General features: G+C 41.9%; 5 protein-coding genes, 1 long non-coding RNA gene and 2 other non-coding genes across 8 annotated transcripts; 3 read left to right on the forward strand and 5 right to left on the reverse strand.

The window, feature by feature from the left end:
• Positions 1 to 138,420: 138,420 nt before the first annotated feature.
• Positions 138,421 to 139,282, reverse strand: LOC119654669. Its single transcript, XM_038060164.1, has 2 exons — positions 139,142 to 139,282; positions 138,421 to 139,053 (listed from the first exon to the last, which is right to left on the reverse strand). Exons 1-2 carry the CDS (start codon positions 139,182 to 139,184, stop codon positions 138,515 to 138,517), a joined length of 582 nt encoding a protein of 193 aa, XP_037916092.1. The 5' UTR covers positions 139,185 to 139,282; the 3' UTR covers positions 138,421 to 138,514.
• A 306,968-nt stretch (positions 139,283 to 446,250) lies between these two features.
• LOC119655428 lies at positions 446,251 to 447,663 on the forward strand. The gene is made up of 2 exons (XM_038061319.1): positions 446,251 to 447,096; positions 447,185 to 447,663. Exons 1-2 carry the CDS (start codon positions 446,710 to 446,712, stop codon positions 447,488 to 447,490), a joined length of 693 nt encoding a protein of 230 aa, XP_037917247.1. The 5' UTR covers positions 446,251 to 446,709; the 3' UTR covers positions 447,491 to 447,663.
• Positions 447,664 to 565,035: 117,372 nt separating this feature from the next.
• LOC119653999 (tigger transposable element-derived protein 1-like) lies at positions 565,036 to 565,710 on the forward strand. The gene has a single exon (XM_038059160.1). The coding sequence runs from the start codon at positions 565,036 to 565,038 to the stop codon at positions 565,708 to 565,710; it is 675 nt and encodes a 224-aa protein (XP_037915088.1).
• Positions 565,711 to 623,531: 57,821 nt separating this feature from the next.
• Positions 623,532 to 625,124, reverse strand: LOC119654000. The gene has a single exon (XM_038059161.1). The coding sequence runs from the start codon at positions 625,122 to 625,124 to the stop codon at positions 623,532 to 623,534; it is 1,593 nt and encodes a 530-aa protein (XP_037915089.1).
• A 12-nt stretch (positions 625,125 to 625,136) lies between these two features.
• Positions 625,137 to 626,726, reverse strand: LOC119654001. The gene has a single exon (XM_038059162.1). The coding sequence runs from the start codon at positions 626,724 to 626,726 to the stop codon at positions 625,137 to 625,139; it is 1,590 nt and encodes a 529-aa protein (XP_037915090.1).
• Positions 626,727 to 936,728: 310,002 nt separating this feature from the next.
• Positions 936,729 to 936,800, reverse strand: Trnad-guc. The gene has a single exon. It is a non-coding gene; the product is annotated as a tRNA-Asp (tRNA).
• A 10,231-nt stretch (positions 936,801 to 947,031) lies between these two features.
• On the forward strand, positions 947,032 to 947,310 carry LOC119656224. Its single transcript, XR_005250018.1, has 2 exons — positions 947,032 to 947,159; positions 947,238 to 947,310. It is a non-coding gene; the product is annotated as an uncharacterized LOC119656224 (long non-coding RNA).
• A 111,439-nt stretch (positions 947,311 to 1,058,749) lies between these two features.
• On the reverse strand, positions 1,058,750 to 1,058,821 carry Trnam-cau. The gene has a single exon. It is a non-coding gene; the product is annotated as a tRNA-Met (tRNA).
• Between the last annotated feature and the right edge of the window lie 94,612 nt (positions 1,058,822 to 1,153,433).

The following is a 1,153,433-nucleotide window of genomic DNA, read 5'->3' on the forward strand; positions in this document are numbered from 1 at the left end:
GCGCTTCACAACTGCCGCGCATTTCTTAATAAACCTTTCCGCTTCAGCTTTCACCAGAGAGCTTCCACATTCGAAACCATTTGGTTAGTTTCGGCAGTTTCTACTGTGCTTCTTCGCTAGGCGCTGGGACGAGCGACGCATTTTCGTGCTGCGTATAAACGCAACCAGCTCGCTCCTCATTCCCACTATCTCCTCGTTCGTTTTGTTTGCGTCGGCCAATTTAGTTCTACAATCTTTAATGGGAGTATCATGACTATCTAAAAAATTCAAAACTGTTTCAGCTAAATGGTATAAATTAGGTATAAATTTCAGAAATTTTTTAACAGGATCAAGGCCTTTTACGTAACTAATTATAAAAGTTAGCTGCTCAACATATGACAAATCGGATGTATTGTCAATGCGAATGAAAAATATATCAATAAACTCATTACAAATATTCGCTCATAAATATGAAATATTGCCTTTTCCGAGATTTGCAATTTTTCTAAGTGATCTATTAGCCATGGATCAAATTCACTCAGGAACTCCACATATCCCAAATAATTTCCATTGTTGGGAGATCCTAGGATTTCATTGTCGCCGCAAAACGCTAGCCCCTCGAAGCCAACAATTTTACAACGGATACAATTCTGTTAAGCTATAATCGGCTATCCGAAAAATGACAGGAAGTTATATTTTCTTTTCATTCCAAAATTTCCTTCACATTTCTGACCAAGCTATAACAGGGGTCTAACCCTTATTTAGTGGTAACCACGTGCGTGATATGGAGTGGGAGGCTGATTTATAATCGATGTAGACTATCGAATTAGTGCTATTATGGGGATAGCAACATCAATAATATACGCGGGGCGACCCGTAGGGTAGTATAGGTCCCGGGGCGAAACGTGGATTGGTACCCACGATGGAGCATAAAACCTGGGAAATGCCTGCTGACCCAACACCAACAGCTCTACTACCAAACCCTATCTCCACGTCCACGTGGTGGCCGCTGGGAGCTCTTTCTTAACGAAAAGCTGCAGACGGAGAAGGATGAAGGCGAGTCTCCCGCGCCTAAAAACGGGACAAATTGTACCAACTGGTCCTCCAAGTTGGGGGTTGGGTAGGGCTGACAACCTACACGGAAAACAAGTTGTTACGAAGCCACAACAGGAGCCTTGGACAGGAGGGATTTTAAAACGACGGACCCGGCAACGAACACGGAATAACGATTTGCGCATTTTCTCATGGAACGTGCGCTCCCTGTACAGAGATGAAGCTAATGAGCAGCTAGCCGATACCCTGTCCCAATATAGGGCTGATATAACAGCGTTGCAAGAGATGCGATGGACAGGGACCGGTTTCTGGAGAAGAGCCACTACACCATATATTATAGCGGTCATCCAGTAAACCATGTGCTCGGAGTAGGTTTCTTAGTCAGCCAAAAAATGAAACCTGCTGTTATCGGCTTTGAAAACATAAGCGAACGGCTATGCACTCTGCGCTTACGAGGCAAGTTCAGAAATATAAGCCTCATAAACGTTCACGCCCCTACAGAGGAGACTGCAGAGTCGGAGAAGGATACCTTCTACGAGGCAGTAGAACGAACCCTCGAAGCCTGTCCCAGATATGATATCAAAATCATACTTGGGGATTTTAACAGCCAAGTAGGGAAGGAGCCCGTATTCAGGCGATACGTTGGCTCCTATAGCTTACACGAAAAAACAAATGATAACGGACTGCGGACTATTCAATTAGCAGGGTCACACGAAATGGTTGTTGGAAGTACCTGGTTTGCGCGGAAAGCGGTCCACAAACATACGTGCACCTCTCCAGACGGGACCACTTTCAACCAAATTGACCATGTGTTGATCGAACGCCGCCACCTCTCAGCCTTGATAATTGTGAGAACATATAGGGGGTCCAATATAGACTCGGATCACTATCTCGTTGGCATGGTGCTCCGAGCTCGAATAACAATACCACCTAGAATCCCCTCCGACAATCAGGTGAGAGTGAACACTGAAGCCATCCACAACACAACCCTCCACGACACCTATAAGAGGGAAATGGATGCCGCAATAAGTGCAGTCAACAGAGGACCTGGAGATGAAGCATCAACAAATGATCTTCACAATTACCTCAAGAACCTTATCATGGATATGGCCACAAACATACTTGGCCCCAGCCGCAAAAGGAGTCGGAACGGCTGGTTTGACGATGAATGTAAGCTAGCAACGGAACGGAAGAATGCCGCATACCGAGTAATGTTGCATTCTCAAAGAACGCGGGCAAGCGCAGAGACTTATCACGAACTCCGTCGAGTGGAGAAGCGACTTCACAGACGGAAAAAGGAAGCCTGGGAGAACCAACAAGTCTATGAACTAGAAAAGTACAGGGAGCAACCGCACCAGGCGCGGAAGTTTTACCAACAAGTCAGCAGGATGAAGCCTTATACACCTCGATGCTCATCCTGCCGAGACAAAGAGGGAAATCTGATTTCCGACAGAATGGGCATATTAGAGCGATGGGTTGAGTACTTTGATGAGCTACTGAACAACCAGAACATCGGCGAGTCGGAGGTCCCGCCAACTGAAGACGACGGACAAATACTGCCACCACCAAGTTTAGGAGAAACAGTCCATGCAATTCATCGGCTAAAAAATCATAAGTCGCCAGGAGCCGATGGAATTACAGCCGAATTGGTTAAATATGGAGGCGACCGGTTACACCAAGTGGTTCATCAACTTGTGCTCAAAGTATGGGACAGCGAATCAATGCCTGACGATTGGCAACGAGGCATTATCTGTCTCATACATAAAAAGGGAGATATCACACAGTGCAGCAATTATAGAGGTATCACGTTGCTGAGTACCATCTATAAGATATTCTCCACTATCTTGTTAGGCCGGATAGCCCCATACCCCCAGAATATCATTGGCCCATACCAAAGAGGCTTCACTCCAGGCAAATCAGCAACAGATCAGATTTTCTCTGTGCGGCAGGCGATGGAAAAACTATTGGAATATGGACAACAGTTGCACCATCTGTTCATCGACTTTAAAGCCGCCTGTGGTAGCATAGCCAGGGTAAAATTGTACACGGCCATGAGAGAATTCGGTATCCCGACGAAATTAATAAAACTGACTAGGCTGACCCTGACCAATGTGCGAGGCCAGATAAAAGCAGCAGGGTCACTCTCAAGACCATTCGACATCAACAACGGTCTACGACAAGGGGATGCGCTATCATGCGTCCTCTTTAACCTGGCCCTCGAGAAAGTGATCCGTGATGCTGAGGTGAATGCAAGAGGTACGATCCTCTTCAAGTCCACCCAACTACTGGCCTATGCTGACGATATCGACATCATGGGAAGAACCACCCGAGACGTACAAACTGCCTTCATACAGATCGAGCTGGCGGTATTTGGCGCGAGATCTTGGGCTGCACATCAATGAAGGCAAGACAAAATATATGGTGGCAACGTCAGCACCGGAGACGAATCAACCAACAACATCAAACCGCACTGGTCAAACACAAACACGAAGAAGAATAAGGATAGGAAAATACAACTTTGAGACCGTTGACAATTTCTCCTATCTAGGGTCGAAAATCACAACCGATAACAACTACGATGATGAAATCCGCGCACGGTTGTTGTCAGCCAACAGAGCCTATTTCAGCTTACAAAGACTGTTCCGCTCGAAACGTCTCACCATAGGGTCAAAGCTCTTACTGTACAAGACTATGATCTTGCCAGTCCTCATGTATTCCTCGGAAACTTGGGTTCTTGGGAAGAAAAATTGCGAACTCTTGGCCGCGTTCGAGAGAAGAATCCTCCGAAGAATTTTTGGCCCCCTACATGAGGATGGACGATTCCGTAGCCTACACAATGACGAAATCTATGAGCGATACCATGACCGTCCGGTTGTGGATAAAATCCGGCTCAATAGGTTACGGTGGGCGGGTCACTTAATCCGTATGGATGAAGATGATCCCACCCGGAAAGTCTATAAGGGCAATATCTATGGTAGGAAAAGAAGACGAGGCAGACCCTGCCTAAGATGGAGCGATGGCGTAGGCCAGGACGCCAGACAGCTTTTAGGGATATCGAATTGGTGGACCTCGGCGCAAAACCGGGCTGTCTGGAGTTCCTTATTAAGGCAGGCCTAGACCGGATACCGGTTGTTGCGCCGTTGATGATGATGAAGGTTTAGTTCTGATAAGGAATTCATGAATCGGATTATAATATATTGCGAAGGATTTCTTTAAGACGTGTGCAAAAATAGCATTAACCTTGAGGAAAAATGAGAGTAGACAGGATGTAAAGAGGCGATATATGATTTTTTCCTTGTGATAAGTAGCTTAAGCCCCGTCTGCAATCTAATGTAGTAATGAATGGATGAATGAAAAGTTTAAAGGAGTAATAATAATTAAGCCGAACAACGTTACCCTTTCCTTTATATTTTCAGAAATTGAGTTTGAGTTCTCACCCTAAGGTGCATATTTCCATTTGCAACGTTTTTCCTTAACCGGATGTTGTTACTGTTATTGCTAGTGAAGGAATTACTGACGGCAATATACGCCATCAAAGTGAAGGACTTTTCTTCGCATAGTAAAATAACGGCACCAGAACGAGGGATATGCTGAACGTCCTTGGTGGACGCAATGAACAAGTAGAGCGCGTTTGCTCGGCAAAATGGGGAATCGCAAAAGGGCTTCTACTCTAAATACTCCAAGAGATTTTAATTTTCCCTCGGAAAGCAATATATACATTATAAGATTTTTTAATGTGACACGAAGCGAACATTAAGAGCCTGGAATAATGGTAACTTGGAGCTTTTAAGAAGTTTGAATGACTTCATCAGAAAGACTTCTTTTAAGCATAAAGAAATTTTTCCCTTGGAGGCAATTTTGCATTTTTCCCATTTAGGTATTTTCTTGGTCTTTAAAGGTCTTCTTTGGAATGCGAGGAAAAAATGCTGTCGTCGAATTTTTCAAAAGATAAATAAAATTTTTTGAGAGTTCAAATGGTTATGGGTTCGGTTTATTGCCGCAGATTTTTGTCTTGAAGGATGGATCGTTCTGGAGTCAAGATTGAAAAGTGTTTGAAATAAGACTCACCCTGGAGGTTGTTAACTTGTAATGGGATTGTGCATATTTTGTGGTGTGAAAACTCATATTTGATATATCGTTAACGACGCCAGAAAATGAGCTCGGCTTTGGAGGGAACGACTAGATAATCACTGTTTCCGGTATAATTAGTCACCAATTTTTCGATTAATCAGTTATCAATTTTTCGATTGATTAGGTGCTTATGTAGAAATCAAATCTGGAATTATTCTAGCCATTTTGGGGCCCTAACTAGAAAAATCTAATATAACTCATTTTTATCTCTCGTAAATTACCGCGTTTACTGAAATGGTTCAGTGGACGTTGAAAGTTTTAATCCAATAAATTATTGACGGCTAAATTCCGAAATTCACGGTCTGCCTAATACAAGGTGAGCATTCATTGCAATTATTGTACATATGGTGTACCCAGAGTACGCATATTGGCAAGGGTAATTTGCTTGCAATATTTATTAGTTACATAAATGCAACAGCCATGCAACGTTTTCGATTCAGCTATCAGGGATAGGGCAAGCAAGCAGTCAAAAGTCTCCTTTTGAGTGTAAGGCGGAACTGCTTTGTAGTCTGTAAAAATGTTCTCGTACCCCCGGACTGGAAGGGCCAGGGTAATTGAAGTCGATTTGATGCTGGCTTATATAGCGATAGTTTCTGGATTCAATTCTATCCAAAATGAGCATTTAAAAGTCACAACCATCCGTTTGTCTAAAAATCCTTAGAAACGGTTGCTTTCCTGTATGCCAAGGTAAAAAATATTCATTTCCCTGAATGGGATATTTGAATTGCAGAATTGTGTTTGTGTCTGAGGTGATATGAAGTGGAAATAAAATAATCGAATAGTGGAGACCAATAGAACGTAACGTCAAAAACTATTGTGGAAAATGTAGGTCTGGTAGCGCAACAAAACTAAATTTCAAAGTGCAATTAGTTAGTTAGCTTTTATTGGCAACAGCATATCAAATGTTTCGTTCAGGCGTCGTCTGAATAAAGTTGTAAATGATTAAGGACGAATAAAAAGTTGTTGCTAATTATTCACTTTATATTATATGCATATGTAGGTCTTCTCCTTGGAACCAGAGTTTCAGCAATGGAAGCGGTTATATGTAGCCACCAATCGTTATATTTGAAGATACTAGTAGAAATTTGGCAGTTGCTCTTTGAAAAGTTTAGTACAGTTATAAGGAATATTTAAAATTGGAAATTCATAGCAGTTTTAGTATACTTAACATCCTGTTTAAGAATACACTCAAAGGGTACCTTGCTAGATAGAAATGTTTGGGCAATAAATTACGAAATTTTCGTGCGTCTCAGACAATAACTGAGGTCACGGTCTATCGAAGGCGCACAAACCTCAACAACGGTGTTGAGAGCTTCAGAATGTCCACTTTTTCGAGTTAAGCGGGAATTCTGACTGCATAGGCTAGACAATCTGGGCCTAAGCGAAGCGAGATAATGGAATCCTGGAGAGTACTCCTATTCCTCCTGCGGCAATGTGCTTTTGTACTCTGCGAAGTCTAGTGGCAGAAGAAGTGTATCTGAAGCTGGACTGTTTTTAATAGTAATCGGAAGCCGCGTTTTTGTCATCTGGGAACCGGTTTAGTTTAAGGGGGTCATCCCGTGTGTCGGGTTGGAGAAATCGATTTTTTTTTGCATGAATTGTTTCTATATATAGTGGAGAATATGTAGGCAAAGGGATTTTCCGATATTCCGAGTCTTTCAGAAATTACAGCGTTAAACAAGTAAGGAGTTTGCAGCCGCGGCTAGAATACTCGATGAGAAAGAGCACCGAATTTTTTTTTACCTGTTAGTTTTTTACCTGAGCCTTATAAATTCGAACATAGGTATAAATATGAAAAGATGGAAAACCAATCAATTGTCTAAACTTATTTGCTGTTTGGAATAAAAAGGATAATCCAGTCTAGAGTGAGCACTGAAAGGTTTTCAAGCTATACTCAGTTATATTTTGTTGTAAGTATTGTGCTGTTTGTGTGTTCATTGATTTTTTTAAATGGATCGTACAAAGGGAGATCGCTTTAACGTTCAACGTCATGCTCGCACTAAAAAACGAGTATTTCATGGGAATCGATACTTATCAGAGAAGAAAAAGGACTTCGCATCAACATCAGCAAAGAGACTTTTAGCAAGCATGAACATGGATGTTCCAATTGCGACAAGTTTTGTATATTATATATTGGATTTTGCTGGAGTTTTCTCCGGTATTTCTGCAAATTTCTGCAAATAATAAAATATACGTAGTAGTAAAAAAGGAATGCGTAGGACATGTCGAGAAAAGAATGGGAACGCGGCTTAGAAATGCAAAGAAGAATCACAAAGGCATTGGTGGAAAAGGGACTGGAAAACTTATTGATAAGGTTATTAACAACCTTACTACATTTTTTGGGCTAGCTATTCGTCCACACGCAAATTCGATAGAAGGAATAAAGCAAGAAATTTGGGCAATTTTCTTGCATAAATGTTCTACAGACGAAAACTCGCAGCATCAAAATTGTCCAGCAGGCGAGGACAGTTGGTTCAAATGGCGCAAAGCGGAAACTAAAAGAGAACTGGATAGTTTCCACCACGAGAAAGCACCTTTGACTGAAGAAGTTCAAACAGTCATCAAACCAATATATGAAGATTTGTCACGAGATGATCTCTTGAACAGATGTTTAGGAGCAGAGACCCGGAATAACAATGAGTCGTTAAATGCATTGATCTGAACTTTCGCTCCTAAACACCTTCATTCTGGGGCCAAGGTCGTAGAAATAGCCACTTTTCTGGCTGTAATTATTTTCATTAAAGGATTCAATGGCATTCTCAAAATCCTAGTGACAATGGGATGTCAAGTTGGTCACATATGTCAGGTTTATGTCGCCCGCCGTAATGATGCGCGAATTTGGCGGTCCGAACGACGATCGACTGACCTCGCTAAAAGAGCCAGAATTGAAACCAGAGAGCAACAACCGGGCTTACAAGACTTTTCTGGAGAAACGGAGGGTGCTCTCTATAGACCAGGTATAGAAGATTAATGGTGAGTTAAAATTTTACTGTTGATAATCACATTTAAATTTTCAAATGCGTTTTTCTCGAAACTGCACCTTGAAAATCGGCTGCCACCATAGCTCAAAATCTATCCAACCAAATTCTTTGAAATTTTCACGACTTCTTTAATACATATTTCTACGGTCCGCAAACTAGGATAATTGCAATCGGATCGGTCGTTTTTTTTTATTAATAAAAGAAGCCGTAAAAAAACACCAAAATCCAAAAAATTAAGTTTAAAATAATAATAATAATAAATGAAATATTGTCCACATTAAAATGCAGTTTAGTTTTTTTTTTCATCAGATGAACACAGCGCCCTCCAGCTTTGCAGCAGAAAAACACTTTTTTTTGGAGATGGGTGCATAAATTGACACGTATTCCAAAAACTAGCTTAGATATCAAGCTAAAAAATTTATCACATATATTAGAGATATGAATAAACATATGGTGAAAAAATCACGTCTCTATCTTTATCCAGTCCTCCAAAATAATTTTTCAAAAAAAGGCAAAAAAACGGCCTTCACACGGTATGACCCCCTTAAGGCGTTATTCTGGTGTTGAACGTGGAAGGCAAGGTGTTATTTTAAAACTATTGTAAAAAATGTAAAATTATAAAAGTTGAATCGAACTAGGTTTCCTCCTTTTATTTTGCTGAAGCAGTTGTGCGATGCTGATGTTCACTCCCTCCTGCCGTCCGGTTTAACTTAACGGTTTAACACGAGACGCCTTCGAATCAATCACTGATTGTGGCGAAACGTTTTCACCCAAAAGATTACAAGACCAAAGATAGTGTAAAAGAACTAAAAACCAAAAAAAGAGGACACAGCGTTGATCGACGAGAAATGCTTCTCTTCCTTTTCATTGTATTTTGTACGCGAAAATTCTTATTTTAAATGTTCTTGCGAGAAAATAACCAAAATGATCAAAAGGCATTTTATTTTCAAATTATATTCAATCTCCTCACTTTTATCATTTCACAAATTTTAAAACACCAAATAAAATCCAAAACAAATATGTCTACATTGGCAACAGACACCAACCAAAAATTTTTCTTCTGACTCCAATTTTCTCAAACTTTCTCTTCACTATGAACGTTCACCTTCTACAACGGTTAAGACCCCAAGTCCCCAATCTGTTCTTCAACACTACCTAGGTCCTGCTGATCACCGGTCCGCCTTCCTCAGCCTCTAAGCCCAGCTAATTTTGCCCTGGTTGACGTCGACCTTGAACTTTAAATTTAAGGGGGTCATCCCGTGTGAAGGAGGTTTTTTTGGCTTTTTTTAGAAATTATTTGTGAAGAACTGGAGGAAGATGCAAATACAAATTTTTCACCATAGATTTATTGATATCTTAAGCGTGCATATTAATTTTTCCAGCCCGATCACATAGTCCGTTATTGAAATAGAGGGCAAATTATACACCCGTCTCCAAAAAAAGGTGTTTTCCTGCTGCGACGGTAGAGGGAGTTGCGATCATCTTAGAAAAAAAAGTAAACGGCATTTTAACGTACAGACTTAAATACAGTCCGCAAACTAGGATTATCAAAAAATATTAAAAACTAAATTTTTGGTGCCGTGTTAAACTTTTTTTTTGAATTTTGGTGCTTTTTTACGGCTTTTTCAATGAATAAAAAAAAGACTATTGAATGAATCGTAATTATCCTAGTTTGCGGACCATAGAAATATATTCTGAATAAGTGGTGAAAATTTCAAAGAATTTCGTTAGATAGATTTTGGGCTATGGTGGCAGCCAATTAAGTAAGTAGAATGCGATTTTTAGCCATAAAAACTTATCTGACGATTAATCTGCTATACCTAGTCCATAAACCTTAGGTTTCTTCAAGAAACACATGTACGGCCTTGGCTTCAATTCTTGCCCTTTTAGCGAAGTCATTCGAAGATCATTCGGACCGATCGACATAAATCTAGCATGTGACTTATCACGTGCTTAACACTATAATTTCCGAATGACTCCGAATATCAAAAAATTACTTTGCCCATATATTCTACACTATATTTAAATACAAAAAGTATAAAAGGGGTAACCCTGTCCGGGCTCATAGAGAGCAGAGTCCCGATCCGGAGGAATTACCCATCACTTAGTTTGGGGCAGAAAAAGATGAGCCTTCCGAGTTTATCAAGGACGAGCACAAGGTGCACCAAGCCATAAAGAATTTGGTGAGGGCTATTAGGGTCCTTAATCATAGATCACAGATAGAGGAAAATAACACTAAGGGTACGCAGATTCTGCTGTGCCAACAGTGATACAAGCGACCCAAGTGACGCCTAACCGTACTGCCACGCTGAGATACTCAGAAAGGTGAAAGCTGATCCCGACCTAAACGATCTGAGCGAAAATGTGAGTAGAATCTGAAGAACCCAGAAAGGGGAACTGTTCGAGCTGAAGATGGCGTAGGCGTAGGCGTAGGCAAAACTGTTGCCTTTCGCACTAAAGTGAAAAACTCACTTGGGGAGAATGCCGCAGCGTTTGCCCAAAAACATGGGATCTACATACAATGTAAGGATTTCGATGACGTGACTTCGAAAGCAGAAATTTGTACTGCCCTAAAGGAGCAATTCAAGTTGGAAGAACTTACCGAGGAGTCTGTTGTGGGTTTATGAAAAGCCTATGGCGGTACTTAAGCGGCCACAATACGAGTATCAGCGGAGGTAGCGCAGAAGTTGTTAGCGCCTGGAAAGGTTTGGATTGGATGAGTTGTCTGCCATTTAAAAGAACAAACTCCACTAAAGAGGTGCTTTAACTGCCTCATGTTTGGCCACTTCGCGAAAGAAAGTAGCATTGATCGATCCGATCGATGCGCCCGCTGCATTGAGAAATTGCCATCATAAGTGAACCGTATAGAAACTGTCACGGTGGCATATTAGTCAAAGATTCGACTGGTGGAGCGATATGGACCTGTGGTCGACAGGCCGTACAATGTACTGCAAGTCAGGCAGCCAGTGGCTTTGTATGGGTGAAAATAAGTGGTGTTTATTTATACAGCTACTACGCCCTATCAAGTTTGATACTGTCTGAATTCGAGGAAATGCTTGATAATTTCGTTCTCGACGCAAGGGGACGAAATCCAAAGGTGATTGCTGGTGATTTCAATGCTTGGGCCCTAGAGTGGGGCAGCAGCGAATCAAACGCAAGGGGGCGTAGTTTATTATAATCTTTTGCCCAGATGGGCATAGTTTTGGCTAACGAAGGTGCCTTTCAGAAAGGGGGGTCAGGTTCGGTTGTAGACCTCACTTTTGTCAGCCCTGCGCTGGCGCGCGATGTGGCCTAGTGCGTCAGCGAACGCTACACCCACGGCGATCACCAGGCAATATTTTTCGAGATATGTGTCGAGCCACGGGGCAAAGAGCTGTCATGCTCGAAACCGAAAAAGATTTCAGGCTGGTCTGCAAAATATTTGGATGAGGAGACCTTCATAGAGGTGTGGTTAGATTAACCTGATAAAGCAGGCGCCTCTATGGAAAGAGCCTTCCATCTGGCTTAATGCATCGTCAAAGTATGTGACGTGTCCATGCCGAGGAGGTGCGCATTCCCCAGTAGGAGACGAAATTACTGGTGGAATGATGAACTGACCGGCCTTCGATCAGCCTGCCACCAAGCGGCTCAGTGGGCGGTAGGTAGAGTCGATCTGGGGCAAAAAGAGTGCGCCTATAAGGCAGCCTGCAAAACCTTCAAGCTCTCTCTCCAGCGAAACAAGAGGAAATGCTTTAAGGACCTCTGCTCAGAAGCGGACGTAAACCCGTGGGGGAGTGCTTACAGAATCGTGAATGGACGATTCAGAGGCCGTTCATCTCCGCAGATCACGTGTCCCACCCTCTTGCTGAAAATCATTCAGGGGTTATTTCTTCAGCAAGAGGAGAGCACTGACACATTCCAACCACTTCGGAATGTGACGGCAGTTGCGCCAGTCACCAGAGACGAGCTGCTGGAGAGCTGCGGTAGAATAGGAGACAATAAGGCGCCGGGCCTGGACGGAGTACCGAATAAGGCCTTTAAGTTTGCCGTGAAATCCAGGCGGACATGTTCGCCGAGTTGTTCGAAGCGTGCATGTCCGAGGGAATATTTCCAGCGGCATGGAAGCGGCAGAAGTTGGCACTTCTGCCTAAGCCTGGGAAACCTCCAGGTGAACCATCCCCATATTGACCCATGTGTCTTTTGGACACTGTGGGGTAAATGTTAGAGCGGGTAATCTATAATAGATTACTCCCGGTTGGTGAGAGCCAAGGCGGTCTTTCAGATCGGCAGTATGGGTTCTTTAAAGCCAGATCAACCATTGATGCCATCAAATGGTTACTGGCTTGGCCGGAGATGCAATCCATGGAAAGGGTGGTACACCAGCAAATATTGCGCTTTAAATTGGAGACCTCACCCGATTGTCCAAATTGCGATGGAGTGCCAGAGGACCTAGAGCATGTATTCTTCCACTGTCCGAGATTTGTGGAAGAAAGGAGGAGGAGACTCTAGGAGAGGTGCTGGTACCAGAAAATCTGGTGCTGAAAATGGTAGCACAACATGAGATTTGGGATGCGGTCAACTGTATGATCGCATCTATCCAAAATAAACTGCGAAAGGCAGTGAGAGAGGAGAGCTGACTTCGTTCCGTGGTGTGATACTTTAGAGTGGATCCGCAGGGCAGGGAGGGAGTCGGGGGTGGTTTCAGTGGGTAAAAATTTCACACACTGGTGTGTCTAGACTAGCGTCTTTTGAAGGTTTCCACCTCCTTAAAAAGAAAAGACAGAAAGTGAATGTTGAATGAATGTTGTTTAATAAAAGTGAAAGCCGGGATATTGGGGAATTAGAAGGAGTGCATGAAATGTGCTAAAAAAGAGGAAATGCTACATAATAGCAAATGCACTCTCTCATAGATTGTTACTGAACAAGTGGGGTGCAGCGTGTCAGTCACACCTATGGGTCAAGGTACACGGTTTCGTGAAATGCGCTTCAGTTTCCCCATGGAGTTCCTGAGATGCCACACAACAATGGAACTGCTGTTCCTCCTTAATGTGTAAGTTATCCACTTTTATCAGGCCAATCCATTGCGGGTTATGCCATAAATGGACGAGTCAGTTGTGCTAGATTTACATGGAACAGTGGAGGAAGACAGCAGGTTGCCCAGAAAATCGGGGAGAGAACTGAAACATATTGCCACAAACGGACGTCGGTGATTAGTTGGTTTTTTTTCTTTTCATACCCCAGGTGGTGGATTAGAAAGTTCTGTTATAGTGTCACTGTTGTAGAATGATAAGAAGACATATTTTAGCGCATACTTCTTGACTAAAATGCAAAGATAGAAAAGCATTGGCAGTAATTTCGATATCGGCAATAATATCAATGGTGGAAGTTAGTAATGTGACATGAATATAAACAATGTTATTGCGAACAATACTGGAAAGTTTGATGAAAGTACTTCTATTGCTGATAAAGTCAGGGTAGATTAAAGTTTATGTTACATATCAGCTTACTGAACCCTAAATTTCGACAAACAGAATATATTGTCTGTATGTATAAACTCATATATCATATAATATCAGTACGACAATAAAGCGAACAGCCTCAACAACTAAAAGTAAAAGGAGCTGTTTGGGAATATCTTTATTTTTTTGTTGGCAAATCGGTTTCAACTTCAACTTCAACTTCTCCAGCTATTATTTAGGATGAGCATAATCATTATGTTTTCGCCATGTGTATTTTTGAGTTTGGAAATACATAAGGAAATGTTCAGAAGTTTTAGTTTGTGCACCTTACATATCTTTGAAACTGAACGTCCCTTCTCCCCATCTATTGTGACTGATTGTCAAAAAGTGGCGTGGGTATATCTCGGAATATAATTAGACATTTACCCCTCTAAAAGGAAATGATCCAAAAATTTACTAGGGGCTAGATTTTATATAGAGTTTCTGAGAATGTCCTTCAGAGAATTGGACTGTTCATCTCAGCTACTAGGTGTCATCCAATAGAACATGTTTATTCATGGGCGCTTGGTACACTACTGATTCTAATGCCTTGCATATGGGTTAGTAAAGTAAAGAACCTCCATTGAAGACACAGACTGTTACATAAGCTGCAATCTCAACGATGACAGAGGTTTCATTCACTCAAGTACTTTGGTGAGATTTCGAACTCTCATTGTTGTTCTGCGTAAAACCTCCGACACATCGCTCTGGGAGGGCACCTTAGCTCAAATCTTTATAGATAGGATTGATGGCATCCAATGAATCTTTGGGAGGAGCACTTCACGTGTGTTTGAACGAATCAATGCATTATCAGCTGTAGTTATTCGAACCACGAGTCCACAATAAGCCATGTATGAGAGGTGGTTGCTTAAACCTTTGTGGCTTCCTTAGTTTCGCTCCGATTTATCTCAAATTTTTTCTGAATATTCTTGAACGGTTCTCCATTCTCCAGAAAATCGAATAAAAAATACAAAAAAGTTTTAAAACGTTGCGTCGCTTCATGAAGCACTCTAGGATCAAAGGGAACAGGAGTTACAAAACTACTTGCGAGGCTTGTCGCATATTACATCAACTATCTTTTTCCAGCGAAATGCTTTTAAAAAGATGTCCAATGCGAATCACCACTAAGATCGGCAGATAATGATTGAGCAAGAGGTGATGCATTTCCAAAACACCTGGAAGAGGTATTTCGAACCCCATTTAAAGTAGTTTTAAGTAAACGTCCAAAAGTACTGGGCAAAAAAACCCGATCAGTAAGAAAATCTGATTTTTGAGAAAATTATCGAGCTGATAAAAAAAGTAAATATGAGGGATTTTGTGTATTGATATTTTGCTCTAAAAATAGTTGCTAGAGAAAAAAACTATGTAAAATTTTTCAGGAGGAAATTTTATTCAAAATTAGTCTACTTAACGTAAAATAGGTAGATTTGGTTTATGTTTCATATCAATCACAAAACTCGCCGTATCCTAATAATTTTTTTTGTTTACTTAATAACTAAACAATAAACTCATAAATGTTTATTTAGTATTTTGCTGAACCTCCTTTTTTCTTTCGAATATGCAGGTCAACTTCAAGCCACCATCAAATAATTGTACCATTCTGGAATGTTGTTAGTACCTCTCTTTTATTGCAAATAATTACAACTCTTTTCCCGCAGCAGGAGCAGGACGAAAGAGAACCCCAACTGGCAGCTCAGCAGGACGTCTTCTCGATCCCTGATGTTACCGAGGAGGAACTTTGGGAAATCTGCAGAAGTATTGGGGACAGCAAGGCTCCGGGATTGGACGGAATTCCGAACGGGGCTCTGAAGGTGGCGGTCAAGGCCAGACCAAGGTGGTTCGCAAGCGCATTCGAATCGTGCATGGCGGAAGGAGTGTTTCCCGCCCAGTAGAAGAGGCAGAAGCTGGTCTTGCTACCGAAGCCCCGAAAACCACCCGGCGTGCCCTTTTCATATCGCCCTATTTGTCTCTTAGACATCATGGGGAAGATGTTGGAGAGGGTGATATACAACAGGCTGCTCCCGTTCATCGAGCTTGCGGGTGGTCTTTCGGAGCGGCAATATGGGTTTCGGCGAGCCCGTTCTACGGTCGATGCAGTAGCAAAGGTCGTGGAATTGGCTCGAAATGCAATGACCATGGGCAAATGCTGTGCTCTAGTGACGCTGGACGTCAAAAATGCTTTTAACTCAGCCAACTGGGGCGGGATTAAGGGCGCTTTGGCCAAACTGGGTGTTCCTAGCTACTTGGCTCGGCTCATCAAAAGTTACTTTTCGGACAGACTTCTCTGGTACGAGACGGACGACGGGCCGAAGGAGTACATTGTGACAGCAGGTGTGCCTCAAGGTTCTGTATTGGGACCACTGCTGTGGAACATAATGTACGACGGAGTGCTTGGCCTTCGCGTGCAAAGCATCCCGAGGACGTGGAGCTTTATGCAAATGAAGCCATTCATACCATCAAGTCATGGTTACGAATGGTCAAGCTGAGCCTGGCGGACGAAAAGACGAAGGCGGTCCTCATTACCAACCGTAGGAAGAACAACACGGTTACCATCCAGGTTGGTAATCGTGAGGTCGTCAGTCGGTTGTCAAATACCTGGGGGTGATGATCGATGCCAATCTGAGTTTCAAGCGACACTTGGATTATGCGCGAGAGAAGGCAGCAAATGCCAGCTCATCCTTTGCAAGGATGATGTCTAACGTGGGAGGGCCGAAGTATAGTCGCAGGCTACTCATCGCGGGAGTGGTGAGGTCGATCCTGCTATACGCGGCCCCTGTCTGCGCGGGAGCGTTGAACCACGCTGTCAAACGGAGGAAGATATGTTCGGCATACCGGCCAATTGCGCTAAGGGTGTATAGCGCATTTAGGACGGCGTCGACGGAGGCAGTGTGTGTTATCGCAGGAATGATCCCTATAGATCTTCTAGCGAGCGAGGCACACTGGCTCTACGAAAAACGGAAGGCAAATCCGGCCGAGGTGAATGCGGATTTGCGAAAAGCCATCAGGAGAGAGTTGTGTGGCAAGTGGCAACAACGATGGGATAACTCCGACAAGGACAGGTGGACCCATGCATTGATCCCGTGTATGGAGAAATGGGTCAACCGAAAGCACGGAGAATTGAATTACCACCTGACACAGTTCTCTGTCCCCCCCCACAGAGTGGGGGTGGTTTTAGTGGGTGCGAATCCCACACACTGCTGCAACCTGGCGCAGCAGCGTCTTTCTAAGATTTCCACCTCCATCCATAAAAAAAAAGTATGATACTTCTCTTTTGTGTATAAATCTATAATCTATATATAATATAATATGTGTTCGCTCATGGTCAGTAGAAACCCAATTGACCTTACTACAGGCCTTCTGTCCGAACAATATGCCGCCGATGACGATGCGGTAAAAGCTGCGGAAATCTATAAGCTCTCTTGTTAGGTTCACCAGGAGCCTAAACAGAGCAGCAGAACAGCGTAGCAATAGTAGTAGCGTTACCTTTTTCAAAGGCCTGTCTTTTCTTCGTTCAATAAAGGATGTTTCATATTTTAAAGTAAACAATTTCACAAAACCTTATTAGAATCGAGTCGATGTCTGTCTCTCCGTCTGTCTGTCTGTTTGTCACACCCGATTTATTCGGAAATGGCTAGGCCGATTATCACGAAAATTGGTAAGAGCATGTGATATGTTGTTCCCTTTACATGCAGGAAGTGGCGCCATTTTGTGTTGAGGTTAATGGCGGCTGCCCCCCATGGGATGCAACAATTTTTTTGATAAAATGTGGCCATGTGTGGTATCAAATGAAAGGTCTCAATTAGTACTTTTCGAAACTGGTTCCTAATATGGAAACATAGGAGTGAGGGCTCAAAATATGACCATCAAAAAGTGTAACAGGTCTCATTCTCAGAACCTATCCAACCGAAAAATTTGAAAAAAATCACAATGGTGCATCTCTACGAAATCTAGGCCTCAAAATATATTCGGATCCGATCTCTGCATAAATAATAATAGTTTACTAGCATATTATAGAAATTTAGCCGGAAACCCCTCTTAAGTTGATGCTAGAACTACAAAATTTGGATTTGTATAAATGCTGACCACATTGCCTCCTACAGTGTGCTGTAGTGTACCGTTACGGTCTTGAATGAAGTGCTCTAACACACTTCAAGGCCCTGATCCAATATGGATTGTTGTGCCAACGATTATTATTATTATAAAGGATAACATAAGGCACAATTTGGTCAAGTTAGAAGAAAATCCATCTATTATTAACAAAGTCATAGCGAGTGAAACTTTGCCATTTGCTGTGAATTTCGTGCATTCTACAACGTGTATGACGTCATCATCCCATATCAATTCGTCAATACTACAGCAAAGCCAGCTGATATGGATGGGGGTCACAAGGAAACATTTTATTTTAAGTTTCTGTCTCATTTGTATATCAATATCAATTACTCCAGACAGACATGCGTGTATGCAGGTATATGTTTGTGCATTAAACAAGCGGTTTTCAATATACCTACTATATGTGCACATATGTACAGTTTTGTGCATGAATTAAACCTGAAATATAGGTACAATCAATTTATATACGTGCATGGATATGTACAGTATTCGGTAATAGGCAGTTTGTTTGGTTAGGGTGAGAATAATAACTATGTCTGTAATATGTACGCATATCTTGTAGTTTCGAAAAAAAGGGAATATGTTGGATTTGTAGCTATATGCGGATAGAAAAATGTGCTTTGAAGTTTCTTACATAAGGTGAACACAAACCTTTATACCCGAAGCGCGAGCTTCCGGTATTCCGACTTGTTTGTTTATGGATTGAGCGATCCTAAGTCCACATTAACTTGATGTCGGACCGGACCAAATGGAAAACGAGTTGATCCGCCCCTGTTTAGTTAACAACTCTCCAAGTGCAAGTTGCACGGAGCCAATTTGTGACTTTTTAAGGTTTTGTGTAAACACAAAACCTTATTAGAATCGATTCGATGTCTGTCTGTCCGTCTGTCTGTCTTTTTTTTTTTTTTTTTTTTGTTGAGGAGGTGGAAATCTTCAAAAAGACACTGGTCTGGACACACCAGCGTGTGGGATTTTTACCCACTAAAACCACCCCCGACTCCCTCCCTGCCCCGCGGAACCACCATAAGGTATTACATCACGGGGCGGAGTCAGCTCACTCTAGCTTTGTCACCTTTCTTCTATACGCGGCGCACGTGACCGCGTTTTTCTCCTCTGCTCTGCTTTTCGCAGTTTATTTTGGATAGATGCGATCATGGAGTTTACCGCATCCCAATTCTCTTGATGTGCTAGCATTTTCGGCACCAGATTTTCTGGTACCAGCACCTCCCCTAGAGTCTCCTCTAGATTCCTCCTTTCTTCCACAAATCTCGGACAGTGGAAGAATACATGCTCTGGGTCCTCTGGGACTCCATTGCAATTTGGACAATCGGGTGAGGTCTCCAATTTAAACCTGTGAAGGTATTGGAGATATCCTCCGTGCCCCGTGAGAAACTGGGTGAGATTATAATTAATCTCACCGTGTCGTCTCTCCAACCACTCCTTGATGGCAGGAATGAGCCTGTGCGTCCACCGGCCCTTTCCCGAGCGTTCCCACCGCTCTTGCCATCTATTTATGGATCTCTCCCTTTCAGTCTTCCTCGTCCGCGATGAGGAAGAGGTTGGCTTTGCATTGTATATGTTCGCCATCTCATCTGCCAAGATGTCAATCGGCATCATTCCAGAGATGACGAATGCTGCATCATCTGAGACAGTCCTGAAGGCAGAGCATACCCTCAGGGCTGTCCTCCTGTAGACTGAACTCAGTTTGGTAGCGTTCCCTGACATCCACAACGCCTCCCTCCAAACTGGGGTCGCATAGAGCATGATCGAGGTCACCACCCTGGCTATAAGCAACCTAGAGGTATGCCGTGGCCCTCCAATGTTCGGCATCATTCTTGCCAGGGCCATACTTGCAGTGGATGATTTGTCGCAAACATACCGCACATGTTGCTTATAGCTAAGCTTCCTGTCTATCACCACTCCCAAGTATTTGATGGTCGGCTTGGAAGTGACGACATGATTCCCGATTCTAATACAGGCGTAATCTCTCTTCCGGCGCTTAGTGATGAGGACCGCTTCCGTTTTTTCCTCCGCAAGTGTCAGACCAGAGCTCTTTAGCCAACTTTTAACAGCACCGATTGCCTCACTTGAGTATAACTCAGCATCTTCAAGATGCTTTGCGACAACAACCAGCGCTATGTCGTCAGCGTAACCCACCACTGTGGCTTTCCCCGGAAGGGGAAGATTAAATACATCGTTGTACATGATGTTCCACAGTAGTGGGCCCAATACGGAGCCCTGCGGGACACCCGCGGAAACAACGTACTCCTGCGGTCCGTCATCGGTGTCATACCAGAGCCTCCTTTCAGTTAAATAACTATCGACGATAGCAGCGAGATAGGCGGGAATACCAACCTTCGCTAAAGATTTCCGTATTAGATTCCAATTGGCCGAATTGAATGCATTTTTCACATCCAGGGTTACTACCACGCAATATTTGCTGGTACTACCCTTTCCGTGAATTGCATCTTCGGCCAAGCCAGTAACCAATTTGATTGCATCAATGGTTGATCTGGCTTTACGGAACCCATACTGCCGATCCGAAAGGCCACTTTGGCTCTCAACAACCGGGAGTAATCTATTGTAGATTACCCGCTCTAGCATTTTCCCCACCGTGTCCAGGAGACATATGGGTCGATATGACGACGGTTCACCTGGAGGTTTACCTGGTTTAGGCAGAAGTACCAACTTCTGCCGCTTCCATGCCATTGGAAATATCCCCTCGGACATGCACGCTTCGAACATCTCAGCGAACATGTCCGGTCTGGATTTCACGGCAAGCTTAAGGGCCTTATTCGGTACTCCGTCCAGACCCGGCGCTTTGTTGTCTCCTATTCTACCGCAGATATCCAACAGCTCGTCTCTGGTGACTGGCGGAATTGCCGCCACATTCAGAGGTGGTTGGAATGTGTCGGTGCTCTCCTCTTGCTGGGGGAATAACCCCTGGATGATTTTTAGCAAGAGGGTGGGGCACGTGATCTGCGGAGATGAACGGCCTCTGAATCGTCCCATCACGATTCTGTAGGCATTCCCCCACGGGTTTATGTTCGCTTCTGAGCAGAGCTCCTTAAAGCACTCCCTCTTGCTTCGCTGGATGGCGAGCTTGAGGCTTTTGCGGGCTGCCTTATAGGCGCGCTCCTTTTGTCCCTGTTCGACTCTACCTACCGCCCTCTGAGCCACTCTTCTGGCTCGGTGGCAGGCTGATCGAAGGCCGGTCAGTTCATCATTCCACCAGTAGTTTGGTCTTCTACTGGGGAATGAACACCTTCTAGGCATGGACGCGTCACACGCTTTGGCAATGCATTGAGCCAGATGGACGGCTCTTTCCGTAGAGGTGCCTGCTTTATCAGGCTGATCTAACCACACCTCTATGAAGGTCTCCTCATCCAAAGATTTTGCAGACCAGCCTGAAATCTTTCTCGGTTTCGGGCATGATAGCTCTTTGGCCTGTGGCTCGACACATGTCTCAAAGAAGATTGCCTGGTGATCGCTGTGGGTGTAGCGTTCACTGACGCACCAGGACATACCACGCGCCAGCGAAGGGCTGACAAAGGTCAGGTCTACAACCGAGCCTGACCCCCCTTTCTGGAAGGTGTTTACAGCACCTTCGTTGGCCAGAACCATGTCCATCTGCGCAAAAGCTTCTAATAAACTGCGCCCCCTAGCATTTGATTCCCTACTACCCCACTCTAGGGCCCAAGCATTGAAATCACCAGCAATCACCTTTGGACTACGTCCCCTCGCGTCGAGAACAAGATTATCAAGCATTTGCTCGAATTCAGACAGTGTCAAACTTGGCGGGGCGTAGCAGCTGTATACATATACACCACTTATTTTCGCCCACACGAAGCCACTGCCTGCTTGACTTGCAGTACATTGTATGGCCTGTCGACCGCAAGCCCATATCGCCGCTCCCCCAGTCGAATCTTTGACCCATATGCCACCGTGACGGTGTCTATACGGTTCGCTTATGATGGCGATTTCCATCTCAGATTCGAACGTAGCCTGCTCAAGTAAATCCTGAGCGACCCTGCAATGATTGAGGTTTATTTGGATAAACCTCATTTTCTCATTGCAGTGAGCGCCTTCCTAAATTCCGGACATTTACCACTTCCGGCAATATGCCGGTTATCTTGTCCCTCTTTTACTTCGCACAATAGGCATTTGGGGTCCCTATTGCACTCTCTGGCAATATGACCTTTCTCCCCACACCTTCTGCATCGATCGGATCGATCAATGCTGCTGGTGCATGCCTTCGCGAAGTGCCCAAACATAAGGCATTTAAAGCACCTCTTCAGTGAAATTTGTTCCCTTAAACGGCAAACAACCCATCCAATCCGAACCCTTCCGGCAGCCAACAACATCTGTGCCGCCTCCGCTGGTACTCGTATTGTGGCCGTTTGAGTACCACCATAGGCTTTTCGCAAGCCCACAACTGACTCCTCGGTGAATTCTTTCAACTTGAATTGCTCCTTCAGAGCAGTACAAATTTCTTCTTTCGATGTTACCTCATCGAGATCCTTGCACTGAATATAGATCTCATGTTTTTGGGCACGCACTGCGGCATTCTCCCCAAGTGAGTTTTTCACTTGAGTGCGAAAGTCATCAGTTTTGCCCACGCTGGATCTTTTCAGCTCGAACATGAGATCCCCTTTCTGGGTTCTTCGGATTCGGTTTACATTTCCGCTCAGATCTTTCAGGTCGGGATCCGCTTTGACCTTTTTGAGTATCTCCGCGTAGGACAGATTGCCCTTACTGGAGATAACAATTACATCTGGACGAGTTCGCACTTTTGCTTTTCGTTCCGCTTTTTTGTTGGTAACTTTAGTCCATCCATCGTTTTCGCTGGTCTTGGGCTTCGCAACGCTGGTCGAGTTTCCTAGATTCGCTGTACTGTTTCCTCCTTCTGGCCTGTTGGTGTTGGTTTTCAGGATGTCCTGTCCTCCTTTTTTTCTCTTAGGCGCCTGCTGATTATTTACAGGATCCCCCTCTTTTTCACGTACTCGCTTATTTCGCTGGAATTGGATGGTAGTACGGTTAGGCGTCACTTGGGTCGCTTGTGATACTGTTGGCACAGCGGGGTTCGGCGTGTCCTTATTATTCTTTTCCTCCTGTGATCTATTGTAGAGCACTCTAATAGCCCTCACCATATTCTTTATGGCTTGGTGCACGTTGTGCTTGTCCTTGATAAACTCGGACAGCTCAACTATTTTTGCCCCAAGTTGGGTGAAGGGTAATTCCTCCAGATCAGGACTCTGTTCCCTATGAGTCCCGGCAGGGTTACCCCTTTTACACGGTCCTTCACTTTTGGCGTTTGTTGACCTTGCCTGTACTTTGTCCTTCATCGTCTTTGGCATTGGTGGAGATCTCAAAGTTGATGAGCTTCTTTTGAATGGATCCTTATCTTGTTCCTGGAGCACCTCTTGCTGTCGCGCATCTTGAACATATGCGGTGGGTGTTGTTACAGTTTTTGTCGTCCAACGATCCATCTTCAGTTCATCCTTGGTTGTTCTTGCTACTGGTGTTCTCGGTAAGGTCGTACTTCGCTTGAACACTTCCTTCTCCAGATCCAAATTACTTGTAACATTATATGCCAAGGTGGCCAAGTTGTCCACCACCGAGGCACTGCGGTCGAGGGATATCGACGACCGGGAGCCCGCTTGCTCACTCCCAAAAGCCGCCGGTACTGGGGTTCCGAGCCCCTGCACCGTAAGTTTACTCCTTCTCTCGTCTTCCATGGTGGTTTTATGTTCTGGGTATCCTTCCCATAGCCATTTTGGTCCGCGCACCAGAGATGAGCAAACACTAGCCCATGCACAGTCAGAAAAGAAAAGTGCATGAACACATATTTACACATCAATAGGTATGCCCCTATCCCCCACCTGGGGTCGCGCCTGATGGGAGATCTGGCCACTCCTCACAGGTCCGTCTGTCTGTCTGTCTGTCTGTCTGTCTGTCTGTCTGTCCGTCTGTCTGTCTGTCTGTCTGTCACAGCCGATTTATTCGGAAACCGATGGACCGATTGTCACGAAAATTAGTAGGAGTATGTGATCTACCGTTCCCTTTACATGCAGCAACTGACGCCATTTTGTGTTAAGTTTAAGGGGGGCTCCCCATACATGTGAAAAGAGGGTGCAAAATTTTTTTTCATAAAATGCGGCCATGTGGGGTATCAAATGAAAGGTCTCAATTAGTACTTTTTGAAACTGGTTCAATATTTGATATTGGGTGAAACATAGTGGAGTGAGGGCTCAAAATATGACCATCAAAAAGTGTAACAGGTCTCGTTCTCAGAACTTATCCAACCGAAAAATCTGAAAAAAATCGCAGTAGTGCATCTCTACGAAATCTAGGCTTCAAAATATATCCGGTTCCGATATCTGCACAAATAAAGTTAATAATAGTATATTTCCACATTTTAGAAATTTACCCGGCACCCCCCTTATGTTCATCCCAGAAGTACAAAATTTAGTATGCGTATAACGAAGAACATAATGCACAGTTTGGTCAAGTTTGAAGAAAATCCAACTATTATTAACAAAGTTATAGGGGGTAAAACTTTACAATTTTTCGTGAATTTCGTGCCCTCTTCAACCTGCATGACGTCATCATCACATATTTACTCGTCAATACCACAACGAAGTAAGTTAGTATGAATTGGGTGGAAAAGAATTATTTTGTTTTAGTTTTTTAATCATTTGTATATGAATATCAATTATTCCAACGAAACATGTGTGTATGTAGTATATGCGTGCTAATGAACTTTGTGGGTAGTGCCTAATTCTGATAGATATAAGAAGTAAATCGGAAATATGGGTACGATCAATTTATATACGTGCCTATATGTGTACAGTATTCGAAAATAGGCAGTTTGTTTGTTTAGGGTGAGTGTAACATCTACGGCTGTAATATGTACGTATGTCTAGATGTCGGATAGAAAAATGTGCGTTGAAATTTCTTAGATAAGATGAACACAAAACCTTTATACCCGAAGCGCGAGCTTCCGGTATTCCGACTTGTTTGATTACTTAATCTAACTTCCCCAAAGTTGAACCAATAAGTGACAGCTCCGACCATGAGCAAAGATCCAAGCCCAAGGATTCTACAGTAGAGCACAACCGTTCTATCTATAGTAATACCATACTAATTCTACAGTGCAACAGCATGACGTACAATCAACCAGACCGTCTCAACGTCAACTGCCCTGAACAATTACATAGAAGTTTCCATTTGTTACCGATTTGGTATTTCACCTCCTGCAAATCTGTTGATGTAATAATATTTCTGCTGACATGGATTCGTTACTTTCCGAAGATAATTTCCAACGGCCTAGCCAAGAATGCTGTGAGTTTGAATTATGAGTCTGGAGCTTCAGCAAATTCGAGTGCAAATAATATCTGGGTTGAAGAATACGCAAATCTATTGAGAAAAAGTCATTCCTTTATTCCGCACAATAAATATGAACAAATGCTCGAACGGAAGGAAAATAAGAAAACAACATTGTTTTGAAAACGTCCAGAAACAATAAATTACAACTATCTGCCGAAGCATACTGCAGACATAGACGGAGTCAACAATACGTAAATTTATTCCTTCTTCACAACGCCCAGGATTACGTTACGCGTGAATTCCCTCTTCTTAGGAGCATATTCGCCACTGTATTCGAGATGTCTGCAATTGCTTGACGATCCGGAAGGAAGAACTATTGCGGTTGAAAATGTGTGAAGTTCGCAATACTCTTGGATGTCTTTTCTATTTATGTAAATGTCCTGTCCTCGCCCATTTCGTATATTTTTCGCCATTGTCGTCGTCTCTCGATCCTTTTCTGCAAAGTAGTTTTCTTTCCGTATGCAAAACAGTTGAGCACTTGAGAGTGAGAGTACGGAAAACTTTCACAATGGGAATATATTCCTATTCTATTTAAATGGTTTGGTCGTTGTCCGTATCCCGTAGTTATATTTCATTTATTTACGCACGAAATGTAAAGTATTGCTTCGAAAATATCTGGTAAATGGAATCAATGATGCGCCTGAATGTTATTATTGTGATATTATCGTTTTTCGTAGGTTTTTCCAGGATACTTTGGTGTAGTGCCAAAAGCTGTCGTTATTGATGGAAGGCCATTTACATGCAACGTCGCGACTGGGAAGGGGCTGAAGTGTTTTGAATATATTGAACCAGTAAATAATCGAAAACTGCTGTAACTGCTAAGATTTAAGTGGACTTTCTAATAGAAGCAGACACAAATATATGCATTAGGGTTATATCCATAGAACGGGCCAATTAACATTCGTATAGTAGTTTTGAGTCGGCAATGACACCTGGACTATCCCGAGACAAAGGGCGAATCTAATAGCGTGCAAACATTCTTTAGGAATAGTTGAGGTTTCTCACCCCAGCTCTGTGATGATAATCTGGTAGGAATTCACACATTCCTATCAAGCATGAAACCAGCAATAATATGAATATATCGCACCACAGTTGAAACCACACATATGCCGACATGAAGGAAATGAAAAGGCAGCATTTTGTAATTTAAAATCATCAATCAAAATAGTGACAGGTCACGGCATGTGGTTTGGCTCACAACTCATATAAACCGTGTAACAATCGCACCCATACGTACGTAAATGGATACTGTGTTTGGTCGCAAATACACCATACACACATGCATATGCTTATCCGGAGATCCTTCGAAGTGCAAATCAAAGACTCCTGCTGTGCAAATTATGTTTAACATAGTCCCGCTTCGTTCAACCTCAATACATCATATACAACAATATTGTGTGACATAATTAAAGGAAAATTTAATTAAATGCGCGCATATATATCTGTGTATCCTTGAGGAAGTTGGAGCCCACCAAACAAAATAAAGGGATTACCTAATTTCTGGCCTATTATTGTTACCTGGGTGATGTTTAAAGCTTTCAATAAAACTGAAAGATGAATTTAAATGTGGTATATCCTTGAGGCTATCCTAGACGTTCAGATGCATATATAATATATACTTTTTATTAATATAGACATAAGATACAAACCGAAATGATTAAATGCTACAGTTTATTATTCATCGGTATTAAATGTATTTACAAATTTGTTCACTTATTATTAACGAACAATAAACGGAGTAAACTTACTTATTGCCCTCAGTAGGAGGAGAAAACGAAAACCTTAACCTAGGCTTAACACTATTTAAAAGAGAGATGTTCAAAGGACCAAATTGTTGTCCGTTATAACTTCGACAAAGGATTGGGGAATGGAAGTAGAGATCGAGTTCCGCGAAGGGCACGTGGGTGATGTCATTAGAGGCGAAGCAGGTGTCGAAGCGGAGCTAATTGTCGAAAGTGATTCCGAGCTCTTGAATAGAGTTCTGATATGATAGGTAGGTAGGTATCAGTGGCCGCTCCGAGAAGCCCAATTAGCGCTGTGGTGCGGCATTTTGATGCCACAAGCTTCTAAGGTCATGACTGCTGTCATGAGAGCAGGCAGGCAGAGTCCAGCAGGCTTAGGCCTTCAAAGCCAGTCCGTAGCATTCACGAAGAAGAGCAGCTCTCCCATCCTGCAGCTATAAATCTCTCTGAGGTCCCCAAAGAATGGTTTACCCAGTGTCAGCTAGAACTGGGCAATCGCAGAGGAAGTACCTGAGGGTTTCCCCCCTGCTGCGCAGCTTCGGCAATGCGAATTGTAGGGGGTGCAGAGCCTGAGAGCATGGTTCCCTATGGGCCAGTGCCCCGTGCAGAATGCCATAATTTTGAATGCATTTGCACGCGTCTGGCACAGGAGCTCTCGTGATTGAGCTATGTTATAAACGGGACAAATCTTCCTTGCCTTCGGACAGGTGGTAAGCCTTGGCCATCTAAGGCCCGCGGCTGCTAAGTAGTGCGGAGCTGACTGGTCATGACCCATGTAAGCTGAGGACATATACACGTTCTCTGCTCCAGGCTGCTCCAGTTTGACCACGACTAGGTTGCTGGAACTCAGATCCGGACACAGAAAAGCGTGCAGATTCTTTCCTGGATACATGCTTTAGGTCTGTCCTGATTAGCGTCTCATGTGCTGTGGAATAAATTAAAATATTGGCTTTGGAGCCCTTTGATGATTCGATCGCCTCCGACCCAGGGCTCCTGTATTAGTGTGATGTCGAGGCGCATTTCGAGCGTTGCAGATTTATCTGCGTTACCCTCAGTATGATCTGTTTATGTGGGGGGTTCGTCAGTCCCTGTCGGATCGTCGATCATCATCTCCTCCAACAGCTCGTTGGCAGCATCGCTCGGATCCAGGTCGTCGTCCAGTTTTGCAGAGCGGAACACTTTCACCTTTGCGTTCCTGACACTGAACTGCACTTTATAGTCGACCTTTTCCAGTGCCTCCAGCCATTCTCCATTTATACGGAGCAGAGAAGGTTGGCTGTTTGTTTGTGGTTCCTCCACCTTGATAACATCCACAGGAATCCTATGGTTTTGAAGGCGCAGGGATTGGACGAACTTGTCCTTAACCGTGCGGATCTTCGGCAACCAGAGGCGAGTGACAGGTCTCCTGGGAATCTCGTCGTAGGGGTTGACTTTGAGCTTTACGCCTTCCCAGGCGACGTTAATCTTTGCGACGCGCGAACTGAGAAATTCCCTGGAGAATTGGTCCTCGCAAGCTATAACGTGGAACCCACGAATCACCTGAATGGAATTAAAGCAGGCGATGGATTCCATGTGTTTGCCTTCGGCGTCCAGGAGGTACTCAATGACCATCTCCGACAGCCTGACCTCAATACTGGTCCACACCTCCGGCGCTAGTTTGCCGCCAGCGCCAGGTAAGTGTTCCTGGCCATGTCGCTGAAGGGCTTCGTAGTTCGTCGCGCGTCGGCTGGCTGTTGTTGCTTGCTTTTCTGCATATGTTGCTGAACATCCGAACTTTTGCCCACTCTGCTCTGCTTGTGATCTTGTTCGACCTTGTCTTAGGATCGATTGCGTCTGTGAGCGGTAGGCTTCACCTTCTGCTCGTCTGCCAGGCATTTGCTGTTGTATTCTTTAACAATCGCTTGGTATTTAACGAGACCTTTTTGATCCTGCTCGTCGACAGTACAGGCCTCCTTATTCTTAGCAATCTTACTGAGAATATGGATGACCTTCTGGTACTGAGTCTTGAGTAGGACAATCTTAGCCGGTTTCCGGTGACTTACGTTCTTGTCGGTCTTTACTTTTGATCCCTCGACGTCGAGGGTTTCGGGTTAGGAATACTATGTCTGGTGCTCGCTACACCTAGTTTCACGGCAGTGGATTCCAGGATGGAAACCGTCTGCCGCCTCGCTTCGGGAGGTCCCTACGTTTGGTTTCAGCACAGTGGTGCTACGACTGGCACCGAGTGTGCTGCTCTCGATGGTTACTTTCTCCTGGCTGGATGCCAGCAACTCGTCCTCCGATGATATGTCTGGCATCACCGCCACTTTTTCTATCGTTGTTTAAATTGGGGTCTAATTTGAAACTGAAGGTGCCCAAGGTATTCAGAGTTCGCTCAATAAAGAACAAGCTCCCCATTGGCCACACAACCCTCGGCGTATGCTTTTCCACCTTGACTTGGGGTCCTGTTAGCACCTTCTCCAGTGCAGGGAGTACGATCCCCGGGCTGTTGCTTCGGCTCATCCCGTAGCCAGATCCATTTGCCCCTAATACCTGACTAGCGGACAAGCAGATCCTGGTCAGTTGGATAAGCCTACTCTTAGCCCGGCCCTACACACTTTTGGCCCGTCCGAAGATGCTTTCCGGCGGCCACCGCGAGGACGTCGTGTGAGGACTTGCCGAATTAACCTGAAGCATAATCAGACTGGGCCGCCGATATGATAAGAGGATAGGAGAAGGACCTGGGTGAGGATCAGTGTTACCTTTTAGTACCAACACAACTTTATTTAAACGTTGTAAACGTAAGTTATCTTGTTAATGTTTGGTAATATCACGTCTTGTGAATGATAAAATGGTCGAAAAGTTGAAGTTGCGCTACATGTCGTCACTTCGTGAAGTAGATCAAAATTTCCTTAAAATCGCAGCAAAATATCAGTTTTGATATGATGTCATAAAAAGTATAAAATAATCCAAGTTTGAAATAAAGTGGAGCGACCCCGGCAGAAGCGGGAACAGGCAGTTCAAAAACAACTCGACCTCATTTGCAATTTACAGAAAAGTCCGTTCATCAGTGCTAAGACATTAGAGAAAGATGTCACGACATCCACGGACGGACAGTTTCACTTTAGAACAGAGTATTGTGGGTAGCGCAGTTCCATGGTTGCTCTTCCTTCCTCTCTCCGAAAATACAAAACAGTCTTCCCTTTGTCAGAGCATGTTATCAGAAACTTAGGCTTTTGACATTCAGCTTGGTCAATTCAACCTATCTGTATTTTGATTTTATAGAAAGTATGTCTATAAGTAAGCCAATACGGTGTTTAAAACTGGCAATGCACATACATGTAACTTTCAAGAATGGTGGGGGGAATTAGTAAACTTGGGGCTTCAAAGTGACCAGAGTCATTTATTGATTAGAACATGAGAAGGAAGTATACCTTAATGTGATGTGCCTTAATTTGTGATAAAGGGCCACCCTAGGCATGCTCCAACCTTTTATATTCCATCAGGGCAACGACCTAAGTACACTTCTATTTTTACGCCATGAGAATGGTTACTGTATATTGTCCACGTCAATTCTAAATGCCTCCGCAGTCAGTAAATCTTTATCTGGTGGAAGATTTGTATCATCTTCTCAAGATGTGATTCAATACTTTTCCAATCTGATAGATCGTTGTTTTACAACCGTAATTGATTTCATCATCATCATCAACGGCGCAACAACTCCAGACATCCCGGTTTTGCACCGAGGTCAACCGATTCGATATCCCTAAAAGCTGTCTGGCGTCCTGACCTACGCCATCGCTCCATCTTAGGCAGGGTCTGCCTCGTCTTCTCGTAGCCTACGGAATCGTCCATTCTCATGTAGGGGGCCAAAAATTCTTCGGAGGATTCTTCTCTCGAACGCGGCCAAGAGTTCGCAATTTTTCTTGCTAAGAACCGAAGACTCCGAGGAATACATGAGGACTGGCAAGATCATAGTCTTGTACAGTAAGAGCTTTGACCCCATGGTGAGGCGTTTCGAGCGGAACAGTTTTTGTAAGCTGAAATATGCTCTGTTGGCTGACAACAACCGTGCGCGGATTTCATTATCGTAGCTGTTATCGGTTGTGATTTTCGACCCTAGATAGGAGAAATTATTGATTTCGTAACATTAAAATTGATATGAGAATTCAATCAGAATCCGTTAATTTTCCTTGTTATGTCAATACTTTTATATTACATCTGAAAAAAATGTTTGGTCGGATACGTCCTTAATATACATGGACACGACATAAAATATATTAACAAGATTGGTGAAAATCTATTCTTTTTGCTGGATTGCCCATATAAAGGTACCATTTTACATAGCACTCTTTTGTCACATTATTTAATACCATAATTTTTGCGTTTGGTGAGGATCTAAGCGAGTAATACATAGAGTGACAATTTCTGACGTTTAGCGCTAAATTATCAGCAGAGCACCAACGAACTAGAGTGTCTAGATTTGATTGAAAGGAGATACAGTCCACAGGCGACGATATGGTGGAAAACACTTTGAGGTTGTTGGTATAGAGCAAACAGGAGCAAGTGAGGAGGGGGATTGTCGTTGATAAAAAATAAAAATAATAAAGGACCTAGAATAGGTCCCCGTGGGATGCCACAATAGGGAGAGAAGGGACGGGATGTACAACTATCAAAAGAGACGCAGGTTGGAACACGCATTACTAGCTCTTTCTACTGTTATACGTTATACTGTATGGTATTGGAAAATTGGCGGGTCTTTATATGAAATTTAAATGAAGGAGAAGTTGCTTATTGCAATTTTATTATTAAGGCCACAGATTAATTAATTAGTCATGTATAAAAGTCCCGGTTTGTACGTTGTGAAAGAAGCCTGACGTGTTGAGTCGTGGAGGACCCATTTTGAAAAGCTACCAAACCGATAAATGCAAGATATCGTTGCAACTAAACAGTAACCTTTTGGCTGGTCAACCACAAATTTTGAAAAGACCCAGTTCCTTGGGATCCATATAGCTTAGTGGTTAAAACGCTAGGCTGTCATAGTGGAATTTCACGGTTCCAATTTCATTGGTGGCAGAGGGATGTGCATCCTAATTCGGTGTCGCATACCAGTCGAGTGTGAGTGAGTACTTGAGTTTATACTGTCGAAAGTTTTCTCGAAATCCATGAAGAGCAGGTTGAACGAAGATCTACACTGTTTGAAAATGATCCGCAGGATGTTGATGTGGTCAACGTTGGGGGATTCGGAAAGCAGCCTGTTTTCAGTCGATTAAGCTTTCGGATTCTCAAGATTTTCGTATGAGTGGAATCGGCAGTTCTGCAAAAACTGCAGGTTCAGCGATAAATGACATTGTGGGGAGACGATCAAGACCATCAGTTTTACGCCGATGGCCGAAATGATTTCTCATTTGGTTGCAGGAACAGTCTGTATCCACATGTTATGGTGGCTAGGCATTTCATCCACAACAAGCGGAACCACACTGCATGTGATACGGTGATCTTTTCACCTCTTGAGGTGCTCGTCATCGTGGATCAGGAGATAACCACATGAGAGTTTTTTCGTGATGAGGCATACAATTCGTTTCCCTGACCAGTGCAATAAGAAATTCCCTTTTGTCACGAGGCACACTACGTTAATCTTCTTGGGATTTTGCACAGCATGGCAGTTCGAGCATGTCATGCCCGCCAGGCAGCGTTCAATAAAGTCGTTAATCCCTTCCATGATTCCATGTGGGGCCTTTACGGGACGTACTTGCTCTTACGGTGTCGGTCAATTGAAAACCAACTGACTTTATGGCAGCTTCTGTGGTCGAACAATGTGTTACTAATGACGAGGGACTGGAACCTGCACTGGATCCTGCTGCATTGACAACATCAACACCGTACAGTTCATTTTGGAACAGTGTGCGAAGTTGTTGCTTTCTCCAAAATTTGGAATTTGAACTAGAGGCAGTTCTTGTTATCCGATGGGGGAGTAGTACATGGAAAATAAGCGCTTCTTTTATTAAAAAGACCAAAGCTTTCATGTGTGATAGGGGTATTCAGGCCAAAGACTATAACTAATGAAAACTCCGTCGCTGCAGGATCCAGATGCCGGTGGAGGTGTTAATCAAAAAGCCGGTGTGGTCACACATTAAGGAGGGAAACGAACGCTCGAAATTTCAACGTTATACATTATATAATCAGTGTGCTTGTCATATCCGATTTATTCGGAAATTTGGTGGGAACATGTGGTCTGTGAGTTATGGAAGGTCAAAACAAAACAGCTTCCGGGAATTCTGTGAAGGGATCGAACAAACCACAGTGAAGCCCATAGTGTTTTACGTAGGCACCTGTCGTGAGACTTAATCTTACGGTCCTCTGAGATGGCCCCGCTGAGATAAGCAGCAACGGTACCAGTCAATACCAAGTGCATGGCTTAGCATTCATACTGGTGGATGCAAGAATTACCTAAATCTCTACCGAACTATGGAGTACGGCACCCGTGTTGATACGCAACACCACGTCGAGGCCCGAAGGTCTCTTCTCGCTTGAGCACAACCACAACCACCATGAAACTCCCACTAGGGGGGCCAACTGCAAATAACCGAGCTGTCCTAACATACAACAGGAGTTCACCCGAAGTATGTGAATCCAGGGGCTTCCCCGGTTCCCATGGTACCAGTATACCCCTGGTAAGGTTTCGTGACCAATTTGCCACTTCAGATGAGTCCCCGTGCAGACTCGGGTCTGATCGCCCTGATTAGGCCTTTGGAGCATTCGCCTACTGAATCACGGCCGGCAAACCAAAGTGATTACAGCGTCTCCCGGTGCCACCACTATGGAGGTTCTCCTCGGCCACTTGGTTTTGGTTTGGCCGATAGGGTTGCCGCCCCATCTTCCTCGCCGCCACCTCTGAGCACCCGAACAAACCACAGAAGTAAGCTTAGCTATATAAAGCTAAGTTAGACATTTATCAAGAATGAAGGGGACAGAGTTTTCAGGAAATCGATTTATTCCTTGCCAGCCGGCGTTTCGTCTGGTACTAAAGTCGCAACGTGGAGAGTAATACTACTGAATTTATTTTCCGGACAACTTAGTTTATACAAGAGAAATTTACAGTTATTTGCTGGAACCTTGAGAATCATTTCAGAATCGTTGTTATGTTTTTACATTTGTCTGGTGGTGTCTCATGACGTGTCTGAAAATTCTTAGTCTATCTAGTCCAAATGTTTATTCTAGCAATCTGGTAACAATTCGCAGCGAATAAGATGATGCATGATCGTTTGAAGTGAATGTAACATGATCATTTTGAGAATGGAATGTGTTTGGTTTGAAATGAATGTTGTGCAAAGTTTCTAATAATGAATGATGGATTATTAGACACAGGGTACATTTTCTTCTCAGAACTCATTTCCCGGAATCATACCCCAGGAAGACAAGAACATTCTGCCTGACTCCCCAACAACGGACAAAAAAGGAAAATTAAAAATTAACAAAAGAGTTATTCTCGGAATTTAGGGTAAGATGAGGTGTGGAACCTACAAACCGCTGAAATCAGAGTAGATGGCATTTTCCGAGCACAACTTCAGAGAGGCCTAAGAAAGTGTTCTGAGGATAGTAGAGGCAGCATGGCTTTGAGATATATAGTATTCTAAGGGCATAGAGACGGGCAAAAGTGGTTTTTATTTCGAAAGCGGGTAAAAATGATGTTCTTCACCTTAAATCTTTCAGACTAATTTGCCTGACATCGCTTGTGCTCAAAAGACAAGGTCATACACAACTGTATTAGAACTAACGTTCTAATGCGTAGTCCCCTACATCCATGACAACACGCTTACTGGGCAGTATGGTCAACCGAAACTGCTCTGTGTCAGCTATTACGATACCATAGTATCTAATGAAATATTACAGCGTGCATTTTTGCATGTCGAAGCATACGGTAAGACATTGTACAAGGAGAAATACATGATGTCCTGATACGCAAGAGAAAAACACCCTCGCCTCCTGGATGAGGATCATCTTAGAGAGTCGCTCGCTAATGTGGAGTATAATAGTTGATGAACTACTAGAGAAGTTACCGAACACTGCAGGTCGAGGGTTGTGCTGATGATATTATTTTAATCTGAAGAGGCAAGTAGGAGGATATCTTATGAGGTAGAATCCATATTGGACTAAGAATTATAACCGAGAGCCATTAGATTAAATGGGATAAAGGTTAAATAAAAAACAAAGGTCAAATATTTGGAAATCACATTAGACCAAAAACTACTTTCGGAGATATATGTTGGATACGTATGTCGGAAAGTTGCAGGGGCTCTGATGACTTGCAGGTCTACAGCAGGAGAAAATTGATATCTCGAAAGTAGTAAGGTCAATCATATGAGACGGTGATTTGGGTAGACAGAACTGAACTCAGCGCAACCGGTAGGGGGCTACGTAAGCTTCAAAGAGTGGTTTGCGTATGTTTCGGTGTGGCAACGAGGTTATGCTCTAGAGGTAGGATTGGCTACTCTCCATCTGCACATATAGATGCAAACAACGAAAGCGATCTTTGGAATGATCGGGAGGGGGGAAAATTGATATTATTCATATGCGGTTACGGCTTTGAATGAAGTGCTCTGACGCACTCCAAGGCCCTGATCCTATTGGATTGTTGCGCCAATGATTATTATTATAACAAGTAAAGGGACGCAATTATTCTTCTAGGACGCAGTGCGACATCTCTTGACAGTATTATTGTTATTATCCTAAGCATTGTGACAAGAAAAATTTTTACCTTTTTCGGTGAAGTCATATTTTTAATTATTCAATATTATTATTAATCAGTATTTAAGCAACTATAAAAAATTATATTACTGCGTAAAATAGGATTAGGAAAAAGTGATTGAAGTATATCTGCAAATATGAATTTAATATTACTGTGGAACTAAAGAAAACCATTCAAAAGCTGGAAGCTCGGTGCTTCAGATGTGAAAGGTATTCTGTATTTATTGTGTAAGTATATTTGAGTGCTGCTCCATTTGTACGTAGCTCGTAATGTATTATTCATATGCATTTAGCAGGTCAAACTACTCACTCTAGTATGATAATAATAATAGTCTTTGATTGCAGTAAATTTATATGTAAGGGACAAGTTTGAGCTACTGTCATTAGAAATTCATTAATTTTAAAAATATGTTTGGGGATGAAGGGATCCTCTATGCAAGGAAAACAAAGCATCGACTGTACTTTCCTGAAGTTGGCCGGAAAGTTGCCTTCGCTCGTACAATAACAATAATTCTAGGCTGCAGCATGTGATTTCACAGCAGTACGTAAACAATTGCCTGGGCCGATCGCCCAGGCTGCATTTGCTAAGACGTCAGCATGGGCACGTATATGGATGCAATTTATCTCGTAAAAAATAGGTTAATGACCACTTTGATATTTGAAATTAGATAACGGCTAAATAGGTTTGAGGGTTTCGGGGAAATCTTATAGAAATTTTGAAAAGAAATAAATAGGTTTATCTAAGTGTGTTCTTGCAGTGTCTCTAGCGATAAAATTAGTTTTTCCTTTTCCGATAGTATTTTTATTTCGGGACCCACTTCATAGGAAGACGTGTGTAGCACTGAAGAATAAAAACAAAAATACTAGCACAAAGAAAAACCGTCTAATTATTTCACCTAAAATATAGGTGCTTAAATACAACAGTGGGAAAAGGAGAAATGTTGCATACAATTAATTGGATCTTCCATCAATTCGATGCAAGAGTAATCTGTATGGCGCGAAACCACGGATACTACAAGTTACAAAATGGGTTTATAATGAAGAGGCTCTAGGAGAGACTTTGCGTGAATGATATAAACCTGAACTATTCTAGAACCACTTGTGCAATCCAATGGAGAGATATTGTATGGCTCATTAATTACGTCCTCCTTAGGATTTACTAATCCAAAGTATTACCTAAAAGTGTACTTCAGACTAACCATACTCACCTGAGTTTGGTATGAAAAGTTATAATGTGTGGATAATAAAAACTGCAATTAGATTGAAACAAAAGCTACAACATTAAAGAAAAATTCCAAGTGCTGTTGGAAATGTTTCCGGTGTATCTATGTATGTCATGTCCATCACTTTCATGAGGGTGTTCCAACTTCTAAGAAACTAAGTTATTAACTGACATCTTGACTTCTGCGCTTATATATGTACTTGAGACTAATATACCTATTAATGTTATATTCACCTTTCGTATTTATAAAATTGTATTCTGGGGTGAGAAGTTTCAAATGTGTAGGCATGCCCGACTATCATGCTTGCAAACTTTCACACAACTTTTGTCATAAACAAAATTTCTGTAAGACGGGAGAGTTGCTTAGAACACTTGTCAAGGAAGGATACTGGTATGCATTGTATTTCGTGGTAGGTATGTGGTAGAGTTACCATCATGTAGTCATGCATTTCCACCTATATGATAAGTATTTTGCAGTAAGATGAGTGTGTATATCCACAAATATATATATTCGTAAACTCAGAGAGAGTAGACCTTTACGTAAGATAAAATGCGCTTAGATTTTTAAGTAGATAAATTTCAAAGCTTTTAGCATTCACTTTTAGCTAACTTTTTATGGACCCTGCTTGGTTTTTGAATATTCCTCGGGCTTTGTTTTACTTCCTTCCTTTGGAATACTTTGAAAATTAAACATTACAGGATTATGCGGTGATGAAGGTCGTAGTATGAAACTTAAATCCTCTAACTTTCATTGTTTACATATATTATCAAAATTGCCAACTCTATTGCTTTTCTTTCTCTTCAAATCGACTTTACCTACGTTATAGTTTGAAGTGAATTCAAATCTAAAAACAGGAAAGGGTAGACGAACTATATTCCTAAAGTGTGAAATGTATACCACAAACACCCTCTGTTCACGTATGATACGCTCCCGTAGGTATTTAAGTTGCTGTCCGTACCGCATTCATAAGGAGTACAAGTCAAGTCCTTAGCATTGAATTTCGGTGTCTGCTGCTATGGGAATGAATGAAAAGATATTCTTGCTATGTAGCGTCGATTCGAAACTTTAGAGAAGTAGCGGAAGCATCTTAACAATTTCAAGAATTCAGGTAATTTCTCCAAGGTATTCAGTTCATATGACATTTCCATTTACGTTCAGCATAATCCTTTGTCCCTGTCGCTATCGTTGGCGTCTGCGTTATTACCGAATGCAAGTCATCATATTCGCGTGTATGAGCGAATTCATATGTACTTTTATTGATGATGTCAAGTACACTCCCAAAGGAGATGCTATCAGAATTTAGTGGATGAGTTTATAGTTCGGGGAATTGAAACAAATAGTTTTGGATTCCAGCGTTGATCGCTGAAGCTGGTATGCGGAAGGATAATACTGAGTGCGAAACACAATGTTTAGATGCATTAAGAACCAACCTTATGTGAACTGGGGTTTTATTGAAAAGGAATCCTTGATGTTCAGGGAGGTGACCATGGTTATTATTCGATAAAGATTGTGTTTTTCAGTTGATGTTCAATGTGTACCAATGATAGCCTTAGTGGTTTTAGTATAATTCTGCATAAAAGTTGGATACTTTTGGGTTCTAGCTAGGTCAGATAATGAAAAGCAAAGAACATTGTTGCCCTCACCGCGAAATGAATTTGAGAGATAAAACTGTATAAAGTAATAATTGTAAGAAAGTATAATAATTCTAAACGAGTTGCAGCGATCAAAGGAGCATCCTTAATTAACTTCTATTAGCCAACAGGCGGAGCTGATATTTACGTACGGAAAGAGATCATAGAAGACCGCCTATACAGACGGCCAGATTTACAGCAATGCACGTCGGTACGAGCTCGCCTACCACTGTGTTATGCAATGGAGGAAAGTAGGCGTATGTTTATCAGTTTCTGTTTCTTCTGGTTGATAGAATAGGTTGCCATAACTTAATGGATTGAGCGATGACCAAAAGACTTTTCTCGTTGACCGAAGCTAACTTAGAGGGCAGAGCTATCCCAAGAACCTAAAAGATACGGCTCAACTGAAGTGTTTCCTTCACATGCGCTTGCACGCCTTTCTGCCAGCAGAACATTTTAGTTCCCGGTGGGTCATTTTACAAAATTTCATGTGACTTTTATAAATAACTCAAAAAAAAAAAATACCGTGTGAACATTTGGACCCGGGCGTCGTGATCGATAGGAAAGATCCACGATGCATTATCAATCGATGTTTTCCCTGGTTCATACCTTCAAGAGACGCGGCCTTTTGGGTTATCACCTTTCCTTGGCATCCCTAGCTCATACAAGTGGGGGATGTCCCATAATTAAGTGTGAGTTTGCCAACAATCAAAAAACAAGTCTTAAATTTTTTTTAAAAAAAACTCACAGAAAAAAGGGGAGGAAAAAAATGATAAAAATTAGGTAAAATAATAAGAAATAACTTCGCTGTAGTCGGTCCTAAACCCCGTTATGAAAGGAGAAGGAATGGAATGTTCAATTTGAATGGCTGTAGACCAGCGTAGTGTCACAGCGTGTAGGCTATTAAAGTGCAGGCATTTTGTGGTATTGCAGATTACTAACTGAGGAATCTATCCAAAAATTCTCGGCCCTCATCAGGGAGCGTGTTTAACTTGAGGTCGTGGTAGAAACGGGTGACCAAGATTGGATAGAGTCAGAGGTGCGCCATAGCATCACAGCACGCTATGACCAATAGTTTCAGTACTCGTCGAGCCACCGTCCGATCGAATCAACGCAGAGGTCCAAGAAGAATTCCAAGAGTGTGTATATTATTTTCGGTAATGAATTCTTTGCATAGACCAGATATTTTGAAGCCCTATTCATTTCCGGCAACTCCCAGAGTTTTATCTTAAATCAGTGATGAGATTAAGTCTCGACTGCAACTGCAATCACAGTTGTGGCTGTCAGAATGTTTTCATTTTATTGTTTTGCGTGAGCGAAGGGATCCACCATGGAAAATTAGTCTGGAACGTTGGCGCGACTCTTGAAGGCATTGGGCATTGCTAGGCTGACTCCAAACAGCACTGATAATGGCAGCAAACGGGTGAATAATATAGTGTAGAGGGGTTTTTGTAATTTTGTCATCCTCAGTGACTCACCCGTAGTTGAAATTTTGGACACAGCAAAGTAAACAATTTCTGTCGTATGTGCTTAGCATTCATACTGATGGATAAGTCAAGGCGTAACTACTGTGCTGAAGAATTGAGTAGTAGCAGGGGTTAAGGTGTGGCTGGGAACGGTGAACCTCGATGTCACCTTAGTAAAACGGAGTTCTGCCGAGGTCGACCTACGTTCCCCGGTAAAATAAAGTTCGTGAAAACCAATAATGATTTATCTCTTAAAACAAGAAAACAAAAAACGAAAGAAAAAATTAATATAAAGACGATCAGATCAATTTAACATTGATTGAGGGGTCTTATCGATGGAGAAACAGCGTATAATTGAGAACCAACCGGGTTTAAACTCAGCCCTTATTCGACCGGCCGAAGTAGGCCCTCAAAGATATGTGACCCTTAAGAGGGTATCTGAGCTTTTATTATTCAATAGGTACTACCCCGGACTTGCAGATGAGGAGCATATTTGTGCTGAGGTTTTGCAATAGTTTTGTGTCCTGAAAACTACAGCACTAACCCTACCCTAACCCTGGATGGTACTAAGCAGCAAAGAAGAAAAATAGCTAACAGACTAGGAACTTTGATTACTATCGGCGTTCCTCAGTAAACAAACTACTAGTGTCGGCTCCTAAGCAGATCGGGTGACGTGCACTAGTATTGAGCGACTGAAAAACAACAATTTTTTTTCCCAAAAACAACAATTTTTTATTTACAAAAAAGAACCAACATAAACTTATAACTAACTTAGAGACTATCTTGACAGTTAAACTTAATCTAAGGTATATCATAAAGCTTAACCTAACTTATTACTAAAAATATTATGTGTGAAAGTATTTACATATCATTTTGGAGGAAAAGTCAAAAAAACCTCCACTTGTTGAACATATATAAAAACAGGGTAGGACTGGGAGGGAAAAAGGACTGGGGTTGGATGGGTGATATGCGGGAGAGGGGGGGGATTAAAAGCTAGAAGGGGCGCTAATGATGGGGAGGTTTAAAAAATTGTGAGTCGGAAAAATTGTCTGTGTAGAAGACTACTCTACCTAGGGGATCGGAAAGACGGTTCTGTGAATGGAGGGCTAAGAGGATCTGGGGAAACAGATGAGTCCGAAAAAGGTTATCTTCAATGATCTCAATCTGTATGGCTTTGGAGACAAGAGGATTGGAATGGGATTGACACTTGACAAGGAAGTTGAGGGCACGACGGGCAAGGAAGGTATCGATACGTGGGGTTTGGCAGGACTCGTAGAGGATCGTCTCTAAAAATGTTGGCGCAGTGGCGAAAGATCCTGCGCTCCTTGAGGCGGAGTCGTTCAATTTGGGATGGGGAGCAATCAGACCAGAAAATAAAGCCGAAAATGAGGAGAGGGCGGATAAGCTGCTTATAACAAAACAGCTTAATCCTTTTTGACGTAGGGATGTTGTATTTAAGGATAGGATACAGGGACATGAAGGCACCAGTTGCACGGCCTAGGGCCCTCGTTATATGAGGGACGTGGGAGAGGCGGGAATTCATTGTCACTCCGAGGTAAGTGACTACTTTAACAGTAGGAACGGGATCGTCGTGGATTGTAAGTGACAGAGATAGTACTCAGCGACTGAGTTACGATCATAGTTTATATGAGAGAAGCTTTCAAGGAAAGCTGTCCACTTAGTACACTAAAGAAGGACAAAACAGATGAGATCGAGACCTCTTCAACCGAGATCTAAAGGCTGATTTAGCTCTGGAATCTATGCAAAAACGCTTAGAAAGTTTTGCATGTCGGCTAACCGATCAGCGTGGGTACGTTTTTGCAAAGAGATCAACTCGTTAAAGAACATACCAAGCAGAATAGAAAGTAGAAAGCAATGAGCAATGAGCAATGAGCAGCACCCAAAATCGAATCTTAGGACCGACAGCCGCATACTGTACTTAACATAAAGTGTCTTGTAAAACAGTGCCACTTAAGCGAGTTAAATGTGTATTTAATTCTGCTGGCTCAAATGGCATCTCTGCTGCCTTAGCAATAGAGGAAATAAGGATGATCTGGGTCTACATGTTAGCACGCTTGATTGGCACACGTTTATATTTCGATTACCTGAAGTGAAGTGAATGCGATGTTTATTTTTAAAACTGGGAACCCAATTACCTGAACGTAAAAAGCTTCTGATCGATCAACGTAATTTACTTTCTTGAAAAATAACGGGAAAGGCTGGTACATCGATTTAAAAGGGCCGGGCATGCAAACCAGAAAGGGATTTCCGAGGAGCTTCAAGCGCATTATTTGTTAAAAAGCTTTAAAAGCATTGTTTGTTGATAAATCCAACTATAGAGCGGACCCGACCTCGCAAGGTGAGGACCATATTACAAGCCGCCATGTATGCTATTTTATTGATAGCAGAAGAATGCTCTGATAAAAATGGTAAGGTTGATCTGTTCGAATTTGGTTCGCGTTATCAACACAAATAACAGTACCATACAATATTATATGGTGTGGGGCTGTCACCAATTCCTATAGAAACCGGCTAATTGGAGGAAGTATCCTGAACGTGTTTATCAAGGGATTAGAACTTCGCTGGCAATAAAAAGTCCGACAGACTGGCTTGTAAACGGTCGTCCTCAATGGGGTGGCACTACATCCAACATTTGGCTTCGACTGTTAAATCTACTTTGAAAGGTAAGCTGCAATGATATCTATTCACCCTTGCAGCTGCTTCATTAATGGTAGGGAGTTCTGGAAAAAGCGAGAAATGTCAAAGCAGGGAGATGTCTTGTCAGTCAGTAATATAATGTCCAACCAAAAATTATGTGTGTCGTATAAGTCATCCCCTAAGATAAAGGACCACTATTTGTCATCTCCTTGGCGTTGATACGTGCAGAAGAATTCGTTCGGATCAAGCCATTGCCATTACAGACAACAGAAGAAAGCGACGTATACCAACCCGCTGATGAGGGGGAGGGGATAAATTATATTCTGAAGAATTTGATGAACACTAAAATGATGGTACTTCCGGGAAATAATGTGGGTCTTTTGGTTAGGGTGATGTTTGTTTGGTTAGAAGCTGGGAATGAGGGCCTATAGGACTATAGTTTGCTTTATTATCAGGTTGTCCACAAAGTTTTCGCACAAATATTAATGTGACAATTAAAAAGCAATTAGCAGACAAACCAAAACAGCAGGTACAACATGTGATATCCCAATGGAAAGGTCAGAGTCCTAACTATAAAATGCATGGTAAATTATCCTTGAAGGATCAGTGTTGTGAAGGATATTCAAGGATAAACATGGAATTCGACAAAGTACATTTTCGTCATTGCATTTTGTACGAGTTTCAAATGGGGACGAAGGTGCCGAAGGCGATTGAAAATTTGTCGAAGGTATTCGGTGAAGGAAAGGTAAAGCGCAGGACAGTTTACGATTGGTTCGAAAAATTCTACAGCGGAGACCTGACACTTGAAGATGAACCTCGCTCAGGAAGACCCTATACGATTGACGACGATATCCTGCGCAACAAACTGGAAGCGAATCCTTTTCTTTCGACATGTGTGCTTGCAGAGGATCTCGGTGTATCAAAATCAGGAGTAGCAGTAGCCATTACGCGTCTTGGATATGTTTTGAAGAGCACAAAGTGTGTACCGCACGAACTGACTGAGCGAAATCTGGCCGATAGAGTGAGAATTTGCTCCGCTAACCTTTTACGGAACGAAAACGACCCTTTTTTGAATCGATTGGTAACTGGCGATGAGAAATGGATTGTGTACGAAAACGTAGCGAAGAAACGAGCCTACACTCATCGAGATCAACCGGGTCCATCGGTAGCAAAGCCGTCTATTCATCAGCAGAAGCGAATGCTCAGTATATGGTGGGACGTTCGTGGCCCCATACACTACGAGCTTTTGGGACCAAACGAGACCATTACCGCCGATAAGTACTGCGAGCAGCTCGACAGATTAAACACCCAGCTACGTTCGAAACGACCAGCATTGGTCAACAGGCGAAATATTGTCTTTCATCATGATAACGCCCGGCCGCATACATCTTTAACTACTCAGCGAAAATTGAGTGAGCTTGGCTGGGAAGTTTTGAGTCATCCTGCGTATAGTCCCGACCTTGCTCCTTCTGATTACCATTTGTTCAGGTCCCTCCAACATTTTCTGGATGGTAAAAAAATGACTTCTGAAGCTGACCTCCAAAGTGCACTTCGCACGTACTTTGAGGGGAAGGGGGAAGAGTTTTATAGAGGGGGGATTTTGAAGTTGCCCGATAGATGGAGGGAAGTCGTATCTAATGGAGGCAATTATATATTAGATTAAATAATTAAAGGTTTTTATAAACTTATCTGCTGAATTCTGTCTTTGATTTGTGCGAAAACTTTGTGGACAACCTGATACTTTAGTTAGAACTAATTGTTGCATCTCGAATGAGACGTGAAACGGCGCAGGTTCAGTGTACGGACGCCGTGCTTCATCTTTGTTGTAATGAAGGGTTTCGAGTATTCTATACTAGAACTGTCTTGGTCTTTCAGTGATCTTCTTCGCTAAGTGCGAAAGGAAGAATGTGAACTTCGCTTGTTCCCCACTTTCTCACCTTTTTTGGGGGGAATCAAATATGACAGTTTAAGATTGTAGATTTCTTTAGAAGGAAGTCGTATGTTACTGATTCAGAGTTGACGTTTTGGATGACGGAAGTTTCTAGGGTAGTCGCACTACCAATCGCCGTGTTCTCAATACTAAATACATAGCCATCATTGCTATGTCCCGCCTGAAGTGAGGGTAGGAGAAAGTGGTTTTTGAAGCCAGGTAATGGTTTTTCAATCTGAATACATCGAATTTTTAGACGAAACTGATGGAAGTCCTCCGTACTCAACTTTGGTCTAAAACATAAAGTTCCATCTAAGGTTGATTAACAACGTATTAGGATCTCTTATCGAGATCGGAAGATTATTAGACATTTTATCTTCATGCAGTCCCATGATTCCACGCAAAACACTCTAGTGTTTTCTGAAAGGGAGTTTTTCTCTTTTTCCTTCTCTGGTGTTTTGCCCTTTTCATTGCAAATTTGGAAAGCATATCAGGTAAACTACTCCTATAAATTTCGCAGACAATGCATTCATAACTTTGCTTTATATTTACGAACTTACGTTTGCCGAGATGCAATCTCCTTCTCAGACAAGTAACTAGTAAAATAGTAAATCTTCATTATTCATTATTTGGATATTTTGTTTCGGTGAAACCAGTCGGATTCACACAGTGCCAGCGTGAATTCATCTTCCGTGCAGTTCTTGTAGGTGGCTTTCTCTTTGTTGTGTCCACATGCATTACCCATTATACTCTCGCTTTGCGAAAGTCTTATCTGCTGACTGAACATGCTTTACAAGATTTATTCGAAACAAACAATTCACAGGAGTCTACTATTTAATGCTATTATGTTGCCTGGGCTTATCCTAAACTATTCCGCTCCAAAGGATAGTCAGAAGGGGTGCCTGATGCAGGGCGAGAAGGGAGAACCAGATTCTCGTTTCTGTTCTTCCGAGTTTAAACATAAAGTGCTATAAAAGGGCCGTCTATCTGTCTTTATTATAGCAATTAAATGCAATAAACGTTGTGATTGCGGTTTATCTACAACAACTCAGGGTACTCGTATAGTGTAACTTGCAGTCACTGCTTTGAGTCTGGGGCGATTTTCATAAATGTTACTTAAGCCCCTCTCACCAGATGCAATATCCCAAATAGGGATGAGTTCAAATTTGAAAATAAGTACGTGTGTAAATGTAGATGTTTGTAGGTGCTTGGCTGTTGTTGTCCCCAACATCCAGTAATTTTGCTGTAATTCAACTAAAATAGTTCTTTTACTGGTGATTCTGTCAAAGTCTGGAAGGAAGTTTTTAAAGAATTTTTCTTGCACTTTTCACTGATAACATTCTTACCTGCATATATGCATAATCTTTTGGGGGTCTCAAAAGTTGTTTAAGTTAGATCCTTGACTGTAAAAGGTCATCAAAGCTAGCTTTTTCTCTTATTATCCATGTATAATTCAAATCCCCATTTATTGAGGTCATTGCTTTAAAGCAAAATCCTCTTGAAAACTTTAAAACTACAAAAAGCCCCGGACAACATGTTGAAATAAAAACGCAAACGCCCGGAAATCAATTTGTCTTTTACATACTTTAGCGGCTCATTTAGTTTTCTTTCTTCCCTCAAAATACGCATAAAATGAAAAGTTTACATTTCATATCCTCTTGTGGTTTATGTGGGTTCGGGCATCGTCTCTCTGTGCATTGAGTCCTTCAGATTTTGGGGTTTCGTTCCTTATTATCATATGTTCGTCAGCCATAAAGCACTTGCGAATCCCAGATGAGATCGCTGTTTTGTGTTTTATATACATCGTCATAAAATCAGAGTGAAAAAGTGATTTTTATATTTGGTGTGGTGCTTTATGGAGCGTAATAAAGATTGAAAAATTGTAATGTTTGGTGTTGACACAAAGATTCGCTTTAAACTTGACTCCATTCTTCGTTATACTTGCGAAAGATGCTTTTCCAGCGGATGAAGTTTCATTGATTGCAGATGGCTATTTGGGAGGGGAGCAAATTCTCTGGAACGTGAAACCATAAAATTAATATTTTCAATATTGTCCTCAATATGGATTTCCATGAAGATCTCTCTTGCTACGTTAGTTCCTTCCATATTAGTCTGACGGATATGTCCCATTAGAAGGATTTTTATAAGTAAAACGCTTTAAAGATTCAAGAATCGCAGAGGAATATTTCCATTTATTTAATGTTGGATAGAGCAGTACCAAATACGAGTAGAGTATAAAAGACAGTCCAGTCTGGCCTGACTCGAATTCCTGAAATTTGTATCGGTACTTCGCCCTGGCACGAACTTACAGCCAACGTGGAATCATGGGGCGTAATTGTCAACTTCACATGCGCGTTATCATATACGGTCCATTAAAATGTCCTTCAAAAGGTATAAAATGATATTTTTATATCAGCTATACAAGGAAAAGACCAAAAGTTTTTTCCGACGTAATACCGATAGTAAAAGAAAGACAAAGAAAATGAACATAACCGAGTGCAACAAAAATATTGGTACAACAAGAATTGTACTACTCGCGGATATCGCCTATTCAATGGCCTTCCGTTTAGGGTGTTCCTAGGCTTTTGCGAATCTGAGAACATTATAATACGCAGACTCTTGGTTGAAGAAAATCCTACCTTGGTATCTTGGTATCAAGTGCAGGCTCGTCTCCTCATCCTCCTCATATTGACTGCATATAGGCGAGACCGCTACCCCATTCTCATTGTGGTAGTTTAATGAGAAGTGTTCGGTTAAAGGCCTTACTAAGGTTTTCATGCCTCACCTTTTAAGGGATTACCAAAATACCGCTCTAGCGGCTCCGGCAGCTTTCACAAAGATTCTACCTCCCGGCAGGATTTCTCCATTCGTCTAAGTGAATCCTTGCAATTTCACCCTTCAGAGTAGACTCGACAATAGATGGCCCTTTATTGTGGGTTCAAACCGTTGGCGAGCCAGTTTGTCAGCTTTCTCATTACCAACGAAATTCGAGTGCTCTGGCAGTCACATCAGGAATGTTCCGTTCAGTCGGTTAGGTTTCCGGAGCTTCAACTCCATCTGGTTTGATATGGCGTTGCTGTTTAATGCTCTTACCTACAGGTAAGCACCTATCTTCGGCCTCCGGGCAAACCGCCTTAGGGCAGACGGCCGCCGGGCAAACTTCAACTTCAAACTACAACCCCGGTGGTGTAAAGATTGAGAGAAAAGAATCATCAGTGGCATCTGCGGCTAAATCCTAACCAAAGTGTTAGCGGTTTTCCGACGATCCCAGCTCTTCGACCTAAAATGTTGCAAAGAGGGTACGACCAACTAGAGCAAAGTCTTCGTATGTAGCCAAGCCATTCGAACCCGATGGATGGGTCGTGTATACCAACACCGATGATCCGGTTGCGATACCGAGCAGTGCGAACAGTTTAGAAGGAAACTCTTCTTGGCTTTAAGGAGTGCATCCTCGCAAGGCATTAAGCTTCGCTTTGAGTCGGTTGGTGCATACCGTAAAATGTTACGAATACACTTTGCCGTCGAATTCACGAATGAGTGGTTCAGATAATACTGCTCCGCCCTCAACAATGTGTGAAAAGGAGCGCGAGTAACCCCGGTCTCTGAGCTGTCATCGTTTAAAAAGTGTCTTTCTCTTGCCATAAGAGGAAGAGCCTAGTAGTGCTGAGGTCCTGGCGGCAAGAATAGTTTCAACATTTCCATTTGGATGCTGCTAGGGATCAAACCAGAAGAAAGACGCGATAGGTTGGGAACTTTCCTTATTATCGGTTTTTTCGAACTGGACATTAAGAATGTTCAGGAGCGAAAGGGCTGCCAGTGTTGGCTTCTAAAGATATTTATTGGAGTGCCGTATTTCCCAAATAATTTGCAGCATTGAAAAGAGGCTACTGCACTTATCGCGCGTCGGATCAATAGCTGCAAAATATCTATGTACATCATACAAGAATCATGGGTTGTGGATGAGGAAGCCACGGGCTTAAACTTCCGACACACTCACTTGCTGTATGCCACTGGAAGTGATAGGCACCACACCTGCATGATGGTTTCAAAAGACCTTCGAGTTATTCTGGTTAACGACATATAGCAGTATTGTACGAAATGGTTGTTGGAACTACCTGGAAATCGGTTCACAAACATACGTGCGCCTCTCTAGATGGGACCACTTTCAACCAAATTGATCACGTTTTGATCGAATGCCGCCACATATCAACAGTGGTGAAAGTAACAACATATAGGTAGGCCAATATAGACACGGACCACTATCTGATTGGCATACTGCTTCGAGCTCGAATTGTAACACCATCCACAATCCCCTCTGACAATCAGGTGAGAGTAAATAGTGAAGCCATTTACAACACGACCCTCTGTAACATGTACAAGGGGAAATAGATGCCGCAATAATCGCACCTACTAGATGTGCTGGAGATGAAGCGTCAACAAATGATTTTCACAACTACCTGAAGAGCGTTATCATTGATACGACTACAAAAATATTCGGCCCCAACCGCAAGAAAAGTCAAAACGGCTGGTTCGACAATGAATGTAAGCTAGCAACGGAGCGGAAGAATGCCGCATACTAATGTTGCATTCTTAAAGAACGCGGGCACGCGCCGAGACTTATCACGAACTCCGCGAGCGGAGAAGCGACTTCACAGACGGAGAAATGAAGCGTGGGAGAGCTAACAAGTCTGTGAACTCGAAAAGTACAGGGAGCAACCGCACTAGGGGTTAAAGTCTTACCAACAAGTAAGCAATATCAAGCCTGCCGAAACAAAGAGGGAAATCTGATTTCCGACAGAATGGGCATGTTCGAGTGATTGAGTATTTTGATGAACTACTTAACAATCAAAATATTGGCGAGTTGGAGGTCCCGCCAACTGAAGACGACGGACAAATACTGCCACCAGAAGAAACGGTCCGCGCACTCTACCGGCTTAAAAATCGTAAGTCTCCAGGAGCCCATGGAATTACAGCAGAATTAATTAAATATTCATCATCAATTGAGGTTCAAAGTGTGAAACACTGACGAGTGGCAATGGGCCATTATCTGTCCCATAGAGAAAAAGAGGGATATCATGCAGGGCAGCAATTTTAGAGGTATCACGTTGCTGAGCCGGATAGCCCCATGCCACCCATGCCAAAGAGGCTTCACCCCAGGCAAAGGATTTTCTCACTGCAGCGAGCGATGGAAAATTTGCTGGAATATGGACATCAGTTTCACTATCTTTTTATCCACTTTAAAGCCGTCATGATAGCATAGCCAGGGTAAAACTGTACACAGCCATGAGAGAATTCGGTGTCTCAGCGAAGTTGATAAGATTGACTAGGCTGACAAATGTGCGAGGCTAGATAAAATCACCAGGATCACTCTCGAGACCATTCAACATCATCAACGGTCTAAAACAAAGATATGCCTTATTATGCGTTTTCTTTGGCTTGGCCCTGCAGAAAGTGATTCGCGATGCAGGTGTAAATGCGAGAGGCCAATGGCCTACGATCCAACTACTGGCCTAGGCTGACGATATTAACATTATGGGAAGAACTACCCGAGATGTGCAGTCTACTTTCATCTAGATCGAATAGGCGGCGCGGGATCTAGGGCCGCACATTAATGAAGGTAAGACGGAGTACATGGTGGAAACGTCAGGGTCAAAAACGAAAGAACGAATAACATCGAATCGGATTGGTCAAACGAAAACAATAAAGATAGGAGACTATAACTTTTAGACCGTTGAAAATTTCGCCCATCTAGGGTCGAAAATCACAACCGATGACAGCCAACAGAGTCTATATAGTCAAAGCTCTTACTGACTTACTGGCTATGATCTTGCCAGTCCTTACGTTTTCCTCGGAGACCTGGGTTCTTAGCAAGAAAAATTTCGAACTATTGGCCGCGTTCGAGAGGAGAATCCTAAATTTCTAACCCCTTACATGAGGTTGCACGATTCCGTAGCCTACTCAATGACGAAATCTATGAGCGATACCACAACTGTCTGGTTGTGGATAAAATCCGGTTCAAAAGGCTGCGGTGGGCCGGTCACCTAATCCGTATGGAAAGGATAGCGACTATTAGGGTATCCAGTGTGAACCGAACTGGAGATCCTCAATTTGGGCAACGTTCAACGTTGTCAAGGAAGGTACATAGAAAGCGATGAAGAAATGGCAAACCAGTTGTTTGAAGTGACATGCAAAGTAGTAGAATGGGCATTTAACTCGTTCCATAGTACAAGTTTGCGCGTCCGGAAGGCATTATTTCAGTTTTGGTTATAGATGGAATACCACACATGCCCAGAACGCGCTTATATTCCAATTAATTGGCGTGATGTGAAGGTGTTATTTATTCCTTAATAAGGAAAAATCACCTATGGCACACGGATGCATAAAATTTCCAAACGATCAGTTTATCTTCCTTTCCACGAAAGGGCTGGAAAGGTTCATAAGGGATATTATATCCCTATGTGGCCACTTCACTATAGGCAACATGCCTAAAGGCAAATTCACGAAGACTGCACTTGAACAGGCTAAGCACTGAGCTACCGACACAAATTGAGAAAGCGACGTCCGATAAAGAATACGCCTTAGGCGCATTCATGGGTAGCGAAGGAGCCTATTCGCGGCGATTTGTGACGCGCCAATACTGAATAGAATCTATCCGCTATTAATAATTTGGCTCCTTCACATGCTGGAATGGAGAAAAATCCACATATTTGTCGGCCAAAAATCTTAGCGGCTGCCCACGGGTTGGGGTTTTCTCTCCTTTATTATGGCTCCTGTTAATGGGCATCTTACTATAGCTCCAGGAGTACACGAAGGTTTCCGCACAAGAAATTACGGAGGATCTAACCGTGATAGTTATTGGCAAGTTCATGGGCATAATATGTGTCCACTTGAATGCAACTCTAGATGCAATCCTCAGTTGGTGCCTTTGAAACGAGCTCACGGTGAACGCTAGGAAGACTGGATTAGTAATGTTCACTGGAAACGTTATGTGAGCGAGCTATAGGCTACTAACCTTTAGAGATGGGTAACTCTTCAGTGATTTGACTCAATAATGTTACTCAGTCCATTGATGTAAATGAGTCCACTCAGCAGAAAAGAGACGAGCCGACTCAGAGAGTCCACAACGTTGAATCGCCTCAGAAGAGTCGAAGGCATCGAACCCATCTCAGAGGTGTCGACGGCAACGAACTGCCTCAATTGCTGTGACAGCACATCAGCACAATCTCGACGGCACAATGAGCACGTTACACATCCGCCTCAGGGAGATGTGAGTCGACTCAATTGGTGAGGCGATATTGGATCATCATCACCGAAAGTGAAGAATGATCGACAAATGGCCGCAAGCCTTTTGGGATTGCAGATGGATCGGATCGGTTGCAAGCGGATATCTCGGAAAAATGAGGACTATATTTCAAGCGGGGATATATGCCACTTTATTGTCAGCAGAAAAATAAATGTTTGCAATAAAAGTAAGTTCACGTAAACCACTAATTTTTTTGCGATTTTACAGAATTTTTACCTATTTCATGAATTGACCACAGGCTGGGGGCTAACGTTACTAGATCAAATTTTCAGTCACTTTGTTAGTCAGTAAAATATGATATAGCCAAATATTAACTTCGTTTCGGTTTATGCTGAAAAGTATTGAAAAGTAGGGAAAAAGTATTGAAAAATAAAAAAGGTACTAAGGAACTGGTGAACTTCAAAAAGTAGTAAAAGACAAACTGACTGTCGATCATTTTCTTCACCCTAGACCGGAACTTCGCAGTCGCGTCAGGTCAGAGGAATACGATTTCTGATAGAGAGGAGAAGCAGCAATTGAACGCAGTTCGGGAGATGCTTCCTCAAGGTGGCATTGATACCATGATATGTGAGCCTTTATAAAGAGAAGTGCAGAGTCTGAGAAGAAGAGAGCGATGGATAGAATGAATCCTCAACGATTGTCCCAGGTATGATAATAACAATCATACTTAGAGATTTTAACAGCTAAGTAACGTCGGGATCCGTATTCAGGCGGTACGTCAGCTTATATAAGCTACATAATATTACCAATGACAAAGGATTGCGGATTAGCCAGCTAGCAGTACCACACGAAATGGTCCTTCAAAGCACCTGGTTTAGGCAGAAAGACATGCACAACCAAACGTGGGGCTTTCCAAACGATACTACTTTCAACCAAATTCACTTAATTCTAATCGAACGCCAACTATTATTTTTACTTACTGCTACTGATATTTTCTCTAGTGATGTTGTTTGTAATAAATCAGTTCAACACCTTGTCTGAAAACTATTATTGTATTGTATCACGAACTATGATGGCAGCATTAGCTAATGTTACTTACCTTCCGATTGCTGGTTGCGGTTACGATGGGGGAAATCAAACCCTCTTTTGCTAAGGCATCCGAGCTTTTCATTTTTCCCCCTACACCACAATGAATGGGTACCAAGCCTAGTTCCGTCTACATTCCAGTACGATTGTTGAAGTGATCAAAGGATGCTCATCGACTATCGCAACGGATCGCGGCGCACTTGCCCTCCTATCGCTCGTCAATCACCCAGCTTGCCGTCCTTAGGATCGCATACACTTTAACCTGAAAGACTGTTGCATATTTTGCCAAGGGAAAACCTCACTTATCGTCCTTACTTGGGAGGTAGACTCCTGCTTCAGAATTCTGTTTTATTTTTGAGCCATCGGTGTAGAAGATGTCAGCATATCCTGCAACGTGTTCTTCTGATCAGTCTCAGTTTTCTCTACGTTTCAAAATAATTTTATATGTTCTCGGAAATAGATGCATGGGGATCCGAGAATCAGAAAACTTTGTGAAAACTGGATTCAGTTCTCCTAATAACTCTTCAAATTTTCTGTTGAGTTTGAGCGTGCATTGACATATTTAGTGGTTCGCATAGTAGTGAGCCGATCAGCATGCTCCACAGAAGTGCCGATAGAATACATCCTTCAGGGCAACCTTTCATCGCTTCCGTTGTCAGGTAGCGATCAACACTCACTTTAGCATACAGCAATTTTTATGTTAGTATAGCATTGATCCACTTAATTAAAGTTTCGTCAATACCATGCTCTCTTGCGGTATCATTGCGCACAATCAAACGTCCCTTCAATGTTCACGAACACACCCATCGCAGCTTTGAAGAGCGGACTTACAGGACTTTCTACGCTGGTACTTGTGTTGATTCTCATTTAGTGGGTGCGATCTTAGGGCCTTTTCACGAATGTGACGCTCAACCAGTCTCTCCAGGCATTTCAGCGAAAATGATGTTAAGCTGATTTGTCTGAAGTTCATAGAATTTGAATAGTCACCTTTCCAAGGCTTCGGTATGAAGACTATCCTCACCGCTGGGTAGATTCATTCATACCAGGTGCTTTGAAGTTTTCAAAAGGTAGTACAGCAGTTCTTGGTTTTTCATTGTTAACGACTGCTCTTGCAGTTCCATTAAGTTTTCTAAGAGAGTCCAACTTGGCAAACACATCCTTTTCAAGGTGTCTGCACAGCTTCGAGGTTTCCCTTCCTCTTTCCAGTTCCTCACAATATGCTCCAAATTAGTCTTGCTTTGAACGTGTTACGGGCCACTTGTGAGTTCCGAAAGTTTATCCAGTCTTCATTATTATTGGTTTTATAAGCACGATTTAGAAGTCGTTTGGTTGATTTCATGGGTCCTTGTAGTTCTTGGTTAAATCATGGAACTGTTTTACCGCGGTGGCTTCGGGAAATAGGACAATCCTCATCAAAGCACTCTTATAGCGTGTGATTCCGAATTTCGAATGGTCTTCTCTCGCTACAGGAGTTGTTAAACGCCTAGGGAAGTTCACTTTGTTGCTAAGAAATTCATCGACTTTTCTCCAATCCGTCTGCCTAAGTTTTCGCCTTGTATTACAGACTGTTCGCCCGCAATAGGCGACTAAACTCTATGTAACAGTGATCTGAGAGTGAGACTGCATATGGCACTGGCCAGTCTGTAATCAATTCTAACAACTTTGAAGTCCAGATTATCAGTGAGGCATCTTGAGTGAAACAGATTCAATTTTCAAGTTTTTTGCATCATTTGTTCGCTGTTATTTCCTTTGACTATTTGAGTGTACCGTTCTGGGAATTCAACTGAAGAAATTGATATTGCCTTTATATTTATAACGACTGCAAACTAGGTAGTGCTACATTGAAACAAAAAACATCGTTCAGCGTGAAATCTAGTGCTAGAGCAAGTGTTTCATTTGCGTTTTGAAGAGGGATCAGCTGCGGACTGAGTTGGTGAATCTCTTTTCCTACGTGGTTTTGTCTTGAAGAGCGCATATATTACTCGGACAAGTACCATGGCCATTGTTGTGCCCAGAGGCTAATTTCATAAACTGTTAATTTATAAATTTTAAATGTAATTAGAAGATGAATCAAGTGAGCCAACACAAAGGAGAAATGTCTAACCCATTGTCGAAGGGTGTCGCGACAGCAGACGGGCAAAAAATCGTAAACGATCCTCTTAGGTGCAGCGGTAGAATATAGAGAACGCCGACAGGAAAAGGTTGAAGTGTAAGTATAACCAAAATTTCAGTGCTAACGACGTCAATGGATTAATAAAAATAATTTAAAATTGAAATTAAATTAACTTTTATCAAGAATGTAAAAAGATACTTATATTACCTAATTAATAATATATAATTTAAAACTTAATTGAAACTAATTTACTTTTGAGTTGTTATCTAAGTTACGTTTCCTTAAAAAGTTTTGAGAAAAAATTCGTTTTTTTGGCTTGGCGGGAATGAGCGGCGAGCCGCCGGCGGGTGGCGGACCAGACCGCCCCCCCCCCACCATAAGGCCTAGGGGCACTCGGATCGCTCGTGGAGTCCGCAACGAGGAGGATCCAGACTTGAAAATAGCCAAAGTGAGAACAGCCAATCTTGAAAGAAGAAATGGCGAGCTGGCGAAGACACTCGAAGATTCAAAAAAGCAAATGACAATGTTAATAAAAACAAGTCGGAATACCGGAAGCTCGCACTTCAGGTATAAAGGTTTTGTGTTCATCTTATGTAAGAAATTTCAACGCACATTTCTCTATTCGTATATAGCTACAAATCCAACATAATCCTTTATATTTTTCCAAACAACGAGACGTACGTACATATTACGCTCACCCTAAACAAACAAACTGCCTATTTCCGAATACTGTACACATATATGCACATATATCAATTGATCGTACCCATATTTCCGATTTACTTCTTATATCTATATGAATTAGGTACTACCCGCAAAGTTCATTAGCACGCATATACTATATACCTACATAAACACATGTCTCGTTGGAATAATTAATATTCATATACAAATGATTAAAAAACTAAAACAAAATAATTCTTTGCGACCCCATCCATAACAACTCATTTCGTTGTGGTATTGACGAAATGATATGTGATGATGACGTCATGCGGGTTGTAGAGTGCACGAAATTCACAAAACATGGTAAAGTTTTACCCCCTATAACTTTGTTAGTAATAATTGGATTTTCTTCAAACTTGACCAAACCGTGCACTATGTTCTTCACTATACGCATGCTAAACTTTGTACTTCTGGGATGAACATAAGGAGGGGTGCCGGGTAAATTTCTAAAATGTGGAAATATACTATTATTAACTTTATTTGTGCAGATATCGGAACCAGATATATTTTGAGGCCTAGATTTCGTAGAGATGCATCACTGTGATTTTTTTCAGATTTTTCGGTTGGATAGGTTCTGAGAACGAGACCTGTTACACTTTTTGGGGGTCATATTTTGAGCCCTCACTCCCCTATGTTTCACCCAACATCAAATATTGAACCAGTTTCGAAAAGTGCTAATTGAGACCTTTCATTTGATACCCCACATGGCTACATTCTGTGAAAAAAAATTTTGCACCCTCCTTTCACATGTATGAAAAGCCCCCCCTTAAACTTAACACAAAATGGCGTCAGTTGCTGCATGTAAAGGGAACGGCAGATTACATACTCCTACCAATTTTCGTGACGATCGGTCCAGCCGTTTCCGAATAAATCAGCTGTGACAGACAGACAGACAGACAGACAGACAGACAGACAGACAGACAGACGGACAGACAGACATCGAATCGATTCTAATAAGGTTTTGTTTCACACAAAACCTTAAAAATGGAAAGCTTACAGAGCAGCTAATGGCTGGGGAGGCGGGCCCGCCGTCTCCAAAGGTAGCCAGAGAAAAGGTTAAGCTTTCTTCGACTACTTTTGCAGTCATGGAGGAACCGGGCTGCCTTGAGGGCGAACAAGTTCTCGACAGCGAATCTGTCCATATGGAGGACATAGAGAGCAGTAAGGTAGACGATACGAGAGTCAGCGACAACGGTGGCGATGGAAATGTCCCAGAAGAGGATGCTAACCAGGCAAGTTGCAGTAGTGAAGATGGAAAATTGGGTGAGTTTTTGGTCTATGTTTCCAAAAAATTAAAGAAAAAAAACAAAACTCAAGAAAAAATGTTAAATAATGTAAAAAATAATGCAAGTACGAGTGAAAATTTTAAAAATAATGCAAGCACGAGTGAAAATTTAAAAAATGGTCCGACTGGGGATACAATTTGCACCCGAAATAAAGAAAAGGGGGAAAGGGTGCTCCCCATTAATGTTTATAAATTAGGTGGTAGAGATTTAGCCACTCTACTTAATAGGAGCGCGGGGCTCTCAAATTTTGTTATTAAAAAAACGGGGGCCGAAAGAGCCCAAGTCAAATGTAATAAAATTGTAGATTACAAAAAAGCACGGGAGGTCCTCGAGCGAGTGAAGGCTCCTCACTTCACCTACACTCCAAAGGAAGAGAAGGTGCAAACCTTCCTTCTGAAAGGTTTGGATGCGGAGGAAGAGCCCGATGAGGTGCTCAAAATGCTCCGGGAGACGGGAACTGGGGTCAAGTTCCTCTCAGTGTCACGGTTTAGTACGACGAGATCCGTTTTGGAAAAACGAATCCTGCCGCACTTCCTCGTGCAGATAAGCCCGAAGAGCTGGGGAAGCGATCTGATCGGCATCAGGTCGCTTAATTACCAGGCCATTCGTTCTGAGCGCTTGCTAAGGGGCGAAATAGTCCAGTGTCGAAGATGCCAGCGCTATGGTCACTCGGCAGTGAACTATCAAATGACCTTACGATGTGTAAAGTGCGGGAAAGACCATACCGCAGCTGAATGTTCGCTGACTGAAGCAGATGGCAAGGAAAAAACTTTCTGTGTTAACTGCGGAAGCGGAGGCCATCCGGCTTCGTACCGTGGATGTCCTGCATATCGCAATGTTAAGGTCACAAGGCAGCAGGCACCGGGATCGGCCCAAAGAACGAAGGTGTCAGCGGCGTTGGACGGTACCGTCCCTTCCTCACCAATCGTCTCGGGGATCCCATTTGCAGAAGTAGTTCGACAAGGGGGAGCTAAGAAGCCCCAACAAGATGCAAGTGGCGGGATGAACACTATCCTCAATAAAATACTAACCATGTGTGAAAACATGCAGCATACGCTACACGTACACAATACAAAAATAAATAGCATAACAGAATATTTACACAAACAGCATGCCCGCTGCTAGGTCAGCAGTCACAGCGGTACCACTGGATGGTCTCCGGATCATCGCGATTAATGTGAATTCCATCGTAGGAATCCATCGAAGAGCGGAGCTCCTTGATTTCGCTGCCAGACAACAGCCTGACATAGTCTTGATTTCAGAAACCCACCTCAATCCGAGCCATTCGATAACATTCAAGGATTTTGAATTCGTGAGGAACGATAGACGAAATTGTGATGGGGGAGGTGGTACCGGAATACTTGTGGGTCGCCATTATCGTTTCAGGCATATTAATAGGCCTGAATTTGAAACTTTTGAGTGTATCGAAGTCTCATGTATTCTTTTTTCACTGCCTAGAGGAGGGAATTTATACATTCTGTCAGTCTATGCAGTGGGAAACAACCGAGCCAAGTTCAAGGAGGAATTCCATTCTCTGTTTACGATACTCGAACTGAATAGGCTGCATAATTACTATATTATAGCTGGCGACTTGAATGCTAAGCATACCTCGTGGCTAAACGCCACAAACAATCCCAGAGGGGTATTCCTCAAATCTTGGATAGAGCAATACCAGATAGAGTATAAATGCGAATTATATGGCTCAGAGAGTCCAACCTGGCCCAGGGCAAATTCCTATCTGGATTTGTGCATTGCTGACGCGCGCTTGAACTTTAATTTTAGGAATCCTCAACGGAAACTACAGACTCTTCCTTACGATAGCGACCATAACGCTATTCTTATTGAAGTTCTGTTTGATGGACGAAGAGTTCGCCTTCTGCCGATGGACAGTGGCGTCCACAGGCTGAACTTTAAACAAACAAATTGAAAGAAATTCCAAGAGAGGTTTATTCGGGGATATCGAGAGGAATGCCCACCTCTTGATGGGGAAAACGATGGTACAATTGCACCAGGTGACAGGAACTTGAGCAACGAGGAAATACTTCAGCATCTTCTCAAACTGGAGAACTTGACGCTGGAAACAATTGAACAAGTCGTCCCTAAGATTAAACCTCGCAATAATATGGAAGGATATGAAACTGCAGCCATAAAACGGTTGAAAAAAGTGAAAAGCCTTCTGCTCACTCTCGTCAACAAAATCTATCGAAGATATGGGGACTATCATCATCCCATATTGGTTGAGTTTAAATCACTTCTAAAGATTGCGCGGGATCTTATCCATCAACATTACGTAAATGAAGTGAACTTCCAATGGAGGGAGAAGTTAAAGGATATTTCACCAAGCGATTCAGATTCCATGTTAACTAAGATAAATACGTTATTCCGGAAGAAGTCACGAATAACTGTGCCGAGAATTAAAGTCGATGGCAGCGAGATACAACACCTTATTGACTCAGGTATAGACACCAATAGTGTAACTGCTGATGCGCAAGGCAATTACATCGTGATGGATGATGTTCTGAAACTCGAACTTATAGGGGAGCACTTTGAATCGGTGCATCGGCCCAGAACGGAGTTAGAGCCAACGCGACTTTCGGAAATTGTAGAACGAGATGTCCACAATTTCAAATATAGCCTGAACGGCACCACAGTTCTCCAATTTAGCTCTGCGTTGCAGGCTGATCTCATACCGAGTGATAATCTGCTTGATTACTTTGTCTCATGTGTAGAGTTAACTTCCATATTCAGAAGAGTAAACAATAAGAGATCATCCGGTATGGATGGCATTCCCAACGTGGTCCTCAGGCATTTACCAGACATTGCCATTCGTAATTATTGCATTTTGTTCAATAATTTATTGAACAATTCCTTCTTTCCAGGACAATCGAAAAAAGCCCGAGTATTCCCGATTTTAAAGAGAGGGAAGGATTCATCCGGCCCTCAAAGCTACCGCCCAATCAGTTTGCTGCCTAACATCAGCAAGGCGTTTGAGGTTTTGGTATTGAAAGCCTTGAACAGGCATATCAAGAAGAAGGAATTATTGCCGAACGCGCAATTCGGATTTCGATCTGGACACTCGACAATACATGCAATAACGAAGGTAACGTCTGATATTTGCTGGGGGATTAACAATGGTGAGTGCGTAGGCGCTTGCCTTATAGACATGGAGAAGGCCTTTGATACCGTCTGGTTGGATGGATTGATTTTCAGGCTCCTGAAGAATGAGTTTCTCAGTCACCTCGTAGCGATGATGTGTAGTATGCTGTATGGCAAATGCTTTGTCATTACGGACGGAAATCTCACTACTAACAGAGAATTTCATGTTCTGAATGGATTACAGCAAGGGACAGTGACCACGCCTACACATTTTGCGGTATTTCCCGGCGAATTACTAAACTCTTTCGAGTTTAATAAATCTCTTAAAAAGTCGTTGGTTGCCTTTGATGACAATCTGATAGCCTACACGGCGCACAAGAAGTTAACTGAGGTGCAAGTTGAACTTCAGAAGATGTTCAATGATATTAAGTTCACGAACAGTTGGCGGATGAAAATCAATGCGCAAAAGTGTGAAACGATTCTATTTCGAAATTCCTTGGCGTATGCCAGTAGGAACTTGAAAAGGAATTGGAAAGATTTCCACATTGTCGCGAACGAGGATAGTTCTGAGCGCATTCCTCATAAGAAGTGCGTTAGATACCTGGGTGTGCGTCTTGACGAGCGTCTCCAATTTAACGAGCACGTTAAAGTCGCGCTAGAAAGCGCTCGCAAGGCATTCATGTCTCTTCGAAGACTCTTTTATGCTCCACATCTTAGCCGGAAGGTTAAGATTATTTGTTATCTTACTTTGGTTAGACCGGTGCTCACCTACGGGTGTGCTATCTGGTTTAATTTGAGTGCTAGCCAAATGGAGAAAATAAGGATCTTTGAAAGGAAATGTCTGCGTGCTTGCACGGGTTTAATAGGACTGCTTCGTCAAACTATGAGCACTATGTAACTAATGAAGGGATGTATGCAGCTGCTGCTGTGCCAAGAATCGACACAGTTATCGTCAGATTGATTCGGAATCATATAGTGCGATCTGCTTCGCATGGTGAGAACCCTTGGGTTTCGCAGCCGTTCTACCCATAAGATGGGTATTTCGAGAAAACTGTCACGACAGGCTTCATTCCTCCCGAAGCGTTCGTGTATCTTGACAGGAATGGTCTAATTCTTGATTCTGCCGGTGATGCGGTTATGTATCGTATACATAGACGGGCCACGGACAAAAGGATAGAATACCCCCCGAATTTGACAGTGGGGGCTCCGGGATTCGACTGGAGATACTCCAGAGCGAGAGCAATTGATATTAAGCGGGATGAAAAAGAGAAATCTTGGTACTGGTGGCTGCGGGATGCCGGTTAGCGGTGGCCGTGCTCAGTTCTGCCATTTGCTTCTTGGTGGGGCTTTGTAAATATGTACACATTGAACGGGTGCTGATTTTGTCTCCAGTTGTAACTTATAAATACATACGTTATGATTCTTTGTTTTTTTTGTATGGATGTTATTGTAAAAAAAAGAAAAAATGTATAACATAAAATATATAATTATGATAGTTTTAAGAACAATAATTTAAGTTAAAAGTATTTTTTGAAGCGATCAAATATTTATAATTACTTTTATATTTGTTTATTTGCCACTAAGGCCAAGTGAATTCTGTCGTGTTTTTGACCATTTCCCGACAACTTATTGTAAAATTAGATTTTTATTTCTTACTGTTTCTCTTCTCTGTCTGTAAATTGCTATTCGAAAACTTTGAGAGCCCACAGTGGCCATTAGATTTAAGTTATTTTTGTTATTTTAAAAGATTGTTTTTTATTGTTCATTTTTCCAATCTATATACTATTGTTACCTATTTCTTAAAAATAAAAAAGAATTTAAAAACAAAAAAAAAACAGCGTCAATGCTGCAATCGGCGTCGAGAAAGCAACACAAACGTGCTCAAAGTCAATACCCCCGGGAGGAACCCGGGCTAGAGGTGATAACACAGTAGTGGATCCCCTTTAAGATGGAAAAGAGACATCATACTAATAGAGAATCCCCAGAGCGAACTCCAAAGTGAGAGAAGAGGAAAAAACAACCGCCGCAACCAACAGTCCCTAGTGAAAGTTTACTGGGGAATGAGAATGCATATAATTTGGACACATTTAAAGAAACTGTACAAGCAAGTTCGATAAGTCTAAGTTGTGCCGAAGGTGCGGAGAGTAAGGGCATATTACCAAAGAGTGGAATACAAATCGTAAATGCCTGCTATGCAGAAAAACACAGGAGCGTAACATCGACCGTATCACAGGCAGTTACAAATGTCCGGCATTCAAGAAGGCGCTTTCAGCTTTTCTATAGCTGAATTTAAACCATTGTCAGGCAGCCCAGGAACTGTTGTCCCAAAGTATGCTTGAAAATAAAATTGGCGTTACCATTATATGTGAATACTACAAAGACCTCCACAGTGGTGCTTTTTTATCAGACAGAAGCGGGAAAGCGACAATCTGGACCTGCGGAAACCGATCAATCGACGACACGAACAATAGCCAAGAAGACGGATTCACACGAGCCAAGTTACGCGGCATTCACATATTTAGTTGCTACTCTGCGCCAAGCCTCACGCTGAATGATTTTCTACTGATAGTGGAAAGATTAGTTTCCGAAGCAAGCCGCGACATACTAATAATTATAACCGGCGATTTGGGCCGAAGATTGGGATAGTCGCAAAACAAATACAAACAATACAATTGCTCGAAGTATTTTCACATCTCAATGTCGTTCTGGCAAATGTTGGTGGCGTCAACATTTTTTGGAGACGAAATATGGGATCGGTGATAGACCTTACGTTTGTTAGCGACACATTATCTAGGCAACTCCAATGGCAGGTGAGCGAGGAATATAAGTACAGCGCCATCTGGCTATCATCTTCCACCGATCACCAATCCTGATTTGCTGCGAGATATCATTTGTACCATCTTTCCAACAGTTTCAAATGAATCGAACCTGCCCACTGTCCAGATAGATTCCGATGAAACTCCCGAAATAGCCACTGAAGAAATCCTGGAAGCCGCAAAGAAAATTGTGGAAAATAAAGCCCCAGGCCTAGATGGCATTGCAAATAAAGCTCTGGTAGTGGCCGTTAAAACAGTTCCAACATGGTTCGCTGGAAAACTTACGACCTGCCTCATAGAAGGGGTTTTCCCGGAAAAGTATAGGAAACAGAAACTTTTCCTAATCCCGAAGCGAAATAAACCTTTGGGTGATACTTATACCTATATGTCTATTAAACCGCATTGGCAAACTTTTCGAACAGTGGTCTCTCAGATAGGCAGTTCGGATTCCGAAATACAAGATCTACTGTCAACACGATCAGTACGCTGACGAAAATTGCCGAGGAAGCAGAAGAGGTCATGTGCGATAGTTACTCTCGACGCAATATTGCAAAATGGAGCAAAATGATGCGGGTTTAGCCAAATTGGCCGCTCCCATATACTTGATGTGCATAGCCATAGAGTTCCTCGACATATAGAACAATCTGCGGGGTTCCATAAGGATCGATCTTCAGTCCTCTCCTGTGGATAATAATGTATGATGGAATTTTAAAGTTGCAACTGCCTATAAAAGTGACAATCATTGGCTTCGCAGACGACATCGGAGTGACTATCGTGGCACAAGAAATCGAGGAGATCGAGGTCCGCACGAACGAGGCAATTTTTGAAATAAAGTCTTGGTTAGAAGACGCTGGTCTGGAAGTAGTTTTGATTACCAAACAAAGGAAGCAAACGTCGATAAAGATCAGAATTGGCGAACAGATAATACATTCGAAATCAACGCTCATGGTTGATCAGCGGCTGAAATCCAAGCCTCATCTTGAGAATTTAGCAACCAAAGCTTCTGGGGCTTGCTATATTGTTGGCAAGAATGTTACCAAATGTAGATGGGCCTAGGCAACGCGACTTCTTATCTCAAGAGTTTTCAACTCCATTTTGCTTTATCAGCTCCATTCTGGGCATTGGCACTAAAGTTAGAAGCAAACAAAAAAAAAATCGCAGTCCCATATCGAGCCGCAGTTCATAACTGAGCCTGCCCTGCGTCGTAATACCGAAATGGCAGTCCCACGGGGTAAGCGAAGGAGAAGGAGGTGGTTTAGTGAGTAAAAGCCTCACATAACCGCATGGCAGGAGCCAGCGGTAGGGTTTGAACCTTTTCATCTTGCAACGCCAAAAAAAGACAGACAGATAGTAACTCGATTTTAATTTTGTGTAAAATAAAACCTTAAAAAGTATGCATATCATAAAACTACATGCACTAAATTTAGTTGCATTGAAAGCAGTGGTGTTCATAATTCGCTGGCATTGCACTGAATTTCAGAGCCTAGATACCATATGCATGACGACCTTACTTCTTTTGGATTTTTCGGTGTCGTAGTTCCTGAGAATGGGTCTTCGGATTAATAGAGCTTTTTCGGACTCCTGCGCTCCACCCCTCTACAAACCATTTTCCAAAGTACACCTCGAGACGTATGATACAGCACATGACTATATTCGCACCCCTCCTTTAGGTGTGTGGGGATCCCTCTTTAAGTTTAGCGTAATGTTATTCACCGCATGCGTGGCGGTTCACAGTTCCAACATTTCCGCCGAATTCGGTGTCAAAAGGTGTAAGAGTTTTTTAGAAAAGTGCGTGTGATAGACAAGGGGACAGACAGTAAATCGATTTTAATAAGGTTTTCTTGAAAATGGTTGCCCGAACCTGTTAGCCCGTAAAAGTTTTAACTAAAATTGTACCTTATTTTTCAACACAGTTGTATTTACATATTGCGACGGATCAGTATGGTGAACAGTGAACAAGATGCTAACCCTGCAGTACTTTCAATTTAATTTAATTTCTAACTTTGTAAAGCTTCTATTAGAATCTTTTAATCTAGTTCAGTCATTTTAACATTCCTTGTTGTCACTAAATATGAAATCTTAATCCACAGACAGTAGTTGTAATCTTAGGCGAGAATACTTTTTTGCTCGACTTTATTAAGCTGGTTTTTCTCTAAGAGAATATTTAGTTCTATAACTAAATACATATAATTTGTCTAATGCGTCTTCGTTTGAATCTCCCTTCGAACCTTTCAACTACACTCCTAGTCAATAGCGTACATAGATATGAAGTTTTCTTGCTTTTCGTTGGCTGGTGCCTTCAACTCGGAAATACCCTATACCGTTTTCGTGACGAATAGATTTTCCCCCCTTCAATAGACCATATCTTCAAAATCAAAAACTTCAACAATTATATCCATTTGCGATAATTAATATAATGTGTTAGATGCTTTTCCGCAACGACAATTCTACAAAGGGAACATCCTGCCTTTTTCCTGACAACTTGTCGTGCTTAACTATGTTTGACATGAATGGGGAGGAAATACAAAGGACAGTGCAGATGTAACGCCTTCAGAAATTATATTTACTGGGGCTGCGACGTTTCTTTTTAAGTTGCTCGTCATATTCAAGCCTTAATTTGGAATAACTAGGGAGCAGAATTGCGACTTTTCTCGTGGTTCCAAGGATATTCAATGAAATTACTGAAGCTTGACTTTTGTGAAGCGTTTCTAGTATTGGAGATGATTTTAATGTTCACGTTCACTATGGAAATTTATTTTGTAATGAATCCCAAGTGGAAAAAATCTTGAAATTTGGATGCCAGACAATACAGGATGAAATGCTTTATATTTTTTCAGAGTGCATTATTTGTACTGTGGATGAGATTCTTAGTTTGTTATTTGAAAAATTGAGAAAATTTTAAGGGTGCTCCTTGAATGGTAACGAGAACGGGATCTTAGGCTGAATTAGTATCATATTGAGAATAAGATTCTGTGTTTCTGTCTTGAACTCTTTTCAGTGTGGTCCTGGGTGAGGAGGGTAGATGTGTGACAACTCCAAATTTTTTTTCAAGTTTTACTAAAAGAGTTACTTAAATATGGCGTGTAATGAGGTTTTATTACAGCTATTAGAAGATCTTTAAAAGAGGTACAAATTGTTGTTTAGACGTTTTGGGTTGATTTTAATGTTTTCAACATTGGTTTGGATTTTGCTTTATTTTCGACCTATGATATTGTTACGAAAATCACTTTGGAAAATTATGTGCGACGTCAAAGAGAATCGTAGTTATTACAATTAGCCAAGATACCAAAATTGTATAGCAGTAGGGCGAATATTTAGTTACGATAATTGTTAACAGATGACTCTAATGCCGGTAGAAAGATCCTGTCGCAAAATAGTGCCTTTCCGGAATGTTCCGTGAGGTATAAAAGGGCCGGAAATTCGCCCACAAAGTCAGTCTGGTTCTAGAGTTAGAACAGATCGCGTCGGGTATGAATACGCCTCGAATTATACTAGTTAAAGAATTGTTCTACAATTAATTATACAGTACGGTTGTATAATTTAGTGTTTAATAAACGCTTGTATTAAAGTTATAGAACGGGTAATGCCTACGCAAAACCGGTAATGTAACGAGTGACGAGTACGAATAGCTGAAAACGTAACGACGTAGCGACGGGATTACGTAAAGGCAATCGTAACAATTGGTGACAGCGATAGAAGTACGTAAAAGCAAATTCCTAACAATATTTTACATCCATTCTGAAAACAGCATATAATCCCCAGAAAGCTTAAATTAAAATTTGGAAAAAAAAACGTGGTGCCCAATTGGACGAATCGTTAATTATGTTCAATTCATACCTTAGATCTCTTTTTCCTACAATTGTTGACTAAAATACTGAAAAAAAGCTATCATTGTCAATGGCAACAAACAGCTGAGAACTTCTTCTTTTTCTTCAGCCTTTGTCCCGTTCACAAGCGGGGTCGGCTCGTCATGATCGGCTTCGCCATTTGGCTCTATCGAATGCCTGATCTGGGTGCAATCTCGAGGCTTTCAAATCCCCATCCAGCGTATCAAGCCACCGTTGCTTAGGTCTGCCTTTTGGTCGTTTACCATCGACCTTGATGTTCAGACCAATCTTTGCAAGTGAATTCTCGTTTGCACGAATTGCGTGACCATACCATCGAAGACGCCTCTCTCGCAACTTTTCCACGATCGGTGCAACCCCATAACGATCGCGGATATCCTCATTCCGGATGTGATCTAAACGTGTGACGCCACTAGTCCAACGTAGCATCTTCGTCTCCATTACCGCAAGACGCCGTTCATTGTCTTTTATGGTCGGCCAACACTCAGAACCATAGAGAGCGACTGGACGGACGACATTGCGGTAAATTTTAGATTTGAGACGTTCATTGATACGTCGATCACAAAGGACACCAGTTGTGGAACGCCACTTCATCCAGGTTGCGTTAATGCGTGAAACAATTTCATAACGCAGCTCTCCATTGGCTGATAGCGTTGACCCGAGGTATTTAAATTGCTCAGTTCTGGGCAGATCACTGCCACTGACAGTGATTGTGCCTGTTTCATGGGGATCGGTCGTCAAAAATTCAGTTTTGTTTAAATTCAATCTGAGACCGTGTTGCATGAGGCGATCATTCCATTTTTGAACAAGTTGCTCGAGATCATTTTTGCTATCAGATGCTAGGAAAACATCATCTGCATAGAGCAGTGTGTAGGGCGCTGGACGTTGGGTATCCTTTGTGACGGTGTCCACAACAAGGACAAAGAGGAGTGGTGAGAGGGCACTTCCTTGATGAACTCCAACAGAGACACGAAGCGGTTCTGATACACCCGCCATACTTCGAACTTTACTTTTCGGATCGTGGTAGAGCAATTGAACCCAGCGCACGAGTTCTTCTGGCACGAAGTGTTGTCGTAAAGCATACCAGATGAGTTCGTGTGGTACACGGTCAAACGCTTTCTCTAGATCCAGAAAGGCAATGTAAAGAGTGCGATGCTTCTCACGGTGTTTCTCCATGAGTAACCGCGCAGCGTGTATTGCGTCAGTCGTTCCGCAGTTCTTGACAAATCCGGCTTGATTCACGGTTATTTCAACGATTTTGCGAATACGGTTGTCAAGAATGCGTTCAAAAATCTTCATGGTATGGGAAAGTAACCGGATCGGACGGTAATTTGAACATTCTGCTGGGTTACCTTTCTTTTTCCATATTGGAACAGTGGTACTTTCTTGCCAGTCAGATGGTGTTCTTCCTTCCTGAATAACCCGGTTAAAGAATTCACTGAGCCACAGTGTTGGGTCCCAGCTCTTCGCTTTCCAGAGCTCAGATGCGATGTCGTCAGGTCCTGTTGCTTTCCCCGATTTCATTTGTTTTATTGCCTCCTCGGCTTCAGTTACGCTGACTGGTGGAATTGCTCCAAATGTCGGCAATGATTGTGGAAGTGGAGGATGAGCAAATTCTTCAGTTGAAATCTGCTCGAAGTATTCTCGCCATCTATCCGTTGCGGCTCGACGGTTGGTAAGCAAAGTACCGTTCTTGTCATTAACACAACAGAAGTATTCGATATCCTGTGTGCGTTCATCACGGCTTTTAGCAAGTCGATACAGATCTCTCTCGCCATCCCGAGTGTCCAGTTTATCGTAAAGATTTTTGAAATGGTTCGCTCGGGTGACAGCGACCGCTTTCTTTGCTTCCCAGTTGGCATCCTTATAAATTTGCCAATTAGCAGGCGTTTTATCGTCGAGAAATTTGTGGTAGAGGCGTTTCTTTTCACGGACCTTCATCTCAACATCATCATTCCAAAGCCAAGTATCTCGGTTGATATACCGCTTACCCGGCTTGGTGACCCCGAGGGTTGCAGAGGCCGCTTTGTGGAGCGTATCTTTCATTTGGTTCCATGATTCTTCCACATTCGTAATGGTTGGCAATCGTATGAGTGAGACCGTTTCTTCTTTCTTCTCACCAAATCGCCACCATTTAATGCGCGGCGGGCCAGTGCGTTCCTCACGCCGTTTTATCGGTGGCTTAATTCGCAGGACAGCAATCAACGGCCGATGTTGAGGTGCGATGGTCTCATAGGGAACGACTTTGCAATCAGTGACAGTGGTAAAATGTTGGCGTCTTATGAGAATATAGTCGATTTGCGTTTTATTGTTCCCACTATAAAATGTGGGAAGATGAGACAATCGTTTGATGAACCATTTATTCATGAGTACAAGGTCATGGGTGTCCGCAAAATCGATTATACGCTCGCCACCCTCATTGCGCGCTCCGAACCCCTTTCCCCCATGGCACCTGTTACTGTCTGCCTTTTCACCCACATGACCATTTTGGTCGCCGGCAATGATTATGTAATCGTCAGCAGGCACGTGACAAGTCTTTTCATCGAGAAGTTGCCAGAAGGCATCTTTCTCGGCATCAGGTCGGCCTGTCTGTGGTGCATACGCGGTGAAGAAGTGAATAGTTCGATCAGCTGATATAATGGTGAGCTTCATCAGCCGATCATCAAATCGTTCGACTTCTTTAATGGAATCACGGAAACCCTCTGAGATGGCAATGCCAACACGATATTGAGTGTGTGGGTTACCAAAATAGAGAAGTTTGTAGCTATTTTTACCGCGTTCGCGTTCAATGTCGCAGCTTTTGGAACCAGACCATCTGGTTTCTTGCAGAGCGCAGATGTCAATGCACCTTTTCCGAAGGGCTCTTGCGAGTTCCTCGGTCTTTCCAGTTAGGGTACCAACATTTAGCGTGCAGACACGTATTTGTTTTGTTCGTTGTGTGCGGACTAACTTGCTTACGTCCTGACGCCGTCCATGCGTCAAGAACCCTTGCCCATTTCTCGACAGGACCGGTGCCCGTCCTGCCGCGTCGACTGAGGTGGACGCCCTAGCATTTCTCCGAGGCCTGTGACTTAATCCGATCATCATGTTTGTAACGACATTCTATGCATTTTCTTGGTCGACCTGTCGCGGGGCCTGTCACCAAGAGAGATCAGGTAGGATTTAGCATAGTAGAATAACTCCAACTATACTCTATTTATCTCTTTCCCTGATCTCGGCACTTTATTTTTGTTTTACTGAGGATAGTACAGAGTACGTTGCCTCAAACCCTCCTCCTTTACCTGGGCTTGGGACCAGCATACTATGTTAATAGCATGGCGGAGTTAACAAACAGCTGAGAACTAAGCGCTTTAAATATCTCAAATCAAAGTTGTGGGCCAGATATGCCTTCTGAAATTTCTTTACGCATCAGCACGTTTCAATATTGACGTTGTTTAGGACCGACGCATCAACGAATATTTTAAATCCAAAATGTTGTCTGCTTTGCCATCTTTTATAGCGATTCCAGCTAACGATTCAGTCGCAGTGCTTCTACCCGCGTCCGGGTCGTCTCGTCTATTTACCCTACATGAGGGAACTTTTTTTTCTAAACTCCATTTTTCCGATGTTCCACCTGGTATGACATTAGAACATTCCGAGAATCCATTTCTCATTTCGAAGGACAGTACATTTCCTAGGCCATGAAATGTTTCAGTACCCTTCATTGTTGCATCACTGACACTAAGGATTTCGTACCAAACTTTACATCATGGATATTACCTTCGAAATCAGAACATCTTAACGTTACCGATATTTAAGTCTCGCAGAATGTATTCTTTTTGTCAGTCTTCGATCCAAATTCACTCGCGTCTTCTGGTTTGGCGTTGCAGTGAATTTCTCGAAAAATTTCCATGAAAGGATTTCCTTCGTTCGGCTTGATGAGGAGGGCCTCTGACTGTGGTTTATCCCTTTTCCGTTTCTTTGGCGCCGATATTGCCGCCTTAGTTGACCTTGACTTTGATACAGTAGAGTCACTACTGCCGATATTCAACTTACGTTGTTGTTGTTGGATTTTTGCTCCGTTTCGACAGACTTTGGTGTATTTGGTTACCACCTAGCGGAATACCTCTTGCTGCTTCCTGTCATTGACAGCGGATCTACGGTGTTTTAACTCCGTCTCCGTTAATCAGTTTTTGATTCCCCTTCTAGGCGACTGAGCGGAGTAGCAGTAGTTGACATGTAGAAGTTCAATTAATTATTATCGTTGTGAGATTTGCACGACTAAGCAGTCGACGAGAATGTTTTCCGTTGTTTAAAGAAACTGCCATTGCAACAGGAGTGATTTTTATCTTGTACGAGGTTTGAGGAACCCTAAGTCCGCATCCACTTGATATCGGGCCGAACCAAATGGGGAGCAACTTATTCCCTCCTTTTTTTTTCGTCCATGGACCCCTCGATTTGGGCTTAGCAACCCAAGCTGCAAAAAATTACAAGTCGGGAAACCGGAAGCTAGACGCTTCAGGTATGAAAGGTTTTGTGTATTTCTTTTATAAAGAGATTTGGGTGTGCATTTGTCCCATTAGCATGTAGCACGTAAAATATGCATATATTATGTGAAAATAGCCACTTTGAGGTGATATTGACATTCATAGTCTTGAATTTGCAGAGGAGCGCAGATTCGACCTAGTATAACTTTGTTAGTAATAGTACGATTTTCATCAAATTTGGCAGGATTATGATCTATACTGTAGCCTACATTGCTGCATTGTGATTCTAGGGTGAACTTAAGGGGGGTTTTGCTGTCAATTACTAAAAATTATAGTAATATACTATTATTAACTTTATTTGAACAGGTATCGATGGGAGCCTAGGCACCATATAGTGGCAGCCCCCTGATTTTTTCCAGATTTTTGGGTTTGGTAGTTCCTGAGAAAGGGTTTGTTAAACAAATGACCAATTTCAACCCCCCGCACTCCCCACCTTTTCCACAAAAGTCAAAACTAATACCGGTTTCGAAAAGTACTAACCGAGCCCTTTAATTTAACACCCCACATGACTATATTTGAAGAAAAAAAAATTTACACCCCCCTTTTGCATGTATGGGGACCCCCCCTTAAATTCGTCGTAAGAGGATGTAACTCACTATATGCATGAGCGTTCACAGTTCCCACCTTTCTACCAAATTTGGTGTCAATCGCTATAACCATCTCCCAGAAAAATATAAAGAGTGTAGAATTGTCAGACAAGCTGTATGCAGGACGATTTGTAACGCAATTTTAAACAAAAGATATTGGGTAACTTTTTTCGATTTTTTAACCCCTTATTTTCAATCGCCGTATTTATAATATTAAAATCATGATAGTTCAGAAACTATGATAGCTGAAGTAATGAAATAAACATGAAATCGTAGCTATGACATTCTAAAATATGAAGCTCGATTTGCAAAAAATGAAGTAAATTGTTTAGGCTATATGGCTTTCCAAAAACCACCGACCGGCTCATGATGCTTTCCAAATCTGTAAATTTTATTAATTGCTGATTGCCGAACTTATTTTAATCAACATTCTATCTATGATGGGAAATTATTTTATTCCAAGCGTTCAAAAAGGGAAATATTTCATTAAGGTTGATGTGTGAAGATACTGGAGAAAGCTATCAATTTTCTGGTGCTTATTGTGGGATAAAAAATTGAACGTCAAAAGATTGATATTTTTATATTTGTGGAAGTAAACATCTTGAGATCCAGGGAGCAAATCAGTAAAGGCTTATTAAGAAATGTGCGGCAGCTGTGAAGCGCAAGCAATCTGCGACATTCCTCCAGAAAACGTCACTAAAAGGGTGAAAAACGGGCTAATGGAACTGGAGGAGCTCCTGGACAGGATCTCACATTATAGGCGGACATGGAGAGCAAGAGAAAATCCTCGGGAAGCAGAAACAACCACGCCTCACGAAGAGAACACTACGAGTACCAAGCAGATTGCAGAGCGAAAGGAGAAAGGGACACCTGAAGGAGATTTCACTCAGGTACTCTCGAAGGCTCAAATGAAAAAGGCAAAGAGGAACAAGAGACAGCAACAGGTCGCGCCATCAGAAAAACCTCTGTCTAAGATCAAGGCGGACACGAAGGACGGAGGAAAAGGTGGGGAAACAAAGGAGCTTTAGACCGCCAGCTCTGCTTATTAAGCCGACGGAAGGCTAGACTTTTCCGGAAGTGCTCAGTGAAATCCGTTACAAGATCAAACCCGAAGATAACGGAGTAGAAGTGCCTTCCATTCGTAAAACGAAGGGTGGTGGAGTCCTAGTCGAACTAGGTCCGAACACAATAAATAAAGTTACGTTCTGTGCAACAGTCAAGGGGATTCTGGGAGAAAAGGCTTTGGTTTTCAGCCTGGAACCCACGTGATCTCTCGAAATTCGAGACCTTGACTGCCTCACAGAAAAGAATAAGGTAGAAGAGGTCATCAAACGGGAATGTCCGGAGGTAACAAATGCCCGGATTGGTATCACCTCTGCGAACTCCCGAGGCCAAAAACTCGCTGTGGTGGAAGTTGCTTTTGAACAGCGGGAAAATAAGAATTGGTTGGGTAGTGTGTAGGATACGAATCTGGGCCGCTCCAATCAAATGTTATAGATGTTTGGATTCTGGGTACACATCTGCAACCTGTCGGGGACCTTACAGAAGGGCAACATGCCGTAAATGTGGTCTTCCAGGCCATACAGCGAATAACTGCAATGAAAAGGAAAGCTGCGTCCCATGTAGGGGCCGTGGCGCGACTGATGAGAACGTTGTACACACTGTGGGCTCGGGGCGGTGTCCAGTCTTCAGAGTAGAACTTGAAAGAGCTAAGACGTGGTCAACATGATTCGCATCTTACAAATCAAAATGCAACGGGCTGCAACCGCTCACGAGTTGCTAGCGCAGTTTGCTGCGGAGACTAAAGCTGATTTAGTACTCATCAGTGAGCAGTGGCGAAACAAGGACCCAGCTTCATTGCACTCTGCCATATCAGGTACCACTGCCATCTGGGCTCGGGATGGCACCCTCCTAAAGGTTCTTACCCAAGGCCGAGAGCGCGCTTTCTGTGCATGGAATGTTGCGAAAGTGATCACCGGGAGGTTTAGCGAAACTCTTGGCACAGGTGAGGCTCCGCTGGAGGGTACTCATGGGAGCGGCGGCGCTGCAGCTGACACTGTCGTAAATTCAGTTATGAACCTGGTAACGACGGCCTGTGGAGCCCCTATGCCCAGGAGGGCATCTAGACGTGGCAAACTTTCTATGTATTGGTGGACAGTGGAAATTGAAGATCTCCGGAAGGAGTGTCATAGGCTCCCCCGCTTAACACAACGTTCGGTAAGGAGGCATGTGCAAATCAGCCAAAAGGAGACTCCGGAGCGTAATAAACAAGAGCAAAGCTTGCTGCTGGGAGGATCTGGAAAAATCGGGGCTCTACGGAAACCCTGCTCACTTAGGGGGGGGGGGCAGATGGGCCGGATTGTACGGGCACTATTCCCTGCGCACCCCGTATGGGATGATGACGTCGGCGCGGAGGACTGTCTACATGACAGTTCATAGCGGGGAAGTTCATGCATGCATTTTTGGCATCTGGTGTCAGTTGTGTTCAGTTAGGCTTGCCATTTCACCAAGTCAACGTTGCCAGAGCTTTTGAAGATCATTTAAATAATCGAGAAGTTTTGTTGCTACTAAAAAAGCTTTTGGCAGAAAAAATGACTGTCATTCCGCCCTTTCTGAGCTCAGCATACTTCGTACAATTGATAAGTTAGAAAGTGGGTTTACTGCACATCCAATCGAGTCTCCAAAACCATATTGTAGTTCCCATATTTCGAGAAAAGTACAGATATTTAGGCTACATAGTGTAGGTGTCAACGATAATGTATCGATTCCTATTGGATTATTTCCGGTTGGGCCATGTTACATCAGAAATTTATACGCACAAATCCAAGACTTTTGGCTTCAAACATTCAAGCTACCGTTCGTGCCATTCCACCCCAAATGGTGTTTCGAAGTATAGAATATTTGCGTGTCCGGATCAAACTGTGCAAAGAGAGCCGTTGTGGCCTTTTGAACGATATATTGATATATATATAAATCATGAATGGTATAGAAAATTTCACTTAATGAAAACAATATATACTATATTTAGGCTAAATTACTGTACGTTATTTAAATTCTAAATCCTGTTTTCTTACTGGTAAACCCCATATACATCAATAGGATCGTGTAGTCTCCATTGCTACCTGCCTAAAACTTCTTCGATACCGCTTGCCTGTTATATGGAGTATACAGAGGTTAAGCACAGATGCAAGCACGGTTTTAAAGTCATCTGGTTGATTTCATGAGTCTTTGCAGTTCTCGGTTTCACCATAGAACCGTTTTACCGCGTTGGTCTCGGGAAAAAGGACAAGTATCTTCAGAGCACTCTAAAAGTGTGCGATTCAGAGCTTCCAATTGATCTTCTATTGCGAAGGGAGTCCTTAGTGGCCCAAGGAGCTCTACTTTATCGCCAGGAAGTTCATTGAGCTTTCTCCAGGCCGCTTTGCTAGGATTCCGTCTTTGTATTACAGACTGTTCGCCTGCAATAGTCAGACTAAATTCTAAGTAACGGTAATCAGAGATTTAGACTTTGTGTAGCACTAACAGTCTCTAATCAGCTCTAACAACTTTACTTCACTTCTTCCTGACCTCACGAATGTAGGGGCGCACCCTACGTTCGCGGTCATCAGATCAGCTGAAATGATAAAATCAAAAAGCTTCTCTCCACTAGGATTGCATTTGCTACTGACCCAACAAATATGCTGAGCATTCGTATAACAATCTATTAAAAGTTCAAGGCCACTTGATTCTGTATACCCTACCAGATCCCTTAGTTCATGCGTCGGCGGAAAACACAAAGAATCAGAGGGTAAGTAAGCAGAGACAACTATGACGTTTCTCCTCTTACCATTATTTTCGTTTCTTCCGCTTTTCCAGGTAGAGGCGGATGAGGAGGTTCTGACAGGCAAGCCTTTAGTCCCTTCTACTTTACGGCTGGAGTTTCTTTCTGCTGAGCTTTCCTCTTTCGTTTTTTGTAAGAGTTAGGTGACTCCGGCCGTTGTCAGGATTCCAGTTTCTCTCATTAATGGAGTTGCTGTACTGTCTTTTCTAGCTGACCATGCCGTAGACACCGGGTGCAGGTTTTCCACTGAAGTGGAGAGCCTGTCTTCCAGAGATTTCTCCGTGGGAGAACATGAATCTGGTGAGGCCTCCAAAATTTGTTACTCGCAAGTGCATTCGAAGTCTGTGACTTCTTACCGTTTTGGGAGTTGCAATCCTTTGTTCCCACCTTTATGTGTTTTGGACACCTTTAGTGTAGTAGTAAACTACCCCAGGCTCTCCCACTAAAACAAGGTGGTGTCCGAAGGGGAGTTTTAAGCGTATACTCAATACATAAGAAATACACAAAAACATTGAGCTTCTCCTCCTCTAGATTATTGGCACCGACAACGACGGCGTTGAGGATGTCTTGAATTTTTTTCTTTAATTCGGGAATCTCGGACTACAGAATCTAATATGCTCTGGGTTCTTGGGAATAGCGACGAACAGTCGGAGGCACGAAGCGATCCGAAGCGATGACAACAATTCCAGTAGCCATCGTACCTCGTAAGGAAATGCTATCGACCCTCCGTGTTCTTCCCTGGACCATCTTTCAACAGACGGGATCAGTGTAGGGCCCCATCGGCCAGGGATTATATCACGGTTACTGCTTTCTGCTGTGCAGCGTCTTCCTAGCGGATCTTCCAAAGTATTCGCCCTTCTTGTCTGGTGCAAATATTATAGTTCGCTTTATTCATTAGAAGTGGTGCGGTGGTCGTGATAGTTGGGTGGCAGTGTTTCGATCTCGTTACTCCGGGTTTGAATCTCGGATGATTTGAATGTTTGTGTTATATTCATACTGCCCCATTTGCACAGCATTAAACGTAGTGATAATGATATTGAAGCACAGCCTTATTGAAATTTGACAGCATGTGGAAGCTCTATACTTCATAACGGAATGAACAAGAGATAAACATTAGAAGGTCTTAGGGAATTATTCCTTTACGAATTATTCCTTTTACGAATTATACCTTTCCTGACGTCAGCATGGTTGGTCAGTATGTCTGACTCCAAGCACGAGGCGCGTATAAAAGGATGAATTTCACTACCCCCACCGATAACCAGCCGGTCTCCATATTTTGGATCCCCGATAATAGGCGTCATACTTGTTAATGATGAACTAGCCTTCGCTGCTTTTTCTCCATCGTGAAATTCAACTTGGCATCGATCTTTACCCCCAGGTATATGATGAACGATTTCCAAACAACCACGCGATTACCAAGCTGGTTTTTGACAGTATTGTTTTTTTGCTATTTGAAATAAAGACCGCCTCCATTTTTACGTCCGTTACGTCCACTTTAACCATGCGAAATCATGCTTTCATGGCATGAATGTTTAAAGTTCTAATACTATCCCTACCAGCCATTGAATATAAATGAAAGCCAGATCACATTCAATAACAGCAATTCCGATCAGTTTTTCTAATCCAAATGAATAATTTTTCAAAGATTCTTGACATACATACATACGTATGTTTATTAAGAAATCTGTATTCGAAATCACAACGGAAAAGACTAGCCGACGTGAAGTGAAAGCAGAAGCGAAACAAGTTTCATGCCCTCACTTTCCATTCACTAGCAATGCTCAAAGTTATCCTCAATTTCCTGGCAATCCTATAAAAATCTTTTGCGAGTACAATAGCAGCGAATCTCCACAAAGATTCGAAGAGAAATTGAATCGGAGGGCAAACGACTACTTCCAGGCTACGGAGGTCGTCTGGCTGGTTGTTGCTCTGCAGAAAATTGAAAGGCATCGTTCCAGACTACAGCAAGAATGAATGCACTTGGACGCCGTGAAGGGGATGTTCTCCAGTCACAACGACGGGAGCAGCCAGGACATCTCACAAATTGAAAACATGTCAATAGCTCTGCGAGCTGATCATCTGTCAAAAGTTAATTCATTATATTCACTGACATTGGGGAAAGTTCCGGCGATAGGAATTTAATATCGTGCAAACTGTTAAAAGGGAGTTCATGACGCTTCCATTGAGAGGGTGTATGGCTGTGTAGGGCAAGTAGTCTATTCGTACTTTCTACCGGAAAAAGTAATTATGTTGCGTATTGAACGTATTGCGTTTGGAAGACTCACTATATGAGTCAAGTCAAAAACAAGAATTTTGACGTTCATGTATGAAAGGTTCTTGACTTTTCACGTAAAGAAATTGCCCATGTAATGTTTTTAACAAAAACACAATTGTTGCCTTGTCTAGTCATAAAAGCTTTCAACCTCCGAATTCTTTCGTCAAGACCGATTGACATAAAATTTGAAGTGGGTGGTATAGGTGGCATCAGGAACAAAAATTATATAGCGCCGATTTCCGCCTCCCCTCGGAGGAGTGTGGAAATTTGCATGGTTTTCAACGGTTTTTTGCAAATAACTCAAAAACCATGCATTTTATGTAAAAATGATATTAAGCAGAAACAAAGCATATTAAATAACAAAAAGAATGGTTCATTTTATCATTTATGATTTTATTTTTTTGCAGGTGCACTATAGACTGAGTTTCAGCTCGTCAAACGTAATGTCTAAAACAAATTAATACTTGCAAGGTCAAATAACACAAAACCAGTAACTTTTAGTGGAAATTGATCTAAAGTTCTTTCAAAGTGCTTGAGAATCAAGCGGCATGACAAAAGTCCCTGGGATAAATAGTAGTGGAGTTATGATCAAAATAATGTAATTACCTGAATTTTTGTTACCTTGAGAATATACAGTAGATTAAATTTTGAAAATTTGGTGGATATAGAGTGCCTAGTTTCAGAAAAAAGGTGTGATTTAGGTGTGTAGATACGAAGCTATTGTTATGATGAGCTGAAAGTGGTACCTTTTTCTTGAATTAAGTGTATCGTAAAATATCACAGAGTGTCAGATTCATATTGAATACATAAATATCAGTAGCCGCATGGAGGAGTCCATTAGCAAGGTTTTGATAATACAAACTCTTAAGACCATGACTGTTGTGGTAAGAGTAAGAGCGACTGTGAGGAAGATTCTAATAGGCTCAGAAGTTCAGAGTCATCTGGTGTCCTTAGCCTGGCTCTAGCTAGAGCTGGGCAATCGCAAAGGAAGTCTCTGAGTGTTTCTTCCTCTTCGCCAATGCGAATTGTAGCGTATACCGAGTCTGGCGGCATGGTCTCCTATAAGCCGGTGCCCCGTGCAGATTGCCGTAATCTTGTCTCCATTTCTACGTATCTGGCATAAAAGCACTTGCGATCGGTCTTGTTACAGGCGGGGCGAGAGACTGCCAAAACCAAAACACTACCTGTTTAGTCCGCCACCATTCTCATTCTCTTCTTTTTCCTATGTCCGGGAGCCCATAGTAGGATGATTTTAAGTCGGCTGGCTAGATTGTTCAGCGCGTGGCAAATTCTGGGAGACCATACGACTTGGCCACGTTGTGTGTATCCGACAAAACTCCCGCACCTACTTCTCAGACCATGTTTGATCTATGAAGAATACTGTATCATAACCTGGTAATATGTTGTTGGCCCTCCATTCTGCCTGGTTCGCTTGCCTGCGGTAGTGCGTTGAGAACACCCACAGTCTCTGAGATACTTCATCTGGATATTACCATGGCCGGAGAGCTTCGCTGGCCAACATCCGAAATCACATAGTTTGACATTGTTGCATGCTACAACGTATTTAATGTGGAGGTCAAGGGGGAAGAGGTGTAAAAGTACATTAAGAACATCTGCCGGGCAGGACTGAAGCTCAGCGCCTGTAACCTCACAATGAGGCCTTACGTTAAAAATCGACGAACCACGGCTGTATATAACCAGAAAGCCATCCTTGGCCGGAAATCCAATTTCATTGCAAAGGTCTTCTTGCAGGTATAGAAAGCTATCCAGGCCTCCTTAACTCTGTTGTTTCCGAGGTGGAAGCAATTAGTTGTTGATCGCCGGAGACATGCCTTCCTTGCCAAATGAATGGTGACTCGACATAAGGGAATTATCTGAAGTCACATAAATTCGTGTCTGCCCACTTAATATCGATCGAGGGACTTCTGAAAAACTCTTCGGAAGAATCTTATCAATGTTGGCGTCATAAAAATGACTATAAACTGCTGAATGTGTCTACACTGCTATTTCTGAGAGTTTCCACAATGCCATTAAACAAGTCGGGAAACCGAAAGCTTGACGCTTTAGGTATAAACAGATTTTTTTTTTACCCACGTGAGGAGCATGACGCAGTTTTCCATTGGCTGGAGCATTGACCCGAGATATTTGAATCGCTCAGTGCTGGCAGCTTCAGCAACCTGCCCAGAGCTGAGCGATCGGGTCAACGCTGTCAGCCAATGGAGATTTAAATAAAATATTGATAATAGTCAGTGTTATCAGCAAATGCGAAGAATTTAATCGACAACAGATACAAACAAGTCGGAATACCGGAAGCTCGCGTTCGGGTATAAAGGTTTTGTATTCATCTTATGTAAGAAATTTCAACGCACGTTTTTCTGTCCGTATATAGCTACATATAAATCCAACATATAATTCATAATTCCTTCATAATTTTCCAAACTACGAGACATACGTACATATTACAGACATAGAGATTACGCTCACCCTAAACAAACAAACTGCCTATTTCCGAATACTGTACAGATATATGCTCGTATATAAACTAATCGTACCTATATTTCCGATTTACTTCTTATATCTATCTGAATTAGGCACTACCCGCAAAGTTCATCAGCACGCATATACTATATACCTACATACACACATGTCTGGTTGGAGACAAAATAATTCTTTCCGACCCCATTCATAACAACTCATTTCGTTGTGGTATTGACGAATTGATATGTGATGATGACGTCATGCAGGTTGTAGAGTGCACGAAATTCACAAAAAATGGTTAAGTTTTACCCCCTATAACTTTGTTAATAATAGTTGCCGGGTAAATTCCTAAAATGTGGAAATATACTATTATTAAGTTTATTTGTGCAGATATCGGAACCGGATATATTTTGAGACCTAGATTTCGTAGAGATACACCACTGGGATTTTTTTCAGATTTTTCGGTTGGTTCTGAGAACGAGACCTTTTACTCTTTTTGGGGGTCATATTTTGAGCCTTCACTTCCCTATTTTTCACCCAATATAGAATATTGAACCAGTTTCGGAAAGTACTAATTGAGACCTTTCATTTGATACCCCACATGGCTACATTTTGTGAAAAAAATTTGTACCCTCCATTCACATGTATGGGGAGCCCCTCTTAAAGTTAACACAATATGGCGCCACTTACTGCATGTGTCCGGATAGCTGAGTGGTTAGAGCGCAAAGCTGTCGTACGGAAGGTCGCGGTTCAAATCTCACTGGTGGCAGTGGAATTTGTATCGTGATTTGACGTCGGATACCAGTCGACTCAGCTGTGAATGAGTACCTGAGTCAAATCAGGGTAATAATCTCGGGCGAGCGCAATGCTGACCACATTGCCTCCTAGTGTACCGTTACGGTCTTGAATGAAGTGCTCTAACACACTTCAAGGCCCTGATCCAACATGGATTGTTGCGCCAACGATTATTATTATTATTATTACTGCATGTAAAGGGAACACCAGATTACATACTCTTACCAATTTTCATGACATTCGATCCAGCCGTTTCTGAATAAATCGACAGACAGACAGACAGACAGACAGACAGACGGACAAACAGACACCGACTCGATTCTAATAAGGTTTTGTTTCCCACAAAACCTTAAAAAGGGCTGGGGAGAAGTAGATTCTTCATGAATGGAATTTTTATATTTCATTCGAATGTCAATTATTTTCCTCAATTATGACGTCGGTATTTTACTTGTATGGCTTAGGATGTGGCAAGTTTGTACGAAATTGATAAGTTTGAACTGCTATAACTTTGACACTAATAGCCGGATTTTTATAAAAGCTGGCATGTGTATGAAAAAGACTGTCTTCTATGCCGGTGGAAAATTTAGTAGTGTGAACTTAAGGGGGGTTTTCAATCAATTTGTAAAAGTTGGTAATATGCTATTAGTAAGTTTATTTGTAAGTTCGAAATGGGACATTTTTCGAGCTTTAAATTTCACGTAAGTGTTTTGCACAACACCTTAAAAAGCCGAAACACGAAAACGAAAAGTGCCACGATATTGCAAATGACCCAACAAACTCTCTCTCACGCATCGCAAAAGTTCGATTTTCCTAACTTTTCTGCGTGCCGCATTGCGCACCGGACTTACTGTATATTGCCTCATACAAGTCCGTGTAATGAACTTCATTTGACAGCTCTCTCACTGCGGATGGATGTAGTCACTTCGCTGTTGTGTTTGGGTCTTCAGTCAGAACGAAAACAATATGGAAAACTGGTTATCTAGGATATTTTTATGGCAATGATTGATGGACTGATGAAAATATAAATTTTTAAATAAAATCGGTCAGTCTGGCTGGACTGATGATAGCTTACATGTAATGCAATTGTCACTGTTGTTGTTTTCAATCGGAACATAACAAAAATGGTTTTTGTCATCTTGTTTATACTGAACATGTCAGTCCATCAGTCATTTCATCAGTCAATTTTTGATGAATTGATTTTAGTAGACTGATGAAGTACTAATCGTGTAAGGTCAGCCTATGCTGACTGTATCATGTATCATAATACAATTCATGACACAAAAAGTAGAGAGAATAGGACTGTGTAATATGATTCATGAGAAGACTTAGAGGGAGTTGAAGTACATTTAGATGAGCATGTAACAATGGGGAGTTAGCATGGTTGACGTGATAATAATAGTCATGTATATCATAACACAATTTAGGGGTCCCTAATAACGGATTTAAAGTTAATACCGACATTCTAAAATAAGGTGCTAGGAAACTTCATGGAAATGTCAAGCATTTGCAAAGTTGTTAAGAAATGTAAACAAGAAGTATGGGAGCTTACAGTCAAGATGGGCTTACCTAGGCAACTGACTATAGTTGAGCCACATAATAATATTCGAAAGCTATGTATGTATTTATTAGAGATTCAGAGTAACGATAAATATAATTCTGGAATTGATTGCTAGGTCTTAGTTTAATAAATGTGAACTATACATTTAGCAAAGAACCTGATGGGTGTAGTCACAAGAGATCTTTCTTCTACTAAAACCCCAAATTCCTAAGAGAATCTCTGCTGGAGTGTTGTCCAAGAATCCTGTTCGGTAACTTTGTCATATATATTTGGTTAGCTATTTTTCTTGTTCGAACCTCATTCAGTCCGCATACACTTTTCACGTAGCAATATCGCTTTGAGGCACCCTTCCACAGAATTTTTTCCTAAATCTGTTGTTCGGAGGTTATTAGCAACAATGCAAAAGCTTACTTCGTTAAAAGCAACTAACCAGGAAAGTCTCGAAACCGTCACTAAGAGGCTTGCGCACATTGTGAATGCAAACACAAAATAAACTCCAATTGGCTTTTTCAGCAAATAACGTATCCTAAGAGTGAACTGCTAATCGCGATTTCTCGGTGGATCATCTACCTTATTGGGTTAATTGATGCAATAAAATTAACAAGCAACGTCCCCTCCTTTCCTGTTTTCGAAACGACCTGGGAGCTATAGTGGACTCCATTTAGCGACTAACCAATTTTCACGTGTTCAAAATTTTATTACGTGCTTATTCGTAGACCCATCAAACTTAATTCCATTTAACATACCAGAAGGACTCCCTCTTATAATCACAATATTTAAATTAAAACAATAAAATGTGTCTGCACTTCTCATAAATCTCCTCAAATATAAAAACATTAAGCAATAATTCGAATAATTGTATCAGGAAGCTCCCACGAGCAGACAAATTGTGCGTAGAGTGATTTACAACTGGCTGCGCAACAATTTGCCTGTCGTGCGGAGCTCACGGCGTCAAACCCGGTGCTCATTATCCTGCGATGGGCCTAATAAACTCCAGCAGAAAAATAAAAACCAATTAATCTTGTCAACATGGAACCGGCCATAATAAAAACCATAAACAAATTTTTATTCTATTGTAACGATATTGCTTTTTATGTTTTAATATACCCAATATGTCTGGCAAATATATATTCGCCGGAACCTTGGAACACTCAATAAAACATTTTGTCGTTGGAATTATTTTTTTACAACCTCAACAACTTTAGAGCATAGAAGTTGGTCTTGGAGAGCAGTTTAATGTCCTGCGAAACGTCACTCGAACTCCGCTTGGACTTTGCCAGTTAATAAGGCCACGGTCTATCTAAGCCAAAAATAGTCAAGCACTAAAAAGATAGCCAGAGGCTGAAAGGACAGAAAAACTTTTCACCATAATGGCGATACAAGAAGGGTGAGAGACACGCTTCGATTCATGAGAGCAAGCAGTCGTTTTACAATGGCCATATTTTTCGCCAATTTGCACGCAATTGACTTGAGATGTCATAAAAACAATAACCATTTGTCAGGACAATGTTTTTGTCCTCATAAAGGTTATCGTTTGCTGCCATTAGAGCTGAATCTGTCCCTTGGTGTTTTCTCCTCTGTAGAAAGCCAGCTCAGCTCATATTTGGTTTTCGGTTTTGTTGGCTTTATACACAGGAATTGTGGATTGGTGACGATACAGTGGAAGTGTTAGATTGTACTTCAGTTGAAGATTAGAAGTTGTGGTCTCATTAGATGCCATTCTTTGAGTAGCTATTTATTTTGGCAGCAAATGGGCCATGCTCTTAATTCCAACATTTTCAATTAAAACGATATCAGACGCAGGTGAGAATATAATCCTTTTGTTTTTATTAAGAGGTGGAAATCTTCAAAAGACTAACCTCAGGTTTCACGAACCCAGCACTTTGGTTGGTTTCGATGGCTGTTTCTCAGTACCTTATCCCCTTACGCATGCTTTATGTTAGCAAGTCGTTTGGCTTTACTCCCTTCAGTCGTCGTCTCATTATATTAGCGCAATCGGTCAATTTATTTTTATGTGATCGGAGTGGGCTATGTTTAATTGTTTCGCCTTTGATGACTTCACAAACTAACTGTACTTTCAGGTCCCTATGCATGAACCAGGGAACATCTATTATGCTTCTAAGCACTTTATTTTGGTAAAGACCCAGAGTTGGATGCCGTACCCCTATATGGTTAGGATTTGCTTATAAATTGGCAGCTCGTTGTCGATGGTCAGCTGGGAATTCCTCCCCAATGGCCAGTACATCTATCTGCATCTGTCATTTAGCTCGCCCTTCTTTCTCAGGTTTCTAGCTGAGCTTAGTATCGAGTGTTATACCTAAATATTTGACCTCACTCGCCTGTGGCACATCTTTTCGTTTATGATTACTTTATCTGGATTCCCTTATTTGTTTGTGAAGTAAGTGTACGTTGATTTGCTTTCATTTAATATTACTTTAAGTTTTTTGGTCCATTCTATAATGTTGTTAATAGCTATTTGTTACTTTATTTTTGATTCTTCCGTAGTTTTACCCGTGGTAATGATGGCAATGTTGTCAACAAATGTCGCTATTTTAGCCTCTTCACAGCAAGTTATACATTAGAAATAGTGTTGGACCCAACACACTGCCCTGCAGTACACCAGTTACATTTTTTTTTCAGTTTAGAGTAGGTTCCTTCGTATTACACTCTGAATAGGGGCTCTGATACATATGATTTTAAGATATCGAAAAATTCTTCTGGGAGGCCCCTCGTGACCCTGTGCACCTGTTGGAAACCGAATTCGAGAGGTGGTATTAGATTTCGATCCACAATGATTTGCTTCAGTCTCTTAAGGAACAGCTTTTCAAATAACTTGGCTCTAGTGGGGCGTAGTGATATTGGTCGATGCGATTCAACTCTACTTGACCCTGGTTTGGAGACTAGTGTAACTTCCGCTACTTTGCATTGTGGGGGGACGTATTTTAATCTGAAAGCTGCATTAATTATATAATTAATGTAATAATTTGACCAGACCCTCTTCAGGCAATTCTTTTAGTATTCCTCCCGCAATAAGTTCAAAGCCAGCAGCTTTGTGAGGAGGCACATTTATTTTAATGTCTGTCCTCAGCTCATTTAATTTTAGACGGCGTATTGGGTACTGGTCCACTTTTCTGACTGGCATTAAGCATCTCAGCATCAGGAAGAGATCCGCCTTGTCCTTTGGAGAACGAATCCATTGCCCGTTTTCTTGGAATTTGTTGTTTGAGTCTTTTATGTATATTTTATAGATCTTTCGCGGTCTTCCACAGAGGGTAGCCTGTGTGTTTTTCTGCTGTAAGATTTGATATATATTTGCTGAAGGACTCGGTTCTATATTTATTAATTAAAACCTTTAGCTTGTTAGTCAGAAAATTTAGGGTTTTTTCCTTTCCGTTGTGCGGTTTCTTAGCCATTGGTTGCGTTTACGTTTCTCTGCAATTAGTTCGTCAACCTCTGCAGGACACTCAGTGTATTTTTTATTCAGTCCACGATGAGCAGGAGTGTTTTTCCAAGTCGACTGTTGTATCTTCATTGTTTGCAGATTGATCCTCCAGTTAATAAGCAGTGTTGACTTGGTCATTTATTCAAACGTTTTCTGGGATGTGTTTTTTAAATACTGCTCACTTTGTTTGTCTATTAGTCAGCCTAGGAGGATAGTCTTTTCTCCTCACTTTTTCGTGTGCCACCATCATAACAGGCGAGCGATCCGAAATTATGTTTTCATTATTGACAACCTGAATATATTCACCAGTCGGTTAGTATGTAGGCTTACCGCTGGTGTGGAAACTGCACTTTTGTGCTCGTCCTGTTTTAAATAATGCTCTGCTTCTGGATGTTGTTTACCTAGATTCCCAAATTCATTTTTTTGCATTAAAATCGTCTCCTAAAATGAAGGAGCTTCCGATGAACTGGATGAGTCGAGCGAAATCTTCTGTTTTAACTCCGGATCGGGGCGGTCAGTATATTGAGGACATCTTCACAACTTTGTAAAATAGTTGTACACCAATAGTCACAAGCTGCATTTTTTTATCTTCAATTTTCTATTCTTCGTGGTGACTGATATCTTCTTTAACGAAGATTGTAGTTCCCCTCTGCCTTGCCGACTGGGATATATTGCATGATCTGAGCAAAAGCCAAGGATTTTAGCAGTCGTGGGTCCCGTGAGGTCTAATAGTTTTCTGTATGCCGTTTTTCGGGAGCAGGCAACTTTGATGGCAGCGGTCCTTTACGTGTTAGGTTCTGCAATTCTTTCATTACGTCACAGCCTCTGTAACTGACTGGATGTTGACCTTTATAATTAATACATTTTGCTGGAGAACCTCTGTTGTTTGGACATTTTGATGATTTATGGTCATCAGCATATTCTACATATCTTGGATTTCGGTTATTATACCTTTGTGTGTAATTGAAAGCCTGGCATCTTTTCCGCTGGGGTATTAGGTCGCCGACTTTTCTCATTGCTTCTATTTTGTACTTCATATTAAGGATAGCTCTTAAGTTGTGAACTTTGCCTGGGTCTTCACTATTGTCGAACAAAGGCTTGAACAGTGGGAGTCCTCGTTTACTGATTATTATTTTTCCCTTTCAATTGATTTTTTTTCTTTTTTCAATATATTCACAGCGTCGAGGATCTTAAAACCCTTTTCCTTTAGGTTTTCTACAATGTCGTCTTTTTGGCACCTTGGTTGAAGTCCCCTAGCTATAATCTTGAGAGGCCTGTTATTTTTATCTTCATACATGCACCATTGGATTTTTTCCTTGTTCAGTTTTTTCGTCGTGCATTTACAGAATGTACTTTCCAAACATTGTTGTTCAGAGCAATTATTGAGTATCCCTTTCTCATGGCTGCCGATAGGATGCTTTTAACTTTCTGGTCCTTATCAATTCCACTAATATCAATCGACGACAGAAGTTTCACTTTCAATTTTGTTAGATTTTTCGCTTTATCGCTTTTCGCGGGACTTTGTCTAATGGTTTCTAGTGACGAGTCTGCATTTCTTTTTTTTTGGCGGTTTCTTTAGCCAATTCTTCATCATATGTGTGGTATCCTTATACTAGGGCTTCGGCACTTCGCTGGGAATGAACTAGCCTGAGTCGTTTTCTTAGGGATTTAGTTTTCCTGCTGTAGTTCTTTAAATTGCTAAACTAAGCTGTAATGTAAATTTCTCCAGCTTTTTGAGCTTTTCGCGCAGCTCCTCCTTTTCCATTTTCTGAGGTGTTTTCGCTATAATACTAGCTGGTTTTATGGTTTTAGGTTTTCTTTCCTTTGGTGTTAGTGGCATTGTTTTGTTACTTGGGTTACGTCTTTGATCGATGGTGGTAGTCGTGTAACCCTCGAACTCTTACTAAATGGGTCAATCAAATGCAATAAAAGGTCCACCCCAGAATCCGTAGGACCTTTCACAAGGTCGGCTGAGCGGGTAGATTTTTCAGAACAACTGGTCTGCAAACTGGGGTATATATTCCATTGTTTTTGTTCCATTCCATATGGGTGGGTTCAATTTATACCTCTTGCCAGGTTCATTGGTCTCTGTATCAGAGTGTGGGCTGGGACGACGCTCACGTTTGTTCACCGCACGACGGTTGTGTAATGGTCACTGAAGCTACCACTATTTGTTGTGAGTCGACTTGATTCAGACATGGCCAAGGATCATCACTGGCTTTGGACGAGTTAAAGGCGACCAGGAGCTTTACCTTGTGTATCTATGACCCGGGTTTGTTGCGTTGGTTTCGCTCTTCAGTCAGTTCCGAATTCAACTTCATTGCCTCACTTAAGTATTTTAAACATTTTTGATCACTGAAACAAGAGGCGATTGGCGGGATATTTTCCAATGACGCTTAACTTTGCAGATAGTCATTAATAGTAGCTCAAACAAGGTGTACAGAGCCGTCTGCATCCAGTTCTCATGGTTAAAATACCTGTGTGGGTATTACTACCAGATATCTAAAGGGAGCCACACTTTTTGGAGCTTATTTTGAAAAAATGCTATATATAAATATCCGGATATATGTATGATATACCATGCTGGCCCCAAGGTCAGATTAAAGCGGAAGGTTTGAGGCAATGCCCTTTGTACTATCCTCAATAATAAGATGTTGAAATCAGGAAAGGAATAAATATGTTAAATTCTACATGATCTCATTTGGTGACAGATACAGCGACAGGCTAACATCGTTAAACAATTGGTTGCGTTGAATTAAAAGTCTGGGAGCAATGCAAGGTCGTTCGCCTCAGTCGACGCAGCACGTGTCCTTGCCCTGTTGAGAATTGAGTACAGGTTCTTGGCGCATGGACGGAACTAGAGTGAAGGTAAATTAGTCTAAGCCCAATATTGCTACCATCAGTGGAAAGAAAGAGCAACTGGATTGTTTTGCTGCGTTTCGATTCGAATCACTCATGTCCCAAATTTACAACAATTACACACAAACGAGTCGGCAAACTAAAAACTGTACCCTTCCGGTATCAAAGATATTAGGTATCTTCTTACGTGAGGTACTCTCAATGTATGTTTTCCCAATCGTATAGCTAAATCTTCAAAATATTTCTCCATGTATTTCTGAATTGTGAAATACCTAAAGGCACCTGGTGTCCTGCGCTAAGCTATCGCTCTAACTGAGGATTTGGACTAAGTGGTGCAACCTATTCTGCTCGACGACGATCGTGGTATCGCTTATAAATTTCGTCGTAATATAGACTGCAAAATAATGCACCCACTTCTAGGGGACCTAAAATTCTTCGGAGGATTCCTATCTCGAACGTGGCTAAGAGTTGACAATTTTTTTTGGTAAGAAACCAAGTCTACGAGGAATATATATGAACTGGCATTTGGTCATCGTCATGACCAACGGCGCAACAATCAGTTTCCGGTCTAAGCCAGCCTTAGACATCCAGATTTTGTGCCGAGGTTACCGATTCGATATCCCTACAAGCTGTCTGGCATAGCCGTAGCTCCATCTCAGGATCAGTCTGCCTCGTCTTCTTTTCTACCATAGATGTTATTGCCCTTATTGACTTTCCGGGCTGAATCATCCTCATACGGATTAGGTGACCCGCCCACCGTAACCTGTTTAGCCGGATTTTATTCACAACCAGACGGTCATGGTATCGCTCATAGGTCGTCGTTATGTAGGCTATGGAATCGTTCATCCTCATGTAGGGGGCCTAAACTTCTTCGGAGGATTCTTCTCTCGAACACGGCCAAGAGTTCCCAAGTTTTCTTGCTGATAACCCAGGTCTCCGAAGAATGTATAAGGACTGACCAGATTATAGTCTTTTACAGTAAAAGCTTTAACCCCATCGTGAGACGTTTCGAGCGAAACAGTTTTTGTAAGCTGAAATAGGCTCTTTTGACAGGCAGCAACCGTGCGCGGATTTCATCGTAATAACTGTTATCTGTTGTGATATTCCACCCGAGACGGGAGAAATTTTCAACGGTCTCAAAGTTGTAGTCTCCTATATTTATTGTTTTAGTTTGACCAGTGCGATTCGATGTTGTTCGTTTTTTAGTTTTTGGCGCTGATGTTGCCACCATTTACTTGATCTTGCTTTCATTAATGTCCAGCCCGGGATTTCGCGCCGCCTGCTCGATCTGGATGAAGTAAAATTGTACATATCGGGTGGTTGTTCCCATAATGTCATAATCGTCAGCGTAGACCAGTATTTGGGTGAACTTGAAGAGAATGGTGCCTCTCGCATTTACATCTGTATCACGAATCACTTTCTCCAGGGCCAGGTTAAAGAGGACGCATGAATGGACATCGCCTTGTCTTGGACCGTTGTTGATGTCGAATGGTCTTGAGAATGATCCTGGTGCTTTTATCTGGCTTCGCACATTGGTCAGGGTCAGCTTACTCAGTCTTATCAGTTTCCTCGAGATACCGAATTCTCTCATGGCTGTGGACAGTTCAATCGTTTTCCGTGGAGAGTAAATCTGATCTGTTGCTGATTTGGCTGGAATAAAGCCTCTTTGGTATGGGGCAATGGTATTCTGGGCGTATGGGGCTTTCCGGCCTAGCAAGATAGCAAACGGAATAGTTTTTGTAATCTGAAATAAACTCTCGGGCGTTGGACCTTGGTCAGGGTCTGGCTAGTCAATCTTATCAATTTATTTGGAATACGGAACTCGATCACAGCTTTGCACAGTTTTGCCAATGTTATGCTATCATAAACGGCCTTGAATTCGATGACGCGATGGGGCAACTGGTGACCATATTCCGATAGTTCTTCTATTGCTAACTGCAGGGAGAAATTTGATCTGTTGCTGATTTGCCTAGAGTGAAGCCTCTTTTTTATAGGCTGATGAAATTTGGAGCTAATGGGGCTATTCGGCCCAGCAACATAAAGGAGAATGTCTTATATTCAGCAACGTGATATCTCCATATTTTCATGTATGCTACATAAGTATAATTTGTTGAGCCGCTTGGTGAAGTTGTTTGCCCCCATATTTAACCAATGCGGTTGTAATTCCAACAACTCTTGATGACTTATAATTCTTAAGGTGATAAATTGCACGGTTTGTTTGTTGCATGCTTGCTGTATTTGTTCGTTTTCTTTAGTTCGTGAGATGTGCAGTTGCTCAATAATCAACCATCATCACGTGTGGGTGGAGATAGGATTTGGTAGTAGAGTTGTTGGAGTTGCAACAGTAGGTGTTTGTCAGGTTTTATACTTCATCGTTGGTATCATTCTACCTTTTCATTTTGGCACCTTTACTCCTCTTTGATCGATCACTATGTACTGTTTACTCTATATTCTAGGGAATACACATATAACTAGTTTCTTAACTGCTAGAATAACAAAGAACTGGTTGTAGCTGTCAAACAAGCCAAGATTCCGAAAAATATAGATTGCGATGTGTTCACCAAATATCGTAAGAGTGTAACCTTTGCCTCGATTTAGGCCTAGTTAACGTTAGCATTTTCCACCCTTACTTCTTCACCTCCATTGCGGTTGTATGTCATTTAGGCACCATCAAATTATACTTTATTGGTAGCTATAAAGTACACACTAATCCACCGAGTCGTCTTAAAACTAGGCAGTTTTAGCGATAAAGCCAGCAGAAAAACGATTACAAGTGGGAGAGAAAGTTGGAATCCTGGCATGAAATCGGAAACTGAAGAAAGTGGAAAAATAGGACGTGGTCTTTCTTCGGTCACTTTATTCTCGTTTTGGTATTATGTCAGGTTTTTGCCGTTCGCTATTATATTGGACAGTTGATTATTAGTTATGGCCGCAACGGTAGCAATTATTATGAAACGAAATATCATAAAATGGTACTTGGCTTTATTTTTTACTGAGTAAGTTGTTACTAATTCACTGGACGTCGTAATAAATGCCATTTAATAATTGACGAAGGCTTATTTATTTGGGCGGCTGAACGGTTTTCGTGCTGGTTTTATGAATCCTTCTTGTTGAGCGAAGATATAAAGAACGTTTACTATTACAGAAAGAGTTCGGAAAAGTCGATATTCATAGGAGCTTTTATGAACACTTAGTTCAAATATTTTTTATTATTCCAGTGACAATATTTCATCATAGCGCTTTGCTATTTGTGGGATGTCCACCTAGAGCACTGAATAAACTTTGAAATTGCTTCACCTTTTCATGTCCTTATTGGCGAAATATTATCGTAGAGGCAGTTAAGTTACTGCCTTAATGCACATGCGATTTTATTTTACTTACGACATGTGAAGATGACTTGAGCTATATGTATGTGCACATATAACTTATATTCTTCTTGAGAAATATAGTCAATAGTCTCTTACCATCGTGACTACTTGTTGGTAATAATTTGATGGAATAATTGATTTATTTATGTATAGCTGTGAGTACACTGTAGCCCATTCGTTTTTGAATTGAGATGGGGTGAGAGCTCTACAGTAAATAGTTTAAGCGATCAAAGGCGCTCGAAATTCGTGGTAAGATCATGTAGTTGGCAAACTGCTATATAAATCGAAAGTGCGAGCTTTATATATAAGCGTGTGAAAATTCTGTAGTTTTTGTGCTTCTGTAGAGAGTAATATTGAAACGATTGCTAACGGTACCCTGATTTGCTAACGGTACCCTGATTTGCTCTTTTAGTTGCGCATGCATAACATATTATCTGCAGTTGAAAAAGACAGATAGACAGTTTTTTTTATATGAAATCCTAAAAATGTCTACATATAATCTGCAGTCAAGGTCAACGTTGAACCGGCAACAGCTTCAAGAATATAATCAATTATAGTACGCCTCATTCAATAATAAATTATATTCTTCAAGCTGTTGCTGATTCACCGTTGATTTTGACTGCAGGTTATATGTACGGTTACATGTTCTGTGATGAACACTTCCTCACCATATGACATGAGCCATCCTTAGAGATCTTATCGCTTATTACCCTTTTAAACCTTCTCATACGATAAACATCCTCATAAACAACTTCAATCTAAAGATCTGCTTTTTCTTCAGCCTTTTCCCCGTTCACAAGCGGGGTCGGCTTTTAAATCCCCATCTAGCGTATCAAGCCACCGTTGCTTCGGCCTGCCTGTTTACTCTCGACTTCGATGTTCAGATCAATCTTGGCAAGTGAATTCTCGTTAACACGAATTACATGACCATATCATCGAGGACGCCTCTCTCGCAATTTTTTCACGATCGGTGCAACCCCATAACGATCTCGGATATCCTTATTTCGGATGTGATCAAAACGTGTGACGCCATTAGTCCAACGTAACATATTCGTCTCCATTACCGCAAGACGTCGTTCATTGTCTTTTATAGTTGGCCAACACTCAGAACCATAGAGAGCGACAAGACGGACAACATTGCGGAAAATTTTCGATTTGAGACGATCGTTGATACGTCGATCACAGGGAACACAATTTCATAACGCAGTTCTCCATTGGCTGATAGCGTTGACCTGAGGTATTTAAATTGCTCAGTTCTGGGCAGATCGCTGGCGTTCACAGTGATTGTGCCTGTTTCATAGGGATCGGTAATCAAAAATTCAGTTTTGTTTAGATTTAATCTGATACCGTGTTGCATGAGGCGATCATTCCATTTTTGGACAAGTTGCTCGAGATCATTTTTGCTATCAGATACTAGGAAAACATCATCTGCATAAAGCAGTGTATAAGACGCCAGACTTTGGATATCTCGTGTGACGGTGTTCATAACAAGAACAAAGAGGAGTGGTGAGAGGGCACTTCCTTGATGAACACCAACAGAGACACGAAACGGTTTTGATACACTCGCTATACTTCGAACTTTACTTTTCGGATCGTGGTAGAGCAATTGAATCCAGTGCACGAGTTCTTCTGGCACTAAATGTTGTCGTAAAGCATACCAGATGTTTTCGTGTGGCACACAGTCAAACGCTTTCTTTAGATGCAGAAATGCAATGTAAAGAGGGCGATGCTTCTCACGGTGTTTCTCCATGAGTAACCGCGCAGCGTGTATTGCGTCAGTAGTTCTGCAGTTTTTGACAAATCCGGCTTGATTCACGGTTATTTCAACGATTTTGCGAATACGGTTGTCAAGAATGCGTTCAAAAATCTTCATGGTATGGGAAAGTAAACGGATCGGACAGTAATTTGAACACTCTGCTGGACTACCTTTCTTTTTCCATATTGGAACAGTGATACGTTCTTGCTAGTCAGATGGTCTTCTTCCTTCCTGAATAACCCGATTAAAGAGTTCACTCAGCCACAGTGTTGGGTCCCGGTTCTTGGCTTTCCAGAGCTCAGATGCGATGTCGTCAGGTCCTTTTCCGATTTCATTCGTTTTATTGGCTCCTCGACTTCAGTTGTGCTGAGAGGTAGAACTGCTCCAAATGTCGGCAGTGATTGTGGAAGGGAGCAAATTGTTCAGTTGAAATCTGTTCGAAGTATTCTCGCCATCTATGTTTTGCGGCTCGACGGTTGGTAAGCGAAGTACCGTTCTTGTCATTAACGCAACAGAAGTGTTCGATATCCTGTATACGTTCATTACGGCTTTTAGCAAGTCAATACAGATCTCTCTCGCCATTCCGAGTGTCCAGTTTATGGTAAAGATTTTTTAAATGGTTCGCTTGGGTGACAGCGACCGCTTTCTTTGCTTCACGGTTAGCATTCTTATAAATTTGCCAATTAGCAGGCGATTTATCGTCGAGAAATTTGTGGTAGAGGCGTTTCTTTTCACGGACTTTCATTTCAAAATCATCATTCCAAAGCCAAGTATCTCGGTTGATGTACCGCTTACTCGGCTTGGTGACCCCGAGGGTTGTAGAGGCCGCTTTGTGGATCATGTCTTTCATTTGGTTCCATGATTCTTCCCCATTCGTAATGGTCGGCAATCGTATGAGTGAGATCGTTTCTTCTTTCTTCTCACCAAATCGCCACCATTTAATGCGCCGCGGGCCAGTGCGTTCCTCACCCTGTTTTATCGGTGGCTTATTTCTTAGGACGGCAATCAACGGCCGATGTTGAGAGTGCGACGGTCTCATAGGGAATGACTTTGCAATCAGTGGCAGTGGAAAATGTTGGCGTTTTGCTGTTCCCACTATAAAATGTACAAGGTCATGGGTGTCCGCAAAATCGATTATATGCTCGCGACCCTCACTGCGCGCTCCGAACCCCTTTCCCCCATGGCACCTGTTACCGTCTGCCTTTTCACCTACATGACCATTAAGGTCGTCGGCAATGATTATATAATCGTCAGCAGGCACGTGATAAGTCTATTCATCGAGAAGTTGCCAGAAGGCATCTTTCTCGGCATCAGGTCCTGTCTGTGCTGCGTACGCGGTGAAGAAGTGAATAGTGCGATCAGCTGATATAATGGTGAGCTTCATCAGCCGATCATCAAATCGTTCGACTTCTTTAATGGCATCACGGAAACCCTCTGAGATGGCAATGCCAACACGATATTGAGTGTGTGGGTTACCAAAATAGAGAAGTTTGTAGCCATTTTTACCGTGTTCGCGTTCAATGTCGCAGCTTTTCGAACCAGACCATCTGGTTTCTTGCAGAGCGCAGATATCAATGCGCCTTTTCCGAAGGGCAAGGGCAAGAGCGAGTTCTTCGGTTTTTCCAGTTAGGGTACCAACATTTAGCGTGCTGACACGTATTTGTTTATGCATTTGCTTGGTCGGCCTGTCGCGGGACCTGTCACCATGAGAGGTCAGGTAGGATTTAGCATAGTGGAATAACTCCAACTATACTCTATGTATCGCGTTCCCTGATGTCAGCATTTTATTTTTTTTGACTGAGGATAGTACAGAGTACATTGCCTCAAACCCTCCTCCATTACCTGGGCTTGGGACCAGCATACTATGTTAATGGCATGGCGGAGTTCGACTTCACTCCAAAGAAGATAAAAATAATAAACAAAATCTTCCACAAATGTTGAGTTACAAAAGATGAAAATATGCAATTAATACGTTTTGTGCAAAAAAAAAACGGTAACTATAAATATAAGTCTTTAGTCTTTAAGCAGAAACCCCATTTTCCGAGTTTTCTTTATCTCTCAACGGTAGGAAACCCATAACTGTATATGTAAACATTTAAGATTTGGTGTTGAACAAAACTATTCCTTTGCCCAATGTGGGACGTCATGCTAGTTAACAGGTATCATGCGTTCCTTGAATATTAACTGATGCTTCTGCCTGACTTCGAAGTATTTGATGCTGAGCTCGGAGTTTCCCACATGTTACCCCCTACGAAACCTTAAAACTTATTGCAACTTACGACTACTGGTGCAGCCTCAGCTGCTCTGCCTGCTCTGATCTGTGTGATAGGATCCATTTCTTGATCAGCTGGACCGATGTCTTCGATCACACATGTTTCGCTATATTGGAGACTTTAGGGACTTTGTCACCGGAGTAACTGATTCTAAAAGCACTCTTTTGGCCTCTGCTGTGGCATAAAAGAACAGCTTCTGATGATTTGCTGTCTCTATGTTACAACAATTTACTTAGAAATGGTATACAAATTGGTACGAAATTTGGTAGAAAAATTGGAAGTGTGAACTTCCCACGCATGCAGTAAAATATATTGTTTTTCGCTGAGTTTAACCATTAACATACCAGGTCTCTTTCGTTGTCTACCCAGCTGTTATTAATAAACCTAATTAATATCGTATTTTTTTCAGAAACTATTAACACGAAATTTGGTGATAAGGTTGGAACTGTGAACTCCCATGAAGATGGGTGCAATTTTTTTCACTGAGGATAGCCATATGGGGTATCAAATGAAATATCTCCATTAATACATAGATTAGTTCGTTTTGAGATTGGTTGCAAAGTGGAGGAGTGGTGGGTCAGAAAAGCGTCAATTACTTTAAGAACCCGTTCACAAAAATCGCTTTGACGAAAAATCTCAAGAAAATGTTCGTGGCCCATGCGAATTTAATAATAGTATATTATCATATTGTGAAGATCTAGTGTAAACCGTCTCCCTATAAGTTGATCCCAAATCCGAATTGCAGTAATAATAATACTAATATGAAGCATCATACTGGAAAGTTAGGTGGAAATCCTACCATTATTACAAAAGTTATGGTAACTAGGTCGAAATTTGCCTCTTTCGCGTCAAACTCCCTAAGAGATAAAATGTAAGTATCACATCCAACTGAATATCGGGTATATATAACATGTGGACACTACGAGCTACGCGTAAGTGGAACCAAATATTCTTACATTAAAAATCAACAATTTTTTTCATACCTGAAGCGCCGAGCATATATAATATAGGCATATATAAAAATCTAGGTGTAATTGTTTGTTCTAGTTACTGCAGAATTTGTTTCTCTCTCTGCCTTCCGAGGAGCTTCTTTGGTAACATATGTTTTTATAATTAAATGAAAGATATTGATTCTACAGATAGTACTGAAGCAGGCTTTAATTTTTACGTGAGGTGGCGATGAATGGGTGGGAGGGAGGGGGGTTATTTCATGGACTTACTTTTTAGGGGGATTCGTAAGCGTAATGGAGACCAAAAGCTAGTGTACTGAATCATCACCAACAGCTTTGCTACTAAATTATGCCTCCACTTACACGTGATGATCGCTTGGAGTTCGTCCTTAACAAATAACTTCAGATGGAGAAAGATGAAGCCTAGTTTCCTGCACCTAACAATAGGGGAAGGTAGGCTAACTGGTTATACAACTTAAGAGTTGGGTAGAGCTGTCAGCCTTACATTAAGAATGACAAAAACGGATCCCTGCAGCAATTATATTTGCACATGAGATCCCGTCAGCGCGAATTACATGATCATATTATCGAAGATGACTCTCACAATTTTCTCCACAGTGCGTGCAATCTCATATCGATCGCGGTTGTTCACTGTTCAGCTGTAATCATGGAGTGATACACCACTGGCTCATCGTAACAGCTTTGTCTCCATTATAGCGAAGTACGGTTTATTGCTTTTGATAGTCGGCTAGTATTTAGAACCATAAAGAGAACAGGGCGGAAGATACTGGGATAAATTTTAGGTTTGAGGTGTTCATCCATCACAAAGAATGCTAGTTGTAGAACATCATTTCATCCAAATTGCACTCATGGGTGAAGCAATTTCGTGATGCATTTCACCATTGACTGGGAGGATTGATCTGATATAAGCCGCTCACTTCAAGTAGGTCACTGCCTCTGAGATTGATAGTTCCTGCTTCATTTCAATTAATAATGGCAATAATAATCGTTGACGCAACAATCCAATTGTATTAGGCTCTTGAAGTGTGTTAGAGCAGTTCATTGAAGACCGTAGCGGTACACTATAGTACACTGTAGGAGGCAATGTGGTCAGCATTGCGCTCGCCTGATTTTATTACTCTAATTTGATTCATGTAGTCATTCACAGCTGAGTTGACTGGTAGCTGACATTCAGTCATGATGATAAATCCCTTTGAGATTTGAACCGCGATCTTTCGCTACGGCAGCCTTGTGTTGTTCACTTGAGCCATGTGGACATTTCGATTGTTCGTAAAAAATTCTGTTTTGCTCAAATTCAGTTTCTGACCGTGCTGTATGATCAATCCGATTTGGACCAAGTTAATCGAGATTAGCTTTGATAAGAAGGAAAACATTATCTTCATCGTGCTTAGGCCCTTACATGACAAGAACAAAGAAAAGCGCTTTTCTGATAAACACCGGCAAAGGAAGGGGGTAGTATCGTAGATATATAACTGAAACAGTACGAACTTTGCTCTTCGGATTCCGGTAGACCAATTTGACAAATTCGAGCTGGTTTACGGATTGATGTTGCGAATACAGTTATCAAGAATGCCTTTAAAAAGTTTCATGACATGACATTCTTTTTGCATACTGGAACGGTCGTGCTTTCTTGACAGACAGATGGTGATTTATTCTCTTCAATAATTCCATTAAGGAACCCATTGAGCGACGGTATTGGGTTTCAGATTTCTTTTCCGAAGCTCAGCGGCGATGTCGTCAGGCTTTGTTGTTCGGGCTGATTTTACTGGTTTGATTACTCCCTCGATTTCAATGGTGTTGACTGGTGGAAGTGGAGGAAATAATCGCGCCATTTATCTGTCACGATTCGCCGATCGGTACACAAAGTATCATTCTTATCATTGTTGTGTCAATGAAGTTTTCGATATCATATGAGCATTGGTGTCAGCTTTTGATAAGTTAATACGTATTTCTCTTGCTTCTTGGAAAGGGTGGATTCTCCCCGTGAGCGGACTATTATCACTGGCTTGTAATAGAAATTTGAATGAACACAGGGTAAAAAGAGGCCTGGCATAATCACAACCCAGAATCGTATAATTTTCACTCCGGATGGATAACCCCGATCGTTTTTAAGGTTTTGTGTGAAAAAAAACCTTATTAAAATCGATTCAATGTCTGTCTGTCCGTCCGTCTGTCTTGTCACGAAATTTGGTAAGAACATTTGGTCTGTGTGCCCCTTTACGTGAAAAGCCCCCCTAAGTTCATCCCAGCGTTATAAAATTATACATTAGAATGGGTGATAATATAGGATACAGTTTTCAATGACACTCGATCTAACTATTATTAACAAAGTTGTAGAAGGTCAAAGTTTCGCATTTCAGAAGACGTGTATGACGTCATCATCATATGAAGTGAACTTATATGCACAGCGGGGTGAATGGGGACCAAGGCAAGCGTCTTTTCTCACAGATATTCATTTGCATATCGTCAGTCGAAGGTATTTCGGTTGATGAGCCACTTACTAGGTTTACTTTAATAATTATACTGTCAAGAAACTCCTAGAAGAACTATTGTGCCGCGTTAATAGTTAAATTATACCTATTAACTCTAATATGCCGTTCAAGCCCATAACCTACAGGAATTCAATTGTCTTCACTACATTCAAGTGTTTCAGCCTGCGTATTCCAGTATTCTGCGGATGCCTTATTTTTTTTTTTTTGTGCAAGTGCCGGACACTATTCCAGAACGTTATGGAGATTTCTTCACTCTCCTCACAGAATCTACTACTAATCTTGTGTGTGTAGTATCTGTAGATATACCTAACTTCCCCATCCGTCAATGCAGGGTAAATTACACAAGTTTACAGATTCGTGTCAACTTTTGGACCCGAGCAGATGAGAACGATTATTAGCGTTATTTGATGCCCCAAACTCAGATCTTCAATCCGTGCGCCTAAATTGGTTCTAGTTTTCGAGTCCGTGAGTGGTGGCAAAATCGCGTTCTTATAACGGCTGTCAGGGGTTTTTTGTTACATTTGCGGATGTTATATATTCGGAAAACGTAGAAAAATTATGACAAATGCACTCAAAGATGCGTATTTGCAGTAATTTTTGGCAACCTAAAGGTGGAGTATTTAATTAATTGTAATTAATTTCGAAATATATATTAATTGATTTACATTTTCATTACAGGTGATTGGTTTATTGGCTGGGAAGCAATTTGGATTCACGAAATTTTGCTGATTTTTGTATCTCTGGGACAGCCGTGAAGTCGATCATCATTATGTCAGAAAGATGTGGGCGAGTCGTACACATTATGAGCCAGGAGAACAAAACGTTCCCTTTGTACAACTTGTGAACCCATATGACAAACACAAACTCTGTCCAAGCGCTCAATCGCTTTCCAGTACTTATTCAAGTTGTTTCCAAAGATGTCTGTCATACACAAAAATTGAGGAACATTTGTCGGACCTGATATTCGAAAACCTGATCAAGCAGCAGCATGAGCATCGTTTAAAAGTATTGTTCACAATCACAAATCAGTGGATTACAAGCGAGTAATCGACAATTTTTTGCAAAATTACCACAAGATTGGATCTGGGATGTCTGTCAAGATACATTTTCTGCTTTCACATATTGATTTTTTCCTACAAAACGTGAGCGACATGAGTGATGGTTTAATGTACAAATATATCTATCTGAATTAGATACTACCTCAAAGCTTCATACATACCATATAGATACATATATATCTGGAGTAATTGATATTGATATATAAATGATTAAAAATCTAAAACGAAATGTTTCCCTATGAGCTTCCATTCACTTGAGCTCACTTTGTTGTGGTTTTGACGAAATGATATGTTATGATGATGTCATGCACGTTTTAGAATGCACGAAATTCACACAAAATGTAAAAGTTTCACTTTCTATAACTTTGTGAGCATTACTATGATCCAGAGGCTCTTCTTGGTGAGGTTGCTTGGGTGGTATCTCTCCATGGGCATTATGGATTTTTCCATTTGTGGTCAGTTCGCTCAGTATAGTTCACTTAGCCGTTCCTTTTCTGGATTTTGGTCCATATAGCGGCGTCCCTGCTCCTTTCTTGACTAGCTTATCAGCCTCTCCATATGTCTAGGGGAGATAATCCATCCAGAACATGAATCCGAAAGTGACCTTTGGTCACTAATCAACTATTTGCAGCAGAAAACGTTGACGGTATGTGGAATAGGTTTATTGAATGGAAGGATAGGAGATACTGATTCAAAGATGCCGTTTGTAATGTCCTCGGTTTTGTAAATGGGGGGAGCGCTCCTTTCTCCTTTTCCAACGACAATCTGACAAGAGAGTGCATTGAAGAATATGTAATATTTCCTCTTTCAACACTGCTTAATTTTCCCAATTTATTTCTTACAATTTCCAAATTCCCAACCTCCAATATTTAACATTTAAAATAATTAATTTTATTTACTTAACAAAAAAAAAAAAAATAAAAAAAAAACTAGAATCCATTTGCATTTGAACAATTCGAAATTTTGTTTATTAATAATTTTCGAATGGTGGAAGTGCAAACTGACCGGGCAAATCTTTAGTTGACCTTTCTGGTTGTCCGTAAACTTGTCCACATCATATATAATTGGATGCAGGCAAAACGATTGCCCTTTGCTGGGCCGAATATGCATGCCGCTAGTAATATAATTTGATGTACTTTTTGCATTTTCGTGCGTATACTTTAATTTTGAAGTTGAAGGTCAGGGTCAGCAAGAGTAGGAATTAGCTGGACCAAAACTGGCTCTTGCTGCGATTGCCTAAACGCCGGTCTTCGTATAATTTCGCCGACGAAGTCCGGCAAGTTGTGTTTCTGGCGAGAGGAGGTAAAGAAGAAGCAGCGCATCACTTACAATGATGAGACTCTAAAATAGTTTTCCATTAATTCTTAACTGAAGTTTTTAATAAAAGGAATAGCAACTCTGTGTTTATTTAGAAGATAAAGAAACAAATGAATTTATCAGAAAATGTACACTTGCCAGAATAACTACTCGTGCACTTAAAATTGCAATTTTAAAAAATGTCCTGGTTTTTGAATCGAACTGGTCAATATATTCAGTAAAAAGATGAAGACTGTACTTTTTAAGGTTTTGTTTGTAGAACAAACAAAATTTGGTGAGAAGGTGGGAACTGTGGACCCCCAGACATGCAGTGAGTAATATCCTCCTACGTTGAGATTTAGGGGGGGGGTCCCCATACATGTCAAAGGGGGGTGTAAAATTTTTTTTCACCAGATATAGTCATGTGGGGTATCAAATGAAAGGTCTCGATCAGTACTTTTAGAAGCCGGTCTTAGTTTTGAGATTTGTTAAAAAGGCGGGGAGTGGGAGGGGTGCAAAGTGATGATTTCTTTAACGGACCCATTCTCAGAAACTACCCAACCGACAAATCTGAAAAAAATCATGAAGCTGCCTCTATACGGTAACCAGGCCTCAAAATACTCTCCATATCGATATCTGTTCATATTAAGTTACTAATAGTATATTACCGTATTTTTGGGAAAATTGAGTAAAACCCGCCCCCAGAGTTATAAAAGTTGGTAGCAGTATAAAATATAATATTAAGCATATTATTTCCAAGTTTGATTAAAATCATATTATTAGTAACAAAGTTACAGTAGCTCAAAGTTGTCTTTACCGTCTAAATTTATAACCCGAAATACTAAATCGGATATGCTGAGTGCATATTCTTAACGGGCTACGTACAAATGGGATAGTTCTACACTCAAATATACTCACACAAGAAACAAACAAAACCTTTCATATCTGAAGCGCCCAGCTTCCGGTTTCCTGACTTGTTTTATTATGTATTAAAAATTTCATTGTATTTTGATTTATTTTGATTTCTTTTTAAGAAAAACAACAACAGTATTCGTACATTTGAAATATAATGGGAAAAAAGTTATTTAATTATATCTCATAACTATAAATAGTAAGTTAAGGTCTGGTGAGCGGTGGTTGAGCGGGTGTATACAATTGATTTTTGGTGTTATAAAGTAACTACAACTTCATATTGTGCGCCGCGTGCTTAAGATCATTATAGTGTTGGAATCAAAAATCTTGTCCTAGGTTCAGCTGTTGTGCACTTTATTGTAAATTTTGTTTCAAAATATTTAAATAACCATACTGGTTCATTGTGGATTCTATAAATGTCGATTTGCCAATCCCTGTAGCTGACATACACCCCCAAACCATAACAGCACTTCCTCCGTGTTTAACCGTAGGCACAAGGTTTACTTTATTAAGCGCTGTTCGCTTCTTCTGCCAAACTAACTTTTTTCCATTTATTCCAAAGATGTAGAACTTGCTTTCGTCAGAAATAGAACACGCTCCCAGAATTTTGAAGCCATTATAATAGAATCGATTCGATGTCTGTTTGTACGTCTATCTGTCACACCCGATTTATTCAGAAACGCCTAGACTGGTTGTCACGAAAATAGGTGTGAGCATGTGGTCCGTTGTTCCCTTTTCATACAGTAAGTGGCGCCATTTTGTTCTAAGTTTAACGAGGGCTCCCCATGCATGGAGGGTGCAAAATTTTTTTTCACAGAATGTAGCCATGTGGGGCATTAAATGAAAGGGTTCAATTAGTGCTTTTCGAAACTGGTCCCATATTTGATATCAGATGAATCGTAGGAGAGTGATGGCTCAAAATATAACCCCCGAAAAGTGTAACAGGTCTTGTTCTCAGAACCTATCCAACCGAAAAATCTGAAAAAAATCACAGTGATGTATCTAAGGGAAATATAAGCCTCAAAATATATCCTGTTTCGTTATCCGCACAAATAAATATATATATTAGCACGCCATAAAATTTGACCCTAGTATAAGGGAGGACATAGGGTATAACTTTGGGAAGTTTGAAGAAAATCTAACTATTAACAACAAAATTATAGAATATGAAACTTTTATATTTTGTGTGAATTTCGTGCATTCTAAAACGTGTATGACGTCATCATACTATTAATTCTTCAAAACCACAACAAAATGAGCTCGAGTGAATAGGAGGTCGCAGGGAGACATTTCGTTTCAGTTTTTAATCATTTATATATCAATATCAATTCCACCAGACAGATATATGTATGTATTTATGTGGTATGTATATATAAATATCGAATTGGTGGACTTCGGCGCAAAACCGGGATGTCTGGAGTTCCTTATTAAGGCAGGCTTAGACCGGATATCGGTTGTTGCGCCGTTGATAATCATGATATGTAAATGAAGCTTTGGGGTAGTGCCTAATTCAAATAGATATATTTGTACATTAAACTAGCGTACTTCATATATACATATGTGTGCTTTTGTGCACGCAGTAAATGGGAAATGTATGCACGATCAATTTATATATGTGCATATACAAGCATAGTATTCGGTAATAGGCAATGTTTGTTTGTTTAGGGTGAGCATAATATCTACGTCTGTAGTTTGAAAAAACTATCAAATATTTTTTTGGTTTTTAGCCATACGCTTCACTAATTTTGGAAGCCGTAGTTCTTTGATTTTCTTTCAGTGATGATAAAATTAAACGCTTCTCCCGGTCGGTCAACTTCGTTCGTGGCTTGGACGAGAAAAACCGGTGGATTGGAAGCTTTTAATAACGTACTGGATGGAAGAGTGGCTTCTACCAATAGTTTTCGAGATTTCACGAAAAGATTTTCCTTCACTGCGTAATTTAAGGATCAATCCTCGCTCATCAGTACCAATATCTTTTGTCTTAGGACTCATCACGTTTTTCAATTCAGAACAAACTATCACCGAGCCAAATCAATTCAAACTAATTTTGTACGGTTTTGTTATTCTGTGCAACTTGGACGTACTTTTACGTACTAAAATAAGCGTGGAGTTCTCCGAAGTGTATATGTACGAATTACTTTTCTGGTAGTAGTTTTCTGGTAGACCACCCGAGACGTACAAACTGTCTTCATCCAGATCGAGCAGGCGGCGCGAGATCTTGGGCTGCACATCAATGAAGGCAAGACAAAATATATGGTGGCATCGTCAGCACCGAAGACGAATCAACCAACAACATCAAACCGCACTGGTCAAACACGAAGAAGAATAAGGATAGGGGAATACAACTTTGAGACCGATGACAATTTCTCCTATCTAGGGTCGAAAATCACAAGCGATAACAGCTATGATGATGAAATCTGCGCATGGTTGTTGTCAGCCAACAGAGCCTGTTTCAGCTTACAAAGACTGTTCCGCTCGAAACGTCTCACCATAGGGTCAAAGCTCTTACTGTACAAGACTATGATCTTGCCAGTCTTCATGTATTCTTCGGAAACTTGAGTTCTTAGCAAGAAAAATTGCGAACTCTTGGCCGCGTTCGAGAGAAGAATCCTGCGAAGAATTTTTGGCCCCCTACATGAGGATGGACGATTCCGTAGCCTACACAATGACGAAATCTATGAGCGATACCATGACGGTCCGGTTATGGATAAAATCCAGCTCAATAGGTTACGGTGGGCGGGTCACTTAATCCGTATGGATGAGGCTGATCCCACCCGTAAAGTCTTTAAGGGCAATATCTATGGTAGAAAAAGAAGACGAGGCAGACCCTGTTTAAGATGCAGCGATGGCGTAGGTCAGGACGCCAGACAGCTTTTAGGGATACCGAATTGGTGGACCTCGGCGCAAAACCGGGATGTCTGGAGTTCCTTATTAAGGCAGGCCTAGACCGGATACCGGTTGTTGCGCCGTTGATGATGATGAGTAAAGCCAGGCTGCGTTTTTTCCGTCGAAAAAAAAAATTTACAAAAGCAGAGGACTTGGAAAACATACCAAAAATTATTAGGTATTAGATAAGTAAACAAAACTAATTTATTTATTTTTTTAAATTAACTTCAAAATCGAACATTGAAGGGTACGAATCGTTATTCTGGCAAGTGCAAATCAAAGAGAGCTCTGGGTGAGATTACCGAATGTTGGCTTATTTCGTTCAATTTCATTTTGGTTTCCTTTTTTATTTTCTCTGTATTTTTATTCGATTATTTGATTTTCCCTACCCTATTACTTGAATCTATATTATTTCATTTAATCATTATCATATTTCATTTCGTTTCATTCGTTCATTTCATTTCCACCAAGCGAGATACAAGAGCATTTATACCATTTTCGTAGAAGTCTGACTTTCTAGTGTGAAAAATTCCTCGAGGGCAATTTAGATAGCTGCTTCATTGCTAAATTGTTTTTCGCTAAAAAGGGAACCAAATGCTTAAAAAAGTGGGAGTTGGTTGGCGAAAGGTCAGTTGAATATAGTGGTTGAGGTAGGGTCTCATACTACAATTCGTTCAATTTTTAGGCCGTTATTCTGGATACACGAGGTTGTGCGTTGTCATGAAGCAGTATCACTCTACCTCTGTTGAGCAATCTAGGCAGCTGAATACGTAATTTCTGTTGCATTTTATCTAGTCGGGAGCAGTAATTCTCTGTATTAATTATTTCACCACATTGCAACAAAAAATAGTTTATAACTCCTCTGCTGTGTTATGACCAAGTTTAAATTCATAAAGGAAAAGTAGGCGACTTTCACTCACTTCCATTTTTTTTCTTTTTATTCCTCTACAAGCACAATGACTTTTAAGACTGAAATGACACCTTGACCAAATGTGGGATTTATACTCTTTTATTCCGGCCGCAGTTTGACCCATCAAATTCGCAATCAACTTTACTTCATTGTGAAATCCAACAACCAACGTTCTGCAACCTAATATATGGTATTATTTTCTTTTCTTATTTTATTTCTGGTTTAAATACAATAACATGAATTTCAACGGAATTTATCTTAATTTGAGCAATTCGACTTATCAAGGGAATGCGAATGCAGGGATGGAATTTCGAAGGCCGCACCTTACAATGCATTTGAAGTAGAAGGAGCATTGACTGAGGATGCGGTCCGCCGTGGATCGTCTCTTTCGATCGTGGCATTCGGATCTACACCTACAAGCGCGCGGTCGAGCTGTTATTTTTTTGTATTTCCTTTTTCAGTTCAGAACACTTCGATGGAGCTTCAATATTAAAAGGCCTTTCGTTGCCGCCTGATGTCCTCTTTTGGGATACAAACTATAACCTAATTTGGTACTACATAGGATAAAAGTACCGTCATATTGACAACTGTGAGTATAACCTAGTTCAATACTGGGGTGTGAGCGTCCCTATATTGCTGGCACATTACTAGAATACGTATCTGACCTGCTCTTAAAGCCCAGCGCCTCTGGTGGCCTCACTAGAGGAAAGAAAGTAAAAGATTTGGTCACTGCAGAGCAACTCATTTATTTTACTTTAAATTACTCATTTCATGTCATTTTCCTTCACTTAAAATTACCTCCTCCATACGGATTAAGTGTCCCGCCCACCGTAACCTATTGAGCCGGATTTTATCCACAACCGGACGGTCAATGGTATCGCTGATAGATTTCGTCATTGTGTAGGCTACGGAATCATCCATCCTCATGTAGGGGGCCAAACATTTTTCGGAGGATTTTTCTCTCGAACGCGGCGAAGAGTTCGCAATTTGTCTTGCTAAGAACCCAAGTCTCCGAGGAATACATGAGGACTGGCAAGATCATAGTCTTGTACAGTAAGAGCTTTGACCCTCTGGTGAGATGTTTCGAGCGGAACAGTTTTTGTAAGCTGTAAAAGGCTCTGTTGGCTGACAACAACCGTGCGCGGATTTCAACATCGTAGCTGTTATCGGTTGTGATTTTCGACCCTAGATAGGAGAAATTGTCAACGGTCTCAAAGTTGTATTCTCTTATCCTTATTCTTCCTGTTTGACCAGTGCGGTTTGTTGTTGTTGGTTGGTTCGTCTTCGGTGCTGACGTCGCCACCATATATTTTGTTTTGCCTTCATTGATGTGCAGCCCAAGATCTCGCGCCGCCTGCTCGATTTGGATGAAGGCAGTTTATATGTCTCGGGTGGTTCTTCCCATGATGTCGATATCGTCGTGGACTTAAAGAGGATCGTACCTCTTGCAGGTTAAAGAGGACACATGATAGTGCATCCCCTTGTCGTAGACCTGTTGGTAATGCCGAATGGTCTTGAGAGTGATCCTGCTGCTTTTATCTGGCCTAGCACATTGGTCAGGGTCAGCCTAGTCAATCTTGTTAGTTTCATCGTGATACCGAATTCTCTCATGGCCGTGTACAGTTTTACCCTGGCTATGCTATCATAGGCGGCTTTAAAGTCGATGAATAGATGGTGCAACTATTGCCCATATTCCAACAGTTTTTCCATCGCTTGCCGCAGAGAGAAAATCTGATCTGTTGCTGATTTGCCTGGAGTGAAGCCTCTTTGGTATGGGCCAATGATGTTCTGAGCGTATGAGGCTATCCGGCCTAGCAAGATAGCGGAGAATATCTTATAGATGGTACTCAGCAACATGATACCTCTATAAATGCTGCACTGTGTGATATCTCCCTTTTTATGTATGAGACAGATAATGCCTCGTTGCCAATCGTCAGGCATTGATTCGCTGTCCCATACCTTGAGCACAAGTTGATGAACCACTTGGTGTAACTGGTCGCCTCCATATTTAACCAACCTGGCGACTTTTTTTTGATTTTTTAGCCGATGAATTGCACGGATTGTTTCTCATAAACTTGGTGGTGGCAGTATTTGTCCGTCGTCTTCAGTTGGCGGGACCCCCAACTCGCCGATGTTCTGGTTGTTCAGTAGTTCATCAAAGTACTCATCCCATCGCTTTTTTTCAATATGCCCATTCTGTCGGAAATCAGATTTCTCTCTTTGTCTCGGCAGGAAGAGCATCAAGGTACATAAGGCTTCATCCTGCTGACTTGTTGGTAAAACTTCCGTGCCTGGTGCGGTTGCTCCCTGTACTTTTCTAGTTCACAGACTTGTTGGTTCTCCCAGGCTTCCTTTTTCCGTCTGTGAAGTCGCTCCACTCGACGGAGTTCGTGATAAGTCTCTGCGCGTGGCCGCGTGCTTTGAGAATGCCACATTACTCAGTATGCGGCATTCTTCTGTTCCGTTGCTAGCTTACATTCATCGTCAAACCCGTCATTCCGACTCCTTCTGCGGCTGGGGCCAAGTATGTTTGTGGCCGTATCCATGATAACGTTCTTCAGGTGATTGTGAAGATCATTTGTAGATGCTTCATCTCCAGGTCCTCTGTTGACTGCGGTTATTGCGGCATCCATTTTCCTCTTATAGGGTTCGCAGAGGGCTGTGTTGTCGATGGCTTCAGTGTTCACTCTCACCTGATTGTCAGAGGGGATTCTGGATGGTATTGGTATTCGAACTCGGAGCGCCATGCCAACGAGATAGTGATCCGAGTCTATATTGGCCCCCCTATATGTTCTTACATTCATCAAGGCTGAGAGATGGCGGCTTTCGATCAACACGTGGTCAATTTGGCTGAAAGTGGTCCCGTCTGGAGAGACCCATGTATGTTTGTGGACCACTTTCCGCGTAAACCAGGTAGTTCCAACAACCATTTCATGTGACCCTGCTAATTGAATAATCCGCAGTCTGTTATCATTTGTATTTTCGTGTAAGCTATGGTAGCCAACGTATCGCCTGAATACGGGTTCCTTCACTACTTGGCTGTTAAAATCCCCTAGTATGATTTTGATATCATATCTGGGACAGGCTTCGAGGGTTCGTTCTACTGTCTTGTAGAAGGTATCCTTCTCCGACTCTGCAGGCTCCTCTGTAGGGGCGTGAACGTTAATGAGGCTTATATTTCGAAACTTGCCTCGCAAGCGCGGAGTGCATAGCCGTTCGCTTATGTTTTCAAATCCAATCGTTATTCCTTTGTCGTTGCCGCGCTCGTCATTGTGTAATCCGTCCAGTCCGAGGCTCTTGTTGTGGTTTCTTAACAAGTTGTTTTCCGTGTAGGGTTGTCAGCCCTACCCAACCCCCAACCTGGAGGACCAGTTGGTACAATTTGTCCCGTTTTTAGGTGCGGGAGAGTCGCCTTCATCCTTCTCCGTCTGCAGATTTTCGTTAAGAAAGAGCTCCTAGCGGTCACCACGTGGAAGTGGAGATAGGGTTTGGTAGTAGAGCTATTGGTGTTGGTTCAGCAGGCATTTCCCAGGTTTTATGCTGCATCGTGGGTATCAATCCACTTTTCGCCCTGGGACCTATACTACCCTTTGACCACCGTAATATTGTATGCGAACGTCAAAAACAGATTAAATGTGTGGGCTACCAACATAGAAAATTGTATAGTTACTTTTACCGTATTCGCGGTCCTTTTGGCTTTTGTCATGGAGCCATATAGTTTTTTGTAGAGCGCTTTTGTAAGTTCTCCTATCTTACCAACAAGGATATCATTATTTAGCGTACAGACCTGGATTTATTTGATTTAATTTTCTCGTTCTTCGAAGGGAATAAGAGCCAGTCCAACCGTATTGGTTAAGGTGTACACCGTAGTGTTTTTTTGAGGTTTTTAAATGGGAAGATTATTTTCGTAACGATATTGAATATCTATTCTTGGTCGGACTGTAGTGGACCTGTAACCAAGGGAGATCAAGTTTGATTGAGGATAGTGAGGTAACGACACCTATACCTTTCCATGATCTCAGCATCTTATTTTATTTTACAGAGCGTAGGACTAAGAAAATTACCTCAAAACTTCCTTCTTTATCTGAGTTTGGGACCAGCATGTTAATTGGGGTGGATATCATGCATGTAAATATTTAGGCACTTATTTCTCATATATGCCAAAGATATATTGTGCAGTTGAATGGTTCCCAAGTTTCTCTAGATTAAATGAAATCACATGTTTTCTTCCCTATTAAAGCCATTCATCTTGACACTAAAACCAAAATCAACGTATCCCTTGAGAGTTCAGTAACGAGTGAAAAGCTCAACCTCACCCGGCGAGGTAGATAATCCATTTCAATTTATCTGCTTCTCTCAGTGACCAAATTATACACCATTGTGTGGCTTTTTATTACACACAAAGAAAAACATTAAATTCTCCTTTCTCAAATTGTTCCACCCTCTCGACTTCCTCGAAATCAGGGACACAATCATTATGGCGTCCATTGTTGAACTTTGCTGGCTGTACATATATACATATAGTGTATGCGATGTATTTACCTTGGGGAATTCGAACCGAGAAGTATAATGAAATCGGAAAATTTCAAACGAAAATTGCTTTTCCAGATGAGATTTTAATTATGTTATCATATCAAAAGAGCTCCACGTAGGATTCTGCTCGACTTAGTTTCAAAAGCGAAAGGATATTAGCATTAACTGCAGTCGGGATCGTTTGTCCGTTACGGTATTGTGCATTTGAATGCATGTCGGAAACGAACTACATATGCTGAGAGAAAATTTTTGTTTCGCTAGATTAGGCAGGATGAAATAACCATATTTTAGTTTTAGTTTGTTTTCAGAGATTGGCTGGTTTGAAACTCCGCGTTGTTGCTTCCACTGTCACAAAGCCCGTAGAGGCACAAATAAAGTGCGTCTAACTATGTTCGGAAATAAGAGTGGTAGAGAGAAAGAGAAAGCACAAAAAAAGAGAACAGGATCATGAATCGTTAGGTATTTGTGAATATTTGAATGAACCTTTGATTATACCTGAATTCAAATACAATTGTAAATTTTATATCATATTTTGTAATTCTTCCTTGGGCATTCGACATGATTGCTTACTGGTTGCTCCGTCATTCGCCCAACATAAATATGTTTCCGGGCAAGATGGTTTCCGAAAAAATTACCTTGCTTACCTGCAGGCATTACTTAATTCAAAATTTCGCCAAAAGACAAAACGCCAGAAATGAACAAGTGTCACATGAAATAATCAAATACTGAACTTTAATAATGTTATTAAGACCCGAGAATTGAAATGTCAAACTTGATAAAATTTATGAGGTCAGAGAATCCAATCTCTGTAATCCTCAGTCCTTAGTACACCCATCTAAAGCAGGGACTCTCTGTATCTGTGCACATCTCAATTATTAAGATTTTCCTGATTTGCACTGCAAACTTGCTTTCTTGCTTCCACCGAAAGTCCGAGACGACATTTTCGACAGGAAAGGAAAAGATATTTACCCTAAGATGGAGTCTGCACGTAAAATGGAAGGCTATGCGAATAACCGTAGTGCGGCTCCTTGGCCAGTGTGTATATGGTATGAACAGACAGTCAGTGAAGATTTATATCCTATTTGTTTTTGGTTAGAACGGGGGAAGATAGGTTGTAAAGTACCGAGGTAAATATACGACGACGTGAAGAGTAAACACTTGTTGACTGAAACCTAGATTTCCTGACAATTTCTTCGTTTGGTTGAGATTAGATTGGTAGGAAAGCCACATTTAGTTAATTAATATCCAACCGAATAAAATTATTTGAAACTCGTCTATTTCATGTTTGAAGAACATTTCGTAAGTGGTTCCTACCTCTTCAATGAGAAGGGACTTTCCGCTTGGATGAAATTTGTACATTTTACCTACCTTATGAACGTTAGGTGATGAATATTGACACAAATCTCTTTGCCACTTGCTTAAACTATGAAACTATTATATGAAAACTGGTTGCTAAGTTACGTATGTAACCCAAGTATTAGCAGTTAGGAGGAACAAGCAATTTGATAGTTGCATCCTGCCCGCAGAAACCAATATCTTGAACTTGAATGATCACAAAAGTCAAGTGATAACGTAATGTAAAATGATATAACTGCTTTGCCAAGCGACTATTTGCTCCATTTATTGAAATAGGAGGTCAACAATTTCAACCACCATAAATATGTGCATATCATGCGGTTATGATACAGATAAACGGAGATGGATTTCTTTTTGTAGTACCATATTGTGACAATGAGTTGTTTGAGTAGCGCAATAGGATGTATAAAAAATAAACGGAATTTCATTTTCTGGGGTTTTCATACAAAAAAAACCTTATAAAAGTGGTTTTACTGTCCGGCAAAAGTCGCAACTCTGTACTGCCCGTGGCTCTGTCATGGGTTTACATCTGTGAAACATTTCATTCGCCTTGTCCAGTGACAATTTGACGTGAGTGCATTTAATAATATGCAGCATTTCTTCTTTTCTCATTTTTAACCCCGCTTTAGTTTATCGAATAACATCTATATCAACTGCGCAACAACCGGTATCCGGTCTAGGTCTGCCTTACTAAGAAACTCCAGACATCTTCGTTTTGCGCCGAGGTCCACCAGTTCGATATCCCTAAAAATGTTCTGGCCTACGCTACCACTTCATCTGAGGCAGGATTTGCCACGTCTTCCTTTTCTATTGTAAATATTTTCGGGCAGGATCATCCTCATCCATATGGATTAGTTGACCCGTTTATCGCAACCTTATAGATTTCATCATTATAGAGGCTGCGGAATCGTCCATCTTCATGTAGGGGGCCAAAAATTCTTCGCAGGATTCTTCTTTTTGTTAAGAAATTTCGAAGCGAATCCAAGGTTATAAAGTGAGGCGAAGCCGTTTTCTGCATCAAATTCTCGAGAATGACAGAGATTGATTTAATTTCCTCCAACTCGATCTGTGAAATTCGGAATAACAAGGGAAACAGTTTCGTAAAGAACGAGCTTGAGAAGTGCATTCCGCTGTCTGCTGTAATGCCAGGCGAGTAACCGGCCATGCAACTAGAAAAGTGGACAAGTCAAGTGCTAGTTGATCTATTCAAAAAATTGCTCATTGATCCAACCAACCCTCCCCGCAGTCCAACACACTTTCCATTGTTTTCGAAGACGTTGCTGACTCACGCATTTGCTAACTTCTTCAAAAATAGTGTAACATCACTACCGAGCGTAGATTCTCATAGCCTTCGCCGAGGGCAGAGGTGACTCATCAAATGTCGCTTTGCTGCTGCCCTGGGAGCAGCATGACCGAAGTGTTACTGGGTATTATTTCCTTCCTTATAACACGTCGAGGGTATGAATTATATTGATGTTTAAAGCCGCCTAGTAATATTCCTAAAAAATTTTTAGAAATAAATGATTACAGACGTTATACAATATTTGTAGGCGGCAAAGAGAGAGGAAACAAAGAATTCAGTCTCACATTTGTTATAAATAACACATTTAGGCAGCTGGTAACCGATTTCAAGCCGATTAACGATTGAATTTGTTTAAACCGCTTCAAGATGAAGTTTCTCAATATGCGATAGATCAACTGCCTTGCACCAACGGGGGAGAAAGATGATGTCAGATGATTCAACATCCAACTGGACCGAATTTTTGACGAATTGCCTTTTAATGACATCAAAGTATTATTGGGAGACTTCAAGGCTAAAATTGGCAATGAAATGTTCCAAAGAGGCATAACAAGAGGGCAGAGAATCCACTATGAAATAGATGATAATGGCCAACAACTCGTCAACTTCGCCAGTAGCAAAATTTAATCGTAAGCTTCATTTGCTTCCTCCATAAGGATATACATAAAATGACACTGGCATCACCAGACATGCATACATTCAATCAAATCGACCACGTCCTTGTCAGAAAAAGAACTGCCTCAAACATATTGGACGTGAGGTGCTACGGGGTGCTAACTGTGATTTGGATCATGCCTGGGTAGACGGAAATACCGTTGCCAAATAGACAAAAAGAATCACAGTTACAGGAGCCGGACTCTCAAAATCAATGTGGAAAAGTTGAAAGACGACACGGTGGCTTACATATCATTACAGCCCATTTCGACGCACTACCACATGTTGGTGCTGAGAAAAGTAGTGACGAAATATGGAGAAAAGTTAGGGATAATACCCAGAGCACAGGGAAAACCACCCTTGGGCATATAGAGCGGAGGAACTGCAACGAACGGTTCAATGAGACCAGCCTGGAAGCGATTAACAAGAAAAACGAAGTTTACCGACTACTAATCGAAAGACGAACCCGAGCCAGAGAGGACAAATATTATAAACTAAGGAGATACGCTAAGAAGATCTGCAGACGAGAAAAATGATAGTTCTATAACCACAAAATTCTAACACTTGACGACAGGTTGAAGGAGAACTACGTACGAGTAGCATTTATTACAGTGAAACAGATGATAATAGACTTGTTTGCACTGATGAAGGGGACAAGTGGTTCCCGAAATATTCGTGTTTGCAAAATAAAAATTAACACTATCGAATAGGAAAAACAAGTTTTTATTATTTCAGACGAGAATAGGTTTTGAACCGCGAACCACCCTCTGTAGAAATTAGAATTGCAATATCATCAGCGACGCGACTAACATAAAAGCAAGATGGGTTCAGTATTTGTAAGACCCCTTGAATCCAACGACGACACATTTGCTTGTCATTCCGAGTCATCAAGATGCAAAGAACAAGTGCCCACACCCTCGACTTTGAACGAAGTTAACGTATCTTTGTTCAAATTAAAATTGCATAAAGGTCCTGGAATCAAAGGCATCCCACCGATCTCTTAAAAGAAGGGGGAACAGAACTCACCAGGTGAATCTACAAACTAATCAGCAGAATCTTTACAATCGAACAAAGACCTGACGACTGAAGGAAAAGTGTAATTTGTCCAGTGTACAAAAAGGGTAATGGTCGCGTTGCTAAAACTACAGAGGGATCGTAGTGCTGTGCACGTGCTACAAGTTGCTGACGAATATAATCGAATGACGACTGAGAGACGACAAACATCTTCGGGGAATACCAAGGTGGCTTCAGATCGGAACAATCGAAAATGGACCAGATATTCTCCGTTAAACAGATGCTGGGAATACTACATCAATGTGCACTAAACTGTTCATTGACTTCTGTCAGGCGTATGACAGTGTAAATCTTAATGTTCCGTACGGAGTAGCGATCGAGCTGAAAATCCACTGTAGCAAGTCCGACCAGCGAAAGCCACAATGATTAACAACGAGGACTAGGATAATGTCGGGACTTAAGAGACTTAAGCCCCCACTCTCTTTAATTTGGTTTCTCAGTTGACACCAGAGGTACATTACTGGTAAATTCAGCGCAACTGGTGCCGAACGTTCGATGTTTTGTGCGAAGGATGTGTTTGAGCAACTTGAGTCAGCAGCGAGTGACGTGGAGCTCAGGGCTGATGAATTTAGTATGCACAACATTGCAATGAGCGAGCATAATTTCGAACAGGTGGATCAATTCGTCTACTTAGGAACTTTACTCTCGAAGGACGGAAATGAAAAACACGAAATCCAAAGGCGCATTACTACCTCTCATAAAGCATTTTATGCGGTCCTCCCCATAATAAGATCGAGAAAAGTACACACACTCAATAAACTCCGCATCATGCTAATTTGTCCCGTGTTGCTGCATGGATCCGAGATGTGGACATTGACACAAATGTCCGAAAAGCAGATCTATATCTTCAAGAGAAAAGTCCTCCGAAAAGTTTTTCGGAACCGTAAAGGAAGGAGATGCGGATCAGATACAATCATGAATTGTATGAACTATTTGACGTCCCACCAACATCGACACTAGTCAAATTCCGGAAATTGCAATGAACGAATGCACGAGGGAGAGAGTCCATGGTAGCCGACCAGAAGGGAAGTCAAGCAAACGCTGGGAGGAGTCAATGGATGCAGATCGTAAATTAATTCTAAGATTTTCTGATTGGAGCGCGTGGTCTTTTGACCGATATAATTGGGAGCAATGCATCTGGGAGGCCAAGGCTCGATTTGGGATGTAGCCCATCGGTATTTGTATTTTTTGTTTGTTTTGAGAATGATGAGGTTCGAAGTCCGCATCAACTTAATGCTGGACCGGACCAAATGGGGAGCAATTTACTCCATCTTTTTTTAGTCCACGGACCCCTCGTTTGGGGCTTAGCACCCCAAAAAGATGTAAATGCCGTCATCCCCTGACATCTTTTAAAAATTTTGAATTGCGCACTGAAACCCTCACCTTTGTTTCGTTCATTTCCTTCCCAGAGTCCGGCCATATAGAGTATCTTTTCTGTGTTTTTCTACATCCCTTTGAGGGTGGGTTAGAACTCAATGTTGGGAAGTGCAAATTCTTGCAGCCGCAGGTGAGATTGCTAGGCCACTCGGTTACTTCTGAAGACATCCAATTGCATCCAGTCGTTAGCTACTTAATTTTGCTTTGAAAGAGAAGTCCAACAAAACATACTTGGAATATTTTAGATGATTTTTGGTACCTGGTGCTACTGGCACCTTTAAACCAATTCAAGCTACGATTTTGCATGAAGATCGTTCAATCAAGACTGGGAAGATTTTACTTGGATATTCTCCGCTGCAATTTGTTAAATTTATGGAACCACTCATGTTTGAAATATTCTATCACTATAAATTCAGAAGTTAAACAATAATAACCTCCGAAATTTGTCCTTGGTGTAGCTAACTTCTAACTGTAAATTAAATCTTTTGAACCGAGTTATTCATAGAAATATAATGGACGGGAAACCACTCAGAAACGTAGACATTGTACCTGTAGCTGGAGATACTGATTGGCAAAGAAGGGTATGCATGTAGATATCATATAGACAACACAAGTACAGATGTGACGAAGGTAGTAAATGAATATTTATCTTTTTTAGTAGAATTCCAAAAGATAGCAGAATGTAGGAACCACAAGGTGGCAATGATTGTACTATACCTTGTGTCACTCTCACCCACGAGGGTAAATAACTAGGGAAGTATTTCGCCAAAATATTCCTAAAATATAAACTTCTGACAGCATAAACCCATTCGGAGGATCTAAAACCCCTTGGGGCTGACCACGTAAATTGAAATATGGTGACGGAATTGAATATAAACTAGTGTTCAGTCCACCTTTCTGTCGAATCGAAAAGCCCATAACCGACGGAATTCATTTCAAGTGAAAGTCATTAAATGAAAATTTTATTGCATTCGAAAAGCATAAAAATGTAATGATACTAATGGTAAATAAAATCGGGCCTTAACTGTTTGCTCTTAAATGTCCTTCCGAAAAGCTTCTAGCCCCGCACCCGTCCGTGGATACCCTTCCATGCATACATGCTTACTTAAACCGAAACGTACAGACACTTGGTTCTGCAGAGACGGGAACTAGGAATCAGAAAAGGGAATAAAAGTAAGCCATCAAAGTTTTTCTTATCCCCCATCTCATGAGAGATCCACTAGGGGTAAGTAACTGGGGCAGCTAAGGAAGCCATAAAAAGTTCGAGACATTTACTACAACATTTTATTAGAATGTGTTTAAATTTTATATTATTGCGTGGATCGGCACACTGTGCAGCAGCCAGTCACTAGTAATCGCATTGTATCCTTTCGGGGGAGTTCCGAAAGTAGCTATGAACGCTGGAAGGATTAATGCCACATCCATTCCAAATGTACATAGCGCTCATGTACATAGTCGATAAATTGATATGAAATGAGTTTTGGGCGTTATCAAGATTACGCTCGTTTTATAATGTACATTCGAATAAATTCTTGTGTAATTGACTCTGTATGGAGCTCATTGAGGTTTTATGTTAGAATCGCAGATAAGAGCATTCCCTCGAGACGGTTTAATGAGTATGTTCGATTTGATGACGTTTTGGTGGTTGAGTCAACATACTGCATGACTGTTCTATGATCTTAGGAAATAGCAACATAAAAGCATTCCGCTGATAGAACAATTTCCGTTATTGATAGAAGAATTTAGATATTAAAGACGATACAGTTTCGTAACGGCTTGTAGATGCAATAACAGTGGATTTTAATGTCGATAACGTCAAGAACGTCAACGCACCCTTACCGAGTGGCAACTCTCTTGGCAAAATGAGCCAAGGGGCCCGTGGTTGAACAGAACGCATGGTGAGATTGATTACTTCCGTACCCAACTTCTAAGTGTGCATGGAGGTTTTTAGTCTTACCTGCATAGGATTGGGAAGGCGCGATCTCCTGAATGTGTGTTCTGCAATGGAGTGGCGAAAGACGCTGAACACACCTTTTTCTCTTGCGAGAGGTGGGACGGCTTTCGTCAGCAGCTTTATACAGACACAGAGGAGCTCTCTCCAGACAACATTGTCAGAGAGATGCTGAAGAGCGCTGGCAGCTGGAATCGTATTGCGCATTATGTTCGGGCTCTTCTTATTGCGAAGAAGATTGAACTCGACCGGCGGAGGGATCAGACGGTAAGGGGTTCCCTGAACTAACAACAACTCCCTTCCTCCCCCCCCGTTGGTGAAAGGAATTCCCTGACTTGAAGGCTCCCAAAGCCGGGAGAGCGGAAGGGCTAGCCCGAAGTAATATGTCAAACGGTTCCAGGCTAGTTCTCTGATGACAGGTAGGTGTTTAGTTGATAGTCCGCCAGCGTGCCGTTGCGGGGTCCAATACTCTGTGCGTAAACGCATTCACCTACCCTACTCCCAAAAAAAAATGTCGATAGCCTTACCTAAATGCAGGGTTGCGATTGTTGGCTCAAGAACGTAAGGAGCTGAAAGTACACTGGAGCTCTGTTTCCATGACAAAGTATGGAAAGTTTTGTGCAGCGTGCTTCAACCATTACGACTGCGATTGACCTACCATATACCCAATCGCCAAAATGCTTTCAGATGGTCATAAGGCGTTCGATGACAAGCAGCTTAAGAGGTGGAAAGGAAATTTTACCAGGATTCTCAATCGTATACTATCCCGTGAAGTTCCACCTCTTATGGGTGATATGACAAGTCGTCGTTACATACGGATACTGAGTGCTTCTACAAATAGAAGGGCAATTGTTTTTGCAGTCAACGCGTTTAAACGGAAAGATCTACAAGGATTCTACCTATACGTATGGATACTACTTATGTCCATTCGTAAATCGTGGGAACTTGAGATCTTTGCAAACGGGTGAAGGAGCGAATGATTGGTAAGATTTTGAAGAACCACCAGTACCAAGTACGATAACTGGAGGAGAATCGGCCAGGGTTGTATTTTGCAATCGATACTTTTATTCTTGCAATCGATACTTTTATTCTTGATCATCATCGTTATTCGAAAGCTTCACGCTTTCTTTCATTAGCTCAGCTGTGCCTGGTGTTATACGGGTACTTTGGAAGAAGTTGGACTACGTACGGGCTTGATATCCGCGACACCCACACACCGACGAGCCTGTCCCATAAGAAGAAACACTTAGAGACTTCTTCCACAAAGTAGTGCAGTAATTCACGATAATTGGGTAATAGATAGTCAACTATATGCGAAGTTACATTTGATACAAAACTGAACGTTTTGTGTCCTAATTAGGAGTAATATGGCAATATACCAGTAGTACATACCCAAAATGCTATTCCTAAAATCGAATTTTTATCGACTTGAACTGAAATTTAGGAGATAGTCAGAATGGCTATACAAGTTGACCACGGTGAACCACAAGGGTGAAGCTATCCTAGTAAATAGAGAAGCTTCAAAAGTGGACCATGCAGGTCTGCCAGCTCCCGAAAGCAACTCCACTGAAGTGTCCCGTCAACACGAGCTGGGTGCCCCTGTTGTATTGGGGCACTTCAGTTCTGCACACCTTATCTACAAATTTTTTCAGTTCTTAATGGGGTACGTCGGAACGGTCCCAAAACCTGAAATAATAAAAGGGAAATATTCTGAGAATTCATTGAAGAGGCATAGTTGAATTTGAAAAATACGAAAATTACGGGCTCCCCTACCCGGGGAACCTCAAAACTTTTGAAAAGTCTACCGTAATCGAGAGGAGAATTAATTAAGGGGGTCAAACTGTGTGTCGGATCCGAGGAATTGATTTTTTCCATCAATTGTATCCAGATGTAGTGTAGAATATTTGAGGAAAATTAATTTTGGATATTCCGAGTCATTCGGGGATGAAGAATCCAAAGGTTTATGGATCAGGTGAGCAGATTAATGGTCAGTTGAGATTCTAAGTCAATAATCACATTTTAATTTTTAAATGCGTTTTTCTCAAAACTGCATGTTAAAAATCGAGTGCCAACATAGCCCAAAATCTATTCAACGAAACATTTTGAAATTTGCACAATTTATTCAGAACACATTTCTAAGGTTCTAACTAGTATAATTGCGATTGATCAAGGCGTTAAAAAGGCACCAAACTTTACAAAAAAAGGTCGCATTGAAATTGATCTTTTGATATAGTTTGCGAACCCCAATATACTCCATACCTTAAAGTGCCGTTTATGCCGTGACGGGTTCAATTTTTGTAAATTTTTATTTTTTTTTTATTGATTTTTTATATATAGATAATAAGAATATGAGTGTCATATTTGATTTTAACAAGTCGGGAAACCGGAAGCTTGACGCTTCAGGTATAAAAGGTTTTGTGTTTCCCTATGTGAGGAGCATAACGTAGTTCTCCATTGGTTAGTGCCATTGCCAGAACTCAGCGATTTAAAAATCTCGAGTCAACGCTATCAGCCAATGGAGAACTGCGTAATCAAATTGTTTCACGCATTAATGCAACCTGGATGAGGTGGCATTCCCCAACTGGTGTTCTTTGTGATCGACGTATCAGCGCACGTCCCAAATCTAAAATTTACTGCAATGTCGTCCGTCTGCCTCTCTCTATAGTTCTGAGTGTTGGCCGACTATAAAGGACAATGAACGGCGTCTTGGGGTAATGGGGACGAAGATGTTGCATTGCACTGGTGGCGTGACACGTTTCGATTACGTCTGAAATGAGAATATCTGCGATCGATATGGGTTTGCACCGATCATGGAAAACCTGCGAGAGAGGAGTTTTCGATGTTGTGGTCACGTAATTCACGCTAACGAGAATTCAACAACCAGTATTGGTCAGAACATCGAAGTCAATGGTAAGCAACCAAAAAGCCGGCCAAAACAATGGTCGCATGATACACAGGATGGGGATTTAAAGGTCTCGAGGTTACATCCTGATCAGGCATTTGATAAAATAAAATGACGAAACCGATCACCACGAACCGACCCCACTTGTGAACTGAAGGTTGAAGAAAAAGAAAAAGATGTGAGGAGCGACGAGTGCACGACAGCTCCGTGTAATATAGCCAAAAATTCCATTGCCCTCTATTTTCTAGAAAACGATTTAAATAAATCATTTGATGGAAAGTCCTGTGTTGATAATGGTCAAACGCTTCACACTCTGAGTTTAACATTATTAGCAAATGCCAACAATTTAACCAATATCAAATATAAAAAAGGGCTAGGGAGAATTAGATTCTTCTTGAATGGAATTTTAATATTTCACTCGAATTTCAATTATTCTCGTTAATTATGACGTCAGCATCTTATTTGTATGGCTTAGAATGCTGTTAATTAGCACGAAATTGATAAGTTTGAACTGCTATAACTTTCCCACTAATAGTTGGATTTTCATGAAACCTGGCATGTGTATTTACTTAGGATGAACTTAAGCGGACTTTTTTAGTCTATTTCTAAAAGTTGATAATATACTATTAGTAAATTTTTTGAGCAGATACCGGAATGGGACATCTCTCGAAGATTAGATTTCACATAAGTGTTTTACATAAAACCTTAAAAAGGGCTGCAGATAAATAGATTGTTCATAAATGCGACTTTAATATTCCACGCGATTGTCAATTATTCCGGGTAATTATCACGTCAGCATCTGATTTGCATGGCTTTGGAAGCAAATGGGAATCGGAAATTGCTAAGTTTGAACTGCTATAACTTTGGCGTTAATTGCCTGATTTCCATGAAATAGCACATATATACGAAATATTGTCCCCTATACTGGTACAAAATTCGGAAGTCCTAGAATGAATTTAAGGGGGGTTTTTCAGTAAATTTCTAAAAAGTAGTAATATACTATTGGTAAGTTTATTTGAGCAGGTATCGAAATGGGACATATTTTGAGGCCTAGATTTCATCTAGGCGCACCACCCTGATTTTTTTCGGATTTTTAGGTTGGGTAGTTTCCGAAAATGAGTCCTGTCTCACTTCAAGTGCGTACATTTTGACTCCTTATTCACCCACTTTGCAATTTATGCCAAAACTAATGTCAGTTTCAGAAAGTACAAATCGAGACCTTTCATTTGATACCCTACACAACTATATGCGGTGAAAAAATTTTTGAATCCCCCCTTTGCATATATGGGGAGCCCCCCTTTAAACTCCACCTAAATTTATGCCACTCGCTGTATGCGTGGGATTTCATAGTTCCCATCTGTTCACCGAATTTCGTTTGGATCGGTTTAGCCGTTTTGGAGAAAAATGCGTGTGACCGACAGACAGACAGACATTGAATCGATTTTAATAAGGTTTTGATTTACACATTTTTCTTCAAAACGTCTGCTTTATTTGTGCATATTACACATTCTCGTTTTCTAAGGTGTTGTATAAATAGAAGGGAACACTTTGGAAACTGGTTTTGCCGCTTATGATTCGACTTTTGTACTGATAAGTCACTATTGTCAATACAAATTTTTGTTTGTGTTGATCGTGGTTCATTCTAGAGTAAATTTCATGCTGATTAAAATTCGGGTTTTCGGTTTCTTTCAGGCGTCTCAGCGACCCGAAATCACTCACGGCGATGTTTTATTAATAAATCTGTAGCAAACAAAAACCAGCCTGAAGAATTTAATAAATCCTTTCCTATAAAAGTTAAGCATAATTTTTTCTTAAAAAATAAACTATTTGAAAAATATAAAAAAATCTAAATTGGAACCCGTTACGTCTCGTTAAGATGAGCAGGGCGTCCTTTAGCGTGTGACTTGAGTAAGCTGTGCCTGGATCAAATGAGGATATTGATTACGGGCGATCGCAATGATATCATGGGAAGAACAACCCGAGGCATACAAATTGCCTTTATCCAGACTGAGCAGGCGGCGCGAGATCTCGGGCTGTACATCAATGAAGGCAAGACAAAATATATGGTAGCAGCGACAGCACCGAGAACCAACCAACCAACAACATCAAACCGCACTGGTCAAACGGGAAGAATAAAGATAGGAGACTACAATTTTGAGACCGTTGATAATTTTTCCTTTTCAGGGTCGAAAATCACAACCGATAACAGCCACAACGATTAAATCTGTGCACGGTTGTTGGCAGCCAATAGAGCCTATTTCAGCTTAAAAAACTGTTCCGCTCGAAACGTCTTACCATAGGATCAAAGCTCTGACTGTACAAGACAATGATCTTGCCAGCTCTCATGTATTCCTCGGAAACTTGGGTTCTTAGCAAGAAAAATTGCGAACTCTTGCCCGCGTTCGAGAGAAGAATCCTCCGAAGAATTTTTGGCCCCCTACATGAGGATGGACGATTACGTAGCCTATATAACGACGAAATCTATGAACGATACCATGACCGTCAAATTGTGGATAAAATCCGGGTCAATAGGTTACGGTGGGCGGATCACTTAATCCGTATGGATGAGGGTGATCCAGCCCGGAAAATCTATAAGGGCAATATGTATGGTAGAAAAAGAAAACGAGGCAGACCCGCCTGAGATGTAGCGATGGTGTAGGTCAGGACGCCAGATAGTTTTTAGAGATATCGAATTGGTGAACTTCGGCGCAAAACCGGTATGTCTGGAATTCCTTACTACGGCAGGCCTAGACTGGATACCGGATAGGTTCGCAATGCTGACGACATTGCCTCCTGCAGTGTATTGTAGTCTTGTAGTGTACCATTACCGTCTTGAATGAAGTTCCTTAACACGCTCTAAGACCCTGATCCAATTGGTTTGTCACGTTAACGATTATTATTATTATTGCTTAAGGGAATATCGAACGTGTACTGAAATAAGGCGATGAGGTTGCCCCATCGTTGTTCAGCATCACGCTGAAGCTCGTTACGCAAAAGTTGCCACTAGACAACATTACTACCCAAATGATAGCTTTGGGTGATATAAATTGCTTTGTGAGTTTAGAGTTTAAGAATATGCTTAAAGCATTCCCTCCAATGCTACCCAATGGGTTCTATTGTGTTCGGACGATGGACTTAAGATACATCGGACAACCTGTGGGTTTCGACAAGAATCGAAGCTCGGCGCGCCTTTATTGATGATAATGTACTATGGAATTTGGACGTTACAGCTCCCCAAAAAGGTGACCGTTATCAGTTTCTCAGATGATATCGGAATGATTATTGAGGCGCAAGACATTAAGGAGATCGAGAGATCCAGGCGCTGGTCTGGCGTTCGCAGAGCAAACGTCGATGAATATTGATGAAATTATGCACTCGCAATCGGCGCTCAAATATCCGTCATGATTAACTTAAAATTAAACTTAATGACTTATCTTAAAAATTTTTCCTTATGCAGCTTCTGTCTGGGCATCGGCATTGGAACATGATGTAAATACGAACAACATTTCCGCCCATACTGATTAAGTGCACTGCGGACATTGTGCGCCTACAGTATAACATCTGACGAAGTAGCATGCACGATAACGGGCATGGTCCTCATCAACATTTTGGCGAACATATGCAATCGACGAATCCTGGATCTTTCGTCGAACTGAAGCAATACTGGAATGGTAGCAAAGGCGTTGTGGTGTGGATTAAACGACGCATTGGGGAGGTTAATTATGACTTAATCCAATTCCTAACTGGACACGGAAGGTATCGTGCATATCTTTACGGCTTGAGAGTGACAACTTCCCATATTTCCCGACATGAATTCAGGAGGATGTGGAACACGTTGTTTTATTTGTCCGCCCGTCGCATACAGGGTGGAAGTGGAAATTGTTGCAGATGTCAGTCGAGAATATCATGGACCACATGGTAGCTTCTGAAACATCTTGGAGTGTAGTGCAAAAACTAATGAAGATGATTCACAATACACTAAGGAAAGAGGAACTGCGGATGAAGATGATAAGTACCAATAAGGGTTGCAGTCCGAAACTGATGTTGCCTCGCAACTTAACACCGAAATGGAAGCCCCGCGGGATATGCGAAGGAGAAGGGTGTGGTTTTGGTATAACCGTATGGCAGGACCCAACGTATTTTGAACCTTTCCACATTCCAACCCAAATAAAAAACAAGTACGGAAACTAGAAGCTGAACGCCTCACGAATGAAAAGTTTTGTATATTTCTTATTCATATAAAAACATTTGAGTGGACATTTGTCCATTATCACCGAGCACGTAATGTATCCGTCATATTCACTTTCGCTACTAACATTCAACGACTTACGATTTGCCACGGAAGTGACAACTTTGGCCTATTATAACTTTATTAGTAATAGTGCCATTTCCGTCAATCAGGTAGGATCATGCTTTATATTATAGTTTATATCACTGCAAAATTTCATGTTCTTAGGATGAACTTAATGGGCATTTTGCAGTCAATCATTGGAAATTATAGTATAGGAGGCAGCGCATGGTGGTAGCTCCCTGGTTTTTTTCACATTTCGGTTGGATAGGTTGTGAGAATGGGTCCGTGAAAGAAGTGACCACTTTTCATCCCCCGCCCCTTGAAAAGTACTAATGGCGACCTTTCATTTGATACCCTACGTGACTATATTTCCACCTTCCCACCAAATTTGGTGTCAATCGGTATAACCGTTTCTGAGAAAACTGTGAATGACAGACAAACAGAGAGACGGACAAACAGACAGAGGATTCAGAAGAAGAAGAGGAAGACTTATAACTTTGTTAATAATAAATGGATGTCCTTCAAACTTCCCAAAGTAATGTTTTATGTTATCCCTTATACCACTACCAGAGTACTTTCACTCTACTTCTAACATGAACTTAAGGAGGGTTTCCAGAAAAATTTCTAAAATATAGTAATATACTATTATTAACTTTATTTTTGTAGATACCGGAACGGAATTTATTTTGAAGCTTAGATTTCGATTCGATACACCACCGGTTGAATAGGTTCTGACAACGAGACCTATTATACTTTTTGGGGGTCATATTTTGAGCCCTCACACCCCTATGTTTCACTTAATGTCAAATATGGGACCGGTTTAGAAAGGTACTAATTGATCCATTTCATTCCTTGAACTCAACAAAAAAATAGCGCTACTTGCTAAATGTTAAGGGATTCGACTTTCGGTCCAGCCGTTTCTGAATAAATCGGGCGTGACAGACGGACAGACAGACACTGAATCGATTCTAATGAAATAAAAGGGACACAGAGAGTAAACGAATTTTAATAAGGTTTTGTTTTACAAAAAATCTTCAAAAAGGTTGGAGAGATTGGCCGTGAAGGGCCGTCCGCAAATACTGAAACTTCACCGAATTGCTCAAAGGCCCCGCCACATTCCTGAGCCTGGCTACCAAAGAGGCATATAAACACTTGTTGACGGAATAATGCAATGATAAGTTGAATGGGTGTGCCCATATTTATTTAATTAATGACTATAAAGAGAATGTAAATTCCTAATTACATATTTTCCTGTGAGGAAAAAGCAAGTAAGTTGCTGAACTTACGCACAAAACCAAGGAAGGAGACAGAGGTCAAAAACTCAAGCTGCATGGCGTTCTAGCACCGGCGTAGTCTCGAGATCGGGGAGTGAAAGTAGATGTAGATAGTACAGGCGATGCGGAAAATAATGTGGGAGTTGGTAGAGCAGTTCATCAATAAATTAAAAAGTTTAGAAAGGGTATACAAATCAAGGAAGAGCAGCAACGCTGCTGTAGGGAAGGGAGACTGAGTGTACGAGACGTGACGGATAGGAAAGGTTTTTTTCAATAAGGCGAATACTATAAAGTTGTTAGGGTAACGCAAACATGGGCAGATAAGAACGGAGGGCGAAGAATAGAGCCTTGGGGAACACCAGAGGAAAGAGGGAAGGAACGGAATGAGTACCACTAAGAGAAACTCTGTAGGAACGGTATGACAGGCGGGAAGAAAGGGAAGAGATAATTGAGGGGAGGGAGGAATTCAGAAGAGGGAGTTTGGAGAATATTGTGATCAACGGTGTAAGTAGCATGTAGGGCAGAGGGAGGGAAATGTGTTGTTTACAATTAACAAGGAAGAGGTAACGAAGTCTGTCGGAACCATGTTCAACATATGTATAAGGAGGAGTAATTTTTTTTCGCCATCACATAAATATTAAATAAACAGTCTCGTACCTATTAAACCGGTTTCAGTTCTAACTTTTGATGTAAAACGGGGAGTGTGGTAACTATTATAGAATGTGATCATTTCAACTACTTAACCGAAAAATCTGAAAAAAATAATATAACTGCCACTATGTATATTTACGTCTCAAAATACTCTTCACACCGAAATCTGCTCAAAACTCTTCATAAAAGTATGCTACAATATTTTGTAAAATTGCCTGGAAACTCGACTTAAGTGCATCCAAGAAGCATAATCAACTTTACAATACGATAGGCTATAATGGCACGATACTATCCAGTCTCGTGGAAATCGTACTAACAAAGTTGCAATTTTCAAAATGGTTTCTATATTGTAAATCTAAGACATTAGATGTCAGCATCATATTAAAGTGAGTCTAACGTAACATATGCAAAAACATGACTAGCTAGTTGCAAATGGGACAAATGGGCGCTCAAATGTCTTCATGCACGCTCCACGCGCTTGACACTTGTCGTAAAATCCAACGTTTGACTTGATTTTGAGGGCCAAACCTCGCCATCCACATGGTTGCCAGTACGTTAGTGTTTTCTGAGCATGCAAGCAATATCCCTTTGATTTATGCCAAAGAGCCATCACTTGATTGGATTCGTTAAAACCGAAACCTACACAATCAACCCAAACACTATAACCACACGTTTGAGTTCGCGACGGTTTGCTAAGGTTTTACAGACGTGTGGATCTGGAATTACATAATAAATATACAAAACCTCGCATACCTGAAACGTCAAGCTCCTGGTTTTCAACTTGTTTTGAAGTTTTTAGGGATTAATACACATAGAGCTGTAATGTACCACATTGATGTTTATAGAGCGCTGTATACCAAGCAACATCATGGTGTTTCAGACTGGGTATCCTGAACTGATATTACAGACACGTATGTTCATTTATCCATTCGAGTGTATTTCTGTGTCAATCAAACTTTTTTGCATGCCTCCAATATCCCCGTCGAAGCTCCTCAATAATAAAATAGATCAAAAGTCCAGACAGGACATAAAAGAATACCCAAGAATCAATAAACATGAAAAAGCTACATTGGTTGCTGGTCGACCGCTTGTGGCAAACAAAGAAAAACCCTTGCCTGTTTGGCTGCCTTAAGGTTACTCAGCAATATTCTTCACTAACCATAAACTTAAAAATTTATGAAAATTATGTAGCGCCAAGGCTGTTGCTTGGGTTCCGTTGCAGAAATTCTTCTGGTTACAGCTCCCGGATTTGATACCATATCATTCCTTTGTCGGACACTTTTATTGGGAATATGCTATTCTGAGTAAACGAACGGTAAGAGCATTCGTACGCAATGTGAAAAACGAAACAATTCTAGAAGGAAGAATCGAACAAGCAAAGAAAGACAGCAAGTATTCTCTTTATGGCGTTACTCTGTGAAAAATTCATTAAGCTTGCTGTATTGTAGAGGTTGTAGTTGTTGCATAGTGGACCAAGCCGGAACAAGTTGGTATTTCTAAGAACGTACATAGCATGATTGTATACAAGGAGCCTTTAAAGGTATTCCTTCTCCGCGAATTGAGAATACCAACTACAATGAAAACGTCTGTAGTGGCTATACATGAGGCACTAAGGGCGATCCTTTTTGAAAGTATGTGGAATTTTTAATAAAAATTTAAAAAGGACATTGTGTTTCCTTGAATACTATCTTTATTCGTTAGGAGCCGCTGGCACTCGTAGGAAGAGCAAAAAATGGAAATTCATCTTTTGGACCGTTAGAAGTTCTATGTGAGGAGGGTGAACCATATAAAGGATAATATAAAATACGCTTTCAGTAGATGTATTCATTAAATATGCACATTTCGTTATTAATGAAATTTTACAAAAACTAACCAACGTTACTATATCCCTGAGTTATCACCTTTCTCCTAGTGCGAGTTGAGCTGATGCTATTATAATATAAATAAAAAATTCAAAACCGTTTGCATTAACTTTACTAGAACAACTTTATTTATTTGCAAATATGCCTATTTCGGTGATTATTTGTCGCCTTCCTGAGTGTTTGGGTTTGGGTAAGGAAAGAAATCCGAAATCGTTCTATTTATACTTGCTCTCCTTGGTACCGTGTGGGTAATTGAAACCTGATTCACTATTTCCTTCTGATTACTCGTCTCGCAAAGGGAAGACGAATATTATAATTTTGTACCCCAGCGCACCTCCTGACGAATTTGAAGAGCCAGGAGCAACCGTTACATTGATCCCTGTTGAGAAGTTCATCATTCCACGTTTTACAAATTTCAAGACTTTCGGCCACACCTAATTCCCTTGTATCGCTTATCTATCTCAACAAATTTGTGTTCCTCCTGGAAGCTGTTTATGTTGGACGATGTGCTCCACTACCTATGATCTGAAAGCCGTCGGTCCCTTTTTTCCGCGAATTTGATCGTTTGGATGAATGATTGGGAGGGGGGGGGGGGGGGGGTTGGTTGGGTTTGTTCCTGCTGCTGAAGATAACGTCCAAATCATGTCGTTTCAATGAAAGGGAAATTTCGTTGAATTCCAAAGCTATTCTTTGTCTGGGCTGTTGATCTGGAGTCAGTTTGGTGAGCGCTTGATGTTGGAGCATGTTCTTCCGTTTGCCAATCAAGCTACTGGTGGTGTGGCGCGGTTTGAAGTGCTGCGGATAACTCGTTAGTCTCGTGGTGTCCGTCGGTTTTCTGTAGATTTCCAGGTTTACCTTCTTTTGTATCCTTTTCAACAGCGAGTCCAAGAAAGGTAAATGAGCTTCGTTTTCCATCTCCAGGGTGAACTCGATGCAGTTTATTGAGGAATTCGAGTGTTTTTTCTGCATCCATTTTCTTGATGGCAGCGGTATCCGATCTTCGGAAGTAAGCTTTGTTTTTAGGCTGGCCATGAATACTTTGCTGATGAACGGGGAAAGGAGCTTCCTCACTTAGCTGTTTATAATAGTCACACCTGAAATTGAAGTAGTTTTCCTTCATACAGACTTTGCCTAGTTTCATGTATTGCTTTGCTTTACCTCTTCATTGTGGGCCTTCAAGTTGTTGAAGAAGTCAGTCCTCTATTGAAGCGGTCACTTCTTTGATGGATCCGAGATACTCGGACAAAAAGGCTGGACGTCGAAACACCCTAAGGCTTCGACATCTTTGATTTCCTCAATCAATTGAAGAGTCTTGAAGAACTCACCTGAATTCTTGACAGATTTAATCTCATGTTTCTCATATTCTGGAATTTCTTTGCTAACCACTTGGCAATCTTATGCGTGGGAGACATTTCTGCTGATACGATTTCCCTAATCTTTGTGCCTGGTTTATGGATCTTCTGGAGTCTTTTGATTCTAGGAAGTACTGGGTTGTTTGTTTCTTATAGTGGTTGGCATACCTTAACAGCCCTGTCGACCTGCTTTACTATTTATGGTTCAGGATCGGTTCTGAGTCTTCTGTTCAGTCCATTCTCCAGCTTTTTCTGCATACGTTTATCGTAGCCCTTTTTGTCCAAAATTACTAGCGAATGGAAATGGTTTTTTATTTTTTTATTTTTTTATTTTTATATTTAAATAAGTTTACTTAAACGCTCTAAGCACAGGTTTGTGTTAATGTGTTAATGATAGTTTAAGGTTGTTGAGGAGTCCCCCAGAATTATTTTATACCAACTATGACTTGCCTCCTGCTGAATACCTAGCCGGTGGGAAACTAGGTACAGTTGTAATTGAGCTCCATGACTACATTATCTCTCCAGCTCTGATAGTAGGATTCAAAAAGTGCAAGCAAAATGAAACTCACTATGGAGCGATCGATGCTGCCGTATACGTTCGCAAAATATTCGAACATGAGGCACTTGAAACATCTCTTTAATGAAATCATCTCCTTCAGACGGCAGACAACCCATCCGTTTCGAATTTTTCCCACCGTCAATAGGTTTTGCGCTTCCTCCACTTAGTTTTTGGTTGGGAATCTCATAGTCCCGCCAAGTGAGTTTTTACCTTGATCACCAAAGCCGTCAGTCTTGCCTAAGCTGGATTTTCTCAAATCACACATGCTTGGTGCTCTTTCTGCGTCCTGAGACCGATTCGAGAGATGTGGATGCACGGGAGCATGCTTGCTCTGTCCCAAAAACCGTTGGTACTGGAGTTACTGCACCGTAACTTCCTAACTAACTATTCCAATTTGGTACATGCACATCACTAGCACAAACGTGGTCACGCATAGTCAGAAAAAAAGTGTATGAATGCATATTTACACATAAATAGATATGACCCTTATGATGGGGAATCTGGTAGCTCCTCGTAGGTTTGTCTGTTATCGGCACTTTTCTCAGAAATGACTGTACCGGTTGACAGGAATTTTGGTGGGAAGGTGCATTGCTGCACTTCCTGACTTGAAGTCCTTTTTGGGATTGATTCCTCTCTATCGTCACATACAGATGCAGGCAAAGATGGTCATCTTCAGAATGTCCGGGGGTATCTGTGAAGCGGGGAGCTGCCTAAATCAAAAGGAAATTTACATCCTTCTTGGCGGTATCCACTAGGCAATCACCTTTGAACTACGGAGGAAGCTACAGCGTAGGAGAACCATAATCCGAAAGCCAAAATTGAAAAGAAAGTCAGGATGGTCAGTAAAACCATTTAATGGATAAATATTTATGTAGGTGTCGTTAGACCAGACTAATAACGGAAGCATCTCCACGGATAGAGAAATGCATCGCGAAAGCGTGTCAATCATCGCTGCTTCGGAGATGCTCATTTCCACGGATGCCCTGCCTTCGATTAGCCTGCGGCTGAGTCGGATGACTTGCTTAGAGGGGGATATGCACCATCCATCAGGTGTATAAAGACCACTCCCATAATAAAGCGCATAAGAACTGCAAGTGGGCCATCTATCGGAGCAAGAGGAATGTTTTAAGGAGCTCTACATGAGAACGAGTATAAATCCGTGGAGGAGCGCCTACAGAATCGTGACGGGACGATTCAAAGGCGTTCACTTCGGTGGATCGCATGTCCCACCTTCTTGTTGAAAATTATTTAAAATTGCAAAAAAAAACATTATTTCAACTTTGGCCAACTTAGGCTAGATATACTAAGTAGTTTTTTTTCTATAAAACTAATTCGCACCAATGACGTATTTGCAGATTGATATAAGGGAACGAGCAAAAATTAGTAACCACTTCGGTCACGCAGTTCTCAGGGCAAATGCCAGGCAGCGTCTAATGGGATACCGTAGTTCTGGACGAAAGTGTAATAGTCTGTATATTTTTTGAAGAAGCGGTCCTCACCACCAAGTGCCCTAAAAGAAATTATGTCTGCATTCAAATTAGGAATCACATCATCACTTCCAAGTCGGCCATCAAATGATGATCAAAAGCAACACATACAATATGTTTGCGACAAAGCATCCTGCAAGGATGATAGGAATGTTAGAGGAATATTTCTAGGTAGATTATAGCCAGGGTGGTGGGCTAGATCTTGGTATAATGGTTTTATTTTGGCATAGCAGGCGTAGCAGATCTCAGTTAATGCTCATAAACTGAGTGCAGTCTACAGAAGGACAGCTCTTAGAGTTTTCTCTGCCTTCAGGATTGTCGCAGATTATGCACCGTCCACGTCGGGATTGATACCGATTGGTACTGTGGAATATAATATGGCGAGCATTTACAATGCGAAGTCCATCTCTCCTTTATTGAAGACGAAGAATGCTGAAAGGGAGAGATCTGTGAATAGATAACATGAGGATTGGAAAGGCTCAGCAAGGGTCAGTGGATACACAGGCTCCTTTCTGTAATCAAGGAGTGGTTTGAGAGACGGCGGGTGAGATTAATTAGATTTGTGAAAGAAAGGAGAAACTTAGAAGAGACTTTAGGAGAGCTGCTGTTACGAGAAAATCTGGTGCGGATAACGCTAGCATCTGAGAAGGATTGAGATGCGATCAACTCCATGATCGAATCTATCCAGGGGCAAAGGCGACGAGGAAAGGATGTTACATAGAAGAAAGGAGACCAAGCTAGTGAGTTAATTCCACACCGTGTCGTAGTACTCTACGAAGGCTTAACGGGCCAGGGGAAGTGGGGGTGGTTTTAGTAAGTAAAAATCTCACGCACTGTTGTGTCTAGACCAGTGTCTTTTACAGATTTGCACCTTCACAAAAAATACTGGGAAACTGCGGCTTGTTAATGTTTTATAAAAGAATATTTGGATACACGATGGTTCCATTTATACATAGCTCTAGTAATTTGGTGCAAAAGAGGCAACTTTGACCTATTATAAATTTGTTTATAATAGTAGGATTTCCACCACACTTTCCAGTGTGATGCTATGATATCATGTTAAAACCCATATTATTGTAGAATTTTACGGATCTAAGATAAATTTTCAAAATATAATAATAGGCTATTAATTATTTTGTTGGAGCAAATATGTGGGCGGACCACCAAACTTTTCAGATTTTTGGGTAGTTTCTGAGTACGGGTCTTTGAAGTAATTGACCACTTTCCGACACCTGCACTCCTCCATAATAAACGGGTTGGACGCTATCTGTTTGAAAAGTACTAATCGAGATCTTTCGCTTGATAGCCCTCGTAGCTATACACGGTTAAAAAAAAATGCATCAATCTTTTACGTATGTATGGGAACTCATAGAATCAATCTTTCTACCAAATTTCGCGTTGATGATGAAAAAAGTGCGTATGACCGACAAACAGACATCAAACCGATTTTAATAAGGTTTTGTTTTACACGAAACCCTAAAGTCGTAAAGTCGTCGTTTCTTGCGGATAAGGAAATTCTCGTGGGATGAGTATTAATATGCACCTGTATCCAGGAAACCAGCAGGCTCCCAAGAAAAGGTGTATCACCCACTTTGGGGAAACGGCCTACAATTTCGGCAGGTAGGAAAATAGTACTAAAACACTAGCGCTGGTGGAATAATAAAACACTAGCATCGCCAAGTGAATCGATGTCCGATCAAAAGTTGCGCGACGTTTACACTAAGGTTGGGCCAAGCCTGAAAAGAATAACGGGGAAACGACGATCCACCCCGAGGCGATAATCATTCCAAGCGCGGTTAGTAAATCCTGCGCATACAAAGAAGGGTGAAAGCTGACCGTGATCTCAAAGACTTGGGGGAAGAAGGATACGGAAGAACCAAAAGGGCGATGAGGGAGCTGAAAAAATCCGAAGAGAGTAAAGCCGAATGTTTTCGCAGCTAAGTTAAAAAATTACTTGAGGAAATGGATGGTGTGCGTGCTCAAAGGCATGAGAAACTCTAACAATAAGTTACAGGTAGCTGATCCTACAGGTTGGGCGATTATGTGATCATGAGACAAGGCAATCACTTTTGATCTGAAGAATAAGTCAATTAGTTGGAGGCCCTCATCCAAGAATGAGGAGAACGTCAGGTTGATCTGCGAAAGTAATTGATGAGAAGATATTCATTAGATGTGTAGTTGATCTAAAGACACTAAACCAGACCCACCCTCAGAGAGAGCCTTTCATATCACGGAGTGTATCGCGACAGGAGGCGACTTATCGATTCCAAGATGTTATAGTTTCCCAAGTAGAAAGCGCAAATGCTGGTGGAATAGTAAACTGTCGGATCTTCAGTCGATGTGTCATCGGACCAGAGGAGCAACAGGTAAGATTGACCAGGAAGTAAAAAAGTGTGTCTACAAGGAAGCTCAAGAAACCACCGCTAGCTTTATAGAGAATTAAGAGGGACTGTTTTGAATAATTTTCCGCAGGGCCTGATATACATCAATGAGGAAGTGCCTACAGAACTGTAATGGGGAGATTCAGAGGTGAGGCAGCTCGGCAAATTACATGTCTCCCCTACTGAAAATTGTTCAGGGTTTGTTTCCTCAGGAGAGCATAAGTGATTACTGTCGGCACTCATCTTTAGATGTGACTGTAATACCTCTAGCTGCGATGAAAGAAGAACCGGAGATTTGCAGTGGGTTGGGAGACAGTATAATAATAATAATAATCGTTAGCGCAACAATCCATGCTGGATCAGGGCCTTGAAGTGTGTTAGAGCACTTCATTCAAGACCGTAACGGTACACTAGTAGGCAATTAATTTATAACAGATTACTCCTGGTTGTAGATAGTATCAGATGCTTATAAGACCGACAATCCGGCTTCTGTACGGCCAGATCGACCGTCACCGCCATCAAACTGGCTTAGCTGAAAATTTGCGCTTGTCGACAGCAATTCAACATACAATACATTGCCCACGCAGGTGTTCCGCAGGATTTTATGATTTTGTGTTACGCTGGTGTCATAACATGTCGACCAAACTGTAGTAGTGGGTTGGACATCCAGGAAATGCGATAAGCAAATGTTAGAAGAAATACTATTGCAGGAGACGATGATGGTGGAAAACGAAAGGAAGGGTGCCGCAGTTCTTGAGAAGATGCAGAGAGCATGTGATGCTTTCATAATACAGGGCCCTGTACTTAAGAAACTAAAGCCCAGCTTCGGAAGGGATTTCGAAATTGAAGAACGTTGCAAAGACTACCTTGAAGCCAGGGTGTACAGTTCACGTAGCAAGAACCAACCTGAGTGTGAAGATTTGTATTTTCGATTTAGAAAGACGAAGTGGGAATTGCAAGCACCCATTTCTAGAAGTAAAACTGAATCTTCAAGAAATAATGCAATGCAGCGGACTCTGACCTATGGGTAGGTGTGTACAAGAAATCATGACATCAATCAATCACCATCGATAAGCAACCCTGATTTACTATAGGGTATCATTAGTATCCCTTTCCCACAGTTTCAAGTATATTTACTTAAAACCGAGGTAGTTGTGATCACCAAACAAAAGGAAGCAAACGTCAATAACAATCAGGATTGAACACACCATACATTTGGAACCAGCGCTTAAATATCATACATAGGAGTCATGATTGACCAAAAACTGAACATCAAGAGTTTAGCAGCAAAAGGTTATGGAGTTGACACATTGCTGGCAAAAATGTTACCGAGTACAGGTGGCCCAACACAAAACTGTCGGCTTCTTATCTCCAGACTTGTCAGCTCGATCCTGCTTTACTTAGCTCCTATCCTGGACCGAGGCATTCAATTAAAAAAGCAAATAGGAGAAAAATCGCAGCCCTATAACGATTGAGCGCATTGCAATTGTGGTGCGCCTAACGTACAGCATCAGACGTCGTAGCATGTCCGATGGCAGCAATGGTTCCTCTTGACATCTTGGCAAAAGAGGGTCGACGCTAGACTCCGGGAATTATCCTAGATGTCTCAAAATGGATCAATCGAATACACGGTGAAGTTAGCTACGACCTAACCCAATTTCTAAGCGAACACGGAGGGTACTTTCACACCTTTATCGCGTTGGGTGTGACGACTTTCCATATTGGAAAGGCGGGCATGTAATTTTTAACTCGTCGACATTGCTGCACAGAGGGAGGAGAAGGAAGGCACATCTGTCACCCGAGAATGCTGTACATCCCATGCCTCTGAAACTACTTGGAAGGCGGTGGTAAAATAAATGAAACTGATCCACACTCTGCTGAGGAAGGACGAATTTCGAAGGAAATTGATAACTAACAATCGCAGTACCTAATTGATCCTAATGTATGATGTAATACCCAAATGGCAGTCCTGCGGGGTAAATTAACAATAAGGAGACGGTTTTAGTTAGTGAAAGTTCCACATAACTGGATGGCAGGAGCAAACGGTAGGTTTTGAACCTTTCCACCTTCCAACGACCGTAAAAAGAAACAAGCTGACAATGAACCGATTTCAATAAGGTTTTGGTATGGCCAGTGTCTGCCGCCTCAGCCAGAACTTAGGTGCTACTGATTTTTCCGATGATTTTTCGGTCATTCCGGCCTGCTCTTATTATCCATTGTCAGTTTCATCGTAAATTGTAATTCTGCGTTTTTCCCTTCAAGTTTGAAAATTTCCCATCCAATATTTGTTAAAGTTAAACATGGTTTATTTAAATAAAGAACTCTATGGCAAAATGTGACATAAAATCCATTTCAAATAGGGATGCCTTTATTTTAAAAATGCAATAAATCGAATATCCATTTGTGTGGATCAGCTGGGTATGCTCCACAAATACACAACTAAAGCCCATTTTTTTAAATATAAGAACTTTATTTGGTAAATTTTTAAAAATCCGGTATTATTATAAGAGAAATCTATTTATTTTAAATCTGTGGTGTGCACATTATTGTTTTGCTTTCTGCTTTTCTGCCTTCTTTCCTTCGCCTTTTGCGCTGCGAGTTATTACGTTGTAAAAGTTTCCATCCGAGTAGTATCCATCTTGATAGTATCCGTTCTGATCAACTCCATTGGGGAACCATCCGTTGTCGTATTGTCCGTTTGACCACGAATTCACATAATTTTCATAGTCATTGTAGCTGAGTCCACCACCGTTGTTATTTAGATATCCATTGTTACCGCCCCATCCGCCCCATCCACCCCAACCGCCCCATCCACCCCAACCACCCCAATTATTGTTTCCGTTGTAAGTGCATGTTGCTTCCGAAAGGGGAACGCATCCGAAAACATTTGCGTTGTTTGCAACGAAGATGCTATCACCGGGACATTTCATCTGCACAGTTACTCCATCAACGCACATGTAGTAGGCCTTATAATTTCCTCTGACTGGCCATGGTGTCAAGTTGGCAAGAGTACAAGATTGGCCGGCCTTTTGTCCTTGAGAGCCAGCAAAACAGGCCAATAACGCAAGAGCCAAAACTAGGACTGAAAAGGAAAGAACGTTGTCAATTAATGCTGGTAAAATTATTTGGGGGTGTTTTTCTTTGTGATGAAGTAAGGACCCAATGCTCACCTGACATTTTTTGCTGTGGATGCCAAAAACCGAATGATAACATTGATTTCACTGCGTGGATTTTTATACAATTTTTCTCAGATTCGTGCCGGAAATAACATACAAGATCAAACAGCTTGTCCTAGCCATTAAAGGTGTTTTTTTTCACTGGAACAGCGCGTAATTAGACACTTAAGTGTCGTAATCGCAATAGTATTCATGTAAGTTGTGGATGTCGAACATGCTTAGCAAGCGCCGATTCTTGTTCTTGTGAAATTAAACAGTGTTAACTGTTATCACATTTCTGGATCAAAAAAGTTTGAAGCTGAAATTGTCATGAAAGCCTTCTCCATTCTGCTTCAATTCTCATGTTTGAGAAACACAGCTTTCCTTTTACTATGGATACTTGGATGTACAAGGTACTTCCATTTGCCTTAGAACAGATAGCAGGAGTAATACTACTGATTCTATCTAACGGGCTGCTATTTACTGCCTGCTCCAATAAATCGATCAGAATTATCTATTTTGAAAAAGAGTATGAGGTATTTTGCACTCACCAAATCACTTTCTCTTCTTAGCAGGCAATATGGGTCAAACACGTTTCTTAATGCTGACTTTATCGGAGAATCCACCACCTATCTGAATCTTATCACTTCTCTGTCTAAAGATAAAGAGCTCGGTATTAGCCTGTTTCCTGCAGCTGCATTGTTGCGAGTTTCTCAATCAGTGCATAACGAAATATTAAAGCTGTGACGACCGCCAGTTGTTTTTTGCATCCACGTTTGACAGAAATACGTTAGAATTTTGTGCCACGGTGATATCTATATTTTGGTTGATTCGTGGTCAAAGTCGCTGATCTGCTCTGTTATTTTAATTTCCTGCAGTCTCGATAAGGAGAATACCGGTTTAAAAAAGCCACCTCCCATATGAAAGATTAGCTTACTCACTATAGTCTGGACAGCTTATAAGCACTCTGGTGTTACAGGAAGAAAGGTACGTGCAATTTAATAGTAGTCACTATATACGTTTTGTGAGTTTGGGATTAAAGATTCGCCAGAAGTATTCTTTGCTTTTCGTAAAAGCTAACTAAGAGGAATATGATTTCTGGGTGGGAGGTTGATTCTAAAGATTCACCGTGGAACGGGAAAACGATCAAAAACCTTCACAAATCTGAAATGCCCGCTTACTTACCTACTCATACACGATTTAAAACTTCGACTATATAATGAAAGCGGAGTGAGTGATTCGGCATCTCGTTCACCCAATAAGGCCCACTCCAATTGATTCAGCGATACTTGGGCACGAGGAAAATTATTTCAATGCATCAGTCTGAGTTCGAAGAAAAAACACTGAACAAGCACATACCTTAAAAGAAAAATCAAACACATATGGAGTAAGAGGGTGTTGTTTAGCCAATCGTGGGTATCGCTGAGGTATTCGATGCTCCTGTTTCATAGAGCACCAACGTAGCGTCAGCTTCTGAGACGCTTCTGCTTGGGTTTGCATATAGCCTGCGGACGACCGCCGCTAACAATTCTGACACTAAGCCTAAGTTGGCCAACTAATCCCCCGCCTTTTCATGCACTATTCCAGTGCAACTGTAAAAATTGCATAAGCCCGACGGTGCCTCCAAGCCAAATTATCCTTAGTAATTGTGTTTCATCCGAGAGACACGTTCTCGGCATCGGCGACGCTGGGCAGCTTCGCTATAACGATGGATCTTACTGTCGCTATACTGGTGGATCCGCGCGCTCCTTTCAGCGCCTCAGTGATGCCTACTACCGCTGAACCGTTGACCACACCCGCCGTTATTCCGATCTCATGTCCCTCCACTGCCCCCTGGTGAATGTTGCCTAAGGATAACTAGCAACATTTTTGACGATATTATGGCCTACGAGTACATCAGAAGCAAAGCAAATAAGCAATGGCTCTCTACAGCGAGTGATAACTTCTTTCAAGGTAACATATTCCCACGATTTCGACGCTATTGCCAATCTTCCTTTTGGCAACAAGGGGTCATCAGAGTATCAAGCTTCGAGAAAATTTCTTGCCCCCGTCTGCCTCGTTGAACTTGAACAATTTTCACAATTTAATCCTCCTTTACCAAAATCTAACGGGTCTAAGGGCAAAGCTGGCGAATGTCAATTTAGAAAGACAATCGGCGGAGGTCTCTTTTCTTTCTCTCCCTCCATCTACGATTTTGTTACCGTACGAGTTACTCCGCTAAACGTATATCCCGTTATCACATCCACTGAATATTTTCGGTGCCTCAGTCTAACTTCTCTATACGAAGATTTCTTCGAAAGTTTATCAGAAGTCTTAATCATTTGCTTGGCTCTCTTCCTTTCATCCTCCGTGGCGACTTCAAGTTCCACCTAAAGTATTCTCAAAAATGCACTGCTTGAAACAAGTTCTTGTTCTCTGCAACCCATTAGAATTTCTTTGGTTTCGAAACTCTGCGCTCCTCGGTCATTCTTAATACTCACTGGAGCGCAGAAACTTCAAACCATTGTGGCCCCACATTCGCAGCCATCTCTTCTTCCATCTAATTCATTAGCTCCTCTGCTCACTCCCCGCAACTATCTTGTGATTTACTATTCCGCTATTTATCCTCAGCCCATATTTCTTCTCCTCCCTCCTCTTCTTTCCCGTTAGTGGAGATAGCCTGGCCCGTATATTCTACCATTCCCCTCTTTATCTCTCTTCTTTTCGAGTACGAAACCTTTCAAAGCCTCTGTTTGTTTAAAACTGGTCAGTCCATCACCCTTCCTCGCTCTTTTCATTCCATTTTCATCCATTTCCAAGAGAATCATTTTCGTGGACTGTGTAAGAGGGCTCTCACAAAAATGGCGACCGCACTCTTGCTAAGAATTAACGTCCGATTTCCCTCCTCTTCTCCTGCTCAAAAATCTTGGAAAGATATGTCAGTGACTTGTCGTCTAACCACTTCGGCCAGCGTAGGTCCACTGCCTCCAACCTTCACCAACTTTGTGCCAAATGTCAAAATTCATGACAGGAAGTGCAAACTATCTGGATTGACTTTGCTAAAGATTTGAACACTGTAAATCACACGATATTTCTGTCCCCTTTCCAACTTTCTCATATCACTTATTTCATGGCTTGCTTCTTACTTTACCTAACCGATCCTGCCGAGTCCCATTTTATGGTTGCACATCCTGTTGCTTTTCCGCCTCCTCTAGCCTCCAACAGGGATCTATTATTTTCACGTTTTATTAACGACGTGCGCCCCGTGACGTGAAATACAAATACAAATACATCAGGCTACCGTGACGGCAGATAATAAATTATCTGCTTTCAACTTGAAGAGCAGAGAATGGGATCCCATGTCGAATGTCACTTCAGTCCAACAGAAGATCGACATGTGGAAAGAGAAACCCATTCACGGAAGTCATATCAAAAATTTGTTGTTGTCAGGCATTGACATCGAAACCTCCAATAAATAGTTGACTAATGGCGTACTGTTCTATGAGGCCGAAGCATTCCTAATTTCAATTCAGGATGCTTCGCTCCCAACAAAAAATTATAAACGGTACATCCTTCACGACTCCTCAATCACCAACTCCAGTTGTAGGTTATGTAACTGTGAAGAGGAGACTATCCAGCGCATAACATCTGCATTCAGGATGTTGAGCAGTACCGAGTACACCCATCGTCATAACTCCGTCTGCAAGATTCTCCATCAAAACCTTGCGTTGAAGTATAAGTTAGTCGCAAACTACCATCCTGATCGGGTCAAACTACTGTGGGATCACACTATTGCCACCGACCACAGTGTCAATCATAACAGACCCGATCTGGTTCTGCTTTTGAAGGAAGAACGAGCGTGCTTCGTAATCGATGTAGCCGTACCGTTCGACTGGAACAATGTTGAAAAATAGCGCGAAAAAATCCGGAACTACCGCCCCTTGGCGGACGATGTAAAGCAGACTTGGAGACTACAAAAGCAGTCCCAGTGGTAATTTCAGCGACGGGATTGGTCCCGCAGAGCTTACATAAAGCGCTGAAAACGCTCGATCTTAGGGCTGGACTATACATGGAGATGCAAAAGGCGGTTATCCTTGCAACCTGTGCTATAGTCTGAAGAGTCCTGTCCGGTAACAATCTGACCAAGTGGGTTTCAGTCTTGATCCGCACTGTCTTCGATATAAGATCCATGTCTCTGTAGTGTAGAACCACCGCGTCATTGGCTGAAGTGTTTGCGACAACCGGGATGTAGTAATACATTTTCGCATGGTTGCACACACTTTGCGTTAAAACGCATCATCGCTGTGATGCGGGCCTTTGAATGTTGCCTTCAGCCCATCCTTAGGTTGGTCGCCCCTCGGTCCGGTTGGGCGGGAAGAGGGTCCGTGGGCTTTTTAACTATATATATATGTAATTGAGAAATTTGTAGTTATTACTACGTTCAAGTTCTATGCCATAGCTTTGTGTATCAAATCATCGGGTTTCTTGTAGCTTGTAGCTTGCACGAGTTCGTCGTTGTTTCCAGGGAAGGTGCCATTATGTGCACACACATATTGTTTTTTCTCGGACTAATTTACTTACGTCCTGATGCCGTTCATGTGCCAAAACTTTTGCCCATTTCTTATCTGGATTGTTATCCGACCTACGATGTCGACTTAGGGGAACGCGCTAGCATTCCTCCGGCGCTTAGGAACTCTCAACACGGTCATTTTCTTTTTGTCGAAATTGAATCCTTTTTTTGTCGGCTTGTCATAGGACCTGTCACGAGGAGAGATCAGGTAGGATTTAGCATAGTGGAATTACTCCGACTATACTTGATTTATGGTTGGGTGGTCAAAGAGTAGTAAAGGCCCCAGGGCGAAACGTGCATTGGTACCGACTATGGAGCATAGAACCTGGGAAATGCCTGCTGGACCAACACCAATAGCTCTACCTACCAAACCCTATCTCCACTTCCACGTGGTGATCGCTGTGAGCTCTTTCTTAACGAAAAGCTGCGGACGGAGAAGGATTAAGGCGAGACTCCCGAGCCTAAAAACGGGACAAATTGTACTAATTGGTCCTCCAGGTTGGGGGTTGGGTAGGGCTGACAAACCTACATGGAAAACAACTTGTTACGAAGCCACAACAGGAGCCTCGGACTGGACGGATTATACAATGAGGAACCCGGGAACGACAACGGAATAACGATTTGCGCATTTTCTCACGGAACGTGCGCTCCCTGTACAGAGATGAAGCTGATGAGCAGCTAGCCGATACCCTGTCCCAATATAGGGCTGATGTAACAGCGTTACAGGAGATGCGTTGGACAGGGACCGGTTTCCAGGAGAAGAGCTACTACACCATATATTATAGTGGCCATCCAGTAAACCATGTGCTCGGAGTAGGTTTCTTAGTCAGTAAAAAAATGAAACCTGCTGTTATCGTCTTTGAAAACATAAGCGAACGGCTGTGCACTCTGCACTTGCGAGGCAAGTTTAGAAATATAAGCCTCATTACCGTTCACACTCCTACAGAGGAGACGGCTACCTTCTACGAGGCAGTAGAACGAACCCTCGAAGCCTGTCCCAGATATGATATAAAAATCATACTTGGGGATTTTAACAGCCAAGTAGGGAAGGAGCCCATATTCTGACGAGACGCTGGCGCCCATAGCTTACACCAAAATACAAATCATAACGGACTGCGAATTATTCAATTAGCAGGGTCACACGAAATGGTTGTTGGAAGTACCTGGTTTGTGCGGAAAGCGATCCACAAACATACGTGGGCCTCTCCAATCGGGACCTTTTTCAACAAATTGACCACGTGTTGATCGAACGCCGCCACCTCTCAGCCTTGATGAATGTCAGAACATATAGGGGGGGCAATATAGACTCGGATCACTATCTGTTGGCATGGTGCTCCGAGTTCGACATCCTATCCTTGCCCCTGTGTGCACTACGCTTTTTACGAGTTCCTTAAGCTGTCTTCCGCTATATCGTCGCCTGTGAATTGTGTCTCCCTTTAATGAAACCTAGTCACTCTGATTTGCTGCTACTCTGCTAATGGATCAGCCTTAAACGACAAAAAGTGTTAAAATATGTGCTACTTAGTGAAATTCTACCAACTTCCATTTCCTACGCTCTTGACGGATAAGTTTTGTCATATCAGAACTATAATCAAGAATTCGAAGTCACTTTCGACAGTAAGCTTGAAATCTATTTTCATTCCCCGATTCCTAGACTTTGGCAAAGTTGTAACACACAATAGCTTGGTTCCTTAAACGTTTCATCTCTTAATAGTTTTAAGCATATGTTGAGGTGTTTGTTTTCTGTTCCTTCTGAGGGCAATAAAGAACTCTAGTTTAATCTGTTTATTGTGCATTAATAATAAATAAGTCAGCTATTGCTACATATGGTTGCAATTGCCATTAAATAGCGCTTAGTCCATCAACCAGAGGAAACTTCAGACACCCCGGTTTTGCCCCGGGGTCCACCAATTCGATAGCCCCAAAAGATGTTTGGCGCCGTGGCCATTGCCATCGCTCCATCTCTTTCCGGACTTCACCCATACGGTCTTAGCGAGAGGGATGTTACCTCTTGCATTTAGATCAACATCGAGAATCACTTTTTCCAGGGTCAGTTTAAAAGAGGTACGTGATAGCGCATCTTCTTCCCTTGGACCGTTGCTGATGGTGAATTGTCTTGAAAATGACCCGGCTGCTTTTATGTGGGCTCATACAATGGCCAGTATAGTCTGTCTTATCAATTTATTGAGGATACCAAAATCTCCCAGGGCCTATGCTATCATAGGCGACCATGAAATCGATGAACAGATGGTGCAACTGATGGCCCAATTCCTGCAATTTTTCAATCGCTTGTTGTGGAGAGAAAATCTGATCTGTTGCTAATTTGCCAGAAGTGTAGCCTCTTTCGTATGGGCCGATTGTGTTCTGAGCATATGCGGCTCTATACAGCATTGCATGATATCCCTCTTTTTAAGTATCGGGCAGGTAATGCCCAGCTGTCAGTCATCAGGCATCTATTCGTTGTCCCACGCTTTGAGCATCAGTAATTGGTTGAACGTGGTCTCGTCTGAAGAGGCTTATGTTTGTTTGGCGACCGTTTACCGCGGAAATTAGGTACTTCCAACAACCATTTCATACGACATAGCTAGTTGGATAATATACAATCATCTCTCATTGGCAGTTTTATGCAAGCCATGGGTTCCGTCTCTACCTGGCTCTAAAATCTCCAGTTATGATTTGGATATCATGCCTGAACATGTGGTGGCTCGTCTCCATTCAATCGGGTATCGGCTAGCTTTCATAGCTTCTTAACAGGTAGTTTCCCGTGAAGGCTGGTCAACCCTAGCCAACCTCCAACCTGGAGGTACAATCTGTTCGACACTTTAGAGACTCTTCTGCATCCTTCTCCGTCTGCAGTCTTTCATTATGAAAAAACTCGCAGCAATCATCACGTGGAGGTGGAGATACGTAGATTCGGTAGAGCTATTGATGTTGATTCATCGGGCGTTTCCCAGGGTTTATGTTCCATTGTGCGTACTAATCCACTTTTTTCATTATGATTTATATTACCTCTTTTTTAGTTAAAACCAGGATTTCCCGAGAAGTTTGTTTGCTTCCTGTGCCTTATTCCTCAGCCATCCTGCGATAGTAGATTCCATAGCCTAGTGTGTATATGTGTTTGAGGTGGGGAGACGTGAGTCCCTCTGCATTCAGTCCACAGTGGTCCATTTTACTTGACTTCATCCGTCTAACGGAATATCCCGGATTGCAAATTCGAGCATTGAAAATCCGATTTGTTCACAGCAGGGGCATCCACATAGAAAATATTTCGTGGACTCAGTTTACTCATCACAATATGGACACCATTTTGTAGAATCGTTATTCTGACCATTCATATGCCCAGCTAGTGAATTATGGTCAGTCAGAATGCCCACAATTCTTCTGCAAGTCTTCCTATTTTTGATAAGATAAACTTTGCAGTGTGGTGGTAGGTTCTGGCAGGGAAAGATTGATGTGTCTAGCAGTATTAAGCCTCTGCTTCTGTTTTACGCCTGCCACGAACCTCATCGATAACCCAGGTTTCTGTCCTTAGAATCGATACATTTCCGCATGAAAGCCCACCGCATATCGTCCCAGCAGAAAAGCTCGCTCCTCGTTTCTACTCGAAAAATCGACTCGCGCTCCAGAATCCTCTTCTCTTTTCAAATCATCATTACAGAAAACCTCAGTTTATCTTGCCACGTATTCTTCTGTTTCATTCTAGTTTTCTCTAGGTTTGAGGGTAAATTCAAGTGGGGAGCATATCTTTCAAAGATTTACCTGTGGGGAGCATGAATGTAGGGGGGCCCTCCCACACTTTGGCTGTGACTTGATTGTTCAAAGTCGCGGCTAGATTCGAAGTTTGTGATACTTCACCACTTGGAGAGCTAAAATGTATAGCTTTCATCTTCCTGTGTTTTGCACACCCTTAATGTAATAATGAAATGCTGCGGGCTATCTCACCAGTCAGCAATAAAGTTGTTGCCCTTTTTTAATATATCACCAATCCCTCGCTTCTTTTGTACTCTGCTGAACACATCTTCGGGCATCTGATCGGCATGCTGGCAAAACTCTTTGCTCGAAATTGCGTTTGGACAAAACACGATAATGGCATTGTGCAGGTAAGGGCTGATGAAGACTTAGAGTTTCGAGTAACAGTCGTAGTTAGCTCCCATATGCTGTTGCCCATGTAGCACCCCAAAAATTATATTGGAACGGAAGAATCTTTACTTGATATTGGTGTGAAGGTATTTGCAGATTTTGGACAAAACAGCGAAAGTGAGAGCCAGACTGAGAGTGAGAGCAGTGTTCATCCATCGAGCAAAATCGATTTGAACCGTTAGCTAAACAATATTTCCTAAATATAAAAATCGATCGACGTTTTCAGTGTTATAAATGCAAATAAAAAGAGTACGATGGTCAGACCCAACAATAGACTTGGTTTTGTTCGTATTTATCCCTAGTCTGACTCTGTTCGCCTCCTTCTCTAATTGGGGAGACATTTAGCCGCACTTTAATCACTCGAGGAAAGAGAAGTCATCATCGGTCGATCGGATGTTTCGGTCGATTGAAACCTTCCACTTCCTCCAGTCAACGCAGGATAGACAACCCCACCGATAACAGGAAGGAAGACTATCAGTGGCAAAATGTAATGCTGGCGCACCCCACTCTGTACATTAAATTCTGCAGAGATTTTATTAACATAACTTGTTTAGTTAAATTCTCCGAAATGCCTCTCATATATAGTGCACTCCACACACTGGTCAGTGGGTGAAAATCCAGAACGGAAACGAGTCTGATCTCTTTCTATTAAGTCTTCTTCTTTACTGCAATTCAGAATTAATTTAGTTATTATTTTTGCGACCCCTTCATTTGTGGCATGTTCCCTTCTCGGAGTCCTAACAGTCATCCACCACTTAGCCCCCTGGAAAATGTAGAATGGAAGTAGCAACTTTGCAGAAAGTGCTGAAGTTGCGATGAATACTTGTTCAGGCCGTTAGGTCTGCCGGCTTTATCTAACTTGAGCACGTTGATGGGCGACATGATTTTATTTACATTTGGAGGAACAGTTACGGTGACTATCCATTCTACCCACAAGATGTGGAACTTCAGGGGATTTCACCTGGTGAAGTTCTCTTTCCTGCTCAAATCCTTATTATTTGCAGCAGGTTCTGCTTCCCTGACCAGTGCAGTAACAACTTTTTTCAATCATTGCGCACAATAAACTGCGTTTCCTAAAATTCGAATGTCAAGCTAACTATCGCTTGCAATGATCAATGGAGCAATCAAGCCTTTGTATTGATTGATCCGACTCTATGTTTCTGGAGTTAGCTAGAATTAGACGTTATGACGCCTCTTCGGCATAAGGTGCAATGCGCCACATATATTGAGGGAGCAGTTTTCAGTCTTCCTTCAATTTTTTTCATACTCAAGACGTTTGTTATACAGCTTCAAGATAACTCTCACCATGTTCCTGTTGGCTTACGCTAATGTGCCCGGCTGCAAGTTGCCAACCATCCATGTTTATTTCCGAACTAAGTTGACACACGCCTCCTTCCAGGTGACATTGAATAACTATTAGAAAAACTAGTGGTGTTAAACGAGAACCACTTCAATAACGGACCAGTACATATAATGCTTACTTACATTTGCTAGGCGGTTTGGAATAGGTTCCATATTAATTGATAGTTGTGGCATTTCGTTGTTTAGTGGAGTAGTATTTCGTGAAAATGAAAATGAGAAGGACTTCATTACCCACCAACGAATTTGTAGAAAAAACACCATAAAGGAAATGAGGACGGCTTTGGAGATATCCGCCATAGAGAACTCATATCGGCAATATTTCGATTTAAAGTTCGCTATAGAGTCCTTAGTGGCAGGTACTGAAAGACGACCTAGCTCGTGATCACCGATCAATTTTCTCGGTGCTGATGAACGATTCTTATCCATGTTTTGACGTTTGGCGAATAACGTTGATGTAGGTAAATTTTTTTTAAGGTGAATGAGTTACGAGGCCCCTGCAGCGAATAAAAGAGCCTTGAGCAGCTATGAGAGGAAGGTCACTTGCATAGTCATGAATAGCTGAAATCTACAAGGGAGCTGTATCAGAGTTCGGTGGACTATACAATGCATGACAACATTTAGCTGGTTTTAAGGAACGCTTTTAATTGTGTTAAGTCAGCCGATATGTTGAAGCACTCTGTTGAAAATTGGACTTGGAACGTATGTAATTAACCGCCTGATGGTCAATGTCGGAGATCTCGAAACCGACAAGAGTCGTTTATTAATGAACTGAAGTGGAAACGGGGTCCACACTGGATTCTTTTCATTAGAGCTCGAAGCTTGGAAGGTCACAACCAAGGGCAACGGTATCCATTGGCAGTCGAGATTTGTCCCAAGACTCGGAAAGAAATACGGACAGTAATGGATTGACATGAATGTTGCTATTGTAAAAGACGAGCGTAGAAGGAAATAAACTGGAATAGCATTCCTTACACTGCGAGAACGCATAAATGAACTCTGTGAGTTTACTAAGGAGAAGTGGTAATATCCACCAAAATATCAAGTATCTGATATGGGACATTAAATTATCCTATATCAGTGCAGTGTGTCCGGGTAGCTGAGTGGTTAGGGCAGAAGGCTGACGTCACGGTTCAAATCTCACTGGTGACAGTGGAATTTGTATCGTGATTTGATGTCGGATACCAGTCGACTCAGCTGTGAATGAGTACCTGAATCAAATCAGGGTAATAATACCCGATCAGGATCACAGTTAGAGTTATTTCCTGGATGTGTGTAACAAGAGATGCGCCGCCATCGGCTTCGAAAGGATCACTAGGTGATGGTCGTTGATATTCGTTTGAGTAGGGTTAAGGAGATTCCACTCCCTAGGTTCAACATCGACCACTTGTATGACCTAACTGTCGCTGGCAGTAGGAGAACTATCTTGTTGACCGGGCAGCAGATATACTCAGTAACTCGCCTGAGAATATGGATCAGCGTCGTTCTGAAAGGGCGTCATAAGATCTGTGTATGTGTGTAGTGGGGGAGAAGCTACAGCTTCTGAAAACTCAGGTCGTGTTGGTCCATTGTACTCGCCACCCCCGTCTAATAAAATATTCTGGATTCGTTAACGTATCGCAGGATTTCCGTTAGTGGATGTGATGCTTCCCGTCACAACTGGAGAACATCGTCACCAAAGATCTGATGCCTGATGCGTCCAAAGGTGGGGCGTTCACAGAGGAAATGCTCCGTGGATTCCGCTTCCTCATTACAGGAGGGACACGTATCTTCTTGAGTAATTCCTATTCTGAACATATATGGCCAGCTAGTGAATTATGGCCTGTCCGAATGCCCACACTATACCTGCAAGTTCTCATGCTTTTCGACAGGATAAAATTTGCGGTACGCATGTTCGGTTCTGGCAGGAAAAATTTGGTTTGTCGAGTAGCATTTAGGCTTTCTCACCTGTCATTGTGGGAACCTTGTTCTCAGTTTTTGAAGACAGACTTAGCCGATGCTATGGATACTCCAATTGCTGGCTCCGGTCCCGGCATAGGGGAGATTGATCCCTCTATCGCTAAAGCATCCGAGATTTCATTTTCCTCTACGCTACAGGGACCAGGTACCCAGAGTAGTTCCACCGCGTTGAATCTAGAGATAGAGTTCAAACGGTTTCTGCATTCCTGGACGATTTTTGGGGTGATCAAAGGACTACTCAACGTCCTCAATGCTGCTTGGTTATCACTGCAGACCGCGATGTGCCCCGCTCGTCACCCTGTTTGCCGCCCTTAGGATCGCATAAACTTCGGCTTGAAAAATCGTTGCATATTGTCCCAAAGGAAAATCCCACTTCTCGTTTTTCTTCGAGAAGTAGACCCCGGCTCCAGAACCCTCTTTTGTTTCTGAGCCATCGGTGTAGAAGACTTCCGAATATCCCGCCACGCATTCCTCTGGGACTTCCCAGTTCTCCCTACGCTTCAGGATAATTTCATATCTTCTACCAAACAGATGTATGGGGACACGAGAATCGGAAGGCATTGTAAGAACTGGATTTAATACTCCCAGTAACTTTTCCAATGCTCGGTGCCCCCCACATCCATTGTTTCCCCATAGATCTAATCGAATTAGTCTATGAGCTGCTCTCATTGTAATGCTTTGGATAAATATATCCAGGGGCTGCAAATTGAGTAGTGCATTTAGAGCTGCGCCGAATGTCGTGCTCATACGATACACAGACAAGCAGTTCTTTGCAGTGCGGCTAGTTTACGATGAAAACCATTTGTCTCACTTTAACCCACCACACTTCGGGTGGATAAGCGAACATCGGCCTAATGATGGCAACATATATCCACATTACCACATGAGGCCTGAGTCCCCATGTCGAGACAAAGGTTCGTCTGCACAGCCCATACGCTGTGAGAGCTCATTCCATCTTTACCTCTACATGTTTGTTCCAAAGAAGTTTTTTATCTAGAGTGACTCCCAGATATTTCACTTCTTCGGAGAGTTGAAAGGTAGTACCCCTCATCCATCCAGTTTTCTCCTTTTTGTGAATAAAACCATTGCGGTTTTATCTGGGTTAACTGAAAGACCATGTCTGGGGTGAGCGTGTATTGGTAAATTTTGCAGTTCGCATAGTATTGAGTCGATCAGCATACTCTACAGAAGTGACGAAAGCACAAAGTTTTTGAAAAGGCGCACAGTCAAACGCCCTTTCAATGTCCACGAACATCCCCATCGCCTACTCACCATTCGAAGTTGCATCATTTATCTTTGTAACCAAAGAATGAGGAGTAGACTCACAGGACTTTCCACGCTGGTAAGCAAGTTGGTTTTCATTAAGTGGGTGCGATTTAAGTGCGTTTCCACGAATTTGACGCTCCATCAGTCTCTCCAAACCTTTCAGCAAGAATTAAGTCAAGCTGATCTGTCTGAAGTTCTTTGGATTAGAATAGTCATCTATCCCAGGTTTCGTATGAAGACTATCTTAACCTTTTGCCAAGAGGAAGGCACGTACCCCAGAGCAAGATATTCTCGAAAAAGATTTACTAGAGGTTGCTCTAAGTGAACCATTCCTTTCTTAGCATTGCCGGATAAATGCCATCCATACTAAGTGCTTTGAAATGTTCAAGGGACAGTATGGAAGTTCTCACCTTTTCATGGGTAACAACCGCTTTCGCAGTGTTCCACTTCCCCTTGCAGCACTTACGTGTTGGAGGGGTTGCAACAACCGTCAACTCTCCACTGCCACTTCTCTCACCCGTTCTCCCGGGTGGTGTACTTCCAGGAGAGTTTGTACTGAATCCAGTCTGGAGTTGGTGAAAATACCGTCGAGTTTTCTTAGAGCGTCCAATTTGGTCGACTCAACCCTTTTAAGGATTCTGCACATCCCTGAAGTTTCTCTTTCGTCTTCCAGTTCCTACGCTCTAAAGGAGTCTCGTTTCGAACATCTAACGAGCCTCTTATATTCAGGCTGTGAGTTCTTGAAATTTAACCAGTCTTCCTTCTTATTACTTTTACAAGCACGGTTGAAGGAACCGTTTTATCACTTTGGCCTCGGGAAATAGGACAAGCCACTTCATAGCACTCTAAAAGTATGCAGTTCAGAGTTTTCAATTCATCTTCCAACGCCAAAGGAGTCCTTAGCCGCCTAGGGAACTGTACTTTATTTCCAAGAAGTTCAGTGAACTTTGTCCAATCCATTTTCCTAGAGTTCCGTCTTTGTACTGCAGACTGTTCGCTGGCAATAGCGAGGTTGAATTCTAGGTATCGGTGATCTGATAGTAAGACCTCGTCTAGCACTCGCTAGTGTGTAATCAACTCTAACACTTTTGAGGTACAGATTGTTAGGTCAATTGCTTCGTTTCTTCTCGGTCCCATGAACGTAAGACCAGCTGAAGGGATGAAATCAATCAGCTTCTTTCCTCTTGGATTGCATCTACTACTGCCCCAACAAATATGTACAGGATTCGCAACGCAACCTATTAAGAGTTCGAGACTACTTGATTCTGCATACGCGACTAGATCACTAAGCTTTTGCGTTGGCGGAGGATACAAAGAATCATAGGGTAAATAAGTGGAGGCAACTATGATGTTTTCCTCTCGCCATTTATCTGATATTTTATGATGACCGTAACTAAGTTCTGCGAACAGAACTGTCTCAGAATGGTTGCCTCTAACCGTTTTGACATCAAGATGCAAGCTCTCGGTCTTATGGATCCTTCATCGTAGAAGATCCTAGCTCCTTTTACTGATCCAACGCCACAGATTCTGTTAAATCGAACCGACACCCACTCGCACCAGAAAATTGTAGGGAAACTCCCGCAGCTTTGTCAGTCTCGGCATGCTGCGGGTGGGTTTGACCAATTTTTAAGTTTTTCGACATAAGCTTAGTCTATTGTGTTATGGAAAACAGTTAGAAGCGTATGCGGCAGTCCGCGTATGACGGGGTTTTCCTCACACCGTATCGCCAGAGACTCGATCCCCCCCGTGTTTGATTTTTTTGAGAAAAGCCGCACTTGGAGGTATCGCAGTTCCCATGCCCTCACCCATGAAAAATCTCATCCCATCCCGCCGAGCATTCGTCTGTTTTCCATGATTGGTTTGTGGTGTCCAGTTTGCATAGATTCGGTCACTCGAACTGGCATCAAGTCAATTCCGTTCACGTCTCTGGCTTCCCTTTCTTTCGCCTGTTCCTTGGAAGGTGTAGGAGAAGTTATTAGCAGGTAGGATTCACTCTGTAGTTGCTTCACTAGTGCAAAGCCCCACACGTGGATTCCGCCGCTGTATGCACTATCCTCCGCGCGCAACTCCATTGTGGGAGAGCGCACAGAAGATGCTGCAATTTGTTCTATGTTGTGTGAGTCGAAGACCATCATTGTTCTTCGCTCTTAAAATGGAGATGATGCTCTACAGTTTCCTGATATGACTAAATTTCAGTTCAGCTAGGAAAAAGTGGAGCACCATATGGTGACTTCCCCTGAGCACATTCAGACTCTTTTCGTCCAACCAGTTCGAATACCAAGCTGGAACCCTCCACATTTGGAGATTTGTCCTTCCTGGCATTCAAGAACTTTACCCTCCAGTGTCCAAAGTCCATGCTCGGGTTCTGTTCACCCAATATGTGAATGATGTCCTCTGCCTTCGTTCGAGGGCCCGGTAACCAATATCCGTCATGTTCTGTCCTGCCCAGGTCAGTGTTCACAATAGTGAACTTGGACCGATCGCCGGAACTCAAAGCCACTTTAAGGCAGCTTCGTCAGTGCACTCCAGTCCACTCCCGGTAAGGGTGAAAGAGAAGGTTCCGACAGGCAGGATTCAGGCTGTAGTCCCCCCTCCTTTGTGACGGAGGTTCCCTTCTGCCGAGCCTCCCTCTTCCGTTTGCCGTCGGATTTCCAGTTTCTCCTAGATTTAGAGTTACCGTACTTTCCTTTCTGGCTAACTTCGTTGTAGGCAGTAAATGCAAGCTTGCCACTGAGTCGGAAAGCATGCCTTCTACAGATTTATCTTTAGGGGAGTATGAATGTGGTGAGGCCTCCAAAATCCGTCCCTCGGCCGAGACATGATTGCTCATTGTCGAGGGTAGATTCCAAGTCTGTGACGTCTTACCACTTGGAGAGTTTAAATCCTTCATTTCCATATTCATATTTTGGGTACCCTTAGTGTAGTAATAAATTACTACAGGTTCCCTCACCACGACAAGGTGGTGCCCGAGGAGGCTTGACAGCGAAATTGTGGATGCGGATCTATGAACGGAAGGAGTTGAAGTATATATTGCATCACGGAAGAGCTTGTATACTTTCGCAAATCTTTTCATTGTCCTATAAAGGGTATGAACGATCGATGTCTCATCCGCGATGATGAGGAACTGAAGCGATGAGAAAAACACTTCTCCACAGTTCTTAGTCGTACCACATCGCGTGAGGTCGCTCCTCTTGTGGATGAAATGGCTGGTCTCCGTAGCTTGCGGATAGGGAATGTCCCTCTAAGCAGAAGGGAAACCATTTCGGCCGCCAAGGACCATATCAATACCTGACGGACCGTTTTCGAACTTTCGCGCGGAGTTTGGATCTACGCTGCGTCTACTCTTCATCGATTTCGGGAAAGCAATATTCACGGTATGGAAAATACCGTGAATATTGCAGAGTCCGCTCTCGCTGCACTGTCTAAAATTTGCAAATGTAGTCAGTGCTAGTGTTATTTCTGTGTTGCTATATGGAAGTGTCACGTGGAAAGTGAACTCTACTGTTACTCAAAAGCCTTTGGTAACACTTGCCTGCCATCATCCCAAACTTGGAACTTAGTAGGCCCATAGGGTTGGCACTCATACGCAAAGTGGAAGTAGCGGTGAATGGGCCATCTATTAAGGAGGAGCGACAATTGCACTGCTGGTTACGCCATGCAGTGGACTCCATTCTCCCAAAATGGCCGAAGAGTGGGTCGTTATAAGGGAACTTGGCACAGAACAGTAGAGGAGTGGTGCGGGAGACTCGGGGAATCGTAGGGGAAGTCGAAGGGCATCTTAGGCAATCACGAACAATAGCACGTTGGTATTGTAGACGTGCTATACCACACCGAGGGGTGAATGGCTGATACTTGAAGTTTTCAATAACGACTCACGGCTGATAGAAGAAACCCCACCTACATTCCCGACTCTGACTAGCACGGAGGCGAAGAAGCGCATGCCGACAGGACATTTCCGTTGAGTTTGCGTTTTTGTTGGTAGAACTTTGCGGTGAATATCACCATTATTTATGGTTTTTGAGATAGCTTGATCAATTTCACCCAAGTAAGAGGAAGCATTGCTCAGTCCACTAAGTGATTACAAAGAGGAACAGATTCTATTGTTGTTGTTGCTGCGCTCCAAAAAGGGGCTATTTTCTGGTCATTAGTAGGCTTGTTGGAAAAACAATTACTACCGGGATAGGCAATTAGGATAGGATAAACCTCCGCCTTCATCCTCAAAAAAGTTCCCACCCCTCTTTTTCCAAAAATTTTGTATTAAAATCATTTCTTATATATAAAACATTGGTTTCTACTTTTGCAAGAAATGAAAGAAGTCAAAAGTGGAGGAGTGACTCATCAGCCCATTTGTAATTTTACGTAGACCAAAAAATAAGTCTTGTGGGACGTAGGTTAGACATAAGCTAACTCGCATTAGCTAATTGAAGAAAGGCATTAAGCCACCACATAGTAATATTAGCAGGCATTCAAACTTAAACCACTTTTATCTACCACAGCCACAACCACCATGAAATGAGATACACATATTTATATTATATATGCACATAGACCATAAGTAACATGAACCAAAATATTTCGTCAAAAATTTCGATTATTGAAAAGTCAAACTACTCAGCACGTGTTTCTACTATATCTACCACATAATTACCTTGATGAAGGGTAGACACAAGCAAGTTATGAATTGATTCTGGGGTATCGTTCCCTTCTTTCCCTGAACTGTATTAGAATTATTACAATATAACATATAAAATTAAAAAGGAGGACTTATAATATAAGCTCTAGACATTTCGACTGAACAGTTAAGAAGGGTAAATTTTCACGGCTGGGCATAAAAAGGATCTCGCCATGCATATGCTTTCCTTTACTTACATATATTGTTTCATGTTAAAATTCTAATTCAAAATATTTTCGAATTTGTCAAACGAAAACCTTATTTGCCACATACTCGTAATTTGTTCTAACTAACATAAAGTTATTGTAAAAAAGCTTTACGTCAATGAGCAGTTAGTAATGATAGTCTTGACTTCTTTGATGAAGCCCTGTAAGATCTAAAATGTTCCGCGCAATATATCTGAACATACAAGTTTGGAAATGAAAGCAAAACTATGATATGTAACGATACTAGTGAAATCGGTTTTATCAAATTTAGGTATCTCAACAGAATTGTTTGTTCATTTCCCACTGATTATGAACATAAAGTCAAGTGCCTTTGTTATTCGCAAGGTTTCGATTTCAATAGATTATGTCAACAACCACATGCATGTATACAAGTATCTAATCATCTAAGCTTGAATCAGTAATGTTCCTATAACCGCAAGTATGCTTGATTAACCAAATATGATAGCTGATATATTAATTGAATTATAAATTAGTTACATATCCATTTCGTTCAGTTAATAACCGCCTCCTAATAAACGGTAGTGGGGACAGGATGAGGTACCCTAGAGATTTGCTGAATTCATATCGAATTCTTCGCATGGTAATAATTTCAACAAATTTTCCTTGAATTCTGATGTAGGTACGTATGTAGTATAACAAAGCGCTGATTTAGATGGCTGCATGTTAAGCGTTTCCAATAATGAGAAATAATTTTTAAAACCATTTTAATTTTTTTGCTTTTACGTTACTTTTACAACTACTTTTCAGTTGTAGTAGATAAGCCACGTTATGTTTTAGGTACATTGTGTTAGGGTTTAAGAATGGACTTGAAGTATTCCTTCCCTGTAGTAAAAGGCGATTAAAAGGGATAGAATCGGTGGGCTAGCAACCGGCAAAATTCGAAACCCTACGACTCTACGCGACACAGGTGTCGACGGCCCCTAAAATGCTCGCTTTCTGCGACTTGGGAGAAAATTCCAGCGGTATAGACCGGACACTTTCGTATAGATGAGAAGGATGCTTTCTATGAGCAGGTATACATTTTTCATGAGAAGCTTCCTGAAAGCAAACCCGCGAGAAAAAGGAAAACGGGAATCGATTACGGATCGAGAGTCCACAAGTGTCGGACTCTGAGAGTAACTCCTCATCGGAAGAGGAGATGTCCACCGACAAGACGGACAACACCGCCACTGAGGAGGACGGAGATGTGGACTTTCCACCTCTGCCGCCAGCGAAACCAGTGCCGATATTAAAAAAAGTAGTGAAAGTAGTGAAGTCACCAGAAAAACAATCAAAGCCCACAGGACAGGAAAGTCCTAAGGCTAAAGAAGTTGAAAAGGGTAAGGTACCCGTAATTTTAAGGCAACCTTGATGGCCAGCAATAGAGAAAGAATTAAGGAAGAGAAAAAGTAATATCCATTACGCTAGAAGGATATACCTAAGAGTGAGGATAACTCCAGAGCAGCCGAGCGACCACCGGAAGCTCACGAAATTTTTTACGGAAAGTGGAATTCAATTCCACACAATAACGTAATAATCCGGGAGCTCGAGGAAATAGCGCCCGAGGATGTGAAAGAAGACCTTAAGGATCAAGGCTTCCATCTAATCCAGTGTTTATTCATAAAAATGAAAAACGGACCCTCCACACTATTGAAAGTATTAATGCCGAAAAATGAAACCGGCATCTACAATGTGAAATCGATTTGCCACCTGATTGTGAAAATCGAGTGCAAATCGATTGTGCAATCGCAGTGCCATAACTGCCAGCAGTTTGGGCACTTTGCGAACAACTGCTTCACCAAAGCACGTTGCGTAAAATGCGAGAGATGGCATCATTTCTTAAAATGCGAGAGGAAGCAGGAGCAGAAGGCAACCTGCACCAACTGCAAGGGGGAACATCCAGCCAGCTACGGCGGATGTCCAAAAAATCCCAAAAATATCAAGAAAACCTTCGCCCAGTTGGCAAAATCTAACCCTTCCCCATAGGTATCACAACCAGCCAACAAACCGACAGGAAAAACCCCAACAGCATCAAAAACTCCCTCTTCCACAGCGAACCACACACCCCTACAAATGGATCAAGTGCTGAGCAGCATGCTAGCACAGATCCAAAAGATGATGACCAAAATGATACAAAACTTGTTTAACTCGCAGATCCCTCTAGGCAACCCAACCAAGAACCAGCATGGTAAGCATTAAGCTTAATATTATCTCGTGGAACGCAAATTCCGTAAAAGGAAAAATGGGAGATTTGAAAGAATTCCTTTACGAGGCAGAAGTAGACATACAAGAGACGTTCCTCAAACCAACAGACCCACTTAAAATACCCAACTACGAAATATGCAGAAACGACCGACTTACTGGCCGTGGAGGAGGAACCGCAGTCCTCATCAAGAGAAACATCGAGCATCACCGTCTGGAAACACCCATCACAGGAATGGAAGCTACAGTCATCGAGGGAAGGACAGGACCACCTGATGTAAAAATTATATCAGCCTACCGTCCACCATTAGCAGATAATTTTTCAGAGGACCTTCAACTGCTACTCAACGAGAACAAACCGACTTTTCTCGCCGGGGATCTGAACGCGCGTCATAGAGACTGGGGAGCAACCTGAAACACCAAAGCGGGGAAAGAACTGCTCACTTTCCTAAACGGAAACGGAGCAACTATTCACGCACCAAAGGAACCAACACACTATGGACGCAGCACGACCGGCACAATAGTCGATGTGGCTCTAACAAAGAATTACAACAACCACATCACAATCAACGTATTGGACGACCTCTCATCGGACCACAAACCGGTGCAATTTTCAATATACAACATATATATTGAAAATCCGCCGAAAATGATCAAAAGCACCAACTGGGACACCTACCGCCACATTCGAAGACAATACACCACAACGACAAAACTGGAAACAGGTAGAGACAAAAATACAAAACCTAACCGCCCAACTAACTTCAGCCAATCAGGAGAGCACAACGGAGACAGAAGCAAACGACCAACAATACTACCGGCTCCCAAGAAATATTAAAGAAAGAATAAGAGAGAGAAACCGCATCAGAAAAAGAGGAAGAAACACAGGAGATCCCAATCTGAAAAGAGAAGCGAAGCGGCTCACCAACGTCATCAGAGATGACATTGACCGATTCAGGAACGAATAATGGGAATAGTTCCTCCAAAACTTAGAGCCAGGAAACAACAACTTCTGGCGGCGCACCAAATATTTCAAAAGAGGCTCGAGAAGACAAATGCCTACAATTCATGGTCCCAATGGCTTTGAATTCTACAAGGAGGGAAAGGCCGAAGCGTTCGCGGACTCACTCGAACTCCAGTTCAGGGAGAACACCGCATCGGACGATGAATCAGAGGAAGAATACGAGCCAGAAACGGAGACACAAGATGACTCAACACAAAGAGAAGACAGGGAACCGCTAAGCAGTAAAAAAGCCCCAGGCTGGGATATGATTACAAACGAGTGCATCAAGAACGCACCGAATAACATCGCCGAATCAACCACCACAGTAATAAATGCAGTACTTCGTCTCAGAACATATCCAAAAGCATGGAAAAAGTCCATCATCATCCTTCTGACGAAACCGGGAAAGAATCTAACCTTCCCACAGAACTGGAGATCCATCAGCCTACTTCCAACAATTGGAAAAATTGCAGAAAGGATAATACGGAGCAGACTGCAGGATCAACTCACCGAGCTCAACATCATCCCAGAGGAACAATACGGATTCCAACGAGAGCATTCATGCGAGCTACAACTGGCCAGTGTAGTCCAGCACATTCGCAGTGGATTAAACAATCGGAAATCGACCGGACTAATAATGTTCGACATATCGAAAGCTTTCGATAAAGTCTGGCACGCAGGGCTCGTAACCAAACTGAAAAAATTTAAAATATCTGATTCACCGATAAGACTAATCCAATCCTTTATTACAGATCGAAGTTTTAGGGTGGCACTGGAGCAGCACCAATCAACAGAAAGAAGGATAGAGGCAGGAGTACCCCAAGGATCACCGCTTTCACCGCTGTGATACACAGTATACACGGCGGACATTCCAAGACAATTTAATCGCCTCACAGGGATCTCCTTATTCGCGGACGACACATGCCTCTTCCACACTTCGAAACAGGCTCGCCTTATCACAGACAATCTTCAGAAGGTGACCAACACAACGTTGGAACACTTCAAGAAGTGGAAGATCAAAATAAACCCGGAGAAGACCCAGGCAATCTTCATCACAAGAAAGAGAAAACAGAAATCGGGAAAAATTAACATCGACAATCAGCCCATCGATTGGAAACCAACAGCGAAATATCTAGGACTAACTTTCGACAACAGACTAAATTGGAAAAAACATATCAAGTCGAAACGCGAACCATGCACAGGTTAAACTCCCTTTATCCTTTAATTAGAACTAAGAAACTAAATATTAAGAATAGACTTTTACTTTATAAGCAATTAATTCGCCCATCCCTGTTATACGGGAGCAGTGTCTTTTATCAAACATGTAAGTTGCAAATATGTCAGAATACAGCTGTAAGAAAATTTTTTAATGATCCGCATTGCATAAGAAATATAGATATACATAGCGATCTAAGATTAGAACCTATAGATAAGTTTATTAAGCCCTGGAATTGTTCAAAAAAATTGACTCCCACAATAATAAAACCTTAAATATTTTAAAAATAAAAGCTAAGCCGAAGCCGGTCCCAAGCCCGGTTGTGAAAGGAAAGGAGGATAGATAGCTTCAGTCTGAATGGCTCTACGCCACCGCAACGTCTCAGGGGGTAGGTGAGGAAAGTGCAGGAACTTTGCAGTCTTGCAGATTACTCACTAAGGAAGCTATCTCAACACCTGGCAGCTAGGGATAAAATGCACCACCAACAATGAGAAGAAGGAGAAATTTGAGGTCCGGTACGGATAACCGGCGAGAGTCGTCTGACTTGGTGACTGGGTCGGACTCTCGTAATGGACAGCACGGCGTCGAAACCGCTAATCGTGGGGCGGTTCAACGTCTAGGCGCCACGACGACCAGGAGCACACACAGCTCCGCCTGCTGCAGCTGTTTCGCCACAATCTGTGGCGACCACTTCAGCAGGTTCGCGTAGGAAGCGGATGAAATGGACTGAAGAAATGAACCTCTTCATCATCCGCTCCTACTACGAAATAACGGCGGGGGCGGGTACAACATCTTACCGCCCCTTGTTGCACCAGAGATTCGTCGAGCGTTTCCCGCAATTCGCGCACGTGACTGTGCAGCGAGTCGCAGACCAGTACCGCTTTATTACTCGCAGCGACACAATCCCAGCCACCATCAGGGAGCGTGTTCGACTTGAAGTCATCGGGGAAACTGGTGACCGAGAGTCGATGGGGGCAGAGACGGCGGCATCAACAACACCACGCCGCACTGCAGGCAACAGGTTCAGTACTCGCCGAAGCACTCTTCTCCACCGTCCAGCTGAGGTTTCCGCTGAGGTTCGGGACGAATTCCAAAGAGCGTGTATGGAATTCTCGGATATGGATCCTTTGCATAGACCAGGTATTCCCAGGGTCTATGCATCTCCAGCAACTCCGGGAATTCTATCTCAAATCAATGATGAGATTGCATCTCGACTGTGTGCTGATATGTCGCTGCTGCAACTACAATCACTTGTGTATTGTGGTGCAGTTGCGGCTATTAGATTGCACGGTCAGAAGATTCGCTTTCGCGTTATTGGTTTGAGTGACAAAAGAGATCCACCATGGAAAATTCGTCTGGAACGTCGGCGGGACTCACTAAGACAGGACATTGCTAAACTGATTCAGATCAGCACTGGCAGTGCCAGCCGACGGGTGAGAAATAAAGTGCAGAGGGTTTACCGGAACTATGCCATCCCCTGTGAGACACCCGTTGTTGAAATTCTGGACACACTAAAACAGAAACTTTCTGTCATATGCAGTCGGTTACGACGGTATGGCGAAAGTTATTCCAGACGTGTTCAGAATGCAACATACGCGAGGAACCAGCGGAGCTTTTTCAGATCTCTCAACGAATCCCAACAGAGCGCCCAGACAATACACTTCTCGGTGACGGAAGCGAAAGAGTATTGGGGTGGACTTTGGGGGTTACCTGCCCAGCATGCTGAGCATGCTGAGTGGATCACCGCCGAAGGCACCCGCCATGCCAATACACCTGGCATGAATTTCGCGGATGTTACCGAAGAGAAAGTTCGACGAGCCATAAACAGCTCGAAGAACTGGAGGGGCCCAGGTCTGGATCGGGTGCAGAATTTCTGGTATAAGAAATTTACCAGCGTACACAGTCGGTTGGCACGCAGTATAAATGAGGTCATGAGTGTGCCGGAGGAATTTCCACCTTTCTCCACTGCGGAGATTACCTACCTTATCCCTAAGAAGGACACGGTGCAGGACCCCGCAGACACAAGACCGATCACTTGCTTACCAACCCTCTACAAATTCATCACGTCCATTATTAGTGGAAGGATCAATGCGCACCTCGAGACCAACAACATTCTGTCCGAGGAGCAGAAGGGCTGCCGAGTTGGGTCAAGGTGTTGCAAAGAGCAACTCATTATCGACTCGGTAGTTGTAGGACAAGCAACTAGAGGCCAAAGAAACCTCTTCAGTTGCTATATCGATTATGCCAAGGCTTTTGATAGCGTTCCGCACACCTGGCTAATCGACATCCTACATCTGTATCGCATTGATCCGAAACTAATAAAGTTTTTGGCGACAGTCATGGAAGGGTGGCATACCATCTTATCAGTCCGTACATCTGAGGGTGCTAATACCTCAGACCCCATCCGTATTCGGAGGGGCATCTTCCAAGGGGATTCATTGAGTCCCCTTTGGTTTTGTATGGCACTGAACCCCCTTTCATGACTACTGAATGATGCTAGAGGGCATGGTTTTGCAATAAAGTATGGCCTAAGTGCTAAGTGCGAACTGACACACTTGATGTACTTAGATGACATCAAGCTGTATGCTGGTACTGACGACCATCTTAGAAGTCTGTTGCGAATAATAGACATGTTCAGCCGTGATATTCGGATGCAGTTTGGATTAGACAAATGTCGAATCCAAGCCATCCGCAAAGGTCATCACGAGCCACATGCCGGACATAGCATTGGTGACCTCCACATCGAAGCTATGACCGAGACAGACTTCTACAAGTACCTAGGAATTCTGCAAGGAACCCATGCTCGAGTTGGTGATCTGAAAGAAGCTCTACTGTCCGAATTCCTGCGACGTGTAAGGCTGGTGCTGAAATCGCATCTCTCGGGGAAGAATAAAATAAGCGCGTTGAATGTATTCGCCATCCCTTCACTGGCTTATGCATTCGGAATATTGCCGTGGACGAAGACCGATCTGGAAAACGTCCAGCGGCAGATACAACTATGTCCAAATTCCGAATGTATCACCCAAAGTCTGCCATGGAGCGGATGAACCTGCCTCGTGACATCGGAGGTAGAGGCGTGGTTGACGTGGCGGCACAACATCATCGCCAAGTCGACTCGCTGCGCGCTTATTTTTACAGCAAAGAGCAGGCGAGTCCCTTGCATGCGGCTGTCTGTAAGGCAGACTATGGACTGACTCCACTTAACTTGAAGGATCGATCCTTCAATCCTCTGAGTGGGGTGAAGTCGAACCAAGAGCGGATCGATGAGTGGAAGTCTAAGGCAATGCACGGTAAACACGTGAATTGTCTTTGGCAGCCATTTGTCGATTTGCATCTGTCGAACAGATGGCTGTGTGCTGGGGAGCTCTTTGCTGAGACGGAGGGGTTTATGTGTGCCATTCAGGATGGCGTGGTCGCCACCCGAGCTTATAAAAAGCTCATCATGAAAGAACGGGTGGAGAACGACCAGTGCAGAATGTGTGGTTCGGCGTTAGAGACGCTGGACCATCTCATTTCTGACTGTACTGTTATGGCACCGGTGCAATACATCACCAGGCATAATGCTGTATGTAAGGTTATCCATCAAAACCTTGCATATAAGCATGGGCTGATCACGGGGACATGTCCGATTTACCGATATGAGCCGCAAGCAGTACTTGATAGTTCTGCTTACAGCATGTATTGGGACCGGCAAGTTCTGACTGATCGCCATACCGCACACAACAAGCCTGACGTACTGTCAGTTGACAAGACGGGTCGCTCCGCGTATATTATTGATGTTGCTATCCCACATAATAGCAACATTGAACGGAAATACGTGGAGAAGAAGGTGAACTATTTGGCGTCTCGAGCGGGTGGTTGTAGTTCCCATAATATTGTCAGCTATAGGTATTGTACCTAAATCCCTGACGGCTTCCCTTGATGTTCTGGGACTTTCGCACGGTCAGGTTCAAACCATGCAGAAGTACACCATTCTGCATACGTGCTCGATGTTGCGGGGAGTACTCGACGGATTCCCCCACTGACCTACCACCGGCCACCACCACCAGCGCCTCTTTAGTTTTTAAGTAGGTAGGATCGTCCGAGCCTAAATGCTTGGCACTTAGTACTAGTATTAGGTCAAATCCGGCATCTGCCGAGATTGTGATAACTCGGGAAAATAAAAATGAAACCTATCCTAGCTTAAGGGCACTAGTATTGTAAGAATATATAGTATTATAAGATAATATAGTATAATAGCACAATTTAATATTGTAAGTTAAGGTGGTAGTGTAAGATAAGATAAAATTATTATAAAATGATCCAGAATTATTGTAAGATAACACTTAAGTATTGTAAGTAATATATAAGTAGTGTAAGACAATATATAAGTATTATAACGTTTACAAAAAAAAAGAAGAAGAACGAAAACAACGCACCGAGTAAAGATGGACAACATGTCCACAGAGAAAAGGGGAGCAAAGGTGTCGAACATCAGCTCCAGATATATCACAGTTCCAAGTTCCTAAAAGCGATATTGGGATCGTTGTGAGTGCCAGGCAAGTGGAGGCCAAAGATGGTTTAGGTGAACGTAACTAAATTCGCAGTACGTTATTTGAACACAGGCAGGCCACAATATCAATTGGGTTTCGACTAATCAGCATGTTGTTATTTCATTTACTTGCAAACTTCCACCTCTATTTCTAACACGAATGAAGTTACAGGCGATGAATCAAAAGGATGTTGAAAGACCTGGGTGACTGAGGGACCTCTGTTGATGACTGCGAGCAACGATGTCCGACGCGCTGCCACAAATAGAACGATTTCGCTACAGTATAGCGCGGCACGGGAGACCTGGTAGCTAGACCTCCAACTTTTCTGCGAATAACCTTAATGGTAGGCTTCTCATCGACGGCGCCGGTAAGTTGACTTCGAAATACTTCGTCTCGGTTCTCAATCATATAACATCTTGGGAAGTTCTACTTCTTATATATCATAATCCGCGGATACCGACTTCTCTTCCAAACAGAAGTGGAATAATTTTTGCCATCAACGCGCGTAAGTTGGAATATTCTCGGCCTTGATGGCCTCCTTGTGGAATTATTCCGTTCAGTCTCTGCATTCTTTCCAAAGTTGCTATTCCCGGTCATTGGTAAATCCCGGGAATCTGAGATGTTTCTCAGTGAGTGGAAGAAACGGGATGATCATTGAGGTTCTTAAGAAAGGTACTCGTTTTGAGTGGTATTTATTTGCTTGCTGCCTTCTCGAAAATACTAGTTAAAATCATCCTGGAACACATTAAGCTTGGTCGGCAGAAAGCAGGCTAGTTTCCGCTTCAAATCCTCCTCAAGTGCTTCGATCAAGCTCTCTTCACTGATTGGCAAAAAGCTTTTTGACAGCGTGGACTGGGAAAATGGACGAGTAGAAAAACAAATATTCGTATTTCCGGCTAATTCTTACAAATTTGTCGCTCCTCAGAGCTAATTTTCTCCATTTTTCACTCCCGATAATTGGTAACCCCGGCATTTCATACCAAATCGTCAGTAGAGGTAAGCTCTCAGAGCAACCTAGAGAAGAACTCGGAGTCCACAGGGTTGCATCTTCCCACTTTTTCTGTTCGTCACCACTGAAGTTATGACTAGGCTTGTGATGTTTGCTTGCTTTGGCTAAATGGCTTTCGCTTTATAGGAGGTCAACAGGGTCAGATTAAAAATAAATACTTACAAAACTCAAGTTCTCAGTCTAACTGGTCATCGTACTCCTCCCATTTGCATTACTGGACAAAAAATAGAAGGTTTCGAATAACGTACAATAAGTCGAAGTCGTCTAAGTCGAATTCTCATTTGCTAGGAAAAATTGTTCGAATTATAGAGTCTTAAGGGGCTATTCTACTGCTAACAAACTTTTCCTCCAATTTTCTTCTTTTAACATATTTTGAATATAATACGTTCAAGAATAACTAGGTAAAACATTATGTTGACAACTACTTTCGTTTTAATTTTATAAGCATATTTCGAAGTGTGCGTCAAACGGCTCCCTTACAGGGGAGACCATTCATCAAAACGTGTTTTTCTGATACGAGGGTAGCACAGAAAAAAATTTAATGAACCGATTTAATCCAAATTTTAACAGATTTATCGCCAGGTTCAATTAATCTTCAAGTTTTTGTTAATTTGGGAGTATTTTCGCAATGAGGAACACTGCAAAAATCGATAATACTATGTTCAAAAGTTTGTCAAACTGTCATACTGTCAGATTTATATGACCAAATTTAGGTCTGTGAAGAAGATTTGTATCAGAACTCAAGAAATATTTTTACTGAATTGATGACAATTCGCTTAGAAAGTTTGAGTACTATCCCGTGCTTTCTATCTCTTTGTGTTCACTGCAATATCTCGATATTGTGAATGCCATTTAGTTTTTCCCTTTTTTGTAACCAAAACAATTTCTACTTCTATTCTATTGTATTATTATTATTCTGTTAAGGGAAAGTGGCACCGTGTCCTTAAAGAACTATTGCGCCCCTTTGACTGGTTATAGTGTACCTATTGATCATAGTATCTCAAGCAGGCCTATAATTAATATGAACTCGAGTATGTTCCCTACTTCTAGATCTTTCAGCTTTTCATCTGGTATTAAGTGTTCTCCCAGATGCCTTGACCTACTTTGCATAAGTGCCGGACACTGTCCCAGGACATGTATAGAGGTTTCGTCATACTCCTCACAAAACCGGGAGGCAGTGTCCGTAGATATTCCTAGTTTCCCTAGGTGATAGTTCAGCTGACAACGACCAGTGAGAACTCCCACTATGATTCGGAGGTTCTTTTTGGTGAGGTTTAAGCAATCCTTTGTGCGTATGGGTTCAAATCCCCCAATAAGCACCCTGGACTGCTCCATCCCTAGTAGGCCCGCCCAGTATAATTCCCTCAACCGTTCCTCTTCATTTCTTAGATTGATAGCCATGAAACCGTTTCCGATTCCACAGAAGGGTTCTGGCCCGTGGATCTGCTAGTCATCAGAGCCCTCATGGCTTTCCGACAAGTGTTTCCGACATGTGTCTTCCACAGTAATCTTTGGTCTAGCGTAATTCCCAAATATTTGACCTCTGTTTCTCGTTTCACCTCCATATCATGTTATGGCTCTCAGGTGATCAAGCTTACGCCCCCTAGTGAATGGTACTATGGTGGTTTTGGTTGGGTTTATCCGCAGTCCCACCTTCCTACACCAGGCACTAGTAATCCTTAGTCCAGTTTGGATTCTATCACATAGGGTATCTTCATATTTACCCCTACAGATTAAAACAATGTCGTCCGCGTAACCCTGGACTTGTATTCCAGTATTTGTTAGCACGTCCAGGAGTTCGACCACTACCATACTCCACATCAGCGGCGATAGTACCCCGCCTTGTGGACAGTCTTGAGTAGTGTTCATGACAACAGAATTTGTATCTGTCGGTGCTTCTATTTGCCTGCTTTGCCGTAGTACCTCTGTCAGCTGATACAGAGCAGTTTCAGTTGACCGTCCTACTTGGTAAGCGTGTTGACAGTGATGTAAGGGATTACGTTTTAGAACGTTAGTTCTAATATGGTTATCTATGACCTTCTCCACCATTGCTGAGTACGAACGACGTTCGGCAAATTGGTCTGAAACATTTAGGGTGAAAAGAATCCCTTTTACCCGCTTTCGGAATAAAGACCACTTTTGCACGTCTTCATGCCGTTGGTATGTATCCCAGTGCTATACTCCTCCTTACCACCCTCAGAAGAGATTCTAAGATAATTCCTAGGCCTCTCTGGATTAGTGCTGGGAAAATGTAATCTACTCCGGGAGATTTCAGTTGTTTAAAAGTTCCCACTGCTCATCTTAGCCTAGCTTCTGAGCATACCTCTTTTGCAACTTTCCAGCTTTCCTTCCTTCTTTTTCGTCTGAGGCAGAATGTTGTCGCCTGCCACCGTGGGGTAGGACCCCGGGAAATTAATTCTGAGAAGCAGGTGTACCCTGTCCTCCTCATTCTCGGTAAATTTCCCATCTTCCTTTTTCAAACAGACAGAGTATATTCCCCCGTCTTTGGCTACAGCCTTGTAAAGCCTACTTGCTTTTGTAATCTGTTCGATCCCTTCACAGAATTCCCTGAAGCTGTTCCGTTTTGCTTTTCTGATCGCGTTGCTATACACAGTCAATGCATTTTTGTACCTCTGCCAGTCCCCGGTTTGTTTTGCCCGGTTGAAGAGTTTTCGTGCCTCTGTTTTCATTTTGGCTAGGTTCTTGTTCCACCGTGGTACATCCCTTGATGACTTGACTGTCTTGGCCGAACAGCTGGCCTCATATGCGTCAATGACGATTGTGTTGATGCTTTCCACTACTGTTTCCAGTTCCAGTTCGCTCCTGATGTCAACGCCTCCTTGAAGGTGGACAATGTTGTTGCTCAAGTGCGTTGCGTAGGATTCCTAATCCGTTCTCCTGGGATTCCTTATTATTCTTTCTATTTCGGAGTTACCCTCAATGTCGAATCTGATTATCCTGTGATCCGACATAGAGGATTCATCTGACACTAACCATTCCGTTGATTAGGGTATTTCCTAGAGTTATATCTAGTACCTCCTGTCTGGTGCTGGTCACAAATGTTGGAGTGTTCCCTACGTTATATATTTCTAACTTATTGCTAAGAATAAATTCAAGAAGGTACTCACCTTGACGATTGGTGTCGCTGCTTCCCTAGACGTCGTGGTGGGCGTTGGAATCGCAGCCGAGAAGAAGTGCTAACGCCCTCTTCTCGCTATACTTCGTCAGTTTTGCGATTTGTTCCGGTGGAACCCGGATTTCGTCTCCTAGGAAGTATCCCGATGCCACAACTGCCTCCCGAGTGCTCCGCCCGGCTTCCAATGAGACTTGGATAGCCACAAGGTCCCCGGTTAAAAACTCTGAAAGACATACGTATTTTAAATTATGTTTAAGAAATATGCAAGCTCTTGGTTTTTCACAAGTGGAGTTCCAAATTACCTGCATGCTTCCTCCTTGCAGACCGCGAGTTTGGTCCCGGTACACCCAGGGCTCCTGAGCCAGCGCTATTCCAATGTTCTCCTTGGAACTTGCCCTTGCAATTACTGCAGCATGGTGGAGGTTTATCTGGGCTATCTTAGTGCTAGGAACTATGGTTCTAATCCATTCGGCGGTGTCTTCCGTCACGCAGTCCACCAGTATAATGCCTGGTCGAAAACCTATCCCGGTAAACACCAGTTCCGAAGTCCAACCGTTGATTATCTGCCTGATGACAAGGTCCTCAATGATTTACTGCTCCTCACAAGTGAGTATTTGCTCGGGAAATATTTTTGCAGTATGGCCAGTCGAATGCCCTGGACCGCACTAGCATAGCAAATGGCGGGCACGTAGCACGGTAAGGTCTAACTTACTCACTGAGGCGACCAGGTATTAGTGAGGCTTTGTTCGAATACACTCAGTTACGCGCGACTGCAAAATATCCAATGGGCACGGTTGGCATAACGCCCTGGATTGGGGAGGTGTTTTTCGACTCCCCAGGCTAGATCCGTAGCGTTTTGTTAATAGTAGGGTGTCCTCGTACAGGGTGGGCTATCACCACTCAATGGTCTTGGTACACGAGAAGCTTGGTCCCTGAAAAGCCACGCACCGCGCCAGAGGGGAGACAGCTCATCCTCAGAGAGAGATAGGTTGGCCTTAGGGAGTTATGTTCCGCGTCAGTCTATCCTGCAGTGCACTGCTTGACCCCTTCTATTGTATAATCTCTGAATTTTTAAGGCAATGTGATTTGTCTGATTGGCTTACTTCTGCCTTTTGTCAAACAAAGTTTCTTTTCCGTGTAAAGAATATTGTACTCCACCCGGTACATTAGGCATTGACAAAATTATTAGCAAATAGTAGATTGGTTGATTTCTTCCCTATCGGGTATTTTTATTGCAGCGTCATTATCGTCATCATTCTCAACGTCGCTCTCATTTGCTGCAATTTGGCAAACGTGTTCCAGATTTTGAGGTTCATATTAGCTACCATAGGTCGTCATAGTACAGTACTGGTGAACGTCATCCCACTCAAATGTCTTGAAAGCTATTTTGTAAATGTTACGGAACTTTGTTTAACCTACGCTTCCGGTAATGCATTTAAAACTAGATTGCATTTTACCCATCACATTTTTGTCCTCACCGACTTTGTAAATTTGTAGAAATAACCACTGCCATCAATGACCATTGTTTCCCATATAATCGACAGCTAGGTAATTTATTTGTTGAAAGCAATGAAATTTGAAGGCTTCAATTTGTATGTCCCAGATACGTTGGTTCTAATTAGTTTTCTTTGCTATGCTTTCTGAAATCTTCTACCTTCTTTTAGCAGTAAAGTGTCATTTGACACTATTTTTTCATTGAAATCTCTATGTCACACATTATTTTGTGAATATACAATGCATGCATACATGAATCAAAGAGCAGCATGGTTTCGTGAAACATAGAACTACAGCTTCAAACCTTCTGGACTTTACCAACTTCATTGCTAAACGCTTTTGTTTACGGCAGGAGGTACATGCTATTTAATCTGATTACTCCAAAGCCTTTGATACCGTTGATCATAATATTTTCCTCTCTAAACTTTCTCTACTCGACTTCCCTTCCTCAATCATCTCTTGGCTTTCCTCCTACCTCTCAGACCGTTCCAGCAGAGTTCCACAGTTTTCATGGTTACTTATGTCGTTCTTTCTCTCCTTCCTCTGGTGTTCCCTAAAACTCTGCACTTGGCCCCCTACTCTTCCTGTTTTTTCTCAATGACCTGCCCGTGTTTGCTTTAGGCGGATGAGCTTAAATTATTTGCTCTTTTTTCGTCTTCGCTGTACAGCCCAACCTTTATACTCTCGTCTATTGGTGCTACTACTATCCGTCACGTCCCTCAATCTCCCTGCAGCAACACCGCATCTTCCTTGATATGTGTACTCTTTTCAGACTCTGTAATTGCCTGATGGACTACTCTGCCAACTCTGATATTATTTTCCGCACCGCCTCTCATAATACACGTAGTGCAGACATTTTGGAAGTACCCTTCGCGGAGCTCCAGATCTATTTTCACTCTCCAATCGCGAGGCTATGCCGATCCTACAACACCCGACAGCTTGGGTCCTTTGATTCTGTCTTCTTCTTTAGCTTTAAGCGTAAGGTAAGCCATTTACTTGTTCCTCCCTCTTTCGATTTAGTGGAGTTCGACTTCGAGATTGAATTTATGTAGGAAATTGACGGGAGCGCCAACGAAAGGCCGAAAAGCCTGAGTTAGATAATTATTTAACTGAGTAAATTTCGAGCTGCATATACATATCTATAATAGAAAACAGGTTTCTGCTGATGGCCCACCGAACTTGATATAGGTTGATGAACGGGTTAGTCTGATAAGAAAACGCTTAATCCGACTTTACTCATTTGTCCAAAATTCGAAATGCAATTATTTCATCACGAACTTAAAGCTGAGGCTGTGCCACGCCTATATTCTCTCTGTGTTACTACATGGGAGCAGAATACGGAAAGTGACAGCATCTGGTAATATTTATGCCTGTTTGAAAATCGGGTCAGGAAATAGTCAATCTCACCACGTTTTCGGTTCAACCACTGACTTATAAGTTGCCGATGAGCTACACAGTCCACTCGTTTTTCAAGAGAGTTCCACTTTTTAAAGTTTTATTTGAAAACGAAAGGAGGGAACAACATTTTTTTCACAGAATGTTGTCTTGTAGGGTATCAAACGAAAGGGCTCTATTAGAACGTTTCGAAAATGATCTTTTTAAGGTTTTGTATAAACACAACACCTTATTAAAATCGGTTTACTGTCTGTCCGTCTGTCTGTCTGTCTGTCCGTCACACGCATTTTTCTCGGAGACGGTTATAGCGATTAACACCAAATTTGGTAGAAAGGTGGGAACTGTGAACGCTCACGCATATTGTGAATTACATCCTTTTACGTCGAATTTAAGGAGGGGTCCCCATATATGCAAAAGGGTGGTGTAAAATTTTTTTTATCAAATATAGTCATGTGGGGTATCAAATTAAAGGTCTCGATTAGTACTTTTCAAAGCCGATCTTAGTTTTGACATTCGTTGGAAGGGTGGGGAGCGCGGGGGGTTGAAAGTGATCACTTCTTTAAGGGGGCCATTCTTAGAAACTACCAAACCGAAAAATCTGAAAAAAATCAGGAGGCTGCCACTATATGGTGCCTGGGCTCCGAAATACCTTCCATGCCGATATCTGTTTAAATAGAATAGTGGGCTCAGGATGTATTTGTTCTATTACCTGAACTGAGTCTTGGCGGTTGCGAACAATAATTCATGCCGTTGTCGTGTTTTGAATTAAACAAAAATAGAGCGAAATGCCAGCCATTACTGGTTTCGAACACGCTGTTTCCCAAGGCGGAGGCACGAGGCAGCGTTTGATGGAATCGCCTCCACCTTGCGATCCAAACCAACCCGGCAAAGGCATTTTTTGCAGGTAGTGTTTCATCCATATGGACATATATCTACATTAGTATCAGTGGTATTGAACCTTCGTACTTAACATATATATGTACATTTGGCCCATGCAATAAAGTGAAAATATTCAGATTCATGCTATCAAGTATTTGCGAAGTTATATATATGTGCACGTCAGTATGCGTTGATAAGATACATGAAGGAATATTTTGAATTTGTAGCCATCTACGAAAAGAAAATCGTCCATAAGGACTTCCTCACATAAGATGATCATAAAACCTTTAAACCCGAGGTGCCCAGCTTCTGGTATTCTGATTTGTTTAGTGTATGCTGCCTTTCTTGAGAATCACACCCAACCTCGAGACTCTGTATTTGCAAGACTCTTATGATGTACTTCCTTGCCAAAAGCAGCATCTTATAACATAGCCCCGTAGAGTAAAACCGACTGCATTGGGGGGAAGGGGGAGGATGGGAAGGATGTTTGAAGAAAGCGCTCCAATAATTGCCATTTGTCAATTTAGGATTGAAACTTCCGGAACCTTGTCTGCTGCTGCTCTGATTTGCTGGAAAAAGCTCATCTTAGAGCCGATCACGGCTTTAAAGCCATAATCGTCTTGATGATGGTCACAAGATGCAGGGTCGAGATTCTCCTTTTAGTCAAAATATTAAATTCATTTCCGAATTTACTCAATAATGCAAATTCGTATTTAAAGAAAAACAGTTTGAAGCTTTACATGGCATGCTTGTCCTAAACCCAGGTGAAGAAGGAGGGCTTTAGGCAACGTACTTTGTATTATCCTCAGCAAACCAAAAATAAATTGCTGAGATCAGAAAAAGAGATAATAAAGTATAGTTGGTGTTATGAAATTACTTCACGCATTAGTGCAACCTTGATCAGGTGGCGTTCCACAACTGGTTTTCTTTGTGATCGACATATCAACGAACGTCTCAAATCTGGTGTAACACGTTTGACCACATCCAAAATGAGGATATCCACGATCGATAAGGGGTTGCGTCTCTCGTGGAAAAATTGCGGAGAGATGTCTTCGATGGTATGATCACGTAATTTATGCTAACGAGAATTGACTTATCAAAATTGGTTTGAACATCGAGATCGATGGTAAGCGACCAAAAGGCCGGCCGAAACAATGGTGACTTGATACGCTGGATGGCAATTTAAAAGCCTCGAGATTGTATGTAAATCAGGCATTTGATAAAGTAAAACGGCAAAACCGATCTCGACGAGCCGACCCCGTTTGTGAAGGGGACAAAGTCTAAAGAAAAAGAAATTGGAGTTAATCGGCAATGCTAAATCCTACTTGATGTCTTTTGGTGACAGGTCCGCGACAGGCCGACCAAGAAAATGCATCCAATGTCATTAGATGATCAGATTGAGTCACAAGCCTCGGAGGAACGCCAGGGCGTTTATTTCAGTTACCAAGAAACCCGATCATCTGTCGCCGAAAGCTGCGACAGAGAATGCGAACGCGGTAAAAATGGCCATAAATTTCTCTATATAAATACAAAATACCTGCTGATGACTATATTGTAAACACAAACAACTTTAACGGTTATGTGGGTGAGAAGACAGATGGGAATGAGTGGCATGCGGGGAAAGAGTTTGTAGTACGCAATACGGGGGGCGGCCGTATAGTCGATTTTGCGGACATCCATGACCATGAAATTATGAATATATGGTTCATCAAACGATTGTTTAACTTCCTACATTTTAGTGGGGAAAGCAGAACGCAAAACCACCATGTTCGCATAAGAGGCCGGCATTTTAACACCGTCATTGATGCGGTCGTTCCATATGAGACCATCGCACCTTAACATCGAACATTGACCTCCTTGCGAATGAAGCTACCGATAAAACCGCGTGGGAAATGCACTAGCCCGCCGAATATTAAGTGGTGGTGATTTCGTGGAAACAATGATCTAACTTACGCGATTACCAACCATAACCAAGTTCATAATTCAAAAAGCGCTCTACGCAACTCTCGTGGTCACCAAACCAGATAAGTTCAAATGAAGGTTCGTGAAAAGAAACGCCTCTACCACACGTTTCCAGTGAGATGTGTACTAACTTGTCAAAATAATAATCGTTGGCACAACAATCCATATTGGGTCAGGGCCTTGAAATGTGTTAGAGCACTTCATTCAAGACCGTAACGGTACACTACTGAACACTGTAGGAGGCAATGCGGTCAGCATTACGCTCGCCCGAGATTATTACCCTGATTTGACTCAGGTACTCATTGACAGCTGAGTCGACTGGTATCCGACGTCAAATCACGATACAAATCCCACTGCCGCCAGCGAGATTGAACCGCGACCTTTCGTACGACAGCCTTGTGCCCTAACCACTCAGCTATCCGGACACTTGTCAAAAGCCGACACCAAAACAAACGGAATATTGAACACTTGACGGATAGATGGCGAGAATAATGCGATCAAAATAGCAATATGAACAGCAGAATTTGTCCCTCTGCACTTCAACAACTATTCCCGATATTTAGAACAATTCCACTAGTCATAGCGATTGAAGTTGAGAAAACAATAAAATGAAATGGGGGAAAACAACAGGACCTGAAGACATCGCATCTGAGCTCTTGCGAAGAGTGTGGTTTTGTGTGAAACAAACCCTTATTAGAATCGAGTCGATGGCTGTCTGTCTGTCACACCCGATTTATTTGAAAATGGCTAGAGCAATTATCACAAAATTTGGGTGGAACTTATAGTATATATATAGCAAATGGCGCAATATTTGTGGTGAGTATAAGGAGGCTTCACTCCAGGCAAATCAGCAACAGATCAGATTTTCTCTCTGCGGCAGGCGATGGAAAAACTGTTGGAATATGGACAACAGTTGCACCATCTGTTCATCGACTTTAAAGCCGCCTATGATAGCATAGCCAGGGTAAAACTGTACACGGCCATGAGAGATTTCGGTATCCCGACGAAATTAATAAGACTGACTAGGCTGACCCTGACCAATGTGCGAGGCCAGATAAAAGCAGCAGGATCACTCTCAAGACCATTCGACATCAGCAACGGTCTACGACAAGGGGATGCGCTATCATGCGTCCTCTTTAACCTGGCCCTCGAGAAGGTGATCCGTGATGCTGAGGTGAATGCAAGACGTACGATCCTCTTCAAGTCCACCCAACTACTGGCCTATGCTGACGATATCGACATCATGGGAAGAACCACCCGAGGCGTTCAAACTGCCTTCATCCAGATCGAGCAGGCGGCGCGAGATCTTGGGCTGCACATCAATGAAGGCAAGACAAAATACATGGTGGCAACGTCAGCACCGAAGACGAATCAACCAACAACATCAAACCGCACTGGTCAAACACAAACACGAACAAGAATAAGGATAGGGGAATACAATTTTGAGACCGTTGACAATTTCTCCTATCTAGGGTCGAAAATCACTACCGATAACAACTACGATGATGAAATCCGCGCACGGTTGTTGTCAGCCAACAGAGCCTACTTCAGCTTACAAAGACTGTTCCGCTCGAAACGTCTCACCATAGGGTCAAAGCTCTTACTGTACAAGACTATGATCTTGCCAGTCCTCATGTATTCCTCGGAAACTTGGGTTCTTAGCAAGAAAAATTGCGAACTCTTGGCCGCGTTCGAGAGAAGAATCCTCCAAAGAATTTTTGGCCCCCTACATGAGGATGGACGATTCCGTAGCCTACACAATGACGAAATCTATGAGCGATACAATGACCGTCCGGTTGTGGATAAAATCCGGCTCAATAGGTTACGGTGGGCGGGTCACTTAATCCGTATGGATGAAGATGATCCCACCCGGAAAGTCTATAAGGGCAATATCTATGGTAGGAAAAGAAGACGAGGCAGACCCTGCCTAAGATGGAGCGATGGCGTGGGCCAGGACGCCAGACAGCTTTTAGGGATATCGAATTGGTGGACCTCGGCGCAAAAGCGGGATGTCTGGAGTTCCTTATTAAGGCAGGCCTAGACCGGATACCGGTTGTTGCGCCGTTGATGATGATGATGATAAGGGAGGGCACCCCATACATGCAAAAAGGGAGCTCATATATGGTTATATTGAGTATCAAATGAAATTTCAAAACTGGTCTTATATTTGATATCGGGTGAAACGTAGGGGAATGAGGGCTGAAAATATGACTCCCAACAAGTGTAACAGGTCTCGTTCTCAGAACGTATCCAATCGAAAAATCTGAAAAAAAATCAGTGGTGTATCTAAACGAAATCTAGGTCCCAAAATACATCCCATTCCGATATCTGCAGAAATAAAGTTAATAATAGTATATTATCGCATTTTAAAAATTTAGCCGAAAATTCCCATTGGGTTCATGCTAAAAGTACAAATTGGCAGAAGCATAAGGGATAACATAAGACATAACTTTGGGAAGTTGTGAAGGAAATCCAATTACTATTAGCGAAGTTATAGAAGATGAAACTTTTACATTTTATATAAATTTCGTCCATTCTAAAACGTGTATAACGTCATTAAAGCATTTCATTTCGTCAATAGCACAACAAAGTGTTATATGAATGGGAGGTCGCAGGGAAACATTTCGTGTTAATTTTTTAATCATTTATATATCAATCACCGAAGACAGGAATATGTATGTATTTATATGTATCTGCTAATGAAGTTTCGGCGTAGTGGCCAATTCAGATAGATATATTTGTAAATTAAATCAGCGGTATAAGTATAGTATTCGGTAACAGCTAGTGTTTGTTTGTTTAAGGCAAGCATAATATCTGCGTCTGTAATGTGCACGTATATCTTGTAGTTTGAAAAAATATGAAGGTATATGTTGGGTGTTTAGCCAAAGTTTTTCACATGAGATGAACACAAAATCTTTATACCCGAAGCACCGTTCATCGCCAGGAAATGGGTTTTGAATGTTGTCTTTCATCTGTTACTAAGCCAGGATATTTTGTTCATAATTTTGATGAGATAAGACGTAATTTGTGATTTTGAATTGGGTTATTATACATATATAATCTAGTAATTTATCTCTTATGCTACGCAAGCTTATTGACCTATATGAAGATGGCCCATCTGGGGGTTTTACGAATAAACCGCCAACGTTTTCGGCATTTCCAAAATACTTCGTCTCGCAGGTTGGCAGCAAAAGCGATCATTAATATAGTTATTCTGTTTTTGGCTGGAACCTTCCATTAAGGTATCCTTCCTCACAGCAACAGTCTCTTTTGGTTGAGGAAGCTGAATACATCGTGCAGCTAATTTGTGGCGATTTTTGTACCCGAAGTTCAGCCATAACCAACCTTTAAACGCTTCATCACACAATTGTTTGTAGCAACTAATGTCCTGGTTTGACGAATAGATATGCTCTCTTTGCTTGTCACCTCGCCGTTTTGTCACATATCTTTCATAGGTTTTCTATATATGTGAGTACATTTCTTCTCCATTCCCTGTTAGATTGCAGTACTAGTGTAGTCTTCTTTCTTTGGGTTTGTTAGAGAGTAGAGGATCTCCTAGTAATTGTCGAGCATAAGCCTTTTACACCAGAATAACTTACGTTCGAAGGTACTGTTTATGGATGCTAGCTCCAATACATGCAGTTTTCTATCTGCCTCAAAGGTTTATTCGGAAAAGGTGTGCATATTGGCATGATATATGGTCGAGTTATTCAGAAAAGTATGTATATCGACCGAATTTGTGTGAAAGTGTGAAAGTGAAAGGAACCATTTGAGAAGGGACTCTAAATAGATATAGCATTTAAAAACAAGCTCATAGTGATGACATCTAGACTTCAAAATACTTTCCACCCCGATATCTGCCAAACAACAAATTAATGATGGTATATTACCATATCTTGTGAATTTACTGGGGACTCTCCTTAAGGGAAGATGCTTTCCGATTTTTCCGAGAAAGCCGACCTTTTGTTTTTTACAACAAATAAAAGCTACATATGTTTAGATTATGTGTATAAAAGGTTATTCCGACACAAAGCATGTTTAGTAAATTGGAGCGTCTCAAACGCACAAAATATTCGACTAACATCTTATGGCGAGCATAATGTAGCATATTTAACAAAGTAAGTAAAAATACAAACAACCACCCTGATTTTTGCCAAAAAAACTCTTTTTTTAGTTAAAACAAGTCAGAATACCGCAAGCTGGATGCTTTTGGTATTAAGATTTTGTGTTCATTTTGTGTGAGAGTTTTCTATCCACATATATGCTAAAAATTCAAAATTTTGCTTGATATATCCAACTCCGCCGTTCATATGAGTTCACTTTGTATGCTCATGACGTCATACACGCCTTAGATTGCGATAAATTCAGGTGTCTACTTTTTAAGGGGCACATGTACCCCCTTTGAATCAAGGCTTTTGACATTTTCTGAGAAAAGGGAGCATCATAAAATTGAGTTGTTAATGTCCATGATGTTCACTTCATGTTGTCCTCGCGACTCCTTCGGCATTTGTTCTACTGCAATTACGATCTATGCGTGCAACTGGTTGTCAATATTAGTACCTTTCGCCTGCAGAAGATAACTGACACACTGCTTCATGGAAATAATTTCATGATGAAGATGGAAAGTGATGGGTTAGCGTTTGCATTCCTTGGTTTCATTCACGAAATTTCGACGTCTAGTTCATCTGAGGATCGCCAGAAAAGACAAAGAAATGCTCATGGAAACGGATTCCATCTACGGATCCTGACAATGTGCTTCAGCTACCTTCACGGTTTTCAAAAAGCGTGCACTTCTCCTCTACTCTTCTACATCACGTCGTTTTAGGGAGACTTGCGACATGAGGAGGCAGATGAATGAAAGCATGTCCATATCGCTAGGTTGCAGGTTACCTGCTGAGAAAAACGGGTTATTAGTGGGAAATCAATTACCTCGGTTCAAGAAAGTTCTCTCCCACAAACCACTTCGGAACAAACCACCTATTACAACCTTCGGGGAACCTTATTAAAGTCGTTTTAATGTCTGTCTGTCACACCCGATTTTTGCGCAAAACGGGTAAGGCTATTGTCACGAAAGCCGGCAAAAATATGTCATATGTGAATTCCTATACATACAGCAGGTGCCTCCATTTGGTGCTGAGTTGAAGGGAAAGCCCAATGCACCCGAAAGGGGGGTGTACATTTTTACAAAATATGGTCATGTGGAATATCAAATGAAAATCTCGATTAGTACTTTTTGAAACTGATATTGAGTGAAACGTAGGGGCGTGAGCGCTCAAAATGTGTTCCCTGAAAAGTGTAACAGGTTTCGTTCTCAGAACCTATCCAACCAAAAAATCTGGAAAAATTCACGATAGTGCCCCTAGCCACTAGACCACAAAATACATCCCATTGCAATATTTGCTTAAATAAAGTTAATAATAGCATACTACCATATTTTGGAGATCTATTTCAAGCCCTCTTTAGTTCATCCTGGAAGAACAAAATCTGGTAACATCATAAGCAATTACGTAGTACATAATTTTGGAAGGACTGAAAAAAAGCAACCATTATTAACAAAGTTATAGAAGGTCAGAATTGTGCACTTCACGTTGGCTTATCACAATTCAAGACGTGTATGACGCCAGCATCATATATAGTCAACTGATAGGAGCGGCGGATTTGGATATACAGTGTGCGGCAGCATAACTTCCTTTTTTCAAAACTCAATAAAAACTATTGTATGCATCGGAAAATATTTATTTATTTTTTATAATGTAGGTACATATCTAAAGTTTTTATTTACATTGTTTTGAAGATCAAATCTGTTAGATGACGTCCCCCATTCTCCATAAATTGCGTAAACTGATTTCTTGCGTTTGTCATGACTCTTGTTAGCATAGCAGGTGTTATGTTGGCAATTTCTTCTTGGATGTTGGTCTTCAAACCTTGTAGGGTTCATGGACGGTTCACATAAACACGGGATTTCAAAAAACCCCATAGAAAAAAATCATAAGGGGACAGATCGGGAGAGCGTGCAGGCCATTCCAAATCGCCTCTAATTGAGATAAGGCGCTCTGGAAAGTGTTCCCTCAAAACAGCCATCGATGCTCTTGAAGTGTGTGCTTTTGCACCGTCTTGTTGGAACCAAGTATCCCCCAAATCCAAATTTTCTAGCCATGGGAAAAAAAAATCTGTAGCATGTTTACATACCGGTCCGAATTCACTGTCACTGTAACCTCATTTTCCTCAAAAAACCAGGAACCAATAAATCCAGCTGAGGAAATTGCACACCACACTGTGACTTTGGGTGAATGCAAAGGCTTTTGATGCAATTCTCGAGGGTTGGTGTCAGCCCAGTAGCGCATGTTTTGTTTGTTAACCGACCCACACAAATGAAAATGGGCTTCATCGCTAAAAAAAAAACAATAGTACCCTCGGGAATGACATCAAGAAGAAGCTCACACGCGTTCATCCGAGAATTGAAGTCACGTTCTGAAAGTTCCTGCACTATCGCCATCTTATAGGGATGAAAATGAAGATCATCACGAAGAATTCTTCTCACAGAACATTGACGCTCTCACTGCTTCAATGTTCTCAGGTGATCTAACGGGCCGAGGGACTCCAGTTCTTCCTTTTGTCGCACTTGCAGCTTGTCTGAATATAGTGACCCATGTACCAAGTGATTTGCGGTCTGGGACGGGAGCCAACGGGGCTAAATTAAAGCGATTCCGAAATGCACGCTGTGTTGTAATAACCGAACATCCGCTTGAAAAGTAAACCTCAACGGCAAAGGCACGCTCCTCACTATTCCAACGCATGATGGCGACTGGACCGTGTCGGGACAAAACTTTACAGTATCCCCTCTTGAACGAGACCACTAGCGGTCCGCTATGACATCAAGTAACTGAGTGGCGTGCATTTTAAAAAAGGAAGTTATGTTGCCGCACCCTGTATTAAGGAATATTTTGAATTTTTAGCTATGTACGAATGGAAAAACGTGCGCAGCTAATTTCTCAGACAAGATGAACACTAAACCTTTAATACTCGAAACGCTAAGCTAGAGGCATTCTGACTTGTTTTTCACTAATTATGCGACAAAAAGGCATCGGCAAAGGTATGGATCGGTTCATTAGTTTTTAAGCTAGAATTCACCCCTTCAAACTCAACATAAAATGGCACCACCCGCTGCATGGGGGGGGGGATACACCGACAACACGTTCTCAGCAAATTTTGTGACAATCGGTTGAGCCGTTTTCGAGTAAAGTGGCTGTGACGGACAGACGGACAGACGGACAGACGGACAGACGGACAGACAGACAGACGGAGAGACGAACAGACGGACCTGTGAGGAGTGGCCAGATCTCCCATCAGGCGCGACCCCAGCTGGCGGATTGGGGCATACCTATTGATGTGTAAATATGTGTTCATGCACTTTTCTTTTGTGACTGTGTATGGGCTAGTGTTTGCTCATCTCTGGTGCGCGGACCAAAATGGCTATGGGAAGGATACCCAGAACATAAAAACCACCATGGAAGCTGAGAGAAGGAGTAAACTTACGGTGCAGGGGCTCGGAACCCCAGTACCGGCGGCTTTTGGGAGTGAGCAAGCGGGCTCCCGGCCGTCGATATCCTTCGACCGCAGTGCCTCGGTGGTGGACAACTTGGCCACCTTGGCATATAATGTTACAAGTGATTTGGATTTGCAGAAGGAAGTGTTCAAGCGAAGTACGACCTTACCGAGAAGACTAGTAGTAAGAGTAACCAAGGATGAACTGAAGACGGACCGTTGGACGACGACAGCTGTGACAACACCCACCGCATATGTTCAAGATCCGCGACAGCAAGAGGTGCTCTAGGAACTAGGAAGAGATCCATTCAGAAGAAGCTCGTCAACTTTGAGATCTCCACCAACGACAAAGACGATAAAGGATAAAGTACATGCAAGGTCAATAAACGCCAAAAGTGAAGGAGCGTATAAAAGAAGCAACCCTGTCGGGGCTTATAGGGAGCAGAGTCCCGATCCGGAGGAATTACCCTTCACCCAGCTTAGGGCAAAAATAGTTGAGCTGTCCGAGTTTATCAAGGACAAGCACAACGTGCACCAAGCCATAAAAAATATGGTTAGGGCTATTGGAGTCCTCTATAATAGATCGCAGATGGGGGAGGAGGAGGCTGTGCCAACAGTATCACAAGCGACCCAAGTGACACCTAACCGTACTATTATCCATTCACAGCGAAATAAAAGAGTACGTGAAAAAGAGGGGGATCCTATAAATAATCAGCAGGCGCCTAAGAGAAAAAAAGGTGGACAGGACGTTCTAAAAACTAGCAACAACAGCTCAGAAGGAGGAAAGCGCACAGCGAATGTAGGAAAGTCGACTAGCGTTGCGAAGCCCAAGACGAACGAAAACGATGGATGGACTAAAGTTACCAACAAAAAAGCGAAATGAAAAGCAAAAGTGCGAACTCGTTCAGATGCGATTGTTATCTCCAGTAAGGGCAATCGGTATTACGCGGAGATACTCAAAAAGGTCAAAGCAGATCCCGACCTAAAAGATCTGAGCGGAAATGTGAACAGAATCCGAAGAACCCAGAAAGGAGATCTCATGTTCGAGCTGAAAAGATCCAGCGGTGGCAAAACTTATGACTTTCGCACTCAAGTGAAAAACTCACTTGGGGAGAATGCCGCAGATCGTACCCAAAAACTTGAGATCGATATGCAATGTAAGGATCTCGATGAAATGACATCAAAAGGCGAAATTTGTATTGCACTGAAGGAGCAATTCAAGTTGAAAGAACTTACAGAGGAGTCTGTTGATCGGTCCGATCGATGCAGAAGGTGTGGGGAGAAAGGCCATATTGCCAGAGAGTGCAATAGGGACCCCAAATGCCTATTGTGCGAAGCAAAAGAGGGACAGGATAACCGGCACATTACCGGAAGTGGCAAATGTCCGGAATTTAGGAAGGCGCTGACTGCAATGAGAAAATGAGGTTTATTCAAATAAACCTCAATCATTGCAGGGTCGCTCAGGATTTACTTGATTAGACCACGTTCGAATCTGAGATGGATGTTGCCATCATAGTGAACCGTATAGAAACCGTCACGGTGGCATATGGGTCACAGATTCGACTGGTGGAACGGCGATATGGGCTTGCGGTCGACAGGCCATACAATGTACTGCAAGTCAGGCAGCCAGTGGCTTTGTGTGGGCGAACATAAGTGGTGTATATGTAAACAGTTGCTACGCCCCACCAAGTTAGACACTGTTTGAATTCGAGCAAATGCTTGATAATCTTGTTCTCGACGCAAGGGGACGAAGTGCAAAGGTTCAATGCTTGGGCCCTAGAGTGGGGTAGCAGAGAATCAAATGCTAGGGGGCGCAGTTTAATAGAAGCTTTTGCGCAGATGGACATGGTCTTGGCAAACGAAGGTGCTGTAAATACCTTTCAGAAAGGGGGGTCAGGCTCGGTTGTAGACCTAACTTTTGTCAGCCCTGCGCTGGCCCGTGGTATGTCCTAGTGCGTCATGAAACGCTACACCCACGGCGATCACCAGGCAATCTTCTTTGAAACATGTGTCAAGCCACAGGGCAAAGAGCTATCATGCCCGAAACCGAAAGAGATTTCAGGCTGGTCTGCAAAATCTTTGGATGAGCAGGCCTTCATACAGGTGTGGTTAGATCAACCTGATAAAGCAGGCGCCTCTACGGAAAGAGCCGTCCATCTAGCTCAATGCATCGCCAAAGCATGTGACGCGTCTATGCCTAGGAGGTGCTCATTCCCCAGTAGAAGACCAAACTACTGGTGGAATGATGAACTGACCGGCCTTCGATCAGCCTACCACCGAGCCAGAAGAGCGGCTCAGAGGTCGGTAGGTAGAGTCAATCAGGGGCAGAAAGAGTGCGCCTATAAAGCAGCCCGCAAAACCCTCAAACTCGCCATCCAGCGAAGCAAGAGGAAATCCTTTAAGGAGCTCTTCCCAGAAGCGGACATAAACCCGTGGGGGAGTGCTTATAGAATCGTGATGGGACGATTCATAGGCCGTTCCTCTCCGCAGATCACGTGCCCGACCCTGTTGCTGAAAATCATCCAGGGGTTATTTCCCCAGCAAGAGGAGAGCACCGACATATTCCAACCACCTCTGAATGTGACGGCAATTCCTCCAGTCACCAGAGACGAACTGCTGGAGATGTGCGGCAGAATAGGAGACAGTAAAGCACCGGGCCTGGACGGAGTACCAAATAAGGCCCTTAAGCTTGCCGTGAAATCCAGACCGGGCATGTTCGCTGAGTTGTTCGAAACGTGCATGTCCGAGGGAATATTTCCAGCGATGTGGAAGCGGCAGAAGCTGGTACTTTTGCCTAAGCCTGGTAAACCTCCAGGTGAACCATCCTCATACCGACCCATATGTCTTTTGGACACGGTGGGGAAAATGTTAGAGTGGGTAATCCATAATAGATCACTCCCGGTAGTTGAGAGCCAAGGTGGCCTTTCAGATCGACAGTATGGGTTCCGTAAAGCCAGATCAACCATTGATTCCATCAAATTGGTTACTGGCTTGGCCGAATATGCAATCCACGGAAAGGGTGGTACCAGCAAATATTGCGTGGTAGTAACCCTGGATGTGAAAAATGCATTCAATTCGGCCAATTGGAATCTAATTCGGAAATCCCTAGCGAAGGTTGGTATTCCCGCCTATCTCACCGCAATTGTCGATAGTTATTTAACTGAAAGGAGGCTCTGGTACGACACTGATGACGGACCCCAGGACTACGTCGCTTCCGCGGGTGTCCCGCAGGGCTTCGTATTGGGCCCACTACTGTGGGACATCATGTACAACGATGTACTTAATCTTCCCCTTCCGGAGGAAGCCACAGTGGTGGGTTACGCTGACGACATTGCGCTGGTTGTTGTCGCAGAACGTCTCGAAGATGCTGAGTTATACTCAAGCGAAGCAATCAGTGCTGTTAAAAGTTGGCTAAAGAGCTCAGGTCTGACACTGGCGGAGGAAAAAACAGAAGCATACCTCTAGGTTGCTTATAGCCAGGGTGGTGACCTCAATCATGCTCTATGCGACCCCAGTTTGGAGGGAGGCACTCCAAATGTCAGTTAACACTAACAAACTGAGTGCAGTATACAGGAGGACAGCCTTGAGGGTATGCTCTGCCTTCAGGACTGTCTCAGATGATGCAGCATTCGTCATCTCTGGAATGATGCCGATTGACATCTTGGCAGATGAGATGGCGAATATATACCATGCGAAGCCAACCTCTCCTTTATTGCAGATGAGGAACGCTGAGAGGGAGAGATCCATAAATAGATGGCAAGAGCGGTGGGAACGCTCGGGAAAGGGTCGGTGGACTCACAGGCTCATTCCTGCCATCAAGGAGTGGTAGGAGAGACGACACGGTGAGATTAATTATAATCTCACCCAGTTTCTCACGGGTCATGGAGGATATCTCCAATACCTTGACAAGTTTAAATTGGAGACCTCACTCGACTGTCCAAACTGCGAGGGAGTCCCAGAGGACCCAGAGCATGTATTCTTCCACTGTCCGAGATTTGTGGAAGAAAGGAGGAATCTAGAGGAGACTCTAGGAGAGGTGCTGGTACCAGAAAATCTGATGCCGAAAATGCTAGCACATCCAGAGAATTGGGATGCGGTCAACTCCATGATCGCATCTATTCAAGATAAATTGCGAAAGGCAGAGGAAAGGAGAAAAGCGCGGTCACGTGCGCCGCGCATAGAAGAAATGGGATTAAGCTAGAGCGAGCTGACTCCGCCCCGTGGTGTAATAAGTAATTATGGTGGTTCCGTGGGGCAGGGGAGGAGTCGGGGGTGATTTTAGTGGGTAAAAATCCCACACGCTGGTGTGTCCAGACCAGTGTCTTTTGAAGATTTCCACCTCATCAAAAAAAAAAAGACGAACAGACGGACAGGCAGACATTGAATCGGTTTTAATAAGGTTTTGTTTCGTATAAAACCTTAAAAACAGAAATGATTTCGCTAAGCTGTGGATACATTGTATTTGAAGTGCGTCCAATTAAATAAATATTAATATTCACTATGAACTTCTCTATTATCAGAATTAATGAGAAGGATTATATCTGTATAGTCTACTTATGGTTGCATTCCTTTCATTTGTGCCATTTAAGCATGATATAAATTCCCTTTTCTTGCAAATTTGTTATTTTTTGCTGTAATTCAAATTATTAGCATTTGCAGAGACTCTACCATCTTTGGACTGATTTCAATTGAGGAAGCAGCAACGCTTAAGCTTGTTATAGCGGTCTAAAGACTACATTCAAAAGTTGACATCATTAGTTCCATAATTATGCACAATTATTTTTCCAATTTCTTGTGCATACATTTTGCAATTTTTAATTGGCTTAAGAATATACTTTCAGTGAATGGATCCATGAATGGCTTTTCTCTGAATAAAATCAAAGCAAAGTTTAACAATTCGAGAAACCAAAAACCAAAAATTTTCGGTGTAGATTTACCCCTTCGCATATAGCTATAATTCAAAATTCAAAAGAGCAAAGTCTGCATTTATTTGACCACTATTGGCAGATTATTTGTAATTAAAAAGATGGTTTTGAGAGGAATGCAAATTTATATAGTTACTTCTAGAAGTAAATTCATTGTAAACTAATGCCTATAGAAAGGGCAAATGTTAGTATATCTATCAAAATTAGGTGCAATGAATCATCAGTAAAAAATTTTTGGACGAAATATTTAGATACGGAAAACAGTTACCAGTTTATCAGTGGACTTTCAAGAAAAACAAGTGACAGTAAGGATGGGAATTTGTTTCGAATATCTCAGCCTTGATGAATGTCGGAACATATAGTGGGGGGGTAAATATAGACTCGGATCACTATCTCGTTGGCATGGTACTCTGGACTCGAATAGCAACACCACCTGTAATCCCTTCTTACAATCAGGCGAGAATTAACACTGAAGCCATCCACAGCACAGCATTCCGTAACGACTATAAGGGGCAAATGGATGTCACAATAACCTCAGTCAACAGGGATCTTGGAGATGAAGCATCAGCGAATGAACTTGACAATCACCTGAACGCAAACATACTTGTCTTCAGGCATGAAAAGTCGGAACGGCTGGTTCGACGATGAATGTAAACAAGCAACGGGACCGAAGAATGTTGTATACCGAGTAATCTTGCATTCTCAAAGAACGCGGGCACGCGCGGACATTTATCACGAACTCCGACGAGTGGAGAAGCGACTTCACAGACGGAAATAGAAAGAGAACCAACAGATCTGTGAACGCGAAAAGTACAGGGAGTAACCGCACGAGGCGGCAGGTATCACTAATAAGTCAGCAAGCTGAAGCCTTATACGCCTCGATGCTCATCCTGCCAAGACAAAGAGGGAAATCTGATTTCCTGCAGAATGGACATGTCTGATCGTTGGTTGAGTATTTTGATGAACTGCTCAACAACCACAACATTGGAGGTCCCGTTAACTGAAGCCGACGGACAAATACTGCCACCACCACGTATAGTAGAAACGGTTCAAAATTATAAGTCGCCAGGAGCCGGTAGAATTACAACCGAATTGTTTATTTATGGAGGCGACCTACTACACCAAGCGGTTCATCAACTTATGCTCAAGGTGTGTGAAAGCGAATCAATGCCTGACGACTGAAAACGAGGCATTATATGTCCCACACTTGAACAGGGAGGTGTCACGCAGTGCAGCAATTATGGAGTTATCAAGCTGCTGAGTACCATCTATAAGATATTCTATGCCCAGTACATTATTGGCCCATACCGAAGAGGCTTCACTCCAGGCAAATCAACAACAGATTAGGTTTTTTGTCTCTTCAGCAAGCGATGGGAATATGGACACCAGTTGCACCATCTTTTCATCGACCCGTCTATGCTTGCATAGCCAGAGTAAAACTATACGCGGATTCGGTATACCGAAGACTGACTAGGCTGACCGTGACCAATGTGCGAGGCCAGATAAAAGCAGCAGGGTCACTTTCGAGACCATTCAACATCAACAACGGTCTAAGACTGGAAAAGTAATCCATGATGCTGAGGTAAAAGCGAGAGGCGCCGTCCTATTTAAGTTCACCCAAATACTGGCTTACGCTGATGATATTGACATTATGGGGAGAACAACCTGAGAGGTACAGTCACCTTCATCCTGATCGAGCAGGCGGCGCGAGTTATGGGTTATACACTAATCCTTCTTAAAAAAAAACAAAAGTTTTAAGTTTTAATAATTTATTCGGGCAGCGTTCCTGCCAAAATCCCGATTACAACTTGATTTGTTAATTTCTATTTCTGACTTTTATACATTTGATTTGCTTAATATGATATGCTTACTTCGAAAATGCACATCCGGCATGTGCTAGAAAGATATCTGATACAATGAACTTGCCGGAAAAATGTATTTTATTACAAATTTGTGAAAAGTGCAATTTGGAATAAATTTATGTTTACTTAAGGTGAAAATATAAATTGTATGTAAATGTAGGATGTTGATGGTTGTTATGGGGACATAACTTCTCCCCCCTTGGATTCTAGCGATGGCCAGATGAACCGCGTCCTAGTGGTTGAGCTGGCAGGAGCTATGGGTTTAACATCTCGTCGATTGATAAGCTTTGCGCTGAATCTCCGAAGTGTTGATGTATAAAATATGATGTTAACGATGATAAGGATGGAGATGATGGTAAGTAGTGTGTAGATGTCCTTTTGTTCTATCGGTATTGGCAGGGTTTCGTTGGGTTGTCTCTTCACGAACTGGTATTTTTGAAGCTCTTTGAATTTAATATCGGGTCCTTTGAGTGAAGTTATATTTATTTTATTTAGAGTTGTGGGATATATATTTATTACGTTCCAATGAAATAATTTCTTGGAGCTGTAGATCACATTGTTGATTGTGATTTCGCAATCCTTGAATTGAATGAGTAAAGTTCCATTTAGCACCATGCTATCAGGTCCACAAGTGGTGTTAATCGTTGTTGCTGGGGTGTTAATCAGAACTATGTGGTTTGGTTCTGGCTCGAAAATTTCCATTTCGTTCTCCCAATTATAGAATTCGCAATGGGCTGGTTTGTTGTTCAACAGGTTTCCGATGCATCTCGAATCGGTCGAGTCCTGGAGATCAGCTGTTTGGGGACAATAGTATGTACCCTCGATGTTTTCGCATCCGCTGTCGACGTTTTGGATATGTTTGGGATTCAATAGGGGGTAGGGTTTGGCGGAGATGATCTTACTGTTACTGCGGTAAAGGGATAATGTGGAAGATTGTGAAGGACTCATTATGAAGGACCGGGATTTGGATATTAAACATTATATTTGTTCCATTTGCATAAGCCAGGAGCTTCAATAATTCGTACATGTGCTCATTAGATGTTATATTTAGGGATTGGTTTTCGAACATTAGTTGTATTTCGGATAGCTCATTCGGATCTAATATCATTTTAGATATTATGTTCAGTTTAGCCAAAATAATTGCTTCCGATATTCCGGTCAAATGATCGTTAAGAAGGTCAATATTGTAGTTAATTTGGTTTAGAAATTGGCTATATTTCCAATTGGTATTGTTTTGTTTAATTTTGTTTTGTGCCGTTTCTTGAATGTATTTAAGGTAGCTGGTAATGGTTGTCTGTTGGTGATTAATATGATTTGTGATATTTTCAAACCGTTTGATTATTTGTTGATTTAGTTGTGTTTGTTGATTAATTTGATTAATTTTGGAATTAATTCTAATTGCATCATTTGCATCTAAGTTTCCGGTTATTGTTTTTATTATGGTGCCTAATCCGTTTATAAGCCCTTTCCTATTTCTAGTCTTAGGCATTAACGATATTAGTTTATTGTTTGTTTCTTTAAGTTTGGTTTTCGTTATTTCCAAAGTACTACTAATTTCTTCATTCGTCCCGAGTGTGTCAAGTGTCTTTTGTATTTTCTGGATATTGTCAGCGTATTTGTCAAGTTGCACGATATGTACCAATTCGTTATAAGATGTTATAAGTCAAGCGTCTCCAAGTCGTATAGGTAATAACCCGTTCTTATTCGAGAGGTCCTGAACTTTCATTCTCTGCCCGTATGTTAGTATTATTTGTCTGGAATTTACGTTTCTTTTTTAGTTTAGCTTTATGTATTTTTTGGTTTTTATCTGTAATTATTGTTACTAGGTTATTTTGTTTTACTTTATGTTTACTAAATCTACGATTTAACTTATTTCTCCTACACTCTTTTCTATATACTGTCGAATTTTCACTATATGTTTCTGGATTTTCTCTATTTTGGCTTAGCTTTTCTATTCTTTTGTTTGAATTTCTTTCGAGTAGTGCTTTTATCTCTGGGTATAATTTGGATTGGAAATCTTTCAGTTTTTCTAAATATTCGTGGTTATTTGTGTGCTCGATAGTGTTATTAAACTTATATGTCCTTCCGTAGAAGAGTTCAAACGGTGTGAGTTTGGTAGCCGAATGTATTGAGTTGTTATAGGTTATGATAATTTCGTTCAGGATGTCTTCTGGATCTTTCTCTTTATTTTTATTATATATTATCCGGTAGGTTTCTGTGATTGTAGAATTGAGCCTTTCAACTGGAGCGTTGCTGCTCGTTTGTTGGTATGAAGTTATATGGTGGTGAATGTCGTATTGCCTGCAAAAATCCTTGAATAGGGTAGATGTAAACTCAGTACCCTGATCGGTAACTACTGTTACTATATTTTTTGGAATGCCGTGAAGGCTAATGAAGTGTTTTAATGCCTTTATTATTGATAAACTATTTCGAGCCATGAGACGGTACGCTGCAGCAAATTTAGAGAATTTGTCAATGATCGAAAGTACGTACTGTTTATTTATTGTGTATATATCGATGTGTATGACGTCGAGGGGTTTATCTGGTATTATAGGAGTCTGAAACTTTGGTTTCTGGGGGTTTCGGTCGTACTTTAGTGTTTGGTATGTTTCACAATTATTAATAATTTGGGTAATTTTAGTTTTTAGAAATGGGAAATAGTAATCTCTTTTGAGGTGTGTCACAGTCTCGTTTATGCCCCGATGGTTATTGTTTATGTGGTACTTATTGATCAAAGCATCTTGTTCATCCGACTCTTTAATTTCCTTTAAGATTTCTGTACATCTAATCAACTTGAAGGTGCCCGATTGGGAGAAGTGTTTTGTATACACTTCCTGTAAAATTTTGAATATATCGTTTGTAGTGAAGACAGCTGTAAGACGGTTAGAAGGAACAAATTTTTTAAAGATTTCTATTAAGTTCGCTTCTGAATATTCTTGCATTTTGATAATTCGTCTTTGCTTGTTCTTAAAAGGCATTTCAAGGGCATTTGTGGTCTACTTGCAGATTTCTCTAAGATAATTTGGAGGGAAAATTCATTCAAAGGTCGTTCAGAAATGGGAATGCCTGTATTCATATCCTCATCGGCTGAATGTACTGTTGAACCTCTTGTAGTGTGTGTAGAAGGGTTTGGGTCTATTGGACTATTTTCGCTGACATTAACATCGGCTCTGATCTTAGTTTTCTTACTCCTATTGTCACCGATTTTAATTCTACTCAAGGCGTCGGCGTTACTGTTGTGACTGCCTTTTTTATATACCACTTCGTAGTCGAATTCCTCTAATTTTAGTCTCCAACGAACAAGTCTGGAGTTGGGATCTTTAAGACTTAGCATTCAAGTTAGAGGTTTGTGGTCTGTGACGATTTTGAATCGTCGCCCGAACAAATAAGGACGGAAGTATTTGGTGGCCCATACGACGGCCAAAAGCTCCTTTTCAATAGTGGAGTAATTAATTAACGAATCGGAGAGTGTTCTGCTTGCGTAGCAAACAGGCAAATCGTTACCTATAGGACCTTGTGATAGAATCGCACCAATTGCGAAATTACTCGCATCCGTTGTTAGAACAAACGGTTTTTCAAAGTCTGGGTGTTGGAGGATTGGCTCGTTTTAAATATGTCTTTACATGTGTTGAAAGATTTAATATAACGGTCGTTGAATTCGATGGTTCGTCCTTTCTTAAGGCATTCAGTCAATGGTTTGGTAAGGTTAGCGAACCCTTTTATAAACTTCCGATAATAACCAAGGAGACCCAGAAAAGATTTTATCTCTTTAGAAGTTTTAGGTAAAGGGAATTCTTTAATTGCTTGGACTTTATCTGGATTAGGTTTTATTCCTTCGGTTGTTATCATATGTCCAAGGAAAGCAATTTCTTTTTTGAGAAATTCCGATTTATCTGGCTGCACCTTTAGATTGGCCTCGCGCAACCTCTGGAATACCTTCTTCAGATTCTCTATATGTTCCTGTAGGGAAGTTGAGTAGATGATAATATCATCCAAATAGACTAGGCAGATCGTTCCTTGCAGGTCCTTAAGTACGTTGTCCATGACCCTCTGGAAGGTCGAAGGGGCGTTTTTAAGTCCGAAAGGCATTCGCAAGTGCTCATAATGACCGCCTTCTACAGTGAATGCCGTTTTTGTACATCCCGGGGATCCATTTCAATCTGATGGAAACCACTAGCCAAATCTAGGGTTGAAAAGTACATTGATTTCCCAAGTTTGTCTAGAATGTCGTTGATGTTCGGTATTGGATATCTGTCCGTGATTGTCTTCTCATTAAGCTTTCTATAATCAATCACCAACCTCCATTTCCTTTTCCTGCTGGCGTCCAACTTTTTCGGGACAATTCACACAGGAGCACTCCAAGGAGAGTAGCTAGGACGAATCACTCCTTGCTTTAACATATCAGTGATTTGTTTTCGGACTTCCTCTTTGTGCACAAAAGGGTATCTGTAGGACTTGGTATATATAGGTAGATTATCAGTGGTTTTAATCTGATGCTTTATTTGATTAGTAAAGCTCAAATCTTGGCCTTCTTTGAAGAAAATATCACTGAATTGGTGATAGATCTTAAACAATTCTTTTCTTTCCTCGTCATTAAGATGTGCGGTTCGAAGATTTTGGTTCTCACCGTATGGTAAATGTTCACTATGTGGATGGGATTCATCATAACTGATATTGAAGTTGTTAATTTGCATATAGTTGCTAGAAACATTTTCGGCTTTCAGTGGGTGCTCAAGGAAAAGAGTTTTTTCATCATTCTTGCCGAATTCGTTACTTCGATTAGAGCATACCAATTATGAGCGGTATAAATCCCTTCTGAAATCATAAGGTCTGGGGTTACTTCAATAGTCCTAATGTAAATATCTCCGTTTTCTATATCGACGGGTAACTGAACAACTCTTTTCGACTCTGGAGGTATTGTATATTTTTTTGACATGAAACAGGGTTTAAAATAGATTGGAAGGGTAGTGTTTTGGGTTATAAGGGTTTTGTTGGCAATGTCAACCTTGGCACATAGATTACTGAGAGCATCTATTCCCAATAAGCCATCAAAGTATCCGTGGAATCGGAAAATGAGGAAGCGAGTAGAACCCTCTTGTTTGAATTCTGCAAAATTTGGAAGTGTTATCTCCTTATTCAGTTCATGTTCCGAGAGAACAGTTGTTATAGAAACTGGTGGTATTTTTCGAACGTCTTCAGGGTGAACGTATTCTGGGTTAATGAAAGATGAGGATGAGCCGGTGTCTATAAGGAACTTTAATGAGCGTCCAAATGGTGAGGAAATTTGAATATATGGTAGGAGATGGCCATGTTTATTTACATCTAAGTACCCAATTGGTTTTTCGAGGCACTGTACGGAAAATTTTCATCGTCAATTACTTCCTCTATTGGGTTATTATTTTCATGATCAAGAACAGGGTCATAACAGTAAACATTATCCTGATTTGGGTAATATTCATTGACTTCAAAGGGGTAGCTACTCTGATCGTTATTGGTAATGTTTCCATCCTCAGTCGAATCTGTTGGAAAGTTTTCAGCAACATTAAACAGTTCCTTACTCGTGAATTTCGGTGGTCCACTTGATCGGAAATAATTGTTTTGTGGTTGTATGTTCTGTGGTTGACCTCTGTGTACATTACCAGAACCAATTTCCATTGGCTCAGGTCTTGGAGTCGGTCTATTAAACTGGTTGTTGAAATACGTTGGTCTTTGTTGAGGATTTGGAAAGTAGTTTTGTGATTGGATAGGTCTTGTGAAATGGTTTTGGAATTGGACAGGTCTTATAAAATTGGGATTATTATTTATCCCTGCGAACGGTTGAAATTGGGCTCTTGATTGGAAAGGGTTTGTTTGAGGGAACCTTAGTGGTTGCATTGGCCTATAAGGAGGATTTTGCACGGGTATTGGGTTTCTAAGGTGGGGTACATGTTGAGGAAATTTGAACGTGTTTTGGACACTAGGAAACTGCGACAATTGTTTCGGAGGCTCACTAGTTTTGAATTGTAGTCTTCCGGTACTGGATTTAGAGTAAAAGATGTTTTGTTCTTTTACACAACAGGTGTATGCTGCTGCTAGAGATTCGGGTTTCATGGCACGAACCGTAGAACCAAGTGGTTCTCTCAAGCTGGAAAGGAAGGTGTTAAGGCATATTTCTGCATATAATGATTTTTTCGCACTGCGTACATTATTGTCAATTTCGTGTATGTTTATGTGGTTGTTCATACTGGACAGTAATTCTACAATTTCTCCATAGAACTTTTCTACAGAATTGTTATTTTGTCGGGTCTCATGTAGGTCTCTTATGAGGGAGGTTTCATTCCTTTTATTTGCATAATGCAGAGTAAGGTTCTCTTTTATTGAGTCCCAAATCAATGGAGTACCGTACATATTTAAGACCTCATTAGCGGGCCTCACAATTTTGTTTCGAATCGCTCTTAAAAGCAATTGCCCGTATGGCGTTCCGCTAGTGGGTGCTATTAACGACAAGATTTCTTCGACATTGTCGAGGAAATCGAAAAGAAGACGTGGATTTCCATCGAATTTTGAAAGATCCTTTATGGCGTCTGGTACTCTAAGGGAGTTGAAGATGTCAACTGTTGCATTTTCTTCGTGCGACATATTATTAGAATTACGATTATTACGCGGTATAAAATTTACAAGATTAGTGTTATTTGAATTATTTTCGTTGAAAAAATCACAAATTATATTAATATTATCGGCACTTTCACTTATATTTTCCGTTCTAATACTATCACTTGACCGGTTTAAATTTCTATTTTCACTTCTTAATCTATTTCTTACGCTATCTAAAAATCTACGAGGGGTTGTAGGGTACGGCTTACGGCTGGGGATTTTGTTTTTGGGAGGTGACATTAAAGGAAATATCCAAAATTGTCGACTTACGTTAAGATGTACAGCTTTGTATACATCTCTCCTCTCTGGTGCTCTTCTATTCGTTGTGCTGGACAGGTGTTGCACTTTACTACGTTGTCCTCACGTAGCTGCAGGTAGGCTGCACACAAACACCGAACTATTTAGTCCAAAAATTGCGATATTCACTCGCGAATCCCGATAAACCGTCGGAATTAACGTTTTTCAAACTAAAATAATTTTGTCACGAACGAACGAACGAATCACACTTTCCGCCCCGCCGTTAGAATCGACTGCGCCAGTTATGGGTTATACACTAACCCTTCTTAAAAAAAAACAAAAGTTTTAAGTTTTAATAATTTATTCGGGCAGCGTTCCTGCCAAAATCCCGATTACAACTTGATTTGTTAATTTCTATTTCTGACTTTTATACATTTGATTTGCTTAATATGATATCCTTACTTCGAAAATGCACATCCGGCATGTGCTAGAAAGATATCTGATACAATGAACTTGCCGGAAAAATGTATTTTATTACAAATTTGTGAAAAGTGCAATTTGGAATAAATTTATGTTTACTTAAGGTGAAAATATAAATTGTATGTATATGTAGGATGTTGATGGTTGTTATGGGGACATAACTCGCGCGATCTTGGGCTGCACATTAATGAAGGCAAGACGAAGTGTGTAGTTGCAATGTCAGCACTAAAACCAAAGAACGAACAACATCGAATCGCACTAGTCAAATGGAAACAATAAAGATAGCAGACTACAACTTTGAGACCGTTGAAAATTTCTCTTAACTAGGGTCGAAAATCACAATTGTTAACAGCTATGACGATGAAATCCGGGCACGGTTGTTAGCTACCAAGAGAGCCTATTTCAGCTTATAAAAACTGTTATATCGAATTGGTGGAGCGCGGAGCAAAACCGGGACGTCTGGGATTCCTTATTAAGGCAGGCCTAGACCGGATATTTGTTGTTGCGCCGTTGATGATGATGATGATACCGATGTTAAATGTTGTACTTCTAGGATGAACTTAAGGGGGGGGGTGAGATATATATAAAACAAACCGTTTATTAAACATGGATTCAGGTAATTGTCCCTTGAAAATAATAAGACCCCCCGCCGTAGCAGGTTATTAATTACTTTTAAATTTTAGGTATTAGTGAAAAAGTATAACAGAATCTTCTAATCGTCATTGTTTTTAGTAGCTTTCGGACTGAAGAAGGGGGTATGTCGCTCCCGAAATATATATATGCATATATATATAGTTAAAAAGCCCATGAACCCTCTTTCCGCCCAACCGGACCGAGGAGCGACCAACCTAAGGATGGGCTGAAGGCAACATCCAAAAGCCCGCATCATAGCGATGATGCGTTTCAACCATGCGAAACTGTATTGCTGCATCCCCATTGTCGCAAACACTTCAAGCAGTGACGCGGTGGGATAGCGGATTCAAAGCCAAACAAAAGCGCAGCCAGCTAGAGAGTCGCCTTAGAAGAAGCCACATCTGATTGGTATCTCTCCTGATGTTTGTGAGGATACCAATAGCTTCGTGCTCCAATTCTTTATCACTGTTCTCAGGAGAAGAACCACATTCGGGTTGATTTCGTTCAAACGTAATACTTGTTGTAACTATGTGTATAATGTGATATGGGGTCAAAGGCGGATTTATAATCGATGTAGGCTGTCGAGATATTTCATCATCTGATTAAAATGATTTGCCAATACCTTGTGAGTGCTCTTGAACCACTTCAGCACCTCTAGAATTTTTTCGATTGGCATATCATTGGAGATATGGTAGTTTCCAATGATGTTGGGAATGCATCTGTGTACTCTTGGTGATGGATTTCCAAGAAGTACTTGCGTGATACCGCCAATATCCTTTCTCAACTTTTCGACTCTTTTGTTGAGCCAAAATACCCAGAACGGTAAATTCCTTACAATAAATTTATAGCCATTACAACCAAAACATCGGCCAGTTGAAGGTCCCGCCAACTGAAGACGACGGACAAATGCTGCCACTACCAAGTTTAGGAGAAACAGTCTGTGCAATTCATCGGCTAACAAATCATAAGTCGCCAGGAGCCGATGGAATTACAGCCGAATTGGTTAAATATGGAAGCGACCAGTTACACCAAGTGGTTTATCGACTTGTGCTCAAGGTATGGGACAGCGAATCAATGCCTGACGATTGGCAACGAGGCATTATCTGTCGCATGCATAAAAAGGGAGATATCACACAGTGCAGCAATTATAGAGGTATCACGTTGCTGAGTACCATCTATAAGATATTCTCCACTATCTTGCTAGGCGGGATAGTCCCATACGCCCAGAACATCATTGGCCCATACCAAAGAGGTTTCACACCAGGCAAATCAGCAACAGATCAGATTTTCTCTGTGCGGCAAGCGATGAAAAAACTGTTGGAATATGGTCAACAGTTACACCATCTATTCATCGACTTTAAAGTAGCATAGCCAGGGTAAAACTGTACACGGCCATCAGAGAATTCGGTATCCTGACGAAATTAATAAGACTGACTAGGCTGACCCTTTTCGCCTTTTCTCCTATCTACGGTCGAAAATCACAACCGATAACAACTACGATGATGAAATCCGCGCACGGTTGTTGTCAGCCAACAGAGCCTACTTCACCTTACAAAGACTGTTCCGTTCGAAACGTCTCACCATAGGGTCAAAGCTCTTACTGTACAAGACTATGATCTTGCGAGTCCTCATGTATTCCTCGGAGACTTGGGTTCTTAGCAAGAAAAATTGCGAACTCTTGGCCGCGTTCGAGAGAAGAATCCTCCGAAGAATTTTTGGCCCCCTACATGAGGATGGACGATTCCGTAGCCTACACAATGACGAAATCTATGAGCGATACCATGACCGTCCGGTTGTGGATAAAATCCGGCTCAATAGGTTACGGTGGGCGGGTCACTTAATCCGTATGGATGAAGATGATCCCACCCGGAAAGTCTATAAGGGCAATATCTATGGTAGGAAAAGAAGACGAGGCAGACCCTGCCTAAGATGGAGCGATGGCGTGGGCCAGGACGCCAGACAGCTTCTAGGGATATCGAATTGGTGGACCTCGGCGCAAAACCGGGATGTCTGGAGTTCCTTATTAAGGCAGGCCTAGACCGGATACCGGTTGTTGCGCCGTTGATGACTCGGCTGACCCTGACCAATGTGCGAGGCCAGATAAAAGCAGCACGATCACTCTCAAGACCATTCGACATCAACAACGGTCTACGACAAGGGGATGGCCTATCATGCGTCCTCTTTTACCTGGCCCTCGAGAAAGTGATCCGTGATGCTGAGGTAAATGCAAGAGGTACGATCCTCTTCAAGTCCACCCAACTACTGGCCTATGCTGACGATATCGACATCATGGGAAGAACCACCCGAGACGTACAAACTGCCTTCATCCAGATCGAGCAGGCGGCAAACGGGGCGAGATCTTGGGCTGCACATCAATGAAGGCAAAACAAAATATATGGTGGCAACGTCAGCACTGAAGACGAACCAACCAACAACATCAAACCGCACTGGTCAAACAGGAAGAATAAGGATAGGAGAATACAACTTTGAGACCGTTGATAATTTCTCCTATCTAGGGTCGAAAATCACAACCGATAACAGCTATGATGATGAAATCCGCGCATGGCTGTTTTCAGCCAACAGAGCCTCTTTCACCTTACAAAAACTGTTCCACTTGAAACGTCTCACCATAGGGTCAAAGCTCTTACTGTACAAGACTATGATCTTGTCAGTCGTCATGTATTCCTCGGAAACTTCGTAGGAAGAAAAATTGCGAACTCTTGGCCGCGTTCGAGAGAAGAATGCTCTGAAGAATTTTTGGTCCCGTACATGAGGATGGACGATTCCGTAGCCTACACAATGACGAAATCTACCAGCGATACCATGGCTCAATGGGTTACGGTGGGCGGGTTACTTAATCCGTATAGATGAGGATGATCCCACCCGGAAAGTCTATAAGGGCAATATCTATGGGGGGAAAAAGACGAGGCAGACCCTGCCTTAGATGGAGCGATGGCGTAGGTCGGGACGCCAGACAGCTTTTAGGGATACCGAATTGGTGGACCTCGGCGCAAAAGCGCGATGTCTGGAGTTCCTTATTTAGGCAGGCCCAGACCGGATACCGGTTGTTGCGCCGTTGATGATGATACTTGATTTATCTCTTCCCCTGATCTCAGCATTTACGTACGGTACCTCAAATTCTCCTCATTTTTCTGGGCTTGGGGCCAGCGTGCTATATACACAAGATGGCGGAATCAGTTAGGTCTTTGCGCATATTCATACATATGTACACATTAGCGTGCGGTAGTAGGCAATGATTCTTTATTTGAGATGAGCACATGTACATATATGTGAAAATTTGGAAATATATATGAAATATTTTCAATTCTTAGCTATATACGAATAGAAAAACTTGCATAGAGAGTTCCTCATACACGAAATTTGGTGAGAAGGTGGGAACTGTGAACGCCCAGATATGCAGATAGTGATATCCTTCTACGTTGTGATTTTGGAAGGGGGGGAAGGGGGGGACCCCATACATGCAAAATTGGGGTGTACAATTTTTTTTCACTGGATACAGTCATGTTGGATATGAAATGAAAGGTCTCGATTGGTACTTTTTGAAGCTGGTCTTAGTTTTTAGATTTGCTAGAACGGCGGGGAGTGGGAGGGGTGCCAAATGATGATTTTATTTAACGGACCCATTCTCAGAAACTACCCAACTGAAAAATCTGAAGCTGTCTCTATATGGTATTCAGACCTCAAAATACTCTCCATGTCGATATCTGCTCAAATTGAGTTAATAATAGTATATTACCATATTTTTGGGGAAATTGAGTAACCCCCCCCCCCTTCAGTTTATCTCAGAGTTATAAAAGTTTGTGTTTGTATAGAATGTAATATTAGGCATGTTATCCCCATCATCATCAAAATCATGCTATTAATAACAAAGGTACGGTAACTTAAAGTTGACTTTACCGTCTAAATTTACTGCAACTAAATATCAATATCATACTAAAGTGGGTACACCGACATGCTAAATGCATATGAATAAAGGGGTACGTACAAATGGGATAGTTCTGCTCTCGAATATACTCACAGAAGAAGTAAACAACACCTTTCACACCTGAAACGCCGAGCTTCCCGTTTCCCGACTTGTTTCAGATTTTTCTCAGGATGGGTTTTTGAAATGACCTCTTTCTTACCCTCCCACTCCCCTACTTCCGATATAAAAGCATACGACTATAATCGGTGAGAGAAATGTACACCCTCATTTTCCACGTACGGGTATGTAGTCCTCCTGAGTCAACTGCTCCGCCACGAGTTCGCGATTTTGAAAATTGTTTACATTTACACGATTGGCTGCCTGCATAGCAGTGCAATAAACATTTCCAACCTCATGATGGGTAATAATATTTAGTATATATGTACCTATCTACCTATCTAATGTTTCAGACGAATTAAAGGAAAGTTATTTGCTGAGAGAATGTAGTTCCTTGTATGAAATGGAAATAACCTGTAACTACCTCAGGTAACGAAGCAAATAAAGTTTTCATTTTCCCAAGAAAGGTGCTGGTATAAGTACCATATTCCTTTGCAAGTTTCGACCACTAATAGTCCCAAACTACAAGATACTGTCAGCACTTTCCAGTGGTGGTTGATACATCCATTGGTAGTTATTTGAAAACACCACAAAATATCAATTTCTTTAGATAGACTCAACGGTATATGTATGTATCGTGGGTTGATTTTGGAAGAAAACTTAGATATACACATTTAGAACCTTAAGTTTGTAGCTCCGTGATACAAAAATATGTGCAGGCAAAAAAGGGGGTGGCAACTAGTTTGAATTAAAAAATGTTTTCCAGTATTATTTTTTGGGTTATCTTCCCTTACACTAATTCTTGAGTAACCCCCCTGGTTACTGGTTATCTTGCTAGAGTAATCATTGCCACTAAATCGTTTCCCTTAAGATTCGCTGACTGTTGCGCCCAAGCCTACACGATGTACTCGTACGTACCTATGTACATACGTATATTTATCTCCAGATCCTACGTTCACCACATTCGCGCAATACTAAACCCAAGATCATTCAAATGTTACATTAAGCTATTCACAAGGCACTGGGGTGTATTTTTCTGAGCCTGTAAGCAATTCGAACGCCAAACAATTGTTTAGGGCGAGGTAAAACATATCCAAGTGTTGGGGAATCAGTATCCAAATAGGAATGGAATGTACAATTTTCCCTCTATCTGACTGTGGTGGAAAAGGGTGTGAAGTTTTGCATCATAATTTGATTACACGCATGAAGTAATATTCTGAAATTTGAAATATCCCGGAATGATGATGGGGCTCAAGCGTGCAACGAGTATTTTCCCTGTGTGGGGGGAACGCGCTGTGGATCTCCATGATAGAGTGAAAAACCCGAATGAAGGCATTTCGAGGTTGAATGCCGCATAGAAATGCGCTCTAAAAGCGTTTGACAAAGAACCTGCATTTTGGGGTGGAATGAATTGATATGGTAAATTTGCTTTGTGATTTGAATGCCAAAAGAATCAAGAGGGTGAATCGATGTGTACAAAGGTACTCGGGTCTGTATGTTTGCGTACACGGGTATGTGTGCTCGTGTCTATCTGTATGTACGTAGGACTTGATAACGGAGCTACGCATCAAATTCCCTGTCACACATTACAATGATTTCCGGAAGAGTGAGTGCTTCTCCTTCAAACAGGTACACTCCAGAAAGGAGGAACTATTTACCATAGTAATAATTGTTAAGCGTATAAGAGAAGGTGTCTACAAGGAGAATGGATGTTAGTCAGACAACAGAACGCAATTGATATTTCCATGATAGCTTCAGGCATGATTGCTTCGATTATTCCATTTCATGGGCAAGGGGAGAATCATTGAATGTCTAATATTAGTCAAATGAGCATAATTTGAATGCGGTGACACGTTTATTTGCGCGAACGGGGAAATCGTTAATTTTAGTGTTATTATCCTGTTTGTTCGAATTATCACTCATCATATATTCAAAGAGTGAGTTATTTATGGCGGGGAATTTCAGGCAAGAAAAATCTAGATGTACATATCTTTCTTTCCTTTCTGACTTCCAAAAATAATGCAATCAAATAAAACTAATGAGTTAAAACAAATACGGTATTCGGCTGGGCGACCCTCTCTGTCATAAACTTCAAAAATAGATGACGATTTTCCTCGGTGTTTAGCCACATTTTACGATAAGTAAGGAATACTTTGAGTGAATCTTAATTCAGACTTAAAAGCAGTGCCAACTTCTTAGCAGAGCATATGTGTTGTAACGTATTACATTAACTATGCACTTGCCAAATCTCCCATCAGGCGCATCCCTTTGTGTGGATAAGGGAAGGCTTGACGAGTGTGTTATGGGCATGCACATGCCCGCATCCGGAGGTGTGCATGTATGGGTATACTTATGCGTAGGTCGCCGTAGGTCTATGAGGGGGGGGGGGGGGGGGTCTATGAGAGGAAGACCCAGAGATAAAACCAAACATTGAGGAGCAGAGGAGTAAACTTACAATGCCAGCCTTCTGAAATCCAGTACGGGTGGTTTTTGGGAGTGGGGAAGCGGACTTTCGCACGTCAGTATTCACCAATCTCATTTCCTTGGTAGTGGGACCTTGGCTACTGTGGCATCTAATCATACAAGCCGTGGGAAGAAGTAGAATTGGCTCCATCGACATTCAGAAGAAGCTCGATTCTTTACTGATCCCGGCCTATACAGGCACAAGCCCCGCAATCGAAAATTCTACCACCAGTGACGAGTGTGTAGCGGGAGTATACGAAGAAACCTTGATGCCAAACCATTCTAACGATGTAAGATGCAGCGACCAATCGGGAGATGCCTTTATCGCAGTGGATAACAAGCTCATGGAACTTGATGAATTCATCAAGGAGCGCTTAAATGTTCACCAGAATATAAGGGCCATGATAAGGGGCATCCGGTTGGCGTATGGCAATGAGCCAGGCGACACAAAAGACGAAAGAGGACAAAACAGGGAAGAAGCTGCGGGAATCATTGAATGAATCAACAGGACAGCAAACCTTGAAGGTGAAAGCGGGCTCAGCTACCAAAAAAGTGGAGCAGGTGAGGAGGACGGCTGAAGCTGCCGGGGGGACGCACGAAACCGCGATTCCCGGAAAAGGGGCTGGATTTAGCTGAGATCACCATCAAGGAGGTGGTCTGCAAGGCCTTGGGAAAACAATTTGAGCTTGTAGTACTATAAGAGTCAACGCTAAAGAAAACTCATGGTAGAGCACAAGGCGATGTGAAGTAGAAAATCGTATCAGCAAGGACTCTGGAGCTGACCCCCCCTTGGTTTTTTGATGAGGTTACAGTGGCAGTGATTTCGGACCGGTATGTAAACATGCTACAGAATTTTTTTTTCCCACGGCTAGAAAATTTGGATTTGGGGGACACTTGGTTCCAACAAGACGGTGCAAAAGCATACACTTCAAGAGCATCGGTGGCTGTTTTGAAGGAACACTTTCCAGAGCGCCTTATCTCAATTAGAGGCGATTTGGAATGGCCGGCACGCTCTCCCGGTCTGTCCCCTTGTGATTTTTTCTATGGGGTTTTTTGAAATCCCGTGTTTATGTGAACCGTCTAAGAACCCTACAAGATTTGAAGACCAACATCCAAGAAGAAATTGCCAACATAACACCTGCTATGCTAACAAGAGTCATGACAAACGCCAGAAATCGGTTTACGCAATGTATGGAGAATGGGGGACGTCACCTAACAGATTTGATCTTCAAAACAATGTAAATAAAAACTTTAGACATGTACCTACATAAAAAATAAATAAATATTTTCTGATGCATACAATAGTTTTGATTGAGTTTTGAAAAAAGGAAGTTATGCTGCCGCACCCTGTATAACCAAATCCGCCGCTACTATCAGTTGACTATATATGATGCTGGCGTCATACACGTCTTGAATTGCGATAAACCAACGTGAAGTGCACAATTCTGACCTTCTATAACTTTGTTAATAATATGATAGTTGCTTTTTTTCAATCCTTCCAAAATTATGTACTACATTATTGCTTATGATGTTACCAGATTATATGACATAATAGTTTTTATTGAGTTTTGAAAAAAGGAAGTTATGCTGCCGCACCCTATATAAATCAACATCAACCGGTGTTGGGTAGCGCTGGACCTACTCTCGAAAGCCATCAACGAAAAAAATATGTATGTGGTATAATAAGTGAGTGATGGACGACGGTGGTGACACTTGGGTTAAAGAATAAATAGGTCAAGTGGCGCTATGGGTTCGCGGAGAGCAAACCATTCAGGAAATAGGGCCTAAGGGAAAGCCCGGTAGCGATGGTGGAGAGAGGATTCACAAAAGGGGCCCTTCATAGTTGTTAAAAGAAGTGCTTCAAAGAGTTGTGGAACCCTTGGGGTAGGGTGTATAAGGTGGTATTGAAAACGCTGCGAAAATCGCCCAAAGTGACCTACCACCATGAAAACAGCGGAATGCAAAGGGTGATCCAGCTCAAGGAGGACGCAATGCTTTCAGCGAATGCGATCGAACTGCGGGAAATATGCGGAAGAATCGGAGACAGCTTTAAAACTGCAAGTAGGGACTAGCTTCAACTTTTTCGGTGTTCGCTTCATTTCGTGTTGGTATTGGATGTCAAAAACGAATTCATCTTCTAAAACTGAGAGCGAATTCCGGATATTTAGCGGGTCTGGTACGGGACGGATGAGGCCCCAAAGAGTACATCGTCACATCGGGGGAACAACAGGGGTCGGTACTGGAACCCCTGTAGAATGTCCTGTATATTGGGGTGCTTATTCCTCCCGTTCCAGAAGAAGCAACGATTGTCGGCTTTGTGGATGACCTGGCAGTATTTTTTACAGAAGATGTGGAGGTCTACGCGACGAAAACAGTGAGAGCAGTGAAGTCCTGGTTAGAAAGAGTCGGGCTGAGCTTAGAGGATGATAAATTGGAAGCGGTCTTAATAACGTAACGTAGAAGGAAAAATATCGTGAAAGTGGAAGTCGGTTGACGGTCATCCCAATGTTGACTATCAAATGCCTCGGGTGAAGATTCATGCCATATTGAGCTTTAGTCAACACCTACAATATGTATGGCAAAAGGCAGCCAATTCCACCGCCGCACTTGCAAAAATGTTGTAAAATATTGCTGGCCGAAACGCATTCGGAGGTGCGATCCATTCTGCTGTACTCGTCACCTATGTTAGCGCAGGCATGTGTAGACTCTCAGAGGCGATAGCAGATATATTTGGTTCATGGCTTTTAAAACCACATTAGGTCAAACACTATCGGTGGTGGCGGACATGATCTCAGTTGACATTCTGGCGAAAGAAATGAGTGTGCTTGACCATGCAATGGTCACAGAGACCGCGGGAATGCGACAAGATCAAAGACAAATGATCTCTGGCAATACGGCAAAGCCAGGGTCGAATGATCTCTTACAACGCAGGGACGAGTCTACGAAAGGTTGCTGAATTCCCAGCCTCATTCCCTCCATTAGGGTGTGGCTTGAGTAGAAACATATTACAGGGAACACAGTGGTTAACACAGGCAGTATCTGCATTGCTTTGGGTTTGGTAATTCGCCGTATTGTCCTAGATGCAGTGGCAAACTGAAGGATTGAGAGCATATTATGTTTCCCTGCCGAAGGTTCGTAATGCGAAGGAGGAATCTGAACCAAGCAGTAGGTAGGAGCATGAGTTCGGAGAAGATAGTTGTGAAGATGCTGAGGTCGAAGGAGGACGGAGCCCTGTTCAATCGTAAAAATACAGCAAAAGTTGTTGAAAGAAGAAAGAAGGAGAAAAGCAAAAGATGCAGGAGTGCCTAAAGCGGTTTGCCTTGCCTTGTGCTCTAACCACTTAGCTATTCGGACACATATATATATATATACTATATATACTACCCGGAGCAAATGAGATTAATTCCATCTATACGTTAAGACGATCTGTGGAACCACAGCTATGTTACCTGCAATGCGCTTCAACTGTCAGAAACTGTGCTATACAAATCCAACCCCAATGGACTACGTTTTCGATTTCAAATTCCATATATTCCATATGTCGTCGCTTTTAACCGCCGATAGTATAAGTTCTAGGGCGAAGCAGTGGATTGGTACTCTCGTTGTTGTGCGAAACCTAGTTAATACTTACTGAACCAATACCAGCAGCACTGCCAGCAAATCCAATATCGCCCACCAGTGGTGATGGTTGTGAGTTTTTCTTTTATGGAAAACTGCATACGTAGAAGTGTGAAGAAGCGTGTCCGGCATCTAAAAACAGTACAAAACTGGTCTTTCAGAGTTTTGAAGGGTTTACAACTTTAAACGGCTGATACGCACAAATGGAGCTTCGGACTGGACTGAAAACTTAACTACGGACCCGTCAAAGGAAAAGCACTAACAATATGTGCATTTCCTCATAGCAAGTGTATTCCATGTGCAGCTGACATAATGTTCCAGTAAAAGGCGGTTATTATAGCTTTTCAAAGCCTAAGGATGCACTGGCGTATTCCGAATTGCCGTAAAAAGTGTTTGAATTCTTGAGTAGTTCCATCAATATGAGCTAAAAGTGGCTCTCTCACAGTGTTTCTCACTGAAACTTCAAAACACGACGTGACGTATTAAATTTTACAATTATGATGTCAAAATACCCACCCCCCTCCCCCCATTTTAGGGCACCATTACTTTTGAAGGGAAGGCGACCGCTGGAAGCGAAATATCGTAATTAGTAGAGCTAAAAAGCTTCGATATAAATAGGGGTAGTTTAAGATAAGCTAACTAATTAGGTACTAGCACTGAGGAAGGAGGTACGTGGTCTCCGAAACAATTGTATGCGGGGAAAAAATAAAAATATTTACAGGATAAGGAAAACAAATCTAGTTCTTTCTTCAACTTTTATACCAACTGTAAAAAAAAACATGTACGTTAATTTCAACATAGTTTTCAGTATTTATTACCATTGTCACTTTTTAAGGTTTTGTGTGTTATTAAAAGCGATTCAATGTCTACCTGCCTGCCTGTATGTCAGTCTATCACATCCCATTTACTCGGAAACGGCTGAGCTGATTGTCACGAAATTTGGTGAGAACATGTGATCTGTGCATTTAGTTTGAAAGGAATCCCCATACATGCGAACGGGGGTTTTCATTTTTTCACAGAATATGGGGATGTGGGCTATCAAATGGAAGGGTTCGAATAGTACTTTGCGAAACTTTCTGATTTCTGATACAAAATGCCTCAAAATACATCCCGTCCAGATATATGCTCAATTAAACTGAATAATGGCTTATTACCATGTTTAAGAAATTTACCGGAAACCCCCCTCCCTTTAAGTTAATCCCATAATAATATAGGAAATAATTCTGAAAAGTTTGAGGGAAATCCAACTATTATTAACAGAGTTATAGGTCAAAATTTCGCATTTTTTAGTTATTTGCGTATCAGTCTCAATTACCGGAGGGGGCAGTAGTAACCAATATAACAGACATATGTTTACCTAGTTACAAGTCAGATGAGTCAAATCAAAGGTTACGATCAAGACTTTCCAAAGGCGGTGCTAATGTTGACATTTGTTGGAAAGGGCGGGGAGTGCGGGGGTGTCGAAAGTTAGCAATTTTTTCACGGACCCATTCTCAGAAACTACCCAACCGAAAATCTGAAAAAAAATCAGGATGCTACCACTATATGGCACCTAAGCTCCGAAATACTCTCCATACCGATATCTGTTCAAATAACATTAATAATAGTATATTACCTCTCATTAATAATAGTATATTATGTCAGCACCGAAGACGAATCAACCAACAACATCAAACCGCACTGGTCTAACACGAAGAAGAATAAGGATAGGAAAATACAACTTTGAGGCAATCACAACCGATAACAGCTACGATGATGAAATCCGCGCACGACTGTCGTCAGCCAACAGAGCCTATTTCAGCTTACAAAGACTGTTCCGCTCGAAACGTCTCGCCATAGGGTCAAAGCTCTTACTGTACAAGACAATGATCTCCAGATCGCCAGTCCTCATGTACTCCTCGGAGTCTTCGGTTCTTAGCAAGAAAAATTCCCAACTCTAGGCAGCGTTCGAGAGAAGAATCCTCCGAAGAATTTTTGGCCCCTTACATGAGGATGGACGATAGCCTACACAATGACGAAATCTATGAGCGATACCGTGACCGTTCGGTTGTGGATAAAACCCGGGTCAATAGATTACGGTGGGCGGATCACTTAATCCGTATGGATGAGGATGATCCAACCCGGAAAATTTATAAGGGCAATATCTATGGTAGAAAAAGAAGACGAGGCGGACCCTGGCTAAGATGGAGCGATGGCGTAGGTCAGGACGCCAGACAGCTTTTAGGGATATCAAATTGGTGGACCTCGGCGCAAAACCGGGATGTCTGGAGTTTCTTATTAAGGCAGGCCTAGACCGGATACCGGTTGTTGCGCCGTTAATGATGATGAATATTATATTATTATAATTTTTAGTAATTTACTGTAAAACCCCCTTTAAATTTTCTTTAGAACCAGGAAATTTTGTAGCAATGTGAGTTATAATACAGAGCAGTTTGGAAGAAATCGCATCATTGTTAACAAAGCTGTAATTAGTCAATGTTGACGCTTACTTTCAAATTCAAGAGTCTGAACACGAAAGTGGATACTCTCACATAATATATGCATATATTACGTGCTAGGTTCTAATGGGACAAATGTCCACTCAAATGTTTTTATAAAAGAAATTCACAAAACCATTCATACCAAAAGCGTCCAGCTTCCAGTTTCCTGACTTGTTCTCTGTTATTTGCGTTTCGTTTTTTATCGACTGTGACGTTCTGGTAACTCCCGAACCTCTACTAATAGGGTCTATCAAATACAAGAATCCGTAGGACCGACCTCCTGAGAGGGTGGATTTTCTGTTCTGTTCTGTTTTCTGTGTTCTGTTCCTTTTCATATGGACGGGTGCAATTAATACCGCTTGCTAGGTTCATCGAACTTTGTATTAGAGTGTGCGCTAGGACGCCGCCCACGTTTGTTCACCCGACGGTTGTTTAATAGTTATCCAGGGCTACCACTGGGTGTGAGTCGACTTAATTCAAACATGAACAAGAATCATCATTGGCCTTTGCCGAGTTAGAGGGCATCAGAACCTTTTACCTTGTGTATCTAAACCCATTCAACCCCGAAAAGGGTAACAGGTCTCGTTCTCAGAACCTATCCAGGCAAAAAATTTGAAAGAGCTCAAAATACATTCCATTTCGATACCAGCTCAAACAAAGTTAATAATAACATGTTACCATATTTTAGAAATTTACCCGAAAACCCCACTTAATATAATATACAATTTTGGAAAGTGTGAAGAAAATGCAACGAAGTTATAGAAAGTCAAAATTTGGTATTTTACGTGAATTTATCGCAATCTAAGGCGTGTATGATGTCATTATCATATAATGTGAACTCAGAATTTGGTATTTTAAGGAATATTTTGAATTTTTAGCTACATATAAACGTGCATAGGAAATTTGAACAGAACATTTTTATACCCGAAGCATTCAGGTTCCGGTATCCCGATTTTTTAGTAAAAAGATAATAGAAGATGAGCTAATATTAAATTATAATTTAGGCATGGATGCATCGGATTTTTCATACAAGTAGATTACAATGTGTTTTATATATGTTATGATAAAATTTATTCTACTTTTATATTCTAAACAAAGGTCGCGGTTCAAATCTCACTGGTGGGAAAGGGATTTGTTATATTGTGTCTGGATGTCAGATACCAGTCAAATCAGCTGTGAATGAGTAGCTGAGTCAAATCAGGGCAACGATCTCGGGCGAGCGCAATTCTGACCACATTGTCTCTTACACTGTATTGTAGTGTACCGTTATGGTCTTGAATGAAGTGCTCAAACATATTTCAAAGCCTTCATCGAATATGGAATGTTATACCAACGATTATATTTGTATTTCATTAACATATCTATCTTCTTCCCCTTCCACCGGGTTGAAAAACTTTCATATATGCACAAAGCTGTTTCAGAACTGAAATACTTTTCCGGAATTCAATTTCCGATGTCATGTCAAAAATATTTGCTTTTCTAATTTTATACAGGTAAACCTCCTCCGGTGTCGATAATATAATTGAAGTTTGAATCTGCTTTGTGGTAAATATAGTCTCCATTAAATATTCAAGCTTTCTGCAAAGTTCCTGATCTATTAATAGAAAAACCACACGTGAGTCCTAAAAGTTATCTACAAGTAGAAACCCTTTTGTTGACAGTCCTTTTATAAAGCATTTGAAGAAAGTTATTGGTTAATTTTATAATGACATAGGCCTCTCACCTTCAATTGTTTATAGCAATTCTGAACCCGACCTTCAAATGTTATCGCTGATGAAGGTGATGAACGGACGAATGTCTTGCCTTGAATCCTTGAATATTTAACAGGTGTATTTGTAGATATTGCTCACTAACAAAATGTCCTTTCCTATGAAAAAGCTCAACAGAAGATTGGCCAAGAAGGATCATTCAAGGGTAATTAAAATTTTCCCATTATTTCACTCCTTTTCAATATTTAGCAGCATAGATAAATTACTTTCATAAAACTTGTATTCTCGGAAAGCCATAAACGGAGCTTTAACGACTTTCCGGATTAGACGAAAATCTATATGGGATCATAAAAGCAGCCGAAAAAATAAATGATTGCCTGCTTTTATGGCGAATTTTAATTGCAAACCGAAAAACCCAATCCCTAAAACGGGTCTGCGAACTCCAAGTAGTCGGGATGCTTATCAACAGAAATGTCCTGGCAATATCCAAGAACAAGACATTTTCGTATAAAGGTCGTAAACTTTTGGTGACATTTTGACCAAAAACGTTGATTAGTTAAAATGAAACGGAATCGCCACCGGTAGTGCCTCCATATTCCAAGTAAGAGTTGCGGTGAGGGTGTTAAGTTGCAAATAAAAACCTCTGACGGGACCGAATACGTTCCCATACGTACACAATGGGCAAACTCGTGGCTAAGTAACGCACAAAGGGGTGGGAGTTTTATGTCACAGAGTAGCATAAAAGCTGAAATTAATTACCGACATAAAAATGCTAAAATGTTAGGGAACAACATGCTTCAGGTTTAGGTGGTTATTACTCCTGCGTCTGACTCATTCTCTTTGTAAAATGGTCACAGAACTTGTAAAGTTTACTTTAAGTGTCTTAGGATTGCAGTTGTTGAGATTTCCCACACTTCGTTCACGAACAAGTAACATAGTGCGTTGAGGCGTGCATAAAACTGAAGAGTTACCAGAGGTGTCACCGACTAGAAAGATAATGTAATAAGTCTATTTTCATTTCAAAGGCTGGAACCCTAATCTTAAGCTTCCACGGCTTCCACGGCGGACCTTGCCATTAACTTGAACCTCCACGAATTGGTTACTTAAATTATGCAAACGCAAACCTTGGAGGCTTCATTGTATCGATACATTTTCAGGGTAGCGTTCCAGAGTTAAACAAGTTGTTTGAACGATACATTGATGATTGTAAAGTGTAATTCTCAGTTAAATCAATGACATGAAGGCTATTCACATAACAACTCTTGGTATTAGGATTAGCGGGGCAATGTAGGCAATCTCCCCCCTCACTGAAATAAAATAAAATGCTGGGGTAAGGCAGGAGATAATTGAAATATAGCTAGGGTAACTCCACCGTTGTAAGATCCACCCTGTCCGAGACTCCTTTCGTGGCTTCGTAACATCGGGTTTCCGTTGATAATTTCCCCTATCTAGGATAGAAAATCACAACCGGTTGTTAGCAGCCAACAGAGCCTATTTCAGCTTACAAAAACTGTTCCGCTCGAAACGTCTCACCTCATGTACTCTTCGGAGTCTTAGGTTCTTAGCAAGATCAATTGCGAACTCTTGGCCGCGTTCGAGAGAAGAATCCTCCGAAGAATTTTTGGCCCCCTACATGAGGATGGACGATTCCGTAGCCTACATAACGACGAAATCGATGACCGATACCATGACCGTCCGGTTGTGGATAAACTCCGGCTCAATAGGTTACGGTGGGCGGGTCACTTAATCCGTGTGAATGACGATGATCCCACCCGGAAAGTCTATAAGGGCAATATCTATGTTAGAAAAAGAAGACGAGGCAGACCCTACCTAAGGTGGAGCGATGGCGTAGGTCGGGACGCCAGACAGCTTTTAGGGATATCGAATTGGTGGACCTCGGCACAAAACCGGGATGTCTGAAGTTCCTTATTAAGGCAGGCCTAGACCGGATACCGGTTGTTGCGCCGTTGATGATGATGAACTCCACCGTTATGAATCTTACCTGATCTTCCTTGGTAACAGGTACCAGGGCATATTTAATGTGGGTAACAACTCAACATATTTCCAAAAACTATTAGGGCGTCTAACAGAGACGACGGAGCAAGTCCAGTCCGCAAGGAGGCGTTTGGATGTAACCAAATAAGCTAAAATTACACAAGTCCCTGCCTAAACAGTCAATATAGGCACTCAAGTTATGTAAATGTTAAAAAAGTCATGTGTTTCCCCAGGCCTCTGATGAAAATATGTAGCTATCGATTTACTTGAAGATCAATTTTTGGTGAAGATGAAGCTACATATATGTGTATGTAGAGCTTACCTAGGAGCGGAGTAGAGAGACAGGCAAGACGCCTGTCAACGAATGTACACGATGTTAGTGGTTTCGAATCAGAGAAATTTACTTTTCAGAGTTCCACTTAAGTATTTTAGGGTATAGTGTATTATTAATGCCCACAAAGACACTAGAAAGTGATCGCTGTTACTCAAGTACATCATGTGAGGTGGGTTGAAAATCGAATCCCCTCACATTTTTGAGCCTGGCTAGAACAGAAGCACATAAACGCATGTCAAAATTTGTAGTGGGGGAGCGGAATCTCATTCGGCTCTTTCTTAATTAATTTGCTTAAACAATGCATTTAATAATGTGCAATTGCCCTAATGTTCGCCGCAGATTGCACATTATTGAATGCATTCGGGCGAATTGATCTTGACAAGAGGCGAATGATTTGCCGCATCCGCAGGCGCATGCGCATGTTGCCGCAACATTGCCTAGAGAGAGTTGAAGGCTATGTAGCGGCAAATGAAGCGGTGCTGGAGAAAAGAGGAGGACCGTTGTCTTGCTTTTTATGAGGAGTGGAGGAGGTGACAGTTGGGTGGCAAAGAAAAAGTCGTTTTGTTTGGGAAAAAGGTGTAAAGATTTTCGAAAGAAAAACGAAAGGCCGAGGGCCGGGAGTTCGGTTGTTTTTTTTTTTGGGCTTGTGAACTGTGGGCGGAAGCAAAGGAGTGATTTCGCTTTTTGGTTGAAATTCGGGAAAAATTGTCGTTGGTAGAGGACTAGAGTTTTGGAATAGAGAAGAAACGGGAGTGATTGGAAGTTTCGAACGTTGATAGAAATTCAGGAAAAATTGTCGTTGGTAGAGGACGGGAGTTTTGGAACAGAGAAGAAATGAGAGTGCTTTGTTTTTTTTTTGGGAGACGGTATTTGTTAGAAGCTTCGAACGTTGGTGGAAATTCGGGAAAAATTATCGTTCGTAAGAAACGACAGATTTTGAACAGCTAAGAAACGTGTGGATTCTAGCATAATATATTAATCGTTTCTGTAAGAATTTAAGCAATACGCCTGCTTGGTGCCAAGTGTTTCATATTTTTCTCGAGAAGGAATCGTCAAGTTATAATAACATAAATAAATACAGAAGAATTAATTTTTTTATAAATTTTTTATATAAAATATTTTAGAATTTGTACCAGAATCATCCCGAGCTCGGAGTGACGACCTGGATAGTTTTGTTTTGTTTGAATGATAATATATAATGATGGTTGAGTAATGCTGGTGTAATTTGAAGACTTCCTCCCTCTCTTTTCCTCCTTGCTCCCGCAGAACTTCTAAAAAGGGACATCCTCAAAAATGATAAACTGGCCTGAGTATGTCGGGGAAGGGTGGGAACCTCAAGGGCCGCGCCTCATACAAGATCTGAGGCAGAAGAGGCAATAATTGAGACTGTGATCCGTCGTGGATCTTCCCCTCCTTGATCGCGGCACTCGGGTCCGGAGACTTACGGCTCCACGCGCGCGGTCGAGCCGTTTTTTTTTCTTTTCTATTTTCCAATTTTAGTTCGCGTTCTGATTATCATTCGATAGGCCGTCGCGAAGTCCCTATTAATGTCTATTTTGGAATCCGGTGCGGACCCACGCATCGAAATAGACACGTTGTTTTGTAGTAATGAAGCGTGAGGGATCAAAGCGCTCAAAGGACTCCCCCACATTCTTGAGCCTGGCTAGCACAGAGGCGTGCAAGAACGTGTCGAGCGAGCATTTTGATGGAGCTTCAATCTTTGCGGGCGGTAGTCGATGCTCGAATGACCAACCTAGGAGGAAAAAAGTCAAGTCCGTTACGGAAACATTGAATTCAATAATCTGGTATTAGTGAGTTATTATCAACCCTGAAAGCAGTGATTTTATCATTTAGTTCCTTGCCACCTAGCTTCCACCTTCCTTCCAGGGATCACCTTTTTAGCCGCTTCCCTTTTCATCACCTCCCACATATTTTCAATTGGGTTCAGATCGGGGCTATTACCCGGCCAATCCAATAGAGGGATATTGTGCTCTCGCAAATAAGTTTTCACAGGCGTGTGGCGGGGAGGCCTATCCTGAATGAAAGTGAATGGCTTCCCATTCGGAAACCATTCTCTGAGCTGGGGAACCAACCGAGTTTGCAAGACTTCTTTATACTGATCTTCTGATTCTGCTTTCTGCTTTTTAACACGTACGTCCAATATCTTTGCGGCTGATAACTGATAAGATCATACCCTCTGTAGAGTGCTTCGCAGTTTGAACAACGTAGTCAAGATTAAATTTTTCTAGAGCACGACGGCGCACAAACTGAGTTCTATTCTGAAAAAATTGAAATGTACTCTCTATGCTAAAGCAGACCCACCAAAAAGAGAAAATTTAAATAAATATCCTAATTATAAGTGCTGATCTTTCTTTTTCCATAGGAAATGATGCATTTAAAATAAACTTACCGATCTCCAGAAGTTGACATCTTTACCACACCACTGTTTGGCCCACTTCAGACGCTTCTGACTTGGGTCGCTTAGTGGGTCGGCAGGCCTTCAAATGTAAATCCTTTAATTTTGTACATAAAGTGCGCTCAGACGTAATTGCATTACTATCTTCCAGTTGTGGTTTTATCTGTCTTGTGGTAGTGCATCTGTTTTCTATGCAAATTTTCCTTAGATATCTTTCTGACCTGGTAGTAAATACACTCCTTCGTTTCGGGCTTAGCTTATCACCTGACTAATCTTTTTTTGTATATGTCATACGGTGGCTTCAGACACCTTCAATCTTCGTGATATTTTCGCTTAGAAACGTTTTAACATCAATGAAACGTTTTAACATCAATGGGGGCAATTACTTTAGTTTTTCTAGGCGGTGGAAGGTCGTCTTTTTAAGGTTTTGTGTAAACCTGCCGCTTCAAATCCTCCGAAGACTTCCTGAAATGGTCGAACCCCTCTTTTACTGTTCTCGCTTGCAGCTTTCAAGTAGTTCTGGGAGTTACATTCCATGTGCTAATCTCATATAACAAAACAGAAAAAACGTTAGTTTAGAACAGTTTCAAATTGACCTTGACGTTGAATTATTGCATTTCCAGATGTTACCCAAGGCAGTGGAAGCAAATCAAGCGCCGTTAAAGCTTCGAACGACATACAGTTCGCTGCAATTGGCGCTCTGCATGACCCGTCGGAATACGAACCTTAGTTTTTTGGTAGCTATCTTCAGAAGACGAGGTAGACCCTGCCGAGATGGAGCAACGACGCAGGTCAGGACCCCAGACAGCTTTTAGGGATATCGAATTGGTGGACCTCTGCGCAAAACCGGGATGTCTGGAGTTCCTTATTAAGGCAGGCCTAGACCGGATACCGGTTGTTGCGTCGTTGATGATGATGAGAAAGCAAACAGATGTCATATCCATACGCTTCGAATTGACGGCAACGAGGATGCTTAGATTGATCGCTTTTTCCAACTCGAGCGAGAATTTCAACTCTTTCGACTCTGGAAAGACTCCTTGGGGAAATATACTTTTCAACTCTGAAAAGACGAGTGATAGCAGTCGCGAATCCGATGTCAAGTTGTCACCGACAGCTTCTACAAGGCGCGCTCTCCTCACCAGGTTAAGGAGCATCACAGTTGAACATTGCTGCGCACCAACTGAGACTTACGATGCAGTGAAGTAGGATGCTTTCTACGAGCAATTACACACGCTTCCTAAAGGTAATATTTTGATCATGACGGGGATCTGAATGCCCTGGTGGGGTCTGACAACACTTTGCTCGGACATGTGATGGGAAAGTACGGTTTCGGCAACCGTAGGGAAAGCGAATCGCAGACCTTTTCCAGAGAGTGGAAAAAGGGGATGATCGTTAAGGTTGCAAAGAAGGGCCACCATTCTGAGAATAATAATTGGAGAGATATCTGCATGCTCCCTCCAAAGTAAGTAGCTAAAATAATCCTGGTATCAAAGTACATCTTGAAAGCTTGATCGACAGGCTAGTTTTCATTCGGGATCCTTCTGGACCTCCGAGGTATTTCATCTAGGATGTTACTATAGGCGTAGGGCTTTGCGGCTCAACAACGGGACACATGAAGTTTGCTGAGCGCACCAAGGATTAGGAGTCCTAGAAACTCCGGCAGAGGTGGTTGAGTATGTCTTATTGAGATTGTTTCTATTGTATTCGTTGGTAAGCCCCGACAAACACACACAATGGAATCATGCGACAAATCACGGCTGAGTAAATCTAGAGAAGGCTCTGCCCTTTCTGCTGTATACTTACGTCGCAGAAACAAAGTAAGTAGCTAAAATAATCCTGGAACGTATCAAAGTACATCTTGAAAGCTTGATCGACAGGCTAGTTTTCATTCGGGATCCTTCTGGACCTCCGACGTATTTCATCTAGGATGTTACTATAGCCGTAGGGCTTTGCGGCTCAACAACGGGACACATGAAGTTTGCTGAGCGCACCGAGGAGTAGGAGTTCTAGAAACTCCGGCAGAGGTGGTTGAGTATGTCTTATTGAGATTGTTTCTATTGTATTCGTTGGTAAGCCCCGACAAACACACACAATGGAATCATGCGACAAATCAGGGCTGATTAAATCTAGAGAAGGCTCTGCCCTGTCTGCTGTATACTTACGTCACAGAAACTTGAGTTCGCACATAGAATGGTTTGCAAGGCCTTCCTAATGGGGATATATGCTTTAGAGCACTTCTGATCAGTGTCTCTGGTGCTATGGAATAAATTGCGATATAAGGTTAAAAGTGCGATGGATAGCTAGCTGACTGGCACTATCACTGATTTATCTACGCTACTCCAAGCATGGTTTACTTGCGTAGGGCGATCTTTGGTCTCCGACATATCGATTTTCTTTTCCACCAGCAAGTCTATGACGGTGTCGGCTGGGTACAAGTTGTGTTCGAGTTCGCGAAGTGGAGCACCTCATTCTTTGCGTTCCTGGCTCCGAATCGTGCACAGTAGTTTGTTTTTTTTGTACCCAAGAATTTATGTAAAAATCTAGGGACTGGTCCACGCATCTATAGACCACTTGAGAGCGCCAGTAATTACTCCTGGCCAGATCGCTGCAAAGACGTATGGAATTGCTTGATGCAATCTAATATCTAATTAAATAGTCAGTTAACTGCACTTCTAGATGGTGGTCTTATTTCTACTGAAGTTTGCTTTGTGCATAAAAGTATGCTTGACGCGTTTTCTTAGAATCAAAAAAAGTGAGACATTGTTTAGGGGTTAACACCAATGAAACTGAATATCTTATATGATGAAATTCATTCATGCACTTTTGTCGCGGCTCCAAAAAACTGAGTTCGTTGAGGGCATAGCGACGTCAACTCGATGTATAGCAATACGTCGCTTTACAGTGTACAGTCCCTTTAGTAGGTGGAATTATCTGGTAGACACAGACGTGGGAGTCTTGGTTCTCCCCGTCTTTAGATCCAATAAACTTTTTCCCCAGCAGCTAAAGTTAGCGGCAGAAAACACCACGTCCATCGCAACTTGCGTCGCATCCTTTCGTGGGGCATTATTTTGGCTAACATCAGTGTCCCCATATCAGGGGCGGACTTCCTGTGGGTGCTAGTAGATATATAGAATAGGTCCTTCATAGACTCTTACAACCAAAAGATCCACGCATTCGCACACTTCTCCAAAAAAATCGCAACATTACTACTGAATGTAGCCAGTAGCCAGATGTCGAGCACCACATTGTGGTGCAACAGGGTTCTCGAAATTTATTTCGAATGTTGTTAATGCGACGGACTGATGCCACCACCGATACTCTCCGAGGTGTATTCGAACTCGCCACGAGAGTGGAAAACCAATGGTAAAAAAATCCGTTTTCGAAGCAACCGGCTTTTAAAAATCGTTTGCTCGGCCAGTTGCAGCTCTTGCGTTGAACAACTACTTAAGCAAACTGTCATATTTTCTCGACCTCGGATCTCTCCAAGGTCTACCATCACCTGTAGCTCCCGAATATATTTCAAAGACAGCAATTTGCACAACTTTTGGACAATTCGATTTCATACGGATGACTTTTGGCATGTACAATGTGGCGCACACCTTTCAGAGATTCATCCACCCTATACTACGAAACTTGAACCTCTGTTTTGTTTACTTGGATAAAGTTCTGGTCACATCTTGCACCGAGTCCGATTATTTGGTATATCTGCACTGTAAAGCAGGCAACCGTTAAGTTTCTTTTCAAAAGATTTGAATCCCGCTCAATGCCGGCTGGATGCGAATTTAAAAGCCTCGATATTGCACCCAGATCAGGCATTCGATAGAGCGAAATGGTGAAACCGATCATAACGAGACGACACCGCTTGTGAACGGGACAAAGGCTGAAGAAAAAGAAGAGACGTCATGAATTACTAGCTACATATCTGAGTATTAAACACAGCCGGTATTCCCTTGAAGGCAGGCCGTTCACCTTATTCCTGGACCATAAGCATAAGACGTTCAAACTGCCTTCAACCAGATCGAGCAGGCGAAAATCTGCGCGAGATCTTGGGTTGCACATCAATGAAGGCAAGACAAAATATATGGTGGCAACGTCAGCACCGAAAACCAACCAACCAACAACATCAAACCGCACTGGTCAAACGGGAAGAATAAAGATAGGAGGCTACAACTTTGAGACCGTTGATAATTTCTCCTATCTAGGGTCGAAAATCACAACCGATAACAGCTACGATGATGAAATCCGTGCAGGGTTGTTGTCCACCAACAGAGCCTATTTCAGCTTACAAAAACTAGTTTGCTCGAAACATCTCACCATAGGATCAAAGCTCTTACTGTACAAGACAATGATCTTGGCAACCCTCATGTATTCCTCGGAGACTTGGGTTCTTAGCAAGAAAAATTGCGAACTCTTGGCCGCTTTCGAGAAAAAAATCCTCCAAAGAATTTTTGGCCCCCTACATGAGGATGGACGATTCCGTAGCCTACACAATGACGAAATCTATGAGCGATACCATGACCGTCAAATTATGGATAAAATCCGGCTCAATAGGTTACGGTGGACGGTTCACTTAATCCGTATGGATGAGGATGATCCCACCCGGAAAGTCTATAAGGGCAATATATATGGGGAAAAAAAGAACGAGGCAGACCCTGCCTAAGATGGAGCGATGGCGTAGGTCTTGACCAAATTATGCATTATGCTCTTCATTATACGCTTGCCAAATTTTGTACTTCTAGGATGAACGTAAGGGGGGTTCCCGGGTAAATTTCTAAAATATGGAAATATACTATTATTAACTTTATTTGTGCAGATATCGGAACCGGATATATTTTGAGGCCTAGATTTCGTAGAGATGCATCACTGTGATTTTGTTTCAGATTTTTCGGTTGGATAGGTTCTGAGAACGAGACCTGTTACACTTTTTGGGGGTCATATTTTGAGCCCTCACTCCCCTATGTTCCACCGAATATCAAATATTGTTTCGAAAAGTACTAATCGAGACCTTTCGTTTGATACCCCTCATGGCTACATTTTCTGGAAAAAAAATTTACACCCTCCATTGACATATATGGGGAGCCCCTTAAACTTAACACAAGATGGCGCCACTTACTGCATGTAAAGGGAACACCAGATTACATACTCTCACCAATTTTCGTGACAATCGGTCTAACCGTTTCCGAATAAATCGGGTGTGACAGACAGACAGACAGACAGACGGACAGACGGACATGCAGACACCGTCTCGATTCTAATAAGGTTTTGTTTCACACAAAACCTTAAAAATGGCAATCGTAATGCCAATATATTCGTATGTGATACTTGGTGTCGGAATCTTTATTGGCTCCGCACTCGACAGCTGCTGTCGTGACTTTGGTAATAAAGTGATGTTAGCTAAAGCGATCATGCTAGGTGATGTTGTAATGTTTGGATCTGGCTCGGTAATGTTAAGTGATATTACATTGTAAAGTTATACTGCTTTTATGATATTGCATATATCACCTAACCTTCTCTAATGTGTATGCTTGCCGCAGAGAAAAAATCTGATATGTTGCAAGATAGTGGAGAATATCTTATAGATGGTACTCAGCAACGTGATACCTCTATAGTTGCTGCACTGTGTGATATCTCCCTTTTTCTGTATGAGACAGATAATGCCTCGTTGCCAATCGTCAGGTATTGATTCGCTGTCCCATACCTTGAGCACAAGTTGATGAACCACTTGGTCTAACTGGTCGCCTCCATATTTAACCAATTCGGGTGTAATTCCATCGGCTCCTGGCGATTTATGATTTTTTAGCCGATGAATTGCACGGACTGTTTCTCCTAAACTTGGTGGTGGCAGTATTTGTCCGTCTTCTTCAGTTGGCGGGACCTCCAACTCGCCGATGTTCTGGTTGTTCAGTAGCTCATCAAAGTACTCAACCCATCGCTCTAATATGCCCATTCCGTCGGAAATCAGATTTCCCTCTTTCTCAAGCCCATTCGACATCATCAACGGTCTACGACAAGGGGATGCGCTATCATGCGTCCTCTTCAACCTGGCCCTCGAGGTAAATGCAAGAGGTACGATCCTCTTCAAGTCCACCCAATTACTGACCTATGCTGACGATATCGACATCATGGGAAGAACCACCCGAGACGTACAAACTGCCTTCATCCAGATCGAGCAGGCGGCAATCTGCGCGAGATCTTGGGCTGCACATCAATGAAGGCAAGACAAAATATATGGTGGCAACGTCAGCACCGAAGACGAATCAACCAACATCATCAAACCGCACAAACACGAAGAAGAATAAGGATAGGAGAATGCAACTTTGAGACTGTTGACAATTTCTCCTATCTAGGGTCGAAAGTCACAACCGATAACAACTACAATGATGAAATCCGCGCACGGTTGTTGTCAGCCAACAGAGCCTATTTCAGTTTACAAAGGCTGTTCCGCTGGAAACGTCTCACCATAGGGTCAAAGCTCTTACTGTACAAGACTATGATCTTGCCAGTCGTCATATATTCCTCGGAAACTTGGGTTCTTGGGAAGAAAAAATTGCGAACTCTTGGTCGCGTTCGAGAGAAGAATCCTCCTCCCGGTTGTGGATAAAATCCGGCTCAATAGGTCACTTAATGCGTATGGATGAGGATGATCCCACCCGGAAAGTCTATAAGGGCAATATCTATGGGGGAAAAAGAAGACGAGGCAGACCCTGCCTAAGATGGAGCGATGGCGTAGGTCAGGACGCCAGACAGCTTTTAGGGATATCGAATTGGTGGACCTCGGCGCAAAACCGGGATTTCTGGAGTTCCTTATTAAGGCAGGCCTAGCCCGGGTACCGGTTGTTGCGCCGTTGATGATGATGATGTTTTACTGAAATAATGTAAAAAAACTTCCATTAGAAAATAACTTAAACTTGCCTATTATTATTTATTTTGAGGACAATGTCCCGCACGTCCGCTGGGTTCAAGATTTTGGTTGAAGCTTCTCTGCCGCTATTTTACACTCTATTATCATGTATAAAAGATGATATTATACCGTGAACTGTAGAACCAACCGCACACAGTATATTTCCCATTTTCTGGTGCGAGGGCGTTTTTGACAATAGCATAAAACAAATTTTCCTTGTTCAAAGGCGACATGTTGTTCAATTGCAGTAAAAGGTACTAACGCGTCAACCACACATACGCGCCATCGTTCGTTGAGAGAGTGGATTCTACTGCTTGGCGTAGCCAGCAATGCAATTAACGCCCCTCCCGTACGGTCTACCAACTTCCATTTCCTTCTTCAGATCACAGAGCGTACCAGTGCCAGGCCTGTCTGCCGACCAAGCTCCAGCCAGCGCACTCCAAACACGACGCAGGCAGGTGTTGACGAAAGCCTGGAACTTTTGGGTCACATTCGAGTTCACTTTCCATGTACTACTCCCATAAAGCAACACAGAAAAAATACTAGCACAGAACAGGCTGAACTTAATCTTGGTGTGGCGGTAATTGCATTTCTAGATTTTAGGCAGAACAGCGAAGTGGCGCTATTTATGCGTCGGGCAACATTCAGTTCGGTGCCACCGTCCTAGATATATAAATTGATCGATACTTTCGATGCTCTGCAGATTAATGCAGATAGGGAAAGTACGATGACCCGTCAGATTGAGAACCTTGGTTTTGTTGATGATTATCTTTAGTCCAACTCCACTTACCTCTCTTTCCAAATCCAAAGCCATTTGTCAAGGTCCATAACCCGGTGGGAGAGCAAACAGATATCATAAGCGTAGTGGTGGTGTTTGAAGAAAGATGTCATCGGCCATGGAATTCCTCTACGTCTTACGGACAAGGCAGCATGATAAACGTCACCGATAACAGGAAGAAGTAATATCGATGATAGGATGCACAGGCGGGCTTCGCCTTGGACCTCAAAATCCTCCGAGATTTTATCTTAGTGCAGCCCGTGACATTTTGCCCCACCACATGTAGCGCCGATATATAGCTATTAGTTTCTCCCTTCTGTGTAATAAATTCCGGATACATCCTCCGTTCACGTTATCGAAAGATTTCTCGAAATCAATGGAGAGCAAGTGTGGCGAAGATCCAAACTCCGCGCACTGTTCCAAAATTATGCGTAGGATGTTGATATGGTCGATTCCGGAGGATCTGGCGCTCTCAGTCGATCAAGCATTTGAGATGTCCTTTGATGCGTTGCAGAATTATTTTAGGTATTATAGCAGGGAGCATGTAGATACCTTCACACTCACACTCAAAATATGTTCTCTTCTTTGGGATGTTGACAATCACCTCCTTCTTCCTCCCTCTGAGAAAGGTGTCGCATTCTCAAGATTTCCGTACGAGGGGAAGTGGCAGATTTGCAGTAACCTCAAGTACATCGATAAATAAGTCTATGGGGAGACCGTCAAGCCCAGCGGCTTTACTTCGTTTGAGTGCATTGATGGTCGCAATGATTTTTCCTTTGCTTGCAGGAACAGTTCGTATCCGCATGTTAGGTGACTAGCGATTTAATCCACAAGATCAACATCGTTGATGGGAAGTCGACCATTGATATCCTTTGCAGGGCCATCGAAACATTTCCGACCAAATGCAAGCTGTTTCGTGATGCGGTATGCGTTTCCGAAATCATTGCAATCTGCGGCATTCTCTGCTTGATGATCAGCGCAATGGATTTCGCCTAAAATCGGACTTCGAGCGCGTCACGCTCGCCATCACTCGCAACGGACAGTAGAGTCTTCAACTCCTTCCGTTCACCGTCCGTTTCGAGAATTCCGCAGTCAGACAGATCTTACGAGCCCTTCGGGACCTGTGCAGCACACGAAAAAATAGCATTTTTGATGGGGGGTCAATAATCATCGACGTTCTCAGGCGCGTTACTCAGTAGATCTTAATCAGCAAGATAACTTTGATTGTCAAGCGACAACTGGGCCGTACAAGCGGTCGATATTGAGCTTGGGGGGTCGCAACTCTCTGACCCTGTGAGAAGTGGCGGATGCAACACGCATCTGATTGCTCGTACGGCGTAGTTCAGTTTAAACTCAGCTGTGCCATGAATGACGAGGCGGTGGAAGTTACAGCAATCCACGAACCTCCCACCATTATCGTTCAAATCCCACCTTGGCATTCAGATCACCGATCACGACCACTATGTCACCTTTTACCTTCAATGAACTGTGTTTAATTGCTCTTTAGAAGCATCCTTCTCCACTATATTGAAAGTCTCCGTTGGCCGTAGCATTGTACAATTGTGATGCTCATTGACCTGGACCAGAATCTTGCAGTTAGAAGTCTGTCGGAAACCGGATCTCAGGTCAACAGAGCGCGCTTTGCGGTAGCCGTCAGAAAAAGCCGACATCGAGTTAGCGTCCACTTGCTTATTCAGAGTACGAAAGTACATTGCCGCAAGAGGGAGGGGCGTACTCTCCAGAGTCCCATCATCGTATTTCGCTTAGGCCCAGAATGTTCATATTATATCGCTGAAATTCCCGCTAAGTTGGAGAGTGCGCACATTCCAGAAACTAGTCATAGTCCGTCTTCGATGGTCAATGGTCGTAGCCGTGAGGTTAGTCCTTATCTGTAGCGTTGTTGAGGTTTCGGTAGCAATAAAGTTTCGAAATTTCTAGGTTGTAAACGCCAAAATATCTATCCCTTTTAGTCGCCTCTTAAAAAAGGTAGGGAAGACTTTGGGTGTATTCTTAAGCCGCAACTGACAGAGTGAACATAAATACCAAGTATAGAAAAGTTAAGTAAGCTGTGAGGCAAATTTATGTAGCTAGTTTAGAAAGCAATGTTTTTCTGTTTTCTTTTACAAATAAGGTCTATACACTGCCATTATATCCGTGAGCCTATATTTAAATTTTCTAACATTTACTATTTGAAATAAGCTATGGCCTACTGTATATAGTATGTGTTAAAAGGAAAGTGTGAAAATGACATGGAGATGCACATGTTACTATAAACGAGGGTTTAAATTGTAGAGGATGCTGGGAGTCCGCACCCAATTGATGACGGACTGGACCATTTGGGAAGCTTCGTCTCTTGTGGTCCAAGGACTCCTCTTTTTTTGGGTTAAATACCCAAGTTTCCCAAAAAAAAAGTTGACTGACGGTTTCGTCCAGGGCAGAAGCAAATCATCAGAAGCTGCCTTGGTACTCAGGACTCCCAGCTTCCTTAACAAAAATTCACATCGTTCTGGTTTAGATCTAAACTTACGACGGATTTCACTACAATATAATTCGCATTCATGTCATATTTGCTATTATTTATAAATGAAGCAATTACCACCTATTGCTACTTTCGGTCATGCTGTGAGGCAGCCTCTGATGAGTTGCCTGGACGAAACCGGCAGTCAACTTTTTTTGAGGGCTTAGAGTTCAAAAACCATTGATGTCCTTGTCCAGATTGGAACTTCCTAATTCCTGAAATTGAGAAACACTGATTATATCATAACTAAAACTTTTGACAAAAACCTAATCTTTCCTTTTTATAAACCAACTGGTAACACACGGCATAATGTCTAGACAGGAGCAAAGACGAGGTAGTAGCTGATACAACTTTAATTGCAAAATACCTTCCAACTTCTCTGAAGGAAGCTCACATGTGACCAGATGTGACTCCCCTCCGCCACGTACAATTTTGGTATGCATCCGAGTCCAATGTCTCGCCCCGATGTCCGGATGCCAGGAGAATAATTTGGGTTAATTAATGGTGCCTTTCAGGATTTATGGCCAGCAAAGAAAATGGCTGGGATGTGACAATGTATTCATCGCAACGTAAAGTTTTTATTGGTTACGAGTTTCAAAGCATATTAGGTAAGTTGAGTAACTTGAATTATTTTTACGTCGCTGACTCCTTGTAAGACGCTTATTCGAGGAGACGTTTAATTAGCAGATGAGCTTGCCAGAAAAGGGGCACATTAAAATGTATGAGATGATGACCGAGTCAAAAAACTTTGGAAATTAGAAGCAGCAGCGCAATGATTAACTCGGGCAAAGGATGTATAGCTAATTTGAACCAAAGTGGGATAAGCTCTCCCTCATGTAGTAATCTTACAGGTAGTAAAATGAATGGCGGATGGATTTTAATATTGCAGTAGCCATCAATTGAATATTTCATTGCTTCCTTGGGCCGACATGTTACGGAGATGAAAGCTCTGCGTTAAAGGCATTTCTCGTCTGACAGCATTTTAAAAATTTTCTGCTGGGCTGTCCTTCTTTTCGTATATCCGTAGCAGTTTGTGACAATATGATAACGATGAAAAGGTATATATTATAATATTTGTTGCTTTAGGCGCGAGATTAGGATCGACTTCTTGGGCCAAACTGTATTGCTATATTTGAAGGATCTCCCAGATGTACTGCTAAATTCGTTTTTATATGTTTTATATCTATCTTTTTCGCTCAAACTAGAGGCGTTTTTAAACGAAGTGAAATTGGCTCTAATATTGGCTAAGGAAAACTAAAAACAAATTTTGCACTGCATCCGGTCATTTTTTTCAAATCAAAAAATTATGAAGTCCTTTATACAATAAAAATATATATTTGTACATCACGCATGAGTAAAGTTTCATATTTGAAGAGATGAGAAGCATAGTTCAGAAATGGTGAAACTGATGAAACTTAGATTGCGTGAACCAACCTTTAACGAAAACGCTTTCAAATTACGTATGCATGCACTTTTCAAAATGACCTACATTTTATCATATATCGCTTCCACTTTCTTAAGTACTTTATGGTTAGCGTGACTAAAACTAGGATTGTCTCTTTTGTGTTTTAATCTTGCCTGGGATACTAGAGGAAATCAGAGAAAAAAATCTCAAACTGTTAGCGTCACTCCCTACATACACTTCTTGCGAATATCTTCCTGACTTTTACTAGATTCAATCTGCAAGGATGAAACAAAGTATCTGGACGACTAAGAATTTTCTTCTTAAGCATATTTCTACATCTTGCGGTTGCCAGGGATATTTTTGTTGTGTGACATTCCAGATAAGAACTTTGTGCTCAAGAAGTTCAAAGAGCATAAAAACATACATTTTTACTTTTAGTTTGTCGTCATAGTTTTCGTCTGCATGTTTTTCATCTTGACGAGAAGATAGCTGCTTTTGCAAGTCTCTTTTAGTGATATTAAAAGTTTTTACGAGATGCTGAGCTCTGAATATGGACGGATCCTTTTACATTTACTAAACCTCCATAATCTTGATTGCGTTCACGAGTGATGAGATTACGTTTGCTCAGCTATTTCAGGGAATTTTCGCTTAAATCAAGTTGTCGTCTCTATGGCTAAGATATCAAATATGTATGTACAAAATGAGGAGGTATACTTGTGAAATCAAAATGACGCCTTAATAATTTCAATGTACAAATGAAAATTATAAAGATAGCACGTTTTGATTAAGTGGAGAAAATTTACCTTGCTTTGGTTTGTTTTTAAGGTATCATCATGAGCAGTAGATTTTTCAACACGCCACACAAGATAAATTGGACGAAGTATGCCTTGTTAGATATGAATCAAAATTTGTGGATTTCAAGGTGCTAACGTTCCTAAGCAACAAAACTTCCAAAAATTTCGCAAATAGATAAAAAATCTAAATAAATAAGAAATCTATTTTAATTTTTTCCTGACCGGAAAATTATTTTTCTGTCAGGAAATCAAAATGGGCCTGTTCGACTTCTGTCGCTAGGTTTGGAACTTCCTTTGGACGGAATCGTTAGCACATTGAAACTTGCATACTTTTATTCATATTTATTAAGAATGTTTGGTTCAATTTATCTTTTATAGAGTGTTGAAAAGTCTACTGATCATTATTCTGAAAAGCTATAATATAACCCGGGCCTTAAACATAACCTTGTTAAAGTCGAATCATTGTCTGCCTGCCTATCTGGCTCACGCACTTTTCTCAGAAACGATTTTATTTATTGACATGAAATTTGGTGAAAAGTTTGAAACTGTAAGCGGTCATGCGTGCGTGATTTTGAGACCACAATCAGAGCCCCGCCGTAGCAAGCTACGACGGTACCAGTCTATACCGGGTGCATGGTTCAGCATTCAGTGGATGCAAGACCTACCGAACTAAGGAGTACGGCACCCGTGTTTAAACGCAACACCACGTTGAGACCCGAAGGTCTCTGTTCGCTTGAATGCAACCACAACCCCCATGAAGCTCCCACTAGGGGGCCAACTGCAAACAACCGAGCTGAACGCACATACAACAGGAGTTCACCTGAAGTATGTGTATTCCCATGATACGACTATACCCCTGGTAAGTTTTCGTGACTATTGCCACTTCAGATGAGTCCTCGTGCAGACTCGGGTCTGATCGCCCTAATTAGGCCTTTGGAACATTCGCTGCTGCATCACGGCCGGCAAGCCAATGCGATACAGCGTCTCCCGGTGCCACCATTATGGAGGTTCTCCTCGGCCACTTGCTTTTGGTTCGGCTGACAGGGTTGCCGCCCGGTATTCCTTCCCGCTACCTCTGAGCACCAGGGAGGGGTACAGCTAAGCCCTTAAGTGTTTTATGTAGGTACCTGTCGTGGAGACTTAATCCTACGGTCCTCTTCAGGCACGGATTGATTTTGTGACCACAATTAGAGCCCCGCTGAGAGAAGCAACAACGGTACCAGTCTATACCAAGTGCATGGCTTAGCATTCATACTGGTGGATGCAAGAGTCACCTAAGTCACCGTACATGTAAAATGCTAATTTTGTATTCACTGAATACAGTCATGTCAGTTTCCCATATGACTACATTTTCTCGCCGAATAATGTGGGGGCTCCGCCGCGTTATTTACATAGTAAGCTGGTCCCAAGCCCAGATAAAGGGGGAGGGTTTGAGGCAACACACTTTGTACTATCCTCAGTAAAACAGAAATAAAGTGCTGAGATCAGGCAAAGAGATAAATGAAGTGCAGGTAAAGCTATTCCACTATGCTAAATCCTACTTGATCTCTCTTCGTGATGGGCTGCCTAAGAAAGTGCTTCGAATGTGGTTCAAAGCAAAATGGTCATCTTAAATTATAATCCTCGGAAAAATGCTAGGGCGTTCACCACACTCACTGTCGAGAAATTAGCAAGGGTTCTTGACCCATGGACGGTGTCAAGACATAAGAAAGTTAATACGAGTAAGTCAGATGCATGTCTGCACGGTAAATATTGACACTCTCACTGAAAAGACCGAGGAACTTGCAAAAGCCCTTTGAAAAAGGCGCACCGATATCTACACTTTACAAGAAACCTGATGGCCTGGTGCCAAAAGCTGCGACGCAAAGCCCGAATTTGCTAAAAGTGGGTACAGACTTCTCTATTTAGGTAGCCCATATACTGAATATGGTGTCGGCAATGCCATACCATTTAAAGAAGTCGACTTATTTGATCACCGCTTGATGAAGGTTATGATTATATCAACAAATCGAACAATTTACTTCTTCGCCACATACGCACCCCAGACATATCGATCCGATGCCGAGAAAGATGATTTTTGGCAATTTCTCGATGCAAAGACCTTTGACGTGTCTGCTGATGACTATATCATCATTGCAGATGTCCTTAGTTGTCATGCGGATGAAAAGGCAAACGGCAACAGGTGCCATGGGGGAAAAGGGTTTGGAGCACGTAATGAGGGTGATAAGTGTGTAGTCGATTTAGCGGAGACTAATGACCTTGTACTTGGGAAAACATGGTTCATAATGGGTCTCACCTTCCTACATTTTATAGTGGGAACAGTAAAACACAAACCGTTCTTTGTGACACCATCGCACATCAAAATTGGCTGATAAAATGCTGGCCACTTAGCAAGTTTACAAGCAGCCCCCTATACACTGCTTTATGCAGATACTGTTTTCCTAACGTCCAATAGTAAAAATGATCTCGAGCAATTTATTCAAAATTGGAATGAATATGAATAAACCATAATTTTTATCGACTGATCCCCATGAAGCAGGCACTGTTAGTCTCAGTATACAGTGACTAGTTCAAAATTGAGCAATTTAAGTCTTTCGGCAATGGAGAACTAGGTTATGAAATGCCTGCATACATTAGCGCAATTTGGATGAGCTGGTGTTCTTTGTGATCGACGCATTAACGAACGTCTTAAATCCAGTATCATCTGCCCTGTCGTGCTCAGTTTTTCTGAGATTCGGCAGACTCTTTTAGTTGCCAAAAGCCGAAACGGACGCACACAGGATATCGAACACTTCTGTTGCGTTAATGACAAGAGCGGTACTTTGCTTACCAACCTTCGAGCCACAACGGATAGATGGCAAGAATATTTTGAGCAGATTTCCACTGAAGAATTTTCTCGTCCTCCACTTCCACAATCAATGCCGATATATGGAGCAGTTCCACCTGTGAGGGCAACTGAAGTCGAGTGGAATTTCAGTAAATACAAATAAAATCCCAATGTACCACTTGCGAAAAGAAGGAAACAGAATGGCCCTTATTCTAGATGAGAAGCTCCTTTGTAACAACCGTGTACAGATGAAGATGAAACGACCTCTCATAGGTTGGGTACTATGCAGGCTGACCTTTGCCTCGACATAGGGTGCTCGCTTATACATCTGTAGTGTTATTGGGTAAGGAGAAATTGATATATACGTTGCAATAAGAATTGGTATTTTTCTTAAGATAACATGCAGAAGTCGTTGAATAGCCCTTTGATCACCTTAAAAATCGTTCAGGAATGTTAAAACTGTTTGAATTCTATTTTTTTGGGAATTATGGGGTCCTAAGTCCGCATCAACTTAATGCTGGACCGGAACAAATCGAGAGCAACTTACTCCCTCTTTATTTGGTCCACAGACCCCCCTATAGGGCTTAGCACCCAAACTTCAATCATTTCAGGCGATGACGGCTTTACGGTTTCTTAACAGGGCAGTGGCAAATCGTCAGACGCTGCCTCACCTCTGCCCTGGGAGCAGCGTGACCGAGGCGGCTGGCGGATGGTAAGTGCTCCTTTACATAATTCGCAGAACACAACATGACTACGAATTATATTGAGCGCAAATCCGCTTTATTGGGAATTGTCCTAAGTCCGCATCAACTTAATGCCTGACCATTTGGTCCGGTCCGAATTATACAAAGGAGCACTTACCATCTGCGAGCCGCTTCGATCACACTGCTCCCAGGGCAGAGGTGAGGCAGCGTCTGACGATTTGCCTCTGCCCTGGTAAGAAACCTTAAAGCCATCATCGCCTGACATGATTGAATTCTATTTTTTGGTTTAATACCATGGAACTTCTCAGCACCTCGTCAATGTGGTGTTAAGGTAAATGAAACCTCAGATGTCCTAGCAAAAGAGGGACCGAAATCAGCAGTTTGAGCGTCAGCGGCATTCATTAATGCTATCAAAACCTGGGGACAAGCTCCCCATAAGAATAGATGGCAGGGCCTTAATGCTGCTAGATATATCAAACTTTTCTTATCAGAACAAAACAAACATATTTCAAAGTTTATCAGGTCGAAACGTAAGGAGGCTTGCAGAGGTATTTTCGACATTCTGACTGGCCATATATAACTGCCTGGACATATGATCAGAATAGGAACTCTGATACGTATCCCTCCTGTAATGAGGAAGCAGAAACTAAGGACCTTTCTATGTAAGTGCTCCGCCTATGGATGCAGGTTTTAGGGTACTAATTTGCTACAACTACAGCAGGTAGCATCACATCTACTGACAGAAATCCTGCGAAACATAAACGAATCCGTATAATGAGCCACTAGAGTCTGAGTGCTCAGAAGCCTTGCCTCTCTTCCACCTCAAAAACACACACACACGCACAAGATGCGGAGCGCCGGAAACCGGCGGAGGTTGTCGATTTTAAGAGTTTGCAAAACGGGCGACGCCTGTGAGACTCCATGTCATCAGTTAAAGGTTAACTGTTGAGTCCTCCTTCACGATGCTGGGCAACTGAAATGGTGGAAGCACCCCTTCACCACCGTTTTTAATCATATTATGTCCTTTCAAGATCCTCTTTTTAGGGACTGTTCCTCCAAGCAGAAATGAAATCAAATGCAGTAAAGCGACTGCTCATCGCATTTCCACAGTCTGCATTAATGGACGGAGAATCGAGGGCGATTAATTTGTACATCTTGGAAGCGTAGTTTCTGTCGACGGACATTAACGTCACTAGATCTAAATCGGCTGACTTGTCTAAAATCTGAATATGCAGTTACCTTACCACCAAGATCATTTTGAGGCTGTTCTGTGTTATTGTTCTTTCTGTGTTGTTGTAGGGGAGCAGTATATGGAAGTGACTCCACTGTTGCCCCAATACTCGAAGCCTTCATGAACACGTAAGGGATGCGATCGAAAGGCAGAGGCTTCAGTGGATAGGTCATACATTAAAAAGTAATGAAACAGTAGCTACGCCATGGAGTAGAAGCCACTTTCCCAAGATGGCCAATGGCGAACTGGGTGCAGAACCGTTGAAGAGGAGTGCTGGCATTTCGGGAAGTCCTGGGGGTGGTGAAGCATATTCCATCGAACCGTGAATGATAGCCCGTAAGTGTGGTTGACGCACCTTCTCTTTATGTTGAGCCATTGAATTAGTGATTCGTCTCGAAATTATCGCCGAACTTCTCCTATCCGTTATATTGGTTCGACCAGATCATCCGCTCGACGGATCAGTAAATGATGGTGTGGTGGCACAACGGAAACGTGAACCACCTATTCTATGTCTATTTCTTTCGGTTGAAATAAAAAGATGCACGGAATTTAGTTAATTATTAATATTAATTAACTTAATTTTATAAAACCTCTACACATTAAAAGGCTATTTCAATTCGGATAATCAATGAAGGAAAGAGTGCTGTGATGCGGAAGTCTGAATGATATGAATACGCAACATTTTGATTCTTTTTCATTGCTTCGGCGGGGGCGTAGTGAAACTCTTTTGTCCGCTCCGGTTGTTCGTTCCGCTCCTGTGTTCTGCCTCCACTTCAATCACAAGCGCCACGTAACATGTCTCGTGGGGACAAAATAGTGGGATGGGCGATCCTCTTTGTGGCAGCGGTCACGATCAGGGCAGCGTGGTTCCGGCAATTGGAAGAGCAATTTCCGCTTGCAGGCGTCTCAATGGACGAAACGTGCTTTAATCACGTGCTTATCGGTCTCGACGAAGAGGCCATCGGGCTAGTCGCAGACGTGTTGGAGAATTACTTCTACGACCGGTTAAAGGAGTAGCTCATACCCCGGCTGTTAGTATGTGGGGCAGCGGAGCTGAATAACTTGCTGAACGATCTGACGCTGAGTGACCGTACCTCTTTCGAGAAATGAAGCAGCTGGGTGGGGAAAAGGTCGGCTCAGATCTTTTGAAAACGCTTTGGTTGCGCAGACTTCATGTGTCACTACGTGCTCTTGGTGGAGCTGAAGAACAAAGTCTTGATAGATCCCACAAGGTTTTTAAAGTCGTCAGGAAAAATTTCCACCTGCGCAAACGACACTCTCTCTATTGTTTTTGAGGACATTACTAACCATCGCATACCGCACTTTTCCGAAAATATCGCAACATCACTATTGAAAGTACTTTCTCCCAGCCGGTTAAACACGATGTTCAGCACCACATCAACACCACCTTCTTTCCGATTTTCTCAAAGGTCTCACGAGATGCTAGCGGTTGCAAAGATAGAGTTTGATGATCTCATGATACAGGGTATTTGTAGGCCTTCCAATAGCTGTCGGTCATCTCCATTCAATATGGACTTTAAGCTATACGGCGAATTGCGGATTACAGGCATCTGAATGCTCAAGCAATTCCTAATCGCCACTCAATTCCACTCATCCATGACTTTGTGCATTCATTGACAAACTGCCATGTTTTCACAACCTTAGATCTGGCCAAACGACTCTTCGAGTTTAGTAGGATTTGGCTTGTACAACGCTGGGCATTACAGAGATTCATCCACTCTGTCCCACGAAACTTTAACTTCTATTTCGTCTACATGGATTGTTTTGTGATCTTTCTTCTTCCGAATCTGAGCATTTGGACCATCTTGAGTGCCTTTTTTAGCGTCTACTTAAAGCCGGGCTCGTTATAAACGTTGAAAACTGCTAATTCCTTCGGCCACTTGATCATCCTTGTTGATGAAGCTGTAAAAAGCTTTCTCCTGCCAACCACGGTGAACGATCTGTGTAGGTTCTTAGGCATGTCAAACTTCTTTCGTCGTTTCTTGCCCAAGGGCGCTCATCACGCTCTTCCAAGGTAGTAGTCATATTCTCCCGGTCGACCAAGCGCTTGTGCTGGATATCAGAGCAGGTTTAAGCGACGCCAGCGCCTGTTCAGGGACGTGGTTTCAAGACTACGGCTGACTCAACCTTCCCAATACACGACGCCAGAGGACTCCCAGGAACATAGAGACGTGCTCGCAGGTCCTCATTATGTTGGACGCACTTGGGAGGCCGCTGTACCCTTCATAATCAACGTCCGGAGCGGGCCAAAATAGGTTGTTTGTTGTTTGACTAAAATGTTCAGCAAATTTTAAATTGATTCAAGTGATGTTCGAGTTTTCAAATACAAGTATTTAATCGCAGCATGTTTGTCTGTTTTTTTTTTCAACTTTGACATGACCCAGGCATCTTCTTTAAAAGACTCTCAAACATATACTAATAGAGCAATCGACCTGGAAGTCGGTGTGCAAGTTAGTAAGGAATAGACTTGTAGAATAGCAAAATTAGACATCGTAGCCCTATTTCTTAATCTGGCTGAACATTTTGCGAGGGTGTGTCCAAGGTGAAATAGCGTGTGCCATAGCGAATCACACTCCATCTTATATGACTGCTTCTAAGAAAAACTTCCTGAAATAAATGGACATTATACTTGATAGGCAACTAAGTCGCAATTTCACGTAAACACAGTTAAAACGCAATTATTGGATTCGCGAAATTTAACGATTTCAGTTTATATGTAAAAGTGCGAAAGAATTCTATCTCCGATAAAGCCGGAAGTTCATGTTCCTGAATGGGTAAAGCATCCCTGCTGCGTAAAATCATGAAAAACACCTTAAATGTCGGTATGAATAAGAAAAGGTTTCGCGGAGGTCTTAAAGAGGATTAGCTAAGTAAAAATGTTAGTTAAGAAAACCACTGAATCATAAAATTAATTCAACGCTATGGCGAAGTGTAAGCCTTGGTAAATAAGTATACAAGAAGCGTAACATTCGCCACTACCCTTTGTCACGATAGCCTAAGCCACAATTTGCCACACTTAACAATTCACTCTCAATTTATTACAGAGAAAGTTTCTCGTTTCATTTTCAAGGCTACGGCAAGTAAGTTGTGTCCTTTCTATTTCGGTATAGTTTCGGTGTCTTAATTAAATCTTTAAATTCTGGATTATACATTCTAATTAACTCGAAGAAAAAGAGGGCGACGGCATCATATTCAAAGAAATTAACTTTACGCACTTCGTAGCATCCGCTTTGACTTGGAGGGATTTCAAGTTCCTGGAAGTAAGCTTGCCAGGATAAACTAAACGTCCTGTAGGTTGTAACTTTGTGAATTTAGCAATTCGATATGCAGTGCTTTTAGTGGCAATAAATCGCTTTGATTTCATCAACATAAAACCGAGCCTACCCCGGAGTGTGGCGCGAAGTGTAGTGGAAACTACCACTTGAATTCAGTGCAAGGACTGACTGGGGTCGTGTAGAGGAAATTGTTGTATTTTGGCTGTTCTGGTTGCGCTAAACTGCGTTTTTGTAAATAAATTCTAATCACACGAATAATTACTCCTAAGTCCACTGATACAATGCAATTACTTTCATATCTTCTTTCAACAGTACTGCGCAATGGATAGTCGAACGTTTCTGGAAGAATAGCTCCTTTTACGCAAAGAATCGCGTTCGACACTTTTCCCTACATAATGGAATCGGGGTTCATATCCTTGCGTTTATGTATAACCTTTGTTTAGTGCCAGGAAACGCCATATTGTATTCTAGTACAGCAATAGAGGAGCGTAACAGCATTTAAGACATTTTAGGTTACCCAAGTATTTATTCATGTGTAATTAAGACTCCTTGTTATGGGTAAATGTGGCTGCCGTAAGAAAGGGCTCATCTTAGAGAATGGAACGAGTCATTTGGAAATTAATTAATTGCGTGAGGTATTCACTTTGGGCTTCTACAATGATATACCAACTCATTTACCTCACTGAAATGGATTCAGTGGTAATGGACTGGAAAAAATATTGAGATTATGTTGGTGCTTGATGTGATACCTTGGATTTGTGCATTAAGTGAAAAAGTCTGCGATATATTGTAAGTTACTCTCTAGGAACGTGACGTGACATCACGGATAGCTAATATTCTTTCGCTGAATTGAATTTGGTGCACTTTGAAGGTAATGAAGATGGAGCTTTGCTTTAATTGACTTACATGAGACAAGGAGCAACTCTATCAGCAATATTTCTCGGGTTTTATTTAAATGGGGATAATCTCAGTATGGTCGTCAAAAGGAAGTATAGGTCTTAGGACGAAAAACGTGGATGATATCGACGATGGTGTACAAAATGCCTGCTGAATCAGGTATGAAAAGTTTTGTTTGCTTCTTCTGTGAGAATATTTCAGTGTAGAACCATCTGATTTGTACGTAGCCCGTTATGTGCAGGGTGCGGCAGCATAACTTCCTTTTTTCAAAACTCAATAAAAACTATTGTATGCATCGGAAAATATTTATTTATTTTTTATGTAGGTACATGTCTAAAGTTTTTATTTACATTGTTTTGAAGATCAAATCTGTTAGATGACGTCCCCCATTCTCCATACATTGCGTAAACCGATTTCTGGCGTTTGTCATGACTCTTGTTAGCATAGCAGGTGTTATGTTGGCAATTTCTTCTTGGATGTTGGTCTTCAAATCTTGTAGGGTTCTTGGAAGGTTCACATAAACACGGGATTTCAAGAAACCCCATAGAAAAAAATCACGAGGGGACAGATCGGGAGAGCGTGCCGGCCATTCCAAATCGCCTCTAATTGAGATAAGGCGCTCTGGAAAGTGTTCCCTCAAAACAGCCATCGATGCTCTTGAAGTGTGTGCTGTTGCACCGTCTTGTTGGAACCAAGTGTCCCCCAAATCCAAATTTTCTAGCCGTGGGAAAAAAAAATCTGTAGCATGTTTACATACCGGTCCGAATTCACTGTCACTGTAACCTCATTTTCCTCAAAAAACCAGGGACCAATAATTCCAGCTGAGGAAATTGCACACCACACTGTGACTTTGGGTGAATGCAAAGGCTTTTGATGCAATTCTCGAGGGTCGGTGTCAGCCCAGTAGCGCATGTTTTGTTTGTTAACCGACCCACACAAATGAAAATGGGCTTCATCGCTAAAAGAAACAATAGCATCCTCGGGAACGACATCAAGAAGAAGCTCACACGCGTTCATCCGAGAATTGAAGTGACGTTCTGAAAGTTCCTGCACTATCGCCATCTTATAGGGATGAAAATGAAGATCATCACGAAGAATTCTTCTCACAGAACGATCGGATAGTCCAAGGGCAGATGCGTGTTTGCGCGCAGAACGCCGTGGCGATCGCAACATTGACGCTCTCACTGCTTCAATGTTCTCAGGTGATCTAACGGGCCGAGGGACTCCAGTTCTTCCTTTTGTCACACTTGCAGTTTGTCTGAATGTAGTGACCCATGTAGCAATTGATTTGCGGTCTGGGACGGGAGCCAACGGGGCTAAATTAAAGCGATTCCGAAATGCACGCTGTGTTGTAATAACCGAACATCCGCTTGAAAAGTAAACCTCAACGGCAAAGGCACGCTCCTCACTATTCCAACGCATGATGGCGACTGAACCATGTCGGGACAAAACTTTACAGTATCCCCTCCTTGAACGAGACCACTAGCGCTCCGCTATGACATCAACTAACTGAATGGCGCGCATTTTAAAAAAGGAAGTTATGCTGCCGCACCCTGTATGTGCATTTAGCATATCTGGCTACCCACTTTAGTGTGTTATTGATATTTAGTTGCAGTAAATTTACACGGTATAGTCCACTATAGCAGCTCGGCTACTAATAGTATGATTTGGGGATAATATGCTTCATATTATATTTTATACTGCTACCAAGTTCTATAACTCTGGGATAAATCTAAGGAGGTTTTACTCAATTTCCTCAAAAATATGTTAATATACTACTATTAACTTAATTTGAACAGATATCGATATGGAGAGTATTGTGAGGCCTGGGCACCATATAGAGGCACCTTCATGAATTTCTTCAGATTTTTCAGTTGGGTAGTTTATGAGAATGGGTCCATTAAAGAAATCATCTCTTTCCACCCCTCCCACTCCCCGCTTTTTTAACAAATCGCCGGCTTCGAAAAGTACTAATCGAGACCTTTCATTTAAAATACCCCACATGACTATATTCTGTTAAAAAAAATTGTACACCCCCCTTTAACATATATTGGGACCACCCTAAATCTCAACGTAGAAGGATATCACTCACTGCATGTGAGGGCGTTCACAGTTCCCACCTTCTGACCAAATTTCGTGTCAATCGGTACAGCCGTTTCTGAGAACGGTGTGTGTGACAGACAGACAGATAGACAGACGGACAGACGATTGCAGTGGGCAAAGTACGTATTGGATGGGTGGTCTGTCGGTTACGGGAACAGAGTCCAGTGCATAAATGCTATAAGTGCTGGCAGGTTGGTCATATAGCGAAAACTTGCACTAGCTCGCAAGACAGATCAAATCTGTGCCGCAAATGTGGAGAACAAGGCCATTTGGCAAAGGACTGCAACGGAATGCCCAGGTGTGTATTCTGCGTGGAAGCAAAAAGTAGTGACAGCGCCCACATTGCAGGAAGCAGTAAATACTCAGTGTTCAGAAAGGTGTTCATAAATAAGGCCAAATGAAGTTTATGCAACTCAATCTGAATCACTGTCGAGCGGCCCAAGACCTACTTTCCCAAAGCGTATTCGAGAACAACGTCGACGTTGCGATTGTATCCGAACAATACGAAAATCTGCATAGCGGAGTATGGATAGCAGACAAAACCAGTAAGGCGGCGATATGGAGCTGCGGAAGCCAAGCTATAGTAGACGGGTTCAACCGTGCCAAGATTGGAGGATATATATCTATAGCTGTTACGCAGCACCGAGCCTCATATTAGAGGAATTCACGTCATTGTTGGAGAAACTATCCTTCAAGGCAAGTCGCTACAATCCCAAAGTAATAGCCGGCGACTTCAACGCATGGGCAGAAGAATGGGGTAGCAGAGAAACCAAGGCAAGAGGACGAATATTGCTGGAGACATTCTCGCGCTTGAACGTGTACTTGCCAACACTGGGGAAGCCAACACATTCCAGAGGGGAGAATTGCAATCGGTGGTAGACCTCACCTTCATCAGTGATACTCTAATTGGAGACTTGCAGTAGCGTGTGAGCGAGGAGTGCACACACAGCGATCATCAGGCTATCATCTTTCAAACTTCGCAAAGGAATAATTTGAAGCCATTAAAACGAATAACGCTGAGCTGGGTAACGAAGAAATTCGACGCAGAAATATTCAAGGAGGTACTTCTAGAAGATACATTGCTATCGGGAAGCGCACAAAATAAAGTTTCACAGGTCGTGGAAAAATTGCAGCGGGCATGCGATGCCGCTATGCCTCCACGTAGCTCTTTCCGAAGACGAAATCCTAATTTTTGGTGGAATTCCGAAATTGAGGAATGCCGGAAAAAATGTCTTAAAGCTAGGAGACGCTCCCAGCGCAGAAGAAGCTGACCTGAGTTCGAGGGGCTACACGTGCAATATAAAAATACGAGGAAAAAATTGTAAGTAGCTATCGCAAAGAGCAAATCCGAACATTTCAAGCGGATGTGCACTGAAGCTGACTCTGACCCATGGGGTGGCGCATATAAGTCGGTGATGTCATCACTAAAAGGCGAGCGCTCCCCACCGATTACTTGCCCAGAGTCGTTGCAGAATATAGTGAACACTCTATTCCCAGTGGTACAAGTCTGCCTGCAGTACATTTAAATCCCGACGAAGTTCCGATAGTGGTAAATGCGGAGGTTCTAGACGCAGCAAAAAGATTGACTGAGAAAAAGAATCCAGGACCGGATGGAATCCCTAACATTGCCTTGAAAGTAGCCGCCAGGACAGCGCCAGGTATGTTTGGCCACGTTTTCACGACATGCCTTAAGAAAGGAGAATTCCCCGAGCAATGGAAGGTACAAAAGCTACTACTCATTCCGAAGGCAGCTAAACCATTGGGTGACCCCTCCTCATATAGGCCGATATGTCTGGTCAATACCATTGGCAAACTATTTGAACGATTAATATATAACAGACTGCTCGCTGTTGCGGGAAAGGAAGGACGCCTTTCCGACAAACAATTCGCATTTCGTAAGGCAAAATAAACTGTCGACGCAATCAGCATGCTGACTGGCTTGCCTCAGGCTGCAATAGAAGAAGGAAAAAATCATCGAGGCACCTGACAAGATACAGGCCCCGACGTATAGTGTACGTATTGTGGTCGAGTTTCTTCTTGGGAGAAGACTTTACTGCGACTCGGACGATGGGCTAAAAATATTCCCGACAACTTGCGAACTACCACTGGATTCCGTTCTGGGTCCCTTACTGTGGTCAGTTATGTACGAAGGAGTGTTGACGCTACGCCTACCGGACAACGTGATAACTATTGGCTTCGCCGATGATATCGGAATAACAGTGGTTGCAAATCACCAAGACGAGATCGAGATCTACGCAAGTGAAGCGATATGGGAGATCAATTCCTGGTTGAGAAATTCTAGTTTTTCACTTGCCGAACATAAAACAGAAGTAGTTCTCATTAGCAAGAGAAGAAAGAAAACAACTGTGAAAATCAAAGTTGGCGAAAAAACAATTTACTCCCAACCATCGCTCAAATCCTTGGTAGTAATTATTGACAGAAGACTCAACTTCAAAAGACACATTGAGTACGCCGCAACTAAATCGTCTTCCATCGCTGCAACAATCTCGAGGATACTGCCGAACATTGGTGGGCCAAGACAGAGTCCACGTCTTCTGCACTCCAGGGTAGTCAGCTCCGTGCTACTCTACGCAGCTCCAGTTTGGGCAACTGCTCTGAATAACAAAGTGAACTGCCGAAAATTGTGAATGGCGTATCGGCTAAGTGCACTCCGGCTATGTAGAGCATATCGGACAACATCAGGAGAAGCAGCATATGTACTAGCAGGGATGCTCCTCATAGACATCCTGGCGAAGGAAAATCCGCGACTCTACAACAAAACGTATGCAGCTGGAGAGTCTAGCGCATTTCGACGGCAGCTGGCACGGTGGGAATCTATCGAACGGTGGCAAAAGCGATGGGACGAGTCCCAAACTGGCCGTTGGACATACCGCATCATTCCAGATATTCGGAGATGGTTTGAACGAAACCATGGAGAATTAAGCTACGTGCTTATTTACATCGATTTGGTCACGACGAATAACCGAGCTGCCCAAGATGTGGTAACGTGGCTGAGAATGTGGAGCATGTAATATTTGATTGTCCCAGGTTCACCGGGCACCGAACAAGAATGGAAGCGGTCGCAGACCGGCGTTTAACACCCGAAAACATTGTGGAGCTTATGCTGGAGTCAACGGATGCCTGGAACCAGGTTGTAAGGGAACTGCAAGCTATTCACCAACAGCTTAGGCAGGAAGAACTATGACGAAAACAAAGAAGGGAGAGAACCATAATGAGCCGCAGTTAAAAGCTGATCCAGCCCCGCGACGCAATACTTGATAGGAGTTCCGTGGGGAGAGTGGAATGAGAAGGAGGCGGTTTTAGTGAGTAGAAGTCTCACATAACTGCGTGGCAGAAGCCAACAGTAGGTTTTAAACCTTTCAACGCCGAAAAAAAAGACGGACAGACAGACAGACATTGAACCGATTTTAATAAGGTTTTCTTTTGCAGACAAAACCTTAAAAACAATAGCTTTACTACGAAACCTATGAAATTCATTGGCTTAAGAATCATAAGTCATCAAGAGCCAGTGGAATTCCAGCAGAACTAGTTTAATATAGAAGCGATCAACTGCATCTTAGATACAAGGGAGCGAACGGGAGTTGCATGTTTTTGGGAGTTTCAGATGGATTCGCCCTTATTCAAGTTTTCCGTTATTCAAGTTTTCCAAAACTCGTAAGGGGATTCTCCTCACGATTAAGAACCGGTCGCTGCTGCTGAATACGGGCAAAGTCGGCGAAGAGTTCAACAGCTTCTCCAACAATCAGCCTTGGAGGAAGAAAGTTAAGGAAAGCGGCCTGCTGCGGAAAAATTAAGGAAATGAAACACAGGGAAGGGATAGACTTAAGGGTCGCCGAAGTTCACAAACGTCCGATACTGCCTCGGGAACATTACGTTACTCAACTAATTATTCGTGAGACACACATGTACAGTCTTCATAGTTGCGCCCCGCCTGTCCGCAATCTATTAAGGATGCACTACTGGCTTCTGAACGATCAGAAAGTGATTCGCAACGAAATGCATCGGTGTTTTACCTGCGTAAGGTACGCAAATCGACGGAAGTAGCAGTTAATGAGCGATCTACCAGCAGTCCGGATCACACCACGTCAGTCATTGCATTGTGCATTGTGGCGTAGACTACGCCGGGCCTTTCAGGACACAAATGCCAAAGGGTCAATGAACAGCCACGTTGAAAGGGTATGTCTACGTTTTCGTCTGCATAGTGACGAAGGTGATGCACTTGGAACTGGTGAGTGATTGAAATTGCTTTTAAACGATTTACGGCGAGGTGTGCACTATGTGCTGAGATCTTCAGCGATCACGTTATCAATTGATGGACTGATAGATTCAATAATCAGATGGACAAGGAGATGCAGCAGCCGATAATATCCGTGTCAGTAGCAAACAGGGTCAACTGGCGATTTATCCCTTTTGGTGGTGCATTTACAGCAGTGTTGTGCCAAGTGGAAGTATGTTTAAATTGAAGGCCGTTAATGTCCCTCTCAAATAATCCCGACGATTTAGAGGATTTGACACCTGACCACCTGCTCAGCATCCATTGAAAGCCACACCAGAGGTCGATCGGACCCAGCGCGATCCGTATGAACGAAGATTGTAGATCAAAGTGTTACATTAGAGATGGACTTGGGGATACCTGCACCACGTGCAAATCCTCGCCAAATGAGACCAAATGACTCCCAGCTTGAAGCTCGGTCAGCTAGTTCCCATTAAGAAAAGAGAAATATTGCCGGTGAAATGGCCTTTGGCTCGGATTAATATCATTCACCCTGGAAGCGATGGAAACATACGAGCCGTCACAGTCAGCTGCCATGGATCACTGGAGAGGCAGATTCGCATCGTGAATTTATACCCGCTCCCGATTGGTCTACCCCACGAACCCGAGTAGAGTAGAGTAATAACAGGACCTTAACTGCAAAGCAAGTAGCTACTAAAAGAGAATACTCATTGCCACCGCCGATCGCGCACCCCGTGAGGTCAAAAAACTGCACAACGGTGTACGTCCGGAAGTAAAAAACGTACCAAAAAAACGACGGGTGGCAACATGTACACGGACACGGTCACTGTTCAATATAACGATGTTATTCCTATCTTTCGGGATGCTGTTCGAAAAAAGCTTTTCTACCGTGGAATATGAGATGTGGAAGCCGGACGCTGGATACCACGTCTAGAAATTAGGACGATTTCGGCTTATTCGAGGAGAGTTACAATTCCAGGTACACTTTCCGATTCCAGAAGTGGTACGGGATCGTCAGAATATGATTGACCTCCTGAGCCAGACAAACGCAATGTGCAGGAAAGCGACGGAGGGAGAAACCACGACCCATTGTGACATCCTGTTGAAGTATCTATATTTCAACTTTAAGGATACCTCCCACAGTTTTTGGACTTAGCGAGGAGGTTTACAATAACATCAAGGAGTTCCGTCAAGGACAACTTATATTGAAAACTGAGCTTGCTTCAAATGTATATAATGATCTGATTATTAAATACGTTGTAAGGTTTTTGGAGATTTGAAGTTAAAGAGATTTGAAAAACTTGGAGAGACTGTTTTTTTTGTAAAAACTATCGAATGTATAATGTACTATAAAATGTAAAATGCTGTACTATAAAAGAGTCATTTAAGCGCGTGTTTGCAAGGCGCTTTAGTAGAGTTGCGCTTTACTTTTGGCGGGCCTATATGGTCAACTTTCATCACTCTTTCTGCTTTTGGTACAGTTTTCCTTTGAAGATTGGCCACAATCTACCCAAATGATTATCATTTCCCTTTGTTTATCTGAAATTTTGATCTCTTTCAAATATGTTTTAGTTTGGATAAAATAAAATCTTCTCAGAGAAACAGATCCTGACAGATTTAATCCTTAATGTAATCTCTTATATACTATAATATTTGATGAATGCTCAATTACCTGACGATAAATAGAAACGTACGACTAGACTAATCTTCCCAATATAGTAACTTAAGGAGATTCATCAGAAAATCGTTCAAGATGTAGTCATAAGGTTGTCTAAAAGTTATGTGGAGTGCTATCGTCATCAAGATGTGAAAGTTTTTGAAGCTTCTGCCAAACAAGAGATCCTAATCAGCACGACAAGTTGGTAAAGTTATAGAAAATGGCAGTTGTCTGACAAAAGGAAACGCTTATCAAGCAACAAAAGTTTAAGAATTTGTTTTGCCGAAAACTTTCCCCTAGTTGAGGGTGTAGCATGCCAGCGAATCCTGCTTTTCGGGGCAATGGTGGTTATTTTGGTAAATGGTAATGATTAGGTTTTGTTGCCTCTACAGTTTGTACAATAACGTATAAATGAGGACAATTTGAATGATTAGCGTATATTGAATTTCGCTGGAAGCAAAATGAAGAGTACATTATGCTCCGATAACTCATTATCTGATAAACGAGCTTTCATGAAATCTCGAGAGTTTATAATAAACGGGAAGGAAGGGGTTATTGAGTGATGTGAATCCCAGTAAATGCATATTTGCATAGAAATCGTTCCGTGAAAGATACTGATTACGCTCTTCATCCCGTTCAATTGATCAAATTATCGATTCGGACGAAGACGTAGAAGTTTAGAAATCAATCTTCAAATTATTTTCTCGCATACTTTACCACGGATTTTCAAGGAAAGGAGTTTAGGAGTAAAACTTTTTCTATCTATGACACATATAAGTGCGTCCAATTTATTCCGCATATAGTGGAAGTATGCGGAATTTCCCAAGCTTCCGAAGGAAAGGTTCGCAATGATGATACATAATTCATGTAGGCGCTACTTACCGACGAGGCCGCCACCATACATCATGGTCTACACGCCGCTTGTGAACTCAGCCGACCTCTTCTAGAAATGTGCTATCCATCTGCACCAGAATGTACCCAATGGCGCTGATATATCAAGTCGAAAGGATACTTCTCCGTTCTACTTTTGGCACACAGGGACATGGGGATGAAGAAGTATGCAAATAGAAAGTTCAAACCAAGTGATGTACCGGACTAGAATTGTGGTGAAGCGAGCGGGAGAAAAGGACAACTCACATCGCAGGCAAGGTGAAAAGTAAGATCCCTCAACTTTTCGAGTCCATCAAATTTTTCCGCCATATTTCCTCAAGAGGAAAATCAAATTAATACAGAAGTTTTGTTGCTTGTTGAATATTCCCACTGGTGTTCGAGACCGGGCATCTGCAAAGGGGGCGAGTGATGATGCCAGCTATTCACGGGAGGAAGCTCAGGCCCACGCTCGTTTTTAACTGTTTGCATATAGATGTGACACTAAAGAAGAAAAGTGGAAGAGAAAACAGAAAAGTTAACAGATGGAGAAAATTTGAAGGGAGGGTGGTAATGGGAATGTGGCTTCGTAAACTTATCATACAATCATCATAAAAAGGACATATTATAACAGAATGTCACGGTGGAAAGTACTCCAATTTTTAATTATACACTTCGGTTTCCACAGCTCTTAGGCAATTCAACCTTAATTTCACGTCAACAGTGGTTAATTAAGTGTTGAGCCATTTGAAATCGCCTTACACGCTTATTACTCATGAAGTGTAATGGGGTTTGTCTTTTGTTGGGCAAAAATTATTTGCTCTGATTTCAATATGTTCCTGATTGTGGTATTGGCTTTGACTTCATTTATAAAACTCTGGCACACCGAAAATTTGTACAGCTGCTGTATGACTCGTTAACGCCGATATTTTCTAGCGCTATACGCAAAAAAACGAAGAATGTCCTATTTTTATACAAGTTTCTTCGCCATTTCTACTATCACACCTTGGAGCATTAATACGGACCACCGAACGGCGTATATACATATAATACCTTCATATATTTGTCACATGCCTCTCACTCGTACACTCTATCAGCTAAGGGAAGTTGAATTTGAATGTGAAAATATCTGTCAGATATGAAAAAGAAAATGTGTCAAAACTTTTCTTCTCGTTTAGGGTGAAAATGAAGGAACGCATAGAACCAGAATAACTGTAGAAAGTGTTGTTATGCTCTTTGAGGGATTGATGGTAATTGAATGCGATTTGGAATATGGAGCAGTGTTGAAGTGTTACAATTTTTTTTTCATCTTCCAAGTCCCCTAAGACTTCTTGCAATCTATCAAACGATTTTCTTTCTACTTTACTTCTTCTTTATGCTTATGTCCTTTCTACCATATCTAAAAATCAAGCGATTTTTCTGCAATTGATTCAGGATGTTATCGATAATTTCGTTGAGGATTTTCTTCCAGCAAAATTCGTCTGTGAAACGTTGGAATTCATGCTATTCTTCGAAAAGTTATATCTTGAAAGTGACTGATTTATATTCATTTTGGTGTTTTTTATTTAAAATTATGGGTAAACGCTTAAGTTTTTTAGTGTCTACAATTACCGCTGTGTGACAACAAGCCTATGGAGGCAGAGTAAACTCAGGCAAACTGAAAAATGTTTGCAGTTGAACTTGCAGACTAATCCAATGCAAGAAACTGAGAAGATTATAATTAACTGGTACTGTAGCATGAAAATAGGATTATTATTTCTTCTAATGTTTCTGGCAATGTGTTGCAGCTCCTCCAGGTCTTCCTCCTCACCCTCCTGAGAGCGACAACCGGTATCCGATCTAGGCTTGCCTTAATAAGGAACTCCGGACATCCCGGTTTTCCGTCGAGGTCCACCTATTCGATATCCCTAAAAGCTGTCTGGGCAAGGTCTGCCTTCTTCTGTCTTCTTTTCCCACCATAGATATTGCCCTTATAGACTTTCTGGGCTGGATCATCCTCATCCATACGGATTAAGTGAACCGCCCACCGTAACCTATTGAGACGGATTTTATCCACAACCGGACGATCATGGTATCGCTCATAGATTTCGTCATTGCGTAGGCTACGGAATCGTCCATCCTCATATAGGGGGCCAAAAATTCTCCAGAGGATTCTTCTCTCGAACGCGACCTAGAGTTCGCAATTTTTCTTACTAAGAACCGAAGTCTCCGAGGAATACATGAGGACTGGCAAGATCATAGTCTTGTACAGTAAGAGCTTTGACCCTATGGTGAGACGTTTCGAGCGGAACAGTCTTTGTAAGCTGAAATAGGCTCTGTTGGCTAACAACAACCGTGCGCAGATTTCATCGTCGTAGCTGTTATCGGTTGTGATTTTCGACCCTAGATAGGAGAAATTATCAACGGTCTCAAAAGTTGTATTCTCCTATCCTTATTCTTGTTTGTGTTTGACCAGTGCGGTTTGATGTTGTTGGTTGATTCGTCTTCGGTGCTGACGTTGCCACCATATATTTTGTCTTACCTTCATTGATGTGCAGCCCAAGATCTCGCGTCAATCGCCGCATGCTCAACCTGGATGAAGGCAGTTTGTACGTCTCGGGTGGTTCTTTCCATGATGTCGATATCTTCAGCATAGGTCAGTAGTTGGGTGGATTTGAAGAGGATCGTACCTCTTGCATTTACCTCAGTATCACGGATCACTTTCTCGAGGGCCAGGTTAAAGGGGACGCATGATAGGGCATCCCTTGTCATAGACCGTTGTTGACGTCGAATGGTCTTGAGAGTGATCCTGCTGCTTTTATCTGGCCTCGCACATTGGTCAGGGTCAGCCTAGTCAGTCTTATTAATTTCGTCGGGATACCGAATTCTCTGATGGCCGTGTATAGTTTTACCCAGGCTATGCTGTCATAGGCGGCTTTGAAGTCGATGAACAGATGGTGCAACTGTTGTCCATATTCCAACAGTTTTTCCATCGCTTGCCGCACAGAGAGAATCTGATCTGTTGCTGATTTGCCTGGAGTGAAGCCTCTTTGGTATGGGCCAATTATGTTCTGGGCGTATGGGGCTATCCGACCTAGCAAGATAGTGGAGAATATCTTATACATTTTACTCAGCAACGTGATACCTCTATAATTGCTGCACTGTGTGATATCTCCCTTTTTATGTATGAGACTAATAATGCCTCGTTGCCAATCGTCAGGCATTGATTCGCTGTCCCACACCTTGGGCACAAGGTGATGAACCACTTGGTGTAAATGGTCGCCTCCATATTTAACCAATTCGGCTGTAATTCCATCAGCTCCTGGCGACTTATGATTTTTTAGCCGATGAATTGCACGGACGGTTTCTCCTATACTTGGTGGTGGCAGTATTTTTCCGTCGTCTTCAGTTGGCGGGACCTCCAACTCGCCGATGTTCTGGTTGTTTAGTAGCTCATCAAAGTACTCAACCCATCGCTCCAATATGCCCATTCTGTCGGAAATCAGATTTCCCTCTATGTCTCGGCAGGATGAGTATCCAGGTGTATAAGGCTTCATCCTGCTGACTTGGTAAAACTTCCGCGCCTGGTGCGGTTGCTCCGTCTACTTTTCGAGTTCACAGACCTGTTGGTTCTCCCAGGCTTCCTTTTTCCTTCTGTGCAGTCGCTTCTCCGCTCGACGGAGTTCGTGATAAGTCTCTGCGCGTGCCCGTGTTCTTCGAGATTGCAACATTTCCCGGTATGCGGCATTCGTCCGTTCCGTTGCTAGCTTCCATTCATCGTCAAACCAGCCGTTCTGACTCTTTTTGCGGCTGGGGCCAAATATGTTTGCGGTTGTATCAATGATAACGTTCTTCAGGAGGTTTTGAAGATATATTGCGGCATCCATTTCCTTCTTATAGGTGTTGCGGAGGGCTGTATTGTGGATGGCTTCAGTGTTAACTTTCACCTGATTGTCAGAGGGGATTCTGGGTGATGTATTGATATTCGAGCTGGGAGCGAGATAGTGATGCGAGTCTATATTGGCCCCCCTATATGTTCTGACATTCATCAAGGCCTTCGATCAGCACGTGATCAATTTGGTTGAAAGTGGTCCCGTCTGGAGACGCTGACGTATGTTTGTGGACCGCTTTCCGCGCAAACCAGGTACTTCCAACAACCATTTCGTGTGACACCGCTAATTGAATGATCCGCAGTCCGTTATCGTTTGTACTTTGGTGTAAGCTATGGGAGTCAACGTATCGGCTGAATACGGGCTCCATCCCTATTTGCCTGTTAAAATCCGCAAATTTGATTTTGATATCATATCTGGGACAGGCTTGGAGGGTTCGTTCTACTGCTTCGTACAAGGTATCCTTCTCCGACTCTGCAGTCTCCTCTGTTGGGGCGTGAACGTTAATGAGGCTTATATTTCTAAACTCGCCTCGCAAGCGAAGAGTGCATAGCCGTTCGCTTATGTTTTCAAAGCTACTTCGAGCACAAGGTTTAGTGGATGGCCACTATAATATATGGGGTAGTGACTCTTCTCCAGGGAACTGGTTCCTGTCCAACGCATCTCCTGTAACGCTGTTACATCAGCCTTATATTGGGGCAGGGTATCGACTAGCTGCTCAGTAGCTTCATCTGTGTACAGGGTGCGCACATTCCATGAGAAAATGCGCAAATCGTTATTCCATTGTCGTTGCCGGGTTCGTCGTTGTATAATCCGTCCAGTCCGAGGCTCGTGTTGTGGTTTCGTAGCAAGTTGTTTTCCTTGTTAGAGTTTCAGCCCTACCCAACCGCCAACCTGGAGGACCAGTTGGGATATATAATTTGCCCACCTTTAATCAAATTAGTTAAATATAAAAATAGAAAATCAGTTCATTATTCTGTAAGTGAAGTACTGCCAAGAGAAGTCGCCCCGCGTTCTAAAAGAACTATTGTACCTTTTAGTGGTTATGGCATACCGACAGGAACTTTATTATATTCCCCACTTCGAAGTATTTCAACCTGACAACTGGTATTAAGTATTCTGCCAGGTTACTCAACCTATTTTGCACAAGTGCTGGACACTATCCCCTAGATTCTCCAAGTTATAATTTATTCTGCAGTGACCAATGATTACTTCTAATATGATCCGGAGGCTCTTCTTGTTGGTGGTTAAACAATCTTTGGAGCGTTTGGGTTTATATCCCTTCATGAGCATCCTCGACATTCCTGGTAGGTTCCCTCATTCCTGTTTTCTTCATTTTCGATTCCTCGTGAAGGCGTCGCTGCTGTTTTCCAGGCCAGCTCATCCACTGCATTGTCTTCCAAGCATATTCAGTCTCTCAAGGCATTCCCAGGCTTCTTCTAGATTTTGTCTGGGTGGCCCTAAGTGCCTTAATTGCGCCCTGGCTGTCGGTTAGGATAGCAATATTCTGTCCCCCGTTCCTTTTGTAGTTGAAGGAGGCATATCTATCTATCTTGCATATATTTTCATCAGGAACTTAGCACTCACCCAAAGTACGTTTTCTTTACTTCCAATAGTAGAGTCGTTTTTGGTCTCGTGTGATTCTAAGTATTTGATCACTCTTACTCGTTTCACCTCTATGGCATGTAATCTAATGGCTCTCAGATGATCAAGCTTGTGCTTCCAAGTGAATAGTACTATGGTGGCTTCACCTGTATTAATGCGCAGCTACGTCTTCGTTTGCCAGGTACTGTTAATTGTTCTACCACGTTTTCATTTCTCTCCTGATGTCACCACCTAATTGTAGATATACTATTCGATCTATTCCCGAGGCTGATGATGAGTTTACCGATTAATTCGTGAGTGTTGTTCTTGGAAGTATCTTGATGCCAAAACTGCCTCTGTATTTCTCCGTCGCCGAAGTAAACCAATGTTGACTTGCCAATTTCAGTCTTCTTGGGGGTAGCTTCCTGGTAGTATTGTGGAGATGTGCTTCCGCCTGATGCGCTAGCTTGTATGCGATGCGGGATCTCACTTGTTTGTTGCTCGAAAACAGTCGGTGGCTGTTGGCTGGAAACTATCGAATGGGGGCTGTTGACGTATGACATGTATTTAATTAGTTTAGTGGGGGAGACAATAGTTTGCAGTTTAAAAGTTTAATATAAATTAGAAACAGGATCGAATGGAAAGCATGACAGGTGAGATAAAGGACGTTTAGTGTTTCCTCTTCACCCCTTAGTGGAGTATAGGGCGTCCACACAGTCAGACTATGTTTCAGTTTCACTGCCATCACACTTAATGCTAATATTTGGGATGGAAATGTGGACTTGCAATGCATCCTTTCCCTTCTCAGACGTCACCTAGAGTCGGCAGAGTGGTCTAAATTAGTCCACTGCTACAAAAATAATACACAAAGCAAGAATATGGAGGGCAAGGATTTGTGTACCTTCGCCGCCAGAGAGGAGAGTACAGTGACTTCTGTAGTGGGAGAAACTGGAATCGTAGGCCGTCTTTAGGTAAATGGAAGTGGAAGGCACGTCAGAAAGAATTTTCAGCACAGATAAGGGTGGACTGCAGCGTAAACCTCGCCTATCAAAATTTTTCCTTCTAGACAAAGCGAGAGAAACGAAAACTCTCTACTGACTGCAGCAGGCAGGGAGGCACTTCGAAAAAAATCGAATCTTTTTTGGAAAGGGGTATGGGCTCTACCGTCAGGGGTGAAGTCCGGGACTCGCAGGCAGATGCTTTGACGATAGGTGGGGTAACTCTAAGCAGACCCACATTAGACGCAGCAGACTCTTCGGTGAACGACGATTTCCCACATATATATATAAGATTACGTGTATGTTAAAAAGATAACGGCTCTCCTTCCTGCATTTATGTGTTTCTAGTATAAAAGTCATGGGTTCGGCGCTACAAGGCCGAACTTAGCTGATGTTATTTTACAATACCAAGTTCGCCAGATGGCAAATACGGAAGTTAAAGTACTTGATTCTTTGTGCTCTGCGTCCATGGAAGAATTAAGCAAGATTTGGCAGCAAATGCGGCCTTTAAATCAGTTTTGATGGGAATTATTAGAGAAGGGAAGGTATTTGATGTCATCACTTCAGCTGGAAGAGCGGGTTCCAAAGTTTCTTACACCATCGAAGCGATCTACAAAGATATTAAAGTAGAGTCGACGAAGTGTGACTGCGGAGACGAGCGCCGCTTACAATTCAGTGTGTTATGGACAAAGAGATCTTAGAAAAGCAGATTGGACGGAGTGTAGTGAAATTCTGCCAGTCAAGTGCTACTCCCGAGAAAGTACTGATAACAAGACGCAACCTTGGCAGACTCTGATTGGGACTTAAAATTCCTTTAAGATTCTCGCACGACCCAACACGGGACATCTCGCACCGTCTCATCTCACTCTAATAACAGCTGTTAGTTTCTCCCAAATGTTCTACCTGCTTAGGGCATTAAAGATGCACTTGTTTGTTACACTGCCGAAAGCTTTCTTGAAATCGGCGAAAAGCAGGTGGAACAATGATGATCGATACAAAAGGAACTAGAGCCAAAACAATGCTGCTCCTTCTGCTCAAACTTTCGAAGGGTTTTTTGATATGTTCAAGGATAATTTTAGCACTTTCGTGACATCTGGGAGCTCGTAAATACACTTTCAATTGTTACAATTGAATTTAATTATCATTGATGCCAAAAATAATTTCGGTTTTGTTGGGAAGAACAGTCTGTGTTTGTATGCGACGGTGGCGTGTCATTTTATTCGTATCGGTAACGCTCATTTCATCGATTTAGTTACTCGTCATCGTGGAGCACGTTAACGTCCGTTGAAGGAAAACCGAAAGGTTTACGACCACTGGCAAACTTTCTTTGTCATACCGCACATTGCGTTGCCTTCTCAAATTTTTCCACGGTAACGGTGCGCCAATACGACTTTCTTACCCCAGCTTGCAGCCATCAACAGGACCCTACATCATTGCAAAATCGAGGTGCAAGGATGAACTTAAGGGGGGTTTTGCAGCCAATGACTAAAAATTAGAGTAATATACTATTATTAACTTGATTTTAAGAGATATAGATGTGGAGGGTACTTCGGAGCACAGACACCATATAGTGGCAGCCTCGTGATTTTTTTCAAATTTTTCTGTTGGGTAGTTTCTGAGAATGCCTCCCTTAAAGAAATGATCACTATCAACCCCCCGCATTTCCCATCTTTCTAACAAATGTCAAAACGAAGACCAGCTTCGAAAAGTACTGACATTTAATTTGATACTCTACATGACTATATTTGATGAAAAAAATATTTACACGCCCCTTTGCATGTATGGGAACCCCTCTTAAATTCGACGTAAAAGGATGTAACCCACTGTATGCGTGAGCGTTCGCAGTCCCACCTCTCTACCGAATTTGGCGTCAATCGCTATAACCGTCTCCGAGCAAAATGCGTGTGACAGATAAACAGACAGACAGACAGACAATAAACCGACTTTAATAAGGTTTTGTTTTACACCGGAGTAAAGTGTTGTCCGGGCCCAGTTTGGTATTCAGATCACTGATCATGATCCCGATGTCATCTTTAGGAAGCATGTCCTTAATTGCAAGCAATTAGTCATAGAAAGGGGCTTTCTCGTCTATATGGTAAATATGGTAAAACAATTCCCTAGGGTAATCAAGAACTATAAAAGCTCATGAGATCATGCCCACAGAAGTAATAATAATGAAACTTGTTAAACTGCTAACTCTCAGAACGAATATAAGAGATTCGTAAGAAGTTTGAAGCGAAACTCTTTTAGAACATACAGTTAGAATCTAAGTGCAAACTTGCGGTGCTTCTAGCGAATAAATTAGTGGTGATAAAGATTCCATGGTTTTTATTTTATTTTAATACGTGTGAGATGTATAGCACTGACGAAGGGAACAAATGTTTCCCGAAATATTTTACCAGCGAAAAATGGAAACCGGCGATCCATTTCTACCTTCAGTGAGGAGCTGGAAGGCGAAAGAGAGACTTCAATAAAACCGGAATTGAAAATATTCTTTCATTAGCCCCCTCCTCACAGATTTCTCATGATCAGATTTCCGTGTCGAATTGAACAGTGAGGAATACTCGTTGCCTTTGTTATTGCTGAGAAGTAAGTCGGGTTAAGTCTTTACCAACTTGGTGACCAGTTGGAAGCCTAAACAGGAATATACCATTTTTTCGCATTCAAATTCTAGCTCTAAAAAAACCGGTGGACATTTGCGAAAAAATCGGAAATTGTTGTAAAATTAAAAGAAAAAATCTCCGATTTTCATTTAATGTATTATTTTAATTAAAATTTTCATTATGGAGTTTGTTAAATGTGAAAGTATTCGTATTATAAAAGGAACTGAAACGTCGTGAGAACGGTAGTCAGTAGTGAAGAGGCAAGAACACTGCGATGAGTGCACCCCATGGGCTGATTTGGTTAAAGAGAACCCTGGGGCCGACTAAAACCTTAGATCCTATAAGAGGTTTTGTGTTTCCCGTTTTGCAAAACGGCTAAACTGATCAGAACGAAATTTGGTGGATAGATGGGTATAATGAAACCCCATGCACACAGTGAGTGATATGAATTTATGTGAAGTTTAAACGGGGCTTTCTATAAATGCAATGAGATATAAAAATTAGTACTTTCGGAAGCTGATATTGGTTTTAATATGGATTGTAAAGTGCGTGAGAATGGAGTCAAAATGTGCGCACTTAAAGTGAGACAGGTCTCATTTTCGGATACCATGAAAACCAAAAATTTGGAAAAATTTGAAATCTGCAGCAGCATAGCGAACAGTATTGCGCATATGCATGCATGTTTCATAGAAATCCGGCTATTCAAGTTATAGCAGATGAAACTTATCAATTTTGCGCGAATTTGCAGTATCCTAAGACATGAAAATATGATGCTGACGCCATGATTAACGAGAATAATTGACATTCGAGTGAAATATTGAAAATCCATTCATGGAGAATCTATTTTTCCCCAGCCCTTTTCAAGGTTTAGGGTGAAACAAAACCTTATTAAAATCGGTTCAATGTCTGTCTATCCGTGTGTCTGTCTGTCTGCCACCTGATTTACTCGGAAACGGCTGAACTAATTGTTACAGCGGGTGGCGACATTTTGAGTTGAGTTTAAAGGCGGCCCCCCCATTCATTGGAGAGGGCGGTGTATATTTTTTTTCACAGATCAAATGACCCCTTTCATTAGTACTTTTCAAAACTGATTTTCTTTCTGACATGATGAAACATAGGGGAGGGGAGGGGCTCAACAAGTGTGCCCCAAAATGTGAAACAGGTCTCTTTCTCAGAACCTGTCCAATTGAAAGAAATCATAGTAATGCAACTATATGAAATCCAGGCCTCAAAATATACCCCGTTCCGATATCTGCACAAATAAAATTCATCATCATCAACGGCGGAACAATCGATATCCGGTCTAAGTCTGCCTTAATAAGTAACTCCAGAATCCCGGTTTTGCGCCGAGGTCCATTAAATAAAATTATATTACCATGTTTACAAATTTACCGGAAAACCCCTCCTCAGTTCATTCCAGAAGTGCGAAATTGGACATCAGCATAGGCGAAAATATAGGACATAATTCTGAAAAGTTTGAAGGCAATCCAACTATTATCAACAAAGTTACAAAATGTCAAAGTTTCGCATTTCAGGTAAATATATTGCACCATAAGACCTGTATGACGTCATCATCATATAAAGTGGACTTATATGAACGGGGGTGTCTATGGGGACGTTTTAGTTTTCTTTTTTAACGTTTTTTAGTTATTTGCATATCCGTATCGATTACTAGACATGTAACGTATATTTATATATGCTAATAAAGCTTGCGGGTTGTGAACAATATAATAGGCATGTGTGTACCCCGTTACCTGCGGTTTTTAATTTACATGCATGACATATATATGTATGCTTTTGTGCACGGAGTAAAATGCATGAAGATGCGTTAGATTGATTGATTTATTTATGTAATATTCATGTCGTTGATATGTATGTAGATATGTGTATCTTGGAGTTTGGCGGAATATTTTGTATTCTTAACTATGTGCGAATGGAAAATCGTGCATAGAGAGTTTTTTACATTAGATGAACATACCCTTTTATACCTGAACCTTCCGGTATCCCGACTTGTTTGTATTATATCTGTTGTCGGTTAACTTATCAAATGTGATTTGATAATAATATTGAACTCCTACTGTGAAGCATATGAGGTTGGCTGTTACCAATATAGTGCTTTCCAGATCAAATTATTTATGTAAATGGCGCTTTGTAAAACACAAAATCTTTTATACCCGAAGCGTCTAACTTGCGGTTTCACGACCTATTCGTTTTTGGTGTCAGTTGATTTGTCTGTCTGTCTGCCTCTCACACACACTTTTCTCAGAAACGGCTGTACTGATTGATACGCAATTCAGTGGGAAAATGGGAACTGAATGCCCACGCAGTAAGCTGCATCTTTTTGCACCAAATTTGGCTGTCTTCCCATATGTAAAAGAGGGTTGTAAATTTGTTTTTCCACCGAATGTAGTCATGCTGGATATCAAATATCTCGATTAATACTTTTCAAAGCCAATTAATTTTGACATTTGCTGGAAAGGCGGGGAGTGCGGGGGTTTGAAAGTGATAATTTCTTTAATGGACCCAATTTTACTACAACCCAAAATACTAAATGTCAACATTACACTCAAGTGAGTAGTTTAACATGCTAAATAGTCACATACATTACGAACGTGCAAATGGGATAGTTCTGCACTCGAATATACTTACATGAGAAAGAAACAAAACCTTTCACACGTGAAACGCCGGGTTTCCAATTTGTTAAATATAATTTGAAAATTCAAACATTTATCGCAAGAGCACCATGGATTGCTTGGGGGTTTTGTGTATTTCTTAGTACGTAGCACGTCATATATCCATATATTATGTGAGAGTATCCACTTTCGGATGATATTGACATTCTTAGTCTTCAATTTTCAAAAAACAACAACTTTAACGTTGTTAACGTTGTTAGTAATAGTGCAATTTCCACCAAACATGCTCTTCATTATAGCCTACATGACTGCAAAATTTCGAGGTGCTAGGATGAATTTAAGGGAGGTTTCCAGCAAATTACAAAAAATTATAAAAATATACTATTATTAACTTTATTTGAACAAATATCGGTATGGAAGGTATTTCGGAGCCCAGGCACTATATATTGGTCGCCTCCTGATTTGTTTCAGATTTTTCGGTTTGGTAGTTTCTGAGAATGGCCCCCTTAAACAAATGATCACTTTCAGCCCCCGCACTCCCCACCCTTCCAACAAATGTCAAAACTAAGACCGTCTTCGAAAAGTACTAACCGAGACCTTTAATTTGATACCCCACATGACTATATTTGATGAAAAAAAATTTACACCCTCTTTTTGCATGTATAGGGACCCTCTCCGTCCCTAAATTCAACATAAAAAGGATCTAACTCACTGTATGCGTGAGCGTTAATAGTTTGCAACTTTGTACCAAATTTGGTGTCAATCGCAATCGTCTCTGAGAAAAATGCGTGTGACGGACAGACAGACAGACGGTAAGCCGATTTGAAAAAATTATGGCTTTTGTATGCACCCCATAATATGCAGTATGAGAAGGTCTGTTTGGAAGCAAAAGGCTAACAATGTTTTCGCAATATTAGAACAATATTAGAACATTGAAATATTCATATGAAAATGGGTTTGAGGTTTGAGAAAAGAAGATTATTAAAGGTAGTAGTAACAGCTGCTTACCCCTTTGCCTGTATAACTATTTCATATTTCACTATATATGCTATGCACTATTCTCCATACTTCACGAAAATTTAAAGTAAACCAGTTCAGCAATTTCAGAGTAAAATGGATTCGGTTTGGTTCGTTTATGATTCAGAAAATTCAATTAGATTTTGGCAAAAATTGTCCGTGCTGAAAAGATTTAAAAGCTCAGAACGTAGTCTAAGGAAGGCCATACCATTTCCAAGACAATGGTGTAATCAAAAAGCTCCCAGGAAAACTCTCAAATTTAATTAAAACATGTTTTAAAATTTCCCTTTAAATTACTGTTTCATTAATAGTATTTTTTGTTTTGGCATCAGAAAGTTTCGCCAGGTAACTTTCCATTGTCATAACATTTTCGACTAAAAACTCACAATTTGTTCCGCATTGAATGTCATAATTTGTTCCTATTCATTCACGGCAAAACTCCTGTCAGTGCCAGGAACTCAAAGTGCACCAAAGGGTGAAGTTTAATATTGGATTAAAATGGTGTAAAAAAATTTCACGGCATGAACTGCTCTGCATCTGGTTGTATGTACGCTTTATGTGTGCTGTGTTATCTTGCTACTGTTAAATAAATACGTTCTTACTTAATTTTTTGGCACTCCGGCTTTGGTTTAAGAGGGCAAATTCGGCTCGTAAATATCAAAGTGTGACCTTCTTGAGTTTTACATTTACAATTATAAGCACTTCTCTTCACCTTCACATGCAGACAAGGAGGGTAACCTTCAGAATGCTTGGGTAGACAGCGAGAAGGGGAACTACATAAACCGAAAGAAGATTGTCGTTCTTTCTAAGTGGTATCCTTAATTACTGATACCAATAGATAGCATGACAGTGAAGCTTATTTCAACCAGAAATTTGACATTCGATAGCGCAGCAGGGCAAACTGGAAGAAGGTGACAGTTACCTACAACTTAAACCCGCTATTGATTATCTGGTACACTGACGGGACTGGCTGAGGGAAAGGGCGCAGGTGCCACTGGTGGAAGGAAAACATATTTTGAAGCAATAGGCAAGCACAAAAATATATTTCAGCCGAAAATATGCCACTTATTTTTGCACGCCTACTTTAGATGGCAAGAGAACTGTAATGGCAAAATATTACATTTTTAATTGACAGCCAGGCGGTCACCAAGATCGAACCAGGTGAACTCGAAATTCGCAAAGTGAATCGCATATTTTCCAGGCCATGTTGGGTAAGAAGATAGTGATGCAACGAACACTGGGCGAACTTAGCAGAAATGAAGCAGTGTAGAGGGTTCATGGGGAATATAAGTCAAAGCGGTCACAGGGTTGTTTAAACCACACCGAGAAGAGTCTTAGGATCATAGTGGAATGCGAGTGTGTACTGTTGATATTGGGAAGAGGTGCACTCTGACCGTAGTGGCCCATTGTAGTCGATTCTCGATTCTAATAAAATATCCCTGATTCGTTTAAGTATCCCTGGATTTCCGCTGCATCACATAAGCTTTTAAAATTAGAAATCGATTGCATATGCAAAGGGATACTCACATAAAAAATGTTCCGTGGATTCCACTTCCTCATTATTATGGACACGGATCATTTTGTAGATTTCCTATTCTGAATGTCTGCTCAGCTAGTGAATGAAATACGGCCAGTCAAAATGCCTACAGTACTTCCCTTACTTTTCAACAGGATAAATTATGTTCGGCTCTGACAGAAGGAGTTTATTGTGTCTAGCAGCATTCCACTTATCTTATGGAAGGCTTTTTCCCCGTTTAATAACAGAATTAGCCAATGTTACTGGCGTTCCTATTACTGGTCGCGGTCCCCGGTAAAATGAAGGCATTCTAAATTTAATTTCTCCCTACACCGCAGTGAACAGGTCCCCACATTAGTTGCACCATGTTATATCTAGAAATACAATTCAATCAGTTTCTATATTCCTGAACAATTTTTGAGGTGACTAAAGGCTCAACGTTTTCAGTGCAGCTCGACTATCGCTGTAGATTGGAGTGACCTTTGTAAATACAAAACCTTATTAAAATCGGTTTACTGTCTGTCTGTCCGTTACACACATTTTTCTCGGATACGGTTGTGGCGATTGACACCAAATTTGGTGGAAAGGTGGGAACTGTGAACGCTCACGCATACAGTGCGTTACATCCTTTTACGTCGAATTTAAGGGGGGGGGGGCGTACATGCAAAAGAGGGGTGTAAATTTTTTTTTCATCAAATGTAGTCATGTGGGGTATCAAATTAAAGGTCTCAGTTAGTACTTTTCCAAGTCGGTCTCAGTTTTGACATTTGTGTGAAAGATGGGGGTGCGAGGGGTTGAACGTCATCATATTTTTAACGAACCTATTCTCAGAAACTACCCAACCGAAAAATCTGAAAAAAATCAGGGGGCTGCCGCTATATGGTGCCTAGGCTCCGAAATACCCTCCATACCGATACCTGTTTAAATACAGTTAATAATATTACATTACTATAATCTTGAGTAATTGACAGGAAAACTCCCCTTAAGTTCACCCTAAAACCACGAAATTTTGCAGCAATGTAGGCTACAGCACGAGAGAGTATGATCTTGGCAAATTTTGTGAAAATCGCACTATTACTAACAAAGTTATATAGCTGTCGCATCTCTGCAAATTCAAGACTATGAATGTCAATATCACTTGAAAGTGGGTATTTTTACATTCACATTTCACATTTTCACAATATATGCATATATTACGTGCTACATACTAATGGGACAAATGCACACCCAAATCTCAATAATACACAATACCTGAAGCATCTAGCTTTACAATTGTGTTTAACTGCCCGAAGGATCGCGTATACTTTAACCAGAAAGGTCGTTGCATACCGTCCCGAGGAAAAGCTTACCTCTTCATTTTATTCGAAAGTTAGACTTTCCCTCCATAACACTCTTCTGTTTTTAAGCCATTCATGTAGAATGGAATGTTTCATTTGCAAAAACTCGACTCAGTTCCCCAATACCTCTTCCAGTGCTCTGTGCTTCTCACGACTATTGCTAAGCCATAGAACTAAACGAAATAGTTCATGAGCTGTCCTCATCTCTTGAAGGCATAGACCATCCAGTTTCCTCCTTTTTGTAAGTAATGCCTTTGTGATTTTATGTGGATGATGCTTTTAGCCCATACATGATGCTTTAACTGTTTACCAAATCAATGGCGCGTGGTACCTTTCTACACACCATTCCAAGATGTCGACCAACGGCTAGTACAGCCATGTCATTCACATAAACTTGGGCGCATATTGGCGAATTTTACTGTTCGCATAATAATGAATCGATCAACATGCTTCACATGCTTCCTTCGGGCCGCCTTTCATTGCTTCTGTTATAAGGTAGCGATCAGATCACTTCAGCAAATAGCAATTTCTGCGTTAGCGTAAATTAAATTCACTTAATTAAAGCTTGATTGACACCACTCCCTATGGCACCTATTGCACCTTTTGGGGCAATACCTATGTCCTCATTCCCAAGAAGTTTCACTTTTTTTCTTGGTATCTTACGCTGCCGTCGGCTGGAAGCCTACTTACGTCTATGGTACCCAGTCTCTCCGCTTCCGTTTGCTGAAACCGGAAAGGATTTAACACGTAAGATTTAGTCGCTACTCCTTTCTCCTTTGCGGCTGAAGTTTCCTTCTGCAGAGCCTTTCCATCCCGCTTTCTGGAAGAATTAGGTAACAGTAACATCGACAGTCTGGCCGTAGGAGAGGAGAGCACTAATTTGAGTGCAGTTTAATGCGGGGTGGAAAATTTATTTTTTCCTGGTGTACCCCTATCAGGTATCAAATGAAAGGTTTTAATGAATGCTTTCGCAACAGATCTTATAATAGTTTCGACGGAAATTGTAAAAGAGTGGATACACATACACTTGACATAGGACTCATTTCTGGAAGCTACTTAGCTTAAAATTTAAAAAAAACCGAAATGATGCACCTATGTAAAATTGAGGCCTCAAAATATGTCCGATACCGACGTTTGCTCAAATGCCGTTAATAATACAGGCGAACTTGGTTAATTTGAAGTCGAAAGGACCAACGAAAAACTTCGAATTGTCGTATGGAAGTTGGGAATAGGAAATTGAAGGGGCCAAAAGAAAAGTTTTTTTTATCATTTTTTCAGATTACCCATCTTGTTGATGAAACGAGTGCGTCTCTTGATGAATATGAAGAGCCAGGGGTAACTGTTGCTTTGATCTCTATTGAAAAGGTCATCTTCCGGTGTTCCATAAATTTCTAGATTTCGGGCCACGTTTAATTTCCTTGTATCTCTTATGTGCTCTGCTTTCTTCAGGGGTTCTCCAAAACGTATTTCCACGTACTTTTGGTTTGTCCGATAGTATTCTGCCATCTGCAACATGTGATCCATTGGATCTTCTTTCGAGCCAACAAGGTTTTGTGCTGGTTGTTCCTGCTGCTAAAAACGACATCCAAACCATGTTTCCTCAGTTTTCGTTGAACCCCAAAGCAATTCCCCGCCTGGGCTGTTAATCTGAAGTCGATTTGGTGAGCGATTGTCGCTCTCTTTCGGTTGCAGACCAAGCTACCGATGTCCAGGAACCTCAGAAATATGTTTCTTCTTTTTCATCGCGTCCTCTAAGAAAATGGGACGAGCTATCATCCGATAAATGATGTGGTTAAAAGAGACGACGTGGTGCTGACGAGCATGCTAGGAATAACTCGTTTGGTGATGCTGATGAACTGGGAGAAGGGATTCCCCATCGCAGCTCCTTTTAAAGTAAACTAGTTTTCCTCTCCACAGATTTTGTATAGCTTCATATATTGTTTTCCACATACCTTCTCATTGTAGGTCTTCCTGTTGTTGATGAAGCCATTCCTCTTCTAGAGCGGTCACTTCTATGATCGGGATATTCGGAGGATCGGTCTTGAGTCTTCTGTACGCTTCATTCTTCAGCTTATCCGTCTGCTGGTTTTCGTAGTTCTCTTTATCCAAAATGGCACCAGTCATTTTCCTTCCTTTTATTTGCTCTGACGTAGTAAAACGGGCTTCTCTCTGTACTCGTTCATTAGATTAGACTAGAACTGACGTAATTTCATTTCAGCTCACTGCTACGAAGAAATTTATGTACTTCATCTAAACGCTACGGGTTGTTGATGGGGAAATGAGTGGCTCAATATCTTCTTAATAGTAGGCATCATTCCCGAGAGCATATTAACTTTGTGGCGCGGCAGGATTCGCAGCATTCGAAATTTATTTCGAATGTTGCGAATGCGAACAAATAGATGGCGCGGAACTTTCCACTTTGTAGAGCTCGCCACGGGACTGGAGGACTAGCGCAGATAGTGTGCCATGAGTTGGGGGCAGAAAGAAACACATGAAGACAAATTGTTCTCTTCGCGCTGTTAAAAGTGTCTCTATTATTCCTTTCATAAATTAAGCTTGATTGTCTAAATAAAAAGTGTCGCTATTATTTCTTTCCTGTCGTAAATTAAGTTTGATTGTTTAAATAAAAGCTCAATTCATAACGACGTCATTTGAAATTTATGATTAATCCGTGCTCTGGTCTCGTGTTTTTCCTTTCAAATAGATTGGAATTACACTTGGAAATCGTTAAACAGTCTAGTGCAAATAGCACAACTTCACTGTTGGAATTGACAAAGCAAACGAATGATCATGCTCTAATAACATGAGAAAAACGTATGTGTTTCTACTTTAATGAAGAGGAGTAGGACAGCACACATTGTAAGTCTTACTTTCTTTACATCTGCCTCATTATGGTTAATCATGAAGCTTCTCAATGAGGATTTCACATGTGAAATTTCATCAAGCTTTCCATGTTTAAAAGAGGATGTGGTGAGGTCTCTGGTAATTTGCGAGGTGATGCACAAAGTCGTGGATGAGTGGAATTAGATATCGGTCAGGAACAGTCTGTGCATTTAGCTTTCTGTAATCCCTTCATTGGGCGTCATTCGTCGTTTGGCCTAGGGACCATATGCAGTTGGGAAGACCAACAGTTGTTTGAGGGCCTACACCCTGTTGAACAAGTTGTTCAAATTCTTTCCGCCAAATAGCCAGTTACTGGGGTGGTAGAAGACGCACCTTCGAGAGGATCGGGGAACCAGTAGTGTTAATGTGGTGCTGCACATTGTGCTTCACTGGTTTAGAGAGACTACACTTGGTAGTAATCTGGCTCAACTTTTGGAGAAGTGCCCGAATACGAGAGTCGACAATGTCTTCTAAAAGAATGGAAAGATTATTGTCTGGGTGAGATGCCATTTGGCCCGACGAATTAAGGTTGGTCGTGGGATCTATAAGAGACTTGTTTTGCAAGTCCACCAGTAATCCATAGTGACACAAGAAGTCTGTGCCTAGTATGGGGAAGCTGACATCCGCCAGGATGGAACGCGACGAAAATGTCCTACGCAAGCCAAGACCCACGTCCACTTGTCTACACACGTATGTGTTGATACCGGAGGAATTTGCTGCCGCCAGTTTCAGTGGTTGTGGAAATAGTCGAAGGTGCCGGGGTACGGGAAGAACCGAAACCTCCCCACCAGGATCCATGAGGTAGTTGCGCCTGCTAAGGGGTCAAAAATGGTTAGGCGATGTGACGCTGCGTTCTGGGTGGCCGTCGCCAGGATCCCCTGCGGACCTAGTTTTTTGAGGTAGGCGCGAATTTACACGGGAGCGTACATCAGTGTCGCTTTATCGCCGAATCTACGATGGTACCAGCAAATGCCTCGATCCGTAGGTTGTCCTGATGACCTGCTACCCGATCGCCCTTTTCGAGTGGCAGACTGCGAGCGAGCTCGCGATCTGGCGCCCGAACGCTGAGCGTCCAGCATCGCCCGCATTTCGGTCACACTAGCTGTTAAGGCGGCTATATCGACGGCTCCGACGGCGGTTGAACGGCCGCCATGGTCGGGCGTGCGTGCACTTCGTGCACCTTGTCGCCGTAACTGCCAGTGCCTCCAAGAAACCTGAGACGCACGTGAGGACCGCCTGGGTGCCCTCCGGGAGCCGATGCAGCCAAAGCGACTTCATCAGGTCATCGTCGATCTTGCTCCCACCCAATTGCTGGCAGCAATTGGCAGGGAGTTCAATCTCCCAACGTTAGACCCGCCAGGAAGTGATTTAGTTTTGCCGACTCACTTACCGACAGGCGCCTGATTAGTTTGTTTTTCAGCAACGTGTATGAAGCCGATTTCACCACGTCGAACACCAGCAGTACGGATTTCTCGTCCAGATCGACCACCGCGTAATTGAATTGTGCTTTCAAATGTATGAACCACAGCTCCGGGTTCCGCCGCCAAAATGGAGGGACGCGCACGGCGAGGGCTGTCACTTGCAGGTCCGATGGGCCTGCTGCGTCTTTGTTGTTGACCGACATTTTTAAAAGCTAATGCTACGACGCGAGTTTGTGTCGAAGATGCGGCTATACCGAATTTTGCAAGGCCCTAAATTTGACCACGACAGGTCGCACCCGCAAATGTCTGCACGAGCAGAGAAAAAGAAACGAAACCACCGATGCTCCCCGAAGCGGACGCTTTATGCGCAGACCGAAAAGAACGCAATAGCTCGTCAAAAGAGTGGAAATCCACCAATGAAAAATTCCGCAAACACTATTGACGCAGTCTTTGCAGCAGTTTAACTTTTTATATTTGATAATTAGTAAATAATAAAACAGAAGTCAGCTGGTTGTCGTTGTTGCTCTTGCTCCTGCTGTAAATGCTGTGCGGTGGCGGCGTCGGCGAAGAGAGCCTTCAGAATTTTGCGATTTGTGCGAATGATATGCGATATTGCTTCCTTTCTTAACAATATATTTCGAACATTTTTGGTATTTAGGAAAAGAGTTTCAGATCATTCCATTAGAGATTAGATTTTTGTCTGCTATTTGTAGTCTAACCTAAAATCGATAGACAAGGTGTAGCTTCCTCCAAACTACAATTTTTAGTTTTCAATATAAACATATATTTCGGGACCCCTTTATCAGCGCAAAGCTACCTTTGGTAGAAAACTAAAAATTGTAGTTTTGTGGAAGAGGAGGGGAAGAGGTCTATCAATCATTCCGTACTCCCAACCTTTGCTCTATTGAAATATATCTAAAACTAACTAGACTTTCATATTTCTGAAAATAGGACACCATTTTGTGGCACGGTCTCATTTATAGGTCGACAGGGTGACACTTTACCTACATATTACATACATATACCTGAAATATCTTACAAAATACTTCCCAAAGTCTAAGGAATTTTTATCAGATAAGAATCAAGTGCAGCTGTGTCTGCAATATCAAAGCTAGAAAGTATTTGATAGCCTCACCAAAGATACGATTCTGAACGGCCGAAGAAATCGATAGAAATAATTTGCTTCGGAAACAAATTAGTATTTGCTTTATACGAATTTTTCCTTTCCATTCATCTCACATTAGTGTATCTGGCAGAAATTTAATTAAATTTACATTCAATTTGGACCGAAAAGTTGCATGAATGGTTTATTGATTTCGGTTGCTTTCTTGCTGGAAAGTAAAATTGAGAACTTTTATTGAACTTCAGTGGAATGTAATGGAATATTTGGGTATGTGGTCGGGACGGCTAGTTGGGTAAAAATTCTCAGAAAAGGATTTGTCGATGGTAATCATTTTAGTCAAGAATGTCTCGCCGGAGGTATAATAATATATCAGCAACATGTACATAAAGCAAGTTTTTGTCAGTAGATGTAAAGATTAACATTTTTAAGTCGACAGCAGTTCCCATGGCCTCTATAAACTTATCCCGTAACACTGTCATCAGGTCTGATCCTTCAGGGTGCTTGGCGTGTGAGTAAAAAATGTAGGTGAAAATACGCCAAACCATTCGGAAACCAGAAGGTGGATGATTCAAGCAAGAAAATTTGTTGGAACTTCGTATGTGAGAAGTGTGAAAGTGCACGACGGTTTCATATGGACTGGCATTTACTCCAATGGGGCATAGTATGATAGTTCAACCATACCTTCGCGGCGTCATTCGCGGTTCGCTGAAATGCAGGACTTCATGAGATGCTCCATCACTCTTCTGTACATTGCGCTCTTGCGGGGACCCAATGGTCGGCCATCTTAGGATAGTGGATACCACTGCATGGCGTAACCAGCAATAGAGTTGCCTTCCTTTTGATCAACGCATCTATGGGTAATCAAGCTCTCTTAGAAATATTTTAGCCTATCGTATTCCAATTACATATCACAGACAAGTGTTCACGAAGTCTTGGAGCTTTTGGGCAACATAACAGAACACAGAACATTTACAGATTTTAGACCAGGACTATTAATGCGACGAGGGGCATCCAGTTCGGCGCCACCGTCGGCAGTAAAGACGATTCCTAGACATAAAATTTAACCAACGCCTTCGATGCTCTGCGATTACCAACCATCAACCTAGTCGACATATTTGACTAAAAAAGTTATGGTCCATTGAACTCCTCCACGCCCCCTGCCAAGGCAGCATGGAGAATGTCACCGATAATAAGAAGAAATAATATCGATGATAAAGTGCATTCGTGACTGACTGCACTTTCGACCACAAATTCCTATAAGACTTTACCTCGGTGCAATACGTGGCATTTTGTGCCATTATTTGTCACTCTGATAATAGCTACTAGTTTCTCCGGAATGCTCCTCCTGCCTAGGGTACTCCAAATATACTCCCTAGTGAAGCTAGTAATAGTACTATTTCTAAATGGAGATAAATCTCCTGGAGAGCCTTTGGTATACTGTATGGTACTGTTTCTTTATTATATAACTTTGAGAAATTTCTAAATGGTGATCGATACCGCAACAACTATATTTGTATGTGTGCCTTGAAGAAGGACAAATTTGAAACGCAACCTTCTGATATGATAGCTTAGTACTAAACACTAAACCTTCCGGACATATGTAGAATGTAATTTATGCATTAGCTTACTTTTGACTTTCGACCCAGGCCTTGTTATTACTATCCACTATTATCTTAATGATAACACCCAAAGGAGGAATTGAGGGATCAAGCAGTAGAGTCAAGTTCAGCAGTCGCCTGCTGCAAACTAAGTTCGTTGATTAGAAGGCAGGAACCAGCAAAATTACAGTCCTAGGTTAGCATAGACAGGAGGAAAGAAATAGGCTTTAGCGACCACCCGCAAACTTGAATCGAAGAAGAAGTAAATTTCGAGTAGGACAAGGGCGAAAGGGGGCCAGACTTATACCATATCCGGAGCAAATATTGGCTTGCAGATGCCTGCCGAGCTTTTATCGACCGGCATACTTTTTCGGCCAGATTTTACATTTACATCCATAATTCAGATTTAGTTTACTGGAGGATCTGAGGATAGGGTTAAAAAATCCCCCTAGCTTCCCCAGAAAGTAATTTAGCCTTATATATTCAAATCTGGAAGGGGCCGAATAAAGTATGACACCCAGCCTTTTTGTGATGCAGTTAAGTTATTTACAAACGAGAAGGTTTTAATTGTTTATTCATCTGTAACTCACATGGGGATTGTATTAGGGTACCTAATGACTTTGACTTACTGAAAATTGTGTGGTTCATATATTTTATTGCTCATGGGCATGCCTGACGAGAGGGGGGATAATAGAGGAGTAAGCATAATTTTTCGTTAGATCAGCATGTTATAAAATTGCCTGTCAATGTATCCTGTATGAAGGCGCGCTGAGAGTTTGATCGGGGGCAAGCTAATAGAGCTAATCATTATATCCATTATTCACTGCTACCTGGTATCTATTGTCCCTCCGCACCGCTCTCTCTCTCTCTCCTTAGGGGCATAAACGAGGCACAACATGGCCAGAGTAATTTTCTATGCTTTGTGAAGAATAAGGGAGTATTTGGAAGTGGAAAATGATGAGAGTGACACTGGTTTCTTCCTCTGAAAACTCAGTTTGAGGAGATGTGTTTAGCGGCTTTCATGTGGTAAACCTTATACAGGTAGTGTTATAGACTATTTAGTTTCTCATTTGATTTGCTTTCCTTGTACCCTCTGTTGCCTATACTTATTAATGCTGATAATATTCAAATGTGTACCCTAGCTTCGAATACTAGTTTTCCTCAAGCTACTTTTATTCAGAACTAGCTTTTTGGGTATGTTTACCTACAAGAATCTGAGAAGCACTACAAGAAATTTACAGTACAATATGCAGAAATGAAACTTAAGCTTGGAAAGGCAAACCTAATAAGGTGTTCCAGTTCGTGGTAAAGATAAGAGTTGTCTGATGTATGCATTGCGGAGAGCATCTTCACTGAATTATGGTAGGGGATTTAACTTACTTTGGCACCCAAACTTTGTAGATCTCCTGCCATTGTTTTACTAACCCATAAGCATATAATGACAGTTTTGGGCTGCTGATAGGCTAGAAAAATTTTGAGATTAGCAATTTGATTTCCGTTAATTGATCAGACTATCGAAATCATAAAATTGGTTACCGTGTACCTTTGAAGAATACATCAAATTCTTGCCTGACGTTAGTTTTCTTCACAGCTTCCCAAAGGAAACACGGCTTTGGTTCGACACTGATGATGAACTCCAAGAGCATTAGCTCCACAGGTATCTCCCTATTGTGGAAAGTCAGATATGCGTACTTAGCGAGTAACAAGGCAGCATTAGTCGCGGTGACTAAACATTTTAAGGATGTCGAGTTGTGCTCAAGTGCTGCTGGAAATTCGCCGGGCAAAATACACAGACAACGAATACCGAGCCCAAGCGATGCGCAGTATACTTGTAAGTCGATTTCTCAGGCCCGATGAAACGGGGCAGGGGGGATAGAGATACGAAAAGAAGTAACTAACGCTAAAGGGATTTTCTCTTCACGGCCCTGCTCATAGGTTATGTTCTTTGGAATTATTTAGAATTGCAAATATGTCTTATGAATGGTTAGGAAGTCATAGAATGTTTATTAATTTCACGAATATTCCAACTATCATCCAAAGCTTTCTTCCGAGAAGTTTAAACAACCAAGCTAGCGCTTGTGGTCGTATCTATCATGAGCATCCTAGAGTGTTCCATTCCCGGTAAGATCTCAGTATAGTTCCTCAATTGTTTTTCTTTACTCCCTAGTGTCATAGCAATGTAACCCTTACTGTTTCCACAGCGGCGCTTGTAGTCTTTCTTGGCCAGCTTATACCCAGCCTCATTGCCTTCCAACCCAATGTGATCCCTAGCCTTATTGTGCAAGCAATGTGCAATGGTTTAAGGTATTTCCACGCCAGTCTAAGAGGTAGGACTCAAGTGTTTTGATATCCACCTGAATGTCAATTAGAATAGCGAAATATTTTGCCTACAATATTGCCTTTGGAGATTAAGGTAGATGCACCTATCTAGCTCGTATATTTCCGCTTTTTGCCCTTCACTATTGATTCATAGCACATTTTCCTTGGATCACTGATCCAAGCACACGTTACCTCTACTGTTAGGAACCCACTAGTGTGCCAGATCACTATCACGTTCTCCCAGTTCGCCTTGCTTCTTTATCTGTTTCAAATTTTGTGTCGAAATCAAACTACATTGAAATGCTATCACTTGTTAATAGTAGTGGGGAATACCGCCTAGTAAGCATATCAATCTTAGTTTGATTTAGGCACCTATTCGCCTTGTTGACATTCAGAAGATTGCCCCCTTTGCGTGAATGTGTATATTATAGATGTATAACTTTGCTTCCGACGTTTTTACCAAAATTTAAGGCTTTATTTTCAAAAATGGTTAGTACATTTATGATTGAAAGTGTTGTCCATAGCTGGCCACTACTTTTTCCCACCTATCCGGTAACAAACGAATCCCGTGTCGAAAGAACTCATCATTCTTTGGGGCGATCCACGAATCAATCCAATTTTTCACCTCATCGTAACAAAACGGAAAAGGTGGTAACTAGACGGAGCACTATGAGGAGTGTACGGCAGGTGGGATAGAACTTCCCATTCAGCAAAATCACTTTGTCGTGCCTTTCCTCGAATTGATTTTCCTCTGGCGCCCGTCTCAAATGCATCAGTTGAGTTCAATATCCTTCGCCTGTAATGGTTTCACTTCGTTTTAGCAGCCCGTAGTAAACTACACCAAGCTGGTCCCATCAAATACAAAGCATAGCCTTAGAGCCACGAATAATGGGTCTGGCCGTCGATGTGAAAGCATGGCCGGGCAAACCTCATGCGTTTGGGATTATCATAGTGAACCCATTTTTCATCTCCAGTCACGACAAGGTGCAGAAATCCCTTACGTCGTTGCCTTTGAAGCAGCCGTTCACAAGAAAAGAAACACTGTTCAACGTCTGGCGCAACTCGTACGGATCCAATTTCCATGCTTTTAAAACATACCAAACGCTTGAAGGCGCTTGAAAATAGCTGGCTATAGATAGATTAATACAATAGTGACAACATAAGTCATTATTTGGTGCCCTTCTAGGAGTTCGTCAACTATAACACTCCGCATTAGCGGTGATGTGGAGTACTATCATACTGTGGACAACCATGAGCTGTGTTCATAACAAAAGAATTTATACCTGATAGTACTTCCACTTGCCTCCTGTCTAATATCTTGTCTATCCAGGAAGTTTTCCTTTCCCTATTTTCCAACAACTTTCCAGCAAACCGCTCTTCATATTCTCTAGTTTTCCTTTTTCCTCCTGCTGTCTGTTAGTGGCGCATCAAACGGTATGTAGTGTATTTTCCTCTCTCATGAGATAGAAAACCGCAAATGAGAAGAGGATCTGCTTCTCATCCTCCACCATAGCAGTTTCCCCCGATTCGCTGTCCGTGTTAAGTCTTAGGAGATCCATGCTAAGGTCATCCAACTTCTGTTCCTCAATGGTCAGTATGATCATTTCTCTGCCCAATTCTGCCCTCTTTTAAAAACAACACAACATAACACCTACCGGATCATCTTGAAACAGTTTGCTGAGGTTAGACCTTTGCTTTCCATAGATTTCGAGATGGCTTCTGGGTTCGCATAGCTGAGTGGTTAGAACACAAGGCTGTCGTAAGCAAGATCAAGTTTCAAATCTGACTGGTGGCAGTGGAATTTGTATCACGATTTGACATCGGATATCAGTCGACTCAGCTGTGAATGAGTACCTGAGTCAAATCAGGGTAAGGGTAGTGTTCCCCTACGGTCTTGAATGAAGTGATCTAACACACTTCAAGGCCCTGATCCAATTGGTTTCTTGCGCCAACGGTTATTATTATTATTTCCGAGTTATCACAATCTCGGCAGATGCTGGATTTTACCTAAGTTGCAAGCATTTAGGACGATCCTACCTATTTAAAAACTAAAGGGGCGCTGGTGGTATTGGCTGGTGATAGGTCAATGGGAGAATTCGTTGAGAACTCCCCGCAACATCGAGCACGTATGCAGAATGGTGTACTTCTGCATGGTTAGATCCAGACTGTGCGAAAGTTCCAGGACATCAAGGGAAGCCGTGAGGGATTTAGGTACAATATTTGTAGCTGACAATATTATGGGAACTACATCCACCCGCTCGAGACGCCAAATTTCTTTGATTTCCCGAGCCAATGGCTCATAGTTTACCTTCTTCTCCACATATTTCCGCTCAATGTTGCTATTATGGGGGATAGCAACATCAATAATATATGCGGAAGGACTCGTCTTGTCAACTAACAGTACGTCAGGCTTGTTATGTATAGTATGGCGATCAGTTAGAACTTCCCAATCCTAATACATGCTGTAAGCAGAACTATCAACTACGCCTTGCGGACATGTTCCCGTGATCAGCCCATGCATGTATACAAGGTTTTGATGGATAACCTTACATACAGCATTATGCCTGGTGACGTATTGCAACGTCTAACCACACATTCTATACTGGTCTCTCTTCTTTCATGATGAGCTTTTTATAAGCTCGGTTGGCGACCACGCCATCCTGAATGGCACACATGAACCCCTCCATCTCAGCAATGGACTCCCCAGCACACAGACATCTGTTCGACAAATGCAAACCGACAAATGGCTGCCAAAGACAATTCACGTGTTTAGTTTAGTTTAGTTAACTGGGGGGAGCCGTAGCTCCGAGCACTCAGGCCATTATTAGGCCCATTGTACTATCCCCGTAAGTTGCCTATTCAATGGCTTCCCGCCTACGGTGTTCGCAGGCTTTACCGAATCTGAGAACATTATCAAGAGGCAGAGAGTGTGCAGATTCTTCATTGAAGAAAACCTTGCCAAGGTGTCTTCGCCTGAGATCTGAGGATGCCGGGCAGCTGCATAAAAAGTGCAGGGCCGTCTCTTCCTCCTCCTCACATTGGCTGCACACAGCCGAAACCACTACCCCAATCTTTTCCATATTGTAGTTTAAGGGGCAGTGTCCCGTTAAAAGCCCTTCTAGGGTTTTCATGTCCCACTTCTTAAGGAACAACAAAAATGCCGCTCTAGTGACCCTAGGCTCTTGCACAAGGATTTTCGCTTGCCGGCAAGAATCCAAATTTCTCCACTCGGTTGCGCGAATCCTTGCAATTTCACCCTTCAGAGCAGACTTGACAGTAGATGGTCGGATTCCAAGAGCTGGTTCTGGCCCCACCATTGTGGATCCAGACCCTCGGCAAGCCAGTCTGTCAGCCTCCTCATTACCGGCGATGTTAGAGTGCCCCGGTACCCATAGCAGGAATGTTTCGTTCAGTCGGCCAAGTTTCAGCAGCACCTGATGACAACACCACACCAACTGGCTTGATATGTTGTTGCCATTTAGTGCTGATAATGCCGCCCGACTGCCGGAACAGATTCGAATGGTGCGACCCCTCCATTTTTGTGGGAGACATTCTTCTGCTGCCAATGAAATGGCATATATCTCCGCCTGGAATATGGTCGCCATTTTTCCGAGGGGTCGGGCCAGTTCTATAATCGGATTCTCACCCGATCCATCCTCCATGATTGACCCGTCGGTTAAGATTATTGGGTCTGTAATCTGAAAAAAACTCATGGCCACTTGTTGACCATTCTTCTCTTTCGGTGATTACGACAGTGTATGTCTTTTCAAAGACGAATCTGGAAACGATATGATCGGTCGGCATCAGGGCTACCGGATGTTTTCAAGGAACTTCCAGATAGACGCATGCCCGTTAGATTGCCCGCCTTTCCACGCCCTAATGGTATCGAACCTATATGCGTCGTTGGCCGCTTTCCATTTCACCTCCAAGTGAATGGGGGATAAATTTAGGATAGCTTCAAGTGCCGCAGTCGTCGTAATACTCATTGCTCCAGTAATACTTAGGCAACCAAGTCTCTGAATCTGCGTTAGCAACTTCCTTCCAAAGTTCAGTCTTGGCTACCAGACGATGCATGCATACATACATCAAAATGGGTTTTATTATGCATGTATACATCCAGTATATCCATTTGGGTGAAAGTCCCTAGGTCTTACCTATCGTATTCCTACAGCACCAGAGCAATCTGCAGGATTTCTGATATTGTTCCTCGATATGATGTTTCCACGTTAACTTGGAGTCGAAATGAACTCCTAAGTACTTGATTGTTTGTGCCAGCCTGATTTCCGCCCCTGCTAAGGTGGGTAGCGTATAGCTGCTCCACCTGACGTTCCTAGTGATCATAACTAGTCTAGTCTTCCTAGCGTTCACCGTGAGTCCATTGCGGAGGCACCAGCTGTGGATTACATGCAGAGTTGCATTCAAGCCGGTAATTATTACGGCCAGGTCGTCCGCAAATGCTCCGCGAAGACTTTTTGTCCTTCAGGAGCCACAGTAGGGTAACCATTATCAAGAGTACATCAAGAGTGGCATAACAGTGGAGAGAGATCCCCTCCCTGTGGGCAGCCCCTGAGATATCTTGCTTCAATGGACTTCTGGCCGACCGATATGTGGAATTTTCTACACTCCAGCATGTGAAGGATCCAACTGATTAGCAACGGTTCGATTCCATGCTGTCTTGCCGCGAATGAGGCATAAGTGAAGTGAAGGCACCTTCCATGTCCATGAATCGCCTTTTGAATTTTTGCCGTAAGTTCATGGAGTGCTGTCTCCGTGGATTTGCCTTTCTGGTAGGCATGTTGCCTATGGTGAAGTGGCTACTTAGGAATGTGTGTATCCCTTATGAATCTATCTACTAGCCTTTCTAGTCCTTTTAGCAGAAAGGACGTTAGGCTGACCGGTCGAAAGCTTTTTGACTCTGTGTAGGTGGGTTTTCCTGGTTTGGGAATGAACAACACCTTCACATCCCGCCATTTAATTGGAATATGAGCGTGTGCTAGGCATGCATGATATATATTCCGAATGTGTAGACCCAGGGCATCCATTCCTTCTATTACTAGCGCAGGGATGATGCTATGCGGACCTGGAGACTTGCATCTATGGAACAAGTTAAATGCCCATTTCACTCGCTCCAGTGATACTACTTTACATGCCAGATTCCAGTCTCTCGGTTGAGGGCTGTATGTACCTGTTGGCCCCGAGATTAGATTTTGGATGCTGCCTGGGAAACGTACTTCAAGCAAATGGTTTGCCGTTTCTTCATCGCTTTCGGTGTACTCCCCATTCTGTAAACCTAAATAACCCAGTTTCTGGTTACGGTCTTTGACCAGAATCCGCTTCAGCTTTGAGGTTGCCTCCAAGATCGGTTAGCCCATCTTATGTTCTTCTTTAGAGCCTTCTGTGCCTCTTTATAGCGATTCCAGCTAGTGCCTGATTCACCCTTCAGAGCACGATTGAAGAGCATCTTTGACATTCTCCTCTGTTTTGCCAAATCCGAGTTCCACCCTGGTGTTTTACCCTTCTTTGGCATCTTGAGTGGACAGCTTTCTTCGAAAGCTTCTCTCATGCAAGTTGTGATCATCTGGGTTGTCTTCTCAATTCCAGCAATGGATTTGATGCGCTTCCCAGGGATCGTGACTCGGGCGCCCAATTCTATTTGATACATCACTCAATATGTCTTCCTCGGATTCCGAAATGGAGTGGGTAGAGGTGGATCCATGCCCATAACGAAATCAATGCGTCTATGTTGCGAGAGTGTGATATCGTTTGATACTCTCCACTCTCCGATCAGAGACGCGATATCAGGAGATGCCACCGTGATGTCGATGACCTCTCGCCTGACCACCTGAAGAAAGTGGGTTCATTATCCGCATTTAGGATTTGCAAATCGGTTCCTACTAGATACTCCAGTAGTCTCGATCCTCTTGCATTGATGTTCGAACTTCCCCAGCATATGTGGTGAGCGTTAACATCACATCCTGCTATTACCCCCATGCCTCTACTTTTGGCATATTGGATAGCTCTGATGAATGTTTCACTCGGAACGTCTTCTGCGTCGTAAGGAAAATATGCAGAGCACCATAGTATCTCTTTATCTCCCTGTTGACTTTTCATGGTTAGCTTAGCCGATGTCGTGTCGCCATCACACAGGTCGTTAACCAGGTTAGCCTGGAAGTCTTGGGAGACTACCATGCAGGTGCGGGGTCGATCGCTTCCATTGGCATACAATAGGTCAGCATGTTGGAAGTTTAGGCCCCTGACTGCCCCACCAACAACCCACGGTTCTTGTATGAGGTATATAAATGTCTTGCAGCTATTTATCTGACGACTGATAAGTGCAGTCGCCGCTTTACAATGCTGCAACTTTACTTGGGAAATGTGGAACCTCATCTACGTTTTAGATGTAGATGCCGGGGGCTGCATGTCCCCTTCAATGGTTTTAGGAGCCGACACTTGTAATGTGACGGTCCCCAGCCCATAGTGGAGCCGGCAACCTGATTTTTCCTGAACCTTCTTAACATCAGGTTCGGAAACGCCGATAGTGAGAAAAGTTCCCGGCCTATCGGTTCTTTCTCCTGTTTTGCTGCCCAGCAGTAACCAGGTGGAAGTGTTAAGGTTGTTCTGTACACCAAGTTGTTCCAGAACCCCAACACCATTTCGCTCTTCTTCTGGAAGCCAGAGAAAGCACTTTTTGATCGATGGAAGCTCAGAGACCCTTTTCAAGGTTAGTCGCGCACCCTCCCACACATCGTTAAGGGAGGAGCAGTACTATCTGAGCCACTCGATCGTGTCTTCGTCGGCAAAGTTCAGCCTTAACATTTTATGGTATACACCTACCGACTCAAAGCAAAGCTTAATGCCTTGCGCGGACGCAGTCCTTACAGCTAGGAGGAGTTTCGTTCTCCTCAAAGCCCACCCCAATACTCTTTCGCTTTCCTCACTGAAAACTGTACTGTCTGGACGCTCTGTTAGGATTCGTTGAGAGATCTGAAAAAGCTCCACTGGTTCCCCGCATATGTTGCATTCTGGACACGTCTGGAGTGACTGTCACCATACCGTCGTAACCGACTGCAGAATTTTCCTCTTCTGTGTGTCCAGAATTTCAATTACGGGTGTCTCAATAGGGATGCCATAGATTCGGTAAACCCTGTGTACTTTATTCCTCACTCGTCTGCTGGCATTGTCAGTGCTGATTTGAACCAGTCAAGCAATGTCCCACCGGCGTTCTAGACGAATTTTCCATAGTAGATCTCTTCTGACTGTGTAATCTGATAGCCATAACTGCACCACAATACACAAGTGATTGTAGTTCCAGCAGCGACAAATCAGCACACAGCCGAGATACAATCTAATCATTGATTTGAGATAGAATTCCTGGAGTTGCTGGAGATATATAGAGCCTGTCTGAACTCCAAGTTTTGATTAATTCATATCTGCGTATTGTCATCGCAGCTTGAGACAATCTTCTGGCTTGAGACAATCTTGATGATGATATGAGGTTGAATATCAGAAGGTGAGGGTGGCAGGGTATAGGTCACACATTAAGAAAAGGTTAAATTTCCACTTACTATATCCAAATGGCCGACGAGTTGGTTGCCCCCTAAAACACCGGGAGGAAGCTAAAACACATCTTAGCAACCAATAACGATGAGGGGTAGGTGTGGTTGATGCACTTTCATCCTGCTATGGATAAATGGTTTACAAAAGAACATGCTGGCTAGCACAAAACGGTTGGATTTCGAATGCATTTCTATCGATATTCGTGGCGACAGCTGTTTCTGTTAAAGAGAAGTCTAATTTCTAGTGATTTCCGATCCGAAAAATCATGGGGACCTCCCATTAAATTCGACGTAACAGGATGTAACTTACTTTATGCGTGGGCGTCCACAGTTCCCACCTTTCCACCAAATTTGGTGCCAATCGCTACTACAGTCTCCGAAAAAAATGCATGTGACGGACACACAAACGGGCAGACAGACAGACAGATAGATTTAAGTACACTACGTAAATGAGAGTCATTCAGCTGAATCAAAATCACTGCCAAGCCGCCCAGGACCTACTAGCAAAGAAAGTATATGAAGAGGAAATTGATGTTGCTATTGTTAGCGAACAATACAAAAGCCTCCATCACGGCGTATGGGAAACAGACATAGGTGGAAGGGCTGCGGTGTGGGCTTGCGGCAATCGAGCCTTACAGCAAGCAATGAAGAACCGCGAACACGATTTTGTAAGGGTTAATATCGATGACCTCTACATATACAGCTATTATGCCGCCCCAAGTATGACAATACCAGAGTATTGCAACATGCTAGATACACTGGCGAGAGACGCCAAAGATCGCAACCCCAAAATTATTACCGGCGACTTCAACACTTGGGCAATGGAATAGGGAAGCCAGCAAACAAATGAAAGGCGAAGAACCCTACTCGAGGTTTTCTCTTGCCTAAACGTCACCCTGGCAAACATCGGAAGCGTAAACACCTTTAGGCGTGGAGAGCTAGGCTCCGTTGTAGATCTTACTTTTGTAAGTGATTTGCTGGTCAAGCATCTACACTGGTATGTTAGCGAAGAATACACACATAGCGACCACCAGGCGATATATATTATTATTGAAAAGGAACCCAGAACAATTAATCCTCACCTGAAGAAACCAGAGACAGGCTGGTCATCAAGAGCACTTGATGAGAATACATTTCTCGTGGTATTGCAGTGGAACGCCGAGTTTACTGGAACAGCAATAGAAAAAGCAACAGATATGCCGAGCATGTGACGCTTCCATGCCAAAGCAAAGTGAGCGTTTGCGGTCGCTGACTGCATGGCAAACAGCATGGGACCAGACGGAGAATGGCCAGTGGACACACAGACTTACCCCAGGCATAAGCATTTGGACTATGCAGAACCACGGTGAGACGAGTTACGATCTGACTCAGTTCTTAACCGGACACGACGGATACAAGAGTTACTTTTATAGGTTCGGTCTAGATGAATCGCTCTACGTGTGAACGTACAGCCGAAAATGCAGAACACGTTTTCTTCGCCTGTCCCAGATTTAAAAACTGAAGGAGAATGTTTTACACAAAACCTTTAAAACATCATCGAACCTTAGGTAGCATCTCAAAAGCAGAGTTGGAAGGAATCACATTCTGTTGGCGTTTTTCACCGGAGATAAGAACATAAATAATATGTTGAGTTTGGAAAAATATTCATTTCGACCTCCGCATGAAAGATGAATAAAGGGCATAAGCGCCCGGAAGACCTCTGCAAAAAGTAAGAAGAACCAGTTGATGAAAATACCACTTTACGTATCCAAAGCGTAAGATCCTCAAATGATCCAGAATAACACAACATAACAATAACATTCACAATCCAATACAATTATCCTCATTTTTTCGACCCAAAGATTTATACAAAATGCCAGACTAGATCCACACAGCCACTTTATAATGATTTCACCGTTTTCCTCTCTTTTCTTTTCTTGTCATTTTCAGAGGAATTTTTTATGTCTTCATCGTTTTCATTGACGGTTAAGCCGCTACATTCAAACATTAACCTGTATTATAAAGATGTCAGGACTCCATAGAGCGACATCCATTTTTAAGGAGCTCTGCTTTTTTGAGCAGAGCAATTTACCCCGAGACAAGGAATAGCAAGTAAGCTGCTAAAAGGGTGGTTTAGAATGGATTTGAAGCGTGGGGCCATATATAAACTCCTTCCTATAAGTTACGGAAATCGATACCGAGAGTTTCTGGAATATTGGCTGATAATAAGATTTTGTATGTTGGAACTGAACTCTACTATCTAGAAAACATGACAATTGGAGCTTTTTATTGGACCGTGTAGGTGAACGTGTGGTGATATGTCTGCTAGCAGTTTTGATTTCTACTCGGAACGTATCATATATGAATTTTAATGTTGATTGAGCTGCCTAAACTTTAAAACGCTTCTATACATTGATTTTGCAGTATGAAATTGACCATTGAAGCAAAATCACCCATTTTTCTAGATCACCCTATTCGCTATACATATTGCAAGCCACTATGCGGAAGACCCTGCTACCGCCATTGTAGCCTTTTGTTTGTTATTTTGCCCTTGTTATGCTGCTATTTCCACTGCTTCGTAGTTCGTACCGTCCTTAATACCCATAATGGAGATGAGGACTTTTGGATGAATGCCATGCAATTTATAACGAATATCGCATCCTATTTAAGAGTTCCTCGGAAGGTAACAAACGCGAATTCCGAATATATTGTACGGAAGAAACACGTGCCAAATTTTGAAACTAAATAGTTTAGCACTAAACACTTTTGTCGAGTCATTTTCAGTCGCGAACGGAGAAGTTTCCTGGCACCGTCGCCTTCTTCGGCTATAGCAGTAGATATTATTCATGGTGCACCTGTTACCGATAAGGACGCGTGCCAGCTTTCCGCCATTTATTCACGAAGAAAATTCATGCCAACATTAAAGTGTTATGATATACATGCAAGAAAATATTATTATATCGGATAAATACAGATGCGTCCCACAAATAGAACTTTTAAAAATTTCGTTTTATTTACACCAATTGTTTGGACATTTGGCAATAATATATTAAATCATGTATCTATAAAATATGATAGATTGATATCTATCCTATTTTCTATACATCTTACAGTTACCTCCAATTAGCATTGCCATATGGTTCCAGAAAGAAAACATTGATGTGAAACTATCGGACAAGCTGTATGTATTTCAGATATTCCCTCATGCAATTCTAGAAAAAATATTGCAAAACCTTTTTCGATTGCTATCGACCGCACCAGGCGCGGAAGGTAAAACTCAAAACAAGTCAGCAGGATGAAGCCTTATACACCTCGATGTTTATCCTGCCGAGACAAAGAGGGAAATCTGATCTCCGACAGAATGGACATATTGGAGCGATGGATTCAGCATTTTGATGGGCTACTGAACAACCAGAACATCGGCGAGTTGGACGACGGACAAATACTGCCACCACCAAGTTTAGGAGAAGCAGTCCGTGCAATTCATCGGCTAAAAAATCATAAGTCGCCAGGAGCCGATGGAATTACGGCCGAATTGGTTAAATATGGAGGCGACCAGTTACCCCAATGCCTGACGATTGGCAAAGGGGTATTATCTGTCTCATACATAAAAGGGGAGATATCACACAGTGCATCAATTATAGAAGTACACCTTGTTGAGTACTATCTATAAGATACACTCCGCTATCTTGCTAGGCAAAGAGGCTTCACCCCAGGCAAATCTGCAACAGATCAGATTTTCTCCCTGCGGCAAGCCTGTCGCCTATGACAGCATAGGGATAGCAGGGTAAAACTGTACACAGCCGTGAGAGAATTCGGTATCCCAACGAAATTAATAAAACTGACTAGGCTGACCCTGACCAAGGTGCGAGGCCGGATAAAAGCAGCAGGATCACTCTCAAGACCATTCGACGTCAACAACGGTCTACGACAAGGGGATGCCCTATCATGGGTCCTCTTTAACTTGGCCCTCGAGAAAGTGATGCGTGATGCTGAGGTAAATGCAAGATGTACGATCCTCTTTAAGTCCACCCAACTACTGGCCTATGCTGACGATATCGACATCATGGGAAGAACAACCCAACATGAACAAACTGCCTTCATCCAGATCTGACGGCTGTTGGCGCGAGATCTTGGGCTGCACATCAAAGAAGGTAAGCCAAAGTATATGGTGGCAACGTCAGCACCGAAAACGAATCAACCAACAACATCAAACCGCACTGGTCAAACAGGAAGAATAAGTATAGGAGAATACAACTTTGAGACCGTTGATAATTTCTCCTATCTAGGGTCAAAAATCACAACCGATAACAGTTATGATGATGAAATCCGGTTGTGGATAAAATCCGGCTCAATAAGTTACGTTGGGCGGGTCACTTAATCCGTATGGATGAGGATGATCCAGCCCGGAAAGTCTATAAAGGCAATACCTATGGTAGAAAAAGAAGACGAGCAGACCCTGCCTAAGATGGAGCGATGACGTTGGTCAGGACGCCAGACAGCTTTTAGGGATATCGAATTGGTGGACCTCGGCGCAAAACCGGTATGTCTGGAGTTCCCTATTAAGGCAGGCTAACGGTTGTTGTACCGTTGATGGTGATGATGATTGACTTTGAGTTGGTAAAAGTGCACAATACAGGACTGTCCGGGAATGCAAAATCGTGGTAGCAAAACTTGAAAGGAGTCACAATTTTGATGACGATTGCGTGGTATCTAGACCTTTCTTTCATCCTTCCATGATGCGGAAAATGTTCCTTCCATGAACTGAGGCGGATATAATTGTTCCACACCGCGTATAAGTGAATCCGCCTTGATCAATTTATGTGGATGAGGTTAAATGAGCTAAGGAGAAACTTGTTCTTCTTCAATCTCTAGAAATTCTGAAAACCTTGTAGATCGATACCGTCGCTCAGCTAAACAGGTATGAATATCGAACACTTAAATGCATACATACATGTACATTTCTTTTATTGGTACACGTAGGTGTAAAAGGCTTGGAAAGACACGTCCAAGCGGGTGTGGGATTCTCATCCACAAAAACACCCCCGGTTTCTCCAGTCCCAATCACGTGGGACCACCATATAGGTATTACTATGCAGGGTCGGTTTGTTTTTAAGCCCAAATGCTTCTCGTTTATGGGGTTTCACTGCAGGGAACACCGTAAATCGCTTCTCCTAGGACCCCAATGTCTCCGCCTCAACCTCAATATTTACCGGGCTCCCGCTTCTTCCCAGCACTTGAATTAGTTTCCTTCTTCCTAATGCGAAACTCGGGCAGTGAAACATCACATGCTCTGGATCCTCCGATGCGTCACTGCATGTGGAACAACTCTACGAATCATGCACTCCAAAGCGGGCAAATACTGTCTGCAGCAGTCACCGAGTCCCGTGAAAAACTTAGCAATGTGGTACTTGGTTTCTTCCTGTCTCTCAAACTTGGGAATGAACCTGTGCGTTTATCGGCACTTCGGAGACTCACTGCGTTGGCATATATCATGGAACTCTGACTTTGACACATTCCTGCGTCTTGGTACGTTATAGGACGTTAGTTTCATTTACCACGACCAGTACTAAAGCCGCCGGAAACCCTCAACGACATCAGCCGAGAAACAAAATTCACCTGTTTTTTTTTCTGAGAGTTTGTAAGCACTTTCGCCCACACAGCGTTAAACAGAATGAACCGCACCACTCCAGCTTAAAGCAATCTCCTACGTGCTCGTTGGGAGCTTTGCTCCAGCAAATACCGCTAGGTCATCAGCAAAGCCTACAATCGTAGCCTTCTCTGGAGGAGCGGAAGCATGACATTCCACACCAAGAATCGGCGCCTGTGATATCCCCACTGTAACGATGTAATCTTTGAGATCGTCATCTGTTCCGTATCAGAGAGTTCTCTTTGAGAGGTAATTCTCACCCAGCCTCGCGAAATCTCCAGGAACACCTAAGTCAGCCAATTCAGCCTTGTTGGCGCTTGTCATTGTTTGTTACTTGGCATATTCCTGCGCATATTTAAGGTGCTGTAACACTTTATAGTACATCTGAGGCACCAATTCCCATAAATTCAGTAATTTTTTGAGTAAATATTTTGTGCAGTAAATGTTTATTTTCAATTGCAGTTTTGGAAAAAAGTTAAAACAGGAAGGTTTTGTTATTGTAAATTATTACAAAACTATAGTACTTTCGGTGCGTAGCATAAATGTCGAGAGAAAAGCTTTTGTCGTCCTTGGAGAAAGTTACTACTCGCGGATACAACAGCTACGTTAAGTTAAGCGCCCCCTACGTTCACTATTTGTACATTATAACTTGTCTTTAGAAATCATCTAAAGTATTGCAGGCCTGCGATGTAACGTAAACAGGGGAACAGAAAAAGTTCAATTTAAGGAAGAGCACCCTTTCGAAAAAGGCTTGCGGAAGGTGACAGATTAGAAGGAAGTATCCAGGCAGGTTGCCACTCATCGTAGGAAAGGTCCCGAAATAAGTGAGTTAGATAAGACAAAAGGATTTGGTGCCAGCTGATTTGACTGCAAGACAGTTCTATTTCTTAATTCGTAAACGTATTCATTAACGCCCAGAGGATGTTCTCTTTTTTTTCGCAAATGGTGTTACTCCTCCGACATCAGCGACAATGGGATCGTTGTATCAGGAGCACCGCACGTGACGAGTACTTCACTGTTCGGAGTGGCACCCGATCGGAGGAATCCAAGAAGTGTTGAACGGACAACGGAGTGTAATCAACCCCAATCGGAGTAGTAGAGGTGACCAACATTCTGTTGAAATCGGAAACAATTGAGGAGGTCGAGGAAGTCATCCACGGCCGGTAGGGTGCTAGCGAGTGGTTGATTCGAGGCCGCTGTGGGAGTCAGCTCATTTTGTTTGGAGGGTTGAAATTTCAAAAAGCGGTCTATAAGTGACAGTAAATGAATAAAGGACTTACTCGGGAAACATACCGAAATATAAATTACGTCGTCGGAAGTACGTGTCGAACTGCAAATTAGCATGGCGTGACTGTAGTGTGAAATCTGGGAGGTCCGAAATGGGGAAGTGGAGTCTAGGTTCATCCTGAGAAAAGTCCTCCACAGCGAAGCTTTTTTAACGTACAATCGAATTTTTCTCGCCAAAATGGAGTGAAGTACGACAATGTCAACTGGTATAGCAGCGGTGTAGCAACATGATGCGATATTAGTGTACTTCACTTTCCATTATTTTTGGTATATTTGGTACATTTCTCTGGAAAGAACCGTTGGGGATTCCACTTAGTTAATTCAAACTCTGCCTTATTCTGTGCGCTATGCAAGTGGAGTGCGAAATATTAATGAGATAGACTTTATGAGAAAAGATTCTTTTAAACAATTTTAAACTGTTCAGTATACCGATGCCTCCATGTATATCCCATATCCCTTTCTAAATAGTGATATTCTAACTCATATCATAATCAAATTGATCACGCTTTGTTCAAATAAGTCATGCGAACTTTAAGAGCTCTCATAGCAAGGGGGCCTTCATTCCATAATCGCACTGGTCGTTCTCCACCCGCTCTTTCATTATGAGGTTTATGTAAGCTCGGGTGGCGACCACGCCATCCTGAATAACACTCATAAATCCGTCCGTTTCAACTAAGAACTCTCCAACCATCTGTTCGACAAATGCGACGCGACAAATGGTCAACTCAAGTGTTTACCGTTCGTTACCTCCGATTTTCATTTATTGATAACTCCGATGTCACGACACAGATTCATCCACTCAACGACAGAGTTTGGATGGTGCATTTGGAATTTGGATATAGCAGTCCGCTTCCACCACTGGACGTTTCGCAGATTGCTCTTCGTCCACGGCAATATTCCGAATGCTTACGCCATGAAGGGTTATGGCGTAAGAATAGAGATGCCATTTCACTACCAGTTTTATACGTAAGAGGAATTCCGACATCAGAGCATCCTTCAGATCAACAACTCAAGCATGGTATCCTTGCCGATTTTCTAGGTATTTGTAGAAGTCTGTCTCGGATAGGCTCTGAGGTACTGGCACCCACAGATGAACGGATTGATAAAGTGGTATACCACACATCCATGACTGTCGCCAAAAACTTTATTGGTTCGGGATCAATACGATACAGATGTAGGACATCGATTAGCTAGATACGCGGTACGCTGCCTAAAGCCTTGGCATAATCGATATAGTAGCCAAAGGAGTTTTTTGACCTCTAGTTGCCTGTCCCACAACTACCGAGTCGATGATGAGTTGTTCTTTGCAACCCCTTGACCCGACAGAGGGGCTGACCTCTACTCCTCGGACAGACTGTTATTGTTCTCGAAGTTGGCATTGATCCTTCCATTAATAACGGTTGTTATGAATTTGTGGAGAGCTAGTAAGCAAGCAATCGGTCTTGTTTCCGCGGAATCCTGCACCGTGCTCCGCAATGAGGAAAGGTGGAAATTGCTCCGGACGGCTAATGACTTGATTTATTAAATGCGACAACTGACTGTGTACACTGGTAAATTTTTTGTACCAGAAATCCCGCACGCTACCCAGACTTCCAGGTCTTCCAGCTTTCTGGTTCGTCGAAGGTCCGCAAAATTCAATTTTCGCTTGCGTAACCGACAACTATACTGTCTGAACGCTCTGCTGGGATTCGTTGAGTGATCTGAAAAAACTGCGGAGGTTCTTTGCGTACGTGCATTCTGAGCACTGAAGTGACTTTAGTCGTAATCAACTGCATACAACAGAAAGTCACTACAGATTCAGCTGTGACATATCAGCACACAGCCGAGATGCAATCCCATCACTGATTTGAGTTGCTAGAGATGCATAGAACGTGGGAATACCTAGTCTATGCAAAGAAGCCACCTCCGAGAATTCTATACACGTTCTTTGGGATTCGTCCGAACCTCAGTGGAAACCTCAGCTGGATGGCGAGTACTGAAACGCCGCCTTTGTATCGATTGACTCTTCGGTACCAGTTTCCGCGATGACCTCAAGTCGAACACGCTCGCTGATGATGATGATCGGGTTTGTGTCGCCGAGAGTAATGAAGGCGCATTATTCTGCGACTCGCGTCACAGTCACGTGCGCGAATTGATGGAAAAACTCGACGAATCTCCGCCGTTATTTCTTAGAAGAAGCGAATGATGAAGAGGTTCATTTTCTCACTTTTCTCACTCCACAGTTGCAGCAGGTGAAGCAATGTTCCTGGTCATCGTGGCGCCTAGACATCGAATCGCCCCACGATTAGCGATTTCGACGCGGTGCTGTCTATTATGGAAGCATGAGCCTGTAACCACGTCAGATGACTCGCGCCGGTTATCCCTACCGGATCTTAAAATTCTCCATCTCCTCATTTTTGTTAGTGTGTTTTATACTTAACTGCCAGGTGTGGTTCTCAGTGAGTAATCTATAAGACTGCAAATTTCTAGCATTTTCCTCCTCCTAGCCTAGGATATGACGGAATTTTTTTAATTTTTTTGATTTGTATTTTCTTACTTTTACTTTTCTATTTTAGTTTTTATTGATCTGTAGTTATTCTTAGGTATTTTCATGAATTTTAAATCTCTAATTTCTTTTAATTCAAGGACCTCATTTTTCCTTCCTCCTTTTTAGTCCCACAAAATTCTTTCTAAAAGTGATATCCTCCAATATCATGGCCTGAGGATACCAGGGCAAGGTGGATACATCACAGGCCGCGCCTCACAATATATCTGAGGTAGGGAAAACATTGATTGAGGATGTGATCCGTAGTGGATACTTCTTTTCGATCGCTGCACTCGGGTCCGGAGTTTTATGGCTCTAGGCTCGCGGTCGAGCCGTTATTTTTTTTACCTTTATTTTCAGGTTTAACTCGCGTATTGGTCTTTCGAGAAGCTCGTGCGAGTCCCCGTGGTGGTGATTACCACAGAAGTGCGCAAGCACGTCGACGAAGTACTTCGATGGAGCTTTAGTATTTGCTGGCGGAAATTCACAGTTAATTTCGCCATATTTTTAGGTTTTTGGGATAGCACTTTTCCTCTTGGCCCACTTTAGATGGTTGTCTGACTATCGACAATCCTTATTTAGTAATTACAAATTACCAGAAACAGTCCGCAATAAGAATTTCAAGCAATACCGGTTGAATTTTTCGAGTAAATTTCACTGGAACTGAATCCAATATGAATATTTTTAACAGATTATTGTTGCTTAATTAAGACAAGTATATAGAACAAAGCAAGGATTTTCGAAAGAAGTGTTAGATTTAATGCTACTGGATGAGTGAAGCAGAGGAAACCGACACCTATGGTGATAAAATAAGGATTATAATTAAAATTCTAATTAGCATCAAATCTTTAAATTTACATTTGTTGTACTGCGTTCGCATATTTTCTACTTTCGTGTTAAACTACTAGTCAGATTTCAATAAAGCCGTAGCCATTTCTTTGCAGTTTCGGATCATTTTTATGATACCGATTAAGGTAAGGTAAAGGTTTAAAAATTCTAAACTGTTACATCAAATATTCACTCGGTAACTATCTCAATGTTTTATGGTACATTATCAGTAAATCTACTTTAGTAATGGGGAACCAAAAAAACCGAGCCACTCTAAGCTTAAACACATCCCATTAAATTCCGTAAATGGCCGAGCAAAGTTGAATTCCAATAGCAACCGTACCATTTTTCAAGGCTTCAATTATTAAAACCATCTGAGTGTGTTCATATGTAAACCCTCAGCCGCTGCTACCCAAACCAAAAACACCTCGGTAATAAATGACCCTTTTCGTTTGGATCTAAAATCAATTACATGCTTCTTCCTGGCTGTCCTACACGACTATCCTGCACGTTTGCCGAACCTCTTTAACTGTCCATATCTAGTCCGAACTCAAGATATGGGAGAAAAGAAATCAGTTAGAGAGGAAACCCCTTCCTCTATTTCCATTAATATTAAATCCCAATGACCATTCCCAAATAACTCACTGCCGACATAGAGATTCTGACCATCACGCATTTCCGGTTCTAAATTAAATTTTTAAGGAATTCGGGAACGAAACCCGAAATATTCTATCAAAATCAGTTTTCCTTCAAAGGCAAATATAATTCGAATCTATATATCTCGGCCATGGTTTACGAAGAAATTGCCCCAAAAAAATAACCAATAAAAAAGTAAGGATTCGAATAAAAAATGGAATTCACTCATTGGAAATTACACTTTTCCCGGTGGTTGGAAATGTGAAAAAAGTGGCTTCGTTAAGAAGTTCGTGCTAAGCAATACGTGAATGTACCTACGTAACCTTCACTTATATGTTTTTCTTTGTTAGTTGACTCCTCTCCTTCCCTGGGAGGGGAGCCCGTAATTCAAAACTTTAGAAACTACCAAGACGTTAGCTCCTGGATATTGACACATATTTGGGTAGAAAAACATACGATTCAATCTTCCAGTTGATTACGTCGAGCTTCTTTGATAATTCCTTCGATACAACTGAGGAAATAAGGAAGTGGGTACGGAACCTGGAATATATTTTAACGTTAGAATAACCGCCATTAAGGTTCTTCCAGAATTTCGCTTCAATATTTTCGCTCACGTTTACAGGATAGTTACATCATGGGGTACGTTGATATGTTCCTTTGAATTCAGTGTCCATCCGCACTAACTTTTATTCATTTCCCAGACAACATTCCAAATGAGATTTAAAGGTTTAGAAAAAAATCACAAAATCGGAGCTGTCTAGGATTAAAATTGTAGTGAACTAACCGAATGAAACACAAGACCACAGCAGCCCCTTGTAAAGAGGAAAAAACGATAACCCTCCCAAGGTTGTACGTATATATTTTCGGCCGATTCAGAGTATAAAAAATTGCCTGGCGTATATTATGTGGAAATTGATACATGTGTTTAACATGATGGACCTCATTTGTAAATGTCCACTTAAGTATGGTTGTCTTTCCAGGGCAAGATGGAAACTTTCATCTTAGTCCGAAGGAGACTTCCGTTTGGGGCGAGATAGTTGCAGAGTAGACAGTTACGAAAAAGTTTACTTGGTCTTTGATTGAAGCCATTTATTTCCAGGACTAAAGTTCACCCTCTCAAATCCCTCTAATGAAAAAGTGTGCAATGTACGGCATACTTCAAACTTAAGCATTGATTGATCTTTATTGTTATTAATCTATGTACTTATGGAGAAGGCTTGAAGGGAAATTTTATCTTGGGTTCATCATGTGGCCAATCTCTTATATAACAGTCTACGGCATGTCGCCAATCTAAAGATTAACAAAACTCGCTATGGTAACCAGTCAGATTGTAAAAATATATTCCCAGAAATAACGGCTCCAAATAACCTTATGCTTTATATTCACAGGCTATCAAGTGGATCTTGTGCACAGTTATATAAGGAAAGGAATTCACCTTCATCAAATCAATACCACAACTATTTTCACCAAACCCAAACGAAATCTGCACCATCGCCTTAATCGGGTAGTATATATTCAAAACTTTTTGATATCGAAAACGAAAACGCTGTTAAGGATTTTTTCCTGTGTAAATTCAAATTATTGATAGAAACGCAAGGCACGATTTAAGTCGCGCTACCCCACGACCCCCGCCTCATCAGTCGACGCCACTTGAAAGAACGACCCTTGGGATTTCCGCGGTGGTGATGGTGTATCGTGGCACTTTGACTAAATTAATCCCATAATTGTTTTCACCCCTTTTGCGCTTATCATCTGTATATTTAATACATTCTTTTCGGGTAGCGATATTAGCCTAATTCTGAACCCCGGAACGTGACGCGATGCGACATTCCATCGAGCCTTAAAGTAACGTTTGCATGACCTGAACAATAAACGAAGAAGATATCAAAAATGGCTCGCCACACAATAGTCGAAAAATACGTTGAATTATATTTTTTTATCGTTATCCTTGATGATGGAAAAATAAAAACTTAATTTATTTTATTTACTTGTGGTTTTGTTTCATTTCGTTCCCTGAGAAGAGTATTCAGAATACAGTCTGTTGAAAAATAGTACTTTATAAACCACGCAAATAGAAAAGGTACATATAAACCTAATGGGGGGCAAATATGTAGATGGGATTCGTGAATATCTATACTATACTATTATACTAAGGGACAACCGATGGTTTGATCAAAACAAAATCAATTATGTAATTTTTAAGTGGTTTAAAATGATTGAAAGGCACAGATTGATCCTAAAGACTGTTTTATTCACTCTTAAAATTAGAAGGGACATGAAATTCAACTTCTGCTGATACGAACACAATACAGAAAAATAAAGACAACCTTCCTGTGAACGAGTGTCAATGGTAGCCATTGTAAATTCGAAATAGTGATTTGGGAAAAGACCTTGCTCATACATCCGAATGGAAATATGAGTTATGGCATTTCTAACGTACGTAGATGTTCAGGAGAAACCGAAAACAAGTCGGGAAACCGGAAGCTGGGCGCTTCAGGTACGAAAGGTTTTGTGTATTTCTTAGTACGTAGCACGTAATAAATGCATATACATGTATACATGTATTATGTGAGAATATTCACTTTCGGATGATATTGACATTGATAGTCTTGAATTTGCAAGGAAGCGACAACTTTGACCTATTATAACTTTGTTAGTAATAGTGCAATTTCCACCAAACTTGCTCTATATTATACTCTATATTACTGCGAAATTTCATGGTGCTAACATGAAGCTAAGGGGGGTTTTGCAGCCAATTACTAAAATTTATGGTAATATACTATTATTAACTTTATTTGTACAGATATCAGTATGGAAGGTATTTCGGAGCCCAGGCACCACATAGTGGCAGCTGCCTGATTTTTTTCAGATTTTTCGGTTTGGTAGTTTCTGAGAATGGCCCCCTTAAAGGAATGGTCACTTTCAACCCCCCACACTCCCCACCTTTCCAACAAATGTCAAAACTAAGACCGGCTTCGAAAAGTACTAATCGAGACCTTTAATTTGATACCCCACAGGAGTATATTTGATGCAAAAAAAATTTACACCCCCCTTTTGCATGTATGGGGAGCCCCCCTTAAATTCGACGTAAAAGGATGTAACTCACTGTATGCGTGAGCGTTCACAGTTCCCATCTTTCTACCAAATTTGGTGTCAATCGCTATAACCGTTTCCGAGAAAAATGCGTGTGACGGACAGACAGACAGACAGACAGACAGACAGACGGACAGACAGACAGACAGACAGACAGACGGTAAACCGATTTTAATAAGGTTTTGTGTTTACACAAAACCTTAAAAAGTGGCAAAAGGCTGTCGTGAAGGTTCCCAGTAGGTATGCTTCGATCCCTCACATGCCATGTAAAAAGCTGTGTCTTGTACATGCTGCTTGGTGCCTCCTCTTTTGGTGTCTAGGCCATGATCTGTGGCGACTACTTAAGTGTCGCAATACGCGCAAGTGGGTTTCAGAGCAGTACTGATTTATTACTTGCAGCGACACAATCCGAACCGTCATCAGGGAGGGTGTTCGACTTGAGACCATAGCCGTAGTTTCCAGTTCAACTTTTCGGTCACGTTGTCAGGTGAGTTCTGTTGAAAACTATCTTTCTAACTAAAAGACAACTGAAAATGAGGAAAAGTACTGCGGTTCTGACGAACTTCACAAGTATTAAATATGACATGTTTGCTAGAAAAAAGGCAGTCAGATGTCTCCGGACACCAGAGGTGAGGCAGTGCTGCAGACGAATAGGGGAGATACCAGTGTAGCTGAGGCTCCCTGAACCACGGAGTTTTGCTCCTTCACTGAATGGGCATGGCCTGAAGTAATGTGCCAAACAACTCAAGATTACTTAATGTTAGAATTAAGTCAAAAATTTATCAAAATATTAGGTTGTTGCAAATGAAATGGCCGTTTTGGTACTAAAATTTGAAACGACAGTAAAGTTTACAAAAATTTATTTATTTAATCAAAATAGGTGCCAGTCGATTCAAAACACTTCTCCCAGCGAGATTCAATTGCATGCATGCCAGTTTCGTAGAAGTCCAACTGTCGGGTGTTGACAAATTCGTCGAAGGCAATTTTGACAGCCAAAAAATGATTCAAATGCTTAAAAAAGTGGTAGTCGGTTGGCGAAAGTTCCGGTAAATATGGTGGATGAGGGAGAGTCTCATACTGCAATTGGTTCAACTTTTGAACCGTTGTTTTGGATACATGAGGTCGTGCATTGTCGTAAAGGAGTATCACACCGTCTCTGTTGACGAATCTCCCCGTTGAATACTCAATTTTTGGTGCATTTCCTCGAGTTGGGTACAGTATTTCCGTGCATTTATTGTGTGTTTCCCTAAGTGCCCAGAAAAAAAATAGTAGACAACTCCAGCTGTAGACCACCAAACAGTCCCCATTACATTCTTCGGATGGAGGCTCGGTTTCGGCATATGCTTCGGTGGCTCATCAGCATCTACATCAGAATGTACGCCCAGTTTCTCTGCAATGTCGTGTGTCGGATTCAACTAGCAAACGCAGCTCACCGTTATCAATCAATGGTCCTGGATGTCCACGTGGCTCACTTTTTCGAATTTTTCGAATCACCGCCGTGTGGTTCGTTCGCTTACCGCATCAGCTCCAAATGCGCTGCTAATGTTCCTAGTTGCCTCCGCTGCTTTATGACCAAGTTTGAACTCATACAGAAAAAGTATACATTCTACGCTCTTTTCTATCCTTTTTTCCTTTTTATTCACTGTTATCACAACGATGGTCAAAACTGAAATGACTCCTTGATTAAATGTGGGAGTATCTATACTTTATTATCCGACACCAACAGCGCCAAGTTGTGGTGGTTTGATACACTAAAATCGCAACTAACTTCACTTGAGTGCCAAGTCGGCCATTTCATGTACAACAACCTAATACATTGTAAATAATAATTCAATACCAAATTTAATCCCAAACTGTTAATAATCTAATTATAAATAATGCATCAGGATCTAAAAGAAACACAGCGGAAAAAAGGTTGTGAAACATATCGTCTTAAATAACCATTTCGTCGCCATCAGGGCGAATGTGAGGTTAGTGATGTCCCGAAGGGGTGGAAGGAAGTTAGGCGTGGCCAAAAGTCTGAAAATTTAAAGAACCTCCAAAGGCGCACTTCTCAATAGGGATCAATGAAATGGGTAATCATTGTTTTTCAATTTTATCAGGATAGGCACTCATGCGTGTAACTATAACATTCGCTCCATTGACCAGACAAGTATGTAACCAGGGAGAGGAGAGAATAAAAATTCAATTACCTCCCTCATACCTAGAAAGGAAGTGCAAATAGAACAATTCTAGTTCTGTTAGGGTGCTCGCTATTCCTTGGTTTCCACTACCGAGAACTCAACTCTAAAAGAGCAGTACACAATAGAGTATTCTTGGAAATTGAGTAGATTTTGACTCAGCATCTTCCAAAAATTTTGTGGCGCACCAGAGAGTATGGCGGCGATGACATTTCAGTCAAATGGATCTGTTAGATTCAGTTAGTCATTTAATCAATTACTATGCAATTATAAAAGTATAAACAGGATCTATGCCGATGCAAAGGTTACTTTGTGTTAAGCTGAGTGTCAATCGCTACCTGACCCAAGAAGCGACTAAAGGATGTTCTAAGGAGGAGCGCTATTCATACTTTTGTGGATATGTTGATTGGCTAACCGCTTTATACACAGCAAAATCTTTAATATATCGGAATGGTGTGTAGAAGTAAACGCAAGCATGGGCGTTTAATAAATCTAGATAAAACAACGATGTTATTATTTACATCAAGGAGGAAACTGAATGGTCTTTGCCATTAAACGATGAGGTGAGAAACCCTTCAACTTTTCGAAAGGGGAGTTGTTGTACATGAGAAGCAAACTTGGTGGAAAGGTGGGAACGGTGGACGCTTACGCATACATTCATCTTTTCATTAAATATAGTCATGTTGGGTATCAAATGAAAGGTATCAGTTTACTTTCCGAAGTCGGTTTTACTTTTGACATTTATTTATGCGAGGGATCGAAAATGATCATTTCTTTCATGGTTCTATTCTCAGAAACTGCTCAACCGAAAAATCTGAAAGAAGGCAAGGGGCTACCATTGTATAGTGCCTAGGCTCCCAAATACACTCCATACCGATATTTGTTCAAATAAAGTTAATAATAGTATATTACAACAATTTTTAGTAACTGACAGCAAAACCCTCTCCTAGAATCCAGCCACTCAAATCTTATATATAAAAATCAATTGCTGTTCGTTTGTCTCGCTAAAACTCGAGAACGGCTGAACGGATTTATGTTATCTTGGTTTTGAAATGTTCGTGGAAGTCTAGGGAAGGCTCAAAAGGTAAGAAAAATTCGAACAATTGCTTATAAAACCCTAAAAACAGCACTTTTCTTCTTCCCATATAAATGTTTTTTTCTAAATAAAATTTAGAGTCAATTTGAACTTTATTGATATTCAATAAAGTTCAATCACTCACTATGTTCATCGGACCTCATATTACAACCAAATGACAATCCTTTATTTCTAAAAAGACAAAAGACATCAAATGTTTCACAGCTCAGAACATGTTGTATTGGAAAATAGAATTTCTGTTTTTAGTATTTTTGTTTCTCACCGTTTAAACCTTATCTGAATTTCCATAAATATTTCAAGACCAAACTAGACTACCTAGACCTAGACTAGATATTAAGTTTTGTTACAAATTAAATTTCTTGAACGCAATGATAATATTTGACATTAGATTTGACAACCAACTAATATGTCAATCCATCCATTTGCACTTTAGAACACGGAAAGAAGTATTACGATATTGCGTTACGATATCTATGAGTGCGCGAGAACTTTCTTCACTTTGGCGATCCTTTTTATAGTGACATTCCAGGTAATGTGCTCTTTTTTTATGGTTTTGTGTAAACACAAAACCTTATTAAAATCGGTTTACTGTCTGTCTGTCTGTCCGTCACACGCATTTTTCTCGGAGACGGTTATAGCGATTGACACCAAATTTGGTAGAAAGGTGGGAACTGTGAACGCTCACGCATACAGTGAATCACATCCTTTTACGTCGAATTAAAGGGGGGGTCCCCATACATGCAAAAGGGGGGTGTAAATTTTTTTTTTTTTACCAAATATAGTCATGTGGGGTATCAAATTAAAGGTCTCAATTAGTAATTTTCAAAGCCGATCTTAGTTTTGACATTCGTTGGAAGGGTGGGGAGCGCGGGGGGTTGAAAGTGATCACTTCTTTAAGGCCATTCTCAGAAACTACCCAACCCAAAACTCTGAAAAAAATCAGGAGGCTGCTACTATATGGTGCCTGGGCTCCGAAATACCTTCCATGCCGATATCTGTTTAAATAAAGTTAATAATAGTATATTACTACAATTTTTTGTAATTGGTTAGAAACCACCCTTAAGTTCATCCTAGTACCATGAAATTTTGTAGTGATATAGGCTATAATATAGAGCATGATCTTACCAAGTTTGGTCGAAATCGCACTATTACTAACAAAGTTATAATACCTCAAATTTGTTGCTTCTTTGAAAATTGAAGACTTCATAGTCGATATCACCCGAAAGTGGATACTCTCACATAATATATGGATATATTACGTGCTACGTACTAAGAAATACACAAAACCTTTCGTACCTGAAGCGTCCAGCTTCCGGTTTCCCGACTTGTTTTTTGATATTTTGTGATTGTGACACTTTACTGCTAAGTGAGCGACAAATTTTCCCACTTTGATCATTTACAATTTACGATGCCGAGGAGAAGACAACCTGACTTAGGTCGTCGCAGTCAATCAAATGTGCGAAGTGCTACCTCACGTGCTAACCGCACTGATAACCAGAGAGAGACAGATCAAGAAAATAGTCGTATTGCTATGTCAGAATTGCGTTATTTAGTGAGTGATAATGAAGTAGATAGGCTTAGAATGCAACGAGTTCGTGCACATCAAACACAACAACAGCAATCACGGCATAATGAAATTGATCGAAACCGCAGACGTTTTCCAAAATTTTTATACAAAAGTTTAGGTCTTTTATTCATCGATTGAGGCAGTACGAAGTCTGTCGGGTCAGCTAGTATTTTTATAAAGGAAATACACAAAACTCTTCATAACTGAACCGAATGGCGATGTTAGTGATATTATTTTATATTACTCTGTACTTTTCTTTTCTTGTATTTCTAGTTGCTATCTTTGCGCCAATGCTTGCCCACGCTTTCTAATGCGAGAAAAAGGGTTTCTTGTGCAAGCTAGTCGGACTGCACCACACCACACTGCATGGAATGTTTGGATATTACCCGCGTTATGAACATAATATCCTGCGCAGTTGTAAGCATTGCAAAGCATCTTTTCAGAAAGCAGGAAGATATGTAGAAGTAGTGTTGGTATTCTGACTAGCCACAATTCATTAGCTGGATTTATATTCAGAATAGGAGCATCAGAGCAGAATACGTATCCATCCTCTGTCGACGGAGCGCAATCCATGGAACACTCCTATGTGAAAGCCCTGCCTACATACACACACATGGCTGCAGTATACATCCACGGAAATTCTGCGATCTATAAACCAATCAGGGATATTCCGTTAGACGGGAGCGTCGAGTAAAATGGACTACTATGATCTAAGTGCATTGTCCCGTCCCACACCATACGTATACATATATATTCTTATAATGTGTTTTTCGTTAATATTTTTATATTTCTAGGAGTTGCAGTCAAACTACCAATTCTCACTGAGTTTATGAATTGACAGCTATGACGCATAAATGTGGAGGAAGATCTTCTTCATGATTCGTGTTCATATTTTGATTCTGCATATTGGCCCAAAATGCTGGCTGGTGCTAGAAGGACTGCCACTTCTCTTTTCTAGCTGAGATTATAAGATATCAATTTTTTTTGCCCCTGTTGGAGTCGAGAAATTATTATTGATTTTTTCTACTAAAAGTATATCCCTTGCTATGAAGTGGTCTTCAGTACTTGGATACGTCTTATCTGGCTTTATTGATTTGATGCCTATGATTTAAATTCGCTTCTGCCTTTTTCTCGTCCGAAAGAGGGGTTGGCTCGTCTTGATCTGTTGCCCAATACTCTCAAATCACCATCCAGCGTATCAAGCCACCGTCGCTTCGGCTGCCTTTTGGTCTTTTTCCATCAATTTTGATGTTGAGCCCAATCTTAGCGAGTGAAATCTCGTTAGCGCATATTTTGTGACCGTACCATCGAATATGCCTCTCTTGCATTTTCTTCCATGATCAATGCAACCCCATTTCGTTCGCGGATATCGCCCAGAGAAATATTTTCGTCGCCATTACCGCGAGACACCGTTCATTATCTTTTCTAGTCGGCCAACACTCAGAACCACCAAGTGCGTATTGTGTCAGTAGCTCTCCAATTCTTCACAAATCCGGCTTGATTCACGAGTATTTGAACCATTTCACGAAACGGTTGTGAAGAATTTAAGAAATCTTGATGAAGGTAATTCGAACATTCTGCTGGACTTCCTTTCGTTTTCCAAATAAGAATGGTGGTGCTTCTTGCAGTCATATGGTGTTCTACCATCCTCAATAACCCGATTAAATTACTCAGCCACAGTGTTGAGTCCTAGCTCTTCGCTCTCCAGAGCTCGGATGCCATGTCATCAGGTCCTATTGTTTTGTCCCGCTTCATTCATTTTATTGTTTCCTCAACTTCAGTGGCGCTGACAGTTGAAATTGCTCCAAATGTCGGTAGTGCTTGTGGAAATGGAGAATGAACAAATTCTTCAGTTGAAATTTGCTCGAAATATTCTCGCTACCCTATCTGTCGCGGCTCGTCCATCGATAAGCAACATTTCGTTTTTGCAATTAACGTAGCAGAAATGTTTTATATCCTGTGTACGTTGGTGTTTGGCTTTTGACAAGTCGATAAAGATCTCTTTTACCGTCTCAAGTGCCCAATTTATCGCAAAGATATTTATACTGGACCGCATTTTTTGCTTCCGTTTAATTATCGCCAAACATATTGAAGTGGCATTTCTTTTCACGAACCTTTATTTCAATATCGTCATTCCAAAGTCAAGTATCTCGACTGACGAATCGCTTACTAGCCCCCGAGAGGTGCATATGGATCGTGTTTTTAACTTGATTCCAACAGTTTGATCAACCAAGTATTCACAATTGTGTCATTTGTCATGAGTGCCCACAAAATCCACTATACTCTCACCACTTTTGGGTGCTCCAAAGCCTTTTTTCCCAATGCACCCGTTGCTTTTTGCTTTCTCACGTATCCGCCTATAATGGCGATGTAGTCACCAGTAGGCGCGTTATGGACCTTTGTATCGAGAAGTTGCCAGAATACATCTTTTTCGGCGTCGCACCTGGGAGTCTTTTTATTATAAAATCGGACAATATTATTATTTTGTAATTTATTTTTGATAAGAAGCACACACTATAATATTTTAAAGTATTGATTAGCCCCAAAAAAATAAAATGCCAATTTTACCTGAACAAACAGTAGATCGCTATCATTCTCGTCCACTAGCATTAAATATAATGCTTCTTTGGAAAGTTATTGCTAGCAATGTGTTAAAAATATCCATTTTGCACTGGGTTCTAGTAAATTTTTTCGAAGCTCGTTGCGAGCTTCAGCTGCTTCCTATGGTAATTCCCCTATATGCAATACCGCAGGTTTTATAACTTGGGCTCCATCATCATCATCAACGGCGCAACAACCGGTATCCGGTCTAGGCCTGCCTTAATAAGGAACTCCAGACATCCCGGTTTTGCGCCGAGGTCCACCAATTCGATATCCCTAAAAGCTGTCTGGCGTCCTGGCCCACGCCATCGCTCCATCTTAGGCAGGGTCTGCCTCGTCTTCTTTTCCTACCATAGATATTGCCCTTATAGACTTTCCGGGTGGGATCATCTTCATCCATACGGATTAAGTGACCCGCCCACCGTAACCTATTGAGCCGGATTTTATCCACAACCGGACGGTCATGGTATCGCTCATAGATTTCGTCATTGTGTAGGCTACGGAATCGTCCATCCTCATGTAGGGGGCCAAAAATTCTTCAGAGGATTCTTCTCTCGAACGCGGCCAAGAGTTCGCAATGCTAAGAACCCAAGTTTCCGAGGAATACATGAGGACTGGCAAGATCATAGTCTTGTACAGTAAGAGCTTTGACCCTATGGTGAGACGTTTCGAGCGGAACAGTCTTTGCAAGCTGAAATAGGCTCTGTTGGCTGGCAACAACCGTGCGCGGATTTCATCATCGTAGTTGTTATCGGTTGTGATTTTCGACCCTAGATAGGAGAAATTGTCAACGGTCTCAAAGTTGTATTCTCCTATCCTTATTCTTGTTCGTGTTAGTGTTTCACCAGTGCGGTTTGAAGTTGTTGGTTGATTCGTCTTCGGTGCTGACGTTGCCACCATATCCCTCCATTGCCTTCATTGATGTGCAGCCCAAGATCTCGCGCCGCCTGCTCGATCTGGATGAAGGCAGTTTGAACGTCTCGGGTGGTTCTTCCCATGATGTCGATATCGTCAGCATAGGCCAGTAGTTGGGTGGACTTGAAGAGGATCGTACCTCTTGCATTCACCTCAGCATCACGGATCACTTTCTCGAGGGTCAGGTTAAAGAGGATGCATGATAGCGCATCCCCTTGTCGTAGACCGTTGTTGATGTCGAATGGTCTTGAGAGTGATCCTGCTGCTTTTATCTGGCCTCGCACATTGGTCAGGGTCAGCCTAGTCAGTCTTATTAATTTCGTCGGGATACCGAATTCTCTCATGGCCGTGTACAGTTTTACCCTGGCTATGCTATCATAGGCGGCTTTAAAGTCGATGGACAGATGGTGCAACTGTTGTCCATATTCCAACAGTTTTTCCATCGCCTGCCACAGAGAGAAAATCTGATCTGTTGCTGATTTGCCTGGAGTGAAGCCTCTTTGGTATGGGCCAATGATGTTCTGGGCGTATGGGGCTATCCGGCCTAGCAAGATAGTGGAGAATATCTTATAGGTGGTACTCAGCAACGTGATACCTCTATAATTGCTGCACTGTGTGATATCTCCCTTTTTATGTATGAGACAGATTATGCCTCGTTGCCAATCGTCAGGCATTGATTCGCTGTCCCATACCTCGAGCACAAGTTGGTGAACCACTTGGTGTAACTGGTCGCCTCCATATTTAACCAATTCGGCTGTAATTCCATCGGCTCCTGGCGACTTATGATTTTAGCCGACGAATTGCATGGACTGTTTCTCCTAAACTTGGTGGTGGCAGTATTTGTCCGTCGTCTTCAGTTGGCGGGACCTCCAACTCGCCGATGTTCTGGTTGTTCAGTAGCTCATCAAAGTACTCAACCCATCGCTCTAATATGCCATTCTGTCGGAAATCAGATTTCCCTGTTAGTCTCGGCAGGATGAGCATCGAGGTGTATAAGGCTTCATCCTGCTGACTTGTTGGTAAAACTTCCGCGCCTGGTACGGTTGCTCTCTGTACTTTTCTAGTTCACAGACTTGTTGGTTCTCCCAGGCTTCCTTTTTCCGTCTGTGAAGTCGCTTCTCTGCTCGACGGAGTTCGTGATAAGTCTCTGCGCGTGCCCGCGTTCTTTGAGAATGCAACATTACTCGGTATGCGGCATTCTTCCGTTCCGTTGCTAGCTTACATTCATCGTCAAACCAGCCGTTCCGACTCTTTTTGCGGCTGGGGTCAAGCATATTTGTGGCCGTATCCATGATAACGTTCTTCAGGTGGTTATGAAGATCATTAGTTGATGCTTCATCTCCAGGTCCTCTGTTGACTGCGGTTATTGCGGCATCCATTTCCCTCTTATAGGTGTCGCGGAGGGTTGTGTTGTGGATGGCTTCAGTGTTCACTCTCACCTGATTGTCAGAGGGGATTCTAGGTGGTATTGTTATTCGAGCTCGGAGCACCATGCCAACGAGATAGTGATCCGAGTCTGTATTGGCCCCCCTATATGTTCTGACATTCATCAAGGCTGAGAGGTGGCGGCGTTCGATCAACACGTGGTCAGTTTGGTTGAAAGTGGTCCCGTCTGGAGAGGCCCACGTAAGTTTGTGGACCGCTTTCCGCGCAAACCAGGTACTTCCGACAACCATTTCGTGTGACCCTGCTAATTGAATAGTCCTCAGTCCGTTATCATTTGTTTTTTCGTGTAAGCTATGGGAGCCAACGTATCGCCTGAATACGGGCTCCTTCCCTACTTGGCTGTTAAAATCCCCAAGTATGATTTTGATATCATATCTGGGACAGGCTTCGAGGGTTCTTTCTACTGCCTCGTAGAAGGTATCCTTCTCCAACTCTGCAGTCTCCTCTGTAGGGGCGTGAACGTTTATGAGGCTTATATTTCTAAACTTGCCTCGCAAGCGCAGAGTGCATAGCCGTTCGCTTATGCTTTCAAAGCCGATAACAGCAGGTTTCATTTTCTGGCTGACTAAGAAACCTACTCCGAGCACATGGTTTACTGGATGACCGCTATAATATATGGTGTAGCGGCTCTTCTCCAGGAAACCGGTCCCTGTCCGTCGCATCTCTTGCAACGCTGTTACATCAGCCCTACATTGGGACAGGGTATCGGCTAGTTGCTTATCAACTTCATCTCTGTACAGGGAGCGCACGTTCCATGAGAAAATGCGCAAATCGTTGTTCCTTTGTCGTTGCCGAGTCCGTCGTTTTAAAATCCGTCCTATCCGAGGCTCCTGTTGTGGCTTCGTAACAGGTTGTTTTCCGTGTAGGGTTGTCAGCCCTACCCAACCCCCAACCTGGAGGACCAGTTGGTACAATTTGTCCCGTTTTTAGGCGCGGGAGACTCGCCTTCATCCTTCTCCGTCTGCAGCTTTTCGTCAAGAAAGAGCTCCCAGCGGTCACCACGTGGAGGTGGAGATAGGGTTTGGTAGTAGAGCTGTTGGTGTTGGTTCAGCAGGCATTTCCCAGGTTTTATGCTCCATCGTGGGTACCAATCCACGTTTCGCCCCGGGACCTATACTACCCTTTGACCACTCCATGCTATAACATTTTACGGACCGTAAGGGACATAGGTAATATCAATTCTGGTGGTTACATAGACAAGCCAAACTTCAATGCTTCTGTGGTTTTTTATACCCTTTATTAAACTTGTTGAAATTTTGAGAGGTTTGACCATAGATTTAGCAGCGCATTGTATTGTTCGTTTTGTTCGCAAACTTATTGCCATTTAGAAGAAAACTTTATTATCCCTCCCTCCCCCAAAAAAAAAACCCTTCCTTATTTGCAAAAAACTTAGACAGCCAGTTTTCGCAAGCCTCTTTTGAGGCCAACTTAGCAGCTCCAAGAGCATTTTGCATGGACCGGAAGAGATGGTAATCACTTGGTGCCAGGTCCGGACTATACGGTGGGTGCAATAGGACATCCCATCCGAGTTCCCGTAGCTTCTGACGGGTCATCAACGATGTGTGAGGATTAGCGTTGTCCTCGTGGAACACAACACCATTCCTATTGACAAATTCTGGCCGCTTCTGGTCAATCGCCTTTTTAAAACGGTCGAGTTGCTCTCAGTAGAGGACCGAATTGTGAGCCTGGCCATAGTCGAGCGGCTCATAGTGGATGATTCCCTTCCAATCCCACAAACACACAGCAAAACTTTCCCGGCCCTCAATTCGGGCTTGGCAATAGTTTGGACCGGCTCGCCGCGCTTCGACCGCCGCCAAAAAGATGCTTGAAGTTGTCGTACGTGATTCACTTTTCATCACCAGTCACCATCCGCTTCAAAAATGGGTCGAATTCGTTCCGTTTCAGCAGTGCATCGCAGGCGTTGATTCGGTCCAAGAGATTTTTTGCGTCAACTCGTGTAGCACCCAAACATCCAGCTTTTGTTGAGATCCAATCTTCTGCAAATCATTCCAAACGGTTTCATGGCCTATGCACAGTTTCTAGCCAATCGAGCGAATGTCCACATGCCGGTCTACTTGGATGATTTCGACGATTTTATCGGTTTCTACGACGGTAGGCCGTCGTAGAAATGGGGTGTATCTTCGACATCCACTACACCAGACTGAAATCAATCGAACCAACGCTGTGCTATGCGAATCGTTACAGTATCGAGCCCATAAACTTCACAAATTTTTTCGGCCACCTTCATTGCACGTCTCAGGTAGTAAACACGTAAAATATGACGAATTTCTTGCTTGGTAGACTCCATTCTTGACGCGCTATAACTTGAAACTGGAAACGTACGATCACAACACTGTCCAAGAGGCACTTGTAGCACAGATTGTCGTCTTCCGCCACCGTATAGTATGACCCGAGACGATAAGTACAACACAAGACATGTTTAAGTGTCGCCATCTATTGACAAAATACATTTCTTTTTCCCCAACCCGATATATCGATGCAGCAATATTTGCTTTACCATCAATTCTGGGAGATAAAACGGGGTGCTTAATTTTCGCTGTCCCATGTAAAGTTGACACATGTGTATAAGTCAACTTTTTAACTTGACTTTCAATATAGGAGATTTGTTCATTAGTGATATCTTTTGACTTGGAAATAAATTTACAAGAATCCACAGAAGAAGGGGTTGGATTCTGCTACATAATTTTTCCACTATAGGTGATAGGTGAAGTGCAAAGCCAGCACTGAAGAAGGGCACATGTTATGTCCCCAACACCCCAACTGCATTTTTCAAAAACCACAATAAATCTCTAGTAAAACCGGAAACTTATTCTGTTAATAGTTCTACTATAGGTGATCTCAAATTCTTGTTTATATTTCGATTGTTATGATCCATTGCAACCTCATTTTAAAATTAATTCCAAACTTTCTCGTTCCTCATTTGAACAATTGTCAATTAGTTCAGCCGATATTATATGGTCGAGCAATGACTGCATCTGAACTTCCATACATGCTTCAGTAAAATGAATTGATTTTGCTTTAGGGTCTATCCTTTTCGGACTAAAGGATAATAGAGGTCAATTGCTTTATTAGTATTCTGAATTATTTCCCCCTGTCTTTTTGCAAAGTTCTCTTGAACGACGGTGCTTTTCCATGGGGTTTTCTCACATATGCCGCTTATCGGTTTCGAACAATGGTTTGACGAATTTTACTGGCTCAATGGAGATGCTACAATTTGTTCCCAATACTGCGTTCACGAACAACAGCTACATATGCCAGCCCTTTCGAAGATGCTTTCCGTAGCCTATAGTTTTCGTAACTATCTAAAAAACGCTGTTCTTTTCGATTTGCTGCAGCCCATCTTTTCTTAGAATGGGTTTTAAAAAACCTCAGAAAATAATATGTCTGTGTGCCACACCTGATTTACTTGAAAACGGCAGAACAAATTGTTACGAAATTTGGTAAGAAGGTGTGGTGTGTGGATATTTCGTGTTGAGTTTGAGATGCCCATACATGCGAAAGGGGGTGTAACATTTTTTTCACAAAATATCAAATGAAAGGGCTTGATTAGTACTCTCCGAAAATGATATTTTTTCTGATATTGGGTGAAACACAGAGAGTGCGGGCTCAAAATATGTTCCCTAAAAAGTGAAGCAAGTCTCGTTCTAAGAACCTATCCACTAAAAAATTACTGGTGCAACTTCACGAAATCTAGGCCTCAAAATACATCCGGTTCCGATATCTGCACAAATATATTCATATTTTAGAAATTTACCCGGCAACCCCCCTTAAGTTCATCCAGAAGTACAGTGCATTGGCGTAAGAGATGACATAGAGCACAATTTGGCAAAGTTTGAAGAAGATGCAACTATTATTAACAAAGTTATCGAGGATGAAACTTTAAATTTTTTTATGAATTTCGTGCAATCTACAACGGGTATGACTTCATCATCAGATAACAATTCGTCAATAACACAACAAGGTGAGGTCATATGAATGGGGTCGGAAAGAAATGTCTCATTTTAGTTTTTTAGTCGTTTGTATATCAAAATCAATTACTCCAGAAAGACATAAGTATGTGTTGATGAAAACAAAACCTTTATATCCAAAGCGCGAGCTTCCGGTATTCCGAGTTGTTTACCATTAGGACATAGGAACGGAAAGATTGTATCAAAAAAATAACATTTAAAAATGATGAATGACCATACATTGCTGTGACTTAAACTTGGCGCCGTCAATGACAGTTACACGCAACGAATTTTTCCAGGAAACATTCGCATATTATGAGCAATCCTCCTGTCAGAGATGAAAAGCAGAGACTCGTCACAATGTCCTTTACATGTTGTGGCAAATTTCAAAACGATCGGTTCAGCCAGGAACTAAGAGCTGTAGCTGTTTTGTGCGAACTTCTAAAAGCATGTTGTTTTCGATTTTTGGCAAAATTTTTGACTCAAACACCCCTACGCGCATCGCAGCAACCTGTTTGTGGTGCATATGTGGTGAAGAAGTGAATCGTGCGATCGGCTGATATAATATTGAGCTTCACCAGCCGGTCATCAAATCGGTCGACTTCTTTTAATGGCATCCAGGAAATCCTCAGAGATGGTAATGCCGACACCATATTGAAGAATTTGGCTAGGGAAGTAAAAAATCGTATTGCCATTCTTACTTCGCCCTCATTCTATGACGCAGCTTTTGACTCCACACACATCAAAAACCCTTGCCCATTTCTTGACAGAACCCGAGACCGTGAATGTCTTAGCGTTTCTGCGGGGTTTTCGATATTTCAACACAATCATTTTTGTTTTTAACGACATTTAATGCGTTTTCTTGATGGTTTTTATTTGACATTATCTATATTTCGGGAACAACTTACTCAAACACCCGACACTGAAGAAGGGAAGAAGTTTTTTCGGAATATCGATATATGTATGTCAAATAAAAGCCACTACTAGTGATGAACATGGTGTTGCGTTTTAATTTTAGTTGAAGACAGTACAAAGTACTCCTCCTTTATCTGGGTTTGGGACCAGTAAATTATATAACATAACTACATTAAGCTATCCAGAAAAGGCTTTTTACCTGCACACACTATCCTTCCAACCGTTACCAATCGTAGTGGTAGCAATAGTGCCGTTGAAACGCACAATGTCAACGAGGTCATTTGGCATTCATAATTCTTGTAGCGTGACAAGCGGTAATTGCTTGCGAGTTGAAGAGTCCGAGAAATGAAAAACGCCAAACTCCATGGAATTTCCTTTTCTCCCATTGTATACGTAAACGGTTGTAAATCACAAGCCGAAAGTGAGCTAAATTTTGGCTTCGTCGAATTAAGGAGAAAAGGTTTAAAAAATAGCAAAAGGATATCCGCTTTTATCGAAACTGTCTCTCACCTACACTAAGTAGGCCTGGTTCGATGAGGTCAGATATGAGGTTTCTGATGAATTTCTCAATAATCGCGAAACAGCTTTACTTGTTCCTTCGTAGAGAGGCAATTTGCATTAGGAAATACCGAATTCGAAGGGAGTTACCATTCAGTAGGCTTGTATCAGATTAAAATTAGGCGATTTTTAGAGGTCCAGCGGTGCGGCATGCATCCCTAATTCTAAAATTTAATTAACGATTGTACCTAATGATTGAAACAAATCAGTTTCAACTAGATGACGTGTAGTGACTGCTGGCATATGCATGGTTATTCACCTTACTGAATTCGTAATCGTCCCTTAAGCCAAGGGAGCCAAGTGAACGGCAGCTCTGCTTTAAAGCAATTACCCATAACTTGTCGTCGCAATCAAACATTTGAATTTTTCCCTGCTTTCGTATTAATTATTGCTGACAGGCACGGAAAGTATCTGGAATTTGAAAAAATTATAACAACTTGCCACGAAACCAGGGAAGCCTTCACCTTGCGTCCGGATTAGAGAACGAAAGCAACTCGAAATAGAGTTTCGCTTATCGGCAGATCATCGGCAATAGTTGTCGCAAAATGCTACTCAATTATCACCGTAATTCAGAGGTGTCAAGGTGTTGAAAGAAGGCTAATTCACGGCATGAGTTGCGAGCGCGAAAAACGATTCGGCGAAACCATTTGCGAAATGGGCTTAATAGATAGTCAACTATGCCAGGAGCTTTGCAATATATTAATTCCGCACTCAATTATTAAGTCTATAAAAGTGGACAGGAAATTGCCATAATTGGTTCGGAAATTGGCAATGGCAGCTGGAGGACGATAATGCAAATTAAACGATTATTCATTAATTGTCCCAATTAGGGTATTGAGGTCGCCACTTTATATTACTGGTAAGTGTCCAGTAATTTCCCCTTAAATTGATTTTTCGGAAATATCTAAAAACACCACAGCTCGCATTGTTTCTTCACCGGCAGAATGACGCAACCAAAATGTTATTTTAGGTTATTTGCGTCACTTCTCTACGTAATTGATTCTATCAGAAATGTTTTGTTGGGTTTCTACAACCATAATTATCAGCAACAATTAAGTGGAACAAAGTGGTGAAGTCTGAAATTAATTTCAACCATGTGCCCATAAGACATTTTTCCATGAAACTTTTCAAAAGCAGGACTCCTTATCTCTTCGGAATATACGCTAACCCTTCTGGAATTCAATTGTGGATATTTACGTGTACGAGAATCCATTCAATTTCATTTACATTTTGCAACTCCAAACATTGGATCGCAGCTTCAACACAAAGGGGGAAATTCTGACCCAGGATACCATTAAAAGAAGTTAACTCAACAAGATGAAATTTATGCTTAAGCTCAGCTGTTAAATTCGTCTTTATGGCTTTTTTCCGCGCTAATGAAAACTTTATAATTTCCTCGTCGACCTAGTTTTTGCACCGTTACTAAACCTTGCACAGCAGTAAGGTCGGTATTGTGCAGCGCAAGATTTTCCAATTGCAGAAAAAATACGGATGCAATTTAAAGTTTCGCGGAGATTCTCCCGGGTTTGTTTTCCGGAAAATTATGATAAAGGAAAGTATGTAAATTTTCAGCTCAAAAATGAAAATTTGAATTTATATTCGGAGAACAATTCAGAATATTGTATTCTTGTGTTTATTGTTGCTTCGACTAGAATCAGTATATTATGTTAACATGGCAGTAATTAGTAAATAAATGAATGGAGTTCAGCACACAATCAGTTGGAAGGACTCTGTGGGGTGTATTTATGTCCTACATCTTTTGGATATAGTCTGAAGGAGTATGAAGATTGGCACAAAGTGCAATCAGAGGCCATTTTCCTCTTTTCTTATATATAAACTTTCGACGCGGGACAATAGCTAAACAGACGTCATGGGATGTGAAATAAAAGTGTCATTTTCCATAGAGACGATTATTTGGGAACATTACTTTGCATTAATAATTCTGGCTGAATTCTAAAGGAAGGTCTACTCCACGTGAAGGATTAGAAAATCGTAATCCAAACAGCCCAACATAAAGCATATCAATAACTATCAATATTGAACTTTTTATTCGCGTATATGGTGTGTGTGTGTGTGTGTGTGTGTGTGTGGTGGGGAGAAGCTACAGCTTCTGAGCACTCAGGCCGTGTTGGCCCATTGTACTCGCGTCCCCCGTCTAACGGAATATTCCGGATTCGTTAACGTATCGTAGGATTTCCGTTAGTGGATGTGATGCTACCCGTCGTAATTGGAGAACATCGGCACCAAAGATTTGATGCCTGATGCGTCCATAGGCGGGGCATTCACATAGGAAGTGCTCCGTGGATTCTGCTTCCTCATTACAGGAGGGACATGTATCATCTTCGGTAATTCCTATTCTGAACATATGCCCAGCTAGTGAATTATGGCCTGTCAGAATGCCCACAATACACCTGCAAGTCCTCCTGCTTTTCGACAGGATAAACTTTGCGGTACGTATGTTGGGTTCTGGCAGGAAAAGTTTGGTGTGTCGAGCAGCATTAAGGCTCTGCCACCTGTCATTATGGGAAACTTGTTCCCAGTTTTTGAAAACAGATTTAGCCAATGCTACTGATACCCCAATTGCTGGCTCCGGTCCCGGCATAGGGGAGATTGACCCCTCTTTCGCTAAAGCGTCCGAGATTTCATTTCCTTCTATGCCACAGTGACCAGGTACCCAGAGTAGTTCCACCGTATTGAATCTAGACATAGAGTTCAAACGGTTTCTGCATTCCTGAACGATTTTCGAGGTGATCAAAGGACTGCTCAATGCCCTCAGTGCAGCTTGACTGTCACTGCAGATTGCGATGCGCCTGCCCTTCAACCGCTCGTCAATCACCCAGTTTGCCACCCTTAGGATCGCATAAACTTCGGCTTGAAAAACCGTTGCATATTGTCCCAAAGGAAAAGCCCACTTCTCGCGTATATGGTGATGAAGAACGTAAATCAAAAAATCCCAGTGCAATGATAGCAGCAACCTGTGAAGAATCTTGGAAAGTCTTTTGGCGCCTTTGAGTGGGTCAGCATGTCGTACGAAAAGTGATCCTTCTAGTTCGGAATAATTACTGTGCTAGCAATCATGTGCGCCAAATGATATTTACCAATATGAAATGTATACGAGGAAGATTTGGAAAATCCAAAGAGAAACTAAACCAAATTGGCAAGCGGATCCAGATAATTCCGTTTACATGTGGAAATGAAGTGCTGAAATAAACCTCAAGGTCCGGATATATTGGACTGTTACACCAACAATTATTATTATCTTTTTCGAATTGTTACAATCTCGGCAGATACGGTATTTTATCTACAACTAAAACTTGATACCAAGCATTTAGGCTCAGACCATTCTACCTACTTAAAAATGGATCTGGTGGTGATGGGCGGTGGTAGGTTAATGAGAAAATTCACTGAGAACTGCCCGTAATGTCGAAGACAATTGCATAATGGTGTACTTTTACATGGGTTGAAGCAGACAGTGTGAGAATCCCAGGACATCTAGGAAAACCGTAATGGATTTAAGTACAATTCCTGAGAGGTATATATGGCTTCGTATGCGGTGAAAGGTTAAGATTTACAGTTCTTTAAGAATTGAGGGGTCCTAAGTCCGCATCCACTCCAGACCGAAGAATGGAGAGCAACTTTCTCCCACTCTTTTTGGTCCGCGGACTCCTCCTTTCGAGTTTAACACCCAAGGTCCGACATCAAGTGGATGTGTACTTAGGACTCCCCAATTCTTAAAAAAAGGTATCTAGTTTCGTCCAAACTTTTGTCCGAATTGTGAGCGAATTTACGTTAAATATAATTCGCACCCCTAAAAGGGAGCGTATAACATCTGCGAGCCTCTTTGATTACGCTGCTCCCAGGGTAGAGTTGAGGCAGCGTCCAATGAGTTTTGATAGTACCATCTTCGGTAAGTTTCCTGGCAAAAACCACTGCAGTTGAGCTCCACTGGAGACTTTGATCTAATCGTCCTCCTCGAGTAGATAGGGACGAAATCAAGGACTACTTCTTACTTCCTCCAATACACGAAGAGAATTCACAGTTTTTGCAACTATACTTAGGCAGAATAGCGTTTGCCGGGTTCAGCTGGTATATGTAAATAATTGACAATAATATTTTCCTTGAATTCATTGAAGTGTTTTAAAGCTGCTGCCATAGTCTTCATGCAAATAGCTTGCTTATATTTGTTCAATTTACAATAGCGTCTTGTATGTCTATCTACAACGTATTATGTACAATTTCAAGGATCTATTCATTAATTTTATATATTTTCATATAAAATGCCATCATTTCTAATGAACGGAGCAAATATTTGCTGAACGTTCGTAACGACACACAATGCCATCAAACTTATTCTGCATTTGATTAGTGTAACCAATGGGACAATTCATAATAGACATCATCCGTTTAGAAAGCAATCCCTTCGCATTTCTTTCATCTAATAGCAAACAACCCTTCAGCATTTTCTTTTCAAACCAAATTGACAAGAACAATCTTACACATGTATTGGAAATGCTACAAAGAGTGGAGACATGTCTCTCCATCCAACCCCTGACAATGTTTTGTATTCTGCTACGTTTCTTGTATTTGCTGCATTTGTCAAATTCCTTTCGTGAAACGCGTTCCTCCCTTCTCAATGCCGGAACAAAAGATCATTTCGCATGCAGGATACTAACTTTCGACGACTCGTATTTGAACTTTGAGGAAAAAGAGTGAAACCGAGGGAATTGATTACGTCCCAAATGAAACTTTAACCCGAACACCATTTGACTGAAGGAGGCCAACGATGGCAGGAAACCATCATTTGTCAACTGCCTAACATAAAGGATACGCATACCACAGTTCGATGTTGAAGCAAATCCTCGAATGGGTTTCAAGCTCTGAAATTACTTCATGAATGTTTTATTTATTTGGTGAAATGTCCGTTATTAGATCTTAGCTGGAGCCCTGTGAATGGAAGGGTCAGTTGGAAATTTAGAATTGGATGGAAAAATAACATGAATTTTAAAATATGTTTGCTTAAACCGATGAAAGCTTTGTTTGCTTGAAGCCTTTAAAGAGGACACGTAATTTAATATTCTGAAATGGAGAAGAGAACGGTGTGTTCCGCTTTTAGTAGAACCAGCATCACTAACCCAGGAAATGGTCGCAACTAAAGTATCAACACAATGTTATTAATAGCAACATTTACATCCATGTCGAAACATTTTCTGAACAAATTTTTATCACGGAAAAAGGCTACAGAATAAACAGCAACAAACTCCGTCATTCTTTAATGTGCCAAAGTAAAGAACACGCTGCCTGAATCTAAATAAAAGGCGAATTAAGGATAATATCCTCATTAGCTAGTTTGGCACAGGCCCTGTAAAATTCGCATAAAAAACCACCAAGAGAAGATTACGTCTCGAAGACAAATAGGACCATAGTCGCTACTTATTTTAAGTCGCATTTGTATCTTTTTCTTTTCTTCTTCACGATTTAAATGAAAAGAAACCTCTCCTTGAGCTGAACTAGAATAGCATTCTATGTCTCTACAACACCGCATGGACTGTTTAATAGCGCAACAATAACATTATTTACGAAAACGGGAGCGGACATACAAGAGGATCCTACGAGCAGGGAAGAAAAGAGTGCGGATTTGGTGGATAAAAATCCTTTTAATTGCATCCCTCTCGGAATTTATTGTCGTCTTTAAGCTTCGCTTAATTTAAAATTTGCCGGTGCCCCATTGTTGGGATTAATGCAGTGAGCGTTGTTATCCTGCAAAAGGGATCATTTAATCACTGATTGTTAGGGCGGCCACGGCAACTCGTCCAGTTAAGATTAATGGCTAATGGTAATGTACTGTTTGCTTACTAGAATGGCGAGTGTGAAGAGTTCAATTCCTTCATGCATAGATATAATGTGATCATTGCAGTAAAACTACCTATGTGGGTGAAAGGCATTTTCTCCAATAAGAATCTTCATATCGTTTAAGTTGCTACCATTACTACCCGCTTAAAGATACTTGTGAGGCTAAATATATTTGTGTTTATCTGTGTATGTAAATTCATACACGATCATACATTCAAATATGCTCTGAGCTACGCCTATTATCTACATATCTACATCTACCTTGATTAGATCCCTTTAATTTTGAGTACTTCTCCCTTTAAGTAAGGCACATAATTTCGATATTAATACCCAAACGGGTTGGGATGCTATCGAGTTTGGGAGAGGATAAACTCTAAGAAGATTAGGAGAGTCAAGTCGTTGGCCTCTTAGCTTCATTTCTGACCAAATAGACAACTTGACAGAAAACTTTGCTAATGGCAATTATGTGCCTTTTCTTCTTTGTCCTTTTATTATTATTTTTTTCCGTAGTTTCCTTTCACTCAAGAATTCATACGACATAAGAGGACTTTGTGCTGGGGGGTATACATAGTAGAAAATTTGCTTGCCAGTAAGAGTTTGACTGACAACCAAACTCCTGACAGCGTCAATTAGTTACATTTGAGCGAGCAAAGATAACCATAATCCGATTAGGTTCTCAGTTAATTCTAGTCATAGATAGTGACTGTAATTAGGTTTTATCTCTGATGAATACTGGAAATGGATTCCAAGAATCCTCTGTAGATATATAAATACACAGATACTCGTATACCATCTTTTCTCTGCAAGATAACAATCTGCAAAGGGGATCCATTTCGAATGTATGTATTAAAGCACAAGAAGGTTTTCGTTATGCCCGTTCCCGGAATTGCAATCCTATTCATTAATTCTGCTTGTGTAGATGCCAGGATTATCTGTGATCTGTCCGAACGAGACGCTCTCATTATCATCTAAATAGCTATTATTATGCTACACAGTTGAGATGAAATCGAAAAAGATTTCAGTGGCGACTACTCACATTGCCAGATAAAATTTACGTAACTACAAAACGTTAAATTGTAGCTTACATACTTGTTAGCACACTAGGGCGGGATTAATTATTTTTAAATTAATGAAACGAGCAGCATCAGACTGGATATTTATAAATATATACCGTACTGAATTTATCTTACAATACATAGCTTTTTGTTTTATAAATAATTTTTGAACGATTTTTATCGAAAATTTAGAAGTTTTTGTTTTAGAGTACGCGGTTTCTGCAAAAATTGATGAATCGGAAAAATATATGCATACCCAAAATAAGAATCAGCATTTACTCCAAATTAAAAATATTGAGTGAAATCGGTTCGGCCGCGTGACTTTTGCATATTTTTGTGTCCGGATAGCTGAGTGATTAGAGCACAAGGTTGTCGTACGGAGGGTCACGGTTCAAATCTCACTTATGTATCGTGATTTGACGTCGGATACCAGTCGAGTCAGCTGTGAATGAGTACTTGAGTCAAATCAAGCTAATAATCTCGGACGAGCGCAATGCTGAACACATTGCCTCCTACAGGGAACTAATCTTGTAGTGTAACGCTACGGTCTTGAACGAAGTGCTCTAACACACTTCAAGGCCCTGATCCCATATCGATTGTTGCGTCAAGGATTATTATTACAATTTTGAAAAATAAAATAATTTATACAGTTTATCATATGCATAATGAAGGATCCATATAAGAATTTTAATTTACTTCATTGTCCCACTGCAAAAATCCACCACAGTGGCCGAAATTGAAGGGGGGAAAAGGGTCCGAAAATCGAGTTTATTTTTTTTCATCATCATTATCATCAACGGCGCAACAACCGGTATCCGCTCCAGGCCTAGACATCCCGGTTTTGCGCCGAGGTCCACCAATTCGATATCTCTAAACGCTGTCTGGCGTCGTGGCCTACGCCTTCGCTCCATCTTAGGCAGGGTCTGCCTCGTCTTCTTTTTCTACCATAGATATTGCCGTTATAGACCTTCCGGGCTGAATCATCCTCATCCATACGGACTAAATGACCCGCCCACGGCAAACTATTGAGCCAGATTTTATGCACAAATTCACGGTCATAATATCGCTGATAGTGGTGAGACAACAACGAACAACGGTGCACGTATTTCACCACCTGTTATCAGTTGAGATTTTCGGCCCTAGATAGGTTAAAGTATCAGCGGTTTCAAAGTTATAGTCTCTTATTACTGTTGTTCTTATTTCACCAGTGCCATTTAATTTTGTTGATTGGTTGGTTTTTGGTGCTGCACCATATATTTCGTCTTGCCTTCATTGATGTGCAGCCCCAGATCTCATGGTGCCTGCTCGATCTGGATAAAGGCAGTTTGTACGTCTCAGGTAATTCTTCCCATGATGCCGATATCGTCAGCATAGGTCAGTAGTTGGGCGGACTTAAAGAGGATGGTGCCTCTCACAGTTACTTCAGAACCACGGAATAGGGTATCTCCTTTTCTTAGATCATTGTTGATATCAAATGATCTCGAGAGAGATCCTACTGTCTTTATCTGACCTCGCACATTGGTCAGGGTCAGCCTAGTCACTCTTCCCATCATCGCCGTGTATAGTTCAACGCTGACTTTCCGGGCTGGATCATCTTCACCCACACGGATCAAGTGACCCGCCCACTGTAACTTATTGAGCCGGATTTTATTCACAACCGGATGGTGGTGGTATCGCTAATAGATTTCGCCGTTATGTAGGCTACGGAATCGTCCATCCTCATATAGGGGGCCAAAAATTCTTTGGAGGACTCTTTCACTCGAACGCGACCAAGAGTCCGCAATTTTTCTTGCTAAGAATCCAAGTCTCCGAGCAATACATGAGGACTGGCAAGATTATTGTCTTTCGTTTCGAGCGGAACAGTTTTTGTAAGCTGAAATAGGCTCTCTTGACTGACAACAACCGTGCGCGGATTTCATCATCGTAGCTGTTATCGGTTGTGATTTTCGACCCTAGATAGAGAAATTATCAACGGTCTTGGTTTTTTGGTAGATAAAATTAAAATTGAAAATTGTTTTTTTAGGGTTAATTTTAAAAATTAGTAGATGCTAAGATGAAAAACAAACTCCTTCCCTTTTGAGCTTTCCGCTTTACAACTATGGACAACCGGGCCCACGGGCACAACTTATAAAGAAGACATGCGTCTGCGCTGTCGAAAAAACGACTTATTAAGAAATGTAAGACGATCAAGGTAACGTGAATAAGGAAAGTTCTTTTTAAAGAGCAGAGAGCGAGTAAATTTCGTTTGAACTGATTTTATAGCATAACAGCCGCAATAATGGCAAAGGTACCATATTACTGAAGTATACCCTTGAATATTACGGATATATTAATAGGGAAGTCGACTTCGAAGTGGGGTAGTGAGCATACACTTTAAGATAAGCGGAGTTACTTCGAGATACTAAGAAACGAAAGTGAAGTATGTTGGAAAAAAATAGATCGAAGAGGCAGTCATTATGATTGGTATGAACATTAAATTGTAAGGGAGAGCTAGAAATGAGAAAGTAAAGTTTGAGTATATTGGGGAGGAAAGTGCGGATCGGCATAGTTCGACCAAATAATTAAGGGAAATTGAAGTCCTCGCAGAGGATGAATGGTTGGCCCTGATATTTAGTTGAAAGAACATTCGCTAGAGTGTCAACATAGAAAATAAACACAGAAATTAATGAACGGGACACGGTTGAAAGGTGAAATTTAAGTTGTGGTTGCCTCATAAGGACTGGTGGTTCACAAGGTGGTAGGAACAAAAGAAGTATGCTGTTTGCTGAGTTTGCTCGAACTCTCCACAACGCCATCACCACGAAGATAGGAATACCCATCTAGAAGTTCTGACTGAAAATACTACTATCAAGTCACGTTTCCGTAAGACACACGATGTCATGCAATGCGGACATGACTGGTATTCGCCAATCTAGTAGCTTAGTCCTAAGTAAAAATAAAACTAGGTAGCTTGCTCCTACTACAATATATTTTAATAGTTAGTAAATACGTATTTCGGGAGCTACTTAAGCTTAAGTACTAAGGAAGAGAGTAAGTAGCTCTCGAAATACGTATTTACTAACTATTAAAATATATTGTAGTAGGAGCAAGCTACCTAGTTTTATTTTTATTTAGAAGAACTACAAGCATCGGAACGATAATTATTTTTAGTCCTAAGGCCTCTCACATTTTGATAATGTAATTTGAACGGACGTCGGCGTTCATTTTAGGAATCTTCAGGACGGCCCTGTGGTTGAAATCTTTGAAAAAAACGCCTGGCGGCTAGAACTACGTCCGTTTTAATTCATCAGTTTATGTGGGTATGTAATTTTAAACAGAATAAGACGGTCCGGATTATTGTCCTTAGTTACTTCATTTAACAAGCAAATAGAGATGGTAATTACCCGAGCCTATGTTCCACATACCTTCCAACGTCGATGGATTGAACGGTAATCTTGATAGGAAAAGTTGTTTGAGGGCATGACAACACATCAATTTGTAGCGGCCGATAGAAGTGTTCAGCTCCTGAGTGGGTCGCTGAACTGATAACATGGTGCCTGAGTCTACTTTGCTGCTAATAGGCAATCCAATATCTCCGTTCAATGTTCCGGTATAGCGCCTTGGGTGGAGTTGTTAGTATACAACTCTTCATATGTAGTCTGCAGGATCGGTAGGTTAGAAGACAAATTCGATGTAACAGGTGCTGGATTGACTGCACTCGCTAACTGGCTTGTCGTTGTCAAGCGGTAAGAAACCTGGAGAAGGTAACGGATAAGTTGAGCGATGGACTTTAGGTACCGCACCGGTTTACCAACTACTTTTTCTTCAATTTAATATTTTAATTAATTATTTGAATTTTTTAATCTTTTAATATTTATTTTGGGGAATTCGGCGGATCTCCAGGAACACAACTGGAATGTCTAGGCATTTTAGTCAACCCACCTACCACGGTAGCCATCGCAGAGAAGAAACCTTGATCGTAGTGATTTAGAACAAGCAATAATATTTATAAATTTAAGATCAGGTAAGCAAGCTGTAAGGTGTCAATACTATTTTACTTTTAAGGTACGACCCCATATACGACGCGACGCGGTCATTTAAGCAAGAGTGCGCGACGCGACGCAGCCGAGTTGCCTGGCAGAGAATATTTTGCACTGTCGCGTGTTATTTGCATATAATGAACTCAGTTGACTGCTACGATTTTGCAGTGATATAGGCTATTACATAGAACATGATCTTACCAAGTTTGGTGGAAATCACACTATTACTAACACAGTTAAAGTTGTTGCTTCTTTGCAAATTCAAGACTATGAATGTTAATATCACCCGAACGTGGATACTCTCACATAATATATGCGTATATTAAGTGCTACCTACTAAGAAATACACAAAACCTTTCGTACCTGAAGCGTCCAGCTTCCGGTTTCCCGACTTGTTATAAGATTTTATAGGTCCTATCTGAGGATTGTTGACCAACACATCTTGCTTGATCTAACGAGGTCACACGATTTTGTGTCTTAAGGTCGCTACCCACGTGACGTTCAGTGAAAGCACCGTCGTGCCGGTAAGCCAAGCAGTACCATTAGTTGGAGTAGCATTTATAAAAAATGTTTACCAACGATAAAGGAGTCTCAACGCACACACGTACCGGTTTTCCTTATTTCGGTCGTATTTCGGCAGAACTGGTCGTGGATGACCTTCAGGTAGCGTGCCCAATGGTCCCCGCAGATTTTTTGGAGCAATATTGGCAACGATAAAAGATTTTTTGGTGCATCTGAGAAACAAACATTCATATTGGGAACTAATGTTGTGCAGCATTATTTGGTTAATTTGTAATTAGTTCACTTCTTAAAGTAATGAGCGCTTGACAATTAAAAAACAGGGTGAATATTAATACGCGGTCTGCGAAACTTTTTACAGGTAATTAGTTGCACGATTTCGGGTTAATTGATGCAGGGGGTTTTGGCCGGGCTTTTCATCCCTTTGCAGATGTTTTCGGCAGGTGCTGTTATTTTATTGGAACTTTTGCGCAGGGTTGCCATTTTTGAAAATTTCCTATTTTGTTTGGGAGCCATGCTGTTTCGACTGGGAAAGTTACGATTGCCGCTCTTGATTTTTCAGATTATAAATACATTTTGCCAAAAACCCCTAAAAGGGCAAAATTTTTCGAAACTTTACATCTTGAAAAATCAAGAGCAGAAGCCCTGACTTTTCAGCCGTAAGCCAACCGTTAAGCATAACCGCTTCACCCAAAATATTCAGATTGTTTGAAGACACCAGCTCTGTTCATGACGGCCTCATAAAAACAAAAGCGGGAAGATTGCTCCAGCATTCCTTCGCAAACATCACCAAAATTTTTCAATATCGGCCAGTCCAGAAACATTCATGTTAATTATGTACAATTTACAAGGAAATTTCGAAACTTTTCAACCCTACTTCAATATTTTCTTAAGCTGCATCCCGTATGACATTCCCGGCCCTCGGGAAGCATACGACAACGAGCGTGGTAAATATAGTTCCCCTTGGCTTGTGAGCGTTTAGCTGTCAAAACGGAAATTTGAGGAAGTCATTATTTAGGAAATACTTTATGTAATTGTATGTATTGTATGCAATGTGATTTAATGGAATATTCTCTTTGTTCCTCTGCTGATTTGACATTTCGTCTCAATCTTTATAATTCACAACGCGAAGGCGGTCGAAAACTGACAAAATGATCGCCGTTAGACGCAAACGCGTTGTCAACGTCAAACGGACCACAGCTATAGTTGTTAGTTATCAATGAAAACCGCTGACCAATTCTTTAGTAACTGATTTTCGTGCTACTTACTGCTAGTCATTTGAAATCGTTCCAGTAATGACCAGAAATTTGAAAAGTAATTCCTCAGATTAACATTAATTTTTTAATTATTACACATAACCAAAATTGACAGACGAACAGAAACTCGATTATTTTCAAAACGGATTTATCTTATGTCGTCCCAATGGCTCAAGTGGTTAGAGCACAAGGCTGTCGTAGTGGAAGGTTGCGGTTCAAATCTCACTGGTAGCAGAAGGATTTGTTATCGTGACTGGATGTCGGATACCAGTCGACTCAGCTGTGAATGAGTGCGTGAGTCAAATCAGGGTAATAATCTCGGACGAGCGCAATGCTGACCACATTGCCTCCTACAGGGTACTGTTATCTTGTAGTGTACCGCTACGGTTTTGGATGGAGTGCTCTAACACATTTCAAGACCCTGATCCAATATGGAGTGTTGCGTACTCAGGTACAAAGCCTTAAAACCCATTTTCAATTTTCATAGCTCTAGAACGCATGCACTAGGGGTGCGATTTAATTAACAACTAAACCAATTGTTACTTACTGTGCACATTGTATCTAATCGTTAACCAATTTAATATTAGTTAGCAATTGCAAAAATCATAAAAAAGATCGGTGGTAATGGCGATAACGGCGATTTCGTAGAATTCACCATATGGTGATTACGATTTCATGATTACTTGATTCCAATCATAATCATGGCTTGTAATTATGATTACAATCATATAATCAAAAAATCATCCTCATTTGTGATTATAATCGGAATCATAATCACGATTATGATTTTTCCCAACTCTGTCTTCAAGTGATAATAGGGCGAACAAGCCAAATACAAAATGCTAATAGTAAATGAAGTTGTACAGTTATTGTCACTATCCATGCAGGCATAAATTTTTCCTCCTATTCACTAGGAAAAAGTAACAAGTCGGGAAACCGGAAGCTTGACGCTTCAGGTATAAAAAGTTTTGTGTTTCCCTATGTGAGGAGCATAACGTAGTTCTCCATTGGCTTAAAGCATTGACCCGAGATATTGAAATCGCTCAGTTCTGGGCAGGTTACTGCCATTGCCAGAACTGAGCGATTTAAACATCTCGAAGGGCAGGTTACTGCCATTACCAGAACTCAGCGATTTAGACACGTTTTGATTACGTTTGAAATAAGAATATCCGCGATCGGTATGGGTTTGCACCGATTGTGGAAAAACTGCAAGAGAGACGTTTTCGATGGTGTGGTCACGTAATTCACGCTAACGAGAATTCAACAACCAGTATTGGTCAGAACATCGAAGTCAATGGTAAGCAACCAAAAACCCGGCCAAAACAATGGTGGCTTGATACGCTGGATAGGGGTTTAAAGGTCTCGCGATTACATCCTGATCAGGCATTTGATAAAATAAAATGACGAAACCGATCACCACGAGCCGACCCCGCTCGTGAACTGAAGGCTGAAGAAAAAGAAAAAGATGTGAGGAGCGACGAGTGCACGACAGCTCCATGTAATATAGCTGAAAATTCCATTGCCCTCTATTTTCTAGAAAGCGATTGAAATAAATCACTTGATGGAAAGCCCTGTGTTGATAATGGTCAACCTCATACGCTCCACACTCTGAGTTTAATATTATTAGTAAATGCCAACAATTTAACCAACAGGAAATATAAACAAGTCGGAATACCGGAAGCTCGCGCTTCGGGTACAAAGGTTTTGTGTTCATCTTATGTGAGAAACTTCAACGCACATTTTTCTGTCCGTATATAGCTACAAATCCAACATAATCCTTCATATTTTTCCAAACTACGAGACATACGTACTTATTACAGCCATAGATATCACGCGACCCTAAACAAACAAACTGCCTATTACCGAATACTGTACACATATATGCACGTATATAAATTGATCGTACCCATATTTCCGATTTACTTTTTATATCTATTTGAATTAGGCCTTACCCGCAAAGTTCATTAGCACGCATCTATTATATACCTACATACACACATGTCTGGCTGACAAATAACTAAAAAACTAAAACAAAATAATTCTCTGCGACCCAATTCATAAGAACTCACTTCGTTGTGGTATTGATGAATTGATATGTGATGATGACGTCATGCAGGTTGTAGAGTGCACGAAATTCACAAAAAATTGTAAAGTTTCACCCCCTATAACTTTATTAATAATTGTTGGATTTTCTTCAAACTTGACCAAACTGTGCATTAAGTTCTTCATTACACGCATGCCAAATTGTGTACTTCTGAGATGAACATAAGGGGGGCGCCGGGTAAATTTCTAAAATGTGGAAATATACTATTATTAACTTTATTTGTGCAGATATCGGAACCGGATATATTTTGAGGCCTAGATTTCGTAGAGATGCACCACTGTGATTTTTTTCAGATTTTTCGGTTGGATAGGTTCTGAGAACGAGACCTGTTACACTTTTTGTGGGTCATATTTTGAACCCTCACTCCCCTACGTTTCATCTAATATCAAATATTGAACCAGATTCGAAAAGTACTAATTGAGACCTTTCATTTGATACCCTACATGGCTACATTCTGTAAAAAAAAAATTTGCACCCTCCATTCACATGTATGGGGAGCTCCCCCTTAAACTTAACACAAGATGGCGCCACTTACTGCATGTAAAGGGATCACCAGATTACATACTCTCACCAATTTTCGTGACAATCTGTTTAGTCGTTTCCGAATAAATCGGGTGTGACAGACAGACAGACAGACAGACAGACAGACAGACAGACAGACAGACAGACAGACGGACAGACGGACAGACGGACAGACAGACACCGTCTCGATTCTAATAAGGTTTTGTTTCACACAAAACCTTAAAAAGGGTTAGGGAGAATTAGATTCTTCTTGAATGGAATTTTAATAATTCACTCGAATTTCAATTATTCTCGTTAATTATGACGTTAGCATCTGATTTGCGTGGCTTTGGAAACAGTAAATTCGCGCGAAATTGTTAAGTTTGAACTGATATACCTTTGGCGTTAATTGCTAGAATTCCACGAAATTTAGCACGTGTATATAAAATATTGTCCTCTATGCTGGTACAGAATTCGGAAGTCCTAGGATGAATTTAAGGGGGGTTTTTCAGTAAATTTCTAAAAAGTAGTAATATACTATTAGTAAGTTTATTTGAGCAGATATCGGACGGAATGGGACTTATTTTGAGGCCTAGATTTCATCTAGGCGCACCACGCTGATTTTTTGTCGGATTTTTAGGTTGGGTGGTTTCCGAAAATGAGTTCTGTCTCACTTCAAGTGCGTACATTTTGACCCCTTACTCATGCACTTTGCAATTTTCGCCAAAACTAATGTCAGTCAGACGAGACCTTTCATTTAATACCCTATACAACTATATCCGGTGAAAAAATTGTTTGAATACCCCCTTTGCATGTATGGGGAACCCCCCTTTAAACACCACCTAAATTTATGCCACTCGCTGTATGCGTGGGATTTCATAGCTCCTATCTGTCCACCAAATTTCATTCGGATCGGTTTAGCCGTTTTGGAGAAGAATGCGTGTGACAGACAGACAGACATTGAATCGATTTTAATAAGATTTTGTTTTACACAAAACCTTAAAAAGACAAAAATCTCTCTCGTCTATGTTCGCGGAAGTGACACCTACCAAAACGCCAAAACTCATTCTATCTCATTCATATACAACAGCGCAGGAAAACACAGGTGAGTACAAATGATTTCCTTATCCTATCGAAAAGTTCAATGATTTCAGCCGTTTCCTAGAAATTAACGGAAGATTGAAAGAATACCAGCGAAATATTATGAAAGCTTTGCGGGGATTCTATAATAAGCGAGCGAGATATCAGCTATCAAATGAATTGAAGAATTATCTGATTTTGAGGGATCCCGTGACTATCTCGGAGATTGACTTTTGCGAAATAAAGTTAATCCGTTCGATGTAGATGTTAGTGTCCAGGTGCTTGTAATAATTAATCTGAAGACTATCCTTGAAAGTTGATGTCCTGAATCGGGAATATCATTGGGTTGATGATACTGTCGTATTATTATTTTTTTGGACGTAAGAACATGGTTTGCAGGGGCGCGTGGCTAATTGAGATGCAAAAGTAGTACTTTCCGTTGTTTGTAGATATGTTCCTGCCAATCCTTTGCACATTTGATGTTGCAAGTTATGAAAATAGCATATCAAACAGTATCCTATTCTCCATTGACGGCTTTAATATTCCAGTCCGTAGTCAAACTCTTTTAATTTTGTCCTGAGAATTGGAAACCCTGTGATAAGTCCATGTTCGAAAATACCAATAAATCAATAAAATATTTTAGTCTTCTAAGGTAAAAGAAAACCAAGAGGAATATTTATCTTTCTTCTCATTTTGATTGCATGATTAATTTTCGATGTTATGAATATAATCTAGCATGATCGATTCATTGGGTCCTATCCGTTAAATTTCCACTTGGTCCTTTCTTTTTTTGAATTTTTAGCAATTTTTTTTTATTTTAATATTTTTGGTGATTTTTTCATTGTCCCGTTTGATGTCTATCTGTTTGCATCTTTGTCTGTCCGTCTGTCACACGAATAATGAATATGAGATCTATTAACAGCTACAAGCGCAACCAGCTGCAACAGGTTATCTTGGTGTAAGGGGGAGGGGAATTTTTTTGCAAAATATGGTCATGTGCGATATCAAATGAAAGGGCTCAATAACTACTTTTCGACATCGGATGAAGCAAAGCGGGATGAGGGCGCAAGATGTCTTCCTCAGAAATTAAAACATGTTTCATTCTCATAACCTATCCAACCGAAAAATTCGAAAAACCGAAATCAAGATACATCTCATTCTCATCTCAATAATTCTGAAAAGAAGGCAACTAAAAAATCAAACAAGGTCAAAATTTTGCATTTCACCTAAATTTGTTGCACTCTAAAACGTAAATGACGTCATCATCATGTAAATTGAGCTAATGTGAACGGCGAAGCTAAAATTTGGAGATACGTCAGGGAATATTGTGAATTTTTAGCTGTGTAAGAATGGGAAAACGTCCGACAGCTTTAAATCCGAAGGGTCCTGCTTCTGGTATTTCGACTTGTTTTTAATTCCTTTATATTCATACTTGTTTTCGATCGTGGAGATCTACTTGCTAGCTTTGAAATATTAGTTTTTCGATTTATATTAACATAAAGAGCAGATAGTTTTCGATTTAAAGGCTCCCTTTTCCTCTCTCCACTCATACGGAAATCTCGAGAATCCGAGACCTCTCCCAGAGATTGGAAAAAGGGGATGATCGATAAGACTTACTTCAAAGATAGGCACCCGTTATATGGATAGTAATTGCAGAGAAATCTTCGCGCTACCTGCCGTCTCAAAGATAATAACTAAAATAATCCTGGTACCCATCAAAGGACATCTGAAAAGCTTGAGCGACAAAGACCAGGCTGGGTTCAGCTCCCCATCCTCCTGCATTGACCACATCAACAGCCCACGGATCATTTTGGAACAGTGCGAGGAGGTCAGATCTTCGATTCACCTGCTCTTTATCCATTTCGAGAAAACTTTCGATATCGTGAACAGGGTGTGTGTATGGACTCCTCTGCGAAGGAGGGGTATTCCGGAGAACCTAAAAACTATTGTTAGGCCGATATATGATGGCTCAAAATGTAACATGCTACACGAAGAGGTTCTATAGACTATGGCATCTTTCCTCAAACAACTCGACTATGATTATGACATCCGATTGCTCTCTCATCGAGTCGTGGACCTTGGCCAAACGAGTGAAGAGAAACACCAAGAAAATCGAAGTTGCCAGTATGACGCGTCAACGCACTCTCCTTATCTGCATTAATGGGTACAGTATCGAAGGCTTTGATCAATGTATATCTAGGAAGCGTAGTTTTTTCTGACGGTTGAACCGAACTGTATGTTACGCGTGGCATTCATAGCGCCAAATCGACTTTTATTGCCTTGCCTAAAATCTATAAATGCAGTTATCTCAACACCAAGGTCAAGTGTTCTGTGCCAGTGTTCTTTCTATGTTGCTACAATTTTGTATTAATTAATATATGGCGGCCGTCGAGGGCCGAGTCTACTCGCACTACCTAGCGCCACGGGCCTAAGATGGCGAAAGCTTACGAGCTGTGCCAGGTAAAGAAGAATTTGGCCCGCTTATAACATAGCCCGATCACGAGAGCTCCTGTGCCAGACGCGTGCAAATGCATTCAAGATTACGGCGGTCTGTACGGGGTACTGGTCCATCGGGGACCATGCCGGCAGGGTCGGTATACCCTATAATTCGCATTGCCGAAGCTGCGGAAAAGGAAGGGAAACCCTCATGCACTTTCTCTGCGATAGCTCCGCTCTAGATAGAGTCAGGCTACGGACACTGGGTAAACCATTGGGAACCTCAGAGAGATTTCTAGCTGCAGGGTGGGAGAGCTGCTTTCCTTCGTGAATGCTACGGGCTGACTCTGAAGATCCGAGCCGGCTAAACTCTGCCTCCCTGCTCCCATAACAGCAGTCACGGTCCTAAGAGTTTGTGGCATCAAAACGGCGCACCACAGCGCTAATTGGTCTCCTCGGAGCGGCCACTGATACCTACCCCAATTTATGTTTTGTATGACCAAAGTTACTCCCTGAAGAGAAATATTGCTCTGTGAAGTGCCCAGGCTTTTGCGGTGTCAAAATTTTAATTCAAAAAGATAAATTTCTTTCTATTCTGTAGATTTCTGGAAATATACCAGACGTCAGATTTGCGAACGATTTTTGGAAAAAAAAATTTGTTGTTGTGTTTTTTTATGTTAAGTTGTTAGAAAGGAATACTTGCTACTAGAATATTCAATATTTTCAATAGGGAATTCATATTTCAAATAGATCGATTAAGTAGCTTTTTGTGAATGCTTCCCGGAAATTTTGAAAACGTGCTGTCTAGCAAAGTGAGTTTAAAGTTTTGTCAATAGAATTTCCGTAACAAAACTTACTAGTGAGATTAATATGACAATGTTTTTTGACGCGAGAAGTTACGTAACAAGGCAGTGCTCTATAATATTTCGTCAGGAAAATATTTGAGCAACTTCAGAAGTTTTTTTAACTATTACAAGCTACAAAGAGTCACTTCAATTCTTCTATCTTAAGGGGGCAGACTACATTAGGAGATTTTTTGATTGAGAACAATTAATTCGAATTCAATAAAATGTGGATATTATATAACTCATATTGAGAGTTTTTTTTTTGTTAATTTGAACGAAAAATCAAAAAGTTTCCTGGTATAATTCCGCTGAAGGTCGAGACGGGCGAGCGGGATGTATAGTTACCCAAATTTCTTATCTGAAACAAAAAGGGTTTTAATTTTACATTACCAACTTATCTTCTAAGAATACGAACCCGCAAATTAAAAATTTGCAACCGTTCAAAAAATATTTCAATTTTCACCATTTTTTCGCTAATTATGCAAAAAGAAGCACTCTGAAAAATCATCCCAAATATTCATATGGTTCATATTCTCGGTAATTTTGATAAAGAATAATACTTCTAGATTTCGCAATGATCGGTTTATTCCTTTCTAGTTAGAATTCTTGCAAATGTGAAGGACGTCCTTTTGAGAAAAACGGGTTCGAATATTTTTTTGTAAAATCGCCTTTCGAAGATAAACACATTTCTCGCTGTCAATTACAAACAAAATACAACTACAACAAATGCACTCATACTTGATGCGGGAAAATTACGTACGGACATAGAGCGGCAACCTCCTGGGCGATAAAGCCTGACCCTGTAATCGCTGTTCAGCCCTCATAAAATCGAAAGGAACACAAATTTTGCTTGGAAATTTTCACTACGTGCCGAAAAAAGATCGATTCTGAAAAATTTCTAAAGTGGTTTCTCCCCTTAAGGCTGAACATTGAAAAATCGTCCATTAGTTTCACCTTTGTGGATACCAACTCTGCATTTCTAAATGTTCCTACTCAACAACGAAACAGGAAGATACCATTAACTTATTGAATCAAATAAAAGTTTCCTGCCCGTGCAGTAGAACTAAAGTCCAAATTGGGTAATAAGTTCGACTTGTGTATCCCAGAAGCTACTAAGAATAGTACAATGTTTAGGTGAATATGTGGCATCGTGTTGTTCCCTCGTCTTTCGAAAATGAACAATGAAAAAAGGATTCAGATTGTACCGATTAACTTTAATTTGTAGCTTTCCAGCTTTGATATCACATTCAATTAAACAGAATAAAACTTTTTCAATTAAAATGAGAACAATGGAAATGTTACCAACAATTTCTTTCCTAGCTACATATATACATAGGTTCATTAAATCGCTTTCAAAGTGTCGGGCTAGTATCTACTTTATAAAAATTATGGTCTATTTTTGGAGTACTCAATTTTGTGTAAAGGATTGAGAGCGCTGGTGCAGGAAGGAGATAGCAACTTTTTGTTCATTCTAGACAATCGACGGCTTCGTACGGTCTATCTGGCTAACTGTGTAGTCCGAGTTCTAAGGGGAGTCAATCCCTGCCTAACTGAACCTGCATTTTCTGCCTCGGAAGAGTTCCTTCGCAAAAGATTATCTTACTAGCAGTGAATGGAACGTAATCTTTATCCACTTCATTTCATCAGTGTAAGTACTCGGTATAGGCCTCCCTCTGAAAACAGGAAGCAGATCAAATATAAATAATCCATCATCCAAAAACCATCAGCCCCTTAAACAAAATTACCAAAAACCACAACCCTACAAAACTTCAGAAAGAAAATTCAATAATAAAGTTCTTGAAACAGCAACTCCCAGATTGACTTTTATTTGGCTCCCATTCATCTTGTGTTGGGGTTTGGTGAAAGCAACAAAAAGAGACTGAAAAAGAAGGAATGCCATACCTGCAACACTGACAGTGACCATTACACAAAAGAATACTTGGAAAAATAGCGAAAATTTTTCCTGCTTTCAACAGACTCGGCTATATCTTCCGATTCCGGCTTGTTCGTTTTTTCGTCCTTCCCTGTTGCGGACTCTGCTTGTTTCCTACTTCGCCTTGCTAAGTGGGAGTGGAAGAAAAAGTTTCAACATACAACTAATTGGATAACACAATGTAATTTCAGGATAGCTGAATGATTAAAAAGGCTTGAGAAAGTGGAACACTATTTCGTTATTTCGTGCCATTTTTTCTCTTCCTGAACTGGTTGTAAACTTGCACCATTTGCTCTTTCTTGTGGGCCGGAAAACTCTATGCGAAATGATGTCTGGTGAAATAATGTTTTTCTGTCGCTTTTGTGAAGTTCTGCAAAGTTTTATGGTTTTTGGGCGTATGGTGAAAGGCTTAAGAGAATTATTTCCTGCTTTTGAAAGTTTTTATATAAATACGTATAGTAAAATTATGAACTCGAATTATCTAATTTATTGTCATAGTTTAAGCTTCATTTGATTTATTTATTTCCTTTTGAATAATAATACACATTCGATAGTAGAAAACTTTTCAGCTGGGAGGCATCAAAAAAGCCTTTACTTCCACGTACTTCTTGTCACCGGACCATTTCTAGATTTACTAAAAAATGTTCGCTAAGGAGGTTATGCCGTTTGCCAGATGCCAGGAATCCTTTCTTTAGCATCAATTATATCCAGATATAGTGAAGAATATTTGGGTAAAGTGATTTTCAGTATTCGGAGTCATTGGGGAATTACAGTGTTAAACAGGTAAAGTGCCGTATGTCAAGTTTATGTGGGTCGCTGTAATGAAGCGGAAATTTCACGGCCCAAAAGCCGTTCGAATGACCCGTGGCATGCTTCGTGGTTAAATATCCGTTTATTTATTTTCCTTTACAATGAGCACAGCACCTTCTAGTGTAGCACCCGAAAAAAATCTTTCTTTCGAGATGAGTGTATTGTGGCTCTGTACTTCGATAATGAATTACGATATCGGGCTGCAGAAGTTGTTACGCATGTTCAACATATTAACAAGTCGGGAAACCGGAAGCTTGACGCTTCAGGTATAAAAGGTTTTGTGTTTCCCTATGTGAGAAGCATAACGTAGTTCTCCATTGGCTTATAGCATTGACCCGAGATATTTAAATCGCTCAGTTCTGGGCAGGTTACCACCATTGCCAGAACTCAGCGATTTAAATATATGGAGGGGCAGATTACTGCCATTGAAAGAACTGAGCGATTTAAATATCTCGAGTCAATGCTACCAGCCAATGGGGAACTGCGTAATGAAATGTTTCAAGCATTAACGCCACCTGGATGAAGGGACATTCCGCAACTGGTGTTCTTTGTGATCGACGTATCAGCACAAGTCCCAAATCTAAAATTTACTGCAATGTCGTCCGTCTGTCGCTCTCTATAGTTTGAGTGTTGGCCGACTATAAAGGACAATGAACGGCGTCTTGCGGTAATGGGGACGAAAATGTTGCATTGCACTGGTGGCGTGAGACGTTTTGATCACGTCTGAAATGAGAATATCCGCGATCGATATGGGTTAGCATCGAGAGTATTGGTGAGAACATCGAAGTCAATGGTGAGCAACCAAAAAGCCGGCCAAAACAATGGTCGCATGATACACTGGATGGGGATTTGAAAGTCTCGCGATTACATCCTGATCAGGCATTTGATAAAATAAAATGACGAAACCGATCACCACGAGCCGACCCCGCTTGTGAACTGAAGGCTGAAGAAAAAGAAGAAGATGTGAGGAGCGATGAGCCTGACACTTCCGTGTCACATCTTTAAAACTTCTATTGGCATCTATTTTTTAGAAAGTAATTTAAATAAATCATTTGATGGAAAGCCCTGTATTGAAATAGTCAATCTCATACGCTTCACACTCTGAGTTTAATATTATTAGCAAATGCCAACAATTTAACCAACATCAAATATAAAAAAGGGCTAGAGAATTAGATTCTTCTTGAATGGAATTTTAATATTTCACTCGAATTTCAATTATTCTCGTTAATTATGACGTCAGCATCTTATTTGTATGGCTTAGGATGCTGTTAATTAGTACGAAATTGATAAGTTTGAACTGCTATAACTTTCCCAATAATAGTTGGATTTTCATGAAACTTGGCATGTGTATGCACGAGGCTGTCCTCTATGTCGGTGCAAAATGTACACTTAAGAGTAACTTAAGGGGAGTTTTTTAGTCAATTTCTAAAAGTTGATAATATACTAAATTTTTTGAGCAGATACCGGAATAGGACATTTCTCGAAGAGTAGATTTCACATAAGTGTTTTACACAAAACCTTAAAAAGGGCTGCAGATAAGTAGATTCTTCATAAATGTGCCTTTAATATTTCACGCGAATGTCAATTAGTCCGGGTAACTATGACGTCAGCATCTGATTTGCATGGCCTTGGAAGCGGTAAATTCGTGCGAAATTGCTAAGTTTGAACTGATACAACTTTGGCGTTACTTGCCAGATTTCTACGAAGTTTTGGATGTATATACGAAATATTGTCCTCTATACTGGTATAAAATTCGGAAGTCCTACGATGAATTTAAGGGGGGTTCTTCAGTAAATTTCTAAAAAGTAGTAATATACTATTAGTAAGTTTATTTGAGCAGATATCGGAATGGGACATATTTTCAGGCCTAGATTTCATCTAGGCGCACCACTCCGGATTTTTAGGTTGGGTAGTTTCCGAAAATGAGTCCTGTCTCACTTCAAGTGCGTACATTTTGACTCATTACTCACGCACTTTGCAATTTATGCCAAAACTAATACCAGTTTCGGAAAGTACAAATTGGGACCTTTCATTTGATACCCTACACAACTATATCCGGTGAAAAAAATTTTTGAATCTCCCCTTTGCATGTATGGGGAACCCCCCTTTAAATTCCACCTAAATTTATGCCATTCACTGTATGCGTGGGATTTCATAGTTTCCATCTGTTCACCAATTTTCGTTCCGATCGGTTTAGCCGTTTTGGAGAAAAATGCGTGTGACAGACAGACAGACAGACAGACATTGAATCGATTTTAATAAGGTTTTGTTTTACACAAAACCTTAATAAATATACGGTGAAAAATTCACATTTGTACCTTTATTCAGTTCTTCACAAAAAAAATCCCAAAAAAGCGAAAAAAACAGCCTTCACGCGGGATTACCCTTAAGAGGTTATATCTACTTGGAGCCCACTGAAAAAAAGGTTTATTCAATTTTCTGTGAGCACAAGCTCGTCGCTTTTCCGACAAAACAAAATTGATTTAAAAAAATAATTAAAAAGAAACTCTTCATCAATTATTAAAATCGTGTGTACTTCACTAGATAATCAAATGAAGAATATCCAGTTAAATTTTCACGTCGATCGGATGAAAAGTCCTTTCTGGGTGTTGGGGTGTGGAAAAGCTTGTGAACACTCAGACCATAGTGGTCCATTGTACTCAAATCCCAGGTCAAAAAGAAAATACCGGATTCGTTTATATATCGTAGGATTTTCGTTAGGTAATGTGTTGCTACCCGCTGCAGTTGTAGCACATCAGCACCAAAAATATGATGTTTAATACGACTGTAGGCGGGGCACTTACATAGAAAATGTTCCACGGATTTTGCTTCCTCATTACAGGATAGCATGTATAATCTTGTAGAATTCCTATTCTGAACATATTCCCAGCTCGTAAATTATGGCCTGTCAAAATGCCGATAATATTTCTGCAAGTCTTCCTGCTTTTCAACAGGATAAACTTTGTAGTATCTTCGTTTCGTTCTGACAGAAAAAGTTTGGTGTGTTTAGCAGCATTAAGGCTCTACCAACTGCCACTATGGGAGGTAGTTCCCAATTTTGGATAGAAGCATTAGCCAATGATAATGCAACCCGAATTGTTGGTGCCGGTCTGAGCATGGGAAAAATCGAACCCTTTTTTGCTAAAGCATCCGAGGTTTCACTTCCTTATACACTAGAATGACCGGATACCCAGAGTAGTTCCACTTAATTACAGTATCACCAGTAAAATTTACTTAATTAAAGCTCTGGCGGCATCACAAAGTTGCTAGATAGGCGCACAGTCAAACATCTCTTTCATGTCCATGAATACTCTCATCCCGTACTCACCCTTCAAAGCTATTTCCTCTATCTTTGAAACCAAAGAAGAATACTCTCATCCCGTACTCACCCTTCAAAGTTATTTCCTCTATCTTTGAAACCAAAGAACAATGTTCATCATCATCGACTAGGTACCCATGTTCGTTTTCATTTAGTGAGTGCGACCTTAGCGCCTTCTCATGAATGTGATGCTCCAGATATTTCAGTAAAAATGATGTCATTAATAATAATCATTGGCGCAACAATCCATATTGGATCAGGGCCTTGAAGTGTGTTAGAGCACTTCATTCAAGACCGCAACGGTATACTACAGTATACTGTAGGAGGCAATGCGGTCAGCATTGCGCTTACCCGAGATTATAACCCTGATTTGACTCAGGTACTCATTCACAGCTGAGTCGACTGGTATCCGACGTCAAATCACGATACAGATCCCAGTGCCACCAGTGAGATTTGAACCGCGACCTTCCGTACGAGAGCCTTGTGCTCTAACTACTCAGCTATCCGAATACGAAAATCATGTTAAGCTAATTTAAAATTCTTTGGATTTGAAAGGTCAATTTTCTGCCAAAGGGAAAGGGAAAAGAAGATACGTAGCCCAGAGCAAGACAAAAATATTTCCTAAAAGTTGCTCTAAGCGCTCTATAGTGTCCTTTATTGCTTCCCTCTTACCTTTCCAACCAATCCTACCGCGTCTCTTTCGACGGCTGCATTTCCCACTCCTCTGGTGTCCTACAGGGATCTATTCTGGGCCCTTTTTAAGGTTTTGTTTGTAAAACAAAACCTTATTAAAATCGGTTTACTGTCTGTCTGTCTGTCTGTCCGTCACACGCATTTTTCTCGGAGACGGTTGTAGCGATTCGCACCAAATTTGGTAGAAAGGTGGGAACTGTGAGCGCTAGCGCATATAGTGAGTTGTATCCTTTTACGACGAATTTAAGGGGGGGTCCCCATACATGCAAAGGGAGGGTGTACATTTTTTTTTTCATCAAATATAGTCATGTGGGGTATCAAATTAAAGGTCTCGATTAGTACTTTTCGAAGCCAGTCTTAGTTTTGATATTTGTTGAAAAGGTGGGGGGTGCGGGGGGTTGAAAGTGGTCATTTTTTTAACGAACCCATTCTCAGAAACTACCAAACCGAAAAATCTGAAAAAATCAGAGGGCTGTCACTATATGGTGCCTAGGCTCCGAAATACCCTCCATACTGATACCTGTTCAAATAAAGTTAATAATAGTACATTACTATAATTTTTAGTAATTGACAGGAAAACCCCCTTAAGTTCATCCTAGAATCACAAAATTTTGCAACAATATAGACTACAGCATAGAGCATGATCCTGCCAAATTTGGTAAAAATTTCGCTATTACTCTCAAAGTAATACTAGGTCAAAGCTGTCGCTTCTCTGCAAATTCGAGACTGTGAATGTCAATATCACTTGAAAGTGGCTATTTTCACATAATATATGCATATTTTACGTGCTACATGCTAATGGGACAAATGCACACCCAAATCTCTTTATAAAAGAAATATACAAAACCTTTCATACCTGAAGCGTCTAGTTTCCGGTTTTCCGACTTGTTTATTTTTATTTTTTATTAATGACCTCTCCTCCTTACTTGTCCCTGTTTACTCTATGCAGACGATCTTAAGCTGTTTTCCGCAATATCGTCGCGTATAGACTGTGTTTCCCTTCAATCTAACCTGGACCCTCTGGTTCGTTGGTGCTCGACTAATGGTTGAGGGCTAAACGTCAGAAAGTGTCCATCCAGCCCTCCTTAACTTTTTTCAATTCCCTCGTGAGGAATACCCTCGAGTACTGCTTTGTGATCTGATCATCCTCCCGTAACTGTGATTGTCTTGCCCTCGAGAATGTGCAACGTAAATTCACCTATTCCTTCTTCTTTAAGAAGAATTTCTCTCGTGGGGACAACCCCTCAAGTCTCCGCTTTCTAAACCTTCCTTCCCTACAACAACGTAGATCCAATCTGGATCTATTCACATTTATTAAACTTTTCTCGGGTCTGATGGACTGCTCCGCCGCTAACGACATCGCCTGCCGTCCTACGTCTTTTAACACACGTAGCGCAGAAATTTTCAACATGCCCTTCAGAGAACTCGAAGTCTACTTTCATTCCACGATTCCGAGCGTTTGCCGAAATTAGAAAGCGCAACAGCTTGGTCGTTTTAACTTTAAGTAGTTTTAAGCATAGGATAAGATTATTGCGTTCTCCTCCTCCTGAGGACAATAAGTTATTGGAGTTTACTCTGTTTGTTGTCCGTTAAATTAAATAAATAAATGAATTTAGCATCGTTGGATGGATGTCATCCATGGGGGAAGGGTTCAAAGGACGGTATATACTATTTTTTAAGGTTTTGTTTGTAAAACAAAACCTTATTAAAATCGGTTCAATGTCTGTCTGTCTGTCCGTCTGTCCGCCTGTCCGTCTGTCCGTCTGTCCGTCTGTCCGTCTGTCCGTCTGTCCGTCTGTCCGTCTGTCCGTCTGTCCGTCTGTCCGTCTGTCCGTCTGTCCGTCTGTCCGTCTGTCTGTCTGTCCGTCTGTCCGTCTGTCCGTCTGTCCGTCTGTCCGTCTGTCCGTCTGTCCGTCTGTCCGTCTGTCCATCTGTCCGTCTTTTTTTTTTTTTTTTTTTTTTTTTGAGGAGGTGGAAATCTTCAAAAGACACTGGCCTGGACACGCCAGCGTGTGGGATTCTTACCCACTAAAACCACCCCCGACTCCCTCCAAGCCCCGTGGAACCACCGTACGTAACCGCGCTTTTCTGATCTCCTCTGCCTTTCGCAGTTTGCTCTGGATAGATACGACCATAGAGTTGATTGCATCCCAGTCTTCCTGACATGTTAGCATTCTTCGCACCAGATTCTCTGGCACGAGCACCTCTCCTAAAGTCTCCTCTAGGCTCTTCCTTTCCTCCACAAACCTTGGACAGTGGAAGAATACATGCTCTGGGTCCTCTGAGACTCCATCGCAGTTTGGACAATGGGGTGAGGTATCCAGTTTAAACCTGAACAGGTACTGGCGATATCCTCCATGCCCCGTGAGAAACTGAGTAAGATTATAATTAATCTCACCGTGCCGTCTCTCCAACCACTCCTTGATGGCAGGGATGAGCCTGTGTGTCCACCGACCCTTTCCCGAGCGTTCCCAACGCTCTTGCCATCTATTTAACGATCTCTCCCTTTCGGCGTTCTTCGTCTGCGATAAAGGAGAGGTAGACTTCGCATTATATATATTCGTCATCTCGTCTGCCAAGATGTCAATGGGCATCATTCCAGAAATGACGAATGCTGCATCATCTGAGACAGTCCTGAATGCCGAGCACACTCTTAGGGCTGTTCTTCTGTAGACTGAACTCAGTTTGTTACCGTTAAATGTAACCTGCAATGCCTTTCCCCAAACTGGAGCTGCATAGAGCAGGATCGAACTCACTACCCTCGCTATAAGCAACCTGGAAGCATGCCGTGGCCCTCCCACGTTTGGCATCATTCTTGCCAGGGCCACACTCGCAGTGGATGCTTTGTCATAGACATACTGCACATGTGCTTTATAGCTAAGCTTCCCATCTATCATCACTCCCAAGTATTTGATCGCAGGCTTAGAAGTGATGATATGATTCCCAATTTGAATACGGGCAAAATTTCTTTTACGGCGCTTGGTGATAAGGACCGCTTCCGTTTTTTCCTCCGCAAGTGTCAGACCAGAACTCTCAAGCCAACCCTTAACAGCACTGATCGCTTCGCATGAGTATAACTCAGCATCTTCAAGATGCTTTGCGACAACAACCAGCGCTATATCATCGGCGTAGCCCACCACCGTGGCTTCCTCCGGAAGGGGAAGATTAAGAACATCGTTGTACATGATGTTCCACAGCAGTGGGCCCAGTACGGAGCCCTGTGGGACACCCGCGGAGACAACGTACTCTTGGGGTCCGTCATCGGTGTCATACCAAAGCCTCCGTTCTTGTAAATAGCTGTTGATAATAGCTGCAAGATAAGCGGGAACACCAATCTTCGCCAGAGATTCCCGTATTAGGTTCCAATTGGCCGAATTGAATGCATTTCTCACATCCAGGGTCACCACTATGCAGTATTTGCTAGTGCTGCCCCTTCCGTGGATTGCATTTTCGGCCAAGCCAGTAACCATTTTGATGGCATCAATGGTTGATCTGGCTTTACGGAACCCATACTGCCGATCTGAGAGACCTCCCTGGCTCTCAACAACCGGGAGTAATCTATTATAGATGACTCGCTCTAGCATTTTGCCCACAGTGTCCAAAAGACAAATAGGTCTGTAAGAGGTTGGCTCACCTGGTGGTTTGCCAGCCTTAGGCAGTAGCACCAACTTCTGTCGTTTCCATGATGTAGGAAATATCCCCTCGGACATGCACGCTTCGAACAACTCAGCGAACATGTCCGGTCTGGATTTCACGGCAAGCTTAAGGGCCTTATTCGGCACGCCATCCAGACCCGGAGCTTTATTATCTCCTATCCTGGTGCAGATCTCCAGCAGCTCGTCACTGGTGACTGGCGGTATTGCCGTGTCGTTCAGAGGTCGCTGGAAGCTGTCTACGCCCTCCTCTTGCTGAGGGAATAACCCCTGGATGATTTCTAACAAGAGTGTAGGACACGTGATCTGCGGGGATGATCGGCCTCTGAATCGCCCCATCACGATTCTATAGGCGCTCCCCCACGGGTTTACGTCTGCTTCTAAACAGAGCTCCTTAAAGCATTCCCTCTTGCTCCGTTGGATGGCGAGCTTGAAGGTTTTGCGGGCTTCCTTATAGGCGCGCTCTTTTTGCCCTTGATCAATTCTGCCCACCGCTCTTTGAGCCGCTCTTCTGGCTCGGTGACAGGCTGATCGAAGGCTGGCCAGTTCAGCATTCCACCAGTAGTTTGGTCTTCTACTGGGGAATGAGCACCTCCTCGGCATGGACGCGTCACACGCTTTGGCGATGCATTGGGCCACATGGACAGCTCGTTCCGTAGAGGCGCCTGCTTTATTAGGTTGGTCTAACCACACCTCCGTAAAGGTCTGCTCATCCAGAGCTTTAGCGGACCAGCCTGACATCTTCCTCGGTTTCGGGCATGATGATCTTATGCCCGGTGACTCCACCCATAGCCCAAAGAAGATTGCCTGGTGATCGCTGTGAGTGTAGTGGTTGCTGACACACCAAGACATACCACGTGCCAGTGCAGGGCTGACAAAAGTTAGGTCTACGATTGAGGTAGACCCCCCTTTCTGAAAGGTGTTTACACATCCTTCGTTGGCCAGAACGACATCCAACTGTGCGAAAGTGTCTAATAGACTGCGGCCCCTTGCATTTGTCTCTCTGCTACCCCACTCACGGGCCCAAGCATTGAAGTCACCAGCTATCACCCTTGGACTACGACCCCTTGCGTCGAGAACAAGGCTGTCAAGCATTTCCTCGAATTCGGGCAGTGTGAGGCTTGGTGGGGCGTAACAGCTGTACACATATACCCCGTTTATTTTCGCCCACACAAAGCCGCTGTATGTCTGATTCCCAGTACATTGGATGGCTTGTCGACCGCATGCCCATATCGCCGCTCCACCAGACGAATCTATAACCCACACGCCACCGTGACGGTTTTTATAGGGTTCGCTAATGATGGCAATTTCCACCTCGGATTCGTAGATGGTCTGTTCGAGTAAATCTTGTGCGACCCTACAATGATTGAGGTTTATTTGAATAAACCTCATTTTTTCATTGAAGTCAGCGCCTTCCTAAATTCCGGGCATTTAGCACTTCCGGCAATATGCCGGTAATCCCGTCCCTCACTTCCTTCGCATAATAAGCATTTGGGGTCCCTATTGCACGCTTTGGCAATATGGCCTTTCTCCCCACACCTTCTGCATCGATCGGACCGATCAATGTCGCTGGTGCATGCCTTCGCAAAATGACCAAACGCGAGGCACTTGAAGCACCTCTTTAGAGAAATCTGCTCTCTCAGACGGCAAACAACCCATCCGATTCGAACCTTCCCGGCCGCCAATAATTTCTGCGCGGCGTCCACTGGCAATCGCAATGTGGCCGTCTGAGTATTGCCATAGGCTTTCCGCAAACTCACAATGGACTCTTCGGCAAGTTCCTCCAACTTGAATTGTTCCATCAAGGCAGTGCAAATTTCTCCTTTGGATGTTACTTCATCGAGATCCTTGCACTGTATATAGACCTCATGTTTTTGGGTCCGTACTGTGACATTCTCCCCAAGTGAGCTCTTAACCTGAGCTCGGAAGCCATCAGTTTTCCCCAAGCTGGTTTTTTTTCAGTTCAAACATGAGGTCACCCTTTTGGGTCCTTCGAATCTTGCTGACATTTCCGCCTAGATCTTTTAGGTCGGGGTCAGCTTTGACCTTTTTCAGTATCTCCGCGTAAGACAAACTTCCATTGCTGGAGATTACAATCGCTTCTGGGCGAATCCGCACTTTTGCCTTTTTCTTCGCCTTTTTCCTAACTACTTTGGTCCAACCACCTTTTTCATTCCCCTTGGATTTCGTCGAGTCGATTGCCGGAGCTCGCACTTGGGGGACCTGCCTTCTCTCTTCGGTGCCTTTAGTTCCGTTTTTCGGAGCTGTTTGCATGGCTTTTTTCCTCTTAGGCGCCTGTTGACTTCCCAGAGGATCCACATCTCCTTCCCGCACTCTCTTGTTTGGTGGCAGGCCGATTGCAACACGATTAGGTGTCACTTGGGTCGCTTGTGACACTGTTGGGGCAACAGATTTCGACTTGCCCTTGGAATTTTGTTCCTCCTGCTGCGATTTGTTGTAGAGCACTCTAATTGCTCTGACCATATTTTTTATGGCTTGGTGGACGTTGTGCTTGTCCTTGATGAACTCAGACAGCTCCACTATTTTTGCACCAAGCTATGTGAAGGGTAATTCCTCTGCTTCAGGGCTCTGCTCTCCATGATGATTCCTACTAAATACTCCTTCACATTTGGCATTCATTGACCTTCCCTCCGTTTTATTTTTTTTGATGTTTGGCATTGGCGGAGATCTCAAAGTTGACGAACTTCTTCTGAATGGGTCCTTTTCCTGGTCCTGAAGTATCTCCTGTTGCTGCTCCTTTTGAATATGTGCGGTCGATGTTGTTGCTGTTTTTGTTGTCCAACGATCTGCTTTGAATTCACCCTTCTTCGGTTTTGTTACTGGTGTCCTTGGTAGAGTGGTACTTCGCTTGAACACATCCTTTTCCAAATCTAAAACACTTGTAGCATTAGATGCCACGGTGGCCAAGTTGTCCACCACCGAGGCACTGCGGTCGAGGGATATCGACGGCCGGGAGCCCGCTTGCTCACTCCCAAAAGCCGCCGGTACTGGGGTTCCGAGCCCCTGCACCGTAAGTTTACTCCTTCTCTCGTCTTCCATGGTGGTTTTATGTTCTGGGTATCCTTCCCATAGCCATTTTGGTCCATGCACCAGAGATGAGCAAACACTAGCCCATACACAGTCAGAAAAGAAAAGTGCATGAACACATATTTACACATCAATAGGTATGCCCCTATCCGCCACCTGGGGTCGCGCCTGATGGGAGATCTGGCAACTCCTCACAGGCAACTCCTCCGTCTGTCCGTCTGTCCGTCTGTCCGTCTGTCCGTCTGTCCGTCTGTCCGTCTGTCTGTCTGTCTGTCGCAGGCACTTTTTTCAGAAACGGCTATACCGATTGACACGAAATTTGGTGAGAAGGTGGGAACTGGGGACCCCCAGACATGCAGTGAGTAATATCCTCCTATATTGAGATTTAGGGGGGTCCCCATACACGTAAAAGAGGGTGTAAATTTTTTTTTCACCAAATATAGTCATGTGGGGATCTAATGAAAGTTCTCGATTAGTATTTTTCGAAGCCGGTGTTAGTTTTGAGATTTATTAAAAAGGCGGGAAGTGTGATTTCTTTAACGGAGCCATTCTCAGAAACTACTCAACCGAAAAATCTGAAAAAATCATGAAGCTGCCTCTATACGGTACCCAAGCCTCAAAATATTTTTGATATCGATGTCTGTTCAAATTAAGTTAATAATAGTATATTACCGTCTTTTTGGAAAAATTGAGTAAAACCCCCCTTAAGTTTATGTCAGAGTTATAAAAATTGGTAGTAGTATAAAATATAATATGAAGCATATTATCTCCAAGTTTGATCAAAATCGTACTATTAGTAACAAAGTTACAGTAGCTCAAAGTTGCCTTACCGAGTAAATTTACAACCCGAAGTACCAAATCTGATATGCTAAATGCATATTCTTAACGGACTACGTACAAATGGGATAGTTCTACACTGAAATGTACTCACATAAGAAGCACACAAAACCTTTCATACCTGAAGTGCCCAGCTTCCGGTTTCCCGACTTGTTCTGGGTGTTGCAATGTTGTGCCCAGTCACTGATTTGCTCCAGGAAAGCTGGTTTTCTAAATATTTCTAAGTTGTTTTTATACAAGATCGGTAATGATTATGAATCCGTAGATGCTTTAGCGTATTTGAAACCAATAAAAAAACGAACTAAAAAAAAAATTCGGAACAGACATAACCCCTTAAGTGTAACCATTTTGTTTTACACAAAACCTTATTAAAATTAGTCGTCCATCTGCCTTTCTTTAATGGGAGGTTCAAAAGCTCTTGTTGGGTTGCGTAATACGGTTATGGGGAATCTTCCACACCAAAGCCACCTCCTTTTCGTTTCACTCTCCCCGCGCGACTGGTTATTGGTATTGGATTCATCGTTCATGTTCCTCTCTCGTTCCTTCCGACAAAAGTGTTCCTGCTTAAGTTTCTTACAGATGAGAGACAATGTAATGCGCTTGATCTAGATGTTGATTGATAAACACAGATTATTTTAACGTTACCTTATGCCGATTCTATTCTTCATAAAATTTAACGATTTTGTACACAATTATCATACATTTAGTTAAGATATAAAAATGTTTGCTATGAATATTGACTATTGATTGAAAAAGAAATCGACATAATGCTCACATCCGAAACGCATCTCACTACAAAAACAATTTCCAAATTTATGGTTATAGCATACGGATACACAGAGCATCCGGAAGGAAAAGCCCACACCGATACCAGATACCTCCTTCATTAAGCATTATCTTCTAGGAAATTACAGCAAAGGCTACCTCCAAGTATCATAACTTCAATCCCTTTACTGGAGTGAACCAGCGAGATAACCATCACCACAATCTATTGTCTTCCCAGATCTAAACTGACATCTCAAATATTCGAAGAATTTTTTTGACACATTGGGGAACAGATTTCATGCCACCGTAGAGTTTAATACTTAGCACACTCATTGGGGATCTAGACTGATCACTCCCAAAGGAAGACAGTTGTAGGGCGTCCTAACTGAAGACACAAGACTTATCTCATCTGAACAGCACACTTATTGGCCAGCAGATCGACGAGAAATCCCGGACCTTTGGTGCTACTGAAAATGTGAGGCGGAAGTTGGTTACGAGCGAGCCGTGCTTTAAGTTGCTTCCAGATCACCCGTCCGTCATTATAATACTTGCTAGCGCACCTCTTATGACAAGTGAGAAAACTCGAAAACTAACAACCAATTCAATGAACAGATTGAATTTCCGTTAGTATGTAAGCAGTCATCTGCAAATCAATTGTATTGTTGCGTCAACGATTATTATTATTATTGAGAAAACCTGAAAAAAGTATTCATCATCCACTTAATGAACCCCATCGGTCAAGAATTCCAAAACTATCCAGCTACTCATTTAGAGCCACACAAGTTGCACAAGTCTTTAGAGAATAAGGGAACCCAAAGAAGGCTGCAAGATATGACCTAATGACGATAAAAATGTTGAAAGAACTTGCAGGTGTAGCAATCACTCTCACTCTTTTGAAGCGTAAATTCAAGGTCATTACCAACTTCCAAACTGGAGTGCCTCAAAAAAGTGTCGTTGGGCCGACACTGTATCTCATCCATACCTTGGATCTACGTACCGAACAGCAAATTACTAAAATTTTGGAAGTGTTTAGAGAACTAAACAAGCTTCAGATATCAAAGATTTTGTGTATCCCTTATATAATATAAGCATATTTGAATTTTAAAAAATAATCTTAGAATGCAAGAAATTTGCATAAAACTGATAATTTGGCTTATTATAACTGTCTTAGTAATAGTGCGATTTCCACAAAATTTATTATTATTAGTATTACCCTCTGTAGTACAGCCTACATTATGGCAATGATGTTTGATGATTCTAGGAAAACTGAATGGAGGTTCGCAATCAATTTCCAAAAAGATATACTAACAATGAATATGGCTATATACTATTATTAACTTTATTTAGGAGGGTGTCGGTATGGAGACAGTTTTAAAGCCTAGATGTCATATGTATGAACCGTGATATTTCTTCTTCCTGATACTTGGGTTGAGTAGTTACTGAGAACAGGTCTATAAAAAAAAGTTTGAATTGCTATAGCTTTGTTAATAATACGCGGCATTCCATGAAACTTGCAGTATTATCCGCGGTATTCTTATCTAGGCTGTTGCAATTTGGTACTCCTAGGGTGCACTTAGGGAGGGTTTTTCAGCAACTTCAAAAAGTTGATAATATTCAATTAATAAGTTTATTTGAGCCGATAATGAAATGGGATATATTTTGAGGCCTAGATTTTTTTATTTCAATTTTCTCTATTGTGCTGTTTCTGAAAATGACTCCTGTTTCACAATGAGCGTGAACATTTTGGCTACTTACTTTTACTTACGCATTTTGCGTCAAAACTAATATCAGTTTCTTAAAGTACTAATAGAAAATTTTCAGTAGGTAATCCACACGACTATATTCGGTGAAAAAAACATTTTACAACCCTTTTGAATGTGCGGGGAGCCTCCATTTAAGCTTCATGGAAATTTATGCCACTGGAATTCCATAGTTCCTATACGTCCACTTAATTACGTTCGGATAGGTGTAGCAGTTTTGGAGAAAAGTGCGTGCGACAGATAGAGAGGTAGACAGTGAATCGATTTTATTAAGGTTTTGTTTTGCACAAAATCTTTAAATGACAGTGCAATACAAACCCGGTATAATTTAAATGGGATGCAGAGCAAAAAAGAGAATTAACAAGGGAACTTTATGCCTTATGTATTGTTCACGTGGCTATGAGGACTTTGCATCTCATACGGACTAAGATACGCTCTTTCAACCGATACTTAAGTAAACCATAGGAGTATAAAATACTTTGCTCTACAAAAAAGAGCTTAACTTCCGTTACCAATTGGCAGGGTCTTCTTCACAACTTCGATTTCTTTTTCGATGAAGATATGCCAACCCATATTGGCAACATGTGTTCCCGTCAAGGATCATCTCGTTTCACAGTGAGTCCATTAATGAACTAATCATTTCCAATTGCTATCGTAATGCCAAATAATTGTTGAATTTAAAAATTATTAAATAAAATTAAAGATATTAATAATAATAATAACAACCGTTCGCGCAACAATCCATATTGGATCAGGGTCTTGAAGTGTGTTAGGGCACTTCATTCAAGACCATAACGGTACAACACAGTGCACTGTAGGAGGCAATATGGTCAGCATTGCCCCTGAAGGGTCCATATTTGGCTTATGGTCGTAACGTGATTGGGATGCAATTGGTCTCTTCCAGTTTTGACTGTTCAGGCGATCGGTGATCGAATGAAACATGATTCGGCCAACCGGCCAGGTATGTTCGTTTAGGCTATGAATCAGCAATTTTTGGACATCTTAATCGCTGGCGAACATTTTTAATAAACGGTCAGGCATAAAAATATGTGAAATTCTCGTCTTAAAGCCTTTCACGTCAACTAATGATGATGCGGCTTGCCGGTACATGGATGGTGCAAACAGTTCCACTGGTGGCGGGGTGCATTGCATCTCCCGGCGTAACCGACAGGCCAAATTGAACGTGGTTTTCAAGTGAATCGTTGGATATGTTAACCACCAATACAGTTCATCATCGGCTGTAGACCTCGTATTTTGAAACATGGACTAATTTTCAGAGAGAATACCTTCCTTTGCGGCAATCAGAAGTAATCGGTTGTAGATTATCCGTTCGAATAATTTGCTAGTACTTTTTTTGTTTGGCATACGAGGGATCCTAAATCCACATCCACTTAATGTTAGACCGGACCAAGGAGAGCAACTTACTCCCACGTTTTTTTTTGGTCCACGGATCCCTCGTTTGGGTCATAACACCCAAGTATACAAAAATTAAAACTGATAGTTTCGGCCAGAGGGGCAACTCGTCAATCAGTCTTTCGTTTTGTATACTTGGGTGCTTTGCCCCAAAGGAGGGGCCCGTATTATATCTCTAACAAAAATTTAGCTTTGGCCTAATTTCGGCTCAAACTATTGGTGGTTTAAACTTGGATATAATTCGTACCCTTGTAGTGTTTTGCGATTATATAAAGGAGCGTTTTTCACCTGTTACCACATTCGGTCACACTGCTCCCAGGTAAGAGAGGTAAGAGGTAAGGCGGCGTCTGATGAGTTGCCTCTGCTCTAGACGAAACCGTCATTCTTCCTTTTTGCTAGTAGTATTAAATAAGCATATTGGTCTTCTGGATCAAAATGAGTATCTGCCTCTTATATTGTGTGAGAAATGCTTCTTCCTTAAGGCATGCGGGAAATGCCATAAGCGATAATACTACCTTGTGCGCATGAAATCGAGGGTCATTTTCTACGATTTATAAAAGAAAAGCAAATTAATATTTTTTAGGTCTGTCCGTCTGTCTGTCTGTCTGTTACACCCGATTTATTTGGAAACAGCTAGACTGATTGTCATGAAAATTGGTGAGAGCGTGTGATCTGTTGTTCCCTTTACATATAGCAAGTGGGCCATTTTATATTAAGTTTAAGGGGGGATCCCCATACATGTGAATGGAGGATGCAACATTTTTTTTTTTAAAATGTAGCCATGTGGGGTATCAAATGAAAGGGCTCAGTTAGTACTTTTCGAAACTGGTTCCATATTTGATATCGGGTGAAACATAGGGGAGTGGAGGCTCAAAATATGACCCCCAAAAAGTGTAACAGGTCTCGTTCTCAGAAACTATCCCATCGAAAAATCTGAAAAAAAATCACAATAGTGTATCTCTACGAAATGTAAGCCTCAAAATACAGCCGGTTCGATATCTGCACAAGTTAAAGTTAATAGTAACATATTTCCACATTTTAGAAATGTACTCGGCAACCCCCCTTATGTTCATCCGAGAAGTACAAAATTCGATATGATGATAAGGCATAACATAATGCACAACCTGGTCACGTTGGAAGAAAATCCAACTATTATTAACAAAGTTATAGGGGATGAAACTTTGCATTTTTCATCAATTTCGTGCATTCTACAATGTGAATGACGTCATCATCACAAGTCAATTCGTCAATACCACACCGAAGGGAGTTGGTATGAAGTGGGTCGCAAAGAATTAATTTAGTTTAGTTTTTTAGTCATTTGTACATGAATATCAATTACTCTAAACAGACGTGTGTGTATGTAGGTATATAGCATATGCGGGCTAATGAAGTTTGCGGGTAGTGTTTAATTCAGATAGATTTATTTGTGCATTAAACCAACCGTATTTAATATACGTGCTATATATGTACATATGTATGCTTTTGTGCACGAAGTAAATCGGAAATATGGGTAGGATCAATTTACATACATGCATATATATTTACAGCATACGGAAATATGCAGTTTGTTTGTTTAGGGTGAGGATAATATCTATGGCTGTAATATGTATGTATGTTTTGTAGTTTGGAAAAATATGAACAATTATGTTAGATTTGTAGCTATATAGGGATAGAAAAATGTGCGTTGAAGTTTGTTACATAAGATGAACACAAAACATTTATACCCGAAGCGCGAACTTCCGGTATTCCGACTTGTTTTAAGGTGCCGGGCTTCGGAAATCCAGTACCGGCGGTTTTTGGGAGTGGGCAAGCGGACTCCTGGGAAAATTGGCTACTTTGGCATCTAATGCTACATCTTAGTCGAGTGGAAATAAAATAATTTTCTCGGAAGCGCTTGTACCGATTGGTACAAATTTTGGAATGTGAGAATTGTGGGCGCCCAACTGTGCAATGAGTTGCATCGTGTTACGTTTAGTTAAAGTTGGTTGAGGTCCGAAAGTATGCAACCAAAAGTCTGAGAAAATCACAGATCTGCCCCGACCCGACCAGGCCTCAAAATATCCACTATACCGGTCTTCGTTCACGGGAATATCCCCAGTGCCAGTGAAGAGATGTCGAATACATTCAGTGCTCTTATTTTATTCCGAAAACAGAGCATCCTTCAGATCACCAACTCGAGTTTGCATTTCATGCAGAACTCCCGGTATTAGCAGAAGTCGGTCATAGTCATATTTTTTATGTGGACGTCACCAACGCTATGCGGCTCATAATGACCTTTGTGGATGGCTTTGATACGACACATGACTAAACCAAATTTCATCCGAATATCACGGTTAAGGCATGCTACTATCCGCAACAGACTTCTAAGCTGATCATTAGCACCAGCATATGAGTTGATGTCATCTAAGTACACCAAATGTGTCATCCCGCACTTAGCACGTAGGTCATATGCTACGTTATCGCAAAACCATTCCCTCTAAGATCATTCAGCAGCCATGAAAGGTTCAGGACCATACAGAGCCAAAGGGGACTCAACTAATCTGCCTGGAAGATGCGTCTGGGAATGGGCGCTGAGGTGTTGCTACCCTCATGTGAATGCACTGAGAAGATGGTATGCCACCCTTCCATTACTGCTGCGCAGAACTTTACTAGTTTGGGATCAACTCGATACAGATGCTGAAAATCGATTAGCCAGGTGTCCGGGACGTGCATAGGTCCCAGGGCGCAACGTGGATTGGTACCCACGATGCAGCATAACACCTGGGAAATGTCTGCTGAACCAACACGAACAGCTCTACTACCAACCCCTATCTTCACCTCCAAGTGATGACCGCTGGGAGCTCTTTCTTAACGAAAAGCTGCAGATAGAAAAGGATGAAGGCGAGTGTCCCGCGCCTAAAAACGGGACAAATGGTACCAACTGGTACTCCAGGTTGGGGGTTGGATAGGGGTGACAACCTTACACGGAAAACAACTTGTTACGAAGCCACAACAGGAGCCTTGCACTGGACGGCTTACACAACGACGAACCCGGCAATGTCAACGGAATAACGACTTGCGCATTTTCTCTGCGTACGCTTCCTGTACAGAGATGAAGCTGATGAGCAGCTAGCCGATACCCTGTCCCAATATAGGGCTGATGTAAAAGCGTTAAAGGAGATGCGTTGGACAGGGACCGGTTTTCTGGAGAAGAGCCGCTACACCATATGTTATAGTGGCCATCCAGTAAACCATGTGCTCGGAGTAGGTTTCTTAGTCCGCCAAAAAAATGAAAGCTGCTGTTATCTGCTTTGAAAACATAAGCGAAAGGCTATGCATTCTGCGCTTGCGAGGCGAATTTAGAAACATAAGCCTCATTAACGTTCATGCCCATACAGAGGAGACTGCAAAGTTGGAGAAGGATACCTTCGACGAGGCAGACTGCAAAGTTGGAGAAGGATACCTTCGACGAGGCAGTAGAACGTACCCTGGAAGCCTGTCCCAGATAAGATATCAAAATCATACTTGGGGATTTTAACAGCCAAGTAGAGAAGGAGCCCATATTCAGGCGATACGTTGGCTCCCTTAGCTTACACCAAAATACAAATGATAACGGACTGCGGATTATTCAATTAGCAGGGTCACACGAAATGGCTGTTCGAAGTACCTGGTTTGCGCAGAAAGCGGTCCACAAACATACATGGGCCTCTCTAGCCTTGATGAATGTCAGAATATATAGGGGGGCCAATATAGACTTGGATCACTATCTCGTTGGCATGGTGCTTCGAGCTCGAATAACGACACAACAACATTGATACGGCCACAAAGATACTTGGCCCCAGCCGCAAAAGGAGTCGGAACGGCGGGTTTGACGATGAATGTAAGCTAGCAACGGAACGGAAGAATGCCGCATACGCGGGCACGCGCGGAGACTTATCACGAACTCCGTCGAGTGGAGAAGCGACTCCACAGACGAAAAAGGAAGCCTGGGAGAACCAATAAGTATGTGAACTCGAAAAGTACAGGGAGAAACCTCACCTGGTGCGGAAGTTTTACCAACAAATCAGCAGGATGAAACCTTATACACCTCGATGCTCATCCTGCCGAGACTAAGAGGGAAATCTAATTTCCGACAGAATAGGCATATTGAAGCGATGGGTTGAGTACTTTGATGAGCTGCTGAACAACCAGAACATCGGTGAGTTGGAGGTCCCGCCAACTGAAGACGACGGAAAAATACTGCCACCACCAAGTTTAGGAGAAACAGTCCGTGCAATTCATCGATTAAAAAATCGTACGTCGCCAGGAGCCGATGGAATTACAGCCGAATTGGTTAAATATGGAGGCGACCAGTTACACCAAGTGGTTCATCAACTTGTGCTCAAGGTATGGGACAGCGAATCAATGCCTGACGGTTGGCAACGGGGCATTATCTGGCTCATACATAAAAAGATATCACACGGTGGAGCAATTATAGAGGTATCACGTTGCTGAGTACCATCTGTAAGATATTCTCAGCTGTCTTGCTGAGCCGGATAGCCCCATATGCCCAGAACATCATTGGCCCATACCAAAGAGGCTTCACTCCAGGCAAATTAATAACAGATCAGATTTTCTCCCTGCGGCAAGCGATGAAAAAACTGTTGGAATATGGACAACAGTTGCACCATCTGTTCATCGACTTTAAAGCCGCCTATGATAGCATAGCCAGGGTAAAACTGTACACGGCCATGAAAGAATTCGGTATCCCAACGAAATTGATAAGACTCACTAAGCTGACGATGACTAATGTGCGAGGACAGATAAAAGCAGCAGGATCACTCTCAGACCTCGAGAAAGTGATCGGTGATGCTGAGGTAAATGCAAGAGGTACGATCCTCTTTAAGTCCACCCAACTACTGGCCTATGCTGACGATATCGACATCATGGGAAGAACCTCCGGAGACGTGCAAACTGCCTTCATCCATATCGAGCAGGCGGTAATTGGCGAGAGATCTTGACAAAATATATGGTGGCAACGTCAGTACCAGAAATCAACCAACAAACAACATCAAACCGCACTGGTCAAACAGGAAGAATAAGAATAGGAGAATACAACTTTGAGACTGTTGATAATTTCTCCTATAAAGCTACTCTCTATCAGCTACGATGATGAAATCCGCACACGGTGGTTGTCAGCCAACAGAGCCTACTTCAGCCCACAAAAACTGTTCCGATCGAAATGTCTCACCATAGGGTCAACCCTCTTACTGAAGAAGACTATGATCTTGCCAGTCCTCATGTATTCCTCGGCAACTTGGGTTCTTATCAAGAAAAATTGCGAACTCTTGGCTGCGTTCGAGAGAAGAATCCTCCGAAGAATTTTTGGCCCCCTACATGAGGATGGACGATTCCGTAGCCTACACAATGACGAAATCTATGAGCGATACCATGACTGTCCGGTTGTGGATAAAATCCGGCTCAATAGGTTACGGTGGGCGGGTCATTTAATCCGTATGGATGAAGATGATCCAGCCCGGAAAGTCTATAGGAGCAATATCTATGGTAGAGAAAGGAGACGAGGCAGACCCTGCCTAAAATGGAGCGATGGCATAGACCAGGACGCTAGACAGCTTTTGGGGATATCGAATTTGTGGACCTCGGTGCAAAACCGGGATGTCTGGAGTTCCTTATTAAGGCAGGCCTGGACCGGATACCGGTTCTTGCACCGTTGATGATGAAACGATGCGAAGGTAAGATGGGCACAAAGGACGCGCTTCACTATGACCAGATATTTATATTTCAGGTGTTAGTGTGGTGTGATGGATAAGGTTAAGGCGACGTGCAGGTGTACTTTTACGGTAAATTTGGCCACCTTCTTAGGTTCTGACAGTGTTGTACTCTCATGGTTGACACTGGTCACTTGCTTTGCCCGCAACTTAGTATTTCCAAGTTAGAGCATTATTTATCAAAAGTTATGAGACATTATCATTCAAAAATATATAAAATAAATAAATCTTGAAGGTGTTTATTTGTCCAGGTAGCGTCAGCTTCATTAATGATTTGACATGAAAATTGGCGTAGAAAACTACAAACAAGCTACGACAAATTTTTAAATTGTTTGTTTTGTTTTCGTTCGCGTTATTGGATTGTGTGGCATCTCCAAAAGTTCAGAAACCTCTTTAAGCCAATTTTCCTTTTACAGATAACAGTTCAAGGACCTTCTGAATGAGATTCTTGTCATGTTCATATTGGAAGAAATCAAATCCACCCTCTCAGAGTGCATTATACGATGCCATGGAAAATAGCCACAAAAGCCAATTACTTCTCTGTAAAAGGTCCTTTTTAAGCGATAAAAAAAAAGCGCTTGTTATTCACGAAACGAGTGAACTTACAACCACGCTCTCCAACTCAAATCAGCGAAGTGTGCAATTAGCCAACGAGTTGTTAATTTGACAAAGGCATGAACGTCCTTTCTTTCACTATCGCTAATTTGTAATTTGCAGTCATGGCACACAGAAAATCTTTGTCTCTTTATGGATATTGCATTTTCGTTGGCGCGACGCAATTAAAATATATAAAGAAGTTTGGAACTTAACGAGTGGCAGACAGACTTAAAAATGAGATTTTATTTCTTTCGCTGTAAAGAGTTAAAGTTTAATTCAGTTCCGGTAACAGTCAGGAAGAGAGAGAATTTAAAAAAAAACCTTAAATGAAACTATTGAGTGTTTAATTTCAGGTTGGTGAACTTATAGTTCTTAAATAGTCGGAAGCCGCAATTTCCATTCTGAAAATTAATAAATTTTCTGTATTTTGGGAGCTTCGACTATTTTTACCTTACATATATAAGATCGACCGGCACTATTTTCATTTCACACGAATTGTTTCCGTTTGTACTTCTATACATCCATTTGCTGCGGAAGGTGATCTTAGAAATATATAAATAAGAAATAAATCCGTCTCTCAGCTCACTAAACTGATTTTGCATAGGCCCAGATAGCTTCACAGCATCACTAACAGTATCTCGCAAATCTTTCGATATAATCCCTTTTGTCTGTACAATGTGGTTTGCTATAGATTGATGTCAAGGTTTTTAAATTGAAAAACTGCTTAAAAGTTTGACGTTTTCCTATAGCACGAGCCTTTCGAAAGCTTCGAATAATAATCTTAACTCATCACTGTTTAAGTTAGTAATGACGAATGGGCAATTGTGTTTTAATAAAGCAGTGTTGGTTTGATAACTGCCTAGCGGTTAGAGTAGAAGCCCTCTTAAAAAACATCACATCAATATATACTATTTCTATTACAGATAAAAAGCTGCTTCCACCCTTTTTTAGGACGCCACAGTCTACTATGGCTTCTTAAGTTTCAGAAGCCTTCGTCTTCACTCTTTTCAGTCGTGGGAATAAATTTTCCAATTTTGAAAACTGAGCAACATGTAATTTAAGCTCTTCACTCTGTCCTCTCATCTTTTGCGGGTTTTTCCAGGAAATCGATCACCTTTTGCTGTGCTTTCCACTGGGCCGCTTCTGGAGTAATTTGCTTCTGAGGTCCATATGCCCTACATGGTCCACCTAGCTTTCGAATCTTAATATGGATGGTGACTTCTGCCTTGTCGTATAATAGCTACAACTCAGTGTTCCGCCATCCACCCTTACTGGGCCTAAGACTCTCTTAAGCACTCGACTTTCGAAAGCACTGATTTCATACTGGTTCATTGTCCACGTCTTGGAGTCACAACACAGGACAGCTCAAATCAAAGTGTTATTTACGGGGCAGCTAAAATGTAAGGTATCACTTTTCAGCTGAACTAGCTACATTTGGGAAATCTGCATTTTACTAAATCCAGGGATATAATTTGTTTGTATTCATCTAAGCAACCTTATGGATTCGATTTATGATGCATTATTAGTCATGTGTATCTGGTAAAGTTTTTTCGAAACTGGGCTATAAAAGGAAGAATGCCCGTCAGCGGGATACTGACTTTTAAAGCTTTGCTGAAAACGAAACTTTATTGGAATTGGTTTACAGTCTGTTTGTCCATCTGATTGTCTGTCTGTCACACGCATTTTTCTCAGAAACGGTTATACCAATTGACACGAAATTTGGTGCAAAGGTATGAATTGTGGACCACCACGCACATTAAGGGAGGACTGGCTCGCATGCAACTGAAAGATGGGAGCAAACTTTTTTACACAGAATATAACCAGGTGGCGTGTCAAAGAAAATGTCTCCATTAGTACTTTTTTTATGTACATGGACATCGATTACAAAGTGGAAGAGTCCGATAAGAGTCAATTATTTTAAGGACTCGGTCTCAGAAAATACCCAACTTAAAAATCTGAAAAAAATATGATGGCCCATGTGCATGGTATCTAGGCCCCAAAAACGAATATCGCAAGATGATCTTGTAAAGAATTAGCCGTGGACAAGCAAAACGTTTCCATTTGTGTTCGTCCTCCCTAACCTATTCTTCCTTTTCTGGGGGAGTTAATCTCCTTAACAAATCGGTAATCCGAGGTGAAAGAATCGACGCGCCTATCGGATTAATTGCAGTGACGTTGCACTGTATACCAGCGGCTTCCCTTCAAATACCGTCCCTACCATTGGAGGTAACCATGGGACACTGTAGCATTGGACAGGGTTGACTGCTTCCCCATTACTCGTGGGAAGAAATTGATAATAACATTTTAAATTCTTTAAACGGGACCCCAGGGATACGAAGACAGTACCCGACACGGTTGAGAGTCGCTTAGCAACATCAGAGCGGCTCATCGCCCTTGGATGTTTTGGCAGTTTTGCCGTCAACCACCAGAGACGGAAGACGTAATCGTTGTATAGTTGGGGCGAACCAACTCAATGAATTTATCGTCCGTGCCTATTACCGTGTCACGGATTTGGAACGAAATCCATAAGGGTAGAGACATCGACTCTATAACTCGTTCACAACCCGCTTTCCGAAACTAAGTCATGTTCTGGAGCAGAACGTCGTCAATCAATACCAGGTGATAGTAAAAAATAATCAAGTTTCCCTAATAACTAGGCAGCGAATTTTTGCCGAAGCGTCACTTGAGCTCGGTCTGGAGTCACCAGCTTATCGAATTGAATAAAGGAGCAACACGAATACTCCACCTATAAGGCACTCCATGAACACAGTAATCAGGAGAAGTTTAATAACTGGATATGTCGACCCAATTCATAATGAGGCTTTGCCCGGTTCTCTCAGACGCTAGGCTGGACGAAAGTTCGCTTCCACAACTAGTAACATCTTTGCTGCCGTTGACAGAATTTTGGCTGATCGTTTGGCTAACGAGATCACTGCTACAGAGGTTCATAGATTGGTCTACGTTGCAGCTGCCGTGGTTATCCGTCTCAATAATCAACATCGTGGAGCGAATAACAGAGGTATGCACAGGAGGAATTTACAGTTCTGTGTGTTTCGACTCAACAAAAGAGTCGAAAAGTTGAGAAAGGAGATTGGTTGTGTCACGCAAGCACTTCTTGGAAAACCATCACCAAGAGTGCACAGATGCGTTGCCAACATCATTGGAAACTAGCATCCGTCCAATGATATGCCAATCGAAGAACTCCTCGAGGTGCTGAAGCAGAAACTTGCGGTATGCTCCAATCGCATCCGTAGGTATCAAAAGGGTTTTCAACGAAGGGCAGACAAAACCTTGTTCTTGCAGAACCAACGGGGATTTTATAAGAATCTCACTCGCAAACTCAGTTCGTCAAAGTAATCTCGATCTGGATCAGGCAGAAGACTTCTGGAGAAGTGTTTGGAGCGAACCCAACCGTTGGAATTTAGAAGCTGCGTGGCTCCCACACCTTATGCGTTGCTGCGCGGCCCTCCTTGAAATGGCCGTGCCTGACGTAACTGGAGCTGACGTAGAAGCAGCCCTTAGAGAGGCAGGTAATTGGAAGACGCCAGGAGTTGATAAGATCCATAACTTCTAGCTGAAACTGTTCAAGAGCACTCAAAGGATATTGACAAATCATTTTAATCAAATGATTGCCGATCTTAAATTAGTTCCAGAATTTTTCACCAAGGGGGTAACTTTCGTTATCCGCAAGGAAAAGTGTGTCTCTTGCCCTTCAAAATGTCGACCAATTACTTGTCTTCCTATCATCTACAAAGTCTTTACTTGACTTCTCTCTAAGAATAGTGATGTAGAATTCCAGCACGAAGCTATCGGTATCCTCACAAACATCAGAAGAGATACCTGAGGAAGCAAACCCAAAGCAATTTGCATTAGGAGTTTTTTTTTTTTTTTTGGGAGTAGGGTTGGTGAATGCGTTTACGCACAGAGTGTTGGACTCCCGCAACAGCACGCTGGCGGACTACCAACTAAACACCTCCCTGTCATCAGAGAACTAGCCTGGAACCGTTTGACACATTACTTCGGGCTAGCCCTCCCGCTCTCCCGGCTTTGGGAGCCTTCAAGTCAGGGAATTCCTTTCACCAACGGGAGGGGAGGGGAGGAAGGGAGTTGTTAATTCAAGGAACCCCTTATCGTCCGATCCCTCTGCCGGTCGAGTTCAATCTTCTTCGTAGTGAGAAGAGCCTGAACGTAATGCGTGATACGATTCCAGCTGCTAGCGCTTTTCAGCATCTCTCGGACAATGTTGTCTGGAGAGAGCTCCCCTGTGTCTGCATAAAGCTGCTGGCGGAGGCCGTCCCACCTCTCGCAAGAGAAAAAGGTGTGTTCAGCGTCATCCGCCACTCTATTGCAGAACACAATCAGGAGATCGCGCCTTCCTAACCCTGTGCAGGTAAGACTGAAAACCTCCATGCCCACTTAGAAGTTTGGTAAGGAAGTAATCAATCTCACCGTGCTTTCTGTTCAACCATGGGTCTAATTTGTCGATGAGCCGCGCAGTCCTCTTGCCCCGTGGCTCATTTTGCCAAGAAAGTTGCCACTCGCTAAGGGTGCGTTGACATTCTTCACGGGCAACCACTTCTCTTAAGTTTTCGCCCTTACGGCGATAGATAGCTTTGCGCTCCTTGGCAAGGAGGGCAACAGGGATCACTCCCGCAATCACCATCGCAGCCGGTTCGGAGACAGTGCGATAAGCAGACGCCACTCGCAAAGCTCCCCGCCTCTGCACTTGAGCGAGGCGTTTACGATGCGCCTCCTTGTCATGGGCATCAGCCCATACCTCTGCACCATAGAGAAGGACATCAACCCTCCAGACACCCTGGAGAACAATGCCCGCACAATGCGGTCCATCTGGTTGGTGCTCAATATGCAGGGCTTCCGCAGAGCCCCGATTTTCCGAGTGACAAGCTTATAGCCAAGTTCCCACGGGTCATCATTCACCTCATTAACAAGATTTTCCCAGCCGCGAGTTTTGCTTTTATTTATAGCGCTGCGGAGTCTCCTTTTTGCTGATCTATATTGTGCCTTTATGGCACATGCTTCCTCGTTGGCGTACAAACGTTGTGCCAAACGGCGGAGCTTATGACACTCCTTCCGTAGGTCGGCAATTTCTGCCGTCCACCAGTACATGGAAGGCTTGTCGTGCCTGGGGCCTCTCCGGGGCATGGAAGCCTCACACGCCGTCGTTATCAAATTCATCACTGAATTTACGACGGTGTCAGCTGCGACACCACCACCCCTCGGAGTGCCCCACAGCGCGGCCCTACCTACAAGAGCGTCGACGAACCTTCCGATGTTCACCCCCGCGACATTCCACACGCAGCGAGAACGTCGTGTTGGTGCTCGCCGGCAAGTAGCGTCAAACACTCCGAACGCAATGTACTGATGATCACTTGCCGAGAAGTCTTCTAGGACTCGCCACCCGTCCACCGATGATGCCACAGATTCCGACGCAAAAGTAATGTCGGGAATGCTTCCTTCACAACCTGGGCGCCGAAACGTTGGCGTGGATCCGGTGTTTAAAATTACGAGCCCGGTTCTCACCACCATTTCCAGAATCCGTTTCTCTCTGGAGTCTGATTGAGGCATGCCCCATTCAAGAGCCCTGACATTAAAATCACTGCCAACCAGGATTCGTCCCTCCGTGCTCGAAACGGCGTCCTCCAGAGCATCAAGCCGGCGCTGAAAGTCCGGAATCGACTCACTCGGCGTCAGGTAAACGCTAAAAAACGTTATCCCTAAACACCGGATCCAGACAAATCCGTCCCCCGGCCTTCGGCAAGAACACGAAGTCGAACGTCGTCCCGAACCCAGGTGGCAGCGGTGCCTGATAAGTCGAGATACCATGAGGACGGGTCCTTATTTCGGTGTTGCTCGCTAATCAGCACTAGATCAGCATTTACTTCCGCAGCGAACTGTGCTAGCAACTGGTGAGCGGTTGCACTCCGGTGCATGTTAATTTGCAAAATGCGGATCATGGCGTTCGCACCCTAGCCCTCTCCAATTCCGCCCTGAAGATCGGACACCGTCCCGAGCCCGCAGTGTGTGCAACGCTTTCCCCAGACGCGCCACGACCCCTGGAGAGAACACAACTCTCGCTTTCCTTGCAAGTCTTCGCTTGATGACCCGCTTGGCCGCATCTCCGGCATGCTGTCCTCCTGTCCGGACCCTTGCAAGCTGCTGACGTGTGTCCATAGTCCAGACACCTGTAGCACTTGGTGGGGACTATCCGCATTCGTACCCTGCATACTACCCATCCGATTTTGATTCTCCCGTTGTTAAGGAGTTTCCTCGCATATTGCTCGGGGACTTCCACCACGGCGAGCTTTTGGCCTCAAGCATTTACAGAGGTAATGCCTACCCGGGCATTGGACATTCACGCTTTAGCCCCTCCTCTACTTCAGCTTTTTCTGTGAGGCAGTCAAGATCCCGTATTTCTAGAGAGCACATGGGTTCTAGGGTGGAAACAAGAGCCTTCTCCCCCAATAGCCCCTTGACCGCTTTGCAGAACGTGCTCTTGTTGGTCGTCTTTGGGCCCAGTTCGACGAGAACTCTACCACTCCTCGTTTTCCGTATCGAAGACACCTCTGCTCCGTTCTCCTCGGGTTTCATCTTGTAGCGGATTTCACTAAGGACTTCCGCAAATGTCTTGCCTTCCGTCGGCTTAATGAGCAGAGCCGACGGTCTAGTCCTTCTTCGTTTCCTCTTTTTTCCGCTACTGGCTTTGGGTTGGCAGTCTCCTTGTTTTTGGACAGACGTATCTCTGGCGACGGAGTCCGTTGTTTCTTTTTATCCTTTTTCGCCTTCTTTTTTTGGGCCTTGGAGACTACTTCGATAAAGTCTCCTTCAGGCACGTCGTCCTCTTTCCGCTTTTTCCCCAGTTCACTTTGCAGAGGGCTATCTGCGGTCCGTTTGACGCAAGCAGCATTCTCAGCGGGGAGTGCGATTGTTTCTGCTCTACAATCGTCTTCCACTGCTCTCCACGTTCGTCTATAAAAGGAAATGCGGTTCAGTAGTTCCTCCAGTTCCATCAGCCCGTTTTTGACGCCTTTGCTGACGTTCCTCTGAAGGAACGTTGCCGACCGCATACGTTTCACCACTGCTGCGCACTTTCTGATGAGCCTTTCCTCTTCCTCCTCTAGCGAGGACGGTCAAATGCACTTCCACTCGATCTGTGTCCAAATCCATCTGCTCAGGACTAGCGTTTCTCACTGAGCTTACTTTCAGAACAGAGGCGCTGCAAGGTAATGGAGTTGCCGTCTCCGGACGGTCAGTGGCACCACTTGATGAGGGTTCCTCTTTATTTGGGCGTCCCGGGGTCACATCGGGTATGTTAGCCCTCGTTGCCTCTTTCACTGATCGCTGCGGTGAACGACGCATTTTTGTGCTCCGCCCAAACGCACCCAGCTCTTCCTCCTTGTCTGTTGTTTCGTCGTTTTTTTATAATTTTCTGAATATTCTCCATGAAAAAGTAACCAGCGCATCGTGTGCAAGGGAGCGGGCCGCAATAGTCAAGAACGGGTATACCCTCGGGGACACAGCCCCTACCCCAGTTCCCTGAGGCCTGACCTACGCTTAGCTGATCCCGGAATTCACGGACGGATCAGCGCTCGGTTGGGGCAACGCGGTCTACTAACACCAGTTTAATGCACACTTCCTGACCAGGGTCCCGAAGGGGCTGGCTCCTGATACACGTCGCAACTACCACCTTGGGAGAGCTACGCTCACATTACCCCGTCGACGCCGACAGAGAGTTGTCGACGGCTCCGGAGACTCCCAGTGTGTCCCGACGTGTACCGGTCATTCGCGGTTCGCTCTTCACCGAGAAGCTTTCTCGAGGCTACTACCTAGGAAGCAGGTATACTGCCAGCTAGGGGGCAGAACTACTTACTCGGGCACCTCGGGGACGTCACACCCCGTATCGTAAGCGACTCGTTAAAAGTCGCTAACGACCCCTGAGGAGATTGTACATAAAGTTGGGGGAACTGCCTGATTTTTGAATCTCCCCATTACTACCAACCATTTCCCCATGGGTTTGATCCACCACAGCTTAAAGTTGTTAGAGGCAGTCCTACTTGCTTTGCTTCAGTTTCCATCTAAATATTTGCGGTTTCACCTCCTGGTCAATTTTTCCGATTTGTTTCTGGAAGGCTCGTATGGCTCGACGATACCCCGTTTGCTTGCGCGCAAGTATCCTTTTCGGGTTGCCATATGGGAGTAGCACATGAAGTGTCAACTCCGCTGTTACTCAAAATCTCCAAGTCTTCGTCAACACGTGTCTGAGGCGTATTGTCAAAGTACGTTGGCGTGAAACTAACTTAAACCAAGAACTCGGTTGGCGCATAGGCTTGACACTTGCACGCACTGTGATCGGAGGACGGAAGTGGCAGTAGATAGGTCACACATTGAGGAGGTGCCACAATTGCATTGCGGCCTCCGTCATAAGTCCAGACCTAAACCAGGCCGAAGAAAATTTTTGTTGAGGATGTTATATTTAAGTGGAGCGATTTCCATCTGTCTTTACTTTGGGTCACGCTGCTCCTAGGGCAGAGGCAGCGTCTGATGAGTTGCCTCTGCCCTGGACGAAACCGTCAGTCGGTTTTTTTGATTTTTTTTTGAAAACTTGGGTTTAACTCAAACAAGCCGGGAAACCGGAAGCTAGACGCTTCAGGTATGAAAGGTTTTGTGTATTTCTTTTATAAAGAGATTTGGGTGTGCATTTGTCCCATTAGCATGTAGCACGTAAAATATGGATATATTATGTGAAAATAGCCACTTTCAAGTGATATTGACATTCATGGTCTTGAATTTGCAGAGGAGCGACAGATTTGACCTAGTATAGCTTTGTTAGCAGTAGTGAGATTTTCAAAAAATTTGGCAGGATCATGATCTATACTGTAGCCTATATCGCTGTAAAATTTACTGTTTCTAGGATGAGCTTAAGGGGGGCTTTCCTGTCAATTACTAAAAATTATAGTAATATACTATTATTAACTTTATTTGAACAGGTATCGATATGGAGGGTATTTCGGAGCTTAGGCACTATATATTGGCAGCCCCCTGATTTTTTCCAAATTTTTCGGTTTGGTATAATAGTTCCTGAGAATGGTTTCGTTAAAAAAATCACTCTCAACCCCCCGCACTCCCCAACTTTTCAACAAAAGTCAATACTAAGACCGGCTTCGAAAATTACTAACCGAGACCTTTAATTTGATACCTCACATGACTATATTTGATGAAAAAAAAATGTACACCCGCTTTTTGCATGTATGGGGAACCCCTCTTAAATTCATCGTAAAAGGATGTAACTCACTATATGCGTGAGCGTTCACAGTTCCCACCGTTCCACCAAATTTTGTGTCAATTGCTATAACCATCTCCGATAAAAATGCGTGTGACGGACGGACAGACATACAGACCTCTGTGAGGAGTGGCCAGATCTCCCATCAGGCGCGACCCCAGCTGGCGGATTGGGGCACACCTATTGATGCGTAAATATGTGTTCATGCACTTTTCTTATCTGACTGTGCATGGGCTAGTGTTTGCTCATCTCTGGTGCGCGGACCAAAATGGCTATGGGAAGGATACCCAGAACATAAAACCACCATGGAAGACGAGAGAAGGAAGAAACTTACGGTGCAGGGGCTCGGAACCTCAGTACCGGCGGCTTTTGGGAGTGAGCAAGCGGGCTCCCGGTCGTCGATATCCCTCGACCGCAGTGCCTCGGTGGTGGACAACTTGACCACCTTGGCATATAATGTTACAAGTGATTTGGATCTGGAGAAGGAGGTATTCAAGCGAAGTACGACTTTACCGAGAACACCAATAACAAGACCAAACAAAGATGAACTAAAAGCAGCTTTTCGGACAACAAAAACCATGACAACACCCACCGCACATGTTCAAGATGCTCTACAGCAGGAGGTGCTCCAGGAACAAGGAAGAGATCCATTCAAAAGAAGCTCATCAACTTTGAGATCTCCACCAATGCCAAAGACGATGAAGGATAAAGTACAGGCCAAAAGTGAAGGACCATGTAAAAGGAGTAACCTTGCCGGGACTTATAGGGAGCAGAGTCGCGATCCGGAGGAATTACTCTTCACCCAGCTTGGGGCAAAAATAGTTGATCTGTCCGAGTTTATCAAGGACAAGCACAACGTGCACCAAGCCATAAAGAATATGGTGAGGACTATCAGAGTCCTCTATAATAGATCACAGATAGAGGAAAAGAATAATAAGAACACGCCGAACCTCGCTGTGCCAACAGTATCACAAGCGACCCAAGTGACGCTTAACCGTACTACCATCGAATCCCAGCGAAATAAGCGAGTAAGTGAAAAAGAGGGGGATCCTTTAAATAATCAGCAGGCGCCTAACAGAAAAAAAGGCGGACAGGACATCCTAAAAACCAACACCAACAGTTCAGAAGGAGGAAAGCATACAGCGAATCTAGGAAAGTCGACCAGCGTTGCGAAGCCCAAGACGAACGAAAACGATGGATGGACTAAAGTTACCAACAAAAAAGCGGAACGAAAAGCAAAAGTGCGAACTCGTCCAGATGCAATTGTTATCTCCTGTAAGGCAATCTGTCCTACGCGGAGATATTCAAAAAGGTCAAAGCTGATCCCGACCTAAAAGATCTGAGCGGAAATGTGAACAGAATCCGAAGAACTCAGAAAGGGAATCTCATGTTCGAGCTGAAAAGATCCAGCGGTGGCAAAACTGATGACTTTCGAACTCAAGTGAAAAACTCACTTGGGGAGAATGCCGCAGTGTGTGCCCAAAAACATGAGATCTATATACAATGTAAGGATCTCGATGAAGTTACATCGAAAGGAGAAATTTGTATTGCTCTGAAGGAGCAATTCAAGTTGAAAGAACTTACAGAGGAGTCTGTTGTCGGTCTACGGAAAGCCTATGGTTGCACTCAAACGGCCCCAATACGAGTGCCAGCGGAGGCAGCGCAGATGTTGTTGGCTGCCAGAAGGCTTCGGATTGGATGGGTTGTCTGCCGTTTAAGGGAGCAAACTTCACTAAAGAGGTGCTTTAAATATCTCATGTTTGGGCACTTCCCGAAGGCATGAACCAGCAGCATTGATCAGTCCGATCGATGCGGAAGGTGTGGGGAGAAAGGCCATATTGCCAGAGAGTGCAATAGCGACCCCAAATGCCTATTGTGCGAAGCAAAAGAGGGACAGGATAACCGGCACATTGGAATTTAGGAAGGCGCTCACTGCAATGAGAAAATGAGGTTTATTCAAATAAACTTCAATCATTGCAGGGTCGCTCAGGATTTACTTGTTCAGGCCACGTTCGAATCTGAGATGGATGTTGCCATCATAGTGAACAGTATAGAAACCGTCACGTTGGCGTATGGGTCACAGATTCGACTGGTGGAGCGGCGATATGGGCTTGTGGTCGACAGGCCATACAATGTACTGCAAGTCAGGCAGCCAGTGGCTTTGTGTGGGCGAAAATAAGTAGTGTATATGTATACAGCTGCTACGCCCCACCAAGTTTGACACTGTCTGAATTCGAGCAAATGCTTGATAATCTTGTTCTCGACGCAAGGGGACGAAGTCCAAAGGTGATTGCTGGGGATTTCAATGCTTGGGCCCTAGAGTGGGGTAGCAGAGAATCAAATGCTAAGAGGCGCAGTCTATTAGAAGCTTTTGCGCAGATGGACATGGTTTTGGCTAACGAAGGTGCTGTAAAAACCTTTCAGAAAGGGGGGTCAGGCTCGGTTGTAGACCTGACCTTTACCAGCCCTTCCCTGGCGCGTGGTATGTCCTGCTTCGTCAGCGAACGATACACCCACAGTGATCACCAGGCAATCTTCTTTGAGACATGTGTCGAGCCACAGGGCAAAGAGCTATCATGCCCGAAACCGAAAGAGATTTCAGGCTGGTGTGTAAAATCTTTGGATGAGCAGACCTTCATACAGGTGTGGTTAGATCAACCTGATAATGCAGGCGCCTCTACGGAAAGAGCCGTCCATCTGGCTCAATGCATCGCCAAAGCATGTGACGCGTCTATGCCTCGGAGGTGCTCATTCCCAATAGAAGACCAAACTACTGGTGGAATGATGAACTGACCGAGCCAGCAGAGCGGCTCAAAAGGCGGTAGGTAGAGTCGATCAGGGGCAAAAAGAGTGCGCCTATAAGGCAGCCCGCAAAACCCTCAAGCTCGCCATATAGCGAAGCAAGACGAAATGCTTTAAGGAGCTCTGCTCAGAAGCGGATATAAACCCGTGGGGGAGTGCTTATGGAATAATGATGGGACGATTCAGAGGCCGCTCCTCTCCGCAGATCACGTGTCCCACCCTCTTGTTGAAAATTATCCAGGGGTTATTCCCCCAGCAAGAGGAGAGCACCGACATATTCCAACCACCTATGAATGTGACGGTAATTCCTCCCGTCACCAGAGACGAACTGCTGGAGATCTACGGTAGAATAGGAGACAATAAAGCGCCGGGCCTGGACGGAGTACCGAATAAGGCCCTTAAGCTTGCCGAGAAATCCAGGCCGGACATGTTCACTGAGTTGTTCGAAGCGTGCATGTCCGAAGGAATATTTCCAGCGGCTTGGAAGCGACAGAAGTTGGTATTTCTGCCTAAGCCTGGTAAGCATCCAGGTGAACCATCGTCATACCGACCCATATGTCTTTTGGACACGGTGGGGAAAATATTAGAGCGGGTAATATATAATAGATTACTCCCGGTTGTTGAGAGCCAAGGCGGCCTTTCAGATCGGCAGTATGGGTTCCGAAAAGGCAGATCAACCATTGATGCCATCAAATTGGTTACTGGCTTAGCCGAAGACGCAATTCACGGAAAGGGTAGTACCAGCAAATATTACGTGGTAGTAACCCTGGATGTGAAATGTGCATTCAATTCGGCCAATTGGAATCTAATACGCAAATCTCTAGCGAAGGTTGCTATTCCCGCCTATCTCGCTGCTATCGTTGGTAGTTAATTAACTGAAAGGAGGCTCTGGTATGACACCGATGACGGACCCCAGGAGTACGTTGTTTCCGCGGGTGTCCCACAGGGCTCCGTATTAGGCCCACTACTGTGGAACATCATGTACAACGATGTGCTTAATATTCGCCTTCCGGAGGAAGCAACAGCGGTGGGTTACGCTGACGACATAGCACTGGTTGTTGTCGCAAAGCATCTTGAAGATGCTGAGCTATACTCAAGCGAGGCAATCAGTGCTGTCAAATGCTGGTTGGAGAGCTCTGGTTTGACGCTTGCGGAGGAAAAAACAGAAGCGGTCCTCATCACTAAGCACCGGAAGAGAAACCACGCCGCTGTTAGAATCGGGAATCATATCATCACTTCCAGACAGGAAGCTCAGCTATAAGCAACACGTACAGTATGTTTGTGATAAATCATCCACTACCAGTATGACCTTGGCGAGAATGATGCCGAACGTGGGAGGGCCACGGCATACCTCTAGGTTGCTTATAGCCAGAGTGGTGACCTCAATCATGCTCTATGCGACCCCAGTTTGGAGCGAGGCATTGCGGATGCCAGTTAACACTAGCAAACTGAATGCAGTCTACAGGAGGGCAGCTCTGAGGGTATGCTCTGCCTTCAGGACTGTCACAGATGATGCAGCATTCGTCATCTCTGGAATGATGCCGATTGACATCTTGGCAGATGAGATGGCGAATATATATAATACGAAGCCAATCTCTCCCTTATTGCAGACGAAGAACGCTGAGAGGGAGAGATCCATAAATAGATGGCAAGACCGGCGGGAACGCTCGGGAAATGGTCGGTGGACTCACAGGCTCATTCCTGCCATCAAGGAGTGGTTGGAGAGACGACACGGTGAGATTAATTATAATCTCACCCAGTTTCTCACGGGACATGGAGGATATCTCCAATACCTTCACAGGTTTAAATTGGAGACCTCATCCGACTGTTCAAATTGTGATGGAATCCTAGAGGACCCAGAGCATGTATTCTTCCACTGTCCGAGATTTGTCGAAGAAATGAGGAATCTAGAGGAGACTCTAGGAGAGGTGCTGGATCCAGAAAATCTGGTGCCGAAAATGCTAGCACATCAATAGAATTGGGATGCGGTTAACTCCATGATCACATCTATTCAAGATAAATTGCGAAAGGCAGAGGAAAGGAGAAAAGCGCGGTCACGTGCGCCGCGTATAGAAGAAATGGGATTAAGCTAGAGTGAGCTAACTCCGCCTCGTGATGTAATACCTTATGGTGGTTCCGCGGGGCAGGGAGGGAGTCGGGGGTGGTTTTAGTGGGTAAAAATCTCACACGCTGGTGTGTCCAGACCAGTATCTTTTGAAGATTTCCATCTCCTCAAAAAAAAAAAAAAAGACAGACAGACGGACAGACAGACAATAAACCGATTTAATAAGGTGAGCCCGTGGATTACAAAAGAGTAAGTAAATTGCTTCCCAAGTGGTCCGGTCCGTCACTAAGCTGGTGCGGACTCAGCATTCCCAGCATACTCATCAAATTAATGGTCTCGGTTAATACTTTCCGCAGCTTAGTTTTTACGGCTGTTGGAAAGGTGGGGAGTGCGGGGGTTGATCAGTTTTTTAACGAATCCATTCTCAGAAACTATCCAACCGAAAAATCTGAAAAAAATCAAGAGGCTGCCACTGTATACTGCCTGGGCTCCGAAATACCCTCCATACCGATACCTGCTCAAATAAAGTTAATAATTATTATTATTTTGTTAAGGGAAAGTCGCACCGCGTCCTTGAAGAACTATTGTGCCCCTTTTACTGGTTATAGTGTACCTGTTGATCATAGTATCTCAAGCAGGCCAGTAACCGTTAGGAACTTTAGTATGTTCCCCACTTCCAGAAGTTTCAGCTTTGCATCTGGTATTAAGTGTTCTCCCAGATGTATCGACCTACTTTGCACAAGTGCTGGACACTGTCCCAGGACGTGCATAGAGGTTTCGTCCTCCTCCTCACAGAACCTGCAGGCAGTGTCCGTAGATATCCCTAGCTTCCCTAGGTGGTAGTTCAGCCGACAATGACCAGTGAGAATTCCCACTATGATTCGGAGGTTCTTTTTGGTGAGGTTTAAGCAATCCTTTGTGCGCATGGGTTCGTATCCCCCAATAAGCACCCTGGACTGCTCCATCCCTGGTAGGCCCGCCCAATATAGTTCCCTCAACCGTTTTTCTTCGTTTCTTAGATTCATAGCCATGAAACCGTTTCCGATTCCACAGAAGGGTTCTGGCCCGTATAAAGGCATCCCTGCTCCCTTCTTGGCTAGTTCATCCGCTGCCTCATTGCCTTCCAGCCCAGCATGGCCTGGAACCCAAAGTATCCAGACCTTGTTGGACGAGCCGAGTGTATTCAGTCTCTCAAGGCATTCCCATACCAGTTTAGAGTTCACCTGGTTGGACCTAAGTGCCTTGATCGCTGCTTGGCTATCGGTGAGAATAGCTATGTTCTGCCCCCTGTAGTTCCTTTGCCTAGTTAATAATAGCACATTACTATAATTTTTAGTAGTCGGCAGGAAAACCCCCTTAAGTTCATCCTAGAAACAGTAAATTTTGCAGCAATGTACGCTACATCATAAAGCATGATCCTACTAAATTTGGAGAAAATCACACTATCACTAACAAAGTTTTAATAGGTCAAACCTGTCGTTTCTATGGAAATTCAAGACTGTGATTGCCAACATCACTTGAAACTGGATATTTTCACATAATATGTATATGCGTATATTACGTGCTACATACTAATGGGACAAATGCACACTCAAATCTCTTTACAAAAGAAATACACAAAACCTTTCATACCTGAAGCGACTAGCTTCCGGTTTCCTGACTTGTTTCCTTCTGTAGATCTTCTCAGCAGTACGTTTTAATTTTCTATATTTGCGTGGTTTGGCTACTGGTGTTTCGCAGCTTTCTTTTATTGATTGCCTGCTGGGACTCTTCGTCAAAGTTTTCGATTATTTTTGCGTAAGATTCTGATTTGATAGCTTTCTCTGTAGCTGCCTTGATTGCGTCTTTTAGCTGACTCTGTTTCTTTTCAATATTTAACCTAGTATTTGGTTTGCGTGGAATCGACCACGTTTTAAGTCCGCCATCTACGTATAGTTCGGCCTGTCGGTTACGCCGGCAGAGCCCGCAATGCACGCGCCTACCAATTAAACTGAATTCATCGGCGAGCCGCAACGTCATTAGCTAAACTCTGAACTATGTTTAGCAGCAATAAAAAAGCATATAAAATGATTGATTGAGCAGGCGGCAATTGCCCCAATATTTTGGGACACACAAATAACACTGGACAGCTGTGAGCAATAAAATAGAAGAATACAACTTTGAAACCATTGATAACTTTTCCTTTTTAAGATTGAAAATCACAAACAGGAACAGCTATGACGACGAAATACGCGCGTATTGTATGTATGCTTGGGCTTTTAGCCAAAAAAATCTAAACTCTTAACCGCGTTTGACATAAGAAATGTTGGTCCCGTATAGGAGGATAGACTTTTCTGGACTGGATGAAATCCGGTTCGATAGGTTCCGGGGCGTAATTCTCTTAACCCATATGGGGGAGGATGATTCGGCCCAGAAAATCGATATCAGTTGAAAATTATCTAGTTGATATTGTTGCGTCTTCCACCTCAAATTGAGTTTCAGCGGCAGCATTCTGCGCACAAGGAATGTTTCGGGGTGCTCCTCTTCTGCAATGGGTTACCTGACTAAACGTGTGAACCTTCACGCTAAGGGCATTGCATGACTAGGAAAGCTACACCGAAATTCACTTTTTCACCTATCAGCGACTTGTATCTGCACCTGGGGCTATTGCCATTCGCTGTTTTCGCACTGTTCCAATCTTCCAGACGGACAGAGAAACAGCTGGTAAAACGATTTTAATAAGGTTTTGGTTTATACAAGATCTTAAAAATCGGCACCCCCAGTAATCTGTCCAAAAGCCTATTTGAAAGGTTTTATGGAAAATAAAATCTTATTGACATTGGTATGCCATCTATCTATCTATTGTTTTCTGACGCACACACTTTTCTGAATCACGATGACGTCTAATAATACGAACTTTAGTGTTCGGATAGCTGAGTGGTTAGAGCGCAAGGCTGTCGTACGGAAGGTCGCGGTTCAAATCTCGCTGGTGGCAGTGTGTGTAAACACAAAACCTTATTAAAATCGGTTTACTGTCTGTCTGTCTGTCTGTGTCTGTCTGTCTCTCTGTCCGTCACACTCATTTTTCTCGGAGACGGTTATAGCGATTGACACCAAATTTGCTAGAAAGGTGGGAACTGTGAACTTTCACGCATATAGTGAGTTACATCCTTTTACGACGAATTTAAGGGGGGTCCCTATACATGCAAAAGGGGGGTGTAAATTTTTTTTTCATCAAATATAGTCATGTGGGGTACCAAATTAAAGGTCTCGGTTAGTACTTTTCGTAGCCGGTTTTAGTTTTAACTTTTGCTGAAATGGTGGGGAGTGCCGGGGGTTGAAAGTGGTCATTTTTTTAACGAACCCATTCTCAGAAACTACCAAACCGGAAAATCTGAAAAAAATCAGGGCGCTGTCACTATATGGTGCCTAGGCTCCGAAATACCCTCCATACCGATACCTGTTCAAATAAAGTTAATAATAGTTTATTACTATAATTTTTAGTAATTGACAGGAAAGCCCCCCTTAAGTTCATCCTAGAAACAGTAAATTTTGCAGCAATATAGGCTACAGTATAGAGCAATATCCTGCCAAATTTGGTGAAACTCGCACTATTACTAACAAAGTTATACTAGGTCAAATCTGTCGCTCCTACAAATTCAAGACTATGAATATCAATATCACTTGAAAGTGGATATTTTCACATAATATATGCATATTTTACGTGCTACATGCTAATGGGACAAATGCACACTCAAATCTCTTTATAAAAAAAATACACAAAACCCTTCATACCTGAAGCGTCTAGCTTCCGGTTTCCCGACTTGTTTCTAAATATAATATGTCAACGCACTCCATGCACATGCACCTGAGTAAGCATTATTGTAATATTATAAATGATGCACTCAATTAACGTAAGTTCAGTTATTGTATTGTATTGCGTGATATAAGCTGGATGTTCTGTGCCTAAGCGATGTGAGAAGGTGGGACTATGGATAGTACTTCTTTCCTTTTTGCGGCGCTACTTTTTTTTACATTGGAAAGCCCAGTGGCAGGGGACGCGAGTCACACTTTTTTGCCATGGAGCCGATTTCTGACATGATCGTGACTTCAAAATTTTTGTGAAGGTATGCTCCCTAACCGATTGTATTATATATACAGTACTGCGAACTAACGAAAATTTCTGATATAGTGTTCAGGAGACGCCTCCTAGAGATGCCATTGTGATGATGACGTATGATCTCAATGCCAAAATAAATTGTGGCAACGCCTTGCTCCATAATTGGTTATGATATAAGACATATTCTTAGTAATCGTAACGAAAACGGTGAACTATTTGTAGACTTCTGCAACTTTCACTGCCTCGTCATTGGCGAACAATTTTTGACGATACGGCTTGGGATAAGGCCTCGTCAGTTGGCTTTCAACTGACCAACAAAGAAGATCTAATCGGAAAGATCACATCGCGATCAATAGTAGACTTAGCAGTTGCCCTCCGAATGTGTGTAACATGAGAAAGGTGTGGATATCGTCACAAGATGTTAGCTTAAATCGTACTGGAACGCCCCAAGGAACATACCGAAGCCTTAATCGAGAGAGTGCAGCTCCATTTTCGTTTTAGATGCTCCTGTACCGACCACATTAGCACCCTTCAAATTATAGTGGATCGAAGTTTAGATCACCTGCTCTTCAACGAGTTCAAAGAGGTCTCGATGCAGTGAACAGGGTGTGTATCCGGAATGCTCTAAGCAGAAGGGCATTTCGAAAAAAACAATAGCTATTGTCAGAGCGAGCGACATACGACACATAACGGTATAAAATGTTAAGTGCTGTATCAAGATTTGCTTCGCCGGGATCGCACTTTGTCATCGATACCTTTTCAACTGGTTAGTGCTGACGTCCTTCATGCTACCTTGACAATAGGACGTGCAGGGGTTTATTGGCTTATGTCATCTTCCCTCCGATACCTTAGCTACCCTGACGAGAACTGTTTGCTCCCTCATCCAGTCATCAACATTGGGCAAATGGCGCTAGATTAGGAAAAAGAGGCAAGTAAAGGTGGATTGAAGATAAATTCCAACAAAATCTAGGTTTGCGTTCCGACTCGTCATCGCATTCTCCCTATTTACATTAATGCGGAGAAGATCGAAAGCGATGATTAGTTTATTCGCCTAGGAAGCGTTGTGTCTGTATTGAAATGGATGTTGCTCGACACATCAACAAATTTGTCCAAAATTTGGAAATGCAGTTAACTCAACACTAATATCAAGTTGAGACGATTTCACACTAGATGGAAAGTGGCGCTCAAAGGGTAGTATAGGGCCCAGGGGGAAACGTGGATTGGTACCCACGATGGAGCATAAAACATGGGGAACGCTTGCTGAACCAATATTGGCAGTTCTACTACCGTACCCTATCTCCACCTCCACGTGGTGATCGTTGGTAGGTATTTCTTCATGAAAAACTGGTGACGGGGAAGGATGAAGCCGACTCTCCCGCGCCTAAAAACTGGAAAAAATGTTCCAACGGGGTAGAGGGGGTTGGGTAGGGTTGACAACCCTACACGGAAAACCGATGTTACGAAGCCACGGACGGAGTCTCGGACAGGATGGATTTTACAACGATGATGATGGAAAGTGACCCCAAAACTTCATAATTTTACGTCTGCATCTAGTCATCGCAGTATTCAGGCATAAGATGATAATTAAGGGCTTGGTCGGTGTACGAATACCCATGGACAAATTGATCAAGAACCAGAAGTGGAAGTGGATACGTTACACATTAAAGAAAAGTGGCAATTGTGGGTCGTACAAGGGGGCCCACCGTCCTAGAATGACCAGCGTCTGGATCGCCCTAGAAAGAGGCGGAGAACAGTTGAGGAGTGAGGCGTGCTCCTCGCGCAAATCGAGGAGGGGGTTGAAGTGCATTACAGGGAAGCGGTTCCCTGTAATCCACTTGGAAGCTACGGTATAACACTATTTTTTTTTTAATTTTCCCAAAATTCCTTTAATTTTGTTCCAGAATCATGTATTAATTTATATGATAATATGAATCAAACCACAAAACTGAATTGTATTAGGTCGAAGTTGTGCCTTTCATCATCATCAACGTCGCAACAAATGGTGTCCGGCCTAGGCATGCCATAATAAGGAAGTCCAGCCACACCGGTTTTGCGCCGAGGTCCACCAATTCGATGTTCCTAAAAGCTATCTCGCCTCCTGACCTACGCCATCTCTCCAGCTCAGGCAGGATCTGTCTTGTCTTCTTTTTCTACCATAGACACAGAATTTCCGAGCTGGAACATCCTGATACATACAGATTAGGTGACCCGCCCATCGCAACCTGTTGAGCCGAATTTTGTCCACAACCTAATGATCATGGTACCACTCATAGATTTCATGTTGTATAACTTACGGAATCGTCCATCCTCAAATAGAGGACCAAAAATTCTTCGGAGGATTCTTCTTTCGAACGCAGCCAAGATTTCGCAATTTTTTTGCTAAGGACCCAGGTTTCCGAACAATACAATCTTTTGCTAAGCACCCAGGGTTCCGAGCAATATATAAGGGCTGGCAAGATCATAGTCTTGTAACTTTGAGACGTTTCGAGCGAAACAGTTTTTGTAAGCTTAAATAGGATCTGCTGCCGCCAATATACCATCGTAATAGCTATTATCGGTTGTGATTTTCGATCCTAGATAGGAGAAGTTTTCAACGGTCTCAAAGTTGTAGCCTCCGAACTTTATAGTTTTCCTTTGACCAGTGCGATTCTGTGTTATTTGTTCTTTGGTTTTTGGCGCGGGAAGTTGCGCCTTTGGAGTGAATATATTGGTCACTTTTACTAAGGAAAGTAGTCCGATACTGCTACATACCAGTTTTATTGAAAAAATATTTTCATACTTAAAGCCTCAAACTTCCGGTATCCGACTTGTTTCCCTTGTTCACCCCATCCTTTTCGGGTTTGTCTGTACTTTTCTCGCCAAGACAATGGACTTTCCGAATAATTTACCGATTTCGGGGGGCAATTTTTCTTTTTTCTTTAAACCAAAAGTTCATACCTGAGAAACCTAAAGGTGTCCATTGCCAATCTGTTTTCGAACATATTCACTGGAGTGTGCTTAAGCGGTGAAGGTCTGTAGCGTCGGTGTTTCGAAATGTTGCAATTCTGTTTTGGTCATTTCTGTTCTGTCGTTTCTCCCTTTTCACCTTTTGTTTTGAGACTCCATGATGCTTTCCACGCCAACTTCACTCTGCTTTTGAAACAGGGTGTGCAGCGGGGTTTGTATACTGTTATCAGTGAAATGCTTCCTCACAAAACTTAACAGACTGGGTTGGATCATGCCAGGGGGGGATCATATTGCAAATCACGTTTCTTAAAATCCCCATTCCAAAGCCTCGCGGAATCCCTTCTTTTCCGTTTGTTCCCTCGCCGGGTTATGGACCTTGCACATTTGGCTCCGTTTTGACGTAGAACAGTAGAGATTACTGGCGCCCTAGGAAGTCCTGGGGGCTTGAAGTGCATTTCAGCGTGCCAAGAACAATGGTGCGTAGCTGTTGTTGACGTGATATACCCCACCAGGGGGTGAACGGCAGCCATGATGAACAATCCCACTGCTATAATCAATTGTAACGTGAATGTCGATACTTCCGTACTAGGTCCCCTATACCCGTGGCCCTATAACCGGAATTCTCATACGTAATTCTCAACACTCGTTCGAACACAATTTCTGCTGATTTATAAATTTATAAGACTGAACTGCATAATGTGATAACAGAAACCGTTCTATAATTCTGAACGCTTTATTCACAACTAATTAGATAATGCTTGGTTATGTTTAAGGTGTATTTGTATCCGGCGCATATTCTTTTGATTCTCCACCTGGACTGACCTTAAGAGCGGGCTTCTGGCCCTTTTTATATCACATTGAATATTAGAAGAAGGTTAGCAAGAAGGAAGGAAGTTAGAAGATTGCTTTAACAACAGAACTTCTTAATAAAGTTCGAATCAGCTATTACCAAATATTCCAACCACTTGATTCTTATACTATTATATATTTTATATTTTGTGTTTTTGCCAATTGTCTTTCCTGCATATCTCAATTTATTTTTCCTCCTCAAAACAAAGATATAGCCGGTTTTTTGTTTAAGGGGTTTCCATTATAGTTATTAAATGTAGAGATTAGATAGTCGTCTGCTGAAAATACAGGGAGTGGTTAAAAGCCACTCTATTATTTAATGATTTTACCTTTTGTTTTGTTTGCAAAACAAAAACTTATTAAAATCGGTTCAATGTTTGTCCGTCTGTCTGTCTGTCTGTCTGTCACAGGCACTGTTCTCAGAAACGGCTTTACCAATTAGCACGAAATTTGGTGAGAAGGTGGGAACTGTGGACCCCCAGACATGCAGTGAGTGATATCCTCTACATTGAGATTTAGGGGCGGGGTACACATGTAAAAGGGAGGTGTGAAAATTTTTTCACCGAATATAGTCACGTGGGGTATCAAACGAAAGGTCTCGATTAGTACTTTTCGAAGCCAGTCTTAGTTTTGAGATTCATTAGAAAGGCGGGGAGTGGGAGGGGTGGAAAGTGATGATTTCCCAGCCCAGAGCTATACAAGTTGGTAGTATCTCCAAGTTTAATTAAAATCACACCATTAGTAACAAAGTTACAGTAACTCAAAGTTGACTTTACCGTGTAAATTTACTGGCACTGAATATCAATATCACACTAAAGTGGGTAGTCAGACATGCTAAATACATATACACAACGGGCTACGTACAAGTGGGATAGTTCTACACTTAAATATACTCACAGAAGAAGCAAACAAAACCTTTCATACCTGAAGCGCCTAGCTTCCAGTTTCCCGACTTGTTATATTTTTTTTAGATGCGTAAGAAGTTAAAAGCGGAAAATTTGACAAAAAAATTCACATGTAAGTGTAGGGGTAACGAATGGGGATAGAATTACATTAATTGGATAATATCACACATGAAAATATCTTGTTCGAAATAATACACTCTATTTGAAGAATCCAAGTTGAAACCACCTCCAATCCTTGAAAAAAAAACCTTCACATTTCGAAATGCTATCCTTTTTGGAGCACAAATAAGCGCCAAATCTAATTGAAATTTGTTGTTTGCTAAAGATAAACGTGCTTCAGTCCCCTCTAATGGTCAAGGGTAATTTTTCATATCAAATATTATCTCAAAATCCTCTGAGTAGGAGTATTCCCCGTTTATCCTTACGGTAATTACCCGCAGTCAGAGTACTTCATCAAAACTGCACGTACTCAGGGTGGCTGGGATGATGCCTATACGATGTGGGAGCCGCAATAAATAAAAGAGAATTGTGTGATTGTACCCGTATCTGTGCATTGTATACGTATATAGATTCGCTCGTATTTCCACATATTAGGTAGAAACGTTCGCATGGGGGACTATCATCAATAACCATTAAGTCATAATCGCACATCATCTCCTTTCAGGAATCTCCTTTGTCTGTAATCCCGGACGGAGCTGAAAGTCATTTCCTCTCCACCAGGCCAAGGTATGTGTGTATAGTAAGTGCACGTCGGAGTTATCTTGCCAACGAAATTAAGTTAGCTTCCATTCCCACCATGCAACCAATTCGATAGTCTTATTGTGGTCAAATATTACAACCACAATCAGCATATCATTCTCTTATTTGCAATCAGGAACCCTAAGAAGATCTAAGCGTTTTAATAAGGATTTCGTTGGTTCTATTGTTTAGGGATGCAATGTGTAATTAAAGAGGAATTACCTGTTGTGTTGTTTTGGGGAGATGCTGGTAATTGGTCATTCTATGCTCAAGTGCGTAATCAAAGTTTATGGCATGTGCTTTTGAGTATTCTCTGCTGCCTCGTTACAAAGCCCGAAATTGTATTTCGATGGGTGGTAGAGTATTAGTACTAAACCAGTGCCGGTGCAAATATTTTAAAAAGAGTATATACATACATAGTTCGTGCTAATGATAATTCTCTTGCCAAGATTGGACATCAAACTCAATGGGAAAAGACCAAAAGGCCCGCCGAAGCAACGGTGGCTTCACACGCTACAGTCAAAAATAGCCGTAACAAAGGAAGTAGGAACTTACAGAAAAAGCCGAGAAACGAAAACTTCGCTTCAGAATTGTGAGTAATTCTTATGTAAAAATATGTAAATGAAGTACATTACAGCTCGAAATATAGTATGTACCTATATGCATTTAGTATATCAGACTGCGTATTTCAGTATTTAGTGTATATATTGTTGCCATTTATTTCTTGATGACGTATAGCGGGTCAACCATACTGCTCGCGTTGCGCTGAAATGCGTTTCAGTTCTACAGGGCTTCCCAAGACGTCCGCGTTCCCTCTTCACTGTTTTGCGCCAATTCTCTTTTGGCGGGGTGGATCCCACTGCATGGCATAGCTAGCAATGCAATTCTCGCCCCTCTTCGATGTGTACACATAGACTTCCAGCTTCGAATCCGAGTTCTTCGCTTGAGATATAATCTAGCGCTTTTAATGGGTCAGACAACATTCGATTCGATGCTCTGCTCATTATTGCAGATAGGGAGAGTGCGGTGACCTGGTTTTGTAACGGTTTATCTTAAGTCCGACTCTACTTGCCTCTTATTCTAAATCCGAACATGTCATGAGCTTAGTTAAGGTGTTCGAGCCAAGATGTCATCGTCCATTGAACTCCTTTACGTCCCCCGGACAAGACAGCATGAAGAACACTACTGTTCTCTGAACCCTGGTGGACTCTAATATAATAATCCGGAATGCCTCTTCCGCGTGGCTCACACCAGGTAAACTCCCTGTTCACGCTATCGAAAGTCTTTTCGATATCGGTGAAGAGCTGGTGAAGCGAAGATCTAAACTCCACTTTGTTCTAGAAAGATCCATAAAGTGTTGTTGTCGATCTAGCTTTTTAGATGTTTTACGATGCCTTGCAGGATTGATTTAACTTTGATCTTTGCAATAGCTGAGAGTGCGAGGGTATTCTTCTTTGGCATCTTAACAATAATCCCCTTCCCTCATTCTCTCAAAAAGGTTCCCAATATTTCCCTGCGTGTGGAAGTAGTATAACTGGCCAGCGGTTTTACTCCGCTTGATCGCATTGATGGCCGAAATGATTTCTTGATGGCTTGGAAGGATAGCTCATATCCGCAAGCTATGGTGACTGGGCATTTCATTAACAAGAAGCAGAACCTCACCGGATGTAATACGGTTAAGGACCGGGATAAAGTGTTCCTTCTGCCTCTTCAGCTGCTCGTGCATCGTATAAGAAGAATCCATGGTTCCCAGACTAACCCAACAGCAAACTCGCTTTGGTCATGGCGCGCACTAGACTGAACTTGCTGTAATTTGGTCTGCATTGAAGTTTTAGGGCGCCATGCTCGCAATCACTCTCAGCGGTCAATAGCATTGCATAGCAGCCGAGAAAAGAGCATTTTTTATGGCAGCCCAATGATCATCAATATTTTCAGGCGGATTATTCAGTGCATTTGCTGTCCGATCAGCAAGGTAGCTGCCCTACTATCGAGCGACAGCTGGATCATATAAGCGATCGATATTGAAAGTCGGGGGTCTTGGCTCTCCAACCCTGTAAAAATTGCCGGACGCAACACGCAAGCCAACGTAAGCGACCATCAGTTGGTTATCTCAGGAGGCAACTCCTAAATCTACTACTGATTATAATTATGGTTTATATTACTAGAATTCTCGTGATTTTGGAATAAACTTGAGGGAGCAGAAGGGAGGTTCCAGTTGAAAGTCCAGATATAAAGTGACTTACTAACTTTATTTGAGCAGAAATCGATACGGAGGATACTTCGAAGCCTAGATATCGTAGGAGGGGGGATCATGATTTTTTCAGATTTGCCACTTGGATAGTGTGAATGTAGGAAGGGGCCCGTGAAGTAAGTAGTCATTTTCTAACCAGATTCCACATGTGATGGCGAAAACTAACCAAAAGCAACGACTTAAGCTAAACTTCAATTAACTTCGTGAGAAGACAGCAAAGTTAGATGAACAAACTACAAACAACACTTCAGAAAAACAACTTTCACATTGTTCCCATCAAAAAGGGAGAAATTGGCAAGAAAAATTCCAATTTATTCTGAGGACGGTTTTAGGAAGGTGACCAAGGATTGCTACAAAAAAGAAGACAATACTACATATACTAGCTTAAAAGCGGCAAAGGTCTGTGCATTTAAAGAAAGACATTGACCCGGAAGTTGATCAGAATGAAGTAAAGGAGAAACTCACTGAGATAGGATATGCAGCGAAATCTGTTCATGTTATAATGAACCGAAACAGAATATCACAGATTTTATTCAAAATTGATTTTGAACTTGGGACTCTCAAATTGGGAAGGAAAGACATTCACTCGATATACAATCTTCGCCATCTTTTCCACAGGCGTATCACAATAGAAGAACCACATAAACGTGATGGTTCTGCTAGTTCACAAACTGTCAGGAATTGGGCCACACTAAATCATATTGTACACTTTCTCGTGTAATCAGCGGTGAGTTCCATAAAACAGTTCTTTGCACCAAAAATAAGAAGGATCTTATATCCGGAAAACGCTTCATGTTGAAAAATAAGGACACCAACAAAAGCACACTGCGGTAAAAGCTCAAACCTTGTCTAGCTCCAATAACTTCCTATTCTTCAACTATTCGACCTGAAGTGCGCAGTGAAAGCACAAGACCAAAAATAATTTGACACTTCGATTCTCGCTACACTGTTGAATAATATAAATTAAATCATGAATATCATTAGCACCATGTTCCAGGAGATAATAAAAACAAGTCAGTATACCGGGGGCTCGACACGCAGCGAGTATAAAGGTTTTGTGTATGTATTTCCAAACTTCAACTCCGCCGTTCATATGAACTGATTTTAGGATGGGATTTCGGGTAAATTTCTAAAAAGTGATAACATACTATTAGTAACTTTACTTTATACTATTAGTAACTTTATTTAAGCAAATATCGAAATAGGGTGTATTTTGAAGCCTAGATTTCGTATGGATGCTCTATCATCTATTTTCTTAAACGCCAGCAATCCACTGAAAGTAACCAGTAACGACTTCATTCAAGGGCCGTCGCTACGTCTTCCTCACGGAATATAAAATAACTCGGGAACAATTTAATCAGTTTTTAAAACTTTCGAAAACAAATTCATAGTTACATAGCATGCCCACTGGGGCTCAAGGTTAGTTTTGCCTAAACTATTGCAATCCTAGCAAGCAGGAGCTTCATACCCGATCATCAATTCGGTGTTGTATGTATCAGAAACAATACTTTTGAGGAATATTGCACAGCAGTATTCCTGGATATGGCGCAAGCATTTGATAAAGTTTCGTAAACGAGTTTTATAAATAAAATCAAACGCCTACTCCCTGATTGTTTCCACAAACTATTAATATCGTACTTAACGAAACGCAGATTTCAGATGAAATACAAAGATATTCTCAATCAACAATATAAGATCAGAGCAGCAGTTCCCCAAGGTAGTATACTCGGTCCTTTACTGTATCTTATCTATACAGCAGATTTCCCTGTTAGCGGGCTAACCACCAAAGCAACCTTTGGTGAGGATACCGCAGTCTTCAGTTCACGTGCAAATCCAAAACTGGCTTCTCTACCCTACAACTGGAGTGGCATCGAGGGAGTGTTGAAACCGGCTTCAGATGTGGAGGATGAAGGTAAGCCAGTCGAAGTGTGAGCAAATAACTTTCACTTTGCGAAAGGAAGATTGTCTTCATATGAAAATTAACAGCATTGCTATACGTCAATCAACTGACGTTGGGGATACACCTCAAGAGAAGATTCAGCTGGAAGCGGTACATAAAGGCGTAAGATCACCATCTTAAACTTATGTAGGTTCAAGTATTGCTTGAGCATGGTCCACAAAGTGTTTATTTTGACATGTGACATTAAATGTTAGAGCTCTGTTTAGCCATGCAAGAGTAATTTACTGCAGGAGTCTTAGTCCAAAATTCTGGGATTTACTTCCGGTGCCACCTGGTATTTCCGTAACGCTGACCTTCCCAAAGCCTTGGAAGTCACAACAATAGTGGAAGAAATCGAGTGTTCTGCTCAATAGGTTACGGTGGGCGGGTCACTTAATCTGTATGGATGAGGATGATCCAGCCCGCAAAGTCTATAAGGGCAATATCTGTGGTAGAAAAAGAAGACGAGGCAGACCCTGCCTGAGATGGAGCGATGGCGTATGTCAGGATGCAAGACTGGTTTTAGGGATATCGAATTGGCGGGCCTCGGCGTAAAACCGGGATGTCTGAAGTTCTTTATTGTATGAACCTGATACCGTGAAATAAATGTTTGCATGCTACCTTGATGCTGGACACCATTCCACTCAGATGTGAAGTATTATGTGAGTCAAATCAAGGTAGTAATTCCGGGCGAATGCAATGCGAGATATACATACATAGCCTTCTAGTATATCTTTATGGCCTTGAAAGGAAGTGCTATAACACGCTTCAAGACCTAGACGCAAACTGGATTTTTCCCCAATGATTTTTTTCGAGCTATGCGTGCGATCCAATCTACAGAAAAGATAGAAGGGCAAGGGTAAACTCAACAGACGTTTTCTACCGCTGCTCGGTGAGCACCGCGGCATAAATGGCTATAGGTGTTTTAAAGTAGCTCGCTATTCATAGTGCTAGTTAGTTTAGTTTAGTATGGGAGTTGTAGCTCGAAACACTCGGGCATGTCTATCGTACTATCCTTCAAGTTCCCTTAGAAAGGCCTACGAAATTGCTTCAGAACATCTTTGAAATAGTGCAAAGATACTTCATTGAGGAAAACCTGACCGAGGTATCCTCGTGTGAGATCTAAGGAGACCGAGTAGCTGCATATGAAATGGGGGGCGTCTCCTTCTCAGCGTCACACTAGCTACATGTAACCGAAGCCAGCGCACTCGCCAATGGTATTAAGCATGAATGAAGGCGAGTTCGATCCTCTCTCTTTGCAGTAGCTTCCTACTGATCGCAAAGTTTACTTTCAACCACAAGACTGTGTATGCAAATAACGAAATGGGTTTTATTATGGACACATCCATATCCAACGAAACTGTTATTGTGAATCTTCCCAGGTCTTACCTGTTGGAGTCCAACACCATCAGAGCAATCTACAGGATTTCTGATATTTTTGCTGGGGTCATATGTCGTTTTTAAGTTGTTAGCGGAAAATTATTATCCGGAATCGAAACATACTCGCGTCGAAACTTTCGGCTCGAAACCTCATCATCATCAACGGCGCGACAAACGGTATCCCGCCTAGGTCTGCCTTAATAAGGAACTCCAGACATCCCGGTTTTCCGCAGAGGACCACCAATTCGATATCCCTAAAAGCTATCTGGCATCCTGATCTACTCCATTGCTCCATCTCAGGCAAGGTCTGCCTCGTCTTCTTTTTCTACCGTCGATATTGCCCTTATAGACTTTCCAGGTGCGATCATCCTCATCCATACGGATTAAGTGATCCGCTCACCGTAACCTATTGAGCTGGATTTTAGCCACAACCGGACGGTCATGGTATTGCCCATAGATTTCGTGAAGGCTACGGAATCGTCCATTCTCATGTAGGCGGTCAAAAATTCTTTGGAGGATTCTTCTCTCGAACGCGGCCAAGAGTTCGCAATTCTTCTTGCTAGGAACCCAAGTCTCCGAGGAATACATGAGGACTGGCAAGATCATAGTCTTATACAGTAAGAGTTTTGAGACTTTTCGGGCGAAACAGTTTTTGTAAACTGAAATAGGATGTGTTGGCTGCCAACAACCGTGCACGGATTTCATCATCGTAGCTGTTATCGGATGTGATTTTCAACTCTAGATAGGGGAAATTATCAAGGGTCTCAAAGTTGTAGTCTCCTATCTCTATTCTTCCCGTTTGACCAGTGCCGTTTGATGTTGTTGGTTGGTTGGTTTTCGGTGCCGACGTTGCCACCATATATTTTGTCTTGCCTTCATTGATGTGCAGCCCAAGATCTCGCGCCCCCTGCTCGATCAGCATGAAGGCAGTTTGTATGTCTCGGATCGTTTTCCCATGATGTCGATATCGTCAGCATAGGTCAGTAGTTGGGTGGACTTAAAAAGGATCGTACCTCTTGCATTTACCTCAGCATCACGGATCACTTTTTCAAAGGCCAGGTTAAAGAGGACGCTTAATGTAGACCCTTGTTGATGTCGAATGGTTTTGAGAGTGATCCTGCCGCTTTTATCTGGCCTCGCACATTGGTCATGGTCAGCCTAGTCAGTCTTATCAATTTCGTCGGGATACCGAATTCACTCATGGCCATGTACAGTTTTACCCTGGATATACTAAGCGGCTTTAAAGTCGATGAAGGGATGATGAAACTAATGTCCATATGCCAACAGTTTTTCCATCGCTTGCCGCAGAGAGAAAATCTGATCTGTTGCTGATTTTCCTCGAGTGAAGCCTCTCTGGTATGGGCCAAGATGTTTCGCGCCTATGGGGCTTCCGGCCTAGCAAAATAGAGGAGAATATCTTATAGATTGTACTCAGGAGCGTGATACCTCTATAATTGCTGCGCTGTGTGATATCTCTCTTTCTATGAATAAGGAAGATAATGCCTCGTTGCCAATCGTCAGGCATTGATTCGCTGTCCCATACCTTGGGCACAAGTTGATGAACCACTTGGTGTAACTGGTCGCCTCCATATTAAACCAATTCGGCTATAATTCCATCGGCTCCTGGCGATTTATGATTTTTTAGCCGATGGATTGCATGGACTGTTTCTCCTAAACTTGGTGGTGGCAGTATTTGCCCGTCGTCTTCAATTGGCAGGACCTCCAACTCGCCGATGTTCTGGTTGTTCAGTAGCTCATCAAAGTACTCAACCCATCGCTCCAATATGCCCATTCTGTCGGAAATCAGATTTCCCTCTTTGTCTCCGCAGGATGAGCATCGAGGTGTATAAGGCTTCATCCTGCTGACTTGTTGATAAAACTTGCGCGGCTGGTGCGATTTTTCCCTGTATTTTTCGAGTTCACAGACCTGTTGGTTCTCCCAGACTCTTCTGGCTCGAAGAGTGCCGGATCGAAACGAGCGGCGTCCAAACTTTCGAATGTAAACAACCTGCTTTGGTAATTTGGATATGGTGTTAAGACGTTAGCTTAGACTTCAACTGTACCCCTAACTACTTGTGAGTTGAATTTTCAGAACTGAAGAACCGGGTAATGTATAGTTGCCCCATCTAACACAATGAATATAATTAATCCAGTTTTCCTACCGTTCGCCTTGATTCCGTTACGGAGGTGTCAATTGTAGATTGTCTTCCAAACTTAACCATACTCATATTGTGCCCATAGATTTGCCGATATTTATTAGGTTCGACTACAATTATTTACGCAAAGATCTTTACGCCCTATAGAAGGCATATCCATGTAACTATTACCGAGAACCGTAACAGACGAGAGACAGGAGCAGCTTCTAATGTAGTACATTCTGCCTGTATAAATTTAGTATGTAGGAGTACTCAGTTAAGGGGCTCAACTAGTGTGTTTGCATAAGAAAAGGTAATTTTCGGGAATTAAAAAAGAAATAATGGATCGAATGTTTTGAAGTTTAGACAGTGTATTTTTGGATTAATACTGTGTACATGGTGAAATTTTGGATAGAAAATATTTGGAATTTACGGAGCCTCAAAAAAAAAGTTCCCCCACTACTGCAGTGTCTGTGGCTTTCACAGTGCGCGAAATCAGAAAGATAAGAAAGCTCATTAAACTAGAAATGTATATAATATATTCTAGTTTAATGACCTTTTTTATTTTTTTGATTTCGCGTAATTAATTACTGACAGAGGGTGTTTGCTGGGTGGAAGATTGCGAAACTTGTACTGATCAGCAAGGGCAAAGGCGACCCAGAGGTACTGTCAGTGTATCATCCGCCTATAATGTTGGACACAACGGTGAAGTTGTTTGAGAAGCTTATCAAGCCACGACTGACTGATGCAATACGTGTTGCGGTTGACTCACACCTAAACAATATGGTTTCAGAGCGGGGCAATCCACAATCGATATCATTAAGGAAGTGATCCAAGCGGTAAAACTGGCTGAGGTACACAGTCGTCATTGATAGCGAGTGATTCTGCTTGTGATCCTCAACGTAAGAAACGCTTTCAATTCTGCAAGGTAGTACGACATGCTTAAGGGACTGGAAAATCGTTTCTATGCTCCAGGCTACTTATTGCGGATATCGAGCGACTACTTAAAAGATAGTGCCCTACTCTGCGAGACCGGGGAAGGATAGCGCCGAATGAAGATAGCATCGGTAGGGCTCGGGGATCTATCTTTGGCCCGGACCTCTGGAACGCCTTATACGATAGTCTTCTACTGCTCGAGATGCCTGACGAATCGTACACGGTCGAATACGCAGATAACGTTGCGGCATTGGTTACCGCATGAGAGAGTGAGCAAATTCAGTGCAAACTGGGAATGGTGATGCGATGAGTAAGCGGATGCATAGCTAAGCTAATCAGCAGACATAGATATTTACTACATTTAGACTACATTTATTGGAGAGATGTGATGAATAATGCCTGCCACACCTTTTTCGTCGACAGAAGGTGGGAACGCCATTGTCATTACCTCACGATGAAAGCACATGTTGCGTTCCAAGACACCATAACTGAGGTCATGTTGCAGAGTGAAGACAAGTGGAGCCGAGTGGCACCTTACACCCAATGCATTCTTAAGGTGAAAAAGAGGGAAATGGAGAGAAAAGATTTCAGTGTAGCTGAGGCTCCCTGAATGTACGCGGTTTTGTTTCAATGCTGAATAGGCTTGGCCTGAGGTGATGTGTCAAACGGTTCCGATTCGGAGTCCTAGACGCTCTAAGGTGGTGTTTTAATCGATAGTCTGTGCGTTTATGCGTAAATGCATTTCACCTCTCTATCTAAAAAAAAAAATTAACAAAATGATGGAGTTGAAAAAAAATTTGAGAATTTTGTCCAACAAATTTGAATGGCCAATGTATAGAGAAAGAATAGAAATTTCAATGAAAAGAAAGAGATAATAGGCGGGCCCGTATAATTTTCTTTAGAGACCCGTATAATTCTCACCCTGGGCCCCATTTTCTGCATTTTATCTCTACGGCCCTGAAGATATAAGTAGCGATTTTATTATTGGTAGACGGGGAAGTAAGATGTCTGCATTATCAAAACTACAGTATAAGGAAATTGGTGCTATTGTGGTACGAAGCAGAGTAATGAAATCATAAGAGTAATACTTATAGCCTCTAAGGGAAGCACTGTCGATTGACCATACCACTAACTACTTCACTCTAATCTCCAAGCTTGAGCCCAGAACGGTTCCCCTTCCCCAAGTGGCTGGTAACTTGTATCTCGCCCTATAGTGCCCAGGCTATATTAGTAAAATTTTCTAGAGTAGCAACTATGTAGAGTAATAACTATTTTTTTCCACATGAGTAATTATAAAAAGGAAATATTTGTAGAATACTCACACCATAAATCCCTTTGGTTGCAATGTTTCAAAGGCACTAGAGAAAACTTTCTCTAGTCTGCAACGAAATTCGTTTTGAGCAATATGATCATAAAATTTCACAACATTTTCCAAAGTCAAGAATATCTAAGAGCGCCTCAAGTGCCGTGTTACGAATAAATTTTCCGTTTATCCACAAAGGATAAAATCCTAACTTGTAGCCAGTGTACTAGTACTTTGTCCTTTGAATTATCTGAACCATGTAAGTCAGTAATCTTTGACCTTTTCTGGATCGATAGCAAATATGTCCGAAACGTATTTTCCAGAAATTATATCCAAATTACCTGACGGGAGGAATCCATTAATTTCCAGGATATGTTCAATACATAATCTTTTCACAATACATAAAAATTTGCTGACCTCAAACTATATTTTAATGTGTGGATGGTTCTATTTTTTTTGAATACGTTCAATCCGTACAGAGAATATAATGTTTGAAAATTGACGTCGTAAATCTGTGTAAATCGCAGCATTTCGTTTCCGGAACACTGTCATAAGCAATAAAAAGAGTTAGCAAAATCTCCAATTTCTCCAGATAGCGACTTCTCGAAATCTAATTTGCCACGATAAGCTCGTTATTTAGATCGCTCAAGGACATTTTCTTAAAAGGTTCCTCTTCTTTTTTCAGCGAAGACGTTGGAACGAGGAGCGGCTCTCATCGTGCACGACGAAGACGGTGACGGTCCGAGTGAAGATAGTTTGAAATGTCGCTCTTGAGCGTTTTAAGTGGAATTTTTATCTCGACGTTAACGATGTCCACTAAAATAAGAAAACGCTCGAGTAGTTTTGTAATGAACGTCAAGGGTTTAATTAGAAAAGCGCCAAGGGACTGGAGAAACACAAGTCTTTGGTTTTCCGCACAGATTTCGTAAGGATTCCTTATTGCAATGGTGGATATTTCATAAAAGAAATTTCGATGTAGCATGATAGGAAGCCTGAGTTTGAAAATTCGTCTGAGAGGGTTACGTAAGTTCGAAACAAGAATTGTCGACACAGGAATATTTTGAAGGAACCAATCCTCATAGACTCTTGCCAATGACAGTCAGCACACGGCTATCATGTGAACGACCAAGAAACGCTAAGCAGGTGGTGTTGGAATTTTTGTATAATTAACAGTTCACTTTATGAAACTAACTTCAAAATACGAGAGTCAATTATATTGTGTGTATACCTTTTTCTTTATTCTCTCCTAGTTCTGTACATGTATAAGAAACCCTGTCAGGCCTGGAAATCCATAGGTTAGTATGGACTTTTCATGAATAAATCAAGGACTAATTTTCAAAATTTCAAATCAAGTATCAGTCGCAATGTATGGGTCGTGTTACAACATTTCATTTTAAGAGCACAACGGTATACAGAAAACAGCGTACTTAGGATTGCGCTTATCAGGAATTATTATCCTTAATCGATTTAGGAACCCTCTTCCGTCCGTCCGTCTTAAGTGCGACAATTGTTGCTAGAATTCGCTAATTCGCCACCTCAAAGGAACAATCACACAATCACAAGTTCTTCATCGACTCCGGGGAGGCTTTCGGCACCGTGAACAGGTTTATGTATCTGAAATGCTCTACGCAGAACGGAGACCTCGGAGACACTAATAGTTTTAGAGCCCATTATGTTATATTAACGGGCAACATCAGGTCCTGCATCGAGGTAAAATTTCAGTGGAATGTCAAGTTCAATGCGAAGTCTTAGAAGGTTGCATCCCATTGTCAATATCATTCCTTCTTTATACAGCGTTCATTCGATAACGGGGAGAATTTCAATGGACTACCCTCACGATAACGATTCGCTCTTTCATTGAGTCGTAAACCTTTCAAGCAAGCAGTTGGACTGAAGATAAATATCAACTAAACCAAATTTTCAGTCTACTTTTATCTATACTGATTGGCAGCACATGCAAGGTGTTGATCAATTTGTTTATCTTGGTAATGCTGCTTCTGCAGTGCTCATCAAACAAAATATCGGCCAACTGAAGGCGACGGGCAAATACTGCCACCACCAAATATAGAAGAAACAGTCTGTGCAATTCATGATGGAATTACAGCCGAACTGGTTTAATATGGAGGCCACCAATTATACCAAGTGTTTCATCAATTGGTGCTCAAAGTATGGGACAGCGAATCAATGCCTGACTGTTGGCAACGTGGAATTATCTGCCTCATACATAAAAGGGAGATATCACCCAGTGCAGCAGTTATAGAGGTATCACGTTCCTGAGTACCATCTATAAGATTTTGTCAGCAATCTTGCTAGGCCGGATAGCCCCATACGCCCGAACATAATTGGCCCATACCAAAGAGACTTCACTCCAGACAAATCAGCAACAGATCTCTGCGCGGCAAACGATGGAAAAACATCAGTTGGAATATGGACATCAGTTGCACCATCTATTCATCGACTTTAAAGCCGCCTATGATAACATAGCCAGAGTAAAACTGTACACGGCATGAGAGAATCCCACGAAATTGATAAGGCTGACTAGGCTGACCCTGACCACTGTGCGAGGCCAGATAAAAGCAGCAGGATCACTCTCGAAACCATTCGAATTCACGACAAGGGGATGCCCTATCATGCGTCTTCTTCAACCTGACCCTGGAGAAAGTAATTCGCGATGCCGATGTAAGTACGAGAGGCACCATCCTCTTCAAGTTCACCCAACTACTGGCCTATGCTGACGATATCGTCATCATGGGCAGAGACGCCAGAGATGTACAGTCTACCTTCATCCAGATCGAGCAGGCAGCGCGAGATCTAGGGCTGCACATTAATGAAGCCAAGACGAAGTACGTGGTAACAACCTCAACGCCAAAATCAAAAGAACGAACAACATCGAATCGCACAACGAAAGCAATGAAAATAAGAGACTTCAAATTTGAGACCGTTGAAAGTCTAAAATCACAACCGATAATAGCTATGACGTGCAGGGTTGTTGGCAGCCAACAGAGCGATTTCAGATTACAAAATCCGTTTCGCTCGAAACGTCTCACCATAGGATCAAAGCTCTTACTGTACAAGGCTATGATCTTGCCAGTCCTTATGTACTACTCGCAGACTTGGGTTCTGAACAAAAAAAAAACTGCAAACACTTGGCCGCGTTCGAGCGAAGAATCCTCCGAAAAATGTTCGGTCCCCTACATGAGGATGGACGATTCCGTAGCCTACATAACGATGAAATCTATGAGTGATTCCATGACCGTCAGGTTGTGGATAAAATCCGGCTCCATAGGTTACGCTGGGCGGGCCACTTAATCCGTATGGATGAGGATGATCCAGCTCGGAAAGTCTATAAGGGCAATATTTATGGTAGAGAAAGAAGACGAGGCAGACCCTGCTGAGATGGAGCGCTGGCATAAGTCAAGACGCCAGACTGCTTTCAGGGATATCTAATTGGTGGACCTTGGCGCAAAACTGGGGGGTCTGGAGTTCCTTATTAAAGCATACTTACACCGGGTACCAGTTGTTGTGAAAAAGGGAAGATCAAAATGAGTCAATACGCCTTGTGTTTTCGTCAGTTCCCTTGATATGATAGATGATGCAATGGATTCACGTAAAATACTGAATTTTACCCTCTATAACTTTGGTAACAATAGTTGGATCTCCTCGAAAACTTCTAGAATTATGTCTTATACTAGTGTTATTTTTGTACTTCCGGGATGAAGTTAAGGGGGTTTCCGGGTAAATATCCAAAATATGGTAATATGCTCTTATTAACTTTATTTGATCAGATATCGGAATGGGATGCATGTGGAGAGCTAAATTTTTGTAGTTGCATCATTGTATTTTTTTAGATTTTTCGGTTGGATAAGCTCCGCAGATGGAACCTTTCTCACGTTTTAGAACTCATATTTTGTGTCACTCAGGATTGGAAATAAGGTCAGTTTTGGGAAGTACTAATTGAGCCCTTTCATAGGGTAATCCACTTGGCGATATTCCGCGAAAAAATGTTATACCCCCTTTCCCATGTATGAGCAGCCTCCCTTAAACTCAACAGAAAATGGCGCACTTGCCATGTAAAGACATTTCCAGCCTACACGTTCTCACCAAATTTCGTGACAATAGCTTTAGCCGTTTCAGAATCGGGTGTGACAAACAAACATTTTTTCTTTCTTCTTCCAAGGATATTGTTGATACCTTTGGGAACACATGCTGGCGTTTTCCTCGTCACTTCAAACCTAATAATTCATTTGGATACGTCAGGCCAGGCTAATCTTTTGGTGTCTTTTACAACAGTAGGGAAATATGTCTACTTTCCTGGTAGCTGGTACTCATTCTCTTTAAACAATTAACTAATTCTGAATTTAACACGGACTGAAATCAAAATGTAATAGTGCTACGATGTTATTTGACGCCTCAGTGCTCCGCAACTGCCGTTATATGTGATCGAGAAACCAATGACTGTTTTCAGTATTGGCCTAGTAAAGGTCATTAATGAAACGAAAATGCTGCATTCATTTAGTAGCGAAACCACGATGATTTCGTTCGAAATCAGGACATACCAGAGATCGAAAAGACAATAACTCATTAGGAAGATTGATCTGAATATCGAAGTCGATGGGAAATAACCCAGAATTCGATGATGATTTTACGTCTTCTCGACTACACACACACCAATCCAATAACCGGAAAAACTGGCACATTCGATCTAGAAATGCCGATTCCTCTACCATACGGAAAAATGTCTTAAGAAAAAAAAGGTGTAACAAATTGCGAGATAAATACATTATTTTATATCAATTTACACTTGCTATTTCCAAAGTGGTGGAAATGGTCTAAATATTGGGTGTGTCAATTTTAAAAAACACTGAAAAAAAATTATTGCAATTTTTAATCTAATACACAGTCCTTTTCACACCGGTCTGGTAGCAAGAAAAACTGGCTTTCTAAAATTTTGATGATTCAGGGAGAAGCTGAGTGGTTAGTGCACAAGAGTGTCGTACGGAAGATCGCGGTTAAAATCTCACTGGTGGCAGTGGAATTTGAATCGTGATTTAACGCCGGATATTAGTCGACTCAGCTGTGAATGAGTACCTGAGTCAAATCAGGGTAATAATCTCGGGCGAGCGCAATGCTGACCATATTGCCTCCTAGTGTACCGTTACGGTCTTGAATGAAGTGCTTTAACACACTTCAAGGCCCTGATCCAATATGGATTGTCGCGCCAAAGATTATTATTATTAATGAGAAGAAATCGGTATGTTCTTTCCTAGAACAAACTCAGGCCCAGGTGCCAAAATCGAGAAGGAAGGTCAACGATGGATCACATCCACAATCGTTCATCATTATCCTAACTGCTTTTTACATAAATAATTTGCCCTAGAAGATACTCTACTCTACTCTTATTAGCAAATGTGAAGAAGTTCACCACCGAAACAGATACAAACAAGTTACGCTTCAGAAGTTTGGGTGAACATGTGTGCCAGTAGTACCTAGCACGCAATATATGCATAATATTATATGAGAATATCCACTTTCATGATACTGACATTCAAAGTCTTGAATTTGTAGACAAGCGACAACTTTGACCTATTATAGCTTTGTTATTAATAGTGCGATTTACACCAAACTTGGCAAAGCATAGAGTATGTTATGTCGTTGTTTTGCTGTAAATTACTACAAATTATATTTGCACAAAACCTTAAAAAGGGTAGGTGAGCCCCCCTCCCCCCACCAAAAGGTAAAAGGGCTGGGGAGAAATAACTTCTTCATATATGGGACTTTAATATTTGACCGGAATGTCAATCATTCTCGTCGATTAAATAACGTCGTCAGCATCCTATTTGCATGGCTTTAGATGCACTAAATTCGCGCGAAGTCGATTGGTTTGAATTGCTACAACTTTAACGCTAATAGCCCAATTTCCATGAAATTTGGCGTGCGTATGCAAGATATCATTCTGTCGGTGCAAAGTTTGATACTCCTGGGCCTATACTAAAGGAGGTTTTTCTGTCAATTTTTAAAAATTGGTAATATACTACTAGTAAGTTTATTGGAGCAGATATCGGAATGGGACATATTTGGAGGCGTAAATTTTATATGATTTTTGATTTTTTTTTTGGATTTTTGTGTTGGATAGTTTCTGAAAATGATTCCTGTCTCACTTTAAGTGTGTACATTTCACTCCTTACTTGCCTTCTTTATAATTCACCTCAAAACTAATATCAGATTCAGATTAATACAATCGCCCCAGATGACTATAATCGATGAAAAAGTTTTTACATCTTTCCTTTGTATGTTTAAACTCCACGTTCCCATATGTCTACCAAATTTCGTTCAGATCCGTTTAGCCATTTTGAAATAAGTATGACAGACAGGCAGACAGTGAATCGATTTTAATAAGGTTTTGTTTTGTTTTGTGTAATAGATAGTGTAGAGATAATAGTGTCCGGATAGCTGAGTGGTTAGAGCACAAGGCTGTCGTACGGAAGGTCGCGGTTCAAATCTCGCTGGTGGCAGAGAGATTTGTATCGTGATTTGACGTCGGATACCAGTCGACTCAGCTGTGAATGAGTACCTGAGTCAAATCAGGGTAATAATCTCGGGCGAGCGCAATGCTGACCACATTGTCTCCTACAGTCTACTGTAGTGTACCGTTACGGTCTTGAATGAAGTGCTCTAACACACTTCAAGGCCCTGATCCAATATGGATTGTTGTGCCAACGATTATTATTATTATTAATAGAAAAAAGAGAACTCTGCGGTATCCGGTACCGAGCCCAATTCTGAAAGAATAAAGAATATATACTTTCAGTAAGAATGACTGTTCGCCACGGCAGCGTCTCATAGGGTAGGTAACAGAAAAGCAGGAACTTTGTAGTCTTACATATTACTCACTGAGGTATATGCACCTCTTCATCATCCCCTCCAAGTACGAAATAAGAACAGTGGGCGCCAGGTACAACATTTTACCGCCCCTTGTTGCACCAGAGATTCGTCAGCATTATCCGCCAAAAGCGCATGTGAATTTGTGACCGTCATCAGGGAGCGTGTTCGACTTGAAGTCATCGCGGAGCAGAATATTACCAGAATGACTTAAATCCACTCCGGAAAGGACAGCAGACGAGGGAAGAAAAAGGTGGGGAGGGTTTACCGGCCATTTTCAATGAGACACCCGTAGTTGAACACACCAAAGCAGACACTTTCTGTCTTATACAGTCGATTACGTCGGTATGGCGAAAGTCAATACAGTTACATCGTCGATGTGCACACGGAATAAACTAGGTCAGTAGCCGGGTTGAGGAATTTTCACCATTCTTCACTGCGGGAATTACCTTCCTTGTCCTGTAAAAGGAACACGGTTTAGGACCTCATAGACCAAACAAATTTCTTTCGTTGCTATATCGCTTACGTTTTGACAGTATTTCGCACATTCTGCTAATCGATCTTCTACGTCTGTATCGCATTGATGCCAAACTAATAAAGTTTTGTCGATAATCATGGAAGTGTAGCATATCCTTTATTAGTGCATTCATCTGACGGTAGTAACACCTCAAAGCCCAACCGTATACGTAGGCGCATCTTCTAGGGGGATTGGTTGAGTCGCTTTGGGGTTGTATGGCACCCTACTCACTTTCAATGCCACTGAATTATGTTGGAGGGCATAGTTTTGCAATCATATGTTACCTATGTGCTAAGTGCGAGCCAGATACCGACAAGTCGAGTGCTAGTTATGATGAACAGCTCAGAAGTAGTAGACATGCTTAGCCGTGATATTCGGTTGCAGTACTAGACAGTTCTGCTTGCAGAATGTATTGGGACCGGCAAGTTCTAACTGATCGCCAGATAGCACACAACAAGCCTGACACGCTGTTAATTAACAAGACGGAACGCTACGCGTATATTATTAATGTTTTTATTCGCCATGACCAACATTGGAATAAAATACTTGGAGAAGAAGGTGAATTATCAGCAATTACCTCAAGAGAGGAAAGAAAATTTGGCATCTTGGGAAGGCGGTTGTAGTTCCCGGAATATTGTCAGCTAGAGGTGTTGTACTTAAGTCTCTCACTGTTTCCCTTGATGTACTTGGACACTCACATAATCTGGTTCAAATCATGAAGAAATAAACCATTCTGCCTACGTGTTCGATGTTGCGGGAAGTTCCCGACAGATTCTCCCATTAACCTAATACAGGGAACCAACACCCTACAACTATGTATATAAGGTAGGTTGGGTCGTCCGAGCCTAAACGCTGCGCACTTAGTGCTGGTATTAGGTAGGATTAAGCATTTGCCGAGATTGTGAAAACTCGGAAAAAAAGATAGGGATAACATTTACCCAAAGATTGACCGGGACTCCTGTTTAAGCCCTGGGATATCTGAAATGCCCATTCCATACGCTAAGTATGATCTGTCCCACATTGGTGAGGCAGTTATGTGAGTCCATGTTGTTGCGTACTATGCGAGGAATCCCTGTATTTTCTGCTCCGCAATGTCACTTGATTCACCGCCTTGTGGTGTAAGACTGTTCTCGATGGCTTCGGATTGCCACTTAATCCTAGATATCCACGTGATGTCATGCTAGTGGCATTGTTTTGCCTCTTCTTTGTGTGTGTGTGTGTGTATGGTGGGGGAGAAGCTACTGCTTCTGAGCACTCAGGCCGTGTTGGCCCATTGTACTCGCCACCCCCGTCTAACGGAATATTCCGGAGTCGTCAACGTATCGCAGGATTTCCGTTAGTGGATGTGATGCTACCCGTCGCAATTGGAGAACATCGGTACAAAAGATCTGATGCCTGATGCGTCCATAGGCGGGGCATTCACATAGGAAATGCTCCGTGGATTCCGCTTCCTCATTACAGGAGGGACATGTATCATCTTCGGTAATTCCTATTCTGAACATATGCCCAGCTAGTGAATTATGGCCTGTCAGAATGCCCACAATACACCTGCAAGTCCTCCTGCTTTTCGACAGGATAAACTTTGCCGTGCGTATGTTGGGTTCTGGCAGGAAATGTTTGGTGTGTCGAGCAGCATTTAGGCTCTGCCACCTGTCATTATGGGAAACTTGTTCCCAGTTTTTGAAAACAGATTTAGCCGATGCTACTGATACCCCAATTGCTGGCTCCGGTCCCGGCATAGGGGAGATTGACCCCTCTTTCGCTAAAGCGTCCGAGATTTCATTTCCCTCTATGCCACCGTGACCAGGTACCCAGAGTAGTTCCACCGTATTGAATCTAGACATAGAGTTCAAACGGTTTCTGCATTCCTGAACAATTTTCGAGGTGATCAAAGGACTGTTCAATGCCCTCAGTGCAGCTTGACTGTCACTGCAGATTGCGATGCGCCTGCCCTTCAACCGCTCGTCAATCACCCAGTTTGCCACCCTTAGGATTGCATAAACTTCGGCTTGAAAAACCGTTGCATATTGTCCCAAAGGAAAAGCCCACTTCCCTTTTTTATTCGAGAGGTAGACTCCGTATATCCCGCCAGTCATTCCTCTGGGTCTTCCCAGTCCTCTCTACGCTTCAGGGTAACTACATATCTTCTACCAAACAGATGTATGGGGACACGAAAGTCGGAAGGCATTGTAAGAACTGGATTCAGTTCTCCCAGTAACTCTTCCAATGCTCTGTGCCCCCCTCATCCGTTGTTTTCCTATAGATCTAATCGAATTAGCTTATGAGCTGCTCTCATTGCAGTGCTTTGAATAAATATATCCAGGGGCTGCAAATTGAGTAGTGCATTCAGAGCTGCGCCGGATGTCGTGCTCATACGATACAAAGACAAGCAGTTCTTTGCAGTGCGGCTAGTTTACGGTGAAAACCTTTTTGTCTCACCTTAACCCACCACACTACGGATGCATATACGAACATCGGCCTAATGATGGCAACGTATATCCACATTACCACATGAGGCCTGAGTCCCCATGTCGAGGCAAAGGTCCGTCTGCACAGCCCATAAGCTGTGAGAGCTCGTTTCATCTTTACCTCTACATGTTTGTTCCAAAGAAGTTTTTTATCTAGAGTGACCCCCAGATATTTCACTTCTTCGGAGAGTTGAAGCGTAGTACCCCCCTCATCTCAGGGAGACAAAATTCATCCAGTTTTCTCCTTTTTGAGAATAAAACCATTATGGTTTTATTTGGATTAACTGACAAACCATGTCTAAAGCACCAGCTGTCTATCAAACCAACGGCACGCTGTATATTCCTACACTCCGTTCCAAGATCCCGATCAACAGCAAGTACAGCCACGTCATCAGCATAAGCTTGAGCGTGTATTGGCAAATTTTGCAGTTCGCATAGTAGTGAGTCGATCAGCATACAACACAGAAGCGGCAAAAGCACACCTCCTTGGGGGCAGCCCTTCGTTGCTTCCCTAGTCAGGTAGCGATCGACCCCTGCCTCAGCGCACAACAATCTTTGCGTTAGCATAGCGTGGATCCACTTAATTAAAGCATCATCAACACCATGCGCTCTGGCGGCATCACAAAGTTTTTGAAAAGGCGCACAGTCAAAAGCCCCTTCAATGTCCACGAACACCCCCATCGCGTACTCACCATTCAAAGTTGCATCCTCTATCTTTGTGACCAAAGAATGAAGAGCAGACTCACAGGACTTTCCACGTTGGTAAGCATGTTGGTTTTCACTAAGTGGCTGTGACCTAAGTCGTTCTAAATGCTCCATACCCTCCTTTAGCATTGCCGGATAGATGCCATCCATGCCAGGTGCTTTGAAATGTTCAAAGGACAGTATGGCAGCTCTCACCTTTTCATGGGTAACAACTGCTTTCGCAGTGTTCCAGTTCCCCTTGCAACGCTTGCGTGTTGAAGGGGTTGCAAGAACCGTCAACTCTCCCCCTACCACTTCTCTCACCCGTTCTCCTGGGTGGTGTACTTCCAGGAGGGTCTGTACTGAGTCCAGTCTGGAGCTCGTGAAAGTACCGTCGGGTTTTCTAAGAGAATCCAACTTGGCCAACTCATCCTTGCTGAGGACTCTGCACAGCCTTGAAGTCTCCCTTTCGCCTTCCAGTTCCTACGCTCTAAAGGAGTCTCGTTTCGAACATCTAACGAGCCTTTATATTCACGCTGTGAGTTCCTGAAATTTAACCAGTCCTCGTTCTTGTTACTTTTGCAAGCACGATTTAGAAGTCGCCTGGTTGATTTCCTGAGTTTTTGCAGTTCTCGGTTCCACTAAGGAACCGTTTTACCGCTTTGGCCTCGGGAAATAGGACAAGCCTCTTCATAGCACCCTAAGTGTGCAGCTCAGAGTTTTCAATTCATCTTCCAGCACCAAAGGAGTCCTTAGTCGCCTAGGGAACTGTACTTTATTTCCAAGAAGTTCATTGAACTTTGCCCAATCCGTTTTCCTAGGGTTCCGTCTTTGTACTGCAGACTGTTCGCCCGCAATAGTCAGATTGAATTCTAGATATGTGATCTGACAGTGAGACCTCGTCTAGCACTTGCCAATGTGTAATCAACTCTAACAATTTTGGGGTACAGATTGTTAGGTCAATCACTTCGCTTCTTCTCGGTCCCACGAACGTAGCGGCGCACCCTACATTTGCAGTCATAAGACCAGCTGAAGTGATGAAATCAAATAGCTTCTCTCCTCTTGGATTGCATTTGCTACTGCCCCAACAAATATGTTGAGCATTCGCATCGCAACCTATTAAGAGTTCGAGACCACTTGATTCTGCATACAGGAGGATACAAAAAATCATAGGGTAAATAAGCGGAGGCAACTATGATGTTTTTCCTCTCGCCATTTATCTGGTATTGTATGATGACCGTAGCTAAGTCCTGGGAACAATATTGTCTGAGCATAGTTGCCTCTAGCCGTCTTGACATCACGACGCAAGCTCTCGGCCTTATGGATCATTCGTCGTAGAAGATCCTATCCCCCTTTACTTTTCTGTTAAATCGAACCCACGGTTCTTGCACCAGAAAGATATAGGGGAAATCCTGTAGCTTTGTCATTCTCGCTTCCAACAGGTAGGAGGGAGCTTTGGCATGCTGAAGGTTGATTTGACCAATCTTTATGTTTTTCGACATAATCTTAGTCTATTGTCTTATGGAAAATAGTTAGAAGCGTATGCGGCAGTCCGCGTATGACGGGGTTTCCCCCACACCATACCGCCAGAGACTCGATACCCTCGTGATTGATTTCTCTGAGAAAAGCCGTACTTGGAAGTACCGCAATTCCCATGTTCTCATCCACGAAAGATCTCATCGCATCCCGCAGAGCATTCGTTTGTTTTCCACTTAGCACCTTAATTGGTTTGCGGTGTCCGGGTTGCATAGATTCGATCACTCGACTGGCATCAAGTCAGTTCCGTTCACGTCTCTGGCTTCCCTTCCTTCCGCCTGTTCCTTGGAAGGTGTAGGAGAAGTTACTAGCAGGTAGGATTCACTCTGTAGTCCCTTCCCCAGTGCGAGCCCCCATACGGGGGTTCCGCCCCTGCATGCACTATCCTCCGCACACGTCTCCATTGTGGGAGAGCGCACCGAATATGATGCCCTACAGTCTCCTGATATGACTGAATTTCAGTCTATATAGGAAAAAGTGGAGCACCATATGGTGACTTCCCCTGAGCACGTTCAGACTCTGTTGGTCCAGTTCGAATACCAAGTTGAAGCCCTCCACGTTTGCAGATTGGTCCTTCCTGGCATTCATGAACTTTACCCTCCAGTGTGCAAAGTCCATGCCCGGGTTCTGTTCACTCAGCATGCGGATGATGACCTCTGCCTTCCTTCGAGGGCCCGGTAGCCAACATCGGACATGTTCTGTCCTGCGTAGCTCAGTGTTCACAATAGTGAACTTGGCTCGACCGCCGGAACTTAAAGTTGGGATTACCTGCTGGAGCCACTTTAAGGCAGCCTCGTCAGCGCACTCCAATTGGAGAAGCCCATCACGAAAACCTTGATCGTTAAATCGTGGCTTCGTTCCAGGCTCCAGCATTTTTTCCACAGGCATTCCCGGAGGATGGTAAATTGTCCCTCTGACATTTTACCATCCTTGGAGGAAACTCCCACGGCAGCAGTCAGAACAGAGGCTGCAGCTTGCGCATGCGTCCTCTTCCTTCCCGCAATCGTGTTCGTATTCCTGTGGGAGGGACCAGCTTCATTGAGATCTCTCTCGCCGATTTGATCACCTCCCGGCACACCGGTCCTAATCCCCGCGAGACGCGTGGATATAAGCCCTGGTGCGGAGCACAATAAAGCGTTGGCCACAGCAGATGTGTTGGTCTTACGCTTCTTGCGCGCATTCTTTGACTTCTTCTTTGGCTTCAATAAAGAAGATTTAGACACACTACAAATGGTAAATTTTCCGCATTACCAACTTGAGTGGAAGTCACAGTTAAAAAGATACTAATGCAACTGGAGAAACTCACATAAATTCCCCACGCTATTTATTCAAGAATATCACAATAGAAAGCAAATGCCGCTTTCTATTTGCCACTTCGTCGCGCTTTGGTATAGTCTTCCAAAATCAATTAGAAACCGCTTTCCACTTCACCTTTCAACCTCATTTAGCCCTCCAAAACGTGGCTGATTTTCACGAAAACGTCGGAACAATTGCTGATGTACACGTTCAGTTAAAATCTTGTCGCCGCAAATTCCGGTCGAAATCATACAGTAAGCCATACCTTATATGAATTTCACCTGTTTTAATGTTGAGGTGGCCGCAGTTCCTACAAGACTGCAACTAAAGGCCAACTACCCCTATGTTAGCGAGAAGGTCTTTTCCACACCAATTTTGTGCACTATCTAGTGCTTGCAAGTAAAAGAGAAAAAATAAAATTTCTGGAAGCCTACTTACAATTTCGATAGTGGTACGTTGAGAAACTACAGAATTTGGTTGGCATTACGTGATTACGTCGTCTCACTATTGGTTTAAATGGTCCATTATCTAGAATATCTAACCTTGACCTTTGGCCTCATTCATTATTATCAACGGCGCAACAACCGGTATCCGGTCTAGGCCTGCCTTAAGAAGGAACTCCAGACATCCCGGTTTTGCGCCGAGGTCCACCAATTCGATATCCCTAAAAGCTGTCTGGCATCCTGACCTACGCCATCGCTCCATCTTAGGCAGGGTCTGCCTCGTCTTCTTTTTCTACCATAGATATTGCCCTTATAGACTTTCTGGGTGGGATCATCCTCATCCATACGGATTAAGTGACCCGTCCACCGTAACCCATTGACCCTGATTTTATCTCGCTCAGAGATTTCGTCGTTGTCTAGGCTACGGAATCGTCCATCCTCATGTAGGGGACCAAAAATTCTTTGGAGGATTCTTCTCTCGAACGCAGCCAAGAGTTCGCAATTTTTCTTGCTAAGAACCCAAGTTTGCGAGGAATACACGAGGACTGGCAAGATCATTGTCTTGTACAGTAAGAGCTCTGACCCTATGGTGAGACGTTTCGAGCGGAACAGTCTTTGTAAGCTGAAATAGGCTCTGTTGGCTGACAACAACCGTGCGTGGATTTCATCATCGTAGCTGTTATCGGTTGTGATTTTCGACCCTAAATAGGAGAAATTGTCAACAGTCTCAAAGTTGTATTCTCCTATCCTTACTCTTCTTCCTGTTTGACCAGTGCGGTTTGATGTTGTTGGTTGATTCGTCTTCGGTGCTGACGTTGCCACCATATATTTTGTCTTGCCTTCATTGATGTGCAGCCCAAGATCTCGCGCAGATTACCGCCTGCTCGATCTGGATGAAGGCAGTTTGTACGCCTCGGGTGGTCTTCCTATGATGTCGATATCGTCAGTATAGGCCAGTAGTTGGGTGGACTTAAAGAGGATCGTACCTCTTGCATTTACCTCAGCATCACCGATCACTTTCTCGAGGGCCAGGTTAAATAGGACGCATGATAGGGTATCCCCTTGTTGTAGACCGTTGTTGATGTCGAATGGTTTTGAGAGTGATCCTGTTGCTTTTATCTGGCCTCGCACATTGGTCATGGTCAGCCTAGTCAGTCTTATTAATTTCATCGGGATACCGAATTCTCTCATGGCCTTGGACAGTTTTACCCTGGCTATCATATCATAGGCGGCTTCGAAGTCGATGAACAGATGGTGCAACTGTTGTCCATATTCCAACAGTTTTTCCATCGCTTGCCGCAGAGAGAAAATCTGATCTGTTGCTGATTTGCCTGGAGTGAAGCCTCTTTGGTATGAACCAATGATGTTCTGAACGTATGGGGCTATCCGGCTCAGCAAGACAGCTGAGAATATCTTATAAATGGTATTCAGCAGCGTGATACCTCTATAATTGCTGCCCTGTGTGATATCTCCCTTTTTATGTATGAGACAGATGATGCCTCGTTGCCAATCGTCAGGCATTGATTCGCTGTCTCATACCTTGAGCACAAGTTGATGAATCACTTGGTGTAATTGGTCGCCTCCATATCTAACCAATAATTCCATCGGCTCCTGGCGACTTATGATTTCGAAAACAATGAATTAGGTGGACTGTTTCTTCTATACTTGGTCCAGGTCCTCTGTTAACTGCGGTTATTGTGGCATCCATTTCCCTCTTATGGGTGTCGCGGAGGGCTGTGTTGTGGATGGTTTCAGTGTTAACTCTCACCTGATTCTCAGAGGGGGATTCTGGGTGGTGTTGTTATTTGAGCTCGAAGCACTATGCCAACGAGATAGTGATCCGAGTCTATATTGGTCCCCCTATATGTTCTGACGTTCATCAAGACTGAGAGGTGGCGGTGTTCAATCGACACGTGGTCAATTTGGTTGAAAGTCTGGAGAGGCCAATGTATGTTTGTGAACCACTTTCCGCGCAAACCACTTGCAGGTACTTCCAACAACCATTTCGTGTGACACTGCAAATTTATCGTTTGTATTTTGGTGTAAGCTGTGGGAGCTAAAGAATCGGCTGAATACGGGCTCCTTCCCGACTTGGCTGTTAAAATTCCCAAGTATGATTTTGATATCATATCTGGAATAGGCTTCTAGGGTTCGTTCCACTGCCTCGTAGAAGGTTCTCCGACTCTGCAGGCTCCTCTGTAGGGGCGTGAACGTTAATGAGGCTTATATTTCTAAACTTGCCTGGCAAGCGCAGAGTGTATAGCCGTTCGCTTATGTTTTCAAAGCCGATAACAACAGGCCTCATTAGTAAAGTTTTTGGACCGTTTTACTTCTCCTACTTCCGCTATTCATTCAAATGCATTCCGAGATTGTTAACCTCGTTCTATCGTTCTATCTTTACAGTGACTTCCGGACAATTTTACCACATGGAATGGTTGGCGTGAAATTTGCAGGAACCTCATTCACACTATACAAAAAATCATATTCTCTGCAAATAACTCTTAAAAAGTTGGTGAAAGCCAGAGACCTTCAACGAAATGTCCTTTTTTTGTAGTCTGCCAAATAGAGCAAACAACAGAGGACCTTAATTTGACTAACTTTGTCAATACAAAACACGGTACAAAAGAAAAATGTCCATTTTTCCAACATCCCAGTGCCTCCGGATATCAAAACCATACAGTAATCACCTGCTTTGTTTTCCAGATCCGCTTTTTTATGCAACCACAATAAGGCAACACCCAATTAGCATAATGTACCAACTTTAATCCCTATATGTGTGCTCAAATTAGATGCACCATGCCGAAAAGAAAATGAAATAAAGGAAGTCCTCTAATTAATTTTCCTGCCATGAAAAAACCTCTAAAAATAATAGACACTAATTCACACATGAGCAAACGCCACACTCACAAGGGGGAATGACATTGAAGGAAGCGCAAAAATGCTCCCCTGTTCAGCGGAACGAGGAGCTAAAGTTGATAATGAGGTCTCTGCTCTCCATTTCGTCTCATATATCGCAATTAGAGTTAGTGACACGGGAGGAGTGGGAAGAGGACTGTATTAAAATTAATGGCACACGTATAATCTTTTCATGGGGCGCCAAGTTCACACCCACCTGATGGGTCGCTACCGGCGTGAAAGGAAGTATCTAAGGGTTCGCATTCTTCACAGGATATCTGTATGTACAATTTAACGTGAGATGCTCTAATTGAGATGATAAGTTCTGTCGAATGAAGACAGTATTTTGAATGAATTTACTTCTTTAGTTTCATTAAAGTTTCAGTTCCTCCAGAAAGTATGGGTGAAATGAAATGAAGGGGATGTACTCGACAGTGTGTTGATAAAGAAATGTTCGGTTTATTAAGAAAGCAGTCCAGATTAATTGGTGGTCTCCCCGTTGGGCTGCGTTCCGCGTAATTTTCCCGAAAACCTATAAGAACCTTAGCAAGTAAAATTTACGAAAGTTCATCTAAAAGTATGATAACTCTAAGGTGAAGTGGGAAAACCAGCAATTTTCAGTTAAAAAAAGTTACGGAAAATATATGGAATACAATAATTTTGGTTGAATATCCTCACCTCAATATGCATTGTTTGTTGCTTCTAAGGTAGATACAGGAAAGTCGATGCTACTCAATGCGTGATCAGGCTCTTTATGAGCGCCAGACCATTATTCCATATTTTTGCTTAAATGGTTGAAGGCTCTCGCAATAGGTATATGAGTCTCTCCCAACCCGATTGCTCCTTTTTGAAAACACTGTCGAATTATGCATTTGTCATCTTACGGTTGTCTTATTTGCATGTGCTCCGCCATCCCTCCCCCTATCAGAGCTTGGCATTAAGGAAATACATTTGTTATTAATTTGCCTGTCGTTAGCAATCTTTTATTAAGTTTTCCTCCAGCTCGCTAAAACATGGGACACGAAGTGAGATATTCGCTTGAGCTAATTTCTAAGACGAAACGTGTGCTCCTAATTATACTGTACTTTATCATGTCGTATGTGGCAGGTACTCTACACAGTCGTTACGGTAATTTCTTCCGCTAGGAGTGTTATTAAAGACGAAGGTGATATTATTAGGAGTTGATGAATAACGGCAACATATCAATGTTAAGATTTTTCAGTGGAATAATGGAGGAAGTATTCATAGTCGAGGGGGTGGTACTTTGAAAATGCAGTCAGATGGTACCAACGACAACTAACTAGGGCAGAGAAAGAGAGAGAGTTGCAGAATTCGCACGGACAAACAGAAGTACCATAACAATACCGTTTTTCGAAGGATCTAATATTTGTGTTTTTTTTCTCGACTTACATTTCAAATAGTAATATATAGTGTAGTAATCCCGCCTTTCCTAAAAACGGAGAAGGGGTTCCTTCTGTTCAACTATTTTTTAAAACTGCGGAAACCTCCAAAAGACATTGGCTTAGAACCGCGACTCTCCCTCTACCCGTTGGAACCACCATAATATATGACACTACGGGGCGGAGTCAGTTCAACCTAGCTTGGTCTTCTTTCTTATATATGCAGTCTCTGCGACCGCGTTTTTCTGGTTCTCGTTGCTTTTCAAAGATTGCTCTCGAAAAATCAGATCATGAAGTTGATCGCATGCCAATCCTCATCAAACATTTCCTTTTTTGCTACATATTTTAAGCAGTGGAAAAGTATGCTCCCTGAGTGTTCTGGGACTCCATCGTATATATCAAAGTGGGGGTATCCACTGCACTGTAGGCTACCGCAGCGTCTCAGGGGCCTGGTGAGGAAAGTGCAGGAACTTTGCAGTCTTGCAGATTACTCACTGAGGGAGCTATTACCACACCTGCTGAAACTGCTCTGTATCAGCTGACAGATGTATTACGGGATGCCATAGAAACAAGGTGGTCAAAGGGTAGTATAGGTCCCGGGGCGAAACGTGGATTGGAACCCACGATGGAGCATAAAACCTGGGAAATGCCTACTGAACCAACACCAACAGCTCTACTACCAAACCCTATCTCCACCTCCACGTGGTGACCGCTGGGAGCTCTTTCTTGACGAAAAGCTGCAGACGGAGAAGGATGAAGGCGAGTCTCCCGCGCCTAAAAACGGGACAAATTGTACCAACTGGTCCTCCAGGTTGGGTAGGGCTGACAACCCTACACGGAAAACAACCGTTACGAAGCCACAACAGGAGCCTCGGATAGGACGGATATTAAAACGACGGACCCGGCAACGACAAAGGAACAACGATTTGCGCATTTTCTCATGGAACGTGCGCTCCCTGTACAGAGATGAAGCTGATAAGCAGCTAGCCGATACCCTGTCCCAATATAGGGCTGATGTAACAGCGTTGCAGGAGATGCGATGGACAGGGACCGGTTTCCTGGAGAAGAGCCACTACACCATATATTATAGCGGCCATCCAGTAAACCATGTGCTCGGAGTAGGTTTCTTAGTCAGCCAAAAAATGAAACCTGCTGTTATCGGCTTTGAAAGTATAAGCGAACGGCTATGCACTCTGCGCTTGCGAGGCAAGTTTAGAAATATAAGCCTCATAAACGTTCACGCCCCTACAGAGGAGACTGCAGAGTCGGAGAAGGATACCTTCTACGAGGCAGTAGAAAGAACCCTCGAAGCCTGTCCCAGATATGATATCAAAATCATACTTGGGGATTTTAACAGCCAAGTAGGGAAGGAGCCCGTATTCAGGCGATACGTTGGCTCCCATAGCTTACACGAAAAAACAAATGATAACGGACTGCGGACTATTCAATTAGCAGGGTCACACGAAATGGTTGTTGGAAGTACCTGGTTTGCGCGGAAAGCGGTCCACAAACATACGTGGGCCTCTCCAGACGGGACCACTTTCAACCAAATTGACCACGTGTTGATCGAACGCCGCCACCTCTCAGCCTTGATGAATGTCAGAACATATAGGGGGGCCAATATAGACTCGGATCACTATCTCGTTGGCATGGTGCTCCGAGCTCGAATAACAATACCACCTAGAATCCCCTCTGACAATCAGGTGAGAGTGAACACTGAAGCCATCCACAACACAACCCTCCGCGACACCTATAAGAGGGAAATGGATGCCGCAATAACCGCAGTCAATAGAGGACCTGGAGATGAAGCATCAACTAATGATCTTCACAACCACCTGAAGAACGTTATCATGGATACGGCCACAAATATACTTGGCCCCAGCCGCAAAAGGAGTCGGAACGGCTGGTTTGACGATGAATGTAAGCTAGCAACGGAACGCAAGAATGCCGCATACCGAGTAATGTTGCATTCTCAAAGAACGCGGGCACGCGCAGAGACTTATCAAGAACTCCGTCGAGCGGAGAAGCGACTTCACAGACGGAAAAAGGAAGCCTGGGAGAACCAACAAGTCTGTGAACTCGAAAAGTACAGGGAGCAACCGCACCAGGCGCGGAAGTTTTACCAACAAGTCAGCAGGATGAAGCCTTATACACCTCGATGCTCATCCTGCCGAGACAAAGAGGGAAATCTGATTTCCGACAGAATGGGCATATTAGAGCGATGGGTTGAGTACTTTGATGAGCCACTGAACAACCAGAACATTGGCGAGTTGGAGGTCCCGCCAACTGAAGACGACGGACAAATACTGCCACCACCAAGTTTAGGAGAAGCAGTCCGTGCAATTCATCGGCTAAAAAATCATAAGTCGCCAGGAGCCGATGGAATTACAGCCGAATTGGTTAAATATGGAGGCGACCAGTTACACCAAGTGGTTCATCAACTTGTGCTCAAGGTATGGGACAGCGAATCAATGCCTGACGATTGGCAGCGAGGCATAATCTGTCTCATACATAAAAAGGGAGATATCACACAGTGCAGCAATTATAGAGGTATCACGTTGCTGAGTACCATCTATAAGATATTCTCCACTATCTTGCTAGGCCGGATAGCCCCATACGCCCAGAACATCATTGGCCCATACCAAAGAGGCTTCACTCCAGGCAAATCAGCAACAGATCAGATTTTCTCTCTGCGGCAAGCGATGGAAAAACTGTTGGAATATGGACAACAGTTGCACCATCTGTTCATCGACTTTAAAGCCGCCTATGATAGCATAGCCAGGGTAAAACTGTACACGGCCATGAGGGAATTCGGTATCCCGACGAAATTAATAAGACTGACTAGGCTGACCCTGACCAATGTGCGAGGCCAGATAAAAGCAGCAGGATCACTCTCAAGACCATTCGACATCAACAACGGTCTACGACAAGGGGATGCGCTATCATGCGTCCTCTTTAACCTGGCCCTCGAGAAGGTGATCCGTGATGCTGAGGTGAATGCAAGAGGCACGATCCTCTTCAAGTCCACCCAACTACTGGCCTATGCTGACGATATCGACATCATGGGAAGAACCACCCGAGACGTTCAAACTGCCTTCATCCAGATCGAGCAGGCGGCGCGAGATCTTGGGCTGCACATCAATGAAGGCAAGACAAAATACATGGTGGCAACGTCAGCACCGAAGACGAATCAGCCAACAACATCAAACCGCACTGGTCAAACACAAACACGAACAAGAATAAGGATAGGGGAATACAACTTTGAGACCGTTGACAATTTCTCCTATCTAGGGTCGAAAATCACAACCGATAACAACTACGATGATGAAATCCGCGCACGGTTGTTGTCAGCCAACAGAGCCTATTTCAGCTTACAAAGACTGTTCCGCTCGAAACGTCTCACCATAGGGTCAAAGCTCTTACTGTACAAGACTATGATCTTGCCAGTCCTCATGTATTCCTCGGAAACTTGGGTTCTTAGCAAGAAAAATTGCGAACTCTTGGCCGCGTTCGAGAGAAGAATCCTCTCAAGAATTTTTGGCCTCTTACATGAGGATGGACGATTCCGTAGCCTACACAATGACGAAATCTATGAGCGATACCATGACCATCCGGTTGTGGATGAAATCCGGCTCAATAGGTTACGGTGGGCGGGTCACTTAATCCGTATGGATGAAGATGATCCCACCCGGAAAGTCTATAAGGGCAATATCTATGGTAGGAAAAGAAGACGAGGCAGACCCTGCCTAAGATGGCGCGATGGCGTGGGCCAGGACGCCAGACAGCTTTTAGGGATATCGAATTGGTGGACCTCGGCGCAAAACCGGGATGTCTGGAGTTCCTTATTAAGGCAGGCCTAGACCGGATACCGGTTGTTGCGCCGTTGATGATGATAGAAACAAAAGAAATAGCACTGTGTGTGTTTTTGGATATCGAAGGAGCATTGAACAACACATCGCACACAGAGATACAAGATGCCCTGAGCTGCAAGGGAGTGGGAAACACCCTGGATGAACAAAATACTAGAAAGTAGGCAAATAAAAGTACCGACAGGTACAAAGTCTATTGTCATGAACGCTACTCATGGTTGTCCATAGGGCGGGGTACTATTGCCGCTTATTTGGAGTATGGTAGTGGACGAACAACAAATATTGGAATACAAGTTCAGGGTTACGCGGACCACATAGTTTTAATCTGTAGGGGCAAATATGAAGATATTCTATGTGACAGAATCCAAACTGGACTAAGGGTTACTAGTGCCTGGTGCAGGAAGGTGGGACTGCGGAACAATTCAGTCGAAACCACCATAGCACGATTCACTAGGAGGCGTAAGCTTGATCACCTGAGAGCCATAAGATTACACGATATGGAGGTGACATGAGAAACAGGGGTTAAATATTTTGGAATTACACTAGACCAAAAATTACTCTGGAAGACACATGTCGGAAACACTTGTCAGAAAGCCACGAGGGTTCTGATTACTTGCAGATCCATAGCAGGAAAAAAATGGGGTTGCAGCCCGGAGATACTACTTTGGATATATACTGCAATAGTAAGGCAAATGATTAGCTGTGGAGCGGTAATCTGGGCAGAAAGAACCGAAATCAGCACACAAGCAAGGGAATTACACAAGCTCCAAAGACTGGCTTGCGTGTGTATCAGTGGGGCAGAGAGGATATGCCCAATGGCATCCCTGGAGGTCCTTCTGGGATTAACCCCTCTCCATCTGCACATACAGATATGCAGGCAAGGAGGGCAATAATTAAGATGGCCGCGAGTATCAGTGAGATGATATTCTTTCTAGGCGATATCCCGAATTACTGATACCAAGGGATAGCATGACAACGAGGTTTTACTTCGATAAGAAGTTTGAAACACGTTGGAGTAACAAGGTAAACTGGGAGAGCGTGGCTAAAACATACGGCTTAAACCAACAACTGATTACTTGGTACACTGACGGATCCCTCACAGCAGAGGGAGCGGGTGCAGGTGTCATTGGTCCAAGCAAAATATACTTGGAGCCAATGGGCAGGTACACTATCATATTCCAGGTGGAAATATATGCCATAGACAGATGTGCCTCCTTTAATCAAACAATGCTATTCTCCCGATAGCCAAGCAGCGGTCAAGGCACATAGATCCAACCAGCTGAAGTCTAAACTGGTATGCCTATTCGTCAAACAAGGTCTGGATACTCTGCGTTCCAGGCCATGCTGGGTCGGGACGCAACGAGGCAGCAGACAAACTAGCCAAGAAGGGAGCAGGGACGCTTTTACACGGGCCAGAACCCTTGTGTGGAATTGGAAACGGTTTCATGGCTATGACACTAAGAAATGAAGAGTAACCGTTGAGGGAACTATATTGGGTGGGCCTACAAGCGACGGAGCAGTTCAGGGTGCTTATTAGGGGATACGAACCCATGCACGCAAAGGATTGCATAAACCTCACCAAAAAGAACCGCCGAATCATAAAAGGAATGCTCACTGGTCACTGCCGGCTAAACTATCACCTAGGTAAGCTAGGGATATCTACGGACACTGCCTGCAGGTTTTGCGTGGAGTGTGATGAAACCTCTATACACGTCCTGGGACACTGTCCGGCATTGGTGCAAAGCTGGTGGAGGCATCTGGGAGAACACTTAATAATAATAACTCCGCGTCGCCGGTCCCAAGCTCAGGTGTGAGAGAAGGAGGGATGGATAGCTTCAGCCTGAATGGCTGTACGCCACCGCAGCGACTCAGGGGGTAGGTGAGGAAAGTGGAGGAACTTCGCAGTCCTGCAGATTACTCACTGAGGAGGCTATCCTCACACCTGGCAGTTAGGTATAAAATGCAAATCCAACTATGAGAAGAAGAAGAAGGAATTTAAGGTCCGGTACGGATAACCAGCGGGAGTCGTCTGACTTGGTGACTAGTTCGGGCTCCCGTAATGGACAGGACGGCGTCGAAACTGCTAGTCCGTCTGCTGAAACTGTTTTGCCACAATCGTGTCGACCACTTCAACAGGTTCGCATAGACAGCGGATTAAATGGATTGAAGAAATGAACCTCTTCATCATCCATTCCTACTACGAAATAACGGTGGGGGCGGGTACAACATCTTACCGCTCTTGTTGCACCAGAGACTCGTCGAACGTTCGCGCACGTGACTGTGCAGCGAGTCGCAGACCAGTACCACTTTATTACTCATAGCGACACAATTCCGGCCACCATCAGGGAGCGTGCTCGACTTGAGCTCATCGGGGTAACTGGTGACCGAGGGTCGATGGGGACAGAGGCGGGGGCATCAACAACACCACACCGCACTGCAGGCAACAGTTTCAGTACTCGGTGAAGCACTCTTCTCCACCGTCCAGCTGAGGTTTCCGCTGAAGTTCGGGACGAACTCAAAAGCCCGTGTATAGAATTCTCGGATATGGATCCTTTGCATAGACCAGGTATTCCCAGGTTCTATGCATCTCTAGCAACTCCGGGAATTCTATTTCAAATCAATGATGACATTGCATCTCGGCTGTGTGCTGATATGTCGTTGCTGTAACTACAATCACTTGTGTATTGTGGTGCAGTTGCGGCTATCAGATTGCACGGCCAGAAAATTCGCTTTCATGTTATTGGGTTGAGTGACTGAAGAGATCCACCATGGTTAATTCGTCTGGAACGTCGGCGGTACTCACTAAGGGGGAACATTGCTAGACTGATTCAGATCAGCACTGGCAATGCCAGCGGACAGGTGAGAAATAAAGTGCAGAGGGTTTACCGGAACTATGCCATCCCCAGTGAGACACCTGTAGTTGAAATTCTGGACACACTAAAACAGAAACTTTCTGTCATATGCAGTCGGTTACGACGGTATGGCGAAAATCATTCCAGACGTGTCCAGGATGTAAAATACGCGTGGAACCAGTGCAGCTCTTTCAGATCTCTCAACGAATCCCAACAGAGCGCCCAGACAATACAGTTTTCGGTGACGGAAGCGAAAGAGTATTGAGGTGGACTTTGGGGGCTACCCGCCCAGCATGCTGATCATACTGAGTGGATCACCGCCGAAGGCACCCGCCATGCCAATACGACTGGCTTGATTTTTGGGGATGTTACCGAAAAAGGAAATTCGACGAGCCATAAACAGCTCGAAGAACTGGAGGAGCCCAGGTCTGGATCGGGTGCAGAATTTCTGGTATAAGAAATTTACCAGCGTACACAGTCGGTTGGCACGCAGTATAAATGAGGTCATGAGTCGGCCGGAGTTTCCACGCTTCCTCACTGCGGGGATTACCTACCTTATCCCTAAGAAGGACACGGTGCAGGATCCGCAGACACAAGACCGATTACTTGCTTACCAACCCTCTACAAATTCATCCACGATCAATGCGCACCTCGAGACCAACAACATTCTGTCCGAGGAGCAGAAGGGCTGCCGAGTTGGGTCAAGGGGTTGCAAAGAGCAACTCATTATCGACTCGGTAGTTGTAGGCAAAAGGTCAAAGAAACCTCTTTAGTGGCTATATGGATTATGCCAAGGCTTATGATAGCATTCCGCATACCTGGCGAAGGTCATCACGAGCTGCATGCCGGACATTGGTGACCTCCATATCGAAGCTATGATCGAGACAGACTTCTACAAGTACCTAGGAATTCTGCAAGGCACCCAGCTCGAGTTGGTGATTTAAAGGATGGTCTGCTGTCCGAATTCCTACGACGTGTAAAGCTGGTATTGAAATCGCATTTCGGCGTTACAGACGTTGTGCCATCTCATTTCTGGCTGTACTGTTATGGCACTGGTATTGCAGGTAGGTGCAGGTAGTTGTTTTGGCTTTATTTTTTCTTCCTCTGTAGTTTTATCCGTGGTAAAAATAGCATGACATGTGTCGTTATTTTAGCCTCTTCAGAGCAGGGTGTATCGTTGGTATACGGGAGAAAAAGTATTGGATCCAACTCACTGCTCTGCCGTACACCAGCTGAAATTTTTTTCAGTTTTCAGTTTAGAGTAACTTCCTTCATATTTCACTCTGAATAGGCGCTTGGATACATATGATTTTAAAAACTCTTCCGAAGGTCACTATGCAATTTATAGGACAGACTTTGAGGACACATCTTATCAAACGATAAAGGCTGAGCACATCTACTTTTTCCATTGCATTGTCTAATGGGTTCAGGATCCTGTGAATTTTTTGGATTGTTGGAAAGCTTTTCACCTGGTGAGGTCGTATTGAATTTCGATCCACAACAATTTTTTTTAGGCTGTTAAGGAGAAACCTTTCAAATAGCTTGTCTGTAATAGGGAGTAACGGTACTGGTCTTTGGATTCGACTCTATTTGGCTCCTTCCCTGGTTTGGGAGCCATTATAACTTCGGCCTTGCATTGTGGAGGAACGTATTTGAATCCGAAAGTTGCATTAATTATTTGATTAGACCCTTTTCTGGCAATTCTTTCAATATTATCCCTGTAATTAGGTCATAGGCAGGAGCTTTATCAGTAGGCAAATTCGTTTTAATTTCTGTCCTCAGATGATTTAGTTTTAGACGGCATATTGGGTAATGGTCCACTTTATAGAGATAAGCAGTCGAAGCAGATTTTCGCAAATAGGAAGCGATGGAGTGTACATGTGATTCACGCACTGAGTTTCTTTTACGGGACCATGGCATTTTTATATGGTTGGATAGCACCGGAATTCGAGAATGTAGTAATAGGAGCGAGGAATAGTATGGAATCCCAGTGCCGTTTATCCTAGTGCTCTTACACTAATATTACCATGTATGCATTGCTGTCAACTCCATATAGCTACGCTTTAGGTTTGAAGCGAAAACCACTCACACTTAATCTATTCGTGTTTTACTCACTCCCCATATTGGAAAGAAGACTGACTAGGCTGACCCTGACCAATGTGCGAGGATCGAGCAGGTGGCGCGAGATCTGGGGCTGCACATCAATGAAGGCAATGGAGGTATATGGTGGCAACGTCAGCACCAAAAACAAGCCAACCAACAACATCAAACTGCATTGGTCAAACAGGAAGAATAAAGATAGGAGACTACAACTTTGAGACCGTTGACAATTTCTCCTATCTAGGGTCGAAAATCACAACCGATAAGAGCTACGGTGATCAAGTCGGCGCACGGTTGTTGGCCGCAAACAGAGCCTATTTCAGCTTACAAAAACTGTTTTGCGCGAAACGTCTCACCATAGGGTCAAAGCCCTTACTGTACAAGACAATGATCTTGCTAGTCCTCATGTATTCCTCGGAAACTTGGGTTCTTAGCAAGAAAAATTGCGAACTCCTGGACTCGTTCGACAGGAGAACCTCCTGCGTAGGGATGGACGATTCCGTAGCCTACATAACGGCGAAATCTATGAGCGATACCATGACCGTCAGGTCGTGGATAAAATCCGGCCCAATAGGTTACGGTAGATGAGGGTGATCCAGCCTGGAAAGTCTATAACGGCAATATCTATGGTAGAAAAAGAAGACGAGGCAGATTCTGCCTGAGATGGAGCGATGGTGTGGGTCAGGACGCCAGACAGCTTTTAGGGATCGGCGGACCTCGGCGTAAAACCGGGATGTCTGGAGTTCCTTATTAAGGCAGGCCTAGACCGGATACCGGTTGTTGCGCCGTTGATGATGATATCGGAAAGATGGAGTTCTTTAACATACAGAAGGGACAGTGAATGACAAGAAAATAAATTTATGTACACAAAAATTCTAAATTTGAAATGGGTTTCATCATTGGTCATAAGTGAAAGTAATGTTTTCAGAAAAGTGTGAAAATTTTTATCTTGCCTTCAACCAAACATGATAGCTTTCATAAACGCCTGTTAATAACAATTCTTCAGCGGCGTTGATAACCACACTGATACGCTACCCAAATAATGAAGAGTCAAAACTTTTCATTTAGGAAAGACTTGAGAATCAGGGCAAATTATAACTTATAAATTATAATTATAATATAAGAGAAAAGCACACGTATTTAGTCCAGACGTGGACTCTGCATAGACTTAAGGGGTAAGGGGTAAGATAAGATGCAACTAACAAGGAGGAATGAGTTGTGTGTGTTCTTATTTTTTGACCTCACACTGCAAAACTTGTTACTAAGTTTTTCTCATGTTTTTCGTATTCAGTGGATGTTGCTTATTCTACTACTGTTTGCTTACGTAGCAATTACATTTCTATCATCAATTTGCAAAGTCCATAATATACAGAAACATTTTCACACTCGGTTACCAGAGATCAGTAAAAGTTATGTTGAAAACTGTCCTAATCAATGCCAAACGACAGTTGATAATGTTGGATGATTTGAAAATACTCGTATATACACTCCCACGAATGACAACTTTGTAAAGATTGCGTGGGATAATTTGATTATTTTCCTATAAAGCTTTAAATGCAAGAATGTTTTAACCCTAATGCCCCTATGGATGTGAACTATGATTAAGTTCACAGCTCACAACTGAGAGTGTAATCTCTCTATCATGAATTTCTTTCATGGGTCTGCTGGAAGTATTATTAAATTACATCCGAGTCCTTTTCATCCCGTCACAACTAATACATAGAATCATGTGACTTGTTTAAAGACTTCCGTTACAACCTGTCCTTATTTTCACGTGAATAATCTGAAAGGAAGTTGACACCTTACAGGTGCAACAAAGTCCGATTCAACTCGTCGTTGTTCTACGTACTTCGTTTTCCATCAAGGAAGCTGATTGAATTGCAAGCAAGGATTCATGTCACGTGTCCGTCCTGAAGAAGGAATCGCTACGTAACCAAGAACATTTTTTGCAATAGCTCTACATTATTCAGCAAGTAGTGAAGAAGGTAAGAGGATCGTGCGAATCTCCGCTAGAGCGTTTGCTTCCTCTCAGCCAAATGTTGAACGGTTGCATGAACCGCAGACATTAAAGGAATTCGTCTGGGATACTCATGGATTCGGTTTCGAAACCTAAGAAGGATACGAGAAAAAAAGATGAAAGAAGCTCTGCTTCCAGCTTTCTACGCCACGTGATAAATAACATTTCTCGACGATGGTGCGCTTCCTAACCAGCTAGTCGGCATTTTTCTTTCGTTCCAGGAAAATTTTATTACTTTGACTCGATAGCAAAACGAGCAAATAGGGTTGAAAGAAGGGATGGCTTCACAGGAATCGTTTAATTATTAATGAACTTTGGTCTGTTGATATTTACTCGGAGGGAAAGTCTTTACCTGTGTGTGTATGGTGTGTCCATTTGCAAACCGTAAAATGAAAATTTCATTTTAGTGAAAAATGTTTCGTTTACATATTTTATAACTATGCTGAAGACTGGAGATATGATATGCAGATGTTGTGCGCTGGATTTTAATCGGACACGGAGAAAATAGGAGGATTGCTCCACTTTCACAGTTAGAATAGAAAATGGAGTATGATTGCTTTTTAGAAGCTTAGAAATGCATTTTCAAGAGCGCATCAGTATCTATGTGCATCTCAAAAGGTTTTCACTTCGGTGCTATACATAGAAACACGGGTACCCTATTTCATACGGCACAAAAAATGCATCATGGGAAAAGGTATTAAATCTTATAATATATTCAACCATGTTCCATTTGATCCCTATGAAACTGGAAAAACATCCATTTAAGAATATTCAATGTAGAAAATCAGAATATTTTCAAGTGCTTACAAGCTTCTGTTCTTTATGAAAATCTGAAGGAGCATATTGCAAAATTGAGGGTAATTAATGTCGGTAAAGATTTTTTACCACTTTTTGAAGGTAGGGGGAGAGGAAGTAACGAATTTCTAATTATCTTCATTGATCAGGCCGAAAGTCCGAGGGAGCATCGGGGAATTAAGTTATGCTGTAGCTCTTTTAATTTAGTGGATGTGTTCGTCTCTTCACGGAGAAACTCGTCTCATCTGCACAACCAGTGATTGCACAACCATTCCTTAGTTGCATGCTTTTGCTCTGCACTTATTTTCAGTGTAGCACAAGTACCCTCTACTCAAGTAAGTCGATTGCGAGCATGCTCACTAGAATGTTCGACGATCTTACCTGCGGTTATGTAATAAGGACAATTCACCAACCTTTCGTTCCTGCCGGGAATTGTAACGGTTGGCAGGGGGATATCACCCTACTACCTGGCCTTCAAAGCGGAGAGTACAAACGTTGCCACACAAGAACTGCCATAAGAGGTACAGCTGGTATCGGGATCACCAGGAGCTGTCCTGGCAAAATTATTTTCAAAAGATTGAAATTATTAATATGTCTACGAGCCTCAGTATGATTCTGACCAAGGAACATGAAAAACCATCTGAGTGTAATTATGCGGTGTTTCCAACGATTCACTATTTGAAATAATAAAAACTTTTGTTTCTTTTTCATTGGTGTAGATATTTATTCTTGTTAGCACTGATGAAGGGAAGAAGTGGTTCCCAAAATATCGAAATTTGCAAGAATAAATATCTAAACCAACGAAAAAGAAACAACAAGTTTTTTATTATTTCAGATGAAAAACCATACTTTCTTAAAAGATCGGAGGATTCCTGGACAGAATCTTCCGGTAAAACCCTGGAGTTGCTAGTCCGGATGCATTTCGACGCCAGTAAGGAGGAAGGTCAGAACCCCACTTGGAGGCAACCACCCCAACCATGGTAGATTCGAAACGATAATTGATAATTCGATCGAATCGATAATCACCGATGATAAAATCAACCGGGTTGTAAACAGCTTCTCCGCATATAAATCTCTGCTGCACAATGCACAATGTGAGTCATGCTCCCAAAAAAGAAAACAAGGACTATATCATGCCTTGTAAAGATTTGCCGGCAGTGTATTTTGATCGATGAGGGAAGTGTTCTTTGCTTTCTACCAAAACAAGCGCGATCAAGACCTCGTGAAGACCGTGCTCTATGGTGGGTGGGTTTTCGACATCCACCATGGAAAAGTCGCTCTTCTCCAAATCTCAGCACTCCAATCTCAAACTGAAATGAAAATGAAATTCTGCAGATAGTGTGCATAAATCTAATCAAAACGGAGCTAATGCTATTTACTACCATGAGAAGGATCTCCGTAGTTCACCTTCCACCACTGAAATGGACAAAGATAAACACTTTCCTCCAATCCATTGGGAGGTTTATGAATGCGTGCATACCCTTCTACGCCTGTAAGAGAGTCGTTGCAAAGAAATGGGGTATATGGCGAGGATAGTTCTTTGGATATACAAAGTGTGGTTCGTCCCCTTTTACCATTCGGCTTAATTATATAGTGGCCTGCGCTAAGGGAGAAATAAAATAAAATTGAGTTTAGTAAGAGCCAAAGTCTCCATAAGTCGGTATGCTGAACAGCGAAGCGTACGACCATAGTAAATTTTTAGATGAAATATTTTAGGAACCCTGGGCATTCCCGAAAGACAATGCTACATTCATGCCGACCTTAAGGAAGGAATTTTCCTTGAGGTCTTCCAAAGTATTCAGAGTTCAAGATAGACGAAGTGGGGCAATACTCTTTACCGACTAATCACAGATGATCTGCGGAGGTGATGTGGAGGATTCTCGAATATGCCCAGTGAAGCCGACTCTTCCTGCCTTCCGGGATTGGACAGGGTATTCCAGGCGTTGTACTTCCAGCCGGTGCTCAGAGGTGGCGGTAAGGAAGACGGGGCGGCAACCCTGTCGGCCAAACCAAAACCAAGTGGCCGAGGAGAACCTCCATAGTGGTGGCATCGAGAGACGCTGTATCCCTTTGGCTTGTCGGCTGTGATGCAGGAGGCGAATGCTCCAAAGGCCAAATTAGGGCGATCAGAATCTGCACGGGGACTCATCTGAAGTGGCAATTGGTCATGAAAACTTACCAAGGGTATACTGGTACCATGGGAACCGGGATAGCCCCTGGACTCACATACTTTGGGAGAATTCCTGCTGTATGTGAGTACAGCTCGGTTGTTTGCGGTTGGCCCCCTAGTAGGAGCTTCAGGGGGGTATGGTTGCGTTCAAGCGAACAAAGACCTTCGGGCCTCGGCGTGGTGTTGCGTTTCAACACGGGTGCCGTACTCCTTATTTCGGTAGAAATTTTGGGTAGGTCAGCATGAGTCAACCAGTATGAATGCTAAGTCATGCATTTGGTATAGACTGGTGCCGTTGTTGCTTTTCCCAGCGGGGCTCTGATTGTGGTCACAACATCAATCCCTGTCTTAAGAAGACCGTGGGATTAGGTCTCCATGACAGGTACTCAAGTAAAACCCCCTAGGACTGTGCTTCCACCCCCTGACTTTAGGCAACATTGTAGTAAATGTTGTAATGGCATTCGCCATCGTTTGACAAGCATATTGTAAGTCACAATTCAAATCCAACTTAGTTTCGATCATTAGTGCATGCTGTTTGATTCAATGTAATCATACGTTTGGTGGTTGCCACTTAGATAGTGCAGAAAGAACGGCTGCTGATTATGATTACTTCCGAATTCATTTCGGTCAAGGCTAAGCTACTTATTTTCAGTTAGGAATTCACGATTCTGGCTGCTTCTGTTGCATACAGCACTGCTTTTTCAGAGTGTCTTGTATGATAATCACTATTAAGTCATCTGTAACGTTCGTCGCCTTATTTACATTAAAAAGCATGGGAAGAATACTAACAGAATCCTTTTTATTATTTTCTGATTCAGCTATGATCTACATGAAAGTTTTCATGATCACGATGAGTGTAGTTCTCACTAATATGCCTAATATTTTTCCGCTAATATGACTGACCTATGAAGGGTCAACTATTAAAACTTTCTCATTCTCTTTCTCTTTCTCCAAAAAAGTTCGTGCTGCTGTGTACCACGTGCAAATCATAGCATGTATCGTACAGAATACGTGCCAAAAGTTTATCAAATAGCCAATTCTGACTCGTAGGATTTATTTTTTCGCGTCTATTACTACAATAACAATCATCCCCTCTTATTTAACAAGTGTTTTCTTAAAAGGGCACAGCTGCTGCATATTAATATTCCATGTTATACCCGTAAAAACCCGGCCTCGGGATGTTCCAGGACCCCCAATCAACTTTCTCAGCATGCACGGCGCCGTCAGCTGGAGTACAGCTACTCCCATAATGAGGGTAACTGGAAACACGACAACAGCCAGTCTGTCGACCGCCTTATGACCTCATTCTTCCAGAGAGCCGAAGATGAAGGTTCGGCAGAAGACAAATGCAGTCGCAAACAACTAAATCTGGCTGTCATAATATTTACATCCGACCCTACCAAGCACAGCGAATGAGATAAAAGTTGGTGATGTGAATGCAACTGGTCTGGTAATTGTATATGAAAACGGATCCACGGAGACCAGTCACTATGAGCCGGAAGGGCTCTCAGCTGACGACAAGGTAATTTACTGCTAAAAAAGGCGAAGCTTCTTCAAAATGAGGACATGCGCGTTGCTACACCACTAGGTGTGGTAGTATCCAAAGAAATCGGACAAGAGAAGCCGAACTTTCGGCGGAAAGATGAACTAGCCACGGTTCACATCAGACTACATTTATGTTTACAAACAGAAAGGTTAGTCATTGGTTCAATATAAGTAAACCTGTGGCATTGGATTAGTAAAAGGAACTAAGATGTTCTGCGATGAGAAATCCTCAAGAATAAGAATCTGCGTCCTGATAGTATAGTCGTTAGAGGTTATTCAGTAAGAAGGACCTAGCTGCCGTCATCTTATGAGACTAGTGGTAAAAAAAGGAGTCATATGTTTTCAGTGTACCTACCCTACGTTTTCTTGCATCCCAACCCAAGAAAGGATCAAGGGAACCGACTCTTAATAGGTTGTGATGCAAATGCCCAACAAATTTGTTGGAGGAGTAACAAATGCAATCCTAGAGGAGAAGAACCATTTGATTTTATTATTTCAGCTGGTTTTATGACTACGAACGTCACCAAAGCCCTTTCGCTTGTGAGACTAGGAAAAGGTAAAGTAATTGACCTATCAACTCGTACTCACTGTTAGTTGAGTTGATTAGAGGTTGGCGGGTGGTAGATGGATTTTCATTGTCAGATCACCATTGCTTAAAATTCAGCTTGACACCTGCAGGCGAGTAGATTATAATTGCAAGCTCCCTAGGCATCAATTGGGAATTTCGAATTCCACATTTTTTGAGTACAACAAACGTGGTTGCCTTGGAAGATAGGCACGCATCCAGCGTTAGCTAGTGTGAAGTCCAGCTCCGCGAAGGTTTCAGGAACAATTTGGTCCCTGGTGTTCGCCAGTCGTCTTCCCTTGTCTACGCCCCACGCGTTTAAATCGCCGGTAACAATTTTGCAGCTGCGGTTTCTAGTGGCCAGTGTGAAGCCATCTAGCATCCCCTCATATTGCGCCAATGTTACACTTGGAGGAGGGGAACATCTGTAGACGCCATTGACTTTTACGGTTACGTAGCCGGATCCCGGGAATGCCATTGTTTCTTGAATGGCTTCCCGTTTGCATGCCCATATCGCTGCATTCCCAGATGGGACTTTGACCCATGTAACATTACCGTAATTTTGGTTAGGTTCACAGAATGGTTTGCAAGAAGAAGTCTTGAGCTGCCTCGCAATGGCAGAGGTTGATTTGTATTAACTTCACTTAGTCTATAGTTCCTTTCGAGGTTAAAGGGGGCACATCTGCCTATGGCGGATATTTCCGCATGGAATATGCTAATGTGCTAAACCAGTGGTTCAAAGTATGTTTTGCTTGGACCAATGACTCCGGCGCCTCCTTTCTCTGCTATGAGTCATTGAAGTTCGTGCCACTCCCTGATTGTTGTGCTGAATTCGATTCGCTATGCCCAGATAACCACCCCATATGTAATTATTGGCTTTACTATGTCGGTGTATATCCAAAGTAATATAGGTCTTACTATTTCAGTGCAACCCCATATTTTCCCTGCTATTCATTGGAGCCCTCATAACTTTCCAACCAGGGTTTCCAGCATACGCCTTTCCATTCACTTCGACACAATTTAACCTAATGGCTCTCAGGGGATAAAACTTACGCTTTCTCCATGGAGTTCATCAAGTATCATGTTCGACATTAACGGTGATGATAACCCTCTTTGTGGACGACCTTGAGTAGTATTCATGACAAAAGAATCTGGTCTTATCGGTGCTCCCTCGCGGATCAGGGCACCTTGTATCTCTTTGCGCGATGTGTTATCGAAAGCTCCTTCGGTAAGTAAAAGCGTACGCAGTGCTGTTACTTTTGTTTTTGTGACATTCCATTGACGCTCCTGCCTGGACACTGATGTAGCGAATTGCACATTAAAACAGTAGTTCTAATGTAGTTGTTTGTCACCTCCTTCACTGTTTTACGTACAAAGGATGTTAGGTAAATTTGTCTGATTTAGGGAGCAAAGGATACTTTTTACCAGCTCGCGAAATGAAGACCACTTTTGTCTGCCTCCATACCCTTGGCATATATCTCTGCCGCCCATTATCACCCTAAGAACAGATTCTAGTATAATTTCTAGGTCTCTCTCGAGTAATGCTGGGAAAATACCATCCTTTCCTAGTGATTTGAGTAGTTTAAAGGTTCTCACTATCCACCTTACTCTTCCTTCCGTGTATATCTCCTTTGCTAGTTTGCAGTTCTCCTTTTTTCATTTGTGTCCATACTTGGGGTGTCAGGCAGAACATTATCGTCTTCCACCGTGGAATAGGATCCGGGGAAATGAGTTCTGAAAAGCAGCTGTACTCTGTCCTCCATATTCTCGATAAATGCCCCATTTTCCTTCTTCACACAGGCAGGAGATATAGTATTACCCTATCTTTGGCTATAGTTTTGTATTGCCTGGTTTGGTGGTGGAGCTATCCTGATTACCTAGCCTGTGGTGTAGAAAGAAATAAAGTCTTTGATTCCATAGCAAAAGAGGGTTCAATTTCTTCCACGTCCAGACAGAAACCAGCAATTAGAGCATCAGTAGCATAGGCTTATGCTGCTACCAAAAGCTAATACTGGAAGACTCACAAACATACTGTAACATTTATCCTGTCGAAAAATAGACGACTCGCAAAAGTATTGTGGACATTCTAACAGGCCTTGATTCACAAGCTGAGCGTATGCTCAGAATTCTACAATGATAAGTGCCCATCCTGTAATAAGGAAGCGGAATCCATGTGATAGTTCCTATGCCCCTCCTATATACGCATCAGAAATCAGATTTTTGATGCTTTTGTATTTGAGTTGTAATGGGTAGCATCACAATATATTCACTAACGGATAGCCTGCGATACATTACCTAATTCGGAATATGCCGTTAGGCGCAGAGTAGCTCCATTTTATTTTATTATAAATAAATGGTACAATAAAAGCACGATATATTGCAAAACAAATACAAACAAAATTCACGAATTTAAAAACTTAACCTTGTATTTAAGGGTGGCAAAGTGTGAAGCTAAAGGATCAAGCTGTAAGCTATTATAATTACGAAGCATTCTAGACACAGGAATAAAGGTAAGACAAGACCTGCGCGAAAAGCTCTAAGGTGCGAACATGTCACGATTCACGACCTCAGAGGCTAGTGAACATTCATCAACATCAGGCCGTGCTTCAGTTTGAACAGTATGCAAGTGTCTATCAAAGTTCTTCAGCTTAGTAGAGATGCCCAACAGTGGTAGGAAGACCACATTTAGGAAACATACTCGAGAATATCACGGACAATGGTATCTATGAACTGGTGGGAAAAACGAAGGATGAAGCCAGATATTCTGAAAGCTCGTCTGGGTTATCGACATAACAAAAGTTAAATCGAAGCTTCCTATCAATGGTCACTCTGGTATCCTTTTAATACTCAACCACTGTTAAAGGTTCACTATCAAGGTAATAAATTAGTAATAGCATAACATATAACATTTGTTCACATTCAGTGCTAACGTATTCTGAGCGTACTACATAGCTAGGATGTCGTGTTTGATTGAAGATAGTTTTGTTTAAATAAAAAAGGAAGATTATTTATGAAGAACGAAAATAGGAACGCGGCAAGAGTGGCGTCTTGGAGGACCCCAGATAAAGGAAGAAGTCGCGATAAGACCATTGAAAGAGACTGTAGCCTACCACTGCCAGGACGAAGAAGAGATACATATTGGGCGTAGTTTTCAGCAGTATAACATCACCTCTATTGTGTAAAGGGATAATACGAGCCTCCCTCCACTTGTCCGGTATTATACCCTCGAATAAACTCTCCTTAAATATGGGGAAGGGAAATGTAAGGTTACATTTTTTGAAGGAGAAATTGGGATACCTTCAACATCTACAACAGGCTATTTACTACCCGCCACCTATGAACCCATCAATAGCCTGAACTTAGCCATAAATATATAGTACTTAAGGATTGTGAAATGGTGAGTATAATATCATCAGCAGCCTATGAATACCCCTTCCATTGTTACCCTCAAGTAGGCTTTTCTTCGCGATTTTCCCTATTTCCCGTTTTGATTCATCCACTATTCATTTCATATCCGAAAGGCCGAAATTTTATGTGTATGCTGAATAAAATATAAATAGCTAACATATACTTTAAATACTCCTGCGGTTATAATTGCGTGCATCAAACGCATTCATATTGTACTTACTGCTCGACAAGCATTTGTCTAGAAGAATGCATTCTCGTCCTCTACAAGCTGAAAAGTTCCAAAGCAAAAGTTAAACATTGCAATCCCAACATACAAAGTATTATCCTCAATATGCCATAATATTCCCAAAAAATCATGTGCAACAACTGCAGTAGACTCGATTATCCAACTTTATGAAAAACTAACTAGCTTACATATACCCAGCGCATAAAGGACACATGGAGTACAAACAGTCATGAAAAGGGACACAACGCCAACAGCTAGAAGCGAGTACTTTGCAACCCAACAGTTAAAGAAAACTTCCGATAGAATCGTGTGGTAGGTACGGTCCTCCACGGGGTACATCGCTTTACATTCTTGTCTTTGGGCGGTCATAAAAAGCAGAGATAAATTGTATGGCAATGCAGTCGCAGAATGTAGAATATAAATAAAGTTTTAGTCCGATGCATGCACTTAATATCCAATGCACTATTGCCAGAATTTGCGGAATATGGTTTCCTAGAGGAAGAGCGCGTGATTTCGGGTAAGATGTGGTGAATTTACAATGAGCCTTGAAATTATGGAGCGAATTTCAGGAGTCCATGTTTTCAAAATGGTGTTCTCTACAAACCTTTTGCCATACATAGCACTTGAAGGTTTTCACCACCTTCACATTGGGACTGGAGCTAGGACTAGATCCGAACTTGTTGGACATCCAATTTATGGAACATTTTCAAGTAAGTTCCCAATATTGAACCGCGATGCTTTCACGCATAATAGGCGCACAATGCATGGCTTTTACATCATCCATTCTAGTAAATGCAGGCCCGAAGTTGGACTTTCTTTCTAATTATTAAAACCTACCCCAGTAAGCGAAATGCAGTCGCCTCTCCTCTAAAGTCAACATGATTTCTGTGCCAAATGACGGTTCAAAATCTACGAGGAGCTCGAAACCTTTTCGTATTGGTCAGTAGGGCCTCAGGCCGGAGATCATCTTTCCGAAACATGCATTTGAATAATTGCATCCTTCCGTCTTTTATATACACATCCTTATGTAGAGATGCTCGAATGTGGGCATGATATATGCCAAGAAAAATAGTAGAGTGGAAAAAGCACAAAAATAGAGCCAAACAACTGAAAACTTTTGTCGTGATATCATGTAGATGCGCTTGACATTTGCATATATAATTTCTGCATTCCGTACTGCTGAGCAAATCGTACAATGAGGTTGCAGAAGAATAAACAGTCCTTGTGAAAATAGAATGTTGGGTAATGTAATGGAAACGTAATTTATATAATCATTTTCAAGCCGGAATAAATTAAATCTTTTATGTTTGCCTATACAGATGAATCTGTTAAAAGAGTCCTCGCACACAGCTTACTTTGGAACTCCTCTAATTTTTAACAATAATCGATTTGAAGAGTAGGTAAAGCGTAAGACGGCGAACATTGCTGAAAAGCAACTGGCTTCTATCAGGGCAGGTGAACTGATCGCAAGCGACTGGAGTTTTCCTAAATTGATTTAGAATTCACTTGCAGTCTTCCTTATCATGACAATAATAAAAATTATTAGGCGAATAATTTATAAGTTTCGCAAATTGATTGTATGGTTCCATTACTCAACTGATTTTTACCGCTTTCCGTTTTGAATGGAGGTGAAGATCCGAAAACGTTACTGTTGCAAAAATATGTTCGATTTTCACCCACTAAAGTCATACCCACTTGCACAGCGTAAAACTCTGGTCTACAGGAGAAACTCACAAAATATCCGTTGAGCGGGTACTACAGGGGACGTTGCGGAATATAATATCGAAGTTAGCAGAGTGGCCTATCAGGCAACAACAGAGTTTGAAGAGCGTACGCAGATGCGGCGTTGTCGCAGGGAAGGGAGATTGAGTCCGCTAGTGCGGGAACGATGATCTCTAAGGAGAAGGTTTTTACAAGCTAAACCTGATTAAAATCAGTTCAATGCCAGTCTGTCTCCCTTTTTCCCCGGGGGTGAAAATATTCCAAAGACGCTGGTACATATGTTCCAGCGTGGAGGATTTTTAATCACTAAAACCACCCCCTGATTCCTGTTCTTTTCTCCGAAACCAGCGCAAAGTACTACGTCCTGGGGTGGGCATGACTCTAGCCTCTCCCTTCGCCCATCGATTACATTCGTAACCACGCCTTTCTGCCTCCTTTGCCTCTCTCAACTTCCAATGAGTCCGCCCCACCAAGCGATAAAAATATATCAGAAAGTTTCGAAAAAAGGAAACTTAATTGCAAAAATTGACGAGGAGAAAAAGCGCCCCGAGGCGGTTAACAGTTCGACCGTGCAGTTTCGTTATTTGCGAAAAAGCAGAAAAAAACACAAACGAAGTGAGTTGTCGACGGTTCTACTAATCTCATAGAAGATTTGATTATAAAAATGAGTTTACATTAGTTAAAATGGACTACGTTTAGGAACTTCTTAAAATTATCGCTACAACGCTCGAAAACTGCTATAGTTAACAGTGATCAACAAAAATGTGGGATTAGAAAACACGAGACCCATGGTTTCAATCACGGAATGAAATTTTATTGACATTCATTTCTTAATCAATGATTGTGTGTTCGAGGAGATCGTTTCGTTTTTTTTCATCCTAAAAGAAAATCTGTGCAAAAAACGCCCAATGATCAATCCCATTTCGTTGGAGTAGTAGGATCGGATGCTGGATTTCTTCATGTAGGTAACCGCAACCGGGTAGCTGTTCGAGTAAAAACTGCTGTACCATCTAAAATAGATTAAATACATTTTATATTTTGAAGAATACTTAAAATTGATAAAGAAATTGATTAAGCAAATAATACGTTAGTTACTTAAATCGTTTATCCACAGAGTCAAACGAGTGAACCACAACTACACGCCGAGCTCGGAGTGAAGCATCGCATGAGTTCTTTATTTTTTCTCTCTTCTATAATTTTTCTTTCTTTTTCTTTGATTTAATTGCATTTTTTTTCTCTTTTATATATTTTCTTTAATTCTGATTTTCCTTTTTTGTTTATATATTTTTTTTGTGATCTTATGAATATAGCATGAGTTGCAACTAATTTCTTTTTTATTTGAGGATTTTCTCTCTCTCTCTCTTCCTCCTTGACCTCGCAAAATTTTATCATCCTCTAAATAATGGCCTGAGGATATCAAGGAAGGGAGAGAACCTCAAGGGCCGCGCCTCAACAACGATCTGAGGTAGAAGAAACCATGATCGGGATTGTGATCCGTCGTGGATCTTCCCCCTCGATCGCGGCACCCGGGTACAAAGACTTACGGTCCTCGTGCGCGGTCGAGCCGTTTTTTTTACTTTTATTTGCCAGTTTTAGCTTGCTTCTGGTTTCATCGTTAGGACGTCGCGAATTTCTTTATTTGTGGTCTATTTTTAAATCCGGTGCGGACCCACGCATTGGTATGGACACGTTAATTTTGTACTAATGACACGTGAGGGATCAAAGCGCTCAAAGGACCCCCCACTTTCCCGAGCCTGGCTAGCACAGAGGCGTGCAAGAACGTGTCAACCGAGCACTTTGATAGAGCTTCAGTCTTTGCGAGCGGATCTTCACGGTCAATTTCGCCAATTTTTTAACTTTCTGGGATAGCTCTTCCCTCTAGGTCGTTCTCGGCCAATTAGGATGATCTTCTGATCATTCATTATTTCGGTTGATCATCCTATTCCTTTAAGTTCATTACAACCCCCTACTCCCGGATGTGGTTGGTTTCACCGTTGGGTACATCCTTTTGCGCTTTTATTATGGATGATCTAGGGAGCTATGTGCTCAGTTTAAACACCACCTTGACGCTCGCCTGAGATGGAGCGGCGGTGTAGGCCAGGATGGCAGACAGCCAGCAGGTTGACCTGGTCGCAAAACCGGAATATCTGGAGTTCCTTACTAAGGCAAGCCTAGACCGGATACCGGTTGAATTGTCGATGATGATGATGATGAAGCTAGCCCAATTGATTTTACCATCAGTGATTGTTTATTCGATAATCTCCCAATATTGGGGTCGCATACCCTCCAAGCAAAGTTCAGTCTGACAGTCTTTCTCCTGAGTTGTTAACCGCTGTGTCTTTTCATATGTCATGCTAATATTACCATTCTAGTATCCGTGCTCAATCGCCTGATGTCAGTTAAGTGTCCGGGTTCAATGTTCTATAAGTTTTCAATATCGTGTTGGAAAACAAGGATAAGCTTGGTACACCCGTTATTTGCTATCTACCGTCAATGGCTGTCCAGCTGAGCTTTTGGTCAACGCTGCAACTGATCCGCAGTATGAACACTAGACAAAAATGTTAGATTCGACTCGTCTCACGATGAGGACATGTTTAATTGCATTGAAAGTCGTGCCATATTTTCTTGCGGATCCAACTATGTCGGTCTTGGCGCCATCCACCTGTTCCAATTATTTATCATCATCAACAGTGCAACAACCGGTATCCGGTCTAGGTCTGCCTTAATAAGAAACTTCAGAGATCTCGGTTTTGCCCCGAGGTCCACCAATTCGATATCCCTACAAGCTGTCTGGCATCTTGACCTACGCTATCGCTCCATCTCAGCCAGGGTCTGCCTCGTGTTCTTCTTCTACCATAGATATTGCCTTTATAGACAAACTTCTGAGAGTACGTGTTCTGCTATTTTCCAATTTTCTCTTGTTCGTCCACCTGTCTGTTATTATTAAAAGCACAATCTACTGTCCTAAGTTGTTAGATGGGGCTCGAGTTTTGAGAGGTGGGTGCGCCGTGTACTTCTCATTCTCGGTAAATGTCTCATTCAACTTTTTGGCAGACACGGGGGTTTATTCTACCCTTGGTAATAACCATGATTCGCAGGATGCTCAGTAGTTTGTTCTTTCTCCACTGAACTTCCTGACTGCGTTGCTGTGGAGGAGACAGCAATTTCCATGACAAACGCCTGGAAAGATTCGAAAACTTCGAAAAACAGTTTTTTGACAGCTACTAAAAAACGGGTTTTCGAGGCCAGTCATGGAAAATATTAACCACACCCATATGAATATTTATTAAAATACGTTAAAATTTATAAGTACGTTGTTGTCCGTAGTCAATGAAGATCGTGTTGAGGTTTTCCACTACTCTTACCAGGCCCAATTATAATCATCGCGCACCTCTAGATGAATCCCATTATTGTTTCTATTCTCTCTACTTCAGAGTTGCCCTTAAACTCGAATATTATCCTGTGTAGCCTCCTTGCAGGTTCCCCCCGCCACTCTCCCGTTCCCGGCAAGCAAAAAAACCCTTCCTCTGACTCGCTGACCGCCTTGGGCCGTAGGGGATTCAGCTGAAAACAATGCAATTACGCCAGCTCAATGGTCAGCTGGTCTACTTCCACAGATGCTATTGCCTACTTATCTGTATTGGCGAGATGTACCTTCGCTTGCTGGACTGTTGCCCAAAACAAAATCTTATTAAAATCGATTTACTGTCTATCTGTCCCTCTGTCTATCTATCTGTTTGTCATACGTACTTTCCTCAGAAATCGTAACACCTATTACCACCAAATCTGACGGGAAGGTACCAACTATGGGCGTCTCTGTATCCAGTGAATTATATCATCCTAGATTGAATATAAGGGGAGGTCCCTATATATGCAAAAGTGGGAGTTAAACATTTTTCCACAGAATATAATCATGCGGGGTATCATACTTTTCGAACCAGATCTTACTTTTGAAGTTGGGTGCAAAACGGAGACGTGAGAGAGTCATTAAATGGTCACCTAAACTAATTGACCATTAATAGAAACTACCACCACAAACGAAAAAAAAAATGCTGATGCCTCCATACCGATATCTGTTCCAATGAAGTTGATAATAGTATATTAATATATTTATCAAATTTACTGCGAAGTTCATCCTAGACACGTAAATTTAGCACTAATATGAACTTTTATATGAGCAGCATACTGGAAAGTTTGGTGGAATCATCATCATCATCAACGGCGCAACAACCGGTATCCGGTCTAGGCCTGCCTTAATAAGGAATTCCAGACATCCCGGTTTTGTGACGAGGTGCACCAATTCGATGTCCCTAAGAGCTGCTTGGCGTCCTGACCTACGCCATCGCTCTATCGCCTTCTTTTTCTACCATAGGTATTGCCCTTATAGACTTTCCGGGTGGGATCTTCCTCATCCATACGGATTAAGTGACCCGCCCACCGTAACCTATTGAGCCGCATTTTATCCACAACCGGACGGTCATGGTATTGCTCCTAGATTTCGTCGTTATGTAGGATACGGAATCGTCCATCCTCATTAGGGGGCCAAAAATTCTTCGGAGGATTCTTCTCTCGAACGCGGTCAAGAGTTTGCAATTCTTCTTGTTAAGAACCGAAGCCTCCGAGGAATACATGAGGACTGGCAAGATCATTATATTGTACAGTGAGAGCTTTGACCCTATGGTGAGACGTTTCGGGCGGAACAGTTTTTGTAAGCTGAAATAGGCTCTGTTGGCTGACAACAACCGTGCGCGGAATTTATCATCGTAGCTGTTATCGGTTGTGATTTTCGACCCAAGATAGAAGAAATTATCAACGGTTCCAAAGTTGTATTCTCCTATCTTTATTCTTCCCGTTTGACCAGTATGATTTGATGTTTTTGTTGGTTGGTTTTCGGTGCTGACGTTACCACCATATACTTTGCCTTGCCTTCATTGATGAGCAGCCGAAGATCTCGCACCGATTGCCGCCTGCTCGATCCGGATGAAGGCAGTTCGTACGTCTCGGGTGGTTCTTCCCATGGTGTCGATATCGTTAGCATAGGCCAGTAGTTGAGTCGACTTTAAGAGCATCGTACCCCTTGTATTTACCTCAGCATCACGGATCACTTTCTCGAGAGCCAGATTAAAGGAAACGTATCATAGAGCAACCCCTTGTCGTAAACCGTTGTTGGTATCGAATGGTCTTGAGAGTGATCCTGCTGCTTTTATCTTGCCTCGCACATTGGTCAGTCTCATAAGCCTAGTCAGTCTTATAAGTTTCGTCGGGACACCGAATTCTCTCATGGCCTTGTACAATTTTACCCTGGCTATGCCATCATAGGCGGTTTTAAAGTCGATGAAGAGATGATGCAACTGATGTCCATATTCCAACAGTTTTTCTATCGCTTGCCGCAGAGAGAAAATCTGATCTGTTCCTGATTTGCCTCGAGTGAAGCCTCTTTGGTATGGGCGAATGATGTTGTGGGCGTATGGGGCTATCCGGCCTAGCAAGATAGAGGAGAATATCTTATAGATGGTACTCAGCAACGTGATACCTCTATAATTGCTGCACTGTGTGATATCTCCCTTTTTATGTATGAGACGGATAACGCGTCGCTGCCAATCGTCAGGCATCGATTCGCTGTCCCATACCTTGAGCACAAGTTGATGAACCACTTGGTGTAATTGGTCGCCTTCATATTTAATCAATTCGGCTGTAATTCCATCGCCCTCAGGCGACTGATTCTCCTACACTTAGTGATGGCAGTATTTGTCCGTTGTCTGCAGTTGGCGGGGCCTCCAACTCGCCGATGTTCTGGTTGTTCATCAGTTCATCAAAGTACTCAACCCATCGCTCCAATATGCCCATTCTGTCGGAAATCAGATTTCCCTCTTCGTCTCGGCAGGATAAGCATCGAGGTGTATAAGGCTTCATCCTGCTGACTTATCGGTAAAACTTGCGCGCCTGGCGCGGTTACTCCCTGCACTTTTCGAGTTCACAGACTTGTTGGTTCTCCCAGGCTTCCTTTTTCCGTCTGTGAAGTCGCTTCTCCGCTCAACGGAGTTCGTGATAAGTCTCCGCGCGTGGCCGCGTTCTTTGAGAATGCAACATTACTCGGTATGCGGCATTTTTCCGTTCCGTTGCTAGCTTACATTCATCGTCGAAGCAGCCGTTCCGACCTCTTTTGCGGCTGGAGCCAAGTATGTTTGTGGCCGCATCAATAATAATGTTCTTCAGGTGGCTGTGAAGATCATTTTTTGATGTTTCATCTCCAGGTCCTCTGTTGACTGCGGTTATTGTGGCATCCATTTCCCTCTTATAGGTGCCGCGGAGGGCTATGTTATGGATGGTTTCAGTGTTAGCTCTCTCTGATTTTCAGAGGGGATTCTGGGTGGTGTTGTTATTTGAGCTCGAAGCACCATGCAAACGAAATAGTCATCCGAGTCTATATTGGCTCCCCCATATGTTCTGACATTCATCGATTCTGAGAGGTGGCGGCGTTCAATCGACAAGTGGTCAATTTGGTTGAAAGTGGTCCCGTCTGGAGTGGCCCATGTATGTTTGTGGAACGCTTTCCGCACAAACCAGGTACTTCCAACAACCATTTCGTGTGACCCTGCTAATTGGATCATCAGCAGTTCGTTATCATTCGTATTTTGGCGTAAGCTATGGAAACTAACGTATCGCCTGAATACTGGCTCCTTCTCTACTTGGCTGTTAAAATCCCCAAGTATGATTTTGATATCATATCTGGGACAGTCTTCGAGGGTTCGTTCTGCTGCCTCGTAGAAGATATCCTTCTCCGACTCTGCAGTCTCCTCTGTAGGGGCGTGAACGTTAATGAGACTTATATTTCTAAATTTGCCTCGCAAGCGCAGAGTGCATAGTCGTTCGCTTATGTTTCCTAAACCGATAACACCGGGTTTCATTTTGTGGCAGACTAAGAAACCTGCTCCGAGCACATAGTTTACTAGATGGCCACTTTAATATATGGTGTAGCGGCTCTTGTCCAGGAAACCGGTCCCTGTCCAACGCATCTCCTGTAATGCTGTTACATCAGCCCTATATTGAGACATGGTATCGGCTAACTGCTAATCAGCTTCATCTCTGTACAGGGAGCGCACGTTCCATGAGAAAATGCGCAAATCATTCTTCCTTTGTGTAGCCGGGTTCATCGTTGTGTAATCCGTCCAGTCCGAGGCTCCTGTTATGGCTTCGTAGCAAGTTGTTTTCCGGCGCGGGAGACTCGCCTTCATCTTTCTCCGTCTGCAGCTTTTCGTTAAGAAAGAGCTCCGAGCGGTCACGTGTAGGTGGAGATAGGGATTTTCCGCTTTTAAATATGGTGTGTGTTCGACAATCAAATATTGCTACCTAATAGTTACGTTTTCTGTGCGCAATTTCGAAGAAAAGTCGGATTACATCAACTTTAGGGCTTCGCATTGCACAAGGGTAACCAGCATGGACGTGAAAGTTAGTTCAACTCCGCCATGATATTTACCACATATGCACCACAGGTAAGTCAATCTGTTGCCGAGAAAGACCAGTAACTTGTCTATATCGTTATTGGTGGTGAAAGGTGCCATGGGGGAAACGGTTCGGAGTATGTAATGAAGGTGACGAACGTAGAGTCGGCTTTGCGGACATTCACGGCCATGTACTTCTCAATACATGGTTTACCAAGGGGGGGGGGGGGGGGGGACCAGTAAGATGAAAATCGACTCTATCCTTATAACCCGTAGACATTTTATCAGCATCACTGATTACAAAGTCGTTCCCTACGAGACGATCTCACCTCGAATCAAACCACCGATAAAACAGCGTGAGGAACGTACTGGCCCACCGCGCATTAAATGGTGGCGATTTCGTGAGAAAAGTTGCGAATGTCGAAGAATCGTAGAACCAATTAAAATACATGGTCCTCAGTGCGGCCTATGCAACTCTTGGAATTACCAAGCCAAGTAAGCTGTTGGTCGAACGAAACACTTGGTCTTGGGATGTTGATGTTCAAATGAAGGACCGTGAGAAGAAACTCCTCTACCATAAGTTTCTTGACGATAAAGCGCTGGTCAATTTACAAGAATGTGAACCAGGAGGTAAAGAAAGCGATCACTGATCAATCCATTGCTCTTTGCAATGGATTGATTAAACAGGACATTCGAGGCGGCGTGGGGGACCTACACCGACTTGTCAAAAACTGACACCAACGCATATAAGACATCGGAAACTTCTGTAATGTTAATGACAACAACAGTACTCCCCTTACTGGCAGACGAGCTGCGGCGACTAGATGGTGTGAATACTTTGAAAATTCGCTCGTCCTTCACTTCCACAAGCACTGCCAAAATTTGGAGCAATTCCACCTGTCAGCGCAGCTGAAGTCAAGGAAGCAATAAAATGAATGAAATCGGGAACACAAGACTTGAAGATATCGTATCTGAACTCTGCAACGGGAAAAGCGGGGATCCAATACTGTGCTCAGTAGGTTCTCCAATCGGGGTACCTAGAAGGGTAGAACACCATTTGAATGATAAGAAAGCACCACAGTTCCAATATGGAATAGGAAAAGTAGTACAACAGAATGTTCAAATTATAGCCCGATTCGGTTGTTGTAACATACCATCAAGATTTTTGATTGCATTCTTCACAATCATATTCGCGACGTCGTTCAAAGAACCGTAAAGAAAGCCAGATGCGTTAAGAACTGCGGAATTGCTGACGCAATACACGCAGCGCGGTTACTAATGGAGAAACACGGTGGGAAACATCTCGCTCTTTATATATTGTATCCAAATAAAACAAAATTTTTGTCGACTGAACCCAATGAAACAGGGCCATCACTATCAGTGGCAACGACCTGCCCAGAACTGAGCGATTTAAAAATTATTTCGCTGGTTCGACCTTCTATGATTTACGGTTTGGGGTTAGTGCTGCGTATGTGATGCTGATTTGCACTTTCTGTACTGAGTCTTCTTGGACCGACTAAAATGACTTCTGCATGTGAGGAGGGTGTCCGAATAGCCGAGTGGTTAGAGCGCAAGGCTGTTGTACGGAAGGTCGCGGTTCGAATCTCACTGGTGGCAGTGGGATTTGTATCGTGATTACAGTGTACTGTAGTGTACCGTTACGGTCTTGAATGAAGTGCTCTAACACACTTCAAGGCCTTGATCCAATATGGATTGTTGCGCCAACGATTATTATTATGTGAGGAAGGAAAAGGAAGTCGCGAGAGTAGGATTTGGTAGTAGGACTGTAGGTGTTAAATCTACCTCTGTAATCCCTCTGAATGACATACTACATTTCAACCCTCGGATCCAATTTGACCAACACGTAAGGGCCAAGCACTTAAATTGCTTCCCAACTACAACCGCTATCAGGTAGGAATAACTGTTCTCACCATGTATTGTTGCAGCACGTGTGTTCTATTTTCTGCTATAGAACTCTCACTGAGTGACAACGTTCCATTAACCAAGTTAAGTAGCCAGGTGTATTTAGAGTTTTGCTGTTCAGGTAGCATGAATCAAAAATATTCAACTGAAATTTGTGTTGGTCAATCTTGGCATTCAGATAATTCACTGAATAGGGAAGCGATTCATTCTTCCATTGAATACTGTAGAATGTTGCATATAAAAGTTTGACCTTATCAGAAGTTTTTATTAAAGATTTAAGGGGGCCATCTGGTGTAAAGGCGGTTTTTTTTTTCGTTTTTTCTAGATATTTTTTGTGAAGCACTGGATAAAGACACAAATACGAACTTTTCACCAAATTTTTATTGATATATTGAGCATGCATAATAATAAAAAAATTATTGAAATACAGAGCAACTTATACACCCACCTCCAAAAAAAGGTATTTATCTGCGGTCCTGCTAGATGGCGCTGTGATCATCTTAAAGAACAAAAAGTAAATGGCATTTTAACGTGCGAACTTAACAATAATCCGTAAACTAGAATAATTAAAAAATATTGAAAGCTAAATTTTTGATGCCGTGTTAAACTTTTTTTGTGAATTTTGGCGTTTTTTCAAGGCTATCAACTCTCGAAGAAATCGCAATTATACTAGTTTATGGACCGTAAAAATATGGTCTGAATAAGTCGTGAAAATTTCAAAGGATTTCGTTGGGTAGATTTTGGGCTATGGTGTCAGCAGGGTCGAGAAAAAACGCATTTAAAAATTAGAATCTGAAACTCCTCTACCATGATTTTTAACCATACAATCTTAACTGACAATTAATCGGCTATACCTAGTCCATAAACCTTATGTTTAAGAAGTGCATGTAAAGCCTTGCCTTCAATTCTTGTTCTTTTAGCGGAGTCATTCCAACGTCATTTAGACCGCTAAATACGCGCGTTATTACGGCCATCGACATAAACCTGGCATGTGATATTTTACTTGTTTAACCCTGTAATTGATGGACGACTCCGAATATCAAAAAATTACTTTGCTCTTATATTCTACATTATACATAGATTGATGCCAAAGAAAATCCATTCCTTGGATCCGGCACACGGGATGACCCTCTTAAGAAGTCACTTTTAACTAATCATATGTATTTTTCAATAAACGCGGATATGCTATACGAATGTGTCTTTCTTCATAAACAAGAGATTATGAGTCTGCGGTGAATTCTGTGTTTATCCTGCAGAGGATATCTATCGGAGTTACTTCACGTTTTCGAGCATATACTCTCATATTCATATGCTTACATATATAGTCTTTCAACAAACGTGCCTCTATTCGCTCCGAATTTGGTATTCTGGATGGTTTAAAACATTCCTTTTGCCAACAGATCTACGGAAAGGATATACTATAAGTAGATACGAACTCAGAGTGCGTATGGCTTAATATCTCCTCTCCAGCCGTGCATATTCGCATATATTCATCACTGCAAACAACCCCATGTGTACCGTGAATATATTCAAACTAATTACGTGGAAGCTTATTATAAACATAAACAGACTTATCCCAATTTTCCTTTAAAGTGAGTTTGAATTTGAACCCATTTTCCAGCGTGAAGTTTTCATCGTCGCCCTCGTAAAGGATGTACGAGTATACATGCATATATATTTTAATGTATCCTTGCTCAGATATGCACAAGTATGTGTGCCCATACGACCTGTGTACATTTCGCTACGTATCCCCACTTTCATGCTCGAAGCATGTATAAATGCTAATTTTTTCCCCATAGTCAATTAAAAGAAAATTTTATGCAAATATTTGTACTTAGAAGCTCCGTTGTTATTCGAAGTATTAAGTTATTTGTCAAAGTCGAACTAATTTGATGTAAAGAAAGATACTCTGCAAAATTAAGTCCGTACTACGTGCGAAGTGTTAATCGAATACAAACATGTCTCTGAAATGAATTAAGATTTCTTTTAACAAAAAAAGGACCGTCTGGGTTGAGTGGCCTTGAAAAGAGATAAATAACAGGTTGGAGCCTGGTAACTGGGAGTTCAAGTTGGCTGCAAACTTGTCCAGTCTGGAGCAAGTATACACATCAGCCAGCATTTCAAATGGCAGCCATAGAAAATTCTTTTCCATTTTTACATTAAAGTTTTTAATTTAATCTAGTGCACCTAGTGCGCCTTTTCACCCCTTCTATAGTGATCTTACACCTATAGGTGTATTGCATCGGAGCCGTAACAGGACAGCCAGAAATGAGATGGTCCAACGTCTCTGCCGTCGAACGATATATTCTGCATTGAACGTTCTTCACCCGCTCTTCCATTCTGAGCTTTCTATAACCACAGGTCGTGACCGCGTGATCCTGAATGGTAGCCTTAAGTTCTCAGCAAAGGGCTCTCCAGCCATAGCGATTTCTTCGAAAAATGGAGATTAATAAATGACCCTCAGAAATAATTCACGTGCTTTCCGCGTATTGCTTTCAAATTGCATTCATCGATTCGCTTCTGGTCTGACTTCACCCCAATAAGATGATTGGAAAATCGAGCCTTCAAGTTAAGAGGGGTCAATCTGCAATCTGTCTTAAAAAGGGCCACATGCAAGGGACTCGGCTGCACTCAACAATGCGCAAAACGAGATGGCTTGATGATAATTTTGCACCGCAATGTAAACTTTGTCCCTGCCTTCGATGTCACGGACATCGGACATGGTAGATCGCACTTGCTGCCGGATAATTTCTAGATCAATATTCCAAATCCACATACCCGTGAAGCTTGGATCACGACCACGCCATCCTGAAGGGCACGCATAAATCCTTCCGTCTCAGCAAAGAATTCCTAAGTATACAGCCAACTGTTCGACAAATGGCTGTCAGAGGCAATTTACGTGTTCACCGCGCATTGGCAATATTCTGAGTTCATAAGTCAGTGAAGCGAATACATTATTTTATTCTTCCCAGAGGTATTCAGACCGCAGAACATCCTTCAGATCACCAAGTCGTACATGGATTCCTGGCAGAATTACTAGGTATTTGTAGAAGTCTGTTTCGGTGAGTGAGTTGGCTCTTCACGTACGTTGCAGTCTTAATACATCTAGAGTGGCTTTCGCCATACCATCGACTGAATACGACAGAAAGTTTTTCCTGCAGTGTGTTCAAAATTTCAACTTCGGGTGTTTCACTGGGAATGGCATAGTTTTGGTCATCCGCCCGTTTGCTGACATTGCTAGTGCTGATTTGAGTCTGTCTAGCAATTTCCTGCTATAATCACTCACGTCGACGTTCCAGACGGTCACTCAAACCAGTAGCGCGAAAGCGAACCTTCTGGCCATAGCAACATATCACCATTCGCTTAAGACGCAATTTCATCATTGATATAAGATAGAACTCTCGTAGTTGATGGAGAAGTATTGAAGCTGGGAATACCTGGTCTATGCAAAGGATCCATTTACCAGTATTCATCTTGAACCGCAGTGGAGACTTCAGGTGAAGAAGAATACTTCGCCGGATATTGAAACTGTTGGCCGCTGTGTGAAGTGGTGTTGCTGAGGCTGCCGCCTCTGCCCCCGTCTACTCTTGGTCATCAGCTTCCATGACGACCCTATGTCCAACGCGATACTCGATGACGGCCAGGATTGCGCCGCTGCAAGGAATAACGCGGTACTGGTCAATAACACGTTGCACAGTCATGTGCGGTTATTGCATTAAACGCTCGACGAATCGCTGTATCTTTGGTGCAACAGATAGCGATAAGAAGTTATTTCTACCCCCCACGATGTTATTTCGCAGTTGGAGCGTATGCTAAATAGGTTCATATCCTCAGTCCCTTTCAGCAGCTGTTTAGATGAGCCAGCTAAAACAATTATCACAGTTCCATGTTCCTGTTTACCGTGACGCTTAGGCTTCGAATTATTTCTTTTTTGTTATTTCTTCATTTGCATCAATTTATTTAATATGTTTCTATTTACTTGCTTTGTTTTAATTTTTTATTATTTTTAACATTCTTTTCTTGGGTTCACTCGTTGCCGTTGCAATTAAAGCTAGAAGAAAAATAAATTCGATAAATTCACTTGGGCAATTCTATAAAGGGGCAACATGCCATGTAACATCCTGAGGATACCAAGGAAGTGGAAGGCAAGCCCAAAAGGCCGCGCCTCGTGAAAGTCTGTGTCAGAAGAATAAGAAATGATATGATTCGCCGTGGATCGTCCCTCTCGATCAAGGTACTTTCTCTAGCTTCTGGCTCCCCATATCGGATTGACGAAGTCGAGAGAAGGACTGAAGTGTCGAAAGAATTACAACCCCCTTAAGTTTTCGAGCCTGGCTACACTTCAGTGCAGTATATATGCGCGTATCTTCTTTGGTTCCCCTCAAGGTCGTTGGGAAAAGTCCAAGGTGAAAATTAAGCGGGCCCATCTTTTATCCCCCTTTTTAATATTTTGTTTGAAAAACAAATTCAAATCAGTTCAATCTCTGTCTGTCGGACGGTTTGTCTCTCACAATCACTTTTCTCAGGAACGAGTACACCGATTCACGGCGTGGTCATCGTGGTACATCTTTCAACGTTCAGTTTCTGAAGTAGAAAAACTGTATGGACTGTTTTTCTCATACTTCGTAGTGGCAGAATTTGTGGGTCGTCTTTAATTGGTGGGAGTTCCGACTTATCGATATTCTAGTTTTTGATCAGTTGATCAAACTACACAACCCTGCTTCCTGCTCCAGTATTCCCGTACGCTTGGAAATTATATTTCCCTCCTTATATATCGAGGTGTATATGACTTCATCCTGCTTACTTCTTTGTAAAACTTGAGCTCCTGATACGGTTGTTACCTGTGCTCTTCGAGTTCACAGTTCATTTGCTTCTCCTAGGCTTACTTTTTCTTACTGTGAAGTCGCTTCCCCGCTTGATGGAGTTCGTGGTAAATGTCTGCGCATGCCCGCGTTTTGTGAGATTGCCACATAGCTCGATAAGCTGCATTCTTGAGTTTTCTTCCTAGCTTATATTTATTATTTCTTTATAGAGCCAGTTCAGAATTCTTGCGCCTGAAGCCAGATGTGTGTGTGGCCGTACCGATAATAACCTTTTTCAAGTAATTATGAAAATCATTTGTCGATGCTTCACCTAGAGGACCTTTGTTAGTTGGGGTTATTGCAGCATCCACTTTCCCCTTATAGGAAGTATGAAAACCTTTGTTGTGTGCTCAATCTATCAGGAGGGATTCGAGCTTGTGCTGCAATTTGAGCCAGTGTACCATACCAAGAAAATAACTCAAGTCCATTTTTTAGCGTTTGATTAACAAGTGGCCAATTTGGTGAAAAGTTATTCCGACTAAATAGCCGGCGTTCGTTTGTGAACCTCTTTTCATGGAAACTAGGCAGCTTGAACCACCATTTTCTATCAGACCGCTAGTTAAATAATACCCAGTCCAATATCATTGGCAAGTTTATGAAAGTTTTCACAACTGATGTATCATCAATATACAGACTGAATCCCTACTTAGTTGTTGAAATCTCTAAATATAATTTTAATATTACACCGGCGGTACTCTTCGAGGATTCGTTCCCCTGTCCTTTTCTGCCCATGCGGCCTCCAGTATTGGGCCACGAGCGTTAATCAAACTTATATTTCGAAATTTGTTTTGCAAGCCTATAGGAGAAGGCTTAATTTTTTTGGAAACTGGCTTATATCCAGCGCATCTTGTGTAACGCTATAATAGGACAGAATATGCTTAGTAGCTCGCCCGAAGCTCAAATCGTTAGTCCGTTGTCGTTGTCGGATCCGTCATTTTCCTCATCCATCTAGTCCTAGATTTCTTTTCGGGCTTCAAAGTGATTCTCTTCAGAGAAGAGTTGACAGCCCAGCCCAATTCCAACCTAGAAGATCAGTTGAGATAGTTTATCCGCTCTTAGACATGGGATGCTTACCATAATCCTTCCCAGTCTACAGTTCTTTGTTAAGGAAGAACTCCTAACAATCAACATGTGAAGGCAGAAACAGGGTTTCGTAGTAGAGCTATTGGTGCTGGTTCTGCCCACGCCACATAGGTCGATTTGCCCGATTTAGGCGGTCAAAATTATTTTAGAGTGTATTATTACTTTAAATCACATATTTATATGGAATTTATTACCTCCTTGTAAAATTACCACGGACTTCCTGCCAAAAATCAATTAAAAATAAAAGAAATTTCCAGTAAAACATTTAGTCTCTATATTAAATTAATTATTTAGAGCCGCCTATGTTAGCATAGCCAGGGTAAAACTGTACACGGTCAGGCTGACCTTGACCAATGTGCGAGGCCGGATAAAAGCAGCAGGATCACTCTCAAGACTATTCGACATCAACAACGGTCTACAACAAGGGGATGCCCTATCATGCATCCTCTTTAACCTGGCCCTGGAGAAAACAATCCGTGATGCTGATGTAAATGCAAGAGGTACGATTCTCTTTAAGTCCACACTACTACTGGCCTATGCTGACGATATCGACATCATGGGAAGAACCACCCGAGACGTACAAACTGCCTTCATCCAGATCGAGCAGGCGGTGATTGGCGCGAGATCTTGGGCTGCACATCAATGAAGACAAGACAAAATATATGGTGGTAACGTCAGCACCGAAAACCAACCAATCAACAACATCAAACCGCACTGGTCAAACAGGAAGAATAAGAATAGGAGAATACAACTTTGAGACCATTAACAATTTCTCCTATCTAGGGTCGAAAATCACAACCGATAACAGCTACGATGATGAAATCCGCGCTCGGTTGTTGTCAGAGCCTATTTCAGCTTACAAAGACTGTTCCGCTCTTACTGTACAAGACTATGATCTTGCCAGTCCTCATGTATTCCTTGGAAACTTGGGTTCTTAACAAGAAGAATTGCAAACTCTTGGCCCCGTTCGAGAGAAGAATCCTCTGAAGAATTTTTGGCCCCCTACATGAAGATGGACCATTCCGTGGCCTACACAATGACGAAATCTATGAGCGATACCATGACCGTCCGGTTGTGGATAAAATCCGGCTCAATAGGTTACGGTGGACGGGTCACTTAATCCGTATGGATGAGGATGATCCCAGCCGGAAAGTCTATAAGGGCAATATCTATGGTAGAAAAACAAGACGAGGCAGACCCTTTCTGAGATGGAGCAATGGCGTAGGTCAGCACGCCACACAGCTTTTAGGGATATCAAATTGGTGGACCTCGCGCAAAACCGGGATATCTGAAGTTCCTTATTAAGGCAGGCCTAGAACATATACCGGTTATTGCGCCGTTGATGACGATCATTAATCTTCTGTACCTAGTAAATAAACCTTAGGTTGCTCGAAGAAACACATGTAAAGCCTTGGCTTCAACTCTTGTCATTTTGTAGAAATCCTTCGAACGTCTTTCGGACCTATAAATACGAGCTTTATTACGGCGATCGACATAAATCTGGCATGTGACTTATCACGTGTTTAACACTATAATTTCTGAACGACTCCGAATGTCAAAAAATCACTTTGCCCATACATTCTGCACTATATCTAGATACAATTGATGCCAAAAAAAATCGATTTCGCGAATCAGACTCACGGGATGACCCCCTTAAGTACCGGTTTATCATGGGCAGACAATATCGGAAACCATTAGATGATATCATCGGGCCGACTATACCTAAGTGTAAGTCTTGAAATCTGGCAGAGTACGCAGCAGCAGGGCCAACTTTGTATGTCCTTGCGCATTCTAACCCAAGAGAATTTCTGTGCGATTGCTTTGCACGTCGCGCGTCCGCTAAGATGTGACAGCGCAAAGCTCTTGAAACAAAAGATCGAATTAGGCCCAGGGAAGAGTCGCACACTATCTTTCTTCGATCACCGGAAAGAATGCTTTCGAGCTTTGGTAACGTTCTATTTGTTTTTAAAAGCAGTTGGAGTTCAGGATCCTCTTGTTGTTCCCTGGTAAATTCCTCAGCATTGATTGGTCCGGCCATGCTGATTGTCTCTATCCTCGATAAGGCATCAGTCACTTTGTTGTTGTTACCCTGAATATGTTTTATATGGCTGATGAACTCCGAGATGAAGCTTATAGCGCCCACAGACAATAAACCAAGTTGGTGACCAAGTTTGCGGTTCGTTTGCCACAGACGCAGCAACCGACCGGCAACTTCATTTCGTTGCGAGATCTCGACGAGTGCACATCATCGCGCTGTAAAAGCGCCCACAGACAACAAACCAAGTTGGTGACCAAGTTGGCGGTTGCAGTGCGGTTGGACGTCTGTGGAGAAATTCTCCATACAAACTCAGGTTGGAGCAACGGTTGCAGCAACGGTTGCGCGAACATCAAAATGCTTTGATATTTTGTGGGCGTGGTCTCCAAATGTGAATCGGTTACGAATCGGTTCGGTGTGTGCTTGATCATTTGAAAAGCTTTCGAGCGATTTTAATGTGATGCGAACCCTTGAGACGTGTTTTCTGGATAGGATGGGAAATGGAGATTAGATTGCCACTATGTAAAATTAAAGTGCAAGACTTTTAATTACCCGGTCGCTATAAGTTAATTACGATAATGTCTTAGTTTTCTTCTTTTTTGTTCGCTCATATGCTTTTCGTAAAATGCATTTAGCTTATTTGGAATGTAAAGACATGTTCTGTGGTATCTTATGATGTTCCTTATCCTTGAATATTCAAACAGATGAACATTTGATACTTCATACATTTCATTATTGGTTTATGACGCTTCGGATGCACTAATTTCTTACCGTTCAATTGAATGGTTCATAATTCTCGTTTGAACAGGTGTTTAGGGTAGTGAATTAGATTCTATGAGTTGAGCAACAGAAGCCGATTTATACTGGATGTACTTTCTTATAAAAAAGACGGAGTTGTTGTTTCGTACGGCTGATTCCCACCGTTAATTATTTGTAAATGTTTACATCATCTCTTAAAGAAAGAAATTACAAAGGAATTTTACTTGAAAGGGCAATATCCCTCTGGTCTACCTTAATCCTTTTATTAGGTTGTTTAATTGCAAGTAGGCGACGAATGGCTGTATAGGTTGAATTCCCGTGCGGCACATGCCGCGTTTGGGTATTGTTCAAATAGGAATTTAGTTTTTTAAAAAAAAATGGGTTTGCGATGTACCTGTACTCTGCAACTTTGCCTACCATTTTCTGAAAATGAGAAATTATAGTGACGCTTGTCCTTTGCTTTATCTTGAAATTAACTCGTTAATTAAGATGCAATAGGTAATCACAGGAAAATCATTTAAGATACAATAATCAGTAATTCGCTCAATATACCGTTAATTTCTTTGTATTTATAAACATGCAATTAAATTAAATTATGCGCACTGAAAATTAAGAAGTTGATCCATCAAATTCTAATTAACCTATTGGTGAAAGATGACGCAGCTATACATTTCGATATGTTTATATTTGTTTAATCTATAGGTAAAATGACCTTCTATAAGCGGAATAGCTACTTCTATAGAAATAATTTAATTGTTTGGAACCATTTATTAATTTTTCAGGAGAAATCTAAATGTATGTGTTATGACAAGAAAAACAAAGCATTAAATGCAATGTTCAAAGGTGGCACATAAATTTCCTCATATTGTTTTTGTAAATAAGCACATTATTTATCATAGTTTTCTCATTTTTGCTATTTAGCAATCATTTCCCTTGCAACGGATCGTCGGGTAATTTAATTAGTTTGCCTGCAAAATGAAAAGTAAGATCGACAATGGCAATCATGGTAATTAGGTTGGAGACAAAAATTCAAATGTCTGTACAAAAGGAGAGGAACGCAATTAGTGAATGTTCACAGGTACCATATATCCATTTTCAGGTTTAACTCTTTATCATGTTTAATTTGTGTGATGTTTTGTAAAAGATTGTTAGTTGAGTGAGGTGGGAAATGCCGACAATGAAAATAATGATGGCCAATAAAAATTGAAGTCTAATAAATGTTGGGATGGGACGCATATATTTTTTAGGAACCTTTTTTAAATATGCACTGCGCCTTTGAGAATTATGGCTTGCATTTCAGGAAGGACAGCTTCAATTGAGGAATAGGTAGCTGAACGAAAGTTTCCATTGTTTTATTGTGTTACAAGCATTTTCCTTGTGCAGGATCATTAGTAATAGTTATGGCTTAAGTATTTTCCGGCGGGGTGAGCTGGCAAATCCCAAATATGAGGATTATGATAATAAAATAATAAAAAGTAAGTCTAGTTTAAAAATGAAAGGAAAATTCTTAATACATGTTCAAAGGTGAAACATATTTTTAACATATACCTGTTGGTAATGATTAAAAAATGGCCCTTTAATAGATGGTGACGTCGCCATACCGAATTAGATATAGTTTTCATGGAATTTCCGATCGACAGAGATTACTCCTGTAGCAAGGCGGAAAACGAGGTAAGATAATTTAGTATTGACGAAGAAATTAGGAAATTACCTGGTACAGTATAAATAGGAACATTATATTCGTAGATAGTCAGTAAGTTATAAGCCGCTTAGACCATACATTGAAATTTTTTACTAATAATTTTTTCAGCTAAATTTATAAAATTAATTAAGAAATACCTGATAGTACTTAGATTTGCCATTGTTTGCTGTATATTTTAAATTATAATTGAAAGAAGTTATTTACATTTGTAGTAAGTAGTATGACAGGAATTGTAGATACTGAGGCGTGGAGGGAGTTTTTCTCCGTGCTACAAACCTTGCCGGAGCTTTGGAAGGTCAAAGCGGATGTCTTTAAAGACAAGCATAAGAAAAAAATTGCACTTTCAAAACTATTGGAAGTATATAAGTCAATAGACGGCAACGCGAATGAAGACACCGTGAAAAAAAGACTTCAAAATATAAGAAGCTGCTACCGCAGAGAGTGTAAAAAAGTCGAGAGGAGCCGAAAATCTGGAGCTGGCGTCGAGGAGGAGTATGTACCAACGTTATGGTACTTTGATCTAGTTGAGTTCTTGAGGGATCAAGAAATCCAGTTGAGTGGGACGTCTACCGTCGACTTGGATGATGGAGATCTTGAGTTACCAACGGTAAGTAACTATTAATCTAAGATTCTATACTTACATTTCAAATTATTCGTTAATTTATGTTACAATTAACGTTATTTAATTATTTCAGGAAACTCATGAGCCCGGGCCCAGCCGCAAAAGGAGAAGAACTAATGATGAGTACCTAGAGGAGAGGAATGCGCTACTTAAAGACGCGCTGGCCCAGTTGGCATCCTCAGAAAAGCCGAAGGATGATGCCAGCACACATTCTGAAAGTTGGGCAGTTTCACTTAGGGAGCTTTCGCCGCTCCAACAAATATATGCCAAAAAAGCGATACAGGACATTTTCACGCTAGGGCAATTGGGAGCCCTACGGTTGACTACAGTAAATGTTGCTGAAGCCTTAGCAATTTCAAGTGAACATAGCGGTGAATAACTTTCCCTCCTTCCTTTCTGTTATTATTTAATCATATAGTTACATATAAATACATACTTATCAAATCAAAAATACTAATTGTTGTTTTCATTTATAAACAAACTTTGCCAAGGCACTGCTCCAACTCCATTAAAATACTTTGTGTATTTGATTCTTGTTTCTTTTGCTATTAAAGTTGCATTTTTCGATGCAGTTGGTTGAAGATCAGAAAGCTGTTGGCTGTCTTGTCTCCAAGCACCCAATTGAATATTACCATTATTTATGTGTTCAACATCAACACTTCCTCTTAAGTAGACCGAGGGGTTGGTTCTCCTTAAAAAATTGTGGAGATAACAGCATGCTAGATCTATTATGGTAGCTTTTTTATTGTTCAAATTTATGCGGTTTATAAGTATGCGGAATCGCGTTGCCAGAATTCCAAATGCATTTTCCACAATTCTTCTAGCCCTGTAATTGTATACTCTTTCCTCTATTGATAGATTATTGCGGCTGTACGCTTTCATCAAATTCCTCAATAATGGGAAGGCATCTTCCCCCACAAAAACAATTTACAAAATTGGCATTTACATGCTCACGACGTCAAAGTGTTACATCGGACTATACAAGCCAACACAAACACTCAATAAAATTTAGTAAATAAGATGTTGTAATGCTTGGTGCATATTAGTTCCAATAAACTAATGCCGAATTCCAATAAGAATGCATGGCTTATCGGAACTAAAGAACAACAAACAAGGATCGTTTTTAGTAAGATTTACATAATATTGGCCTGCCTACATAATATTAGACTCAGCTCACATTAGATTTGTTACTTTTCCGTTGCAATTTAAACTTACTAGTCAATTAATGGCTTTCAAATTGAACATAAAGACCATCGTTTTGGTTAAAACCTAGTTGTTCTCAACCATTGCTACTCCCTAAAACCCTCCCGAAGGACTACGCACGTATGTAATTTAACGCCAGTCATAAACCAGACGACTCCAGATAAGCAATATGAAACGACAACGACAAATAAAGATAAATTTGAGACGCGAGAATCAATTTTCTAATTAGGCTTAGAATGCGTATGAGCAGGAAGATGCATTTTAATGAGTCGACGCGATAATGTATTTCAGATAATCCTAATGAGCGTTTCATTTTTCTTATTTAGTCAATAGTTCAAAGGTTGATTTTAAGATAATGTTGTCCACATATAAGGACACGAAAAAGACATGTAACGAGCAGTTGAGTTGTTAGAGTTGGGTTTGACGATTGGAAATAAAATCATCTTAATAAATAAATCGTGCGTTTTCACTTTCAAGAAAACATATATCTCGCCACACTAAAAGAGAGCGCGCAACATAGCGAAGCTCACGACGCAACGATGTGCACTGTTCGACATCTCGCATCGTAATGACCATTCGATCCCTTCACTGTTCCGTTTCGTTTCCCTGATGGCGTTGCTATACGCAGTCAGAGTCGCCGGGTGCGTCGCGGGAATGTATACGTAAGAGGACTGCGATCCCTCTGGTCCGAGAAATCTCTGTCCTCCACGTAACGTTTGAATTCTTTGATGCTGTTGTGAATGGCGAAATGCTCCGTGGAGAGTTTAAGAAGGCTTTCTCTGACTTGGCGTCCATTTTATTGCTGTCTTATCCCCTTCCTTCACGTTAGGGTACGTACTCGTGTGAAAGACGTATGTAGAAGTTCAGGGTTTTGAGAAATCTTTGACGTCCTTTGACATTCACAGGTCTTTTGAAATTGCGTACCGCTTCGACGCGGGACTCTGGTGGGCGTATGCCATCTTGACCCCAGGAATTCTATTTTATCCACGGTGCTGAGCTGCTCTAAATATTCTTCCCGATTGTTTGATGAGATTGAAATGGTCAATGTAACACCAACAGAAATCAAGTCCTCATAGTAGCTCATCCATTAAGCGTGTGTGTATGGTGGGGGAGAAGCTACAGTTTCTGCGAACTCAGGCCGTGTTAGCCCATTTTACTCGCCACGCTCATCTAACGGAATATTCCGGATTCGCTAACGTATCGCAGGATTTCCGTTAGTGGATGTAATGTTACCCGTCGCAATTGGAGAACATCGGCACCAAAAATGCCTGATGCGTCCATAGACGGGGCATTCATATAGGAAATGCTCCGTGGATTCCGCTTCCTCATTACAGGAGGGACACGTATCCCATAAATAAAAAAAACTTTGCGGTACGTGTGTTCGGTTCTGGCAGGAAAAGTTTAGTGTGTCGAGCAGCATTTAGGCTCTGCCACCTGTCATTATGGGAAGCTTGTTCCCAGTTTTTGAAAACAGACTTAGCCAATGCTACTGATACTCCAATTGCTGGCTCTGGTCCCGGCATAGGGGAGATTGACCCCTCTTTCGCTAAAGCGTCCGAAATTTCATTTCCCTCTACGCCACAGTGACCAGGTACCCAGAGTAGTTCCACCGTATTGAATCTAGACACAGAGTTCAATCGATTTCTGCATTCCTGAACGATTTTCGAGGTGATCAAACCCTCAATGCAGCTTAGCTGTCACTGCATTGCGATGCGACTGCCCTTCAACCGCTCGTCAATCACCCAGTTTGCCGCCCTTAGGATCGCATAAACTTCGGCTTGAAAAACCGTTGCATATTGTCCAAAAGGAAAAGTCCATTTCTCGTTTTTATTCGAGAGGTTGACTCCGGCTCCTGCCTCCTCTGTTTTTGAGCCACCACGCATTGCATTAAGCACTGAAAGGAATGGGTGGCATTTCGGAGGCTAACAGTCATTACCATGAACTCATAAACCCCGAACGGCGTTGTTACTTCTTAGGAATCTTCTACTCTGCTATCGGGTTATGATGGAATGCGTGTACTATGATAGATCCAATTTTGTAAAGGTTTTCTTATCGGCGAGGTTGGCACTTATATTTTCCATGTGTCGAAGTGGGTAGCGGTCCGGTTGTGTGACTGCATTAAAACGACGGAAATCGCCACATCGGAGCCAGCTTCCTTTCTTTCCCACCAAATGTGAGGGGCCCGCGCAAAGACTTGCAAAATCCTATGGCTAGGATTAACTTGGACTCCTGTTGTGCGATTTTCAATTTGTCTGGTGTCAATCGCCGTGCACGTCCTTATACCGGGGGCCTCTTGCAGTTATGTGATACTGCACGGCGTGGTTCCGCCTTGTGTTGATTTCCGCTGGATGTGTTAGCACAGGATATTTCCTTATCAGGTCGTGGAATTTGCTGATTCCGCAGACTGTCGATGTTCCTATTTCATTTAACGGGCGAACTTGACCTTCTCCATACGTCTTGATCTCTGAACCATTTGCGGCATTTCCTTTTTCTTCAGCCTTTGCCCCGTTCACAAGCGGGGTCGGCTCGTCGTGATCGGCTTCGCCACTTGGCTCTATCGAATGCCTGATCTGGGTGCAATCTTGAGGCTTTCAAATCTCCATCTAGCGTATCAAGCCACCGTTCTTTAGGTCTGCCTTTTGGTCGTTTACCATCGACTTCGATGTTCAGACCAATCTTGGCCAGTAAATTCTCGTTTACACGAATTGTGTAACCATACTATCGAAGTCGCCTCTCTCGCAACTTTTCTACGATCGGTGCAGCCCCATAACGATCGTGGATATCCTCATTTCGGATGTGATCTTAACGTGTGACGCCACTAGTCCAACGTAGCATCTTCGTCTCCATTACCGCGAGACGCCGTTCATTGTCTTTTATAGTCGGCCAACATTCAGAACCTTAGAGAGGGACTGGACGGACGACATTGCGTTAATTTTTAGCTTTGAGACGTTCGTTGATACGTCGATCACAAAGAACACCAGTTGTGGAACGCCACTTCATCCAGGTTGCGTTAATGCGTGAAGCAATTTCATAACGCAGTTCTCCATTCGCTCAGTTCTAGGCAGATCACTGCCGCTGACACTGATTGTGCCTGTGTTCAAAAATTCAGTTTTGTTTAAATTCAATTTGAGACCGTGTTGCATGAGGCGATCATTCCATTTTTGAACAAGTTGCTCGAGATCATTTTTGCTATCAGATGCTAGGAAAACATCATCTGCATAAAGTAGTGTGTAGGGCGCTGGACGTTGGATATTCCGTGTGACGGTGTCCATAACAAGAACAAAGAGGAGTGGTGAGAGGGCGCTTCCTTGATGAACATCAACAGAGATACGAAGCGGCTTTGATATACCCGCCATACTTCGAACTTTACTTTCCGGATCATGGTAGAGCAATTGAACCCAGCGCACGAGTTCTTCTGGCACGAAGTGTTGTCGTAAAGCATACCAGATGAGTTCGTGTGGTACACGGTCAAACGCTTTCTCTAGATCCAGAAATGCAATGTAAAGAGGGCGATGCTTCTCACGGTGTTTCTCCATGAGTAACCGCCCAGCGTGTATTGCGTCAGTAGTTCCGCAGTTCTTCAACGATTTCGCGAATACAGTTGTCAAGAATGCGTTCAAAAATCTTCATGGTATGGGAAGTAACCGGATCGGACGGTAATTTGAACATTCTGCTTTCCATATTCGAAGAGTGGTACTTTCTTGCCACTCAGATGGTGTTCTTCCTTCCTGAATTACCCGGTTAAAGAATTCACTAAGTCACAGTGTTGGGTTCAGCTCTTTGCTTTCCAGAGTTCAGATGCGATGTCGTCAGGTCCTGTTGCTTTCCCCGATTTCATTTGTTTTATTGCCTCCTCGACTTCAGTTGCAACTGGTCCAAATGATGTCGGCAATTATTGTGGAAGTGGAGGATGAGCAAATTCTTCAGTTGAAATCTGCTCGAAGTATTCTCGCCATCTATCCGTTGCGACTCGACGGTTGGTAAGCAAAATACCGTTCTTGTCATTAACGCAACAGAAGTGTTCGATGTCTTGTGTGCGTTCATTACGGCTTCTAGCAAGTCGATACAGATCTCTCTCGCCATCTCGAGTGTCCAGTTTATCGTAAAGATTTTTGAAATGGTTCGCTCGGGTGACAGCGGCCGTTTTCTTTGCTTCCCGGTTGGCATCCTTATAAATTTGCCAATTAGCAGGCGTTTTATCGTCGTAAAATTTATGGTCGAGGCGTTTCTTTTCACAGACCTTCATTTCAACATCGTCATTCCAAAGCCAAGTATCTCGGTTGATGTACCGCTTACCCGGCTTGGTGACCCCGAGAGTTGCAGAGGCCGCTTTGTGGATCGTGTCTTTCATTTGGTTCCATGATTCTTCTACATTCGTAATGGTCGGCAATCGTATGAGTGAGATAGTTTTTTCTTTCTTCTCACCTAATCGCCACCATTTAATGCGCGGCGGGCCAGTGCGTTCCTCACCCTGTTTTATCGGTGGCTTAATTCGCAGGACGGCAATCAACGGCTGATGTTGAGGTGCAATGGTCTCATAGGGAACGACTTTGCAATCAGTGACAGTGGTAAAATGTTGGCGTCTTATGAGATTATAGTCGATTTGCGGCATAGAGCTTATAATTTGCTGGTCTTGTCATACGGCGGTACATGCGAGGGAGTACTGGTAGTTCAGTATGACCCAACTTTGTGCGTTTCTCGCCTGTTGTTTGAACGAGGATGGCTGTTGACAGGAACTGCTGCAGCTCCAAAACCTGAAAGGAACCAAAAATGGCTTGGTGCTTTCATTATTACCCTTATTATTTCGCGGTGGGGTGCAGCACGCCGTGCACACCCGAACGTAGAGCAGCTACTTCATCCGCTAACATGTCGCAAGAGTGCATGTCCACTAAAATTTTCGTGGTATCAGCCGGCCGGCTTTTAGTGGACTGTGCGATGAAGTTTATGGCCAGGTTGTTGACCTGTACGATACTGTTGGCCATAGTCGCTATATCGTCGAGGGACGAGATATTTGAAGCTGCTAGTATCAACTGTATTGATACTAGTAGACGCGCTAACCACAAAGATCTTAAAAGCGAGACTTTATTATCTGCGGCTACAAGACGTTGCATGATCATAGCATATTTCCCAGCAGCTGGGGGTTTTTCCATGATGTTCGCCACCTGTGCTAAGGCGGCCATGACCAATTCTCCAATGACCTTATCGAACTTCGATGTATCGATTTTGCTACCGCCCGTGCAAACTTGCTTGCTTTTGCTTGCTTTTGGCAGAACGGTGCAAGTTTGAGGGCGATGATATTACATATTTCGGCAGATTGCTGTTTTTCTTTGTGCTCGGCTTCGTTTCCGTGCATGGAATTTTCATTTTCTGAAGTCATCTCGGGTCAACAGTATAAGGAGCGCGGTGTATCGCCACGTGTACGTTCTCTACAATGGAAACACGAGGAGGTATTTCCAAATGTAAACTACCTTATTCCATCCGAGAATACTAAAATTAATTTAAACGTTACGTAATCTTGCGGCGGACGTCTCGATACCTCTCTTTACCGATGCTGCTGCCTCTGCTGAGTTGCCACAGATTCTTTACTAAATTATCATCCTAATTATAACTCAAATTTCACATAGTCTTAATGTTTACACTAAGACCGTTGACAACAGAACTTGTAATTTGTTAGAAGGTCAATTTTTTACTACCCGTACTACGAGTGTGGATACTGTATTAATGTTACTGAAATGACCCTTTACCTTTGCATTTCTATGGAAACTTTTGAAATTTGACTTTTGGGCGGTTAAATCCTTCAAATCGGCCTATGTAAGACGTTTCCCGGGGGTGGTGCTACATTGTGGGTATCACTCCCTGTCGTGATATCGCTCGTATTTTTCATTGTCATATAGGTTGCAGAATTGTCAATCTTCTCGAATAGTAGTATATGGACTAGCAAGATCGTTGTCTTGTACAGTAAGAGTTTTGAGGTTTCGTGCGGAACAGATTTTGTAAGCCGAAGTAGCCTCTGTTGGATCCAAACAATCAAGCGTTAATTTAATCGTCGAAGTTGTTATCGGTTGTTGTTTTCGAAGCTATCTAGCTGTCAATGGTATTAAAGTTGTAGTCTCTCTCTTTATTGTTCTCTTTTATCCAGTGTAATTGGAGGTTTCTTAGTTACTTTGATTTTTGGTGTAGACGTTGCCACCGTTTACTTCGTCTTGCCTACAGTATGCTCGATCTAGATTAACGTAGATTGTGCATCTCAGATTGTTTTTTCCTTAATGTCAATAGCGTCAACTTGGGATAGTATAATAGTTGGGTGGAAGAAGAGTACATCTCGCACTAACATCAGCATCGTGGATCACCTTTTCCAGGGCCAGGTTAAAACGTATGCACGATAGAGCATCCTCTTATCTTATATCGTTGTTGATGGTGAATGGCCTGCAGACGTGATTTTACTTCTTTTATCCGAACTGGCACATTAGTCAGAGTCAGCTTAGTCAGTCCATATTAATAGGTTAGGACACCGAATTCTTAAAGCATTGAAGTCATTGGAAAGATGCTGCAACTGATGGCCATGCTATGTTGTGAACACCAAGAAGGACATATGGACATAGCGATGTTGAGGATGACATATTAAATAAATGACATAAATAAAGAAAAAAAAATTGAAAGAAAGTATTTAACCCATGGAAGATTCTCGTGCGTAAGGAGTATGTATAACCAAACTAACTAACCAAACTGTGTATTACGAAATTGGCTCTGGATTGCTGCGTGATTAGAGCTAGGCTTATTTGGCGCAAGGCCGCGGTTCAAATTTTACTGGTTGCAGAGAGATTTATATCTCGACTGGATGTCAGATACCTGTCGATTCAGTTATGAACGAATTAAATCAACATTGCCTCCTACATTGTACTGTAGTGCATCGTTACGATCTTGAATGAAGTGTTCCAACATGCTTCGAGGACCGGATCCAAATGGTTTCTCACGCCAACCATTGTTATTATTATAAATAAAATTGCTTATGTATAATTATGCTATCTTTCAGTAGAATTTTCGCAGCAACGCTTCTTGTTGGATAATGAACATTTATATGTATCTGATTAAAGAGTGGGAGTAAAGAACGCCCGCCATCCTAATCCGTTTTTCGGTATACATTTGAACTTTCCTAGAACGCACTTAGTAGGTTACATTTGCCTCTCGGTCTTTTCACGGCGTGCAGTATAATCACTCAGAGGGAACCCACTACTTCTACTTCTAATTTTTCCTTATAATCTTTTAGTCGTCAGTAGCCACATTAATTCAGGCAATTTCAAACAAATTGATGCATATTTATATATGAGTAAATATTCATAAGTATGTATATCGTGGGTATATTCACACTAAAACTCGCAGGCATTATATACATGAGATTTATATTAACCCTGATTGATCATACGTAAAATTTACTTAAATAATTATCCTGACAGATTCGTTCGTAAAATTCTATGTAGACTCTGAACCATATGTACGTGCATATGTGTACCAGCGTTCCGCCTTTCAATACAGCTAAGCAATCTACACTGAATTGATTTCTACCCATGTCCAGGATGATGTTTAGCTACCTCTAAATGTGGGTGGGATGTAATCAAAACGCCTCATAGGTACATTCGTACGATTCTCCAGAACAATTATACACGAGTAAACAGGAAAGCAAACAGGGAAAGTAATTAAAACACTGTAAACGTAGCTAAATTGATTAAACGGTTAACCGAATTGCTGCCCAAGGATGATTCAGACTTAAACTCTTTGCCAAAGGAACTGCCACCCACGTCGCTCTCCAAATGTGCAGTCTCAGTAGGAATACATAGAACGTAGAATTCATTCCATTTTTTCCTCCGTTCAAATTAAAACAAATGACTTCTGCTATACGCCGGGAATTAAACGATCCTGCATAATCGAATTAACACTTTGCAAACGGGTGGGAGTATCGTTCGCCAGTACCGACCTGTTCTTTCACGGAGCAATTTATTCCAAGCAATTCCTCAGTGCTCAGTTCAAGGAACAATAAAATTGAAATGGTACTACGGGAACTAGGACCGGGATTTGAAAACGGTCGGATACATACCTTAGCAGAAATACACCTAAACCCTTCTGTGAGAAAATCGAAAACGTCGAGGGTGCGAAAGTACGTGCTGGAGGGAGTAATTGCGAACGGGAAACCCCGAAAATAGCCCGGAATGGGAAATTGGATAATTGTGTGCTCATTGTTAAATGGGTCGAATGATCAGTCAGAAGTTTGTTTTACGTCGAGACTCCGGACCGAAACTTTTGGTGTCATCTATAATCTGAAGCCACATCAGTGGTGAATTTTAGCATGCCGAGCACGTTCGACAGGGAGTAAATTGTTTTAAATCAACTCCGAAGGGTAGTGCAGAAATTGGAAATTTTCTGAAAGGTACGTTCGGCCATCCTTTTCAATGGGGTCCCTTGAATTCGATGAATCCGATTTACTTTTAAGGTAACGCAGATGTTTTTTCAGATACAGATAATGAATTAAGATTGACTTATTAAGGCCTCGAGTCAAAGCAGCCAATCTTAAATTTGTGTTAACAAATTGAAGACTTCTGCAGAGCAGCAGAAATATCATTAAAAAATATTAAATACACTCGACAACATGTTACTAATTAGCCGAGTTGGCCGCGGATAATTCTTCCAAAACTTTATCTACTTTCCACAAAATTTTTCAATGTTCCTCTCTATAAGGAGCAAATCCGAATCCATTGTTTTAAATACCACAAAACCTACTCTAGCCGTGCTTATCTTGTGCAAATGTACGTACCTTGTGCACTTGTTGATGTTAATGCTGACTGCAACAAATCGCACTCGAACTCTGTCTCGGAACTTCTTGAAATAACGTGAACTTCTCTATCCGGAAATCCCAGATCTCCATTTGCAGACGTTTAAGTTGGGAAACTTTAACTTTCATCGAATTATGTGTGCGAGTGTAGTCTGCAAGTGTACTCCTCCAAATTTAACTCTGACATAATCCGAAAATATTTTCACATCAGTGCAATGCTGATGGAAAACTTTCGAAGCCATTCCCTTCTCGAAGTCTCAGAATGGCTTAGCTGCTTAGCTGGGATCGTTGTTATGTCTTCAGTACATTCATTTAATTTTGAAATTTCTCAAAAAGCTACTTTGCTTTTCTTCAAGAAGGAATTGTGCAGTATGTCATCCAGTAGGTATGTAGGTGAGTGTGGAATGAGATAAAATGAATTTTTCAATATGGAAATAATATATTCCATGCAAATAATACAAATCCTTGTTATTTGGTTATACTGCTTGCACAAATGGAAAGAATGCAGGATCAAAACATAATTATCTACTGCTTAATTTCATCAACTTCCGGAGTTATCAGGTACCAATTGATTGGGGCAACCCTAGCTACGTAGGTGATTTTGTTACCGGTAGTGACTTATCTCCCTCTCCAAGTGGCAATTACTGCGAGTTCTCCCCTAGCGAAAAGACGAAGTAGAATGAAGGCGAGTCTCCCGCGCCCAAAGATGGGACAAATTGCACTAACTGGTCTTTCAGGAAAAGAATTTGTTACAAAGCCACAAAAAGAACCTCCAACTGGATGGTTATTACAACGACGAACCCGACCATGAAAACTGACTAACGATTAACATGGGACGTGCGCTTCCTATACAGATCGAATGCTATTGATGAAGGCTCATGTAGCAGCGTGACAAGAGATGCGCTGGACAGGGACCGGTTTCGTGGAGAAGTAAACCATATGCTCGGAATAGATGTCTTAGTAAGCCTAAAAAGTAAACCTGCTGCTATCGGTTCTGAAAAAATTAGCGAAAGACTATGCATTTTACGCTTACGAGGCAAATTTTGAAATATAAGCCTCATTAACGTTCACGCCCTTCTAGAGGAGACTGCAGAGTCTGTACCTACGAGACAGTATGATATCAAAATCAAACTTGGAGATTTTAACAGTCAAGTAGTGACGGAGCCCGTATTTAGGTGATACGTTTGACTCCATACCTCACATAAGGATTCCAATGATAACAGGCTGAAGATTATTCATTTAGTAGTGTCGCACCAAATGGTTGTTGGAGTACCTGCGTTGGGTGGGCCTTTCCAAACGGGACCACTTTCAGCCAAATTAACCAAGTGTTTATTGAACGGTGCCACCGCTCAGCCTCGATGAATATCATGGTATATACACAGAGAAAAATAATGTCGTCAAATTTGCGAATCGACGTTCTTTGCTTTCAATTGTATTATCTGTAGAAAGCATTCTATGAATTTTGAGGATATCAGACATAAGGATTCTATATTCTATTCTTCAATGATCTGAGTACATGATGATTATATATTTATAATTATCTAGTTGAGGTTTCCGCTGAGGTTCGGGACGAATTCCAAAAAGCGTGTATAGATTCTCGGATATGGATCATTTGCATAGACCAGGTATTCCCAGGCTCTATGCATCTCCAGTAACTCCGGAAATTCTATCTTAAATCAATGATGAGATTGCATCTCGGTTGTGTGCTGATATGTCGCTGCTGCAACTACAATCACTTGTGTATTGTGCCAGCAGATTCACTTTTCTGTTATTGGTTTGAGTGGCCGAAGAGATCCATAATGGAAAATTCGTCTGGAACATCGGCAGGACTCACTAAGGTAGAACATTGCAAGACTGATTCAAATCAGCACTGGCAATGCCAGCAGACGGGTGAGAAATAAAGTGCAGGAGTTTACAGAAACTATACCATCTCCAGTGAGACACCCGTAGTTGAAATTCTGGACACACTAAAGTAGAAACTTTCTGCCATATGCAGTTAGTTACGATGGTTTGGCGAAGGTCATTCCAGATGTTTCCACAATGCAAAATACGCGAGGAACCAACGGAGCTTTCTTAGATCTCTTAACGAATCCCAAGAGAGCGTCCAGACAGTACAGTTTTCGGTGACGGAAGTGAAAGAATACTGGGGTGGACTTTGGGGGTTACCCACCCAGCATGTTGAACATGCTGAGTGGATCACCGCCGAAGGTACCCGCCATGCCAATACGCCTGGCATGAATTTTGTGGATGTTTCTGAAAAGGAAGTTCGACGAGCCATAAACAGCTCGAAGAACTGGAGGTGCCCAAGTCTGGATCGGGTGCAGAATTTCTGGTATAAGAAATTTACTAGCGTATACAGTCGGTTAGCACACAGCATAAATCAAGAACAGAAGGGCTGCCGAGTGGGGTCAACGGGTTCTAAAGAGCAACTCATTATCGACTCGATAGTTGTTGGACAAGCAACTAGAGGCTAAAGAAACCTCCTCAGTTGCTATATCGATTATGCCAAGGCTTTTGATAACGTTTCGCACACCTGGCTAATCGATATCCTATATTTGTATCGCATTCATCCGAAACTAATAAAGTTTTTGGCGGCAGTCATGGAACGGTGGCATACCACCTTACAGTGCGAACATCTGAGGATGCTAATACCTCAGAGCCCATCTGTATACGGTGGTCTTTTTCCGGTGTTGCAAGGAAACAAAACGTGCAGGCCAAAATGACAGCTGTCTTGGAGAGAAATAAAATGAGCGGAACAACTTAGACTGAATTCTTCCAACTCAACCAATCAAACATTCCACGAAATTGTCTCAAGTCTTTCGTTTCAGAACTGTGCTTTGTCCAAAAATTAAAAGCCATTTCCCCTTCATGAATCTCGCTGATCCACGTCCAACCTCACCAACCGGTCCAGATCCCACTAATCCCTTATTTTCTTGATTCCGGCCACAGTTAGATACTAGACAGCTACCTCACTCCCCCTTGCCCCGCAAGGGGGGAAATCAGTACGAGTACACACGATTTCAAATTGTTTTGCCCTTGAGCATGAGCGAGATGTACCGAAAACTCGATCAGCTGTGTTTGACATACCGCCCGGACTTGCCAATGTATTGGTGAGATTGGAAAGTTTTTGCTTATGTATAAGTGAATACGTGAAACAACTTTTTGCTAAATGGGTGAGCACGCCGTAGTACCAGAATAGCAAAAGCTCACCGATCTCTCTCTTACCAATACGATTTGACGAAGATTATGCCTTTTCCTTGTTTAGCGTCTCTGATGTGTACAGATAAGCTTCTGCAAGCACATTTACAAGTGGGGTCATTTTTGTAAGGGTACTGCCTATAGTATATCTACTGTGATCCCGGCCTTGAACTTCAAATTCCACGTCCGCGCAACAGAAGCAACAAATTGTATTAAATTTGTATACATTGCTAGGTATGTACACGCGAATTCGGCCGAGCCAAAGAAAACCTGGGCAAGTTTATGTGCAAAAAGGTCGCCGTACATTTTGCCCGCTCAATGTCGCTTGCGATATTACAGAATTTTTATCAAATACAAATTTTAACAAATTCCAATATATATTTAATAACAATTGGATGGAAATGAAATGAAATGGAAATGAAATAGGGTGCGGCAGCATAACTTCCTTTTTCCTGTCATAGCGTAGCGCTAGTGGTCTTGTTCAAGAGGGGATACTGTAAAGTTTTGTCCCGACACGGTTTAATCCCCATCATGCGTTGGAATAGTGAGGAGCGTGCCTTTGCCGTTGAGGTTTACTTTTCAAGCGGATGTTCGGTTATTGCAACACAGCGTGCATTTCGGAATCGCTTTAATTTAACCCCGTTGGCTCCCGTCCCAGACCGCAAATCAATTGTTACATGGGTCACTACATTCAGACAAACTGCAAGTGCGACAAAAGAAAGAAGTGGAGTCCCTCGGCCCGTTAGATCACCTGAGAACATTGAAGCAGTGAGAGCGTCAATGTTGCGATCGCCACGGCGTTCTGCGCGCAAACACGCATCTGCCCTTGGACTATCCGATCGTTCTGTGAGAAGAATTCTTCGTGATGATCTTCATTTTCATCCCTATAAGATGGCGATAGTGCAGGAACTTTCAGAACGTGACTTCAATTCTCGGATGAACACGTGTGAGCTTCTTCTTGACGTCGTTTCCGTGGGTGCTATTGTTTTTTTCAGCGATGAAGCCCATTTTCATTTGTGTGGTTCGGTTAACAAACAAAGCATGCGCTACTGGGCTGACACCAATCCTCGAGAATTGCATCAAAAGCCTTTGCATTCACCCAAAGTCACAGTGTGGTGTGCAATTTCCTCAGCTGGAATTATTGGTCCCTGGTTTTTTGAGGAAAATGAGGTTACAGTGACAGTGAATTCGGACCGGTATGTAAACATGCTGCAGAATTTTTTTTTCCCACGGCTAGAAAATTTGGATTTGGGGGACACTTGGCTTCAACAAGACGGTGCAACAGCACACACTTCAAGAGCATCGATGGCTGTTTTGAGGGAACGCTTTCCAGAGCGCCTTATCTCAATTAGAGGCTATTTGGAATGGCCAGCACGCTCTCCCGATCTGTCCCCTTGTGATTTTTTTCTATGCGGTTTTTTGAAATCCGGTGTTTATGTGAACCGTCCAAGAACCCTACAAGATTTGAAGACCAACATCCAAGAAGAAATTGCCAACATAACACCTGCTATGCTAACAAAAGTCATGACAAACGCCAGAAATCGGTTTACGCAATGTATGGAGAATGGGGGACGTCACCTAACAGATTTGATCTTCAAAACAATGTAAATAAAAACTTTAGACATGTACCTACATTATAAAAAATAAATAAATATTTTCCGATGCATACAATAGTTTTTATTGAGTTTTGAAAAAAGGAAGCTATGCTGCCGCACCCTGTATAATAAATAAGATTAATCTAATCAAATACTAAATGCTGGATATAAATTAATGTCGACATGGGAATTAGTAAACTCAGACGAGTATATTGGGAACGCTAAGGGGTATTAAAACGGGAGAAAAAGAGGAATTATTATATATTGTTTCCTTTCAAGATTGTCCCTGGAGTCAAGGGACGTCACACTGTGTCCTAACAGAAATAGTGTTTCCCTTAACTGCTTATGTGTACTTATCAACTATGTACAGTATGTCATGAATATTCCCACTATGATCCGGAAACTCCTCTCGATGAGGTTTAAATATTCATTTGTGCGCTTGGGTTAGCATCCCCCATGGACTGTCCCATGTCTGGTAAATGTGCCAAAGGAAGTTCCCTCAGCTATTCCTCTTCATTTTTTAGCGTAGTAGCCATGAACCTACTTCCAACTCACAGTTCTGGTCCTAATAGCGGCGTGGCAGCTCCCTTCTTTGCGAGCCCGTCCGCTGGGTCATTGCCTTTTAACCCAATATGGCTTGGACCTCAGAGTACCCAGTTCCTATTGACCGTTCATGTACAATCTGTTAAAGTATTTCCATATCAGTAGGACTAAAAGGTTGAAAGTAGGTTGAAGGAGGCACATATGTCTATGAAGTATATTTGCGTCTGGAGTATGTTGGTATGATTACCCATTGTCTTAAAGTGCGTTGCCCTATGACCGATAACCCCGGCGCCTGCTCCCTCTGCTGAAACGATCCGTCAGTGTATCTGGTAATCAGTTACTGGTTTAAGCCATTTGTCAATGTCATGTTTTCACAGTTTGCCCGTTTACTCCAACGTGTTTCAAACTTGTTATCGAGGCGATACCTTGTAGTCATTTTATCCCTTGGTATCTGTAATTCGGCATACTGCCTAGAAAAAATATCAATTTTCCTTCGATTTAGGAAACTTCCTGTCCCACTGGTACTCTCGGGCAGGGTTTAGGGTTGGTTGAAATATATCAGTTTTTTTAACTAGCTGACAAAAGTATCCTCGATGTTAGCAATAGCCAGCTAGAATGTCCGTTTGAGCATCTTGCAATCTGACAACATGCTTGAGTTATTACTGCAACTATTTGTATCCTTCTAATCCGTACGCAATATTAAACTAAACTTTGCAGATTTAAGACTAGACTAGGAAACTAGAAGGAAATATGTCTTGAGATAAATTCAGTAAAGTTTTCCTGTTACAAAACCCTAAAGCGCAACAATTCTCAAAATCAATACTTACTAATAAATTCCCTTGGGTACTATGGTGGTATAATCCCTTTTGCCAATCCGATATCAAATGGAAATGAACATTGCAATCAATTGGGGAATTGTTTATGATAATTTAATTAGTCCAACTTCTACTTCTTAGAGATGTACGGGTACTGGTCATTTATGAATATTCATGCTATTTATGTACATTGTCTAGCTGAAGAGCAAACAACACAGTCCGAGGGATGCGGATCAGTATCACTGCGAGATTCGCAGGGTGCTGTTTCAATAGAAGTCCTTCAAATCAAATGAAGCGAACTAATTCACACTGACACGAGGGTAGCATTCTGCTTGGCTCCTTCTTGTTGTCGTTCTCGTTTTGCATTAGCATCTGATTAATTTTGAGATGTATTCGACTCGCTTCGAGGCGAGCATGGGGGTGGCTGTTTTGCGCTATTATGGCGCCATATGGAGTGTTTGTTTTTTCTCTCCTGAGCTGGATAAAAGCAATATATTGCTGGTTAAATCCTGTATGTACTTTCTTTGCGGGAATGTCATCAAATTCTCGTTAGCAAAATCGAAAAACAAACTGTGATGCGAGTGTATTTATATACTAAACGGAAATTGTACTAAAAGGACAGGAAGCTAGCTCTCTGAGATTAAAGTTAAAATAGCTGTCACAAAATGATGAATGCTTCTCCATGCGGCTTTATTATTTGGAGGTTGAGATGGCACATTTTATTATACACTTTATTAACAGGCCAGAAAATAAGAAATACTTGCAGCAAATTGAGTGCTGTTTTATACATATCTATTTACGTAAATATGTAGTTATCGTATAGCGTTCGGTACTTCTACATTCCCCGAAGAATGCCCAAATTGCGCACACAGCTGTGTCTAACTTATTACTTTGTTGCAGTACAACATCTTGTTAGCGAGTGCAATAAAGGTATCTGCAATCTGTTCAATTATCCCTGATAAAATGGCAATCGCATTGGAAGGTCGTGGATCAAATCCCACTGGTGTCAGACAATTAACTCAATGAAATCAAGACAATATGCCCAGATGAGCACTGTGCAAACCACATCTGGTCTTGAAATGTACTTCAAGGCCAATATGGATTATTGCATCATTGTTTATTATAATAATGAAGTCACAATTAAAGATGCAATACCACGTTTTTAGATGGGCAAGCGGAATTCAAAGGCCTTTTCGAACGATAAAGTTATACTAATGTATCCTAGCAATGTCTATGAATAGAAATTAGTTCAGCCTTGTGCTGTCAACTTACTGGGAAACAATAAAACTAAGGTGGACGTTTGCTCCAATTTTGCGAAAAACGAAACCTTATCAAAATCATTTCAATGCCGTCTGTTTGCCAGATCCAATTTATTCGGAAATTGCTAAAACTATTTTGACGAAATTTGGTGAGGATATGTGGCTTTTGAATCCATTTACATCCAATGAATGCGGTGCTCTTGTGTTACGTTTTCCCATATATTTTAAACGCAGGTTTTTTATGGCTGTTATAACTTTTAATGCTACTGTTATTGCTTTCGTTTTTGAGGTTGGCGTTGGTACCATGCATTTCATCTTGCTTTCATTACTCGGATCGGTCGTGGAGTCCGCAACGAGGATCTAGACTTGAAAAGAGTCAAAGTAAGGACAGCCAATCTTGATGCAAGAAATGGCGAGCTGGCGAAGACACTCTAAGATTTGAAAAATCAAATGACAATATTGATCAAGAACAAGTCGGGAAACCGGAAGCTAGACGTTTCAGGTATGAAAGGTTTTGTGTATTTCCTTTACAAAGAGATTTGAGTGTGCATTTGTCCCATTAGCATGTAGCACGTAAAATATGCATATATTATGCGAAAATAGCCACTTTCAAGTGATATTGACATTCATAGTCTTGGATTTGCAGAGGAGCGACAGCTTTGGCCTAGTATAACTTTGTTAGTAATGATGCGATTTTCACCAAATTTGGCAGGATCATGCTCTATACTGTAGCCTACATTTGCAACTTTGTGATTCTAGGGTGAACTTAAGGGGGGTTTTGCTGTAAATTACTAAAAATTATAGTAATATACTATTATTAACTTTATTTGAACAGGTATCGGTATGGAGGGTATTTCGGAGCCTAGGCACCATATAGTGGCAGCCCCCTGATTTTTTTCAGATTTTTCGGTTTAGTAGTTCCTGAGAATGGGTTCGTTAAAAAAATGACCACTTTCAACCCCCCGTACTCCCCGCCTTTTCAACAAATGTCAAAACTACCCGGCTTCGAAAAGTACTAATCGGGACCTTTAATTTGATACCCCACATGACTATATTTGATGAAAAAAAAATTTACACCCCCCTTTTGCATGTATAGGGACCCCCCTTAAATTCGTCGTAAAAGGATGTAACTCACTATATGCGTGAAAGTTCACAGTTCCCACCTTTCTAGCAAATTTGGTGTCAATCTCTATAACCGTCTACGAGAAAAATGCATGTGACGGACAGACAGACAGTAAACCGATTTTAATAAAATTTTAATTTTAAAAATGGAAAGCTTACGGAGCAGCTAATGGCTGGGGAGGCGGGCCGCCGTCTCCAAAGGCACCCAGGAAAAAAGTGAAGCTTTCTTCGACTAATTCTGCAGCCATGGAGGACTCGGGCTGCCTTGAGGGCGAACAAGTTTTCGGCAGCGAATACGAGAGACATCGACAACGGTGGCGATGGAAACGTCCCAGAAGAGGGTGCTAACCAGGCAAGTTGTAGTAGTGAAGAGGGAAAACTGGGTGAGTTTTTGCTCTATGTTTCTAAAAAAATTAAGAAGAAAAACAAAATTGAAGAAAAAATGTTAACTAATGTAAAAAATAATGCAAGTACGAGTGAAAATTTAAAAATGGTCTGACCGGGGATGCAAGTAGCACTCGAAATAAAGAAAAGGGGGAAAGGGTGCCCCCCATTAATGTTCATGAATTAGGTGGTAGAGATTTAGCCACTCTACTTAATGGGAGCCCGGAGCTCTCGAATTTTGTTATTAAAAAACGGGGGCCGAGAGAGTCCAAATAAAATGTAAAAAATATTGGATTACAAGAAAGCACGGGAGGTCCTCGAGCGAGTGAAGGCTCCTCACTTCACCTACACTCCAAAGGAAGAGAAGGTCCAAACCCTCCTTCTGAAAGGCTTGGATGCGGAGGAAGAGCCCGATGAGGTGCTTAAAATGCTCCGGGAGACGGGAACTGAGGTCAAGTTCCTCTCAGTGTCAGGCTTTAGTACGAGGAGATCCGTTTTGGGAAAAACGAATCCTACCGCACTTCCTCGTGCAAATAAGCCCGGAGAACCGGGGAAGCGATCTGATCGGCATCAGGTCGCTTAATTACCAGGTCATTCGTGTTGAGCGCATGCTAAGGGGCGAAATAGTCCAGTGTCGAAGATACCAGCGCTATGGTCACTCGGTAGTGAACTGTCAAATGACCCTACGATGTGTAAAGTGCGGGAAAGACCATACCGCAGCCGAATGTTCGCTGACTGAACCAGAGGGCAAGGAAAAAACTTTCTGTGTCAACTGCGGAAGCGGAGGGCATCCGGCTTCGTACCGTGGATGTCCTGCATATCGCAATGTTAAGGTCACAAGGCAGCAGGCATCGAGATCGGCCCAAAGGACGCAGGTGTCAGCGTTGTTGAACGGTACCGTCCCTTCGGCACCAATCGTCTCGGGGATCCCATTTGCAGAAGTAGTTCGACAAGGGGGAGCTAAGAAGCCCCAACAAGATGCAAGTGGCGGGATGAACACCATCCTCAATAAAATACTAACCGTGTGTGAAAAAATGCAGCATAAGCTACACGTACACAATACAAAAATAAACAGCATAACAGAATATTTGAAAAAACGGCATGCCGGCTGCTAGGTCTGCAGTCATAGCGGTACCACTGGATGGTCTCCGGATCATCGCCATTAATGTGAATTCTATCGTAGGAATCCATCGAAGAGCGGAGCTCCTTGATTTCACTGCCAGGCAACAGCCTGACATAGTCTTGATTTCAGAAACCCACCTCAGTCCGAGGCATTCGATAACATTTAAGGATTTTGAATTCGTGAGGAACGATAGATGAAATTGTGATAGGGGAGATGGTACCGGAATACTAATATTAATAGGCCTGAATTTGAAACCTTTGAGTGTATTGAAGTCCCTTGTATTCTGTTTTCACTGCCTAGAGGAGGGAATTTATACATTCTGTCAGTGTATGCAGTGGAAAACAATCGAGCCAAGTTCAAGGAGAAATTCCATTCTCTGTTCACGATACTCGAACTGAATAGGCTGCATAATTATTATACAGGGTGCGGCAGCATAACTTCCTTTTTCCAAAACTCAATAAAAACTATTGTATGCATCGGAAAATATTTATTTATTTTTTATAATGTAGGTACATGTCTAAAGTTTTTATTTACATTGTTTTGAAGATCAAATCTGTTAGGTGACGTCCCCCATTCTCCATACATTGCGTAAACCGATTTCTGGCGTTTGTCATGACTCTTGTTAGCAACATTGACGCTCTCACTGCTTCAATGTTCTCAGGTGATCTAACGGACCGATGGACTCCAGTTCTTCCTTTTGTCGCACTTGCAGTTTGTCTGAATGTAATGACCCATGTAACAATTGATCTGCGATTCCGAAATACACGCTGTGTTGCAATAACCGAACATCCGCTTGAATAGTAAACCTCAACAGCAAAGGCACGCTCCTCACTATTCCAACGCATGATGGCGACTGAACCGTGTCGGGACAAAACTTGACAGAATCCCCTCTTGAACGAGACCACTAGCGCTCCGCTATGATATCAACTAACTGAGTGGCGCGCATTTTAAAAAAGGAAGTTATGTTGCCGCACCCTGTATTATAGCTGGCGACTTGAATGCTAAGCATACCTCCCAGAGGGGTATTCCTCAAATCTTGGATAGAGCAATACCAGATAGAGTATAAATGCGAATTATATGGGTCAGAGAGTCCAGGGCAAATTCCGATCTGGATTTGTGCATTGCTGACGCGCGCTTGAACTTTAATTTTAGGAATCCTCAACGGAAACTACAGATTCTTCCTTACGATAGCGACCATAACGCTATTCTTATTGAAGTTCTGTTTGATGGACGAAGAGTTCGCCTTCTGCCGATGGACAGTGGCGTCCACAGGCTGAACTTTAAACAAACAGATTGGAAGAAATTCCTATAGAGGTTTATTCGGGGATATCGAGAGAAATGCCCACCTCTTGATGGGGAAAATGATAGTACAATTGCACCAGGTGACAGGCACTTGAGCAACGAGGAAATAATTCAGTATCTTCTCAAGCTGGAGAACTTGACGCTGGAAACAATTGAACAAGTCGTCCCTAAGATTAAACCTCGCAATAATACGGAAGGTTATGAGACTGCAGCCATAAAATGGTTGAAAAAGTGAAAAGCCTTCTGCTGACTCACGTCAACAAAATCTATCGGAGATATGGGGACTATCATCATCCCATATTGGTTGAGTTCAAATCACTTCTAAAGATCGCGTGGGATCTTATTCGTCAACATTACGTAAATGAAGTGAACTTCCAATGGAGGGAGAAGTTAAAGGATATTTCACCAAGCGATTCAGATTCCATGTTAACTAAGATAAATACGTTATTCCGGAAGAAGTCACGAATAACTGTGCCGAGAATTAAAGTCGATGGCAGCGAGATACAACACCTTATTGACTCTGGTATAGACACGAATAGTGTAACTGCTGATGCGCAAGGCAATTACATCGTGATGGATGATGCTCTGAAACTCGAACTTACAGTGGAGCACTTTGAATCGGTGCATCGGCCCAGAACGGACTCAGAGCCAACGCGACTTTCGGAAATTGTAGAACGAGATGTCCACAATTTCAAATATAGCCCGAACGGCACCACAGTTCTCCAGTTTAGCTCTGCGTTGCAGGCTGATCTCATACCGAGTGATAATCTGCTTGATTACTTCGTCTCATGTGTAGAGTTAACTTCCATATTTAGAAGAGTAAACAATAAGAGATCATCCGGTATGGATGGCATTCCCAACGTGGTCCTCAGGCATTTACCAGACATTGCCATTCGTAATTGCTGCATTTTGTTCAATAATTTATTGAACAATGCCTTCTTTCCAGGACAATGGAAGAAAGCTCGAGTATTCCCGATTTTAAAGAGAAGGAAGCATTCACCCAGGCCTCAAAGCTACCGCGCAATCAGCAAGGTGTTTGAGGTTTTGGTATTGAAAGCCTTGAACGGGCATATCAAGAAGAAGGAATTATTGCCGAACGCGCAATTTGGATTTCGATCTGGACATTCGACAATACATGCAATAACGAAGGTAACGTCTGATATTTGCTGGCGGATTAACAATGGTGAATGCATAGGCGCTTGCCCTATAGACATGGAAAAGGCCTTTGATACCGTCTGTTGGATCAACTGATTTTCAGGCACCTGAAGAATGAGTTTCCCAGCAACCTCGTTGCGATGATGTCTAGCATGCTGTATGGCAAGTACTTTGTCATTACGGACGGAAATCTCACTACTAGCAGAGAATTTCATGTTCTGAATGGATTACAGCAAGGGACAGTGACTGCGCCTACACTTTTTGCGGTACTTGCCGGCGAATTACTAAACTCTTTCGATTTTAATAAATCTCCTAAAAGGTCATTCGTTGCCTTTGCTGATGATCTGATAGCCTACACGGCACACAAGAAGGTAACTGAGGTGCAAGTTGAACTTCAGAAGATGTTCAATGATATTAAGTACTTCACGAACAGTTGGCGGATGAAAATCAATGCGCAAAAGCGTGAAACGATTCTGTTTCGAAATTCCTTGGCGTATGCCAGTAGGAACTTGAAAAGGAAATGGAGAGATTTCCACATTGTGGCAAACGAGGATAGTTCTGAGTGCATTCCTCAAAAGAAGTGCGTTAGATACCTGGGTGTGCGTCTTGACGAGCGTCTCCAATTTAACGAGCACGTTAAAGTCGCGCTTCGAACATTCTTTTATGTTCCACATCTTAGCCGGAAAGTTAAGATTATTTGCTATATTACTTTGGTTAGACCGGTGCTCACCTACGAGTGTGCTATCTGATTTAATTTAAGTGCTAGCCAAATGGAGAAAATAAGTATCTTTGAAAGGAAATGTCTGCGTGCTTGCACGGGGCTTAATAGGACTGCTTCGTCAAACTATGAGCACTATGTAACTAATGAAGTGATGTATGCAGCTGCTGCTGTGCCAAGAATCGACACAGTTATCGTCAGATTGATTCGGAATTATATAGTGCGATCTGCTTCGCATGGTGAGAACCCTTGGGTTTGGCAGCCGTTCTACCCAAATGATGGGTATTTTAAGAAAACTCTCATGGAATGGTCTAATTCTTGATTCTGCCGGTGATACGGTTATGTATCATATACGTAGACGGACCACGGAGAAAAGGATAGAATACCTCCCGAATTTGACAGTGGGGGTTCCGGGATTCAACTGGAGATACTCCAGAGCGAGAGCAATTAATATTAAGCGGGATGAAAAAGATAGATCCTGGTACTGGTTGCGGCGGGATGCCGGTTAGCGGTGGCCGTGCTCAGTTCTGCCATCTGTTTCTTGGTGGGGCTTTGTAAATATGTGCATATTGAAGGGGTGCTGATTTTGCCTCCAGTTGTGACTTGTACATACATACGTTAGTATTCTTTGTTTCTTTGCAAATATTAAAAGGTAATAATAACAACAACCTTTTCTCCAGATGGATGTTATTGTAAAAAAAAAAGAAAAAATATATAATCTAAGATATATAATTATGATAGTTTTAAGAACAATAATTTGAGTTAAAAGTATCTTTTGAAGCGATCAAACATTTATTATTAGTTTTATATTTCTTTATTTGCCACTAAGGTCAAGTGAATTCTGTCGGGTTTTTGACCATTTCCCGACAACTTATTGTAAAATTAGATTTTCATTTCTTAATGTTTCTCTTCTCTGCCTGTAAATCATTATTCGAAAACTTTGAGAGCCCAGAGTGGCCATTAGATTTAAGTTATTTTTGTTATTTTGAAGTATTGTTTTTTATTGTTCATTTTTCCAATCTATACATTATTGTTACCTATTTCTTAAAAATAAAAAAATATTTTCAAAACAAAAACCATCATCTTGACCCTTGACTCAAAGATGGGCTTTTTCGAGAAAATGAAAGCAGCAGCGGACAAAACTGCAATTGGAGTTTTGCGAGTGACCTAAGCCTATGGCACTGTTTATGAACCAGCCGTGATGGTGATCGCCGAGGTGATTCCCGTTGCTTTTCTTGCTAAAGAGCGTACAAGCGCAAGGGAGGAAGATCCAATAGAGGCGGTTGCTGGTGAAAAATAGTGACATACCCTACATCAGTGGCAGCTATTTTGGCAAAGCAGGTCATTATTAGTAGATATTATTTATATGTTTACATTAAGAAGAATTAATCTTCCAGTGTACATAATCTGCCAGTTAGAAGAGTAAAATAAATTTGTCTACTGCAATGCTTGAACGGTTCCCAACCCATTGCGCAGCCGAGCTTGAGACTAGCACATTTCACAGCCTTCGCCCTATGTATGGTATCAAACCCATTTGCTGCTGAGTTGTCAGGATAGATGTTACAAGCTCAATTTGAGATTTTCGTGCCGTATAACGCGCCTGTTGTCATATAACTCTGCGATTATAATACAGGCCGAGAACGGGCCGATTTTTGTGAACCTACCATAATTCTTTTTAAGAGGCCGAAACTTTCGAAAGGCTAATCACAGAGTCCATATGCCTCGAGAGTGCAGCTTACTTTCCAAATTTCACTTTCGCATTTACAGGGAGAAGGCCAACCTTGGACCTGGTTGGTTTTGATAAGAAATTGGCTATTCGTCAAAAGCTTGTGCCATTAAGCAGTTTGTCCTTTATGATAATATAGTAAGTGATTAGTCTTTATACTTTTCAGTCTTCTTGTTATACTTGAGATGTCGGTCAATTTTTGGACTTCCATGTTAATGTAAAAGACCACTGTATTTAATTGCATGCTTTTTGATGATCTCACTAACTATCTGTATATCGTTAGGTAGATCCTCATTATGAACCACTACTATGTTTCTCAGTACTTTGTTTTGAAACATTTATATGATTTTTAAGTTTGTTTCCTTGATACAGCTTCGACCGCTTTCCATTTTCGAGGGACGTATTTTAATCTGAACTGCATTGATTATTTGGGACAACTTGATTAGGCCCTTGTCTAGTAATCCAGCTGACTTCCACATTTATTTTACACGCCGTATCGGATAATGGTCAATGTTTGGGACTGAGGTTACACATATAGAAACTTGTATATCTAGAAGTTGGAAGGTACTTTTTAGATGTTTTGGGAAGAGATCTGCCTTATCTTTGCGGAAAAAATTCAGCTGGAATTCTTCTGTTTAATAGGTGGAATTTATTGCCATTATTAAAATCGGTTGGCTGTCAGTCTGTCAATTTGTCACATGCACTTTTATCCAAACGGCGACAGCGACTCAAAAGAAGTTTGGTGGACATATGGATACTATGAAATCCGTTGCATATACTAAGTGACATGAATTTACGTAAAGCTTACGGGGAGTCATACATTCAGAAGGGGACTAACATTTTTTTTTCTCCTAATGTAGCCGTGTGGGATACCACAGAAAAGGTCCTAATTTGTACTTTTACAGATCAGTTTAGATGGTTTCGATATAGCATGGGTAAGTAAGTGGTCAAAATGTGCAAACATAAAGTGAGAAGTACCTAACCAAAATTTCTGAAAATAGCCACTAAAACGAATCTACATACAATCCAGGCCACCAAATACACCCCATTCCAATATCTGCTCAAATAAACTGAATAATAATATATTGCCAACAGTCTGACCGATAAACCTTCTTAACGACAGTATCGCACATAATATTGGAAAGTTTCGTGGAAATCGGGCTATTTGTATCAACGATATAGCAATTGAAATTTCGCGCGAATTTATTGCTTCTGAAGCCATGAAATGAGATCCCGACGCCATAATTAACGAGATAATTGCATTTCACTCGTATGTGATATGCTAAAGAATATACAGAGTAGTTACTTTCCTCGAGTCTTCTTTAAGCGTCTTGTGAATTTTATTAAATTCGATGTCTGCTTATCACACAATTTATCTTGAAACTATTTAACCAATTGTCATAAAATTTGATGAGAGCATGAGTGGGTAAGTCCCTTTATATGCATTGGCTGGAGTGATTTTATGTTGAGTTTAACGGGGGTCTCCATACGTGTGATGTATATTAGCAAATTTACAAGAATGCTCGGGAAACAAAGAAAGTGGTCGCTGTTACTCGAGCGATTCATTACAAAAGTCTTTACGATAAACTGAACGAAATCTTCAGCTGAAACATGAAAAACAGTGACACAATTTTCGAACGCACTCATATATTATTAATTAAGATTGGGGTTTGAGTTCATAAAATGTTAACTCACATTGAAATGATCTTCACAATATGCTATAAACCTGACTGCAAAGAAACCAGATTTCGGATTTGGGTGGAGTTTTTAATGGAGTTACTTGAGCAGCAGGGCGAGGAACAATATTTTGCAACCCTTTCTGACATTTTTCCGCAGAAACTAACTTTGATATTTTTATGACGGACTGCCGGCACTAAAGTTTCTTGACTTAACTTGCGACGTCACACAACATGGCGCGGACTTTTCAGTGTGTTTGAATTTAGTTGAAATTCAAAATGCCGATAATTTAAAACAACCATTTTTTTACAAAAACCGTCTTTGAAAGTTTTGTTAGCTTACACTATAGAAGTGATTTCTGTCATTAATGAAGATAAGGCGGAGAGTTAATGGTACCCGTCCACGCGATTAATGTCGAGGAAGCAACAAAACGAATGAAATCGGGTAAACCAAGACGATGTGACGATATCGTATTGGAGCTATGGATGTTGGATTCGATATCAAAGAGATTGAATCCAACACTGGTGCGCAGTGATCTTCATCTTCCATCGGATTATTGAGGAGGATGGAACACTCTTTGATTGTAAAGGAAGCGTCACCGTTCCAATATGGGAAAAGAACGGTAGCCCAGTAGAATGTTTAAATTACTGTCCTATTCGCTTGCTGTCCCATACCATGAATATTTTTGAATACATTCCTGGAAACCGGTTTTGTCAAGAACTGTAGAACTGCTGACACAATACAGGCTGGACAGTTAATCATAGAGAAGCACCGGGCGAAACATTCCCCCCTTTGCATTGAATTTATGTATTTTGGGAAGGTGTTTGACCGTGTGCCTCACGAATTCATCTGGTATGTTTTGCGGCAACACCGAGTACCAGAAGAATTCAGGCACTGGATTAAATTTCTCTACCTCGATTCGAAACGAAAGTGCGTACAACAAAACCGCTTCGTGTCTCTGTCGGTGTTCATCGAGGAAACGCCTTCTTACCAACGCTCTTTATTCTTGTTATTAACACTTACATAAACAAAACATTCAACGTCCTATACACTGCTTTATGTAGATGATGTTTTCCTGTCATCTCATAATAAAGCTAATCTCTCTAGGGTTGTTGTTGCCCTCTATTGTTCTGATTGTTGGCTGACTATAAGAGACAATGAAAGGCGTCTCGCGGTAATGGAGACGAAAATGTTGAATTAGTGGCGTAGAACGCCTTGATCACATCCGAAGTGAGGATATCCCCAATCGATATACGGCTGTACCGATCCTGGGAAAATTATAAGAAAGGCGTCTTCTATGATATGGAAGAATTTTTGGTCCCCTCCATGAGGATGGACGATCCCGTAGGCTACATAATGATGAAATCTATGACCGACACCATGATCGTCAGGTTGTGTATGAAACCGGACCAATAGGGCGCGATGGACGGGTCGCTGGATGAGGATGATCCAGCCCCAAAATTCATTAAGGAAATAAGACGAGCAGGACCCTGCCTGAGTTAGAGTGATGATGAAGAATTCGCGCCAACGAGCATTCATTTGCCAAGGTTTGTTTGAGAACCAAAGAAGATAAAAAATGACCAAAGATCGACCGAAATAACGATAGTGTGATACGCTCGATAGCGATTTGAAAAACTCGCGACTTCATCCAGAACAAGCTTTCGACAGAGCAAAATGGCCTAGTGCACTCCGCTTCTGAGCAGCAAGAAGGCTGAAAAATGAAAATGTAGATGCGTGCATATATGTATGCGCCTGTAAACACCAGTAAGCGGCAATGGGCAATATTCGTTTATTTATGATGATCATAATAATGTTTTCTTCAGTGTGTACATACATATGTACATCATGGGGTTTGAAAGTGATAGCTAGATATGTACGTTGAATATTCGTTGGATAACAAAAACATAGATCAACCGCCAAGCTTTTGCTTTTCCTACTTGTTTAGAATATATCAACAATAACGATTGGAGGCTTTTGTTAACTTTCCTTCCAGTAATAATATACTATTAAGTTAAATTCCGTAGTTCTAATCTTAGATTACGTTAGCTACTAAGATTTCTGTTAAGAGAATCACCTTTTAAATTGTCATGGTAATATTTATTTATAAAAATAATGTTTGAAAAAATACTGATATTGCATTTCGCTTTACATATAAAATGTGTCCTCATGGCGACGCGTAGGTCGCCACTGGAACCTGAAAAACAAACCACAAATCGGGATATCGCACGAGATAAATTTGGAAATTAAAATCAAATAAGTTGGAACACCGGAAGCTGGTGCTTCAGGTATAAAGGTTTTGTGTTCATCTGAAGTGAGAAACTATCTGCGCACCTATTTCCATTCGTATATAACTAAAAACCCAAAATATATCCTTCATATTTTTTCAAACTACAAAATATAACTGCATATTACAGACATAGACATTATACTTGCTCTAAACAAACAAATATTGCCTATTGCCGAATACTGCACATATCGATACATGCGCCTATATAAATTAATCGTACTCATATTTCCGATTTACTTCGTGCAGAAAAGCATACCTATGTACATATACAGTACGTATATTGAATACCGCTAGTTTAACGTACAGATATATCCATCTTAATTAAGCTTCATTAGCGTATACATATAAATATATACATATTTCTGTTACGAGTAATTGATATTGATGTATAAATGATTAGAAAACTAGAACGAAATGTTTCCCTGAGACCCCCACGAAATTCACATAAAATGTAAAATTTTCACCTTCTACATATAACTTTGTTAATAATAGTTGGATTTTAAACTTCTCACAGTTATGCCTTATGCTTGCGCCAAATTTTGTATTTCTGGCATGATCGGAAGGAGGTTTTCCGGCTAAATTTCTAAAACATGCTTATACATTTGAAACCCCACATGACCATATTCTGTGAAAATTGCACTCCCCTTTCACCTGCATGGGAAGCCCTCACCGTCCTTAATCTCAACACAAAATGGCGCCACTTAATATATGAAAAGGGATTCACAGCCCACACGTTCTCACCAAATTTTGTAACAATTGGTCTAGTCTTTTTCAAATAAATCGGGTGTGACAGACAGACGTCGAATCAATTCTAATAAGGTGTTGTTTCACACAAAACCTTATAAGGGTTTGACAACCCGTGGAGAGGTAAAACTCCGAACTCAAGTGTCGTGATCGAGTGGAAAAATTCACGGGGAATCACATCCTTGATCGATTCGTTGGATATCAATAAGGTCGGGCATTTTAGGTTCCCACCATGACTTGGTATCCTCGGTAATGCAAATTATATCTAACTGAAAATCGCCCGTACTTTAAGCCTAAGCCAGATTAACGAAACCGTTAGTCATTTTTCATTCTACTTTTTGAATACTTGGGTGCTACGCCCAAAATGACGCTCCATTTGGTCCGGTCCAAAATCAAGTAGATGTGGAGTTAGGATCCCTCTATGTAACTAATCCGCATTTCATGCCTTTACCCGAGTTATTTAAATTTTCCACCGACACTGCTTGCATCACCTGGAGATTTCAAAACCTGGCTTAACTGTTTCCGACGTCGCGTAGCCTTGGCATAAATCCGACCACAATACCTCCGGAAGGGTCACTAACCGAAGTTCATTGAAAATACAGAACACACTATGTCTAATTTGATGAATGAAACCTCGATCGAATCGATACGTGACTTGCAAATATCACACTTCCTATTTCTGTCCTCCGCCAGGTGGAAATATAGAGAAACCCAGTCTGTTCCTTGCGTACCACCAACCCCAAACCGATTTTCTTCAATAATAATAATTCTTGGCGCAACAATCCAATAGAATCAAGGCTTTGAAGTGTGTTACAGTACTTCATTTAAGATCGTAACGGTTCACTACAGTACACTGTAGGAGGCTTGGAAATTATAATATGTTTGTCGGTTCTAATTCTGGAGTAATTTCGTTAGCGACGCTATGCCATGAAAACCGTTTCCACAAGTGCCAGTCCAGTGCTCTCTTATCAGGCTTCGCAAAGTTATAACTCAGAATCCACTAGATACTTTCCGAGGACAACCAATGCAATATCATCGGCGTAACCCACCATCACCACCAAGGAAGGGTGAAGACACCATTGTACGTGACGTTCCACAGCAGTAGGGCCAGTATGGAGCCTTTTCGGACACCCGTAGAGACAACGTACTCCTTGGGTTCATGATCGGTGTCTGTCTGTCTGTCTGCCATATCCGATTTACTCGGAAACGGCTAAACCAATTGTCGTGGAATTTGGTGAACGTGTGGTCTGTGAATCCCTTTATATACAACGGGTGGCGTCATTTTGAGATAAAGGGGTTCCTATACGTGTGAAGAAGGCGTGTAAAAAGTTTTTTCACAGAGTCTGGTCATCTGGGATATTGACTGAAAGGGCTCTATTAATGCTTTTTTAACCTGGTCATACTTTTAATACTGGGTGAAACATAGGGGAGTGAGGGCTCAAAATGTGTGCCCCAAAAAATGCAACAGGTTTCGTTCTCAAAACCTATCCAACCGAAAAAGTCAGAATGGTACATCCATTCAAAATCTAGCCGTCAAAATATATCCCATGGCGATATCTGTTCAACTATATTTAATAATAGCATATTACTATATTTTAGAAATTTACTTAAAACTCCCCTCTTTTGGGGGGAGGGAGTAGGTGAATGCATTTATGTACAGAGTGTTGGACTCCCGCAACGGTACGCCATCGGACTACAAACAATAAGAGCAGCGGGGATCACTCCCGTGAAGTACAAGATTTGGGACCACTACCATATAAGCAATTTTGGAAAGTTTGAAGGAGATCGAATTATTACTCATTAAGTTATAGAATATCAAATTTGTGTATTTCTGGTGAATTTATGACACTCTAAGGCGGATATGGCGTCATAATATATAAAGTGAACTCATATAAACAAGAAATTCAACATATCGAGAAACATTTTGCATTGTTGGCTATGTACGAATGTACGTGCAAAGGAAATTTTTCACACAAGATAACCACAAAACCTCTTTACTCGAATCGTGCAGCATGCGATATTCCAACTTTTTTTTTGGTTGGGCTTTGGATTTTCATTAAATGTTAGGAAGATGTTTTATGATGTGGTCTTTGAACGGAAAGAATTATTATAAAGACTAATAAGCTTTTCCTAAACTCAGCAGACTCTGATGATAATTCCGAAATCATTTCGTACAATAAAGAGCCAGATAAAGTATACTCACATATTTACTGCCTCATAATCCTAGGAAGCAAATTTAATTCAAGTGCAAAAATTATACGCATTACAGTCATTATAAATAAATGAAACTCTATTGTAGCGAAATGGTGTTCTCAATTAAAATTTCAGGAAAATGTTCCACACGCAGGTATATAGGAATGACTGTGTAACGTGGCAATTTTCTAAATGAAAACAGTACGGAAGCCAGAACAGGTTTTTGTAACACTCCTCCGTCCCCATCCTCAGCTTCCTTTGTATATAATAAATTACCAAATTTCACACCGAATGCAGTTGTCTCTCTTGTAATTATTCATGAGATTGTATGCATGGACTGACACATACAGTGACAGTCTGACAATGTTCACTATGCCCTGACATTGTAAATTTAAATTTTTGATCAAAGTTTCACTCAAACTTTACTCTATTAAATGATAAGCGGGGTTGAGTCTATTAATTACAGTAAAATAAGTTTGCCTGTGTATGCGTTTTGAATTAATTTTCGAGCTGCGGAATGGGTTGCATGTTTGCTGAATAAAAGCGAGCACATGAAAGAGGTCGAATAAAATATGGAGCCACAATTAAAATTTCATTATTTCCGACGACTGTCTGTTCGGTGGTAGTTTTTGATATGTGTGACAATTCCGCAAAACGCAGAACAAGTTTGCGTTTTGAATGCAAAAAGTTCTTACGTAAAACGAATCTTTTGACGGAAGCTCATTTGCAGAGTGCAAAGCAATTGAAAACAATTTCCCCCAAATGACACCTAATTTCTGAAATAATGTTCGAGCTTATATTTTGGAACTCCATGAAAAGGACCATAAGCGCTTATTTTTCAAGACAGAACTAATTAAAACGACATTCAAAACTAATGAAAGGAATCGTACAACTCCTTGTGCAACACTCAACTGTCCACCTTGCGGACTATCGTGTCCAACCATTTTCCAGTATTTTTCTCCCTTCCTAGGGAACTTGTGCCCGTACCGTTGTTAATAATTCCCTTGAACTTATTATCATTTATCATTTACCAAATGATATGAAGAATGAGTTTTTCACATCGTGGCATTACAGAACGCAGGGAGTTGAGGATGTTCCCATAGATGTCTTCCTTCTCGGACATATTATTCACGTCGAAAGTGAATCAAGCAGCAAAAACAACCCCATATATTGTGAATACCTGGAGTATGTTCCACGAAAAATAGTTTATTGAGATTTTGACAGGATGCTAGGAATGAGTTGTCAGTATGTCAAGTATGAATGTTTCATATTGAACATAATTAGGGAAAGAAAACATGTAAAAAATAAAAGAATATATGGCGTGGTTACTTACTAAGAAATATCAAAACAATCTTCCCTTAAGGACATAATCCACTGAAAATTAAACGCATTGTATCATTCCTCGTCGCACACACTATATCCTTACATCGGAATGTATGAAGTTTTGAAAAGGATAGCATATCGAAACCCATTAATAAAGCTTCTGGCAGCTGCTAAGTATCAAAAAGTCGTTAGGGCATTTCTTCTCTATTAATTATTCGGTAAATTTTGTGAAAGGTGAAGTTGTGTGTGCAGTTTCGCTCTTATAAGTTCTTATCGTTGTGTAGACGATTCACGTTTCACATTTTTGCGGGTGGAAGACAAGCCAGTGGTTTTGGCTTTTCGGGTGCTGACTAACCTGACAAACAAAAAAGAAACCAGGAAGAAACTTGCAAAGTCACCCCCAACACATAATTCAGATAGATGAAGTCGTTTCGCATGCTGCTGGCACTACTGTGAATATTAACTCCACTAATTAGTTATAGATTTTAATTTATGATGAGGTTCGAGTTTTGTGCTTTCAATGCGATGCTGAACTTAACGAAAATAATCATATAGCCACTCAGTTTTGTATATTAAATTGCGAGTTTGCATATGGCGACGTCACTTCAAAATTTAAAAAAACGTTGCGGAGCCGTTAGCCTTTAATAAAGTTCTTTTATTAGTGCAAATGCTAGTAATTTGGGAGCAGCTTGCTCACTGCTAGCCAATTCAATAGTAATTAAGGGCAAACAACAATGTAAAGACTTGATTATGGAAAGGATAACTGGAGAAAAAATTCTTCAAACGGAATTAAAAAGCGTTAAAAGAATGCTCATGGCGAATCTAGGTTATGTATGTCGATCCTTTCTCTGCCTAGAATTGCATACCAACGTTAGGTCCACGAAGAGATCAATGAGATGAGATGTGAATCCACCAATGGAAAACACACATTTTAAAACATGCTAAAGGCTAAAAGGAAACTTAAGGATATGGAATCATATCGGATGATGAGAGGACCCTGTTTTCGAGTACTGCAAAGAATGTCTCGCGCATACGCTTGGAAGGAATGGAGCTTTCTTGTTCTTGTTGAAGAATAGAGCGAAAAATTAGGAAGATGAAAATCTCATCGGAAATATAGTTAACTTTTGTGGATGACATCTTAATGCTTATTCCTAAAACCAACTTGAGTCACGAGTCAACCATAACTAACACAATCCACGTGAAGTAGTAAAAAGGTAAATCATAAAGTAGCCACACCAGACAGTAAACACAACGAAGTGCTCTAAGCTACCTCTAGTTGATGACCAAGCTCTTCGATCAACCTATAATTCAGGGAATATACCAAGTGGCTGATTAAAGTCACCGTTCATAACGATACCTTATACGCCAAGAGGAGGACATTGTGATGAGTACAGATTGATTAACCTAATGAGTCTTCTTTTTCTTTAGCCTTTGTCTCGTTCAGAAGCGTGGTCATCATCGTAATCGGTTGCGCCATTTTAAGCCGTGATGACCATATCATCGAAGACGCCTCATTCGTAAGTTTTCCACGATCAGTGTAACCCCAAATTGACCGCAAATAACCTCATTTCGGTTCCATTACCGCGAGATGCCGCTGATTGTCTTATTGTCGGAACTCAGAACCATGGAGGGCGGCTGAGCGGTCGATATTCCGGCAAATTTTACATTGAAGTCGTTTGTTGATACGTGAATCACAAAGAACACCAGTTGTGGAGCGCCACTTCATTCAAGTTGCATTAATGAACCAGGCAATTTCATAACGCAGTTCTCCATTGGCTGATAGCATTGATCTGAGATATTAAAATCGCTTTGTTCTGAGCAGGTCATTGTCGCTAACAGTAACAGTGCCTGTTCCATTGGAATCGGTCGTCAAAAATTAAATTTTATTCAGATTCAATTTGAGATCGTGCTGCAGGAGGCGATCATTTCATTTACTATTAGATGCCAGGAAAACATCATCTGCATAAAGCAGTGACGACTTTTTGATGAACACCGACAGAAATACGAAGTGGTTTTGATTCACCCGCCATACTTCGAACTTTACTTTTCGGATCGTGTTTAACCCACCGCACGATTTCTTCTGGCACTAAGTGCTGTCGTTGAGCATACCAGATGGGTTCGTGAGGGATATTATTAAGCGCCTTCTCCTTAGCCAGGAGTGCAATGTAAAGAGGGCGATGTTTTTGCATGAATAACCGCGCAGCGTTTGTTACGTCAGTAGTTCCACAGTTTTTGACGAAGCCGGCTTGATACACGGTTATTGGAACGATGTCACGAATACAGTTGTTAAGAATGCTTTCAAACATCTGTATGGTATGGGACAGAAACTGGATGAAACGGTAATTTGAACATTCTGATTAGCTTAATGAGTAAGGTATTAAAATTTTTTTTTTCGTTTTATACATGGTAGCATATGGGAAAGGAACAATTTGGATATCCAAACCGACGATAAAGATTTTCGTTTCTTCACAATAAGTAATTATGGTAGCTTTATCGTAGCCGGTCTCAAGCCCGGTCGTAAAAGGAAGAGGGATAGGTAGCTTCAGTCAAAGTGACTGTAGGCCACCACCATGTTTCAGGGAGTAAGTGAGGAAAGAGTTGGAACTTTGTGGTCTCATTAATTAGATACTGCGAGAGCTATCAGCCCCTTGGTAATTTGGTATAAAATCCATTGTCAAAAATTAGGAAAAGGGTAAGTTTAAAATCCGCTACCGATAACCGGCAAAAGTCGTCTGGCTTGGTGACTGGGTTGGGATCTCGTAGACAGAAAGTCGTCGAAACAGCTAATCATGATGCGACACTATGTTAAGTCAAGGCGCCGCAAAAACAAACGGAAATGTTCTGCCTGCCGCAACTGTTTTGCCATAATCTGTTTCAACTTCTTCAAAAGGTTCGTTTCGGTAACCAATAAAATGGACTCAGAAAATCAACCTCTTTATCGCCCACTCCTACTACGAAATAACAACGGCGAAGGTAGGTAAAGCAAGTGTAATTTTTGCTAACTGCTACACAAGAAAATTGGGGTGGACTTTAGGGATCACCCGTCCATAATGTTGAGCATACCAAGCAAATCACGTGTTCCCCTACCCCAGCCATCCACGTTAGTGGATGCTACCGAAGAGTCATAAACACCTGAAAGGACTAGAAGGGTCTTGGTTTGAATCGGGTGCAGAACTTATGGCGCAAACAGTCAACCAGTATACACCGTCGATTAGTACATAGCGTAAAGCAGGTCATTAACCGGTCCAAGGGACTTCCACCTTCTCCTATTGGGGAAATTACCTACCTCGTATTTAAAAAAGACAGTGCAGGATCCTGCAGATACAAAACCGGTTACCACCTATCGACAAATAGATAATGTCCTCGCGACCTACAATATTTTGTCCAGACAACAGAACGATAGTTGTGGAACAGACAAATGGATGACAAAACTTCTTTTTGGTTGCTACATCGATTACGTCAAGACTTGACAGCGTGCCGCAGGCCTCGGCGATATCCTACTTCTCTATGTTGATCTGAGAGCAAGAAAGGTTGCTAGCTTTGTGGTTCTGTGGCTTGAAAACATAACTAAACCACAAAGTCATTCAACACTAGCAGATGTATTATCCAGAGGAATTCGTTCAGTCCTTTTTGGCTTTGTTTGGCACTCGACCTTCAATCAGGGCTACTGAATATTTTTTAGAAGGCATGACTTTGCTATCAAATATGGTCTAGGTGTTATGTGCGAGTTGACATATTTGATATACTTAGATAAGAGCTAGTTGTACACTGGCGTTGATAACCATCCTAAAAGTCTGTCTTAGATGCCTTGAAACTCACGAATGATCAGGTGAAGTGTTAACTTTGCGACTGTCAAGGTATTGGCGATTGATCTCAACATGCTTTCTCTCCATGGATTCCCCAATGGTACGGATCAATCGTCATTGTTGTCATCTACTTACATCCCTTCCTTTCAGCTGAACTGAAGTTCTATATTTTCATCGTCTCATCTGCCAAGATGACAATCGGTGACATTCCCGAGATGGCGAATGTCGCATCTGCTAAAATGGATCTCAAAGCAGAACATACCCTTAGGAGTCTCCTTCTGTTAACCGCACTCAGTTTAGGTGGCATATATTTAGATAAAACATGAGGTGCTATTTCCCAAACTACAACCGCATATAACAAGATACAGCTGACTACTCTGGCTATGAGCAGCCTGCAATTATGCCGCGGCCTTCTTACATTCGAAATTATTCTTGCTAAAGTTAGAATCATGGTGGATGTTTCTTCACAAAAAGACTCTGCGTCGTGGTTAAAATTGAGCCACTCCCAAGTACTTGATGGCCGACTTGGAGGTGACGATATGACTCCCAATTCTGATATCAGAGTTAGTTTTCTTTGGTGGTTGGTAATGAGGACTATTTTTGCCTTTTCCTCTGCAAGTTTACAGTCCACCGCTCTCTAAGTAGACGTTAACAGCACTGGTTATTTTATATGAGTTTACTTCTCAGCATCTTGGAGATCCTTGACGATCTCTACCAGTGTTATGTCGTTGTCGTAATCCACCACCGTGGCTTTCTCCGAAACTGGAGTATATTATTGTACATTGTACATGGCTCAGTACGGAATTCATCATCAGTGTCATACTAGAGTCTCTGTTCTCGAAAGCAATACAGCAAAACTAGTGGAAACACCAATTTCACCAGGGAGTTCCATATAAGGCTCCAATTCGAAGTTTTGAATAAATTCTTCACGTTCAGGATCACTATCACGCAATATTTGCCAGTAACTAATTTGATGACTTTAATGGTTGATCTGACTTTACGAGACACAAACTGAACTCTCAACAATTAGGAAGAACCTCATTATATTTTCCCGGTCATCTATGGGGTGTGAAATATCCCCTCGGACATGCCCTGTGCGGTGTTCTGTCCACGCCCGCCTATCGACTGCAGATCTCCAACAGATCGTCTGTTGTTATTGCCGCCGCATTTAGCGATCTCTGAAAGATGCCAGCGTTCTTTTCTAGCTGGGTAAATGATGGATAGATGATTTGTTTCTGGATGATCTGGAAGTACCCTCATAAGTTTTTCCATTCCAATTTTGTAGGCGCTATCCGCGAATTCACATCCACTTCCGAGTTAAGTTTCTCGAAATATTCCCTCTTAAGTCAGGCCAATCGAAGGCTGACTAGATCATTATCTCACGAGTAGTTGAATCTTCTACTAGTTAATGCATACCTCCACCATTGCTCGGGTACGTCAGTTTAATGCCCGTGCATTGAAATCACGTGAAATCAGCTCTTGTATCGTCAACAAGGCTCTCTAACATGTCCTCAAACCCAAACAAAGTGAGACTGGATGGGAGGCCGCAGCTATACATGCACATATCACTTATTACTAACCGACTAACGGGGCACATGCTTCCTCCATTTCACACTTTTAGCTTCGTTCCTTGGAACTGCTTGTGCTCCTTTTTTGCCTTAGTTGTTCGCTGATTTTCTAGAAGATTTTCTGTCGGCCGCACCCATTTGTTTGGTAATAGATCAATGGTATTATGGTTAGCTGTTACCTTGGCAGGTTTTGAGTTTTGCTTGGGTCTGTTGATTTTGAACTTTGGAAGTATTACTCCCTTTGAATACTCCTTTACCCTTAAGAGAGAGAATCATATTAACTCTTTCATTCTTAAAGTTTTATGTATAACAAAATCTTATTAGAATCGACTCAAAGTCTGTCTGTGTGTGTGTTTTTTTGCCTGGAAGAAATCCATCATATATACGCATTTAGAATCGAGAATGCACATGCGAGACTTTTTCCGGTTAAAGCCTCCTACATTTTCTCCAAACTCTCCCACGGAAACACTGTTCTGGTGTTGCTTCGCGGAATTGGACAGTTTATTAACCATTCATGGAATAGCTGCTTGTGCTTTACAGTGTGTATTCGCTTTTCTGCCTCTTTTCAGCTTCTCTTTCTTTTAACCGTTGGTGCATCAGTTTCACTGTTCCAACTAGTACATTCTACGTGGTATCCGGTTTTGCCATATAGCTAACTAGGTTTCCACCATCAGGGGGTCCCCCAGCGCATTCTCGAGGTTTCTCCTTGGGCAGACGAAGAAGACGTGCTCGACATCTTCTGCTCGACCTTCACATGTAGGACAATGTGGCGATTCATCCAAACTTAAAGAAGTACTTTCTGCACCCACCATGTCTGCTTAGGAATTGAGTCAAATTGCAACTCGCCTGGCCATGTTTTCGTATAGTCTATATACTCATGTTCAGGATTAGCCTGTATGTCCATTGATCATTCTTCGTCTGCTTCCGTGCTGTTTGCCACGCAGTCAATGACTTCATTCCCTCAGTTTGCTTGCTAAGGCTTGCTTCCTGCTTCTTGTACAAGCGGTTTGCTTCGTCGGGTAGCCATGCTACCTCATACGATGTTGTCCTTTAGGCAGAGTATATGTGAAGAGTAGTTAGTCGATATGTAACTTGAAGCTGTCAGCGACCTTCTACAATTTTTCATCGCTGATGCCCACATTGGTGCTGCATATAGAAGAGCAGAGCTGACGATTCACGGTAAAACCAATCATTGGATTTGTTTCGGGCCACTTGTATTTGAAAGCAATGCTAATATCGAGCTGATGATCCCTTTTCACGCTTGTGTGAAACAAAACCTTATTAGAATCGAGGCGATATCTGCCTGTCCGTCTGTCTGTCTGTGTGTCTGTCACACTCGATTTATTCGGAAACGGGTAGACCAATTGTCACGAAATTTGGTAAAAGCGTGTGATCTGTTGTTCCCTTGATATACAGTAAGTGGCCCCATTTTGTGCTACGTTTAAGGGGGGGCCATTCATGCGAATGGAGGGTGCAAAATATCTATGCAATGTAGGCCTCAAAATACATCCAATTCCGATATCTGCACAAATAAAGCTAATAATAGCATAACATGTTAGATATCGCCTTCTGTTTGTAGTTAAGTCCAAAATTAATAGACCATTAGCTTAATCCCAACTACAATTTTATTTTATTATGTATATATATATTTCGGGAGCAACTTACTCCCTTCATCAGTACAAAGCTAATGAAAACAATTACGATTCTATGGTTCTATTTATACTAAAAACACTAATTACCTAAATTACTTTTACCAAGAAAGAAATTAGAAAAAAAAAAAATGAAAAAACTAAATTATTAACTTAATTATCTATTAATTACCGCGGCAAGTCTTATTAGTTTTGAGGGGCAATTACCGGAATCTGTATTTAATAACCGCGTCGCGTCTTCTCTTAGAATTTCCAGACTTTCCCAAGGGTCCAGGGTTGTCGTTCGGTTTGTATGCCTCAAGAGCTCAAGGTTATCGCGTTGAATGCTATGGGCTTCTTCGACTATGTGCGCTGCCACTGATGACCTTATGGACGATTTTTGTTTCCGAACACAATTTACCGCTTCCCTAATATGCTCGTCAAATCTCGTCGTTATCAGGCGTTTCGTTTGTCCTATGTATATTTTGTTGCAGTCGCTGCACGTTATTCGGTAAATCCCACTTTTCTCGTTCGCTCCCAAGGGATCCTTAACGCTGCCCAGTAAACTCCGCAAGGTGGATGATCGACTGGAACCTACGATTTCCAGTTGGTACTTTTTTGCCCAATTCTTGATGTTGTTGAATAGGTAGGAGTATGGGATACTTATTCGTCTAGTGGTTGCCTCATTCTGCTGCGAAAATAGCGTTGTATAGGCATGCCTATTGTGTTGCCTAACTTTCCTTCCAATCAATTTCTCAATGGTCTGGGAATTATACCCATTTTTAACAGCGGTGTCAATAATGTACTCTCGTTCTTTATTGAAACCGCTTATTGAAAGAGGGTATGTGATCAGTCGGTGAATCATGCAATTATAGGCAGCCATTTTTTGGGAAAACGTGTGATGTGAAGTTGCCGGTATCGTTCTCTGCGTTGCTGTAGGCTTACGGTATATCTCGAACTTAAGCTTTCCGTTAGAGTTGACGACATTTAGATCCAGGAACGGTAGAACCCCATCCTTTTCTACCTCTAGTGTAAACTCGATTTTATTATGAATCTTGTTTATAGAGGAGATGACCATGTCTATGTCGTCCCTACTAACGATCGCAAATACGTCGTCTACATACCTAAACCATACTTTAGGCATTATTCCCCTCGATTCAATTTCTTCTTCGATTGATGACATAAACCTTTCAGTGAGTAATGGCGAGAGGGGGTTCCCCATCGCTACACCCGAAGTAGTTTTGTAGAATTTGTCCCGAAATGTAAAATAGTTTTCGTTCATGCAGAGCCTGGCAAGGTTAGCATAGATACGAACTTTTCTTCTCCATTCCGGGCCAGATCCAAACTGGTTCAGCCATCTTTCGAGTTCGAAAATTGACTCTTTTACTGGTGTGTTGGGAAACAATGCCTTTACATCAAACGACACCATCACCTCGTCATCACCCATCCTCTCAATGCGTTGCAGCTTCTCTATTAATTCATGGGAGTTTGCAACTGAGTACTTGCTATTCGTCGTCCCCAGGTTCTGGCACTCATTAATCAACCACTTGGCTATGTTGTACGTCGGTGAGTTCGAGTCAGCAATAATTTCTCGCATCTCATCTCCTTCCTTGTGGATCTTTGGCTGACATCTGATTCTTGGAAGCGCAGGATTAGGCATTCGGAGTCGTCCAATATTCGGGAACACCGCACTAGCTTCCTTCAATGCTCGATCAACCCTTTTGATGGATTCGGGCAGTGGATTGTTCCTCAGTTCGAAGAAATTTCCACTCTCCAATTTTCGAAAAACAGCCTGGTCATACTTCGTTTTTTCCATGACAACGACGTTGTTCCCCTTGTCCGCCTTGAGAAAATATAGCGGCTTCTCACGAAGTTCACGTATTATTTTTAATTCGCGTTTACAAATCTTTAACGGCGCGTTATTTCGAATGATTTTTGTCAGACCCGAACGAATTTCATCCTTGGTTTCGTTATCCAAGAATTTTATACCCGCCTCGATATTTACCACGGTTTCGTCGACAACCTTGGTTGGTGGTACCGCGAACGCAAGCCCGTTGTTTAACAATTTAATTTCGTTATCAGTCAGTTCAATATTCGTTTTATTTATTACAAAGTTATCGATATGCGCGACGTTATTAGTATTTACCTGCGGACTCGATTGGTTTTTTAGGGTGGCGAATTTTTTGTTTAGAACGCGGCGTCTTTTTATAATTTCACATTCAAAAGCCCGGTGTAGTTTCGCGGTTAGTTGTTCAATTGGCAGACCCGATTCTGCGGCTTCTTTTGCCATTTTTAGGTGTGTGCTGTATGCCCGTAATGTGATGCTATTATGTTTCGCGTACAGAGAATTAAGAGTTGTCGTAACGTGTTGCAGTTCTAACTTCAAAACTAGTTGCTTATTATCGCGACCCGATCTCAATTTAATGCGGTGGGACTTTGGTATTACGCGGGATTTGATGCATTTCTTTAAAAATCGGATATTCTCGTTGTTTCTCGCAATTATTTTCTTCAGCCTCAACAATTTGTTGAATTCAGACTTCTGGTTGGGTACCATTTCTGTTTTTCGAAAATTGGAGAGTGGAAATTTCTTCGAACTGAGGAACAATCCACTGCCCGAATCCATCAAAAGGGTTGATCGAGCATTGAAGGAAGCTAGTGCGGTGTTCCCGAATATTGGACGACTCCGAATGCCTAATCCTGCGCTTCCAAGAATCAGATGTCAGCCAAAGATCCACAAGGAAGGAGATGAGATGCGAGAAATTATTGCTGACTCGAACTCACCGACGTACAACATAGCCAAGTGGTTGATTAATGAGTGCCAGAACCTGGGGACGACGAATAGCAAGTACTCAGTTGCAAACTCCCATGAATTAATAGAGAAGCTGCAACGCATTGAGAGGATGGGTGATGACGAGGTGATGGTGTCGTTTGATGTAAAGGCATTGTTTCCCAACACACCAGTAAAAGAGTCAATTTTCGAACTCGAAAGATGGCTGAACCAGTTTGGATCTGGCCCGGAATGGAGAAGAAAAGTTCGTATCTATGCTAACCTTGCCAGGCTCTGCATGAACGAAAACTATTTTACATTTCGGGACAAATTCTACAAAACTACTTCGGGTGTAGCGATGGGGAACCCCCTCTCGCCATTACTCACTGAAAGGTTTATGTCATCAATCGAAGAAGAAATTGAATCGAGGGGAATAATGCCTAAAGTATGGTTTAGGTATGTAGACGACGTATTTGCGATCGTTAGTAGGGACGACATAGACATGGTCATCTCCTCTATAAACAAGATTCATAATAAAATCGAGTTTACACTAGAGGTAGAAAAGGATGGGGTTCTACCGTTCCTGGATCTAAATGTCGTCAACTCTAACGGAAAGCTTAAGTTCGAGATATACCGTAAGCCTACAGCAACGCAGAGAACGATACCGGCAACTTCACATCACACGTTTTCCCAAAAAATGGCTGCCTATAATTGCATGATTCACCGACTGATCACATACCCTCTTTCAATAAGCGGTTTCAATAAAGAACGAGAGTACATTATTGACACCGCTGTTAAAAATGGGTATAATTCCCAGACCATTGAGAAATTGATTGGAAGGAAAGTTAGGCAACACAATAGGCATGCCTATACAACGCTATTTTCGCAGCAGAATGAGGCAACCACTAGACGAATAAGTATCCCATACTCCTACCTATTCAACAACATCAAGAATTGGGCAAAAAAGTACCAACTGGAAATCGTAGGTTCCAGTCGATCATCCACCTTGCGGAGTTTACTGGGCAGCGTTAAGGATCCCTTGGGAGCGAACGAGAAAAGTGGGATTTACCGAATAACGTGCAGCGACTGCAACAAAATATACATAGGACAAACGAAACGCCTGATAACGACGAGATTTGACGAGCATATTAGGGAAGCGGTAAATTGTGTTCGGAAACAAAAATCGTCCATAAGGTCATCAGTGGCAGCGCACATAGTCGAAGAAGCCCATAGCATTCAACGCGATAACCTTGAGCTCTTGAGGCATACAAACCGAACGACAACCCTGGACCCTTGGGAAAGTCTGGAAATTCTAAGAGAAGACGCGACGCGGTTATTAAATACAGATTCCGGTAATTGCCCCTCAAAACTAATAAGACTTGCCGCGGTAATTAATAGATAATTAAGTTAATAATTTAGTTTTTTCATTTTTTTTTTTTTCTAATTTCTTTCTTGGTAAAAGTAATTTAGGTAATTAGTGTTTTTAGTATAAATAGAACCATAGAATCGTAATTGTTTTCATTAGCTTTGTACTGATGAAGGGAGTAAGTTGCTCCCGAAATATATATATACATAATAAAATAAAATTGTAGTTGGGATTAAGCTAATGGTCTATTAATTTTGGACTTAACTACAAACAGAAGGCGATATCTAACATGTTAGAAATGGTACCCAACCAGAAGTCTGAATTCAACAAATTGTTGAGGCTGAAGAAAATAATTGCGAGAAACAACGAGAATATCCGATTTTTAAAGAAATGCATCAAATCCCGCGTAATACCAAAGTCCCACCGCATTAAATTGAGATCGGGTCGCGATAATAAGCAACTAGTTTTGAAGTTAGAACTGCAACACGTTACGACAACTCTTAATTCTCTGTACGCGAAACATAATAGCATCACATTACGGGCATACAGCACACACCTAAAAATGGCAAAAGAAGCCGCAGAATCGGGTCTGCCAATTGAACAACTAACCGCGAAACTACACCGGGCTTTTGAATGTGAAATTATAAAAAGACGCCGCGTTCTAAACAAAAAATTCGCCACCCTAAAAAACCAATCGAGTCCGCAGGTAAATACTAATAACGTCGCGCATATCGATAACTTTGTAATAAATAAAACGAATATTGAACTGACTGATAACGAAATTAAATTGTTAAACAACGGGCTTGCGTTCGCGGTACCACCAACCAAGGTTGTCGACGAAACCGTGGTAAATATCGAGGCGGGTATAAAATTCTTGGATAACGAAACCAAGGATGAAATTCGTTCGGGTCTGACAAAAATCATTCGAAATAACGCGCCGTTAAAGATTTGTAAACGCGAATTAAAAATAATACGTGAACTTCGTGAGAAGCCGCTATATTTTCTCAAGGCGGACAAGGGGAACAACGTCGTTGTCATGGAAAAAACGAAGTATGACCAGGCTGTTTTTCGAAAATTGGAGAGTGGAAATTTCTTCGAACTGAGGAACAATCCACTGCCCGAATCCATCAAAAGGGTTGATCGAGCATTGAAGGAAGCTAGTGCGGTGTTCCCGAATATTGGACGACTCCGAATGCCTAATCCTGCGCTTCCAAGAATCAGATGTCAGCCAAAGATCCACAAGGAAGGAGATGAGATGCGAGAAATTATTGCTGACTCGAACTCACCGACGTACAACATAGCCAAGTGGTTGATTAATGAGTGCCAGAACCTGGGGACGACGAATAGCAAGTACTCAGTTGCAAACTCCCATGAATTAATAGAGAAGCTGCAACGCATTGAGAGGATGGGTGATGACGAGGTGATGGTGTCGTTTGATGTAAAGGCATTGTTTCCCAACACACCAGTAAAAGAGTCAATTTTCGAACTCGAAAGATGGCTGAACCAGTTTGGATCTGGCCCGGAATGGAGAAGAAAAGTTCGTATCTATGCTAACCTTGCCAGGCTCTGCATGAACGAAAACTATTTTACATTTCGGGACAAATTCTACAAAACTACTTCGGGTGTAGCGATGGGGAACCCCCTCTCGCCATTACTCACTGAAAGGTTTATGTCATCAATCGAAGAAGAAATTGAATCGAGGGGAATAATGCCTAAAGTATGGTTTAGGTATGTAGACGACGTATTTGCGATCGTTAGTAGGGACGACATAGACATGGTCATCTCCTCTATAAACAAGATTCATAATAAAATCGAGTTTACACTAGAGGTAGAAAAGGATGGGGTTCTACCGTTCCTGGATCTAAATGTCGTCAACTCTAACGGAAAGCTTAAGTTCGAGATATACCGTAAGCCTACAGCAACGCAGAGAACGATACCGGCAACTTCACATCACACGTTTTCCCAAAAAATGGCTGCCTATAATTGCATGATTCACCGACTGATCACATACCCTCTTTCAATAAGCGGTTTCAATAAAGAACGAGAGTACATTATTGACACCGCTGTTAAAAATGGGTATAATTCCCAGACCATTGAGAAATTGATTGGAAGGAAAGTTAGGCAACACAATAGGCATGCCTATACAACGCTATTTTCGCAGCAGAATGAGGCAACCACTAGACGAATAAGTATCCCATACTCCTACCTATTCAACAACATCAAGAATTGGGCAAAAAAGTACCAACTGGAAATCGTAGGTTCCAGTCGATCATCCACCTTGCGGAGTTTACTGGGCAGCGTTAAGGATCCCTTGGGAGCGAACGAGAAAAGTGGGATTTACCGAATAACGTGCAGCGACTGCAACAAAATATACATAGGACAAACGAAACGCCTGATAACGACGAGATTTGACGAGCATATTAGGGAAGCGGTAAATTGTGTTCGGAAACAAAAATCGTCCATAAGGTCATCAGTGGCAGCGCACATAGTCGAAGAAGCCCATAGCATTCAACGCGATAACCTTGAGCTCTTGAGGCATACAAACCGAACGACAACCCTGGACCCTTGGGAAAGTCTGGAAATTCTAAGAGAAGACGCGACGCGGTTATTAAATACAGATTCCGGTAATTGCCCCTCAAAACTAATAAGACTTGCCGCGGTAATTAATAGATAATTAAGTTAATAATTTAGTTTTTTCATTTTTTTTTTTTTCTAATTTCTTTCTTGGTAAAAGTAATTTAGGTAATTAGTGTTTTTAGTATAAATAGAACCATAGAATCGTAATTGTTTTCATTAGCTTTGTACTGATGAAGGGAGTAAGTTGCTCCCGAAATATATATATACATAATAAAATAAAATTGTAGTTGGGATTAAGCTAATGGTCTATTAATTTTAATAATAGCATATTTACACATTTTAGAAATTTACCCAGCAACCCCCTTATGTCTATCCTAGAAGGGTGGTAATGTAAGGTAGTGTCAGGGATAACATAGTGCACAATTTGATCAGGTTTGAAGAAAATCCAATTATTATTAACAAAGTTATAGAGGGTGAAACTTTGCTGTCTTTTGTTAACTTCGTGCATTCTACAACTTGCATCACGTCAATACCACAATCAAGTAAGTTCATATGAATGGGGTCGCAAAGAATTATTTTGTTTTAATTTTTTAGTCATTTGTATGTGAATATCAATTACTCCCACCAGACATGTGTGTATGTAGGTATATAGTATATGTGTGCTAATGAATTTTGCGGGTAGTGTCTATCTCAGATAGACATATTTGTACGTTAGACCAGCCGTATTTAATATACGTGCTATATATGTACACACGTATGCTTTTCTGCACGAATTAAATCGGAAATATGGGTACGATCAATTTATATACGTGCGTATATTGAACGGGTCGCTTACGGTACGGGTGTGACGTCCCAGAGGTGCCGGGAATAAGTAGTTCTGACACCCTAACTGGCAATATCCCTGCGTCCTAGTCTCGAGGAACCTTCTCGGTGAAGAGGGAACTAGGAATGACAAGTACACGTCGGGACATACTGGAAGTCTCCGGACTCGTCGATAACTCTCTGTCGACGAGGTGATGTCAGCGTAGCTCTGCCAAGGTGGTAGTTGTGACGTGTATCAGGAGCCAACCCCTTCGGAACCCTGGTTGGGTAGTGTGCATTGAATCGGTGTTAGTAGAACGCTTGCCCCGAGCGAGCGCTGATTCGTCCGCGAATTCCGGGATCAGCTAAGCGTAGGTCAGGCTTCAGGGAACTAGGGTAGGGCTGTGTTTCCGAGGGTACACCCGTTCCTGACTATTGCGGCCCGCTCCCTTGCAGACGATGCGCTGGTTAGTTTTTCATGAAGAATAAACACACATAAATAAAAAAAAGTCGACAAAAAAACAGGAAAGAAGGACAAAAATGCGTCGTTCACCGCAGCAACCAGCGAAAGAGGCAGCGAGTGCTGACATACTCGATGTGACACCGGGGCGCCCAAATAAAGACGAAGCCTCATCAAGCGCGGAGATGGCAACTCCAATACCTTGTAGTGCCCCTGTTCCGAGAGAAAGCCAGTCAGAATCGCTAATCTTAGCTTTTATTTCGTTTTTGAGAGTGTTTACGACTTGTCATGGAAGCATCGCATGCTCGATATATCTGTTGAGGCAACTGCGACGCTTTATCTCCAGCCATCCCAGTAACCTCAGTGCCCCACCGCAATACCTCCAGAAATGTAACCTCATCAATGATCCTGATGACTAATCTGGTTTTCCACTCTTCAGGTTGACATTTATATATCGCCTGGTGGTCATAAGCGTATACTCCTCGCAACAGTGTATATGATTGACCAGCGAGCCACTTATGAAAGTGAGATTCACGATTGAGCCTAGTTTTCTACGTCTACACGTATTTACGTTTCCAACATTAGCCAGGATGATGTTTAGGAAGGAGAAAACCTCAAGTAGAGGTGTAAGGTGTTTCGCGACTATTCCGCTCCTCTCCCCAAGCGTTGAAGTCGCCGGCATCATGGATTTGTGTTGTTGGCGTTTCTCGCTAATCTGTCTAGTATAATGCAATATTCTGATGTTGTCATACTCGGTGCGGCATAACCTCGATCTATCACAAAGCTGTGTTCACGGTGCTGCTGCTTTTTGCAGAGCCCGGTTTTCGCAGGCCCACGCCTTGGTGGAGGTTCTTAAATTATTCAGTAGCTTGACAGTGATTTAATGTCAGCTGCGATCTTTAGTTTCCCTGCATAGAAGACAGTGAGGATTCTTGGTGCTGTCAACCGCCAAATAATTTTCTACTCCACATCTCGACACAGTTTCGACCTATCGATGGTGCTAGTGCAATCTTTCGCCATGCACCCGAATCCAAGCTATTTAAAGCACTCTTTTAGGGGAATTTACTCGCGTAGCCTGCTCACAACCTATCCTATGGAAACTTTACCCGCAGACAATACTTTCGTATCTGACGCAAGACACATAGTAAGAGTCGCTGTTAGCGTTCCACCGTATGCTCATCTCATATTATCTTCATGTAGGTTCCCTGTATGTTTTCCAATTTAAGTTGGTCTCTGTGTGCTCCGTAGATTTCTTCTTGGTGATATCCGCGTCAAGGTTTCTGCACTCTGCCATAACCATTGGCTGACTAAGGCGGACGTTGGCTTGCTGGCCGAGTGAAACCTCAATGTTTTTTTGTAGGTCATCGTGATCAGCCTTCTTCGTTGATAATTCGGAGAGCAGTCCCCCGCGGCACATTTTTGCTCAGCTGTTCACTCAGCCAACCCAGCCTGGTGAATTCCTTCAGTTTGATTGAATTTGCGGCGGCCTTTGTTGCGTCGTCGCATATGAGCAAGGTTGTTTCGTTTTTACCCGGGTCGATTTCTTTTTCTATTCCATTGGTCACATTATTTTTGGTAGAAGTAAAGATTTTCTTTTGACGAATTGTCATAAAATTTGGTAAGAACCTGTGATCTTTAAATCTCTTTACATAACATACAACGGGAGGCATCATTTTCCATTGGGTTTGAGGGGGGCTCCGCACATATGCAAAAGGGAGTGCAACATTTTTTTTTCATCGGATGTGTTCATGTAAGGTATTAAACGAGAAGTCTAAAATAGTGCTTTTTAAAACTAGTCCTTCTTCTGACGCTAAGGAGGTAAGAGTTCAAAATATATATCCTAAGAAAAGTGTAAGAGGTCTTGTTCTCAGAACCTATCCTACCAAAAAATCTGAAAATCACAATTATGCATCCACACGAAATCAGTGCCTTAAAATTCATCCAATTCCGATATATGTTCAAATAAAGTTAATGATAGTATATTATCATATTTTAGAAAGTTACCGCAAACCTTCTTAAAATCATCCCAAAGGCACAAGATTGGGTTATACATTTGAGAAGTTTGAGAAGAATCCAGCTATTTTTAACAGTTTTTAAAGTTTTTAAAGTTATAGAAGGTCAAAATTGTGTATTTAACGTGAATTTATCGTCCTGTAAAACGGTGTATGACATGACGAGGAATATTTTGAATTAGACTTATACAAATGAGAAAACGTGTATAGGAAACTTCTCACACAAGATCTTTCATACCTATATACCAGAAGCGTTCAGCTATCAGTATTTCGACTTGTTTTGTCTTTGAGATTCTTTGGTTTAGGAGCAACATATCCCTTGACATTTTCTTTCAGCTCATCATTTTCTACTTTCATTATGGTCAAACAGGAAGAATAAAGATAGGAGACTACAACTTTGATAGACGGGCAGGCCCTGCCTGAGATGGAGCGATGGCGTAGGTCAGGACGCCAGACAGTTTTTAGGGGTATCGAATTGGTGAACCTCGGCGCAAAATCGGGGTGTCTGGAGTTCCTTAATAAGGCAGGCCTAGGCCGGATACCGGTTGTTGCACCGTTGATGATGATGATTATCGAGTTTTGGGCTAAGTCTTACTTTGCTTCAACATCGACTTCTCTAAATCTAAATCACCTGTAGCATTAGACCAAGATATCGAACACCATGCCATTGTTGTCGAGGAATATCCACGGCCGCGTATTCACTAGCAAAAGCCGACAGTACTGGAGCTGTTCACTCATCTTTATTCACATATTTTGGTATTATGTTCTGGGTAAATGAACGCAACTCATCACTTGAACATATATTTACACATAAATAGGTATGCCTCTATTCGCCACCTGGTGTTGCTTCGGATGAAAGATATGGGAACATCTTCCAGGTCTGCCTGTTTGTCTGGTACATACACTTTTCTTAAAAACGGTTACCCTTTTTTGATACGAAATCTGGTGGCAAAGTGTGAACTATGATCTCTCATATATGCAGTGAGTAACATCGTTCTACGTTGCACATGCAAAAGAAGGATGTAAAAAAATTATAGCCATGTAGGGTATCAAATTAAAGGTCCTTTCCAAAGCCGGCTTCAATTCTGACATTTGATTAAAAAGGGAGGAGTGTTCGGCAAAGTGTTGATTTCCTTTACGGATCCATTCTCAGACATTTCGAAAAATCTGACACAATCACGAAGCTGTCAGTATACGGTGTCTAGCCCCTGTACACTCCCTGTCAACATCTGCTCAAATAAAGTTGATAATATTATATTACTATATATTTTAGAAATTGTTCGAAACCCCCCTTTAATTCCATTTAGGATCATAAGAGTAATATTGGCTATAATAAAGAGTATAATGACACTAATTTTGGTGCAAATGGCACTATTAATTTCGGCCAAAGTTGTTACTTTTGCGCAAATCTACTGCAGTGTTTGAATGTTAGTATCACTAAAGTGAACAGTCTTACACAATAAAAACTTCCACCAAAGTTCATAGTATCATGCTCAGTAGCATAGCTTGTGTTACTGCAGAATTTCGAGGTTTGCAATCAATTTTTAAAGAAATCGGGAAACCGGAAGCTAGACGGTTCAGGTATGAAAGGTTTTGTGTATTTATTTTATAAAGAGATTTGAGTGCGGATTTGTCCCATTAGTATGTAGTACGTAATACTATGCGTATATTACGTGAAAAGTATCCACTTTCAAGTGATATTGATACTCAAAGTCTTGAATTTGCACAGAAGCGACAGCTATGGCCTAGTATAACTTTGTTAGTAATAGTGCGATTTCTACCAAATTCAGCAGGATCATGCTATATACTGTAGCCTATATTTGTGAACCTACATAGCGTGAACATAAGGGGGCTTTTCTTGTCAATTACTAAAAATTACAGACGTATAGTACGCGCTTCCTGATTTGGTTCAGATTTTTGGTTCGGTTTGCTTCTGAGAATGGGGCCGAGAAAGAAATAATCACTCTCCAGCCTCTTTTAGATCAAATATCAAAACTGATATCAGCTTTGAAAAGCACTAATACCTTTCATTTGATACCCAACATGACTACATTCACAGAAAAAAAATATTCATCCCCTTTAGTATGTGTGGAGACCCCCTTAAACTCATCAGTGGACGTTCACAGTTCTCGCCTTCCCAGCAAATTTGGTGTTAACGGTTGTTACGATTTTTGAGAAAAGTACGTGTGAGAGGCAGATAAACAGATAGACAGATAGCGAACCGATTCTAAGTTTTGGTTTTACGCAAAAATTATTATTAGGACGTAACCTGGCGGAACTATCTCATTTTGAAGTTCGTGTTTTAGTAGTAAGCCACTATATCTAGAAAATGTTTTCATCATTCCTTTTTCAACTTCAACAATGTTTGGTATTGAACCCTCTCCTCCTGACTCTGCTTGATATTTGTCAAATATTGCATTTGGGTAGTTTTATTTAAATGAACTTTAAAGGTAGCAATCGACTAACTTGGAAAGTATGAAGACAAAACGGCATCTTTAATGCATGTTAGTTAATTTCCCCCGTAGGAATTCACCTACAAGTATAAAAGGCGAAAAATATTTTATATAGATATATACATACGTCGAAGGAGAGGATATCCCGGTCTGCAGCTATTGAATCACGCGACCGGAAAGCTTAATAGTTTCAAAGCAAATGGAGGTAAATAAATTATTCAGAAACTTCCATGTATGTACATTCACACAGTCGTAGCCGTACATACTTTCCCTCTGTTTGCTAACACGTCTCAAGCAGAATCAACTCTTGAATTCAATTAGCAACTAACTAGAATATTTATCCAAAGAAACGAGCCATTCCTCCTTGTGCATCTTTAATGAGTATCTAATTGAATTTGAAAGTTTTTTAGCATTACTACTTGAATGTTTGTCGTTTTGTCAGTACTGCTTAATTTACAAGAGTACGATTTGGTTACTTGACACTATCAAAAATGAGCGGGAGTTTTCGCGATTGTGGTCCTCTGATATTACGTGTGACAGTCTTACTGATAAGCAAACTGAGATCAAATCGTTCCGCTTGAACACAGTTGCTTCAAAAGGTAGGTTGAAAACCGTACAAGTGGGAGTACGTTCGAAAATAGTACACATTATTTTTCCATTATAATCTGAAGGATGCATTTGGCTTGATCGATTGCCTCGCCACGGGTATAGGCTTGATCTGGATGGAGTCGAGAGGTAGCGTATCAAGCCGTGTGGAGTGTTCCCCATTGGTTTCATTGTCCGCCCAATCTTAGAAAGTGAGTTCTCGTCAGTGTGAATTGCATATTCACATCATCCAGGATGCCTCTATCGTTATTTTTCCATGATCGGTGCAACCCCATGTAACTCGCGGATGTCCTCTTCTCATATGTGATCATGGCATGTTGCGTCACTAGTTCAATGCAACGTCATCATCTCTATTGCTGCGGTGTCCAGTTCGTTGTCTGTGATAGCCGCCAGTTCTAGGAATAATAGAGAACGACAGCGTGAATGACGAAACACCCAATGTACTCGATTCTAAATTTTAGTGAAACCGCAAATCGAGTATCTCATAGCTGATCTAGAATCACTCAATCTCCAACAGCCTAGCAGCCACTCTAGAAAATAAAGGCTTAAATTGTTATTGTGATAAAACACTTAAATTTTTATTCATGGCTAGATCTTAAATAGTAGCAAATTGCTTACATGCTAAAAGTACATATCCACGAGCATGCAAAAAATATTCACCCTTTTGCAAAATTTAGTCAGCAGTTTTAAATTCTTTTCTTGCTTATGTCGTTTCGAGTCAACGTGAGAAATTACACGTATATCATTAGTTGAAAAATATTATGCTGAGCACTCCGAGATGCTATTGACAGTGCATGCTGGCCCCAAGCCCAAGTAAAGGAAGAGGGTTTGAAGAAACGTTCTTTGTACTATCCTCAGTAAAACAAAAATAAAGTGCTGAGATCAGTTCAAGAGATAAATAAGTTATAATTTGAGTTTTCCCACTTTGCTGAATCCTACCTGATCTCTCTTGGTGACAGGCCCCACGACGGGTCGACCAAGTAAATGCATCTAATGTCGTTAAAAGCAAAATGATTGAATTGAGTCACAAGCCCAGGAAAAATGCTAGGGCGTTCACATCATCATTCAATTGGCACCCTCACAGGAAAGATTGAGGAGCTCACAAGAGCCCTTCGGAAAAGGCTCATTGATATCTGCTCTCGGTAGTCTGGTGCCAAAACCTGCAACCCAGAACGCGAACGAGGTAAAAATTGCTATAAACTTCTTCATTTTGGCAACCCACATATTTTATACGGTGTTGGCATTGCTATCTCTGATGGTTTTCGTGACGGCATTAGAAAAGTCAGACTATTTGATGACCGGTTGATGAACCACACCATTATATAAGCAGATCGTACTATTCACTTTTTCACAAAAAGTTCGATCTGATACCAAGAAGGATGCCTTCTGGCAACTTCACTATGTAACAACCTGTAACGTGCCTACTGATGACTATGTCATCATTGCAGGCGACCTTAATGGTCATGTGGGTGAAAAGGCTGACAGCAACAGGGGCCATGGCGGAAAGGGTTTGGAGTGCGCAATGAGGGCGGTGAGCGTATGATCGATTTTGCGGACACCCATGACTCTGTAATTGTGAACAGATAGTTTATCAAACGATTTTCATTTTATGTAATAGTTAGAATAGTAAAACGCAAATCGACTATATTCTCATAAGATGCCGACATTTGACCACCGTCACTGATTGCCAAGCCGTTCTCTGTGAGATCATCGCACATCAGCATCGACTGTTGATTGCCTTCTTGCGAATCGAACCACCGATAAAACATCAGGATGAAAGCACTGCCATGCTGCGCAACAATTGGAGGCTCTTTCATGCGAAGGGAGAAAAAATAATCTTACTTACGCGAGTACGAAACATTTCGACTGTGGAAGAATCGTGGAATTAAGTTAAAGGCACGATCCACAAAGCGATCTATCCAATCCTCGGGGTTACCAAATCGGGTAAGCGGTTTATCAGCCGGGATACCTGGCTCTGGAATGACGATGTTGAAATGAAGGTTCGTGAAGAAGAAACGCCTTTGCCACAAGCTTCCCAACGATAAAACGCTGCCTAATTGGCAAATTTACAAGAATGCCAACCAGGAAGGAAACGATCGCTGTTACCTGAGGGGTCTATCAGAAAAATTATTACCCATCCTTCGCAACGGTGTTCGCGACATAGTTCAAATAACCATGAATCCAGCCGGGTTTGTCAAGAACTGCGGAACTTCGGACACAATACTCCCTGCGCAGTTAATCTTGGAAAAACACCGTGAGAAGCATCGCCCTATTTACATTGCATCTCTGGATCTGAAGAAGGCATTTGACCGTGTGCCGTACGAACTAATCTGGTATGTTCTACAACACTTAGTGCCAGAAGAACTCGTGCGCTGGGTTAAACTGGTCTTCCACATTTCGAAAAATAAAGTTCGATGTGTGGCGGGTGTATCAAGACCACTTCGTGTCTCTGTCTGTGTTCATCAATGATGCGCCCTCTCGACAACCCTTTTTGTTCTTGCCGTGGACTCTGTCACACGGAACATCCAACGTCCAGCGCTTTATGCAGACGATGTTTTCCTGGCGTCTTGGAGCAAATCTGACCTGGAGTAACTTGTTGTGGAATGATCGCCTCATGCAAGACGGTCTCAGATTGGATCTGAATAAAACTGAATTTTGTCGACCGATCCCATGAAACAGGCACTATCACTGTCAATGGCAGTGACTTGCCCAGAACTGAGCCATTTAAATTTCTCGGGTCTACGCTTCAGCCCATGGAGAAATGCGTTATGAAATTGCTTTGCACATTAGCGCAACCTGGATGAAGTGGCGTTCCGCAATTGGTGTTCTTCGCAATTGATGTATCAAGGAACACCTCAAATCTAAAATTTATCGCAACGTCATCCGCCCTGTCGCCCTTTATGGTTTGGCCGACTACAAAAGACAATGAACCGCGTCTTGCGGTGATGGAGTTGCGTTGGATTATTGGCGTGACACACCTTGACCACATCCGTAATGAGAATATCCGCTATCTCTGTGGGATTGAACCGATCGTGGAAAAATTGTGAGAGAACCGTCTCCTATGGTATGGTCATGTAATTCGTCCTAACAAGAATTTACTTACCAAGATTGGTCCGGACATCAAAGTCGTTGATAAGCGACCAAAAGGCCGGTCGAAACAACGTTGGCTTGATACGTTGGATGGTGATTTGGAGGCTTCAAGACTACATCCAGATCAAGCCTATGATAAAATAAAATGGCATAACTAGTCACGACGAACCGATCCACCAACAACCGACAAAGGCTAAAGAAAACGAGGAAGAAAAATATTATGCAGAGGTAAATTAATTCTTTTTGCACGCATAGTTTGCGCTAGTGAAGTTTCAAATCCGAGCAGAAGTAAAAAGAAACAAGTCGGGAAACCGGAAGCTAGACGCTTCAGGTACGAAAGGCTTTGTGTATTTCTTTTATAAAGAGATTTGAGTGTGCATTTGTCCCATTAGCATGTAGCACGTAAAACATGCATATATTATGTGAAAGTATCCACTTTCAAGTGATATTGACATTCATAGTCTTGAATTTGCAGAGGAGCGACAGTTTTGACTTAGTATAACTTTGTTAGTAATAGTGCGATTGTCACTAAATTTGGCTCTATGTTGTAACCTACATTTCTGCAAAATGCAGCTATGTAGGCTACAGTATAGAGCAATATCCTGTCAAATTTGGTGAAACTCGCACTATTACTAACAAATTTATACTAGGTCAAATCTGTCGCTCCTCTACAAATTCAAGATTATGAATATCAATATCACTTGAAAGTGGCTAATTTCACATAATATATGCATATTTTACGTGCTACATGCTAATGGGACAAATGCACACCCAAATCTCTTTATAAAAGAAATACACAAAACCTTTCATACCTGAAGCGTCTAGCTTCCAGTTTCCCGATTTGCTTTTATTTAATTTATGCATGTTTGCATTTTTCAACAATATTTTAGAGAAATACCCAACGTTTTTCTTATTTCCTTGAAATAGTAGTTTCGCCTTCCCAAATACCATATCCGTTGTAAAAGGAAACAATTCCGAACGCTCATTTATTAATTATAATGGTTTAAAAATTGAATCCTCATAAGACGGAAATGCGGTTGTTGCCTGATACTGCATGTGACGTCACGGAGCGCGTAGTCTGGTTTTTATCTACGTAAAAGCGTACGGTTTAGCATTTGTGTGTTTTTACTTTTCTGTCAATCTATCAATTTTTAACAGAAAGTAGGAAATTGTTGCGTGAAAAGATCATTTTTCAATTTACATTACTTTTCGGCATAAATAGCAAGAGAATATAAAACATTGTGGCAAGTTCAACGTTCTAAAAAGAAAAAGTTGTCAAAACGGAAATTCAATATGCTGTTTACCGCATGTTAATTATACTAAGTAGAATAATAGCATTGTAATGTCCATTAATATATGTGTCAATCGATTGCTTTAAACACATTTTTGCCTTTTACAATTATGAGAAATTAAATTAATGCAAATCTTCGCCATATTGGTGCACAAGTGACTTATATGTGCCAGCCTAAAACTTATAGAGACAATGCACAAGGACAATCTTTATGCGACCCGAAGGGAAATAATAACCGAGCACAAGTGCACAAGAAACTTCCCTCTCATCTTTACCTGGGCGTTGATAAAAAGCAAATTAATTTGCAATGAGGGAGGATTCGAACGTTGGGCCGGTTGATTATTCTGCGGTATTTCTTCTCTTGTGGCTTGATTTGAATTTGAATAATAATGACAAAAAATACTAATGCAGTCATATATTATCAATTAAGATTGGAGTTCAAGTTTAAAAAATGTTAATTCACATTGAACTGACCCTCAAAATTTAAACCTGACTCCAAAGAAACTGAATTTATTCGGGCGATGACAAAGCTATAAACGGGGTTTTTATGGAATTATTTGTGCAAAAAGGCTCAAAACAATATTTGACCATCCTTCTTCACATTTCCCGCGAGAGATTCACTTTGAGATTTTGAGGTTTTAATGAGAAACTGCCGGTCTACTGAAGTTTCTTGATGCAATTTGTAACGTTATACACAATGGCAGTTTTTTTGGTGCGTATGAATTTGGTTGAAATTTGAAATGCAGATAATTTAAAAAGTACAGTATTTTTTCAAAAACGTCTTTGAGAGTTTGATTAAGGCCGAAGTCTATTCTCGTTCTTTTAGCGAAGTCATTCGAACGTTGTCCGGACCCGTAAATTCGCACTCCACGTTTAACACTGTAATTTCCCAGCGGCTCGGAATCGGGAAACCACTTTGCCCAAATATTCCTTAAGCACTTACTTGCGACTCCCTCTGAGGACAATAGAAATGTACTTTCTGTTTATAGTCATTAAATAGAATAAAATAAAAATATATCGATGAGTAGTACATCGGCTGAGGATGCATCTGGCCAATCTTACGGTCATGTTCATTCGGAAATCCATGGAAAAACATCAAATGAATCTGAGCCCTACCAATCATATGATTTGCAGATTTTTCTATGTGAGGACATACTCTGTAGTAATCATCAAAACAGAAAAAAAAACCACAAGTCAATTATGTATCCGTGGCATCCTGTGACAATGGCCAAGATTCTAGTGCAGGGTGCGATTCTCTTAAAGCATTGGGACTATTGAAAGAAGTCGCTGAGGCGCAAAATAATCATTTCCGGCATTACTCACAGAATTTTGCAAGGTTTAAGTATAATACGGATATAGGCTTTTATTTAGTTTGGACCTGAAAACAGAAATTGTCATTTAGGATAGATGCAATTGATATGATGATTCCCGCTATGCTTCAATGTGAAAATGCTTCAGATTCCGATTTCGAAGCAGCCTTTGGAGGTATAGATAGCGATCATGGTGATGAAGAACCATGACACTCATCATCATCTTAGTGCGAAAAAGTTCATAAACTGTATTTCAGAAAAAATAAATATCAAGGCATAGATTAAAAATATGTAGTTTCATTTATTTAGTTTTGTTACATTTTCTTACCAAATATTTTAAGCCATTATTCATAGAAAAGCAATTTCATTGACATAAAGTCAATCAAGGAGTTGTAAGAAATAATATAGTTTACATAATCAATAATTTTGTCTAACTAGATCAGCAAAATACCCCTATGAGCATGGTATTCAATTAATAGAGGAATACAATAGCTGCAGAATGTCGTTCCTTAAAAGCTTTATCTGAAGGGCGTGAGTAGTTTCAGAAACGGTTATACCTATGGAAAAGAAATTTAGTATAAAGGGTGGAACTTTAAAATCCATGGATACAATGTGCGGCATGTTTAAGGGAGGAGGAGGGTGTAAGCTTTCTAGGCTTTTGTGTGAAACAATTTCTTATTAAAATCGAGTCGATGTGTGCCTGCCCGTCTGTCTATCTGTCACAGCCGGAAACGGCTGGACAGATTTTGAAATGAAATTTGGGGCTCCCCATACATGCGAATACAAAAGTGTGGCGTGTCAAATGAAAGTGCTCAATTAGTACTTTCCGAAATATATTTGATATCGGGTGAATCGTAGGGGAGTGAGGGCTAAATATGACCACCAAAACGTGTAAACAGAAAGAAATATTTTGTTTTAGTTTAGCCAAACATATACTCTATGTGTGTATCTAGGTATATATACCTGCTAATGAAGTTTGCGCAGGATTGGGAAGGCGCCATTTCCTGATTGTGTGTTTTGCAATGAAGTGGACGGCGCCGAATATACATTTTTCTCTTGTGAAAGATGGGATGGCTTTCGTTAGCAGCTTTATGCAGTCACTGGGGAGCTCTCTCCAGACAACTTTGTCGCTGAGAGGCTGAGGAGCGCTAGCAGATGTAATCGCATTGTCCGTTATGTTCGGGCTCTACTTATTGTGAAGAAGATTAAGTTTGACCGGCAGAGGGAACGGATGGCAAGGGATTCGTCTTCCTCCTCTTCCCTCCCGTTGGTGAAATGAATTCCTTGACCTGGGAACTCCCTTAGCCGGGTGAGTGTGGCTAACACGAAGTGATGTCTTACATGGTTTGTGGCTAGTTCTCTCTTTAGCTGGTAGTCCAATGACGTACTGTTGCGGGAGTCCAATACCCTGTGCTTAAACGCATCCACATACCCTACTCCAAAAAAAAACTTTACATAAGCCATAAAATGGAACACTATATTGAAAAATTTGGTGGAAATCCTTATCCTTAGCAAATGTATAACGGCTCAAAGGTATTTAGCGTGAAATTACTACACCGTAAGTGATAAATGGTGGTGTAATATCTAACTATCGAGGAACCAACCATTCTTCCATAGCTTCAACACCAAGTTTCTGGTTTTAGTTTGTTCTTTTGGTGCTATGTTTGCAGAGCATTCGATATTAGTGTGTGAATGAAAATTCCATCGTATATAGATTCTTAAGATAATAATTACCGAATTAGTGAATTATCGTGTAGATCCTCCAAATGGTATTGCAGAAATCAAACTTTCAATCCCGAAATGTACTATTTGTATAGAAAAGAACTAGAATCACTTTCAATCAGCGGAGACTATTTGGAAATAAATTATACGTTGACCTGGAAAACAAAAGGCAAAGGTGTTATGAATCCACCAAATATTTTTTTTGCAGTGATTCATTTTGATTTGTTTGTTCTCCTCCTTGAATTCGACTTGTGCTCCACGGGGAGAAGTCTTTTTTTTTCGAAAGAAGAATCTACACTCTGCCGTTTTCGCCAAATTAAAGGGCAGGCATAAATTAACAATTACATAGATCATTTTCATGGGGCTTTAAACTTTCCTTCCCTTTAAGCATTCCAGGAAGTATAATCCTGTGGAAATGGCAGGAAGCTCCATTGGAGTGTATTGAAAACAGGAGCAAATTCAACAGTTGGTAGACTGCTAGCACAATAACTGTACAAGAAAAAACAATGGCCGCTAATTGAAATTTAATTTTTAATCAGTCCCGTGCATTATAAATGATTTTTTTTCATTCTAGGGCTCGTCTTCGGACGAAGTGAAATTCAGCAATAAAATATCCTTTACCTTCGATTTTATGGCCATAATACCCAACTTTCGTTTTTCCTTTTATGATTTCTTCTTTTTTCGCCTTGTGTTACGCGAAATTATTTACACGACTTGGTGTGTATGTGTATGTGGGTGAAGCGAGTAAGCATTTTATTGGTCGAAATAAAATGCTTTTATGTTTATAGGCTACTAAATTATTTAAAATGTTGTGAAAGCGTTCATGCAGTTTTGCCTATTTTCTTTCCTCAACGTTACTTATGTACTGGGGAGCACATATGTGTACAAATGTACCCTGATATGTGCGGAATGCCAATGAAATTTTTATGGCACCTACTTTTTGAAAGACATATCCATACTACAGGCCGCGTTATAGTCAGCAGTTATAATCCAACGGAATGTGCAAGTTCTAATGTTAGGCTTTATTGCAATTGTACAGTAGCAGCGTCATATTGTTAAATAATGTATTAATTTTACACATTTTAGCACTCGGAATAAAAGGGAAATAAAAGCCGTTTCCTTTGCCGGGAAAACAATTTCGTTTTAAAATTTTTCCATGATTTTATATTGAACAGGTTTGCCTATAAAAGTATTTTATGGCTTAACATATATTTGATCTGTGACCATTGAGCATGTGTATAATTTCGCTTTCCACAGTTGAACACTTTCCAAAACAAGAATACCAAATGCCCCAAGATTTTCACTTTAATGGTGGAAAATTCAAAATTGCATTGTATTATTCAATAGTGTAATTATCACTGAATTGGCATTCTAATATAGCGCTTCTGCATTAAAATGTAGTATGTAATGTCAAATGCCCGAGAGGATTCATCAAAGAAGACAATTTGAACTTTTTATCGGTTGGATTGCACACCACGTTGGGCGCCATTTAAACTAAACTAAATGAAAAGACGCTTCCAAGCAAGAAAGCTAATGTTTCAAATTCTGAGAGTTTTTTCAGTGTCTGTTTTATTATTAACGGTTTTCCATACATAACTTTAAATGGCTCTTTTTCTTTAGCAGGTGGTTTTATTACACAAACATTTTGTTGATAGGAAAAAGGAGAGTGTTAATGAAATCCAAAATCTGTAGAAAATACTGCGAATTCCTAAACAATGATGGAAAATTCGTCCGTTACATTTTTCTGACTAACTAATTTGTCTGAACTCCCTCAGGTATCTGCTTTCCAGCTCCCAATAAATGCCAGCATTTTTGAATATCATAGTGTTCAAATAATTATTCTTAGTATTTTCGCTGGTTTTAAAGGTTTGATATGCGAACAAAGCCCCTAATAAATGAATGAATGAGGAGGTTATTCAAAATTAGTCTACTTTTGGAAAAATAGGTGAATGTGGTTCATGTTTAATATCAATCACAAAACTCGTCGTATTACAATAATATTTTTCGTTTACTTAGTAACTAAGCAATAAGTAAATAATAATAAGTATTTCGTTGCACCTCCTTTTTCCTTCATTACGGCTCTAATCCTCGCTCGTTTTGATGAAGTAAGGTTCTGCAGAATATGCAGGTCAACTTCATCATTCTATGTCCTTAAGAAGATTAAATCAAGCTCATATTGGCTTTTCGGCTTCTGTTCAGCTACCTTTTTCTTCATTAGTCCCCACAAGTTTTGTAGGGGTTTAAATCCGTGCTGTTCCCGGGCCAAGCCAGCTGCTTTACTGAGTTTTCGGCCAGAAAGTTGCGCACCTCCAAAACAAAAAAGGTTAAATAATTGGAAAACCTTCAATATTTCTTATAAACTAGTTGGAGAAAATAAAAAAAATATATATAGGACCTGTGAAAGGTCGCAGAATCGTCCTGAAAGATGACCTCGCTTAAATGCTGATAATGCTCTTCAATACAAGGTATCAGATCCTCCTCCAAGATTCGTTTATAGTCTGCACCATTAACTGTTCCATCAATTATTGAAAGTCCTTTCACACCATAAAACGGAAAGCAGCCCCAGATCGGCTCACGGCCTGGCGTACTATGATCTGAATACACTCCCCACTGAATCGCTCACCTGATCTTCTCCATACGTGGTGGATCCCATCCGACCCAAAAATAGTAAATGGGAATTCATCGGAATATTATAGTTTTCCATTGTTTCAGGGTCTAATTTTTGTGGTCCTTTGCCTATAAATAGAGTTATTTCCGCATTCTTCCATTTAAAAAAGTCTTCTTTGCAGGACGTCGGCCATGAAATCCACCCTCTCTGAGCCTCCGACGAACCGTTGATGCATCAATTTCTGCCCCAATGGCATCCTTGAACTCTTTTTTAATGCCCGATGAACACTTGAACCGATCCTGTAGGCAGAATCTCTGCATCAGTCTGTCTTCAGCTGATGTAATCTCTCTCGGCCTTCCAGAACCCTGTTTCCGGGCAGTGCACCCAGTAGCCCGGATTTTTTTAAAAAGGTCAGCTACAGGTATTTGTCGTGTGCTATATTTTTTATGAAATAAGGTAATTATTTCTCCTTTTTCTTCAATTAATACACTTCAAAAACTTACCACTGCGAGAAACTACAATCTAACGGTACAAATACTTTGTTCACATTTGCATTTATACAATAAAAAAACTGCTTGCCAATTCAAATTAAAAAAACAAACTTACGAGAGATTAAGTAGGACGCACTTAACTGATCGGATTTTTTTGCTCAGTACTGCATGTATAATATGCTATAATAGAAGGCATCCAGTAACCCATATGCTAAAGCAGGTTAGCTAGCCAGCCAAAAAAATGGAAAATCCTTATCGGTTTTGGAAAGATAAATAGACGGCTAGGTTCCAAACGAAACCTCGCAGATTGCCTCACGTATGATATAAAAATCATTGCAACTAGGGGCGGAAACAGTAGTATGGATTATTCAACTAGCAATGCGGTGTTGGTATTGGAAGTATCTAGGTGGACTGGACAAATGGCTCTCTTCAGACACAATAACTTTGCGTCAATTTTACCATGTGCTGGTCGAAAGTCGCTACTTCTCAGCCTTGATGAAATCAGAACTTAGAAGCGCTCAATGTAGACTCAGATCATTATCTCATTGTTATGATGCTCCGTACTTGAATAACTACACTTCGAATCCCCTCTGACAATCAGGAGAGAGTAAACACTAAAGCTAAGCCTTTCGCAACACCTATATATGGATGCCACAATAACTGCGTAATCATCCATAATAATCAACCAATAATTCTTATAACCACTTGGAGAAAATTATTATTGGTTTGGCCATAAATATATTTGACCTCAGTCGGAATACGACCGATTCGATATCCATTGCAAGCTGGAAAAGCAACGAAAGAATTGTGCATACCGGGAAATACAATACAATACAAAACGCGGACCCGCAAAGACAGGGAAGGAAGAAGGAGACGGCTAGTAAAACCAACAGGTCTATGAACTCGAACAGTACAGCGACCTACTATACGAGGTACTCTTATTCTGCGGAAAGAAATAGGGATCGGATACATTGGACTGATGGGATGAGTATTTTGATAGACTGTCCAATAGCCTGAATTTTAGTCACTTTTAGGTCTCGTAAACTGACGACGATGGACAAGTGCTGCCACCATCAACTATGAAAGAGACATGTAGTACAATTGAATAACTTACGAATCAGATGTAAGTTGCTAGGATTCGATAGAGTTACAACAAAACTGGTCAAACATTGAAGCCGACAATTTCACCACCTGGTTCACCAACTTATACGAGAAGCATTATTCACGTTGTTTGCAGGCAACAGAGCCTACATTTTACTATACGTCCAAAGCTCCTACTGTGCAAGGAAATGATTTTACCAGCCTAAGAGACTTAGGTTCTTAGCCAGAAAGAAAGCAAACTCCTAGCCGTGGTTGAGAGGAAAATTTTGCAAAAATGTCTGCCCAACTACCTAGCATATATATACCCTGCGAGTTGGGGCTTAAGGATGCACTCGAAGTCTTCCCTGCTTGTTATACGAGGCGGCCAGACGGCATAGAAATTTGTGGGTTAGCAACCTGCAAAATTTTGCAAAATGCTGCCGAAACATCAACAACGACTCGGATGGGGACTATAATTAGTTTCTTCAATATGCGCATGCTCCTCCACAACGATAGCGAAAGTCGCCAAACCGCTCGCTTTCTCCATGCGCTGGTGAAGCACTGTCTTGGCGATCATAACGGTATTGGTGGGAGGTTCGTGGATTTCTGCAACGTCCACCGCCTGTCGCCCATTGTTCGAGCACAGAGGCTGCCATAAGGTCAGTTGGGCTTCAATAATGGCGTACGAGCAATGAGATTAACCACTTCGCGATCAGCAGTAGATTTAGAAATTGTCTCCTGAATGTGGGTAAAAAGAGCGGCGCTGACATCGGCTTTGAAAGGGGTCACCATCTGATAATCGCGTCCGCCACTTTGATAAAACAATAACTTCATTAGATCATCAATTATTAACTAAAACCATAAAATGTCTCCCTTGACTTAATATTAACTAGAACAATAAAATGCCAGTCTCCCAAAGGGTCAGTGATATCAAGGTGGATTATGTGAAAATGCTTGGTGGACTAAGGGAACACTCCAACCTCTTTCCTCACATGCTTTGTAGTTTTGCACCTTTGGCATGCGATGCACTGTCCGACCCAAGAATTAATGTCCTTGTTCATGGGCAGCTAGGGATACTTCCCAGTGACTAACCGATTTGTTGTCCGAATGCCTGGATGCGCCAGATCGTGACCGTCATGAAATTCTTTCTTTCGGAAATTGGCCGGAATGTATGCCTTGGTCAATTTCCTGAGGTCTCGCAGTATATACTGGATGTTGAACCGAAAATAGGAAACTCTCTAAAAGTGTATTTCGAGTTGGTCCTCAAGTTCTGAAGAACTGCATCATCCTTCTGCGCCTTGGCGGTTACCGGAAAATCGACGCTGGGACAGGGGGATCTTGACCCCTGCAATACGTGACTAAGCGTCAGCAACAATTCCAGACATGTGTTTAATGTAGGAAGTGCCGAAGTTGGCGAGGGTATACTTTGTCGGGCTTTTGTTTCAATGCAAAAGCTAGCGGCTTATGATCCATGAACAACGTGAACGGCTTGTTTTTAAGGGAATACCGGAAGTATTTAGTTGCAAGGTACATGGCACGGCTAATAACTCACGATCATAAGTGCTGTAGTTCCGTTGAGCGGGATTCACCTGTTTGGAAAAGAAGCTCAACGGCTGCCAGATTTGGTTCACTTTGTGGTGAAGGGCAAAACCGACGCAATGTGTAAGGCATCGCGAAAACGCCTAGGGGTGCACTTTGCTGAGGGATTGTCAGAAGTCAAGCATCCATGGTGGGCGGCCTCGGGCAATAAACTACAATAGAAATTTAACATGCCCAAGAACTTTCCCACATTACTAACAATTTTTGGAAGCAGGAAGCTCGAAATCCTTGACTGGGTCCGGTTGGATCCTTTCTGGGGTGACCGAGGAATCTAATGGAATCTGCGATTGATGGAATTTGCACTTTTCAATGTTGAGTACTAGATCGGCTCATCATCTGAAATTAACAGAAGTGAAGGTTTCGTAGCACAGAGTGGATGAATCTCTGAAAGATTTGTGCCGCGTTGCACAATCCAAAAGTCATCCTAGTGAGCTCGCAGAGTCCAAAAAGTGTGCATATTACCGTTTTCGGAATGTCTTCAGGAAATACAGAGATCTGAATTCCAAGGTCGAGAAAATACGGCAGTATGCAATACTGTGGCATGAGTCGGATGGGATATCGGCCTGGAACCGTCTGAGCATTTAGGCTTCTGTAGTCACAACAAGGTCTCCATTCGCCATTGGGTTGGGGGACTATGTGAAGTGGCGAAGACCAACAAATGTCTGAAGGTCTGTAAATACCCTGCTTCAGAAGTTCTTCAAACTCTTTCCGTGCAACTGCTAGCTTTTGCGGTGGTGATGGATACACCTTAGAAAACACCGGGGAGCCAGTAGTGTTGATGTAGTGGTGAACATTACGCTTAACAGAGAACTCAGAGGGAGTACGATCGGTAGTGATATCTCGTCAAGTCTGTTTTCTCAGTGCGAAATTGCAGGAGCTGGTACATTTCTTTGTTTTTTCGCCGAACCTACGATGATACCATCATATCCCGGTATTTGTCGAAGCTCTCGGCTATCACCATCCGATTGCCCATTTCGGGGGTAAGCTTGTTCTAATTCTACTTCGCAAACGCCAAAGCATCAACGCCTCTGCCAACTCAGAGGCGATGCCTGCTAAAGCTGCCACCATCTGCTGCATCTGAGCCACCTTGCTTGAGTTGTCATGAGACACCAGGCCAACCATGACTCGAATGTGGACCTCATGAATTTTGTCCGCAATGACGGCTAATATGTCCAGAAACCCCGAATCCGCACATGCCAGGATGACCTGTGTGCTCTCCGAGAGCACTGCATCAGCAGAAACTGTAGCAGCTTGGTGCCGCCTTTGTCATTACCCAACTGTTTCACTTCAAACCGTAGTTAGCTTCGCGCATGATCACCTAGTGTTAGCTCGGTCAGTAAGTGGTTAAGTGTAGCTGTCTCAATTATTGACAGGCGCTTTAGAAGCCGCCCTTTTAGTCGCTTATAACAGCAGTCCCTGAGAACGTTAGAGACTAGCTCAACTGCCTCCTCACCGAGCCCGGCTGGCGGGTGATTGAACCGAACGACATCCGCTTTGACGCTGACCAAAACGAGTTGGGCATCGAGCTGAAGGGACTATGCTCCGTTGCCTCTGTTCCGGAGGGCATTGTTAGCGAACAACCCACTAGAGAAAAAAAGGACGCAAGTGGAATAAATAGAGAAACGAAGCTGTTTAAGGCATTAACTATCAATTAAATAAACGGCGCGCTTTCTATTTCTACATATCGTTCCGGGGATTCGGCAGCCCGGGTCACCTCATCCGCATAAGCTTCGACTCGTATCGACAGACTCTGCAGGGGACATGGTAGTGAGATGATCAGCATACTCCACAGAAGTGACGATAGCATATCCTCTTGAGGCAGCCTTTTGTTATCAGATAGCGACCAACACATCTCAACTCACAGAAATCTCTGCGTCAGCTTAGCATAAATCCACCTAATTAAAGTATGATTGACACCATGCGCCTCGGTGACATAACAAAGTTTTCGCAACGAGGTACAGCCAAAGGCCCTTAAAAGTCCACGAATACTCCCATCCCATATCGGCCTTTTAGAGTTGCGTCCTCAGAGTGATCGATTTATCCTTAAGATTTTTGTAATGGACATATTGAGTAACAGCAATCCTGACATTCTTGTAAATTTGCCAACTGGTCCGCGCCTCATCAGCACAAAACTTATGGTGGAAGCATTTTTTTTGTTGGGGATACTGGGAGTCCTGAGTCCACATCCACTTGATGGCGGACCTGACCACTTGGGAAGCAACTTACTTCCTCTCTCGTGATCTACGAACTCCTTAAACACAAAAGTTCAAAATAATCAAGTGGATGCGGACTCAGGACTCCCGGCATCTTCACCAAAAAAATTTACTTCGGCCTGGTCTGGGTTTGAACTTAGGACGGATTTCGCTTCAATATAATTCGCAATCATGTTGTGTTTGGGATTATATATAAATGGTGCGATTACCACTTGTCACCACGTTCGGTCATGCTGTTCCCAGGGCAGAGATGAGGCAGCGTCTGATGAGTTGCCTCTGCCCTGGATGAAACCGTCAGTTAAGATTTTTTCTTTTCCCTTATGTTTAAAGCATTTCTTTTCACGGACTTTCACTGGGATGCTGTCGTTCCAAAGCCAAGTATCTCGATTAATAACCGTTTACCGTATATGGGAGAGTTGCGATGGTTGCGTAGGCTGCTTTGTGATTCATGTTTTTAGCTTGATAACAATTCTTCGATATTTGGAAATGGTTGGTAATAGCGTAAGATCACTTCTTCCCTTTTCTCACGAAATTATCACCGTTTAATTCGCGGCAGAGCAGTGCGTTCCTTACCTTGTTTTATCGGTGGCTGGATTCGCAAGACGGCAATCCAAGACCGATGTTGATTTGAGATGGAAGGAACAGCTTTCTCTTATAAGGGTATACTTGGTTTGGGTTTTGCTGTTCCCACTATAAAATGTGGGGATGGGACAATCGTTTCATAACTAATATATTGACAGTACAAGGCCATGCCTGTCCGCAAAATCGACAAAACGATCGCCACCCTCATTGTGTGACCCAAACCCTTTCCCCCATTACGCCCTTTACCGTCTGCCTTTTCACAATTTGGTCATCAGCAGGCCCGTTAAAGGTCATTATGTCAATTTGTGGCCAGAAAGCATCTTTCCCGGCATCAGATCGACCAGTCAGTGTTGTATATGATGTGAAGAAATAAATCGTGCGATCATCAGGCTACATCACTACTGTCGGAAGCCCACACAGATGGCAATATCGACACCATAATTCGTCCGCGGCCTGCCAAAACAAAGAAGCTTATAGCCCTTTTCACCGTGTTGGAGTTGAATGTGGCAACCGTTCAATCGAGTTTTTTTAGAGCACAAATATCAATCATCTTCCGGAGGCCTCTTTCGAGTTCTGACATCGTTGCAGTGAGAATACCAATATTGTTTGATTCGGACTAATTTAGTTATGTCCTGATGCCGCCCGTGTGTCAAGCACCTTTGTTCATTTCAACAGTACCGGAGCCTGTCCTGCCGCGGCGACTGTAATGAACGTTCTAGGGTTTCTCCGAGGCTTTGTAGTCATCATTTTTTGTTGTTGAAAAGACATTGCATACGTTTTCTTGGTCTGTCTGTTGCAGGATCTGTCACCAAGAGAGTTCAGGTAGGATCGAGCGTAGTGAAATAACCTAACTATAACTTTAGCTTAAGTACTGAGGAAGAGAGTAAGTAGCTTTCGAAATACGTATTTACTAACTATTAAAATATATTGTAGTAGGAGCAAGCTACCTAGTTTTATTTTTAACTATTCTTTATTTGAATAGAGTAAAACCAGTTTTGCCGCTGGTCATTTTGTGATATGTCATTCACGTTGATTGTTACTATATCGAATATATGTACCAGTTGCTACTTTGTGGGAGGAGTGCTCTGACCTTTTACCAATATCAGCATTCTAGGATGTAAATTGGCTATTGGTTTTAGTCACTTCGGATGTTCGTGTAATCTGGACAGATATTTTTGATTGTTGTTAGTTGCATTGGCTTAGTTCCTTGACGATATCTGGTGCTTCGTCTAGGAGGGCAAACGTAGATATGCGCATGTTTTTTGTATGAAGACCTTAATTTTAATGATAAGGGAATGCAACCATCTCAAAGGATCAAACATTGTACCCCGAGTGACGGTCTTCCGTGTTGAAACTTCCAATACTTCGTTTAGATTCGAGTTTCGTTTTCGCAGGTCAAATCTACCTATTGCAAGCAATTGGGTTAATGTTGTATAGAATTAGTTGGCTCCTTCCATTGTGTATGTTCCAATTATCAGGTCGTCGAAGTCGCTTTGCATTTCCATTTCACTTCTTAGTGTTTCAGTCTTTTGCTAGCTTGAGAGGGGCGTGTGCTGTTTAGAATGTAGTTCTCTTCAACCGGTAATAATAAATTAAGTCTTCTTTACTTGGTTGCAACATACGTCGCAAGTCTACACCCCTGCTTCTGGCTGCTATATGCCCAGAAAGAATCCATCAGATCTTCATTTGCTGTTGGAGTTGTGTGAATAATTCCGTCTAACAGAATATCCTCTTAAATATCTGCTCCCGAAAGCAAATTGGCTTTACCCTTTAATTTGTAATCTAGGTCAGCTAGCTCAATATATCAGGAGGACTTGTAGGATTATTGTGGGCATTCTGACAGGCCATATTGCATATGCATATGGCATATGTTCGGAATTGGAATTATTCATCCTGTAATGAGAAAGCTGAATCCACGGAGCATTTTTTATGTGGATGCCCCGCCAATGGACGCATTAGACATCAGATATTTGGTGCCGATGTTCTCCAGTTGCGACGGGTAGCATCACATCCACTAACGAAAATCCTGCAATACGTTAATAAATCCGGAATATTCCGCTAGATGGGGGTGGCGAGTACATTGGGCCAACACGGCCTGAGTGCTCACAAGCTATAGCTTCTACCCCACCACACACACACATACTTATCATCTCCTGAACTCCGCTTCTAATTTTACTTCGAAGTAGGGCAGGCTGTATTGAATCTTTGAATCTTTTTGATTCCATATGACTCTGAAGAACTTCTTCTGATTGTACAAAATTCCTAAAGAACGGTGGTAGCACCGTGGTTGAAAACCCTAATCGCGTTATCAGACTTCTGCTTCAAAGTACTGATGATCTGCAACTCTAACTGTGCAGAAGTTGAAAATATATTCTACGACCTGCCTTTTCCAAATACCTTTTATCCGGCTCGACGGACTAAACAAATTTTGAGTATAAGAGCAAAGGTGTTGTTATTCTTCTTCGGCCAACTTTACTGCTATATGCCGTAAGGATAGATAATAGTGAAGTTGGGTTAAGAACCGAAGCAACCACCTTAAGGAATTTTGCTCTGTAAACGACGTCTGCGCTCTTCCGCACAACTTACTCTTTCTAAACCAATTGACGTGGTATAGAAGGAGGACCAATAGTTTGAAAATGCGTTCAGTTTTTTGCAACGGTAATCAATTCGAAATCGAAAATATTGGCATTCAAAAAACAGTCCATACAATAAATTGAATGATCCTTTTTTCGACATATTTCTCAGAGATTTCAACAGTAATTAGTATACAACATCCATTAAGAGTACAGTTTTAGTAGTTACTGATTCCCTGCAATGGCGAGGACGAAAAAAGGAAACGAGAAATAATTAGATGAGGCTATGGCCGTACATATATTCAGTTAGATTTTACCTTTAACTCGAATGTTGAATTGTCAAATGGAGCTCCAATTGCTACAAAGGTAAAGAAGATTCTTCCGCACCAAAGGTTATCCTATTCTATGAAATCCACTTAAACTTCATAATAAATTCTCGAAAATTTCCATGTAAAAATGTATATTATATAGGCAAGTAAATAGATTTCATGGAAATTTAAGTCCAAATTCAAAAGTCAAGATCGGATTGCCGTCGCTATAAATTCCATTGAACAAGACTAGCAATGCGCTAGACGATTCCCCACTTACCGCCGTGTTAGCCATCAAGTCGCACACGACTGTAATTTATGAACTTCCTTCCTGACAGCCCGTCGACAATCAGATATGAAAAAATAGGAAACTTTGAACTCGAAAGACAGCAGTAGCAGCCACAAAAGGAGTTTCCACTCTCAATGCCCACAAACTCTAAAGGAATATCAAACGACAAACAACCTTCAATTCAATTTCATGCGACGGATGGTAGACGGTAAAAAGGATTCCAGGGATGAGGCAAGAGTTGAAGAATGTAGGATGGATACACGGAGGAGCTGCTGGTGCTGAACGAATTGGTTGACAAACACGAACATTCAAACACAGCAGGATCGGTTTCCTGTTGACACCCTCCACAACTAAATCAACTCAGACGATTATAAATCTTTGGAATGTGCAAATAAATAGTCGTGAGGCGGTGGCGGCCGGCGACTGGAACACACTACAGACTTCTCTATCGATGGGATTCCCTTTGGCGAGAAACCACTCCCGCATCGCGCCTTCGAGCGCCAGCCACCCTGACGAATCAAATAGCGAAACAGCGTACTAACGCTATACATTCGTCACGCAGCACCAACCACAATAATTCACCCTCCTGATATGCATATGCAAATATTAAGGAATTTCGATGTCACGGACAGAGAAGCAGGAAATCTTCCGATGAACCTACAATTTCTTGCTATGGACATCTTGCGTTTACCAAGTGACAAAGAGGAGGACTCAGTGGATAACAATATTTTCTGTAAATATGAAAGTATGTGGACGTGGGCGCTGTCTGTTCTTCGATATTGATTTGTGTGCGTTTCATCTATAAATTTCTTAACCATAATATTAATGTGCTGCTTTCAGATTCTCACTTAATCAGGAAAATTTCTTTGTCAAATCACGTAACAGCTTGTATTGAGAAGATACTGGATATAAAAAGGATAATTACGATTTTCCGTGTAATTTTATTTAAATTCGGTAATTCCTTTTATAATTACGTATTGTAAAGAAATAATGACGTCAAAATCCCAATATTTATTTGATGGCACAGATCTGCTTCAGCCTCCACGCTGCCGAAATTTATTTTGTAATAAATAATACAAGTTTCCACACCTTCTATGGGGTTAAAAATGATAACATGGCCCATAAAGATTGATACGCTTTGGGTAGATTTCTGCAGCACACACTCGCTCCATTACTACATACTAGCAAGCAATAAATACAAAGAATTCCAAAAATTTATTTGTCTGAATGTTGAAAACTGAAATTGATATTTTCACGTTATGGTACCAGATAAAGGCCAAGAAAACGAATCAGGCTCCCTCGGATGGCAGAAAAGATTTCCGTTTCCTTGGCTGTAACTCTTTTCTCAATGTTGCATACGCGTCCCATCCGTTTCTGGAGCTTGAATCGTTTAGTCACGAAACACACAACTTTTTTCATACCCAAAAACGGAGCCCACTCTTTATCTGAGGCGTCCCGTTATGAGATATTGAATGCGAACGAAATTGCCTTTAAATTTCGGGGATCCTGACTGGGCAATAAATAAATATTTATCCTTTGAGAAGGAATTTTTATCGGAGCACAGATATGAGTTTGAATCTCTCGAGAGTGGAAGTGGAAATCTCTTAGAAATATTATCAACGAATGGCAGATGTAGGAGTGTTTGCTATTCTTTCGAAATGGGTTAACTTGGTGAAACGCTATTCATTTTTAAGAGTTTTCTTGACAAACAATTTTCCACTAACGACTGCTGCCATAAGCGACTGAAAACATGTACATTCGGCGCGGTTGCCAGGCATTTATGTCGCTTGTAGGCATCAACAATCTTCGATGATTAAAGCAAATTGGATTTGAAGTTGAAAAGGGTTTTGTTATGTCACATACGTAAATGCAATATAGCACGTACTGTAAAGCTTATGGGGAATTTCGCGGGGGAAAAAGTAACTGCAACCATTCAGGGAGCCTTCTACAGTTCAGGGTCATCAGAGTCGTTTTGCCGGAATACGTTCATTAAACGTAACTGCCATAACATTCTAATGAAATATGGAACAATAACGCAGCGAGTACTTCGAAAATAAGGGTGCCTAAATCAGCGATTTGGGAAATAGGGTAAAGCAAGTCTTCTGAATTACGAAGTTTTTCAATTACTGCCTAAATCAGATGTCACTTGTCAAAGAAGCATTTTACTGCGGGAGGCGTGGTTGGATGAACATTGCAGTTGATTGAATACAACTTCGAATCTGGACTATCATTGCTTACATGCTCTTGCTATTTTTGTGAAAAGTTTCAAAGGTGGACCAAACAACCGAACGGCTTCATGCGAAAATGGTTCTTAGGAATACTGGAATTTTTCTTATTAGTGCTACGTACCAATCGACACTTCGTTACATCAACGCACTATTCCACATCTATCGGATAGTTACTTACATTGAAGCATCTTTTTTGATCGACAAACAAACAATGCTTACGAAACTTTAGCCCAATCGAAAGGTAGATATTGTTCTCTCTACGTTTGCTCTTCAACTTCAGCATATGTATGTGGCGTATAGGGTATCCCCACAGTCTTTCTTTCAAATTGTTAGTATTCTTAATATTCCGAGTTATCACAAGCTCGATAGATGCCGGATTTTGCCTATTATGTACTAGCACTAAGTGTGAAGCAAGTAGGGTCAGACTATCTTACCTACTTAAAAAATAAAGGGGCTCTGGTGGTGGTAGTCGGTGGTAATTTAATGACAGAATCCGTCGAGAACTCGCCGTAACATCGAGCGCGTAGGAAGAAATGTGTACTTATGCGTGGTTCGAATCAGACTACATGAGAGTCCCAAAACATCAAAGAAAACTGTAAGAAAATTAGGTACAATAACTCTAGCTGGAAATATTATGGTAACTACAACCACCTTCTCGAGACGCTAAATTTCTATATTTTCCTGAGCAACTTACTTCTCAACGTATATCCGTTCAATGTTGCTACTATGGGGGGTAGCAGCATCAATGATATACGCATAACGACCCGTCTTGTCAACGACAACATGTCCGGTTTGTTGTACGCAATTTAGTGATCAGTTAAGTTAGCAGGATTATCGAGCACTGCCTTCGGCTCATATCGATAAACCGGAGATGCCCATGCTTCTATGCACCTTATATGCAGTATTTATTTAATTATTGACAATACACAGAAAGTAATTAGTTCTAGTTACATATTTTCCTCAGAGGGAGGAACAAGTAAGTGGTTTAACTTACGCTTAAAATTAAGCAAAGAGACAGAGCTAAAGACCCCAGCTGAAGGGCTTTGTACGATCGACACAGTCTTTGGATCGGGGAGTGAAAGTAGGTGTTGAGCTCCGCGAAGGGGGCATCAAAATTGTCCACACTACGTTTACTACGAGAGACTATGCGAAAAAATAACATCGAAGTCGGCAGAGCAAGTCATCAGGCAATTACAGAGGTCGAAGAAGATACACATATCAAGGAAGATGCGGCGTTGTTGTAGGGAAGGGACATGATGGTTCGGAGTCCTGACGGATAGTCCACATGGGCAGGATTCGTTTTGAAAAAGAGGGTCAGCGTAGATTTACCGGGTCGATCCCGCTTGTAAACGGGACAAAAGCTAAAGCAAAAAGAAGGCAGTGCCAATGTACGTTGTAAATCTCCAAGAGTGCGACAGTAACGCCTGCATAAAGGTGACTAGACTACACAGCAATATTCAAGCATGTTTTTATCAAGGTAGTTGAAAAGTGTGAAGGAGGGGTGGATAACGGTAAAGTCGGAAGAAGAGCCTTAGATAAAATCAGGTATTTTTGAACCTCGACTGACCATGTTAATGAAGTGGGAACTAAAATGAAGTTTGCCATCGAATATTACACCTAAATATTGAAAGGAGGTCAGTAGTAAAAGGAGTTCTCCACTAAGAGAATAGGAAGAGGATGTTATCCAGGTAGCATTTGCTGACATTCAGTATAAGTTTGTTAAACGAGTACCAACGGACCAAGATATAGAGATTGAACTGGAACAGAGCACAGTCCTGCTGGGATGAAATAGAAGCAAATATTCTAAGGTCGTCAGCATAAAGCAATCACGGGCAGCTGAAGATGAAGGGTAGGTCCTTGATAAAAAATAGGAACAGTAGACTACCTAAAAGGGGGACAAATTGTACCAACTGGTCCTCCAGGTTGTGGGTTGGGCAGGACTGACAAGCCTACACGGAAACAACTTGTTACGAAGCCACAAAAGGAGCCTCGGACTGGATTGACTACACATCGACGAACCTGGCAACGACAACGGAATAACGATTTGCGCATTTTCTCATGGAATATGCGCTCCCTGTACAGAAATGGAGCTGCCAAGCAGCTAGCCGATACCCTGTCCCAATATAGGGCTGATGTAACAGCGTTACAGGAGATGCGTTGGACAGGGACCGGTTTCCTGGAGAAGAGCTGCTACACCATATATTATAGTACCCATCCAGTAAACCATGTGCTCGGAGTAGGTTTCTTAGTCAGCCAAAAAATGGAACCTGCTGTTATCGGCTTTGGAAGCGTAAGGCGGTGCACTCTACGTTTGCGAAGCAAACTTAGAAATATAAGCCTCATTAACTTTCATGCCCAACAGAGGAGACTGCAAAGTTGGAGAAGGATACCTTCTAGTAGAACAGACCCTCGAAGCCTGTCCCAGGTATGACATTAAAATCATACTTTAAATGGAACCGGTATTCAGGCGATACGTTGGCTTTCATAACTTACATTAAATACAAATGATAACTAACTGCGGATTATTCAATTAACAGTGTCACACGAAATGGTTGTTGGAAGTACCTGGTTTGTGCGGAAAGCGATCCTCAAACAAACGTGGGCCTCTCCTGAAGGGACCACTTTCAAGGCGACCAATTACACCAAACGGTTCATCAACTGATGCTGGGAGAGCGAATCAATGCCTGACGACTGGCAACGAGGCATTATCTGCCCCATACATAAAAAGGCAGATATCACGCAGTGCAGCATTATAAAGGAATCACGTTTTATAAGATATTCTCCGCTATCTTGTAGGTCGGATGGCCCCACATGCCCAGAACCTAATTGGCCCATCCCAAAGAGGCTTCATTCCAGGCAAATCAGCAACAGATCAATTTATTGCCTGTGCGGTAAGCGATGGAAAAACTGTTGAAATGTGGACATCAGTTGCACCATCTTTTCAACGACTTTAAGGCATAACCAGGGTAACTCTGACTAACGTGCGAGACCTAATAAAAACAGCAGGAGCACTCTCGAGACAATTCGACATGAACAACTATTTAAGACAGGAAGATGCCCTACCATGTGTACTCTTTCACATGGCCCTGGAAAAAGGGGGCCGTGATGCTGAGGTCAATGCAATGGGTACGATCCTTTTTAAGTCCATCCAACTACTGGCCTACGCTCACGATATCGACATAATGGGAACGACCCGAGACGTACAAACTGCCTTCATCCAGATCGAGCAGGCGGCGCAATATCTTGGGCTGCACATCAATGAAGACAAGACAAAAAATATGATGGCAATGTCAGCATCAAAAACCAGTCAACCAACAACATCAAACCGCACTGATCAAACGGGAAGAATAAAGATAGGAGACTATAATCTTGCGACCGTTGATAGATGATACGATGATGAAATCTTATTTCAGTATACAAACAGCTCCACTCGAAACGTCTTACCATAGGGTCAAAGCTCTTACTGTATAAGACTATGATCTTGCCAGTCCTCATTTATTCCTCGGAGATTTCGGTTCTTGGCAAGAAAAATTACCCACTTTTGGCTGTGTTCGATAGAAGAATCCTACGAAGAATTTTTGGCCCCCTACATGAAGATGGACCATTCCAAAGCCTACATAACGAGGAAGTCTATGATCGATACCACCATCTGCTTGTGGATAAGAACCAGCTCAATAGGTTGTAGTGGGAGGGTCACTTAATCCATGAATGAGGATGATCCAGCTCGGAAAGTCTATAAGGGGAATATCTATGGTGGAAGAAGAACACCATGAAGACCCTACCTGAGATGGAATGATGGCGTAGGCCAGGACGCCAGATCGCCTTTAGGGATATCGTATTGGTGGACATCGGCGCAAAATCGGGATGTCTGGAGCTCCTTATTAAGGCAGCCCTAGATCGGATACCAGGCGCCGTGGGTGATGATGATGAATACTAGGCGGCCAAATATAGAGCTGTGGGGTGCACCAGAGGAAGGACAGAAGGAATGCTATGAGTAATCATGAAGAGAAATTCCGCAGGAACGGTATTGGGAGGTAGAAGGAGAGCCGATAGATAATTGAGAGGGATAAGTTAAGTAGAGAGTAATTGGAGAGGAGGATATTGTGGTTTACTGTATCAAAGGCGTTGGCGAAATCGATATAAATAGCGGGCACCTCCTGTTGTGAATTAGGGTATTTAGCAATGAAATTGGTAAAGACCAGAAGGTTGGAAGCGGTAAATCGATATTTCACGAATTCATCCTGTTCTTTCACAATGAGTTGAACGGTTGAGGTCAGCTGGTCGTTGAAGTATCTCTCGCGGGTTTTGGAGCAAGAGGAAAGAAGTAAGATGTTACGGCAGTTCACAGCTAGTGATGGTTCTTAACTCTTGAGGATAGAGATAATAACGACGTCTTTCAGAAGATGAGGAAATTACCATTCTTCTAGACTCTTCTTGAAGATTATTCGCTGAGAAATGAGGCATGGAAATGTGTCATTTACAGTTAACAAGGAAAAGGTTAGGAAGCCCATTGGGACCAGGTTCCGCATTGTTGTCAAGATGACCACCAAGGAACTCAACTAAGGAAGGAGAAGAGGAGGCGAAGAGTGTTTGAGGAAGTAAATACGGAGGAAAAGTAAGAATAGAGAAGGTCGCGGGATTGTTGTGGGGAATTGGCAGTGAAGTCTACAAAATTGATTGAACAAGTGAAAGATTGTGTTGGGTTACGAGAATAGCAAGTGTGTGATCAAAAGGGTTTCAAGTTACCGCGGACAAGGGCCACTTCGGGCTCAATGAGTATTCTTTATGCACTTTTTTAATCATGGAATTCACAGTGGAGCAAATTTCCTTGAAGTATGCAAGGTCGGCGTCATTCTTAGGATTTCGAAACTTTTTTCGCAATGCATTATTGAAGCAGATGTTATTAAAAATTTTCGTGGTGGACCAAGTTTGGTAAGAAAGAAGACATATAGGAGAAGGAAGAGATCGGACAGGATATTATAAAAGCTGCTTAGAGCTTAATCACAGATAGTATATGCTCCCAGTTTGTTGACCCTAAGACTGAGTTGAGATCGTCAAAGTTGGCTTTGCGGAATTCAAGTAAAGGGAGGGGGCGGCGAGCGTAGATTTTAACATACGGAGATGTGCAAAAAAATGGAGAAATTGGTACTCGGAGAGGTTGAAAAGGAAGAGGTCCAAAAGGGCAGAACAAGTCTTCATAAAAGAAGAGAGTAGAAGAGATTTTCGGTAGGAATAGGAGGGCTAGGATGGTTACGCAAGGAAAGAATTTAACAGTAAGGAATTCCGCCTAGTTGTCAGCAGCTCTTCGTACCCGTGGGGAGGGCAAGCAATGGGGGGGGGGGGGGGAAGGAGTTGGGCGGGGAGGCACGTAGGGCAACACAATTTAAAGGCGAGTCAGAGGAGGAAAAAATAGGTTCGGTGCGGAGTTGTTTTTTTATTGCAAAAAGAACCCCACCACCAAGAGGGTACGTGACGCATACCGGTCGCAGTTACAGCGGAAAATGAAAATCACTTCGTGAACCCCCGATTACAGTATATTATTGTCAAACCTGGATTCTAGAGGTACAAATTATACGAAATTGCTGAGCAAACGTCAAAGGGAAGTATAGGCCCTGGGGGAAACGTGGATTGGTACGCACGATGGAGCATAAAACCTGGAAAATGCCTGCTGAACCAACACCAACAGCTCTACTACCAAACCCTATCTCCACCTCCACGTGGTGACCACTGGGAGCTTTTTCTTAACGAAAAGCGGCAGACGGAGAAGGATGAAGGCGAGTCTCCCGCGCCTAAAAACGGGACAAATTGTACCAACTGGTACTCCAGGTTGAGGGTAGTGCTGACAACCCTAGACGGAAAACAACTTGTTACGAAGCCACAACAGGAACCTCGGACTAGATGAATTACACAACGACGAACCCGGCGATGGCAAAGGAAGAACGATTTGCGCATTTTCTCATGGAACGTGCGCTCTCTGTACAGAGATGAAGCTGATGAGCAGCTAGCTGATACCCTGTCCCAATATAGGGCTAATGTAACAGCGTTACAGGAGATGCGTTGGACAGGGACCGCTTTCCTGGAGAAGAGTCACTACACCATATATTATAGTGGCCATCCAGTAAACCAAGCGCTAGGAGTAGGTTTCTTAGTCAGCCAAAAAATGAAACCTGCTGTTATCGGCTTTGAAAACATAAGCGAACGGCTATGCACTCAATAACTCATTAACGTTCACGCCCCTACAGAGGGCACTGCAGAGTCGGAGAAGGACACCCTCTACTAGTCAGTAGAACGAACCCTCGAAGCCTGTCCCAGATATGATATCAAAATCATACTTGGGGATTTTAACAGCGAAGTAGGAACGGAACCGGTATTCAGGCGATACATTGGCTCTCATAGCTTACATCAAATACAAATGATAACGGACTGCGGGTCATTCAATTAACAGTGTCACACGAAATGATCCTCAAACAAACGTGAGCCTCTCCAGACGGGACAACTTTCAACCAAATTGACCACATGTTGATCGAACGCCGCCACCTTTCAGTCTTGATGAATGTCAGAACATATAGGGGGGCCAATATAGACTCGGATCACTATCTCGTTGGCATGGTGCCTCAAGCTCAAATAACAACACCACCCAGAATCCGCTCTGACAATCTGGTGAGAGTGAACACTGAAGCCATCCACAACATAGCCCTCCGCGGCACCTATAAGAGGGAAATGGATACCGCAATAACCGGAGTCAACAGAGGACCTGGAGGAGAATCAACAACAAATGATCTTCACAACCACCTGAAGAACGTTATCATGGATACGGCCACAAAGATACTTGGCCCCAGCGGCGAAAAAAGTCGGAACGACTGGTTTGACAATGAATGTAAGCTAGCAACGGAACGGAAGGATGCCGGGCACGCGCAGAGACTTATTACGAACTCGGTTGTAGAAAAACTCATGGTAGAAAAAAGAAGACGAGGCAGACCCTGCCTGAGATGGAACGATGGCATAGGTCAGGACGCCATGCAGCTTTTAGGGATATCGAATTGGTGGACCTCGGCGCAAAACCGGGAGGTCTGGAATTCCTTATTAAGGCAGGCCTAGACCGGATACCAGTTGTTGCGCCGTTGATGATGATGATGGTTCCTCCTCCTTTTGCAATTGGGATTGGGACCGGCTCCAATTGTTTTTCCATTATCATCTCAAATGAGGCTCTACAACTCCGCCATGTTATTTACATAGCATGGTGGTCACAAGCCCGGGTAAAGGAGCAGGGTTTGAAGCAACGTACTTTGTACTATCCTCATTTTACCACCGTTGCGGATTTCAAAACTATTCCCTATAAGACCATACCAACATCGGCGTTGATTGCTCTCTTGCGAATCAAGTCACCTATAAAACAGCGTGAGGAACGCAATGGCCCACTGCGCATTAAATGATGGCGATTTCGTAAGAAGAAAGAAGAAATTATCTTTCTTACGCGATTACTAATTATTACGAATGTGGAAGAATCGCAGAACAAAGTTAAAGACATGACCAACAAGGTGACCAATACAACCTCGCCGTCACCAAGCCATGGAAATGGTTTATCAACCGAGATACATGTCTTTGGAATGATTATGTTCAAATGAAGGTCTCTAAAATGAAACGCCTCTACTACAAGTTTCTCAGCCATAAAACGATGGCCTTTGACAAATTTACAAGCATGCCAACCGGGAAGCAAACCAAACGTTCGTTATAATCCGAGGAAGAAATAGAACGAATGAAACAGAGGAAGGCTCAGGACGTGACGGCATCGCATCTGAGCTCTGGAAAACGAAGAGCTGGCACCCACCACTGTGGCTCAGTGAATTCTTCAATTGGGCTATTGAGGAAGGTAGAAGATAATCTAACTGGCAAGAAAATACCGCAGTTCCAATATGCAAAAAAGGTAGTCCAGCGGAATGTACAAATCACCGTCCGACTCGGTTACTTTATCATACTATGAAGATTTTTGAACGCATTCTTGGCAACCAGATTCGCAATATCGTTCTAATGACCGTGAATCAAGCTGGGTTTGTCAAGAACTGCCGAACTACTGATGCAATACATCCCGCGCGGTTACTCATGGAGAAACACCACGAGAAGCATCGCCTTCTTTACATTACATTTCTGCGACCCCCCATTCATATGAGCTCACTTTGATGTGGTATTGACGAATTGATATGTTTGGATGACGTCATGCACGTTTTAGAATGCTCGAAATTCATATAAAATGTGAAAGTTTTACCTTCTATAACTTTGTTGATAACGGTTGGATTTCCTTCAAACTTTTCAATGTTATGCCTTGTGCTTATTGCAAATTTGGTACTTCTATGATGAACTTAAGTGGGGTTCTCGGCAAAATTTCTAAAATATGCTAACACAGTATTATTAAGTTTATTTGTGTAGATATCGGAATGGAATGAGGTCTTGATTTCGTTTAGATACACAACTGTGTGTGTGGGATAGGTTCTGAAAGCAAGACCTGTTATACTTGTTGAAGGTCATATTGTAAGTCCTCACTCACCTGCGTTTCACCCGATGTCAAATTGGGGACCAGTTCCGATACCCCACATGGCCTGTGAAAAAAATGTGTACCCCCTTCCGCATGCTTGGGGAGCTCCCTAAACCTCAACACAAAATGGCGCCAGTTGCTACATGTAAAGGGATTTACGTGTGGTCTCACCAAATTTTGAGACAATCCGTTTGTGTTTCACACAAAATCTTAAAAAAGCAAAAATTTAGAGCTGAGGAAAAATCCCAGCAAAAATTATTTTTAACCAATTTTTCATTCTCAAATAGCTTGAATGGCAAATTCCCTGCAAGCGGGCCCATAGAATATAAATACAATGCAAAAAGAGCCAACGGAAAAGGTTAAAGTAAAAGCGTCGCTAAGGGTGAAAAGCAAAAGAAACTCTCTTTTCGTATTCAAAATTGAAACACGAACACTGGCAAAAGATCGTAATAATGACATTAAAAACTCAAAAAATGACTGGGCAGTGGTATGGATTTGACAAAAGGTTGGTCGTATTCAGCTAGAATTTTGTTCCATTATTCGAGAAGACGTTCCATCAGGTATTTTTTGTTTGAAATGCGACCTTCACGAAGCCTACCGTCGATATAATCCCGTAGGTTCTTAATAATATTGCAGTCCGAGGATTGTGGAGAGGTTTTGAGTAGCTTCGGATAATTGAACACTACCACATGCGTGCTTGTCACCTTGTATGTTCAGGGCTCTGTTTTGGCATATGTTGAAGGTTGCACAAATACCCAATTTCTCTGCGCTGCCCCAATATTTTGAAATTTTAGCTTCGAATGGGAGAATGAACATTAATTTTTTAATACAAACTTAATTCTCTATAAAAACTAATGCGAGGCAATGGAAACGTCCTTGAAAAAATTGAGTTGTTATTATGAAATTTCATATTAAGGAACCAAATCCATTATTTTTTAGATAATTTAGAGCAGGAACATGTTAAGTCTTCCGAGTCATCAACGGCATGAAGCGGCGAAAGTCGGCTGATTCGCTATGAAACCTCTTATACACTCTCACGGGCAAATAGTTTTTTAATAACACTATAGTTTGGTCATATCAAGCTTTTGCATATAAAGTTTTTCCTTCTCGCCGTGACCTTTTCCTTCAATTTGAATTTTCAAATTGTGCCAAACAGCTGTCGATATTCGCTTTCAGTCTTAGCGAAAGGAACTTCAAGTGCCACCTTTTCAATGTTCGCATAGGAAACTTTTCAAGAATTCTTCGGTGTAGTTTTTCCCAAAGTACAATACTATGCATTGCATTTTGGAATGGCATAAAGTGCATACTGCGCACACGTTCGCACAGATATTGCATCTTCTATGTACGCTGGAGTGATTTTCATACTCTCTGTAAGAAGAAACTTTTAATGGATTTCACATTAGCTCAATTTGGTGTCAAAGTGGATGGATTTCAAGAACATGTAAAAAGGAGGAAGCCAAAAACCAACTTCGAAATGAAAAAGAAGAAATAGAAACTTTGTTATTTATATGTGCATGTACTCTCATTTGGGACAATACAGTTCGATGGAACGTTACGGAGTTGGCACTCTATTTGTCTAACTTGCAATTCGCGGAGACAAATGTGTAGCAAAAGATTCTTTAGGGAATCGAATCCTTGCATCGACCACTATTCTAGTTACCACCTCGCTATGAACATTCCTTGGGACAGTTCGTGAGTAGGAAGTAAGGGCTGCTTGCAAAGTCAACGTAAAGTCAACCTGTGATTCACGAGCACACTTTCTTCCCTTAGCTTAGATGATTTGGGTTAACATATTGACTTCAATTCAATTTCAATTCCAAGAAAATGCAGTGGAATCAAAGCAAATAAGAGTGTCAACTTATTGGAAAGTTCCAATCTTATTATCTTCTATAATTACTATATTGACTCCATAGGCAACATACATTACTCTGGAGTTTTGCCACTCTATATTTACTTTTCAGACAATTCGTTTCGAATTTAAGTGAAGAATTAAAATGTTCGTTGAGCACTGACTTTGGAAGTTTGTACTGTATCCACAACGATACACGAACAAAACCCAAATGTGAACTCAGCAAATTTTACGAAGCGTTCTACTGTTCGCTCGCACAAGATCTTATCCTTTTGGTGCTCTCTCTTTTAAAGGTTGCACGGAAATTAGATAAACTGTTTGCTGATGTTCTGATAGTAAGTGAGTTTAGCGGAAAAGTTTACCTTTTCGCTTTTCTCCAATGGAATTAAAAAGTTTCTACGAGTGTTTTCATTCAGAAAGGTGTACTGTAGCGGACATCGTCTACAATGGGTTCGAAATGGTTACAGGATACGTGACTCCTTTTGAAGTTAAAATGATAGAATTATGATCTGATGGTACTTGAAATTTCTGTTGTTGTTTGATAACTCCTTTATTGGATGAGAAGGGATTGCTTTTTATTTCCAAGTATTTACTTAGACAATTGTTTTTAAATAGAATATTTATGTAACTATTACAAATTTTGTATTATTTAGCAACACGAATGGCAGCACCAAGTGTCCTTACCTTTGACTTGATTTTTTATAAGACCTCATAGTGCTTTCAGATATGTTTCAACTAAAAGAACTTTACATAGAATGCAATCGAAGATCTGTAGGTCGATACGGTTTTAGAGGTCATTTCTGGTCGCTTCAAGACCTCCTCTTCCCTCCTTACAATTCCCTGATTCCCATCCCGACTCTGCAGGGAAGCCTACTCAAACTGACAATTTGACATTTTCACAAATTTATCTACAAGGTTTTTTCGTTTTTAGCTTCTCACAAAACCCTGACGTTCATTTCAACATTTCGAGATTAAAATAGGAAAATTTATAATATTTCGAAAACAAGTCGGGAAACCGGAAGCTGGACGCTTCAGGTACGAAAGGTTTTGTGTATTTCTTTGCACGTAGCAGGTAATATATGCATATATTATGTGAGAATATCCACTTTCGGATGACATTGACATTCATAGTCTTGAATTTACAAGGAAGTGACAACTTTGACGTATTATAACTTTGTTAGTAATAGTGGTATTTCGACCAAACTTGGTGAGATCGTGCTTTATGTTATACCCTATATTATTGCGAAATTTCATGTTGCTAACATGAACTTAAGGGGGGTTTGCAGCCAATTACTAAAAATTATGGTAATATACTATTATTAACTTTATTTGTACAGATATCAGTATGGAAGGTATTTTGGAGCCTAGGCACCATATAGTGGCAGCCTCCTGATTTTTTTCAGATTTTTCGGTTTGTTAGTTTCTGAGAATGGCCCCCTTAAAGGAATGGTCACTTTCAACCCCCCGCACTCCCCACCTTTCTAACAAATGTCAAAACTAAGATCGGCTCCAAAAAGTACTAATCGAGACCTTTAATTTGATACCCCACATGAGTATATTTGATGAAAAAAAAATTTGCACCCTCCTTTTGCATGTATGGGGACCCCCCCTTAAATTCAACGTAAAAGGATGTAACTCACTGTATGCGTGAGCGTTCACAGTTCCCACCTTTTTACCAAATTTGGTGTCAATCGCTATAACCGTTTCCGAGAAAAATGCGTGTGACGGACAGACAGACAGACAGACAGACAGACAGACAGACAGACAGACAGACAGACAGACGGACAGACAGACAGACAGAGCGCGTGGTATGTCCTGGTGCGTCAGTGAACGCTACACCCACAGCGATCACCAGGCAGTTTTCTTTGAGACATGTGTCGAACCTCAGGGCAAAGAGCTATCATGCCCGAAACCGAAAAAGATTTCAGGCTGGTCTGCAAAATCTTTGGATGAGCAGAGCTTCTTAGAGGTGTGGTTGGATCAACCTGATATAGCAGGCGCCTCTACGGAAAGAGCTGTCCATCTGGCTCAATGCATCGCCAAAGCATGTGATGCGTCCATGCCTAGGAGGTGCGCATTCCCCCGTAGAAGACCAAACTACTGGTGGAATGATGAACTGACCGGCCTTCGATCAGCCTGCCACCGAGCGAGAAGAGCGGCTCAGAGGGCGGTAGGTAGAGTAGATCAAGGGCAGAAAGAGTGCGCCTACAAGGCAGCCCGCAAAACCCTCAAGCTCGCCATCCAGCGAAGCAAGAGGAAATGCTTTAGGGAGCTCTGCTCAGAAGCGGACGTAAATCCGTGGGGAAGAGCTTATGGAATCGTGATGGGACGATTTAGAGGCCGTTCGTCTCCGCAGATCACGTGCCCCGCCCTCTTGTTGAAAATCATCCAGGGGTTATTCCCCCAGCAAGAGGAGAACACCGACACATTCCAACCACCTCTGAATGTGACGGCAATCCCGCCAGTCACCAGAGACGAGCTCCTCGAGATCTGCGGCAGAATAGGAGACAATAAAGCACCGGGTCTGGACGGGGTACCGAATAAGGCCCTTAAGCTTGCCGTGAAATCCAGGCCGGACATGTTTGCTGAGTTGTTCGAAGCGTGCATGTCCGAGGGAATATTTCCAGCGGTATGGAAGCGGCAGAAGTTGGTGCTTCTGCCTAAGCCTGGTAAACCACCAGGTGAACCATCCTCATACCGACCCATATGTCTTTTGGACACGGTGGGGAAAATGCTAGAGCGGGTAATCTATAATAGATTACTCCCAGTAGTTGAGAGCCAAGGCGGCCTTTCACATCGGCAGTATGGATTCCGTAAAGCCAGATCAACCATTGATGCCATCAAATTGGTTACTGGCTTGGCCGAAGATGCAATCCACGGAAAGGGTAGTACCAGCAAATATTGCGTGGTAGTAACCCTGGATGTGAAAAATGCATTCAATTCGGCCAATTGGAATCTAATCCGGAAATCCCTAGCGAAGGTTGGTATTCCCGCCTACCTCGCCGCAATTGTCGATAGTTATTTAACTGAAAGGAGACTCTGGTACGACACTGATGACGGACCGCAGGAGTACGTCGTTTCCGCGGGTGTCCCGCAGGGCTCCGTATTGGGCCCACTACTGTGGAACATCATGTACAACGATGTACTTAATCTTCCCCTTCCGGAGGAAGCCACAGTGGTGGGTTACGCTGACGACATTGCACTGGTTGTTGTCGCAAAGCATCTCGAAGATGCTGAGTTATACTCAAGCGAGGCAATCAGTGCTGTCAAATGCTGGTTAGAGAGCTCTGGTCTGACGCTTGCGGAGGAAAAAACGGAAGCGGTCCTCATCACGAAGCGCCGGAAGAGAAATTACGCCTGTGTTAGAGTCGGGAATCATATCATCACTTCCAAGCCGGCCATCAAATACTTGGGGGTGGTGATAGACAGGAAGCTCAGCTATAAGCAACACGTACAGTATGTTTGTGATAAATCATCCACTGCCAGTATGGCCCTGGCCAGGATGATGCCGAACGTGGGAGGGCCACGGCATACCTCTAGGTTGCTTATAGCCAGGGTGGTGACCTCAATTATGCTCTATGCGACCCCAGTTTGGAGCGAGGCGTTGCGGATGTCAGTTAACGCTAGCAAACTGAATGCAGTCTACAGGAGGACAGCCCTGAGGGTATGCTCTGCCTTCAGGACTGTCTCAGATGATGCAGCATTCGTCATCTCTGGAATGATGCCCATTGACATCTTGGCAGATGAGATGGCGAATATATACCATGCGAAGCCAATCTCTCCCTTATTGCAGACCAAGAAGGCTGAGAGGGAGAGATCCATAAATAGATGGCAAGAGCGGTGGGAACGCTCGGGAAAGGGTCGGTGGACTCACAGGCTCATTCCTGCCATCAGGGAGTGGTTGGAGAGACGACACGGTGAGGTTAATTATAATCTCACCCAGTTTCTCACGGGACATGGAGGATATCTCCAATACCTTCACAGGTTTAAATTGGAGACCTCACCCGACTGTCCAAATTGCGATGGAGTCCCAGAGGACCCAGAGCATGTATTCTTCCACTGTCCGAGATTTGTGGAAGAAAGGAGGAACCTAGAGGAGACTCTAGGAGAGGTGCTGGTACCAGAAAATCTGGTGCCGAAAATGCTAGCACATCAAGAGAATTGGGATGCGGTCAACTCCATGATCGCATCGATTCAAGATAAGTTGCGAAAGGCAGAGGAAAGCAGAAAAGCGCGGTCACGTGCGCCGCGTATAGAAGAAATGGGATTAAGCTAGAGTGAGCTGACTCCGCCCCGTGATGTAATACCTTATGGTGGTGCCGCGGGGCAGGGAGGGAGTCGGGGGTGGTTTTAGTGGGTAAAAATCCCACACGCTGGTGTGTCCAGACCAGTGTCTTTTGAAGATTTCCACCTCCTCAAAAAAAAAAAAAAAAAAAAAAAAAAGACAGACAGACAGACAGACAGACAGACGGTAAACCGATTTTAATAAGGTTTTGTGTTTACACAAAACCTTAAAAACGTTAATTCATCTTTGTTGCTGTTATTTACACATACGACATGAAATCCTGACGGTTGTTTCTGGCTAGAGTGAAATGTATATAAACGCCAGGTTGAGGCAGCTTTGCTATTGTCTCAAATGACGTTAAATTTTGAGTTCAAGGTCGAAGGCAAAAATTAAATTAGCGGCACATTGGACGATAGTGGCAAGATAAACCGCTTTTTAAGGTTTTGTGTAAAACAAAACCTTATTAAAATCGATTCAATGTCTGTCGGTTAAACCGATCCGAACGAAATTTGGTGGACAGATGGGAACTATAAAATCCCACGCATACAGCGAGTGGCATAAATTTAGGTGGAGTTTAAAGAGGGGCTTCCCATACATGCAAAGGGGGGATTCAAAAATTCTTTTCACCGGATATAGTTTTGTAGGGTATCAAATGAAAGGTCTCGATTTGTACTTTCCAAAACTGACATTGGTTTCGGCATAAATTGCAAAGTGCGTGAGTAAGGAGTCAAAATGTACGCATTTGAAGTGAGACAGGACTCATTTTCGGAAACTACCCAACCTAAAAATCCGGAAAAAAATCAGTGTGATGCGCCTAAATGAAATCTAGGCCTCAAAATATGTCCCATTCCGATATCTGCTCAAATAAACTTACTAATAGTATATTACTACTTTTTAGAAATTTACTGAAAAACCCCCCTTAAATTCATCCTAGGACTTCCGAATTTTGTACCAGCATAGGGGACGTATACGTGCTAAATTTCATGGAAATCAGGCAATTAACGCCAAAGTTATAGCAGTTCAAACTTAGCAATTTCGCGCGAGTTTACTGCTTCCAAAGCCATGCAAATCAGATGCTGACGTCATAATTACCCGGAATAATTGACATTCGTGTGGAATATTAAAGTCACATTTATGAAGAATCTATTTATCTGCAGCCCTTTTCAAGGTTTTGTGTAAAACACTTATGTGAAATCTAATCTTCGAGAGATGTCCCATTCCGGTATCTGCTCAAAAAATTTACTAATAGTATATTATCAACTTTTAGAAATTAACTAAAAAACTCCCCTTAAGTTCATCCTAAGTGTACTAAATTTTGCACCGACATAGAGGACAGCCTCGTGCATACACATGGCAGGTTTCATGAAAATTCAACTATTAGTGGGAAAGTTATAGTAGTTCAAACTTATCAATTTCGTGCTAATTAACAGCATTCTAAGCTATACAAATAAAATGCTGACGTCATAATTAACGAGAATAATTGAAATTCGAGTGAAATATTAAAATTCCATTCAAGAAGAATCTAATTCTCCCTAGCCCTTTTTAAGGTTTTGTGTAAACACAAAACCTTATTAAAATCGGTTTACCGTCTGTCTGTCTGTCTGTCTGTCTGTCTGTCTGTCTGTCCGTCTGTCTGTCTGTCTGTCTGTCTGTCTGTCTGTCTGTCTGTCCGTCACACGCATTTTTCTCGGAAACGGTTATAGCGATTGACACCAAATTTGGTAAAAAGGTGGGAACTGTGAACGCTCACGCATACAGTGAGTTACATCCTTTTACGTTGAATTTAAGGGGGGGTCCCCATACATGCAAAAGGAGGGTGCAAATTTTTTTTTCATCAAATATACTCATGTGGGGTATCAAATTAAAGGTCTCGATTAGTACTTTTTGGAGCCGATCTTAGTTTTGACATTTGTTAGAAAGGTGGGGAGTGCGGGGGGTTGAAAGTGACCATTCCTTTAAGGGGGCCATTCTCAGAAACTAACAAACCGAAAAATCTGAAAAAAATCAGGAGGCTGCCACTATATGGTGCCTAGGCTCCAAAATACCTTCCATACTGATATCTGTACAAATAAAGTTAATAATAGTATATTACCATAATTTTTAGTAATTGGCTGCAAACCCCCCTTAAGTTCATGTTAGCAACATGAAATTTCGCAATAATATAGGGTATAACATAAAGCACGATCTCACCAAGTTTGGTCGAAATACCACTATTACTAACAAAGTTATAATACGTCAAAGTTGTCACTTCCTTGTAAATTCAAGACTATGAATGTCAATGTCATCCGAAAGTGGATATTCTCACATAATATATGCATATATTACCTGCTACGTGCAAAGAAATACACAAAACCTTTCGTACCTGAAGCGTCCAGCTTCCGGTTTCCCGACTTGTTTATATTTGATGTTGGTTAAATTGTTTTCATTCGCTAATAATATTAAACTGAGAGCGTGAAGCGTATGAGGTTGACCATTATCAACACAGGGCTTTCCATCAAATGATTTATTTAAATCGCTTTCTAGAAAATAGAGGGCAATGGAATTTTTAGCTATATTACACGGAGTTGTCATGCACTCGTCGCTCCTCACATCTTTTTCTTTTTCTTCAGCCTTCAGTTCACAAGCGAGGTCGGCTCGTGATTATCGGTTTCGTCATTTTATTTTATCAAATGCCTGATCAGGATGTAATCGCGATACCTTTAAATCCCCATCCAGCGTATCAAGCCACCATTGTTTTGAACGGCTTTTTGGTTGCTTACCATTGCTTTCGATGTTCTGATCAATACTGATTGTTGAATTCTCGTTAGCGTGAATTACGTGACCACACCATCGAAAACGCCTCTCTTGCAGTTTTTCCACGATCGATGCAAACCCATATCGATCGCAGATATTCTCATTTCAGACGTAATCGAAACGTGTCACGCCATCAGTGCAATGCAACATCTTCTTACCCATTACCGCAAGACGCCGTTCATTGTCCTAAGTCAGCCAACACTCAGAACTATAGAGAGCGGCAGACGGACGACATTGCAGTAAATTTTAGATTTGGGATGTGTGCTGATACGTCGATCACAAAGAACACCAGTTGGGGAATGCTACTTCATCGAGGTGGCATTAATGCGTGAAACAATTTTATTACGCAGTTCTCCATTGGCTGATAGCATTGACTCGAAATTTTTAAATCGCTGAGTTCTGGCAATGGCAGTAACCAATGGAGAACTACGTTATGCTCCTCACATAGGGAAACACAAAACCTTTTATACCTGAAGCGTCAAGCTTCCGGCTTCTCGACTTGTTTTGTTTATGTTTTTAAAATCATTTTTATTTTTAAGAAATAGGTAACAATAATATATAGATTGGAAAAATGAACAGAAAACCAATCTTTTAAACCAGCAAAAATAACCCAAATCTAATGGCCACTGTGGGCTCTCCAAGTTTTTTGATAACGGTTTACAGACAGAGAAGGAAAATGTTAAGGAGCAAGAATCTAATTTTATAATCAGTTGTCGGGCAATGGTCAAAAAACGCAGCAGAATTATCATCAAATAAAAAAATGTGAAAGTAATAATAAATGTTTAATGATTTAATAAGATACTTTTAACTTAAATTGTTGTTCGTATAACCGAGAACCGGCATCCCGGAGCTACCAGTACCAGGATTTATCTCTTTGATCCCGCTTAATACCAATTGCTCTCGCTCTGAAGTATCTCCAGTCGAATTCCGAAGCCCCTACAGTCAAGCTCGGGGAGTATTCTATCCTTTTGTCCGTGGCCCGCGCATGTATATGTTACATAATCTGCTGAATCAAGAATTAGACAATTCCTGTCAAGATACTCTTCGCTTCGGGAGGAATGAAGCCTGTCGTAAGAGTTTTCTCGAAATCATTTGGGTAGAACGGCTGCGACATCCAAGGGTTCTCACAATGTGGAACAGATCGCACTACAGGATTCCGAATCAATTTGACGATAACTGTGTCGATTCTTGGCACAGCAGCAGCTATGATGTGTTAGTTACGTAATGCTCATAGTTTGACGAAGCAGTCCTATTTAACCCCGTGCAAGCACGCAGATATTTCCTTTCAAAGATCCTTATTTTCTATCCATTGGGCTAGCACTCCAGCTAAACCAGATAGGGCACTCGTAGGTAAGCACCGGTCTAACCAAAGTAAGATAGCAAATAATGTTAACCTTCCGACTAAGATGAGGAGTCTTCGAAGAGACATGAATGCCTTGCGAGCGCTTTATAGCGCGACTTTAACGTGCTCGTTAAAGTGGAGACGCTCGTCAAGACGCACACCCTCATGAAGAATGCGCACAGAAGTATCCTCGTTCGCAACAATGTGGAAATCTCCAATTCTTTTTCAAGTTGTTACTGCGTACGCCAAGGAATTTTGAAACAGAATCGTTTCACACTTTTGACATTGATTTGCATCTGCCAGCTGTTCGTAAAAAAACTTAATATCATTGAACATCTTCTGAAGTTCAACTTGCACCTCAGTTCCTTCTTGTGTGCCTTGTGGGCTATCATATCGTCAGCAAAGGCAACCAACGCAGTCACTGTCCCTTGCTGTGTAATCCATTCAGAATATGAAATTCTCTTCTATTAGTGAGATTTCCATCTGTGATGACAAAGCACTTGTCATACAGCATCCTGTACATCATCCCCACGAGGTAGCTAGGAAACTCGTTCTTCAGGAGCCTGAAAATCGGCCCATCCAACCAGATGGTATCAAAGGTCTTCTCCATGTATATAAGGCAAGCACGTGCGCACTCATCATTGTTAATTCATCAGCAAATATTGGAAGATACCTTCGTTGTTGCATGTATTGTCGAATATCCAGATCGAAATTCGAATTGCGCATTCGACAATAATTTTTTCCTATTGCTATGCCGTTCAAGGCTTTCAATACCAAAACCTCAAATACCTTCCTGATGTTAGGCAGCAAATTGATTGGGCGGTAGCTCTTAGGACTGGAGGAACCCTTCCCTCCCTTTAACACCAGAATACACGAGCTTTCTTCCATTGTCCTGGAAAGAAGAAATTGTTCAATTAATTTTTGAACAGGATGCAATAATTCGGAATGACAATGTCTGGTAAATGCCCGAGAACTGCCTTGGGAATACCATCTACATCGGATGATCTTTTATTTTTTACCCGTCTAAATATTGAGCTTAATTCTCCACATGTGACATGTGAAGTAACACTGGTCAACAAAAAAATGGAAAAAGATTGGACACTGATGGGTGATCTTTACTAATTTTGGGTCGCTGAATTAGGATATGACCTCCGTTTTTTTTCATCACCCTCCCTACCACACCCCTATTTGGGCCGAAATTGAGGTGAAATTGGAAAATTTCGTCTAATCTGATCATTTCACAGCGAAGAATGCCAACTTATAGACTAAAATTACAGCAACATAATTATAAAGACTATGTCCTACGATAAACATCGTTGGGGATCCAAGGGATGAAAAAAGGGGGGTCATGGGGTATTTTTATCAAAAATCCATAAAAAAAATCATTAAAAATTCAGAATTTAAGAAGAGGGGGGGGAGTATTGAAATTAATCATAAGGCTGAGCAATCAAATAGTATGAAAAATACATATCTGCATCTACTTTGAAGTTTTTCTTCTTTTGTAAGCGTCCTCCGGTTTTTCTCTAATTTGAGTCCAACAGTAGTCCGCTAACATACGAGGGTTTCATTTTCCCGCGTATCTGCTCTCCATTTGGGCAATTTGTTATATTCGGCAAAACTAAAGAAGATACGTTAACTGTGAGGTCTCCAGACTTCGTTTCACAATCACACTGCCTTTACTTTGAAATGTTATTACTTCCTACCACTTTACCGAATCATCTCTTCAGATCAAGTAACTGACCCCATGACGTAGCTTCGTTGCAACCAGAAAATTTATCAGAGCTCCGAGTATAACACGTTTGCCTGAACTATTTCGCACGTTAACTCAACATTCGGTAGTAGTACCGCTTGGTTCTACGTTTCATCCCCTATCAACAATATTTCGGTATTCGGTTGATTCTTTACTTTACTTCTGCCTTTTTGTGCGGCTTCAGTTATCCGTTCCCTTCTAAATTACGCTTTCGCATAGCTGCCGGTAAAAACGCATTTTTTGCGATCGGATTAAATTTTTGATACTTTTCTTCGAAATGAGAACGAAAAGTCACGCAAATAATTCAATTTCGCCTCCTTATACCGCAGTTCAGACATACTTCTTGAAATTTTTCTTCTCTTGAAGTCGCCTTTACGGTCTTTAAAACGAATCTGATCACAGGCTGATCCCTGTGAACCCGTGGCGGCAATTTTGAGATTTATGGGGGCTTCCTTATATGCATGCCCTTTTTACACCTGAACGGTCCTACTTACTGCTGTTTGAGCCAGTCTTCTGGCTGGATGGCAGGCTGATCTAAGCAGCAGTTGGACTTCTATTCCTAGCTATAGACGAGTTGCATGCTTTGGCGATGCATTGTATCACATGGAGAGCTCTTTCCGTGGAGCAGCCTGCTTTAGCAGGCCTAGTTACACTTCCATGAAAGTTGGCTCACCCAATACTTTTGAATACTAGCCTGATATTTTCTCGGCTTTGGATATGATGTTTCCCTGCAGCGTGGCTACTTACTTCGAAGATAATTGCCTGGTGGTCGTTGCCGGTGTAGTCCTCGCTAATGTGCCAGGCATACTACGCACCAATTCAGGACTGACACTGGTGTGTGGATAAAGGTGCTTATATAGTCTTCGTTGGCCTATATATAACTGCGCAAAAGCCGCCAATACTCTTTGGCGCTTTGTGTTATGTTTGTATGTTTTCACATACAAGGTTCCACAGATAAAAATCACTGACAACTATGTTCGGCCTTCTTCCCTTGCATCGTGAATGTTGTCGGACGTGGGAAAATTATGTCACGTCAAATAGAAAAGATTTTCACCTTTATTGCTGTTGTAATTTGCGCCATACACATGTATATCATGCAATATAACCACTAATATTGTTTTACTAAAAAGGTACTCAGTAATGAGAGAAAGTACTGAGAGACTGTTGAACATCAAAAGGTACTAAATTTGGTACCTTTGGTTCCAAAAGGGCAATACTGGTTGTCTAACATGTCTTAGACGAACTCAGACAATGTTAGATTGGGTAGGGCGTGTCAGCTGCGCATGTTTATTTTCACATTTATTGTGTGGGTGAACACAAAGCCATTGGCTGACAGCAAAGTTGCGTCTTTTGGGCGAAATTGGTACTCCCTACGAGATAAAATGTCAGCATCACATCAAATTGAATATTGGGTATGTTCAACGAATATACACTACGAGCTATGTATAAATAAAACTAGCTGGCACCCGAATATTATTACTTGAAAGATCAACAAAACCTTCCTTCCCTGAGGCGCTGATTTCCGGCTTCTGTCATTCCAGTCAACTGCCTTCTTAAAGTCGGGGCATTTACGATTTCGGACAATAATCCGTTTATCCGGTTCCTCCTTACAATAGGCATTTCAGATCCCGTTGTCTTCCTTTTCAAGATGGCCTTTCTCCCAACACCTTCCTCGTCGATGGGACCGATCTATGTCCAAACAGGAGACACTTGAAGGGTCTCTTCAATGTAGCTGGTGTCTCGGACGTCTAACAACTCATCCAATTTGAAGTTTTCTAGTTAACGACAATTTCTGTGCTGCTTCCACTTCTAGCTCCATTGTGATCTTTGAGTACTGCGATCGGCTTTTCTCAAACTCACAGTGGATTCTTTCCTTCATGTGGCCAACCCGCAAGGAAGTTCTTAGTTACGCGCCGAGCTTCCGGTTTTCGACTTGTTTAAAATATTTTCTCATAGGGATATAGCATTTATAGAGGCAAGCACCTTAATTTTAGATTAACATCGCATTACGCACCTTTTATAGTCGTCTCAATTGCTTTCTGTGTTCCAGCCAGTCCAAAGAGATTGAAAAGCAATTCATAGATAATAATAGAACAAGTTTTCTATACACCCAAAAAGATGGTCAGTTTCTCTTTGATATAACTTCAACTAATTTACCAAAATTTCGCTCTTAAAAGTTCGTACTTTCACCCGTTAAACGTATTTATGCAGTCTCATTACATATTCCGTGGGTTTCCCAACGTCTAGACATAATTTTTCACGTTGTATACGGAAAAGTGTGTTATTTTTATACATGAAAGAAAAAGCAGACAGTAAGATAGCGATGAATATCCCTAATTGTTGCTTCTACAGCACGTTGCAAGGAGATTATTTGACCATAATGTGGCAGTTAAGTTTTTCCTTTCGAATGATTGCCAGAAACGGGACTGTGGTGCTTTTTCCCAGGCCATAGACATGTAGGCAGTACAGGTCAAAGACTATATTACGAAAGAAAAGCGAGAAAAATATTTTCGTGTCTTATGCATAATTTGTTGCTGATTGGGAAGATTTTAAACGTTTTTTATCTCGTCCATCGTCAAGATTTGGTTGCTTTTCGGAGGAGTATTCATGAGTGCCATTAAGGGTCGTTAGAAATTGTGAAAACAGCGGGAGACTCCTTGCAATGCCTTTGTTCATATTCAGAGACTCAAGATCGTACAGATTCTAACACAACTATTTCAAGGCTGTCTGGGATGGTCGACGAATGCGCAGAGTTGATATCATCCCGGGTTAGCTTTTATTATCTGAAAGAGAAGGTGGGAAGAAGTCACTAGAGTCTGAATGGCTGTGTAACCCTTAGAAGACTCAGTGAATAGTGGGTTAACGTCACCCGGCTATTAAGCCGGAAGTCACTCCTCCGCTGAGGTAGTTAGATAGTGAGTTGGATAGAGTTGGATAGAGTACAACTTGCGATTCTGAAATTTGTTACGCTTTGGAAACGGTGATCATGCCTCGGAAGAACACTGATTTTTCGACTAGGGACTTTCGCTGCCATAAACGCTTTTTGATTGAATTCTGAAACCTGCAAATGCTTCCCAACGACGGTATCGATATTTCCTAACATGCTCTCTTCCTCTAGCTTCTGTTGGAATCTCCTGCATACAGGCTGGGTATTGTGGTAATAACCGTGTTATGACAGTAGGACCTCAGGAAGCAGCTTTCTCCTTCTTGAAGCACTGTACTATTGCACACCGGCAAGCTCGCCGGGAGTGAGCGTGAATCCAGTGTCGTCCTCAAGCTCAACACGGTCCGTTTTTGGAATGCGCTCGCTTGTCGCTCAGTACAGAGGAAATTGTCATGCCGATCGGACGACAGACATCTTCCTTACCAGAGAATATTGATGATCTTTGGGGTACTATGGAAAGTATTAAATTATCACTGCTACAAGTACGAACATGATGCGGTTGTGCTGCGGTACCGCGGTAAATCCAACGAAATGTAACTTAACGTGCACCATGACAAAAGAGAATTTACTATTGCAATGGTCAAAAAGGCAGAAGTTACTGTCAATAATAGTGATTTCAATACAGTATACTGCATCAGGAAAGAAGTTACAGGTGGTTATAAATCTTCCTGATCGTTTTCAACCTAATGGTGTGATTTATCATGGGATTACTTTATGCTCAGCAGCTTTAATGCTGCAAAATCTCGATGTCAATTTCACCAAATTTAAAAATGATCTCCTTTTTCTTCAGCATTTGTCCCATTCAGCAATGAGATCGGCCCGTCGTGATCCGTTTCGCGATTTTGTTTCTATCGAATGCCTGATCTGGATGCAGTCGCGAAACTTTTGAATTCCCACCCAGTGCTGTATCAAATGTATCACGCTACTAGTCCAACGCAATATTTTTCGTCTCCATTACGCAAGACGCGCAAGACGCCGTTCATTGTCTTTTATAGTCGGCCAACACTTACATTTGAGACGTTTGTTCTGAGTTGTGAGACTTTATCCAGGTTGCATTAATGCGTGAATTTAATAACGCAGTTCTCCATTGGCTGATAGCATTGCCCCGGGATATTTCAATCGCTCAGTTCTGGGCAGGTCACTCACGCTGACAATGATTGTGCCTGTTCATGGAATCGGTCGTCAAAAATTCAATTTTATTCAGATTCAATCTGAGACCTTCTTGCATGAGGCGATCATTCCATTTTTGCTATTAGATGCTAGGAAAATATCAACTTCATCAAGCTGTGTATAGGGCGCGGGACATTAAGTGTCCCGTGTGAAAGTGTCTATAAGAAGACCAAAGAGGAGAGGTGAGAGGGCGCTTCTTTGATGAACACCAACAGAAATACAAAGCGGTTTTGATACACCCGCCATACTTCGAACTTTACTTTTCGGATGATGGTAGAGTAATCGTACCCAAATCAAGAGTCCTTCTAGCATAAAATATTGTCGTAGAGCATCCTAGATGAGTTCGTATGGCATACCGTCAGACGCTTTCTCTAAATCCATAAATTTAATGTAAAAAGGGCGATGCTTCGTGTATTGCGTCAGTAGTTCCGCAATTCTTGACAAATCCGACTTCATGGTTATTTCTACGATTTCGCAAATATGGTTATCAAAAATGTGTTAAAAATCTTTATGGTATTGGAAAATGGCCGAATCGGACGGTAATTTGAGCATTCTGCTGAATTATCTTTCTGTTTCCATATTTGAACTCATTTCATTGCTTCCCTGACTACAGTTGTGCTGACAGTTAAGTCCTTGAGGGTTTTACGTGAGTACCTGTCTTGCGACTTAATTCCACGGTCTTCTTAAGACACGGATTGATTTTGTGACCACAATCAGAGCCCCGTTGAGACAAGCAACAACGGTACCTGTTTATGCAAGTGCATAGCTTAGTATTCATACTTTTGGGTTTTACGTGAGTACCTGTCTTGCGACTTAATTCCACGGTCTTCTTAAGACACGGATTGATTTTGTGACCACAATCAGAGCCCCGTTGAGACAAGCAACAACGGTACCTGTTTATGCAAGTGCATAGCTTAGCATTCATACTGGTGGATGCAAGATTTACCTAAATCTCTACCGAACTAAGGAGTACGGCACCCGTGTTGAAACGCAACACCACGCCGATGCCCGAAGGTCCCTTCTCGCTTGAGAATCACCAACAACCCCCATGAAGCTCCCACTAGGGGGCCAACCGCAAACCACCGAGCTGTACTCATATACGACAGGAATTCTCCCGAAGTATATGAGTCCAGCGGCTACCCCGGTTCCCATGGTACCAGAATACCCCTGGTAAGGTTTCGTGGCCGAAGCCACTTCAGATGAGTCCCCGTGCAGACTCGGGTCTGATCGCCCTAATTAAGCCTTGGAGCATTCGCCTACTGCATCACGGCCGGCAAGCCAATGCGATACAGCGTTTCCCGGTGCCACCACGTCGAGGTTCTCCTCGGCCACTTGGTTTTGGTTTGGCCGACAGGGTTGCAATCAGCGGCTGATGTTGAGGTAATGTAACCATATGTAGCCAGATATTCATACATAAAAATTCCGACTTCTTAATTTTTTTTGCAGCTTATAGGAAGAGGACCATCTAAATGTATGAACTAACAACTTAACAAAAATAATTGGAGCAATACAACATCGTCCCCATCGACCAATCCAACAGTCAATTATACAAATGCGAAAAGTGAACCTGTTGGATCAGTTGCGGTGGTAGTTAGCGTTGAAACAGCTACTTCACACGGAGTTATCGTTGTCATAGCCTTCCTGGCTGAATTGAAAAATAAAAAGTTAACATGTAATAACTAAAACTAAAAATATCCTTGTTAAAACTTTAGGTTACATATATTAATTTTAAACAACGAAAAGTAATAAAAAGTTAGTTAAGTTTTATCAACAGGACAAATTACATAAATTTTTTAATGCTACCGCCGTTTGCAATGGGGGAAATAAAAACTATCATTAAAAAGTTTTCATTAGTTCGTAGCCGAGTCGACGTTTTGTTTTGAAACTACACTGAGTTTGGGGTAGCGAATTTCAATTCTACTACCAATTTACCTTTATTTTATTATCTGTTTATTATGTGTGTGATAGTTAAAGGTGTCGAGATGGCTAGTGAGTAGGGTAGCAATCGAGCAATCTTTCAGGTGACAGAGAGATTTATATGTTTTTTTTTGGAGTAGGGTGAGTGAATGCATTTACGCACGCAGTGTTGGACTCCCGATTCGGTACGTCGTCGGACTACTAACTAAACACCTCCCCATCGTCAGGGAGCCAGCCTGGAACCGTTTGTCACATTACTTCGGGCTAGTCCCCGTACTCTCCCGCCTTGCGGAGCCTTCAAATCAGGGAATTCCTTTCACCAACGGGAGGGGAGAGGAGGAAGGGAACTGTCAGTTCAACGAACCCCCTGCCATCCGGCTCCTTTACCGGTCGAGTTCTATCTTCTTAGCCCGTACGTAATGGGCAAGACGGTTTCACCTGTCAGCAGTCCTCAGCATCTCTTCGACAATGTTGTCTGGAGAGAGATCCCCTGTGTTTAAATAGAGCTGCTGACGAACCCCATCCCACCTTTCACAAGAAAAAAAAATGTGGTGGGCGCCGCCCGTCCATTGCGCTTGTATATGGCCTGACGCTCCTCAGCAAGAAGGGCAGCGGGGATCACTGCCGCGATCACCATCACCGCCGCCGCAGACAGTGCGGTGCGCAGACGCCATCTGCAAAGCTCCCCGTCTTTGTACTTGCACGAGGCGTTTACGATATACCTCCTTGTTAAGAGCGCCAGCCCATACCTCTTCGCCGTAGAGCAGGACAGACTGCGTTGAACTCATCAAGTTAGACGTAGGACCCCCAATGTTTGTCATTAGCCTACTTAACGCCGAGACTCCAGCTGCAGCTTTGTTCGCTACTGCTTGGATTTGCTCAGAAAAGCTCATCTTTGAGTCAAGAGTCAACCCGAGGTACTTTACCGCTAATTTTGACTCGATTGTCGACTCGCCGAACGATATGGGACGCAGGGTCGGAATTCCCTTTTTAGTCGGGATGACTACTTCGGTTTTTTCCAGTGCAAGGTTGAAACCATGAGTAGCCATCCATCCGCTTACCCGTCGCATCAATATGCCGAGTCTGCTTTGTGCCTGCTCGACAGTGCGTCCAGCAACAAGAGCTGCGACATCATCTGCATAGCCGACCAGGCGCGACTTCTCCGGCATGTCGAGTTTAAGTAGACTGTCATAGGTAGCGTTCCAGAGATCCGGCCCTAGGATGAATCCCTGCGCTACCCCCGTCTAGTGTTTCATAGAGCAGGAAGCGGTTCCTCAGATAGTCCCTCAATATCCGTAAGAGATAGTTCGGCACGTTGAAAGTATTGTCTAGTGTGCCTAGAATGTCTTTCCATCTTACGGAATTAAAGGCGTTCCTAACGTCAAGTGTCGCGAGGAGCACCACCCGTCGACTTCGGCGGCTATGTGCCTCTGCTCGTCGAACGGCGTCCACGACTTTCATGACAGCATCAATTGTCGATCTCCCTGCTCTAAAACCAAACTGCCGGGGAGATAAATCTCCGGCAGCGCGTATCGCTTCAGCGAGTCTACTTCTGATGAGCTTTTCGAGCACTTTCCCAGCAGTGGCAAGCATATATAGTGGGCGGTATGAAGACGGCAATTCGGGGTTGCCTTTCCCTTTATGAATCAGCGCAAGCCTTGCAACCTTCCAACGAGCAGGGAAAATGCCCTCTTCCAGGCAATCGTTGAATGCGCCGAGCGATAGGTCTGGCCGGTGTTGGAATACCAGTTTGTTCACCTCTGCTTGAGTACCATCGGGTACTGGCGCCTTCTTGTTTTTCATAGAGAGGACCTGTTCCAATATGTTTTATAGAGAAAAGTGGAGAGTCCTCTGCGCCCTCCGCGCCGACGTCATCATCCCATACAGGGTGTGCAGGGAAGAGTGCCCTTACAATGCGGTCCATTTGGTCGGCCTTAAGCGAACAGGGTTTCCACAGAGCCCCGATTTTCCGGGTTACCCAGTTTGTAACCGAGTCCCCACGGATCCTCATTCACCTCCTCGACCAGATCTTGTCAGCAACGAGCTTTGCTCTTGTTTATTGCGCCGGGGAGTCTCCTTTTGGCTGATTTGTACTTCATCATTATGGTACATGGCTCCTCTCGGTCGCCTAGACGTTGTGTTAAGCGGCGGAGCCTGTGAGCCTGTGAGCCTCCTTCCGGAGCTCTGCGATTTCCACTGTCCACCAATACATGGAAGGTTTGCCGCGCCTCGATGTCTTCCTGGCCATGGAGGCCCCGCAGGCCGTCGTTATCAGGTTCATAACTGAATTTACGACTGTGTCAGCTGCGGCGCCACCGCCCCCAGGAGTATCCTCCAGCGTGGCCCCGCCTGTTCCCAGAGTCTCGCACACCGAGAGTATATGTCCACCACTTCGAAAGCAATGTGTTGGTGGTGACTTGCCGAGAAGTCTTCCAGAACTCGCCACCCGTCCACCAGCGACACCAGTGATTCCGACGCGAAGGTTACGTCTGGAATGCTTCCCTCGGAGCCCGCGCCCATCTGTGCTTAAGATAGCGTCTCCAAAGCATCAAGCCTCCGACGAAAGTCCAGTATCGTCTCATTCGGCGTAAGATAGACACTAAAAAACGTTATTCCTGAACACCGAATCCAGACAAAGCCGTCCCCTCGGCCTTGGGCAAGAACCCTAAGGAGGGTGCCGTCTCGAACCCAGATGGCAGCGGTACCTGATATGTCTGGGTGCCATGAAACTGGGCCCTTGTTTTGGTACTGTTCACTGATGAGTACTAAATCCGCTTTGGTTTCCACAGCGAACTGCGCTAGCAACTCGTGAGCAGTGGCACTCCGGTGCATATTGATTTGTAAGATGCGAGTCATGTTGACCGTGTCCTACCTCTTTCCAGTTCTGCTCTGAAAACTGGACACCGCTCTCATCAGTCGCGCCACGGTCCCTGCATAGGAGGCAGCTTTCCTTTTCATTGCAGGTGTTTATATGGTGAGTGGCAGTAGATACCAGTAAACTCAACTGCAAATGAGCACCTGAGCCACGTTACCGTCTTGAACGAAGTACTCTAATACCCTTGAAGGCCTAAATCCAACGATTATTATTATATAAAGGCAGATTGCTATAAAAGCCGTTATTTCTACTACCACTAGACTTTTAAGTTTTAATTTCTAACCTTCTAAATTTAAAATATCCGCAACAACAAAAGAAAACAGGGGACAGAGATTGAGGACTCAAACGAAATTCATGCCAAAGGAGTTCATGCAGTCTTTCTTTAGCTATTTGGGTAAATATCTGCCAATTTCGACACTCAATGGGCAGATAACGGTAACTGACTCGTCTACTTTCTTATTTTGGACGTGGAGTCTCATTTTACAGTAGCAATTTTGATCGCTCCAGATTCATAGGGAAGTTACTAAACTACAAAGGTGACTGAATGGATTGAGCCTTCTGATCTCGGTCCTCGTTGACGTTCCGCATCATGCTCCCGCAGAGGAGTGAGCAGCAACATTTTGTGCGAAATAAAATTTCAATGTCGTCATCCCCCTTAATAAAAAGCTTCATCATTTCACATTCTATTCCCATTTCAAATGCACGTCTACAAGTTGCCCTACATCAAAATCATTCATGTCAAGCAGGTGCTTTCATCATATTGTTGACAGCATTATTTCCAAACAGAATACCGAAAGAACACAAGCTCAAATAGGATCACATTGTCCCATTTTAATAGTTATATCGCATGAGACAGTCGATAACATAACCACCAGCTGAAATTTCATTACTCAGCCATATTATCCGATTCCCATGCATGCATAACTTCGGCGAATACGCTATTATATATTATTAGGAGTTATCTGAAAACAATTTGCACGCGTATTGAAAATTTAGGCATAATTAGGGCTTGACAACAATAATAACAAATTGCGAAGGGGCGAATTTATGGAAATTATGGAAATTCATTTCGATAAGGAATATGTGGTAACAAGTGAATTATTTAGATATATTTTACGGAGAAAGTATCTTCGATTTGCATAATTCAATTGACTTCCTATTATAGTATTGTTCGTTGCAAGTTCGAAGACAAGTATTGAAGGTTTATGCTTATAATTAACAATTTTTTGGAAAACACACAGGAATATTCCAGAATTTTGAATGAGAAAGACTCGAGCAATTTCTAAGGTTTACCAAAATGAAACCTTATTAAAGGCGATTTACTCTTTATGCCTATTGGGTGCGGGCGTAATAAATGCAGTCGCATAAATCGCGCTTTGGGCTTCCTCAGTTGGTCAGTTAAGTTCGGAAAAGTCATGTTTGTAAAATAATAAAAAAATCGTTCAGGTATAGAATGTTTTGCTTCCCTATGTGGGGAACGATGAGTGCATGACAGTTCCGCGTGCACATAGTTAAAAATTCCATCGCGCCCTTTTTTTAAAGAGCCATTTACACAAATAATTTGATTTTGAAGGCACTGACTATCAATAGTCAGATTGATAGTCAACGTCATACATTTCACACTAAGAGTTCAACAGTTTAGGCAAATGTGATGCCATCATACCTGTCTTAGTAATAATAATCATTAGCCCAACAATCGACTTTGATGGGGGCAGAGGCGGGGGCATCAACAACATCACGCCGGAGTGCAGACAACAGTTTCAGTACTCGCCGAAGAATTCCACCATTCAGCTGAGGTTTTCACTGAGGTTCCGGACGAATTCCAAAGAATGTGTATAGAATTCCCGGAAATAGATCCTCTGCAAAGACCAGGTATTCCCAGGCTCCATGCAACTCCGGAAATTCTATCTTAAATCAATGATGATGCATCTCGATTCTGTGCTGATACGCCGCTGCTGCAACTACAATCACTTGTGTATTGTGGTGCGGTTACGGCTGTCAGATTGCATGGTCAGCAGATTCGTTTTCGCGCCATTGGTTTGAGTGACCGAAGAGATCCACCATGGAAAATTCGTCTGGAACGTCGGGGGGACTTACTACGGCAAGACATTGCTAGACTGATTCAGATCAGCACTGGCAATGGCAGCAGACGGGTGAGAAATAAAGTGCAGAGGGTTTACAGAAACTATGCCTCTTTCCCCCACTAAAGCAGAAACTTTCTGTCGTATGCAGTCGGTTACGTCGGTATGGTGAAGTCACCCCAGACATGTCCACAATGCGACATAAGCGAGGAACCAACAGAGTTTCTTCAGATCTCTCAAAGAATCCCAACAGAGTGTCCAGACTGTACAGTTTTCGGGTCCCCCGCGGAAGACACCCGTCATGCCAACATTCCTGGCATGAATTTTGCGGATGTTACCGAAGAGGAAGTTCGACTAGTCACAAACTGCGCGAAGAATTGGAGGGGCCCAGGTGTGGATCGGGTGCAGAACTTCTGTTACGAAGAGTTCATCAGTATACATATTTAGTTAGCACACAGCATAAATCAGGCCATTAGTCAGCCGGAGGAATTCCCACCCTTCCTCACTACGGGGATTACCTACCTTATCCCTAAGAAGAACATGGTGCAAGACCCCGCAGATACAAGACCGATTACTTGCTTACCAACCTTCTACAAATTCATAACGTCCATCATTAGTGGAAGGGTCAATGCGTACCTCGAGACCAACAACATTCTTTCCGAAGAGCAAAAGAACTGCCGAGTTGGGTCACAAGGGGTTGCAAAGAGCAACTTATTAACGACTCGGTAGTTGAAGGACAATCAACTAGAATCCAAAGAAACCTCTTTAATTGCTATATTGATTATGCCAAGGCTTTTGATAGCGTTCCGCATACCTGACTAATCGATATCCTACATCTGTATCGTATTGATCCGAAACTAATAAAGTTTTTGGCGATAGTCATGGAAGGGTGGCATCAGTGCGTACATCTGAGGATGCTAATTACTCAGAGCCCATCCATATACGGAAGGACATCTTCCAGGGGGATTCGTTGAGTCCCCTTTGCTTTTGGATGGCACTGAACCCCCTTTCATGGCTACTGATGCTATAGGGGATGGTTTTGCAATAAAGTATGGCCTACGTGCTAAGTGCGAACTGACACACTTGATGTACTTAGGTGACATCAGTTTCTATGCTGGTTCAAAGACTACCTTAGAAGTCTGTTTCGAATAGTAGACATGTTCAGCCGTGATATTCGGATGGAGTTTGGACTAGACAAGTGTCGAATCCAAGCCACCCGCAAAGGTCATCACGAGTCGCATGCCAGACATAGCATTGGTGACCTCCACAGCGAAGCTATGACCGAGACAGACTTCTGCAAGGATCTAGGAATTCTGCAAGGAACCCATGCTCGACTTGGTGATCTGAAGGATGCTCTGCGGTCCGAATTCCTGCGACGCGTGAAGCTGGTACTGAAATCGCATCTCTTGGAGAAGAATAAGATAAGCGCGTTGAATGTATTCGCTATCCCTTGACTGGCTTATGTAAAATGGAATGGAAAATTGCCGTGGTCGAAGACCGATCTGGAGAATGTTCCGAGGGGATTCGGACTACTATATCCAAATTCCGAATGCATCATCCAAATTCTGCCGTGGAGTGGATGAACCTCCCTCGTGATATCGGAGGTAGGGGCGTAATTAATGTGGCGGCACAATATCATCAGGTCATATTTTCTCTTTGCGGCAAGCAATGGAAAAACTGTTGGAATATGGACAACAGTTGCACCATCTATTCATCGACTTTAAAGTCGCCTATGATAGCATAGCCAGGGTAAAAGTGTACACGGCCATGAGAGAATTCGGTATCCCGACGAAATTAATAAGATTGACTAGGCTGACCCTGACCAATGTGCGAGGCCAAATAAAAGCAGCAGGATCACTCTCAAGACCATTCGACATCAACAACGGTCTACGACAAGGGGATGCGTTATCATGCGTCCTCTTTAACCTGCTCCCCGCGAAGGTGATCCGTGATACTGAGATAAATGCAAGAGTCCACCCAACTACTGGCCTATCCTGACGATATCGATATCATGGGAAGAACCACCCGAGACGTACAAACTGCCTTCATCCCGATCGAGCAGGCGGCGATTGGCGCGAGATCTTGGGCTGCACATCAATGAAGGCAAGACAAAATATATGGTAGCAGCGTCAGCACCGAAGACGAATCAACCAACAACATCAAACCGCACTGGTCAAACACGAAGAATAATAAGGATAGGAGAATATAACTTTGAGATCGTTGACAACTTCTCCTATCTAGGGTCGAAAATCACAACCGATAACAACTACGATGATGAAATCCACGCACGGTTGTTGTCAGCCAACAGAGCCTATTTCAGCTTACAAAGACTGTTCCGCTCGAAACGTCTCACCATAGGGTCAAAGCTCTTACTGTGCAAGACTATGATCTTGCCAGTCCTCATGTATTCCTCGGAAACTTGGGTTCTTAGCAAGAAAAATTGCGAACTCTTGGCCACGTTCGAGAGAAGAATCCTCCAAAGAATTTTTGGCCCCCTACATGAGGATGGACGATTCCGTAGCCTACACAATGACGAAATCTATAAGCGATACCATGACCGTCCGGTTGTGGATAAAATCCGGCTCAATAGGTTACGGTGGGCGGGTCACTTAATCCGTATGGATGAGGATGATCCCACCCGGAAAGTCTTTAAGGGCAATATCTACAAGCCTGACATACTATTAGTTGACAAGGCAAGTCGTTCCGCGTATATTATTGATGTTGCTATCCCCCATAATAGCAACATCGAAAGGAAATACGTGGAGAAGAAGGTGAACTATGAGCCACTAGCTCGGGAAATCAAAGAAATTTGACATCTCGAGCGGGTGGTTGCAGTTCCCATAATATTGTCAGCTATAAGTATTGCACCTAAATCCCTCACGGCTTAACTTGATATCCTGATGCTTTCATGCAGTCTGGCTCAAACCATGCAGAAGTACACCATTCTGCATATGTGCTTGATGTTGCGGGGGGTTCTCGACGGATACTCCCATTGACCTACCACCGGCCACCACCACCAGTGCCCCTTTAATTTTTCAGTAGGTAAGATCGGCCGAGCCTAAATGTTTGGAATTTCCTGCTAGTATTAGCTAAAAATCGGCATTACTGCAACACTGGGAACACTTATGCGACAAATTCGCTAATTTGTTGTTGCAAAATAAAGAATACTAATAAATTGAAGTATTACTTCGTAAATTGTCTTCAGAAACACTGCCCAAAATTTCAAGAGAATCGGTGTAGTAACTTTTGAGTTATAAGGGGCACGGGCTTTGAAAATGTGAGTTATGGGAAAAAGCTTTAAAGTTTTGAATAGTAAAAAAATTGGAATAAAACGTTCATAGGCGATCGTCGAATTGTCGAGGCCAGATCTATAAAGGCAGTTGCTATCATCCATTATGCTTAAAGCATCTTTTAAATCTTGTCTACGACGAATCCCAGCTTCTTTAGTCTGTTTTTTCAGCTGCCTACTCCGCTCGGGCAATCGGGCCCTTTTCATGGCCGCTTGGTCCACAACTAATTCTCATACCTTGCCTGAAAGTTAGTAACGCAAAAAACCTTCGCTAGTAGTTGTTCGCTCGAACCCTCATTGTTGTTCTGCGTAAAACCTCCGACACATTTCTGGACGAAGCCATCTTTGCTTAGATCTTAATAGCTAGGCTTGATTGCATTTAAAACATCGTTTGGAAGAGCATTATACATGTCTTTGAGCCAATCCAAGGCATTCGAAGTTGCAGTGTTTTGCCAGTTGCATCGTTCGATCGACTTGGTGGCTTAAACCGCTGTATCTTTCTTAGTTTTGTTCTGATTCTTCGCAAATTTTCACTCAATATTCTTGAAACGTTTTCCATGTAGAAAATCAAATAAAACATATTTGCGAAAAAAAGTTAGGTTTAAAAATGTCTTTCGGAGAATTCTTCTCGCAAACGCGACTAAAATTGCCCAATTTTTCTTGTTAAGAACCCAAATATCCAAAGAACACCGGTCAAATCATTGAGGCATTTCCAGCAGAATAATTTTTGTAAGCTGAAATGGGCTCTGTTGGTTGGTAACAACCGTGCACGGATTTCGTCGACCTAGCTGCTATCATTGATTATTGTACACCATAGATAAGAGAAATTACCCACGGTCTCAAAGTTGTGTCTCCCAGTTGACCATTGCTTTTTAATGTTGTTGTTTCTTTGAATTTTGGTGCTTACAATTCTATTATTGACTTCATCTTGTCCTCATTTGTGTGTAATCTAAGATCTCGCGGCAGGTGTATATCTCTGGTTGTTCTTCCAATAATGTCAACATCATGAGCATAGGTTTTTAATAGGGTGAACTTGAAGAGGATAAGGCCTCTTGCACTAACATGAACATCACGGATGACTTTTTGCTGGCATGATGCATGATAGCACGTCCCCTTGCCTTAGAATCTTCTTGATGGTTAAAGGTCTCTTAAGTGTCGCTGCTGGGTTTATCCGGCCTCGTACATTGGTTACGGTCAGCCTAGTTAGTCTTATTAATTTAGGCGTACCCATACCATAGCCATAGCCAACTGCGTCATAACCGTGTAGAGTTTTACCCTCACTATGTTATCATAGGTGGCCTTCAAGTAGATGAAGAGGTGGGGCAACTGATGATCACATTCCAAAAGTGTTTGCATCACTTGTTTTAGAGAAAAAGAAAAGAAACAACAACACCTGATCGGTTGGTGATTTGCTAGGGTGGTGGCGTTTGGGAGTATAGAGCTATTTGGCCTGACAAGGGAGCGAAGAATATATTAAAGATGATACTTAGCAACGTGATACCTCTATAATTGCTGCACTCCGCGCTATTAACTTTTTATATATAGGATAGTTAATGTCTTCTCCTCAGCCATTAACTATTATATTCCAAACTTTGAGCGTAAGTAGTAGATCTACTTGGTCGCCTCCATATTTAACCCATTTGGCTCTCATTCCGTCGAATACTAGCGACTTTTAAGGCAACAAATTGCATGGACTATTTCTGACGGCATTTGTCTATCGTCCGCAGTTGGTGGGGCAGATTTCCATGTCAACGAGGTAGTGATGCTTCCTTATATGTTCTGATATTTATCAGGATACAGGTTAGAGCGTTCGAATGGCAGGTTATAAATTTTGTTGAAAGTGGTCCCGTTTCGACAGGTCCATATTTGTGGACCTACTTTCACGTAAACCGGGCACTAACAGCAATAATTTCGTGCGACCCAAAGACGAGAAAGTTTCTAAGTGGCTTAAAAATTTATTTCCCTTATGTGCCATCCTTGAATTCAATTCTGTCAGAATATAAAACCACAAAACATTTTGCGGCAGATAGAGGACAAGATTCTATTCCAATTACATAATTAGATCCGGAGCTTATCTGATTTTAATCCAATTATCCCCGACGGTTGAGTTAGTTTTCAGAATGGTAGCATTCCTCTTAAACTAACATCTTTCTGTAATTAAAGGTGACCTCATAGTTCTTGAACTTATTCCGTCAGAACTCTTAAGAAGAATCTTGAAGTCACTATTTTTTTGGATTTTTTATGCAATTTCAATTTACTGGCCAAGGAGAACAAACAACGCAGAAACTCCGAAATCCTCACTTTCATTTAAAATTTTAACATCCATCATTCAGGGTGCATTCAATTATCCTTACAAGTGCTACTGTCAACACAATCCAATGATGAAAACACCTTCCAGACGTTTCCCTTTAGAGAACTCGTTTGCCCCATTTACATGCAAGTCAGCCGGTCTCAGCCGGAAATAAATCATGAAACGTGACTCTCCAGAATACCGTCCAAGAATCAATATTATAATCGAACTGCATCCGTAGCAGGTGATTGCAACTGCAGATAGCAAATAGCTGCAGGTATGCAGTTCACCACCGAAGGTTACTCTCCATTGCCTTTTATGTTTGATTACAAATTGCAACTAATTAAGTGCCACCGGCCACATCATGGTCCTGGTCAGCACACAGAGCCCGACAAGTTCACGTATCCTTAGCTCGACCTGGACCCGATTGTAAATCGTGCTAAAGTTAGTTGACAGGTTATTTAAAGTTTTGAACTGATTTTCTGTGGAGTGAACGCTTCTATAAAACATGGATGTCAGTGTGGTCAGGAAATGAAGTTTCACCTCAGATTTTGCCAGGCAATAGCGACACCATTCATAGTGCATAGAATTACACCTGGTTGCAACGTTCAATGGTGGTAGCAACAACAAAATCAGCTTTCAAAGGGTCCAATTTATTGAGTTTCATTTGCGGCCGGGAACGTAATCAATTCTGCAACTGTTGCTGATTAGGGAGTTTCGGGATAGAAACAAATTTCAAAGAAAATTCAATTGCTGCAATAGCGAATCGCTACTGGCGGCAAGGAATGATCAACCTAGAGAATGTGGTGGTAGTTCTCAATTTACGGTTTTTATGGATGCGTTCGAGGTGAATGGGCTTTTTTTAGATTGACTTCTAAATGCAGAATAAAAGCCTGAGTGCGTACCTACTTCCGTTGATTCGAATGCTGGGTATCTTCCATAGAATAATCAAAAATTTTCCAATTTGCTCAGTGTAAACTCCATATTTCATCAAAGGATCCAGTAATTTATCTACACAGCGAATTAATAGGTTGACCATATGAATTTCCAATGTTTGTTTGAATTTAATCGAAACATATCTTCTGACTTGCCCCGATAGAAACACCAGCAAAGCAAACGGATTTGAATGCACACATCCCATCTAGCATTCGATTTATCGGTACATTCTGGTTCACTACTTCTCGACATCGTAATAGGTTGGATCCTGGTGAAATGCAAGTCGTATTGAAATCATGTTTACGAATAGGCACAGGCAACCGTTACATGATTCGATATCAAATAAATCTGCTACCCATTCTAGGAAGACAATTGAACACAAACATTACCCAGTCCAACTGCTGACCAGAGAGGAATTGGTTTCGTTATAAGAAAGCGAAGTTGGCAGTGGAGCGAGCCTTGCTCAACGGCAAAACAGGATTCGCTTAACGGACCATGTACTATACTCAACCAGGATGGTGAATTTGTATTTGTTGAAGGGTGAAGAAGATTTTGGTTTGTTCTTAGGATAGTTAGTTAATTATGCCAATGTACACATCCTTCCACACATGTACCTGCATACAAGGACATCCTTGGCGTACGCAATGCTTACATCGCCACATGAAATTGAGCAGATATTGCAGTGTTCTGGCAATTCAGTCTATGTGGCATCGATTTAATTGAAATTCTGCAGATTTATGTGCGATGCTGGAATAGAATAGCAGCTTTTACCTCATTTAGGGCTGTTGTTAATTGCAGTTCATGAGTCGAATTGCTCAGTATGCAGAGGCGGACTTGTGTGTAATTACGGGAAAGGAAACGATATTCGAACAGAATTGGGATGCAAAATATTTCGAGGCCCTATATTGGGGTGAACTTAAAAAAAGTGTATTTCGCATTCAGCTAATTCCGTCAAATATTAGTTATCTTAGTTTAGGATTCGGTTGTTACACATGAAATAGACTTTTTTATTAGTCAAAATAATCACCAAGAGCCTCAATTCATTGTTCCCAACGAGGTGCAGGTGCATTTATACAACGAAACCTTATTAAAATCAGTTAACTGTCTTTCTGTCTGTCTGTCACACGCACTTTTCTCCAAACCGGTTAAACCGATTCAAACGAAATTTGGTGGACACATGAGAACTTTGAAATCCTACGTATACAGTGACTGACATAAACTGTTGCTGAACCAACAGCAAAACTTATCTCCACCTCCACGTGATGATCGCTGGGAGTTCTTTCTTTATGAAAAACGGCAGACTGAGAAGGATGAAAGCGAGTCTCCCGTGCCTAAAAACGGGACAAAAAGTGGGTGACAACCACGAAAGGAGCCTCGGATAGGATGGATTTCACAACTGCAAACTCGGCAACGACAACCGATTAACGATTTGCGCATTTTCTCATGGAACGTGCGCTCCCTATACAGACCGAATCCTACTGAACAGCTAGCCGATACCCTGTCCCAATGTAAGGCCGATGTAACAGCGTTGGAAGGACCGGTTTCCTGGAGAAGAGCCGCTACACCATCCAGTTAACCATGTGCTCGGACTAAGAAACCTAGTCAGCCAAAAAATTAAACCTGCTGTTATCGCCTTTGAAAATATAAGACTCATAAACGTTCATGCCCATGCAGAGGAGACTGCAGAGTCGGAGAAGCATACATTCTACGAGGCAGTTGAGCGGACCTTCAAAGCGTGTCCCAAGTATGATAGAACGTTATCATTGATACGGCCACAAAGATACTTGGCCCCAGCCGCAAAAAAAGTCGGAACGGGTGGTTTGAAGATGAATGTTAGTTAGCTACGGAACGAAGGAGTGCCGCATACCGAGTAATGTTGCATTCTCAAAGAACGCGGGCACGCGCGGAGACTTATCACGAACTCCGTCGAGCAGACAAGCGACTTCAGAGACGGAAAAACGAAGCCTGGGAGAACGAACAAGTCTGTGAACTTGAAAAATACAGGGAGCAGCCGCATCAGGCGCGCAAGTTTTATCAACGAGTAAGCAGGATGAAGAGGGAAATCTGATTTCCGACAGAAAGGACATGTTGGAGCTATGGGTTGAGTACTTTGATGAACTACTGAACAACCAGAACATCGGCGAAATCGAGGTCCCGCCAACTGAAGACGATGAACAAATACTGCCACCACCTAGTATAGGAGACACAGTCCGTGTAATTCATCGGCCTAAAAATCAAAAGTCGCCTGGAACCGTTGAAATTATAGCCGAATTGGTTAAATATGGAGGCGACCAGTTACACCAAGTGGTTCACCAACTTGCGCTCAAGGTATGGGACAGAGAATCAATGGCTGACGATTGGCAACGGGGTATTATCTGTCTCATACATAAAAAGGGTGATATCACACAGTGCAGCAATTATAGAGGTATCACGTTGCTGAGTACCATCTATAAGATATTCTCCGCTATCTTGTTAGGCCGCTATCTTGTTAGGCCGGCCGGCGCCCAGAACATCATTGGCCCATACCAAAGAGAGTTCACTCCAGGCAAATCACCAACAGATCAGATTTTCTCTGTGCGGCAAGCGATGGAAAAACTGTTGAAATATGGACACCAGTTGCACCATCTATTCATCGACTTTAGAGTCGGCTATAACAGCATAGGTGAAGAATAAAGATAGGAGAATACAACTTTGAGACCTTTGATAATTTTTCCTATCTAGAGTCGAAAATCACAATCGATAACAGCTACGATGATGAAATCCGCGCACGGTTGTTGTCAGTCAACAGAGCCTATTTCAGCTTACAAAAACTGTTCCGCTCGAAAAGTCTCACCATAGGGTCTTACTGTACAAGACAATGATCTTGCGAATGCTCATGTATTCCTCGGAAACTTAGGTTCTTAGCAAGAAAAATTGCGAACTCTTGGCCACGTTCGAGAGAAGAATCCTTCGAAGAATTTTTGGTCCCCTACATGAGGATGGACGATTCCTTAGGCTACATAACGAAGAAATCTATGAGCGATACCATGACCGTCCGGTTGTGAATAAAATCCGGCTCAATTGGTTACGATGGGCGTGTCACTTAATCCGTATGGATGGGGATGATCCCACCCGGAAAGTCTATAAGGGCAGTATATATGGTAGATGCCGACATCTGCTCAAATTAACTAATAAACTAAACTAATTTACTGTACCTTGGGCCATGGACATAGGATACAGACGTTATAATTAACGAGAATTGACATACGATTGAGATTTTAAAATCGCACAAATGAAGAAGTTGCTTTGAGTTAGCTGCTGCAGTTCCTTTTGTACCAATACAATTCTTTCTTCTTTCCAGATCATATTATTTGGGTAAATGGACCTTGAAAAAATAGTGAGCAATTGAATTTTTAGCTATGTGAACTGCCTCGCACTGAAAGCACCTCACATAAGGAAGCAGAAAACCTTTCCTACCCGAAGCTTCCAGAGTCCGGTTTCCCGAATTGTTATAAAAATCTTGATTTTTTGGAAGCCTGGAATTCTTCGAAGCCATTTTAACAGCTATTCGATCATTGAATATTTTCTCAGTGTTTAAAGAAATGATAATCATTGGGTTACAGGTCCGGTGAATATGGTGAGTGAAGTAAAGTTTCGCAATTGATACAGTTTCCTCACTTTTGTACTCGAAATATGCGGCCTGGCGTTGCCAGGAAGAAGAATGACATTGTTGGTTTCGTTACTTTTATAATACATAATTATTCATCCGGCCAAAGTATGTATTTAAATGTTAATCGAAACGATAAATGTTGCAGAAAAGACAAGAAGAATAATATATTGAAATGTTATAATTTAAATAAAAAACAAAACTTTTTGGAAACTTAACGATAATCGTAGTGAGGATTTCCACTCCTCATTCATGTCTACACTGACACAGGAAAACAATTTCCGCTGACAAAAATTGTTTTTCGTTGTCATGACCGCCGCGATTCGCATTTGCGTGCTTCCGTCACATCATAACCGTTAACTAATGGTGGCTGATTTTCAAGGTTTTGTATGAAACAAAACCTTATTAAAACCGATTCAATGTCGGTCTGCCCGTCTGTCGCCTGGGATTAGTACTTTTCGAAACTGATGTTATTTTTGGTATTGGGCGCTTTACCTAGGGGAATGAAATTTCAAAATGTGTAAGCCAAAAAGTGAAACATGAAACAGATATTACCACTAATTTTAAGTGGAGTCGGCTTATTTGCGCTGACTGTTAGAAAAACCAAAATTATTCCTTTTAAATCCGTGAACGATTTATTGTTCCAAATGTATATTTCAGTAGGAACTTGCTACCTTCATCAGTGGCTATTACCATATTTTAGAAATTTTCCCGAAAACCCCCTTAAGTTCATTCTAGAAGTATTAAATTTGTTACGATTGTAAGTACTAACATAAAACACAATTTTAGAATGTTTAAGAAAACTAAAGTCATGGCAGCTCAAAGTTGTGGATTTCATGTAAACTCATATTAACGCCGAGTTAAAGCTTGGAAATGCAGGTATACCTCGACTTATCACACTTCGACTTATCGAAAAATTAAGGAGCATGCTTCGAGTTAACAGGCTTTTGCTTCGACTTATCACACAATTTTCGCACTATGTGCAGGCATATTTTTAATTCTACCATTTCGGGGTTCGTCCGCCTAGATAAAAGTGGATTGGAGGCAATGTGCATAACACAATATTTTCAAGTTCTTACGTATTAACATATTTGTTGAAAGCGAACAAACTTCGATCGTTGGGAACAAAAGGAACCATCTGAACAAATTATTTTGGTTTATTATGGTTGGTTTGCAAATGTACATGAAAACGGAAGGACATTAGAAGATTATTCTTAGATAAATATTGAGTGCGAGTAAGGTAATTACACTTTCAGATAACGCCGGATAACGATCCGTTGCATGTAAGCAATCTGTTCAAATAAAGCCTGAAAGGATCGGACGTTGCAAATATTGACATCCATCCAACTGTGTACGTAATTATCTGACACATAAATAAAAAAAAGCCTTGTTTGTTTTGAATTCAATCTTGGTAGTAGAACTCAAGCCTAAAAGACGCCTAATTCGATATTGGTTGGATTTCAAGTAAGAAATTAACGGATCTTCATATTCTAAGCGACAAAATTGTTTTAAGAGAAAAAGATCAAACACCCAAATAGCAGTATGCATCAAGGGCACAGCTCCTCTAAAGAGAAAAGGCAGACGCAAGATATTAATTTAAAAACAAAAATGGAAATAATTAAATGTTTGGACGAAGGAGAGAGAACCGCGCAAATTGCTGTTTCCTTAGGATTAAAGGCATGTGCTATCAGGCAAATAAAAAGGAATGCGGAAAAAATTCGCGAACATATTAAGGCGGGCATTTCTTCACCAGGAAGTACCAAAATAGCAAAACACCGACCCTTTGTATTAGAGAAGACGGAAAAATTGCTGTATACCTGGATTCTCTACATGAACCAGAGAAACATACCAATTTCAACTGCAGTCATCCAAGAAAACCAAGCCTTCGAATTTAATGCAAGTCGAGGATGGTTCGGCAAGTTAAAATCAAGATTTGGTTTGCATAATTTAAAATTGGCTGGAGAAGCGGCTAGTGCTGGTTATGAAGAAGTGAACAAATTCCCCGACATGCTTAAAAGTATTGTTGATGAAGGCGGTTACAGCTCGAGACAAGTTTTTAATATTGATGAGACAGGACTTTATTGGAAGCGTTTAACATCAGTCTCCAAAGATTGGCTTACTCTTGTTTTGGGCGGAAATGCCGCTGGTGATTTCAAACGGAAGCCTCTACTGACTGAAAATTTAAGGGCCTTAAAAATGCTTTCGAAAACCACGCTGCCAGCTATTTGGAGACATAATAAAAAGGGTAACTTCGTCGCACAAAGTTTTGCTATTAGTCGATAATACTCCTGGACATCCTGCAGCTCTCAACCAAAGCGATGGAAATGTGAAAGTGGTCTTCCTATCACCAAATACCACTTCCCTGCTGCAACTCATGGAACAAGGTGGCAGGCAGTTGTTGAAACGTTTAGATGATATAATAGCATTGGATAAAGATAGACAATTATCAACTAAAAAAATCTGCAAAAATTTTGACACTCTCAAAAAAAATAAAGTTTAATCATCAACATTATCTTCGAGAGGTAATTTTCAGTCTAATACAAAATAGTAAGGCATGAAAAAGCTTTAAGAAAAGTTGCAGAATTTAATTTTTCAATGTTAGCTTTTAATTCTTAATGTTATAAAAAGTCGTTTGGGTGTCACCGTGTGCCAACCAAGTTCTGGTAGTTGAGCATCCTTTCATCCGGCGTCTTCCGAAGTTCTAGAAGCAGTTCTCCCTTCCGCATTCTTCTGATCCATGTGACGTTGTCTCCCAGGCCGCTTAGCGTCGGATCTCCCTTGACCTTCTGCAGAGAATCAGTGAAAATTCATCTGTGGTTTCGATAACAATTGCATTTGGATGGGGCTTCCTTCGTTTTACCTGCTTCCTTGGTTTCACAGATGTCCAAACATTTGCTCCCATCTTCTAGGATTTCGTTTATGAACCGGGTGCGGATTTAAAAACGTAGCACTCCCTCCGTTACTGGTGTCCTCGGTAGTCTCTTCATTCCTTCTCTGCTCCTCTTTACGCCCTCTACAACTTTATACTTTGGACTTATTTGAGTGGCTCGTTCCATCCTTTTGGTAAAAGGTACCTGCCGCAATCGAGTTACGTAGGAGTAAATGCCCTTTATTCGTCTTGCATTGGATAGTCGAACCTAACTCGTCAATGGCCCTTTCCTAGGTGTCATTATGCTTCGGCTCGAAGAATTCGTAGCGCGGGTTCAGGCAATTTTCCACCCTGCGTATTGGCATGCCACTATCAATGCCTGGTCATCCATCACTCTGCTTAAAGCAATCAACTCAAACGGCGTCAATATACTCCTTCTCCTTCAATATTAATATTATTTCGTTTCTTTTATCTATATTTTTGTTCGGGCATTTGCCCCAAATTCAGGCACAGGTTTGCGGTTACTAACCACAGCCCTAGCAATCACTGTGCTCCATAAGAAGTCCTATTCATCTAGCCGTCCTTTCCTCTCTCTGCACTGCCCATCTATTATCAATCTGCAAGCTTTCAGTAATAGTTCCCTCTGCACACCCTTAGTTTAGGGCGTGCTACATTCACTACACCGCGGTTCGAGCGTCTTGGAATTGCGGAAAAGTGGCGTGTTGGATTCCGAAACCCGCAGGAAACGTGCACTTCAACCGACGCCACAATCATACCCAAATCGCCGTATCGCCCAGATGGGGAGAAACATGGGGCTGACTATTATAAATTCGTTTATAAACATTAATTGTTGATAATAATGCACAAGCGGTAGCTGATTGTAGACTTCAATTATTTTACCAAATTTTTTTGAATCAGATGTCAAGACCTACTACGCCACGGAGAACACCGGTGGTGGCATCTGTCAGTCGAATTAACAACATTCGAAGTAAATTTCGAATGTTATTAACCCTGCTGGACCACAATGTCATCATTACGTATCAAGTCACCGATACCACAACAAAGTGAACTTATATGAATGAGGGGTCGCAGGGAAATGTTTCGTTTTTGTTTTTTAATCATTTATATGTTAATATCAATTTTTCGAGCCAGAGATGTGCACGTATTTACATTGTATACGTTAATGAAGCTTTGGGGCAATGTCTAATCTGAACATACATATCTGTTCATTAAACCAACGGTATTCAATATACGTGTCCGGATAGCTCAGTGGTTAGAGCACTAGGCTGTCATACGGAAGGTCGCGGTTCAAATCTCACTGGTTGCAGTGGAATTTGCATCGTGATTTGACGTCGGATACCAGTCGACTCAGCTGTGAATGAGTACCTGAGTCAAATCAGGGTAATAATCTCGGGCGAGCGCAATGCTGACCACATTGCCTCCTAGTGTACCGTTACGGTCTTGAATGAAGTGCTCTAACACACTTGAAGGCCCTGATCCAATATGGATTATTGCGCCAACGACTACTATTCAATATACGTACTATATATGTACATATGTATGCTTTTGCGCACGAAGTAAATCGGAAATGTATGTACGATATATTTTTATACGTGCATATGTAATTATAGTATTCGGTAATAGGCAATGTTTGTTTGTTTAAAGTAAGCATAATATCTACGTCTGTGATATATACATATATCTTATAGTTTGAAAAATATTTGAAGGATTATTTTGGGTTTTGAGCCATATAATGACAAAATGTGCGTTTAAAGTTTCTCACATAAGATGAGCACAAGCCTTTATACTCGAAGCGCCCGTTTCCAACTTGTTTCAATTTAAAATTTGATGACTTGTTATTCAAGATTTCATTGACTGTTATTTGCTATGTAGTTGAAACGTTCAAAAATAAATATAGTGTAATAGAAAAAAGTGTTATAAAAGCTAAAATGAACCATAAGTCTCATCCTGTCCATTGGGGACAATGACCATTAAAAGATTGAATGGTTACTTTGCTGAAATCATCACAACAGTTGTAAACTTTAGAGGACTAAATTCACCCATTCCTGCATAGAAAATATTTACTTTTCTAATAAATTTTTCACCTGTGTCATATTAGCCCAACTTTTGAGGAACATTATTCCCTACTTGTTATGTGAAATTACAAACAAAAGGTCATGACGTGATTAAAAAACACAAATACGGATGAAAAATTAACTACATTCTGGCGAAAGGATATGCGATAAAGTTAAGACTCGAGACGGGACAAATTAACGACTACTGTAATTACTGAACAACAATTGCAGCTGTTTGTCTTTCTCTTTAAAGTATTCCAACAGACGGAAAGAGCCAGGCGGGAGTAAATTTATTTGGCTTTACTTCCATTTTTCAACTGCACGTTTTTTGTAGGCATGCATAGACACGGGTTTTGTCGCTTACTTCCGAGGAAGGACTTCGAAATTTAAAATAAAAAAAAAGTGAAAGTGAAAGTGAACAATACGCATTCAAGATGTAACGGAGGTTCGAAGAGTAAACTTTCCTTTAATTGTAGGAATATATTCTAAAAGTTTGGAAAAAAGGGTAAAAAACTAATTTGCTCATGTTTGTTACACTTTTTCGTAGCATTCGCTGTCCAGTGAAACTTTTCTTATATATATGTATGTATGTGCATATTCTGTTTAATGGTCATTTTTATAAACTTTTTCACGTGGAATTCACAAATTGGTTTAATTATTGAAAACCTACAATGATGGAGATGCTCCAGAGAGATCATGGTAACTCTAGGAAAAAGTTTACATTGAAATAAGTATACAGGAAATGAGGAAATGTACCCACATTATTTATATGCACTGTACTCAATTAAAGAAACGATGAAAGGCAAAAGTAGGTTTCCACTACACAAGAGAATTGTCGCCATTTCTGTTTACGCTCTATCTGCTGGTGGTTCCATTACTTTCCGGCTCATATTAAAATTACTACCATAAAGGAATCTGATATATGTGGTCCCATAATTCCTCATTGCGGATTTTATAGGGCCGGGGACAGTCATGGTGCTTACAGACATGCAAGCATCAATATCTAGAGTGGTATTATTGGCCACTACCTTGGACATTCACTAGATAATCACTCCAGGACCCTCTAACATTTCATAAATTTTAAAGTACTTAAATGCACTTATCCTAATATAAAAATAAGTCGGGAAACCGGAAGCTTCACGCTTCAGGTATAAAAGGTTTTGTGTTTCCGTATATGAGAAGCATAACTCCATTGGCTTTTAGCATCGACCCGAGATATTGAAATTGCCAGAACTCAGCGATTTAAATATCGCGAGGGGCAGGTTACTGCCATTGCCAGGACTCAGCGATTGAAATATCTCGAGTCAATGTCATCAGCCAATGGAGAACTGCGTAATGAAATTGTTTCACACATTAACGCAACCTGGAAGAAGTGGCATTCCCCAACTGGTGTTCTTTGTGATCGACGTATCAGTGCACGTCCAAAATCTAAAATTTACTGCAATGTCGTCCGTCTGCCGCTCTCTATAGTTCTGAGTGTTGGCTGACTATAAAGGTCAATGAAAGGCGCCTTGCGGTAATGCAGACGAACATGTTGCATTGCACTGGTGGCGTGACACGTTTTGATCACGTTTGAAATGAGAATATCCGCGATCGATATGGGTTTGCACCGATCGTGGGAAAATTGCAAGAGGGGCGTTTTCGATGGTGTGGTCACGTAATTCACGCTAACGAGAATTCAATAACCAGTATTGTTCAGAATATCAAAGTCAATGGTAAGCAACCAAAAAGCCGGCCAAAACAATCGTGGCTTGATACACTGGATGGGGATTCAAGGGTCTCGCGATTACATCCTGATCAGGCATTTGATAAAATAAAATGACGAAACCGATCACGACGAGCCAAACCCGCTTGTGAACGGAAGGCTGAAGAAAAAGATGTGAGGAGCGACGAGTGCACGACAGCTCCGTGTCACATAGCTAAAAATTCCATTGCCCTCTATTTTCTAGAAAGCGATTTAAATAAATCATTTGATGGAAAGCCCTGTATTGATAATAGTCAACCTCATACGCTTCACACTCTGAGTTTAATATTATTAGCAAACGCCAAGAATTTAACCAATATAAAAAAGGGCTAGGGAGAATTAGATTCTTCTTAAACGGAATTTTAGTATTTCACTCGAATGTCAGTTATTCTCGTTAATGATGACGTAAGCATCTTATTTGCATGGCTTTCGAAGCTGTTAATTCGCGCGAAAGTGCTAAGTTTGAACTGCTATAACTTGGGCGTTAATTGCCAGATTTCCATGAAATTTAGCATGTATATAGGAAATATTATCCTCTATGCTGGTGCATTCGGGAGTCCTAGGATGGATTTGAGGGGGGTTTGCAGTAAATTTCTAAAAGTTAGTATATAGTAAATACTATTAGTAAGTTTATTTGGGCAGATATCGGAATGGGATATATTTTGAGGCCTAGATTTCATCTAAGCGGACCACCCTGATTTTTTTTCGGATTTTTAGGTTGGGTAGTTTCTAAAAATGAGTCCTGTCTCACTTTACGGGCGAACATTTTGACTTATTACTCACGCAGTTTGCAATTCATGCCAAAACTAATGTCAGTTTCGGAAAGTACAAATCGAGACGTTTCATTTGATACCCTACACGACCATATCCGGTAAAAAAAATTTTTTGCAACCAATGACAAAACGAATATTTGTTTCGAAAAGTTAAAATTGAAACCCAAATTGAAAATAAAATAAAATTGAAAAGTTAAAATTGAATCCCACATGACTATATTCGGTGACAAAAAAAATGGACCCCTCTTTTGCGTGTATGTAAAGCAATTTTATTATAATTGATAGACCAGTAGCTTAATCCCAACTACAATTTTATTTTATTATGTATATATATATTTCGGGAGCAACTTACTCCCTTCATCAGTACAAAGCTAATCCCGAAATATATATATACATAATAAAATAAAATTGTAGTTGGGATTAAGCTACTGGTCTATCAATTTTAGACTTAACTACAAACAGAAGGCGATATCTAACATTTCAGTTTTACTATGTAGCGGTAGTTCCTATGCTTCCATTCTTGTTGAACATTCTGTGTTCTTGACAGAGACAAAAAATTAGTAAGTGATCCTTCAAAAAGTGAGATATCAAGATCACGGTTAGCAAATCTGCCGTGGTTTGAAAAAAAATCACTGGTCAATGGAGAGTTGGGAGCCAAAGACGCTTACGGTTGGACAAGACAATATCGTGCAAGAAAATTTGGTATCATAAGAAAAAAATATTTTCCCGCACTTATAATAAAGGTAGACCTTATGAAACAGCTTGTTAAATCTCTCTCAAAACACGGACGGTGTCTCAAATATTTAGTTAAAAGATTTTCAGGTCTCTCGGAGGTGAAGTTGAAGGAAGTGATATTTGTTGAGGCAGATATCATAAGATTTCCAGGGGATCAAGGGTTTGCTAATGCCATGACAGACCTCCGGAGAGAAGAATGGTTCGCATTCAAAGATTTTATGCAGACATTTTTAGGCAATAACAAAGAACCTGATTACAAAAACATTTTCACAAAAATCCCAAAGTGTTTTCAAGACTTTAGTTGTCTCATGAGCCTAAAGATGCATTTTCTCCAATACCTTTTTAACTATTTTCCTGCAAATTTATAGCTATTTATGAGTGAAGAACAAGGAGAACGTTTCCATCAAGGTATCAAGGAGATGGAAAGAAGATATCAAGGAAATTCAAGTTCAAAAATGATGGCAGAGTGATGTCATATGCTATAGAGGGGTTTTCCAGGTGTTATTCTTAAGTGAGAATGTACCAAGAGAAACCTCTCAATGCAGAAACAACGATGAAACAAGTTTAATTTCAATAACCTTTAAAATAATAAATCTAACTTCACATATTTTTATATACACTAGCTATATCTTTCCGAATTATACCACTGGGAAAAATTGTAAAGAAAGGTGACGTACTACAGCAAATTTGAGTTCATTTTTCGAATTGCCGCATCAGAAACCACATACATATATCAGTTATTATTATAACCAAAACAGCTTTTCAAAAAAAACTTCTTTTGCTAATATATGAGTATGGAAGCTATTTTGAGACCTAGATATCCTATACGCTCTCGTTTGTTCCTTTACCTTTGTGTAAAACAAAACCTTGCTGGAATCGATTCGATGTCAGTCCGTCTGCCTGCCTGCCTGCTTCTTTTGTCAATGGAAGGTGACAAGCTTCAAAAGTTACCCCAGGCCCCTGGCACACGGTTATGTGCGACTCTTGCCTACCAAAGTCACCTTCTTCGACTCTCCCCGCTGGACTCCCATATGGTATTACGTCGCGGGGCTGGATCAGAATTTATCTTGCACTCGGCACATCATTCGTGTTTCTCTCTCGTTCATTCTGCCGGCTGATTTCTTCCTGCCTAAGCTTCTTATGGGTGGCTGCTATCAACCTTTCGACTTCCGTCCACATTCTCTATGATTTCAACATATGTTCTATTATGTTTTCGAGTGTAAAGTGCTCCTGGGTTGTAGCTTCCAAAGTTGTCGTTCAGCGGACTTTTTTTTACTCACTTGCAATTCTGCGATATTTTCACTTTGTGCGAACTGTCGCCGAGGGGTAGGAGATACGATACGCTCGATCGAAACTTCGTTGTCCTTCTCTCGCCAGCATCTGAATGAAGATCATTCCTGCTATCATGCAGGCTACTTCATCGGATATTGCTCTGTAAGTGCAACATGTTTGGAGTGCACTTACGCGTCTGTCAATCTGTCTATCACACCCGATTTACTCGGAAACGGCTAAACCAGTTGTTACGAAATTTGGAGGGGAAGTGTGGTCTGTGAAACTCTTTACATATAGCACTATTTTGTGTAGAATTTGAAGGAGGTTCCCTTTATATGTGAGAGGGGGGTGTACATTTTTTTTCACAGATTGTGGTCTTATAAAAAAAAATTCCATTAGTGCTTTTCGAAACTGATGATATTTTTGATACTGGGTGAAAGTGAGTGAGGGCTCAAAATACGTGCCCCAAAAAGTGTAGTAAGTCTCGTTCTCAGAACCTACTCAACCTACAAATCTGAAAATGCAGAACGATACATCCATTCGAAACCCAGGCCTCAAAATACATCCCATTCCGATCTCTGCGCAAATAAAGTTAATAATAGCACTATATATTATCATATTTTAGAAATTTACCCGAAAACAACCCTTAAAGTCACCCTAAAAGTACAAAATTTGGTAACTAATAATATAGTGCATAATTTTGGAAAATTTTGACAAAAATCCAACTATTATTAACAAAGTTATAGTTATTTATCGTACTCTAAGATGTGTATGACGTCATCATCATATAAAGTGAACTCATATGAACGGTAGAGTTGGAGTTTGGAAGTACACATGTATATCAAGGAATATTATGAATTGGAGCTATATTTGAATGGGAAAACGTGAACAAGAAATTTCTCACACAAGATGAAAACCCGAAAAGTCCAGCTTCCGATATTCCGACTTGTTTTATTTATGTGTCAGATAGTTGTTCAGAATGACTGCACATTGGATTAGTGTCGTGACACGCCTTGATCACATCCGAAATGATCACGTAATTCGAGAATTCAGTTGCAAAGGTTGGTCTTAACGTTAAAGTCGATGGTATGCGACCAAAACTGTCCAAAACAACGGTGGATTGATACGCTGGATTTGAAGGCCTCGCAACTACGCCCAGTTCAGGCCTTTGACAAAATAAAATGGCGCAACCGATCACGACGAGCTAAACAAGTCGGAATACCGGAAGCTCGGGCTTCGGGTATAAAGGTTTTGTGTTCATTTTATGTAAGAAATTTCAACGCACATTTCTCTATCCGTATATAGCTACAAATCCAACATAATCCTTTATATTTTTCCAAACTACGATACATACGTACATATTACGCTCACCCAAAACAAACAAACTGCCTATTTCCGAATATTGTACACATATATGCTCGTATATAAACTGATCGTACCTATATTTCCGATTTACTTCTTATATCTATCTGAATTAGGTACTACCCGTAAAGTTCATTAGCACGCATATACTATATACCTACATACACACATATCTGGTTGGAGTAATTGATATTCACATACAAATGATTAAAAAACTAAAACAAAATAATTCCTTTCCACCCAATTCATACGAACTAAGTTCGTTGTGGTATTGACGAATTGATATGTGATGATGACGTCATGCGGGTTGTAGAGTGCACGAAATTCACAAAAAATGGTAAAGTTTTACCCCCTATAACTTTGTTAGTAATAATTGGATTTTCTTCAAACTTGACCAAACTGTGCACTATGTTCTTTATGCATATGCATGCCAAATTTTGTACTTCTATGTAGGATGAATATAAGGGGGGTGTCGGGTAAATTTCTAAAATGTGGAAATATACTATTATTAACTTTATTTGTGCAGATATCGGAACCGGATATATTTTGAGGCCTAGATTTCGTAGATATGCACCACTGTGATTTTTTTCAAATTTTTCGTTTGGATAGGTTCTGAGAACGAGACCGGTTACACTTTTTGGGGGTCATATTTTGAGCCCTCACTCCCCTATGTTTCACCGAATATCAAATATTGAACCAGTTTCGAAAAGTACTAATTGACACCTTTCATTTGATACCTCACATGGCTACATTCTGTGAAAAAAAAATTTGCACCCTCCATTCACATGTATGGGGAGCCCCCCCCCCCCTTAGCCTTAATACAAGATGGCGCCACTTACTGCATGTAAAGGGAACACCAGATTACATACTCTCACCAATTTTCGTAATAATCGGTTTGGCCGTTTCCGAATAAATCGGGTGTGACAGACAGACAGAAAGACAGACATTTTTTTAACAACATTTTAAATCTTGAATTTTGTTCGTATAGTGCTGCGTATAACCTATTGATACTCATTTACCAGAATTCCATTTCCACCCTGGGTTTGAATCCTACTGAAAGCGAAATTTAAATTTTCTATTCGTCAATAATTACAGCTTGTTATCTTCACAAACACTATGGAATGCAGTGCTACGGTAGGTAACTTGCTTGATTTGTTTTGATTAGTAGATTATTTGAAAAAATGGAAGGTGAATATAATCAACCCGGAGAAGAGACATCCGCCCGGACGTTGGATGCTAACACAACATCCAGCCTGGTCCCCACTAGTAAGAGCGTCGGCGAGAAGACGCCACTGGTAAATATTGGAGGCGACCCATTTAAGAGGAGCAGTAGAGTCATGCGATCCCCGACAGCAAAGCCGGATAATGCTCACAAAATTAGCCAACGCGCCTCGATTAAGGATGCGAGTAGTGAGCTAGGGGCAATGATAAAAAACCTCATGGAGTATGTAAACGCTCGACATAATGTCCATCACGCGATTAAAGACCAAGTGCGTGCTATTAGAGCTGCGTATATTGAAGTACGAGAAGAACTAAAACAAAGTAGTGAAGGAAAGAAACAGGGAGAAACTGCAGCACTGCAGTCAACGCCTAGAGTCCTGCTTCCATCTAGGGACAGCCCCTTCACTATTAAGGAAACTCCGGAGCTCCGTAAAAGACCAAGAGAGTCTAATGGGGAACCGGAATCTCCTCGACGTAGCCAAAAACGCAAAATGGAGAAAACGCCTCCACGGCAAATTCGCGTAAGACTACCAGAGCCTACGGCGAAAGACGGTAACTCCAATCAAGGTTCCACTTGGACTAAGGTGGAAAAGAAGAAAAAGCTGCAGAAGAGAAGCAGGTCCGATGCGCTAATAATAACAAAAACAAGTGAGCTTACGTACGCTGATATTCTGCGCAAGGTCAAAACAGACACCTCGTTAATGGAGCTAGGTGAAAGTGTGAACCGCATAAGGCGAACACAGAAGGGCGACCTATTGCTGGAATTCAAACCAGGAGAAAACAAGTCAGAAGACTTGCAGAAAAAAATCGAGTCGTCACTGGGTGAGGCAGCAGAAGTGAAGCTCAGTCAAAATCGAGTGGTTATTGAGTGTAAAGACTTGGACGAGATCACAACGAAGGAAGAAATTTGTCAAGCACTACGATCCCAGTTGGGAATACAGTCGGTACAGGAGCGAGATATTCTACGGCTGAGGAAGGCATATGGCGGCATATAAACCGCGTCCATAAGCCTAACACTTGAAGCCGCCAAAAGGGCTATCACAGCCAGTAAAGTTCGGATTGGCTGGGTCGTCTGCCGACTACAAGAGCAGATAACTCTGAAAAGATAGGTCCGACCTGTGTCGTAAATGCGGAAATAAAGGCCACATTGCAAAAGCCTGCGAAGAAAAACCCAATTGTCTGTTCTGCAGGCAAATAAACGACATTGACAGCGCCCATGTCACAGGCAGCAGCACATGTCCGGTGTATAGGAAGGCGATCAACACTATGCGCAAATGAGGTTCCCACAGCTAAACCTGAACCATTGCCAAGCGGCTCAGGACCTGCTCTCCCAGACGATACTCGGAAACAAAATCGACGTTGCTATTATCTGCGAGCAGTACAAAAACCTAGACAGTGGAGTATGGGTCGCGGATAAGAGCGGAAAGGCAGCGATATGGACATGCGGAAATCGGGCCATAGAAGGAACCACCAAGATCCTCGAGAATGGCTTCACTAGAGCAAAAATAGGCGGAATATCTATTTACAGCTGTTATGCGGCTCCAAGCCTTACGACAGAGGAGTTCCATTCTTTGGTGGAGAGGCTAGCAACAGACGCACAAAACCATAGTCCTAAGATAGTGGCTGGAGATTTCAACGCATGGGCTGACGAATGGGGCAGCCGAGAAACGAACGCAAGAGGACGAATATTACTCGAAGCTCTTTCTCGTCTGAATTTTGTAGTGGCTAACACTGGATGCGTGAACACTTTTCGTAAGAGAGAAATGGGGTCCGTGGTAGATGTCACTTTTGTTAGCGATGTTTTAGCTAAGGATCTGCAGTGGTATGTCAGTGACGAATATACACATAGCGACCACCAGGCCATCATTTTTGAAATCAGACATGGAAAACGAATGAAACGGTCTCGGACGAGAGCTGAAAGGTGGGCAGCTAATAGGTTTGACGAGGAGATTTTCGGAGAGGTTCTGCAGCAAAATACAGCGCTTGAAGGAAGCGCAGAAAATAAAGCTCTGCAGATTGGCGAGAAGTTGCGACGAGCATGTGACGCATCATGCCAAGGTATGTTGTATCACAGAAGCGAGTTCCGAACTTTTGGTGGAATTCTGAAATCGGAGAATGCCGCAAGGCCTGCCTCAAGGCCAGAAGGCGCAGTCAGCGAAATAGAAACCGATCTCGATACGAGCAATTACATGAAGAATATAAAAACGCTCGGAAGAAACTACTGTGGCCATCATGAAAAGTAAAAGCGAACACTTTAAGCGACTGTGTAATGAAGCTGATACGAACCCCTGGGGTGGCGCCTATAAAACCGTAATATCGAAAGTTAAAGGCAAACGCTCCCCACCGATCTCTTTCCCTACTCTGCTTAATGAAATAGTAACGGATCTTTTCCCACAGAATGTGAGTACCGCTGACCTTCCCACTGTCGAGATAGAGACCGCCGAAGTTCCAATGGTAAGCGAAAAGGAGGTCCTCGAAGCTACGGATAAAATTAAGCTCTGAAGGCAGCAGTAAAAATAGCTCCAAATATGTTTGCCGAGGCGTTCACCACATGCCTTAAAGAAGCTTCGTCCTACAGGCCGATATGCCTTCTAAATAATACTGGCAAACTATTCGAACGAGTAATCTATAACAGATTAATTCGAATTGCCGAAAAGGATGGCGGTCTCTCCGAAAATCAGTTCGGTTTTCGAAAGGGGAGGTCTACAACCGATGCACTTGTCCTAGTAGCTAACACAGCTAAGACCGCACTTGACGAGGGCAAATGTTGTGCAGTGATTACACTTGATGTGAAGAATGCCTTCAATTCCGCTAGATGGAGCAAGATACTTGAGTCCCTAATCAAATTAGGCGCGGCGAAGTACCTGGTGCGTATTGTTGCCGACTTCCTAATCGATAGGACTCTGTGCTGCGAGTCAGATGAAGGAATGAAATCCTACCAAACGACATGCGGAGTTCCACAAGGGTCTGTCCTAGGGCCACTCTTGTGGATTATTATGTATAACGGGATACTGACCCTAGACCTTCCTACTGGTGTGGCCTCCATTGGTTTCACGGACGATATTGGTGTGACGGTTGTTCCACGCCTTCTCGAGGAAACCGAGCTCTATGCAAATGAAGCAGTCTATGAGATTAAATCCTGGTTAGAGAATCCTGGTCTACAGCTCGCAGAGCATAAGACGGAAGTAGAACTTATTACCAAGCGGAGAAAGTGCACTTCCATGAAGATCAAAGTTGGAACGCAAACAATTTATTCCAAGCCTGCACTTAAGTACTTAGGTGTAATGATTGACCAGAGGTTGAATTTCAGATTGCATGTGGAGGGTGCAGCAACCAAGGCAAATAACATCGGAGCGCTGGTTGCGAGAATGCTACCAAATATAGGCGGCCCAAGGCCGAGCCGTCGACTCCTTATTTCAAGGGTGGTCAGTTCGAACCTACTGTATGCAGCCCCAGTATGGGCAGATGCACTGGAAAATACAATAAATAAGAAAAAGATTGGAGCTGCGTATCGTATAAGTGTACTCCGAACATGTTGCGCTTACAGAACAATTTCTAATGAAGCAGCTTGGGTGATAGCAGGAATGATCCCGATTGAGATTCTGGCGAAAGAAATACAACGACTTTACGATCGAACGTACCTCACCGGAGAATCTCCTGCCCGTCGGCGACAGTTCGCACGAGGTGAAACTGTCGCGGAATGGCAAGAAAAGTGGGACGAGTCAGAAAAAGGCCATTGGACTCACAAAATCATATGGGATATCCGGAAATGGATCGAACGACTTCACGGCGAAGTAGGTTTCGACCTAACTCAATTCTTGAGCGGACACGGAGGCTATCGAGCATATCTGTATCGATTTGGGCGTGATGATTCGCCATATTGCCCACAGTGTGCAAACATTCCAGAGGACGCTGAACACGTCTTTTTTCACTGCCCCAGATTCGAAACCCAAAGGGCTACATTAGAAGCTACAACCGGGGAGCACTTTACACCCGAAAATATCATGGAGCTTATGGTGAAAGACAAGGGGATATGGACCGAAGTTGAAAAAGTTATTACAGCCATCGGAAAGAAGCTTAGGCAGGAGGAAGTCATCCGAAAGAATGAACGCGAAAGGAACACGAATGTTGACATGAGCGCAGAATAAATTCTGATCCAGCCCTGTGACGTAATACCAAATGGGAGTCCCGCGGGGAGAGTGGAAGGAGAAGGAGGTGGTTTTAGTGGGTAAGAGTCCCATATAACCGTGTGGCAGGAGCCGGCGGTAGCTTTTGAAGCTTTCCACCTTCCATCGGAAAAAAAAAAGACGGACAGACAGACACCGTCTCGATTCTAATAAGGTTTTGTTTCACACAAAACCTTAAAAAAGAGCAAAACTCCGCGAAACAAATGATCACTTTCAAGCCAGACAAACGAGTAGATGGGCAGAGAGAAAATGAACAGCTTTTAATCAGTCTTTGTTTTGCACAAAACCTTAAAATTTTGTCTTCATCCAATACTTAAAGTTAAATGTTATTCGAGGTGATTACTCTTTAAGAGAGGTATCGCTTGAAATTCCAGGCGCATCACTTTTCAGATTGGAATTTTCATTTAAACGGGATGGAATAATTAGGACTGACTTACTCGAACCCTCGATAGAGGTTTTATTAGTGTTCAACTGTCGGTTTTCGGCTTTTTCTTGTTTTTCCACTCCGCACGCATTTTAAGGTTTTATGTAAAACAAGATCTTATTAAAATTGGTTTACTGCCTGTCTGACTGCCACACGCACTCTTCTTCAAAAGTGCAGCATCGACTGAAAAGGAGTTTGGTGGATATATATCAGCTGTGAAATCCTACGTATACTGTGAGTGATTCAAACGCTGATACGCTTGGTTGGGTATAGTGTGTCAACTAAACTTACGCACCACCGTTCGCGGTTTACTGAAATGCCATTCAGCCGTCAGTAGGACATATCTAGATGCTTGCACAGCTTGTCTACTATTTTGTGCCAAGTGCTTACTTGTTGACCATCTTGGAAGAGACGATTCCTCTGCATGGCGTCATCATCATCATCATCAACGGCGCAACAACCGGTACCCGGTTTAGGTAGTGGGGTATGCTGATCATGTAAACATATTATCACTTTCAATGTCGTTTGCGAATTATGAGTTCGTGGCGAAGCTGGTTCAACTCATCACATGCTGCTTACTTCTACCCAGCGGCGCAGCGTGACTGAAAAAGGCAACAGGTAGTAATGTTAACACCACATATCCTTTATTATTGGCAAAGGAAATTTCCATTTTTTCTAGACTTTTCTTTAGAATACATAGTTCGTTGAATTTGATATTTCATTTGGAAATATGCACATCTTACCTGGTACATTTTGACAGAACTTGAAAGTAAAACTATTTTAGAAAGTTCCTTGAGTAACGCTAGTGCTTGATTCTTAAAAATTTGGCAAAAGGTTATCAGATTTCGAAATGCGTAACTCTGGCACACTGGTTAAAGAACATTGCTAGAACTTGGTACCGGTGGTATATGATAAGCCCCATATAGAGACTTGTGGCAACCGTACAACTATGGCATAAAGCAAATCATCAAGCATCTCATATTATTTGCCAGGATTTATGTAAGTAATTGACATTTTGTATGCCAAGTATATTTTCATAGAAGTTATTTATATATTATATTTCTTGTCTCCCCTTTCAATTCTCATGCGAACCCATCACTCTCGGATATAAATAAAAACAATTGCGAAAATCGCCAATCAACCAGAAACATACTCTGACAGAAAACTATTTATTGTCTAGACGAGTCCGTAAGTGAAAATTCCTCTCGAATTCATGTTTTGGATGAATCATTTTCACGGTTAAATTGAGCAGGAAGAAACTTAAACACAATTCGCAACAACAATGGGGTAAGAAAAGTCCACTATCTATTTGTTTTCTGATAGATCAGTTTAGATAAAATTAGATAGTGAATGACTGAGCATGGGCTCCTAACCTTTAATATATGTATGTTTTTGAGGGTTTCAGCTGTTGACATCAACTGTATCCCTATTATTTTCCGGAGCTATCATTGAAATATTAACTAAATGGAGCGCGTCCATCGTTCCCGGTTCGACGAAATGCGTTTAACCCTTCCCAGTAAACATTAATTTGGCACTGGATTTGCACGTTTGCTTCTGGTAGTCATGTCAGAATACAGGTACTATCCCGGAGTGCCGAAAAAGTTTTAAGAGTGCTCGCCGGAGTCCCACCATCTTACCTCGCTTAATCTCAGAATGTCCAGCCTGTATCTCTAAAGTTGAAGCAACGAGAACTTTTGGGGTGCCGCCACTGTCACCAAGAAGCGTTTGCACATTCTAGGATATAATCCTAGCCTGTTAATAAAGGAGAAAGTCGTAACCACAAAATCAGTCGATTCCTAGTCGTGGTTGCCATTTATGAAACATAATCAATTTCGATTGCTACAAGGAGACAATACTGTGAGTGAATTCCACACGTTCTAGTTCACAGGGTCACAGGAAGTCACTACCTCAGCGAGACACCAACTTTTTGTTTTAATTAGTCCGGGTGGGGTTGGCCGCTCTACTCCATGATTCCTCCCTCCTCTCTCTCAACGGGCTAATAACCGTCTGTTGCCAGTAGTTGTCTTCTAAATTACAGCATATTGTTTTCTTTTACCGTATCAAATATGACAAATATCCAGATAGCAGAGCTATAGTTATGGAAGTTTAGCTGGGCCATTTATACTTTTAATATAAACGTGATCAGTGCTATGATTGATATGATCTTCGTGAATGACCTAGTTTCGACCATTTTTTAAGCCCAATTGCACTAAAATATTAGGATGAAATAATTAAATTATATTTAATAGTCATTTCAAATATACCATTACGATAGGGATTTCATTTTAATTTTGAGGCTCATGTGTTTATGATTGAAAACCATCGACAAAAATCGGTACTACAAACCTTGTTATTGCAGACTGACTACCCGATATCAACCTTGTACCTGCAGGCATAGAGTCAATCCTTAATAACCGACAAAAAAAGCGAATAAAATGTTCAGTACGTCACAAGTGGCAACTATGAAGGTTAGTAAAAGGGGATACACATGAAGGAGGTTTTGGCCTAAGGCGCCTTCACATAAACCATAGATTGGGAGAAATTTGCGCAACTGCACATTACATCAACTACATTCCGCAAAGGAAGGGCCAATCCGCTTGAAGACCTTACATTCGTTAGTCTGTCCGTTTCCTTCGTTAGCTTCAGATATATTTTGGAATGTCAGTAAAACTACACCCAAAACGGTAACCAGTCAATCATGTTTCAGCTAGATAATATGCTAAAGGATTGGAACTTGGCATTGTCCAAAAATGGGCTGGTTTGCGAAATCAACGAGGAAGCAAATATTTAAAAAGACCAGATTATCGTATGAAGCACACGTTCGAAGGAAAATTACAATATTGAGCTATGCCGATTATACATGAGTGTATGTTGTTACAAAATATCTTAAGGATACTGATTTGCATACATCCGAAGCAACAACTGCTACAAAAAGGTGCCTGGAGAATACTAAACTCAAGCATATAACACTGCTCTTCACTGACCACATTAGGAGAAAACCCGCGCGTATTTGGGCAAGGAGCCATATTATCATTTAAAAGTGCTAAGTTTAGTTACATCAGCGTCGTCCTTGCAGAAATGATGCCATATATCGTAATGCATTCGTACACTGCTAATATTCAGAATGATGAGCTGCAAACAGAGTACTAGGTAAGGGAGCTATACTGCATACTATCGACAATATCCAAAAGGTGAGTATAGTTTACAAAACTATAATAATACGAGTGTACTGTGCCGAACAAGACCATTTACAATAATAAGGTACATACCATTGCTGCAATGGTATCAACTTCCATTCTGGCCGATAAAAAAGAGCTTGGAGGAGATTTTAGGTAAGACGTTGACATCAGAGAACATACATAATTGGTTGAATGCTTGTATGCCAAAATATAGAATGACTGACATCCTCTGGAAACTGAGGAGGGTACGGAGGAGCTATTGCAAAAGCAATCAATACGCGAGAGAAGGATTTCGTAGTTCCAGGAAGTCCGTCGGGAAACGTAATATTTTGCGGTACTTCCATTTGGAAAAGAGACAGATTTTAGTAAGGGTGCTTCTTACTTTAAACCGTATAAATGTAGGTACTCACTTTCATTACGTCATGCACAAAGTTCACATTCATGAGAATTACCTCCTCGTCTATGAGTACTGAAGACAAATCGGGGTAATGATCTCAATAGGAGTAGTAGCGTATCGTCACACTTTAAGAGTGAAGTGCTCTAACGCACTTGAAGGCCTAGGTTTAAATTGAAATTTATTCCACCAATGATCATTATTATATTTGTTGGAGAAGTTCTAACATCTACACGCAGGAATCTACATATAAGGTTGCCATCCATTCACCAGTTGGTGAGGTGTAGCGCACCAACCACGCATACTCGCTGTCGTTCGCGGTTCGTTGAAACGCGCATGGGCTCCACCATCGGCAGAAACGGCGCTTCCCATATATATAAATTGATCAATGCCTTTATGCTGTATCCATTAGCACAGACAGGGAGAGTGCGATGACCAATAACCCCCTTTAATCCAACTCTATTTCCCTTCCCCCCCGTTTCCAAACCCAAAGCCCGGTAAGAGAACAAATAGATTTCATCAGCGTAGTCGAAGTGTTCAAGGGTAAATGTCATAATCCATTGAACTCTTCCACATCCTTCGGACAACGTTACATCAAGAATCTCAGCGATAACAAAGGAAGTAATATCGGTGACAGGGTCCTCAAATTCCCCTAGATTTTACCTTGATGAAACACGTGACATTATTTTTATTGAATCGTCGGGTGTTGAAAGACATCGTGCCATAGAATCACAAGCGCGTTAATTTTTTATTGAGCTTAGAAACAATGCTAGCTGTCCCATCTCAAAATCGATGGCAGACATTTTGGAGGACGTCATCTAGCATTAGCCGTTCAAATCGCGAATCCCGGAAGGTGCGTCAAGACCAGCCTCATTATAGCGCAATTTACGTTACGTAAAACGGATGAAAGGGGCGAGAGCACTCTTCAACTAAATTTTGAGGGCAGATTCATCTCAATACTGGAATTATAAAGTTCTCCAACAGAGAGTAAAGTCGGCTAAACGATTATGATGGATAAGAGACTAACTGGCTACAGGCAACATGAAAAGTGAATCCGGTTCCTAATCAAACAGCATAGCCAACAATTGCGCAACTTGGGTCGAGAGACACACGCAGGTGTGAATTGTGGTCGCCATGACATCGAAAAACAATTTTTGACAGGGAAAACTGTTTTTCGGTGTCAGGAGTTCGAGCAGAGGAATGAGGAGAAGAAGGACTCCTACCAATTTAATGAAATAATTTAAATAAATTAAAGGTAAAGAAAAAATAAAGTATTTTATCACAATAAATATTATAAAGGATAATGTTATTTATGCCATATAATTTCGCGGTGTTTCTTTCGATAAAATTATTTGAAATAATAAAGACTTTTTCGCTAGTAATATTTATTAATCTTGCAAATACCGATATTTAGAAAACCACTTGTTCCTTTCATCAGTGGTACAATTCTTGTAGATTAATAAATATTACTAGCAACAAGAAAAGGCAAGTCTTCATTATTTCATATCAAAATAAATTATAAATTGCGCCTACTGACATCCTTTAACCCATGTTGACAACTCCTGCAGTATCTTTATCAGACAAAAACTGTCTTTATTTGGACATAAAACTACTGAACCAAGGGATTGGCAAATAGAAGGGATTCCATGTAAAAATAATTCCTTCTCTCATATGAAGGCAAAAGTTATGGATAACTCTGTACTCTAACATATATATGTATATATTTTTTGGGAAATGCGAAATGGCGCATAAACGCTGCAGTTATAATAAAAAGTTGACTCCCTATCAAACTTCTTATAATATATATGATTTTGGTTAGATTCTCCTGGTTAGAGACAAAGTGAAGAACTTTATGCTTGGATAAATTATTTGATTAGGGGATCCAGTCACAGATAAAGTTGACGACATATGATATATTTGTTTTCCACGAAAATCCCTTTGGTTAAACGTTATATACTATGGTCAATCTATCTGATATCAATAGATATGTATATCGTTGTTGGAGATATTGTGGGTTGTTTAGTGAGTTAATTCCTAGACTTGCAAAACTTCCTTAATACAGATATAATAAATAGTTCACACTATGACGTTCAGATGTGTAAAAGTGTAATTTTACTTTTATTTGAAAATTAATTTATTTTTATATAAATTTAAACTATACACATCTGTTATATGTATATAATATTTAAAATTTGTTTTCCTTTCTCTCCTGACTGACTTCCACCGATAAAATTTAATTGTTTTTCTCCAATATCCGATATTGCCCCGTACTATCAATGAGCTAAAAGTAAAATCTTCAAATTGAAGATGTAGATATGCCGTTGTAATTTAAATTACCCACGTTATTTACGCATACTCTATAAAATGAATTCGAATAATTCACAGCTCGTTAGATTTGGGAGACTGAAATCGCCTTACAACATCTCAAAAGGATGAAAATTCTAATAGACTCTTGGACGAGTAGCATATTATATACCCAAAATCGATCAAACAATAGATTGTAGGTGAATTAGAAACGATTTTATTTTCTTTGAAGATTATAATTAATTAATTAAAGGGCGACTGGAGGCTACAGCCACATCTTTATGAATAAATTCCCTTAAACGAAACTCAATTTTTGGAATTTTAACAACATCTGTAAAACATTAAAAATATCGAGCGTATTGCTACCCTCGTTTCTAGTGAGCGCTACATGCTGACAAATTCGCAACACACAGGAGTTTAACCACTACTTGATTCACAAAATCTCTCGTTTATTTGTAGCCATTTATCAAGGAAAGAACTGTCATTGATTATTCCTGCCTAACGAAAGTTACACTTCCATGACTCATATCTGTATCTTGCAAATGTTTAGTAAATTGTTTTTTTCTTTGTCCATTATCTCGTTCAAAAACGCGGGGTCGGCTCATCGTGATGGATTTCAAGTCTCCATCCAGCCTATCAAGCCACCGTTGTTTCGGCTAGCCTTTTGGTCTTTTCCCATCGGCTGTTGTTGATGTTCAGACCAATCTTACCATACGTGACCATTTTATCGAGGACGCCTCTTTCACAATTTTTCCATGATCGGTGCAATCCCATATCGATCGCGGATATCCTCATTTCGTAAGTGATCAAGGCGTGTTATGCCACTAGTCCAATGCAACATCTTCATCTCCATTGTCTTTTACAGTCGGCCAGCACTCAGAACCATACAGAGCGGGGTGAGCGGACAACACTCCGATAAATTTTAGATTTGAGACGTTCGTTGATACGTCGAACAGCAGAACACCAGTTGGGGAACGCCCCCTCATCCAAGTTATTAGCGCAAGCAATTCCATAATTCAATTTTCCATTGATTGATAGCATTCATCTGAAATCCGGCGCACGAGTTTTTCTGGCACTAGGTGTAGTCGTAGAGCATACGAAATGAGTTGTTGAGGCACGGTCAAACGCTTTTTCCATATCCACAAATGCAATGTGAAGAGGACGATGCTTCGCCCAGTTTTTCTCCATGAGTAACATGCAACCGTAGTGTGTATTATGTCAGTAGTTCCGCGGTTTTTGACAAATCCGTCTTGATTTACGGTTATCTGAACGATGTCACGTATACCGTTGTCAAGATTGCGTTTAAAAATCTTCATGATGTGGGATAGCAACCGCAAAGGACGGTAATTTGATTATTCTGTTGAATTACCTTTCTTTTTCCATATTAGAACTGTGGTGCTTTTTCGCCAGTCAGATGGTGTTCTACCTTCGTCAGTAACACGATTGACGAACTCAGTGAGCCACAGCGATGGGTTCTAGCTCGTCACTTTTCAGAGCTCAGGTGTAGTGTCTTTCGAAAAAGCTCATTTCGACGCCGCTCATTTCGACGTTTCGTTTCGACGCGGATCGTTTCGACAAAAGAATTCTGCTGCTTACATTTGTCAACCATTTTGCCAATTTTTCACCGGCATAATGTTGGGCATGTATCACTGGAGATAGTCATATACAGTCAAACCTATCTAATTGGAACACTGATGGGACCGAACAAAATTGGTGCAACTAGCAGGTGGTCCAATTTTAAAGGGTTAAAAATGAACTATATTTATGTATATAGATATTTATTGTTCTTAGTAAGTAGTGCACATAAAAAAATGCATAATTTGGGTTTGATTTTGTATTCTGAATGAAACTCAAATTATGCCTGTCCAAAAAATCGGGAACTGAAACCGCCGAAAATAATGGCAAAGAAGAGGCACACGTGACGCTCAGTCTGAAAGTGCCAGCAGGAGACTCTCCTAATCTACAAGAGCTGATCGAGGCACTAAATGACCTCAAAAACTCAATTTGCTATTATATATTAAAGCTCATTCGGAACTTGAATTAACTAAAAATTAATTTGTGAGAAGAGGGATGCATATGCCATATGTTATGGTCTTGTCGCTGCATTTAGTTATCTAGTTATATAACACAATAGGCATTGCTTATAATTAGGCAAACTGAATTGTAATAAAGACGATAGGCCACAAGAGTCGCTGCTACTTCCTTTTCTTGAAACTTTGCTCGTGGTCTTTGGGTTTGCTTGTGTCCGCTCTTATTAAAGTTGTTATCTAGTGAATTGAGGGTTTGATTCCGCTTCAGTGTTCCACAATAATTTGTTCAACGAGGAATGTCATTCAAAAATAAGGAGGTCGCGAGACCTTCTACCGTTTCGGTTAAGGTGCCACCATTTTGTGACGACGACTCGGAGCCGTGGGTCCTTCAGTTGGAGACGCAGTTCGGGCTGTTTTAATAACGCGCTGGCCGGTCTTCACGAAGAGTCAGTCCCATCACGCCCGACTAAATGAACAGTTCACCAGGCGCCTGTCAGTAAGCCCTCAGCCAGCTGCTTCGGGGGATGGAATAGTTAGGTGGGAACTGGGGCTCTCGGCTACTGAAGTTGTTGTGATTTCAGCGATCGTCGGGGGCGTGTAGACCATACTAGCGTTTACCGAAGACCGTTCTCCGGAAGAGTTTACCGCTACCGAGGACCAAATTCACGAGGTGCACGCGCGCCTAATGGTCACGGAGGTGTCGCACGAGACCGCCCACGTAGCGGAAGTGAGACGGCACATTACCGGCACATAGCGGTGATGAATGTTTGGGTTTCAAAATCCGGAATGTACAGGTATCATCGTAGGTTTGCGGCTGAGATCTTTAAACGTATCAGCCGAAGTATGCTTCTAGCGAATAGTTCACTGGGAGACTTAGCGACGTCTACCTGAATTGCCTAACAGTATGCGACCCCCTTAGTAGGCGTTATTATCTGATAAACAAGGGTGCAGAGGACTCGGTCCCTTGTCCCAAAATCCCACAAGCTTTTCCCTCTGTAGCAAACTCTACGTCCATCACAACTTACGGTTACAATTAAGCAGACGTGAATTCAGGCTTGCGTAGAACCTTTTCGTTGCGCTCTCGGCTCTCGGTGCCCGCATATGAAGCGCAGACTCACTGTGCCACCATAACTTGCTGGTGAATATGCAGCATAAGTCACTGATAGATGCCGCAACCTCTCTCAGGTCGTCAAGTTAAATTTCACACTGCACAAACAACACTCTTTCAATCATTGTAACGGACGATGCCGACCCAAGCATTCGCGCACTCCTCCAGAAATATGGCAATATTTCTACCAAATGTAGTATCTTTCACGGAGTTAAGAATGATTATCAACACCGCATCATAACTACCGGTTCCCCAATCTTTTCGAAAGTGCATCCTCTGCCGCTCCAGGAGCTCGCTTTGGGCTAAAAGATTCAACGAAATCATTAAACAGGGTATATACAAACCTTCCAACAGCAGTTTTTCATATAAACTTCATCTGTTCCCCAAGCCGAATGACAAATTGCTTTCCTTCTGGAGATTATTATTATTATATTATTTTCCCGACCTCGGATCTCGCAAAGGCTTACCACCAATTCCCTGTAGTACTCGAGGATATTCCAAAAGGAGAAATTTGTACACTTTTCCGACGGTTCAAATTTACACGGATGATTTTCGGTCTGTGCGATGCAGCGAAAACCTTCCTGAGATTCATCAACTTTATACTACGAAACTTGGACTTCTGTTTCGCCCACTTGGATGATCGTATCTTCCACCGAGTCCGAGCATCTGGCATATCTCCAATGCATTTTTTCACGCCCCCTGGCCGATTTTTTAGAGTGAGAAAGTTTGGGTATGGTACACTTATCCCGTCATTTCCTGCACAAACCTGGCCAGGCTTCACTTAACTCTTTCCTGCTTGGTCCCAAAACCAGTAAATCGCGGGAGGTTGTGCTCTCCAGAAGCCGCCTAAGCGTTTGAAATCTGCTGTATAAATCGATGCCCCAGACATCGCCGTAAGGTCACTCTCATCATAAAATGGTGAAATGCTGGGTTTTTTTCCAAAAAGAGTTGAATCCCACTCAACGGAATTTCAACGCTTACGTGAATTGTTAGCCGCGTATTTGAGCTCCAAGTATTTCGATTTATCCTTCGAAGGCAGGAGACTCGCCGTGTTCACGGACTATAAACCTCTAATCTTTGCCATAAGGCAGAAGCTCGGCAAAACGTCGCCTCGCCAATTTCTGCATTTAGACTACATGAGCCAGTTTACATAACATTCAACATGCGTCCAGTAAAGATGACTTAGTCGCTGATGCTTTGCCTTGTATCTCTGAGATTAACATTCCAGCCGCAGTCGCTGTGTCCCAGAAGGATGACGCAGTTCTTCATAGCCTGCAGTCAGTATCCAAATACAAGTTTAAGGACTTTGCTAACTTCGGCTCAACTTTCCCGTTCTGCTGCGATATCTCGAAAAAGAGTCCTAGGCCGTATATTATGGCCACTTTCCGTAAGGAAGTTTTTCGCTCGCTGCACGAGTTTGCGTACCTTAGCATTCGGACAACGAATATTTCAGACCATCCATGAACCAGTATGTGAACTGTTGAGCCCGTGACTACATCGCTTAGCAAAAGTGTAAGGTCATTATGTATGCTAGGAAAGAAATAGGTGTATTTCCTGTAAAAAGGCATTTTCTCACTGTACAACTCGACTCTGTAGGCCCTTTACAAGATTTGCACGGCTACAAGTATTGCCTGATGATCATCATCGATCCATTTACCTCTCAAGGACATTATAGCACAGTTATGTGTTGACGCCCTCTGTCGAGAGGGCAAACCAGGGAATGCAATCCGAACCTACTCAGAGTTTGGAAAGCACCTTGGATTCAAACGCCAGCGGCCAATCTCCTACCATTTACAGTCCAATAGGATGTTAGAACGTTTGCATAGGATGCCAAAGGCAGCTCGCGGGTATTGCCTTGTGTTCTGCTTAGCCTCCAAACAGCCGTCTGAGGAGAATTTGCTAGCCCTGCTGATCTGGTCTCCGGGGAGAACCTAAGGCTACACAGTGACTTATCCACGTCAAGAGAGGCAATCTCTAAAGGAGAAAAGGACTCCTCAATAGTTTCATTTGTTTGAGAAAGCTTAATTGGGGATTTTTGCGACGAGAGTTTTATTTATTTTGTACCGTAATTTTCGATTTGAGAAATTTAAGCTACTCTTTCATAATCATTTTACAAGGAAGACACATCTAACTAGTTGTGAATAATAGAATCCTTGGGTTTTTTATTCTTTAATTGCTGCTTTCCTTTCTTATCAGGAAGAAAAGCAATCCTGCAAACATTCGACCGGGTGACCACAAAGTCGATGCAAATTCGGCCTTCAGTAGCGGAATCAGCTTCTCTGAATTGGACGTACCTTTCTGATGAGTCATAAGTTTCACTCGAATGGAATCGCGAGGTTTTCCGTCTAGCAGATCAAGGCACAGTTGTTGCGATTGGCCTCTTGGTTGGTTCTTATCCACCCTGATACTTGTGAAAATATCTTCTTTTTGGATATGATCACGGCGTGTTACCCCAATTGCCCAACATAACATAACAGTTTGATAGTGCCTGTTCTATGAAATACTACTACTTTTTTTCACTTTTAAATATATTTATTCTTTCACTAGTTTAATATATGATTATAAATTCTGGTAGGGAAGTCTACTTTTGCTTATTTCAAAGTGAAAGTGCAAAGTGAAAATTAGTAATTGACTTGAAAGACAAAAGTTAGAAAATTATTTTATGAGAGATTACTCACGACCAACTATTGAAGCTTAGCTCTACCAAGTGTCACTTCGCCCCCAATTGAAACCGAGGGCCTTCGGCGAGAGAACGCGCGGCGGGTCTATTCGACCAAGGTCGATTGACAGGCGTCGAAAAGCACCTGGTGTTCACGCTTCTTTTCAGTGCCGTTTGCCTCCTGAAAGAAAGGCTTTAACCTGCTTAAGGAGACCATATTGTACCTGCCACTGACATCCAAACTGAACGCGTGCTCCTCTTCCTCGAGGACCTTCTAGGGACCCCCGTATGATGACTTCACCGGCTTCTGGGTGGCATCAGCCCACATCAGAACGTGAATGTTGACTTCAAGGTTCGGATAGATTGTACTCTCTGCAAGAAAATCGATTCTGACCATACCTTTGTAATATAAAGTTCCGTCTCTAACGTGATTCTGAAGGTGCACTAGAATCTCTAAAAACTTCTCTGCCACCTATTTGTAAATATTACTTCTTTGTTGCAATCATATGATGCCTGTGACTATGTAGATGGCTAACTGGTTAGAGCACTAAAACGTCGCAACGGAGGCTCAGTATCACTGGTGGCAGAGGGATTCGTACACTGACTAGATCTCGGATACTAGTCGACTCAATTGTGAGTGATTATCCAGGGCAATATAGAGCTGGCCACACTGTCTCCTAGTATATCGTTACGGTGTTGTATAGTCTTTTAGCATGCGTTAAATCCAAGAAAAAAAAAGCATTTTCGGGCCATGGATTATTATTATTAGAAGATAGCTGGGCTTTGAAATTCTGCTTTCCAAGGATCATAATACTGAGTTTTTTGCTAATCGACCCTCGTACCCAGGAGATGTAAATGTAAAAATGGTACTCCGGTCTTTTATTAGACTTTAGATGCTGATTCTTTCAAAGCCAGTCTTTGCTTTGTCCATCGCGAGGAAAAGGTTTTCTATAAGCATGAATGTTTCGAACCTAGCCTTTAGCCCGGAGTGTCAGAGATACATTTGTATGTATAATATATTTACAATGTAGAGGATTGTGCTGCCGATTTCCACAATAGTGTTGCGAAACTTACCCGGACTCCAATGCCATCATTCATTATGATTTGTTCAGTATTCACTGAGCATCCAAATCTCAAAGCAATCGTTATTGTCCTCCAATATTCGTGAAGTATACATCAGTCTTTAAGATATTCTATGGAAGACCTTTTACATTAGTCATAATCGTATACTGAAAAACACTTGAGTTCTAACATTCCGTGGAAAGCGCCCACCAGTCGAAAGTTCTTCGCCGGAAAACAATGAAGCATTTGATATGAAGTCTGAAAGGCATCAAGTTTTCAATTTTTAGTGTACTCGGCTGGGCTGAAGAAGAGAAAGGAAGGAATGACGAGAAAAACTCTAGCCAACATTTCACACCGATGACAATAGGGACTAAACGCAAGAAGACACTTTTCAACTTTAAGATGTTGAACTGAAATAAAGCAAATGTCTCGTTTGTCGGAAAAGTTAATAAGGGAACAATTCGCACAGAGCCAAGATATAGTGGTATATGGATAAGGAGGATATTTTGGCGAAGTTGAGGAAATCGGGGGCTCTACCGGACAATTGGAAAGATCTGCACCTTCTACTTGTGGATTAAGGTACACCAAAGTTAATTCATTTTTCCGTCGACTATTTACAATTATTTACAATACAATATTTACAATTTAAGCAGATTATTTTCACTACTCCCGTATTCTTTGTGGTCGGCGTATTAACGAACGTCTGAAAACCAAAATTTTACCCCAATGTCCTCCGCCCTGTCGCCCTCTATGGCTGTGAGTGTTGGCCGACTATAAAAGATAATGAGCGGCGTCTTGTGGTAATGGAGACTAAGATGTTGCGTTGGACTAGTGACGTAATACGCGTTGATTACGAAATGAGGATATCCGCGATCGATATGGGCTTGCACCGATCATGGAAAAATTGCAAGAGAAGTGTCGTCGATGGTATGGCCATGTTATTAGTGCTAACGGTGATTCACTTTCCAGGATTGGTCTCAGCATCGAAGTCGATGGTAAGCAACCAAAAGACTAACCAAAACAACGGTGGCTTGATACGCTGGGTGGTGATTTAAAATCTCGTGACTGCATCCAGATCAGGCCTTTGATAGAATAAAATTACGTAACTGATCACAACGAGCTGACCCGACGGGACAAAGGCTAAAGAGAAAAGAGGGAGATTTTGTCTTCTCAATTAACTTTGCCTACACCAGAGGAAAATGTGGAATTTCCGATTATTATTCCTGCAATTTTTGATAAACTTAATGATCTACGTCTCCCAAATAAATCATTTGCTTGCCATACCCGGCCAATATACTTTCGTAAAACAAATGAAAACACTCTTGCTAAACCCATTATGTTCGTGAGTACCACGCCGGGGCATCCGGATATGAGATTTTGACATATGGGCTCGTATATCTAATCCCCCGTTAGTGTTGGTAGGACGTGATATAATTTGAGGGATTTTTTTATCTGCCTCTGTACCGATTACATCTGAACAGTATTGTAATTTAATCAGTCGCCGCAGTGAATTCGAATAATATTAAATGTTTGTTTGTTTGTAAACGAATGCAATTTTCGGTGGAAAGGCAGGGAGGAAATTTCTCTAAAGACTGTAAAATTTTTTCTTCAAGTTCATCCGCTTCAATTTGATCGTTTTCTTCATCAGGACATTGCCAGCTCTGGAGCATTTCTCTGTTTTTCTTACTTTATTAAGCTCATTAGATGCAATTGCAGCCAGCTCTACAATGCATTTAGTTGCTGCAGAGCAGCTAAGTTTTCACGAGCCACCCAACAAAGATTATGAGTGCCCAGGTTTTCTTACTCATATTTTACCGTTCCGAGTCTTTCAATGACCTCGCTTCTGATCCAGTTTGACATTGCTTCGCCTGCCATACTGCTCAAATTGAAGAACCGGTTATGGAAAATATCTATGACCTAAAATTGTCAAGTTTGATTTGTAACCCTTCACTTGGGTCCCTTGTGCTTACAGCACATGTCTCTGACCCTCGGCCATAAGAACAGCAAGTTTATCTTGGGGACAGATTTCCAAAGGTCTTAGATAAACCTTACTTTGCGAACGAGGAGGCAGTAGGACAAAAAGCTCAGTTGATACATGGCAGCTTGGCACCCCGAATTATTTGATCCGGACTTATATAAAAGGCATTATTCCAAAAGATCGTTGAAAGCAACAGGCTTAAACTGTACCCCATTTTCAGAAGCTATCGACTCACGAATTCCAAACACATGGAAAGTTCTCTTGTCTTAACATTCTGACAGCACGTTCATAGTGAACGGTTTGATTGGCTCCTCGAATAAAAGTTTCGAAAGGGACTCGACATATAGATTAGAAAAGAAGGAATAAAAAATGTGCCTGTTCCTGTGGCTGGAATTGAGTGCACTGATGATCATCCTCTTCCTCTCAAAAATTATACTATGACGGGGTTAATGACTTTCACATATTTTTTTGGAACAAGAAGAAGCGGGAAATTCTTAATTTGAAATGGAAAATTCTGAAATAGCGCCAGTGGTAGGGATATCTTTGTCCATCAACCGTTTCATTGTTTGGGATGGTCACAACCTAATAGGCCTTTAGAGTGCGTTTACACTTCGGTGTATTATGGATAGGAATTTGCCAGAGCGCATCTGTTAGCTCCACATTTGTAAAAAACGTAACCTTCGGGAAACGGCCGAAGATCGCTCAAGAAAAGGTAAAAGATAAGCATCCTTCATGGTGATATTGTTCACCTTACAAGAATCAAAATAAGAACATTTTTACCTGATTAGATCACAAGTCAAAATTTTGGCATCAGAAGTACATTACATTATATATTATCGTGTGTCGTAAGAATTATGTGTTCTTAGCTCTCCGTCTGGAAAAACAACCGCCAATGAGAGCACCGAGCCTTACTCGCTGACATATCGTACACTGATGTTGGTTGGCGTTCTCAATATATCCATATCCATCATTTCGGAGGCGCAAATAAGTCCTGAGTGAGCTTTCTTTAATTTGTAAACAAACTTTGTTTCTTGCTTTATCGAGATTTGTAAAAAACTCCCTTCCTGATGTAAAAAATCACGCATGAACTTTTTATCGTCTGCATAACTAATAGAGCCTTTTATTCCCACAGACAACTTTTTTATAACCTCTTTCTGCGCGATATTGAACAGCCCACCTCACTGCTTTAACACAACGTTTATTTCCAACCCATCTGTCCGCCTACCACTGATTTTGACCAGTGTTGTTAAGTGGAACATTGTTATCCTGGTAAAGTTAACCTGTTTTGCTGAAATTTCCAAGTCAAGCATAACATCATTTGCACAGTTCATTTCGTTGGGGGGAGCCGACGTTAAATTCCCTTGCATTTTGCCAGAACCTATATTATTTTGCCATAAGTAGAATCTTTCAGTCCGAAAATCTCTTTCGTATTCGCCAATCGTCGTATCGACGTACAAACTAATAATTAGTATTTTCGTAAAGATTTTATACGACATATAATACAATAAGATGTTTTCTTAATTTTCCAATGTCAACCAATCACCTTTTTTATGGATGGGCATATCCCACTCTTACGGGATGTGTTTTTGACTCCAAATAGAAATGGATAGCTTTCATGGTCCGTGGACCACCTGATTTGATGGGTTCAGCCGGGATACACTATGACCTGCTCGTTGTTCATTTTCTGACATTCAATGGGTGACTCTACTTCTTCGATGTTGGCGGTTCAATATTCTCATTTTCTCGACCATCATTTTTGTAGGTTTTAGTGATTAAGTTTCATCCGAAGCCTTGGTGAGTTCTAAGAAATAAGACGACTTTCGCTCAAAAAGGTTGCCCCGTTTTTAAGGCTTTGTTGAAAACAAAGCCTAATGACCGTCTGTCAGTCTATCGGTCTGCTCATACCAGTACCATATCGAATTGAATAGCGGGTATATTCAACGTTTTTTTATTTAAAAATTAAGCGCCGAGCTTCCGGTTTCCGACTTGTTTAGTTTTTTCACCTTAAATTTTCGAGTTGGGTTGGTTTTTCTTCCGCGGTTCTTTGAAGTTTGGTTTTTTACCATGTAGTGGTTAGAGTTGCAGTTTACTTCTCGATATGATCTTACTTCGTAGATGCTGGATGACAATTTTTTGGTAATAAGAACGTGCTTCAACTGCCCTTTTATGAATGGCCTTTTTGGAGAAGTATATCGATTTTATAAATAAATTTCTGCTACTTGCATAGTCAATGAGGCGTTCACTGTTGTCACTTGATATATCGTAGAAACTATGCTCTCGGTCATTCCTCGATATGGCTCCTCATTCCGGACCTTGACGTTGAAATCTCCTATTCGGAGGTAATGAGTTCTTCATTGACTTCGGCATTTTTTTCTACAGCAAGGTTGATAAGCCAGATATTAAAAAACTTTGCTTTGATGCGAAGCGGACACGGTTCTTCGTGCAAAGCTTTAAAGTCAATAACATTTATTGTAAAGTCCTTATCCACGATGAAAGCGACTTCAATCTCACGTTACGCTGGTGGTTTCCCACTTTTGAAGGTTGTATGACAACGTTCAACATCGAAGCAGTCAATATTTTTGCTAACAATGCATGACAAACGTTGATTTTTTCATCTACATATTTAGTTCTGCTGATTACCTCCCTTGGCTCCAAGCCCTCCTTGGACTTGCTGTGCTCTGGAATAGGTGAACTAATTGAAGATAGTAGCAGCAATTTAGGGATTTCCAAAGGGAAACGTAAACCCATCGAATTCAATGTGGTCCGCCGAGTTGGACGAAAAAACATCATGAGGAACATTACCTTCTTTGCATTACACTCTTATTTTTAAAGACGGTTTTTGAGCGAGTGTCACAGAAACTCATCAAGTATGCTTTTCAGCAACACTTAGTGACATATTAACTCGTACGCTTAGCTAGTTAGTTAGTTTAGTTTATTGGGGGGAGCCGCAGCTCCGAGCACTCAGGCCATTGTTAGGCCCATTGTACTAGCCCCGTAAATTGCCTATTCAATGGCTTCCCGCCTACGGTGTTCGCAGGCTTTAGCGAATCTGAGAACATTTTCGGCAGAGAGTGTGCAGATTCTTCATCGAAAAAAAAACCAAGGTGTCTTCGTCTGAGATCTGAGGATGCCGGGCCGCTGCATAAAATACGCAGAGCCGCCTCCTCCTCCTCCTCACATTGGGTGCACATAGCCGAAACCACTACCCCAAACTTTAAGGAGCAGTGTCCTAAAATTAATAGACCATTAGCTTAATCCCAACTACAATTTTATTTTATTATGTATATATATATTTCGAGAGCAACTTACTCCCTTCATCAGTACAAAGCTTTGTATATATATATATATATATTTCGAGAGCAACTTACTCCCTTCATCAGTACAAAGCTTTGTATATATATATATATATTTCGAGAGCTTCTTACTCCCTTCATCAGTACAAAGCTTTGTACTGATGAAGGGAGTAAGTTGCTCTCGAAATATATATATACATAATAAAATAAAATTGTAGTTGGGATTAAGCTAATGGTCTATTAATTTTAGACTTAACTACAAACAGAAGGCGATATCTAACATTTTAGCAGTGTCCTGTTAAAAGTCCTACTAGGGTTTTCATATCCCATTTTTTAAGGGACAACAAAAATGCCGCTCTAGTGGCACTAGGCTCCTTCACAAGGATTTTCGCTTGCCGGCAAGAGTCCAAGTTTTTCCACTTGGTTGCGCAAGTCTTTGCAGTTTCAATTGTGACTTGACAGTAGATGGTCGGATTCCAAGAGCTGGTTCTGGCCCCACCATTGGGGATCCACACCCTCGACGAGCCAGTCTGTCAGCCTCGTCATAACCAGCGACGTTAGAGTGCCCCGGTACCCACATCAAGAATGTTTCGTTCAGTCGGCCAAGTTTCAGCAGCACCTGATGACAACCCCGTAGCAACTGGCTTGATATGTCGTTACCATTTAGTGCTGATAATGCCGCCCGACTGTCGGAACAGATTCGAATGGTGCGTCCCCTCCATTTTTGTCGCACATATTCTTCTGCTGCCAATGAAATGGCATATATCTCCGCTACTTGTTGACAGTTCTTCTCTTTCGGTGATTACGACAGTGCATATCTTTTCAAAGACGAATCTGGAAACCATATGATCGGTCGGCATCAGGGCTACCGGCTGTTTTTCAAGGAGTTTCCAGATAGACGCATGACCGTGTGATTGGCCGCCTTTCCACGCCCCAATGGTATCGAGCCTATATGCGTCGTTGGCTGCTTCCTGTGTCACCTCCAAGTGAATAAGGGGTAAATTTAGGATAGCTTCAAGTGCCGCAGTCGTCGTAGTACTCTTTCCTCCAGTAATACTTAGGCAACCAAGTCTCTGAATCTGCATTAGCAGCTTCCTGCTGTTATCAAAGTTTAGTTTTGGCCACCAGACGATGCATGCATACATCAAAATAGGTTTTATTATGGATGTATACATTCAGTATATCCATTTGGGTCCCCATCCATCCCCAGGTCTTACCTATCGCATTCCTACAGCCCCAGAGCAATCTGCAGGATTTCTGATATTGTTCCTGGATATGATGCTTCCACGTTAACATGGAGTCGAAATGTACTCTTAAGCTAAATTCCTCTATCGCGATCACAAGGCTGAAATTGGAAATGTCCTGCTTTATGCGTATGATCTTTACCTAGTATCTCACAACAAAGTAACTTGTCCAAAAGTGGAATAATCGCCCCATGCAGCACAGTAAGAGACTAAATCTGAATAACACCGATTTTTTTACGGCTGAACCTAATTATTCAGGCGCGATAGTTGTCAGAGGGGCGACATGTCCAATCAATGCTATTAGGCAATGTCGAACTGCCCACACATTAACGCAACTTGGGAAGCGGTGTTCCACAACTGGCGTTCTTTGTAATCGACGCATCAATGAACGTCTGAAATCCAAAATTTATCTCAGTCGCGTTCGCTGTGCTGCCCTCTATGGTTTTGAATGTTGGGCGACTACTAAAAACCAACGCGGTAATGGAGACAAAAAACTTGCGTTATATGAATGGTGTAATATGGCACTATTATGTCCCAAATGAGATCATCTGCCATGGGATTGCTCTCATTGTGGAAAAGTTGAAATGGTATTGTTATGCAATTCGCGCTGAACAGATTAATTAGCTAAGGTAGGCTTAAACATGCAAGCCGACGGAAAGGTGGCTTGATCCGCTAGACGATAATTTGAGAGTCTCCCAACTCACCCTCGCCAAGCTTATGACCGAGAAAACAGACCGAGAAACAGAAAAGGAAATGATGATGGTGTTTGTCAGCAATAAATGCAAAGGCATCCATAGTTCAGAGTAGGTTGGACAAGTCGGTTTTTAAGGTTTTGTGTAGAACAAAACCTGTCTATCTGTTTGTCACAGATATTTAAATAGCTCAGTTCTGGGCAGGCTACTGCCATTGCCGATTTAAATATTTCGGGTCAATGTTATCAGCCAATAGAGAACTACATTATGCTCCTCACATAGGGAAACACAAAACCTTTCATACCTGAAGCGTCAAGCTTCCGGTTTCCCGACTTGTTTATTTTCTCCTTTTGTGTTTCGATTGAGAAACATAGATTATGTATATACAGTATACATCTCGTAAAACCAACTCTTGGGTAAACGGCATTAGGCTATATAACGAGAAGCCGATGAAAAAAGTTCACTCTAAATTAATACGGCACTTATTATACTCTTGCTTTCCAATAGTTTTCTAAAGGCTTTTCCATATGGTACCCATACATATATCCGCTTAGACCCCAGTCGCTGCATTTCGCAAATTACTCTCGTTTTTTACTTGGTTTCGTAGTTCTACCTTTATGTTGATGATAAATTTAGATGTCTGGCAATTCGAAATGCATTGCACAGTCGGATTCAATCTAAATCATCATCTACAAGAAAAACGCGGCGACTCATTTCAATCACAACCAAAGAAAACTCTTAAAAGTAATCTCATTTCACCTTCTCTTGAACAGGCAAATGGGCTTGACCTGTGCAAATATCCCCAAATTACTTTCAAGTTTTTTATTATTCACAAAAAGTGGCAAACAGTCCAGACAGTCAGTTTTGTAAGCAAATAATTTGAATTTTATATTTTCTGCTTGAAAAAACTTGCTGAGCGTGACCTTTTATTTCCAAAAGGTCTATGCTGGCAGCTCACCCCGGTTCATTTTTAATCAAAGCTTGAAAGCGTTTTTAAAACCTCATTAATATCGTTTTATTTCAAATGGCTTGAATATACACCGCTTTCAGCATCTTTTTAATGCATATGGATGGGTAAATAAATATCTTTTCAAGCATTTAACTTGGAAATATCAAGCTTTGAACTTTGCGGGGAATCATTTCACACCTACATGTGATAGAAAATGCCGACCAATTCTTGGAATATCATTTCGCGATACTTTAGATTCCTTTCACCAGAATTTAATACGTCTAGTGCTCCTGGAACCCCATACTTCGGTATCCTAACACATATAATATGAAAAACCAGAGCCAAAGTCTGTAGATTTCCAATAGCAAGCAAAGTTCAGAAACGAAAAGTATTTTTTCGGCTTTGGCTTTTCCTATGTCGTTTCTTTGCTTTGCGCCAGGACGACGACCGACCTTCGCTACATACACTCAATATATATGTTTCTACATAAGAAATGGCTTTTTGCTGTCATTCCAGGATAAAAAGATTACGACCGGGAACGAATAATAGGATTTTTATACTCGAGTCTCTGGAACAAAGTTGACAATCAAAACGAAATTAAGTTTCCGTTTCACTCTTATTCGGAACTTGTGTTTTCATTTTTAGCTGGCGAAGAGTAAGCAGCCTGAATTCACGGAATGCTGAGCTTGCCTGTATGTGTATGGATACCCACGGGTGGTACAAAAGACCATTTCTTTGAGAACAAGTGTCTTACTCCTCCTAATACTCGTGCTTGAGCGGCCGCTTATTCGCTTTCATTCGTACGCATTTCATACAACGCAACATAGTTTATCCAAAAATGTTACTTCCAAGGATTGAAGGAGTCTGACTTGCTTTCTTTACTTTTCCGATTCTCTTGGTCTCTCCGACATATTCCATTCGACTTTACGTCTATCGTCAAATCGATATGAATTTCCGGAAGAGATTATTTCTAAGCCTACAAGTTTTTGGGCTGCTGGTTTTGTTGGTAGCTAACTACGGCAAAGTAGCTGAGTATATTGTGTAATCTTTTAATTATCCTGCAGCCTCCTAACCCGGAAAAACCCAACTAAATTCTGGTAAGTACAAAGATAAACTAGGCAATGACGACGCTGTAATTATTCGATGTGACTTTAAATTGATAGTTGCCAGTCCTTCGAGAAGGGCGTGAATGGTGCTTGCTTTTGGCTGAAAAAGTGGGAAATTTACGATAAGAGCTTATTAGGATCATAAATTAAAGTACGATCAGCTGTCAGGAAACTAAGGGTCTGGATTCAAGCTTGGAGATTTATTAAAGAACCAACAAAGACATTCTTTCCTATATTCTTTTATTTTATGGTTTTGAGGAAAACAAAACCTTCCTAAAATGGATTCAGTATCCGCCTGTCTATTCATCTGTCCACTACAACTAAAATGCGGATTTTTCAAAAGATATTCATTTTGTTGAATCTGCTGGATCTTCTAACTAACAACAGGTTTTTGAATTTTAAAATCAAAGTTACTCGTAAGATGTATGTTTTCTTCGATATGAATGCGATATGCGATTTGAGATATGAGTCTACATAAGGTTTCCATTTTTTATCTAAAATCTAGAATACTCCATCGACCAATTCTAGGAGGCTAACCCTCCGTTTACTTCGTCACCTGGAATGAGATCTCCTCTCTTACTGTAGCAATTTTAAGGTCTCTGTGAATGTTTATATTTTGTACATACAGAAGAAATTTTATTTGAAAGCCAATGCATGTTTTTTTTGTTCTCAATTTCATTTGCAGCACTTTTAAAAGTATTAAAATCGATTTACTGTCTGTCTGTCTTTCGGTCGCACGCAGTTTTTTCAGAAACGGTTCTACCGATTGACATCAAATTTGGTTTCAAGGTGGGAACTGTGATCGTCCTCGCATACAGTGAGCTGCATTGTTCTACTTGGTACTAAAGAGGACATTCAAAAGCGGAATGTAATTTTTTTCACCAAATATAGTCGTACGAGGTATCAAATGAAAGGTTTCGATAAGTGCTTTTTAACGCTGGCCTCAGTTCAGACATTTAATGCAAAACGGGAGCGGGAGAGCTGAAAATTGGTAATTTCTTCCAGGCACCAATTCTCAGAACTTATCCAAATGAAAATTCTGAAAAAAATCACGAAACTGCCATTATGTCTAGACTCCGAAATACTCTCCATTCCGATATCTGTTCAAAAAAAAAGTTAATGATAGTATATTACCACAGTAACATAAGTAATGATCCCATTATTAACGAAGTTATATGTGGTCAAAGTTGTCGCTTCAGTGTAAATTCTAAGATAAGTATTGAAAGTTAGTATCATGCTAAAGTGAGGACTCTGATATATATAATATAAGAATATTCATTACGTGCGAGGTACAAATAGAACAAATGTCCAAACAAATTATTTCTATATAAGAAATACACAAAACCTACCACATCTGAAGCACCCAGCTTCCGGCTTCCCGGCTTGTTCTTAACATGATTTCTCCACGTTAATCATCTATCTTGATGCATACCGAGATAATTCACCTTAGTCCGTCAAGGGAACATTGATTCAGACATAAGCCCAATTTCGTCGCTTCAAGGTAAAAGTGACTAGTTAATTTCGCTCACGTGAATTCTCCATTTTAAGTTTTATTGAAAATAAAACCTTATCAAAATCGGTTTACTGCCTGTCTGCTTTTTTAGGGTTTTGTGTAAAACAATGGTTTGCTCTCCTTCCGTCTACTGGCGGGGTTCGCAACCAGGGCTTCCTCACGAAGTTTATCCTGGATTACTGCGATCGTGGAGTTGATCGTATCTCAATCTTCCTGGCAAGCTACCATTTGCCGGACAAAATTTTCCGGTGATAGCAGAGTTTCTTCTTCCTTTCTTCCACGAACCTAGAACATTGGAAGAATACGTGCGCTGGGTCCTCTGTTACCCCGACGCAGTTTGTACAATTACGTGAGGTGTCCAATTGAAACTGTACATGGCCGGTGAGAAACCGGGTGAGATTATAATTGACCTCCCCATGCTTTCTCTCCAGCCACTCCCCGATGGAAGGGATCAACCTGTAAGTCCAACGACCCCTTCCTGACCTGTCACATCGCTGTTGCTGTCTGCTTATGGATCTCTCTCTTTCGGCTTTTTTTACCTTCAATAAAGGAGAGATGAACCTAGTGTTATAAATGTTCATAATACCAGCTGCCAGCATGTCAATCGGATGAACACTGCATAATCTGAGATGTGCTAAAGGCAGAACACATCCTTAAGGCATCCTAGGCCTGAAACATGCAACGCTTTCCCCCAAACTGGGACTACATACAACAAGATAGAACTCACCACCCTGGCCACCTCGGGCCTCATCATTAACTCTCCTAGTGGCGGATGCTTTTTCACACGTATGCTCTATATGCTATTTAAATTTGAGTTTCATGTCTATCATCATGCCCAAGAATTTGATGGCCGGCTTGGAAGTGATGATACGATTCCCCATTCTAATGCAGGCACAATTTATTTTGCGGCGCTTAGTAATGAGGACCGCTTCCGTCTTTTCCTTCGCGAGTGCCAGTCCAGCTTTCTCTAACCAAGCCTTTACAACACTGATTGCTTCGCTGGAGTACAACTTAGTGTCCTCAAGATGCTTTGCGACAACAGTGTTATATTGTCGACGTAACCCACTACCGTGGCCTCCTCCGGAACCAGAAGGTTAAGTACATCATTATGCATGATGTTCCACATTAGTGAGCCTGCTGCTTTCATAGTGCAGGAAAGATACCCTCCGACATGCACGTTTCGAGCAGCTCAGCGAACATATCCGGTCTACATTTGAAGGCAAGTTTGAAGACCTTATCCCGTATGCGTTCAGACCCGGGGCTTTGCTTTCGCCTATTCGACCGAAGATCTCCAGCAGCTCGGCCCTGGTGACTGGTGGAATCGGCATCACATTGAAGGGCCGCTGGAAGGTATCAGTACCCCCCTCTTGCTGGGGAAATAACCCCTGGATTATTTTCAACAAGAGCGTAGGGCACGTGATCTGCGGAGATGATCAGCCTGTGAAACGTCCTGCCACAATTTTATAGGCGCTACTGCACGGATTTATGTCCGCTTCCAAACATAGCTCCTTAAAGCATTCCCTTTATTCCGCTGGATGGCGGGCTTGAGGTTATTGCGGGCTTCTTTATAGGCATGCTCCTTTTGCCCTTAATCGATCCTACCTATTGCCCTCTGAGCCGTTCGCGGCCTCTGTGACAAATCGATCGAAGGTTGGCAAGTTCACTATTCCATCAATAATTGGGTCTTCTAGTGGGGATTGTGCATCTCCTAGGCATCGACGCGTCACATGCTTTAGAGATGCTTTGCGTGACATGGCGAGCTCTATCCGTTCCTAGCAAAGCAGGCAAGTCTAACCACACGTCCATTAATATTTGCTCATCCATCGCTTTTGCGTACCATCCTGGTGTTCTTTTGGATTTCGGCTCGCGGGGTGCGGGCCTCCTGCCTTGTGACTCTGTCCTTAGTTCAAAGGTAATTGCCTGGCGGTCGCTGTACGTGGAGTCCTCGCTAACTTGCCAGTGAAGTCCTCGCTAACTGGGCAAAATTCAGATCTACAATTGAATCAGATACCCCTTTCCGATAAGTGTCTACATCACCTTCGTTGGCTAGGACTACATCCAACAGGGTGAATGTTTCTAATAAGCACCAACCCCTCTGTCTGTCTGTCTGTCTGTCCGTCACAAGCATTTTTCTCAGAGACGGTTACAGCGATTGACATTTGGTGGAGATGGGAAGATGGGAACTGTGAACGTTCGCGCATACAGTGAGTTACATCCTTTTATATTGAATTAAAGGGGGAGGGGGGGATCCCCATATATGCAAAACGGAGGTGTACATTTTTTTGCACCAAATATAGTCATGTTGGGTGCTAAATGAAAGGTCTGGATCAGTACTTTCCGAAGCCGCTCTTAGTTTTGACATTTGTTGGGAGGGTGGGGAGTGCGGTAAGTCGAAAGTGATAATTTCCTTCACGGGCCCATTCTCAGAAACTACCCAACCCGAAAATCTGATAAAATCGAGAGGCTGTCACTATATGGTGCCTAGGCTCCTAAATACCCCTCATACTGATATTTCAAATAAAGTTAATAATAGTATATTATTTAAATTTTGGCTGCACAACCCCGCGAGTATAACGTATTACGTAGTAATGTAAGCTATAATATAGAGCATAAGCCTACAAAGTTTGGTCGAAATCGTACTATTACTAACAAAGTTATAGTAGGTCAAAGTTGTCGTTTCTTTGCTAATTCAAGACTATGAATGTTAACATCACCCGCATATATTACGTGCTACGTACTAGTGGGGCGAATGCACACTCAAATGTCTTTATATAAGCAAAACACGAAACCTTTCATACCTAAAGCGTCCAGCCGGTGGTTTCCGGACTTATTAATTTTTTTTGATCGTTGGAAGGTGGATAAGTTTAAAACCTACTGCTAACTGCCATGAAGTTCTGTGAAACTCTTACTTACTAAAATCACCTCCTTTTCCTTCCACTCTCCCAAGCGGACGGCAATAGAGCATTGCATCGCGCCGCTGGATTATTGCTTAACTACGACTCATTTTCTTCTTGTTTTCTTTGCAGTTCTGCCTCCCTAAGCATTTGATGAATAGTTTTCAGCTCCTTCATGACTTGGGTCTAAGCTTCTATTGACTCCAGCGTGAACTCCACATTATGTTCGGGTATGAAGCGCCTTTCTGCGACCGCCTCCTCTCTTGGTCAATGTGCGGTAAACCTGGGCCAATCAAATGCAATGTGCTTAGCATTCTCGGACACGTTACCACATCTTGGGTAGCATGCTCTTTTTTGTTTTTTTTAAGAGGTGGCAACCTTCAAAAGACTAATCCTTTGATTGACAATTCCTGAGGGTGTGGGATTTTTAACCTACTAAAAGCACCTCTCGCCAAGCTATGTCAGAGATTTCCTCATCCAGCAGCTTTCTTTGCATATTTTAGTTTCGCTTTTATTGGGAGAAGACCCTGTGGTTAACCTTAGCACTTTGGTTGGCTTCATTGGGGAACCGGCTGTTTCTCAGTAGCTAATACCATTCGACATTCTTTGCATTACCAAGTGATTTGACTTTACTCTTTGCAGTAGTCCCGTTATATTAGAGATATCAGTCAATTTTCAGACTTCGTTATTCTCAAGTCATCGTAGTCGGTTGTTACGCTTAATTGCTTGGTCTTTGATGATTTAACTTACCAACCATACTTTCAGGTCCCTATGCCGGCCCTGATTAAAATGAGCCAGGGAGCATCTACTTGGCTTCTAAGCACTTGGTTTTGGAATTTTTGTATGACCTGCAGTATTCTTTGGCACAGGCCAAGAACTGGAAGCCGTACGTCCACACGGGATTGCGCTGTCAACAGTGAGCTGGAAGTTGCTCCCAACAGTCAGTATATCTGTCTGTATCTGACATTTAGCTCGTCCTTCTTTTTTGAGATATGTCTTTTTGAGCTGAGCTGAGCTTAGCATCAAATGTCATACCTAAATATTAAACTTCACTCGCCTCTGGCACATCTTTTCCGTTTTTGCATTTTTTACCGGATTCATGATCCTGAGCATCTGTTGGGTTGTGGAATGTTTTCCGCGGAAACCGAATTGTGAGGTGGTATTTAGTTCTCTAGTTGTGTCCGGATAGCTGAGTGGTTAGAGCGCAAGGCTGTCGTACGGAAGGTCGCGGTTTAAATCTCACTGGTGGCAGTGGAATTTGTATCGTGATTTGACGTCGGATACCAGTCGACTCAGCTGTGAATGAGTACCTGGGTCAAATCAGGGTAATAATCTCGGGCGAGCGCAATGCTGACCACATTGCCTCCTAGTGTACCGTTACGGTCTTGAATGAAGTGCTCTAACACACTTCAAGGCCCTGATCCAACATGGATTGTGGCGCCAACGATTATTATTATTATTATTATTTAGTTCTCGATCCACAATGATTTTCTTCAGTCCCTTAAGGGAAAGCCTTCTAAATAACTTGGCTGTAATAGGGAGAAGCGATATTAGTTGATACGATTCGACTCTACTTGGCTCCTTCGCAGGTTTAGGGTCCGTTATAACTTCGGCTACTTTCCTTTGTCGAGGGAAGTATTTGAATCTGACAGTTGCGTTACTTACCTTTTCTGGCATTTCCTTCAGTATTCTTTTTGCAATAAGTTCGTAGCGAGGAGCTTCATTTGGAGCATTTATTTATACACAGCGTATTGGGTAACGGTCAACTTTTCCGACTGAGTTTAAGCATGTAGACGCTTGTGTATCTAGAACGAACCCGTTTCGCATTTTCCTGTTTAGTAGGTGCGATATTGTGTCTGGGTCTTTTTAGATTTGTCGTAGCCTTCCAAAATGAGTAGCCTGTGCCTTTTTTTGCTGCCCGATTCGAGATATATCTTTACTTTAGCTTGTTTCCCAGAAAGTTTAGATTTTCTGTCCTTTTTTTATGCGGTTTTCCTTGCCATACTTTGCGAGCGCTACATTTCTCTGCAATTAGTTCTTTAACCTCAGGAAGGCAGCCCACATATTTTTTATTCATTCCACGATAAATAGGAGTTCTTTCCCAAACCTCCTATTCTATCTGCATCGTTGGCAGATCAACCTTCTCCTGAAGTTTAAACCCTGAATAAAATTTTTTTATTACCTAAATACCGGTACTTTGAAGACAGTTGTCCTCTTCCTCAATGAGTTTTAGTCTGAATTACTTATAGACCAGCTCGCCCTTTAAATACCAAAGTTTAGACTCTCTAGACCTCAAGAATCCCACACAGTGCTGCAACCTGGCATAGCAACGTCATTCTAATATTCTTGCATACAGCCTTAATGGCTGAAAATGAACTGCCTCAGTCAACTATCTAATAATGACCAAATATCGCTGCCGCATAGCAAACGTGTCAGCAATAAGAAAAACAGAATATGAATGATCCAAGTAGACATTTTAAAGCGGCAGACCTACCAGTAGAACAATTTTGAACGCATATGAAAAACAGAATCAAGACAATAGCGGAGGAGACAGTAGTGATTAGTTTGACCAAAATTTCAAATCTTCACACTAAAAACGGGTGCCTTTCTTTGCAACTTTAAAGATCATTCCCTTCTTGCACCCTCTGAGAAAAGGATTCCAAAGATTGTTGTACAAGTGGAAGCCTGCAGTAACTGCAGGTGCAGCTGTAAATAACAGGAGGAGACCGTGAAGCCTAGCGTCTTTACTCCGTTTGAGTGCATTGATGGCCGAAATAATTTATCTTCTACTTGGAGGAACAGTCCGTATCCGAAAAGTGGTGGATGCAACATACAAGCCAACGTGAGCGACCATCACACGTTGATCCCTTGCCAGGTCCACGTTGGGGCCTCTCCTGTTGCGCAAGTCCAGAAAATAACTAATAAATAAATCTACTGCTGATCGCGAAGTGTTCGATTTTAATGCTCGTACCGTGTCTGTCAGTTCAAATCCAACCGATCTTATCGCAGCCTCTGTGCTGGGAAGAAACATCCTTGTTCACTATATCGGAGGTCTTCGCTGGTGCATAGCACTGTACAATTGTTTTGCTCCTTAACCTGGACGGAAACCTTACAGTTAGAAGTCTGCCAGAACCCGGCTCCCTGGTCAAGCTTGCCTTGCGGTAGAAGTCAGGAGCAGCCCGACACTAGATTCGCATCTGCTACCACTTGGCTTTCCCCAGTACAAGAGCACATTGCCGTAAAGGGGAAAGGAGTACTCTCCAGAGTCCCACTATCTTACTTCGCTTACTTCGCTGCAATTGCCACCTAAGTTGGAAAAACCAAACTTTCTGAGTACCCTCGCTGCCGTTGTCAATAGCCAGTGGTTGTAGCCGTGGGGTCAGTCCTTATTCGACGTTGTTGACGTTTCGGTAACAATAAATTATCCAAATTTGCAGGGTGCTCGTCCACAAATTTCTATCCCTTACAACAAGCGGGGAAGACTTTGAATGTATTCTTACACCCCAACTCACAGGGCACGATTCAAATACATTGATCTACTGTACAAATCCTTTTGCCGGCAGTGCAACTCCCGCGATGAATTTGTCATGGGGTATTAGCTAACGTGTATCATCATTTTTGATATTTTCGCCAAATTACCAAATATTTCATATGCAGTTCGACAACTAATTTAATTTCTTCTCTCTGTCGCGACTCTTAATGAGCAGTTCATAGAAATAAAAAGAAACTTTTTAAATTTTAAAGGGAAAGCTTTTACCTAAATGCTTTCCAATTGAATTCAAATCAGCACCGTTTAAAGAATCCCCTCCGGATATCAAATATTCCGCGAAACTCAAACAAGAAACATCCATTCGGCGCTAATATTCGAGAAATCTTATCAGAATCACTTGCTCGTTGACAAACAAACTTTTGTCCTTCTTGCTCGATTATCTCCTAATAACTCGGCAACGATTCCTTTAAATTCAAATTTTCTTGAATCAATTAATTACTGACCCGTCTCCGTAGTCCCTTCGTATCTTTGCTGAGCTCCCTCGGTAGTCTTCCCTGCTTCTGGTACAAATCTCTGCTTGCTAGTCTAACGACAAGGGATTAATTAAGGTATTCAGCATACTCAATGACTCTCTCTAGTCTAAACAAAGTAGTGAGTTTGTCAAGCGAAAGCGTCCCTAGAACCGCGATGGCAAGAAAGGAGGCTGCCTTCGTCCTGGCAGAAAAAATCAACTTGAGAAAAATTCATAGCAGTGTGACATCAAAACAAGGACAATACAAAAATTTGCATAATTCTACTGAGTAACGTGACTGTCAGTTGAATAGCACCAAACGGTGGGATTCTTTTTATTCAGTATATTCCTCACCCTTGTCCTTACCATCGTCCTACTCGAAAGCCTTTTACCACGAAGCTTCCGTAGAGTCCGATTTTCTTATTTGCGAACAAAGTGTCACATTTATATTCAAGAAGATGTCCTTCGTCTCATTCAACAAGCGATATTGGTATCTCACCAGAACCTTCACCGCTAACAAACGATTCCACGCCATAAAAACTTTTCATCGATGTTGGTTCGGATGCCTTTGAGTTGGTCAAAGGAAGGACGAAAGGACGAACAGTGGGACCAAGATAAGAAGCCGACATGGTCAAAGTGTCTTCAGATTCGATAAGGCTAGAGGAGGCGGTAGGTTGCCTGAGCGGTAGGTTGCCTGAGCGACAGGGTACGCGAATGGGTTGCTGGGAACACGCAAAAAATCCGGACGGTTGCCAGTAGAAAAAAGCGCGATGATGGGTGTTCGGATGACAGAAGATAATTTGATTTTACCACGTTCCTCTCGTCACTTCCCAATTCCTATTGTAAAATTTCCGCTTCCTTCGAGTGCTCTTGGAAAGAAGGATTTCTCATTCGTTGTCCTTTGAATGAAAGGCAACGAAGACGATAAAGAGGGAGAAATTTTGGAGCGATGGTATTATTAACAAATTCCGTTTTACAATGAGACGCCTCTATTTTTTAGGGTCATCCTTTTCTAATTAAGTTTCAGTACTTTCAATCTTTGAAGAATTTCCCCCTTTGTTTATTTGCTTCATCCGAAATTTAAAGCGCTTTGTTGTTTGTCCTGAGAGCATTATAGAAGCACCAGAATATTGTCTTTAATCATAAGGAAGGGCTCAAGGCGGGAAAATTCTTTTAGGAATTGTTTAAGAAATTCGATTTTATTTGTTCGCCCTAAATTGAAGGCTAGAATTCCATTTATTTATTATATTGAAGGTTACACTTTATTGCCATGGGTTCCTGGAATTTCCCATGGAACTTTGTTCAGATTACAATTGTGACAATCCGAAAGTGAAAATTGCTTTGGACCTTTTCAAGAATCGAGGACATTTGTAAATACATATGCATATTTAGTTTAATTTCATGAACGTGGTATTCGAACGTCAAAAAACCCTCAGAAACGCAAACGCGTGGATGGGGCGTTTGTGTTGCCTTGTGTAGGTTTGCCACCGACCGATTGAGTGTTGTTTTTTTAGACAAATTAAAGGGAATTTGCTTGCCTGCTTAGAAAACACTAACGCACTTCCAAACGCAAATGCTAAACGTATGGAGCCAGCATTGTGATTTCATTCCAAATCTAATGGCATCCACAAAAACAGCAGGACCGTGTGCATAGAATCGGAAAAACTAAAAACCCAAATGCCGTGATCGTGAGGAAAAATCCAAGATCAGCCGATGTCGTCAAGATGTAAAAATGCCTCTTAAGGATCAGAGAAAGGAGAGAAATCGATTGCGGGTATGATCCGTCGTGAATCTTCCCTCCCGATTGCGTCACTAGTTTTTTCGGCACCATGCGCACGGTCAAGCTGGCACTTTTTTCACATTTCCAGTTTAGCTTTACGTGTGTTTTCGGTAGAATGCTGTGATATTCCTTCGACATGGAGCAACTCAGATGCCTTTTGATCATCGCTCAGTCTCATGAGTCATTAGGGGTGGTAAATATTTTAGTTGCAGATGGGCATTATATCATATATACTGGCAGGTTCCGCAAAGTTCTCTGGAAGGGTCCCTACTTTCTTTGGGATAGCAAGGTAGTAGAGAGATTTTTGAAACTGTAGCAATTTTAATATCCGAAATCGTCAACAAATATGCTGTTTTCCACGCCAAGTAATCCATGCTACATTTACTTTTAGACTTATGTACAACAAGAAGATAAGTCGGGAAGCCGGAAGCTGGACGCTTCAGGTATGAAAGGTTTTGTGTATTCCTTGTAAAAAGGCATTTGATTGTGTATTTGTCCCATTAGTACCTATCATAACTTTGTTAGTAATAGTGCGATTTCCACCAAATTTATTAAAATCATGCTCTATATTACAACCTACATTACGTGGTAATAGGATGAACTTCAATGGTTTTGCAGCCAATTACAAAAAAATATAGTAATATACTATTATTAACTTTATTTGAAAGGATAATGGTATAGAATGGTAGAATGGTATAGAAGCCTAGGTACCATACAGTGGCAGCCTCTTGATTTTTTTCAGATTTTTCGGTTGGACAATTTCTGAAAATGGATCCGTTAATGAAATGATTACTTTAAGTCCCCCGCACTCCCCACCTTCCCAAAGAATGACAAGACTAGGACCGGCTTTGGAAATTATAACGGAGACCTGAGTTCGGGGAGCTACACGTGCAATATAAAAATACGAGGAAAAATTGCAAGTAGCTATCGCAAAGATACACCAAATATATATAGTGAAAAAAGATTTACACACCCCTTTTGCATGTATCCCTCCTTAAATTCAACGTAAAAGGATGTAACTCACTGTATGCGTGTTCGTTTACATTTTCCACCTTCTCACCAAACTTGGCGCTGGCGCTTCGGGTATAAAGGTTTTGTGTTCATCTTATGTAAGAAACCTCAACGCACATTTTTCTATCCCTATACAGCTACAAATCTAACATAATCCTTCATATTTTTCCGAACTGCAATACATACGTACATATTACAGCCATAGATATTATCCTCACCCTAAACAAACTGCCTATTTCCGAATGCTGTATATATATATGCATGTATATAAATTGATCGTACCCATTTTTAAGGTTTTGTGTAAACGCAAAACCTTATTAAAATCGGTTTACTGTCTGTCTGTCTATCTGTCCGTCTGTCTGTCTGTCTGTCACACGCATTTTTCTCGGAGACGGTTATAGCGATTGACACCAAATTTGGTAGAAAGGTGGGAACTGTGAACGCTCACGCATACAGTGAATTACATCCTTTTACGTCGAATTTAAGGGGAGGGGGGGGGGGGGTACATGCAAAATAGGGTGTAAAATTTTTTTTCATCAAATATAGTCATGTGGGGTATCAAATTAAAGGTCTCGATTAGTACTTTTCAAAGTCGATCTTAGTTTTGACATTCGTAGGAAGGGTGGGGAGCGCGGGGGGTTAAAAGTGATCACTTTTTAAGGGGGCCATTCTCAGAAACTACCAAACCGAAAAATCTGAAAAAAATCAGGAGGGTGCCACTATATGGTGCCTGGGCTCCGAAATACGTTCCATGCCAATATCTGTTTAAATAAAGTTAATAATAATATATTACTACAATTTTTTGGAATTGGTTAGAAACCCCCCTTAAGTTCATCCTAGTACCATGATAGTGATATAGGCTATAATAGAGAGCATGATCTTACCAAGTTTGGTGGAAATCGCACTGTTATTAACAAAGTTATAATACCCCAAATTTGTTGTTTCTTTGAAAATTGAAGACTATGAATGTCAATATCACCCGAAAGTGGATACCCTCACATAATATATGGATATATTACGTGCCACGTACTAAGAAATACACAAAACCTTTCGTACCTGAAGCGTCCAGCTTCCGGTTTCCCGACTTGTTCCGATTTGCTTCTTATACCTATCTTAATTAGACACTACCCGCAAATTTCATTAGCACGCATATATAGTGTACACCTACTAGACACACGTCTGTTTAGAGTAATTGATATTCACATACAAATGACAAAAAAACTAAAACAAAATAATTTTTTCCGACCCGCTTCATACGAACTCCCTTCGATGTGGTATTGACGAATTGATATGTGATGATGACGTCATGCAAGTTTTAGAATGCACGAAATTCATGAAAAATGGCAAAGTTTCACCCCTATAACTTTGTTAATAATAGTTGGATTTTCTTTAAACTGGACAAAGTTTTGCATTATGTTATCTCTTACTCCCATCCCGAATTTTGTACCTCTGGGGTGAACATACGGGGGATTGCCGGGTAAATTTCTAAAAAGTGGAAATATACTACTATCAACTTTATTTTTGCAGATATCGGAACCGGATGTATTTTGAGGCCTAGATTTCGTAGAGATGCACCACTATGATTTTTTTCAGATTTTTCGGTTGTTACACTTTTGGGGGTCATATTTTGAGCCTCCTCCCCTGTGTTTCACCCGATATCAAATATGGAACTAGTTGGGAAAAGTACTAATTGAGCTCTTTCATTTGATACCCCACATGGCTACATTTTATAAAAAAAAAAGTTGCACCCTTCATTCACATGTATAGGGAGCCCCCCTTAAACATAACACAAAATAGCGCCACTTACTGTATGTAAAGGGAATAACAGGTCACATGCTCCCACCAGTTTCATGACAATCCGTCCAGCCGTTTCCGAATAAACCGGGTGTGACAGACAGAGAGACAGACAGGCATTAAAACGAATAACCATGAGCTGGGCAACGAAGAAATTCGACGCAGAAATGTTGAAGGAGGTACCTCTGGAAGATACATTGCTATCAGGGAGCGCACAAAACAAAGTTTCACAGGTCGTGGAAAAATTGCAGCGGGCATGCGATGCCGCTATGCCTCGACGTAGCACTTTCCGAAGACGAAATCCTAATTTTTGGTGGAATTCCGAAATTGAGGAATGCCGGAAAAGGTGCCTCAAAGCTAGGAGACGTTCCCATCGCAGAAGAAACTGACCTGAGTTCGGGGAGCTACACGTGCAATATAAAAATACGAGGAGAAAATTGCAAGTAGCTATCGCAAAGAGCAAATCCGAACATTTCAAGCGGATGTGTACTGAAGCTGACTCTGACCCATAGGGTGGCGCATATAGGTCGGTGATGTCATCACTAAAAGGCGAGCGCTCCCCACCGATTACTTGCCCAAATTTGTTGCAGAACATAGTGAACACTTTATTCCCAGTGGATGTGAATGGTACAAGTCTGCTTGCAGTACATTTAAATTCCGACGAAGTTCCGATAGTGGTAAATGCGGAGGTTCTAGACGCAGCAAAAAGATTGACTGAAAAAAAGACACGAGGACCGGATGGAATATTGCCCTGAAAGTAGCCGCCAGCACAGCGCCAGGTATGTTTGCCCACGTTTTCACGGCATGCCTTAGGGAAGGAGAATTCCCTGAGCAATGGAAGGTACAAAAGCTAATACTCATTCCGAAGGCAATTAAACCATTGGGTGACCCCTCCTCATATAGGCCGATATGTCTGGTCAATACCATTGGCAAACTATTTGAACGAGTAATATATAACAGACTGCTCGCTGTTGCGGGAAAGGAAGGACGCCTTTCCGACAAACAATTCGCATTTCGTAAGGCAAAATCAACTGTCGACAAAATCAGCATGCTGACTGGCTTGGCTCAGGCTGCAATAGAAGAAGGAAAATGCTGTGCAGTAATAACCCTCGACGTAAAAAATGCGTTCAATAGTGCAAAGTGGAAAAAAATCATCGAGGCACTCGACAAGATACAGGCCCCGACGTACATTGTACGCATTGTGGTCGAGTTTCTCCTTGGGAGAAGACTTTACTGCGACTCGGACGATGGGCTAAAAATATTCCCGACAACTTGCGGAGTGCCACAGGGTTCTGTTCTGGGTCCCTTGCTGTGGTTAGTTATGTACGATGAAGTGTTGACGCTACGCCTACCGGACAACGTGACAACTATTGGCTTCGCCGATGATATCGGAATAACAGTGGTTGCAAAGCACCAAGACGAGATCGAGATCTATGCAAATGAAGCGATATGGGAGATCAATTCCTGGTTGAGAAATTCTGGCCTTTCACTTGCCGAGGATAAAACAGAAGTAGTTCTCATTAGCAAGAGAAGAAAGAACACAACTGTAAAAATCAAAGTTGGCGGAAAAACAACTTACTCCCAACCATCGCTCAAATACTTGGGAGTAATTATTGACAGAAGACTCAACTTCAAAAGACACATTGAGTACGCCGCAACCAAATCGTCTTCCATTGCTACAACGATCTTCAGGATACTACCAAACATTTGTGGGCCAAGACAAAGTCCACGTCTTCTGCTCTCCAGGGTAGTCAGCTCCGTGCTACTCTACGCAGCTCCAGTTTGGGCAACTGCTCTGAATAACAAAGTGAACTGCCGAAAATTGGGAATGGTGTATCGGCTAAGTACACTCCGGTATGTATCGGACAACATCAGGAGAAGCAGCATATGTATTAGAAGGGATGCTCCCCATAGACATCCTGGCGAAGGAAAGTCGTCGACTCTACGACAAAACGTATGCAGCTGGAGAGTCTAGCGCATTTCGACGGCAGCTGGCACGGTGGGAATCTATGGAACGATGGCAACAGCGATGGGACGAGTCCCAAACTGGTCGTTGGACATACCGCATCATTCCGGATATTTGGAGATGGTTTGAACGAAACCATGGGGAATTAAGCTACGAGTTAACACAATTCTTAAGTGGACATGGAGGTTATCGTGCTTATTTACATCGATTTGGTCACGACGAATCACCATGCTGCCCAAGATGTGGTAACGTGGTTGAGAATGCGGAGCATATCATATTTGATTGCCCCAGGTTCACCGGGCACAGAACAAGAATGGAAGCGGTCGCAGACAGGCGTTTAACACCCGAAAACATTGTGGAGCTTATGCTGGAGTCAACGGATGCCTGGAACCAGGTTGTAAGGGAACTGCAAGCTATTCACCAACAGCTTAGGCAGGAAGAACTATGACGAAAACAAGGAAGGGAGAGAACCATAATGAGCCACAGTTAAAAGCTGATCCAGCCCCGCGACGCAATACTTGATAGGAGTTCTCTGGGGAGAGTGGAATGAGAAGGAGGTGGTTTTAGTGAGTATAAGTCTCACATAACTGCGTGGCAGGAGCCAGCAGTAGGTTTTGAACCTTTCCACCTTCCAACGCCGAAAAAAAAGAGGCAGACAGACAGACAGAAGAACAGACGGACAAACAGCCATCGACTCGATTCTAATAAGGGTTTGTTTCACACAAAACCTTAAAAACATATAGATGGTTTGGATAAATCCCTATGTGGGGTACAGCGCATCAGTTACACCTACGTACCATTCCTATCGATTCCTAGCAATGCGCACGATCACCACGATTTTCCGAGTAAGTTTCTGCCCCCTCCACTGCCACTCTAAGATAGAAAATTCCACTGCATTAGCAACTCGTCGAGAGCTATCAAGTTTGGCATCACCGTTGGCAGACACAACACTTCTGTTTACAAATTAATCACCACTCTTCAATATTCCGTCCTTAATTGCAAATAGGAAGAATCTGATGACCTGTCAAACTGTTGAACCTGTTTTTTCGGTGCCTTTTCAGTTCAACCTCCTTTTCCAGGTTCAGAGCTATTTACTCTACGTCCATGGCTCAGGAAGAAAACAAACAGATGTCGTCACGTGACACAGCCAATTTGAGTTTTACCATCTCACTTCGCTTAGGCGAGAATGCTCAGTTTATACGAGTATAGCTGGAATTTTCGCTCGAGTTGAAGGTAGTCTAGATGGTATTGATTGACTGCTTCAGTTGATTTATTTCCACCTTTCATAGGTAAGATCTGTAAGTAACGGTCAATAGGGAAATTTCTAACATATTCCAGTGCGGAACTAACTTTTCCCAGTATCTTAGACTGTACTCTTTGAAGAATTTCGATACTGGATGTGCGACTTGAATCCCACATTTTGCGCCATAGGCTTGTATTAATTTCATCGCCTCTTTGCGTATCAATACTTTAAATTCAATTAAGTTTCCGTAGGCAAATTTTTCTTAGTTTTGTAAATGAAGCCTTCATATCTCAAAGGCCTGTGCAACGTCAATAAATACCTTCCAAAGTATATATCGGAGACTAACCGATGAACTTGCTCGATAGTTCCGCATTTTCTCCTGATCAAAAGCTGGTGAGAAGGAATAGTTTCGTTTTCGTCTAAGCAGTAGCAGCCGGATCCGATACCCGGCTCATGAGTCTACAGGGTTGTGAAAAGCATTGCATATTTACTTTCCCCAAAAATCATCGTCATTTGCATCAATTTCCAATATTTGGGAAAGTTGCCAAGGCGTAAGATAGCATTAAATAACTGTACCATTTGGATAATTTTTCTCGAAATGTCGAAATCGGGAGCCTTTTTAGGGTCGATGTGGTTTCCCAGAATCTTAATTCTGCAGGAAAGATTCGACTGGGATGCATCTGGTGAAAGTATGAGCAAAGATTGAAATCTTCTCAGTCCAGTTGTCCTGCAATCGATCCGAAGCAGTTACTGTGAATTCATTATTACCTTTTAGTCCTTTATTCATAGAACCGGAATGAATTATGTGAAAGTTGAAAAAATAAAATACAAGTAAGAGAAAAGTGATGCGTATAACTAAAGTAGGATTTCCACCACCTTTCCAGTATACTGAGATGAACTTAAGGGGAGTTCACAGTAAGTTTCCAAAATGTCCGAATCTTCCATTATCTGTAGAAATGGAATGCAATTCGGGGCCTAGATAGATGTGTACCATGCACCATAATACGAACTAACATAATTCTTCTTCAAATTTTTCAGTTGAGTTATTTTTGAGATTGGGTTCTTGAAGCTATTGACCCCTTTGTGACCCCCGCACTCTTTCCATCGGCAACTGATGTCAATTCTAATACCTGCTTCGAGACCTGTCATTTGATACGCCACAGCCCTGAAGAAAACACACTGCCTGTTCAAAGATGGCAGTAACGGCAAATGAAGTTTGAGTCTAAAATACAAACTTTGGCTAGCTCCGATAACTTACCTGCCACATCCATACCCCCTGGAGTACGATTTGCGAAATAACCGAGGCCAAGACGATCGTGCCGCTGATAGTCCTCAACAGTAACTATCTTCGATTATTACTACACTGTCGAAAAATATGAGCCAGTTCATGAATAGTGTCAGCACCATCATCCAGGTACTAATAAAACACCTAAATATGATGATGCACGTTCTTTTAAATAAAAAATAAGTGTTATCATACTGCCCATTAGAATGCAAACAGTCCAACCCTCTTAAAAACTAATCTGTGTATAATATCGGAAAATCTCTTCACAGAGTAAAATAACGAGTTCAATTTTCCCGGCTACATTTATTATAATTCTAAACACCCTGGAGAGAAAGCCTGGATTTTGATTCAACGGTAACTCAAATTTTATCCACTGAAAGAAAGCAGGCTCGCTTCGCTTCCTGATGTGGTTAGGAGAATTTACCATATCATCGGTTTATTTCCCAATGGAACAGAAAATAACTCGAGTGCAGTTGACTCGGTTCTTGAAGAGTCTACGGAACAAATTCACCGCCGCTGGAGACTTCAATGCAAAGCCTCCTCACTGAGGTTCAAGGGTAATGGTGAGGAACTGTATAAGGCAGTCTTAGGCAGCAAACTTGATGACATATCAGCAGGTCAGCCTACTTAATCCAGCCCTAATCGACTTTGCGTTCGAAAAAGGAATGACATGTCAACATACATTCAAAAAGGGAATTAGTTGCTTGAGCGTTTAAATAAATACTTCCAAGAGAACCAAATTCAAGCAATTTTATTCGTTGAAAAGGTTTCGCGGGATAAAAGATAACGAAGGGAATGACAACTACATACGTCTCCTCAAGCGAAAGGTATACTCAATGAAACCACAAAACAACTCTGAGTCTGATATTCAACGATTCTTGGCTGGACTGTCTGCTTCTGAACCTGGAGACTATTCGTTGTGGAAAACAGCTAGAAGATTAATAGGTAAAGGTTCAAAGTATCTCCGCTAAGAACTACAGCAGGAAATTGAATTAATGAGAACAAAGGCGAAACATTCGTAGCCCACTTGGAAGAAGCAATTCTAACAATCGACCTTCAAAAGCCATTTGAACTTTTCAGTTGTTCAATTAGCACCAAATTGAGCCACTTGCAAACATCCCTGGAAGACGTTGAGGGCTGATAAGCCTTCTTCCCACGATATGGAAAGTATACTACTCCAGAAGCTATTGCCATTCCTAGCAGCTAGCATCGTGATACCTGATCATCAATTCGAATCTAGGAAAGAGTACAATATCACAGAACGGGATTGTATCAGAAATACACAATGCTGCCAGAGGAAGAAAATATGGCCCAGCAGTATTTCCAGATGTGACGTAAGCATTCGGCTATGTTCGGACGCAGGTCTTATAAGATTAGAGCAGTAATTCCCCGGGGGAGTATAAATGGTCCTGTACTAAACCTTATCTACATGATAGCGGGCTAACCACAATAGTTCCCTTTCTTGATGATACCGCTATCTTAAGTTCACATGCAGACCCTAAACTAGCTTCTCTGAAACTGGAATGGTATCTGAGGTTAGTTGAAAACTGGTTTTAAAAGTGGAGGAAAAAAGTCAACTAATATTTGCGAGTAAATTGGCCTCAAGTGAAGACCAACAACATAGCTATACTCCAATCACAGGACGTTAGATATCTGGGGATAGATCTTGATAGAAGACTGATCTGGAAGCGGCATATCGAGGCAAAACTTAAGTTCAAAAATTCTTTGTGGATACCTGCCTAAAAATCACCACTTTCTCTGAACTGTAAGTTGTTGATCTATAAATCGATCCTGTATGGACTTGTGAGATTCAACTGTGGGATTTTGCCAAACCATCCCACATTAATCTGTTTCAGCCGTTTCTGTTTAAAATTCTTAGATGTATATCCAGTGCTCCTTGATATTTTCGCAACGTAGATCTCCATAAAGACTTAGAGAACAGGACAATAGTGGAAGAAATTGAAACTTCCCCAAATAAATACTTAGTGAGACTGAAGAGTCAGCCCAACACAAGGGCGGGAAAGTGGCTGGAAAGAGTTGACCCCTGTACTTCGGAAAAGTGCCTTGATTAGCATCAGTTTGAAATTTTTTTCCCTAAAATAATTTAATTATTATTAATCACTACTCTCTAAAAATTTTGTTCTGTAACTTAATTTAAATTAATAACAAAAAAATTAAAATAAACGAAAAATGTTCATTGCTAAAGCAGAAAATTCTCAATAATTGAATGGAATTATGAAAACAATTTACTAGTTTTAAGAATTTAAATATATTTGTAGTTTCCAATGTCTGGTCGAAAAAAAATAATAAATATTTATTCAAAAAAGGCTCATAAAACCAACGTGAAGAAATCTAGCCCCTCAAAAACAATTCCTCCATGATTGGTTCTTCTTCTTTTTCTTCAGCCTCTGTCTCGTTTGTAAGCAGGATCGGTCTATCGTGATCGGCTTCGTCATTTGGGTCTATCAAAAGCCTCATCTGAATGCGATCGCGAGGCTGTCAAATTCCCATCCAGCGTACCATCGAATTCCACGTTCAGGCCAATCTTGGCAGGCGAATTTTCGTTAGCGCTAATTACGTGACCATACCATCGAAGACGTCTCTCTTGCAATTTTTCCACGATCGGATGTGATCAAAACGTGTCACGCCATTGGTCCAACAAAACATCTTCGTCTTCATTACCGCAAGACCCCATTCATTGTCTTTTATAGTCGACCAACACTCAAAACCATAGAGAGCGACAAGGCGGAGGACATTATTCGTTCGTTGATAAGTCGATCAGAAAGAACATCAGTTGTGGAACGCCACTTCAACCAGGTTACGTTAATGCGTGAAGTAATTTAACAACGCAGTTCCCCATTGACTAATAGCATTGACCCGAGATATTTAAATCACAGTGATTGTATCTTTTTCATGGGGATCAATCGTCAAAAACTCAGTTTTCTGAGACCGTGTTGCATGAGGCGATTCCATTTTTGGATATGTTGCTCGAGATCATTTTTGCTCTAAGATGCTAGGAAAACATCATCTGCATAAAGCGCTGTATAGGGCGCTGGAAGTTCGATCCCGTGTGACAGTGTCCATGACAAGAACAAAGAGAAGTGGTGAGAGGGCGCTTCGTTGATGAATACCACCAGAGATACAAAGCGGTTTTGATATACCCGCCAGACTTTCAACTTTACTTTTCGGATCGTGGTAGAACAACAGCGCCCAGCGCACGAGCCCTTCTGGCAACAAGTTTGGTTGTAAAGCATACCAGATGAGTTCGTGTGGCACATGGTCAAATGCTCTCTCTAAATCCAGAAATTCAATGTAAAGAGGGCGATGTTTTTCACCGTGTTTCTCCATTAGCAACCGCGCAGCGCGTGTAGTTCTACAATTTTTGACAAATCCGGCTTGATTCACGTTTACTTTAACAATTTCGTGAATACGGTTGTGAAGAATACTGTCTCAATCCTGATAGGTCCACTCGGTGATACACCGGGTGAGTCTTTCTTCTTGATCAAGTGAAACACCTGCTCAAGTCAAAACCAAGTAAAGTTCGTTTTCAAGTCTGTCAGTATGTTCATTGGGTGAAACACCGAATGAGTCTGTCCTTCTTAATTGGGTGAAACACCGAATCAAGTTTAGTCCAGTAGAGTATATTTCCAAATCTTCGAAGTCTCCAGCAGCCTCACTGGAATAAAAGGCTTAGTTCTTCGGGACTTGAAAATACACTAAATTCTTTATTAATTGTTCTCGCTTAAATAGGAACAAAAGTGCTTACACGCTAATATCAAAAAGTGTACAAAAATGCTTACTTGCTATGAGAAAAATTACAAATTGCTTACATGCTAAATATGCGTGCATGCGGAAAATATTCACCTTGGATATGCAAATATTTTTTGCATGCACCGGATGCGCGTGCAGACGGCTTTTTTTTTACTGCAGCCCCTCCGTTGAGCGTTAGGTCAACCGTTATTCTGGATCGATCGCAATCGTAAAGGCTGGGGTTGAAAGATTCCTAGGTAGAGGTATCGGTTTCGTAGTAGTGTTACGAGAGGCCCTACATCTGTGTTTCCAATAAAGGTAAATTACTACTGTTAGGATACCACCGAGACAAATGTAGGCGACAGTGATATGGTGAACGTCCTTTGGTAGTATAGTAGTCACTAGATGCTCCCGTTGTTGCAAGTTGTATAGATCCATCTTCAGTTCTGTTAAATTTTTTAGAAGGGATTCTCCTATGCCTTCGTCATTACTTAATTCGCTGCTATGCGGTGGTAAAACGAATTCGGTAAGATTCTGAATTGGTGCAAATGAAATGTTCATAGTGCTTGGAAATACTTGATGTGCTTGGATAGATAGTGATTCCTCTTTCATGGTGCAACCTTCACGTAGTTCAATGGTACCGCTTCCTGATAGAGTCATCTGAGTAACTGTTGTGCCGCAGCCTATGTTTATCTCCTTGTCTTCGAAGAAATATATCCAACGGTTGGTGTTTGGCAACTGGATCCATCGTGGTGGGTTGTCTAATTTGGACATTTTGCATCGTTCTTTGGAAGGAATGTGACTGATGAAGCTCATTTCACATGCATTAACTCTTGATCCTATCCGATATAGGGGATGCCGTTGTCTGCAGACGTAGTTCAACTTCTGAGTCCGATGGCAGTGCTCCACCTCCTGATCAGGCATGGGATAGTACTGGTCACGATCCCAATTAACGATTAGATAACGTAACGTTGTTGTGATTGCAGTGACGATTCCATTAGCAGAGATGGGCACAGGAACAATATAGAATAGCTCGAAACTTTCGACCGATATTAATGGTAGTTTTAATTGGAAGATAATATGCTCTGCCATGATGCGTCCTTCAATAGTCATGATATTATACAGCTCTAGTAGATCGTTCGATTTAGTTGGCACCCGTAAATGTGGAGGAAGTTCCTCCCTGATGTTGGATAACTCCTGTTGTAGTTGTTGTGGTGCCAACAATTGCGGGTTAAATTTTCCATGGTGCGTGTCAATAAGGATGTCTAGTAAACTGGTTTGTACCTTTTGATAGTGGTTGACTGATAAGAAGAGCTGCAACGCTGCTGATGAAAAGGTCTGCATTACTTCTTGCTCCCACACTTCCTTGGCTATTTTGTTTGTTTGTGTGGCGGTATGGTTGAGAGCTACGTTTAGAGTTTGCATCGATTTGTGGGTTGATTGCTCCAAGTTCATCATTACATTGACCGTGGAGTCAACGATGGAAGTCTGATTTTTCATTAGTTGCAGGAGATGTTCGTCGTTCCCCTTTAAGTTCTTTATAGTTTCTGTCATCTTTGTAGCATAGTCAGAATCGAGTACTCCGAAGAGTGAGTTGGCAAGGTTACCAACGATATTTAGAGCTCCTCTTTTATGTCTTCGTGACATCTCGTTATTGAATGGCCGTAACAGTTCGTTATTAACTGCTATATCGCTTAAGAGATGGTTAAGCTGCATTGTGGTGGCTAAACAGGAGTTATTGTTGTGTAGTTGGTTACAAATATTATGAAGTCTCGCAATTCCTGTTTGTAGGTTGTCCATGTTCTTCCAGTATCATGTGAGGTTGTAATAGATTATCAAATTCCAATCGTTCAAGATCAAGTGGGCGGCTCCTAAATTTTCGAAGTAGATACCTGGTGGAGATTGGAAAGGGGTGATCCGTGCTGGGTTGGCTAGAACGGGTAGGATTAAACTAGTCCACAGTAGCAGGTTTACGGGGGAGTGCGAAATTCTCTTCTTCTTCGCTCTTGAACATCGAGTTGCTTCTGAGTTTTGCGTGCAGGTATCTATAATCCGTTCCTTTGATGGAGCTGGGGGTTTTTGCTGCGAGGAGTCTTCGGTGTCGTTCGGTTCTACCGGTAACGGTGCTAAGTTATGAATTGCTCTCTGTAGGACTCCTGACGATGTTTTGATCTCTGCTATTCTTATTAGACCATCTCGACCTTTTATCCCCTTTATGATTCGCCCCAATCTCCACTGCAGAACGAGAATATTGTCTTCTTTGATAGCCACCAGCATTCCAGGTTTTACGTTTTCGCAGCTCTGTTTCCATTTTTGACGCTGTTGCAGTTCCGACAAATATTCGCTTGACCATCTTTGCCAGAATCTATTCTTTATGTGGTTGATTTCCTTCCATCTTTGCGGTAAATTTGCCTTTACTGCTTGGGCGTGTACATCAACTGGGTTCGTTAGTGGTTCCCCAATTAAGAAATGGCCTGGAGTTAATGCCGTAAGGTCTCTGGCCTCGGATGATAGAGGTGTCAGTGGCCTTGAATTCAAAATAGCCTCGACTTCGACTATTAAAGTTGCCATTTCTTCATACGTAAGTTTTGCTGGGGATATGTTTCTGATTAAAAAGTGTTTGGCAGATTTTACTGCCGCCTCCCACAGGCCACCGAAATGAGGCGATCTTGGTGGAATAAAATGAAAATCAATACCCTTGGGTGTGCAAAAATTGATTAGTTGTTCTTGGGATTGTTCCCCGTATATGCTTTCGTTTAATTCTGCTAGTTGATTTTTGGCGCCCACAAAGTTAGTTGCATTGTCGCAATATAGATTTCGACAATGTCCTCTACGCCCAATGAAACGTTTCAGCGCATTGATGAAGGCTTCTGTCGTTAGATTCGTCACTAGTTCCAGATGCACCGCCTTTGTTGCAAAGCAACAAAAAACAGCAAGGTACGACTTTTGCGGACGATTGCCTCTCCCCTTAAAGTGAATCCATAGAGGGCCGGCGAAGTCGATACCAGTATTCGTGAATGGTCTGGCTGGTTGTACTCGATGGGCCGGCAGGTTTCCCATGAGCTGCGTCATGAGTTTTGGTTTCGCCCTTGCGCATTTCATACAGCTCTGCACGATAGATCTGATGGCTGCTTTGCCCTTGATAGGCCAAAATCGTTGTCTCGCTATTGCCAATAAGGCTTGTGGTCCGGCGTGAAGATGCTTATGATGCAGATCATTTAAAATCAATCGAGTTACGTAATGGCCGTAAGGAAGAACGATCGGGTGTTTGGTATCATAAGTTAAATTTGAAGCTTCAAGCCGACCGCCGACTCTCAAAAGTCCGAATTCGTCTAAGAATGGATGCAGACTGCTCAATGGATCGCTGTTGTTTAATTGCTTGTTACATGTTAGTTGCTGCATAGATTCTCAATACACAGTCAATTGAGCTTCCTTTACTATTACTCGCAAGGCTTCCTCCATTTCGCTTGCAGTTAAGAGCGATTTTTCTCGTTCCTTGTGGTTCGTTGTTCGTGCATTCCTAACGAACCGTAGCACATGTGCCATTATGCGTTGCAGTTGTTGAAAAGAGTTTTGATGGTCGATTTGATTGATAAGGGAAATTGAGTCCTTCACCATGGCCAATACCATTTTTGAACGTTTTTTCTCCAAGGTGGTATCTACACTATGAAACCTTTCCGGCCAGCACTCTTCAGTCCCATGAAGAAATATAGGCCCATAGAACCAGAGGGCATAATTCTGCAGTTTTCCTGGAGCGACACCTCTCGATACCAAATCTGCTGGATTCTCCTTTGAATGTATGTGCCTCCATTGCTTGGGTGAGGATTTTTGTTGTATAGCAGCGACTCGATTAGCCACGAACGTATAAAATGACGATGCTTCTGGATTGATCCAATTTAGGACAATTTCGGAGTCGGTCCAGTAAAAGCAATTATAGTTTGGAATTTCTATGTCCCGTTTAAGCCGATGAACGAGTTCAGCTGCTAGCCTTGCTGCACACAAAAAATATTCTTGGTACAGGAAAGTAACCGGACCGGACGATAATTTGAACGTTATGCTGGACTGCCATTTATTTTCCATATTAGAACTGTGGAACTTTCTCGCCAATCAGATGGTGTTCAATCTTCTTGAATAGTCTGGTTCAACAATTCACTGAGCCACACTGTTGGGTTCCAGCTCTTCGCTTTCCAGAGCCCAAATGCGATGTCTGTGTCTCGTTTTATTGCTTCCTCGACTTCAATTGCGCTGACAGATGTCGGCAATGATTGTGGAAATAGAGGATAAACAAATTCTTCAATTGAAATCTGCTCGAAAAATTCTCCCCATCTATCCGTGGAGGCACGACGGTCGGTAAGGAAAGTACCGTTCTTGTCATTAACGCAACAGAAGTGTTTGATATTCTGCGTTCGTATCCCGTTTATCATAAAGATCTTTTTAATGGACCGCTTTTTGCTTCCTGGTTGGCATTCTTATAAATTTGTCAATTGGCAAGCGTTTTATCGTACAGTTTTTATCAGGGAACCTCATTTGAACATCGTCATTCCAAACCGTCGTCTTATGAGAATATAGTCGATTTGCGTTTTACTGTTCCCACTATCAAATGTAGGAAGATGAGACAATCGTTTGATGAACCATGTATTCATAAGTACAATGTCATGGGTGTCCACAAAATCGATTGTAGGCTTGCCACCCTCATTGTGCACTCCAAACCCCTTTTCCTCATGACACCCGCTATCGTCTGCCTTTTCACCTACATGACCATCAAGGTCGCCGACAGTGATGATATAGTCATCGGCAGGCATGTTACATGCCTTTGCATCCAGAAGTTGCTGGAAGAAGGATCTTTCTCGGAATGAAGTCGACCTGTCTGTGGTGCGTACGCGGTGAAGAAGTGAATCGTGCAATCAGCGGATATAATGGTGAGCTTCATCATCCGATCATCAAATTGTTTGACTTCTTTAATCTAAGATGGCAATGATAAAACCATATACTCTCTGGCCTACCAAAATAAAGAAGTTTGTAACCATTTTTACCGCGTTCGTGTTTTAAGTCACAGCTTTTGGCACCATACCATCGGGTTTCTCGCAGAGCCCAGATATCAATCTTTTTTCCGAAGGGTTCTTGGGAGTTGGCGTGCAAAGACGTATTTGCTTTGCTCGAACTAACTTACTTACGTCCTGATGCACCATCCATGTGTCGAGAACCCTTGCTCATTTCTCGACAGGACCAGGGCCCGTCCTATCACAACAACTGAGGTGATTGATTGATTTTGAACGCTTCCCTAGTTGAGCTTACATTGAGATATTTCTATCATATCTGCACTATAAATAATTTGTGCTACTTCTCGAGTCAAGAATAGGCTGATATTATAACGACAACAGTGCTAGCTATATTCGGAAATGTTTCTGTTCCTTCATTAATGGTTTACCTTTTCAAGGTTTATTTTTAGAGTTTAAAATACACATTGATAAACTATTTAAAAGTTTGTCTCATGAAGGTAACTTTTCAAACCGTCAAGAGGTAGGCTCCTTCTAGGCATTCATATAACAGCTTCACCATGACTACTGGCACTACTATATAAAGAAATATGTCCTTGTAACTAGCACCCTGAGAACAACTTGGAGAGTCTTCAAAGCAATTAAATCGGAAATTTTTTAACTAGAAAAGGCCAAACGCCATATATTGTTTCCAAAAATGAAGTCGGATCAAGTTATCTCCTCCGACTCATTTAGTCCTCATTATGATATAATTTTCGAAAACTTCCCACCAAGCATTTTGTTGATTTCAGCAAACACCATGAAATTTCAGGACAGAAATAACCCTGCGTTCACTCCAAACATATCCATGATAGAAACAGTCATGTACACGTACACGAGGGTATGCTCTTTATTTATTAATACCCAACGTCTTCGGCTCCTTGATGACATCTATCCTAGTCAGGATATTTCGCCAGGTACGGAATGTTTGAAACTCGACAAAACGACAGCCATTATTAAGCGAAATGCACAAAGGTCGTATAAACCGATATAAATATTCGCAACAATCTTGATTCGACAAAATTTTCGCATTTCGTTTGTTGCTCTTACACCACGCCATATGCGAGTACTATATTCGCAATATTGTAGTAAGTTACGCGTGTTGGAATGTGTTGGGGCAATAAAAAGCGGCAGCACAGATAAAAAATTCATTGTAAGTACTTTCTCGGAGACAATAAAAAATTATGCCAAGAAAAGGAAAAGATAAAGACTGCTGGAGATTTTTCCGTTTCCCTCCTCCACCTCGCAGCGCGGAAAATACTGTGTGTGTTTGATTTTATCGTCGAAAGCTTCTTAAAGTCCATTACTCAGGCCTCAGCACGTTTTTATTATTTCTTTGGTTTAATGCGTCTGACACACCGTGTGGCAGGAGAGGACAAACAAAAAGAACTCAGCGACATTCTCTGCCCTTCTGCCACTCCTGCCAACCCGCGGCAGCCCTTTCCGGGATGATCCCTTCCTACCTTCTGGTGAGAATTTTAGTATCTCACCCATAGGTCTATCCCGAAATACTAATTCTATACGAGTTTCTCCATTTCCATTTCTTTCTTTTGCTGTTTATATATTTTTTCTTTGCAAAAATATTTTCACTTTATTTCTGCAAATTAAGCTGTTTCATACTCTCAAGCAGGTCTTATGATGATAGGTCGTCGACTTACACAATTTTTCCTCTCCTTCCCGGCAGAGCTTTTTCAAGGAGCCGGGGAAATCGTGAAAATGGAAAAATCATTTAAATTCCACTGGCAGGATGATGGCAAAAGTGCTATGCAAGCAGAAATAATATTTTCATCGGAATGGGCGATTTTAATGTAATAAACTTCTTTGAATGCGATTTTTCCTCCCGAACGTTGAGCATTCGTAGATTTCAAGCCGCTATTAAAAAATACCGAGACGGTGGAGCGTCTACCCAACTTCGGTCAACCAGGGAGCATTATTTGCTTTTTTCTCCCAAATTGCAAATATATCAGGCAATTAAATTTAATTACGACTTTTTTCTTGGGAAATGTTTGAATTGGATTTTTGCGGAAAGATACAGTACCCAAGGTTTCTCCTTTGGTAGCAAACATTTATTCTTATCCCCCATCTGTACGGCCGACAGTCAGCTCCCAACCCCTCAACACCCACGCTATGACCCCGTAGCATAATTACATAATTGGGTGAGGTTAACTTTCACGAATCCCATAGTCTACCTATAAAAAGTATGCACACTTGGTTATATATGCTTTTCAAGCCCACAAAAACGTAAGTCCACACTTCTCACCAACGCATTTACAGATAGTTCGTCAGGCGGGGATCAGAACTGCAGGGGAATATTTAAGTCATTCTTCCTAAACATCGTTTAGGGAAATTATTATTAAACAAAAGACAAGGAGGAAATCTACGAAAAAAATTAAGAATTAAGAATATTAAAATAGCTTAGTGATTATAGAACTTGACAGTCTCGGCAGAAAAGGGGTGGTGCCAAAAGGGTTTGTATCAGCTCGCCCATAGACATGATAATGTTGTGTATTAGCAGATTCGTTTGTAGGGTTTTGTGTAAAACAAAACCAATAAGCATGGATTCAATGCCTGTCTGTCTGTTACACCCGATTCGCTCGGTCCAATTATCATGAAATTTGGTGAGAACGTGTGCTCTGTGAATCCCTTTAAAATATTAGGTGGCATTATTTTACGAAAGGGGAGTGTATATATTTTTTCACAGAATATGGTGTATGAAAGTGCTCGATTAGTGATTTTCGAAACTGATCTTATTTTTGATACTGAGTTAAATATAGGGGTATGAAGGCTCAAAATGTATAATAGGTTTCGTTCTCAGAATCTATTCAACTGAAAAATTTGAAAAAAAAATTATAATTTTGCATCCAGACGAAATCTAGGCCCTAAAATACATCCTATTCCGATATCTGATAAAATAAAGCTAATAATAGTATATTACCATATTTTAGAAATTTGCCCGAAAACCCTCCCAGAATTAACTTAATCCTAGAAGTACAAAAAAAATCGGCTATAAGTTATAATATAATGCTCAATTTTTGAAAGTTTGGAAAAAAACTATTATTAGCAAAGTTATAGAAAGTTAAAATTGTGTATTTCATGCTAAAATATCGTACTCTAATACGTGTATGGTGTCATAATCTTATAGAGTGAACTCATATGAAACATATGAAACATATATATCAAGGAATATTTTGAGTTGGAGGTATGTACGAGTATACGCAGTATTTTTTCCCGTTTTTCAAGCAAATAAAACCAATTTTATTTTTCTAAAATTAGCGGTGGCTATGTGCAAGCACTTCAAACGTCCAATATTCATCTGGCAAGTGTGCTAACCGCCACCATCTGTTGCTTCATACCAACCAACCCACGCTACTAGCCGAGGAAGATCAACCAGTATTACTGGGTAAAGTTAGTAATAAAATGAGGAACTCTGTTCAGGTTTAATGGTATTTATAGTGCTAGTTGATCCCGGCTCACAAAAGGGATGAGTAATATGCGAATTTCTAGTCCTGGCGCTGCCTCAGAGATTCAAACAAAAAGCCGCATAAGAGAATAAGTTCATTGAAGTCATAACGAACCAACCAGCATTTGATCGGCAGTTTCGATCGACACATTATCTAGCAGTGGTTCAGCTGACTCTTCATGCAGGATACTTGGTCGCAACGGCATATTGTTGGTACAGAATCTCCTTTTCAGTGACTGCGTTGGGTTTCATTCAAGGTCTTCTACGTGCAATCAACTCAAAATTCAGGTGGGCTCGCCATGAACCTTCACCCAACTTGCACCCGTCATCCCGGAATCCAGAAGAGAGGGTCACAGTCGACTGACACAGATGTGAAGAATCCGGAAGATACAGAGTACGGTTTTTGTCAAGGGTAATGTTGAGGCCATACAAAGGCTATACTATTTTTAACCAAAAGTACATATACGAATGATTTAGTCAGAGAAGAAACTGATGACGAGGCCTGCTGAACCAACACCAACAGCTCTACTACCAAACCCTCCCTCCACCTCCACGTGGTGATCGCTGGGAGCTCTTTCATAACGAAAAGCTACAGACGTAGAAGGATGAAGGCGGGTCTTCCGCGCCTAAAAACGGGACAAATTGTAGCAACTGGTCCTCCAGGTTGGGGGTTGGGTAGGGCTGACAACCCTACACGGAAAACCGATGTTATAAAGCCACGGAAGCAGCCCCGGGCAGGTTGGATCTTACAACGACGAATCCGGTAACGACAACGGATTAACGATCTGCGCATTTTCTCATGGAACGTGCGCTCCCTGTACAGAGATAAAGCTGATGAGCAGCCGATACCCTGTCCTAATATAGGGCTGATATAACAGCGTTACAAAAGATCTAATGGACAGGGACCGGTTTCCAGGTGAAGAGCCGCTACACCATATATTATAGCGGTCATCCAGTAAACCATGTGCTCGGAGTAGGTTTTTTAGTCAGCCAAAAAATGAAACCCGCTGTTATCGGCTTTGAAAACATAAGCGAACGGCTATGCACTCTGCGCTTGCTATGCACTCTCAGCCTTGATGAATGTCAGAACATATAGGGGGGCCAATATAGACTCGGATCACTATCTCGTTGGCATGGTGCTCCGAGTCGAATAACAATACCACCTAGAATCCCCTCTGACAATCAGGTGAAAGTGAATACTGAAGCCATCGACAACACAGCCCTCCGCGACACCTATAAGAGGGAAATAGATGCCGCAATAACCGCAGTCAACAGAGGACATGGAGATCAAGCATCAACAAATGATCTTCACAATCACCTGAAGAACGTTATCATGGATACGGCCACAAACATACCTGGCCCCAGCCGCAACAGGAGTCGGAACGACTGGTTTGACGATGAATGTAAGTTAGCTACGGAACGGAAGAATTCCGCATACCGAGTAATGTTGCATTCTCAAAGAATGTGGGCACGCGCAGAGACTCCATCGAGTGGAGAAGCAACTTCACAGACGGGAAAAGGAAGCCTGGGAGAACCAACAAGTCTGTGAACTAGAAAAGTACAGGGAGCAACCGCAGCAGGCGCGGAAGTTTACCAACAAGTCAGCAGAATGAAGCCTTATACACCACGATGCTCATCCTGCCGAAACAAAGAGGAAAATCTGATTTCCGACAGAATGGGCATATTGGAGCGATGGGTTGAGTACTTTGATGAGCTACTGAACAACCAGAACATCGGCGAGTTGGAGGTCACGCCAACTGAAGACGACGGATAAATACTGCCATCACCAAGTATAGGAGAAATAGTCCATGCAATTCATCGGCTAAAAAATCATAAGTCGCCAGGAGCCGATGGAATTACAACCGAATTGGTTAAATATTGAGGTGATCTATTACACCAAGTGGTTCATCAACTTATGCTCAAGGTATGGGACAGCGAATCAATGCCTGACGATTGGCAACGAGGCATTATCTGTCTCATACATAAAAAGGGAAATATCACACAGTGCAGCAATTATAGAGGTATCACGTTGCTGAGTATCATCTATAAGATATTCTTCGCTACCTTGCTAGGCCGGATAGCCCCATACGCCCACAACATCATTGGCCCATACCAAAGATGCTTCATTCCAGGCAAATCAGCAACAGATCAGATTCTCTCTGTGCGGCAAGCGATGGAAATGGAATATGGACAACAGTTGCACCATCTGTTCATCGACTTTAAAGCCGCCTATGATAGCATAGCCAGGGTAAAACTCTATACGGCCATGAGAGAATTCGGTATCCCGACGAAATTAATAAAACTGACTAGGCTGAGCCTGACCAACGTGCGAGGCCAGGTAAAAGCAGCAGTATCACTCTCAAGGCCATTCGACATCAACAACGGTTTATGACAAGGGGATGTCCTATCATGCGTCCTCTTTAACCTGGCCCTCGAGGTAAATGCGGAAGGTACGATCCTCTTTAAGTCCACCCAACTACTGGCCTATGCTGACGATATCGACGTTATGGGAAGAACCACCCGAGACGTACAAACTGCCTTCATCCAGATCGAGCAGGCGGCCATTGAGGCGAGATCTTGGGCTGCACATCAATGAAGGCAACACCAAATATATGGTGGCAACGTCAGCACCGAAGACCAATCAACCAACAACATCAAACCGCACTGGTCAAACACAAACACGAAGAAGAATAAGGATAGGCGAATACAACTTTGAGACCGTTGACAATTTCTCCTATCTAGGGTCGAAAATCACAACCGATAACAACTACGATGATGAAATCCGCGCACGGTTGTTGTCAGCCAACAGAGCCTATTTCAGCTTACAAAGACTGTTCCGCTCGAAACGTCTCACCATAGGGTCAAAGCTCTTACTGTACAAGACTATGATCTTGCCAGTCCTCATGTATTCCTCGGAGACTTGGGTTCTTAATAAGAAAAACTGCGAACTCCTGGTCGCGTTCGAGAGAAGAATCCTCCGAAGAATTTTTGGCCCCCTACATGAGGATGGACGATTCCATAGCCTACATAACGATGAAATCTATGAACGATACCATGACCGTTGTGGATAAAATCCGGTTCAATAGGTTACGATGGGTGGGTCACTTAATCCGTATGGATGAGGATGATCCCACCCGGAAAGTCTATAAGGGCAACATCTATGGTAGAAAAAGAAAACGAGGCAGACCCTGCCTAAGATGGAGCGATGGCGTAGGTCAGGACAGCTTTTAGGGATATGGAATTAGTGGACCACGGCGCAAAACCGGGATGTCTGGAGTTCCTTATTAAGGAATACATGATAAAAATCCCAGAATAGGAATACCATGCAGTCCGCAGCTATTACAGGCCGCACCATGCGCAATATAAGCTCAGGATGGCTTCTAACGCCATCACAAAAGACGTCCAATGTTATCCTGCTGACCACTCAGAGAAATCTGACCCTCGTACTGGTGTGATGGACAATACATTTATTTGTTATCACAGCCAACATCAAGAAGTATAGACAATTAAAGTCATGTGCCCAAGATCAATGTTTTCAATATATACTCTGCCTGAGCCACCCCTCCAAATAGAACAGATACTACATGCTGACTACAGTTGTTTGTGGGATCAATAGTGTCTCGTATTTAGTGCTACAAACACTGCGGTAACTAGCTGAGGTTGTGAAATATTGTAATGCCCTCAGGTATGGTAGGAGTATTACTGAGCAAGTGAAAGGTCGGCAACAAGGCTGACTGAATGACTCCAAAGGCAGGCTTTAAGTTGCGAAAGTAAGCTTATCTTGGACAACGACCAACATCAATTCCGAGCAGTTACTAAGAAGCTAAAACACCATTTAGCATTTTGGAGGATTACCACATTAAAGCACTAGGATTGGAATAGCATCAAGTCGGAGAATCGTTTATTTTAAAACTTGATTAAGACTTGATTCTCTGAGTGAAAATGCGTTGAAAAAGAGACAACTTCGCAGATGACAATCCCAAGGCATCTCAATTGCTCAACCATCAACTCAATCCAGATTCACAGACTTTGCGACGCATCCGAAGCTGCATGCGCTATTGTAATTTACTTCCGAGTATAAATGTTGGAAGCAATGGTATTGATCAGACTCATCAGTTAGAGGTCCAAGTTCGCTCCATTAAAGATGCAGTAGGTACCAAGTCTCCAATTATGTATAATGAGTGGTATGGCTCTTGAATCATATTATAATGGAATCGAAGTCCAGCAAAGAGGTGGAAGGCTTTCACGCAAACTGTCTACCAGGTGGAACTGAATTAAGATATTCAGAAAGGGAGACACGTATGCGCCAACTCGAACTCCCGTGTATAACTTCACCTGCCTATCTTCAATTGATCCTCATTTAGATTGAGATCAGGTTGGGCATTTCACAATGATTCTCGTGTTTCACGAGACTCAAACGTGTCATTGGTTACTAGCGGAGGTGGACACAGAAAACCAGCAGTACCTTTCTGAATTCTGTAGAACTAAGGGGATCAGAAACCGTCTGGCTTCAATTAACTCAATGGGAGCATTTCATTTTGAAAACAAACAGCGATTGCCAGGCACCATCTGTAGATCTGTACATAATTAGCAGAAAAGTCTGACTCGTCAATGGAAATGTATAATTCGTTTTAGGACATTCGCAAGATAACGCTTGTAGCTAATGGAGAAACTACCATCCAAACGTATTCAACCATGAAAATCGGTGTGCATAAACCGGGATTTGATATTTTATCTCCTAGGGAAGAAAGAATGAAGCTACGACATAGATACCATGCAAACAGACCACCACAGTTTTTTCTAGATTCTGCGGTTGGGTAGTTCCTGAAAACGCGTCCTTGAAGTAATTGACCCCTTTCAGACTCCCTCACTTCTTCCATTTCCATCAATATGGTAACTGATAGCTGCTCGAAAGTACTAATCGAGACCTTTCATTTTATGTCCTAAATGGCTATATCCGGTGAAAAAAATTATGCCTCTTTTAGGTGTATAGGTACCTCTCTTTAAGTTGAACGTGCAGCCACGTAATTCACCACTGAATTTCGTGTCAATAGGTGTGAACATCCCCGGGAAAAATGAGTGTGACAGACAGACGGAAAGACCGTGAACTGATTTTAAAAAGTTTTTTTTTTTGATGAAACCTTAAAAAAAAAATAAATTAGCGAAGGCAAACATAAACCAGCAAAATGAGCCATAAAAAGGAACGGGGGAAGCATGGACTAACGTTGGCGGAAAGAAAAGTGCGACACGGAAAAGAAGAGTACGTCCCAAATTGATTATCACCTGGAAAAAAAAGTTGATACCACTTAGTAAGGTCGAATCCGGTCCAGAGCTGATGGCCATTGGAGAAAGCATCAGCCGAATCAAAATTTCTCAAACCGGAGATTTGATGCTGTAGGTGCAGAAGCATCCTTGTAAAATGGCTGAAAAATTCCACGGAAAGGTGTCGTTAGGGGAAGAGACACAAGTACGGACCAAAAAAACAGGAGATGGTGATACTATGTAAAGGCATTGGTGAAATAACGACCAAGGAAGACATTTATGAGGCCCTAAAAAAACAGTTCGGTCTAGTTTAGATGTCTTGAATTTGGCCACATAGCGGTAAAATGTACCGGTGTCTGTGGCAGATCATTTGTTCAGGAAGTGCACGGCTGACTCTAAATGTATGCTTTGCAAAGGGGAAAACGGCGTTAACTGGCGACAAGTTGCAGGCAGCAGCAAATGCGCAGTGTTTACAAGAGTTTTGGATGCAATAAAGAAATGAGGTTGTTACAAACCAACTTTAATCAGCGACGCAAGACCTACTTGCGAGCGTTATCATAACGTAATCGGTGAATGACACATCCAATCAACTATCGATGCCATAGACGTGATTTTGAAGTTGGCTCGAGATCCGATGTCGCCGAATAAATGATACTCCCTTGTAATATTGAACGTTAAAAATGTGTTCAATTCAGCCAGCTGGGAGCGGATAAAAAAATTCCTTGGCAAAAGCAAGCGGCCTTAGTTATTTTACTAAGCTCCTCGAAAGTTACCTCTCGGAAGGGACAACTTGGTACCATACGCATGAGGGATCCAAGCACTACACCGTCACAGCAGATATATCGCAGATGATCTAGCCGTGGGTGTTGTCATGAAACCACCTGAAGGCGTTGAAGTATACGCTAACGACATCATTCATCATCATCAACGGCGCAAGGACCGGTATCCAGTCTAGGCCTGCCTTAATAAGGAACTCCAGACATACCGGTTTTACGCCGAGGTCCACCAATTCGATATCTCTAAGACCTGTCTGGCGTCCTGACCTACGCGATCGCTCCATCTCAAGGAAGATCTGCCTCGACTTCTTTTTCTACCATAGATATTGCCCTTATAGACTTTCCGGGCTGGATCATCCTCATCCATACGGATTAAGTGACCCACCCATCGTAACCTATTGAACCGGATTTTATCCACAACGGTCATGGTATCGCTCATAGATTTCATCGTTATGTAGGCTATGGAATCGTCCATCCTCATGTAGGGGGCCAAAAATTCTTCGGAGGATTCTTCTCTCGAACGCGACCAAGAGTTCGCAGTTTTTCTTATTAAGAACCCAAGTCTCCGAGGAATACATGAGAACTGGCAAGATCATATACAAGACCATATGCAAGATCATGTACAGTAACAGCTTTGACCCTATGGTGAGACGTTTCGAGCGGAACAGTTTTTGTAAGCCGAAATAGGCTCTGTTGGCTGCCAACAACCGTACGCGGATTTCAGCGTCTTAGCTGTTATCGGTTGTGATTTTCGACCCTAGGTAGGAGAAATTATCAACGTTCTCAAAGTTGTAGTCTCCTATCTTTATGCTTCCCGTTTGACCAGTGCGGTTTGATGTTGTTGGTTGGTTGATTTTCGGTGCTGACGTTGGCACCATATATTTTGTTTTGCCTTCATTGATGTCCAGCCCAAGACCTCGCCCCAATGGCCGCCTACTCGATCTGGATGAAAGCAGTTTGTACGTTTCGGGTTGTTCTTCCCTTGAAGGCCAGTAGTTGGGTGGACCCTCGAAGACTCTTTTAAAATCCGCAATCATCCGCAGAACATCGTCATGTAAATGCTGAAGTTGGAGGTAAACGGGTATACGGTGAACTCCGCAATCAAAAGGGTTGACGCGGAACTTGAAAATGCGAAGCCCGCGAGCTCCCCACGAAATAGTGCTTTGCGGCGGTTTTGCGGGGAAAAAAGAAGGAGAAAGTGGCGGTGCGTGAGAATACCACACACTGCTGCCACGGTTTCTTTCTAAGATTTCCACCTTCATCCATAAAAATGGACAGACATTGAACCGATTTTAATAAGGTTTTGATTTACAGGCAGATGTGCTAGTTGTTGGAAAGAAATTGGCAGTTGGTCATTTTCAACAAATTATCAATTTGTAGAAAGATCGTAAAGCAGTAAGGCATACCAGCAACAGAAAAGTAATTTGAAACTCGTTCGAAACATTCCAACTTTTCGCAATCTGCAGCATAATAGGTGCTCCGTGATAGATTGTAAATGAGAATATGCAAAGAGACCTACGAATATAAGTGATTAAAGAGGTTAATAAGGAGCATGCAATCGCGCATAGTCAGCGATTATATATCCATGTGAACAATAAAATTCAAAAACTGACATGTTTCGAGTCTGCTGAAAGGGCTGAGAAGTGCTACCCTGAATAATTTATCTTCAGCAGCTGGTGGCACCAACCAAGATACCAAAATGTCAACACAGAGTCTTTTTCCCACAAATGTTAGCCTAAGTTATGCAAACTGCTGGATGAGAAAAATCTTAGTCGTACCTCATATGAGTAACTTCATCTTTTTAAGGAGGGAGTTGGATAAAAAAGGAAATATATAGTTATCTAGTTAACTTTTTCACTTTTTACTTTTACTTTTGTATTTTACGTCATACACAAGAAGATATCGCCTAAGGTATTCACCATAACATTTTTGAATTAACAACTTGTCAGTTAGGCTTCGTTAACATTGTGGTCCAAAAAAAACCATCCGACAGTCCCTCTTATTTGACTAATGTATGCAGGTATGTATGTGTGATCAGAAAGCTTTTCGAAAATGGAAGAGTGAATATGAATAGATTAATGTATATAAATATAATTGGTTTTCAAGGCCTTGTTTCATCAAGCACAAAATATAAATGAAGAAAACATTAACTACATGTGTGTTTTGATACGAGGCTTACGAAATGCTTCGAGAAATATTGATATCTCGAGTAAACTTAATTACCTATAAAGGTTACAATTCCTACACAAACCGCCCTAAATTTATACATTTATCTGCTTACGTATGCATAACATTTAAGCCTCCATATTCAAGTTCAATGTCGGAAGATATGAATACCAATAACGTGAACCTTGAAAATCCAATGTCGTCCATTAATCATACTTATTATCCTAGGCAGATATGCCCTTTATACACACGCATTATCATAATATTTCCATTCTACCCTTGCCTACGAGTAAAAATACATAACAATAATTGAAACTGAACCCCAGAAAAAAGGAAAACAAAACCACTTCACTAACATATTATTTGAAGTCGAGGCGTAACTGGAACCTGCAATCATTAACGAAGTCAAGAACCTGAAAGTATGAGGCATAGTTCACCCTTTTATTCGTTCATACTCCCAGCCACCTATCCGGGCGAATCAATTTCCACCTTGTTTGTAAAGTGCCGTCTTTCATTCTCCCTTGATAGTTTATTAATGCTTTTGTTATTTATAACTTCTCAGCTTTCCTTTCATAAAGACCACATACACCAACAACTGTGAAGAGGACGACCGTGGTATATGACCCAAATTGCATTTAATTAGCGTCGATTCCCGACAAAATCGATTATTGAGCTGTTTAACTTGCCATTCAGCAGCACAAGTCAATGACGTCCTTCAGGAAAAAATCCGAGACGAAATGGTGCGTAGTTCTTACTGAAATCCTGCTGACGGATATGCCTCTTGCGAAGGATGGCCTGTGACTGCTCCAGTAGCGTTATTCTCTCAGAGAAACAGTGACATGATACCAGGAGAACTTTTCCCCAAAAATTAAATCGAGTTCCTGCCGCTTGCATGGAATGATGTCGCTAGTTGCTGCCCTTTCTCGTAGGGCATGCGCTCCACGTGCATTCGTCCTGCTTCTTGTGTCCCTTCCGAATTTACAGAATCCCGCTAGCGCGACTCGCCATGAATTATTGAGTTTAAATATTGACTTGAACTTGGCACATCAGATCCTCACCAAAAACCAGACTCCGGACTTTTCATTTTATCCATGCCGCACCGCCGCCACCTCCCCCACCTCCTTTTCGGATGGGCGACTTTTCACAGGGCGCGCTTTGATGTAAATTGGAAAATCATGTTTTCTGAGCTTTGTGAGAATTTCCACATCATATTCACTGGGGTTTGTCTTCGTGTTGTTTTTTTCTTCCGTTTGGGAAATATGATTTGCTAGATTTCTTCGACAGCTTTTGGTGAAGTGTTTCAAAGTAGAAGATATGAGTACGTTGAGTTCGTGGTGCAAACGTGCACCTTTGGTCATGGGTAGGTTCGAAAAGTTTCAAAAGGGCTGGAATTTGGTATGGTGAATATTTAATTTGGACTTCAGTTTGTTCCATTGAAAGTTGGCACTGGGTGAGTTTTCGACGCCGTTTTTTGTCCTGGTACAAGGAAGCAAATTTGAACTGGTTTTATCGGAAAAGTTATAATGCCAACTCATAACTAGGGAGCATCAGTTGGAACGGTTATTACTTTTATAATTAAATTACAATTTTTAACTGGTTACATACGAGGTCTGATAAAAAAGTGCCGGGACTTTCTCAATAACTCTTTATTACAAATATTTATAAAATACTCCCCTTGGGAGCGAATACACTTCTCCACCGGTGTTTCCACTGTTCCATGCATCTGGAAAACCCTGTTTTATAGATGTTGTTCAGCTGTAGCAGCGTTTTTCCTTGATCTACCTTATCGTCTAAAATCGCTGTCCTTTCATTGGGTACTTGAGTTCTGGGAACAGGTCAGGAGAATAGGAGGGATGAGGAAGGGTTGTCTTCGAGTTTTTCGCAAAAAACTCGCGAATGAGGAGCGCGGGGTGACAAGGCGCGTTATCGTGGTAGAAAAACCTGCCTCTTTCCCACAATTCTACCCTCTTCCGACGAATCTTTTGGCGTAAAATTCTGAGAGTTTGGAAGTATCGATAACGATTCATTGTCTCACCTTATGGGAGGAATTCATGATGGACACCCTTCGAATTGAAAATAACCGTGAGCAACACTTTAACGATTGAACTCACCTGGCCAGCTTTTTTTGATCTTGGTGAATTTTTTGACTTCCACTGGGACGACTCCAAATTGGTTTCCACGTCGTAGCCGTAAACCCAAGGTCGTCACAGGTAATGATGATTTTCAAGAAGTTTCCATTAAAATTGGTCATTTTCAAGACCTCCTGATGCGTTTTTTCATCCTCTGTCATCAGTCGTGGAATGAACTTGTCCTACACGTGTCCAATTTTTCGGTCTAAATCTCTCCAAATGAAACGTCGAGACTACCATCTCTCGAACTGTCAAACAACGGTTGGAAAGTACAAGGGCATGTACTGGCCGTAGCTTTGCGACATTGACAACATTTTCTATGCCTTATTCAAGGACAAGCTGACGGTAGAATGCGCTTAATAACATGCAATATTTCTTCGCTTTCTCCCGTCCTTGCATTCCCTAGCTTCCCCTAATTCCCTACTTATTTATCCATTCCCATCTTATCCAATTTTAATTTTCAACTTAAACTTGTAACTTTTGCAACTTCTAAATTAAATACTTTTATTTATTTTATAGAACGACTATTTACGCCCCCCTTTTCCCTTAACCCCAAGACTTTACTTACACTTACAAAATTCCAAATTTTATTTTAAATACCCCATTTGCACTATGCAGGCGAACAATGTGTAAATGTACATTCCGCTCATTTGTTTAAATCTGCCAGCGTTGTGGTGCATGAGGTGTTGTTCTTATCGCTAAACCGATATCAACTTCTAAGTTCAAGGCCAATTTTAGGAGAGCCGGCTGATCGGGAGACAGCTGATTGGCAAGAGGTTATTTTCGATTGTTGAAAAAGACGGTTGACATTTTGAAATTGCTGGGAGTGGGTGAGAGTTGTGTTTTGGTTGCGCCGACAAAACGAGGAGGAAGTGAACGAAATTGCGAGTTTTAATGGCCAGTAAGAAGTGAAAGATTAGTCAAATTCGGTGATCATTTCCCGGGTGGATTGAACCCGCTAAATCACTGCAAAAAAGAACATATAATATAATAATTTCGTACTGCTTAGGAGCTGTTAGGTGGTTATCCGTTTTGTGAAGTCGAGCTCTCCGATTCCATGCGGTGTTATAATTGAAACGGTTGTTTCCCGACTAACAAACTAATAGAAATTCAAAGGAAAACCCGGAGATAAAATTCAAAGAAGATGTCCAGCAATATATAAGGAGGTGGGAAAAACGAGAAAATTAACCGAGAGGCTGTGTGTGTGTGTGTGTGTGTGTGGTGGGGGAGAAGCTACAGCGTCTGAGCACTCAGGCCGTGTTGGCCCATTGTATTCGTCACCCCCGTCTAACGGAATATTCTGGATTCCTTCGTATCGCAGAATTTGTTAGTGGATGTGATGCTACTCGTCGCAACTGGAAAACATCAGCACCAAAAATCTGATGCGTCCATTGGCGGGGCATTCACATAGGAAATGCTCCGTGGATTCCGCTTCCTCATTACAGCAGGAACACGTATTATTTTGAGTAATTCCTATTCGAAACAGCTAGTGAATTATGGCCTCTCAGAATGCCCACAACATACCTGCAAGTCCTTCTGCTTTTCGACAGGATAAACTTTGCGGTACGCATGTTCGGTTCTGGCAAGAAAAGTTTGGTGTCTCGAGCAGAATTTAGGCTCTGCCACCTATCATGTGGGAAGCTTGTTCCCAGTTTTTGAAGACAGCCTTAGCCCAGGGCCAATACTACTACTCCAATTGTTGGTTCCGGTCCCGGCATAGGGGAGATTGGCCCCTCTTTATCTAAAGCATCCGGGATTTTATTTCCCTCTACGCCGGAGTGACCCTGGGTTCCAGGTGAGTAGTTCCACCGCGTTGAATCTAGAGATAGAGTTCAAACGGCTCCTGCATTCCTGGACGATTTTCGAAGTGATCAAAGGACTACTCAACGCCCTTAATGAGCTTGGCTATCACTGCAGATTGCAATGTGCCTACCTTTCAACCGCTCGTCAATCACCCAGTTTGCTGCCCTTAGGATCGCATAAACTTCGACTTGAAAAACAGTTGCATATTGTCCCAAAGGAAAACCCCACTTCTCGTTTTTATTCGAAAGGTAGACTCCGGCTCCAGAATCCTCTTCTGTTTTTGAGCCATTGGTGTAGAAGACTTTCGTATATCCCGCCACGCATTCCTCTGGGACTTCCCAGTTTTCTCTATGCTTCAGGGTAACTTCAACCGAGAGGCTAGTGAAAAGAAGAGTTGATTGGAAATACGTCGGGATTTTAAAAGGAAGTGTGCTATGCTCAGTAATATTCCATTCGTTTTTTCAGTACATATCAACCGATAAATTTTTTCTTACTAAAAGTTTCCAAATAAATTTTCGGATGGTGGCACCCAGTGCATCTCAAGAGCTGCGAAGACCCATTGAGTCTCGCCTGCATTGGTCCCTTTTTATTGGATTAATCGTTCAGTTTTTAAGTATGCAGAATGGTATATTTCCGTGAGAGTCCCAGGAATCAAGGGAACCTCCGAGGGACTTAGGTATAATACCTGTATTTTTATTATGGGAACTACAATATTATGGAAACTACAACCACCCGTTCGAGACGCCAAATTACTTTGATTCCCCGAGCCAGTGGCTCATAGTTCACCTTCCTCTTCACGTATTTCTGTTCAATGCTATAATTATGGAGGATAGCAATATCAATAATATACGCGGTGCCAGCCGTCTTATCAACTAACAGCACGTCAGGCTTGTTGCGCGGTAAGGCGATCAGTTAGAACTTACCGTAAGCAAAACTACGAGTACTGCTTGCGGCCCATAGATGTAAACCGGACATGTTCCCGTGATCAATCCATGCCTGTATGCAAGGCTTTGGTTAATTCTTTTTACACACTGCATTTTGTCTATTCGTGTACTGCACCGGTGCCATTACAGTGCAACCAGAAATGAGATGATCCAACATCCACCGCACTCGTCCTTCTTCACCCGCTCTTTCATTATGAGCTTTTTATAAGCTCGGTTATCGACCACGCCGTTTTGAAAGGCACACATGAATCCCTTCGTCACAGCAAAGAACTCCTCAGCACACAGCCAATCTGTTCGACAAATGCAAATCGCCAAATGGCTGTCAAAGACAATTCACGTGATTGCCCTGCATTCCATTCGTCGATCCGCTCTTGGTCCGACTTCATCTCACTCAGAGGATTGAAAGATCTATTCTTCAAGTTAAGTGGAGTCAGTCCACAGTTAATCTTATAGAAGTCTGCATGCAAGGGACTCGCTTTTACTTGCTGTAAAAGTAAGCGCATAGCAAGTCGACTTGGCTGTAATGTTGTGTCTCCAAATCAAGAATGGGTTCCTTGCAGAATTTCTAGGTACTTGTAGAAATCCATCTCCGTCACAGCTTGAATGTGGAGATAACCAATGCAATGTCCGGCATGCGGCTTATCATGACCTTTGCGGATGGCTTGAATTCGACACTTATCTAATTCAATCTCCATCCGAATATCACAGCTGAACATGTCTGCTCTTCGCAACGCACTTCTAAGGTGGTTGTCATCTAAACACAACAAGTGTGTCAGCTCGTACTTACTACGTAGGTCATATTTTATTGCAAAACCATGCCCTCTAGCATGATTCAGTAGCCATGAAAGGGAGTTCAGTGTCATGCAAAACCAAAGGGAACTCAACCAATCTCCGTGGAAGATGCCTACCTATATATGGATAGGCCCTTCCATAACTGTCGCCAAAAACTTTATTAGTTTCGGATCAGTGCGATATAGCCCTTCTGCTCTTGGGACAAAATGTTGTTGGTCACGAGGTGCGCATTGACCCTTCCATTAATAATACAGGTTACGAATTTTGAAGGGTTGGTAAGCAAGTAATAGGCCTTGTGTCCGTGGGGTCCTGTAATCCCCGCAGTCAGGAAGGGTGGAAATTCCTTCGGTCGACTCATAATAATAATAACAATAATCGTTAGCGAAATAATCTAATTGAATCCGGGCCTTGAGGTGTGTTAGAACATTCAAGACCGTAACAGTACACTACAGGATTATAGTACCCTATAGGAGGCAATGTGGTCAGCAGTGCTCTCATTCACAGCTGAGTGGACTGGTATCCGAAGCCAAATCACGATACAATCCCACTGCCTCCAATAAGGTTTGAACCGCGACCTTCCGTACGACAGCCTTGTGCTCTAACCACTGAGCTATCCGTATCATTTTACACTATATCTAGATAGATCTGATGACAAAAAAAATCCATTCCTCGGATCCGACACACAGGATGACCCCCTTAAATATCCATTGCCCAGGCAGTCGAAGCAAATTGTTAATGCACCAATATCACATGTGAAATAAAATTGCATCTGAGTAAAGTGTATGTGCGCCGTTAATCTTGGAACTTGCATGTCTAAGTTCTGTTGAATGAAAAGAAAAAATTCTTGACGCTTCGCTGCACGTTTGAAGAATGACAACATACCAAAATTTAAGTCAATTTCCAACTCAAGGATGTAGTGTTCATTTATTTCTATTACACAGGGGAGGACGATAAACCATCCCAACCCCATTTTAGAGGGAAGAAGGAATTTGTTACCATAGTATAAGTGGCTCTGTAACATCTATGAACTTCCGGGAGTAGTTAAGGTAAATTTTATTTGTTGTAGCAAAAAGCTACTCTTGACGCATGAAAAAATCCCTTTCTTTTCCCCACGAATTTAATAATGAACAAGTATCGGGTCACAGAAGCGTTTATTGATGGGCTAGCAGGCGGAACTCTTTTAAGACGCAATTGCCCATGAATTTCAATATTAGATATATATATAGTTAAAAAAGCCCACGGACCCTTTTCCCGCCCAACCGGACCGAGGGGCGAGCAACCTAAGGATGGGCTGAAGGCAACATCCAAAGGCCCGCATCACAGCGATGATGCGTTTTAACGCAAAGTGTGTGCGACCATGCGAAAATGTGTTACTACATCCCGATTGTCGCAAACACTTCAGCCAATGACGCGGAGGTTCTACACTACAGAGACATGGATCTTATATTGAAGACAGTGCGGATCAAGACTGAAACCCATTAGGTCAGATTGTTACCGAACAGGACTCTTCGGACTATAGCACAGGTTGCAAGGATAACCGCTTTTTGCATCTCCATGTATAGTCCAGCCCTAAGATCGAGCGTTTTCAGCGCTTTATGTAAGTTCTGCGGGACTAATCCCGTCGCTGAAATTACTACTGGGACTACTTCGATCTTTTGTAGTCTCCAGGTCTGCTTCATATCGTCTGCCAAGGGGCCGTAGTTCCGGATTTTTTCGTGCTGTTTTTCAACAGTGTTCCGGTTCAACGGTACGGCTACATCGATTATAAAGCACGCTCGTTCTTCCTTCAGAAGCAGAACTAGATCGGGTCTGTTATGATTAACACTGTGGACGGTGGCAATAGTGCGATCCCACAGTAGTTTGACCCGATCATTTTCCAAGATTCTCTGCGGAGTATACTTATAGTAAGGATGGTAGGTTGCCACTAAGTTATACTTCAACGCAAGGTTTTGATGGAGAATCTTGCAGAAGGAGTTATGACGATTGATGCACTCGGTACCGCTCAACATCCTGCACGCAGATATTATGTGCTGGATGGTCTCCTCTTCACAGTTGCATAACCTACAACTGGAGTTGGTAATTGAGGAATCGTGAAGAATGTACCGTTTATAATTTTTTGTTGGGAGCGAAGCATCCTGAATTGAAGTTAGGAATGCTTCGGTCTCATAAAAAAGTACATCATTTGTCAACCATTTGTTGGAGGCTTCGATGTCAATGCCTGACAACAACAAATTTTTGATATGACCTCCGTGAATGGGTTTCTCTTTCCACATGCCGATCTTCTGTTGGACTGAAGTAACATTCGACATGGGATCCCATTCTCTGCTTCTCAAGTTCAAAGGAGATAATTTATTATCTGCCATGACGGTAGCCTGATGTATTTGGCTAGAGGATTGTTTCTCATAGAAAAACTCACGAAGAGAATGCACTTGATTGTAGTGCAACGTTTTTAAATCAAGTACCCCCCTTCCTCCCTGATGACGTGGGATAGTGATCCTCAATTTTTCGGCAGCTCTATTATGCATGTTGTTGTTTGCAAGAACTACCCTTACCCATCTATTGACAGCTTCCAAGTCAGTATTACTCCACTGTATCACACCGAAAGTGTATAGAAGGACGGGAATGGCGAAGGTGTTGATTGCCATGATTTTATTTTTCCCGTACAGCTCAGTTTTAACGACAAGATCCAGACGCCGTTCAAATTCCCCCAGCAACTTAGATTTGATTATTGCCACAGCAGGGGTTGCTTGCAATATGCCGAGGTATTTGTAGACGTCGTCCGAATCCATGCCCTCAATTTGGATGTTATTTTGGTTGTATCCTTCGTTGTCGGTGTGTTTTCCCCGAACAATTGTTTTTATGCGACATTTCTTCAAACCCAACTGCATGCCGATATGCCTGCTGAACTAGATGGTGATGTCCAGCAAGGAGCGAAGTTGGTTCTCGTCTTTGGCATATAATTTGATGTCGTCAATGTACATTAAACGGCTTAATGTAAATTTCGACAATATGCCATGCTTGACTTGGAACCCGTATTTGCTTTCATGCAAAAGATGGGATAGCGGATTCAAAGCCACACAAAACCACAGTGGACTTAAGGAGTCACCTTGGAAAATGCCACGCCTGATTGGTATCTCTCCTGATGTTTGTGAGGATACCGATAGCTTCGTGCTCCAATTCTTCATTACTGTTCTCAGATGAAGAACAACATTCGGGTTGATTTTATACAAGCGTAACACTTGTAGTAACCACGAATGTGATATGGAGTCAAAGGCTGATTTATAATCGATGTAGGCTGTCGAGATGTTTCGTTTTTGGTGGACACCCTGCTTTACAGCTACCGTATCGATTATAAGCTGTTCTTTGCAGCCTCGGGAGCCTTTTGCGTATCCTTTTTGCTCCTCAGCTATCAATTTATGAACATCAAGATGTTTTGAGATGTTCGCGCACAGAACTGAAGTGAAGACCTTGTAGATGGTAGGAAGACAAGTAATTGGTCGACATTTTGAAAGGCAAGGGACACCCTGTTCCTTGGGGATGAGGAAAGTTATCCCCTTGGTGAAAAATGGTGGAACTAAATCAGGATCGGCAATCATCTGATTAAATTGATTTGCCAATATCCTGTGAGTGCTCTTGAACCGCTTCAGCCAGAAGTTGTGAATCTTGTCAACTCCTGGCGCCTTCCAGTTACCTGCCTTGTCAAGGGCTGCTTCAACGTCGACTTCAGTTACGTCAGGCATGGTCATTTCGGGGAGGGCCTCGCATGAACGCATAAGGTGTGGGAGCCACGCTGCTTCTAAATTGCAACGGCTGGATTCGCTCCAAACACTTCTCTAGAAGTCTTCTGCCTGATCCAGATCGAGGTTACTTTCCCTATCTGAGCTGATGAGATTTTTGTAGAATCCCCGTTGGTTCTGGAAGAATAAGGTGTTGTCTGTCCTTCGTTGAAAGCTTTTCTGATACCTACGGATGCGATTGGAGCATACCGCAAGTTTCTGCTTCAGCACCTCGAGGATTTCTTCGATTGGCATATCATTGGACAGATGGTAGTTTCCAATGATGTCCGCAACGCATCTGTGCACTCTTGGTGATGGATTTCCAAGGAGTGCTTGCGTCACACGACCAATCTCCTTTCTCAATTTTTCGACTCTTTTGTTGAGTCGAAACACCCAGAACGGTAAAGTCCTTCTGCCCATACCTCTGTTATTCGCTCTAAGATGTTGATTATGGAGCCGAATAACCGTGGCAGCTGCAACGTAGATCAGGCTGTGAACCTCGGTAGCAGTAATCTCGCTAGCCAAACGATCAGCCAAAATTCTGTCAACGGCAGCAATGATGTTTTGGGATCTTTGGCCTAGCGTCTGGGAGAATCCCAGCATACTCTGGAATCCGGTCAAAGCCTCATTATAAATTGGGTCGACATCCCCAGTTACTAAGCTTCTCCTGACTATTGGATTCATGGAGTGCCTTACAGGTGGAGCACTTGTGTTACTCCTTTGACTAGTACGGTAATTTGATGACTCGAGCCCGAGCTCAAGTGAAACCTCTTGGAAGATTTGTTGCCTAGTTGGTAAGGCAACTCGGTTGTTATTCGGTTGACGACGTTCTGTTCCGGAACATGACTTAGCTCCGGAAGTCGGGTTATGAACGCGTCATGTAGTCGATGTCTGTACCCTGATGGATTCCGTTCCAAATCCGTGACACGGTAATAGGCGCGGACGATAAATTCGTTGAGTTGGCTCGTCCAAACCATACGACGCCTAGGTCTCCCGTCCCTGGTGGTTGACGGCATAACCGCCAAAACATCCAAGGGCGAAGAGCCCCTCTGATGTTGTTGAACGACCCTTAACCGTGTTGGGTACTGTCTTCGTGTCCCTGGGGTCCCATTAAAAGAATTTAAATTGTTTTCCCCAATTTTATTCCCATGAGTATTGGGGAAGCAGTCAACCCTGCAACAGAGCCCCAATGTTGCAATGCCCCATGGTTACCTCCAAAGGTAGGGAAGGTATTTGGAGGGGAGCCGCTGAAATACAGTGTAATGTCACTGCAATTCATCCGATAGGCGCGTGGATCCCTTCACCCCGGATTACGGATTTGAACGGGAAGAATCGGAAAGGGAGGACGAACACAAAGGGAAACGTTCTGCTTGTCCGCGGCTACTTATTTACAAGATTAACTTGCGATATTCGTAGCTGATCCGGTGGGTCATGTCATTATCCGCAACCCATGACTCAGGTGAGGATAAACCTGGTACGCCAGGTATATATATATATATATATAATAAATTATCTCCGAATAAATAAATAGATAATAAATTATCTCCTTTGAACTTGAGAAGCAGAGAATGGGATCCCATGTCGAATGTTACTTCAGTCCAACAGAAGATCGACATGTGGAAAGAGAAACCCATTCACGGAGGTCATATCAAAAATTTGTTGTTGTCAGGCATTGACATCGAAGCCTCCAACAAATGGTTGACAAATGATGTACTTTTTTATGAGACCGAAGCATTCCTAACTTCAATTCAGGATGCTTCGCTCCCAACAAAAAATTATAAACGGTACATTCTTCACGATTCCTCAATTACCAACTCCAGTTGTAGGTTATGCAACTGTGAAGAGGAGACCATCCAGCACATAACATCTGCGTGCAGGATGTTGAGCGGTACCGAGTACACCAATCGTCATAACTCCTTCTGCAAGATTCTCCATCAAAACCTTGCGTTGAAGTATAACTTAGTGGCAACCTACCATCCTTACTATAAGTATACTCCGCAGAGAATCTTGGAAAATGATCGGGTCAAACTACTGTGGGATCACACTATTGCCACCGACCACAGTGTTAATCATAGCAGACCCGATCTAGTTCTGCTTCTGAAGGAAGAACGAGCGTGCTTTATAATCGATGTAGCCATACCGTTGGACCGGAACACTGTTGAAAAGCAGCACGAAAAAATCCGGAACTACGGCCCCTTGGCAGACGATATGAAGCAGACCTGGAGACTACAAAAGATCGAAGTAGTCCCAGTAGTAATTTCAGCGACGGGATTAGTCCCGCAGAACTTACATAAAGCGCTGAAAACGCTCGATCTTAGGGCTGGACTATACATGGAGATGCAAAAAAAGGGTTATCGTTGCAACATGTGCTATAGTCCGAAGAGTCCTGTTCGGTAACAATCTGACCTAATGGGTTTCAGTCTTGATCCGCACTGTCTTCAATATAAGATCCATGTCTCTGTAGTGTAGAACCTCCGCGTCATTGGCTGAAGTGTTTGCGACAATCGGGATGTAGTAACACATTTTCGCATGGTCGCACACACTTTGCGTTAAAACGCATCATCGCTGTGATGCGGGCCTTTGGATGTTGCCTTCAGCCCATCCTTAGGTTGCTCGCCCCTCGGTCCGGTTGGGCGGGAAAAGGGTCCGTGGGCTTTTTTAACTATGTTTTTTTTACCGTCCTCTTACTGTTATCAAACCAACGGAGGCAGGAGCGATAAACGTGTTTTGATAGCTAAATAGGGTGCAATTGCGGCACCATATATTACTGTGCAAAGTTTGTGGTACTCAGAGGTGGTGACGAAGTGGAAGAAGTAGCAAATCGGTCGGCTGGGTCAACATTGACTTGCTGATCGTAACCCAATAGGGATATCAATTTACCATGGAATAAGGAACTAGAGAAGTATTTTCAGTTGTCATGACAACCCTATTTGGGTCTGCACCTACAATAGTGTATTTATTGAACTTTTATTTGATTTTGATTAAAAGAAAAAGCCATTTCTAAATTTGTGTGGAGTTCTTCTCCTTAAATTCCTAACTTCCAACTCGCTTCATCTCTGTTTCTACACTGATATCGAAAAACAATTTTCGGTGCCAAAAATTGTTTTTCGACGCGATTAGCAATTGCGTGCGTTCGGCACGTAAGCTGCTCCCTTCGTCAGAACACTCCACTCCCTCCTGAAACAAAAGGAGATTTCAGCGAGGAATGAACTCCCTTAACTCAGCTGCTGCAAGTCAAATTGGACGCGTCGCGGCCCTCGAGACCATGCCCTCGACGTTGATTCTATAATGGGGGGGGGGGGGGGTCTCGTTCAAGGACTTCTATCGGGCCCTTATAAGGTGGTTGAAGCGGCTTCCAAGAGTTGTCCGTGCTAATTACGATATGTGTGCAGGATTCGAGATCCCCACGCACATCAGCCACGGTTTTCGCGTGGTTGAGGGGTAATGGCGCTTCAGCTTTACTATTGCGTCCCTGAGCAACAAACCGATAGGGTTGAGTTTCGGCCTAATAACAAGTACAGCACCGCTGGGGAATCTCAGGTTCTCCTCGTGTACCAACTCCTCGTGACTTGCAGCGGATTCTTCGTGATTGGCTGTCCAGAGGCCAAGAACAGTCGCCTTGGGCCGTTATGGCGGCTATCACTGTCAGGGGTAGTTGTGGGGTCAACTACTTGCTAGGTAGATCTACTAGCATTCCATAGCAGCAGAGGAAATCCCCACCTAATATGGGAATGCTGATGTCTAACCAAGAAAATGTTCGTCGAAGTTCTAGACTCAAACCTATCTGTCTGTAGCCATGCATGTCGATCGACAGGTAATTTGCTGCCGGGATGCGATATTAAACTATGATGCCGGGATGAGGGAACAATCAAGACTGCAACGCCTCTGTCGACCAAGCACTTACACCGGCAGAAGGGGTGAATTGTGAGACCGCGTGATGCTGCTTTGTTGGCAGTCGCCAGAACTGCGTGCAAGTCTAGTGTTTTCGTAGAAATTGCAGGGACTGGTATATTTCACAATCTTTTTAGCGAAACTACGATAGTGTCAGCATGACCCGGCGACCTACTAATCAATCCCCCATTTCGGGATGTCGATCTAGACCATGGTCTAGTCCTACTTCCCAAACGCAAAGCGTCGACGGCCTCTGCCAACTCAAAGATAGTGGCTGTTAAGGCCGCCACCATCCACCGAGACACCTTAGGAATTTTGTTCGCAGTGTCGGCTAATGTATCCAGAGATCCCGACTCCGCACATACCAGGATGGCCTGTGTGCTCCCTGGGAGCCTCTGAAGCCACGAAAACTGTAGCAGCTCGGTGCCGATTTTGTTACCCTCCAACTGCTTCATTTGACGCAGCAGTTGGCTTGGTCCTGGCGGGCGTTTCGCGTTAGCTCTGGCTGCAAGCGGTTAAGTTTAGCCGTCTTACTTACTACCAGGTATTTTACGAACTGTTTATTTAATCTTTTGTAAGAGTTGTCCTCAAAAATGTCAGAGGCAAGCTCAATCGCCTCTTCATCTAACCCGACCAGCATGTGGTTGAAGCGAATGACATGCATTGTGATACCGGCCAAAGCAAGCGTATCGGGCCTCGAGCAGGAAGAAACATGCTGCGGGTTCCTACGTCAAAATGGTGACGCACGTAATGCCACGGCAGTTACTGGGGGACCTGTTTTTATTCTCTCGATAGGCATCGTGGGCGGAAGCGAACAACCGACAAAGGTAAAAGCCAGGAAGCAGAACAAGTGCAGAAGAGAGGCCATCCGCCGTTTTTCCTGGAGTTCTTTGTAAGGTTTTGTTAAAAACAAAACCTTATTAAACCGGTTTACTGTCTGTTTGGCTGTCTGTCATAAATAATTTTCTCAGAAGCTACTGCACCGATTGACACCAAATTTGGTGGGAAAGTGGGAAAGTGGGAACTGTCGTTGTCCATGCATGCAATGAGTTACATCGTTCACTTAAGGTGGGTCGCATTACGCCAAGGGGGGGTGTAATTATTAGGGTAGAAGAAGCTATTGTAGCAGCGATAGTTAGATCACTTAAAATCAAAAACACAGACATTTTATTAGATGCTCTGGATGGATGGATGGAGTTTTGTTTATTGGCTCCATATGTTTTGTCTATGAAATTGTTGTATTGTTTTTGCTCTTGCTTGCTCCCTTTGCAATCTCCGCTCTAATTGCGCAATAGAAATGTCAATGCAAACACCGCAAACCGGAAGCTGGACGCTTTAGGTATGAGAGGTTTTGTATGTACCTATGTGAGGAGCTGCTTGGCAGCCTTTTACACAAATAATTTGTTTGCAAAGTGATCTATCAATTATGATTAATTCAATACGCTTCTAATATAAAGAGATTCACCTAAAACAGATACAAGCAAATCGGAAACGGATTTTGTTGATTTTCAAGATTTAATGTGAAACAAAACCCTTCTATCTGTGGTTTACGTTTTTGTTTTTAAGGAGATGGAAATCTTCAAAAGCCTCTCGCCTGGGCACGCGAGAGTGTGGGATTTTTACCCACTAAAGCCACCCCCGACTCCCCCCTGGAACCATCATTAGGCATTACACTACAGGGAGGAGTTAGCAAACTTTAGCATGGTTTCCTTCCTTCTACCCGCGAGGTTCGTAACCGCGCCTTCCTCACTTCTTCTGCTTTTTGCAGTTTATCCTGGATTACTGCGATCATGGAATTGAACGCATCCCAATCCTCCTGGCAAGTCACTATTCTCATTTCTCCTAGAATTTCCCTTAGGTTCCTCCCTTCCTTCCACGAATCTCGGGCATTGGAAGAATACGTGCGCTGGGTCCTCTGGGATCTCGTCGCAGTTTAAACAATTGGGTGAGGTGTCCAATTTAAAGCTGTACAGGTATTGACGATATTCTTTATGGCCGGTGAAAAATTGGGTGAGGTTATAATTGAGCTTTCTACTTTCTCTCCAGCCACTCTCCGATGGAAGGGATCAACCTGTAAGTCCATCGACCCTTTTCTGACTAGTTGCATCGTTTTTGTCATTTGTTTACGGATCTCTCCCTTTCAGCTTTTTTCACCTGCGATAAAGGAGAGATAGGCCTGGTATTATAAACATTCGTCATCTTGGTTGCCAGCATGCCAATTGGCATCATTCCCGAGATGACGAACACTGCATCATCTGAGACGGTCTTCAAGGCAGTACACACCCTTAAGGCTTTTCGTCTGTAGACCGTACTCAGTTTATGTGCATTGCCTGAAACATGCAGCGCTTTTCCCCAAACTGGGAAAGCATACAGCATGGTTGAACTCACCACCTTGGCTATGAGCAGCTTGCAAGTATGCTGCGGTCCTCCTACGTTCGGCATCGTCCTTGCGAGAGCCATACTAGCGTTGGATGCTTTCTGGCACGTATGCTCTATGTACTCAATTCGCGATCCCATGACCGTCCCGTTGTGGATAAAACCCGGTCAATAGGTTACGGTGGGCGGGTCACTTAATCCGTATGGATGAGGATGATCCAACCCGGAAAGTCTATTAGGGCAATATCTATGGTAGAAAAAGGAGACGAGGCAGACCCTGCATAAGATGGAGCGATGGCGTAGGCCAGGACGCCAGACATCTTTTAGGGATATCAAATTGGTGGACCTCGGCGCAAAACCGGGCTGTCTGATACCAGTTGTTGCGCCGTTGATGATGATGATGATGCTCTATGTGCTGCTTAAAATTAAGTTTTCCGTCTATCATCACACCAAGTATTTGATGGCCGACTTAGAAGTGATGATTCCCGATTCTAATGCAGACGTATTTTCTCTTGCGGCACTTAGTGCTTCTTAGTGCTGTTTCCTTCTGCGAGTGCCAGTCGAGCATTATCTAACCAAGCCTTAACAACACTAATTGCTTCGCTTGAGTACAACTCAGTATCCTCGAGATGCTTTGCGACCACAACCAGTGCTATATTGTCGGCATAAACCACCACCGTGGCTTTCTCCGGAAGCGGAAGGTTAAATACATCATTATAAATGATGTTCCACAGTAGTGGGCCCTGTGGTATACCCGCGGAGGCAATGTACTCCTTGGGTCCATCATCGATATCATACCAGAACATCTGCTCTTGCAAGTGGCTTTCGATAATAGCGGCGAGGTAGGTGGGAAGACCAATGGTCGCCAGAGATTTTCGTATAAGGCTCGAATTGGCCGAGTTGAATGCATTTTTGACATCCACGGTCACCACCACACAATATTTCCTGGTACATTCGTTCCTGGTACCCTTCCGTGAATTGCATTTTCGGCCAAACCAGTAACCATTTTGATGCATCAATGGTTGATTTGGCTTTACGGAAGCCATTTTGCTTATCTCAAAGGTGCCCTTAGCTCTCCACGACTAGGAGTAATCTATTATAAATTACCCGCTTCAACATTTTCTCCATAGTGTCTAGAAGACAATTGACAAATTTGAGAGCCTTATTCGGTATGCCGTCTAGGTCCGGGGCTTTGCCGTCGCTTATTCGACTGCAGATCTCCAACAGCTCGTCCCTGGTGACTGGTGAAATCAGCGTACCGTACCCCTTCTTGCTGGGGAAATAATCACTGGATTATTTTCAAGAAGAGTGTAGGTCACCTGATCCGTCTGTCCGTCTATCTGTCTGTTTGTCTGTTTGTCTGTCCATCTGTCACATAAAATCTACTCCGAAAAGGGGGGGGGGGGTTTAAGCAAAAACTTTTTTTATAACCTTTGCGATGTCCGAGCATATTGGACAATATTGTGAGTCGTTATGCCCAAATCGATAAAGGTATGCTCGATAACCTCCTTGTCCGCTCAAAACGTGTGTTGGGTCGAAACCTACTTCGCCGTGGGGTCGCAAGATCCATCTCCGAATATCCCGCATCATTCTGTGTATCCATCGGTCTTTTTTTGACTCATTCCACCTCGATAATTTCACCCCATGCGGACTACCGCTAACGGGTAGAAGGTTCTCCGATGAGATACGTTCGATCATAAAGACGTTGTCCTTCTCTCACCAGAATGTGAATTGGCATCATCCCTGCCGTCTGAGCTTCTGAGGAGTGTCCTTCTGTGCCTTTATGTGAAATCGTTTTAGAATTTTAAAAACTAAATATTCTTTTTTCTTCGTAGGTGTGGAGAGAATCCTTAATGGATTACGGAGGTAGTGGGCTACAGGCTGTTCAGGTTTTGTGTAAAACAAAACTTTATTAAAATCGGTTTACTGTCTGTCTATCTGTCTGCCCGTCTGTTTTTCTGTCTGTATTTTTTTTAGGAGGTGGGAATCTTCAAAAGATACTGGCCGGGACACGAACCTCCCTTTCCCAAGCGTTCATAACGCTCTTTCCATCTATTTAGAGATCTCTCCCTTTGGGCGTTCTTCGTCTGCGATAACGGAAAGATAGACTTCACATTGTATATATTCGTCATCTCATCTGCCAAGATGTCAATGGGCATCATTCCAGAGATGACGAATGCTGCATCATCTGAGACAGCCCTGAATGACGAGCACACCCTTAGAGCTGTTCTTCTGTAGACTGGACTCAATTTGTTAGCGTTAAATGTAACCTGCAATGCATTTCCCCAAACTGGAGTTTCATAGAGCTTGATTGAACTCACTACCCTAGCCATAAACAACCTGGAAGCATGCCGTGGCCCTTCCACATCATCCTTGCAAGGGCCACACTTGCAGTGGATGCTTTGTCATAAGCATACTGCTAAGCTTCCCGTCTATCATCACTCCCAAGTATTTGATGGCAGGCTTAGGAGTGATGATATGATTCCCAATTTAAATACGGGCAAAATATCTTTTACGGCGCTTGGTAATGGGGCCGCTTCCGTTAACTCAGCATCTTCGAGGTGCTTTGCGACCCCAACCAACGCCATACCGTCGGCGTAGCCCACCACCGTGATTTCCCCCGGAAGGAGAATATTAAGTATACCATTGTACATGATGCTATGTTTGTTTGTCTGTCCGCCACACGCATTTTTCTTGGTGACGGCTATAGCGATTGACACCAAATTTGGTGGAAAGGTGGAAACTGTGAACGCTCGCGCATGCAGTAAGTTACGTCATTCTGCGTCAAATTTAAGGGGGGTCTCCATACATGCAAAAAGAAGCTGTAATTTTTTTTTTCATCAAGTGTAGTCTTGTGGCTTATTAAATGGTTAGTTATTAGTTAGTTAGTTAGTTATTAAGTGGTTAGAGCTTTCCGAAGCCGGTCACAATTTTGACATTTGCTGGAAAGGTGGGGAGAGCGGAGGTTCGAAAATGATAATTTCTTTAGCGGCCCATGCTTGAGGACCATATGATGTCACGTCGGAATAGCCGTCAATGTCATATCTAGAAGCCAGGTTGATGTCGAGGCTGAGTATGTTTGTTAAGAGAGGTGCAGCGTTTTTCCGCGCTTCCCAGCTCCTGTTTCTCTTTCGACGCTATTACCCCGTTAACTCTCCCAGCCAGTTCGTAGGGACGTGTACGTGCGTGATGTCTCCAGACAAAATATACCTTCTCTTGAACTCTTGGGACTTAAAATACGACGGGTCCGAGGGATCTCCACATAGCTCTACCTAGATAAATTCCTATTCAGGATGGAATCTCTTTTGTTTTCTCTTTTGTTAGAATACGCCAACACACTATTTCCCGGAAAAGTGGCGGACTGGTACTGGGAGTATCGGCAAGGAAACCCAGATGCTCAATGGCCGGATCTGCATTGATCTGAATGCTCTCCGCGATCAATTCCGGGATCGTTCGCCAGACAGTGATCTGATCTATGGGAGCGGATCCGGAGCCGGACCCAAAAAGACCAAGAACCCTTCGCGGAGTTTTACAAAAACATCCGATGTTTGGTGTCCAGACTCCAGCAACCCCCTAAGGAGGCTGAACTGGTGAAAACTCTGCGTCGAAACCTGAGACCCGAGGCCACGCGGGCAATTTTCCCTATAATTCGCGAGAAACGTGGATGGGTCGAAAAATTTGAGAATCTGCAAGACCGCTTGCCCGTACGTCCGCTTGTTTTAATTGTGGGTTCCAAAGCGTCATTTGTCGGAACCTTTTTGTGAAAGGGCTAACCAGGATCGCCATGACATATCGGAAGTGGAGGTTGAAGCTGCAAAGTCCCGTAGTTAGATGGTTATAGCGATTGACACCAAATTTGGTGGAAAGGTGGAAACTGCGAACGCTCACGTAGCAGTATAGGCTATGGTATAGAGCATAATTCTACCAAGTTTGGTGGAAATCGCAGTATTACTAACAAAGTTATAATAGGTCAAAGTTATCACTTCTTTGCTAATTAAAGAGTTTGTGTGTCAATATCACAATATCAGCTGAAAATGGATATGCTCACATAATATACGCACACATTACGTGCTACGTAATAACGGGATAAATGCAGTCAAATGTCTTTATAAAAGAAAAAACCTTTCATACCTGAAGCATCCAGCTTCCTAGAAGAAATTTTCGATATCTTAAAATCATATGTTTCAGAGCGCCTATTCAAGGTGAAATACGACAGAACCTACTCTGAACTGAAAAAAATCGTAGCTGGTATACCGCAGGGCAGTATCTAGGGCCTAACACTGTTTCCCACGTATACCAACAATATACCTTGAAGTGAAGAAACCAAAATAGCGACATTTGCGAAGGAAACTGCTATCCTTACTACGGGTAAAACTACGGAAGAAGTATAAATAAAGTTAGAGAGGGCTATTGGCAACATTGTAAAATGGACCAAGAAGTGGAGAATAAACGAAAGCAAATCAATGACTTTACAAACGAAAAAGACAATGTAGCTAAAGTCATTATAAACGGTCAAGATGTGCCACAGGCGAGTGAGGTCAAATATTTAGATATGACACTCGATGATAAGCTCAGCTGGAAAAGACACATCCTAGGATGAGCTAAATGCCTAATGTAGACAGATGTTCGTGGCTATTAGGGAGGAATTCCCAGCTGACTATCGACAACAAGCTGTTTACCTATAAGCTGACCGTAAGACCCATATGGACGTACGGCATCCAGCTCTGGGGCTATGCCAAAGAACTTTACAGATTCTACTTAAACGCACAAATATTAAAACAGAAACAAATCGGGAAACCGGAAGCTAGACGCTTCAGGTATGAAAGGTTTTGTGTATTTCTTTTATAAAGAGATTTGGGTGTGCATTTGTCCCATTAACATGTAGCACGTAAAATATGCATATATTATGTGAAAATAGCCACTTTCAAGTGATATTGACATTCATAGTCTTGAATTTGTAGGGAAGCGCCGATTTGACCTAGTATAACTTTGTTAGTAATAGTGCGATTTGCACCAAATTTGGCAGGATTATGATCTGTACTGTAGCCTACATTGCTATTTTGTGATCCTAGGGTGAACTTAAGGTGGGTTTTCCTGTCAATTACTGAAAATTATAGTAATATACTATTATTAACCTTATTTGAACAGGTATCGATATGGAGGGTATTTCGGAGCCTAGGCACCATATAGTGGCAGCCCCCTGATTTTTTCCAGATTTTTCGGTTTGGTAGTTCCTGAGAATGGGTTCGTTAAAAAAATGACCACTTTCAACCCCCCCCCCCCCACTCCCCACCTTTTCACCAAAAGTCAAAACTAATACCGGCTTCGAAAAGTACTAACCGATACCTTTAATTTGATACCCCACATGACTATATTTGATGAAAAAAAAAATTTACACCCCCCTTTTGCATGTATGGGGACCCCCCCTTAAATTCGTCGTAAGTGGATGTAGCTCACTATATGCATGAGCGTTCACAATTCCCACCTTTCTACCAAATTTGGTGTCAATCGCTATAACCGTCTCCTAGAAAAATGCGTGTGACGGACAGACAGACAGACAGACAGACAGACGGACAGACAGACAGACAGTAAACCGATTTTAATAAGGTTTTGTTTTACAAACAAAACCTTAAAAAGTCCCTCAATTTGTCTTTTATTTCTTATTCGCGTCGTATCTATTCGACCGGGATCTTTACTCTTCTATAATCTTTTTCTGTTCAACTATTTCACGGCGTATCTCCGATTGAGATCCTTTCTTATATTGTCTACTTTAAAGCGTAAAACTGGAAGTGGAAGAGTTTCAAGCTAAACCTGTTTTCACGCACACATATTGACCACACACATGTATTATTGGAAGATCTCCGTCAAGATCCATTCCCAATTTTCTCATTTGTGAAGGATTGCAAGCTATGGCAACAAGTTAGTATGTCTACTAATTGCGCGTTACCATGCTCGTCCTACATGTTTAACTAAACCTCTTCTACGACAATTATGTAATTACATAGTTTTCATCCAATTGCGCATTGATAATCAATGAGTCGGAGACACCTTAACTCTCATTGCACATTCCGAATACGAAATAAGTGAGAGATATAGAACTCATATTGTCTCAGTTTTAGCTTTTTACACATCTCGATTTCACCATTTAACAGAATCAAACCTAAAGGTCATACAAACGTTCCAAAATAAAGTGCTTAGAAGCATAGTAGACGCTCCCTGGATCATTTGTAATGAGGATCTGCATAGGGATCTGAAAGTACAGTTGCTTAGTGAATTCATCAAAGATGAAGCAATTAAACATAGTCACCGACTACGCTCACATGAGAATAACGAAGTCCAAAAATTAACTGATAGCGCTAAAACAATGAGATGACTGAATGCCAAACTACTTGCTAACATAGGTAAATGATCCCCAAAGGAATAAGCTACTGAGGAACAGCCAGTTCCTCAACGAAGGACGGCTGGAATGGACCACAAGAATTTCTCCCAATAAAAACGAAACCTAAATATGCAAAGAAAGCTGCTGGATTGAGAAAAGTCAGACGTGGCTTGGTGAGAGTTGGTTTTAGTGGGTAAAAATCCCACAATCTCAGGGATGGTGAACCCTAAGGTTAGTCTTTTGAAAATTTCGGCCTCTTCAAAAAAAAAATGTCTCTTGTAGTGACAGATGCGGCAGTAATAGTCCCAACGCCCAACGCGATGATGTTCTTCTAGAGGAAAAGGACTGAAAAGGATAAAAGGGCAATAAAAAGAGCAATTAATCGGAAGGAGCTAAAATGCAATTTTAAATTCTTATGAAAATAATAACAAACTAAACAATCGAAGAACAAGAACATTTCATTAAACAAAAGCTTTCAAAAGACAACTTAAAATAATAAACAGAAAATGCACTTCTTCGGCGGTAGCCTTTCTTCCAAAAACTCGGTACAGAATAATTTGTGATTGGAATCGTCGAAGAATAAGATTACATTATTATCTTTGTCTGTATTGAGGAATGCCAGCAAAACCCGGTAAATGCGTAGTATAAGGAGGCATTCATTTGTAATTCGTTACGGTTGTTTTGTATAATACAACGTTTTTCGGCTCCATTAACGAAATTACAAGTATGCATATCAAACGTGAATAAATTCACAAAAAATGTACAGTGAAAATTTATGAATTCATGAGTTCTTGAGATATTTTCTGCAGCATGGAGGAGTTTGTTTAAAGAGCTCTTTTCTTCCCTCATCAAATATTCTCCAATTCCTGTGCTTCTTGTTCAATTTCCAATTGCTTGGTACTAATGGTCTGCATTTGCTGACAGAGCCGCCATGTGCAATAAAGAGGGTTCTCGAATTATTTTTTTCCACTTTTTGCAGTCCCCGCGGCTGTGCATACTTAGAAAATGAAATATCAACCCTTTACCTTAATTAACTGTCACAATAATTATACGCCTGCACGTTCGATATCGAAATGTGCAGCCTGAAGGGAGTAACTGAGCCGAAGTCTACCCTAATTCATTGATTGAAGTGAATGGAAAAAAGAAGAAAAAATGAAATCAAAGCTGTATATGTATATAACTAACAAATTTGCGAAGCACTTGAACCTGAAAAGAAAAACCTTGAACTGTACGGTTTTATCAGGGGAGGAACTGCTGGACAAAAACTGCAAAACCAAGCCCCCATACTGTAATTTATTTTGCGATTGAAGTTCGTATGTTAGTTTAAGGGTATCCTCGCAACTTATCTGATCAACTAGTGAGAGTAGAAAGGATAAATCCGAAATAATTCTGCAACCAAATTGAATTGTTCGTTGTTTATTGACAACAGGACAGACTTGCTTTGAGATTTCTTCTACACTATTATAGATGTGAGTGCCATAATTTGTTATTTCCCTTTAAACCGAAAGAGTTTTTGCGGTAAATTTGCTACCCTTAAGTTGAAGTGAAGCAGTCAGCCAGACAATCAATGCAGCCAGCTCTATCCTTTTCAGCACTTTATTCATTTCGTATTCGCAAAGGCCTACAACAAAAAAGGACCTACTTTGAATAAAATCGTATTCAACTTGACTCCACTCTACTCGCTTGAATGGCATGTTCTACTACCAGAGACCGCGACGTTTGCAAGGCAGTACCGTCAGCGATTCGAATTCGTTGAGCGTTTGCTTTCATTATTCAATGAAAGTCCTTAGAATTGCACAAACAACGAACTCATGTATATTTATGTATGGACTCGTTGCCTCTTTGTGAGATGTACTGGTGTCTATCGTTTTCACTCATTAAAAATCAATTCAAAGCCTATTAAAAACCCATGCAAATTGGCGTAGGATTTCCCGGGGTAGCTATTAGAAATAGAGAAGTCAGAGAGCTAGTAGATATCGAGAAAAGAACGACCAAACAATAGAAGGGAATAATAATTATGAAAATGCAAATACTTCTAACAGTGACAGATATATTTTAGGGAAGCAATCTGCCAGGGGTTTTTCAACATTCGAAATACCATCGAAACCTAGGCAGTTGGATCTGAAATGTGTCGCTCTGTGATAGCAACAATTCTCTAAAATTGTTGAATATTTCATATGTTCCTTTTTCATGATTTTTTCGCTTCAATTTGCCATTTTGTATCATAACTTATATCTGTACTTTCCTTGAATTTGATTCAGATGTTAAATTTGTCATATCTTCATATCTATGCATCTGAATGAATGAATGAATGGTCTACGCAAATATAGTTTCAATTCTATAATATTAGAAAAATATGATGATAGAAATAGAAATATCCAACGTTCCAAGATGTTTACTCAAAGCCTTATTAAGTAGGAATCAAATGAAAGACTTGGATAAGTGTAGCAAGTCTTATTTTTGATAGCAGTTGCAATGCGTGTGGGGGATAATTAGAAAGAGGATACTCACTTCGAGGACACATTCTCAAAAACCTGTGATTTCCACCAAACTTGGTGAGATTATGCCCTATATTATACCCTATATTGTTGCGAAATTCCGTGGTGCTAGCATGAACTTTTGGGTTTTGTAGCCAATTACTAAAAATTATGGTAATATACTGTTATCTCGGAGCTCAGGCACCATATAGTGGCAGCCTCCTGATTTTTTTCAGATTTTTCGGTTGAGTAGTTTCTGAGAATTGCCCCTTTAAAGGAATGATCACTTTGAATCCCCCGCACTTCCCATCTTTCTAACAAATGTCGAAACTAAAAAGGCTTTGAAAAGTACTAATCGAGATCTTTAATTTGATACCCCACATGAACATATTTGATGAAAAAAAAAAATTACACCCCCCTTTTGCATGTGTGGGGACCCCCTAGTGTTTGCTCACCTCTGGTGCGCGGACCAAAATGGCTATGGGAAGGACACCCAGAAAATAAAACCAAGATGGACTTTTGGGAGTGAGCAAGCGGGTTCCCGACCGTCGATTTCCCTTGACTGCAGTGCCTCGGTGGTGCACAGCTCTGCCAAGAACACCAATTGCAAAGGCAAAGAATGATGGGCTTAAAGGAGACAGCTGGCCAAAAGGCGATTCCGACACCCATCAGATTTGATGGGTACTCCGGCAGCAGCAAATTGATCCTTTCAGGAGAAGCGCATCAATTTTACGATTTCCTCCAATAAAGTCGGCAAAAGAGAAAGCTCATGGGAGCTCAGCAACTGAAAAAGGTGATGGAGTCAGTAAAATGAGTAATCTGGCCAAGACTCACCGAGAACAGAGCCCTGACCCAGAAGAACTACCTTTTATGCAACTTGGGGCTAAAATAGTTGAGGACAAGCACAACGTGCACCAAGTCATTAAGAATATGGTGAGAGCCATCAGGGTGCTTTACAATAGGTGCCAGGAAGAAATAAGAAAGCCTAAGGAAAAGCCGGACATCGCAGCCTCAACAGTGACATAGGTGACCCAGTTGACACCCAAGCACAAAGTCATCGTCCTTCGCGCAAGTAAAAGAGTGCGAGACAAGGAGGGGGAAGCTTTGGGGAATCAACAGGCCCCAAAAAGGAAAAAAGGGATCTTGACCAGACCAACAAATGGAACTAAAAGTTCAGAAGGGCCCAAAGTACCAAAAGTAGGAAAATCGGCTAGTGAACCGAAACTGGAAGAAAATAAAAACGATGGTTGGACTAAGGTCATGAATAAAAAAAAGAAATAATAAACCAAAGGTGCGAATTCGCCCGGAGGCAATTGTAATCTCCAGCAGAGGACATCTAACATATGCGGAGATACTGAAGAAGGTGAAATCTGACCCCGACCTAAAAGACCTAGGCGAAAGTGTCAGCAAAATCCGGACGACCCAGAAGGGTGATCTCATGTTTGAGCTGAAAAAATCCAGCGTGGGGAAAACTGACGGCTTTCGTAATCAAGTTTTAAACTCACTTGGGGAGAATGTCGCCGTTCGTTCCTAAAAACATGAGATCTATATCCAGTGCAAGGATCTCGATGAGGTAACATCAACTGCCTTGAAGGAACAATTCAAGTTGGAGGAATTCAGGGAAGAATCTATCGTGAGCCTAAGAAAAGCTTATGGCGGTACTCAAACGGCCACAATGCGACTGCCAGTGGAGTCAGCGCAGAAATTGTTCGCCGTGGGGAAGGTTCAGATTGGATGGGTTGTTTGCCGACTAAGGGAACTGATCTCTTTGAAAAGGTGCTTCAAATGCCTAATGTTTGGACACTTCGCGAAGGCATGCACTAGCGACATCCATTGGTTTGATCGATGTCGAAGGTGTGGGGAAAAAGAACATATTGCCAAGGAGTACAATAGAGACCCCAAATGCATTTTGTGCGAAGAAAAGGAGGGGCGGGATAACCGACATATTGCCGGAAGTGGTAAATTCCCAGAATTTAGGAAGGCGTTAACTGCAGTGAAAAAATAAGGTTAATACAAATAAACCTTAATCATTGCAGGGTCGCACAAGATTTGCATGCGCATACCACTTACGAATCCGCAATTGACGTTCCTATCATTAGTGAACTGTACAGAAATCTTGACGGTGTTGTATGGGTCACAGATTCGACTGGTGATTGTACCAGCAAATAATGCATGGCGGTGACCCTGGATGTGAGGAATGAATTGGAACCTTATACGAAAATTTCTGGCGACGATTGGTGTTCCCAGCTACCTCGCCGTCATTATCGATAGCCACTTGAAAGAGCGGACACTCTGGTATGATACCGATGATGGACCCAGAGAGTACGTTGTCTCCACAGGTGTCCTACAGGGCTCCGTACTGGGCCCACTACTGTGGAAAATCATGTATAATGATGTACTCAACCTTCCAGTTCCGGAGGAGGCCACGGTGGTGGGTTACGCCGATGATGCAGCACTGATCGCAAAGCACCTCGAGGATGCTGAGTTGAACTCAAGCGAAGAGTGTGTTAGGGAGTGCTGGACTAGCACTCGCGGAGGAAAAAACGGAAGCGGTCCTCAACACTAAGCGCCGCAAAAGAAATTACGCCTGCATTAGAATCGGGAATCGTATCATCATTTCCAAGCCGACTATAAAATACTTGGGGGTGATGATAGACGGAGGACTTAGCACATAGAGCATACTTGCAAAAGATCATCGACCACGAGTATTGATCCGGCAAGAATGATGCCGAACGTTGGAGGCCCGCGGCATACTTGCAGACTGCCTATAGCCAGGGTGGTGAGCTCTGCCATGCTGTATGCAGTCCCAGTTTGGGTAAAAGCACTGCAAGTTTTAGGCAATACACATAAACTTAGTGCGGTTTACAGAAGAACATCCCCAAGGGTGTGTTCTGCCTTGAAGACCGTCTTAAACGATGCAGCGTTCGTCATTTCGGGAATGATGCCGATTGATGAATATTTACAACACCGGGTCCATCTCTCCCTTATCTCAGGTAAAAAAAGCCGAAAGGGAGAGATCCATAAGCAGATGGCAACAGCGATGGAACCAGTTAGAAAAGGGTCGTTGGACTTACAGGTTGATCCCTTCCATCGGAGAGTGGCTGGAGAGAAAGCATGGGGAGATCAATTATAATCTCGCCCAGTTTTTTACCGGCCATGGAGGATACCGTCAATACCTGTACAGGTTTAAATTGGACATCTTGCCTAATTGTCCAAACTGAGACGAGGTCCCAGAGGATCCAGAGCATATTTTCTTCCAGTATATTAGGTACGTGGAAGAAAGGAGCAACTTAGAAGAAACTCTAGGTGAAGTGCTAGCACCGGAAAATTTTGGAGACCTAGCTAAAGTAAGCTAACTCCGCCCCGTGATTTAACACCTAAAGGTGGTTCCACGGGGTAGGAGGGGGAGTCGGGGGTGGTTCTAGTGGGCAAAAATCCCACACTCTGGGGTGCCCAGGCCAGACTCTTTTGAAGATTTCCACCTTCTCACAAAAAAAAAAGACAGACAGACAGTAAACCGATTTTAATAAGGTAACCTTAATAAAAAAGGCAAATTGTGATGAAAAAAAATAAAACCAAAAGGAAGTTGAAATTAGTGTCCACGTTTTTTTTTACAGTGTATAAGTATAAGTATAAGTTGGAAAAAGAGAACTAGGTTTTTTTCCTTATCCTGTAAATATTTTTATTTTTCCCGCATATAATCATTTCGGAGACCACGTGCTTCCTTCCTCAGTGCTAGTACCGAAAGAAAGTATTGTTGCATTAAGGAGGGACATTGTTTTACAAAAAAAAAAACGAATTAATTAAATAAAAACTGTTTTTATTCTGATTTTAGAGATAATGTCCAGCACTAAGGATATCTACGATTAGATGTGAGGTGATACTACCTGGGAAGTTATCGTCGGAGGAGGAAGGAACAGCGGGCCCTTCAAAACTAATGAGAATGAATGCAAGCCTCGAGAAGTTGAATCATGAAAAGAACACCAAAACCTAGCAGTTGGATTGTCAGCAGGTGATAATCAAGCAACTAGAACAACGCGGCAACTCTCGAAGGGAGAATGCCAATGGTGCAGCGGAGCAGCGGCAATAACAAAAACGTCGGCGACATCATCGTTAACAGGAACACGAACTTGACCATGATGAACAACAGCAGCAACAACGAGAACCACAACGGCAGCAAGAGGAAAATGAAATGCACTTGAAAGTAACTATCCAAGAAGAGGTAGGCTACGACTTCACCTTCGTTGAAAGTGAGAAGAAAAAAAATCAAAAACTTAAGATTAGTGCTAGTTATGTAAGTGCCCCTTCGGCAAATCCACAGGTATCTCCATCCTAAGCTGATCGGCCAAGGTTCCCCCTTCCTTGGATACAAAATGAATGTGCCGCAGTTGCTATGGCTATTGAAATCAAGTCCAGATACTGGAAGCTGTGTGCTTCGGGTATAAATGGTAAATATTGCTTTACTATTTGCTGAACTCCAGATATACTTATGCACGTATATAGCAAAGACATAAATATTATTCTCATCCTAAATAAACAGCATTGCTCATCTAAATTGATCTACAGCATTTGCGTGTGACAGACAGACAGATGGACATCCATTTTTTTTACACAAAACCATTAACAGGGTTCAAAACAACCCTAAATAACACGAGGACTCACAGGACCCTCATCTTCGAGCAGGGGGATCTTCACTCTCATTAGGGAGAAGGGACAACACCCCCCCCCCCCATCACCCCACTGGCTTTGAGGACACAGACCTTGATCACCCGCGCTCTCCACAGAGAAACAGATCTTGCGGACATAATGCGGGAGCTCAACGTCGAGCATCCGTACTTAAAGGTTAAAAGCATGTCAAATTTAGCCACTCGCGCAGATAAGCTTCCCCACAACCGAAACCCGCCACTTCCGATGAAGTTGCAATCGGTATTGCTCATAGTGGAAGTATATACTTCATCAAAAGATTTCGCTTGAGAAAGTCAAGCCAATTTAAAAAGTGTAGGGCTACAACTGCCAAAACTACAGGTATATCGCTCTCAACTGTTCTATTACTACTCCCCCTGTAATACAACTTATCAAGAATTTATAAAGTTAATATTATAATATTAATATAACTCCGCGCCCCTGGTTTCACATGCCCAACGTGCTACCGCTCAAGAGAACTTCTACCGTGTTTCAGAGAACGATTAAAATAAAAATATAATATTGTCGGGAACGACATTAACTGAACCTGTAACATTACCGCCCCTTTAGTGAGAACACTCTATGAATTTGAGGAAGTTGCCTTGGGAACGGTATTAGTAAAAACCAACGACAATAGACGCATTATAATAGCTGCATTCGACATCAGAAGTAACTTGAGCAATCTCCAGTTAAAATTCAAGTGCTCCATTTTTGGTGCCGACTTCAACTCGAGGCACACCTCCTGAGGCGAATTGGAAAAAATCCAAACGGGGCAACACTTGAAAAATGGATCCACAGCCCAGAAACCTTTAAACCTGAAACCTGACTATTTCCTGCTGTCTGCAGAAGCCAGACTCGAATTACAGGTATTAACGTTCGAAACAATACCAAGCATGTCCAAACACAGCTGGAAAAGCGAATACCGGAAAACATTAGATACTTCTTCCTTCTTTTGAGTTTAACACAACTTTCAGCCATCCCAAGAAATCTTAACGGTTGTTAAGAACCTTCCTTGGTTGTCAATGAAGTTCCTTCTTCCAGTCTTCAATAATTGTATTAACAGGACCCGGAAAGTAGCGAAGATAGTTATCATTGTCGAAAAAGACAACTCTCGCTAGCCACGAAACTTAAGGTCCGTCTCTTTTCTTTTCAGTTTGGGCAAGCTTTTCTAGGAAGCATGGGTAGTGGGGTTAGTCCAACACTGCGATCAACAAAGCACTATTCCGAATTTCCAGTTCGCCCCTTCACGACAAAGCGTTAGTTCTTGAAAAGGCCATTGACTCCGTATCAGTAAGCAGAATCGTATTCAAATTAATAAATCTCGCATTCCCTATCTCGATGATCAGAATTGCAATAAGTTTCTATTGCCTATTTGCCTGTCTTCGACACTTTTATGCCAGCGTGGGATGCAAATCCAGTTCCGAAGAATTTTTGGCCCCCTATATAAGAATAGACAATTTCATAGCATCTTTAACAATGAAATATATGAGCGATACCACGACCGTCTAGCTGTGGTTAAAATCCGGCTTTACAGGTTACGGTGGGCGGGTCACCTAATCCGTGTAAACAGGATGATCTAGCCCGGAAAGTCTATCTATCTATGGTATAAAAAGAAGACATGGCAAAGCCTGTCTCAGATGGAGCGATGGCATGGGTCAGGATGCGCACAGTTCTTAGGGATATCGAATTGGTGGACCTCAGCGCAAAGCTGGGAAGTGTAGATACTTACGATATAGACTTATCCACAGAAAAGTTAAACGCTTAAAACTTCACATCGGGAACACAGTGGCGAGCAGTTCACGAAAAATTAAATACTTGAGAATGCTATTTCATGAACAGCTAAAATGTAACACAAAACTACCCCTTCCACCCGAGGAAAGTTTTTCTTGAAAAAAAAAGAGGAGACGAATGAATTTACGTTGCACCTTTTCAAGGGCAAGAGAATCACTGTTAGTCAATGGCTGTTTACCAGTGAATCAGAGTGTTTAGGTTTGATTGAAGGGAGACGCAGTCCATAGGCGAAATAGCGGAAAACAGCTTAAAGCCGTGGGTTAGAGTAAACAGGGACAAGAACAAAGAGAAGGTTGTTGGTAAAAAAATAAAAAAAAAGACCCGGAATAGATGCCTGTGGAACCTGAGGCCGGGGGGAAGGAATGTAATGTGCAGTTATTAAAGGAGACGCCGCAGGATCGGTTGGAAAGGTAACATAAGGGGCAAGCCACGTAGGAAATGGAATGGGATCACTTAGAGCTCTCCGAATAGGTCAAAATGAGACGGCGCAGAGGTTCATGAAAGCGGATAAAGAAAGGGATAAAGGGGGTGGGTAGAGTTATTAGGAAGGGAAGGAAGGCCGAGAGTAGTAGGCCAAGAAAGCATAGGAAAGTGAAAGTCGCCACAAAGAATGGAAGGAAGGGAAGGAAACAAAACGGTTAGAACTTCTGATATTCTGTCGAAGAAATCTTCGTATAGAGACAGGAAGCTCAAGCAGGGAAAGTATTAACAGGATATAATAACTGGACATATGTTTGGCGGAATGACTCGTACGGTGACAGAATCCTAGGTGGAGGAACAGGAGGAAAGCGGTTTCAGCACGGAGAAGGGATTTAACATCTATTAGGAAAACTCCGCCTATAGTTTCGCCAAGCGTAGCATAGTCTTTGTCATAAAGAAAGACAGAGTAACCTTCACGGAGCTTGGAATCTAAAACCTTGTCATCCAAATAGGTTTCAGTAATGCAGGTGACATGATGTTGGATTGCTAAGGCAAATAACCTAAAACTCGGCAGGTTTGTCCATAAACTCCAAACATTTTGATAAAATGTTTTAAATTATAAAATTCGTTCAAGGTCGGCGAGACAGGTGGGCGGGCCGGAAATTTTCTCCAAGTTTAATTGGGCGATTGCATTAAGGTCGTTTGGGTAAGTCACTTTGAAGGAAGCTATCACTCAGTCTGAGGAGCCATCCTTCGTCAGCTTCGCACATGAGCGAGTTGAGTTGACCTTCCTTCTGATATAGGCCGAAATATCGTCAGAAGTGGTGGAGTACGTTACACAAATAACAACAAACGAGTTTCAGTGATGATCGGCATGAGATCGGGATGACGGCAGGTGTGCCCTGTGGGTCATAGGTGGCGGTCGTCAATGAGACGCTGGAAGGAGCCTGCGGAGGCGCCAATTCAGCTCCAGTAGGATAATTATCGAAGCTCGGTAAAGTGATCTGGGATATCAAATGAAAGGGGTCGATATTTACTTTCCGAAACTGATCTTATTTCTCGCATTAGGTAAAATATAGCGGTGTGAGGACTAATAATATGTGCCCCAAAAAGTGAAACCGGTATCGTTCTCAGAACAGATCCAACCGAGAGATCGGGAAAAAATAACAGTAATGCATCTATGCGAAATTTATGCACAAATAAATATAATAGTGATATATTACCATATTTTAGAAATTTACCCGAAACCCGCCTTTTGTTCATCCTAGAAATGCACAATTCTGCAATAGCATAAAGGATAATATAGGGCACATTTCTAGCAGCTTCAAGCCAATGTGCAGACACATTTGTTTGGCTTTGACTGACTTACTTACGTCCTCATGCCAGACAGAACCGGGGCCCGTCCTGTCGTGTCGACTTGGGTTTACGCCCTAACATTTTTCCGAGGCTTGTTCATCATCATGTTGTTTTTAAAGACATTAGATTAATTTTCTTAGTCGGTCTGCCGCCGGATTTGGTGCGGGACCTGTCGCCAAGAGAGATCAGATGGCATTTAGCATAATGGATTAACTCCAACTATACTTTATTTATCTCTTTCCTGAAGATGATAAAAAGTACGTTGTGTCAAATCCTCCTCTTTTACCTGGGCTTAGGACCAGCATGCTATGTTAATAGCATGGCGGAGTTGACGTCATCATCATATGAAGAGATCAGATATGGACCATGGGGTCGATGGGGACATTTTAGTTTTCTTTTTTTAGCTTTTTTAGTTATTTGTATCAATTACTCGAGACAAACATAAGCAAGATATTTGTGTACATTTGTACCAGCGGTATTTATTTATGTAAGCCTTTATGCGCTAGATCAGTTCAGATGGGTACACACATATGTATGCATCAACATGCGGTAATGGGCAATGTTTCTTTATTTAGCGCAATGTTTACGACTGTACTATGTATCTCTTGGAGTTTAACAATATATGAAACAGTCTTTGAATGTCAATGTCGTCACACATTATATGCGCATAAACTGTCATTATGAAAAGAGTGAATAGTCTAACTGAATAGGTATACAATATGAAATTAGCACAAACGGATCCATGGAGCATCAAAATGTTCACCTTTCACACCTAAAGCTCCCGGTTTCTGATGGTTAAGTTAGTCAGAACCATAATGCTAAGCGCGCTCCCATACTAGCGTACAATTAAATTCATTTTGGCTAACAGATCCCGCAAGCCTAGTGCCTGAAATCTTGTTGTATCTAAATTTAGGGGGCTGACAATGTGTCCAGTAATATTAACCAGCGACGCAGCTAGCCTGAATTTATTGTTATTGCACGTGGGCTCCCAATTCTGTTTATTTCGCAAGCGGCTGATGATGGATATGTATAGTATGGTTATGTATAGTATTCGTCAACAGACGACGTTTGTTTGTTTAAAAAGGGTATAATATTTATGTCTTTAATTTGCAAACATATTTTGGAATTTGGAAATATGTGATGATTTTTTAACTAAGTATGTACGAATAGAAAGTTTCTTACATAAGATGAACACAAAACTTCTATATCCGAAGCAACCAGCTCACGTCCGTTTCTTTTTTTTTACTTCTGACATTCCGACTTATACTAGAAAATTAATTTTCAATCATGAATTCAAGTTGTTTATTTCGCTTCATTTATGGCTTCCTGTCTTCCTCTTGAGTTCCAGTTGAATTCCCACATAATAAAATGGACATCTCCGTAATCAACACCTGGCAGATCCCCAAGCAGTGAAGTGAATTGCAAAGACGGCATCCCATTAAGGGGTTTTGCTTCTTTTAAATTTTTTTTTTTCGAATAAAAAAAATCTAATATTTTCCTCTTTTTTTATATATTTATATTATTATCAAGGTCTTGAATTATCATCCAACATTTTTAATTAACGAATTTGATAATCGTTTGTTTTTCGGGATCTCCCCTAAAAAGGGGGGTTGCTGATGGGAAGCACGCGTCCATTTCTAACAATCTGGAACCAAAAATCCAAACGTTTTCTTATTTTGCAGACTCGTCTCTTTCGTCCAAACCACGATTATAAGTTTACTTTCCTTAGCATTAAAATGGCAGAGTTATAAAAAAAATCTCCAATGTGTAAAAGTTTCATAAGACTGGTTCAACTAAATTTTAGTCCGACCAGTTGAGAAAATGTGTTTTCGAGAAAAACAAGTTTTGATTAACTGAATATTTGAGGTTCTGGTGTCCCACTGCACCGGATTCAGGACACAAAGAGGGGAGTGTTTAAAATAAAAAAAAAATACCTGCTACAGCAAGAGAAAAGGAAACAAATGCTGTGTAAAGCAGTGAATATGAGAAACTCATGGTTTGCTAATAAGGGTAATTTATTATGGGCTAACCTGAGTGGAAGTAACGATTGCAGTGTTATGTGAATGATGAACGCTGGGCGATGTAATACTCACCCGTGAATAAAACTTAGCTATGAAAAGCATACTCAGAAAATGAACCGAGTATCGAGGAGGAGAAAGAGAAGTCTTTAGCAGTACAGGACTTCTGACTTCAAACAAGTTGGGAAACCGGAGGCTTCACGCTTCAGGTATAAAATGTTTCGTGATTTCCTATGTGAGGTGCGATGAGTGCAGGACAGTTCTGTGTTTACATATTTTGTTAAAAATTCCATTGCCTCTTTTTTTTAGAATGCCATTTAAATAAATAATTTGATGGAAAGCATTGCATAGTCAATCTCAAAAGCTTCACACTCGGAGTACCAATTAGAAGAACTGAACCTACAACAGATACAAACAAGTCGGAATACCGGAAGCTCGCGGTTCGGGTATAAAGGTTTTGTGTTCATCTTATGTGAGAAACTTCAACGCACATTTTTCTGTCCGTATATAGCTACAAATCCAACATAATCCTTCATATTTTTCCAAACTACGAGACATACGTACATATTACAGCCATAGATATCACGCTCACCCTAAACACACAAACTGCCTATTATCGAATACTGTACACATATATGCACGTATCGTACCCATATTTCCGATTTACTTCCTATATCTATTTGAATTAGGCACTACCCGCAAAGTTCATTAGCACGCATCTATTATATACCTACATACACACATGTCTGGCTGACAAATAACTAAAAAACTAAAACAAAATAATTCTCTGCGACCCAATTCATAAGAACTCATTTCGTTGTGGTATTGACGAATTGATATGTGATGATGACGTCATGCAGGTTGTAGAATACACGAAATTCACAAAAAGTTGTAAAGTTTCACCCCCTATAACTTTGTTAATAATTGTTGGATTTTCTTTAAACTTGACCAAACTGTGCATTATGTTCTTCATTACAAGCACGCCAAATTTTGTACTTCTGGAATGAACATAAGGGGGGGTGCCGGGTAAATTTCTAAAATATGGAAATATACTATTATTAACTTTATTTGTGCAGATATCGGAACCGGATATATTTTGAGGCCTAGATTTCGTAGAGATGCACCATTGTGATTTTTTTCAGATTTTTCGGTTGGATAGGTTCTGAGAACAAGACCTGTTACACTTTTTGGGGGTCATATTTTGAACCCTCACTCCCCTATGTTTCATCTAATATCAAATATTGAACCAGATTCGAAAAGTACTAATTGAGACCTTTCATTTGATAGCCTACATGGCTACATTCTGTGAAAAAAAAATTTGCACCCTCCATTCACATGTATGGGGAGCCCCCCTTAAACTTAACACAAGATGGCGCCACTTACTACATGTAAAGGGATCACCAGATTACATACTCTCACCAATTTTTGTGACAATCGGTCTAGTCGTTTGCGAATAAATCGGGTGTGACAGACAGACAGACACCGTCTCGATTCTAATAAGGTTTTGTTTCGCACAAAACCTTAAAAAGGGCTGGCAAGAAGTGGATTATTCACGAATGGAATTTTAATATTTCACTCGAATGTCAATTATTTTCTTTATATATCTGAGGATACGCTAAATTCACACAAAATTGAGCCGGATTTTCATGAAACTTGGCATGCGTATGCACGATACTGTTCTCTCTTCAGATGCCTAAGGGCTAAGGCTAAGGGAGTTTTTCAATCAATTTCTAAAAGTTGGTAATATACTATTAGTAAGTTTATTTATGCAGATATCTGGATGGGACGTATTTTGAGAGATTTCATATAAGCTCACCTTCCCGATTTTTGGATTGGGTAGTTTCCGAAAACGAGTCCTGTTCTTTAAGTGCGTACATTTCGACTCCTTACTCGCGCACTTTACAATTTACAGTAAAACTAATATCAGTACTAACCGAGACCTTTCGTTTGATACCCTAGACGACCATATCCGGTGAAAAAAAAATTTAAATTCTCCCTTTGCTAGTATGGGGAGCCACTTTTAAACTCCACTTAAATCTATGTCATTCACTGTATGCGTGGTATTCCATAGTTCCCATCTATCCACCAAATTTTGTTTTGATCGGTTTAGTCGTTTTGGAGAAAAGTACGAGTGACAGGCAGACAGTGAATCGACTTTAATAAGGGTAATTTAAATGCCAAGATCATCATAATTAACTGCGCAACAACCGGTATCCGGTCTAGGCCTGCCTTAATAAGGAACTGCAGACACTCCAAATGCCAAGATGGCCTCTGATAATACTTTGTTCCAACTTGTCATTGGGAGGCATGGTTTTGGTCACCTTAACAAGTACGATGAAAAGTTTGTATATTTCTCTAACTTTCACAGCCTCGCCATAGGTGGGACACTGCTCGGACGCAGGCCCAGCCACAACCTCAGCGAAAATACAGTGATTAGTAGTAGATTTACGAGTTATTTTTCGAACATGCGTCACAATAGTAGTGCTGATATCAGTGTCGAAAATGACCACCATCAAATGATCGCCCACCTTCGATTGCACGTTGTTACTTTACCTACCCACCGGAGAACAGACCATCGATCCCTAGAATTCAGTACAAGCCGTTTTCGCCGTCCTCTGTGTTCTAGTAATGGGAAAACTCCCTTGGTACGAAAACCACATAATATCCCCCCGTCCCTAAATGACAGTAGAAGCCACAAGACCTGGTTAACTTCAGAAATATGGAAGCGAAGCAATGGAGATATGTGGAGGAAGCAGTTGAACCAATATCACTGAAATTTGTACACGCTAGCCCCACCCGGAAGATCCACATAGAATAAATTTACAGGACTTCTGTAATAAAATTGAGAGGAGCCACACACATGTGACCAACTTTAACTTAATTTCAAAATAATTAATTTAAAATCTGGCGAATAATAAAGTGCATGGGGCAGCCTAGCCTCATATTCCTTCTAGCATTAATGCTTGATGACATATTTCTTCACAAAATAAATGCCAACCCATCCAAAGCTCCGAATTATTTAAACAGCAAACGGTTAAATTTTCAGATAACGAATTCATTGAAGTGTAAAGCCGTTCACCTAGGAAAAAGTAAACTCAAAGAGTTTCGTCGTCGTCACCGTTAATCCTAAACACGTGACTGGAAGAAACTTTACCATGAAATTATGAAAATGTTAAGTGCAGTGCAACTAATTTTCCATGCAATTTAACAGCCTTTAGTTTTGACGAAAGATGTCAATTGCACTTTCAAGTCATTACAGCAGACTTCTGCACCATTAAACTTTCCAGCGTGACCGCGGAAAAAGTTGAGCAGAGCAAGGGCTACGTTTTTCTTGGTGGTTAAGTTCAGCTAGGAAGGATTTTCTTTTTTTCCGGAGTGGACTGTAAAAAAAGGCTATTGGTGGACAATTTGGATCTTCATTTAGAATAAAATGAGTTTAATTATAATTTCATGGCGCTACGTAGCTTCGCATATATTACTTTCCCTCGGTCGCAGCCTATGTACATATCATTCAATAGACTTTATGGTTTTTCATAACAATTTTATTATGTAGACATAAACCGGAAAAAGTACCCCTAAAATTTTAACCCGCACGCCATTTATAACGCCACGTTGCCTTCATCGCTTGCATTGAGAAACGTTTCCAATAGATTTACTGTTATCATTCACAAATACCCATAAATGCGGTCGACCCGGCTAAGCCAAGCAAACCCTTTAAATACCAGCAAGTGTAAGAAAAGGATGAATCAAATTTGCCCAAAAATGAAGTTGAAATTTGCATTTTTATCACACTTTCCACTCAGAACAGTTTGCCATTGAAACGGTGCCCACGTTTCGGATGTCCTGCATGCTACCCGTATCAACGTGAAGGTCCCGACATTCGTCCCGCAGCGCCTTATTGAGTCTATCGTTTCTGTTGGATTGTCATCATTTTTTATTTTACAACCCAATATTTTAAGATGACATAAAAATTCTTTGAAGAGTGTCCTTCAATCAACAACAAGCTATAAATAATAAAAAATATTAAAAACCGGAAGGGATAACGGAAAAGGATACCACGAAAAGAAGACAAAGCAGCGGCCCGCAAAAAGCCCTTCAACGACTTGAAATTTATTCATAGCATACGCTTTGCATATAAAAATGACCTGAGTATTACGTCGCCCATCACATTTCGCAAATAACGTCCTGTCTGGACGTTCTGAAATGTCCTCTAAAATATCCCTATGAAATATCCTTAAAAATGCCGGGGCATCAACAATCCACCCCCAAAAATTCATGTGTGTCATTTCACCTCGTGCTCCAAATAAAAAGGACGACGGGACATAGCGCATTTTTGTGTGACCGGTCTCTCCCATATGAGTGGAAATTCTTTTCGTTAGATAGATAATAAAACAACAACAAAATCGTCGTTTATTAGGATCGGGATCACAACTGGGATCCAGTGTGATATCACTTGAAGCTCGCAAATACCGCAGAAGGACCCCCAGATTATTCAGATTTACGATAAAATCATTTTATGGCCGACAGACAAAATTATAATGAGAATGTAATCACAACGACTGTGGAGTTTTGCACGTACCATGTTTACTGGCTCCTCTCTCTTATGAAATCGTGGTGATTTCGAGCTGGAATTTTTTCGTTAATATTTAGAAAGGATTGCGGGTTTCTTGTCCATAAACGGACTGCACGGAGGAATGCTTGGCTATCTTTAAATTGAAGGAATGGAATTGAAATGGAGTTTATTTTAAGTAAGGGTATCGACTTAAAAATTCATCAAATTGGAATGCTGGTTATCTAAAAGTTAAGCCTTTCATATCCTCTTCTATGACTCGCCCATTACAGAAGGACATACGATTCAGTAGCCTGACAAAAGCGACAAAATTTATGACCGACACCCCGACTTGTGGATCAAATGCTGCTTAGTTGGCGCGATTGGGGGCTAAACAAATCCGTATGTGGGAGGATGGAGCCTGAAAAGTCTAAGGGGTAGAATAAGAAGACGTGGTAATCCCTGCCTCAGATGGCGCGATGGTCTAAGGTAGGACGCCAGACAGTTATTAGGAATATCGAATTGGTGGACCTCCGAGCAAAACCGGAATATATGGGGTTCCTGATTAAGGCCTAGACCGGACAAAGATTGTTGTGCCGTTGGTGATGATGACTCGTTCATACCCGGATTACAAAATAATGTTCATATTACTACCACTATAATACTCCTACTGAAAAAATAATATAAGGATGTCATATAGATATAGATTCTGTTCCAATTAACCTCAAGTCCGAAAATTAAAATAGGTTCGAAATCGAGCAGGAGCCAGAAGACCATCTTAGCTGGTCGAACAACCACCCCAAAACCGGAAAAAATTCAAAGATTTAAAAATAAAGAAAACAAGTCGGGAAACCGGAAGCTGAACGTTTTTGTATGTTTCTTATATGTTCGTGTGAAATGGAGTAAATTATTTGTATCTAGCTCCAATGTTTACGCTCTTGCAAACTATTCATTTTAGGGTGATCCTGACATTCCGTCTCAGATTGTTGTAGTCTGTAGAGGTGCGGCAACTTTGGCCTATTATTACTTTTTTCGTAAAAGTGGGATATTCACCAAACTGGGCAGTATCATTTAGGATTATGATTCTAGGATCAACTTAAGGAGGGTTTCCACTCAATTTTCAAAAAATATAATATTCTATTATCAACTTTATTTAAGCAGTTATCGATATGTAACTTCCAATTTTTTCCGAGAATGGCGGGGACAGTACTTTGGACAGTACTGATCCAGATCTTTCATTTGACATTTGACTAAATCTGGTGGACAAAAATTACACCCCTTTTTGGAAGTATGGAAACCCCCCTTAAACTAAACGTAGATCGATGTTACTCCCAGCATGCGTGAGAGTTCCAACTGCAGACTGACGGTACGCCGAAGAAAGTAATTTGGTCAACATTGCGCTGGCCCGCTGAGTTGACTGGTTTCTGACATCAATTCCCGATACAATAGATCCCTTTGCCAGTAGTGAAATTTGAAAGGCGACCGTCTCTGCGACAGTCTATCGCTCTAACCGTTAAGCCATAATATGCAGATATCAAAAAACACTAAATCCGGTAACTTTTAAAAAAGAAATTTTGAGTCCAAAAGAAATATTTAATTCCAAAGTCGAAATTAAACTAAATTATCTCCAAATCAAAGCAATAAAGTAAGCAGTATACGCAGGAAAATGAAGTTATAAGAAGCGAAAGTTGGCGTCAAACTTCAGCTCCAAATACGTACATTTCTGAGAATAAATTAATCAGCTATAAATCTACGAAATAATATCATACATATATGTTTTGAAAGGCTTTATAATGTTAATAAAAATGGGGAGAACGTAAATATTCGCTTGATGTAGCATTCTCAGTCCGCTTTTTTTCGCTCAACGTATTGACAGATTCTTTAGATTTGTTAGCATCCTCGCGTACGAGTTCGCGGGATATACTTCACAGTGTTTGCCAGCGGATTGAAATGCTTGAATTAAACACAGGCTTTCAACGTCCTTCGGCCAAAAGGTTGGTCATTAACGCTAAACTGACTTAACTCTTTACCTGATAATGGGTCATCGACAATACGTCGGTTTCTTCGTCTAAAATGTAATATGTGAGAGGGATTGACAGGAACTTGTTTACAAGCGGGGCGATGTTCAATTCCTTATCCGCCCCGTTTTTACGGGGAGTATTGATTCATGCCAAATGTTTGAGGTAGCTATAGGTACATCATCCAACCATCTGATAGCCCATCTCAAGGAATTCCTACGCTCGTTTCGAGAATCCATCAACTTTTATCGGAGAAACAAATGAGAAGAGGGATCAAACAAAATATCGCGAATCCTTCTTTGCAGCACGGCAGGTTAATACCTTTCGATTGTCCGTTTATAACGGTTTAGCACCCGAACTGTGAAGCAGACTCTTTAACCAGTAAACTAACAACACGACCCAACTAATTAGCATTACTGGGAAACAACGAAAAAGATAGTTTTAAATAATTAAAACTTATTTTTTTCAATTTACTAGCGATATTTATTAGGCTTGCAAATACCGATACCAATTCCGGAACCACATGTTCCCTTCATCAGTGCTAACAGGTCCCTTTACTGAAACTTAAGCACTGATGAAGGGAGCAGGTGGTTCCCGAAATATTGGTATTTGCAAGCCTAATAAATATCGCTACCGAATAGAAAACAAGTCGGAATACCGGAAGCTCGCGCTTCGGGTATAAAGGTTTTGTGTTCATCTTATGTAAGAGACGCACATTTTTCTGTCCGTATATAGTTACAAATCCAACATAATCCTTCATATTTTTCCAAACTACGAGACATACGTACATATTAGAGCCATAGATATCACGCTCACCCTAAACAAACAAACTGCCTATTACCTACTGTACACATATATGCACGTATCTAAATTTATCGTACCCATATTTCCGATTTACGTCTTATATCTAACTGAATTAGGCACTACCCGCAAAGTTCATTAGCACGCATATATTATATACCTACATACACACATGTCTGGTTGACAAATAACTAAAAAACTAAAACAAAATAATTGTCTGCGACCCAATACATAAGAATTCATTTGGTTCTGGTATTGACGAATTGATATGTGATGATGACGTCATGGGGGTTGTAGAGTGCACGAAATTCACAAAAAAATTGTAAAGTTTCACCCCCTATAACTTTGTTAATAATAGTTGGATTTTCTTCAAACTTGACCAAACTGTGCATTATATTTTTCGTTACACGCATGCCAAATTTTGTACTTCTGGGATGAACATAAGGGGGGGGGGGGTGTCGGGTAAATTTCTAAAATGTGGAAATATACTATTATTAACTTTATTTGTGCAGATATCGGAACCGGATATATTTTGAGGCCTAGATTTCGTAGAGATGCACCACTGTGATTTTTTTTTAGATTTTTCGGTTGGATAGGTTCTGAGAACGAGACCTGTTACACTTTTTGGGGGTCATATTTTGAGCCCTCACTCCCCTATGTTTCATCTAATATCAAATATTGAACCAGATTCGAAAAGTACTAATTGAGACCTTTCATTTGATATCCTACATGGCTACATTCTGTGAAAAAAAAATTTGCACCCTCCATTCACATGTACGGGGAGCCCCCCTTAAACTTAACACAAGATGGCGCCACTTACTGCATGTAAAGGGAACACCAGATTACATACTCTCACCAATTTTCGTGACAATCGGTCAACTCGTTTCCGAATAAATCGGGTGTGACAGACAGACAGACAGACAGACAGACTCCAACCACCTCTGAATGTGACGGCAATTCCTCCAGTCACCAGAGACGAGCTGCTGGAGATCTGCAGCAGAATAGGAGACAATAAAGCGCCGGGCTTGGACGGAGTGCCGAATAAGGCCCTTAAGCTTGCCGTGAAATCCAGGCCGGACATGTTCGCTGAGCTGTTTGAAGCGTGCATGTCCGAAGGAATATTTCCGGCGGCTTGGAAGCGGCAGAAGTTGGTACTTCTGCCTAAGCCTGGTAAACCTCCAGGTGAACCATCGTCATACCGACCCATATGTCTTTTGGACACGGTGGGGAAAATCTTAGAGCGGGTAATCTATAATAGATTACTCCCGGTTGTTGAGAGCCAAGGCGGCCTTTCAGATCGGCAGTTTGGGTTCCGAAAAGCCAGATCAACCATTGATGCCATCAAATTGGTTACTGGCATGGCCGAAGATGCAATTCACGGAAAGGGTAGTACCAGCAAATATTGCGTGGTAGTAACCCTGGACGTGAAAAATGCATTCAATTCGGCCAATTGGAATCTAATACGCAAATCCCTAGCGAAGATTGGTATTCCGGCCTATCTCGCTGCTATCGTCGATAGTTACTTAACTGAAAGGAGGCTATGGTATGACACTGATGACGGATCGCAGGAGTACGTTGTTTCCGCCGGTGTCCCACAGGGCTCCGTATTGGGCCCACTATTGTGGAACATCATGTACAACGATGTACTTAATCTTCCCCTTCCGGAGGAAGCCACAGTGGTGGGTTACGCTGACGACATAGCGCTGGTTGTTGTCGCAAAGCATCTTGAAGATGCTGAGTTATACTCAAGCGAGGCAATCAGTGCTGTCAAATGCTGGTTGGAGAGCTCTGGTTTGACGCTTGCGGAGGAAAAAACAGAAGCGGTCCTCATCACTAAGCGCCGGAAGAGAAATTACGCCTGTGTTAGAATCGGGAATCATATCATCACTTCCAAGCCGACCATCAAATACTTGGGGGTGGTGATAGACAGGAAGCTCAGCTATAAGCAACACTTACAGTATGTTTGTGATAAGTCATCCACTGCTAGTATGGCCCTGGCGAGGATGATGCCAAACGTGGGAGGGCCACGGCATACGTCTAGGTTGCTTATAGCCAGGGTGGTGACCTCGATCATGCTCTATGCGGCCCCAGTTTGGAGGGAGGCGTTGTGGATGTCAGGGAATGCTACCAAACTGAGTTCAGTCTACAGGAGGACAGCCCTGAGGGTATGCTCTGCCTTCAGGACTGTCTCAGATGATGCAGCATTCGTCATCTCTGGAATGATGCCGATTGACATCTTGGCAGATGAGATGGCGAATATATACAATGCAAAGCCAACCTCTTCCTCATCACGGACGAAGAACGCTGAGAGGGAGAGATCCATAAATAGATGGCAAGAGCGGTGGGAACGCTCGGGAAAGGGCCGGTGGACGCACAGGCTCATTCCTGCCATCAAGGAGTGGTTGGAGAGACGACACGGTGAGATTAATTATAATCTCACCCAGTTTCTCACGGGACACGGAGGATATCTCCAATACCTTCACAGGTTTAAATTGGAGACCTCACCCGATTGTCCAAGTTGCAATGGAGTCCCAGAGGACCCAGAGCATGTATTCTTCCACTGTCCGAGATTTGTGGAAGAAAGGAGGAATCTAGAGGAGACTCTAGGAGAGGTGCTGGTACCAGAAAATCTGGTACCGAAAATGCTAGCACATCAAGAGAATTGGGATGCGGTCAACTCCATGATCGCATCTATTCAAAATAAATTGCGAAAGGCAGAGGAAAGGAGAAAAGCGCGGTCACGTGCGCCGCGTATAGAAGAAAGGTGACAAAGCTAGAGTGAGCTGACTCCGCCCCGTGATGTAATACCTTATGGTGGTTCCGCGGGGCAGGGAGGGAGTCGGGGGTGGTTTTAGTGGGTAGAAATCCCACACGCTGGTGTGTCTAGACCAGTGTCTTTTTGAAGATTTCCACCTCCTCAACAAAAAAAAAAAAAAAAAAAAAAAAAAGACAGACAGACAGACAGACAGACAGACGGACAGACGGACAGACAGACACCGTCTCGATTCTAATAAGGTTTTGTTTCACACAAAACCTTAAAAAGCAAGTCTTAAGTGTTTCAAAATAACTTAATCCATAGAAACACCGCGAAATTACATTTAAACAAAAACGTACGTGAAGTACGGCCGTAGTTAACCAAACTTTTTCTGATATTTTGCCTTAAACCGTGAACAAAAAACATCCCATGCATAGATAATGAGCAAAAAATATAGGGTGAATACCATGTAGATTCTAAGCTTGCCGAGATGTTAGATTTGTGAAGTTTTTTTCTGCTGCTCTTGGCAGTTCTTCGGAGGGTAGAGTCTGTGTTCCGCTGAAGACTGTAAAGGGTGGAATCTACTCGCGCGACTTAACAGTGCTGACCTCAGACGCGAAGTACTTGCGAGTGCTCTTGTGTCAGACGCGGGAAAATTTGAAAATTTATACAAGATTATGGCGGTCCGTACAAGGCACTGGCATATAAGGGACTATGCCGTCAGACTCAGCATATGATACAATTCGTATTACTGAAGCTGCAGAGAAGAGGGGGAGACCCTCAGGTACTTCCTTTGCAACTGCCCAAATATAACTAGAGTCAGGGAACGACACTGGATAAACCATTCTTCGGCGACCTTAAAGAGATCCCTAGCTGTTGGGTCGAGGAGCTGCTTTTCTTCCTTATTGCTACGGGCTGGCTTTGAAGATTTGAACCGGGTGGACTCTGCCCCCTTGCTCTCATAGCATCAGTCATGGTGTTAGGAGTTTGTGGCATCAAAACGGTGCAATATAGTACTAATTGGGCTCCTCAGGGCGGCCACTGATACTTACCTACCCACCCATGCAAACGAGGAAAGCAGGGAACTACTTGTACACTGATGAAGGGCAGAAGTTGTGCCCGGAACACATGTCGTTGAATTCTGTTTTAAGTACTTTCATTAGATATTCAGGAAGTTTGCAAGTGTTCCGTGTTCTGTGTTTTGTGTAAAACAAACAAAGAGAGAGATAAAGTAGAATTAGCCTACTATAACTAGATCGTTTTTCTTTTTGTCTCGTAGCCGCGACCTTCTGCCATTCTCCCATTTCGTCAGTTTAAGTTAGAGAACTTCGCATACTGTTTTCCGGTAGCACATTTCACCTAGAGTTCCCGTTAGGTTTTTCTCTTCGCCAAATCTGAGACAGCTCGTTGAGGTATTCACGATATTCTCTATGCCCTATGAGAAATTAGCTGAGATTATTACTGAACTCCCCATGCTTTCTACCCGACTACTCCACGATGACACGGATCAACCTACACATTTGCTGATCTGCATTTGAGAATTCCCGTCACTTTTGCCAATCACATACATATTTAGTCTAGATGGATTTTCGTTACTTCATCTATCAAAATATAAACTGATATGGTTCCCAAGTTGATCTATTCTACATCATTCGGGACAGTCTTGACCACAGGGTTATCCATCTTCCTGGGACTACTTTAAGTGCACTGGAACTCACCATACTGACAATAAGTAACCTATAGGGGTATCGCGGCTTACACGCTTGAACTTCAACTGTGGGCTTACCAACCCTCTCAATTTTATGATGGCCGACTTAAAGATGATGATATGATTCCTAATTATAATGCGCGCAGCTATTTGGCAGTATCACAACGTTTTTGGAAAGACTAAAAATCAAAGGCCCCCTCAACGTCCAGGAGAACCCCCATCGCGTACTAACCTATCAGAACTGCGCCCACTATCGTTAAAATCAATAAAAGCAGAGCGGCGTTATAGGAACTTCCACTGTGGTAATCACTTTGGTTTTTATTTAATGGGTGCAACAATTCTCTCCAGACATTTCAGCCAGAATGATGTTAGGCTGATCTGTTTAATATTCCTTGGATTTGAATAGTCATCTTTTCCAGGTTTTGGTATGAAGACTACCTTAACCTTAGCTGCCAAGAGGAAGGCGCATATCTCTGAGCAAAACATGCTAGAAAAATATCTCCCAGAGGTCGCTCTAGATGCTCTATACTCCCTTCAGCACCGCTGAATAGTTGCCATCTATGCCAGGTGCTTTGAAGTGTTCAAAGGACGTTATGGTAGCTCTCGCTTCAGGAATCTGTTATTCCTTTCTTCGGAATTTTTCATCTGGAAACGCTAAAAAAGGAGTACCTGAAATACCATGGCAGCGTTGCGCTTCAACGCGCTTCCTTTCCAACGTCCTACTGATGTTTGCCGCCGCAATACCCTAAGATACATTTACCTTCATTCTAACCTCCTTTCCTATCCAATTAGTAGCTAAAGACTTTTTCCCTACCTCCCTAAAAGCATAGCCATTGTGCTTCAATACATCCAACTTGTCGTTCCGCTACTATATCAGCTGTAATCTAAAACCTGGCTGGATGATAAGGTCTTGAATTTGAAGCTTCTTGAAGGTTACTTTAACTTTCGCTGAGCCAGAGAGCGGCCAGCTTTGAGAAAGCTACTTGTGGGTGATTCATTATTATAGCGCTAGGCGGCCGTAACGAAAAGTCGCGGTTCAAATCTACGTTACAACAATGTAACTGAATCTGAGATCTCAATCGACACACCTATGAAAAATTCATCATCATCAACGACCTAACAACCGGTATCCGCTCTAAGCCTGCTTTAGTAAAAAACTCCAGGCACCCTGGTTATGCGCCGAGGTCTACTAGTTTGATAGCCCTAAAAGCTGACTAACGTCCTGGCACACATTATTGCTCCATAGATATTGTTCTTATAGACTTTCTGGACTAGATCAACCTCACCCATACGGATTAAGTGACCCGCCCAACGAAACTTATGGAGCCTGTCTACAATAGGACGATCGCCGCATAAATTTTGTCATTATATAGATGATAGAATTGTTCATGCTCTTGTGGGACCAAAAATTCGACGGATTTTTCTCTCGAACACTGCTAAGAGTTTGCAATTTTCCTTGCTCAGAATCCAAGCCTCCGAGGAAGACTTCAGGACCGGCAAGATCACTGCCTTGCACAGTGAAAGATTTAACCCTCTTACGAGAAGAAATAGGCTCTATTGGCTGCAGCAACAGTACGCGGATTTCATCATCCTAGTGGTCGCAAAATTATAGTCTCCTATTTTTATTGTTATCATTTGACTATTGTGATTTGATGTTATTGGTAATTCGCTTTTTTGGTGCTGCTTCGAGTATTTCGTATTGCCTTCATTAATGCACAGCCCAAGATCTCACGTGGCCTGTTTGATCTTGAAGTAATTTCTATAGTTCGGCTTGTTCTTTCCATACTATCAATACCATTTGCATAGACCAGTAGTTGGACTAGAAGAGAATGGTGCCTTTCATACTTAAATAAACATTGCGGATTACATTTTCCAGGGCCTGGTATGAAGAATTGCCTGGTATGCAGCATTTTTTAGTTCCAGTGCTGGTTTATTTTCATCGTCAAACCATTCGTTCCGATTTTTTTTGCGACTGGGGCAAAGTATGCTTGTGGCCGTACCAATGGTAACGTTCTTCAGGTGGTTGTGAAGATCATTTGCTGAAGCTTCAACTTCAGCACCTCTGCTAGCTGCGGTTAATTCGGCTTCGGTATTCCTTCTCATCGAATTATCAGAGGGGATTCTAGGAGGTGACGTTCGATTAGCATGTGGTCAATTTGGTTAAAAGTGGTTCCGTCTGAAGAAAACCGTGTATGCTTGTGGACGGCATAGTTGTTAATTAATTTAAATCAGAATAGTAACCACAAAACAGCACAATGATGAACACATTGCTTCCTATAGAGTGCCATAGTCTTGTAGTGTACCCTTACTGAAGTGAATGAAGTTCTCTAGTACGTTTCCATCCATCTAATTCGATTGTCGCAATGAAATCATCATCATTTTTATTAAACTCAACGAACCTCATAAAGATCAATGATAACTAAGTCCGCAACTGAATATCTGACAAGCTTCAAGGCCGAATTGGTATGGGAAACTTGGCGGCCTGATAGTAAAAGAGCGATACGGTATTGGTAAACGTTGGTCCACTGCTACTAACCTCTTTGACTTCATCAAATTTGTAGCCAAATATCTGAATCCTAGGCAGGAAGTTCACGATATCGATGCAGTTTCCTCTAAGGCATTTGACTCACACTCTACTTTTGATCAAACTCTGCTTGACGTAGATTAGAGTATGAGCCTTTCAATCTCGCTTCTTTGGGTTCGTATCCCAGTCGTCATGGCTGTCTGTGCTCGTTTTGTGTTTCTTTCACTGATGTGAGCTTATAGCTTGCACAGCATGAGGTTTAGTGATAGTGAAACTGAAGCACATTCAGAATATGTTGATGCCCTATACTCCACTAAGGAGTGAACAGGAAACACTAAAATTAAAGCAAATTCACCTCCGTGAGCATCTCCACTCTTTTAATTTCCCTTACCTCCTCGACATATGTACCCTTTTTAAACTCTAAACATCGCAAAGCTCGAACTCTATTTACACTTCCCAATTTCAAGACAATGTCGATGTTACAAAGCTCTACAGATTGAGGCGTTAGGCCAATATCCCTACTATTGATTCGAGAGTATCTTAAGTTTTTTACTATCCCTCTTTTGGTGAGTAATACTTACTGGATTCACCAGCTATACACTACAAACTATGAAACTGTCATATAATATAACTGGCGTGCAGCAATATTCATAGCTATCCAGTCTTCGCGTCCAAAAAACAGTTGTATTCATACAGATTTTATACCCTACAATGAATGAATATTATCCTTTCTTGTTTTATATATAGTTAGAGACACCTCCCAATTTGACTCACTGCTAACAACCACCTTCCTCATCCTTGACTTATCAAGTTGCAATGAGGAAAATTTTGGCCATTGAACTGTGCTGCTTAACGAACTTTCGGCAGTAAATATTTTTTTCACAAACCCGAAGGGTAGGAAAACAAATTCTCGTACCTACTAAAAATCGAGTTTAGCCCATTTAACCTTCCTGTAATTTAAAAATATCTTGATAAAACAATAATCTTTTTTTATTAACAACATTCCCTTCCTCTCATTTGCTGTCACCTAATAAAGTAAATAAAGAACGCTCCCCCTTAGTACCCCAAAACGAATGAAGGAACAAACGCCAAAGCACTTCTGAAAAGGGGAGTTTTCAAAAGAAAAAGAGAAGAAAATCATCCGAATTTCTCATAAGAATTAATGACGTGAAAACTCAGTACCGTGCAACCGAAAATGTGAAAACGGCAGATAAGGTAAACTATGAAATACTTTCACCGGACATTATCCAGGGTCATCCCCGGGGATAATTCTCTTTAGTTTATTTGATAAGAAAAGTATTGGATGGTTAATTGGATCTTAATTTCATAGTACATTGAAGCGGATTGGGAGAATGATAAACGGTAGAAAAACATGGATCCAATTGAAATATTGATTTTTGCCTGCGTTGACAATTTAAGTTCGCTAGAATTGATATAAACTGAGTGGGATTAAAAGTCGGTTCGTTAGTGCCGACCAATATTGTTACTGCGATTATTATACTACTTTTCACGGTAATGTTCAATATTTTGTTGAAATTCCCAACAAAAATAAGCGGCTTTTGCAAATATTTCTGTAGAATTAAACAAAGTAATAATGATTATTCCTGGAGCTTTTCATTAAAAATATTAATTATTTCAATGCGTACGAGGTTATCGGCTGAACAAATTGTAATCATTTAGTTGAATTGGTTGAATCTAGAGGGGAGAGCTATCCCAGAAACCTAAAAAGTTAGCGAAACTAACCGCCCGACAATACTGCAGCTGCACTGGTATATCCCTACGACACGTGCTTTCATGCCCCTGTTCAAGCCAGGATCAGGAATGTGGTGGAGTCCTTTTAGACATTACTCGGCCCATAAATTCATTGCAAATGGTGTCCAATGCTCTTAAGGTTACAAATAAGGGAATTAGTGGTAGTAGCTTATTCCGGCTACCAACTTTATTTTGGTGTGCCGAATAGCCAGACCACAGCTTCTCAACTTTGTTCACGACTGAGCTATACGTACACTTGACTTCATTTTTCAAACTTTGAGTTACAGGCCTTTTCTCGAAACCAATTTCCCATGCTACCTTGTACAGTTACCTAGCGTTCCTTTAGTAGTACATCTTAAAAGTTTTCGTGTCTTCGTCTGGTACTGAGAGTCTCGTAGATGATTGCTTTTCAGTAACCTTTGGATCTACAGGCTTTTGTGTCTATAGGCTGAAAGATATTGCTGTCCGAACTTCTGAGGAGTGTCTTTCTCTACCGTTGTCCTACGCACACACACACACACAATCTCTCGTTCAAATTTTTGAAGAAGAAGAATTTAACAGTCCTTTCTTTTTTATTGTCAAATGATTGTATGAAGCGTAGAACCTGAGTAGCACCTGCTAACCTAATAACAAAAGCTCTACTACCAAACTTATCTCCATCTCTAGCTAGTGCAGACAGAGAATGATGAATGCGAGTCTCTTGCACCTCAAAACGGGACAAATTGTACCAACTGCTTCAGCAGGTTAGGGGATGGGGAGGGCGGCAACATTGCTACAAAGCCACAACAGGAGTTTCGCATTGAATAAATCATATAACGCCAAACCAGGCAAAGAAAAAGTAAAAGTGATTTGGGCGATTTCTTATGCAGTGTGTAGTACTACAGAAAAGCTAGTCGATATCCAGTCCCAATAGAAGGCCGGTGCAATAGCGCTACAAGAGACGCTCTGGACATGAACCAGTTTCCTGGAGAAAAAGAAACCATATGTTTAGAGTAGCTTTCCTATTCAACCCAAAAATGGAACCGGCTCTTACCGACTTTAAAAACATAAGCAAACGGTTATGCACTCTGGATTTGCAGGGAAAATTTCGAAATATAAGCCTCATTAACGTTCACGCCCCCGAGGAGACTGAAGAATCGGAGAAGGATACCTTCCTCGAGGCAGTAGAACGAAGCCTCAAAGTCTGTTTCAAGTATGATATCAGAATCATACTTGGAGATTTTAATAGCCAAGTACGAATCAACCAGATAGATATTGCCCTTATAGACTTTCCGGGTGGGATCATCCTCATCCATACGGATTAAGTGACCCGCCCGCCGTAACCTATTGAGCCGGATTTTATCCACAACCGGACGGTCATGGTATCGCTCATAGATTTCGTCATTGTGTAGGCTACGGAATCGTCCATCTTCACGTAGGGAGCCAAAAATTCTTCGGAGGATTCTTCTTTCGAACGCGGCCAAGAGTTCGCAATTTTTCTTGCTAAGAACCCAAGTTTCCGAGGAACACATGAGGACTGGCAAGATCATAGTCTTGTACAGTAAGTGCTTTGACCCTATGGTGAGACGTTTCGAGCGGAACAGTCTTTCTAAGCTGAAATAGGTTCTGTTGGCTGACAACAACCGTGCGCGGATTTCATCATCGTAGCTGTTATCGGTTGTGATTTTCGACCCTAGATAGGAGAAATTGTCAACGGTCTCAAAGTTGTATTCTCCTATTTTCTTCTTCATGTTTGACCAGTGCGGTTTGATGTTGTTGGTTGATTCGTCTTCGGTGCTGACGTTGCCACCATATATTTTGTCTTGCCTTCATTGATGTGCAGCCCAAGATCTCGCGCAGATTACCGCCTGCTCGATCTGGATGAAGGCATTTTGTACGTCTCGGGTGGTTCTTCAAATGATGTCGATATCGTCAGCATAGGCCAATAGTTGGGTGGACTCGAAGATGATCGTATGTCTTGCATTTACCTCAGCATCACGGATCACTTTCTCGAGGGCCAGGTTAAAGAGGACGCATGATAGGGCATCCCCTTGTCGAATGGCCTTGAGAGTGATCCTGCTGGTTTTATCTGGCCTCGCACATTGGTCAGGGTCAGCCTAGTCAGTCTTATTAATTTCGTCGGGATACCGAATTCTCTCATGGCCGTGTACAGTTTTACCCTGGCTATGCTATCATAGGCGGCTTTAAAGTCGATGAACAGATGGTGCAACTGTTGTCCATATTCCATTTCCATCGCTTGCCGCACAGAGAAAATCTGATCTGTTGCTGATTTGCCTGGAGTGAAGCCTCTTTGGTATGGGCCACTGATGTTGTGGGCGTATGGGGCTATCCGGCCTCGCAAAATAGCGGAAAATGTCTTATAGATGGTACTCAGCAACGTGATACCTCTATAATTGCTGCACTGTGTGATATCTCCCTTTTTATGTATGAGACAGATAATGCCTCGCTGCCAATCGCCAGGCATTTATTCGCCGTCCCATACCTTGAGCACAAGTTGATGAACCACTTGGTGTAACTGGTCGCCTCCATATTTAGCCAATTCGGCTGTAATTCCATCGGCCCCAGCCGACTTATGATTTTTTAGTCGATGAATTGCACGGACTGTTTCCCCCAATCTTGGTGGTGGCAGTATTTGTCCGTCGTCTTCAGTTGGCGTGACCTCCAACTCGCCGATGTTCTGGTTGTTCAGTAGCTCATCAAAGTACTCAACCCATCGCTCTAATATGCCCATTCTGTCGGAAATCAAATTTCCCTCTTTGTCTCGGCAGGATGAGCATCGAGGTGTATAAAGCTTCATCCTGCTGACTTGTTGGCAAAACTTGCGCGCCGGGTGCGGTTGCTCCCTGTACTTTTCTAGTTCACAGACTTGTTGGTTCTCCCAGGCTTCCTTTTTCGTCTGTGCCGCTTCTCCGCTCGGCGGAGTTCGTGATAAGTCTCCCCGCGTGCCCGCGTTCTTTTGAGAATGCAACATTACTCGGTCTGCGACATTCTTCCGCTCCGTTGCTCGCTTACATTCATCGTCAAAGCAGCCGTTCCGACGCTTTTTCCGGCTGGGGCCAAGTATGTTTGTGGCCGTATCCATGATAACGATCTTCAGGTGATTGTGACGATCATTTGTTGATGCTCCATCTCCAGGTCCTCTGTTGACTGCAGTTGCGGCATCCATTTCCCTCTTATAGGTATCGCGGAGGGTTGTGTTGTGGATGGCTTCAGTGTTCACTCCCACCTGATTGTCAGAGAGGATTCTAGGTGGTATTGTTATTCGAGCTCGGAACACCATGCCAACGAGATAGTGATCCGAGTCTATATTGGCCCCCTTATATGTTCTGGAGAGACCCACATCTGTTTGTGGATCGCTTTCCGCGCAAACCAGGTACTTCCAACAACCATTTCGTGTGACGCTGCTAATTGAATAATCCGGAGTCCGTTATCATTTGTGTTTTCGTGTAAGCTATGGGAGCCAACGCATCGCCTGAATACGTAGAAGGTAGTCTTCTCCGACTCTGCAATCTCCTCTGTAGGGGCGTGAACGTTAATGAGGTTTATATTTCTGAACTTGCCTCGCAAGCGCAGAGTGCATAGCCGTTCGCTTATATTTTCAAAGCCGATAACAGCGGGTTCCATTTTTTGGCTGACTAAGAAACCTACTCCGAGCTATGATGACCGCTATAATATATGGTGTAGCAACTGTTCTTCAGCAAACCGGTCCTTGTCCATTGGATCTTTTGTAACGCTGTTATATCAGCTCTATATTGGGACAGGGTATCGGCTGCTCATCAGCTTTATCTCTGTACAGGGAGCGCACGTTCCATGAGAAAATGCTCAAATCGTTAATCCGTTGTCGTTGCCGGGTTCGTCGTTGTAAGATCCATCCTGTCCGAGGCTCCTTTCGTGGTTTCGTAACATCGGTTTTCCGTGTAAGGTTGTCAGCCCTACCCAACTCCCAACCTGGAGGACCAGTTGGTACAATTTGTCCCGTTTTTAGGCGCGGGAGACTCGCCTGCATCCTTCTCCGTCTGCAGCTCTTCGTTATGAAAGAGCTCCCAGCGATCACCACGTGGAGGTGAAGATAGGGTTTGGTAGTAGAGCTGTTGGTGTTGGTTCAGCAGGCATTTCCCAGGTTTTATGCTCCATCGTGGGTACCAATCCAGGTTTCGCCCTGGGACCTATACTACTCTTTGACCACTTTGTAGTATTTTATTTCCCTTAACTCTATAGCCTTATATACCCTAACCTATTAGACTAATTAAGATGATAACTAATATTTAATTAATTTTTCTGAAATTGTAATACTCCCTTAATTACTTACCCTAATTATCTGGAAAAAGCTAGATGAGCAAGTGGTCATATCGGTGTTCAACAATCTGGCGTTACTCTGTTTAAATATTTCCAGACTTTCAGCAGGGGCTAGTTTGTGAACTTTATGTATTTTTTGTATAATATCCATCGGATAACATCAGTCCATCTCAATTCTTCCGACGCTCTTACCAGGCAGACATTCCGATGGACGAAACAAGAATAGCTTTTATAGACTTTACAATAGGTTTGAGTCCGACAACTATTACGGATGCATCTTAGCTGATCTGGTCTGTATTATTATCGCGTCCTGAACTCTGCTTTATAATGGCAAGCCTCTCTGCCCATCAACTAGTTCTTTTTCCGCGTAGAAGCATTTAGTGATTCTATTGGTTTTCGGATGACCAGCAACTTTTTGGACGAAGCGAGTGGACTTCGTTTCACCAGATTCTTCGTCAGTACTTTCGGGACTCATTAGATAGCTGGTGTTTAAGCGATTTCCCACAATCAATCAATCGCGTAAGTTCACATCAACAGCGTCAGCAATCATCGGTAGTGATTGCTGCAAGGTCAGCGTACGTTGCTGACTGATCCCATATCATAATAAACAACAGCAACCTTGCCCATGTGCTAACGTACAACATGCACATGTGCTAATGTGCAAAATGCAAGCGATTCCATGTTCCGGCTTGCTACTGGGCGATGTCGTCACCAGCACCATAACATATGGGAATATTCTGACGACCTCGGCCAACGGTTGACTGTTGTGTGTGCAGTTTTTGTTTGATTGGACTTTTTCAAACAAACTTAAGTTCCGGGTTGCTGCTAATGGACTTTCCGTATTTAAACTGCAGCAACGCGGAAACGTATTGGAGTCTTTTTATCGGATTGGAATATTATTAACGGAGGAGTTTTTTTTAGTAGAGTAGTCTTTGTTCGGAGTACTGTTGCGGAGTTGTTCATTGCAGTTCTTTTGCGGAGTGCTTCTTTTTCGGAATTCCCTTCGAGTATTAAGTGTAGATGTAGTTAATGATAAATAAACGTGCTAGTGAAAGGAGAAAGAAGTGTTTTATTTTTTGTTCATTCATGGGTAAGAACGTAACTCTTTTTCTACAATTTATTATTTCTACAGCAGTATTCGCCGAAGCAATAAATATCTACAAGGGCCAGGACTCCATGGCTCCCAAGAAGTAAGCGCGCCAAGTTGAATACTGGGCTGGACTTGGGTGCGATCTGCGCTCTATTAGGAGACTTCTCGAACAACTGGAATATCCTTGTATTGATAAGAGGCAGCACCCAGGGTCAAAAGTTTGTATAACATTTGGTCCAGAATTGAGTGCAAGTTGGACATTCGTAAGAGACTGTTTGGAGAACAGACAAGCTTCAGAAAAAGTGTTAGTTTTGTTGGTCTGAGGGAGCTCCTTCGGCGTTCGACGCTCTAAAAACCAGTCCCTTTTCGGCTCAAATCTTGCACAATACCGACTTCACCAAACCTTTCACTATCTGTGATGACCCAAATCCATTGGAATCCATTGGAACGGCGTTGATAACGGCCTTGAAGTATGTTAGGGCACTTCATTCATGCAGTACACTGTAGGAGGCAATGTGGTCGGCATTGCGCTCGAACGGTATTGCAAAAGATAAAGAAGTTCTGATCGGATATACGTTACAAAAGCTCAGGCTCAGCGAAACTATTCTCTTACTGAGAAGGAATGTTTGGCGCTCGAGCATTTCGAGCACATACATGGAAGGGACGAAGTGGTAACTGAGCACGCTTCGCTCAAATGGCTGATGGTAGCCTGGCTAGACTGCAGTTGTGGTTCCATTGGTTTAAAATGGTTTTCCAGCTTAAGTACCGCATCCGTGGCTGCGAAACGTGCAAGACGTCAAAAGCTCTCCGCCGAACGCTCCCGCCTCTAATGAAGAAAGCGCTTACCTTCTATCGGGTGTTTTAACTTTCATAGTGATCTGATCAGACCATAAACCAAGTTTTGTGTCGGAAACATTTGCGCAATAGTTGTTTTCTATGCTTAGAATACTTGGAAGTAGAAATTTTCATTCCATTTCCAAATGGAATAGTTTAGGTTTGTAGCTTTCGACGAACCAATGGCATTCAATAAAGTTACACCGTGTTGTAGTCGCTGCAGGCAGAAAGAGTGAATCGTTCATTTATCCTAGAAGAAGAGCCACTACACCATATATTATAGTGGCCATCCGGCAAACCATGAGCTCGGAGTAAATTTTCTAGTCATATTCAGGCAATATGTCAGCTCCGACAGCTTACATAAAAACACAAAGGATAGCGGATTATTTAATTAGCAGTGTTGCCCGAAATATTTGTTGTAAGTACCTGGTTTGGTTCAAAAATAGTCCACAAACAAAGTGGGTTTCTTCAGACGGGAACAGTTTCAACAAAATTGACCACGTGCTAACGCACCACCTTTTAGCTTTAATGGATGTCAGGACATATAGGAGGACTTATATAAACCAGGATCACTTTGCCTTTAGCATGGTGCTTCGAGCTCGAGTAACCACACCACCGTTCGCAATCCTCTCTGACTGTAAGGTGAGAGTGAATACTGAAGCCATCCACAGAATAGCTGTCCGTTACACCTACAAAGGCGAAATAGGTGATATAATAACAGCAATTAATAGAAGTTCTGGAGACGAAGCATCAACAAATGATCTTCACAACCAAAAACAATATTTGTCCCCAGTCGTAAAAAAAGTGAAACGTCTGGTTCCACGATGAATGTAATCTAGCAACGGATTAGAAGAATGCTTCATACCGCGTAATGCTCCACCACCAAAGCATGCTGGCTCGCGTGGAGGCCTATCACGAATTTCACTGGGCGGAGGAGCATTAAATGTCACATACATAAAATTCATATCACACAATACAACAATTACAGAGGTATCATGTTGGGAGTACCATCTATAAGATACTCTTCGCAATCTTGCTGGGTCAGATAGTCCCGTACTCCGAGAACATCATTGGCTCATACCAAAGAGACTTCACTCCAAGCAAATCGGCAACAGACCGGATTTTCTCTCTGCGGCAAACGATGGAAAAACTTCAGTCATTTTCTTCATTATTTGATCAATTTCAAGACCACATATGATAACACAGCCAGTGTAAAACTAAACAGCTTTATGGAAGCTGGCTAGGCTAAGGAATAAAAGCACCATTCAATATGCAGAACTGTCAATGAGAAGGGCATGCTCTATAGTACATCTGTTTTCGCTAATGGTAAAGTCAACTGGTTTCATCCCGAGTATGCAACTAAGAGAAGACTCCTGCGAAGAATTTTTGGTTCCCCACAAGAGGAAGGATGACTCCCTAGCCTAAACCGCCAACCGTTGGTCGTGGATAAAACCTAAACTTTTAGGGATATTGAATTGGTGGATCTCAGCGCAGAATCGGAATGTTTGTAGTTTTTGTTAAACAGACACAGACCGGATATCGGTCGTTGCGTCTTTGATGATGTTAATTGGAACCAAGTAATGATTAACCATGAAATGGTGCTCCTATTCGGAAACTAACTGAAAATATGAAAAGAAGAAATGCAGGTTAATAGCCTACACGGTAGAAGAGGATGATTGATAAGATTTTGAGAAATGTCCACCTTAAGTACAAAAATAAAGGCGCAATTACGAGCCTTATGGGCCCGCCAAGACACCAGACCAGTTATATATAGTGACCAATATCACCCAAATAGAGCCTAGTCTCTCCAACACGCACACGCGCCATCGTTGTTAATGGGAATTGGAGTCTTTGACTAACAGCGCTGATCACTTTCTATATGCTGCTCCCATATAAAAACACAACGAAAACATTGGTACGTAACCACCTCAGCTTTATGTTAGTTTTGAGGTATCTCCTTTTTCAGATTTTATATAAAACAGCGAAATCGGATTTTGCACTGTCAGTGGGTCGGGTGGCGATAAGTATACCATCGTCGTCGGCAGAAATAACGCTGGCAAGATAGGCAAATTAATCGATACGTTCTCCCGTTAATGCAAATAAGAATAGTACAATTGTCCCTTCAAACTGGTTTTGTTAGTATTTACTTTCAGGGTGACTCTGCTTGCCGCTGGTCCATTTGGTCTAGGTTAATGACCCGGAAAAGGAGTAGGTGTTATCAGGATAGTCGGAGTATCTGAGGAGAAACGGCAGCACATAATAGTTATAAGTTTCTCTGGAATGCCCCTTTTGGATAGATCATTCCAGATACACTTACTGTTCACGGCGTCGAACATTTTTTCCATACCAATGAAGAGCTGTGGAGCAAGAGTCTGAACTTAGCACACAGCCAAAACTCTGAAGGGCTATCGATCAACATTTTGAAGTTTTCTTGAAGCATATAATGATTGTTGTAGTTTGCGGAGGCGGGGAGCTTGCAAGGTGGGTACTCTTTTCAGAATTTTGAAGATCATCATCTTAATCCGCTCACTGGGATATCGAATTCCCACGTTTTGCGGACAAGTGGATATTGCAGAGGCTGCAGGTTTGAACTTTTATTTTGAGAAACAGTTCATATCCACATATCATGGTGGCTTACAATTTCATCCAGAATAGGTGCAACTTCTCCGCATTGATTTTTGCAGGTGTTTGGTGTGGTTAAAGTTAATGTCCACCATGTTCGCCTCTACTGCCAAGAAAGGCCTTCAGTTCCGTACGTTCGTCTTATGGTACCCCTTCGAATCGTGAATGAGAACAAGGTCAGCGCCCCTGAAAAAAACCCCTTTTCATTACAGTTCCTAAGACTGTATTTCCCTATCACATGGCACAGCAAGGTGTTATTAGAGTCCAACTTTGTATATGTAAAAATCTCCGTTGGTAACTAACACTGTGCTATTAGGGTGTTTCTCATTCTGTGCCGCTTCCCAGGACATGAAAATGCGCCTTGTATATGCAGTAAGCGTCAATGCGACAGCAGATTCGGAACATAGGACAGCAATATATGTAGTGCCGAAGAGAGAAAAGAGTGCTCCCCGGACTCTCATATCTTATTCAATTTAAATTCCTAATACCCAGACTATATTGCTGGAACAAATGAAAATACTAGACGGTTCCTTTACCATCATCGGAGAGCGTTCATTCACTCATAAATATTAGATGAGAGCAGAAGGTCCTAACCGAAAAATCAGTGTCCCTCCGAGGCACGGTATAAAGAAAGTTCAAAAATTCTAAGTTGTTAGCCCACAAATCTTTATCCATGTTTGGCAATTTTTATGAGAAGTAGGTAGTACTTTGAGTGGATTTAATTATAATCCGCAACTCACAAGGGTTATTACCTCTGTGGGGCATCGTAACCGTAAAATTCAAATAAAAGTATGCGAAAAAAACTTTGAAAAGAATTACTTGTTCGACCCCGAAGCGGTATTATCATATTTACTTTCCTTGACTTGCCAGTCTTTAGGTCTTTATGTGGTATCCACTAAATCTCATTTCAATATTTTTCCTGCTTGGGCCACTGACAAAACGCTTATTATGATCTAGGCACTGAATTTACTCCACTTTTGCCCATCCAATCATGAGAAAAAAAATTATTTTGAAATCTGGTATCTTATTCACTACCATTGGTTTGCGTCTTAGATTTTCAAGAATCGATCATCATCGCTACATACGTACTTTCGGGACAAGATTTTATTCATTATGCCTTTTACCGATGCGTTGGTGAATTAGGGTGCTTGTCTGCGGTGATCATAGTCCAACACACATTTTCAGCTAAGCTGAAGTAGTTTTCCGCACGATGGCACCACCAGTCCAAAATAACTTTTTGAACAAAATGTCAAAATACCTTTATTTCAAAATAAAATTAAGAATATTAGGAAAAAGCAACTTTATCATAACAAAGAAGCCAATTTTGCAAAATTTGTGTTGTAACAAGATTGTCCATAACACTTTCAGCTTCTGTTTGCCAAACTTTATAAATATATGTATAATATGTTGACAGAATAATGTTAAAGTTGACGTTCCGGTATCAAAGCGGTTTCGTAATTTACAGGTGACTAATCAACAAGTTATTACACCATTTAGTCGTTTTTTACGACAAGCAAGGAATACTTTGATTATATTTTCTAACCCCAGTTCTCCGTTCCTTATTGTTTCCTTTTACAATACTCTTATTTTAGTTTTGTTAATTTTTCAGTTCTAACTATTTAGCTGCAGACAAAATTTCCACTAGAAATATTGGGTAAAAGTTAGTATAAACCGATAAAGCTAAAAACGCAACGGAGTGAAATCAAAACGTCCATTAATATCAAGAGAATCCAAACAGTGTGCTTATGTGATGCTGTGCTTCTGAGAAAGTTAATGTTGCCCTAGTTAAAAAAGCATTTACAATATAAAAAAATCAAGCCATTTTAAAGAAGAACTATTGTAGTTTAATTAGGAAATAATTTTTCGAAACAGATCTGTGTAAGAACTAAAAAAACGTGAAAACCAGAAACATTGCAATATTTTAGGTCACGGCTTATGTGATCAAATCATTGTTATATAAAACATCTACATTCTGTAGTAATTAATGTCGACCGATCGCGGCAATATGCGCATATGGTTAGAAATCAGATCCTCCCCCCCCTATCCTAAGGCTTCATCCTGCTGACTTTTTGTGCTTCCGTGCCTGGTGCAGTTGCTATCCGTACTTTTGGAGTTCTTAGACTTGTTGGCTCTCCCAGGTTCCATTTCTCTATCTGTGAAGTCGTTTCTCCACTCGACGAAGTTCGTGATAGGTCTCCGCGCGTGCCCGCTTTCTTTAAGAGTGCAGTATTGCCGGTATTCTTCCATTCCGTTGGTAGCTTAGATTTATCGTCGAACTTGTCATTGCGATTTTTTGTTTGCGACAGACCAGTATATTTGCGGCTAATGTTAACATTCCTCAGGTGATTGTGAAGATCATTTATTGATAATACATCGGAGGACCCTGTTATGAATAGCTTTAGTAGGCGCTCTAACCTAATTGTTAGAGGGGATTCGAAGTGGTACCCCACCCTATGGACAACCTTGAGAATAGAATGACAATAGAATTTGTATCTGTCGGTACTTCTATTTGCCTACTCTCTACCATTTTGCACATTAGAAAGTCGGGGTGTTTCCCAATTCCTCGCGGATAGGGGCATCTTATATCTCTTCGATATCCAAAAACGCACAAAGTACTATTCCTTTTGTTTCTGTGGTATCCCGTAGTACATCCGTCAGTTCATACAGAGCAGTTTCGGTTGACTATCCTGCACGGTAAGCGTGTTGACACTGTTGTAGGGGATTACGCTTTAGAAAGTTAGTTATAATATAATTGTCTAGGACCTTCTTCACCGTTTTGAGTAGCAATGACGTTAGATAAATTGATCTGAATGATCTAGGGTGAAAAGGATCCTTTTTACATGCTTTCGGAATGAAAACCACTTTTGACAGCTTCCATGCCCTGGGTATATATCCCAAGGCTATGCTGCCTCTTATCGCCCTCAGAGGAGACTCTAAGATGTTTTTTGGACCTCTCTGGATTAGTGCTGGGAAGATGCTAACTACTCTGGGTGATTACCACTGCCCACTTTACCCTAGTTTCCGAGCATAACTCTTTTGCTAGTCTCCAGTTCTCCATTCTTTGCCCTTTATTCTTTGTTGGAGCGTAAGGCAGAATGTTGCCGCCTGCCGCGTGGGGTAGGACTTCGAGAAATGAGTTCTGAGAAACAGGCATAATCTGTCCTTCATATTCTCCGTAAATGTCCCATCTTCCTTCTTCAAACAGACAGAAGATATTGCCCGTCTTCGGCTGCAGTTTTGTAAGGCCTGCTTGCCCCTGTGGTTTGTTCTTGCTTGGCTTCCCTGCTCGCGTTGCTATACGCAGTCGGTGCATTTTCGTACCTTAGTCAGTGAGTTTGTTTTGCCCGGTTGAATAGTTTTCGTCCTTCTGTTCTCATTCTGGGTAAGTTCCATTTGACCGCATCCCTTGATCGTCGTCATCAACGTTGTCCGGCGAAGACAGTTGGGTCTGTCTTCGCTGGACAACGTCAATGACGACTGTGTTAACGTTTTTCACCACTGTTTCTAGTTCCAATTCACTCCTAATGCCGTCGGCCCCTTAAAGGTGAGCCATTTTGCTGCTCAGGTGCATTGCATAGAAATCCTAATCCGTTATGCTGGGATTCCTTACTATTTTTTTTTATTTCAGAGTTGCCCTCAATGTAGAATCTGATTATTATATGATCAGACATAGAGGGCTCGTTCATTATAGTAGGTCTTTTTCACTTACTAATCTAGTCCTTTATGCTTCTATGGGTTCCGAGGTTTCTTCGGACTAGATTAGTAAGTGAAAAAGACCTACTATAATGAACGAGCCCTCTATGTCTGATCATATAATAATCAGATTCTACATTGAGGGCAACTCTGAAATAAAAAAAAATAGTAAGGAATCCCAGCATAACGGATTAGGATTTCTATGCAATGCACCTGAGCAGCAAAATGGCTCACCTTTAAGGGGCCGACGGCATTAGGAGTGAATTGGAACTAGAAACAGTGGTGAAAAACGTTAACACAGTCGTCATTGACGTTGTCCAGCGAAGACAGACCCAACTGTCTTCGCCGGACAACGTTGATGACGATGATCAAGGGATGCGGTCAAATGGAACTTACCCAGAATGAGAACAGAAGGACGAAAACTATTCAACCGGGCAAAACAAACTCACTGACTAAGGTACGAAAATGCACCGACTGCGTATAGCAACGCGAGCAGGGAAGCCAAGCAAGAACAAACCACAGGGGCAAGCAGGCCTTACAAAACTGCAGCCGAAGACGGGCAATATCTTCTGTCTGTTTGAAGAAGGAAGATGGGACATTTACGGAGAATATGAAGGACAGATTATGCCTGTTTCTCAGAACTCATTTCTCGAAGTCCTACCCCACGCGGCAGGCGGCAACATTCTGCCTTACGCTCCAACAAAGAATAAAGGGCAAAGAATGGAGAACTGGAGACTAGCAAAAGAGTTATGCTCGGAAACTAGGGTAAAGTGGGCAGTGGTAATCACCCAGAGTAGTTAGCATCTTCCCAGCACTAATCCAGAGAGGTCCAAAAAACATCTTAGAGTCTCCTCTGAGGGCGATAAGAGGCAGCATAGCCTTGGGATATATACCCAGGGCATGGAAGCTGTCAAAAGTGGTTTTCATTCCGAAAGCATGTAAAAAGGATCCTTTTCACCCTAGATCATTCAGATCAATTTATCTAACGTCATTGCTACTCAAAACGGTGAAGAAGGTCCTAGACAATTATATTATAACTAACTTTCTAAAGCGTAATCCCCTACAACAGTGTCAACACGCTTACCGTGCAGGATAGTCAACCGAAACTGCTCTGTATGAACTGACGGATGTACTACGGGATACCACAGAAACAAAAGGAATAGTACTTTGTGCGTTTTTGGATATCGAAGAGATATAAGATGCCCCTATCCGCGAGGAATTGGGAAACACCCCGACTTTCTAATGTGCAAAATGGTAGAGAGTAGGCAAATAGAAGTACCGACAGATACAAATTCTATTGTCATTCTATTCTCAAGGTTGTCCATAGGGTGGGGTACCACTTCGAATCCCCTCTAACAATTAGGTTAGAGCGCCTACTAAAGCTATTCATAACAGGGTCCTCCGATGTATTATCAATAAATGATCTTCACAATCACCTGAGGAATGTTAACATTAGCCGCAAATATACTGGTCTGTCGCAAACAAAAAATCGCAATGACAAGTTCGACGATAAATCTAAGCTACCAACGGAATGGAAGAATACTGCATACCGGCAATGCTGCACTCTTAAAGAAAGCGGGCACGCGCGGAGACCTATCACGAACTTCGTCGAGTGGAGAAACGACTTCGCAGATAGAGAAATGGAACCTGGGAGAGCCAACAAGTCTAAGAACTCCAAAAGTACGGATAGCAACTGCACCAGGCACGGAAGTTTTACTAAAAAGTCAGCAGGATGAAGCCTTATGCACTTCGATGGTCATCCTGCCGATACAAAGAGGGGGGGATCTGATTTCTAACCATATGCGCATATTGCCGCGATCGGTCGATATTAATTACTACAGAATGTAGATGTTTTATATAACAATGATTTGATCACATAAGCTGTGACCTAAAATATTGCAATGTTTCTGGTTTTCACTTCTTTTAGCTCTTACACAGATCTGTTTCGAAAAATAATTTCCTAATTAAACTACAATATTTCTTCTTTAAAATGGCTTGACTTTTTTATATTGTATAAACATTCTTTTACATTGAATTTAAGGGATGGTCCCCATACATGCAAAAAGGGGGTGTGCATTTTTGGTGGTCAAAGGGTAGTATAAGTCCCAGGACGAAACGTGGATTGGTACCCACGGTGGAGCATAAAACCTGGCAAACGCCTGTTGAACCAACACCAACAGCTCTACTACCAAACCCTATCTCCACCTCCACATGGTGACCACTGGGAGCTCTTTCATAACGAAAAGCTGCAGACGGAGAAGGATGAAGGCGAGTCTCCCGCGCCTAAAAACGGGACAAATTGTCCCAACTGGTCCTCCAGGTTGGGGGTTGGGTAGGGCTGACAACCTTACACGGAAAACAACTTGTTACGAAGCCGCAACATGAGCCTCGGACTGGACGGATTCGACAATCCGGCAACGACAACGGAATAACGATTTGCGCATTTTCTCATGGAACGTGCGCTCCCTGTACAGAGATGAAGCTGATGAGCAGCTAGCCGATACCCTGTCCCAATATAGGGCTGATGTAACAGCGTTGCAGGAGATGCGTTGGACAGGGACCGGTTTGCTGAAGAACAGTCGCTACACCATATACTATATATATCCAGTAAACCATGTGCTCGGAGTAGGTTTCTTAGTCAGCCAAAAAATGAAACCAGTTCGCAAACATATGTTGGCCTCTCCAGACGGGCCCATTTTCAACCAAATTGACCACGTGTTGATCGAACGCCGCCCCATGCCAGTCTTGATGAATGTCAGAACATATAGGGGGGGGGGGGGGCAATATAGACTCGGATCACTATCTCGTTGGCACGGTGCTCCGAGCTCGAATAACAACACCACCCAGAATCCCCTCTGACAATAAGGTGAGAGTTAACACTGACTTCATCCACAACACAGCCCTTTGCGTTACCTATAAGATTGAAATGAATGCCGCAATAACCGCAGTCAACAGAGGTCCCGGAGATGAAGCACCAACAAATGATCTTCACAACCACCTCAAGAACGTTATCACTGATACGGCCACAAACATACTTGGCTCCAACCGCAAAAAAAGTCGGAACGGCTTGTTTGACTGTGAATGTAAGCTAGCAACGGAACAGAAGAATGCCGCATACCGAGTAATGTTGCATTCTCAAAGAACGCGAGACAGAATGGGCATATTGGAGCGATGTGTTGAGCACTTTGATGAGCTACTGAACAACCAAAACATCGGCGAGTTGGAGGTCCCGCGAACTGAATTCTGAAATTCATCTGCTTAAAAATCATAAGTAGCCAAGAGCCGATGGAATTACAGCCGAATTGGTTAAATATGGAGGTGACCAGTTACACCAAGGGATTCATTAACTTGTGCTATGGTATGGGACAGCGAATCAATGTCTGACGATTGGCATCGAGGCATTATCTGCCTCATACATAAAAACGGAGAGATATCACACTGTGCAGCAATTATATAGGTATCACATTGCTGAGTACTATCTATAAGATATTCTCCGCTATCTTGCTAGGCTGGATAGCTCCATACGCCCAGAACATCATTGGCCCATATCAAAGACGCTTCAATCAATGCAAATCAGCAACAGATCAGATTTTCTCTCTGCGGCAAGCGATAGAAAAACTGTTGGAATATGGACACCAGTTGCACTATCTATTCATTGACTTTAAAGCCGTCTATGATAGCATAGCCAGGGTAAAACTGTACACGGACATGAGAGAATTCGATATCCCGACGAAATTAATAAGACTGACTAGGCTGACCCTGACCAATGTGCGAGGCCAGATAAAAGCAGCAGGATCACTCTCAAGACCATTCGACATCAACAACGGTCTACGACAAGGGGATGCCCTATCATGCACCCTTTTTAACCCGGCCCTTGAGAAGGTGATCCGTGATGCTGAGGTAAATGCAAGAAATACGACCCTCTTTAAGTCTACCCAACAACTGGCCTATGCTGACGATATCGACATCATGGGAAGAACCACCCGAGACGTACAAACTGCCTTCATCCAGATCGAGCAGGCGGCAATTGAGACGAGATCTTGGGTTGAACATCAATGAGGACAAGACAAAGTATATGGTAGCAACGTCAGCACCGAAAACAACCCAACCAACAGCATCAAACCGCACTGATCAAACGGGAAGAATAAGGATGGGAGACTACAAATTTGAGAACGTTGATAATTTCTCTCATCTAGGGTCGAAATTCACAACCGATAACAGCTACAATGATGAAATCCGCGCACGGTTGTTGTCAGCCAACAGGGCCTATTTCAGCTTAGAAAAACTGTACCGCTTGAAACGTCTCACTATAGGGTCAAAGCTCTTACTGTACAAAACAATGGTCTTGCCAGTCCTCATGTATTCCTCGGAGACTTAGGTTCTTAGCAAGAAGAATTGCGAAGTCTTGGCCGCGTTCGAGAGAAGAATCTTCCGAAGAATTTTCGGCCCCCTACATGAGGATGGATGATACTTACCCTACATAACGACGAAATCTATGAGCGATACCATGACCGTCCAGTTTTGGATAAAATGCAGCTCAATAGGTTACGGTGGGCGGGTCATTTAATCCGTATGGATGAGGATGATTCAGCCCGGAAAGTCTATAAGGGTAATATCTATGGTAGAAAAAGAAGACGAGGCAGATCCTGCCTAAGATGGAGCTATGGCGTAGGTCAGGACGCTCAGAGAGCTTTTAGGGATATCGAATTGGTGAATCTCGGCGGAAAATCGGGATGTCTGGAGTTCCTTATTAAGGAAGGCCTAGATCGAATACCGGTTGTTGCGCCGTTGATGATAATGATGAATTTTTTTTCCCCAATATATTGTCATGTGGGGTGTCAAATGAAAGGTCCCGGTTAGTACTTTCCGAAGTCGGTCTTACTTTCGTCATTTGTGAGGAGTGCGCGGGGTCGAAAATGATCATCTCTTCAACGAACCCATTCTCAGAAATTACCCAACCGAAAAATCTGAAAAAAATCAAGAAGCTGCTACTATATGGTGCCTAGGCTCCGAAATACCCTCTATTCCGATATTTTCTCAAATGAAGTTAATAATAGTATATTACTGTAATGGCTGCAATATCTGCCTTAAATTCATGTTAGCCAGCTTCCGGTATTCCGATTTGTTTATTAAGATGTTGTTTTTTAAATTTAGATTCACTCCGTTTTAGAATTAGCACGTTTCAAGAGAGATTTTAGAGATTTGGAAGATTTTTTGAGTTTTTCTAGGCAAATTCGTTCATGAAGCCTTGCAGCTATCCTTTGGTAATATTACGTTATCTACCTAGTATAAATATATTTACAGGGCGCTCATAAAGTTTACAAACCTATTTAAGTTTCTGTTCAGATATATAAATATATTCCCATGAACTTTCCAACAGCCGATATTAAAGACGGTTTTAATTGTAGGCACTTTTCCAAATATAATAGTTCCACCGCTCTTCTTCAGCTTTCACATCTTCTTCTGAAAACTCATTACCTTCCTTTATCGTATTTCCTAGATCATTCTGACATTTTGCCGTAAGAAACGTATGTACATCCATCTCATCAATACGTCTTAAAGAAATACTAAGCAAAGGACTTCGTTCGAATTAAAGGTTATCACACTCCTTTCACTGGCATCAAACCCTAAATCAATAACTTTCACTTAAAGAGTAATTTCCTTCAAACAGTGAATACGAGACAGGAGTATGAACACGTATCCACAGGAGCGGCTGGTCCTGCTGAACAAATATTTGCAATATATTACTCTGTCACTCAACACCAAGGTTAATTTATCCAACGTATCGATTGAAGGCAATTTATATCGTTTGCTGATGACTATTCTGAGCCCGATAAGGGTAGCCGACAATAAATCCAAGAACTATTTAATCCTGGAAGGCGAAGCCTCCTGTGTCTAGCTTCTCCACAAAGCATAGAAGCTGCAAGGCTGTAGCGGGAGGTTGTCGACCATCTGTGCGGTGGCCATGGGAAAACGTATTAACAGTGACCTTAGAGACATCACATCCTTTTTGTGTCGGGATGTTTTCAACTCAATAGTACATATTGCGTTCCGACGATGACCTCCGGTCCGTTAGTTTCCACAAAGTTTTCATTAAATCCGCACTACACCTTGTGATGGCAGGTGAATTAATATGGGGATGGGGGATGCTATCCATTCAGCTTCTCCAGGTGTTGAATGGCATGAACACGGAAAATGATGCACGTTCAATTCTGTCTGGAAAGTTATTTCTTGAAAAGTTACAGATGCTCCCTGCTAAGCCGCACCGATCGCTAGGTCACAATAATTGATGAACTGCGATTTATATAGTGACCGGTGAATAAGCTGAAACTTCAAGGTTCCAAACAAAAAGCTTCCTATTTTGTTCTCGCAGTGAATTCATGATGGAATCGTTGTTGGAGTTTCATTCAGGATTACCAGGGTGTGGATAATTCATAGTTTAGAACGGAATTATTCGAAAATACCTGGCAATACTTTAGGTACAAAAGAAATGGCCTCAACAATTTGCAAAAGAGGACTACGTATAGCGTTTCACAGCGAATTCTACCTTTTGATTTTTCATATTTTCTTCACGCGTCCAAATATCTTGTCTCTATTAGAAAACATTAATGGAGGAATCACTTAGCTGGCAACACTACGCCAAGTGCATACTCTCCATGTGCATATGGCGATCTAGTAGTGACTCCCTTGGTGGGGTTTACTGTTAAGCATGGACGTGTGTTCTTCCCGCATGCACGTTATCCCTGTGTCCAGGGATAAAGGAGAGAAGTCCAAAGCATATGTTCCTTCCTGAGCTGACCCCCGGCATTGTCGAAGTTTGTCCACACGCTATGGACTAACTGTGCTCTACAGATTGAAAATATATGACCTCTAATCAATATAAATTAACTTTCCTCCCAGCGTACAGTTATAGAAAGTACAAATACTATGGGTGGCAAGTGGTAGCTGGAAAAATGTACTGGCAAATATTTGCACACGAGAAATGATATAATTTGTCTTGCATTAACGGTGCTATGTGTACAGTACGTCAAACTTTCTCGTAATGATATTAATTGCAATTAAGGTCTGTAATATACTCTTATTGAGGCTGTTGGGTTCTCTGATTGTTGCTATAAAGATACTTGACGTGCCCGTGTTTGACAGGGAGGTTATTTGAGTATACTGTTGCAGCGCAAATATTTTGTTTGATACACTGAGAAAGCCCATTGATTTTCCATTGCTCTTTGTTATTTCCCATTGCTTCCATTAATAAATCTACCGATTAAAGTGGATACATTAAATGATATTTTGCAATCAAACCAGTATCTTTCTTTAAGTAAGTATAGTCAACCAATTAATTAAAAATACATTCTGAAGTTAAATATCTCGGACGTCAGCTGATATTTTTAAACAAAATGGAAAAATGCAAATAAAAGAAGCAAAAAATTAGCAAAAAGCCTTGGACACATTAAATTTAATAAAATGAGAACAAATTGATGTGATAACAATTAAGTAAATTATTACTTTCTGTGGTGACCGTTAGGTTTTGAAATTATGAGAGGAATAAACCTCCAAATATCCTTTATGTGATTCTTCAAGTCCGTTTTGCTTTTTACCACTCTTTTGCGTAGCGCCTATTCGACATATGTCTGCAAGAGTATTATCAGGTTGAAATCCGAGTTCTGAGGTGGCCGAACAAGAATCCTTTCGACATTATAGAGGACCCAATCCATAAAAACCCTGGTTGTGTGTTTTGGATCATTGCAATTTACTTTATATCAAATGTCAAGCCGAATATAGCAACCGTGGCAGGTATGTACTGGTGTGGTATGTGAAGCTAACCTAGTTTAGTGACGTTTGGATTATATGTAGTAATCCTGGTCCTAGATGCCGTAGCACCCCATCATGATGCGCCATACCGCCGTGTTTAACTGTTGGCTCAATTTTACGATCTTCTAGAACCTGCTATAAATGTACAGTTTCAGCTGACAGTTTTCAGTAGTCCAGTTAAACTGTTCAGTTAAAATTGACGTCCATAGTGTCTACTATACGGAAACCCGGTTGCGGGCGGTTTTTGGGAGTGGGCAAGTGACTCAGTTGTGGGAAACTTAGTTACTTTGGCAGCTAATGCCACAAGATATCTTAGTGGTGTGGAAATGAGATCTACACCGAACCGGTTTCGCAAGAGCCCAAAATTTGTGAGGTCTCCACTGAGGGCAACATCACCTCTAAGCAGTCGAGGTTCTTCACGGAACTCGGAAAGGAACTTGGATAGCCCCTGTATTAACATAATTACCGATGCTGTAAAAGAGCGTGGAAAGCAGCAAACTGCAACAGCATATGTTTCACTGAGGGAAGCATAAATGAACTCTGTGAGTTTATCAAGGAGAGGCGGAATATCCAGCAAAATATCAGGGCTCAGACACGTGGCATTAAGTTGTCTTATATTAGGGCGTTGACAAAGTCACCCGGGAAACGCAAGTGATGTTTCATCAATATATGGTAGGAATAGGAAGGATGGAATGCGAGCAAACGGGACAGAATAAGTGAACCCCTTGATATCCAGCAAGCGACCAAGAAGAAAAAGCCTATTCGCCGAAGCAAGTTGAGCCGGCGAAAGTTCCGGGTAGGTCATCTATTACGGGCCTAACTTTGACAAAAGGGGAAGAGGCTGCAGCTGTAAAGAGATAAACAGCAAATTCGTCCGGAAACATTCATTATTTCGCCGATATCCTTCGGAAAGTCAAATCCGATCCGGAGTTGATAGACCTAGGCGGCAGTGTAAGTGGTATTAGGCGTGCGTAGAAGGGGGGATCTGATGATGAAGCTAAATAAATCCAGCGAGCAGAAAGCGGTTAATTTTCGCGGCCAGATGGAGAAGGTGCTAGGTGAGCAAGCTAAAGTAAAAGCTCGACAGCAACGGATAGTAATCGAGTGTGAAGACCTCAACGAGGCCACATCACGACAGGATATCTGTGCTGCGCAAAGGGGACAATTTAATCTTAGCGGAATAGAAAAAAGCGCCATAAAGAGGCTAAAGAAAGCGTATGGAAGTTCAAACGCCGCTATTATTTGCTTGCCGGTTAAATCAGAGATTAAATTACCGCGGACGAGGTATAGGAGGGAGCTGAATCGTAGGGCTAAATGAGGTTGATCCAAATCAGCCTCAACCACTGCGAGGCAGCTCAAGACATGCTGTTGCAAATTATTCGATGGCCGAATGTAAACGTGGTGGTAATCTCTGAACCTTACAGAAATTACGTTTGTGCTACGTGGGTGAAAAATTCTTCTGGAAACGCGCGATATGGGCATGCAAACGGCAAGCCAGTCAAGAAACATAGCATTCCCGGGTGTCGGTCTTGTAAGGACATAAGTTAATGGCCTCCATATCTACAGCGGCAAAGCTCCTTCCAGTGCAACATTAGCGCAATATCAGGAGATTCTAGATGGCTTCGTGTTGGACGCTAGAGACTACAGCCCTAAAATGATTGCCGATTTTAACGCGTAGTCTTTAGACTGTTCCCAGTCTGTCGATCTTCGCAGAGCTGGACATCGTACTAACCAACTTCCCCACTTTTCGAGGCAGAGAGCTAGGCTCGATCGTCGATCTGAATTACCTCAGGCGGTTCTTATAGTGATCACCAGGCCATCTTTCTCGACATCAGAAACGGGGGAGGCGACGGCCGAGTAAGGAACAGAAGTGGAAAAAATACGATAGCTGGGAGGTCGACTAGAGCTTCCGAGGAGGAGACATTTCTGGCAGCTTTTGAAGAAGGTCGCGACCCAAAGAGAACGGCGCTGAAATAAGTAAACCACTGAGACTCTACAATGCTGCGACGGAAGTTCCAATGCAGTACGAAACCAAACCACTAATGAAACCAAGAAACCTTGCTTTGTGAGGATCGTATCTGCGAGCGAGGACGCTTTGCCAAAGGACAAGAGGGAAATCCGAATATCGACAGTCGGAGAAGGAATACCGTCTTTAGAATGCCGTGCGAGATAGTAAGCGGAATTGCTACAAACAGTTATGTTTTAAGACAGATATGAACTCGTTAGGCGCTGCTTATAAGGTTGTAATGAACAAGGTTCGTGGTCAAAAATCACTTGAGGTGACGTGCCCGCACCTCTTGTTCAAAATACTCGCAATCCCTTTCCCACAACAGAAAGAAAGAGGACCTCCTCCAGTGATTCAACAGGACGTCTTCTCAATCCTCGAGGTGACCGAAGAGGAACTACGGGGGATCTGTGGACTAATTGGGAACAATAAGGCTCCGAGGTTGAACGGGATTCCGAACAAAACCTTAAAGTTGGCTACTAAAATCAAACCCGCATGGTTCATAAGTACATTTGAATCATGCATGGTGGAAGGCGTGTTTCCCGCCCGGTGGAAGAGGCAGAGGTTGGTTCTGCTGCTGAAGCCCCAAAAAGCATCTGGCGCACCCTCTTCATAACGCCTTATCTGTCTTTTAGATACTATGGGAAAGAAGTTGAAGAGGATGATATACAACATCCTGCTTCCGTTCTTCGAACTAGCGAGTGGTCTATCGGAATGCCTTTAACTCGGCTAAATGGGGTTGGATTCAGGGCACCCTGGCTAAACTTATATAGGGGTGGTGAAATTCATCGTGCCATACGCGCCTCCTCTCTGGGCGTGCGCCTCTGCAATTGCGCTGAGTGTATGCAATGCATATAGGACAGTATCTGCTGAGCTAGAATGTATTATCGATCCTCTAGCGAATGAGGCACACTTTTTCTACCGGAGAATTAGGGCGAATCCGGCCGAAACGACTGCAGACTTCCGAAAAGCCACTAAGAAGGAGCTGTGCAGGAGATGGCAGCAACAGGGGGACAATTCCGAAAAAGGCCACTGGACCCATACACTGATCATATATATTGAGAGGCGGATCGAGCGAAAATCTGGAGAATTGAATTACCAACTAACACAGTCTTTTATGGGACACGGTGGAAACAGGAAGTATTTGAATGCCTTCGGATTGGATGAGTTCCCAGCCTGTCGCGAATGCGCTGCTCTACCCACGTTATGTATGTTATGTTCCATTGTCCGAGATTCACGAATGAAAGTGGGAGGTTAAACGACGCCCTCAACGCAATTATCGGATCCCATAATTTCACGGAGGGGATGCTGAGGTACGAAACAAAGTGGAGTGCGATAAACGCAACAGTAACTGCGATACTGGAAAAGTTGCAGGAACTGGAACGAGCCCGCAAAGCGCAAGGGACGCATGACTTAGCTGTGTTCGTGTAAATCGGAGCTCTCCTCGCGAAGTAATACTTCATATCGGTCTCGCGGATATATAGACGCAGAAGTGGGAGTGGCTCTAGTGGGTGAGAATCCCACACCATGCTGTAATCTGGCGCAGTAGCATTTTCTTAAATTTCCATCTCCACCCATATAAAACAAGTCGGAATACCGAAACCTGGAGCTTCGGGTAGAAAGGTAGAAATATCCCTTCATATTTTTTTCAAACTGCAAGAAATAAGTACATATTCCAGATATAGATATTATTCTCACCCTAAACAAACAAACACTGCCTATTGCCTAGAATATTATACTTACATAGGCACGTTTATGAATTGATCATGCACATCTTTCCGTAGTGCATATATGTACAGTTAAAGTATGTATATAGAATACCGTTTGTTCAATGTACAAATGAATTAGACACTACCCAAAACTTAATTTACATATACATATAAATATATACATATGTATTATCGAGTAATTGAAATTGATAAATAAATGATTAACAAACTAAAACGAAACCTCTGTAACCTCCCATTCACCTGAGCTTACTTTGTTGTAGTATTGACGAACTATTATGTTTCACTTTTTATAACTTTGTTGATAAAAGTTGGATTTCCTTCAAACTTCCGGCTAAATTTCCAAAAAATATGGAAATATGCTATTATTAACTTATTTACTTGTGCAGATTTCAAAACAGAATGTTTTTGAAGCCTAGATTTCATTTAGATACATTACTATGATTTTTTTCAGATTTTTTTGTTGGATAGGTTCTAAGAACGAGACCTGCTACACTTTCTGAGGGTCATATTTTGAGCCCTCACTCCCCTACATTTTACCCAAGGTCAAATAATGGGCCAGTTTCGAAAAGTACTAATTGAGCCCTTTTATTTGATATCCCACAGGACCATATTCTGCAAAAAAATGTGCAACCCCCTTTCGCATGTATGGGGGCCCCTCTTAAATTCAATTCAATTCATTCAATTCAATTCGGGCCGTTTCTATCAAGTGTTGCAGATGCTTAGATTATGGGCACACGTCCACCTGACAAATGAGTAGCATGCTGTAGATGCGGTCAAGTAGGTCACAAAGGGAATAGGAGCGAAAAGGAGAATCGTCTTCTATGCAGGGATCCTGGTACGGCTGATGAGAGTGTTGCAATTACTGCGAGCTCTGGGCGGTGACCAGTCTTCAGAGCAGAGTTGGAAAGAACTAGTTCGCAGTTAACATGATTTACGGTGATTCACTTAGTTCGCTGCTGTGACAAAACCTTTTTTTTAGTGCTCGTCAATAAACAGTTCCCGAACAAGGACATAGCTTCATGGCACCCCCATTTATCAGGTGCCACTGCCATCTGTGTTTGTTTTTTATTGCAAAGATGATCGAGTTCGACCCGGGTTCCTCGAACTATCAGTTCGCTTCTCAGTCTCTCCTCCCGTTGCTGAAAGAAATTGCCTGACTTGCAGGTTCCTTGAGATGGGGGAACGAGAGGGCTAGCCCGAAGTGTTGTGACAAACTCTTCCTAAGTAAAATTACGCGGTATTTCTAGCGATTAAATTATTTTAAATAATAAAAACTTGCGTTTCCTATTCGATAATGTTATTTATTGGTCTCGCAAATACCGACATATCACTGATGAAGGGAACAAGTGGTTCCCGAAATATCATAGTTTGCGAGACCAATATTTCAAAACCTCTCTCTTCTTCCATTTCCACCGCCTTGTTATTGGCGACACAATGTTTGTGCACAGTGCCTTCCCCAAGAGCGGGAGATCAGTTGGATTTCATCTGACCGGCTACGAATATCTAATCAAACCGTATTGTAATTAATAGCAATAATAATAATAATGGTATTAAAAAAAGTTGCACTGCGTTCTAAAGGAACTATTGTGCCCCTTTAATGGTATGGTAGTTATTATCAACGCTATTAAGAATTTTGAAATGTTTCCTACTTCTAGGTATTTCTAGGTATAAAAGCTTTAAAAGAGAACAATGGACAGTCACATGCTCGGTGCTTCAGGTATGAAAGGATTTGTGGATGCTTTATGTAAGAATATTTTGGGACCATTTCCATTTACGCATAGTCAATAGTATACACACGCTGAGTATGCCTGATATTCATTTCGATGTACAAGCCACACTTACTTTTCATCTCATGCGGAGCAGTAATTGAATGCAAAACGGGCAAGTTTGACCTACCAATAACTCTGTCAGTAATGTTAGGATTTCCACCAAACTTTTCAGTGTAGTGCACCATATTTAAACCTATACTATGCAGTAAATTTACAAAATTCAATAATATCCTATTACTAACTTCATTTGAGCAGATATGGTGGTATGGTGGGCTTAAATTCGACGTATAAAAATGTTTTCCACAAAAGTTTAACAAGTCGGGAAACCGGACACTTCAGGTATGCAAGGTTTTGGGCATTTCTTTTATAAAGCAATTTGAATGTGCGTTTGTCCCATTAGAAGCTAGTACGTAATATATGCATGTATGTATTATGTGAGAATATCCATTTTCGGGTGATATTGATATTCGAACTCTTAAATTTGCACAGAAACGGCAAATTTGACTTGTTGTAACTTTGTTAGCAATAGTGCGATTTCCACTAAACTTGGTAGGGCTTATACTGTAGCCTACATTACTGCAAAATTTCGAGATTCTAGGATAAACCTAAAGGGAGTTTGCCGTCAATTACTAAAAAAATATACTAATATACTATTATTAACTTTATTTGAACAGATATCGGTATGGAGAGTATTTCGAAGCCTAGGGACTATATAGTGACAGCCTCCCGATCTTTTGCAAATTTTTCGGTTGGGCAGTTTCTGAGAAAGGGTCCGTTGAAGAAATAATCCCTTTCAACCCCCGCACTCCCGGATTCGGAAAGTACTAATCGAGACCTTTCATTTGATACCATACAAGACTATATTTGGTGAAAAAAAATGCACACTCACCTTTTACATGCACACCTTTACAATTTGGTGTCAATCACTATAGCCGTCTCTGAGAAAAATGTGTGTGACGAACAGACAGACATACAGACAGAGATCCTACGCCGAAGGAGCTTAGTGACAATGTAACACGAATAAGGTGAACACAAAAAGGAAGATTGCTGTTCGAACTATCGAAGGAAAAGAAGGATCACGTTGACCTACAAAGGAATATAGATTTTTCACTCGGCGAGCAATCAACCGTCCGCGTAAGTCGGCCAATAGTTACGATAGATTATAAGGGTCTTGATGAGGTCACTACCAAAGAGGAAGTTTGTGCAGCGCTCAAACACCAATTGAAACTGGAGGACATGTAAGAAACGGACATCAAAAGCCTTAGGAGAGCGTATGGTGGAACGCAGACAGCGACCCTAACTGTGGCTATGACCTCAACTACAAAAGCACTGTGTGCGGATAAAATCCACATCGGTTGGGTCGTATGCAGACTACGCGAGCAAATTCCACTAAAAAAGTGTTTTAAATGACTCGGATTCGAATATATGGCGAAGGATTGTACTAGCACCACTGACAGATCTAAGCTGTGTCGAAGATGTGGAGAGGATCATTTGGCGAAGCACTGCAATAAAACCCTCACTGCCTTCTATGCAGGGAAACTAAAGATCACGATTGCAACCACATAACGGGTAGTGCCAGGTGTCTAGCCTACAGGATCGCTTTAAGTACCCTACGTAAATGAGATTCATCCAGCTGAAACTAAATCACGCCGCCTAGGACCCACTAGCATAGAAAGTGTATGAAGAGGAAATCGATGTTACTTTTGTCTGCCAACAATACAAAAAGCCTCCACCACGGCGTTTGGGAAATAGAGATAAGTCGAACCTTACAGCAAGCAATGGAGCACCGCGAACACGATTTTGTAGGGGTTAATATCGATGGCCTCTACATATACAGCTATCATGGGGCCCCAAGTATTGCAACATGCTAGATAGACTGGCGAGAGACGGCAAAGATCGAAACCCCGAAATTATTGCTGGCGACTTCAACGCTTGGACAATGGAGGGGGAAGCCAGAAAACAAATGAAAGAGGAAGAATCCAACTCGAGGTTTTCTCCTGCCTAAACGTCACCCTGGTTAACATCGGAAGCGTAAACACTTTTAGGCGTGGAGAGTTAGGCTCCGTTGTAGATCTTACTTTCGTAAGTGGCTGGTCAAGCGTTAGCGAAGAATACACGCATAGCGACCACCAGGCGATATATATTACAATTTATAAGGGACCCAGAACAATAAATGGTCACCTGAAAAAACAAGAGACTGGTTGGTCATCAAGAGCACTTGATGAGGATACATTTCTGGAGGCGTTGGAGTGGAACACCGAGTTTATTGGAGCGGCCATAGAAAATGCTTCGCAGCTGTCACAACAGATATACCGAACATGTGACGCTTTCCTGCTAAGACGAGCACGCTCTCGGAAGCGCAACCCTAACTACTGGTGGAACGCTGAAATAGCGAAGTGTTGTACGGAATGTTTGAAGGTTAGAAGGCGGAGTAAACGCCGAAGAAACATGCCAGAGTATGAACAACGGTACCTCGAATACAAACAGTCGCGCAAAATGTTGCAGTCGGCCATCACGAAAAGTAAGAATTATTGCTTCAAGCAATTTTGTGATGAGGCAGACTCAGATCAATGGGGAGGAGCGCACGGTTATGTCGGCTATAAAAGGCAAAAGGTCCCCTCCTATTTTGTGCCTTAGATTATTGTGGGAGATAGTTCCGACATTGTTCCCCCAACATCCTTGAACAATCTTCAGTATTTCCACCATTAATCGAAGATTACTGATACTGATAAGGTACATGATGCAATAAAATACAGCATGGGACGCGGCAATTGCAATGGTGAAACGGATCCACTAGCAGCTAAAAGAGCAGAAGCTGGCTTAGAGTGAAAAGCTAAGTACTGAAGAGCCCCGAGAAGCAATACTAGAACGGTGGTCCTGCGGAAAAAATATGGGAGGTTTTAGTCGGTAAGAGTTGGGGCTACGTGTCCTAAAAAATAGCTAAAAAACGACAGACAGACAGTAAACCGATTTTAAAAAATGATCATTTAAAAATTACTATTGAAAATATTATAATGATAATAATCATTGGCCCAACAATCCACATTGGATCAGGGCCTTGAAGTGTGTTCGAGCATGTCATTCAAGACCGTAATGGTAGACTGCAGGATTACAGTACCCTATAGGAGGCAATATGGTCAATATTGCGCTCGTCCGAGATTATTACCTTAATTTGACTCAGGTACCCATTCACAGCTGAGTCGACTGGTATCCGACATCAAATCACGATACAAATCCCACTGCCACCAGTGAGATTTGAACCGCGACCTTCCGTGCGACAGCCTTGTGGTATCCGGAAACAAAATACAAAACCTTACACGTGGCAATACTGCACCCGAAAGGCATTTTTGTCAGCTATCTAACACAGTTGACTTTAGTTTTTTATCGAGTTCACAAGTGTGTTTGTGAAATGTTGAAACCTCCAATTTTGCGTTTGTAAAACGTCATTTGCGGGAGTGAGTTTTTCATGAAGAAAAGTGGAGGGCTTGTTAACGCTTACGGCGATCATATTCCAACAATTCGGATGTGCGAATAAATTTTTCAACGGTTGAAAGATTGCGACTTCAATGTAGAAGGCAAAGACCATAGGCGACCAATGAAGAAGTTCGAAGACGCAAAATTATAAGGAGTATTAGAAGCAGACTCTTGTCAAACGAAACAGCACCTTACTGACCCATTGGGGTTTGATCGATCATCTATTGCATACCGCCTAAAAGTCATGGGAAAGATTCAGGAAGATGGAAGATGGGTGCAACATAAATTGTCTGAGAGAACCATCGGAAGACGTCCGCGAATTGCTTCTTAAAAGGTGTGAAGGAAGCAAATTCCTTCATCGGGTTGTAAATTGTAATCTACCATGACCATTAGGTACCATTATGGGTTTCGCGAGTCCAATCATCAACATACCAGCAAAAGAGGAACATCCACGGTAAGAAGACATTGCTGTGCATCTGGCGGGACCAGAAAGAAGTGATCCACCAAGAGATCTTGAAACCTGATCAGGCGGTGACGCTACACCTTTACCGGCAGCGCTGCGAGAACAGCAACCAGAATAAAAATACCGGCACGACAAAGTCATTTTCCAGCATGATAATGCAAGGCCGCATGTCACAAAAGTTGTTCTGGAAATATAGCGAATACTCGATTGGGAAGTGTTACCTCACCCGCTTTAATTACCGAACATTGCCTCATCAGACTATGATTTCTTCTGGTCGATGCACGACTGATTAGCTAACCAGCGTTTCCGCAGCAAGTGACGAAAAATGGGTATCTCATTGGAACACCAGCTAAGATGAGGAGCTCTTCCGACACAGAATCCGCATGCTGCCAGAAAGATGGTCCAAGGTTATAGCAAACAATGGCAAATATTATGAATAGTAAATATTTTGTTAAATAAAGGAACCAATGCGTTTACTTCGAATAAAAAATTGTAAATTTTAACCTCTTCCACCAAGAGCAGACAATCGAAAGGAGAAGAACCCTGGTTCCTGGACAACGTCATAGATGCTCGGGCCAAATTTTGGTTGTCGACGAGTGCTCGGTGCTGGCAGGGATGTAAAGTGAGTCTCAAGTGTCTCTCCGCCAAAATAAGCTGTCGGAAATTTGAAATAAGGACAATGGCACCTTCTTTTTAAAGAATACTAAATGTTAGGAAAAGCAGAATTTTAGTGTATGAGCAAATAGACCTTCTCTTCAGCTTGCTGCAGTTCAAGCGAACAAAATCATGCGCATGCTGCGAAGTGCCAGTTACTAAAACGTACTTTGGCGCTATTCTACGTTTCTTCAACTTTCTCACGTCAAACTTTTGAGCTTTATCATGTTTCGAGTTATGTTTTGCGATTACTAATTTTGTGCTCGAATTTTAGCTCACTAGATTTATCGATCTTCGTCAGATTACAGCCTGCCTTTTAATTGGACTATTCCACCAATCCCTCTTTTCTGAAACAATTCTATTTAATATATGTATCTTCATCAAACTTATACTTTAATCCAGTGCAGCATGTAGAAACCTTGGTTTCAAAAACGAGTCTATTCTATCTTGATTTATCATTTAGTAACAATAATCGATGGAACAAAAATCCAATTTGGATGCAGTCCTTGAAGCATTCATTTCATGGCTGCAGCTATACCTTAGGAGGCAATGTGGTCGACATTGCACGCATTCGGGGATTATGGCCCTGACCTTGGGATCAAGCAGTGGATTAAAGGATAGACTTGTGCAGAATACAGTCTTCTGGGAACCTATCTCTCTCTGATATGTGGCTGCCTAGAAGTCAACCCTCTCGTCTACCGACCGTTAACGGGTGCTGATTGCCACACCTTGTGCAAGTTGAGGCTGCTATTAACAAAACGCTATGGATTTAGACTGACGCGTCGACACCTCCATTAACCTAGGGTATTGTGCGAACCGTGTCTATTGGGTGGTTTGTAGCCGGGAGTTACAGACTATGTTTGAACACACGCTCACGCTTCAGTGAATAAGTCTATACTAATGGAACTCACATGAATGCACTTGATATAAAAAAATTTTAAAAGATCAAACTTCAAGCATATAAACTGGTCCACCAAACAGAAACACATCTCCGCAACAGTGAGAGCCGGGTGAATACACCCCAGATGGAAGAAGGTGGCAAGTTAAGCAGTGGAGCTGAGGTCAATATTAGCTTACTGAGAAGGCATCAACCAGCAAAGGCCACTGCTTAAAAGGCAGGGACAAGGGCACGTCCGAAGACAGCGTAACAAAAGTCAGGAAGGAAACAGACCTCACTGACGCTAATGAATGATGGTATCTGTGCTACCACAAGAGACCATTGAGAAGGCTCAGTATAGACCTAAGTCTTATAGAATAGAAAATAGAGGGTATTATCATCATGTAGATGTGCATATATGGAAAAAGGAGCTCCTGTTCACTGGCATACGCTTTGCATCAAGTCTTCAAGGCTTACTAGCTTAGGAACGGAAATGTCATCATGTGCTTTGGATGATATACCAGCAGCACACATGGTGATCTCAAAGACGCAGCAATCGACCCAGGGAAGTTTCTGTACTTTCCCATCACTAAAAACATGGGTACCTACATATGGTTATGGAGAGTTTTTGGAAGAAAGGTGGAGGGCAAATACGAACTCTTTGCGATCGGAGTAGATGACCCCAAGGATCGGTAAATTAAAGGTCGTAAGTGCCTCATTATTAAAGACTCAGAGACAGAAACAAAATAAGGACGCTTCGGAGGACATATCTGGTGGAAAGCCTCCCGAGCTCCCCGAAGGAATCCCGAAAGCCATAAAGGCAGGAAGGACCGGACCAAACAGGGAAGTGAACCTGTTGCTCACAGAAGAACAGAAGCTCGACGACCTAGACCTAGACCTCCTAAGGCTTACGTCAGACTGCGGGAACCTACTGGCTTGCCTGGGTGAAGAGCCCTGGGTGAACCGAGGGCTAATTCGCGGTTTCCAAGGAAGAAGCATGCTAGTAATTTGGTATTCCTCTTGTGAAAAACCAAGAGTTTACATCGTTTTCAAAAGAAATTTAAAAGTATAAATATGTCTTTCGGAGTTTCCAATTCGAAAGTTCGTGGTTATCAAAATCTCACTAGAAACCGGGAGAAAAACTCCAGAGGGATGTCATCAGGATACTCCCCAGGAGATGGCACCCAGATCAAACGGGAATTAGTTGTTAGACTGGCGAAGTTCAGCTAGAGGAAGGCACTAACACCTCTTCCCGGCTGCGAAGCTCAGTAATTTGGGAATACAGAATGCGATTCAGCCCAACAGCTAGCGAGTTTTGTAAACTTCAAAGGATAGCTTACGTGTGTGCATCAGTGGGACTATGAGAGCACGCCCAAATAAGGTCTTTCCGGGATGAGCTCCTCTCCATCTGCAGATATGTGCAAGGAGGCGACCTTTAAGCATCAACAAATGATCTTCACAATCACCTGAAGAACGTTATCATGGATACGGCCACAAACATACTTGGCCCCAGCCGCAAAAGGAGTCGGAACGGCTGGTTTGACGATGAATCTAAGCTAGCAACGGAACGGAAGAATGCCGCATACCGAGTAATGTGGCATTCTTAAAGAAGGCGGGCACGCGGGAAGACTTATCACGAACTCCGTCGAGCGGAGAAGCGACTTCACAGACGGAAAAAGGAAGCCTGGGAGAACCAACAGGTCTGTGAACTAGAAAAGTACAGGGAGCAACCCCACCAGGCGCGCAAGTTTTACCAACAAGTCAGCAGGATGAAGCCTTATACACCTCGATGCTCATACTGCGAGACAAAGAGGGAAATCTAATTTCCGACAGAATGGCCATATTGGAGCGATGGGTTGAGTACTTTGATGAACTCCTGAACAACCAGAACATCGGCGAGTTGGAGGTCCCGGCAACTGAAGACGACGGACAAATGCTGCCACCACCAAGTTTAGGAGAAACAGTCCGTGCAATTCATCGGCTAAAAAATCATAAGTCGCCAGGAGCCGATGGAATTACAACCGAATTGGTTAAATATGGAGGCGATCAGTTACACCAAGTAGTTCATCAACTTGTGCTCAAGGTATGGGACAGCGAATAAATGCCTGACGATTGGCAACGAGGCATACATGTCTCATACATAAAAAAGGGAGATATCACACAGTGCAGCAATTATAGAGGTATCACGTTGCCGAGCACCATCTATAAGATATTCTCCACTATCTTGCTAGGCCGGATAGCCCCATACGGCCAGAACATCATTGGCCCATACCAAAGAGGCTTCACTCCAGGCAAATCAGCAACAGATCAGATTTTCTCTGTGCGGCAGGCGATGGAAAAACTGTTGGAATATGGACAACAGTTGCACCATCTGTTCATCGACTTTAAAGCCGCCTATGATAGCATAGCCAGGGGAAAACTGTACACGGCCATGAGAGAATCCGGTATCCCGACGAAATTAATAAGACTGACTCGGCTGACCCTGACCAATGTGCGAGGCCAGATAAAAGAAGCAGGATCACTCTCAAGACCATTCGGCATCAACAACGGTCTACGACAAGGGGATGCCCTATCATACGTCCTCTTTAACCTGGCCCTTGAGAAGGTGATCCGTGATGCTGAGGTAAATGCAACAGGTACGATCCTCTTCAAGTCCACCCAACTACTGGCCTATCCTGACGATATCGACATCATGGGAAGAACCACCCGAGACGTACAAACTGCCTTCATCCAGATCAAGCAGGCGATGACTGGCGCGAGATCTTGGGCTGCACATCAACGAAGGCAAGACAAAATATATGGTGGCAACGTCAGCACCGAAGACGAATTAACCAACAACATCAAACCGCACTGGTAAAACACAAACACGAAGAAGAATAAGGATAGGAGAATACAACTTTGAGACGGTTGCCAATTTCTCCTATCTAGGGTCGAAAATCACAACCGATAACAACTACGATGATGAAATTCGCGCACGGTTGTTGTCAGCCAACAGAGCCTATTTCAGCTTACAAAGACTGTTCCGCTCGAAACGTCTCAGCATAGGGTCAAAGCTCTTTAAGTATTTAACATTACTTATATTTATTATAATATTTAAGTTAACATTTATTATTAAATTAGTTATACATGTTATTTGCTCTAATCTTAGTCGGCGGACTCAACTCCCGTTTTCCTATTTTCAATTCAAAAGACTTCAGTATTTATTCATATATTCGAAACTTAATATTACATCTGAGAGACATTTACGAAAAACATAATTACTGCATTAGATTAATTTTTTGTGTGTGTCTACTACGTTTTAGACAACAACTCATGGCACACTTTTCTGCGATCTTCCACTCCCGTGGCGTGCTACGCAAAGTGGAAAGATCCGCGCCATCTATTCGCTCGCACTCGCAACATTCGAAATAAATTTCGAATGCTGCGAATCCTGCCGCGCCACATCACTCCGCCCCCAGATGAAACCTAGGGGTTTCGGCGACTGATCCCCGAACTTCGTTCGCCGTTAATCCACAAAGCGGACACGACGTTGCTTCGGGGCGCACGCGGGTTTCAGCCTGGACAAAGAGACCGCCTTTTTGTGACCACCGATCTCGAGCTGGAAGAAATGTTCTCCCCGCTCGAGAACGCGGTACGGGCCCTCATATGGAGGCTGCAGCGGCTTCCGGACGGCATCCGTCCTGATCAGCACGTGCGTGCAAGTGTCCAGCTCCTTGGGCGAACTGGCAGGTATGGACGAGTGTCGAGTGGGTGGTGGCGCCTTGATGCGTCGGAGATTGTCCCTCAGCAGACGCACCAACCCCGACTCCGTGAGACCCGATCTCTTGTCGAAGACCGGATCGCTTGGGAGTCTTGGGTTCTCCCCGTAAACCAGCTCCGCGGGGCTGGCCGCAAATTCCTTTCGGCGGGTTGTTCGAAGGCCGAGTAGGACGAGAGGCAAGACTTGAGTCCAGGACGGGTCGTCGCGTGCCATAATGGCGGCTTTCAGCGTCCGGTGCCAACGTTCTAGCATTCCATTGGATTGCGGGTGGTATGCAGTAGTCCGCTGGCGTTTAAAACCAAGGAGTTTGCCTAACTCGGAGAAAAGGGTGGACTCAAATTGCATTCCCTGGTCAGTGATGACCACTGCAGGGACGCCAAAGCGAGGTATCCACTCTCGACAAAGGGCTTCAGCACATGATTGCGCCGTAATGTCTTTCAGAGGTATTGCCTCAGGCCACCGCGTGAACCTGTCGATGATTGTGAGGCAATACTTATAACCGTGCGAGTCTCGCAAAGGCCCTATTATGTCGAGGTGTATGGTGTGGAAACGCTTGGTAGTGCGGGGGAATGAGCCCACTTCTTTCCTTACATGCCTGGAGACTTTACACTTTTGGCATGCGATGCACTCTCTGGCCCAGGAATTGATATCCTTGTTCATGGAGGGCCAGAAGTATTTTCCGGTGACTAACCGGTTTGTTGTCCTGATGCCGGGGTGCGCCAAGTCGTGAACTGCGTGGAACACTTCCTTGCGAAATGTGGCCGGAATGTATGGCCGAAGTCCCTTTTCCGAGTCTTCGCAGCAGAGCGAGAGGTTTGAGCCGAAAATGGGCAACTCCCGAAATTTGTATTTGGGGTTGGACATGAGGCTCTGAAGTGCTGCGTCATCCACTTGCGCCTTGGCAATAGCCGAGAAATCGAGTGAGGCGGGGATGTAAACTTCGGAGACACGAGACAAAGCGTCAGCAACAATGTTGTCCTTCCCGGACACGTGCTGGATGTCTGACGTGAACTGGCTTATGAAGCTCAGGTGTCGAAGCTGACGAGGGGACGCTTTGTCGGGCTTCTGTTTCAAAGCGAACGTGAGAGGCTTATGGTCCGTGAACACTGTGAACGGCCGTCCTTCTAGGGAGAAACGGAAGTATTTGATGGACAGGTATGCGGCGAGCAGTTCGCGATCGTAGGTGCTGTAGTTCCGTTGAGCGGGATTCAACTGCTTCGAGAAGAAGCTCAACGGCTGCCAAACTTGGTCCACCTTTTGGTGAAGGGCAGCACCTACTGCGATGTCAGAGGCATCAACAAAAACGGCTAGGGGGGCATCTTGCAGAGGGAATGCCAAGAGTGTAGCGTCGGCCAGTTGTTGACGGGATTTGTCAAACGCGCAGATAGCCTCTTCAGACCACACGATCTCTCGTGTGTCCTTAGTTTTGGGGCCAGACAAGTACGCGTTCAAAATGGACTGGAGATGGGCGGCCTTGGGCAGGAAACGACGGTAGAAGTTTAGCATGCCCAAGAACCTCCTCAACTTCCTCACTGTCTTTGGACGCGGGAAGCTTGTTATCGCTTGCACCTTGTCTGGGTCGGGCTGTATTCCTTCAGGGGAAATGAAATGGCCGAGGAATCTCACCTGTTGTTGAAGGAATTTGCATTTCTCAACGTTTAGGACTAAACCGGCCTCAAGGAGACGTTGAAAAATGCACTCGAGATGGGCTAAGTGCTCAGACTCAGTGGAAGAAGCGACCAAAACATCATCCAAATATACGAAACAGAATTCGAGGTTTCGCAGGACTGAGTGAATGAACCTTTGAAAGGTTTGCGCCGCATTGCACAATCCGAAAGTCATCCGGGTGAACTCGAAGAGTCCAAAGGGTGTGCATATTGCCGTCTTTGGAATGTCTTCAGGAGCTACTGGGATTTGGTGATAAGCCTTGGTTAAGTCCAAGGTCGAAAAGATGCGGCAATTCGCGAGGTGATGCGCAAAGTCGTGGATGAGTGGAATTGGATATCGGTCAGGAACAGTCTGTGCATTTAGCCTTCTGTAATCCCCACATGGGCGCCATTCGCCGTTTGGCTTAGGGACCATATGCAGTGGGGAAGACCAACAGCTGTTTGAGGGCCTGCAGATACCCTGTTGAACGAGTTGTTCAAACTCTTTCCTTGCAATTGCCAGTTTCTGAGATGGTAGAGGACGCACCTTCGAGAAGATCGGGGAACCAGTAGTGATAATGTGGTGCTGCACATTGTGCTTCACTGGTTTGGAGAGACTACAGTTGGTAGTAATCTGGCTGAACTTTTGGAGAAGTGCCCGAACACGAGAGTCGGTAATGTCTTGTAAAAGAACGGAAAGATTATTGCCTGGGTGAGATACCATATGTCCCGACGAATTAAGGTTGGTCGTGGAATCTATAAGAGACTTGTTTTGCAAGTCCACCAGCAATCCATAGTGACACAGGAAGTCTGCGCCTAGTATGGGGAAGCTGACATCCGCCAGGATGAAACGCCACGAAAACGTCCTACGCAAGCCAAGACTCACGTCCACTTGCCTATACCCGTACGTGTTTATGCGGGAGGAATTTGCTGCCGCAAGTTTGAGCGGTTGAGGGAAAAGTTGATGTTGTCGAGGTACGGGAAGAACCGAAACCTCCGCACCAGTATCGATGAGGTAGCTGCGCCCGCTGAGGGGGTCGAAAATAGTTAGGCGACGTGGCGCTGCGTTCTGGGTGGCCGCCGCCAAGACCCCCCGCGGACCTAGTTTTTTGCGGTAGGAGAGAATCTACACGGTAGCGTACATCTTGTCGCTTTATCCCCGAATCTGCGGTGGTACCAGCAAATCCCTTGGTCCGTGGACTGTCTTGACGACCTGCTACCTGATCGCCCTTTTCGGGTGGCAGACCGTGAGCGTGCTCGCGATCTGGCGCCCGAACGCTGAGCGTCCAACGTCGCCCGCATCTCGGCCATACTGGCTGTTAAAGCAGCAATCTCGCGCCTCAATTCACCCACCTCATCCGACGGTGGTTGAACGGCCGCCAAGGTTGGGCGTACGTACACCTCCTGGACCTGGTCGGCCGTCGCTGCCAGTTCCTCCAAGGAACCGGAGACGCAAGCGAGGATCGCCTGGGTGCCCTCCGGGAGCCGACGCAGCCAGAGCGACTTGATCAGGTCGTCGCCGATCTTGCTCCCACCCAATTGCCTCATTTCACGAAGCAATTGGCTGGGAGTTCGATCACCCAACGTTAAACCCGCCAGCAAGTGGTCTAATTTTGCCGACTCGCTTGCCGACAGGCGCCTGATCAACTCGCTCTTGAGCTGCACGTACGATGTCGACTTCACCACGTCGGACACCAGAAGTATGGACTCTTCGTCCAGGCCGACCACCGCGTAGTTGAAACGGGTCGCGTCCGATGTGATGCCGGACATTTGGAATTGTGCTTCCAAATGCACGAACCACAGCTCGGGGTTCCGCCGCCAAAACGGAGGAACGCGTACGGCGAGGGCGGTCACTTGCGGGTCCGATGGGCCTGCCGCGTCTTTATTGTCAAAAGACATTTTTCTTACAGAGAAGTACGAGATTGAGATGTAAACGCGGTGAGTTTATACTGAAACGCGTTGAACTTTACACCGACACGGCAGGCCGCACCCACAAATGCACGCACGAAACGAGAAAAAATGACGAGCGAAGCGGACGCTCTCCAGCGCAGACCAAAAACACCACCAATGAAAATGGAGAACTCGCGATGCTAAACACCTCTTCGCCGTCTCTTGCAGCGATTTCAATCTTTTATTACTATTTTTTTTTAAACTTTTAATGTATTGAACAATAATAAATTACAATAATGCTTCGCTGCTGCGGCCTCTTTGGTGAAGACGGCGTTGATGTGAAGGCGGCGGCGGTGGCGGCGGCTTCTACTGCAGCGATGGTGGCGGGGTCTTCGGTGTCTGCCTGATAGCGGTGATGCTGGTGTCGGTCAGCTGCGCTGATCTTGACGGCGAGGGCTGCAGTGACGGCGGCGGCTTCGACCTCTGCGGCGATGGTGGAGACGATTCCGGCGGCGGAAGTGGTTGCGGCAATGATGGTGGCTGGGGCTGCGTTGATGGCGTCTGTAGCGACAGCGGTGGCAGCTGCTGCGTCTGTGGCCGCACCGGTGACAGCTGCTGCGTCTGTGATGGCAGCGGTGGTGGTTGCGGCGACTGTGGACGGCAGCGGTGGCGGCGACGGGGACAGCCGTTTGCTGCTGTTGTTGATCGTTGTGACAATGATGACTAGTCCGGTGCGTGAAAGGTGTTGTGCAGGAGGGCGTGCGTACGGGAAGTCGCGTGAAAATCTACTTCTGGTGAGGGTCCGACGTGTGTCGCGCAGTACACTGTGTAGAGAAGGTTTTCTCGCGTTTTTTCTTGCCTCTGCTCCGACTCGGGATGTGGAGATGCGACACGTTTTCGTGATGTTTACAACGGCACTCCACACTCAACTGTAGATGCGAACGCGTGAAAATCGCTTGCCGTACGGTCTACTGATGTTTTTGATAGATTTCTCGGTGTTTGGAAGTTCTATTTCTGCCGTGTTGCTCGGACGAATTTTGTCGTCAATAGAACTTCACCAATGGCGGCGATGGCGGATAATTTGTCGTTTTTTAAATATCGGGGTCACCAATTAAGTATTTAACATTACTTATATTTATTATAATATTTAAGTTAACATTTATTATTAAATTAGTTATACATGTTATTTGCTCTAATCTTAGTCGGCGGACTCAACTCCCGTTTTCCTATTTTCAATTCAAAAGACTTCAGTATTTATTCATATATTCGAAACTTAATATTACATCTGAGAGACATTTACGAAAAACATAATTACTGCATTAGATTAATTTTTTGTGTGTGTCTACTACGTTTTAGACAACAACTCATGGCACACTTTTCTGCGATCTTCCACTCCCGTGGCGTGCTACGCAAAGTGGAAAGATCCGCGCCATCTATTCGCTCGCACTCGCAACATTCGAAATAAATTTCGAATGCTGCGAATCCTGCCGCGCCACACTCTTACTGTACAAGACTATGATCTTGCCAGTCCTCATGTATTCCTCGGAAACTTGGGTTCTTAGCAAAAAAAATTGCGAACTCTTGGCCGCGTTCGAGAGAAGAATCCTCCGAAGAATTCTTGGCCCCCTACATGAGGATGGACGATTCCGTAGCCTACACAATGACGAAATCTATGAGCGATACCATGACCGTCCGGTTGTGGATAAAATCCGGCTCAATAGGTTACGGTGGGCGGGTCACTTAATCCGTATGGATGAGGATGACCCCACCCGGAAAGTCTATATAAGTCTAAGAAGACGAGGCAGACCCTGCCTAAGTTGGAGCGATGGCGTAGGCCAGGACGCCAGACAGCTTTTAGGGATATCGAATTGGTGGACCTCGGCGCAAAACCGGGATGTCTGGAGCTCCTTATTAAGGCAGGCCTAGACCGGATACCGGTTGTTGTGCCGTTGATGATGATGATGATCGGTGATTCGGCGGTATCGCGAATTATTGTCACCAAGAGATAACATGACAACAAGGTTTAACTTATAAGTATACTGTATCTAGTGAAGGGGCACAATATTTCTTTTAGGACGCATTGCTACGTCTTTTGATAATATTACTATCACGCTGATTACGACTCAGGTACTCATTCACAAGGTAGTCAACTGGTATCTGACATTGAATAAACCCCTCTATTACCAATAAAAGAAATAAGGAATAATACCTTATACATACTCCAGAAAGCCGAGAAAAGTGGAGACGTAATGAAGTCTCTTTGTATATCCAGAATACATAAAATCGGGTACTTATCTTATATTATTAATAACAATAGTTTTCACAAGCATCTTTTTTCTGAAAAAAAGAAAAGCCTTTAAAACCTATAACCCAAATAACCGCTTAACACGGTCACTCATCATAATTAATCCGTCAAATTAAACTCCATATGAGAGAAAAGGTCGGAATTTAATCATTTAATCATATATTAGGCAAAATGCAGTCAAATGTCCATGTGAGTATATTTCATGAAAAATGAAACAAATCATAATAGATGCATTTCTATCAAAGTTTCGATTAAAATTTTAGTTTTATGCATGTTTGTTTGGTTTTTGCCGTAAAACTCGAACTTTTGAAATTTGAAATTTCCTGAAAACTATTTGTGTGCAAGCATTTTAAAGTTAACCGGACTTACCTTTCAATAAAAAAAAAATACAGAGATACACTTTGTACGGGACGTCAATAAATTTAAACTAATTTAGCTGCTCATACCTGTCGTCGGGATTCCTTGTTAATACAAATTTAGAATCATAAGATCAGAAGGCGGCCTCTATGTTCTAGCTTCCGAGCAAAATCTTTCACAAGCGACAATGCAGGTAAAACACTCCCAAAGGGATATCGTTCACTAAAATCTAAGTAGCCGGGACTTGTCTCAATTGAATGCAGTCCAACCGCCCTGCTTGCCACTGAGGCTGCAATAAGAGCACAGTAGGCCAACGAGAAGGAAAATATATGGCCTAATATTTTTTACGTTGGTCCCATCCTAACTTATCATCCAACTCACCAAACCTTTGGAGTCGCGTTTACATGACATTACATGACCATAAATTCTCAAGAGAAGCTGTCTTCAACTTGTTTACACGAAATTTCGATAAATTAGGCTGATAACATCATAAATAATTGCTTCTGAAATGAGAATTATGTGCCATGGTCAAGGCTTTTTATTTCCATGTTTTCGGAAAAGAATTTTGCCTTAATTAGTATTTTAGAGAAAAAGACATTGAACAACAGAAAAACATGGAAAAAAGTCAGGGAAGTAATAAATTTCGGTAGATTCTAGGGGCCTGAGTTTTTATGACATCAGGGTATGGAATTGTCATAGGAATTTTCAGATTTATGTAATTTAATTTTCTGTATCACAAAATATATGTTCTTGACTGTACTATCAATATACTTATAGCATGTTTCAGAAGCAGCAAACTCGTACTTTCGCGTCATTTGGGAGAAAAAGGTATTATTAAAGTGAATAACAACATACGTAAATACGGCCTGTTAAAAATGAGAATCTAGATGAAGACAATACGCAAATTGTCTTAAACTCAGAGGGGATACCACCCAATAATGAAACACCAAACGCTGGGGGTTCCTACAAAAAGGTGCTAAATTCATTTGAATTTCCAAAATTATATGACTTAATAAAAAATAATTTGGAGAGTTTCAGGCACTAATCCCGAATCGATTATGTTCATAGCTTACAGCATAGAGGGCAATTCAATCCTCAGCAAATAGTGTTGCGGTCTATTCTAAAGATCAATTATGCCCTCCAGTTACTTTTATGGTTCTTCCCACATAATTAACAGAAGTTCAAGTACAAAGAGAAACAATTGAATGGTAACATATATGTATAACATTATCTAAAGACACTTCATTTGTCATCTGTAATGTTGAGCACTGACTGCTGCAGGACGCACTTTGTTTTTAAAGTCCCCCCACTAAATACAGGTACTACGATAGTATGGAGGAGATATGTATTACTCTATTTGGACACACATGTAGTAGAAAGATAAAATAATACTGATGATGACATCACCATCATATTCAATAGTCAGCAATCAAGTCACGTCCTTGGAAAGAATTTCTAGTGAAATTGGGTCACTGGCATCACAAAGGACCTCTTGTAGTGGATCCTTCTTTAAACACCAGCGCAGAACTGCGTCCTCTAGTTGGAAAATCGAGAAAAATTGCCAACCTCACGAGCATCTCAGTCGGTTACACCCAAATAGCACACGGTTACCTACCGTTATTCTATCACTATGCGTTGTAATATCGTGTCTAGAGGGAAAGTCAACCTATTGCAACTTTTTTAAGAATAATAGAATTTCCAAAAAATTTTCCAGCATTCTTTTCCATATCATGGTCTATGCTACTTTAATTACTGCAATCAAACTCCGGCACCAACGCTGTCTCGGCTGCACAACAGAGTGTGTTAATTCCAAATCACAATTCCAAAGAACCTGAGTAGATTATCTAAACGTTTATTTTCTTCCACGAAAGATCATTTTTCCACTTTCAAGCCTTTTCTTAGATAAACAAAATAGGAAAATTCGCACTAACTAAAAGCGTTTTCCTTATATTTCTTTTTTACAATATGTTTAATTTGAATACTTCATCGACTGCGTGTACACTGTACGGCGGTTGGAGCAGAAGAAACCGGTTTGAATGTTGTTATTCTTCTGCGCTACATCACTCCGGCCCCCGATAAAACCTAGGGGTTTCAGCGACCGAACTCGAAGCTGCGATCTCCACCATTCCGCGAAGCGAACGCGACGTTGCTTTGGGGCGCACGCGGGCGTCAGTCTAGATAAGGAGACCGCCTTTTTGTGCCCTCCGATCTCGAGCTAGAAGAAACGCTCCCCCCGCTCGAAAACACGCCACGGGTCTTCATATGGAGGTTGTAGCGCCTTCCGGACGGCATCCGTCCTGACCAGGGCGTGCGTGCCAGTGTCCAGTTCCTTGGACACACAGACAGGTGCGGACGAGTGTCGGATGGGAGGTGTGGCTTTGATGCGTCGAAGATTGTCCCTCAGCAGACTCAGCAGATCCCGACTCTGTGAGACCCGATCTCTTGTCGAAGACTGGATCACTTGGGAGCCTTGGGTTCTCCCGTATACCAGCTCCGCGGGGCTGGCAGCAAATTCCTCTCGGCGGGCTGTTCGTAGGCCGAGTAGGACGAGAGGCAAGACTTGAGTCCAGGACGGATCGTCGCGTCCCATAATAGCGGCTTTCAGCGTCCGGTACTAACTTTTTAGCATCCCATTGGATTGCGGGTGGTATGCCGTAGTCCGCTGGCGTTTGAAACCCAGGAGTTTGCCTAACTCCGAGAAAAGAATTGACTCAAATTTCATTCCCTGGTCAGTGATGACCACTGCAGGGACACCAAGGCGAGGAATCCACTCTCGACAGATTGCTGCGGCACAAGAATGCGTGTCTTTCAAGGGTATGACCTCAGGCCACCGCGTAAATCTGTCGATGATTCTAAGGCAACACTTGTTACCGTGTGAGTCTCGCAAAGACCCTACTATGTCGAGGTGTATTGTGTGGAACCGCTTGGTAGTGCAGAGGTAGTGCAGAGGAATGAGTCCACTTCTTTCTTTACATGCCTGGTGACTTTACACTTCTGGCACAGGCACTCTCTGGCCCAGGAGTTGACATCCTTGTTCATGGAGGGCCAGAAGTATTTCTCGGTGAATAGTCGATTTGTTGTCCTGATGCCTGGATGCGCTAAGTCGTGAACTGCGTGGAATACTTCCTTGCGAAAGGTGGCCGGAATGTATGACCGGAGTCTCTTTTCCGAGTATTCGCAGCAGAGAGAGGTTTGAGCCGAAGATGGGCAACTCCCGAAATTGGTATTTGGCGTTGGATTTGAGGCTCTGAAGTACTGCGTCATCCTCCTACGCCTTGACGATAGCCGCAAAGTCGAGTCAGGCGGAATGTTAACTTCGGAGACAGAGCGTCAGTCACTATGTTGTAATTGCCGGACACGTGCTGGATGTCTGACGTAAACTGGCTCATAAAGCTCAGCTGTCGAAGCAGTTTCAAAGCATACGTGAACACTGTGAACGGCCTGCCTTCTAGGGAGAAGCGGAAGTATTTATTGCTCAAGTACGCGGCGAGTAGTTTTCGATACTGTAGTTTCGCTGAGCGGGGTTCAACTGCTTAGAGAAGAAGCTCAACGGCTGCAGGACCTGATTCACCCTTTGGTGAAGAGCAGCACCTACTGCGATGTCAGAGGCATCAACAAAAACGGCTAGTGATGGAGCTTGTAGAGGAAATGCCAAGAGTGTAGCGTCGGCCAGTTGTTGACGAGATTTGTCAAACGCGCGGACAGCCTCTTCGGACCACATAATCACTCGTGTGTCCTTTCTTTTGGGGCAAGACAAGCACGCGTATTGGCCTTGGGCAACATGCCCAAGAACCTGCTTGAACCTTGTCTGGGCTTAGGACCAAATGCAGTGGGGAAGACCAACAGCTGTTTGAAGGTCTACAGATACTCTGTTGAACAAGTTACTCAAATTCTTTCTGCGCAATAGCCAGTTTCTGGGGTGGTAGAGGACGCACCTTCGAGAAGTTCGGGGAACCAGTGCTTTTAATGTGGTGCTGCACATTGTACTTCACTGGTTTAGAGAGGCTACACTCGGTAGTAATCTGGCTGAACTTTTGAAGAAGACCAAGAACACGAGAGTCGGTAATGTCTTCTAAAAGTACGGAAAGATTGTTACTTGGGTGAGATGCCATTTGGTTGGTCGTGGGATCTATAAGAGACTTAGTTTGCTAGTCCACCAGCAACTCATAGTGACACAAGAAGTCTGTGCATAGTACGGGGAAGTTGACATCCGCCAGGACGAATCGCCACGAAAACGTCCTACGCAAGTCAAGACTCACGTCGGCTTGCCTATACCCGTAGGGTATACAATTCGCAACCTTGTCGTGTTTTTGCGATGATAAAAGGGAGCGTCTTTCCACCTGTTGGCACTTTCGGTCACGCTGTTCCCAGGGCAGAGGTGAGACAGCGTCTGATGAGTTGCCTCTGCCCTGGACGAAACCGTCAGTCAAAATTTTTGATTTTTTCAATTCTTAATGCTTGGGGTGCTACGCTCCAATACTAGGGATCCATGGACTAAAAAACGAGGGAGTAAGTTGCTCCTCATTTAGTCCGGTCCACCATCAAGTGGATGGGGACTTAGGATCCCGCAGATCCTAAACAACAACCTAGCTCTAGTCTAGCTTAGACTACAACGACTGGGGTTTTAAGTCCAATATAATTCGCAACCTTGTCGTGTTTTTGCGATGATAAAAGGGAGCGTCTTTCCACCTGTTGGCACTTTTGGTCACACTGCTCCCAGGGCAGAGGTGAGGCAGCGTCTGATGAGTTGCCTCTGCCCTGGACGAAACCGTCAGTCAAAATTTTTGATATATTGGCAATATTACAGAGAGCCTTTGGGGAGTCTGCTCTGTCGAAAAGTTGAGAATACGAGTAATGTCAAATACCGATAAACGTCAAAGAAGTAGCCAAAGAGAGATTGTTAGTGGACTTGCACATGAAACGCTCAGCCCATTATGGTTGAAATTTTCCATATGAGACATGAATTTCGTAAAAACAGAGTCAAAAGACGGTTCAAGAGGACATGATTCCTGAAGCGAATAATGACCTGACTTTCATGAAACGTATTTATGCGTGGTAATGGCAGATGGGGTCTACGAGTTCAAACTGGAGACAAGCCACCAATCGTTCGAGTCGCGCTAAAGGCCATCACTTTGGCGGCCTTCCAACAATGGACGAGTGGGTGAAACGGTGGCACACGTGTCTTGCTTCAGATGAATGGTATTTTGAAGGAGATAAAATAACTTTTCCTAAAAATTAAGTCGCTTTTGTTTTATTTATAAATTCCCGGTATTTTTCGATCATAGGGTATATAGCTATTCTATGTGGACCGGAGATTGGCAGCCAAAACTTCCCCCGTACTCAGTCAGATATTGGATGACTAATCCATAAAGGATGAATGAGGTCTATACTGTCTGCGTTTCAGTTCCTTTACGTAGCTTAAACTCGCAATGCCCAACATGGTTAGTGTCTCAGCTCAGCTTGAGTTCTGTATCTCTTTGAACTGAGTAAATTTTTGTTGAAACTCAGATACTCCACTTTCATAAATAATAAAGGCAAATACGTAGCAAAATGAATTCCTGCGAAATTAAAAAGTTTCGTAGAAAATCCGCAAAGTCAAAACGTGCCTTCAAAATTAGATGTATTATGCAACAGTTCTAAGAACCTAACCATTGAACTGTTTTGTGCTCGTGTGTCTACCGAGCAAGTTCCAAGTACCTTTAAATATTTATCAAAGCTTGATTCCTCCTGGGTCGACAACGTGACGTTCATTAGGTATGAAATGGAATTTACATTAGTAGGAACATGTGACTAAACTGACAGTTGATTTCTCCTCTCCACTCTGAACGCATAATGAATGCAAATGCAAGCCAGCGATTTGTCTCCGCTCGCACTAGTTCACTGGTAAAAGCCATTTAAGGATTGAATGGAAGACAATCCGCATAAAATATTGAAGTCGCAAAGTTCATGGCCTTTACTGTCGAAAGTCCTTCATTCGACACTGACTAGAGCACGGTATTGGAAATACGTTACGTACATGTGCCTCATGAGAATCATAGACATAATGTGTTGGCTGGAGTGTTACACATAATGTTAAGCGTCATCTGAAGTCAAAGGTTTTGCAAAGTAAATTTAAAATTTGCACCGGAGGTCAATAAAAATATAATAACCTGTGTAATATGAAATGGAAGCTAAATTTCTCTTTCCTAAGTTTTGGGTAAGCCTCCCTTTAAAGAAAACCATGCTTAAGGGGCAATAGAATGGCGGAGAGGTTGCTGCCCGGAATACAGCCGTAATATAACGTCGAAAATTGGGTCAGATTGAGGTTTCAATCTGATAGCAGTACTTGGTGTGCTAAAACCAGGGAATTTCCTAACCACACTCGACATTAAAATATCAAAAAGCCACGTCCTGGACTTCAACTTAGAGTTTCCTCAATGCATCATTCATATTAGCACTTAAAATGCATTGCTTGCAAGTGAGTCCTGCACCATTATTGTTACCGCTATTTTTACTGTGCCTTTCCCCGGTTGCATGTCAATTATCCATAAACTGCTTCTTTAACAAGGACGTGCTTTTCAATATGATGATGTTGATGATGATGGTTATGGTAGCGACGACCCGAAGACGTTGGTAGCGGTCAGTTGTTTTGTTAAACGTTTTACGATTTTGCAAAGCAGCTAGCAACAGCCAGTGGCTCTTCCCACCCCCCCCCCCCACAAAAGGAACGCTGAAAATATAATTAATTTGGTAGAAATTTCACATTGTTTAACTAAGGACTTGCACAGCAAAGCCGAGTTATCATGAATGTTGAAAATGAAGCAGTTTCACTGTTATCAGCGATGAAAAAGTACATGTTGTGAATTGCGAAAATTTAGGTCAACGATAAATTTCAATGGAATGGAATGGAATGAAGCAAGCACGTCTATGTTGTAAAATATTTGAATTGTTCCTACATGTTGCGAGGAAGGACGAAATGTTATACGTAGAAGCGAAACGCGACATACACGTATGCATAAGGGACACTGTGTTTTTCATGTCCCCCTATATGTCGGAAAAAGACGAGGAGAAAGTAGCCTCCACTTAGCAAACACAACCTGGTCTTTTGTTTTGCGTAATCCTAGCTTCTCCAAAGATACAATTTAGTACGGAAAAGACCTGGATTCTCCTTTACATGAAATTTTCAAGTCCAACATTCGTTTTATGTACGTGTGCGTATATAGATATGCATTCTCTTGTTTACATAAATATACATGAAGAGAGTGAATTTAATGCAGGTTCTGAAAAAAATGGTTCTAACTCATTAGCACAGCACAGCTACCCCGAAGCCCGGTTTCGTATTGCACCGAACCTACTGCACTCTGAACCCTTCTTCCCCAAAAACTTTTCAGAAATAATCTCTTTTCTGTAAAGTTTCCAGAGAAATAAACAAACATTTTTACGACTTTATACAATATGAAAATTTTACAATCCTCCACAAATTCCAGCAATCTAAAGACAGGGGGAACGACGAGGAGCAAGTACCCTTCAGCCTACAATGCACACTTTTAGCCGTCATTATGCTGTTTATTCTGTATCCTGACATAATTCAAGTACATTGTGCGTATTATCTAGGGAATCACGCAAATTTTTCTTTCCGTGATTTTTACTGGTTGAAATTTTATCCCTTCCATTCCACGTTGCCTACCTACATATACATACATACTTAGAAATATTATAACTGTGGCATAATGTAAACAATTCCATGTGGACCGCATCCCTTCACATAAATTCTTATTACGTTACTTTAAGGTAACAATATCCATCTTCTGCGAACACTTTATGTCTAGGATGTTTGCTTTTGTGGATTGAGACTGGGTATCGTCTCCAGTAGAATTTACTAATACGGGAGGCTATCACCCGTGAGTTCACGTTTACGCATATATACGGACATGTGTGTAGCTCGTTGTTGCTCAAGGAACTGTGTAACCGGGAAAACAGCGAAGTGCTGGACGTAAAGGATGAAGCACGACTAGTACGATGACGGTGACGAACTCAATCCAAAGGACTCCATTTGGAATATTTACGTTGCATCTCCCAAAGGGACCCTTGCTTTCTCTGCACATTCTATTTTTTTCGTGTCTAGGGCGTGTGCGGTGCTGCACGTTACGAGGAATAAATTTACAGTCCGGGAGATTTATGTATATCAGTTAGCGGAGCAAGTTTTGAATTATTTAAGTGGGCCCAGCAATCACAATTTCTCCTCTAATATAAACTTAAATCATGAAGTCCGCGCATCAACAAAAAAAAAATAGATTTCAACTTAGCTACTCAAGTTTACTTGCTCTAATAACATTTCAAAGTCTGAAAACGTCAATTATTAAAAAAGGTTTGCTGCAGGATTACTCCTGCAGTCGTAGCAGATTCAACTAAAGTAAATTCTACCATTGATCATGGTCGAATGGAACTGCGACCTCTTGTAAAAGGAGAAGTATGCCCAATTATCTTGACAATAGGATAGAAGGACGACTTGTGGGAGACTCTACTCCTCCGTGTTGCATCGTACTATTGTACATTGGTAAAGCTTCTAGAAATAAAAGTTAATCTGGTATTCAGGTCAACCTTTAGGTACAACCATGTTGGCTCATTAAAAATGACAGTAATTGGCAATTTGATTGCCAATGTGTCTTCTTATAACGGCCCACGAGCCCAGCGTATTCAGTCTTTCAGGGTATTTCCACACCAGTTTAGAGTACACCTCGATGGACGTAACTGCATTGATCATCGCTTGGCTGTGGGTCAGGATAGCAAGGTTCCTGTTGTTCCTTGGGAACAATGGCTTTCAAATGATCAAGTTCACGCTTCCTAATTGGTGATGCTATGGTGGGCCTACCCGTATTGATGCGTAACCACGAATTTCTACACCAGGTAGTAGTAATTCTTAGTCCAGTTTAGATTCTATTTATCTACGTATTCCAGTATTTCGCAGTTCTCCTAGGAGTTTATTAACTACCACACTCCATATCAGCGGTGATAATACCTTTTGGCAACCTTGAGTAGTGTTCTTGACAATCGAATTTGTACCGGTACGGTAATTCTATTTGTCTACTTTCTAACATCCTTTCCGTTTCCGCCAGGGTGTTTCCCACTCCCTTGTGAATCAGGACATCTCGCTCCTTCAATGTCCAAAAACGCACAAAGTTCTATCTCTTTAGTTTCTACAGCATCCCGTAATACATCCATCAGCGGATACAGGGCAGTTTCATTTGACCGTCTTGCCCGATAAAGCCAGGCGCAAGTTGAGACGCAGGGTGATGCAGAGTGACGCAAGGTGACGCAGGAAGTGAAATTGCTTGGCGCAGGCAGAGCGAAGGTTGAAACGTGCGTGCGTGCGTGCGTGCGTGACTGCGTGCTTCACAATGAATACGGAATGAATGCTACATATTTGGAATCTTTGTTAAATTACGAATCTGATTCGAATGATGTTGAAGAAATGATCCCTACAATATTTCGAAGAAAGTTCCCGAAAGCGAGTTTTTAAAAAATAGAAAGACACACGGGGAATTTATCCTCAAGGATGAATTTTCGAACGAAAAATTTAAAAATTATTACCGTATAACCCGTGAGCAGTTTTATGAATTGATAAATTCCTCAAAGGAAGGATGCAATGCGTGAAAACCTGTATTTTTAAGGTAGGGAATTTACTGATTTCCTGTAAATCTAAAAGTTGTGAAGTGAAGTTATTTGTTTATATGCATTTATCACTACTATAATAATAATAATCGTTGGCGCTACAATCCATGTTGGATCAGGGCCTTGAAGTGTATTAGAGCACTTCATTCAAGACCGTTACGGTACACTAGGAGGCTAATTAAATAAATTCAAAATTTTTAGAAAACCCATGCTTGCATTTACAATACAAAATTAATACTACTTTTTAGTTGGAAGAAAAATAATTGATGAAGATAACCAAATTCTCGGCCTATAGGTGCACCATTGCCAGTACTTTCGCTGAATCTTTGGTGAGACGAATTTTCGGAACAAAGTGGCGTGAATGGGGAGTATTGTGAATAATTAAATGGGGCATCAACATTATCAGGCCTTATACTTCGGTTCTTCTCTGCTTCTCCGTGCAACTTGGAGGCGACATAACCGATAAAGATTTGGTTCCACTACGTCGAATCAGTGCCCAACTGCGTCCACTGCGCCCAACCAGTGCTGGAAGTGGATTTCAAACTTTGTGGGATTGTGAAAAATTCACAAAATACTTTAGTTCACCGATAGGATATGTTCCCTGGCAGAGAGATTTTGTGCTGAATGGCAAATACTGACAATACCTATGAGAAATTTATAATAACTTCTATTGGATAGAAGTATGAACATTCCAGTTGACATTGTTGAGAAATATGAAAACTATAATGAAACAATCTATGAACAGCTTTTTGAATCACTTATATTCATCAAGGAGTTAATATTTGCTAGTTTTCCATCGATGCAGGTCGCAGTCATTAGTGAAAACTGCGGCATGAACACAGACTTTCGCAGCTCATAGAAGCTCTCAAACTGCATCACATCACCCTGGGTGTGAACGTTCGCCGTTGCCTTAATTTCCTTGTTACACAAACATTCACGGCGAGTACCGTCACGTCACCTCATCAAGCTGCGTCTTAACTTGCGTCCGGCTTATAGTTGTCTATGACCATGCCATGGCTAGATGATTTCTCTGCCTTTGCAGAATTGTGCTGGGAAAATGCCACTCTCTCCAAGTGACTTCAGTGGTTCTAATGCCCATCTTACTCTAGCTTTCGAGCATATCTCTTTTGCTAGTTGCCAATCTCCCTATTTTCCCTTTTGTTCGTTGTTGGCGTGTCAGGAGGACGTTTTTTTGTCTTCCGCCGTCAAATAAGCCTCCATCAAGTGAGTTCTGAGAAACAGATGTACCCTGCCCTCTTTCCTCTTGGTAAATACCATATCACCCTTCTTCATACAGACAGAAAATATTGCCCATCTTAGACTATAGCTTTTATTACCTGGAAACTTTTGCTGTTTGTTCAATCCTTTCACAGAATTCCTTGAAACTGCTTGGCTGTGCTTCGCTGATAGCGTTGCTATATATCTTTAGTGAGATTTTGTACCTATACCAGTCTTTGGTGTGATTTATCCAGTTGAAGATTTTTTGGACCTCTTCTACTTCTGGCTAGGTTCCTATTTCAGCAGAGTACATTCCCTGATGACTTGGCTATCTTAATCAGACATTTGACCTCATGTGCGCATTCGCAGTTCCAGTTTGGCCCTGACATCATCGCCCACCAGCGGATAAACCATATTTTTGATTAAGTGCCGTGCATAGAAGTCACAATCTGTTCTCCTGTTTACAATTTTTTTACTTCAGAGCTGCCTTAAATGCCGATTCTGATTATTTTGTGATCCAACATAGAGGACTCATTCGATACTCCCCAATTCTTGACTAGCCCTTTCACCAGAGGTCCCTTTGAGTCAGACCTAGTACCTCTTCCTTCATGTTGGCTATGAGTTTTGGCCTTGTTCAAGTGAATCTTTTCTTTGCACAGCTTTTGCGGCCCAAACATTCAAGGACAAGTTGGCATTGAAGAGCAGCTGCGTAATAGCCAATGTGCCTGGTAAACCTGAACATACTGTGGCAGCTGAGTATGCGGAAGACGGAGTCAACAACCAATAATTGCACATAGTTGCTTGAGAAAGTTCAGCCACTCTTCCGGACACTCGTTACATCCCCGGTTTGTTTATACGGAAGTTTCGAATACCGCGACAATCTCATCAACATCAGCCAAGATAACAGTAGTTTGCTGGCGAGTTCACGTTGCTAGTTAGTTAAGAAAGTAGAATTAATTCTTAATAAAATATTGTAATTATTAATCAAAAGCAGTGTTTAGCGGGATTTTGTTCCAGCAAATGCCTATCCAATAACAGTGTAAATATTTTGTTTTACAGGCATTTACAGCATAAACAGTTTTCCTGTAGAAATTATATCATCCACCTAAAGGATTCTAGCTAGTGGCCAGATTATACAGATTCTAAGCGGGGGTTAAAATCTAGGAGACCTCATTAGACTTACTGTGAACAGGCGTGTTTCCTAAATTATGTATCTTTAGCTTAGTTAAGGATAAATTCAAGAAGCTCCTTACCTCCTTAATTAGTGTCGTTGCTTCCCCAGATCTTATGATGGGCATTGCAGCCGAGAAGAAGTGGCAGTGTTTTCTTCCGTAGAACTTTACCAGTCCAACGACTAACTACGGTGGGATCCGAGTGTTTCCTGAGAAGTATCCCGATGTTACGATTGCCTCCGGAGTTCTTTCCCCGGCTTGCAATGAAACTTTGGTAACCACGAGGTCTCCAGTCAGGTTCTCTGAAAAACACATGTATATATTTCAAATTGGGTTTAAGAATGATGCAGGCTTTTGGTTTTCCGGAGGAGTAACCTCAAGTCACCTGCTTGCAGACTACGCTTTGAGCCAATACTATCCCAATATTGTCCTTGGAAATTACCCTTGCAATTACTACAATTACAGCATGGCGCTTTCCTGCAAGCCGCTGTATAACGTTAACCCTAGAAGGTCCTCGTCTTGATTGTCCAGCTTCTCCTCCTTACTGGACAGCAAACCTACTTCCTTGATTGATCCTGTCCTTTCAGCCTCTATGGCCATCGCAGTTCCTTTGGGGACCGCGGCAGGTTTTCCACCCGATATGTCTTCTGAAGTATCTTTTTTTGGCTTTTCCTTCAATACATGCACAGACATGCTGCCAGATCGGTAATTGATAAGGCTATTTCATCATTTAATTGCCTTCGGAGATTGGTCATCTATCCCGATCGTGAGGAGCATTTTTGCCCTCTTTCTTGCTTCTAGAGTGTCTATAATGGAGATTTTAATTTTAAAAGGAGGTCCAGAACATTGTCATGATGTATGCCCCTGGTATATCATCCTCAACACATGTCGACAATTTTGCTCCTTTCAGCCTGGAAATTTAGGGACTATGGTGTTAAGCCATTCCGCCATGTCCTTCGTTGCGCAGATTACCAATGCGAAAGCATATGCCGGTAATAACGGGCGGCGCACTCCATCGCCTGCACATCTGTCTGAACCCAAGCTCTTTGATAATTTCCTGCTCTTACTTTCGAAAGTATACCGAGTCGATTGTACTCTACCTCATTAGCGAAGCTAACGCGGAGGCTCCTGTCTTCAACCTTCACTTCTGAACTAATTAGGATCTCCTTCTTCGTGCCTTCTGAGCAGGGACTTTTGTTGGTTGCAACCTTCGCAATAGGAAAATGTTGACCATGGCTCCACTGCATGATTTTCAAACTTTTTTCTCCTTGGGCCTGGATACTTAGTTGGCAGTATTGTGAAAATGTACCCCCGCTTGAAGGGCCGGTTCTTGAACGGTGCCAGGTCCCTCTTATTTTTTTTTTTCTCTTCTTAGTTTACTCATTAGGTCTAGCTAACTCACAGAGTCGGCTGGGTTTTGGAGGCTCCATGCCTATATCTCCCTCTCAATGGAAGGAATGGGCAACCATAGAAAAATATAACAAGAAGCAACCAACTTAGTGATTTGGAGGGATATCGAGGATATTGTAATGAAGGCAAAACTGTCGATTAGTTTATCGAAATTTTTAAGACATGACGAAGGGAGTTTCTCCTTTTCAATCCAACAGTCAGAGACCAGTTCAAAATTTCCCAATCATTATATCGGAAGATCTGCCTTATAGATAGTGGAGAGACTAGGGAGAATAGACTTTGACATATAATAAAATATAGGGATGATTTATCGACGACAAAAATGATTTTATCAGACCTTTGATGCTGAAGTTAGCTCGAAAGGTGGTGGTCTTCTGTTCAACGTTGTGAAGTTGGATATAAAAAATGGGCTCAAATAAGCCAACTGGAAATAGATAAAAGGCTTATTGACTAAAACTTTCAATACTTGATTAAGTTTACTAGCTATCTCCCCAAAATGACGCTTTGATAAAACGCTATCAAAAGATCCATTTAAGTGCTCTCTTGCAAACTGAGAGTCCCTTAACCTTTGCTTTAGGAGAATGTTCTGTTTGTTTTGGGGATGCCTTGGCTGCTGTTTTCATACAGGAATATCGTGAACATAGGGAAGTACACTCATTAGCACCATGAAAACGTGCCTGCTGATTGATTTAACGGAGTAGAAGATTACGGTGATTTTAGTTAGGAGCCATTGGAAAAGAAATGAAAACCTTACGCGAGGTTATGCACGTTATTGAAAGAAAACTGAAGGTATCTACACCAATTCACAATGCATGTTTTTCCACTTTACCTTAAGTAACTTAGCACACACCAAGATTTAGAGCATTTGCTGCCTTCCTGTCCGCGCTCTTGCTCAGGGGGGAAAAAGTTTAAAGCTCAGATCAGTATAACCCCCCAGAAGATTTTTTGGAGAGAAGCTGAAGTTCAATGAAAACTGGCATGTAAGGAACCAGTATTCTGATAGATTTGGACGCAGATAAATGGATTCGGAAAGCATAGTCTGACAATCTTTCTCGAGAAGTAATAATCTAATTTAAGTGGGTGAGTATCCCCTGCAATTGGGCATAGCAGAGTGATACCAAGAGTTCGACCTTCAGTTTTAAAGAAGTGTAGGCTGGCGACAAACAAAAATGGATGTTATCTGTTTACTGGCGCACTGTGGATGGGGTTCAAGAATATGCTCAAATATTCTCTATGGTTGCTAAAGGCAGCTAAAATTTTACTGCAACCGAAAAGTTAACAATGTCTCGATTAGGAATTGACTTCAAGACTACGACTAGCTATCGAAACGGGATTCTGGAACCTGCGCACACTCCTCGAAGATGGTTTCGAGACTCTAAATACGGCGAGAACTCCAGTGATATAAGCTGGACATTCTGAGCCCCAAACCAAGTATGCTGATGGGATTTTGGAGAATACCTTTCTCGTTTCTCTTACGGCACTGTGCTTCAGAAAGCCCAGTGGGCTGGTACTGATGGCTACTGCAAGACAAGCTCTCTTGACAGGAGCCGGTGTCTGACAGAATTTTAATCACAAGTTTTTCGATTTGATAGAACTATGCATCAATGAAGATTTGCAATACACGGGAGGAGTATACTTTCTCTGAGCAATTACATACAATTCACTAGAGATACTAGAGATGACATTATGATCGTAATGGGCGATCTAAATGCTAAGATAGGTTCTGGGTAACACTGCATCTGATGGGGAGGTATGGTATTCGTGTCTGCAACAACTGCAGTGAAAGACTTGTAGATTTGTTTCCGTGTCGTTATCGCGGCCGTCCCCATGAGAAAAAATGTCAATCTGCCGCTCTAATTGACACAATCAGATTAGCGTCGAAGTATGGGGAAACTTCGCTGTTGGGAAAAACACAAAAGCTTCAAACAACCTGCCCGAGAATATTGATAAGCATTAAATCGCAATCAAAACTATCCCGTAACTATCTGTTACGAATGGAGTTGTCGGCCACGCCCTAAAAAGACGTTCACCGGAAGCAGATGGTTCAACGTGGAGAACTGGAAAAGTACGCAAACCAGCAGCGTAGTGTATGCCATGCGAAAAGGAATTCCACAGTGGCCAGAGAAGCAATGGCTGCCCTAATAATAATAATCACCGTATATGCAATATATGCAAAGATTTTAGGAGGGAGGTTGTAAACCAATTGTTCTGTGAGGGTCGTTAACGGTCCAAGATGGTGAGCAGCTGAAAAAGTAAAAGGAACACTTTACCATGATTCTCACTCGTATAACATCCGTCAAAGCTATAGATCATATAACAAGTCTCTGTATCATGCACTACGGGCTGTTCCCCCAAACACAGGCGAAATGACTTCAGCCATAAAGTCGCTTTTCTACAAATCTTTTCCGTGCAGCTTTTGTACTCTCTGCAGAGTTGCTCTTTCACCCTTTCTCAAATGGTGAGAATCTAATATCTTTTCCAATGAGTGAAAAGAGGGGATGATCTTAAAATTTCCACCAAAGGACATTCGCTTTGAGTCCAGCAACTACAGGGGTATTTGCTTCGTACTTTTCCGGAGATAGAAATGGTCCTGCGAAGCATCAAACAATAACTCCAAAGCTTGATCGACAGAGAGAAGGGTGGTTTCCACTCTAGCTACTAATGCGCTGACCCTGCGAGCATTATGGAGCAGAGTGAGGGGGATATTTGGAATGTTCTACTTAGGAGTAGTATTTTCGCGCAACTAATAGCTAGTATCAGAGCGACATATATATTGTGAAATGAGAAATTTCAAGATGAAAGCTTTTTCTTTTCGTTTTCAGTGACGTTCTTCATGATCTCTTGGCTGAAAGGTGTGGTTTGCTCAATAGAGTACTTCATCCGTCCTCAAACACCTCAACCTCACTGGTGAAATCTCTTTTGTCTCTCACTGAGCCACGGACCTTAGTCAAATGGATTCGAAAATGGAGGGAAACATGGAGGGTCATATTGAAGGTATACACCAACAAAAAACAAGATTCTCAGTCTGAGTAATCATCACACTTTCCGTATTTGCATTAATGAACAGCAAATCGAGGGCTCAATTTAAGGGCCAGAAGTAGGTAGAGGCCTTTCCACGAAAATGTTTTCTTTGCGGTACTATATGGAAGTTGCACATAGAAAGTAAACGCCGCTAAAACTTTTAAGCAACGTTCAGGCTTTTATCTATGCACGTTTGCATTGTATCATGAGATTATTCTGGTCAATGAAGAACTTAGTCAGCATACACATCAGATACTCAAAGAAAGCGGAAGTGGTAGTGAATAGGTCACACATCAAGGAAGGGTTAAATTGTGGGTTATGCCATGCCAATCCTAATAGAACCCACTATTTTAGGATAGTCGACTAGAATGACGTGTCGTAGCACAATGGAGGAGGATTGCGAGCTCCCTGGGAAATCTAAGGGGACGTTCAAGTACATTGCCAGTAACAGGCAAGAATGGTGCGTATGTTTTGCTTTCGGCGCTATGCCTCACACAGGGGTTTAAGGCAACCATACACTTATAATTACTGGAAATGAGAGAGAAGTACTTCACGGAAAAGTTTAAATATGGAAATATAGGCAATTAGTATACAATTCGAATAAATTACATAATGATATATATAAGTATGGTTAATATAGTTGAAAATCAATAAAAACAAGAAATTCTCATAACTTTCAAGGGATTCACCAAATTTTCGATGACTGTATGTTTATGTGGCATTTTGAACTTTCCTGCAACAAAAACGATTGCGAGTCACAGAATCTCAGCTGCCATTGCTGCAAGTTGTCCTTTTCTATCGTCGGGGCTTCCCCCTAGACTTGTGTACAAAACGCGCCATCGTTAATGAAAAGCAAATATCATGTAAAATTCAAAGTTTAATTATTTCTGGGCTCTTGAGTTTGATGTGAGTACTCAGGGTTTTCTACCTTCCTTCCGTGCGCTCTCTTCACAACCAAACCCGATGCGACTCCTTTCCACGTAATTTTCCTAGCAAAATCTGTTTCATCTTTCCCATGCAACGGGAATCCGGTTCGAAAACAGGGGCAAACATCCTGCATCCAACATCATCCAGACTATATACTTTGTGCCTGATCGTTATGCAAATTTCAACACTATTATTTATCTTTCTTTTTCACCGGCTCTCTTTCGTCCTGGCCCGTCACACAGATCCCGAAGAATGTACTTAAATTTTCATGCAATTTCTACCTTTGGGCGTATAGCAACACGGTAGTTTGTCTATGGAGGAAGCCGAGCTTAGCACGTGCATACATCCGAGCACATTCACGTAAGTGTAACACATTTACATACGCACATATTGTTCAGTGGTGCAGGCAAAGTAACATTTTCCGTAGTTAAAAAAGGCTTAACACCTCGTTAGGGTTTTTGCAATGGTTTGTCAAAACAGAATATCTAAAAAATTTTTCATTCAATCTGCATAGATTCGAGTGGAAATGTGTTCCAGAAAAAAATGCATGACTACATTTGTAAAGAAAACTGTTACAATTGAATAACCAGGACTCCAATTTCTGCTGGTGTTGCATCCGGCTTATGTATATTATCTTAATAATTAGTGATTGCAATTTAAATTAAAATCATCTATAGAAACAATATGTTATTATGCAAATGAACAGATACACATTCGTGTATCCTTATTTGCAATTATGTAAGCGAACAATAAATTCAAATTACCAAACAATTAATCTATTCGGGAAATCACAACTTTAACACTTTGGCAAATGTCTAACTTTGTCTTGCAGGGTACGCTTTCATACAGCTCTAGGTGTTTACTATGGTTAATCATGAGTGCAAAGTTAGATATAAACATGAAACAAATTAAACAATAAATTTAATGTTTCATATAAACTTTTTATATAGTGAATAAGTAACCAGAAACCTGCTTCCTTACTAATACATCATATGAAGTGAAGCGATCTTCAATGAGATATTTGTATTAAGCCATTGAAGCTTCAAGAGCAGCGTGCAAATAAACAACCAGGGGGAGTGGAGTATGTTGACCCGATTGTGGTGAAATAGGAAGTCCGAGAAGCGACTCTCATAACCTCGACTGTCAAAATTATTTCTTCTTGTTTTGAAGCCATGCCTAGCCCTTTCTAGGGCGCCTCTCCCTCTCTCAAATAGGTCTCCCTACTTGAGTGGGCCTCTGACGTCATGGCTAAAATGGTATGGGTGTCTGCAGGGGGTTCCAGGAGGCGTCCCTCCTAATTAGAACGTGCCCGGAGGAGTTGAGATCAACCGTGCCAACGTGCGGCCAGGTTCTTCGCGCAGTTAACGGGTAGGGGTCGCTTCAGCTTCTTCATTGCGTTCTTGAGTAGACGCAACAATCTAGCAATCTTAAGGTTCGACCTAATACGGAGTGTAGGTTTGCTGGAGGGCATTTATGTCGATTGGCTGTCCAGAGGTGAAATAGAACGAATAGCAGGACTTGCAACCAAAAAGGGTCATCTTTTGCCATTATAGCTGCCGTCAGCGTCCTGCGGCATTTATCAGGGATCCCATTCGACCCTCGTGATACGCAGTTGTCTGGTGGCGTTTGAAGCTGAATAGTTTGCCTGACTCCGGGGGAAAGGAAGGACTCGGACTACATTCTCTGGTCGGCCATTATAATTGCTGGCACACCAAAGCGTGGAATCCACTCTTGACAGAGAACCCCGACACAAAGTTTTGCAGAAATATCTCTCAGAGGCAGAGGAGGAGGAGTTTCGCATAGCGCCAATTAAGCCGAGATGAATTGTGTTGAAGCAATTGATGGAACGAGCGAACGCGTGTACCCCTTTCCTCAAATGTCGATTTGCACTTCTGACATGCGATGCATTGTTTATGGACGGCGAGAAATATCTTGCAATGACTACCCGATTCGTTTTCGAATGCCTAGATGCGCTCTATCGTTAACGCCGCGAAACCCTTTCTTACGAAAATCGACTGGAATATATGGTCATCGAGGCCGAAGGTAGGACATTGACACTGACTAAAAATGTATCGTAGGTTATGCTTTCCTTCGAAGGTGTACTACCTGATAAAGCATAGGTGTCGAAATTGTCGAGGGTGAGTCGCTTATGGTTCATGAGTGTCTTCAAGAGAATACAGGAAGTATCAAATTGTAAGGTATGCGCAAACAAACTCGCTATCGTAGATGCTATATTTCCATTGAGCTTAACGGCATCCAGATTTGGTTGACCTTTTGGTGAAGGGTAGCATTCAGCAGAATACGGCAAGGGGTACGTCGACTTGAGAGATTGCCAGAAACGTAAGTTCTACCAGCTGCTGCTTGGTTATCTCAAATTCCCGGGCAGCTTTTGGGGCTCTATTTGGTCTGGAGGGGGGGGGGGAGTCTATTTGGTTTTCGTCGCAGACATGTAACTGTTAAGGATCGATTGATAATGAGTCGCCTTGGACGAAACAAAGTTATAACTTAAAATCCTCTAAAACCTTCTGAGATCCTTTACTGTGTTCGGAAACGAGAAGTTTGCATTTGCTCACATCAAGACTGGGTCTGTTTAGATACTTTCACGAGCTATTAGGTGGGTGAGGAATCTCACCTATATATATATTATTGCCAATTACTTCCTGATGGGGTATAGTACGTCAACCGCACCTATGCGACACCGCCCTCCCACACTATCCGAGATGTTCGGTCTCCTCCTTCACAGGGTCAAGTCCAACCAGTCGGTCATCTTGGGAGTGCGACTGACAGTGCATTGCGTAGCCAGCAATGGAATTGACGCCGGTGCTTATTGAACCTATCCATTGTCAGTTTCTCCATCGAATCACATTGCGTACGGTTGATTGGCCGACTAAGTAGCCTGATAACCCAGAGTATTTCTGGTGATGATATGTCACACACAAGTGTTTATGAGCGCTTAGAGCTCTTGACTGACAGCGGGGTTCACTTTCAATGTATTGCTCCTAAATAGCAACATAGGCCGTTAGCGCAAATGAGTTCCGGCTTTTATCTTGGTGTTGAGACAAGGGGTAAGGGTATCTGGCACTGTTAATGCGTCTTGAAACATCCACGACACATTTAATTCTCTTCCCATTCATGCAGATAGGAAGAATACGCTCATCAGATTGAGAACCTTGGTTTTGTTCATGTTTGTGTTCATTCCGATTCAATTTGCCTCTCTTTCCAAATGTAGAGCCATTTGACCAGGACCCACGACCCAGTGAGAGAACAAATAGAATAGAACAAAGATCAGCGTAGTCGAGGTGCTTGAGGAAAAGAAGCATAAAAAACGTCACCAATAACAAGAGAAAAAAAATATTGGTGATAAAATGCAGCCCTGAATGATTTCGCTCTGAATCACAAATCCCTATGAAATTTTATCTTGGCTCTCAAGTGACATTTTGGGCAATCATAGGTCGAAGGGAACAAGTGGTTCCCGAAATATCGGTATTTGCAAGAATAAATACCCACACCAACGAAAAAGAAACAACAAGTTTTTATTACTTCAATTAATTAATCGTTGGAAACACCGCATAATTTCACTCTGAATCATAGGTCGCTCTGGCAATAGCTATTAGTTTCTCCTGAATGCGCCTCCTGGAGGGAGGCCCAAATACAATACAAAATATGATGTGGTCGATGCAGAAGGATTCAGAGTGGAATCTAACCTTCAGGGTATTCCTTGATACGTTCCAGGATTGTTTTCAGGGTATTATTTTAGCGACGGCGGGAAGTAAACAGCTGCCTTTCCAATTGTCGTACTCAACATGTGTTTCTTTCTTCGAAATCTTGGCAATAATTCCTTTTCTCCTCTCTCGAACTCTCTGAGAAAGGTCTCGCTGATCAGGCTATTGATCGCTGCGGGTTTGCTTCATTTGATTGCATTGATTGTTAAGATAATTTCTCTCCTATTTAAAAGAGCAGTCTCATTCTCGTGTCACGGTAACTAACCATTTCCTCTACAAGAGGCAGAAATTCACCTCCTTGAGGCTCTTGTTACCCACATCCAGAAGACAACTCCTAAATCTACTGCTGATCGCACAATATGCCACCAATGTCAAGGTAGCGGGTGTTGCAGAAATCCACAAACTTCTCACTATTTTCATTATGAGCATCAAGACTATACTTTCTCACCACAAGCAAGAGATTATCGGAGCCCAAGCATTTAGTTCACACATCACGATTACACTGTCACTAGAAAGCGCCTCCTTAACTACGTAAAATCGCTCATAGAAAACATCCTTCTCAACTATATTGGAAAATTTAAAGATTTGCTCCGTACACTTGTTGCTCGCTAGTTCAGCTGTAAGAGGAGCAGGATACCAGGATATCGCGAATGGGAAGTCATTATCTCTGCTCCTTAAATGCATCAATCGCGTGCCATGACGCAAGTTCAAACTGGGTTAGCGTCTTTCCAATTGAGTTTCTTGGCTTCCGCAAAGCTTTCAAGTAAGACATCCAGGCGTCAGTTGCAGAGCTAACCTACCGGAATTCTTTGAAAACCTGCCATAAGGAGATTAACAAGTACAGCGTTCGTGGACTTCGCCATTGTTTCTGCAAATGATAAAAAAATTACTGAATAGTGATCATATGATGAGGACCAGAATGATGGTTGATGATGTGAACATTCCTCAAATCCAAGGTTTTGAGATCGTCACAAAAAAACTTACCCATGAGAGGAGTGTGCGCAAAGTTGACGCCTTGAGTTTTGTCAGAGGAACAAAAGGCTAACCAAGAAGCGATCTGCTAAGATCTTCCTCATCATGTGAATGACCCCACAAGATTTATTTTTATTCTGGAGAATAAAATTAATGTCCAACGGGAAGCATCACGTCCCGGTAGAAGCGGTTAAGTAAACCGTGATTAAAGAGCTAAACAGCTGTAGTGTCTGAGGCTTTGAGACATGGACGATATTCCATTCGCCTTTTCAATGTTTAATCTCACCTCAGTTACATAACTCCCATCCCGACATTCATTTATGTACAACATTTAAAATAATTAATTTTACTCTTTTTTTTAGAAAAAAGGTCGCCTAAACCCAAGAATTTATTTGCACTTGACCAATTGCAAATTGTGTTACAATTTTTCTACAATAGCAAACGAGAATTGACAAAGCAAAATGCCTCAAGTTGCCTCTATTATTGGATGCAGCCAAAGCGATTGGCCTTTGCTGGGACGCTTGTAATACGCTTTTGGTGCGCCGACTTTGAATTTTGAAGTTCAAGCTTGGAGCTGCAGCAGTGAAAATCACTTTTGTCTTTGGGGGAATGTGGACTTCGTTCTGGGTTTTGAAAGAAATTAGTTGTTTGAAGGGAGGGAAAACAATCCGGAGTTAAAAGAAAAGTGAAAAGTGAAGGGGCATTAAATTTGGGACGTAGTGGATTATTTTTCTTTGATAAAGAAGAGATGAAAATTTAGAAAGTATATGGTATCATCCTTTTGCTCTGGGTTTATGGGAAGGCTCCTCATACATGTGAGAGCGACGGGTAATTTTTTTATCACAGAATATGGTGGTGTGAGGTATCCAATGAAAGGGCTCCATTAGTACCTTTCAAAACTGGTGATATTTTAGATACCAGGTGAAACATTGGGGAGTGGGGGCTCAATATATGTGCCCCAGAAAGCGTGACAGGTCTCGTTCTGGAAACCTAGATAGCTAGGTAGGGAAAATGTGAAAAAAATCACAATGGTGCATCCGTACGAAATCTAGGCCTCTAAAAAAATCCTTTCTAATATCTGCTACTATTAACAAAGTTACAGAAGATGAAAATAGTGTATTTCAAGAGAATTTATTACACTGTAAGGGGTGTGTGACGTTATCACCATATTTTTTTTTTTTTTTTTTTGGGAGCAGGGTAGGTGAATGCGTTTACGCATAGAGTGTTGGCCTCCCGCAACAGCACGCTGGCGGACTACCAACTAAACACCTCCCTGTCATCAGAGAACTAGCCTGGAACCGTTTGACACATTACTTCGGGCTAGCCCTCCCGCTCGGGCTCCGGGATCCCGACTGGAGATACTCCAGAGCGAGAGCAATTGACATTAAGCGGGATGAAAAAGAGAAATCTTGGTACTGGTGGCTGCGGGATGCCGGTCAGCGGTGGCCGTGCTCAGTTCTGCCATTTGTTTCTTGGTGGGGCTTTGTAAATATGTACATATTGAACGGGTGCTGATTTTGTCCCCAGTTGTAACTTATAAATACATACGTTATTATTCTTTATTTTTTTTGTATGAATGTTATTGTAAAAAAAAGAAAAAATGTATAATATAAAATATATAATTATGATAGTTTTAAGAACAATAATTTAAGTTAAAAGTATCTTTTGAAGCGATCAAATATTTATTATTACTTTTATATTTCTTTATTTGCCACTAAGGCCAAGTGAATTCTGTCGGGTTTTTGACCATTTCCCGACAACTTATTGTAAAATTAGATTTTCATTTCTTACTGTTTTTCTTCTCTGTCTGTAAATCGTAATTCAAAAATTTTGAGAGCCCACAGTGGCCATTAGATTTAAGTTATTTTTGTTATTTTAAAAGATTGTTTTTCTATTGTTCATTTTTCCAATCTATATACTATTGTTACCTATTTCTTAAAAATAAAAATGATTTTAAAAACGCCAAAACGCCCTCCCGCTCTCCCGGCTTTGGGAGCCTTCAAGTCAGGGAATTCCTTTCACCAACGGGAGGGGAGGGGAGGAAGGGAGTTGTTGTTAGTTCAGGGAACTCCTTACCGTCCGATCCCTCTGCCGGTCGAGTTCAATCTTCTTCGTAGTAAGAAGAGCCCGAACATAATGCGCAATACAATTCCAGCTGCCAGCGTTCTTTAGCATCTCTCTGACAATGTTGTCTGGAGAGAGCTCCCCTGTGTCTACATAAAGCTGCTGGCGGAGGCCGTCCCACCTCTCGCAAGAGAAAAAGGTGTGTTCAGCGTCATCCGCCACTCTATTGCAGAACACCCAATCAGGAGATCACGCCTTTCCAACCCTCTGCAGGTAAGACTGAAAAACTCCATGCCCACTTAGAAGTTGGGTAAGGAAGTAATCAATCTCAACGTGTTTTCTGTTGAACCATGGGTCTAATTTGTCGATGAGCCGCGCGGTCCACTTGCCCCTTGGCTCATTTTGCCAAGAAAGTTGCCACTCGATAAGGGTGCGTTGACGTTCTTCACGGGCAACCACTTCTCTTAAGTTTTCGCCCTTACGGCGATAGGTAGCTTTGCGCTCCTTGGCAAGGAGGGCAACGGGGATCACTCCCGCAATCACCATCACAGCCGGTTCGGAGACGGTGCGATAAGCAGACGCCACTCGCAAAGCTCCCCGCCTCTGCACTTGAGCGAGGCCTTTACGATGCACCTCCTTGTCAAGGGCATCAGCCCATACCTCCGCACCATATGGAAGGACGGACTGCGTTGCTCCCATGAGGAGACGTCTCCTAGTTGATATAGGGCCGCCGACATTCGCCATTAGCCGACTCAAGGCCGCGACTCCTGCTGCAGCCCTGTCCGCGGCTGCTTTGATTTTCTCGAAGAAGCTCATCTTCGAGTCGAGCATTAAACCAAGGTATTTAATCGCTGGTTTTGACTCTATAGTCAACTCGCCGATCGATATGGGACGCAAGGTCGGGATTCTCCTTCTGGTCAGGATGACTACTTCGGTTTTTTCCAGCGCAAGGTTGAAACCGTGAGCAGTCATCCATCAGCTTACCCGTCACATCAATATGCCAAGTCTGCTTCGCGCCTGTTCAACAGTGCGTTCGGCAACAAGTGCCGCAACGTCGTCTGCATAACCGACCAGGCGCGACTCTTCGGGCATATCGAGTCTCAGCAGACTATCGTAGGAGGCGTTCCAGAGGTCCGGCCCTAGGATGGATCTCTGCGCTACTCCCGACGTGATTTCCATCCTCCTCTGGCCCTCTAGCGTCTCATAGAGCAGGGAGCGGTCTTTCAGATAATTCTTCAATATCCGCAAGAGATAGCTTGGCACGTGAAAGGAGTTCTCTAGTGTGCCTAGCATATCTGTCCATCTTACGGAATTGAAGGCATTTCTGACATCAAGCGTTATGAGGAGCACTATCCGTCGAGATCGGCGGCTGTGTGCACCGGCTCGATTAAACGCATCTACGACCTCCATAACAGCATCCACTGTAGATTTCCCTGTTCTAAGCCCGAACTGCCTTGCGGATAAGTCCCCGGCAGCACGGATCGCTTCAGCGAGTCTACCCCTGATGAGCTTCTCGAGCACTTTTCCGGCCGTGTCAAGCATACACAGCGGTCGGTATGCAGACGGGAGCTCTGGATCTCCTTTACCCTTACTGATCAACGCGAGTCTGGCCACTTTCCAGCGACAAGGAAAAATGCCCTCCTTCAAGCACGCGTTGAACGCTTCGAGCAGCAACTCTGGCCGTTGGCGGAACACCAGTTTGTAAATTTCCGCCGGGATGCCATCAGGACCTGGCGCCTTCCTGTTTTTCATAGTGAGAACCGCTTCTTCGAGTTCTCTCATTGTGAAAAGGCGGCAATCCACGACGCTTTCCGCGCTATTTACATCAACCCGTACAGGGTATCTAGGGAATAATGCCCGCACAATGCGGTCCATCTGGTCGGTGCTCAGTATGCAGGGCATCCGCAGAGCCCCACTTTTCCGAGTGATAAGCTTATAGCCAAGTCCCCACGGGTCATCATTCACCTCATTAACAAAATTTTGCCAGCCGCGAGCTTTGCTTTTATTTATAGCGCTGTGGAGTCTCCTTTTTGCTGATCTACATTATGCCTTGATGGCACATGCCTTCTCGTTGGCGTACAAACGTTGTGCCAAACGGCGGAGCTTATGACACTCCTTCCGTAGGTTGGCAATTTCTGCCGTCCACCTGTACATAGAAGGCTTGTCGCGCCTGGGGCCTCTCCGGGGCATGGAAGCCTCGCACGCCGTCGTTATCAGATTCATCACTGAATTTACGACGGTTCAGCAGCGACACCACTACTCCCCAGAGTGCCCCCCAGCGCGGCCCTACCTGCTCTAAGAGCTTCGACAAACCTTCCGATGTTCACCCTCGCGATATTCCACACGCAGGGAGAACGTCGTGTTGGTGCTCGCCGGCAAGTGGCGTCAAACACTTCAAACGCAATGTACTGATGATCACTTGCCGAGAAGTCTTCTAGGACTCGCCACCCGTCCACCGATGATGCCAGAGATTCCGACACAAAAGTGATGTCAGGAATGCTTCCTTCACAACCTGGGCGCCGAAACGTTGGCGTGGATCCGGTGTTTAAAATTACTAGCCCGGTTCTCGCCGCCGTTTCCAGAATCCGTTTCCCTCTGGAGTCTGATTGAGGCATGCCCTATTCAAGAGCCCTGGCATTAAAATCACCGCCAACCAGGATTCGTCTCTCCGTGCTCGAAACGGCGTCCTCCAGAGCATCAAGCCGGCGCCAAAAGTCCGGCATCGTCTCATTCGAGGTCAGGTAAACGCTAAAAAACGTTATCCCTAAACACCGGATCCAGACAAACCCGTCCCCCCGCCCTTCGGCAAGAACACGAAGTCGAACGTTGTCCTGAACCCAGATGGCAGTGGTGCCCGATAAGTCGAGATACAATGAGGACGGGTCCTTGTTTCGGTATTGCTCACTAATCACCACTAGATCAGCATTTACTTCCGCAGCGAACTGCGCTAGCAACTGGTGAGCGGTTGCACTCCGGTGTATGTTAATTTGCAAAATGCGGATCATGGCGTTTGCACCCTAGCCCTCTCCAATTCCGCCCTGAAGATCGGACACCGTCCCGAGCCGGCAGTGTGTGCGACGCTTTTGCCAGACGCGCCACGATCCCTGCAGAGGACACAACTCTCGCTTTCCTTGCAAGTCTTCGCTTGATGACCCGCTTGGCCGCATCTCCGGCATGCTGTCCTCCTGTCCGGACCCTTGCAAGCTGCTGACGTGTGTCCATAGTCCAGACACCTGTAGCACTTGGTGGGGACTATACGCATTCGTACCCTGCATACTACCCATCCGATTTTGATTCTCCCGCTGTTAAGGAGTTTCCTCGCATATTGCTCGGAGACTTCCACCACGGCTAGCTTTTGGCTTCGAGCATTTACATAGGTAATACCTACCCGGGCATTGGTCACCTCTGGACATTCACGCTTTAGCGCCTCCATTACTTCGGCCTTTTCTGTGAGGCAGTCAAGATCCCGTATTTCTAGAGAGCACATGGGTTCTAGGCTGGAAACAAGAGCCTTCTCCCCCAATAGCTCCTTGACCGCTTCGCAGAACGAGCTCTTGTTGGTCGTCTTTGGGCCCAGTTCGACGAGAACTCCACCACTCCTCGTTTTCCGGATCGAAGACACCTCTGCTCCGTTCTCCTCGGGTTTCATCCTGTAGCGGATTTCACTAAGGACTTCCGCGACGTTATCACCATATAACGTGAACTCATATGATTATGCTCAGAGCATGGTGAGTAATCAATAGTTTCGGTGAAACATCGTAAAATCGAGCGCAATTCATAACTTATAAATCAGGGGTTTTAAGAATACAGTGTGTTTGTGTTCATATTTTCGTGATCATAAACCAGAATGACTGCATCAATTCGTGGTTTGAGATAAGCCGGACACCGGAAGGTGCTTTCTCGTCTCCCTGTGCGATCATTGCAGAAGAGGAGACTTACAAAAAACCGATTTCAAGAATGTGAATGAGGATCAATCGTGATCTTCGCTCTAGGATCGACAACAACAGAAGCGGGTTTGGCTGCAGCGTTAAGGGTTCTGTCAAACTGTTTGAATTCCATTTCAGATAAGTGAAAGAAATGGAAAAAAACAGGAAGATTAATATTCTTCCATTTCTTTTTATAAGGTTTTATGTAAAACAAAACCATATTAAAATCGGTTTACTGTCTGCCATTTTCACGTGCCCATTCTCAGAACCTACTCAACCGCAAAATCTGAAAAAAATCAAAAACTTGCCATTATTCGGTGCCTAGGCTGTGAAATATCCTCAATCTGTTCAAATAAAATTAGTAATATATTTCTATATTTTTAGTAATAGACTATAAAACACTCCTTAAGTTAACTCTAGAATCATCAGTAACAATATAGGGCATGATTCTACCAAGTTTCGTGGAAATCGCGCTATTACTAACAGACTTATAATATATTAAAGCTGTCGTTTCAGTGCAAATTATAAGACTTTGAATGTCAGCAACACGTGAAAGTGAATGTTCTGACATAATATTTGCATGTACATTACTTACTAAGTACTAATGGGACAAATATTTAAACATTTTGAACATTTTTATATAAGAAATATACAAAACCTTTCAGATGCCGAACATTGCTTAATACTAGCGCCAAGTATCAAGCACTTAGGTTCACATGATCCTATCTACTCAAAAAATAAAGAGGCTCTGGTGGTGACGGTCGATGGTAGATTAGTGAGAGACGCCAAATTTCTTTGATTTCCCGAGGCAGTGGCTCATAGTTCACATTCCTCCCAATATATTTCCGTTCAGTGTTGCTGTTATGGGAGATAGCATCAATAATATACGCGGAACGATCCGCCCTGGCAATTAACAGCAGGCTTGTTGTGTGGTGTATGGCGATCAGTTAGACCGTGCTGGTCCCAAACATGCTGTAAGTAGATCTATAGAGTCCAGCTTCATACCGGCAAACCGGACATTTGCTCGTGATCAGCCCATGCGTGGATGTAAGTTTTTGATGAATCAACTTACATACAGCATTATTGCACCGAGGCCATAACAGTGCAGCCAGAAATGGGGTGGTTCAAGGTTTCTAGCGCTGAACCACACATTTTACACTGGTGAACTCCCTAGCACACAGCTATTTGTGCGGCAAATGCAAATTGACAAATGACTGCCAAGAAATTTATGTGTTTACTGCACAGTGCCTTAGACTGCCATTCATCGTCCCGCTCCTGGTCCGGTTCACTCCACTTAGAGGATTGAAAGATCGATCATCCAAGTTAAGTGGAGTTCATGCACAGTCTGCATGACTCACTTGCTTTTTGCTGTCAAAATAAACGTGTAGCAAGTCAACTTGGCAGCGCTATTGTGCCACCGCGTCAGCTACGCCCCTGCTCTCACTGCCACGAGGCAGGTCCTTTCGCTCCAGGGCAAAATTTGGATAGTGCATTCGCAATTTTTCACACGGCAATATTCCGAAAACATAAGCCATTGAAGTGATAGCGAATATATTCAATGCGCTTATTTTATTCTTCCCCGAAAGATGCGATTTTAGTACCAGCTTTACATGTCACAGCGGGGAATTTTTCAGATCACCAATAGGAGCCTGGGCAGAATTCCTAGGCACTTGTCTAATTCAAATTCCATCCGAATATTACAGCTAAGCATGTTTAATATTCGCAACAGACTTCTACTTGATATTATTTACGTACTCAAGTGTGTCAGTTCACACTTAGCACGTAGGCCGCACTTTATTTCAAAACCATGCCCTCTAGCATCATTCAGTAGCAAAGAGAGAGCGTTTAATGTCATGCAGAACCAAAAGTGTTGGTACCCTCAGACAAATGCACTGATAAGCTGGTATTCCACCCTTTCATGATTGGGGTCAGAAACTGGGTTCAATGCGGTACAGATGTGCGTGATACTGTCAAATGCCTAGGAATAGTCGATATACATTGCAACTTAAGAGACTGTCTTGGCCTATAACTACCAAATTGATTTTTTCAACCCTTTGATCCAACTCGGCAGGCTTTCTGGTTTTGTTCTGTTCTGTTGGTTAGTGATCTCCAAGTGCGCACTGACCCTTCTACTAATAATGGAATTTATGAATTTTTAGACAGTTGGTAAGCAAATAATCGGACTAGTGTTTACGGGGTCCCGCACCCTGTCCTTCTTAGATGCTTTTGAGTGGCACAAGCTGTTCCACGAGTGTAGGGAAACAGCTAAGATGATGATCAACAAGATCGATAAAAATGTGTCACGAGTGAAAAATTTACAGAACAATAATCATAGTATGAGTAGCAGAATGATGGCTGATGAGTTGTACATTGGAAGAAGATCTATATTCAAAATTGATTTTCAGACACGCACAGCTAGTAAAGCAGTTGTTTTAAATTGTCAGGGTTTATCTTAATAAAGATTTGCCCAAGAGTCTCCGCTAACTTATACTTGGCAAGAATAGGAGAGAGCACCAAGGAAATAGAAATATAAGCATTTAGTGGCGAGGATATTGGCGATCGACATGGAATTACACCGATCGTCGAAAAATTGCGAGAGAGGCTTCTTCAATGGAATGGTCAGGCATCTAGATAAGGCATTTGATAGAATCAAATGGCGAAACCGATTACAACGAGCCGACCCTGTTCGTGAATGGGACAAAGGCTGAAGAAAAAGAAGAAGCTAATTATGAGCAAAGAGGGGATGACACCTTACGGCCTAGAAACTTAGATAGTATGGGATAGGTAGGGTTAAACTGTTTGAATAAAGTTTAGTTATCTATCTATAGCAATGGTCTCATACGAACCACATTTTTAAGCCTACACGGCAACCGGCAAATCAAAACTGTACCCGGGAAGCTAGTGGTCCATTCTCAATGATACTCAGGTGTATGGTGCAGGAACTACAATTTTAACTGGCCTATGGTAGGGCAAAAGTGAGCTGGTAGCACCAGGGAATGTTCGCGCAGAATAATAATAATAATATACTTATTCAAGAGCTCATATGTGGGAGAAGACCACTTGACATAAAAGCATCGAAGGGTCCGCCATACCATTTATGTAACTTGTTTCCGGGAAAAATGCGTATGACAGACAGACGGACAGAGAGACAGTGAACAAATTTTAATAAGGTTTTGTTTTAGACAAAACTTTAAAAATAAGTCCTACTACTTTCAAAACACACCATATACGCTATTATATTTTCGGTTATTATTAACTAAAAATTTGATCGCGTTTTCAATTCCGCCAATATTTAAAATGACAGGTAACTACGTAGTTTCGATTCCCAGAATTTGAACAGCTTTTATTTTCAAACTCACTCAATGAAATATACATCTTGATGAGTCATTGTATAAAATATTTTACTATCTGATTTGTTCGCAAGGTCATGAAAAGAATATGCCCATTCACGTACCGCTAAGCAAGCAAATTCAACCCTCACATCATTGAGAATTTCAAGTTGCACACGCTTACATGCACTTGCAATTGCATTCCTTGATGGCGACATCATGGCGCTGAATTCAACATTAATTAAAGGATCTGCACTTTTTTCGTCGTTCCTTAAACAAATCATCAAATCAGACATCACCACATGAAACCTTTACTTATTTGATCGCAAACAAAGGGCGACTCATTTCTTTATATGGAAATTTTAAATCGACTGTAGTATTGCGTCAGATGGCATCAAGTGTTTTTGATGTGAAAGGTGAACCTGTGGACTGAACGAATCAGCAATGAAGGATACGTCAGGAGCCGAATCTATACAGGGGCAGTCGACCTACGGCAGCATCGTTGAATGCTCCCCTATGTGAATGCAAAGCTAAGCAGAATGAGACATTTTCTGGTGGTAAAGTGCATGGATTGCATTCAATGCAATCAAGTATTGGCAAAGACAATTGCATTCACCCCAACGACTCATTTAAATTGTTCCTCGATGTCATGCAGTTGTCCTCATCGGGTACGCTACGTCAATGCTCACGGCCAGCAGGCCTAGGATGTCTAATCCGTTTTGCTTTTTTTCCAAGGGTTGTCATCCATTATATGGACGGAACCTTACGGGTTCAAGTTGAAGATTAATACCTTGAATTAGAAAGCGAGCCTTCAATTTCCCAACGAGCAAATATATTTAATATGTATTAAAGGACGGCACTAGGAATATGCAAAATGCTTGCATATCGATCTAAACCGTTTCAGGTAATTTTCGCTATGTGAATTTATACAAAAGTAGAAAGGATCCCCTCACATATCGTGAACAAATTAAGAGAGGTTTGATACCCAGGTCCTATCCAAATTGAAACTGGAGAGGACTGCATACATCCACACCTGCATGCATATTACCGAACATTTCACTATATTTGCCCAACCATTTCACATAGCCAGAAAATATTACAACGGGTCCAATATCTAATGCTAGATATACTCCGGTAACCTAATAGGATTCGTTCTTTTCCACTTCGAACTGTAATTAATCAAAAACCACAGGATCATCGCAAACAACATGGCAACTCTATGGCTACGGTACGCGGATTTGACCCAGCTGTGCCAGAGGAGTTGAATTGTTTCATTATTGAATGCATTTCCCGGTGCGGTGCCTAGTTGGGTATAGCAAGAGAAATTGCAAGTAATTAGAAAAGGAAAATTAAAAGTGCATGTTTTTTTTGCTCATCTGCATTCAGTTCAGTACATAATGAAAAGGACTGAAGGGACGATAGGGTTGGAAGGTCGCATTGTCTAAATAAAGAACGTGCTAGAATTGTACAGGTCGCACATATGCAACTACACTGAGCATTGTACAATAGTGTTTTAAAAGTTGCACTCGTTTTGAACAAATGTCCTTTTTCGAGCGTGAATGCAGCAAAGCAGTCAGCAGTTGCACTAGCATGTGCTCAATTGAATGATTTCTCAGAATGCCATACTCCATCGCCAATTAGAAGATGTCATACGTCTACAAGTGATCTGGTGCAATTAACTGCACTTGCTGCAAATTTTCGATGGCACTTTGATTATTGAGGAAAAAAGAGAATTGCACTAGAAGTGTGAATGCTGAATATAAGCCATTGTCAGCGATGAGCGCGCATAGAATGAAGGGCAGTATATCGGTTGCAGAATTGCATGCGTTAGGTAATTGCTATGCAGCTTCTAATTGCATTTTTCATTCTTTTGTGATTGAAAGGACTCTTATCACTTCACATCACGTCTGTCTATTTCATTTCAAATAGAACAGATACGAAATCTAGGTTATGCCATCAGCATACCATTATTATTGTCACCCACGACAGATACATAGACAAAAACTAAATTAAACTAAAATGGGCATAATACTTCTGCAGGTGCATCTCCCTTGGGTAGGTAGGTAGGTATCAGTGGCCGCTCCGAGGAGCCCAATTAGCGCTTTGGTGCGCCGTTTCGATGCCACAAACTCCTAAGACCGTGACTGTTGTTATAGGAGCAGGGAAGCAGCCAGTCAGCTCGGATCTTCAGAGCCAGCCCGTAGCATTCACGAATGAAACCAGCTCTCCGACCCAAATCTCTCTGAGATCCCCAAAGAATAGTTTACCCAGTGTCCGCAGCCTGACCCTAGCCAGAGCTGGACAATCGCAGAGAAAGTGCATGAGGGTTTCACTTCCTTCTCCGCAATTTCGGCAATGCGAGTTGTAGGGTAGGGTGCCTAGCGGCATGGTCCCCTATGGGCCAGTGTCCCGTGTGGACCGCCGTAATCTTGAATGCATTTGCACGCGTCTGGCACAGGAGCTCTCGTGATCGGGCTATGTTATAAGCGGGTCAAATCCTCCTTGACTTGGCGCAGCTTGTAAGCCTTCGCCATCTCAGGCCCGCGGCTGCTAGGTAGTGCGAGTAGACTCCGCCCCCGACAGCCGCCAGCGGAATACCGTCTGTATCGCCGAGGGACTGCCAAGAGCAGAGCCTTGCCTGGCCAATCCGTCAGCCCGCTCATTCCCCTCTATGTTCCTATGCCCGGGAATCCAGAGGAGAGTGACCTTCAGCGTGCCGCCCAGATGGTTGAGCGCGTCTCTGCACTGCGCCACCAGCCGGGAAGATGTCGTCGTTGAGTACAAGGCCTTGATGGCCGATTGGCTGTCGGTCAGAATGGCTATGTTACGCTTGGGGCTCGAATCACAGCCATCGACAGACTTCCAATATAGCCAGTACTTCCGCCTAGAATACACTGGCGAAACCTGGGAGACCGTACGACTTGGATACACCGAATGTGTTCGAGAAAACCCCCGCGCCGACTCCATAGGCGATCTTTGATGCGCCCGTAAAGAATACCATGTCATAGTCTTGCAACACGCCGCCGGTCTTCCACTTTGCCCTGGTTGGAAGGTCCACAGCAAAGTTTCTCGTGAAGTTCAGCTTGTGTGTGACATAGTCCATGGGGGATGCCCAGATTTCTCGAGGTATTTCACCTAGGATGATGCTATGGCCGTAGGACTCCTCTAAGAGGAAGACGAGCAGATTAGCCGAGGCGTACTTCGAGTACTGCAGATTTATCTGCGTTACCCTCAGCATGATCTACTTGCGTGGGGGGTTTGTCAGCCCCGTCGGACCGTCGATCATCATCTCCTCCAACAGCTCGTTGGCGGCGTCGATTGGGTCTAGGTCGTCGATCAGTTTTGCAGAGCGGAACACTTTTACTTTGAAATTCCTGACTCCGAACCACATTTTATAATCGGCCATTTTCAGTGCCTCCAGGCATTCCTCGTTTATGCGGAGTAGTACGGGCTGGCTGTTTATCTGAGCTTCCTCCTCCTTTATAACAGCCCAGCCGTCCATGGGAATCCCGGGGTTGTGAAGGCGCAGGAAATGGACGAGCTTGTCCTTCTCCATGCGGATCTTCGGAAACCAGATACAAGCGACCAGTCTCCTGGAAATCTCGTCGTAAGGGATGATCTCGAGCCTAACGCCCTCCCAGGCGTCGCTGATCTTAGCGACACACGAAACGAGAAAGTCTTTAGAAAACTGGTCCATGGAAGCTATTACGTGGAACCTACAGACCACCTGAGATGAATCAAAGTGGGGGGTGAGTCCCGGGTGTTTGCCTCCGGTGTCCAGGAGATGCTGATAGACCATGACCGACAGCCTAGCCTCAACACTGGTCCACACCTCCAGTGTTAGTTTGCCGCTATCAGAATTGCCATCCGTCAGCGCCACACGTAAGTGACTTCTAGCCACGTCGCTGAAGGGCTTTGCAGTAGGTGGCTCGCCGGCTGACGGTTGCTGTATAATTTCCTTCGGATGTTGCTTAGCGTCTGCGCTCTTTCCCACTCTGCTCCGCTTCTTATTTTGTTCGACCTCGTCTTGAGATCGATTGCGTTTTAGAGCGATGGGCTTCGTCTTCTGCTCGTCAGCCAGGCGTTTGCTATTGTATTCATCAACAATCGCCTGTCAGTTTTCGCTTTCGAGGGATCCCCGACGCTGAGGGCTTCACCCAGCTTGACGGCAGTAGGTTCCAGCCTGGAAACCACTAGTCCGTCTGACGCCTCGCTCCGGGAGGTCCCTGCGGTTGGTTTCAGCACAACGGTGCTACGGCTGGCATCATGACGGCCACTGTCTCCTGGCTGGAGGCCAGCAGCTCGTCCTCCGATGATGAGCCTGGCATCATCGCCTCCTCTTCTATCGTCGTTTTTGTTTTTTTGATAATTGAGTTCATGTCTTGGTCCCACGAGTAGTCCGGGAAGAAGGTCCACCCTGGCTGGCCCGGCCACCAGGGTAAGGATCTTATTTGAAACTGAAGGTGCCCAAGGTATTCAGAGTTCGCATACTAAAGACCAAGCTCCCTATTGGCCACGCAGCCCTTGGCGTACGCTGTTCCACCTTGGCTTGGGGTCTTATTAGCACCTTCTCCGGTGCAGGGAGGACGATCCTCGGGCTGTTGCTTCAGTCCATCCCCCTGCCAGATCTACTTGCCCCTAACACATGACCAGCAGACAAGCAGATCCTCGTCAGTTGAATGAGCCTACCCCCAGCCGGGCCCTACACACTCTTGGCCCGCCCGAAGACGGTTTCCAGCGGCCACCATGCGAAGGTCGTGTGAGGACTTGCCGAATTATGCAACTTTAACCTGAAGCATAATCAGACCGGGCCCTATCTCCCTTGACGTTATAATTATTTACGTTGGTTTTACTCAATTTATGCCTTTGATCGATTACAAGTTCCGTGCATTTCATTATCTTATTTCTGTATTTATTTATTTCCAAAACGATCCAAATAACGGAAACCATAATAAATGATGTTTTAATTCTCTATCTATTTCGCAGAAAACCTTCAATTCAACGTACTTCTACCTGTCTGCCTATCTGTTTGCTTGTCTGTCTGCTGAACACAATTTGCTAAAAAACGGCCAAACCAATGGCCATCGAAATGTAATTAAACACGGAAGATTTATTAGTTAATTCTAGTGGACAATCATAAAAGAAATATAATATGTAAATTGAAAGTAAAACTATAATGCCAATAGAAAGTAAAAAATAATGAATGATGAATAGGTCGGCAAGCAAAAAGTGGGTGCTTAAGGTATGCATTTTTCTTATGTGGAGAAGTTTAGATGTACTTTTTCCCTTCATACATTGCTAAACATTCAAAATATCCCTTCATATACATATATATTTCCAAACTCCAAGCTATATGGCTTCATAATGATGAGATAAACATTAAGTTAGTTCTTAGATACAAATATTGCGGATTACTGAAGCGTGCATCTGAATATCTCCGCTTAAGTTCATACACAGAAGCGGGTATCACCCGTACTGACGATATACCAGGCGGGCTTAAAGATTTGTAAGCTAACACACAGATGACGCTACTATTATTTTTAGGTAGCCCTAACCTTCAAAAGGCGCGTGTTCAAATTTGACAGCTGTAGAATTATTAGTTAGTTGAATATGGCATTTTGAGCCGAGCAACTTTTCTTAGTTTGAAACAAGTCGGGAAACCGGAAGCTGGACGCTTCAGGTAAGAAAGGTTTTGTGTATTTCTTAGTACGTAGCACGTAATATATCTATATATTATGTGAAAGTATCCACTTTCGGGTGATATTGACACTCATAGTCTTCAATTTTCAAAGAAGCAACAAATTTGAGGTATTATAACTTTATTAGTAATAGCGCAATTTCTACCAAACTTGGCAAGATCATGCTCTATCTTATAGCCTATATCACTGCAAAATTTCATGGTACTAGGATGAACTTAAGGGGGGTTTCTAATCAATTACAAAAAATTGTAGTAATATATTATTATTAACTTTATTTAAACAGATATCGGCATGGAAGGTATTTCGGAGCCCAGGCACCATACAGTTGCAGCCTCCTAATTTTTACCAGATTTTTCGGTTTGGTAGTTTCTGAGAATGGCCCCCTTAATGAAGTGATCACTTTCAACCCCCCGCGCTCCCCACCCTTCCAACGAATGTCAAAACTAAGATCGGCTTTGAAAAGTACCAATCGAGACCTTTAATTTGATACCCCACATGACTATATTTGATGAAAAAAAATTTTACACCCCCCTTTTGCATATATGGGACCCCCCTTAAATTCGACGTATGTAATTCACTGTATGCGTGAGCGTTCACAGTTCCCACCTTTCCACCAAATTTGGTGTCAATCACTATAACCGTCTCCGAGAAAAATGCGTGTGACGGACAGACAGACAGACTGGTTGTTGTCGCAAAGCATCTTGAAGATGCTGAGTTATACTCAAGCGAGGCAATCAGTGCTGCCAAATGCTGGTTGGAGAGCTCTGGTTTGACGCTTCCGGAGGAAAAAACAGAAGTGGTCCTCATCACTAAGCACCGGAAGAGAAATTACGCCTGTGTTTGAATCGGGAATCATATTATCACTTCCAAGCCGACCATCAAATACTTGAGGCAGGTGATAGACAGGAAGCTCAGCTATAAGCACCACGTACCGTATGTTTGTGATAAATCATCCACTGCCAGTATGGCCCTGGCGAGGATGATGCCGAACATGGGAGGGCCACGGCATACCTCTAGGTTGCTTATAGCCAGAGTGGTGACCTCAATCATGCTCTATGCGACCCCAGTTTGGAGCGAGGCATTGCGGATGCGAGTTAACACTAGCAAACTGAATGCAGTCTACAGGCGGATAGCACTGAGGGTATGTTCTGCCTTCAGGACTGTCTCACATGACGCAGTATTCGTCATCTCTGGAATGATGCCGATTGACATCTTGGCAGATGAGATGGCGAATATATATCATAAGAAGCGAATCTCTCCCTTATCGCAGACGAAGAACGCTGAGAGGGAGAGATCCATAAATAGATGGCAAGAGCGGTGGGAACGCTCGGGAAAGGGTCGGTGGACTCACAGGCTCATTCCTGTCATCAAGGAGTGGTTGGGGAGACGACACTGTGAGATTAGTTATAATCTCACCTAGTTTCTCACGGGACATGGAGGATATCTCCAATACCTTCACAGGTTTAAATTGGAGACCTCACCCGACTGTCCAAATTGTGAGGGAGTCCCAGAGGACCCAGAGCATTTTTTCTTCCACTGTCCGAGATTTGCGGAAGAAAGGAAGAATCTAGAGGAGACTCTAGGGGAGGTGCTGGTGCCAGAAAATCTGATGCCGAAAATGCTAGCACATCAAGAGAATTGGGATGCAGTTAACTCTATGATCGCATCTATTCAAGATAAATTGCGAAAGGTAGAGGAAAGGAGAAAAGCGCGGTCACGTGCGCCGTGTATAGAAGAAATGGGATTAAGCTAGAGTGAGCTGACTCCGCCCCGTGATGTAATACCTTATGGTGGTTCCGCGCGGCAGGAAGGGAGTCGGGGGTGGCTTTAGTGCGTAAAAATCCCACACGCTGGTGTGTATTTTGAAGATTTCCACCTCCTAAAAAAAAAGACCGATTTTAATAAGGTTTTGTGTTTACACAAAACCTTAAAAAGGGCTAGGGAGAATTAGATTCTGCTTGAACGGAATTTTAATATTTCACTCGAATTTCAATTATTCTCGTTAATTATGACGTCAGCATCTTATTTGTATGCCTTAGGATGCTGTTAATTAGCACGAAATTGATAAGTTTGAACTTCTATAACTTTGACCCTAATAGTTGGATTTTCATGGAGCTTGGCATGTGTATGCACGAGACTGTCCTTTATGTCGGTGCAAAATTTAGTATACTTAGGATGAACTTAAGGGGAGTTTTTTAGTCAATTTCTAAAAATTGATAATATACTATTAGTAAATTTTTTGGACAGATACCGGAATGGGACATCTCTCGAAGATTAGATTTCACATAAGTGTTTTACACAAAATCTTAAAAAGTGCTGCAGATAAGTAGATTCTTCATAAATGCCACTTTAATATTTCACGCGAATGTCCATTATTCCGGGTAATTATGACGCCAGCATCTGATTTGCATGGCTTTGCAAGCAGTAAATTTGCGCGAAATTGCTAAGTTTGAACTGCTATAACTTTGGCGTTAATTGCCAGATTTCCATGAAATTTAGCACGTATATACGAAATATTGTCCTCTATGCTGGTACAAAATTCGGATGAATTTAAGGGGGATTTTTCAATAAATTTCTAAAAAGTAGTAATATATTATTAGTAAGTTTATTTTAGCAGATATCGGAATGGGACATATTTTGGGGCCTAGATTTTATCTAGGCGCACCACCCTGATTTTTTTCGGATTTTTAGGTTGGGTAGTTTCCAAAAATGAGTCCTGTCTCACTTCAAGTGCGTACATTTTGACTCCTTACTCACGCACTTTGCAATTTATGCCAAAACTAATGTCAGTTTCGGAAAGTACAAATCGAAACCTTTCATTTGATACAACTACACAACTATATTCGGTGAAAAAAGTTTTCGAATCCTCCCTTTGCATGTATGGGGAGCCCCCCTCTAAACTCCACCTAAATTTATGCCACTCGCTGTATGCGTGGGAATTCATAGTTCCCATCCATCCCATCCACCGAATTTCGTTCGGATCGGTTTAGCCATTTTGGAGAAAAATGCGTGTGACAGACAGAGACATTGAACCGATTTTAATAACGTTTTGTTTTACACAAAACCTTAAAAATGCATAAAAAGGAATTTCGCGTGTTAATTAAAGGTTTGTAATGCTGACCACATTGCCTCCTATAGTATACTGTAGTGTACCGTTTCGGTCTTGAATGAAGTGCTCTAACATACTTCAAGGCCCTGATCCAATATGGATTGTTGCGCCAACGATTATTATTATTATTAATTAAACATTTGGCGAAAATAAATATTGTTGAAGCCAAGGCTTGGCTTGGTAAATATTATTACGATTTTGCAAAAGGAAAATCAATCGTTGGGAAGTGGAAGTCCCCAAACTAATTTTGGATGATTGCAAAGTAAAATTGATCGAAATAGCTGAGGCTCTAAGGATACCGAAGGACTGTCTTGGATATATCGTCCATGAATGCTTCGGTTTGCAAAACTTCTGTTCAAAGTGATTGGCGACTGAGCTCACAATTGACCAAAAACAACAACCAGTTGAGGATTCTGAGCAATGTTTGAAGTTCTTTCTCCATAAAAGAACAACCCAAACTCATGCATCGATATGTGACAATGTTCAAACTTAGCTTCATTTTTCACACCAGAATCAAAGCGATCGTCACCGGAGTCGACTCCACGTAGTGAACCGACAGAGCGTACAAAGACCCAACAGTCGGCTGGCAACACTATGGTATAAGAATTTTGGGATGCGTATGGGATAATATTTATCAACTTGAGACAACAAGACAGTGCATCACGTCACAAATCAATGGGGGCTTCGAATTGCTTCCACATCCGCCGCCTTTTCCAGATCTGGCCCTCAGCGACTTTTTCCTGTTCTCAGACCTAAAGAGAATGCTCGCTAGAAGGATAACAAAATTGTACTACGAAAATGGTATCGAAAAGTTGTATCGTTCTCGAAGGGAAATAATAAAATCAAATTTTATGAAAAAAATGCTTTTCTATGGCAGCCTACGGACTTTTCAGCCCAACTGTTATGTAGTTCCAAACTCCGAGCTATCTGCCTTCATAATCATGATGTAAACATTAAGCTCATTCTATATAAGGAAACATGGCTAATTTTCTCTTCAAGGTTTTGTGTAAACAAAAATTTATTAAAAATCGGTTTACTGTTCGTTTGCCCGTCAGTCTGTAACACACATTTTTCTCGGTAGGAACTTTGAACGCTCACGCATGCAGTGAGTTACATCATTTTCTGTCGAATTTAGAGGGGGTCCGCATACATGCAAAAGAAGGGTGTAATACTTTTTTCATCGAATATAGTCCCCGAAAGGTTTTGTTTAGTAGCCGGTCTCAGTTTTGACATTTGTTAGGAAAAATAAAGAGGCTGTTCCTATATGGTGCTTAGCCCTCGAAATACCCTCCATTCCGAAATCTGTTAGTTAATAATGGTACATTACTATAAGTTTTAGCAGTTAACTGCAAAACTTCCCTTAAGTTCATCCCTAGAGTCACGTCATGTAGGCGATAACATAAAGAATCATCTTACCAAGTTTCGTGAAAGTTGTACTATTGTTAACAAAGTTACAATAAGTCAAAGTTGTCGTTTCTGTGCAAATTCAAGATTTTGAATGTCAGTATCATAAGAACGCGGATATTTTCACATGATGTATGCATATATTGTGTGGTGCGTACTAATGGGACAAATGTCCCCTCACAAAACGTTTCATACCTGAAACGACCAGTTTCCGGTTTCCCGACTCGTTTTGTTTTTAGAGCATAATAGGTGACTGCGTTTATCCACAGAGTATTGGAAACCCGCAACAGCACGCGGTCGGATTACCAACTGAATACCTCTCTGCCATCAGATGACTAGCCTGGAACCATTTGACACATTACTTCGGGCTGGCCCTGTCGCTCTCCTGTCTTACAAGGCCTTCAGGTCAGGGAATTGCTTTCAACAGGGGGGGGGGGGGGGGAAGATGGGGATTATTAGTTCAGAAAACCCCGTGTCATCCGGCCCGCAAGTCAAACTCAATCTTCTATGTAACAAAAAGACCCTAAATATAGTGCGGATCACGACACCGTCAACTAACGCTCCTGAGTATTTCTCTAGCAATGTTGTCTGAAGAGAGCTACCATGTGTCTGCATAAAGTCGGTGACGAAAGCCGTCCCACCTATCACAAAAAGGAAAGGTGTGTTCAGTGTCATCCACCACTCCATTGCAGAACAAACAATCAAGAAATCGTGCCTTTCCAATCTGAAAACCTTCTTGCCCTTTTAATAGTTAGGTAAAGAAGAAATCGATCTCACCATGAGTTCGGTTCAGCCATGGATCCAAATTGACGATAAGCCGCGCTGTCCACCTGGCTCTTGGCACACTTTGCCTCAAACACATTGCTTACTACCGCTTACTGTATTTATGTAGGCATCTAAATTGATCGTTCTCATTTGAATATGTCCGCTTTACCTCGTTCACAGAAGCTAATGTCACTCACACTGAGAACATATATACTATGACGAAAGTCAGCACGATAAATATTTAGAATACTTGATAACAGATAACTCAGATGTCTGCGGGAAGCTTTCTGTCAAGGTGGTGAAGTAATTTTCTAGGGCGTAATCTGATAGAACCAGATTCTGTAGCTTACTAAATATGAAGGTTCAGAAGGAAGAGGTGTAGGAGTACATTGAAGGCATCCCTTGAACTCTGCGGTAGTGTCTGCTGTTCTTCGAATCCTACTAAGCTGGATTCTTGTGAACTTCTTGTTCAGCGCCACCACACAATAGAACCATGTGTTCGAATGAGGCAAACCAGGCCTGTGTACATCCAGCGAACAGTCCTCGGCGAAAAACTCATTTCTTTGCAAAGGCCCGCTTGAAGGCGTAGAAGGCAATACTGGCTTTCTTAACCCTTAGTTAGTTAGTCCTTTAGTTCATTCTCCAACTTAATTTAGCATCCAGGATCATACACGAATATTTTACATTAGAGGAAAGAATCTATGTTCTTTCATTTAACCGCATGAGCTGAAATTCGGTTACCCTTGGCTTGGTGGTAAATAGTATTATCGTCCTGGTTGGCTTTATACCAAGCCGCCATCTTGCAGCACAAACGGACAGCATCCCCAACGTGCCCTTCATGATTTAACTCATAACGGAGGGAAACATTCTTGATACCAATATCATCAAATCGTCGGCGTACACCACCACTTTCACCCAACTCCCGTCCAATGTCCCCAGGTTTTTATTTTCTCATACTTACATCTACACATGACTTATCTTAAATATGTGATTAGCCAAAAAATATCCAAAATTGTTTCAAATAGGTGGCTATTACATTTGCTTGGCTAACCCGACCTTCTCTGTAATATACTTTATTTGCGTCGATCTTAACATCTTTTGTAAAGAAACATATTTACCTAGGAAAAATTAGGCCCGCACTAAAGGCGCGAGAATGTTGAGGACTACTTAGTATTACTAATCTAATTTAACCTATTGATTACCCAAATCAGTACTTTCTACAATTAGCACATTACATTTGAGTTTATCCTCTATATACTTCCACCAGGCAAGGAGTGCCAAAGAGGGAGAGAATTTGAAATTTAAGGGTGGAATTGACTATTTGACAATCTGACCAATGGGGTTACTTTATACAGCGGATTGGAATTATTTTCCGTTCTTTTGAAAAACCATTCCATGAGATTGAGAACGAATTCTCTAAATGGTTTGACATTTGCTCGCCGATATAGTTTTTGGTCTTCCAATTGTAAGACAATCCAGTGAAATGTCTTAATATCTGGCGTTCGATGACCATACACTTTTCCACGGCTTTCGGTAAGCATGTGAGCATGTGATCCACACTGGGATTCAGTAACATATGATTGTCATATCAGGGTTCTATATAGGGTCAGTTTGGTTTTGGTGCTTAGACCTACCTTCTAACGAAGAAGAGAGTGGATTATATTTCATGCACCGCGCGCCTTGCTGATAGCGAGCGTAAGGGGAGGATTGAAGTTTCCATAATCCATAATCGTCTTCTCCATTATCGTTCCTAAGTGGATGACCAAATGTGCCCAAATGTCTTTAATACGAAAGAGAGAAAATCTTATGAGGGACTGGGTTGCATACCTTCCAAGTGCGATTCTGATTCACACTCCTATTCACTGCTGGTGAGGTGTATATAGACTAACAACATTATGTATTCAGAACATTCTTTCCAGGAGCCTTCTAACTTTGCAATAGGAGATAGACTGGTATGCTCCTTGCTGAAACTCTCACTGAATCTCGCAGGTGTTTTCAATGTGCTGACCAGGGCAGCTTTAATGACAGAGTTGTTGAAGCAGTTCGTATGGTTGCCAATATTTGTGCCTGTACTAAATGTTGAAAATCTCCCTGGTCAGCTTACTGAGTGTGGACCGATCTTCATTTCACCACGGTGGTAGCCTTTTGCTGCATTGCACAGAGCACATGACTTTAAAGTCGATTGAGTTCCTTTTTCAGAGCCTAGACTTTTGACTTGAATTTATTTGTCGTACCAATGTTAACATTGCACGCCCTGGAGTTTGCTCTTGATAACGTGGCCACTCGATCATCCTGAGGTTTCCGAAAGGGCAGGAGATCGCTAGAGAGAAATTGAGATTGAAAAGTATAACTAACTGTGATCTGTTATCTGAGAAGGATCACTGGTCAGACACCTTCTAGGAGCCCAAAAATTCGCGTTATCATCTAGCAGGATGATATCAAGGCCTTCTCCCAATCGTTACAGTTCTCCGCGTTGGAAAACCGGAAAATTGGTGTACCCCTCGTCTAACATATTGATAGGTTTGCGATAATTGTAAAGTCGAAGGGAAATTCCGATTTCCGAGCACAATTGAAGGGTCGTTAGCCACGTAAATTCAGGAGGTATATGTGTTCTCCATTCCCGGTTGTTGTTTGACGTCCGTTAGATTAGCGGAGCTCTTTCTGGTGAGGATACATATTCTAACCTGCCTTGTGGCTTGGAATAAATTATTTTGGAAAACTTTGGTGGTTCCAATTTAGGGCACCTACATTAATTTTAGAGAAGGATTTCGTTGAATACATACGGAGTTTAATGGACCCCAACAACTCTAAGCAGCTCCGCTATATTATTTACATAGCATACTGGTCCCGATTTGATAAGACTGACTAGGCTGACCTTCACCAATGTGCGAGGCCAGATAAAAGCGGCAGGATCACTCTCAAGACCATTCGACATCACCAACGGTCTACGGCAAGGGAATGCCCTATCATGCGTCTTCTTTAACCTGGCCCTCGAGAAAGTGATTCGTGATGCTGAGGTAAATGCAAGAGGTACGATGCTTTTTAAGTTCACCCAACTACTGGCCTATACTGACGATATAGACATCATGGGAAGAACCACCCGAGACGTACAAACTGCCTTCATCCAGATCGAGCAGGTGGCGCGAGATCTTGGGCCACAAAAACTGTTCCGCTCGAAATGTCTCACCATAGGGTCAAAGCTTCTACAGTGCAAAACAATGAGCTTGCCAGTCCTCATGTATTCCTCGGAGATTTGGGTTCTTAGCAAGAAGAATTGTGAATTTTTGGCCGCTTTCTAGAGAAGAATCCTCCGAAGATTTTTTGACTCCCTACATGAGGATGGACGATTCCGTAGCCTACATAACAACGAAATCTATACGCGAAACCATGTTGGTCAGGTTGTGGATAAAATCCGGCTCAATTGGTTACGGTGGGCGGGTCACTTAATCCGTATAGATCAGGATGATCCCACCCGGAAAGTCTATAAGGACAATATCTATGGTAGAAAAAGAAGACGAGGCAGACCCTGCCTGAGATGGAACTATGGCGTAGGTCAGGATGCCTGATAGTTTTTAGGTATTTCGAATTGGTAGACCTCGGCGCAAAACCGGGATGTCTGGAGTTCCTTATTAAGGCAGGCCTAGACCGGTTACCGGTTATTGCGCCGTTGATGATGATGACTGGTCTCGAGTCCAGATAATGCAGGCGGGTTTGAGTGAACATACTATATACCATCGTCAAGAAAACAAAACTTAAATGCTGATATAAGGGGAAGCGATGAATAAAGTATAGTTGGAGTTACCAGTTAGTTACCACTATGCTCAATCCTACGCCATCAGAAGAAAGAGCATTCAATTTCGTTAAAAACAAAATGATCGTGTTTAATTCAAAAGCTTGGAGAAAAGCTTTGACCTTAGTCGACGCGCAGATTGAGCCCCGGTCCTGCCGAGCAACGGGCAAAAAGCAACGATTTCTGGCGGAAAAAGAAGAAATAATCTCAATTACCCGATTACATACCATTGCGAGTGTTGGCGAACTTTGGAACCAAATTAAGAACACGATCCACAGGGCGGCCTATGCAACCCACAGGATCGCCAGGCCCGCTAGACGGTTCATTAAGCTTCCGAATGATATCAGGGCCTTGAAATGTGTTAGAGCACTTCATTCAATACCGTAACGGTACACTAGAGTACACTATAGCAGGCAATGTGATCAGCATTGTGCTTCATAAGTTACTCTGTGATAAAACGCTGGCCAATTGGCGAATTTACAAGAACGCCAATCGGGAAGTAAAGAAAGCGGTCGCTGTTACCCGAGCGGCCCATTAAAAGGATCTCTACCATAAACTGGATACTCGGGACGGCGAGAGAGATCTGTCAAAAGTCAACACCAGCCACGACGAACATTCCGATAGAAGAATTTGTTCACCCTCCACTTCCATAAGCGCTGTCGACATTTGGAGCAATTCCACCTGTCAGCGCCCCTGAAGTCGAGGAAGCAATAAAACGAATGAAATCGGGGCGTGCAACATAACCTGACGACATTGCATCTGAGCTCTGGAAAGCAAGGAGTTGGTACCCAACACGATGTTTCAGTAAGTTTTTTAATCGGGTTATTGAGAAAGATAGAACACCACTGTTCCACTATGGACAAAGAAAGGTACTCCAGAAGAATGTTCAAATTACCACCCAATCGCGTTGTTTTCCATGCTTGAAATGTTTGAAAGCATTCTTGACAAACGCATTCGCAACGTTGTTCGAATAATCTTGAATCAAACCGGGCTTGTCAAGAACTGCGGAAATATCTAGAGTCGAGAGAAGGAGTGTCACACAAACTCATCTAGTATGCTCTGTTAACAGTTAACAGAAGAACTTGTGCGCTTGGTTAAATTGCTCTACCATGGTCCGAAAAGTAAAATTCGAAGTGTGACGGGTATATCAAAGCCGTTTCATGTCTTTGTCGATGTTTACCAAGGAAGTGCCCTCTCGTCACTCCTCTTTGTTCTCGCTATCGACACTTTCGGAAGAGCCACACTATCCAGCACCTTATATGCTACCTAATGCGGAGCCTCATAGCTGATTTAGAGTAGTAACTTGTTCAAAATTAGAATGATCACCTCACGCAACGCGGTCTCAGATTGAATTTGAATAAAAAAGAATTTTCTATGACCTCCCGCAATTGAGAGAGATGTTTTTGATGGTATGGTCATATAATTTGCCCTACTGAAAATTCATTTCCAGATTGTTGTGGACATCGAAGTCAACGGGAAAGCGCCAAAAAGGCTTTTTGGTGACGTCGTTAGCCTTAGCAAGTTGGTCTAATCACATTTCAATGGAGGTTTTCCCAGCCAGTGCTTTTGTAAACCATCCTGATATCCTTATCGGTTTCCCTTCGCTGAGACCCTCTCCATAGTTTGGAGATAGTTGCTTGGTGATTGCAGTGGGTGTAGTTACTGCTGGCGTGAAGGGACATAAAGCACATCAGTGCAGGGCTGGCAAAGGTCAAATCCACAGTTAAGGTAGACACTCCCTTCCGCAAGGTGCTTACACTACTTTCTTTGGCCAGAATTATATCCAACTGGGCAAAGACAAAGGATTTCGCCCATTGAGTTGTTCCCTCTGCCTTCTCATTCGATGGCTCATAATTTGAAATCACTGAAAATCATTGTCGATTATCGTCCCCCTTGCGTAGTGAACATGGTTGTCTAATATGTCTTCAAGCTCAGGTAATGTGAGACACATTCTAACCAGCTAAGTACTTAACTTGGTTTCGAAAGCCGTCAGTTTTGCTCAAGCTGGATATTTTCAACTTCAGCTTTGATTTTTTAGTATCTCCGCGTTCGATGAATCACCGCCACGCAACCCACCATTTTCGTTCCACTTAAGTTTCGCTTTCGGTACTTTTAATTTCGTTCTTCGATGCCACAAGTATGCCTTTTGTCCTCTTTCCTGTCTATTGATTCCCTAGAGGATCACCTTCTTCCTCCTCCTCACTCTCTTCGTTGGTAGCAGGTCAATGGCAATACGGTTTGATGTCACTTGGGTCACCAGCCACACTTTTGGGACGGCAGGCTTCGGCTTTTGCTTGTGTCCTCTTTCCTCCTCTGTGGCCCATTGAGGTGCTAACAGGTGACGAGGAGCGGGCGGCACAGCAGCCATATCGGCCAAGGCGAACCATCTCGTGGTGGCACCGGCAAAGCTTGTGTTAAGAATGGCTTGCTGATCGTGATATAATGGGCGAACACTCCAGCGCCGTAGGCGATCCGATCCTAGTCTGCACGGAGACTCATCTGTGGCTTCCACTACCAAGCTTCAACAGAGGTTGTCTCGTACCTTTCGAACCGAGATATCCCTTCGTCTTTGGAGAATCCTGAGGCATGTGTGCGCGCATCGGTCATTCGCGGTTGGTCCTCTAGTGGGAGTTTCATTGAAGTTGTGACTATATCCCGCCATATTGTTTAGGTAGGCCTTCCAACCTTGCTGCACATCGTACTTTTCATTGACAAACCCGGTAGCTCAACTATTTTTCCTCCAAGCTGTGCCCTGTTAGTTGGGTCTTCAAAATATATAGTTAAAGTCATCCCTGCTTGTCGAAAGAGCCGACTAAAAGGGATAGAAATTTGTGGGCTAACAAAACGTAAACTTTAAAATCTTATTGCTACCGGAACGTCAGCAAGGCCTCGGATAGGGATTTGGCTAAAAATAGACTTTGATTTTCAATTCGAGTGATATTTCAAACGCTATAAGCTGGACATTCTGGGTCCAAACAGGGTAAGACGGCTGGACTCTGGAGAATAGTCCTCTCCCTTTTGTCACACTAATGTGCTTTTAAAATCTAAAAATGCAAGTACCACAAGGCTTGCTCTCTTCACCTGGGAGCCGGTTTATGACAGACCTCTGACTGCACAATTCCAGTCAAGGTTAAGGAGCATCACAAATGTACAGTGCTATGCACCCACGAACACTTTCATTATAGTGGAGGAGGATGTTCGCTATGACCAACTACACGCAGCTCAGAGGTGGCTTCATAAAGGTGACTTTGTGACCGCGTTGTCAAAGGGTAGTATAGGTCCCAGGGCGAAACGTGGATTGGTACCCACGATGGAGCATAAAACCTGGGAAACGCCTGCTGAATCAACACCAACAGCTCTACTACCAAACCCTATCTCCACCTCCACGTGGTGACCGCTGGGAGCTCTTTCTTAACGAAAAGCTGCAGACGGAGAAGGATGACGGCGGGTCTCCCGCGCCTAGAAACGGGATAAATTGTACCAACTGGTCCTCCAGGTTGGGGGTTGGGTAGGACTGACAACCCTACACGGAAAACAACTTGTTACGAAGCCACAACAGCAGCCTCGGACTGGACGGATTATACAACGACGAACCCGGCAACGGCAACGGAATGACGATTTACGCATTTTCTCATGGAACGTGCGCTCCCTGTACAGAGATCAAGCTCATAAGCAGCTAGCCTTGTCCCAATATAAGGCTGATGTAACAGCGTTACAGGACATGCGATGGACAGGGACCGGTTTGCTGGAAAAGAGCCGCTACACCATATATTATAGTGGCCATCCAGTAAGCCATGTGCTCGGAGTAGGTTTCTTAGTCAGCCAGAAAATGAAACCTGCTGTTATCGACTTTAAAAACATAAACGAACGGCTATGCACTCTGCGCTTGCGAGGTAAGTTGAAAAATATAAGCCTCATTAACGTTCACACCCATACAGAGGAGACTGCAGAGTCGGAAAAGGATACCTTCTACGAGGCAGTAGATCGAACCCTCGAAGCCTGTCCCAGATATAATATCAAAATCATACATGGGGATTTTAACAGCCAAGTAGGGAAGGAGCCCGTATTCAGGCGATACGTTGGCTCCCATAGCTTACAAGAAAATACAAATGATAACGGACTGTGGATTATTCAATTAGCAGGGTCACACGAAATGGTTGTTGGAAGTACCTGGTTTGCGCGGAAAGCGGTCCACAAACATACGTGGGCCTCTCCAGACGGGCCCACTTTCAACCAAATTGACCACGTGTTGATCGCCGCCACCTCTTAGCCTTGATGAATGTCAGAATATATAGGGGGCCAATATAGACTCGGATCACTATCTCTGCTTCGAGCTCGAATAACAACACCACCCATAATCCCGTCCGACAATCACACTTAACACTGAAGCCATCCATAACACAGCCCTTCGCGACAGCTATAAGAGGGAAATGGATGCCGTAATAACCGCAGTCAACAGAGGACCTGGAGATGAGGTATCAACAAATGAACTTCACAACCATACCATACGGCCACAAACATACTTGGCCTTAGCCGCAAAAGGAGTCGGAACGGCTGGTTTGACGATGAATGTAAGCCAGCAACGGAACGGAAGAATGTCGCATACCGAGTAATGTTGCATTCTCAAAGAAAGCGGGGACGCGCAGAGATTTATCACGAACTCCGTCGAGCGGAGAAGCGACTTCACAGACGGAAAAGGAAGCCTGGAAGAACCAACAAGTCTGTGAACTAGAAAAGTACAGGCAGCAACCGCACCAGGCGCGCAAGTTTTACCAACAAGTCAGCAGGATGAAGCCTTATACACCTCGATGCTCATACTGCCGAGACAAAGAGGGAAATCTAATTTCCGACCGAATGGGCATATTCGAGCGATGGGTTGAGTACTTTGATGAGCTACTGAACAACCAGAGTGGTTCTTCAACTTGTGCTCAACGTATCGGACAGCGAATCAATGCCTGACGATTGGCAACGAGGCATTGTGTGTCTCATACATAAAAAGGGAGATATCACACAGTGCAGCAATTATAGAGGTATCACGTTGCTGAGTACCATCTATAAGATATTCTCCGCTATCTTGCTAGGCCGGATAGTTCCAGACGCCCCGAACATCATTGCCCCATACCAAAGAGGTTTCATTCCAGGCAAATCAGCAACAGATCAGATTTTCTCTCTGCGGCAAGCGATGGAAAAACTGTTGAAATATGGACAACAGTTGCACCATCTATTCATCGACTTTAAAGCCGCCTATGATAGCATAGCCAGGGTAAAACTGTACACGGACATGAGAGAATTCGGTACCCCGACGAAATTAATAAGACTGACTAGACTGACCCTGACCAATGTGCGAGGCCAGATAAAAGCAGCAGGATCACTCTCAAGGCCATTCGACATCAACAACGGTCTACGACAAAGTGATGCCCTATCATCCGTCCTATTTAACCTGGCCCTCGAGAAAGTAATCCGTGATGCTGAGGTAAATGCAAGAGGTACGATCCTCTTTAAGTCCACCCAACTACTGGCCTATGCTGATGATATCGACATCAGAACCACACGAGACGCACAAACTGCCTTCATCCAGATCGAGCAGGCGGCCATTGAGGCGAGATCTTGGGCTGCACATCAATAAGGGCAAGACAAAATATATGGTGGCAACGTCAGCACCGAAGACGAACCAACCAACAACATCTAATCGCACTGGTCAAACAGGAAGAATAAGGATGGGAGAATACAACTTTGAGACCGTTGACAATTTCTCCTATCTAGGGTAGAAAATTACAGCAGAGAACAGCTGCGATGACGAAATCCATGCACGGTTGTTGTCAGCCAACAGAGCCTTTTTCAGCTTACAAAAACTGTTCCGCTCGAAACGTCTCACAAAGATTATGATCTTGCCAGTCCTCATGTATTCCTCGGAAACTTGGGTTCTTAGCAAAAAAATTGCGAACTCTTGGCCGCGTTCGAGAGAAGAATCCTCTGAAAAATTTTTGGCCCCTTACATGAGGATGGACGATTCCGTGGCCTACACAATGACAGAATCTATGAGCGATATCATGACCGTCCGGTTGTGGATAAAATCCGGTTGAATTGGTTAGGGTGGGTGGGTCACTTAATCCGTATGGATGAGGATGATCCCACCCGGAAAGTCTATAAGGGCAATATCTATGGTAGAAAAAGAAAATGAGGCAGACCTTGCCTAAGATGGAGCGATGGATTAGGTCAGGACGCCAGACCGCTTTTAGGGATATCGAATTGGTGGACCTCGGCGCAAAACCGGGATGTCTGGAGTTTCTTATTAAGGCAGGCCTACACCGGATACCGGTTGTTGCGCCGTTGATGATGATGTTGGGCGATCTACATGCCAAGGTAGCCTCTGACAATATCTTGCTCGGACAAGTGATGGAAAGCAGGGTCTTAACGACGGTAACAATGATGGTGGGTGGTTCGTTGATTTTGTGCAGCACGCATCGCCATATCATTATTGGTTGATTCATCGAGCACTCCTTTCACAGGGTTCGAGGGTTACGACCCCCGAAGTTCAACATAATATGATAATATCGATGAGGATCAGAAATGAGCTGAGAGTGGAAGAAGGGGATTATTATTAAGATTCGAAAGAAGGGAACTCGTTTTGAGTATGACAACTACGGGGATATTTTCGTGCTCCCTGTCATCGCAAAAATAATTCTGAAATGCATCAAAGGAAATCACGAGAGTTTGATCAACAGAGAACAGGCTGGTTTCCTTTCTGGATCCTCCTGCATTAATCACAGTACGGATCATTTTGGAATAGTATAGGACGTTTAGATACTCGCTTCATTTGCTCTTCATTGATTTCGAGAATGCTTAGGTCGCATGGATTCTTGCTCAAGTTGAAGAAAACGGGTATTTCCAGAAAATAAATGATTGATTATTCCCCACCCGTAGCGCTTTTGGTGTTTCGGTAGTAATATAACTTCGAAATGTGCTGCTGGCTAGCCCATAAATATCTATCACTACTACCCCTTGATGACTTTTTCGCAATAATGTAAGGAAGTTAAGAGAAAAATATTCTTCTAAAATTGGATCAAAATTGAAAATTCAAATTAAGCAAGTAATGAAGAAGTCCTACAAAGTCTTATTAATTCTTAAATCTTGTAGTCAATTACGAATGAGATCGAAAAGAACAAATAATACCCCACATCCATCCCTGGATATTCTAACTTTGGATGAATTAAAAATCTCTTTCAGGCGAAAATATTTCTAATCATGAAAGCAATTTTCTAGGACTTTTTTGAGATGGAGTAATTAACCCATTTCTTTATATTTGAATGAGACCATTGCCACTGCTTCAATATCATGATTCCTTCAAATTAAGGAGCAATTGAAATAGTAGCGAATGCCTGATTGACTTCCATTTCCAGACAGAAGCTCTTCACTTACTTTCATCCGAACAATTAATCAAATTATTTGATATTCTTATTAAGGCAATTCCAGCTGACATGTTTCCCATTGTTGTTTTTCGAGACGCTGTATCCTCCTAATTTAATTACTGTTTTCTTCAAACACAAGTACGCTACTAATTTACTACATTTTTTCCTCTCTTTCTTTTGCCTTTTCACGGGGATAATAAATGACCCGACAAGTGTTCTGCCTAAAGAATCCAGGAGAATTCTTGGCGTCTATAATTAACTTATTACGTTCGTTGGCTTCCTTGACTTGAACGAATCTCTCCTTCATGCATTCAGAAAAGAATTAACGGCAAACGCAAGAAAAAGGGAAATTTCGTAGCCCGTGACTTTACACATTTTGTTCCTTTACAGGATCACTTTTTACGGCATGGAAACGTCTTGTCTGCTGAATGAATGGCGGAGAATAAAAAAGACGTCCAAGGACACGGTGGAATTTTCCAATTGAAAAACTGTATAATTTGCCTTATAATTCAATAATCTCTCTCCAAAGGATCATAAATCAATGTGCTTAGTGGCTTCGGTAGACACATTTCACCCCCACTCGCTCCAGCGACATGGGAAGAAGACATCATTCGCTCTGGGAATCACTCAGGTTGGCGGCGTTTCCGGGATATATTTTTTCATGAAATTTCGCAAAATCATCGTTGCCATCATCACTTTTCCAGACTCGAAAAGTTCCAAACGAGAAGCTGTTCCACGAGTACTTTCGACGTTCAGACACGCTTTCCTCAGCCAGCTGTGAATTGTGTGCCGACGATAACTTAGTTGTAGCATGCCCTTCAATAGGAACCTTCACACATTGGTTAGGAAACCGTTCTCATCATCCTTTGCGAGTCTCCTTTGACTTCAAGCAATATTGCTGGAGTAGACTAGGAGTAAAAGTTGCCTTATCGCATTTCATGGAGTATTTTATTGTATATCGGATGAAAAATGATTGCATAGATGGCCCACATGGAGGTTTCCATTAGCACCGCCGAACCCAAGAACTCTTCACGGAGAAAGTGCAAAATGTAGTTAAAGATGATAGGATATTAGCCAATATTCGATTTTAACTCTAGGATGCAAGGAAATAATGCAATGGGGTCATCATATTAGGAAACATTCGTCGTGTAAAAGTTGTGACAAACGAAGAGTATTATTATACGATATGCAAGCAGGGGGCCAAGATAAAGGAGCTCTGGTAAGTAAAAAGTAGAAAAAAACTCCCTTGCAAGTCCGCGCTTACTTAAGGTTAAGAAATTCTACTCTGAGAATAAACCGTCTTCAGTTCAAGAACATTATAGAGATGCTTCGATGAACAGTTTTCAGAGGGCTAGAGCGCAGGAGAATTTCTTATCGGATCCAATGATAGCGGAGGGTTGCCTAATATCGTTGTCGTCATCGTCGCAAACTAGAGAAGTGCAAGTCATAGAAGATGAATTATTTCTATCAATTCATGGATATGTCAGATACCTTTTTGATTTCTTGCTATTTCCATTACAGGAAATTGTATTGTTGGTATGAAAACCCGAGAGCGTTTCGGAATTCAGATTTGAGTGTTGGAGTTGAAAAGGGTTTGAATATTATATGCACAGTTGGTACAAGTGCACGATGCGCCAGATTTTTATATGAACTATGAAAGCAGTTTTAAATTTTGAAAAGTTGATATCTATTGATCGTTCACGTCATAAACAATTCAATGCGATGCCTGCAATAGAAACCGGTGGCTTTCTTCATGGAGATACATTCCATTATGTCCTTTGAATCAAAAATTTACAAATTAATGGAAAATGAGTGGACTGAAAAAGTTGCCGGTGACGCTTTTAAATCTAAACTTATACCAAACCAAAAAGCGATACCACAATATTTTCTTGAAGATGTTATTTACAAATCTATTTTTGTTCAGAATTAAGTTGTCCTGAGATCTATTTGATGGCGGACCGTCCTAATTTTGGGGAGGTACAGAGCGCGATATTTGCTTAGCCGCACATAGCTTTTTATCAGTGTGTAGTAAAACAGAAATGCATTGATAAAGCAAAGACACAAGTTTTTAATTTAATAAAAGGATATACTAATAATAAACAAGTCGGACAACCGGAAGCTGGTCGCTTCAGGTATGAAAGGTTTTGTTTGCTTCTCCTTTGAGTATATTTGAGTGTACAACTATCCCATTTGTACGTAGCCCGTTAAGAATATGCGTTCAGCATATCAGATTTAGGGGGTTGCAAATTTACACGGTAAAGACAATTTTGAACTACTGTAACTTTGTTACTAATCGTATGATTTTGATCAAACTTGGAGATAATATGCTTCATATTATATTTTATACTACCATCAACTATTATAACTCTGAGATAAATTTAAGGTTGGTTTTACTCAATTTTCCCAAAAATATGGTAATATACTATTATTAACTTAATTTGAACAGATATCGATATGGAGAGTATTTTGAGGCCTGGGCAGCATATAGAAGCAGCTTCATGATTTTTTCCAGATTTTTCGGTTGTGCAGTTTCTGAGAATGGCTCCGTTAAAGAAATCATCACTTTGCACCCCTCCCATTCCGCGCCTTTTTAACAAGTCTCAAAACTAAGACCGGCCTCGAAAAGTACTAATCGAGACCTTTCATTTGATACCCCACATGACTATATTTGGTGAACAAAAATTTTGCACCCCCCTTTTACATGTATAGGGACCTCCCCTAAATCTCAAAGTAGGACGATATCACTCACTGCATGTCTGGAGGTCCACAGGTCCCACCTTCTCACCAAATTTCGTATCCATCGGTACAGCCGCTTCTGAGAAAAGTGCCTGCGGCAGCAGACAGACAGACAGATAGACATACGGACAGACAGACAGACATTGAACCGATTTTAATAGGGTTTTGTTTTACAAACAAAACCTTAAAAAATCCTGCTTCAATTTGAACAAAGCGAGAATGAGAATTTTGAGTTTCTAATAAGTAGTTGAGCCACCCATTTTGTAAATTTTTGGATAAATATAATTTTAGTAAAATAATTAACTTTTTAAGTGACTTCATGTCCAAATCCAAACACCCTTGTAAAATTGCTGTTTTTAACTCCATTACTGTTAAATACCGATGACCATTTGCGTAAACACCTCTTACTAAAATGCCCCGAACATTTTCGATTGGACTTCTGGTTTTTCTATTAAAAAGATAGTATTGAACGGGGCGGAACATTTTTTTGATTCTTTTGCTACATGAATACTATCATTTATATTACTGAAATATGAATTCTATGCTATTATTTATTTTTTGAATAACATGGTCCATGATCTCAATTAATCTTTCTATATATCATCATCATCAACGGCGCAACAATCGGTACCCTGTCTAGGCCTGCCTTAATAAGGAACTCCAGACATCCCGGTTCAGAGCTTCAGAGGATTCTTCTCTCGAACATGGCCAACAGTTCTCAATTTTTTTTTTTTTTCCTAAGAACAGAAGTCTCCGAGGAATACATGAGGACTGGTAAGATCATTGTCTTGTGTAGTAAGAGCTTTGACCCTATAGTGAGACGTTTCGAGCGAAACAGTTTTTGAAAGCTGAAATAGGCTCTGTCGGCTGACAACAACCGTGCACGGATTTCATCGTCATAGCTGTTACCGGTTGTGATTTTCGCCCCTAGATAGGAGAAATTGTCAACGGTCTCAAAGTTGTAGTCTGCTATTATTATTCTTTTCTTTTGACCAGTGCGATTTGTTGTGGTTGGTTGGTTCTTCGTGCTGATGTTGGCACTGTATATTTTGTCTTTCCTTAATTGATGTGCAGTCCAAGATCTCGCGTGGCCTGCTCAATCTGGATGAAGGTAGACTGTATATCTCGGGTTGTTCTTCCCATGATATCGATATTGTTAGCATGGGCCAGTAGTTAGGTGGACTTAGAGAGGATCGTACCCCTTGCATTTACCTCAGTATCACGGATCACTTTCTCGATGGCCAGGTTAAAGAGGACGCATGATAGGGCATCCTCTTGTCGTAGATCGTTGTTGTCTATATATATGAAGCACGATTACAGTTTTCCGTAATAACAATGAACTCCCCATATCATCAAAAATGCACTTCCGAAGTTGCGGTTCAGTCTTGAGGGACCATTTGCACGAAGATGCTGTCAATAGCAACTAGGTCGATCAGCTCTATCTAAATTATTTTTTTCTTAATTGAAATTATTGCATTTTAGTATTTTTCCATCCAAACCATATAATTCTATTTTTTTAAACTTGATTTACACAATATAAATTAGAGAGGAATCACCTCCCTCCTTGTCTTGTCCCGAACTTCAACTGACAAGCTGTTTGGCGAAGAAGCCCAATGGCTGCAAGATTTGATTCACTTTTTGGTGAAGAGCAGGACCTACAGCAATGTTTGGGGCATCGACGAATACCACTAGCATATTCAAGGCGGAAATATATGCCACAGACAAATGTGCCTCCTTTAATCTGCAAATGAACTACAGGGGGCAGAACATAGCTAATCTCACCGATAGCCAGTAGCGATCAAGGCACTTAAGTCCAACCAGGTGAATTCTAAACTGGTATGGGAATACACTGGGCTCGTCCAACAAGGTCTGGATACTTTGGATACTTTGAGTTCCAGGCCATGCTGGGTTGGAAGGCAATGAGGCAGCGGATGAACTAGCCAAGAAGGGAGCAGGGATGCCTTTATACGGGCCAGAACCCTTCTGTGGAATCGGAAACGGTTTCATGGCTATGAATCTAAGAAACGAAGAGAGACGGTTGAGGGAACTATATTGGGCGGGCCTACCAGGGATGGAGCAGTCCAGGGTGCTTATTGGGGGATACGAACCCATGCGTACAAAGGATTGCTTAAACCTCACCAAAAAGAACCTCCGAATCATAGTGGGAATTCTCACTGGTCATTGTCGGCTGAACTACCACCTAGGGAAGCTAGGGATATCTACGGACACTGCCTGCAGGTTCTGTGAGGAGGAGGACGAAACCTCTATGCACGTCCTGGGACAGTGTCCGGCACTTGTGCAAAGTAGGTCGATACATCTGGGAGAACACTTAATACCAGATGCAAAGCTGAAACTTCTGGAAGTGGGGAACATACTAAAGTTCCTAACGGTTACTGGCCTGCTTGAGATACTATGATCAACAGGTACACTATAACCAGTAAAAGGGGCACAATAGTTCTTCAAGGACGCGGTGCGACTTTCCCTTAATAGAGCGGCTCGGAGTGCAGCTTGTTGAGGGAACACCAGAAGTGTAGCACTCACCAGCTGTTGCTTGGTGGTCTCAAACACCTAGACAGCCTCTGACAACCACATAATTAGACAGGAATCTTTGGTTTTCGGCTCAAATAAGAAGGGGTTAAGGAATGATTAATGATGGTTGCCCTTGGGCAAGAAACGACGATAAAAGTTTAACAAATCGAAATCGCTTTCTGTCAGGATGACCTGTGCGCTCTCCGGAAGCCTCGGCAGCTACAAAGACTGTAGCAGCTCGGTGCCGACTTTGTCATCACCCAACTGCTTTAATTCATGCAGCAGTGCGCGTGGCGTGGGTAAATGGTTAAGTTTAGCCGTCCCATTTATTGACAGGCATTTTATGAGCTGTTCTTTTAATTGCCAATAAAAGCAGTCGTCAGAGACTAACTCAACTAACTCCTCATCCAGCCCGACCAAGGTGTAATTGAAACGAACAGCGTTCCCCGTGGCACCGCCACCATTGATACCAAATTTAGTAAAAAATCGGAAACGCATACAGTGAGTTACATCGAATTCAAGCTCCCTTGAATAGGGGCATACATGCAAAAGGGGGGTGTCAATTTTTTTATCACCAAATATAGTCATGTGAGGTATCAAATGAAAGATCTCGGTTAGTACTTTCCGAAGCCGGTCTGAATTTTGCCATTTGTTGGAATGGTGAGGAGTGCGGGGGTTGAAAAAAATAAGTTCTTTAACGGACCGCCTTCTGAAAAATATCAAGGGGCTGCCACTATATGGTGCTCACGCTCCGAAATACCCTGCCTACCGATATCTTTTCAAATAAAATTGATAAAAGTATATTACTATAATTTTCAGTAAATTCACGACTTTGAATGTCAATATTGCACGAAAGCGGATATTCTCATATGATATATGCATACCTTACGTGTTAGGTACTAATGGAACAAAGGCACACTGAAATGGCTTTATAAAAGAAATACACAAAACCTTTCATGCCTGAAGCGTACAGCCCTCGATTTCGCGGCTTGTTTTAAAAATTATTGTATGCGGCTGAACAAATTTCGCTCACTGTATTTACTCCTTCTGACTAATGCACGGACGACCCTTTTTGGGGAATAACTAATTTCTAATATAGTGTTTTCTGACGGTTTCGTTCGTAAGAGGCTAACTCATCCTCCTGCCTTACCTGCCCCTTTTTTTTCGTCGGTGCTTTGACGTCTCCCTCTTCTGGTATCTTCTATATGCTAGTAGATTTTTCTCTGCTAGTTGGCTAGCTTCGTGACTGCTCGCGTACTTCGTAACCAAGAAGAGCACCAGCAGCTTCAGACGCCTCCAGACCATCCTACCACCTCTAGGTTGATGGAACATCGTGGAACATACCTCAGCGGCTGCTGAGCGTACCGGGTGTCAAATGCGATATTCCATTAGCGTTATCGCCTCGTGAAAACCAATTGCGTTGGAGACTTTTTAACTGGACTTAAGTTCGTTCGAAATATTCTGAACTCGACAAGGTTACATATCAACCGCATATTTTGGTGCTAGTACATACTTAGGGTAAGTACTAACAAAAAATTTTCTCAAACAAATACATACACCCTAATACATTTCTCTGCTTAGGCTATCGATTGATCGACGTCAGCCATTTTCTTTCTGCCACAAGAAGTGGCAATCGGTTGATAACTTGTTTTTAACCGTTCGGATATTGTAACAGCTACCGCATACTTGCTGTATACAGTCGGTACTGAACGACACTCCTATCCAGGCAAGCGGCATCCAGAGAAAATATGGAACACAAAGCTTTTCATTGTAGATTTGCTCACGCCATGACTCACCACATGTGTTGCGCTCGCATTCTCCCACTTTTAAGTATTCAACTCAATTTACAACAAATTTCGCATCATGGAAGATGATCTTCGATTTGATAATGTTCAAAGCGAGCTGGACCCGGAAAGTTGGCGCAGAGAGCAGATACCGTCGTCTCCAGACGACGAGATCTTATGTATGTCAGAAGACACTGAGAATTATGAACTGCTAATAGGTGTTGACCTTGGGGAACAGAAGCCATCCAAGTTTTTCACGCGATGCATGTTTGCGTTCAATAATTTCTTGAAGAGTACCTCGCGAAGTGTAGGCCATCTTAAGCACTTCCCAAATGACAACGGTCCGAATCCTTCAGATGCGTGAATTCCGTGGGATATCCGTCGTTTCGTCCTCACCATGGCCTTCGCTAATCAATATAAGGGAAAACACAACTACAATATACATGTATGGACCCTCTTCAACGCCAGACCACTCAACGGAAATCATTCAAAGTCTCGTTCTAAATATCCTTCGTAGCGCTTTCACCAAAATTCTTATGAATCTGCCAGTCGTTGCGGCCCCAATCCGTGCTCCTGACGATCAAATCAGGTAAGAACTAGTTCGAGTCAAGTTCGACAGTTCGCAGTAAATCACTCTAAAATAGTCCTCAAATTTTCAACTTCGCCGCATGTTCACATGGAAATTTTGCGTTGCTTACTTCTCACGCCCTTATTCGAGCCAATATAATCAAATATTATATCCGGTATATATCCGGAAACCGAAAATTCCTCGATGGGCGGTCTGAGTAATGTTGATTTTTCCTGAATTTCGTCAGTCGCAGGGGCTTCGTGTTATAAGGATCTTTTACGAAAAATCCAGAATGTGCTGAACCAGGGGCAGTGTCTATAACTAAATCGAACTCTGGTCCTCTTGCAGCCGATTAACCTTGGCGGCTCACGCGAGTTAACGCATCTTCCTATCTGCATTACATGATAAGATATACATTTGCAGTTAATGCATGTTTTCGGCATAACTAACACTGAAGAGAAGATAAGATAGGTATTTTGGAATAACAAGATTAGAGTAGAGAGAGTAGAGTAAAAACTCAAATGACCTTTGATTTGTTGTGTTACCAATGACCCTTGTAATGTAGGACTAGGATAAGAACTGAACCTAAGGAAAATGTATAAATAGCTACGTCAGAATCGAACAATCATCTTTTAAGGAATTGGCTTAGTAGGTGAAACGTCTTGTAACATATACATATAGTCTAACCATCTCCTTAGAGTCATAAACCAGACCACTCCAGATAAGAAAAATGAAACGATAACGACAAATAGAGATAAATTTGAGACGCGAGAATCAATTTTCTGATTAGGCTTAAAATGCGTATGAGCAGAAAGATGCATTTTAATGAGTCGACGCGATAATGTATTTCAGATAACTCTAATAAGCGTTTCATTTTTCTTATCTAGTCAATAGTTCAAAGGTTGATCTTAAGATAATGTTGTCCACATATAAGGACACCAAAAAGACATGGAACGAGTAGTTGAGTTGTTAGAGTTGAGTGTTAGAGTTGAGTTTGTTGAAACAAATAAAATTATATTAATAAGTAAATCGTGCGTTTTCATTTTCAAGGAAACATATATCTGGCGCAGTCGGTAGGATGCGTCTCGTGTAAATTAAATGAAAAAACGATAAGTTTATATTCGGAGTGACAAATTTTGAATAAACATTTTAATTTATACGCGAGTTTTAACTCCTTAGACGCAGTGAAGACTTAATCGATAAGATTTCGCAAAGAAAGTGAATTAACGCATCAATTTTACGTGACACACAGTGAAAAAGTTGTGAAGATATTATAACAATACACGAAACGTGAGAGACCACAGCAATTAATTGTGTTGAAGAATCTCCAAGTGTTATAGAAATGACGGAAGAAAAAACCACAAGTATGAGCAAAGTAATTCTATCACCCTCAGTCCTCAACTCAAAATTGAGTATAACTTTGGATCCAATCAAACATGCTTCACATTTGCCTATATTTGACGGATGCCGGGACCAGCTTAAGAGTTTTACCGACATGGTGGACGTTGGGTACCCATACTTCAGGACTACGATACATCATCGCAAATTATAGTTTCTAATATAATTAAAAGTAGAATAGTTGGAGAGGCGAAACAAATTTTAGATTCCAGTCCCCATATAACTAAATGGGAAGAAATAAAAAAAATTTTATATGCCAATTTTTCGGATCAAAGAAATAGTAGCCAACTTCTAAATGAACTTAGATCTACAGAGTTCAGAGGTTCTATTATTGATTATATAAATTTAATTCAAAAAAGATTAACCAATTTAAACTTGAAGGTAGAACAGGAGCAAAAATGCAATTTTGTAAGAATCATTCAAGATAATCATACTATTGCTTTAGAAGTACTTAAAAACAATATGCCTGAGCCGGTCAGAACCATTTTGTTCTGTAGAAATCCAACTTCTATTGAAAATGTCATTTTCATATTATCTGAGACGGGACATCTTTACCAAAAGAAAGAAAGTAATATTCCTAAAAACAGGAGCACCAATAGAAATTTTAAACAGGGTTTTCAAAATCGTCCAAATCAAAGTTACCAAAGTGGAAACTATCAACACCATAATGTACACACTCAAAATAATTATCCATTTCACCAAAATCAATATGGTAGTCAACATTACCATAATCAAAGTTGGAAAAACCAGAACTTTAATCCATCTTTCCCAAATTATGATCAACATCGTTTTAATCAAAATTCAGTCCAAAGTCGAATTCGTAGATTTGGACCACCACAACCTATGGAAGTTGATGGATCGCGACAAGTGATTAATACTAACCAGCAGGGAAATTTTCGAAAACCTGCCTCGGAAAATCTACAAACTTCAATCTTCCATATATTAGAATAGATTCGAAAGGTATTCCTCTTAGATTTTTAATAGATACAGGTGCTGCAGTAAGCATTATCGACCCAAATATTTGTCACCCAAGTTTAAGAATATCACAAAGTAATTCTGTCATCCATACACTAAATTCAAATATTTCTTATTCACATACCGTCCAAATTAAACCCTTCGAAGAAATTGGAGGAGTAGAGAAAATTAATTTTATTGAATTTAAATTTAATGATTTTTTCAATGGATTAATAGGGAATAACATTTTTCAAAATTATGAGGTAAAAATTGATTTATTTAACAGAATCATTAATTTCAATGACAAACAATTACCAATATATTTTTCTAAGGAAGAAGAAGAACTAGATGGATACATTAATCATATTTATATGACTGATGTATACAGAGAAAATGATCCATTATCTTTATTAAGAATAGATCATTTAAATAATGAGGAAAATAAATCCTTAACAAACTTATTAAAGACTTATAGAAATCTTTTCTTTCAAGAAGGTGATAATCTGACTTTTACTCATGAGATAAAACATGAGATAAAAACAACAAATAGTATGGCAGTCTACTCTAAATCATATAGATATCCTCAAATTCATCGAAAAGAGGTAGACAAACAAATAATGGAAATGCTTGAACAAGGGATTATACGACCAAGTAAATCTCCATATTCTTCACCAATTTGGGTAGTTCCAAAGAAAGCTGATGCTTCAGGGAAAATGAAGTGGCGTATTGTAGTGGACTATAGGAAGTTAAATAGTATAACTATTGATGATAAGTTTCCAACACCAAATATTGATGATATTTTGGATAAATTGGGAAGATGCATGTATTTCACTACTTTAGATTTGGCTAAAGGATTTCACCAAATTGAAATTGATGAAAGAGATATTCAGAAAACTGCATTTTCAACTGATAAAGGTCATTATGAGTTCACCAGAATGCCTTTTGGTCTAAAGAATGCTCCCGCAACATTCCAAAGACTAATGAATGAAATTCTCCACGAACATATTGGAAAAATATGTTTTGTTTATATGGATGATATTATAGTTTTCAGCACATCTCTAGACGAACATATGCTTTCTCTTAGGAAAATCTTTAATGTCTTAAAAGAGGCAAATTTAAAAATACAAATTGATAAAAGTGAATTCTTGAAAAAGGAAACAGAATTCCTTGGTCACATTGTAACCACTGAAGGAATCAAACCTAACCCTAAGAAAGTAGAAGCAATTCGTAATTTTACAATTCCTGGAACAACTAAACAAATAAAATCGTTTTTAGGAATGGTTGGATATTATAGGAAATTTATTAAGGATTTTTTCAAAGTAGCTAAACCCTTAACTCTTCGAATAAAGAAGAATTATAAAATAAATGCTCGAGATATTGATTATGTTGATGCTTTTGAAAAACTCAAGCAACTAATAACAACAGAGCCTATTTTGAAATATCCGGATTTCGATAAGAAATTTACACTTACTACGGATGCCTCAAATTATGCTGTAGGTGCTATACTTTCTCAGGATAGTCACCCGATTTGCTATGCCTCACGTACTCTTAATGAACATGAAGGTAGATATTCCACAATAGAGAAAGAACTTTTAGCTATTGTGTGGGCTACTAAATATTTCAGGCCATATTTATACGGAAGGAAATTCATCATTAAGACTGATCATAAACCGTTAACATGGTTAGCAAACTCAAAAGAACCAAATTTGAAATTGCAAAGATGGAAGCTTAAGTTGGAGGAGTTCAATTATGACATAGAATATATTCAGGGCAAAGAAAATTATGTAGCAGATGCATTGTCTCGTCCTTCACAAGTTGTAAACTTAGTGAACGTAAATGAAGTGAACGAAGACAATAATATTGAAAATGCATCAAACGCAACATGTCATAGTGCAAATGAAGATAGTTTAGAGTATATACCTATTTCAGAAGCACCTCTAAACTTGTATAAAACACAAATAATAATTAAAGAAGGAAAAGAACACAGAATTAAAAAAGATAGATTCTTTGGGAAACTCCGCATAACTTGTATATCTAGAGAAATAAATGAAAAATATTTCCAATATATTTTAAATAACCACACCCCTAGCAAAGGATTAGTTGCAGTCTATATTCCAAACCTAACAATTTACAGTAGGTTTCAAGATGAGTATTTAAAATGGAGAAGCCCTCATACTAGAATTAAATTTATAAAATGTAGTTATCTACTTTTTGACTGTACCGACAAAGGACAAATTCAAGAAGAAATATTAAGGGAACATAAAAGAAATAATCATAGAGGTATTGAGGAAGTTTTTAAAGAGATAAAAACTAAATACTATCACCCTAATTTGAAAACTGAAATTGCCAAAGTGATAAATAATTGCCATACATGTCAAATTGGTAAATACGAAAGAAGACCAGCAAAAATTCCTTTCAACAAACCTCCTATTCCAGAAAAACCTCATGAAACAGCTCACATGGACATATGGTTTCTAGACAAAAATCATTTCTTTTTAACTTTAATAGACAAATTTTCGAAATTTGCTCAAGCCATCGCTTTAAAGTCTAGAAATTGGGTAGATATTAAGTCAGCACTCAATCAGTATTTCGCAATTCTGGTAAACCTAAACTTATAATAACAGACAATGAAAGTAGTTTCAAAAGTAATTTAGAAAATTTTTTACAAAATGAGAATGTTGCCTTGCACTTTACTACAACTGGATTGAAAACTGGTAATTCAGATGTGGAAAGACTTCATAATACATTAAATGAACATGTGCGTATTAAAATAATTGAAACTAAACTCGCACCATCAGCTATCGATGTTCAAGAGATTATGAAATTTTACAATACAACTATTCATTCTTCAACTAATCATAGACCAATCGAGATACATAATGGAATTATACAAGCTTCCGAATACAACCAAATAAGAAGTAGGCTGGTAAGGAAACAGGATAAAAGTATCGAAAATAAAAACAGGAATAGAAAGAATGAGGAAATAAATTCAAAATACATTAAAAATAAATTCAGACGCAAAAAACAGGATATGCCCTTTGTCACGAAACCCAATCATAACATAAAAAATAAGAGGCTCTTCATGAAATTAAAGAAATTTCAAAAATCTATCCCTCAGGTATCTTCATCGTAATATGCTTGCTCTATGTCACATTAGGGCAACACATAGAAATTACCGAGATCCCTCAAGGTAATGGATTCACCTTGATACGAGGAGACCAAGTTCCTATTATTCAGAATTTCTCCAAGGTGATACATGTAATAAATCTACAGAGGTACGATGACATCATTGCCAGTATCGAAAACACTACTTCAGCACAAATCACCGAAAAGTTTTCAATTATACCATTGTTAATTGAAAAAATCAAAGCAAAACTTTTTACTTTAGAGCCCCATAGAATCAAAAGAACAATATTTAGCCCGTATGGTTCCTTTTTGAAATGGTTTGGTGGTGTTATGGATGATAATGATAGACAATTCATTGATGGAAATTTTGATAAAATTGAATTGAATATGAAATCTTTTGTAGCCAATAATGAAAAACAAATTGCAATAAATAGTCGGATTGATGAAAGTATCCAGAAATTAGCAAGTCATATAAACGAACAACAAGAAATAGTAATCTCCAAATTCAATATTTTAAGTAACAGTTTAAACAAACGTTTAGTAGAACTAGAAACTTTTCGAGTCATAAAGGAAAACTTGCAGATGATTTCAGATTCAATAAAGGAAATTGAAAACATTGTTTTATTATCTAGATTGGAAATATTGGGTAGAAATATTCTTACAATTGAAGAGATACAACAATACCAAATAGATGAACAAAAACTTACAAATATTCGAGTCTCAGTTGCACAAAAAGAAAAGACTATTTTAATCGTATTACAAATCCCGAATTTTACAAGCAGAAAATATTTTCAGTTATCTATTGTACCGATACCGAACATGAAAAATCTTGAAGTAGTAACACCATATAAAAAAGTTCTCTTTTATAAAGATAATGTGTTCGTATATAGTAATGAAAATGTAGAAAATAAATGAATACCTATTCAAGAGGAATGTATAACAGATATTTTAAACGAACCTCAAAATTGCACTATGAAAATGAATGATCGACCAGGCATAGAACAAATTACAGAAAACATAATAATAACGAAAAATTTAAATACTACTAAAGTATATCAAAACTGTAATGATCAGAATATTGTAATTAAAAGGCATAATATAATAAAATTTTTAAATTGTAAAATAACCTTAGGGGATAAAATATTCACTAATAAAGAAAATTTTGTTCAAAATAACATTATACTACCAAACATACTAAAAAATATATCGTACAACGAAATTCATAATTTGACCTTAAAATCTATTCATGTTCAAAATATTGAGAATTTGAATCACATAAAACTGTTATCATTGGAACATAATAAAACTTCATAGACAAGCTTAATTACAGATGTCATAATAATCTTTATCATTCTTATAGTTGTTGTAATATTTATCTATTTTAAAGTTCATAAAAAGAAAACTAGCATCAAAGTAAATATAAATTCAATGCGCGAGGACACGCATCTTAGGGATGGAGGAGTCATAAACCAGACCACTCCAGATAAGAACAAGTCGGGAAACCGGAAGCTTGACGCTTCAGTTATAAAAGGTTTTGTGTTTCCCTATGTGAGGAGCATAACGTAGTTCTCCATTGGCTTATAGCATTGACCCGAGGTATTTAAATCGCTCAGTTCTGGGCAGGTTGCCACCATTGCCAGAACTCAGCGATTTAAATATCTGGAGGGGCAGATTACTGCCATTGATAGAACTGAGCGATTTAAATATCTCGAGTCAATGCTACCAGCCAAAAAAGAACTGCGTAATGAAATGTTTCAAGCATTAACGCCACCTGGATGAAGTGACATTCCGCAACTACTGTTCTTTGTGATCGACGTATCAGCGCACATCCCAAATCTAAAATTTACTGCAATGTCGTCCATCTGCCACTCTCTATAGTTTGAGTGTTGACTATAAAGCACAATGAACGGCGTCTTGCGGTAAGGGGGACGAAAATGTTGCATTGCGTTGGTGGCGTGACACGTTTTGATCACGCCTGAAATGTGAATATCCGCGTTCGATATGGGTTTGCACCGATCGTGAGAAAACTGCAAGAGAGGCGTTTTCGATAGTGTGGTCACGTAATTCACGCTAACGAGAATTCAACAACCAGTATTGGTCAGAACATCGAAGTCAATGGTAAGCAACCAAAAAACCGGCCAAAACAATGGTCGCATGATACACTGGATGGGGATTTGAAGGTCTCGCGATTACATCCTGATGAGGCATTTGATAAAATAAAATGACGAAACCGATCACGACGAGCCGACCCCGCTTGTGAACTGAAGGCTGAAGAAAAAGAAGAAGATGTGAGGAGCGGTGAGTCTGACAGTTCCGTGTCACATAGTTAAAAATTCTATTGGCATCTATTTTTTAGAAAGTAATTTAATTGATTCATTTGATGATACGCTTCACACTCTGAGTTTAATATTATTAGCAAATGCCAACAATTTAACCAACATCAAATATAAAAAAGGGCTAGGGAGAATTAGATTCTTCTTGAATCGAATTTTAATATTTTACTCGAATTTCAATTATTCTCGTTAATTATGACGTCAGCATCTTATTTGTATGGCTTAGAATGCTGTTAATTAGCACGAAATTGATAAGTTTGAACTGCTATAACTTCCCCACTAATAGTTGGATTTTCATGAAACTTGGCATGTGTATGCACGAGGCTGTCCTCTATGTCGGTGCAAAATTTAGTACACTTAGGAGTAACTTAAGGGGAGTTTTTTAGTCAATTTCTAAAAGTTGATAATATACTATTAGCAAATTTTTTGAGCAAATACCGGAATGGAACATCTCTCGAAGATTAGATTTCACATAAGTGTTTTACACAAAACCTTAAAAAGGGCTGCAGATAAATAGATTCTTCATAAATGCGACTTTAATATTCCACGCGAATGTCAATTATTCCGGGTAATTATGACGTCAGCATGTGATTGGCATGGCTTTGGAAGCGGTAAATTCGCGCAAAATTGCTAAGTTTGAACTGCTATAACTTTGGCGTTAATTGCCAGATTTCCACAAAATTTAATACGTATATACGAAATATTGTCCTCTATGCTGGTACAAAATTCGGAGGTCCTAGGATGAATTTAAGGGGGGTTTTTCAGTAAATTTCTATAAAGTAATAATATACTATTAGTAAGTTTATTTAAGCAGATATCGGAATGGGGCATATTTTGAGGCCTAGATTTCATCCAGGCGCACCACTCCGATTTTTTTCGGATTTTTAGGTTGGGTAGTTTCCGAAAATGAGTCCTGTCTCACTTCAAGTGCGTACAATTTGACTCATTACTCACGCACTTTGCAATTTATGCCAAAACTAATATTAGTTTCGGAAAGTACAAATCGAGACCTTTCATTTGATACCCTACACAACTATATCTGGTGAAAAAAATTTTTGAATCCCCCTTTGCATGTAAATTTATGCCACTCGCTGTATGCGTGGGATTTCATAGTTCCCATCTGTCCACCAAATTTCGTTCGGATCGGTTTAGCCGTTTTGGAGAAAAATGCGTGTGACAGACAGACAGACAGACAGACAGACAGACAGACATTGAATCGATTTTAATAAGGTTTTGTTTTACACAAAACCTTAAAAATGAAACGATAACGACAAATAGAGATAAATTTGAGACGCGAGAATCAATTTTCTGATTAGGCTTAAAATGCGTATGAGCAGAAAGATGCATTTCAATGAGTCGACGCGATAATGTATTTCAGATAACTCTAATAAGCGTTTCATTTTTCTTATCTAGTCAATAGTTCAAAGGTTGATCTTAAGATAATGTTGTCCACATATAAGGACACCAAAAAGACATGGAACGAGTAGTTGAGTTGTTAGAGTTGAGTGTTAGAGTTGAGTTTGTTGAAACAAATAAAATTATATTAATAAGTAAATCGTGCGTTTTCATTTTCAAGGAAACATATATCTTTAGTATTTTCTTTATTTGATAATATGTGATCATATGTGTATGTACATTCCTTCCCGGGAATATTAATCCGCGAAATCAGAGTTCAAGTGTCTGATGCTGAATGGCTTCTGTCGATCCGCGAAAAGTATTCGAGCATTCCCTTTGCGTTTGGTTCCGACGAAAGATACCTGCGGACTTTACGATGTTTACACACGCCTGAATGCACTTGCAAAACCTAACCGATATCCAAAGCCGCACATATGTGCAGGACAACGCCGCCGTCCAGGCTAAGAAGACGATGTTTTCAAAAATCAACTTGTTGAGGGCCTACCACCGAACTTAAGTCGCCGAGTCGGACATTTTGAAGACTGCTGTGGTCATTTCATTCGGCTTTTTAGAGTTCATGATCACGGCATTTGAACCGTGAAGTGCGGCCCAATCGTTGTAGCGCTTTTTAAACTACATACTCTAACGTCTGGATTTTGGGCTTACAACGATGATACATTGGTAGCATTGGAGAATGCAGAGCAGCACTTGTTGCACGTCTGGTTGCTAATCGAGAGACTCGAAAAGTCCGGTCTTTAACGTAGTAATGGCTAAAAACCAACAAAAAACGACTCGACCGCGCGTAGAGCCATAAAATAGCGGTTTCGGATGCTATGATCGAGAACGAATATCCACGACGGATCACGTCCTCAATCGATGCTGCCATCTACCCTAGATGCTCAAGAGGGTTGTCCTTTGTGGTTCCCACTCCGACTTGGCATCTGCAGGCCATAACATTGTAGGATGGAGCACGATTATTGTGAGTCTTATGGGGTAGGGAGGAGGTGGAGACGAGAGAATCTTTAAAAGGAAACCTAACTAATCTTCATGTCCCCATTATATAGAAATTCATGTACATATAAAGTAGCATTCTTGCAGCGCAGAGAAAAACAAGTCGGAAACCGGAAGTTCGGCACTTCAAGCAAGAGAGGTTTTGTGTAAGAACATTTGGGTACACGATGTTAAATATAGCTGGTAGTGTATATACGTTGAAGATATCTGATATTCAATTCATTGTGTTACCCACACTATCTTTCTTAGGGAGTAGTAATTTGACCGGGAGTAGGCAACTGTGACCCGCTATAACTTTGCTAATATTAGTGGACTTTCCACCAAATTCTTTATTATGATGCTTAAGACCTATATTACTGTGCAATTTTACGGAAGTGAGATAAACTTAATTGGGGTTCGCGGTCTTCTTATTTTTCTTCAGCCTTTGTCCCGCTCACAAGCGGGGTCGGCTCGTCGTGATCGATTTCGCCATTTGGCTCTATCTAATGCCTGATCTGGATGCAATCGCAAGGTTTTTAAATTCCTATCCAGCCTATCAAGCCACCGTTGTTTCAGCCGGCGATGTTCAAACTAATCTTGGCAAGTGAATTCTCGTCGGCGTGAATTACGTGACCGTACCATCGAAAACGCCGTAAACTTTCGAAATATAATAATATACTATTAGTTTTATTTGAGCAGCTATTGGAACGCAGAATATTTCGTAGCCTAATTTTCATATATACGAATTACTAATTGACTCATTTCGGACCTCCTCACTACTCATCTTTGGAACCAATGTGAAAGCTAATATAATATCTGCTTCAAAAAGCACTTTTGTAGATCTTTCATTTGATACGCCACATGGCAATGTTCGGCGAAAAAAATTTTGCACTCCTCTTTTAGTTGCTTGGGGGCCCCAAATTAAGTTCAACGCTCAGCAATGTAATGATGTAATGTAATGATGTTCGCAGTTTCAACCTTCTACCAAACTTGGTGTCAATAACCGTGTAACCGTTTCTGAGAAAAATACGTATAATAGACAGACAAACAGACATCCAGTAAACCGATTTTAATAAGTTTTTTTCAACAAAACCTGAAAAAAGAAACTAAAATCTAAGGGGGCTTTCCGCAGTCAAGGATTTTTTTTTAACTTTTTTGTTTTCATCCCTCATTTTTTTTATGTTTTTTTCTTTTGTGGAGGTAAGTCAGAAAATCTGGTACGAGTCACTACTGCCAAAAATATACAGAAGAACACATTTTCCATATGAATTATATTTGTGACAGGACGTTTTTTGGTATGCATTTTGGCCACTTATCGATAGACTTGTCTCGAAAAGGCTGCATTTAAACTTATAGGTTTTTACATTCCGAATGGTCGTAAATATTTTCGGAATATCTTTCAAAATTTCTTCTCAATTTTGTCAGGAACTGCTGAACTGATTTTAATAATTTTTTTCTCAAAATAATCGCAATACTCATCATTATGGTTCGAGCCATAATTTCCGAAATTCATTGATAATACAAATGAGGCGGCTTTGCAATTTAATATTTTAAAAGTTACCAAAATTCTACTTTTCAAACGATCCTGTTAGTTCCAACCACAACTACATGTGCTATCAGCAAAATTTCATTCATACTTTAATCGTCCGGTACATGATTTGATCAAGAACGCAAGAAAAGTTCAATCACGCTTCAAAAAAGGGGCGATTTCAACATCAAATACAGCCTTGCTCATAAAAACGACAACAACTGGATACGTTTTTTATTTTGATTTCAGTCTTTCTCTTTAAAATGAACGAACCGCAAGTCAATATACTATTTCATTTCCGAGAAATCACAATTTTAAAAACACTATTAATTGAGCTCTGAGTGTAAAGTGCCCTTAAAAAAAAATAGAAAGTCCTAAATTAAAAATAAAAGTAAGGCAAAAAATCAGAATAAGAAAAATAATATAAAAATTAAAAAAAAAATGGAACATTAAAAACTGAAAAGAAAAACAAACAAAAAATTCAAAAATGAAACGCTCTCTCCTTTTAGAGCTCTAAAAAGGAAAGATTTACACAAACATTGGCAATTTATTTCTTTTTTGGAATGAAATTCTGTCCCTGTAGAATTAGCCACGGTTTGCAAAGAACTATTGAATCGGTCAGGTTTTTTTTTCAGTGTAAATTTGGCGGGTACGACTATGAGGAAGGAACGATATTTTTTTATAATATTTATATATTATTATTTTTTTATTCAAAATCTACTTCAGGTTGTTCATAACGACGGAAACTACCGCCTTTTCCACCCTGAGTTTACCTTTGGTTCGCAACTCCCACTTGCGGAACCTTCGGAAGCACGAATTGTTGCAGCAACAGATCCATTGTCGAAAGGAATCGCAAGACAAAAACGGTGCGCACTCAAGCAAAAAACCCTGCAGAAAGTATGCAGCCCGTCTCTTCCAATCGTCCGATGAAACCGAAAACACCGCACGCGAGTCGTCCACTCTTTTAAAATTCTAACCCAAAATCTTCTTGGCACTACCAAAGGTGTTCTGTTTATGTATGCCGACAGTTTGCTGGTGTCAATTTGGAGCCATGAAATGATGAACAAGTTAGAATACCGGAAGCTGGACGCTTCAGGTATAAAGGTCATCCTGTGTGAGAATTTTCCTAAGCACAAATTGCCGTGCCGAGTCTGCAACCCCCTCGAGACACATAACATCCTTGAGTCCCCTGCATTCATGGTGGGTGCACTTTTCCCGAATGTTAGCAATAATCTCGTCATCAAATTTACGAATGGGAGGAACCGGCAACCCCGTAGAGACTTCATAGCCTGCACTTAAAAATTCCGTGAGGAGACCGGCAAGGATGGTGCTTTACTCCACATGAACGTAGACTTCAAAATACATCTTCTGAAGAAAGAGTCTTCAGCTTTTGTTTCGTTCGGAAACGGAGTCCGCTCGTCGTGATTTGTTGCGCTATTTTGCTCTGTTAAATACCTGATCTGGATGCAGTAGCGAAGGTTTCAAATTACCATGCAGCGTACACAGCCATCGCTGTTCCAGCTGGCTTTTAGGCCTTTTTATATCGACTTCAATATCCAGACCAATCCAGGCAAGTGAATTCTCGTTAGCACGAATTACGTGACCTACGTGGCCAGATGTGATCAAGGGGTGTTACGCCACTAGTCCAACGCAACAACTTCGTATTCATTACCGAAAGGCACCCTTAATTTTCTTTTATAGTCGGTCAATAGTTAGGAGCACAGAGGACGACAGTCGAACGACAGTTTTGGAAGATCACTTCATCCAGGTTCCGCTACCGCGAACACAATTTCATAACACGGTTCTCCATTCGTTGGTAGCATTGGTCCGAGATATTTAAATGGCCCAGATATAGGTTCATCGCTAATATTGAGAGTGGTAGTGTCTGTCGGTCATCAATAATTCTGTATTATTAAGATTTAATCAGAGACCGTCTTGCATGAGGTGATCATTCCAATTTTGCTCAAGATCAACTTTGCTACGAGATAGTAGGAAAACATTATCTGCATAAATAAGTGTATAAGGCGTACAGTTCCATAACAAGATCAAAGAGGGTGGTGAGAGGACATTTCCTTGATGAACACCGACAAAGACGTGAAGCGATTATCGCCCAGCACACTCCGAAATTTACTTTTCGGATCGTGGCAGACAAGCGATATATTCGGTGCTAATATTAGGATGGCTTTGGTGGTTAGAGCGCTGGGCTTCTGTACCCAAAATTGGCGGTTCCAATCTCACTAGTGGCAGAGGGATTTGTTATCGTAACTGGATGTCGGACACCAGTCGACTTAGTTGTGAATTATTGAGTCAAATCAGAGTAATAATCTCGGGCGAGGGCAATGCTGACCACATTGCCCCCCACAGTGTATTGTAGTGTATCGTTACCGTCTTGAATAAAGTGCCACAACCCACTTCAAGGCTAAGATCCAATATGGATTGCAGCGCCAAGGATTATTATTATTATTTCGGGCACTAGGACCTGGAGATGAAACATCCACAAATGATCTTCACAACCACCTGAAGAACGTTATCATGGATACGGCCACAAACATACTTGGCCCCGAGCCGCAAAAGGAGTCGGAAGCATTTACATCACAATCTATTAATAGTTCGAGACCACTTGATTCTAGAGTCGCTACCGGATCCTTTAGCTCTTGCCTCTATGGAGGACACAGAAGCAACTAGGACGTCTTTCCCCTCGCCATTAATCTAGTATTTTAAGACAACTGTACAAAGTTGCAGGCAGAATCGTCCCACAATGGTTGCTTCTAACAATTTTAAAATTAGGGCAAGGGGTCTCGGAAGAATTTTCATAGTAAAAGTTCCAAGTTTCTTTATCTGCCACCGATTTTGTTAGGTCGAAGCCATGGTTCTTACCCCAGATGAATATATGGGCGGTCCTGCAAATTTGACAACCTCGCTGCCAGCAAATAGAAGGAGGCTTTGACATGCTTGATATGACATGGTTTATTTATTTAACCTTAATATTTCCCGATATAAGCTTAGTCCAATGTGTAATAGAAAAGGGTTAGAAGCATGTGCCACCGTCCGTGTCTAACCATGTTTCCCTCACATCGTACCATGAGAGCCTCGATCCTCTCATGATTGATTTCTCTGAGAATTGCGGAGGTGTAGCAGCGCTCGTCATCCCCAAACGGATCTTATCTCCTCACGCAGAGCATACTTCTGTTTTCCATTTAATGTCTTCTCTGGTTCGCAATGTGCGATTCGCGAAGATTTAGCAAATTGATAACAAGTCACGTTCACGTCTCTATCAATTCCTCCTTCTACTGTGTAGGAGAAGTTGCTGACAGGTCGGATTTACCCTTTAGTCTCTTCGCCAGTGCAGATCCTTTTACTTAGGTTCGGCCACTCAATGGAATATCCTTCGCGCACAGTTTCAATATGAAAAAAAAGCAGAGAAGGTGCTTTTTTTTCATATTCATGGATATTGGAACTAGTACGGAGTGTCGCACACCACAGATATGTTGGTCTTACGCTTAATGCGCACATTAAATACGACTGCTTGCCTAAACCGTTATCCGAAGATTTCATTTCCTTGCAGTCAATTTCTCTGGCCATTGCGAGATCCTTTAGTGCAGTCATGTCCATGTCTTTATTCGCAAAGAGCTTAACCTGCTTCCACAATACGTTCTTCCGCTGTTGGCCATCCCAACCGTGCCCGGGCCGCTTGGCTCTATTCCACACACAGGCGTTAAATCAGTAGCGTCGACGTCACCAGCTTCCCTTTTTTCATCTTTCCCAGTAAATATAAAGGAGAAAGTTCTGACAATGAAGATTTTAGCAAAAGTTTCCTTCTGCCGATTATTCCTTTTTCGCTTCCGGGTCGATTTAGGCAGTAGTACCGTGGACTGATCCATCAAAGTGGGATTTCGAGCTTCCTCCAAAAATGAGGGTTGCCACATCTTGCTTGCACCGCGAGCACTAAATGCATTGAAGTGGAACGCATGCCTTCCACAGGTTTCTGCGTGGGGGCACATGAATTGACCTCCAAAATACGCGCCTCAGCCGCGACTCGATTTAGTGTAGTAGTGAACTACTTAGTCTCTCCCACCACACCAGAAACATCAGTTTGGAAAAGTTATTACAGGAAATCACAACTATTCCAAAGATAAAACATATTTTTTAATTTTTACTTTCTAAGAGCATCGGAAACCGGGGTTAATTAAGATAATTTCAAATATGTGGTACTAGTTAAGAAGGGAAGGGAGGTAATACATTAAAAGTTTCCAATAAATGGAAATTTGCAAATTTTTCACAGCATTTGGAATGAATATGTTCTTCAATTGGACAAGCAATTAAAGTGGCAAAATAAATCTACTCCTAGTTCAGGAAAAAATCTATCTTTCGACAAAAGCCTGATGGATTTCCCAACATATTTTAGATTTAGGAGCCCAAGAGCGTTTTCAGAGTTTTATCCTTTTTCCATGGGTCTGTGAGTAGTCAAGAGGGAAATCACACGATGCACCGGTACATTTTGGCTGATAGTAATCACTTTCTATAAATAAACGGTGATCGAATTGATACAAACAACGCAACTGCAGGATTGAAAAACATCAAACAATTCAATATTTACTCAATCAACTTTATTATTTATCGAACTTTGAATAAACAAACGTGCCAACTGCCCTCCTTTGATGGACTGTTGAAATATTAAAACCAATAAATATCATATTGAGTTTATTCACACTATGTACCTAGGCATTATGTAGTCAGTGGGAAGAATACTTAGCCAGGATACAGTATACAGCGAAAAAATGTTACAATTGGAAAGGCTCCTCTGACAGGATTGATTTTTAAATTAAAGAAAAGTAAAATAAAAATTAACGTCCTATGTTCAGTTCCTTTTAGGCAAAAAGGCAGTCATTCAACCAAATTTTATTGCAAGAGGGACGTTATTCGTTTTATATTTTCCACTTGAGGGTTATGGAAATTAATGTACGAATTTCATTCCGATCTGATGTGTCCTCGCAAAAGTACATTTTAGCTACGAGGGAATATTCAATTCAAATCCTCGGCACTGGTAAAGATTCACGACTGAGATCATTTGAGCCTATAACGCGATCATAAGTATATGTCCTTGCGATGCATACAAATATTGGCTTTAAAGGAAAATGCGGCAAACTCTCGGGTGAAAATGGCATCCAATTTTGTCATTCATATTCATTTGCAAGGAAAAGGATAATAACGGCCCCGTCGGCATTACAAGATGAATATAATCGAAACGTATAAATAAATTATCAGTGACAGAAGTATTTTGCGGATTCGAATCAAGAACGTTTGCGAATCTTTGAATTTAGTTTTGGGGGAAAGTTGTAGTACGTAGCCGGAAGGCATGGCTCTTATTCTAATCCTTATCCTGTATTCTATGCAATGACTAGTGCGTATAGCATATGCGAGTATATTGTCCCCTGTTATAGCCTATTGTACCGATGGATGAACTTGTCCCGGAACATACGTGAATGGCACCGGTGGAAGGAAAATTCGTCTGACTGAAGATGATTTTGGGTACAATAAGGAGTAGGGTGCCTCATGCTTTGCAACTATCGTTGGTGTTAGATATTTAGCTTCCTTATTTGTTGGATGTGAGGCCCGTTCATCTACTCCAAAATGCACACCGTTTCTAAATGTTGAACACTAAAATTTTACCCACATATTATCCAGATTCAAAGTCAAATGAAGATACCATACATGTCTAAAGCTAAAATGGGGATTGTAGCGTCGCAGGATCGACGATATCGATTCGTCAAACATCACCCCTATTCCGACTGAAATCTCTAACGAAACCGTTAGCTGCACAATAACAATATGTACACCGGAGTTTATGTTATTGTACGTACAACTGACAACAAGGATCCTCAAAGGAGTTGAGTTTAGAGAGACACAAACACAGAGCATTTATGTCATCTTTCCCTGAGAACACGCTTTCGGCTTTCATTTCAGGTAACATAGATACCAGAAACAACAACTACAAGGGAATTGCATGTTGTACGCACTTCACCGAAAATAGCACCAAAAACAAGGGTATTTAAATAGGAAAACAACCCCCGGGGTGTGTTTTTGGGGTTTTATGCACGATGGCTTTCCGCCATTATCGTGATTAAGTGCGACACACTGGGACTTTGAAAACCGGAGTGCAAGTGAGAAAATCAAAATGGTTAAGTTATGAATGTACGTTCTCTGTGCACTCATGGCAAAGCATTATAAATCAAAAGACATGTAATTGTTTGTAACATTTTAACGCTTCAAAAGTCAACGATATTTTTATGAGGTGAAATTTGTTTTATGGATGTTATACCCAGTCTGATAATATTAGCATAACAAAAGCGGTAAAAAGTTTATTGAATGAAGTCTTTAATCGTATTTAGGATAAACTCGCTCATGTACTTCATTCTTTCTCATTCCATTCGAAAACATACTGAATTTATCAAATTATAGATAGTTTTCAATTTAAGCTGTCAAAGTATGCTTACAAATCTATTTTTGAGTGGCAAACATATTGCTGCTCTTGGTGTGGCGGTAGATTAACGGTAATGAAACTGTGGTTAGTTTTGCAAGAATTGTCCAACTTTTTCAGGTTTTATGAAAAACGAACCCTTATTTCTCAGTCCATCTATTTATTTGTCTTTCTATTTCCCTGCCTTTTTAAGGCTTAGTATGAAATTAATCCTTGTTAGAACCGATTCAATGTCTGACTGTCCGTTGGTCTGTAAGTCAGTCTGTCTCTTTTTAAAGTTTATGTAAAACAAAACCTTATTAGAATCTTATTCAGGCTGTCTGTCTGTTTGTCTGTCACACCCGATTTACGGTTATATTGATTGACAGGAAATTTGGTGGGAATACGTGGTCTGTCAATCCCTCTACATATAGGGAGTGGCGCAATTTTGTACGGAATTTAAGGTGGGGCTCCCCATACATCCGAAAGGAGGGTGCGTAATTTTTCTTCACTGAATGTGGCCATGTGGGATGTCAAATGGAAGAGGTCAACTAGTATCTTTCAAAACTGGTGGCTAAAAATATGACCCTCGAAAAGCGTAACAGGTCTTCTTCTCAGAACTTGTCCAAACGAAAAATCACACACGTGTATTTAAACAAAATCTAGGTTATTGTTTGGGATATGAGCCTATTGGCGTAAACTAGCTAGGCTCAAACTATTGGCCGTTTAACTTGGATATAATTCGCACCTTAGTCGTATTTTTACGATTATATAAAGGAGTGTTTTCCACCTGTTCTCACTGACTACGGACTACGCTGCGAGAGCAGATGTGAGGCAGCGTCTGATGAGTTCCCTCTACCCTGGACGAAACCGTTAGTCCCTTTTTGAAATCTAGGCCTCAAAGTGAATTCCGTTCCGCTTTCTGCACTAATAAAATTAATAATAGTGTATTAACAATTTAGTCGGAAACACCCTTAAAATCATGCTTGAAGTACCAAATTGGCAGTGATATAAGGGATAATATAAGGCATAACTTTGGGAGGTTTGAAGGAAATCTTACTAATATTAACAAAGTTATAGAAGGTGAAACTTGTACATTTTACGTTAATTTCGTGCATTCTAAAAAGTGTATGACGTTATCATCACATATCAATTTGTCAATACCACAACAAAGTGAGCTCATATGAATAAGGGTCGCAGGGAAAGATACCCTTCTACGAGGCAGTTTAGCGGATCCTCGAAGCAGCCGTAAGTATGACATCAAAATCATTTTAACTGTCAAGAAGGGACGGAGCCGGTATTCAGGCGATACGTGGGCTCCCATAGCTTACAAAGTATACATAGTATCGCACGAAATGGTTGTTGGGAGTACCTGGTTTGCGCGGAAAGCGGTCCACAAGCACACGTGGGCCCCTCCAGACGGGACCGCTTTCAACCAAATTGACCACGTGTTGAAGGACCGCCGCTACCTCTCAGCCTTGATGATTGGCAGAACATACAGGGGGCCAATGTAGAATCAGCAGGATGAAGACTTATACACCTCGATGCCCCTCCTGCCGAGACAAGAAGGGAAGTCTGATTTCCGACCGCCCGTTTGGAGCAATGGTTCGAGTATTTTGATAAATTGCTCAACAACCAAAATGTCGGTGAGTTGGTATTCCCGTCAACTGAAGACGACGGACAAATGCTGTCACCACCAAACATGGAAGAAGCAGTGTTTCTGCAATAGCCGAATTGGTTAAATGTGCTGGCGACCAGCTACACCAAGCGGTTCATCAACTGATGCTGAAGGTGTGGGGCATTGAATTAACACCTGACGACTGACAACGAGAAATTATCTGATGCAGTGCAGCAATTACATAGGTTTCAAGTTATTGAGTACTGCCTACAGGATATTCTCCGTTATCTTGCTAGGTCGGATAGCTAGGTCATATGCCTAAAACATCATTGGCACATACCAGACAGACTTTAGTCAATGCAAATTAGCAACAGATCATATTTTCTCTCTGTGGCAAACGATGGGCAAACTGTTGGAATATGGACATCAGTTGTTCCATCTTTTCATCAACTTCAAAGCTGGCTGTTACAGCACGGCCTTGAGAGACTTCGGTGCCCTTACGAAATTGATAAGATTGACTAGGCTCACCTCAACCAATGTGCGAGGCCAGATAAAAGCAGCAGGATCACTCTCGGGGCCATTCAACATCAACAACGGTCTAAGACAAGGGGCTGCCCTACCATGCGACCTCTTCAACCTGGCCCTGGAGAAAGTGATTCGCGATGCTGATGTAAATGCGAGAGGCACCATCCTCTTCAATTCCACCCAACTACTGGCCTATGCTGACGATATTGACATCACGGGAAGAACCACCCGAGATGTACAGTCTACCTTCATCCAGATCTGCGAAATCTTCGACTGCACATCAATTTAGGCAAGACAAAATATATGGTGACAATGTCATCACCAAAAACCAACCAACAATGAACTCTTATGCCCCTCGTCCGTCAACCAGGGGTTCCCAATTTAGTCAAAGTGCCATTAATCCAATCCCAGTTGGCCAAATTTAGTAACATCCAGCGTTACGGCCAACGGAAATAGTCTCCCGAACGAGAACCATGATCATTGCTATCTCATCGGCCGGAAAACAGACTGCCCAAATAAATACTGTTGATCCGGTGGACAATTCGCCAGCTCAGTGAACGGAAGTTGCTTATTGTAGAGTGTTTAAAAGACAGATAGGGCAGAAGGACCAGCAAAATCAAACCGCACTGGTCAAACGAGAAAAATAAAGATAGGAGACTACAACTTTGAGACCGTTGATAATTTCCCTTATCTAAGGTCGAAAATCACAACCGATAATAGCTACAATGATGAAATCCGCGCACAGTTGTTGTCACCCAACAGAGCCTATTTCAGCTTACAAAAACTGTTTCACTCGAATCGTCTCACCATAGGGTCAAAGCTCTTACTGTACAAGACTATGATCTTGCCAGTCCTCATGTATTCCTCGGAAACTTGGGTTCTTAGCAAAAAAAATTGCGAACTCTTGGTCGCGTTCGGGAGAAGAATCCTCCAAAGAATTTTTGCCCCCCTACATGAGGATGGACGATTCCGTAGCCTATACAATGACGAAATCTATGAGCGATACCATGACCGTCCGATTGTGGATCCGGCTCAATAGGTTACAGTGGGCGGGTCACTCAATCCGTATGGATGAGGATGATCCCACCGTCGTACCGTCGTACCGTCGTACCTCCGTTATCTATATCCTAGAATCATCTGCTGCAGTAATTTAAACTATATTGTAGGGCATACCACCACCAAGTTTAGTGGAAATCGCACTATTACTGGCTGAGTTATAACAAGTCAAACTTGTCACTTTGGTGCCGCTTCCGGCTTCCCGGCATGTTTCCGTTGTCGCAAAAACAATAGTTAAATTAACCCTGCAATGCAACAAAAGCATTCTGATTGACAGAGGTCAAATCGATTTTCGCTCTGGATCTAACTGTATGGATCTACTTAGCACCTTTCAGATTATTGTGGAAGAGTGGAAACTACACCCATCGTCGTAAAAATTACATCATTCAAAAGTGTGTAATATGCATAAATTAACCCGACAATCAGATTGAAAATTGGTCAGCGCGAAGTGCGGGAACATTAACGATGAATGAGATGCTTCCGAAGCTGAAGCTAAGAATTCTTCTCTTTAACGAGAATATCGCTGCGACTATTGACTAGTCGCCACCAACGAGCTGTAGTCGAACGTGGTCCAAAAACTCTGCTCGAAAAAGGACAAAAGCAATTGGAATCACCACCTTCCGATAGTGACTGAATTCATCGAGGACTCGGAGACGTTTCACGTCGAAAAGCCGCTGCTGGTGAAAACGAGAGTCCAAATCCAAAAGACGCATCAAATGCCGAATGGCGGAGAGCCATGGAAGCACCCCTTGGTAATGTGGATGACATGAAACGGCCGAAGGCACTCATTAATTCATATAAAATCAAATTAGAGGCTTCTAATTTGGAAATAGACACAATTGCTAAGAATTTACAAATTGAAATTGAAATCATCCAAATGATACATGGAAGGATATGAAGGAATAAAAAGTACCTTCTGAAGTTGGCTCTACAGGTTGAACATTAGTTTTGGGATAAACTACTTGTTACGATTGCTTTAAAAAATAGTAAAACCAAAGAAGCCATCGTAGTTTGCACGGAGCTCTTCTATTCTACTTTCCAGTTCTCATTCGGCCTGAGTGTTGTTTGTCCATAAAGTCGGCGCCGAGCTACAATCTCTATGGCAAAAGAGACTTTCTGAAAGCTCCCTGTCATGATAATGAAACCGGAAGTTCGTGAAAAAGCCTACAAAATGTCCCAGCCACTCTATTTTTTCCACCAAAAAGTTAACTTACCGGGGGCTCTGACGGCTGCGCAATACAGCATCACGACACCTAACAATTTATGACCTCTTGAGTCGAGGCCACTACCTTATCGACACAGACATTGAAACCTTGGTTGTCCTCGCATCCTGCAATCAAAGATACAACCGTTGGAACTCACGGCGGCAAACTCCTCATCGATACACAGTTAGGGCTATCGAACAGTTGATATGACCCTAGAAATCCTGCGGACATTTTCGTGGCGCTTCATCACCGCGAATATCAGCGCTCCCATCTTACGTGCAGACTCCCGATATCACTATTGACTGCTAGGGGATCTGCAGAATAAATCCTCATTGACCCCTTGATTCCTCCTTTTTGGGTTAAACACTCAGAGGTAGAGTCTGATGAGTTGCCTCTACCGTAGATGAAACCGTAGATGAACTTGGGTGTTTAACCTAAAAAGAAGGAGTCAGTGGATGGCTCTGCGTTGAGATTTGGTAGTTCCGGATGTTCTTGATGATTCTATATGAGCTCAGGATATGGAATGTCACATCATTATACTCCAGGCTATTATCAACCGAAGTCTGAATTGTGTCAGCGTGCTATTCAAGGTTGACACTACGTCAATACTCATGGGTGTATTGACCAGAAAGTATAATTAGTAATGGATAGGCAAAAGGTCACACGTTGAGAAAGGACAGCAATTCTGGTTGCAAAGGAACCCACAGTAAGGCTATTTTTCGCAAAATAGTGGAGGAAGGAAACTGTGTTTTTTCCGAATATAACCACAGGGGCTATAAAATCAAAGACTTTGACTCGCAGTTTCAAATCAATGCGGTAATGTGCTATACTCTGTATTAGAAATTTACCTAGATAAACAATAATCGTGGGGGCTCCACCTTAATCTAACTATAACTAACGAATTTGTTGCACTCAAATCCATTAAAAATAGGGAAGTATATTTGGCTGCACGATGACTCCACTTATAGATGGCTCGTAGTGTGTATACCTCGAAGATATATGTAGTACTGACATTTTATATCGTGGGGAGTACTAATTTAATGCGAAAGAACAGTTTTTGCCAACGTAAATTTTAAGGAGCTAGGGTGAACTTAAGGGGATTTTGTAGCAAATTTTCAAAATATAATAATATACCATTATACTATTATATTATACCATTATTTGAGCACATATTGTAACAGGGAGTATTTCGGAGTCCAGATACCATGCGCAGATTTTTCGGTTAAGCAGTTTCGGAAAACAGTTCCTTAAAATATTGACTGCTTTGAAACCTCCGCAATCCTCTCCTTTGCAACCAATGTCAAAATCAATATCTGCCTTGGAAAGTGCCACATGATCATATTCGGTAAAACAAATTTTACATCCCTCTTTTGCATATATGGGGGCCCTCTTTAAACTCAACGTAAGGCGATGTTACTTACTGCATGCAAGGGATTTCACAGATCCCACCTTTCCGCCTAATTTCATATTAAGAGGAATAACTGTTCCTGAGGAAGTGGATGTGGCAGACAGACAGAAAGTAAACCTATTTTAATAAAAATTCATAATTTACATCAAAGAGCATGATATAAGAAAACCTGTTGTTGCGTAGTGCGTCATGGTCATGCCTCGAGAAAGCCTAGCAGTACCCAGAAGGAAACCTTATTATCAAATTTTGGGATTCATACAAATCACATTTTCTGCTCTCGTATCTCACTCAATTCAGTCGACTACAGTCGTTTTCCTAAAAAGACACTTAACAGTCTCATTACTAATGTAGATGTTCTTCATATGTACTGAATCCATCGACTGTTTCCGAAATCGATAATATAACCTACATTTCCACGTACTTCCTGGTTTTCGTACGTAATTTTCCACGTGTTCAACCACAAAGCAGTATTCTCCTGTGGAATAATATTTTCAGTCGTACTCTAACTTTAATTACGGTATTGTATCCCTGAAGACATAAATCGAAGCTCCAATTGAATGGGGAAGCTATTCACCATCAAGTGTCGCTTTACATATGTATAGTCATACAATACAATGCAATCGACACGGCAAACGACCTTTTTATGAAAACTATCCAAATTTTACTTGCCTGTATCGGAAAAGCCCTTAAAGGATACTGAATTTTCTCCATAAAAGCCCGCCTTTTTGGTGAACAAACGCAGGACTCATGTTTACATATAATTATGATACTTGATAATTAGTGTGTTTCTGATGGTAATTAGAATCGTTGATTATCAGGGTTAGGATAGCCGACATCAAGCTTTCTGATCAGGTCCTGGTTTTACTTCGTGTCTGGTCATATGTGGGCTTCAATTGCTCCCGTCACGAAACAAACTATTGATAACTCATCGATTCGTTTATAATTAATCACGGGAAATCTGAGAACGTAATGTCCACAGCACAGCTGCTGTGTGGTAGGTTGAGTCTCGGATATGCATACATTAAGGACTCAAACGTTGGTAGTCAGGGATATGCATTTTCACATATATAATACATTCGGATGTGTGGCACTTTGATTTAGTGCTCGTAAGTTTTGCGAACCCACGCTTGGTATTTTTTATCAGCGCCGAAAAAGAAAAGCGTCAGCGCAGGGTCGATATATGTCAATCGGAAAAGGATCGACGTGTGATTAAACCACGTGCCAAAGGATTAGCATGATAATTCCTATTCCCTTCTGCCGCGAGAAAAATACCACATTTTCTTGATTTAGGATGATATAAAAAAAATATATGAAAATCTACTTCATTCCACTAGGATTTTCCCTCGTGGATATTTAATCGCTTCGATATAACAATTTCGGGTTTGTTTGCTATTGAATCTGGCCCTCAACTTGGCCCCGACAAAATTTTTAGTTCAGATGAAAATCCGTTTAAAATCTTCTTTTCCATTGTACGTCAATGTTTCTGTTGTTGATGCCGTCAATACATCCTCTCACATCACATTATTTATCGACTTATTTGGAATATATTTCTGAGTATGATCAACCCTAGTTAGGACTCTGTGATTTCGACAAGGGAGGATGCGGGAGAATTTAAATCGTGGCGACGTCAATATTAAACAAGAGCGTGTTTGCCAAAGGGATGTATCAATAGTCTGTTGCTCTAACGGAGCTGCCAAAAATAGGGGGTTGTACGACAGCATCGACATCAGAAAAGATGAATGAGCTCAAGGGTTTTTATTTTTCAAGCTTGTTAAATTTATTATCCTCGCAGAGAAAAGACACTCACGTTGTGTAACTGTCGGTTGTTTTTTGAGAGGGACTTTTTAATGAGATCTGCATTAGTTAAATGTGATTAGTAAGAATTTTTTGTTATTTGTGATTTATAAATTCGAATTTCCTTTTTGTATCTGACGTTATGAATATAAAATATTTCCACAACTTGACTAGATGCAAGAAGAAAGTAGTCAATGATGGAAAATAGAAGTTGCTACAGTTATTCTTAATGGAATTGAAAGATATGTTAGTCCTTAATCAAAACATGTTGATAAAGATTGTCCAATGCATCGACCGAAACAATAAACTTTATGCTAAATTCCGTAAAATGTGATAGTATTGAATTTACTTTAACTGATATGAAGTAGTAAACCTGTTGCCCTGTTTTCTTGGGGGAGGGGGGTATGAGTAAAGTCTTAGCGTTAATTTACAGGTAATATGGGAGCAAATTTCACCGTTTAACTTTAAAATAGGACACTAAATTTCTCTAGTACTTCCATATCCATCCTTGAATTCTAGTTGATGCCAGAAAGTCCTTTAGGAAGCGCAAAAGAGGTTTGGATCTCATCAGTCTTTTATATTGCAATATATTGAATGAGTGGAACTGTACGTAGAAACAGCAACTAAATTGAAGATATTAACAAGTCGGAACACCAGAAGCTCGCGCTTCTTGTATAAAGGTTTTGTGTTCATCTTATGTAAGAAACACACATTTTTCTATCCGTGTATAGTTACAAATCCAACATACTCCTTCATATTTTTCCAAACTACAAGACATACGTTCATATTACAGCCATAGACGTTATCCTCACCCTAAACAAACAAACTACTTATTTCCGAATACTATACATATATATGCACGTATATAAATTGATCGTACTCATATTTCCAATTTACTTCGTACGTAAAAGCATACATATGTATGTACATTTATAGTACGTCTATTAAATACAGCTGCTTTAATGTACAAATATACAGGGTGCGGCAGCATAACTTCGCGTTAGTTGATGTCATAGCGGAGCGTTATTGGTCTCGTTCAAGAGGGGATACTGTAAAGTTTTGTTCCGACACGGTTCAGTGGCCATCATGCTTTCGAATAGTGAGGAGCGTGCCTTTGCCGTTGAGGTTTACTTTTCAAGCGGATGTTCGGTTATTGCAACACAGCGTGCATTTCGGAATCGCTTTAATTTAGCCCCGTTGGCTCCCGTCCCAGACCGCAAATCAATTGTTACATGGGTCACTACATTCAGACATACTGCAAGTGCGACAAAAGGAAGAACTGGAGTCCCTCGGCCCGTTAGATCACCTAAGAACATTCTGTGAGAAGAATTCTTCGTGATGATCTTCATTTTCATCCCTATAAAATGGCGGGTGTCCGGGTAGCTGAGTGGTTAGAGCACTAGGCTATCGTACGGAAGGTCGCGGTTCAAATCTCACTAGTGACAGTGGAATTTGTATCGTGATTTGACGGCGGATACCAGTCGACTCAGCTGTGAATGAGTACCTGAGTCAAATCAGGGTAATAATCTCGGGCGAGCGCAATGCTGACCACATTGCCTCCTACAGTGTACTGCAGTGTACCGTTACGGTCTTGAATGAAGTGCTCTAACACACTTCAAGGCCTAGATCCAATATGGATTGTTGCGCCAACGATTATTATTATTATAAGATGGCGATAGTGCAGGAACTTTCAGAACGTCACTTCAATTCTCGGATGAACGCGTGTGAGCTTCTTCTTGATGTCGTTCCCGAGGGTGCTATTGTTTTTTTTAGCGTGAAGCCCATTTTCATTTGTGTGGGTCGGTTAACAAACAAAACATGCGCTACTGGGCTGACACCAACCCTCGAGAATTGCATCAAAAGCCTTTGCAACCCAAAGTCACAGTGTGGTGTGCAATTTCCTCAGCTGGAATTATTGGTCCCTGGTTTTTTGAGGAAAATGAGGTTACAGTGGCAGTGAATTCGGACCTGTATGTAAACATGCTACAGAATTTTTTTCCCACGGCTAGAAAATTTGGATTTGGGGGACACTTGGTTCCAACAAGACGGTGCAACAGCACACACTTCAAGAGCATCGATGGCTGTTTTGAGGGAACACTTTCCAGAGCGCCTTATCTCAATTAGAGGCGATTTCGAATGGCCGGCACGCTCTCCCGATCTGTCCCCTTGTGATTTTTTTCTATGGGGTTTTTTGAAATCCCGTGTTTATGTGAACCGTCCAAGAACCCTACAAGTTTTGAAGAGCAACATCCAAGAAGAAATTGCCAACATAACACCTGCTATGCTAACAAGAGTCATGACAAACGCCAGAAATAGGTTTACGCAATGTATGGAGAATGGGGGACGTCACCTAACAGATTTGATCTTCAAAACAATGTAAATAAAAACTTTAGACATGTACCTACATTATAAAAAATAAATAAATATTTTCCGATGCATACGATAGTTTTTATTGAGTTTTGAAAGAAGGAAGTTATGCTGCCGCACATACATATATATTTCGAAGAAAATCTAATCTCTTTGTGATAGTAATTCACCTAGAGTTTAATCTAGGTTCCTCCTTTCTTTCACGGAACTAGGACATTGGAAGAATCAGTGCGCTTGGTCCTCTGGGATCCCGTCGTAGTTTGGACAATGAGGTGGGGTATCCAATTTAAACCTATACAGGCATTACATTCCTTGACCGGTGAGAAACTAGGTGAGATTATAATTGATCTCACCATGCTCTCTTGTGGCGCTTAGTGATGAGGACCGCGTCCGTCTTTCCCTCCGCGAGTGCCAGTCCAGATTGTTCGCTTGAGGACACCTTGGCATCTTCGAGATAATTTGCGTTCAAAACCTGTACTATGTCGTCGGACCGCCATGCCCCCTCCGGAACGTACTCCTTGGGTCCATCGTCAGTATTACACCAGAGCGTCCGCTCTTGCAAATAGCTATCGACAATAGCAGCGAGATAACATCAAATGTCGCCAGAGACTTTCGTATAAGGTTCCAGTTGTCCGAGTTGATGGCATTCCTCACATTCAGCGTCACCGCGACGCAATATTTGCTGGAACAACCCTTTCCGTGAATTGCATTTTCGGCCAAGTAAATAATCATTTTTTCCGCCAATGGTTAATCTGGCTTTACGGAACCCATAGTGACGAACTGAAAGATGAGCGGCCTTTGAATCATCCTGGGACAATTTTATATAAGCTACCCCACGCATCTACATCCACTTCCGAACAGAGCTCCTTAAAACATTCTCCTTATTCCACTGGACGGCTACCTTAAGGTTCTTTCGGGCTTCTATTCCCCTTTATAAATCGTACCTATTACCTCTATTACTGGCTGGCAAGTTCACTATTCCACTAATAATTGGAACTTCATGTGCCTGGCCTGTAGCTCCGTCCGTAGTTCAAAGGTGATTGCCTGATGGTCGCTGTACGTGAAGCCCCCACTAACATGCCAGGACATCCCGTGTGCCAGCGTAGGGCTGACAAAAGTCATTCCTATTAGTGTTCCATCACCTTCGTTGGCTAGAACTATATCAAACTGGGGGGAATGCTTCTAATAAGCACCGTCCCCCTGTGTTAGTCTCTTTGTTGCCTCACTCGATGGCCCACGCATTAACGTCACCGCAATCACCTTTGGACTTCATCCCTTTGCATCGTGAACAAGATCGTCTAACAGGTCTTCAAACTCAGTGTGAGTTTCGGTGGGGCGCTTTTTTCAGCTCAAACTTGAGATTCCCTTTCTGGGTCCTCTGAATTTTGCTGACATTTCCGTCTAGGTCTCTTATGTCGAGGATAGATTTCACCTTTTTGAATATCTTCGCATACAATAGATTTCCTTTGCTGAATATTACTGCTGCCTCTCGTCGAATTCTCACTTTTGGTGTCTTGTTCCGCGTTTGGTTTACAGCCTTAGTCCAACCACCGTTAATATTTTCCTTCGGTTTTACTTGGCTAGCACATTCCCACTTTGGGCACATGTTTTCCCCATTCTGAGCTTTTAGTTCCGTCGGACTGGTGACCGCTGCACTGGGCATGATGGCTTTTTAAGGTTTTGTGTGAAACAAAACTTTACTAGAATCGAGTCGATGTCTGTCTATCTGTGTATGTCTGTCTGTCTGTTTGTTTGTCTGTCTGTCTGTTTGTTTGTCTGCCTGTCTGTCTCTCACCTCCGTTTCATTCGGAAACGGCGAGATGGATTGTCACGAAAATTGGTGGGAGTATGTGGTCTCCTGTTCCCTTTACATATATGTAGTAAGTGGTGTCATTTTGTGTTAAGTTTAAGGGGGCTTCCCATACATGGGAATGAAGGGTGCAAATTTCAGGTGAAACGTAGGGGAGTGAGGGTTCAAAGTAAGACCCTCAAAAAGGATAACAGGTCCCGTTTTCAGAATCAATCCAGCGGAAAATTCTGAAAAAAATCACAGTGGTGTATCTAAACGAAATCCAGGCCTGAAAGTAAATCCCGTTTCGATATCTGCACAAATAAAGTTAATAATAATACATTACCATATTTTAGAAATTTAGCCGGAAACCCGAGCTCCGGGGTTCACGCTCGAAGTACAAAATTTGACACTTGCATAAGGGATAACATAAGGCATAACTTTGGGAAGTTTGATGGAAATCTTACTATTATTAACAAAGCTATAGAAGGTGAAACTTTTACATTTTGTGCGAATTTCGTGCACTCTAAATCGTGTATGACAACATATCGTGTATCATAACATATTGATTGTTTTTTTCGGGTGAGTATAATATATACGTGTGTAATATATACACTTGGGGTGCCTGTCATATTGTTGGGGCAGGGTGTTCAGCTTCTCCTTAGATTTTCTTGGTGCACGTTGTGCTTGCCCTTGATGAATTCGGACAGTTCAACTATTTTAGCCCCAAGCTACATAAAAGGTAGTTCTCCTGGTTGAGGGGTCTGTTTTAGCCAGATTATCACTTTTACAGACTACTCCAACTTTTCAATTGATGTACTCCCATGAGCTTTCTCTTTTGCCGTCTTTCGAATTGGTGGAGATCGTGAAATTGATGAGCTTCTCCTGGATGGACCTATTTCCTGCTGGTGGAGTACCTCTTGATCAGATGCTATGGGTGTCGAAATCATTTTTTTTGACCAACTATCACCTTTCTGTCCATAATTCTTTGCTGTGCATTTTGTGCTCTTGGCAGAGTTGTGCTTCGTTTGAAAACCTCCTTCTCCAAATCTAAAACACTTGAAGCATTGGGTGCCACGGTGACCAAATTGTCCACCACCGAGGCACTGCTGTCGAAGGATGTCGACGGACGGGAACCCGCTTGCTCACTAACAAAAAGGTACCGTTACTGGGGCTCCGAACCCCTGCACCGTAACTTTATTCCTTCTCAGCTCGTCTATGTTGGTTTTATTTTCTGGGTATCCTTTCCATACCCATTTTAGTCGACGTACCAGAGATGAGTAAACACTAGCCCATACAAAGAAAGAAGAAGAAGAAGACTAGCCCATGCAAAGAAAGAAGAAGAAAGAAAATAAAAGTGGATGAACACATATTTACACATCAATAGTTATGCCCCTATCCTGGAGTCGCGCCTGATCTGGCAACTCCTCACCGGTCCATCTGTCCGCCTGTCTGTATGTTACATATGATTTAATCGGAGACCGCTGAACCGATTGTCACAAAATTTGGTGAAAACATGTATTCTTTATATCCGTTTACCTCCAGTGAGTGGTGCCATTTGGTTTTGAGCTTGAAGTTAGTAGTTAGAAGTAGTTATCTACATATCAGTGTGAATTACTCTAGGTAGACATATGTATGTAGATTTATATGCTAGTAAAGCTTGTGGGTAGCATGCAATATAATAGACATGTGTGTACCTGGTTACCAGTGGTTTTAATTTACATACATAACATATGTGTATGTTTTTGCGCACGGAGTAAAGTGGAAATGCGTGAAGATGCGTTAGATCAGTTAGGATACACACACACTCGAATATATGTTTGCATCTCCATGCGGTAATACACATTTTAGCCTGGGCCGGTTTAGGTTTACAAGACGGATTTGTGTTTGTTATAATTCATACACAACACGTATTTTTGAATTAATAAAAGGGAGCAAGTACCATCTATAACTACTTCGGTCACGCTGCTCCCAGAGCAGAGGTGAGGCAGCGTCTGATGAGTTGCCTCTGCCCTGGACGAAACCGCAAGTCTTAATACACTGTGTTTTTCATTTAAGATGAACACAGTATTTATGTCGTTGATATGTACATATGTGTATCTTGGAGTTTGGCAAAATATGTTTGAATTCTTAGCTATGTACGAATAGGAAATCATGCATAGAGCGTTTCTCACATAAGATGAACACAGAACCTTTATACTTGAAGCGCCCAGCTTCCGGTATCCCGATCCTGTAAAGACTTTGGCCAGAGTCTTCCTCTTCCGCTTTTCACAGTTTGCCCTGTATTGAGGCGATCATTGAGATGATCGCATTCCAATGCACCTGCAATGCTGGCATTCTCCTCATTACATTTCCCGATATCAGTGCCTCACTTAAAGTTTCCTCTAACTTTCTTATCTCTTCCATGAACCGCGGACAGTGGAAGAATACGTGCTCTGAATTTTCGGTACACCCCCGTAGTTTGGACAATTGGGCGAATTGTCGCCTCAACACCAAATGACGCAACTCGCTGCATGTAAGGGGACATACAGACCAAATGTTCTCACCTAACTTCGTGACAATCGTGAGTGACAGACAGCATCAGTTTTAATAAGGTTAAAAAGCGTTCACCTAATAACAACAAAGGGCTGGTGAGAAGTAACTTCTTTATAAATGGGACTTTAGCATTCCACTCGAATGTCAATTATTCTCATTAATTATGACGTCAGTATCTTATTTGCATGGCTAAAGATGCAGTGAATTCGTGCAAAATTGATAACTTTGAACTGCTGCAGCTTTGCAGTATTGTGCACGATGCTGTTCTCTATGCTGCTGCAATGTGGTAAACCTACAATGAACTGAAGGGGGTTTTCCCGTCAACTTCTAAACGTTACTAACATACTATTATTAAGTTTGTTCGAGCATATATCGCAATAGAACATATTGTGACGCCTACATTTCATACAAGCGCATTCAGGTTTTTGGGTTGGGTAGTTTCCAACATTGAGTCCTTTCTCACTTTAAATTTGTACATTTTGACTCCTTGCTGACGCAATTTGTAATTTACGTCAAAACTAAAAGCTACTTGTGAAGTACTAAAGCACCCACACGGGTACAGCAGGTGTAAACACCCTCCTTTGCATGTATCAGGAGCCCCCCTTTAAACTCCACCTAAATTAATGTCCCTTAATGTATGTGTGGGACTTCATAGCTCCCATATGCCCCCGAAATTTGATTTGAATCAGTGTAGTCGTTCAGAAGAAAAGTGCGTGTGACAGACAGATAGACAGTGGATTATTAAAGGTTTTATTTTACACAAGCAGAATGCCAGCTGTAACCGCTTTCGGTTACTAATTATTGCGGAAGCGTCTGATGAGATCGCCTCCACACTGACATCGAAACTGACCCGCTTTTTTGTGGGTAGTGTTTCATCCAGATGGATATACATTAGTATCAGCGGTATTCGACTTTTATGCGTAGACATGTATACATATCCATGCTTTGCATATGCACGCATCAGCATGTGGTAATATATAATGTTTGGCTAGGATGAGCATAACATCTAAGTCTTAAGTTAATATGTACATATGCACGTCTAAAAGTTTGGAAATATATGAAGATACTTTTTTAATTTGTAGCTAGCTGCGAAAAGAAAAACCTACATAGAAAGTTCCCTACATAAGATGAACACAAAACCTTTATACCTAAGGCGCCCAGCGTCCAACTATATGAATACATTGAATTCGGCAGATAGCTTTCATCTTTTCCTCCGAAAAGTAAAAACCTACTGCAGTAGTCCCGAAATTGTGCTAACTTACCGATTCCACCTAAATGATATATTTTAGGCAAAACGACAACTAATGTTTCCTATTTCATTGTGTGGCGGCATTTAATAAGGTGTAGCATTTTTCACATCATTTCACTGCACGAGAATATCTCAAGATTCTTTTTCTTTTAAATCCGATCCCTGGAATGGTTCAGCGCTTAAAATTCTTTCATCATTCAAATCCAGAATGACATTTTCCAAGCAATTCTACATTTTATTGGTAATATCTTAACACCTCACTGCAATTTATCATTTTAATGAAACGATTTATCATCTCGGCGAGCGGATAATTAAAGACTTGCAATGTCGAAAAAGTGAAGCTGCCTCCAACCACTTAAGATGGGGAGAAGGCAGCTCAAAGAATTGACACCAGGAAGCATTAACCAAATCCAAATGCGAAAGAATATCATCGGACATGACGAGGAGATGAGGAGCAATCGCTCAGTTTCATCTCGGTTAGTTGATTTTGTGACAAAAAATTAACATAACATTTGAAGGTTTCCCGCGCTACGTTGAACAAGGATGGTCTCTGGATCGTGGGGTTAGAAGCATCGATAGCACCCATGTTTAAGCGGATCCATGATTGTGGGCTTTAAATCAACCAACTTCATTAGCGGTAGATTAAGGTGTTGACTGAAGGCTATTCTCCTGTGTTCCTTTTCAAATGGGCATTCCGATATTGGGAACATTTCGATACCTACAGGAACTTGTTCCTTCCCCCAACAATAGACACCTCAGCTCTATTCGCTTGGTTGCGGTCGATGAAAAATGTCACGTTTCCTATTTAGACTCATTTTTCTATATGTTTTCTGTCTTCTTGGTACTTTGTTCGTAGAAAATCCGAGATGGACACTTTTCGAGGACATGTCATTATCATTTCTGAAGAACAACCTATTATCTGCCAAATGTGGTCTTTGTAATTTCCAAATAAATCAGAGGAATATGATCTGCATTACGATGGTAGTTCTCATCGTACTGGAACGTGAGATTTTTTGTTAATAAATACCAGTATGTCATCGCGGCTTGTTCCATGCGCGACATATTTATGTATACATACATATATGCCAACTTTGACCAGAATGATAGATTGGCCCACGTTCGCCGGCATAGCCAGAAGGTTGAGTGCATTATATTCGAACGAATATGTTTGCATTTGAAAAGTTACATTATTGGACCATTTCCATTTGCATTCAAAAGTGTTGATGTAAGTTACTTTGATTGTGTGGTTGACATTGAAAAAGTACCAAATAATTTATTAGATGGTGACAGTCAGTCGACATTTTAGAATACCTTTGCACATGAAAATTTTACCTACCAGTTCTTAATAATAATAATGTTTTCAAGAATAAAGCTGTCAAATAAATAAATAAATTCTCTCCAGTATACTTTCTACTCATTCATATACTATAATATATAACTCAAATTAATATTAAGTAGAGTTGGCTTATTTTTTAGTTATTATTATTATATTTTTGTTGTTTTTTTTTTTTTAAATTGTTCCTTTGAGTCAGTGACTTTGTGGAGACGCTGCAGTGTTGAACCGCTTAGCGGAGATTCATTGAGCTCCACATCAAAGTAGCGCAACTCATCGTGACGCGAAACTCACCCGCCTGAGTAGCCTACGTGTTAGTTGACAGTAGCAGGTTGACAGCTATGGGGCCGGCTGAGCAACCGCTGAGAAACAGCCTACCGCCAACAGAAAAGAGAACTGAATAAAAAATGTCCATGTGTGCGCTGAACGATGTTACTCCGAATCATGAATAAGATATCTTCTTCTTTTTCTTCAACCTTTGTCCCGCTCACAAGCGGGGTCGGCTCATCGTTATCGGCTTCGCCATTTAGTCCCATCAGATGCCTAATTTGGATGCAATCGCAAGGCTTTTAAATCCCCATCCAGCGTATCAAGCCACCGTTGTTTTGGCCAGTCTTTTGGTCGTTTACCATTGACTTCGATGTTCAGACCAATCTTGGCAAGTGAATTCTCATTAGCGCGAATTACCTGACCATACCATCGAAGACGCCGACGGCTTCCCTTGATGTCCTGGAACTGACAAACGGTCTAGTTCAAACCATACGGCGAGAAATCTCTTTCAAAACACTACGCGTTGTATCTAAGTTTGACTCCCTGCCAGCTTTCTTTTTGTAACACTGCTCTTCAAACTTCGTTTTCATAGCGTTTTGTTGCAGAGGATATTAGCAATTCCTTATTAGGCGCAGACTTTTTAGTCCATTACGGATTGTTAGTGGATCTGCAGAATAGGTCTCTTATAGACCTGATAACCTTGCTGAGGTCTTCAGAATAACCTGCCACCTGCTCTATTGTCAGTATTTTTTCATTTCTAAAGAAGCAGCCAACCATCGCATTCGCGCGCTCCTTCAAAAAAAAAACGACAACATAATTGTCCAAAGTAACCTTTTGTAGCCAGCTAAGCATGATGTACAGCACCACATTCACACTGCTGGCTCCCATATCTTCACAGAAATGCATCCATTACCACCCCAGAAGCTCGCTAAGAAAGTTGCTGAAAAAGAATTTGACGTACTTTTAACTTCACATGATCCCAAAGCCCAACGACGAATGAAGACCTTGTGGCGATTATAACCGCTACCCCATACCACTCATCCATGACTTCGCGGACAACCTCGCTAACTGCCGTGTTTTTGGCGATCTTGGACTTAGCCAAGGTGTACCCTTAAATCCCTGTATCCCCAGAAAATGGCAATATGCACACCCTCCGAAATCTTCGAGTTCATACGGATGCCTTCTGGTACGTGCAATACGGCGCAAACTTTTCAGAGGTTCATCCACTCTATCCTGTCAAACCTTAACGTTTGTTTCGTGTAATTGAATAGTCTCCCTCTGAGTCTGAGCATTTGGAACATCTTGGAACATCTTGATTGCATTTTTCAACGTCTCCTTGAGGCTGGTCTTGTGCTTAACGCTGAAGAATGTAAATTCCTTCAACTGCAGGTAAAGTTTTAGCCCACACAATTTCCCCTGAGAAAATCCACCTGGATCCAGTCAAGGTTCAGACCATCACAAGCTTTCTACAATCTGAAACAATCAAGGATTTGCGAAGATTTTTTGGCATGTTTAACGTCTATCGTTATTTCTTGCTTAAAACCGCATAATATCAAGCTATCTTCAACGACTAATTGTCCGGACCCAAGACCAAGAACTCACGCATGATTACATGGTCTGCAGAGGCCGTTCTGGTTTTTGAGCTAGCCGAACGACAGCATGAAGACGCCATATTCCTGGCATTCCCTCAATCAGATGCAACCCGAGCCGTATTCGTCGATAACTCAGACAATGCAGTAGGTGCACTTCACAAAAAGGTAAACCAAATCTGGTAGCCGTTGAGCTTCTTTCCCAAAAAATTGAATACAGCTCAACAGAACTACAACACCTACGATCGTGAGCTATTAGCCGCTTACATGGCAGTAAAATACTTCCAATATTCCCTAGAAGACGGGCCCCTTACAGTGTTCACAGACCACTAGTCTCTTACCTCCGCTTTTAAGCCGAAGCCCGACAAAGCATTTCCTCGCCAAATTTGGCACCTGAACTTCATAAGCCAATTTACTGCAGACATCCAACACGTAGGACAATGTAGTTGCAGACGCTTTATCACGCATTTCAGAAGTCAAAATCCCTATCATGGTCGATTTGTCAGCAATCGCCTAGGCGCAGAAGAGTGACGCAGTGCTTCAGAACTTCAGGGACAACACCGAATACAAATTTTGGCAGTTTCCCCTCCGAAATCCTTTGTGAGACCTCTGAAAGGTGACCTAGGCCACTTTTCGGAATTCGGGCAACGAATCGGCTGGTCAAAAACAAATATTTCTGGCCCTCAATTAATAAGAATGTTAATTCCTGAGCCATCCAGTGCATCGCGTGTCATAAATGTGAAGTAACCAAGCACGTGTCTTAAAAAGCAGGCTCATTCCCTCGGTCAACAAAGCGTTTTCACACGATCCACATCGACATCATTGGCCCTTTGCGGGATTCGAATGACTTCAAGTATTGCCACGATAGGTTCACGTAGTGGCCTGAAGCAATATCTCTGGCCGACATTTCCGAATCGTGCTCCGAGGCCCTTCGTCGAAGCCATTACTGACCAGAGAATGCAGTTCGAGTCTGCCGTGTTCACGGAGTAAGGCAAACTCCTAGGCTTCCAAAATCCTCGGACGACTGCGTCCCACCCGCAATCAATCCAATGGAATGCTGATACACTGGCACCGGAGACTGAAAGCCGCTATAATGGCACACGATGCAGTCCATCGCGAAGATTTTGCCGCTAGCTCCACCGAGTTAGTATACGGGGACAATCTCCCCAGCGATCCTGTGTTCGATACTAGGCCAGCCCTTTCCACCACTGGGCTTTTGCACTTGATCCGGGATGCTGTGGTCAAACTAAGATCAGCTCCCCCATCCCGTCATTCTTCGACGAAAGCTAAAACTCCCAAGTACCCAAGTACAGTCCGTGTACCGCCTTGGTTTGCGAGGATACTTCGCGGAAGCCCTTGCAACCACCATATGAGGGTCTTTATGATGTGTTGAATAGAGGGGAGCACTGGCTGCGAACTCTTAGGTTGCGATGCGAACGCTCAACATTTTTGTTTGACAGTAGAAAGTTTAATCCCAGGGGAGTGAGGAGAGTTATTTGATTTCATCACTTCAGATAGTCTCATGACTGCAAGCGGACCAAGGAAAAGTGAAGTAATTGACCTAATAATCTGCACTTGAGAGGTATTAGAGTTGATTACACACTGGCGGGTACTAGAAGAAGTCCCACTGTCAGATCACCGATACCTAGAATTTAGTCTAACTATTGCAGGCGAACAATCTGTAATAGAAAGTCGGAATTTCAGGAAAACGAAACGAACAAAAGTGCATATCGCTAGGTGGCTAAGGAGCTTTTGATAATGAAAAAAAGAATCTCTGAATCGCACACTATTAAAGTACTATAAAGAAGATTGTCCTATTTTCCGAGGAAAAAGCGGATAAACCGTTCCTTATTGGAATCGCGGACTGTGAGAACTCAGGAAATCAACCAGACCACTTCTGAATCCTGCTGGTAAAAGCAACAAAAATAAAGACTGGTTAAACTTCCGGAACTTATAGCATAAATATAAGAGGCTTGTTAAGTGTTCAGAACGAGACTCGTTTAGAGCATATTGTGAGGGATTGGAAGGTGTACGAGATGAAAATGCGCAGAGTGCTTAAAAGTGACGAATCGCTTTATTTGGACTCTCCTAAAAAACCGGATGGTACTGTAGGCTGAAATTAATACAGACCCTCTTTGAAGTACGACTGCTTATAAATATTTTTCTAGTAAATCTTGTTTTGGGCTACGTGCTTACCTTTGGCTGAAAGTTAAGGTAGTTTTCATATCAAAATCTAAGATAGATGACTATTCAAACTCAGAGAAATTCAGGCAAATCAGCTTGACTTCATTCATGTTGAAAGGTTTGAAGGGACTGTTGAGTGTCACTTACGTCAGAGGGCGCTAAGGTCACACCCACTAAATGGGAACCAACATGCTTACCAACGTATAAATTTTTGTTACTGTGCTCTTCTTTCTTTCGTTTCAAAGATAGAGGATGCAATTGGGGTGTTGGCGGACATTGATGGGGCTTTTGTCTATCCACCATTCGGCCTAGTTGCTAGTTGTTGTTTGAGATTGCGGAACGGTGTATTGAAATAGAAAACGCACGGTCGATATGATTGACGCTGGTATTATTTACAAAGAAGAAACCTACATGGATTTTGCCCCCAGAAATGAAAGGTAAAACCTTCAATTCTCTGAAAAAGTGGTATATCTGGGAGTCATTCCAAATAAAAACTAAAGGTGAAGAAACTCACACAGTCAGTAGGCTGTACTCACAGACTTTTGCCTCGACATGGGGACTCATGTGGTAATGTAGATATGCGTTGTTATATTTAGGCTAGTTTTCACTGTGTGGGATGTATAGAAGTCTCGTACACGGATGGCTCGGAAACAGAACACGATTCTGGAGCTGAAGTCGACCTCTTGAGTAAAAACGAGAAGCAGGTTTCTCCTTCGGGATAATTTGCAATCGTCTTTCAGGCTGAAGTGTATGCGATCTTAAAGGCGGTAAACTAGGTGATCGATGAGCAATTGATGGCGAGAAGATTTGCAACCGCAGCGATAGCCAAATTACACTGAGGAAGTAGTCCTTTAATCATATCGAAAATTATTCAGGAATGTAAAAAGCGATTCAATTCTTTCTAGTTTCAATACGGTGGAAGCTGGTCCTGTGGTGTAAATCGAAATGTGATTTCGTATGCCTTAACAAAAAATGGTTCAATTCCCTGCATACTAGGACCGGGATCGGCAATATGAGTGTCAGTGGCATTGTCTAAGGCTGTTTTCAAAAAATGGGAGGAAGATTCCCTTAATGACATATGACAGAACCTAAATTTCGCTAGACAAACCAAACCTTTCCCGTCAAGACCGAATAATCATCCTGCAAAGTTCATCTTGTCCAAAAGCCCTTTCAGAGGCATTGTGTGCAGTTGCAACGAGTAGCATTATATCCACTAATGGAAATCCTGCCGTGTAGTATGTAAAAGTATCTGGGGTATTTCGTTAGACGGGGAGTCAAGTACAATGGACCACTACGGCTTGAGTATTCAGAGGACATGCTTTTACCCCACCTTAAGCATACACACCCTGCTTTATGCGGAGATAGGTGACCTTATGAGGGTCACCAATACGATCACGTCCTCCTTGGAGACATTACAACAGAAGCGTCTTCTATGAAACACCAAACTCGTTAGCTATCATTGGCCTGAACATTCAAGTCAAATGACACAGAAATTGACCCAAACGTCGAATGCTCGATACGTAAGACAATTATTTAAAAACTGAGCGTATCAGGTAAACCAGATCAAGCCGAAACCATCTGGAACTCAACGTAGGTTTCTGCAATAAGGACGGTATCGTCAGTCTATCCTACAGTGCCCTGTTTCCCCCCCCCCCCCAAAGGTAATTCTGAATGGTAAGTGTTGTTTGAGGTGGGATAGGAGCATAGCGTCTAAGACCGTGGTGATCCATTACAATTATTTATCGGAATACGCTGGATTCGTGTATGTATGTAGGATTTCCGTTAGTGAATGCGGTGTTTCCCGTTGTAACTGAAGCACATCAGTACCAAAGATCTGGAGCAGTCGTATAGAAAAAGCTCAATGGATTCCGTTTCCTCCTTACGAGAAGGATACGTGTCAACTTGTACAATTCACTCTGAACATACATATGTCCAACTAGTGCATTACAGCCAGTCAGAATGCAGGCCTTCCTGCTTTTGCAAAGGATCACCTTTCCAGGATGCTTGTAACGTTCTGACAGGGAAAGTTTGACATTTCTGTTTGATCGAAAGAAGCTGTTCATCTGGGATGAATATCAAATATTTCTCTCTACTTCGGAGATTTGAAGGGTCGTACCGCTCATCTATGGAGGCAAAGTATATCCTCTTTTCTCCTTTTTACAAATAATACCATTGTCACGTCATCGGCATGAACTCGAGCGTGTAGCGCTAGTTCACATAGTAATGAGTAGATCAGTATAGTTCACAGAAGTAGCGATAGCACATCTTCTTGGGGGCAGCTTTTCGTTGGTTCTACTGTTAGTTAGCGATCGACACCCACTTCAAAATAAACTCTGGTAGTTTTCACTTTTCATTGCAGTCTTCCAATTCGTCTTGCAGCACCTACGCGCTGAAAAGGTTGCGGGAACCGGCTACCCTTCCCTTCCACTTCTCTCACAAGTTCTCCCGGATGAAGTACTTCCAAGCGGATCTGTACTGATGTGTTATGGGGTTTTCTAAGAGAGTCCACTTGACTGACTTATCCCTTTTAGGAACTTTGCACAGCCTTAAAAACTCTCTTCCGAGTTCCTCACGGTATCCAACAATTGAGTCTCGTTTCGGAAATTAACGAGCCTCTGCTATTCACGCTATTATCTCCGGAAGTTTAACCAGTCTACGCTCTTATTATTTTTACAAGCAGGATCCAATAGTCGGTTGGTTTTGGTAGTTCGCGGTTCCACCAAGGAACCGTTTTACCGCTTTTGCCTCGGAAAATAGGACAAGCTTAAAAGTGTACGATTCACAGTTTCCAATTGATCTCGTAGCGCCAAAAGAATTCGTAGTCGCTGCACTTTATTGTCAAGAAGTGCATTGAACTTTGTCCAATCCGTTTTCCTATGATTCCGTCTTTGCCTGCAATAGTCAGACTAGGTATCGGTGATCTAACAGTGAGACTTTGTCTAGGGTGTAATCAACTCTGACATCTTTGAAGTGTAGAATGTTAAGTCAATTATCAGCCATTGAGTTGGAAAGCATGCCTTTTATAGATTTCAACGTAGGGAGACATGAATTTTTTGTGACCACTAAAATCTGCGCCCCTTTGGCGATGTGATTGCTCAGGATCGGTGGTGGATTTGAAGTCTTTGAGTTCTTGCCACTTGGAAAGTTCAAATCCATAGCTCTTTTATTCATGTTTTAAGAAATCCTTAGTGTGAAAGTATTTACTACAGGTTATCTAAATGGTACGCTACAGTACAAATCAGCCCAGATAGATGGTACGATCAAAAGAACACACGAAGGATGCTCCGATGAAACCTGACGGTATATCGAAGGAACGTGGCCTTACTATAAACAAATAAAAAAATCCATAGCAATATAACAGCGAATTGGTCCTATTATATGAAGAATCCATAGGTGGGCCGGCTATGTAGAGAATATGGGCGCCTATTCAAAGGTAAGTGAAAAGTAAACGACCATCTGGAAAACTCCAAAACAGATGGGAGGGATCAGTGGAGAAAGCGAGCTGTCAATTGCTCGGCTTCCGGACAAAGAGGGGCAGTAGCAAGCAATAGGAACTCATTTGCCAAGTGTGCCCAACGTATTTGACAGTTCCCCATTCGATTTTTTTCTAGGCTGCTTGAGTATTTATAGCGTAGCTGTTAGCATACTTCATTATTCACGATTTTAGCCAGTGTATCATATGATATCCAGTGACTTTTGTATGACTTGGCATGCTGAAGTGCAAAACAAATTGACTTTAGTGAATAGTGGAAACATATTCACCTAAAATCAAATTAGTAGTGAATAAGTCAAAATTAGCAAGCATTTGGCATGCAACCACGGTTTACTCCGGCTTCCTAGTGGCATAATTTCGATTTTATCATTTAGCAATAATTAGCTTCATCATTAATTTGCGGTTTGTGAGATACATTGTATTGGTCCCCTTCGTGGGTAATACAGACAACAAACGTTGCAAGTTCATTTTCAATTGATTAATTTCCCACGAGAATCCAATTTCTTTAATAGTTCCCCCATTTCTAAATAGACTCCCCTTTCGTCATTGGGATTGAGGTTAACCGCCATCTATAAAGCCAAAGCGTGTGCAACAGAATAATGCATTGGCTTAATAAACAATGATTGGGTTTTGCGTAATCCGTAAATTTGTAATTGGATCAAAACCAAATTAAAACCTCCACATTAAACCTGGCCTCATGTGGACATACGAGTACATATATATTAGTATCACTTACATTCGAGTTTCAGTTGCATAAAATGTTTTTATCACATTAAATGACTGCGTGCTAGGACATTGTGCATTAATTTGTACAATTTATTGTGCCACTTCTGATTGGTTAATTATCTCTTTAATTGTAGTAATGAACGTGCAAACAGTGTGGCAATTAGGCCTGCAATATGAGGCGTACACCACTGTTCAAGCTAATAAAAGGGAAGATTAGAAAACATGTGACAGTTCGTTCCAGCAAGGCTATTCTGAATAAGCAGAGAAATAAGCCGCTTAATTAATTACGAAATACAGAAAATATTGTCCATTGATTATCGTCAACAAGAAATGGAAATTGTAAGAGGCCCGAGGACAAGCTTCGCTTCAGTTATATATAATGGACTTTATGTTAAAGGTATCTTTCTATTCCATGTATGGATTTGTTATTTGTTAGTTTATCTGAATATGCCTCTTCAATCATAAACTGCATTCACTGTGCAGCTGGGCAATAAAATAAGTGCTTTACCCCCTCAATTCTTTTGTTAGCTACTTGGGACCGAAAATGTTGATTATTTAAAAATAAAGTGTCATTCGTTTTTACTAAATAGAGATTTGCTCAATGAATGCAACACGTACGAATAACATGTTCCCAAGTGATATATTTTAAGGAGTACTGACAGGAGATATCATCACTCAGCGGCAAACAGTCATTAGCTTGCGCATGGTATTCACACGTATTCCTTTCTTGTTGAAGATAGATGATCTTGTACTAGGGTCTTGTCTAGGGGAAGATAACACATATTTTCATGATTGAGTTTGATGGTTCCATTAACAAAACGTTCATCCAGACATTTTCCTTTAAATAATCAAAAGTTTCTGTAGCACCTGTTCAAGTATCTATTGAATCTCGGTATGTTTATTGCTTTAGATTCAAATTTAAAGTGGCTAGGGTTATATTCGTATATGCCGGCGTAGTTCTAGAAGATCACAGAGAAATACCCGCACAGCTTATTCTGTACAAGTAGTACATGTAATAATTTGAAACCAATACAGGGTATGGATTAATTAATTTACATATTTTCAGTTTGGCGAAAAATTATTCATCAACAGTAGACGATATGAATAGAATCTATTATGATGATATCATGTAATATCAATCATACAAATTTTGCCCTACTGGATTCCTTGTTTTTCACAAAAAGGTAAAACAAAAGTGTCAAAACTATGAACTCACAATTCACTGCAAATGTCAGCAACTATTCAAAATAACCCCCCAATACATATTTAAATGAAAAATCTTAGAAACAGCACATTTGAGCGAAAAAGGTACATATTCGAATATTCTTTGCCATTTTTACCAAACAATCTGGTAGGCGAGAGGGACATTTCGACGTCATATTAGCGCTATTCAAATTAACAATTATCCAACGACCATCCTGAGTGAATCGGCGAAGACGACCTAGAGGGCAGAGCTATCCCAAAAATATGAAAATTTGGCGAAATTGAAGGTCCGCCCGCAAATACTGAAGCTTCATCAAAGTGCTCGGTTGACAAGTTGAAATCATCGAGCAATATCTTGACATCGTTCGTGGGCAATGAGCCGTATAGTCTTTCCAATCTATCGTAAAATTGCTCATTGACTTCGTCGTCTTTTTCTTCATTTGGGCTGTGTATGTTAACAAGCCATATTATATTAAAAAGCTTTGCTTTGATGTGGACCACACGCAATCTTTCATGTATAGGTTTTAAGTCAATGACATCTGCCTTAAAGCCCCTATCCGAGTTTAAAGCGATTCCAAACTCACTTTCCCCACATAGCTTCCCACTTTTCAAGATTGTGGGCCACCTCGTGTCGGCTATCTCCCTACCATTAAGCTTTCGTTTCTTGGGCTGCTACTTTTTATTTTTTTACTCTGCTTTTACTTGTTGGCCTATTGGAATAAGTCGTGATAGTACCAGATTTGTTAAGTGGTCTGAAATTTCAGGATTCCAAAGCGTAGTCATCCATTACTGGTATTAATTCTCTTCCGGGCTGTTAATTCTCTATTTGGATTTTTAGTGGATGACGGTTTGTAAGTCCATCGCTCCAAATCCCTAACTTGGAGCGCCAGATCAATCGCTTTAGATCTCATTGAAGAAGTGTGATAAGGTAGAATTCAGTATGGTGGAGTTAGCTGGGTGTCCACCTCTACTTTTCTCCTCACTTTCCCCGATTAAGAATAATAATAATAATCGTTGGCACAACAATCCATATTGGATCAGGGCCTTGAAGTGTGTTAGAGCACTTCATTCAAGACCGTAACGGTGGTACGCTACAGTACACTGTAGGAGGCAATGTGGTCAGCATTACGCTCCCCCGAGATTATTACCCTGATTTGACTCAGGTACTCGTTCACAGCTGAGTCGACTCGTATCCGACGTCAAATCACGATACAAATCCCACTGCTGCCAGGAAGAATTGAACCGCAACCTTCCGTACGATAGCCTTATGCCCTAACCACTCAGCTATCCGGACACACTTTCCCCGATTACCGATTTTTATTGTCGATGGTACGTTGCTTCAAACTCTTCTCTTTTACTTGGGCTTCGGACTAGCATGGTGTTCACCTAGAATGTATAGTCGGGTAGTCTCTGAAAATGTTTGAAGAAATTTACTCCATTCCGATCCACACCTTTATGTTTTACTTCGAGAGCGACTTATTCTAGGTAGTAAATGTACTGAGGAAGGGCAGTTACTATTTTTCTATTGAAGACTTGACTATTTTTTTACTTATCCGACGAAATCCTGGGATTATTGTTTATCGTTATTGAATGTCCAATGCAATATATTGGCGGTCGTAATTTTATTACAATAACATTTTCGAGCCCTATTATATTCTGGAATATTTCAGCTCCACCGTTCTGCACTGGAATAAGTTCATTTATAGAAATTAAGTTGATTTGATAGTTAACTTTCTGCTACGTGAATGTAAATTCAATGTCTTTCCACGCTAATGAATATACATGTTCTCATTAAATCTTCCCCACTTAATTCTACCCTCTGGAGAGATGCAGTTTTCATCTTGTAACTGATCGACTATTTCAATTATGATACATTACCTACTTGAAGTTTTAATTGAACATCCCAAGAACCAAACCAAAACCCCAAATATCTCGTTATTTTTGCCTTCGTATAGTATGTTTACCGAATTTCCAGCCTATATCGGAAATCATCCCACGATCTGTGGTCAGATGCTTCAATGTGCCACAGTTTTCAAAGCATTGCCATGTGCTGCACTGCAGAAAGTTGCTTAGATGTAAGGAAGGCAGGAAAAGAGAATATATTAAAATGGAAGTAGACTATCTACACATGCAGAACTCATAGTTTCATAGCCATAGAACAAAACTGATATACTCGTACTATTCACCCCATTTCCAGCAAATAGATTCAGATAAATTCATACATCGTTTATACTGAGGCGAAAGCCGAGCGATATTTGTTTAATCAATTTAGTGATTAACAATATACTAAACTGTAAACATTCGAACTCATTGTAAAAACATATGTAAGAATGTACGTGAAATGTTAGATAATCTTTCAGCACTTAGTCAATGGGTCATCACCTCAATACTGGAAATACCAAAGTGTACAAGGGCAATTAGTCATGGAAACATTTCCCAAATATCAAACAAAGGTGGTGTAATCACTTAAGTCATACATTCAGTTACTTTTTTATAATCTTTACACGGGGCTATTGTGCTCTTCAACATCTAAGATTTTTAGCTCTTCTCGGTAAATATCATTTAGTATCACATGTGGTTTAGCTAAAACCGCAAAAGCATTTATTAAACAATTTTCCAAGCACAGTGCGTAAACGGTGGTTGAACAAAAGGTGCTTTGTGACCGAAATCCCATAATCCTTTGTCGGTGCCTTTTTAAAAGAAAGAAATAACTTAAAAATAGAGACATTACCCGTTGTTGTCTGTTCATTATCTGGATTTTAATATTTCCGTTCAGATCTTAGTAGAAAGAAAAATTCTGATTCTTTAGAAACAAAACACTCTGGCATTCTCATTTACATACGCTTTCAACCTTTAATTTGAAGTCCAAGTAAGACCACGTATACATAAGTTTATTAGTTAGGTAAGGTGAAACCTGCTCATGGTATCGGCCAACTTGACACCATTTGAAAAGGCGGACAACACTTTGATGAAGAGCAGGAAAACTGAGAGAAGTGTCAATAAAAAAAAGTAAATGCCATAAAAAGATCTGGAACAGGTGAATTAGGATCAGGAAACTCCCAAGGCACATGAGGAGTCATTTTTGTACATACACTCAAAGAGAAACTTTTCTTCTTCTATGATGCAGTAGAAGATTTAATTTTCCCTGCTACAGAAACCAAAAAATAGTCTACCTTGATTTCTAGCTTCTCTGCAGGGAAATTCGACAATACTATCGATGTAATGTCCAAAAGTAATATAATTAATATAATAATAATTGACAAGTAAAAGTACAAGTATGGCGAACAAGGGTAGTATAGGGCGAAAAAGGTGGATTGGTACCCATGATGGAGCATAAAAACTTGGAAACAGTATCAATTCTACTATCAAATCCTATCTCAACCGAAACGTGGTGGCGCTGGACGTTATTCTTTAATGACTAATTGCAAATTAAGGAAGAGAAAGACGAGTCTCCGACCCTTAAAAACCGGACAAATTGTACAAACTCGTCCTCTAGCTTGGCGGTTGCCTACACGGAAAACAATTGTTACGAAGCCACAAAAAAAACCTCGGACTGGGTTGCTCACACAACGATGGAGCCGCCAAAGAAAACGAACAAATAATTCGCGCATTTTCGCACGGAATATGCTCTCCTTGCACTGAAGAGCTACTAAGAATTTAGCCGGTACCCTGAATATAAGGCTTTGTTAGAGACATGTTGAACAGTTATTGCTTTCCTAGAGAAAATCCACTACACTATCTATTATACTAGCCATCCAGGAAACAAACAACAAACGTGGGCCTTTCTAGACAGGCCACTTTCAACGAAATTGACCACGTGATTATAGAGCGCAGCCACGTCTCGGCTACATCATTCATTTTATATCCAGGATAATTCTTCTTTTTTTTAACGTCTAGCCATGTTAGTACGTTCCTTCCATTCGAAATTCCATTCACTTATTTTTAAATACCAATTTCAAAATGATAATTTTTTATTTTGCTTCTTTCCTATGATTTTTTTCCTCAAAGTCCTCAAAATTCATGCCCAAGAACGTCCTCATGTCCAGGTTAAAGTCTTTTGTCTCCAGGGCTGAGTTTTCGAGGAAAAGGGTGCATGCGCGTGAGATTCGATCTGCGCTCCTAAAGTTGGCGGGCCAGGAGTAGGGTTTATCGCTGAAACCCAGTATCAGCTGGGGGTGAGGTAGTGTGTAGCCGCGAGCTGATTAAGGAGGATTCGTCCGAACTCCGCACCAGAATAATATAATTCACCACGAAGTGAAACTTACCCGCCTGAGTGGCTCGCGTATCTGTTGGTAGCGGGATGACAGTCACGAGGCCGAGCAACCATGGTAGTTTAGTTGCGAGTTAGTTGTCAGAAAGGAAAAGTTGAATTGCTTTCCGTGCGGTTGTTTTGCGGTTGGCCCCCAGCTAGGTTTTTCATGGTGGTTGTGGCTGCGCCTATATCGCAATCAGACCTTCTTGTGGGCCTAAACGTGAAGTTGCGCTCTATAACTCAGTATCGTACCCCTTAACTGCGACAAAGGTGCTAAATAGGCCTCTCATTCGCTGGTAGGAATGTAGAATCTGTATTCAGTAGAAACTGTACCTCTCTGACAGTCAGGTCTTGACTCTGATTGTTGTCTCTAAGGCAATCCATGTCCGAAAAGGACCATGGTTTATCCCTGCACCGCAGACAATTACATTAAATTACGAGCAGCACGCGCTTCTGTGCTCACCATGTTGGGGAGAATGTGTTGCTTTTTTTGGAGAGTTTAGTCCTTCTTACGTTGCTATCAAAAAATTCTACCGCACAGGAACCTGAAATACCAAAATTCGAAAATTGTGTGAAGTTGAAACCGAATCATGTGTGAAGCTGATAATCATTATGAACGCCGAAATGTGCGATGCATGGTCTACAACTGTCTTAGAAAGGAATTTCTTTTCTTGGTTTTGACGAGGTCCAACACTTTGATATCTCTAATAGCTGTCTGGCAATATGACCTACGCAATTACTTGGTCTGAGACAGGGTCTTCCACGTTCCAATTCTCTAACATGCATATTATCATTGTAGACTTTCTGGGCAGAATCATCGTTACTCATAAGGCTTAAGTCACCAGCTTGTTGCAGCCTATTCAGACTGGTTTTAACACCCAGACGGTAGTGATATCGCTCATAAATGTCTTTGTCGAATCGTCCACCGTCATATAGAGAGCCAAAAGTTCTTCGAAGTGAGCCTAAGTCTCCAACGAATGCATGATGACCAGCAAGGTCAATGCCTTGTACAATAAGAGCTTTCATTCTGTGATGAGACATTTCGAGCGGGACACTGTTGTAAGCTGAAATCGCCTCAGTTGTCTTGCTTGCATTAAAATGTAGCCCACGATTTTGACCCAATCGCCTCCTGCTCCGTCCGGATGAAGGCTGCATATATCTCGGGTTTATCTATATCGTCGGATTAGGCCAGTAAGTGGGTAGATTGGAAGAGGCCCATCGAATTTACATCAACATATATGAGCCGATTACGGAGAATGCATCCTTTTTTCTTAGGCTGCTATCAATCTGAAAATGCAAAATTAAAAAAAAAAACCGAAACCTGGGGGTTTCCACGCAGTGCTGGTAGCGGAGGGCCATAATAAGTGTCTTTCTGGGTGTTAGGAATGAGAAGCGGAGAGAATGTTCAAGACCCAAAGCGAAAAGCGAAAACTTAAATCTGTTTGATTTGATCATTTTGATGTTGGAACGGTGAAACTTGGTCTGGTCAATACTTTCAAGACGTGGTCTTGAGGCAAATGATAGGTACGGAACGAGAGGCCAATGGCGGATCAGATCTAACTACTCCAAATTAATAACGCTTCCGGATTTGCAATGAGCTGGACACGTTCAGCGTATGAACGACACTCTTACACTCTTACTAAAACTGTTTTCGAAACGGGAGCAGAAGCACGAAGTCCGGTAGCCCTTCCCCAAAAGCGCTGGGCGACGACGAACACAGTGCATCACTGGAGTAGAAAATCTTGCTCTCCTTGACTAAATGGTGGAAAAAAGCCAGCTATGTTGGATTAAAGATTTTCATTTCTGGTTTACGATGCTGGATTTAAAAGTTGACGAGCTATATGTATGTGATGTTGTCAAATATAGTGCAGTAGTAGAAAGAGTAAAAATGTAATCTAGGATATCAGATAGGCCTACTTGACCAAGATTGACAGATTTAAATTTCTTAAATCCTTAACATCATCATCATCATCAACGGCGCAACAACCGGTATCCGGTCTAGGCCTGCCTTAATAAGGAACTCCAGACATCCCGGTTTTGCGCCGAGGTCCACCAATTCGATAATAAATAAATCCTTAACAGAAACCGTAAAGGCTCTACTTCGATTTGGGTTAGAAAATTATGTTGAAATAAATTCTTTGTCAGGGCAATTCGCTAGCCCTTTATAAAACAAGGAGAAATGTTCCAAGGCAGCTTCATGTGAGTCTACCTTTGGAAACACTAGTCCCTGGATAAGGAAAATGACAAGTCAATAGCGTTTGATGATAGAATTCTGAAGTATTATGAGACAGTTCTAGTATCTTTCCACTTTGACACGAAATACTAAATATTCCTAACGATGATGGATTTTAAAGACTGTACAGAAATAAATGGCTATTGTAAGGAGAGCGAAGGGAAATCAAATAATTCAAACAACACCGAGTTTGTTATTCTAGAAAAAGTTTCTCACAATAATATAATAGCAAATATCAACGTCCGCATTGATAGCATCTACGCAGATATGGATGCAGTTTAACCGGGAACAATGTTCTCCAGTTTAGCATTGTATTGTTTGATGTTCATACTTGGAAACATTGTGATAGTTAAGATGAGCTCAAGATGACTACCCGTGGCCAACGAAGACGGCAGAGCTACTCTAACAGCCTCAAAATGTGGTCCATTTCGGCCGTATAGAATCCTTTCGTCATTTCAGTCCCTCACTTGTTATATAAAAATGTACGTGTCTCCAAAACCTTGTGCATATGAATGTGAATACCTGTAGATCTCGGGGAAATTTACGAAAAAGGTCTTAAAGAAAAATTCACTAATATAACCTGATCTTGGGATGGAGGATCAACAACGAGTAGAAGCATCTTGATCTGGAGACAGCCACAGGTTCCCAACCTACAACGTTATTTTCAGACCTAACTGTAGGGAGATGCTAGTTTAAATTGCGGAGTTCCTGTAAAATAATGGATGAAGAAGAGGGAGAAAGGATGCTTAAATAAAACCTGGGGTTCATCTTTTGTTAGATCGTATTACTAAATCCCCCGCACATGAAATCCTCTAAAGGGGAAAATACTTAACGAAATCGTCTTGGAAAACACACCTAGAAGCACTGTGTGTAAACTTAATAGTAGAAATAACAAAAGAGAATAGAAGAGAACTAGGAGATAGCCTGCATTCATTTAGGGTGTCATAGTCGCTATACAATGCAGGGCTTTAAGCTCAATATATTTTCAATCTAGATGGCTATGGTGATTTTTGGTAGGAGCTACAAGCTACCTCTACTGGCAAAGTGGACACAAAACGTCAACGCTGAATTAATAATTAGAGAAAAACAATAGTCAGATTTTCGTCTCCTCATATAAGGAACTTCGTATTAGTGGCGAGAATAAATTCCAAATTGCATAAGAGGCGATGTTTCCTAATATATTGGAATTGTGCTTATTTCATTAAAATAGACATTCAGTTAATATATAAGAGAAATTAGATAAGGTGATTATGTCAGCGTTGTCATCATCAATAAATATACTCACTTATAAGAAGATAGCTTGTGTGATTATCTCATGCCCTTCCATAAATATATATAATAAATTAGATTGTTTGGTTATATCCTCAGTTCCTAAAACCGTATTGTATAAGAATTACCTGTTAGGCGATTACGTGATATATTTAATAAGCGAACGACAGAATTAATCACAAGTTATATTAATATAACCGGAATAAGTTCTATGATGTAGGTCGTTTGTCAAAGTTCAGTGTTAACCATAGAAACTTTCTCTCTCTCTTTGAAGGTTCCTTGAGGAATAAGGATCGACTCACCTGACCCGATCAAATTATTATTTCTATATTTTCCATGAATTTTTTTATCATTAAAAAAAGTATTTCACAAGTTGCTGAGATACATGACCATACATTCAAGTTAAATTTTTATTTTTCCCCTGCTCCACGAACACTTGCTGCAGTCGTCCTAGAACATGTAGAATTTATGAAATAACCCTGTGCCGGTCCCCTAAATAATAAAATAAACAAATCGATAAGACGCAAAATATCTAAGATCGATACAGTGCTTTGCTCTTGTTTATTGCGTTGCGGAATCTCCTTTTGGCTGATTTGTACTCCATCATTATGGTACATGCCGTCTCCCGTTCGCTTAGACGTTGTGTTTAGCGGTGGAGCCTGTGTCACTTCTTCCGGAACTCTGGGATTTCCACTGTTCACAAAGGTATAGAAGGTTTGCCACGCCTCGATGTTCTCCTGGGCATGGAGGCTCAGCAGGCTGTCGTAATCGGGTTCATAATTGAATTTATGACAGTGTCAGCTGCGACTCCACCGTCCCCAGGAATACCATCCAGCGCGGCCCTATCTGTTCCAAGAATTTCGGCAAACTTCGCTTCACTTCACAACCTTCCATGCATAGAAACAGCGCCGGGGTGACGCACACCGAGAGTTTGTGTTCGCCACTTCGAAGGCAATGTATTGGTGGTCGCTTGCCGAGAAGTCTTCCAGAACTCGTCACCCGTCGACCAGCGACACCAGTGATTCCGACGCGGATGCTTCCCCCCCTTCAGGTGACTCCGGTGTTTAGGTCCGCCCATCTGTGCCTAAGGTAGCGTCCGTCAAAGCATCAAGCCTCCGGCGAAAGTCCGGCATCGTCTCATTCGGCGTAAGATAGACACTAAAAAACGTTGTCCCTGAACACCGAATCCAGACAAAGCCGTCCCCTCGGCCTTGGACAAGAACCCTAAGGAGGGTACCGTCCCGAACCCAGAAGGCAGCGGTGCCTGATATGTCTGGGTGGCATGAAACTGTGCCCTTGTTTCGGTACTGCTCACTGTTGAGTACTAAATCAGCTTTGATCTCCGCCGCGAGTTGCGTTAGGAACTTGTGAGCGGTTGCACTGCGGTGCATGCTGATTTGTAGGATGCGAATCATGTTGACCGCGTCCTAGCTCTTTCCAATTCTGCTCTGAAAACTGGACACCGCCTCGAGTTAGCAGTATGCGCCACATTCTTATCAGTCACGTCACGGTCTCTGCATAGGACGCAGCTTTCCTTTTTATTGCAGGTGTTCGCTCTATGGCCTGGCTGATCGCATTTACGGCATGTTGCCCTTCTGTCAGGTCCCCGACAGTTTGCAGATGTGTGGCCATAATCCAAACATCTGTAATACTTGGTTGAAGCAGCCCGCATTCTTATCCTACACAATACCCAACCAATTCTTATATTCCCGCTGGTTAGAAGCTTTCTCGCGGATTGCTCGGCAACTTCCACCACAGCGAGTTTTTGGCCTCGGGAGTTCGCGTTTGATGGCCTCTTCTACCTCGTTCTTTTCTGTGAGACAGTCAGGGTCGGATTTCCAAAGAAAACGTGGGTTCCAGGCTGGAAACCGACCAAGAAGCCCCTTGACTGCTTCACAGAACGTAACTTTATTTATTGTTTTCGGGCCTAGTGCGACTAGTACTTCACCACCCTTCGTTTTACGAACGGATAACACTTCTGCTATATTATCTTCGGGTTTAATCTTGCAGATTCCGCTGGGGACTTCTGCAAAAGTCGGCTTAATAAGCAAAGCTGGCAGTCTAGTCCTCCTTCGTCTCCCAACCTTTTCTTTTGGTGTTCCGTCCTTCGTGTCCGCCTTAATTTTCGGCAGAGGTTTTTCTAATGGCGCGACGTGCTGTTGTCTCTTGTTCCTCTTCGTCTCCTTCTTTTGACCCTGGAGCGTTCCAGAGTAAAGTCTTCTTCAGATGTCCCCATCTCCTTTCGTTCTTTCCTCAGTTCGCTTTGCAATGGGCTGTTAGCGATCCGTTTGGTACTCGTAGTATTTTCGTCGGCAAGCGCGGTTGTTTCTGCTTCCTGCGGGTTTTCCCTCACTTTTCATCTCCGCCTACAATATGAAATTCTGTCCAGGAGCTCCTCCAGTTCCATTAGCTCGGTTTTCATCCCCTTGTCGACGTTTTTCTGGAGGAACGTCGCAGATCGCATGTGCTTCACAACTGCCGCGCATTTTTTAATAAGCCTTCCTCTTCAGCTTGCGCCACAGTAGTCGACAGTCCTCCCACTCGGCTTATATTCAAAACGATTTAATTAGTTTCGGCAGTTTCTATTGTGCTTCTTTTCGTGGTATGGTCTGGGTTCCTGACTCCGTTGCATGTGCCGCATCACTTTGCGAGTCCTTCTCTTCATCTGCGCGTCCCGATGTCTCGTCACGTATTCCAGTCCTTGTTGCGTCCTTCGTTGGGCGCTGGGGCGAACGGCGCATTTTCGTGCTGCAAATAAACGCAGCCAGCTGACCCTCCACTTCCACTAACTTTTCGAATGAGCACATGGATCTTACTCACTTGTCCTCGGAACTGCCTTTGAATTTCGACTTTCTCACTCGTGTACGTTGACTGCCAATTCTTCCATTTGCTGATAACTTCTTGAACTGTCAGTTAGCGACCTACACTGTGATGTGATTGGTTAGCGGAATCAGCCCGGTTTTTCCGGAGGCACTCTCAGAAAGTACCGTTCAATATCCGAAATTTTATTTCAAAAGATAATTTCGCTAGTAATAATCAAAACGCGTTTTAGGGGTTCTTCTCAAAACCCGACCATGACTCCTTATTTTACACCCCGAGGATGCAACCAAATTTTCGGAATCTTTCAAGAGCAAGAAACTAAAACTTTGGCGCACTATTACTAGCACCTTACAACTTTTTTCGTAATCATGCTTTTTCACATTCCTTCAGTGGGACTTCGTACTATGGTAGCTCGAATCATCTTAAGCGGTTCCTAAACGATCAATATTACATATATACATATACAATAATTGACATTGTACAATGATATTGAGCATCTGTAGTTTTTTTTGGTAGGGAGGTGAAATGCATTTACGCACAAAGTGCCTGACTCCTGCTCAGGCAGACTACCAGCTAAAAAACATGCCTCTTACCCGGAACCATTTGACACATTGCTTCAGGCCAGGAATATTTATATGTTTGCTTGCAGGATATGGATCATGGTGCTTGACTTTTCACCACTGTAACTGTTCTTTGAAGACTTGGCAAATGCCTTATTTCAAGATTGTGTATGGGCTCTTGGCTCGAAACCACTGCTTTTGCTCTAGAATACTTTGGTCTGTCTGGCAAAACGTACTCTTCTTATCGGTCTTCGACCCAAACTCGACAAGTATATCGGCGGTTATAGTCCGACGGATAGATTTACATTTATCCCGGCGTCTTCTAGTTTGCCGTTATTGCAGACTTATAGAGAAAGTTCCGCGAAAGATCTCCCATCGTTCGGCTTGATGAGAATGGCTTTCAGTCCAGCAGTTCTTCTACCTCCATCATGCAATTTTTGACATCCATTAGATATTTCGCTGAACGATGGTAGCAGCCTTTATTTTCCGTAGGACCACCCCGCATTTCTTGAAAATTTTTTGGATGGGTTGTTTTTCCCAGGATGTCAATGTTGTCAGCATAGAACAGTAGTTGGGTGCACTTGAACAGGATCACGCCACTCATATTTACATTTGCATCGCGAATCACAATCAGCATTTGTCTGTCGTCTTCAGTTGGCACGGTCTCCAACTCGCCGATATTTTGGTTGTTGGGCAGTTCATCACAATACCCAATCCATCGCTCCAATATGTCCATTCTGTCGGAAATCAGATTTCCCTCTTTATCTCGGCAGGATGAACATCGAGGTGTGTAGGGTTCATCCAGCTGACTTATCTATAAAACTTGTTGGTTCTCCCAGGTTTCCTTTTTCCGTCTGTAAAATCCCTTCTCTGCCCGACAGAGTTCGTGGTAAGTCTCTGCGCGTGCCCGCGGTCTTTGAGAATGCAACATTACTCGGGACGCAGCATTCTTTCATTCTTACATTCATCGTCAAGCCAGCTGTTCTGACTTTTTTTGCGGCAAACCAGGTAGTTCCAACAACCATTTCGTGCGATACTGCTAAATGAATAATCCGCAGTCCGTTATCATTGGTATCCCTATGTAATCTATGGGAGCCGATATATCGCCTGAATACAGGCTCCGTACCTAGTTGGCTGTTGAAATCTACAAGTATGACTTTAACATCATACTCAGGATATTCTTCGAGGATCCGCTAACTGTCTAGTAGAAAGTATCCTTCTCCGACTCTACAGTCTCCTCTGTAGGGCGTGAAAGTTTATGAGGCTTATATTTCTGAATTTGCCTCGCAAACGCAGAGTGCATAGCTTTTCGCTTATATTTTCAAAGTTGATAGCAGCAGGGTTCGTGTGTTGGTTGACTAAGAAACTTAATCCTAGCATTTGGTTTACTGGATGCCCACTATAATATATGGCGTAGTGGCTCTTCTCCAGGAAACCGGTCCCTGTCCGACGCATCTCTTGCAACGCTGTTACATCAGCCACAGAGTGGGATAGGGTGTCGGCTGGCTGCTCAGCAGTATCCGGTCTGTACAGAGAGCACACGTTCCATGAGAAAACGCGCAGATCGTTATACTCTTGTCGTTGCCGGGTTCGTCGTTTTAAATTTCATCCTGTCCAAGGCTTCTTCTGTTCTTCGTTGCTTCGGTTTTCCGTGTGGGGTTATCAGCCCTACCCCCCAACATGGAACACCAGTTGATACAATTTGTCCCGTTTAGGCACGGGAAACAGACCCACCGCCAGCGAAAAGGAGCAGAAATTAGTACAATTAACACCACACAAAGAGTATATAGTTAAGAGCTGGAGAACCTCGCGAAGCAATGCCAGAACAATGGTCCGCGGGGAGAGTATGGAGAAAATGTGGGAGGTTTTAGATAGTTTCCCCAGCCAAAAAAAAATAGATATAAGCTCCGGACAGTCCTAAAGAAGAAGGAAAAGTTAAACGTCACGCTACTAGGGAGAAGTTTCCAGCTCACCGTCGTAACCATCGTATAGCTCATATACCCTAAGATGGTAGTTAACTTTCACGGTTGCATTATTTTCTAATGCAATTTATAGCGATGTTCCTTTCTTCATGAAAAGTTGAATCAGGGTTATCCTTCTGGATCTAAACCGCAATTTTAATTCATTGCACTCTAACAGAAATTAAATTAATGATTCTTCTCCCCAATGTGGACCGATTAATTAGTAATTTGGATGATCTATTTAATTTTGAAAACTTCAACTAAATAATTTTTGCGGCATATATAATATTATATATATAAATACCTCCTTATTGAGGACATGTTTACATACATACTTATTGATAACTTATTTCGACCATACCATATGTGTTTCAAGTGATTGCAATTATATTTTTGGAAGTGTATGTGTATAAATCTTCATCATGTGAAGACCATCTCCCGATATTCATTTAGTAAACTTTTTCACGCTTGACAATAGCTTTGCATCTCAATGCGTGCTACGAAGGCACTTAGCACGTTGAAATTTTCAATGAGGAATCTGGTTTTGCTATTCTTCTTAGGAGAATGGCCGCTTTAATAGCATCCTCCTACCTCTTCTCCTTCTCTCAATACACAGCCAACAGAGTCGAAAAAAATTATAAAATGCTAATTTGTGTCAAAAAGTATTTCTTCTCTGTATGTAATTAGACAGTTCGAAATGATTAATTGTCCATTTACATGATAAATGGGCTCAAGGTGTTGAATGAGTGCTCAGCGGCGCGCTGATGTTTTTTCTGTTCTTCCTGACAAAACGGCAGATCCAAATTGTTCCTTTGACAAAGTTGGTGGGGAGGGGAATTACTAAAAAACACGACCTACAACACATTTGGTATCTAAATGTATACACGATGTTTTTAAGTGCAACATTCGTTTGGAATGTAATTTAAAACCGAAGCCAACATATTGTCATTAACGCACTTAGGGAGTCGCAATCCATTTAAACATACGTCAACGCGTAGCACATTTCAGAGAATGCAAGGAGGTTCGGGTCCGAAGAAGCGGGTAAATTACATGTGTGAATGATGTTTTGAGATGATTAACAAGATATCTGCTGTGATAAATAGGTTTCATCCTGACTTCAGTGGCGAGACTTCAAAACTGATAGTAGATGATAAAAAGAGCGCTGGAAACTACATATTATGTATACCGCTTCAAAAAATTATTTTAACAAACAGCTGCTAAACTAGGAACTCAAGGGTAAAGCGATCGGAATTAGCACCTTGCGCTCTATCTGATAATTGAATCACAAGCAATTCCCGATCTAGAAAATAACAAGTACTGGAATCATCATCATATAAATTTTACTGGAGACATCCAGACGATATGAAATAACGCCATAACTCTCTTTTTGTCAGTAGCTAGCCAAAGAATCTAATTTCACCACATCTTCAACAGACGATCAGGATAATTAAATTAGGAAAAGATGTTAAGGTATTGAGTAAGTCTCCTTTCAACTGATTATGGAATTCTTCTTCTGTTTCTTCAGCCTTTGTCCCGTTCGCAAGCGGGGTCGGCCCGTCGTGATCGGTTTCGCCATTTGGCTCTATCCAATGCCTGATCTGGGTGCAATCTCGAGGCTTTCAAATCCCCATCCAGCGAATCAAGCTACCGTTGTTTCGGTCGGCCGTTTGATCGTTTACCATCGACTTCGATGTTCAGACCAATCTTGGCAAGTGAATTCTCAGTAGCGCGAATTACGTGACATACTATCGAAGACGCCTCTCTCGCAATTTTTCCACGATCGGTGCAGCCCCATATCGATCGCGGATATGATCATTTCACATGTGATCAAAACGTGTCACGCCACTAGTCCAACGAAACATATTCGTCTCCATTACCGGAAGATGCCATTCATTGTCTTTTATAGTCGGCCAACACTCGGAACCATAGAGGGCGACAGGACGGATGACATTGTTGTAAATAGTAGATTTGAGACGTTCATTGATACGTTGATTACAAAGAACACCAGCTGTGGAACGCCACTTCATCCAGTTTGCTTTAATGCATGACCTGGGTGAAATGGCGTTATACAACTGGTGTTCTTTGATTATGAAATTGAATCAGTTTAAAAGAGTTTCACTCGATTAATTATAGAAAGCGGACCATACTGTGGAGAAATTTCAAAGATTGACTGGGAAATGAATACCCATATATTGGTGTTGAAACGAAGGGCAAGGTCTGGAAGCTCGGCTGAACTTGCCAACGCAATGAAGGTTACACCGAAGTTTGGTATAAAAGTCAAACCGAGATCCTCGCAAGATGCTCTAACTGTTAACGACTGTACTCGCTGCTGACACGCTGTTTTACTTTACGCTGGAAAGTGCTACTGAATAGAAATGTAATAGAGAATCGTCCCGCGCGGGGGTTTCTAGCATTATAATATATTGGTTAAACAGGCAGTTTTCATTGTGAAAATGTTTGACATCATTGCGAAACGTTTGACATCATTAAGATCAATTATTACATCAACAGATTTCAACAGTTTTAAAGATAAGCGGCGTTTTTCAAGTTGTAATTAAATTGTGTAATTGGCAAAGTATATGGTGGCAACGTCAGCACCGAAAACCAACCAACCAACAACATCAAACCGCACTGGTCAAACAGGAAGAATTAGGATAGGAGAATACAACTTTGAGACCGTTAATAATTTCTCCTATCTAGGGTCGAAAATCACAACCGATAACAGCTACGATGATGAAATTCGCGCACGGTTGTTGTCAGCCAACAGAGCCTATTTCAGCTTACAAAAACTGTTCCGCTCGAAACGTCTCACCATAGGGTCAAAGCACTTCCTGTACAAGACAATGATGTTGCCAGTCCTCACGTATTCCTTGGAGACAAGAAGGTTCTTAGCAAGGAGAATTGTGAACTTTTGGCCGCGTTCGAGAGAAGAATCCTCCGAAGAATTGTTGGCATACATGAGGATGGACGATTCCGTAGCCTACATAACGACGAAATATATCAGAGATACCATGACCGTCCGATTATGGATAAAATCTGGCTCAATAGATTACGGTATGGATGCGGATGATCCAGCCCGGAAAGTCTATAAGGACAATATTTATGGTACAAAAAAAAGACGAGGTAGACCCTCCCTATGATGGAGCGATGGCGTAGGTCAGGACACCAGACAGCTTTTAGGGATATCGAATTGGTGGACCTCGGCGCAAAACCGGGATGTTTGGAGTTCCTTATTCAACCAGGACTAAACCGGATATCGGTTGTTGCACCGTTGATGATGATGAATCGGCAATATAGGCGACAAACCAAGACTACGATCGTACTGACAAATGCAAAATCGCCCAGAGAACACACCGGATTGTGGTTGGAAAATTGTTGGAGAACCGGAAAGCAGCTTTTAAGAAAGTCCAAAAAAAATTGGAGACTAGCGGGGTCTTTTTGTTAATTAGATTAATGAAGTCTATGCGCTGGATTAAAATTATGTCGTCACACAAAAAGCCAAATTCACATGAAACGTTAAAAAAGAAGAAGAAAGAATTTTGCAAAGCAGTACAAAACAATCACTACAATTGACAGGGAGAAAATAGGAATGGAATGAAAAATAATTTCAAAGTATTTTTTATTGAAAAAAGTAGCTGCAGCTAATTTTGATTTTTAAGCGCCTGTTTAGTGATGAGCCCACTTTGAAGACATTGACAGACCAGTTTGTTTCCGGTGGAATATTATCAAGTCGACGACAGTAGTGGCATCCCGTCATAGCCTGATTTTTTTTTTTAAAGTTTGGGTGCTGAGCTTTAAACTAGGGGTCCGTGGACTAAAAAAAAATTGGTCCGGTCCGCCATCAAGTTGATGAGGACTTCGGCCTGACCAAGCTTTGTTCAATAGAATTGGCGGATTTGCGCTCAATATAATTCATATTCATGTTGTGTTCTGCGAAATATATAAAGGAGCACTTAACTTTTGCGAGCCGCTTCGCTCACGTGGCTCCCAGGGCAGAAGTGAGGCAGCATCTGACGATTTGCCTTGGCCCTGGTAAGAAATCGTAAAGCCGCCATCCCCTGACTTTTTTGTAAAGTTTCGGTGCTAAGTCCTGAACGAGGGGTCTGTGGACCAAAAAAAAAAGAAGGAGTAAGTTGCTCTCCATTTGATCCGGTCCGGCATCAAATTGATGCAGACTTAGGACCCCCACAATTCTCAAAAAAAAATATCGTAATCTGAGTTCCAGCAATCTAGTCGTGGTCAAACTGGAGCAGGAAGGAGCAAAGAACATGTATATTTCTCCGGCTTATATAACTCACGACCATAAGAAGATCTGCAACATATGACATGCACCATCGCTGCAAAGAAGGTAAACCTGTTGATAAGCTGTGGCGCAAATATAAGGCAAACGCTTTGAAGCAGTTCGGAAATGAAAAGCAGACATGAAACATTCTTGTATTGATAACAGAAACTAAACTGCGTATAACATGGGGAGTAGACCAACCTTGCATTTTCCCAGGTCACCATCCTAAAGGACAATAGGATTCTTAGGGTAGAGAACTGGAGAGTGTCTTATCAGAGATCCGCCTTAGATGTCGCTGAAGAGGCCTCCAACTCCCCCAAAGGCCTCAGTAGAATTGACTCGAGGAAGCTGAGTCAACTGATCAAGAACAAATTCTTCTATGTACAAATTGGTAAAATTGGCAGAACGGATAGGAGTCAAACGTCAGGGCTCTGGAAAATGAATGAACCGCCTACAAAGTCCCGTGACCAGCAAGAAGACATTATCAGTATGGTGGAATGATGATTTGTCCTGCCTCAGGAAGCTGATCAAGAAGATCTTCAACATCTGCTACAGACACAAATTTTGCCAGTCATATAAAGACTGCCTGAAGAAGTACAAGTCGGCCTTTAAGACTGTCAAAATCGCTAACGAATTTGCGAGACTCAGTAGGATTTTGTTCAAGGAACATAGGAGCTCGGATGGAATCTTCTGATGAAATATTGGAGCTGTTGGTTCCGACCCACTTCTCCGCTACTGGGGAAGACTGCAAGTCAGAGCTTTGCTTGGCTAGTATACGGCCCCAGTAGTGTGAGACTACCAAATCGGTAAGTAGCGAAGATGAAATCGTGCTGTGATTTGTCTAGATTTACCGGGGACTTATCTCTTGAAGATACGTACATACTACACTCTTGACCACGGGTATTTTTCATATCGAAGCCGAAAATTGCGGCCATGAGTCCACGAAAGACTTTTGAAGAGTCAGTCTCACCTCTTTCGTGTTGAAGACGCTAGAGTGCGCCTCGTCCATCCACTTCAGGATGCTTATGGATCAGCATAGAATTGGAGGGTATAATATCCATGCTTAGGATAATCCGGTCTGATCTGAGGAGTAACCACTTCGTCAGAGTTATGAGTCGCCCTAGGATAGTGGGATCTCCGGTGCACACAAGAGCCTCCGTAAACGTGGCAAAATCTTCAAAAAAGAAGAAGATGGTATGTATGATCATAGAAACATAGAGGGGAATGAGCAGACTGATGAACTGGCCAGGCTGGGCTCTGCTCATTGCAATTTTTCGGTGACACAGTCTGTGTTCCGTCGGCGATTGTTAAGGGTAGAATCTATTATCGCATTCACGGGCTTTAGATGGTGAAGACTCACTACCTGCACCAAATCAAGGGAGATTTGGCTAACCTATAACAAAATTCGATCGCGAGAGCTCTTGGGCTAGACCCGTGCAAAGATGTACAAGAGCTCCTCAGAACCGTCACTGATACCTACCTATCTACCAGAACCAATAAAGAGAACCAAGCACTTTTAGAACTGCAACTTCTCTACCATTACACATACCATTAATATTATCTCGAAAGTTTACCCTTACTAGCCCTCTCTATTCTGCAATCTTCCAATTTATTGTGCAGCTAGTCACCTCTACCGAAAAATGAGTTAGACTGAATTGCTGGTAGGTAATGTTCGCTCATAAAATTACACAAACTCCTCATTAATATTCATCATTTCTCAGGACAAATTTGCGTATTATCCACAGTCTTCTCAAACGTAGCAGAAGATCTAATTTTAACAATGAACTTTATTCTCTATTTATTAGATTGTTTAGAGTTGCGACGCTGATTAAACATTTGTCATTAATGTCGACATGGTTTGTCACGGTGATTAGAATTTATGCACTACTCAACACCATTCTCCGTCGGACGCTGGGTCCTGCTCCACAATTAAGTGACTTCTTTGCATTCAACTTACCTCCAACTTGACCATTACCAGCTTCAGATCCATAATGATATAACCTCCCACTTATTCGGTAATTGTCAGGGACGAGGAGAAAATTGAGGCAAATGCAGGTTGGAGCACATGCGAGAGATGGTAATATCTTGGCAGGCGTTGTTGGTGCATAGTCATCGCGACCATTCCGTTGCCCCGATTCCATATGGCCACAGATAAATTATAATCCATAATCCAGGGAAGCCCATTTACAAGTCACCATATTAGCATTAACAAGGCGAACAGATAAATTATTGAATTTATGTCTGGAAGTCGTAAACACATTTGCACTAGGCTTGTCGTCGCACACGTGAGTACTGTGCACAAGGAAGAGGTATAGATATGTCTCTCGAGTTGGTACAAGTACTCGTATCCACACAGTATGCAGTATACGTAGGAAGCAAACATGGAGAAAGCTAACGAAATGGTCTCGTAACTGAAGAGCATCATCATTATATGAAGCAGAAGGATGTAATCGAAACACTGCCTGGCGCATAACTGAAGCCTTATTCGCCGTAATCTCGTCTCTACATCTTTTCCCAAATAATTATACGCTCTTATTACTTTGACTCCATTAGGTAACCTATTTTTTGAAAACTATTTCACTCTCCTTGTTAAATATCTATTGATCCTGCTTTAGTCAATGCTGCACTATCCAAGATCAAGTTCAAATCACTGCACCCTTCCTCGAGTTAATGATAAGGGTAGTTATTAGCACGTCATTACCTTGACATTTTACTCACATACACGTGCGTTGTTTAAGTTGTTTGGTAACATAAGATTATCTGCTGTAAATATTCTGAAAGTTCCAAAACTTTCTGCTTGCACATTTGCGGGTATTGATCTGTGGCCTAAAACAGGCCTACCACAACGGACGACTATATGTAAGGTGTTTGTAAGTTACGCACGACAGGCGTCATAAATAGTAGGTACGGATAGAAATATACATTAATAAAAGGAGGAAATGGATCTTATCCATAGGTGCAGATAGTCTACCTTGGGTTGCCAAAACAAAACCACTGAAGTCCATGAATTCTGGATGGTCCAATATTCTATGCATGTTTATTAGAGCAACAAATTAGGCAGCCACTGTAGGATTTCTTGGAGCAATCCAAACTGCATATTACAAAATTAAAACCAACTGGGAATTGTTAATTTAAGGAAACATTTAACGGATGCACCCGCATCGATTTAAAAAATTGAGAAGCCTTTGCAATGTTTCGTAAAGCTTGAATTACGTATGCAATGGATGTTCTTCAGAAAGAACCAAATTAATATTTCAATTATTATGCCGCTAACAGGTGGCTATATATACATATATACTTAGTTCTACATTCTAAATTATGCAAACCATAATTCTTCTTGATAGTATTCAGGATAAATGTTTTGTGTTTTTGACTGACTCTCCCGTTGATGTAAAGCATTAAAGCAGGATGGTTTGCAGAAAATTACTAAAAACTATAGTAATATACTATTCTTAACTTTATTTGAATATCTGGAATATTTCGGAGTTTAGACACCGTATAGTGGCAGTTTCTTGATTTTTTTTTCGGACTTTTTGGTTGTGTAGTTTCTGAGAATGGGTCCGTGAAGGAAATTATCATTTTCGAACCTCCCGCACTTCCCACCTTTCTAAGAAATGTGAAACTAAGACCGGCTTCGAAAAGTACTAACCGAGTCCTTTTATTTGATATCCCACATGACTATATTTGGAGAAAAAAATTCACACCCCCCTTTGCATGTGCGGGGACTCCCCCTCTTCTTTGACTTTCCTCATTCTCATCTCCTATAGTAGCTTGTTCTGGACTCGTATAATTGCAGAGATAACAGACTTGAGTATCTTTTTATCCTGCCTCCATCTTAAGGAACAACAAGTCGGAATACCGGAAGCTCGCGCTTCGGATATAAAGGTTTTGTGTTCATCTTATGTAAGAAATTTCTATCCGTATTTAGCTACAAATCCAACATAATCCTTCATATTTTTCCAAACTACGGGACATACGTACATATTACAGCCATAGATATTACGCTCACCCTAAACAAACAAACTGCCTATTTCCGAATACTGTACACATATATGCACGTATATAAATTGATCGTACCCATATTTCGGATTTACTTCTTATATCTATTTGAATTAGGCACTACCCGCAAAGTTCATTAGCACGCATATATTATATACCTACATGCACACTTGTCTGGCTGGCAAATAACTAAAAAAACTAAAACAAAATAATTGTCTGCGACCCAATTCACAAGAACTTATTTCGTTGTGGTATTGACGAATTGATATGTGATGATGACGTCATGCAGGGTGTAGAGTGCACGAAATTCACAAAAAATTGTAAAGTTTCACCTCCTATAACTTTGTTAATAATAACTGGATTTTCTTCAAACTTGACCAAATTGTGCATTATGTTCTTCATTACACGCATGCCGAATTTTGTACTTCTGGGATGAACATAAGAGGGGTACCGGGTAAATTTCTAAAATGTGGAAATATACTATTATTAACTTTAATTGTGCAGATCTCGGAACCGAATATATTTTGAGGCCTAGATTTCGTAGAGATGCGCCACTGTGATTTTTTTCAGATTTTTGGGTTGGATAGGTTCTGAGAACGAGACCTGTTACACTTTTCGGGGGTCATATTTTGAGCGCTCACTCCTCCATGTTTCATCCAATATCAAATATTGCACCAGTTTCGAAAAGTACTAATTGAGACCTTTCATTTGATTTGATTCTGTGAAAAAAAAATTTGCACCCTCCATTCACATGTATGGGGAGCCCCCCCTTAAACTTAACACAAGATGGCGCCACTTACTGCATGTAAAGGGATCACCAGATTACATACTCTCACCAATTTTCGTGACAATCGGTCCAGCCGTTTCCGAATAAATCGGGTGTGACAGACAGACAGACAGACAGACAGACAGACAGACGGACAGACGGACAGACAGACAGCGTCTCGATTCTAATAAGGTTTTGTTTCACACAAAACCTTAATAAAAATTGATTCAAGGGTTCCGGATATTGGACAAAAATCAAAATCCTCTATTCGGTTGCGTGAAACTCTACAACTTCATCATTTAGAGTAGACAAAGGATTGCCTGACGTTAAATACTAATCTTCGTTTCATTATTGTGGAGCCAGGTGTAGATTTAGGAAAAGTTCGAGAGTACTGCGTTTTCCTATCTGTATTAGCAGCTTCTTGTTATTAGCAAAGCTCAGTCTCATCAACCAGACGACGCCTGCTGTGCATCCACCGAAATATTTGTAGTGGAAGTCCCTCATTTGACCTGCCGCATTCCAGCAACACCAGAGAAATTAGCAGAATTTTAGCCTGGATATGATGTTCCATGTTAATTTGTTTGTCAAAATCCACTGCTAGTGCACATTACTTGTATTTTTTTTGCCCTAGCTAGATTTCCACTAATGATAAAGTGAGTATTGTGTGGCTGTTAGCCAAAGATACCCTGAGTTATTTATTTGGGTACCAATTGTAAATAATCTGTATCTTAAGGCTGGATCGTCTGCAAAGCTTGCCCAAAGACCCTCCTATCCTCCAGAGGCCATGATTAGAGAACAAGGTCTTGTGGGCCCTTTTAAAATGCCTGAGTGGATTTTCTTCCAATCACAATACAGATCTTCCTCCACTTCAGCATATAAAAAATTCTTCAGGAATGGATGCTGGATGCTGGATGGATCTTACCCTGACAAAAACCCCTGGAAATAAGGTGCAATTGGCGGTTTTTTATGTCCAGGGATATGCGCAAGGCATCTTCTTTTGCAGATATCATTTTTTTTAAGTTAATCGATGTCAACATAAATTTGCCTTTTTGGTAAGTAACCTGCAGGCAACGAAGCGACTGCATATCCCTTACGAAGCGATCCACTAACCTTTTTAAACTTTCTTAGATGAAAGGAAGTTAGCTTGATGAATCGGAAGCTAGGTGTGTTTCCCAGGTTCAGGACTAAATATTTCCTTGGCGTCACGTCAGGTAATCTCAACGTAAGCATGTGCCAAGCATACGGGGTAAATAATCGATGATATCGGTGACATCTCGTCACGCATCAAGTTGCAGATTTTCAGTTAAGATTCGACAAAATATTTTAATAGAGTAGATCGTGCTAATGTTAGAGCTTCCCTAATAAATATGTTATACATTTCCATCGCATTTTGATGTCGCGATTTTCTCATTCCCCTTTTGATTTTTATAGCTAATTGGATCGCCGCACTGGTGGTTAATGAGGCGAAATGGTTTTTGTAAACTGAATTAAGCTCTTTTGGCACCCAATATTTTCATAGATTTTCGGACCAATCTTAGCAACGAGAATTCACTTGCCAAGATTGGTGTGAGCACCGAAGTCGATGGTAAACGACCAAAAGGCAGGCCAAAACAACGGTGGCTTGATACATTGGATGGGGATTTAAAACCCTCGAGATTAGATCCAGATAAAATATTTGATAGAGCCAAATGGCGAAACCGATCACGACGAGCCGACTCCGACCCTAAATAGGATAAATTTTCAACGGTCTCAAAATGGTAGTCTCCTATCTTCATTGTTTTCGTTTAACCGTTTGCCTTCATTAATGTGCAGCCTAAAATCTTGCAACACCTGCTCGATCTGGATGAAGGTAGACTGTACATCTCGGGTTGTTGGCCAGTAGTTGGGTGGACTTGAAGAGAATGGTGCCTCTCGCATTTACGTCTGAGTCGCGAATCGGTTTCTCCAGGGTCATGTTGAAGGGGACGCATATTAGTGCATCCCCTTGTCTTAGACCGTTGTTGAAGTTGAATGTTCTCGAGAGTGATTCTACAGATTTTATCTGGCCTCGCACATTGGTGAGGGTCAGCCTAGTCAGTGTTCTTAACTTCGTTGGAATACCGAATTCCCTCATGGCCGTGTACAGTTTTACTCCTTTTATGCTATCATAGGCGGCTTTTAAGTCAATGAAAATATGGCCATATTCCATCGATTGCGGCAGAGAGAAAATCTGATATGTTGCTGATTTGCCCGGAGAGAAACCTCTTTGGTATAGGGAATTGATGTTCTGGGCGTATCCGGCCTAGCAAGATAGTGGAGAATATTTTATAGATGGTACTCAGCAACGTGATACATCTATAATTGCTGCATTGTGTGATATCCACCTTTTTATGTATTAGACAGATAATGCCTCGTTGCCAGTCGTCAGACATCGATTCGCTGCCTCACATCTTCAGCATGAGTTGATGAATCACTTGGTGTAATTGGTCGCATCCATATTTAACCAATTCAGTCGTCTTCAGTTGGCGGGACCTCCAACTCGCCGATATTCCGGTTGTTGAGCGATTCATCAAAATACTCAACCCATCGCTCTAATATGCCCATTCTGTCCGAAATCGGATTTCGCTGTTAGTCTCGGCAGGATGAGCGAGATGTAAAAGGCTGACTGCTGGTAAAACTTCTGGACCTGGTGCGGTTTGCTCCCTGTACTTTTCGAGTTCACAGACCAGTTGCTTCTCCCAGGCTTCGTTTTTCAGTCTGTGAATTCGCTTCTCCGCTCGACGGAGTTCTTGGTAGGTCTTTGAGCGTGCCCGCGTTCTTTGAAAATGCAAAATTACTCGGTATGCAGCATTCCTCCGTTCCGTTGCTAGCTTACATTCAGCGTCGAACTAACCGTTCCGACTTTTCTTGCGGCTGCGGCCAAGTATGTTTGTGGCCGTATCAATGATAACGCTATTCAGTTGGTTGTGAAGATTGGCTTCATTATTCACTCTCATCTGATTGTCAGAGGCGACTGTGCGTGGTGTTGTATTACGAGCTCGGAGCACCATGCCAACGAGATGATGATCCGAATCTATATTGGCCCTCCTATATGTTCGAACATTCATCAAAGTTACCAGGTGGCGGCGTTCAATCAACACGTAGTCAATTTGGTTGAAAGTGATCTAGTCTAGAGATGAGCACGTTTGTTTGGGGACCACTTTCCTGGCAAATCAGGTACTTCCAATAACCATTTCGTGAGATACTGCTAATTGAATAATCCCTAGGTAATCTATGGTATCCCTAGGTAATCTATGGGAGACGATGTATCGCCTGAATACGAGCTCCGATCCTACTTGGCTATTAAAATCTCCAAGTATGATTTTGATATTTATGGCACTGACTTCGAGGGTCCGTTCAATTGCCTCAGAGGAGGTATCCTTCTCCGGCTCTGCAGTCTGCTCTGTAGGGGCGTGAACGTTTATCAGACTTATACATCTGAATTTGCTGTTTGCTTATATGTTCAAAGTCGATAACAGCAGGTTTCATTTTTTGGCTGACTAAGACACCTACTCCAAGCACATGGTTTGCTGGATGGCCGCTGTAATATATGGTATTGTGGCTCTTCTCCAGGAAACCGGTCCCTGTCCAGCGCATCTCTTGCAATGCTGTTACATCAGCCCTATATTGGGACAGGGTGTCAGAGTATACGCTGCTCAGCAGCATTCGGTCTGAACAGGGAGCGCACGTTCCATGAGAAAATGCGCAAATCGTTATTGCGTTGTCGTTGCCGGGTTCGTCGTTTTAAAATCCCTTCTGTCCGAGGCTCCTTCCGTGGCTTCATAACGTTGGTTTTCCTTGTAGCGTTGTCAGCCCTACCCAACCCCCAACCTGGAGGACCAGTTGGTACAAATTTTCCCGTTTTTAGTTTCGGGAGACTCGCCTTCATTCTTCTCCTTCTGCAATTTTTCATTAAGAAATAACTCCCAGCGATTACCACGTAGAGGTGGGGATAGGGTTTGGTAGTAGAGCTGTTGGTGTTGGTATAGCACGCGTTTTACGTTCCATGGCGAGTACCGATCCGCCCTGGGACCTATACTAACCTTTGAACGCCGTATCTATTCTTCAGCTGAAGTCACATTGTGTGCTGCGTGACCTCTTTCGCTGGTCCTAGGAGCCGATTCTTGTAGCGTGTCGGTCTCAATTCCATTGTAGAGGCGGCAGCTAGTTTATTTCCGAACCTTCTTATCATCCGGATCAAGGACGTTGATAATAAAGCAAATTGATTTTCTATTATATGTCACCCATACTCTGTTGCATCCAGACTGTGGTATCGAAACCAGAAAAGTTGAACTATGACATCTCAGTGCTCCATTTTGGGGTCGCGCACTCTTCAGACATCGTTGAATAAGCAGCAACGCCTAAGTTAATCATTTGCACTTTCATCGTTGAGGTTTCGTTGTAGCATTTGACAGTACAGTACAGTATAAGGCCCATCTATCGATCTCGATAGCCTTGACTGCACTGTTTTTGCCCAAGCTTTCTTTGCAGCCATTAGGAATCACCAGAGGAGCGCTACTGCTGCGGTTTAGCTTTATTCGCAGTTGCCCTGATTGATTCATTTCTTATTACACTAGCACAACCTGTGGGTTGTGGTTTGTTCGGAAGCAAGTGCTTGCCTGTTGTAAGACTCTGGTTTCAGCTGATAACGTTAAGTGTAGCATAGGGTCAGAGGAACTGATAGAGAGGCCCTGGTTCAGGTCGTTCGTTATGGAGTAGGCTCTATTTAACATAAATGAGTTGGCTCCCAATTAAATATGTGAGTTTCATTTAGTGTTTTTCTTTAGAGTTTTGTTTTCCTCCCGAGATCTAATATTGGCTGCATTGAAAGTTAGGATCACCTGGTAGCCAGGTTTCATAACTCGCGGCAATATCTTAATCCCTGTAACGACTCATCTTTCGGATCGCTGGTCACATTATAGGTTGAGGTTTGATTACCGCTTAGTTTCAGCTCACTGAACTCTCTCATCATCGCAATGTAAGTAATCGTCATTTAAAGGAATCTTAAGTCCTCAGTGTTGATCTCGTAGTTTGAAAGTCATCTTGAAGTAGATCAACATAAAAAGCGTTAAAACAAAAGTACTAGAACTACATATATTAGGTATTCACCTTTATATTGAAGTCCCATTTCAGAAACCGCTTCATTATTTACTGCAGTTGATACATTAGTACTTAACTGCGACTATAAATATGAATTCATTGAAGCTTCTACAGCCGGTTTAATCCACAAATCTCTGGTAAGGAGTATGATGAAAGACAGACAGGATTTTCTTATGCTTCGGATCGCAAAAAGCATAATTAAACGAAGAAACATTATATCATTAACCTAGGCATATTCCGCATAAAATTTTGATGAATTGCTAAGTGCTATTTATGGATAAACAGGGTCCTTGCTCGATTCACAACACCACAAGCACTCTCCCATTGGAAGCTTTTAGTTACAAACGAAATTTGAGATAAGCATGGAAATCCTCTTATATTCTATATGCACTAGTAACATACATACAACATTAACAAGGACCAAAGCGTTTTCACAGTATCTTTGACAGAGATAATATATGTATGTATGGCTACCTACTTTCCAGACAAATTTTGACCGAAAAATTAAATAGAATATTTGATGGACTTGAATTAAGAAAGTGCCTTCTACAACTCACCGAATTTTAGTCTCGAGAGCAAGACTAATCTGTGCGTTTACTGGAAGTCTGACCTGTAGACCCACTGCCTAAAGGGTAATCCCATGAAGGAATGCGACCAGTTATTAGTAAATCAAGAGCTTGAAAAAAATCAAGAGACCTCCAAATAATTTTCGTCTGACTCCAAAAATAAAATTTAAAGCCGCCTTGTGTTTCTCACAATAGAAATTAATTAGTCGTAGCCTTTTCAGAAAGTGTCCATGTTGTAAGCGGTAATTAGATTTGTCTGCACGGCCATTCAGTCTAAGATTTCCTATGGCAATTTACAAAACAGTTCCATCAATCATTTACGCGGAGTAAAAGTTTTCATGTTAACCTAAGTAGGGTTGCTTTTGATTGCGAGATGGTTTTTACAAAAACGGGAAGGCAGTAGAGCATTACTTAGTTCACACTGAGCCCTTAGAATCTTAGCACCTATTGGTACCTAAACCAGATTGCAGCTCAATTACTCGGTGTTGTATTTACGCTATACAGTCAAATATCAAATACTAAATCTTAACTGGCCTGTGGTTAGCTCCAACGATACCTCTATGGCATCAAGCTGACCCTTATGAATAGCCACATTGTCGAAGATGATCCCAGACCTCTCGGGCGGCCGTTTAAATCCAAACCTGTAATTAAAGTAACAGCGGAATAATGCTAAATATTAGTGATAGCTAATTAGTGTTCTTCCCCTCTTTCTAGAAATTACTCCTGCGGCCCTAGACGCAGAATAACCTACTTTTCTGCGATATGGGAGAGATATTTTCTCTTCCATCGGATATTACCTCTATTTAAATTAAGCTTAGCCATTTATTTTAGAAATTTATTGACCATCTTATGGCAATCTTTTTGCTTTCTGTTTGTGCAGGAAAGAATTATGCAAATGACCATACGTCAAAATATTTTCTAACTTTAGAAAAAAATGCTGCGGAGTTTAGTGTGTTGTTTAGCATCAAATTCGTGGATCATTTTTTAATAGAACTTAATCTGTGTAATTTATTACGTAGAAAATGGGCACAACGGTTTTAATTGTTTATAGACGAGGTAAAATTGTGTCATTACTTCAAAGTGCAAAAACATTTGGGTTGTCCGCCTATTCAAAAAGGGCTACTAATCTCTGAATACTCAAATTTTGGCTGTTTGAAATGAAAATTCAAAAACAGCAGAAGCTATAAAAGCCCTTCGAAATATAATATTATATATTCGGTATGTGCAAATAGAGGGTCTCTAGTTAAGGGGATGCTTTGAGCTAGTTTGTGAAACAACAAAGTAGTATTTGAACTGAAATAGTGTGGGGGGGGGGGGGAATATGGGCTATTTAATCGAACTGTCTGAACTGTGTGATTAGAAAAGTTGCAACTAAACTACACCATCGGAGATAACTTGGTAGTATATATATTATTCTGTTAAGGAAAGTTGTAATGCATCCTAAGAGAACTACCATGCTACGTGGTTATAGCGTACCCATTGACAAACAGAACTGTAACTTAATATATTCCCTATTACTAAATATTTCAACATGGCACCTGGTATTAAGTATTCTCCCAGGAGCCTCGACCACCTTTGCACAACTGCCGAGCATTGTCCCAGAATGCATATGGAGGTTTCATCACACTCTGCACAGAACCTGATGATAGTGTCCTTAGATATCCTTAGCATCCTCGGATGTTAGTTTAGTCCACAGTGATGAGTAAGTAGTCCCACTATAATTCAGAACTTCTTCTTGGTGAGGTTTAAATAGTCCTTTGTGCGCTTGGATTCGTATGCCCAATAAGCAACCTAGAATGCCTCGCTCCTGGTAGCGAATTTTAATGTAGTATGGACGAACTCGTTCCCAATTCCACAGAAGAGTTCTGGCCAGATGTCGTCTCCTGGGGAGTAGCCCGATGCCATGACTGCCTCTCGAGTTTTCCGCCGGCCTGCAGTGCGGCCTGGACAGCTACAAGGACTCCGGTCAGGAACTCTGAAAGACGTACATATTTTAAATCACGTTTAAGAATGATTCAGGTTCTTGGTTTTTTACAAGAGGAGTCCTAAATTACCTGCATACTTCTTTTTGCAGACCACGAATCTCCTTGCAACCACTGCAGATGTAGTTCTTGCGTGGTGGAGGTTTGCCTGGGCTAATTTTTGGAGCTCTTCCCCACTGTCAGAGTATCACCCTCCTGCTCCAACATAGCGCTTTCCTGGAAGTCGCTGCTTTCCCTCCTCACCAGGCAGCGGGTTTACTTCCCTATTTGATTCAGTGCTTTCAGCTTCTATGGCCTCCGAGATTTCTTCCAGGACCTCTGTGAGTTTTCCACCCGATGTCTCTTACAAAGTATGTTTGCTCATCTTTTCCTTGGGCACGCGCCCATCTTCGTTACCACATCTATAGTTGATGTGGCAATTTTCATGTTTGATTGCTTTCAGTGATCGGCCGGTAATACATTCCGCAGTGTCCTCCGTCGCGAAGCCCGATAGTATATGACCTGGTCGAAAGTGTCGAACATGAGCTTCGCACTTGATCCCTTTTACATTTGTCTGATGTCAAGGTCTTCGATAGTTTCCTGGTCCTCACGGGTGAGTATTTGCTGAGGGAGTATGTTTGGCAGTATTGCCAGTCGAATGCCCTTGACCACATTGGCGTACCTAATGGCAGGCTTCCTGACTTCTGACCTACACGGGATTTCCCCCCTTTTAGATTCGGGTGTTGGCCATCTTTATGGGCCTCTTCTGGTTTCAGGTCTTACTTTAGACAACGCTGGTAGCACCTGCGCCACTACGGACTCACATTTGATATACTGATATCAGACATTGCTTGCACTCATGTCCTTGATAGAAAGAATATCAAAATGCATAATTTTCCATTTGCAAAGCTTATTACCCTTTCACAATCCATTACTAACCACCTCCCCTTGGACAACTCCTTGTCGCGGTGGGGTAGCCTACAGTGTTCTGCTACTGCATCAGGAGTGTCCAAAACATGGATTTAGGTTTTTCAAGTGGTTAGAACTCACCACCGACGAGTTTTTTTCCCGGGGGACTTGGACTAGTGTGTCCTGACTTGGTCAAATCACCGGAGGGGATCTCAAATAAGCCGGTCCCTTTCATAGGGGTATTAAAACGAATATGGGGAATACGAAGGTGTATGCAGACGCAGATCTCCTATGCCTCCAACGGTACAATCGGAAAAATTGGAAGCTAGAAGCGTGAACGACACTGAATCGGTGTTAGTTTGTAGAATCATCTCTATGCTACTCTTAAGCCGAGAGGTAGATAATGCGTTAAATCGAAAGCAGATGAATGTTTTGAATGAAGAGAGAAATCTTCTATGGATGAAGACTTTACGGCACCACCAAATGAGGAAATTTTTCACCAAATTGATCGTGAGGCGAACGAGTTATTGACGGTAGAGTGTGAAGTAAAGGTTGGTAAAACCAACTTGCCGCATGACAGGGCTTCTACTTCGTGCAGGTAGCAAGGCTAACAAAGCTACCAGATGAACACATTTCTGGTGAAACTCCCATGAGTTCCATTTCACAAAACCTACAGTATTAGGTCCGTTGAGAGGGCTAGGATCTTCTGCGGTGAAAGATTCTGAAGACTGAAAATTGTCTAAATTGTTTAAGGCAACCACGTGCAAACAATTTGGTTCACATTACGACCTAGTTGCTGTCATCTTAAAGTAGTTTAGGTTAATGCAAAGAGAATAGACACGATAGTTGTTTCTGGGTACCCATCATACACATACACAAGGACACAAGAACAGTGTAAGTCATTTGCTAACCTATGTAGAATGAAGCGGCATTTAATCCCAAATAAGTTTTCATGTGAACGCCCAACGTACTTTTCAGAGGAATAACAAATGCAATCCTAGACTTTTTGGGGGAAGTGGGGTCGACTCGTTTTGTTGGTTGCTCCATTTTGCTCTCTCCAAGGCCTGATCTCGATCTCCCATTAAGCTACCGTAGTTGCGCCCGGCCTTTTGGCCACTTCGCAACGACCAATCTGTTGTTTAAACGATGTCGCGAATACGGTTGTGAAGAATGCTTTCAGAGATTCTCATTGTATGGGATCGGACGGTAATTTGAACGTATTATATTAGAATGGTGATGCTTTCTTGCCAGGCAGATGGTGTTCTAATTTCCTCAATAACCCGATTGAAGAAGTCACTAAGCCGTAGTGTTGAGTTCCAGCTCTTTGCTGTACTGCCCCCAAGACTTCGGTCGCTCTGGCAGTTACGCACCTGTAGATTAACGTAGGTACCTGCCTCGGGAACCTAATCCCACGGTCTTTTAAAACAGGGATTGATTTTGTGACCACAATCATAGCCCCGCTGTGACATACAACAACGGTACCAGACTATACTGAGTGTATAGCTCAGCCATTCATACTTGTGGATGTAAGACCTATCTAAATTTCTACCGAACTATGGAGTATGGCACCCCTATTGAACGAACACCCTCTTTGAGACCCGAAGATCTCTGTTCTCTTGAACGCAACCACAACCCCCATGAACCTCCCACTACCACCCACAACCGCAACAACCGAGCTGAACGCACATACAACAGAAATTTTCCTGAAGTATGTGAGTGCAGAGGTTATCCCCGTTCCGATGGTACCAGTAAACCCCTGGTAAGGTTAAATGACCTACTGTCACTTCAGATGAGTCCCCATGCAAATTCGGGTGTGATCACCCTGATCAGGCCTTTGATGCATTCACCTACTACATCACAGCCAATTGGCCAACCTTTTATCATCGATGAACTTATGGTACAGACGTTTCTTTTTACGGACGTTCTCTTGAAAGAGTAAACGTAAATAGGAGGAAAATTGATATCCTTTTCAGGTAGCATCCCGAATTCTTGATACCAAGGGATAACGTAATGGCGAGATTGCATTTCGATAAGACGTTTTAAAAAAGATGGAACAACAGAGCAGCTGCGGGGCCCTTACGGCAGAGGGATCAGGTGCTGGGGTCACTGGCCGCAGGAAAACGCTCTTTGAATCAGTGGGGAAGCCTACCAGCATATTTGTGGCGGAGAGATACGCCATAGACAGATGTACCTCCTTCAACCTCGAAAGGAATTATACCGTTATTCCAACCGATAGCCAGGCGGCTATTAAGGTTATTAGATTCTACCAGATAAATTCCAAACTGGCATGGAAATGCCTTAACAGATTGAACACTCTCGGCTCGTTCAATATGGTATGGACACTCAGGGTTCCAGACCATATTGAGTTAGAAGGCAATGAGGCAACGGATGAGCTGGCCAGGAAAGGAGCAGCGACGCGCTATGTGGGTCAGAGCCATTCTTTGGAATCGAGAATGGGTTCATGACTCCGGCATTGAAAAATGAAGAGGAGTGACTGAGGGAAATTTTCTGGGCAAATTTACCAGGAATTTAAAAGTCCAGGGTGCTCAAAGGGAATACGAACCCAAGCGCTCGAAAGATTGTTTAAACCTCACCAAGACAAACTTCCGGATCATAGTGGGAATGCACACTGGTCACTGCAGGCTAAACTACCACTTTGGGAAACTAGGGATCTGTAGATCCTGTGAGGAGATTGACGAAACCGACAAAAATGTGCTGGGACAGTGTTCAGCACCTGTTCATAGTAGGATCAGGCAACTGGGAGAATACTTACTTAGGTTTAAACGGCATACTATAGTTTATAGGTATACCATAATCAGTAAAGGGGCACAACAGTTCTTTTAGGACACAGTGTGACATCCCTTACTGATATTGTTATTATTATTGTCGGTGAATTGATTTAAAAGATAGCAATCAACGCCGATACTGCAGGGAGTCTATAGGAATGGCATTGTAGTCGATGCCAGCGGTAAAATGTTGGCATTTTATGAGAGTATAGTAGATTTGCGTTTTACTGTTTCCACTACAAAATGTAGGAAGAGGAAGCAATAGTTTGATAAACCATGTATTCGCACGTATAAGGTCATGGGTGTTCGCAAAATCGACTATAAGTTTGCCATCTTCAATTCGTGCTCCAAACTCTTTTCCTCCATGGCACTTGTTACCGTCTGCCTATGCACTCACATCACCATTAAGGTCGCCTGCAATATTGAGTCATCGGGGGACACGTTACTGGTCTTTGTATCGAGCAATTGCCAGGAGGCATCTTTCTCATGATCAGGACGATCTGTCTGTAGTCGATAGTGCGGTCAGCGGATATAAGAGTGAACTTCATCAACCGGTCATCAAATCTTTCGAATTCTTGAAAGATATCACGGAAACTCTCAGAAACGGTAATGCCAATTGCGGGTGTGGGCTACCAAAATAGAGAAGTTTTTAGCAATTTCTATTATGTTTGCGATCTAGGTCGTCAAGTTTCTTATGGACCGCAAATATCAATGCACCTTTTCTGAAGGGCTCTTGCTAGTAGCTTCGTCTTTCCAGTGAGAGTGCCAATATTTAGAATGCAGACACGTATTTGATTTGATCGGATTAATTTAATTATGTCCTGACGCCATCCATGCGTCAAGAACCTTTGTCCACTTCTTGACAGGGCCTGGGCACATCCTACCCCGTCGAAAGAGGTCAAAAAACTAGACTTTAGATATCTAAGCACGATCATTTTTGTTTTTAATCACTTTTAATGCGTTTTCTTGGTTGATCGCGGTACCTGTCACCAAGGCAGATCAGGTAGGGTTTAGTAATAACTCCAACTATACTTTACTTATTTCTTCTCCTGAACTCAGTATTTTATTTTTGCTTTACTGTGGATTGTACGAAATACACACATCCCTCCTTTATCTTTGCTTCAGGTCAGCATGCTATATAAATAAAATAGCGCCGTTACAACTGAGACTATCTGGACCCTTTGTCCGCAAATATGCCGTAATTCTGAATTTTTTAGACAACTTTGGCTCCACGAAATGATTGAAATGAATAATATGTATGAGCGACCGTTGATCCTGCTTCTCAAATAGGCTAGGGAAAACTAGGAGAAAGGATAATGTATGTAATTTTATAAACAGATAAACGAGCTTATCAAAAAGGATGTTATCTAAGTTGCTGGGTCATATACTTTACTCGCATATTATAAAATGTGCACACTAATCACTCTAACAATCTTTCGTAAGTATTTCCACATAGTTGTATAGAAATCTGAATTTGTGGTTAACAACATCAACTTAAATTTCTGTACATCTGTGCAGAGTATTTAATACAACACAGGTTTCATGCAAGCCATCCATCCAGAGTCCAGACCAACTTCACATACCAGGAAATCCTCGTCATATTCCAGCAGTGCTAGTGACTAAGTGGAAACATCATGCTAAAGAATAGTTTGCTGGTCAGAATAGTTTACCCAAAAATTGTGTAATGCCACGAAAGTGTGGGTAGATGAACGGCAAGTCCAAGTGAAATTTGAACATTTTCTTTTTCTGAAATTTACTAGATATGTAATTGTAATCTTTGCAAATTTGAAACATAGAATGTCACAGTAGAAAGCTTCACAGGATAACTCTGTAATGGTTTCTCGCTGCTCAAAAAAACTACAACCCTATAGCTAGCCCAACTTTGCACTACCGTATATTCTTCATTTGGTCCTTTTTTTGTAAATGAAGAAACAGGATACTTAAATACGTTCCCATTTGTGTCACTGTCTGAACAACTAGCCTAGAATGCTACATCTGTATGCACCCGCCTTTAAGAACACCAGAACCGTAACAATTGGAGAAACTAGACCGAAACATTTTACTTTCGTACGTCATAATACGTCCTCAACTCAAAGGACATGAATACCAAAAACTGAGTGGAGTAGTACATAATGGTAACCATTTAGAGCCTCTGAGGAGAACGTGGCTAGTTCATAACATTTTACTATGTTTGTTTGTAATTGGAGTTTAAAATTCCCCCGGGGGGCTGTGCTCTCCAAGTCTCCTGAAGCTTCATCAGCATCTCTGTGTGCGGGTAATTTAGTTGAGTTTGTAAAGTTTCATTAAATATGGAATTCCATGCAACTATGGCGTCAGCACATCTGGTTACAGATATGTAGAGAATAACTCTGTTAGGCGAAGTAATTACTATTGTTATTCATGTGAAAGCCACTTTTGCAGGCGCTTTAGGGTTGAATGGATGACTAGGGATTGACATACTTAATAAAATTTAAAAAAGTTCAAAAGGTCTGGCTACGTGTGTATGCAAAGATCTACTTGCAAGTGAAAAGTAGACGAAAATTATTTATTTCGTTCGATAGAATTCGTTGAGTCTAGTCTGAAATTTTATTAAAAATAATTTAAAAACTTATTTTTCGACCATTCTTAATATGTATATTGGCATTTTGTTCAAGGACTGGCCACAGACTAATAATAGCTTAGCCTTCTATAGTGTAAACAGGTTTGATCTGACCGCATTGATTACTATGAATGTGGAGGTCAGTTGATTACTCCCGTTTCTTAAATGTTTCATTAATACTTTCAGTAAAAGTACAGTTTTTGTATCTTTGCGACTAAGCTTCCGCTTAAATATGGCCGAGCGTTCTTATCTATTTCCCTGCGCTTTTGTAATAGACGGGAGGGCTGACTACATGAAAATTCGCAATTCGCGTTTATTTCCTTCAAGTTTAGAGCCTTCGACATTTTAGAGGGCAAATCTGAATAGTTCCCCCCATGCTGGTGTGCAAAGTTTTGGAAGCCAAAGTAAATGTATCCCGAGAATTTTACTGAGCAAAGTGGGAGACCGGTTTTCGGTACGTGTCACAATTGCAGCATTTCTACTATTATTGAATTAAGGTAATACAGAAGGTATACACTTTTAAAAGATATTTCCAAATAATTATTTTATTTATGACAAGGTAATAAAGTTAAAACTAACAATTAATTTCATTATACCCAATTTCGGAATTTTCCTTGAATGTAGGATTTTTGTCGCCATTATACAAGTATCCGCGCATGTCATGGTCGACTGAAAATAATAAAACTTCTTCTTTAGCTTTCTCCCGTTTCATTTCAAAATCAGATGATTTAGTTAGGGTCGCCATTTTCCCGACCAGTATGTAACTGGCTTGCCTTTTTCAGGAATTTCATAAAACCCGCTTTTGGGCTGAGGTCTACCAATTTCGTTGGATAGATTGAATAGAACAAAAACTACCTTCAATTCGGTATGATCTTTCGATTCCGACTATCCAAAAATTATACCTTCAGCTAGTGGTGGCTACTGTGAGCATTCAAGCCGCAATTATTTCTAGTTGGTATCCATCCTGAAACTTTGAGCTCAAATAGTTGTATAATGCTTGAATATTCCACAAATGACAAAGGTGTATTTTCTTTTTCAACGTTTTCCATAAATTACTTCCTTAAATTTGATGTCAAGTTGTAGTAAAATTGCTAAATACATTCAACGCACCCAATGGAACTATTTTGATTAGGTTGCTTTCCTCATTTGTAAAGTTTTGCATTTAACAAACTTTATTAAAATCCGTTCACTGCCTGTCTGTCTGTCGCACGCATTTTTGCTCGAAACGGTTATATTGATTGAAAATGTAGGACTTTTGAACGACTACACAAACGTTGAGCTACACCGTTCTACGTGGAATTTAATGGGGGAGGGATTCTCCCCACATGAAATAGGAGGGTGTAAAATTGAGGCAGCAAATGAAAGATATCGATTAGTACTTTTCAAACTTGGTCCCAATTCTAACATTAACTGTACAATGGGGTAGACCGGGTCATTCGTTTCACGCTACCTATTCTCAGAACCTACCCAACCGAAAAGTCTGAAAAAATTCACGAAGCGGTCCCTAGGCTCCGGAATATCATCCACACTGATATTCTTTCTACTATAATTTTCAGTTATTGACCCCAAAACCCCACTTAAGTTCATCCCACAACCATGAAAGTTGGATGCAAATCGCCCTATTTCCCATAAAGTTACAATAGGTTAAAGTTGTCACTTCAGTGCAAGTTCTAGGACTGAATGGCAGTAGCAGTCGTAAGTGAATATTCAAATATAGCTCGATGCACATCCTGCCGAGACAAAGAGGGAAATCTGATTTCGGACAGAATGGGCATATTTCAGCGATGGGTTGAATATTTTGATGAACAGCTCAACAATAAAAACATCGGCGAAGCGGGACCTCCACGCCAACTGAAGATGATGAGCAAATACTACCATCAACAAACATAGTAGAAATAGTCCGTGCATTCATCGGCTTAAAAATCATAAGTCGCCAGGGGCCGATGGAATTACAGCCGAACTGGTTAAATACAGAGGCGAGCAATTACACCAAGCGGTTCATGAAGTTATACTCAAGGTGCACCATAAAGGAGTAAGGCCGCTGGGGTTGATAGCCTACCCGCAGAGTTATTTATCGCTGCATCTGCAGTTACTACAGGATTGTTACTCCCCCTCGTACGAAAATCTCTGGAATCCAAGACCTTTCCCGGAGAGTGGAAGAAGGGGATCGTTATCAAGATCCAAAGAAGAGGACCCACTTTGAGTGTGACAATTGGAGGGGTATATACGTGCTCCCTGCCGTCGCGGGGATAATAGGAAAAATAATCCTGGAGTGCATCAAAAAAACATCAACAACAGGCTGGTTTCCGCTCCGGATGTTCCTGCAATGATCACGTCAATACCCTACGGACGATTTTGGTACAGTGCACGGAATTTAGATGTTCGCTGCAATTGTTTATCATTGATTTTGAGAAAGCTACCTGAAACACCTCGACTAAGCAGATGATACCTTTTTGCTCTCTCACCAGGTCATGGACCTCGGCCAAACGGTTCTGATTTTGGATCAAGAGTCAAGTAGAGTTGGACTGAAGATAAACCCCAAAAAAACTAAGGTTCTCAGTCTGACGGGTCATAGCACTCTTCATATCTGCATGGGTAGAGGATCGAAGGCGTCGATCAATTTGTATACCCTGGAAGCGTGATTTTTTCCGACGGTAGCGGCGCACTGGATGTCGCCCGACGCATCAACATTGCTAGATCTGCTTTCGCTGCACTATCTAAAATATGGAAATGCAGTTTTCTCAACGCCAAGATCAAGTTGAGTTTGTTTTGAGCTAGTGTTCTTGGTGTGTTACAATACCGGAATAGCACATGGAAAGTGAACTCCACTGTTACTCAAGAGCTGCAAGATTTCGTCAATACCTGAGTCTATTTCAAACGAAGAACTTGGTTAGCGGACAGATCCAATCGGAAGACGGAAGTGGCAGTAGACACACTTTAAGAAGGGGCGACAATTGCATTGCTGACTACGCCATGCTGTGGAATCCACTCTTCCAAGGTAGTCGATGAGTGGGTCGCCGCCAAGGCACTTGGCGCAGAACGATAGAGGATGAATGCGAGCGTCTCGGGAAGACGTGGGGGTGCCGGAGGGCATTTCAGGTAGCCGCGATCGAAGACGCGTAGGTGTGGCTACACCCCACGAAAGGGTGAAGGGCAACCACATATATATGTATTTATTACTAGGTCCGATAACCTCATACGCGCAGAACATCATTGGCCCACAGCCAGGCAAATCAGCAACAGATTGGTTTTTCTCTCAGCGGCAAGTGAAGGAAAAACTGTTGGAAAGTGGCATCAGTTATACCATCGTTTCATTGACTTCAGGGCACCTGTAATGATATAGCCAGGGTAAAATTTTACACAAGCATGAAATAATTCCCGACGAAATTCTTAAAACTGACTAGGCTGACCCTGAGCAATATGTAATGCTAGATAAAAGCAGCAGGACCACTCTTGAAACCATTCGGCATCAACAACGGTATAACAGAGTGATGCCCTATCATGCATCCTTTTTATTATTATTATTCTGTTAAGGGAAAGTCCCGCGTCCTTAAAGAACTATTGTGCCCCTTTTACTGGTTATAGTGTACCTATTGATCATAGTACCTCAAGCAGGCCTATAACCGTCAGGAACTTTAGTATGTTCCCTACTTCCTAATCTTTCCGCTTTGCGTCTGATATTAAGTGTTCTCCTAGATGCCTCGACCTACTTTGCACAAGCGCCGCACATTGTCCCAGGACGTGTATAGAGGTTTCGTCATATTCCTCATAAAACCTGCAGGCAGCGTCCGTAGATATCCCTAGCTTCCCTAGGTGATGGTTTAGCCGACAATGACCAGTGAGAATTCCCACTGTGATTCGGAGGTTCTTTCTAGTGAGGTTTAAGCAATCTTTTGTGCGCATGGGTTCCTATCCCCCAATAAGTACCCTGGACTGCTCCATCTCTGGTAGGCCCGCCCAGTATAGCTCCCTCAACCGTTCCTCTTCATTTCTTAGAGTCATAGCCATGAAACCGTTTCCGATTCCACAGAAGGGTTCTGGCCCGTGAAGAGGCGTCCCTACTCCCTTCTTGGCTAGTTTGTCGGCTGCTTCGTTGCCTTCTAACCCAGCATGGCGTGGAAGCCAAAGTGTCCAGGCCTTGCTGGACGAGCCGAGTGTATTCAGTCTGTCAAGGCATTCCCACACCAATTTAGAGTTCACCTGGTTGGACCTAACCTTACTATTGCAGTATATATCCAAAGTAGTATCCTCAGGCTGCAATGCATCCTTTTCAACCTGACCCTGGTAAAAGTGATATGTGATTCTGGGATAAATGAGGGGAACACCATCCTCTTTAAGTCCACCCAACTATTGGCCTAAGCTGACGAAATTAACTTCATGCGAAGAGCAATCCAAGACGTACAATCCACATTTATCCAGATCGAGCAGGCGGTGCGAGATCTTGGACCGCACATCAATAAAGCAAGACGAAATATATGGTTGCCAGGTCGGCACCAAAATCCAAAGAGGAAACAACAACAAATATCACTGGCCAAATAACAACAATAGAGAGCTGATAATTTCTCCTGCCTTGAGTCGAAAATAACAACAAATTACAGCTATGATGATGAAATCCCCGAACTTGGCTGCCAACAGAGCCTGTTTCAGCGTACAAAAACTGTTCCGCTCGAAACGTTACGACAATCATATTGCCAGTCCTCATATATTTCCCAGGGGTTAGGGTTCTTAGCAAGAAAAATTAGGAGCTTTAGGTCATGTTTGGAAGAAGAATCCTCCGAAGAACCTTTGGTGTCCTACACGAAAAAGGATGATTCCATAACCTGTATAATGACGAAATCTATGAGCGATACCGTTCGTCTAGTTGTGGACCAAATCCCGTATGGATGAGGATGATCCAGCCCGAATAGTCTATAAAGACAGAATCAATGTTAAAAAAGAAGATGAGGCAGACCCTGGCTCAGACAAATCAATAGCTTAGGCCAGGACGCCAGACAGGGAAGTTATCGAATTACTGGACCTTCGTGCAAAATCGGGATGTCTGAGAGTTCCTTATATGGCACGCCTATACCAGATACCGGCTGTTGCGCCATTGATAATGAATTTATAAATATATACATAACGTACTAATGGAGCAAATGCCCTCTAAAATGTTTTTGTATAAGAAATCTACAAAGCCTTTCATACCTTAAATGTCCAGTTTCCGGTTTCCCAACTTGTTAGATAATATAGCTGTTTGCTGTAACGGTTAACACTTAAAACTGGAGTCTAAGTGTACTATCTTCCCAAGGAAAATGTTTAAATTCATATAAGTAATTTTAGGGGCGATTTTTTCATCGAACACAGACGACAATTTTTTTTTCAAATGTTCTTTTGAGGACTAATTTTTCACCATATCAGTAAAAAGATTTGTCGGCCTTATATTTGTGATCAGTGAGCAATTCAATTTTGCGAATACATTTGGAACAGTTATAGAAATGACGAAAGCAAAACTAACCCAGAGGTAGCCTCTCTGATTGACTTAACCTATCAGTTAACAGTTTGCTTCGCGATGGTTCGTATTTGCCTTTCATAACTAACCTATGTGTGGTCAATGCATGTTCATTGTATTTCTAGCAAAAAGGTTAAGGGATTGAAACGCAACACCGTCTTCGTCGCTTATGGTGACTTTAGTTTAACGAGTACTATGTAAACACGGACTCACCTTTCAAAATTAGGTTCTAGGAATGAAAAGAACAGGATTTTTCTGCCAGAATGTTCTTAAACTGATATGTCTGAATTTTTGGATTTGTATATTTTTCAATTTTTAGGTATTAAGACTACCTTAACCTCCTACTAAGAGGTGGCTGCGTAGCACAGAGCAAGATATGCTACAAAATATTTTAGTCACCCAGGGCACTTTCCTGCCAAGAAACTCAATGAACTCGGTCCAAAGCGTCTTCTTAAGATTCCCTTTTTACTATAGTACAATCTGATCGATAGCAATATTCAAATTGAATTCCGAATAACGGTGGTCTAACAGTGAAATCTCGTCTAGCACTGGCCAGTCTGTAATCAACTCTAATATTTCGAAGTGCAGATTATTAAGTCAATTTTCTCATTTTTCCTCCTCTTCGTTTGCAGGCAGCCAAATTATATAGTTTCTCGCCTCTAGGATTGAATTTGCGGGATATGCATAATTGTTGTCCAAAACCATTGGATTCTGCATAGAGTACCAGTTCCCAAAGTTTTTGCTTTGCTGAGCAAGAAACACAGGGCAGAGGCAACTTTAACGCCCTTCCTCTTACCATTAATCTTATGAGATGACTGCAACTATGTCCTTGGTAGAGAATTGTCTCAGCCTGGTTGCCTCTAACGAATTCAATATCAGGACACATGTGCTGTGTCTTGAGGATCTCTCATCATAAACGATCGAAACCCCTTTACTTATCCAATACCGCGGATTATGTTATACGAAACCTATGGCTGCAGCTGAAAATTGATTTAAGGAAGGAAGGATCTATGGCATGATTTAACTTTCCTTTATTTTTATAAATATAAGCGTAGTGTAATATGCGCTGATAAACTACCGCTAACTGAAGAGTCTGTCGTTACCAATGTGGATTTCACCGGTGTTACCAGATTGCGCCACCTACCACCGATCCGCGTCATAATTCCCATGAAGTTTCGAAGTGCCTTCAAATTGCCTTCGAATAAACCGCCTTCAGACAAACGCCTCCGGGAAACAAACCCTTCGGGTTTTACCAAGGATCGTCTCAGCTCAAAAGACTACAGAAAGAGTTTGGCTAGCAACAGCAAGTCTCCATTTGCAGCCAAGGCTATCAAAGCTGATGAATGGGTCTTGCATGACGACACAAATTCATCTGGTTACGACACAGTTTAGTAGGAAACTCCTCGTAGCGGTAAGGACTACATCCTTCGCTTTATGATGTATACCGTGAAATTTTGCAGTTAAACTTTCCTGATTAAAGCACGAACGAATGGTATTGTCAGAGCCGCTCTTCCCTCAGCGTTGAATGGGAGCGGTAGGCGACCGACCCTGAAGAGGATCTTCGAACTACCATCGTTTAAAAAGTGCTTTCTCAGTCTAAATATAATCTTGTGGTGTTTTTTTTTCTAAGATTAAATTATTTGAAATAATTAGACCACAAGGCCGTTCTATACAAATATGGTAAATAACACTAGCGGAAAGCGAAAGCACTGGGAATATTTGAAATGCTTTTTCTGGTTTCCAGAAAGGGATATAATGGGGTTGAGATTCTGGTACAACTTTGTATCCAGAATAAACTCAACATCTCCTCCTGAATGCTGCTAAGTAGCAAAGTAGGGAAACTTTCCTTACTATTGGCGCTTGTGAAGCGGATACTACGAAGGGTCGGGAATAAATGGAAGCTTGAGACCGTCACGGTATAAGTGTCGGCTCCTAAAATCACCAAGGTGGATATAGAGTCCACGGTATCTTCATCTGAACTGTAGATAAGTTGCCATATTTCTCAAATAATTGCGCGGCATTGTAAAGCGGTGACTGCACTTATCAGTCGTCGGATTAACATCTATTGGTAGGAACCGAATTGCAGATTCTCAATTTGGGTAATGAACCCCTTCAACGTTATCAGGTAAGAAGTCATCGACATCGAGGGGGTATCCCTGGATATTGCGGCAATCGTCGGGTGGTGGAGAGTATCAAACGATATCATGCTCTTGGATCACATCCACATTGATTTGAGATAATATATCTTAGGGGTTAGGCACAGAAAGGTTTTTCTCTCCTATGTTATGGCTCCTGGTAATTGTCATCTTGCTATAGCCTCAGAAACACAAAGATCTTCGCACAAGCATTCCCTATCTGGCCGTAATAATTATCGGCAAGCTTGCGGGAATAGAATGTGAGTTGATGCCTCCGTAACGAACTCACAGTGAACCATACGAAGACTGGACTAGTAATGTTCACTAGGAAAGCCAGGTGAGGCAGTGCGTGTAGCTACTAATGTTGTTAGTAGCAGAAATTCAGTAGATCAAACAGTCATATATTTCGACTCCAAGCTAACGTGAAAGCACCGTATCCAGGAACAATACCAGAAATCCTGCAGATTGCTCTGGTACTATAGGACTTCGATAGGTAAGACCTGAGGACTTTCACCAAAACGGATTCACTAGATGTGCACTATTCATCCATAATAAATCTCATTTTGATATATATGGTACGTGTACCGTCTGGTGACAGAGACTGAACTTTGCTAAAAGCAGAAGGCTGCTGGCGCAGATTCACAAGCTCCGTTGTCGATGTACTGCTTGAGCAATGAGTACTACTCCGTTGCACTAGAACCTATCCTAAATCTACCCCTATTTATTTTAAAATGAATTTGTTCCAATAGTCGGCAGCATTATCAACACTAAACAGCGCCCAAATATCAATCCAGTGGTAGAGTTCTCACCAGGTGCTGCTGAAACTTGGCTGGCTGAACGAAACAATCTCGATGTGAGTGCTAGGTCATTTGAACATTGCTGATGATGAGGAAATTGACAGGCTGACACGTCAAGGGTCTGAATCCACTATGGTGGGGTCAGAACCAGTTTTTGGAATCCGGCCATCCATTGTCAAGTCTACTCTGAAGGATCAAATTTCATGGATTCATGTTGTTGAATGGAGAAATTTGAACGTCTGCCGGCAGGTGAATACCCGGGACGCCTAGTACGACATTTTTCTTGTCTCTTTTAACGGGACGCTGTTCCATAAACTACTGCATGGAAAAAATTGGGGTTGTGGCTTCGGCTATATGCAGCCTATACAAGGGGCGAAATAAACTTCATATGCAGCTGCTCCTTAGATCTTAGATGAAGATACCTTGGTAAAGTTTTCTTCAACGAAGGGTCTGCGCATCCTCTGTCCCTAGAGAATGTTTCCAGATAAGCAGAAGCTTTCGTACGCCGTAGAAAGCGGAGGGCGATAAATCGACGATCTCCGGGAGTAGTACAATTGGCCTAACTAAAGTTATGTGTGCAAGGAGGTACTACTCCCTGCCAAATTAACCTAAAACTAAACGCCACAGTAGCTTCTATGGAGGAACTACGCTGCTAGTATTCGCTAGGGAGCAGACTTGCCCAATCAGAAAAACCTCCGGTATTCGATTTCTGAAGCCTGGTACAATAACTATTTCCTACTTGAGCTCATCCAAATTTAGTTTACTTTTCGGGTATCTTTCCCATAACCAATTTGTATCTTGCATAAATGCGTCCATGGGCACATATTTCCGGATAGGTACATGTGCTCATAAGGTATCTGCAAACCCTTTCCTTAGCTACAGGAAGAGGCGCACCTGATAGGAAACTCCACAGCCACACAAGACATATTATACCATTTGGCTACCCAAAATTATCATTACCTCCGGCCCCATACTTTTGCAAAATTTCAACAATTCCATCCAATTTTAATTCTTCGTAATCAAGCGTTTATAAGCTGCCAATTTGTTCCAAAAACTATTTATGCCTTCTCTCACCTAAATAACAAGCAATAAATTTATGCATGGAAACTACCAATCTAGAACGCCTGCAGGAATCCTCTTATTTGGTGCCGAAAAAAAAACAACGAAACATTCAATTTGAATACTCAATAGCAGTACGGAACCGTGCATTAGCGTGGGGAGATCCAAAATGTTTCTACCAACTTTTGTTCAGAGAGAATTCCATATTCCAGTGTATAAAAGTATTTCAAACCTATGCAAGGTTTTATAGGGTTAAGATGATAAGGTACTTGATAGGAAACATCATATCCTGACCACACTAAGTACACCTCGATTTTGACTCCTTTAATCAAAGTCCGAATGTTCACTAACCACAGACGTCTACATTTGACATGTCCAGCACAAGAGCATTTCCTGTATATATTCTCTGCACTACAAGAAGCAGAGTGCGTCCTTCAAATATGTTTTGACAAATTATTATCGTCGCCGGAGAAAAAATCTTAAATAACAAGAAATTGGATTGGCAGAATGGAAGAGAAATCGGGGGTGGAGATCTAACTTTGCAGAATCCCTTCGCCAACTAAAGTCTTATCCCTTTTCCCTACTTTTCGGTTTGGGTGCTTTATCTTCATCCTCGTCCTCGAAACAAGGCGTTGTTTTTTCTGCCATTAGTTGCGGGGTCGTAGCCGCATTATGGAAACATGAGCTAGTTATGATAGTGAGGAAGAACTCCCTCCACTGAATGACCGTGACTTTATGAACCAGTTGCTGGGAGTTTTATATCGCCACTCATTTCTCTTAGGCCGCCTTCCATGATGTTTTTCTGTCCATATTGGTTTTGGATCATAAATCTTAATTGGTAAGGTGGCGGTGGTTAGTGTTACTTTCACTTTTATTATCGTTGGAGAATAAGAGTTACCACTATGCAGTCTTTCGTTTTTAAAGGAAAGCCTTGCATTATAAGACAGAGTAACGATTTCAACAATGGGGATGTCGGTTTGATATATTCCGTTTAACAGTTGCCGTTATATTATAGTGCATAATGCATTCGTGAAGAGATTTGACAATCGCATTTTTAGAAAAAGCCTTACCAAAGGTATTTATGATAGATAGATAAGGATAAGACCAGAAAAAACGAATCCTTGTCTCGACAACACGGGTCTTTAGAGGTCTCGAGTAAACGGCGGGTGGCAAAGCCAAATGTACGAGAGCGGAGTGTTGGTTTTATATTACCAAGGTGAATAAATTTGCCGTCATCGTGGTCCGTTTTAAGTGTGTACGTAATAAATACGTAATGAGAATAATACTCTGGTCACAAGGGTGGCAAGATATGGGCGTACTCCCCAAGAGGACTCAAGGCCGAAAAGGAACCGAAATGGTCCAGTTAGTGCCCATATTTTATGGTTTGCTTGCTGATTTAATGAGAAAAGTTTGCGTCTTCGAGATGTTCTGATTTTGGAGATTTTAGTGGCTGGTCTGTTGCGGTTATCCGACATTTGTTTGTCCAGCAACGCTACTGCTAGTGATATCCTGATTTCGGTTTTATTTTGTAGGCAGTAACCGCAGAAATCAAGTTTCTTGGGGTGACCATTTGGCGAAGGAGAATCTTCCTTCCTATCTGCAATTCGAGAGAAAATGTTTTCATAATAACGTGTTGTCATAGTAACGATATACGTGATGATAAATTATTTCAATTTTATGGATATTAACATTAGATAAAAGAGAATTGTCAGAAGCTCTCTGCAGCGAAGCTAAAGCTTTGCCTGTATTTTTTGGAATGAGGGATAATTTTATGATGATAGATACTAATAAAAAGCGATAATTTGGATAGTTTTGGATAGAAAGAAAAAGATGCCAAAAGTTGTGATCCAAATTTTCACTTTGCATCTAGTGACCCAGGTCTTAGTGCTTATTATCTAGTAAACACATAAAATAAGATTGGATGCCTCAACCAGTTAGTTTGAGTTTGTTAGATATCTATTTCAGATACGAAAATGATTGGGCTTTGCTATACTCGAATTTTCCGAATGACTGTCAAGTCATGACAAAATTTTTCGCTGAGTGCCTAGAGCTTTTAGTCTGGATGGATTGCCCCGCCATCGAGAAGGACTGCGAGTCAGAGCCCCGATAGAAGGTTACACAGCCCCATTCATTTCAGATTATCGAATTGGTAATCGCCGAGGATAAAATGTGATTTGAACAGCTCTCTTTTTACAAGTCTCCTAACCCAGAAGTCAAAATGGCAATTATGCTTCAGGAGTAGTAAAAATGGGATGTGCCGTGGCTTGTTGAGATTTTCGTTTGTACTTGTACATTGTACATTCCTGGCAACATGTACGCATGGTTTTGATATCGAAAAGGTGAAGGCACGGCTCGCGATCATTTTCTGCCAATGAACCTTATCTCCTTCATGTTGAAAACCCCGGAGCACGTCCTGAAACTACACTGAAGGATGCGCTTTTCTCCACATTTCAACTTGCCCATCGCAAAGGCAAATCTAGAGAAACCACTCCCACAAGGTAATTAGCATACTTAAGCGATAGTTACAATACAAGCAACATATATTAAGTACCTGTCTCGATATAAAGAAATCTCTGAAGAACGTAAATACCATAGCCATTAAGGAGGCTCTAACCAGAATAATATTGAAATAATATTAAGCGGACTAAACAATCAAAAGTGGCGTTACAACCCTCCAAACGAGACTTATCCACTACCTAACGCAATGCAAGGATTCTTTCTGGCATTAACATTACCACAATGTTGCGAGCCGCAATACTCCAAGGGAAACGGAAAGTTACCCAATTCGCAATCAACAAACGTACGCACTATCCTCGGCAACGGTGTCGAGACTCCCCAAAACGCTCGTTAGACATTCTGAGCTTAAGCAAATTAAGATGTCAGGACTCTTCATAGTATTCCGCTCCCTCTAGCCACACTTACAGCACGATGCTTTTGTACTCTCAAAAGAAGTGCTAGAAGACGCGATTTCTATGTGGGATTGTTACTGACGACTACCTCAATCGCGCTCTTTTGACTCGGGAGCCGCTTTCAATAATATTTTGACCGCCAGATTCTAGTTCAGGTTAAGGAGCATCACAATTGTGCAGTACCATGTACCAACGGAAGCTTGCGATATAGTTAGGAAGGAAGTTTTCTATGAACGATAACATGCATTTAAGGAGAGGCTTCCTAAAGGTGACATTGTGATTATTATGTGTGATCTGAATGCCAAGGGGGCTTCGGTCTTGGCAACCGCAATGATAATGGCCTGAGGTTTGTGAATTTCTGCAAAAATTTTAATGCCTTGTCATTGGTGACGCATTGTTCGAGCACAGAGCTTACCATAAGCTTAGTTAGGATTCAACTGACCCGCATCGTTCAATCAGATTAACCGCTTTGCGATCAGCAGCAGATTTTGGAGTTGTCTCCTAGAAGTGCGTAACACGAGAGCACTGACATCGGTCTCGAAATAGATTACCAAATGATGGTCAGTTGGTTCGCTTTCGTGTTGGGAAGCGGAAAGAGCATTGGACATTTCAATTCAACATCTCAATAGCCCTGTTGGGGGCATAAACACTCGATGACTAGCTGAAGCACGCTAGGTCGGACTGCTCCTCCAAACAGAAGAGAAAGCACTGCAAACATCAATGCACTTAAATGTAGTACAGACACTTCCAGGCGCGTTCAAAGAAGGGCTACCTTCTCTAGTATAATAATGAGAAGGACATCTGCCTTCTCCCTGTCGTTGCATAGATAATAGCCAAAACAATTCAGGAACACATGAAAGAACATCTCGAAAGCTCGATCGATAGAAAGTAGGCTGGTTTCCCTTTCGATCAATTTGCATGTCTAAAAGCGTCGTTCGATGTATTAAGAACACTAGACCTTCCTTTACGGTCTTGTCCAAATGAAAATGTTGTTGTCTCAACACAAAGATCAAGTTGCTACTGTTCTGTGCTAATCTTCTTTCTACATTGCTATATTGGAGTAGTATATGGTAAGTGGCCACCAATGTCACAGGAAAGCAGCAGGCCATCGTGAATATTTCTGTAACGTACCATTGAGATGTGTCATAAGAAGGCAAGGGTACACATCGAGAAGGAGCCACAATTGTTTTACTTGCTACGTCATGTTATGAAACCTACTCTCGCAAGATGGTTGAAGAGTCGGTTGCTCCAAGAACACATGGCGCTGAACTGGAGAAATTGAAGCGCATTTCAGAGAACTGTTTACGATACAGCGTGGTCGTCATTGACACGATATACCCTACCAAGGGATGAAGGACAACCATATAAATGGCATGAGTTTGAAATCCTAAATGGCTGCAGAAAAGCCCTTTTTAACGCAGAAAATTTCCAGACGCTAATGGGCTAAAAACTATGGTATGAACTTTGTGTATTGTACAACTGGAAGGAGGTATGTTTTTCGGAAGTGTGTAAAGTAAATGTTATTGGCGCTAGTGGTAGTCACTGGCTCAAAAGACTGCTAAACATTTGATGAATGCTATGATCTGAGGAGCCATAATATATTCAGGATTTGAAACCATTTTAATGTTAGAGGATTGAATAAATGGCGAAAAATACAAAATATTAATAACAACAATCCGCGAGTTATCGGCAGAATGACAAGGTATATTGTTTCAGGAAGAATCAGCTCCTTATCATCGAGTAGAATGTGTAAGTTACCCTCGATGGTAATGCAACAAACTGAATGATAAACTAGGAATTAGATCGTTTGAGTGTAATTCAGACATTATTGAAAATGTGTGGTCAATTGACCGGTACAAAGTCAATCGAAAAAAAAAAGTTCGTTTAAGGGGGTCATCCCGTGTGAAGGCCGTTTTTTGCCTTCCTTTAAAAAATTATTTTGGAGGACTGGATAAGGATGGAAACGTCATTTTTTCACCATATATTTACTGATATCTCTACCATATGTGATAAATTTTTCAGGTTGATATCGTAGCTAGTTTTCAGAATACGTGTCAATTTATGCACCTATCTCCACAAAAAGGGGTTTTTCTGCTGCCACGCTGGAGGGCGCTGTGTTCATCTGAAGAAAAAAAAACTAAACGGCATTTTAATGTGGACAATATTCCACGTTTTGCAAACTAGGATAATTAGAAAATATTAAAAAGTAAATTTTTGGTGGGCTTTTCAACTTAATTTTTTGGATTTTGGTGTTTCTTACGGCTTTTTTTATGAATAGAAAAAAAAACCACCCGTCCGATTGCAATTATCCTAGTTTGCGGACCGTAGAAATATGTATTAAAGAAGTTGTGAAATTTTCAAAGAATTTGGTTGGATAGGTTTTGAGCTATGGTGGCAGCCGATTTTCAAGATGCTGTTTCGAGAAAAACGCATTTAAAAATTTAAATGTGATTATCAACAGTAAAATTTCCACTTACCATTAATCTGCTATACCTGGGTCATAGATTGCGTCCTCCGTTTCTTCAAAAAAAGTCTTTCAAGGCCGATTGTTGCTCTTTGGTTTCAATTCTGGCTCTTTTAGCGAGGTCAGTCGATCGTCGTTCGGGCCGCCAAATTCGCGCATCATTACGGCGGTCGACAACTTGACATCCCATTGTCTCTGGGATTTTGAAAATGCCTTTGAACCCTTCATTGAAAATAATTACAACCAGAAAAGTGGCTATTTCTACGACCTTGGCCCCAGAATGAATGTTTAGGAGCGAAAGTCCAAATCAATGCATTTAACGACTCATGGTAATTCTGGGTGTCTGCTCCTAAGCATCTGCTCAAGAGATCATCTCGTGACAAATCTCCGTAGATTGGTTTGATGACTGTTTGAACTTCTTCAGTCAAAGGTGCCTTCTCGTGGTGGAAACTATCCAGTTCTCCTTTAGCTGCCGCTTTGCGCCATTTGCACCAACTGTCCTCGCCTGCTGGACAATTCTGATGCTGAGGATTTTCGTCTGTAGAACATTTATGGAAGAAAGTTGCCCAAATTTCTTGCCTCATTCCTTCTATCGAATTTGCGTGTCAACGAATAGCTAGCCCAAAAAATGTTTTGAGGTCATTAATAACCTTATCAGTAAGTTTTCCAGCCCCTTTTCCACCAATGCCTTTGTGATTCTTCTTTGTATTTCTAAGCCGCGTTCCCATTCTTTTCTCGACATGTTCTACGCATTCCTTTTTTACTACTACGTATATTTTATTATTTGCGGAAATTTGCAGAAATTCCGGAGAAAACTCCAGCAAAATCCAATATACAATATACAAAACTTGTCGCAACTGAAACATCCTTGTTCATGCTTGCTAAAAGTTTCTTTGCTGATGTTGATGCGAAGTCCTTTTTCTTCTCTGATAAGTATCGATTCCCATGAAATACTCGTTTTTTAGTGCGAGCATGACGTTGAACGTTAAAGCGATCTCCCTTCGTACGATCCATTTAAAAAAATCACTGAACACACAAACAGCATAATACTTACAACAAAATATAACTGAGTATAGCTTGAAAGCCTTTCAGTGCTCACTCTAGATCACTCTTTTATTCCAAACAGCAAATAAGTTTAGACAATTGATTGGTTTTCCACCTTTTTATATTTATACCTGTGTTCGAATTTATAAGGCTCAGGTAAAAAACTCACAGGTAAAAAAGAATCGATGCTCTTTCTCATCGAGTACTCTAGCCGCGGCTGCAAACTCCTTACCTGTTTAACACTGTAATTTCTAAACGACTCGGAATATCGGAAAATACCTTTGCCCACATATTTTCCACTATATATAGATACAATAATATCGGAAAATACCTTTGCCCACATATTTTCCACTATATATAGATACAATTCATGCAAACAAATCGATTTCTCCAACCCGACACACGGGATGACCGCCTTTATTGGCTGAAAAAAGTTGCAAATGTAGTGTGGTTCAAACCTGTTACAAAAAGCTACCTGTACCTATTAATCCCAATAAACTAGTCGTCATGGGTGTCTGTGTTCGTCTTGTGTTCGCCTCCCTAATAATCCATCCTGGATAAATTACATGCCAGGGAAGATAAAGTAGATGTGTGGGCAATGGAAAATCTAAAAATATCAATAATTATGAATTTCTCGACAACACCGTACACGTAAAAACTGTGAAGAAATTCAGTCTTTTTTTCCAATGGCATTATCCTAGCTTAGAATTAGGTTAGTTTCGTGGGGGATCTTTAACCACTTAGATCTTCCATTAAACCATTTTTGGCTAATCCGTCCGTCAGGATGATTATCTTTATAATCAAAAAAACTCCTGGCCACTTGCGCCCACTCTTCTCTTTTGGTAATTAGGGTAGAGTATATTTTTTCAAACATAAATTTGAAAACAACATGATTGGTAGGCTTGAGAGTCACTCGATGTTTGCCTTAGAATTCCCAGATGTCGACTTGACCGTATGTGCCTCTATGCGTCGTTAGTTGCTTTCCATTTCACCTCCAAATGAATGATGGTAGTTTCGGAAAAGCATTGATCTAGCTTCAAAAAGATCCAATCACGATCACATCGGCTGGCTAAAAACCTTTGGACACTCGGAATGCCTTCCTGCAGAGCCGCAAAAGTGCATCATCGCAGCGAACGAATCACCGACAAATTACTTTCCACGCTCGTGCATGCCACGAAAAAATAACCGTTGTGCGGGTTCTAGATGATAACAACCGGTCAACAATCGCAGTCAAAAGAGGATGTCCTGCAGTGAATTGGATCCTCACCGGATCGTGTTTGGCTCTCGGTGGTTTCAAACTATGGGGTTAATAGGAGGTAGATACGCCCCAAGGACTATTACGTAAGGCCGCGATTTTGATTTTTATCGCCACTATTATACTACGGGTTCTTGTGGAATTTTCCTGATTCCCAGGAGTTCGCGGCATTCAACAGCCTAAGTTTTTTTAGACAAACGTGAGATCCGGAAAGGAGTCGCCGCCGATAGAATCTTTACGTGAAGTGGCAAGTGTGGAACCACGATCAAAGGAATAATCATTTTAAAAGAGATAAAGATGAAAAATGTAGCATGCAAAACGTGTGAAAGTTCATCCATCATTTGTGGGACAATTTTTGGCAAAATACCACTAAAGTGGACACCCAAATTGACCAATATATCCAGGATTACCTTCACTTACCTAATCTCTAACGATGAGATTCATTTAAAACATTCATGCTCAAGGGGATGATCCATTTTTGCATCAAGGCTAAGAGGTCAACACCCGGAGACTGATCGTCAATCATAGGGCACCAGTGCAATTAAATGAATGCTAAATGACCCTCCTAATCTGTGAGGTGGGGCTTACGAATACACTCAGAGTCTTACTTGCTTGACATTAAGGGCGACTAAAAGGAATATAAATTCGTTGGCTAGCAACTTGCAAATTTTTTTGCTATCGAAACGTCAAAAACGGCTCGCATAGGGACTGATCCCACGGTTACAACCATTGACTAATAGATAAAAAAGTAACTTTACCTAAACTACAATTTTTGGTTTTGCCGTACATATATATTTCGGGAGTGACGAAAGCTGCTAAAAATAATTGCCATTACAAAATTCTTATGTAATATATGCTTCTCCACTAATTCCCTAATTACTTTTAAATTACCTGATAATTACCGCAGCGATTTTTTTTAGTTTCAAGGGGCATTTACCTGAATCGGTGTTTAATAATAGCGTCCTTCTTACAAAATTTCCAAACTTCCCATAGGGTCCAAGGTCGTCGTTCGGGGCCAAGAGCTCAAGGTTTCCCTTGTTCCCTTGTTCGACTATGTGCGCTGCAACCGATGATCTTATGCACAACCTTTGTTTCCGGACACTACTTGCCGTTTCCTTGATGTGTTCGATGATTTGATGCATTCCTTCAAAAAGCGGATATTCTCGGTGTTCCTCGGAATTATTTTCTTCAGCCTCAACGACGATCGTTGGCTAGCGAAAACGGTCTATGATTTGTTCCGATTCCATGCTCTTCGACAACGATATTGAGCATCTCCGGGATTCTGGCTTTCTCCAACTCGTGCGAGAATTTTAACGATATGCAATGACGGAAAAAACGTGCTCAAAATCTTTCAGCTTCTTCTTAGCTAAAAATATTTTTTTAAGAACCCCACAATTCTCAGCTGAAGCTCTTCGTCGTTAAAGTTGTACAAAAAGTAGGGGCTAACGGTTTCGCCCAATGGAGAAGGACTCATCAGACGCTGCCTCACTTCTACTCTGGGAGCAGCTTGGGCGAAAGTGGCAACAGGTGGAAAACGCTGCTTTATATATTCGTCAAAACACGACCAGGGTGCAAATTATACCCAAGTGAAACCGCCAATAGTTTAACCGTAAGTTAGGCTAAAGCTAAATTATTGGTTAGGAAACCTTCCACACCGGCCCTGCTGATAGGGTTCGGAAAATATGAACGTGTCCAGAAACCCAAGGTACAGCCTCGGATTAGACGGATCAAATGGCAACGACTGCGGTAACATAAAGTCGACTACTCTTTTAGGTCTTGGAATGTGCGATCCCTATTTCGAACGGGTGTTTTGCGCGAAGTATCCCGTAACAATATTAGCATCCTCGTGCTCTAAGAAAAATAAATAGCTCGGGGGCGAAGTAAATGATTACGGACCTTACACAATATTTAGCAACGATAAAGAGCGAGGAAGCAGAGAATTCGATGTCACTTTTGCCATAAACAACACATTTAGGCAACGTGTAACTGATTTAAAACCGATTAATGAACGAATCTGCTTAACCCGCTTCAAGTTTCCCAATGTGTGGTATATCAACTGTCATTTACCAACGGATGAGAAGGATGATGTAATTAAAGACGAATTCTACACCCGACTGGACTAAATTTTTGACGGGCACCGAACTGTTCCATACAGGCATAACAGCAGGACGAAGCCTCCATAATGAAATAAACCATAATGGCAGAGGACTAAGACTTCGCCAGCAGCAAAAATTTAGTTGTAAGGTGCACTTGCTTCCCCCATAAAAACGTCTTCGACGAAAAAAGAGCTGCCACAAACATATTTGACGTGAGGACGCTACAAGGTGCTAACTGTGACTTGGGCCATTTCCTGATCAGAGGGAAATACCGTTGTTGAATAGCCAAAAATAGCCACAACTACAGGAGCTGGACTCCTAAAATTATTAAAATTATGTGGACAAGTTGAAAGACGACACGGTCAAAGTCGCTTATATGTCCACAATTAGGGCACATTTCCACGCACTATCTCATGCTGTTCCTCAGGAAAGTAGTGAAGAAATGCGGCGAAAAATTGGGGATGGTATCCAGAGTGCAGGTAATGGACATGGACATGTAGAACGAAGGAACCGTAAAGAATGGTTCAATAATTCCTGCCTGGAAGCGAAAAACGAAGCTTACCGACTACTCATCGAAACACGAGCCCGAGGGAGAGAAGTCAAATATCACGAGTAGCATTTAGCACAGTGAAACAGATGAGGATAGATTTTAATCTGCAAACCACCCTCTGTAGAGATCAGAATGGCAATATCATCAGCGAGATGACGCAAATAGAATCATGACGGATTCAGTATTTTCAAAACCTCTTGAACCCAACGACGACTCATTTCCACCTCTTTGTCATTCCGGATGACCGGAATGGAGAGAAAGTGCCTACCCCTGGCTTTTACCAAGTAGAGGCAGCTTTGTTTAAATTAAAGTCGCTTAAGCTTCCCGAAATCGATAGCATCCCAAGCGAGCTCTTAAAAGAATGCCGGACAGAGCTCACCAGTTGAATCTACAAATCAATCAACAGAATCTGAAACAACCGAACACATACCTTACGACTGGAAGAAAAGTCTAATTGGGTGTTTATCCAGTGTACAGAAAGGAGGTTTGTCTGCTTTACGAAAACTACAGCGAGGTCTAATTGCTGTGCACGTGGTACAAGGTGTTGAGGAAGATAATTGAATAACGACTTAGAGAGTATACAGACAACATCTTCAGTGAATACCAAGGTGACTTCAGATCCGGATGATTGACAACGAAACAGATATTCACAATTAAACAGATGCTTGAAAGTGCTGGGAATATGAGATTGATATGTGCTGACTGTTCGTTGACTGGTTAGACGTACGATAGTGTAGTTCGTAATGCTATGAACGAAATAATTAATGAGCCGGAAATCTCACTGAAGCTAGTCCGGCTAGTGAAAACCACAGTGATTAACAAAGGGGGCCAGGCAAAAATCCAAAATGAACTGACTCAAAACTTTCCTATAGTGTCAGGACTTAAATTAGAGGATGGCCTCGCCCCCATCCTCTCTAACATGGTGCTCGAATACATCGTCAGGGAGGTGGTCTCAATTGATACCAGAGGTATATTACTGACAATATCCGCCCAACGCAGAAGACATAGATATTCTTGCCCGATCGATGCTTCGTGCGAAAGAAGTGTTCGTGCAGTTTGAGTCAGCAGCGAGTGAAGTAGGGCTCCGGGTTAATGAATCCAAAACGAAATACATGACCCAAACTGGGAAGGCAATTTTGAACAAATGGATCAATTCGTCTACCTAAGTGCCCTACTCTAGAAGCACGCAAACGAAAAACCTGAATTCCGAAGGTGAATTACTGCTACTGCTCATAAAACATTTTATGGGATCCTCCCTATAATGAGATTGGGAAAAGTTCACAGACGGAATAAACTACGCATCTACAAGATATTCATTCGTCCCGCGCTCGGAGCAACAAAGGAAGAAAATGCCAGGCGAATCAGATGCAATAATTAATTTGACTACCCACCAACATCGACACTAGTCAAAATCCGGAAATTGTAATAGGCTGGTCACATCATACGAATGCACGAGAGAAGGATTCTGAGACAAGTGCTGAAAAGCAGAGCCGATGATAGCCGAAGGAAAGGGAAGTCAAGGAAACGTTGGGAGGACTCAGTGGACGCAGATTGCGGATCAATTCTGAGATTTTCTAAGTGAAGAACGCGGTCTTTAGATCGAGATAATTGAAGGCGATGCATCCGGCCGACCAAGGCTCAGTCTGGGCTGTAGCGCCATCAAAGCTATGGAAAGTGACCACTATACTGTCACTCAAAACCTATAAGCCTTTGTGAACACTTGTCTACGACGTATCCTCGAGATGCGCTGGCCTAATACTATTTCGAACGAAAAACTTGGAACCCACCCTCCCAAGATGCAGAAGACCTGCAGAACTTTTACCAATTAAGTAAGGCTATTGTAATAGTTAATGACCAACCTACAAACTTCAAATTACTGAATACCGCTAACTATAAACACCTCAAAATACCAGATTTTTCGAAAGAAATTCGTCAGTAGTAATTTATAATTATTCAAGATACATTAAATCAAACACGCGAAATCCTTATATTTTCAAAAAGTTGCACTAATATTGTCATCATATTACAGGTAAAAGAACCTATTAAGCAGGGAGCTTTTTAAAGTTTTGTGTGAAACGAAACCTTATTAGAATCGATTCAATGTCTATCTGTCTTTCTGTCACACCCGATTTACTCAGAAACGGCTGAACTTATTGTCATTTGTTAATTTGGTAAGAACGTGTGGTTTGTGAATTCCTTTGTTTTTTTAGTTTTTAAAAATCATTTTTATTTTTAAGAAACAGGTAAAAATAGTGTATAGATTGGAAAAATGAACAATAAAAAACAATCTTTTAAAATAACAAAAATAACTTAAATCTAATGGCCACTGTGGGCTCTCAAAGTTTTCGAATCACAATTTACAGGCAGAGAAGAGAAACAGTAAGAAATAAAAATCTAATTTTACAATAAATTGTCGGGAAATGGTCGAAAACCTTGGCCTTAGTGGCAAATAAAGAAATAGAAAAGCAATAATAGTAATAAATGTTTTATCGCTTCAAAAGATACTTTTAACTTAAATTATTGTGCTTAAAACTATCATAATTATATATTTTATATTATATATTTTTTTTACAATAGCATCCATAGTTAGAAAAGGTAATAATAACAGTTGTAATATTTACAAACAAACAATGAATAATAACGTATGTATGTATAAGTTATTATACAACTGGAGGCAAAATCAGCACTCGTTCAATATGTACATGTTTACAAAGCCCCACCAAGAAACAAATGGCAGAACTGAGCACGGCCACTGCTAACCGGCATCCCGCAGCCACCAGTACCAGGATTTCTCTTTTTCATCCCGCTTAGTATCAATTGCTCTCGCTCTGGACTATCTCCAGTCGAATCCCGGAGCCCCCACTGTCAAATTCGGGGGGTATTCTATCCTTTTGTCCGCGGCCCGTCTATGTATATGATGCATAACCGGATCACCGGCAGAATCAAGAATTAGACCATTCCTGTCAAGATACACGAACGCTTCGGGAGGAATGAAGCCTGTCGTAAGAGTTTTCTCGAAATACCCATCATTTGGGTAGAACGGCTGCGAAACCCAAGGGTTCTCACCATGCGAAGCAGATCGCACTATATGATTCCGAATCAATCTGACGATAACTGTGTCGATTCTTGGCACAGCAGCAGCTGCATACATCACTTCATTAGTTACATAGTGCTCATAGTTTGACGAAGCAGTCCTATTAAACCCGTGCAAGCACGCAGACATTTCCTTTCAAAGATCCTTATTTTCTCCATTTGGCTAGCACTCAAATTAAACCAGATAGCACACCCGTAGGTGAGCACCGGTCTAACCAAAGTAGGATAGCAAATAATCTTAACCTTCCGGCTAAGATGTGGAGCATAAAAGAGTCTTCGAAGAGACATGAATGCCTTGCGAGCGCTCTCTAGCGCGACTTTAACGTGCTCGTTAAATTGGAGACGCTCGTCAAGACGCACACCCAGGTATCTAACGCACTTCTTATGAGGAATGCGCTCAGAACTATCCTCGTTCGCGACAATGTGGAAATCACTCCAATTCCTTTTCAAGTTCCTACTGGCATACGCCAAGGAGTTTCGAAACAGAATCGTTTCACACTTTTGCGTATTGATTTTCATCCGCCAACTGTTCGTGAAGAACTTAATATCACTGAACATCTTCTGAAGTTCAACTTGCACCTTAGTTACCTTCTTGTGTGCCGTGTAGGCTATCAGATCGTCAGCAAAGGCAACCAACGACCTTTTAGGAGATTTATTAAAATCGAAAGAGTTGAGTAATTCGCCGGCAAATACCGCAAAAAGTGTAGGCGCAGTCACTGTCCCTTGCTGTAATCCATTCAGAACATGAAATTCTCTGCTAGTAGTGAGATTTCCGTCCGTAATGACAAAGCACTTGCCATACAGCATACTACACATCATCGCTACAAGGTGGCTGGGAAACTCATTCTTCAGGAGCCTGAAAATCAGTCCATCCAACCAGACGGTATCAAAGGCTTTCTCCATGTCTATAAGGCAAGCGCCTACGCACTCACCATTGTTAATCCGCCAGCAAATATCAGACGTTACCTTCGTTATTGCATGTATTGTCGAATGTCCAGATCGAAATCCGAATTCTGCATTCGGCAATAATTCCTTCTTCTTGATATGCCCGTTCAAGGCTCTCAATACCAAAACCTCAAACACCTTGCTGATGTTAGGCAACAAACTGGTTGGGCGGTAGCTTTGAGGGCTGGATGAATCCTTCCCTCTCTTTAAAATCGGAAATACTCGGACTTTCTTCCATTGTCCTGGAAAGAAGGAATTGTTCAATAAATTATTGAACAAAATGCAATAATTACGAATGGCAATGTCTGGTAAATGCCTGAGGACCACGTTGGGAATGCCATCCATACCGGATGATCTCTTATCGTTTACTTTTCTGAATATGGAAGTTAACTCTACACATGAGACAAAGTAATCAAGCAGATTATCACTCGGTATGAGATCAGCCTGCAACGCAGAGCTAAATTGCAGAACTGTGGTGCCGTTCAGGCTATATTTGGAATTGTGGACATCTCGTTCTACAATTTCCGAAAGTCGCGTTGGCTTTAAGTCCGTTCTGGGCCGATGCACCGATTCAAAGTGCTTCCCTATAAGTTCGAGTTTCAGAGCATCATCCATCACGATGTAATTGCCTTGCGCATCAGCAGCTACACTATTAGTGTCTGTACCTGAGTCAATAAGGTGTTATATCTCGCTGCCATCGACTTTAATTCTCGGTACAGTTATTCGTGACTTCTTCCGGAATAACGTATTTATCTTAGTAAACATGGAATCTGGATCGCTTGGTGAAATACCCTTTAACTTCTCCCGCCATTGGGAGTTCACTTCATTTACGTAATGTTGACGGATAAGATCCCGCGCGATCTTTAGAAGTGATTTGAACTCAACCAATATAGGATGATGATAGTCCCCATATCTCCGATGGATTTTGTTGACGCGAGTGAGCAAAAGGCTTTTTACTTTTTTCAACCATTTTATGGCTGCAGTTTCATATGCTTCCATATTATTGCGAGGTTTAATCTTAGGGGCGACTTGTTCAATTGTTTCCAGCGTCAAGTTCTCCAGCTTGAGAAGATACTGGAGTATTTCCTCGTTGCTCAAGTTCGTATCACCTGGTGCAATTGTACTATCGTTTTCCCCATCAAGAGGTGGGCATTGTGAATTCCTTTGTGGTGGCATCGTTTTGTTCTGGGTTTATCGGGGGTGTAAATTTTTTTACAGAATATGGTCATGTGTAATATCAAATCAAAGGGCTCAATTTGTACTTTTTTAAACTATTTGTGGTGCTGGGAGAAACTTAGGTGAGTGAAGGCTCAAAATGTGTGCCCCGAAAAGTGTAACACATCTAGTTCCCAGAACCTATCCAACCGAAAATCTGAAAAATTCGCAAAGGTGCATCCGATCGATATCTGCTCAAATAAAGTTAATAATAGCATATTATGATATTTTACAAATTTATGCAAAAACTCGCCTCAAGTTCTTCCTACAAGTACACTGGCATTTTTATAAGTAATAATATAATACACAATTTTGAACAGTTTGGAAAAGATCTAACTATTATTAACAAAGTTATAGAAGGTTTAAATGGCAAAGTTCACAAGAATCGAACGCACTCTAAGATGTGTATGACGTCATCCTCATATGAAGTGAATTCATATGAACGGCGGAGTTGGAGTTCGGAAATATAGACATATATCAAGGAAGCAAGAAAGACGACTAACAGTTTCGTCCAGGGCAGATGCAACTCATCAGACGCTGGCGCACCTTTGGCCTGGGGGCAGCGTAATCGAAAGTGGCTACTTTTACTACATTCGCAAGCACGACAAGGGTGTGAGTTATATCCAACTTAAAACTGGAAGTACTTTAAGCGCAAGGCAAGTTAAAGTAATCCCAAACAATATATCAAGAACCATTTTGAGTTTTTAGATTTGTACGAATGGGAAAACGCGCATAGGAAATTCCTCACATAAGATGAATGCAAAATTTTTATAGATACGGTATCCAGCTTATGGATTCCGACTTGTATGATATGACAGTGATATACATATGATGATGGCGTATATTTTAAATCGAACGTGCATTTTTGGGCAGTCCGCTCTATTTATGCGGTTGGATAACCACGTCTTGGGGTTAGCTACGGCGATCAACCGTCCAGTTCGTATGGCCCCTAAGAGTGAGACAGGAAGTGTAGTTTAATACGGAAGTTATTCAGCACTGTAATATATAATCTGAAAATTTCTGAAGACCTATAGTTTGGAGTGTCTTGCACCTCTAATACCCCCTCCTTTCTGGGTAGGATAAAGGCGGGCGGACGATGGTGCTAACTGACCCATGGGGACAAATTCCCTCATTCCTTTTTTTCGTTTCCGGAATAACTCTGATCTCATGGTTGACCATAGCCCCGGATGGTCTTTGGCCATCCACAACATCGCTGTTCATTACAGGTATCGTTTTTATCATTATCTTTTTTGGTCTCTTCATTGTGGAGTTGAAGAATAAGTTAATTTATTTCCGGGGATTATTTCAAACAACTTAACTACTAACAATTTTGGTGGGTTAGCGTGTAGATACTATACACCCCCACTGTCTCTGGAAGGACTTTTGCAAATATTATAACGTGAAGGCAGAAATATCGGTTCATGCAGGCAGGTCAAGGATGAACCTCAGGCCTTCTAATTCCATGCATACAGATTAGAGGCATAAGGAACGTAGGTTAGTCCGTGCTAAAATTAACATACCCAAATTGCCATATTCGACTCTTATAACCTGTAAATTCCATATAACGACGATAATTCCAGCAGCCTGGAGGCCTTTGATTTCGCAATTTGCGATCATGTTTTATTTAAACCCGAAGGCGGTCGGCGTCATTCTCATAATAACATACAAGCGTGAAACACTTTTGGCTCAGGATTCGTTCAGAAAAACCACATGAAAGGAAAGATGAAATATTCATGTCACATGTCCTGCCACATTTGTTACAGGGAATTCGCCGCTGTCGACATGTGAGAAGAATGCAACAGTCACATCAACACGAAATACATAACCCACAGACTCTTTATGACTTATGGCTGCGAATTTTATGGCGTGATCGTGGGAGGAGGCCAACACACTCGCTTTCAAGTCCAACAGATAATGCCCGAAATTTTGATTAACTCTACGACGTGCCTGAAATTTTATTATTTCGCTATATTTCTTATTTCATTCGGTAGCCATTAAATGATAGTGAGAGATGCGAAGCAGAGGTCGTTGGTTGTAAACAAATTTAAATGGCGAGTTAGCTTACTGCGATGTGAACGATTGCGAAATATGGTTTTATTATCAACAAAAGTAGATAATATATCAATCAGAGCAAACGATTGTGCGTCGTGCATAATAAATATTGCCAATGAGGTCATGCAGAATGAATATGAGACGATTGTTCGTGCTGAGGTATTGTAGTTTGCATTTAATGCCTTATTGTTAAGCATTATCTTCTGTGGAGAGGAGTTCAAAAATTATGGTAATAATATGATATTATTCTTCAAATCAAAGTTTGTATTTTACGGGGGCCGGCACCCTTATTATGGGCCCAATTCTCCAACATGAAAGACTGTCGTAAGCATATGACTAGAAGCAAACGAGGAATTTTCTTCGATAGGAAATAACAGAAGAAAAGCATTTATTTTAACTTGATGTTATTGATTTTGTTCCAGATGAGACTACAAATTGGACGCTTGAAGCATAAAGGTTTTATGCTTTTCTTGGCTAAGGAAAATTGTAGAAATGTACCGGAACTGTATTCCGCTTGGACGATGAGGAAGGACTTTAGGTCAATTTGCGTCACCTCTTTCGTATTGAGTGCGTCTGGCACATCCATTAAAGAACGGTCTGGGAGAGATTACCTTTCCCCAAATCTTTACACAGAGAAACTGTTCTGAAAGAGGTAATTGGCACAGTTGAGTGGTCACTGCGCTTAAACTGCCAAGAGCCTTTAATAACGTTAGTAACAAAGCCTTCAATGAGGCTCTAACCAGAATAGAATTGGTCTTACAAAGTGGATAGTATCCATGTTAAGAATCAGTATAATTCAATCTGATCTGCGAGGTAGCCACTTGTCCAGAGCTGGGAGATCTCTTCTGTAGTCTGGCTGATGTTGATGAATGAAATTCTACGGAGGATGGGCAGGAGCAGAATTAAGGTGGTGACGTATGCCGATGATTGAGTAAAATTACGGAAGGCGCATTGGGAAGGATATGCACGTGAGCTCCAAGATCGGGGCTCAACATAAATCCAACCAAAACGGAGGTATTGCTATTTACCAACCAAAGAGAAATAGGTGGGTAAATGGACAAAAGATTGACACTTTCCTCCAATGTAAAGTATCTGGGTGTGCCCTTGGATTCTAAGCTAAATTGGAGACTAACAAGATAACTGTGGGGAAGTATGTATAGCCTTCTACGTTTGTGAAACAACCTTTCTAATTAATTTGAGTTTTCATCCAAGAATGGTTTTCTGGATGTACACAGCCATGCTCCATCCCATCCTAATGTAGAGATCTGTTGTGGGATAGCTGGTGCTGAGCAAGAAATACAATAGAACCAACCTTAACAGGATCGGAAAAATCGCGGTGTAGCGGCTACTGCGGCTCTACAGTACTCTCGGGTAGATACCATCCATGCACTCCCGCGTCTCCCCGTACTCTTCCTGAAACTCTATCTTAAATACCCAGTAGCGTGCATTGCTATCAGACTTTTGGGTCCATTTGAACAACGAAGTCCTATGCCCATAATAACTTCCTAAAAAAAGTATTCTTAATGAATTACGGCACACGCAAGCTGAGCTTTGATAGCAATTTGGCTGCTGGTTCTTCCACCGGAGCAAAGTGGGAAACTGGTGACGTATTGCAAGGTCATGCCATAGTATTCTTCACCAACGAATCAAATAATCGTTTTTAAGGTTTTGTGTAAAACAAAACCTTATTAAAATCGATTCAATGTCTGTCTGTCTGTCTGTCACACGCATTTTTCTCCAAAACGGCTAAACCGATCCGGACGAAATTTGGTGGACAGATGGGAACTATGAAATCCCACGCATACAGCGTGTGGCATAAATTTAAGTGGAGTTTAAAGGGGGGCTCCCCATACATGCAAAAGGGGGATTCAAAAATTTTTTTCACCGTATATAGTTGTGTAGGGTATCAAATGAAAGGTCTTCATTTGTACTTACTTTCCGAAACTGGCATTAGTTTTGGCATAAATTGCAAAGTGCGTGAGTAAGGAGTCAAAATGTACGCATTTGAAGTGAGACAGGACTCATTTTCGGAAACTACCTAACCTCAAAATACGAAAAAAATCGGGGTGGTGCGCCTAGATGAAATGTAGGCCTCAAAATATGTTCCATTCCGATATCTGCTCAAATAAACTTACTAATAGTATATTACAACTTTTTAGAAATTTACTGAAAAATCGCCCTTAAATTCATCTTAGGACTTCCGAATTTTGTACTGGAATAGAGGACAATATTTCGTGCTAAATTTCGTGGAAATCTGGCAATTAACGCCAAAGTTATAGCAGTTCAAACTTAGCAATTTCGCGCGAATTTACTGCTCCAAAGCTATGCAAATCAGATGCTGACGTCATAATTACCCGGAATAATTGACATTCGCGTGAAATCATCGCATTTGTGAAGAATCTATTCATCTGCAGCCCTTTTCAAGATTTTGTGTAAAGCACTTATGTGAAATCTAATCTTCGAGAGATGTCCCATTCCGGTATCTGCTCAAAAAATTTACTAATAGTATATTATCAACTTTTAGAAATAGACTAACAAACTCCCCTTAAGTTCATCCTAAGTGTACTAAACCGACATAGAGGACAGCCTTGTGCATACACATGCCAGGTTTCATGAAAATCCAACTATCAGTGGGAAAGTTATAGCAGTTCAAACTTATCAATTTCGTGCTAATTAACAGCATTCTAAGCCATACAAATAAGATGCTGACGTCATAATTAACGAGAATAATTGAAATTCGAGTGAAATATTAAAATTCCATTCAAGAAGAATCTAATTCTCCCTAGCCCTTTTTTATATTTGATGTTGGTTCAATTGTTTTCATTCGCTAATAATATTAAACTGGGAGCGTGAAGCGTATGAGGTTGACCATTATCAACACAGGGCTTTCCATCAAATGATTTATTTAAATCGCTTTCTAGAAAATAGAGGGCAATGGAATTTTTAGCTATATTACAGGGAGCTGTCGTGCACTCGTCGCTCCTCACATCGTTTTCTTTTTCTTCAGCCTTCAGTTCACAAGCGGGGTCGGCTCGTGGTGATCGGTTTCGTCATTTTATTTTACCAAATGCCTGATCAGGATGTAATCGCGAGACCTTTAAATTCCCGTCCAGCGTATCAAGCCACCATTGTTTTGGCCGGCTTTTTGGTGGCTTACCATTGCTTTCGATGTTCTGACCAATACTGGTTGTTGAATTCTCGTTAGCGTGAATTACGTGACCACACCATCGAAAACGCCTGTCTTGCAATTTTTCCACGATTGGTGCAAACCCATATCGATCGCGGATATTTTCATTTCAGACGTGATCAAAACGTGTCACGGCACCAGTGCAATGCAACATCTTCGTCCCCATTACCGCAAGATGCCGTTCATTGTCCCTTATAGTCAACACTCAAACTATAGAGAGCGACAGACGGACGACATTGCAGTAAATTTTAGATTTGGGACGTGCGCTGATACGTCGATCACAAAGAACACCAGTTGGGGAATGCCACTTCATCCAGGTGGCGTTAATGCTTAAAACAATTTCATTACACAGTTCTCCATTGGCTGGTAGCATTGACTCGACATATTTAAATCGCTCAGTTCTTTCAATGGCAGTAATCTGGCCCTCCAGATATTTAAATCGCTGAGTTCTGGCAATGGCGGTAACCTGTCCAGAACTGAGCGATTTAAATATCTCGGGTCAATGCTATAAGCCAATGGAGAACTACGTTATGCTCCTCACATAGGGAAACACAAAACCTTTTATAACTGAAGCGTCAAGCTTCCGGTTTCCCGACTTGTTTATTTTTTCTTTCCGGATATGAGGTCTGAACCCATCACCGACTTGATAGCGAATTGGACCAATCAGAAATCCCGCCTTCCTGTCTACGGACCCTTCAAGGATGCTTTGTGGAGCCAATCTGGGAACTTTCTCGAATACACACGGCGCTGGCGAGTCGCACGGTCTTCACGCTAAACTCAAATTCAAAATACTCTCCGCAAATGCTGCCAATATTGGCGAACGAAAATACATCAGTAGAGTGTCGTTATTTTGAGTCATTAGCTTAATCTTCGCAGTCCTCTATTGGCTGCAGCATTAACGGCTAAGAAGAAGTCTGTTGCGCTCCGACAGATTATGTGCCCTGAGAGTGATTCGTAGCTTTCGAACAATATCAGGCGACGCGTAGTTAATTATAGCCGGGCTTTTGCCGGCAGATATATTGGCTGAAGAGATGTCACGAATTTACACTAAGAAAACGGCAACTTAAAAAGCTGTGTAATTGATCCAGAGGAAAAAAGGACACCAACAATGGTCAGGTAGCAGATTCCGTGGGATAGTTCATCGGAAAACCAATGGACGCATAAGCTGATTCCGATCATGTATGTATGTTTTTGTTGGTCAATCGTCACTAGCCTGTAACGCAGTTTCTGTCTCGTCACCGTGGGTACCGCAAATATTTACATAAATTTGGGCATAACGACTCGCCAACATGCCCAACCCTCCCAGACGTGAAAAAGACCCAGAGCATCCAATATTCTATTGCAGTTGCTTTGGGGCGTAGTGCACCAACATTCCGAGCGTGCATTTTCTGGTGGAGGGCATGCTTCAGTCGGACGGCAAATGACGAAAATTAGTGACATTCGTAACTAATGTGCGAAAAGAGCTTCATATAGCGGAAAGGAATGACAACGCAATCCTAACTAGCGCAGTGAAGTAATATCATATCTAAATACAGTTTCGCGGGTTAAGTGGTTTAAGGACGCAAGAATTGTGCACATCAGCGGTTTATGCTAATGTCTTAGGAAGATTCCACATCTTGACTTCGTCGAAAAAACCACGATCTTCGCCAATGTTTTACAAGTGGAGGTATTATCGATACTGAAAATCGTTCCATGGCTAGGGCATGATCCGAGCCCCAAGTGTAACATAGCCACCATCCGACCAATAATCAAGCGGATATTGAGTTGGGAGTTTGAAATTAATGGCGACATCCTTTAGAACGATTGAGTAATGCAGAGACGCGCTGGACAGTCTAAGAACGCTTGTCGAAGCGGCCACTGATAAATACTCACCTCTCTTCTTGGGTGAAGATCATCATCAGTATCGATACTTACCCTAGAAAAACAAAGAAATGCATTATTAGTATTAGTGTCCGATGCTGAGATTCAAGTTGACCGAAGTCAACTAAGAGAACAAAGCATCCTACAAACCTAAAGAGGTGGCAAAATCGGGATGGTCAGGCGGTAAATGATGCGGCACCACTTGGCTTGGGAATATGGGGAAGGGGTGTCATTTTGGACACTTCAGGCTTTCCGACGTCACTTACAAATATTTCACGTGTACTTTAATCTAATACGATGAAATACAAAGCTGGACATCACGCAATCTTAAAATCGAAACAGACAGAAAAATACGAGGTTAAACGCATCTCACCAGAAAATTTGAGAACTATGTGCCATGATCGAGAAGGAAGATCTACGACGGATCGCATCCCCAATTGCATTCACCTTGCTGCAAATTTCTTGAAGGCGCAGCCTGCGAGATTCTCATCCTTCCCTACCATCTTAGTGTCGTTAAAGTTATTCTGCGGATTTTAGGGAGAAGGGAGGGGGAAGTGGAGTCCTCAAATTATAGAAATTCTTATGAACGTGACGGCATTATTCCGAAAGTGTATTAAAATTGTACTTTTATATGTGACACCAGTTTGGGCGTCGGCGATAAAAATCGGAGAAAATCGTATACAGCTTCAAGCTGCATATCGGTTAAGCGCTCTCCGAACATGTTGCGCCTACCGAACAACATCTTATCAGATGGCATGCGTGATTGCTGGGTTCATCGCAACCGATGTTATAACCGATGAGAAAAGTCGTTTGTACGAGAATCAGGAAGCGAGCCAAAAGAAGCAAAGTGAGCGTATGAGGTCATTGGCTGCATGGTGAACAGCATAGGACCAGGCGGAAAATAATCGGTGGACACACAGGCTTATCCCAGACATAAGTACGTGGATTATGCGGAACCACGTTGAGACGAGTTCCAATCTGACTCCGTTTTTAACCGGATACGGTGGGTATAGGAAATACCTCTATAGGTTCGGTCTCGATGAATCGCCCGATTGTCCTACAAATGGAGATACAGCCGAAGATGCAAAACATGTCTTCATCACCTGCCCAAGATTTAAAAACTCAAGGAGAAATCTTGAAACATAATTAAAAACCCGTTTAACGGTGGAAAATCTGATAAGATACATGGTGCAATCAAAATACAGCATGAGACGTGGTAGTTGCAATGGTGAAACGGATCTACCAGCAGCTAAAAGAAGCAGAAACACAGCGAAGGCATAGAAAGGAAATTTACTGCAATTAAAGCCACGAGGGGAGGAAGATCTTAGTCGGTAAGAGTCCACCATGTGTGCTTTAGATTCCATATACATGGTATATGGATTTCCCCCAGTTAAAACAAAAAAAGACGATTTGACAGACAGACAGACATACCGACAGACAGATAGTAAACCGATTTTATAAGGTTTTGTATTTCACAAAACTTTCAAAGTAGATTGGAACCAAGGTATTGGGGTGAATATATTTTGCGACTTTGATTTAAAAAATCACGAAATTTTTCAGATTTTTCAGTTTGGTAGTTTCTGATAATGAGAACTACCTCATTTAAAGGTTGCATTTTTTGTTTCATCGCTACCACTTTTTCAATGTAAGAGAGACAGTAAACCTAATTTGATCAAGTTTGACTTTACAAAAAACACATCAATATCTTGACTAACAAACTACTATAAACACTAAAGTAGTAAATGGCGCTCCCCAGTGGCCACACAAATAATCATTTGAACTTATTAAGGAGATAAACTAGCAAATAATATTATTCTCCACATATCTCAAAAACATCCTCGACCGGATAGTAAAAGTTCGAGAAATACAGTCAGCACGAAAAGACTATAGTAATCCTTCCTGGGACCACATTGATACGTGAAATAGGGATCATCTTCTGTCTCGAAACAACAAATGCACTATCCTGATTCTCCCGATTAAAGACTTCCATCAACGACGTGGCCATCCTGTGGACTTTCGAGGGCATCCCAAGTTGTCTCTCAACATATCTAATCGGATCATAAATATACGTGCCAATGACATATCAGTAAACACCGAAATTTTTCGTATTTATTATTAAATCTCTCCATTTTCCCCATCGGAACCCCTGGAAAAAATTATTATCGGTAAATCATAGAAAGATGGAAATAAAATTGAAGGAAAAGCAAGCAAAATATAATAAATCCTCGACAAAAGAGACGAAGCGTGGTGGAAAATGGTATCATGAAGGGTCTGCGAAGTTCTCCCCTGGGAGTCGATCAGTAAGAAGGAAAGGCAACGAATGTAGAGGACGTAATAATTCACTTTCCGTGCTCTACATCATCACATATTCACACACAACTGAAGATAAGATGCTTCTAGAAGTATCCCTACATGGATGTCTTTGGGCACATAAAGATGTTCCTTGTTGTTTTGTCCTAACATCGTAGAGGTGAAACATTATCGCATCATTCCTTGTTGTTGTAGCTGCGAAGCATCATTACAATCTGTCGATTTCAAAAATCAAATAGAAAATCTTCAATAAATTGAATTATCCTTAATTTGATATAAAAACTAGTGAAAATTGATTTTAGTTTACTCTTTAGCTGGCACTTACAGGGAAGTAACAAATCGGAAAATACGGAATTATTCTGTGAATTATAAATACTCGTACTTGTTTTTGATCCATGTTTTCGAGTTTGCTAAACTACTCTACATAATATTATTCTTGGACCCAGTAAAGATAGTATCATTTCATAGTGTGTATATACATACTTACATATTACAATACAGAGCGAATGAAGCGACTAGCGCTTTCCTCTTTTCGGTAATTCAATCTTCAATATTCGACCTGAACATGGAAGAATTAGTGAAATCCTAAAGGTTTGGAGTGGTAAGAGGGAAGATTCTAATACTTATTTGCTATAGGCTCGAATTAATATTTTTCAACTATGGTGGATGAATGCGTTTACGCACTGAGTGTGGGACTCTGGGTGGGATTATCAGTTAAGCACTTTCTCATCATCAGAGATTTAGCTTGGTACTCTTTGACGTATAACTTTGGGTTAACTGTTAACCTAAGAGAGCCTTCAGGCAAGTGAAGCAGATGAGAATGGGGATTTGTTAATTCAAAGGACTCCCTATCTACTTTACCAGGAGTAGAATCTGTAGACGGACCTAAGCTTCCAATGTGTCACGCAGTTCACTTGACTCGTTTTCCGAAGAGGCTTGCCACTTATTCAATGCATATTGTTCCGTCTTTGCATAGTTTTTGCGCTGAAGGTTAACGGGAATCACTCTCGCGGTCACCATCGCAACCGGTTCTGAGACTGTAGGGTAGGCAAACTCCACCCACAGAGCTCCCCTCTCCGTATTTACGCAAGACACTTACGATAAACCTCCTTCCCAGGATGATAAGCCCATACCCTCCATGCCGTGAAATAGGACGGACTGCTCCGTGCTCATGACAAACAGTTACTGCCAAAATTAAGACCTTCCACTTCCGAATGATCTGGTATTCTTTTGGTTTACTCGAGAAACTTAATTTGCAATTAGATTCGACTCTATTATCGTCCCACCGTTCACAATGGAATACAGAGTCAAAATTCCTTCCTTAGCTAAGATCACTTCGATTTTTTATAATCCTCCATCCCTTTACTCATAGCGTCAATATGCTACCTTACATCTATTCTATTGTTTTGGTTTGTGAGTCTTAGCGGAGTTTTTAGATAACCCGCTCTGATGGATGGACCGGTGTATAATATGATCTCCATCCTCTTCTGTCCAACTCTCTAGCTTTTCATAAATGAGGGAGTGTTCTCTCAGATACTGGTAGCCGTGGACATGGCCAAATTTTCATGTATGTCTAGCGTATCTGTTCACAGAATTGAAGGCATTTCAAAACACACGAAGAGCATTACCTGTTAAAATTGACGGCGTATACGTATATGTATGAGCAATATCTTGTGGGATATTACTCTGTACAATTCTATCTAAAGTTGGGTTCTGGCGTCTTTTATTATCAATAAAAGCCTTAGCTCTTCCAGCTCTTTCACGGTGAAAATTATGGAATGCCAATAGGTGGTAAATATATATGAATATCAAGATTGAAAGTTTTGACTTCAAAGCAGAAGATTTTAACACTAAGTTTTAGGAGTTAGAGGTGACTGCTCATATTCCATACATATATATATATATATATACAAAAAAATCAAATAAGAATGAAAAAGAACTCGGAGCGAGAACTAAATGATACCAAGCTGGACGGATTCATTTATAGCCAAAGGTAACGCAAAGTGCACGGCTTCAAACTATAATGAAATAAAATCGTTTCCATATTGAAGGTTTTGTATAAAACAAAGCCTAACTAAAATCGGTTTACTGTCTGTCTGTCTGTCGGTCGCGCGCAATTTTCTAGAAAAGGGCTGTATCGACTGACACGAATTTCGGAACGTGAAAATTGTGAGCAGTGAGTAAGGAGGGAGATCCCCCTTAAATTCCATGTAGAAAGGTACATGCTAAAGGATGTGCACAATTTTTTTCCCCGAATATAGCCATGTGTCATCAAATAAAAAGCATTGTTCAGTGCTTTTCAAAACTGGTCTCTGTTCTGACATTTAATGCACACAGCGGGAGGAGGCTGAAAAGTGATCATTTCTTTCATCGACCCTTCTCAGAAACTACCTAACCGACAAATCTGAAAAAAATTACGTCCTTGAAATTTTGCAGTAATATAGGGCACAATGTAAAAGATGATTCTACCATGTTTAGTGCAAATCGCACCATTATTCATCATCATCATCATCAACGGCGCAACAACCGGTATCCGGTCTAGGCCTGCCTTAATAAGGAACTCCAGACATCCCGGTTTTGCGCCGAGGTCCACCAATTCGATATCCCTAAAAGCTGTCTGGCGTCCTGGCCCACGCCATCGCTCCATCTTAGGCAGGGTCTGCCTCGTCTTCTTTTCCTACCATAGATATTGCCCTTATAGACTTTCCGGGTGGGATCATCTTCATCCATACGGGTTATTCACAAAATTATAATAGATGAAAATTGTCACTTCAATTCAAATTCTAAATTATAAACGTCACTAGTGCGTGAAAATGAATGTTCTTACATAATAGATGTAATACATTACATACTAGGTACTGGTGCTAAAAAAGTTCACTCAAATGTTTTTATATAAGAAATACACAAAACCTTTCTTCTCTGAATCGTTCAACTGGTGGCTTTACGACTTGTTTCCTCCTTTTTGTCGTTGGAAGGGGCCAGGAAATGGGCCTTTCGTTAGCTCCCACCATACGGTTATGTGATACTTTCACTCTCAAAAACCATCTCTTTCTACTTCGCTTATCCTACGGGACTGCCATTTCAGTCAAACGTTATGGCAGGCAGGATCAGCTACGAACTTTTACAATTTCCCCACAATCTTCTCACATGTGAGGTAATATGTAAGTTGTTACGCCTGAAGCGATAAAGTTCTGTACGATGCCCTACGTGGGACATCTGAGTCCAGCGTCCTTTAGATGAACCATCCCATCTCTTCTACCACTTTGGAATAGTCTCAGTCCGTACAAATGCTAGGTATAAGATTGGTCGTCTGCATATGCTGGGTACTAGATGCGTGAAACCTCGTTCGCAACATGTCGATGCCTGCTGTCACATATATTGTTTCGTCTGATGTTGTACGGTAGGCGGACTTTCGCAATGAGTTAAATCGATCCGTGGCTGCAATTATTTCGCAATTTGTTGCCTCTTGTAATTTAGTTTTAGGTCAATCATGTCTTGTAAATATTCGACGGATGGTTACAAATATTTGATTTGTTCGGCAGTCTTAATATTTATTGATGTTTTCATTTTTCTTTGGTGATTGGAATTCCCTCAGTTATATGCTCTAGGAGCGCGAGACCAGCGTCTTCAAGTCGAGATCTTCTTCTTTTTTTTCCTCAGCCTTTGTCCCGTTCACAAGTGGGGTCGGCTCCTAAATTGCCGCATTTGTCGAGATCTCAATTACCTTACTACAAGAGTCACTTCAATGTCCTTTCCGTAGGTAATAAGAAGTAAGGTAATAAAAGTCAGCACTTTGGTAAACCGTAACATCTGGTTGGTTATTCACAAGGGAGGACCAGGGACTTATCCTTCTAAGATTCCAAAATTGTTAAATATAGGGCCTACAAATAAGTTCTGTCGGTTTTTTTGTTAAATTTGAAGCTTTATTGTGAAAAATCGGTTATACATTCATTGTTCAAAGTATTGTTCATCGCTAGCCACAACTTTCTTCCATCTTTCTGGCAATTCGTAGATACCATCGCGCCAAAAATTGGCCTGCTTGGCCGCTATCCACTCATCGAGCCATTTTTTGAGTTCGTCGTAATTGGAGAAGTGCTGGTCAACCAAGCCATGCTGCATCGACCGGAACAAATGGTAATCAGAAGGATCAATGTCTGGAGAGCAGCGGGTGGGGTAGGACTTCCTATTTCAATGTTTCTAGATATGTTTTAACGGGCTGTGCAACATGTGGACGAGCATTGTCATGTTGCAAAATAACTTTATCATGCCTTTGCTGGTATTGCGGCCGTTTTTTCTTGAGTTCGCGGCTCAAACGCATCATTTGACGTCGGTAGAGTTTGCCTGTGACCGTTTCGTTCGGTTTTAGCAGCTCATAGTATACCACACCCAGCTGGTCCCACCATATACACGGCATGATCTTCTCACCATGAATATTCGCTTTGGCCGTCGATGATGAGGCATGGCCGGGGTATCCCCGACGCTTGGGATTATCGTAATGGATACACTTTTCATCGCCAGTAACTATTCGACGCAGAAAACCCTTCCTTTCTTGTCGTTGGAGCAGATGTTCGCCTGTGAAAAAACTACGTTCGACATCTCCTGGCTTCAGTTCCTACGGAACCCAAATTCCGACCTTTCGGATCATTCCCGTTGCTTCTAAACGGTTGGAAACGGCTTGTTGAGTGAGTCCAAGTGTTTTTCTTCTTCCGTTTGCGATGGATCTTGGTCGAGCAATGCCTCTAATTCTTCATCTTCAAAAATTGTTGGCCGTCCGGCGCGCTCTTCGTCTTCCAAGTCAAAATCGCCACTTTTAAACCGTCCAAACCACCTCTGACACGTTCGCTCAGATACAGCATGGTCACCATAAACTTCCACCAAAATGCGATGACTTCCGGTTGCTTTTTTCTTCATGAAGTAGAACTCCCCGCAAAAACACATTATTTGGTACAAAATTGGCCATTTTCGTTGATGAAAAAAGTATTATTGTTTACACTTCAATTAAATAATTTATGCTGACGTTTGTGCCTATTGACAGTAGCTTTCCGATGAATGTTTGGAAATGTGGTTCAATGGAATAAAAAACAAGCTACGCCATCTATTGTGAAAACCGACAGAACTTATTTGTAGACCCTATACGTCTGAGATGCATTATCCATATCATACTAAACCAACCCTTCAGGAAAATTTCTAAGAGGGTAATTTTGCATCTCCCAGGATTGAAGGCACATTGATAATAACTACCAGAAAGGTTTATTAGCTTCTATCGGTCATTTTGCAATTTTTGTTAATGTTTCGATCGCCAATTCGATTTCGCCAATCAGAATCGGAACTGGCTACTTTTTATCACTGTTTACTGCTTCTCATTTCAACACACACAACGGGATCGGATGGTATCCTTCATAGCTTTCGTCGTTATGTAGGCTACGGAATCGTCCATTCTCATGTAGGGGGCCAAAAATTCTTCGGAGGATTTTTCTCTCGAACGCGGCCAAGAGTTCGCAATTCTTCTTGCTTAGAACTCAAGTTTCCGAGGAATACATGAGGACTGGCGAGATCATTGCCTTGTACAGTAAGAGCTTTGACCCTATGGTGAGACGCTTCGAGCGGAAGAGTTTTTGTAAGCTCTGCTGGCTGACAACAACCGTGCGCGGATTTCATCATCGTAACTGTTATCGGTTGTGATTTTCGACCCTAGATGCGAGAAATTAGCAACGGTATCAAAGTTGTATTCTCCTATCCTTATTCTTCCCGTTTGACCAGTGCGGTTCGATTTTGTTGATTGGTTGGTTTTTCGTGCTGACATTACCACCATATATTTTGTCTCGCCTTCATTGATGTGCAGTCCAAGATCTCGCGCCAATCGCCGCCTGCTCGATCTGGATGAAGGCAGTTTGTACGTCCCGGGTCGTTCTTCCCATGATGTCGATATCGTTAGCATAGCCCAGTAGTTGGGTGGACTTGAAGAGGATCGTACCTCTTGCATTTACCTCAGTATCATGGATCACTTTCTAGAGGGCCAGGTTAAAGAGGACGCATGATAGCACATCCCCTTGTCGTAGATCGTTGTTGATGTCGAATCGTCTTGAAAGTTATCCTGCTCCTTTTATCTGGCCTCGCACATTGGTCAGAGTCAACCTAGTCAGTCTTATTAATTTCGTCGGGATATCGAATTCTGGCCATGTACAGTTTTACCCTGGCTATGCTATCATAGGCGGCTTTAAAGTCGATGAACAGATGGTGCAACTGTTGTCCATATTCCAACAGTTTTTCCATCGCTTGCCGCACAGAGAAAATCTGATCTATTGCTGATTTGCCTGGAGTGAAGCCTCTTTAGTATGGGCCAATGATGTTCTGGGCCCAAGATAGCGGAAAATAGCTTATAGTTGGTAGTCAGCAACATGATACCCCTATAGTTGCTGCACTGTATGATATCTCCCTTTTTATATATGAGACAGATAATGCCTCGTTGCTAATCGTCGAGCATTGATTCGCTGTCCCATACCTTGAGCACAAGTTGATGTACCACTTGATGTAACTGGTCGCCTACATATTTTCCAAGAAAAAAAAATTAGCTGCAGCAACTCTTCTAATTGCTGAGTTTCCCAAAAATAAGTTTCCACTGCATAACAATTCAGAAGCACCAGATGCCAAAGCATCATTTCCATCGGAAATGCTAGAAATGCATTTCATATATACAGCATGACGAGGTCCTATGACCGAGCCATATCGTCCATTGAAGCAAAAACAAAAAAGACCTCGGTACATTATTACATGTCAATGCGTAAACTGGCAAATGAAGAGTGGAGAAAGGCGCAACAGACGGCTGCAACCATAGGCAAATTGTAAGTGTCAGTATTCTTGTAATCTATAATAATATAATAATAAGTCCGCCGAAGCCGGTCCCAAGCCCGGTTATGAAAGGAGGAGGGATGGATAGCTTCAGTCTGAATGGCTGTTCGCCACCGCAGCGTCTCAGGGGCTAGGTGAGGAAAGTGCAGGAACTTTACAATTCTGCAGATTACTCACTGAAGCTATCTCAACACCCGGCAGTTAGGTATAAAATGCAAATCCATCCAATGAGAAGAAGGAGAAATTTGGGGTCCGGTACGGATAACTGGCGGGAGTCGTCTGACTTGATGACTGGGTCGGGCTCCTGTAATGGACAGCACGGCGTCGAAACCGCTAGTCGTGGGGCGGTTCGACGTCTAGACGTCACGACGACCAGGAGCACTGCTCCGCCTGCTGCAGCTATTTCGCCACAATCTGTGGCGACCACTTCAGCAGATTCGCGTAGGTAGCGGGTGAAATGGACTGAAGAAATGGACCCTTCATCATCCGCTTCTACTACGAAATAACAGCGCGGGCGGGTACAACATCTTACCGTCCCTTGTTGCACCAGAGTTTCCTCGAGTGTTTCCCGTAATTCGCGCACGTGACTGTGCAGCGAGTCGCAAACCAGTACCGCTTTATTACTCGCAGAGACGCAATCCCGGTCACCATCAGGGAACGTGTTCGACTTGAGGTCATCGGGGAAACTGGTGACCGAGAGTCGATGGGGGCAGAGGCGGGGGCATCAACAACAACCACGCCGCACTGCAGGCAACAAGTTTAGTACTCGCCGAAGCACTCTTCTCCACCGTCCAGCTGAGGTTTCCACTGAGGTCCGGGAGCGTGTATAGAATTCTCAGATATGGATCCTTTGCATAGACCATGTGTTCCCAGGCTCTATGCATCTCCAGCAACTCCAGGAATTCTATCTCAAATCAATGATGAGATTGCATCTCGACTGTGTGCTGATATGTCGCTGCTGCAACTACAATCACTTGTATATTGTGGTGCAGTTGCGCTGCAGATTCGCTTTCGTATTATTGGTTTGAGTGGCCAGAGAGATCCACCATGGAAAATTCGTCTGGAACGTCGGCGGACTCACTAAGGGAAGACATTGCTACACTGATTCCGATCAGCACTGGCAATGCCAGGTGGTGGTGGGGGTGAGAAATCAGATCACATACCCGTAGTTGAAATTCTGGACACACTAAAACAGAAACTTTCTGTCATATGCAGTCGGCTACGACGGTATGGCGAAAGTCATTCCAAACGTGTCCAGAATTCAACATACGTGAGGAACCAGCGGAGTTTTTTCAGATCTCTCAACAAATCCCAACAGAGCGTTCAGCCAATACAGTTCTCGGTGACGGAAGCGAAATAGTATTGGGGTGGACTTTGGAGGTTACCCGCACAGCATGCTTGGTGGATCACCGCCGAAGGCACCCGCCATGCCAACATGCCTGGCATGAATTTTTGCGGATGTTACCGAAGAGGAAGTTCGACGAGCCATAAACAGCTCGAAGAACTGGAGGGGCCCAGCTCTGGATCGGGTACAGAATTTCTGGTATAAAAAATTTACCAGCATACACAGTCGGTTGGAACACAGTATAAATGATGTCATGAGTCGGCTGGAGGAATTTCCACCCTTCCTCATTGCGGGGATTAACTACCTTATCCCTAAGAAGGGCACGGTGCAGGACCCCGCAGACACAAGACCGAGCACTTCTTTACCAACCCTCTACAAATTCATCACGTCCATTATTAGTGGAAGGATCAATGCGCAGCTCGAGACCAACAACATTTTGTCCGAGGAGCAGAAGGGCTGCCGAGTTGGGTTAAGGGGTTGCAAAGAGCAACTCATTATCGACTCGGTAGTTGTAGGACAAGCAACTAGAGGCCAAAAAACTTCTTCAGTTGCTATATCGATTATTCCGGGGCTTTTGATAGCGTTCCGCATACCGCATATCTGAGGGCGCTAACACCTGGGAGGCCATCCGTATACGGAGGGGCATCTTCCAGGGGGATTCGTTGAGTCCCCTTTAGTTCTGTATGGCACTGAACCCCCTTTTATGGCTACTGAATGACGCTAGAGGGCATGGTTTTGCAATAAAATATGGCCTACGTGCTAAGTGTGAACTGTCACACTCGATGTACTTAGATGACATCAAGCTGTATGCTGGGACTGACAACCATCTTAGAAGTCTGTTGCGAATGATAGACATGTTCAGCTGTGATATTCGGATGGAGTTTGGATTAGCAAGTGTCGAATCCAAGCCTCTCCGTCGTCACGAGCCGCATGCCCGACATGGCATTGGTGACCTCCACATCGAAGCTGTGACCGAGACAGACTTCTACAAGTACCTAAGAATTCCGCAAGGAACCTGTGCTCGAGTTGGTGATCCAAAGGATGCTCTGCTGTCCGAATTCCTGCGAAGTGTAAAGCTGGTGCTGAAATCGCATCTCTCAGGGAAGAATAAAATAAGCGCGTTGAATGTATTCGCTATCCATTCACTGACTTATGCATTCGGAATATTGCCGTGGACGAAGACCGATCTGGAAAACGTCCAGCGGCGGATACGGACAACTATGTCCAAATTCCGAATGCATCATCGGAAGTCTGCCGTGAATCGGATGAACCTGCTTCGTGACATCGGAGGTAGGGGCGTGGTTGACGTGGCGGCACAACATCATCGCCAAGGCAGTCGCTGCGTGCTTATTTTTACAGCAAAGAGCAGGCGAGTCCCTTGCATGCGGCTGTCTGTAAGGCAGACTGTGGACTGACTCCACTTAACTGGAAGGATCGATCTTTCAATCCTCTGAGTGGGGTGAAGTCGCATCGAGCGGATCGATGAATGGAAGTCGAAGGCAATGCACGGTAAACACGTGAATTGTCTTTGGCAGCCATTTGTCGATTTGCATTTGTCGGGGGGCTCTTTGCTGAGACGGAGGGGTTCATGTGTGCCATTGAGGACGGCGTGGTCGACACCCGAACTTATAAAAAGCTCATCATGAAAGTACGAGTGGATAACGACCAGTGCAGAATATGTGGTTCGACGTTAGAGACGTTGGACCATTTCATTTCTGGCTGTACTGTTATGGCACCGGCGCAATACATCACCAGGCATAATGGTGTATGTAACGTTATCCATCAAAACCTTGCATACAAGCATGGGCTGACCACGGTAAACATGTCCGGTTTACCGATATGAGCCGCAAGCAATACTTGATAGTTCTGTTTACAGCATGTATTGGGACCGGCAAGTTCCGACTGATCGCCATACTGCACAGAATAAGCCTGACGTACTGTTAGTTGACAAGACAGGTTGCTCCGCGTATATTATTGATGTTGCTATCGCCATAATAGCGACATTGAACTATGAGCGATTGGCTCGGGAAATCAAAGAAATTTGGCATCTCGAGCGGGTGGTTGTAGTTCCCATAATATTGTCAGCTACAGATATTGTACCTAACTCCCTCACGGCTTCCCTTGATGTCCTGGGACGTTCGCACAGTCTGGTTCAAACCATGCAGAAGTACACAAGTGCTCAGTGTTGCGGGGAGTACTCGACCGATTCTCCCACTGACCTACCACCGCCCACCAACACCAACGCTCCTTTAGTTTTTAAGTAGGTAGGATCATCCGAGCCTAAATGCTTGGCACCTAGTGCTAGTATTAGGTAAAATCCGGCATCTGCCGAGATTGTGATAACTCGGAAATAATCGTTGGCGCAACAATCCATATCGGATCAGGGCCTTGAAATGTGTTAGAACACTTCATTCAAGACCGTAACGGTACAACGTAGTAGACTGTAGGATGCAATGTGGTCAGCATTACGCTCGCCCGAGATTATTACCCTGATTTGACTCAGGTACTCATTCACAGCTGAGTCGACTGGTATCCAACGTCAAATCACGATACAAATCCCACTGCCACCAATAACATTTGAATTGCGACCTTCCGTATGACAGTTTTGTGCTCTAACCACTCAACTATCCGGACACTTCTTGTAACCGGTAATTATTAGTAATACAAAACGTTTCAGCCTTATCACCACCGAGAAAACCTCTGAAAAATTCAAACGTTTATCGTGGACACCATGGTGAAGTAAGATATTATACAGAGAATTCGGAAAATGTATACCACAATTTTTAAATCAAAGTCGAAAATAAAAAACTCAAGTTTATATTTTACCTGACCTGTAACATATAGTGTTAATCTTAAATAGCGCAATGAAGGATTTCGATCTTCCAGCCACTGCTTGATGCGTCCTCTCAGATCTCTAGGTAATAATTACAGAAAACCCCACTCAGCTGTGTGGCTAACGAGCTACCAGCTTATCTTATGAACGCTGATTAAATCATATGTAATAATTATTCGGCATTTATGATCCACGTCATAATGTGAAATGTCGTTTTGAATGTTGGAATCAAATGTTACTCCCAGAATGTCGCAAACATAAAATTTTAAATCCATCATAAATTTGTGTTTGATGAATGTGACAAACATTAACATTAAACTTATTTTATAGACCTCATAATGTAACACATGCACACACATTTCTGCATGCGTAATGCCCAAAAAAAAATTTAAAAATCTCAAATTTTGAAAAAATGCAACCTATCATAAAAACGCACATTTTTTACGACCTCACCAACAAAATTTTTATCGAAACGATTGGAAATTACAAATTTTTATGAGCTCCGAAATGTATTAAAGATTATTATATAAAAAACAAATCCCCCATATTAATATAATTGCAATAAAATACTGTCGAACAGTTGAAATGTATTGCCTCGTCACGGACTTATATGGGCACTCAATTCCAGCAGAAAGTTGTAAAATATACTTTTAAGCCCTATCCATGTTTGGAAGACATTAAAAGAACGTCAACATCATACGTGACATTATTTCTTGTATTTTTTAAAAACTCTAATAACTTATTCTGATCAGAGCCGTTCTGCATTAGAAAAATCGAAGCTGGGGTGAAATTTCAGAGATCTCATGTAGGAGATTTGATATCCCCCTCAGCTGTCCCACATGTAGATACACTTGGAAATATGAATCTTTAGCCAGAATTTTAAGAATATTTACGAATTTTCTAAGATTTTAAGGATAGCTGAGGATATTTGCTGTATTTAAATGAATGAGAATAGTCATTTGGTTTAGGTACTAAGTTCACTCCATTCAAGGATCAAGAAATTAAATTCAGTTGGCAATAAAGCAAATAACTCCTACAGTATCTTTCTAACCCAGACTACGAATACAGGGGAATGTAAGGTTAATTTTGAAGCAAAATGTGCTGGCATTACTCCTCATCTAGATACCCTAGTACCACCCATTCAGCGTAGCAATAACCGGCAAGGCGTTAAAGAAGTGTTCGTATTTGCATACCAGTTGCTGTTCCATCTTTGCATTCGAGAGTGTGTACATGAAAACATGCATTTCGATCACGATATGAATTTCAATAAGCTGTTAATGTGGCATATGCGTTCCATTATTATGGAATTGTAATTACATCACATCGAACCCTCAAATGTGATAGCTGTTTTGCATTCGTGTAGCATATTGCTAGTACCCACAGCGGCCAATGCTATCGCCCGCAATCGCATCGTAACTTGCTCCGAAAATGGCAAATATTCACCAGGACGACATTGTGCAAGCCAACTGGCTCAGTATTATATGTGGAATATTATAGCCTAGTATTCCACACCACATTAAACCAGACAAAACCATTTTAATCTTTCATGTATTGATCGAACGGCAATTGCTGGGCATTGCGAGTCCTAGAATTTGAATGCCATTAACACGGAATCAACTTTGAAGAAGAACTTCAAATTCGAAGCGTTTCCTGGCATGTACAATCGATGTGAAGAGTATGTAAGGAGTGTGTGGATTTTACTTTACTTAAACTCACATTCTGAATGCAATACAATATAAGATAATCCAAGTTAGAAAATAGGAGTAGTAGAGTTTGCTACGAATATTCATTCTTTCCGTGATCATTACCAATCAAATGACTAATGAAATTCGAACTCCGCCGTTGCCGGTCCCAACCCTGGTTATGAAAGTAAGACGGGTGGAGAGCTTCAATCTGAATGGCTGCAGGCCTCCGTCTCAGAAGGTAGGTGAGGAAATTAAATTAATTTTGTAGTCTTGCCGACTACTCCCTGAAGAACCTTTCACCGCACCAAAATCCACATCAATCGAATGAGAAGAAGGAGAAATTTAATGCCCGGTACGGATAACCAGGGGGAGTTGTCTGACTTGGTGACTAAATCGGGCTCACGGGCTCTAGACGCCACGATGGCCAAAAGCATGGCTCCGCATGTTATAGCTTCATCAGGCTCGCATAGACAACAGATGAAATGGCATATCGAGATAGACCTCTTCATCATCCGCTCCTACTAGCAAAGAACAACGGCGGGAGCAGGCACAACATCTTATCACCCCTTTTTTGAATCAGAGGTTCGTCGAGCGCTTCCCGCAATATGCGCACGTGAATGTGCAGTGGGTTGCAAACCAGTAACCCTTTATTACTCCCAGCGACACAATCCCGGCCATCATCAGGGAGTGTATACTTGAGGTCATTGCAGAAACTGGCGAGCAATTGTCGATGGGGGCAGAATCGGTGTCACGTCGCATGGCAATACTTCAGTACTCGCTATAGCACATTTCTTCACCCTCCAACTAAAGTCTCCATTGAGGTTCGGGACTAATTCCAAAGAGCGTGTATATAACTTTCGGAGATGAATCCTTTGCATAGACGAGGTATTCCCAGGCTCTATGCATCTACAGCAAATCCGAGAAGTCCATTCCAAATCTTTGACAAAATTACGTCTCTTTTATGTGTTGATTTGTCGCCACTGCAACCACAGTTGCTTCTGTATTGTGGTGCACTGGCGGCTGTCAGGCTGCTCAGTCAGAAGACTCCCTCTCGCGTTATTGGTTTGAGTGACCAAAAGATCCACTGTAGAAAATTTGTTTGGAACGCGGCACAATTTATTAAGGCTGATTTAAATCGACGCCAGCAGGTGGGTGAGGAGTGCAGAGTGCAGAGGCGGTGAAGCACTCGTAGTTGAAATTCTGCACACTGTAAAGAAGAAAATTTCTCTCGTATGCAGTGGGTTGCAATGGTACAGCGAAAGTGACTCCAAACGCTTTCAGAATATCAACGGATCTCAACAAAGGAATAAGATAGTGCTACTTTCAGTAATAAAAGCAAAATAATATCGGAGTGAACTCTGGGATTTACCCGGCCAGCATGGTGAGTGAATTAACTCCAAAGGCATCCGCCACGCCACTGCCACTCGTGGACGTCAATTTTCCGGATGTAATCGAAAAGGAGGCTCGCAAGCCATAAACAGCTCGTAAAACTGGAGGGACACCGGCCCATATCGGGTACAGAATTTCCGAAACAAAAAGTGCATAAGGCTGTACTCTCAGAGGAATTTCTACAATTCCCTACTACGACGATAACATACCCTGTCACGGTATTGGCTCCGCCAGACAAATACCAATTGGTTTTTTTAAGAATTGCGGGGTCCTAAGTCCGCATCCACTTGATGCCGGACCGGACAAAATGGGGTGGGGGTGGGATGCAGACTCAGGGCCCCGCATTTCTTAAAAAAAAATATGTTCAGTTTTGGTCAAGCTTTGTTTCAAAGCATGGGCGGATTTACGCAATATAATTCGTAGTCATGTTATGTTCTGCGAATTAAAAAAAGAGCGCTTATCATCTACGAGCGGCCTAGGTGACGCTGCTTCCAAGGCAGAGGAGAGGCAGCGGGGAGGGAAACCGTCCCCTCTGCCCTGGTAAGAAATCGTAAAGCTGTCATCGCCTAACCAATTAGTTCCTTGCCAAGTTTGTACAAATCCGTAGCTTCCATTATTAGCGAAAGGTTCAGTGCGCACCTCTAGACTAACACAATTCTGTCCGAGAAGCAAAAGAGCTGTGGATCTGTGGAGCTGGATCAACCAGTTTTAAAGAGTAACTCACTGTCGACTAGATAGTTGTAGAAGCTAAAAGAACGTCTTTAGTTGCTATATTTATAACGCCAACGCTAAGTTTTTAGTGGTAGTCACAGATGGATAGCATGCCACTTTCTCAGTGCACTCATCTGAGTGTACAAATGCCTCAGAAGCCATCCCCATAAGTAGGGACATTTTCCAGGGGATTAATTTAGTTCCTTTTAGTTTTTTTATGGAACTAAACCCGTTTTCAACTTTGCTGAATGATGGTAAGGAATATCGACATGGAATCACATATGACTTACTTCAAAGTCCGGGCTGACATAGATACTGAATATATTATACTTAGGTAACATCGAGTTTTCCGCTGGTACTGACAACCATCCCATCTGTTGCGCACAGTTGGTATGTAATTTCCTGATCGAATTTGGTTTTGACTGTGTCCCATTGGTGACCTCCATATCCTAACTATGACCAAGATTGACTTCTGCAAGTACCTGGGAATGGTAGTCTCCTGCCTGGATTCTAGTGTCGTTGCTTAGACGAAAACTGTTCTGAAAAACGCCCTGCGGCAAATATGGAATATTAAATCCATCACCCAAATTCTTCCATGGAACGTATGAAGCTGCCTCGTAATGGCGGAAGCAACCCTGTAGTTGTCGTTGCGGCAGCCTCGTACTCAACAAATGAGTGAAAAAGTGTGAGAAGCAATTTAAGGAGCTTTGGAGCTTTTGTCAAAGTCTACTGATGAAGGTAGAATACAGCTACCAAAATACGTTCCTGGATAGAAAATATAAAATAAAATCACCGACTTAAAGGGAAAACCTTTTTTTGAAAAGCAAAGTTTTCTACTTGAACTGGTGGGTGGTTGGTGGGACTGATGAGATGTCCAACCTTTATAAGTCAATTGTTATGGTTTTAATTGATGAAAACCTGCCTGACTGCATGCATTTTTGGTTTCGGTTAATTCGTTGCATGTCACTCGGTCGCCTGGATAAACACTAACCTCGTCTCCACGGATTCAGCCATCGAAATCATGCATAAACTCATTCCTGCAAATTCAATTCCACTTCCGAAATTGTAGCAAATGCAAAACACCCCCAAAGGCATTTGGTGGAGCGATCACCTTGCGAATCGCGCTGGCCATGACATTGAAAAACAATTTTTGGCAGCGAAAATTTTTTTCGATGTTAGTGTAGAAATACAGCCAGAGAAACGAGTTCATGTCCTCCAGTTTTACCTACTTATTAAATTTATAGCTTAATAATAAGGCGGTCTTCTACCGTTAAGTATAAATTTCAGCCCTATTTTTGGGAATTAATTGCTAGAAAATCACTAAAGATAATCTTATGAATCTTTTTTGTTTAATTTGTACATGTTTTGACTTTTAAAATATACAATGTTCAACAAAAACCCCCCAAAACAAGTAAAGAAAGAGGTCACTACAATCATCCTCGATTTAATTGGTCCTCTGCGAGATTCGCACGGTTTTAGATATTGCCTCACAATCATCGACATGCCCGGGGGATCTCGAATCCCCATCGTAACCCTCGAGCGAGGCCCACACCATTATAATCTCAACATCAGGGTCACGATCAAGAGGGTCTCCTTGGCTCCGTTAAAGCTCTTCTTCCGGAAAGAGAGCACGGCTAGGAGAAGAAGCGCGCGACGCATCCATGTTGACATGCGGTAGCTAAATCGAGCCATGCGTCTGATTCCTCGCTGAAACCCCTTTTGGTTTCAGCTTGGATTGGAATGTTATGAACGAGCAACTTGCTTGTCGAAAGCACTCAACTGCGAACCACGTTAGCCAAACCAACACGCCAATCGTTTTTCGATGTCAGTATAGAAACAGTGTAGATGGAGCCAATCCATGTCCTCCAATTTTATTATTATAGCTTAATAATTTAACTTAATATTTTTGCAATCCTCATCTTTCTGTAAATAATATCCTTTGCGTGTGAGTTTGTAGCTAAGTGAACTTAACAGGAAGATGTACTCAGTATGACGTTACTTTCATAGTTGGTAAGCTATGTGTCTGAAATTTGGAGGGGACAGTAAGGACTGATGTGGCTACTTAACAAAAACTAAAACATAGATTCCATCAGTAGGGGTGTAATTCCCGCAACTTTTTGATCAAGGTGGCATGTAAATTCTGACATGGTTTTTCATGCAACAATTCAGTTCAATTGTCCACCATCAGCCGAAGAATTGACAGTTCAACCGCCCTTACACGCAGTTACCTTAAAGTGTGCCTTCGATGTCCTACCCCCGTTTACCCAAAAACAATCGAGCTTTCTCTAAGGGAAATATTTCTGTCTACAACCTTCACCTGTTTGCCAAGCAAGTGGAAATTAAGGCATGGAAAGTAAAATTATTCAGTTTGAGTCGATAGAAATTTCACCTTCAATTAAGGAGGATATTCGAATCACCATTTTTTCTAAATTTCGGCGTAAAGACTAGTTACTGAAAACCGAGAAGAATGCATGTAGTATCTCTCCGATAATTTCTTCAAAGCGAATGCTAAAAAGTTGCTATGCCATGTACATTCAAGCTGGAAGCATTTTGCACGATATTTCCTTGACAAATTCAGAAACCGATAGTAAAGCACCTCCGTGGGTATCATAATAGAAGATGAAGTTAATTTTGTAGATACGTCCATAAAGTAAGTGAACCCAGAAGGCGCAAATTCACTTGTTCAAACAAGCCAATGAACTTCACCAACGCAAAAGTTTTGTGTATGTATATGAAATTCATTAGGAAAGTTTCCAGGCTTTATTTACCAAATAGGATGCTGAAAGTAACTTATCACAGCTCTTAGCAAGACAACATGATAAAAAAGTGCCGTCAGGTAAATTTGCAGATTATCTAAGTTAAGACTCGCGGGACCTTTAACTAAAAAACTAAAGAACAAAGTTTATCTTCAGAACACCCAATAATGAAGCACATATGACAATGAAGATAATTATATACCACAAGTTCTCGCTATTTGTGCATGTTTGAGTGACTTTGTTAATGACGTCTTCCTTCATAACCCAAGTTAGCACAATCTCGACAGATACTGGATTTTACCTAATACTAGCACCAAGGGTCAAGCATTTAGGCTCGGACGATCCTTCCTACTTAAAAGATAATGAGGCTCTGGTCGAGTACTCCCCGCAACGTCAAGCGCGTATGCAGAATGTATTTCTGCATGGTCTGAACCAGACTATGCGACAGACTCAGGGCATCAAGGAAGCCACGGCGAATTTAAGTAGAATACCTGTAGCTAACAATATTATAGGAGCAACAACCACTTTCTCCAAATGCCAAATTTCTGATTTTCCGAACCAGTGGCTCATAGTTCACCTTCTTCTCCGCATATTTCCTTTCAATGTTGGTATTATGGGGGATAACAAAATCAATAATATACGCGGGCGTCTTGTCAGTTGACAGAGGCTTGTTGTGCGATATGTGGCGATCAAATAGAACTTGCCGATCCCCTTGCATACTGTAAATATAAATAAAGCCTGTGGCTCATATCGGTGAAACGGACATATTCACGTGATCAGCCCATGCTGTAGGGTTCCGATGAATCACCGTACGTATAGCGTTATACCTTTTCGTGTATTGCACCGGTGCAATTACATTACATTCTGAACTAGTCGCTCTGCACCCGCTCTGTCATTATGAGGCTTTTATAAACTCGGGTGGCGACCACGCCGTCCTGAATGGCATACATAAATCCCTCCGTCTCAGCAAAGAGCTCCCCAACACACAAAGGGGATAGCATACACTTTTATTTAAAAGCATGAAGTAGTCAGTATCACCAAAGACATCTCACAAAACAGCGTCGAGTTTCTGTCAAGAAAAAGAACAAGAAAATAAGTGCTTCTGCATTCCAGAAAATGTGAAGTGAATAACCCATCCTAATTTTGAGAAGGTCAGTGAAGAAAACGATCGACGAGGCATGAACACCTCACAAAAATTATACATTGTCATATGCCTATGTCATAAGTGTGGAAGAATTGAATACAGAGAACATGGTCGCCACAATACGGAAGTCTGGTTGAAGTGTAGAGGCAAACATCTGACCAAGGCAAGAGAAAAAGGTATGATTGGAACTTTGAAGGTTTTATATAAAACAAAACCTTACTAAATCGGCTCATTGGGTGACTGTATTTTACTTGTTACAACACTTTTCTCCGATATGGTTATACCTGTGCATGTTTGCGGCGGGGAGGAAGCGTGTTATAGCCTCAGAGGCTCTCTCTCACTCAGATAGTGGTGACCCATTGTACTCCCGCGCTTCACAGAAAATTCCGGATTCATAAACGATTCGGAGGATTTCCATTAGTAGATGTGATGCTATCCGCGGCAAGGGGGGCACATCAACGCCAAAGCTGTAATGGGTGATGCGTCCATAGGCGGGGGCATTCACACGTTTTCTCATTACAAAAGGGACAGGTATCATCTTACAATTCCTATTCTAAACAAATATCCAGTTAGGATGCCTTCTACTGCTGTAAGTTTTCCTGCTTTTCGATAGGGTAAGCCTCCCGATATGCATGTTAGGTTCTGGCAGGAAAAAATTGATGTAGCAACATTTAAGCTCTGTCACACGGGAGAAGCTTGTTCCCAGTTTATGAAGACGGACTTACCCAATGCTACTGATATTCCAATTGCTGGTTCTCGGCATGAAGGACATTGAATTCTCTTTTGCTAAGGCATTCAAGATTTCATTCCGCTTAACGCTACAATGACCAGGTATCCGTTCCACCGTATTGGATCTGGAAACAGAGTTCAAACGGTTTCTGCATTCCCGAATGATTTTCAAAGTGATCAAAGAGTTGCTTAACATCCTCAGTGCAGTCTGGTTATCGCTGCAGATTACGATGCGCTTACCCTTCAATCGCTCATCAATCAACGAGTTTGCCGTTTTTAAAATGCTTATCGTCCCAAAGGAAAAGCCTCTTTCTCGTTTTTATTCGAGAGGTACACTCTGGCTGCAGAACCCTGTTCTGATTTTAAGCCATCGGTATAGAAGAGCAACGTGTTCCCGCCCCACATTCCTCTGGGACTTCTTCTTCTTCTTTTCCCTACGTTTCAGGGCACCTTCATATCTTATAACAAACAGATATACGGGGGCCTAAGAATCAGAAAGCTTTGTAAGAACTGGATTGGGTTCTGCCAGTAACTCTTCAATGCTCTGTGCCCCCCACTTCTTTGTGAATAATACCGTGGTGGTTTTATTTATTTTAATTGAAAGTCCATGGCTGAGGCACCAATTGTCAATCAAATTAACGACACATTGTATTTTTTACACATCATTCCGAGATCCCGATCAACAGGAAGCATTCTCCCGTCATCACCATAAGCTTGAGCGTGCATTGGCAAAATTTGCAGTTCACATACTAGTGAGTGGATTAGCGCACTTGACAGAAGTGGCGGTAGCACATCTTTTTAGGGGCAGCCTTTGGTCGCTTCTGTTGTTAAGTAGCGATCGATACCCAGTTCAGCATACAGAAATCTCTGCGTTAGCATATCATAGATCCACTTAATTAACGTTTCATCGACAACATGCGCTCTGGTGGCATCACAAAGTTTTTGGAAAGGCGCGCAGTCAAACGCCTCTTCAATGTTTAGGAACACCTCCATCGCGTGCACACTCACTAGAGTTCCATTCCTGTCTTCCTACCTTTGAAACTAAGGAATGAATAGCAGGTTTACATGACTTTTAACGTTGGTAAGCATGCTGGCCTTTGCCACGAATGTGACGCTCAACCAGTCTCTTCAAACCTTTCAGCAAGAATAATGTCAAGCTGATGGATTTGAATATCCTTTCCAGGCTTCGGTATGAAGACTACCTAAGTTTTAACCAAGAGGTGGGTAAGTCGAATAAAGCCAGACAGATTAGAAAAATATTTCTTAGCAGTGATTCTAAGTGCTCTACACTTATGTCATTTAGCATTGCAGGATAGATGCCATCCATGCCAGGCGCTTTGAACTGTTCAAAGGACAGTAAGATATCCGCAGTGTTCCAACTCACCTTTGTAAGACTAGCATATTGAAGGGATTGTAGGAATCGCAAACTCCACCCCTTCCACTTCTGTCACCTGTTCTCCCAGATGGTGTTAGTTAGTTAGTTTAGTTAACTGGGGGGAGCCACAGCTCCGAGCACTCAGCCCATTGTTAGGCCCATTGCACTATACCCGTAAGTTGCCTATTCAATGACTTCCCGCCTACGGTGTTCGCAGGCTTTAACGAATCTTAGAACATTCTCCAGGGGCAGAGAGCGTGCAGATTCTTCATTGAAGAAAACCTTGCCAAGGTGTCTTCGTCTGAGATCTGAGGATGCCGGGCAGCTACATAAAAAGTGCAGGGCCGTCTCCTCCTCCTCCTCACATTGGCTGCACACAGCCGAAACCACTACCCCAATCTTTTCCATATGGTATTCTAAGGGGCAGTGCCCCATCAAAAGTTCTACAAGGGTTTTCATGTGCCACTTCTTAAGGGACAACAAAAATGCCGCTCTAGTGGCCCTAGGCTCCTTCACAAGTATTTTCGCTTGCCGGCAAGAGTCCAAATTTCTCCACCCGGTTTCGTGAATCTTTTCAATTTCACCCTTCACAGTAGACTTGACAGTAGATGGTCGGATTCCAAGAGCTGGTTCTGGCCCCACCATTGTGGATCAGCCTCCCCATTACCGGCGATGTTAGGGTGCCCCGGCACCCACATCAGGAATGTTTCGTTCAGTCGGCCAAGTTTCAGCAGCACCTGATGACAACTGCACACCAACTGGCTTGATACGTTGTTCCCATTTAGAGCTGATAATGCCGCCCGACTGTCGGAACAGATTCGAATGGTGCGACCCCTCCATTTTTGTCGCAGACATTCTTCTGTTGCCAATGAAATGGCAAATATCTCCGCCTGGAATATGGTCGGTATTTTTCCGAGGGGTCGGGCCAGTTCTATAATCGGATTCTCCGAGAACACCCCTGCACCCGATCCATCTTCCATGACTGACCCATCGGTGAAGATTATTAGGTCTGTAATCTGAAAAGACTCATGGCCACTTGGCGACCATTCTACTCTTCCGGTGATTACGACAGTGTATGTCTTTTCAAAGACGAATCTGGAAACCATATGATCGGTCGGCATCAGCGCTACCGGATGTTTTTCAAGGAATTTCCAGATAGACGCATGACCGTGTGATTGGCCGCCTTTCCACGCCCCAATGCAATCAAGCCTATATGCGTCGTTGGCCGCTTTCCGTTTCAGTTCCAAGTGAATGGGTCTCAAATGTACTTGCAATCTGGAGTTCATGAGAGTACCATCGGGTTTCCTAATAGAGTCCAACTGGGCTGACCCATCCCTTTTAAGGGCTATTAAATTAACTAATTTGTGTGAAATTGTAATACATTTCAGACAAATTAGTTAATTAAATATTAGTCATCATGTTAATTGGTCTAAATGGGGGAGGGGTATGTAAGGCTTAGAGTTCAGTAAAACAAATCATTACAAAATAAGCACTGAAGAAGGACACGTGTTGTGTCCGAAACACGTATTTGCTACCTCAACATAAATAAAATTCTATAGTTAAATTGGAAACCTTTCTTTTTAATAGTTTTATTCTCTAAGAAATATTTTTGGAGGATGTCTTGCTCTGGGCTACGTGTCTTCCACTTGGCAAAAGGTTCAGTAGCCTTCATACCTTCGAAAGATGACTATTTTAATCCAAAGAACTTCATTCTTGCTGAAAGATGCACTTAGATCGCACCCGCTTAATGAAAACCAATATGCTTAGTAGCGTGGAAAGTTCTGTGAGTGAAGACGCGACGGGGGTGTTCGTGGACATCGACTGCGGGCCTTTTCAAAAACTATATGATGCTATTTGCTGTGATGGGTGTCCGTCGTTATCTGACACCAGAAGCGACCAAAGCCTGCCAAGGAGGTGTGCTTTCGCCACTTCTGTGGAATACATCGACTCACTACTTTGCGAACTGCAAAATTTGCCAATACACGTTCAAGGTTATGCTGATGACGTGGCTGTTCTTGCTGTTGATGGGGATCTTAGAACGGTGTGTAGAGATGGACAACGTGCCGTTGGTTTGATAGACAGTTGGTGCCTCAGATATGGTCTTTCAGTTAATCGAAATAAAATCACAATTTTATTATTCACAAAAAAGGAGCAAACTGAATGGACTTTGCCTCCCTCAGATGAAAGGCACTACCCTTCAATCTTCTCCGAAGAATTAAAATATCTGGGAGTTTAGATAAAAAACTTCTTGCAATGCCTTCCGATTCTCGTGCCTACATCTGTTAAGTGGAAGATATGAAGTTACCCTGAAGCGTAGAAAGAACTGGGAAGTCACAGAGGAATGCATTGCGGGATGAATGGAAGTCTTCTACACCGGTGGCTCAAAAACAGAACAAGTTTCGGCAGACTCAGGTCTTCCTCTTGAATAAAAACGACAAGTGCGATTTTCCTTTGAGACGATATGCAACGGTTTTTCAAGCTGAAGTTTACGCGATCCTAAGGGCGGCAAACTGGGCGATTGACGAGCGGTTGATGGTCAGGCGCATCGCAATCTGCAGATATAGCCAGACTCCATTGAGAGCGTTGAGTAATCCTTTGATCACGTCGAAAATCATTCAGGAATGCAGAAACCGTTTGAACTCTACCTCGAGATTCAATACGGTGGAACTACTCTGGGTACCTGGTAACTGTGGCGTAGAGTGAAATGAAATCTTGGATGCTTTAGCGAAAGAGGGATCAATCTTCCCTATACCGGGACCGGAACCAGCAATTGGGGTACCAGTGGCATTAGCTAAGGCTGTCTTCAAAAAATGGGAGCAAGCTTGCCAAAATGACAGATGGCAGAACCTAAATGCTGCTCGACACACTAAACTTTTACGTACCGCAAAGTTTATCCTGTCGAAAAGCAGGACTTGTAGGAGTATTGTGAGCATTCTGACTGGCCATAATTCACTAGCTGGGCACATGTTCAGAATAGGAATTATTTAAGATGATACGTGCCCCTCCTGTAATAAGGAAACGGAATCCACGTAGCATTTCCCCGCCTATGGACGCATCAGGCATCAGATCTTTGGTGCCGATGTTCTCCAGTTGCGATGAGTTGCATCACATCCACTAACAGAAATCCTGCGATACGTTAATGAATCCGGAATATTCCGTTAGATGGGGGTGGCGGGTACAATGGGCCACCACGGCAGAAGTTGTAGCTTCTCCCCCACCACACACACAAAAATAATATATATGCATATATTATGTCAAAATATTCAGTTTCGCGTGCTACTGACATTAAAAGTCTGAGAATTGCATTGGAGCAACAAGTTTGACCTATTATATCTTTGTCAGTAATGGTGCCACCTTCCACAAGCTTGGTAGGATCACGTTTTATATTATAGCCTATACTGCTACATTTACCAAAATTACAGTAATATACTATTATTAACTTTATTTGAAAAGATATCAGTGATGGGGGTATTTCGGAGCCTAAGCACCGTGTAGTGGCAGCTTCGTGAGTTTATTCAATCGGTTGAGTAGGTTCTGAGAATGGGTCCGTGAAATAAATGGCCCTTTTTCCAGCTCCGACACTTCTCCTTGTGCATTGAATGTCACAATTTTGGAAAGTACTAATCGTGATCTTACATTTGACACCCCAAATGATAGAGCCCTTTCATTTGATACCCCACATGACCATATTATGTGTAAAAAAAACTACACTCACAGACCACACCTTCTCATCAAATTTCATGCCAATTAGTTTAGCTATTTTCGCCTAAATCAGATGTGATAGACAGATGGACATTGAATCGATTTTAATAAACTTTTACTTTGCCCAAAATCTTAAACAAATCGAGAAAAAGGAAGTCATGGAAGGTTTTGTGTAGTGCTTATATAAGCATATTTGAGTGGCATTTGTCCCCTATGTACCTAGCTTGCCACGTTTATGTACTTAGTTTGTCCGACCATTCACTTTAGGATATTGACATTCAAAGTCTTAGAATGCAAAAAAAATTGCATGAAAGCAACAATTTTGATATATTATAACTTTCTTAGTAAAAATGCGATTTCAACCAAACTTGTCAGAACCATGCTTTGCAGCATAGCCTATATTACTGCAAGTTGATGATTCTAGGAGAAACTTGCAGGGAGTTCCCAGTCAATTTCTAAAAAATATACTTACTATTAACGTGGTGATATACTATCGTTAACTTTATTTAAACGCATAAATACCATGTACACGAACCTCCTTATTTTTTGAGATAGTTGGATTGGGTAGTTTCTGAGAACAGGTCATTGAAGTAACTGACCCTTTTCGTTGAAATTAATATCGGTTTAGGAAAGTACTAATTAACCGTTCTTTATGATATCCCCTCTTTTACATGTATGGGGATCCCCCCGTAAACTCAACATGGAACTATATTACTCCATGCATTCAATGGGATTCACAGGTATTTTTCTGCGCGATTTCATATCAACCATTTCTGAAATAAATGGTGTGACAGACAGGCAGGCAGAGAGACTGTAAACAGATTTTAATAAAACCGTAAAAATGGCATACATGTTAATAATAATAACTTTTTATTTGCAGAGATTATAGTGAATTGTTAGTTGATACTAGCTATATTAATTGGCCTTTATGATGTTACTAACCAAAGAACCGGATTGGTAATCAAATATATAGGTTTGTGTAAAACAAAACCTTATTAGAATCGGTTCACTGTCTGTCTGTCTGCCACACACACTTTTCTCCAAAACGACTAAACAAATTTGAACAAAATTTGGTCGACAGATGGGTACTATGAAATGAGTGACATAACTTTACGAGGAATTGAAAGGGGGCTCCCCATACATGCAAACGGGTGATGTAAAATTTGCTTTCACCGGGCATAAGCACGTGGGATATCAACTGAAAGGTCTTGATTAGTACTTTCGGAATCTGATATTAGTTTTAAAGTGAATTGTAAAATACGCGATTAAGGAGTCCAAATGTGCTCATTTAATGTCAGACAGGACTCATTTTCGGTGACTACCCAACTCAAACATCGATCAAGTAATCACTTTCTGTATGGACACTTTCATAATTTTTTTATAACTGCACGACATTGCTGAAGCGTAGACTCAACTAACCAAAAAATCAAATCCATTAGAAGTTTCGCCTACGCTTACTGATTGGTGGTATTAAGGTAGCTTGTTTCTTTTTTTTTTGTGAAATTAGGTTTCCCGACATTTGCCAGAGATGTTGTCTTCCCGCCAACTCTCCGCCATTCGATTTGAAAGTTTCGGATTTTCTTCATGTATAAAAATACAATCGTTGTCCAATTTGTCTCAATAATAAGGTAGCATAGATTCCAATAATATTATAAATTACAGTATCGGGCTCAGTATTTTTTAACAACACAATAATTGGCAATAAACTAAGAAAATTACTTTGAGCACGTTGTTTCTATGACAAATTAACCATAAATTGGAGAAATTACTTTTAGCACTTTTTTCCGCTCAGAAAAAGGACGAACGTAGCAATATTAAAAGTTATTACTTTATGGCAACTCTTTTCATTAAGACGGACAAGACATTGAATAGATTTTAATAAACTTTGGTTTCACATAACACCGGAAAATATAGTTGGCATATGGAGAATTTTTGTTCTGTTGACCAAAACCTTGGGGATCAAAATGACTTTAATACAAACTGCTCTATAATGAATAATCAATTTTTATATCTCTAACTGACGAAAGCTAAATACGAAATGTTATTTTAAAATTTGACTTTTAAAAAAAAGGCGTTAGCACGATTTGACAAAAGCTTTAGAAGTAATTGTAAGATATTTGTCTATCAACATCTGACATGAATTTTTAACCTCTGAATTGAAAAACCTATATGGCCTCACCTTTAGAAAACTTCCCTTTTAATATCGTCTTTATTTTTTATTTTTCAGGCGTTCAATTTCTGAAATTAATTGTCCGCAATGGGACAGTGTACTTCTCGAGTGCCTAGCTTTCAGCGCCTTTTTTTAAGGAATGATAAAAAAAAGAAAAAAAAATGTTCGGTACTCTTGAAGAAATGTTTTGCAAAACTTTTCACTACCATATGCAGAAAAAAAATTGAATTTTGTGTAATTTTCATTACTTTTCACGAGTACTAGTACCTTAATATGGAAAAAAGTGTATTTAAGTGCGACATTTACGACTTACTAGTGTTTCAGATATGTTGGAAATTGTCATAAATAACATATCTTTACAAATACAAAGGTATAATTTTTCATTATAATGTTTCTTGCTTTCCATAAACTAAATGTATGTCTACAGAGATTTTAAAATCAATTAATTATGCCTACTTCCATAGTATAATAGCTTATAACATTCTTGCATAACGATTACAATAATTACTCAAAATAAATAGTAAAAAGTAAAAAATAAAATAGTAAAAATTACCAGCGATAACAAATTTAATGGTACTAAAGACGCAATCAATATTAATTAATTCCCTTCAAACAATCATATATTATTATCATGAATTACAAAGACGATTTAAAATATCAAAAAATATTATTATAAATTAGTTTGGCTTATAATATTACCAAAAACCTCTAAAAGAATAATTGAAAATAGCAACTATGTAAACCTGGTTAATTTATTCAATCTTGTTCGATTACAAATCTTTACGTGAATATCGAACATAAAAAATTACTATCTTGGATTATTGCTCTCTAATTTAACTTTTATAAATATTAATTACATTTCGAATCAACGTGCATATTATAAGTAAAAAATTTTTTTCTATAACATATTGCATTATATTACATATAAGTTAGTTAATAGTTTAACTCATAAGAATTTTGTAATTCAACGTCTAAAATTTTACTTTGAATAAATATCTAACATCTTATATGACTTACTAATAAATAAAACCAAACGAAGTTGCTATAAAAAGCACAAAATCTTTCCTTTTTTGTTGAAATATTTTTATTTTTATAAATACCAAGGTTTATTCTTCATTTCGCTTCGATCATTTCTAAATCAAATTCAAAATATCTTTCAAATATTTTCCAGAGGCAACACACAAATCTTTAAGCATTACAAAGATAAAATAGAAAAGACAAAATTTGATAACACTTCAATTGCCAAGTCTGATAATTTCATGTTGTTGGACGTTGACGTGTGCGACGCACAGTTCGAAACCTCTGGCTAGGTGAACTAGCATTAGTGATCTGTTCGCTCATTACAATCGGTCCGCTCTGGAGTTGTTCATATACGTCAAGACCGACTTGGATCGGGGTCTGTGTTTCGTGTTCGTTGCGGTGATAACAAACTAAACGTTCGGCAATGTACTCATAAAATAGTTTAAGATACGGTGTATCTTTTATAAATGTTCTTTTGTAAAATAGAGTAATTTTTGAGAAAAAGTAATCCTCCCCGGCGGGGAATCGAACCCCGGTCTCCCGCGTGACAGGCGGGGATACTTACCACTATACTACCGAGGACACGGGTTGAGTCTTGAGTGATCAATGTTATTTCGAGGAATATTACTTATTGAGAAATTTATGTTCTAAAAATAGATATTGAAACGCGGGAACATTTCCTAGCACTACTGACAATTACTGTTGTACCGGATTATTGCAATTTTATTAATTCGGTGCTCTCCGGAAGTATTCGAATATTTAGAAAAGACTGATCTAATTATTATTTATCTAAGTCTTATAAAAGTAGATCACAGATAGGCAAACATTTGCTTTAGAGTGCTGGCAACTAAGAATTAAGAAAATGAAAATTTCTGTACTTATGAGTACGGCATACAGGCGAGATTTTAATTGATGGGTAGAATTGTTTCTGAACGTAAAGAAAACACTGTTCCGAATATTTAAATAAATATCCTAAAATAAGTATTAATGATATTCTTAATTATTATAAACTATTATATATAATGTGCATTATTTTGTCATAGTTTAACTATATATAAATAAATTATGAAGTGCCTCAATAAGATTTGCAAATATTAGACTGAAATTAAATATGTAATTGAAATATGGGAAAATGACCCTTTCCCTCCCTTCGACAAAACCATTTAGTGAAGTGTGGTAAATATGTACTTTTAAGGGTTTGAAAGATAATCAATAACTAGTAAGGACAACACTTTAGGCAACAACCAAAAATTACCTACCTTTTAAAGGGAAGTTACCAAGAAGTAATTAAAGGAATAGTTGAAAAACAAATATGTTATATAAATTTGGTATTAACAAACCCTTGATGTAAATGGCGCCCATTGTGGGATGAAAGACAAAAAATTTGCTTCAGGGAAAAGTTCATTTTAAATATAATAGCCAAATAGAAAAGAGGAATAACTTAGGTTAGGTTGCAAGTATTGCCTCCATTTTATAATTCAGTGGAAATTATTTCTCTTAATCCTACCTGTAAGAATGTACCCCCCGAAATATTTAATTGCCCTATTCTTACCTGTGAAGAAATTTGCTTTCAAAGTCTAAAAATTTTTGTTGCAGTTTTTATGATTTATTTTCCAATCTGTAAAAATAAAGGGATTTGCTTTGGATATTGCTTTGGATATTGCTTTTTTATTTCTTCCTCTGCTTGGTCGGAATGACGAAGCTAAGGTACCCTGAGTATTATTGGTTGCCCGTCGTTGATACTTTGTTTTTGGCTATCAATTATGTATGTAGAGACTTCAAATAGACACACATTTTTTCTAACATAATCCTCGAGCGAAACGCTCTCGTTTTATATATATCATTTAAATATTTTTGCTGACAAAAAAGGAGTACAGAGTTGAGAATTAAGGAACACATTAACTTAATTTTGCTAGTCGGAGAACTTGAGCAACATCTGATGTGATAGAAGGAGAAAGGCTAACAATTTGAAATTTTCGAACATAGTCACTGATGATATCATCATTTTCCCAGGCCTATCCTTTTAATCATTTCATTCTGGGAAGAAGACAATAAACACAGTAAATGTGGTTATTATTTGGTGAGATTCTCTTTAATAAACCAGAAAAAAATTGCCGGTAAACAGTTGAAACATTGTAAAGAGATCGTAGAAAAGTTGTATAATAAGTCTGGGGCAATATATTGAGGTAGTTCAGTTGTTGATATCAGCTGTAAAAATGATATGCTAACATGATATGATAATCCCTATTCTCGCATCTGTGAACTTTGTCCCCAAAATTTTTATAGCAAACATACAATATCTGCTCACTGAATTACAAACGCAAAAAAAATATTTTAACTTTCAACTTCGAATGTCAATAAAACCCAAACGTTTTCAATATAAACCAGCAAAACGCAACTTTTTTTTATTTAAACAACACAGTCTATAATATTATGTAAGCCCAACCTCCGAAGAATTTTTGACCCCTAAATGAGGATGGACGATTCCGTAACGACGAAATATACGGTCACGGTAGGCGGGTCACTTAATCTGTATAGATGAGGATGATCCAGCCCGGGAAGTCTATAAGGGCAATATCTATGGTAGAAAAAGAAGAGAAGGCGGACCCTGCTGAGATGGAACGATGGCGTAGGTCAGAACGCCAGACAACTTTTAAGGATATTGAATTGGTGGACCTCGGCGCAAAACCAGGGTGTCTGGAGTTCCTTATTAAGGCAGGCCTAGATCGAATACCCCAAATACCGTTGACCGGTTGACAGACTGCAATGTGTCATCTATAGTTTTCATTGGATTACTATTGGTGGATATGTGTTTTTTAAACCATACAAAAGCGTTCACCACTTCTCCCTAAAATATTCATAATTATAAAAGTTGCTGCCTCTAGACAGAATTTTAAATATCGGTTATACCTTGTTCACTTCATTCTGAAGTATAGGACATCCACACAGTGAAACTGTGCCTTTTGGCTGACTTTCCACAGTTGATTTCAATCCATTTTCATACAAACGTACGTAGTGTATGTATCTTACATCACGCGAAATACTCTGGAAGGTTGGATTGGAGCCTCCAAAGTCTTCTTCAAAATAAGTTGGTATTACCTGTTTGTAATCTTCCTTTTTCCTTTAAGGTTTTTCGGTTACTCTGAAAACCTTACAAATCCCTTTGGAAATACCGATATTTAATGAGACATTCCAGTGTAAAAATTTTTTTTTTTAATATTTTGGTTGACACTACGTTCAAGAATAACCATGCAAAAGATTGTGCTAATATCTACTTTCGTTTTCATTCTATAAGCATATGTCGAAACAGGCGTCGACCACTTCCTGCAGGGTAAGAGTGAAGTCAGCAACAAAAGCGTTTTCTACAAACATGATTTTATGGTACAAGGTAGCACAGAGGTAACGTAACGAACCGATTTAATCCATTTGTTGTTATAAACTTGTGGTATGATTGATGACAGACAGAAATTAGACAAAAATATTAAAAATTTGGAAATTAGAGAGAAATTTTTCCAATAAAAGATCGAAATCGAGTACGCTATCTTAAATAGTTTGACAAATTTAGGTGCTTACAGTAAATTTTCAGAAAAATTAAAGAAACGTTTTTGTTGAATTGGTCACAGTACACTTCAACTTCTGAAAATTCCCCTTCCTGCACCTCACTCTTGGTCTCATCTCCCCCAAGGACGGCTTCTACTCGTCTTTTGATTGGTTCTGTTCCGCCAGGTACTTGCGCAAGCAATTCGAAGGGTCGTGATCCCGCGTAGCGCAAAAGTCGCAATACTGTGGCAACCCCTGCTCACTAATATGTTGCGCCCCCTCATCATCCTGTAATCCTACAAAATTTACGCTACGTCGACCCTGCTGGGAAGACCGGGGAGATTTCTGTCGAGAGCATTGTCCCGAGATATATCCGTACTTCCGGCAGTGAACGCAAAAAGGCTCAACTTGTCTCATTCTACACTCCCTTGCCCGGTGCCCGAATTTCCCACAATTGAAACAATCTACAATTTTCCCTTTCCTGACGGGGATCCTGTCCAGCCGAAGAGGAAGAAGTGTTATTGTGACTGCTGACCGGCGGGTACTGTGCAGATTCCAAAGGTGGCTTGTAGTTTCCCTCGGTCGTATATGACAGACTCCCGAAAGGAACCTTGCTGGTAGCCTCAAAGCTACTTCCCGGAAACTGTCCGAAGGGGCGATCACTGAAACGCGAATAACCTAAAAGCCTTCCGCAGTCGTCCTCATAACAAATGGCATCTGCTTTAGCTTGTTCCAATGTCGTGAAACTTCTACCCACCAGATGCCCTCTTATACCATCATTAAATACACCTACCTTAAAAGCACCGATACAATCGCGCTCAAATTCTTTTTTAAGACCTTCATCACGGCCAGGATACTTCACGCTAATGGCATCCTGCGTCCGTTTTAGCAATAAGCTAACCCGCTGCGTATATTCCTCCAGTTCCTCTTCGGGCCGCTGTCTGCACATTCTAAGTTCATCTCGAAGCTCATCTAATGATCTCTTTGGGACGTACGCATTGCTCAGAATCAATTCCAAATCTCTGATTGTTCTACAGTCCGCCGTGGATATCAAATAGTAGGCATCCCCTTTCAGCCTGTATTTGATGCAACTAAACAGAACAACCTTTTGCTCCTCTGGTAGTCGCTCATAAAGCTCTGTCACGCAGTCTAAAAATTTAGATAGTTCCGAAACGAGGAAGGGTGATCTTTCCCCCGAAAAAGAAGGAACGAACTTTATCACCATATCCATGACCCTATCATAGATATCATTCCCTACCGGAGCCATTTTGTTAATTTCGTTTCTGGACCTAGCCTGTACTTCACTTGCGCGCGTTTTCAATGAAGTGACACCAGCACTTTCTGTCCCCGAGCCCTTAATTCGGTTTCTATTTGCTCCGCAAATAGGAAAAGGCTTTTGATTGTGTCTGTCTGATCCTTTTTCAGCTGAGCAATAGTGTCCGTCCACAAACCTTTCTCGACTTGCAGCGATTGAAAAAGAGCAAGCTCCTCTTTTGTCAACACGTTGGTCATTTAGTCCCACCCTCAGGACTTCACAACGGCACAATAATCTGCGTGCAACACTTCAACGGCACAATAAATTTAACATCACACTAAATTTAATGGCACACTAACTTCCCCACGCAGGATTTACTCAATTATTCAATTATATAAATTATAATTCATGTAAAATCAATCAATCAATAATACAAAGCTTGCACTTTCTATCACAATATCGATTACACACTTCTAGGTCGCGCCCAATGAGTCACCTCAGTCCCTTGAAAACTTCAGCTGCTACTGGCTATTTTTGCGTCTTCAAGCTGCATATCTACACATTTTGTTTCTATTTTTTTGTAACTATCAAATTTTAATTTTAAGGACTAGAAAAGAAGCAAATCTGCTGAAGGTCAATACAAGAGTTCTCTAACTGCGAGACATCTGGCGACTTCAATTTTTATCTGAATCCAAATAGCCTTTAATCATGGATTCTTAACTTATTTTCAAAGAATGCGGATGAAGGTAATCAAAATCTGAAATTTTGTTCACTTTTTTTCTTAAATAATGCAAAAAAGTGCCCTTAAGAATATGACTTTGTCCCAAATGTTAGTTTATATTCTTAAAAATTTTATAAAGAATTATACCTTCAAATATCATAATGATCGGTTTATTACTTTTTGAGTTAGAACTCCCGCAAATCCGAAAATAGTTATTTTGAGAAAAACTCGTTAAAAAAAATATCTTTTGAATAAGAAGACATTTATCACTCGTAATTACAAACAAAATACAGTTACTTGTACTAACAAATGCACTCGTGACTGACGCCAAGTATTTATAAATACGCTGTTTTCATAGAGCTACAAGATTATGACGGACATAAAAAGACTAACCCTTGGGCGCTCGAGCCTGAGTCTCTACCCGATAAGTGCTCGGTTCCACACTCATGAAATCTAAAGACAAGTCGGGAAACTGGAAGCTGGACGCTTCAGGTACAAAAGGTTTTGTGTATTTCTTAGTACGTAGCACATAATATATGCACATATTATGTGAGAGTGTCCACTTTCGGGTGATATTGCTATTCATAGCCTTTAATTTGGAAAGAAGCAACAAATTTGACCTATTATAACTTTGTTAGTAATAGTGCAATTTCCATCAAACTTAGTGAGATCATGCTCTACATTACTGCAAAATTTCGTGGTGCTAGGATGAACTTAAGGGGGGTTTTGTAGCCATTTACTAAAAATCACAGTAATATTATTAACTTTATTTGAACAGATATCGGTATGCAAGATATTTCGGAGCTCAGGAACCATATAGTGGCAGCCTCCTAATTTTTTAGATTTTTCGGCTTGGTAGTTTCTGAGAATGGCCCCCTTAAAGAAATGATAACTCTCAACCCCCCGCACTCCCCACGTTTCCAACAAATGTCAAAGCTAATACCGGTTAGTACTAGCCGAGACCTTTAATTTGATACCCCACATGACCATATTTGATGAAAAAATGTACACCCCTCTTTTGCATGTAGCGGACAAAAATTGAAGTCAAGGCTGTACATGTGTTTCTTTATGAAACCTAAGATTTATGGACTTGGCATAGCAGATTAATTGTCAGTTATGGTTTTATGGCTAAAAATCGCATCCTACTTTTTAAATGCGTTTTTCTCGAAACTGAATGTTGAGAATCGGCTGCCAACATAGCCCAAAATCTATCCAACGAAATTCTTTGAAATTTTCAGGACTTATTCAGAACATATTTCTACGATCCGCAAACTAGGATAATTGCGATTCGTTCTGGAGTTTTTTTTTATTCATTGAAAAAACCGTGAAAAAACACCAAAATTCACAAAAAAAAAGTTTAACACGGCCCCAAAAATTTAGTTTTTAATATTTTTAAATAATCCTAGTTTGCGGACTGTAGTTAAGTCTGTACGTTAAAATGCCATTTACTTTTTAAGGTTTTGTGTGAAACAAAACTTTATTAGAATCGAGACAGTGTCTGTCTGTCCGTCTTTTTTTTTTTTTTTATGGATGGAGGTGGAAATCTTAGAAAGACACTGCCGCGCCAGGTTGCAGCAGCGTGTGGGATTCTCACCCACTAAAACCACCCCCACTTTCTCCTTTTTCCTTCCCCGCGGGACCGCCGCAAAGCATTACTTCGCGGGGTGGACTGCGCTTTACGCGACCACGCCTTCCGTTCTTCGCGTCCTCCTTGCGCGCTTCGCTCTTCCCAGTTCCTATTGTATTCGTTTGATGGCGGTGTTCACCGCACACCAGTTTCCCTCCGATTTCAACATTTCCCCGACGATGTTCTGCAGGCTTAGAGTGGTTATCAGAGAGTCTTCCAGACTCCTCCTTTCTGAGAGAAATCGTGGACAGTGGAACATAACATGCTCCGGGTCCTCAGGTGTGCAACCACATTCAGGACACAAGGGAGAATCATCCAGCCTAAATTGGTGCAGGTACTTCCTGTAACCGCCATGTCCTGACAGGAATTTCGTCAGATGGTAGTTAATCTCACCGTGTCCTCGCTGGATCCACTCTTCAATACGGGGAATCAAAGTGTGGGTCCAGCGACCCCTCTGCGAGTCATTCCACCGTTTCTGCCACTTCTCTAGCAACTCTCGCCTTGCCGCCTTTCGGCATTCTGCATCCTTTTCAAGAAGATTCATTTTCCTTGCCTCGTACAGGCAGCGTGTCTCACTTGCCAGAATGTCTATCGGGATCATTCCCGCAATAACACACGCTGCCTCGCCTGATATTGATCTGAAGGCGCTGCACACCCTTAGCGCCACTAAGCGGTAAGTCATATTCACTCTCCTACGATTACTCTCACACGCTAATGCTTCCTCCCAAACTGGTGCCGCGTATAATAGTGTGGAGCGAACCACTCCGGCTACAAGTAATCTGCGACTGTACCTTGGACCTCCAATGTTAGGCATCATCCGCGCTAATGATACGCTGGTATTTGCCGCTTTCTCACAGGCATAGTCCAGATGTCCCTTGAAATTGATTTTAGCGTCAATCATCACCCCTAGGTATTTGATGACCGGCTTCGAAGTGATGACGTGACCACCAACGCGAATATTAATCGTATTCCTCTTCCTACGATTGGTAATCAAGACCGCCTCCCTCTTTTGTTCCGGAAGGTCAAGCTGAACCCTCTCCAGCCACGCTTTTATGGCGCTAATGGTTTCGTTAGCATACATTTCAACGTCTTCAGGTTCTTTCGCGACGACAACCACAGCTAGATCATCTGCGAAACCGATTATCGTGGCCTCCTTTGGCACGGGAAGGACAAGGACCCCATTGTAGTCCGTCTGTCTGTCACACCCGATTTATTCGGAAACCGCTGGACCGATTATCACGAAAATTGGTGAGAGTATGTAATCTGGTGTTCTCTTTACATGCAGTAGGTGGCGCCATCTTTTGTTACGTTTAAGGGGGGCCCCCATACATGTGAATGGAGGGTTCAAATTTTTTTTTCATAGAATGGGGTATCAAATGAAAGGTCTCAATTAGTACTTTTCGAAACTGGTTTCATATTTGATATTGGCTGAAACATAGGGGAGTGAGGGCTCAAAAAATGACCCCCAAAAAGTGTAACAGGTCTCGTTCTCAGAACCTATCCAACCGAAAAATCTGAAAAAAATCACAATGGTGCATCTCTACGAAATCTGGGCCTCAAAATATATCCGGTTCCGATATCTGCACAAATAAAGTTAATAATAGTATATTTCCACATTTTAGAAATTTACCCAGCACCCCCCTTATGTTCATTGCAGAAGTACAAAATTTAGCATAAGTGTAACGAAGAATATGGTGCACAATTTGGTCAAGTTTGAAGAAAATCCAACTATTATTAACAAAGTTATAGGGGGTGAAGCTTTACAATTTTTTGTGAATTTCGTGCACTCTACAAGCTGCATGACGTCATCATCACATATCAATTCGTCAATACCACAACGAAGTAAGTTCGTATGAATTCGGTGGAAAAGGATTATTTTGTTTTAGTTTTTTAGTCATTTGTACATAAATATCAATTATTCCAACGAGACATGTTTGTATGCAGGTATATAGTATATGCGTGCTAATGACTTTGCGGGTATTGCCTAATTCAGATAGATATAAGAAGTAAATCGGAAATATGGGTACGATCAATTTATATACGTGCCTATATGTGTACAGTATTCGGTAATAGGCAGTTTGTTTGTTTAGGGTGAGCATAATATCTAGGGCTGTAATATGGACGTATGTCCTGTAGTTTGGAAAAATATGAAGGAGTATTTTGGATTTGTAGCTTTATACGGATAGAAAAATGTGCGTTGAAATTTCTTAGATAAGATGAACACAAAACCTTCATACCCGAAGCGCGAGCTTCCGGTATTCCGACTTGTTTTTTCTTTAAGATGATCACAGCGCTCTCTAGCGTGGCAGCGGAAAACACCTTTTTTGGAGATGGGTGTATAAATTGCCCTGTATTTCAATAACTAATTATGCGATCAGGGTGAAAAAATTACTATGCACGCTTAAGATATTAGTAAATCCTTGGCGAAAAATTCGTATTTGTATCTTTATCCAGTTCTTAAAAGCCGAAAAAAAACGGTCTTCACACGGGATGACCTCCTTAAATTAATTGCTACAAGGACTTTCCCTTTTTCGAAACGGATATAATCTGCATCTTCTTTGCCATCATTCTTATCAATTTCCTGTTAATTTACTATTATTATATAAAAAGATTGATGTGTAAGGAATCAAACAAATCTTTTTAATTATGTACATGTTTGTTACATAGACAAATAACGAATTCAAATCTAGTGTTTCCATTCACACCTTAGTGGAGTATTTGAAACTTACCTTCGTATTTGTTGAAAAAAGCAAAAGAGACTGAAAGATTGAAAATTGAATAACTTATAAAATGTGTTTCCAAGGATTCAAGCGACTGTCATGCAAATATAATACCAGTTCTCATTTGAGCCTAAAATCCTAGTCTACGTTTATAATCGCAATATTCACCATGGTGATTACATATTTTCTTTGTTCATAGTCAAAAAAGACGGCCAGATACTTTATATGAAAAATGTTAAATCCCTGCAAAAAGAACATTTTGAATGTAGGATCACCAGACCACAATCCAGATGTTCCACTAAAATCTGCACAAAATTCGTAATGATTGTGTAGTCAAAGAAGTAAATGTATTTATAAATTTCTCTTATTATGATTGAAATACGAAATAACCTAGAAGGGCGGTGGTGCATATTTTTAAATTGATATGAATGAATGAATACTAGAAAGTGTATGTTGACGGGAGTCTAAACGAACACATCAAATATAATTAAGATCTTCACACTTTTAATGTCATCTTGCCATCAGATACGCCGCAGACACAGAGCAATTGGCAAATCGCTTGTGCCCCGGGTCGGGATTCGAATCAAAGCCGAGACTCATAATCCAGATTCATCACTTGGCTGAAGTAGTTAAAAACCGTCAGTTCTTAACCCTTCTGATGACAATTTGCTAGTGCTCACAAACTGGCTTATATTGTGTATAAAACACGACATGGGTACGAATTATATTCAACGTAAATGCTGCGCATTAAAATTTCTCTACAGGTTATATTGAAGATTTTCAAACAAATGTAAAAGTATCTATTTTCATAAAATTCATAAAATTATGCCTACTTTTCTATCAGCAGATTATATATTTCATTGATATTTTACAATCTTTTATAACAACATGGGACATATTAGTGAACTGTACAGAACGTTCACATTTTATTTTCCGTGTACAAATGCGTCGGCACGAAAACGAATCTCTCAGTTTGTGTAGAAACCATGTTCGTCTACATCGACCACGTACGAGCAGATTAGATGAGTACATCTAGCATTAAGTGAGAGGAAAGATTGCTCACTCTGCAGAGAGATAAGTAAATTATAACGTGTGATTAAGAGCTTGTTACCATAAGATATTCAATACATTTTATGAATTTTGTTTTTCATTTTAGTTTTTTAGAAAGTGCACCGATAAAGACAAAATTTTAATTCAACTCAATAATGGAATGAGTGGAAAAGTGTTAGAAAGAAAATATGGTGTTACACATTTACTATTTGAGATATAAAGAAAAACAAGTAGATATATTTTCGTTCTTATATGTATGTACATGGGCAATTACATTATTGAACCCTGTTTTTCAACTACATTTCGAATTGTATCAGGGAAGAAAAGCCTTTCAGGAGTCAGAATATCCAGAAATGGAGCATAGTGTTAATTCCCTTCTAGAACGAGAAAGACATGCGTCTATGACAACTACAGTGGCCGCAATTTCTATATACGCACCCCATATATTGCTCGTTATATAGAAGCCTTGAGAAATATAAAGTTTATATGATAGTAAATGTACCTTTATTTTAGTTTAGAATAACAAAAAAAATTAACAATATCATCTTAATTTTTTTTAAATTTACAAAAATTAAATTTTTATTGCGCAATCTCTATATATGCACTTGCACTTTTAAGCTTATTGAAATAAGTAAACGCATATTGACTAGTTACTAATATTTTGCTTCGCCCCCATTCGACCTTATGACTTCCAAAATTCAATTTGGCGTTGAGGCTATTGAATTTTTAAAGTATTTTCTTCGATTTGGTCCCGGCATTCTAAATTTTTTTTCTTTAACTCAAGTAAGGAGCTAAATTGGCGTTGATTCGTATAGACTTTCCTTGCAAGTATCCATTATATATTCTCTATGGGGTTAAGATCAGGATTTCAATGTGACCACTACAAAATTTTTATTTGTTTGTCATTTAAAAATGATTTCGTGTATGCAGAAGCGTGTACGGCGGCGTTGTCATATTGGAAATTTCAGCCAATGTTATTATTCTCATCTAAATGCGGCATCAAAATGGCTTGTAGAAGCTCAGTATAAATTACTGAGTTCATTTTGGTTGGTACGATTCCCTCCAAACCATAACATTGCCGTCTCCAAAGTTGCAACTCATTCGAGGAGCTTCATTTTTTCTAGATCGTGCCAAAATGCCCTAAATCCAGTTTTAAGGTTTTGTGTGAAACAAAATCTTATTAAAATCGATTCAATGTCTGTCTGTCTGTCTGTCTGTCTGTCACACGCATTTTTCTCCAAAACGGCTAAACCGATCCGAACGAAATTTGGTGGGCAAATGGGAGCTATGAAATCCCACGCATACAGCGTGTAGCATAAATTTAGGTGGAGTTTAAAAGGGGGCTCCCCATACATCCAAAGGGGGGATTCAAAAATTTTTTTACCGGATATAGTTGTGTAGGATATCAAATGAAAGGTCTCGATTTGTACTTTCCGAAACTGTTCAGTTTTGGCATAAATTGCAAAGTGCGTGAGTAAGGAGTCAAAATGTACGCACTTGAAGTGAGACAGGACTCATTTTCAGAAACTACCCAACCTAAAAATCCGAAAAAGGGTGGTGGCCCTGGATGAAATCTAGGCCTCAACATATATCCCATTCCGATATCTGCTCAAATAAACTTACTAATAGTATATTACTACTTTTTAGACATTTACTGAACCCCCCCCCCCCTTAAATTCATCCTTGGACTTCCGAATTTCCTGCATAGAAGATAATATTTGGTATATACGCGCTAAATTTCTTGGAAATCTGGCAATTAACGCCAAAGTTATAGCAGTTCAAACGCAATTTCGTGCGAATCTACTGCTTCCAAAGCCATGCAAATCGGATGCTGATGTCATAACCACCCGGAATAATTGACATTCGCGTGAAATATTAAAGTCGCATTTATGAAGAATCTATTTATCTGCAGCCCTTTTTAAGCTTTTGTGTAAAACACTTATGTGACATCTAATCTTCGAGAGATGTCCCATTCCGGTATCTCCTCAAATAAATTTACTAATAGTACATTATCAACTTTTAGAAATTGACTAAAAAACTCCCCTTAAGTTCATCCTAGGTGTACTAAATTTTGCACCGACATAGAGGAAAGTCTCGTGGATACACATGCCAAGTTCCATGAAAACCCAACTGTTAGTGTCAAAGTTATAGAAGTTCAAACTTATCAATTTCGTGAAAATTAACAGTATCCTAAGCCGTACAAATGATATGATGACGTCATAATTAACGAGAATAATTGACATTCGAGTGAAATATTAAAATTCTATTCAAGAAGAATCTAATTCTCCCTAGTCCCCTTGTTTGTATTGTATTTTCCCTTTAATCTAAACAAATTCGGCACAACTCCGTCGGATCTACCAATTTCCCTTAACATCGCTCTCATTGTGCAGCCCGAATTTTCCATTCTGGCAAGGTGGCCTTTTTTTTCTTCGGTTAACACTTTTCCACAATTCATCGCTATAATCTAAACTAAAAAGTGAAAGTTGAGCACTGTTTTACCTAGAGCACTACAAAAATTTAATTAAAAAAAAATCTTTAAGAAGTAATTTTATATAAGTTTTACCCAACTAACTACCTGCATATATAGAAATTGAACGCACTGTAATATCTTACGAGCAGAAGCTTCTCAAATGCGTTCTAAGTACTCTAAGAATAGTAATCTCAGTGTAATCTCTCGGTGTTTCTAGCGATTAAATTATTTAAAATTATTAAGATTTGACTCTTCTTTTATTAACCTTGCAAATCCCGATATTTCGGGAACCACTTGTTCCTCTAGTCAGTGCAGCAAGTCTTAATTATTTCAAAGAATAGTAAGCTATTCAGTCCAAGCAAAAGATTCGCCAATATAGGAGGTTCGTACAAAGACGAGTTTTCGCTACGTAAAAGTGATCAGAGAAAAGCTGTCTGCGACTCACCTGCGGTATTTCTACGAATATTATTACGTTATTTCAGCTGTTTTAGAAAGGTTTTGAACTCAAATACGTCAGTCTAACTCTTCTTAAAGATGCTCAATAAGATTCCGGTCAGGACTTTGAGAAGACCAGGTTATTTTTGCAACTTGGTTGTCATTTGGCCTATTCTGAAAACAGTTGGATGTGTGTTAAGGAACGCTATTCTGTGAGAACACCCAGTATTTTCCCATTTTGTCATGAGCATGTAATAACATGTGTTTTCCCAAAATGTCACAATACATTAGCGATCTCATAACTACTTCAAATTGAATCAATGGGCCGACACCATTACAAACAAGTCTCCCGGAAGCTGGGCGCTTCAGGTATGAAAGGTTTTTCTTTTATAAAGAGTTTTTGAGTGTGCATTTATCCCATTAGTATAAACCACGCAATATATGAATATATTATGTAAAAATATCCACTTTCAAGTCATATTGACATTCAAAGTCTTGAATTTGCACAGAAGTGACAGTTTTGACCTAGTATAACTTTATTAGTAATAGTCCGCTTTTCACAAAATTTGGCAGGATCATGCTCTATGCTGTAGCTTACATTGTTGCAAAATTTCGTAACTCTAAGGTGAACTTAAAGGGGGTTTTCCTGTCAATTATTAAAAATTATAGTAATGTACTATTATTAACTTTATTTGACCAGGTATCGGTATGGAGGGTATTTCGGAACCTAGGCACCATACAGTGGCAGCCTCTTGATTTTTTTCAGATTTTTCGGCTTGGTAGTTTCTGAGAATGGTCTCGTTAAATAAATGATCACTTTCAACCCCCCGCACTCCCCAAATGCCAAACTAAGACCGGCTTCGAAAATTACTAACCGAGACCTTTAATTTTATACCCCACGTGACTATATTTGATGAAAAAAAATGTATACCCCCTTTTGCATGTATGGGACCCCCCCCCCCTTTAATTTGACGTAAAAGGATGTAACTTAGTATATGCGTGAGCGTTCCCAGTTTAAATCTTTCTACCAAATTTCGTGTCAATCGCTACAACCGTCTCCGAGAAAAATGCGTGTGACAAACAGACAGATGGACAGACAGACAAACAGACAGACAGTAAACTGAATTTAATAAGGTTTTGTGTTTACAGAAAACCTTAAAAAGCACCCTATAATAAATGTTGTTAGTGCCCAGATCCATCCCCAAATCATTATGCTTCCATCCCCATACTTCTTTATTGGTACTTGGGATCGTTGTAGGCTCCACCTGGATGGCGAATATATCTGTATAATTCCATCAGCACCATACAGATTCACCTTGCTTTCGTTGCTCCACAAAATGCGACTGATCATCTTTATAAGTTTCTGCAAATTTTTTATCTACCTTTTCTTCGAAATCCAAGTATTTTTTGATGACCGTCATCCCATTAGTCCACTTTTACTAAAAGTTATTATAATTAAGCCATATTAGTAAAAATCAATCGTTTCACAACCTCCTTTCGAACGATTTACCAAGGAGTAAGGCACATCCTTCTGCTTTTTATAGACTCCCCATAGCCCAGATTTTGTGACACTAAAAAGCACTCCGACTTCCCATAGAGTGTTTCATTCTGGATTGCACTTATCATTAGTTCTTTTATCTAATTTGAAAGTGTTTTAGTACGAGGCAACTTTCGAAAACTATAATATCCAATAGGTGATCAAAGGGTAGTATAGGTCCAAGGGCGAAACGTGGATTGGTACCCATGATGGAGCACAAAACCTGGGAAACGCGTGCTGAACCAACACCAACAGCTCTACTACCCTAACCCTATCTTCACCTCCACGTGGTGACCGCTGGGAGCTCTTCCTTAACGAATAGATGCAGACGGAGAAGGATGAAGGCGAGATTCCCGCGCCTAAAAACGGGACAAATTGTACCAACTGGTCCTCCAGGTTGGGGGTTGGGTAGGGCTGACAACCCTACAACTTGTTACGAAGCCACAACAGGAGCGTCGAACTGGACGGATTGCACAACGACGAACCCGGCAACGACAAAGTAATAACGATTTGTACATTTTCTCATGGAATGTGCGCCCCCTATACAGAGATGAAGGTGCCACGCAGCTAGCCGATACCCTGTCCCAATATAGGGCTGATCTAACAGCGTTACATGAGATATGTTGGACAATGACCGGTTTCCTGAAGAACAGTCGCTACACCATATATTATAGTGGCCATCCAGTAAACCATGTGGTGGGAGTAGGTTTCCTAGCCAGCCAAAAAATTAAACCTGCTGGTATCGGTTTTGAAAACATAAGCGACTGGCTATGCACTCTGCGCTTGCGAGGCAAATTTAGAAATATAAGCCTCATTGACGTTCACGCCTCTACAGAGGAGACTGCAGAGTCGAGAAGGATACCTTCTACGAGGTAGTAGAACGAACCCTCCAAGCCTGTCCCAGACATGATATCAAAATCATACTTTTAAAAGTCAAGTAGGGAAGGAGCCCGTATTCATTCGATAAGTTGACTCCCATAGCTTAAATCTAAATACAAATGATAATGGACTGCGGAGCAGTTTCTCACGAAATGGTTGTTGGAAGTACCTGGTTTGCGCGGAAAGTGCTCCACAAACATACGTGGGCCTCTCCAGACGGAACCACTTTCAACCAAAGTGACCACGTGTTGATCGAGCGCCGCCACCTCTCAGCTTTGATGAATGTCAGAACATATACAGGGACCAATATAGACTCGGATCGCTATCCGGTTGGCATGGTGCTCCGAGCTGGAATAACAACACCACCCAGAATCCCCTCTGACAATCAGGTGAGAGTTAACACTTAAGCCATCCCCAACACCGCCCTTCCCAACAGCTATAAGAGGGAAATGGATGCCGCAATAACTGCAGTCAACAGAGATCCAGGGGATGAAGCAACAAAGGGTAACAAACATAATTGGACCCAACCGCAAAAAGAGTCGGAACGGCTGGTTTGACGATGAATGTAGGCTAGCTACAAAGCGGAAGAATGCCGCATACCGAGTAATGTTGCATTCTCAAGGAACGCGGGCACGCGCGAGGCTTATCACGAACTCCGGGGAGCGGAGAAGCGACTTCACAGGCAGAAAAAGGAAGCTTGGGAGAACCTACAGGTCTGTGAACTCGAACAGTACAGGGAGCAGCCGCACCAGGCGCGGAAGTTTTACCAACAATCAGCAGGATGAAGCCTTACATACATCAGTGCTCACCGTGTCGAAATCTGATTTCCGTCAGAATGGGCATATAGAAGCCATCGGCTGTGTACTTTGATAAATTAACGAAAAACCGGAACATCGGCGAATTGGTCGTCCCGCCAACTGAACACGACAGGCAAATATTGCCACCACCAAGTATAGAAGAAACAGTCCGTGCAATTCATCGACTTAAAAATCATAAGTCGCCAAGAGCCGACGGAATTGCAGCCGAATTGGTTAAATATGGAGGCGACCAATTACACTAAGTGATTCATGAACTTGTGCTTAAGGTGTGTGACAGCGAATCAATGTCTGACAATTGGCAACGAGGCATTATCTGTCTCATACATAAAAAGGGAGATATTATGCAATGCAGCAATTATAGAGGTATCACGTTGCTGACTACGATCTATAAGATCTTCTCTGCCTAGCAAGAGGCCGGATAGCTCCATACGCCCAGAACAAATCAACAACAGATCAGATTTTCTCTCTGCGGTAAGCGATGCAAAACTGCTGGAATATGGACATCAGTTGCACCATCTTTTCATCGACTTTAAAGCCGCCTATGATAGCATAGCCAGAGTAAAACTCTACACGTCCATGAGAGAATTCGGTATCCCGACAGAAGTGATAAGACTGACTAGGCTGACCCTGACCAATGTGCGAGGTTAGATAAAAGCAGCAGGATCTATCTCAACACCATTCGACATCAACAACGGACTACGACAAGGGATGCCCTACCATGCGTCCTCTTTAACATGGCCCTCGAGATAGTGATCCGTGATGCTGAGGTAAATGCAAGAGGTACGATCCTCTTCAAGTCCACCCAACTACTGGCCTATGCTGGCGATATCGACATCATGGGAAGAATCACCCGAGACGTACAAACTGCCTTCATCCAAATCGAGCATGCGGCGCGAGATCTTGGGTTGCACATCAATGGAGGTAAAACAAAGTAGATGGTGGCGACGTCAGCACCGAAAACCAACCAACCAACAACAACGACGAAATCTATGAGCAATACCATGACATCAAGTTATGGATAAAATCTCGGCGCTGCTAAGCTTCTTCCGCATCCACGCTATAGTCGATCATGATTTTTTTCAGATTTTCCGGTTGGATAGGTTCTGAGAACGAGACCTGTTGCACTTTTTGGGGACCAGATTTTGAGCCTTCACTCCCTTATGTTACAGCCAATATCAAAAATGTCATCAATCTCGAAAAGTACTAACTGATCCCTTTCATTTGATACCCGAGACGTCTATATTCGGTAAAAAAAATAAAATTTACAACCGCCGTATAAATGGGGAGTGGCTACAAAAAGAACGAGGTTTCCACACACAAATTTTTAAAGCCAGCTAGGATTTCAGCATTAGCCTGACGTCCTTACGTAATCTTGAACCGCTACTCAAATGATGTATCTATACGCTACAGTAATAGCGTATTTATACTCGACGTCAGTACCCTCTACCGACGCATTTGTAAATGTTGAAACTGTATTTTGTTTGTAATTAAGAGAAACAAATGTCTCCTTATCCAAAAGGCGGCTTTTCAAACAATTTATTTTCAAAAGCATTTGTCTTGAAATTACTTTTTCACATTGCAGGGATTGTACCTCAAAAATCAAGAACCGATCATTATAAAATTTGGCAGTATGATTTTTTACAATTACGAAGAATATGAACCAATATTTCGGGTGATATATTTTTAACGGTGCTTTTGGAATACTTAACGAAACGTGAAAATTGATTAGTTCCAATTGCATTCCGGTTCATTTTCTTAAAAAATAAGTTAGCAATGTAAAATGGAAATCTTTTTGGTTTCACATAAAAATTGAAGTCTCTACATGTTTCTCAATTGGAGAACTCTATTTACTACCTTCAACGAAATAGACTTCAATGAAATCTTCCCATATATTAAATAATAAAACTTGTTTCCTATTCGCTAGTGTTGACTTTTATTTTGCAAATACCGATATTTCGGGAGCCACTTCATCAGTGCTAAGAGGTCTGCTCATCAGTGGGTTTATTGGCTATATTTATACTAATTTAAATCTATAAGACTATTCTAATTATGGCTAAATTAGTTATATCTAAATCCTGAAAAAGTAGACATATTTAATTACATTTTAAAGACTTATTTGTCTGCCCTGAAAGAAGAAGAGGTTTTTAATTAGTTTTCAGTCTCTTAGACATATTAATCAAACGTCAAAACCAACAATTCTCTTTTTTAATTTACAGGAAACCCACCAACACGCAGCGGACAATCCCGGCCACTTCGTTCCATAGTTACCAGCAGCTTATGGCACGATGATACACCGCCTTCTAACAACCCTATTCTATTGTGTAGTGGCCGGCATTGAGCAAACAGCGTAATATAAACAGGCTTAATGGGGCTCAAAGAACCACGGATGCAGATGCTGTTAGACAATGTGAGTCCGGATGTTGGACAGCGAAGTCCGTCATAGTAACATCCTTGATATTACCTCGACAACTTTGGACATTATCAATGGGTTGCGGCACGGACAAACTGAGCTTCAACAGGAATTTTGCTGTGGACTTCTAAACAGGGATTGGGAGGGTTTTCCTGAACATGGACAGTGCCTCCGAGAGGTTCGGTCATCTGGGATTCACCAGTGTATTCCAAGTAGAAGTACGGGCGATACTGGAAGTCTGTCGATGGCGGGGGCATGATCCAAGCTTGAAGAATTACATGTTCATTCTCACCGATAGCCGAGTGGCCATTGAGGTACGGAAATACCTGTAACCGGCTTGAAAAACTCAACATTTTCATCTAAGACTGTTGATAATTTTTTTTATTTTAAATCCTGAGAATTTCAAATAGAAATTCAAAATGATTTCCATGCTATAGCCTTCCAATTATCCGCGCCTCTGAGGAGACCGTCGATAAGCTATTGTATATGTAGATATATGTATTCACACATTTTGTGTACAAGTATATGCTGACCTTCATGAGGAAGCTAAAATAATATAGTATGGGACTCACGATGCTAAATAGCTGTACGTCCCTACAATTATCGACTTTTCCTTATCGAAACTTTCAAACGCGTTTTCCTGAAAACAATGTTTTTTAAGTTAGGCATGGGAACATAGAGGGGAATGAGCGGGCCGATGTAATGACCAGACGGAATTCCTTTTTGGGACCTTTTAGCTCTTCCCTTTTTTTATACTGCCTATCAATATTCTGGTTGTGAATTTGAGATTGTTTTCAGCACCAAGTCGTTCGGTGCTACTGCGGTCCTCATCTGGAAGCTGCAATTGATACAGCTAGTTGCTTTAATGGCTTAGGCTGCAAGTGAATACTAAGCCATTGCTGGTTGCCATTTGGGCGACGAATTAGGAGCATCAAAGAACCACTGCTGTTTCGGTTTACCCTTAGCCGCTAATACCCTGGAAGACCTTTTTCCCTCGTATATATATAGGTGTAGACACAGAATTTTTATTTGCCTGGAGACGGGTAATACTTTGGGAGTGCTAACATAAGAGGCTTGCTTGCTCATGTATTCGGAGCTCATGTTCTCCATCGATGATTAAGGGGGTCATACCGTGTGTCGGGTTGGAGAAATCGATTTTTTTTACACGAATTGTATCTATATATAGTGGAGAATATGTGGGCAAAGGTATTTTCCGATATTCCGAGTCGTTCAGAAATTACAATGTTAAACAGGTAAGGAGTTTGCAGCCGCGGCTAGAGTACTCGATGAGAAAGAGAATCGAATCTTTTTTTACCTGTGAGTTTTTTACCTGAGCCTTATAAATTCGAACACAGCTATAAATATAAGAAGATGGAAAACCACTCAATTGTCAAAACTTATTTGCTGATTGGCATAAAAAGGATAATCCAGTCTAGAATGAGCACTGAAAGGCATTCAAGCTATGCTCAGTTATATTTTGTTGTAAGTATTGTGCTGTTTGTGTGTTCAGTGATTTTTTTAAATGGATCGTACGAAGGGAGATCGCTTTAACGTTCAACGTCATGCTCGCACTAAAAAACGAGTGTTTCATGGGAATCGATATTTATCAGAGAAGAAAAAGCGAAGCAAATTTTTGCAAGCATGAACATGGATGTTCCAATTGCGACAAGTTTTGTATATTGTATATTGGATTTTGCTGGAGTTTTCTCCGGTATTTCTGCAAATTTCTGCAAATAATAAAATATACGTAGTAGTAAAAAAGGAATGCATAGGACATGTCGAGAAAAGAATGGAAACGCGGCTTAGAAATGCAAAGAAGAATCACAAAGGCATTGGTGAAAAACGAGCTGGAAAACTCACCGATAAGGTTATTAACGACCTCACTACATTTTTTGGGCTAGCTATTCGTCGACACGCAAATTCGATAGAAGGAATGAAGCAAGAAATTTCGGCAACTTTCTTCCATAAATGTTCTACAGATGAAAATCCTCAGCATCAAAATTGTCAAGCAGGCGAGGACAGTTGGTGCAAATGGCGCAAAGCGGAAGCTAAAGGAGAACTGGATAGTTTCCACCATGAGATGATGTCTAGGAACAGAGACCCAGAATAACAATGAGTCGTTAAATGCATTGATCCGGACTTTCGCTCCTAAACACTTTCATTCTGGGGCCAAGGCCGTAGAAATTGCCACTTTTCTGGCTGTAATTATTTTCAATGAAGGATTCAATGGCACTCTCAAAATTCTAGTGACAATGGGACCGTCGTAATGAAACGCGAATTTGGCGTTCCCAACGACGATCGACTGACCTTGCTAAAAGAGCCAGAATTGAAACCAGAGAGCAACAATCGGCCTTACAAGACTTTTTGAAGAAACGGAGGGTGCTCACTATGGACCAGGTATAGCAGACTAATGGTGAGTTAAAATTTTACTGTTGCTAATCACATTTAGATTTTCAAATGCGTTTTTCTCGAAACAGCATCTTGAAAATCGGCAGCCACCATAGTACAAAATCTATCCAACCAAATTCTTTGAAATTTTCACGACTTCTTTAATACATATTTCTACGGTCCTCAAACTAGGATAATTGCAATCGGACGGGTGTTTTTTTATTCATAAAAAAAGCCGTAAAAAAAAACAAAAACAAAAAATTTACCTTTTAATATTTTCTAATTATCTTAGTTTGCAAACCGTGAAATATTGTCCACATTGAAATGCCGTCTAGTTTTTTTTCCCTCAAATGAACACAGCGTCCTCCAGCGCCCCAAAATAATTTTTCAAAAAAGGCTAAAAACGGCCTTCACACGGGATGACCCCCTTAAGATTGGCGGGTTAACTACTTAGATTCAGCTTTTTCCTTCAATTCATTAGGGATCTTCCTTTCTAGGTTCCTCACCATCGGAGGTAGATAACCATTGAGGGAGAAGTTTTGAAAAGCGGTACATCCGAAATTAGTTATTCAAATTAAAGGGTCAAATAAAAATATTGCTGGACGAATATGTTGTTCGCTTTTTGCAGACTCCTAACTCTTGGGACTTTCTAAATTAGCAGTTGCTGTCAAACCATCCCAATTCAGAACATCATAACTTCATTTAAAATCGCAATTGCAATTTGGATGCTAAATTCGTAATTACTGTGAAAATTAAACGTAAAGTGAATAGAGGACAATTTAATTTATTAGAGCAAATTGCTGGTTTACTAGATTCGTAAGCAATGAAATCCTCTTAGATACGATACGAGTATCATATCACCCACGTAAAAAGACTTTGGAATCCTTCTCTGAAATTAGATCATGGAACTTTCACAACTTTTTATACAGATGGGAACGTATTACACAATTACCGCCAAGGTTATGGCAAATATTTTAGTTTATAAACCGTTCAATGACTCTATATTTGGGAATCATTTCAAGATCGATACTTGGATTGAGTATCAACAACAGAAGTTAAGTAACAACAATTCAGTCTAATTTCATTTATTGAAAATAAATAAAAAAAAAACGTCGAGAAATTCGAGAAGCTTTCAAATGTGTGAGGTGTGAACTCGAGAGCGGTTTTGATTACACAGTTTTATTGAATATAGAATATAATGCTTAGATTCAGTATCCGTATTGCGATATAGGAGAAATGGATTCAGACCGTTATCGCGTAATTGTATGGTGGAAATGCATTGGAAAAAGCAGTGTATGGTTACCCAAAACATTGAATTTTGAACCTTTTAACCGATGTCTGTTCGTTCTCCGCTACGCTGTAAACATCACGGCAAACTCTTATAAATTTCGCTCCCACTCAACCTATAGAAAAAATTCGTATGATTCAGCGGATTAACTGTACCGGTTCAGATTATACTTGATTTGAGTACACTTTAAAGATTTTTCTAGCCCAGAATTAGTGGCAATGCGCATCGAAAATCAAGTCCTCTTTTGTTAATAACTTCTTCAGACATGGCTCATGATTGCTTATACTGAGAAGATTACGGATATTATTCATCACCGGCTCTTCAAATAGATACATTTATGTATTGTAAATAAACCCAAGAAGCACCTGAGAGTTTCGAGTGAGTTTAAATACACCTCGCCCGGTTGCTTGGGAACTCCAGTTGGTTTACATCTCAGGTAGATATCAATTGATTGATGATGATGCTTCAGAAATTTCATCTTGCATAAACGGAAGAAAGATACAATTAATATATATCATCATATGCAAGAGAAATATTGCCAACTGCAAGGATATGCGTAGATTGTGAATAAATTTAATATTTGAACTTAATGCTTCCCTGCCTTTTGAGCCTACATAAATGTGGGTGACCTTTCATTTATTGTAACCATTGTCTTAATTGCCAGATTTACTAAACTATGAGATGTGTGTGGTCCGCAATGTGATGAAGAAACCTAGAGTTGCCTAAGCGGTTACGGACGGCTAACAGTCCGTAGTTTTTTCGAAGAAGTACTAATTGCTGTCAGCCTACATACTTCTCATTGTTACTATTAAATTCCTATTATTACTTCAATTCTAACGAGTACTTGTATTGTTGCGATAAAATTCGTGTTGTTGAACACACACCGTGACCATATTGGACGAGAAAGCCGCCGAGCTTGACTTCTTCTTTTGACGCGGCAAAAAGCAATTATTCATTTCCATCTTCAATGAATGCACAATTGAGTGATAGATTGAGAGAAAATAATTAACTTCCAGCCGGGTGTCTTATTGTTGTCGGGAGAGCGTTATCGTCCCCTTGGAACTTTTTTCGGCATTGGTTTCCTTTTCGAAGCTAATCTTCGGTTGCTATTCAAAAAATAAGAGGACGCAGATACGCTTACAGTGCTGCCGCGCCGCCAATCTTTTTTAGTGAAAACGTTCCGGCAAGTTACCAGAGGTTTCTTGAGTATCTTGAATACAAGGGGATTCCTAACTATCATTCAACTGTTGAAGAATTTGCGAATACAAGATATATGGAGGGAATACACATTTTTCCTATCGAAGACACCGTGGAGCATATTGCGAACTCGGTAGAAGAGCTCCTTACAATAACACTGTTTTAACCCACGTGAATTGCGAATAGGAAAGTGGTCACTTTTAACGTACAAAAGATACTATTTTCTCATGCAACCTGTTCATATGAAATTCATTACGACCTGAAAGCTTTGGAAATTGCCAATTCTCTCCCAACAAAAGCGCAATGATTAATTGAAACTCGTGTGATGAAAACCATTTTGGTGCGAGTATTACTTGCCTTCTTACATGACTGGCCTAATCATTGTGGCCTATTCAACTTTTGACCGCCTCTTGATTGAACTTTCAACGCTGCGGTTTTCCCTAGCTGTAGATATCAATTGGGGCGACGATGGCTTCAAGGCCAAAAGAACTGACCGATCTACCTTGAACCAGACAATTTTTTTTCACGTACTTAAATGAATTTTAATCAGCAATTACAACACCCAGCAGGTTGCAAATGCATCGAACAGAAACTCGGACATGAGTGGAGCCGAGATCCACTTCACGTCGAGATTTTGATCGATTGAACCGAATCGGATGGATATGTCGATTCATCATTATTTGTCAAAAATGAAAGCACATCCGTTTATATTGGTCAAGTTGTGACATGGATATAAACTCTCGTAGTAACGAGAATGGCTAAGACAACATGTTGTTCTCAAAGACAACCACTTGAGCCTCTGTGAACGCAATGAGGTTGCTAAAATCTATATTTTGGGTACAGATGAGATTCCAGATGAAACTTCCAAATTATTGGGAACGCATGGTAAGAAGTTCAACTACTAAATGAATTTTATTCACCTGTGCTCCTCAATTATCTGTTATCAAATTTTGGAATTGGCTTAGTTTAGTTAGAGGGTGACGACCAACTTTTTGGGTGTTTGATCAACTCGACCCTTTGCACGAAAAAGCGCATAATAGACACAATCCCATATCCTTCCAGTAATTTGTCTGAACGTATAGATTCAGTTCCCATTTGGAACTGCCGGGGCTATCAATTTTCTCGGTTCTAAGCTTTTCCAAAAATAGTAACAAGCAATCACTTTGTAAACAAAGTACAAAGAAGTATTTCTAAGAAAAAGTCGATTCAATGAAACTCCACAATAAAATCTGTGTCCTGTTGAGGACCAATAAGTTAATTTGTGACTAAGGCTCCTGTTGCCTTTAGCCTCGTTGGACTGCAATTTGGTGCTACACCAACTTACCTCATGTCCTAAGTAATTAACAATACAATGCAAATGCTTTTATAGAAGTGTCCAAGTTTATTTTCTTACTTCTACTACTTCTTTTTTGCACAAAATTTTAAACTATAGTCAGGTATTCATAATGCAAAGCACAATTTAAGGTCGATCGAAAATTAAAACACATCAACAAAATTTAAATATGAAATATGAAATTTCGACACAAATATCGTTCAAATTTTAGAATGTCTTTTTTCAGAAGTTAAGCCATGGTGACTAGTGTTGCTAGAAGATCAGTATATGCATTTTTCGAAAAATGTCCGAAAACAGAATTGAGGACACATTCGCGTGTTTAGAAGACAATTTTAAAAGTTTAACCAAATGCTCTAAAAATGAAGAAGGTTCTCTCCTTAAAAACTTTAAATTTCAATTAGGCAAAATGGGGAGGGAGTAGCTACAAGGAACAACAAACAAAAGAAAAAGAGCAACGACCCGAAATGATCATAAAACTGCGCAAGGGAACGATAAATAAGGACGGACGACCTTCGAAAGATTTTAACAAATGGACGTTGCTAACAAGGAAGATTTTGAGAGAAGAAATACCATGCGAACAGTAAACCTATGTTGCCAAAGTGACCCAGGGTCCTGCAGGACATTATGACAGATGTAAACTAATAAAAGGTATTATTTTTATGCTAGCGCAAACCACAAAACAACGAAAAATATCAGATATTTTTTCATAACTCAACATATTTCCAATACCAAGAATCATCGTAACGCCATGTCTCTAGAACCTCTTAAAACATCAGCTCTACTCGAAATTGGTTTGGAACTCGGAAACCTTCCGTCTGGTGATCGTTTGTTTGTTTGATGGAACTAGCTACCGCAGGCCTTTTCTAAGGCGTTAGTGTTGTTGCGCTTGAATAAATTTCCTCGACATGTCAAAATCACTCAATTATTTGATTGAGTAGTTCATCCGCACTAAGCACACCACAAACTGCCTTTTATCACGCCAGAAGTGATCCAACCGAACACAGAGTTTTGTAATATTGGTAAGTCATTACGGAGCTTGATTTGGTCGTCGATTAATTGTTGATTGTAAAATTGAGCACCAATTAGCGCATCGCCAGTCTGTCGAATATTAAAGTCCGGATGTTTTTTGGGATCGGCCACTTCTTAACATCGAATGCCTTTGCTGATTGTAGAGGTACAGATTGTTGTAAAACGTGGGTTTCAAAGGGTTTGAAGAATCTCGTTATTTTGGATTCTAATCGCGTATTGATCCGCCATTGTCAATTCCTTGAATTGACATACTAACTGAACTTGTTGTCACACTCAGTTTTTTCACTAGTTTTTCAGTGATAGGAATTAACTGCGAGCCTGAATCTCGTATTGCTTGACATTCCAATGATTGCACATTGGTCGCCTTTAGTCGCGATCTTGCAGTGCTTAAAAGGATATACTTTCTTCTTTGCTGATTATCTTTAGTTGTAAGAACGACTTGTGTGATGTTGGCTTATTACATGTCTTGTTTCCTGTTAATTTGCCAGTGGTGTGCGGTGTGGTAATCTCTCTACCCTGGTCATTATTCCGTGAGTCGTGAACATATGCGACAGGAACTCATCCCAAGATATTGAAACAATGGTTGGATTTGAGGCAGTTGACACAAATGGTTGCTTAGGACAATTTACATTTTCTTGTCAAAAATCTGAAGTTGGATGCGCCCATATGCAAGGCATTCACATAGAAAATGTTTTGGGGATCCCGTTTCCTCGTTTCAGATTGGACATATAAAGTTTAGTGGAATCCTTATTCTGAACATATGTCCAGTTAGTGAATTATAACCAGTTAGAGGAGAAGACAAATCGTCCTGTTTTTCGACAAGATTAACTGTGCAGTATGTTTGTTAGGATCTGCCAAGAAAAGCTCGGTGTGTTCAGCAGCATTAGAGCTCTGCGACCTGTCATTTTCTGACAGCAACATTAGCCAACACTCCAGTTGCTGACTTTGGTCACGACATGGAATAAATTTAACTCTCTTTTGCTAAGGCATCCTTCTGCAGTACAGTTATCAGGTACCCAGATTGCGATGCAACTACCCTATAACCGCTTGTCACCCACCCAGGTTGCCGTCCTTAAGATCACATACACTTCAGCCAGAAAAACCATTGCATATTGTTCCAAGCTAAAGGGATATTACACTACTTCGTTAAGTTGAAGTAAAGACCATTCCTCCATTTTGTAAATAATATCGTGTGGTTTTATTTGAATGTACTGAAAGTCCATGCCTGGGGCCCCAACTGTCAATAAAATCGATGGCGTATTATACATTGTTGCAAACCATTTTGGAATCCCGAACAACAACTAGCACAGGTACGTCATCAGCACAAACTTGGTCGTGTATTGGTAAATTTTGCGGTTCGCATAGTAGTGAGTCGATCAACACACTGCACAGAACTGGCAATAGTACACCTCCATAGGGGCAGCTTTTCGACGCTTCCGTCGTTAGGTAGCAATGCATACCCAGCTCAGCGTACAGCAATCTCTGTGTTAGAGCATGCATCTAAGTTTTATCAACATCACCATTTCTGGCGGCACCATAGAATTTTTGGAAACACGAACAAACGCCCCTTCAGTTTCAACGAACACTCCGTCCGTCCGTCCCGTCCGACTGGTCATCGTCCCCAATGGCAACCCTTTCGCGTTAATAGTCCTAATGGTCTTTATGTCCTGTAATATGGGAGATGGAGCATATTGGAAGTGACCACCACTGTCCTTCAAAACTTCAAGGTTTCGATAATATTTATCCCCGCCATATCATTGGTACACCGGTAAAACTGTTAATTAGAAAGCGTAAGGGGTAGTGGATAGATCTCACACACAGAACAACTGTCTAACCTTCTTGTAAGGAACTGAGCCATATTTCCGCGAACCGGAAACAATGGCGTATAGATGCAGTAGACGTGATATTTTCCACTTAGAGAAGATTAGCAAAAATAAATAAATTTAAATAAAGGAGGTGGGTTTTAAGTAACATATTTCATGCTACCCTCAGTAAAATAAAAAAGTACGGAGATTAGAGGAAGAGCCAAAAAAGTACCACGGGATTTATTACAATGACAGAGCAATTTATAAGAGCCCTTCAGAAATGGAGCATGGGTTCTGTTACAAACTTTGTCGTGTGGTAAAAAACTCTTTCATAAAACGCGAACGAGGTAGAAACACCTGCTAACTCATCTGCTTTATACTCATTACGGTGACGCCATTAAAGAAGTCGATCGATTTAATGACCCGTTGATTATACTCACACAGCTGACCACATCTTTCATTTACTCGTCGTTTACACACTACAGACTTATCGATCCAGAAAAGACGCCTTTTGATAACTAGTCGACACAAAGATCTGCAGTATGCCTGTCGATGACTATATTGTCATTGCGGGTGATCTCAATAATCATGTAACAGAAAAGGCATGACAAATGGTTTCCAGGGGACGCAATGAAGATGGCGAGCATACTTTCGATTTTGCTGACACTTCCAACCTTATATTTTTCAATAAATGGTATACTAAAAGGTTTTCTCATCTTCCTATTGTACACTTTATAGTGGGAACAGCAACACGCGAAACGGCACTATCAACATCGCAATCAAGCCACCAATGAAAGTTTTGAGGTAACGATTCCCAGACGACGTCTATTGTATAAGTTTCTCGCCAATAAACTGCTGATCAATTGAAACATTTATGTAGTAGAATGCCAACCCAAAAGCAAAGATAGCGTTTGACCTTATACCTCACCAATGCATTTGGAATGTATTACGATAGCACTTAGTGCTAGAGGAGCTCGTACGCAGGATTAAATTATCATACCACGAACAGCAAACTTCGGAAAGCGGCAAGTATAGAAACTACTTCGTGGCCCTGTTTGTGTTCAGGGAAGCGCCGTTTTGTCACTCTTTTTCTTCTTCTCATGGACACCGTCATACCTCAATATCCTTACACAGTACTCTAAGCAGATGATGACTCCCTAGCGTCTCATACAAAGCTAATTTTAAGCAGCTTGTCCAAAAGTAGAAAAACTCAGAGTTTTATTGTATCTTGCGTAGTATAATCTGGAATTTGGATAAAGTTTTGCCAGCAGTGAATATGTTCGCATTTATATTTGTGTACACAAGCTAAGTAAACCCGTAATCGCGGATTTACAATTCATTGAACAGCCACAAAAGTGCAGTGACTATTTTGAATAAAGGGAGCGAAAAAATTGATACATGTATGTCATTCAATCGAAAGCAACCCCTCACCGTACACATATTTCTACTTTATCTCTAGTAGAATATTCATTAGTAATAAATTTACAATTAATTCAAATCCATCTCACGGTAACCGTCAGCATATTGATCGAATTCTGGGTGAGTTCTCCACTGAACCGAGCAAACCAGCACCATAAATTACCTACTAGCTTTGCTCAATTAATTAATTAGTCCGCCATATGTGTTTAATTCTTTTCTGTCGGGTGACACACTCTTCAGGCTACGGCTTCTGGCGACTGGTCTAGTGAACATATATTTCCCATTTTAAGTATCCTCCCATAGAGCTCACTTCGCTGGTCAGCACTGGGCAGCATTGAAAACTGTCGGGGAACTTTGATATCCACACGGTTCGACCGCCTTCGGGCGACCTGCTCTATGTGAAAAATGTTTAATGTACTGAAAAATTGCACACGAATTTATAAGCATTCCGGTGTCCTATTTTGCAGTCATGTTTCAGGGGGGAGATTAGTTATTATATGTCCCATACTCGTATGTCCTTCGGCCCTTTTACATTTTGACTATTTGTACCAGGAAGTTGGGCGTCAATGAATTTAAATATGAGAATATTGTCAACTTTTGAGCTATTCTCCGTTAGGGTTCAGGATCTAATGAAATGCTTTGAAAGACAACTTTCCGTGGATTTGTGAATTTACTTCCGTTAAAAGCGATTGATATCATCCCGAGTTGAGGCCGAGAAATTTTCCTTTGATTTATGGCTAAGACATTGTTTAACGTAGTATAAGGTGATTGGGAACCCAGATACAACAACCTCCCCTATAAGTGCCTCACTTGTATTTATTACCCTAAAATATAACAATTTGCACTAGTACCATTGCAATACGACCCAATCCGGTCATTTTCTCCCTTAAAAAGGTTTCAAAGCTTCATTGCGACCATGCCGAAAACTCTACAGCACTTGTACAATTTTTCCCCGAGAAACATATGTCCTGCTTTCAAAAGGACGACATTTCGGGAAACTGGCACACATGTAATTGTAGTAGGGTTCGGTCAGTTAGAAAGGTCGCAACCATATCTAATTAATTTAATTACATGAAAGGACAATTCAGTTTGATTGAATTTTCGAGGACTTCCCTGAATCTGTCTGGTTGTTCTGTTTGAAAATTCATACAGGCATTAATTGATTGCTAGCCCAAATGCGAGATATTGATCGGGGGATACAGTGATATGGAAAATACGTCAGTTGTGTTACATTTGAGGTATTCATACTGAACAATTTATTGGGATTTCCACATTTAGCTGCTCTGGTTTCTCGTTAAACTGAAAACTTCCCTGGAAACCAAAATGAATAATAAAATGAGTACTAAAAAGGAATCGGAGATCGGAGATGTTTTCAACAAAATAACTGGCAGATTTAGGATATTTTGGGACCGTGTACTCACACACAGTGAAAAAAAGAAAGGTCATATATGGCAACATAACTTATGCAGGTTGCATAAAAGCTTTGAACAAAAAAAGCAACTGGAAATTCCACATTCAAAATCCATATATCTATGAATCCACAACGATTTTACAGATACTATTAGTTGGTAGGCCAGATTTCTAGAGGAAATAGAATGTCGATTCTAAACCCCAAAGCCTTCATAATTTATTATCAATTTATTTTATATCATCCAAGGTTTGAATAATATGATTCCTGAAAGATTCTCGTTTTCCGATACCGAGCAAACTCCCGAGAAGTTAGGTGCAGTGTACGCCGTAACAAGGAAGAATTTATTATTGCGCTCATCAGGGAAGCGAGAGATGACGCTGAATGCAATGTTTTGTACATCACATCACAAAACAACTTGCATGTGATAGCAACTCTTTCAATGGGCGTGTGAAGAATGTTAACGGTCGACTTCTCATTCACGATGACGAGTAACTGAAGAGGGAGAAAGAATATTTCATCATGGTTCTTAATCGCATCACACGCGACGAGGTTGCGTCTCTTGTGGTTGAAATCGATAGTCACCGTAACATGCGAATAGGGACTGTTCCTCCAAGCAGAAGAGAAAGCATTTCGGCAATCAATGCATCCCCCGCTTTTTATTTACCACTGCAAGTGCAGTTACAGTAGACGCACTTCTTCCGAACTAGATGTTACCCGACGCATTAACAGAGCTAATTCAGTTTTGCTGGTTTCTCTGAAATCTGGAAATATAGTTATTAAGATCTAGTTCAGACTATTCTGCGCTAGTGCTCTTTCTACGTTGCTATATGGGAGCAACGCAGTGAACTCCGCTATTACTCAACAGCTCCACGCCTTCATGAACACCTGCTTGCTTCATGTCATTGGAGTACGCTGGCCTGATACTATCTCAAACAAAGAACTTGGTCAGCCCCATACGCCCTATGATTTAAAGGCGGAAGTGGCAGTGGTTAGGTCGCAGATTAAGATTTGGCGACAATTTCATTGCTGGCTATGCAGTGGAACTCGTTCTCCCAAGGTGGCACAGAATAGTGGATGAGAAAGGCAAGCGTTTCCTGATGTCCTGGGGGAGTTGAAGCTCATTTCAGGGGATTACGAGCGGATAGCCTCGAAAGACTATGGATGAGACAGCATATAGAGAGAAATGGGACGAAGCAAGAAAATTATGAAAATATCCGACGGTCAAGTAATAAAATATTAAAGGGGTAACCGATTCAGGAAACTCAGAATTTCTTTTTCATCTAAATATTTTGATAATCTTCCGTAAATCGCGGAAATTTCAAATCAAAATTTTAAACAATTCAGAAGTTATAGTCTTCGAAGGATCCGTGCCTTTACTGGAGAGAGAGTGCCGAGCTCCTCATAATCCTCCACATTCTAAATCATTTTGGACAATTAACTTGAATACCAATTTTTCGGACTCGAACATCATCTACTGATCAACTATTTACAGTAAAACTGGTGCTAGAAAAATGCTGGAAATTCAGCATCAACGTTCATTAAATATTCTTTGACTTCAAGCAGGCATATGGCATTATTGACAAAGTAATGCTTTACTTGGGGATTCCAGCAACTATTATGGCTTACCAGAATGAGAATGTCTCTCACAACAGCACAGATCTGACAGATGCCATTGAGATAAACGTCGGATTAAAATAAGGAGATGGGATGGCACCTTTTCTGTACAATCTGGGACTGGAAGAAGTTATGCAAAAGAAGCCGACACAAAAGTCGCTGCTCTATAAGTCCTGTCAAATGGTCACTTGTATGGCCGATATAAATATCATAGAGTGATTTTTTACATCACACGCAGGAAAGGAGACTTTTATAAATCTCGGCAAAATAACAAAGTGACAAATGAAGTTGGTCCATGAATTAGCGAAAAAACTCGAACGGAAAAAATTATGCCCACCAGAAAAACTATAACGATCAACGAGTATTCCATAGGAAATGTAAACAGCTTTATGTACTTATGGGTGCAACTGGAGCTAGATGAAAATAAAGAGGACGAAATAAAACAAGGAATTCGGATCACAAATAGAGTCTTCTACTCGGTCCTGCGAATTTTGAAAAGCCAGTTTCATACACAACATACAAAACGATAATAACACCTGTGCTATGGCTACGGACCCTAACGCAAACTTAGGAAAAAGTGAGGTGAAGGGTATCCGAAGGGAAAATAGAAGGACGAATAGCAGTAGGAGAACCCCGAAAGGGTTGAGCAGTTACTGCTGACGAAAACAGCGCATCAATGCTTGGATTTCAAAATTGGAGGACGCGATAGAGATGATTGAAGGAAGTAGATCTTGAAGTCCATGGACCGAAATAAGATGCAGAGCCTTCAGCTTCAATTGTCTATGACACCTCTACAGTTCTCTGTATCTCTAATGACTACGTTGATGATCTGCTTGCTTTTTCAACCAGTCATGGATCTTGGCAAATCAGCTGGAATTTGTAAAAGACGGTGACCAGAGTCGCACTCACTGCAAGACCGGACATCAATTGTCATGCGGTCTAAACGAAAAGCTGCATACGGAGAAGGATAAAGGCGAGCCTCCGGCACCTAAAAACCGGATCAATTGTACCAAAGAACAAGTTCTCCAGGTTGGGGTTACGAAGACACAAAGGAAGCCTCGGACTGGATTGTCAACACAATGACGAACGCGGGAACGAAAACCGAATAACGATTACCGCATTTTCTCATGGAACGTGCGCTCCCTGTACAGAGAAGCAGCTGCAAAGCAGCTAGCCGCTACACTGTCCTAATATGGGGTTGTTCAAACAGCGTTCTAGCAGATGCGTGGGACAGAAACAGGATTCCTGGAGAACAGTCACTACACCATATATTACAGTTACCATCCAGTCAACCATGTGCTCGGAGTATGTTTAGTTAACCAAAAAACCTGCTGTTATCAGCTTTTAGAACCTTAGCGAACGACTACGCACTCTGTGCTTACGAGGCAAATTTAAAAATATAAGCCTCATAAACGTTCATGCCCCTACAGAGTCGGAGCGGGATACCTTCTACGAGGCAGTTGAGCGGACGCTCGATGTTTCCCCAAGTATGACATTAAATTCATACTTGGGGATTTTAACAGTCAAGTAGGGGCCGGAGCCCGTATTCAGGCGATACGTCGGCTCCCATAGCTTACATACGAATACCAACGATAACGAACTGCGGATTATTCAATTAACAGTGTCACACTGAATGGTTGTTGGAAGTACATGCGCGGAAAGCAGTTTACAAACAAATGTGGGCCTCTTCAGACGGGACCGCTTTCAATCAAATTGGTCAATGTCAGAACATACAGGTGAATTTCAGCGGAACTGGTAAAATATGCAGGCGGTCAACTACACCAAACGGTTCATCAACTGACGCTCCAAGGGCTGGACAGCCAATCAATGCCTGCGGTGAGGGTACTACTTGATCTGTATAGCTGATGATGATCCAGTTCGGAAAATCTACGGGGCAATGTTAATGGCAGAAAAAGACGAGGGGGCAGCTTTTTGGGATATCGGATTGGTGGACCCCGGCGCAAAACCGAAATGTCTGGAGTAAGTAAGTTAGCCCAGATCAGATACCATTTGTTGCCTCGTTGATGAAGAGATGATATATATTGTATTTTCAACAGGAAACGCGTAATTTTGTAAATAATAATTAAGGGTAAATAATACTTCAGGGAGATTTTCCATTTAAATTCTTGAACAAGCTAGCGTAGTGGCATTAAAGTACTCGGTATATTTGTTTGCGAAACAGAGGTCCAATATTTGGGAATTACGCTAGACCAAAAATTACTCTGGAAGACACATGTCGAAAACACTTGTCGGAAAGCCACGGGGGCTCTGATGGCTTGCAGATCCGTAGCAGGAAAAAAATGGGGATGGAGCCCGAAGATAATACTTTGGATATATACTGCAATAGTAAAGCGAATGATTACCTATGGAGCGGTAATCTGTGCAGAAAAAACCGAACTCAGCACACAAGCCAGGGAATTACATAAGCTCTAAAGGCTGGCTTGCGTGTGTATCAGTGGGTGTGAGTGAGTGAGACGGGAAGCTGCCTAAATCGAAGGAAAATTGATATTATTTCTAGACAGTATCCCCAACTACTGATACCAAGAGATAACATGACAACGAGGTTTCACTTCAATAAGAAGTTGTAACAAGGCAAACTGGGAGAGCGTGGCTGTGACATACGGCTTAAACCAGCAACTGATTACTTGGTACACTGACGGATCCCTCACAGCAGAGGGAGCGGGTGCCGGTGTCATGGGTCCAAGGAAAATGTACTTTGAGCCAATGGGCAGGTGCACTAGTATATTCCATTAGTCCAACAAGGTCTGGATACTTTGGGTTTCAGGCCTTGCTGGGTTGGAAGACAACGAGGCAGCGGACGAACTAGCCAAGAAGGGAGCAGGGACGCCTTTACACGGGCCAGAACCCTTCTGTGGAATCGGAAACGGTTTCATGGCTATGAATCTAAGAAATGAAGAGGAACGATTGAGGGAACTGTACTGGGTGGGGCTACCAGGGATGGAGCAGTCCAGGGTGCTTCTTGAGGGATATGAACCCATACCCACAAAGGATTGCTTAAACCTCACCAAAAAGAACCTCCGAATTATAGTGGGAATTCTCACTGGTCATTGTCGGCTAAACTATCACCTAGGGAAGCTAGGGATATCTACGGACACTGCCTGCAGGTTTTGTGAGGAGGATGACGAAACCTCTGTACACGTCGTGAGACAGTGTCCCGCACTTGTGTAAAGTAGGTGGAGGCATCTGGGACAACACTTGCACATGCAAAGTTGAAAGATCTGGAAGTAGGGAACATACTAAAGTTCCTAACGGTTATAGGCCTGCTTGAAATACTATGATCAATAGGTACACTATACCCAGTAAAAGGGGCACAATAGTTCTTCAAGGACGCTGTGCGAATTTCCCTTAACAGAATAATAATAATATTTGTTTGAACACCCTCCGCATGAAAATTTACATCCGTGTTATGGGCAATGAGATATATATCTTTAAAAAGTCTTGATGGGAAATCTTGCCTATCATCACCGAAAACTCAAGTATCAGATAATCCATTTGAAGGCCATCCATGATATTTGAAGATTTCTCCCAAATCGTGCTCAATGGCTATTTTGTGGTATTCGATTCTCGAAAAGCCATCAATTGAACAACACCATTACGTTCTGATTTGAAGAAGGATTCGCAATCGGGAGAATTTGAATATGTGTAGTACATAACAAGCTGTTCAAGTTGACTTGTTGCAATGAGGTCTAGAACAGTACTAATCAGAATACTTACAAATTTACCCTAAATCTCAATTAACTGCAAGAACAATGGAGTGTAGGGATTCTATCTTACGTAACGAATAAGGTTACACACAATCTTCCACAACATACAAGAGTCTATTAATCTCAGAATATAATCCATGTTACGGTCGTGTATGATGTAAGACTTAATTGATAAAATAATCTCCTGGTAGTCTCCTGGTGGTACTGATGAAGAGTTATCATTGACTTTTTGATTAAATAGACTCAAATGTGATGAATGTTTATTCGATGGAAATGAATTTTCTTCACCCGAAATCGTTCGTTCAATATTTATTTCAGCGCTTTTCCAATAATATCCTGAATACATTCCTTTGTATTCCTTTTGGTTTTCAAGCGTACTAATTTAGACTATCAAAATTTGTAACACAGGAGTTGCAATCGTCTGAAATGTGTTTCGTTTTTCCATGTATTTCCCTATTTCTCCCTAGAATAAATCACAATAAAATTAATCATCCCCGACATCTCTAATTATTCACTAAACGATCTGTAAGCTCAGTAAGTCCTTGCACAAATTGGAGACATTGCTTTGCACTTACATTCCACAAACGGAATTGCTCCCTCCTCGTCTGTTGTTGCTTGTATTTTCATGAACCAACAATATCAGGACTCTTTTTGAGGCAATTGCAGGCGCAATCAGCGAAATGACTCATAACGCCAATAAGCAGGGACGTACGGCAGTAAATAAGGGTCGTTGCCGTCATTACGAAAGTCATCCGTTCACCTTCTGTAATAGCATCTAACATGTTTTAGAAGGCATTTTATAGGCCGGGGTCTACCCTAAGCCTCAATAATAAGAAAATTTGTGACCGGTCTTTATCGTAGTCTACGATTTCTTTTCACGCATTGTTATTATTGTCTTTGCATCAATGGGCCAGTTCGTGTTGCAGCAGCAGTGGACGAATGCGTTCCATTTAATCCGCATCCTCTCGGGGCGTGTTTGCAAATGACATTTCCGTGTGCCGCTGCCCTCATCCACTGCCAGCATTTATATATAAAATATCCTTTCCTTTATTTGATGCTTTTTTATTCGCAATACTTCCCTCATTCCTTTAAGGCGTCTTCTCCCGGCCATTATTAGTTTATTGTACATTTAGGACACCCTTCTGCATTTCATCCCCCACGGCGAAAAAAAACGTGCATTACTCAGAGAAGGAGGACAAAAATACGAAAGTACGACAACGCTCTAAGGTGCAGGCCAAATTAAGAAAAAATGCTTTTCTGCCATTTCCCATTTATAAGGATTATTTGAGAAGGCTTTCACTCTAAGTCCTATGAAATTGGGGATTTTGGCGAACTGATAGCAAAGTCACAAAGTCCTTGTTCGGTGCATGGACGCGACACAAACCCCCAGCAGAGATTCAACTTTGGCTTGCAGCAATATATTTTCGGTTTTTGGCTATAAAATGCTTATTGGAAATGGAGTGCAACTACTTTTCCTTTGAAACGAGATCGGGAGTTTGTTGAACGGACACATAGTGAGAATTTATTTGTTAGGTTTTGAGATATGTATGTCTCGTATGTGACCACTTTCCATGGATAAAGTTAGATGTAATGCTACTGCATGCTGTGCCGTTATGCTGCTAGAAAACTTGAACTTCGAAATTTCTTCACACTTTTGAAATTAAGTGTCAAAAACTCAATAATTTGGTGTTATCCTTTACACCATGCACTCATGCATCAAATTTGCTCCACTTTGCTTTTTCGTCCAGTTTTGAAGATTTTGTTTGTAAAACAAAATCGCTTCAATGTCTGTCTGTCTGTCACAAACACTTTTCTCGAAAGCCGCTACACCAATTGACACGAAATTTGCTGAGAAGCTGGGAATGGTGAACGCTCAGACATGCAGTGTGAGTTACATCTTTCTACGTTGAGATTAAGGCGGGGGGGGGGGGGGGGGGGGGAAAGCTCATACATGCAAAAGGTGGGTTTAAAACTTTTTTCATCAAATATAATCATGCTTGATGTCAAATGGAAAGTCTTGATTAGTACTTTTCGATGCCGGTCTTAGTTTTGACATTTATTGGAAAGGTGGGAAGAGCGGGTGGTCGAAAGTGATGATTTCTTTAACGAACCCATTCTCAGAAACTACTCGACCGAAATGGACAGTTCTGCACTCAAATGCACTCATACAAGAAACAAACAAAACCAAGCACAGATTTCTACACGCAATCGCATCAAGTGATGATTTACGTTTCCTTGTCGTTCCTTTAACGTATTTGTTAGTATATGGAGTTATTGAACGAACTTTATTATATATTATATTATATTTTTATGCTTTTCAAGGTGTTTCAATATGTCTCCCTGTCTGTCTGTCATACGCATTTTCTCGGAAATGGGTAGGAAGGTTGGAACTGTGTCCAATCATATAATGATATCGTTCTACGTTGAGTTGAGGGTACAATATTTTTTTTCATCGAATATACTATAGTCAAGCAGAGTATCGAAAGGTCTCGATTAATACTTTTCGAAGCCGGTAACAATTTTTACATCAGCTGTGAAGGGAAAGAGCGCAAGGAGTTGAGTGTGATCATTTCTTTCACGGACCCATACTCAGAAACTACCGAATCGGAAAAAAAATCACGAATGCCCCTGGTGTTGAAAATAGTATTATATATTACCATATTTTGCGAAAATTAAGAGAAAGTCAAGACATCATAACTCTTTGCATTAAAATATACTATCACCACCAAAGGCGCCATAGTATCACTTACCCCCTGATACTATTACAAACAAGGACGTCGGTTGCCGCACACGTCTGTCACCTGCATGCACTGTGATCAGAAGGCAGAAGTGGCAGTGGATAGTTCACACATTAAGGAGGGGTGAAAATTGCATTGCTCTTTCCATGGCTAATGACCGATGGTCGCTACAAGAGTACTGGGTGCAGAACAGTTGAGAAGGAGCGCAGGTGTCTCGGTAAGTTCAGATAACCGCGAACGATTGCGCGTAGGTAGGATTGAGGCGCTAAATCCCATCAAGGGGTAAATATGTATAACATATATAGTCTATAGGTTTTGAAAGTCTGATTCAGAGTTTTCCAAACCAATTCAAAATATCCCAAACTAATTTTAGAACTTTCCAAACTTACTTCAGATTTTTCCAAACTAACTTCAGATTTTTCCAAATCAAACAATTTTTTTAAATATTTTACTATCCTACCACCTTTTTACCATTTTTATGGACCATGGTATTTGACCTCAGAAAAATATAATCATCTTAATCTTTGCTGCTTATTAAATTAATTCCACCGTTTCCTGTAGAAACAAATTAATGTCCACTAACAATCGAGAAGACTTCCCAGGAATTAAAGAGTTTAAATTGTGGCGTTGCTGTTACTTTAAATATTGGAAAAATATCTGAATTTGAAACGGAAACTGCTGAATGGATTTGAAAAAAATTGAAATTTGTTTGGAAGCTTCTGAAACTAGTTGGTTAGGAAATTTCTGAATTTGGCTTGCAAAACCTATATATATATACATTTACCCTCTTCCTTTGTCCACTGTATTATTATTAAACTAATTGTTGATAGATTTAACATTTGTACGTTCAATTTTCCGTATTGGTTTTAAATAAATATAGGTAGATAATTATTTCTATGAAGGGATTGGGGAAATATGGGGTATCTGTAATAATAAATGTGGACTGATCGCCAGAAATAATATCCTGTGTGGCCGAATCTGACCCAGAGGGGAGGGGTATCCAAAAAGCCTAAGAAGTTAAGAAAATTGACTGTGAAGATCCACCCGCACTTCACTGAAGATTTTCGTCGACAAGCGTCAGTTTGCTATGCTCGAGAAAGTGAGGAGAAACTCCGTTAAACACCTTAGTCCCCCACGGGTCATTTCCCCTAATTGGTATGTGGAAGAAGAAAAAATAATGATAATAATCGACCACACGTGTTGAGCGGAGTGCGGCGATCGAGAGGGAAGGTCCACGGCGGATCACATTCGCAATCGATGTTTCTCCTGACTCAGATGACTATGAAGACCGGCCTTTGAGGTTCCCACCCCAATTTTAGCATATTTAGGCCATTACATTGCAGGATTGATTACTGTGAACAGGTTAGAGAGAAGTAGGGAAAGAAAGAGTCCTTAATTAAAAAGTCTAATTCGACTGCATGCCTCTATAATCTAATAATTTATTCAGAGACAAAATAGTCCTGGTGATAATAGCATTAGATTAAGTTTGTAAATTAGTTTTACGTAATTTTTATTAAGTAATAAACAAGTCGTGAAACAGGAAGCTTGACGCTTCAGGTATAAAAGGTTTTGTGTTTCCCTATGTGAGGAGCATAACGTAGTTCTCCATTGGCTGATAGCATTGACCCGATATATTGAAATCGCTCAGTTCTGGCCAGGTTACTGCCATTGCCAGAACCGAGCGATTTAAATATCTGGTAGGGTAGGTTACTGCGTTTGCCAGAACTCAGCGATTTAAATATCTGGAGTCAATGCTATCAGCCAATGGAGAACTGCGTAATGAAATTGCTTCACGTATTAACGCAACCTGGATGAAGTGGCATTCCACAACTGGTGTTCTTTGTGATCGACGTATCAGCGCACGTCCCAAATCTAAAATTTACTGCAATGTCGGCCGTTTGCCGCTCTCTATAGTTCTGAGTGTTAGCCGACTATAAAAGATAGTGAACGGCGTCTTGCAGTAATGGGGAGGAAGATGTTGCATTAGACTAGTGGCGTGATACGAAATGAGAATATCCGCGATCGATATGGGTTTGCACCGATCGCGGAAAAACTGCGAGAGAGGCGTTTTCGATGGTGTGGTCACGTAATTCACGCTAACAAGAATTCACTTACCAATATTGGTCTGAACAACGAAGTCAATGGTAAGCAACCAAAAAGCCGGCCGAAACAAGGGTGGCTTGATACGCTGGGGGATTTAAAGGCCTTGCGATCACATCCTGATCAGGCGTTTGATAAAATAAAATGACGAAACCGATCACGACGAGCCAACCGCGCTTGTGAATGGGACAAAGGCTGAAGAAAAGAAAAAGGTGTGAGGAGCGGCGAGCTCCGTGTCACATGACTAAAAAATGCAATGTCCTCTATTTTTTAGAGAGCGATTTAAATAAATCATTTGATGGAAACCCCTGTATTGATAATAGTCAACCTCATACGCTTCACACCCTGAGTTTAATATTATGAGCAAATGCCAAGAATGTAACCTACATCAAATACAACAAGTCGGGAAACCGGAAGCTCCGCGCTTCAGGTGTGAACGGTTTTGTTTCTTATGAACCTGAGTACATTTGAGTGCAGGACTATCCCATTTGTCATCCCATTCGCATTTAGCATGTTAGGCTACTCACTTTACTGTGATATTGATATTTAGTTGCAGTCAATTTACACGTCAACTTTGAGCTAGTGTAACTTTGTTAGTAATGGTATGATTTTGATCAAACTTGGGGATAATAAGACTTATTTTATATTCTATGCTAGGACCATAACTTTGGGATAAACTTAAGGGGGGTTTTGCTCAATTTCCCCAAAAATGGGGTAATATACTATTATTAACTTAATTTGAGCATATATCGATGTGGAGGGTATTTGGAGGCCTGGACACCATATATAGGCAGCATGATTTTTTTCAGATTTTTCGGTTGTGTAGTTTCTGAGAATGAGTCTGTTAAAGAAATCATCACTTTCCACCCCTCCCACTCCACGCCTTTCCAACTAATCTCAAAACTAAGACCGGCTTCGAAAAGTACTAATCGAGACTTTTCATTTGATGTCCAACATGACTATATTCGGTGAAAAAAAATTTACACCCCCCTTTTGCACGTAATCTCAACGTAGGAGGATATCAGTCACTGCACTCTGGGTCCAAAACACACGCCAAAAGCTTAAAAAAAGGCTGGGGAGAATTAGATTATTCTTGAATGGAATTTTAATATTTCACTGGAATGTCAATTATTCTCGTTAATTATGACGTCAGCATCTTATTTGTATGGCTTGGGATGCTGTTGCTGTGCACGAAATTGATAAGTTTGAATTGCTATAACTTTGACACTAATGGTTGGATTTTCATGAAACTTGCCATGTGTATGCACGAGGCTATCCTCTATGTCGGTGCAATTAGGGACGGAACCCATATATAGGCTCCTTAGCTTACATAAAACTACCAGTGAGAACGGACTGAGGATTATCCAACTATGAGATGGAATAGGCCTCGAACGAAAGGGGCCTCTCCACACGCGGTCATTCTCAATCAAATTGACCACGTGCAAATCGAACGCCGCCACCTGTCAGCCTTGATGAACATCAGAACATAAAGTAAACTAATAAAGAAACGGATCGCTATCTCGTTGACAGCTTGACTAATTATACCGCCTCAAATCCACTCTGATAATGAGGTGGGAGTGAATATTGAAGCCATCTATACCAAAGCCCTCCGTAACACTTATAAAGAGAAGATATAAGCCACAATAACCACAGCTAACAGAGGTCTTGGAGATGAAGAATTAACAAATGATCTTCACCTGAGGAAAGTTGGCCTCAGTCGTAAAAAAAGTCGGAACGACTGGTTCGAATATAAGCTAGCAACGGAACGGAAGAATGCTACATACCAGGCAATGCTGCACTCTCAAAATGTCGAGTGGAAAAGCAACTCCACAAACAGAAAACGGAAGCCTGGGGGACGTAACAAGTCTGTGAATTCGAAAATTACAGGGAGCAATTGCACCAGGTACGGAAGTTTTACCAACAAGTCAACAGGAAGGAGCCTTATACACTTCGATGTTCATCTTGCCGAGACAAAAAGGAAAATCTGATTTTCGTCCATATGGGCATATTGGAACGAGCACTCTGATGGGTTACTCAACAGCCAAAATATCGGCTAGTTAGAGGTCCCGTCAGCTGCAGACGGGGGACAAATACTGTCTCCACCAGGCATGGAAGAAATAGTCCGTGAAATTCGTCGCCTGGGGACGATGGAATAACAGCCGAACTAATTAAGTGGCTCATCAACTGATGCTGAAGGTGTGGGACAATGCCAAATGACTAGCCACCATGCATTATCTGTCCCAGACATAAAAAGGGAAATGTCACGCAGTGCAGCAGTTGTTGAACACCATCTATAAGATATTCTTGCTAGACGGGATGGCCACATAGCCCAGAACATCATCAATCCATACCAAAGAGGCAGCAGATCAGATTTTCTCCTTGTGGCAAACAATTAAAAAACTGGTGGAAGATGGCCATGTGTTGTTTTCATTGGCTTCAGGACCACCTGTAATAGCATAGCCGGGGTAAAAATATACACAGCTATAAAAGAATTTGGTATCCTGACCAAATTGATAAGATAGACCACGATGACCCTGACCAATGTACGAGAGCAGCAGGATCGGTCTTGAGACCATTCAACATCAAGAACGGTCTAAGACAAGGGATGCCCCACCAAGTACACTTTTTAACCTGGCCCTGGTAAGAGTGATCCACGATACTGATTTAAATGTGAGAGGCATGCAGACGATATTGACATTAGGAATAACAACCCGAGATGGACAATCTACTTTCATCCAGATCGAGCGGTCATCGAGAGAGCTTGGGATCCATTTTAATGAAGACAAAGACAAAGTACGTGGTGGCAAAGGCATGGACCGAAGAGCATAGAAGGAACAACACCAAATCGTACTGGTCATATGACAACAATAAGGATAGGAGACAACAGCTTTGAAACCGTTGATAATTTTCTCTATCGAAAGTCACAACCAATAACAGCTGCGACGATGAAATCCACGCACAGTTGTTGGCAGCCAACAGAGCCTATTTCAGCTTATACTCGTAAAATCAATTCGGCTCGAAACGTCTTACGTCAGAGCTCTTACGGTAAAGCCAATGATCTTGCCGGTCCTCATTTATTCTCCGAAGGCATGGGTTCTTATCAAGAAACTCTTGACCGCTTTCGAGAGAAGATTCCTCAAAAGAATTTTTGTCCCCTACTAGAAGATGGACGATTCCATAGCTTATATAACGACGAAACTTATGAGTGACAACATAATTCTGGTTGTAAAAAAATCCATCCCTTTTAGGCGCCTCTTATGACAAGTAAGGAAGATTTTGAGTGTATTTTTAAGCCACAGGCTGGGGATTCCTCATGGCTTGGAGATAACCAATCGAAGCGGCACTTATAATTCCAATGAGGTTGTTCTCCCTAAAAGGCAGGCGAAAAACAAGAAAAAACGTCTGCTATTTGGGCAAAATATAACAGCCTCGCTTAAGTCCGGCAGCTAAATTTGTTTTGATGCAGACGTAGCATCATTTTAAAAACGTCTTTATGTCTTTTCTGAAAAATTCGGTTCTAGGACCAGGTTTGACTGCAGAAATTCGACTAGCGGAGCATGTTTCTCCTATAGATTAATATCTTTGAAATACAAACAATAAGGTGTATCTTAAAGATTAGGTGAATGTTATATTTGCTTGTCTTATGAAATAATAACTACAAAAATATTCTTGGTGCATTTTAATATTTTGTATGTGCAAAACGTTATTCAAATCCGTTTCGTATCTGCGTATTACACTGGGTTTAGTCGGAACACAATTCAACCTATTACCACCAAATTCAGACAAATTGCGAAGGAATAGGAAATAGCTTCGTTTGTATTATTTGGTCTCACACTTATCTATTAGTTAGCAAGTCCGAAATTGTCGATATTCAGATGTACTTTTTATAATTTCGCATGTTTGTCCACAACTATAATAGTTGCAATACATGATTTTAAGTGAAGTTTTCGCTTGCTCCTACGAACAAATTTCCATTGTAATTAAAAGAAGAAAAGAGTGCCGCCTTTGCTGCCTTGAGTCATTTTGATTTAGCGAAAGTTGCTAACATACGCCCGAGCCTGAATACAATAAGCTTTAATGAGAAATAAACTTTTTTGACTGAGAACTAAACTGAAGAAATTCGGTAACAGTTTGGGGCTGTCTTAGAGCTCTACAAAAAACCATTATAGTCTTCTGAACAGGATGAGTTGTAATTTCTCCATTCATACCAGTGCATTTTTACGAGCTAACTAACAACGGTAGGCTTCCCTTTGAGATAAATATCAACCAGAAGTGATTGGATCAAATTGTGATTAATGGCTATTGAGATGGATCGTCAATGACTTTCGGTCGCCTTCATTATTAAGGTTTGCTAGTATATTTTTTCGGCTCCAATAAGTAACACTGAACAAGTTACTTCTGAAAGCCATAAAAGGAGCATTTTCTTTTAGTGTTGGAAAACCAGTTGCCTAGTCAATACTGAAAGTCTGTAATAGCTCTAATGAACTTGCGTTCAAATAAAATATTGTTGAAATATTGTTTTTGGTCCTCTTTTGCGTTCGGCTCCCCTTAAATCATCAAATTTGTCTGGTTGTCCACTTTTTTACAGGAGAATCTTTGACTCATTTTCGGTTGCTGCCAAACAACCGATACAATCTCTCCACACAGTAATTTTTCAGTTTATTAACGTAAGAATTGTTGGAAAAGTGGATTCAGTGTTGTTGTTTTTAGGACAGTATTTCACCAATCTTTCTTCTTTGTGGTATGTAACTCGAAGCACACGTACCTACGTTCCGGCAATTCGGCTGTTTAGAAATCAATAAATCATTCCTATATGATCGCAGTTAACGGTCGTTACTGATAATGAGGAGATGCCTGCGAGCAAGAAATAGAGGGAAAATGTTTATTATAGCATTGGAGGTTTATTACGGCTGAATATATTTTTTCTGAAAGTAGAGAAACGGAGATTTGGAGAAAATAATTGTTCTGAGTTTCAATTTTACCATGAATCACTTTTCAATTACGTACATACTGTGAGCGTCAAAAATAAGTAAACACCCATCTTTTTTGTATTTAAACTTTTACTGCACAATGTTTATTGATAGAAATTAAAATGTTTTATCATAGCTTGAAAGGCTCATATAATAGAAGTTTATGTCAGCACAAACACTTAAACAAAACAAAACATTTTCAAAAATAATTCATCTTGTCTTAAAATACTCATGAATTTACGCGTCAAAAGAAAGTATACAGTGGCGTCAAAAGAAAGTATACAGTGTTTGAATAAGTGCAAAAGTATAACATTTAAGATAATGGGTAAGCAAACCACAAACGAAACACGAAAAATAATTTTAGATTTACATAAAGAAAAGAAATCTTTGCGTGAAATTGGAAAAATCGTTAGAAGGAATCATTGTACGATAAAAAAAAATATAGATAAATATACGACTCGTCATATTATTGAAAATTTACCGCGGTCTGGGCGACCTAAGAAGCTTACTGACTCCGAAGTGCGGACAATTGTACGAGAAGTAAGGAATAATCCAGTTTCAAGTGCAGTAAACATATCAAAGAAAATAGCTGAGACTTCAGGTAAATCAGTGAGTGCAAGCACAATTCGAAGAGCGCTCCACAAAAATGGTCTACATGGCAGAGTGCCACGTAAGAAACCCTATATTTCTAAAGCGAATCAAAAGAAGCGTATAAAATTCGCCAGAAAGTACCAAAATGAGGCTCCACACTTTTGGGAAAACATTTTATACTCCGATGAGAGTAAATTTGAAAGATTTGGGGCGAAAAAGCCACCAAAAATATGGCGAGCGAAAAATGAAGCATTTCTCGACAAGCGCGTTACAAGCACCATAAAGCACGGTGGAGGCTCAGTTATGGTCTGGGGATGTATGGCGGCATCCGGAGTTGGAAATCTAGTTTTCATCGAGTCTAAAATGACTAAAATAGACTATTTAAATATACTGAGGGACAATATCACTCCTAGTGCTGACAAATTGGGGCTGTCGGGAAACTGGATCTTTCAGCACGATAACGATCCGAAACATACGTCCCACATTGTTAAGGAATGGTTGTTATACCGAACGCCAAAAACCCTTGATCACCCACCGCAGTCTCCAGACCTTAATCCTATCGAGCATTTGTGGGAGCACCTTGACAGGAAAATCAGACAAAGAAGCATTTCCAACAAGGACGACCTAAAAAGGGCTTTAATCGAAGAATGGAACAACATTTCTCCAGATATTAAAAAAAATCTTGTCAAATCAATGCCTAAAAGACTGAATGCTGTTCTAAAGTCACATGGAAAACAAACTAAATATTAAAAATTATTTCTAATTAATTATTGGATATTATTTCTTAGAGAAGTAAATTCTGTATACTTTCTTTTGACGCGTAAAATCAGCAGTATTTTGAAGCATTAATAATTTTTTGAAACGGTATTTTGTTTTGTTTAACTTTTTTTCAGATTTAAACTTCTATTATATAATACTTTTAACCGGTGATGAAGCATGTTAATTTTTATCAGTAACTGCTATGAAATTAAAGCTTAAATACGAAAAAATTAAGTGTTTACTTATTTTTGACGCTCACAGTATATATATATATAAATTTCGATTTCTAATTACTTAGAAATGCTCATATTGACTGGAGATTAAAGGTGTGTTAAAGGCTGTTCTTCATCTTATTTTGCAAATCGCGATTTCGGCTCACTTCGGTAGAAAGGAAACGTAATTGAAGTAAATAGCGATGTTAGGTATAATGTAATTCTACAGAGTTAATGCATGTTCTATATTTTCCTTCCTGCGTGAACTTCGACATTTTCGGTTTCGTTTCTAAACTATGGAAGTATATCTTCGTCAAGAGATGTCAAGATCCCCAAAAGCTTCAAAGTTTACAGTACAAATGTCCATCACATTCCTTGTTCTACTTGTATATCGCCACCTAAACTTGCGGATCACAGGATTCATGTTATGAAAAATCTTTTCTGAAAATCAAGTGTGGCCCAAAACGTCTTATTTGCGGCTGGATTATTTTCTAGAGCGATCTTCAGGCGGACGTGTAACACTGTTGAAGTGAACAAGTGGTTCCAAAAATATCTGCACATGCGAATAAAAACAAATAATACTAGTTAAAAGGCAAAAGCCGTCTAACTATTTCAAATAATTTAATCGCTGGAAACACCGCAGGATTACGCTTAGACCAGGAACCACCTTCCTTCGCCTTATGCAGCTTGCTTGCACTCCACGGTCGCTATACATTGTTTATTTTTTTACCGTAAGACGCACTTTAGAAATGGTTGTACCGATTGTGAATGCCCGAGCAGTGAGTTACGTCGCTTTGCGTGGAACCTAGGAGGGGTCTCAATACATGCAAAAGGCGGGTGTAAAATTTTTGTTCATCAAATATGGTCACGTGGAGTAGGAAACAAAAGGTCTCGATTAGTACTTTTCAATGCTGGCCTCAGTTTTTACATTTAATGCAAGAGGAGGGCGTGGGCTGGAAAGTGGTTATTTCTTTTGCGGATCCATTCTCACCCTTTTCATACCGAGAAATTTGGAAAACATTACGAAGATGCCATTAATATGGTACCTAGACGGTGAAAAACCCTCTAATTGATATCCGTTAATAATAGTATATTACTACGTTTTTAGTATTTGGCTATAAAACCATCTTAAGTTCGTCCTAGAATCATCAATTTTGCAACAATATAGACTATAATATAAAGCATAATCCTACCAATTTTGGCGAAAATCGCATGATTATTAATAAAGTTATTATAGATCAAAGTTGTCACCGCAGAGCAAATTTTAAGATTTTGAATGTGAATATCGCACTAAAGTGAATATTTTGAGATAATATATGCATATACATTACGTACTGAGAACAAATGCCACTCAAATATTTTTTATATAAGAAATACACAAAACCTATCATAAATCCAATTGGTACAAACAGGCTAGAATTTAGGAGTACATCTCGCTTTAAAGCTAACGTGTAAGCATCATATGTTTGAATGATTGCAGAAATCCTGCAGGTTAGTCTGGTGCAATAGGACAGCAGCTGATACCGAGAAAAAGGCTCGATGCTGGAGCAATGAGCACTGCGCCGACTGCGGCACTCAAAACCGATGTCCACAATAATTATCACTGGAAAAGAAGAAAGGTCCTCACCGGCGATGTTTTAGCAACCCATTCACAGAACTTGTCCACGTGTCGGTATATGCCATATTATTCGTAACAGAAGAGCGTTTGCGGCGAAGATGGGGGTCACGCCACTGGAATCGGTTTTAACCGTCAGGAAGCGTGAGTGTGTGTTTGTGGTGCGGGAGGAGCAAAGCGTGTGAGCCCCATTGCACTCGACTCTCTTCCAAACGGAATATCCGGGATTCGTTTATGCATCACAGGATTTCTGTTAGTGGATGTGATGCTATCCGTTGCAAATGGAGCTCATCAGCGGGGGACATTTATCTAGAAAATGCTCTGTGGATTCCATATCCTCATTACAGGAGGAATAAGTATCATCTTGTTCAATTCCTATTCTGAACATGTGTCCAACTAGTGAATTATGGCCTGTCATAATACTCCTGAAAGGCTTTCTGCTTTTCGACTGGGTAGACTTTGCAGTACGCATGGTAGGTTTTGACAAGAAAAGTTTGGTCTGGCAGCTGTTATTATGGGTTCCCAGTTTATGAAGCCTTAGCCAATCCGTGTATGAGGGAGATTGAACCCTCTTTTGCTAAGGCATCCGATATTTGATTTTCCTTTATACCATAGTCACCATATACCCAAATGAATGTAGAAATAAACTTCAAACGGTTCCAACATTCCAGAGCGATTTTCCAGGTGATCAAAGGACTACCCAACGCCCTCAACGCAGCCTGGTTATCATAGCAGATTGCGATCCGCCTGCCTTTCAATCGTTCGTCAATCACCTAGGTTGCCGCCCTTAGAATCGCATATACTTCAGCCTGAAAAACGTTGCCTATTGTCTCAATAAAGAATCAGAATCAAAACGCTTTAAGAGAATACGATTCTGCTCTCCCAGTAACTACTCCAATACCCTGTTTCTAGGGGCTGCAATTGAGTAATGCAATTAGAAGTACGTCGGATGTTGTGCTCATGGCACTTTTGCAGTGCGACTGGTCTATAGTGAAAACTTTTTTGTCTGATCTTAACCTACCACGCTACGATTGCATAAGCAAAAATCAATCTAATGATAGCAACGTATATCCACATTACCATATAAAGCCTCCCCATTTCGAGGCAAAGGTCCGTTTGTACAGCCTATAGGCTGTGGGAGCACATTTTAAGAAGCTCTTTATCTAGAGGGACTCCCAGATATTTCACTTCTTAGGATAGTTGAAGGGCTGCACTCCTCATCTCTGGGAGGCAAAGTACTGTTCTGAAGGGTGAAGTTTCAAAAGAAAATGAAAACCGTGATTAGACGTGAGTTTTTAATAATAAATTTTCGCACAATGCAAAGAAGCGGAGGCAATTTAGACAGAATCAATTATTAATTTCAATAAGAACTATTTTTCGGTTCATAGACTGACTTGCAAAAACCCTTGAAAGCAAGTAATATGGCTGATCAAATATGTAGGCAGATCAAGGCCTATTCCGTTCTCTCATCAGCTAGGCTTAGACTTCATCACTCTAACTGTCTTCGTAAAGGGGGCCTCAAGATCCTCTGGATGTTTTGTTATTACACCCAAATACCCATTCACAGAAATAATAAAGTCTTTTGGCTCTTACTGTGGCCTGCTATGACAATGTACACTCTGGCGCCCTCATTGCGGCGTTCTATACATTTCTCTCCTGGAAGCAATTTTTGATCGCCAAGCGCCTTTAAGGGAGAAAATATCTCGGACCGGTTCAAAAATCTCAGAATTTTTCTTTTTTTCATTAAAAAATGTAAGAATCTTCCTTATCATAAACCTTAAAAATTCCAAATCAAAATTCTAAATGGTTTTGACACTAAAGCCTTCAAAACGTCCGTGCCTCAGCTAATAATAATCTGTTCAGTTCTGATATGATTTGGTCAATTAATTGTTCTATATATAGATATATGTATGCATACATTTAGTATACGGCTATATACCGACTTATGAGGAAACTGAAAGAATATTGCGTTGAGGTAGAAACGCTGAATAGTCCACCTCCTTCTCCATCCATTTTCCCAGAGGGAGGTCCACATGGTATTACGGAATGGATGGATCAGTATTTGTCTGTTATTCGTGATGGTGATCCTCTCCCTCTCTTTCTTTCTTCAAAAATGCTCCTGCCGTAGTGCTCCATAGACATTCTTCATTGGTTCTTGCACTGCTTTGCACAACTTAATCGAACTCAACATATTCTCAACGATGTTTTCTACCGACAAGTGGGTATTGGCTACCGCTTCCACTTCGGATCTGAATGATGCAAAAGCTGGGCCACAGTAGATCTACTATAGGCAGTGCCCATACTAAAATAACCCCACTTGCGCATGTGCTTGCAGAAGCTTATCTGTACACATCAGAGACGCTAAACAAGGAAAAGGCATAATCTTCGTCAAATCGTATTGGTAAGAGAGAGATCGGCTATTCTGGTACTTCAGCGTGCTATATGGGTGAGCATATAGCAAAAACTTGCCGATCTCAAAAATACATTGGCAAGTCCGGGCGGTATGTCAAACACAGCTGATCGCATTTTCGTTACATCTCGCTCATGCTCAAGGGCAAAACAATTTAAAATCGTGGGTACTCGCATTGATTTCCCCCTTGAGGGGCAAGGGGGAGTGTGGTAGCTGTCTAGTATCTAACTGTTATTCGTTCGTTCGCTCTGGCCAAGCTCTGGTCAATAAGGCGGATTTGCGCTCAATATAATTCGTAGTCATGTCGTGTTCTACGAATTATATAAAGGAGCACTCAACACCTGCGAACCGCGTTCGCTCCGAGCTATCGAAGCGAGCAGATGTGTGGTAGAGAAGGAAACAAAGTGAGTGGTGAAATTAGTAGTGGTGAAATTAGTAGTGCAGTGGGAACAAAGAAAGACGAACAGCGAATCATTGAAATTGGAGTGAGAAGCAGATACTTAAGGAAGTATCGTTCCGTTATCATTAATACAGTGCATCTCAATATTATTGAGATACTGTATTCTCAGTCAACAAAATTACCAGTGTCATTTTATCATTTCAGTAAAATACCAGAGGAAGTGCAACAACCACGCAGGACGGGCTTGGGGACAGGATGTCCGCCAAGAGAACGAAATTGATTCTGCCGGACGAAATTTCGTCCGAGGAAGAGGGAACAACGGGCCCTACAACGATGGAGGGGAACTCGAGCCTCCTTATGAGAATAGCAGAGCTGGAGCACGAAAAGGCCGACATGGCCCAACAGTTGGAGTGCCAGTTGGCATTTATCAAGGAGCTGCAGCAGCAGATGGCTGAATTAAAAGCAGCTAATATGGCCGCGAAGCAGCCGGTCCAACATCAGCAGGAGCAACAGCAGCAGTTAATAGTACAGCAGCGACAACAACAGCAGGAGCAGAGGAAGCAGCAGAGACAACAGCAGCAGCAGCAGCAACGACAGCAGCAGCAACAACAGCAGCCAGAAGAAGATGACGGCATGTGCCCGGAGGTCATCATCGAGGAGGAGGAAGGAGACCCCTTCAATTTCGTCGTCCGGAAAAAAAAGGCAGCGAATAGGACTAAGGTTAGTGCAACCACTGTAAGTGCCCCACCAACCACCCCAAAATCCTCTCCCCAAGCAGCCACCCCTAAGAAACCCAAAATTCCCCCGATAACTGGGTACAGACTAAATGTACCGCAGTTCCTGAAACTTCTGAAGGAAAAAGGGTTGAAAGCAACCCTGAAGAACACGAGGGCTGACAAGACCCTCATCTTCGCCGAGACGGTTGAAGACCATGCTGCGATTTTCGCTCTCATAAGAGAGAAAGGGCTTCACGCCACCACCAGCACCCCACCGACCCTTAGAACAAAGTCGCTGGTTATTCGCGGTCTCCACAGGGAGACAGATCCAGCAGACATATTGCGGGAACTCAACGAAGATTACCCGCAATTAAAAGTAAAAACTGTGGCCAACTTAATTACGCGTGCAGATAAGCTTCTGCACAGCCAGAACCCGGCACTCCCGATGAGGTCTCAATCGGGACTTTTCATAGCCACCTTCGAGCCCTCCCAAGAGCTCAGTGAAGTACAAAAAATAAAGTATATACTTCACCAGAAGATTTCGCTTGAGAAAGTCAAGCCAATTGAAGAAGTGCAGTGCTACAACTGCCAGAACTTCGGGCACATTGCCCCTAACTGCTCCATTGTGCACAGGTGCGTGAAGTGCGCAAAGAAACACGTTCGCGGGGAATGCCCCACACCATCGGCGGAGGTGCCGCATTGCTGCAATTGCGGCCAGACCGGACATCCTGCCAACTACCGCGGATGCCCGGCATACAAAGATATGGTTGCCAGAAGGGAAGCTGGCAGGGCGCGAAAAAATGCAGAAACGGCGAGGACCAAGCAAACGGTGACACAGATGTCACAAAGCTTGTCCCGGCCAGGTGTATCATACGCCCAAGCAGCTAGGAATACTCTTCCTAGAGCTGCACCTCAAGCTCCACAAGGCAACAAACTGGCCTTCAAGAACTTGGTCGAAAGCCTCGCTTCCGCCCAAACAAATGAGCAGCGGCAGATTGCCGCAATCCAATTATTAATGAACTTATGGAGTTAAATATAGTCACATTTAACTCCGCGTCCCTGGTCTCACACGCCCAACGTGCCACTGCCCAAGCGTTGGTTGATACTCTGAAAGCAGACATATTCTGCGTTTCGGAGACCCACCTAAACCACAGACATAATGTCAATTTCACCGGATATACCACTATTCGGCATAACAGCAACACGGGCGCTGCCCTTCTAGTCAAAAAAGACTACCATTTTGAAGAAGTCGTCATCGAGGGCTTACTAGTCTGTTCCGCTGCAGCGGCAATAGTTAAAACTACCGATAATAAACGGATTTTGGTAGTTTCCGTTTATTTCAAATGCAATTCCCCAAGTGAGCAACTGGGCCATGACTTAAAAGTCTTGGGCGATCTCCAGTTAAAATCCAAATATCTTATCTTCGGTGGCGACTTTAACTCACGGCACAAATCCTGGGGCGATAAGGCAGAAAATCTAAATGGGAAAACCCTGTATAACTGGATCCACGACCCTTTCACGCCAGCCAACCTTGAGGTGGTCTCGCCGGATTCGCCGACAAGACCCGCTAGTCAATCCATCATTGACTTTTTCCTGCTGTCTGATGAAACCAAGCAAAGTTTTCAGGTAACTTCCTGTAAAACCTTGCCAGGCATGTCCGACCATTTTGCAGTTGAACTCAAAATGGCCTCAACTTCACAACTGCAGAAGCGAGTTAAGATAACCATCAGGTCATTCGCCCACACTGATTGGGACAAATTCAAGTCAGATTTAGCACCAAGGCTGAACTTGAAGAAACTCGCTACAGATCGCAATCTGTCGGACAAAGAAATCGACGAAGCAATCATTTTGGCCACGGACGCCATCAATACTGCTACACGCAGAAATACCAGGCTTATCAAAGTCGATGAGTTTGTATACAACAAATTCCCGCATGATATCATGCTACATATGAAGGTCAGACAGATTTGGCGCAGGAACCTCAAGCGCAACTTCCATAAAAATGGAAATAAAGTTAATGCTGAATACAAAGCATTGCTCTCCCGGATTAATTGCCTGAGTACAATTATCCGGGAAATGGTGGCGCAATTCCGCAATAAAGAATTAACCCGTAATCTCGCAGATATTAAACCCGGGCCAGATATGTTTCAACATATAAATAGGCTAGCGGGGAAAAATAAGTCCCGTAATTTCGTTCTTACCAGGAACAAGGAACCAATCTGCGGAGACGCCAGAAAGGCGCAAGTCCTTGCGGAATCATTTGAGTCTCAGCTCAATACCCCTCCGCCTCAAAGTAACCCGGCAATAGTGTCGATGGTTGAAACAACTATCGCCGACTTTGTCTCTAGGCATTCAAATAGATTAGTAACATTCTCCCAAACGAACTCCTCGGTAAAACCAACGGATTCGCAACAATTTCTGAGTTTATCACAGCTCACCGCCTTGACCTCAAACCTAAACGGTAAAAAATCAGCCGGACCTGACGAAATTCCTAATTACGTAATTAGGCAACTTCCCCGAGTCTCCATCAAATTTTTGCTGGCAGTATTTAATAACTGCATAAATAATGGCTATTTTCCCACCACCTGGAAAGTAGCTAAAATAATTGCGATCCGGAAAAAAGGCTTCTCTACTGAGCCTAACAACTTTAGACCCGTTTCATTATTATCCAATTTAGGCAAACTCTTTGAGAGAGCATGGACAATCGGGCTAGTCCAATATTGCAACCTCAAAGAGATTATACCGAACCATCAGTTCGGGTTCCGCAGCAAGCACGGAACTCAACATGCACTTAGCTACCTTCACGACACCGTCGTAGCAAGACTTAACGTCAATAATAAACCGACCGTAGCATGTGCATTAGACTTAGAAAAGGCCTTTGACTCCGTATGGGTAAACGGACTAATCTACAAACTGATAGATCTTGAGTTCCCAATTCCGATCATTAGAATTGCACTAAGCTTCTTCGAAGATAGGTATTTCTACGTCAGTGTGGGGAATGAATTCTCCGATCTCTTGTCGGTAACATCGGGAGTACCGCAAGGATCCATTTCTGGACCCACCTTTTATAATATCTTCACGGCTGACGTCCCAACTCCTGAGACCGGCACCGAACTCATTCAATATGCCGATGATACACTCATCTTCGCTTCAAGCCTCCACCCCAACAGGGCAGCCAAAGCGGTCGAGAGGTATTTGAAAGACCTTGGCAAATATTACCTGGCATGGGGCATTAAGATTAATGAGGCCAAAACGCAATTCTGCACCTTCCGGAGGAAAGCTAGATACCTAGGTTCTAGAGGAATCCATAGAAAAGCTACACGCTTGAAAATGAAGATCGGAAACACTATAGTGAGCAATTCCCAGACCATCAAGTACTTAGGAGTTAAACTTCACGAACTCCTTAAGTTCAAGCCACATCTTGAGCTCGCTATCGGTAAGGCACGCGGTGCATTCAGTAGGATCTACTTTCTTCTTCGAAAGAAGGTAGGACTCAGCACCAAGGCCAAACTGACTCTATACAAGACCCTGATCAGACCCATTATCTGCTATGGAGCGCCCACGTGGATCACTTGCTCCACCCGAACTATGTCCAAATGTGAGGCATTCGAACGCCGGATATTAAGATACTGCACTGGTCTTTCCTATAATTGGAAAACTAAGAAGGTTGGAAAAAACGCCGAGGTATATCGGCGCGCCAAGGTACAACCTCTTCGAGAATTCGTTCTCAACTTGGTGGAACGGTTCTTCGAAAGAACGGAGAACCATCCAAATCCACTAATCCGGCAACTCTACCAACAGGGTAGCACCTTCCCATTGGCCAACTACCTAAGGCCCTGCCAAATAGTGAGCGAAGCTCTTAAACCCGCCATCTTTTCCCTATATGATTCTCCCTGCCTGGTAGGGGTACATCGAGGCTAAGCACAAGATATGTAATGTGCTATTGTATATAGTAGGTTAAGTATTTATTGTTAGAGTAAGTTAGATTAAGTTAGATTAAGTTTAGGCTTAGTTAATTTAAGTAAGTAAGTAATGCCTTCTGGCGCTTTTAGTGCAAGCGCAGTCTTGAAATAATTCAGATCAGTTGAAAATAAATGTGAAGATCCATGTATTAAATCAATACAATTAACGTAAGAATTACACAGAAGGTCGGGTAGGCCAAACAATTGTAATAGCCACCCATTGAAATAAAGTTAAGTTAGTTAAGCTTAATAGTAAGCTAGAATTAATCTATCATGTATTAGCGTAAGACACTATCATCAATAAAAAAACTTAAAAAACTTAAACCTGCGAACCGCTACGGTCACGCTGCTCCCAGGGCAGAGGTGAGGCAGCGTCTGACGATTTGCCTCTGCCCTGGTAAGAAACCGTAAAGCCGCCATCGCTTCACTTTTTTTATCTAACTGTTAGCTGGACAATGGAAGAATACATCCCACGTATACTCCATTATGTATCCGCATTCCAGATTTGAGACGTTCGTTGATACTTCGATCACAATGGACAAAAGTTGTGGGATCGCACTTCATTTACGTTGCGCTAATGCGTGAAGCAATTTCAAAACACACTTCTCCGTTGGTTGATAGTACTGACCCGAGATATTTACATCGCTCAGTTCTAGGCTGGTCGCTGCCACCGATAGTGATAGCGCCAAAAATTCAGTTTTATCCAGATTCAATCTGAGACCGTGTTGCATGAGGCGATCATTCCGTTTCTGGAAAAGTTGCTCGAGATCTTTTCTTTTATGAGATGGCAGGAAATCATCATCTGCATAAAGAAATGTTTAGGGTGCAAGACGTTGGATGTCCCTTGTAGCAGTGTCAATAACAAAAACAAAGAGGAGTGATAAGAGGGCAACAGAGATATGAAGCGGTTTTGATACACCCACATTTCGAACTTTACTTTTCAAATCGTGGTAGAGCAATTTAACCCAGCGCACGAGCTCTACTGGTACTAAGTGTTGTCGTAGAGCATATCAGATGAGTACATGTGGCACAAGGTCAAACGCTTTCTATATATCTAGAAATGCAATTCAAAGAGGGCGATCCTCCTCACGGTGATTAACCACGCAGTGTGCATTGTATCAGTAGTTCAGCAGTTTTTGACAAAGCTTGTTTCACGGTTATTTGAACGACTTCGCGAATATGCTTATCAAGAATGCGTTCAAAAATTTGTATGGGGACAGTAACCGGATCGGACGGTAATTTGAACACTGCTGGACTCCCTTTCTTTTTTCACATTGGAACTGTGGTACTTTCTCGCCAATCAGATGGTGCTCTACCTTCCCCAGTAACCCGATTGAAGAAATCACCGAGCCATAGTGTTAGGTTCCAATCCTTCGCTTTCCAAAACTGAGGTGTTTTCCTCAATTTCATTCGTTTTATTGCTTCCTAGACTTCAGGGACGTTGGCAGGTGGAACTGCTCCATATGTCGGCAAGTGAAGGAAGAACAAATTCTTCGGTTGAAATCTGCTCGAAACATTTTCGGCATCTATCCGCCCTGGCTATCGGTCGGTGACCAAATTACAGTTCTTGCCATTAACCCAACAGAAGTGTTCAGTGTCCTGTGTGCCTTGGTGATAGCTTTTCACAAATCGATACAATACGATGTTAAGGTGCGATGCTTCCATCACAACGGCTTCGTTTTCAGTGCTGGTGATAAAATGTCGGCTTCTAATGAGAATGTAGCCGGTTTGCGTTTTACTATACCCACTATAAAATGTAGGAAAAGACGACAATCGTTGGCTGAACCAGTATAAGGTCATGGGTGACCAAAACACCGCGGGACCAATCACGAAAAAGATGAGGTGGGATTTAGCATAGTGGAATCTCTCCAACTATACTTTATTTATCTCTTTCCTTGATCTTACCGTTTTGTTCTAGTTTTACGGAGGATAGTACAAAGAAGGTTGCCTGAAAACCTTCTTTACCTGGGCTTCGGATCACCAAACATGGCGGAGTTACTATATTTCATTATAAGTCGCTTTGAAAGTTTATGAGGTCCCAACTTTGGTGGGTACCGCATCTAGCTCTGCGAGTGCTTCTACTTCTAACTTAGATTCGCTCTTCGACTGCCCTGCTTGAGTGCACTATCATCATCATCAACGGTGCAACAACCAGTATCCGATCTAGGCCTACCTTAATAAGGAACTCCAGATATCCTGGTTTTGCGCCGAGCTCCACCAATTCGATATCTCCAAAAGCTGCCTGGCGTCCTGACCTACGCTGGCGGGGCTGCCAGGGTCTGCGTCGTCTTCTGTGTCTACTACAAATATTGCCTTTATAGACTTTTCGGGCTGGATCCTCCTTATTCAGATGGATTTAGGGACCCGCTCACCACAACCTATTGAGCTAGATTTTATCCACAATCTGACAGTCATGGTATAGCCCATAGATTTCGGCTACGGAGGTTAGGGGGCCAATAATTTTTCAGAGGATTGCGAACTCTATTCCGCGTTCGTTAGAAGAATCCTCCGAAGAATTTTTGGCCCCCTACATGAGGATGGACGATTCCGTAGCCTACATAACGACGAAATCTATGAGCGATACCATGACCGTCAGGTTGTAGATAAAATTCGCCTCCAAAGGTTACGATGAGCGAGTCACTTAATCTGTTTGGATGAGGATGACCCAGCCCGGAAAGTCTATAAGGGCACTATCTATGGTAGAAAAAGAAGACGAGGCAGACCCTGCCTAAGATGGAGCGATGGCGTAGGTCAGGACGCCAGGCAGCTTTTAGGGATATCGAATTGGTGGACCTCGGTGCAAAATCCTAGGCCTAGACTGGATACCGGTTGTTGCGCCGTTGATGAAAATTTGCTTGTGCAAAAGCGTCGCCAACCTAATTTCAAAGTGCATTTCCAGTAGCTTTAACTCTATTTCACAAGTAATTTCGTCAATATCATTAGCCTATATTTTTCTCATTTCTCCTTGAGCTATCTTAGATCTTCTAGACTTTATCCTTTGTAATACGTCTGGTTGCATGGTCCTAGTGTTTTCAAAGCCAGTCAAGTTATTGGAATCAGCGGCAGTTACCTTTTGATCCCATCTGAGGTCATTTATAGCAAGGTTTATTTCAATATTCTTTTATGGGTACATTTTTACAGCGATTGAATATTTACTCATAATCTTTTATCATCTTTTTAGGTAAATTCGCTTGTGGATCAAGATTACATACATTATATCGACATACATATATCATTTAATGGAAACAGATGAACGTGGCTACAGCAGCGTTTCAGTGCCCAGTTTAATTAAATGTAGGACACTTTCCAAGCCCACAGCACCCAATTACTTTTGTAATTCATTTCATTCTTTGTCCCATCTGAATCTGATCCAGTTCAGACAATTCCACGCCAAATACTCAGTTATGTAAAATGACACACAATATAATCGTAAGTATAAATTTCAATAATTTTATCTGAAGCCATGAAACTTACCCGAATGAAAATTTATATCGGTTCGTTAAACATTGCTCGAGGAATGAACTGCCTAAAGATAACGTAAATAAGATGATGAGGTGAACCGTTCCTCGACGTCTGAAAATTCGCCGTCATATTTCTTGTTCCTCTGTCTTTCATATCCCGGTTGAATTTCAAGAATTAACGAAAAGAAAAAAAGTAATTTAGATAACAAATTTCACAGGTGAATCTCATATATAACATACAAATTTTTCTGAAATTTGAATATTTTGCTTCACTTAATCCGATACTCTTTCAAAGATTCTTATCGCAGTTCTTTTCCGGCTTAAACAGTCTTTCCTAATTAACAAGATTTGCAGCTGATGAACGTCCGATTGTGTGTTTTTTGAACCAAGTCGTTGCCTTTACGAACCTGTCGTACTGGCACCCAGACCGACGAAAAATTCTCAAGTTGAAGTGCAATTTTATAATAATATATTTGAACTTCAGGTGTATGGATTTTAGATAGAAGTCGGGAAAAATATAGGTACATAAATTGCTTGATGAAGGTAGAATGAGAGTCATGGCGGCTTACCGCTTTGGTGGACTTATCTCACGTATAATTAAAGCGGTGAAGATAAGCCAGAGTAGAAGCAGATCGGAAAGGGAGTCGGTTTTCCACCTTTGGATTGGGATTGCACATCTCCTTCCCGAAGGCGTCAACAGTAGTTTGAATTAACGTCCATATGAGCATGACTTTTGTACAGATAAATGTACTCGTAGTGATGTAATCACATAAACTTTCAAGATTGGCAAGGTGAACAAGTCTAACTTTCCAGATTCTTTGCGTTATCTTGCAATCTAAGTCGAGGCGTGACTATACCAAACAGATGCTGCCTAAGCCTCCAGGAGGCATTATCTCGGTACAGTATTTTGTCACAAAAATGTAAATAGTTATGAAAGGACTTTGTTTTTTTTTCTAATTAATGTTCTGAATTAAAAAAAAAGAAAATATCTAGTGCACAACCGAATGAAACATCCCCGAATATGCATGCTTTCCAAAATACCAAATGAAAAGGTGTGGGGACGAAGCCTCCTAAGCTCCCAGAAAATAGTTGCTCAGCTTCGTGATATTTATTTTTATTCTTTTGGCTGTTTTGGATAAGAATCTACTCTGATAATTTACAAATCCTATTTTTTATCAAAAAGTTGGCAATTTGCAATCGAAACATTGGTTGTCTAATATTAAGAAATAACGAATCAAAGTTCCAAGATGAACAGTGTTGTGATAAGGTAGGATAGAGAAATGGATGCCGCTTTCGACTTCCAGATAAGAAATAGAGTGGAAAACAACTATATGTTTTCAGCGTAGTCATCAAAAGTACTGTGGATAAATGGAACTGAAGCTATTTCTGAGTAACGCTTTCTGCTGCAATTACAAAATTGGTTTAATTAACTAATTAATATAGGTCACTAGCCGAACCCAGCAGAAGTTGGTCTGCTTAGGTATATTTGCAAAAGCTGCGGGTTTATTTTGTGTACTGGAGGAAGTAAGCAAATCAGATAATACACTTACCTGGGGGGCCGTTAGACCCGAGGGTGACTCATCTGAAGTTGCTTCTGCCACGAAGCTTACCGGAGGTTATCTGGTATCATCGGAACCGGGATGGTATTCGAAACATGTGCTCCAGAAGAATTCTTGAGGGAAATGCTCGCGGCCCGATTATTTACGGTTGGTCCCCTTGTTGGAGTTCCAAGGCGGCTGTGCTCATATTGCGAGCAAAGCTCATTTTGGCCCATATTGTGGAGATATTAGATAGGCCTCTGATGCACTAAATATAAACCAGTAGTGATTGTGGTCTCTAAATCAATCCGTGTCTCAACAGGTCCTTGGGAGCATGGCTACACGATAGGCATTTACCTTAAACCCTCTGGACCATTATGTACTTACGACTCGAAGGTGGGTGTAAAATCACGATATTTTTCAATCTTCGTTACCCCAAACGATGCCATTTGAAAGCATGTATTGTATTTCCGAATATACTGTAAAAAGTGTTTGGTATTGCAGCGATCACCCCACTTAGAAAGTTAAGGTGGTGCGAATGGAGAATATTTTGATATAATCAACCTTGCTTGCACAACCTTGCGAGCGACGATGATGTCCGTACCAATAAGCTTATCAAAGTTACAGAAATAGCCCCTTTTCGGGGTACCAGAACCTTTTAACGGGGGATGACAGCCACAACTCTTCGATCATGTTAAAAAAGGGACTTTTTCTCCTTGTTGAGTACCCTCTTTATCTCTTTTTTAAGGGTGGCATTGACAAATCAAACTTTATGATAATGATAACAAAATATATCCGATTAGGGCGCCATTACTTTTTAAGGGGAAGTGGCCGCTGCAATTTCTACACGGGCTTTGAGAGAGAATATCTCCCGCTTCTCCATTGATCCTCTCCTTAGCGCTTGGGGATGGGGTTCAAAGTTAAACCCTAGCGTTTAGACATGAAAATAGTCCCGACTCGAAGCGGAGCCATACCCGCGCGTAATTGATGGGGTTAGAGAGGAGGAACCTCCTCTTTCTCTTACATACCTCTTCTTCCTTCCTCTTTAACGTTATAGGGTTAAAAAAAACGTTATAAGTCGGGAAACCGGAAGCTGGGTGCTTCAGGTATGAAAGGTTTTCTTTGTTTCTTGTGTGAGTGTATTTGAGTATAGAACTATCTCATTTGTACGTAGCTCGTTAAGAATATGAATTTAACATATCAGATTTAGTACTTCGGGTTGTAAATTTACACGGTAAGGCAACTTTGAGCTACTGTAACTTTGTTACCAATGGTATGATTTTGATCAAACTTAGAGACAATATGCTTCATATTATGTTTTATACTACTACCAACTTTTATAACTCTGACATAAACTTAAGGGGGGTTTTACTCAATTTTCCCAAAAATACGGTAATATACTATTATTAACTTAATTTGAAAAGATATCGATATGGGTATTTGTATTTTGATGCCTGGGTGCCACATAGAGGCAGCTTCATGATTTTTTTCTGATTTGTCAGTTGGGTAGTTTCTGAGAATGGCTCCGTTAAAGAAATCATCACTTTGCACTCCTCCCACTCCCCGCCTTTTTAACAAATCTCAAACTAAGACCGGCTTCGAAAAGCACTAATCGAGGCCTTTTATTTGATACTCCACATGACTATATTTGGTGAACAAAATTTTTACACCCCCCTTTTACATGTATGGGGACCCCCCCTAAATCTTAACGTAGGAGGATATTACTCACTGCATGTCTGGGGGTCCACAGTTCTCACCTTCTCACCAAATTCCGTGTCAATCGGTACAGCCGTTTCTGAGAAAAGTGCCTGTGACCGACAGATAAACAGACAGACAGATAGACAGACGGACAGACAGGCGGACAAACAGACAGACATACAAACAAAACCTTAAAAAGGGGGCGAAGGTGGGCCAGTTCCACCCCTTTCATAAACTTCTCACCTCTTACGGGGCTATGATCGAAAATTTAAACTTTACCAATTTTTATGGCGATTGGTTGAACTGTTTCGGAATCCGTCGATCAAAAACGAATATTTATATCAACACTTCCATTTTGATATAAAATCTCATTAGCTTTTAGTCCGATAATTTGATGTTTTTCGACACGATCAAATTTGCGGTATGTCTGTCAGACTCTGACAGGAAAAGTCTGGGGTGTCTAGCAGGATTTACTTGAGCCTCAACAACCGGAAAAGACCACTTCCCCCTTTTATTCGAGAGGTAAACTCCGTCTCAATAACTCTGTTCTGTTTTTAGGCCATCGGAATAGAAGACTTTCGCAAATTCTGACATGCATTCCTCTGGGACCTCCCAGTTTTCTCTACGTTCTAGGATAACTTCCCCATGTCTCCATAGATCTAAGCGAGCTAGTCTATGAGTTTCTCTCCGCACCAGTAATATCCAGACACGCAGTTCTTTGCAGTGTGACTAGCTTACATCGAAAACTCATTTCGGCCCAATGATTGCAAAGTATATCAACATTACTACCAGCGGGCTCAGTCCCCATGTCGAGGCAAAGGTTGGCTAACATAGCCCATAGGCTGTGAGAGCTCGTTTCATCTTTACCTCTACATGTTAGTTCCAAGGAAGCTTCTTGTCTAGAATAACTCCCTTCGGAGAATTGAAGGATTGTACCCCTTATCTCGGGAAAGGAAAGACTATTAAATATTCTTCTCTTTGTAAATAATACCATTGTGGTTTCTTTAGGATTTACTGAAAGTCCATGGTTGAGGCAACAGCTGTCAGTCAAATCAACGGCACGTTGTACATTTCTGCACACCGTTCCGAGATCTCCATTAACATCTAGCGCAGTGACGTCATCAGCATAAACTTGAATGTGCTTTGCAAATTTTCCAGTTCAAAAGTGGCGGAAGCCCACCTGGAGGTAGTATTTCATTGCTTCCGTCTTTAGGCAGCGATCGACAATCCTCCGGCACACAGTAATCTATGCTTTAGCTTAGCATAGATCCACTTAATCAAAATATCATCGACATCATCCATTCTGGCGGCATCAGACAGCTTTCGTAAAGACGCGCAGTAAAAGCCCCTCCAATGTGCACGAGTTCCCCCATCGCGTAATTTGCCTTCCGAGTTTCGAAACATGTTGGGTTTTATTTAGTTGGTAGGCTTTAGCTTATTCCCTGGAAAGTGCAGCAACAATGGTCTCAAGATGATCTGTCTGAATTCTTTGGATTTGAATAGTCATCTTTCCCAGGCTTCGGTATGACCTTCGCGACAGCTATGTAGCCCAAAGTAATACATCGTCATCATCATCGGGGCACTACAGCGCGACGTCGTGCTCTGGCCGCCCGGTCGTTTTCCTTCAATTATCTCAGTCACGTGATCGCGTCCTCCAATCTTGGAAGCCCAGTAGTTGCTCGGCGTCCTTATATAATGTGCTTTTCAACCGTGCTCTCGGTCTTCGTCATAGTCGACACGCCATCCGTTCATATCCTTTTTAGCTAAGCGATCGTCGTTCATTCGTTGGACATGCCCTGCCCCCTGAAGGCGTTATAGTTTAACGAATTTCGAGCTTCTATCTCATCGTACACTTCATGCAACACATGGTTTTACCGGATGCCCCATCCACCATGATCACGAACTGATCCCAAAATTCGGAGGAAGACATTCCTTTCGAATGTGCCCATCCAATTTTTGGAGGCTTGGGTCAAAGTCCAGTTTCGGCAGCCATAGCATACCACTGCTCGTATAATGGTTTTGTGTACGCAGAGCTTCGTGTTTCTGTGCACATGCTTCGATTTAATTATGTTAAGGACCGAGAGGAAAGTTTTATTCACTAACTATAATATATCCGTCGCTTGATCTAGTCAGTCTTATTGGCGTCGTTTAACAGCCTGCTACCCAGATATACATAGGTGTCTACGGATTCGATGTTGAGGTCCCCTACATCGACGGTCAAATGAGGTGACGTTCTACTTCTTAATTGCATTTTCGTTTTATCCTCATTGAAGTTGGTCACAGTCATCTCCCTCAGTCGTACTCGTTTAGCTGGTAACCCAAATTGCAGGATTATGTATACAGTACTAGGATCTATACTGTCGTATGCCCACTTGAAGTCGACAAAGATTTGGTACACACCATTTTTTCAGGATTATTTTAACGTTAAAAGACTGCTCGGTTGTGGAGCGACCCGGCCAGAAATCACCTTGGTACTCGCCAATGAATCGTTCGTCCAATGGACTTATTCTATTCTCCAGTATTTCGTCAGCATTTTATAGGACGAATAGACTAGCCTTCTATCCTATTTTAATCTGATGGATAAAATAGTGAAGAATATTTCCCCACATGTGAGCACCGTGCAGTCCTAGAAGCTGCGAAGAAAATAGTTGAAAATAAAGTGCCTGGCTTGGATAACATTCTCAAGAAAGCTCTTAAAGCAGCAGTCAAAACAAAGCTAGATATGTTTGGCGAGGCATTTAACAATGGAGGAAGAAGAAGCATAAACTAATGCTGATTCCCAAGCCAAACAAATCTTTGAGTAAACCTTCTATGGGCAGTTGGATATGTCTTCTCAATAATACTAGCCAGCTATTACCGAAAAGGAAGCAGGTATCTTTGGGAATAAGTTTTGACTTCGAACGGAGAGGTCAACCATGCAGTTAATCTTGTAGTTAAAATAGCTAAAACTGCATGTTTCTACGATAAGTGTTGTGTGGTGATGACACTCGAAGTAAAAAATGTCTTCAATTCAAGATGAGGCAAAATACTTGAATCCCTAATCAACTTAGGCAGGCCGAAGTACCTAGCGCGTATCGTTGCCGACTCCTTAGTCGATAGGGTGTTGTATTACGAGCCAGATGAAGGCTATCATCATATTGAACAACATGCGGAATTCCAAATGGGTCTATCCTAGGCTCACTCTTGTGGATAATTATGCGTTATCATATAAGAGATGGGAGTGACGGTTGTTGCCCACCTCCTCGAAGACTAGTCGGAACAAACTTTAGTGTTGTGAAGCTTTCCACCTTGCACGGAAAAAAAATGAAAAAAAAAATGCAGACAAATAATGAACCGATTTAATAAGGTTTTGTTTTGGTCCCCATATGGCAGACTGCCCAAAAAACATCACTTTATAAGTGGTTGCCACAGTCCTGGAAACAAAAAATTTAAAACGGATCTTGAAGTATAATATGAGGTGGACGCTATGGTCTGTATTAGAACCAATAATTTTGGGTTGAGAAAAACAAAACAAAATTACCGAATTTCCAACTATTTTTTAAACTATGTCGTTGTTAAAATATGGTTAAATATGAATGAAAATCCATAATTCACGGGTTGAAGCTATGTATGTATCTGCATAAAAATACCTTAAAATTTCAATTAGATTTTTTACAATCCTGTCAATCAGTTGATAAAAGATATTTTTACTATCAAATTAAGTGCACACCCATTTACTGAATTCGCATGTGTACATATATTACTATATATTACTTTAAAAAAAATAGATTTTTTGAAAAAACATACCAGAGTCGTTAATTTTTTAGAACACCATATGAGCTTTGAAAAATTTAAAACTATGTAAATACCTTAGCAATGGCGAACAAAGTATCAGAACCCCTAACTAAAGATTTGGCCAAATACATGCAATATATGCCAAGAAGTATCTTTAATAAACTGCATGTTGCCGGCTAATAATTACTTGCCGTAGCACTAATTTCATTACAGAAAAAAGTTCTCCTTGGCAGTTTATCAATGATACCTACATGTCTCCAAAATTAACCTCTCCAAGCTTCACACGTCCTTAATTTTTCTGGAAAGTTGGAAACTACCGTAATGCGTAAACGAGTGAAATTCATGAGAGATAAAGTAGAAAAATTTAAAGAGAACATAATGCATGGCCAGCTTAGTGACCAGATTCCCAGAAAAACTATAGCTAATCTTCAGTTTTGGGTTTACAGTATTCCGCAGTAATTATCATTATCATATTATTAAACATTTGATTAGTTTTCATGTATCTAGCTGTGATAGATTTTTTCAAATAATATATCCGAACTATTGATTGGAAAATGCTATCAGCCTCAAAAAACCCTGCCAGTAAATATCGCCATCTCTCCTTGGTTCAGATAAAAATAATTCAAGATGCGTGTAATCCTACCGAATTTTATCTGAAATTTATGAGCGTTTAAAAGTCCCCCAAGATAAAGATAACTCTGCATATTTTTATTATAATAGTTGAATAGCTCAGATTTCCCACATGATTGTGGATTTGTCTGCACCATGTTGATAGGATGCACGCTTAAAGGATGGAAGTGCACATCTGTTGAACTCACAGAGAGTGGAAATGGCGATATGGGACGGTGATTCAGGAAAAAGAACCGGCAACAGAAGGGAACTATGACATCCTTTAATTGATGTGATCCTTTTTATCCCTAATGTCACAATAGCAGTTAAATATTTGGTATAAACTATAAAGCCTCTTCTTAATTTGATGTATTTGCACAAATGTCCTTAAATGTCCCCGCGTTTTTTTTCCGGCATTGCTATGTGGTTTACGGGGAAATGACGCTGATGTATATCAGCTAGTAGCCCCTTGGTCTGTCGAACAATGTTAAATATTCCTGTAAACAGTGTTAAATGCCCTGCACATTGCGCGAACTAGGGAGAAGGTCATAGCGGTTGTGTTGTGGAAGATCATCCCAGTCAGGGGTTTGTAACATTGATGCAAGTAAAAATGAAATTACATCGCAGGAATAAATAAAACTTGCCCGAAAGATACTATGTATATCTTGAATGCATAGGAGTTCACATGAAACCTGAAATCCGCTTAAATATCCCAAAGGTAGAATCTTTGTAATGGCATATTATCAAGCAAACTTCAAAGTAGTCCTTGTTCCGCAGATCAAAGATTCCACGTAACTGACATCCGAGGATATGACCTCCTATCACTCGGCATGTCTGAGGTTATGTTTCTGGCATTGTTTTCCTGCATTTGATGCGTTCTTGCTGTGTTGCTTTTGCATTCATCCCTTCCAACCGTGCCGAAAACATTTGCCTAATGGTGCAAAAATTTTATTGTGGCGATGACTTCTCTTTGACTGAGCACAGACGTATTTTATTACAATTGCTGGTGCACTGGCACTTCGGGGATCCTTTTGAGTCCTTTCGATTTCAATTTTATGTAAATATCGTAAAAATACATGCTACCAGAATTCTGGAATGAAATAAGACTGTAATTGTGAATGAGGAATTTCCAATTTTATTTACACCATATTGTACAGCCAGGCGCCATCTTTTATTAGTTGAAGACTATCCACAGCACATTGTCTGTTCCTGTCTGAATGGAAATGCAGTTTTATGATATTTAATGTAAATAGTATTTTGACGGCTTCTTTGATATTGATATCGTGACTATAAAAGAACTTTACAAGCTTGTATTTACTGATATTGATGCCTTTATTTTTATAGACGTTTTACGAGTGTGTCTGCATTGGATGGAGTTGTTTTCTTTAGTACCTCACCGAATTATGTTCTTCTAATTATTCAATTAATAAAATATAGTCCTGAAATATGTATTATTTCTTCACTAAATTGCATATTTTAATTAAAATGTTCCAAAAAGGCATTTTATATCGATTTTTTGTGAAGGTAAAAATGGGTTGAGATCAGCAAAATATTTTGTGTGTTGTAACATACATTTGGAAGTTTAAAAAAAATTGTTTTCAATTAAAATATCTCATAACATTTGATTTGCTGCCTCGCTGGATTTTCCGCAAGTGGTGAAAGATACAGCTCGCAATTCTGCTGGGAAATGAAAAAATCGAGTAGTGTTTGCATTACTACATTTTTTTCCTTCTTGGTAAACTAAAAACAAAACCGGAAGAAATTCAAAAATTTCAACTTGTTAGAGGTTCGAAAAGTGTGTGGTTTTTCAGAAAAAAAATCCATTTCGACTTGATAAAAAGAATAGTAAAAATATTTTCTTAAACAATTTTTTTAGTTTAAATGGAAGATAACTTAGCACTGAAGAGAACAGAATATAATTTATTCCAAAAGGATCGGTAGTTTCGTGCCAATTACGCCAACGAATCTTAAAAACAAAAAGTCTAGAAAACGGGTCTCAAAGCTTTCAATAAGAAATCGCTAATCGAATATTTATGATGCATAGTATAAGTAGTAGTAATCCTTCATTTTCATCGAAAAGTTTATTTGCGTGTATCTGGTCTAATCTACGGACAGTGCGCCTTTCTCTGCTGGACAACGAGTTTCGCATGTCCATCTGATCGGCAAATGCTCAGAATTGATGAATATTTTTCATTGAACCATCGTGCAGCCATATATGTCTACATAGATTGGGCGGATGTGTTTCTCTACTTCGTCGATCAATCGAGCAGGATGCTTGAAAGATATCAATGAATTTGAGGATTCGGCTTAATGCCAGTCACACTAGCTAGGACAATTTTCATGTCGAGCGATAATGATCCAATGTTCTCATTATGGCTTCTCTCATCTCTTAAAAAAAATAATCATCATCAACGGCGCAACAACTGGTATCCGGTGTAGGCCTGCCTTAATAAGGAACTCCAGACATCCCGGTTTTGCGCCGTGGTGGACCTCGATATCCATAAAAGCTGTCTGTCCTGAGCTACGTCATCGCTCCATCTTAGGCAGAGTCTGCCTCGTCTTCTTTTTCTACCATAGATATTGCCCTTATAGACTTTCCGGGTGGGATGATCCTCATCCATACGGATTAAGTGACCCGCCCACCCTAACCTATTGAGCCGGATTTTATCCACAAACCGACGGTTATGGTATCGTTCATAGATTTCGTCGTTATGCAGACTACGAAATCGTTCATCCTCATGTAGGGGGCCAAAAATTCTTGGGAGGATTCCTCTCTCGAACACGGCCAAGAGTTCGCAATTTTTCTTGCTAAGAACCCAAGTTTCCGAGGAATATATGAGGACTGGCAGGATCATTGTTTTGTACAGTAAGTACACGTGAAATACACAAATTTAGTAGCCTGTAGCTTTGTTAATAATGATTGCATTTTTGTCAAACTTTGCAAAATTATATATTATGTTATTACTTATAACCGTACCGGATGAACTTACGGGGGTTTCAGATAAATTTCTTAACCTATTGAGCCGGATTTTATCCGCAACCGGACGGTCATAGTATCGCTCATAAATTTCGTCGTTATGTAGGCTCCGGAATCGTCCATCCTCATGTAGGGGGCCAAAAGAATTAATAATCCTCTTAATTGCCACGCCACTACAGCCAAAAATAATCATTGACGCTAGAAACCCTAAAGTAGAAGCTCCTAATGAAAGGTATTGCATGCGGTATTATTGCAATGGACAGTTTTATGGTGCGACACGTCTCCATCCCACAGTATACCTACTTTGTGGAACGTCGGTTACATTTTCAAGAAAAGGAGGCAAACGTACTGTTGTCGCACTGTAACTACCTGATGCGTGTTTAATTTTTCAAACAAAACCTTATTAAAATCGGTTCAATGCCTGTCCGTCTGTGTGTCTGCCTGTCGCAGTATCCACGCACTTTTCTCAAAAACGGCTATACCGATTGAAACGAAATTTGCTGAGAAGGTGGAAACTGTGAACCCACGCAAAATGTTTTTTTCACCGAATATAGTCCTGTTAAGTATCAAATGAAAGGTCTCGATTAATAATTTCCGAATCCAGTCTTAGTTTTGACAGTTGTTCAAAATGCGGGGAGTGTTCTATTGTAAACAAATTTATCCTTCAATATTCCTCTTTTAACATATTGTGATAGATAATACTCTCAAGAATAACGGTGTAACACCGACATCTACTTTTTTTTTAATTTTATAAGCATATTTCGAATCGTGCGTCGAACGATTCCCTTACAGTAGAATTCACAACAATGGGTTTTTTTCCAAAAGATGTTTTTTGATGCGCGGGGTAGCACAGACCTAATGAACAAATTTGACCCAAATTTGTTTACATACTTATGGCATAATTAACTACTGCATGCATCTATAATTAGCCAAGTACATTAAATTTTGAAAATTTAGGAGGACTTTTCCAATGAGAAATATAGCAAAACTCAATAACGCTATGTTCAAAAGCTTGGCAACTGCCAAAATTCAAAATATATGGCCTAATTTATTTATTTAGAAATAAAGAAATATTTGAATTAATTACAATTCACTTTGAAAGCTTGGGCACTATCCCCCTATTTGTGTTCTCATGGTGTAACATCTCGATATTGCAGGCGCCATTTAGTTTTTTTTTCTTTTTTTTAATCATGAAATTTTCATCTTGAGGATTGAAGCTTCTATATGTATATATGGTTACCATTAATCCCTAGTGTCCGGATAGCTGAGTGGTTAGAGCGCAAGGCTGTTGTACGAAAGGTCGCGGGAATTTGTATCGTGATTTGACGTCGGATACCAGTCGACTCAGCTGTGAATGAGTACCTGAGTCAAATCAGGGTAATAATCTCGGGCGAGCGCAATGGTGGCCGTTACGATCTTGAATGAAGTGTTGTAACACACTTCAAGACCCTGATCCAACATGGATTGTTGCGCCAACGATTATTATTATTAATCGCTTGGTGGGGTATAGCGCGTCAACCACACGTACACGCCATCTTCGTGATTACCTGAGGTGCCCTCCAGTTCCGAGCATTCGAAGAAACCACGCTTCCTAGATATTGTTAGACGCCTTTGATGCTCTGCCCATTAATGAAATTATGGACACTGCGATGACTCGCCAGACTGAGAACTTCGGCTTTGTTGGTGTTTATCTTCAGTCCAAATTTTCTAGTCCGTTTTGCCAAAATGTCGTCAATGTAGCCGAGCTGTTTCAGAAAAGGAGTTATTGTTCATCGAATTCATCCACTTCCTTCGTACAAGCCAAGCTGAAGAACGTCACCAATAATGAAAAGAAATAATATCGGTGACAGAACGCAACCTTGGCGCACTTCGATTTGGATTTCAAAATTCTTCGAGATCTTGCCACGGTGTAGCATGTGACGTTTTGCGTAATCATATGTCGCACTGATAATAGCATTTAGTTTTTCTATAATGCTCCTCCTGCGAAGAGCACTCCAGATACACTCCCTTCTCACACTATCGAAAGGTCCCTCAAAAACGATGAAGAGCAGGTGCAGCGAATACCACAACAGGTGGAACTTCACCGTTTAGCGTACGGTTAACAGCCCTGGCGAAGTGTTCTTTCCACCTGTTCAGTTCTTCATCATCGTGGATGTGTAGTCGACCGTTGACGTCCTTCACAGAACCATGGAAATATTTTCGACCACATGCAAACTCTTTCGTAAAACGGTAATCATTTCTGAAATCATTGCGATCTGCGGCATCTTCCGGTTCCCTCACCAGTGCAATAGCAAATGCTCTCTTCTCACCGCATACATTACGCTGAACTTCACGGGATTTCACTCGGTGTTGGAGTTTGGGAGCGTTACGTCGCCATCGCTCGTAGCGGTCAATAGAGAATTCAACCCCTTTCGTTCACCGATCTGCTTCCTTCATTCCCTTTCGGGACGTGGCTAGCGACCTGTGCAGCACCCGAGAAAAGAGAACTTTTGATGGCGGCTTAATGCTCATCGATATTTTCAGGTGAATTACTCAGTGTATCTGCCGCTCGATCAACAAGATAGCTTTGCCACTACCGATTGACAGCTGTTTCGTACAAGCGGTCGATGTTGAATTTGGGGGTCGCAGCTCCAACCCTGGGAGAATTGGCGGACGCAACACATAGCGAACTTAAGCGACAATGAGATGGTGATCCATTTCCAGGTCGATTTCAGCGCTTCTCTTGATAGGCACATCCAGAAAACAATTTCTCCACGTACGGCGTCGGTCAGTTGAAACCCAACTAAACTTATGCCCTTAGAGCAGGGTCTGCGGTGGAACTCAGATGCAGCTCGATACCGGATTTGCGTCTCCTACCACAAAAGCACGTCGCTGGGAGAGGGAGAGGAGTACCCTCCAGAGTCTCACTATCTTATTTCGCTTAGGCCCAGAATGACCAGCTTATATCGCTGGAATTTGCACTCAAGTTGGAGAAAGCGAGCATTCTGAGAACCCTCACTACCAATATCGAGGAGCTAACGCACGTTCCAAAAGCCAATCATAATCTCGTTACGTGAGGTTGGTCCCTATTTGAGGCGTTGTTGACGTTTTAATAGCAGTAAAATTTCAAAATTTGCAAGTTGCTAGCCCACAAATTTCTATCCCTTTTATTCGCTCGTTACGACAAGCAGGGAAGACTTTGAGTGTAGAGTGCTTTATGAACTGTTTCTAGCATTTCCGAACCATTTCTCTTATCTGCCCATAATGGAAGATAAAGTACTAAGGAGAGTTTGAAATTTAACAATAGGTTTTCTTGTCATTCAATTGCCGTATTTTTGTAGAAAGAAGCAAAGTTTTTAAATGCCCAAAAATTTAAATAGAGGTCGTGAATGTAAATATTCACTTTATGTATAAATTTTGTACACCATACGCCGAAAGTTGGCCACGGGTCAACGGTGAAACTTCTGTGAGAAACAATTCTCTTGTTTTGGAAATTTCTAGAACGAATGTTAGTTTATAAATATGCACCTACATACCTAAATATAGAATGATTAGGGCTTTTCGATTTAGAGCGGTTCGACTGTATATTGGCCCCTTTCCAAGATTTTGTATAAAACAGAACTTTATGAAAATCACCTGATTGTCCCTACATTCATCTGTCCAATTTACCAGAGGTCGGCTGAAGCTGTTGCTGCAAAGTTAAGTGAAAGTATGAAGCCTCGAAAGGCTTTCGTATGCAATGAATCCCATGAGTTCAAGGGATTCGCTATACATGCAAAATATAGTGTGTCAAACGGAAATGCTCAATCAGTACCTTCCGAAATCGGTTCAACGGTTAATATCGGTTGAAACACGGAGCGACGTTTGACCAAGAAAAAGACGACAACAGTCACACCGTGGACATAACACGGACGAATTATTCGTAAAAGATAGAGACAAACATTCCTTATTCTTAAGGAGTATGTCATTCCATGGTTTTTTCAGACATACTTATCTTAATTATTATATGTTCTTTTTTATAAATGCCTTGAATGAACTAACATTCGACGTCATTTGCAAAAGTTATTCCATGTTGCAATAAGGTCATTTATTTTGGGCCACCCTGGACAGAGGAGGATAAAGTACAAATACATAAGTCTTTAACACCTTTTCAATCCAGCAGTATCCCATCTTGTTTCACAGTTTTAGATAAATAATTTATAGTTTAAGATAAACACGTCGGAAAAATTATGTTGAACACAAATGGGTACCCCAAAGACTTTAAGCAGCTGCAGTATTCTATGACCATTCAAAAACATTTTAAAGTAGTTTTAGAATCTAATTTATAGTCCAGAATTTTACAAAAATACAAAGTGAATTAGAGCTTCAAAATTCCTTGAGGTTCGCTGGACCGTAGTGTATGTTGAAGGTTAAATCTGGAAATGCTAGTTAATAGCTTGCTCAGATGCTATAATGTCATAATAAGACGGAATGTCAGTCCGAAATATGAATCTAAAGGTGAATCTTATTCCAATTAGCCATTCATAGTAAACAAATATTGACTTGTGATATACTGCGTAGGCAGTCATTAAAGTTGAAAATCAGGTAAGACCTCCGAATTCTTTCATAGCATAAAAAACAAAAGTTATATAGCTCCGATGTGCGCCTTCCCCCAATGGGAGTGTACCCTTTCCGAAAGGTATTTTTTTTTAAATAATTGTCGAAATCCATTAAATGGTCAATTCTAAGCAAGAATACTTAATGAAAATTGTTCTTACAAGTAGTAGCTTTCGAGTTATTCATGTCGTTTTTTCATCGAAAAGACATGTATGCTTTTAGACAGTTTTCGCAACAATTCAGGTTGTAATAACATATTAGGTTTTGTGATTATCAGGAGACCATATTGAATGGCCCGAGATGGCCAAGAGGAGAGACCTAACCCAAAAAGCGTAAAAAATGGGCAAAAAGATCACGAAGATCCGCTCGCAAATATTGAAGTTGCACCGAAGTACTCCGTGCACGCTTCTGTGCTAGCCAGGGTCGGGAATTTGGGGGGGGGGGGGGGGGGTTCCTTTGAGTGCTTCCATCCCTGTTGTGTCATTTTCACAAAAGTTCATGTGTCCTTTCCGGTGCATTAGGCCGCACCGAATCCTGAAAAATACTCAATCATTGGGATTCGCGTGCACATATCTAACTAAAATGCAACAATTCGGGAAACCGGAAGCTGGATGGTCGAAGGTAGCAAAGGTTTGGGGTGTAAAGCTCTTATTACGCAAGTTTGTAATAAGGTTTCCAGGCAATTCGGATTTAATTTTCCCGAAAAAAAAAACACTGGAACCGAGTGCAATATAATGTAATATAATGCTTTTTGTGGTAATTGCTATATCGGTAATACCGCATTTCTTATAACTTGGGCTCCATGCATTAAAATTTTATGGACAATAGGTGACATAAGGTCCCACTCATATAATACCACATATTTTCTAGCTGCTGGAAAAAATACTTTTTGCATGACTCACATTCGATTGATGAGGTTCATTTCAATTTTGGTGATCCTCATCCATATCAAAGACGTTTCTGAATCTGCAAAAACTCTTCATGATGTATAACCATCATTGATATTTGCAAACCCAGCTTTGGGGACATCCACCAAGGGCCCCATTGCTTGCCTAAATTCTATTATATTTTTTTTCTTTTGCTTCTTGCACAATCTTTTCATCTGCAGCTGATTGCGCTTGCAATTTCCTAATTGGTAGTATATTCACATGGAGCAAGGATTCAAAGAACCGAATCCTCGCATGGAAAATAGCCAAGCCAAACTTCAATGCTTTTGAGTTTTCCATATACTCTTCATTCAACTTATTGAAGTTTCGAGAGGTTTTCCCACACAGATGTAGTAGCCCATGGTTGATAATGTTCCAGTGGCCACATTATATACTTTACCATTGATCATGGTAAATAATAGGGTGCGATTAACTTTCGCTATCCCATGTGAAATTGGCACAAATGTATCTGTCAATTTTTTAACTTTACTTTCAATATAGGAGATTTTTTCTTTAGTAATATGCTTTGATTTAGAAATAAATCTTTTTCGTACTGGGCTACAAGGTCTCAATAAAGGAGGGGTTGGACACTGCCATATAATTATAGCTATTATAGCTTAAGAGCTTAAGAAATTTAGAATATGTTCGTGTTCCCATTTTAAAATTAATTTCAAACTCCGCCGCTTGCTAAGTTCGGACAGTTCTTCAAAACTGTGTTGGACGCCCGGGCTTTCAAGAAATTTCTCTGAAAAAAATTCCAGGTCCAATGGAAGAATTGAGCCATTGCTCGCAGCTATCTAAAAGAACGCGGCAGCCCATCTTTACTTAAACTGGGTTTTAAAACAGAAATCTATTTAAATTTTTTTTTAACACTAGGGTATCAAGTAATATTTTCGAATCAATCAAAACTATTCGTGGTGCTATTTTCCTTTAGATCCCTCCATTAGCTTATATAATTCCCGTTTTATGGAACTTATAAATTTCAAGTTGCTATCAGCAATATCTGCAATCAAAAAGGATTAGAAGGGCGTAATATAAAACAAGTCGGGAAACCGGAAGCTAGACGCTTCAGGTATGAAAGGTTTTGTGTATTTCTTTTATAAAGAGATTTGGGTGTGCATTTGTCCCATTAGCATGTAGCACGTAAAATATGCATATATTATGTGAAAATAGCCACTTTCGAGTGATATTGATATTCATAGTCTTGAATTTGCCGAGGAGCGCAGATTTGACCTAGTATAACTTTGTTAGTAATATTGCGATTTTCACCAAATTTCGCAGGATCATGATTTATACTGTAGCCTACATTGCTGCAAAATTTTGTGATTTTAGGGTGAACTTAAGGGGGGTTTTCCTGTCAATTACTAAAAATTATAGTAATATACTATTATTAACTTTATTTGAACAGGTGTCGATATGGAGGGTATTTCGGAGCCTAGGCACCATATAGTGGCAGCCCCCTGATTTTTTCCAGATTTTTCGGTTGGGTAGTTCCTGAGAATGGGTTCGTTAAAAAAATGACCACTTTCAACCCCCCGCACTCCCCACCTTTTCAGCAAAAGTCAAAACTAATACTGGCTTCAAAAATTACTAACCGAGACCTTTAATTTGATACCCCACATGACTATATTTGACGAAAAAAAAATGTACACCCCCCTTTTGCATGTATGGGGACCCCCCCTTAAATTCGTCGTAAGAGGATATAACTCACTATATGCGTGAGCGTTCACAGTTCCCACCTTTTTACCAAATTTGGTGTCCATCGCTACAACCGTCTCCGAGAAAAATGCGTGTGACGGACAGACAGACAGACAGACAGGCAGACAGACAGACAGACAGACAGACAGACGGACAGACAGACAGACAGACAGACAGTAAACCGATTTTAATAAGGTTTTGTTTTACAAATACAACCTTAAAAAAACATTTGCTGCTATGGCTTAAATTTAACACCATCATTGTCGGGAAACCGGAAGCTTGACGCTTCAGGTATAAAAGGTTTTGTGTTTGCCTATGTGAGGAGCATAATGTAGTTCTCCATTGGCTGATAGCATTGACCCGAGATATTTAAATCGCTCAGTTCTGGGTAGGTCGCTGCCATTGCCAGAACTGAGCGATTTAAATATCCCGAAGGGCAGGTTACTGTCATTGCCAGAACTCAGCGATTGAAAAATCTCGAGTCAATGCTATCAGCCAATGGTGAATTGCGAGATGAAATTGCTTCACGCATTAACGCAACCTGGATGAGGTGGCATTCCACAACTGGTGTTCTTTGTAATCGACGTATCAGCGCACGTCCCAAATCTAAAATTTACTGCAATGTCGGCCGTCTGCCGCTCTCTATAGTTCTGAGTGTTAGCCGACTATAAAAGGTAATGGACGGCGTCTTGCGGTAATGGGGACGAAGATGTTGCATTGCACTGGTGGCGTGACACGTTTTGACCACGTCTGAAATGAGAATATCCACGATCGATATGAGATTGCACCGATCGTGGAAAAACTGCAAAAGAGGCGTTTTCGATGGTGTGGTCACGTAATTCACGCTAACGAGAATTCACTTACCACTATTGGTCTGAACATCGAGGTCAATGGTAAGCAACCAAAAAGCCGGCCAAAACAACGGTTCCTTGATACGCTGGATGGGGATTTAAAGGCCTCGCGATTTCATCCTGATCAGGCATTTGATAAAATAAAGTGACGTCAATTATTCTCCTTAATTATCAGCATCTTATTTGAACAGTTCCATTTGTCAAAATTGAGTGCGTGCCTGGTGTCGGCAGTCCCCAGTGCGCAGTATTTTCCTTGGGGATTACGTTTCTTTTAGGTAGTCTATGAACACCGGTGCGAAAAAGTCTTGGTGCCATTCTAATTATCAGTTTCAATGCTTTGTTGCGGATTCGTATAATACCGGACCATTTTCACTGCGTCCAGAACTTCGCCAGCGGTTACTGGAGGGATGTCTTCCGTTTGTATAATAGTGAAGTTAGTCTTTGGATGTTGGGGAAACAAGGTTCAATCTAGCAATCTAGAGCACAGCACAGCATTACCTTTTATTACCTTTTAATTCAACAACAGAGATGCATTTTACTTCTCGTGATAAGCCACTGCAAATTTTTGTTTGTGTGTTTTTACTCGGGGGTTCGTTGTCCATACTCTGGCGTGTTTCTTCGGTTTTCACTCCGCCCTCTGGCCTTCATGCATTCCGAATGATATTTCGCTATTTCTGCATTCCACCAGTCGTCAGGGTTGCGTTTCCGAGAGTGTGCACTTCATAGTATGAAATGCATCATATGATTGATATACCTCTTGGGACAACTGCGACGCTTGACCTACAGTCGTTCCAGTGAACAAGGTGTACCACAACATTACCTCGAGAAATATATCCTCATCAAGTGATCTCAAGGCTAACCTGTATCTTGTCGCTTCAGATGAGAATTTATTGGTGTGGGAGGGGCTTATCAATGGTAATATATCGCTTGACAAACGAGTTACTTACGAAAGCAAGATTCACGACCGCAGCTAGTTTTCCACGCCTAAACGTGTTTACGTTATCGACTTTAGTCAGGGTGCTGTTTAGGTACGAGAACACTTCGTGTAAAATTCTTCATTTGTTTTCCGGCTTCCCCACTCCATTGCCAAGCAATAATTTTGGGGTTGCGCTCTTTGCTGTCTCCCGCTAACTGCAATACCCTACTATATTGTCATACTCGGAATGGCATAACAGCTGTAAATACAAAGATAATCAATTTTAATTCTTGCAAAGCCGTAACTGAATGGAGGCTTTTGTATTGTTCACAGCCAATAGCACCATCAATTTCCCTTTCATACACTTTCTGTGCTAGCAGGTCCTGAGGGGCTTAACCGTGATCGAAATTCAGCCGGAGGGCTCCCATTTATGTAAAGTACTTAAAGTGATTCTGTAGGCTGGACACCTGGTACTACTCGTTATACGGTTGCAATCGCAATCTTTCTTACACACAGCCGCATGCAAGGGAGTCGCCTGTTCAGTATTCAGTAGCCATGAAATCCGATGAAGTGCCAGGTAAAACCAAAGGGAACTCAATGAATTCACCTGGACGATGTCTTTCGGTTTATGAATAAGCTTTAGAGCACAAGGCTGTCATACGGAAGGTCACGGTTGAAATCTCACTGGCGGCAGGGGAATTTGTATTGTGATTTGACGTCCATACCAGTCGTCTCAGCTGTGAATGAGTACCTCAGTCAAATCAAGGTAATAATCTCGGGCGAGCGCAATGCTGACCATATTTTCTCCTACATGGTGCTGTAATCCTGTAGTGTACCGTTACGGTCTTGAATGAAGTGCTCTAACGCACTTCGAGGCCCTCATCCAATAGGATTATTGCGCCAACGGTTATTATTATTTGAGATATTGGAACCCTCAGATGAACGCACTGGTAAGGCGGTCACCAAAAACTTTATTGATTTGGGATTAATGCGATACAGACGTAGTGTAGGAGATCGATTAGCCAGGTATTCCAGGTATTCGGTACACTGCTGAAAACCTTGGCATAATCGATATAGCAAGGAAAGAGATTTTTGGCCTATAGTTGCTTGTCCTACAATTACCGAGTCGATAATGAGTTGCTCTTTGCAGTCCCTTGACCCGACTCGGCAGCTCTTCTCGGACAGAATACTGTTGGTCTCGAGGTGTGCATTGACTCCTCCACTAACTTTGTGAATGTGTAGAGCAAGTAAGTAATCGGTCTTGTGTCTGCGGGTCCCGCACCGTGTCCTTTTTAGTGAGAGAGTAGGGAGAAATTTCTCTGGCCGACTAATGATCTGCTTTACGCTGTGTGCCAATCAACTGTATATACAGTAAGATATTGTAGATATTTCGTAGTAGGGGCGGTTAATAAAAAGATTCATTTCATCCGCTAACTATGCCTACATATTGTTAATATATTTTTTTAGAAATTGATAAGAAGCCACCCTTAAATCCATCTTATACAAAGTTACAATGGATCAGAATTTTCTCTTTTATGCAAATTCATTGGGGTCTGATACTTTGAATGTCTGTATCGCATTAAAGTGAATAGTTTGACTAACAAAATTTACCAGGTTTTTGTTTGGAATATGTATATAATATGTATTCCAACAACAAATGTTTACTCACTCTTATACGAGATATACACGAGACCTATCATACCTGAAGAATACAGTTTTCGGTTCCCCGAATTTTTTATAGATTGGACAGTTAATATCGTTACGTTATTCTGTCGCAATGTCCTCCCCCTCCAATATCTGCTGGAACTAGACCTGTAGACAACCCTTTTCATGCTCCGGAGGTATATTATTCATTGCGGCATTTTGTTTGTCTTCTGGCCCTATGGAAACGGTGGGTCGACTACAATATTAGTTCCCTTCGTTTTTACGATAGCGCTGGCAGGTCGTTGTATATATTTTTCATGAGCATGGTTTTTCTTATTCACTGTTTCTTATTGATCCTCGTCAAACAAATCGGTGACGACACGCCTGTGTCGTTGGTTTACTTTACAGTCTATTGATGTTGAGTGTTTTGGTTTAGGTCGATATGAACGGACATCGTGGAAGCTGAAGTCCCATCTTATTTAAATAAGTACATGCAAATGTATGATCGTATCTGGGAAGCATCACACCCCTACTAGAAGCAATGTCAACGAGGTGCTCTGCCTTATTTTCAATTTGAACTTTAAACCCTAAACAATATTTTAACATCAGGTGTAAGGTGGAAAATCGTATATAGTTTAAAGGTGACTGTTGAAGTTATTCTTACTTGCCTTATCCTTTTCCTCAGTGGGGGCATCCACGTTGAGTAGGCATAGTTTAAAAGACTTCGTTTTTATTCGAACCGCACATAGTTTTTCGTTAATGGGTTTGCGGTGTTGTCAACAATGAATGTCACCACAAACCCTTTTTTCCTGGTAGATTTGTCGTATCTAAAGGTTTTGTACAATTATTTTGTTGGTTAGGAAATCCTCTTCCTGCATCGCTACGGTATTCATTTTGTTCCACGTGACCTGTTCGAGGAGTGTTCGATACCTAGCCCAATCTGCTCAGTGATATCTCTTCAAGTTTTTTGGCAAAAAAAATTATGTCAGGAAGTATTGCCGGCCCTTTACTGGGGGGTAATTATGTAGCGTTTCGCACTCACACTGTCTGTCTTTGGGAGATGATGATTCGATTTTGTCTGTCAAGCTAATTCGACCACAACATTTAAATGTCAATCAATCTGATTTCTATATTTATCAGCAATTTTTTACAGTCAGCGAAAGTCCGCGAAAAACAATCCAAGGCTATCAAGCTTAAGATCATAGATTATGGTGTGGATCTTTTAAAAATTTTTCTTAATTGTTGCTTATGAAGGACTTTCTCATTGGAAATATTTTGCAATAGATTCTGCAGGCTGTGAACGTCCCATATCCAAAAGAGGAGCTCTTATGCGTTATTCGGAGTATTACTGTCAAATACGTTTTGAAAAAAGGACACTTCTGTGGATATTCAAGCAAATAAACCAAGAAATTAGGAGCACGATTTATCATTCTTAGTGGAAAATACTGAAAGTTGTGTACGGAAGTACGCAATTATTTGAAACAAATATCCTTCATGGCATTTTATCACACTCTTAGGCATTTCATTCGGAATATAACTGAATCAATTGAGCTGAAATCGACTTCAGGCAGAATATAGTTTCAGTCTCCAAGATAATAATGTCTAGTGGGTTTCTCCTTGTTCTTGTTTTTCCGGAATTAGCGGAAACGATATTTGCAAAACTCTTCAAAACTTAAATTCTGATAAAAACAAATAAAAAAAATGCAGAAATAGGTGAAAGCCGATTAGTAGTTTCCTTCTATGCTGATGTATTGGATATTGGCGAACAACTTATACACTTACACGTCCTTTCTACTGGGAAATTCTTGCAGACTTTTTCAGAACTTTAGTGACTTCTTAAAATACGAGTACATATCTTGAAGGGAAGAAACTGGTAAAAAATTGAATAAAACTGCTACTAAATTTTGGAGGTCCGGAAATCATTTTCAAAATTACTTTGATCCTTTTGAGTTACACTGTAAATATACATACAACACTAACTTTGATCGCAATCGAAGTTTCTCTGATATACCCTTATTGAATACAAGTGCCATTTTAGGAATTCCATCTTTTCATAACCCATTCCAATTTTAAGATTCTATCCACAGCGAACCCATTTATTTTCCTGTCGAAAGAAAATCTAAAAATATCTTGTAAAAGGGGAGGTGACCACGTTTCAATTTGGGAGGACCTATTTTTCATTTCATATAGCGAAATAATCTTCAGTAGAGTTTCCTCAGATAGAAAATGTGACCATTATTAAATCTTAAACTGCATTTCCAGTCAATATTTTCGACATGGGATTCAGCAATTTTCTATACCTTGATGAGATTTCCTGAATAAAGTGACAAAGTTATAAATCTTAAACTGGAGCCAATTCACAGAGTTTACTTTACATAACTCTGTCATCGGTGAAAGAATTACTGTACCGCAAGGTATAAATTTGAATATCGAACTTCAATTGTAAAAAAATACCTTTTGCAGAAATACATACATTAATATTGACATCCTTACGAAAAAAAATTCTTTGTTGAAACCTTCTCAATAAATCGTTCACTTTCTCCGCTTCTTATCCTTCTCCCCACAGCTAGGAAAGCAAAAAGTTAATAGGAAACATAACAACATGAAAATATCATTTGTTGAATCCCCCTCATAATTTACTGAGAATATTTAAGGGACTTCGGGGAATTTCAAGGATATTAAATAATAAAACCGCACATATAGGAGCATATCTAGAAATCCGGCGCATACATGGGTTGCTTCCTTCTCTGAAACCTTGTTAACAGGGAATGTCAGTATTCCCTTATTGTAGATGTTTGTTGCTCAGGGGCGATAACCTTAGGCAATAGTTGCCAAATTGTAATAAAAGAAGAAAATATCGGATGAAACATTTGAATCCTTGTTCATATTTGGGTAAGGATATAGGCAGATAGATGCCGTCATTCATCAGCTCATGTGAATTAGTCTGGTCTCTGGTACCATTTTTTAGAACGAATAAGTAGGTTTCAGGATGCAATCTAATTGCTGAGCAGGTTAGGTTACACATGCCTTTACTTTTTTAAATTAAAGATCATAGGTAGCTCTGTTCCCGTGATTGTTTTAGTTTGCAGAAAAAATTATGTGAGGGAGAATGACATCAAATTCAAATGCATCTTTGCCCCGTTGTTATTTAGATGAATATCTAAACAATTTTGTTTGCCACATTACTCAAGCACATGATAATAAAATATTCGTTCCCAGGTTTATGATGGATTGAAGAAATTCTGACAAAATATAACTCTTCTCATGCAATAAACCCATAACACTGGATAATAAAATGACCTCTTATAAAACCATTGTGTTTTCTAACGTGGAACATATATTTTATAGTCATTAGAAATGGATACTCCCTTGTTTCCTATTGAAGTTCTTGCATTCTGTAATGTATAATATCATCCCGTTTCTGGTGACGGAAATGCTTGTTTAATCCGGACATATTTCGAAAGGCAATCAAACTAGCAACATGACAAGTTCATCCCCACAAATGATACTTTCATTCTTCTCAAATTCACAGACAAATCACTTGCTCATTCATTAACCGAAAAAAGTCACGAACATAAAAGTCGTCATCAGTCATTTCATTTATTACCCCATCTAATTCCATGTTTGATTTCTAATCACCTGTCGACTTGTCCTGATCCGGAATCATTTGACATGCGGGTCTCAGGAAACTCAGGAGAATTGATAGCACAATTTACTGTTCACCTGATTTGTCAGATACACAGCAGAGACTATCAGGTACAGAGTCATCTTCTTCCCGTCATATTATTCTGATTGCTTGTTTCTCTCCTTTTTTCCATCTGAAATTCTTTTTCGCTTTCACTAACAAAGCCAGTTGCCAGTCGCCTTTGCCGTCAATTTGACGGCAACCCTTAGGTACGTAAGGTATGTATGCACACAGGTTGTTATGAAGGAAGGTTAGGTTGTCATAAGGCTAACGATAGCTCATTACGAATTGTGTCCTTTTGTTCAAGAATCAAGTAATCGTGACAGGAAAGGATTCTTGCATTTCATGATTTTTAAAAGGGTTTTATTCATCCTCAGAAAAATTGTGACTGATCTTGTTTCACTGATAAAATTGACTAAATTATGATGGGATTCAGGGAACCTTGCGTTTTTTCTCAGACAGCAGATGCTACATGACATTTGTTAAATTGAGTAAAGGGTATTCTTTTGGGAAAATTCGGAATATACGTAATTGGAGAGGTATGTGCTATAATAAATATGAGGTTAATTGGAGCATCACATTTGTACTAAACCATGTAATACCGTATGAATGGTCATTATTCTATATAGAGGTAAATAAAAGACAAATGATTTGAGAAATAAAGTAGCATCTTGCGGACTTTTCAAGCTGAGATGGTGTGGTTTTAACTACTTATAACCTACAAATTGGCACTTGACTTTCGCATCATCATGGTGAATCGCAATTTGTACACATTCTTAATGTAGGAACCCTAACCGAATTTCATACTCATAGTATAGATGTGAGTATCAGGTTTAAGATTATTTCATATAATATCGATTTAGATTTTTAGCCTTACACTTCTTTTAACACATAATCACTCCACAAGTAGAACTTACCATAAAATGTTTTCATCCTCGTTCTACGGCATGCACTCGTTTTTGCATTAATTTGGATACGAAATTTATAGACATCCCCTCTAGGTTAAGGAATAGATTGAACAGTCGAAAACCCTGAAGCTGACCGCTTTAATTAAGAATCGTTTCGTTTTGTTTATGTATGAAGCTATGACTGCTCGCTTTCTAATTGTACGCAATCGAATATTGCTTATCATAGGAAGGCGATCGAAAAGGAGTCTACAAGGGACTAATCAGAAGTGTTTCTTGCCACCTGGTGCCCGGTAATTTCCGGTTAATACCATTGTAGTCATTTCATCTTGGTTGTGGGCAGAGCTCCTTGTGGGCTCAATGCGTGGAGCTGTTTTTTACAGTTTGCGCTGGGTATCAATATTAACCCGTAACTACAGACATGAGGTCTGGCAGACGTCGTTTGACTCCCCACTCTTAGCACCCTGATCACAGTACATCTAATAAGTAGTACCCACACTCGATGGACCGGACTTGCAAATATATTGGGGAAGCTTACCCGTACACACCATAGGCACTAAACCACATGTAGATACTGCTAGATGTTGAGGGTTTATGATGTATACGGATAAGCTTTTTCAATACATTCGCAAGTCCGGACCATTTAGTGCGGGTACTGCCTGTTAGATATACTGTGACCCTGATACCTATGCGAAAGTTTGGCTTCGCTTTGATCAGTATTGAGTTGACAGTCGCGGTATAAAGTCGTTTAGTCATACTATGGCGTGAATTCAAAATTCTAAACTTCGCAAGGTGTCTGCGGGACGCCAGGTCTGCTTAAATGTTCTTATTTTATGTTTGTAGGTAAGAGTGCTAAACTGAAATTTTTAGACTTTTATAATCTGAATAAAAATAGTCTTTTAAAAAGGGATATATTGTGACCCTAATTTTCAAGAAACCCTGTTAAAATGGACAGCAGAGGAAAGCCCAGACCATGAAAGTGAAGATGAATCTATGGGGAGTACATACTGAGCGAACATGAAAGTGATTCTGAAATTGAAAAAGAAGACAATGAAAACGAGATATTACAAGAAGAATCCAAGTCAGATCCGATGAACAGACAAACCAATACAAGGAACACTTATGGCAAAAATTAATTCATTTGGTGCATGGATCCAGCCGTCAGGAAAAATACTAGAACTTTACAACACAACATTGTTTTGAAATGTCGGACACTCCAGAATATGGTAGAAACAACTTGCGAGCCTACAGATTCTTGGAATATCTGGTTTAATAATGATATTTTGGAATTTGTTTTGCTCCGTGCCATTGCAAGTATCGCCAAACTAAGAAGACGCTTTAACAAGTCGGGAAATCGGAAGCTAGACGCTTCAGGTATGAAAGGTTTTGTGTATTTCTTTTATAAAGAGATTTGAGTATTCATTTGTCCCATTAGTACGTACCACGTAATATATGCATATATCCACTTTCAAGTGATATTGACATTCAAAGTCTTGAATTTGCACTGAAGCGACCGCTTTGACCTATTATAACTTTATTGGTAATAGTGTGATTTTCACCAAATTTGGTATGATCATGATGTCGTATGATGTAGCCTACATTGCTGCAAAACTTTGTGATTCTAGGGTGAACTTAAGGGGGATTTTCTCGCCAATTACTAACAATTATAGTAATGTACTACTATTAACTTTATTTGAAAAGGTATCGGTATGGAGGGTATAGACACCATACAGCGGCAGATTCTTGATTTTTTCCAGATTTTTCGATTGGGTAGTTTCTGAGAATGGGTTCGTTAAATAAATGATCACTTTCAATCCCCCGCACTCCCCACCTTTCCAACAAATGTCAAAACTAAGACCGGCTTCAGAAAGTACTATTATTATTATTATTCTATTATAAATAAAAATAAAACTAGGTAGCTAGCTCCTACTACAATATATTTTAATAGTTAGTAAATACCTATTTCGCTACTTAGCTTAAGTACTGAGGAAGAGAGTAAGTAGCTTTCGAAATACGTATTTAAGTAGCCTAAGTACTGAGGAAGAGAGTAAGTAGCTTTCGAAATACGTTTGTTTGTTTGTTGTTGAGTTTCTCCTTGGGAGAAGACTTTACTGTCACTCGGACGATGGGCTAAAAATATTTCCGACAACTTGCGGGGTCCCTCCGGGGTCTGTCCTGGGTCGCTTGCTGTGGCTAGTTATGTATGATGGAGTGTTGACCCTACGCCTTCCGGGCAACTTGACAATTATTGGCTTCGCCAATGATATCGGAATTACAGTGGTTGCAAAGCATCAAGACAAGATCGAGATCTATGCAAATAAAGCGATATGAGAGATCAACTCCTGGTTAAGAAATTCTGGCCTTTCACTTTCACACAACATAAAACAGAAGTAGTTCTCATTAGCAAGAGAAGAAAGAACACAACTGTGAAAATCAAAGTTGGCGAACAAACAATTCACTCCCAACCATCGCTCAAATACTTGGGAGAAATTATTGACAGAAGACTCCACTTCAAAAGACACATGGAGTACGCAGCAACTAAAGCGTCTTGTATTGCTGCAACGAGGATACTACCGAACAGCAGATGATTGGTTTCCCTCAATTGAACTAGTAAACGCACTGAAAAATGAGACGTTTACTTATCTTAAAAAAAATTAAACAGAAATTCCTACGAAATTTTTGCCAATTAAGTCAAGAGAGGTTGACTCTTCTTTAAATGCTTTCAAGAAGGGAATGACGCTTTTATCTCACGTTCCAAACAGAGCTGTCATTTTGGTGTCATCCATGAATCATAAGGAGGCTTTAAATGGTGATACTAGGAAGCCGGAAATAATAACACATTAAAGTGTGGACAAAGGAGGAGTAGGCTCAATCGATTAAAAAAGCTCTGTCTATTCAAGGAGTGAGAAGACCAGGCGTTGGCCTATGGCAGTATTTTTCAGGCTTTTTGATATTGCTTCAGTAAATTCTTTCATTATTCACCACTCCTTGCGCTGCTGAATTGGCAAGATATAACTACATAAAACAGCTCGCGCTTCGAATATAAGGTTTTGTGTTCACCTTATGTAAGAAACTTCAACGCACATTTTTCTACCGTATATAGGTGCAAATCCAACATACTCCTTCATATTTTTCCAAACTATATAGCGTAGGTACATATTACAGACATAGATATTATCCTCACCCTCAACAAACATTTCCGAATACTGTACATATATATGCACGTATATAAATTGATTGTACCTATATTTACGATTTAGTTCGTGCCCAAAAGCATACATATGTACATATATAGTACGTATATTAAATACGGTTGGTTTAATGTACAAATATATCTATCTGAATTAGACACTACCCGCAAGTTTCATTAGCATAAATATACTATATACTTCCATGCCCACATGTCTGTGTGGAGTAATTGGTATTCATACGCAAACGACTAAAAACACAAAACAAAATAATTCCTTTTCAACCCATTCACGTATTTCGTTGTGGTACTGACGAATTGATATGGATTGATGACGTCAGACACATTGTAGACTGAACGAAATTCACAAAAAACGGCGAAGTTTCACCCCCTATAACTTTGTTAATAATAGTTGAATTTTCATCAAACTTGACCAAATTGTGCTCTATATTATACCTTACACCCATGGTAAATTTGGGGGTTTTCGGGTAAATTTGTAAAATGTGGAAATGTGCTATTATTAACTTTATTTTTGCAGATATCGGAACCGGATGAATTTTGAGGCCTTGATTTCGTAGAGATATATCACAGTAATTTTTTTCAGATCTTCAGTTGGATAAGTTCGGAGAACGAGACCTGTTACACTTTTTAATGGTCTTTTCTTGCGCCCTCACTCCCCTATGATTCACGCAATATCGAATATGGAACCAGTTTCGAAAAGTACTAATTGCGCCCGTTCGTTTGACACCCGACATCGCCACGTTTTATGGAAAAAAATGTTGGACCCTCCATTCACATGCATGAGGAGCCCCCCCCCCTTAATCTTAAAACAAAATGGCGGCACTTGCTGCATGTAAAGAGAACAACAGATCACAAGCTTGCACCAATTTTGGTGACAATCGGTTCAGCCGGTTCCGAATAAATCGGGTGTGATAGACAGACAAACGGACAGCGGAATGCCCAAAAGTGTATTTTGCGTGAAAGCAAAAAATCGTGACAGCGCCCACATTGCAGGAAGCAGTAAATGCCAAGTGTTCAGAAAGGCGTTCATGATTAAAGTCAAATGAAGTTTGTGCAACTCAATCTGAATTACTGTCGAATTACTGGATAGCAGACAAAACCAGTAAGGCGGCGATATGAAGTTGCGGATGTGAAGCAATAGTAGATGTGAAAAATATCCAGAGGGCGGGTTAACCCATGCCAAGATTGGAGGGATATACATCTATAGCTGTTATGCATCACCGAGTCTTACATTAGAGGAATTCATGTCATTGCTGGAGAAACTATCCTTCAATGCAAGTCGCTACAATCCCAAAGTAATAGCCGGCGACTTCAACGCATGGGAAGAAGAATGGGCTAGCAAAGAAACTAACGGAAGAGGACGAATATTGCTGGAGGCGTTCTCGCGCTTGAAGATGGTACTCGCCAACTCTGGGGAAGCCAACGTTCAAAGAGGTACTTCTGGAAGATACATTCCTATCGGGAAGCGCACAAAAAAAGTTTCACAGGTCTTGGAAAAACTACAGCGGGCATGCGATGCCGCTATGCCTCGACATAGCACTTTCGCAAGACGAACTTCTAATTTCTGGTAGAATTGACAAATTGAGGAATGCCGGAAAAAGTGAGTCAAAGCTAGGAGACGCTCTCAGCGCAGAAGAAAACGAACTGAGTTCGAGGAGCTACACGCGCAATATAAAAATGCGAAGAAAAAATTACAAGTAACTATCGCAAAGAGCAAATCCGAGCATTTAAAACGGATGGGCACTGAAGCTGACTCTGACCCATGGGGTGGTGCATACATGTCAGTGATGTCATCATTAAAGAGCGAGCGCTCCCCACTGATTACTTGTCCAGAGTCGTTGCAGAATATAGTGAACATCCTGTTCCCAGTAGATGTGAATTGTACAAGTTTTCCTGCAGTACATTTAAATCCCGACGAAGTTCCGGTAAATGGTAAATGAGGAGGTTCTAGACGCAGCGAAAAGATTAACTGAAAAAAGACTCCAAGACCGGATGGAATCCCTAATATTGCCATAAAAGTAGCGGCCAGGAGAGCGCCAGGTATGTTTGCCCAAGTTTTCACGGCATGCCTTGGGGAAGGAGAAGGTAGGTAAACCATTGGGTGACCCCTCCTGATAAAGACCGATATGTCTGGTTAATACCATTGGGAAACTATTTGAACGAGTAATATACAACAGACTGCTCGCTGTTGCGGAAAAGGAAGGCGGCCTTTCCGACAAACAATTCGGATTTCGTAAGGCGAAATCAATTGTCGACGCAATCAGCATGGTGACTGGTTTGTCTCAGGCTACAATGCAAGAAAGAAAGTGCTGCGCAGTAATAACCCTCGACGTAAAAAATGAGTTCAATAGTGCAAAATGGAAAAAAATCATCGAGGCACTGGACAAGATACAGGCCCGAAATACATTGTACGCTTTGTTGTTGAGTTTCTCCTTGGGAGAAGACTTTACTGCGACTCGGACGATGGGCTAAAAATATTTCCGACAACTTGCGGGGTCCCTCCGGGGTCTGTCCTGGGTCGCTTGCTGTGGCTAGTTATGTATGATGGAGTGTTGACCCTACGCCTTCCGGGCAACGTGACAATTATTGGCTTCGCCAATGATATCGGAATAACAGTGGTTGCAATGCATCAAGACAAGATCGAGATCTATGCAAATGAAACGATATGAGAGATCAACTCCTGGTTAAGAAATTCTGGCCTTTCACTTTCACACAACATAAAACAGAAGTAGTTCTCATTAGCAAGAGAAGAAAGAACACAACTGTGAAAATCAAAGTTGGCGAACAAACAATGCACTCCCAACCATCGCTCAAATACTTGGGAGAAATTATTGACAGAAGACTCCACTTCAAAAGACACATGGAGTACGCAGCAACTAAAGCGTCTTGTATTGCTGCAACGAGGATACTACCGAACATTGGTGCACCAAAACAAAGTCGACGTCTTCTGCTTTTTAGGGTAGTCAGCTCCGTCCTACTCTACACAGCTCCAGTTCGGGCAACTGTTCTGGATAACAAAGTGAACTGCCGAAAATTGGGAATGGTGTATCGGCTAAGTGCACTCCGGCATGCAGTGTGTATCGGACAACATGAGGAGAAGCAGCATATGTACTTGCAGAGATGCTCGTCATAGACATCTTGGTGAATGAAGGCTGGCGACTCTGCGACAAAACGTATGCAGCTGGGGAGTCTAGCGTATTTCGACGGCAGCTGGCACGGTGGGAATGTATCGAAGGGTGGCAAAAGCGATGAGACGAGTTACAAACTGGTCGTTGGACATACCGCATCATTCCGGATATTCGGAGATGATTTGAACGCAGCTATGGGAAATTAAACTACGAGCTAACACAATTCTTAAGTGGACATGGAGGTTACCGTGCTTATTTACATCGATTTGGTAACGACGAGTCACTATGGTGCCCAAGATGTGGTAAAGTGGCTAAGAATGCGTAGCATGTCATATTTGATTGCCCCAGGTTCACCGAGCACCGAAGAAGAATGGAAACGGTCGCAGACAGGCGTTTAACACGGGAAAACATTGTGGAGGTCATGCTGGAGTCAACGGATGCCTGGAACCAGGTTGTAAAAGAACTGCAAGCTATTCACCAACAGCTTAGGCAAGAAAACCTACGACGGAAACAAGGAAGGGAGAGAACAATAATGAGCAGCAGTTAAAAGCTGATCCAGCCCCGCGACACAATATTTTATAGGAGTTCCGTGGAGAAAGTGGAATGAGAAAGAGGTTTTTTAGTGGGTAGAAGTCTCACATAACTGCGTGGCAGGAGCCAGCAGTAGGTTTTGAACCTTTCCACCTTCCAACGCCGAAAAAAAAGACAGACGAACAGGCGGGCAACGACTCGATTCTAATAAGGTTTTGCCTCACACAAAACCTTAAAAACTAGACATGCAGTTGATTAAGCTTGAGTTAGAGCGAATATTAAGGAATTCTCGTATAAATCGCGAGGTAAAAATATGCATAAGACGTGTCCTGAATGTATGACAAGAATTTGATTGAGGTGAAACAAAAAATAAAAATAAAAACTTTTTTCTAGCGATTAAGGAGTCCTAAGTCCGGATCCACTTGATGTCGGACGAGACCAAATAGAAGAAAACTTACTAGCACTCTTTACTGTTCACAGACTCTTCTTTTTGGGTTAACAGCCAAAGTTCAAAAATGAAAACTCGAACGAAGACGGCTGCAGTTTCGTACCAGAGCAGAGGCAACTTATCAGACCTTCCCTCACCTCTGCCCTGGGAGCAGCGTGATCGAAGCGTTTCGCAAGTGTTGAACGCTGCCTTTTATAATAAAACACAAAATAGATACGAATTATATCCAACGTAAATCCGCCCATAGTTCGGACCAAAGCTTGGCCGGAGCGAGACATTTTTTTTAGGGATTGACTTGTCCTTTATGTCCTCCGAAAAAAGGAGAAGAATGCTTTATTTTTGCATACAATGCAGACATCCAATATGTTTAGAATTCAGCAGAAAGATATAAAAAGAGAAGAGATTGCAAAAGTATCTTTTGAAAATGAGTTGTGGTTTTGCCCAAAAAAAAAGTTTTTCTCTAAAATACCTCAACCTAAAGTTTCACTGCTTTATATTGTTGGGTTCTTCAAAAATATTTAGTTCCTTTTGAATAAAGAGCTGCTCAGCTGCTCAACTCGTTTGTAGAAAGGAAAATAAATAGGCGTCGACAGACGTCATATCTGTTGTAAGAGCATAAGTATGTGTGCAGTTGCGGGGTAAACCTGTAATAAGTGTAAACCAGCTCCTCAGAGATAACCCCGTCGAGGCTCTGGCAGACGGATGGCAATCATGTATCATTCTGAGTAGGCCAGTACCATTGACGGTGATAGCGCCTGTTTCATTAAACATTTTCGTCAAAAATGCTGTTTTATTTATTATAGATTCAATCAGAGACCATGTGCATGTGGCGATATTTACATTTGTGAACAACATCATCTGCATAAAGCAGTGAATACGATGCTGAATGCTGGATGTCTTGTGTGGCAGTCTCCTTAACAAGAACAAAGAGAGGTGGCGAGAGGGTGCTTTCTTGATGAACACCAACCGAGAATCGATTACCCGCCACATTTCCAACTTTACATTTTGGATCGTAGTAAAGCAATTTAACCCAGTACATCCATTTTTCTGGTGCTGGTGCTGTAGAGTATACGAGATAAGTTCGTGTTACGCACGGTCAAACGCCTTCTCTAGATTCTGTGATGCAACCTAAAGAGGATGATGCTTCCCACGGTGTTTCTTCATCAGAGCGTCAGTAGCTCCGCAATTCTTGACAAACTGCGCTTGTTCCACGGTAAATCGAACGATATGTGAAGAATGCATTCAAAAATTTTCATGTCATGGAACAGCAACTGGATCGAACAGTCATTTGAGCATTCTGCTGTACTACCTTTCACTTCCATATTGGAACAGTAGTACTTCCCTGACAGTCTGATGCTGTTCTAATTTGCTCAATAACCCGATTTAGGAACTCACTGCCAAAATGTTGGGTACCATGTCGTCAGGTCATCTTGGTTTTCCCGATTTCATTCATTTTATTGTTTACTCGACTTCAGTTACGCTGACAGGTGGAATTGCTCCAAATATTGGCAGGGCCTTCGGAAGTGGAGAATGAACAAATTCTTCGGTCGAAATCTGCTCGAAAAATTCTTACCATCTATCCGCCGCGGCTCGACAATCGGTAAGTAAAGTACCGTTTTTGTCATTAACGCAACAGAGGTGTTTTATATCCTGTATGCATTTGCGTCGAATTTTGACAATTTGACAAAGGTCTCTCTTGCGGTTCTTTCTAATGAGCCGCTCGAGTAACAGTGATTGCTTTCTTTGCTTCCCGTTGGAATTCTTGTAAATTAGGCAATTTGCCAAAATTTGATCGTCGAGACACTTATAGTAAAGACGTTTCTTTCCACGGACCTTAATTTGGACATTGTCATTCCAAAGCCAAGGGTCTCGGTTAATGAATCTCTTAGCTGGCTTGATAATCCCTAGGGATGTATAGGTCCCTTTTGGATCGTGTTTGTAACTTGGTTGCACGATTTCTCTACATTCACAATGATTGGTAATGACGTAAGTGAGATCAGTTCTTCTTTTTTCTCTCGAAATCGCTACCATTTAATATGCGGCGGACCAGTGCGTACGATACCCTGTTTTATCGGTGCCTTGATTCGTAAGGAAACTGCTTTGCGTTCAGTGACGGAAATAATATGGCGGTGTTTTATGAGGAAATTGTCGATTTGCATTTTACAATTGAAACAATCGTTTGATAAAACATGCATTGGTAAGCACAAGGTTTTGTGCACCCGTAAAATTGACTTTTCGCGCGCCAGCCCCATTGCGTGCACCAAACCCTTTTTCCCATGGCACCCATTCGGGATAGATGACCCGCCCACCGCAGTCTATTTAGCTGAATTTTATTCACAGATTTGGGTCATATATTTTTTCATCATATACAATATGTAGCCTGCAGGCCTGAGCGGATAGAAAATTTTTTGGTGGATTCTTCCCCCATGGGCCACTAACAGCTCGATCTGAAGAATACATAAGGACTACCAAGGTCGTCGTACTGAATTCTCGCAAGACCCCATAAAGTTCTATATTGTCTGCGCTATCATAGGTGATCTTATAGTGGGTGAAATATGATACAACTGATGGCCATATTCCATTGGATTTTTTGCATCGATCGTATCCGACGCCAAATCACAATGCAAATGCCACCGCTATCAGTGAGATTTGAACCGCGATTTTCTGTACGACAACCTTGTGCTCTAACCACTAAGCTACCCGGACACTCAATCATAATATATGCAGTCAAAAAATATAGCCTTTGCAGTTACGTGTGCGTTAACAGCCGTTTGTACCCGCTATCTACCTCCATAATGCACGAATATTAATTCCGCTGGCGATTTGCCCTACTTTCTCAAGTCTTGTCGTCACTTTAGATAATTTGGAGTCATAATCTAAAACTATTCACCTTGTACTTCTTTCTAAAACCAATCGCTAGGTATAAGCATCTCTCAAGATGTAATTTCTACTGCTTCTATCTACACTACCATCAAGAACCTAAAAAAATAGCCGGATTGACCACGAAGGTCATCGATACCGTAGCTGGCCTAAACCATCCACCCATCTATGGCGAGATCTGTCACATCTTTTTTTCTACCATAGGTATTTCCGAAGTGGATTCTCCTCATCCATATGAATTAAGTGACCCAGTCATGGTATCACTCATAGGTTTCGTCGTTATGTGGTCTACTTAATCGTGCATCCTCCAGTTAGCAGAGAATTTCGTAATTTTTCTTGCTAAGAAACCAGATCTTCGATTTATGTATGAGGACTGGCAAAATTACTATCTACAGTACAGTAAGAACTTTGTTCTATGGTGGGACGTTACGAGCGGAAAAGTTTTTGTTGGCTGCCAACAACCGAGCACGGATTTCAGCGTCGAGCTGTCTTGGTTGTAATTTTCGACCCTAGTTAAGAGAAACTATCAATGGTGTCAAAGTTGTAGTCTCCTATCTTAATTGTTCTAATTTCACCAGTGCCATTTGAGGTTGTTACCTCTTTAGTTTCCATGCTGACATTGCCACTATATATTTCGTTTTACTTGATCTAGATGATGGTAGTTTGTACATCTCCAATTGTCCTCGCATGATGTCGAAATCGTCAGCATAGGCTGGACGTAAAGAGGATATTGCCTCGCGTGTTACCAATCGTGGGGCCTAATAATTTACCTCAGCATCACAGATTACTTTTCCAAGGGCCAGGTAAAAAAGGATGCTTGATAGGACATCTCTTTATTTTAGACTGTTGTTGATGTCGAATGCTCTCGAGTTATCCTGCTGCTTTTATCTGACCATGGTCAGCGTAGACAGTCTTATAAGTTTCGTTTAGTTTTACCCTTATGATTTTAGCGAAGTTACTCGAACGTCATTCGGACCGATAAATACGGGCTTTTGTTACGGCGATCGACATAAACTTGGCATCTGACATTTTATCTGTTTAACACTGTAATTTCCGAACGAATCCGAATATCAAAAAATCACTTTACCGATATATTCTACACTATATCTAGATACAATTGATGTCAAAAAAAGAAATCAATTCCTGGGATTTGACACACGGAATGACCCCATTAAGTTCTACATAAAAGGATGTAACTCACCTGGGGTGGGCATTCGCAGTTCCCACTCAATTTGGTCTCACAATCGTGGTACAACCGCTTCTGAGAAAAATGCGTGTGTAGTAAACCGATTTTAATAAGGTTTTCTTTTCAAGGAAACCTCAAAAAGGCATGATTCTGAGGTAGATTACCAACGAAAGGATAAGAATTTCTATTCTACATTACGGGATGGTAAAATGAGGCTTAAGAACATTTGCTAGAGGGCATATAACTCAAAGTATGAAAAACGAATTCAGGGACACTTTGGAGTTGGCCAGAACAAATTCGAAAACGGATTTGGGAGCCGAGAAAAGCCAAGCGAATATTAGGCCCCACGCTTGGTGCAAAGTCGCGGAAGAGGACAACACTACCCCAAGAAGCTAAGTAGATGCCGAAATTGGCAGAAAGGTCCTCCACAAATATTGTTGTTCCATTGAATTGTCCAAAAGGACCACCCCTCCATTCCAGAGACTAACTAGCACATAGACATGCAAATACTTGTCGAGGAGACACTTCACCAACCGAGGAGAAACTTCAGCAATAATATTCGTGGTCAGACCGTCACGGGCAATTTGGCCTCTCTTCAGCTTCTTGGCCTTAGTCTACATGGTCGACTTCACCCAACTCCGATAGTGTTTTGACCATCCTAGAATTACATAAGTCATTGCATACCATAAGCAAACTTTACGTTGGACACATACTAACCTCTCCCTTTTCGCTTCTGCGATCCTAGCGCATTTCATTTCCATTGCGAGTAGAATTTTTTTGGTCCTCTGATATTCAACATCTTACTCGAAACTCTCCTAGTGATATTTGAGTATCAAACTTGAGAATTAAGCCTTTATTCGAAGATCCATCTACTCCGATTCAAATATTCATGCCAAGATAAAAAGAGTTTAGAAGAACAAGAATCAATTATTTATTTATTGAAATTCTCAACTCCTTGGAAAAGAAAGGAGGACACAAAGTTGAAGATAATCTTGATTAGGTTATTTGTTGCCACCTCATTTCGCCCAGGTAAACCGTAACAAATGCACGGATTGATTACATTATAAATCATTGAGGCAAAAATAAGATCTCGTTTATTCCAAGATTTTATTCTGAAGCATTTCACCGCAGACAGCGTTATGCTATCGCCTGCGTTACATCTTATTTTAGCCCCCATGAAATTTCTCCACGTATCCGCTTTTTGATGATTCACTCCATTATTTTGGGATTTCTTTTTTGTCGCGGTAGGGATAGAATGTTGCAGATTTTCGGTGTCTTTCTGTTTTGAAAGCCTTCCGACTCGGTTGCCGTCAATACTCACAATCATATCCCCCGGAATAAATAGAAAGGGTGGCAAAACTGAATATAGCCAGCTTGCTGTTCCCGACAGATTCATTCATTTCATCCCCACCCAACGCCACCTGGTAGGCTTTTATAGCATAATATGTAAGTGTGGAGAAGCATCTTTATATAAAAACATGGTAGCATATTCCGGAATTTAAGGGAAATTGTCTGATGCGGCGATGGTGTTTTATTCCCTGACTTAGGGGGTGAGAAAATGTGTAAAAATGACATGCACACATTTACATAGTACGCATCGTTGTCGTTTCAATAAAATTGTCATACACGAAATATTTTGACTGGAAGTGACAGTTTCAAACTGTGAGCTAAATCAAAAACGGAAAAACGATGGCTGATTTCAAAGAGGGTTTGGCTGGAGTTTCTTTGTGCTGTTGCTCCCCTTTGCTTCCCTTCGGAAATTCAGCAAATGTGTTAACCGCATTCACTTAATTCGAATATAGAAAGGGCTGAAAGCACATTACAAACATCTTCATTTTTACTAAAGGAATATTTTAAGGGTTGCAAGTCGAGGTTCGGTTTCAGTGGAGTAGCGTATTGGTGGTATTTCTGCAGGATTCCGGATCACATACGGATCAGGAATTTCCAACATGAACGAAAGTGTGCATTTATCAAGTGGAATAATCGGATCGAAACATGCCAAAGTTTTCAGGGGTCCATTGAAGTTTAAGATTATTTAGGAGTCAGTGAGTGGACTGAAGTCATCGAAAGCTGTACGATATAGGTTCACCTCCCAGTTAAAATTTCCACCACCCACTCACCCTGGATATGCTTTCCCAATATGTTGGGAAAACCCTTTAATTCGATCCTGTAATGAAACGCGCACGAAATAATTAAACCAAAAGCCACATTGCGGTTTCGCGCAAAGTAGAAGGTGATGATAAAGGTGTTACTGCTGTATGAAAAATGGTTGCATGTGCCGCTAGATGCCACACGCCACCACGTGCTTCAGCTTTGATGACGGACGTAAGTGCATTCGCTCGTTAGTCGGTGGCTTATTATTTCAATTTCTTTATTTAAAAAGTGCGATGCATTATTGTAAAGGGCGCCTGGTGCAGGAAGGCCGACGACACTCAAATAGCATACAAAGACACTTCCATATGCCACCTTAGAGAAAGAAAGAAGTCGCTGAAGTGAACGCGAGCGTAATATGACAGGACTTTTAGCGACTCACGGTTTCAAGTGCTTTTTCGTGTTTGCTGGCTTATCATGGGACATTAGTCGGTTAAGCCCTAGCGTCCCATTTGATGTTACTGATGTATGCGGTTGTTTTTCTTAAGATGTATGTACCCCACACCTCCACTGTTGTGCTGGGAAATATCTGAAAATTTCAAATCTATCTCTAAAGGTAGCGATATCCTTTCATGCTGATTGAAGGTAATGCCAATGTCAAGGATCCGTTTAGATATTTCTTTTTATAATAAACTAGAGACAAGGCTGATATTATTGGACGTTAGATAATTATCTGCAGCCCCCCTTCCATTTATCCCTTCAATGAAGAACAAAGTAAATTTAACTATCCTCTCTTCTTCCTTTTCCTCGTCCTCTTTTTGCAGGCAATTTGCGATGAAAATCCCTCGAAAAATAGAAAATTCTCCTTCCGACTCATCCAAAGGGTGAACTGCATTTTTTAGTTGGTTGTCAAACCTGAAATTTTATGGAAGGTACACATGCAACGCGCCAGAGAAGTAGCAGTCACTGAGTCCTTTCATAATTCACTTAGTTTACAAAGTTTCCAGGGAAAAAAAGTTCGGGAAAAACTCTTACTCTGCTTTGAAAAATAAATATGTTTCGCGAGAATGCAGTTAATAGCTTTTCGGCATACGAGGAAAAATATAAACATACAGGCTAACGGGCCCATTAGCAGTTTGTCGTACAGGAGAAAGTAGAAAGTTTCGTTATGGCATCATGCATGCGATAGCTACTTGTGGAATTTTTCTCGTCGTGCATATTTTCACTCACGCAAACTGATAAATATTCCATTATAAAGGATAGTTTTATAACGAGCTGCTGGGAATGTGAATGCAGATGCGGGAATAAGGATTTTTTTTCCAAGAAAGCAGAGTAACCATTTTTCTGGAGAAATTAGAAACGAGGGTACATACAGAAGTAGTTGTTAGACTGTCTAAAGGGACTGCGTTGCAAGATTAATCAAACTGGAAGGTATAAGGTTATAAATACTAAAGGATTTCGACAGATAGCGATTTCGCAACTGTAAAGTATTTAAAATTTATGAATTATGGTTTTCAATACTAAGCTATTCATGATTAGTTTCACTTATATGGAAACCATATTACCCCCTGATACGTATTTTTAGATGATGATGATTTTAATTTCTTTTGCAGGTGATAGTTCAGGTAGCAGTGTTATATACATTCTGTAAACCCGTTCCAACGAAAGCCTCGTTGCAGCGAAAGCCTCGGCTTTACCGCTGTCCTGCAGCCCCAGAGCATCTATCAAAACTTGTATAATCGTTCCTCGATGTCTTGCGGGGAGCTCCCTTAAATTGAAGCCGAGATATGTTTTATAGATATATAGTATGTGAGAGTTTGACTAGGTTGCTTTCAACCCCGGATAAATTGGATAGAGTGTAGCTTTTACTCGGCCATAGACGGTCCCAACCTAAACGGGGTTGGAGGAGGAAAAAGTCACTATAGTCTAAATGGGCGTCTCACCGAGCAAGTGGAGCCAACTCCTCCTGGATTAATTATATTTATCAGTAAAGGTATTGGTATTGAATTCCCCTTTTGTTCTAATAGGTCGCTTAAAGGGATCGAGATTTATGGGCTCCCCGGAGTCGAACTTTCAGCTACGATTTTTTTTTCGCCAACGGTTTATGCTTGGATTTTGGAATCTGGCAACATTTCCCCACGATGCTGTCGACCTCCCAAAAATGCTTTCAGCTCGACATTTTGGTGTTACGCGAGTTAATATGGTGGGAGGGTGGTGACTGTTAGTTGACAGGACGGGTTACCTTGTGTATATTATTGATGTTGCTATCCCCCACAATAGTAAAATTGAACAAAATACATGGAGAAGAATGTAAATTATGAGCTACTGGCTCAGGAAATCAAAGAAACTTTTCGTCTGGAGGAGCTACAGGTATTCTACCTAAATCCTTCACGGGTTTCCTTGATTTTCTGGACATTCATATAATCTGTCTCACACTAACTAGAGGTAAGCAATTCTGTCCAATATTACGGATAATGCTCGACGGATTTTCCCATTAACTACCGCGGGCAACACCACCAGAGCTCTTTTATCTTTTATCATGCATCGCACGGGCTCAAATGCTTACCACTTAGTACTTGCATTAGGTAAAATCGGGCATCTGCCCAGATTGTTTCAATTCGAACAAAAAATAATAAAAATAAAAGTGAAATAAGAAAACAATGATATAAAGAGTCAAGAAAAATATACAAAATATTAAATTGTTAGTGCTAAAAATTATGCTTTCATTGCTATTAAAAACAATGAGCTCTTCTTCTCCGATGGCGCTCCAGCAGAAATGGAGTCTTGGACTCCCGGATGCTTCGCCTCTAACTATCTCAATCCAAAAGCCGCGGAAATCTTAGAATTGATTTGTAGTCTGTGTCAACTGAGTCATACCAATGTTTCCTTAGCTTCCCTTTTTGTCGGCTACAATTGCTTGCATTCATTCGATGTGGCCAATTTCTGGATTTTGGCGAGAGTCGATGCTGGTTCATATAATTTATGATTGCATCTGATTCGCCAGACATCCCCTCCCTTTACGGTTCCGAAAATTTGTCGAAGATATGGACCTGCTTTTCCGACGTTTGTCATGGCATCCCCTGGGTCTTCAGAATGCTCGCTTTCGAGAACTTGGGTGGGAATTCCGGCTATATAAACTGGACACTGTGGGCGTAAGCAAAGTAAGATTGTGAGACTGTGGAGAGTACTCCTCTGCTTCGTGCGGCAATGTGCTTTCGTACTCTGGAAAGCCAAGTGGCAGCGGATGCGAATCCGGTATCGGGTTGTTTCTGACAGCTACCGTAAGGTGGGCTCTCTTGACTTGGGAGCCGATTTCTGGCAGACTTCTAACTGTAAGATTTCATTCCATCTTGGGAAGCATCATTGTTTAATGTTACGCACCAAAGGAGACTTCCAATGTAATGAAAGAAGGATGTTTTCTACGAGCAATTAAACGTGATGAGCGCTTTGAATCCCAAGGTGGGATCTGACAGCATGTTGCTCGGCCATATGGTAGGGAACACGGACTTGGCGACTGTAACGATATTAGTGGAAGGTTCGTGGATTGTTGTGTTTCAACTGACCAATGCCCTACGAGCAATGAGATCGACCACTTTTTGATCACCAGTTGATTCAAGAGTTGTCTTCACGATGTGGTTAACAAGAGGACGTTGACATCGACCTCGAAAGAGATCAACAGTCGCTTACGCTTACGTTCGCTTGCGTGTCGCGTTCGCCACTTCTCGCAAGGTTAGGGAGCTGCAACATCGACTGCTTGTACAACTTAGCTATCACTCGACACTGCGAGAGCTATCTTGATGATCGAGCGGTAGATCTACTGAACAATATGCCTGAGAATATCGTTGAGCATTGGGCTACCACACAAAATGCTCTTTTCGCTGGTGCTGTACAAGTCGTCGGCCACGTCCCGAAGGGGCGTCATAAGATCTGGCTGACTGCGGAGTCGTGGAAGCGGATCGATTAACGGAAGCGGTTGAAAGCTCCACTAACAGTTCCGAGTGGTAGCTGCGTGACGCGCTGCAACTCCGTTACAGAGCGAAATTCCGAGAAGTTGAGTATAATATACGCAGTGACAAGAGAGAATTTTCTACTGCGCTGATCAGAAAGCGGAAGATGCCGCAGATCGCAGTGATTTCAGAACTATATACCACATCACGAAGGGATTGCATATGGTCGCAAATTATTTGATCGTCCTGTGAAGGAATCAACGGTCGACTTCTCATATACGATGACGAACAACTAACGAGGAGAAAAAAACACTTTACCACGGTTCTTAACCGTATCAAATACGGTGAAGTTCTTCCTCTGGTGGATGAAATGCCCACTCACTGTAATATGCGAATATGGACCATTCTTCCAAGCAGCAGGGAAATCACTTAGGGCATCAGTGCACTCAAATGGAGTAAAGCCGTTGGGCTTCATGATCTCCCCGCAGAGTTATTTATATCTTCATCTGCAGTTACTGTAGATATGCTCCTTCCACCCGTACAGAAATATTGGGAGTCCGATACCTTTTCCAGACAGTGAAAAACGGAACCAGTTTTGACTGTGACAATTAAAGAGGTATCTGCGTGTTCCCTGCTTTCGCAAAGATAAAAGCTATAATAACCCTGGAATGCATCAAGGAGAGAGCAAGTTGGTTTCCGCTCCAGATTCTTCTGCATTGACCATATCAGGACCCTATGGAAATCTCCGCTACACCTGCTTTTCATCGATTTCGAGAAGTTTTTCGATAGCGCGAGCAAGGAGTGTATCTGGAGTGCTCCACATAGAAGGGCATTACGAAGAAACTGATAGCCATTATCAGAGGGGTATATAAAATATCACGTGCTGCAACGAGGTAATATCTCGGAGTGTTTTTAGGTGAAAAGCGGAGTCCGCCAGGATTGCATCCTGTCACCGATATTATTTCTTTTTGTTATCGGTGACGTTCGTTATACTGCCTTGTCCGGAGGATCTGGAGGAATTAAATGGACGATGACATCTTTTTTCAACCACCTCGATTACGCTGATGACACCTGTTATGCAAACAATTAGAAAATGTGTCAATGATTACTTCTTTCATAAAATGTATATAATAATATAATTATGAAAAATGATTAGGGTGAGTTTTAGGTGACAATTTTGAAGCTAAGTTAATTTGACGATTTTAAATGAACAGTTTTAAAAACCTTGATTTTTAATATTGATCCCGTCTCCAAAAATTCTACGTAAGCATAAAGGAAAATGCTATGTACAATTAAATGAATATCTCATCCAGCTTGATATCATAGAAGTAAAACACAAAAATTTATATTATAGGAAACCGTGGACAGTGGGGCTGCAATTCGGGGAATTCTTTTCGTCCACAGGAAGAAAAGGAGGAAGGTAGTCGTTAGTTCCAGGGGCCCTTTGCCATCCCATTCCACCACCGATTGAGCTCAAAATTAAAAAGAAAAACTCGAATGTAGTGCGCAATACGATTCCATCTGAAAGGGTTTATGAATATTTCTCTGGCAATGTTGTCCAGAGAGGGTACCCTTGTTTCTGCATAAAGTTGCTGATGAAGTCACGCGTTGATTATTGCAAACGACTTCTGAGAAAGAGTCATAGAATATATGGACTGTCTATCGTAGCGAGTGATAATTTGGAATTCATCAAGCTTATTTTCTGGTTGATGCTATAGATGTAAAAATAAATTCAATTCAGCAATGATATCAAACAGGTACAGGTACTCGCCCATTAGCTAACATAATTGTGTTTAGCTATTTGAATTACTGGTTAGGAGTTACCTCTCTAGAAAGACACTTTTGTATGATACGTCGTGAGATTTTGGGAAGTTGTTACTCAAGTGCGGATATCAAACCATTGTTTTCTCGAAAAAGTGGGAAGGGATAAGTTTTTATTATGATGATCAATAAGGAGTATACTATTAGAAAAAGGGAATCAAAGAGCTTTCAAAGAAAAAAAAATATTCAAAATGGCCGCAGCCGGCAGCTATAAAGCCCCGAAGTCTGTGAGGCCATACATTGATCACTTCACGCACGGTAAGAAGCGGCATTTTTCGAGCTACACGCACGATGCTGGCCTTCAAACTCTCCAAATCGGTGTAAGTTCGATCGCAGTCAAGGTCCTCTAACTTAGCCCAAACGCGGTAGACCAGACGATTCAAATATAGGCTTCCCGAGGCCCATTCCTTCGCGGTTATAAAGTCAGGAACATGCACCGCTAACCACTGCTGAATTATCGTGGCTTTGGAAACTTGGGCCGCATCCTGGTGGAACCACCACAGCTTTCCAGCGAATAGAAATTCACTCAATGGCTCGACTACATCCTCGAACATCTTTTCGTACACGCTCGCATTGGTTTGAATATCGGTTACTTCGTGATATGAGACGCCCCACCATACCATGATAGAAGTCGAATGTTGACGACGCTGGACTCGCGGAGCATTTTCTTTAGCTTCATAACAATTGTGAGCGTATACTCGATCATTTTGTCGACTCATACTTCGAATTGAAACGCTCATTTCTGCCGACATTCGTTTCTGCTTTCAGAGAGAATTGTGACAAACACACTCACGCAGAGCATGCACGATATTCGGGCGACGTATGGAGCGCGGGCCCCGCGGTCTATCAACCACATCAGTTGTTTCACAGTATCAAGCTTATTTTATTTTTTTTTGTGCGTACACGGAGGAGGAAAATCTTAGAAAGACACGTCCGCCGCAGCTCCGCCGCCCGAACGGCGGAACAACAGCGGGCGCGTGTGGGATTCACACCCACTAAAAACCACCCCCGGTCTCTCCAGCCCCAGCCCCGCGGGACCACCATTGAGGTATTACTTCGCGGGGTAGGTTTGCTCTTAGGCACTCATCCTTCTCCTATTTGCAGCTTTCCTCCTTCTTTGTTCTTTCAGAAACTCCTCCTGCATTTGGATGATTGCGGAGCTAACCGCAAGCCACTTCTCCTCGGACTCCAGCATCTCAGTAACCAAGCTCTCCGGGGTCCCGCTCCTGCCCAGCACCTGGTTTAAGCTCCTTCTCTCCATCGCAAATCGTGGGCAGTGAAACATCACATGCTCTGGATCCTCCGGTATGCCATCGCATCTGGGACAGTTCGGAAAATCATCCAACCCAAAGCGGTGCAGATACTGCCTGTAGCAACCACCGTGTCCCGTGAGGAACTGGGTAATGTGGTAGTTGGTATCCCCATGTTTTCGCTCAAGCCACACCGTAATGTTGGGAATGAGCCTGTGCGTCCACCGACCTTTCGCAGACTCGTCCCATCTGCGTTGCCAGAGATCAAGCGACTCTGACCTTGCCGCATTTCTACGCTGTGCATGCCCCTCCATATGTCTTGCATTGTACAGGACACTCATTTCTTTGGCCAGAATGTCAACCGGGATCATGCCTGCCACCACCAATACTGCCTCATCTGATGTGGTTCTAAAAGCACTGCAAACCCTCAAAGTCATCCGCCGGTAAACCGAGTTCACCTGCTTCCGTCTCTGAGAGTTTGCAAGCGCCTCTGCCCACACAGGCGACGAGTAGAGCAGGATGGAGCGTACCACTCCGGCTAGCACCAACCTCCGGCAATGTTTCGGCCCACCAATATTTGGTAACATTTTTGCAAGTGCCGTGGTGGCACTGGCTGCCTTTTGACATGCATACTCTAGGTGCTCCCTAAAACTCAATTTGGTGTCAATTATTACCCCCAGGTATTTGATAGCCGGCTTTTATACGACCGTATGTCCACCGACCTCCACTTTTACAGTATTATTTTTCCTGCGTTTCGTTATCAAGACCGCTTCCGTTTTCGCGTCCGCCAAGGTCAGCCCGGCCTTTTCTAGCCAGGACTTTACCGCTCTCACTGTTTCCGTTGCGTAAACCTCCACCTCTTCTGGGTGTTTTGCTGCAACAACCACAGCTAGGTCATCAGCAAAGCCGACAATCGTAGTCCCCTCTGGGACGGGAAGAGCAAGCACCCCATTATACATGATATTCCACAAGAGGGGACCAAGTACCGATCCCTGTGGTACCCCGGCTGTGACAATGTACTCTTTGGGGCCCTCATCCGTCCCGTACCAGAGAGTCCTCTCTGAGAGGTAGTTTTCCACCAAATTCGCTAAGTATCCGGGGACACCTATGTCAGCCAACGCCCGTTTAATTATATTCCAGTTGGCCGAGTTGAATGCGTTTTTGACATCCAACGCCACCACGGCACAGCAGCCGCCAGAAATCAGTGCACCTTTTGCCAGGTTTACCACCATGCCAATTGCGTCCACCGTAGAGTGGGCGCGTCGGAAACCAAACTGGCGTTCCGACAAACCATTGCTGGCTTCGACGATGGGCAGGAGTCTGTTGTAGATGACTCTCTCCATCATCTTCCCCATTGTATCCAACAGGCAGATAGGACGATACGACGCTGGGTTTCCAGGTTGCTTGCCAGGCTTCGGAAGCAACACAAACTGTTGCTTTTTCCACTGGGCAGGGAATATTCCTTCTTTTAGGCACGCCTCGAAGATGTTGGCGAAAAGGTCGGGCCTAGTCTTCACTGTCAGTCTCAAAGCTCGGTTGGGGATGCCATCCAAACCTGGGGCCTTGTTGGCACCGAACCTACCACATATTTCCCGCAGCTCCTCCACAGTTACAGGCGGTATTATGCCGTCATTTGGCTGGACAAAAACTTGCCTTCCCCTATTTTCGTGGTGAGGGAACAGAGTGGTAACAACCTGTTTCAGGAGGCGCGGACAGGTCACCTGGGGTGATTTCCGCAGCCTTTTCATCACCACTCTGTAAGCCTCGCCCCAAGGGTTTATGTCGGCATGGTCGCACAGCTGTTCGAAGCAGTTCTTTTTACTCCTCCGAATGGCTTCATTTAGGCGGCCACGCAATTGCTTGTGTGCCTCCTCTCGACCGTCGCCACCGGGTTTTCCGCTGAGCCTCTGGCAAAGCCTCCTTGCCCGAAAACATGCGGCTCGCAAACTTGCGATTTCATTGTTCCACCAGTAGTTGGGTTGCCTACTGGGGAGCAATCGCCTTCTGGGCATAGTAGCATCGCATGCTTCCGTCACCCATCGAGTGATCTGGGTGGCTTCCACTCCAGCCGTACCATTCAGGGATATGTCGGATTTGAGCACCGCGGAAAACGTGTCCCCCTCGAAAGCTTTCACTGTCCAGCCAAGCATACCACCCGGCATTTTGCGAAAACTCTTTTTCGAGCTCGATCCGACCTTGATCTCTATGCAGATTGCTTGGTGGTCGCTGTGAGTATAGTCCTCATTGACATGCCAAGCGATTCTACTGGCTAAAGTGGCACTCACGTATGTCAGGTCCACTATAGACCCCAGGCCCCTTCCCCGGAAAGTGTCCAGCTTCGCGAATGCTTTGAGGAGAACACGTCCCCTGACATTAGTTATCCGGCTGCCCCATTCAAGAGCCCACGCATTGAAATCGCCTCCTATTATGATCGGCCAACGTCCTCTTGCATCCAAAACAAGAGCGGCAAGCATCCGCTCATACTCGACGAGTGTAGCGCTGGGTGGAGCATAGCAGCTGTAGATGTGGATGCCCTTCACCTTCGCTCTGATGAAGCCCTCCTCCGGGTGCTCCATTATTTCCTGGAAGGCTTGTTCTCCACAAGTCCACAGCGCTGCTTGGCCCATTTGGTCTTTGACCCAAACGCTACCACCGCGGTTTCGGTATGGTTCACTTAGTATGGCCACATCGATGTTTTTCCCACGGATGGTTTGCGCGAGTAGATCCTGCGCCGCCTCGCAGTGGTTGAGGTTGATTTATATCAACTCTCTCACTCTCCCTGCTGCTAACAGTTTGAGTGCGTTCTCCACTGGTAGGCTGATGATGGCGGTTTGTGTTCCCCCATAGGCTTTTCTTAGCGTTTTCACCGCTGACTCTTGTAGTCCGGCAAGATCGAACTCTTTCTCCAACGCTTCGCGAACCTCCTCCTTCGTCGTGATTTCATCTATATCTTTGCAGATTATAGTTATCTCCGGCCTGCTAGCTCTTATGTCGGCTTCCTGCCCTAAAGTCTTCCCGATTTGGCTTAAGAATTTGTCCGCGGTTACATCCTTGGATTTCGCGCAGCCTCTTCCCCGGTTTCTCCTATTTTGTGTTTTGAACCGGCGTTACTTGAGTTGCCTGGTTCACTTTTCCAATCGGCGACTTCCCTACTCGTTTATCCTGGGCCTTGCCGTACGTCAAACGGATGCCTCTTATCATGGCCCTTATATTTTGGTGAATGTTCCTGCGCTCCTTTATAAACTCACACAGCTCCATGATCTTTTTACCGAGGGCAGTAAAGACAGCTCCAGACTGATCATTGCCCAAAACATCGCTCGGGTGAATCGGCGTCAGCGATTCTTCCTCATCGAAGACTCCCGCTATACGCTTCCCACTGGGGGTAGCGATCGTGGGGGCTTGTGCCCGTGTGGGAGGGGATCTGCGAAAAATCGAATCGAATCTGAACGGATCCATCACTGGAGCCAGTTCAAGTTCCTCCCGTACGCTTGTAACATTAGATGCCACAGTAGCCAAGGTTCCCACTACTGAGGCACTGCGGTCGTTGGATATCGACGGCCGGGAGCCCGCTTGCTCACTCCCAAAAACCGCCGGCACTGGGTTTCCGAAGCCCTGCACCGTAACTTCATTCTTCTTCTGCTCCTCCATGTTTGGTTTTATTTCTGGGTATCCTTCCCATAGCCAATTTTATCCACGAGTGGGCGTTTACTTCCCACCTACCCGGCCTGCGCATAAACATGCCCATTCACGCACATCTCCGGATGCGTGCATGTGCATGGCCATGACACATTCGCCGAGCATTCCCTTATCCGCACGAAGGGACGCGCCTGATGGGAGATTTGGCAACTCCACACAGTATCAAGCTAAAGTCTCAGAAATGAATCGTTTGTTTACCGGTAGCTTTTTTTAACATACTATAAATCTTTTTCGGCGTATTCCCACATTAGCGCAACGCAATAATCGCGATCCTTTTTTCGTAGTTACTAAACTTCATCGTGTTGTCGTTCACGCGCTACTGACCTTCGGAACCTGAAAGTCTGACGGAAGTGGGGTATGGTTAGATACTCTTCGTGCGCAGTGTTACCACTTTCGGCAGCCTAACATTTATCGCTATAAGCACCGACTGACAGAACTTATAGTTATACTGTGTACATTTTGCAGGTAAAAATTATGAGTTGCCATTCATTTGCATCATCCACACTAATCATCGAGGTCCACCAATTCGATATCTGGCGCTGTCGCTCTATCTGAGGCAGAGACTGACATGTTTCCTTTTTCTACTTTAGATGGACAACACCTACTACCAGAAGAACTCGTGCTCTGGGTTAAATTGCTCTACCACGATTCGAAAAGTAAAGTTTGGAGTGTGGGATGTGTATCAAAACCGCTTCGTTTCCTCAACAACGGCCCAACAACCAGTCTCTGTTTTAGGCCTGTCTTAATAAGGAACTCCAGATACCCCAGTTTTGCGCCGAAATCCACTAATACTGTCTGGTTTCGTGACCTACGCCATCGCTCTATCTCAGGCAGGGTCTGCCCCGTCTTCTTTTTCTACCATAGATATTGCCCTTAGAGACTTTCCAGGCTGGATCATCCTCATGCATACGGATTAAATGACCTACTCACTGCAACCTATTGAGCCGGATTTTATCCACAACTTGATGTTCATGGGATCGCTCGTAAATTTCGTATTTATATAGGCTTTAGAATCGTGCACCCTCTTGCAGGGGGTCAAAAATTCCTCGAGAGATTCCTCTCTCGAAAGCGGTAAAGATTTGCAAATTTTTCTTGCTAAGAACCCAAGTCTCCGAGAAATACATGGGGATTAGCAGAATCATTGTCCTGTACAGTAAGAGTTTTGACTCTATGATGCCACGTTTCGGGCGGGAAATTTTTTGTTATCTTCATCTTGAATATCCATTGTAATTAGAACAATGCATTGGGAATTACAATTATCCTAGTTCATTCCAATTACGTTAACCCATTCACTAATTGAGCTATGCAGGCTAACGATGAAGGCATTAATATGCATAAGTGCAAGAGCCTAGCTGAACCCAAGCCAGAAAAAAATATTTCAAAATCATTTTTATCGATAGCAAATTGATTGTGTAACATTCTAGAAAAATTTCATTTCGGTTTAATATTATCATTCAATAATCATTTCCTCAAAGGTGACTCTGCTTTCCTACTCATCAAAACTGTTTTAACACGTATTGGGACTGGAGAAATACATAAATCATAAAAAATATGAAATTATTCAATTTTCCATTATCAGAATCCCCAAAGGCATAAATAATAAAAGAACGAACATGGTGATAAGGAGTTGCGACAGCAGCAGGAGCGAACTGGTGGGTGTACTAACATGCTGTATCTAAAGTGATGCTGAACAACAAAATTACAGCCACGCAGCAGAAATCGGAAGGTTCTTCTCAATGAAATTTCTTATCAAATTATAAAAGGCAGACCTTATGAAGCCCGCGGAGCCTTTTTCACTAGACCTTACACAGGGACTTACATACAAAGTCCTTAGACGTGTACTTTATTGGATTTCGCAAAGCTTGCCATAGAACGGCTAAAGCCAATTTTCAACAAAGAGAAAATGTTTACAGCATATTTTCGCTTGGTAAAAATTTCATTTTGCTCTTATGAAAATTTTCGGAAAATATTTCAATTGATTATTAATAATGTGTAATTGACTGTAATCGGTAATATAATAAATTAAATTCAGCAGGAAATATCTGAGCAACGAAATTATTTCATTGCTTCGAGAATTTGTATTAAGCGTTCGGTAATAGTTAGACAGTATCGGTAACGAAATATTCGTTGTGGGGCTCCAAGAGCAAAAGGAAATTAAGGATTGCTTGCCATTTATATTCTTCAAAACGAACACTCAAACCTTAACAAAGAAGAAAATGTACACGTTCTTTAGCTTCCTCCGGCATATCTTTGATCGGACCTTCTAAAAGAACGACACAGCCAATTATAGGTCAAAATGTGCTCCGTCTCTATATAATTACGTTCATGTCACAGCTCGTCGCAGGATAAGAGCCGGAAGAAGCACTAATGCCACTTTAATTAGAGGTTCATCCCACTCGTGCGAAGTGCCCTCGTGCCCTTTGATATTTTCTTCCTTGCGCGGAAAAGTTGAAGGAATGTCGATAACTGGATCTTGACCTGTTTACACCTTGCGAATATCGTACATAGCAACAACCTTGATTTTGGCTCCGAACGATGAAACTAAAAGTGTTCCCTTTAAATTGGAGGAATGACGACGGGAGGCTGTGCTGAATCATACAATCCGTCCAAGTGGAGACGAGATTAGTTCTAAAGGAGGTCAATTAAAGATTCGAACACCACTTAAGGATGTCAGTCAATGTCATAGTTTTAAGACAAGTCGAGTAAATCTTGACGAGGGTGTCGTGACAATGGGCCGTCTGATTTCGTTTTAAATGCCAACTATTACGCGCGTTTGTTGCTGTAGTTAATCATTAGCCGGTTTTGTTAAGAATTTCTGTGTATGGGGTCCGGAAATGTAAGGAATAGAATAACTGATTTAAGTAACAGAAAGGTAAGAGTTTAAACATCTCTCTCTTCGGAAATCTCTATAAAATCTTAGTTAAAATTCACCAGATCACTCTGTTAACTTTTCATTCGAATAAAAAAAATATATATACTTAACTTAATTCTAATTGGTGAAATCTGAAATTAGCATTGGATTCGAAAATCCATTCCTTTGGCTGTAGTAAACTTATTTTCCCTTGTGAAATATTTTGATTCCGAGACGCACCTACATAAGATAACTCAGCATACAGTAACTAATAGAAAGTTGACGATGCTTCCGAAGTTTACTGCATCAGCACAAGGATTAAGGTCAGCATTACAGTGAACGAATTATAGAGCATTTGAAAGTTCCCACAAGCTTCCGATTTTTAAAGCATTGTTAAAATAAGAATTTGGCCAGCATTAAATATAACGTATAAAACTGGAGGTGCTGCAGTCAGATTACTCTCTGGAAGGGGAGCCTCTCATCTCCCAAAACCCTTAGTAAGTAGAAAAGTAGAAAAATACCTTCTCTAATCCACGGTGTTTGTGAACCGTGTCCATTTTTATAGTTTGTCATCGGAGGGGACTGGCGGAGTGGAGCTAACCTCATAACCATATCCATGACATTCAATAATGACAACCAGTAAAGATACAAAAAAAAATAATAAGTACAATACACAAGCGGGACATCCTGCCACACACAAACGATTCCATCATTCAAAGGTTCATCTTTACATCATTGAACAAGGAAGAAGAGAAGAAGTTAGGATGCAGTCTGGCAATCAAGCCAAGCCAACATTGACCTGTTGCGAAGACTACAACCTTTCATTACTCTAACCCTACAAATGATGTCACATCATCAACATCAAATATTACCACTCTGCAGCTCATAGTATCAAATATTTTTAAATAATAAATAATAACTCTGCCGAAGCCGGTCCCAAGCCCGGTTGTGAAAGGAGGAGGGATGGATAACTGCAGTCTGAATGGCTGTACACCACCGCAGCGTCTCAGGGGGTAGGTGAGGAAAGTGCAGGAACTTTGCAGTCTTGCAGATTACTCACTAAGGAAGCTATCTACACACCTGGCAGCTAGGGATAAAATGCACCACCAAAAAATGAGAAGAAGGAGAAATTTAAGGTCCGGTACGGATAACCGGCGGGAGTCGTCTGACTTGGTGACTGGGTCGGGCTCTCGTAATGGACAGCACGGCGTCGAAACCGCTAGTCGTGGGGCGGTTCGACGTCTAGGCGCCACGACGACCAGGAGCACAGCTCCGCCTGCTGCTGCTGTTTCGCCATGACCACTTCAGCAGGTTCGCGTAGGAAGCGGATGAAATGGACTAAAGAAATGAACCTCTTCATCATCCGCTCCTACTACGAAATAACGGCGGGGGAGGGTACAATATCTTACCGCCCCTTGTTGCACCAGAGATTCGTCGAGCGTTTCCCGCAATTCGCGCACGTGACTGTGCAGCGAGTCGCAGACCAGTACCGCTTCATCACTCGCAGCGACACAATCCCGGCCACCATCAGGGAACGTGTTCGACTTGAAGTCATCGGGGAAACTGGTGACCGAGAGTCGATGGGGGCAGAGGCGGCGGCATCAACAACACCACGCCGCACTGCAGGCAACAGGTTCAGTACTCGCCGAAACACCCTTCTCCACCGTCCAGCTGAGGTTTCCGCTGAGGTTCGGGACGAATTCCAAAGAGCGTGTATGGAATTCTCGGATATGGATCCTTTGCATAGACCAGGTATTCCCAGGCTCTATGCATCTCCAGCAACTCCGGGAATTCTATCTCAAATCAATGATGAGATTGCATCTCGACTGTGTGCTGATATGTCGCTGCTGCAACTACAATCACTTGTGTATTGTGGTGCAGTTGCGGCTATTAGATTGCACGGCCAGAAGATTCGCTTTCGCGTTATTGGTTTGAGTGAAAAAAAGAGATCCACCATGGAAAATTCGTCTGGAACGTCGGCGGGACTCACTAAGGCAGGACATTGCTAGACTGATTTAGATCAGCACTGGCAGTGCCTGTCGACGGGTGAGAAATAAAGTGCAGAGGGTTTACCGGAACTATGCCATCCCCTGTGAGACACCCGTTGTTGAAATTCTGGACACACTAAAACAGAAACTTTCTGTCATATGCAGTCGGTTACGACGGTATGGCGAAAGTTATTCCAGACGTGTCCAAAATGCAACATACGCGAGGAACCAGCGGAGCTTTTTCAGATCTCTCAACGAATCCCAACAGAGCGCCCAGACAATACAGTTCTCGGTGACGGAAGCGAAAGAGTATTGGGGTGGACTTTGGGGGTTACCTGCCCAGCATGCTGAGTGGATCACCGCCGAAGGCACCCGCCACGCCAATACACCTGGCATGAATTTCGCGGATGTTACCGAAGAGGAAGTTCGACGAGCCATAAACAGCTCGAAGAACTGGAGGGGCCCAGGTCTGGATCGGGTGCAGAATTTCTGGTATAAGAAATTTACCAGCGTACACAGTCGGTTGGCACGCAGTATAAATGAGGTCATGAGTCGGCCGGAGGAATTTCCACCTTTCCTCACTGCGGGGATTACCTACCTTATCCCTAAGAAGGACACGGTGCAGGACTCCGCAGACACAAGACCGATCACTTGCTTACCAACCCTCTACAAATTCATCACGTCCATTATTAGTGGAAGGATCAATGCGCACCTCGAGACCAACAACATTCTGTCCGAGGAGCAGAAGGGCTGCCGAGTTGGGTCAAGGGGTTGCAAACAGCAACTCATTATCGACTCGGTAGTTGTACGACAAGCAACTAGAGGCCAGAGAAACCTCTTCAGTTGCTATATCGATTATGCCAAAGCTTTCGACAGCGTTCCGCATACCTGGCTAATCGATATCCTATATCTGTATCGCATTGATCCGAAACTAATAAAGTTTTTGGCGACAGTCATGGAAGGGTGGCATACCACCTTATCAGTCCGTACATCTGAGGGTGCTAATACCTCAGAGCCCATCCGTATACGGAGGAGCATCTTCCAGGGGGATTCATTGAGTCCCCTTTGGTTTTGTATGGCACTGAACCCCCTTTCATGGCTACTGAATGATGCTAGAGGGCATGGTTTTGCAATAAAGTATGGCCTACGTGCTAAGTGCGAACTGACACACTTGATGTACTTAGATGACATCAAGCTGTATGCTGGTACTGACGACCATCTTAGAAGTCTGTTGCGAATAATAGACATGTTCAGCCGTGATATTCGGATGGAGTTTTTATTAGACAAATGTCGAATCCAAGCCATCCGCAAAGGTCATCACGAGCCACATGCCGGACATAGCATTGGTGACCTCCACATCGAAGCTATGACCGAGACAGACTTCTACAAGTACCTAGGAATTCTGCAAGGAATCCATGCTCGAGTTGGTGATCTGAAAGAAGCTCTGCTGTCCGAATTCCTGCGACGTGTAAAGCTGGTGCTGAAATCGCATCTCTCGGGGAAGAATAAAATAAGCGCGTTGAATGTATTCGCCATCCCTTCACTGGCTTATGCATTCGGAATATTGCCGTGGACTGACTCCACTTAACTTGAAGGATCGATCCTTCAATCCTCTGAGTGGGGTGAGGTCGGACCAAGAGCGGATCGATGAATGGAAGTCGAAAGCAATGCATGGTAAACACGTGAATTGTTTTTGGCAGCCATTTGTCGATTTGCATCTGTCGAACAGATGGCTGTGTGCTGGGGAGCTCTTTGCTGAGACGGAGGGGTTCATGTGTGCGATTCAGGATGGCGTGGTCGCCACCCGAGCTTATAAAAAGCTCATCATGAAAGAACGGGTGGAGAACGACCAGTGCAGAATGTGTGGTTCGGCGTTAGAGACGTTGGACCATCTCATTTCTGGCTGTACTGTTATGGCACCGGTGCAATACATCACCAGGCATAATGCTGTTTGTAAGGTTATCCATCAAAACCTTGCATATAAGCATGGGCTGATCACGGGGACATGTCCGGTTTACCGATATGAGCCGCAAGCAGTACTTGATAGTTCTGCTTACAGCATGTATTGGGACCGGCAAGTTCTGACTGATCGCCATACAGCACACAACAAGCCTGACGTACTGTTAGTTGACAAGACGGGTCGCTCCGCGTATATTATTGATGTTGCTATCCCCCATAATAGCAACATTGAACGGAAATACGTGGAGAAGAAGGTGAACTATGAGCCATTGGCTCGGGAAATCAAAGAAATTTGGCGTCTCGAGCGGGTGGTTGTAGTTCCCATAATATTGTCAGCTACAGGTATTGTACCTAAATCCCTAACGGCTTCCCTTGATGTCCTGGGACTTTCGCACAGTCTGGTTCAAACCATGCAGAAGTACACCATTCTGCATACGTGCTCGATGTTGCGGGGAGTACTCGACGGATTCTCCCACTGACCTACCACCGGCCACCACCACCAGTGCCCCTTTAGTTTTTAAGTAGGTAGGATCGTCCGAGCCTAAATGCTTGGCACTTAGTGCTAGTATTAGGTAAAATCCGGCATCTGCCAAGATTGTGATAACTCGGAATTAATAATAATAATTTCATCATCTTCAACGACGCAACAACCAGTATCCGGTTTGTCTTAATAAGGAACTCCAGGCATCCCAATTTTGCGCCGAGGTGCACCAATTCAATATCCTTAATATTGTTCCATCTGGAGCAGGGTCTGCCACGTCTTCTTTTCCTACCATAGATACTGCCCTTATAGACTTTCCGCGCTGAATCATCCTTATCCATATAGATTAAGTGATCCGCCGGATTTTATCCACAACCAGACGGTCATGGTTTCGCTCCTAAATTTCGTCATTATATAGGCTACGAAATCGTCCATCCTCTCGTGGGGTCCAAAATTCCTCGAAAGATTCTTCTCTCGAACGCGACCAAGAGTTCGCAATTTTTTCTTACTAAGAACCCAGGTCTTCGAGGAATACATAGGGCTGCAAAGATCATTGTCGAGTACAATGAGAGCTTGATGCGATGGGAAGACGTTTCGAGTGGAGTAGTTTTTGTTAAGTGAAATTGCCTCTGATCGCTATCAACAACTTTGCGCTGATTTCACCGTCGTAACTGTTACAGGTTGTGATTTTCGACCGTAGATTGGAGAAATTTTCGATCTCAGGGTTTTAGTCTCCTATCTTTATTGTTATCATTTGACCAGTGCGATTCAATGTTGTTCATTCTTTGGTTTTTCGTGCTGACGTTGCCACGATGTGCTTCGTGTTGCCTTCATTAATATGCAGCCCAAGGTATTGCGTCGCCTGGCCTATCAGTCTCTACGCCTCGGGTTGTTATTCTCATAATGTCAATATCGTCGGCATAGGTCAATAGTTGGGTGGGGGTAGGTAGGTAAGTATCAGTGGCCACAATTAGCGCTTTGGTGCGCCGTTTTGATGCCACAAACTCCTAAGGCCGTGACTGTTGTAATGGGAGCAGGGAGGCCGAGTCGAGCCGGCTCGGATCTTCAGAGTCAGCCCGTAGCATTCACGAAGGAAAGCAGCTCTCCGGCCCTGCAGCTAGAAATCTCTCTGAAGTCCCCAAAGAATGGTTTACCCAGAGTCCGCAGCCTGACTCTAGCCGGAGCTGGGCAGTCGCAGAGAAAGTGCATAAGGGTTTTCCTTCCTTTTCCGCAGCTTCGGCAATGTGAGTTGTAGGGTATGCCGAGCCCAGCGGCATGGTCCCCTATGGGCCAGTGCCCCGTGCAGACCGCCGTAATCTTGAATGCATTTGCACCCGTCTGGCACAGGAGCTCTCGTGATCGGGCTATGTTATAAGCGGGTCAAATTCTCCTTGACTTGGCACAGCTTGTAAGCCTTCGCCATCTCAGGCCCGCTTCTGCTAGGTAGTGCGAGTAGACTCCGCCCCGACAGCCGTCGGCGGAACACCGGTTGAATTCGCCGAGGGACTGCCAAGAGCAGACCCTTGCCTGGCCAATCTGTCAGCCCACTCATTCCCTCTATGTTCCTATGCCCGGGAACCCAGAGTAGAGTGACCTTGTGCGTGCCGCCCAGATCGTTGAGCGCATCTCTGCACTGCCTCGCCAGCCGGGAAGATGTCGTCATTGAGAACGAGGCCTTGATGGCCGCTTGGCTATCGGTCAGAATAGCTATGTTACGCTTGGGGCTCGAATGACGCTCCAGCCATCGACAGACTTATAATATCGCCAGTACTTCCGCCTGGAATACACTGGCGAAACCTGGGAGACCATACGACTTGGATACACCGTGTGTATTCGAGAAATCCCCCGCGCCGACTCCATAGGCCATCTTTGATCCGTCCGTAAAGAATACCGTGTCATAGTCTTGCAACACGCCGCCGGTCTTCCACTTTGCCCTGGTTGGAAAGTGCACAGCAAAGTTTCTCGTGAAGTTCAGCTTGTGTGTGACATAGTCCGTGGGGGATGCCCAGATTTCTAGAGGTATTTCATCTAGGATGTTGCTGTGGCCGTAGGACTTCGCTGTCCAGCATCCGGACTCACGTAGTCTGACGGCACTGCACGCTGCAACATATTTGATGTGGAGGTCTAGTGGGAGGAGATGCAGGAGTACATTGAGAGCATCTGCCGGGCAGGACTGCAGAGCCCCCGTAGCACCTGCACACGTTTCTTGAATCCTATTAAGCTTCGTTCTATTGTATTTCTTCTTCAAAGCCTGCCACCATACAATAAAGCCGTACGTCAGGATCGGATGCACTGCAGCGGTGTACATCCAGAGAACCATTCTCGGCCGGAGACCCCATTTTTTTGCAAAGGTTCTCTTGCCTACAGGTCTTCTTAACCCTCTTTTATTGAGGTATTCACTTCGCCTCTATAGGCATTACGATGGTTTCAGTACTCACTCTCACATTAATATCAGAGGGTATTCTAGGCGCTATTTTGATTCGATCTCGGAACACTCTGCCAAGGTGATAGTGAATAAAATCTATATTGGCTACCCTATATGCTCTGATAATCATCCATTAGCACGTAGTCAATTTGTTTCAAAGTGGTCTCATCTGGAGAGGCCCATGTATATTTGTGGCTCGCTTTCCGACTAAGCCAGGTACTAGCAACATCCATTTTGTACAGTACTGCTAACTGTATAATCCGCGGTCGGTTATCACTGGCGGGTTTATGTAAGCTATGGCAGCCGACGTATCGCCTGAATATGGGCGCCGTCCCTACTTGACTGTTAAGATCCCCAAGTATGATGTAAATATCATATCTGGGGCAGGCTCCGAGGGTTCCTTCTACTGCCTCGTAGAAGATATCACATCACGTTCCATGAGAAAATGCGCAAATCGTTATTCCTTTGTCCAATATCAGCAGGTTTCATTTTTTGGCTGACTAGGAAAGTTACTCCAACTACTGAATAACCGTTAATAACCGTTTTGGTGTTTATATAAAATGTAATGGCTCTTCTCCAGGTAACCAGTTCCTTTGCAGCGTATCTTTTGCAACGCTTTTACATCAACCTTATATTTGAATACAGTATTTGCTAGCTGCTGGGCATCATTCGGTCTGCACGGAGAGCGAATATTCTAGAAGAAAATGCCGGAATCGTTATTCTGTTTTTGCTATCGAGTTCTTCGTTGTAAAATCCTTGCTGTCTGAGGTTCCTTTCGTGGCTCCATGTAAGGCTGTCAGCCATATCGTACCCCCAACCTGGAGGACCAATTGGTTCAATTTGACTCGTTTTTAGACGCGGCAATTTCGCCTTCACCGTTTTTCGTCTTCAATTTCTCATTAGGAAAGCACTTCCAGCGTAGTAGAGCTTTTGGTGTTGGTTCAGTATGGGTTTCGTTGGAGTTATACTTCATAGTGGGCACCAATCCACGTTTCATCCTGGGACCTGGAAAATTATTCGCATTTTCCATGCTAGCGTTTGCGGATATTGAGGGACAGTGCTTTCGAGCTTAGCGAGTTCCATCCATCTATCATGTCGTCTCAGAGTTAGCAGTAATGGTGATAACAGGAGTTATTTCAATCGCTCTATATATTTACCTACACGAGGGAAATTGTCAAATATGAAGAGAGAGCCCGAACACAATTCTGGGAAAGAGAGTCGAGAGGTAGATCAAGGACGTGCAGCCGTAATTCAATCAAAAGCTGAGTGAGTGAGTGAGGTTGACTATTTCTTAATCCAGCTGTTCAGCGGATACGAGTATTTTCAATCTTTCCTACCTGCAATCGGAAAATCATGACCACCCGGCTGCAGTTACTGCAAGGATGTGGTGGATGGAGCTTGCCATACCTTTGTCTTCTGCAGAATGTAGGCGTGGTATCGCCCGCTGAAGAAAAGTTGTCAAGTGTCTCTGGAAACCACAACTGAGGCAGAGCCGAGCACGTTGCACTCAAAACGTTCTCAAGGCGGCAGTTTGTCTGATATTTGAGTCTTTACGCGTAAACGCGTTTCATTTCCGTTACGTTATTTCCGCCCATTTTTTTGTTCGGAAATTTGGAATGAACATGTGATAAACACTTTATTTTACTTTATTAATTTATTTGTAATTATTTTTTTATTTTAAGTAAAATATTTTCTGTTAAAATCACATTGAATTCAATATCTCAAGCAACAACTTTTTCACTTATTAAAAATGTAAGTTGAGTCGAAATCCTTTTTCTTTTTTCAGGTCCTGTCAATTCAAGTAGAAGTCCAACCATTCTCTTTTTCTTATATCTCTCATATCTGCCGTCCCTTCATGGCACCCTGCTCCTTTGGCGAGGTCTAAACGGAGTGGATAACGCCGGTGGCGTCATCTGTCCGCTCGCATTCACAACATTCGAAATAAATTTCGAATGCCGCGAATCCTGCCGCGCCACAAACATAGGGTGATCTCAAAACTGTTGTTACTAGAAATGGAGTGGAAGAGTGGATTACTATAAAACCTCAAAAAAATCGATTGATAACGGATATATTAGGTTCTGTATAGAAATTTAATGCGCAAAAGAAAATATTCTAATCTTTAAATTAATTATTAATTAAATTGCAATTCGTAATCAAAAAGTTTCCTAAATTCACAATAAATGATACTGGCTTTATTTTACCGAGGCCTAAAAAACTGATTCCAGAGACTTTTGCCTCCTTAGCAGAGCGTAGTTTCGATCTACGGACCTCTGGGTTATGGGCCCAGCACGCTTCCACTGCGCCACTCTGCTTCACGGGATGGCTACATTTAACTTTCTTGATTGGTTTAGTTTAGCAACCGAAATGTTAAATCTTGAACTTAACGTTTAAATTTATTTCTACAAATTTATTCAATGTAGAAATGCGTGTATGCATGCTATCCAATTATTCTAATTAGCACAGAAGTTTACAGAACAAATCAAAATTGCATCCAATTTCAAATTCTCTATGGACTCGAGTGCAACCAGCATCATTTTCACAAAATTCGAACATTGATCAACTACCGATAATAATTCAAATAATTTTAAAGGCAATTTATCAGCTACAATGCTTGTTCGGCAAGAGTTATCGCTTGATTTTGATTACACGCGTGTTTATCAGTTTCACTCGCTGTTGATAACAAATGTGAAATATGCGCAATTCAATGAAACCAATGAACCAGCCACATTTGATAGTTCTATCAAGTTTTTGAGTCTAATATGGAACGGGTGTTGCACTGCTTGCAAATAAACCTGCAAACGGATTGAAGAATTGATGTACACACCACCCATAATAATAGAAAGCATTTCCTCATGTATTTCTATTCCTAGACCGTTATTCATTTTCCCTTGGTGATGTTAGATATTCCGGCTTAGTGATTTACGTAGCTTTAATTCCACCCCATGTTGCATGTTAATCGATCAATCCCGTAATTCTATGGCCATAATCAGAGCTCCTCCGACCAGTGGTCAAAGTGCATATTTTCCAGATTGATAGAGTACAACATCGTCAGCCACTAAACATTGAGGAAAACCACATTCAGTTCTAGGTCCCTGCTTGACTGAAGTGTATCTCTTCCCTATGAGATTTCTATTAACTAAATTGAAAATGCTTTTGCTGTTCCATTCCAAACATGTAATCATCCATAAAGAAAATTATCCGTTATCCTGTGGTAGGGCCAGAAGCCATTCAGATTTACTATGGCACAATGCCGATATTTGCAGGCCAAACGGGGCATGCGGGTTTTCATACGGTAATAGGTTGATAGATACTCCTTCACACACGTATGTATGTAGCGGTAAAATCGTTTTCTGAGAAAAGTATTCACATACTATCTAGTAAGGCATTAGGATAAGGAGAGCGCCGAACTCTGTGTACGATCTGTACCAATTGGAAGCTGCAGGTCTTCCTCCTCAAGCGACCATAAGAGTTAAGGATATTGAAAGATGTAAAATAACTTTTTGAAAGTGTTCATCCCATCTGAGCTTCCGCTTTTATGTTTGCTGGAAAATTCTTTTGTGAATGAGGAGCGCATCTTCCCGAAAACATGACACTTCCGTCTAGGGTCTATACTACATTTGAGTAAGTATCGATCCTATAGATTACTCATACATTAGTAGTCCTACTTCCGTTATTTTATTGGGATGGTTAAAGCTAGAATCAAGCGTAATTCCTTGTCTCTTGGCTAGTACTCTTTTTTCATAGACTTCAAGGACCGCTCAATATTTTGTCATTTTATACATATTGATTTCCTCACCCTCTTCCTTTTTCCTGAGTGAACTTTTATTTATTTTTGTGTTATCTTCACAGTAAGAAAAGATAATAGATAATTCTTATATCCGTGAGAGTCTCATTCCTAAATAATTTGTATTTTATTCGCCTGGGACATTGGGGTTCGGGTCGCTTTTGGCCTTGTTAAGGTTTTATTGGCGAAAATCACATTCTACTTTTTAAATGTGTTTTTCTCGAAACTGCATGTTGAAAATCGGCTGCCACCATAGCCTAAAATCTATCCAAGGAAATTCTTTGACTTATTCAGAACATATTTCTATGGTCCGCAAACTAGGATAATTGCAATTCATTCAGTTGTTTTCTTTTATCCATTGAAGAAGCCGTGAAAAAACACGAAAATTCACAAAAAAAGTTTAATAGTTAAGTCTGTACGTTAAAATGCCATTTATTTTTTTTCTTTAAGATGGTCGCAGCGCCTTCTAGCGTGGCGGCAGAAAAACACATTTTTTTTGGAGGTGGGTGTATAAATTGCTCTGTATTTCAATGACCAACGATGCGATCGGGCTAGAAAAATTACTATGAACACTCAAGATATTGATGAATATATAGTGAAAAATTCGTATTTGTATCTTTATCCAGTTCTTCACAAATTTTTTTTTAAAAAAACCAAAAAAAAACAGCTTTCACACGGCATGACCCCCTTTATGAACAAATCCATTTTTCCAGACTTTTTTCTTTCCCACCTATATAGCAGTCTTTAGCACCTCCATTATCTTTTTCTGAAATTTCTAAATTGCATTCAAATTTCACACAACAGAAAACCACTAATTTATTTTAAATATTCATATATAAGTGTTTATTAGCGAGTCAATTAGGCAATTGCGAAACATTTATCTATTTAATTCGTATATATTGCTCGAAACAACGAACGTGCAATGAAAATGCCTAGCTATTGCTTGAGGAAAGTACCGCTGATAACGACAGACATTTTAGAGGAAGTGCAGAAGAAGGGTGTTTGGGGAAAACAGATAGTAAAAGATATGTGGTCGCCTATAGATTTCATGATCAAATAACACTTAATTTAATTTTCTCCGCTTTGAGAAACGTTTTTTTCAGAGGTGAAGTTGTGGGTAATCGAGGAATATACACGAGTGTTGAGTCATTATTAACTGTCTCCTGGATCAGAACCCTAAGAGTAAGGTGATTGTGCTTGTTGTGAACAGTGCTGCGTTATTTCTACTTCTTTTTCTTTAGCCTTTGTTCCGTTCACAAGCGAGGCCGGCTCGTCCTGGTCGGTTATGTCACTTAATTTCATCAAAGGCCTGACCTGGATGGAGTCGCGAGGCTTTCAAATCACTATAACCGTATTAAGCTACCGTTGTCTCGGTAAGCAGATGTTCAGACCAATCTTGGCAAGTGAATTCACCTTCACGCGAAGTAGACCACCATATCATCGAAGGTCGGTGCAACCCTCTATCGTTCGCGTATATCCTCATTTCAGATATGGTCAATGCGTATTACGCCACTAGTTTAACACAACATCTTCGTCTCGATTACCGCAAGACGGCGTTCATTGCGTTTTATAGTGGGCCAACACTCAGAACAAGAGAGCGGGCGACACTTTATAAGTCGATCGTAAAGAACGCCGGTTCTGGAATGCTACTTCATTCAGGTTGCGCTAATACGTGAAAAAATTTCATAATGCAGTTCTTCATTTGCCGATAGAATTGACTCGAAATATTTGAATTGTTCAGTTCTGGGTACATCACTGCCGCTGAGAGTGATTGTGACTATTTCATGTGGATCGATCGTCAAAAACTCAATTTTATTCATATTCAATCTGGGACGTGTTGGATTCTATTTTTGGACAAGTTGCTGGGGATCATTTTTGCTATGAGACGCTAGGAAAACATTATGTGCATAGAGGAATGTATAAGGTACGTGCCGTTGGATGTCCAGTATGGCAGTGTTCATTATAAGAACAGAGAGGAGTAGTCAGAGGGCACGTCCTTAATGGATTGCCGATAGAGATATGAAGAAGTGGTAGAGCAATTTAACTCAGAGGATTAGTTCTACTGGTTCTTGGTGTTGTCGTAGAGTATACCAACAGAAGTGCTCCATATCCTGTTTGCGTTGAGATCGGCTTTAGACAAGTCGATACTTCTGTTTAGTTGCATCCCTAGGGCCCACTTTACTGAAAAGATCTTTATAATGTACGGCTCGGGTGATAGCGATCTTTGCCTCACGGTTGGTATTTTTGTAAATTTGCCAGTTGGCGAGCGTTTTATTGTCGAGAAACATACGGTAGAGTCGTTTCTTTTCACAGACCTTCATTTGAACATCACTATTGTAAAGACAAGTATTTCGATTGATGAACCACTTACCTGACTTGCTGACCGTGATGGTTGCCCCTTTGTGCCACAATTTAATGCAAGGCTTGATTCACAAGACGGCGAACAACGGCCGATCTTGAGATGCGATGGTCAGTGACGGTGGTAAAATGTCGGCGTCTTGTGAGAATATAGTCAATTTGCGTTTTACCGTTCCCCTTATAAAACTAAGAAAATTAGATAATTCTTTAATAGGCTATGCATTCACAAATACAAGATCATGGGTGACGACTATACGCTCCCCACACTCATTGCGCACTCCACTCTTTTCTCCCTCATAGCACCCATTGCTGTCTGTCTTTTCATCCACATGACCATTAAGGTCGTTTGCAGTGATAATATTGTCATCAGTAGGTATATTATCGCGGTAAAGAAGTGAATAGTACGTTCAGCTGTTATAAAGGTGAGCTTCATCAGCTGGCCATCAAATCATTCTACTTCTTTAATGGCATCACAGAAATCGTTACAGATGGCAATGCCAACACCGTATTGAGTATATCAGCTGCCAAATTAGAGTAGTTTATAGCCACTTTTACCGCATTCGCGCTCCATACAGCTGCTTTTGGCTGTAGACCTTCGGATCGGTTGTAGATGGAAATTGCAAACATACGCTTTTTCAGAAAGACTGATAAAGAAAGAAAGAAGAATAAAGATAGGAAGATACATCTTTGAGACTGTCGATAACTTTTCCTATCTAGGGTCGAACATAACAACCGATAACAGCTAAATGAAATCCCCTTACGGTTTTTGGCAACCAACAGAGGCTGTTTCAGCTTACGAAAACTATTCCGCTCGAAACGTTTCACCATATGGTCAAGGCTCTCACTGTGCAAAACAATAATCTTGCCAGTCCTCATGTCTTCCTCCGAGATTTACTAAGAAAAATTGCGTTCGACGCTCCCTACATTAGGATGGACGATTGCGTACCCTACAAAACGACGAAATCTATGAGCGATACCGTGACCGTCTGGTTGTGGATCAAATCTCGTTCAACATATTACGGTTGGTAAGCCACTTAACCCGTCTGGATGATGCTGATCCTGCCTGGAAAGTCTATGAGGGTAATATCAATGGTAGAAAAAGAAGACGATGCAGGCGCTTCCTAAGATGGAATGATGGCGTAGGCCAGACCGCCAGACAGATTTTAGAGATATCGAATTGGAATCCATACTTATGTAGAAGGTTCTAATGAATTATTACATACAGCATAATGTTTGTCCATGTGGTTCACCGTTGCCGTCGCAGTGCAGTCAAATGGTATAACAGCTCTAACGTCGAAGCAGGATGCTTCAGGTCATCTTAGCGTCCTGACGTCAAATCTCCTCATGATGAGTGGTTTCGCCTCGGTGTTGTCCATGCGAAATAACCCCGAGAAGCCGGAATGGCCTACATGGCCCTTTTTTTTAACAAACGGGCTTGAGACTGCTGCTGCGGAATTATTATTTCATTTCTCATAATCTCGGATTTGACCTTATACTAGTGCTAGATGAAAGCATTTAGGCTCGGACGATCCCACCTACTTAAAAGATAAAGCAGCTCCTGTGGAGGTGGACGGTAGTAGATTAGTCCGTTCGCAATCCATCGAGAACTCCCTACAATATCGACCAAATTTGTAGAATGATGTATTTCTGCATGGTTTGAACAACACTGTGTCTGGATAGCTGAAGCTGCCGTACGGAAGACCGCGGTTCAAATCTCACTGGTGGCAGTGGGATTTGTATCGTGATTTGATGTCGGATATCAGTCCACTCAGCCGTGAATTAGTAGCTGAGTCAAATTCGGGTAATCATCTAGCGGGCGTAATGCTAACCGCATTGCCTCCTGTAGGGTACTGTAATCTTGTAGTGTACCATTACGGTCTTGAATGAAGTGCTCTAGCACACTTCAAGGCCCTGATCCAATATGGATTGTTGCGCCAACGATTATTATTATTATCATTGAACAAGACTGCGTGAGGGGACAATACTGCAGTTGGTATTATTATGGGAACCAGACGCACTTTCTCGAGACGCCAAATTTCTTAGATTTCCCGAGCCAGTAGCCCATAGTTAAACTTATTCTCCACGCATTTCTGCTGATAAGGCGATTGATGAATACCTAGGAGGTTTTGAACTAGAAGAACGTTAGTTGACCTTGGCTGGGAATTCAACACCGACATCCTTTGAATGTTCATTGACTTCAAGCAGTGAAATGACGGTATTGATCCAAACGAACTGTATAAACTAATATTTCAGCAAAACTGGTGAATCTTACTAGAATGACAATGTCCCACACAACAGCGAAGGCACACCACTCTATAATTCCTGCCGAATCGTCGCATATGTGATGAGATAAACATTATGGCGCTCACCACACAAAATATAACGATGAGGAGTTCAACCTGCAAAATGTAAATAACTTTGTATACTTAGGTGTACCACTGATGAAAGATGGAGATGAGTTGGATGAAAAGAAGCAAAACTCCGGGTATGTTAAACGATATTAAGACCTGTGCTATGCTACAAATATGAAACATGGATCGTTGATCAAATATTTGACGACTCTGAAGTATCCAAAATAATCATGCTTCTAAAGTTGCAATCAACTGGCTACGTTCATCATATGGACGACACTCGTATATCTAAAAGGGTATTCGAAAGGAGAACAGAAGGACCGAGACCTCGGGGACGGGAAACCCTAAAACGCTGGGTAGATTCTATTGATGAAGACAACACATCACTGCTTGGATTTCAAAATTAGAGGACACAATCGATGGATCCAGATGGTTGGATATCCTAAATGCCAAGACCCGATGATTACCCACGAAACGGCAATTTAAAGAGATTGAATTGAATTTAGCACACCAGCCAGAGAATCACACAAACTTCAAAGACTGGGTTTAGTGTATGTTACGGAACCTCTGGACATCATTCTGGGATTGACTCCTCCTCATCTCTTCAATGTAGGCAAAGAGGCCAACCTCTAGAATATTCGGAGGGATAAGTGAGACAGTGGACGACCTAAATGGAAAAAAATTGATACGTTTTCTGGACTGTGTCCCAAATTGTTGATACCAAAGGGTAATTTAACACTGAAGATCTTGAAATGGATCTTGGAAAAAACACAATGCAACTTAACATATTGAGTTATCGTGGCAGTGATCTTAAACTAGCAATTACTGATGGGTTCATCCACAGAAAGCGCTCCTTCAATCAATGGGTTAGCATACTAATATATTTCAGTCAGCAATATAGGTTTTAGATATGTTTGAACCGGCAGCTAGGCAGCTATCAAGGCTTTTAGATCCAAACAGATAGATACTATGCATTGTAGACCACGTTAATTAGAAGGTGAATAGGTGGAGGAGGAGCTGGTCACGAAGAAGCCATATAGATGAGAACCTTTTTGTGGAATTGGAAAAGAGTTCATCGACATGGCACTAGAGAATGAAAGAGAACGCCTAAGAAAATTATACTCAGCGAACTTGACAGAAATGGAATAGCCCAGCGCAGGATTGTTTAAACTTTGCCAAGAAGAGCTTTGGGTGAGAGTACTCATTGCTAATTGCAGGCTAAACTACCAACTAAGCGAATCAGTGTTATCTGAGTGAGCCATCGACAATTTCTGTGAGGAAAGCCACAAAACCTCCATGCTTCTTCTGGGACAGTATTCGGGACTTCTACAAAATGTGTTAATGCACCAAGGAGAATATTTAATAATGATAATAATATCGTGAAGAGGTGTTGCGCTGCGTCCGAAAAGAATTATTGTCCCCCTGTTGTAGTATACCTATAAACTATAGTATGTCGTTTAAACCTATAATCGATAGAAACTTTACTCTTTCCCATTTCCTAATTTTTCAATCTGGCGTCTGGTATTAAGTATTCTCCCAGCAGCCTGAACCTACTTCGCGCAAACGAAGGACACTGTCCCAGAACAAGTGTAGAGATCTCGTTACTCTCCTCAGGGAATCTACAGACAGCGTCCCTAGATATCGCTAGCTTTTCCAGGTGATAGTTTAGCCTGTAGTGACCAGTGAGTATTCCCACTATGATCGGGAGTCTCTTCTTGGTGAGGTTTGAAAATCCTTCAGCCAATGACCCCAACGCCTACTCCTTCTGCCGTAAGGGATTCGTCAGTGTACCAGGTAATCAGTTGCTGGTTTGAGCAGTATATCAATTCCACACTTCGCCAGTTTGCCTTGTTGCTCCAACGTGTTTCAAACATCTTATCGAAGTGGAAGCTCGTTGTAACCTTACTCCTTGGTATAAGTAATTCGGGATGTCGCCTAAAAGGAATATCAATTTCCTTCCATGTACTTGGTATATATTTAGGCAGCTCTCCAGCTCTATGGGCTGGATCATCTTGATGGCGAATGATCTTGAAAGTGATCCTGCTGTTTTTATCTGGCGTCACACATTGGTCGGAATACTGAATGCTCTCATGGCCGTGTACAGTTTTACCCTGGCTACCCTGGAATAAATGGTGCAACTGTTGTCCATATTCCAACAGTTTTTCCATCGCTTGCCGCAGAGAGACAATCTGATCTGTTGTTGATTTACCTGGAGTGAAGGCTCTTTGGTGTGGGCGTTTCTATGGCATCCCGTAATACATCGTGGGGTGATTCAGACCAGTCTCGATTGGCCGTCCTACCCGCTAAGAATGTTGACATGATTATAAAGGGTTGCATATCAGAGCGTCATCGTTATCCACCGTCTTAAGTATGAACGATGTCAGGCAGATTGGTCTGAACGATTCAGGCTGAAAGGAGTCCTTTTTACCCGCTTTCAGAATAAACAACAATCTCGCTCGTCTCCTTACACTTGGTATATATTCCGAGACTATGCTGCCCCTTACCACAATTAAGAGCAGTCTTAGGATAGTTTTTAGGCCTTTCTGGAGTAGCGCTTGGAAAATTCCGTCTACTCCCGGTGATTTCAGTGGTTTAAAGGTTCCAACTGCCCCTCTTACTTTAGTTTTTGAACATACCTCTTTCATTGAATGCTTCTGTAGTTTGTTTTATTCCTTCATAGAATTCCCTGAAGCTATTTCGTTTTGCTTCTCTGATCATGTTGCTTTACACCGTCAGTGCCGTTTTGTACCACTGCAAGTCCGCGGTATGTTTCGCACCTCGTTTCTTATGCTGGCTAGATTCCTCTCCCACCAGGGTACTTTACCTTGATGACTTGACTGTCTTAGCCGGATAGCGCCCTCTTAGGCGTCAATGACGACTCTGTTGAGATCGTCGACCTCTGTTTCTAGCTCTGTTTCGTTCGCAATGTCACCGCTCACTTACACATGAGGCATGTTGTCGCTCAGGTGTCTTATGTAGTCTGTTTTCCTGGGATTCTTTATTATTCTATTTACTTCCAAGTTGCCCTCAATGTCGAATCTGATTTTTCTGTGATTTGACATAGAAGGCTGATTCGACACCCTCCAATTCATGACCAAGCGGCTCATCAGAGCTTTCCCTAGAGTTATGTCTAACATCTCTTATTTGGCGCTGTTCGTGTTTTCTATGCATGTGTTCCTGTATTATTGAGGATTAATTCCAGAAGATGCTCAACTCTTTGATTAATGTCACTGCTTCCCCAGGCTTAATGGTGGGCGTTAGTATCTCAGCCTTTCTCACGGAACTTCGCCAGGCTAACGACTAAATCCAGTGAGATGCGGGTGCCGTCCACGATTGTAGTTCTCCCCCGACTTCCAGTGCGACTTGGGCAGCCATGAAGTCTTCAGTTAGAAAATCCGAAAGACATATACAAATATTTTGAATTATATTTAAAAATGATGCAAACTCTTGGTTTCTCACAAGAGAAATTCCAAATTACATACATACTTTCTTCTTGCAGACCACGAATCTGCCTCCAGTACATCCAGGTCTCAAGAGCTAGCACTATTCCAATTCTTGGGCCTACTGCAGATGCAATAGAGAGCATTACCCTCCTCCTCCGACATTGCACTTCCTTGCGTTTCCCTCTCTGACTTCAGCTCTAGAAGGCCTAGATCCTGCTCTTGCGCGGGCAACAGGTCCACTTCCTCGCTCGGTTCTACTCTTTCAGCCTCTATAGCTTCCGCGATTGCTTCGGATACCTCGGTAGGATTACCACCCGATATGCCCTCCGAAATATCCCTTCTTGGTATCTCCCTGTGTACGTGCATAGGTATACTATCCAATCTATACTTGATGAGGCAGCTATGATGTTTAGTTGCCTCTAGGGATCGGTCGTCTACCCCGATCGCGAGGAATTTGCCGATGCCGTCCACCTTAGTTCAAAAAACGCTACATAACCACTTATGGAGATTCATATTTCGAATACAGGCAGAGGCATACAAGCATACATACCCATCTCAATCGCTGCGGCTTTGAGAAGGTAGACCGTCACCATGTGTGGCCCTGGTATATCATCCCCAACACATGACGACAGTTTCGTTAGCTTTCATCCTGGCAGTCCAGGGACTATATGTTCTCAATTATTTTCTGTTCCTCATGAGTGAGTATTTGCTCTGGAAATACTCTCGGCCGTATGACCAGTCGAATGCAATTTACCGCATTAGTATAGCTAACGGCGTGTCTCCTGGCTCCTACCTTCACTCTTGAACGCCTCGAGATTTCCTCTTTCTTGGGCTCGGGTTTAGGTCTCTTGGAAGCATTTTCCTTTTGCCGGTTGATTTCTGCTGCTCCACGCTGATTGTGAAGGTGTGTCCTGAGCTTTCTTAGGGGCCTCCTCTGGCTTGTGGATGTGGAGAATACTAAATACCAGATCTTAAACTAAAATACCGGTTATAGCATTAATCGACATACTATAATTAATAGTTATACTATGACCATCAAAGGCGCACGATAATTCCTTTAAGAGGCAATGTAATTTCCCTTTATTCCATTCTTGTTACTAATACGGTGGTTCAAGGTTTTAAAACAATCGCTTAAAGTGATTGTGGGGGAACCACCCCGGATTATCCAAAAATGTTGGGTTCTCTCTTTTCACTGGTGAATTTCTTCATTGATACTATAGAAATGCAACAAAATCCCTAGTGTAACCTCCAACAAGTCGGGAAACCGGAAGCTGGGCGCTTCAGGTACGAAAGGTTTTGTGTATTTCTTAGTACGTAGCACGTAATAAATGCATATATTATGTGAGAATATTCACTTTCGGATGATATTGACATTCATAGTCTTGAATTTGCAAGGAAGCGACAACTTTGACGTATTATAACTTTGTTAGTAATAGTGCTATTTCGACCAAACTTGGTGAGATCATGCTCTATGTTATACCCTATGTTATTTCGAAATTTCATGGTGCTAACATGGACTTAAGGGGGGTTTCGCAGCCAATTACTAAAAATTATGGTAATATACTATTATTAACTTTATTTGTACAGATATCAGTATGGAAGGTATTTCGGAGCCCAGGCACCATATAGTAGCAGCCTCCTGATTTTTTTCAGATTTTTCGGTTTGGTAGTTTCTGGGAATGGCCCCCTTAAAGGAATGGTCACTTTCAACCCCCCGCACTCCCCACCTTTCCAACAAATGTCAAAACTAAGACCGGCTTCGAAAAGTACTAACCGAGACCTTTAATTTGATACCCCACATGAGTATATTTGATGCAAAAAAAATTTACACCCCCCTTTTCCATGTATGGGGACCCCCCCTTAAATTCGACGTAAAAGGATGTAACTCACTGTATGCGTGAGCGTTCACAGTTTCCACCTTTCTACCAAATTTGGTGTCAATCGCTGTAACCGTTTTCGAGAAAAATGCGTGTGATGGACAGACAGACAGACAGACAGACAGACAGACAGCCTGTGAGGAGTGGCCAGATCTCCCATCAGGCGCGACCCCAGCTGGCGGATAGGGGCATACCTATTGATGTGTAAATATGTGTTCATGCACTTTTCTTTTCTGACTGTGCATGGGCTAGTGTTTGCTCATCTCTGGTGCGCGGACCAAAATGGCTATGGGAAGGATACCCAGAACATAAAACCACCATGGAAGACGAGAGAAGGAGGAAACTTACGGTGCAGGGGCTCGGAACCCCAGTACCGGCGGCTTTTGGGAGTGAGCAAGCGGGCTCCCGGTCGTCGATATCCCTCGACCGCAGTGCCTCGGTGGTGGACAACTTGGCCACCGTGGCATATAATGCTACAAGTGATTTGGATCTGGAGAAGGAAGTATTCAAGCGAAGTACGACCTTACCGAGAACACCAATAACAAGACCAAACAAAGATGAACTGAAGGCAGATCCTTGGACGATAAAAACCGTGACAACACCCACCGCATATGTTCAAGATGCTCGACAGCAGGAGGTGCTCCAGGAACAAGGAAGAGACCCATTCAAAAGAAGCTCATCAACTTTGAGATCTCCACCAATGCCAAAGACGATGAAGGACAAGGTACAGGCAAGGTCAATAAACGCCAAAAGTGAAGGACCGTACAAAAGGGGTAACCCTGCCGGGACTTATAGAGAACAGAGTCCCGATCTGGAGGAATTGCCCTTCACCCAGCTTGGGGCAAAAATAGTTGAGCTGTCCGAGTTTATCAAGGACAAGCACAACGTGCACCAAGCCATAAAGAATATGGTGAGGGCTATTAGAGTGCTCAACAATAGATCACAGGAGGAAAAGAATAATAAGGACACGCCGAACCCCGCTGTGCCAACAGTATCACAAGCAACCCAAGTGACGCCTAACCGTACTACCATCGAATTACAGCGAAATAAGCGAGTACGTGAAAAAGAGGGGGATCCTGTAAATAATCAGCAGGCGCCTAAGAGAAAAAAAGGCGGACAGGACATCCTAAAAACCAACACCAACAGGCCAGAAGGAGGAAACCGTACAGCAAATCTAGGAAACTCGACCAGCGTTGCGAAGCCCAAGACCAGCGAAAACGATGGATGGACTAAAGTTACCAACAAAAAAGCGGAACGAAAAGCAAAAGTGCGAACTCGTCCAGATGTAATTGTTATCTCCAGTAAGGGCAATCTGTCCTACGCGGAGATACTCAAAAAGGTCAAAGCGGATCCCGACCTAAAAGATCTGAGCGGAAATGTAAACCGAATCCGAAGAACCCAGAAAGGGGATCTCATGTTCGAGCTGAAAAGATCCAGCGTGGGCAAAACTGATGACTTTCGCACTCAAGTGAAAAACTCACTTGGGGAGAATGCCGCAGTGCGTGCCCAAAAACATGAGATCTACCTTCAATGTAAGGATCTCGATGAAGTAACATCGAAAGAAGAAATTTGTACTGCTCTGAAGGAGCAATTTAAGTTGAAAGAACTCACCGAGGAGTCAGTTGTGGGCCTGCGAAAAGCCTATGGTGGTACTCAAACAGCCACAATACGAGTACCAGCGGAGGCAGCACAGATGTTGTTGGCTGCCGGAAGGGTTCGGATTGGATGGGTTGTCTGCCGTTTAAGGGAACAAATTTCACTGAAGAGGTGCTTTAAATGCCTTATGTTTGGCCACTTCGCGAAGGCATGCACCAGCAGCATTGATCGATCCGATCGATGCAGAAGGTGTGGGGAGAAAGGTCATATTGCCAGAGAGTGTAATAGGGACCCCAAATGCCTATTGTGCGAAGTAAAAGAGGGACAGGATAACCGGCATATTGCCGGAAGTGGTAAATGTCCGGAATTTAGGAAGGCGCTCACTGCAATGAGAAAATGAGGTTTATCCAAATAAACCTGAATCATTGCAGGGTCGCTCAGGATTTACTTGAGCAGGCCACGTTCGAATCTGAGATGGAAATTGCCATCATAAGCGAACCGTATAGACACCGTCACGGTGGCATATGGGTCAAAGATTCGACTGGTGGAGCGGCGATATGGGCTTGCGGTCGACAGGCCATACAATGTACTGCAAGTCAAGTAGGCAGTAGCTTCGTGTGGGCGAAAATAAGTGGTGTATATGTATACAGCTGCTACGCCCCGCCAAGTTTGACACTGCCTGAATTCGAGCAAATGCTTGATAATCTTGTTCTCGACGCGAGGGGACGTAGTCCAAAGGTGATTGCTGGTGATTTCAATGCTTGGGCCCTAGAGTGGGGTAGTAGGGCATCAAATGCTAGGGGGCGCAGTTTATTAGAAGCTTTTGCGCAGATGGACATGGTTTTGGCCAACGAAGGTGCTGTAAACACCTTCCAGAAAGGGGGGTTAGGCTCGGTTGTAGACCTGACCTTTGTCAGCCCTTCGCTGGCGCGTGGTATGTCCTGGTGCGTCAGTGAACGCTACACCCACAGCGATCACCAGGCAATCTTCTTTGAGACATGTGTCGAGCCACAGGCCAAAGAGCCATCTTGCCCGAAACCGAGAAAGATTTCAGGCTGGTCTGCAAAATCTTTGGAGGAGGAGACCTTCATAGAGGTGTGGTTAGATCAGCCTGATAAAGCAGGCACCTCTACGGAAAGAGCCGTCCATCTGGCTCACCGCATTGCCGAAGCGTGTGACGCGTCCATGCCTAGAAGGTGTTCATTCCCCAGTAGAAGACCAAACTACTGGTGGAATGATGAACTGACCGGCCTTCGATCAGCCTGCCACCGAGCCAGAAGAGTGGCTCAAAGGGCGATAGGTAGAGTCGAACAGGGACAAAAAGAGCTCGCCTATAAGGCAGCCCGCAAAAACCTCAAGCTCGCCATCCAGCGAAGCAAGAGGGAGTGCTTTAAGGAGCTCTGCTCAGAAGCGAACATAAACCCGTGGGGGAGTGCCTACAGAATCGTGATGGGACGATTCAGAGGCCGTTCATCTCCGCAGATCACGTGCCCCACCCTCTTGCTAAAAATCATCCAGGGGTTATTCCCCCAGCAAGAGGAGAGCACCGACACATTGCAACCACCTCTGAATGTGGCGGCAATTCCGCCAGTCACCAGAGACGAGCTGTTGGATATCTGCGGTAGAATAGGAGACAACAAAGCGCCGGGCCTGGACGGAGTACCGAATAAGGCCCTTAAGCTTGCCGTGAAATCCAGACCGGACATGTTCGCTGAGTTGTTCGAAGCGTGCATGTCCGAGGGGATATTTCCAGTGGCATGGAAACGGCAAAAGTTGGTACTTCTGCCTAAACCAGGTAAACCTCCAGGTGAACCATCCTCATATCGACCCATATGTCTCCTGGACACGGTGGGGAAAATGCTAGAGCGGGTAATCTATAATAGATTACTCCCGGTTGTTGAGAGCCAAGGCGGCCTTTCGGATCGGCAGTATGGGTTCCGTAAAGCCAGATCAACCATTGATGCCATCAAATTGGTTACTGGCTTGGCCGAAGATGCAATTCACGGAAAGGGTAGTACCAGCAAATATTGCGTGGTAGTAACCTTGGATGTGAAAAATGCATTTAATTCGGCCAATTGGAATCTAATACGGAAATCTTTAGCGAAGGTTGGTATTCCCGCCTATCTCGCTGCTATCGTCGATAGTTATTTAACTGAAAGGAGGCTCTGGTATGACACCGATGACGGACCGCAGGAGTACGTTGTTTCCGCGGGTGTCCCACAGGGCTCCGTATTGGGCCCACTACTGTGGAACATCATGTACAACGATGTATTTAATCTTCCCCTTCCGGGGGAAGCCACAGTGGTGGGTTACGCTGACGACATAGCGCTGGTTGTTGTCGCAAAGCATCTCGAAGATGCTGAGTTATACTCAAGTGTGGCAATCGGTGCTGTTAAAAGTTGGCTAAAGAGCTCTAGTCTGACACTTGCGGAGGAAAAAACGGAAGCGGTCCTCATCACTAAGCGCCGGAAGAGAAATTACGCCTGTATTAGAATCGGGAATCATATCGTCACTTCCAAGCCGACCATCAAATACTTGGGAGTGGTGATAGACAGGAAGCTTAGCTATAAGCAACATGTGCGGTATGTTTGCGATAAATCATCCACTGCAAGTATGGCCCTGGCAAGGATGATGCCGAACATTGGAGGGCCACGGCATACCTCTAGGTTACTTATAGCCAGGGTGGTGACCTCGATCATGCTCTATGCAACCCCAGTTTGGAGGGAGGCATTGTGGATGTCAGGGAACGCTACCAAACTGAGTTCAGTCTACAGGAGGACAGCCCTGAGGGTATGCTCTGCTTTCAGGACTGTCTCAGATGATGCAGCATTCGTCATCTCCGGAATGATGCCGATTGACATCTTGGCAGATGAGATGGCGAATATATACAATGCAAAGCCAACCTCTTCCTCATCGCGGACGAGGAAGACGGAAAGGGGGAGATCCATAAATAGATGGCAAGAGCGGTGGGAACGCTCGGGAAAGGGCCGGCGGACGCACAGGCTCATTCCTGCCATCAAGGAGTGGTTGGAGAGACGACACGGTGAGATTAATTATAATCTCACCCAGTTTCTCACGGGACACGGAGGATATCTCCAATACCTTCACAGGTTTAAATTGGAGACCTCACCCGATTGTCCAAATTGCAATGGAGTCCCAGAGGACCCAGAGCATGTATTCTTCCACTGTCCGAGATTTGTGGAAGAAAGGAGGAATCTAGAGGAGACTCTAGGGGAGGTGCTGGTACCAGAAAATCTGGTGCCGAAAATGCTAGCACATCAAGAGAATTGGGATGCGGTAAACTCCATGATCGCATCTATCCAAAATAAACTGCGAAAAGCAGAGGAGAGGAGAAAAACGCGGTCACGTGCGCCGCGTATAGAAGAAAGGTGACAAAGCTAGAGTGAGCTGACTCCGCCCCGTGATGTAATACCTTATGGTGGTTCCGCGGGGCTGGGAGGGAGTCGGGGGTGGTTTTAGTGGGTAAAAATCCCACACGCTGGTGTGTCCAGACCAGTGTCTTTTTGAAGATTTCCACCTCCTCAAAAAAAAAAAAAAAAAGACAGACAGACAGACGGACAGACAGACAGACAGACAGACGGTAAACCGATTTTAATAAGGTTTTGTGTTTACACAAAACCTTAAAAATGTACTCATCGATTTGTGTACTCCTAGCAAAACGAGTATCACCCCAACCCTACCAACCTCCTCGGATCATGGCAATTTCACTAAGCTTTTATTATGACACTCACCCCTTGTCTAAGCAACGAGGGCGGATAAGTTTCAATAGTGTGTTTGCTTTTCAAGAACGGATATCGTAAAATTTGATAGCGTGAAAAGCATTTAAGCGAACCATATAATCGAAAGGTAACATTCTCAGCCGATTGTAAATGTAGCAACTGTTTCAATGAAAAACACTTTTCAGGATTTCTTTCATTTCGCTGTATCTCTGCGAAGGTTAGGACAGCGGCGCCAAATCCCTATCCGCTAAGATGGAGCGAGCACATTCCAACTATGCAGACGAAGACCGAAATCGCTAGAGTTAATGTTATTGCAGTATAAAGAAATTGCAAGAAGAGAATTATCTGGAGGTTTCGGATTCGAAACATCGAATCTCTAAGTTTACCGTAAAAATTAATTCGAGGAGATAACGTAAAAATTTACAAGGTGAATATCTTTTCCACTGTCTTTGGAGGATTTGTGACTTCTAGCTCTGAACCCGCATTGATCAGTATCGTGAAATTGAAAGGAGTTTCTCCCTGGAAAATGCGAATTTGAGTTGCCATTTGACTCCCGCATTTTGTTTTAGAGTTTTTCGATTGGTGCCAGTCTACGTCTTGGAAACAAATTTTGCGCACATTAAGGGAGGGTGTCGAACGGTGGATACGTTCGCGGCGTTCCACTCATCCAGCTATACAACGATTACTGTAACTAAAAGTTCAGCTTGAAATTCATTTTATGAGAAACGATTATGACAATAAATATTATGCAGGGTCGTTCGGTAATACTGTCTGGAAAATTGTAATGCACAGAAAGTCCATGATCGGAATTTAAAACTGATGAAATACAAGCATCAGTTTCCCCTTGAAATATGGATTTTTCATCGAATCACAGCCGGGGGTGCATTGCCGAGCCCGCAACCCATGAATTAATGTGGGAAAAAAGAAGTCGTCACAGTTTGACAATTTATTCAAATGAGGCGACGACAATGATCGTCGCCTTGTGAGCTAAAAAGTTAACACGCAAGGCACCAACCAGCAGAAAATGTGTAGAACCAGCAGCACTCTATCAGCTTTCTGTCAAGAAATATCTTGAGCAGCGAACTTCCTACGGCATCGTACTGGTTTCCAGCCCTGACCATCTCGTATGCACATGTGGACGATAGTGCCAACCAGGGTCTCAAGATCAAGATAAGCCAATTTCGGACCTTGGTACTTGAGCAGATCGAAGAGGCTCGCAACTGTACATTGCATTGACTAAGTAGGTATAGCTCTCCCATTTTGAAATATCCAACTTGTTAAAGTATCGTTTAAGGTTTAAATTATTTCAACAAATCACCATTTCAGGAATTCCGGGTGGATCATTTATGGACGGGAGATGTGAGAGCACGGTTTGGGCTGGTGCGATTGTAGTGTTCGATAAAGCGACGAGAATTCATATGGGTTCCTGTTGTCGATATGCGATGGACCTCGATGGAGCGGAAAAATGACCGTGAATTGGATATAATCAGAAACAATGCGGATAGGGACTACTTATTTTATAGACAATATACGTATTTATCCGAATCACAAAGAACTACCTATTTAGATTTTAATTGGATAAAGCGGCGTTTAAGGCTAAAAGTTATGATTGCTAGTGCAAAGATTTTGGCTTTCAATCATTTCACAGAGTGACCCTAAAACAGTAAAATTACTGAAACGAGCTACATTTGTTGTTAACAAACAGATACAGTTTGATTTCGAAAGATCCCTATGTTTTCAATATACATATTTTACGAAAGATATGGTGCACATTAAAGCTAATTAACGTTTTGTGTAAAACAAAACCGTTCTTTCGACCGTCTGCCTGTCTGTCAGCCTGTCACACGCAATTTTCTCGGAAAGGTTCCAACGATTGACACCAAAATCAGGGGAAACGTGAGAACTATGAACGCACACGCATACAGTGAGTTACATCATTCTATGTAAAATTTAAGAAGTGTTCCGGATACATGCAAAAGGGGGTTGTGAATTTTTCCATCAAATGTTGACTGTATGTGGGGTATAAAAGGTTTTGTTTAATATTTTCCGAAGCCTATCTTAGTTTTGACATTTGTTGGAAAGGTGAGGATTACGGGGAGTCGAAAGTGATCATTTCTCTCACGGACCCATTCTCAGAAACTGCCAACCGAAAAATCTAAAAACAAAAATCAATAGGCTGCCACTATATGGTGCCTAGGTACCTTCCATACTAATATCTATTCAAATAAAGTTAAGAAACGTATTTTACTACAATTTTGAGTAATTGACTGCCAAACTCCCCTTGAGTTCAATCTAGAATTATGAAACCCACATTACTGGCAATAAAAAGAAAATCATCCTATCTACCTAGTTTGGTAGAAACCGCACTATTATTAACACAGTTACAATAGGTCACAGTTGTCGCTTTTGTGCCAATTCACGACTTTGAATGCTAGTATCACGCGATATATATGCATATATTACATGCTAGGTGGTAATGGGACGAATGTCCGCTCAAATGATTTTATAAAAGAAATACACAATACCTTTCATACCTGAAGCGTCCAGCTTCCGGTTTCCCGAATTTTTTTTCTTCAAATGGTACCACTTCCGAAGGTTCATGCATGTAATTTCTGATTATAAAAAACTTTTTAGGACATCAGTAACAGTTCATTATATGAGCATTCAGTATAAGATGATGATGGTGTAGTTACTAATGCTTGGTGAAAGTTTTAAGTTAGATATGTGTTTTCTTATGACATTATATTAACAAGAAGTTCATGGATGTAAAAACCTGCAGCCTGCAACCTAAGCTCGAATAACAACACCACCAAGAATCCCCTCTAACAATCAAGTGAGAGTTAACATCGAAGCCATCCACAACACAGCCCTCCTCGATACCTATAAGAGGGAAACGGATGTCGCAATAACCGCAGTGAACAGAGATCCTGGAGATGAAGCATCAACAAATGATCTTCACAATCACCTGAAGAACATTATCATCAATACGACATACTTGGCCCCAGCCGCAAAAAAAGTCGGAACGGCTGGTTTGACGATGAACGTAAGCTAGGAGCGGAACGCAAGGATGCTGCATATCGAGTAATGTTGCATTTTCAAGCAACGCGGGCACACGGAGAGACTTATCATGAACTCCGCGAGCGGAAAAGCGACTTCACAGCCGGAAAAAAGAAGTCTGGGAGAACCAACAGTTCTGTGAACTAGAAAAGTACAGGGAGCAACCGCACCAGGCACGGAAGTTTCAGCAACAAGTTAGCAAGATGAAGACTTACATCGATGTTCATCCAGCCGAAACAAAGAGGGAAATCTGATTTCCGACAGAATGGGCATATTGGAGCGATGGGATGAGTACTTCGAGGAACTACTGAAAAACCAGAAGATCGGCGAGTTGGAGGTCCCGCCAACTGAATACGACGGACAAATACTGCCACCACCAAGTATAGAAGAAACAGTCCATACAATTAAAAATCATAAGTCGCTAGCAGCCGATGGAATTACAACGAATTGGTTAATTGTAAAAGCGACCAATTACACCAAGTGGTTCTTCAACTTGTGCCCAAGGTGCCGGACAGCGAATCAATGCCTAGCGACTGGCAAAGAGATATTGTCTGTCTCATACATAAAAAGGGAGATATCACACAGTGCAGCAATTATGCTGAGTACCATCTATAAGATATTCTCCGCTATCTTGCTAGGCCGGATAGCCCCATACGCTCAGAACATCATTGGCCCATACCAAAGAGGCTTCACTCCAGGCAAATCAGCAACAGATCAGATTTTCTCTCTGCGGCAAGCGATGGAAAAACTGTTCGAATATGGACTATAGTTGCACCATCTATTCATCGACTTTAAAGCCGTCTATGATAGCATAGCCACGGTAGAACTGTACACAGCCATGAGAAAATTCGGTATCCCGTCGAAATCGATAAGACTGACCCTGACCAACGTGCGAAGCAGCAGGATAACTTTCAAGACCGTTCGACATCAACAACGGTCTACGACAAGGGGATGCCTTACCATGCGTCCTCTTTATCCTGGCCCTCGAGAAAGTGATCCGTGATGCTGAGATAAATGCTAGAGGTACGATCCTCTTTAAATCTACCCTACTACTGGCATATGCTGACAATATCGACATCATGGGAAGAACCACCTGAGACGTACAAACTGCTTTCACCCAGATTGAGCAGACGGCCCGAGATCTTGGGCCACACACCAATGAAGGCAAGACAAAATATATGGTGACAATGTTAGCACCGAAAACCAACCAACCAACAACACCAAATCGCACTGGTAAAACGGGAAGAGTAAAGATGGGAGACTACAACTCTGAGATCGTTGATAATTTCTCCTATCTGGGGTGGAAAATCACAACCGATAATAGTTACGATGATGAAATCCGCGCACGGGTGTTGGCAACCAACAGAGCCTATTTCAGCTTACAAAAACTGTTCCGTTCGAAACGCCTCACCATAGGGTCAAAGCTCTTACTGTACAAGACAATGATCTTGCTAGTCCTCATGTATTTCTCGGAGACTTGGGTTCTTTAGCAATTGCCAACTCTTGGCCGTGTACGAGAAAAAAAATCCTCCGAAGAATTTTTGGTCCCCTACATAAGGAAGGACGATTCCGTAGCCTACATAACGACGAAATCTATGAGCGATACCATGACCGCCCGGTTGTGCATAAAATCCGGCTCAATAGATTACGGTGGGCAGGTCACTTAATCCGTATGGATGAGGATGATCCAGCCCGGAAAGTCTATAAGGGCAATATCCATGGTAGAAAGAAGACGAGGCAGATGCTGCCTGAGATGAAGCGATGGCGTAGGTCAGGACGCCAGACAGCTTTTAGGGATACCGAATTGGTGGACCTCGGCGCAAATCCAGGATGTCTGGAGTTCCTTAATAAGGCAGGCCTAGACCGGATACCGGTTGTTGCGCCGTTGATGTTGATGATAATGATTGAACTGTGTTTTAGGAAGGAAAATTTCGAAAGTTCATTGCTACTGAAACGTTACAGTGCCTCGGGTGGGAACTGACCCCACCACAGGGTGACGCTAGGACCTTTGAATGGCGGCCTTGATGTGCCCCACTCAGATTTCATAGGAAAACTGAAGTTAGAAATGGCCGCGGGAACAGGGCTCGTAGTTTTAAACACCGAGTCATTAACGCTCTCGACAGATGGGAGGCTAGCTCTGGAAAACGAATACATCACTTTTGAAGTGGTTAACGCTACTTGTTGGCATGTACCTACCCAACGCGCCGAAGGCCTTGAAACATGCCGAGTAGTGGTGAAGGCACTTCGGGGCTGGTGGCGTTTCAGCTAAAACTATCGTAAATTTAGTGGTGAACCTGACAACAACATTCTGCGGGACTTCCATGCTCCAGAGAGCATCTAGCCGTGACAACTCTTCTATATACTGGCGAACGGCGGAAATTGCCCGCCTTCGTAGGGAGTGTCATAGAGTTCGTCGTCTGGCCCGACATTTAGACGCCCCGGTGGAAGCGTGCGATACAATGGCGGAATACAGATTAGCTAAAAGAATACTTCGCAGCGCGATAAACAAAATTGACGCTCGCTAATGGCAGGGCATAATTGATTTGACGTAAATGGGAATTGACGAAGATACTACTATGAAAGTCTTGGAACGGGTTCATCAGCTGAGGCTATTTCGACGGGTAGTGCTCCTCGTAACATCTAAACTTAAAAATGCTTTCAATTTAAAATGATGATATTATGCTTTCAATTTAAAATGGGATATGCTAGGAATATCATGATGAATATACATTCCACGTGGGGAACTATCTCCTGCGGATACTGAAGAATTATCTGAGAAACCGCTTCCCGCACTATGAGTGGTAGCGTAAGGACATCGGAAATACGTTCTATGACAGTCTGTTAAGATTCGACGTGCTAGAAAAGGTCGCCGGTTATATTGATGATGCTATGGCGCTTGTTGCCGAACGTAATACAACGGGTAAGGGAGGAGAGAAAATCCAGACGGTTTCTCTCTTATCAATCGGCGAGTTGATTATAACCTCAAAGCCAATAGTTAAAAACCTCTAGTTAATGTTCGATTCGAGTTTCTTCATTCGAATTAAAGCAGCAGCGGACAAGGTTGGGGGAATCTCGACTTTAAGTCGGCTAATGGCGAATGTTGTCCCTATTTCTACCAGGAGGCGTTTTCTGATGGGTGGATCTCAGTCCGTTTTCTCCTAGCCACGGAAGTATGGGCTGATGCCCTTGGTAAGATGGTGTATCCTAAGCGCCTCGCAAAAGCGCAGAGGCTAAAGCGAAAATGAAGCGAAAGGACGTGAAAGAAAGTGAATTCAGAGAATTTTTCGAAACAGAAAATGAAAATTATTAAAACAAAAGTGCACAAAATGTGAATAGCAAAAAAATTTATTAAATAATGTACCTACATCGCATATTATTCAAAGACTAAAACTTGAAAAACTGTTAAAAATGACAATATTTCAGCAAAGGGAACAAGTCGGGGCACGGAAGCTGGAAGCTTCAGCCATAAAAGGTTTTGTGAGAAACGATGAGTGCATGACAGTTCTATAGACTTTGTAAAAAATAACGAGATTTCCAGCAAACTTTTCAGTTTATATTATATATATGGTTGACATTTACCATTTGGTATTTGTTGGGGCATAACGCATGAACCACACCTAGGTTTCATCGCACGTGGTTACTTGAAATGCGCTTCAGCCACTTGGCCGCCTTCAATGTGTGAGCGAGCAAACAGATGTCATCACCATAATCGAGATGTTTGATAAAAAATGCCTCAGTCGATTGGACTTTTTCCAGATAATTTAGCAGGAAAAATGTCACCGATAACAAGAAGAAATAATATCGGTGACCAAATGCAACCCTGGCTGACTCCACTTTGGACTTCAAAACCCTCCGAGATTTTACCTCTGTGCAGGAAGTGGCATTTTTTGCCGTCAAATGCCGCCCTGATAATGGTAACGAGTTTCTTCGGAATGTGTACAGAACTCCAGAAACACTCCCCGTTTACGCTATCAAAAGCTTTCTGGAAATCGATGGAAAGCAGGTGAAGCGAAGATCTAAACTGCCAATGCAGAAGGATCCGGAGCGGAAACAAGTCTGCTCCCTGTGGATGACGGTTTCAAGACGTTCTTTGATGCATTCCAGGATTATTTTAGCCATTATCTTTGCGACGGCAGAAAGCACGTAGATATTATCACACTCAAGACGGGTTCACTTTTTAGAACCTCAACAATCATGCCCTTCTTCCACTTTGTAGGAAAGGTCTCGGAAACCCAAGATTTACGTATGAGTCGAAGTAGCAGATCTGCAGAAACTGCAGGTGTAGCGATAAATAATAAATAATAAAGCCCAGTGACGTTACTCTGTTTGAGGAACAGTCCGTATCCACATATTTCTGTGACTAGCCAATTCATCATCCAAGTCATTCATAAGAGGAGAAGTCCCACCGGATGTAATACGGTCAAGAACCGTGGTGCGGTTTACTTTCCACCTTTTCAGTTGCTCGGCATCGTGGATGAGAAATTGAAAGTTAACGCCCATCGCAGTACTATCGCCAGATTTGCGACCACATGAAAGTTCTTTCGTAATGCGGTATACATTTCTAAAACCATTGCATTCTGCGGCACCTTCAGCTTGCCGGCGAACATAAATGACCATCTTTCGAGGTCGATTTCGCCCCCTCTCTTTTCACGCACATCGAGCAGACTAAATCTACTGTTAATCGCATAGTGGTTGATCTGATTGTTCGTACGGTGTCGGTCCGTTGAAATCCAATGGACAACGGACAGGCTCTGTGCTCGAACAGTGTACCACCAATTACGAGACCGTGGAAGTTGCAAAAATCCAGTAATTTGGCACCACTATGATTATGATTGCTAACACCGTTTTTCCCCATCACATGGCCGAGCAAAATGTTGTTTGTTGGAGCCCACCTTGGTATTTATATCACTTGTTACAATCATAATGTCATCCTTAGGAAGCCTCCCTTGAACTGGGTTCAATTGCTTGTAGAAAGCATACTTCTCCACTATACCGGATGTTTTCCTTGATGCATAGCATTGTATAATTGTCATGCTCATAAAACTTGGACCTTGCGGCAACCGCGAGAAACAATCCGCTACCGGCTTAGCTTCGGCTACCACTTGGCTTTCCTGAGTAAAGAAGCACTTTACTACTAATGTAGCAGAAGAGAGGAGTACTCTTATCTTACTTCACTTAGGCCTAGAATGTTGAGCTTATATCATTGGAATTTGCACTCATTCACTCATTCATTCACATATCACTCCGCAGACCATTCGACATTATGCGTCCTCTTTAACCTGGCCTTGGAAAAAGACATCCGTGATGCTGAGGTAAATGCGAGGAGCACGATCTTCTTTAAGTCCAACAACATAAGATCCCACTGATCAAACAGGAAGACTAAAGATAGGAGACTACAACTTTGAGACCGTTGATACTTTCTTCTATCTAGGGTCGAAAACACAACCGATAACAGCTATGACGATGAAATCCACACACAGTTCAGCTTATTTCAGCTTATAAAAACTGGTTCGCTCGAAACGTCTCACCATAGGGTCAAAGCTGTTACTGTAAATTTGTAAAGGCAACATCTATGGTAGAAAAAGAAGACGAGGCAGACCCTGCCTGAGATAGAACGATTGCGTAGGCCAGGACGCCAGGCAGCATTTAGGGATATTGAATTGGTGGACCTCGGTGCAAAACCGGGATATATGGAGTTCCTTATAAATGTAGGCCTAGACTGAATACTAATTTTTGCGCCGCTGACGCTGCAATGCCTCTCCCCAAACTGAAGCTGCGTTGAGCAAGATTGAAACATGTCGTGGCTCTCCTACGTTCGGCATCATTCTCGGCATACCCCTTATAGCTGAACTTCCCGTATATCATCCCTCCCAAGTATTTGATGAGAGGCTTAGAAGTGATGATATGATTTCTAATTTGAATACGGGCATAATTTCGTTTACGGCACTTGGTGATGCCGGCCGCTTCCGTTTTCCCTCAGCAAGTGTCAGACCACAAATCTCTAGCCAACCCTTAACAGCGCTAATCGCTTCGCATGAGTATAACTCAGCATCTTCAAGATCCTTTCCGCCTGCAGCCGGCGCTATATCGTCGACGTAATCCGTCACTTTGGCCTCCTCCGGAACTGAAAGATTAAGAACATATTTCTACATGATCGGACAGTTGCGTCATACCAAAGCCTCCGTTCTTGTAAATAGTTGTTGATAATAGCTGCAGCATAGGCGGGAATACCAATCTTTGCCAGAGATTCCCGTATTAGTTTCCAATTGAATGAATTAAATGCATTTCTTACACCCAGGGTTACCACCACGCAATATATGCTGGTACTACTCTCTCCGTGAATTCAATGTTCAGCCAAGCAGTAACCATGGTGGTATCAATGGTTGATCTGGCTTTATGGAACCCATACTGCGGATCCGTTAGGCCACCCTGGGTAGGGCATGTGATCTGCGGAGATGAACGGCCTCTGTATCCATTACGATTCTATAGGCGTTCCCTCCCGGTTTACGTCTGCTTCCGAACAGAGGTTCTTAAAGTATTCCCTGTTGCTCCGTTGGATGGCGAGCATGATGATTTTCCGGGCTTCCTTGTGGGTGCGCTCTTTTTGCCTTTGGTCGATCCTGGCCACTGCCTTCTGAGCCGCGCTTCTAGCTCGACCACTTGTTTGGTCTTCGTCATATCCTTTGGCGATGCATTGGGCCACATGGAGAGCTCTTTCCGTAGAGGCGCCTGCTTTATTAGGTTGGTCTAGCCACACCTCTATGAAGATCTGCTCACCCAGAGCTTTTGCAGACCAACCTGACATGTTCCTCGGTTTCGGAGCATTATAATCCTCTGCCCCATGGCTCCACCCATAGCTCAAAGAAGACTGCCTGTTGATCGATGTGTGGCGCAGATCTGCCATTCTGAAAGTGTTTACATAACGTTGGTTGGTCAATTATATACAACTGTGTAAAGGCGACCAATAGGCTGCGACTCCGTGCATTTGTCTCTCTGCTACCCCACTCAAGGGCCCACGCATTGAAATCACCGTCAATCATTTCCTCGAATTCGGACAGTGTCAAACTTGGTGGGGCATAATAGCTGTACACATATACCCCGTTTATTTTCGTCCACACAAAGCGATTGGCTGTCTGACTCCCATATGGCTTGTCGACTGCCCATATCGCGGCTTTCCCAGTCGAATATGGAAGACATACGCTGTTCGGGACCCCTGTTGCACTGTTTGGCAATATGGCCCTTCTCCTCACACCTTCAACATCGATCGGACTGATCAATGCCGCTGGTACATGCCTTCGTGGAATGAAATTTGCTCTCCCAAACAGCAGACAACCCATCCAACTCGAACTTTCCCGGCCGTCGAAAATCGTGAAGCTGCTTGTATACAGTGCCCAGGGCTCGAAATACTGTCCATATCGATATTTATTCAAATTAAGTGGATAATAGCAGATCACTTTGTTTTTGGGTAAATTGACTAGAAACCCCCTTTAGGTTTATCCTAGAGTTACAATGTTGGTCAACATCGTACTATTATTAATAGAGTGACAGTAGCTCAAAGTTGTCCCCTGTTGTAATTACGCTTATTTGATAAGTCGAATGGTATATTCGGGAAGTATTCATTACTAGGATGTTGTCTAATGTGGTATCTCAATGGAATTTTTTTTTGGAGGCTGCCTTCATGAATTAAGCTAATTGAAAACGATTCAATACTTGTTTCCAATGAAAATACCCTTCTCCAACCACTGAAGCAATTAAGTTTGAATAAATGAAAAATTGTGTCATCCCCTCTTTAGTAATGAAGAAGCAGAAAAATATTAAAGCTCTAATACTCAATTAGTGTAATTCCATCCAGTAGAGAGCTAAATCTTCCATTCTAACAATTTTTTACAATCTGAGTGCATTGACCATTTAATTGGCCGCAAATTAGTCTAGGATACATCCTTTGAAGTCGCCTAAGGAGACTGTCTTGCTACTCTTTAAGCAGCCCACGTAGAGATTCGTGCATAAATATGTATTTTTTCTAGAGGATCTTACCTTTCTGGCGACGGGAGGTAGGAACCACGAGCTCATTAAAAATTTAATTCCTTTTAAGGACATTCTCGGTCTCTGGATCCGGGTTTTGAAGGAGATGGTGCCTACGCCTGCAATATTTCTTCACTAACAAATTTGTTCGGCTAACATACATCCATAAATTCAGTAAAGTTCTCGGATCCTAACACCAATACCAAAAACAAATTACAGGGATGCTAATCTATAATGACTTACATTCAGTCAGTGGGTCAGCCAACGCGCGCAGGAGAAAAAAGAAAGGATAACGACTCTTGTATACGAAGACCAGCAAGAAACAAAAATTAGAGTGGAGCGTAAGGGAAATAGCTTGGGATTAAATAGGTCCAAGTGAGCGATGCTAAGCATTTGAATCCTTGTAATTACCATTAATCTTGAGTAATTTATTCGAACGGTTTAGGATTAGATGTGGTTTTCAACGTCAAAGCAAATCCTGAGAATTTGCAAATTTCTACAAAAATGTTTCTCTGCATGATGGCTTGGACAGAGGCGCTATTATTTTTGTGGAGGATATACAAGACATTTGAGAGGTTTGTCAATTACAGATATTCGTCTCAACATACTTTGCCGACATATTTAGGAAAATAGTTGTTATGGGATTCTAAATAACATTTAAGCAAGTGTTCATACCATTTGGACAACCAATGCCATGAAATGATTGAACATAAATTCTTCATCAAGTTCGAGACATTGTGATACTCAATTATGCGGAAAATGTCAGCAATAAAACAGATCCTTGTTTTTTTTTCAACGTTTGACAAAACACCGGAAACGACACAAACTTCCTCCAAATACAAACAACGCCACTGCATGAAATCGCTTCAAAATGGAAATAGGAAGAATTATAGGTTTCGATCGAAAAAAGAACGATGTAGGTGGCATTGAGTATCTGAATCCATCGAAACGAAAAACAATTTATCTTGTTAAGTGCTGGCTATCTTTAAGTTTTTCCTCCTCATTTCTGGCGAAAATGTGGAAACTAGTACAAGGATCCAATACTACAAGTTGAACCATCAATATTCTTTGACAAAGTGTTTTCAATTGCCTAATGACATTGTTCCACTTACGAGCAACGGTACCGAAGCAGCAGTGGAGGCAAATCTCTTCGTCCCCGAGATGAAATCTCATTGTGGTAAGCCGCCGAACCTATATCACTGGCTCACTCGATGGCGGAAATATTTATCCTGTCGGCTCGATAGAAGAAATGTCGTCCTCGTTGCTGTAAAGAATAATAGATCGTGCTAAGTAGCAACAATAGTTGAAGGACAATACCGCTAGAACAAGGCCGAGTGGAATGTTAGCTAGTGGAAGTCTGCTAACGGAGAGGAAAAAAAGCAAGCAACCCTCCCTCGTAGGAGCACTGTGGTACTCATTGTCGCCGGGGAAGGAATGTAAAAGCTTCCAGGCATGAAGTTTGAGCAAAAACTGCACAAGGAAATGATTTATGGCCGACTATCAAATCGTGTGGTTAATGTGAAAGTAGCAGGATTGCTATTACTGTCGGCGAGTGTGATGTAGGGTAGTGTGATTGATATGGGACACATTCGGTTCAAGCGTTTCGTTTGGCTTTTTTGGAATCTTCATGTTCATTCTGGATTCATCTAATCTGAACACCCATTGACTGGGAGTGGGTACGTAGTGTTTCTAATCCATTGGTCTTATAATCGTCCGTTGAAAATTTATGTATTCAGGATTATTTAAAGAATGAGAGTATGCACAACCGTTGAAATATACACATATACATATTTCCGGATCCTGCACATACCTACCCTATCCGATAGGAGCGGCCAATGCTCAGCGTCGACACCACATCAATATAATCCGGAAGAAAAAGTAGAAATCAACGAATAGGAAAAAACTAGTATTATTCGTAGTATGAGCCATGCTGTAGGGGCGAAACCACCCCCAAAAACCTCAGAACTTCGCAGCAGAGTTCCTCTTATAATGTGTCTACTTTATGCGCCCCATTTCTCTCCGTCTACATCGTATATATTTCGGTCATCGAGGAGGGTGTCACTTGGTGAGATTTTAGAAATTTATCAAATCTTCTTGGACTTGATACCGCCGCCGGTATACGGTTTTTCTCCGAATCCAGCTATTTTTTCATGCCACTGTCACAACTTCGACTATCATTTAGTCCTTTTTTTGATCGATGACTTCTGTAAAAGCTTAGTAAGTGACAAGTGCTGGTAGCTCTAATCAGCTACAATCAATTTTCTATGAACGCTTGAATAATACAGGATCTAGGGCGATGATAGTGATGAAATTTTTGACGATATTGGACATATCGAGGGCTTATAAGTGTGAGGTAAGAGTTCCAAACAATATATTTAATTACTGCGGATGGAAAAATGGTGAAAATTTTCAAGAAATTAAATCTTTCAACAACCGATATATTTATTAGTTCAAAAGCTTAGTTAAAAGATCAAATTTACTCTGAGTCTTCTCAAATTTTACTTCAGCACTTCTTTCAGATATCGTCCGTTTTATATGCAACTGACTGCACTGTAATGCCTGCAAAACAATGGATAGTTGAAATCGTGAGAAAGACCCAGTTAGCCAGTATTTTCACTATATTTACAAGGATTTCTGGGTAAGATACTACCCCACAGAGAATGTAGATTAATAATAATAATAATCGTTGGTGAAACAATCCATATTAGATCAGGGTCTTGAAGTGTGTTGGAGCACTTCATTCAAGACCGTAACAGTACCCTATAGGAGGCAATGTGGTCAGCATTGCACTCGACCGAGATTATTGCTATGATTTGACCCAGGTACTCATTCACAGCTAGACAGGTATCCGACTTCAAATCACGATGCAAATCCCACTGCCACTAATGAGATTTGAACAGCGACTTTCCGTACGACAGCCTTGTGCTCCAACTAGTCAGCCATTCGGACACAGAATGTAGACAGGGAATGTAAATTGGCAGATTTAGTATAACGGTTCGTATCAGATAAGACGTTGCTAAAGCTGCGAAACTGTTGCGTCTCATGACTATGGGCCTACGAGATTTTGTAGTGGAAGAACCTTAATAATATAGTTTGCGACATGGCGTTCAAGCTTATTCAGAGTCAGCTTTACGATCTCCTTCAAATTCCTATTCATCATGGATATGTGTATTCGTTTTTGTGCTTGTCGCTTTCTGTAGGTTTACCGCTTGCCCAGCATTAAGTATGATAATAATGAAACTGAATGTCAGTTTCTTTGAAAATAAAATAGGAGAAAAAAGAAGAAAAAACCACCATTAACAAAGGGTTTGCGTTGGCTCTCCATAGTCCAAAAGAAGGGATATGGCCATCTCTATTTCCCCTATTTAACGATGTCACGATTTCTACCATAGTCAGGGAACTCTGGATCGCCAAGATATCTTCAAACCACTTTGCGTGGACAAGTACTGAGATCGGGACTATCGCCCCAGCACACAAGCGGTGGAAAGAAACCGTCTTTTCCAAGATGCAGATAGCACTTAAGGAAAAAAAATTGCGAGAGAGGCATCTTCGATGGTATGGTCATGTAATTCGCGCTAATGAGAATTCACTTGCCAAGATTGATCTGAACATCGAAATCAATGGTACGCGACCATAAAGCTGGCCGAAGTAACGGTAGCTTTTTTGTGAACAAAATCTGGCAACAGATCACGAAGAGCTGAACCCGCTAATTAACAAGACAAAGATTAAAGAAAGAGAAGAAGGCCCAGTTCTGTTCCCATTATCGGATGCATGTGTTTCTTATATTTAGTACACAACGAGTCTAGGGCTAGTCAGCAATATTTTTATTTAAGCAATTCTTCTACTTGGAATTTGCCACTTTGCTCCGATTGAGTGGCGTCAAACCCCCTCCAGCGCATCAAGCCATCACTGATTTGATCGACTTTTAGTTTGTTTTGCGTCGATTTGAGTATTCAAGCCAATCTAAGCTAGTGAGCTCTCTCCAGTAAGAATTGCATGACCATACTATTACAGATGCCTCACCCAACTTCATCCCATAAGTGTATCTCCCCATTGATTGCAGATGCCCAAACCATCATCTTCATTTTCCTTGCTGCAAAATGATGTTCAACGCCTTTCGTAGTGGGGCAACGCTTTGCTAGTCAGCAGGCACAAAGGTGGATGACGCTGCTGTAAATTTTGTTTGCGGGCAGGTTAGTGTCATTCACAGTAGTGTGTGTGTGTGTGTATGTTGGGGGAGAAGCTACTGCTTCTGAGCACTCAGGCTGTGTTGGCCCATTGTACTCGCCTCCCCCGTCTAACGGAATATTCCGGCTTCGTTAACGTATCGCAGGATTTCCGTTAGTGGATGTGATGTCGCAATTGGAGAACATCGGCACCAAAGATCTAATGCCTGATGCGTCCATAGGCGGGGCATTCACATAGGCACTGCTCCGTGGATTCCGCTTCCTCATTATAGGAGGGACACGTATCATCTTCGGTAATTCCTAGTCTGAACATATGCCCAGCTAGTGAATTATGGCCTGTCAGAATGCCCACAATACACCTGCAAATCCTCCAGCTTTTCGACAGGATAAACTTTGCGGTACGAATGTTCGGTTCTGGCAAAAGTTTGGTATGTCGAGCAGCATTTAGGCTCTGCCACCAGTCATTATGGGAAGCTTGTTACCAGTTTTTGAGAACAGACTTAGCCAATGTTACTGATACTCCAATTGCTGGCTCCGGTCCCGACATAGGGGAGATTGACCTCTCTTTCGCTAAAGCGTCAGTCACCCAGTTTGCCGCCCTTAGGATCGCATAAACTTGGGCTTGAAAAACCGTTGCATATTGTCCCAAAAGAAAAGCCCACCTCTCGTTTTTATTCGAGAGGTACACTTCGGCTGCAGAACCCTCTTCTGTTTTTGAGCCGTCGGTGTAGAAGACTTCCGTATATTCCGCCACGCATTCCTCTGGGTCTTCCCAGTCCTCTCTACGCTTCAGGGTAACTTCATATCTTCTAACAAACAGATGTATGGGGACACGAGAATCGGAAGGCATTGTAAGAACTGGATTCAGTCCTCCCAGTAACTCTTCCAATGTTCTGCGCCCCCCACATCCGTTGTTTTCCCATAGATATAATCGAATTAGTCTATGAGCTGCTCTCATTGCAGTGCTTTGAATAAATATATCCAGAGGCTGCAAATTGAGTAGTGCATTCAGAGCTGCGCCGGATGTCGTGCTCATGGCATCAGTGATACCCAGACACACAGTTCTTTGTGGTCCGACTAGTTCACGGTGAAAACCTTTTTGTCTCACCTTAACCCAGCACACTACGGATGCATATACGAACATCGGCCTAATGATGGCAACGTATATCCACATTACCATATGAGGCCTGAGTCCACATCCCGAAGCAAAGGTCCGTCTGCACAGCCCATAAGCTGTGAGAGCTCGTTTCATCTTTACCTCTACATGTTTGTTCCAAAGAAGTTTTTTACCTAGAGTAACCCCCAGGTATTTCACTTCTTCGGAGAGTTGAAGGGTAGTACCCCTCAGCTCAGGGAGGCAAAGTCCATCCAGTTTTCTCCTTTTTGTGAATAAAACCATTGTGGTTTTATTTGGATTAACTGACAAACCATGTCTAAGGCACCAGCTGCGTTCTGCGTTCTGAGCAGTAGATACACCTTGTCCTCTGTTTTTTGACTGCATACTGCTCCCACTATAAATGTGGTAAAATTTTATGACGGTTTAGTAACTTTCGCTTTCATTGCGTCACTTAAAGGCTTTCTCCCTATGCCACTGGTCTACCATCTGTCTATTTCAGTCATGTAAATATACCGCAAGCCAGACTTTCTGTTGGCAAATCGTCCTGACATAACAACATCGTGGGAAAAGCCTCAAGCCTGAAGGAGAAGAATGGCTAGCTTTTGTTCGCTTGGATGAAAACAATTTCAGTGTATCAAAGAGTTATTGGGAAAAGTGCAAATATTTTGTTAGGTTAGGTTCCAAAGCAAATAGCCAATGGGAGTCCTGTGACTGAGTGTCGTCACCAGCGTTGAAATCACTAATCAAGTGACAGTTCCAGGCCTTGACGTCGCAATAATCAGCAGCATGATACTGCCCCACCAGAATCAATAAACCTCATCATCGGCTGCTACTATGAAATAGCAAAAGTTGAGACAGTCAGGATATCCTATTCTGCCTCACTGCGCTGAAAATTCATCGACCGTGTCTCTTAATGCTCACCCGTGAGTGTGTTGCTAACTTCATACTACCCTAATTAAGTGCTTTTGGCCGGTAAGAAACACGTGGGAAAGGTGAGACTGCGAGCCTGACGACGATTAAGGTTTTGGAGGCACTGGAGGAGCGCCCCTTTCTTGGTTCTTTTTGGTTTTGCAATGGTTTGGAATGTTTGGTTTGGAATGTCATCTGTATTTTCGACAGCGAAACCAAAAGTTTCAATTTAGAGTAATTTTCAAATTGGAAGGTGAGAATGATCGTTAAGACCTCAAAGAGGGCCACTCGTTTTGAGTGTGATAATTGGAGGGTTAACTGCGTGCTCCCTGCCATTTTAAAGATAATAGCTAAAAAAATCCTGGAACACATCAAAGAACACCTTGAAGGCTTGACTGGCAAGGAGCACGCTTGCTTTCGTTCTGGCTCCTCCTAGATTGATTACTTTATCAACCTACGAATCATTCTGGAACGGTGCGCGGAGTTTAGACCTTTGCTTCACCTGCCTTTCATCAATTTCGAGAAAGTTTTCTACAGCATGTGAACGGAGTGTAACTGATGTGCTCTACACAGAAAAGGTATTCCGGAGGAACTAATAGTTAACATAGATGGCAACAAATGTGTCTTGCTGTGCCGAGCTACAGAGGAAGTTGAGTCAGCAATGGTTGGACCTTGTTACCGATATTATTTCTTCCTGTTACTCGATGGTACCTTATCCGGAGGACGTGGAGGATAAAGACCAACAAAAGCAAGGTTCTCAGCTGGACGGGTCATCGCACTCTTCTTATCTGCATAAATGGCTAGCACATCGAAGGCTTTGATCAATTTGTACATTTAGAAACCTCTTTTATGCCGACAATGGCAACGAACTGGATGTTCCACGAAACATTAACACTTTCGCTGCTTTGTCTAAAATCAGGAAATGCAGGTATTGCAACATCCAAAAACAAGTTGAGAATGTTCCATGCTAGCTTGTTTTCTGTGTTTCTATATGGGAGTAGTACATGAAAAGCGACTCCCACTGTAACTTGTAGGCTCCAAGCCTTCATTAAGACCAGCCATAACATCGGGGAATTTATTTTGCGCGCATGGCTGATACCCGTGGGCAAAGCATCGAATTAAGATTCATCGCAAATCTTCCCTCCCGATCGCGGTGCTAAGTTTTCGAGTCCTACTGCTCTTAGCCCAACTGCTTTTAGCTTAAGTACCTGTGTTTCAGGTTCCGGTGTGATTCTAAGCATCGATTAAATGGCACCTGAAGTTTGGATAAATTGCATGTGAGGGACTGAAATGCGTCTAAAAGGACTACCTTCATATTTTCAACCAAGGGTGGCACAGAGGTGCGTAAACGCGTATGGAGGACCTCAGTGGAGCTTCCAGTATTTGTAGAAGAATATTCATCGTCAATATCACCATATTTTTAGGTCGCCTTCTTGACCAACTTCTGGTCTTTAACTATCGTCGAATCACTTAAGTAATTACAACTTGATGATTTTATTCCGAGTTTTACCTCCTATATTTTTTGTGCTCCGAAATAGTTGAATTCATTATAAAGTTGGTTTTAGTCTATGGTTGGGTTTCAATCTGATGTGTATCTTGAGATAGTTGCTTCCCTAATTTTTGCTAAAACAGCGATTTAGCGCTGTCAGGACATCCTCCGACGTCAAGTTCAGTGCCGGTGTCGCTAGAGACCCAATGTCTGGTTAATCAATGCAAAAAAGAAGATTGCGGTGACCGGTCTGACTGGCAACATGGTTTTGTTGGCCTTTAGCTTCAGTTGGACTCAGCTTACAGCTTTCTGTAAATACAGTTCCATTTGGGAGAGATTCAGTTCTCGGGGCGAGCAGGAGGATGTAATCAAAATAATTGAGGAAAAAAGTGAAGGTTAGTTCAACCCCTCCACGTTGTTTAGCCAAGGCAGCATGACGAACGTCACCGACAACGAGAAGAAAAGCTATCATGGACAAAATGCAACCCTAGCGGATCACATGACGTTCTGCTATTAGTTTTCTGGAATTCCCCTCCGGAGTAGAATATCTCACATACTCTTCCCGAATATGTCGTCTAAAGTCACCGCGCACAGCATAATCTTTTTTTTTCATGGAGCAGTCAGTATTTGCATATTATCATCATCAACGACGGAACAACCGGTATCCGGGCTAGCCCTGCCTTAATAAGGAACTCAAGACATCTGGTTTTGCGCCAAGGTCCACCAATTCGATATCCTTAAAAGCTGCCTAGCGTCGTGGCCTAAACAATCGTTAAATCTCAGGCAGGACCTGCCTCGTCTTCTTTTTCTACCAATGATATTGCCTTTACAAATTTACAGTAAGAGCTATGACCCTATGGTGAGACCCTTGGAGCGGAACAGTTTTTGTAAGCTGAAAAAGGCTCTGTTTCCCAGCCAACAACCGTGCGCGGATTTCATCGTTGTAGCTGTTATTGGTTGTGATTTTCGTCCCCTAGATAGGAGAAATTATCAACGGTCTCAAAGTTGTAGTCTCCTATCTTTATCCTTCCCGTGCGATTTGATGTTGTTGGTTGGTTGGTTTTCGGTGCTGATGTTGCCACCACATATTTTGTCTTGCCTTCATTAATATGCAAGATCTCGCGCCAATCGCCGCTGCTCGATCTGGATGAAGACAGTTTGTATGTATCAGGTGGTTCTTCCCATGATATCGATATTGTCACCATAGGCCAGTAGTTGGGTGGACTTAAAGAAGATCGTACCCTTCGCATTTACCTCAGCATCACGGATCACTTTCCCGAGGGCCAGGTTAAAGAGGACGCATGATAGAGCATCCCCTTGTCGTAAACCGTTTTTAATGTCGAACGGTCTTGAGAGTGATTCTGCTGCTTTTCTCTGGCCTCGCACATTGGTCAGGGTCAGCCTAGTCAGTCTTATTAATTTCGTCGGGACGTCGAATTCTCTCATGGCCGTGTACAGTTTAACCTTGGCCATGCTATCATAGGCGGCTTTAAACTCGACGAGAATGTAACATTACTCGGTATGCGGCATTCTTCCGTTCCCATGTATGTTTGTGGACCGCTTTCCGCGCAAACCAGGTACTCCCAACAACCAGTCCGTTATCATTTGTATCCCTATGTAAGCTATGGGAGGCAACGTATCACCTGAATACGGGCTCCGTACCTACTTGACTGTTGAAATCCCAAGTATGATTTTAATATCATACTTAGGACAGGCTTCAAGGGTCCGCTTAAATGCCTCGTAGAAAGTATCCTTCTCCGACTCTGCAGTCTCCTCTGTAGGGGCGTGAATGTTTATGAGGCTTATATTTTTACACTTGCCTCGCAAGTGCAGAGTGGAAAGCCTTTCACTTATATTTTCAAAGCCGATAACAGCAGGTTTCAATTTTTGTCTGACTAAGAAACCTACATTTTGTCCCGTTTTAGGCGCGGCAGACTCGCCTTCATCCTTCCCCGACTGAAGTTTTTCATAAAGAAAGAATTCCCACCGATCACCACGTGGAGGAGGAGATAGGGCTGGATAGTAGAGCTGAGCTGTTGGTGTTGGTTCAGCAGGCCTTTCGCAGGTTTTATGCTCCAACGTGGGCAGCAATCCACGTTTCGCCCTGGGAGCTACACTACCCTTTGGCCTAATATTATTGAAATTTCCAATTCCATTTCCAAGAAATAGAACCTGATCGGTTGACGATGAAAGCCGTGGTGAAGTATACGACATATAGTACTGAAATGATTATTATTTGTTATAGTTTGAGCCACCCTAAACTTGATGACAGTCCAATGCTTATCAATATTCTCCAGCGGGCTGTTCCCCCAACGTCAGAAAGGTAAAACTACTATTGACGAACGATATGCTTACCATGGAAGAATAAGTGTGGAATTTGGGGATCGAGGCTCTTCACTACAAGCGGCCATCATGTGATGGTCACGCTTGACGCTAATATCAGTGCACACCCAGAAGAGCAAATGTATGTTGCAGAGAGTAATATGCAAATAATGGTGGTAACGGTTTATTAAGTACGGAAGAGCTTGGAGATTTGGATGTTTGTCTCATCTTTTGCGGAAAGCAAATAATGCATTTTCTCAATTCAAAATTTTGCTTACAGCGCAGTCACTACCTCAGCGGCGTATCAACCTCCTAGTTTAGCTGCTAGCCCAGGAGGAGTAATATGGCCATTCAGACTGTAATGACCCTTCCCTCATCCTCTGCCAAACGCACTTGGAACTGTCTATGGCTAACAATAAACGTTAAATTACAATAGAACAGATCTTTATAAAGGGTAGTCTTCATAGTCCCACGAAGTCACTTCGATTAACCACAGAAGGTATAATCTATAACAATAGAATTCCCTAAATATAAGAAAGTGGATATTCCTTTGCATGTGAAAATTTTTGCGCGATTGCAATAGACACCCTTCCCTATCGGTTATTGCGAACCAAATAAAGCCATTTATGCTAGGAATAACCACAGTTTAGCTTATTGCAGCTTACCTTAAAGATCAGATATCTTCCCGCCTTAACCAGGAAACAGGAACCAGTCCACCAGGAAACTGTCTCAAAATGTTTTAAGCTGATGAACTCCCAGAGTTCTAGGTCTCATCGTTGTAAAATATTTTAAAATCCCTGGTCCGGCAAATATTAGGTTCGCGATAAAGGTTTCGTGTTAACAGACATCTTGAAAGGCACTGCATCATCTTAACCCTTGTAAATATTTCGCTGGTTAGTGCTGACATTAGAAAGTACGAAAAGAAGGTGCTTTAGAATGAGAATGAGTTAATTGTTTTTTTAATCTCTATGGATACTATCAGTATAACCAAGCTTGACAAGAAGGGGTAGAAAGCGGGAGGTTCCACCCAGGCCTGGAGTTTTTTTGAGGGCTCGAAATATACATTTATATGGAAAAGGGATAATAGGGGTCCCAAATGATTTTCACTTCAGATCCGTATAATTTTCATCCTGAGCCCCACTTTTTTGCTATACGGCCCTCAATTACCTCAATTATCTCAATTAATATGTACTTACCTAAAGATGCATTCACCATAAAATACAACTTCTTCTGCTTCAACAATATTTAATAGGAAAGCAACTTGATTTCATAAACGAAGCTTAAAGATGTAACCGATTGGGTTTTATTGCATATTTTGTTCCCAATTTGAAACCGTTCGGTTGGGAAATATTTCCGTTCCGAAAGACTAGTCATTAGCTTCAACCAAGACTTTCGACTCCCTTAAGTCCAAAACGACATCTTCCAAACTGCGAAAGCAATTACTTTTAGCTCAGCTGCCTGTCACTGGGTCATCGAGTGTCGGCTTATCTTACAAATCTGCACTGCGCTAGTATATCCCTTTAATTACTTTTGACATTTGATCCAATCACTTTACTCGCCGATATCGTTTCCATCTTCAAAGCGAGGACTAAAAACAACCACCCTTCACAGTACTACTATCGTCAAGTGCTAATTCTTTGCCTCATTTCTCGGTTACTTTAATCAACGCCAAGGGCTGGACCCTAAGCCCCAAACTATGCTGTCCCTTTGCAAAACGAGGGGTTCATTTGAGTCTACAATTGCAATAAATCGAACTACGAAAATAAATCGAAAACGCTTGTAAACTCCACCCTAACATGATGCAGCAGCGTTGTTTCACTCATTTCGTTAGAAGCTTAATAAGGAAGTAGTGCTGCCAATTCGATGCAAACTATTCATATTGCAACTAACATTGGGACTGGCTTAAACTGATCATCACTAAGGTGGTCATTTCATTAAAAACTCTTTCTTAGAACTTAAAGTCTTTAACACTTTAATTTTCCATAAGACATTTCCCATAAGATTAATTTCATTTTTCTGCTTATTCTAAATCTGTGTCCACTTAACTGAAAGTTCCCAGAATAAAGATATGTGTTCTCATTAGTCAACGAAGTTTTCCATTTTGTGCTGAATTGAAACCCTATTCGGTATTCTCATTGAATCGAAAAATTACATGCATACAGACGACTGCTTTCGATTCCTTCCATTCTCCTTAGCGCGCACTCCAAAGACCCTTTGACACACGAGTTACCGAGCATTATATCAGGAATGATTCATCAATCAAACATGCATATCGCGTCTAATATTTCACGAGAATGTGTTTGTGTGCTTGCAGACCGGGGAAGGTATTGTTATTGACTGTGTTCGCCTCCATATGCTGGTACCACTATACATCAAGAACTATGAGCGTGGAACATCACAAAAGGAAGGGAGGCTTGCTGCTCGTGACTTTATCTTAAGACATTGAAAATAGCTTCTCCCTAGGAAAGGAATTACTCCCCGTCCTTGAGCATGCAAGACAAGTGGGTGATACGTTGATCCGGCAGGGGTGGCATGGCACTGACTCGGAAAGATCCATAGCAAATGATACTGTCATGGTTGTATACTTGATATTTGATTTTGACTTATACAGCCACCTCCACCCTTCGAGAAAAAACACAATATACTGGCGGTGTCCTTCAACATATCAACCTCTCTCTGTGTAACTTACATCGTCTCTCTATCTTATTGCCGGTCACATGTCAGCCTTTCTCATTCTTGACGTATATCGCTGCCGAAAACATTAGAACCCAAGGAACTGTGCCGAGGATTGGGTAACAAGAGTGAAAGTTTATAGTAGTGAGTAGTATCTGCCGAGGTAGGAGGTTGGAGGCAACAGGATGGGGAAGTGGCATCCAATAATGTGTTCTGAAGATTTAATTTAGATACTGAGTCGATTCATTATTCTCTGGGGACACGACGGAAACGGATGCGCATCCCATTGCTTTGACGGTAACCGATAGCAATTTTGTGGTTTCTTGTTTCCCGAAAATTGATATTGAAATAACCATCCCCAGAAACAATCGGGGCGCAAAGTTCACAAAGTTTGTTTGTAGCCACGCACCAACGGAAATTATGATTTTTCGGTTTTGGAAAATTCAATCAACGCTCGATCCAGTCAATAGTTTTCAGCGCGATATCCAATTGTCTCCATATCTTATTCATCCGCGATTTGAAATGGAAACTTATGGAAATTGCTTTACTCCATCCACACTGGAATGACGTTGATATCAATTCAATTTTCGTTCGATGATTCGGGACCTGACTGACTTCAATTCTGAACGAATAAAATATTTCATAAGTAATAATTCGCAAAACTGTCAGATATCGTGAATTTAAAAAAAAAGTCATTGCTAGTGCTCAAACTGTTGGCGGAGGAGTAGATTACAATACTGAGGAACTATGATTGACTCCGTGATGTAGTTTCCGACTTTCAGCAGCTTCTAATACGACTGATAACCACTGCGCTGGATGCGTACTGATGTTGGTTTATCAGCAATGAATCATTAGGTCCTGCTCACTATTTTTGGACTGCAATCCATCAACCTTACATCATACTCTTGTGCCATGTACAGCTCTATTTCGAAGCTATAATATTCCAAAGGTAAGTACAGAACATACAAGGTGGGCAGAATGGTTCGTAGAATAACAGAAATAAAAATTTTGTTTGATAAAATTTGATTTTATTATTCAATATAGTTGCCTTCGAGGGCGATGCAACGATTATGGCGGTCATTCAATTTTTCGATACCATTTTTACAGTACGATTTGTGTTTAGCCTCAAAATAAGCGATTACCTCGTCATCAGCACAAAATTCCTTTCCAGTAAGAATTCTCTTCAGTTCTGAGAACAGGAAAAAGTTGCTGGGGACACATCTAGAAGATACCGTGGGTGCGGAAACAATTCGAAGTCCAATTCATGCAATTTTGCCATCATTTTCATTCGTTGCTAGTTGCATTGTCTTGATGAAACAGCACTTTCCACTTTGCCGCGATTTCATCCTTCAAACGTAACGCTATGTAATAGTCGTTGTTGATGGTTTTGTCCTTCTCAAGATAGTCGACGAATATTATACCATGCGCATATCAGAATACTTACTTCGCCTTTACGCCCGTTGGAGTCGGTTCATTAAGTGCAGCCCACTCAGATGACGATCGTTTTGATTCTGATGTGAAATAGTCGAACCATAATGTTTATCGAGCCAAGCTTTGGCTTCAACGATATTTTTTTTTGCCAAAAAGCAATGCTCATTTTGCAATTATCACACGAAATTCCTTTTTGTCCACTTTTTTCAAACTGTTGCTTCACTCATAATGCTCTAACACACAAACTAATAATCCGACAGATGTCAAATATGTACACGTGTCTTTCGGAAGTTAACTAAAAATCATATGGATTTAATATCAGTAGCGCCATCTGAGTGTAAACCTACGAGCGTTTAGGAGCCCAGGTTGTGAAGGAAGCATTCCTAGCATTACTTTTGCATCGGAATCTCTTACATCATCGAGGAACGGGTGGCGAGTCCTAGAAGACTTCTCGGTATCGCGTTCGAAGTGGTTGATGCTACTTGCCGGCGAGCACCAAGGAACCTGATAAAGACGGCGTGGGAGGCTTCCATGCCCTGGAGGGGCCCCAGGGCACGACAAGCGTTCTATGTACTGTTGGACGGCAGAAATTGCCGACCTACGGAGGGAGTGTCATAAGCTCCGCCGTTTCGCACAACGTTTGCGAGCTAACGAGGAGGCATGTGCCATAAAGGCACAATATAGATCAGCAAAAAGGAGACTCCGCAGCGCTATAAGTAAAAGCAAAGCTCGTGGCTGGCAGAACCACTTTAACGAGGTGAATGAGGACCCGTGGGGACTTGGCTATAAGCTTGTCACTCGGAAAATCGGGGCTCTGCGGAGGCCCCGCATACTAAGTACGGGCATTGTTTCCCAGACACCCTGTACGAGCTGATGTAAACAGCACGGAATGAGAGCTCGAAAAAGCCGTTCTCACTATGAAGAACAAGAAGGCCATCAGGGCCCGGCTGATGGCATCCCGGCGAAGGCTAACAAACTGGTGTTCCGCCAACGGCCAGAATTGCTGCTTGAAGTGTTCAAAACTTGCTTGAAGGGGGCATTTTTCCTTGTAGCTGGTAAGTGACCAAACTTGCGTTGATCACTAAGGGTAAAGGAGACCCGGAGCTCCCGTCTGCATACCGACCGCTGTGTATGCTTGATACGGCCGGAAAAGTGCTCAAGAATTAGGAGGATTAGGAGTAGACTCGCTGAAGCGATTCGCACTGCCGGGGACTTAACCGCAAAGCAGTTTGGATTCAGAACAGAGAGATCTACAATGGATGCTGTTATGGAGGTCGTAAATGCGGTTCATCGAGGCGAGGCACACAGCCGCCGATCTCGACGGATAGTGCTCCTCATAACGCTTGATATCAGAAATGCCTTCAATTCCTTAAGATGAACAGATATGCTAGGTACACTAGAAAACTCATTTCACGTACCAAGCTATCTCTTTCAGTCGCTAGAGGATGGAAATAACGTCGGGAGTAGCACAAGGATTCATCCTAGGGCCGGACCTCTGGAATGCTTCCTACGATAGTCTGCTGAGATTCGATATGCCCGAAGATTCGCGCCTTGTCGTTTATGCAGACAACGTTGCGGCACTTATTGCCGGACGCACTGTTGAACAGGAGGAAAGCAGACTTGGCATATTGATGCTGCGGGTAAGCGGATGGATGACTGCTCACGGTTTCAGCCTTGCGCTGGAGAAAAATGAAGTAGTCATCTTGGCCATCCATCCCATATCGATCGACGAGTTGACTTTAGAGTCAAAACCAACGGTTAAATAACTTAGTGTAATGCTCGTCTCGAAGATGAGCTTCTTCGAGCAAATCACAACAGCAGCGGACAGGGCTGCAGCTGGAGTCGCGGCCTTGAGTCGGCTAATGGCGAATGTCGGGGGCCCTATATCAACTGGGAGGCGCTCCTTATGGGAGTAACGCAGTCGGTTCTGGTCTATGGTGCGGAGGTATGGGCTGATGCCCTTAACAACGAGGTGCATCATAAACCCCTTGCTCAAGTGCAGAGGCGGGGAGCTTTGCGAGTGGCGTCTGCTTATCGCACCGTTTATGAACCGGCTGTGAAGGTGACGCGGAAGTGATCCCCGTAAGAGCAAAAACTTAAGAGAGGTGATTGCCCGTAAAGAACGTCAACGCACCCTTACCAATTGGCAACTTTCTTGGCAAAATGAGCCAAGGGGCACATGGATTGCGCGACTCATCAACAAATTAGACCCATGGTTGAACCGAACGCATGGTGAGATTGATTATTTCCTTACCCAACTTCTAAGTGGGCGTGGAGTTTTCCAGTCTTACCTGCACAGGATTGGGAAGGCGCGATCTCCTGATTGTGTGTTCTGCAATGGAATGGCGGATGATGCTGAACACACCTTTTTCTCTTGCGAGAGGTGGGACGGCTTTCGTCAGCAGCTTTATGCAGACACAGGGAAGCTCCCTCCAGACAACATTGTCAGAAAGATGCTGAAGAGCGCTGGCAGTTGGAATCGTATTGCGCATTATGTTCGGGCTCTTCTTATTGCGAAGAAGATTGAACTCGACCGGCAGAGGGATCGGACGGTAAGGGGTTCCCTGAACTAACAACTCCCTTTCTCCCTTCCCCTCCCGTTGGTGAAAGGAGTTCCCTGATTTGAAGGCTCCCAAAGTCGGGAGAACGGGAGGGCTAGCACGAAGTAATATGTCGGACGGTTTCAGGCTAGTTATCTGATGACAGGGAGGTGTTTAGTTGGTAGTCCGCCAGCGTGCTGTTGCGGGAGTCCAACACTTTGTGCGCGTTCACCTACCCTACTCCAAAAAAACCTACGAAATTTTCAGTTCACCTGGTACATTATGCTGGCTGGGGGTTTCAAACAATAGGGTCTAGTTTCCCCCAAAACTTTCTGCGGTATGACCTTTTTACAGGAATGAGGAGCGTCAGTATAAATAAGTTCAAAATCCAACGTGCGCACAGAACCGCATGAGCTTCTCGAGATTGCTGAACGCATTTCACCTCATCGTGCAGACAATGTAGTTTCCAGTAACGGAAATTAAACAGTATTGGGTTGGAGTTCACCGATTAGGTTAGGCATAGCACGTCCAACACATCTTTGAGCCATTATACCTGGTCTCCTGAATTTAGGGTTGTTTCCTAGATATGCAAACTAATCAACGAGAGTAAGTAACGAGTGACCCGTCCAACTTACTTTTGTTGGTGTTTATTTTCAGTTCAACCCTACCTGCCTCTTTTTCTGAATGCGGAGCCATTTGGCCAACGTCCATGGCCCGGTAAGAGAGCAAAATAATGACACCAGAGTGGTCGAGGTGTTTGAGGAAAGATGTCATATTCCATTGAACTATTCCACGTCTTCCACACAAGGTAGCATGAAGAACATCACTGATAACAAGCAGAAATTATATCGGTGATAAAATGCAACCTTGGTGGACTGGATACCAAATTCCTCTTAAAATTTCCGTAGGTGCAGCATACGACATTTTGTGCCATTATATGCCAATATGATAATAGCTATTAGTTTCTCCGGAATGCGTAGAACACGTCAGATACACTCCTGTTCACGCTATGGAAACGTTTCACGAAATCGATGCAGATCAGGTGGAGCGAAGCCCATCGGCTTTACTTCATTTGAGTGCATTGAGTGCTCTTCTGGTTAGACTAACAGTCCGTATCCGCATGTTGGTGATTGCCATTTTGTCACCAGATGTGTACTGTTAAGAACCGATCCTTTCACATCTTAAGGTATTCATCATCGTAGAGAAAAACCTGCTTCACATGACTATCGGAAAGTTTGCGATTACTGGCAAGTTTTTCGTGACGCAGCATACAATATACTATAATAAATTTTCTTATGTGATGTCCCACGCTACTTTGAACCTGAAGTGATTTTGCTCGTTATCGGAATTTGAGCGCAGAGTATTTTTGATGGTGCCCCAATTCCGAGCAATATGCTCAGGGGGGTTACTCAGGCGATCAGCAAGATAGCTCTCTCACTGTCGAAAAACAGGGGGATCATACAAACGGTCGATGCTGAACTTGCGAGGTCGCGGTTCTCTAACTCTGCGAGAAGTGGCGAAAGCAGCACGCATGCGAAGATAAGGGACTATCAGGTGGTGATCCCTTTGAGGTCGATGTCAGCGTCTCTCCCGCCTCTCCCCCTGCTGGTCAATGTGATATTCTGTACGGTCTCGATCAGTTGTAGTCCAACTGACCTTATGGCGAGCTCTGTGCTTGAACAATCTGACACTTATGATTACGCGGTAGAAGCTGCAGAAAACTACAAGCCTCTCACTATCATCGTTACGGTCGCTATGAATGTGCTTTTCTTCTCATGTCCGACAGCGGGCTCACGTCTGCTACAACTCGGCTTTCCAGAGTAGAAAAGTATATTCTCATTAGTTTGCAAGAGAGAAGTACTTTTCGATTCCTATATTCCTATTACCTGACTTCACTTAGGCCCAGAATACTCAGCTTATACCATTTGAGTTTTCGATGGGGTTGGAGAAAGCGAGCATCGCCAAAGATCTGCAGAGTGAGGTTAGTCGATATCCAAGGCGCTGTTAACGTTTGGGTAGCACTAAGGTTTTGAAATTTGCAGGTTGCTAGCCCAAAAATGTCGCCTTTTACGACAAGCAAGGAAAACTCCATTCTTAGAAAGGCTACTGACAAGTCACTATCTAAGGTATGATGCTTGCCGATGTTTCTGTAAAGGATGCCCGATGAGTCACAAAGGAAGTATCTTACTTTTGAATGATTGGATTCTGAAATTGTGCGATTGCTCCACGAAGTTGATATCGAGGTTCCCCACAGTGTTTACTTCCTTCAATTTCAAACCGAATTCTATAGATCGCTATCATAGGAAGGGTGACGGGACGGTGAAAAGTACTCCCTTTGCGATGTGTTAGACTCCCATCTAGGGAAACTGTATCAGAAAGAATATTAACTTGAAACTTCCGGCCCAGAATGGGGAATATGTGTACCAAAAGGAGACTCTCAATACAGTGGTGAAGAAACTTTTTACGAATGACATTGTGATAGTGGATGTTCTGAATCCGAAGGGGGGCACTGATAGCAGCTTGCTTGGAGGTATAATGGGGAAACATCCATGCAATTTTTGTAGCACTGCAGTTTGCACTAAATATTGGGAACCTGAGACCGTTCCGAGTGAGTGGTATTCAAGGCTTCCTTCAAGGCTGCTTGAAGGTAACAACTGGAAGAGTATTTCCGTGGTTCTCGTAAAGGTAATATAACTAAAAAAAATTTCAAAAGAAGCACGAGCCAGCTCTTTAATGCATAATTCAGATACTCACTTCACTTCACTTCAAAAGGTTTCTGGCGGAGTATTTGGAATATTCTAATCTGGAAAGGAGTTCCGCAAAATTAGGTATTATCCCAGCAATTTAGCTCGGAAAGGCTATAAGGCGCCTGAGATGGAGGGATGGCGTAGGCCAGGACGCCAGACAACTTTTAGGGATATCGAATTGGTGGACCTCGGCACAAAGGGGGGGTGTCTGGATACGGGTTGTTGTGCCGTTGATGATGATGATTATTGATTATTATTGTGATAGCGATTATTATTGTGATAGCGCAAAATGCAATGTGTTGCATTGAGGTAAAGCGTGTGAAGGATTTTAGGCTGAAAGGCATGGAAGGTGGAAACGGGCCACGGTGGCTTTCCTCAAACGCCTAAACTAACATGCGCCGATGACCCCTGGCTGCTCTCTCACCGATTCCTTTATTGAATGACTTTGAATTTAGATTAGGACTGAAACAAATTGTAATGATAAGAGTGGAAATAGGAGATCAGGTCGATCGTCCTGAGTGGTCGATAACGACCTAGAGGGCAGAGCTATCCCAAAAATCTAAACAAACTGACTAAATTGACCGTGAAGGTCCGCCCACAAAGATTGAAACTCCATCAAAGTGCTCGGTCGACACGTTCTTGCGCGCCTCTGTGCTAGCCAGGCTCGGGAATGTGGGGGGGGGTCCTTTGAGCGCTTTGATCCCTCACGCTTCATTACTAAAAACCAACGTGTCTATTCCGATGCGTGGGTCCGCACCGGATTCTAAACTCGACATTAATACGGATTTCGCGACGGCCTATCGAATAATAACCAGAACGCGAACTAAATCGGAAAATAGAAAAGAGAAAAAAAAACCGGATGAATTTATTTATCTCTACTAAATTGCTAATTTATAGAAACGTAAAAGGGGTTTCTTTCTTAAATTATTGATGGAATCCCCAAAGAACTTTATTAAATGCAATTATGAAATCACTCTCACGCTCCAATCTCTCACAGTTTAATTCGGTTCATTTATTCCTTTCACGTTGCCCTCGTTTTTTCTATCCAGATGGATCCAGGATCCAGGAAAACGACGTATTTGGTAAAACGCTTTTTGGTCATTACCTAACACTTTTTAAAATTATAATGATTCATCGTGTCAAAAAAGTATAAAATATGTTGGCCAATAAAAATTGAGAGTGGCATGATGATTTGTGCATGTAAGGAGTATTTAGTGGTGAAATACCTAAGTTCTGATAGCGGTTTTTACGGTATTTTCTATCCGGTCCCGGATAGAGTCTTTGAAGACAATATGATTTGTTCTGTCAGCGAATGCAGACATGCCCCGATGTAATTGAAGTACAGCGGCCAAAAAAAATATTCGGCATGTTATTGTGTTTGGAAATATCCTTTAAAATATCAAAGACTAAATGCAGCAATAAAAAAATGCTTGTCGATTTATCACACTTTTTGTAATTTCAAAAAGAAGATACCGGAGCAAAGGAACCGTTATCATTTGCATATGCACAGATTAGTGAGCAAAAAAGTATTCGACATCGCTATGTACCGTTAGGTAGAATTACACATTTTGAAGGCAAGAGGTGTTGATTTTTTTTAAACGCATTAATTCTAGTTTGGTTTTGATTTTGAGCGAAATGGGTCGCAAAGGACAACAGTTACCTGTAGAAGTGAAAAAATAATTATCAATCATTATAAATACCGGTCTGTCTGAGATCAAGATATCGGAAATAGTGAATAGACCCAGAACAACTGTGCATTTTATTATTAAAAAGTTTAAAGAAGGAAATTCTGTAGGCAACAAATTCAGATCGGGTAGACCAAAAAAGTTTACTGAGAGAGCGTTGGTTGGTAAGGAAAATGAAAGACGAATGCCGTAAAAGTGGCAAAAGCTACCAAGGAACATTTAGATACAGAGGTTACACCCAAAACCATCAGAAATTACCTATTTTGAAATAGCTATGAAGCCAGGTCATCTCTAAAAAAGCCATACATACCCAAAAAGAACCCACGGAAAGGCTTCAACTTCGTCGGGAATACGTAAACAAGCCCGCAGGGTTTGGTTTGATTTTAGTTTTGCAGACGAAAGCAAATACAACCTCTTTGGATGCGATGGAAGAATTATTGTGTACAGAAAGCTAAACACTGAGTTGGAAAAACGAAATATGGTTTCCACTGTGAAGCATGGCGGAGGTGGTTTGATGATTTGGAGGTGCATGGCGTCGTCTACTATACTACATTAGCATTTTAAAAGAAAATTTGCGTGCCAGTGCCATGAAACTCGGAATCGAACGAAGCTATAAATTTTATGAGGATAACGACTCAAAGCACACAGCCCACAACACAAAGCTTAGGTTTCTTTACAATTGCCCAAATGTCATTAAAATTCCAGCCAAAAGCCCCGATCACAACCCAATTGAGCATGTTTGAAGTATTTTGGAAAAAGGGCTAAGAAACCGCCACTTCACTAATGTTAACCAAATGGAGGAGATCCTGAAGGAATAGTGGCTGAAAATCGACGCAGAAACGACCAAAAATTTAGTGCAATCGATGCCACGACGAATCCGATATCAGTCGTTTTACGTCACTCTATAGGAACCGTTTCTGTTACACACCCAAATATATTCTCCTCCAACGAATGATCAGGTGATCGAGCGCCCTCTTAAAATAAAGAATAAGCTTTCTCTATCCTTCAGTCGATCGATTAACTAGGCTTTTGAGCCCCAACAACAAAATGGTTTAGACTGCCGTTTCATTTTCCCTGCGAAGAGGGTAACATATTTTTCGCCCTCAACAGCTTGAGTATCACTTGCAAGTAAATATCCCTATATTGGTTCTGTGAGCTGCTGTGAACTTATCACTTTCACAGCGTTTAGTGTGAGCACAGTCTAACTGAGTGGATGCCCTATACTCTACCAAGGAGTGAGCAGGAAACCCTATATTGCTTTGGAAAATCTGCTTAGGTATTTTGCCCCTAACTGTGCACTAACAAAACAAGTCGAGAAACCGGAAGCTAGGCGCTCCAGGTATGAAAGGTTTCGTTTGCTTCTTCTGTGAGTATATTTGAGTGCAGAACAATTCCATTTGTACGTAGCCCCTTATGTGCATGCATTTAGCACCCTACTCTCACTCTACTACTTACTTTAGTGTGATATTGATATTTAGTTGCAGTAAATTTACACGGTAAAGTCAATTTTGAGCTCCTGTAACTTTGTTACTAATAGTACGACTTTGATCAAACTTGGGGACTAACTCTAGGATAAACTTAAGGGGGGTTTCTACTCAATCTCCTTAAAAATATGGTAATATACTATTATTAACTCAGTTTGAGCAAATGTCGATATGGAGAGTATTTTGAAGCCTGGACACCATATAGACGGAGCTTTCGGTTGGGTAGTTTCTGGGAATGGGTCCACTAAAGAAATCATCACTTTCCACCCTTCCCACTCCCCGCCTTTCTAAGAAATGTCAAAACTAAGAGCGGCTTCGAAAAGCACTAATCGAGACATTTCATTTGATACCCAACGTGACTACATTCGGCGAAAAAAAATTTTACACCCCACTTTTGCATGTATGGGGACCCCCTAAATCTCAACGTAGAAGGATATCATTCACTGCACGTCTGGGCGTTCATAGTTCCCTCCTTTTCACTAAATTTTGTGGTAATCGGTATAGCCGCTTCTGAGAAGAGTGCGTGTGACAGACGAAGATCATTTCGTTTTAACTGTACAGAATTATGTAAATATGTAATTAGTGGGAAAACTGGAAACTAGACTCATCAGGTATAAAAGGTTTTGTGTGAAACTGGAGAACAATGAGTGCACAACAGTTCCGTGTATGCATAGTTAAGAATTCCATTGCCCTTTATTTTTTAAAAAGCCATTCATACAAATAATTTGATCTGAAAAGCATTGTGTTTCTAAAAGCTGGTAATATACTATAAGTATTTGTGCAGATATCGGAATGGGACATGCTTTGGGGCCAAGATTTCATATAAGTGCATCACCCTAATTTTCTTTAGATTTTTGGATTGGGAAGTTTCCGAAAATGAGTCCCGTCTCACTTTAGGTATGCACATTTTGACTCTTTACTCGCGCAAATTATAATTCACGTCAGAACTAATATCAGTTTCGGAAAGTACTAATCGAGGCCTTTCATTTGATACCCCGCATGACTATATCCGGTGAAAAAAATACAACTACAGATTCAAACTTAGACCCAAATTAACAACCACTGCAGTAAACAAGTAGGAAAACCGGAAACTAAGCTAAGGTTTTGTGTATTTCTTATGTAAGCATATTTAAGTGGGCATTTGTCCCATTTGCAACCAGCTCGTAATGTTTATGCATTTAGTTTGTGCAACCACTTACTTTAGTATGATAGAGCTATACTGGTATAGTAGGGGCTATATTACTGCTCAAGTTGATGATTATAGTAAATTTCTAGAAAATTTACTTAAAATAAATATATATAATAATATACTATTATGAACTTTAAAAAAAAAGTGACACCCCCCTTTTGCATCAATGGAGATTCCTCCCTCCTTAGACTTAACGTGGAACTATGTTGCTCACTGCATGCAAGTAGATTCATAGGTCCCACATTTCGACCAAATTTCGCATCAATAGGAGCGACTGTTTCTGAGATAAAAGGTGCGATAGACAGACAGTCATTACACAGATTTTAATAAGGTTTTGTTTTACATAAAACCTTAAAAACGAATTTTTGCTTCCAAAATAGTGACAGTGTTTGATACGTTGGGACGGCTTTCACCAATAACCATACCTGCAAAATTAATAATGCAGAAAATTTCGATAGACTGGGACGAGCAACCATCATTAGACATCGTTGACTCATGGAAATCAGATAGAGAAAGAAGTATAAACTGAAATACTGAGAATTCTACCATGAATTAACTATCACGTTGGTAAGGAAATCTAACTACATGGCTTCTGTCCGCATCATTGGTTCTCGCGTAAAAACCAAGATTAACTTTTTGACTGCCAAAACAGGTTGCGTCACTAAAATTTGAATTAACATTTAAACGAACGATTTGAGCTGTAGGGAGCAGTTTTAACACTCAGCTGCTGCTGCGCAGAAACACTGAGCATCCTTGTACACAGTTCTTTGCATGATGTGATTCGGAAGTCACATTAGCCTGGATGATCAAGCATCAAGAAGCTTGGGACTCATATGTAGCCCACATAGTACCTAAGATACACAAACTTGATAGAACAGAAATCTGGAGCCACGTACCCCCAAACGAAAACCCTGCGGATTAATATCATCTAGCCTTTGGTGGAATGATAGTCAACAATAATAATCAGCCACTTAACAAAATCCTGACAAATGAACAGAGGCAAACTATAGACATAAACCTTCGACCTAGATCGTTTTTCCAGTTTCATAAGCTAGCTAAGCTTACTGTTTGTATTCCGCAGAAAACTGCAAGCTCCTCAAAGAATTCATCTACCTCTCATTGGAGATGAATTGGACCGCTCTCGAGTTTACATCAAGAGACGGTGCAACAAGAAATCTTTGTGTAAAAAATTAGCGGGCCGGCAGACAAACACTTTACAAAGGCAAACAGGAGACTTTGAATAACGTCCAAACAAAATTTTGGATAATAGGTATAGGCAAACCCATACAAACATGGCTATAGAAATGCGTGAAATGCTTCGAGCATAATCCGATTTCTCATCAATAATTGATGGGGAATTTACCAATTATCCGTGTATTACCCTCCTCATCCTTATGCACTGCGGGATAGTTTATGAGTGAACATTTCACACCAAGTGGGGGAGCGGGAGTGCTCAATCGATTGGATCGACTGGAGCATTATACGAAAGCCGCTGGCGACGTTTGGTGCTTAAACCTATCTTCGGTGTTCAAACTTTAAAAGCTAAATACTTTATCTTTTTATGATATTAAATTATATTTAGCACTTAATTATATACAACATGAAATTAAATTAATATTAATTACCGCAATAGCCAATCTCGAAGACAGAAGACTCTGTATTCTTTTTTTTGACATCCTGCCGTCAAGTCATTGCACTCTGCTCTCCACTCCTGTGGCGAGGTTTAAACTGAGTGGAGAGCGCCGGTGGCGTCATCTGTCCGCTCGCATTCGCAATCCTGCCGCGCCGCAAAACTTATCTTTGTCTGCTATTGTCGATAGCTACTTGCAAGAAAGGAAGCAAGCACAAAACGTCTTGAAGATGGGAAGCAATTAGCGTTGTTAAGCACTGGAATAGCACTTAGGAAACAAAGACGGAAGCGGTAGTAAAAAAATTACGTTTGCTTTAGAAAAGGGAATCATATCATCACCCCCAACTCAGCCATCAAATATTTGGGAGTTATAGTAGATGTGAACTTGAGTTAACGTTAAGAATGGATCTGGCAGTTTATGGAATGGCAATGCCGATCTTATTTAACGTTCATAAACTATGTGCAGTCTCGAGAAAAACAGCCGTAGGGATGTGTTCTTGTTCAAGATTGTCTCAAATGACGCAAAACTCTTTATCTTAGGAATGCTACTTATTGACATTTTATCAAATGAAATACCGATTATATGAATACAAGGTGAAGTCCATCCTTCCCTTATTGCAGATAAGAAATGCCGAAATTGAGAGATCTCTACAGATGGTATGAGTGTCGGGTTTCTTAGCCGCTAAAAATCCTATATGCGTCCAGCCTTTTTTAAGATTTAAATAATAATAAAAATCGTTGGCGCAACAATCCATATTCATTCATTCAAGACCCTATCGGTACACCACAGTGCACTGTAGGAGGCAATGTGGTCAGCATTGCGCTCGCCCGATATTATTACCCTGATTTGACCCAGGTACTCATTCACAGTTGAGTCCACTGGTTTCGGACGACACTCACTTAAGGATTTGGGGCAATATCTGCCTCGTTTTCTTTTTCTACCATGTACATTGCACTTATAGACTTTGCAGGCTGTATCACCCTCCTCCAATCCAAAAACTAAATGACCCGCCCACCGCAACCTATTGAGCCGGATTTTATCCACAACCAGACGGTCATGGTATCACTCGTAAAATTTCGTCGTTATGTCAGATACGAAATCGTCCATCGTCATGTAGGAAGCAAACAATTTTTCGGAGGATTCTTCTCTCGAACGCGCAGCAATTTTTCTTGTTTCAATTTAAACTGAAAAAGCTTGTCTGTGCGTGCGCAGATTTCACCGTCGTAGCTGTTATCGATTGTGGTTCCCGAACCTAGATGGAAGAAAATTTCAACGGTATCAAAGTTGTCGTCCCTTAATCTTTATTGTTCTCGTTTGACCAGTGCGATTCGATGTCATTGGTTCTTTGGTTTTGATACTGACGTTGCCCTCATATATATCGTCTTGTAATCATTGATGGGTATGGGACAGATAATACCTTGTCCCAATCGTCAGGCATTGATTCGCTATCCCGGCATCAGCTGCTGAACCGCTTGGTGTAGTTGGTCACCTCCATATTTAACCAATTCGGCTACAATTCCATCGGCTCCTGGCGACTTATGGTTTTTAAACCGATGAATTAGGTGGATTGTTTCTTCCATGGTTGGTGGTGGAAGTATTTGTTCGTCGTGTTTAGTTGCCGCGTTCTTTGAGAGCATTGCCCGGTATGCAACATTCTTCCGATGCGTTGCTATCTTACATTCATCACTGAACCAGTCGCTTTGATTGTTTTTTTTTTGAGTTCATAATAAATCTCTGCGCGAGAATCTCAATGTGAAGCATTCTTCCATTCCGTTGCTGACTCCCTTTCATCATCGAACCAGCCCTTCCGACTTTTTTTGCGGCTGGGGCCAAGTAACCACATCTATGATAACGCTTTTAAGGTGGTTATGAAGATCATTTGTTAACGCTTTATCTGCAGGAAATCTGTTAGCTGCAGTTATTACGGCATTCATTTTCCCCTTACAGGTGTAGGTGTTCCGTTGGGGTTTATTGTGGATGGCTTCAGTATATACTCTCACCTGATTGCCAGAAGGTATTTTAGGCGGTGGTGTTATCCGAACTCAGAGCACCAGGCCAACGATATAGTGGTCTGAGTCTATATTGGCCCGACTACATGTTCTGACATTCGTCAAGGCTGAGAGCTGGTGGCGTTCTATTGACACGTGGTCAATTTGGTTGAAAGTGGCCCCATCGAGAGAAGCCCATGTATATTTCTGGCCCGTTTCCGGACAAGCAAGTACTTCCAACAACCATTCTGGGCTATACGGCTAACTGAATGATCCGCGTTTTTATGTAAGCTATTAGAGCCGACACATCGTGGAACACGGAACATGGATACTCCGTATCCTTCTCCGAATCTGCAGTCTCCTCTGTTGGGGCATGAACGTAAATGAGGGATGCATTCCTAAATTTAAACAGTAGGTTTCAGTTTTAAGCTGATTAGGAAACCTACTTCGATCACATGGTTGTATGGCCGCTATAATATATGATGCAGTGGCTCTCCTCAAGGAAACTGTCCAACGCATCTCTTGCATGCTGTTCCGTCGGATTCGTATTAGGACACGGTATCGGCTAACTGCTAGGCGACACTCGGTCTGCACAGGGACCGCATGTTCCATGAGAAAACGCGCAAATCGTTATTCCGTTTTCCTTGTTCTGTCCAAGTCTCATTTCGTGGCTTCGTAACAACACCCCTCAACCTAGAAGACCAGTTGGTACAATTTGTGCCGTTGTTAGACCCTTTCATCCTTTCCCCGTCTGCAGTTTTTCATTAAGCCAGAATTCCTCGCAATCTTCTTCAAACGTTCCAATAATGCTACGTAATAGTCGCTGTTTATGGTTTTTCCCTTTTCAAAATGGATGATGAATATTATATCATGCGCATCCTAAAATACTGATACCATTGCTTTGCCAGTCGCCTGTTGCGTCTTAACACGCTTTTTAGTCGGTTTACCAGGTGCAGTGTACTCAGATGACGATAGTTGTGATTCTGGTGTGAAATAATGGAACCAGTTTTCATCCGTTGTCGCATATCCATATATAAATTATTTTATAGAGAAAGAACTTCAAACACTGCTCATAATCGCAAACTCGTTTTTGTTTTTGGTCAATTGTGAGCCCGGGCGGCACCTACTTTAAACAGAGCTTTCACATTCACAAACATACGTGCACGATATGTCCAACACATTCCTTTGATATCTTTAGAGCCTTAGCTATATCCATCAACTTCACATCGCGGTCATCCAAAATTATTTTCTTGACTTTTCCCATGTTCAATAAGGGTTTGTTAGAAGTTTCGCAAGGTATTTCCCAATGCAAGCTTGAATGCGTTCGAACTGCTGCTCGGAAATCTGATTGACAGCTACATTACCGGTGATCGCATCATTTTTGAGGATATCCTGATTAGACGTAGAAGCTATGATATGTCGCCGAACTTTAATTGACGGAGATGAACCTCAAATTAAATCGAGTAAATTGCAGTCAGTATCAAAGGAGTAAAACCTGCATCCATCACACTTCAAACTCTTAACTTCCTACATAAATATATGTGGGAGTCGATAACATCATAGACACATGTAGAGCTACATTTTATAACAACGCTGACCAATATGGAGCCGAACTAACCGTAGGTACATATGCAAAATCCAATTTTCCACTGATTGAACTCACATCACCGAGGATCAAGTCGTTGGCCTTTTCAGTGAATGATAGCCGATACAGAATATATGGTTGACAAATACATTTAATTGGTTTGGCTTGTAGCATTCTGGTGATGGCAATATTCGTTTCATTCATTTCCAATTCATTTTCGAATATACATTAAAAATATATTACATGGCACACAGAAAGGACTTAGGCACTCAACCCTGCCCAGTCAGCCGCCACCGCAGAAAAGAGCAGAGCGGTTCGATTACGACACACACAATAATTGCAATAGCATATCCATTAATTACATTTGGGAATACATATTAGGTCTAATGGAATTCCATGATGTGTTTTCGGCCATATATGTAGGCGCATCTATCAAGCACTGCGGTGTGGGAAACATGTCAATCAAAATGGTTGTGCTTCTCTAGTGACTGAAACTGAAAATCAAATTTAAAATTCCGCTGCGAAAAAAGAAGTTTTTTAAAGATTTGTGTTTGCCTCGTGAATCAGAATAAATCCGAGGAAAAATTGACCTTCAGGAACCTTTACAGATGCTTCGTACTTCGTTAGCCTCTTTGGCACTATAATACCCAGGAGCCAGATATAAATACTTATGTATGTACTTCATACTGCAGCAAGCATGAACCATCCTCAATCAATTTTAAATCTGCTGTACGCTACCATCAGCCACCAGATACTTCTCAAATTCCGTCTAGACGAATTCCTGAATTTTCCAATCTTCTCGAAAACAAATGTCTTCACTAACAGAGAAAATGCATCACGTGCTGATTACCTACAAATCCGCCAAAATCCCTTCAGAGCATTCCATCTCATTGAACAGGAGTTGGGGGTGGTATGATGACGACGAGGATTAAGACTTCAATTTCAATTGAATACAAAACCATTACATCATCTCGGCAAACTATAATATATTTTGCTTCTCCTTGCGGGTCTGCTCGTTTATTAGTCCTGTGCGCTTTGATACTGTGCGTCTATGCATGGGGCAAATAAGATTGTGAATCCTCGTCCTGTTTTCTCAAGACTTTAAAGTTAACCTAGCAATCAATCAATTTCCAACAACTTAAGTCCTTGTAATACGGTGCTGAGGTGCTTACAAACGTTTTACCGTAAACAAAACAAAGGATGTTGCTGCTTACACCTTGATGGAAGGCGAACGCCACAATGAAGAAGCAGAAGACAACGAAAGAAAGACATTTGATGGGAGAGGGAAGAAGGGCCCTGATATTGTGCTATCTTGAGGTATTAAGTTGCACCTTAAGGGACCTTGTCAAGGCGACTAGCTTCTATCACTTCGTACTCAGCTTGTTGTTGGGGTTCGTATTGCACGTTCCGGCTAAGCAGAAAAATGCGGATAAACGTTTTCTGAGGATAGAGGAACAGTTCTTCTTTGCAGTTGAAGTTTTCAGGATTCACAGCTTTTGTCATTCACTCTGCTCTCTTAGGGAATTTTTAACCAAAGTCTATAATGCTGCCGAATAGGACACAACAGAAATTTATTCTAACTGGACCACGAGTACCTCCATAGGGTTAAATCCCTTCATATTGCATTATCCTTCCACTCGAAAAATTTCGTCACCAGATCCCCCCTTTACATTGTTTTACGACGAAGGAAGTCCTGATAGGTGTGCATTCTTCACTGTAGCAAAAACTCTACGAGGAAAATGATTCCCAGAGAATGTCAGAGTCGATTCGACTAACTAAGGCAGCGCAAACAATACGCGGGTACGAGAATGATTGACGTGCACGTCATCGTGAAAATGTCATAGAAAAAGGAGGAAAATGATTTTTTCAGGGGTGTAACCGTCAACGAGGTGATAAGAAGACGGTAGCTTACCACTCTGCATGAAAATAAAGGTCTTGTTGTAGGACGAAAGGGATGATGCAGTTTTCCAGGAGTTCAGTATAATTTGGGTTGTAATAAACACGCGATAAAGTTTTTGTGCCCTGTCTGGAGAATTTCATATAGACTACGTACAATGAAAACGTGAAATATGCTATCGTATTGGAAGTCGTCCAACCCTAAAACAAAGGGTTGAAATTGTTTTTTTGTTTCTCACAATTCACTCCAGCTTTTTACAAACGCTCACGTGTGGGAGCGCGTTTTAACTGCTGCTGGCAGCTTTGCGTGCTAGAAAATGACGTCAACTTAGATAAGCAACGCCAAAAGGATGAAATTAACTGATAATGTGCCACGACTGGGAGTTTTCAATTAAAGAATTGTATTTCGTTTACTACGTGGTCGTTCGTGTTATCCTTGCGGGTAAAATGATAGTTATTTTTCGATTATTATTAATTCCACGTTGGTATTTCTGTTGAGAGGCCACTGATAAAAACGAAAATTGCTCTATGTATAGACACACACATATGTTATATACGATTTTTAGACAAGATCATATTTTCATCTTTAACTTTTTATTTCAAAATAAAGTCTATGAAGAACAGTGTATTAATGAGCAGAGAATGACAAACTGCCAGCACCTCAGTCTCACTTGTTTAGTTTTCTTTGCGCCATACCTCATTTTCATTGGATGCTACAATGTTGTTTTGATAGGCATGTTTTCAAACATCACTTCATCCAAGTTCCACTGACATGCAACGAGAACACTGATCCGAGGAACCTAAAGTGCTTAGCTTCAGGCGAATCACAACCAGTTTACGGGGTCTCTAATCATCTAGCGTATCAAGTCATTGTTATTTCGAGCCATCTTTTGGTTATTTCTCATAAGTTTCGATGTTCAGATCAGTCTTAACTAGACAAAAAGCTCTGTCTCGTTATTTTCCCGAGATCGGTCCAACCCCATATAAATCGCGGAAGTCTTCCTTTGGATACGACCGTGGTGTGTATTGCCACTGATCTGTTACCATAGGGTACCGTTCCTTATCTGTGATGGTCCACCAGTACTTAGAATCAACCAGTTGTGGAATGACATTTCATCCAAGTTGGGCTGATGCGTTATCAATTTCACGGTGCAATTCACTAATGGCTGATAACATTGATCCGCTCGAATTTAAAGTGCCTGTTTTATTTGGTCCGGTGATCGAAAATATTGTTTTGTTCAGATGTATTGGAAGACGGTTCTGCAAGAGACTCATTCCAAATCATTCTAATTCTGGACAAATTGTTATATCCCTAACAAGAACAAAGAGAGGTGGCGTGATGGCACTTCCTTGGTGATCACCTACAGAAACATGAAGCGGTTCTGATATATCTTCCCCACTGCGAACTTTGCCTTTGAAACCATAGTAGAGTAATTGAACTCACATGAGTCCCTCTGATGTTGCTTTTCACGATGTTTCTGCATAAGTAATCGCTCAGCGCATATTGCATCAATATTTCCGCAATTTTTTGTGAACCCAATTTGGTTCAAGAATGAGTTCAAAGACCTTCATATCACTTTTTCCAGTCAGACGATGTTCTACTCTACTCAATATCACGTTAGTTTAACTAGGTTTATTTTAATAACAAATCATTATTTATATTATCCTTTTGGCATCTAACAAAAAATAAATCTTTTCTGCAAATTTCAAAATCATAAAATTCGTGATTCTCTTTTTCCCTGTTACGGCAGACTGACTCACCTAGGTCGTTTCGCCGGCCTCGTGGCCGTCAATCTGCTACCAACAGGTAGGCGAGCCACTCAGGTGGGTTTCGCCTCGTGGTGAATTACGCCACTCTGGTGCCGAGCTTAGACGAATCTCCGCTAATCGACTACACACTTCAGCGCCTCTACACTACCCCACCCCCAGTTGATACTGGGTTTCAGCAACAAAACCCGACTCCTGGCCCGCCAATTTTAGGTACGCAGATCGAATTTCACGCGCCGTGCACCCTCTTTCCCCGAGACCTCAACCGCGGAGATAAAGGGCTTTTGCCCGGACACGGAGATGCTCTTAGGCCTGCCGCCGACATCAAGCCTAAAGAAGTACTCCTCTCTATTCAACGCTTCTTATGGAGCCTCATATGGTGGTTGCATAGATTTCTGTGAAGCATCCACTCGAGCCAAGACCATTATCCAACAACATTATCTTTGCCGGGTACCTGCTGGATGTTCGAAGTGAACTGGCTGATGAAGCCCAGGTGCCGGAGTTGGCGAGGGAACGCTTTCTCGGGCTTCTGCCTAAAAGCGAAGGTAAGGGGCTTGTGGTCCGTGAACACTGCGAACGGCCTGCGTTCTAGGGAATGGGGAACGGGAGTACTTCATTGCCATGTACGCGGATAATATTTCAGGATCATAGGTGCTGCAGTTCTGATGAGCTGTGTCCAATATCTTGGAAAAGAAGCTTAGCGGCTGCCAGATTTGGTTCACCTTTTGGTGAAGGGCAGCACCTACTGCGGTGTCTGAGGGATCGACGAATAAAGCCAGGTGTGCATTCATTTTGGCGAAATGACAATAGTGTAGCGTCGGCCAGCTGTCTTTGGCTAGCTCAAGAGCCTGGACGGCCTCCGTAGACCAAGCAATCACTCGTCAGTCTTTGGTCTTGGTTCCAGGCAAGTGGGCGTTGAGGATGGCTTGATGTTATGCGGCTTTGTGACGATAGACGTTTAACATGCCCAAAAGCCTTCGCAGATCCTTGACCGTTTTAGGTTGCGGGAAGTCTGTGATGAACCTTATTTGGATCACGTTAAATTCCCTCAGGGGATATCGTGTGGCCCAAAAACTTCACCTGCCGTTGAAGGAATTCTCAACGTTAAACACAAGACTGCAACTAGAAAGCGAACCGCGCCCAATTGGTGGATGCCCTGAATATCCTGCAGTTTCGGGTTAGCTTGGCTTCGATTCGGGGAAAGTGGCGACTTCACGTTGTGGTTTAGTGCTGACGGACACCTGTGAAATTGAGTTGGTGTTGAGAAGATGCTGATACAAGCGGTGTCGTCAATCTTCGTCGGTTTCCCTTTAATTCCAACAAGGTTTCGCAAGTCAAGGTAAAAATTCACCAATTTAATTAACCTAGGTTTATTTTAATAATAAATCATTATGTTTGATATCAATTTAATATTTAACAACATTATTTAAAATTGAAAATCTTCACATTTAATAACGATCATTAAAATTGAAAATAAATCTTTTCTTCCAACTTCAAATTCATAAAATTCTGGATTCTCTTTTTCCCTTTCACCGCAGATTGACTCTTCTAAGTTGTTTCGCCAGCCCTGTAGCGTCAATCCGTTGCCAACGGTGACGAGCCACTCAGGTAGATGAATTTCGCTTTGTGGTGAAGTACGCCACTCTGGTGTGGAGCTCAGAAGAATCTCCGCTAATTCACTCGACACTGCAGCGTCCCCCCCCCCCATCACAGTTGAAGGACTTGCTGAGCCAGAATGTTAAGTCCCAGCTCTTCTCTTTCCATAATTTAGCACGCTCTATTGTTTCCCCCGATTTTAGTCGTTTGATTGCCTTTCAACTTCTCCAAGGAGATATTTCTGCAACTATAATCGCCGTGCCATTGTCTCCACACTTTCGTCGAGAGGGTCCGCAAGGTCAGTTGCGTTCCGCCCAACTCGTAACGAACAGCTAACCACAACGAGATCAGCAGTGAAACCGTAGCCGTCTTCGTCCCTCTTTTACTTTTTGAACTTTGAGTGTTAAAATCAAAAAGAGGAGTCCGTGGACCATAAAGAGTGGGAGTAAGTTGCTCTCCATTTGGTCCAGTCCGGCATCAAGTGGATGCGGACTTAGGACTTCTAAATTCGTAAAAAAAGCGTTTACTCCTCCATCACCGTTTTCCCTGTGTCGACCACCCCAGAATAGTGAATATAATCGCACTTCAAAATCAGCAATGGAGTTGCCTCCCTTTCTCAACGTGTGACTTACCCTGTGCGATGGCCGCTATAGCTGCCTTGCCTCGTTCTCTAAACACAAAATCATTTGGCCAAGGTTAATGACACCAACCTAGAGTAAATACATATCTCCACAGTAGGCGTGGTGTTCAAGAAAAGACGACATCCGTCACTGAACCGGTCCAAATCGTGTAATAAAGGCAATATGAAGAACGTTACCCATACAAAATGAAAAAGTAGGGCTTTCCAAATACACTGCCTGTTAACACTAGAGAAAACCTTTCCGAAATCGACGAAGAGCATATGGAGTGACGATCTAGACTCCGTGCCCTGCTCTATAATGATCCGCACCGTGTTAATATTCCCGATACAAGAAGATGCAGAGAGGAAACTGGACGAACCACACTTCTTCAGCTTTCGCAGTATCTACTTTATTTGGATAGCTTTCAACTTACAGTCAAGAACTGAACTATACCACGGTTGTTTATAATTTTTAAACGCGAGGATTTCACGGCCACGATGCAACGGTTCCAATAAATTATAATTTTCACTTGTAATCAATCTATCAGGTGTCCGGATAGTTGAGTGGTTAGAGCACAAGGCTGTCGTACGGAAGGTCGCGGTTCAAATCTCACTGGTGGTAGCGGAATTTGTATAGTGATTTGACGTAGGATGCCAGTTGACTCAGCTGTGAATGAGTACCTGAGTAAAATCAGGGTAATTATCTCGAGCGTGCGCAATGCTGACTACATTGTCTCCTACCGGGCACTGTAAGCCTGTAGTGTACCGTCACAGTCTTTAATGAAGTGCTCCAACATACTTCAAGGCCCTGATCTAATATGAATTGTTGCACCAACGCCAACTATTATTATTAATCAATCAAAAAAAAAAAAAAATAGGTTACCGGTCCTGGGTATTTTTAACATTGCATGTAAAGCAAAGCATCACCTCCTGATTCCGCTTTCCGTCTGAAGTAGAGTCTGCCATGTCGCGTTTTGCTACCATGGATATTGCCCTTATAGACTTCTTAGGCATGATCACCCTCATCCATACGAATTAAGTGACCGACCCACGGCAACCTGTTGAGCCAGATTTTATCCACAACCAGACGATCATGGTATACAGGTTACAGAATCGCCCATCCTCATGTAGGGGCAAAAAATTCTTCCGATGATTATTCTTATAGGAAATCTAAGGCTCCGAGGAGCAAATGAGAACTAGCAATATCATTATCATATACAGTAACAGCTTTGAACCTACGGTGAGCCGTTTCAAGTGGAACAATTTTAGTAAGTTGAAATTGGCACTGTTGGTTGCCAACAGTCTTGCGCCCATTTCATCGTCATAGCTGTTGTCGGTTATGATTTTCGACCCTAGTTAAGAAGTATTATCAACACTCTCGGAGTTCTATTCTTCTATCTTTATAGTGCTCATTTGACCAGTTCCATTTGATGTTATCGCTCCTCTGTTCTTTGGTGCTGACATCGCCATCATGTACTTCATCTTGCCTCCATTAATGTGAAGCTCAAGATCTCACGCCGCCTGCCCGATATGGATGAAGGTCGTCGATTGTGCATTTGGGGTTGTTGTTCCCATAAGTTCGTCATCGTCAGCATAGCCTGGTAATTGGGTGGACACGAAGAGGGTAAAAAGGATGCATAATAATAATATTTTAGACCCTTGTTGATGTTGAGTGGTTTTAGGAATGATCCTGCTATTTTTATCTGACTTATTAAACTGGTCAGGGTCAGCCAAGGCAGTTTTACCAATCTGGTCAAGATACAGAATTCCATGTGGCCAAGTACAATTTCACTTGGCTATGCATACGATATGCGGTCTTGAAGTTGATGAAAAGATAGTGCAGCTGATGGCCACATTTTAAACGTTTTTCCATCGTTTGCCGAACAAGGAATATCCAATCTGCTGCTGATTGGTCTCAATAAAGTCTCTTTGGTATGGATTTGTGCTCTGGACGTATGCGGCCATCCTTATCTTATAGATGGTACTCAGTAACGTGATACCTCTCTAATTGCTATACTACGGGATTTGTCTCTTTTTATGTATGGGATAGATAATGCCTCGTTGCCAGTCAACAAGCATTGAAGCAGAAATACAGCTTGAGAATTAGTTGATGAGGTCCTTGTACTTGATGCCTCCATATTTAATGAATTCGGCCGTAATTCCGTCAGCTCCTTATGATTTTCGAGCCCATGAACTGCACGAACTTCTATCGTCTTGGGTTGGTGGGACTTCAAACTCGGCGATATTTTAGTTTTTGGTTTTTCTAATATGCCCATACGGTCAGATTTCCCTTTTTGTCTCGGTAAGAAAAACATCGAAGTGTATAAGGCTTGGTCCTGTCGACTTGTTGGTGAAACTTCCGTGGCTGGGGTGGTTGCTTCCTGTTCTTTTCGACTAGGCTAATTTTTTGGTTCTGCCTGACTCTCTTTATTTGTCTGCGAGGTTGCTTCTCCCCTTGGCGAAGATCATGATAGTTCTCTGGGTTCGCCCGCGTTCGTTACGAGTGCAACATTGCCCGATATGCAGCGTTCTTTCGTTTCGTTGTTAGCTTACATTCATTTTGAAACTAGCCGTTCCGCCTTTGTTTCGACTGGTGCCAAATATTTTACCAATGGGAACGTTCTTCATTTGGTTGTGAGAATCATTTGTCAACGCTTCATCTCCAGGACTCCTGGTAATTGCGACATCCATTCCCTGCTTATAGGTTTTACGTCCGGATTTCAGTTCTGGTCACTGTGTGATAACACATACAAACCACGACACCTAACCATGCTTTAATATGTTTCTAATCAGCTGCGCTTTTCATCGTAAAGCAAAACATAACGGCACTTTTCCGTCAGTCAGCAGGGGGTACACTAACTTTCAAATTTTCACTTGCATTGAAATCAAACAAAGCCGATAATTAAAAGATGTAATATCTTCTAAGCAATAATTATTCTTTTTTTTCAGCCTTTGTCGCGTTCACAAGCGGGGTCGGGTCCTCGTGATCGGTTTCGCCATTTGGCTCTATCGGATGCATGATCTGGGTGCAATCTTCAGGCTTTCAAATCCCCATTCAGCGTATCAACCCACCGTTGTTTCGGCCGGCCTTTTGATCGTTTACCATCGACTTCGATGTTTAGACCAATCTTGGCAAGTGAATTCTCCATGCCATCGAAGACGCTCCTCACGCATTTTTTCCACGATCGATACAACCCGATAACAATCCCGGATATCCTCATTTCAGATTTGATCAAAACTTGTCACGCCACTAGTCCAAAGCAACATTTTCGTCTCCATTACCGCAAGACCTCGTTCATTGTCTTTTATAGTCGGCCAACCCTCAGAATCATAGAGAGCGACAGGACGGACAACATTGCGGTAAATTTTAGATTAGAGACGTTCGTTCATACGTCGATCACAAAGAACTACAGTTATGGAATGCCACTTCATCCAGGTTCCGATAATGCGTGAAGCAATTTAATAACGCAATTCTTCATTGCACCGGAAGAATGCTGCATACCGAGTAATGTTATATTCTCAAAGAACGCGAGTGCATGCAGAGACTTATCACGAACTCTGCCAAGAGGAGAAGCGACTTCACACACGGAAAAGGGAAGCCTGGCAGAACCAACAGATCTGTGAACTAGAAAAGTACAGTGAGCAACCGTACCAGGCGCGGAAGTTTTACCAAGAAGTCACCAGGATGCAGCCTTATACACCTCGATGCTCATCCTGCCGAGACAAAGAGGGAAATCTGATTTGATGACCTACTGAACAACCAGAACATCGGTGAGTTGGAGGTCCCGCCAACTGAAGATGACGGACAAATACTGCCACCACCAAGTATAAGAGAAACAGTCCGTGCAATTCCTCGGCTTAAAAATCATAAGTCGCCAGGAGCCGATGGAAATACAGCCGAATTACTTAAATATGGAGGCGACCAGTTACACCAAGTGGTTCTTCAACTTGTGCTCAAGGTATGGGGCAGCGAATCAATACCTAATGATTGGAAACGAGGCATTATCTGTCTCATACATAAAAGATATCACGCAGTGTAGCAATTATAGAGGTATCACGTTGCTGAGTACCATCTATAAGATATCATTTCTATGTTGCTAGCCCGGATAGCCCCATACGCCCAGAACATCATTGGCCCATACCAAAGAGGCTTCACTCCAGGCAAATTAGCAACAGATCAGATTTTCTCTCTGCGGCAAGCGATGGAAAAACTGTTGGAATATGGACAGCAGTTGCACCTTCTATTCATCGACTTTAAAGACGCCTATGATAGCACAGCCAGGGTAAGGCCAAATTCAGTATCACGACAAAATTAATAAGACCGACTAGGCTGATCATGATCAATGTGCGAGGCCGGATAAAAGCCGCAGGATCACTCTCAAGATCATTCGACATCAACAACGGTCTACGACAAGGGGATACTCTATCATGCGTCGTCTTTAACCTGGCCCTCGAGAAAGTGATCCGTTATGCTGAGGTAAATGCAAGGGGTACGATCCTCTTTAACTCTACCAAACTACTGGCCTATGCTGACGATATGGACATCATGGGAAAAACCACCCGAGACGTACAAACTGCCTTCATCCAGATCTAGCAGGCAGCGATTGGCGCGAGATCTTGGGCTGCACATCAATGAAGGCAAGACAAAATACATGGTGGCAACGTCAGCACCGAAAACCAACCAACCAACAACATCAAACCGCACTGGTCAAACAGGAAGAATAAGGATAGGATATGAGATCGTTGACAATTTCTCCTATCTGGACTCGAAAATCACAACCAATAACAGCTACGATGATGAAATCCGCGCACGCTTGTTGTCAGCCAACAGAGCCTATTTCAGCTTACAAAAACTATTCCGCTCCAAACCTCTCACCATAGGGTCAAATCTCTTACCATCAGCTACTGGCCTATGCTGACGATATCGACATCATGAGAAGAGCGACCCGAGACGTACGTGCCTTCATCCAGATCGAGCAGGCGGCGCGAGATCTTGGGCTGCACATTAATGGAGTCAAAGCGAAATATACGGTGGCAACGTCAGGACCTAAAACCAAAGAACGAACAAAGCTGATGAAAAATTGTGGCGATCGCCTCTTTGAAAAGTTATGGGCACTTAAAGTTTCTGAAACAAAACCTTACTAGAAACCAATCTGCACATATGTCTGTCCAACTATCTGTCGGTCTGTCACAAACGATTTATTCGGAAACGGCTACACCGGTTGTCACCAAAAGGGTGAGAGCACGTATTGTGTGAATCCCTTTACAGCAAGTGGCGCCAGTTTGTATTAGGTTGAAGGGAGGGCTTCCCATACATACGAAAGGAGGGTGCAAAATTTTTTTTCACAGAATATGAACATATTTGACATCGGGGGAAAGGTAGGGGAATGAGATCTCGAAATATGTATCTAATAAAATAAAATGAAAAATTAGTAGAAATGAAAGAATATTTTAGGTTTTTAGCCATATACGAATGAAAAAATGTGTTTAGAAAGTTTCTTCCATAAGATGAACACAAAGCTTTTATACCCGAAGAACCAGATTCCGGTATTTCGACTTGTGTATATATCATCATGGTCAAGTTTGAATATTTGACCATACTACGTGAGGACGACAGGATCGGGAGGACAGTTAGAAGACAGGATTGCGGGGGTCACCCTCCCCCCCGCCCCCTCCTTAAACTCCATGGCTCCTCAAAGTGGCGCGATTTTCATGTCTAAAAGAATGTAAGGGTTTAAATTTGAACCATATTTCCCCAGAGGTAAAGAAGGGTATGAAGGGAGAAGCGGTAGGTCCTCTCTCTGAAATCGTGTTGAAAAATCGCGCCCATATACAGTGCAACGCATTGCGAAAAGGTTTCCGTTGCGCAAAAGATTTCAACTATCTGTGAAACTCCTCAAAGATTAGCTCAATACAGCAAACCACAACCGCTTATTACAACACTACGCGTTGCACAATTTGTTTGACAATGTATGCGCCATTTTAAACCCCGCAATGGGAAGAGTAGTTGATTTTTTTTTTGCCGGGTCGTTACAATTCTTGCAGCCTGATCAGAGGCTGCCTTGTTTGATGGGGGTTCACTGCCTAAGGGGCCGTGGGGAACGTCGCAGGCACTGTTAGTGTTTTTCTCTTCTTAAATCTATTATAGGTTTCCAAATAAAGGTGTGAAAAACTCGAGTGTATCCTTCTTTACCCGCAGCTTGAACTCCCAAATAATCAAGCGATGCCTAGATCTTAAAAAAGGTGAATTATGATAGTGGTGTTATCAGTTTTACGTAAGTTGCCAGTTTTAGGTTATTCCATTTGGTGGAATTTGTTTTTTACGGGGAAAGACCAATCGATTTCTTCATATAGCTTATGTTTTATAAGGTAGGAAAACATTGTCCACATCGCATGCGTTTGTTTTTTTTTTGTACACTTTATGTTCCATTCATATATCCTGGTAAATTGTTTCAATTAAATTGTTTTTCTAAAGTACTCTTAGGACTTTTTTTAAATGCAAAGTGACATCCTGCGATCCCGTGCTAAATGTTTCCCTTGTATGCAGCCAGACACGAAAACCTTTTTTAAATTAACTCCACTCTCAAATATTTTTCTACCGATTTGACATTGAAACCAGACATCCATACTTCCTGAAAAAGATATAAATTGCATTCAATAGACGAGCTCAACGAAAACACATCGCAGCTGGAGAGAATTACACGAGCGACAATCCTAAGTATATATCGCATGAAGCGATAGCAATAATTCACTCGTACGAGGACATTTTTATGGGTTTTTAATTTCTGCTAAAAGGAAGTTCTACTTCTATGCAATTCGAGCCCTCATACTTACCACGTACACGTACAAAGTGACGATTTAGAAAAATTAAACAAGAAACTAAAACTGCTCAGGAGAAATATACCCAGTCAGAGCCATGTACTCAGGACTGTTTGTCACAGCTAATAAACACTTTGTCAGTGAACAAGACAGTTTCGTCCTACCTCGGCCATTGCCTGGACATATCCGAATCGAGCAGGATACTGCAGGAGATATTAGCCGACGTAAAAAATAGTCACGATGACTAGTTGTAGCCCATTTATCTTAGTAAACCAGACTTGGCTGTTATCGGTCTTGAAAAAATCAGGATACCCCGGACAATTTCAACAGGATCTGTATAGAGACCTGCAACAAGTATTATCCCGACGCCTAAACGAAACAAACAAAGTAGAGACACTCATTTCGTTTCTGGACCCGGTACATGTGCTGTTAATTAGTCTGCAACGCCCTTTTCCATCCGTATTCCAGTAGCAGTAACATGTACACTTTTTTTCTGGTACTGGTCTGTTTTAAGAGCCTTCGACGGTTTAGTGCTTTCCGTGTGCAGCAGTTGAAAATGAGCCCAGGATCGGGCGAACGGGGACGTTACAAGTGCCTGCTTTGTGTGGCATAAAAAATAGGACCCAGACATTTTATCGAATCGGCTTATTGCATGCGAAAAGAGCCCGACGACTGCCACTAAGGCTAACATGTTAGGCGACTTGGTTGTTGTATTGCATTGTGTTTCGTCCTGGAATGTCTGGTAGGATGTTTGCAAGGAATCCACATCGATAGTGTTACCGAATCGAAATTAAATTCAGCAGAGTAGGATCGCTACATTTACCAAGTGTATTTAAGGGTGAACCTTCCTTCGATGGTTAATTGCGAAACAATTCAAATCCGAATATCTGAAGTTTACAGAGGAATATTTGAGCCCAATCTCTTACTGTCTTTTTAGCTCGTTTGATGGGGCTATTGATAGTATGTACTATGGAAATGCAGTTGCTTGATTAGGCGATAAACGTGCTTAATGAGCTAATTCATTTAGGTTCGGTCCATAATTTTCTCTCAATTGAATCCTACTTAGTTTATCAAAAACCGTTGATTGCTGTTCTGTCCAGATGAAATATTGGCAGCTCTGCCCGATTGCCAACTACACGATCCCATTTCCATTTGGCTTAAAGTCATGCAATAAGTATGTAAGTGCGTTGCAGGTCCTTTACTTCTACTTAACTTTCAGTTTTTTATTGCGGTAAAACTCTATTAGGATTTATGGTAATTGTTGGAAATTTAGATATGAGCGGAGTCTCCGGCATTTTATATCGGTCTGCCGTTGGTCAAATCCGAGGCTCGTTGCCAGATTTTAATACCACGTATTTCATACACATCAGGATTAAGAAAGCTCCGGCAGTTGGCTAAGAGATTCCACCAATAGGCGTAGCCCGCGTGGTGACGCTGTTTATTGTAAAATAAATTGTCGTAATTGAATATTTATAGCCGTGGTTTGTTGCCTTAATTGTTTTTTTACGGCTGCCTATTCAAGTGGTTTGGCATTGTTTTCATGTTTATTGTTTTCATACGATTTGAATATTACCGTAGCTGCTATCGCGGGTACACCACCAACCACCATATTTATATGGGGGTACTTTGATTGATAGCCGATGACGTTCATACAGTTAAGTGCCCCGTAATTGTGTGTTGCTTTTGAGGAACTCGTTGAATTTTGGGGGTGAATTATCAATGAATTGAACATAAAGCTGGTATGTTTAAGTCGAACGGAAGACATTATTTTGGGGCAGGCCAGTGGAGCCGACTTCTATGGAAAATGAATTATGCAATGCTGTTTTCAAGGTTGAGTTCACAAAATAGGGGGAGAAATGATATATATACTGCGAAGTGCAATTAACATAAGTTTCCTGCGTTTTTTGTGTTGTTTGAACTTTGTCAATTGAGAGTATTTGAGACTATTTTTCTTGATTGCGTTTTATCAGGTTCAACAAAACCGTTAAATCAGGTCCAACAAAACCTCCCTTTCTTCTTGATTTTATAATGCGAGAATATCAAATTGTGCGTGTATGTATGTATTATATCTAGGGATCTTGGAATCCAAATATGGATACCAAATATTTATCCTAGGCAAGGCAGCGTATCATTGAAGATCCAAGTGAAGTCTGCAAACAAGGTGATTAGCGTGTCATCATTGGTGGTACAAAAAGTACTACCAATATTTGCATTATAGCTGACACTCGGAGGATGATTTATGAGGTGAGTAATGCGGTAAAACATGAGCCATCAATATGAAATTTGATTAGGTTTATTATCCAAACTTTCAACTGCAACCTCGAAAGCAGCAGATAATAACGGAGTGCAAGTATCTAGATGAGGTTATATCATGGGAAGATATCTGTGTTGCATTGAGGAGATAATTTAACTTTAGCGAAAGAGCACATATTACAATAAAGACGATGAAGAAGGCATATGGAGGTACACAGACTGCTGATATTAGCTTGCTGGTAGAATCAGCGCTTAAACTGATTACCACGGCAAGGTAAGAATAGGTTGGGTTGTGTACAGCATCATGCACTACTCAAGATTATAGATCGAAAACGAAGACCGGCACATTGCAGGTTGGTATTCGGCATGTAGGGCGGAGCTGAAATAAGGTGGTAAAAATAAACTTCAGCCATAGCGATGCTGTTCAAAAACTCAAAAGACAAGAAACAAGAAACACTGTTATTCCCAAGAGTCGACTTTGCCTGGTCAAAAGTTAATGGCCTCCGTTTCCGCAGCTGTAACCGTAGAACGGCATGAGGAGATGCTAGGCAGCAGGACGTTGGAAACTAGAGGTCACAGTATTAAAATTAGTGCGGAGCGTCTAATATCAGGAGCTAAATACTAGTTGAAACCATCACCAAGCTGGACATTGTACTAGCCAACGTTGGTTGCGTGCCTACCTCAATACCGCTTCGACGAGAGAGATGGTCTAACTAGTAAGTGAACACTAAACTCATAGTGACAATCCAATGACCATTTACCTAACGAAAAGCGCTAAAAAAGGTATGTCAGTTATGTGAGCGGGGTCACTAAGGCATGCGACTCTACAAAGCCGCAACGATTTACTAAAACAGTAGGAAACCAAACTACTGATGAAACTCGGAAACCTCACTGTTGAGTTCATAGAGTCTGTGAGCGAGGAGACTTTGCCAAAGAACAATAGGGAAACCAGAACATCGGCAGCTGCAGACAAAATACCGCATACTAGCCTGAAGAAGGTCATACGGTAAAGTAAGCGGAATCGCTACAGGTAGGTGTACCTTAAGGCAAATACGAAGCCGTGGGGCGCTGCCAGGTTAAGCTCACATTGTTCCTAAGCCCATTTCAATGGTTCATTATGAAGACGTATTTGCCCAGTTGAAGAAGTAGGAATTGGTTCTGCCACCACCGCCTATTTGTCTTTTAGACACTATGAGGAGGATGCGGATGATTTAGAACAGGCTGCTTCCGCTAGTCCAGCTAGCGCATAGCTACGCGGCATCATTGGTTTTGGTGACCTCGTTCCACGGTCCATACGATAGCAATGGTCGCATATCTGGCTCGAAAAGTGCCGACCAGGAGTTCCTGATTTCTTAGCCCCTTATAAACGCAAATCACCTCGCGAAAAGACTTCTTTATTGTCCTCTTTTACTATCTCTGCGTAGAACAGATTTCCTTCGCTGTAGATTACGATTGCCTTTGGGCGAATTCGTAACTTCGTTTCTTTCCTCGCCTTTTTGTTAACGACCTCGATCAATGCACCATTTTTTTTCCACCGAAACGGGGATTGGTACCCATGTTGGAGGATAAAACCTGGAAAACACCTGCTGAACCAGCACCAACAGCTCTACTACCAAACCCGATCTTCGCCTCCACGTGGTGATCGCTGTTCGGTGTTCTTTCTTAATGAAACCCTGGCGACGGAGAAGGGTAAACGCGAGTCAGCGCCTAAAAATGGGACAAATTGCACCAACTGGTCCTCTATGTTGGGGGTTGGGTAGGGCTGACAACCGCATACGGGAAACAGCTTGTTGTGAAGCCACAATAGATGCCTCGGACTAGACAGACAACACAACGACGAACCCGACAAAGACAACGGAATAACGATTTACACATTTTCTCATGGAACATGCGATCCTTGTGCAAAAATCAAGCTGCCAAACAGCTAGCTGATACCCTGTCCCGGACCGGTTTCCTGTTGAAGAGTCACGGCACCATATATTATAGTGACCATCCAGTAAATCATGCGCTCGAAGTAGGTTTCTTAGTCAGCCAAAAAATGAAACCTACTGTTATCGGCTTTGAAAACATAAGCGAACAGCTATCCACCTGCCCTTGCGGGGCAAATTTATAAATATAAGTCTCATTATCGTTCACGCCCCTACAAAGCAGACTACAGAGCCGGAGAAGGATACAGTGTGCCTCATTTGCTGCAGCAACTTTAAGGATCATTCCCGCACCCTGCCTCACTAGACGTTGTCGTAAATGCACAAGAGACTATGATCGCCATTCGTAGTACTCCATTTGCCCTTGATGCAGGAGCCATTTCTGCTAAATATGACCTAGCAGTTGATACTTTCTCACAAGTACAATCCAAGAGCCTTAGGGGTCTTTGATTGGCTCCTGCTACACATTACATGCAATCGACGATCTCTCTCAAGTATTTAGTCATCGATGTTGATAGCACTGTATGTTAACCGACCTGACCCCGCCGTGATTTGTACCATGAATTGCTTCACTAACAAATAACTTCGCGCTTTTGCACTCTTCCAAAATACAACCACTGACATGTCATTTGCAAACAAGTGGCCGGTGCTTCCTACTATACACGCAGTTGAAACACAATCACAAGTTCTAGAATAAGGTCCTAACACAGAACGTCGAGGAACTCCATCTGCAATAACGCGCTTCTTCATTCCTTTATTCCATTCGTCCCACTGAATTTTTTATGGAGTTTTGCTAGTAAACAACAGACAACACTATCCACAGATATAGCTCAACCGAAAGCTGAATCTAGTGAAATGGTGGAGAGTCAAGTGATAATGGGTGAATTGGACTTATTGACCTTCCACTTAGAATAACCTTACCAGATATGTATACTCGGGCTATTGATTATAATGTTTATCATTAATTGGCGTTCAGTGGTGTTCCTACCTTAACGTAGATACATAGACACGGGTACATAATATGTTAACATATCGTAACAAATGCTTCGTATGGGTTGAAAAGTGAACAAGAATCCCACAATCAAATTATCTAATGTTGCTCCATGAGTTTGCAAGCAAATAACAACAAAACCATGAGAATTGAATATTATCATTTCGACAAAAATGAAACCAACCGTAAGCCTGTGAGACCCATGAATGAAACCAAACAACTGCAAACTACAAAATGCCGAACCAGCTGACATTTCCGGAAATAATATACTTCTCCATTATAAATGAATCCTCCATTTGTGTCTTTCACTTTTCAGTAGCTGTACGTATACGTCCTTTTTAGACAGTGCATCAAGGGATTTGGAAAATAGCAGAGCCATGTTAAGCTGGATTTGCGACTGGGGTGAGAAGGTCTTCAATCTGAGCACCAACAAAACCTCACTACCAGCATTTCGGATTCGCTGCAGAAAATTCCACAGCATCCTCCTCTCATGACAGCACACAATGACCGGAGACTGGGCCTGGAATGTCCCTGCGGCGTAGCCTCCTGAATTAATAATATTCCAGACTAAACTGCAATGACAGCTTTTGAACAATATTCGCCCTGATTTATTATTAAGTGTTTTCACTTTGTGGCCCATTTCGGAGGAAGCTTGTAGCAGGGTCCTTGCTGTTGTGCTAATTTTCGACAGAAATACTCATTTTAACCATTTGCTGATTTATTGATGATAAATGAAACTCTCGATATAAAACGAAGTTATCCAATTATCACGGGTGTACCCTAGTCAGCTGAAGGCTTGATGAAATATTCTCGCCGCCTATCCTTTAGTTAATCTCAGGAGCAGAAAAAGCTCCTAACTTGATAAAACTAACACTAAAAAAGAAAAATCCCAGGAACTGATTTTGAAAAAATTAGGGTTCACGACAATATCACGGCGCCCTTGGGAGCACACTTGGATTATGTCCGGAAATGGTATAGTTTGCATTATCCCTCCCGCTTCCAAAAATTTGCGTACACTGAACTTTTCACTATATTCACCATTCGAGAACCCAGCTTTTCTCAATGAATAGATACAGTCCTACGGTTGCCTGTCGGTCTTCATATAGTTTTTAAGTTTCTTCTACAGTTAAAGGTCCTTCGCTTGTCCCTACATCTGCACAAACCCAACAATCATTCTCCTTCCCGAAAACTTTAAGGGTTTCAAAATCCGGTCAATAATGGTGCGACTGTGGACGTATACGACGAGTTTTCGTACCAGAGGTTAGGAGGCAACTGGGAGAACTTACATTATACACTACAAACTGAGATTCTAAAGATGTGCCTTTGCTTGTTACTTTAGTTTTTTACTTCGAATACTACCGCCCTCCACTGTTTCAGCTTGCTCCCAGCTGAAGACGTCTAAAGGTCGTGGTTTGTTGATATTTATTCCCGAATCTTTTCGAAAATTCTATTTCGGTACACACGGCATACAACATACTGAAGTTATGACGTTGCGATGTGCATGAGTTCTCAAGTTTTCCGTCAGTTCCGGACTGGAAAACGAAGTTTAATTCAGATCCTGAATTATTCAGAGAGGTTAAGTGGCCTCTTTTGAATTTGAAATTTTATGGAAATTGTTGAGTGAAAGGACATAGTTCCATGGAAGGTAGAATATTCGGTTTTCGATTTCACTTTTCATTATTGGAAAGTTATGGTCTAATTAAACTAACAAAAATATATGACTCTCAACCGAACTTGTTAGTAACTCATCAAATTGGTATTGCAGAACTTGGTCATTTAATAAACCAGTTAGATTTTGTCCTTTAGACAAGTTGAATGAATGGACAACCTGATGAATAATTGCAGCCTCTCGGGTAATGCATTGAGAGCTTTTCAATTGAGTGCCATTGCCGTTCCTTAATTAATTTCGTGCACCTATTGGGGAAAGTAGTTTTCGAGAGTTTTATCAGATCAAGCTATAATCATAGCTGTCAATACTGTTCCTTTAAATATTTACAGCCATTTACGTGATGCTTGTTTTAAGGAAGATATGATGACAGTAACGAGGTAAATATCAATTACTACAAATTATCCCATCAGAGGGTTTGATACTATTTTTCGATTGTGTTGTGATTTCTTTTTGTTAAGATTAATTTGTCAGAAAGAATCAGATATCATTGGCTCAGAAAGAGTTAGCTAATTCCGCATACCCGGGGAGCTAGCAGTGCTTCTTCACTAGATGGGAGAGCCTTTATAATAAAGTACCTGATGGGAACTTGAAAGTCGGAGTTCTAATGATAATGAAGAGCCTTCAAAACATATATCTTTGAAACTCAAATTATAATTAATTTTACGTTGGACTGCCTTACCCAATCATCATAACTTTTCTTGTACCTAGTTTTGTGAACACCAATTGAACTTCGCCTTAAAGGGTTACACGTCCAGATGGCTTATGAATTATTGGACTAAGCTGTCATAACCAAAAGAACAAAACTGATACCAGTGGCCGGACTCGGGGCCATATTGCCTTTTAGGGTATCATTACTGTCTTGATGCGGACAGTTCAAGGCGTAAATCCTAATTGGATTATTAAGCCAAAGATCACTATTATTTTAGTATGTCCGGATTCTCATGATTTCGACCAATCTCGGATTTCACCGATTACAAACACTAAGTTCTGTCTCTCTCTGCTCGGATGATCCTAAAGAACGGACGTGTGTGTGGTGTGGTGGACGTCGGTGGCAGATTATTGGGAGAATCCGTCAAAACCCCCCACACCATCGAGAATATTTGCAAGGTTTGAACAAGATTGTATAAAAATCATACAATACCCAGGGAATCCATGAGGGATTTAGGTTCAATACCTGCAGCCGACAATATTACTGCAACTATCCGGTCCACACGCCAAATTTCTTTGATTCCTCGAGCCAGTGGTTAATGTTCACTTTCATCTCCCCGTATTTTTACTCAAAGTTGCTATTATGAGGGATAACAGCATCAGTAATATACGCGGAGCAACACCTTTCGTCAACTAATTGAACTTACCGGTCCCAATACATGCCATAAACTGAACTATCTCTGTGTGCGGTTTATATTGATAAACCAGTTACGTTTCCCTGATCAGTGCATGCATGGTTTTGATGAAACAATTTACATACATTATTAAACCGGTCCATCAAAGTGCAGCTAGAAGTCAGATGGTTCAAAGTACATGTACAGAAAACCACAAAATGGGCATTCGTTCTTCTCCATCCGCTCTTCTATTAATAGCTTATTATAAGCACGGATGGAGACCATCGATCCTGGGAAAGTAGCGATAAAGGCATCTTCGATAGTATGGCCACGAAATTCGCACTAACGAGAATTCACTTGCCAACCTTGGTCTGAACATAGAAGTCGATAGAAAACGACCAAAACTTCAGCTGAAACCACAATATCTTGACACTTTTGGTGAGGATTTGGGAGCCTTGCGACTCCACCCAGATTCAGCGTTTGACTGAGTAAAATGGCACAACCGATCACGGACCAAATTTCATTCCATTCCATAGGAGAGTGGAGTGGAGATGCCGTAATCTGTCTCATAAACAGTTGACTGCTCTTTGCTGCGAGTCGACTTGTCAATGATGATGTGGCGCAAGGTCAACCACGCCCCGGTAGCTTTGCATGTTGCAGGAATTCCATGTAACTTGAGCAAAGTGTCTATTTAACATATGTAGATCATGAGGAAAAGTCAGTTAGTTGGCTGAAGTTATGATCAGTTGAAGATACGGATGTGTTTTTCGACATAAAAGAGGCGCTCAAATAGCATTAAATATCTAGGTAGCGTTAATTATATTGATAGCGCTAAATCCACTTCATTTTTTTTCCAATATTGAATTGAGATTATTCCGTGGTATTCCCTCTGTGCTGCTATATGGATTAGCGTATCGAAACAGGCCACCACTATTACCCGGAATGTTTTGACCTGAGACAATTAAACACTTCGCTGGCGTACGGATCAGATTCCCATGGATGTGTTGTTGAGGATGAGGAAATGCCAGTGAATAGGTCACATTTTCCAAAAAGGTTACAGTTCCAGTAGATGGCTGACGCCGCGTCGCCCTGGAGTGAGGTGGCCTACAACAGTAGAGGAAGCTTTCAATCTTCTCCGAAAGTCGTTTTTGCATGCCTACTTCATTTAGTCCTTTCCTAAGTAAATTTTCATTTAGGTGTGGAAAGTATTTAGAGCGAAGCGCAGGACGGCAGGAAGAAGTAAAGAGGAAGTATTGAGGAGGAGAGGCTCCATGATCTTGATATAGTTCTCCTAAACTCTAAAGTGACAGCGAATGACAGGCCATATCGACATAATAAATCAGTAAACCTCGACCATCCGAAAGCCGTATCTACAGTATATAGTTCCCAAGGATAGTATTGAAATAAGGCTGATTCAAAAATCCTGGGTGGCAAATTCATGGTCTGGAAGGAAGTGAAGGAGAATTTGGGATATCATTTGTGAAAAATGATTGTTAATAATAATAATAATAATCGTTGGCGCAACAATCCATGTTGGATCAGGGCCTTAAAGTGTGTTAGAGCACTTCATTCGAGACCGTAACGGTACACTAGGAGGCAATGTGGTCAGCATTGCGCTCGCCCGAGATTATTACCCTGATTTGACCCATGTACTCATTCACAGCTGAGTTGTACTGGTATCCGACTTCAATTCACGATACGAATCTCACTGCCACCAGTGAGATTTGAACCGTAACCTTTCGTACGACAGCCTTGCGCTCTAACCACTCAGCCACCCGGACACCGGTAATATGAAAGGAGTGTGGGGAATCGAAACTGATCATTTCTTTCACCGAACTTTTCAGAAACTTCCCAACCGAAAAATCTGAAAAAAATCAACAGGCTATCACTATATAGTGTCTCGGCTCATAAATATACTCTATACCAATATATACATAAAGTTAATAATAGCGCGTTACTATCATTTCTAGTAATTGACTACAAAACCCCCCTTAAACTCATCCTAGAATCAGGAGATTTTGCAGCAATGTTGGCATGATCCTACAAAATTCGGTGGAAATCGCATTATTACTAGTTAGAAGTTGAAGCTGTCGATTCTGTACGAATTCAATACTTTAAATGTTAGCATTACGCAAAAGCGGATCTTATTACATATAAATTATGTGCTAGGTACTAATGGGACAGATGTCCACTCAAATGTTTTTATAAAAGAAATACACACGGCCTTTCTTACCTGAAGCGCCCAGGTTCCGGTTTCCCGACTTGTTTCCTATCGGAGCAAAACTTAAACAAGTCGGAATACCGGAAGCTCGGGCTTCGGGTATAAAGGTTTTGTGTTCATCTTATCTAAGGAATTTCAACTAACATTTTTCTATCCGTATACAGCTACAAAACTACGAGACATACGTACATGTTACAGCTGTAGATGTTACGTTTACCCTAAACAAACTGCCTATTTCCGAATACTGTACACATATATACACGTATATCAATTGATCGTGCCCATATTTCCGATTTACTTCTTTCTATCTGAATAGGGACTACCCGCAAAGTTCATTAGCACGCATATACTATATACCTACATACACACATGTCTGGTTGGAGTAATCGATATTCATATACAAATGACTAAAAACTAAAACAAAATAATTCTTTCCGCCCCCATCCATAAGAACTCATTTCGTTGTGGTATTGACAAATTGACATGTGATGATGACGTCATGCAGGTTGTAGAGGGCAAGAAATTCACAAAAAATTGTAAAGTTTCAACCCCTATAACTTTGTTAATAATAGTCGGATTTTCTTCAAACTTGACCAAATTGTGCACCATGTTCTTCATTACACCTATGCTAAATTTTGTACTTCTGCGATGAACATAAGGGGGGTGCCGGGTAAATTTCTAAAATATGGAAATATACTATTATTAACTTTATTTGTGAAGATATCGGAACCGGATATATTTTGAGGCCCAGATTTCATAGAGATGCACTACTGTGATTTTTTTCGGATTTTTCGGTTGGATAGGTTCTGAGAACGAGACCTGTTACACTTTTTGGGGGTCACATTTTGAGCCCTCACTCCCCTATGCTTCACCCAATATCAAATATTGGACCAGTTTCAAAAAGTACTGATTGAGACCTTTCATTTGATACCTCACATGGCTACATTCTGTGAAAAAAAAATTTGCAGCCTCCTTTCACCTGTATGGGGAGCCCCCCTTAAACTTAACACAAAATGGTGCCAGTTACTGCATGTAAAGGGAACAGCAGATCACATACTCTTACCAATTTTGGTGACAATCGGTCTAGCCGTTTCCGAATAAATCGGGTGTGACAGACAGACAGACAGACAGACAGACAGACGGACAGACAGACAGACAGACAGACAGACAGACAGACAGACGGACAGACAGACATCGAATCGATTCTAATAAGGTTTCGTTTCACACAAAACCTTAAAAAGTGCTGATTTATGGCCTCATCTAAATTTAACGTTACTCCGATCAAGAAGTTTTGAAGAAAGCGAATCAGATGAAAATCTGATGGCTAGTATGCTGGGCCAGACAGCACACCCCATGCAACGACCAATTTGACGGGAAACCAAAACTGAGTGGCGTTTCGTACTACCGTGGTAGAATACAAATCCTTTACAATTGAAGGACTCCGGGTGTTATTGGATGAGGTGGGCATTCAAACTGTCCTATTGCAGGCAATACTATTCCCAACTGATAGTTCGGTTCCTTAGTAGGAGCTCAGAAAACACCACTCCCTTCTAATCTCACCACATCGGAAAATTAGCCTTTCTTCGTTGGAGTACTGCTTTCGAAGCTATTTGAAGCGGATCTGCACGTTGAGAACAAGGCAGTTTACGTAACACATTCTTCAGTATAATCCTCTTTAGTATAATCGCTAGCTCCTATCTTCCCCGAAAACCGATCGTTTTCACAATATCTCCCCTTGTCTAACATGAGTTTGACTGTTGACTGTTTCCATTCGTGATACAGGGAAAAAAATAAAGTAAAATTAGCATTCTCACTGCTTTTCTTGGGCGAATCAACATGGCAGTGAGTGATAAGGATTTCCAAATGAAGCCGATTCAACTGCGACTGTTCAATAGCCTTGAACAACTTCACATCCAGTCCGCCCAGGATGAGTTCGTTGAGCGACGGCTCAGTCTGAGAAGCTCAACTTCCTCAGCCCACATGAAACATTCTGAAAGGAAAGCGAGGAACAATGAAAAGCGGCACACGCAAACAATGATTGGTAGGTACATTTTAGTGACCCAAAAAAAAACGGAACGGAATTCATTTAATGTATGATAGTCCGAATAACCAAGGGTAATATAAATGGAACTAATTCCAAATTTACGACAAAAACAATTGAGAAAGGTAGTGCCTGAATTCGAAAAGGTTTTCTACCTTTTATACCTACCAACTGAAAGGTGCTAAATGCTTTTTAGCTGCACTGAAAAGCATTGATTCAGGGGTTCCAAAAAGCATTGGAAGTTGAAGGATTCAAGGCTAATTCGGATACAATATAATTAACCGGGATAAAATTGTACACCCGCTATGCCGTGTCATACTGGAACGAGATCAGGAATGGCTAAAAAAGGGCGAGACGCATAGAATTTACAACTTGAAATATTTCCTCAATCGCAAAATTCTAGTTGAAGAACCTCATAAGAGGATTGGACCCGTGGAATGCCAGAGCCGCCAGGAATTTGGTCATACAAAAGCCTGTTGAAAAATACCTAGTGCTTGTGTAATCCGCGGAAATTTACACAATACAGCTGCTTTCACTAAAAACAAGTGCCAAATCTTGCAGTAATTCCGGTGGACATGTTGCTCACTACAAAGGTTGTTCAGTGTACATGGATATTAAGCGAGATGCAACACTAGCCACGTCAGTAACCTTTTAATAGACATGAAATAACCAAATCATCTTTCAGAACTGTGCAGATGTCAGTTACAACACCTATCAATCACCCACTTTTGGCTACGCAACTGTTCTTAACGGGGGTCATCCCATGTGTTGACACCGAGAAATCGATTTTGTTGGTATCAATTGTATCTAGATATAGTATAGAATACATGGGCAGAGTGATTTTTTGATATTCGGAGTCGTTTGGAAATTAGTGTTAAACAGGTAAAATGTCGCATGCCAGGTTTATGTCACGGCGATCGACATAATTAAGCGTGTATTTATCGGTCGGAATGATAGAAACATTTTTTCTGATCTCCGAAACGCACCTGACACAAAAGAACCACTTCCAGATTCAAGGATATACATTCTACGACAAAAAGCACCAAGACGACAAGGCCCACGGTGAAACTGGAATTCTAATCAAATCTCGGCTTAGAAACTGTGCTCTTAACCGATTCTAGCGACGAAATCACTTATTCAGCCATGTATTGCCCTTGAAGGTTTAAAATTACCCACAACAGTTTATTGATTTTTTCAGAACTCTTGGCAAGAAATTTTTAGCAACCGGGGACTATGACGCCAAGCAAATTCACTAGAGATCAAGAATAATCTCGTCGAAAGCTAGACAACTGTTTGACACCATAACCAAGTCTAGAGGGCTCGACGTTATTTATTCAGGACAACCTACACATCGGCCCACAGACCTGTGCAAAATTCCTCATCCTATCGGTTACAAAAAATATCCTTCGAGATCAAATTTGCCCCTTTGACTTATCTCCGGATCATTCCCCTGTTATAATCACTATCAAAAGCAAGCAAGCAGGGCAAACTGGTTGAAGTACAAGAAATATATAGCGCTTACTTCTATTTCAGAGTTTCACTGAAAACTTGCCACGACATCGACAATGGTTTCGAGCAATTCAATGGATGCATCGTTGTAGCCACTCGAAACTGTTTTCGACCACTGAACAGTAAAGGTGGGTTCGAGAAAATATCGTCGACAGAAATTCAACAACTGATAAGGAGTAAACGAAATTTGAGAAAGGAATGGCAGGAAAATTGATCCCCGAGACTGGAGAAGGAACTCCCAAAGGCCACCAAGAAGTTAAGAAATGCTCTGAAACAGAAACTGAAAGTGACTTCCAGCACTTGATGAGTAGTCTAAGTCCCTGTCACAGCGACGACTACTCTCTATGGAGGGCAACCAAATAGCTGAAGCGACCGGTACAGGCTTGCTAATTAAGGAGCTACGCCGATAAAGGAGCAGTGCTGGTGACTTATCAGCAGGGTGCTTTTCAACCAGATTTCTCGGGGAGTGATCCATTTTTACCCTGCTAAGCCAGCAAGCGGTTTTTGCATTAGAACGAAACGAAAAACGTCCTTAATTGCGTACTGTCTGTAGACTCTCCTGCCCTTGACAACATAACCGACAATATAGTCACAGAGTCACCACCTATCGCTATCAAGTATTTCCCGTTGTTATGGAATTGAATTATTCAGCTTGGTTATTTCCCATGGAGCTGGAAAACATTGTTGGTTTTAATGATCTCCATGGCTAGCACAAATTTAACACTAGCAAGCTCTTACTATTCTAAGTGTCAAAGCTTTTCAGGAGCCTCCTCCTTGCAAAACTCTCACCTTCACCGACGTAAAAGTAATTCCCCAGCATCAATTTAGTTTCCACAAAAGGCATAGCACGATAAAACCGAGCATTAGAGGACAGAAAGTATTGTTCTGCGGTGGTCCAGGAGCACTAGCATTTGATTGAATATGACACGCAGATCTGGTGTACCAAATTAAGAAACTGCTTCCTCCAAATGTTTACAAGATTCTTGAATCCTATTTAATTCGGCGGAAGTCTAGAATTCTTTTCAAGGGAGCTTTACTGCGCAGACCCACACCATTAATGCTCATCTTCCGCAACGAAACGTACTAAGACCAAGTTTCAATTAGCATCATGTGTCCTAAAGCGACATTTAAATTAGATCGAGGAATGGCTGACCACCTGGAAGATCAAACTCAAAGAGTCGAAATGCATTTATGTAACATTCACTCTCCGTCGTGAAAGCTGCTCTCCCATCAACTTAATAGGAACCTAAGTTACCCAATCCAGTGGTGCCAAATACCACTTGGACAAACGGCTTACGTCGAAAAGGCATATTGAAGTCAAGAAGCAAGTTTACACTGGATTTTAAACAAGCGCCCAATACTTAAATGGGAGAACAAAGTCCTTTTGTAGAAGGCAGTCTTAAATCCTATCTAGACTTATGAGATCCAGTTATGGGGTGGAAATACCTAATATATCTGTTGAAACACGTACAATCCAGAATTCTGCCTACAAATACAGAGGCATCTCGGTTTGTGTCAGAAATAACCAGTTTCACGGAGATCTTCAGGTACCCATAGTCCTGCGGGACATTGCAGTCTTTACCAGCAAAAACATATATAAACTGGCAACTCACCCCAACAGTTTGGCAAAGGATCTGTTGCCAAAGTACAAAACTAAATGACTTTCAAAACCTCAAATGTTTGAATGAGGGTCGAGCTTTAGCTTTGGAAAGAGGCATGTTAAGTACTCTAACTTGAAGATTTGATTACCTAAAGTGAGTTTCATTTGCTACAAAAGAAAGATTCATTAACAAAAGAAAATAGTTTAAAAAAAATCAATTTCTATGGGCCGTCCTGCCAGAGGAGCGTCTTTGATATCAAAATTTCCAGCGTGGAACATTCGATATCACACTTGGATTTCTGTAGCGTTGGTACCGTAAACTTTACAAAATGTTTCACGGGCTTCCCTGATATTCATATATTTAAAAGTAAATGAATAAAATGTAGCGCACCACAGCTCGGTTTTTGGTCCATTTTCAACTTGTTTTGAAATCTTTAGAATCAACTTTTCCTGGAAAATGAAGCCAAAACCGGCAGTTGTCAAACGACACATGGCAAACATACATGGTGAGATCCTCAGTGATTCTAATAGTCCATATATTGCCATATGTTGCAAAAAGACGCAATTACTTTTTACTAAATCCAATATTTGTTCGAAGTCTGAATCCAGAACCGTATGACCCATGCTTTCAGTTTCAGAATTCTAGCATTTTTTATTTGTCCAACCTTCGAGTTTCCCCTCCCTAACCCAAATGGTTTTCGTCAGTTGAATGCATCCCAAAGAAATGATCAACGCCTTTGACAGCAGACAATTCAATATCCCTAAAAGCTGAATCTCCCTACGCCATCGCTCCATCTCAGGCAGGAGCTGCCTCGTCTTCTTTTTCTACCATAAATATTGCCCTTATAGACTTTCCGGGCTAGATCATCCTCCATACGGATTAAGTGACCCACCACAGTCTGTTGAGCCGGATTTTATCCATAACCAGACGGTCATGGTATCGCTCATAGATTTCGTCGTTATGTAGGTTACGGAATCGTCCATCCTCATGTAGGGAGCCAAAAATTCTTCGCAGAATTCTTCTCTCGAACGTGGCTAAGAGCTCGTAATTTTGTTTGCTAAAAACCCAAGTCTCCGACGAATACATAAGGACTGGCAAGATCATAGTCGTGTACAGTAAGAGCTTTGACCCTATGATGAGACGCTTCGAGCGAAATAGTTTTTGTAATATGAAATAGGCTCGGTTAGTAGCTATCGCCATGGTTGTTATCGGTTGTCATATTCGACCCTAAATAGGAGAAATTTTCAACTGTCTCAAAGTTGAAGTCTCCTGTCTTCAACATCATATCCCTCAATTTAAGCGCAATATTATTTTGCTTTAAAATGAAAATCGCGTTTTCCACTGCAAATGGTCAATCTCCTGGGGAAAACTTTATATGATCCAAAGAAGTCCACGGACACTGACCAAAATAAACCCCTAGAAAGTCTTAAAAATCTAAACTGTGCTGAAAATGCTCAGATAAAGCCAACCAATCCAAGAAGGCCTAAGCGTATTGATTTCTTCCAGGATTTCAATATTCTCATACTCCAATATGTCATTTATCGAATCTTTCAATCAAAGCAGTCTTGCCCCAATTGGAAATCAGAAAGTCTCGTTCAGTTTTCAATATATCGCATGACTTATAGGTGTTTCCGTTTTAGAAATAAAAACCAAGCCGGGAAACCGGAAGCTGGACGATTCAGGTATGAATGGTTTTGTGTATTTCTTACATAAAAATATTTGAGTGGACATTTGTCCCATTAGAACTTAACACGTAATGTATGCATATATTATGTGAGAATATCCACGTTCACGTGATACTGACTAAAAATTATAATAGTATAATTGTAATAATATTATTAACTTTATTTGAACAGGAGAGGGTATTTTGGAGCCCAGGCACCATATAGTGATAGCCTCCTAATTTTTTTCGAATTTTTCGGTTGGGTAGTTTCTGAGAATGGGTCCGTGAAGAAAATTATCAGTTTTTGCCCCCTCACTCCCTACTTTTCCAATAGATGTTAAAACTAAGACCGGCATCGGAAAGTACTAATCAATACTTTTCATTTGATACCTCATATGACTATATTTGCATATATAGAGACCCCTCCCTCCCTTAAGTTCGACCTAGAATTACAGTGAATTACATCCACTGTATGCGTGGAGTACATCCACTTTTCTACCAAATTTGTTGTCAATCGCAACAACAGTTTCGGAGAAAAATGCGTGTGGCAGAAAGACAAACAGATAACATACAGACGAACGGCTGTCATTTTCCAAACCTCGCAAAGGAATATTATGAAGCTATGACTGGGCGTAGCACTTTCGGAAGTCGAAATGCTACTTTCTGGTGGAATTCCGGAAAAAGTGCCTCAGAGCTAGAAAACGCTCCCAGCGCGGAAGAAACCGGCCTGAGTTCGAGGAGCTACACGTGCAATATATAAATTGCAAGTAGCTATCACAAAGAACAAATTCGACCATTTCGCGGATGTGTACTGAAGCTGACTCTGACCCATGGGGTGGCACATATTGGTCGGTGATGGCATCATTAAAAGCCGAGCGGTCCGATTACTTGTCCCGAGTTGTTGCAGAATATAGTGAACACTCTGTTCCCAGTAAATGTGATCTGTACAAGTCTTCCTGCAGTACATTTAAATCCCGACGATGTTCCGGCAGTGGTAAATGAGGAGGTTCTATACGTAGCCAAAAAGGTTGACTAAAAGAAAAACTCCAGGACCTGGTGGAATCCTTAATATTGCTCTGAAAGTAGCCGCCAGGAAAGCACCAGGTATGTTTGCCCAAGTTTTCAAGGCATGTCCTAGGGAAGAAGAATTCTCCGAACAATGGAAGCTACAAAAGCCCATACTCATTCCGAAGGTAGGTAAACCACCCCTCCTCATATAGACCGATATGTGTGGTCGATACCATTGGCAAACTGTTTGAACGAGTAATATACAACAGACTATTTTTTTTCTGAACTGTGGGGTCGCAAGTCCGCATCAACTTAATGCCAGACCGGACCAAATGGAAAGCAATGTTTGGTCCACGGACCCCTCGTTTAGGGTTTAGGACCCAAACTTTAAAAAATGTCAGACGATGACGGTTTTACGATCAGATGCTGCCTCACCTCTGCCCTGGGGCAGCATGACCAATGCGGCTTGCAGATTGTAAGTGTTCCTTTTTATAATTCGCAGAACACGACATGATTACGCCTTATCGACCAGAGCTTGGCCAGAGCTGAAACCGTAAAACGGCCTGACATACAGCAAACTGTTTGTTGTTACGGAAAAGAAAGGAGGCCTTTCCGGCAAACAATCCGGATTTCGTAAAGCGAAATGAACTGTTGACGCAATCAGCATGGTGACTAGTTTGGTTGAGGCTGCAATACAAGATACAATTCCGTAGCCTACACAATGACGAAATCTATGAGCGATACCATGACCGTCCGGTTGTGGATAAAATCCGGCTCAATAGGTTACGGTGGGCGGGTCACTTAATCCGTATGGATGAAGATGATCCCACCCGGAAAGTCTATAAGGGCAATATCTATGGTAGGAAAAGAAGACGAGGCAGACCCTGCCTAAGATGGAGCGCTACGCCTTCCGGGCAACGTGCCAACTATTGGCTTCGCCGATGATATCGGAATAACAGTGGTTGCAAAGCATCAAGACAAGATCGAGATCTACGCAAATGATCGATTCCTGGTTGAGAAATTCTGCCTTTCACTTGCTGGACATAAAGCAGAACTAGTTCTCATCAGGAAGAGAAGAAAGAACACAACTGTGAAATTCAAAGTTGGCGAACAAACAATTTACTCCCAACCATTGCTCAAATATTATACTTGGGAGTAATTATTGACAGAAGAATGCAGAACACTGCAGAAAATTTAGAATGGCGTATCGGCTAAGTGCACTCCGGGTATGTAGTGCGTATCGGACACCATCAGGAGAAGCAGCATATGTACTAGCAGGGATGCTCCCCATAAACATCTTGGCGAATGAAGGCTGGCGCCTCTACGACAAAACGTATGCAGCTGGGAGTCTAGCGTATTTTGACCGCAGCTGGCACGGTGGGAATCTATCGAAGAGTGGCGAAAGAGATGGGACGAGTCACAAACTGGTCGTTGGGCATACCGCATCATTCCGGATATTCGGAGATGGTCTGAACGAAGCTATGGGGAATTAAGCTACGAGTTAACACAATTCTTAAACGGACATGGAGGTTGTCGTGCTTATTTACATCGATTTGGTCACGATGAGTCACCATGCTGCCCAAGATGTGGCAACGTGGCTGAGAAGGTGCAACGGATGCTTGGAACCAGATTGTAAGGGAACTGCAAGCTATTCACCAACAGCTTCGGCAGGAAGGACTACGGCGAAAATAAGGAAGGGAAAGAACTATAATGAACCGCAGTTAAAATTTGATCCAGCCCCGCGACGGAGGAGTTCCGTGGAGGAATTCCATGGAAAGAGTGCAATGGCAAGGAGGTGCTTTTAGTGAGTAGATGTTTCGCATAACTGCATGGCAGGAGCCAGCAGTAGGTTTTGAACCTTTCCATTTTCTAGCGCAAAAAAAACGACAGACGGACAGACAAACAGAGAGTAAACCGATTTTAATAAGGTTTTGTTTTAAACAAAACTTTAAAAACGGATGGTTTATTCAACTTCTAGCACACAACTTAACTTTTCTTTGAGGTTACATACAGAAATTACAAAAATGTGAATTTAGTTTAGCCAAAACCATGTTTCGTGTTACAAATGTAATTTCGAATATATGGAAGGTATCGGATGCGTTGTGGGAATGGAATTGGTATTCGCCATGTATTACACCGTATATCAGATGTCTGAGGCTTGTATATTAATCTTAGTTGGCGGAAGGTGTTGGTGACTTAACTTACGCAGCAAGACCGAAGAAAACTACAGCTGAGAGGGGGAAGGTAATGCTCGTGATCGTTTCGGCACTAGATAACTTACCTTTATGAAACCAAGAAAGTGAAGATCTTTACCGACCATCAATCTCTTACACTTGCACTGAGCGATAAGGACCACAAAGCTAAAGACATGAAAAGAAAGATGGAAAGTGATGGAAATCTTGAAACAAGAGTTCAATTGCGAATTTATTTACAAACCTGGCTAGTGTAAAATCGTAGCCAGTATTCGTACCACCAGTTAAGGAAGGACTACTTGCAGCCCCACACCTCATAACCTTGAACTGTATTGAATCATTACACATAAGGTCTATCTGTCACCACAGCATAAGAGTGATGTAACTGATCAAGCCAGCACATTCGATCGTATTGGAAATATTCAGGTGTCTCAGTAAAGATGTCAGAAGTAAATATGGGCCGATAAAAGTCACTTCTACTGTTAGGTAATTCGGTAGCGCATAAAGGATCAAGTGTTGGAATTTAATTAATTTTAAAACCAGATTGAATAAACAGTTAAAACACGAAATGCAGAGGAAAAAGAAAGGCCAAATCTAGATCCATCATTTTCAGGGAAACCGAAGAGAATCATCATCATCATCAACGGCGCAACTACCGGTATCCTGTCTAGGCTTGCCTTAATAAGGAACTCCAGGCACCCCAGTTTTGCACCGAGGTCCACCAATTCGATATCCCTAAAAGCTGTATGTCCTGACCTACGCCATCGCTGCATCTCAGGCAGAGTCTGCCACGTCTTCTTTTTCTGAAAGAATAAACAGACTAAAACGAAGGATGATCATCATTGATCATTAAGTCAGGTACAGGGTATCAACTACAACTAAACTTAGGGCTTATTGTCAATTTCCTTTACTGCTACAAAGTAGAAATATTCCGGTGCAGTCTCCGATCATGAAAGAGTAGGTGAACAAGGCTATTAGGGGCACTCGTGATTATCTTCAAAGGACGATAGCGAATATGCGTTAATTAAGTAACTTATTTCTTTGAAGTTTGCTACTTTAAGATTTTCACAAAGAATCAGAAGAAAAGACGAGAACAAGGTACTTATCTTGATTTGGTATGCTAGCCTCTGTTTTTTTTAAAAGTATCCACCTTTTTCAACCTAGTTTGATTATTTCCAGTACCAAGATCGACGAACAATATTTGATTTTTTTTCAAACTTTTTTTGGCGAAAAATTTGCTTCAATTGATCTAAAAGTGTGAATTTGGCAACTTTTTCTAATAAATTTCGAAAATCATTAAAGATTCGTGATATCACATATGCATATCACACTTTATTAAAAACTCATGTCGTGTTACAAAACTGGCTGAAACGTTTCAGCGTTTTTCTTCAGGCACTAATAAATTGTGAAATTTTTGACAATTTCATAATTTATGAAGTCATCGGGATATAATGTGTACCAGCGTGCCACCAGGACCGAAGACACCACGAGCTACGAGCAAGCAACAGCGCTTCCAAGTCAAGGAGTTATGTGAAGTGTCTGCTTAAAAATAAGTCACCCGTGTGCCACGAGACAGACCAGCTAAGACACTGCACAAAGATGGGTGAATTAAATTTCCAGATAATTTATGGATACAAACAGGTGTGCCATTTGTGCACACAAAACTCCTCTTTCTATCCAGTATTCGTTCTATTCTGCAAGAAAGATGAATTTCGAACGTGGCCTGTACGTGGAAATAAAAAAGACGATGGCGACGAGTCAACCCCGAGGGCAAAAATTCGGTGCCGTACGAGAAGAGATGTCGCCGTGCTTAGGACTCATTGCGATTCTACTATTGGGGTAGAAAAAAAATTATTATATGTAAGAACTTTGGGAGGAAATTCATTGCTGACGTAAAAGATGAACTGTTGAAGTTGCTGCAAAATAATTAACCCGAATAGAAGAGAGTGTAGCGTGCTGCGGCTTAATGAAGTTTAGGCTTATTAGAAAACGGAGGGAAGGGAGGTGGAGAGAAATCAAAGTAGAATTAATATGGATTAGGGGGAAAACTCGTAAACATGTATCTACATCTTTAATAAGGCTTTCTCTGGAGTATTCATTGCAAGAAACAGAGTTTCAAAAAGCACCAATGCTGTGAAGTACTGAGAGGTAACAACGGTTAGAGGAAAATTCGGAGCAATTATAATGGCATATTTAGTTAGTGTTTAGTCAAACACGAAGAAGAATAAAGATAGGAGAATACAACTTTGAGACCGTTGGCAATATCTCCTATCTAGGGTCGAAAATCATAACCGATAACAGCTATGATGATGAAATCCGCGCACGGTTGTTGTCAGCCAACAGAGCCTATTTCAGCTTACAAAAACTGTTCCCCTCGAAACGTCTCACCATAGGGTCAAAGCTCTTACTGTACAAAAATATGATCTTGCCAGGTTCTTAGCAAGAAAAATTCCGAACTCTTGGCCGCGTTCGAGAGAAGAATCCTCCGAAGAATTTTTGGCCCCCTACATGAGGATGGACGATTCCGTTGCCTACACAATGACGAAATCTATGAGCGATACCATGACCGTCCGGTTGTGGATAAAATCCGGCTCAATAGGTTACGGTGGGCGGGTCACTTAATCCGTATGGATGAGGTTGATCCAGCCCGGAAAGTCTATAAGGGCAATATCTATGGTAGAAAAAGAAGACGAGGGAGAGCCTGCCTAAGATGGAGCGATGGTGTAGGTCAGGACGTCAGACAGCTTTTAGGGATATCGAATTGGTAGACCTCGGCGCAAAACCGGGATGGCTGGAGTTCCTTATTAAGGCAGGCCTAGACCGGATACCGGTTGTTGCGCCGTTGATGGTGATGATGATTTAGTTACCATTTACTCCTAAACGGGGTATAGTGAATCAACCCACCTAACTCCCTTACGCTATACATTACCACTTCTGCTTTCACATGTACACGGGTATCTGATCTATATATCGATGAACCCACAACGTCACCCAAAAAGTGTTCAAGAAAGGTTGAAACTGTTGAGTAACAAGGTCCTCCGGCCACAGTAATATGGATAATACCACTGATTACATAAAAAGGGGCCTCAACGACAGGCTCCTGATAAACTCCAGTTTTGTTTTCAAATTCTTAATAGATTTTACCTCAATTTAGCATATGACACAGCAAAATATGCCAATATTTAGGGATCAGCACATTGTAACTTTTCCTAATACAACCAGTCTGGGATATTCCAATTACTACTAGATGTGCAACGCAAAACCCGTCTATTTGCAGCTAACTTTATATCTGTCACGTGTAAAGTTCTAGTTCTCTCAATTCATCGTCAGTAGCTGAAATGAAAATTTGCATCAACCATCGGAGCAACAATTGAGGGAAGTGTTGTTATAATTTTTTAACGTAAAGGGAAATTCAATCGAAAGCCATATTGACGAAAATAAAAAGAAAATCGTGGTATGCCAGGCCATGTGTGAAAGGTAAATGTCCATTTCTCACAGTTCATACTCTCCATTTGTTGGGATCAGCTAGGTGCAGGTTATTATAACTTGCTGGAATCCAACGAGTCTATCACTGGAAATTGATATCGCCAACGGTATGACAAAATTATCCTTAAACGTGATAATAATTTTGAAACACTAAAATGGGGAATCCTATGTAATGACAAAATAAGACAGGTCGATTGTCAAACGACCATTCTGGGTAGCCGGGGTCGATCAAAAGAGGAGAACTATCACGCGAAATTTTTCCTGAAGGTCCATCGAAGTGTTCCACTGAAACGCGCTTACTTGCCTCTTTCCTATCCAGGCTCGGGAATATGGGGGAACTCTTTGCACAATTCAGTCCCTCACATAGCATGTAACAAAACTTAAGGTATCCTTAACCCGACGAATGGGCCCACAACGGAACCCGAAAAACGACGAAACGTCGTTATATCGCGGGTACATATCGAAGTAAACACGCTAATTAAAGCTGGAAAATAAAACAAACAAAAAACAAATAGCGAGACCGCATGCGAAGTGTCGCAATCGAGAGGGAAGTTTCCCGACGGATCGCATCCCAAATCGATATTTCTTCTACCTCAAATGTTTAATGAGGCCCGGTCTTTGTGGATCCTACTAGAATTGTATTTTTGGTACCAAAGGTACTCAATTTAGTACCTTTCAAAATTCGTTAGTACCCTACATTTTTATATTTCTTTCATTTCTTTTTTAGTTAAATCAGGTACTTATCAAGAGAAACCGAAACAAATTTAACATTTCGCGATATTGTGTTGGTGCTAAATGACAAAAAAAACGAGAAGCTCCTTTCGAATGTCCTTTTGTGTATGTCAACGATTTGCATACGCTATAAAGCGTCGGCCGCGAAAACCAACCAACCAACATCAAACCGCACTGGTCAAACAGGAAGAATAAAGATAGGTGGCTACAACTTTGAGAACGTTAATAATTTCTCCTATCTAGGGTCGAAAATCACAACCGATAACAGTTACGACGATGAAATCCGCGCACGGTTGTTGTTAGCCAACAACCTCATGTATTCCTAGGAGACTTCGAGAGAAGAATCCTCCGAAGAATTTAAGACCCCCTACATAAGGATGGACGATTCCGTAGCCTACCATAATGACGA

This window comes from Hermetia illucens, chromosome 4 (genome assembly GCF_905115235.1).
Source record: "Hermetia illucens chromosome 4, iHerIll2.2.curated.20191125, whole genome shotgun sequence".
Lineage (NCBI taxonomy): Eukaryota > Metazoa > Arthropoda > Insecta > Diptera > Stratiomyidae > Hermetia > Hermetia illucens.

Excerpts from the sequence above, each read along its gene's own strand:
- LOC119654669 (XM_038060164.1), bottom strand. The coding sequence starts at position 139,184 with ATGTTATCATTCGGTTTTTGGCATCCACAGCAAAAAATGTCAG. Across the intron at positions 139,054-139,141 it reads TCCACAGCAAAAAATGTCAG|TCCTAGTTTTGGCTCTTGCG; the intron begins GTGAGCATTGGG and ends TTTCCTTTTCAG.
- LOC119655428 (XM_038061319.1), top strand. The coding sequence starts at position 446,710 with ATGACAGGAATTGTAGATACTGAGGCGTGGAGGGAGTTTTTCTCCGTG. Across the intron at positions 447,097-447,184 it reads GAGATCTTGAGTTACCAACG|GAAACTCATGAGCCCGGGCC; the intron begins GTAAGTAACTAT and ends TAATTATTTCAG.
- LOC119653999 (XM_038059160.1), top strand. The coding sequence starts at position 565,036 with ATGGAAATAATTAAATGTTTGGACGAAGGAGAGAGAACCGCGCAAATT.
- LOC119654000 (XM_038059161.1), bottom strand. The coding sequence starts at position 625,124 with ATGGACAACCTACAAACAGGAATTGCGAGACTTCATAATATTTGTAAC.
- LOC119654001 (XM_038059162.1), bottom strand. The coding sequence starts at position 626,726 with ATGCAGCAACTAACATGTAACAAGCAATTAAACAACAGCGATCCATTG.